Genomic DNA, 1,153,433 nt, shown 5'->3' with positions numbered 1-1,153,433 from the left:
GCAACGGGCCACAAGTGCAGGATTTGCTCCCCTGTATATATGCACGACTGCATGTGGGTTTGAGCACCTCCTGCTAATGCCACCCTGTCTTTTTGTTTGGATAAGGTGTATTACAATGCCTCTTACACTCATCTGCACTATTGATTCATGAAAAGTTTGTTGAAATAACAGGAACCATTTAAACTCATCAGTTACCTGTTGTCATTCTTTTCACTTTCACTGACAGCCTGTTCAGTGGTACTTATTACAGAGCAGTCAGTGAAGGGGAACACCTAAGGGCTCTTTCACATCAGCATTCGTTATTTCTGTTGTTCTGCTCCGTTACAGGAGCAGAATAACAAAAATAACAGAAGTGCTGGATTCACACATAACTGACAGCAAAAGGTTTTCCACAGGTCATGTTAGAGATAAATCATATTAAAGTAAAAGCATTACATCCAATGTAGAATTTCTCAGTCTGTCATAATTAATAGCGATTAGTATTGAGCGAGCATGCTCGGCCGACCTGCTGTTCGGCTCGAGCATCGCTATGCTCTGCACATCCGAGTGCTCGACCAAAGTCTGCGGGTGCTCGAGTACAATTTAATACAATAAAAGTCAATGGAAGACCCGAGCATCAAACCAGGCACTCCCTGCTCTGAAGAGAAGAGGGTGTCTGGTTCACAAAAAAAGGTTAGAAATTGATGGAAACCCAATCAAAATGGTTCGGAAACAGCATTAAGAGGATGGCTGGATGCGTCTTGGACTCCTATTATCTATGACATACAATAGACAACAACACAAAGGCTATATGCCAAAAGCCAGGTATATGCAAGCCATCAATCTATCCATGAGACAGATGACAGGCTTAGTCAGCATACCTTACAATAGCAGCCTTGTGCACTATGAGACATTCCAAACCAGCCTCAAAGTTACTTCAGATCTGTTGGATGACTTGGGTGGACCTGCGCACCTAGATCAATATTATTAGGGAGACAAAAAGTTTTCTGATTGTACTAACATAATATTCAATAACCTTTCTATACAGTTTTGTCATGTAAAAACTAATTTGCATAAACATAGGCATATGGGAAAGACCTGCAAATGAGCAGAATCTGCCTTGTTTTTCAGCTGAAAAACCATTTGCATTGAAATTTCCAAACCATTTTGATGCGGTTTCCATCAATTTCGAACCTTTTTTGCGAACCAGATACCCTCTTCTCTTCCGAGCAGGTGCCTGGGGTTCTCCCATTGACCTCTATTGACCTCTATTGTGCTTGGATGCTCGGTAGAGCACACGAGCATACCGATGTGTTCGGCCAGAGCACACGAGCACTTTGGTGCTCGATCAACAGTAAGAGATGAGCGAATTTTTTAAAAATTCGATTCGCCGGTTCGCCGAACTTTGTTGGAAAAAATCAGTTCAATCCGAATTTATTTGTGGTGAATTACCATAAAAAAAACTGCTATTTCCTGGCTGCAGAGAGCTTTTATAGTGGTGTACAACACTGTGCCTTGCAGAAACATGCATAGGGAGTCTGCTTTGGTAGTGAAATAATACTGAAGTTAGTATGACATGCAGATGACAGGCGTCACCTTTAGAATCACTGCATACTTCACTTATTTGGGCAGTCACGGGGCCAAAACTGACCAAATAAGTCGCTGTTAGCGCCAAGAAGAAGCACACTCCTTTTACACCGTCGTCAGCTGATTCCACATAGATGTCTACAGAACTTGTTCTATTAAATGCTTATACAAGAACCCCCCCACTCCCCGACAGAGTGGAGAGATTGTCAGCATTAAGTTTGTCACTGATTATTTTGCCCTTCCTCTGATCCGTCAGAACAATAACCCACAAAAAACGGATCCTACCTGTGGAGCATACACCTTTACTCGGTCAGCATTTTCTCAATAATCCATCACTATTGCTAATGCCCAAAAAAGGACTGGATCTAAAACATGTGAATGGAATATTTGCATGTCTTCTGTGTTTTGTACCCACTCCTGCTTTTGGCTACGAAATCATAAGCCAATTCTGATGGGACCATACAGGCCTTACTGCTGCTACACAGAGAGGATCCGTTGTGTGTCTCATTTTACCTTCCTTCTGACAGATCAGAAGAAAGGTAAAAAAAAAAAGATGATGTCAGCCAAGCCAAAAAGGCTAAGTAGTGGCTCAGTCATGAAGTGGGGAGGGTGGGAACAGCATGAAAAGTCCAATGAGTGGCCCAATGACATAGTAGTGAGGTGGAAGCAGCATGAGGAGACCACAATGACAGAGTGTGGAGGTGGAGGCAGAATCAGGAAGCAAGGTGACATAATGTGAAAGTGACGGCAGCATCAGTAGGAGACCACAGAGTGGCAAGGTGACATAGTGTGAAGGTGCCAGCAGCATCAGTAGGCCACAGAGTGGTGACATAGTTTGGAGGTGGTGGCAGCATCAGGAGGCCACAGAGTGGCTAGGTGACATAGTTTGGAGGTGGCAGCAGCATCGGAAGGTCACAGAGTAGCAAGGTGACATAGAGTGGAGGTAGGAGCAGCATCAAGAGACCACAGAGTGGCAAGGTGACATAGTGAGGAGGTGGCGACAGCATCAGGAGGCCACAGAGTGGCAGAATGTGGAGGTGGCAGCAGCATCAGAAGACCACAGAGTGGCAAGGTGACATAGTTTGGAGGTGGTGGCAGCATCAGGAGGCCACAGAGTGGCTAGGTGACACAGTGTGGAGGTGGCAGCAGCATCAGGAGGTCACAGAGTGGCAAGGTGACATAAGGTGCAGGTAGGAGTAGCATCAAGAGACCACAGAGTGGCAAGGTGACATAGTGTGGAGGTGGCGGCAGCATCAGGAGGCCACAGAGTGGCAAGGTGACAAAGTGTGGAGGTGGCAGCAGCATGAGGAGACCACAGAGTGGCAAGGTAACATAGTTTGGAGGTGGTGGCAGCATCAGGAGGCCACAGAGTGTATAGGTAACATAGTGTAAAAGTGGCTGCAGCATCAGGAGGCCACAGAGTGGCAAGGTGACATAGGGTGGAGGTAGGAGCAGCATGACGAGATTACAGAGTGGCAACGTGACATAGTTTAGAGGTGGTGGCAGCATCAGGAGGCCACAGAGTGGCTAGTTGACATAGTGTGGAGGTGGTGTCAGCATCAGGAGGCCACAGAGTGGCTAGTTGACATAGTGTGGAGGTGGTGGCAGCATCAGAAGGCCACATAGTGGCAAGGTGACATAGAGTGGAGGTTGGAGCAGCATCAAGAGACCACAGAGTGGCAAGGTGACATAGTGTGGAGGTGCCAGCAGCATCAGAAGGTCACAGAGTGGCAAGGTGACATAGAGTGGAGGTAGCAGCAGCATCAAGAGACCACAGAGTGGCAAGTTGACATAGTGTAGAGGTGGCGGCAGCATCAGGAGGCCACAGAGTGTCAGAAAGACAGAATGTGGAGGTGGCAGCAGCATCAGGAGGCCACAGAGTGGCAAGGTGGCATAGTTTGGAGGTGGCGGCAGCATCAGGAGGCCACAGAGTGGCTAGGTGACATAGTGTGGAGGTGGCAGCAGCATCGGAAAGTCACAGAGTGGCAAGGTGACAGAGTGGAGGTAGGAGCAGCATCAAGAGACCACAGAGTGGCAAGGTAACATAGTGTGGAGGTGGTGGCAGCATCAAGAGACCACAGAGTGGCAAGGTGACATAGTTTGGAGGTGGTGGTAGCATCAGGTGGCCACAGAGTTGCTAGGTGACATAGTGTGGAGGTGGCAGCAGCATCAGGAGGTCACAGAGTGGCAAGGTGACCGAGTGGAGGTAGGAGCAGCATCAAGAGACCACAGAGTTGCAATGTGACATAGTTTAGAGGTGGTGGCAGCATCAGGAGGCCACAGAGTGGCTAGGTGACAGTGTGGAGGTGGTGGCAGCATCAGGAGGCCACAGAGTGGCTAGGTTACAGTGTGGAGGTGGTGGCAGCATCAGGAGGCCACAGAGTGGCAAGGTGACATAGAGTGGAGGTTGGAGCAGCATCAAGAGACCACAGAGTGGCAAGTTGACAGAGTGTGGAGGTGGCGGCAGCATCAGGAGGCCAAAGAGTGGCTAGGTGACATAGTGTGGAGGTGGTGGCAGTATCAGGAGGACTGTAACGGTCACGTACACACACACACACACAGGGGGGAGGATAGTGACCACTGCGCTCCACCCTCACCCTTGGCCCTGCCTACTTGCTTCACGAGTCCTGATGATGGGACAACTGGACGGCAGTCCCTAACTTAGGATACGTGCGGGAAGGACAGACAAGACAAATAACAAATAGTGAACGGACCGGGTCAAAACCAAGAGGACAACGCAGTATAGAGGGATAAGCAAAGAATGATCAGGAGAAGCCGGGGTCATAAATACCAGGAGAGTCGAGAACTACCAAAGGAGTCCGCAAAGAATAGTCAGGTGGAAGCCGAGGTCAAAATACCAGGAAGGATGCGCTGTACAGGAGGAGCAGGCAAAGGATTGTCAGGGAACAGGATCAGGTAAGTATACAGGTATCCAACAAACGCCAGGGACCGAAATTAACAGGCAACCTGTGGCCAGCAGGCTGCCTGTATTTATAGTGGGGAGTGAGGGTCATGTGACGTGGCCAGCGTCACATGACCGACAGACCGACCAGTCGAGCACCGAGTGATCAGCTCGGCGCTCAAGGCGGACCTAGGAGCAGGGAGCCTCCTAGCTAGCAAAGCCGCCCTGGGAACGAGGTCAAACACAGATCCTCACTCCCGAAGCTAAGCAGCATGTATGCAGCTGATGGGAGACCGAGTGCGCCTTCGGCACCCCGTTACACTGACATAGAGTGGAGGTGGCAGTAGTATGAGGAGACCACAGATTGGCAAGGTGACATAGTTTAGAGGCAGCAGCAGCAGCATCAGGAGGCCACAGAGTAGTAAGGTGACATAGTGTGGAGATGGCAGCAGCATCAGGAGGCCACAGAGTAGCACAATGACAGAGTGTGGAGGTGGCGGCAGCATCAATATGCCACAGAGTGGCAAGGTGACGTAGAGTGGAGGTAGGAGCAGCATGAGGATACCACAGAGTGGCAAGGTGACATAGTTTGGAGGTGGCATCAGGAGGCCACAGAATAGCTAGGTGACATAGTGTGGAGGTGGCGGCAGCATCAGGAGGTCACAGAGTAGCAAAGTGACATAGAGTTGAGGTAGGATCATCATCAGGAAACCACAGAGTGGCACGGTTTCATTGTGTGGAGGTGGGTGGCAATACCAGTACCCGCTGAAGATGGTGGGTGAAAGAAGGAACACTTGGCATCAGATGTGTGGCATCAGGCAGGTGGCAGCATCAGAATAGTAGCTGAGGCAGGTAGCCAGAAGAAACCGGCCTCTTTTTTTGCATCTTCATTGTTGGACAATGTGAACAGTGCCTTACCTAGGGAGCAGAGGGCTCCACCCTTCACTCTTTTCCCTTCCCCCGCCCTCCAAGTGGGGGTGGAATCATGTGCTCCCAAACCAGTATTTAATCTCTGGAAAAGACACTGTTCACAGTTAAGAATAAGAACTTTGTTCGAAACGCGTCAATGTTGCTACACTAGTGGGTGCATGTCCTGTACATTATTTTCTACTGCCTGAATAAAGACGAGGGTTTTAGCTACCAAGAAAACGTGAGTGCTGGAACTTTGTTGTACCACTATAGCCAGAAGAAATCGGTCTCTTTTGTCAAAGTGTTGGTGTGGCACCATGGATGATCTAGTCTGATGCATCAGGAATTGGTGGATGGAAATCCTGGCTGATCCACGCCTGATTCATCTTGACAAAGGTCAGTCTCTCCACATTTTGGGTGGACAGGCAAGTTCTCCTTGGGGTAACTATGGCCCCTGCTGCACTAAACACCCGGTCTGATACCACACTACTGGCCGGGCAGGACAGCTTTTCCAGGGCAAACTCGGCCAGTTGCGGCCACAAATCCAGTTTGGCTGCCCAGTAGTCCAGCGGATTTTCAATGACGGCTGGCAGGGTGCACTACAAGTATGCCATTACCTGTTGGTTCATGTTCTGTTCAAAGTCTAGCTCCTGGTGAGTAGTTTCTTCACTACGCGGATAAAGAAAGCTGCTCATCAGTGACTCTAGACTCAGGCTGCTGCTGATGGAGCTGGTACTGCTTCTGACACCCCACCCCTCCCCAGCAGCCTTGGCAGTGGAACGTGAGTGCAGAGTGCCCCCCTGGTCAGACCTGCGAGAGGATGGACAATGATGTAAAAAAGACCCCCATTTCAGACCAGTAACGAGGGTCCAACAAGGTGGAGAGCCAGAAGTAATACCTCTGCCGAATGGTGACAATTTAGCTGTCACTACCCAAGCAAGTGAGCATGCAGCAGGCCATTTGCGCAAGTGACTGGGAGGGACTTCCTGCCTCTGGGTCATCTGCCTCCTCTTCCTCATCACCCTATAGCTCCTCTGGCTGCACCTGCTCCTCCTCTCCTGTCACCTGTGTAGAAAAAACACCCAGTTTGCTACACATTGCTTGTGCTCCAATGTCCTCCTCCTCCTCCAGTTCAGCCTCACAGGGCTCATGTGGCCATGAGATCTAGGCAACATGTCACCAGTCCCCTGACCAGCCAGATTTACCAGCATCTGTTCTAGGACATGAAGCAGTGGAATAACATCGATCATCCCGTAGTCCTGGCAACTGACAATTAACGTGGCCTCCTCAAAGGGCCTGAGCAAACAGCAGGTGTTACGCATGAGCTGCCACTGGCTGACATCAAAGTTACACAGGGGAGTACTCCTATCAGCTTTCATCATCAGGAAATCGTTTATGGTCTTTCTCTGTTCATACAGTTGGTCCAACATATGGAGGGTGAAATTCCAATGGGTGGAAACGTTGCATATCAGCCTATGTTGGGGATGCCATTCTGCCGCTGCAGCTCAAGTTGGGTGTGCTTTGCAGTGTACGAAGTGCATGCAAAGTTTCCTGGCCATTTTTAGGATGTTTTGCAGATGGGTGGAAGACTTCAGGAACCACTTGGCAACCAGATTGAACATGTGCGCCATGCAGGGTGCACGGCTCAGCCCTCCCTGATGCAGCACTGATATAATGTTCTTCCCGTTGTCAGTCACCATGATACCAATGGGCTATTTCTGATCACGTGCTGCTGTCACCATTCTGATGCTGCCACATGCCTGCTGCCTCAACTGCCATTCCTAGAATGGGGTTTCTTGGCCTACTGATATGTACATGTTACATTTTTACAAGGATATGCATATCACTAACTCTTGCTATCACACTGCTGTTGTTGGGTTCTGCTGCTACTGTGATCTGCCACCATCTTGTGCTGTATGCCACTACTGCTACTGCAACCGCCCCCACTCTATCATGAGGCCACTACTGTCACTGGTACTGCTTTGCCATTTTCTGACAGCCATAACTTGTTTATATTTCAGTCTACAGAGCTGAATGAGGAATTGTTTTTTGCGGGACTAACTGTAGTTTTTATTAGTATGTTATTTAATTTTTTAGGGGAGAAAAGGTGACTAAAAAACTGCAAATCATGTGTTTTTTTTTTTTTTTCGTTACGATGTTCACCACACAGGAAATTTTTTTAATATTTCAATAGTTCAGACTTTTCCAGACTCGGCGATACCCATTATGTTTATTTCTTTTTGATCCCTTGTCCCATTTACCCTAATAGGGTGAAAGGCATTATAGTGCTTTCCCTGCTGAGCTATGCCTCATGCATAGCATAGCATGGAAGTTACCATGGCAGGTCTGGAACAATCAGCATTGATCACAGCATCTGAGGGTTTAAATTACAAGGTTCGCCATTCCCTATCATTGCAGCCAGGTGTCTGCTGAGTAGGCTCACTGCAGCAGTCTGCGACATACATTTTTTCAGCCACCGTGATGTACGGGTATAGCTGATTTATAGCAATTCATTATAAATTAATTCAAATCTCAAGATTCAAATCAAATTTCTTGGCTAACTTTGGGAAAGTTGCCGAATCAAATTTCACTGATTTCTAGTAATAATAATAATAAGGCACATGTAACAACCAAAACTGTTTAATTGGGCTGTCCCATGAACTAGTTGAATATTTATGCAAAAAAAAAGTGCTACTTTTTTGCACAGCTAGTAGCAAGGGGTCTGTTTTCACTAAGATATGTGCCGAATGCATTAGAGCTTATCCATGGCAGAGAGGCTCACCAAATGATTTACCAGGCTCCAACAGGATTCAGTAAGATTGCAGGAAATGAGCAGGCAATAAGCAATATAAAGAAAGTAAAAACCAAGATGTGTATATATCTTCCATTCTTTTCTCTGGCTTAATTAAAGCACAGGATTAATTCTCAAATTTTCATTTCCTTGGTTTCTCTGCTTGTCATCCTTCTGTATCTATGTTCTCGAGAAAATTGTGCTCATCAGCACCTTTCTGAAAACAGTACTTTAAATATATGATAATAAAATCACATTTATTGAGGGGGCCATGGGGAGAAGCAGCGGAATTGTGTTCAATCTTCTGATCTCTTCTGGGGATATTTTCTCTCGGAGAACGGTGAGCTGTAAATCCCACAAAGCACCATCTACTTTTAATGGCTGGAGGGGGGGGGGGGGTTCTGTAATAGCAAAACAAGAGGAATTAGCATTCTGAAATATTACTGCTTAGGTATTCACTGCGTGGCATTTAGGAGCTTCACATTGATTGGGGCGCTAGGTTATGAGAAAAGATTGGAAATAGATCTGAACCTTTTATCAAGTGGCTGTTACTGCTGTTTACTTAATGAAGGTTTAAAGACTTATAGAAAATAGATTTATGCTTTCCTTAGACTTTTTTGTTTCACTTTTAGTGGGTGAGACAGATTTCACATTACTGCAAGACAGCTCTTGTTCTGGTCAATATATCCAGTGGAAGATTGTTGCGTATTTCTTATATGAAGCCGAGAGGAAGTTAATTGGGTTCATAGTCAAGAACGCTCATTAGAGTAAAAAAAAAGTGCTTCTTTACATAGTAAGTGTTTAAAGGGAATAAGGACCACATGCTAAACTTACAGCAAGAGTGAGTACAGTAACAATGTCGAGCTAATCAGGAAGCAATTTCCATATAATGCACAAAGAAAATGAATTGCGTTAATTATTTCCTGGGTGTTATACAATGTGGTATTTATGTAGGTGGTTTTATAAGCAGAACTATCCAATGGAAAATGATGATAAATCATCAGAAGTAAAATACTAAAATAGTACCGTATTTTCTGCTTTATAAGATGCACTCCCCCCCCCCCCCCCAAAAAAAGTGGGGGGTAATGGCCATGCATCTTATAAAGCGAATAGAGCAATATTACATGGCCGGCACACATAGGCCTGCGATGTACCAGTGACATGCAGGCAGGGGCACTATCAGGGTAGTAGCTGTTTCACTGGAGGTGGGGCCCAGTGCAGTCACTGCATTTACAGGCAAAGTGTATGCAGTTCAGCCCCTAGCAGCGTTGCTTTGCTAAACTACCAGTAATCACTTATCTGTAAGCAGTACTCACTATGCACATAGCAGGCAGGCCAGCAGCGCACGTCACTCGCTCAGTCAATGCATTTTCTCAGGCTTTTTAGTGACATATTCCAAAATTAGAGAGTGGTATATTACAAAAAAAGTGAGTCTTTTTAGGCTATTTTTCCAATTGAGAAAGGGATGGAAACAACAACAAAAAATGCCATAGATAGAAAAAACACAGCCCAAACTGAAAAAGCTCACTAAGAAAGAAGTTTTTGTGTGTCTTGCATCTCATATTTGTCATACACTTTCAGATAAAAGCTAGGGAAATTAAGCTAGGGATTTTTTTTGTCCAAAAAAAAGGTAAAAGAAAACTATGTGGGAATCCTTAATAAAAAGGCCACCAAAAAGTTCAAGTTACATGTAAATGAAATTGCAAGCATTTTACAATGCATTTTCTTTTTCATGTATTTTAAAGCACCATAAAATAATTGTGTGAAGAAGCCATGGCTCCTAACATGATTTTTTTGTGGTTTGTTTCTTTGTTGTCCTAAGGAGAAGACTACGATAAAAGATCCAAATGCTGTGTCTTGAAAAAAAAAACACACGCTGATTTCAAAAACATCACAAGTCACAATGCTTTATATGGAGACCTTCCTTGAAGGGTTTCTGTCATGGGAAAAATCAATGTGCTAATGTCAGCAGTACATAACAGTATGTTTGTTAACTCCCTGTCTGCCGCCATTTTCTTAAAAAACTGACTTTTATAATATGCTAATGAAGCCTCTAGGTGCTATGAGGGCGTGGTACAGCACCTAGAGGCTCGGTCTACTCGCCTTTTGGCACGCCCACGTCCACTTGATTGACCTCCTTCTTCTCTGCATCACCCTCTTAATCCCGCGCCTACGCCGCCCCGTTTAGTATTCGGAGCAGGCGCAGTTTAGTTTTCAGCTGAAGGCATCTGTGTTGGTCCCATGTTCATGTGCCGGCACAGGTAAGAAACATGATGTTCTAATATAAGCAAATGAGCCTCTAGGAGCAACGGGGGTGTTGCACCACGAGGCTCTGCTTTCTCTGCAACTGTCATACCCACTGCACTTTAATTGACAGGGCCAGACAGTGAAGACATAATTACACCTGGCTCTGTCAATGAAAGTGCAGAGGGCGCAGCACTTACAGAGAGCGCGGAGCCTTTAGGTGTAACAGCAAGGTCCCTGTTGCACAGAGAGGCTCATTTACATATATTAAAACATAATTTTTCTCAGCCATGCGGACACATATGAACATGGGACCAACACAGATGCCTTCAGCTGCCAAGCGTACAGTACAGACCAAAAGTTTGGACACACCTTCTCAATTAAAGAGTTTTCTTTATTTTCATGACTATTAAAATTGTAGATTCACACTGAAGGCATCAAAACTATGAATTAACACATGTGGAATTATATACATAACAAAAAAGTGTGAAACAACTGAAAATATGTCATATTCTAGGTTCTTCAAAGTAGCCACCTTTTGCTTTGATTACTGCTTTGCACACTCTTGGCATTCTCTTGATGAGCTTCAAGAGTTAGTCACCTGAAATGGTCTTCCAACAGTCTTGAAGGAGTTCCCAGAGATGCTTAGCACTTGTTGGCCCTTTTGCCTTCACTCTGCGGTCCAGCTCACCCCAAACCTGTCATGGAACCATGAACCAGACGTACAACAAGAGATAAGTGGAAATAAGAAGGCTTTATTGACAATCAAGCTGTAAGGCAAAAGTCCAAACGGATGGCTAAACCGAAGCAGGGTCTTGCGAAGCCAGAGGTCAGGAACCAGAAGGGTAGTCAGACGAAGCCAGGATCAGGAACCAGCAGGGTAGTCAGACGAAGCCTGGATCAGGAACCAGCAGGGTCGTCAGACGAAGCCAGGATCAGGAACCAGAAGCAGCAGCAGTCTTAGAAGCATGTGAACACAGGAGGTCCAAGCAAGGAACTGAAGCCACAGACCTCCTATATATATGAGCTAGGCATCCAGCTCCTCCCAGTGGGAAGGAGAAGCCGCAGGGTGGGAGGCTACAAGAAACCCAGAAACCAAGATGGCCGCCAGCACATGTCAAACGAAGGAGAACAGCAAGAAGGTAAGACCATGACAAAACCATCTCGATTGGGTTCAGGTCCGGTGACTGTGGAGGCCAGGTCATCTGGCGCAGCACCCCATCACTCTCCTTCATGGTCAAATAGCCCTTACACAGCCTGGAGGTGTGTTTGGGGTCTTTGTCCTGTTGGAAAATAAATGATGGTCCAACTAAACGCAAACCGGATGGAATAGCATGCCGCTGCAAGATGCTGTGGTAGCCATGCTGGTTCAGTATGCCTTCAATTTTGAATAAATCCCCAACAGTGCCTTCAGCAAAGCACCCCCACACCATCACACCTCCTCCTCCATGCTTCACGGTGGGAACCAGGCATGTAGAGTCCATCCGTTCACCACGGTGGTTGGAACCAAAGATCTCAAATTTGGACTCATCAGACCAAAGCACAGATTTCCACTGGTCTAATGTCCATTCCTTGTGTTCTTTAGCCCAAACAAGTCTCTTCTGCTTGTTGCCTGTCCTTAGTAGTGGTTTCCTAGCAGATATTCTACCATGAAGGCCTGATTCACACAGTCTCCTCTTAACAGTTGTTCTAGAGATGTGTCTGCTGCTAGAACTCTGTGTGGCATTGACCTGGTCTCTAATCTGAGCTGCTGTTAACCTGCGATTTCTGAGGCTGGTGACTCTGATGAACTTATCCTCCGCAGCAGAGGTGACTCTTGGTCTTCCTTTCCTGGGGCGGTCCGCATGTGAGCCAGTTTCTTTGTAGCGCTTGATGTTTTTTGTGACTGCACTTGGGGACACTTTCAAAGTTTTCCCAATTTTTCAGACTGACTGACCTTCATTTCTTAACCCCTTAAGGACTTAGGGCGTACCGGTACGCCCTATTTCCCGAATCCTTAAGGACTCAGGGCGTACCGGTACGTCCTAAGTTTAAATCGCGATTGCGGCGCCCCGGGGGTTAATCCGAACAGGATCATGTGATCCGGATCATGTGATCCGGATCATGTGATCCCCCTGTATCAGCGATCGCTGCAAACCGCAGGTCAATTCAGACCTGCGGTTTGCTGCGCTTTCTGCAGTTTCCGTGGGGATCAGAAACTTTAGTGTGCCTAAAATATCGATTTTGCACCCCCCCCTGCACCCCTGCATGATTTTATGCCGGCGGGTGGTGGAGGGGGGGGGTTGTGGGCAGTGGGGGCGGTGCGGTATGGAAAGAGTTAAACGGCTGACATCTGCACAGATGTCAGCCGTTTATACCAGAGTGTCAGCAATGTGCTGACACCCTGGTATAACCACTGAACACCAATGAATTTTCAAGAGGAGGCGGGCGGGGGATCGCGATCCTGCCTGCCCCACAGCCTGCCTCCTCTTGAAAATTCATTGGTGTTCAGTGGTTATACCATGGTGTCAGCACATTGCTAACACTCTGGTATAAATGGCTGACATCTGTGCAAATGTCAGCCGTTTAACCCTTTCCATACCGCGGTCCGTACAGACCGCTGTATGGAAAAGGCTAACTGTCAGGGTCAGGGAGCTTCCTCCCTCTCCCATTGGGGGGCTGCTGTGCAGGGTCAGGGAGCCCCCCTCCTTACCCTTACCCGTCTGCGAAGTTGTGGCCACAACTGAGCAGACAGGGAAGGTTCCCATGGCAACAGGACGCCTTCTCAGGCATCCTGCTGTCCATGGTGCTGAACAGATTTGTGCTAAAGGCATAGATCTGTTCAGACAAAGTTTAAGTAAAATACAGTACAAAACACTATATAGTGTACTGTACTGTATTACACAGACATCAGACCCACTGGATCTTCAAGAACCAAGTGGGTCTGGGTCAAAATATATTTTTTTTTTCTAAGTGAAAAAAGTTAAGATTAAAAAAACTCATTTATCACTGAATAAAAATTAAAAAAATAAAATACACTACACATATTAGGTATCGCCGCGTCCATAACGACCTGATCTATAAAACAGTCATGTTACTTTCCCCACACGGTGAATGCCATAAAAATAAAAAAATAAAAACTATGAGAAAATTGAAATTTTGCCCACCTTACTTCCCAAAAAAGGTAATAAAAGTGATCAAAAAAGTCGCATGTATGCATAAATAGTACCAATCAAACCGTCATCTCATCCCACAAAAATCATGCCCTACCCAAGATAATTGCCCAAAAACTGAAAAAACTGTGGCTCTTAGACTATGGAAACACTAAAACATGATTTATTTTTTTCAAAAATGAAATCATTGTGTAAAACTAAATAAAGTATACATATTAGGTATCGCCGTGTCCGTATCGACCGGCTCTATAAAAATATCACATGACCTAACCCCTCAGGTGAACACCGTAAAAAAATAAAAATAAAAACGGTGTAAAAAAAGCCATTTTTTGTCATCTTAGTCACAAAAAGTGTAATAGCAAGCGATCAAAAAGTCATATGCACCCCAAAATAGTGCCAATCAAATCGTCATCTTATCCTGCAAAAAATGAGACCCTACTCAAGATAATCTGAAGATAAAAACTGAAAAAACTATGGCTCTTAGACTATGGTGACACTAAAACATTTTTTGGGTTTTAAAAATGAAGTCATTGTATAAAACTTACATAAATAAAAAAAATTGTATACATATTAGGTATCACCGCGTCCATGACAACCTGCTCTATAAAATTACCACATGATCTAACCTGTCAGATGAATGTTGTAAATAACAAAACAAAAAACGTGCCAAAAAAAGCTATTTCTTGTTACCTTGCCGCACAAAAAGTGTAATATAGAGCAACCAAAGATCATATGTACCCTAAACTAGTACCAACAAAACTGCCATCCTATCCCATAGTTTCTAAAATGGGGTCACTTTTTTGGAGTTTCTACTCTAGGGGGGCTTCAAATGGGACATGGTGTCAAAAAAAACAGTCCAGCAAAATCTGCCTTCCAAAAACCGTATGGCATTCCTTTCCTTCTGCCCGTACAGCAGTTTACGACCACATATGGGGTGTTTCTGTAAACTACAGAATCAGGGCCATAAATAATGAGTTTTGTTTGGCTGTTAACCCTTGCTTTGTAACTGGAAAAAAAATATTAAAATGGAAAATCTGCCAAAAAAGTGAAGTTTTGAAATTGTATCTCTATTTTCCATTAAATCTTGTGCAACACCTAAAGGGTTAACAAAGTTTGTAAAATCAGTTTTGAATACCTTGAGGGGTGTAGTTTCTTAGATGGTGTCACTTTTATGGATTTTCTACTCTAGGGGTGCATTAGGGGGGCTTCAAATGGGACATGGTGTAAAAAAAACAGTCCAGCAAAATCTGGCTTCCAAAAACCATACGGCTCACCTTTCACTCTACGCCCCGCAGTGTGGCCATACAGTAGTTTACGGCCACATATGGGGTGTTTCTGTAAACGGCAGAGTCAGGGCAATAAAGTTACAGTCTTGTTTGGCTGTTAACCCTTGCTTTGTTACTGGAAAAAATGGGTTAAAATGGAAAATTAGGCAAAAAAATTTAATTTCATCCCCATTTGCCAATAACTCTTGTGCAACACCTAAAGGGTTAACGAAGTTTGTAAAATCAGTTTTGAATACCTTGAGGGGTGTAGTTTATATAATGGGGTCACTTTTGGGCGGTTTCTATTATGTAAGCCTCGCAAAGTGACTTCAGACCTGTAGTGGTCCCTAAAAATTGGGTTTTTGTAAATTTCTGAAAAATTTCAAGATTTGCTTCTAAACTTCTAAGCCTTGTAACATCCCCCAAAAATAAAATATCATTCCCAAAATAATTCAAACATGAAATAGACATATGGGGAATGTAAAGTCATCAAAATGTTTGGGGGTATTACTATGTATTGCAGAAATAAAGAAACTGAAACTTTGAAATTTGCTAATCTTTCCAAATTTTTGGTAAATTATGTATTTTTTTATGCAAAAATATAAAAAAATTGACTTCATTTTACAAGTGTCATGAAGTACAATATGTGACGAAAAAACAATCTCAGAATGGCCTGGATAAGTCAAAGTGTTTTAAAGTTATGAGCACTTAAAGTGACACTGGTCAGATTTGCAAAAAATGGCCAAGTCCTTAAGGTGAAATAGGGCTGAGTCCTTAAGGGGTTAAAGTAATGATGGCCACTCGTTTTTCTTTACTTAGCTGCTTTTTTCTTGCCATAATACAAATTCTAACAGTCTATTCAGTAGGACTATCAGCTGTGTATCCACCTGACTTCTCCACAACGCAACTGATGGTCCCAACCCCATTTATAAGGCAAGAAATCCCACTTATTAAACCTGACAGGGCACACCTGTGAAGTGAAAACCATTTTAGGTGAATACCTCTTGAAGCTCATCAAGAGAATGCCAAGAGTGTTCAAAGCAGTAATCAAAGCAAAAGGTGGCTACTTTGAAGAACCTAGAATATGACATATTTTCAGTTGTTTCACACTTTTTTGTTATGTATATAATTCCACATGTGTTAATTCATAGTTTTGATGCCTTCAGTGTGAATCTACAATTTTCATAGTCATGAAAATAAAGAAAACTCTTTGACTGAGAAGGTGTGTCTAAACTTTTGGTCTGTACAGTACATGCAATAGGTTAGCCAGTTTTATAGGTACAAATTTGCTGACAAATTCTCTGTCAGATCAGAACGTTGTACCAGGCTGTGATTTTTTTCTATGCATGTTTTGGGGGTTCTTGATCTATGAAATACTTTTTGTAAATTCTAATATAATGCTGTTTTTAGAATTGTCCCTATGGGCTGCAGGTGTGATCTAAAAATGTAGTATTGCACACCCAAACAGGGCCCTCATGTTGGTTTGAAGGTCCATCAGCTGTCTATATTAAACACTAAATTTATATCAGCATACAAAGAAGCTCTTGGGATGTTCATTGACTGACCTTGGGACAAGACTTGTATTAGGCTTGTTACACTAAAGCCAAAAATGCCTTAAATAGGAACATATCACTGGATTTTTTTCTAAAATCAATACCTTATACTGTAGTCATTAGGCTATTTTTTTTATGGTCCCTCTGTTGCGCCACAATGCCCCCTGCTCTGTCCTCGTGTCTAATATGCCAATTACTAGCATTGGTACCGGCAGGAGGAGACCTTTGCTCTTCGTAGTGGGTGCCTTCGTCTCCTTGGCTGTGATGCTGTCCAATCGCTGCAGACGACTTCACAGCCAAGGAGAAGATGAGCTGTTCCTGTGAGACTTGGTAGACCTCACAAGAACAAGAAAATTACTTCTATGGGAGAGTTTTCTAGGCATGCTCTGGTCATTGTACAAGGAAAGAATAGATAAGTGACACCTTTTGTGATTGGTGGATTCACACAAAGGTGATATCATTACAGGCAGGATTAGAAAGACAGATAAGCAGGTAACTGCAGTAAAGTGATCTGCAAAGAACAAGAAGTGACATTCATTATTTGCTTAGTGGCCAGTGTAGGATTTTATGGTTTTTGTTAAAAAATACTGTAGATATTGACATGGAAAATTTTAAAAATCATTAAAGATTCTTTAAAAATATGTTAAACATAAATAGATAATTTTCATCCCTAATAACTACTGTACAGTATAGGATATTTTATTCTTAGGTCATTAAAACTGAACATAGACAACTTGACAATTTTCTATAGGGCAAAGGCAAGTACAATCATTTGTACTTTGTCCTTTTGTCATGTTTAGTGGCATTTACTTTGAATTATTTTAACCCAATGCCCCGAGAAATTACTACTTTAGCTTTAGCCTGTGGGTAAACCTATACTCTTACTTCTCTAGACTGCTGCTGCAAATAAAGAAGCTGTTGATGGGTACACCATAGGTGCACAATTACAGATGATTTGGAGTTTAATTCTTCCCAGCAGGCCCTGATTGAATTTCGTACCATAGAGCTAAGACCTTTCAGGGAAGCAGTGTCCCACTGAGAGCCACTGTCAATCAGATCATTCCATTAATCAATTTCCAAAAACATTTCTTCACAAAATTCAGATAAATATAAGCTTCAATAACAACTTAAAAACCATGGGATGTCCAACCTTTCCTAGCAATGATAGAAAGCTTAAAATACACTTATACATTGTACTTTTAAGTGCAACTGTCATGTGTTCATAAAAAAAAAAACAATTTTAGCATATGTTTCTGCTGCAGCAGCATTATGCATAAAGCAATCTTTAGTTTCTTCACATACCACTGTTTTCCTTGAGTTTTTCCCTTAGTTACAGCTGTTTAAACATTTACAATATGAGGACCTTTTCAAGATGGCTCCTCTGCCAGTTCTCTGAGGCCAAAACTGCCTTCCCTCACTTCCCATACACACTTGCTATAGACAGCAGCTCCCTGCCAGCCAATGAGATTTGATTACTGAGAGACACGCCTGCCTAATGCAGGCATGCAGTGTGAAGGACCGCCCCTCTGTCTTCTGTTAACATTAAGTTGGGAGACGGACAAGCCATAGCAGTCGTCTTTTAAGGGAGCAGTGGAAATGGACAGAGGACATTAATGAAAGTTGTTATTATAAGGTAATTACATATCTTTTGACAATCATTGACAGACTAACTCAGGTATACATGCCTAGCTCTAATAAACTAGCAAATAAAATAAAAATATTACAGTTACCCTTGATTTCTTAATTGTCATGTATTCTTCCCACCGGAAGGAAATAGAAAACACTTCATGTTGTCCTCTTACTTACCTGTGATACAGGTGCTGCTTTCCAAAGACATTTACAAGTAAATGCTATTTATTAAAAGGTCAATGAAACTCTTGCATCCAAATGCACCAAAAAATTTCTGTGACACACCTGGTATAAAAATTACATTTTTTTTGTCATTTTGCTTTTTTAATGTTTAGGACAGCTCTGCTATGTGTTTTATGCTATAAATTTTAGGGGAAAATGTATACTTTTGTTAGAAAACTGCTAGTATAGTGCTCCCTTGGCAACCATCTAACTGATTGGTATTAAGGAGAATTAGTTTTCAGTGTTCTATTGAATGCTGAGGATAGCTAATTGTAAGATTCACCGGCAGCTTCTCAGCCTGCCTCTCCCTCCCTGCCCCAGCAACTGCCACTGTACATGTAAAATCACTGCAATTTGCCAAGTTCCCTACGTATCTATTTTGCTCCCCATGCTGGTCATTGCTGTGCTTTTCTCCCCTGTCTACACAGTACTTTCCTGCTTAGTGGACGCTGGGCAGATAAAGAAAAGTGCTGCAGCAATCAGCACTGACAGTTAGTGTACAGTGTCTGTCTGTGTCAGCACTGATCACTGCAGCACTCTGCTCTATTTTCCCAACACTTAGTAAGGGGGAAAAAGTATATAATAGTCTTGTGGATCGTTCACACCTAGCTCAGAAACATCCAGATGAGCAAGGTCCAAAACTCAAACAGTGCATATACTAGAAAGGTTTGTGCTGGTAGAAACAGAGTATTGGAGGCACTTGTCGTGTACTCCATCCAAGAATTCCAGGAAGGACGTTCACTCCTATCCAACACGTCGCTCTTCTATATGCTTGTAAAAGTCCTGGAACTCCATGTGGTTTTCATAAGCAGCCGACTACTCCTTCAGTGTTATATCCGGGGTATAGGTCAGGACTGTTGCACAGGGGAAGCCTCAGCCAGTTGTCCCATTTCCTTCCCTCTTTATCTCTAACTGCAAGTAAACTGTGGGAAGAAGGAGTACTCAGCTACCTATGAAAACCACGTAGGGTCCCGGGACATGTGCAAGAAAAGTCGTACAATATGAGACTATCAGGGATTATTTATCTAGGACTGTAGAATAAGAATAAATTACCAGACCATATATTATAGTTTGACCATTGACTTTGGGCTAAGCTGTATGTGTAATATCCTTAGGCCCCCTACACATATGTCCAGCTATCCGGCTATCACGACCGGCGTGCCGATCACATACGTGACACAAAGGGAGGGAAAAGGGAAGGCCCTGTCCAAGGGAGAGGGAAAGGTGGTGACCCCTAACTCACCTTGAGGCTGGCACCTGACTGCCCTGACGTCCCTAGACGGGTTCCTCACCCGTACGCCGATCACGTGCCTAAAACCCTGGCTTTCCCTAAGATGAGCCCTAGGTAGTGAATAGGGCGGTGGGAACACTAGTCCGCACCACTAACACTAAAGGAAAACACCAAGGAGAGGACAGACAATACAGACAAAACATATAATCCCAGGTGGGCGACAACAGTGGAGAACAAAAGCCCAACAGGGATCCGGAAGGTAACACTCTGGAACAACAACCAGGAATCACAGCTACAGTGGGTCAGTACAGTATAGAAGTCCAGGCAGGAAGCTCTATATCTGGCAACCAGAGAAGTGGGAGAGGAGAATATAAGGAGGTTGGGAGTGACAGACAAGAAACAGCTGAGGAGAAGAAGCTACGGATCCCTGAGTGAGACAAAAGGATTGCAAGGCAAACACAGAAAACTATCATTAAGAAACAGCGTGATCTTTAGACATAGAGCGCGCAGCCACCCGCTGCGACTTCCTGACCCCGGGTATAACGGAGTCAGACGTGGCTCTTGACACCCTCGTGACACCGGCTCAGTTCCCCTCCTGCGTGAACCAGAAAATGCCTGAGGGAAACTGAACCAGACCTGATACCATAGTTTTCCATGGGATCGTTCTCATATATCCAGAGCATCAGTTGTGATGCTGGATGTCAAAGAGTGACGGACAGAAAAAAGCTGCATGCTCAGTTTTTCTGTCCAGCCATACACTGCACACATCAGTAGTGTCTGGATCCTTATCAGTGCTTTTTTTTTTCATACCAGGGAATTTATAGGGATGACTAGGTAGGTTCCTGATATGGGATTGCCATTATTAAGGCTGCTTTTGCTTTACAGGCAGGGCTATAAGAAATGGTGCTTGTCCCATTATAACAATCCTCCCTAAATATTTTCTCTTTTGGTTTTTTTTCACATCCTTTTTATTTTAATGATATAATAAAGCCTATAATTTAATGGAGGTCTATCTGTGATGGCTAAGAGGTTTGGCCTTACCATTTTGCATCTCACTTGACTTGTTAGAACTGTGACTCTGTTGGGACAGGGGAGTCAGTCTATCAGACTGCCTCTTTCTAACCCTGTACAAGCTGCAATGAACAGCATGTCTTCACTTACTGTCATTATGCTCTCTCATTGATACAAGGTTTGTAGAGGAAAATGTATTATCTGTCCAATGGAGAAATGAAACATGGACTGGAGACAGAAGGACATAGAGACTGAGGATTCTGAAGCAGGTGCTTCACTTATGCTTAGGATATGACTGGGAGCTTAAAATGAAGCTGCAAAAAATCTTAGAGTGGCCCCAAACTGACAGAAGGCAGGGCAAAACAAGTAGGTTGGGTCAGCAAAATACCAAGGCGCAAAATACCATCCCATCAGAACCATATACCACAGTGCAGCACAATATATTGCCCCAAAAGCTGTGCCTCTCTGGTGGCCTTCAATAAATGCCATTTTTCTGTCCTCCTCCCGTTCTCTCTGATTAAGATTTGGAGCAGGGAACTTAAGAGGTGACATGTGGGCCACAGCAGTTGAACTCATGTGGACATGTGCAGTTGCAGGCCAGGTACATGAGTCCCTGATTCTCACAGCATTAATCACTGCTGAGAACTCATTATGTACCCCACCAGCGGCAGAGAGGAAGGCTTAGGCAACCCTCTTGGCATCGGCCCACCAGAAAATTTCCCTGTAGGCTCCATGGCCAATCCACCTCTGCTTATGCTGAATAAATGAGGTGCTAGAACCTTCTGATATAATATTACAGATGGTGGAAGTACAGAGTGTTCTGATCAGTATTTGAAATATAGTGGGACGGAGCATGACTCTACTTTGCCCCGTCCCCCTAATGAAGCATAATATATAGGTAGGAGTCTGTATTTGAATGGTGTGAGAAGAAGCAGCAGAAATTTAGAAAGGGTATTGGTGCTGTCAGCCTGGTCTAATTGCACAATGGATAATCTAGTCAGTAGAAAGCAGTCAATTCTATTCCCGCTGTTGCTATAGCTGCTTTTTGTGACGCTCACTGTGTCAAACATATTCCTAGCTAAAGGAAAGCAAAAACATCAACACTTTTCAGTGCTTAGTAATTTCTTGTTCGCAGTCCAGTCGGAAACAATTTTGAGAAATTAGTTTTGACTACAAAAGGAAAAACTATTCTTCTTCAGCTTGATGCACTGTACAAGCTCTAGTTTGCCGACATTGTGTAATTTTTATTTGCTTTCTTACTGTTTGAAAACATTTTATTTGTCGACATAACACAGTAAGATATGAATGTCCGTCGCCCTGAGTGCTTTCTGAGCAGTTTTATTTTTCTAACGGCATAATTTAGCATTTTTTAACTGCAAAAGCATAATGTATTCACTGAATTCTCCTTTCTTATACATTTGCTTTTATTTTTGCAACTAATTTTTAATGCTGTCCTTAACAATCATATTCCTTATAATCAGGTGTCAAAATATTTGCAGACACCAAATTATTGCAAATCCAATAGGACTAAATAATACATTTGATGTTTCCCCAATCTACCATGGAATATGTCAATTTCATTTCATTTAAAAGAACTTGCAACATAGAATTAATATACTGTATGTTACAAGTAAGGTAAACAGAAGAACCTGCCAATATCTTACAGTCCATATTACGGCCACAAAGACTAGACTCTGCATGGTACTATTGTATCAAGTGCTTACAGTAAAGCTCTGTGGTGTTCTGCAGAACTGCACATGGTCCAGGTCTTGTGGTAATACCTGGGCCATGTCCAGCATTACGGCTGTCTGGAGGACACAAGAGTATATGGGTTCTGTTATCTTGGCTTTTGGTTTTATTGTTTGTATTAGATATAAAAAAAAGCAAATATTTAAATTCTTGTCTTTTGAACAAGTTCACGAAAAGCTACTGTACATCAACATGCTCGATAATGACACCCTGTCAACAGCAGCATTAGGGCTTGTGTACATGCGGTGTATCCATCTACATGGACCCTGAGTCCTCATTGGCTTCAATTATTGACCTATAGGCACTCACTATGCTATACAGTATGCTGCTGTGTTGTGCCTTAGTGGGGCTGCTTATTCTCAGAATTTGGAGGTACAGTATGAGCACCCCCTTATCCAGGGGCAGACTGAGCGGTCTGGCACTTCGGACGTGGTCCGAGGGCCCGTCCGGGAAGGGGGCCCGCGGCGGTGGCGGCAGGTCACAGGGAGATGAACGCTTCCATTGTGGAAGCGTTCATCTCCATAGTCATCTGTATCGCCATCCTCAGGACAGCGATATAGATGGCTTTGCTGTGGGGCAGGGGAGGGAGAGGCATCTCCCTTCCCTGTTCCTCTGATAGGCTGCAGGTCTTGTGCCGATAGCCTATCAGAGGCCGGTGTACGCGGGGCGATGACGTCATCACACCGCCTGAGCCGTACAGCTTGGGACACAGGCCGAAAGAGGCCTGCATCGCAGTGGAGGTAAGTAAATGTTTTAGATTTTTTTAATACTGGACTAGCTGTTACTGGCACATTGGGGGGAAGAGAGGCACTTGTTACTGGCACATGGGTGGGGAGGCACTTGTTACTGGCACATATAGGTGGGGAGGCACTTGTTACTGGCACATATGGGTGGGGAGGCACTTGTTACTGGCACATGGGGGGGAGAGGCACTTGTCACTGGCACAAGGGGTGAGGAACTTGTTACTGGCACATGGGGAAGGCACTTGTTATTGGCACATGGGGGTGAGAGAGGCACTAGTTACTGGCATATGGGGGGATATGCACTTGTTACTGGCACATGGAGGGGAGTCACTTGATATTGGCACATGGGGAGAGGCACTTGTTACTGGCATATGGTGGGGGATAGGCACTTGTTACTGGCATATGGGGGATAGGCACTTGTTACTGGCACATGGGGGGGGCACTTGATACTGGCACATGGGAGAGAGGCACTTGTTACTGGCACATGGGGAAGAGAGGCACTTGTTATTGGCACATGGGTGGGAGAGGCACTTGTAGCTAGCACATGAGGGGGCATAGAGAGGCACTTGTTACTCTCACATGGGGGGAAGAGAGGCACTTGTTACTGTCACATGGGGGGAGAGGCACTTGTTACTGGCACATGGGGGGAAGAGAGGCACTTGTTACTGGCACATGGGGGGAGGCACTTGTTACTGGCACATGGGAGGAGAGAGGCACTTGTTACTGGAATATGGAGGGGGCAGAGAGGCACTTGTTACTGGCACATGGGGGGTAGAGGCACTTGTTACTGGCACATGGGGGAAGAGAGGCACTTGTTACTGACACATGGGGGCATGGAGATGCACTTGTTACTGGCACATGGTGAGGGAAGAGAGGCACTTGTTACTGGCATATGGGGGGCACTTGTTACTGGCACATGGGGGAGGCACTTGTTATTGGCATATGGGGGGAGGCACTTGTTACTGGCATATGGGGGGGTAGGCACTTGTTACTGGCACATGGACGGAAGGCACTTGTTACTGGCACATGGGGGGACATGTACTTGTTACTGGCACATGGGGGGAGAGGCACTTGTTACTGGCACATAGGGGGGCATGGAGAGGCACTTGTTTCTGTCACATGGGGGAAGCATTTGTTACTGGCACATGAGGGGAAAAGAGGCACTTGTTACTGGCATATGGGGGGGAGAGGCACTTGTTACTGGCACATGGGGGAGGCACTTGTTACTGGCACATGGGAGGAAGGCACTTGTTACTAGCATATGGAGGGCAGAGAGGCACTTGTTACTGGCACATGGGGGGAAGAGAGGCACTTGTTACTGGCACATGGGGGGCATGGAGATGCACTTGTTACTGGCACATGATTGGGGGGCATCTATGGGGGGCACTTGTTACTGGCACATTATTATGGGGCACTATGGAGGCTTCTACTGATGCCACAAAGAAGGGATATTTTATATGGGGGGCTCTGTTGGGTACTAGTATTATCTGTTTCTGCAGTATAGTATTGGGGGGCACAGCGGCACAGTATTGGGGGTAGTAGGATGATTTGTCCAGAAAATGGCAGGATGATGGAAAAGTAGTAAACTAATATTATTTGTTGTTGTCAAAGTGCAGAGACGGAAAATGGCGACAAAACGGCGGTCTGGTCTCAAAGGAGAAGACGAAGACAGAGAACATCTACATCAAAGGAGACGTCACTGGATGTAAGAGGTATGGGGTGCTGTATTTCTGTAGTGATGGGATCAGGGGTGTAATGATCGTGGTGCGACCGCGAGGTGGAAGCGGGAAATGGGTGTAACTGGAGGTATAACATGGGCGTCGCTGGAGGCCGAGCATGGGTGGGGCCTGAAAGGGGGCCCTTGATCTATTTCTCCCGGGGGCCCTGAGGGTTCTCAGTCCGCCCCTGCCCTTATCATTTGAATGGGGATGAGCTGCCATATCAGACACAAGCAATGGACAAGGTTGGTTCTGTTGTGTTCCGTACGAATAGGCCAATAATGAATTATTTAAATAGTGAAAGGCTTTCGGAGCATGCACAAATATCACTGATCTGAAAAGCCAAGTTGTGAGATTTAGAAGCCGTTTATTGGCTCAGGATTCAATGTTCCTGAAATGAACTGGGAGCTGTGCAGTTTATTGGAAGAGTGATCCAATAGTTTTCTTATGCTTCTAAAGCCTTGCTATGGATGTGATATATGATAGATGTTGACCAGTTGTGATTATTTGACCTCAACAATTACACATTTAATCAAGCTGTCTGCAGTAGATTTGATTACCAACCAGAGATGGACTTCATGCCAGTTATACGATCTGATGCTTCCCATGTATAACAATGTATAATACATTACTAGGTACCTGTTTCTAATGACAGCTTGATTACTTGGCAAGCCAAGACCTTTAATCCGCGGAGATGACATGAGGAACGTTGCTCATTTTGGCATTACATATATAGTAGGACCCAAGTGAATGCTCCTTTTTCATACAAATTACTCGTATTAATTTAAAAATGAATAGAGTCTCTGTCTTTTCAACTGTATAGTCTGCATGCATACATAAAAAAAATTCTCTAGTAATCATACGTATGTATTGCTTACGCTTGGAATACCTTTTAGTTTAAGCAGAGACTGGATAATCTGTAATTTATGTGCCCCGTCTGGCATTGTTATTGCATGGAGCTCACATAAAATGAATAGTGATGAGCTGCAGGGGCAATATTCGAATTTGCAATTTTTCGCAAATATTTTGGCGAATATTCATCATATATTCACAAATTCGCGATTATTTTCTTGATTGCGAAAATCAGCAATTTAATATGCACGTATTGCGCGCGCAAAACAGACATGGGTCACTGTTGCTACATTTCTCAAGCTACTAGAAGTTTCCTGAGACTCGAGAAAATGGTTGACACGGCAGAACATTACAATAGCTTTATATGCAGATAGAGTGCGCCAATATATTTGCGATTGCGCAAATAACTAACTATCTGATGTAATGACACACCAAAGCACAAAGCACAGCAATGACACTGCTGTCTCTCTCAGACAAAAAACTGCATAAAATGGCTGCTGGGGAGGTTCTTATATAGTAGGGGTAGGCAAATGTCCTATTGGTTGCTAGGGATGTTGCTAAGCTCAGACAAAGACATTGCAGCCTTCTCATTGGCCCACAAGCAAGAAGGGAGGTTACTGATGAAGAAAAATCTAGAATATTCGAGAATACGAATATATAGCTGTCATGGCCTATGGTGTACTCTGTGACACTGTTGCCACGCTTTTTGTTGCCGGTGGCAACATGTTGCTGTTTTGGCATATTGTGGCAGTGTCACGGGTTTTGCTGTGTGCGCCGTGACTTGCTGGCCACGCATGCTGTTGTCTACGGCAACCTGTTGCCTTTTGCTTGTGTGTGCCATTCCCCTTTAAGTAGTGTCTCCCTGCTGTGTGGTGTGTGGGGGTAATACACTGGCTGGATCAAAGTGGTGAGTTGGGTGTGGTCTCAGGTCTCTTTATATACTTTGGCTTGGAGACTGAGATCAGTTTTGGTTTGTCTGCCTTGCATGTGAGATGCTTGCTCTGTGCATGGATGAGATCTGAGGGCCATCCAAGTTTGACATTGATGTTCTTTGCAATGTCATCTGTGGTGTCATACTGTGTGTTTCCTCCTTGTCTTCCTTCCCCTCCTGGTGTGTTGTTTATGGTGTGGGTTTAAGTTGTAGTTTTGTTGTACGTCTTGTTTGTTGTTGCATGTCTGGGATGTTGTTGGTGTTTGTCCCTGCATGTGTGCAAGACGTTTCCCTTTGTGTATGTTACCTCCGAAAGGGGGGTGGTTTCCCGGAGGGGTGAACCATAAGCCTGAATGCAGCGCTGCCTGGAGCTTCTGTGCATCTGGTGTTCGCATGGAGGTCTGGGTGGATGTTTGGTGCCATTTCTCCATCTCTGCTGCGGCAGGTAAGTGTTGGTTGTTGCTAGTGTTCTGTTGTTAGACTGTGTACTTACATGACGTGCAGTTGCTGCATTGTCTTTCTCCCTGTCAGCTACTGGGCCTCTGGAGATGCCTTTCATCCGTGGTGATGGAAGAACAGGTCGTCTCTCCCCTGCTCCTATGTGAGGGATTATCAGGGCGACTCAGGGCCAAAGGTATCCTGGTATGAGCCGTCCTACCATCCAGGTCCGCTTATGCGGTGAGGCGTTAGGGTGAGTATTAGGGAAGCTTTAGGAGGTGACCAGCTCCCTTTTCCCTGCCTATGGCCTAGTAATTGGTGACATTGTACGGTGGGGGTTTTCCCCACTCCCCACCGTGACAATAGCACTATATTCTAAATCTTCATGAATTCTCGAAGTGGTGATATTCGCGATTAAAATTCATGATTCGAATATTCGCACTTCCATGAACTAAAATGACTTCACCATAACTTGCCTACAATTTCCCCTGAATCTTCAGCCACAGCACTAAAGTAGTGACATTTTTAAAAAATGACCCAAATGCTTTGTGAGTCACTGCAGCTATTTCACATAGTAAATGATTGAAAATAATAACCATTTGTACATGTGCATCTAAGAGCCACGCATTTTACCTCTCTTTAGAAATGCTATGGTATATAGTGAATATGAAAAGGATATTGAGCATTGCAACACATGCATAAAGCATCCTACAACAAGTAAATGGCCTTATTATGGCTTCATATAAGCTTTAAATTGTACACAGCCATAATACATTGCCTACCACAGTCTACAGGGCCAAACTGCAAGTCATTATGCCTCCGATTTCATACATAATATTCTATAGAATGCCATACAATGGGGATATTCTAGCTACAATTATTGCTTTTAAGGTATAACATCTCCATAATACTGGGCAGTACAGATGCAACATAAAGTGGTATATTGAGGTTCTTAGAAGAGAAGACATTCTAAAGCCTCTAACACATAAATGGGAAAAAAAATACATAGAAGTTAATTGCAGAAGAAAACATTTAAAGGGATTCTGTCACCAGATTTAACCCTATTAAACTAGCTGAGATTAGCGATGTGCTAATGTCAGCTAAACCTAACTAGCCTATTCCTACTTTTCTCTATTCTCCCGTTACGCCAGAAATCTAACTTTTATAATATGTTAATTAGCCTCTAGGAGCGGGGGGGGGGGGGCGTTGTTCCTGCTCCTAGGGGCTCCGTTCTCCCACCTTTGTCGCCTCCCTTCAAGTCCTGATTGACAGGGCCAGGCAGCGCTCGCATCAAGTCTGCCAGCCCTGTGCTCTGGTGAAATCTTGCACCGCGAGGAAGCTGGCAGCCTTCGAACGTCTTTCCCTCACCGCGCCTGCGCTGAATGTTGAACGGCGCAAGATTTCACCAGAGCACAGGGCTGGCAGACAGATGCGAGCGCTGCCTGGCCCTGTCAATCAGGACTTGGAGGGAGGCGACAAAGGTGGGAGAACAGAGCCCCTAGGAGCAGGAACAACGCCCCCCCTCCCCCCGCTCCTAGAGGCTAATTAGCATATTATAACTGTTAGATTTCTGGCGTAACGGGGGAATAGAGAAAAGTAGGAATAGGCTAGTTAGGTTTAGCTGACATTAGCACATCGCTAATGTCAGCTAGCTCAATAGGGTTAAATCTGGTGACAGAAACCCTTTAAGGTCTCAAGCCCCCTCGGTGAATTGCTATTCACAGCTCTATTGGGTGCCATATGATATATTGTTCCCTAGATGCAATGTTTCTGGAGAAGGATACTTCTATGGATTATTATGGTAAGGTAAAGTATAAAATGGAGCATTAAATAATTTTTTTTACACTAAGGACTAGAGATGAACGAAATTTTGATAAATGCGATTCAGCAATTTTGCCTAAGTTAGCCAGGAAATTTGATTTGTTACAAATTAATTTGTCATGAATCACTGTAAATCAGCTTACCCAGGCCACTCTGACTTAGGATCTTGCCACTAGTGATGGACGAACATCTGCCGGTACGGTTCGCAAACGGGTCCCATTCATTTTAATGGCAGGCGAACCTGAAAAATCTTCAGCTCATATTTGCAGCCAAGAAATAATTACTAGAAATGCACAAATAGTCCCACATTATGGAGAGTGACATACCAGATGTATTATTCAAATTTGCGATCTCCATTATTTTTTTCAATGCTAAATATTGGCAATATAATTTTCGCGTACGCGCATGCGCAAATGCACTATACAGTACCCAAATGCACTATAAAGAAAGTATATTGGTATATAACACCCCGCTTCAATCAGTTTTTTTAGGGGCGACTGGTATATTACACCAGTAGAAATTATTTGTTCCAATAACGCTTGTCCCTCTATATACCTGCAGTATCGCAGCAGAACCGCACACAACTGCCGCACAATACAAATGCACTATAATATACTTTCTAACATAGAAAGTATATAACATTGTACAAGGTAGGCAATCCATTAGAATATACATAAAGATAAAACGTAACCTTTAATAATGTTACTATGAGGGTCCATTCACACGTCCATAAGTGTTTGGCGGATCTGCAAAACATGGACATCTGCAATGTGCATTCCGCAATTTGTGGACCACACATCGCCGGCACTATACTAGAAAATGCCTAATCTTGTCTGCAATTGCGGACAAGACTAGGACATGTTCTATTTTTTTTCGGAAACGGAAGCACAGATGCAGAAGTGCAGATCCGTAAATGAGGATACGGACAGCACATTCCGGCCCAATTGAAAATTAATGGGTCTGCATCCGTTCCCTGATATTGCCCTACAGGGGGTTACTATTCTGGCCCTGATAGCCTAACCACAGACCACCCGCCCTGATAAGAGCGACCCTGTCTGGAACCTTACCCTATATAAAAATGTCCCTAGGAAGCCTCTAGCCCCTAGGCCCCTGACTTCCAGGTGATCACTATATAGATCTATGTGTTTTTGACTTATTATAAAAGTATATTATAAGTATCTCGCACACCTCTGTGTATCACATATATCGATAGCACACCTATACTAGTGCTTAAAAGGACTTTTGTGGACCTATTAGCTAGCGTTTGGTGTCCCTAACAGCCTATCCCTGCTCCACACAGCAACCTCTCCCTACACTGGCAAAACACTGAATGTAAAATTGCGGCCAGATCAGGTTTATTTATAAGGTAGGGTGTATGTCCGTGCTGAAACGTCTCAATTGGCTGTCCTGTACCACCTGATGGATGTGTCATGGGTCAAAGTTCTTCATAATGTAAAAGAATATGGTGGGCGCAAATATCTCCATATGTTTGCATGTTCGGCAAATCGCGAGCACGCAAAGTTTGCCGCGAAATAACCGCCGGGCGAACCGCAAGGCCATCTCTAATGGCCGCACAAAGCAGCTATGCTGCGGTGAAGAACCGCACAGCCAATTAGCCCCCAGCTCCCTTTCATTTAATAATGAAGACCGTACTGTATAGTCCTTCTTCATTGTTAATGGCTGTGCAGCACCTTTAATGCACCTTTAAACAGGGGCTGTTGCTAGTATGGAGTTTGGCTGGTTAGGAGGCAGGACAATATGCATATTATTGCTGTTCTTACCTGAAATCTCCTGTAGGTTATTTGACAGTAAACACAGAATATTAATTAGCTCTGGCTTACCCACTTCTCCAACCCCAGTGCTCTCCTGCCCTACAGGTGGGAACCCTTCTTCACATCATCTAATATTGATGAGAATATGTCATCAGGAACATCAAGCTCCACCTCTCTCTGCATGTTGCTGACTTTTCTTGGAGACCAAGAAGGATGATTTGGAAGAAGTAAAGCCCAGCAAAAGATGAGGATGGTCATCATTAAGACCTGGCCCCCTAAGGGGTGCAGACTGGATGGTATTAGTGGCACGCTGGCAGTGGAATAATAAAGGCTTCCATCTTATTGGTATTGAATTAAATATCTTAGTTTACGGCTGATGTAGGAATAAATAAATAATACTGACACAGAATAAGTCTTGCTGCAGTCTCCCTGCACTGTCCCTGCAGTCTCCCTGCACTGTCCCTGCATTCTCCCTGCACTGTCCCTGCAGTCTCACTCTCCAATGTTCTTCTATTAATAGTTTTCAGCAACACTGTCCCTAGTCATGAGCGCTTGCCATATCTCTCCCTATGCTCAGCTCACAGGACAACAGTGGAGACCACACAGGATGAGGGTTTTATAGGGCTATCTGTGGATGTATCAGGAGATGACTATCTGTGCATTGGCTGGCTGCACGGCATTATGGGTGATCTTGCATTCCCGGGCTTCTTACTTTCACTTTGTAACATGTGCAGCTACCATTTTAGGAAAAACTGATTAGTTACAAGGAAGTGCGAATGAATTCAGCTTTGTTGCAAATCAAGGTTTTCTTAAACTTCGGACTGAATTAGTCTTCGAATGCTTTGCTTCACTCCACACTACTAAGGACCCATGCACCTCTGTGGCTGCCCCATTAACACTGTATATAACATGATGGTGTGCATAATGTCTTATTTTATCTAGCTTCTAGTCATATTGGCAGATGTTTTCCATAGGGTTTATATGTTCTGCTGGTTTAGGTACAGTAGGTAAGCATCCTGTTAGAAAGAGGTGTTCTCTTAATCTAAAGCCTCTATAAACACCAGTTATATATAGATCTATCTGTCTCATATGCACCAATCTCCATCTTATATCTATCTATCTATCTATAGCTGCCTCTCAAATCTATCTCTATCTATATCTTTCTTTTATAATTATCTATCTATCTCTAAAGCATGCATACATTGAACAATATCCTGAACAACATAAGTCCTGTTTTTTGCAAATCACTGTATTTGCTAAAGTTTTCCCCCTATAAACCAACTCTTTCCGCTTTCTAATTCCATGTGTGTAAATTCACAGTATGAAGGCAGGAACATTAAGTGTAATAAAGAAAAATTATGGTCTATAGCAGCAGACTCAGTGATTTCCGTTAATTTATGTGTAGAAAGTCGCATTTTCTCCGTAGAAATTCCTGTAGAGCAGAGCCGCATATATCTAATGATGTGGAAAAACTCGAGCAAATATCTCTGTGAGGAATGAATCTAATTTTCCTTTTTAAAGGTAGTCAGCAAGTAAAGTGAAGCTCACATAGCTAACAATGCCTATTAGAGCCCAGTGAAACAGCAGATGATCATGCTTTGCATGATGCTATTGCATGTACTGCTGTATTAAAGCTGATTAGCCTATTTAAGGTGATTAACTACCAGAGCTATACATTGCATCTTAATTCTTGATTTTGTTTATTTCATTCTAGGCCTGTCTATTAAGTATCCATTAATAACCCTACTTGAAAACAAGATGTTCTACTTCATGTATCTTTCCTGGTAAATAATTTCAAATAAATACATCTCCGTGGAACAGCGGATAATTAAAATGGCTTTTAAAAATCTCAGAGGATGAACATCCACCCAGGGGTATTTTTTCTTTTAACTAGAACTAGCTAATATTAATTATAAGTTAGCTAATGTAGAGTACAGTATAAGTACATATGACAGGGCACTAACAGGCGGAAAAATTACCTTAAGATCATTCTGGATGGTTTAAAAAAAAAAAGTAAATAATTGAAACCGCTAATTAAAAGGCTCCAAATACGTGTTTATAAAAATTGAAGCAGTTTCCAAGAAACTTCATAGAATTATACACGCATGCTTAAATTAAGTGCTGAGCTCTGAGAAGAGACATATTTAAAAAAAAAAGGTTTATTTAAAGAAACACTTCCATCTGAAATAGGTATTTTTTAAGTCAGTATTCATAGAAAACAATTTTTTGGAATTTTTGGTTATTTTCTTTATCATTTCGACAGTACTATACCATTGAAAATGAAATACAAATTATTGTCCTTCTGTAGCAGCAAGTCCCCCCACCACACATTGCTTTGTTTGGCTGCGACCAGGGTCTGGGACAGACCGAAATCCTAGTGTCGGCCTCCTTGTGTGACTGCTGGAAATACTAAGAAAATAAGCTGAATTATTGCATGAGAATTTGAGGGCTGTGGTTACTTTCTCTATGTGGCACTATGTATTCTTACCACTGAGCACCTTGCTAAGTAATACCAGAGTGAAGACCATTTTAGAAACACAAATGATAAGAACCCCTATATGGATAGGTAACACACTGTCAGTTAACTGCTGCTGTGAGGGGAAGACCTCATCTGCAGGATAATCCTTGTGATAATAGTAGATGTAGAATTGGAATAACAGTATGACAGCTCTATTGTTTTCTTGATAGACCTCGATAAAGATGCCCAGAGAAGAGCACTACACTTATAAGTGTAATGTGTGAGGCTCTAATAGAGATTTTACTGGTTTCAGTCAAAGTCAGACTATTTGCCCTGCAAAAAGTCCAAACAAAGAGGAAATAACAAGCCAGGTCAAGAAGAAGAAAATATTGAATGACTTAAAGAAATGATATCCAGAAAGAGGTCCAGAATGCAATGAGTCATCATTGGTTTTGATTTATTTTAAATTTTTTTTGTGGGGGGGGGGGGGAGGTTGAAAGGTGGGCAGAGATTTTGTATTTGTCATAATAATTATTTAGTGGGGCTACAAACTACCAAGAAGGGAACACAAGAAGATGAATGTGCTGTGCCTATATGTGATATCTTCATGCACATAGTAATTTGGAGACACAAAATGGGGAAAATGTACTAATCCTAGTTAATATTTAGAAAGTCTAACTTAGGCTCCTTTCACACCTGCGTTCAGGTGTCCGCTCGTGAGCTCCGTTTGAAGGGGCTCACAAGCGGCCCTGAACGCAGCCGTCTGGCCCTAATGCATTCTCAGTGGAGGCGGATCCACTGAGAATGCATCCGTCTGCCAGCGCTCAGCCTCCGCTCCGCTCAGTGAGCGGACACCTGAACGCTGCAAGCAGCGTTCGGGTGTCCGCCTGGCCGTGCGGAGTCGAGCGGATCCGTTCTGACTTATAATGGAAGTCAATGGGGACGGATCCGCTTGAAGATGACACCATATGGCTCAATCTTCAAGCGGATCCGTCCCCCATTGACTTTCAATGTAAAGTCTGAACGGATCCGCTCAGGCTACTTTCACACTTAGAAATTTTTCTAAGTTATAATGCAGACGGATCCGTTCTGAACGGATGCAAACGTCTGCATTATAGGAGCGGATCCGTCTGATGAAACAGACCCGCTCCGACGCTAGTGTGAAAGTAGCCTTATTGGTTGACTTATCTCTTGGTGGTTGACTGACTTGTTCCCTTGTTGAGTGAGGTCCAAAAAGTGTCTAAAATACATAATAAACGCAAAAAAAGACCAACAGTCTCCCTCATTTAGCTCATTAGTTCACATCCAATGTTCCTATGACATAGATAGAGTGGTGTGCTTTTCATGTAGTCTGACCACCTGACTCATAAGGGGCTCAGGGTGGCCGGTTCTGAACTCCTTTTTTTTGCTCCCGACATGAAAACACTGCTGCCATTAGGGGAAGCTCAATGCAAAAAGATTTTACAGTTTCTATTGCAGTCAATTGTGTAAATTTCTATGCACTTTCTCCTTAGTAGTGGCGTCATTACAATACACTACATCAGGGAAGCCTCAGAATGTGGAGATTTATCAATGTTTCTAAAGCAGTGTCTAGTGTAAATGCATTGAGAAATATGGTATTCAGAACGGACGCCATTTTTATAATGCACCTATTTTCTGATATAGAAAGTGGGTAAGGTATAAGGCAACTTTTTTTTGACAAATTTATTACAGTACCTAGAATCTTAGTGGGTCAGAGGGTGGGCCCATACTAAGTTTTGCTATGGGGCCCTATGGGATCTGTGTATGTTCCGGCAAAGATAAGCAATAATTCAAGATGCAAAACAAGTATTCTCCAGTTTATTGGGTTCACGTGCTCCTATTAAGACACAGTGCTGCCCAAAGACATGTAATGATGAGCACACATGTTATATGAAGCATCTTATGCATTCTATCACCTGTTAAAGGGCTTCTGTCAGCCCACTAAACCGTTTTTTTTTTTTTGGTTAATAATAATCCCTACACTGTGAGCTCCCTATACATAAGCTAAATATTCATTTTGGTTCAGTAGATTTTGTTAAAAAGCTATTTTTATAATATGTAAATTACCTTGCTACCAGCAAGTAGGGCGGCTACTTGCTGGTAGCAGCCGCATCCTCCGCTGCTAATGACGCCCCCTCCGCTGTGTGATTGACAGGGCCAGGGAACGGGGTCGTTCTCTGCTGGCCCTGTTTGAATTCAAAATATCGCGCCTGCGCTGTACCTGTCTTTAATCGGCGCAGGCGCACTGAGAGGCGGCCGCTCTCTCGGCCGCTCCATCCTCAATGCGCCTGCGCCGATGATGTCACATCTACACCCGGCGCAGGCGCATTGAGGATGGAGCGGCCGAGAGAGCGGCCGCCTCTCTGTGCGCCTGCGCCGATTAAAGACAGGTACGGCGCAGGCGCGATATTTTGAATTCAAACAGGGCCAGCAGAGAACGATCCCGTTCCCTGGCCCTGTCACTCACACAGCGGAGGGGGTGTCTTTAGGATCGGAGGATGCGGCTGCTACCAGCAAGTAGCCGCCCTACTTGCTGGTAGCAAGGTAATTTACATATTATAAAAATGGCTTTTTAACAAAATCTACAGAACCAAAATGAATATTTAGCTTATGTATAGGGAGCTCGCAGTGTAGGGATTATTATTAACCAAAAAAAATAAACGGTTTAGTGGGCTGACAGAAGCCCTTTAAGCTATTTCCAAATGAAGAAGATTTACGGAAGACATTGCTGAGTCTTTGCCAATTATCTAAATAGGCCTTGTAGAAGTCCATGCGCTTTTTGTGGAAACATAGAACGGAGTGGATTTTCATCAGTGTGTGACTATACCCGTAGCATTCACAATAAACAGATCTTCATTTATTTGTAAAATAAAATTTGTAAAACTCCTACATTCGAATTTGATGGTGGAATTAAAGAATAATTACAGCATTTCCCTGTGAATCTGTGAAGTTTGTCTGTAATGATTCTGGCAATTGAAGCCAATACTAACTGATCATAATCCTGACACAAATCCCATTCACCTGCATTCCCTATCTGTTAGATCCTTGGATTAATACCAGATCATCTGTCCGGTAGCTTGCACTTTATCTCTAATCCTCTTTATGTAATCTTAAGAACACCCATTCTTGCAAACAAAAGTGCCTCTTCTTTAGAGGTCACTAAAAGTTTGTCTGTGAAGTTGTCCATTGCTAGGAGCACATGATGTTTTCCAGGAATACCAATGGCGTATTAACCATTTATTGTCTGAAGTGTCTCCTAAGTCTCTGGTTGCTTCTTCTAAATGCTGTAGGTAAATGTTTCTTTTCTCTAGTATAAAGCTAATGAAAATGATTGGCTACTGCAGCCATGGCAATATAATTAAGAAATATGTCTGCATTATGAAAACTTACAAGAAAAAAAGCTTTCCAGCTCTTTTAAGAGACTTTTGCCCCCTTGTTGGACCTGTGGAGGGAAGCCTACTTACCTGCTCCCTGACACTGGGTTCCAGCTCCTTCAGTTCACTATTGCTGTGGCCGGCCATTGGCTGCACCAACATATGTGACACCTGTCTGTGCCAGAAGTTTACTAGAGGGGATCCGTGTCCAGCAAACGCAGTGGTAGACGTAAAGAGGCGTAACAATCAGCAGAGGGAAGGTAAGTGTGCTTCCTTCCACGGATCTGGCCGAATTAGTTAAAATGCTGGACAACCCTTTTAGGGGCAGCAGACTTTATCTCCTCTAATCCATCAGAGCAAAACATCCTCAGAACAGAACCTACCTATGCCGTTGGGCATCTAGGATGTGAGGTTCAGCCAGAAGCAGAAAATCAGTATGGCTTTGTCTACAAATTATGTATATGTAGGAAAGCATTACTCAGACATACAGTATGGATTAAAATGACTTTGACCTGACTGATTTATCACACAGACTAATGTATGGTTCATTTGGGTCTGGAAACATGCTGTAGTTATTAAGACAAACATTCATCATGGGTAATAGAAGATGAATTACATATAAAACTGAATATTAAATATCATGAAAGACTATTAGTTTTATTATAGTAAATATGCTAAAGGTCTACTCTGTTATATTAAAATATTGTTTTGTAAGAGAAGAATTGCAGGGGCTTAAAGGGGTTGTCTCGCTTCAGCAAATGGCATTTATCATGTAGACAAAGTTAATACAAGGCACTTACTAATGCATTGTAATTGTCCATATTGCTTGCTTTGCTGGCTTGATTCAATTTTCCATCCCATTATACAGTGCTCATTTCCAGGGGTTATGACCACAGCTGCAGCAAAGATATGAGGTTACTAGAAGGAGAGCTGCTGCGCACTAGCACCTATGTGCACTCCGACGGTCCTGGCCACCAGAGAGGCCAGCGTTTTATCTTATATTGTGCAAGCACGTCCACCGCTGATGGATTGCAGAATTATTTTTACTCAACTTCTCGTTAGATATTGAATACAACTTCTTACCTAAAACTAAAGAAATTTGGGTCCTTGGGTGTAAAGCATGAAAATTTCAAAAGAACACAATGCTAATGAGCAACAAAGTAATTCTATAAGTAGATGGAGGTGTCAGCACAGATTTGTGCACGGTGCGTCGACTTGAATGACCCACCACACACCGACTCAGCTGTCTGCTTCATCTGCAGTAGATCCTGTGATTAAAATTGTAGCATTATAGGCTGGACATGATGGACTTTTTGAAACCCTTTTAACTTTGTAACTACATAACTTTGCTTTATGTATTATTTATAAGCAAGTAGAGAACAACTGAGTGCAGTACCATAACCATCGAATGCTGCCTACCTGTTACCCATTATTTTAGGTTCTTCGGCCTGTGACAAATCTGTCACAAACTAACCTGTCTGAGCTCTAGTCCCTGGCTTTGGCGTGGCCACACTGGGTGAGACGCTCTGCCAGTCAACGTCCCCCATGATGCATTGCATGGCCATGCCCCCTGATGACAAGACACTGTCCTTAACAAAAGCTCATCCACACGACCACGTCGTGTTTTGCAGTCCGCAAATTGCAAATCTTAAAAACACAGATGTTCGTTCTGCAATTTGCGGAATGGAACAGGTCGCTCATAATAGAAATACCTATTGTGTTGTTTGCATGCCTGCCAATAACTCTAATATTACTTCCTCTGTAGATTAGTATTGGGATAATACATAGGACAAAAAAAATGCCATGCAACTTAAGGTTGAAAAAAGAAAACTACAAGTTTGTCTGGAATTTAATATTTTCCATAGATTTCCATGCATGCAATATTTTAAGTAGGCATTTTTTTTTTGCCCAAAAACAAGAAAAAAATTATCAAAATGACCAACACCCCCCCCCCCCCCCCAACACACACACACACACACCCAAAAAATGCTGTATTTTTTAGACTATGTGACTGGTTCATCCAAATAGGTATAATCGTGTTATTTTGGAGAGCAGAAAGCTGTTTACTTTAATGACATTGCTATTAGTTTTAGAGTAAATTTGTGGCAGCAACAAGAACTGTATTGTTTGTTAGGAATACAAAGCATGCATAGTACGTCTACAAGTACATATACTTAAATATTTGAAACTGTAGATTAAACTTTCATCCAAGGCAAGTTCGTTTTCCCCCTTGTATTGATGTGTTTGAGAGCAACAAGAACTTGTTTGTTTTATCTTTATAGACACTTGTATCTTAATGTTTTAATAATCGGATACACAAAGGTTCCCAGGCACTGAGGAGATTATAATCTAATTTTGTCCGTGACGAAGGATGATAGTTATGATCACTGAAGAAGTCCATTTGCATATTAATTAGCATAATATCATTGAAGCACCCAATTGATAATTACAAAAATCCTCTACAATGAACAAAATGCTGGATTACAGGTGTTCGGTAGTAAAAGGATGCAATATGATATTTTGTAGAAAACACTTTATATGTAGCTAATTGATATAGTTCATGAGTTATCGAGCTTGTGTTTTGTGTGTGTTTTTAACTAAATGTCACATTCCTAGGTGAATTGAAAGTGATTTCCATTTCCAGAGTGTGTAATGTGCACTTTAATTGTCCCAGGTGCTAAGATTATCATTGATTTATACTGAGCTTGTGTATTCATTGGAGCTGTGCAATGACATGGAAAGCAACAAAGGGACATCGAGGCATTGCCAACAGGTTCTCACATTCGGTTTACAGAAAAGAGAATGCCACCAGCAATAAAGCCTCAGATGTGCCATAAATATGTTAGTGATTGTCAGTTGTAGCGCACATACAGTACTGTGCAAAATGTTTGGGCAGGTGGTGAAAAAATGCTGTAAATTAAAAATGCTTTCAGAAATAGACTTGTTACTGGTTTTATTTTAAGTGAATGAACAAAAGAGAAATCTAAATCAAAACAGTGTTTGGTTGACAACCCTTTACCTTCAAACAGCATCAATTCTTCTAGATATACTTGCAGACAGTTTTTGAAGGAACTCGGTAGGGAGGTTGTCCCAGACATCTTGGAGAACTAAGCACAGATCTTCTGTGGATCTATGATTGCTCAAATCCTTCTGTCTATTTATGTAATCCCAGACAAACTCAATGATGTTTAGATCAGAGCTTTGTGGGGGCCATATCCTCACTTACCAGAATCCTTGTTCTACTTTGCCGTCGCACATGGGCACTGATACTTGATTGGACTCAAAGGCTTCATAGCCACATACGAAGTCATCAGAATTTACAAATGACACATGGCAGGTGGAGGCCTTGTTACAGACTTTGTCCTAAAGTATTTGCCCAGGATTTTTCTAGTAGGCCAGAAATATCTGATTGGCAGGGGCCCAACACCCTGGTTAATGAGCTTTTACAGAGTAGTTCAGGTGTCGGAACTAGTCAGCTTTGTCCTTTGTGTAATGGATAAAGCTTGTAACTGCAGTGCTGCTCCCATTCACTTCAGCAGGAGCAGCACTGCAATTACCATCTCCATTCATTATACATTGGACAGAGCTCTGACAACAGAGCTACTCTGAAACAGCTGATCGGTTGGGGTGTTGGGGTACCATGAGGATTGGCCATCAACAGTAAAATCTGGAAAAACCATTTAAGGCCAAAGAACTTAAAGGGGTTGTCTCACTTCAGCAAATGGCATTGATGTAGAGAAAGTTTATACAAGGCACTTACTAATGTATTGTGATTGTCCATATTGCCTCCTTTGCAGGATTCATTCATTTTTTCCACTACATTATACACTGCTTGCTTCCAGAGTTTACAACCTATCATGTCTGAGATGGCAGGTAACAGACGTGCGGCGCAGAGGGGAGGGAAGAGGAGTACCCTTCCACTAGGGAGAGGGAGGAATAGTGACCCCTAGCTCACCTAGCACTGGCACCTGGCTGCCCTGACACCCCTAGACGGGCTTCTAACCCATACGCCAATCACATGCCTCATTCCTGGCTTACCCTGAAATAAGCTCTATGTAGTGAGTAGGCCGGTGGGAGCACTAGTCCTCACCACTGACACCTAGGGTAACAACAGGAAAAGGACAAACACCATAAACACCACAAACAATCCCCGATGGGAGACAACAACAGGAGTGAACGGGGATCCAGCAGCTCCAGTTCCAACGGCTCCACAGCAACAGTTGTCCATCTGAGGTCAGAATAGAAGATTTGGAAGGAAGGTCCATATTTGGCAACAAGGGAAGCAGAAAGGGAGAATATATAGTAGCTGGGAGTGGCTGACAGAACAGTTGAAAGGAAAAGCTACAGTTTCCTAAATGGGACAAAAAGTATTGCAAACCTAAGCAGGAAAACCTGGACCGGAATCTATTCTTACCATTAGGTCATGGAGCGATCTCACTGCGTGTAGCCACTCACTGCGACCTTCTGACCCCAGGCACAACAGGGTCAGCGACAGGTCGCGACACCCTCATGACACGACCACTTTGAAACCCAGCAGCAGTGGCCGTGCTTGCACACTATAGGAAAAAGCGCTAGTCTGTGCACTCCTGCGGTTCCGACCACCAGGGAGACAGGTACTTTTTCCTATAGTGTGTATGCATGGCCACTGTTGATGGATCACATGGTGGTCGTAACCCCTGGACACAAACAGTGTATAATGCTATGAAAAAATGAATGAAGCCAACAAAGGAGGCAATATGGACAATCACAATACATTAGTGCTTTGTCTACATGATACATGTCATTTGCTGAAGTGAGACAACCCCTTTAAGGTTACACCTCTGCTGCTAGAGAAAGGAGACAACTGCAACCCACAGTTTGAGCTCGTGCATGTCTCTGCCTTTTCTAGTGTGTGGTTTTAAAAGGGACACATGGACATGTACTAAATGGGGACTTTGTGTCTCCTCAGAAGAGTTTTCCTTTAAGTGCATTGATTTATGAGTCATTTCAAAACTTTCATAATGAGTGTGGTACATAGCCACAGTCTCCACGTTTATTAATTCATACAGATTATAGAATCATTTTTACTCCTGAACATAGCTTGGGTTAGCTGTAAAATACTTTTATTACACATGAAATTTTCATTAATTTATTTTAATTTGGAAATAGTGTGCCTACGTTTGTTTCACCAGCTAAACAAGTTCAACTTCAAAGTCTTAGGGTTTCATGCACACGACTGTATGGCTTTTTCAGTGTTTTGCAGTCAGTTTTTTACGGATCCGTTGTTCCATTTTTTGTTTCCATTGTGTTTTCGTTTTTCCGTTCCGTTTTTGTGTATGCCATGTACAGTATACAGTAATTACATAGAAAAAAAATGGGCTGGCATAACATTTTCAATAGATGGTTCAGCAAAAACGGAATGGATACAGAAGACATACGGATGCATTTCCGTATGTTACTTTTTTTTGCGAACCCATTGACTTGAATGGAGCCAAGCTGTCATGGAACCATGAACCAGACGTACAACAAGAGATAAGTGGAAAATAAGAAGGTTTTATTGAAGAGCAAGCCGTAGCAAAGTCCGAACGGATGGCTAAACCGAAGCAGGGTCTTGCGGAGACAGAGGTCAGGAACCAGAAGGGTAGTCAGACGAAGCCAGGAACAGGAACCAACGGGGTAGTCAGACGAAGCCGGAATCAGGAACCAACGGGGTAGTCAGACGAAGCCGGAATCAGGAACCAACGGGGTAGTCAGACGAGGCCAGGATCAGGAACCAGAAGCAGCAGCAGTCTTGGAAGCATGTGAACACAGGAGGACCAAGCAAGGAACTGAAGCCACAGACCTCCTATATATATGAGCTAGGCATCCAGCTCCTCCCAGTGGGAAGGAGGAGCCGCAGGGTGGGAGGCTACAAGAAAACCCAGAAACCAAGATGGGCGCCAGCACATGTCAAACGAAGGGAACAGCAAGGAGGTAAGACCATGACAGTACCTCCCCCTCAAGGGCCCCTCCTCCGCGGAGTAAGGAACGGTTTCTGAGGGAAGCGTGCGTGGAAGGCTCGGAGCAAGACAGGAGCATGGACATCTGCGGAGGGAACCCAGGAACGCTCCTCTGGACCATAACCACGCCAATGGACCAAAAACTGCACCCGGCCGCGGACCAGGCGTGAGTCCAGGATATTGCTCACCTCATACTCCTCACGATTGCCCACTTGGACCGGACGAGGCCGAGGAATCGAGGAAGTGAAACGATTACACACCAGTGGCTTCAACAGGGAGACATGAAACACGTTGGAGATCCGCATGCCAGGAGGAAGCGCAAGGGCATAGGCTACCGGGTTTACCCTGCGAAGCACTCGGAAGGGACCAAAAAAGCGAGGCGCCAGCTTGGGAGTGGGCACTCGAAGGTTGAGGTTGCGGGTGGACAACCATACGCGGTCTCCGACCTGGTAGGAAGGAGCGGGCGCTCGTCTGCGATCAGCCTGGAGTTTCTGGCGCTGCGCAGAGACCTCCAGGGACCTCTGGATCTGTACCCAAGAAGCACGTAGGACGGAAAGGTGATCCTCCACAGCCGGAATATCCTGGTGTTAAACGCGGTCTTCCACTCATCGCCCGCCTTGATCCTTACCAGGTTATATGCCGCCCTCAGGTCGAGTTTGGTAAAGACCGTGGCCCCTTTGAGGCGATCGAACAGCTCGGAAATCAAGGGTATCGGGTAAGCGTTCTTGATCGTGATGCGATTGAGACCCCTGTAATCGATGCAAGGCCTCAACTCGCCGCCCTTCTTTTTCACAAAGAAAAATCCAGCCCCTGCCGGGGACGAGGATTTGCGAATGTGTCCGCGTGAAAGCGCCTCCCTCACGTACTCCTCCATGGCCTCATTCTCCGCTACCGACAGTGGATAGACTTTGCCACGAGGAGGAACGGCACCGGATTGTAACTCTATGGCACAATCGTATGGGCGGTGCGGAGGTAGGGCAACCGCGCGCACCTTATCGAATACATCCCGGTACTCTTCGTATTCAGGAGGCAACAGAGAGTCCGAGGAAGTACACAGCAACTTGACAGGCCCATGGATGCAACTAGCCCCACACTGCGGTGACCACGAGAGGATCTCGACCGATCTCCAATCGAAAGTCGGATTATGCTTCTGGAGCCAGGGGTACCCCAAGACCACCGAGTAGTGTGGAGACGAAATAACCTGGAGACAGACCGACTCTCTGTGAACGGCACCAATGGCCATCCCCACTGGAAGGGTCTCATGAGTCACGTGTGGCGGCAGAAGGGGTCTGCCGTCTATCGCCTCAAGAGCCAGTGGGGAACCTCGAGGCTGCAGAGGAATGGAATTGGCGGCAACGAACACTCTATCAATGAACAAACCACCAGCACCAGAGTCCACCAACGCCTGGGTCGTCACCGAGCCCCCGACCCAGGAGAGGACAACCGTGATCAGTGGTTTGTCAACACGGGAAACCGGGGACGAGGAGACTCCACCCAAGATCTGCCCCCGACAGGACCTCAGGTGCGAGCGTTCTCCCGGACGGTTCGGACATGCCAACCGAAAATGCCCACCGAGACCACAGTACATGCATCGGCCCTCGCGTCTCCGGAGTACCCTCTCCCCCTCAGACAGGCGAGCAAACCCCCGCTGCATGGGTTCACCCCCAGACAAGTCATCCCCAGGAGGCGTGGGAGGAGAGGGAGGCACGGGTGGGACAGCAAACGTAGGCGCCAATCTGTTAGGAGACCTCCGCAGGCTCTCCTTAAAGGAAGGTCTCTCCCTGAGTCTGGTGTCAATCAAAATCAGGAAAGAAATAAGAGACTCGAGCTCCACTGGTAGGTCCTTAGCTGCAACCTCATCCTTCAAGGCATCCGAGAGACCATGAGAGAAAGCAGCGACCAGAGCCTCATTATTCCAGCCCACCTCTGCTGCCAGGGTACGAAACTCAATGGCGTATTCAGCTACGGATCGTGAACCCTGTCTGATGGACATAAGGAGCTTTGCAGCAGAGGCAGCACGAGCCGGCACATCGAATACCTTCTGAAGAGAAGCAACAAAACCGGAAAACTCGGCAACCACCGGATTGTTGTTCTCCCATAAAGGGCTGGCCCAGGCCAAGGCCTTGTCCGAGAGCAGCGAGATCAAGAAGCCCACCCTTGATCTCTCAGTAGGAAAGGCATGTGGCAGCAACTCGAAGTAAATGCCCACCTGGTTAAGGAAACCTCGGCACTGAGTTGGCTCTCCCCCAAAGCGCTGTGGAAGGGGGGCAGAACCGGTCATACCCTGAAACACCACAGGCGCAGCAACAGGTGTCAGGGTAGACTCTGGCGCAACAACCGGAGCGGCAGTAGGAGCGGGCCCAGGAGCGACAACCGACCCATCGGCAACGGAAGCTAAATGAGCCGTGCGTTCAAGCAGGGTTTGCAATGCCACAGCGAACCGACCCAACAGGTGATCCTGCTGATCAAGTCTGGCAACCAGCGTAGGTAGCGAGGGTGGCCCTGTACCGTCAGAATTCAGGGCTTGGTCCTAATGTCATGGAACCATGAACCAGACGTACAACAAGAGATAAGTGGAAAATAAGAAGGTTTTATTGAAGAGCAAGCCGTAGCAAAGTCCGAACGGATGGCTAAACCGAAGCAGGGTCTTGCGGAGACAGAGGTCAGGAACCAGAAGGGTAGTCAGACGAAGCCAGGAACAGGAACCAACGGGGTAGTCAGACGAAGCCGGAATCAGGAACCAACGGGGTAGTCAGACGAAGCCGGAATCAGGAACCAACGGGGTAGTCAGACGAGGCCAGGATCAGGAACCAGAAGCAGCAGCAGTCTTGGAAGCATGTGAACACAGGAGGACCAAGCAAGGAACTGAAGCCACAGACCTCCTATATATATGAGCTAGGCATCCAGCTCCTCCCAGTGGGAAGGAGGAGCCGCAGGGTGGGAGGCTACAAGAAAACCCAGAAACCAAGATGGGCGCCAGCACATGTCAAACGAAGGGAACAGCAAGGAGGTAAGACCATGACACAAGCACCGTGATTTGCGGACAAGAATAGGAAATGTTCTATCTTTTCACGGTATTTAGCGAATATTTGGTTGAATATTCATCATATATCCGCAAATTCATGACCTCCAATCATTATTTTATTGACTGCAAGAATCGGAAAATTCGCGACACGAAGATTTGCGATCCTCACTACTCCTAAAGTTAAAGATATTGCAGCCTTCTCATTGGCCCACAAGCAAGAAGCAGTGAGGGATCATGGGTAATGGTGGAAAAGAAATCTAGAATATTCGCGATTATGAAGATATAGCACTATAGTCTCTAAGTGCCAATATTCGCAATAAAAATTTGTGATTAGAATATTCACGATCAACAATAATTACAACATGTTATTTTAAAAAAAGTAATTTCATCGTGTATCAGTGAATTTGGCCTTTTTTCTATAGTGATCGGCTTGTAGAGATGACCATGACTGGACTGCAGCTCTCCTGTATAGATAACATAGTAAATTAGGAAGAAAGAGAGGTCTGCAGTATTACAGGCTGAGTTTAAGGAGAAAAGCTCTTTACTTGTAGATCTAAGAGCATTTATTACTATATTTGTCGATGTATGAAAATATCTACAATAAATGGTTTCTATATGATGCCAAATACTATCTATAGGATATTGCCGATGAATGAGTATATACATATATACTATATAGTATTATACACTCTATAACTGACAATGGGCAGTCAATCAGTTAAAAATTAGAACACCTTTTTTTCCCATTTATCAGTTATAGATAAGCCATTGACTGTATCTACCGATTAAACTGGCTGGCCAGTTACATGTGCGCTTGTCAGCTGAAGGCATCTGTGTTGGTCCCATTTTTATATATGCTCACATTGCTGAGTTTTAATATATGCAAATGAGCCTCTAGGAGCAACGGGGGCGTTGCCCTTAGGCTCTAATGCACACGGCCATACACTTGAACATGTTCTATTTTTTTACGGTGTCGACGGATCACGGACCCATTCAAGTTGAATGGGTCTCGATCCATCCCAGCTGCCGCACAGATGTTGCCCGTGCACTGAGGACAGCAAATTGTGGTCCACAATGCACGGAACAGCCATACAACGGCCGTGTGCATGAGGCCTTACTCCTAAAGGGTCAGCTCTCTCTGTAACTGCCGCACTCTCTGCACTTTGATTAAAAGGCCAAGCAACTGTGATCACTTTTGGACTGACTGTCTATGTCAATAGAAATGTGGAGGACGCGGCAGTTGCAGAAAAAGCAGAGCCTCTAGGTGTCATTTTTCCTAGATGCTCATCTGCATATATTAAAACAATATTTGCAGCAATGCGGGCACATCTGAACATGGGACCAACACAGATGCCTTCAGCTGCCAAGTGCACATGTAACAGGTCAGCCAGTGTCATAGGGACAAATCTGCTGACAGATGCCGTTAAAAATCCCAGGCAACTGTGATGTCATATTAGTTGTCAAAAAGGTTATATCCTTACACCAGGGCTAGGCTGGCAAAAGTGTAATAGAAAAAAAACTGGTAACAATTATGTGCATCATATTTTTATAGCTAATTTAAGTATGTTATAGCTATTTTATGTATTCCTAAAACGTGTCAATGGAACCTATTTCCAAGTGCTGTATTGCTTTAAAGCAATTCCCCCTCCCCCCTCCCAAAAAAAAATAAAAAAATAAGAGGGAGAGTTATCAAAACTGGTATAATGGGAAACTGCAGTAGTTGCCCATAGCAACAATCAGATTCCACCTTTCATTTTCCAAAGGAGCACTGAAAAATGAAAAGGTGGAATATTTCCTTTACACCAGTTTTGATAATTTTTTCAAGTGTACGAAATCCCAGGAGATCAAAGAGAAAATAATAATTAAAATGAATGTGGAATCCTCTCCAATATTATTTAAGTGTCTGCTAATGAGGCCACTACGAGGAAAATAGAATATTAAAGTGTGGATATTGGAGATTAAAGAGTAATATAGTAATGAGCCAGCTTTCAGTGATTGCAGTCAAGTGTGTCAATAACCCCTGGATGACTAATCAAACTGCGGGAAGATTAGTCCTCAGTAATGCTGTGTGGTGCCTTAAATTCTTCATATTCAAGGTGTTCAAACCAGGACCACCACTGACGGGGAGGCTGCTTGTGTGCTACGTGTGCTCCCAGTTGTAGGAGAAGTCCAGAGCTAAAATAATGAAGTCCCTCCTGTCAAACCTGCTAAATTAATATTGATTTACAACCAAGCTGATTTAGGCCTCTTTCAGGCGGGCGAGATTTCCACACGGGTGCGATGCGTGAGGTGCACCCGCACTGAATCCGGACCCATTCATTTCTATGGGGATGTGCAGATGAGCGGTGATTTTCACGCATCACTTGTGCGTTGCGTGAAAATCGCAGCATGCTCCTCTTTGTGCATTTTCCACGCAACGCAGGCCCCATAGAAATGAATGGGGCTGCATGAAAATTTCAAGCATCCGCAAGCAAGTGCGGATGCGGTGCGATTTATACGCACGGTTGCTAGGGGACGATCAGGATGGGGACCCGATCATTATTATTTTCCCTTATAACATGGTTATAAGGGAAAATAATAGCATTTTTAATACAGAATGCATAGTACAATAGGGCTGGAGGGGTTAAAAAAATAAATAAAAAATTTAACTCACCTTAATTCACTTGTTCGCGCAGCCCGACTTCTCTTCTGTCTTCATCTGTGAGGCAAAAGACCTGTGGTGACGTCACTGCACTCATCACATGATCCAGCTAGTCTATAGCTCCTCCCACCCAGCTAGTTTACAGCCCCTCCCACCCTTATAGTTACATAGACACTACACTATCACTGCCCCTAACAACACCCAGCTACTCTATAGCTCCTCCCACCCTGCTAGTTTATAGCTCCTCCCACTCTGCTAGTTACATAGACACTCCCTTATCACTGCCCCTGTTGCTGCTTTGACATGTTCATGGATATGACATCACAGGAAATAAGAAAGAGCTGCATGGACATGGTCAGAATGGAAGATAGGAGCAATGAAGGTAACAGAAATACATAACAAAATTACATCTACCTTTATAAATGATTACTTTAAAGGATGTTCATGCAAACTGGAAAACCCCTTTAAGGAGCTCATGTACACAAACACGCTGTGAATCCATGTAGCACAGATATATAATATGGCACTGATCGAAATCTACATGTCCATACTGCACCTCTATACGACTTTACGGTAGGTTTTTAATCATGGATTCATAAATAATGGACTCATTCTGCATCACTTAGGGCTCATGCACACGAACATACATTTTTTTCTGTGTCCAATTTTCTGTATACGGAACCATTTACTTCAATGGGGACCCCCCAAAAAACAGGACTCCGTGTGTAATCCGTGTCCGTATATCTGCATGTCTGTTCCGCAAAAAAAAAGAACATGTCCTATTACTATTATCCACATTACAGACAGAGATAGGACTGTTCTATTAGGGGTCAGCCCTTCCGTATGGCAAAATGCAGAACGCACACGGCCGATATACATGTTTTGCAGATCCGCAATTTGCATGAGCCCTCATGTTGTATTATGGAGGTACTCTCCTGCAGAAGCATTACTTTTAGTACTGAATATAGCATTGTACCTAGACACCATGTAGTAAATATTACAGGCCTATTGGTACTCTATGTTCTTCCTTAGAGGACTTTTCTATATACATTAGGCCAGGGATCAGCAACCTTCGGCACTCCAGCTATGGTGAAACTCCCAGCATGCACACTTGCTTAGCTGTTTTCAGAACTCCCATAGAAGTAAATGAAGCATGCTGGGAGTTGTAGTTTCACCACATCTGGAGTGCTGAAGGTTGATGACCACTGCATTAGGCCCAAGTATGACTAGAACATGCAGCTGGCTGTTTTGCATGACACATTTTTCCCATTTCAATAACGCCAACCCTTAATTAATTCCTCTCTCAAGCAATATATGCTTAAATATACCTTCCATAGCAAGACGCATGAGCAAACAAGACACCGGGGAGCAAAATAGCAGCAGCGCATCAGAATAATTGAGATAAATCCTAGTAGACAAGCCTGAGATCCATCTGCAAGGTAATTTGACTGTGTTTTGCCTCTGTTTCTTAACTGCTCGAAATTGATTTCCTTTTTTATGAGACTAAAATCTGCCATTATGAACCATGTAATAATGCTGCGCTGCGCCTCCAGAAACGGTAGACTCGTACCGGACAGAAAAAGGCGAGGCACAGTGTCCAAACAGCACAGTCACAAAATATAGGCACGTGTACTCATAATTTACACCATAAAACAGTCCAGAAATGCTGTGCTTTGTAGATTTCTCTGGAGTATAAGAAAAACCTTTAAAAGGAGCAAAAAATAAAAAATAAAATCACCTCTGCAATAAAAGCTAAATAATTCCAGACCGTACAAAAAAGCAATCCTCTACAATTCTTAACCTTGACGTTTCTTGTGACACAAATATCCTGAGTCATGGGGATGTGGCTTTCAGAACACAGAACTTACTTTTTTCAATTACTTATCCAGAAAACGAGATGCAGAGATGAGTTTTCCTGTGATAAACCGCCACTTGTACTGTAATGTCGCACTTAGCAAAGAATTATCGCTGCCTTAGTTCAGTCAGATGGTTAAGTACATATGGGTTCATTTATGAAACTGGTGTGAAGTAAAACAGACTTAGTTGCCCATTGCAACCAATCAGATTCCATCTTTCATTTAGGACGGCTCCTTTGGAAAATGAAAGGTGGAATCTGATTGGTTGCTATGGGCAACTAAGTCCGTTTTACTTCACACCAGTTTGATAAATGACCCGAATTGAATTTATTGTACACACAAGCGTCAGTTCTAGATTTCTCATAGCTAGGCTTTTCTTCACTCAGGGCTAATATTCAATTTGCTGCCCTGGCTTTTTACCAAGATACCCTAACCAAAACAGAGAGCCTTTTTGTCGCCCCCCCCCCCCCAACTTAAAAGGAACCTGTCATGTGGATATTTTATTATAATCTAACTAATTATATACAATCATTAACTACTAAAAAGTACCTTAGATGTATTCACTTACTGGTGTGACAGATGGTTACCTCATAATATACACAAAAAAGATGCCACATGCCACATGCTAATGAGCTGATTCGAGTCCAGCGTGATGTCATTGAGTCCAGCGTATATTTAATTCAGAGCTATAGCCACTCTCCTGCCCACCTGCTGCTGATTCCTATGGAAACAACCTGTCATTCAGCAGCAGGTGGGCGGGGAGAGTCAGGAGCTCATGAATATTCTTGACTCATCATTATCAGCTGGAACTTTTCAATACAAGATGTTGGCAGATTGACTGGGTCAATTAAAGAAAGTGACCCAGCATTTTGCTAAGAGAATCAGTCACTTATTTATGTTGCCCTTCGTTAGGACACCATAAAACTGGTGACAGGTTCCCTTTAAAGGGGTTGTCCCACAAATAACATTCAGAAGTTTTCAAACCCGCAATTGGATCTGAATACTGAATGCACATAACTAAAAATTTAGTATAGCCGCTATTCTTCAAAATCTATGGGGGCCATTTAGGATGAGAAGTACGCCACTTTTTCGCAGATTAAGTCGCAAAGGGGATTTGCAGCCGAATCTGTAACTTTTTCCCGCTTACGCCACTTTTCCAAGGAGACAGAAAAAGGGGGGGGGGGGGTATGGGCGGGGAAGGGGGTGGGCCGGCCTTCCCGTCTCATTTATTATTTTCTATGCCTGTTTTTGGCATAGAAAATGACTTAAGTCTACGCCAGCAAGGGAGCTGGAGTAGATTTAAGCAAGTCGCACGGACGGCGCCTCTACATAACTTAGGTGCATCAAGCACCAGCGTAGGGTTATCAGGACAGGCGTCTAAAGCGCCAGTCTCAATGAATGACCTCTATATGTATAACGACTCCTGCTGTTTGTTAGGCTACAAGCACACGGCAGTTGTTTTTCTCTGCGTCCGTTCAGTTTTTTTTTTTGGCTGATCGGATGGTTACCCATGCATTTCTATGGAGCCGTTAAAATTGAGGTGTAGTCAACCATTTCTTTTCCGCGTCCGCTGTCCGTGTTTCTCGTCCGGCAAAAAAGTATTGCATGTCCTATTCTTGTCCGCAATAAACATTTTGAAATCAATGGGTCCGCAAAAAATGCGGATGACCAACAGAAGCCATCCGTATGTCATCCGCATCCGTTTTTTTTTTTTGCGGATGGTTGCTGGGAAACCTGCATATATAAAATTTGAAGAATTACAGCCTTCAGGTTTTTGAAGACACACGGAAACACAACCTACAAAATTTGCGGACAAACGGAACGGATGTGGATGTAAAAAAAACAGGAACACGGATCCGTTATTTGCGGACCGCAAAAAACAACTGTCGTGTGCATGTAGCCTTACAGGTCCTCTTCAAGACAGTTTCCTAACAGTTCTTGAGTGTAGCGTTTGTTTGTTTTTGTTTTGTGGGGGGAGGGGTTAATATGTTTTCCTATACATCTATGGTGAAAATAGTATTGGAAAAAAAACTTTGACTAAAATTCTAGCATTTTTTATAAGCATTTTTTTTTGGGGGGGGGGCCCAAAAAAATGCTTATAAAAAATGCTAGAATTTAATGGCAAAAAAATACCAAGAAAACAAACAGTGAGGCAGTAGCGTAAACCTGGCCAATCATGCTCATTTTAGCGGGATCCAATATGGGGGCCTCACAACTCTTTCTCTATGCTTTCATTTGTTTCTCTAAAACTTTGCTCTACCAAAACCGTGAAAGACATACATTAGATGTGATCTGCAGGCTGAGAGTTTTGATGGTAATTTCCTTTTTATTGTTAGTGATTGTATCATACGTAAATCTCTATTATTTTGATTCAGCCAAAATATGATCTCATGCTGAATATTAAATTATGATTACTACTTCCCCTGTCATCTAGTCAGGCTTCTATACTCTTTGTTGTATTTCTTATATTAGATGTGCAAAGATATAATAAAAATCATAACTCATGCAAAACTCTGTGTAGGGCATAACCGAGTTCTTACCCGACAAGGTTGTATGGAGATTCAGGTCCCGAGCCCAAATGCAAATTAATGCCCTTCCCCCAATATGTTTAGGTACCTTGGCCTGTGTGCAAGGGGGTCAGAACTTAGTGCTGTATTAGACCAGAAGACGGTCAGCATCGTAGAAAGGCTTGTTGGCAATGATCTGCCTGTGTAATACAGCCCTAAAAGTGCAGCCGATTACCTGATAAATGAGCAAACGCTCACTCATCGGGCAATCACAGTTTTTATGGATGCTAAAAAAGCATTGCGTGCCATCTAGTCACGCTCTGCTGCCGGCAAATAATGATCCTGTATGTGGACGAGCGATGGCGTTAGCGATCACTCCTCTACTTACTGTGGAGGAGATCGCTGCATGTAATAGCAGCAGCCTCCTTCACTGACGAGCAGGGCTTTCCGCATCTGTTGGTCTAATGCCAGCCTTACTTAGGATGTTTTGGGCAGTGAATATTATACACAGCTGCCCATTCAAGGACAGTGGAAGGAATCAGGCAAACAGTAATAACTTTGGGGCACATTTATTAAGAACAGCATTTTAGACGCTTGTCTTAATAAAGCCCCATAGCTGGCGGTGGTTCCTCCAAAGTCATGAAGAGGCGCAGGCCTCTGCACAACTTCGGCGCATCCAGTGTAGTTCTAAATGTAAGACAGCTTTCCCGCCCACAATTTTAGAACTGGCGTGAGCGGGGAGAAGTTGCATATGGCGGCACAACAACTAGATGCGCCTGAAATACGCCTAATTTAGGCATATTTCAGATTGATAAATGACCCCCATTATTTTTTACTGAACTCACAAGGGGTAACAAGCTTGGCAGTCACATCAGTGTCATAAGAGGCTTACAAACAGTCACCAATTTTGGTGGTATCAAAGTCTTTTCTTGAGCCAAAAGGCATGCCTTCTCCTATGGTGTTGCACCCAATTCTCTGGGTGTCCACTACTCTACCCTGCAGCCTCCCTCTTTGGGCTCATGCACACAAACGTATTTTCTTTCCGTGTCCATTCAGTTTTTTTGGGGGGGGGAAAAAGCATTTTGAACCATTCATTTAATTGGCCCACACAAAAAACGGAAGTTACTCCGTGTGCTTTCCGTATGCCCATTCCCCCCAAAAATAGAACATGTCCTATTATTGTCCTCATTACAGACAAGGACAGTACTGTTCTATTAGGGGCCAGCTGTTCCGTTCCGCAAAATCCTGAATGCACACGGACATCATCCTTCCGCAAAATACGGAATGCACACGGACATCATCCATATTTTTTGCGGATCCGTTTTACGCGGATGGCAAAATACATATGGTTGTGTTCATGAGCCCTTAGTGACCCTTTGCTGTTTGGCATAGCACACATTTTACACAGGCATGACCACAGGTAACGGGTAATATCCATGCAGCACATGTATGTGCTCACAGTCCTCAGATGCGGTATATTTTCTTAGCTCTCTGCACTTCTCACTCAGCACAGGACAGTTTGCCACCTTCTGTACAGGTATTTCTTACTGTAGAAGAGCTTGCTGGTTTGTCCTTACAGATGTCACTGCCCCCCCTCAGGGTGATGTACCAATTGACTAGCGTCACTCACCCTCACTTCTAGATAGCTGCCATGCCGTGCGGTTGGTCCTCTTAGTACCAGCAGCTACAGTATTCTCCTTGCACTTTTGCACAGCCCTGACAATATGATCCTCCTGGGAACTACTGTACCGCTTATCCACTCCAGGAAAGTACTACACCCCGTCAGGATAACATGTCCATTGTATAGTACATTTCCGTATAACAGAATATTATGCGTGCCAGCATAAAACTAAAAGGCATCATAATTAACATAGTGTGGTCTCCCTCTGTCTAACCATTTAGATGCTGTAGTGTCATTGATGTATCTGAAGGGTTAAAAGTACCAATATTGGAGTTTCTCTGATCCCAGCTAAGGCCAGTGCCATACGTGTACGAGATTACTCATTAAGGGGTTAGAAGTATCTTGCTGTTTTGTATGTACAGGTTTAGTTTTAATAGTAGATGTTCTGGTAATAATTTTACTTTAAAAGGGTTTTCCAGGAGTTTTACACTGTCGATCAATGGCGGTCTGACACCCGGGACCTCCGCCAATCAGCTGTTTGAGAGGGCATTGGTGCTCACGCTAGTGCCGCTGCCATCTCTCAGCTTTCCCTAGGCCATGTGATGTCACGCTCATTGGTCACATGACCTAGGTGCAGCTCAGCCACATTAAAGTGAATGGGGATGAACTGCAATACCAAGCACAGCCACTATACTATGTATGGCGCCGTGCTTGGTTTGCAAGGAGAAGGTCACGACACTACTGCGAAAGGATAGGTCATCAGTATAACGGCTCATGCATACGAACGTATTTTCTTTCTGTGTCCGTTTTTTTTTTTCAATGGGTCCGCAAAAAACGGAAGTTACTTCGTCTGCATTCCCTTTGCATATGTCCATATGTCCGTTCCCCTAAAAAATAGAACATGTCTTATTATTGTCCATATTACGGACAAGGATAGGACTGTTCTCTTAGGGGCCAGCTGTTCCATTCCGCAAAATACGGAATGCACATGGACGTCATCTGTATTTTTTGCAGATCTGTTTTATGGACTGCAAAATCCATAAGGTTGTGTGCATGAGCCCCTAAACTCCCAGGAAAACCCGTTAAAGGGATACTTTCAAAAATATTGCATCACATATTATCAACCTATACATGAATATGTGAATTGTACCATATGTATGTGTGCCATATATTTTTTTATGGTTTTCAGGATATCTTTTTGGAATTCACTTTATGTACTGTATACTGCTTCCTGTTTACAGTCTTTAACTTTTTCTTTGTTTCCTAACAGGTTTGTTTGCAGTCTGTTAGCATATGACAAACAGGTCTCTAAAGCTTACATTGCACCTACAGATAATCGTTAGGATCATCGCTAACAAGCGTCCGTAGTACCGCTCTTTAGAGCTGATCTGGCAGTATAATACTGCCACCAATTACCGGATGAATGAGCAAACTAGCTCGTTCATCAGGTAATTGAAATTATTTCAGCATGCTTAAAAATCGTTTGTTGGTGGCAGATTGTGCTGCCTAATCACAATCTGCTGCCGGCAAACAGTGATTCTGTATGGACGAACGATGGATTAGTGATCGCTGCTCCCCATACTATGAGGAGATTGCTGCATGTAATAGCAGCAGTCTCCTCCACTGACGAGCAGGTGATTGGCAGGAAGGAATGCTTCCCTCCCAACAATCAACCTGCATAAACTGTAGGTGTAATATAAGCTGAAGACACAAGATAGGATGAAATGACCATCTGATGTGCATGGGGGTATCAGGGGGGAAAGAAGGATCAGGCTTTTGGATTTCAACATGCCCATCCTTTGTTCTCAGGAGAGGTGTCTAACAGTAGCATTCGCTCCCCCACCTGCACGGTCGGCCACACTGAGCATGCATGTGTATGAAGAGGGGGACAGTGGGAATAGCCGTCAGCTAAAAGCTGTATGGCCAGCCTAAGGACACCAGTGGAGGCCATCTTTTAGAAAAAGAACTACTTCGAAACACTATTTCTTGCAATGTTGACATCAGTTATTGTTACCTGGAAAACCAAACGTTTGAGTAGACCTTCATCATTAAATGTGTATGACCATTGTATGGCAGATAGATATATTCTGTACATCAGACGGAAGGATGTGAAACCAATTTAATTCTTCATTGCTATTCTGATTTTAAAAGAAGCTTGTAAAGTGTTAATCCCGTCATTAAAGTCTTGCTGCAGGCCACAGACCATATCATTCAAAGCAAGTTTAATCCCATCCAAATCAATAGGCACATTAGAGCCGTATGTCTAGTCCATTTACACAAATATTATCAGAACGAAAATAGAACTTTACATGCTCTGGCCATATTTCTGTGCTAGATCAATAAAGATGTTAAGCCATATAACTGACTCTTACAAGGGTAAGAACGCAATGACAGCTGTGTAAGAGCTATTATAGCATTGGCATAGCCAGAGTGAGAGCATTACACCAGACCTTCGGATATATTCCCTCACTAACTAATCAAGCAAAAATTAGAAGCTGAGAAACAACTTGAGATGGGCACCTGCAGAAACCCTTATCAAAGCTGACGGGTATGACTGCAATATAGCGTGCCACCGTTCTTCCCTGCTGTATGGGCCTCTCTAGCATGTGGTCCACATGACACGCTTTCTTGCATTCATGATATCAAACAAATTGGAAGTTCACTCTTTTTGGCAGCACATAGTTCAGTTTTACAATTTAAAGAGACACCTGTCAATTGTTTTACCACCTATTGACAGCGTACTGTTTATGTGATTTTTTATTTTTTTTTAAACAGTGGATGATGTCTGCATATAATTTGTACCTTATGTCGAGGGTCAATTTGTTCTTTAGACTTCAAGCATGATAAACAGTCTCACTGAACTCCCTCAGTCAGACCATCACTGCCATCAGAGGGGTAAAATGTGACTCAATTAGACCATCACCCATTACACATATTGCTCTTTTGTGGGAATCTTTATCTAGGCCTATCAGGAGAACAATAGAACAGTCCTATTGTTGTCTCAATTCTACACCTACTAGCCTAATGCTGAGTTCACACTTCAGATATTTGATCAGTTATTTCAATCAGTTATTGTGCGCCAAAACCCGGTGTGGGTCAAAAACACATAATGGGTGGAATCAAATAATTACAACTGATCGTTGTGTAGGCTTCACTACTGGTTTTGGTGCAGAATAAAAGATGAAAATAACTGACCAAATAACTGAGGTGTGAACTCAGCCTAAGGAGTAAACTGACAATGTATCATAGTAACATAGTTTATAAGGCTGAAAAAAAACACGTGTCCTTCCAATTAGACCAGTTATCCTGCAAGTTAATCCAGAGGATGGCAAAAAAAAAAAAAAAAAAAAACTGAGGTAGAAAGCAAGTTTCCTCATTTTAAGGGGAAAAAAAATTCCTAACTGCAATCAGAATAACTCCCTGGATCAACGACCCATCTCTAGTGGCTATAGCCTGTAATATTATTACACTCCAGAAATACATCCAGGCCCCTCTTGAATTATTTTATTGTACTCACCATCACTACTTCCTCAGGAAGAGAGTTCCATAGTCTCACTCTTAGGCCCCTTGCACACGAGCGTGTCCGGATTAGGTCCGGATGCGTCCCGGTGCATTGTGGCAAACCCGCTCAAGTAGGAACGCAATTGCAGTCAGTTTTGACTGCGATTGCGTTCCAATGTTCAGTTTTTATTGCGCAGGTGCAGTATGTTTTGCACGCGCGTGAAAAAAAAACTAACTGTGGTACCCAGACCCGAACTTCTTCACAGAAGTTCAGGTTTGGGTTAGTTGTAGTGTAGATTGTATTATTTCCCCTTATAACATGGCGATACGGGAAAATAATAGCATTATGAATACAGAATGCATAGTACAATAGGGCTGGGGGGTTAAAAATAAAATAAAAAATAATTGAACTCACCTTAATCCACTTGTTCGCTCAGCCGGGATCTCTTCTGTCTTCTTTTGTGAGGAATAGGACCTTTGATGACGTCACTACGCTCATCACATGGTCCGTCACATGATCCATCACCAATTCTGATGGGACCATACAGGCCTTACAGCTGATAAACAGACAGGATCCATTGAGCGTCTCATTTTTCCTTCCTTCTGATAGATCAGAAGAAGGGTCAAACAAATGATGTCAGCCAGGCCGAAAGGCAGAATAGTGACCCAATCATGAAGTGGGGAGGGTGGAACAGCATGAGGAGACCACAATGTGGCCCAATGACAGGGTCTGGAGGTTGCGGAAGCATCAGGAGGCCACATAGTGACACAATGACAGAGTCTGGAGGTGTTGGCAGCATGAGGAGACCACAGAGTGGCACAATGACAATGTGGAGGTGGAGGCAGGATCAGAAGGCCACAGAGTGGCACAATGACATAGTCTGGAGGTGGAAGCACTATGAGGAGGCCACCCAGTGGCACAATGACAGAGTGTGGAGGTGGCAGCTGTATGAAGAGGCCACAGAGTGGCACAATGACAGACTCTGGAGGTGGCGGCAGCATCAGGAGACCACAGAGTGGCTAGGTGACATAGTGTGGAGGTGGCGGCAGCATCAGGAGGCCACAGAGGGACACAGTGACATAGTGTGGAGGTGGCAGCAGCATGAGGAGGCCACAGCACGAAGAGGCCACAGAGTGGTACAATGACGAGAGATTGAGGAGGTGGCAGCAGCATGAAGGGGGCCAGAGAGGCACGACGACGAGATATTGTGGAGGTGGCATCAGCATGAGGAGACCACAGAGAGGTTGCTTTGTCTATTCATTTATAGAGAATATGGAACAGAACAGAAGGTTCTTTATAAAGTGTTGCTTAAAACACGATTTAATAATACACGCCACAAAAGGCTTGGCAAATTGATTGTCTGTGAATTTCCCTTGAAGATAATATATTGGCGAATTTAAGTTTACTTTCTTATCATTTTAATCAAGTTTTGGTTCAATTTAATATTCAATAGTTAATAAATTTAATAATATAAATGAAGTGTTGCCTAAGACAGGAGGGAATCCGCCAGTCTCCATTTTATTCAACGACATGGTTACGATGGAGATAGCATTCCAAAAAACAATTTCTCTCCTCCTAGAGACAAATCCTGTCAAGATTGATGCAAGTGTGGTATCTGCTGCTCATCGACCCAGATACTTCTGGGGAAACCTGCCTGGCATGAACAGGCCTCTAGTAGCTACAGACAATAAGAAAACAAAGCGTGAAGATAGGTTTGAGCCCGGAAGAGTCGCAAAGTTCATCAAGATACATCAATAAAGATTTTACCGCATATAACTGCAGAGATAACCGCTGAATAAATGTAGCTTTTCGACCGAAATACTTCAATAAAGATTTTACAGCATACAACTACATCGCTGAATGCTGAATAAAATAAGTTTTTCAACCGAAATACGTCAATAAAAATTTGACCGCATATAACTGAAGCGCTGAACGCTGAATAAAATTAGTTTTTAGACCGAAATACGTCAGTAAAAATTTTACCGCTTATAACTGCAGCGCTGGACGCTGAATAAAATTTGTTTTTCGACAGAAATACGTCAATAAAGATTTTACCACATATAACTGCAGCGCTGGACGCTGATAAAATTCGTTTTTCGACAGAAATACATCAATAAAGACTCCACCACATAAAACTGCAGTGCTGAACGCTGAATAAAATTAGTTTTTCGACCAAAATACGTCCCAAAAGGTTTTACCACATATAACTTCGACCGAAATAAGTCAATAAAGATTTTACCACATATAACGGAGCACGGAGATGGAGAGGGTCTTCGGATTCCCCCCGCACTATACGGACGTCTCAGAAATGTACTACTGCTCCCGACAGCAGCTCCTGGGAAGGTCATTGAGCGTCCCGGTCATCCTGCATCTATTCGCCCAGCTGAAGGATTATTTTGAAAGTGTGTAGAAGCCACACGGGACCCCCACACTGCAGATTTATCTTGGAGACATCATGAAGATTTTACTGCATATAACTGCAGCGCTGACCGCTGAATAAATTTAGTTTTTGAACCAAAATACTTCAATAAAGATTTTACCACATATAACCGCCGCTGACGTGAACTAGAATGTATTTTTCTTTTTGTACTAAAATAGGCCACTAAACGCTTTCAAGACATATAACCACCGCCGACATGAACTGAGAATGTATTTTTCTTTTTGCACTAAAATAGGCCACTAAACGCTTTCAAGAACTGCAGAAGTGAACTGAGAATATATTTTTCTTTTTGTACTGAAATAGGCCAGTAAACACTTTTAGCAGAAATAATTGCACCAGTGAAGTGCGTATATATTTTTCTTTCTGTAATAGTCCACTAAACCCTTTTGCCACAAATAACTGCACTAGTGAAGTGTGTATTTTTTTTCTTTCTGTACTGAAATAGGCCGCTAAACCCTTTTGCCACAAATAAGTACACCAGTGAAGTGTGTATATATTTTTTTTTTCTGTACGCTTTCAACACATAGAACTGCAGATGAATATAAGCCACTAAAGGCTTTTCAACATAGCACTTGCACCCCAAGAAAAAATAGCTGGAATGACAAAGGTGTATAATGGCTATTTGGATCCCAAAATAATTTTCTCTGCACTTGTAAATTGCTTTTCTAGCATTGTCCCTAGTGCCTTCTGACGTCTCTCCCTGCACTAAGATGCTGTGAAATGATTTTTCCCTATCCTTTCCCTGCACTTGTAAATCTTTTTTATTGAACTGTTCCTAGCGCTTTTGTAGTGTCCCACTACGTAAAGGTGGGCACTACTCAAGGGTCAATTGGGTCATGTTGTCCTCCACCTCCTGTGGAACATGGTCATAGTATTTTGTATTGCATTGTAATGTGTACAGTATTTTCATGTTTATCCTGTGTACCAGGCCTGCTAGGGGTGTAGTTTCTCCTCCCAAGCTGTAGAGGGAGCTAGGGAACCCCCTAGTATATATAGATAGGTCCAGTCCAGGAGAAGTAGTGTGTGGTTAGAAGCCAGTGTTGACTTTAGCTAGATAGTAGTTGAAGATCAGCTTCTAACATGCAGCTAGATAGCCCAGGTTCCTAGCCTGCATCCAGGAGAAGAAGTTTCCTCCTGAAGTTATCGTGCATCTTGCAAAGTACAGAGCAGTGCTAATTTTATCCAGCCAAGTAGAAAGCTGAAGGGCAGAAGGTTATTGACAGCAAGAGGATTTATACCAGAGGAAGGTTTCCCTACCCAAGGATAAAGCCAGCTATTATGCATACGGGCCTTGGAGAAAGCCAGACAGGATCTGAAGGAAGTACAGCCTGATCTGTGAGTTTATTCCCTCTGAGTTACCTTGCTAGGATTGTACCTGCCATTTATGTGAAGCCTGCCTGTTACCAATAACTTTCATATGGAACTGTCTGAAGCTGTATATTGTTGAACTGTTCAGTAAAGAGGAATTCTAGTTCACTACAACCGTGTGTACCTCCATTATTCCTCCTAACAATCGGTGTTCCACCGTTACCGGCACTGGTGTCACGAACTGTAAGGGATCCAGCCACAGGCATGCTAAACCTACAACACCCAGGGCACCTCACCTATCACCCGGCCTGGTCCCTATATCCAGAGAGTGCACCAGAGGATCTACGTGCCAGCCTCTCCATCACTGTTGTACGCCTGCTCAGGGTATACTACAAATTGTGAGTACTAAGAGCAACCCTTGGTCTGTTAACTGACCCCCGTGACCTCACATTCGCTCACCCTAAGGGACTGGCGTACTGCACTTTCTGATGTCTCTCCCTGCACTAAGATGCTGTGAAATGATTTCTCCCTATACTTTCCCTGCACTTATAGTTTTTTCAGTTTCTTTTTCACAATCAGATTTTTCCAATTGCTGTCCCTAGCGCCTTCTCACGTCTGTCCTTGCACTCAGAACGCTTAAAAATGTCTGACTCTAAGATGGCCGCCGTATTTATAGGATTGTGACATCACAGGGCTGGCTGCTGTATGGCTGCATGCATGGCATTATGGGTCAGCCCGCCTTCCCAGAGTTCCTTGCCCCATGTCCTCTCACGTGTAGCCACCATTGTAGCTGACATTTTATGAAAAATTGCAATTCGTTACCACGAAGCGCGAGGAAATTCTTTGCTAACCAAATTTTTCCTGAAATTCCACTTTGTCAGCTTTGATTCGCTCATCTCTATGCAGGATGTTTTGTTTATCTTTTTCTTTGGTGGTTCATGGTGGTTTATCAGAAAAATGCAGCAGTTAGATGTTTGATAAAAGTCAACAGGGAAACAATGTTTGTGGTTTCATTTAATTTTTTTGTTTGTGCTGTTTTTCTTCAGTTTTAGGGCTTATGCACACGACCGTATGGCTTTTTCAGTGTTTTGCGGGCCATTTTTAACGGATCCGTCTTTCTGCTTTTTGTTTCAGTAGTGTTTCCGATTCTATTCCGTTTTTCCGTTCCGTTTTTCCGTAAGGCACATACAGTATACAGTAATTGAACATTTTTTATGCCCAGCCCAATAAAATTGGTCTGGGTATAACATTTCCAATAGATAGTTCCGCAAAAACGGAACGGATACGGAAGACATTTGGAGTACATTCCGTATGTGTTCCATTTTCTTTGCGAAGCCATTGACTTGAATGGAGCCACGGAACGTGATTTGTGGGCAATAATAGGACATGTTCTATCTTTGAACAGAACAGAAAAACGGAAATACGGAAACGGAATGCACGGAAACGAAATACGGAAAGAGACACTTCATTTTTTTTGCTAACGCATACTGCACTAAAAAAGACCAGTATATTGAACGCAAAAAACGTTCATGTGCAGCCAGCACTGCCAGGTGAGGACGATTACCTCAGTCTTACAGTGGAGCTCAGGAGGTGTGTGTGCTGGGATCTGAGGCTTGTGCAGTGCTGGAGGGCTGAGTCCCGTCTATAAGGGAAAAGTGATTTAAGAACTGGTAATTTGCCTCTGCACACCCTGTCTACCAGAGCGAATCCCCACAATTGGTGAAGGATGCAGGCAAGAGCAGTGAGGCTGGCATGAACGCTGCTATTTTTGGGTTCTGCATTTTTCCAGGCATGGTTGTATGTCGTATATTAAACCAGCTGCATTACAACCAGTGCCCCATTGCAAAATGGAGGCTGTTGTGAAGGCCCTCATAGAGGCTAATCTGCAGCAGCGAGAGACAAACCTGCACCAATGTGAGGCTAATAAGCAGCAGCAGGAGACCAACCAGTTGTTGCTACAACATATGATGGCTTTGCAGACAGCAGGAGCAATCATGAAAGTCCACGATGCCCGGAAAGCAGTCTGTGCTGCAATTCCTAAAATATTCCCCGCAGACAACATCGAAACCTACCTGGCGATGTACGAGAAAGTGGCCATCAGGGAGAAGCTACCCCGAGACCAGTGATCTGAGGTCGTCTCTCCGTTCCTGGCATCCGATTCCCAGCGAGTGCCGGACAATCAAGCGGCCGACTACCAAAAATAAAGGGTGAGATTTTTGCAAGACTGAGGGTGAATGTGTTGGTCCGGGTACATCAGTGGAGGTTTAAGCCGGCGGAGCCTGCGAGACCCCAGTATTATGACTTATTCCACCTCTTGCAAAAGTAGCTACCGCCGGATGTGCTGAGTCCCACGGCTATGCTAGATAGACTATTGGCTGATATGTTCTGGAGGGCTCTGCCACCCCCTCTCCAGCACTGGATCGGCCAGGTATCTCCTGGCAATGCCCTGGAAATGGTGGACCTGGTGGAGGGCTACGAGGCTACTAAGAATCTTACGGGGGGTTCTTTTGAGAGGGGGCAGTCAAACCCCGTAAATCTCCATCCCAGACCCGGCGACTTGTACCAACCAAACCCACCCGGGATGTACCCCCTACGAACCTGGCTCCGATAGTCTGCTGGCGGTGTTAGGAGCCTAGCCATGTAAGAGCTGACTGTCCACATCAGGTGGAACATATGGATACTAACTATGGCTACCGTCAGTCGATATATGCCAGGAAGCTGTGTGTTGCAGGTACCCCAGAAACTCTAAACCACTTGTGCCAGGTGGAAGTGGGAGACACTAGTTATATAGGCACTCAGAGAATTCACAAATATTTAGAATATAGTGCTATATATTCGGTATGACAAATATTCCAAAAAATTTTTTTAACACAGTACACATCAAGTGATCATCCCTCCCTTCTTCTAGCTTGTGGGCCAATAAGAAGGCTTTGTCAAAGCTTAGCATATATAAGAACCTCCCCAGCAGCTATTTTCTAAAGTTTATTGCAGTTATGAAAGAGACAGCAGTGTCATTGCTGTGCTCTGTGCTTTGTTGTATTACATTAGACTGTTAACTTATATATATATATAATTCAGATAGTTAAGGGGAGATAGTCAGTGTAGGTTAGATTAATCTATAGTGTAGCTGATAGGTTCTGCTGTCCATACAAACATGCTACAGACATAGTGCTGTGATGTCACAAGTTGCAAGTATTGCGAAAAAAAATATGCGCATCATTAATAGCAGAAAATTTGCAAGCGCAAATATATTGGAGCACTCTATCTGCATATAAAGCTATTCTAATGTTCTGCCATGCCAACCATTTTCTCCAGTCTCAGGAAACTTAGGCCAGCTTGAAAAATTTAGCATAAGTGACCCACGCCAGTATTTCGCAAGCCTTATGCGAATAATACATTTTTGCAATCAAGAATATAATCTCGAATTTACGAATAAATGACAAATATTCTACAAAGTATTCACAAAATATAGCGAATTAGAATATTGCCCCTGCCCCTCATCACTAGGAGACACTCCAGCAGAGGATCTGCTGGACTTGGGGAGTCTCGTGTCCCTAGTAAGGGCTCCCCTGGTACAGTCCACGGAGTATACTGGCCGGAAAGTCGGGGTCATGTGCATCCATGGAGACTTAAATTACTATCCCACCGCCCTGGTGTCTCTAACCACAGGGGTCGGCAGTTGGACAAATTTGCATTATGAACTTATAATAGGGAGTCCTACAAGATTGACTGATACCTATGAGACAGGGGTAACCCCAGCAGAGTGGCCTGGCTCCAGGGCAAGGCCATAACCCTGGGAACTCGAGGCCATAACCCTGGGAACTCCAGGGGAAGAGTCGGTGTTTCCCCGTTTTGTGGTTCATCAGGATATGTTGTATCGGGTTAACCCACTGCGGGGTGAACTTATTGAACAGTTAGTGGTGCCCCAGGCTTATCGCAAACTAGTGTTAGAGTTAGCCCACAAACATGTTCTCGGGGGGCATCTGGGAATGCAGAAAACACAGTACCGGATACTACAATGGTTTTACTGGCCCAGTGTGTTTAGAGAGGTGGACAAATTCTGAAAGTCTTGCCCGACCTGCCAGGCAACTAGCCCCCAGTACCTTTTCCGCAGTCCCTTGGTACCTCTCCCAATCATCGAGGTACCGTTTGAGCAAATCTCGATGGACCTTGTAGTACCCGGAGGCGGTGCCACTACAACATACGTCGGCTAAACTGATAGCTAAGGAGCTAATGGAAATGTTCTCCAGAGTGGGGCTACCTAAAGAGGTTCTGACTGTCCAGGGGACCCCTTTTATGTCTAAGGTAATGAGGGAGCTCTGTAAGTTGCTGCATATCAAACAGTTACGGATGTCTGTTTACCATCCGCAAATGGATGGTCTGGTTGAAAGGTTTAAGAAAACATTAAAAAACCATGTTAAAAAGGGTGGTGTCTAAAGATGGGAAGGGCGGGGACGTTCTTCTACCCTATCTCATGTTCGCTGTGCGAGAGGTGCCCCAGGCCTATACTGGGTTCTCGCCCTTCAAATTGCTATATGGCAGACATCCTCGCGGTTTGTTGGACGTAGCCAAAGAGGCATTGGAACTGCAACCCACTCCGCATAAAAGTGTCCTTGAGTATGTTACCAAGATGCAACAGCGGATAGAGACCATTTTGCCTCTTGTCAGGGAGCATATGGAGGCTGCTCACCAAGCCCAGAGTCGGATCTATAATCGGCAGGCTCGGGTCTGGATCTTTAACTCTAGGGATTGGGTTTTGGTTCTGGTTCCGACTGTGGACAGTAAGTTCCTGGCCAGGTGGCAGGGGCCCTACGAGGTACTTGAAAAAATTGGAGAAGTAAATTGCAAGGTACACCAGCCAGGGAGGCGAAAGCTAGAGCAGGTGTACTATGTGAATCTACTAAAACCATGGAAAGATAGGGAAACCTGTACTGAAGACAGCCCATGGCAAGGGAAGCGGTTTTAGTCCCTCTGTCTGAAGCAAAGGAAGCGACTGCCACAGAGAAAACTGCTTACAGCCTCTCCTCTAAGCAGTCTCAGGAGGCCAGGGAGTTTATTACTGATCTCCCTGGACCCACTTCCACAATTTGGCATGACATTGTCACTGTGCCTCAGACGAGAGTCCGGCTAAAAACATTTTGGGCACCCAAGGCTCGGCAACAAGCCTTATCAGAGGAAGTGCAGATAATGCTGAGGCTAGACGTCATTGAGGAGTCTAAAAGTGAGTGGGCTAGTCCTATAGTGCTAATACCAAGCCGGACGGGACACTCCGGTTCTGTAACAATTTTTGTAAACTGAACAAGATTTCCAAATTCGATGCGTATCCCATGCCTGGGGGGGATAAGCTAATTGAGAGGTTAGGACAAGCACGGTATTTCTCTGTTTTGAACCTCACAAAAGGGTACCGGCAGGTGCCCTTAACAGAGGCTGCCAAAGATAAAACTGCCTTCATCACATCTGGAGGGCTATATCAGTACAAGGTGCTACCCTTTTTTCTGCATGGTGCCCCCGCCACTTTTCAACGGCTTATGGACATTGTGCTGCGTCCATATCGTCAGTATGCTTTGGCTTACCTGGACAATATTGTCATCCACAGTACCGACTGGAAAAGTCATCTATCAAAACTGCAGGTTGTAGCGGACTCCCTTTAGGAAGGCTGGACTGACCGCTAACCCAAAGAAATGCGAGATAGGGTTAGAGGAGACTAAGTACCTGGGTACGTCTTTGGACGTAGAGTTATCAAACCCCAAGTGAATAAAATAGAGGCTATTTGGAATTGGCCCCAACCTGTCACCACAAGGCAAGTAAAGTCAGTTCTGGGAATAGTGGGCTATTATATGAGGTTCATTCCCCAATTTGCCACTTTAGTGGCTCCATTGACAGGGCTCTTGAAGGGGCGGAAGTCCGTGATGGTCCGCTGGAATGACCAGGCGGAAGAGACTTTTTCCGCGTTGAAGTCGGTCCTGTGCGGGTCACCGGTTTTGGTGACGCCCGACTTCAAGAGGGAGTTTGTGGTACAGACTGATGCCTCTGAAGTAGGCCTCGGAGCTGTACTCTCTCAGGAAATCAATGGGGAGGAACATCTTGTTGTTTTCCTGAGACGCAAACTCGCCCCAGCCGAGACCAGGTACAGTATAGTGAAGATGTCTGTTAAGGTTCTCATTTATCCAGGTCATGGTATATCTTTAAAGAATAAATCAAGGCAACTGGACGTACTGTAGTTTTCTTGAAAAACACAAGATGGACAACATTGTGTACGCAGTCCAGTGCAATGAGGAATGCTCAGAACTGTATATAGGCGAAACAAAACAACAACTACATCAGCGTATGGCTCAGCATAGAAGAGCCAAAACCTCTGGTCAAGATTCAGCCATGTACTTACATCTAAAAGAAACAGGTCACACCTTTGAAGACAGTCAAGTAAGTGTTTCGGATAAGGAGGCCAATTGGTTCAAATAAGGTGTGAAGAAGGCCATCTACGTAAAAATGGAGAAGCCAAGCTTGAACAGAGGCGGGGGGGGGGGGGGGTTAGACATCTATTGTCTACCACATACAATGCTGTCTTGACACCTTTTTCTGGGAAGTCTTTATCACCTACTGACTCCAATTAGGATAATGGGATCAACACCTTTGACCCCATGCTGGGTATAATGACCTCTGACTCCATGCTGGGTATAATTACCAGATGTTGATTCAGTTACATATTTATTCCCAGATAATTCTTGTACAGTCACTCAGAATTGAGAAAGCTTGTTGGAAGCTTGCAGAGAAACGCAAATGCCCTGTCCCGGGTACACTGTCTGGCAAATGTTCACCCCCTCAGGGTTGAACAAAGGGGGGAGATATGTAAGAAGGTACAAGAATTCATCATGGATGATAGGTACGTGTCACCGAGGTTCCTGGCCTTGGTGGAGTAAAAGCCAGCTGCTGTTTGACACCTTAATACTTAGTATAGATGTATAGCTGATCCGGGACGGCTCTTACTGGGAGTAGTCAAAGTGCTGGGTGGGTGAATACTCCTCATAATCCAGGCCGGGTTTGGCCAGGCCTATAAACCAGCCAGCACTGCCAGGTGAGGAGGATTACCTCAGTCTGACAGTGGAGCTCAGGGAATGTGTGTGCTGGGATCTGAAGCTTGTGCCGTGCTGGAGGGCTGAGACCCGTCTGTAAGGGAAACAGGCCCCCTAAAAGCCTATGGACTGCTGGAGGCAGAACTTCCAACAAGGTGATTTTTTGCTATGTGGACTTTCCACCAAGACTGCAAAGTGACGTTTTGTTTTTGCTTTATGTGTGAATAAACACTGAAGTTTGATTTAAGAACTGGTAATTTGGCCTGTACTGCGTCCGCACACACTACCAGAGCGAATCCCCACACCACAAACAGTTGGTTGGAAAAAACTACTGAAATGGCAGACATGCCACCTGTGCAGCTGGTTCAGCTGTCTAGGGACCTAGGGTGAAGGGGGGCCCTTACCACCTGTAGAGCAGTAGAAGAAGTGCCTAGGCTACACTGCTAAACTTTGCCCGACAATCTACGCCAGAAATATGGCAAATTTAGGTATATTTCTGTTTGATAAATGATCCCCTATATACTCTGAGCAAGTGTAAACTCTCTGCTGCGTTCAGTGGACTATTCAGTCTTGTTATGTTATTCGTCATCTTTGATTAAAATAAACAAAAGGAGAAACATTCATAAATCCGCACTTTATGCAAATGAGATAATATTAATCAAAGTAACTTCAGAGTCTATCAGCATAATGAAAACAAACCTAACAATATCATGGTTGTATGTAATGAGGACACAATTGATTTACAGCAATTGCAATAATCTACAAAATCTTGTACAATGGGACTTCTTCATTCGTCTGCCTGGTAAATTGCTTAATTGTGAATTGTTTAGCCATTATCTTAAGTAGATTTCAGACAATGCGCCAGCAGTTCTGTATATCATTACAGACAACTCTGCAAGGATATGTTATACAGTATATTCCCATGTATCCTAAGGAAACTTGCTTCAGTATTAGTAGACTGACACTAGACTATAGGATTATAATTATGGTGTGGGCACCATCACTCCACTCACCTTGTATATATTGGAGCTCGTATTCTCTGTGGTACTGCAATTGTTATCCTTCCCTCTTGCTTTTTGTTCCGCTGCTGACTAGGGTGCTGATGTAGCCTGCTATTTATTCTGGGGACATTGTTCCACCCTTTGCCAGAGCTTAGATTCCTAGGGGCTTATTATTAAGTCTGTCGGTGCTGTTGGAGGATGCCCCAAAGTTATGTAGAGGCGCAGGCCTTTACATAACATTGGTGCTTTCTCCAGCAGGCCGTGCGACAGACTTAAATCTACACCAGCTCCCTTGCTGGCGTAGATTTAGGCCATGTTCTATGCAGAAACTGTTGTAGAAAATGATGAGTTAGACAGGACTGCAGATCCGCTCTCTTGCCCACCCATGCCAACACCCCCTTTTCTTGATCTGTTGGAAAAGTGATGTGAGTGGGGAAAGGATGCTGACTTTGCTGCAAAATGGCGTGCGACAAAGTCTGCGACTGATATACGCTACAAAAGTGGCATATATCTGTTCATAAATGAGCCCCCCATGTCTTTATTTAACCAGTGAAGATGTGATATTCTGTATGACTACCCGTGTACTGAACTTCTGCCCAATAACAGATTCTGATTCCATGCCATCTGCTCTGAACTTAGCCTTAGACCTGTTTTCCATATTGCTCCATTGCCACCTACCCTGATCTTGGTCTTGTTTCTCGTATTTGTTTGTACGCTGCCCTGAACTTAGCCTGCACTTGACTAGGAGTATTCCCTGAACCCTCTTTGTTTTTGCACCGATGTCTTTGACTCCTGTGGGTCAGCTTCCAAGTACATCGGGAAGAGGCCCAGTGACATCAGCGGGCTTCAAATAGGACATGGTGTCAAAAAACCCGTTCATCAAAATCTGCCTCCTAAAAAGTATATGGCGTTCCTTTTCTTCCGCACCCTGCTGTGTGGCCATACAGTAGTTTACGACCACATATGGGTGTTTCTGTAAACTACAGAATCAGGGCAATAAATATTAAGTTTAGTTTGGCTGTTAATCCTGGCTTTGTTAGCGGAAAAAAAATGATTAATATGTAAAATCTGCCCAAAAAAAGTGAAATTCTGAAATTTCTTATCTATTTTCAATTAATTCTTGTGGAACACCTAAAACATTAACAAAGTTTGTAAAATCAGTTTTGAATATCTTGAGGGGTGCAGTTTCTAAAATGGGGTCACTTTTTGGAAGTTTCTACTCTAGGGGTGCATCAGGGTGGCTTCAAATGGGACATGGTGTCAAAAACCCAGTCCAGCAAAATCTGCCTTCTAAAAAGTATATGGCGTTCCTTTCCTTCCGCACCCTGCCGTGTGGCCATTCGTTAATTTCTAACGATAATTTGTTTCCCTTAGTCCTAACAGCAGCACAGATGGGGTTAACTGCCCCTGTGGACTGGTAGGACCGGCGGAATTTTAATGAGCCCAAGAACCAATAAACGATCTTCAGCTCCCTGAAAAGGAGGAGATCACCCCCCAGCCCACCGTGTTTTTAACAAGCATAATGTATCTAGGGTGGGATATTTGTGTGCTGCTGTTAGGACTAAGGGAAAACAAATTATCGTTAGAAATTAACGATTCCCTTACATCCTACCAGCAGCACAGATGGGGAGATAGCAAGAAGAATCCCCTAGAGAGGGTCCTCATGCCTGGCAGAACTAAGAACAGTCTGCCCAAAAGCCGAAAACTCTGCCATCCTAGCATCTATCCTATAATGGGAGATGAAGGTTGACTCAGAGCTCCAGGAGGCCTTGCAGATCAACTCTAAGGGGAGAAGGCTTCTTTCCGCAACCGAGGTGGAGACCGCCCTAGTAGAATGGGCTCTCACAAACTCGGGAGGATCTAAGGATTGGGAGACAAAGGCTTCCCTAATGGCCTCCTTGATCCAGCGACTAATGGTGGCTTTAGACGCTTTACGGCCTTTAGACTTACCGGCAAACAGGATAAGGAGATTCTCATCTATCCTGAACTCTCTGGATCTATCCACATAGATCTGGAGGCATCTTGAAATATCCAGCGGGTCTCTAGCTGGAGTATCAGAGGAGGAGGTTGTAAACAAAACTGGTAAAGAGATTACCTGGTTGATGTTTTGAAAGGTAGGCACCTTAGGTCTGAAGTATGGTAAAATCTTCAGGAGCACTCTATCCTGTAGGAAGATGATGTATGGATGAATTGCAGAGAAAGCCTGCAATTCAGAGACTCTTTTGGCTGAAGCTATAGCCAGAAGAAAGACCATCTTTAAAGTTAAAAATTTGAAATCTACCTCCTCCAAAGGCTCGAAGGGGGGAGATGCTAGCCCCCTGAGCACTACTGAAAGATCCCACTGGGGAATAGGTTTCAGTATAGTAGGCTTTAGTCTCTCAGCTCCCTTCAGGAAGCGTTTGATGAGTGGGTCCCGAGAATATGGCCTGTTGAGACAGGCCGAGATGGCACAAATCTGTACCTTCAAGGTAGCTGGAGATAGGCCTCTGTCTAATCCATCTTGAAGGAATTGTAGTATCGCAGTAAGGGGCGGATCTGCGGACGCCACCTGTTTGGAATCACACCATGCCACAAAGATTCTCATGATCCTGGAGTAGGCCTTCTTTGTAGACTCTGCTCGGGAATGCGACAACGTTCTCAGGACCGACTCGGAAAGCCCTTCTATGTTGGGAAGGGACTGCTCAACCTCCAGGCTGTCAGGTTGAACCTGTGCAGATCTGGGCAGAGGTGAGTGTCCCACGACACCAGGGTCTGCTCCGGGGGGGGTCTCCAATATTGTCCCCGACTCATCTGAATGAGCTGGGTAAACCAGGATCTCCTGGGCCAAAACGGTATGATGGCTATTACCGAGGCCTGATCCTGACGGATTTTCATCAATACCCTCGGTATCATGGAAAACGGAGGGAAGATGTAAGCCAGCCTGAACCTCCACGGTATCAACAGAGCATCTATCGCCAGGGGGTTGTCTTCCCTGTACAGGGAACAGAACCTCAGCACCTTGGCGTTGAACCTGGTTGCCATGAGATCCACCTCTGGCATACCCCAACTGTGAACTAGCTGCCTGAAGATCTCCGGATGCAGAGACCACTCCATGGTCGGTAAACCTCGACTTAAGCGGTCCGCTATCATATTGAGGGAGCCTCGAATATGAACGGCAGATAAATGGGAAAGGTTCAACTCTGCCCACCGAAGGATCACCCCGATCTCTGATAGAAGGGGCAATGATCTTGTGCCTCCCTGTTTGTTTATATAGAGAACCGCAGTCATATTGTCTGACTGGACTTTCACCGCTTTGCCCCGAATCTGAGGGGCGAAGTGAAGGAGGGCTAGCCGGATAGCTCGCATCTCGCGAAGATTGGAAGAAAGACGCCGCTCCAGAGGGGACCAAGATCCCTGTATTGGGGATCCGTCCAGGTGAGCGCCACAGCCTACCAGGGACGCATCTGTAGTCAATATGACCCAAGCTGGTTGGGTCATAGACTTCCCTGCTGGTAGCCGAAACCACCATCTGAGGGAATTCCGGGTTTGACCGGACAGGGAGCACAGGGAATCTAGCCCCGCAGGGCTGCCATTCCATAAGTGTAAGACCTCCGACGGAGGTGCCATAGTGCCCAAGGGACTGCGTCCGCAGCCGCTGACATGAGCCCCAGCATCTTCATGAGAGTCCGAATAGAGACTCGACGAGGGACATAAAGGACCTTTGCCAGATCCTGAATCCGCGCTTTCCTTTCTAGAGTCAACCGGAGGGACATCTCCACAGAGTCGACCACGAATCCTAAATAATGGATTGAAGTCGATGGGCTCACATTCGACTTCTGCCAGTTGATAATCCAGCCCAGGCGGAGGAGAAAGGAAATTGCGATCTGAAGATGGTGGGTAAGGACCGGAACTGAAGAGGCTTTGAAAAGCCAATCGTCCAGATAAGGAATAATGGTCAGTCCTTGAAGTCTCAAGGCTGCCACCACCGACACCACCACCTTGGTGAAGATAAGGGGGGCAGAAGAGATTCCTAAGGGAAGCGCGGCGAACTGAAAGTGCCTGCGGACCCCTGAAATCTGGACCGCGATCCTGAGGAGTTTCCGGGACGCGGAATGGATCGGGATGTGAAGGTACGCATCCTTGAGGTCCAGAGTAGCCATGACGTCCCCAGAGTTGAGGATATGACTGACTGACCTTATGGTTTCCATGCGAAACCTTGTTTTTCTTATAAATCGATTGAGAAATCTCAAATCGATAATCATCCGGAGATCTCCCGTCCTTTTGGGAACCAGGAACACTGGTGAATAAATCCCTAGACCCCTCTCTTCTGCCGGCACCTCCTTTAGGGCTCCCTTGGAGATATAGTCCTGAATGTAAGATTTTAGGACCACTTGTTTGGCAGACCCGAAATTTCGTGTGGCGATGAATCTCTCTGGGGGGAGAGAGATGAGATCTACCCGGTACCCGACGGAAACTATGTCCTGGACCCAGGGGTCTGCAATCAATCGGCTCCAAGAGTCTTTGAAATGGGTAAGACGGCCCCCCACGGGAATCTGGGGGAGGGGTACGGGAAAATCTAGAGGAGACACTGCAGGGGCAGCAGGGCTTATCCAAGAGCCTCGAGGAGGCCCATAGTCAGGAGGGTTTTGCCTCCCTGGTGGGTTTACGGAAGGGTCTTGAATATTTACGAGACGGCCCCCCCCCAATCTCTGCGCCTAGACTGCTGCCCCGGACGACCTTTGCGCTTCTTCTCCTGTCTGGGGCGTCCCCGAAAGGGCTGCTGGGGGAGGCTCTTCCCCTTTTTATCGGAGAGCCCCTCCATTATCTTGTCCAATTCGGACCCGAACAGCCTATCCGGTTCGAAGGGGAGCCCACAAAGGTTTAACTTGGACGCGTTGTCAGCGATCCATGGTTTCAGCCAAAGTGGCCTGCGGGCAGCTGAAACTAGGGCCATAGTTTTGGCGGCCAGCTTCAACTGCATCTGGGTGGAATCGACCAGAAAGTCCATAGCCAGATTGGCTGACTTGAAGGCTGCCAGGATGTCATCTCTTGATACGCTCTGATCCACGTCCGTCTGGATTTGGTTGAGCCTGGAGCGTAAATAGGCGGCTACCTCCGTGGCCGCAATTGAAGTTGTTGCGGAGGCAGCAGCCGCCGCGTAACTCCTTCTAAGGGTGCACTCTGCCCTCCGGTCTAGAGGGTCCTGCAGACTAGACCCATCGTCTGCAGGAACTAGAGTGCGCCGGGACAACTTGGCTATAGCCATGTCCACCTTGGGAATGGAACCCCATGATTCCACCAAGGGTTTAGCCATCGGGTACATAAGTTTGAATTTTCTGGTGAGTACTGGACCTTTCTTAGGCTTTCTCCACTCTGTGCGCATCACAGAGAGGAGGGTCTCATCCGCTCTAAAGACACGCTGTGTCCGTCCGGCGGGATCGGAAGACTCCCCCATGTCAACATCCTGGTCCCCCGACCTGATGGACTTGAGTAACTTCTGCGTCTTTTCTGGAGGGAAAAAGCAAGAAGTAAATTCTTCTTCCTCGAAAGAAGACCCCACAGAACAGGGGGTAGGTCTTTCGACCGGTGCGACCACCTCCATGGGAGTCTGAGAGGGACCTGGTAGCCTCTCATTAAGCAGCCGTACCACTCCCTTAATGGAATCATCCACGTATGTTTTTTTCCACTGGAACATCTCCTGCATCGTGGGTTCCGTGGATGCCGTGCGACAATTCTCACATCTGGAGTAAGGACAGCCGTCATCTAAGGGTGTGTTACATTCGTAACACGCCAAATGCTTCCTCTTGGCCCCAGCCTTCCGCTGATCCGGATCCTTAGGGGAAGCCATAGTGTGTAATTGGAAAGAAAAAAACAGGTCATAACACCTACAATACCTGGAGGTGGAGAAACAAGACCTTAAGGGGGCCTACCAGCACTAGAAGAAATTAGAGCTGTGAAAAAGAGGAACAACAAACCCCAAGCCAAGCAATATGAAAATATCTCAAGGCACAGGGAACTCTGGAGCTAACTTGAGAAAGCGACGCAACCAGAGCACTGACTGACAGGCTCTTGGGTGCTTTAAAGGAGGAAGCCCCGCCCCTTGGGCGGTTCCTTGATCGTAATTAGCCCAGCAAAATAACAGAGCCTATAATGGCTCAGCTGTTCTAAATGTCTCCCTAAATTTAATCCTGGGTCCCAGGATGTCTTTTATAAGGAGACAGTTAATAGAAATGGTGAGTTTTACAACCTCACCGCATCGCTCCGGAAAACCGGAAGTGACGTAGCGCACCCAGTGCGCGTCACTTCCGGAAGATGGCGGCGCCCATAGCGCCGCACACATGCGGTTGGAGAGACGGGACACCGCATGCTGAGATGAAAGAAGAGGGGAGGGGACACCCCCTTCCCCCGACGGTACCCCAGCGACAAAAAATCGCCGCGATCAGGCCTAAAATAAAGGCACTGAAAGCAGGAAAAAAGCGATGCTTTAGCTTAAGGAAAAAAAGAGCCCCTCAGCTCCCTGAGGGGGAGCGATACGCCAGTCCACCTGTCCAGAGGACAGAAAAAAACATGGTGGGCTGGGAGCTTTCAGGGAGCTGAAGATCGTTTATTGGTTCTTGGGCTCATTAAAATTCCGCCGGTCCTACCAGTCCACAGGGGCAGTTAACCCCATCTGTGCTGCTGGTAGGACATAAGGGAAACAGTCGTTTACGACCACATATGGGTGTTTCTGTAAACTAGAGAATCAGGGCAATAAATATTGAGTTTAGTTTGGCTATTAATCCTTGCTTTGTTAGCAGAAAAAAATGATTAAAATGGTAAATCTGCCCAAAAAAGTGAAATTCTGAAATTTCATCTCTATTTTCCATTCATTCTTGTGGAAAACCTAAAGTGTTAACAACGTTTTTAAAATCTGTTTTTAATACCTTGAGGGGTGTCATTTCCAAAATGGGGTCATTTTTGGGTGGTTTCTATTATGTAAGCCTCACAAGGTGACTTCAGACCTGAACTGGTCCTTTAAAAAGTGGGTTTGGGAAATTTTCAGAAACATTTTAAGATTTGCTTCTAAACTTATAAGCCTTCTAACATCCCCAAAAAATTGGCATTCACAAAATGATTTAAACATGAAGTAGACATATGGGAAATGTAAAGTTATAACTATTGTATGAGGTATCACTATCTGTTTTAAAAGCAAAGAAATTGAAATTTGGAAAGTTACGAAATTTCCCAAATTTTTGGCAACATTTTTATTTTTTTATAAATAAAAATGAAATATTTTGATTCAAATTTACAACTGACATAAAGTACAATATGTGATGAGAAAACAATCTCAGAATGTCTTGGATAAGTAAAAACATTTTAATGTCAGATTTGCAAAAATCTGTCTGGTCCTTAAGGTGAAAAATGGCCTGGTCCTTAAGGGGTTAATTACTACTGAGAGCTCTTTTTGCACCCAGCGAGCAGAATAGAGCAAGGTTTGGGCGGCCCCCTGGGACATTTCCATTTCGTGTCTATGGCCTGTCAGCCTCTGCGCACCAGTGTTGTCGACCCGGATCCAGTGATTTTTCTGTTCCTATACAGCAGTACAAAAACAGAATTTCACCGCAGATTGTGAACCTAAAGCCTGTATTTCACAGGCCAATTGAGCAAGTGATTGTCGGGAGGGAAGCGTTCCCTCCCGGCAATCGCTTGCTAGCTAGCGGAGAAGACGGCTGCTATCAGTGGCGTCTCTAGCTTTCAAGTGCCTGCAGCCTATCAGAGAAAGGGGAAGGGACACGCCTCTCCCTCCCCTGCACCGCCGCAGCACACAGGCCGGCAGATGACTATGGAGATGAGCGCAATGGAAGCGCTCATCTCCCTGGCTGTACCCGACTGCGGCGGCTCACTTGGGGGGGCACGGGTATTTTAGTTGGGGGGGCACAGCATGATGTAGGGGGGGCCATGGCCCCCTCTGGTCCCCCCCTGGCGACACCACTGTATACAGTATACTGTCCTCTGTAGTACATATATATACAGTATACTGTCCTCTGTAGTATATATACAGTATACTGTCCTCTGTAGTACATATATATACAGTATACTGTCCTCTGTAGTATATAGATACAGTATACCGTCCTCTGTGATATATTTACAGTATATACAGTATACTGTCCTCTGTATTATGTATATAGTATACTGTCCTCTGTAGTATATACATATATATATATATATATATATATACACAGTATACTGTCCTCTGTAGTATATATGTAATGTCCCGGAGTGCTACTACCACTCCTTTGGACACCTTGCTACTGTCTCCTATGTGCTAATACCTGTCATCTAATGTATTTTGTGTCATCTCAGAATAATGTGCATTTTTTTTCCATGTAACTGTTATAGTTTATGTAATGTACCTGTTCCGCCAGCAGGTGGAAGCAAACACTTAGCAGAGTCTGGAATTTTTCCTTCCAGTCTCTAACCCTCTCTGTGAGAGAGGGGGAGTTTAGTGTTGGTGAATCAGTCTAGCCTACCCCCTCCTGGGGAAAGGTTCTATGTTGGCTAGCAGAGCGCCGCCTGCTCTGCTAGGCCCAGAGGCCCTGCCTCTAAAGTGCATTTTGGTTGCTTGTCCCCTCCTGGGCTTGCATTGCCTTAACCCCTTAGGGACCCATGACGTACCAGTACGGCATGGATCCCGAGTCCTTAAGGACCCTTGACCGGAACCACGTACCGGTACGTCATGGGTTGTTCCGATCACCGCTGCCCGGTGGGCAGTGATCGGAACAAGGTGCCTGCTCAAATCATTGAGCAGGCACCTCGGCTAAATGCCCGGGGGGGGGGGTCCCGTGACCCGCCCGTGTCGGCGATCGCCGCAAACCGCATGTCAATTTAGACCTGCGGTTTGCAGCTTTTTATTGTGCGGCGGCGGTGCCATCGGGTCCCCCCATGTACAGTCCTGTATATTATACTGCACCCCATGTATAGTCCTGTATATTATACTGCATCCCATGTATAGCCCTGTATATTATACTGCACCCCATGTATAGCCCTGTATATTATACTGCACCCCATGTATAGTCCTGTATATTATACTGCATCCCATGTACAGTCCTGTATATTACACTGCACCCCATGTATAGTCCTGTATATTATACTGCACCCCATGTATAGTCATGTATATTATACTGCATCCCATGTATAGCCCTGTATATTATACTGCACCCCATGTATAGTCCTGTATATTACACTGCACCCCATGTATAGTCCTGTATATTATACTGCACCCCATGTAAAGTCCTGTATATTACACTGCACCCCATGTATAGTCCTGTATATTACACTGCACCCCATGTATAGTCCTGTATATTATACTGCACCCCATGTATAGTCCTGTATATTATACTGCACCCCATGTATAGTCCTGTATATTACACTGCACCCCATGTATAGTCCTGTATATTATACTGCACCCCATGTATAGTCCTGTATATTACACTGCACCCCATGTATAGTCCTGTATATTATACCGCACCCCATGTATAGTCCTGTATATTACACTGCACCCCATGTATAGTCCTGTATATTACACTGCACCCCATGTATAGTCCTGTATATTACACTGCACCCCATGTATAGTCCTGTATATTATACTGCACCCCATGTATAGTCCTGTATATTACACTGCACCCCATGTATAGTCCTGTATATTATACTGCACCCCATGTATAGTCCTGTATATTACACTGCACCCCATGTATAGTCCTGTATATTATACTGCACCCCATGTATAGTCCTGGATATTATACTGCATCCCATGTGTAGCCCTGTATATTATACTGCACCCCATGTATAGTCCTGTATATTACACTGCATCCCATGTATAGCCCTGTATATTATACTGCACCCCATGTATAGTCCTGTATATTACACTGCACCCCATGTATAGTCCTGTATATTACACTGCACCCCATGTATAGTCCTGTATATTACACTGCACCCCATGTATAGTCCTGTATATTATACTGCACCCCATGTATAGTCCTGTATATTATACTGCACCCCATGTATAGTCCTGTATATTACACTGCACCCCATGTACAGTCCTGTATATTATACTGCACCCCATGTACAGTCCTGTATATTATACTGCACCCCATGTATAGTCCTGTATATTACACTGCATCCCATGTATAGCCCTGTATATTATACTGCACCCCATGTATAGTCCTGTATATTACACTGCACCCCATGTATAGTCCTGTATATTATACTGCACCCCATGTATAGTCCTGTATATTACACTGCACCCCATGTATAGTCCTGTATATTATACTGCACCCCATGTATAGTCCTGTATATTACACTGCACCCCATGTATAGTCCTGTATATTATACTGCACCCCATGTATAGTCCTGTATATTACACTGCACCCAATGTATAGTCCTGTATATTATACTGCACCCCATGTATAGTCCTGTATATTACACTGCACCCCATGTATAGTCCTGTATATTATACTGCACCCCATGTATAGTCCTGTATATTATACTGTACCCCATGTATAGTCCTGTATATTACACTGCACCTCATATATAGTCCTGTATATTACACTGCACCCCATGTATAGTCCTGTATATTATACTGCACCCCATGTATAGTCCTGTATATTACACTGCACCCCATGTATAGTCCTGTATATTATACTGCACCCCATGTATAGTCCTGTATATTATACTGTACCCCATGTATAGTCCTGTATATTACACTGCACCCCATGTATAGTCCTGTATATTACACTGCACCCCATGTATAGTTCTGTATATTACACAATAATCCACTGTATGAGAAATATCTTTAAAATGTTTTATTATAAAAATGTTACATTATAGTTAAATATCTGTAATCATCTCACACACAATGTATGTCACACCCATCATCTTGTATGTAATTTATCACTCCCACCATCTCACAATGTATCACTCCCGTCATCTATTTCTCATACATAATCTATCACTCCCATCATCTCACAAATCGGGTCAGATCAACAGTAAAACAGTCCCTAGCAACCAATCACAGCGCTGCTTTCATTTGTCTAAAGCAATTTTATTCGTGAAAACTGAGAGGTTGAGAGATTTAGATGGAGATGGGACAGATGTGGTGAAATGGTCAAAAAGAAAAACAGTCCTTGTTGCCCATAGCGACCAATCACAGCGCAGCTTTTATTTTCCAAGAGCGGAATACGAAATTAAATCTGCACTGTGATTGGCTGCTACAGGGACCAAAGTCCTCTGTGGTCATATATCCCACCCCTCATCCCAAAACCTATGTGAAAAGAATGAAAAAACATGAAAAATTTTTTAGACAAGAACATGTATGTACATGATGTGATATTAAAAACGTGAGTTCAGTACATCCAATATGGCCGCTCTCATGCCAAGGCACTTCTTGTGATGTCATCAATAGATGCTTGTCCCCCTGCCCCCCCCCCCTCCTCTGGCATGACCTTTTTACTTGTGATGTCATAATGGGGCATGAGTCATTTACTTATGACATAATAATCAGGGGGTGTGGTCTAATCCCATAAATTGGGGTCACGCCCTGACAGCAGTGTCAGTATCTCTAGCTGTCTCTCACCATGGGGAAGTCCTGGAAGAAGAGGAGGTTGGTGCCAAAGACGATTCCTGCGGTGAATGCTTTAGAGAAAATGGATGTCGGCCCTCGACAGTATCCCGATGATGTTGATATGAAGTCTGATAACGATGATGATGAGAAAATGGATTTTGGCCTTCGCCAATATCCGGACGATGCGGAGATGGAGGACCTTCCGGGGAACACCACTAACATCAGGGTCTTAAGTACCCGGAAGAGAAAGCGGCCAAGCTGTATCATCTGCCGCCGGCTACAACATCTGCCGATAGGCCCTGACTATACCATCTGCCCCTTGGCCACCATATAACATCTGCTGCTTGGCCCCATTTACCACCTGCCGCCTGGGGCCATTTACCATCTGCGGCTTGGGGCCATTTACCATCTGCGGCTTGGGGCCATTTACCATCTGCAGCTTGGGGCCCACTTACCATCTACACCTTTGGGCCCACTTACCATCTACCCCTTGGGGCCCACTTACCATCTACCTCTTGGGGCCCACTTACCATCTATAGATGGTTTCTGCCATCCAAACCATCTGAAATTTCAGTGAAGACGAGCAGAGCACCACCAGGTCCAGTAAGTTTGGCCGCTTCCCTCCGTCTTCTCCTTGTGTTTTTGTAAACCGTTTTTTTATTTGGGTATTTTCTCTTCTAGGATCCAACTACAAAATAACATCAGGAACCTCTGGTGACAATATTCTGTCCCTGAAAATCTGCCAGAGGTGCAACCCCTGACCTCCTCTCTACAAGTTAGTGGACCTGAATCCAGCCAATCCTGAAGACGGAGCCAGAGCTGCAAAAGAATAATTTAAAACCTAAAACATTTTACAAATAAAAATAGTGGGTTTTTTTAAGAAAAAATTGTGTTTTATTTCTCTTAATTATCAAATTGCATAAATCGTACTCAGCATCTATTTTCTATGGGTATCCTAAGGGTATATTAAGTAAGCTCAGAGCTGGATCCTGAAGGGGCGCGTTACCAATATTTAAAAGCGTTATATTTAAAGTCACACATTTTTGCACACAATCTGCATGTGCTAAAGTTTGTGACTTTTATTATAGCCGGAAAACTAGTACAAGTCTCAAAATAACTGATCCCCCAGTTAATACTCCATCCACTAGTTTTATCTCCATTAAGGGTATGTTAATAAAGTGTGAGCCCATTACATTCAAGATGGCCGCTCTGATGCTACGCCATCCTTTGTGATGTCATCAATGGCATGGTTACACTTTTTGTGATGTCACCATTAGAATCCAGGCACGATAACGCTTCTTTTTTTCCTTAGAAACACTATCTGTGATGTCATCGGCTACAGAGTCTGAGTGTCATAATCAGTGGCATGACTGCAGGGCATAGATAGGGGGTCAGCACCCGTCACCTGAGTGGCCCCCAATCCAGATAATGCCGCACCATGACTACTAGTAATACAGCTAAATAGTGACTGAATATTTCCACTGTACTGTTACTAACAGACCACTGTAGGAAGATCAGTATTACCCCCGTACATTAATAACATAGAAATATAGTGTGTATGGCTAGGGCTACACTGCAACTTTTTGTAGCGCGACTGATTGATTTTAACTATTGAATGACAGCTGCAGTCCACAAGAGTGTATTCAGCTGAATCCATTCATTTGGATTGCAGCTGTAGTTGAAGAGTTAAAATAAATTAGTCGCGCAACAAAAGTTGCAGTGTAGCCACAGCCTAAGGCCTCATGCACACGGCCGTTCCATGCATTGGGGACCACAATTTGAGGTCCCCAAGACATGGGCACTATCCGTGCGACTCCCGAGATGGATTCAGACTCATTCAACTTAATTGGGTCCGTGATCCGTCCACACCACAAAAAATAGAACAAGTTCTATTTTTATGCGGCGCAGAGGCACGGACAGAAAACCCATAATGCTTCCATGGGGTTCCGTGCCTCCGTTCCGCACCACACCTTCCGGATTGCCGACCCATTCAAGTGAATAAGTCTGCATCCGTGATGTGGTGAGCACATGGCCGGTGCCCGCATATTGCGGACCTGCTGTTTGTGGGCCGCCATAAGGGTTCACGCCTGGCAACGGCCATGTGCTACATACGTCCATCTAGTTCAGCCTGTATCCTGCAAGTTGATCCACAGAAAGACAAAAAAACCTGCAAGGTGAAAGACAATTTTCCTTATTTTAGCGGCGAAAATTCCTTCCAATCAGGCATCAGATTCACTCCCTGGATCATGGACCCCTCTCTAGTAGCTATAGCCTGTAATATTATTACACTCCAGGCCCCTCTTGAATTCCTTTATTGTACTCACCATCACCACCTCCTCAGGCAGAGAGTTTCATAGTCTCACTGCTCTTACCGTAAAGAATCCTCTTCTGTGTTTGTGTACAAACCTTCTTTCCTCCAGACGCAGAGGATGTCCCCTCATCACAGTCACAGTCCTGGGGATAAATAGATGATGGGAGAGATCTCTGTACTGACCCCTGATATATTTATACATAGTAATTAGATGTCCCCTCAGTCGTCTTTTTTTAAACTGAATAGCGCTACTTTTACATTAGCATTTTTTTCGAGATCCGTCATGGATCTGCAAAAACACTTCCATTACAGTAATACAACCTCATGCATCCTTCATGAACGGATCCAGTTTATTATGTCTTCTATAGCTATGACTAGGGTTGAGCGAACCCGTGGAAGTTCGTGTTTGCCGGGTATTTAAGTCAATGGGAACCCGAACTTCAATTTATTATTTTCCCATGTTGAGCGCAGTGACATCACCGTAGGTCCTTCTATCTTCATTCAGCAGGACCTGCGGTGACGTCACCTGGTGAGCGCGGTGATGTCACCACAGGTTCTTTTGCAGGTCCTGAAGAAAAGAAGATATCGGCAGCGTGATCAAGTGGATGAGGTGAGTTTTATTTTTTATTTTTAACCCCTCAGTAGACATTTTATTTAGCATTCTGTTTTAATAATGCTATTAACACCCGGACACCGAACCCGAACTTCAGTGAAAAAGTCCGGGTTCGGCTCCGGATACCCGAACTCGCAAAGTTCGGTACAAACCCGAACTTTGCAGTTTGGGTTCGCTCAACTCTAGCCATGAGGGATCCGTCTTGAACACCATTGAATGTCAATAGGGGATGGATCTGTTTTCTATTGTGTCAGAGAAAACGGATCCGTCCCCATTGACTTGCATTGTGTGTCATGATCTATCTCGTTCCACACCACATGGCGGACAGAAAAACGCTGCAGGCTGTGTTTTGGTGTTCGCCTCTAGAGTGGAATGGTGACTAAATGGAGGCAAACTGATGCATTCTGAGCGGATCCTTTTCCATGCAGAATGCATTAGGGCAAAACTGATCCGTTTTGGACCGCTTGTGAGAGCCCATGATGGAACTCAGAAACGGAAAGCTGTCCACTAAAATTCCTCGGTCCTTTTCCATGTCAGTGTTACCCAGTGTTTTACCATTCAGTATGTACGGGTGACTTGCATTATTCCTTTCCATGTGCATAATCTTACATTTGTCAGTGTTAAACCTCATCTGCCACTTCTCTGCCCAATAGTCCAAACTATCCAGATCCACCTGTAGCAGTATACTGTCCTCTGTAGTATATATACAGTCAGTGGCGTCTCTAGCTTTCAAATCTTGGGGGGGGGCACACTGGGGCCCAGGACAAACGTAGGGGGGGCGGCTATAACAACGATATATTTACACAAGTACGCTCAGAAATGCTGCGATACTTTACCCAATACCTAAAACCGCAACAGGGAAGAAAAGTCCTGCTGTCTGTGGTTTAAAAAATAAATAAAAAAAATCACTCAGATTTCAACATGTCCTAGCTGCCTGTGGATGACACTTTTATAGGGAGGGGGATCTGTGGATGACACTGCTATGGGGGGGGGGATCTATGAATGACACTGCTATGGGGGGGGGGATCTGTGGATGACACATACCGTATATAGCATCTTATGCTATATGTGTCATCCACAGATCTACCCCATGACAGTGTCATCCCCATTTCCCCCTCTATAACAGTGTCATCCACAGATCTCCCTCCACGCTGCTCACAGGAGTGTACATTTGACATTTCTAAACTGTAATCCATATCCTGCAGTAACTAACTTTAAATCCGGATTCAGCGGCCGCTCATCTCTACTAGTACCTTAACCATACACCACTCGGCTAGCTTCGGTAACAGGGCCAGGCTACAGCCTTCAGGTACTGCCTGTTAGTTGTTACCGAGCGAGTGCTGATTTCTGCAGGTCAGAGGATACGGATTACAGTTCAGAAGAAATGTACACTCCTGTGAGCGGTCCAGTGGCGGATCCAGAGCCTGGTCTCGGGAGCGGCACTTCCAGATTATTTTCTGTCCGCCGCCACAGAACAAGGGTGCGTATAGAACAGACTACACAGTGTAGAGGTATACTGTATATTGTGTGGCATAGTGTAGAGGTATACTGTATATTGTGTGGCACAGTGTAGCGTTATACTGTACATTGGGGGGCACAGTGTAGGCTATATGTGTATAACAAACATATTTCACATGAAAACTTACAGTTACTTGTCTTGGCCCTTGGGGATCTCGGACACCACTTCACCACATTGGCTGGGGGCTCGGCGGAGCTGATGTTCTGTTTCATCCAAATAAGAAAGATTTTATAATAAGGATAGGGAGAAGGGGCAGAGGGATAGCAGAGCAGGGAGATGCTGGTGCTGCTACTAGGGGGTCATACCATGGGGGAGTAATAAAGCCCACTGTTGAGGAAGGGTTGAGACGTATGCATATATATCCATGCATGCTATTCCCCCTTTACACCCACCATAATGCCCCTCCAGTAGAAATAATTCTCCTTATAATGTGACAGTGCAAAAAATACCCCCTTGTAATGCCCCAAGTTGAGCTAATGTCCCCCATAATGTGCCAGTGTAAAATACCCCTATATAGTGCCCCCAGTAAATGCCCCCATAGTGATCCTCTCCCCCCTTCCTGCTAGTGCCCCCCATAATGTACCAGTATAAAATGCCCCATATATAGTGCCCCAGTAGATGCCCTCAGTGTCCCCCATAATTTGCAAGTATAAAATACCCCTTCTTAGTGCCCCACGTAGATGACTTCATAGTACTCCTCTCCCCCTTCCCCATAGTACCCACCATAATGTGTCCCAGTATAAAATGCTACTGTACAGAGCCCCCCATATAAAATACCCCTTCTTTGTGGCCTCAGTAGATGCCCCTATAGTGCCCACCAATAACGTGACAGTAACAAGTGCCCCCCATCACGTGCCAGTAACAGTAACAAGAGCCCCCCATCACGTGCTAGTAACAAGAGCCCCCAATCACGTGCCAGTAACAAGAGCCCCCATCACGTGCCAGTAACAAGAGCCCCCATCACGTGCCAGTAATAAGCCCCCCATCACGTGCCAGTAATAAGCCCCCATCACGTGCCAGTAATAAGCCCCCATCACGTGCCAGTAATAAGCCCCCCATCACGTGCCAGTAATAAGCCCCCATCACGTGCCAGTAATAAGCCCCCCATCACGTGCCAGTAATAAGCCCCCCATCACGTGCCAGTAATAAGCCCCCCATCACGTGCCAGTAATAAGCCCCCCAATGTGCCAGTAATAAGCCGCCCCCCCAATGTGCCAGTAATAAGCCGCCCCCCCAATGTGCCAGTAATAAGCTGCCCCCCCAATGTGCCAGTAATAAGTTGCCCCCCCAATGTGCCAGTAATAAGCTGCCCCCCCAATGTGCCAGTAATAAGCTGCCCCCCCAATGTGCCAGTAATAAGCTGCTCTCCCAATGTGCCAGTAATAAGCTGTCCCCCCAATATGCCAGTAATAAGCTGCCCCCACAATGCGCCAGTAATAAGCTGCCCCCCCCCCCCAATGTGGCAGTAACACTGTTGTAAAAAAAAAATAACAACAACTCATACTTACCTCCATGTCAGCGATGCGATGCAGGCCTCTTCCGGCCTGTGTCCCGCGCTGTATGGCTCAGCACCAGTGCCTGCAGCCTATCAGAGAAAGAGGAAGGGACACGCCTCTCCCTCCCCTGCACCGCCGCAGCACACAGGCCGCAGATGACTATGGAGATGAGCGCAATGGAAGCGCTCATCTCCCTGGCTGTGCCCGACTGCGGCGGCTCACTAGGGGGGGCACAGGCATTTTAGTTGGGGGGGCACAGCATGATGTAGGGGGGGCCCTGGCGACACCACTGGCTGCTATTACAGGCAGCGATCTCCTCCGTAGCATGGGGAGGAGCAATCACTATGCCATTGCTCATCCCTATACTGTCTGGTATATTTTAAGCATGTTAAAAAACCAGAATTGCCCGATGAACGAGCGTTTGCTTATTCATTGGGCAATCGGAGGCAGCATTACACTGCAAGATGATCACCAATGAGCAATCATACAAACACTCGTTAGCGATTATAGGCCAAAAAATCGGCCGGTGAAATACAGCCTTAACCTGAGCTCTGCAAGATTGTGAGAAGATTATTGTTAGTAATGTATGCACTGATTGTTAACCCTTTCACGAATTTGGACGCAACTGTACGTCCAAATTGCAAGTGACATTTGAACGTACAGTCATGTCCAATCTGCTTACCGGGGCTGTCACAATATAAAGTGTCACAGCCCCAGAGTATCCGCTCTCCCCGAGCAAGCTCCCTCTGCTGCGGTTTCAGGCTGTGATTTCCAACGCTGAAGATCACAGCCTGAAATTAGGCAAGACCCCCTGTGTGCCATCAGTGCCCCTGATAATTTAAATGCCTCCACATGGAGCTGCTGCCATCAGCAGAGACTGTCAGCTGCAGTGATGGCCAGTTCGCCCATCTTAAATCACAAGTCTGGTGAGGCACAGGTAATTCCTTACTGGGAGCAGGCAGTTCCGAGAACAGCCGCTGGGGGCCTTCATCGGGCTGTTCTCCGAACTGCCTGCTCCCGGTGACCGCATTTGTTTCAGACCGGATCTTCTATGCCTCACCAGACTTGTGATTTAAGATGGCAGCTTGCATGTGTTTGCGGGCGAACACTGCAAACTGGCCATCACTGGTCAGCAGGGCCGGCGTCATAACCCGGCATCCCCGGGCAAGTGCTGGGGCCCAATGCTCCTGGGGGAGCCCACTGAGTTGCTATGAGCACTTCCATCAATACAGATGGAAGCTCTCACTGCTGTCATTTCATATACGCAGTACCTCTTTGGTGGGCCCTCTGAGCTGCAGAGACTCAGAACATGCCCCTTCTACACAGGACATGCTGCCTGAGGAGAGAGACCTGGAGCAGAGAAGTGTGAAGACAGTCTGTGAGTAAGTTTGCACTGTGACTGTATCTTCTCTGTGGGACAGAAGGGAGGGGACTCTTCGATCTGCTGCTGGATGCTGCTTCATTCTATTTAGTTGTTTTACTGTTTCATTAAGCAGTTTGTCTCCATGACACCTGCCCCCCCCCATATCCTGTCCTATCTCATCCTCATGGAGCCCCTGCTGTCTCCTTTCCTCCCTCATGTATCCAGAGCTCCTGTCCCACCCTCCTATCTCCTATTGCTGCCCTGCACAGACCTCCTGCCACTACTTGTTGTATGAATCCCCCTCAGAGCCCCTTCCACCTACTTGCTGTGTCCACCCCTCCTGTCCATCCAGGGCCCTTGTCTCACTCCTCTGCCTCTTATTATGGTGGCATCTGAACCGCATTCACCATAAGGACCTTCTAACATCACAGGGTCATGTGACTGTGCCCCCCACCCCGTACTGTGCCACTTTATACCCTGCATTGTGCCCTCTTACCACACCCTGTGCAGTGCCCCTAGTCATTCCCTGTACTGTGCCCTCTTATACCTTTTTATCCGGTCACTGTATGGTGGTTTTATCATTTTATGGCAGTGTTATCACTATATGGCGGTGGTGTCCAATAACTGCATGGCCATAACTGTATCCCCTTCCCTGCCCAGACCACTTTTTTTAGACCTGGCATGAGCGAGAAAAGATACAGATTGCGGTGCTAAGGACCTTTGCGCCACAATCGGTGTCAGAAATATGCCTAATATAGATGTATTTCTGTATAATAAATGACCCCCTAATTGTATTATTATTCGGGGGTAGGGTTAATATCTTTATATTATATAGAGTCTAGTGTATTATACTGTGCCCTGTATTTCCCAGTAGAAAATGATCCTTGAGAAGCACAGTCCTAATCCCTGACCACCAGGACCAGGTAGCGCTCTGTCAGTACATGGTGGCCTCCCTGCTCTGCTGTGTATTGGTGCTTATTCTGACACTAGGACTGGGTTCACATCCCATTTGTGCCATCCATTTAATGTATACCAAAAATGTATGCATTAACAGATGCCTCAGACTGATGCCGTACAGTGGCGTCCATTCACAATACAGTTCCATTGTAAAAAAAACATATACGTTAACGTATGCATTTTTTACTTGACTCTGCAGGATACAAAAACATGGAGTGCTGCACATTTGTATACATCAAACCAATAGGAAAAACGTGATGTGAACCCACGTGGGGGGGGGGGGGGGAGAGCGTACTAAAATTTGCTGTGGGGCCCAGTCAGTTCTAGCTACATCACTGCACATCTCCTTCTCTCCTCCAGGCCTGGAGGAGAGAAGTAGCGCAGGGAGCTGCGGTTAGTGAATGACAGGACCGCCGGCTCCCCTGCGCTCCAGCAATGATAGGTATAGGAGGGGGCTACTGGGGGGTCATTCATTACACTGTGAGGGCCCCTTACACAGTATAATGACTCCCAGTGCCCCCCATTTAGTATAATGATCCCCATTGACCCTCCATTTAGTATAATGACCACCAGAGCCCCCATTCAATATAATGATCCCCAGTGCCCCCTCCATACAATATAACCCCCAGTATGAGGGCGATTGGGGGTCATTATTGCGAATGGAGGGCCACTGTGGGGTCATTATACTGTGAGGGACCTTTACATAGTATAATGACCCCAGAGTGTCCCCCATTTAGTATAATGATCCCCAATTACTCTCCATTCAGTATAATGACCCCCAGACCCCCCTCCATATAGTATTCCCCCAGTGTGGGGGCTACTGGGGGTCATTATTCTGAATGGGGGCGACTGGGGGTTATTATTCTGAATGCAGGGCCACTAGGGGTCATTATACTGTATAGGGACCACTGGGGGTCATTATACTGTGTGGGAGCCACAGGGGGACATGTAAATGTAAAAAAATGCCTCATGGGGGCCCACTGGGATTTATCGCCCAAGGGCCCACATGAACCTGGAGCCGGCCCTGCTGGTCAGCTGTAACCTACTGCTGCTATGTCTGAAATCGGTGCTAGCCCCAATCTTGGCCGTTTAACTCCATAGATGCTGTGGTCAGTAGCCGCCCGTGGAAACCATGGCGTTGAGAAGGGAGGGAGCTCCCTCTCTCTTACATCGGGCCGCTGCTTAAAAATAAAATAAAAATTGCCTTTTCTCATATCCGTTCATTTATAAGTCTTTTATAAAATGAAAAAATAAAAAAACTACACATAATTGGTATTGCAGCATCCATAACAAACTGATCTATAAAAGTATCATGTTACTAATCCCACGCAGTGAATGCCATAAAAAAATACTGTTAAAAACTATGACGGAATTGCTGTTTTTGTCACATCACCTCCACAAACAAATAAATAACAAGTGACAAAAAAGTCTTATGTGCCCCAAAACGATACCAATAAAATTTACAGCCTGTCCCGCAAAAAACAATCCCCTGTAACAGCGGCTGCTGTGTGCCGCTGTTCCCCTGCTCGCCACTGCGGTCCCAGGCTCAGCGGTGATCTGCTGCCAGTGCTGCCTATTTACCGCTGCAGTCCTGGGCTCTATCTGTGTAAGTACTGTTATGGGATCTGCTCCACAGTTTCCTCTCAGCCCTGATCACAGCATGCTTGCTGCTTGTTCTCTGCAGCACTCTTTTAAGGGCTGGCGCGAATCACTTCCTGTGATTTAGGGGTGAGGTCATGTGACCTCGCTGACCAATCCTAGCCCTCCTGCACATATATAAGTGGCTCAGCCCTCTTCCGAGATACCTCATTGTGTCCTTCTAAGGCTCCTGATATACGTGTCCGTAACAAACTGATCTATAAAAGTATCATGTTACTAATCCCACACGGTAAATGCTGTAAACATTTTTTTTTAAACTATGACGGAATTGCTGGTTTTGTCACCTCACCTCCACAAAAAAAAAAATAACAAGTGATCAAAAAGTCTTATGTGCCCCAAAATTATACCAGTAAAATTTACAGCCAAGACACAAGCCCCCTACAACAGCAGCGGCTGTGCGCCGCTGTTTCTCCGCTTAACATCCCTGTCCCGGGCGCTGTGTTGTATCCGCTTGAGTTCCTGATTCGTACTTGTATTTCTGGACTCTGCTACCTGTTTGATCCGTGCTTGCTTGCCTTGACTCTCCTGTTGCCGATCCGGATTGCCTGACCTGTACCTGTGCCACCTGCCCTGACCTATTGCCTGTCTGACTTTGCCTCTGCCTCATCCTTCGGTCCTGCACTGTTGCTCCTGGTTACAACTCAGCCTGCTGACAATGCCTGTTCCTCTGGTACCTTTCTCAGGTACCTCCTGGTCCGCCTAGTCCTCGTCTTGTGTGCTTATCCTCCTCAAGAGGTAGCGACCTGGTGTTCCCCTCGGGAAAATCTATCTCCACCATCAGGGGTACTGTAAAGATTGAGGGGTTCACTTAGACAACACCCTTAGAGGAGGTAGGACATGTGGCACAGTGGGTTCACACCCGCTCGTTCGTGACACCCCCACACAGCTACATTGGTTAAAAAATATAAATGTTATAGACTTTAGTATATGGTGATGCAAAATATAATTTATTTTTAACAGAAAAGTGATTTTATGCTGAAAAAGTAGTAAAACATAAAAAAAGACATACATTTGGTATCACCATAACTCCGATAGAATAAAATAATCATATAATATTTACCACAAGAGAAACCCCATAAAAATAAAAATAAAAAACACTGACAGAATTGCAATTTTTCCCACTTCACCTCTAAAAGACATATGTACCCAAAAATTATACTAATAAAAACTACAGCCCGTCCCGCAAAAAACAAGTGCCCACACAGCTACATTGGTGAAAAATAAAAAAATGTATGGGCCCTAAACTAATTTCAGCTAATTTTATGTTAGACAATCCTGATAACGCTTCTTCTGAATACTGCCATGCCCCTAAAAAGAGGTGTATGACCACATATATGGTGTTGCCGTATTCAAGAAAAACATTATAACAAATTTTGGGTTTTTCTCCTGTTACCCCTTTTGAAAATGAAAAATTTCGGGCTAAAGCAACTTTATATTGGAAATATTTTCTAAATTCTTTGAAATGCTTGTTGCGTCAATGCATTCACTTCACCACAAAATGTATTCCTTGAGGGGAGTAGTCTCCAAAATGGGGTCACTTTTTGGGGTTTTCTTTCTAGGGGTACCTCAGGGTCTTGTCAAATGCGAAAACACAGATGCAATCGCACTCTGCAACCAGCACTCTGCCCTGCCTCTATGCTGGATGTTGAATGAGGCATTAGTGTACATTTTGGCCAAAGCGTAATAAGCCACTCACCACGTCAAGGTCGCCTCCATGAGTGGTCCCTAACACTAGTTCCTACCTGTTATGGGCCATGACAGCCACACAAAGTCCAGGGAGTGCAGGTACAGCATGCACGCCAGGCACACTCTGCTTTTAACCCCGTCCGGTGCCATTACAGCTTTCATCAGATCCAGGGATGCAAGTACTAACATGCATGCTGAGCCCACTATATACTTCTCCTAAAGCCAAATGGCTACTGGTAGGCGCTATGAAAGCAGACTCAGTTTTATACTGACTTTAAAACCAGCCTCCAGGGCAGACTAACTGGTCAGGTGTGCATGACTGCATGGAGATCGCCACGCCTCCAATATATACTACAAAGAAAAAAATGTGGGGGGTTCAGTCAGCACAACCCTGTATGCAGGTGCACATTGCTATGGCGAAATACAGATAGAAACGCAAAAACACAAATGCAATCGCACTCTGCAACCAGCACTCTGCCACCAGCACTCTGCCCTGCCTCTATGCTGGATGTTGAATGAGGCATTAGTGTACATTTTGGCAAAAGTGTAATAAGCCACTCACCACGTCAAGGTCGCCTCCATGAGTGGTCCCTAACACTAGTTCCTACCTGTTATGGGCCATGACAGCTACACAATGTCCAGGGAGTGCAGGTACAGCATGCACGCCAGGCACACTCTGCTTTTAACCCCGTCCGGTGCCATTACAGCTTTCATCGGATCCAGGGATGCAAGTACCAACATGCATGCTGAGCCCACTATATACTTCTCCCAGAGCCAAATGGCTACTGGTAGGCGCTATGAAAGCAGACTCAGTTTTATACTGACTTTAAAACCAGCCTCCAGGGCAGACTAACTGGTCAGGTGTGCAATACTGCATGGAGATTGCCACGCCTCCAATATATACTACAAAGAAAAAAATGTGGGGGGTTCAGTCAGTACAACCCTGTATGCAGGTGCACATTGCTATGGCGAAATGCGACATGGCACCTGAAAACCATTCCATCACAACCTGCTCCTTTTCCTCTGACCCCTGCCGTGTGCCCATACAGTAAGTTACGACCACATATGGAGTGTTTCTGTAAACTTCAGAATCAAGGTAATAAATATTGAGGTTTCTTTGGCTGTTAACCCTTGCTCTGTTACAGGAAAATTGGATTTAAATGGATAAGTTAAATTAAAAAGTAAAATTTCCCCTCCATTTTGCTTTAAATCTCGTGAATAACTTAAGGGGTGTAGTTTCTAAAATGTGGTCATTTATGTACGGTTTCTACTATGTAAGCCCCACAAAGTGACTCAATGAACTGGTCCTTAAAAAAGTAGGTTTTGGCAATTTGCTTCTAAACTTCTAAGCCTTGTAACGTCCTAAAAAATAATAATAATAACATTTACAATATGATGCCAACATAGAGTAGACATATGGGGAATGTATAGTGATAACTATTTTATAAAGTATCACTATCCGTCTTAAAGTCAAAGAAATTCAAATTTTAAAACTAGCTAATTTTTCCACATTTTCTGCAAATTTTAGATTTTTTATGCATAAAGGTAAAACGTATCAACTCAAATTCACCACTAAAATGAAGTATGATGTGCCACGAGAAAACATTCTCAGAATGGCTTGGATAAGTAAATGTGTTCCAAAGTTATTACCAGGTAAACTGAGACATGTCAGATTTGAAAAATGGGGCTTCGGCATTTGGTCCAAACTGGCTGTCGCTTGAAGGGGTTAATGATATTTGTCCTACTTCTTTTACATTACTTCATGGGCCTACTGGGAAATCTGTCAACTACTGTGACCAACGTGAAGTCCTGACATATGCACTGTATATCATAATGTAAATCCAGCACTGTATGTTGATAAAACTATTCTTGATTGGTCACTTCTTAAAAAGATTCATAAATTGTATATTTGTACATTGTAAGTTTATGTCATGATGAAGGACAACATGGGTTTGTCTGAAACGTCTAGTATGTGAATTTTCACTTTATTGATCTTTTTAAGAAGTGACCAATAAAGAATCATTTTATCAAGACACAGTGCTGGATTTCTCTTATCAGCATTGGACCAGTATTGGAGCGGCTTTTCCTTGCAGCTTCCCATTTTCCCGGGATTTGGACCCTGCAAAGTGGTTTAGTGGTGAGCTGTATGACCTTCCCTCATCTTTGTTCATTTCATAATGGACACTGGCACTTGACAACCATACGGTAGTTGCACAGTTGGTGGATGACCATCTAGAAAAGTGCAGCAGGCTGTGATTTCCAAAAGGAATATATGCTCTGCAGACTATTGACAGTATGTTCTTGGATTATCACACCAAATATGTGTGTGTTTGTGAACATAGCCTAATATTGATGGTATTATAATGACCAGTACTAAATTACCGTATTTTTCACTTTATAAGATGCACCTGATGATAAGACAAACCCTAGGTTTTAGAGGAGAAAAATAAGAAAAAACTATTTTTCATCAGACCTCATATCAGATCCTCAGATCAGACTCCCATAAATATCAGGACATCGGATCAGACCCCAATATCAGGACATCACTTTAGGCCCCCATATCAGCCCTCCATGTCAGACCCCCATCAGCTTTCAATGTCAGACCCTCCTCAACTCTCAATATCAGACCCCCATCAGCCCTCAATGTCAGACCCCCATCAGACCTTTTATCAGCCCTTTATTTCACCCCTCCCCATCAGTCCTCAGATCAGCCCTCAATGTAATACCCCTCTGAGTTCCTTGTCAGAATAATCAGACCAGAATAAAAACTCCTTTAACCTCTCTTGCGTCGCAGCTCCTCTCCATCTCCGACCGCAGTCACGCTCCCAGTCCCATGTCTTCTGCCGGCCCGTGCTGCACTGTTACCTGACTGCAAGCATAGTTTGCGCAATACGTCCTGACGCTGTACTGGGTCAGGACAGTGCAGTACCAGCCCCAGGAAGAAACACCGGGAGGGTGAGTAGACAAAAGTGATCGCAGCAGTTCACTCCGGGCTCCCGACACTTAAGGCATACTTGTGAGTACTTCTATTTAGTATTCCCTTTATAAGATACTCGGCCATTATTCCCTTACTTTTGGAGGGAAAAAAAATCAGTCTTATAAAGCAAAAAATACGGTATGGCAATTTATAAAATGTATTTGAAGATACATTTGTGTAATTAAAACATATTCGGAGAGAGATTGAAATGATTGCAACCAATCCAGGAAATACTTTTTAAAAGGATTGTGACATCAGAAAATGACCTATTGTTTAAATGAAATTTATGTTGAACATATTTTAATGAATTTCTGGTGATGTTATGTTTAATTTTCCATGTCACTATCTAGTCAGCAGCAGTCATCTTATTATCATCACAATACAATAATTCCAATGAGAGATAACACCTACTTACTGTAAATAACACAGGATCCACCATTCACAATAGGTGATTGTCAAAGCTTATCTGCGCTTTCCTGGTATAATGACCTCTGCACAGGTCACAGAGCTTAACTCTCCCACAGAGGCTTAAATCTGGGAGATTTAAGAATGGTTTTATGCCAAATATGGCATTAAAAAAGCTTCAAATCATGGCGCAGGTTATAGTCACACCATAATTCTTGACTTTTAGTGCTCCTCAACACTTTTCTAAACTGATGAAAAAGCAGGAAGGGCTTGAGGGGTCAGGGCCTCCCACAGCCCATAGGATTTACTATTACTTTTATCCAGAAACTGATATAAATTACAGCACAAGTGTACACCAGCCTCTAGCTATCATATACTCACCCCTTACTCCAGAGCCTTTCTCTGCCGGCATATGGTTCGTGACTGCTGCAGCCAATTACTGACACACTGCAAGATGTTCCAGAATTATTTCAGGGAAAATGCAAGTGTTTACTGAAGCAGACATGTTTGGAGAGCTAACTGGTCAAGCATCTGATCAAAAACAAGAAAGTTTTTATTTACTGACAGCAAGTAGAGGTACTAAAAATTGAATGAACTGAAGAGCATGGGGCAAATTAAAAAACAGTTAAGAAAATGTCTGTGTAGTGTAGTTTTTTTTTTTGCTGAATTTTCAGAATTGTGCTTGTGTTGCATTTTCTCTATGCACTTGGATTTTATACATACTTTATAGATCTTTTTATATTGCATGTTGCAATGTATGTATACTTGTAGAGCTCTGTTGCAGCTGTACAAGACTATCACACATAGACATTCATTGGTGAAGAGAGCTACTATTGGTCTATAGCTGATCCAATATTTTCTTGAAACAAATAAAAATTCCATAGACCAGTTAAATCAAGCATCTTTCATCTCCCGCCTGTAATCGCTCCGGCTCAAGCCTCTTTTCCTTTGTATCTGTCTGTTCTTGTTAGTTTGTCACTTTTGTAACCTGTTTATTTTGAACTGTGTAGCCACAGAAAATGTTAGTGCAACTCAAATGAAAAATAGAAATGTTGCCTACATGATTTGTACAGGAAAATAGGAGCTGCAATCGTCTTGACAGTTTCTCCTAAAATGCAGTTATTGAGTGACCAAATAATACAAAAATTCACAACAGCGAGCGATATCATTCCATAGGAATGTATTTAGTTGATTATTTGAATTTAAAGTTACAATAAAAAAAAAATTTGAAAGTTCTGAATTATAATTTGGAATTCTAACTTTAGCCTGGAATGAGATGAAAATTTACAGCACGTTACATATAACTTTTCACAACTACTTGAGAAATGGCTGTTTAAAAATACGTTGAAAAGCTATACTGCGATTGGTAATGTGGTACTGGCCCATAAGTCTTCCGAAAAGTAAGCATTAGAATACAGCTGGCTACAAACTGGCAGAGCACATTGCAGCAACCTCCAAAGAAATAATGTATGCTCTAAATAAAATACAGTGACAACATAACAGATTGCTTCACTGCAGATTTCTTGGTGAGCTTGTTGAATGCTAACATATTGCAGGTTAGTAATCTTTTTCCTTCTCAGACAGGAGAGATAGATTAATCTATAGAGATAGACAGATAGATATGGGATAGGATGGATAGATAGATAGATAGATAGATAGATAGAACCAGCACCTCCAGGTGGATAAGTTAGAAGTAGATGCAATCTACCATGGCTATTATATACTGTATGTATAACTAGAAGTAGCAGCTAGTGATGGACGAACATCGGCCGGGACGATTCGCGAACGCGGTCAAATGTTCGCGAACCACAAGTTCGCGGCAGGCCCCATTCACTTTAATGGCAGGCGAACCTGAAAACCTTCAGGTCATTATTGCAGCCACCAAATACTTACAAGAAGTGCACAAATCATCCCACAACATGGACAGTGACATACCAGAGGGGGATCAATGTCAGAAATTCCCACATAAGTATTTTAATCAGGGGCCATTTTTATGCGTCTTAAAGGGAAACTGTCAAAAATGTGGCCTGCTGGAGCCTAGAAAATTTGTATTTTAGGCCCTACTGGAGTACAGGCCCCAAACATTAGGCATTCACAGGGCAAACATCAAGTGATTATGTGGCTGGAGGTATATTAGACGGTCATTGGATAACAATTTTACTTTAGGCCAGTGGAGTACAGGCCCCAAACATTATTCATTCAATGTATAGAAAAGAACAAGTGATTATTTGGCTGGAGGTATATTAGATGGTCATTGGATATCAATTTTACTGCAGGCCATTACAAATAAATGTCAAATACATATGTTTAAAAGAACTAATAATATAAAATTTGATTAAAAACATGGCTAATGAAATCCCCCCTCTTGAATAAACACCAAATGATAATAGGTGAAACAGGTGTTGAATTCCTCCTAGGCCCCAACAATTAGGCATTCACCGTACAGAAAAGATCAAGTGATTATGTGGCTGGAGGTATATTAGACGGTCAATGGATATCAGTTTTACTGCAGGCCAGTGGACTACAGGCCACAATAATTATAAATTCACCGTACAGAAAAGAACAATAGACAATGTGGCTGGAGCTACATTAGGCGGTCACCGTATAACAATTTAACTGTTGGCCAGTTAGATTACAGACCCCAAAAATTATTTATTAGCCGTACATAAAAGATCAAGCGATTATGTCGCCGGAGGTATATTAGACGGTCAATGGTTATCAATTTTACTGCAGGCCAGTGGACTACAGGCCCCAAAAAGTATTCATTTACCAAAAAGAACCATTGATAATGTGGCTGGAGTTACATTAGGCGGTCACCGTATAGCAATTTTGCTGTCTGACAGTTAGATTACAGGCCCCAAAAATTATGCATTTACCGTACATAAAAGATCAAGTGATTATGTGGCTGGAGGTATATTAGACGGTCAATGGATATAAATTTTACTGCAGGCCAGTGGACTACAGGCCCCAATAATTATTAATTCACCGTACAGAAAAGAACAATAGATAATCTGGCTGGAGGTACATTAGGCGGTCACCATATAACAATTTTACTGTCTGACAGTTAGATTACAGGCCCCAAAAATTGTGCATTTACCGTACATAAAAGATCAAGTGATTATGTGGCTGGAGGTATATTAAATGGTCAATGGATATCAATTTAACTGCACGCCAGTGGACTACAGGCCCCAACAATTATTAATTCACCGGATAGAAAATATCAAGTGATTATGTGGCTGGAGGTATATTAGACGGTTATTGGATATCAATTTTACTGCAGACCAGGAGACTACAGGCCCCAAAAATTATGCAGTAAAAGGAGACCACGGCACTCGTTTTCCGTATATAAGAAAAATATTTTTATATTTTCATTATTTTCATTTCATATTATTTCATCATTTCATCATTCATAATTTCATTGTTTTTTAGCATCCAGGAATGCAAAGACTTGGCCAACGTTTAACGTTTCGGTCCTTGTATGGGACCTTGATCACGGCCTTTGTCCGGGCTGCATGTTGCCTGCTGGAGGATGCGCAAAACCTTTAGCTCATATTTGCAGCCACCAAATACTTATATTACATTATACAGCCACCAAATAGTCCCACAACATGGACAGTGACCTACTAGAGGGGGATCAATGGCAACAATTCCAAAAAAAAATATGTATCTTAATCGGGGACATTTTTATGCGTCTTAAAGGGAAATTCTCTGGAATGTGCCCTGTTGGAGCCTAGGAAATTTTTATTTTAGGCCATGGGAGTACAGGCCTTAAATTAGGCATTCACCTGACAAAATAAATTCTGATTATGTGTCTCGAGGTACTTTATGCGGTAAATGGATAAAAATTTTACTATAGGCCACTGGACTACAGGCCCCAAACATTAGGCATTCACCGGACAGAAAATATCAAGTGATTATGTGGCCGGAGGTATATTACATGGTCAATGTATATCAATTGGACTACAGGCCCCAATTTTTTATTTTTTTTCTAATAGCGTTTGTCACTCTGTGTAGATGTGGTAGAAAATATATTATTGGTATATAACACCCTTGCCTCAATCACTTTTTTTCGGGGGCAACAGGTATATCACACCAGCATAAATTATTTGTTTGAATAACGTTTGTCACTCTGCGTAGCTGAGGTAACGCAGCAAAACCGCTAACAAATGCTGCTTTACACAAATGCACTATATATAAAGTATATTATTGGTATATAACACCAGGCTCGGACTGGCCCACAGGGGTACAGGGGAATCCCCCGGTGGGCCCCTGAGCAAGGTGGGCCCCTAGTCTCCCACCCCCTGCACAAGTGGTACATAACACAGTAGTCTTACTGCACTACATACATATATTCAGTGTACAGCACCTCAACCAGCCTGTGTTCATATAAAAAAAACTTGTTAGATTATTTATTATATTTAAATGTATCCATATGGTGGGCCCCCAAAATAAATTTTACTGGTGGGCCCTAGGTACCCCAGTCCGACACTGTATAACACCCCTTCCTCAATCACTTTTTTGGGGGGGCAACTGGTATATCACACCAGTTCAAATTATTTGTTCCAAGAGCATTTTCCCCTCTGTATAGCTGCAGTATCACAGCAGAAATGCACACAACTGCTGCACAATACAAATGCACTATAATATACTTTCTATGTTAGAAAGTATAAGTATGCAAAAACACAAATGCAATTGCACTCTGCAACCAGCAGTGTTAGGGACCACTCATAGAAGCGACCTTGACGTGGTGAGTGGCTTATTGCACTTTGGCCAAAATGTACACTAATGCCTCATTCAACATCCAGCATAGAGGCAGGGCAGAGTGCTGGTTGCAGAGTGCGATTGCATTTGTGTTTTTGCGTTTGTATGTCTATGTGTATTTCACCATAGCAATGTGCACCTGCATACAGGGTTGTGCTGACTGAACCCCCACATTTTATATTATAAGTATATCACACCCCTCAGTAAGTCAGACCTATCGATAGCAGACCTATACCAGTCCTTAAAAGGACATCTGTGGCCCTATTAGCGTGCCTTTGGTGTCCCTAACCAGTGTCCCTGCTCCACACAGCAGCCTCTCCCTACACTCACAAAAGACTGAATGTAAAATGGCAGCCAGATCAAGTTTATTTATAAGGTAGGGGGTATGTCCATGTGCTGAAAATTCTCAATTGGCTGTCCTGTACCACCTGATGAGTGTGTCATGGGTCAAAGTTCTTCACAATGTAAAAGAATATGGCGCCGGCAGACATCAATATATGTTCGCCCGTTCGGCGAACCGCGAACAAGCAAAATTCGCCGCAAAACGACCACTAGGCGAACCGCAAGGCCATATATACCAGGCACCATCCTCCTCTGTCTCCTCTTCTGACTCCTGCTGACTTGTCTCAGATGGAGTAGCCCCCCTTGGGAATTCATTCAGCATTGCGACTTCCTCATCTTCCTGCTCCTCGACGGCTTGATTAATGACACGATGGAAAGCATGCTCCATAAAGGCGGCGTAAAGTACGATGTCATTGATGGTGCCCTGGCTGCAACTGACCAGTTTGGTTATCTCCTCAAATGGACGCAGATGTCTGCATGCGTCGCGCATGAGCACCCACTGGCGCGGGGAAAAAAAAACAAGCTCCCCAGAACCTATCCTGCCGCAGAGTTCGTACAGAGAGTCGTTAACGGCACGTTTTTGCTGGAGCAGCCTATCAAGCATATATAAGGTGGAGTTCCAGCGCGTCGGGCAGTCACAAATCAGACGTCTGACGGGCAAATGGTGTCACCGCTGAACGCCAGCAATGCGAGCCATGGCCATGTAAGATCTTCTAAAATGGCCAGAGATTTTCCTGGCCTGCCGCGGGACGTCCTGGACTCCGGGGTATTTGGCAATCAATTGCAGCAGAACTAAGTTCAGGACGTGTGCCATGCAATGCACCTGTGTCATTTTGCCCTGTTTCAGCGCACTCAGCAGATTGGCACCGTTTTCGCACACCATTTTACCAACTGTCAAATTGAGCGGGATTAGCCACTGATCGGCCTATGACCTCAGAGCTGAAAGCAGTGCAGGACCGGTGTGGCTCTTGGCTTCCAGGCACAACAGTTGCAGTACAGCATGGCAACGTCTCACCTGGAACGTCGAATAGGTTCTGGGGAGCTGGGGGGTGCAGCGGAAGAGGCGGTAGCAGTTGAAAAGGAGGAGTCAGCCGAGGAGGAGACTGAGGATTGAGTAGGAGAAGAAGAGGCAGGCCTGCATGCAATCCATAGTGGTATCACCAAATCCACACGGGTGCCACGGGTTGCATGCTTGACAGCCATCAGAAGGTTCACCCAGTGGGCAGTTAAAGTTATGTACCTTCCCTGCTCGTGTTTGCTAGAGCACGTGTCTGTGGTCAGATGTATCTTGGCACCGACACTGTGTGCCAGAGATACATTGACTTGCCGCTGAACATGGCCATATAGCTCTGGGATGCCCTTCTGGGAGAAATATTTCCTTCTGGGGACCTTCCATTGCGGTGTGCCAATGGCCACAAATTTTCTAAAGGTCTCCGAGTCCACCGGTTTATATGGCAGTAGTTGGCGGGCTAGCAGTTCAGACAAGCCGGTGGTCAGCCGTTGGGCAAGAGGATTATCCGGCGTCATCAACTTCTTAAGTTTGAACATTTGGGCCAGGGAAGCCTGCCTTTTGCCAGATGAACGCAACAACAGCACGGTGGAAGGTGGAGTGGAGGACAAATGGGAGGAGAGAGGAGAAGGAGAAGAGGCAGGATGTGGAGCGCCGGAAGTGTGGCTTTGTGGGTTCTGACGGTGTTGCTCCTACTGTGCTCGGTGATGGGAGGCCAGGTGCCTTCTTAAGGCGGTCGTCCCTAGGTGAGTGTTGAACTTACTGCGACTTATGCATTGACAGCACAGGCTATAGATGGCAACACTAATGTCAGCAGTTGACACGTTAAAAAAAGCCCACATTCCGGAGCCATGTCCCGGCGTCCTGGAAACGCCAGATGTGACCATGCATGGTGGATGGCTCGTTCCAGATACATTTGCAGTCTGCTTTTTGCCTCCTGTGCACAGCGAGTTCAGCCTGCTTCTCCTTCTTCTCCTCCCTTTCTGCTGCTCCGTCTCTCCCTCTGAACTCTTCTCTTCTTCCTCTCTTGTGGGCACCCACGTCATCATCTTCACCTTCACCACCACTGACATTAGAGATCTCGGAGTAGGCAGCAACAGCGTGGACCACCCTCCTTGGGCTGATCTGGGTACTGTCGTCAGACTGCTGGGTGGCGGCCGTTGCTACCTCCTCTTCATGATCCGATGCCAAGAATGGCTGCGCATCGGTAAGGTCTGAGAATGGATGGGAAAATAATTCCTCTGACTCAAGTGGAGGGGCTATTTTGATGGTGGTGGTGTCTTTGCACACAGCAGAGAGTGAGGAGGGTGCTGATACAGAGGATGAGGAGGGTGCAGAAGTGGAAGGCTGAGTAAGACACTCAACCAACTCTGGTACGTCCTTTGATGTAATCGCAAGCACCTTCTCCAACTTTCCACTTAGTCTCCGGCCTGGTGCATCTGCCTGACCCCTACCACCCCTGCGGAATGGCCTGCCTCTTCCTCTGCCTGTCATTTTCAAAATGACCCTGTGACAAAGTCCCTAAAGAAGAGCACTATTTGTGGAAGCAGGTATATAGAACCCCTTGTTGAGTATTTGCTGGAAGCAGGTATATCAAACCCCTTAATTAGTTTATTTTTGGGGGCAACTGCTATATCACACCAGTTGCAATTAGCTGTTCCAATAGCATTTCTCCCTCTGCATAGCTGCGGTATCTCAGCAGAACCACACACAAATGCTGCACAATACAAATGCACTATATAGAAAGTATATTATAGGTATATCACACCCCTGCCTCACTCAGTTTTCTTGGGGGGGCAACTGCTATATCACACCAGTTGCAATTAGTTGTTCGAATAGCGTTTGTCCCTCTGTATAGCTACAGGGTCTCAGCAGAACCGCACACAAATGCTGAACAAAGCAAATGCACTATATAGAAATTATATTATAGGTATATCACACCCCTGCCTCAATCAGTTTTTTGGGGGGGCAACTGCTATATCACACCAGTTGCAATTAGTTGTTCCAATAGCTTTTGTCCCTCTGTATAGCTGCGGTATCTCAGCAGAACTGCACACAAATGCTGCACAATACAAATGCACTATATAGAAATTATATTATAGGTATATCACACCCCTGCCTCAATCAGTTTTTTGGGGGGCAACTGCTATATCACACCAGTTGCAATTTGTTGTTCCAATAGCATTTCTCCCTCTGCATAGCTGCAGTATCTCAGCAGAACCACTCACAAATGCTGCACAATACAAATGCACTATATAGAAATTATATTATAGGTATATCACACCCCTGCCTCAATCAGATTTTTTTTGTATCAACTGGTATATCACAGCAGTTGCAATTAGTTGTTCCAAAAGCGTTTCTCCCTCTGCATAGCTGCAATATTGCAGCAGAACCGCACACAACTGTTGCACAATACAAATGCACTATAATATACTTACTATGTTAGAAAGTATATTATAAGTATATCACACCCCTCAGTATGTCACACCTATACCAGTTCTTAAAAGGACTTTTGTGGCCCTATTAGCTCACGCTTGGTGTCTCTAACAGTCTGTCCCTGCTCCACACTGCCATCTCTTCCTACACTGGCAAAATATGTAAAATGGTGGCCAGATCAGGTTTATTTATAGGATACAGGGTGTGTCCATGTGCTGAAACATCTCAATTGGCTGTCCTGTCCCACCTAATGGATGTGTCATGGGTCAAAGTTCGGCACAATGCAAAAGAATATGGTGCTGGCGGACATCGCCATATGTTCGCATGTTTGGCGAACCGCGAACTAGCAAAGTTCGATGCGAAACGACCGCCAGGCGAACCGCAAGGCCATCTCTAGTAGCAGCACACCACTATATACACTAAGGCAGCAAACACAAAGGGTTAATGTCTTGCTCCTCCCGTCTAGGACAGAAGATAAATCATTAGTAAATCAGATTAATTAACCCCCCTTTAAAGGAGTGCACACCCACTAGGCAGACATGTTTTTTCTAAGCAATGTCTTTTTCAGGGAGGGATATACATGTATGTGCTGCCTTTGGACTCAAGGAAAGATACATTTCGGTAAGCAAATTTAGACATTCCTTATCGTCCTTTAGGCAGCACAACACAAATGAATCTGAAAAGCAATATTAAACAAGGGGGAGGTCCAAATCACAGCTTTATTAATCACTTGTCTGTCAAAGGCTGAATCGCAAGCACCAGATACATCCAACTAATTTTGTGTTGTAAGGATGCATGGAGAAGACCATGCATATTTGAGCCAATGCCTTTTTTTCCCCTTCTCTCTTTTCTCTGCCCAAGCGACTAAGTGGACCGAGTTGAGTGTGCTGCAACTCCCCCTGGTAACTGGAGTACTTGAGATTTAGATGCAGACTTTAATAGTATATATTAGGGTGGAACAACTGACCCACAGGAAATGGTAGGTGCTCTGAATGATATGACACCTCCAATCACGTGAATAAATGCAATAAAATAGACGATCGGCACTTAATATCTTTCTTTCACGCTGAATGCATTTTTAATAATCGATAAAACAATGGTGGTAAGATTCGATAAAATTTAATATAATATTCACACTTGTCAAAATCACACAGTTATCGATAAAATCCAGATATTAGGCTAAAATCAATATACCTAAAATAAAGCAATGGTTAGGCTAATAGTGCAGGAATTGTCCATATGTGCAAATAACCGCTGTGCAAAGTCCCACATGGAAAATGATCAATGATGTCATGAATGATGAGGTATGTCCATAATTATAATGTTCATAATGTTCATCCAATCACGATCGATTAATGTTAGTACGATATTTGTGAATTATCCCACTGTACTTGTTTTTGGAATATCTACACAACACAACTTCCTTCTTTAACCTACACAAACTTGTGTGGTACTCGCTTATAGTAGGGTTTCTCTGGGTGTCAGCACATTCTGTGTGGCGTCCCACGTGTTGAACAGCTAGTCTGCGCTTACCTCCGAGATCCCGTTGATGTCTCGTGAGATTACCGCTGTCGTGCGGCTCTGCTACAAACTTCAAGAGCCCGTTGTCATCTTGTGGGATTTGTTGTTACTGTGCTTCTCCGCTCCTGGCTGCGAAGTGAAGGAAGTAGGAATATATACATCGATTTCCTGTTGTGTTGTGATGGCTTTGATCATTTTCGAAAAGATTGTCTATGCCAGCATAATATAATTGATCCTCTGCTGAATATTGGGATACTTTAATGGCAACCAGACGCGATTCGGAGCTGTATTGTGTCTGCTCCTTCTTCAGTGGTATAATGTTGCTGCCAAGGGTACCCCTTATATATCCCATAACTCCGCCTTTAAGGTTTAAAATAATCTCCGGATTGGATTTTCGCACTTGAAACTTAAGATCACTTTAAATCAATTTGATTTGAATGAAAATCGATATAGATCATATACTGAATATCCTCAATAATACATATATGCATATATAATCTAAAAAAGCAAAAAAAGCATGTGCGTTTTGCTTGCGGTTTCCATGCCTTTTTTGGCGAACTCATGCGTTTTTTTGTCTAAATAACGCATGAGTTCGCCAAAAACCGCAAGCAAAATGCACATGCGTTTTTTTTTTTGCTTTTCTTGATTATGTATGCATATATGTATTATTGAGGATATTCAGTATATGATCTATATTGATTTTCATTTGATATAGATTGAATAGACAGGCCAGGTCATCTATTCTTTCTGGTGGATTACCTGGATTCAGGGAGCAGAATTTCTTGAGCTTTGTATTAAAGGTTGTCCCAATTGCATCTAAATTGAGGTACCCCATCTGCACACAATCTGTTAAAAATATAGTCGCTGAGACTTTAACTGTGACCTATTTAACAGATCCGCCTGAACATTCAGAATACCTTGAATGTGGATGGCTGTCTACAGTTTGACATTCCACTGCCCAAGTCATAATTTGACTGAACTGACTGTTCCGCGGATCAGAACAAGTCATGTGCCAATTGTTGATATAGCAAATGGTGGAGATATTATTTGTTTGCTCCACCACTGATTCTTGAGCCTGCCCTAAATGAAGAGCTGGATATATTGCTCCCAGGTCTCTGATATTGGATCACAGATACATCTCTTGATGAGCCAATCTTCCCTGAACTCAAAGAATGTGGAAGTGTAATGTGGAAGAGTTATTGGAATGGCCAGAATAATCTACCTTGTTCAGTATTTCTCGGAAGAAGCCATCAAGACAGGTCTTGCAGAGTTTCTGGCTTGATCACTGCAAGATGAACCAGTCTTGATAAACATTGGTTTCTTCCTGAAATGATGCTGGTTTGCAATGTGCACTAATGCCCATGTTACGGCTTCTATCGAAGAGGTCAGGAAAGTATATATTTGTAGACAAAGTGGATGCCTGGCCTGATCCGATAGCGATCTTGACTAGTGACAGGAGTGGTGGATGCACGGGGGGGGGGGGGGGGCTTGCACAGAAGTTGCTGGGGAGAGCCCTGTTCAGATATTTGCTGTGGGGCCAAGTTATTCCTAGTTACTCCACTGGGTCCTGACTGACACTTGGTATTGGGACTTAGAGCCCAAGTCCACCTTGATTTCTGGATCAGCTCCTGTAGTGCTTAAGCAACCAGTTTCTGGAGTCTAACTGGAAGCTAAGGGCTGCAGTTAGTGCCACAACACTAACTTAGTAAAAACACCAGGCAACAATGATAAACCAAAGGCCAGTGAAATGAAGATGAGAAACCCTGGTGAGTGATAGCCATAAAATCTTCCTGCTGGTGACTGTTGATAAAAAAAAAACTGAAATTCACATCATAAATTTCTTCGGAGAAGGTATTTGTTTAGACAAATTAGATCTAGCCTCCATATTACCTGTGGCTTTGGCACTGCATACAGTCTTGAAAGACCCCAAAAATGTATTGGGAAAGAGGTCAAGATTTTCCTGTGAAGTCCTGAAACCACTATATGAGGCTTTGTGAAGGGTTGACTTATTTACCTTGGGGGCAATTTGTTTAACCTGAGGGAGTAACTTGGGTAAAAGATTCAATCCAGGTGTCTGATGTAATCTTTGCACTATTTGAGAAAAGGTTTTGTAATCTTGCTCCCACCGGGAGCCTCGTGTCCTAAATTTGGTGTTTCCCTGTTCCAAATTTCTACTTTCTAGTGCTTATAGAGCCTGAACACTTGGAACTTACTCTTCTCTATCTGTCCCTTCTGAGCCCCTCTTAGGTGATCTTTATAATGAAAATGACAAGAATGAAACTAGACCTACAGGTATATTGTGGAAAGGAGACCCCTCTGTAACGATTGATTCTAAATATAATTAATTTGGTGAGGAACAAAATGGTGCTAACAGAAAGTCTCTCTGCACAGATTGTCTATGGGAATCACATAAACTCAGAGGCACATTCAGGGCCCATTCACCACAAAAGTATATTTTTCTCTCTGAAAGTACAGTGACCATTTAAGAGCCAATAACAGTATGTTAAAACTTTTTTCATCATTTATCGGTACAAAGTTTTCGGAGTTTTTCTTTGTATATTCTGGCACCGATTAGAACTCTCAATCCCCGACATAGATTTAAAGCATGAAGCTCGTTCTGCCTGTAGCCTTCATTAGAGGGAGTTTACTGTATACTGTGTTAATGGATTTGAATCTATGATGGTATGCAGTAAAGTGAATACTGCAGGCACTTAGAACATTATACTTTCAATCTATGTGTATGCAGGGAATTTGATTTATTTCTCGTTGCTTATATTATGCCAATATATTCCACTGTGCTGTACAGAGATTGCCATCACTGAGATCAGTGGATTTGGAAGTCTATATTTAAAAAACAGAGTTCTTACCACCATACGATTAAAGGGGTTGTCTCACTTTAGCAAATTGCATTCATCATGAAGACACTAATGATAAGCGAAATATAAAAAAAATTGATTTGGCCCCTTCGCCGAATTTGACAAAAAAATTCGCTTTGTGACTAATTACTACGTTACGAAGCACATCTCTTTGTAAGTAGTGGGTACAATGACAGGAAGTGGCGATTGTGCCGCTCCCTGTCATTGTACCCCTTAGATGCCTTGTTCATCCATGATCGCAGCATCTAAAAGAAATAACAGAGAATACAATTTTAAAAAAAACTTAAATAAATCACACTTACCTCATCTATTTGCTTGCGACAGGCTGGCCGCTGTCATCTTGATTGAAGATCTGGAACGAACTCTCGTGCGGCCCGTGATGATCTCCTCACGCTGGCCAGAGTGGTGATGTCATATGTCATTACACACAGGATTTTGTGCAAGATCTGCAAGCAAGATGGCGGCTGGCCTGTCAAGAGCAAATGGATGAGGTACACAGTGTAGGAAAAAGCGCAACCCCACGGTCCTGGCCAGCAGAGAGGCCAGCGATTTTTCCTATAGTGTGCGAGCATGGACACCACTGCTGGATTCCAGGGTGACCGTAACCCCTGGAAAGGAGCAGTGTATAATGTGATGGAAAAATGAATCCAGCCAGAAAAGGAGGCAATATGGAGAATCACAATACATTAGTAAGTGCCTAGTATTAACTTTCCCTACATGGTGAATGCCATTTGCTGAAGTGAGGCAACCCCCTTAAGTAATTAACTACACTGAACACCGAACTAATGTAGATGGTATTAAATAGTTGACCTATGCTTTGGGCCAATCAAATGTTGTAAACATCTACAGCTCATAGCCCTGCATTGGAAGCCCTAGAAAAATACAGAATTGTTATACTTAGTTAGAAATATGCAACATGCCAATTTCAATCTTAGATAAGACTGAGCACTTTTGACCATGATAATGAATTTTTAACAGCCTCCTGTAGAACCAGCTATCGGCCTGATTATCAGGAGGAATCAGGCTATGTGTCGTCAAGTAGTCTGCATGTGATCCAAAGTGCTTATAGCCCTAGACCTGCCTTAAAAGAAATTCCCCACTTTCCTTCGTAATCCAGAATTTAGCAGATGTGGGTTTAGAATTTTAGGAAATGTAACAGATATAGATTTAATTTATGTGAACAAGTGAGATCCATGATCAACATAGGAGGAATAAAGATCTCATGGAATGTCTCATCGCTTGCTTATTTCATAAGGACTTTCTTCCTTTCGTTGTGGTATGAGGCACTAATGCTACTGCCTGTTTGCTGGTTGACTGTTGATGGGTGTATATGGCAGAAGCACACTATGATGTGAAACCCTGAATAGTCTGCAATGACAATAGATGACTTCGTCAGATCTCCGAAGCACATTTAAAGAGGACCTCTCCTGACATTTTTAAAGTGTTTTTCCACTTACAAAATCAATTACCAAAGTTGTCACGCACAACGAGATCCATCTTGGTATTACTAGTTGGGGGAGGGGTGTACTTGTACAGTATGGTATTATCTAATCAGTGCTGCTAGTGTCAGACTGTGCAGGGACACCCCCCTCCCCACAATGATCCATTATTGCAGACTGTTGTCAATCTATTTATAAACTTCTAGTAGGGATAATAGTGCAGTGGGATAGCATAGAGATATGGGAAAACATGCTCTAGAATTATTATTCCATGGGGAATGCAAGTAGCTATGCTATGGGCAACTAAGCCAGTTCTACTTTACACCAGTTTGATAAATGACAAGTGTTGATCACGAATATTCGAATTGCGAATTTTAATCGCGAATATCGGCATTTTGTGAAAATACCAGTTCATGTGAATTTTTATGCGAAAAATTGTATGCGAATTTTATGCGAATTTTCGCAATCAAGAAAATAATGCCTAGAGATCATGAATTCGCGAATTTGCGAATATATGGCGAATATTCGCCCAAATATTCGCAAAATATCGCGAATTCGAATATTGCCCCTGCCGCTCATCACTATAAATGACCCCAATAGACCTTCATTTGCAGAAGTATGAAAAAGCCTAAACTCACCCTTACGGATTCTTCACCCTTTATACAAAGGTATATGTTGCTTTTTTCTGTCAAAGTTTGAATAATTCTGCCAAAAATAAAACTGTAGCATGTTCCATCAGATTCAGTATGAGAGTTCTGCTGCTGCTAAGGGGTAACCTCTAATATGGTGCTGTGGGGACTCTGTATGCCCTAAGCGTATAGCTGAGGATAAAAGGGGGTCATATGCTGCTTTTTTTTGCTTACACTATTTTACAATTAACCTATTAGTACTTATATAATAATAATAGTAAACATGTGTGATATGTGCTGTGATAACAATAAATTTAAAGAGGCAATCTGGTTTTAACAAGTTATATCCACAGGACCGCTACCAATCATAACAACAGAGAGACCCCTCTCCCCAGAAATGGACGAGGAGCAGGTCAGACAGCAGGAAGAACCTGTGCACTTGGCTATTTCTGGAACTTCCATAGAGATGAATGGAGAGGCAGTTTGAATTACCAACTTGCCACTCCATTCAGTTCCAGAACCTCCAAGGGATACGAGTAGAGAAGAACAAACTTTTGGAAAATTCGTTTCGGATGCTTTGCCAAATTTTACCCCAAAAATTGCTTTGTGACGAATTGATTTGTCACAAAGCGTAATTTTTGTTGTAAGTAGTGGGTGCAATGACAGGGACAGCGCCGCACCCCATAATTGTACCCCTCAGATGCCACGTTCATACATGATCGCAGAATATGAGAGTAATAATACAGTTTAAAATTAAATAAAGCTAATCATACCGCCTCCATTTGCTCGCAAAGGGCCGCCGCCATCTTGTTTGAAGATCTTGCACAAAATCTCAAGGGGCTCGAGGTGACATTGTCAGTCGAGATCTTCAATCAGGATGGTGGCGGCCAGCCCGTCACAAGCAAGTGGAGGAGGTAAGTATTAATTTTTTTTTATTTATTTTTTTACACTATTTCAGGCTAAATCGATTCGCTACCAAGAAGCACGAGGAAATTCGGCTTTGCGGCGAATCAAATTTATCCTGAAATTCGGATCGAATTCCCCTTCATTGGATTCGATTTGCTCATCTCTAGTTATGAGCTCACCATTCTTGTGATCAGTGGGGGTCTCAGCAGTAGGACCCCCACTATCTAATAGTTATCCCCTGTGAATAGGGGATCATTTGTAACAACTGGAATACCTCTTTAAAAATAAAATGATAATCTATCTGAGTGAAGGATGGGTACTCAAATCATTACATTACTTTTTATGAATTTTATACCATACTGTGAAGAGTACTTGTTCAAGGAGAATGATTCTCAGGATTTATACACCTTATTATCCTTGTTATCAGATAGATATGAGAAATATTTCATACAGTGTTTCTTCATATAACTGACTGCTTGAACAATCTAGAGATCACTGTTGCGGAATGTTGTGCGGGCAGAAAATGCCTGACTGGTTTCCCGGAATCTCCTTCTCCCGGCTCTCCATTGTGCTCACTTCAAATATATGCTTACAGGGAAGAGTTTACAGTTTTCTTAAAAACACTGGGAAACTTTTCATAACATTTTATGCCAATAGGCAAGGTGATTGAAGATTTTTTAGCACCCAACATATTATAATAATCAGATAATATAAATATATACTGTACTATAATAATGCTAACCAGTCTTCAAGCAAAACCCTTTGGTATCAGTTAGGGCTGCATAACCTTTGGCATCTTCCTCCTAATGATGGAATGTAATCATGTTATTACACATGAATGGTTACCTTGCTGTCAGTGGGTGGTCTGTAATCACACAGCATGCATTTTCTGACCTATGTGACATTGGATTTTTTGTTAAACCAACAGACACCTGCTGCACCTCTGTATCACTAATGCTGTAAAAGAAAGGCAGAACCATCCATGTATAATAATTGCATTACTGCTAGGCACTATCCAATTTCTTTAAAAGAAACACTAGGGAGTAATTTGCTTCCATATGCGTGTGCAGTGATATGGCATAAACTTAATGTGACATATCAGACTCAACAAGACAGGGCATTGTAAGAAACCACATAAGAACCAGAACAACAGTATCATCTTTCTATATTTGCCAAATGACACACAATCCTACAGGGAATGTGTCATTAGAAAATGACCTATTGTTTAAATCAAGAGGGTAATTTACTAATCTGTAATACGGCTAAATTAGGCATATTTCAGGGGCAAATGGCAGCCCAATGGTTAGTTGGGCCGCTATCTGCGATTTTCTTCCAGCTCATGCCAAGTCAAAAACTGTGGGCATGGTGGGGAAGTGGATGGAGCTGCAGGCCTGTCTCATTCATCTTTTTCTACGCCTGTTTTAGACATAGAAAATGGTGGAACTGTAAGACAGATAGAAAGCTGTCTTATATTTAGAACTGGCACTGGATGCTCTGAAGAAAATACACCCCAAAACACATTGCCCCACTTCTCCTGAGTACGGCGATACCACATGTGTGACACTTTTTTGCAGCCTAGGTGCGCAAAGGGGTCCAAATTCCAATGAGTATCTTTTAGGAGGGAATTTTTAGGCATTTGGATTCCAGACTTCTTCTCACGCTTTGATGCCCCTAAAATGCCAGGGCAGTATACATACACTACATGTGACCCCATTTTGGAAAGAAGACACCCCAAGGTATTCCGTAAGGGGAATGGCGAGTTCATAGAATTTTTATCTTTTTTTGGGGCACAAGTTAGCGGAAACTTTTTTTTTTTTTCACACAAAGTCTCCCTTTCCGCTAACTTGTGACAAAAAGTTCAATCCTTCATGGACTCAATATGCCCCTCAACGAATACCTTGGGGTGTCTCCTTTCCGAAATGGGGTCATTTGTGGGGTGTGTTTACTGTTCTGGCATTTTGGGCAGGGCTAAATTGTGAGCAATCCTGTAAAGCCTAAAGGTACTCGTTGGACTTTCGGCCCTTTTACGCACCTAGGCTGCAAAAAAGTGTCACACACACACACCCCAAAACACATTGCCCTACTTCTCCTGAGTACAGCAATACCACATGTGCAACACTTTTTTGCAGCCTAGGTGCGCAAAGGGGCCCAAATTCCAATGAGTACCTTTTAGGAGGGCTTTTTTAGGCATTTGGATTCCAGACTTCTTCTCACGCTTTAGGGCCCATAAAATGCCAGGGCAGTATAAATACCCCACATGTGACCCTATTTTGGAAAGAAGACACCCCAAGGTATTCCATGAGGGGCATGGCGAGTTCCTAGAATATTTTTTTTTGGCGCAAGTTTTTCTGCTAACTTGTGCCAAAAAAAAAATAGTCTAGGAACTCACCATGTCTCTCACGGAATACCTTGGGGTGTCTTCTTTCCAAAATGGGGTCACTTATGGGGTATTTATACTGCCCTGGCATTTTAGGGGCCCTAAAGCGTGAGAAGAAGTCTGGAATATAAATGTGTAAAATTTTCCCGCGGATCCGCAAAACACATACGGACGTCTTAATGGAGCCTTACAGGGGGGTGATCAATGACAGGGGGGTGATCAGGGGTTAATAAGGGGTTAATAAGTGACAGGGGGGGTGTAGTGTAGTGTGGTGCTTGGTGCTACTTATTACAGAGCTGCCTGTGTCCTCTGGTGGTCGATCCAAGCAAAAGGGACCACCAGAGGACCAGGTAGCAGGTATATCAGACGCTGTTAACAAAACAGCGTCTGATATACCTTACAAGGGTTAAAAAAAATCGCATCTACAGCCTGCCAGCGAATGATCACCACTGGCAGGCTGTAGATAAACTAGTTTACCTCCGGATCCTGTGAACGCGCGCTCCTGTGAGCGCGCATTCACAGGAAATCTCGCGTCTCACGAGATGACGCACCGGCGCGTCAAAGAGGAATAACCCGGCCGCCCGCAGGACGCAATCCTGTGTTAGGCGGTCGGGTAGCGGTTAAGGGGGTACAACTATTTTTATTGGCAGCAAAAAAATGCTTATTAAGACACTGGCTATATTCCACCGACCGAACGCTAGATGAGGTAATCGGCACAATGAAACAAATTCTATATATGGACCAGCTAGATGCTGAGAAACACAAGGAAAAACTACAGCGGCTTTTTTTCATAAATTGAGAAAATTTGGGATCCGAACACTACCTCAAGAAGAATTGAGAGAATTGATTATCCCTTTTCAGAACACATTATGGTATTTGGAAGAGCAGGCTAAAGGCACATTAGGGAAACTATCCGTTAGGACGAATGCACACGGCTGTGCGCTCCCTGCTGCCGCCGCAATACAGTAATACACTGGTATTATCTATACCAGTGTATTACTGTACTGTGGCGGCAGCAGGGAGCGCACAGCGTCATAGCAACCAATGACGCCATGCGCTCCTGCTCTCAGCAGGAATCCAGCCCGTGGTCCCACATGTGTTTGCCGCTGGCAACATGTTTGTACTTGGCAGTATAGCAGCCTGAGCTGTTGCTGGGCAGCTTGCTGTCAAGTGCATGCGGTTACTCCTGGCAACCTCTCCTTGTATGTATGCACTTTGTATGTCTGGTGTGCACGTAGTTTATGTAGGTGTGCACTGTGACACTTCCCTTCACTTGTGGCTGCCCGTGGCAACGTGTTGTATTGTGTATATGCGGTGGCATTGTCTTGGCCTTCTGTCTGACTCCCAGGACATGGTTGCCACGCATGTCGCTGCCTGCGGTAACAGCTGCAGTGTAATTGTTTATTGTACACTTCCCCTTTAAGTGGCTTTTTCCCTTGCCTGGTGTGGGAAGGGTTAACTCCCTTCTTAGTGTATGAACACTGGGTGTGTGTGTGTGGGTGTGGCCACTTGGGCTATTTAGCTTCCGCTGGATGCCTGTATCTGAGGGGTACTTCAGCCATGGTTAGCTGGAGGCATCCTCCTGGTTATATACCAACTGCCAGTGAGGGCCACCCTTGTGGTCATAAACTTTATGTCTGGTGTTAGATGTCTTTATGGTCTATCTGTTTATTGCAACTATGGATGTCCTGGTTACCTGTTAGTGTTTTGTGGACATCAGCAGTCATGCACGGGTTCCAGTCAGCGTGGCTGTGGCAGGTAGGTTTGGAACTGCTTTAGTTCTCCTGCCATATCCATATGTTGTATTTGTTCCCCTTTCATTGCAGCTTGGCCTGTGAGACTCCTGTTCGTCCGCACCTAGGAGGAACAGGTCGTCTTACCCTGCTCCTAGTTCAGGGCCACCCTGAGGGCTAGTAGGGACCCCAAGGTTTCCAGTGTATGAGCCCTCCCACCATCAGGGTTGGCTCATACGGCTAGGAGTCAGGGTCAGTATTAGGGACGCGATAGGAGGTGACCTGCTCCCTGATCCTGTGGTCCTGGCCAAGCAGCGACCAAACATCTTCTGGCACCGCTCGGCAGTCGGAATAGGCTAGATAGGTTCAGCTGACATTAGAAACTTTTTCTCAACTTTTTCTCAACTTTTATAATAGATAGTAATACCTCCAAAAATAGTTATTATTTTACATGCCACATATGCGTACTTCATGCTTGGATCATTTTGAAAATGACATTTTATTTTCCATGTCTATGAAAATTGTAGATTCACACCGAAGGCATCAAAACTATGAATTAACACATGTGGAATTATATACATAACAAAAAAGTGTGAAACAACTGAAAATATGTCATATTCTAGGTTCTTCAAAGTAGCCACCTTTTGCTTTGATTACTGCTTTGCACACTCTTGGCATTCTCTTGATGAGCTTCAAGAAGTAGTCACCTGAAATGGTCTTCCAACAGTCTTTTGCCTTCACTCTGCTGTCCAGCTCCCCCCAAACCATCTCGATTGGGTTCAGGTCCGGTGACTGTGGAGGCCAGGTCATCTGGCGCAGCACCCCATCACTCTCCTTCATGGTCAAATAGCCCTTACACAGCCTGGAGGTGTGTTTGGGGTCATTGTCCTGTTGAAAAATAAATGATGGTCCAACTAAACGCAAACCGGATGGAATAGCATGCCGCTGCAAGATGCTGTGGTAGCCATGCTGGTTCAGTATGCCTTCAATTTTGAATAAATCCCCAACAGTGTCACCAGCAAAGCTCCCCCACACCATCACACCTCCTCCTCCATGCTTCACGGTGGGAACCAGGCATGTAGAGTCCATCCGTTCACCTTTTCTGCATTGCACAAAGACACGGTGGTTGGAACCAAAGATCTCAAATTTGGACTCATGAGACCAAAGCACAGATTTCCACTGGTCTAATGTCCATTACTTGTGTTCTTTAGCCCAAACAAGTCTCTTCTGCTTGTTGCCTCTCCTTAGCAGTGGTTTCCTAGCAGATATTCTACCATGAAGGCCTGATTCGCACAGTCTCATTTTATCAGTTGTTCTAGAGATGTGTCTGCTGCTAGAACTCTGTGTGGCATTGACCTGGTCTCTAATCCGACCTGCGATTTTTGAGGCTGGTGACTCGGATGAACTTATCCTCCGCAGCAGAGGTGACTCTTGGTCTTCCTTTCCTGGGGCGGTCCGCATGTGAGTCAGTTTCTTTGTAGCGCTTGATGGTTTTTGTGACAAAACTTGGGGACACTTTCAAAGTTTTCCCAATTTTTCGGACTGACTGACCTTCATTTCTTAAAGTAATGATGGCCACTCGTTTTTCTTTACTTAGCTGCTTTTTTCTTGCCATAATACAAATTCTAACAGTCTATTCAGTAGGACTATCAGCTGTGTATCCACCTGACTTCTCCACAACGCAGCTGATGGTCCCAACCCCATTTATAAGGCAAGAAATCCCACTTATTAAACCTGACAGGGCACACCTGTGAAGTGAAAACCATTTCAGGTGACTACCTCTTGAAGCTCATCAAGAGAATGCCAAGAGTGTGCAAAGCAGTAATCAAAGCAAAAGGTGGCTACTTTGAAGAACCTAGAATATGACATATTTTCTGTTGTTTTACACTTTTTTGTTAGGTATATAATTCCACATGTGTTCATTCATAGTTTTGATGCCTTCAGTGTGAATCTACAATTTTCATGGTCATGAAAATAAAGAAAACTCTTTGAATGAGAAGGTGTGTCCAAACTTTTGGTCTGTACTGTATGTCAACGGTAAAATAAAAAAGTTATGGGTCTGGGAAGGCAGAGTAAGAAAATGCTAAAATTGCTCAATCCTTAAGGCCTCTTGCACAAAAACATGCAAGAGTACCATATTGCGGACCAGAGTGCTTCCGTGGGGTTTCGTCCTGTACTTCCGTTCTGCAAAAAGATAGAACATATCCTTTAAAAATGAACGGGTCCACGATCCGCTGTGGCTGCCCCACGGACTGTGCTTGTGCATTGCGTCCCCATTTTGCAGGCCGCAGCACGACCACGGGGGGCACATGTTCGTGTGCAAGAGGCCTAAGGGTTTAAGAAGTGGCAAACTTGCAAGTTTAATGCTATACTGAAGAGGAACTAAAGCACAAAAAGGCAAATTATATATGAATTGACAAAAAATGTAATATCTGCTGGTTGTATTCACTGAAAGCAATTGTATGGAAAGTGTTCATTTCTAAGGATTAAATATAGTAACTGGCCCGGAGCAGCACACATGTATACATTTTTCTTTTCAGTAAGTGTGATTCTAAATTACATTATATTTATCGATTCTCATTGTTAAAATGTCATTACTGAAATTTCCTCATCTCGATAATTGCATTATTTGGTTGGGCATATTGCATTGTATTTCATATTACCACAGTCACAGTTATTTCTTTTATCCTTCCATTCTATTATGTATTTTTTTATATTGTTAATTGTTATCAGATTATTCCAAAACCTATATTTTCTACAATATATTTTTGCAGTGGAAAAAACTATCTTTGCATTTGTTAAATGGTGTTTTCAATAAGCATTAAATTATAAAAAAGAACTTATAATTTTAATAATTAGTTGCACAATACCTCTGTTTCACTGAGTATTTTGCTTTCAAGATTTCATCTAAAAATGTATGACATTTTAAACTGAAAACCAGTTATACAACAATAAAACAAAGTGAATTAATACAACAGCTGAATTTGTGACAATATATAGCAATGTACTTTGTAGTTACTTTTGATACAAAGCAAATGATATAAAACTAATTAGTATAAATTCATAAACTGTTTTATTCTCTAAAAACATATACACGTTAAAACATGGAAAGTAGTAGAATGCTGAACGGTAGTGTTGAGCGAAGCGAGCTTCCCATTCGATTTTCAACTTGAAAACCATTTTAAAAATGCAAGTCTGCTACAGTACCGAGATACCAGTTAGTACTGAAGCCCACTTCAGATGCCAGTATTTAAATAGTTTTTAAGTTGAATAACAGAAGTATGATGTTATTCAATAAAGTCTCGCGAGACTTCGAACTTCACAAATTTCACCTTTTCTTCTTTTGTCCTGGACAAGAATACTACAGGTCCTTCTAAAAAAATTAGCATATTGTGATAAAGTTCATTATTTTCTGTAATGTACTGATAAACATTAGACTTTCATATATTTTAGATTCATTACACACCAACTGAAGTAGTTCAAGCCTTTTATTGTTTTAATATTGATGATTTTGGCATACAGCTCATGAAAACCCAAATTTCCTATCTAAAAAAATTAGCATATTTCATCCGACCAATAAAAGAAAAGTGTTTTTAATACAAAAAAAGTCAACCTTCAAATAATTATGTTCAGTTATGCACTCAATACTTGCTCGGGAATCCTTTTGCAGAAATGACTGCTTCAATGCGGCGTGGCATGGAGGCAATCAGCCTGTGGCACTGCTGAGGTGTTATGGAGGCCCAGGATGCTTCGATAGCGGCCTTAAGCTCAACCAGAGTGTTGGGTCTTGCATCTCTCAACTTTCTCTTCCCAATATCCCACAGATTCTCTATGGGGTTCAGGTCAGGAGAGTTGGCAGGCCAATTGAGCACAGTAATACCATGGTCAGTAAACCATTTACCAGTGGTTTCGGCACTGTGAGCAGGTGCCAGGTCGTGCTGAAAAATGAAATCTTCATCTCCATAAAGCTTTTCAGCAGATGGAAGCATGAAGTGCTCCAAAATCTCCTGATAGCTAGCTGCATTGACCCTGCCCTTGATAAAACACAGTGGACCAACACCAGCAGCTGACATGGCACCCCAGACCATCACTGACTGTGGGTACTTGACACTGGACTTCAGGCATTTTGGCATTTCCCTCTCCCCAGTCTTCCTCCAGACTCTGGCACCTTGATTTCCGAATGACATGCAAAATTTGCTTTCATCCGAAAAAAGTACTTTGGACCACTGAGCAACAGTCCAGTGCTGCTTCTCTGTAGCCCAGGTCAGGCACTTCTGCCGCTGTTTCTGGTTCAAAAGTGGCTTGACCTGGGGAATGCGGCACCTGTAGCCCATTTCCTTCACACGCCTGTACACGGTGGCTCTGGATGTTTTTACTCCAGACTCAGTCCACTGCTTCCGCAGGTCCCCCAAGGTCTGGAATCAGTCCTTCTCCACAATCTTCCTCAGGGTCCGGTCACCTCTTCTCGTTGTGCAGCGTTTTCTGCCACACTTTTTCCTTCCCACAGACTTCCCACTGAGGTGCCTTGATACAGCACTCTGGGAACAGCCTATTCGTTCAGAAATTTCTTTCTGTGTCTTACCCTCTTGCTTGAGGGTGTCAATGATGGCCTTCTGGACAGCAGTCAGGTCGGCAGTCTTACCCATGATTGCGGTTTTGAGTAATGAACCAGGCTGGAAGTTTTTAAAAGCCTCAGGAATCTTTTGCAGGTGTTTAGAGTTAATTAGTTGATTCAGATGATTAGGTTAATAGCTCGTTTAGAGAACCTTTTCATGATATGCTAATTTTTTTAGATAGGAATTTGGGGTTTTCATGAGCTGTATGCCAAAATCATCAATATTAAAACAATAAAAGGCTTGAACTACTTCAGTTGTGTGTAATGAATCTAAAATATATGAAAGTCTAATGTTTATCAGTACATTACAGAAAATAATGAACTTTATCACAATATGCTAATTTTTTTAGAAGGACCTGTATACCTAGCATATTTGCAAGGTTGCAGGCGGATTGCAGCCAGTCCCCATTATAGTGAATGGGGCCAGACGATGATGCGTTTGCTTCCAGGAAACAGGTAGAAGACTGGAAGATGAATCATACATAGCTAAAAGGTAGACTCTTTTTGATGTGTAAACCTTAGGCTATGGCACACTATTTCTCCATGCTAATAAAAGCTGCCAATTTTGTTCACTGTGGTATTAATTATCCTTGCTGTCAATCATTCGGATTAGAGATGAGCGAATCAAAGCTGACAAAGTTCAATTCAATCTGAATGTCAGGAAAAATTTGATTTGCACCGAATCTGAATTTCCTCACACTTCGTGGTAACGAATCACATTTTTTCCTAAAATGGCTGCTGCATGTGTGAGGACATGGAGCAAGGAATTCTGGGAAGGCGGGATCACCCATAATGCCATGCATGCATCCAATTAACAGCCAGCCAGCCCTGTGATGTCACAGTCCTATAAATATTCTCAGCCATCTTGGATTCTGCCATTTTCCTGTGCAGGGAGAGACGTCAGCAGGCGCTAGAGACAGTGCTAGAAAAAGCTTCATTGTGCTAAAAATGATTTACAAGTGCAGGGAAAGATTATTCAAGGTGTAGGGAAAGGATAGGTAGGAATCATTCCGCAGCATTTATGATGAACAGGGTTCAGTAGGGGAGGTTACAGCCTGGGTAATTGGAACAATCTTATTACACCTTGCTACACTGACTGGGCACTCAAATTGCCATCATGCAGCTCTGTAATTTCAGCAAATCATTTTTGTTATCGTGGTGCAAGTGCTGTTTGATACAGCCATTAATAGGGCTTATTACAAGGAAATATTTATATGTCTTATATGCCCTTGTGCGGAGCAGTTATATGTTCAAAAGCATTTTATGGCTTGTATTATTGGGGACAAAGGGCTTATTAGCTGTTGTGTGGTGAAGTGCAAAAATTACATCCCTTTTTGTTGTGTATTAGTGGCAAAAGAAAAATATGCTTGCCGTTCAGCTGTGCAGTTATATGCTCTAAAGCCTTTTGTGGCATGTATTAGTGGCAAAACAAAAAAATGTGCCATTCAGCGGTGCAGTTATATGTTCTAAAGCCCTTTTTGTGGCGTGTATTAGTGGCAAAAGAAAAATATATTTGCCATTCAGTGGTGCAGTTATATGTTATTAAGCCTTTTGTGGTGTGTATTAGTGGCAAAAGAAAAATATATTTGCCGTTCAGCGGTGCAGTTATATGTTATAAAGCCTTTTGTGGCATGCATAAGTGGAAAAAGAAAAATATATTTGCTGTTCAACGGTGCAGTTATATGTTCTAAAGCCTATTGTGGAGTGTATAAGTGGAAAAATAAAAATATATTTGCTGTTAAGAGGTGCAGATATATTTCCTAAATCCTTTTTTTGTGTGTATTAGTGTGAAAAAAGGGGTTATTAACCGTTGTGTGGTGAAGTGAGAAAATGTCAGACTTTTTTGGGGTGTTTTAATTTAATTTTTATTTATTTATTTGACCTAACAGTATGTCAGACAGAAAAGTGCCAGGCCCTGCACAGGGGAGTGGCAGAGGCCTAAATGTTTCTGGCGCAAGCAGAGGTCACAGCAGAGTAAGGGGCCATGGCAGCAGGGGTCACTTCGAGAGGCCTGAGCTCCCAGTGTCAGCTAGAGGTCGTGTCTTGACCAGCAACCCAGCGGTTCTTGAATGGTTGACTCAATTTTGTTGCAAGTGACATCAGACACCCCCAGCCAAGAGTCAGTGGGTTCGTCAGACACAACCCTTAGTTGGCATGGCCCGGGAGCAGGCCCTGTGCCCTCACCTCTGTCTTTTTCTGTTCCCTCAGCCAGATAAGTATTGTATGCTGTGGGCTCAGCTCCACTATACAGTGAAGACAAGCTACTAGAAGACTACAGCTACTGGCAAGCCAAGGTGTGGAATAGACATCCGCTGCTTCCTCCACTAGGTGGGAAAGTAGTGATGAGGAGAGTGGCGTGGGAGCTGGTGTTGCAAGCAGTCAAGCTGCTGACCCAGAGATGGTTGAGGAGGACATCAGTGACGTCCAGACAGTATTTGATGATGATGTAGCTGTTCCCACTTTGGAGCTGGGTGACGAAGGGGCTTAATCATCATTGGGAGAAGAGGGTGGCAGTTACCTGTGAGCCAGCAAGTCACTAGCATGGCCAGGAGTCAGCAGGGTGGTAGCAGTGGGAGGATGGCAGCCAAACGTGCCCCGGGTAGACCACCCGCTTGGCAAGAGCCTACCTGCCCGGGAAGTAGCGGTGCACGGGTACATGGAGACAGCGGCAATTTCTGGTTAAGCTGCCGGAGGAGGTGAACATGGCCATATGTAGAATCTGTGGACAGAAGGTGAAGCACTGCTAGAGTGTCAATGTTGGCACCACAGCCTTGCGTCAACATATGAAGCATCATCATAAAGTGGCCTTAGATTACCCTGGCTCCGGTGTGGTGGTCCAGCCTGCCACATCACCCAGTGGCACGCCGCCGATTTCAGGCAATCAAGGCTCCACTACCTCACCCGAAGGAGCTGTCTGTCCTTCCCATCCTCTGCTGGTCCTGATGCTCCTGCTCCTTGCCCTCCTACTCCTCATCAGTCATTCCGTCAGCAATCGATCATCGAAGCGATTGCCAAGAGAAAACAGTATTCGTGCACTCATCTAACGGCGCAGAAGCTGAATGTGCTCCTGTCCAAGTTCCTGGTTCTGCAGCCCCTCCCTTTCAGAGAACTGATGGCTGGTGCCAAGCCAAGGTGAAGAGTTCCAAGCCATCATTTGTTTGCCAAAAAGGGAGTACCAAACCTTCACACACATGTAAAACAGAAGGTGGGTCAGTCCTTGAGCCTGTCGGTGTCTGCCAAAGTGCACGTCAGCACCGACGTGTGGAGCTGTAACTACGGTCAGGGACAATACATGTCCTTTATGGCCCACTGAGGGAATGTGGTTCCTGCACAGCCATGCCAGCAACTTGGCCAGGTGATGCCGCTTCCGCCTCCATGTTCTCACGCCTTTGGTCCTGCGACAATGTCCGCCTCTTCTTCCTTAACCTCCACCATGTCCTCAGCCTCCACTGCAGAGACAATTCACAGTGCCCCTTCAGCATACCACATGTGCAGGGCACGGCGGTGTCACGATGTTCTGCACCTCAATGTTCTGAACATTGTGTCGGCGCTGCATCAAGGAGGGATGAGCCATGCACCCTGCATGGCACACGTGTTCAATCTGGTTGTCAAGCGGTTCCTGAAGGTTTCTACCCATCTTCAAGACATCCTAAAATGGCCAGGAAACTTTGCCTGCACTTCAGCCACTCGTACACCGCAAAGCACACCCTCTTTGAGCTGCAGCGGCAGACCGGCACCCCCAACATAGGCTGATATGCGACATTTCCACCCGTTGGAATTCCACCCTCCATATGACCGCATTTGTGGCAGAAAAGGGGGAGGCGCTCATAGGGTAATAGTTTTGTTGTGGATTGCTTACAGAGTAAATTTAATCAGTTATGCTCACCTTTTCGTGTTGTGCATGCATAGGCACAACACTAGTGTAGGCGTGTAGTTATAATTATAAGGTGGTCGGTGCTGCCAGTACTGTTCGCTTCTCATTTGTAGGGTTGCCACCCACACACAGCGCTCCCCCTCCCAGCGCGTCAATCACAGTCCCCTCCTCCCCCTGACCTTTTATACAGCGCACCTTTTTCTCTCCTGCACGCTGAGAAAAGATGCACTGTCTGCACAGAGGACATCGTTGTTTGAATTCAGGTAAATCATCATTATCATCTTTATTAAATACAGTTTGGCCCACTGCAATGTTACACTATGTTATACAATGTCACAATTTGAATTATACTTGCACTCCCTTGCAAGATTAGCAATTGGGACAGAACAATTCTTTGGTCACTATACAGCCATCTATATCAAACGCTGGTATATGTGAATGCATGCAATTACAGGCACTGAAGGCATCTAACCCACATTACATATATACAGTCCTGATCAACGTTTAAGACTATTTGAAAAATTGCAAAAAAATCTTATTTTACATTGCTGGATCTTAACAACGTTCCAAGTAGAGCTTCAACATGCAGCAAGAAGAAATAAGAGTGAGACAAAACATTTTTTGAGCATTCAATTAATTGAAAATAACGATTAAACTGAAACAGGCTGTTTTTCAGCTGATCCAAATTTTAGGACCACATGCCTTTGAAAGGCCAAATCTGTGCAAAGATGTCTGTCAGGTAGTCACACGTTGTGATGGCAAAGGCAAAAAAAACTCTCCCTTTTTGAACATGGTCGGGTTGTTGACTGCATAAGCAGGGTCTCACCCAGCGCGCCATCGCTGCTGAGGTGGGACGCAGTGAGACAGTCATTTGGAATTAAATGATCCTGAGGGTTATAGAACAAAAAAGTCAAGTTGGAAGACCCAAAAAAATTTCATCAGCACTGAGCCGGAGGATCCAATTGGCTGTCCGTCAAGACACTGGACAATCCTCTACCCAAATTAAGTCCCTTACTGGTGCTGGCTGCAGCCCCATAACCAACAATGGAGCTTCAGGAAGTGCAGGGGCGTCAAACGTCCTCTGGCTATGTCCAGATGTTGCAGAGAGCATTCCTCATGACTGAGGGCCCTCGTCTCTGTGGTAACGACTGGGTTTTTCAACGCTACAGTACACAAGGCCCGGTGTATATACTTATTACTCATGATTTTATCTATTTTATTTTCATTATTTTTATTGATATTACCATAGTATACATTTTTTCTAATACACTCCATCCTATATACTACCGAATTAAACTTATCACTATGAATACCACTATACATATACATGTTTATTAAATAAACACCATTCTGAACCAACCAGACGACAACATAAATATTTTATAAACTTGATTTTCCTTTATTAATTCTCCTTGATTGTTTATTTTATTAATATACATCTTGACACCATCAAATAGGTTTTTATATTTTAATCATTGTATTACCAAATATCAACATGAATTTTATTGCAATTTATGTGTATGTATTTACATACAAGGTTATTTATATATTTTATTCATTTTTATATATTTTCTTATCTATTTTTTTTATTTAAATGTTTACATATTATATCTCATGTACTATCCCTGGCCAGTGACATAGAGTCCCACTCTTTTACCCACCCATGTACTTAATCTTACTTTATGTTTTATAGAACTTGACTACCTTTTAGACTTGAAAAAGGAGTGTCTACAACTCCGAAACGCGTTGTCATACATGAACAATAAAGGATTTATTCATAACCTCGGTCGTGTCTTTGCACAAGGAAGTACCAGAAAACAGTGGACCATAACCACTCCACACCCCTACATTGACCGTCCATATGAGTGACTATATGAACAGAGAAAGGCCATAAATGATTTCTTGATGATCCAAGCGGACAGGAGTACTCCCCTGTGTAATTCCTATGTCAGCCAGTGGCAGCTCATGTGTGACACCTGCCGTTTGGAGAGGATCCAGACACACCGTGGCAGTATGCAGCGGAGATGGAAGCAGGGAGTCCCTCTGAGTCACTTGCACAGATGGCCTGATGCATGATCACTTGCTTGCGTAGTGAAAGCCGAATTGTCATCATTCGGCAGACGGATGACTTCTGGCTCTCCACCTTGTTGGACCCGCGCTACCGGTCCAAAATGGGGGCCTTTTTACACTCGCTGAGAGGGAGGACAAACTGAACTACTATAGAGACATCCTTTGTAGTCAGTTGGCCGCTGGCTATCTGCGCCATCGTCCATCCTCTCGCAGGTCTGACCGGGAGGCCCTCTGCGCTCAAGTTCCACTGCCATGGCTGCTGGGGAGGGGTGGGGTGGAAGGAGCAGTACCAGCTCCATCAGCAGCAGCCTGAGTTTAGAGTCGCTGATGAGTAGCTTTCTTCACCCGCATAGTGAAGAAACTTCTCACCAGCAGCTAGACATAGAGTAGAACCTGAACCAGCAGGTGGTGGCATACTTTGACCCCTGCCAACTGTCATTAAAGATCCGCTGGACTACTGGCAGCCAAACTGGATTTGTGGCCGTAACTGACAGAGTTTGCCCTAGAAAAGCTGTCCTGCCCGGCCAGTAGTGTGGCATCAGGGGGGGTGTTTAGTGTGGTGGGGGCCATAGTTACCCCAAGAAGAACTCGCCTGTCCACCCAAAATGTGGAGAGACTGACCTTTGTCAAGATGAATCAGGCGTGGATCAGCCAGGATTTCCACCCACCAATGCCTGATGCATCAGACTAGATCATCCATGGTGCCAAACCAACACTTTGACAAAAGAGACAAGTTTCTTCTGGCTACCTGCCTCAGCTACTATTCTGATGCTGCCACCCGCTTGATGCCACACATCTGATGCTCAGTGCTCCTTCTTTCACCCACCATCTTCAGCTGGTGCTGGTATTTCCACCCACCTCCACACTATGTCACCTTGACACTCTGTGGTCTCCTGATGCTGCTGCCACGTCCACACTATGTCACATTACCACTCTGTTGTCTCCTGATGCTGCTGCCACCTCCACACTATGTCACCTTGCCACTCTGTGGCTTCCTTATCCTTACATAGTTACATAGTTAATACGGGTGAAAAAAGACAGACATCCATGAAGTTAAACCAAGGGATAGGTGGGCACGCGAATCCCAGAAGGAAGTGAGACTCAGATTTCTACACGTTTTCATAAGTATTTATGTTTTTTACTTTTAAGAATTCATCTCAACCCTTTTTGAAACAGTCCACTGTTCCTGCTGTGACCACATCCTGAGGAAGTCTATTCCACAGATTCACAGTTCGTACAGTAAAGAAGCTTTGATGCTTCTGGAGACTGAACTTTTTCTTCTTCAGTCGGAGGCAGTGCCCCCTTGTCTTTTGAGCAGATTTTACATGGAACAGCTTTTAGCCGTATTTTTTGTATGGCCCATTTATATACTTTTAAATCACCAATTAGGTCAAATTTTGTAACAATGCCTGTTACTGGGCTACTCAAAAATATAGATTTCAACCACGCTAAATGAGTAAATACAAGTCCCATAAATTTAAAAATGTATAATCTTTATTAAATATGATCATGGTATAAACATGATTCCAAAATTACGCAGAACGGTGAAACGTACGTCGGGGAGACAACACACACCTATTCTGACTCTCACTGGTATGATTTTCCATTCATCCTCTTGTTTATGTTTCAGAAGTTTTTTTGTATGTAACTTGTATGTATTTCACAGCCATCAGGGAAAAAGGGGAGCTGCCGACCTAGTGCTGAGCAAAATATAGAGAGCGTTCAGCTCACACTAAGCTTAGCATATGACAGGGTTTCAGTAGCTCCCACTCCCCTGTAAAGGTGTTTACCATTGATGTTCCATCCTATGGTATAGTCATATTAATATTGAATATAGGTGTTGTTATTGGATATATCCACAATATGCTAATTTATATGAATTTTTATTAATATGTAATATATAATAATTTTGGAATCATGTTTATACCATGATCATATTTAATAAAGATTATACATTTTTTAATTTATGGGACTTGTATTTACTCATTTAGTGTGATTGAAACCCATTTATATACTTGTACAGGTTAATCGTGTACCCTCTTAGATGTCTCTTCTCAAGACTAAATAAATTCAATTATTTTAATCTTTCTTCATAACTAAGACCCTCCATGCCCCTTATCATTTTAGTCGCTCTCCTCTGTACTTTTCCAGCTGCAGCGCATCCTTTCTATGTACTGGTGCCCAGAACTGGACTGCGTATTCCAGATGAGGTCGCACCAGATCATGCTGCTGTCACCTCCACACTATGTCACCTTGCCACTCTGTGGTCTCCTCATGCTGATGCCACCTCCACACTTTGTCAAATTGCCACTTTGTGGCCTTCTGATGCTGCTGCCACCTCCGCACTATGCCACCTTGCCACTCTGTGGCCTCCTCGTGTTGCTGCCACCTCCATACAATGTCACCTTGCCACTCTGTGGTCTCCCCATGTTGATGCCACCTCCACACTATGTCACCTTGCCTTCTCATGCTGCCACCTCCACATTATATCACATTGCCACTCTGTGGTCTCCTGATGCTGCTGCCACCTCCACACTATGTCACCTTGCCACTCTTTGGTCTCCTCATGCTGCTGCCACCGCCACACTATGTCACCTTGCCACTCTGTGGCCTCCTGATGCTGCTGCCACCTCCACACTATGTCACCTTGCCACTATGTGGTCTCCTGATGCTGCTTCTACCTTCTCCACACTATTTCACTTTGCCACTCTGTTGGCTCCTGATGCAGCTGCCACCTATACACTACAGATGTAGCAGGGTTAGCACTCAAACTCTTAACTCAAATTTCTTAAATCATCGTGTTATCTTGAAACAAAAGCCATTGAAAAGCAATTGAAGGTGTTTGCTTAGTTTAGATAACACATCTCAAGAAATCTCAGAAAGCATGAGTGTTAACTCTACTACATAGGTATGTCATCTTGCCACTCTGTGGTCTCCTCATGCTGCTGCCACCTCCACACTATATCACCTTGTCACTCTGTGGTCTTCTGATGCTGCTGCCACCTCCACACTATGTCACCTTTCCACTCTGTGGCCTCCTGATGCTGCCACCACCTCCAGACTTTGTCATTGGGCCACTCTGTGGTCTTTTCATGCTGTTTCCACCTCACCACTATGTAATAGAGCCACTCTTTGGCTTGTGATTTGGTAGCCAAAAGCAGTAGTGGGTACAAAACACAGAAGACATGCAAATATTCCATTCACGTGTCATCTGTTTTGGATCCACTTCTGGGTTTTTTAGGCATTAGGAATACTGATGGATTACTGACCAAATTCTGAGTTAAGGTGGATTCTCAACAGTCGAGATGGCCTTGCGGTTTTCGCGACAAACTTTGCTCGTTCGCGATTCGCCGCACATGCAAACATATGACGATATTCGTACGCGCCATATTTGTATTGTGCAGCAGTTGTGGCAGTTCTGCTGAGATACCGCAGCTAGATAGGGGGACAAACATTATTGGAATAAGTAATTGCAACTGGTGTGATATACCTGTTGCCCCCCAAAAAAACGGATAGAGGGGTGTGATATACCTATAATATACCGTCTAACATAGAAAGTATATTATAGGGCATTTGTATTGTGCAGTAGTTGTGTGGGGTTCTGCTGAGATACTGCAGCTAGATAGAGGGACAAACACTATTGGAATAAGTAATTGCAACTGGTGTGATATACATGTTGCCCCCAAAAAAACTGATTAAGGGGTGCAATATACCTGCTTCCACAAAATACTGATTGTGGGGTGTGATAGACTGGCTTCCACAAAATATTGATTGAGGGGGGCGCAGCTAGTGCCGGAGCTGAATGGCCGTATCTTGCTGAGCTCCATACACTGACCTGCTGTGAGAGCAGCCTACGTAAGCACAGAGACTCTAAACATGGTCAAAATCAGAGGACAAAGACCCTCCGAACCGCGGGCTATCTCCAAAGCGACTAATCCTAACTCGGGGATGGATAACTTCCTCAAGAAACAAGCAGCAGGGCCAAGCACTAAAGAATCCAAAATGGCACCGCTGAATGAACGCGCTTCTGATGCCGGAGATGAAGGTCAGTCTGACGGAGAAAGTGAAGCGGATGACACAGGATCCCCCCCGGGCCTTACCGGTATACGGATGCTTTTTCAAACAAGCTCTGGCTGAAGCTTTACTCCCGCTGAAACAAGAAATAGCAGTCCTGACTCATAGATAAATAGATAAAGACCTCCTTACCAAATCCTTTTTAGACACCCTAAATCTCCCATCCTTAACCCCTTCCCAATCCGAAGATCTGTCCAAAACCATTCTCCATTGCTGAACTCACTTTAGCTCTCAAAAACTCTCCAAAAGGTAAATGCCCCGGACATGACGGGCTTTCAACTATCTATTACTCCACCTCCCCTACCTTCTACGCGTATGTAACTTAGCCCTGCAAAATTGCCCCCTCTCCACGGACATGACAAACGGAATGATTACTATTATACCCAAAGAGGGCAAAGATCCCACCCTATGTGCTAACTACCGCCCCATATCCCTCCTAAATATTGACCTAAAACTTCTAGCAAAGATGCTTGCAACAAGAATCCAATCCCTCCTACCGAACCTGATTCACCCTGATCAGGTGGGCTTTTAAAAGGATGGGAGGGCAAAGACAATACAACCAAAATTCTAGACACTCTTTATTATACCACATATAAAAATCTGCCACTGGTTCTACTAGGCACCGACACGGAAAAAGCTTTTGACCGCATAGATTGGTCTTACATTAAACTCACTCTACTCAAATTCAACTTCCCTGCCCCTTATATACACGCCATTTTCACAATGTACAACAATGCTTCCGCCTCGGTCCTAGTGAACAACCTTACTTTCTCCAGTTTCCTGATTAAGAATGGAACACGCCAAGGTTGCCCCCTCTCCCCCCTCATCTTTGTCCTAGTTATGGAAACCCTCATGCAGGCACTAAGACAGGAGAGCATCATACACGGTTTGAAAATTGGGTCCCAATAATTTTAGTTTGCTGCCTTTGCTGACGACCTTCTATTTCTCACCACTAATCCTCTTACATCCATGCCCAAGATTCTCTCACTACTTAACAATTTTAGCTCCTTATCTAACTTTAAAATTAACCCACAAAAATCACAAATCCTGCACACTGGCCTACCCCCTTCTTGCATCAAGGCCCTTCAATTAAACTCTCCATTCAACTGGACTGAACAACACCTAACATATCTGGGTATTAAAATAAACTCTCATCTGCCTGGCTTATTTCACTTGAACTACACTCCCCTCCTAAAATCTATCGGCGCTCAATTGGACTCACTGGAGGGACATCATCTCTCTAGGTTTGGCAGAAAAAATATGGTAATGTCTTTGGTCATCCCTAGGCTTATCTCCTCCAAGTGTTGCCTATTATGATTCCACGCTCCTTTTTAAAAAAAAAAAAAAAAAATAGTCTCATTCGCCAATTCCTGTGGCAAGGAAAAAAGTCCAGAATCTCTTTTTCCACCCTAACCAAACCTAAACAGTTGGGAGGTATTGGCCTACCTGATCCCGAGCTATATATGAAATCCATACATCTTTGTAGAGCAATTGATTGGATCTGCATCCCTTCCTACAAACTATGGCTCTCAATAGAAAATGCTAACTTTAACTTCTCCCTCAGGTCACTGTTATTGACAGATAAGCCTCCAACGGCCCCATCTCCAGTGACTAACTCTTGATATGCTCTACCATTAAAGTGTGGAATTGGTTCACCTCTAACCACAGTGACCTATTGCCTCTCTCCCCCTCTTGCAAATTAAAGTTCTCTTCTCCCTAGCTCTTGTGGAGATTAGATCATCAGCCCCTCCAAAACTCAAGACATCCTCCACCCTTGTAACTGACCTCTTTGATAAGGATGGTTGTGTTCTCTCTGAATTGGAGCTTGCTTCTTCCTTAAATATCCCATCCACCAATTTCCTCACTCTTAAATTCCTCAGAGCTGAATTACTCTTGCGAGCTAGTTCTCTATCCAGCAAGAACCCCCCCTAACTGGCTTAAGAACTCACTAACCAATGCTTGTTACCACCCCCAAATTGATCTCCCACCCCTATAAAAAAAAACGTAATCCCCCCCCCCCCCTAAAGGTTAAACCTGCCTTTGTTGGTCTATAGGAAAAAGACCTAGACAGACAGTTTTCTGATAGAGAAACCAGTATACTCCTCAATATTCCACATAAATTCTCACGGTGCGTCTGGGTGAAGAACGGATATAAAATATTGTCTAGGTGGTACAAAACTCCGGATAAAATAGCTCTCCTGTACCCTGACGTTCCCAATACGTGCTGGAGATGTGGCTCTGAAAAAGGCACTTTAATGCACATATGGTGGAAATGCCCTCCAATATCTGCATGGTGGAAACAAATTTTCCAGATGAGCAATAATATATGCAAATTCAACTCCCCTTGCACCCCTGAAATTGCCCTCTTATCCTTTGGCATAACACCTACTGGCAATCGAAAAACATCCTTGTTATCCTACCTGCTATCAGCAGCCCACCTCCTAATCCCCACAATGTGGCGCTCTGCTGAAACCCCCTCCATTGAACAATGGAAAAACAGAGTATACCAAATCTACCGCCTTGAGGAGCTCTCTAATTGGGAATAAGGGACTAGGAATAAGTTTCTCTCTACGAAAATGTGTTGTCGTCCCCCTCTTTGACCTCTTTGATCTCTACATAATCATATGTATAATGTACTCTTCTCTCTACCCTCTGTACATGCATATTTTGACATCTGATTGAGGTTCATCTCTATCCTGCTGTGTCAGGAAATGTCTGATACTCAACCTACTGTAACCTCGTGCTTTGGAAAATGTTTTATTGTTTAAAATCAATAAAAATTGTTTCGAAAAAAATATATATTGATTGAGGGGTGTGATACACCGGCTTCAACCAAATATAGATTGAGGCCTGCGTCACACTAGCTTCCACCAAATATTGATTAAGGGGTTTGATATACCTGCTTCCATCAAATACTCATTATTGGGTTCTATATACCTGTTTCCACAAAATACTGATACAGGCTATTGATAGACCAGCTTCCACCAAATATTTATTGAGGCCTGCAATACACCGCATTCCACCAAATATTGATTAAGGGGTTTGATATACCAGCTTCCAGCAAATACTCATTATTGGGTATTATATACCTGTTTCCACAAAATACTGATACAGGCTATTGATAGACCGGCTTCCACCAAATATTGATTGAGGCCTGCGATACACCGGCTTCCACCAAATATTGATTAAGGGGTTTCATTTACCGGCTTCCAGCAAATACTCAATATTGGAGTCTATATACCTGTTTCCATAAAATACTGATACAGGGTATTGATATACCGGCTTACTCCAAATATTGATTGATGACTGCGATACACCAGCTTCCACTACATATTGATTAAGGGGTTTAATTTACAAGCTTCCAGCAAATACTCATTATTAGCTTCTATATACCTGTTTCCACAAAATACTGATAGAGGGTATTGATATACCGGCTTCCACCAAATATTGATTAAGGCCTGTGATACACCAGCTTCCACCAAATATTGATTAAGGGGTTTGATATACTAGCTTCCAGCAAATACTCATTATTGGGTTCTATATACCTGTTTCCATAAAATACTGATAGAGGGCATTGATATAACAGCTTCCACCAAATATTGATTGAGGCCTGCGATACACCAGCTTCCACCAAATATTTATTAAGGGGTTTTATTTACCAGCTTTCACCAAATACTCATTATTGGGTTCTATATACCTGTTTCCACAAAATACTGATAGAGGGGATTGAAAAATATTGATTGAGGCCTGCGATATACCTACTTCCACAAATACTGCTCTTGACAGGCAGAGGAAGAGGCAGGTTCCGCAGTGGTAGTATGGGTCGGGCAGGTGCACCAGGCCGGAGCCTAAGTGGGAAGTTGGAGAAGATGCATGCGACCAGAGTTGGATGAGTGGCTCACTCAGCCTTCCGGTTCTGCACCCTCCTCATCCTCTGTATCAGCACCCTTCTCACTCTCTGCTGTGTGCACGCTCAAAGACTGAGCGTGCACACAGCAGAGAGTGAGAAGGGTGCTGATACAGAGGATGAGGAGGGTGCAGAACCGGAAGGCTGAGTGAGCCACTCATCCAACTCTGGTCGCATGCATCTTCTCCAACTTCCCACTTAGGCTCCGGCCTGGTGCACCTGCCCGACCCATACTACCACTGCGGAACCTGCCTCTTCCTCTGCCTGTCAAGAGCAGTATTTGTGGAAGTAGGTATATCGCAGGCCTCAATCAATATTTTTCAATCCCCTCTATCAGTATTTTGTGGAAACAGGTATATAGAACCCAATAATGAGTATTTGGTGAAAGCTGGTAAATAAAACCCCTTAATAAATATTTGGTGGAAGCTGGTGTATCGCAGGCCTCAATCAATATTTGGTGGAAGCTGTTATATCAATGCCCTCTATCAGTATTTTATCAGTATCTTGCCCTTCCACTTGAGTCAGAATAATTATTTTCCCATCCATTCACAGACCTTACCGATGCGCAGCCATTCTTGGCATCGGATGAGGAAGAGGAGGTAGCAACAACCACCACCCAGCGATCTGACAACAGTACCCAGATCAGCCCAAGGAGGGTGGTCCCCGCTGTTGCTGCCTACTCCGAGATCTCTAATATCAGTGGTGGTGAAGGTGACGATGATGACGTGTTGATGGGTGTCATGTGGGTGCCCACAAGAGAGGAAGAGGAGGGGAGTTCAGAGGGAGAGACGGAGCAGCAGATAAGGAGGAGAAGGAAGAGCAGCAGGCAGAAATCGCTGTGCACAGGAGGCAAAAAGCAGACTGCAAATGTATCTGCAGCGAGCCATCCACCATGCACTGTCACATCTGGCTCTCCTAGGACACTGGCACATGGCTCCACAGTGTGGGCTTTTTTTAACGTGTCAGCTGCTGACAATAGTGTTGCCATCTGCAGCCTGTGCTGTCAACACATAAGTCGCGGTAAGCCCAACACTCACCTAGGGACGACCGCCTTAAGAAGGCACCTGGCCTCTCATCCCCAAGCCCAGTGGGAGCAACACTTTCAGAACCCACAAAACCACCCTCCCAGAGCTCCATGTCCTGCCTCTTCTCCTTTTCCTCTCTCCTCCCATTTTTCCTCCACTCCACCTTCCACCATGCCGTCGTCGCGTTCATCTGGCAAAAGGCAGGCTTCTGTGGCCTAAATGTTCGAACGTAAAAAGTTGATGACGCCGAATAACCCTCTTGCCCAACGGCTGACCGCCGGTTTGTCGGAACAGCTAGCCCGCTAACTACTGCCATATAAACTGTTAGCCCCAGGGGTCCAGCCTTCAAGGAGGCCCCAGGTTGATAATGTCACACCTCAACCAGCCAGTTTGAAGGCAACCAAATCTGCAGGAAAACCCCCAGAAGGGGGTCTCAGCTCTTGCTCAAGATCAATGATACCTCCCAGACAAGTTGGCACCTACATTTCATAAGGAATTATGATTCACCCGGCCATCGCAGGCGCAAACTGGATACATATTTGTGTCCCGGTGGCCACGAAGAGCGTGCCCATGTTCTTGGTTTGATAGTGGGATGCCAAGGAAGGGAGATATACCTATCTCCCCACAGAAACCAACTAACGGTGCCATGTTTGGACTCTAGTTGTAGCTGGAACCCAGGCCCATCCGTTGGTCCTAGTACCATCTCTCTGTGACCTTCTGGACTGAAGCTATTAACCCTAAAGAGTTTTGTGGGTCATTTGCAGCCAGTCCAGCAGAGGGGGGTGAACCCCTCCCAAAGGCAGGGAGGGGAGGACCAGGCTACAGGTTAAAAGGCTTGTGCCAGCAAGCGGGCGTGTCTTTCTCTGAAGAAGGGTCTCATTGTGTAATGCGTTTAGGGGGACCCAGGAACTAGCTGAGATCACTGCCCTTCATGTGACTACAGCAAAGAACACACCACAACCGAAAGGAACTTTCATCTTACCCGGTAACTGACTTTTGCTCTGCTTAACCCTGTTGTACCCATATAACCTGTATCTGTAACCTCAGACCACTGTATATATTCTCTATGTATATTGTGTTATATCTAGTGTGCCCTTACGGCAATTAAATATATCATTTAACCATGTGCTATCTTGTATCTCGATCACGAATCCCCACGTCCGTGTTTTGGCCTAGTTATAAGCTACCGTGGGTTGGTTTCTCACCCTATATAATTCAGTTAGCGGACCGGGCTTATATCAAACGAGAAGCTGTGGCAGATACCCAGGCTGAGACAGCGCTATATTCACTGCTGCAGTGAAAAGGCTCTCTCAGCTTGTTGCCTCTCTGTGCCCGCGTGGACAGAAGGGGTCTGTGTAAACTGTACCAAGTTGACCTTACCTGCCCCTCTGAAGGGCGTAACGTCATGTTTTTGGTAACCTGTAACCATACTGCAACTCGTGAGCTCGACGTAAGCGACGTCAAGTGGGTACGAGGTGTTGTATTCATCACAACCTCCAGCCACATAATCACTTGATCTTTCATGTACGGTGAATGCATCATTTTTGAGGCCTGTAATCTCACTGGCCAACAGTAAAATTGTTATATGGTGACCGCCTAATGTACCTTCAGCTACATAATCACTTGATGTTTTCTGTCCGGTGAATGCCTAATGTTTGGGGCCTGTACTCCCATAGTCTAAAATAAAAAAATTCTGGGCTCCAGCAGAGCACATTTTGTGACAGTTTCGTTTAAAAACGCATAAAAATGGCCCCTGATTATAATACATATTTTTTGTGGGAATTTTTGCCATTGATCCCCCTCTGGTATGTCACTGTCCATGTTGTGGGACGATATGTGCACTTCTAGTAAGTATTTGGTGGCTGCAAATATGACCTGAAGGTTTTTCCTGTTCGCCTTCCATTAAAGTGAATGGGGCACGCCGCGAAGTCGCGGTTCACGAACATTTGATCGCGTTCGCGAATCGTCCTGGCCGATGTTCGTCCATCACTACTCAGACAGGATCCGTTTTTTGGGGGTTATTGTTCTGACAGATCAGAGGAAGGGTGAAATAATCAATGACATCAACACAAACTTACTGCTGAGACCCTCTCCACTCTGTCGGGGGGCTCTACTTGTATAAGCGTTTAATAGAACAGGTTCTGTAGACATCTATGTGAAATCACGTACTACGGTGTAAAAGCAGTGTGCTTCTCCTTGATGCTAACATCGACCTGTAAGGCTGAGTTCACACTTGAGTTATTTGGTCAGTTTTGGCCCCCGTGACTGCCCAAATAAGTGAAGTGTGCAGTGATTCTAAGAGCGACGTCTGTCATGTGCATGTCATACGGACTCACAGTATTATTTCACTACCATAGCAGACTCCCTATGCGTGTTACTGCAAGGCACAGTGCTCTACACCACTATAAAGGCTCTCTGCAGCCAGGAAATAGCCAGTTTTTAACACGATTTACAGCGATATTCAGATCTTTATTTTGAAAATTCTGAGAACAGGCCGAATCAAATTTTTTGAAAATTTGCTCATCTCTAATTCTGATGTCGTTTTGAAATAAATTAGAACTAGTCATAGACCATGCAAAGAAGAGGAAACTAATATTCTATATTATTTTTTAAAATGTCAGTCAATTTAGCTGGGAATTTTTCAACTGGGGTTCTGTTCTTCTACTTCCAAATATGAATATTGTATGATGACAGATCGGAATGGCACCCAATAAGACTCAGAAATTGATTTGAAACAGAAGGAAATCATTTTGGAAAATTTTATTTTTAGGAAATTGCTATTTGTTGTAAAATACCTAAAGGTGGAAGTATGCTTATATGTGTGCATGACTGCTTAAAGCTTTCTAGCTGTAGATCGTCTGAGCATATGGCTTTCACATGAAGCTAAAGATGTTAGATACCTTCTAAAAAATCATTGTTATAATTTATTTGCAGTGGAGTCTTTTGGGATTCCTCTGGTTGCAACCACGGAAGTCATAAATTTAACAATTTTATTAACTGCAAAAATGTCCTATAATTCAGAAAATCCATTAGATTAACACCTTACGAGACTCTGCGGTTGACTGTCAAAAGTTTACTGACTTGAAAATATTCATGTTATTTACATGAATACATGTAAAGTATGTATCCTTTCCTAGCAACAGAAAAAAAAATGGAAAAACATTGTGAAGGTAGACACCATAAGGTGGACGGGCACAATTTATGGAAACAAAAGAACATGCTCTGCTTTTAAATTTCTTTGTATAACAAATTGAAGTGTTGATGTTTGAGATGGAGAGTACGTATAATAATTTTAGGGACCAAGGGCAGTGGCCCAAATGTCTATTTAAAAATATTATTTCTGTTGTAAGTCTAACTGTCCATTCAAACGTCCATAGAATGTGTCCGCACCCGATCCGCAAGTATCCGGAACGGGTGCGGACCCATTCATTCTTTGCGGGGCAGGAATGGATGTGGACAGCACACAGTGTGCCGTCTGCATCCGCATTTCCAGAGCGCGGCCCTGAACTTCCGGTTTGCGGCTCCAGAAAAAAAATGGAACATGTCTATTCTTGTTTATTCTATTCGGACAAGAATAGGCAGTTCTATGGGGGTGCCAGCCGGGTGTTTTGCAGATCCACAATACACTATAGACGTGTTAATGGACCATAAGGGTCCTTTTACATGGGCCGATAACAAACGCTCACATTTATTTTCACATGAAAGATCATTAGCAAATCAGTATTACATGATCATCTGCCTGGGTAAGAGGACATTAGTTCTTATTCTCTTTTTTTTTATTCAGAACTTGTCACCTCTACTTTGATGTCCTCTCTGAGGGCAGCATAATATGGTGACAAGCCCATTGATTTCAGCAGGCTGGACTAGTATTCATTACTTTTACAGTACTAACAGTCTGATGAGATTCCTAGTCCTGCCCCTGCTGCCTCCTGACTAATATTAATGGGTTTCAACTTTCTTTCTTGTTCGTGACCAGTCATGGACAGGAGGTGGGGTCAAGCAGGGCCATGAATCTTATTGGACTCATCTCTCTGGCAGCCCTGGCCTGCACTGCGAGTATACATACTGAATACTAGCTCAGAGGTGACAGCAGGTTTTTCACTATGCTGCCCTCAGCGTGATCATCATAGTAGAGGTGACAGTTTCCCTTTAGTGGGAAAATGTCACCATGAGATTCACTGTTAACCCAGGCACAATGCTTTGTAGGGCTAGCTCAGCTAAATGTCATGATATCTTTTAATGTTCTATTGCTTCATTTTTGAGAAAAGTACTGTTAACTAAGCAGTTAAGTGCACCTAGGGCTGGTCTCAGCCACTCTCTGCACTGGTGCTCCTCTTGCTTCCTCTGCCAACCCCTCTGGGGTTGACAGGGCCAGTTTCCAGCAAAGTCATCTTGCCCAGCACTGTCAAGCAAGAAGGAGAGGGAGAAGCTGGTAGAGGAAATAGGAGGAGCAAAGGTGCACAGAGGGGCTTGGTCCCTCCCTTGGTGCACTGAACTACTTATTTGCATATAAATTTAATGTACTTTTTCTCCATAATAAAGCAATGGTTCACCAAGTGAAAGGTATCATTACATTCAGCTTAGCTAGCCCTACAAGGCAATATGTCTGTTATGACAATTAATTTCATGGTGATTGACTTTTTTTAAATGGGGCTTTGTGGCTTTATTTTAATAAGGACTGACCATCTGTCCTGAATATTTTAACCCAAGCTTAGATCAGCAGAAAACAAGGATATATACCATTTCCCATCCATTTCAAAGTTTGCAAATATCTCATCCCTCTTGACATAAAGGAATTAAATGCTCTGACTATTATTGGACACAGTGGTGACCTGCCTCAGCCAGTGATTGGCTAAGCAGGCACTTCCAGGCATTCCCTGTGTGTTGAGACAGGACCAGTTAGTGGAGAACAGCAGGGAATCGGTAAGTATTGGAAGACGTGTGCCGAGGGGCAGTAAGGTGAGTACCTCTTATTTATGCAGCTCTCGGGTTATGGATGTCTGTGAAATGCAAAATAAGTATTTTTTACAAGTATATTAGGTCAGCTGGTTTCATAGATGCAAATCTGCTTATAGATGCCCTTTAAAAACATTATTTATTGAGCAAACACTACTTCCTTTTCTGCTACCACCACTCCCCTCCTTTCCTTACTCTGTGCAGTTGCATGGCTCCTTCTAATTGTTATCAGCTTCTGCTATAAATGCTACTCTGCCCTCTCACTCTTTTCCAGAGCTTAGGTTCTTAGTTGTGTAGTTAACCAATGATGGTGTGTTATTCTGTCCATCTTCCATGTAACACATTTATACATACAGTGCTGTCTATAATTATTCATACCCCTGGCAAATTTTGACTTAAAGTTACTTTTATTCAACCAGCAAGTAAGTTTTTGATGGAAAATGACATAGGTGTCTCCCAAAAGATAATAAGATGATGTACAAGATGCATTATTGTGGGGGAAAAATACATTTTTCAGCTTTTATTTACATTTGAGCAAAAAATACAAGATGTTCCTCACTATGGAAAATCTCAAAGGACGTGGTCGGAAGCCAAAAGTGACACCTGTGCTGGCCAGGATGATAGTTAAAGAGGTGAAAAAGAATCCAAGGATCACCACCAAGGCCATCCTGGTGAATCTGGGCTCTGCTGGTTGCAATGTCTCAAGGCATACAATCCAATTGACACTGCACACTGCAGACCAAGGAGGATGCCACTTCTCCAGATAAGGCACACAAAAGCTAGCTTGGCCTTTGCAAAAGCTCATCTGGACAAAGAAGAAGACTTCTGGTCTTCTGTTTTATGGTCAGATGAAACAAAAATTGAATTGTTTGGTCACAATGATGTTTCCTTAATTTGGCATAAAAAAGGAGAAGCCTTAAACCCAAAGAACATCATCCCCACTGTCAAACATGGTGGTGGGAACCTAATGCTTTGGGGGTGTTTTTCAGCCAATGGACCAGGGAACCTAATCACAGTAAACGGCACCATGAAAAAAGAGCAATACATGAGGATTCTCAACGACAACATCAGGCAGTCTGCAGAGAAACTTGGCTTTGGGCACCAGTGGACATTTCAGCATGACAATGACCCAAAACACACAGCAAAAGTGGTGAAGAAATGGTTAGCAGACAACAACATTAACGTTTTGGAGTGGCCCAGCCAGAGTCCAGACTTGAATCCAATTGAGAATCTGTGGAGGGAGCTAAATATCAGGGTGATGGCAAGAAGATCCTCCAACCTGAAAGATTTTGAGCTCATTGCTAAAGATGAATGGGCAAAAATACCTGTGGAAACATGCAAAAAGCTGGTCTGCAATTATAGGAAGCGTTTGATTGCTGTAATAGCCAATAAAGGCTTTTCTATTGATTATTGAGAAGGGTATGAATAATTTTGGACTGGACACTTTTTGTTCAAATGTAAATAAAAGCTGAGAAATGTTATTTTTTTTCCCCACAATAATGCCTCTTGTACATCGTCTTATTCTCTTTTGGGAGACACCTCTGTCATTTCCCGTCAAAAAATTACTTGCTGGTTGAATAAAAGTAACTTTAAGTCAAAATTTGCCAGGGGTATGAATAATTATGGGCAGCACTGTACACAAAAAAACAATGGGACTAAAACATGTCAAAAGTATTACAAGCTTTATTAATCAAAAAAAAATAATGATTCAGAGGACAAAAAATGACATGATGAAAAAAGATGCAGAGATCATAGTGAGAGGCATAATGCCATATAAAGTGATTTGTGTCTTAGAATAACTATTGTATAATTGGTGCTACTGAAAAATCTAAATGCCGATAAATACAATTGTATAAGAATCTGCTGTAACATAAAGTGAATTTGAAAGATTTGAGAATGAACAAGCTTACACAGGCTACGTGAATAAACATATTTACTAAGTGATTAAATATACGATAACAAAAATAAATCACACACAGAATAATAAAAAGTAAATAAACCGCACTAGCCTAAATGGGGTGGAGACTCCGTCGATCATGCATGGCTGTCTACTCCATTATAACACATGATCGACACCCCAGGGTGCACAAGAGACATAGGGCAATCATTCTCACATCCTACCGAGAATGGAGAACCTGGTGTGGGAAGGGAAAGGGAAATGTTTTAATCTGTTAGCCTCTCCTCCAGTGTGCAGCATGTATGTCTCTGAGATCACCCGGGAATGTGGTCTTATCAGCACAATAGGGATGGGTACTGTCTCTAACCCACTTCATTACAAGGAAAACACAAACTTTTACACAGAGTATCAAACAGAATAAAAGGGGAGAACCAATAGTACTTGAAAAATACTCTTACAATATAGTATCTGCTAATCCCTAATGGTTCACAGAAGATATACAGATACATAAATTTACCATATCACCACAAACACCAAGACTGTATATAATATAGATAACAAATATACCAACTATGTCCTATTGGCGGTGTTGCTAAACCATGTGAAAAGGAAGAATCAAAGATTAAAACTAAATAAATGACATTGCTAAAAAAGGGAAAATACCCAATAAGCATATTAATACCCAAAGTAAATCATTAATTAAAGGTAGAGCTTGTCAGATAAAAACTACCAATAAATATCATAATAAACTGTGAGTAATCCATAATTGGTGCAGTCCATATAATAATGAAATACATTTCTGTAAAACATGATATGTGATAATATGTGATATTATGATCATATTGCAAAATTATAAAAGAAAAAAGTATAGTGCCAAACGTGTAAACATTAAACAGGGAAAAAATATATTTGCATTAGCTCTCAACCCCAAATTTGAAAGGGGAAAGAGCAAACTTACAAAGTATATTTAATATAGTATATATTCATTATAAAAGTGAAAATTAGAGGTGGGACAACCGAATTGCTGGATTCGAAGGATTAGTGGACTCGAACCCCGACCTCATTTACAAAATTCAAATCCGACGAATCCCAGGCATAGTCATCTGTATCGCTGTCCCCAGTGATACAGATGCCTTGCCTGTGCTGCAGCATGAGGGGGAGATGATCGAATTTACCTTTTTGAAATCCGCTATTCCAGGACTTATCTATGACTATCTGGCTCACTTTTAGATCTGTTCTCCAGGATTTACTTATCACTGAGTAGAGTATAAATAGTGGAGTCTGAGCATATGGAGTATAACCACTGAGGAAGAGATCAGCAAGACCTTGAAACGCATCTGATGTTGTATACCGATGCTCTGAAAGATTCTGCAATTAATCAAAGCATGGCCATGCGATTTTAAACTCTACGACTGAATCTAGTAAGATGATCCTTAAGCAATATTAAAAGTTAAGGCAAGAGGTGATCTTAACCCGTGACCTCGCATTCAAAATCAGGTATTGATCCACTTTGAATGCGTACACCTGAGCGCACACCAGGCAGTGTGAAGACCGCATACCATCAGGTGGGGTGAGTTCTCAGTGAGCAACCATTTATCTGCACACTGTTATTATACTGCGGCAACAAAAAAACTGTTACTTGTGTTTTGGATATATCGCTAGACCAAAGCGTGCACAAGAAATAGGCTGCCAGCAATTCAGCGGTAATACCAGATGCATCAATAAGGACATTTATTTATATATTTATTTCGACAGGAACTTACTTTGCACCTTATTCCTTAGCGATTTTATACCTCATTTTACAGTTTTATTGTTGCATATTTAATTTTTTTATATTTTATTGTGATTTTTTGTTGTTTACCCTATATTATTATTAGTAAATAGTGTGCCTGTTCCATGGTGTTCTGAGTGCTTTCCTATTTAGTCCATTGTATCTATTGTGTATGTATTGAATAGGGTGATTTAATTTTAGGATCAAGCACCTATCCAGAGTCATAGGGGGTGAGCCACCCTAACATTGCCTTCCTAATCTACATTGGGATGACCACAAGAGCCTTGAAAGTACACATTTTGGAACGCGCTAATAAAATACAAGCTGCTTCGATGTTCTTGAAAAGGATGTGTGTCACGGCCACGGTTTTGGGAGCCGCGTACAGTTGCCCACGGTTTGGGTTGTTGTTTCAACCGCAGCTTGAGGCATGATGTTGTTTGCCTCAAGTGCGGTTGCCGCGGACAACAGGTGTGTGTGCGGTCCCTTGGAGTTTGTGTGCGTGTATGTATGCACTGTTGTTTGTCTGTGTGCACTCTGTGTATTGTGTGGTGTGCACTGACACCTTTTCTGCACTGTGGTTGCCCGTGGCAACGTTTGGTGATGTGTACATGTGGTGGCAGTGTCCCGGCCTTTGGGCTGACTGCCAGGACACGGTTGCCACCCATTTCGTTGCCAGCGGTAACAACCACAGTGTGTTTGTTGTGTTTGGACACGGTTCCTTTAAGTTGGTGTTTTCCCTTTCCTGTGGTGCTGGAAGGGTTAACTCTCTTCCCAGTGTGTGTGATGTCACTGGGTGTGTCTGACCGGTGGGTGTGGCCACTTAGGCCTATATAGCTTCTGTCCTTGGCATGGCTCAGGAGGTTGCTTCAGTCATGCTTTGCTGTAGCAGCCTCCTGTGATTTCTATCTCCTTGTAAGGGCCACCCTTCCGGTCATATGTTATTATTGCGTGATTTGTTGATGTCCTGTGTCTTTGATTTTTGTGCAGCTATGGATGTCCTGTTCCCTGTGTGTCTTCATGTGTGTGCTGTTTACCTTTGTTTGTGTGGATAGCGTTTGCACGGGTTCCAGTCAGCTAGGCTGAGACAGGTATGTGTGGAACTGTTAGGGTTCACCTGTCTTATCCGTAGTCCTGTTTATGTACCCCCATCTTCATGCTGCTTGGCCAGTGAGACTCCTGCTCCTCCGTTCCTAGGAGGAGTGGGTTGTCTTACCCTGCTCCTTAGCCCAGGGACCGGACGGAGGGTAAGTCAGGGCTCCGAGGTTCCTGCGCATGGGTCCTCCTACCATCAAGGTCGGCCCATGCAGGTAGGAGACAGGGTCAGCATTAGGGACGCAACAGGAGGTGACCTGCTCCCTAATTCTGTGTTCCTGGCGAGTGGCGACTGGACATCTTCCGTCACCGCACGGCTGAGGATTTCCCCCATCCTCAGCCGTGACAATGTGGCTGGATTGCAATCTATCCCTTGTCACTTTCGTAAGTATCGTGCTTATAAACCAAGAGGTTTGAAAGTGAGAGGAATAAATAGGATTAGATTGGGATCCAGGGGTGGGGATGTTAAACGGGCCTTGTTACGAAAATAAACTAAGTGGATAGTATTACTGGATACTATGACCCCCTAGTGGTCTGAAGGAATCAAATAGCTTCAAACCCTTTCTGTAATTGGCGTGAATTAAAATTTTGGGGTATATAATTATTTTTTAAATATTTTGTGCATATGTACAGTCATGGCCGTAAATGTTGGCACCCCTGAAATTTTTCAAGAAAATTAAGTATTTCTCACAGAAAAGTATTGCAGTAACACATGTTTTGCTATACATATGTTTATTCCCTTTGTGTGTATTGGAACAAAACCAAAAAGGGAGGAAAAAAACTAATTGGACATAATGTCACACCAAAGTCCAAAAATGGGCTGGACAAAATTATTGGCACCCTTTCAAAATTGTGGATAAATAAGATTGTTTCAAGCATGTGATGCTCCTTTTAACTCACCTAGGGCAAGTAACAAGTGTGGACAATATATAAATCAAACATGAAAGCAGATAAAAAGGAGAAAAGTTCACTTAGTCTTTGCATTGTGTGTCTGTGTGCGCCACACTAAACATGGACAACAGAAAGAGGAGAAGAGAACTGTCTGAGGACTTGAGAACCAAAATTGTGGAAAAATATCAACAATCTCCAGAGATCTAGATTTTCCTTTGTCCACAGTGTGCAACATTATCAAGACGTTTGCAACCCATGGCACTGTAGCTAATCTCCCTGGGCGTGGACGGAAGAGAAAAATGTATTAAAGGTGTCAACGCAGGATAGTCCGGATGGTGGATAAGCAGCCCCAAACAAGTTCCAAAGATATTAAAGCTGTCCTGCAGGCTCAGGGAGCATCAGTGTCAGCACGAACTATACGTTGACATTTAAATGAAATGAAACACTATGGCAGGAGACCCAGGAGGACCTCACTGCTGACACAGAGACATAAAAAAGCAAGACTACATTTTGAAAAAATGAACTTGAGTAAGCCAAATTCCTTCTTGGAAAATGTCTTGTGGACAGATGAGACCAAGATAGAGCTTTTTGGTAAAGCACATCATTCTTCTGTTTATCGAATACGGAATGAGGCCTACAAAGAAAAGAACACAGTATCTACAGTGAAATATGGTGGAGGTTCATTGATGTTTTGGGGTTGTTTTGCTGCCTCTGGCACTGGGTGCCTTGAATGTGTGCAAAGCATCATAAAATCCAAGGATTACCAACGGATTTTGGGTCGCACTGTAGAGCCCAGTGTCAGAAAGCTGGGTTTGCGTCCGAGATCTTACAGGGAGTGCAGAATTATTAGGCAAGTTGTATTTTTGAGGATTAATTTTATTATTGAGCAACAACCATGTTCTCAATGAACCCAAAAAACTCATTATTATCAAAGCTGAATATTTTTGGAAGTAGTTTTTAGTTTGTGTTTAGTTTTAGCTATTTTAGGGGGATATCTGTGTGTGCAGGTGACTATTACTGTACATAATTATTAGGCAACTTAACAAAAAATAAATATATACCCATTTCAATTATTTATTTTTACCAGTGAAACCAATATAACATCTCAACATTCACAAATATACATTTCTGACATTCAAAAACAAAACAAAAACAAATCAGTGACCAATATAGCCACCTTTCTTTGCAAGGACACTCAAAAGCCTGCCATCCATGGATTCTGTCAGTGTTTTGATCTGTTCACCATCAACATTGCGTGCAGCAGCAACCACAGCCTCCCAGACACTGTTCAGAGAGGTGTACTGTTTTCCCTCCTTGTAAATCTCACATTTGATGATGGACCACAGGTTCTCAATGGGGTTCAGATCAGGTGAACAAGGAGGCCATGTCATTAGATTTTCTTCTTTTATACCCTTTCTTGCCAGCCACGTTGTGGAGTACTTGGACGCGTGTGATGGAGCATTGTCCTGCATGAAAATCATGTTTTTCTTACCTTGCAGACTTCTTCCTGTACCACTGCTTGAAGAAGGTGTCTTCCAGAAACTGGCAGTAGGACTGGGAGTTGAGCTTGACTTCATCCTCAACCCAAAAAGGCCCCACAAGCTCATCTTTGATGATACCAGCCCAAACCAGTACTCCACCTCCACCTTGCTGGTGTCTGAGTCGGACTGGAGCTCTCTGCCCTTTACCAATCCAGCCATCTGGCCTATCAAGACTCACTCTCATTTCATCAGTCCATAAAACTTTAGAAAAATCAGTCTTGAGATATTTCTTGGCCCAGTCTTGACGTTTCAGCTTGTGTGTCTTGTTCAGTGGTGGTCGTCTTTCAGCCTTTCTTACCTTGGCCATGTCTCTGAGTATTGCACACCTTGTGCTTTTGGGCACTCCAGTGATGTTGCAGCTCTGAAATATGGCCAAACTGGTGGCAAGTGACATCTTGGCAGCTGCACGCTTGACTTTTCTCAGTTCATGGGCAGTTATTTTGCGCCTTGGTTTTTCCACACGCTTCTTGCGACCCTGTTGACTATTTTGAATGAAACGCTTGATTGTTCGATGATCACGCTTCAGAAGCTTTGCAATTTTAAGAGTGCTGCATCCCTCTGCAAGATATCTCACTATTTTTGACTTTTCTGAGCCTGTCAAGTCCTTCTTTTGACCCATTTTGCCAAAGGAAAGGAAGTTGCCTAATAATTATGCACACCTGATATAGGGTGTTGATGTCATTAGACCACACCCCTTCTCATTACAGAGATGCACATCACCTAATATGCTTAATTGGTAGTAGGCTTTCGAGCCTATACAGCTTGGAGTAAGACAACATGCATAAAGAGGATGATGTGATCAAAATACTCATTTGCCTAATAATTCTGCACGTAGTGTAGGTCTTCCAGCAGGACAATGACCCTAAACATACGTCAAAAAGCACCCAGAAATGGATGGTAACAAAGCGCTGGAGAGTTATGAAGCGGCCAGCAATGAGTCCAGATCTAAATCATATTGAACACCTGTGGAGAGATCTTAAAATTGCTGTTGGGAAAAGGTGCCCTTCCAATAAGAGAGACCTGAAGCAGTTTGCTAAGGAAGAGTGGTCCAACATTCCGGATGAGAGGTGTCAGAAGCTTATTGATGGTTATAGGAAGCAACTGATTTCAGTTATTTTTTCCAAAGGGTGTGCAACCAAATATTAAGTTAAGGGTGCCCATTTTTGGAGTTTGGTGTGACATTATGTCCAATTTGCTTTTTTCCTCCCTTTTTTGGTTTTGTTCCAATACACACAAAGGGAATAAACATGTGTATAGCAAAACATGCCTTACTGAAATACTTTTCTGTGAGAAATACTTCATTTTCTTGAAAGATTTCAGGGGTGCCAACATTTACGTTCTCACAAGCCTGACTAGAGAGCTAAAATAAAACAAAAAATGTTTATTGTGCATCCAAATATAAAAGATATAGGGTGTGAACCCATTTAATTCTGACACAACAGGCACTGAAAGGGCATATACAGCTCAGATGGTAGAGCTTCAATCTCAAGCTACTACCAGTGAGAGCTGCGATGATCACTGCGTGTAAATAGTGGATATGCACCGACACACCGCTTTGTAATATATGCCTAAAATTAGTGACTGTCCCTGATGATATGCTATGACAGATATACCATAGTAACAACAGGGACAGACGTTGCAGGTCCTAGGTCCACAAGCTAGTATAGAGTGTGGACCATAAGATAATAAGTGACCACAATATTGAAGGCATCAATTCAGGTTACAGCCTAACGTAACACAGCCTGGTAATGATTGTAACCAGCTTGTTACAACACACGGCTCATCTGTCTACCGTAAACCAGCCTGGTAACAATAATGACCTACTGGTAACAGCAAACAGCCCTGTCTGACGTAACACAGCCTGGTAGTGATTATAACCAGCTTGTTACTGTGTACGGCTCGACGCGTTTCTATGGGGATATGGGGCTACCCCACTTCATCAGGAGCACTACAGACACTATTGAATGAAGACACCTGCCTAACACATTAATCTAAGTATCAGCGCTATAAATATATGTATCAATCTCCTGCTCTGGTGTGAGCATCGGCGCTCATGCGGCCATGCAAACGCCAAAATTAAATAGACTCCCACCCCAACATTTATGGCCATGACTGTGTATGTATATATATATATATATATATATATATATAAGCTTCTGGGCAGCACCACCAGACCAAAGTACGAACGGAGTGCCAGAGTACCACCCATGCATCAATAAGAATAAGAATACGGCACCTCCATTAAAGTGACATGTGCTTCATTCACCAAAAATGTGACGTTTGGTTCACTCCATGGAACCTTTTTCAAGCAGTGATAACAAACAATGGTGCCAAAAAAGTATATAAAGGGGTGTTACAATTAATTATTCAATACATGTAATTAGTGCTAAAAACAATTCATAAATTACAAAAGTGTGTATACATCCATAATCACATTACATATACATGATTCACATTTATAAATAGCTATGGTCACCAAAGTGCAAAATTCATATGTAAATGTAAACATTATTTACGTGCTAAAAATCCATAATTGGTATCCATAAAATGTGACAGGTGTAAGATTAAAACCATAATTACTAAATGAAAAAGATGAGAACCACGAACCAGCATGGAAAGGAGGAGTGGCGTCTCACTCACAAGAGTGCGCATGTCCATGACGTAACCCTCTGTTGGCCGGCACCTACGTGCCTGACAAGACGCACAACACTGACGTGAGAGCTGCAAGCCAAGGAAGGAAGGCAGGTCGCCGCAAATCACGTGACCAACCCAATCACATGATCGCAATGCGTCCACACTCACAACCCAAGCCGCCCGCCCACATCACAAATCCGGCGTCACATAAGTGATCCAATATACAGGTCAACGGGCATAGCATCTCAGGCGCTACAATAATAATCATTATAACATAGTAATGATGTAATAATGCTTTGGTGTCACATGTAACACCACTATTAAGACTAAATCAGTATAAAGTATTACATTGGAGGACAAAGAACATGAGAGCTCATCATCACTTAAGAATACCACGAGGGACAACATGATCATCATCACAACGTATCCCATAGTGACAGTGATACACATGCCCATCCACCTAGTCGGCGGTCGATAGGCATAAAGGTACCCCCCATATCTAGAGAACTCTTGTGAGTTCGTAGATATAAAAACCGGCTCCACCGTCTCACGCCCTTCGAGACATGCAACAGTTTAGTCAGTATTCATGCATTCGCACTAGTCCCCTTTTCCACGAGGACACTATTGCGTTCAAATAACCCACCTATAAAAATGATGACCTCGCAGTTCCCTTGTCCCCACAATTGGAAAGGTACCATGTCATCTGAAAAATTAAAACACCCCTTTATATACTGGTTTGGCACCATTGTTTGTTATTACTGCTTAAAAGAGGTTCCATGGAGTAAACCGAAACGTCGCATTTTTGGTGAATAAAGCACATGTCATTTTAATGGACGTGCCGTGGTATTCTTATTCATATATATATATATCCATAACAAAAGGTCAGGCAGCACTCCTTAGTATACAGCTGAAGCTGTAGCGGTGCCCGCAGTGATCCCTCGATCCAGGACCAGCAAAATAACACAGAAAAAAACTGCGGCAAACCAAAAGGGCTAAACGTTGAATTTAGGGTAACGGGAGAAATGGTCAGCTAATCTCAAGTTCACAGCCCTGTGATTTGATGTGTATCGCATACTGTATGTAGTGAATTAATAGAAGCTATGGTCATGTTCATGTTATACATGTGGCTTAATTGTCTGTAGGCATTGTTTAAAATGTTATGTGGACTGTTGCCTATAACGGATTAGAGGTTTGGAGAAGAACTATGGGAAAACAGAGTTGTAATATTTTGCCCAGATGAATGCCCTAATGTAAGATGGCGGCTACAGACCAGTGATGCGGCTCGGTGCGACTGGCGCAGCTCAGTTTCGCACGCAGTGCGTGCGGGGATGGTGCTGGGGCGGCCGATCAAGCGTCATCATGTGGGACTCCGCCCAGATGTGACGCAGGGTGGTTATGTACGGCGTCACGAGGGAAGAGGGACTGACACATGCGCAGTGGGGAGTAGCAGACGCGGAACAGTGGCGCGAGCCTCCATACAAGAGAAGACGCCTCTCCCGATATTTCTCTCCATAACTCTCTTTAAGAAGGTATTACAGTCATGATTTTAATTGCACTGTTCACTTTATTGTATGCACGTATACGTAATTACGAGGATTTCAATGAAATATATATTTTTTTTAAAAACTTCACCTACATGTATTTAGGATAGATTGGTATCAATGTTAACTTTAGGAACTGATCACATGAGTTGTAGCTTACCCCCAATGGGGAGTGCACTGCTATTGTATTGGTTGTTGAATCAATTAGGCACTAAGTGATGATGTATTTATATATGCACATATGCACTTTTTATGTTCACTTGACTTGAAAAAGGTTCTGGGAGAGAACCGAAACGTTGTCTCTGCTGACATGTGTGAATAAATTGCACATTTTTCTACTTCAAGGAGTGCCGCAGTTTTTTTCTGTGTTATATATATATATATATATATATATATATTGTTTTTCTTCTCTGATTGGACATGGTGAATGACATGAGAAAAGAAAAAAGAAGATAATAAGAAAAGAAAGAAAAAAGAAAAAAGAAAAGAAGGGGACATTTGCATCCATTTCTCTATTTTTCCTATATTTGATCTTTGGGATGAGATACTAGTAGTGAATAATAAGAGGAGGATTTTTTAGGATAATACTATCACCTTGTCAGTAATGGGTGTACTTTTGTCACTAATCTTATCATTTTTTCACACATTTTTTTCACATTAAAGTTTTATTATGGGTTGTGCTTGGTCCCTGATGGTTTAACCGCATCCCTCTAATATTGTGTATTTTATATTTTTTTTGGGATATTTTCGAATTTTATCTTTTATTTTATGCTTACCGACTCTAATGCCTGAACTGACCTTGAATTCGTTTCTTGGATATGCACAAACTCTGCCTGCCTGTTGCCTAATTTTTGGTGCTTCGCACCAGTGTCTCTGGTCCCTGTGGGTTAGCTGTCAACTACACCGTGACTACTCCAGTAGGTAGCAGACTGGTTGTTTCACTGCAGAAAGTCAACATCCCTGTACAGGGGTTAAAGGGTGAATACCAGGGGTCAGCACGAGCCAAAAGCACCATCTCTGTCAAAGCACCATATTGCCTAAGCACTTGGCAGTTAATCATTGCAGTTATATAACATGTTTCTCTCCTCTCTTCCTACACAGGTATGTCTGCATTACATTTGGACAATACTGTTCCACCCAGCTTTCCCCAAGCCTAATAGTGCAGCTTCCATCTTCCCTGTTATAGAACTTTGCATATTCATCAATGTATACTATTTTCTGCAAGTGCGATATCTTTGTGATTAGTCCTAGAGGTGTTCTTCCAATTGACCTGTGATTTATGTGACAGTTGTAATGCTTGTGATCTGTAATGATTTTATGACCCATCCAGAACCTTAGCTTTGTTTACTTACATACACTGTATAGCATCTCTTCTCATGTGTCATCTATCCTCAACTCTGCTGCCCGACTAATCCACCTCTCACCTTATTACTCCTCTGCCTCTCCCCTCTGCCAATCCCTTCACTGGCTCCCCATTGCCCAACGAATCTACTTCAAAGTACTAACAAACACATACAAGGCCGTCCATAACCTGTCCCCTCCCTACATCTCTGAGTTACTTTCCCGATACACCCCCACACGCACTCTCCGATCCTCACAAGACCTCCTTCTCTCCTCTCCTCTTATCGCCTCTTCCCACAATCGACTCCAAGATTTCTCCCGTGCATCCCCCACACTCTGGAACTCGCTACCCCAACATATCAGACTCTCACCTACAGTGGAATCCTTCAAAAGAAACCTGAAAACCCACCTCTTCAGACAAGCCTACAACCAGTGACCCTGCTGCCTCTATACCGCCACGACCAACATCACCCGCACCTACTGTGTCCTTTTCCTATACCATGTAGATTGTAAGCCCTCACGGGCAGGGCCCTCTCTCCTTTTGTACCAGTTTGTAACTCATCTTGTTTATGATTAGTGCAATTGTCTGTATCATGTATGTGCACCCCTTATCATTTGTACAGCGCTATGGAATGAATGGCGCTTTAATAATAAATAATAATAATAATAATGTGCCTAACTTAAGTGATTAATGAGCTAAATTACCCTCTGTTTTGTGATCACACTTCTTATAAATATAGACACAGTCTAAGGGGAAGCACTCGCAGTGGTCAGCGTGAGCCTAAAGCACCATCTCTGCCATTTTGCTTAAGCGCTTGGCAGTTAATTCATTCTTGTCTACTGCAATGCATTACAAATTTGTCTCCCTCTCACTAAACTCTCCCCTTTCAGTCTGTCCTAAATGCTACAGCCAGGCTCATCTATCCATCCAACCGCTACACTGATGCTACTAGTCTGTACCAGTCACTTCACTGGTTGCCCATCCACCACAGAATATAGTTCAAACTTCTCACCCTCACCCACAAAGCTCTCCACAGTGCTGCACCTCTATATATCTCCTCCCTCATGTCCATCTACCACCCTAGTCGTGCTCTCTGTTTACTATGCTAAAAGTTCAAACAAAGGAGGAAGTTAAAAAGTTGGACAGAAAGTAAAATACATGTAGTGACTTCAAAAAACAGTTAATATGAGCTAAAAATGTATAGTAGTGTCACTTTAAATATTAAATGCATATTTTATTCTGATTTTACTTCAAGTGGTTTATATGAGAAGAAATTAAGTAATTCCATAAATGACGTATGTGACGAAAATACATACCGTCTGGTTCATTTCTTGGATAAATGTGATGCAATGCTCTTCTCCAGATCTTCAAAGAACCTCATCAGAACTAATAAGGAATGATCAAGCATACATTTTGAACAAAACTCAACAAGTAAAGAATATAAGCCATAGCAGATCAAAATGGGGAACAGGCAACAAGCATGTAAGTAATACCAAATGGATATATAGAAAACAATTTGTAATCCACAGAACAATATACATACAAACTACCCCAACAATAAAGGTGCCATTCCTAGTCCCAATGCACATAAAATTACTAAAGGACAGTAGTATACTCACACAAGAGCCCCATCACTAACAAGGCACATATCGAGGCCAAACAAAGTAGGTGTGGAGAGGTAGAACTCTGGTGTGGGCACACCACTGGTTTTTATTTGATGTGCTTTGTGACTGGAGTGGTACCTTTTATTGTTGTTTTATTTTTTTTTGCATGTATATTGGTTCTAGGTTTACAACTTTTTTTACTATATACTGTAGGGATTCGCTCTGGAAGGCAGGGTATTTTCCTCCCAGCATGTGCAGCTGGGCTGATTTCCAGCCAGGTGAGGTCAAACACCGGACCGGAGTTTAAGTGCCGATCTGGGTTTTGGCAGCACCTGGCTGTCCTTAAATAGGCAGCTGGGCTCAGCAGAGATGTCTCTGTTTTTGGGATCTGAGGCTTTGTGTTGTGCTGGAGGACTGAGAGCTGCACACTGGGGAAACAGGCCCCCTAAAGCCTGCTGTGGACTACTGGAGGCAGAACTGCCAGCAAGGTGACTTGTGTTATATGAACTTTCCATTGTGTGTAAATTAACACAAAGACTGCAAAGTTACATGCTGTTTTTTGCAATTGCCTCAAGTGTGAATAAACACTGACATTTTGCGTTAAGAACTTGTATTTTGCCTCTGTACTGTGCCCACTTACCCTATCTACCAGAGCAAAACCCCACAATACTAATTTGGTATTATTGACCTGCTTGCCGCCTACTCCCTACTTTTATGTGCTATGGCCTTGCCAATGTATGGTATAAACTGTTTGTCTACCAGGTGTCCCATTTGACTATTGTATCTCTTGTGTGGACTCCTAGGAATTATTTCCTATTTTTTATATGAATGATTTTAAATATGTATTAATAAAACTATGAATTTTTATATGAATTGCGTCCAACACTTTAGTATCTCAATAGGTGGTATCATTTTGGTTATTCAGGCAGATTTGGATTACTTCATATGGAATTATTAAGTGTTGTTGAATATACAGTATCTTTATTTTCATGTGAAGTAGGTGAGGACCCACTTTGAAAAATAACTGAAATATAGTGATCTAAATGGGAGGAAATGCTCAAAAACCCCAAAAACTGTGGCATCTTTATAACTGGGGGAGCAATTCCTCCGCATGTGATCCGTTGTTAATGGCTATCCCCAGCAAAAATGTATACAAAGGAGGATGTCGTCAGCGGGCCACATGCACCACAAAAGCATCCTACATAAGATGGGATAATGTGTGGATGCAAATATGAAAATACATAAATCACTACGAAAGGTGCACCACAATGATATGCAACTGAAAACACTGGCTAATCCCTCAAGCTGATGTTAAGAACTGAGACTTTAGCCAATATACTCCTGTCAGGAACACAACGGAGCCCTTTTGCACCACCGTCAAGGTATCTCAGTGTGGCATGGGTTCCTACCACTAGACTACCTACGGTGTGTGAACACGGTCTGAGAGGTGCTAAGATACAACTTACAGCCCAACCCCCACATACTCCATAGTGAAATCACTCAGGTAGTGGGAGAGATGATAAGTCTGTAAGCCCCACCTATGATAGGTCATGTGACACAGGCTACCAGGTGCAATAGAATGATACCAGCAGCATGCAATGGCACATTCTAAGCATATCAAGAAAAATTACTGAGTAATTTCACTAATGAGGTATGTAGGAGTTTGGCTGTAAGTTGTATCTTAGCAACTTTCAGACCGTTTTCACACACTGTAGATAGTCTAGTGGTAGGAACCCATGCCAACCTGAGATGCCTTGATGTTGGTGAAAAAGGGCTACGATGTGTTCCTGACAGGAATACATTGGCTAAAGTCTCAGTTCTTAATATCAGCTAGAGGGATTAGCCAGTGTTGTCAGCTGCATATAATTGTGATGCATCTTTCGCAGTAATTGAGGACTCACTTTGCCAACCAACCAGAGTGGTTGGCTGCTGACCCACAGGGTCTGAGACACCAGAGAAAAGTACCAAGGGATCAGGCAACACTTGTAGTCAGCAGAAGACAGATGTCAGGTAAGACAGAGTTCATGCAAATCTGTGAACTAGTCCAGAGTTCAGGACAGGCAACTCAGGGTATCACGGATGCGGTATGGATGAAAAACTCCACACCGAGCACAGGAGGAAAGGGGACAGGAACTAGGCCTGGAAACTAGAGTAGAGGAGAAGGTCGCCTCCTATAACAACCCTAATCCAAGTCCTGACTAACTAACGAACTGACCTCAATGGTAGGAAAGTTCATACACAGGAACCTAGAGCCCTAACACACCCTGTAGGGCCCTGGTATAGTGACAGGACTTGAGACAACCTATTCCTCCACTAGAAGGATGAACAGGAGTCTCCCTCAGGCCTAGATCTAAAAGACAGGGAAATAGAACAAACAAAATACAAATAGGGAAGATGACACTTAAATTCACGTGGAGCAAAGGCAGCGCCAGGAGCTCAACTGAGATCCAACAACCAGCTAGCCAAGAGTCCAGAAGGAGTAAGCAATAATAAATAGGGGAAGTTAAATGACCCAACTCTAGAGGGAAGGTCGAGATTTAAATATATAGGTGAAACTCGAAAAATTAGACTATTGCGCAAAGTTCATTTATTTCAGTAATCCAACTTAAAAGGTGAAACGAACATATGAGATACAACATATGAGATAACAAAGCGATATATTTCAAGCCTTTATTTGTTATAATTTGGATGATTATGGCTTATAGCTTATGAAACCCCAAAGTCACAATTTTGAGGTACCCTTGCTCAGGGGATATGGATTCATTAGCTGACTTGGGTGTGACACTTTGAGCCTAGAATATTGAACCTTTTCACAAAATTCTAATTTTAAGCTGCATTAATGCAATTCCTTTTAATATGCATTACTGAAATAAATGGACTTTTGCAAGATATTCAAATTTTTCGAGTTTCACCTGTATATGTATAATATATGCATATATATATTTGCCCTGTATGGCCAGTGGGGACATATGGGTCCCTTGTATCTGGACCCAGTATATGGGTCTGTCCGGGTGTTTTATATATATATATATATATATATATATATATATATATATATACTACATAGTACAGACCAAAAGTTTGGACACACCTTCTCATTCAAAGAGTTTTCTTTATTTTCATGTCTATGAAAATTGTAGATTCACACTGAAGGCATCAAAACTATTAATTAACACATGTGGAATTATATACATAACAAAAAAGTGTGAAACAACTGAAAATATGTCATATTCTGGGTTCTTCAAAGTAGCCACCTTTTGCTTTGATTACTGCTTTGCACACTCTTGGCATTCTCTTGATGAGCTTCAAGAGGTAGTCACCTGAAATGGTTTTCACTTCACAGGTGTGCCCTGTCAGGTTTAATAAGTGGGATTTCTTGCCTTATAAATGGGGTTGGGACCATCAGTTGCATTGTGGAGAAGTCAGGTGGATACACAGCTGATAGTCCTACTGAATAGACTGTTAGAATTTGTATTATGGCAAGAAAAAAGCAGCTAAGTAAAGAAAAACGAGTGGCCATCAATACTTTGAGATAAAGGTCAGTCAGTCCGAAAAATTGGGAAAACTTTGAAAGTGTCCCCAAGTGCAGTCACAAAAACCATCAAGCACTACAAAGAAACTGGCTCACATGCGGACCTCCCCAGGAAAGGAAGACCAAGAGTCACCTCTGCTGTGGAGGATAAGTTCATACGAGTCACCAGCCTCAGAAATCGCAGGTTAACAGCAGCTCAGATTAGAGACCAGGTTAATGCCACACAGAGTTCTAGCAGCAGACACATCTTTAGAACAACTGTTAAGAGGCGACTGTGTGAATCAGGCCTTCATGGTAGAATATCTGCTAGGAATCCACTGCTAAGGACAGGCAACAAGCAGAAGAGACTTGTTTGGGCTAAAGAAAACAACGAATGGACATTAGACCAGTGGAAATCTGTGCTTTGGTCTGATGAGTCCAAATTTGAGATCTTTGGTTCCAACAACCGTGTCTTTGTGCGACGCAGAAAAGGTGAATGGATGGACTCTACATGACTGGTTCCCACCGTGAAACATGGAGGAGGAGGTGTGATGGTGTGGGGGTGCTTTGCTGGTGACACTGTTGGGGATTTATTCAAAATTGAAGGCATGCTGAACCAGCATGGCTACCACAGCATCTTGCAGCGGCATGCTATTCCATCCAGTTTGCGTTTAGTTGGACCATCATTTATTTTTCAACAGGACAATGACCCCAAACACACCTCCAGGCTGTGTAAGGGCTATTTGACCATGAAGGAGAGTGATGGGGTGCAGCGCCAGATGACCTGGCCTCCACCGTCACCGGACCTGAACCCAATCGAGATGGTTTGGGGTGAGCTGGACCACAGAGTGAAGGCAAAAGGGCCAACAAGTGCTAAGCATCTCTGGGAACTTCTTCAAGACTGTTGGAACACCATTTCAGGTGACTACCTCTTGAAGCTCATCAAGAGAATGCCAAGAGTGTGCAAAGCAGTAATCAAAGCAAAAGGTGGCTACTTTGAAGAACCTAGAATATGACATATTTTCAGTTGTTTCACACTTTTTTGTTATGTATATAATTCCACATTTGTTAATTCATAGTTTTGATGCCTTCAGTGTGAATCTACAATTTTCATAGTCATGAAAATAAAGAAAACTCTTTGAATAAGAATTTGTGTCCAAACTTTTGGTCTGTACTGTATACAGGAGGGCTAAGGAGCTCATAAGTAAAAAAAAACTGTGGAACACAGTAGAAAAAGGCTAACCCCTTCAGTCACAGTGACATGACGGTACATCGCGGTGGCTGAGATAATGTAAGGAGCGTACTGCTGCAGTGATCCAGCTCCATACATAGCAAGCGCCGGGCCGCAATGACGGGGAACAGCAATCACGCCGAACCCTCTCATTTAACCCTTCAGATGCCGCAATCAACACAGATCATGGCATCTGTGAGGTAAGGCAGAGTGATGCAGCTTCCTCTGCCTTACAACCGGAGCCCCCACAGTGAAATCATGGGGCTCCCACCAGTTACCATGGCAGCATGGATGCTTCCCAAGCCTGCCATGGTAAGCTCCCTGCTGAGCTGTGCACGAGGCACAGCTCAGCACGGGGAACGGTATAATGTAATTCAGCCTAATAGATCCCTATTAGGGTGAATGGGACAAGTGATCAAAAGATCCCAGGGTCAAGCCCCCTAAGGGGCTTAAAATGTTATTATAAAAGTTGAAAAAAAAAGCTTAAAAAAACTATTAAAATATTTTCAAAACTTGATGGTGCAGTGAGCACCGCTGTTTTTAGTCAACTTTTTCCCACCATAAAAATTGAATAACAGTGATAACAAAAGTCGTACGTATCACCAAAATGGTACCAAAAAATACACTTTGTCCCTCAAAAACAAGCCCTCATACAGCTCTGTGGACAGAAATGAAAAATAGGTATGGATGTCAGAAAATGACGATGCAAAGAAAATTTTGATTCTTTCAAAGGTATTTTTTTTTTAAAGTAAAACAAAACAAAGAATTACAAGTTTGGCATCACTGTATTTGTATTGAACTGCAGAATAAGGCCATCATGTTACTTTTAGCCCACAGTGAATGCCGTGATGTCAAAACCCCAAAACCTTGGCAGAATTGTTGGGGGGTTTTAATTTAACGCCACAAATAATTTTTTCCCTTAAAAAAATACAACTTATCCCGCATAAAAAAAAGCCACTATTAGAACATTTTAAAAAGTTATGGGGGGAGAAAGTGAGGAGGAAAAATAAAAATGCAAAACAAAAAATGGGCACAGTACTTAAGGGGTAAGCACTATGCTAATGAAATGGGGAGAATTCAAAACCAGTGAATTAGAAACAGGAGAAGTTTCCCATATCAACCAGATCCAGATCTCTTTTTTTTTTTTGGAAATGAATAGATCAGCTTCTATGGAAAACTGCTCCACTTTGCCTCTTAGTTTTGACACATAAATATCGCTTATAATTTACGAAGCAATTCACAGTAGGTACATCTACATCACAATATGTACATCTAAATATATATACATACACATTCATATACATTTACTAATGTTGGTGTAGCACAAAACAGTGTGCCACTAATTACATGACGTGCCATATTTCCCAAAACGGTGCTCTTCTATTGGGGTGTTTCAGTCAGAAATAAAGACACAAGAAACATGTGGGAGAATCATTTCCTGTTATGGACACTGATCCTTTCACAGGGCCGCACGGTATTATATGATTTATAATGCGGTGTGTCTCTGGCTGACCTTGCCTCATTTTTTCTTATGCTATATGTTAAATGCAAGACAAAAACGTGATGTGACCAACCCAGTTGTTGTCTGGCCTTGAAGCCGACAACCCCTATCATCCGAACATGTCCCCCAGAATATAAAAAAAAAACAGACTCACCTGCCCGCAGTCCCAATGCTGCTCCTCTTTAATCATAGCCGATGTGACCAATGAGGCTTGTGACTGGAGAAGAGCAGTGGTGGGACTGCAGGCAGGTGAGTCTTTTCTATTCAGGGGCATAGGTCCAGACGTTAGGGGTTTTCAGCTTCTAGGCCAGACTACCCCTTTAAAGTATCTGTTGCTAAAAGGTGCTAGATATTACATGACACCTTCAGAGTCCACGCCCTGACAGGACAGATATTTTGGCTGCTTGAGGGGCCTACACAATATTAGTAATAATATTTATACAACAATCATTGACTCAGTGTTCATCACCTACTGGGATTGCTTCCATGGGATGGAGGAACTCAAGAAAAGTTCAAACTTTGTTTTGAGCATAGCTATGATTATTTCATTCACATTTTGTTAAAGAATGTATAGATAGGAGGGATAATTTTGGACAGTGCCATTTTTAAATAAAAATACAAATAAGTTCTGGAATATTTTCCAGTATTTTATATAAAAAGACACAGAAGCATAAGACTTCTAATATGGACATTTGAAGTCAGTCATGCTTGGCACAACTGAAACCAGCATGCCACTAATCATTGGAAACCAAGACTGGACAGACAAGCAGTTTTTCATCCTGTAAAGCTATTCTCTGGATGACTTCAAACCACTAGATATGCATGCAGTATGTCCTAGGAGGAGGAATTTTAAAAGAAATGTAACATAGTTTATTGGGATGCTTCTAAGAGTTTTCCTTCAGCTACATGTAGGATACTAATTTAGTCAGGAGCAGACCATATATTTAACTCTATCCACTGTTTCTGAAAAAGACATTTGTGAGCACATTTGCTTTCAGTTTATGTCCTTCAGTGCAATACTTGCGCCCTTTCAATTTATCGGGCCTGTGGCACGTAAAGGGGTTGTACAAAACTAGAAAAGAGTCAGCTTTTCTACAAGAAACTGCATTGCTCTTTTCTATAGAGTGCATCCATTTTAAAGGGGTTTTCTGGGAATTCAATATTAAAGGCCTATCCTCAGGATAGGTGATCAATATCTATTCAGTGGGGGCCTGACTCTGTTGACTTCATGTTCATCGGTGACATGGCCTGGGCATAGCTCAGTCCCATTCAAGTGATGGGGCTTGTACTGCAATACCAAGCATAGCCGCTATACAATGAACAGTGCTGTTCTTGGTGAACTGTGAAGAGGTCTTAGCGCTCACCAGAGCTCTGTAGCTTCTTCAAACAGATATTTGGTGGCATTGCCTAGTGAAAGAACCCTACCCACCAGATATTGATGACCTATCCTGAGGATCGGTCTTCAATATTTTACTCCCAGGAAACCCCTTTAAATATAAAGGAAAAAAAACTATAGCACTTTCGCCTCAAGTAAAAATAACATTTATAAAAAAACAAATCACAATTAGCACTATAAATTTTAAAACTATTATGTGTTATCACTGAAATCTTGTGTAAATCTTTTTCTACAAAAGGACTCTCTTAGTGCAGACATTTGGAAATATTTTGTTTTCCCTTGTGAAGTTCAACCAATTAACAAGCAAAACAATCTTCATTATAAAAACATTGTTGCCTTTATTATCGTGTACAGTTTATTTGCCTCAATATTTGCTTTCATGCCCCTCCAATTTTCTTGAGTTTGCAGATACTATCAAAGTTCCCATGAGTATCCACAACATTTTATAATGTGATTCTACCTGTCGAATAGGGTTCTCTTTCTAACTTTTGTATCTTAAAAACATCAATGTTGTTTTTTTTAACTCCCTTCTCTTTTTATTTTACTGCATTTCTTTTCTTGTTCCATTATATTTAAGCAAGAAAACCGTTCTGTTGCTTTTCCTGTGTTTTTTAATGTTACTCAGTAATCAGATGATAAACAGAGTAGCTTTTTTTCCATTTACATTTTGCTAAACAAAATCTGATAAAATGTTAAATAATATAAAAATAAAAATGTTCAGCGCCCTAACTTTTTTGTGAAGGGGTATGACACAAGTGTCTTAAATATTATGTTAAAAGGGTTGTCCAAGTTATATTTATTGATGACCTATCCTCAGGATAGGTCATCAATATCAGATCGGCGGTGGTCCGACACCCGGCACCCCCTCCGATCAGCTGTTTGAAGAGAAGGCGTGCGCTGTGTCAGCGCTGCCTCCTCTTCACTGTTTACCTTCTAGCCGTTGCATCTGCAGTGGTGAGTAGGTGTAATTACACCCAAGCCTTCCTATTCATTTCAATAGCTGCCTTAAACACATACATCTTGACATTTGCCTACAAAGTGGTCTACTGAATTTCAATTCAATATTAACAGTTTGGGATCTCTTTACTATATATAATAGTGATGGGCAAAGTTATCAAAAATGTCATTCGACTGCTTGTCCGAATTTCAACAACAAATTTGTTTCATTACCAAGTACTTCGCCACAAATCGCATTCCATTGTATGTAGCAGTTGCAATAAAAGGGAAACGCAATGGTGTCACCCCCCCCCCCCGTCGCTAAACCCCTCAGATGCTGCGTTCAACACTGCCTGTGGCATCTGAGAGTCACATTGAGGCCTTTTAGAGATTAATCAGGGGTTTAAAAAAAAAGTACATACTCACTTCATCCATTTGATCGCGGAGACAAGTCAGCATGCTAGAGATTTGCCATGTTCTCAAGATAGCCGAGGTGAATATGTTTTTGTTTTTTTTTACCGTCCTTTCTGGAAAATTTTATTCATTACCAAGAAGCGCGAGGGAATTTGGCTTCATGACAAATTGAATTTTTCCTGAAATTCAGATTAAAGTCCATTCATTAACTTTGATGTTATATATATACATATATATATATATATATATATACTAGGAAAAATGAGCGGCACTCCAAGAATAAAAGTAGTGAACCCTTTATTCACACCAGTGGTGCAACGTTTCGGCTCTGATCGCGAGCCTTCCTCAAGCAAAGAAACAACTCAAATAACAGTGATTATATAGAGGATACAAAACATGTGATCACAACCCAGTGGGTGTGTTCAACAATTCATGAAATACATAATAATAATTGACAGTGAATACACATCATATAAGTGCAAAAAAATATACAGATCATCATTGAGAACAGTGATGTGAAACAATGTACAGATCAAGTATATAGAAACAATGCACAGATCAGGTGCATAAACATGATCAGATGATGTACCAACATACAATGTGAACATTATACATAGACTTATGGGGGAGGAGCAACGGAGTATTATCGCAGAACATACCTATCTAGCAAGGAGGCTCATAATATGCCGTGGAGTCGGCGTTGTGGATGTCTTTCTGCGCAGGCGTGGCTGCACACCAATAGCGAGTGCTCAGCAGACCAGGTATGTTGCACGTCAGCATAATGCGCAGGCAACCCCACGTCATTACAGACGTCCTCCCGGAAGCACACAATGTGCAGTCCTGTGCGCATGCTCAACCGAGAATTAAGCTGGACGCGCCATCTTAGTCACTGGAGAGCTGCCCATAGAACCACCTAGCATATCGCACCCAACCAAGAACAAAAACGGGCATGAGGGGTTAGACAAGGGCACAGGGAATCCCATTAGGCAGGGTACCCATATACTCACTCCAAGCAATAAATCCATCGCAACCACGATAAACGCAGTGTCTGCGAGGATAACGCTAGGAATTTCTACCCCCCATCCTACCCGAGAGGGATCTCCTCTACATGGTTAACAGATGCTGCAAAGGTGCATATAGACCAGCTCCCAGTACCAAAAAATCATGAAAAGAAGAATATTAGTAAGGTATCAAAACGCGGTGTCTGCCATGCCTGTCAGCAACAGAACTGAACCAAACATAAATATAAAATGTAAATATAATAAAATGAACCCCTTCCAAGGTATGCTGCGTATACTCCGACCATATGTTCCAAGCCCCAAAGTGCAGGGTGAAAGTGATCTAGAAAAAAAGAAAAAATATTTAGAATAATTTAGAATAAGAGAATCATGAGTTGTATAACTCTCAACATATGTACACAATGATGTAAAACAATATCAAGCAATGAAAGAGGGCAAACCAGACCTCACAGAACATCCCCAAAATTGTAATCAGCGTTCAAGCCCTTAGGCTTCAAGCTATCCAACTTGTGGATCCAACTCAACTCTCTGCGTTTTAGTATCCTGGATCTATCCTCCCCCTCGCCGAGGCTGGGGTATATGATCCAGGATCCAGCACCTCAGGTCGCCTTCTTTGTGCTTGGCCTCAGTAAAATGTTTTGCTACAGGCAAATCCAGCCGTCTTTTGCGTATACTGAGGCAGTGATTGTTGAGGCGGGTCTTCAATTCAGTGGTTGTCTCACCCACATAAAGCAACTTGCATGGGCAAGACAACACATAGATGACATGATTAGAATCACAGGTTAAATGAAATAAAATGGCATAAGATACACCGGTATTGGGGTGTACAAAATACCTCCCCTTACGGATGTATCTGCAATTGACGCAGTTTAGGCAAGGAAAGCAGCCTAAGCCAGACTGGGTCAATTTAGTTTGCTTCAAAGATACCCTGGGGCCAATATCGGCCTTGACCAACTGATCACGTAAATTCCGTGATCGGCGATATGATGACATTGGTGGACATGAGAACTCAGGAATATCTTTGAAGCATGTACCCAACAGTCCCCAATGTTTGTTCAGTATCTTGTTAATTGAAGGACTGAGTTCAGTATATACTGAAACAAACGGAATCCTGGCCTTTTTCTGGACAGTGTCCCGTTTCATCAGTAATTCAGTCCTATCGAGCGTGCGCACTCTGTCCATGTGTTCGTTCAACAGTGGTTTAGGATAACCCCTGTCCTGGAACTTAACAGCCATGGAGTTCAGAGTGAGGTGCTGGGTCCTGGATCATATACCCCAGCCTCGGAGAGTTGAGTTGGATCCACAAGCTGGATAGCTTGAAGCCTAAGGGCTTGAAAGCTGATTACAATTTTGGGGATGTTCTGTGAGGTCTGGTTTGCCCTCTTTCATTGCTTGATATTGTTTTACATCATTGTGTACATATGTTGAGAGTTATACAACTCATGATTCTCTTATTCTAAATTATTCTAAATATTTTTTCTTTTTTCTAGATCACTTTCACCCTGCACTTTGGGGCTTGGAACATATGGTCGGAGTATACGCAGCATACCTTGGAAGGGGTTCATTTTATTATATTTACATTTTATATTTATGTTTGGTTCAGTTCTGTTGCTGACAGGCATGGCAGACACCGCGTTTTGATACCTTACTAATATTCTTCTTTTCATGATTTTTTGGTACTGGGAGCTGGTCTATATGCACCTTTGCAGCATCTGTTAACCATGTAGAGGAGATCCCTCTCGGGTAGGATGGGGGGTAGAAATTCCTAGCGTTATCCTCGCAGACACTGCGTTTATCGTGGTTGCGATGGATTTATTGCTTGGAGTGAGTATATGGGTACCCTGCCTAATGGGATTCCCTGTGCCCTTGTCTAACCCCTCATGCCCGTTTTTGTTCTTGGTTGGGTGCGATATGCTAGGTGGTTCTATGGGCAGCTCTCCAGTGACTAAGATGGCGCGTCCAGCTTAATTCTCGGTTGAGCATGCGCACAGGACTGCACATTGTGTGCTTCCGGGAGGACGTCTGTAATGACGTGGGGTTGCCTGCGCATTATGCTGACGTGCAACATACCTGGTCTGCTGAGCACTCGCTATTGGTGTGCAGCCACGCCTGCGCAGAAAGACATCCACAACGCCGACTCCACGGCATATTATGAGCCTCCTTGCTAGATAGGTATGTTCTGCGATAATACTCCGTTGCTCCTCCCCCATAAGTCTATGTATAATGTTCACATTGTATGTTGGTACATCATCTGATCATGTTTATGCACCTGATCTGTACATTGTTTCTATATACTTGATCTGTACATTGTTTCACATCACTGTTCTCAATGATGATCTGTATATTTTTTTGCACTTATATGATGTGTATTCACTGTCAATTATTATTATATATTTCATGAATTGTTGAACACACCCACTGGGTTGTGATCACATGTTTTGTATCCTCTATATAATCACTGTTATTTGAGTTGTTTCTTTGCTTGAGGAAGGCTCGCGATCAGAGCCGAAACGTTGCACCACTGGTGTGAATAAAGGGTTCACTACTTTTATTCTTGGAGTGCCGCTCATTTTTCCTAGAATATTCATCAGGGAAATCAGTCCATTCCCTTTGGGACTTGCACCCGCCTTTTCACCTGGAAGCCAGTGCCGCCATTTTTCCTTCTACATATATATATATATATATATATATATATTGTAGGAGAGTCCCCGGAATAATAATGAACGGACGATACGTGCCACCAGAGGTCCTGGCCTCGGTGGAGTAAGAACCGGATCATTGCGGTTACAGCGGCGAATGCTGCTGGCGCAGCGTGTCCGGGCCGGTTCTTACTGGGAACAGGTAAAGAGTGGGGGGGTGCCTGTTCCCCACGGCCAGCCCAGGTTTTTGGTGGAGCTGGGCCTTTAAGAACCCAGCCTGCTGATGATGGGGGTGGGGTGTGTCTTGCTGAGCTGGAGATTTCCACAGACAGAGTGAGTGCTGATGAAGGAGAGTCTGGGCGCAGCACACATTGAAGGATAGCCCTGGGACCTGTGGTGCTACAAGCCAAAGGGGCTCTGGCCTGAGGGAGACAAAGGCAGATAGCCTAGAAGCCTGCAGAACTGCTGTGGTCTATCCAAAACAAGGTGACTCAAACCTGCTGTTTATTTTCTATGGAAGGACTTTTGTTCTATGCACTATGTGGATATGCACCTGTGTGGTCTGCACATTGCCTGTTATGCCGTCGGTGTGAATAAAGTCACAGTGTATCACAAAGACTGTCTATGATTGCCTCAATACTGCCGCCGCTACCGTAGCCTACCACGAGCACATCCCCACAATTGGTGGCTTGGAGCGGGCATTCCTGCAGTGAGGCAGGCCTGAGGCAAAAGTTGTGTTGGACTGCATGTCATATATCAGGCCTGCAAGTTTTATGGTTCCTGACAAGATGGAGGAGGCCATTAAGCACCTGATTCAGAGTAATGTACAGCAGCAACAGGCATTGCAGGCTCAGAGGGAAAGTAATGAGCTACAGCAAAAAAGACATGAGGAGGCTATGTGTGCACAGCAGCAAACAAACACTCTCCTAATGCAGCAGCTGGTAGCCATGCAAGAGTCGGTGCGAACATCCCTGCAAGGAGTTTTAACTGCGACAACCCCGACTGTGTCTACCGCCAGGGACAAAGTCCGATCCGCCCTGAGGAAAATGGGTCCGGGAGATGATATAGAGGCATTCCTGATGGTATTCGAAAGAACCGCGGAGCAAGAGAGGCTGCCGTTGGAGCAGTGGGCCGAGGTGGTGGCGCCTTTTCTGGTGGGGGACGCACAAAAGGCCTATTTTGACCTCAGCTGCGATGAGGCCAAGGACTATGAGAGGCTAAAAGCTGAGGTGTTGGCCAGGTTGGGGGTAAACACCTATGTGCGAGCGCACAGGGTGTATCAGTGGGTGTTTGCCGAGTCCCGCCCCGCCCGATCACAAGCCTATGACTTACTTCACCTAGTAAAAAAATGGCTTCAGCCTGAAATATTGAGCACTTCTCAGGTGGTTGAAAGGGTCGTGGTCGACAGGTTCGTGCGTACCCTCCCGAGAGCCATACAGCGCTGGGTGGGACAAGGCGATCCAGGCAACCTGGAACAACTGGTTAGCCTGGTGGAGAGGTATATGGCCACTCAGGATTTGGTGCGGGACTCAGCGGTACTACCGAAGTCATGTCAGCCCCCGCTGCCGACCCGGGATCCTGAAAAAGGGATCCCACCACATAAGGAGGGGAGTGGATCTCCAGTCCGTGGGAGGAATACCCTGGGGAGGAGGGAGGCTGCGAGAATCAGATGTTGGCATTGTCAGGACTTGGGACATGTGGCATCCAACTGCCCTAGGGCATCCGAACCCATGGACTGCGGGTTCGCTCGCCGGTCCTCTTTTTATGCCCAACCGGTGTATATAGCTGACCCCCTACTGGCGGCGGACAACCCTCCGGTGTGTGATGTCGTTGTTAATGGACACTCCGTGCAGGCCCTGCTGGACTCTGGGAGCCTGGTAACTCTGGTCCATGAGTCGCTGGTAACGGAAAAACTCCCAGAAAGGCGAACCCTTACCATTGTCTGTATACATGGGGATCGCAGGGAGTATCCCACCACTAAGGTTACCCTGGCAGTGTGTGGAAAGGAGGTACCACATGTCGTCGGGGTGGGGAGACGGCTCCCTTATGCCGCAATATTGGGGAGGGACTTTCCCCTGTTCTGGACTTTGTGGAGGAACGGGTTGCCTACCTATGGGGAAGGAAAATGTCCAGGTCCCGAGCCCGAGGACCCCGAGGCAGGGACCCCAGTTGTAGGGGTCACCGTAGAGGAGGTAGAGTGTAACCCTGACCGGTTTCCCCTAGAAGTATTGGCGGGTGAGACAGTAGAAAGTCCGTCCATCCTGGATCTGGAGGTACCCCGAGAAACCTTCGGGACCGCACAGCTCCAGGATTCGACGTTATTGCGGGCTAGAGAAGGTGTGTCGGTGGTTAATGGTGTTGCCCAGCGTCCCGGCGCCGATACCGTATTTCCTCACCTGGCCTATAACCAGGACCTGTTATATAGGGTAGACAAGGTGAGGCAGGAGGTGGTGGAACAACTGGTGGTGCCCCAGCCTTACCGGCGAATGGTCTTGGATTTAGCGCATGCGCATGTGTTGGGTGGTCATCTGGGGTGTAAGAAAACGCTGGAGCGAATTCTACAACGGTTCTATTGGCCTGGGATATATGAGGAAGTCCGGAGGTTCTGTCAGTCGTGTCCAGTGTGTCAGCTGACTAGCCCCCAACCTCACTATCGCAGTCCACTGGTACCTATGCCCATTATAGAGGTGCCCTTCGAAAGGATCGCCATGGATCTGGTAGGCCCCATTATTAAGTCAGCCCGAGGTCACCAACACATCCTGGTAGTGTTAGACTATGCCACTCGCTATCCGGAGGCGGTCCCATTGCGCCATACGTCGGCCAAGGTAATAGCTAAAGAGCTCATGAGTATGTTTGCCCGGGTGGGGATACCAAAGGAGATTCTGACGGACCAGGGGACACCCTTTATGTCCAAAATAACAAAGGAATTGTGTAAGCTATTAAATATTAAACACCTGCACACGTCCGTCTACCATCCCCAAACCGATGGGTTAGTAGAACGGTTTAATAAGACCCAGAAGTCCATGCTAAAAAGAGTCGTGGCTAAGGACGGGAGGGATTGGGACTTACTGTTGCCCTATGTTTTGTTTGCGGTACGGGAGGTGCCCCAGGCGTCCACGGGGTTCTCGCCCTTTGAGTTGTTATATGGGCGACATCCCCGTGGGCTACTGGATATCGCTAAGGAAGCATGGGAGCAACAGCCTATGCCTCATAAAAGTGTGATAGAGCACATAGGAAAAATGCAGGACCGAATAGGGGTCGTGTTGCCGATCGTCCGTGAGCACATGGAAGCGGCACAACTGGCCCAGAGTCGGGTATATAACCGAACCGCCCGGGTAAGGACATTTCACCCGGGGGACCGAGTTCTTGTACTCGTGCCCACAGTCGAGAGTAAATTCTTGGCCCGGTGGCAAGGACCCTATGAAGTTAAGGAGAAGGTGGGCCCAGTTGATTACAGGATATACCAGCCAGGGAGGCGGAAGCCCGAACAGGTATATCATGTGAATCTACTAAAACCTTGGAGAGACAGAGAGAATTTGTTTGCAGACAGCCCGCCCTCTGTCGGGACGTCAGGGAGTGACCCGGGGTCGCCAGGTGTTCCGGAGAACGCCGCTGGGGTGACGATAGGGGACGGACTGTCGACCAAACAAGCACAAGAGGTGAAAGAATTTGTTAGTCGGAATAGGGACGTATTCTCTGACCTTCCTGGACGTACCACCTTGATCGAGCATGACATTGTCACCGAGCCCCGGGTGAAAGTCCGCCTAAGACCATACCGAGTACCGGAGGCTCGGCGACAGGCCATTTCGCAGGAGGTAAGATCGATGCTACGTCTAGGGGTCATAGAAGAGTCAAAGAGCGAGTGGGCTAGCCCGATTGTCCTTATTCCCAAACCGGATGGTTCATTACGGTTCTGTAATGATTTTAGGAAATTGAATGAGGTATCAAAATTTGACGCCTATCCCATGCCTCGGGTAGACGAGTTGATAAAGCGGCTGGGAAAAGCCCGGTATTTTTCGATCCTAGATCTCACGAAGGGCTACTGGCAGGTACCTCTGACGGAGGCGGCAAAGGAGAAGACGGCCTTTGTCACCCCGGAGGGGCTTTTTCAGTATAGGGTGTTGCCTTTTGGGTTGCATGGCGCTCCGGCTACATTCCAGCGTCTGATGGATGTCGTCCTCAAGCCCCATCACCAGTATACCTCCGCGTATCTGGATGATATAGTCGTGTTTAGCCCAGACTGGGAGGGTCATTTGTCAAAACTTCAGGCAGTGATAGATTCTCTAAGGAAGGCGGGGTTAACTGCCAACCCAAAAAAATGCTCGGTGGGACTAGAGGAAGCTCGCTATTTGGGGTATGTGATTGGACGCGGAGTCATTAGGCCCCAAGTAAATAAAGTTGAAGCAATCCGGAATTGGCCCAGGCCTCGTACGTCCAAGCAAGTACGGTCATTTTTGGGCCTGATTGGGTACTACATGAGGTTCATTCCCCATTTTGCCACCTTGGCAGCCCCGTTAACCGGCCTCTTGAAGGGTAGAAAGTCGGTGATGGTTCGCTGGGGGGAGAAGGAGGAGGAGGCGTTCTCCCGTTTGAAGTCGGCCCTATGTGAGTCCCCAGTTCTGGTGACGCCCGACTTCAAGCGGGAGTTTGTAGTTCAAACAGATTCCTCGGGAGTAGGACTAGGGGCTGTGCTTTCCCAGGAGCTCAACGGGGAAGAGCACCCCGTGGTTTTTCTAAGCCGCAAGCCTACCCCAGCAGAAACCCGGTATAGCATTGTGGAGAGAGAGTGCCTCGCCATCAAGTGGGCACTCGAGTCTCTCAGATATTACCTTCTGGGGAGAAGGTTCCGTCTGGTGACCGACCACTCCCCTCTCCAGTGGATGAGTCTGGCTAAGGAGGGGAGCGCTCGGGTTACCAGGTGGTTCTTGTCCCTCCAGAACTTTAAGTTCACTGTTGAGCACAGGGCCGGCCGCTTACAGGGGAACGCAGATGCCCTGTCCCGGGTACACTGCTGTGCATGTGTTCACCCCCTCAAGCTTGAACAGTATGTTCAAGCCCTCAGGGGTGAACAAAGGGGGGGGATATGTAGGAGAGTCCCCGGAATAATAATGGACGGACGATACGTGCCACCAGAGGTCCTGGCCTCGGTGGAGTAAGAACCGGATCATTGCGGTTACAGCGGCGAATGCTGCTGGCGCAGCGTGTCCGGGCCGGTTCTTACTGGGAACAGGTAAAGAGTGGGGGGGTGCCTGTTCCCCACGGCCAGCCCAGGTTTTTGGTGGAGCTGGGCCTTTAAGAACCCAGCCTGTTGATGATGGGGGTGGGGTGTGTCTTGCTGAGCTGGAGATTTCCACAGACAGAGTGAGTGCTGATGAAGGAGAGTCTGGGCGCAGCACACATTGAAGGATAGCCCTGGGACCTGTGGTGCTACAAGCCAAAGGGGCTCTGGCCTGAGGGAGACAAAGGCAGATAGCCTAGAAGCCTGCAGAACTGCTGTGGTCTATCCAAAACAAGGTGACTCAAACCTGCTGTTTATTTTCTATGGAAGGACTTTTGTTCTATGCACTATGTGGATATGCACCTGTGTGGTCTGCACATTGCCTGTTATGCCGTCGGTGTGAATAAAGTCACAGTGTATCACAAAGACTGTCTATGATTGCCTCAATACTGCCGCCGCTACCGTAGCCTACCACGAGCACATCCCCACAATATATATATATATATAACAGACAGATTATAATGTTATATGCTGATCCAAAAATGGCGCTGTGAATTTAGTGATGATCAAGTTCATGAGTCACATCACTTGGGGAAATCTGAAGTGTTGAAGAAACACTTACAAGGCTTACACCTCGAGTCGCATGACCACAAAAAAAAATACCAATACTGCCCAGAAGTCTGAAGCACAGATTGCTTGGTGAACTGCTTACTAAGATGACTCTTAGTAAAAATAAAATTGTCTAGATATGTAATTACACAAGGTAACCCTCCAGTGTCATTCTCTGCCGTGCTACGTGAGGAGGACCAAATAAGCACAGCAGAGCTTGTGAATTACCTCAGACAACCCCTTTCAACACCTCCCGTCCGCACGTTGACTAAAAACATCCGGGAGGTGGTTCTATATCTCTGAATGGACGTTTCTGAACGTTCATTCAGAGATTGCAGCTGCACACTAATCGTGCAGCTAATTGTGCAGCTGCAGATCTGGTTGCCCGCTGTCAGTGACAGCAGGGCAACCCTTAGAGAAGGCAGATACAGTTCCCAGGTGTCCCTGCCTTCTAGATCGCTGTATACACAGTGTTCACCGAACGCTGTGTATACAGGGCAGGAAGCACTAAGCACTTCCTGTTATGGCTCGGCGGTCATGTGACCGCCGGGGCCGGAGAGTGCAGAAGCTGTCGGGTCTTTCACAGACCTTGATCAGCCCTGCACTGAGGCTGTACAGCGCAGTATACCGCTGTACAGCCTCTCTGGGGGGTGTATTTCCCCTGTAACTGGGGCTACTATGTCAGCCCCAGTTACAGGAGAAATCAATAGTGAAAAAAAATCTAAAAATAAAGTGAAGTTAAATGTCCGCCAGATGTCTTGTATGACCTTATGGGAGACGAAAAGTGTAAAATAAAAAAATAAAGTGTTAAATAAAAAAAATAAAAAAAAGGTTTCACATGTAAAAAAAAAAAAAAATAGGCATATTTGGTATTGCCACGTCCGTGACGGTCGGCTCTATAAATATATCACATGATCCACCCAGTCCGATAAACACCATAAAAAAAACTGTAATAAAAAAGCCATTTTTGTTACCTTACATCACAAAAAGCCAAGTGATCAAAAAGGCATATGTCCCACAAAATGGTACCAATAAAACCATCACCTCATCCCGCAAAAAATGAGCCCTTATATAAGAAAATCATTTGAAAAATTAAAAAACTACAGCTCTCAGAACATGGTCACATTAAAACAATGTTTTTGTTTCAAAAATGCTATTATTGTGTAAAACTGAAATAAATAATAAAAAGTATACATATTAGGTATCGCTGTATCTGCTCACATGACCTAACCCCTCGGGTGAATGCTGTAAAAATAAATAAATAAAAACTGTGCTAAAACAACAAATTTTTTGGTCACCTTGCCCCATAAAGTGTTATAATGAATGAACAAAAAATCATATGTACCCAAAAATAGTACCAACAAAACTGCACCTTAGGCCTCATGCACACGACCTTTGTTGTGTCCCGTGTCTGTTGTTCCGTTTGCCATGATTTTCTGCGCACCCATTGACTTTCAATGGGTCCGTGGAAAATTCGGAAAATGTACCGTTTGTCATCCACGTCCATGATCCGTGTTTCCAGTCCGTGAAAAAAATATGACCTGTCCTATTTTTTTCACAGACAACGGATCGCGGACCCATTCGAGTCAATGGGTCAGTGAAAAAACACGGATGTACACAAGATTGTCATCCGCATCCGTGTCCATTTTTTTTCCTATCATTTGCAAGGCAAACTTGACTTAGATTTTTTTTTACTTTCCTTCATGTCTGGAGATCCTCCAAAAATAAAGGAAGACACACGGAAACAAAAACGGACACGGATCACAGAACAACGGAACCCCGTTTTGCGGACCATGAAACTTGAGACTTTGAGGTTTCATAGGCAGAAATCCATAATCATCCAAATTATAACAAATAAAGGCTTGAAATATCTCGCTTTGCATGTAAAGAGTCTATCTCATATATTAGTTTCACCTTTTAAGTTGCATTACTGAAATAAATTAACTTTGCACGATATTCTAATTTTTCAAGTTTCGCCTGTACAGAGGTATATGATAACCAACATTAAAAACACTAAGGCCCCTTTCACACGGGCAAGTATTCCGCACGGATGCGATGCGTGAGTTGAACGCATTGCACCAACACTGAATCCCGACCCATTCATTTCTATGGGGCTGTGCACGCGAGCGGTGATTTTCACGCACAGGTTGCTAGGAGACGATCGGGATGGAGACCCGATCATTATTATTTTCCCTTATAAAATGGTTATGAGGGAAAATAATAGCATTCTGAATACAGCGCTATTTTACTATGCATTCTGTATTCAGAATGCTATTATTTTCCCTTATAACCATGTTATAAGGGGAAATAATACAATCTACAGAACACCGATCCCAAGCCCGAACTTCTGTGAAGAAGTTCGGGTTTGGGTACCAAACATGCGCGACTTTTCTCACACGCGTGCAAAAGGCATTACAATATTTTGCACTCGCGCTGAAAAATCAAGCGTGTTCCCGCAACGCACCTGCACATTTTCCCGCAAAGCCCGTATGAAAGAGGCCTAACAGCTCAGGCAAAATCTCTCTGTTAGTTATAAACCAGCTGTCCTTCTTTTGTCTTTCTATTATAAAACTATTGAAGGGTCAGACTGGGGTGCAGGGCATCCACCAGTAAAAATCGTTCATTACCTGCTCCTACAGCAGCATACAGCAAGACACTCAAGATGACTATTATGGGGGTCCCTGGAGCGACTCTAAGGCCTGGGGAAAAAGGATACTTGTTGTCATGCCTCTGTACGTAGACATGATCTCAGCCACCCAATGCATCTATAATAATATACTGGGTAGTTTGTTAAATAATCTACACAGTTTTTTATATGCACATAATGTGGATGAGATGCTGTATGCTGCCTATTCGTATGCATTGCAGTCAGTATACTGTGTCATGTGGCACTTGTGCAGGAGGTGACAGATTTTGGGCCCACCCATGCTCAAGGCCCACTGGGGGAATCACCTGTTCCCCTTTGGGCCAGTCCGAGTGTAACAGGGGTTGTTGACCAACAATATTCCCCTACTAACTGCCGCGGTCCCGGGCTCCATGTTCGGTGAACACTGTCCTTCCTGGCTGCCTCCGTCATTGTCTGTGTCCGGCTGAGTTACGGGGTAGCTGCCATGATCTGTTTCCAGTGTCTTCCCATTTGCCGTTATCCTTGGCAGTGCCTTCTTCTTTCCATGGAATTCACTCTGCTGTTTCCTTCCAGCCTTGCATAATTTATGCCTTCAAGCCTGTTCCCCGTAGCACCTCGTTAAGGGCCTACATGTGTCACTTCCTGTTCTTTAAAGATTTTGCACATTTGATGTGTGAGACCACTCCCAGCCATCCAGCACCCTTCCCAGGTGCCTGAGCGTCAAAGATCCTTGTGTCCTGCAAAGGTAGAATTTGTCTGTGCTTGTGTTCCTGACCTGTGCTGTTCTGGATTCTGTTACCTGTCTGATCCTTGAATGCTTCATCTTGACTCTCCTTTTACTATGCCCGGATTGCCTGACCTGTATCTGTGCCGCCTGCCCTGACCCATTGCTTGTACAACTATGCCTCTGCTTTATCCTTGGTTCTGCAACATTGCTCTGGGTTACGACTTGGCCCTATTGACTACGACTGCACCTCTGACACCCTATTCTGGTACCTCCTGGTCCACCTGGACCAGCTGCTACATGTTTGAATCCTCCTCAAGAGGTAGTAATCTGGTGTTCCCCTAGGGAAAGTCTATCCCCATCCTCAGTGGTACTGTGAATAATGAGGGGCACACTTAGAAAACACCCCTAGAGGAGGTTGGTCAGGTGGCACAGTGGATTCACACTCGCTAGTTTGTATTGGTATTATCCTACTTAATCCTTGTATTTTCTCTTTTCACTGCATCATTTTTCCCTTAATGTTGTGAACACTGACGTTTGGATACTGATCTCTTTAAATAAATTGTTTCTCAGCCATTGAACTAGATTAACCTTAAAAAAAAAAAAAAAAAGAGTTAATATTTATGCTATAAAGTGGTGAAAGGAACTGTATACTGAGGTAAACAGAGAAAACAATGGCAAAAAAAAAAAGTTAATTCAGACATTTGTAGAAATAATCTGTGTCTCTATGGTAACGAAATGAAACATTCAAAAATGTATTGGTCATGATGAAAATCTTGTATTTGCAGATATTAGTTACACTGTATGTAAATTGGAATTGAATGATAAGTCACTATGGGGCCAATACATGTGTTCTGTCACAGTAATAAAGTGGGAAACACTCTGTAAAGATGCCCTTCTGCAAATATAATATATTAGAACAATTGTTCTAAAATTCTGCTTCTTGGAATGGGCTCTTTATTTTTAAGCCAGGCTTTATATGACTAAGGGTACTTTCACACTAGCGTTAGTCTTTTCCGGTATTCAAATCCGGAATAGGGTCTCAATACCGGAAAAAAAAAACGCATCAGTTTTGTCCCAATGCATTCTGAATGGAAAGGAATCCATTCAGTATGCATCAGGATGTCTTCCATTCCGTCCCGTGTATGGTATTTGACCGGACAAAATACCGCAGCATACTGCGTTTTATTTTTTTTGCCCAAAATCCCAGAACACTCCCACACCTACCGGATTCGGCATTAATTTCCATTGAAATGTATTAATGCCGGATCCGGTACCAAGTGTTCCAGAAATTACCACATCGCCGGATCCAGTTTTCCGGTCTGCGTAGTGCTTTCTAGCTGTGAAAAAATTAAATACCGGATCTGGTATTTCAATAAATAAGTCTACCGGATCCGTATCAGGAAAAAAAAAGATATCCGTTTGCATACGGCTTTCCGGATCCAGCAGGCAGTTACGGCAATGGAACTGCCTGCCGGATTCTTCTAATGCTAGTGTGAAAGTACCCTAAACCATTTGTTAAATATGCCAGGCTATACTAAATAAGCTTCGATACAAAAAATCTGTCTTGATATGAATTCAGCAAATATTGTAGGAAATTTCACAGTATCTTCACAGGTTTCTGAAGGATTGGTCCTGTCAATCTAATCTGATCAGCTTTTTTGAGGAAGTAAGTTCTAGACTGGACCTGGGAAAGCACAGTAAGTGGATGTTGTGTATCAGGACTTTCCAAAAGCGTTGGATACTGTAGTGCATAAAAGGTCGGCACATAAAATGAGAATGGTGGGACTAGGGAAAAAGATGTGTACAGTAAGTGGACTAACAACAAGCTTAGTAATAGGAAATGGGGAGTTGTTATTAATAGAACATCCTGAGATTTACAGTAACCAGTGGGCTATCACGGGGTTGAGTAATGTAGTAATTTTGAGTAATGTTTATTAATGACCTTGCAGAGGACTTACAGAATACAGTTTTAATATTTGCAGATAGTACTAAGCTCTGTAAAACGATCCACACAGAGGAGAATTATATAATATTTGTGGGGGTTCACTCTGGTAGGCAGAGTAAGTGGACGCAGTACAGAGGCAAAAACCAGTTGGTAAAGCAAAACTTTTGTGTTTATTCAAACATAAAGCAAAAACAAAATGACAGTTTGCAGTCTTGGTGTTCGTTCACACAATGGAAAGTCCACAGAACAAAACAATCACCTTGTTAGCAGATCCCAAACACAGACACTGGGGGCCTGTTTCCCAGCTTGCGGCTCTCAGCCCTCCAGCACGGCACAAAGCCTCAGATCCCAAACACAGACACTTTGCTGCTGAGCCCAGTTGTCTTTTAAGGACAGCTAGGTGTTGTCAAAACCCGGACCGGTACTTAAAATCCAGTCCGGTGTTTGACCCCACCTGGCTGCAAATCAGCCCGGCAGCACACACTGGGAGGAAAATACCTGTCCTCACAGACCATACCCTTCACTGTATAGTCTCTAGGTAATTGGAGTCCAGCTCACCCGCCTTTTCTTGCAAGGTGCACGGATATGAAGGTGCACGGATACCACATAAGTGGTAACTCCAGAACACTCCTCAGTCATGAATAAGAACGTTGTCGTTTGAAACGCGTAGACTGACAAGGGCATCACTGGTTATTAATCATTCTGTACCTCTGTACCTGATACATCGCATGACCAAATAAAGGAACCTACGACGTCATCAATTTTGAGTGCCGGATTTCCTTCCTTTCAACACATACCCTTCACTGTGTCACATATTACAGAGAGTTCTGGTGAGACAGACTTGGGCAGAGAAATAACAAATGGAGTTTAATGTGGATAAATGTATGGTTATGCACCTGGGCTAACAAAACAGCTTCTACAATTAAACTGGTTGTCTGCCCCCATAACTCATAATGAAACAGTGGCCTGAATGTATATACCATAAACAACAGAAAGCCACTCACCTCTTCTGAGCAACTCCATTCCACAGCTGATGATCTTGTGAAATATTGTCCACCATAATATGCACCGCTGCACCTATTCACTGGCCTCATTGGTCATGTTTCACTTAGGGACACACCACCACTGAGGCCAGTGAATGGCTGCAGAAGTGCACGTGATGATAGATAAAACATTTCAGGAACACAGGGGGCTGGAAACAGCAGCGACGGGACCATCAAAGGTGGAATGAAACTTCTCAGAAGAGGTGAGTGACTTTCTTTTTTATTGTTTACCTACTCCAGCCATTATTTATTTTGAGTTAGGGGTCAAACCACCCCTTAAGGTAATTAAATAGCAAAACATTGGGTAACAATGCTACTGATAAAGACTTAGGAGACACTGATACACAGTTAAAGGGGTATTCCCTTCACAGACAATAGGGGCATATCGCTAGGACTGTGATGACTAACCTCCGGCACACCAAGAACGGAGCGGGGAAGGTGGCGGAGGGCACACTGAGCATGCACAGCCGCCCTTTATTCATTTCTTTGGGGCCGCTGGCTTGGCTATTTCGTTCGGCCCCATAGAAATTAATGAGAGCGGTGTCCGCGCAAGTCCTTGTATGGGGAGAGCGCTTGGCGGTGGCGGGACCCCAAGGTCCTACAGCCACCACACTCCCTGCTTCGTTCTCGGTGTAGGTGCGGTTCCCAGAGGTGGGACCCGCACCTATCAGACAATGGGGGCATATCCTAGCGATATGTCCCCATTGTCTATAATGGGAATACCCGTTTAAAGGGGTTGTCCTTATTTTCACCCCGGCAGCATCCCTGAGGCTAGCATTGGAGCATCTCATGCTCCGATGCGCTCCCTTGCCCTGCGCTAGATCGCGCAGGGCAAGGTCTCTTTCGTTTATCATAACACACTGCCGGGCGGAAACTTCCACCCAGCAATGTGTTTTGTGACGTCACCGGCTGTGATGGGCGGGCTTTAACGCTGCCCTAGCCGTTTTAATGGCTAAGGCAGTGCTAAAGCCCGCCCATCAGTGCCGGTGACGTCACCGGGGTTCCTGTCACCCTCATGGAGAGCCCCGGTACGTCACCGGAACTCCTAAAAATGCCTTTGCCCTGCGCGATTTAGCACAGGGCAAACGAGAGCATCGGAGCATGAACTGTTCCGATGCTCAAGTCAGGGGGGCTGCCTAGGTGAAAATGGAGGTATGTCCGGGTTCAGCTCTGAACCCGGACGACCCCTTTAAGTTTAGCTACCAGTGCAAGGTAGATGATGCCAAGGCAAATAAAATAATGGGATAAATTAAAAGAAGTATAAATGATCATGACAAGAGCATGGTTTTGCCTCTGTACAAATCACTAGTCAGACCATAGTTGTTGGCACCTGTTTATAAGAGGAACATAGCTAAACTAGAGCAGGTGCAGAGGAGGGCCACCAAGCTAATTAAGATAATGGGTGAATTGGAGTGACAAGACAGGTTATCAAACTTGGGGTTATTTAGTTTGGGGAAATAAGAAAGAAAGTTTCACTATAAACATAGATGGGGACTTAAGATCAGTGAGACTCTGGAAGTCTCTGCCACACAAGGTTGTGACAGTTGATTCTTTAAGTAGCTCAAGAAGGGCCTGTATGCCTTTTTAGAAAATGACCATCATTGAACAAGTGCTCTTCTCAGCATCAACACAGCACCCTCTGACATGGCAAGGAGCCTGTATTGCTGGATAAATTGACTACAAGCACCTGACAGCCAACGGTGATGTACCCTGGTGCATTTCACTTTCATGTTATCTCATGTATATTATTTGTATTGCTTTGGCTGCAACCATATCAGCATCACAGCCATTTCTGTGTGATCTCTTGTATGTTAACCTACAATAATGCACTGTAACCAGTCACAATAAACGCCAACCTACATACTAAAGACGAGCCAGGTTGGGTTCAAGAGACTTATGCAGTCATTAATTTTTATCCTGATAAACCTAGATATTGCTAGTAGAAAAAAAGTTGAGACTGGTAGATTTAAGGGTTTCTATATTGTGCCCATTGGGAATATCATCATTTTCTAGTGGCTATATCTCTTTTTGACCCCAGTCTCCCAAGTCTTAATCTCCCCTTCCTTTTTTACCCCCACAATAATCAAGCACTAATAGGGGCTTCTACAGTGAGGCCAGTTCCTCATTTATTTTGTTGGCTCATAGGATGCATAAGATGACCAAATGGCACCAAAAATATAGGCACGGCATATACATACTGGTAATAGCTTGCAGCTGTACCATTTTGCTGCATATTCACTGAAAAATAAAAACTTCTGTTCCTGACTGCTAAACCATGAGAGAAATCAATATATAAACAAGTATTCTGCCCCACCAGCTAACCGTGGGCCAGAATTGCATTACACTATACAGTATATTACAGCATTAGAGCATATGTTTGAGCTTGTTTTCTTCAATACTATTAATTGCAAGCAACATTATTAGATTAGATTATATCATATGAATAGACTAAGCATATAACATACCTTGAGAAAATTTTACAAAGCGACACAATGTCATTACAAAATTGGAACTGACAACTGCAGGTATAGTTCTTAACACAGTATGGTATCACATTCACATGGTGTCACATCATCAAATCAAGTATTTGGAAACCTGGAACAGTTTGCATAATATACCTATATCTATAAAATTATATAGGGATTTTGTGTTTTTGTTCATATTAATATGTTCCAGTCTATTTGGAGGTTACGGTAAATTAGACCAAATCTCTTCACAATATCAGATGTACTAAAGTGAGAGAAGGTAAAATAAACTTAAGTCGTCCAAGATTTCCTGGGCAAGAATATTCTTTTGTCTTGGTTGCACAAAAAGAATATGATCTGCCAAATTCCAGATGGACTGAATGAGGGATTTTCAGAAAATTGCAAGCCAAGAATTCAGATTAAAAGTAGAAATTGTCATCACTGCAAAATATAATGAAAATGTCTAATAAACATTTTAATATGGTGCATAGAATCTGAGAATTACTGTACAGGATTAAGCTGAACACACAATGACTGACTTGTTTGCACACATGCAGTTATTCAAATATTCACATATGCAGTTTTCAGTGTGCTAAACTTCTTCAAATACTGGAAACCATTTCCATCACGATCAAGTGCAATTATAAAAATTTTCATTAAACCAAGTTTAATGTTGTGGAAGATAAACTTGAAGAGGATCGACCAGTGATTTGTGTTGTACATTGTACTGACCAACTGTGTGCTCGACCCTCAGAGGCCACTGTCTCATTTAGTAATGATTGTTGTCATCACGACTGTTCCATAGGCACAAGAAACACTTATGCTTTGTGTACCCTAACTCTAGGCCAAGCAGCAGTGCTACCACTTTCAGGTCAGCACAAACTTTTCATTTATGTTCTGAGTATTCGATCATTTTCTAAATTAAGTCCATAGAAGCATGGCTCTCTTTCATTCCAACTGCATGAGCCAATGGAACAGATGGTTTTTCGTTACCATTGTGCAACAAGACAGCTTTCAAACTTGTTTTGCTAGAGTCTATGAATAGCTTCCATTTATCGGGAACATGTATACCACCTAACTCCATCATAAGACCATTTACATCAATACAGAAAAAAACATTGCTTTCCATTTCATAGTATGCAGCTAACTTGGTGTGTCGATGACGAAAGTGTGAAGTTGTGGTGCCTCGTGGTAGCAAATTCCATTCTTGAAGTCTAGAAGCTAGCAGTTCTGACTTTTCTTTAGATAATGACAGATCTCTTAACCAGTTCATCTAAATCTGATTGGCTCAGCAAGTGCGGCTGACCCTCCAGTTTTTCTGGATCAGAAAATACATTGTGACAATCAACATCTTCTTCATTAGGATCAGAACTGTCTGTTTCAATTGCCGTTCCTGCTGTGGAGGGGCAGTAACTGGATTCTCTACATCGTGTGGTACTGGTTTAAGAGCAGACTCACAGTCAGGATACACAATTTGTGACTTGTATCTCTTTGAATATCCAGCAATTTAGTCATGCAAAATTCTGAATGGTGATTTTCTGCTCACGCCAAACCATAGACACTGCAAAAGCCATTCATTTATACCATTCAACCACTGCGTTAGCCCAGAGTAACATACAGTGCAACAAACATGAGGTGCCCAGCTTTTATCTTGATCTCCAATTTTACAGTCAAAGTAACACTTGTAAGCAAGACACACTCGCTTTGTCATATTCTTGCCCTGATCATAAGTAATGTATTTGCCACATATGTAGCAGAAATTGTCTGGATCGTTAACACATTTGCGTCTATCCATCTTAAGTTACAAAACTGATAGCACTATAACAGATCACTTTATCAAAATCTGTCCAGCTTGCCTTATATACTTACTGCTGAGATCAGCCTGAGTGCATCCGGACAGGTCTGGACATGTCCATTAGAATATTTCCAATATAATGCATTAATATTATAACTGAATAGGCTTTGCATGTATAACATAAAATCTTGACGTGTCAGGCAAATTCCGAGTTCATATTTGGAAATTTTAGTATAAATCACATGTTTTTCTCTCAGTAGCAAAATCATTGTTGCGCTGTGTAATAATACTAATACTACTTTACTTTTAGTACAACAGGACGATAAAGGTCAAGATGAGTATACCTTTATTTAGAGCTGACACACGGAGAGTGAGCCTGCAAGCTAAAACAATCTAGCATTCTAGCTTCTTGTTAAATTCCACAGACGTTATTGAAGACAAAAAAAATGTATGTCCTACGCATTTTGAACCCTGCAGTTCTTAATCATGACCCATTGGAGAATGAGCCCTGACAATCAATGCATGTCTAAAGAAACCATAGTACTGTAAGCCCCCAGAATCATTTGTTATGTTCACATAGTTATATAGGTGGAGGGTTTTCTGTAGGCAAATAGTTTTTAAAGAATCCTGACATTTTCAAAGAAGGTGTAATGCTGGCGGTCTGTATGCACCAGCATTTCCCTACTCTTTCCCAATGGGCAGGGCTTGTTGGCCTCTCTGCTCATTGCCTGCAGCTCTCTGCTCCTGTCAGATGCATGCACAATCCCTATGGCTCAAAAAGGGTCCAGCGTGCACATCATAATCAGAATCTAGCCAAAGGCAGAGTTCCCTTGGTTGCTTAAGGCACCTTTCCTGAAAAGAAAAAGGTTCTCTGGCTAGCTACTCCCTGCAAAGGTGCCTGTTGTCTGATCTTCCATGCCTGACCTTTGCCGGTTACCATACTGTACCCATTCTGCCTGCCCTGACCTCTGCCTAGTTGTCATGTTGACTGTCCGAACCTTTGGTCTGTTACTCTGTTTAGCAGAATGAACATACTCTGCCACCCACAACTTAAAGTTGTCCACAGACTATGATTCTGCCCGGCCCCTTTGGTGCCAGTGTCTCTAGAAAATTAAGAGGACTTGGTTTCAAACAAACTGACAGGAACATATATATGTGATGACTGTATTGCCTGTGATTCCATTCAAACAAATAAACAGTTTATAAGCTCTACAACTGGGACCACATATATTAGGTCCTTTATAAATTGCAAAACCAGGGGGGTGGTTTAACTGGCGGCATGTGATTGTGACACCCAACGAAAACAACAGTAAGTTAATTCGGGAATTCTGACACCATGTAGGAGACCACCATGGGGATATATGAAGAAAAAAAAGGACCAATTGCCTGCCATGTAGAGGACCACCACGAAGGCGATATTAGATGTGGCACACTGAGAACTACTGGTAATATGTGAACTCCGATATAGCCATTGAAATTATCTCTACATTCCCAATCATGGACCTAATTAACATTTTAGGTCACTTTAATCCAACCTAAATTGATAACCCTTTTCCTGGTTCCCCACATCTAGAGCCACCTCTGACCAGTGGTCATATTTGCTGGGCACATTGCTGTGGTTACTATATTAAGGCTATGTATAACATACTATTCAGGGTGTTAACAGTATGCAGAAATACAAAAAAGTGACCCAGGGTATCCCAGGGGAGGGTGAGAAGACAGTGTCCACCCAATACACCCCCAAAGGACACACCGAAAGTATGACTCGGCAAAAGCTCCTGAGTTAAACCATAGAAACAAAGAAAAAAGGAGCTCATAATGCCAAAGGGATAATACATTTTATTAAAGCATGATTAAAATGACATAAATAGAGAAAATTAATGAGTGTGATGCCGTAAACATGATAAAACAAGAGCGGAGGACAGAAAAAGAAAAAGCACCACCCTGGGAGGGAAACACACGGATCAAAGAGTGTATATAATGTATGCATATAGCATGGGAATGAATAAGAAGTCTAACCCATGCGAAAAAAGGTGAAACAAATGAATACCAGGTGAGACTCCCGTCAACACATATCACTCCTATAGGCAGTAAAAGGTATGCAAGAAATAATAATGCAGATAGAAGTATACTGCAGACCAATCAATAGGAGACCAAGTGAATGAATAGCAAGGTCAAAATAGCCTACGGAGGGTAGTGGGAGGCAGGAGCTCACCTGAGATGAACCGTGTGTGAAGAGACCCAGGGTGGCGCTACCCCAACGCGCGTTTCGGCGTACGTTCGTCAGGTTTTAGCATGTTTACGGCATCACACTCATTGATTTTCTCTATTTATGTCATTTTAATCATGCTTTAATAAAATTTATTATCCCTTTGGCATTATGTTAACATTATGCGTCCAGGGAGTATGAAATGATGTTTTGAGAAGTTTTAGTATTTTGGTATAGCCGCTGTAACGGGGTGCCGAAGGCGCACTCGGACTCCCATCAGCCGCAGACCTGCTGCTTAGCTTCGGGAGCGAGGATCTGTGTTTGACCTCGTTCCCAGGGCAGCTTTGCTAGCTGGGAGGCTTCCTGCTCCTAGGTCTGCCTTGAGCGCCGAGCTTATCACTCGGTGCTCGACTGGTTGGTCTGTCAGTCATGTGACGCTGGCCACGTCACATGATCCTCACTCCCCACTATAAATACAGGCAGCCTGCTGGCCACAGGTTGCCTGTTAATTTAGGTTCCTGGCAGTTGTTGGATACCTGTGCACTTACCTGATCCTGTTGCCTGACGATCCTTTGCCTGCTCCTCCTGTACTGCGCATCCTTCCTGGTATATTGACCTCGGCTTCCACCTGACTATTTTTGCGGACTCCTTTGGTACTTCTCGACTCTCCTGGCATTTATGACCCCGGCTTCTCCTGACCTTTATTTGCTTATCCCTCTGTATTGCGTTGTCCTCTTGGTTTTGACCCGGTCCGTTCACTATCCGTTATTTGTCTTGTCTGTCCTTCCCACACGTATTCTAAGTTAGGGACGGACGTCCAGTTGTCCCCTGTCATCAGGACTCGTGAGGCAAGTAGGCAGGGCCAGGGATGAGGGTGGAGCACAGTGGTCACTATCCTCCCCCCTGTGTGTGTGTGTACGTGACCGTTACAGCCTCCTTATGTTCCCCCAGAAATGCATGAGGCTCTTTGAATGGGTGGTTGTTCAATGCCTGATCCAGTGGAGGTGTGTGGAGCAAACACATCCTCATTATCTCATTGGAGCGCTACCCACAGTTCTAGGGGATAACCCTATAAATATCCCAAAGCCCCAGGGGCCGATTATGGCTACACTAGCGCATGAGACACTGCTACCACACAGAAACTGGACAGCAGGTCAAGCAGGGCTCCATATAGCAGCAGGGCTTCTCTAGAAGCCGTAATTCTGATGCCAGAACAAAGAAGGTGGTGAGCAGGCGAGGCAGGGAAGCAGTGATATGATGGCAAAACCTGCCACCACATGAAACTAGATGGTGAGCAGGTTGGACAGGGTATTAGCCAGAAGCTGAAGCACCTGCAACTCTACGCCACCAAAAGTGATTCACATACTAGTCAGCCTGATTATAGATTGAGGAATAGCTGATGTTAAAAATATATCAAATATATGGCTGTCTATGTACATAATTAGATAAGTAAGTACATGATGGTAATAGAGATAAAAAGATACAAATATAAAAAATACAATTAAAAATATGAATGAAAAATATGAGGGTGGTTAAATGTCAATTCAATTAGATCCTGCTGGAAAAAAAGGATGAATCCTGCTGGAAAAAGAAACAGACAATCTGCTGAAAAAAGTCTTTTTCTTATATTGTAATGACCAGTGATATGCCAATAATATCCTGGTATAGTGTCAATGATGTGGAATCCTGTTGGGAGAGAAAGGTGCTCCTTCCTATAAAGGTCTAATTCATATATCCCAAGATTTTGGGTTTAAAAATCAATCCAATTCTGGTTTTGATTATTTGTTCACAGATCCAGTGTTGGATCCATATTCCACAGCCCACCAACACTGGATCTGTGAACAAATAATCAAAACCAGAATTGGATTGATTTTTAAACCCAAAATCAGCAGGATCTAATTGAATTGACATTTAACCACCCTCATATTTTTCATTCATATTTTTAATTGTATTTTTTATATTTGTATCTTTTTATCTCTATTACCATCATGTACTTACTTATCTAATTATGTACATATACAGCCATATATTTGATATATTTTTAACATCAGCTATTCCTTAGTAAATACCATTTTTCCATACACCTCAGGTGTTTGAGTGCCATCCCTCTACTTTTACTTATATTTCCTCACCACAAGCGTTGGGTACGCCTTGTTTGGATAGAGCACCTACTCCATCCTTTTGTCAATAGAGAGCCGCCTCAATTTTACTCTTGATTATAGATTGCTCCTGATGAAATGCACACATAGTAGGAGCATAGAAATGCTTTGGACATTATACAAATACAGGAAGGGAGGGGGATGCGGTAAATTAGCTCTCCTCTCTTATCAGTCAGTCCTGCACTGGTTAGAGCAAAAGGAATGGCTGGGGGGGGGCGGCACAATAAATAAAACCATAAGCCTGCCTCTCCTGGAAGCTTTGTACCAGAGACCTACAGCCGGTAACAATGCACTGCTTGAGCCACACTCGAGTATATTCTTAACAAATTAGGATCAGCAGTCTTTTGAGCAGCTGCACACCATCAAAATGTGCGATTTTTCGAATCTAACAATTTTAGTTGACTGGGCAGATTGGCTTTACACTTGGCGTGAAAGATCCCTAAATGTCCATAAAGAGGACCTCCCCGATGGGGTCAGAAGAATATTTTATAAACTACAGGACATTTTTAGCCTAATTTTGTGGTATTAATAAATGTCTTAGTTATAAGTGTTTTCTATAGCAGTGACTCTCTATAGGAGGATTAGCCAATTAAAATTCATGGCTTACAAGTCCGCGTGGTGAAGAAATCCCCAGAGCGGTCATTAGTCCATTATATACAATAGAGAATGAAGTACCCCACCCACTTACATTGGATGAGGAATGATAGTGGATCACACTGTGAACATAGCCTAAGTGAAATAAGAAAAAGTTAAAAGATAAATCTAGTCAGAAACACATTACATATTTTATAATATAACTAAACAAAAATAGAATAGGATACATGAATAGCATTTCTCTATTTGGTACAACATGAAGAAAAGGAGGTATCTATATCTGCCATATCTGCATTTACAACTATTGTTACAATAACACACCATACGACTGGATTTTACCTAGGCACTTCAGGACATTAAAGAGGTTGAAAGGGTTTTATAAAAAAAAAAGGAAAAGCCAAAAAATACGCTGTAATTGTATGTAGTGTGGGGATTTGCTCTGGTAGGCCGCTTAGCGGACGCAGTATAGAGGCAAATGCAAAGTCTTTAACTTAAATAGTTCAGTGTTTATTCAATAACAAAATAACAGTTTGCAGTGTTGGTGTATGTCCACACTATGGAAAGTCCACAGAACACAAACGTTCACCTGGTTAGCAGTTTTTCATCAGCCATCCACTGCAGGCTTTAGGGGCCTGTTTTACACTAATGCGGCTCTCAGCCCTTTAGCACGGCACACCTCATTCAGATCCCAAAACCACAGCATCTCCAACTGTGAAGTGGAGGATAATCCACTCAGCTGAGACTTCTGGCTGGGTTTTTAGATCCCAAACCAAAACCCGGCCTGCACTTTGGGTGCTCCCAGTAAGAACCGGCCCGGATCGGCACTACAGCCATATTAAATAACAAATAGTGTCAGTCAGCACTAACTGCAGCTGACACTTAAAATTACCGACTCTTACCTCACCGAGGCCAGGAATCTCGGTGACACACCTTCCGTCAATAACGGACCCTTGCGCCTTCCTACAGTAGTCTATTAAAAAATGTTCCTGCATTGCAGATAAAAACAATGGGGGAGATTTACCAAACTGGTATAAAGTTTGACAGCTCCTTTGGAAAATGAAAGGTGGAATGCTATGGGCAAGTAAGCCAGTTCTACTTTACACCAGTTTGATAAATCTCCCCCAATATGTTTGTGGATCAAGATATTAAGAGGTAAAATTTCTTTATTTGCAAAATGTAGTTACCCCCATCTATAACAGACACTCGAAAGAACACATTTTAATAGACCATATCTTACAATTGTAGAGTATGAAGGGCATTTATTAAGATCAGAATTTACCGGCTCTTACCTCACCGAGGCCAGGAATCTCCGTGACACATACCTTCCGTCAATGACGGACCCTTGCACCATCCTACATATCTCCCCCCTTTGTTCAACCCTGAGGGGGTGAACACTTGCCAGACAGTGTAAGCGGGACAGGGCATCCGCATTTCCCTGTAACCTACCTGCCCTATGTTCCATGGAAAACGAAAAGTTTTGTAAAGACAAGAACCACCTGGTGACCCGAGCATTCCTCTCTAAGGCTTGGCTCATCCACTTGAGAGGGGAGTGGTCAGTGACCAGACAGAACTTTCTTCCCAAGAGATAATAGCGGAGAGACTCGAGTGCCCACTTGATGGCCAGGCACTCTTTCTCCACTATACTGTACCTAGTCTCGGATGAGGTAAGCTTTCGGCTCAGGAAAACAATGGGATGTTCCTCCCCATTGATGTCCTGAGAGAGTACAGCTCCAAGGCCTACTTCAGAGGCATTGGTCTGTACCACAAACTCCCTCTTGAAGTCGGGTGTCACCAATACTGGGGACCCACACAGGGCCGACTTCAAAGCGGAAAAGGCCTTTTCTGCCTGCTCATTGGACCGTCACTGACTTGTGTCCCTTCAAAAGGCCTGTCAATGGTGTGGCGACTGTAGCAAAATTGGGGACAAACCTCATATAGTACCCCACCATACCCAGGAATGACTTTACTTGCCGAGTAGTGACAGGTCGGGGCCAATTCCTAGTTGCCTCAATTTTGTTCACCTGAAGTTTGATAATTCCACACCCAATTACATACCCCAGGTACTTGGTCTCTTCTAACCATATTGCGCACTTTTTTGGGTTAGCGGTTAAGCCAGCCTTCCTAAGGAAGTCAACTACAGCCTGTACTTTAGGTAGGTGACTTTCCCAGTCGGTGCTATGGACAACTATATTATCCAGGTACGCCGAAGCGTACCAATGATATGGACGGAGTACAATGTCCATTAGCCTTTGAAACGTGGCGGTAGCGCCTTGTAGACCAAAGAGTTGTACTGATACAGCCCCTCTGACGTGATGAAAGCAGTTTTTTCTTTGGCAGCCTCTGTCAACGGTACCTGCCAGTACCCTTTAGTGAGGTCCAACACTGAAAAATACCGGGATTGGCCTATCTTCTCAATAAGCTCATCTACTCGGGGAATGGGATACGCATCAAGCTTGGACACCTCATTCAGTTTGCGGAAATCATTACAGAACCGCAATGTCCCGTCTGGCTTGGGTATTAAAACTATCGGACTGGCCCATTCACTTTTTGATTACTTGGTGGCACCTAGCTGGAGCGATAGCTGCACTCCCTCCGCGATGGCTTGTGGTTTTAACCGGACTTTTGCCTGAGGCTCAGCGACAATGTCATGCCGGATTATGGACGTGCCTCCAGGGAGGTCCGAGAACAGATCCGTGTTCCAACTAATAAACTCCCTTAGATGAGAGTCTGTCAGCATTTTTTACTGTGGCAGCTGTTTCCCTTGCTTCAGAAAGAGGGGCCGAAACCATTTACCCTAGGAACCCTGGTCGTCGGCTGTCTTTCCGTACAGGTTTCCCTATCTTTCCATGGTTTGAGCAAATTAACATGGTACACCTGCTCTGGCTTTCGCCTCCCTGGCTGGTGTACCTTGTAATTTACCTCTCCAATTTTTTCAAGTACGTCGTAGGGCCCCTGTCACCTAGCTAGGAACTTACTGCCTATTATAGACCCTACTCTGGGCTCCCTGTGCTGCCTCCATATGCTCCCTAACCTGAGGCAACACTGTTTCCATCCGTCCCTGCATCTGGGTGACGTACTCAACAACACTTTTGTGCGGTGTGGGCTGTTGTTCCCACGTCTCTTTGGCGACGTCCAACAGACTGCGAGGTTGTCTGCCGTACAGCAGTTCAAAGGGCGAGAACCCAGTAGAGACCTGGGGAACTTCTCACACTGCGAACATAAGATAGGGCAGAAGAAGGTCCCAGTCCCTCCCATCCTTAGACACCACTCTTTTAAAAAAATAATAATAATTGTGTTTGATTAAACCTCCCTACACCAGGCCATCCGTTTGCGGATGATACACAGACGTCCGTAGCTGTTTTATGTGGGGCAACTTACAGAGTTCCCTTATGACCTTGGACATAAACGGGGTCCCTTGTTCAGTCAGAGCCTCCTCAGGCATACCCACTCAGCAAAACATCTCCATTAACCCCTTAGCTATGAGTTTTGCTATGACGCAGCAGCACCGCCTCCGGGTACCGAGTGGCGTAGTCGAGGACGACTAAGATGTGTTGGTGCCATCTAGCGGACTTTAGTACTGGGCCTATGAGATTCATAGCGATCTGCTCGAATGGAACCTCAATAATCGGGAGAGGGACCAGTACTACGGAAATGTGGCTGGGGGCTGGTTATCTGGCAAGTTGGGCAAGACTTGTAATACTCTTCCACCTCTCTGAACACACTGGGCCTGTAGAACCGCTGTAGAATCCGGTCCTGCATTTTCTGCTGGCTCAGGTGTCCCCCAAGAACATGTTGGTGGTAACACCAACACGAGCTTGCAATACGCCTTGGGCACCACCATCTGTTTAATATGCTCACCCCGAAGTTGATTTACCCGGTACATCATCTCCTGTTGAACCACAAAACGGGGGGAACATAGACTCGGCCCCCGGTTGTTGCGGCTCACCCTAAACTACCACATTTTCCCAGGCTCGAGATAGAGTCGGGTCCTGGTGCTGTGTTGTATCAAAGTTATCTCTGGAGACATTGAGGTCTGCCAACTCCGGACCCGGCGGCAAGTCCTCCACATCTCCCACTATCACACTTTAGTGGGGTTGTCTCCCCCTCTTTGACCAAAGTGGCTGTCACACCTACTGCTGGCCCTTTGGACTCAGGTTCCCAGGGTTCTGGTCTCCCCCTGAGCTGGGCCACTCTGCTAGGGTCACATCTGTCTCCCAGGTATTGGTAACTTTCGTATCCGGCCATAGTGCCTGTGAATCCGGGGAAGTCTCTCCCAATTATTAGTTCATAGTGCAACTTTGTGGCGACGGCCACCTCATGGGTCCACGTGCCGGCCACCGTGGATAGTGACATCAGGGCGGTGGGATAGTCCTTTAAGCCTCCATGGAAGCACTCTACGCCTACTTTTCGGCCAGTATACTCGGCGGGCTGCACCAGGGCAGCTCTTACCAGGGACACCAGGCTCCCTGAGTCCAGTAGCGCCACTGCCTCGGTATCTCCCACTTGTACCTGACACAGGTGACTATTGTCTATTGACTTGGGGTTACCAGATGCACACAGCCTCCTGGCATACATTGAGGGGCGGTAACCAAAGTTAGTGTCCATGGGTTCACCCCGATGGGGACAGTCTGCCCTTATGTGTCAAGGCTCGTGACACCGCCAGCAGATCACTGGGGCTGGGTCTGCTGGGGGTACGTCTTGGGTGGGTTTGGCTGGCACCAGCCGCCGGACCTGGGGTGGAGATTTCCGGGGTTTGACTGGCCCCCTCCCTCCTAGCGCTCCACAAGGTCGGCCATCTCTAGGGCATTACCAGGAGACACCTGGCCGATCCAGTGCTGGAGAGGGTACGGCAAAGCCCTCCAGAACATATCCGCCAACAGGTGGTCCAGCATAGCAGTGGGACTCAGTACTTCAGGCTGCAGCCGGTGTAGCAGATCATAATACTGCGGTCCGGCAGGTTCAGACGGGTTAAATTCTCACTGACGCACTCGATGGGCCCGGACCAATACATTCAGCCCCAGTCTTGCCAGAATCTCAACTTTTACAGTCAGGTAGTCGGCCGCTTGGTCAACTGGTAGATTGAAAAACACCTGCTGGGGTCCAGACGCCAGGAAAGAAGCGATGACCTCAGCTCATTGGTCTTGGGGTAACTTCTCCCGCATGGCCACCTTTTCGAACACCGCCAGATATGTCTCAATGTCGTCCGATTGGGTCATCTTAGGGATCGCCGCACTAACAGCTTTACGGGCATCGTGGAAGTTCTGGGATGCTCCTGCCGCTTGTAATGCCATAACATGCTGTAATAGCAGCTGGTTGGTTTCCTGCTGCTGCTCGTTTGCCTCCCGCCGCTGCAAGTTAGCCTCCATGAGGGCTTTAACGACCGCCTCCATTTTGTCAGGGGATACGGGTCGTAACCTTGCCAGCTTGATAAAGGACATAAGGACATACACCCATGCCCGGGGGGGGGGGAAATACTTTTCGACCTTCAAGCCAGCCTCACTGCGTTTGCCCACATCCGACACCAAATGTGGGGATTTGCTCTGGTAGGCAGCTTAGCGGACGCAGTATCGAGGCAATCACAAAGTCTTTAACTTCAGTGTTTATTCACACATCAGGCAAAACAAAATAACAGTTCGCAGTATTGGTGTATGTTCACACCATGGAAAGTCCACAGAACACAAACGTTCACCTGGTTAGCAGTTTTTCATCAGCCATCCACTGCAGGCTTTAGGGGCCTGTTTTACACCAATGCGGCTCTCAGCCCTTTAGCACAGCACACCTCATGCAGATCACAAAACCACAACGTCTCCACAGCTTCACTGTGAAGTAGAGGATAATTCACCCAGCTGAGACTGCTGGCTCGGTTTTTTTATTTACCAAACCAAAACCTGGCCTGGAACATGGGGAGCAGCCACCCACCCTGCACTTTGGCTGCTCCCAGTAAGAGCCGGCCCGGATCGGCACTACAGCCATACTAAATAACAAATAGTGTCAGTCAGCACTAACTGCCGCTGACACTTAAAATTACCGGCATTTACCTCACCGAGGCCAGGAATCTCGGTGACACATACAGTACAGACCAAAAGTTTAGACACACCTTCTCATTCAAAGAGTTTTCTTTATTTTCATGACTATAAAAATTGTAGATTCACACCGAAGGCATCAAAACTATGAATTAACACATGTGGAATTATATACATAACAAGAGGTAGTCGCCTGAAATGGTCTTCCAACAGTCTTGAAGGAGTTCCCAGAGATGCTTAGCACTTGTTGGCCCTTTTGCCTTCACTCTGCGGTCTAGCTCACCCCAAACCATCTCGATTGGGTTCAGGTCCGGTGACTGTGGAGGCCAGGTCATCTGGCGCAGCACCCCATCACTCTCCTTCATAGTCAAATAGCCCTTACACAGCCTGGAGGTGTGTTTGGGGTCATTGTCCTGTTGAAAAATAAATGATGGTCCAACTAAACGCAAACCGGATGGAATAGCATGCCGCTGCAAGATGCTGTGGTAGCCATGCTGGTTCAGTATGCCTTTAATTTTGAATAAATCCCCAACAGTGTCACCAGCAAAGCACCCCCACACCATCACACCTCCTCCTCCATGCTTCACGGTGGGAACCAGGCATGTAGAGTCCATCCGTTTACCTTTTCTGCGAAGTGAAAAGAGAAGTTCCTCTCTGCCAGGAGGAGAGCCAGGCTGCTGCACTTGTATGTTGGACACACCAAAGGGAACGCCAGAAGGAGAATGAAAAGGAACATGCTTGAGGAAGGAACAAAGAAATAACAGTGCACTGCACTGGATACTTCGGGGAAAATATTTATTAAGATCATAAAAACATAAAGTAGTGTCGCAGTGCAGTTCACCGTCACGCGTGTTGCCATGTAGGCTGGCTGCACGCCTTTTGCGTACTGGCTGCGGGTGATTCAATGCAGGCTGGTTGTTTCTGGCTGTGTGCTGACCGCGGTGTCTAGGGTGCTCTCTGCCCGTGTACATGTGTACCCCTTTGACTGTATCTGTATTTCTGTTCCCAGTTCTGTATCTGTGTATGCTGGTTGCCAGGGGCAACATCCAGTTCTGTTCCTGTGTGTCTTGGCCGTCTCAGTTCCGGTGCTGATGGGGCTAACTTCCCTTGTCTGCTGTGCCTGGGTGTGGCTTCCCAGGTGCCTCGTTACCCAGCTATATAGTCCTGTGAGCTGTGGTTCTGGGGGGCAGTCTTTGTCAATCTGTCCTGAGTCCTTTCTGTGCCTGGCTAGGTGTAGCACCTCACTTCTGTTCCTGGGGGGTTTCCATCTACCCTTCTGCGTGGTGTCGCCTGGTTTTGCATCAAGTGTCTGTTCTCAAGTGTCTGTTCTGTTTGCCTGTGAACTGCTCGTATGACGTCCCGGAGGTCTGCCTTGGACCCACGGCACATGACACATGAGCTATGTGTTTCCGTCTGCCACCTTCACCAGGCTGAGGGAACTGTGTACAATGTATCAATTTAACTGCAACATTATACACAGTTTCTTCAGCCTGATGTAGGTGGTGGACTGCCACTGAAAGTGTGGCTTATCTCCTACTTTATGTTTTTATGGTGTTAATAAATATTTTTCAGTGAAGTATCTCATGCAGAGGGATGTTTTTAATTTGCTCCATCCGTGAGCATTTTCCTCAGAGTTATTTAGAGGCGCAGGCCTCTATATAAGTTAGATGATTCGTCGAGCACGCAGTGCGACAGACTTAACTCTACACCAGGCATCTTTTTGGCGTAGTTTTTCCAGACTAAAAACAACAGTGGAAAATGATGAATGAGCTGGGCCTGCTGATCCCCGCTTTCCCGCCCATGTCACACTTCTTTTTTCTCGCCACATGTGATTAGTTGGATTCCTAGTCCTGGCATTCCCACTGACCAGCTGTTTGAAGAGGCCATAATGATCCAGTGAACACTGTGGCCTCTTCCTAGGCCAGCAACGTCACAATCATTGGTCACGTGGCTGATTGGCAGATCAGTCCCATTTAAGTGAATGGGCCTGGCAATCAGACCCCCAATGATCAGATACTACTGACCTATCTTGAGGATAGGCCATCAATATCAAACTCCTGGAAAAAAACTTTATTTATAGAAGTACTATTGTCCTCCTATGTAGTTGAGGGTCCTTTGGGACCCCTTCTAATTACTACCTCTGCCCCCTGACTGCTACAGTATGGAAATAAAAATGTTGCACTGTATGGTAGGGTTATTTGTATACTGTATAACAATACACCATAAAATGAAGAGTGCCAATAGAAGATACCACAAAGGACATCAAAGTAAGACCGGTCCTGTATGAATGATGTGCCTTAGGGATACCTAATGCATGCATCAAATGGAATACATGATTTGATTTTTATGTGGCCTTTTACATGATCCTCCAGTGCCTGGTGAGAAACACAGCGTATGCATCACAATATCTAGGATGCATCATTTTATATTTCCTATATCTATATAATATATACGATGAGTATTGGCCAGAAACCTTTAGTTCATAGCTGAAGAAAACAACTGTTTTGCTGCCTGAAGGGGATAACCAAAATGAATGATTCTTTGCACCAGTTCATATATATTTGTATTAGTGCAAACAACCATTGTGATTGCAGTCATTAAATCTACCCCCCACTAACTGAGACTGCACCAGCAGGAAAATATACATTTTGTATATTGATTTCCAATATTTTGCTACCTAACGTGTCCAGGTTGACATCGTGCTGTGACTCATTATGAGACCCCTCTCCCCCATGATAAATGGAGAGTTTACACTATTCATTTTTCTGTAATATAGAAATACATACTGTACATACAGAAAAAGGAATCTGCCATGGGTTCAAGGTATAGAAATAAACAGCAGGAAGAAATGCACTGTTATTACATTGTTATAGGAACAAACTACAGATGTCACATGCAAACTTTAGTTTCATCTTGAAAGAACACTTCTACTTGAAGGTTGTTCATGAGATCTCATAATCTGGGGACATGAATAATTTTAACATTGTTATTTTAGCATTTGTTTACCACATATCTGCCGCATACAAGATGGATTAAGGTATTAGACGAGCAATTTATTATTTACTGCCACTTCAAAGGGTTTTCTGTGATATGCATGTTAATAGTAACAATGGATTATATGGTATTTTTCAGTTTTTATTAGTGCTGTAAATCTGACGCATTAAGTCCTTGATAAAAAAAAAAATGTTGTGTGTTCAGAATATCCATTATTAACGGAAGAAACACTGCTTTAGAGAAGTCCCAGGAATTAATAAAATAAAATCACTGAAAACACATAAATATTACTTTATTATAAATACATTTCCAAATAATTGTTACTATTTATAAGGGCTCGTTTTGTCTAGGGGACAATCATCAAAGGAAATAAAATGGCCGGCATCCTATTAGTACACACAAGTACACACAAACAGCAGGATGGGTTACTTTCGAACACTGGAGGTCATTTACAGAGATCAGTGTTTCACATGACAGTCTTTGTAAAAACCCAGCTGGAGAAAAATCCAACCAATTTATTAAGAGTTGCATTCCACTTAATAAATTTGTCACATCTTCTGCTGTGTAGCAGAACTGAGGCCTCCAGCCTCCTCTCTGCTCTGCCTGTCAGGAATTACCATCCTGAATATAACTGATAGAATTTTCATCTGTGCCTCTGTAGGAACCGAGCTCATGAGGAGCGACAGCTGAAGTGCAGTCAGGATGGACGGGTAGGGGATTTTGCTCATGTGCAGCAGCACTTGTACACACTGCTATTACATGCCCACAGCAGTCTTGTCTGTACTTTCTGTATTTCAGTCTCATGAGCTCAGTACGTATCCTCACAGTGAGTTACCAAGGAGCTCAGGACCTATCCTCACAGTGAGTTACCCAGAAGCCCAGTATGTATCCTCACAGTGAGTTACCAAGGAACTCAGTACGTAACCTCACAGTGAGTTACCCAGGAGCTCAGGACCTATCCTTACAGTGAGTTACCCAGGAGCTCAGGACCTATCCTCACAGTGAGTTACCCAGGAGCTCAGGACCTATCCTCACAGTGAGTTACCCAGGAGCTCAGGACCTGTCTTCACAGTGAGTTACCCAGGAGCTCAGGACCTATCTATCTTCACAGTGAGTTACCCAGGAGCTCAGGACCTATCTTCACAGTGAGTTACGCAGGAGCTCAGGACCTATCCTCACAGTGAGTTACCCAGGAGCTCAGGACTAGAGATGAGAAAAATTTAAAAAAATTCGATTCACTGGTTCACCTATTTTATTTGAAAAAATTTGTCTCGATACAAATTTATTTCCTGGCTGCAGAGAGCCTTTATAGTGGTGTAGAAAACTGTGCCTTGTAGTAACACGCATAGGGAGTCTGCTTTGGTAGTGAAATAATACTGTGAGTCAGTATGACATGCAGATGACAGGCGTCACTCTTAGAATCACTGCACACTTCACTTATTTGGGCAGTCACGGAGCCATTACTGACCAAAAAACTCAAGTATGAACTCAGCCTTATAGGTCGATGTTAGCTTTTTTCTGGAAAATTGATGGGTGATTGTAGACCTCCTTTTGCTGTATGGACTGAATGACGTCATTGTGGGTCCAGCAGCAAACATAATGAAGAAGCTGATGACAACACACCAGCAGCCTTTGCCTTTACCATCTATTCACAATTAAATCAAGCAGCTTCAGTAAGTTGAAAATATTCATGTTATCAGTGACTGCCAGACCTCAGCGCTGATCGGGCGGGCGCAGCTCCTGCACCCGCCTGATATGCCCGACGTATATGTACAGCGCTGGTCCTTAAGGGGTTAAATCAAGCAGCTTCAGTAAGTTGAAAATATTCATGTGTTTTTATCTGCTCCGTCTGCATTCGATCTCTACAGCACACAAGACATGACAGGAGAGCCTCTGCTTTGGAGTCCAAGTCCAGTTTCTTAAGATCAGAAGTTCCATCAGAATTGTGTGTAACATTCTTGCTCCCTGTGTAAAGCCATAACAAAAGGACTCCGTAGGCATACACATCAGAGCAAGCTGAAGCTGGTTGCCCCAATTTTAATTCAGGAGCAGTAAACAGCAGGAGGAAAAGAGAGGTGGATGAACTCCGCTGCTCTGTATCTCTTGTGAAGTAAAATTCTCCAACAATGCGATTTACAGCAAATACATTATTTTCATGTAGAGATCCAAGTATTATGTTGGAGGCATGTAGTGTATGGAAACCATGTGCGACCCCTCTCATCACTCCAACGCTGTTCTGCACCTGGTTTGGCTGGGCGAACGGTGTCACACTAAAGGCTACACTACACTAAAGGCTTTTCAACATATAACATTGGTTCATAGAGAACAAAGTCTACAATCACCCATCAATTTCCCCCCCCCCCCCAAAAAGCCTACCAACAAAATGTTTTCCCACTTTTACACTACACTAAAGGCTTTTCAACATATAACATCGGTAGAAACAGAACAAAGTCTACAATACCCTATCAATTTTCCCAACAAATTTCTTTCCCACTTTCCCTCCACACTAAAGGCTTTTCAACATATAACATCGGTTCATACAGAACAAAGTCTACAATCACCCATCAATTCCCCCCCCCCCCCAAAAAGCCTGTTTCAGATAAAAAATTTCACTACTACGTAATTGGGTCCATACCGCAAAAAGGGCTTTAGAATAGATTACTGCACTGCTGAATGGCAATTAAGCCCTAATTTTTTTCCCACTTTTCCACTATACTAAAGGCTTTTCAACATGAACAGCGAATATATTTTCTTCTTTTTACACTAATACACGTCACAAAAGGCTTTACCACAGATAACTGCACCGCTGAGCGGCAAATATATATATTTTTTTTCCGCTAATACACGTCACAAAAGGCTTTAACACAGATAACAGCGCCACTGAGCGGCAACTATATTTTACTTTTTTCAACAAATACACGACAAAAAGGACAGTTTTTTTCCCTCTAATACAAGCCATAAAATGCTTTAGAACATGTAACTGCACCGCACTAGGGCAAATAAAATGTAGAAATATTGCCTTGTAAGAAACTCTGTTAAATGCTTAATGCTTGTATCAATCAGCACTTGCACCCGGGTACTTTCACACTTGTGGCAGAGGATCCGGCAGCCAGTTCCGTCGCCGGAACTGCCTGCATGATCCGGCAGAATGTATGAAAACTTATAGCATTTGTCAGACGGATCAGGTCTGACAAATGGACTGAAATGCCGGATCCGTCTCTCCGATGTCATCCGGAAAAACAGATCCAGCAATTTTTTTTTTTCACATTTCTTGCGGTCTGAGCATGCGGAGACTGCAAAAACTGAGCCGTTTTGCCGGAACACACGGGGCCGGATCTGGCATTAATGCATTTCAATGGAAAAAAATGCAGATTCCGGCAAGTGTTCCGGAATTTTGGACGGAGAAAAAACAGCAGCATGCTGCACTATTATCTCCATCCTGAAAAGGCAAAAAGACTGAACTGAAGACATCCTGATGCATCCTGAACGGATTGCTCTCCATTCAGAATGCATTAGGATAAAACTGATCAGTTCTTTTCCAATATTGAGCCCCTAGGAACACAATGCCGGAAAAGAATAACGCTAGACTAAAAATACCCTAATAAGAACGGTTAGCTGGAATTACAAAGCTGTATAATGGCAATTTGGATCCCCAGTAAGTGTAGCAAGGTGTAATAGGATTGTTCCTATTATTCAGGCTGTAACTTCCCTACTGAATCTTGTTCTACATAAATGCTGCAGAATGATTCCTCCCTATCCTTTCCCTACACTTTGAATAATCTTTCCCTGCACTTGTAAATCGTTTTTTTTTTAGCACAATGACATTTTTTCTAACACTATTCCTAGCGCCTGCAGACGTCTCTCCCTGCATTAAGTACACTAGTAAACGGCAGAATCTAAGATGGCTGCTGCTATTTATAGGGCTGTGACATCACAGGGCTGGCTGCTGATTGGCTGCATGCATGGCATTATGAGTGATCCAGCCTTCCCAGAGTTCCTTTCTCCATGTCCTCACATGTGCAGCAGCCATTTTATGAAAAAATGCGATTCGTTCCAACGAAGCGTGAGGGAATTCGGCTCCGGTGCGAATCCAATTTTTCCTGAAGTTCAGGTCGAATTTCACTTTGTTAGCATCGAATCGCTCATCTCTCCTCAGGACCTATCTTCACAGTGAGTTACCCAGAAGCCCAGTATGTATCCTCACAGTGAGTTACCTAGGAGCTCAATATGTATCCTCACAGTGAGTTACCCAGGAGTTCAATATGTATCCTCACAGCGAGTTACCCAGGAGCTCAATATGTATCCTCACAGTGAGTTACCCAGGAGCTCAGTACCTATCGTCACAGTGAGTTACCCAGGAGCTCAGTATGTATCCTCACAGTGAGTTACCCAGGAGCTCAGTATGTATCCTCACAGTGAGTTACCAAGGAGCTCAGTACCTATCGTCACAGTGAGTTACTCAGGAGATCAGTACCTATCCTCACAGTGAGTTACCCAGCTCAGTACCTAACCTCTGTATATAAACCCTTCTTCCCTCATTCAGCATGAAAGAGTGGAGCATCTGAGTATTTCATGCTTAGATGCTCCGCCTTGTCCCGCGCTGTATTGCACAGGGCAAGGGCTTTTTCTTTAGATCCTGTGATGTACCGGGTCTCTGAATGGGCATGCTAGGCAAAGATCTCCACCTAGCAATGACCCTGTGACATCACTGGCACTTATGGGTGGTCTTTAGCCCTGCCCTAGCCTGTAAAACAGCCTAGTGTAGTGCTATAGACCGCTCATTCAGGTCAGTGATGTCACCAGGATCACTGCTAGATGGAAGGCTCCACTTAGCAGTGTAAAAATGTAAAGAAAACAGCCTTTGTCCTGAGCAGTGTTGGGCAAGGGGGAGCATCGAAGCAATAAATACGGGCTGAATGGATGAAGAGGGGGTTATGTCTGGGTTCAGAGCTGTTCAGAGTCGTTAATGTGTTTCAATGTTTGCAGAAGGTGTTATGCAGCATCATCATAACTAAATCAATTACTCCTAGGGGATGTTATGCTGAGTCTGTGCCGACCACCATCTCCCTTTTTGGCACAGCTGCCGAAGCACTAATCTAGTTGCCTGCTCTGCGTCCCTGGTGGCCCATGCTCACCAGTGTTCTTCTGTTTTTTCCTGAAGGGCAGGGCTGCTGGAGTAGCACTGTTCCATCCTCCCCACAGAGACGGAAGCCTGCTTCCTGACAATGCACATGAGCACCATAATCTTCTCAAGCCTATGGCTGACCACCCTAGAGTATTTAAAAAAAAATTATCTGTAGGAAGGGGCCTGAGCATCAAGTTCTAGTACTCTAGTGTCCTTTAAATGTGTGCCACTATCTTGTTTGTCTGCATATGTACCGACGTTCACCTGTTTCTGGTTTCACCTATTGCTGCCTAAGCTCTGCCTGTTCTCTACCCTGAGCTACCTGCCCTGACCTTGGACCGTTTATTTGATTGCACGATCTCTGTCTGTCTCAACCCCAGCCGGTTCTTGACTATGGTTTTGCCTGACCCCTCATTGTTTTGGTGTCTGCAGTCTAAGGGACAGAGGTAGTGGCTTGAGTCCAGATCCATACATAGGGGTTAAAGGAGGAAGACTGGGGGGCACTTAGATAAGGCCCTTAGGAGTATTCCCAAGGCAAATCTGTTGAGTAGACACATACGCTTTGTAACAGGGGCTTCTATCTTTGAGCTCTTGATATAAACTCATACACTCCTTTAGGACATGCAGATAAGGAAAAGTAGCATAAGGAAAAGTAGCATAAGGAAAAGGTCTACTGAATCCCAGAAATCTACATTATTAAGCAAATTACAACCTACTTAGATGAGCACACATCTGTTTATTGGTATTCTTGTATTGGGCTTGAATCCAAGCAGGGTGTAATCTTCAAGGAGCCCAAAAGCAGCAATCTTCTCTAAAAAAGTGATTTATTCACCCAATGGACAGTAATGTTTCAGACCTCCTATGGAACTATTTTCAAGAATAAGAATGGCTCCATAGAGAAACTGAAATGTCACTGTCCATTGGGTAAATAAATAATCTTTTTTTCATTTGGATACATTATATAATCCCTTTCTGACTTATCAACTGCAAGAGGTCTGTACTTTCATATTATGTTTTCATAGATATCCTTCAAATACTGGGATTCATCCTGTAGTCCAAAAACATACTTCACTTATTGACATTCTACAATATGTTTTCTGTCATGCATGATATTAGGAAGTAAAACCACTGAAAACATGGGTAAATAGCAACGGATATGCTCTGTGTTCAGAACTGTGGTATATGAGACAGTATACACAAGATGGAAAATAATAAAGCTCAAAAGTAAATTTATGCTACTTAGTATTTATGTTTTTAAATATTGTAACTAGCAATTACATTTAAATAACTGAAAGGGGTTATACTATATGTGATTAGAAGAAAGAAGTTCAACTTTTGGTAGGAATAGGAGCTCTCTTGTCCATGGTCTTGCATTGTAGTCTAATCCCATTCATTTGAATAGGGCTGGCCTTTAATATTAGAAATATTAGACACAGTCCATGAACAAAACTGAGGTTGTTTATGAGAAAAATTGCCTTTTTAGAGTCTCATAAATCCCCTTTAAACTAGAGAAGTAGATTTGGTGAGACATTTAGCAATATTCTTGGCCTCTGTAGACTGAATCTCCCTGTGAACAGAGTGACTTGTATCTAAAAGCATCTAGACTTCACCCACTGAACTCATCTTATCCTAAGTTAACCCCCCAGCATTCTGTTTATTCATTTACAAAACATGTCTTAAAGATTTCCGCACTATAACAACGCAGTATAAAGGACCAAAATAATTAAAAACATCTGAGGCGCAAGTGGGAAGAAATTCTTGAATTATTTCTTACACAGTAACATTCATGTATCTGTCTCAGCTATTTTATTTTTAACCACATGTTTAAGACTGTTACCAGTTTCAATAAAGTTGATAAAGAACTTCTTGTATTATAATAATTTAAACCAAATGGTTAAGGAAATGTATGTGAACCATATCTTGGAACAGAAAAGAAAACTAAATAATAATCATATTACACATCTCATCATTTGGTAATGATCTTGATTATTTGAATAAACATCATGTGTGCAGTCACCTACATAAAGTCCTGTTTTGTTAACCAATACATTGGAATAAAGGTTACACATGTTATTTATCATCAGACTGATGCTATATATAGTGAAATATTCCTTAGACTTAGGCTAAGCAATTCATGTATACGATGTCATGGGAATATACTTTATACTCAGGAATATGGTGTGATCGAAAGTACAATGCATTTGGAAAGTCTTCAGACCCTTTAACTTTTTTTCCCATTTTAGTATGTTGCGGCCTTGTGCTAAAATAAAAAAAATAAAAAGTTTTTCCCAACAGTCTGAACCCAATTCCCCTAATGAGAAAGTGAAAATAGAATTTTAGAAATGTACTAAAACGGAAAATCTAAAACTTCACATGGACAACGATTTGCTATGAAATTAGAAATTTCTCTTTGAGGGCCTCCCATTTTTATTGATCATCACGGAGATGTTTTTACATCTTGATTGGAGTCCACCTGTGGTAAATTCAGTCGACTGAAAATACACCACTGTCTACATAAAGTCTCACAGCTGACCATGCATATCAGAGCAAAATCCAAGCCATGAGGAGCAAAGAACCGCATGTAGAGCCCATGATCTTGTGCAGGCACAGATCTAGAGAAGGATACAAAACTATTTCTGCTACACTGAAAGTCCCCAAGAACACAGTGGCTTCCATAATTCTCAAAGGGGTTCTCCGGGAATTAAGAAAATTAAAATACTTAAATAATACTTTATAATAAATATATTTCCAAATACCTTTCATTATTTATTATGGCTCATTTTGTCGGGGGAGCAATCATCAGGGGAAACAAAATGGCCGCTGTCCTACCAGTACACACAGAACCTGTACTGATCACACATGAAGACAAGTTACTTTAAAACACTGAGGTAAACAGCTCCCTCATCCTCCTCTCTGCTCTACTTCTCAGTGATTATGATCCTGAATGCAGCTGATAAGCAATTTAGCTGAATCTCTGGGGAATTTAGTTCAGAGGAGACATGAAGTAAAGAGAGTATGGACAGGACAGACTGTGGTGATATGGAGCTGTGGTAATGGAGACTGCATACAAGTGCTGTAGCTCATTACCCACACCCTCCTCTCTGTACTTCATGTCTCCTTGTCATTTCCATTCCCACAGAGCAGATAGGAGGATGAGGCATCTCTTCAGCTCAGTGTTGTGAAGTAACTTATCCACCTGTGTGGTTAGGACAGGTTCTGTGTGTTCTATTAGGACAGTGGCCATTGTATTTCTCCTAATGATTGCTCTATAGACAAAACAAGCCATTTTAAGTAATGAAAGGTATTTGGGAATATATTTATTATAAAGTAAAATTTAAGTATTTTCATTTTCTTAAATCCTGGAGAACCCCTTTAAATTAAGAAGTTTGGAACAATTAGGACTCTTCCTAGAGCTGGTCACCCACCAAACTAAGAAATCAGGAGGAAAAGGTCAAAAACATCCTGTGTGCAGATGGGAGAAACTTCCAGATGGTCAATTATTAGTGCAGCATTTCTTCAATCTGGAAGAGTGGCCTAAATGAAACCTCTCCTCAGTAAAAGACACATACAAGTTTGCACACAAAAAAAAGCACCTAAAGGACTGTCAGACTGTAAGAAACAAGTTTCTCTTGTCTGATGAAACCAAGACTTTTTGGCTTCCTTCACAAAAATCGCCTGCTGTATCTTCCCGTCTAAAGGGACTAACTTTTAGACAGTATGAGTAAATGTGGGCCATAATATGTTTCTCTTTACATTTGTGATATCTGTCTGTTTTGCTTTCATTTTCTGTTATTGCCCAAATTTAGCCAACACTACTGAACAACTCCAATTTACCTAATGTAGTTTGGCTAGACTTTTCTGAGATGAGAAGTGACTAATGCTGTTTAATAAAAATACAATTTGAGAAGACCATGTCCCTTTTACCTATGAAAAAGTGTTGAGAAAAGTAGCAGCAGTTTAAATGGGGCTTATTCATTCTCATTGTCTAGGGCAATGGTGGCAAACCTATGGCACGGGTGCCAGAGGCGGCACTCAGAGCCCTCTGTGTGGGCACCTGCACCCTGGAAGGAGTCTATGGTGTACCAATATGACTTAGACTTTTTCTGCCATTCATCAGTGCAGGGCGCACTATGAACAGCACAGGCAGCGCACTGAATGTAGGCGGCTATTATAGCTATGAAGTACATGGAAGATATACTATATTGGACTGTAGTATTCAGGGTAAATTGCTGTTTTGGATAAATAAGTGGGTTTTGGGTTGCAGTTTGGGCACCTCGGTCCCTAAAAGGTTCACCTCACCATCACTGGTCTAGGGTATCATGAGATGTAAATGCAGGCCTGGGTGTACTACGTTTGAACACTACAGACAGCTGTTTGTTAGATCAAGATAATGTATACTATTTAGACTATGAAACAACGCTAAGGATCAATTCACAGAGTTTTTGGGTGTGGATTCTGCACCTGAACTCTACACAGAAAACACATGCAATCCAATTGATTTCAAGGGGAAGACTACATGGAATGTTACACAACATGTTTTTTTTTTTTATGCTTTCAGTTTTGAAGTGAAGAACACAGAAAAAAAGAAGTGACATGTTCTTTCCACACCAAATCCCATGGAGATCGGTAGGATCAAAATCTGCACCAAAAAACAAGTGAAATTGTGAAGTGGATTCTACATCTTTTTTTTTTTTTTTTTCATTTTCAGCACAGAGAATTAATCGGACTAGTTTATAAATAAAAAGACTGGGGATCAAAATTGATTGCTATTAACGTAAGCCCATTAAAGTAAGCTGAGCAAACCAGGGTAATGCTAAATGGAAAAACTCAAATTTTGTTTTTATTTTTAACAGCAATATTTTACTAATTAAAAAAAATGCAATGCTTGATTCAGTGGTTTTTCAGTTATTTGTAGCCTTCAGTGCTTGACACCTATATCATCATCATCTTCAATGTTATTTTTAGGGGATCTAAACATCAGTATTGAAGTCTAGATTACGTGGGATTTGACATTCGTGACACAAAGCCTAGCCTGAATAGAAGGGACAATATTGTACTGAAATAGATGTGTCACGAGGGTTAACATCATTAAGTGGAGAAAGTTCCAGTTGAGAGAACACACAAAAGAGAAGATAAAAATAACAAGCTTTGTCATGCTGGATTTTTATAACTGAAGAATGAAAGACATCATAGTTATATTCCATGTCTTTCTGAAGACAGGATAAACTGTATGTTTACTAGCATTTACTGGGAAAATATCAGCTCTTCATCTTAAAAGGGTAGCATAGCTACAAAAAGTTATTCTAAATAACAATGAATGTGGAGCACAACCCTCTGCTGATATAGCTCTCATAGTAAGAAACAAGTCATGTGGACAGGTCCATGGGGTTTCTTATCTCAACGAGGAATGCAGCTATCGACTATTTTTGTACTCGAGTATTGTATCGATTAATCCAATGATTAATCGAGTACTCTAATAACAAAAATGAATTAAAAGAACGTTTTTCTTTATAAAACCTCACCAGCCCCGTCGTGCCATCAGCTGCCCTCCCATGCCATCAGGTTCCCCCGTGTCATCAGGCTCCCCTCTAGTGCCATCAGCTCCCCCCAGTGCCAGCAGCTGCCCCCCAGTGCCATCAGCTGCCCCCCAGTGCCACTAGCTGCCCCCCAGTGCCACCAGATTCCCCCCAGTGCCACCAGCTTACCCCCTAGTGCCATCAGATGCTCCCCAGGGCCACCATCTTCCCCTCCTAGCGATGTCCCCAGCACCAGTGAAATAAAATACTTACCTCTTCTGTAGGAATGCCACTCCACAGCTCCTCCATCTTCTTTGTCCTGACGTGCACTATGTCCTGACGATGTGTCAGAGAAAAGTGCAGCGCGGTGCGGGTCGGCGGGTGACCACGGAGCGGTGAGTAGAAGCAAGCGCTTCACTCACGCTCCATGGTCACTTGACACAAACAATATATTTTTACATATATTCAACTGTGCTGTTCCTTCAACTGATTTACTTGCATATCTATGACTGGTGGATGAAGAGGGGAAGTGGATGCACACCAAACCAAGAATTGGGAGATGTTGCCAATAAGTATGAAATGCTGTACTATAGAAAGTATTCAATCCCCCCTCCCTTGTACTTTTTCACGTTTTGTTGTGTAAAGGCACATTTACACTGTGTGATGAGCAGACTAATATGGGGAGAAAAGCATTCCTTCCCAATAACTGTCTGCTTGTTAGTAGAGGTGAAGAGCTGTATTTACATGAAGCGATCCCCTCCACTGTATGAGATCTAAGGATGATTACTGCTATCGCTCGTCCTCAAACAAATTCATTGTTCCTGGGCAGCAGAGTGCAGTTTCAAAGCAGAGGCGATGATTGAGGTGTCTACACCAAAGATGAATTCACCCGATGAACAAATGTGTTGTAGCACCATTACATAGGCCAATCATCAGGAACGAATGTTCATAGGAATGTTTGTTCCCAATAATCTACCTGAATATCGGGCAGTGTAAATGAAGCATAACAGTTTTGCATAGGTAAACCAGCAAAGCAGGATAGGTACTACATGCTGTTTTAACCAGGCAGGAGGCAGATTACATAATCAGACATAGTACACAAAGAGAGACATAATCATTTAGTGCAAAATCTAAAGAACACTATGGAATAAACTCACAAAAGGTAAGTACGGTAGATAAGAAGAACGAAAGTATGAAAGCATTAACAGATCCAAATATATGTCTATACAACGTGTAAGCAGTATACAGATCTATCAGAAGAAAGCAAAAGCAGGAGCATAAAAGAAAATCTTCCAATGAGTTGCATCTTTTTTTTTTTTTGCAGTATTCATTTCTTCTTTCATATCAACATCTCATATAGGGCAAAAAGGTGATGTGAAAATGCCACTAACACATACCAGGGAGCAGTGCAGATTATTCAGGAATGGCTGAAGTACAGGTCCTTCAAAAAATATTAGCATATTGTGATAAAGTTCATTATTTTCTGTAATGTACTGATAAACATTATACTTTCATATATTTTAGATTCATCACACACCAACTGAAGTAGTTCAAGCCTTTTATTGTTGTAATATTGATGATTTTGGCATACAGCTCATGAAAATCCAAATTTTCTATCTCAAAAAATTACAGAAAATAATGAACTTTATCACAATATGCTAATTTTTTTTAGAAGGACCTGTATAGCAGAGAATTATGTGAACTGTGGATACCTAACTTCCCCAAATGAGTATTTGGTAACTGCCGTATCAGGTATGACAATTCTCATAGATTACAGTTGCAATAAAAAGTATGTGAACCCTTTGGAATGATATGGATTTCTGCACAAATTGGTCATCAAATGTGATCTGATCTTCATCTAAGTCACAACAATAGATAATCACAGTCTGCTTAAACTAATAACACACAAAGAATTAAATGTTACCATGTTTTTATTGAACACACCATGTAAACATTCACCGTGCAGGTGGAAAAAGTATGTGAACCCTTGGATTTAATAACTGGTTGAACCTCCTTTGGTAGCAATAACCAAACGTTTCCTGTAGTTGCAGATCAGACGTGCACAACGGTCAGAAGTAATTCTTTTTCTTGCAACTGTATATAATTAACTGAATGCTTAAAGATAACCTGTAACCATACAACAATCGCAGAATTAGTATGGACAGTCACAATACTGGAAGTGCAGATAATTAGCAACACAGAACAGGGCTTGTGGGAAGGGTAATGGTGGATGCAGGAACTAGGCAGGAACCAGGACTGGTGCGCAGACAAGCAGACAGACTAGGATAACTTAAACATGGACTTGAACTGAAACCAAACCGCAAGGTCAGGGGCACACAGGCAGGATGGGTGAATGGTAGGAACACAGGCTAGTTAATAAAGGTGAATCACAAGAAAATCAATGAAGCACTAAGTCTTCCAACCACCTCTGCTGGTCACAGGAACCTTTAAGCTCTGCTTGGAGAGAGTGCTTTTAATACCCAGGGACCTTCAGCCATTGGCTGGGGAAGGATTTGCTAACGTGCACACTGGCCCTTTAAGAGGCCACAGGTGAGCGTGCATGTGCCCTAAGACACCTGAGACTGGAGCAATAGAGACAGCAGCTTGCAGCGGACAACAGGCAGCACGGTGAGTAGCATGGCAGTGGCGTGCCGTGATGAAGCCAGTATCTGTGACTTGTGTAAAATACTGTGTAGAAACCCGGGGGAAGGCAAGGATGGGAGGAGTTGTAATGACTATGGTGGTGGTAATAGTACTCACAGATCACAGTAGCTTGCTCTACCTTGACATTTCCTAAGGTGATGCAGTGACTGGAATACAGCCTTTCTTCCTTTGGGGCACACATTGTTGTTCAGGCTCTTGCCTGGTTGTAGCTGGGGTGCTCTTGATGGTGAATGGTTTGGCCGACACTGCCCCCACACAGTAGTTTACCCCACACTGCCCCCATAAAGTAATTTACCCCACACTGCCCCATATAGTAATCTGCCGTACACAGTAATTTCCCCTATACTGCCCCCACACAGTAGTTTACCCCATACTGCCCCACACTGCCCCATAAAGTAATTTACCCCACACTGCCCCCATAAAGTAATTTACCCCACACTGCCCCCATAAAGTAATTTACCCCACACTGCCCCATATAGTAATCTGCCCTACACAGTAATTTCCCCCACACTGCCCCCTCACAGTAGTTTACCCCATACTGCCCCACACAGTAATTTTCCCCACACTGCCCCATAAAGTAATTTCCCCCACACTGCCCCTATATAGTAATTTCTCCCACACTGTCCCCATATAGTACTTTTCTCCACACTGTCCCCATATAGTACTTTTCTCCACACTGTCCCCATATAGTAGTTTCCCATACATAATTTGTCCCCATACTGTCTCTTCACATGTCCTCCTGTGTGTCCCCCCACCATGTCCCCCAAAGTTGTCACATAAAATAAAATAAAATAAAAACGAAAAGCTAAATACTCACCTATGTCCAGGCACGCGATGTCCCAGCACCTATGTCCCAGCACAGGCGAGTGCGATTACGTCATCACGCATGCCTGCGTTCGGATTTCACTACCGCATAGGACTCAGGCCTACTAGGCCTGAAGCCTATGGTGGTGATAGGCGGCGGGGCAGGGAACTATGCGCTCCTGTGCCCCGCCGCAGTATGTGGGCGTTTGGATCGGCGTTGGGCCCCCCAGCAGTGCTGGGCCCTGGGCTGCTGACCCGAACAACCCTATTGTAATCCGCCACTGATTAAATCTTTGACAAGCCTTTGCAGTAACCTTCTGGCGTACTACAAATGTGAAGGATGTCATGCTACAATACTGTACTTTAAGGCATGCTCAACAGAAATTCACTATGTCATTATTGAAAGCAAGAAAGGATTTGAGGTGCAGCAGAAGAACAATATAAAAGACCTGTGTTAAGCCAGCTTAAAAGCGCCAATTTGCCCATTGTGCAATAGAGGACTGCAACTAGGGATGCTCCTGCTGGAAAGAACAGCTGCTTCTCAGGGTCAAGGGAGAATGTATTCTGTGGCAGTAAAGCATTTCTTCCTTGGATGGAAGCAATGTAAATGTAAACTCTGATAGAACACTTTGCTGTGTTATACTTGGTCATAAGATATCGTCTTTGTATGATGATTAATAATATACATTTCTGGTTGAACTTGTGTGTTTTTATGTACATAAGGGGTCATTTTTATGTTAGAATGGCCTAAAGCTGCTAAGCATTTTTTGCTTTTAGGTAATAATCAGTTGTAGGTGATAATTTTTTGCTTACAGCTCAAAAGATTAAAAAAAATTCCTTCAAAAGTTGCTAGAAGGAGGACCATCTGGTGAGGAGCTGCAAAATCGACTATTATTACAGTAATATATACATGTTTGCTCCCTTGACCATATATACTAAATCACAACCTTGACTTTCATTAATACCCACCGCTGACATCACAGTGGTCTGCGGCAAAGAGCATCATTCGTAGCAAATAATTTTAAGAAGCAAAACAAACAATAATTAATGTTAATAAATGTCAAGCAATCTCATAATAAGAAAAAAAACTGTGTAACAAATGGAAGGACAGGGAGAGAGGGTTAACTAGAAAATGCTGGAATGGCAGATATAGCAATTTAATTGTTGCTACCTGCTGATAAAACTAATAAACAGTTGACATTTATTAGCAGAAACACTTCAACAGATAGATGGTACCGCTATACAATTAAAGACACGGAGAACAAAAACATTTATTTCAGGAGAGATTCCCTTCAGAACGAGCCCTCTTATTTTCCCCAAAGTGCTCGACTTCTGTAGATCTGGTTTATGATCTATCTGCTCTGACAAACTGTTGTCTTGCCACGTCTTTGTTATTGTGATGCTTAAGGGATGCCTTCAATTGTGATAAATGTGCATTTTGTGCACCGCTACGGACAGTTTACTGTGTCTGTCCAAAGGGTCTTTCCGCAATCCACAACCCAGTAAGTTTTGTTTGTGTTGATTCAGAAATGACCTGTCTATAAACCGGCCGTCTGGGTTTTTCTTTTTTTTCTCTTTTTATCAGATTCACCAGCTGCAGTTAATGGAGTTGTTAGTGAAATGTCAGCCTGCATATTGGCACGCATCCTGTATGAGAGAGTCAACATGTAGATGCTGTTAAGAAATGCTGACACATTCTAGAGCAGGTAGACACAGAGGACGGGGGTTCTGATGGAAAATGTTGGCTCGCGTTGGAGAAATAATAAAGAGGTAGAAGAAATTCATTAACTGGAGGCCTTTTGAGAATTCCAGTAATTTTCCCTATGTTAATTGAAACGCTCAGTAATAGAGATGGCAGAATCGATTCACTAGGATCGACATTCACATCAAGTTAAGGTAAGTCACATTTTGGAGAATCACACCTCAGAAAACTGCTATGGAACAAAGTAGCTGAAACTATTATTTGGGGTGTGGTGGCTAGGTGGGCATTTTTTGGGCTGTGTCTGGTAAGGAGTTTGTCCAGAATAGTCAATTACAGCATATTGCTACGATAGGTCAAAACTAACTGATAGTGGGGGGTCTGACATTTAGTGTCCCTATGATCACTAAAATGAATGCCTCTAAATAGTGTTCAAAGAAAAACAACCTTTTTGGATTGTTTTCTCTGCACAGCAGCAGCACAGTAACTCCGGTCCATTTGTGGCCCTATTCATTGGTGGGACCATCAATTGTCTGACCTGCATTCTTCAATAAATGATTACATATACTAGAATCCGAAGCCCTACAAATATGGCATGAAAAAAAATCACTATCTGCTTTCCCAAATTCCCGAAAAGGAGGCATGGCGAGCATGGCAAGGGGGCATGGCACTCATCTTCGTCAGTTTTCTGGTGTAGAAGAACACTGAAATCCATGCCAGCCTGGGTCTGGCATAGATTTCCGTTGAGGCGCACAAACTGCCAGATGGTGTGCCTAATTTATGATGAGGCAAATGCTTCTTCATAAATTAGGCGCAGCATACGGCAGTAAGCCTGAGTATCATAGCCCGGCGTACGGAGCCAGGCTATGATAAATCTTCCTCTTAATGTATAGAATATACGGATGGAGTAGAGTTAACACTCCAGTTTCTGAGTTGTGGTATCTAATCTAAGAAAACACCTTAAATTGCTTTTAATGGCTTTTGTCTCAACAAACGTGATGAGTTAAGAAATTTGAGTTAAGAGTTGGAGTGCTAACCTGTAAGTTGCGTACATTTAACCACAAAAACATGAGTCTGAAAAAAAAAAACTGCCTTTATTGCCCAAATCAATCAGAGGGGTTCCCTAGAAGTTTGATATAACCTAGAAAGTGAATCGGATGGGTTGTATCCCGTTGTAGAGCTGTGAGGGACAAGGTCCTCATTTGTTACCACTGTACTCCAAAGCCCCAATACATATACGGGGTCTCTCTGTTCCCATCCCACTGCTCAGCCTGATGTATCACAGGCATTGATCACATCACCTCTCTAATTTTTCAACAGCACTATAAGACCCGAAATTCTGTTCTGCGATTGGTAGCTATGAGCAAAAAATACATAAATCCTCCCCGTTGCACACATGGCAGGTTGGTGTCCATCAGGAACAAGAACAAGATTATGTAAATCGACATATGGCACATTGCTCTCAGATTGGGGGCCATAATGCTCTACTCCATGCTCATTTAATGGCACGTGAGTAATGGGAAATGACAGCACTCTAAGTGCACAGTGGGTGACCAGGAGTCATCTCAACCACCTTGAGGCTTCCACCGTGCTGCATACATTTCAGATTTATGGTCGGTGGTATGACACTTTAAAGCTACTTATAAATTCTCAGTGTAAACAGCTGGCTGTTGTTTGTATCTGAGTCTGCAGATGATATTAGTCACAGTCATGATATTTATGGACACTTCTCCCAAGATTTGAGGCACCTTCTAGCATGGAAAGTAATAACCTAGTTATTCTCCATTCTTACCTTTGTTTCTGCCGCTGCCAGATACTGTTAATTAATCACTCTGATTTATTTTATGCCCTCTCTCCAGCACAGATTGTCACCATATGTTTAGGAAGATTTCTTTACTTTTCAAGTTCCAAAGCTTCCAACTATTATCAAGATTATGTGGACCTGATAGGTACATACAGTATGAGCAGGAGATGCCATGACACATGCAACATCCATGTAGGCTGGTCATGTGAAGGAGCGAATGGAACAATTTATTAGCCTTCTCTGATAAAACATCTAGAGAAGCTGCAGTATTGATAGTTTATTACAAACTGTACATATAATATTTGTGAAGAAGGTTTGGTCACAAAATAAATCTTCCATCACGAACAAAAGCAATCCATCTGCCTCCCTCTATGTCGCTGCACAGGATTTTTCATGTATCTGCCCTATAGACTGTACCGCAAGCAAGCACACAATCTGAGCATGGCCTGTGAGACACTGGATGTTTGTAAAATCCATGATTATCTATTGAAAAAGAAAAAAATCATAACATATTAGATCTCGGTAGAAATCTGAAACTGAATTGGTAAATGTGCATAAAAGATTAAATTCCTTTGATCTAGAAATGACAAGTAGCAAATCGTTAGAATTTCAGATTAACAGAAAGACACAGAAAAGTAAAAAAAACAACACAAATGATGCAGCATCCGTTTTTTGGGGAGGATCCGTTTTTTTCCACAGATCCCTTGTAATAAATGCCTATCCTTGTCCGCAAATGTGAAAAAAGTAGGACATGCACTATTTTTTTTGCTGAAGGGAAACACAGACAACGGACGCAGAACACAAACGGATGAACTATCAGCATTTTTTTTTGCTGACCCATTGAAATTAATGGGTCCCCATCCTATCCGCAAAAAAAACGGAACGGAGGCCGAGAAAAACAACTGCTGTGTGCATGAGGCCTTATACAAATGTAAAGGGGTTGTACTGCTGAAAATCTCTCGAGTGCCCCTAAATGTGATAAAATAACAAAAGCTCAGATAGTTTTATGGGAGAAGATTCAGTATAAACGTATCTATTAATCTGCTCAGCTCCTCCTCCTCTATAACGTGCTGCCTTCCGCTCAGACCCTGTGTTCAACATGATGGTTTCCCTTTAAAAAGAAGTTCATTAATAAATGAATGTAAGTATGGCTCTGAAGTCTGAGGTTAGTTTTTACAAGACCCATGATGGATATGATAGATCAGTTGTGATGTGTTATTATGATCTATTTTAACAGATCCATCATGATCCCTCTTAGATCCCTCAGATAGGCTACTTTATCAAACATCAATCGAAACCTACAAGGAAAACCACCCATAATACTGTAATGTTATTTTAGTTTTATAGCCTATACGTTAGTGCTGGAAAAAAAAAAAAAAACTCTCTACCCCCAAATAAATTTCACAAAACTTTTCAGTGTCTATTGATTACTGTACATTTTTACTGATATATACAACGCTTAGATACTGCATGACCACAGAAAGTCATTTAGGATGCCCATAATACAATGCTACCACGCCCAACTATCAAACTGAAATGTAACTATAGGATGTGTCTTTGATACTATATGTTACTAGACATATTCTCTTACAGTCAGATGCTATAGTTGCAGTAACTTTTTCATAGCAAAGTTACTCAGTGGAGTATCCAGTCATTTATTTCTAATTGCTACACACTTACCGTAATATCCTTTCTATGGTTTAAACATGTTAAAAAGTGAGGACTAAGAATATATTGAAAAACTTTTATCATCAGCGCCAAGCTGAAAGAATGGCTTCTTTAAATATCCACATCTAAAAAGGTCTCTGGTTTTTACTTGTTGAGGCTTAATTGTTTGGGCAAATTCAGATAAAGGATATGAAGTGTAAAATTGGACTTGTATTGGATGGAACACTATTCAATAAAAGCACATGCTGTGCAGTAGTTATACGGGAGAACAATAGAAAAGGCAATCACATCACATAATATTGCTGGCGACGTGGTAAAAGAGGGAAAAAAAAAAACAAATAAGTGAGAAGGAAAAAACATACACATAAACAAGTAAAGTAAACAAAATGATACTCTGGAGAACAATGAGCAGGGCAAAGAAAATTAACATCATGGAAGACAAAAATAAAATAGACCAATAGCTTCCAGACAATTGCAGGAGATTGTTAGGAAGTAAGATTTCCTCCATAGTTATCGGACTACAAAGGATTTTAAGGATAATTGTACATCTCAAGGCTTTGATGAACATAACCGGAAAATATGGCTAAGACTACAGTAGGTAAGGCAGAACCCAGAAACGTAATGAGGTGAGTGCAAATAGTTTTATGTAGTGAGAGAAGAGCTGCTGAGAAGTGTTTAAGTATAACAGGTGTAATATAAAATAAAATTGGAAGATGGTTCAAAGCAAAACAAATGAAGAAGAAGTGCAATCAATCTCTCCACGGGCGGCCTTCACGCTGTATATCAACAGACCAGTCCTGTTGAGAAGAAGGAGGTAAAACAGGGGTCAATAAAGACTACAAACAGTATAACAAATTATATGGTGCTACATCTCACAAAGACACCTCTAATTACTAGCAAAAAAATAGAGACTGAGCATCTACAAAGAAATTCTCAAGTAGGTTTGGAGCCATTCGGGCATCTTAAAGGGGTCGCATGACATTAGACAATCGTGGCTGCCAAACATAATTTTGGCCACATTAAGTGTCTCATTTTGTTCTTACATCACTATTGTTAATGGCCTTTATTTTAAATGGGTTGTCTCACTTCAGCAAATGGCATATATCATAGAAGTTATTACAAGGCACTTTCTAATGTTTTATTAGCCATTTTGCTTCCTTTGCTGTCTGGATTCATTTTCCCATCACATTATACTCTGCTCGGTTCCATGGTTATGACCACCCTGCACTCCAGCAGCGGTGGCCATGCTTGCACACTATAGAAAAAAGCCCCGGCTAATGGACATTATAAATAAAGAGGATATTGTTGCAGTGCCTTCTTTATTTATAATGCCCTTAATAGTGCCCCTGTATTTTTATAATGTCCTCTTTATTTATAATGTGCCCCACAGGGCCTTATTTATTTATAATGTCTCCTAGGAGTGCCCTTTTAATAAATAAACACATTAATAAAGAGGGCACTGCTGTGAGACATTACAAAAATAGGGCACTGCTGGGGGGCATTACTGAGGAACTTTATAAAAATACAGCGGCCACTACTGGGGAACATGATAAAAGTACAAGAGGCACTACTGGGGGGCTTTATAAATAAAGAGGCTACTGCTGGGGGATATAATAGCGAGGGCAATGGAGAGTTGAGAGCATAACAACTAAAGGGGGAACTCTTGGATGACATTATATTACAGAGAGGGAGCATTATATATGCAGGGGCCACTGCTTAGGGACATTAAACATACGTGGGGGCATTCCAGGAGCAACTATAAATACTGTGGGGATTAACCATACAATGGGTACTACTTGGGGGCATTATAACTACATTATTACTATTGGGATACTGTGGGAGCATTATTATTGTGTCACACCGATGATCCATGTCCGCCACTGTCTGTTGTTCTGGGCGGGGAGGTAGGTTGCTCTACTCTCCCTGTGGGAATTGGGACTAGTGCTCGGTGAACGTTCTTTCAGCACTGCAAGAGTAAATCCTTTCCTCCTGCCCCTGTCCAGGTGCTAGCTAAGTTGCTGATCAGCCTCCTCACCTGAGCTTTGAGGTTCTCTAGTTGCTAGTAACTAGCAGAGGTGATCTCTTGTCTGCATAAAATACAAAGGGGGAAAAAACGCAGCGCTCAATACAGTTTCAGAGTTTTTTCACCAACTGTGTGACGTTTCTACTGTTGAAGATTGTAAAAGAAATTAAGTGGTTAATGAACATGAATGGTGCTAATTGTACCTAATTGTCAAATATTCTCCATTTTTGGGTTTTATGCTTAAATGTCTTTGATATAACATCTATGATTGAGAAATATAGTTACTTGATTGTTTAAAGGAAGTTAGACAGACACCGCAAATAGGTAACTGCTTGCCTCTGACATTATGAAATATACAGGGACTTTTTGCAGCGTTCTAAGTCATGTTTACATGAATTACACATACCATTATGCTTGTGATTGGACATACAGTTGCAAGAAAAAGTATGTGAACCCTTTGGAATGATATGTATTTCTGCACAAATTGTTCGAAAAATGTGATCTGACCTTCATCTAAGTCACAACAATAGACAATCACAGTCTGCTTAAACTAATAACACTCAAAGAATTAAAGGTTATCATGTTTTTATAGAACACACCATGTAAACATTCACAGTGCAGGTGGAAAAAGTATGTGAACCCTTGGATTTAATAACTGGCTGAGCCTCCTTTGGCAGCAATAACTTCAACCAAACGTTTCCTGTAGTTGCAGATCAGACGCGCACAACGGTCAGGAGTAATTCTTGACCATTCCTCTTTACAGAACTGTTTCAGTTCAGCAATATTCTTGGGATGTCTGGTGTGAATCGCATTCTTGAGGTCATGCCACAGCATCTCAATCGGGATGAGGTCAGGACTCTGACTGGGCCACTCCAGAAGGCGTTTTTTCTTCTGTTTAAGTCATTCTTTTGTTGATTTACTTCTATGCTTTGGGTCGTTGTCCTGTTGCAACACCCATCTTCTGTTGAGCTTCAGCTGGTGGACAGATGGCCTTAAGTTCTTCTGCAAAATGTCTTGATAAACTTGGGAATTCATTTTTCCTTCGATGATAGCAATCCGTCCAGGCCCTGAAGCAGCAAAGCAGCCCCAAACCATGATGCCCCCCACCACCATACTTCACAGTTGGGATGAGATTTTGATGTTGGTGTGCTGTGCCTCTTTTTCTCCACACATAGTGTTGTATGTTTCTTCCAAACAACTCAACTTTGGTTTCATCTGTCCACAGAATATTTTGCCAGTACTGCTGTGGAACATCCTGGTGCTCTTGTGCAAACTGGGAAGTTAGCATATGCTAGAGACTTTTGTAAGTCTTTAGCTGACACTCTAGGATTCTTCTTCACCTCATTGAGCAGTCTGCGCTGTGCTCTTGCAGTCATCTTTACAGGACAGCCAATTTAGGGAGAGTAGCAGCAGTGCAGAACTTTCTCCATTTATGGACAATTTGTCTTACCGTGGACTGATGAAAAGCAAGGCTTTTGGAGATACTTTTATAACCCTTTCCAGCTTTATGGAAATCAACAATTCTTAATCGTAGGTCTTCTGAGAGCTCTTTTGTGCGAGGCATCATTCACATGAGGCAATGCTTCTTGTGAAAAGCAAACTTAGAACTAGTGTGTGTTTTTTATAGGGCAGGCCAGCTGTAACCAACACCTCCAATCTCATCTCATTGATTGGACTCCAGTTGGCTGACACCTCACTCCAATTAGCTCTTGGAGATGTCATTAGTCTAGGGGTTCACATACTTTTTCCACCTGCACTGTGAATGTTTACATGGTGTGTTCAATAAAAACATGGTAGCATTTAATTCTTTGTGTGTTATTAGTTTAAGCAGACTGTGATTGTCTATTGTTGCGACTTAGATAAAGATCAGATCACATTTTATGACAAAATTGTGCAGAAATCGATATCATTCCAAAGGGTTCACATACCTTTTCTTGCAACTGTATTAAAATTGATGGTTAAAGGGGGGTGGTTAGATCCACAATGTACAACTAATAAAATTGACTCTACAGGCGTTGCCCGGCAGAGAATCCTTTAACCAGCAAAGTGTCTGGGTCTTTGATTCTTAGGTCAACCGCATTCCCTGGCACATGGGGAAAACGTATTAATCAATTTGAATCCCACAGACAAGCGAGCTGTAGTCCCCTAGTTTGGGACTTGACCTAAATTGAAACTGGTTATATGGCACAGTGGCTCCACACCCACTGTCTGCTACATACTACACACATTATACTATATTATTGCTACTAATAGGGGGCACTCTGTAAGAGCAGTGGGGACAATACTATTAGTGAGGGCACTTTGGGACAGTATTATTACTATTGATGGGACTTTTGGGAGCACTTTGAGGACTATCTGTATGGCACTTTTATTTTGTAAGTATATTATTCGGGGGAATTGGGGACCACAGTGTGCAAGGTATTGGAGCAGGATAACACTGTTAGGGAACCAGGAAGGGGATGATGATGGAAAAGTGAGGAATCTAAGATGTGTGAGATGCAGATGCAGCTGAAATGGAAAATGTGTTGCTTTCTGCACCATTCCTTAGGAGGTCTTTTATATTGACCATTATAATATTATATGGCCATCAGTTTACCATGTCATATAAGGTATGTCGTTTTAAGGATTGCCACCAAGAAAACAGAGTATGGAAAATAAAGTAAGGAAGGCATATTGTCTGAAATGTATGTTCACTAAATTTGTATTAGGTATCTTGCGCACCAGGGTTAGGCCTCTTGCACACGACCGTATGGCTTTTTCAGTATTTTGAAGTCCGTTTTTAATGGATCCGTTGTTCTGTTTTTGGTTTCCGTTGCGTTTCCATTCCAAAAAAAATCTCTGTATGGTTTCCGTATGAGATTCGTTGTTTGCGGATCGCAAACAGAAACATAACATTTTTAATCATTAATGTAATGTAGAGTAATGTGTTTTAACAGTATACACATAGGTAAAGTTGGCATGGATCCGCAAAAAACGGATGACATGCGGATGTGTTCCTTATGCATTCCGTATTTTTTGCGGACCCATTGACTTGAATGGAGCCACGGATCATTATTTGCAGGCAATAATAGGACAAGTTCTATCTTTCAGTGGAACGGATATACAGAAACGGGATGCATACGGAGTACATTCTGTTTTTTTTTGCGGAACCATTGAAATTAATGATTACGCATGCAGACCTCAAAACGGAATCCGCAAAAACGGAACGGAAAAAAAACACTTGTGTGCAAGAGGCCTAATGCAGTTATGTGCCATTGTGCTCCACTAGCTTTTCACCAAACCTTTGATATGTCATAGAGACATATCAAAATTTTAGATAGCTAGGGGTCTGAACCTTAGCAAGAGGGGAGAGAAGCTTGCACATATCATGCTCTGTCTCTAGCTGCATGAAACGAGCTACATAGAAGTCCATGGGTCCGTCTCTATTCTCTATGAGGAGAGAGAAAGCAATATGTTGGTGCTTTTCTCCCCGTATTCTAGGGATTAGTGGGGGTGAGGGCGTCTCATAAAGTCAATTATTAATGACTTGATATGGGGCAGGATGAGAGTCAAAGAAATTTTTCTTAATTTTCCTAAGAAAGAGGGTGGATTGTTTGTTCCCAATATAAAGTGTTATTTTATTGCCTCACAGTACCTGCTTAAAGGGGTTGTCCAGGTTCAGAGCTGAACCCGGACATACCCTTATTTTCACCCCGGCAGCCCCCCTGAGCCTAGCATCGGAGCATCTCATGCTCCGATGCGCTCCCGTGCCCTGCGCTAGATCGCGCAGGGCACAGGCTCTTGTGTTTTCAATAACACACTGCCGGGCGGTAACTTCCGCCCAGCGGTGTGTTCGGTGACGTCACCGGCTCTGAGGGGGGGGGCTTTAGCTCTGCCCTAGCCGTTTTACTGGCTAGGGCAGAGCCAAATCCCGCCCATCAGTGCCGGTCACGTCACCGGGCTTCCTGTCAGCCCCATAGAGAGCCCTGGTACGTCACCAGAACTCAGAAAAATGCCTTTGCCCTGTGCAATTTAGCGCAGGGCAAAGGAGAGCATCGGAGCATGAACTGCTCCGATGCTCATGTCAGGGGGGCTGCCTGGGTGAAAATGGAGGTATGTCCAGGTTCAGCTCTGAACCTGGACAACCCCTTTAAGTGGGATGAATCCCCTTTTATGTTCTACATGGTGCAAAATGCATATGAAAGATGTCAAGAATATTTTTCAATTACTCGACATCTAGAAATGCCATCATACAGAAAGCTTTTTATTTATTCAATAAGATATGGCTCTGGATCAAATTTTTTTTTTTAATACTAAGGGGTCTACAATACACTCTCCATGGTGTAAGGTGGAATCGGATTGGTTGCTATGGGCAAAAACGGGTGAGTGCTTGAAATCATTGTTTTCTTCTGTTAACCATGGTTACTCCTAGGAAACAGATGCATTCATCATTGCTTTACATCAGAAGGGCTTCACGGGAAAGGACACTGCTGCCCTGTAAGATAGCCCCTAAATCAGCCATTTATTGGATCATGAGGTTCAATTGTTGTCAAAAAGGCTTCAGGGTGACCAAGAAAGTCCAGCAAGTGCAAGAACTATCTTCTAAAGAAAATCAAGAACACTCCTGCCCTCCCATACAAGAAATCCACTAACCTCCAATTGGAGGTCCGCTGCACAGTGTATATAATGGGCTTTGCTGCTGCCGCCCAGGATACAAAATTGGTTAAATGTTAATTACCTTACGGTACAAACTTACACTGGCGCTGGTCGGTAGAAATATAACAAATCGAGTGGAGTGGCTAGATGAATGTTCCGGGTTCCCGTTCCTGTGTGTGGGGAAGTGTAAGGAAAAGTAAATCTTCACTGCTCACCTACCAGCATTCACACTGCTCCGGCCGGTAGCTGTGTGGTGCGAGGGAGCAGACTACAGATTCGGCGTCCAGGATTTTCTGTGCGTGTGACGTCACCGCGAAGTGCTACTGGTGCTCCCAGAGATCAAAGTTCATCCGACGCGTTTCTGAGCCGTCGGGTTCCTTCATCAGGGATGGTTTGACCCTTCAAAACCAGATTTAGGTAGGTGAGCAGTGAAGATTTACTTTTCCTTACACTTCCCTACACACAGGAACGGGAACCCAGAACATTCATCTAGCCACTCCAATCGATTTGTTATATTTCTACTGACCAGCGCCAGTGTAAGTTTGTACCGTAAGGTAATTAACATTTAACCTATCTTCTAAAGAAGATTCAGTTACAGGACCAGGCAACCACCAGTGTACAGCTTGCTCAGGAATGGTGGCAGGTAGGTGTGAGTGCGTTGGCCTGCACTTTTAGGTGAAGCTTGCCGCCAAGAAGAGCAGTAAAGAAGCCAGTTCTCTCCAATAAAAACTTAAAGGAGAGAGTGACATTCTGCAGGAAGTGCAGGTATTGGACTGCAGAGGCCTGGGGAAAAGTTATTTTCTGTGATGACGCCCCCCTTCAGACTGTTTGGGACATCTGGAAAAATTAATTTCTGGGAAGAAAAGGTGAGTGCTATTATGAAACACGTGTCAAGCCAACAGTAAAGCATCCTTAGGTTATTCAGGTATGGGGTTGCTTCTCATCCAAGGCAGTGGTCTCACTCACAATTTTGCCTAATAACATTGCCATGAATAAAGAATGGCATCAAATTATCCTCCAAGAGCAATTGCTGATAGAGTACCATATGACAAATGATAGTTTTCAGTATATTGGGCAGACTAGATGGGCCAAATGGTTCTTATCTTCTGACACATTCTATGTTTCTATAGTTTTGGTGAACAAAACATTAAAATTCTGGGTACATGGCTAGGAAACTCCCCAGATCTCAATTGAGAACCTGTGATCAATCCTAAAAAAGGGAGTGGACAAACAAAGACACAGAAATTGTGATAAACTCCAAGCAATGATTAGGCAACAATGCAATGATTAGGCAAGAATGGGTTGCCATCAATATCCAGCATGCCAAGGCAAATTCCAGAGGTTTTGAAAAAAAGGAAGGGTCAACACACTGTAAATATTGAGTCCTTGCATAAACTTCATGTAAAAATATGCAGGTGCAGATTGCTATGGCGAAACACAGATACAAACGCAAAAACACAAAATGCAATCGCACTCTGCAACCAGCACTCTGCCCTGCCTCTATGCTGGATGTTGAATGAGGCATTGGTGTACATTTTGGCCAAAGCGTAATAAGCCACTCACCACGTCAAGGTTGCCTTAATGAGTGGTCCCTAACACTAGTTCCTACCTTTTATGGGCCATGACAGCCACACAAAGTCCAGGGAGCGCAGGTACAGCATGCACGCCAAGCACACTCTGCTTTTAACCCTGTCCGGTGCCATTACAGCTTTCATCGGATTCAGGGATGCAAGTACCAACATGCATGCTGAGCCCACTATATACTTCTCCTGGAGCCAAATGGCTACTGGTAGGTGCTATATAAGCAGACTCAGTTTTATACTGACTTTAAAACTAGCCTCCAGGGCAGACTAACTGGTCAGGTGTGCATGACTGCATGGAGATTGCCACGCCTCCAATATATACTACAAAGAAAAAATATGGGGGATTCAGCCCTTATAACCCTGTATGCAGGTGCACATTGCTATGGCGAAATACAGATACAAATGCAAAAACACAAATGCGATCGCACTCTGCAACCAGCACTCTGCCCTGCCTCTATGCTGGATGTTGAATAAGGCATTGGTGTACATTTTGGCCAAAGCGTAATAAGCCACTCACCACGTCAAAGTCGCCTTAATGAGTGGTTCCTAACACTAGTTCCTACCTTTTATGGGCCATGACAGCCACACAAAGTCCAGGGAGCGCAGGTACAGCATGCACGCCAGGCACACTCTGCTTTTAACCCTGTCCGGTGCCATTACAGCTTTCATCAGATCCAGGGATGCAAGTACCAACCACTCATTAAGGCGACCTTGACGTGGTGAGTGGCTTATTACGCTTTGGCCAAAATGTACACCAATAAACTTCATGTATTTGTAAAAAAAAAAAAATTATGAAATGCATATAATTGTGCTTTAGTATACCACTGAAACATCGGACAGAAAGATTAAGAAACACTGAAACAGAAAACTTTGTGAATAACAAAATTTGTGTCAGTATATCTACATTTTGGTCATGAGCGTAGAGACTGAAGAAGGGTCTGGTTTATCGGGTGGTAGAGCAGTGAGGGATTTAAAGGTAACTATGGGTATTATTGTTATATATAAAACATAAATAAAACTTATCCCTAGAGCTTTATGACCCAATGTTTAAATGTCATTACATATACTATCATATTGTTCATTTGGTTAACCATTCTTATTGTAGCTTGTATTTTACATAATTTCAGCTAATAATGCTATCACTCTGGACAGCTTCAGCCTGGAGAAGGTACCACTTGGAACTGAACCCAAGTTTGGGAAATGTTTTTTTTACAGTAAAAATGAATCTATGAAGTTATTACGCAAAGTCACGCGAGACTTCGCGAAGTAATAACTTTGGCTCATCTGAGCCAATACATTCTAATACTGTACGGAGCTGCACCTGAGCCTTGGTGCTTAAGACAGCCCAAAGACCCATCTAACACGTAAGACACCAATATAATAAATTATAAGCCACGTAAGCCAACTGGAAGAGGTTACTCAGCCTTCCATACTCATTCTCACCTATAGCTTTTCTATAAGACTAAAAATGAGTTTGCGTACCTCCTAACCATTTGCACATTATTACGTTTTCCTTTGTATCTTATAGGAGACTTCAGACATTTACAAAACATAGTGTGAGCTGGAGATGAGTTTTCTAACATCAGGTCGAATTATCTCATTAGCATCTTTCTATAAACACAGACCTTTGTCTATGAACTAAATTAAAGGGATCGTGCCATTTGAGCATTTATGGCATATTGCCAAGATATGTCAAAAATGTCTGATAGGTGCGGTCCCAACACAGCGACATGATCTTATCTCAAGAAGGCCGCCATGCCATGACAGGACAGCAAGCTGCATGTGTGTGGCTTTCTCTATTCACTACTATGGAACTTTTTTGAGGGCTATACCCATCTCGGACATTAGTGGCATATGGTTCGGATAGAGCATTCTTGCACACTATACTAGGCCATTCTATTGTTGTATCGAATAGGATACAGACAGATGTTGTTATACTACATTTCAATTTTTTGCAATCTTTTGATTCTTATATGTATTATTCTGTAATTTGTTATTCAGTGTTTGAAAAAGGTCCATGTACACGAATAAGTTGCTTTGCATGTGAAAACAAAATAAAGATCAACACGATACTTCACGCAATTCCTAAGGAGTGCCTAAGTTTATTTTATTATTGCTATATTTTAATTTATTTACTATATAGTGTGGCCTTGTTTCTTTTATGGGGTGTTGCATTTATGTCAGGAGGTTGAGGTGTCAGGGATGGGACTTTTTAATTTTTTTTGTTCTGGTCTGTGTTTTTTGAGTACTTAAATTATATCCATATAAAGTGATTTATAATGGCGCATATAGATTATTTTTTGCATGTGCATAGATTCCTTGGGTGTGGTGGCTCCGGCACCACATGGGTATTTGGCAGCACTTGCCCAGATATCATATGGATTTCAAAGTTTTCGCATGCGGCAGCCATTTTTTTTTTTTTTTTGCAAACTAGACAACAGGAAATTTTTCCATAATGTTTGATACAACATATTGACGCTATAACAATGAACTAAGTTTCAGGCATTACATATTGTACAGTGAGCCCCTGAGGAGCCGGTGCAGAGGATAGCAGTTGTAGTGGCTCAGATAAGATGTTGTGTCATGGTGTACTCCCTCAGGGTGTCGCTCCCTTTGGTTAGCTGCAGTCAATTGGTCATATGTAGGAATCTGGCAGATGTAGAATAAACGTTTTCTTTACTTAGTGCGAAAGATAAATTACAGTACATCCAGCTGTTGTCTGCACAAGGTGCAATGTCTGTATCCCCAGATGATGAGATATGGTGGCAGGCAATGTGGTAGACAATAAGACTCTAGAGAAGTCCGTCTCTGTCCTGCTTTCCCTTTGCTAACAGCAATAAGTGCACTTGTGGCTATAGGTGTTTATTTGTGAAATGCAGGTTTTACAGTGTGCCTGGCCTGAACTGTGGTGATGGGTGTCTTAACTTGTTATCCCTTCACTTTCAGCTGAGTCTTTATAGCTGTAGTGCTGATCACTCTGCTGACTGTAAACACTGTAGATTGTAGTTCTTCTAGTGACCTGGGTCCCTGCAGTCTCCCTTGAGTAGCGATCCTCACAGATGATCTGATTCTTAGTCTCAAAGGCCCTTGGAGCTGGAGCAGATGGACGTGATCCCTCACTAAGTGCTTGCCAAGTTAAATCTTCCTAGAACTCTAGAGTCCCCCCTCCTTTATGGCAAGCAGGAACAGCCCACTCCCACCAAGAGGAGAGGAATGGAATGGGAGGTTCCATTCCTAATGCCAACCATACCTTATCATTACTGAAGCAAAGGGCAGATAAATAACATAATATTACATTACAATATATAATAAACATTTGCCTTAAATACTCTTTTCAACAATTAGTGTCTTGAAGTTGTCAAGTAAATGAACATAGGTCAAATGAACATACTGTGTTTCCTGGTCTAGTTGTTGACACGGAGATGATGTTCCAGGCTCTGGATACTTTGTCCATCTGCCCTTTTGTTTATCAGTTTTTGTGAAAATAGATATTAACAAGTACATGAACTTTGGGACTGACCCTGTTCTCAAAGCAGAAATTCAGAGTACAGCATCACATAATCAGAAGCTGTGAACATGGAATTTAATCATCACCTCTTGTAAAGTTCAAATCATGAAACTGCAAATTATCAAAAGAAGTGATGATTATTTCATAGCTACAGGAAAAACAGAAACGAACATATGTAAGTAACTAATATGCTACAAGGTTTTTTGTAAACTTGATAGTACACAGTCTTACAGGAAACAGCAGACAGTTCAGGGTTCGTTAACAAGACTGAGGACTGAGGTGTCAATAGTGTTGCATTATAATCTCACCACTCAAATTTTTTTGCCATTTTATTTGGGTGTGCAGTGTTATATTACGTCTTTGGTTAATTTTTTTTTTATATATGGTCACATACATAGGAGACATATTTAACACCTTGTTTCATATGTAGTGGCACTTGCCTATGTTTTCAAAAGTGCACCGTTTCAGGAAATTGTCCCAGCTTAATATCTAAGTCTACTTTTACACTCGCGTTTTGGCTTTCCGTTTGTGAGATCCGTTACAGGGCTCTCACAAGCGGTCCAAAAGGGATCAGTTTTGCCCTAATGCATTCTGAATGGAAAAGGATCCGCTCAGAATGCATCAGTTCAGTCTCCATTACACTTTGGAGACGGACACTAAAATGCTGCTTGCAGCGTTTTGGTGTCCGTCTGATGAAACTGAGCCAAACGTTTTCAATAACACAATATGGCACAATAGAAAGGGAATCCGTCCCCCATTGACTTTCAATGGTGTTCATGACGGATCCATTCTGAACAGAAGCAGACGGATGTATTATCTGAACGGATCCGTCCATGATGGATCCGCACAAAATGCGAGTGTGAAAGTAGCCTAAGGCTCTTGCACACGACCGTATGGCTTTTTCAGCATTTTGTGTTCTGTTTTTAACATTGTTCCATTTTTTGTTTCCGTTGTGTTTCAGTTTCCGTTCCGTAGTTCAGAAAACAAATCTCCACATGGTTTCCGTATGCAACAGAAAAATTAAATTTTTAAACATTACTGTAATATACAGTAATTTGTTTTAACAGTATACACATGGGCAAAGTGGGCATGGATCCGCAAAAAACTGATGACATATGGATGTGTTCCGTATGCATTCCGTATTTTATGCAGACCCATTGACTTAAATGGAGCCATGGATCGTTATTTGTGGGCAATAATAGGACATGTTCTACCTCTCAGCGGAATGGATATACGGAAACGGAATGCATACAGAGTACATTCCGTTTTTTTTGCGGAACCATTGAAATGAATGGTTCCACATACGGACCGCAAACGGAATCCGCAAAAACGGAATGGAAAAAAAAAACGTTCAAGTGCAAGAGGCCTAAGAAGCATGTATTAGAGACCTGCTACATATAACTATTAGGCCCTTTTCACACTAATGAGTTTTCCACGCCGGTAAAATGCGTGACGTGAAAGCATAGCACCCACACTGAATCCTGACCCATTCATTTCAATGGGTCTGTGTAGATGAGCTTTTTTTTCACGCATCAGTTCTGCGTTGCGTGAAAAACGCAGCATGTTCTATATTCTGCGTTTTTTCAAGCAGCCCTGGCCCCGTAGAAGTGAATAGGGCTTTAGTGAAAAACGCATTGCATCCGCAAGCAGGTGCGGATGCAATGCGTTTTTCACTGATGGTTGCTATTGTTGTTTGTAAACCTTCAGTTTTTTATCATGCGCGTGAAAAACACATCAAAACGCATTGCACCCACGTGGAAAAAACTGAACAAATAAACGCAATCGAAGACCAAACTGACTGAACTTTCTTGCTGAACGCACCCTGAATGTATTTGGACCTAATCCGTCACGCTCGTGTGAAAGAGGCCTAACTGTCACAGATACAAGTTAATGCTTAGCAATGACAAACCTTACAGTGAAAAATGGTGGACATGTAATATGATGTACATATACATTAGAGGGATATTTGAGTCCTGGTGTAGTTAACCAACAAGCTTCATGTGGGCCACAGCTAGTCTTTCTTTCACCAGACAAAAATATTCAGCTTGCTGGCCTAAGGCTATATCTAAATACCCTGGCCAAGTAGAAGTAGCTTGTTGGCCCCAGTGCTTCCTACAGTACTCAAAAAAGTCCTTATATTACATTTTCCATATAGTGCAATGGCTCACAGGCCTACATGTCATGCAAGAATGCGGAGTTTTTCCTATTCCACTATGCGCGACGTTTCAGATATCACGCCTCCTTACTCATGCGTAAGGGGATTGTGACCCCCGAAATATGGGGTACTGAAGGAATTGTATTACTGATACACTCACATACAGTGGATATAAAAAGCCTACACACCCCTGTTAAAATGTCAGGTTTCTGTGCTGTAAAAAAATTAGACAAAGATAAATCATTTCAGAACTTTTCCCACCTTTAATGTGACCTATAAACTGTACAACTCAATTGAATTGAAAAAAAAACAAACTAAAATCTTTTAGGTGGAGGGAAGAAAACAAAAAAACCTAAAATAATGTGGTTGCATAAGTGTGCACACCCTCTTATAACTGGGATCTAGCCGTGTTCGGAATTAAGCAATCACATTCAAAATCACGGCATACACCTGCCATCATTTAAAGTGCCTGTGATTAACCCTAAATAAAGTTCAGCTGCTCTAGTTGGTCTTTCCTGAAATTTTCTTAGTCGCATCCCACAGCAAAAGCCATGGTCCACAGAGAGCATCCAAAGCATCAGAGGGATCTCATTGTTAAAAGGTATCGGTCAGGAGAAGGGTACAAAATAATTTCCAAGGCATTAGATATACCATGGAACACAGTGAAGACAGTCATTGTCAAGTGAAAATGTGGCACAACAGTGACATTACCAAGAATGGACATCCCTCCAAAACTGATGAAAAGACGAGAAGAAAACTGGTCTGGGAGGCTACCAAGAGGCCTAAAGCAACATTAAAGTAGCTGTAGGAATATCTAGCAAGTACTGGCTGTGTAGTACATGTGACAACAATCTCCCATATTCTTCATATGTCTGGGCTATGGGGTAGAGTGGCAAGATGAAAGCCTTTTCTTACGAAGAAAAACATCCAAGCCAGGCTACATTTTGCAAAAACACATCTGAAGTCTCCCAAAAGCATGTGGGAAAAGGTGTTATGGTCTGATGAAACCAAGGTTGAACTTTTTGGCCATAATTCCAAAAGATATGTTTGGCGCAAAAACAACACTGCACATCACCAAAAGAACACCATACCCACAGTGAAGCATGGTGGTGGCAGCATCATGCTTTGGGGCTGTTTTTTTTTTCTGCTGAAACTGGGGCCTTAGTTAAGATAGAGGGAATTATGAATAGTTCCAAATACCAGTCAATATTGGCACAAAACCTTCAGGCTTCTGCTAGAAAGCTGAACATGAAGAGGAACTTCATCTTTCAGCATAACAGCGACCCAAAGCATACATCCAAATCAAAAAAGAAATGGCTTCACCAGAAGAAGATTAAAGTTTTTGAATGGCCCAGCTAGAGCCCAGACCTGAATCTGATGGAAAATCTGTGGGGTGATCTGAAGAGGGCTGTGCACAGGAGATGCCCTCGCAATCTGACAGATTTGGAGTGTTTTTGCAAAGAAGAGTGGGCAAATCTTGCCAAGTCAAAATGTGCCATGCTGATAGACTCGAACCCAAAAAGATTGAGTGCTGTAATAAAATCAAAAGGTGCTTCAACAAAGTATTAGTTTAAGGGTGTGCACACTTATGCAACCATAATATTTTATTTTTATATTTTTCTTCCCTCTACCTAAAGGATTTCAGTTTGTTTTTCAATTGAGTTGTACAGTTTATAGGTCACATTAAAGGTGGAAAAAGTTCTGAAATGAATTATCCTTGTCTCATTTTTTTACATCACAGAAACCTGACATTTTAACAGGGGTGTGTAGACTTTTTATATCCCCTGTATATATACAGACAAGAGTATCGTCCTGCTGTTTATATTGCAATTACTGGAGTGGAGTGGAGCGGCGTGAGTCTCCAAAAGCAGATGGGCGTTTTTACTCCATGTGGAGCTACATATACTAGATTTAACCCAGTGCTTCCTAAACAGTACTGGGATTTTTGGGTAAGAAGTTATTTGTTATCTTTCCCCCCAGTTATTTACACCAATAATGATTGTAGCGGATTAAAAAGCACCTGTCAGCAGGGTCACCCTATTATACTAGTCAAACTGCCTGGTAGGGTTGCTCCTGCAAATTAAAATGATACCTGGCTTTTGAAAACCAGTTGCATTGTTCCAGAGTAAAAAGAGTTCGGTGTACGCAGTAGTTGCACAAAATTTTGCAACTTATTGAGGGTTTCAGACACTGCTCGACACTTTTCAAAGTGGTGGGCAGTGTGGGGTAATGTAGCTGGCGCTGTCACATTTATTATAATCTGCAGCAGGAACATGGCATCAATTATAGTGTAAATCTACACCTGCTCACTTGCTGCTGTACGTCTGTGCTTTAGAGCACGGACCTGCAAAAATGCTATACAAATATTAGGAGACAAGCCCCTCTTAATAATTGTGTGGAGAGAGATTAAGACCGGAGTGTAAAAAGCCATAATAAATGTCCCCTTATTATTTCTGTAAAGGGTCAGGTCCTAGCCCGTCAGTGCCCCCTAACTCCTCAGATTTATTAGCCACAACTGAGTTTCACATAAATGGTATCATTTCAATCAGCAGGATCAACCTTACCTGGCAGTATGTCTGCTTTTATACAGAGTGGATACTGCTGTCAAGCACTCTTTAAGTAGGGTTGCCATTATTAAAAGATGTTGTCCAGTTAATGTCCCTCCGCTGTCCTTTACAGCCCATCACACTTTTGCGTCAATTACGTCCATTAACCGGCGTACACTCCTCATTGATACGTCTGGCCCTCTAACGCCGATTACTGATAACCCGGCATTTCGCCCCTGGACAATCCTCGAAACCCTTCCTTACTGGTACTAAATTGCGCCCCCTTCGGTTCTGCGATGTCCTCACTACCGCGGGATTGAAACACTTAAACCAATTGATGGAGCCCTCTCTAATACGCCCCAGGCATAACTTTGAATATGTACAACTCCAACATTTTTACTCCTCTATACGTGCCACCCACACCTTACGCAGGAGCCTTACGGTGTTTGAACAAATGTGTCTTGCCCCCTCTGCTGTCCTCAGGGACATTTCCACAATTTACAACTTGCTTGCTCTCCAGACCTCTGACCAGCTCCCCTCCTCCTTCCACGCCTGGAATCGGGACCTAGGGAGTGACCTCACCCCATCTCAATGGAAACTGGCTTTTCTTCTTTCTCATAAAGCGGTAATTTCCACTAAGGCGCAGGAGACTAATTATAAAGTCCTCTCCAGGTGGTATAGAGTGCCGTCTGTGCTCCACAGATGGTTTCCATCTGTTTCGGATCGCTGCTGGAGGTGCGGTACCGACGAAGGCACCTTGTTACACATTTGGTGGCATTGCACTGTCCTGCGGCCTTACTGGAACTTTGTACATCACATTGTGCGGGCAGTGACGGGAATACCCATTCCCAACGCTCCTGAAGCACTTTTGTTGTTTATCTTTGATCTGACTATCCCTGCTTTCAAGGTTTCGCTCCTTAAGTATATGTTACAGGCTGCAAAAACTGTCGTCCCTCGCCATTGGAAATCACCCTACGCCTCCCTCCCCGGAGGAATGGTTTGAAGAAATTGCCCTACATCAGCGGATGGAGGATCTCATCTGCGTCTCTCCTCAGGACACCTCTCGATTCGTTCAAACCTGGGGCCCTTGGGAAACTTTCCGAGGATCAGATGAGTTTCGTAATGCCGGTCTATAATCCCGCACTCCCCTACCCTTCCCCTGTACCTTTCCTCTTTGTCTGTGGTCTGCTGTTATGTCCCCCCCTTTGTTTTGTTTTTTTGTTATGTACATGTCTTACTAGGCTTAGATTCTTATAGCCTTCTCTGCTTTATGTAAACAATGCGATTCTCTTACTCATGTGTTGCCACATGTTCTTACTGCCTTTACGTGTGGAAAGCTGTACCTTGTTACCTCCTTTGTCTGGAGATTACTCTATAATGTATACGTCATTGCATGACATTACAATATGTTACCTTTTGTATCACATTTTCATATACTTATTTGAAAAACTCAATATATTTTTGAATGAGAAAAGATGTTGTCCAGGATTAAAAAAAAACAATGGTCAGCGTTCTTAACCCCCTGAAACAGCACTCCTCTTGTCCCTGAACAGTGTCTGCGCAACCTCTTTCTTTATCTATTAATTGATTAATTTCTCTTTTGACATTTTTTTTTCTACTTTTTAAAGGAAAGATGAAATTAAATTAATAATTCGTTTTTTTAATTATTCATATGTCATGTATCCTTTTGCTTTATTTTTAGAATTCACAAATCAATTATAAGCAACACACACTGTAAAATATGTTCTTGATATGATATATCCATAGGCATAGCTACCAGAGAAGCAGGCATAGAGGGCCCAACAAATAAGGGGGTCCATTTCCACACAAGATGCAGTTAGTGGTAAAATGTATATAAAGTGCCATGAAAAATGTAATACGACCCCAGTCTAAATTTTACTATGGAACCTCATGATCCCTTCTGTGCTATATTACCTTTTGCATTTTAGTTGTGCAGTGACATCGCTGCGTTATTCCTGCACTGTGACATCATATGTGCATCATGCTTGCTTGTGACATCCCTGTAAAATTCCAGTGCTCTACCATCACTGAGTAGATTCTCTGTACTGTGAAAGCATTGTCTTTATTATTCTTTAATGTGACATCACTGTGTATTATGCCAATGCTGTGTGCCCTGTCCCTATACTGTCACTTCACTGTGCACATTATTCCAACACTGTGACATCACTGTGGATTTCCCAACCCTATGACATCAATATGTCAAATGCCCTGGGCCTCCATCCTCTAAGTAGCTCCCTGCTTCAGTGCTGCTGAACTTCGGGACTCCAGTTCCTGGCTTAGGAGTCCCTGCTCTGACTTATATGGCTGTGTATTCTGGGGCCATGAGGGTGCATATCTGCAGGGCCGGTGCTACCATAAGGCAGACCAAGCGGCCGCCTTAGAGCGCACCCTGGGGGAGGGCGGAAAAATGAGACATGGAGGGGGAGAAATGTGACATGGGGTCTGATGGCTGACATTGGGGCTGATGGCTGGGGATGATGTCTGACATGGGGTTCTGATCTGAGGTCTGATTAACATTGGGGGTCTGATTGGGGCTGTGAGCTGAGGTCTGATTAACATTGGGGGTCTGATTGCTGGTCTGACCTGAGGTGTAATGGAAAATATTTATTTTCTTATTATCCTCCTCTAAAACCTAGGTGTGTCTTAGAGGGCGAAAAATATGGTCCTTAAACCAGCCATTGTCTGAAGCAAAGAGAAGATACCAGGACCACAGAGAGGAGAAGCATGGGGGGGGGGGGGGCGCCAAAATGTAGCTTCGCTTGTGTTGGCAAAAATCCTTGCACCGCCCCTGCATATCTGTGGGAGGCAGCATTATCTGGTGGGAATCTGTGAGGGAGGGGCAGAATCGGCAGAATGTAACTGTGTTGTTAGCATATTGTTACAAGATTTGGGGTCCAATTTTTGATTGTGCACAGGCGCATATTTTGTCTAAAACCAGCCCTGCCTGTACTGTAACATCAATGTGTTCCTTAGCCCTGCACATTGACATCAATGTGTTTCTCAGCCCTGCACTGTGATATCAAAGCGTTCCTCAGCCCTGTACTGTGACCTCAATGTGTTCCTCAGCCCAGTACGTTGACATCAGTGTGTTCCTCAGCCCAGTACGTTGACATCAGTGTGTTCCTCAGCCCTGTACGGTGACATCAATGTGTTCCTCAGCCCTGTACGGTGACATCAATGTGTTCCTCAGCCCTGTACTGTGACATCAATGTGTTCCTCAGCCCTGTACTGGGACATCCATGTGTTCCTCAGCCCTGCACTGTGACATCAGTGTGATCCTCAGCCCTGTACTGTGACATCAATGTGTTCCTCAGCCCTGCACTGTGACATCAGTGTGATCCTCAGCCCTGTACTGTGACATCAGTGTGATCCTCAGCCCTGTACTGTGACATCAATGTGTTCCTCAGCCCTGTACTGTGACATCAATGTGTTCCTCAGCCCTGTACGGTGACATCAATGTGTTCCTCAGCCCTGTACGGTGACATCAATGTGTTCCTTAGCCCTGCACTGTGACATCAATGTGTTCCTCAGCCCTGTACTGGGACATCCATGTGTTCCTCAGCCCTGCACTGTGACATCAGTGTGATCCTCAGCCCTGTACTGTGACATCAATGTGTTCCTCAGCCCTGTACTGTGACATCAGTGTGATCCTCAGCCCTGTACTGTGACATCAATGTGTTCCTCAGCCCTGTACTGTGACATCAATGTGTTCCTCAGCACTGTACTGGGACATCAATGTGTTCCTCAGCACTGTACTGGGACATTAATGTGTAACTTAGCCCTGCACTGTGACATCAGTGTGATCCTCAGCCCTGTACTGTGACATCAATGTGTTCCTCAGCACTGTACTGGGACATTAATGTGTAACTCAGCCCTGCGCTGTGACATCAGTGTGTTCCCCAGCCCTTTACTGACACATCAGTGTGATCCTCAGCACTGTACTGTGACATCAATGTGTTCCCCAGCCTTGTACTGTGACATCAGTGTGATCCTCAGCACTGTACTGTGACATCAATGTGTTCCTCAGCCTTGTACTGGGACATCCATGTGTTCCTCAGCCCTGCACTGTGACATCAGTGTGATCCTTAGCCCTACACTGTGACAGCAATATGTTCCTTAGCCCTGCGCTGTGACATCACTGATCCTCAGCCCTGTACTGTGCCATCAATGTGTTCCTTAGCCCTACACTGTGACAGCAATATGTTCCTTAGCCCTGCGCTGTGACATCACTGATCCTCAGCCCTGTATTGTGACATCAATGTGTTTCTCAGCCCTGTACTGTGACATCAATGTGTTCCTTAGCCCTGCATTGTGACATCAATGTGATCCTCAGCATTGTACTGTGACATTAATGTGTTACTTAGCCCTGCACTGTGACATCAATATGTTCCTTAGCCCAGTACGTTGATATCAGTGTGTTCCTTAGCCCTGCACTGTGACATCAATGTGATCCTCAGCCCTGTACTGTGATATTAATGTGTTCCTTAGCCCTGTATTGTAACATGAATGTGTTCCTCAGCCTTGGACCTCACGCACACGAACATATCGTCTTTCCGGGTCTATTCCTCTTTTTTTTTTGTAGATTGTATGCAGAACCATTCATTTGAATAGGTCCGCAAAAATAATGGAAGGTACTCTGTGTGCATTCCGTTTCCGTATTTCCATATTTCCGTTCCGCAAAAAAATTTAACATGTCTTATTATTGTCCATATTACGGACAAGGATAGGACTGTTCTATTAGGGGACAACTGTTCCATTCCGCAAAATACGGAATGCACACATACGTCATCCATATTGTTTGTGGATCTGTTTTTGCGGACTGCAAAATACATACGTTCATGTGCAAGAGGCCTTATACTGTGACATCAATACGTTCCTCAACCCTATGCATTAGGGACACCAATTATAAGCTGTTCTGAACATGCTGCTGAAAGTAGTCATGGTAGAATAGGACTCCATTCCAAGTTTTGCAGTGGGACATATAGCCTATTTTTACTAATAGATTTGATAATGTAGTAGATAGAAAATCATATGAATTGTAGAATTCTAAAAGTTAGAACATGCATAACACTTCTGGAGAGATCACATGTTATTTTCCAGGATGGAAACAAATCGTATAGTATTTGTGACAGGTAATAAAAGAGATGGTAGTGTAAGGAATAGAATGCCATTTCACATCTTAGGCAGGGTTTCAAATTTAAATTATGTCTTACATTTACTGTATACAAAAAACTTCTATGTTAAATGGATGCTATACAGTGACATCTGTTACCATAAGTTCCATTACAAAAAAAAGTATATTTATTTTATGCACTTTTATAGCACTACTACATTCCGCAGTGCTTTACAGACATTAGCATCCAACTGTCCCCAATGGGGCTCACAATCTAAAGTCCCTGTCAGTATGTCTTTGGAGTATATGTTAACGTATATGTTTTGTTACTGGACACATGATACAGGATGAAAAAGCATGGCTAACTACACTTTGGTATTCTGTTTTTCAAAGATATATGTTAAACGTTGGGCAAAAACATGATGTGAACCCATCTTTACCTCTTTGTACAGTAACATACACCAGAGGTCGTACCGAGCATGTGTGGCCACCCTCCATTCATTCCTATGGGAGCACCGAAAATAGCTGAGCGCTGGCTTGGCTATTTCCATAAGCTCCATAAAAGTGAATGGAATGGCGGGTACGCTTGTGCAGTTCACTTCTCATTCATTTAAATGGGACTTCCGATAATACCCGAGCGTAGCAATTTACGGCGCTCTTACAGGATTGAATGGAGGTGGCTGAGCATGCACGGCACTTTGGGGGCTCCGTTCTAAGTATAGGTGCAGGTCTCAAAGGTGGGATCCTAGCGATATGCTACCAATGTCCTTTACCCTTTCTGCTATGTATTTTTTTCTTTTATTCTCTAGATAAATGATTTTCAAATAGACTTTATCCTTGGTCAGTTGAATATGTTTTTCCTAAAATGGAGGCTGCATGTGTTACAAAGTGAAAGTAAGAAGCCCAGGAATGCAAGATCACCCATAATGCCGTGCACCCAGCCAATACATAGGTAGCCATTCCCTGGGATATCATAACCCTATAAAATTCTCAGACCGCTAGAGACAGTGTTGCTGAAAACGATTAATAGAAGAATATTGGAGAGGGAGACTGCAGGGACAGTGCAGGGAGACTGCAGGGACAGTGCAGGGAGACTGCAGGGACAGTGCAGGGAGACTGCAGGGAGACTTATGCTGCATCAGTAATATTTATTTATCCACTTCCAGACCAGGCCATTTGCCTCCTTCCTGACCAAGCCAAGTCACTTTATGCGGTAATAACTTTGGAACACTTTTACTTATCCAAGCCATTCAGAGATTGTTTTCTTGTGACACATTGTACATCATGTTAATAGTAAATTTGTGGCAATATGTTTAACCTTCATTTATAAAAAATCTAAAAGTTACCGAACATTTGGAAAAATTCACTGTTTGCTAAATTTGAATCTCTCTGCTTTGAAGACAGATAGTGATACCTCATAAAATACTTATTATTTAACATTCACCATATGTTTAAATTATGTTGGCATAATTTTGGTAATACACAGAGATACACTTAACTGGGAGGGTAATAAAAAGAGAGAGAATAAACAGCAAATCAGCTAACACCACCTGGAAATTATTATTAGTAATCTGTATCCACTAATATAAGGAGGATTTAATGGAACACATGCATAAAAAAACCACATATAAAAGAAAAAACACAATCATATCACAATACAAACGCAATGTATCTTTCTAAATAGACATAGTGATAAATGAGGTATGAATTGAAATTTTCTAGATTGAAATAAACTTGAATGCCCGTGATAAAATAAGTATAAATAAGTAAAAGAAGAAAAAAATAAGGAATTATGCCCAGTCCGGGTTTTCAGTTTAGCCAAATGAAGATTATAAGAAGGGTGAGATGGGGAAATGCGGGTAACCACTGATGAAGGAGTCAGACTCAGACTCCGAAATATGTCTGGAGAATCAATACTGTACCCGCAAATCCTACCCTTATGATGGACAGTATCTAATTACTCCCTTGGAAGAGCTTCCAGTATTCATCTTCATCTGCCCCTGAGTCCACTGAACAGATCGGCATACAACACGTGGGACGCTAAAGGAAGCGGCACCACAACCACGTGGGACACCAACTGTGGAGCTCAGACCCAAAACCAGCTACACATAAGAAGCAATAGACTGTGAAGAAGACTGGGAAAGGTAACAGCAGTCAGTGTACCGATGCCATGTGGGACACCACAGGAGGCATATGACAGTACCTGACTGCCACTATAAATGCTATACAGCCTACAGTACAATATACAACCTAATGAACTGGGCATAAGAGTATCTATTTAAACTATCAGTATTGCAACTCAGCTGAAACTATATATCACAGTGTGAACATTAAAATATACTCAGCTGTGCCAACAGGAGATAATATCGATCCAAGTTACTACATTGTGGCAACACAGTACTGCCAACAGCACTGATCACTGCGTTATAATTATGTGGATACACTAAGACTATATATATATATATATATATATATATATATCATTAGCTCTTATTCAGAAGAGACTGGACACTAAGAGGGACCATTATCCAAACGGTTATTTGAAGGCATCATATATCTCAATTTATACGTACTGTTGTTACAGGGATAGTAACTGATTGCGTAACTGTATGAATTTTAATATTAACTTATTTGGCATATACAGGTCCAAATCGCACAATTGTTATCACTTTTTAGCAGGTCCATTTATTTTTATTTTTTTGAGGGGTCATTTTTGATATTTTCTTATTTGTTATGTATTAAAGTAGACATTATTTTGAACAATTTTCTTGCCGTGTGTTACCAGATGTAGAGTGCCTGTCTCTATATTAGTTGCTATACTTACTATTGACGGGGTCAGTCAGACAGACATAGAGCACCTTGTACATGATAGCTAACGGATGAGCCACTATATCTTTTGAATCCTATATAAATTTGGAAATGTAATAAAACATTTTAGGATGTTAGAAGTAGAGTTAAGCGAACCTGCCTTTTGGCAGTTTCGAGTTCAGGTTAGGGTTTTAAGTGAATTACGTAATGGATTCCGTTCTCACGGAATCTATAACGTAATTCAATGCCGGCATGTAAAATAGAATGCTTTTAGAGGCATTCCGTTTTGCATGCTGTCATAATACAAATGTAAGGGCAACAGAACAGAACCCTCAGAGCTGGGCATACACTTGTATTATGCGGCATGCCGTTATAGAATTACGAGATGGATTCCGTGAGAACGGAATCCATTATGTAATTCACTTAAACCCCGAACTCGAACCTGACATAAGGCAGGTTCTCTCAATTCTAGTTAGGTTTAGAATTGTAGAAGCAATTTTTGAAATTTTCAAGAAAATTTCCAAAATCAACTTTACTAAGGACTAGTTCAGTTCTGAATCAGAAAAATGTTTCAAGGACAGCACCAGTGCCCCACGTCTTTGGAAGCGTCACGGTCACTAGCAGTCAGACTCTTTCCCGCTGTAAATAGTAGACATAAAAGTAAAAATGAAACAAGACCAGCATCTTCCCTTGTGCAAGATTTATTTTCAACCAACACAGCGAACAGGCAATGTTTCAGCTTTACATAAGCCTTTCTGAAGCCATAATGCAATTCACATGATATGGACATTTATACCTCCCATAGGGGTTGTGCCAAACTCTCCTCCAATAAGTACTTAATATACATTCATATGTCGTGATATAATATTATCCCCATATAATAAAACGTTTTCTTACATCTTCCTCTCACCAACAACGATACAGAAATGAGCTGCAGTATGGCCGCTACCAGCCTGTCTCCTCAGCGTCTCTGATGATCGACTGCGCATGTCTCTACTAAATGCGTCTCACAGTCTCAATATCTCCTACTGCGCATGTCACGTCCCTTCTTGTCTGTTTTCACGCAACTTTATTGACAGGGACAGCGGCATAACAATCCCTGTTTTCACATTATATATAGTCATATGCACCGCAGCGTGAAGGAATCTAATTTTGATTCCTTCCGCAGAGATTTCACATCAGCAGATATTGTCCATATACTGGCTCCCATTCCATGTATGTTTTGATGAACAACAGGAAATTCCTATATAACGCTAATATCACACTCCTGTTACAATTTATCCTCTATGGAGATATGCGAGTAATGCTGCCATTTCACAACTCACTGTAAGACAAAAAGAACAGACAAATATTAACGTGTATATTTATCATTTGGCGATTAAATTACTTAGTGAAATACAAAACATTATAAAATGTTATAAAAATACATAGTCATCCCCCATAAAATTCCATATGCCATGGACAAAACACACAAGGATATCAAGGACTCATAGGTGACTCACATTGTATTCTATATTCAATCCCCTTGGCTGTAATGTCTGCAGTGTGTGAATCCATCTAAGTTCCTTCTTCCGCAGAAGGGCTTCCCTATCTCCACCCCTACTTAATGGGGGTACAGAATTAACCTAAATCTCATCTGGTTTACAGAGTGCCCTTTCTCTTTAAAGTGTTTCGGTATTAGCAACTCCACAATCTCCTTTCTAATCGTACCTTTGTGCTTGTTGATTCTCTCCCTCACCTCCATAGTTGTTTCTCCTACATAGACCAAGCTGCATGGGCATGTTATTGTATATACCACATAATCTGATCTACATGTGTATCTCTCTTTGATTTTATACATCTCACCACTATTTGGGTGGGTAAATGTATCCCCCTTCACCAGATTTCCCCAGTTACAACATCCCAAACATGGGAAATTTCCTTTTCGTGGTGTCGTTAAATATGTCTGTCCATCTCTTTTCATGGATTCAGTATCTGATTTTACCAACTTATCTTTCAGATTTTTATTCCTTCTATATGACATCAGTGGTTGTTTAAATTCCATCACCTCAGGGCAGCCCCTCTCTAACATAACCTAATCTTGTCACAAAATCTGTGCTACTCTTGAGCTCAATCCTCATAGATGTGGACACAAATGGTATACGCGTCCTCTTATCTTGTTTCTTTCTCTTGTTCTTTTTCATCACATCTCCTCCCTTATCACATGTCAGTATCTGGGTGCGAAGTCTAGGCAGGAGGGCATCAGGATATCCCCGCTGTACAAATCTGGAACACATCTCATCAATCCTTGTCTGCATTTTAGCCTCATCTGATACAATACGCCTAACCTTCAGAAGCTGACTCCAAGGTAGGGAGTCCTTCATATGTTTTGGGTGATTGCTCCAATAATATAGCATATTATTCCTATCAGTTGGTTTCACAAAAATGTCTGTCTTAATCAATCCATCCTCTATGTACACAAGCACATCCAAGAATTGGATTGATTGTTGTGACTTAGTCATAGTGAAGGACAGCCTTTCCATACTTTGATTCAAGTGATTAAAGAAGTTCATTAAATTATCTTCTTCTCCTTTCCATATCATGAAGATATCGTCGATGTAGCGCCACCAACACAGGATGCGATCACCAAAACTGGACCCGTACACGTACCGATCCTCGAACCGCCCCATAAAGATATTGCTATAAGTTGGGGCCACGTTCAATCCCATCACTGTGCCCCATTCATTGCCAATAGAGGTATTCCCTAAAGAGGAAATAATTCCTATCGAGGACGACCTCGAGCAGTCCGAGGATCAGCCGTGCACAAGGTTGAGCACATCCCGAGTAGGCCAGCGCCACATCAACGGCATCCAAAGGCCATCCATAGGCATCATTAACCTTCTGGGGGTGGCCCTCAGATTAGACGAAGAGGAAGGAGATTTGGACATGCACAATTTGGCTTAACATGTGACTCGGACTCCACAGATGAGTCGACGCAATCTGATTTTTTAGGGGGTCAAAAATTGGCCCAAGGAGGAAGAACAGAAGGGGCAGAAGGAAGCATCGGCGCTCCCAGAAGAAGGGGGAAATATTTCCCAAAACATAAGATGGAGGGGACATGTCCGACAACCAGAAAGAATCCCCAGAATTGAGCTTGGCGGTAAATATATCCTCAGTTGAGTCAACAGAAATGGAGATTAAAGTGTTAAATAAGGGACTTTTTTTAAGAAAAAGATAATTGGTTTCAATTAGATGTTGATTTACAGCATTTTTTCAGAAATGTGAGATTACGTGCTTTTTTCTCTGACAAACCAAATGATGCTATTAGTACCTCTTGTGATGTGAATATTGTAACGGACCGTTTCATAAGACAAGGGGTTAAAATCTGTTTAGGCGATATGCCCCTTTCTGAGAGACAGGCACAGCTATTGCAGAACACCAAACTCCCGAACTGGATACAAAATAGCACTCCAAACTGGAACCTCGCAAATAGCTGCTAGCAGACGAACAGTAAAAGCATACAATCAGCTTACACTCCTGGCAATCAGTCTCCAACAGCATACAGGGAATCCCCCCAATAACGAGACAAGGCTCCGTGTTGAGGGTCAAGCAGTGGTCTGACTGTACTTCAGGTACAGCCTCTTTTATTCATCAAAAACAAACATAGTACTGCCCACAGGGTTTTGAAATCCAACCAATCAATATCTTACAACACACACAATGCAAGTACAGCAACCAATCGTTCACGCCCCCTAGAGGACCAGAAGGGAGACTGCGACACAGAACAGATATAACACATCCCCACAATGCATCATGGTTTCCTCCTCTCTGTCCCGGAGACAACCGAGGGCAATCCAATTATCTCTCAGGACAAAGGGAGATCGCCAATACACATGTGGAGACAACAGGACAGACATCACCATTTAAACACACAATGGGACAATGGCACAATGGGATAATAGAAACACACCCAGCATATTCCTCCCAAGCTGACAAGTTACACTTATTATAAATTGTTACAACTTGTGCACGGCTGATCCTCGGACTGCTCGAGGTCGTCCTCAATAGGAATTATTTCCTCTTTAGGGAACACCTCTATTGGCAGTGATGGGGCTGAACGTGGCCCCAACTTATAGCAATATCTTTATGGGGCGGTTCGAGGATCGGTACGTGTACGGGTCCAGTTTTGGTGAGCGCATCCTGTGTTGGTGGCGCTACATCGACGATATCTTCATGATATGGAAAGGAGAAGAAGATAATTTAATGAACTTCTTTAATCACTTGAATCAAAGTATGGAAAGGCTGTCCTTCACTATGACTAAGTCACAACAATCAATCCAATTCTTGGATGTGCTTGTGTACATAGAGGATGGATTGATTAAGACAGACATTTTTGTGAAACCAACTGATAGGAATAATATGCTATATTATTGGAGCAATCACCCAAAACATATGAAGGACTCCCTACCTTGGAGTCAGCTTCTGAGGGTTAGGCGTATTGTATCAGATGAGGCTAAAATGCAGACAAGGATTGATGAGATGTGTGCCAGATTTGTACAGCGGGGATATCCTGATGCCCTCCTGCCTAGACTTTGCACCCAGATACTGACATGTGATAAGGGAGGAGATGTGATGAAAAAGAACAAGAGAAAGAAACAAGATAAGAGGACGCGTATACCATTTGTGTCCACATCTATGAGGATTGACCTCAAGAGTAGCACAGATTTTGTGACAAGATTAAGTTATGTTAGAGAGGGGCTGCCCTGAGGTGATGGAATTTAAACAACCACTGATGTCATATAGAAGGAATAAAAATCTGAAAGATAAGTTGGTAAAATCAGATATTGAATCCATGAAAAGAGATGGACAGACATATTTAACGACACCACGAAAAGGAAATTTCCCATGTTTGGGATGTTGTAACTGGGGAAATCTGGTGAAGGGGGATACATTTACCCACCCAAATAGTGGTGAGATGTATAAAATCAAAGAGAGATACACATGTAGATCAGATTATGTGGTATATACAATAACATGCCCATGCAGCTTGGTCTATGTAGGAGAAACAACTATGGAGGTGAGGGAGAGAATCAACAAGCTCAAAGGTACGATTAGAAAGGAGATTGTGGAGTTGCTAATACCGAAACACTTTAAAGAAAAAGGGCACTCTGTAAACCAGCTGAGATTTAGGGTCATTTATTCTGTACCCCCATTACGTAGGAGTGGAGGTAGGGAAGCCCTTCTGCAGAAGAAAGAACTTAGATGGATTCACACACTGCAGACATTACAGCCAAGGGGATTGAATATAGAATACAATGTGAGTCACCTGAGTCCTTGTGTGTTTTTGTCCTTGGCATATGGAATTTTATGGGGGGATGACTATGTATTTTTATTACATTTTATAATGTTTTGTATTTCACTAAGTAATCACCAAATGATAAATATACACGTTAATATTTGGCTGTTCTTCTTGTCTTACAGTGAGTTGCGGAATGGTGGCATTACTCGCATGTCTCCATTGCAGATAAATTGTGATAGGGGTGTGATGTTGGCGTTATATAGAAATTTCATGTTAATCAAAACATACATGGAATGGGAACCAGTATATGGACAATTTCCGCTGATGTGAAATCACTGCGGAAGGAATCAAAATTTAATTCCTTCACGCTGCGGTGCATATTAATATATAATGTGAAAACAGGGATTGTCGTGCCGCTGTGCCTGTCAATAAAGTTGCGTGAAAACAGACAAGAAGGGACGTGACATACGCAGTAGGAGATATTGAGACGTGAGACGCATTTAGTGGAGACATGCGCAGACGATCATCAGAGACGCTGAGGAGACAGGTGGTAGCGGCCATACTGCAGCTCACTTATGTATCATTGTTGGTGAGAGGAAGATGTAAGAAACGTTTTATTATATGGGGATAATATTATATCACAACATATGAATGTATATTAAGTACTTATTGGAGGAGAGTTTGGCACAACCCCTATGGGAGGTATATATGTCCATATCATGTGAATTGCATTATGGCTTGAGAAAGGCTTATGTAAAGCCAAAACGTTGCCTGTTTGCTGTGTTGGTTGAAAATAAATCTTGCACAAGGGAAGATGCTGAGCTCACATAATAGAAACCACCCATAATTGACCCAATTTTAGAAACTACACATGCTGCATCTTGAATTTCAGGTCTCTAGGATTGTGAATTCTCGTGTTGTCCGTGGTTCTCTCCAGTACCTCGTTCATTGGGAGGGTTATGGTCCTGAGGAGAGGATGTGGGTCCCAGTGACGGACATTAAGGCCACTCGTCTCATCAGGGCTTTCCATAGGTCCCATCCTGAGAAGGTGGGCTCTGAGTGTCCGGAGTCCACTCGTAGAAGGAGGGGTACTGTCACCACCAGACATCTGAGAAGCTCTGACAGACGTCCTTCAGAACCTCCTCCTTGAGGTTCCTTTTGTTTTGCTTTCATTTTCTCATCTCGTTAGCCTCTCTCAGCTGTCATGTAGTTGCACTGATTGCATCCCTTTAAATCCCTTCCCATAATGCATCACTTTGCGGTTTATATTACTTCCTGGAGTGTGTGCATGCTACTGCTACTACTGAGTCTTCTACAGATAAGTTTTTGTTCATTCATTTGTGTTTTAAGTGTAGGGAGCCGATGGTCGTGTCCCCTCACTATTATAGGGTGTTCAGGTGTTATCCAGTCAAGGTACGAGGATATGCGATCATCTACCATTGGGATTTTCGCATAGGCTGAGCAGTTAGGGAGAGAGCCAGGTCTGATGCAGGGTTAGGGTTAACCTGTTAGGGTCTCCCTTTTGTTCCTTAGTTTTGGATCCAGTCAGTCGGATCTTCATTTTGTGTCTTCTAGTTTTCTGTACACCTTCAGTGACAAATTTGGAAACTACACCACCTAAGGATTTTTAAGTGGTGTAATGAGCACTTGACCCAACAGGTGTTTTATAGGATTTATAATACTTGGCTGTTAAAATGAAAAATAATTTTTATACAAAATAATTTTTTACAAGAAAATGGTGCGTTAGGCCCAAATTTTATTTTTCACAAAGGATGACAAAGGAATTCCCCCCTCCCACAATTTGCTACCCATTTTCTCCTAAATACAGTAACACCACAATTGTGGTCGGAAGCTGCTGTTTGGGGATACGCCAGGGCTTAGAAGGGAAGAAGCAGCATCTGGATTTTCTAAAATGGAATTTTCTAACATGATTTTTAAGAGTGGTAACTTCTAAATTTTTGGTACACTGAGCTGCATAAGGGAATATATTTAGCAGGACAAGCTATAGTTCTTACTGACACAATTTTGGGGTATGTTTGGCTTTCTGGTTGCTTTTTAGCTCATTGTTTGGGAGGTGAAGTTTTTTACACCATTGATAAGGTAGATCATGAGATGCTTTTATAGATCCGGTCGTTACAGATGCAACAATACCAAAGATGTCTATTTTTGTTTTTTTTGTTTTACACAAACATAAAAATAAAAAAAATCATGTTTTTGTTTTGCCATTTTCTTACAGCCATATTTTTTTATTTTTCTTGCTATGGTCTTGTGTAAGGGCTTGTTTTTTGCGGGACGATGTGATGTTTTTATTGCTACCAGTTTGGGGTACATATGAATTTTGGATTGATTGATATGTTTTTTGGGAGGCAAGGTTAGATCATGTAATATTTTTATAAAGGCGGTCAATGGATGGTCAGGAAGTGGTTATTCCTACATTTACTTTTTCCTACATCAGCTATAAACTAAAATACAGTATGTAATTCAATACCAATGAGATGAAAGCCTTTGTTATTCAGGTGCCAGCGTGCCAACCAATACCATCCAGTCTGCAACCCTTGGGGGGGGGGGGGCAGGTCTTAATGATGACAATCCTCAACTTTTGCTGGGTTTATTTCTTCCAAATCATCCATCTTGGTCTCTACATCTTAGAAAAGTCATCAAGATGCAGAGAAAGGAGGAGCTGGATGTTCCTGATGACATTTTCTCATTGATTAGATGATGTGGAAAAGGAGGAAAAGCAGATGGGAGAAGAAGGGCTCCCACCTGTAGGGCAGGAGAGCGCTGGGTTTGGAGAAGTGGGTATGCCAGAGCTTATTAATAGTCAATGTTTACTGTAAAAAAACCTGCAGGAGATTGCAGACCAGCACAGCGATAAAATGCATATTGTCACCCTATCTAACCAGCCAAACCCCATACCAGCAACAGCCCCTGTTTAAAGATGCCGCACGGCCATTAACAATGAAGGACTATACAGTGCTGTCATCATTATTAAATGCCTGGCTGCAACCCGCCCGCAGCACGGCTGCTCCGTATGGACGTACCCTAAGGCAGAGCGGCCTGGGTCTACCTGATTTATAGCAATTTGTGACAAATTCATTCGTAATGGTTGCCGAATCACAATTTTTCACTTCTCTAACCATAGATCCTGCTATGACACATAATACTAACTACACTGCTTGACCACTAACGTTTTTTTTTGTGCAGAACTGGTCTCAGGCAAATTTATTATGGACAGAAGAATAGAACTTCCTGTGGATATGCCATAAATATTCATGATAGGAATACCCCTTTTAACCTCTTTAGGACACATGACGTACCGGTACGTCATGTTGTCTGGCCGGCGGTGATTGGAACAAGGTGCCTGCTCAAATCATTGAGCAGGCACCTCGGCTAAATGCGCAAGGGGGGTCCCGTTACCCCCCCCCCCCCCATGTCAGTGATCGCAACAAACCGAAGGTCAATTCAGACCTGCGGTTTGCTGCGCTTTTTGCAGTTTCTGATCTCCGCGGTCCCTGACCGCAGGGATAAGAAACTTTTCTATGCCTAAAATATATATGTTTACCCGCTCCCCTGAATGATTTCATGTTGGCGGGGTGCAGCAGGGGCGGGGTGCGGGAGGCGGGATCGCGATCCCCCGCCCGCCTCCCTTTGAATAATCGTTGGTGGCCAGTGGGTATACCAGGGTGTCAGCACATTGCTGACACCCTGGTATAAACAGCTGACATCTGTGATGCGATGTCAGCCGTTTACCCCTTTCCATACCGCGGTCCGTACGGACCGCGGTATGGAAAAGGTTAACAGTAAGAGGGGGCTCCGTCCCTCTCCCATCGGGGGGCTGCTGTGCCTTTGCAGCCCCCAGACAGGATGCGGTGACAGAGGGAGGGAGCCCCCTCCTTACCCTTCCCCGTCTGCGCAGTTGTGGCCACAACTGAGCAGACGGGGAAGATTCCCATGACAACAGAACGCCTTGTCAGGCATCCTGCTGTCCATGGTCCTGAACAGATCTGTGCTAAAGGCATAGATCTGTTCAGACAAAGTGTAAGTAAAATACAGTACAAAACACTATAGAGCATACTGTACTGTATTATACAGACATCAGACCCACTGGATCTTCAAGAACCAAGTGGGTCTGGGTAAAAGAAAAAGTAAAAAAAGTGAAAAAAAGGTAAAAATCAAAAAACACATTTATCACTGATTAAAAATGAAAAAAATAAATTCCCTACATATGTTTGATATCGCCGCGTCCGTAACGACCTGATCTATAAAACGTTCATGTTACTTTACCCTAACGGTGAACGCCATAAAAATAAAAAAACTATGATGAAATTGAAATTTTGCCCACCTTACTTCCCAAAAAAGGTAATAAAAGTGATCAAAAAAAGTTGCATGTATGCCAAAATTGTAACAATAAAACCATCATCTTATCCCGCAAAAATCATACCCTACCCAAGATAATCGCCCAAAAACTGAAAAAACTATGGCTCTTAGACTATTGAAACACTAAAACATGATTTTTTTTTGTTTCAAAAATGAAATCATTGTGTAAAACTTAAATAAATAAAAAAAGTATTCATATTAGGTATTGCAGCATCCGTATCGACCTAACCCCTCAGGTGACCACCGTAAAAAAAAAAAAAAAAGTGTAAAAAAAAAAGGCTATTTTTTGTCATCTTATGTCACAAAAAGTGTAATAGCAAGCGATCAAAAAGTCATATGCACCCCAAAATAGTGCCAATCAAACCGTCATCTCATCCCGCAAAAAATTAGACCCTACTTAAGATAATTGCCCAAAAACTGAAAAAACTATGGCTCTTAGACTATGGAGACACTAAAACATTTTGTTTGTTTTAAAAATGAAATCATTGTGTAAAACTTACATAAATAAAAAAAATTGTATACATATTAGGTATCACTGCGTCCGTGACAACCTGCTCTATAAAATTACCACATGATCTAACCTGTCAGATGAATGTTGTAAATAACACAAAAAAGTGCCAAAAAAGCTATTTCTTGTTACCCTGCCGCACAAAAAGTGTAATATAGAGCAACCAAAAATCATATGTACCCTAAACTAGTACCAACAAAACTGCCACCCTATCCCGTAGTTTCTAAAATGGGTTCACTTTTTGGGAGTTTCTACTCTAGGGATGCATCAGGGGGGCTTCAAATGGGACATGGTGTCAAAAAAAACATTCCAGCAAAATCTGTCTTCCAAAAACCGTATGGCATTCCTTCTGCGCCCTGCCGTGTGGCCCGTACAGCAGTTTACAACCACATATGGGGTGTTTCTGTAAACTACAGAATCAGGGCCATAAATAATGAGTTTTGTTTGGCTGTTAACCCTTGCTTTGCAACTGGAAAAAAAATATTAAAATGGAAAATCTGCCAAAAAAGTGAAATTTTGAAATTGTATCTCTATTTTCCATTAAATCTTGTGCAACACCTAAAGGGTTAACAAAGTTTGTAAAATCAGTTTTGAATACCTTGAGGGGTGTAGTTTCTTAGATGGGGTCACTTTTATGGAGTTTCTACTCTAGGGGTGCATCAGGGGGGCTTCAAATGGGACATTGTGTAAATAAACCAGTCCAGCAAAATCTGCCTTCCAAAAACCAAACGGCGCACCTTTCACTCTACGCCCCTCTGTGTGGCCGTACAGTAGTTTACGGCCACATATGGGGTGTTTCTGTAAACGGCAGAGTCAGGGCAATAAAGATAGTGTCTTGTTTGGCTGTTAACCCTTGCTTTGTTAGTGGAAAAAATGGGCTAAAATTGAAAATTAGGCAAAAAAATGAAATTCTCAAATTTTATCACCATTTGCCAATAACTCTTGTGCAACACCTAAAGGGTTAACAAAGTTTTTAAAATCAGTTTTGAATACCTTGAGGGGTGTAGTTTCTAGAATGGGGTCATTTTTGGGTGGTTTCTATTATGTAAGCCTCGCGAAGTGACTTCAGACCTGTAGTGGTCCCTAAATATTGGGTTTTTGTATATTTCTGAAAAATTTCAAGATTTGCTTCTAAACTTCTAAGCCTTGTAACATCCCTAAAAAATAAAATATTATTCCCAAAATAATTCAAACATGAAGTAGACATATGGGGAATGTAAAGTCATCACAATTTTTTGGGGTATTACAGAAGTAGAGAAACTGAAAATTTGAAATTTACAGATTTTTCTAAATTTTTGGTAAATTAGGTATTTTTTTTATGCAAAAAAAATATTTTTTTTTTACTTCGTTTTACCAGTGTCATGAAGTAAAATATGTGATGAAAAAACAATCTCAGAATGGCCTGGATAAGTCAAAGCGTTTTAATGTTATCAGCACTTAAAGTGACACTGGTCAGATTTGCAAAAAATGGCCTGGTCCTTAAGGTGAAATAAGGCTGTGTCCCTAAGGGGTTAATCACAATGGCCTCTGCAGGGCAATAAGAGTATCATGTCCAAATTGCAGTTAATTTAGCAACATATTATTATAGTTTTTCTTTACAGACTTTTAACTGAACTAAATGTTTGGGATCATTACCAACCAAAATTCAAACACCATGGAGAACACCTATTCCTGCACAAGTTTGTGTATATTCATCAGTGTAAACTGACCAATGGTCAGGTTTTATTGAAATGGTTGCAAACAAAATAAAACAAGACAGCAAAATGAATCCTGGCCAGTCCAGCTCCGACTATACAGATAACATACCTCACTAACAGCTGGAGAGATTCTGCCTACTGACAAAAGAAAATTTATTTATACTTGATTCTCACAGAAGCGGGCTTTCTGGGTCCCCAGGCAGAGAACAAACGGTCCTCCTGGCTGTTAAATACTCACCCTCTGTGTTAATGAATTACTTTACAGATGAGAGTCTTGCTAACATATATATATATATATATATATATATATATATATACACATATATGTATATATATATATAGAATATATAGCCACTTGTACCTTTTGTTAACAATCATAGACTAATTATTAATTCCCTTATTGTACGGTCTATGAATAGAGCTATGGCTCCACACAGAACATTGTAATGTGCATGGCATTGGGAATTGCTTAGGAAACAGACTGTACAAATGGAGCAGACCTCTTGATTGAGATCTACTTTCTTGCTGTCATTACTAATTACCTTTTCATTGCAGTGATTTAAATGCAGCGCTGTGCTTTTATTTTTACAATGGTGCTTTATGATATTTTATCTTTTTTTTTTTTCCAAATAAGAGCATAAAGACAGAATTCAAAGTTCATCCAGTGAAAAATCTAGATGTCTCCTCAAGTACTTTACATTAATATTGTGAGCCAAGCTTTTGCTAGGGAGTAGAGATGAGTGAATTAATTCTAAAAGAATCGGAATTCATAACAAATTTCACAAAAATTCTTCTTACAAAGTTTTTCACTTTGCACAAATTGTGCAAATCAGCGCCTGCCATTTTACTTTAAAAAAAAAATAAGGATACAGGGCATGGAGGATGAAGATGGAGGATTAAAAGACCCTGGCTGGGGCCCCACTGTGGCAGGCTTGCCCACAATGCTTTTGCCTAACAGAAGAGAGGTTATTGGCTGGTGTATCAGGCTCTGTGCTAACTCTGAATCACAGGCGCCATTGTGAGCTCAACCACTGATAGGATAGGGCAGTGATGGCTAACCTCTGGCACTCCAGCTGTGGTGAAAGTACAACTCCCAGTGTCCTTTATTCATTTCTATGGAGTTCTGAGAACAGCCAAGCAAGGGTACATCTTGGGAGTTGGAGTTCTACCACAGCTGGAGTGCGGGAGGTTAGCCATCACAGGGATAGGATGAGTCTGTCCTATCTGCAACAGCCACACAAGAAGACTATTTTAGGGTCTTGCAGGGATAGTGTAGTGATTGTGAAGAATATACAGTATACTTAATTAGATTGAAAGGTATCATTAAGGAAGGTATAGGGGCAGTTAGTGTACTGTGTGTCTTTTTCATAACTTCATGTGTTGCACCACACAAAACACAGTGCTCTTTTTTTCTGTGCATGAGCCAGCCTTTTATATTCAATAACCTGTTGCAAAGCTTCTACAGTTAAATGCATATGCATATTTCCTAACATCACGCGCAGCTTATATTTTGTTGTGTACGCTGCACAATTTTGACTTTTTCTTTCTAAAAAATTGTTGAAATGTTCCTAACATTTATAAGTGTGCAAATAATCTCATTTTAGTGTCTTAATAGCAGTGTATAGTTTGGTTGCAGCAAGGGGAGCTGTGCGCTGCGATTGGCCAGCAGTGCAGCAAGGGACACACCTCCTACAAGAAATCAGTCAGAGGGAGCGCAGACACCGGAGCCTATACCGGGCGAACGGAGCGGCGCCCAGGCATACTAATAAGTGCAGGGGGACCCCTGGGCGCCGCTCTGCCCACTGATCTAGTTAGTTTTTAGTTTATACAGTAGTGAAAGGTCCTCTTTAACACCATCAAGTATAGGTTTACCCACAGGGCTGCTATCAGGGCAGTACTGGTGGTACTGTAGTCAGCTGTGCTGGATAAGGGTTGGGGTAGGGGTCCTCTCACCGCACATAGACTTTTACCCCCCCCCCCCCCCCCAAAATTTTTTAGAGGTCTTTATTCTAACTTGAATGCCAGACCTTCTGTACATCAGATAGAAAGATTTACCATTACACTGCAGACCTGCTTGGTTGGAAGGGCTGAATTGTCTGTGCTTATAGAAAATTTCACCAAATTTTTTTTGGTTTAATCCTTTTTTTAATTTTCTGATTACAGATTTTTTTATTCTATTTCCTAAACATGATTATGCCATCTTGCCTGGGCTGTGTTAACAGCATTTAAACAGCATTAAGAAAATTGCTTTATGGAATCCTCATGGTCCATAGACACAGTGGTCAGAAGAGGACTTCACTGACTTCTATGGGAGAGTTTTCTAGGCATGTTCTGTGAACTGTACAGAGGTCATTGAATAAGGAAAGAATAGATAAGATTTGACAATCACCTATTGTGAACTGTAGATTCTGTCTTATCTATCATTCTAATCCTGTAATGATATCAACTCTGTGTATAGGGAAGTAGGTAACTACTGTAAAGTGATTTGCATAGATCAAGAAGTGGCGCCAATTATTAGGATCAGTGGCCAGTGGGAAAACTGCAGGAATTTATAGTTTTGTTTAAATATAGATATTAACACGGAAAATTAAAAATAACCTCACCAAAACTTCTTTAAAAATATGTTAAATATAAAAAAAACTGAGATGAAGGGAAAAATTTGCAACATAATGTGTTCACTCTATTGTATGTCTTATTATGATTACAGGGTTACCAAATACTGTTCTGTGATATTTTATATTAAATATGTTACAAAAAACTATAACCTCAAACATTGTGTGCAATAGACAGCAGCTATACCTTTGTCTCTATAGAAAGAAGTTTGAGTAATGATGAGTTCTTTATGTCTAGTGTTACTGTTTTCTTCACAAGCATGCTATTGAATAAATATTAACTCTGTAGCCATTTAAGAACAGGAAATAGCATCTTTTCAACAAAGTAGTCCTATAGACTAGTGATAAGTCTATACAGAAGGTCTGGGGTTCAAATCCCAGTAAGACCTAAAAAAAATAATAATAATAATTACAGAATTAAGTTATGGCTGTTGGGGAAAAAAAAAAAATTAGAGAAAAATTGAAGATCTCAGAGTGTCATATTTTTCAGGCAAATTGGAGCATTTTTTAGAATCAATTCTGAATCAAATAGTTTGACTGATTCATTAGAATCAAACCTAAAATGAATTTAACATTTTTTGCTAATCTCTAATAGGTAGCCAATGCACAGAAAATGTTAAAAGTTTGGACTACAATGTATACTGGCCCTTTTGCTAAAACCATTGTGAATGGAAAAAACATTTTGCCGAAACGGTTAATGTTAGAGTAATGACCTCAGTGATACATGAGCTAGAAAGGTATTAAATGCCTACACTGATAAAAGTAATATCTTTTAACCAATAATGCTTTACACCATGGTATATGGAAATAGAAGTAACACTAATTGCTTATGTAAAAGAGCAGATAAAAAGACGGGAACCCTGATTTTTAATCATTATGGGATCTGAAGCCGTTAATGGAAAATCATGTGGAGTATTTTACGGGCAATAATTTCAAGCATATTGTTTAATTAAGGAACGAAAACTTTACTATTTTCATTCGTTTTGCTTAAACAAGCTTATAGCTTCATCTAGCCAGGCAAAGAGAGAAAAGTAATATTTTGTTTCTCCTTTTTCTCGATTTAGAAAGTTTCAACCCCCTAACTAGACTACTACTTTATCTATATTTTATTCCCCCACAATTGCTCTCAGAAACCTGTGAAGGTGATGCTTTTTAAACACATCCCATTAGGGATGCAGCAAATGAGGTGCTAAATTGTCCTTCTTGAACCCTGTGACTTGCACATCACGTGGCCTCAGAAGCAGTGCAGCCATCTTGGATGGCGGAAGAGAAACCTGGGAATTGACAGATCTGCAGCTAAAAAGATGAAAAGGAGGGCACTATGTAGGTGTTCAGTTCATTCCCCAATTTCATGAACCAGAGAATCGTTTTAAATTTTTTTTTTCAAGTTTTTAATATTGAAGACCAGAATATACTCAGGATAGGTCATCATCTCAGATTCGCACCCCCGCCAGTAAGCTGTTTGAGAATGAGCAACTTATCAAGCACAGCACTGTACACTGGATAGCGGTTGTGCTTGGTATTTTGCTTATCCCCATTCTTTTGAATGGGACTGAACTGCACCTAGGCCATGTGTCCGACGAACATGATGTCAGGCCACAGTGACTACCGGAGCGCTGCACTCTCTTCAAACAGACGATTGGTGGGGTTACTGAGAGTAATATATTGATCACCTATTCTGAGGATAGGCTACCAATATCAAAATCTTGAACAACTCATTTAAGGGGCGAAAGACCTTCAAAAAATTTATCTTAAGAGCCTAGAGGTCATACACTTACAACTTAGAAGGGTTTTTTCTTTAAATCATTAGTGAAATAGTGATCTCTGCCATATAACCATATAGGCATATGTTAGCCTGCGTCTTTGGTTTTTATGAGCATGTCTGCTCCATGCTATTTGACTGCATTATTTAAATGCAGTCAAAGGTATTTGTATGCAAATTCCAGCAAGCACTTTTGCAAACACTTAGGCTGAATAGTAAAGAGCTATCATATTAACAAACTCACATTCCGGAGCTGCCGGTGCAGAAGTCTCTGAGCAGAATTCAGCATAATCCGAATTCACAAACAGAATATTACTTAGGGTAGTTGTGACAGAGTGAATGTCAAATGCGTTCCTGTTGCTCTGGGTATACTAATTAAAATGCAACCGGCTTCAGTGCAACACTGTTTATTTGCTTTATGTGCTAATGCCTTGAGATGGATGCATGTTTCTTCTACTTGCAGGCTCCTGTTATTCAACACAGTTATTTTCTGAAACAGAAGTACATTGTGTTTATGATGTTTACCACAAGTGTTATATTGATTAGCTGGTGGTGAAGGGCTAACGGCCAACCGCATTGAACAACCCGTGGGAAGCTGGTGCCAAATGTTACTGCATTGAAAGCCAAAAGAGCACGTTTATTTTTTCATTTATTTAAAAAATAAACTAATATATACTGTGAACATAAGATAGGAATGCCAAATGTGTTTAAATACAAAATGCAGTGCACTTATCAAAAGTTTGAACCACTGATGACTAACCTGCATCTCAGGAGCACAGGCAGCATACTAGCACTTTTCTTATAATATCTAGTAAGGAGAAAATTAGCTTTAACTACTGAAAGACAATAGGTACAATGTTCACTGAGGTAAGAGAATCAGGAGGACAGGCTGCCCATATTCCATTGGAAAAAAAAAATGTTTGTAAAGACCTTCAACATGGAAAGTAAAACCAAACATTAAAACATCACAAAAGGGCACAATTTTCAACCCCTGTACACCAGAAAACTGGCATCAAAAAGTTTCAAAATTTGGGGAACACCATGCTTGAGCAAAATGTTAAACTTTTTGGGGGTTTAGAGTTCTACTCACCATGTTTCCAAAACATGGGCAAGGAAAGGAGTGGTTGAGGGCAGACATTGCTGGTTTGGCACAATTATTAGAATCTATGTCAGGCAACTGAGATAGATTATACCAGAAATCCAGACCAGCTGCCTTGCTGACATAGATTTAGATTTTAGTGCATGAACTTGCATAAATTTGCCACAATTATTCAGAAGCATGCATTTTTTAAGATTTATGGCACATCTGATGCCAGTGGGGGCTAAATTAAGACTGGCATGTCATACACTGGTCTTAATAAATGAGTAAATGCCCCCCAATGGAATACTTTATGAAAAAGTTTGGATGGTTAGATTGGTTCTAACCTCAGTATAGGTCATCAATATCATATCAGCAGGTGTCTGACTCCCAGCACCCCCACCAATCAGCTATTTGAAAGCAAAAAAAATAATGACTACCAGGAGGCACAAGCTATACATTTACACACGAGTCACCGTATTTGTTGCCCTACAAGATGCACCTAGGTTTTCTGAAAGAAAAATAAGAGAAAAAAAAATATTTTTAATCTGATCTGTGGTCTGATAAACATATTTTGTCTTACTTTTTATTAGCAGAGAAAAAAAAATATTTTTCATCAGACCTCAGATCAGACTCCAAAATAAGATCCCCAATCCTCATCTGACCTAAAATAATATCCCCAAACCTCATCAGACCTCCAAATCAGACCCCCAATTCTGGGATCTGACAAAACAAATCAGTGTCAGACCCTCAGTGCTCAGATCTGACCAACCCATGCTCAAACAAAACCTCCCATGTTTAGATCTGACCCCCATTGCTCATATCAGGAATCCCCATGCTCATATCAGCCCCCATTGCCCAGATCGGGACCCCCCATGCTCAGTTCTATAATTAAAAAAAAAATCTCTTCCCTCACCGGATTAGGCACTAGGCTCCTGCTCGGGCACCTACTACTCTGCAGGTCTGACATGCTCTCCACTGTGACCTGATGAGCACAACGTCAGGTCATAGTGCGTGTTTCCACGTACTACATTCTCACAGTGTGTGCATCAGGACGTAGTAGAGAGTGATCCGGAGCTGCAAAGTAACAACAGTGTCTGATCAGGAAAAGAGATCTGAGCATGGGGTGGAGAGTGAGCCAGCCTGACTGCTTCCCAGCTCCACAGCTAGAGCCGCATTTGAAGAACCAAAGAGCGGCATGCGGTTCAAGAGCCACAGGTTGGCCGCCCCTGCCTTAATTGAAGCAGATACTTTCCTGTGTTTATATACACACACGGTAGAGTCTGATAAAACAATGTCTTGTTCTGAACAAACATCCAAAAATAACTCCTTAATTATGCATACACACACTAGCGTCATATGTATAAACAGGGCAGGAAGTGATTTGTTCTGTTCTGAACAAGCTTCCAAAAATTATGCTTTAACAGAGGCATATGCTTGTTCCTATTTATACACACAAATATTAATGTGAGATGAAACAGTAGTTTGTTCTGATCAAGCCTTGAAAAATTCTCCCATGTTTTTGGAAGCAGCAGCAGTACAATGTGGGCATGAAAAGCTGTGTAGTGGTAATAGTGGCAGCAATAATAACGGCTGTAGTAGCATTACAGCATGGAACAGACAAGGCAGTAAATTTGTGGCTATGTAGGGGTAATAGTAGTAGCAAGGCAGGAGATGTGTGACTGTATTTGGATTATGGTAGTGGCATAGAGCGGTTGTGGAGGCGGCAGTAGTAGCCATACATTATGACATGATGGAAAGCAGGCTGACTGTGACATGATCAAGCCTGTGATAAATAGCCACCATCAGCGAGCGGTGTGTGAAAATCCTCCCAGATCCATTCCTCATTCATTTTGTCTGGCACTGTCCTACTTGGATGATGCATGACTTACCTAGCTCCTACCACCCAGCAGTTCAGACTTGCTGGCCCTTCTCTTCCCTCCAACACCAGGCCCAGCTGGCAAAGTTCCATATGTCCCTCTATGTAGTCTAGTACAGGCCAATGGTCTGCACTTTTTGACTAGGCCTCCAAATCTTCCTACTGTATAAGGCACACACTCACTCCCTCTGGCTCTTAAAGGGCCAGTATTAATGAACCCTAATTCCTCCTCAGCTTTTGGCTAAGTATCTCTGGGTACTTGAGGCACCATCCCCTTTGGGGAGTGCTTGAGCAATAGGTTTACTAGCTTGTTAGATCCTACAAAGGTGTGCTGTTCCTGTTTGCCTGCCCATATACCAACCTCTGACTGCTTGCCCTGACCTTTGGCTTGTTTTACAGACACAAACATACTCTGCCTCCACTGACCTTGGCCTGTTACTGACTATGAGTTTCCTAGACCCTTTAGTGCTCCCTGTGGGTCAGCTGTCAACCACACCAGGACTACTCTAAGAGATAGCGAGCGGCCTGGTGGCTCCCCTGCTATAAAGTTCAGATCCCTGGGATAAAGGGTGAATACCAGGGGACTGCCAGGATAACGCCCATAAGTTTAGACAAAAGCAAAAACCTGTTAGTTGACGCAGCGATCCAACATCCACAGATTGCCTGCAAATATGTCTACACTTATAAACTATAGAAGCTTGAGGATTAAAAAACAAAACAAAACAGTTTTCTTCTGGAAGCAATGCAGGAATTTGTGATTTTAATGATTGTAGTGCATTAAATAAAGCTTTCTAATTGCCAGTATCTGCTTCACTGTACAATACATACAATCCTGACTTTTCCACCTATTAATTCAATCTACTTAACTAAATATACAGTATCCCTTAATTATCCCTGAAACACACTAATATGGCTGGCTTGTGTCATAATTGCTGTGTGCCACACAAATCTAACACACATTTTCTCACATGGCAGGCTACGCTCAGAATGGCATTTGCGCTAATGAGCTAGCCTAGAGCCTCAAGGACCTGCCAAAACCCTACCTCTCCACTGTAAGCCTGAGTCAATCAGGGCAGGCTCCGTTCCTTCAAGGTGTATGTGATACTCCAAATGTATTCTTCCTCCCCCATTTCCCTCCAATTTTCATAGGATACCAACTTGTGGCATATTTTGTCCAAAGCAAATTATCAAAACTTCGGATTCATTTGGCAGCAGAATTTTTGTGAAACTTGGAACAAATGTGATTGGTTTAGAATTAACTCATCTCTAATTTATAGTGTAGCTACCACCGTATGTCACAGGCTGTGACTGGAGCATAATTATGTGCGGCATTATATACAGTATATTCCCACAAAGTGTATTCTTGAAGTCAACTATTTCTGCCGCTGCTTATGGCTTACTGACTGCTGTTATGGGCATCAAGGGCATTTCTTCTTTTGGAGACATGACCAACCAGAGGAGCCTGAGGAAAGGTCATCAATATTACAAAAGTGGACAACCACTTTAATGTCTACATCTCTGGTGATCTATTGTGGAGAATGGGTTAATGCTGTATCTAATGTTTATTGGGATGCTCACATTAGTATGGGAGAAAGTTATTAAACTGTGATGTTGTGCATTTTAACGGTATGTTGATATGAAGTAGAAATTTATGTTTCATATATCCGTATGCCACTTGCAAAAATCCATGCGCATGCTGCAGAATGAATCCCATTCAGTATGGGAGGATTGTTTGACTGTAGAAATACATGCAAAAACAAAACCAAAACAAACAGTTGTAGTTAAATTTTTTAAATATAGCCAAAAAGAGTACATGATGGTTCTGTGGGGATTGGAGATATATATATATATACATACATACATAGGGATGCGAAAGTTTGGGCAACCTTGTTAATCGTCATGATTTTCCTGTATAAATCGTTGGTTGTTACGATAAAAAATGTCAGTTAAATATATCATATAGGAGACACACACAGTGATATTTGGGAAGTGAAATTTATTAGATTTACAGAAAGTGTGCTATAATTGTTTAAAGAAAAATAGGCAGGTGCATAAATTTGGGCACTGTTGTCATTTTATTGATTCCAAAACCTTTAGAACTAATTATTGGAACTCAAATTGGCTTGGTAAGCTCAGTGACCCCTGACCTACATACACAGGTGGATCCAATTATGAGAAAGAGTATTTAAGGGTAAGTTCAATTGTAAGTTTCCCTCCTCTTTTAATTTTCTCTGAAGAGTAGCAACATGGGGGTCTCAAAACAACTCTCAAATGACCTGAAGACAAAGATTGTTCACCATCATGGTTTAGGGGAAGGATACAGAAAGCTGTCTCAGAGATTTCAGCTGTCTGTTTCCAGTTAGGAACATATTGAGGAAATGGAAGACCACAAGTTCAGTTCAAGTTAAGGCTCGAAGTGGCAGACCAAGAAAAATCTCGGATAGACAGAAGCAACGAATGGTGAGAACAGTCAGAGTCGACCCACAGACCAGCACCAAAGACCTAAAACATCATCTTGCTGCAGATGGAGTCACTGTGCATCGTTCAACCATTCGGCGCACTTTACACAAGGAGATGCTGTATGCGAGAGTGATGCAGAGGAAGCCTTTTCTCCGCCCACAGCACAAAAAGTGCCGCTTGAGGTGGGCTAAAGCACATTTGGACAAGCCAGCTTCATTTTGGAATAAGGTGCTGTGGACTGATGAAACCAAAATTGAGTTATTTGGCCATAACAAGGGGCGTTATGCATGGAGGAAAAAGAACACAGCATTCCAAGAAAAACACCTGCTACCTACAGTAAAATATGGTGGTGGTTCCATCATGCTGTGGGGCTGTGTGGCCAGTGCAGGGACTGGGAATCTTCTCAAAGTTGAGGGACGCATGGATTCCACTCAGTATCAGCAGATTCTGGAGACCAATGTCCAGGAATCAGTGACAAAGCTGCGCCGGGGCTGGATCTTTCAACAAGAAGACGACCCTAAACACTGCTCAAAATCCACTAAGGCATTTATGCAGAGGAACAAGTACAACGTTCTGGAATGGCCATCTCAGTCCCCAGACCTGAATATAATTGAAAATCTGTGGTGTGACTTAAAGAGAGCTGTCCATGCTCGGAAGCCATAAAACCTTAATGAACTAAAGATGTTTTGTAAAGAGGAATGGTCCAAAATACCTTCAACCAGAATCCAGACTCTCATTGGAACCTACAGGAAGCGTTTAGAGGCTGTAATTTCTGCAAAAGGAGGATCTACTAAATATTGATTTCATTTATTTTTTGTGGTGCCCAAATTTATGCACCTGCCTAATTTTGTTTAAACAATTATAGCACACTTTCTGTAAATCTAATAAACTTCATTTCACTGACTTTTTATCGTAACAACCAACAATTTATACAGGAAAATCATGACGATTAACAAGGTTGCCCAAACTTTCGCATCCCACCGTATATAAATATACATATAGTTCAAGGAAAATGGCGGCACTGGTGCAAACAAAGACGAAGTTAGGGTGCACGTCCCAGGGGGAATAGGCTTCTTACCCCAATGTATAAATCCAGAAAAACGGGCGGCACTCCAATGGATAAAAATAAGCGAACCTTTATTCACCCAGGTGGTGCAACGTTTCGGATCTACACTTGAGCCTTTTTCAAGCTTGAAAAAGGCTCAAGTGTAGAGGCGAAATGTTGCACCACCTGGGTGAATAAAGGTTCGCTTATTTTTATCCATTGGAGTGCCGCCCGTTTTTCTGGATTTAAATAAATATATATATGTATATATATATATATATATATATATATATATATATATTAACAGAAGTTCAGGGCAGCACACCTTGTGGTAGATGATTGGGTGCCAGAGATAATAACACCTTACCAAGATGTATAATACAAAATAAATGAAGACACCGCAGCACATCCGTTGGTGAAAAAGAAAGTGTGGACCTTTATTCACCCATGCAACGTTTCAGTCCGCTTACTGGGACCTTTCTCAATCAATACATCATACAAAACTGTGGGTTTTTATGTGGTCATATCAAATTAGCATACATAAGTGGCAATTAATGAAAAGTACAGAAAGTGTGCAAAAAAAACATCTCATAGAGGTATATAAAAGACATCATACCTGGAAGACAGTCAAATCAATACATTTATTCATATGTCCAAAACATCCAGGTATAGTGATTATTCAGTAGCATAATATTTTACACAAGTGGCAATCAACAGTGTATAGTCATCACCTGTGCAGGTGCAGATGTAAACAGACCCGGCATGGAATCAGGCAGGCTCAATGGCAGGTGGATGCAGTGTTGCGGATAACACCGCATGGAAACGGCGTCCCGGAACTGAAACTGCGCATGTCCATGATGTCACTCTGGGGATAATCACATGATCCCATATGGAAACATCACCTGACACGCCGCATAGCAGTTCACTTGGGTAAAGCATGTAATACGAATACAAGCGTCTTGTCAATATGTAAATCTAGAGCGGCGGCTAATAGTTCAGGATGAAACACCCCGGGTGTAATGTCGGGTGACGTGCCATCTTGCGATGCACTGTCATCCGAAGAATGTAAGTGGAGAAGGAGGGGGACCAGCGGCAGCCGTTGCCCTCCCATCTCGCTCACCTAATTATAACCGTGAAAAACATCCAAAATAGCCATGAGTTAACACTTGCAAAAATAATTCTATAAGAAATCTAATGTGTATACAGCTGTAGCGGGATAAGCCGCACATGTTCAAAAAGCATCCAGCTTCCAGATGAGCAAAGCCCTTCCAGCCATAGGTCCTATGAGTGACAAAGATAAAAAAATATATTATCTAAATATATTTGTTATAAAAGAAAAATAACTAATTTTTCAGTACATGAGTCGACAGGGACAGAACAGTGAGATATCATATGAATAGCCATGGCTTATATTCTACATTCAAACCCCCCAGTTTGACAGTTTGTAATTTAAAGATCCATTCAGACTCGCGTTTTTTAAGCATTTTCATGCGGTTACCACCAGTCTGCGGAACATGGTCAAGGACCATGAATTTTAGATCACCTTCAACATGGCCCATATCGGCAAAGTGGTGTGAGACAGGCAAATCCTTGCGTTTCTTGCGTATAGAAAAGCGATGCTGATTAAAGCGTGACTTAAAATCGCATGTTGTCTCGCCCACATACAGAAGCTTGCAGGGGCACTATAAAACATAAATAATGAAACTCGAGTCACAAGTCAAATAAAATTTAAGGGGATAAGAGACCCCTGTGTTAGGATGAATGAATTCACATCCCTTCACCATGTATTTGCAGTTTACACAGTGAAGGCACGGATAACTGCCACTTTTTTTTAGGGGCCAAAAGTAATTGACGTGCACCTTTTTGTAGGCCTATGTCATTTTTGACGAGTTTATCCTTCAAGTTACAAGCTCTCTTATATGACATTATGGATCTAGTGGAAAATTCTGGGATATTTTTGTGTTCTGTACTCAGGATCGACCAATGTATATTAAGAATTTTACTAACATATGGGCTGGCTTCACAAGAGATGCTTAGCACTTGTTTGCCCTTTTGCCTTCACTCTGCGGTCCAGCTCACCCCAAACCATCTCGATTGGGTTCAGGTCCGGTGACTGTGGAGGCCAGGTCATCTGGAGCAGCACCCCATCACTCTCCTTCATGGTCAAATAGCCCTTACACAGCCTGGAGGTGTGTTTGGGGTCATTGTCCTGTTGAAAAATAAATGATGGTCCAGCTAAACGCAAACCGGATGGAATAGCATGCCGCTGCAAGATGCTGTGGCAGCCATGCTGGTTCAGTATGCCTTCAATTTTGAATAAATCCCCAACAGTGTCACCAGCAAAGCACCCCCACACCATCACACCTCCTCCTCCATGCTTCACGGTGGGAACCAGGCATGTAGAGTCCATCCGTTCACCTTTTCTGCGTCGCACACATGGTGGTTGGAACCAAAGATCTCAAATTTGGACTCATCAGACCAAAGCACAGATTTCCACTGGTCTAATGTCCATTCCTTGTGTTCTTTAGCCCAAACAAGTCTCTTCTGCTTGTTGCCTGTCCTTAGCAGCGGTTTCCTAGCAGATATTCTACCATGAAGGCCTGATTCACACAGTCTCCTCTTAACAGTTGTTCTAGAGATGTGTCTGCTGCTAGAACTCTGTGTGGCATTGACCTGGTCTCTAATCTGAGCTGCTGTTAACCTGCGATTTCTGAGGCTGGTGACTCGGATGAACTTATCCTCCGCAGCAGCGGTGACTCTTGGTCTTCCTTTCCTGGGGCGGTCCGCATGTGAGCCAGTTTCCTTGTAGCACTTGATGGTTTTTGTGACTGCACTTGGGGACACTTTCAAAGTTATCCCAATTTTTAGGACTGACTGACCTTCATTTCTTAAAGTAATGATGACCACTCGTTTTTCTTTACTTAGCTGCTCTTGCCATAATACAAATTCTGACAGTCTATTGAGTAGGACTATCAGCTGCGTATCCACCTGACTTCTCCACAACGCAACTGATGGTCCCAACCCCATTTATAAGGCAAGAAATTCCACTTATTAAACCTGACAGGGCACACCTGTGAAGTGAAAACCATTTCAGGTGACTACCTCTTGAAGCTCATCAAGAGAATGCCAAGAGTGTGCAAAGCAGTAATCAAAGCAAAAAGTGGCTACTTTAAAGAACCTAGAATATGACATATTTTCAGTTATTTCACACTTTTTTGTTATGTATATAATTCCACGTGTTAATTCATAGTTTTGATGCCTTCAGTGTGAATCTACAATTTTCATAGTCATGAAAATAAAGAAAATTATTTGAATGAGGTGTTTCCAAACTTTTGGTCTGTACTGTGTGTGTGTGTGTGTATATATATATATAGGCATTGACAGGATTCATATATGAAGAGGGAAGATATGCGTCTCTGAGGATGGTGCATCAAACCTATTAGAGGAGATGTATGGTATGATTTGCTGTGTTTTCCCCACGATCAACTGACCTGAGGGGAGGCTAGGTGCGATAATCACTTGGGGAAAAAGCAATCCTCAGTGTGTGAGAGGAGGAGTGAGGCCCCAGGGAACAGACCTGCAGAGGGTCTGTGTGGTCCCAGCCAGGAGGGCTGGGGGGGGCCACAAAGGCTGAGGAAGCCCGAGTTTCGGGGGACCCAGTGACACCTTAAGAAAAGAGGTGTCGCACGGTCAGAGTCATGAGGACTGCTGGACCATATTCCCCCTAAGGTATTTCGCTGCTTCCACCAGGAGGACTGGTGGGTTGCACTGGTCATAGCTAGGAGGCTGTCTGACCAAAGCCGAATACCACAATGTGAACACTGAGTGAGAGGTGAGTTAGGGAAAACCTCTGTATAGTCAGCGCCTAGGCGAGCAAGGGTTTATTGTTTTGTGTTGATGTAAAACAATGTGAGTTGAAGCTGCGACTTCATCGTGCCAAGTGACGCCAAACTTGGAAGTTTGATGTGCTGTGTGACAAATAAAGCACTGTTTGAGCTTGATAACCCCCTGTTTGATGAGAACACTGTCATTGCCGACCCCTGAGAGATATCCCTTACAATATATATGCCCACCTGTCTGGTGCTTTTAATCAGGAATATCACAATAGATGGATGACTCTTTGATCCAGAATCTTGTAGGATACAAGCATGTGTTAGAGTAGGTCCCATCTGTTAGAAGCCACCTTTTTCATATATTCACCATTTACTTGTGTCTTAGTGCATATAGTGGTATGCTGCTACTTCTAGCTTTTTATATATAATAAAAATGTAGAATTTAGGCTGAAAGGGGTGATCTGGAAACAATCACTTTTTAGTAAGTGCTCGCAGCCTCTCTAAACAAAATTTATACCTCCCTGTTCCACTCTGGTCCTCAGCGCTGCCTCCGATGTGTCCATGTTCCGGTCTCCACATGGGTTTACATGCACTGCTGCAGCCAATAACTTGCTGCTTGTGGTCGCATCACTGCTGAGGACAGTTATTGTGTGCAGTGGAGCATGTAACTATGCGCATGCATAGCCAAGTGTCAACAGTGCAAGTACCAGAACATGGACACAGCAGAGGCAGTGCAGAGGACCAGAAGCGGCAGGGAGCACGTAAGTATGATTCTTCTGTTCAGAGAGGCAGGCTGCAGGCACTTGTTAAAAACTCATTATTCCTGGAGAAAACGTTCGGACTGGCCCACAAGGGAACAGGTCAGTCTCTGGTGGGTCCCTGGGCAAGGTTAGTCCCTAGTCCCCCTAGTGGCACATAGAACAGTATACTGACTGTACTACATCAGGGACCTGAGTTCTCGAAGTCACTGAAGGCACCTCCATAATAAATCCTCTTTTGGGTATTGCTGCTGCCTGCCATTGTGTGAGCAAATAATATTTCCATGTAGCTTTACAAGGTGGCCCTCAGAACGAATTATACTGATGAGCTCAAGGCACGCGAGTCTGATACTTCCAGAGAACCCCTTTAAGTTTGGTTATAGGTACAGTATAATGAAGTAATACATCTTTTCTTTATATAAAGGTGTTGGCGCTGACAAGACACATCTACAGTACTGAAAACACTCTGTAAGCTTATAAAGACAATTACAGTAACAATCGTAAAGCTTGTTCTGCCTGGAGCATCCATCAGCCACTAAGATGTGTTGCATGATCAGCACAAGCTTTTCCTCTACCCCGGATTGTGTGCAAATTGTCATTCAAAGGTAAAGCATATTTCTGATCACACTATGGAAAAAAAGTACATGGTGGTTTGCAACGTTAAGATCCCTGGTGGAAATAATATAAAATGAGATGAGGCTTTAAGACCTGTGAGAAAAATCAATCTGATGGAAAATTGACAAACTTGTTTAACATGTCGGCACAGGATCTGAGAGCTGACCCGTAGAGACCTCCACTTAGACACGACGTGAAGTTACTGGCAGTTCTCTTAATCTGCTCAGTTACACAACGGGATCTCAAAGGGGACTTTTTACCAAACATCACTTTAAATTATCTTTGCTCCTTCATGTTGCAAAAGTCTCCAACCTTTTTTGCCAGGGCTTTTGGCAGATATGTGAAAACATGAATTAGCAAAAGTTTTCTTAAGGATATTAAGGAAAATAAATAATTGGAATGACTCTGAGCCTTTGTCACATGTTGTTCGTGTCATTTGACTCATTTTATCAATTAATTTACTAGAATGAAAGCCATACAACAAGTTATTTGCTCATCATATCTTGACTAGAGATGAGTGAATTTCATGTTGTAAAATTCGTTCACGCTTTGTTTGGTGGTAAAAGCAGAATTGCGTTATGGATTCCCCTGCATAACGGAAATAGGACGGATTTGTTTTGCAGCCCATAGACTTCGATTATGATGGAATGAATAACGGAATGAGTTATGGTCCGTGGTAACGGAATCCATAACGCAATTCTGCTTTGACCACCAATCGAAGCGTGAACGAATAAAAAAATACGAAAGTCGCTCATCTCTAATCTTGATTTAGAATCTAGTCTTTTCTACTGCACTTACAGCCACATTGATTCATACCATGAATAAAAAAAATATATATCTAAAAAAAATATAGCAAAATATTTACTATTTTATTTCTAATTACATGACATTCTAATTTATTTCATATCACGTTTTACATTTTTGAAATGCAATTTTACAAAATACTTTCTTCATTTTTGCATATGGAAGGTGAGGTGGTCCCTTTGTTGGGAATCCAAATTACTAGGAAGTTTGTAGTATTCCCCATGTTTTTCCTATCTACTAGATCTCTTTCACACGTTTGGTCTGTGATGACATTTGTGACAAGATAGTCAGGTGGTTCATCCGTGAAGATGTCAATGAAGAATCTATTTTTGGTCCATGTGTCTTTTTTTTTTTTTGCCCTCTGTGCGTCATCCGTATTCCATGATTAAATCGAATCCAGCCAGCACTCGCTATTGTTACCTGGCGTTGCACGGAAAGGAGCGTGCTCCATGTGGATCAATGAAAAAATCCAGCAAACCGCCAATACGTTGCGAAATATTTATCTTCTTTATTTCTCATCGATAGACTATTTCATATAATGCGTTTCGGCATATAGCCTTTATCATTTTAACCATTGATAAAGGCTATATGCCGAAACGCATTATATGAAATAATCTAGTATTGAGAAATAAAGAAGATAAATATTTCGCAACGTATTGGCGGTTTGCTGGATTTTTTCATTGATCCTTATTCCATGGACACTGCTACCCTGAAAATTGGTTTTCAGAGGATCTACTAAAATCTATGAATAATATGGAACAAACATGGAGGGCATCCGTGTTGTACCCATGGTTTTCACGGATCCATACACTATAATGTGCGTGAGGGATCCGTAATCACAGACAAAAATAGGACAGGCTTCCATGGTGTTACCACAGTCCCATATTTCATGGAAAACTAATTAAAGTCAATGAGTACAAATGCTGTATGTGGAGACCACACGTCCGCGATTCACTGTATGAATCAAAGAGGCCTTGGGATGAATTCAGACAAACTGCAGTATATTAAACTGATCTGTGTACTGGCCGATGTGATAGTATTCCTGTTTTTCTGAAAAATGATGTGTATAAAGATGATTGGTTACTTTTTGTCTAATGCTTTTATAAAATAACCAGATTGCAAGCTATTGGACGGAGAGAAGCTTGCTGAGCACGGATCCAACCCATATCTGTGCTGTATATGGCTTCGTTCTCGTTATACAATATATTTATAGAATCTGGAACAAGCACATATGGGGTAATTTATCAAACTGATGTAAATTAGAACTGACAGATGCTCATAGCAAACAATCAGATTCCACCTTTCATTTTTTACTGTGCTTTTGGAAAATAAAAGATTGAATCTGATTGGTTTCTATTGGCAACTGTCAGTTCTCATTTACACCAGTTTGATAAATGACCCCAGTAGTATCTGCATATTTAAAGGTAAATGACTATAACACTGATAAATAAGAACAAGTTTTTTTTTTTTTTTAAATGCTCTGCTGTTTAAATCACTTTTATGTTTAACATAAATTTTAAATCATTTTTGATGATGTTAGTTTACATTTTCGATGTCTTTTTATATTTAAACTATAACAAAAAATCCTGCAGTTTTCGAACTGGTCGCTATGTCTAATAATTGGCACCACATCTTGGTTTGTACGGATCACTTTACTGCAGTTACCTTATTCTAATCCTGCCTGTAATGATATCACCTCTTTGTACAGATAAGACAGGACCCACCTTTTACAATAGGCTATTTGTCAAAGCGGATCTATTCTTCCCTCATACAATGACCTCTGCACAGGTCACAGAGCATGCCTAGAGAACCCTCCCATAGAAGACAATAGGGTCCCCTCCTTACCATTGTGTTTCTGGCCCATGGGGCTGCCATAAAGCAATATATTTAGGGTCCATTCACACGTCCGTAAGTGTTTTGCGGATCCGCAAAACACTGACACTGGCCATGTGCACATGGCCGGCACTATAATAGAAAAGGCCTATTCTCGTCCCCTATTGCAGACAAGAATAGGACATGCTCAATTTTTTGGGGGAGCCGCGGAACAGAAGTGCGGATGTCTGAATGGAGTCTAATACTGTGTAAATGCTGTTGAGAACAGCTCAGGCAAGATGGCCGCCCCCATAATCATGTTCAGGAAATAGAATAAATAAGTCTACAATCAGAAAAAAAACTGATTAAAAAAAAAAAGGGTATGTGTTACTATCTTCTTTTAACTGGCAGATAAAAACTTTTGGTGACACAATTGCCTTTAAACAGACAGAACATGGTGACATTCATTTTCTCATAGGCCCACTTGCAAAAATGAGTCTTCAGGAAAATCGGAGGTGGATGGTGCTTGCTTGCATTTTATCACAAAGGGGGCCAATAATCTATGCAACCCCTTTAAGTAAAGAAAACAGAATAAAAATAGACATAGGCATAAAAACCAGATCAGGAAAAAATGGTTCACTATATTTTTAGTTTGTATAAAATACAGGTAATACAGTATATTCCTTAAGCTCTTGTTATCCAGAAAGGTCCTGATCTACCCTATTGCAATATGCATACAATAGCTTCACTACTTGGACATGAGCTTTCAACCTCTGAACTACACCGTTGCATATGTTTCAGGACTCTGGATAACAGCACACATAGTTAAAAAAAAAAAAAAAAAAAAAAGTTTCATGCAGAGAGAATTCAATCATTCTGCAATAAATAATGTCATTAATTAGTAATGAGCACAATACACAGCAAAGCCAAGCAAGGCAACTGGAAAGAATATGAACAGACAAAATAAAAATTAATATTTTATTTTAAGATTAGGTACAAAACAGATAGTATTTCTAAAATAAGCCTGTCTGCTACTAATAGGTAATATCTGCTATTATGGGCAATAAAGAGGGTAGACCACAAGGCGCCACTATTATTTATGTTAACTTTTATATGGGGCAGCCTTGGTCTATTATACATTGCTGATTCTGTTAATGTGGGTTATTAGGAATCATAACTTATCGGTGGGTGTTATGCTCTGGCTAAGTAGGAGGCTCTATACCAGGCCATTGAATATGGGGTAATTACTGCCAGACGACCTGAATGAACACAGCATTCGTGATTATCAAACACATAGAATTTAATGATCCATTTCTTCTCTCATGAGTTGAGTATTTTCCTCATATATGTTCATTAGTCGAGTTTGACAAAAAAAAAAGTATAGCATTTATAAGAAAAATATTTTTTAGTTATTTTAAATAATTTATCAAATTTCACTTGATGTTACCATCTGTTACAATTACAGCGTCCCTAGAAAATTAACTTGTTGGCAGTGCTCCAATATGTTCGACACATTTGCCCTTATGATTCAACTTTGTTCTCTTTATGTAAAGGGCCCACTGTTGCCATTGGGACATTGTACCATGGAGGGAAAGTGTTGATTTCTGCTCCAGATTTTCACAGTGGATTTCACCCCTGTCAATGGAGCATGTCTGCAGCAAAATTGTTGTTAATATATTTACATTTGCATATAACTTTGGCATCTTTAGTGGAAAAATCCACCCTGGCCTTAAAGGGGTTGTGCAAGAATGGGTGGTTTTTGCCAACCCAACCCCACCCCCCTCACACACGCACACTTTACCGGACCAGTAAAGGAAAGCTTACTTGCTGCTTCACAGGCTGACTCCCCTCTTCTTCTGGCCCGCGATTCTCCGCTGATTGTGAAGTCAACGTGGAATCCCCACCAAGAATGAACAAGTCACTTTCTCCATGCCATGGTAATTAAAACCTTGAGTGTGTATTAATTACTAGGTGGCTTTCCCACTGAACGGGGGTCGGATTGAACGTGTTTTCTGTGCATGTCCAACTGGTATATTCTGAAAAGTTAGGGTATGGTCACACAATCAACTTAAAAAGTCCATGGGCCAGATTTATCATGACTGACAGCTCACTCCACTTTCACATTTGACTAAAGTAAGTTTTAGCCAAGTCAGATTTATGATTGGCCCTTTAAGACTGTAATAAATGTGGTTTGACGGTAGCAGTTTATCCGTCAGTAAGCAGCTTTACAAAAGTCGCACGTCTTTACGAAAAAGTTGCATGGTCTATTAAAAATTCTCATAAGATAAGCATGGTCCTCACTGGAGTGAAATTGCGCATTTTTTTGCGACTTTTTAAATAGTCGTAATAGTAAATCTGTCTAGAGATTCATTTACATAAGAAAACACGCCCACTTTCAGAAAACTGGCTAGCATAGTGCAGAGCAGAAAAAAAGTCACAAATTTTTGCGCAGTTTTAGCGATTGCACAAAAATTTGCGACTTTTTCACCCCATTATTCTGACTTGAGCTAATGATAAATCTGGCCCCACGTGTTTTATTAGGTGTTTTTGACACAGTTCTTCATCCTACACATTTCAATGGGAATTTTGGATGTATATTTAACACAGATTCCAAGGCCAAAAATGAGCATGTCACTTCTTTTTTCTACACAAAAAAAAAAAAAAGGATAAGCAGCACTCCAAGCCCTTAGTGGGATAAATTCATGTTCAAGTCACCAGGTATGCATCCAGGGCAATGCGGTACATGCGGTGAGGGGTCTCGAGATCCCAAAGGAAACAGCAATGTAGAGAAATCCGAAGCACTCGTCCAATTCAATCAGTGGTGTTTTATTCAGTAGTTAGGCAGCATACATAGCGATGTTTCGACCCTCAGGTCTTTATCAATCAGCTTGATAAAGACCTGAGGGTCGAAACGTTGCTATATATGCTGCCTAACTACTGAATAAGACACCACTGATTAAATTTGACGAGTGCTGCAGATTTGTCTACATTGCTGTTCTTTTTACTAAGCCATGGTTTTTAAAAAAACAAGCAGAAAAAAAAAATATGCCACTCATGCAATCAGTAGGTGGATTGCATGTATTTTCTGTGCTGATTTTATGAGTAGAATCCACATAGAAGAAACTCTAAGTAGTATATGTACAGCGGAAGTCCGGTCCTTGACCATAGCCGCCGGGTTTCTGCTATATTAAATAGCAGAGACCCGCGGCACATGTATGCGATCAGCCATGAGGCTGTTCGCATACATTTTACCCTTCAGATGCATTTTCAGAGAAGTCCGGAAGCAGAAGTTGCATGCTTCCGCTCCGGTAACAGCGTTCCCCGACTGAGATCGAGGAACCTATTACATTGCGCTAATAGACAGAAGCCTCAAGCAGGCTTTGGTGTCAATTTCAGAATTATACCAATACAGGCCACTAGGTGGCAGCATTGTATTGTTATATTCCAAATAAAGTGTTCAATGATGGCTATTTAGCCATCAATGAACACAATGGGCAATCTAATGATTGCCAGTTATTGTCACAGGGTGACTTAAAAAAAAGTTCAAATCACCTCCCTTTCCTTAAAATAAAAATACTTAACCAATAAAAAAATAAACACCCTGGCATCGCCGTGTGCGAAAATGCCCATACAATTAAAATATAACAATATTAATGGCATACGGAAAATGGCGTAATGGGGGAAAAAAATAAGAACAGCCAATTTGCCATTTTTTGTCACTTCAACTACCCAAGATTTTTTTTAAAAGTGATCAAAAAGTCGCACACACTTCATATTGGTATACAGATCGTCCCGCAAAAAAATTAGCCCTCACACATCCTCATACATATAACTACAAAAAATTTATAGGGGTCAGAATACGGTTTAAATGTTTTTTTCCAGTAATAAAACAAAATAAAAATTATACAAGTGTGTTATTGTTGGAACCGTACTGACCTGGAGAATTAAGATAACAGATACATTTTACTGCATAGTTTACAGTGTAAAAAAATATAAATAAATCCTTTATCAGAATTGCGTTTTTTTGCCAATTCTACCCCATTTGGAATTTTTTTACGCTTCCTACTACATGGTATGCAACCGTAAATGGTACCATTAGAAAGTACAACTTGTCCAGCAAAAAATAAGACCACATAAGGCTATGTGAATGGAGAAATAAAAAAGTTAGGACTATGGGAAGGTGGGGAGGGAAAAACGAAAACGCAAAAATGGAAAATCTCAGGGTCCTTAAGGGGTTAAAAAAAAAAATAACCCTTGTGATGTTAAGGACCAAACTGAACAGAAAGAGAATAGGCTACATATGGCTGCAGTCAAAAAAGATGTTGACTGTGAGTCATTGTACAGAGTGGATGTTTAACCCCTTCTAGACAGATCCTGTTTTCACCATAACGACCAGATTTGCAGAAAACTTGGAAAAATTCACTATTTTCTAAATTTGAACTTCTCTGCTTTTAAGACGGATAGTAATACAGTACCTGATGAAATAGTTATTATTTAACATTCCCCAAATGTCTAGTTTATGTTGTCATTATTTTTTTTGTTTCACTGTGGGACTTCAACATTTCAGGGTTTGATCCCTGTTTCTATGCAGTACAATACATGCTGTATTGTGCTGCATTGAACTGACAGTGTCTTACAATGTAAGACGCCAACAGTTGCCTAGGAGACCCAGCATGGGGGGTTGGATCCAGTGGCGTCTCTAGCTTTCAAATTTTGGGGGGGCACACTGGGGGCCAGGACAAAAGTAGGGGGGCAGCTATAACAACGATACATTTACACAAGTGCGCTTAGAAATGCTGCGATACTTTACCCAATACCTAAAACCGCAATAGGGAAGAAAAACCCCAATCACTCAGATTTCAACATCTCCTAGCTGCCTGGGGATCTGTGGATGACACTTATGGAGGGGGATCTGTGGATGACACATACCGTTTATAGCATCTCATGCTATGTGTCATCCACAGATCCACCCCATATAAGTGTCATATCGGGATCCCTCTTCCTATAAGGCCCCATTCACACATCCGAAATTTGCGTAACGGAATTGCGGACCCATTAATTTCTATAGGGCAGCACGACGTGCTGCCGGATACGGAAAGGCGGTCCCGCACTTCCGGGTCCACAATTCCGTTCCCGAAAAAAAATGCGGACCCGCACATTGCCGCTGCTATGGACGTCTGAAGGGAGTCTAACAGTGTCATCCACAGAGTGGCACAGATCCCCCCCCCCCCATAACTGTCATTTACAGATCTCCCCCCCCCCCCTATAACAGTGTCATCTACAGATTCCCCCCCCCCCCCCCCCGTAACAGTGTCATGACATCCAAAGACCCCCGATTCCCCTCCCTATAACACTATAAGGGTATCATCCACAGATCCCTCCCCCCCATAACAGTGTAATGACTCATGACATCCAAAGACCCCCGATCCCCCTCCCTATAACACTATAAGGCTACTTTCACACTTGCGCTTGATCGGATCCGTTCTGAACGGATCCGATCATATTAATGCAGACGGAGGCTCCGTTCAGAACGGATCCGTCTGCATTATATTGGCATATAAAAGCTAAGTGTGAAAGCAGCCTGAGCGGATCCGTTCAGACTTTCAATGTAAAGTCAATGGGGGACGGATCCGCTTGAAGATTGAGCCATATGGTGACATCTTCAAGCGGATCCGTTCCCATTGACTTACATTGTAAGTCTGAACGGATCCGCTCGCCTCCGCACGGCCAGGCGGACACCCGAACACTGCAAGCAGCGTTCAGCTGTCCGCCTGTCCGTGCGGAGGCGAGCGGAGCGGAGGCTGAACGCCGCCAGACTGATGCAGTCTGAGCGGATCCGCGTCCATTCAGACTGCATCAGGGCTGGACGGAGGCGTTTGGGTCCGCTCGTGAGCCCCTTCAAACGGAGCTCACGAACGGACCCATGAACGCTAGTGTGAAAGTAGCCGAAGAGTATCATCCACAGACCCCCCCCCCCCCCCTATAACAGTGTAATGACTCATGACATCCACAGACCCCCGATCCCCCTCCCTATAACACTATAAGAGTATCATCCACAGATCCCCCCCCCCCCCCGTATACCAGTGTAATGACATCCACAGACCACAGATCACCCTCCCACCGCTCACATTTGAACATGATTTCTCTAAACGGTGAAGTGAACACTGTAATCATCCAGGCTGCACTGACAGTAACTTTAAAGGGGTTCTGCACGTTCATTTAACTGAGATGATCTATACTCTGGATAGATCTTCAGCTTCTGATCGGCAGGGGTCAGACACCCGGTACCCCCGCCGATCAGCTGTTTGAGAAGGCAGCCGCGCTCGAGCAGCACCGCGGCCTTCTCACTGACTGACATCACAACTAGTATCAACTAGCCTGAGCGCGGCTAAGCTCTGTCCCTTGAATGGAGCTTAGCTGCGTCCACGCTAGTTGATACTAGTCGTGACGTCAGTGGGCTGGCGGTAAACAGTGAGAAGGCCGCGGCGCTACTGGAGCGCCGGTGCCTTCTCAAGCAGCTGATCGGCGGGGGTCCCGGGTGTCTGACCCCCGCCGATCAGAAGCTGATGATCTATCCAGAGTATAGATCATCAGTTAAATTAAAGTGCAGAACCCCTTTAACTTTTAAATCAGGAAGATTCTGGGGCAGCCGCAAGCCAGCTCTCCTCTCAGACTCAGTCAGATCTAATCTCTCTAGTTAGAATAGAAAGAGACTTAGGGCTCTTTCACACTTGCGTTGTCCGGACCCGGCATAGAGTTCCGTCGTCGGGGCTCTATGCCGGAAGACTCCTGATCAGTTTTATCCTAATGCATTCTGAATGGAGAGAAATCCGTTCAGGATGCATCAGGAAGTCTTCAGTTCCGGACCAGAACGTTTTTTGGCCGGAGAAAATACCGCAGCATGCTGCGCTTTTTTCTCCGGCCAAAAATCCTGCAGACTTGCCGCAAGGCCGGATCCGGAATTAATGCCCATTGAAAGGCATTAATCCGGATCCGGCCTTAAGCTAAACGTCGTTTCGGCGCATTGCCGGATCCGACGTTTAGCTTTTTCTGAATGGTTACAATGGCTGCCGGGACGCTAAAGTCCTGGCAGCCATGGTAAAGTGTAGTGGAGAGCGGGGGAGCGGTATACTTACCGTCCGTGCGGCTCCCAGGGCGCTCCAGAGTGACGTCAGGGCGCCCCACGCACATGGATCACGTGATCGCATGGCACGTCATCCATGCGCATGGGGCGCTCTGACGTCACTCTGGAGCGCCCTGGGAGCCGCGCGGACTGTAAGTATACCGCTCCCCGCTCCTACTATGGCAACCAGGACTTTAATAGCGTCCTGGGTGCCAAAGTAACACTGAACGCATTTTGAAGACAGATCCGTCTTCAAATGCTTTCAGTTCACTTGCGTTTTTCCGAATCCGGCGTGTAATTCCGGCAAGTAGAGTACACGCCGGATCCGGACAAACGCAAGTGTGAAAGAGGCCTAGGTCAGTCCACTCAGTCACTACTTGTAAGTTGTACCTTATTATTATTAAGTTAACCTGCTACACACCGTCTCCACTAGGTCAGGCTCAGTCCAGTCTGTTCGGTATCGGTATCGGTAGGGTAAAGCCACGCCACGCCACGCCACACACTGTCTGTTCTCTAGTCTGGGCCTGGCTGGCTTAAAGGGCTTCTGTCACCCCACTAAAGTCATTTTTTTTTTTTTGCCAACTTAAATTCCTTATAATGCGATATATTATAGTGCTCTTACTCATTTTGGTTGGGTAGTTTCTTCAAAAAACGGACTTTTATAATATGTAAATGAGCTCTCTACCAGCAGGTAGGGCGGCCGCATCCTCCTTTCATAAAGACGCCCCCTCCTCATGTTGATTGACAGGGCCAGCGAACGTGCTAGTCTTCTGGCTGGGCTGGCCCTGTCTGCGTTTAAAATCTGGCGCCTACGCTGTACCAGTCTTCAGTCGGCGCAGGCGCACTGAGAGGAGGACGCTCGCTCGGCCGCTCCTTCCTCAGTGCGCCTGCGCCGAGTGTAGATGTAACGTCATCGGCGCAGGCGCATTGAGGATGGAGCGGCCGAGCGAGCGTCGTCCCCTCAGTGCACCTGCGCCGACTGAAGACCAGTACGGCGCAGGCACCAGATTTTGAACGCAGACAGGGCCAGCCAGAAGACGAGCGCGTTCGCTGGCCCTGTCAACCAACATGCGAAGGGGGCGTCTTTTTGAAAGGAGGATGCGGCTGCTACCAGCAAGTAACTGCCTTACTTGCCTGGTAGAGAGCTCATTTACATATTATAAAAGTCTGTTTTTTGAAGAAACGACCCAACCAAAATGAGTAAGAGCCCTATATATTAATATATCGCATTATAAGGAATTTAAGTTGAAAAAAAAAAATATATGACTTTAAGCAGCTGCTGCCAGTAGATGAATGAATCTGGTCAGGTCCTGGAGCCGGGGGCGGAGCTGGGGGCGTGGCCGGGGCGGAGCTGTGGGCGGAGCCGGGGACGCCGCGCGGCGGCGGTGGGTGGAGACCCGAGAGTGAGACCGCAACTGCACCGAGTCGGTGACTCAGATCATCAGAAGAGATGTGAAGATGATGTCCGGTAGGGCTGCGGCTGCCTAGTGCCTACACAGTGCACAGCAGCGCAGCATACACCAACAATGAATGGGAGACATTTTAGTTGGGGGGGCACAGCTTGATGTAGGGGGGGCCGTGGCCCCCTCTGGCCCCCCCCTGGCGACGCCACTGGTTGGATCTCCTGGGCTTCCATAGTTGGCAGGCTCTGTTTCCTATGTAAGGAATCAGGGCTGCCATAGCAACACTCGAACCCATGTCACTGCAGCATGGGGGGTGGAGTCAGAGGGAGTCCCCTCCCTCTGTAAACCCTGCATGTGCTGTGTGAAGGAGGTGGCGGCAGCATCAAGAGGCCACAGAGTGGAACAATGACCAAGTGTGGAGGTGACAGCAGCAGTATGATTAGGCCACAGAGTGGCACTCTGACATAGTGTGGAGATGGCAGCATCAGGAGGCCACAGAGTGGCAAGGTGACAGTGTAAAGATGGCAGCAACAGCATGATACCACAGAGTGGCATGGTGACATAGTGCGGACATGGCAGCAACAACAGCATGATACTCCAGAGTGGCACGGTGACATAGTGTGGGGATGGCAGCATCAGAAGGCCACAGGGTGGCATGGTAACATAGTGTGGACATGGCAGCCACAGCAGCATGATCTAATCTGATGCATCAGGCACTGGTGGGCGGAAATCCTGGCTGATCCACGCCTGATTCATCTTGACAAAAGTAAGTCTCTACACATTTCGGGTGGACAGGTGAGTTCTTCTTGGGGTAGCTATACTATAACACCCGCTCTGATGCCACACTACTGGCCAGGCAGGACAGCTTTTCCAGGGCAAACTCGGCCAGTTGCGGCCACAAATCGAGTTTGGCTGCCCATTAGTCCAGCGGATCTTCTATGACGGCTGGCAGGGTGCTGTCAAAGTATGCTACCACCTGCTGGTTCACGTCCTGCTCCAGGTCTACCTGCTGTTGCTAGTGATTAGTTTCTTCATGCGGGTGAAGAAAGCTGTTCATCAGCGACTCTAGACTCAGGCTGCTGTCACTTGCGACATCAAGTCGAAGATCCAGGCAACCAATCAAGAACCGCAGGGTTGTTGGTCATGACACGACAGCTAGCTGACATGTGGACCTGAGGCCCCTGGAAGAAACTCCTGCTGCCACACCCCCTTACTCTGCTGCGACCTATGCCTGCGCCAGAATCCTTTACGCCTCTGATACTCCCCTGTGCAGGGCCTGACACTTCTCTGTCCAAATAAATTTATCTTTTTTTACTCAGATAGGCAACAAAGGATTTAAAGTTGGCAACAAAACTATTTCAGCGTAAATAACAGCAAAAGTGAACTGCGTATATATTTCTCGTATTGGACTAAAATAGGCCACAAAACAATTTCTAAGTAAATAACAGAAAAAGTGAACTGCTAATATTTTTCTCTAGAAATATGACAATAAATGCTTTCAGCGCAAATAACACCTAATGTGAACTGCGTCTATTTTTCTCACATTGTAGTGAATTATGACAAGAAACAGTTTTAGCGCAAATAACAGCAAATATGAACTATGTCTATTTTTCTCTAGAAATATGGCGATAAATGCTTTTAGCGCAAATAACAGCAAAAGTGACCTGCGTAAACATTTCTCGTATTGTATTGAAATAGGCCACCACATGATATCAGCGAAGTTAACCTGCGTATATATTTATCTTTTTCCACAGATAAAAGCCACTAAAGGCTTTTCAAGACAGCACTTGCACCACAATAACTAATTGCTGGAATGACAGAGTTGTATTATGACACTATCTGGATCCCCAAGTAATGTCCCCCTGCACTTGTAAATCACTTTTTTTTCACAATGAGGATTTTCCTATGACTCTCCCTAGCATCTGCACACGTCTCTCCCTGCCTGTGAAATGATTATTCTAACTATCCTTTCCCTGCACTAGTAAATAGCTTCTTTACATTGTTTGTTTTTTACAATTCGTTTTTCTTTCACTCTCCCTAAAGCCAGCATACACGTCTGTCCCTGTACGATAGTAAATGGCAGACTAAGATGGCTGCGGTATTTATAGGGCTGTGACATCACCGGGCTGACTGGCTGCATGCAAGGCATTATGGGTCATCCTGCCTTTCCAGAGTTCCTTGCCCCATGTCTTCACATGGGTAGCTGCCATTTTAGCCGCCATTGTAGCCGGCTAGCCGCCATTTTAGGAACAATTACGATTCGTTACCACGAAGCGCGAGAAAATTTGCAATCGTTCAGAATCTAATATTTCCTGAAATTCAGAACTAATTCGACTGTCAGCTTCGATCTCTAAAAGTGATACCTCATAAAATATTTATTACTTAACATTTCCCATATGTCTACTTTATGTTTGCATCATTTTGCAAATGTCATTTTATTTTTTTAGGACGTTAGAACTCTTAGAATTTTAGAAGCAATTCTTAAAATTTGTAAGAAAATTTCCAAAACCCACTTTTTAAGGACCAGTTCAGGTTGGAAGTCACTTTGTGAGGCTTACATAGTGGAAACTCCCCATAAATGACCCCATTGTAGAAACTACACCCTTCAAGTTACTCAAAACTGATTTTACAAACTGTGTTAACCCTTTGGGTGTTACACAAGAATTAAAGGAAAATGGGGATGACATTTCTAAATTTCAAATTTTTTGCAGATTTTAATCCATTTTTTTCTTTTACACATCGAGGGTTAACAGCCGAACAACACTCAATATTTATTCCCCCGATTCAGCAGTTTACATAAACACCCCATATGTGGTCATAAACCGATATAAGGGCACACGGCAGGGCGCAGAAGGAAATTAACAACATATGGTTTTTAGAAGGCAGATTTTGCTGGACTGGTTTTTAGACACCATGTCCCATTTGAAGCCCCCCTGATGCACCCTTACAGTAGAAACTGTAAAAGTGACCTCATTTTGGAAACTAGGCGATAAGGTGCCAGTTTTATTTGTACTATTTTGGGGGACATATGATTTTTAATTGCTCTAGATTAGGTTTTTTGTAAGGCAAGGTAACCAAAAAAATGGCTGTTTCGGCACAGTTATTTATTTATTTATTTCTTAAAACATTTTTTGTGGGATGAGGTGACGGTTTGATTGGTACTATTTTGGTGGGCATATGCCTTTTTTTGCAGCTTGGTGTTGCATTTTTTGTGATGTAAGGTGACAAAAAATTGCTTTATATGGCACTGTTTTATTTTTTTTGCGGTGTTCAGCTCAGGGGTTATGTCATGTGATATTTTTATAGAGCTGGTTTTTACAGATGTGGTGATACCCAATATGTATACTTTTTTAAAATTTATTTTACTTTAACACAATAATAGCATTTTTGAAACAAAAAAAATGATGTTTTTATGTCTCCATGTTCTGACAGCTATATATTTTTTAAGCAATTTTCTTATGTAGAGGCTCTTTTTTTGCGGGATGAGGTGACAGTTTTATTAGTACCAATGTGGGAGATATACGCCTTTTTGATCACTTGGTGTTGCACTTTTTATTATACTTTTTACAGACAAGACGTGGCACTCTTGTCTAACAAAATGGTGGTGCTTGTATGTAGGGGAAACCACCCAAAACATTAGGGATCGCATCTGCCAACATAAATCTACCATTCATTGTCAGAATTTGCTACTTCGAGTCCCCCACCATTTTTATAAAATGAAGCACAATGTATCTCAACTCAAACTTCAAGTAATAGAAAAAGTAGACTTACCAAGACGAGGTGGAAACAGATAACAATTACTAAAAAAGTGTGAGGCCTGTTGGATACATAGATTAAAAAGTTTGGAACCAAAGGGGCTTAATAGGGATTATGAATTGTCTTCGTTTATTTGATTTGAGTGTGATTACGTGGGTACATAATATTGTATATTACTAACTATTCATTTCCCTTTTTTTCAGATGCATTCAGAACCAGACCCCCACCATGTTTGCCGTCTTTTCTTTGTATCACTTTCATAATGTATTCCTTTTCATGTCTTTTCAGGCCTTTTATGTCTTTTCTGTTGGTTATAGAGAATATGGGCCCTATTGGATTTTGTGACACTCGGTTTTTCCTTCATTTATTTTTCTATCACTTCATGGTTATTTCATAATAATTATAATACTATAATACTCTCAACCTATATGATCTATAACTAGCTCCATTTCACTTTGCTTAGCTTATCTTATAATACAGAGCCAGCCATCCCTTCCTCTAGCTGTAACGCATCGGCCACTTCCGGTTGCGCTCCGGACTAGAATACAGCCGGATATACTATACTATACGTCTTTATCTTTCTCTGGTATATTGTCTATTCCATCCTACTAGTCCCCTCTTTACCTATAAGCCATTCTGCAATTGTAGTTGTAGCTAATATGTCTACTATGAATGAAGCTGATACTTAATAGGAGATATATATCCATATGAATGTGTAACAATACCTTGTAATATATATGTAAGGTTCCCTATGAATATGACTATAATAGGAGTTATGTATAAAAAACTTTGATGTTGTCATGTATATATCTATATTTATGGATTATTTTTCCCATTGTCACAGTGTTTAATAAAGCCGAAACGTCACATTTGGTAAAGTTGCCAGTTTCAGTTTGCTCTGACCTCAGACTTGTCTCTCAGATTAATTTGTATGCTACCTGCCCTGATCTTGGCCTGTCATCTGACTATGAATATTGCCTGGCAGGGGACTGCCAGAATAATGACCTTAGAGCTAACTCAAACTGGTGAGTTGGTACAGAGGGTCCATACTCATTGCTGGTTACAATAGGATAACATGTGGGAAGTCTTTAAGCTGCGTATTTTCTGGAGGATTTATCTGCCAGCATAAATCTTGTCTTAAAGTTTTAGGCCATGTCTCCTCCCAGAAAACCACAATTAGTTTCCAACTTTAGTTTCCTATTGTTTTTAATTTTACTATATGACATTGTGATTTTTAACACTAGGGGCATGATAGTTATTTGTTGTACTTCTGTTATTATCTGCAATGTGCATAATAAAACAAAGAAATAGCTTTCAATAATATGACTGATTTTACTGCTAGCAATGTTTTCTTCCCATATATACCGTATGTGATCATCTCAACATTCATTATTTACAAGGCAAAAGATTTGTCATGAAATTCTTACCATCACATGCATTTAACTTCTACAAGAATGTCAATTTTAAGTGAAATTGAATTATATGAAAAGTTCACCATTATTCTGATTTTCATCTGCAAACAACTTATGTTTTATTTTTCCAAACTTCACTGTCTGGCTCAATATGGCATTTAACACGTAGTCTCCACATACTATAGAAACGAATTCATATTTTAAACACCATTGTTTTTACATTATTTCTAGGTATCAAAGGGATTATTGTGCAGCTGAAGAAACCATTTGACTCTATCACACAATTGAAGACATGCTAAGCTTTGGTAGGATGTTTATTCCTTTTATAGGGTATGCCATAAACACAGAGTGCAGTGGTGAATCCGCAAAGCCGTATGATTAGCACAGGCTAATCTGGAGCATACAGTCTAAGGCATTGTGTTCTTCAACCTATGTCCCTGGCATGGAGCTAATAATGTAATCCAGAATAATCTCTAATACCTATTTCTATTGTTTGCATTTATAACAGTGTGCTGCCATATTTTGTGTGCTGCCTTAGTAGTCATTGGCACCCTGCAATCGCATTGTGGGGAACTGGTAGGGTCAGAGAAAGAGCTTCCTCCCTCGGAAAAACCCCTTAGATGCAAAGTTAGCACTGAATGTGACATCTAAGGGGTTAATCCAACGGCATTGGCACAAGCCCATGTAAACCCCTTGGATAAAGCAGTCAGCATTGAGCATGGCATCTAAGAGGTTAATCTGCTGGCATCGGAGAGGGCCCCTGCCGTTGATCGGGCAAGCACAGCTTCTATGCCTGCCCGATCAGCGTGCTGTATATGTACAGTGCAGGTCGGCAAATCACGCAGTAAATGTACAGTGCTAGTTGTCTAAGGGTTAATGTGAAATAAAGTTCACGGGGTATTTCCTCAATACTTTGTGAAGCCACCTTTCGCTACAATTACAGGTACAAGTCTCTTGGGGTATGCCATTAGTAGCTTAACATTTTTCCTCATACTTACAAGCAAAACTGGTTGAAGACCTTCAAGTTAGATGGCTTGTGGTGATGTACAGTACAGACCAAAAGTTTGGACACACCTTCTCAAAGAGTTTTCTTTATTTTCATGACTATGAAAATTGTAGATTCACACTGAAGGCATCAAAACTATGAATTAACACATGTGGAATTATATACATAACAAAAAAGGGTGAAAACTGAAAATATGTCATATTCTAGGTTCTTCAAAGTAGCCACCTTTTGCTTTGATTACTGCTTTGCACATTCTTGATGAGCTTCAAGAGGTAGTCACCTGAAAAAAATGGTCTTCCAACAGTCTTGAAGGAGTTCCCAGAGATGCTTAGCACTTGTTGGCCCTTTTGCCTTCACTCTGCGGTCCAGCTCACCCCAAACCATCTCGATTGGGTTCAGGTCCGGTGACTGTGGAGGCCAGGTCATATGGCGCAGCACCCCATCACTCTCCTTCATGGTCAAATAGCCCTTACACAGCCTAGAGGTGTGTTTGGGGTCATTGTCCTGTTGAAAAATAAATGATGGTCAAACTAAACGCAAACCGGATGGAATAGCATGCCGCTGCAAGATGCTGTGGTAGCCATGCTGGTTCAGTATGCCTTCAATTTTGAATAAATCCCCAACAGTGTCACCAGCAAAGCACCCCAACACCATCACACCTCCTCCTTCATGCTATACGGTGGGAACCAGGCATGTAGAGTCCATCCGTTCACCTTTTCTGCGTCGCACAAAGACACAGTGGTTGGAACCAAAGATCTCAAATTTGGACTCCTCAGACCAAAGCACAGATTTCCACTGGTCTAATGTCCATTCCTTGTGTTCTTTAGCCCAAATAAGTCTCTTCTGCTTGTTGCCTGTCCTCAGCATTGGTTTCCTAGCAGATATTCTACCATGAAGGCCTGATTCACACAGTCTCCTCTTAACAGTTGTTCTAGAGATGTGTCTGCTGCTAGAACTCTGTGTGGCATTGACCTGGTCTCTAATCTGAGCTGCTGTTAACCTGCGATTTCTGAGGCTGGTGACTCGGATCAACTTATCCTCCGTAGCAGAGGTGACTCTTGGTCTTGCTTTCCTGGGGTGGTCCGCATGTGAGCCAGTTTCTTTGTAGCGCTTGATGGTTTTTGTGACTGCACGTGGGGACACTTTCAAAGTTTTCCCAATTTTTCAGATTGACTGACCTCCATTTCTTAAAGTAATGATGGCCACTCGTTTTTCTTTACTTAGCTGCTTTTTTCTTGCCATAATACAAATTCTAACAGTCTATTCAGTAGGACTATCAGCTGTGTATCCACCTGACTTCTCCACAACACAACTGATGGTCCCAAACCCATTTATAAGGCAAGAAATCCCACTTATTAAACCTGACATGGCACACCTGTGAAGTGAAAACCATTTCAAGTGACTACCTCTTGAAGCTCATCAAGAGAATGCCAAGAGTGTGCAAAGCAGTAATCAAAGCAAAAGGTGGCTACTTTGAAGAACCTAGAATATGACATATTTTCAGTTGTTTCACACTTTTTTGTTTCATGTGTTAATTCATAGTTTTGATGCCTTCAGTGTGAATCTACAATTTTCATAGTCATGAAAATAAAGAAAACTCTTTGAATGAGAAGGTGTGTCCAAACTTTTGGTCTGTACTGTATAGTAGTCTTCATGTCATGCCACAGACTCATTTAAATTCAGGTCTGGGCTTTAATTTATCCAGTCCAAATAATTTAAATGCTTCCCCTTAAACTACAACAACTTCAGCAGTATGTTTAGGGTCATTGTTCTACTGGAAGGTGAACCTATGCCCCAGTCTCAAATGTCTGGCAGACAAATAGTTTTCTTTAAGAATTGGCTTAAATTTACTGCCATTCATCTTTCCTTCAGGCCCAACCAGTTTTCTAGTACCTGCTAATGAAAAGCATCCCAACAACATGATGCTGTCCCACCATGCTTCACTGTGGGAATGGTGTTCTTGGGGGTGATGGGATGCTTTGGGTTTGTGCTACAAATAACATTTCCTATGATACCAAAGCTATTAAATTTTAGTACTATCTCACCAGAAAACTATCTTCCATGTCCTTTGGTGAACTCCAAACGGCATGTATTTTTTTTTTTTTCAGGCCTCCTTTCCATAAAGCCCCACTCTGTGGAGCTGATGGCCTATAGATGTCCTATGAACATATATGTCAATCTCTGCTCTGGATCATTGGAGATCCTTCAGTGCTATCATTGGTGTTTTCAATTTGATGAATTCCCTCCGTTAATGGTCTTTGGCTTTTGATGGGTGGCCTTCTCTTGTCAGGCTTGCAGTTGTACCATATTTTTCCCATTTTGTCATAATGGATGCTATGTTGGATAGCGCCGCCCCTGTCATTGGTGTTTTCATTAAAAACAGTGTAAAATGAACAATAAAAAAAAAACAATTACATCAAACTGGCTTGAAGATCTCAGCATGAAGATCTGGCTTGAAGATCTCGGCCGAAATTCTGTGTGGCGCGAGATGACGTCATCACGCCGGCTGGCGTGGTGACGTATGATGTCATCCTGCCAGCCAGCATGATGATGTAATCTCGCGCAGCATGGGATTTCGGCCGAGATCTTCAAGCAAGATGGAGGCTAGCAGCCCGTTGCGAGCAAATGGAGAAGGTAAATTATAATTTTTTTGTTTTTTATACTATTTCAGGATAAATCGATTCGCCGACACGAAGCATGGGGAACTTCGGCTTCTAGGCAAATTAAATTTATCCTGAAATTCGGATCGATTCCACTTCGTGGGATTCGATTCGCTCATCTCTAGTGTTTATGCTCACCTAACCAGCTAACAGTTTGGTCCAAGCTATGGTTGGATTTTGAGAAAAGTATTTAACAGGGTGAGGCAGTTGGAGAGGGCTGCTTTAACTACGCCTCTACAATGGGAGAAATAGCTGCTAGAATTTGGGTCAGGAGTGATAGCAGCTGAAAGGAAAAGCAGGTTTCAGCTGCTTTTACTCCCGACCCAATTTCTAATAGCTATATCTCTTGATGTAAAGGAGATAATGCTGTGATTCAGCCAGCCTGAAGGAGAAGCAGGGCAGTAGGGGAGGTGACAACTAGCCGGACAGAGGAGGTGGGGGTAATGGGGGAGCTGACAGTCTGCAGTAAAGGAGATAAAAAATATAAAAAAAATGTATCAAATAAAATTGGCATCATAATTGTAGTGACCCACAGAATAATGTTATCATGTTATTTATACCACACAGTGAAAGTAGTAAAAATACATTTCACAAAATAACTTTAAAATAATTTTATACCTTTCCCTATAAAAATAAAACAATAAAAGTTATTAATTACACTATTTGTACCCCAAAAAAAAAAAGCCTACAATTAGTACAGTGATGTGGGATGCTTAAAAAAAAAAAAAAAAAAAAAAAGTTTGATTAAATATACACTATAAAAAGGGGAAGGGGAAAAATAAAAAATAAAACATTTTGGGGGAAAGTAAAATATTTTCCTTTTTCTTTTCCCCACCTTCCCTTTTTATGTTATAGATGTAATAAAACTTTTTTGTTTTGTTTTTAAGCATCCCACATCACTGCACTAATTAAATGTTTATAAAAAAAGGTGCATACCTGCAATTTTGAGTAATCAAGTGAACCTAAAAAATCTACAACTCGTCCTGCAAAATTCAGTCACATATACTGAAGCTGAATTAAAAATTGAATGTTTTAAAAGTTATAACCACTGTACTTCATGTTCATGGTTATTGTTGGTCACTTGATATATTTTCCATTTATTTTAAAAATGCTAAATTAACAGAAAATTTGGATACAATTACAATTTAAAAAAATTGCTTTTCTTTTGCTTCTAAAACACTACACATAACTCATAAAACACTATATGTCTACTTCATGTTGCCATAATTTTGTAAACATAATTTTATATATTTTTTTTAGTTAAAAAGCTTAAAGGGAACCTGTCATCGGGATTTTGTGTATAGAGCTGAGGACATGGGTTGCTAGATGGCCGCTAGCACATCTGCAATACCCAGTCCCTATAGCATTGTGTGCTTTTATTGTGTAAAAAAAAAAAAAAAGATTTGATACATATGCAAATTACAAATTAACCTGAGATGAGTCCTGTCCCTGAGATGAGTCAGTGACAGGACTCATCTCAGGTTAATTTGCATATGTATCAAATCAGGTTTTTTTTTACACAATAAAAGCACACAGAGCTATGGGGACTGGGTATTGCGGATGGGCTAGTGGCCATCTAGCAACCCATGTCCTCAGCTCTATACACAAAATCCTGGTGACAGGTTCCCTTTAGGTTTAGAAGTTAATTTTCAACATCTACTTTTCTAGGGATCAATTAAGTTCTAAAGTGACTCTGATAGGCTTATATAATGAAAACTAACCATAAGTGACTCCTCAAATTAAAACTGAATTTGGAAACTTTGATAACCCATTAGGTATTCCACAAAAATTAAAGCAAAATGGAGGTGAAACTTAAAAATTTAATTTTTGCAATTTTCCACTTTAATCCATTCTTCTGTGACATAGTAAGAGTTAACAGCAACACAAACCTCAATATTAATCTGAATCTGCAGTTCACAGTATTATCCAATATATGGCCCTGGTGTCAGCTGAATCAAACAGACCTCAGGAATGAAGGAGCACCATTTTATTAGTATGTTTTTCAGGCTCCATGTCAAATTTGAAGAGCCCCCTGCACTTACTGTTATACCTGGGCGCCGCTCCGTTGTCCCGTTATAGCCTCTGGTATCTTCATAGTTAGGCTCCACCCAGGGGAACCTGCCGTCGGCTCATTCTCCCATGCTGTAGCGCTGGCCAATCGCAGCGCTCAGCTCATAGCCTGAGAGAGAAAAAAGCCTCTCAGGCTATGAGCTGAGCGCTGTGATTGGCCAGCGCTGCAGCATGGGAGAAGGAGGCGCCGGCAGATTCCCCTGGGTGGAGCCTAACTATGAAGATACCGGAGGCAATAACGGGAGAACAGAGCGGCGCCCAGGTATAACAGTAAGTGCAGGGGGGTCCCTGTGCGCCGCTCTACATGCCTGTATAGTTAGTTTAGAAGTTTTATTCTGGTGAAAGGTCCTCTTTAAGAGGCAAAAACATAAGATCAAAAGATCCCATTTTGGAATCTACGTCCCTTAAAAATTTATAATGAGCAACCCCACAAGTATTTCATAGAATTTATCAAGACTGGGCCATGAAAATAAAAAATAACATTGTTCTTTTTCACAAGGGGCAATAGGCAAAAAAAGCACCCCACAATTTGTTTTGTATTTTCTCCTGAATGCAGCAACACCCCATATGTGGTTGTAAACTGCTGTAGAGCTCTGAAGAGAAGGAACATTCTTTTGGCTATTGGAAACTTTGGCTATTGGAAATTTTTGGAAACTAAACTCCTCAATGCCGTAGCAATACTGCCTTTTTTCTTTTTTCAATATAAACCTCAACATTCCAATCACCTCCATTGACGAATATCATTTAAAATGTACCACGGAATATAATAATGACATCATAACCACAAGAACCAGTAATGCTTCATTAGACGATCTCTTCATGTACATCAGTGGCAAAAAGCTTAGGGTCCCACTGCTATGGAGAGTACAGTAACAAGAGCAAACAACCATCATATAAAAGATATGGCACATGCAGAGGATTTGTAATAGTTTAATCTTATCAATGATTGAAAAATACATAGTAAACATGATTATCACCAGTCTATTGTAATGAAAAGTCAATTGTTTTCACCAGTGCAATAAAAGTAGACAAATTCCATTTTAGTTCCAGGAAATAGCATTTTTTCATAAATCTAAGTCAGTGGAAAAATACTCATGGTTTATACAGCATTTCGAGGTCTGTGCACACAGGCAGATATGAGCCTGCTAAATACAGGATAATAAACTAGGGATAAAATGTACATTAAAAAATAATACAAATAATAATAAAAACTCAAGCATGAAGAAAAACTGCAAAACATGATGAACCAATTAGATTATCCCCATTATATATAACAGTGGTCTCTACCTAGGGTCCTGTAGCTGTGGTTAAAGACCACCTGTCACCTCTCCTGACGTCATTTAGCAACTACTTTCCTTGTGTAATAATTCGGGACCACCTTTCCGTAAGTTGTGCAGCTCATTTATTTTTCCTTCTAGAAGTTTACGAATGATTTGCCAGCAGTCAAGGTCCATTTGGATGTTACCAGTTGTGAGTGTATCCCTGCAGTCTGACATAATTAGTGCTGTCAGTGCCAAACTGTGCAGGGACCCCCCCCTCCCCCCCAACCGCTAACACCCAGATGGACCTTTACTGCTGACAATTCATTCATAATTTCAAATAGGAGTAATAAAGGAATGGCACAACATAGAATTATAACAACAGATGATCCAGAATTGTTATTACATAGAAAAAGCACGTAGATACTAAAACAGACATGTCAGGAGAGGTGACGGGTCCTCTTTAAGCTACCATGTGTCAGAGCAGGTCCTCTTTAAGCTACCATGTGTTGTATTTTTGCTATATCTGGGGAAACCACTGGTTGGAGACCACTGACCTACCTTATAATCTCATTTAGTACAAACCATAGCTGGATTGCTTTGTATTTCATAGGCCAGCAAATATAGTTCCAAACAGAAGGTTTCAATGAATCTAGTGAAAATACCACTAGCTGATTCAGCCAATTGCTGCAATGTGTGATGGTATGGTAATGTCAAAAAGGTAGACTTTGAAAAGGCTTTTCGAGATTTTAAGAATTTTCCATATGAAGAAAATGTTATACAATAGAAAACTAACCATTAACTACCAATTAAATATTGGTATTTTTTGTTTTGTTTTTACCCATATATGGTAATTTTCTTAAAATCCTAGACAAAACCTTTAATATTTTGAGGTGGACTAATACACACAAAGACAAAAAAGAAAAACTCACCAAGAAGGAGTTTTTGGAATGGAATTTTCTATGTGTGAATGTAATGATGTATGTAAGCGATTACAATATAGATGGAAAGGATAGGTTTATTGGGGAAAACTGCACAACTGAAAGGAGGCTCTAAGTCCCTGTTGGGGACTGGATACAAGATGAGATACAGTTAGGCGTTGAGGCATACAGGGTCCACAAGATATCTTGCAGCACATTTATCCACATATGCTGCAGCTGGGCCACATATGCTGAGTATGCAGGCCAAGAAAATGTTTCAATCTGGCAGAGACATTCCTGGGAAACCCTTTCTGTGTATGGGTGAGCAATATCATGAGTGCCTCATGTTCAGAACACCACTGCAAACAAAAGCGACGGAAGCTGACCATCAATGGCAGGAAATATAATGGACACTGTGAGACCAAATTTACTTTTGGTAAGCTTCTGGAAATAGTCCAGACAGAGACAGAGGTGTGTAATAAAGATGACACCTTAGTCTGAATTAGGGCTGCACGATATATCGCAAAATTAATCGAATCGCGATAATCGGCAAATGCGATTTGGCCGACCCAAAAATGCTGCGATTATATATAAAGGGGCCCTGCGCACATAACTGGCTTTGTGTGTAAAGTATTTTACTAGTGTGTGAAACAATCTCTCTCCTATTGATAACAGGTCCGGCCTCTGTACTCACTGTCACGATGAATGCACTGCAGCGAGCGGCCCGGGCCAGCCGACGCGTGACTGACGTCACTTAGTAATGCTCCTGCTTCCTGAAGGAGCGTTACTGAGTGACGTCAGTCACGCGCCGGCCGGCCAGCTCGCTGCAGTGCATTCATAGTGACAGTGAGTACAGAGGCCGGACCTGTTATCAATAGGAGAGAGATTGTTTTACACAGTAGTAAAATACTTTACACACAAATCCAGTTATGTGCGCAGTTTAGGACACATAGGGCCATGAGGGGGACAAGCATAAGATGCTATATGTCTTATGCTGGCCCCCCTCATGGCCCTATGTGTCATAGCACACATCCCCTATAACAGTGTCCTCCACAGATCCACCCCATAACAGTGTCCTCCACAGATCCACCCCATAACAGCGTCCTCCACAGATCCACCCCATAACAGCGTCCTCCACAGATCCACCCCATAACAGCGTCCTCCACAGATCCACCCCATAACAGCGTCCTCCACAGATCCACCCCATAACAGCGTCCTCCACAGATCCACCCCGTAACAGCATCCTCCAGAGATCCACCCCGTAACAGCATCCTCCAGAGATCCACCCCGTAACAGCGTCCGCCACAGATCTACCCCATAACAGCGTCCTCCACAGATCTACCCCATAACAGTGTCCTCCACAGATCTACCCCATAACAGCGTCCTCCACAGATCCACCCCATAACAGCGTCCTCCACAGATCCACCCCATAACAGCGTCCTCCACAGATCCACCCCGTAACAGCATCCTCCAGAGATCCACCCCGTAACAGCATCCTCCAGAGATCCACCCCGTAACAGCGTCCGCCACAGATCTACCCCATAACAGCGTCCTCCACAGATCTACCCCATAACAGTGTCCTCCACAGATCTACCCCATAACAGCGTCCTCCACAGATCTACCCCATAACAGCGTCCTCCACAGATCTACCCCATAACAGCGTCCTCCACAGATCTACCCCATAACAGCGTCCTCCACAGATCTACCCCATAACAGCGTCCTCCACAGATCCACCCCATAACAGCATCCTCCACAGATCCACCCCATAACAGCATCCTCCACAGATCCACCCCATAACAGCGCGTCCTCCACAGATCCACCCCATAACAGCGCGTCCTCCACAGATCCACCCCATAACAGCGCGTCCTCCACAGATCCCCCATAACAGCACATCATCCACAGATCCCCAATAACAGCACGTCATCCACAGATCCCCCATGACAGCGTGTCATCCACAGATCCCCCATAGCACGTCATCAACAGATCCCCCATAGCGCGTCATCCACAGATCCCCCATAACAGCGCATCATCCACAGATCTCCATAACTATGTCATACCCAGCCGCATCAGCGGCTCATATGGGAAAATCCAAGCAAATAGACCTCTAGCACAATTCCCTTAAAATATTGCATCTCATATCGTTATCGCAATTTTTAGGGCCCTAATCGCAATCGTACAAAATTCCCATATTGTGAAGCCCTAGTCTGAATAGTGGACAACAAAACTGTGGGACATGCTCGTGCTTGTTGGTGGATCAAGCAATCCTCTCCACTGGTGGTCTGTCTGGGCGGTCATTATTCACAGTGTGTGTGCCCTTATGTAACCATTGCTCCCAGCATCTCCTAACAGCTAGGTCAGAACAGCCTAGATGGCAAACTATTTGTCATACTGACCATCCTACTTTCCCAGTCCAATGAGTCTGTCAACAGGGCAAAATGTCTTAGAATGCATCATATAGGCATGTCAATGATCTCTCACCAAGTGATACGCTACCCAAAAATAGTCTTTGAGAACCTTTTTATAGGGCAGTGGGGAAGCACTTTTACTTACTCTCGTGGCAAGACCCAGTATCTAATCAGAGACATAACTACATGTCGAGTTTTGCAGCAATCTGACATTTCTATCTGGGTTATTTATTTATTTTATTTTTTGTCAATGAGTGTATATGGAAGCACAACATGCAGATAAAAGGGTACAGCAGCTGTCAGTCACATTTTACAGTAGATTACACTTAACAGTCAGGTTTCCACCTGTACCATTCACTGTCAATAAGTATTTTAAAATATACAAGGAATTTATTTGAGAAGTCCAGTCCACCAGTGAAGATGATGGTACAGAGATAGGAGAATCTGTGAAATGGGCAAATTTTCTGCATATCAGACAATGGAGGTTGAAGTGCATTGGTATAGATAGATGCTATTTACATCTCCATCTTATAGGAGGGAAGCACATCTCCATAACAGAAAACTGGCTCGTTCATGAAAAGTTGATACAGTATAGTTTAACAAATTCAAATGCCTTCCTTTAAATGGTGCCATATTAAACACTGGGGTCGAATATAAAAAATCTTTCAGTGACTTTAGAGTAATTGATTCTAGTCACCATAAATCTACAGAATTAGGGGCACCAACCTGGCTACTGGGTGTGCTATACATAGAGTCCAAGTTTCATAAAGATGACAGAGTCTCCTCAGTGTAAATAAACACATAGCATAAATTATTAGAGTAAAAAAAAACTACAGTAACAACCTAAGACTTAAATAAACTGTGTATACTACTTTTAAGTTATTCTTCAAGGTGGTGAATGTCTTCATAATATCATGGTTACAAAACTAAAATAATCTAACATATGGATACTTATGTGGTCCCAGAAACTGAGAATTTACACCTATTGGTGGGTCATAGTATTTCTCATAGTTGCCCCAAGAAACAAAAATGATCCATTATCCAGTATTAAATGTTAGTTTATGTGATGAATAACTAAGATTTTATATCTTTATTAGTCCATGACAATGATTAGAAACTTTATCAAATCAATTATTTTAAGGCAGCATGTGGTATTGCTGCTTGGATGAACTACTCAACTTACTATGGCATGTTGGTTCAGTTTGCATGTACATCAGTGGTAAAGACTGCTTTGAAGTGCATTTGCGACACCAAACAACCATACAGATCATACAGAGCCCAAAACATATGCAATATATAAGTTCCGATACAGTAATCCTACATCAGTCATCCAATATGGACGACATATGATGACTACTCAATTCCATAAGAATAGTGTGCACTTTCCTATACTAAAATGGGTGGCAGTAGGCTTAGATTGGATTAAAAACATGCCAATACCTCACCAATCGCCTGCCTTGGCCATTCCAATGCTTCTTGAGTCCCTGCTGCTCTCTACTTCCGGCTTCGATCTTCACACACAGAAAATGCTCACCAAGCCATTTACTGACTGAAGTGGATTCATTTCTATGCGAGTCAAGACAGGAACAGGAAGTCTTCTGCCTTCAACCAATGCTGTGCTGACCCTAGTATTTTAAATCTGCATTTTAAATAAGTTAGGTTATAAAAATCATATATCTCAGGAATGGACAAATAGCTGTAGGACTTTAGGGGTCAGTGAGACCATTAAATGGGTTCTCCTGAAATAATGACTTTTTATCTAATACCCGTAGCCTGCCTCTGTGAATAGAAGATTCATACTTACCTGCTTACCTACTACCTGTTTCACAGAGCTTCGGCCCCGCATGTCCATGTTCTGGTCCTTTACATCCAGTGCTGTATGGTCATAAGCTCTACTGCAGCCAGTTAGAACATGCAGGAGTCCGTGCAGAGGACTGTAGCGGCAGGGAACAGATAAGTATGAATCTTCTATTTACTCAGGCAGACTGCGGGCATTAGATAAAAAGTCATTATCTCTAGGGAGCCGGTTAGATTTTTTAGCGGCTATAAGAATAATAAGTTCCATAGACATCAATAAAAAACGATTTAAAAAGTTAGGTCCCAGCCTCAGGTTTCCAGATGCATTGGCTACCTGCCGTTTGGGATTTATCAAGCTGTAATCTGAGAAATTTGGGCTAGATTTCCAGTCGCAAAAAGTTCTGCAACAGGTTATCATACCTGTAATCGCCACTGACTCCTCTAGTGTATAATGTAACCACCGTAACTGATCACTAAAAACAAAATCTGCCATTCTGCAGAGTATCGAGAACTGTCAGCTAGTCACAGGAGCTGCACACAAATATGCTCCCCAATTCTGTCAATCTTCTGTATGTTAGTTTGTCTCATACTGCAATACTTTATCACAGGGAAAACCATGTCTAACCAGTGCCGCTATAAGCTGGTGATATTCTGGTTCCAGCTGACATTGTGCCGTCATCATCAACTTATGGCTACACTAGAAGGATGCGAGTAGGGAAACGTGGGACAAGTATGAGGTGAAAAGTGGTCTGAAGTTATAACAGTGGACAACACAAAGCCCTTCGCAGGGCTGTTTTTAGGCAGGAAAGTTGATATGTAGGTGATCGCCATCCTGTCCCCGCTGCATCTGTGAAGGCACACTGTCAGTAAAGAAACTATTCTGCTTTGTTGTACTAAGCCTGTGAACTGTGCCATTTTTACCCACACTAGACAAGAAGCATGGCTTAGGGGCATTATTTTTTAAGAGGCATGGTCTAAAATGTGCCAGTCTTAAAAATCTGAAAATAAGACAACTGAAACTCCTCTTAATCTTTTAGACAGGCAGTCTGGGGCATTAAAAAAAAACTGTCTACAAGTGTAGCATGTCTAATTATATAGTAAATCTGTGCCCATGTGTTACATTGAAAATCTTTATAAATCTCACATGATGTATGACACATGTAACGGACATGAGATTTGGCAAAAACATAAAAAAATAAATCAGTGCAGAGATTGTAATTGCCCAAAAGGCCATTCTGACCCTTATGCGAAGACTAATACTATAAATGACATGTGATCATTGGGGAGTCCCATTACCAATTTGCATTGTGGTTAAAAATCTTCGAGTTACATTTTAATTAAAGTGTATTAATAGTTAAGCCTGAAGCACATCCTAAAGATATTTGAGAAAATAACTAAAGAACCACTTTAAAAACCATGATAACAAATCATAAGACAAAAGACTCAAATGCAAACCTTTTGTTCTAGAATTAATTTAAAAAAAAACTATAGGAAAAAAGAAATGTAAGATTACTACAAATAAAAGCAAGGTCATACTCATTGCAAAGTCTAAAGTTTTATAAACAGAAGGATTAAATATAAAAAGGCTATTCAGCAGCAGATTGTAAAGCTCCAATAAAGGCATTACAGATGCGCATCAGAAAACTAAAAATAAGAGAGAGAAAATAATACCACCAATCTAGTTTATAATACGTAATGTTGATTTCTCTAGAAAGAAGATGTTAAAGTGAGAATTTGATAGTACTAGAAGTGGCATGCTCGGTTAACAGAATATCTCAACATGTTACAATCACTTTTCACACAAATTATATCAATCCATACTAACAGCAGCAAACAGAGCCAATATCTCAAGAGCCAAGCACCTTGTATACTTCTAACACAATGGAAAGAATCCAAAAACCTTTTTTACAAGCCACCCAGAAGCAGTGCCATGGGTCAATTATGGTGGAGACCTGAAATAAAATACATTGTAGACTTTTCTGGGTATAAAATATCCATCAGCATTTTTCATGACATTTGCTTAATAAACAATTTGTTTTCCAGTGAATTATGAGACAGATGAGGGAGTTGGTGTCCAGCCCATCTGATAAGCTCGCTCCAAAGTTCTTTTACAGTCCTGAAGTACAGTGCTGAATGTGATATGAGGATACCGCTGGACCAGTTGCTCCACTGTATTTTCATTTACCTAAAAATAAAAAATAAATACATATAAACACATTTTTAAGTACATAAAAACTCAGGTCATGCACTATTATAAAATATATAAATTAGAGGGGAATTAGATTAGAAAAAAAGGATCTAATATTTTTTCACTGTAAAACAGGGCCATTCAGTGAGTATGATCTTAACCACCTCAGCTCCCCTAGCTTAAACCCCCTTAATGACCAGACCACTTTTTACAATTCTGCACTACACTACTTTCACGGTTTATTGCTCGGTCATACAACTTACCACCCAAATGAATTTTACCTCCTTTTCTTCTCACTAATAGAGCTTTCATTTGGTGGTATTTCATTGCTGCTGACATTTTTACTTTTTTTTCTATTAATCAAAATTGACCGAAAGTTTTGCAAAAAAATTACATTTTTCACTTTCTGTTGTAAAATTTTTCAAATAAAACTACATTTCTATATAAATTTGTCTCAAAATGTATTGTTCTACATGTCTTTGATAAAAAAAAAATGCAATAAGTGTATATTTATTGGTTTGGGTAAAAAATATAGCGTTTACAAACTATGGTGCAAAAATGTGAATTTACGCACTTTGACTTTCTGAGCACCTGTCATGTTTCCTGAGGTTCTACAATGCCCAGACAGTAGAAACACCCCACAAATGACCCCATTTCGGAAAGTAGACTCCCTAAGGTATTCGCTGATGGGCATAGTGAGTTCATGATAGTTTTTAATTTTTGTCACAAGTTAGCGGCAAATTATGATTATTATTTTTTTTCTTACAAAGTCTCATATTCCACTAACTTGTGACAAAAAATAAAATTTTACATGAACTCACCATACCCCTCACAGAATACCTTGGGGTGCCTTCTTTCCAAAATGGGGTCACTTGTGGGGTATTTATACTGCCCTGGCATTTTAGGGGACCTATAGCGTGAGAAGTAGTTTGGAATCCAAATGAGTAAAATATTCCCTGTGAAATCGTAAAGATATTAATTGGAATCTGGGCCCCTTTGCGCACCTAGGCTGCAAAAAAGTGTCACACATGTGGTATCGCCGTACTCGAGAGACGTAGGGCAATGTGTTTTGGGGTGTATTTTTACATATACCCATGCTGGGTGAGAGAAATATCTCTGTAAAATGACAACTTTGTATAAAAAAAAAGTGGGAAAAGTTGTCTTTTACAGAGATATTTATCTCACACAGTATGGGTATATGTAAAAATACACCCCAAAACACATTTCCCTACTTCTCCTGAGTACGTCAATACCACATGTGTGACACTTTTTTGCAGCCTAGGTGCGCAAAGGGGCCCAAATTCCAATGAGTACCTTTTAGGAGGGCATTTTTAGGCATTTGGATTCCAGACTTCTTCTCACGCTTTAGGGTCCCTGAAATGCCAGGGCAGTATAAATACCCCACATGTGACCCCATTTTGGAGAGAAGACACCCCAAGGTATTCCGTGAGGGGCATGGCGAGTTCCTAGAATATATTTTTTTTGGCACAAGTTAGCGGAAAATAATTTTGTAAGAGAAAAATAAATAAATCATTTTCAGCTAACTTGTGCCCCAAAAAAATATTCTAGGAACTCGCCATGCCCCTCACGGACTACCTTGGGGTGTCTTCTTTCCAAAATGGGGTCACTTGTGGGGTATTTATACTGCCCTGGCATTTTAGGGGCCCTAAAGCATGAGAAGAAGTCTGGAATATAAATGTCTAAAAAAAATTACGCATTTGGATTCCGTGAGGGGCATGGTGAGTTCATGTGAGATTTTATTTTTTGTCAAAAGTTAGTGGAATATGAGACTTTGTAAGAAAAAAAAAATATATCTATTTCCACTAACTTGTGCCAAAAAAATAAATAAATAAAAATCTTCTATGAACTCGCCATGCCCCTCAAAAATGATTGTTATAGCGCCGCAGCGATTTTACTGTGTTTTTGCAGTGATCAGAAAAAAAAAAAATTCTGTCACTGCGGTGGGGCGGACTGAACACAAGTGTGCGCACAAGATCAGGCCCGATCGGGCGAACACTGCGTTTTTTTGTAGAGCCTATAGAACATGTCCTATTCTTGTCCACAATTGCAATAGTTCTGGCAATGTGCGGATCCGCAAAATGCGGAAAGCATATTGCCGGTGTCCGTGTTTTGCAGATCCGCGGTGTCCGTGTTTTGAAAAACACATACGGACGTCTGAATGGAGCCTTACAGGGGGGTGATCAATGATAGGGGGGTGATCAGGGGTTAATAAGTGACAGGGGGGGTGTAGTGTAGTGTGGTGCTTGGTGCTACTTATTACAGAGCTGCCTGTATCCTCTGGTGGTCAATCCAAGCAAAAGGGATCACCAGAGGACCAGGTAGCAGGTATATCAGACGCTGTTAACAAAACAGCGTCTGATATACCTTTCAAGGGTCTACAGCCTGCCAGCAAATGATCGCCGCTGGCAGGCTGTAGATCCACTTGTTTACTTTCCGATCCTGTGAAGGCGCGCTCCTGTGACCGCGCCTTCACAGGAAATCTCGCGTCTCGCGAGATGATGCGTATATGCGTCTACGAGGAATAAACCGACCGCCCGCAGGTCTTCATAAAAAATATGGAGCCCTTTCTTCTATACATAGCTCCCCATCTCTGCTCTCTGATATTCTAAACACTCATTATAGCTCAGTTGTTATCTTACTGATAACAATGTGGCTTAAATAAGTGTTCATGACCTCTTAGTAGTTTAGAGATAAGGTTTATTAGATGATTGGCACAAAGTGAAAGTACCAGTCACACAGTTAGAAAACCAGTTAACATATTTTGACAGAACAGCTTAATATTTTTAATAAAGGCCAATTGAAAATATGATTTTTAGTAAAAAAATTAGTAAAATGCAATCATAAAAAATAAAATATTCCTCTGAAGGAGTACATAGCCTTTAAAGCTTACACGCACCATGATGAACATTTACATTGTGGTACAGTGTAAAGTTTTTGGAGGGGGCTCACGTGCCAAGTCTGCTCCATACATGATGGGTACCTACTGTATAATACAGCAGACACCCGGCTGCAATGACAGGAATTGGTCATAACCAGTGGCGTACATAGAGAAGTAGGGGCCCCATAGCAAGGGTCAAACCAGGCCTGCCACACAGGACAGAAGGGTTTCTGCCTAAACCCTATTCAATCACTCTTTGGCCATTTTTCCACTGCCTCATTTAAACAACTAAACTAAAAGTTGTTCCTTTAGAGGGTAGAGTCCTGACCAAGTTTTTACCTCCAGTAGAAGAGGAGATAATCCAAACTAAGACCGGGTCCCCTCTTGCCCTGGGCCCCATAGCAGTCGCATGGTCTGCCATAATGATAGTTATGCCCCTGGTGATAACACTGATCCCAGTTGTTTAACCCCCTCAAATGCCGCAATCAACACCAATCACAGCATCTGTGTGGTTAGGCAGAGGACTCACTCTGCTTTACGACCTAAGCCCCCACAGTAAAATTGCAGGGCTCTGATAGGTTGCCAAAGCATCCTAGGCCTTGAAAAGGCTCCCAGGTCTAAGACACAGCTTTACAGGCTGCATGTCAAATCCACAGACTGCAATAGTATTATATTGTAGTCTATGAGAAAAAGCGATCCGAACATCGCATATTCAAGTCTCCCAAGAGGGCTAAAACTTACGGTGTAAACAGTAAAAAATAAAAACCCACATATCAAAAATTTAAACCAGGGCCCCCTGAAACGGAATAAAAAGACATTAAAAAAAGCATATTTACCCAAGGACGTACGATTAAAAAGTACAGCTCTGTAGACAGTAATATAAAGAAGTTATGGCTGTCCCCCAAAATTTTTTACAATTTAACCACAAATAATTATTTGCCCATTTTCTAAAACAAGCTAAGGTAAAATAAACAGTCCCATTAAAAAGTACAAGTTGTCCTGCAAAAAACAAGCCCTTACACAGCTATGTGGTTCATCATTAATATTAGAGATGAGCGAACTTTTGCAAAGTCCGACTTGTGTGCTTTACCGAATTTCAAATTCACTTAGTCACGACATGCATTTTTTTTGTAAGTAGCGGGTAGTGCCACTCCCTGTCAGTGTACCCCTCAGATGCTGCGATCATGTATGTATGTATGCATCTTAAAGTAATAATACAGTCAACATTAACAGAAAAAAATGTAATCATACTTACCGCCTCCATTTGTTTGCGATGGGCCTGCCGCCGCCATCTTGTTCGAAGATCTTGCATGAAATCTCGTGTGGCCCGAGATGACGTCGTCAAGCTGGCCAGCGTGGGGATGTTATACGTCACCGCGCATGGGATTTCGGCCGAGATCTTCAATCAAGATGGCGGTGGCCGGCCCGTCGCGAGCAAATGGAGAAGGCAAGTATGATTTTTTTTATACACTATTTTAGGTTTAATCAATTCGCTACTTTTTTAAGACACTTTTTTAGGAATGTTTTGTTGTACTAAAAACAGGGTGTTAAGAGTCTTCTTCTCAAAGCTAAAAAGAGTCTGTCTTCAGTATTCTGCTTAATACTATAGATTTAACATACAGAGGGTTTAACATACAGAGGGTTTCAGCCTGCCTCTTGTCACTACCCCAGTCCATCACTACGCAGATGTGCCCTAATTGTCACTGCCCATCACCCTGGTTATCTGACTTGTTACACACACATGTCTTTAGCACTCAGTAGAAGAGAAGAATGAAGACAGACTCTCCTTACCAATGTTCAGTTTGAGCTTTACTAAGAAGACTCTAACACTCTGCTCTTCTGTTACAGAGGGACAGTGACAGGGAACATTTTTCTAATATACTTTATTTACGGAAAACCTTTATTTATAGTAGAAAACTTGGGCTGAAATGTCCCTTAGCAGGGATCTTTTTCAGAGCCGTTGCAAAGGGACATCCTTCTTCCTAACAGCACAATGCTGCACTGACTGGGAAGCCGGGCGGGGAGCTGGTGGGCGTCTGCCGGCACTGCTCCCTCATATAGTGGGGCGAATAAAGTGATAACTAATGTACATATATATAAACTTTGTTCCTGCTCACTGATCAGCGTGACCAGTGCTGTCAGTGAGCTCTCCCCCTGTACGCTGTGTAATAAACCAGCTGCTGGGAGCAATGCCTGTGTGAGTGGTAAGGGCTCACTATAGGCAGTGACAATATTATATACTATAACTGTATAACAGCTTCCCCCTGCCTCCCTGTAGTCAGCGCTTACCGCTCACACAAGCATTGCTCTCGGCGGCTGGTTAATTAATCAGCACGCCAGGAGTACAGAGGAATAGACAGCGCTGGTATGTGAGCAGGAACGAAGTGAAGATAATTTTTTATATATTATTGTATATTTTATCTATTATAACTGTACTGACCCCACTATACGAGGGGACAGCAAAGGCAGATGCCTGCCAGCTCCCAGCCTGTCTCCCTACCTTCCTAGTCAGTGCAACACTGTCCCTACACATTACCAAAAATATATGACAGTTACACTTTAATATCATTGTACCCATACTATATGAAAAATAAACCAAAACCACAGTTAAACGTTAAACAACCAAGCCGCACAGAGCGGTTATATAGCCCTTAACATACCAGTATATACATTTCACTCTGAACAACATGTATGCTTTCATGACATGCTACATATGACTCTCCAGAATGGAGGTATACTCCGTAAAAGCATTACTTGCTTGCCAGGGGAATATACTGTATGTATGGCATCTAATGGAACCTGTACGACAGCACACTTAGAGAAAATGTGTCTTTCTACTAGCGAGCGATATTGCTTTCACAAACTGCAGGCCCTTTTATCTAATTTTGGACAACCTATTTAAGTCTGTTATCAGTATTCATTTTGGTAACTTAAAGGGGTTCTGCAGTTTGTTTGTCCTCTGGATAGATCATCAGCAACTGATCGGCAGGGGTCCGATACCCGGGATCCCCGCCGATCAGCTGTTTGAGAATGCAGCGGTGCCCTAGCAGCACCACGATCTTCTCACTGTTTACCGCTGGCCCAGTGACGTCACGACTAGTATCAATGGCCTGGGCGCGGCTAAGCTCCATTCAAGTGAACAGAGCTTAGCCCCGCCCAGGCCAGTGATACTAGTCGTGACGTCACTGGGCCAGCGGTAAACAGTGAGTAAGCCGCGGCGCTGCTGGAGCGCCGCTGCCTTCTCAAACAGCTTATCGGCACGGGTCCTGGGTGTCGGACCCCCGCCGATCAGAAGCTGATGATCTATCCAGAGGATAGATTATCAGTTTAAACAAAGTGCAGAACCCCTTTAAAGCACCGATCTCACAGACTGTAGGTGCGGCACCTATCTCTAGAACAGGGCCATCAAGGCGAAGGAGAGCACACCGCACATGCGTGGAATGCTCCCCATTCACTTCTATGGAAGTTCCGAAAAGAGCCAGCGTGCTCTGATTTTTCCAGAACTCTCATAGAATTGAATGGAGAGCACAAGCGCCGCCAGCCTTCCATTCACCTCTATGAGAATTCCAAAAATAGTCACGACGGTGGGACCTTTACCTACATATCAGACACTGACGGCATATCCTAACCATATGCTATTTTCTTTCCCGCTAATTAACTAGAATAAAATAATTGGATTTTTTCAGCTCTATGTGACATATTTTTAACCTACTGCAAGACTAAAACAAGAAACAGATACAAATCTATACTAAAATAATAATACTTTGACTTTGCCAAAGGAATACAAGTAATCACTTATTGTGCTCACCCAAGTAGAAACATAGAAATGATATTTAATTAAGACAATGCAGAAATACTTTTTACTTAGAGCCATACGGAGAAAAATGCTTGAAAGCCACACACATCAAATATGCGCACGTTGGCCCTAGACCCCGCTTGGTTATTTTGCTTGTGTAAAATCTATGTATTTATGTCAGTTGATGATAACAAATGTGGGAATCAATCTCTGCTTTTTTGTGTGTCCTTGGATAAGCTGAATTCCACAATGTGCCAGTGACTAGGATAAACTCATAGATCCATGTATCAGTGTGCTTCCTACATATTGTACAGTATAAAGTGCAACACAGCCATAACCAGAAGTAACAGACATTTATAAAAACAATTAGCACTTATAAAAAGCAACATATTTAGGAGCGTGCAGATCCCTGCAGGATATCTGTATATGGAGATCATATATATTATTTTATTCTTTGCAGCATGGCAGTTTATAGAAATGCTTACAAACATATGCACTTTTAAAGAAATGCTTTCCAATTATTGTTTAGCTTAAACATAAAGAGCCAGCATCCAACCGAGATGATTACTTCAATTACTGCCATTGCACAATCCTGGTGTGATGCAGGGGATCAATGTGCAGTGAATCTCAGCTTGTGTATGCACTCGCTTTTATCCTGACATTTCCTTTCGATGGCGGATACACAAAATGATACAACATATAGGCTCAAGGTAACATGAAAACACGAGCGCTCTGGTTATTGAAAATAAAAAGATTAATAAAAAGAACAAATAAATTTTTAGAAAATATCTGTGCAATGGCAGCTATTAGAATATTCTCATTTTGACACGTTGGGATATAGCTAGAATATAGTCTTCTGAGAAATAGACAGGACCTATTTTTTAACAACTGTTCAAGATGAATTTCAAGGTCAAAATAAATGAGTAAATGTGTAGTAGTAACACGCTAGTGAGCTATCTTTTGCTATGATATGTTAGGCATTTTAATTACTATGAAGCTTCTTACTGACCTGTTCTCCACCTTGCTTCCGTATTTAAAGGTTATCTACTGTATCACAAGGACAGGTCCTTTGCATTAGGGCAGTTTACAAATGCCTTGAGGGGAATATCAGCCAATTAGTAGACCCACAAAGCAGCCATCAGCGATCTGCTAAATACAGGAGTTTGCCATTTACAGTATGTTTTTTAACCATTCAGTAAATCCAAGAGCCCTGATGAGGCTCACTTCTCTATGAGAAGTAACAGATCCACATTCCGTAGTCATGTATCAATAGGGGTGCATGCCCCACAGGTGTCCACTCTCAGACCACCAAGTAGAGCAAGCTGCATCAAGAATGATTGACTTTACTCAGAAGGGTAAAATGCAACTGAAGTTTAAGAATCAAGTGTAAAAACTGAAAGCAACATGGTGTGGAAAGCCCTTTATGAAGCTGTACGAAACGAGGGAATAATTACTAGACTGGATTCTTAACCAACTTCAACGCCATTTTCACCATCTGAGTACAGCCCATCATTCTGGATACAGATTGGCTCACTTCTATACCACCTTGACTATGTTCAAGGCCTGTAGCACTATAAGTAGCTGTATTTTGTTCTGCCCTTATTTGAGGACAACCCATTTTTAATGGTGCTATCCTGTCTTCGGATCATGTGCTGCAATTTCTTAATCCTATAAGGACATGGTGTGTGAGATTTTTATGTCTGTGAAGGTTCTCATTAATCCAGGTCATGGTAGATCTGCAAAGAATAAATCAAGGCAACTGGACTTACTGTAGATTTCTTGAAAACGTTTCACTCGTTCTTCCAACGGATACACAAAATGATACAACATATAGGCTCAAGGTAACATGAAAACACGAGCGCTCATAAGATTTTTACTTTCCAATCAACATAGTCATGTGAGAACTGCTGTTTTGAGGAACAAGCTGTGTTCTTTAATGGCACAAATCAATAGGAAAAAAAAATATTTTTGGTAGGAGGGTGGAATGGGAACAGCAATTCCACTTTCTAGGTATTTTTTTTTTGTGTTTAATTTTGATGGCATTCATGCATGATAGCAATGTTACGAATAGTTTCTTTATTAGCAAATGTAGAAAAAAAAACATGAACCACACACACGTTATACATCAACATGAGGTTCTTAGTATATTTTTCAAACAAAAAGTGTAAGCCCATTTGACAACTTGACGGCAACCTCTTTCAACTTAGTCTCTACACAAATCTGGTGCAGCACCACATGGCATCCACCAAAGTAACAACACAGCACCCACAGGAAGGGCGACTGAGCAGCAAAACAGCATCGCTGTCGACCCTTGGCTTTGAGCCACCCCAATCAACAGGCACAGCATCACAGCATCGGCAGTCGACATGGTGTGAACAATGACATTCTTCCCAGTCAAGATGGTGAAACAACATACTTTAAATCTGGCCTTGGATAATTTGAGAAACTTTGTCTAAGCCCCATTCTCGGTTCTCATTACTATTCCATACTATGCTAATCCACATGCTAATCCACAGTAATCTTCATTAATTAACTATCTGACCGTATTCTGAATTAAATTGCAGAAAATATCTACAAATGTCAAAGTTCAATGCTCTCAATTACCAATATAAGGTTTATATACAACCGCTAATTATCACAATGACACCATAAAATACAATAAATACCTAAAACAGTACATAGGTCAAGTGTCACTAAAAATAACTGGGCATTATTAATTGCCATTAATTTGGATTAGCAAAGGTTTTAATATGGCTTGGGGTGCCTAGGGGAAGCACGCTGTTTAATTACCAGTGTCTCTAATTGCAGAGAGAATAAACAATGGTTTCACATAAAAAAAGATAAAATGAAAGTTCCGTACTGTACTCCCCATGGCTTCTCAAAGGCTGTTTGTAATGACATACAATGATTAGGATTTCATAGACTTTCATGCCGGCATTGTTTGGAAATTGACATTTTACATTTAGCACGCACAAACAAAATGGCATTTATTCCAGGCAATGAGCACTGAGCTCTTCCATCGGGCTGGTTACCATGTGGAACTGGAAAAAAAAAAGCTTTAACAACAGCAGTTTGATGAAAAATGAATTCATTTTATTTTCATCATTTGGATCAATAACTCTCTGCTTCTACTTCTAGCCTGAAGGCAGTTGGATAATCAATGGAATCAAACAGAGGAGCCCTTCACCCGGCTCAGAATCCTCTCTGATCTTTCCTGGGAGGACTCAAGACGCTTGTGAAATTCTAATTCATGTCAACTTCATATCAAAGAAATTCCACGGAGGTTTGGTCATAAAGAGTATCATAGTCATAACGATCCAAAATCTATTTTTTGCTATACGTTTTATATAATTCAAGGCTTGCCTGTTCAGTCCACAATGACTTGAAGCTCCTTAGAAATGGAGCACAGCGAGCCAATGTGTCTTTTATACATCGAAACAAATGTGTTAGAAAAAAGTAAAAAGGGGGGTACATGACTATACAACACTTGCAACAACTAGTTACTAATGAAATGTGCAATATTAAAAAGTTTATATATATATACACATATATTACAAGATTTTACTTACACTAATTATATCATCAGATGTGGGACGATTTTGTAGTGGTTTGTCATGACAATTAGTCATGGTTTGATCTTAACCCCTTCACGCCCAGCACCATACATGTACGGCGCAACCGGACGTGACTTAACGCCCCCGCGCCGTACATGTACAGCGCGCTTATTGGGCGGGTGCAGGAGATGCTCCCGCCCAATCCGCGGCACGGGTCCGGCAGTCACTGATAGCCAGACCCCTGCTGTATGCGCCGGCAACTGTGAAATCACCAATGGATCTCACAGGCAGGAAGGCTGTAAGTGTATTACAGTGTGTAATATACTTACAGTCAATGCATGACAATACAGAACTATTATAATGTATTGTAAAGGGGATCATACCCCCAAAAGTTGAAGTCCCAGAGTGAACAAAAAAGTACAGTGAAGAAAATAAAAAAATTAGTTTTACAAAAAAAGCATCCTTTTCCCCCAAAAAAGGAAAAAGAAAAAGAAAAAAAGAAAGTAGACATATTAGGTAACGCCGCGTCCGTATAAACCGGCTCTATAAAAATATCACATGACCTAAACCCTCAGATGAACACGAAAACCCTCAGATGAAAAAAAAAAAAAACGTGCTAAAATTTTTGGGGGGGTCACCTTACATCACTAAAAGTGCAACACCAAGCGATCAAAAAGGCAAATGCCCCCCAAAATAGTACCAATCTAACTGTCACCTCATCCCACAAAAAATGAGCACCTACTTAAGACAACTAACCAAAAAATAAATAAAACTATGGCTCTCAGACTATGGAGACACTAAAATATGATATTATTGTGTTAAATATATATATATTTTTAAGTAGACATATTAGGTATCGCCGCCTCCGTAACAGCCTGCTCTAAATAAAATACCACATGACTTAACCCCTTAGGTGAACACCGTAAAAAATATTTTAAAAAAATGGTGTAAAAAAAGCCATTTTGTGTCACCTTACATCACAAAAGGTGTAATAGTAAGTGATCAAAAAGTCATATAGACCCAAAATAGTGCCAATCAAACCATCATCTTATCCTTCAAAAATGATACCCCACCTAAGACAATCGCCCAAAAAAAACTATGGCTCTCAGAATATTATTGTGTAAAACATAAATAAATTTAAAAAGTAGACATATTAGGTATTGCCACGTCCGTAACAACCTGCTCTATAAAAATACCACATGACCTAACCCCTCAGATGAACACCGTAAAAAAATAAAAACTGTGTCCTAAAAGCCATTTTTTTGTCACCTTACATCATAAAAAGTATAATACCAAGCGATCAAAAAGTCATACGCACCCCAAAATAGTACCAATCAAACAGTCATCTGATCCTGCAAAGATTGAGACCCTACCTCAGACAACTGCCCAAAAAAAAACCCAAAACTAGGGCTTTCAGAATACGGAAACACAAAAAAATAAAAAATAAATGCTTTATTATGTAAAGCTGAAACAAACAAACAAAAAAAGTTGGTATTGTCGCGTCCATAACAACCTGCTCTATAAAAATACCACATGATATAACCTGTCAGATGAACATTGTTAATAACAAAAAATAAACAAAAAACTGTGCCAAAATAGCTATTTTTTGTTAACTTGCCTCACAAAAAGTGTAATATGAAGCAACCAAAAATCATATGTACCTTAAAATAGTACCAACAAAAACTGCCACCTTATCCTGTAGTTTCCAAAATGGGGTCTTTTTTTGGGAGTTTGTACTCTAGGGGTGCATTAGGGGGTCTTCAAATGTGATATGGCAGCTTAAAAGGGATTCTGTCATAAGAAAAATCGTTATATATCTGTCTGACATTAGCGATGTGCTAATGTCAGCAGAACATAACACTATGATTTTTAACTCTGCTGCCGTTCCCTCAAAATAAAGACTTTTATAGTATGCTAATGAGACTCTAGGTGCTAGTGGGGCGTTGCTGCAGCATCTAGAGGCTCTGTCTTCTCACCCTTTGGCACGCCATTTCATCTCCATTTTTCATTAATTCTTGTGGAACACCTAAAGGGTTAACAAAGTTTGTGAAATCGGTTTTGAATACCTTGAGGGGATTATTTTCTAAAATGGGGTCATTTTGGGTGGTTTCTTTTATGTAAGCCTAACAAAGTGACTTCAGACCTGAACTTGTCCTTAAAAAGTGGGTTTTGGAAATGTCAAGATTTGCTTCTAAACTTCTAAGCCTTCTAACGTCCCCAAAAAATAAAATGGCATTGACAAAATGATCCAAACATAAAGTAGACATATGGGGAATGTAAAGTAATAATTATTTTTACTATTTATTACTATCTATTATAAAAGTAGAGAAATCGAAATTTGATAATTTTTCCAAATTGTTTGTAATTTTTTTTTTATTTTTTATAAATAAAAACGAAATATTTTGACTCAAGTTTACCAGTGTCATGAAGTACAATATGTGACGAGAAAACAATCTCAGAATGGCCTGGATAAGTAAAAGCGTTTTAAAGTTATTACCACATAAAGTCACACATGTCAGATTTGCTAAAAATGGCCTGGGCAGAAAGGTGAAAAATGGCTTGGTCCTGAAGGGGTTAAGGTGGGAGGTTCCTCATTTTTGTTATTAGTAACAGCTCTTCTTCTAATTTTATTAATGAGTAAAAAATACTAATTTACCGCACTCAATTATATTTTTGGTAACAAAGCAGATTTTAGATTTTAACCTAATCTTCATTTCCTGACTTCAGATTAAAACCAATATAATACCAAAGTTTTCAAAAGAACACACTAAACATTTCGGTCTTTTAATTTAACCTCTTAATACTGCACATACTTCTTTACTTACTCAAGAGACACTGGTTAGCACTCTCTGTTCAACTGTTTACCTTTTTTTTGTAAAAAAATAAAAATATTTGCTGTCAAGGGTACAGCCACATATAATGGGTATCTGGCTGCAATTTACAGTGGTATATTCCACACTGCATGTCGATTTCACGGCGGATTTCATTGCGGAAATGCAGATTTGCACTATTTGCAGAATTCGGATTGAACCTAATTCTTTTAGAATCAATTGGCTCATTTCTATTTACTAATCTAACTACAATTTGTGCCTCACCACTGTTTTAAGAGGTTTAGAAAAGGTACCGCACATTAGTGAATTTAGAGCAAAATAATGATGTAAAGTATAATCACGATGTAAGAGAAGAAATATTCAGCGGCACTCACCAGTGTGTTGTATCAAAACGGTGCTTTATTTCATCAACAAGATGTAGCAGGGGGCGGACAAGTCTTACACACGCATCAAAACAGCGGCGGCCGCTTCGTGCTACAAGCGCTTCCTCAGCGCGTACATTCGCGCCACCCTTTTAAATATCGCCGCTGCCCGTTGTCATGGTAATAGACAATAAAGTTGCGCCCACATAAAAGGTTGTAAAGATGTAAAGTAGGCCACAATTAGCAGGCATAAGGAAGAGTCCGAGTCCTAGGTTACTTTCACACGGTCAGTCTTTGGTCTGCATTTTTCCCTCAGTATTTAAAAGGCTAAACCAGAGGTGGGTCCAAAACACAGAAGCGGCACAAATCCTACCATTATACTTTTCTCTGTATGTTACAATCCCGGTTTTGGCTTACACATACAGATGCAAAATACTGCCCAAGTGAAAGTATCTGTCACGAGGGTATCGAGAACCACGCCTGACTCCGTTATACCCAGGGTCAGGAAGTCGCAGCGGTTGGCTGCACGCTCTATTTAAGATAGGGCTGTTTTCCTTATGGTAGCTTTCTGGGTTTGCTTTGCAAACCCTTTTGGCTCACTCAGGGATCCGTAGCTCCTTCTCCTCAGCTGTTCCTTGTCCAGCACTCCCAAACCTCCTTATATTCCTCTCTCACACTTCTCTGGTTGCCAGAGATAGAGCTTCCTGCCTGGACATCTATCCTGACCCACTGGAGCTGTGTTGCTGCGTTCTCTGACTGTTGATTCAGAACGCTACCCTCCGGATCCCTGTTGGACCTTTGTGGACAGTTGTTGTCGTCCACCTGGGTGTTTGTCTGTCCTCTCCCTGGTGTTTCCCTCTTAGTGCAGTGGTGAGGACTAGCGATCCCACCGGCCCGTTCACTATCTAGGGCTCATTTCAGGGAAAGCCAGGGTTTAGGCACGTGATCGCCGCACGGGTGAGGAACCCGTCTAGGGATGTCAGGTGCCAGCCGCAAGGTGAGTTAGGGGTCACCACCTTTCCCTCTCCCTTAGGCAGGGCTTTCCCTGTTTTCCTCCCTGTGCGTGACACCGGTCATTACATTATCTCTGGCCCTTATTTTGTGTAGGTAAAAAAATAAAATAAAAAATAAAAATATATATATTTATATATATTTTTTTTTTACCTACTTAGAATCCAGTATGGATCAAATTGCTGCTCTGTCCAAACAATTTCATGGCCTGTCTTTGGAGGTGGTAGGATTGAAGGCGTCGGTCCTCCAGCAACAGCAGCAATTACAACTGACCGCAAGTCCAGCGGTTGCTACTGGTAACCAGGTTGTTGCGGAACCCAAGGTCCCTCTCCATGACAGATTTTCTGGGGGAAGGGACAAGTTTTTGGCATTCCGTGAGGCCTGTAAGTTATATTTTAAACTGCGCCCTCACTCCTCTGGTAATGAAGATCAGCGGGTGGGGGTTGTTATTTCCCTGCTGCAGGGGGACCCGCAGTCCTGGGCGTTCTCTTTACCTACTGATTCCCAGGCTCTTCGGTCAGTGGATGAGTTTTTCGGGGCCTTGGGTCTCATATATGACGACCCTGACCGAGTAGCACTGGCAAGATTACGGAGACTCTTACAAGGAGAACGGCCGGTAGAGGAGTATTGCTCTGAATTCCGTAGGTGGGCTACGGATACCCAATGGAACGACCCGGCTCTCAGGAGTCAGTTCTGCTCTGGGTTATCCGAAAGGGTTAAGGATGCGCTTGCATTATATGAGACCCCCTTTTCCCTTGATGCGGTTATGTCCCTTTCTATCCGTATAGAGAGACGCCTTAGGGACAGGTTGAAAGAACCAGAGAAATTGGTAACTCCTCTCAAGCAGCAGTTAGTCTGTACGGACTTAGACGAGCCTATGCAGCTAGGAGGAACTACTCGTCAGGTCCGTCCTCCTGAGGCTCGCCGTAGGCGTGGGGTTTGTTTTTTTTGTGGGGAGAGAGGTCATTTTATTAATGTCTGTCCTTCTTTCCTCAGAAACAAAAGACCGTCGGAAAAACTACTAACCCCAGGCTGTGTGGAGGATGTCAGCCGGGGGGTATACGTCTCCTCCATAAGTACATCGCAATTTGTGTTGCCAGCGGTTATTGTTTTTGGTGATAAGACGGAGACTATTTCTTTCTTTTTAGACAGTGGAGCAGGGGTAAATTTGATAGATGCCCATTTTGCCCGCACTTTGGGTTTGTCTCTCTGTACGTTACAGAGACCCATTCCCATATTCGCTATTGATTCTGCTCCCCTGTCTCAGAGAAACCTCACCCACATTGTTCATAATATACACCTTCGGGTAGGGGACCACCATAACGAGATGCTTTCAGGTTATGTTCTGGAGGGGCTTCCCACTCCGGTGGTGCTGGGTCTTCCCTGGTTGGTAGCGCACAATCCAGTAGTGGATTGGCAGGCCAGGGAGATATTGGAGTGGAGTGAGCAGTGCAAAGAAAATTGCTTAAATAGCAATTGCTTAGTCGCCTCCATAACTACCCTACCTACATTTATTTCGGATTTTGAGGATGTTTTTTCTGAAAAGGGTTGTCAGAAGTTACCACCTCATCGTCCTTATGATTGCCCGGTTAACCTTATTCCCGGCGCAAAATTACCCAAGACCAGGTTATATAATCTTTTGGGTCCAGAGAGACAAGCCATGAAAGATTATATCTCCGAGAGCTTGGCTAAGGGACACATCAGGCCCTCTTCTTCACCCGTGGCTGCAGGGTTTTTCTTCGTTAAAAAGAAAGATGGGGGCCTGCGTCCTTGCTTAGATTTTCGCGAATTAAATCGGATAACCATCCGAGACCCATACCCTCTTCCTCTCATTCCTGACCTGTTTAATCAGATTGCGGGTGCTAGGTGGTTCTCCAAACTTGATCTTAGGGGGGCCTACAATCTGATTCGTATTAAGGAGGGGGATGAGTGGAACACAGCGTTTAACACCCCTGAGGGGCATTATGAAAATCTAGTTATGCCTTTCGGTCTGACCAATGCTCCTGCCGTCTTTCAACATTTCGTTAACGACATTTTTAGTCATCTAATCGGCAGGTTTGTGGTAATATACCTAGATGATATTTTAATTTATTCGTCTGATCTGAGAACACATGAGGAGCATGTCAGACAAGTACTGCAGGTCCTACGGACGAATGAATTATATGCTAAGATTGAAAAATGTGTCTTCGCCGTTCAGGAAATACAATTCCTGGGTTATTTTTTATCTGCTTCAGGTTTCCGTATGGATCCTAGGAAGGTCCAGGCAATTTTAGATTGGGATCTTCCTGAGAACCTCAAAGCACTACAACGGTTCTTGGGCTTCGCAAATTTCTATAGGAAATTCATTAAAAATTATTCACTTATTGTAAAACCGCTTACTGACATGACTAGGAAGGGGACTGATTTTTCTAAATGGTCTGACGCCGCTAAAGTTGCTTTTTCCTCTCTAAAAGAGAGGTTTACCTCAGCACCTGTACTAGTCCAACCTGATGTCTCTCAGTCTTTTATTGTTGAAGTCGATGCGTCAGAGGTGGGAGTGGGGGCGGTGCTGTCTCAGGGTCCGTCTCCTGGCAAATGGCGTCCTTGTGCTTTCTTTTCGAAAAAACTATCTGCAGCAGAAAAGAACTACGATATTGGCAATAGGGAACTATTAGCTATTAAACTTGCGTTTGAGGAGTGGCGCCACTTCTTAGAGGGGGCAGTCCACCCCGTCACTGTGATTACGGACCACAAAAATCTCCTGTACCTCGAATCAGCTAAGCGTCTCACCCCTAGACAGGCTAGGTGGTCGTTATTTTTTACCAGGTTTAACTTTGTTATTACCTATCGTCCTGGGGCAAAGAACACCAAGGCTGATGCACTATCTCGTTGTTTCCCTGGAGGGGGTAATGTGAGTGATCCGGTGCCCATTCTACAAAGAGGAGTGGTTGTCTCTGCGGTACACTCTGTTTTGGAGGGGAAGGTGTTAGAGGCCCAGGGGGACGCCCCGGTCTCTTGCCCCTCAGAGAAATTGTTTGTACCGTTGAACCTACGTTTCGAATTATTAAAGGAACATCATAATTCAGCACTTGCTGGGCACCCGGGTAGTAAAGCAACCTTGGAGCTATTGTCTCGTCGTTTTTGGTGGCCAAGGTTGCGTCAGGATGTATTGGATTTTGTGTCTTCTTGTTCTACCTGTGCGCGCGCAAAAGTTTCACATACACGTCCTGCAGGGTCTCTATTACCACTCGTCATTCCCAATAGACCGTGGACACATCTGTCAATGGATTTTATCACTGACTTACCTTTGTCTGCGGGTAAAACAGTGATTTTGGTAGTAGTGGACAGGTTTAGCAAAATGGTACACTTCATTGCGTTACCCGCACTACCTAATGCTAAGACTCTTGCTCAGGTATTCGTCAGTGAAATCGTGAAGCTTCACGGGGTCCCCTCCGATGTTGTTTCGGATCGGGGTACCCAGTTTATTTCTAAATTTTGGAAAGCTTTTTGTTCCCGTTTGGGGGTACACTTGTCCTTTTCCTCAGCTTTCCATCCTCAGTCGAATGGACAGACTGAGCGAACCAACCAAAACCTTGAGACATATCTAAGATGTTTTGTGTCTGAAAACCAAGAGTTGTGGTCATCATATTTACCGTTAGCTGAGTTTGCCATAAATAATCGTCGTCAGGAATCCACTGGCAAGTCACCATTTCTTGGTGCATATGGTTTTCATCCCCAATTCTGTACTTTCAAAGAGGGGGGGTCTTCTGGGGTTCCCGAAGAGGAACGTTTTTCGTCATCTCTTTCATCGGTATGGCAGAAGGTGCAAGCTAACTTGAAAAATATGGGAGGTAAATACAAATGCATGGCTGCTAAGAGACGGTCGCCAGGTCCGGACCTAGGAGTGAATGACTATGTGTGGTTGTCTACTAGGAATATTAAATTGAAGGTTCCCTCTTGGAAACTGGGTCCTAGGTTTATTGGCCCTTACAAAATTGTAGCCATCATCAACCCCGTGGCTTTTCGCCTGGAGTTACCTCAGACTTTTAAAATTCATAATGTTTTTCATAAGTCGTTACTCAAAAAATATGTTCCACCTCTAGAACCATCACCGCTGCCACCCCCTCCTGTTGTCGTGGATGGTAATCTAGAATTTCAGATATCCAAAATTGTTAATTCTCGTCGGGTCCGCCGCTCTCTTCAATATCTGGTGCATTGGAGAGGTTACGGTCCCGAGGAAAGAATGTGGGTTCCTGCGTCTGAGGTAAACGCCGACAGGTTAGTTCGGGTTTTTCATGCCTCTCATCCTGAGAGACCTGGTCCTGAGTGTCCGGAGGCCCCTCGTAGAGAGGGGGGTACTGTCACGAGGGTATCGAGAACCACGCCTGACTCCGTTATACCCGGGGTCAGGAAGTCGCAGCGGTTGGCTGCACGCTCTATTTAAGATAGGGCTGTTTTCCTTATGGTAGCTTTCTGGGTTTGCTTTGCAAACCCTTTTGGCTCACTCAGGGATCCGTAGCTCCTTCTCCTCAGCTGTTTCTTGTCCAGCACTCCCAAACCTCCTTATATTCCTCTCTCACACTTCTCTGGTTGCCAGAGATAGAGCTTCCTGCCTGGACATCTATCCTGACCCACTGGAGCTGTGTTGCTGCGTTCTCTGACTGTTGATTCAGAACGCTACCCTCCGGATCCCTGTTGGACCTTTGTGGACAGTTGTTGTCGTCCACCTGGGTGTTTGTGTTTGTCTGTCCTCTCCCTGGTGTTTCCCTCTTAGTGCAGTGGTGAGGACTAGCGATCCCACCGGCCCGTTCACTATCTAGGGCTCATTTCAGGGAAAGCCAGGGTTTAGGCACGTGATCGCCGCACGGGTGAGGAACCCGTCTAGGGACGTCAGGGCAGTCAGGTGCCAGCCGCAAGGTGAGTTAGGGGTCACCACCTTTCCCTCTCCCTTAGGCAGGGCTTTCCCCGTTTTCCTCCCTGTGCGTGACACCGGTCATTACAGTATCCTTAGTCAAATGCGTTGGATCTATCACAGATGGTATGGATTTTCAAATCTGCAGCATCTTATTTACAGAACATTGCTAATTTGCTGTGGATTTCACAGCAGGTTTCATCTCTTCAATGTATAGGGGTGAGTTCCAATGTAGAAAATGCTGCCACAGCTTCACTGCCGACTTGTGGAAAGATCTGCAGTGGAACAATTTGATACCATGTTGATATGGCCTTACTTATTTCTCTCCATCTCCATTTACCTTCTCATGTCTACATCCTTTAATTATTTTCTACTCTCTCCCCAGTTCCTGCTGATGACCTCTATTAGTTTTCTCTTAATTGCTTTCACTCCTCTGATCTCTTTTCCTCCTCTAGTTTGACTTCTTTTCTCTCTAGTTTAAAAAAATGAGTTTTCTTGTGTCTCATAACGATCCAATGTTGCTCTCCATTTAAGACCACAAAGCAATGCTCACTTCCAACAAACGCCCGTTTCTCTACAACCATGTTTTGTTGCTGTTGTTATGTTTCGATTCTTTGTGTTTCCTGCAGTTTTTCCATAAAAATTGAAGTCTAAAATAGCAAAAGAAAAAACTCTGTCTGGAGATAAGCCTTATTTTTGCAGTTTTATGTTAGCTGATTGCATAATATTCAATTTGTACAGTACAATAGTTACCGTCGTCATTCTGCAAAGCCTATGCTTCCATAATTGGCTATGGTAGCAAACAAAGGCTACCTGAGCAATACTTTAAATGTGATTATGTACTCAATTATTCATCACTAGAATGATGAGCAAAAGAGAAATCGTTAAAACCATAGATAAATGTGTAGGCACAAACAAATTACACCATGTTTAGACAGAGCCAATTACCCTTGTAGGCCTCTGCTTTAACTGTCACTAAAGTGCGGTGTGCACATTTCTTTTCTTCTTAATACCAGTTTATGGAGGCTTATTACCCAATGGAAAAAAGAAACTTAATAAAGCTGAAATATGCAAGTGAAACCGTCAAAGAATTATTGTACAAATTACGCAGCAGTGAGAAGATTATTATATCTAAAAGTATAGATATCTTCTGTTTTTACGGTAATATTTGTCGTTCTTTAATTATACTCATACATCTCCGGGATGGCGTGTTGATGCTTCTTGGCTAATTTGCCATCTTAATTGTTTTTCTCTGTCAAGCATTTGTACTCACTGCACTAATACTCTTCAGTACTAAGCAGACAGAACAACATTGATAGAGACGCATTAAAGTTGTATGAATAACTTTCCATCGTTAGCAATTCTACTGATGATCACTTATAGGGGGATGAATAAATCTTGTAAGGCGCTGGCTGTGGGTTTATATGATCAGTTAGAAAACTCTTGCCTGGGGCTATGGCTCTTAATGCAGTTTGGAGGTAGGCACAGTGCCCCATTTTCTATGTGACTGCTTTATATAGCACTTCTTCAACACTCAACACACAACATGTTCAGAAAGTCTTCAGACCCTTTCACTTTGTTATGTTGTGACCTTGTGCTTTAATAAAAAGAAGGTACATTTTTTTTTTCTCATCACCCTGCACTCAATACCTCATAATTACAAGGTGAAAACAGAATGTAAGAAGTATTTGTTAATTTATTGAGAAGGAAAAACTAAAATTGTTCATTGACATAAGTATTCAGACCCTTTACTCAGTATTTTGGCAGCAATTACAAAATCCAGTCTTCTTGGGTATGATGGCGCAATTTTTGGAAACCTGGATTTGGGGATGTTCTGCCATTCTTCTCTGCAGATCCTCTCAAGTTCTGTAAGGTGGGATGGGCCTCTCAAGGACATTCACAAAGTTGTCAAACACCTCATGTGCTGTCTTGGCTGTGTGCTTAAGGCAGTTGTCTTGTTGGAAGGTGAACCTTCATCCCATCTTGGGTACAGAGCATTCTAAATCAGGTTTTCAATATGAATATCTCTGTACTTTACTCCATTCAGCTTTCCCTCAACTCTGCCCAGTCTCCCTCTCCCAGCTGCTGAAAAACACCACCACAGCATAATACTGTCACCCCCATGCTTCACTGTAGGGATGGTATTGAGCAGGTGACGAGCAGTGCCTGGTTTTCTCCAGAAATTACACTTACAATTGAGGCCAATATGTTTAATATTGGATTCGTTAGACTAGAGAATTTTGTTTCTCACAGTCAGAGTCCTTAGGTGCTTTTTGCAAACTGTAAGCAGGCTTTCATGTGTCTTTTACTCAGGACAATCTGCCATAAAACCCAGATTGGTGGAGTGTTGCAGTGATGGTTGACCTACTGGAAGTTTCTCCCATCTGCATGCATGATCTTTGGAGCTTGGCCAGAGTGACCAGTGGGTTCTTGGTCCCCTCTCTTGGACTTTCTCCCCTGATTCCTAAGTTTGGTGTTGCCGTCAGCCAAAGGTAAAGTCCTGGTTGTTTCAAACATCTTCCATTTAAGAATTATGGAGGCCACTGTGCTCTTGGAAACTTTCAGCGCAGCAGAAATGTTATTGTATCCAGACCTGTTACTATATAATGCAGTCTCTGAGCTCCACAGGCAGCTCTCCTCAGGGGTTGGTTCTTGTTCTGATATGCATTGTCAGCTGTGGGACCTTACACAGGGGGTGTCATTCCTACTCACATCCAATTAACTGAATTTACCTCTGGTGGACTCCTATCAAGGTGTAGAAACATCTCAAAGATGATCAAGATAAATGGGGGCCCCTAGAGCTAACATTTCAAGTGTAAAGGCAAAGGGTCGAAATTGAATACTTCTATCCATGCACAATTTCATTTTTTTTTTCTTTTTAATAAATTAGCAAACATTTCTAAAATTCTGTTTTCACTTTCTCATTATGAAGTACTGAGTGCAGATTAATAAGGTGAAACTTGATATTTTTTTCATTTTTAGCACAATGCTGCAACATATAATAAAGACCTCGAAGAAACGCAAGAAAAGCATAAAGCATCAGATTTAAAAATGCCATCAATCTCTCCCTCTACAAGTTGCAGTGTTTACCCCAACGCAAAATCATGCCACTGCACCAGTGAATCTCCCAGCATGCCCCAAACTGTGAGGGCAGAGTAGAATTTATTTTTAATGGGACAGGTATAAATGTTGAGCATCGCATCCTGTGACAGTCACTGTCATGTGATGCAACACTCAATGCTGTGCACCAACCCCTAGTGCTGATGCCTGTGCTCTCAGGCGGTGTGCAACTAATGCAGAGTCCCATGAGCTACAATGACTCCAAAGCATACTCTGGAATCAGAGTGTTATCAATGTGCATTATTTGAAGTATGTTCCACCTTTATTGTACTTTGTGTTGATCATATGCTTACATAAATAAAGGGGAAGCGAAAAAATAAATAAATCGATCCACTAAGCTGCAAGTGTAGTAAAAAATTACTCTAACCTCGCCAATCCACAGATACTGCTAGAATCCCACTGTTCCACTTCTTGCTCCTGCCTCGACATGGCAGCCAATCACTTGATCCAGTGATTACTTGTCTCACTCAGTGATTGGTTGAGCAGAAATATAAGCCACTTCCTGCTGTGTCAAGGGAGGAGCAGGAAGAACAGCACAGCATGGATCCCATCACTAGGGGTAAAGGTGAGTATAAGTTATGTTATTTTTATTTTTTTGTAGCATGTGCAGCCTAGGGGAAATTTTTGTTTTGCACTGGACTAGCCCTTTTGGCTAGCTTCCTACTAGTGCTAGTGATTCAGCAGGCTGTTCTGGCATTGCCAGAAACTTGTCTATAACTATAATGGGGACTAGTGAAGATCCGTCCGCATTCCGGCAAATATGCAGAGAAGCGCCTGGAAGAAAATCGCTGCATGGCCCCTAGTTTATAATCCTGCACCTAACCAGGTCGGTTCAGCTAAACATGCATGTGGTCTGAAAAGTAAAAGGGGAATAAGTTGTTGCCAGAGGCTCATCTCCACTGGGAACAAAGGATTGGGCATGTTGAAATCCATCTGTCCCTTCCTTCTATCCCACAGCACTAGTGGTTAGGGAACAGTCATGAGACCCCATACAGATTAGACATTTGGCCAGTCCTGTTCAGCCAACCTTAATCTAAAGACAGCTTTATCTATAGGTATTATTATGCCATTCATGCTGATTTTATGTGCAAGCTGTAAATAACGGGACCAGGGCAAATAGAAAGATCTATATGTATAAATAATCTTACCTGATCACATCTCATCAAGCCTAGATATCGGATAGATTTGCTGCTTTGTGCAATTAATTCGGCTCCTTGGTCTGTAATTTCTTTACACCATCCGACGTCCACTGTTTCTATGGTAGTGCTGTATCGACCAATGGCTATCAAAGCTGTTAAAGAAAAAAAGAAAAGAAAAAGTTTAATAAAAAAAATAAATGCAATGAAAGCCTTCAGAAGTTACATAATGCTACAGGAGTACCATAAATGTTATATCTAGCTGTATTCATAAATATACTAAAAACACTTTTTGAATTAGCAGTCTTAAGACACCAACTACGGTATATAACCAATGTTATTGTACAGCTGTTTACTGACCAAGGATTCCCATGAATCAACATGATATCTATCACATCTTTAGAAACAACGATAACTCTAGTTATGCACACAGACAGGCTCGGATTGGCCCACAGGGGAACAGGTGAATCTACTGTAGGGCCCCTAGTCTCCTGCCCCCTGCACAAGTGGCACATAACACAGTAGACTTACTGAACTACATAAAGATAGGCAGCAAAAAGCATCTCAACCAGCCTAAGTTTATATAAAAACCATCCAGTTTATTACCAATGCATTATGTGTCAGAGACCATGTCTACGTAGAGAGGCCACCCACCAAGTATCCTCTTTCATCATGGACATGCCTTTTCAAAGCTGCTGCTGGGATCCCCATAATCAACCATGTGAGAGAAGATAATATTTGCATGTAGTTTTACAGTGGGCCCTCAGAATGAAATTTACTGGCGGCTCCCTGTCTGACACTGCACACAGAACCTGTATGACGGCACTGTACCTACAGTTCTTTTATATGGACCTGTAGGCACCTTGGGTGGTGTTTCACACAAAACTGTATTAGGGGGACACAGTATATCATACGTTCACCATATTGTGTTACTGGTGGATTGTTAAAGAGACAAAAGGGTTTGCTCTATGATGAGCGATATACTGTTTCTGAACAGGAGCCCTCTATCATCAGTGGTGGGCTCTGCACCTGATGGTACATGACACTGTGTAGGTACAGTAGGGTTCCCAACGTTTCTATGTGTGCTATTTTACAATAAAATGTAAAAAAAGGGGTGGCATTTGGAAAAAAATAAAAATGAAGGTAGCTGTACTCCCCGCCACACCCATTGCTGTCATTACCAGGTCCCCGCTGGTCAGTTGCTTCCTGGTCCAGTCTAAAAACACAGGGAGTGCCCACTCAATCATAGTGGTGACCTAGCTCAGCCAATAATTGGATTTATAGTCATTTCTTGCAGTTTTCCTGCGTGTTGAGATGGGACCAGGCATCGAAGGTAAGTGATGGAACAGCAGTGGCTGAAAATTGTGAGGCGAGTATGTTTACTTTTTAAACCCTCTGACCCTAACCCCAAAAATTGTATCCCACTTGTTTAAAGCTGCTTAAGATGACACCGGATCTTTGCCACCAGATTAAAGGGTTATCCTCAGGATAGGTAATCAATATCAGATCTGCGGGCTTCCATCGCCCATCTCTCCCTCCCCTGATCAGCTGTTAGAAGAGGCCACGCTCTCAGTGAGCACTGCGGCCTCTTCCTAGGCAAGTGACGTCACTGTACATTAGTCACGTGGCCTAGTTGCAGTTCATCCCCATTCAAGTCGATACCAAGCACAGCCGCTATACAAAGTATGACGCTCTGATTGGTAAGCTGCCGAGAGGCTACAGCTTCCTGAAACAGCGGATTTGTGGGGTGCCGGGGTTCCTGGGTATAGGTTATCATTATCTTTCCAGGATAACCCCTTTAATATGTAGCTATATAGATAAGTGGACATGTTTGTTGCTAAAAAAAAAAAAAAAAAAAAAAAAACTATCCTCAATATATTTAGGAATAGTAAGTGGCATAATGTAATGGTAGATGAAGCTCTGTTCTGTGTTACTGATCTTTTACTTGGTACAGGTGGAAGACGTTAAGGTGGCACATAATAAAGGCAGCCCTGCGGACAGTAAATATAACAAAAAAATCCCAGCCCTACTTAAGGCATGACAGATTTAAATAACATAGGTAACACTAGTGTGGAGACGCCCTTTAAGCATCGGTTACACAAATTGAGAAGGATGCTCCCCGGTCACTAGCAGTAGTGGGGTTTGCATAGTCAAAGTATGACAAATTGATTATCTCGATTTAGGACGAACGCATACGATTATGGCACAGAAGAGTGTTGTTTTAAAAATTCCTGTCTGCAGGCTACGAGAAGCATGGAATTCACATATATAAAATATAACCAGATGAATGATGAAAGTCATCTAATGAAATGAACATGATTCAGAATGTAAACCAGCAGAGACAACAGCCATACAAGAGCACAGAGGCCAGGCATCACTGTAATGGAGGAGATGATGACATGCGCTCTTATGCGGCCTTATAATTTGACATAATCAGTATATATCAGAAACATTAAACTATTTCACTTAGGAATATGATCATTAACCTTGTTCCGTAATTGGCCACGTCAATTTCTGTAAACTCTTCTTTGTTACAATTTGCAAAGCATGTCATTGCTTAAAAAGATCTCATTAGCCACTGCAAGGCTTTCCGATATGGGGCCAGCACCAGCGCTACCCGCTGAATATTAGATATCCGAGGTACTTAAGGTTGAAATAGCATTTATTAAATCACATTTTGTGACTGCTCATTACTAGTGAAAAATGCCCTTGAAATATGGCACACTTGGTTGCTTTCACGGGATGAAACCTCTGCAGATTCTATGAAAGAGCTCTTCAAAGAATACTTTCGGAATGACATGCTTTAACCCTTGCCGTGCTCTGCCCATGCTGCCAATTTCATCCAGACCATGCAACGCACTGTAGGTCGTCTCTTCCATACAGCCACAACAATAAGCTTTAGTCTTCATCAATCTTTGCCTTGAATTCCTCCTATAAAATCAAATCTGTCTGGAAAATGCCTCCACTGCAGGTTTGCTTTACATATTTGAAGCAGTTCGGTAACCTCAGTAATCCATAAAATTACACTTCCCATCAATCCTCATATATGATATGCGCGCCGTCCTTCTACAGTATCTTATGGAAAATATTACATTATATTAAAACCAGAGGGTGTTATTTGCAGACGTCTCCTGTGCGATCTTACAATCAATAATCAGCATATTCTTTTGTGCTCTGCTCAGTACGTCTTATACCAAGACAATACAGTGAAGCAAAAGACTATGTTCCCCCCTACACATGATTACATATTTGACAGGATGATTGCTTACTGAACTATAGAAAACAAAAAGATAAACTGAGTAATAAAGGTTCTCTGTTAAGGGCAACAACTGCTTTTCAAATACTTGAGACGGATACGGCGCCTGTGGATTTGCCGTTTTACAATACTAGCAAAGTAGAGACGATACTAAGAAATCTCATCCATATGCAGGGAAAAAATCCACAGGATGAATTGACCTGGGGCATTTCATTTGTATTATTTTTTATGTATTTTATAGTTTTTTTTTTTTAGAAAGAAAATAACAGCATAAGAGTTTTGAACAATAGTTTAAACTTGCCGCATCTTCCGCGGAAATGTATTCTACCTAGGAGTTGGCATAGAAGTCAGTTATACTGTAAATTACTGCAAATGTGCAGGGCCACTAAAGCCCCGCCTCTTCACATACATAGTACATAAGGCCGAATAAAGGAATTTGCCCATCCAGTTCGGCCTGTCATCCTGCAAGTTGATCCAGAGTATCTGGGACAGGACAAGTACAGGAAAGAGGCTTGCTGGTAGTTCTATGCTGTACTGCGCCTGCACCGGATACTGAAGCACACAGAGCAGTCAGGGCCAGGCATGATCACGTTTACACTGCCTGCCCCTGTCAATCAAAGTGGAGAGCATGTAGCAATTGCAGAGAGAGCAGAGCCTCTAGGTGTAATGGTAACGCAGACATTGATCCTAGATGGTCATTTGCATATATTAAAACTTCATCTTTCTCAGCAACGTGGGCACTGTAAGAAGGTACAAGGAATCATCGTGGATGATAGGTATGTGTCACGAGGTACCTGGCCTCGGTGGAGCAAGAGACGGTTTTTATGTGTCAGCAGGAATTGCTGTTTGACACCTTGATACTTAGTATGGCTGTAATAGCTGATCTTACTAGGAGTAGTCAAAGTGCTGGGTGGGTGACTACTCCCCGTGTTCCAGGCAGGGAGGATTACCTCCGTCTGACAGTGGAGCTTAGGAGGTCTGTGTGCTGTGATCTGATGGCTGTGCTGGGATCTGCGGCTTGAGCTGGGCTAGAGGGCTCAGACCCCTGTGAGGGCGAACAGGCCACCTAATACCTGCCTGTGGACTTGACAAAGCAGAATTTCCACCAGGGTGTGAAGTAACGCCCAGGAGAAAAGGTGACTGTTTTGTATATGAACTTTTCATGTGTGTGAACGATCACCAAGCAACTTGCGTTTTTGTTTTGCTTTTACGTGTGAATAAACACTGATGTTTTGAACCATGTACTTTGCCTCTGTTCTCCACCATCTAATCCTAACTACCAGAGCAAATCCCCACAGCATATTTGAACATGGGACCAACACAGATGCCTTCAGCTGCCAAGCGCACCTGTAACAGGTCAGCCAGTATCATAGATACAAATCTGCTGACAGATGCCCTCTAAGGGTGTATTCAAACGGCACAGTTGTTCCACGTGTCAAATAATTAATTGCAAAAACGACATATGTTGTCACTGTGAATAGCCACTGTATGGCAGCTAGCATAGAAACTGTAGCAATCTCTGGCATGTGGTACTCATCCACTAAGGGCCCTTTCATACTTGCGTTGTCCGGATCCGGCATAGAGTTCCGTCGTCGGGGCTCTATGCCGGAAGAATACTGATCAGGATTATCCCCATGCATTCTGAATGGAGAGAAATCCGTTCAGGATGCATCAGGATGTCTTCAGTTCCGGAACGGAACGTTTTTTGGCCGGAGAAAATACAGCAGCATGCGGCCTTGCCGCAAGGCCGGATCCGGAATTAATGCCCATTGAAAGGCATTGATCCGGATCCGGCCTTAAGCTAAACGTCGTTTCGGCGCATTGCCGGATCCGACGTTTAGCTTTTTTAGAGTGGTTACCATGGCTGCCGGGACGCTAAAGTCCTGGCAGCCATGGTAAAGTGTAGTGGGGAGCGGAGGAGCAGTATACTTACCGTCCGTGCGGCTCCCCGGGCGCTCCAGAGTGATGTCAGGGCGCCCCAAGCGCATGGATCACGTGATCACATGGACACGTCATCCATGCGCATGGGGCGCCCTGACGTCACTCTGGAGCGCCCCGGGAGCCGCACGGACTGTAAGTATACCGCTCCCCCGCTCCTACTATGGCAACCAGGACTTTAATAGCGTCCTGGGTGCCATAGTAACACTGAACGCATTTTGAAGACGGATCCGTCCTCAAATGCTTTCAGTACACTTGCGTTTTTCCAGATCCGGCGTGTAATTCCGGCAAGTGGAGTACACGCCGGATCCGGACAACGCAAGTGTGAAAGAGGCCTAAACGAAAGCCAGGATGGAGCTGCACTGCATGAATATACCCCTAGGGGAACTGTGTAAAGCTTCATTTCTCAGGTTTACTAACTGCCAGGTTCTCCCACCAATTTCATTTCTGGGGGGTCCCAGTGATGGGACCCTACAAGATCCACTTAACAGTCAACCCTTTTAAGGTTTATAGTTTTAAGACATTTGACATTTTAAAGGTTCGGGATCTGGAATTGTGTAGGGCACTGTTTAAACTTGCTGTAAAAGATTGACCTGGTACATGAAAGCATTACAAGGATTGCACATTGCTTGATGGTCCCACAAGCTGATCTCGAAGAACCCATCTGCTGTTTTGTAGCTATTGACTGCAGCATATAAAGGGGATCCTTTAATCCAGGCCAACGTGTCAGGATGCTGGCAGTGTATTGCACTATAGTAGGCATCGGCAGAGCTATTGTGTCTGCGCAATACATGCACAACATTGTGCAGGAACTACATATGTGTCCACCCTTGTCCATTCATGTTCACCTATCAAACTACTGCCTGTAGGTGGCATACACAGCATGTAGGGCAGACCTTTTCTGTGCCCCAGAAGAACAAGTTTGATTGGATATGCTAATAAAGCACAAGTGCCCAGTTGGGAGGTCCACAGCATAGCAAGTGCCCAGGTCCTCCTTTTCTGAACCCCGCTCCTCCCCTTTGGTCCCGATTAGCATCTCTTTCTGCTCCCAATGTTACGCATGCCTCCTATGAAACCTCATGTATCCACAGTGTATGGCTGGTTATGTAAGGCCTGGATGTGGGCCTGTGATGCTCTGCTGGTCTCACCCACTGCAAACATCTGGTTTGACATCACCACAGCCAATCACTGGCAGCGGCGGAGACCGGATCCCCTCGCGTCATGTGACCATTTGTCATAACATAATAGGAGTCAGTCTCCATAGTTACCAGTAATTGACTGCAGCAATGTCAAACCAGATGTTTTCAGCAAGGGAGCCCAGCGGAGCATCGCAAGCCTGAAGAAGGGGCTCCAGTTTCTCACAATACAACATCAATACAGTATTGCAACATGCTAGTAAAACCCTCATTAGACTGCAATTCACATCAAAACCACTGGGTGGCTACAAATACAGTATACATCTCTCTCTGCAGAGTATCGCAGGATCATGTATACAGTAAACAGCGCATTGCTTGTTCAGATATGTTAAATTAGGCTGTATGAGGCCCTGAATAATTAGGCTGTATGAGGCCCTGAGTAATATAAGAAAAAGAACTGCCATAAAGCTTCTGTCACACATTCAAAATGGGTTTTCCACACAAAACCCATGGTTGTAACTCAATTCTGACCAAAACACTTATTTATTTATTTTGAACCACTATACATACCAAATTTCAAAATATGTGAAAAAAGCCAACTCAGACTGTTAACACAACACACAGTATGCAGCTTCAAAGCATGAAAATCAGACAAATTCAGCTCTGCTACATCTGTATGTGTTAATTAGGAACTAATGCAGTGTCAACAGGTGAATGCACATTAAACCTGACCAGAACCAAGCACTCAGGAGAGATTATGTTCATCTTTATTCAATACGGTCATGCAGTAAAAGTACACAGTTAACAACTTTTTGCAGGCTGCCCCGGAGAAGCTTTTAAAGGCTCAATCACTGGATTAATGTACATCACCACTTTACCTTTTGCCTTAAGTAACTATTTTCAGAGATACGGTCATAGGAGAGCTACTTGTGCTTAAAGGAATCTTGGAAATTGATTTTTTTCCATGTAAAAGCACATTTTACTGATAATTAATACATCTACATAAGAGCAGGACTGTCATTCTTCACAGCCATGGTAACAGTAATGTGAAAAATATCAGGAGCTGATCATGGGGGATGTATTTCCCCAGCAGGCTGTGCCAGTATCAGCAGCTGCTGCAGAACACAGTAATGTGTAAAACTGGTATTTCTTAGGCCTCTTTCACACGGGTGAGAGCCGGATAGGATGCGGGTGCGTCACGGGAAAATCGTGCGATTTTGCCTGCGAGTGGGATGAGTTTTGTATGCGATTGCGTTGCGTTCTTCAGTTTTTTCAGCGCAAGTGCAATGCGTTTTGTACGCAAGTGATAAAAAACTGAATGTGGTACCCAGACCCAAACCTGGACTTCTTCACTGAAGTTCGGGTTTGGGTTAGGTATTCTGTAGATTTTAATATTTTCCCTTATAACATGGTTATAAGGGAAAATAATAGCATTCTTAATACAGAATGCATAGTAAATTGGAGGAGGGGTAAAAAAATTAAATTAAACTCACCTCATCCACTTGTTTGCCCTGCCCGTCTTCTTTCTTCTTCTTTGATGACCTGGGAGGAAAAGGACCTTTGGTGACGTCACTACGCTCATCACATGGTCCGCCACATGGTTCATCACCATGGTGATGGACCATGTGATGAGCGCAGTGACGTCACCAAAGGTCCTTTTCCTCCCAGGTCATCAAAGAAGGAAGACGACGAGCTGGGCAGCGTGAACAAGTAGATGAGGTGTGTTTAATTTTTAAAAAAAAAATTTAAGCCCTCCATCCCTAATTTACTTAGCATTCTGTATTACGAATGCTATTATTTTCCCTTATAACCATGTTATAAGGGAAAATAATAATGATCGGGTCCCCATCCCGATCGTCACCTAGAAACCATGCGTGAAAAATCGTACCGCATCCACACTTACTTGCAGATGCTTGCGATTTTCACGCAGCCCCATTCACTTCTATGGGGCCCGCGTTGCGTGAAAAACGCACAATATAGAGCATGCTGCTATTTTCACGCAACGCACAAGTGATGCGTGTAAATCACCGCTCATATGCACAGCCCCATAGAAATGAATGGGTCAGGAATGGATTCAGTGCGGGTGCATTGGGTTCACCTCACGCATTGCACCCGCGTGGAAAACTAGACTGCTCTGGAACATTCAGGGGTTTTTCACTTAATTTTCAACGTACACAAAATAAAATCTATTCTGCATGCAAATTTCTAATAGTGTTTTCAGAATTACGTGAGGGTAATAGAACATTTTTGTTTTTTTAAAGAAAAAGAAAATGTGCATGTATCACGGCAAATTCACCATCTGACGATTCCCTATAAAGACGTTTCCAAAGAAAGCAAATGGAACCTAAACTCAGAATATGTAAATTACTTTTCAATAGTTTTCTTATTCAAAACCTCTTTGTGTCTTAAAAGAACACTAAAAATGCACAAAAAATATAACAATAACATGTAATAATAACAACAACATAAAAAAATCCCAGTACTTGCTCTTTTAGGGTTTGTCCACCTGGGATGTAAAGTACAGCACTAAAAATCCACTGTGGATTCTACTGCAGATCCAGAGCGTGCACATGAGTTAGGCTCACATCATCGTTATTCCAAGGTTCTTCTGATCCATCAGAATAACCGGAAAATAAAGAAATAAAACGATCCTGTTAAAAAAATAAAACGGATTCTGAGTATCAGTTATGGACATTTGGCATCTGTTTTGAGCCATTTCAGTCAGTGATCCATAATTTTAGACAAAAAAAATACAACAAAAGTCTTGTTTTTTTTATTATTTTTTTTAAACAGGATCCTTTTTTTTATTTTATTATTTTTCTTTTCTTACAGTGTCAGGGCTGATTATTGCAACCATGCTCGGTCTGCTCGTAGTCCGAATCACCTGGATCCATGATACAGTCAGTTCCTAACTTAGATCGGCAATCTCCGGCACTCCATCTGTTCAGAAGCTACAACTCCCAGAATCCTTCCTTCACTTCTATGGGAGTTTAAAGAACAGCCAAGCACGTTTGCATGCTGGGAGCTGTAGTTTCACAGCAGTTGGAATGCCGAAGGCCCCGTCTTAACTGATCAGGGGTCTATTATTCTGTACCAACATGATGATGTGAATACAGAACTATAGACCCGCAAGACAGGAACTGACATTATAGACCACAATGGTGCAGTCAGTTCGGGTCAGGGGACCGCAGTCGACACTCAGACCATATTTTCCGGATTGAGCTTGGTCATGTAATTCAGCCTCAGATGCAGCAGAAATAGCTAAGCAGATGGATACATAGCTCAGTAGGAAACAATGTAGTATAACTTGTCATTTCTTCATTTAAAGTACACAAACCATATAATGTGTATACATGAGTGATAGCACTACATCTGCCCATTATATGACTTCTCCATAAACTATGCATGGACACACTTCGTCCGCTTCGATTCGCTCCGCACTATTCCATATCTATCAGACATAACTGAGCAGTGCTGTCATTAGATACAAATGATTTTCAACTGCCGGTGACTACAAATACCGCGCTATCACATAAAGAGACGGCGTGGTCGCCGATGTTATGAGATCACTGCATAGGGGTGTGCAAATGGAACTAGAAGTTAGGATTCGCCTGCACCACAGATAACACATTGTATCATCAGAAATTCAATTCAATGACTCCAGTTTCATACAAGTGAAAATCTCAGCCCTGACGCATTTTTAGTTTTTGGCAATGTTCAACATTTCATAGTCAATGTAAGAAAAAAAAGAAAAAACAGGAACAAGAAAAGGCAAAATCAATGGGCAATAGTCACAAGAAATGATAGCAGCTATTACACGAGATCAATGTAAGTGGGTGCAGGTGACAATGCAGAACAGTAGGAAGAGTGCAAGTATACATATATACCTGCAGAGAACATTTCATGCAACCTACTGTGTCTTTGTCTCTTGTGAGAGTGATGGAGCACACATTGTATTGCGTTCGGACTAGCATTCCACTGTAGCTCCCGCTATTGCCAGGGCAAAATAAGTTTAGATTTGTATTTGGCTATTGCATCCATCCCTGAATTAAATTAGAGACAAGTGATGGCTGCCCCTCATACAGTACTTAACGTGGTTGTCCAAGAATTTAATATTGAAGACCTATGCTCAGGATAGGTCATCAATAGCAGATCGGCTGTTTGAAGAGGACAGAGGACATATTCCGCAGCGCTTTTCAGACATTAGCATTATACTGTCCTCAATGGAGCTCACAATCTAAGTTCCCTCTTTTTAGGTCTTTGGAGTGTGGGGGGAAACCGGAGTACCTGGAGGAAACCCACACAAACACGGGGAGAACATGCAAACTCCATGCAGATGTTGTCCTTGGTCAGATTCGAACCTAGGACCCGAGCGCTGTGCTGCCCTTATTTGCTTCCTGCTCCTGGTCTTCAGTACCACACCTGAATTGCATCTGAGGAATCTTATCCAGTACCTTGTAATGAGGAACAAGAACCCCAAAACAGCACTCTACAGATGGGAGCCCCTGGTTTGGCTGAGAGTGAGCTGTCAATCATACTGTGTGGGCGGGGTTATCCGGACTCTCACTGTGTCTCCTGGGAGTCCTGTCTGGATTTATTCTGTTTTTTTACTCTGAAATCCTGCTTCAAATGACACAAACCACTAATGTCAGCTTCTCATCCTCTATCATATGCTGCTGTCGGATACAGGATCAGGAATCTCCTGACAGGTTCACTTTATTAGCCTAACCTTATAGTCACATTTATGGAACTGTAGATCAGGTTTCCCTCTCAACCACAGTCCCTAAGATGTGCTTTCTTATGGGTGTCACCTACGGGGGACAGTGCTGGTGCAGAAATGAAGAAAAGTAATATTCACTACGACAGTCTGGAAAAGTCGTTTTTAAACCTGAAACTTAAAACATATGTGAAAGCACCTGAAAGACTCTGTTCCCATCTGTCTTACATTCTGTCAAGGTTCGCATCACTTTTGATAATACTAGACAGAGGGGGCACACTAACCATGAAGAGGAGTGCAAAAGCGGTTTATACACCATAATAGACAAAAAACGCAATAAAATGCACCTCCAATAGAATAAAAGGAATAGACCAATTTTATTGAGAAACAAACACGAACATTTAAAAACTGTATACAATAAAGGGTGTGCCAGTATAAATTAGACCAGGCACAGGCAATAGCTCACCAAAGTCCACAAATACGGAACAATCATGTACAGTCCAGGACAATGTCAGACTCAATCAAATATTTTAAAAAATTCTGATAATGCGGCATTAATGAATGTAGCACAATACCTCAAAATGAAATTAAATGAAATATGTCCCGCACTATTAGGTGAGCATTGTCAGAAAGACTGCCTGGTCTCCTTTATACCGGCACACCCTTTATTGTATACATTTTTTAAAGGTTTGTGTTTTTTTCACAATAAGATTGCTCTATTCATTGTATTCCCTTGGAGGTGCATTCCAATTGCGGCTTTCTTTGTGGTTTTTGCATCTCACCTTTGATGGCAATAATACAACAACATCCGGCACTATCCTTGACGTCAACATGACAGGACCCTCAGAAAAACCAGAACATACCCCCATTTTATAAGCTAATGCGGAGGACTGGGTGAATACGTTGGTCAGTTGTATTTTACATCCATCCCTAGGTTGTTAATCTTAAGAGTTTTGATTCTACACATGTTTTGGAATCCCTAAGCCATATTGATTGATGTCCTAATTACAATGAAAGCTTAAAAAAGCTTTGGCTTTAGCTAACTTTCCACTACTTTTCCAAAGCAAGAAAATAAAATAAAATACCGTATAGATCTATATATTCAGGTGAAACTCAAAAAATTAGAATATCGTACAAAGGTTCATTTATTTTAGTAATGCAACTTAAAAGGAATTGCATTAATGTAATTTAACATTCAATATTCTAGGCTCAAAGTGTCACACTCTACTCAGCTACCGTATTTTTCGCTGGGGGGATCTGCTGCTGGCACAATATTATGGGAGATCTGCTAATGATACCCTGTTATGGGGGATCTGCTGCTGACAATATCATGGGGAGATCTACTGTGACACACTTATGTTATGAAGGGATCTGCTGTGGCGCACTGTTATGATGGGATCTGCTGTGATGCACTGTTATGGGGGGATCTTCTGTGGCACACTGTTATGTTGGGAATCTGATGTGGTGCACTGTTATGGGGTGGAATCTGCTGTGACATAATGTTATGGAGGGCAATCTGCTGTGACACACTGTTATGGGGGGATCTGCTGTGATGCACTGTTATGGCAGGGATCTGCTGTGATGTACTGTTATGAGGGTGAATCTGCTGTGGCGCACTGTTATGGGGGGGATTCTGCTGTGACGTAATGTTATGGGGGGGAATCTGCTGTGACGTAATGTTATGGGGGGGGAATCTGCTGTGACACACTGTTATGGGGGGATCTGCTGTGATGCACTGATGCACTGTTATGGCGGGGATCTGCTGTGATGTAATGTTATGAGGGGGAATCTGCTGTGGCGCACTGTTCTGGGGGGGATTCTGCTGTGATGTACTGTTATGGGGCAGAATCTGCTGTGACGCACTGTTATGGGGCAGAATCTGCTGTGACGCACTGTTATGGGGCAGAATTTGCTGTGACGCACTGTTATGGGGCAGAATCTGCTGTGACGCACTGTTATGAGGGGATTTGCTATAGCGCACTGTTATGACGGGATCTGGTGTAAGGCACTGATATGGCGGGGGGGATCTGCTGCTGACACACATGTTGGAGAGGGAGGTCTAGTGATAGGCTTTTGGGGGACACTACATTAGGGCGACACTGTAGGTACCTTTTGTCAGTAGTTTAGCTGCACTCTAGAGAATTTTTCACAGCAGCACAGTGGACACAGGAATGTGGGAAGACGTAAGGGCAGAGCAGCCATGTGTGACAGGAAAGCCTGCTCCTGCCCATTGTCTGCCTGCTCCAGTGCACCAGCCCCTGGTCTCCCTGCTACAGTGCATCTGCTGGCTCAGACACGCGCTCTCCTACCTCCAGCCCCGCAGCACATTATTTCAGCCTCCCCCGCCGGGCTCTCCAGCAGGACATTTCTCCAGCCCCTGCCGCACTCACTCTGCAGACAGAGTAAGTCAGTGGAAAGACGGATGTCCGGTACATCGCGGGCTGCTATTCCTATGCTGCACAGCCTGCAATGTGTCGGCAACATGCAATGTGCCGGCCATTTCCCACCCCCCTTTAGTGTATTCGCCCCATAGGATGCATTAACATTCCTCCCCCACTTTTTTTTTTTTGGGGGGGGGGGTGCATCTTATGGTATGAAAAATACGGTAATTAATACATACCCCCTGAGAAAAGGGTACCTGATATTGTGACTTTGGGGTTTATCTTATATATTAGTTTCACCCTTTAAGTTGCATTACTAAAATAAATGAAATTTGCACAATATTCCCCCCCCCCCGAGTTTCACCTGTAGTACAAACATACATAAATGCTATCACATTATATAATATATATAGATGGCCAATTCAACATAAACTTACGGGTAGTCATGTCCTCAGATCATTGTTATGAGCAGTAGAGATTTCTCTGTTGCATCCTATCCACCGATTTACCAGCATTGCTGGGTCAGCTGCTATGAAAGTGCCTGGCATCCGAGTCTGGTTATTGCCTAGCTTGGCATAATTATTTAAAGTGGGGCTGTTGATTGCGCCGTCATTATATGTCCAGGCCTTCTGCTTCCGATTGCTGGGAATAGTGTATGCTCTGTGCATTTGCTCGCAGATTCTTAATATCTGGTTCTTGTACATTTATTCTCAACCTGTATGCTATTACCATCTCTGGCCAGCTCCATTATCCATGGCAATCATCGTTTGGTTCATGTCATTTATCAGTGAGCTATTTCTGTAAATTCTGTTGATACATGTTTTATATACTGTATTTTTTGCCCAATAAAAGGGCCCTTTTTTCTCCCCCAAAGTAGGGGAAAAGGTCCCTGCATGTTATGGGGTGAATACTAATGAGCTCTTCCATAATGGAAGTGCTCATTAGTACCAGAGGACCGGGAAGCGGTGAAGGCTCTGTACTCCGCTTCCTGGTCCTTGGCTGCCGGCTGAAATGTGGCTGCGCACAGAGTGAGGGCGCTCTGTGACATCATGCTTTGCACGTCGGGTCACAGCACAATTGAAAGCAGGAAGAAGACAGTGCGCTGGAGATGAGGAGCGGCAGGAAAGGTAATTGGATTTTTTACTTTGTGTGATCTGAGTCATGGGACTGATTAAAAGGCTGGGGGCTGACCTATGGCATGAGAACTGATTAAATGAGACTCGGGCTGATGAAAAGGCTAGGGGCTAATTAAAGAAGGCTGGGGGCTGATATGAGGCATAGGGGTCTCATCTCAGGTCTGAATCGGGGTCTTATTTATATTGGGGCTACCTGAGGTCTGATTAGGGGTCATTCACATTGGGGTCTGAGTTGAGATATGATCTGAGGTCTTATTGGGGGTCTTATTAACATTGTGGTTCTGATCTGAGGTCTTATTGAACATTGGGGGCCTGATCTGAGGTTTTATTGAGGGTCTTATTAACATTGGGGATCTAATTGGGGCTGTGAGCTGAGGGCTAACGAAAAATATTTTTTTCTTATTGTCCTCCTCTAAAACCTAGGTGCGTCTTATGGGCCGGCGCGTCTTATAGGGCGAAACATACCATATATTTCTTGCAACTGTCCAGTAGTTGTGGAATTCAGTTCTTGTGACAGCCCTACTTTAAGTCCTGGAGGTATTTGAGTGCCAAGAGACTCTGTTAGAACTTCTTAAAGGGGACCAAAATAGGTGAAATTCAGTTGTTTGAAATCCAGTCTTTTGAACAACCGATATCATTCTAATCACATCTAACAAAAGAATATTTACCTCTTGTGAATAACTATATAGCATTTTGCGTTTAGTATTACTTTTTTTATTTTATTTACAGCAGAATATTTAAGTATAAAGCGGTGACACATATGTGCTGTCAATCTGGTATTGTACAGAATGTACTCTAAGTGTCAGCTTCTAACGTGAATTATCTAATCTAGCTTTGTATGTTTCAAAAGAAAAACACTTTAGTTCCTGTTTTATAAATAAATCAAGAAAAAGTGGTTTAAAATATCTTAAAAGAGACACGCATGCAGCAGTATTTCATCTGGCAAAATACAGTATTCTTGCAAGAACCTGACGGACCCATTAGGGCAGTATTTCTCAGCACTGCCAATTTGAGAATATCCCACAGAATTAACTTGTGAGGCAAGTCCTAAAGCATTGACAATAATTATATCACCTGCTCAATACTAGGGAAACCCTGAAAACATGACGGGAAGGAGGGCCCCGAGGAATGGCGTTGGGAAACACTGCATTAGAGTGAATGGGATCTGGTGGACTTCAGCAGTGTCTATCATATGACAGAACTATCAAGTCTGGGATTTTGTCGGAACAGAATACCAGAATTGCTGCGTGGATGTGAACCTAACCTTACCCCAGCATAACTCTGATTAACACTGGCACATAAAATGCCAGTCTCAATATACTCCCCCTATTGTTTTCATAGGGTCAAGGGGAAAGGTCGCTCAAAAAATGAAATTACACACTAAACTACAGTAAGTGTCCCACAATACCATTTATGAGCCAAAAAACACACGCACATGAGGATTTATAAACGTCTCAGGAGGCCAAAGGGGTACATGAACAAAAAAATTACAAATCAAGAAATCAAGGCAATGTCAGCATCGATGCGGTGTCTTAGCTCTTATTCACACAGTCCGTGTTCGCTCAGCGATTTCCATCAGTGATTTTGAGCCGAAACGAGGTGCGGCTGTAAACACAGAACAGGTGCAGATCTTTCCCTTATACCTTGTCTCTGTGGAGGCTCCAATCCTGGTTTTGGCTCACAATCACTGATGGAAAGAAATGATGTGTGAATAAGGCATTAGGGTGGTGTTTTTGCAGCAGGGCTTCAAGCAGGCTTGGATCTGTCATGTTCAAGCTGGGAGGGTGATAAGAGGCAGAGACCTGTTACTACCGACCCTCCCTGTGTCATGACCTGGGATGTAAACGCAGGACACAGATTACAATTAAAGGAAATGCGTTATCAAACTTGTTTTCTGACAGTGAAAACCAGATAGTAACACATCTCCTTTTTCTAATCTGTTTTTATTTTCTGATTACAGATTTATTCTATTTCCTGAACATGATTATGTGGGCGGCCATCTTGCTTGAGCTGTTCTTTACAGCATTTAGAAAGCAGTAAGAAAATTGCTTTACGGCGGCCATATAGTTTATAGACACAATGGTGTGGAGGGGACCTCACTGACTTCTATGGGAGAGTTATTATCTAGGCATGCTCTGTGACCTGTGCAGAGGTTATTGTACAAGGAGAGAATAGATAGGCTTTGAGAATCACCTATTGCGAATGGTGAATCCTGTCTTATCTGTCGTTCTAATCCTGCCTGTAATAAAATCATCTGTGTACAGATAAGCATTAACAGCAGTAAAGTGATCTGTACAAACCAAGAAGTGGCACCTATTCTTAGGCCTATGGGCCAGTGCACTGCAGGAAGGTTTGTTTTTTGCTTAAATATAGAAATTTCAATGGAAAATTAAAAATAACTATAAAAACATAAAGACGTGATTTGGGAATAGGCCATTTTCTGATGACACATTATCTTTAACCTGGGACAGTCAAATTCTCTACATGATCTGACTTACTGTATATAATGCAGTAAGGTTGTATGTTTGTGTTATTATTTTTTTTGTGTGTGTAACCAGAAAACCCATTTAAGGAAAATAAAAACAGTTTGCCAGGGCCTCCATGGTCTAAGGGGCCCACTGCGTTATTGCTGCTGTTCAGCTGAATGTCTGTGAAAGCAAACGGGCGGAGAGTTGAACAGCTGCACTTTCCAATGAAGTGTAAGGCCCCCTCCCTCTACACATAACACAAGTCACAGTGCTGCTCTGCAAACTGACAGCTCCGGACACCAGTAACACTCCTCTACTGTAGGACCTGCCATGATGTCACCTGCAGGAGGCGGAGCTCAGGAGAGAAGAGGGGGATGAAGGACCATGACCAGAACAGGAGGCGGAGCTATGCAGTAAAGTAATGAAGAAGAAAAAGACCAGTAATGCATGGGAAGAAGTGAATGATTCAATTTAAGTGCCAGGGAAGTGCTAATAATTGTAGTCCTCTCCTCTTATACCTCCTGTTATGTAATATCAGAGTACATTACAAAATGAGGTAGGAGGAGAGGACTAAAAAACTGTCCAGCTTGTTATGCAATATCAGAGTACATTACAAGAGGAGGTATAACAAGAGAGGACTACAACTCTCAGCATGTCCAGGCCATTATTATGTAATATTAGGGTACATTACAACACCATGGACATGCTGGGAGTTATAGTCCTCTCCTGTGGTAATGTGCTCTGAATTAGGGCCAGGACAATGGATAGGTGAGGGTAGTCATCCGCCTAGGGCACCACTTCGCTAGGGGTGGGCACTCATGGCCGTTCAACTTCCCAAGCCTCAGGCCGCTAGGCCTCAAGCCATTAGAACAGGGCAAGAAGCCGCAATGACATCAACGCAACCTCCTGCATTTGGTCTCGCATGATGACGTCATCATGTGAGACCCGGAGCAGGAGTCATGATGTCATTGGGACCACATGCATCAGGACGCAGCAACACAAGCCACAGATAAAACTGTGGTCTTCATCACAGACAGCGGCGGGGAAAACAGCAGAGAGGAGTTACATTTTTTTTTATACTAAATGGCCGCTCTGCTGGGGGCACCAAGAAAGGGAGGAAGGAGATCATTATATATACCTGGCACTACTGGGGAGGAGCATTATATACTGGGTACATTATATATATATACTGGTAGTATATGGGGGTAGAATTATATATTGGAACTAGTGGGGGCACTACAGGGGGACATTATGGTTATATTATTAGTACTAGGGTACTTTAGGGGCACCCAACACCCCCATGCCGATCAGCTGTTTGAGGAGACGTCTCCCTTCCTGCCCACCACTGTATGTCTATGGGACAGCAGCAGTGAACAGCACGTGCTGTCTGCTGAAACAGCTGATCGGCGGGGGTGTCAGGTGTCGGACTGGGTTTTTAGCACATTTTAATTTGCCTAGGGCCACATTTTGTCTAAAACCAGCCCTGATGGTATATTGTCCTGCCACAGTCAACAAAGCCAGAAACCTAGGAATATATAAAAAATCTCATAATTATGTTTACCATTAAATTAATGTGACCATTTTCCTCTGGTGAACTCTGACTGTGTACAGCCCTTCTTATCAGAGTGGGTTTATTTCTAGAGGTACGTGGATGGATTGCATTCTTCAATTTTCTGTATACAATTTTAGTTCTTTTCTTTGCTTTGCTTTTAAGATCACTACTCTACAATCCATTTGCAGTGAACTCCTGGATCACCGAGCAATAATGCACCCTAACTGCAGTATAATTTACCGCCATTCATAATAATGGCCATAAAGTTGGTACTTCAAATTCTTAATTCACCAGTAAAAGACATATGCTTTTAAGAAGAAAAAATATCCGATGACCATGTAATGTTTAAGAACCATATTAATATTCTTTTTATCCAGTAAACATTACACATTTTAAAGACTAGCTTAAAAGATTACACACCCATATATATTTTTTTAGGTAAACAGTATAATTTCTAGGATGTAACACGTCTGGTTTAAATTTCTCTACTTCTATAATACATATTAATATCTACAAAAATAGTTATTACTTTACATTTTCCATACGTCTACTTCATGTTAGGATCATATTGGGAATGACATTTTATTTTTGGGGGACGTTACAAGGCTTAGAAGTTTAGAAGTAAATCTTGAAATTTCTCCGTAATTTTCAAAAAACAACTTTTTAAGGACCAGTTCAGGTCTGAAGTCACTTTGTGAGCCTTACATAATAGAAACCACCAAAAAATGACCCCATTCTAGAAACTACACCCCTCAAGGTATTCAAAACTGATTTTACAAACGTCGTTAACCCTAGAGATACAATTTCAAAATGTCACTTTTTTGGCAGATTTTCCATTTTAATATCTTTTTTCCAGTTACAGAGCAAGGGTTAACAGCCAAACAAAACTCAATATTTATGGCCCTGATTCTGTAGTTTACATAAACACCCCATATGTGGTCGTAAACTGCTGTACGGGCGCACGGCAGGACGCAGAAGGAAAGGAATGCCATACGGTTTTTGGAAGCCAGATTTTGCTGGACTGGTTTTTTGACACCATGTCCCATTTGAAGCCCCCAGATGCACCCCAAAAGAAAAAACTCCAAAAAAGTAACCCCATTTCAGAAACTACGGGATAGGGTGGAAGTTTTGTTGGTACTAGCTTTAGGATACATATGATTTTTGGTTGCTCTATATTACACTTTTTGTGAGGCAAGGTAACAAGAAATAGCTGTTTTGGCACCTTTTTTTGTTATTTACAACATTCATTTGACAGGTTAGATCATGTGGTATTTTTATAGAGCAGGTTGTCACGGATACACAATAGTTCTACACAATAATATATTTCTGAAACAAAAAAAAAAATCATGTCTTAGTGTCTCCATATTCTGAGAGCCATAGTTTTTACAGTTTCTGGGCGATTATCTTAGGTAGGGTCTCATTTTTTGCGTGATGAGATGACGGTTTGATTGGCACTATTTTGGGGTACATATGACTTTTTGATCGCTTGCTATTACACCTTTTGTGGTTTATTTAGCACAGTTTTTATTTTTTACAGTGTTCATCTGAAGGTTTAGGTCATGTGATATTTTTATAGAGCCTTTTTATAGAGGTCGATACGGACACGGGAATACATAATATGTATTTTGTCTTTGTCTTTACGCCTTTTTGATCGCTTGCTGTTGTACTTTTTGTGATTTTTAGTACAGTTTTTATTTTTTACGGGGTTCATCTGAGAGGTTAGGTCATGTGATAGGTTTATAGAGCCGGTCGATACGCACGCGGCGATAACTAATATGTCTTTTTTTCCCCCTATTTATTTTTATTTTTTATTTACTTTATTTGGGGAAAATGACGTTTTTGTTTATTGTTACTTGAAACTTTAAATTTTGGGGGGGAAAACTTTATTTATTCAACTTTTTTTTCACTTTATTGTTTGTCCCACTTTGGGGCTTTAACTTTTTAGGGTCTAATCCTTTACAATGCATTCCAATACTTCTGTATTGGAATGCATTGGCTGTATGAGTAATACTGTGTGTATTACTCATACAGCTTCCGGCCTGTGAGATCCAGGGGGCTGGATCTCACAGGTACGTCACAGGAAGGCAGTGGCGATGCCTCAGGAAGGCATCGCGCTGCCTTGCATGCCATCGGATCCCCCCTACAGCCCCATGGGGACCCGATGGCACCGCCGCCGCCTGCAACATGAAAAGCCACAAACTGCAGGTCTGAATTGACCTGCGGTTTGCGGCGATCGCCGACATGGGGGGGGTCATCGGACTCCCCCGTGCATTTAGCCGAGGTGCCTGCTCAATGACTTGGGCAGGCACCTTGTTCTGATCACCGCCCGTCGCGTGGCGGTGATCGGAAATACACAGGGCGTACAGCTAGGCCCTTTGTCCTCAAGTACCAGGATATCAGGGTGTACCTGCATGCCCTGTGTCCTAAAGAGGTTAAAGGCTTTCATTTAGCATTCCGCTATATTATATTACAAATGGAACCTATAACAAAATGCTATAACGCAAGTGCAAACCCACCCTAAGTTGTATATAGTCATAAAGGGTCAACTACCCATTAAAAGCTGCTTATGTAAAGCAGACTTTTTTATGTACCCATTTAGGGCAGCTGCAGCTTTCACTGTAGCAAGTCCAGCCTGTCCATGTATTACATCTAAAGATCCAAAACTATGTATACGTGCAAAAAGTAGGCTGTGTGGGGGCTCACGTGGGCTGGCTGTGCAGCTATAGGCACCACTCTTATGTAAAAGTCGCTAGTCGACTTCGTTCTCACCAGTGTTCTGCTGAATAAACAATCACAACTAGAAGATGGAGAGTAAAGGCTAGGACTCTGTGGATGCAGGAAAAGCAGTTTTATTAGGACAATGTTTTCGGAAAGATTCATCTGCACCAACATTGCAGTTCTGTCTATTGCTTATACAGTAATTCCATTATAGTCGCATATGTTTTCTGTTGGTGAATGCATTACACGGAAGGCCTTTCACTTGAATGGCTTTTATCTTTATCTCTAGATTTGTCCAACTGGCTTCTGAAGCTGTAATTGCAATAAACAGCTGATCTCCACGCACATATTAAAATAATATAACATTTTTTTAAAAATGACAAGACAACCGCCGTTAACCTCTTCAGCACCAGCATGGTGACCTTTTGGCGCCAGGGGTGGTGTGGAGTGGGCCCGGCATGCATGCTGGTAACTGCTTTCCGTGGATAAAATGGAGGCCATTTTGGCACCAAAAATGACAGAAATTCAGGCGGATCCAGCATGCATGTGGAACCTGCACTTTCTGAATTATATGATAGCCGTCATCGCACATAGCAGGTAAAATTTAGTGTTAGGAACCCGTCTAAGGATCGCCTTGACGTGTGGCAGACGGGCTCAAATAATTTTGTACAAAACGATTTGCCAAGCATCTCTAACTTATTAGTATAGCATTTGCAATTATGATGCCATTTTGTACTTCATTTGGTTTGCAGTGAGCTGTTGCATTGCACTTTTTGTCTAACAGTCTTGTTCTAAGCCATAGCAACGTGCCCCTGCGCTTTGGGATGTGCTGACTGACCCCCTTTTTTCTTTGCAGTTTGTGCTGGAGGTGTGGCTGCCTCCTTAGTCGTGCACTCCTGACCAGCTCGTCTGCCCCATAGGCCGATTTTAATTAGTGTTAGTATAAAGCTTGGCCTGCTCCCCCTCACTCACTGAAGCCATCTGGCACCAGGAGAGAGATAGTGTGTGGACTCTCATTTTGGCGCCAGGGGTGGTGTGGAGTGGGCCCGGCATGCATGCTGGTAACTGCTTTCCGTGGATATAATGGAGGCCATTTTGGCACCAAAAATGACAGAAATTCAGGCGGATCCAGCATGCACGTGGAACCTGCACTTTCTGAATTATATGATAGCCGTCATGGCACATAACAGGTAAAATTTAGTGTTAGGAACCAGTTTAACTAGAGATCGCCTTGACGTGTGGCAGACAGGCTCAAATAACATATATATATATATACACATATATATACATACACAGTCAGGTCCATAAATATTGGGACATTGACACAATTCAAAATTTTTGGCTCTATACATCACCACAGTTGATTTGAAATGAAACAAACAAGTTGTGCTTTAACTACAGACTGTCAGCTTTAATTTGAGGGTATTTACATCCAAATCAAGTGAACTGTGTTGTATTACAACAGTTTGCATATGTGTCTCCCACTTGTTAAGGGGCCAAAAGTAATGGGACAGAATAATAATCATAAAATCAAACTTTCACTTTTTAATACTTGGTTGCAAATCCTTTGCAGTCAATTACAGCCTCAAGTCTGGAACGCATAGACATCAGCAGACGCTGGGTTTCATCCCTGGTGATGCTCTGCCAGGCCTCTACTGCAACTGTCTTCAGTTCCTGCTTGTTCTTACGGCATTTTTCCTTCAGTTTTGTCTTCAGCAAGTGAAATGCATGCTCAATCAGATTCAGGTCAGGTGATTGACTTGGCCATTGCATAACATTCCACTTCTTTTCCTTAAAAAACTCTTTCGTTGCTTTTGCAGTATACTTTGGGTCGTTGTCCATCTGCACTGTAAAGCACCGTCCAATGAGTTCTGAAGCATTTGGCTGAATATGAGCAGATAATATTGCCTGAAACACTTCAGAATTTATCATGCTGCTTTAGTCAGCAGTCACATCATCAATAAATACAAGAGAACTAGTTCCATTGGCAGCCATACTGTCACGACCCTTGGCCATGGTCGTGACTCCTTGGGAGCCGCATGCTGTTGCCCGCGGTTTGCCGTTGTCAACCGCAGCTGGGAGCACTTAGTTGTTTGCCTCAGGTGCGGTTGCCGCGGACAATAGGCATGCGTGCGGTTGCCCTTGGCAACGTGTTTTATGTGCACTCCCTTTGTCGTTTTGTGGTGCACGAGGTTATGTGTTGTATGCACGTAGACACCTCCCTTCACCTGTGGTTGTCCGCGGCAACGTCTGTTGTTGTATGCATGTGGTGGCAGGGTTTCGGCCTGCGGGCTGTTCCCCAGTACATGGTGGCCACGCATGCCGTTGCTGGCGGTAACAGGTGAGTGGGTTGGTGTGGGTTATGTATTATGTGCACTTCCCCTTATATGTGTGTTTTCCCTTCTGTGTGCTGGAAGGGTTAACTTCCTTCCCAGTGTGTGTGATGTCACTGGGTGTGGTTGACTGGTGGGTGTGGCCTTTTGGCCTATATAGCCTGAGTCTCTTGCAGGCTTCAGTAGGTTGCTCTCAGCCATGCTGGCTGGAGCAGCCTCCTGTTTCCACCATCTACCAGTGGGGACCATCCTTCTGGTCATAAAACCTCTGTCGGGAATTTCTATGTTTCACGGTGTTATTTAGGTGTGTGTGGGGTTTTATGTTAGTGCAGCTTGTGGTCCTGGGTTCCTGTGGGATGTCTGGTGTGTGCTGTGTTCGTTGGTGTCTGAACCGCAGCACCTGCACATGGGATCCAGGGTTTGTTGTCTGTGGCAGGTGAGTGATGTGTTGGTCCCATTTGCCTGTCACTGCCATAAGTCTGTTATTGTATTCCCCTGTGTTGCTTGGCCGTTGAGACTCCTGCTCCCCAGTTCCTAGGAGGAGCAGGTCGTCTCACTCTGTCCCCTAGTACAGGGCCGACTTGAGGGCTCGTAGGGACTTTAAGGTTCCGGCGTATGAGTCCTCCTACCACCAAGGTCGGCTCCTACAGATAGGAGACAGGGTCAGCGTTAGGGACGCAATAGGAGGTGACCTGCTCCCTAACTCTGTGGTCCCGGCCAAGGGGTAACCCTACCATCTCCTGGCACCGCACGGCTGGGGGTTTCCCTCACCGCCAGCCGTGACACATACATGCCCACGCCATGAAACTACCACCACCATGCTTCACTGATGAGGTGGTATGCTTAGGATCATGAGCAGTTCCTTTCCTTCTCCATGCTCTTCTCTTCCCATCACTCTGGAACAAATTGATCTTGGTCTCATCTGTCCATAGGATGTTGTTCCAGAACTGTGAAGGCTTTTTTAGATGTTGTTTGGCAAACTCTAATTTGGCCTTCCTGTTTTTGAGGCTCACCAATGGTTTACATCTTGTGGTGAACCCTCTGTATTCACTCTGGTAAAGTCTTCTCCTGATTGTTCACTTTGACACACATACACCTACCTCCTGCAGAGTGTTCTTGATCTGGCCAACTGTTGCGAAGGGTGTTTTCTTCACCAGGGAAAGAATTCTTCGGTCATCCACCACAGTTGTTTTCTGTGGTCTTCCGGGTCTTTTGGTGTTGCTGAGTTCACCGATGCGTTCCTTCTTTTTAAGAATGTTCCAAACAGTTGTTTTGGCCACGCCTAATGTTTTTGCTGTATCTCTGATGGGTTTGTTTTGTTTTTTCAGCCTAATGATGGCTTGCTTCACTGATAGTGACAGCTCTTTGGATCTCATCTTGAGAGTTGACAGCAACAGATTCCAAATGCAAATAGCACACTTGAAATGAACTCTGGACCTTTTATCTGCTCATTGTTATTGGGATAATGAGGGAATAACACACACCTGGCCACGGAACAGCTGAGAAGCCAATTGTCCCATTACTTTTGGTCCCTTAACAAGTGGAGGCACATATGCAAACTGATGTAATTCCTACACCGTTCACCTGATTTGGATGTAAATACCCTCAAATTAAAGCTGAAAGTCTGCAGATAAAGCACATCTTGTTTGTTTCATTTCAAATCCATTGTGGTGGTGTATAGAGCCAAAAATGTTAGAAATGTGTCGATGTCCCAATATTTATGGACCTGGCTGTATATATAGGGATGCACGATATGGGAATTTTGTGCGATTGCGATAACGATATGCAATGCGATATTTTAAAGGAATTGTGCTAGAGGTCTATTTGCTTGGATTTTCAAGGCAAAAGCACCCACAAATTACTGATAATGCTGAAATGTAGTTATGCTCAACTCAAGAACTGAAATGCACAGTGTTTTTCAAAATAAAACATCTTTTACTAAAGTAAATAACATATTTGCATTACTGCAAAAGTACAAAATACAAAACTTGCCATTTTCTTAATAGCACTACACAGAACCGATAAATAAAATAGAATAGATATAAGAACATGTGTTTTTTAAAATAAGATTTTCCGAACACTGAACAAACAGGAACTTTTTAAAGAACACCATAGTCAGCAGCAGCAATATAAGGTAATATACTGTATTTTTAGCCCTATAAGACGCACCTAGGTTTTTGAGGAGTAAAATAAGAAAGAAAAAAATTTGAACCAAAAGGTGTGCTTTTGGTGGGTTTTGAACTAATGGTGGTCTGTGGATGACACTGTTATGGGGGCATCTGTGTATGACACTGTTATGGGGGCATCTGTGGATGACACTGTTATGGGGGCATCTGTGGATGACACTGTTATGGGGGCATCTGTGGATGACACTGTTATGGGGGCATCTGTGGATGACACTGTTATGGGGGCATCTGTGGATGACACTGTTATGGGGGCATCTGTGGATGACACTGTTATGGGGGCATCTGTGGATGACACTGTTATGGGGGCATCTGTGGATGACACTGTTATGGGGGAATCTGTGGATGACACTGCTATGGCGGGGCTCTGTGGATGACACACATATAGAATCTTATGCTATGTGCCATCCACAGATCCCCCATAACAGTGTCCCTGCAGTGTAAATGACCCCTAATACAGGGGCTGGGGGGCATCATTTGGATTCGGAATGACAGCGGGGACTGGTGCAGTCCCTGTATTCTAATGCTCACTGTTGTATAATCTTATCTAACCTGTAGGCATTGCTAAGACATAATAATCATGTGTAATCCAGCTGTATTACTTACAACTAAGTTCCGTAGCAGAGAGGAGGGGGCAGGCAGCAAGGAGGCAGGTCGGAAGGACGACGCGTCACTCACTATGTGACGCGCCCACGCCGCCTGCGTCATTCATAAAGTGGGCGGCGCAGGTGCATGACGTAGTGAGTGATGCGCCGCCCGCCCTCCCGGCCTGCCTCCTCCCTGCTACGGAACTTAGTTGTAAGTAATACAGCTGGATTATACTTTATCATTGTATTTTAACAATGCCTACAGGTTAGGCTACTTTCACACTAGCGTTCGGCTGTCCGCTCGTGAGCTCCGTTTGAAGGGGCTCACGAGCGGACCCGAACGCTTCCGTCCAGCCCTGATGCAGTCTGAATGGATGCGGATCCGCTCAGACTGCATCAGTCTGTCGGCGTTCAGCCTCCGCTCTGCTCGCCTCCGCACGGACAGGCGGACAGCAGAATGCTGCTTGCAGCGTTCGGGTGTCCGCCTGGCCGTGCGGAGGCGTGCGGATCCGTCCAGACTTACAATGTAAGTCAATGGGGACGGATCCGTTTGAAGATGCCACAATATGGCTCAATCTTCAAGCGGATCCGTCCCCCATTGACTTTACATTGAAAGTCTGGACGGATCCGTCCGAGGCTATTTTCACACTTAGCTTTTATATGCCAAAATAATGCAGACGGATCCGTTCTGAACGGAGCCTCCGTCTGCATTATTATGATCGGATCCGTTCAGAACGGATCCGATCGAACGCTACTGTGAAAGTAGCCTTAGAAAAGATTATACAACAGTGAGCGGGGCCGGTGCATTAGAATACAGGGACTGCACCGGTCCCTGCTGTCATTCCTAATCCAGATGCCGGCACCCAGCCTCTCCTCCCTCTGTTGATACACCCGCCAACCACGCTGTGCGGCATTACGGCGGCTGTGTATCATTGTAGGTAATCACAGCATTTTTGGATCGGCCAAATCGCCATATCGCAATCGTCAATTATAGTGATACAATTGCTTTGGCGACATATCGTGCAGGCCTAAAATATATATATATATAATATATATATATATATACACACATACATACACACTGTATACATATACATTACAATTAATCGGTTTTGCAATTCATTGCAGATTTGCTATGCTCTTATTGAGCCAGTGCCCTTCACATACAACCAACAGGCCCCCCCGTTTGTCTGCTTGAGAATAGGCCATGATTGAAAAGAAGGCTGGACAACCTATTCAAGGTATTGGAGAGCATGCCAGAAGAATAAAGAAGAAAAATAAATCTGAAAATAAAAATAAATCAGTCATGAACGGGAAAGTGGGGTAGTTTTCCATATAAACTAAATTATTTTATTTTATTAAGGGTCTATGAAAAATGCAGGAAAACAATTAGTTAGTGAGCAACTTTTCACTTGCCTGACTTCATAAATATATATATATATATATATATATATATATACAAAACACAAATAGTGCAGCAGCACAGTCAGAGCCAATGGACTGGGTGCAAATCCCCACAGAGGCAGGCCGCTCCTCCACGGTATATAGTAGACGAAAAAACGAGGCAGCACTTCCAGCTTCTAGTGTACGGGTGAAGACCCCAAACTTTAATCCAAGCGACGTTTCGGCCTACTCAATGAGGCCTTTATCAAGCTACATAACAGTGCAAATAACTGGGTATATATACCCACACTACATAGACAAGTGAGTGACAGCCACACTACATGAAGTTATTGGTGATGGCAAAGGGAGACGACATAATCGCCTGAGCTAATGGCTGGGCTTGATTTTCCTCCCCCTTGGCCATTTCCAATCATACTGTTATTCTGGATTTGTGCGCATGTATTTGCCCTGGCCGCGCTGGGCTCGTCCGCTGGTCTAGGCTTGTTTGCGTCGCCATGGTGACGGCGGGGTCCCGCCTGCGACGTGACGTGCGCTGAACCACATGGTCTGGCCTCCCTCCCTCAGCAGCTGCGGCTCCTGCGTGCGTTCCGGTGGATGACGCTGCGGTCCATTGGAGCGTGACGCGGGGGCGTGGCGCCGTCGGGGGCGCGGCCAGAGCTGTCGGGTCCGGCGCATGCGCACTGCCGACTGGGGGACGCTAACGCTGAAGGCATGGCGATGTTGACAAGCATGCGTAGATGGTGAGCTCCCTCCAATTTTTAATATGGTTCAGCTGCAACTGCAGCATATGATTTTAACTCTGTGTGTACTGCACTGTATAATGGTCACTGTATAAAAAAAGGGGCTTGGATCCTCTATACATTACGTATTGTATATGCACTATAATTGCTGTGCACATCACTTATGTTTTTATGAACAAGATGTACACCTTTGATGCACGTAAATGTGTAAAAGTATTATGTTTATTATATCTGAACACCATGTGACTATGCAGTCTCAGGTCATGTGACTTGATTGTTAACAGGTGTAATCACTGATTGTCACTCACTTGTCTATGTAGTGTGGGTATATATACCCAGTTATTTGCACTGTTATGTAGCTTGATAAAGGCCTCATTGAGTAGGCCGAAACGTCGCTTGGATTAAAGTTTGGGGTCTTCACCCGTACACTAGAAGCTGGAAGTGCTGCCTCGTTTTTTCGTCTACTATATATATATATATATATATGTGGGGCACAATAATAAATCGTAACAACACTAATAACAATGATACATTTGGTACATCCATTGCAAGTTGCTTAGCCAGAGAATTTGCATGCATCTTTTATTTAAATATTATGACTAAAGGGCTGAAACGCGTGAACAAGGTGGTATGTTTTTAGCATTGTTTCCCACCGTACAGCTGTTTAGATTACCACTTTCAGCCGGGGAGCTAGAGATTTATGCATATTTTTGTTTAAATCTGTTACATAAATCGCAAAACTATTTGAAGATGCTTTCCTTACATGCAGTTTGTTGCTGTTTATTTGGAAAATGCACCTTGTTTACACAGTGGAGTTTGGCATTTACGAGAAAAGTAAAAGTACTGACTTTCCTGCACAGACAGAGTTAAAAAAGTTGTCTAGCCAATAAAAATAACGGTCACTGTGTAGTAAGACAGACTCAGCAGGGGACCCGGGAAGTGTCAGAGGAGTTGGGACAAGCATATATTTTCTTTTTATTATGCCATTTAACCCCTTTAAATGAGAATGTTCTTAGAAGCTCCCTGCATCTTTTATTATTCAGTTACAGTGTATGCCTCTAGCTCCCCCTATTGGAGGCTGCAGGCGGACAAAATTAGATTACTAAAAGAGCTTGTCTAGGCAATTCATGGACAAATCCATATAAGGATGCTGTAAAGAAAAATGAATATTCACCTCACCCCACTGCTTCACCAGTCTCCTGCTGATCGCTACTTCCTGGTGCCTCTTGACATGCAGGAATTGCCCACTCCTCCAATCATGGCTTCAGAGGTGGCCCACCTAAGCTAGCAATTGGGAGAAGACTTCCTGCACATCAAGAGACACCAGGAAGTAGAGACCAGTGCAGGACGGAAGAAGCATTGGCATGGCAGCGGGGGATCGGTGAATCATTGAAGCATGCTTTACGCCATACTTACGTTTTTAGAAATCATTTGCTTTCCCAGACAACCCCTTTAAATAACATTATTCTGGCTGCCTTCAAGCTCCTTTAGGGGGAGCTTGATGTAGACCATCTATACACTGTATCTCAATAATAAAACAGCATGCAGAAATCTTCTCCAGCCCTAGTGACTGTGCCAATTTTATCATTTAATGGGGTAGTCTGGCTGATGAAAAAAAAAAATGGTGTTTTGGAGCTGGCATCTTTAAATTAGTGCATGAAGCATTTTTTCAAAGAAAGTTTATTCTAAGTAGCTTCAAAGAGTTAGCTGCAGCACTGGGATATCAATCAATCAAGGCCTGTGACTTGAGGGCCCGATTGCAACTGTGGCCTTTCTAGTTACGCCACTGCTAACTACCGTCTCTAACATTCTACAAAAACATACTGGTGGGTTAGCTATTTGTGCATGACATATGGAAATTAGATTGTGAGCTTCGCTGGGGACAGGTGTAAGTGGATCCATTCCGTGTACATTAAATATACTGTAGAACTGTATTGGACTGAGCAATATACGGTGCAGAAATTTTTGATCTCTTTCTGTTTGAAGAAATGATATACAAATTTTCCTTGTTAAATCCAACATCAAGACTGCAGATCTGAAGGTTGATTTACACTGGCTGATATTCTGGCAGATTATAGGGAACAAGCGTTTCTGTGAATATTCTTTCCAGACAGTGTGCCCGTCTAAAGGTCCTGTAAGATCTCTTGATTCATCGGGCAAAACAGTTGTTTGTGCGGGCAAGTAAATTATCAGATCGTGGTGTCTAAACCGCTGCCCAGAAACAATGCAGTTGTATAAGGATGGGCGATCGCTTGTTCTCATACTGTGGAGGTGATCGCTGTATGTAAATTCAGTGCTTCACCTCCACTGAATGGGCAGCAGGTTGTCAGGAAGGAACACTTCCTTCCCAATAATTGGCTGCACCTCTGCACGTGTAAATCCACCTTTAGATGATTCTTGAGGATGACCTACACATTCTAATACATACAGGTCCTTCTCAAAAAATTTGCATATTGTGATAAAGTTCATTATTTTCTGTAATGTACTGATAAACATTAGACTTTCATATATTTTAGATTCATTACACACCAACTGAAGTAGTTCAAGCCTTTTATTGTTTTAATATTGATGATTTTGGCATACAGCTCATGAAAACCCCAAATTCCTATCTAAAAAAATTAGCATATCATGAAAAGGTTCTCTAAACGAGCTATTAACCTAATCATCTGAATCAACTAATTAACTCTAAACACCTGCAAAAGATTCCTGAGGCTTTTAAAAACTCCCAGCCTGGTTCATTACTCAAAATCGCAATCATGGGTAAGACTGCCGACCTGACTGCTGTCCAAAAGGCCATCATTGACACCCTCAAGCAAGAGGGTAAGACACAAAGAAATTTCTGAACGAATAGGCTGTTCCCAGAGTGCTGTATCAAGGCACCTCAGTGGGAAGTCTGTGGGAAGGAAAAAGTGTGGCAGAAAACGCTGCACAACGAGAAGAGGTGACCGGACCCTGAGGAAGATTGTGGAGAAGGACCGATTCCAGACCTTGGGGGACCTGCGGAAGCAGTGGACTGAGTCTGGAGTAGAAACATCCAGAGCCACCGTGTACAGGCGTGTGCAGGAAATGGGCTACAGGTGCCGCATTCCCCAGAAACAGCGGCAGAAGCGCCTGACCTGGGCTACAGAGAAGCAGCACTGGACTGTTGCTCAGTGGTCCAAAGTACTTTTTTCGGATGAAAGCAAATTTTGCATGTCATTCGGAAATCAAGGTGCCAGAGTCTGGAGGAAGACTGGGGAGAGGGAAATGCCAAAATGCCTGAAGTCCAGTGTCAAGTACCCACAGACAGTGATGGTCTGGGGTGCCACTGTCAGCTGCTGGTGTTGGTCCACTGTGTTTTATCAAGGGCAGGGTCAATGCAGCTAGCTATCAGGAGATTTTGGAGCACTTCATGCTTCCATCTGCTGAAAAGCTTTATGGAGATGAAGATTTCATTTTTCAGCACGACCTGGCACCTGCTCACAGTGCCAAAACCACTGGTAAATGGTTTACTGACCATGGTATTACTGTGCTCAATTGGCCTGCCAACTCTCCTGACCTGAACCCCATAGAGAATCTGTGGGATATTGGGAAGAGAAAGTTGAGAGACGCAAGACCCAACACTCTGGATGAGCTTAAGGCCGCTATCGAAGCATCCTGGGCCTCCATAACACCTCAGCAGTGCCACAGGCTGATTGCCTCCATGCCACGCCGCATTGAAGCAGTCATTTCTGCAAAAGGATTCCCGACCAAGTATTGAGTGCAGAACTGAACATAATTATTTGAAGGTTGACTTTTTTTGTATTAAAAACACTTTTCTTTTATTGGTCGGATGAAATATGCTAATTTTTTTAGATAGGAAATTTGGGTTTTCATGAGCTGTATGCCAAAATCATCAATATTAAAACAATAAAAGGCTTGAACTACTTCAGTTGTGTGTAATGAATCTAAAATATATGAAAGTCTAATGTTTATCAGTACATTACAGAAAATAATGAACTTTATCACAATATGCTAATTTTTTGAGAAGGACCTGTATATGTACTCCTACTGTGTCTGCAAATGCTAGTCATTCCTTTAGATAAGAAACTGCACTTAAGTTATTATGCACTTACTACTTCTGGCCCGGCGCAACATATATTCCCTCCACTGTAATGTGAAAAGTAGTATATACAGACGTAATTAAAATTAAGTACATCCCATTTGATTATATAGCAACCCTTCCAGAGCCAAAGAGTATCACTGCAACTGATGCTGGAGCTCAGTCATCAGAAGAAGCTTTATTCTAGTCAAACATGTGGCAAAAACTCAACCTGAGAGTACCCAAGTGCGAAATTCTATTTGAGCCATTGCAAGCAAGCAGGCGGAAAACCAGCAATTACTTGGTCTATTTGACAACTATGCAAAAGGCATCTGTAAGAATGTTGAAATCTCTCTTCTCTATCGAGTCTGGAAATAGGAACCACACACAGACTTGTGCGGAAAGCATAGCAGGTTCCAGCAAGCCTTGTCATGCTCACAGCATAGTTCTCAACAGTCACTCATTTCTAAGGGACATTTATAGAAAACAAACTTTCCTTACAGTTTCAAGTGTTTCATAGTCCTCTCTAGGTCTGGTTGGTGAAACGGAAAGCAGGAGAAATGCAGCTTACAAAGCGTCAAACCAAACAAACTGGGGATGGGAATTGTGTAATTCACAGTGTCCTGAGTGCAAGAATACTTCTCGGCATTGGCTAATGATGAAAACATGACTTCTGGAACCCTTACCTATGTCTAATATGAAGGGGGTGCCTACTTAAATAAAATTGAAATTCTTAACCCAGGAATGGCAATGCTTCAGAAAAGAGGGCAGATGAGCCAGGCCTTTTTTAAACGTAGGCTGACATTGATGGCACATGGAATCAATACGACATCAATTCATATTGTCAGCAGGTCCCTTTTTCCATATAGAAGGCAGTATTAACCGCATACAGAAACACTTAGACAATGGTGCCTGGGATGGAGCACCTCTATAAGGTATAATCCTCGCCCTGACTCCTAACCGTATGAGCGGACCTGGATAGTAGGACGGCTCATCCTCCTGAACCTCAGACCCCGAGTCACCCTGATAATCCCTCAAATAGACAGACACAGATGAACAGGAGTCTCACCGGCCTAGCTGCAAGAAAAGGGACAGGCAGAGCACAGCTACAGAAAAGGCAACAACGACAACCGGAGCCCCATGCGGACTGGATGCATGGCGGCCCCAAGCAGAGCTGCACTCTGACTTGTGATTCGGCCTCCAGGGAACCCTGAGACCCCCTTCCGGAGCCTCAGGTGCTAGCCGGTAGGTGGTGGTGATGGACCATGTGATTGGAGCATGTGATCTGACATTACCACAGGTCCTAGCCGGTAGTTCATCATTAAAGAAGAGACCGGGAACTACGCGATCAAGAGGAGAAGGCGAGTTAATTTTTTAATTTTTTTTAACCCTCAATTGATCACCTACTAAGCATTCTGTATTCAGAATGCTATTATTTTCCCTTATAACCATGTTATAAGGGAAAATAATACAGTGAATAGACTGTCACCTAGCAACCATGCGTGAAAATCGCACCGCATACGCACTTGCTTGCGGATGCTTGCGATTTTCACGCAACCCCATTCATTTCTATGGGGCCTACGTTACATGAAAAACGCAGAATATAGAACATGCTGCGATTTTCACGCAACGCATAAGTGATGCATGAAAATCACCGCTCATGTGAACAGCCCCATAAAAATGAATGGGTCCAGATTCAGTGCGGGTGCAATGCGTTCAACTCACGCATCATACTCGCCCGTGTGAAAGGGGCCTAATGGTTGACATCACTGCTCTGCCCGACCATAAAAAAAATGCAATAATAGCAGTATAAGATTATGGCCTCATGCAAAAAGGGGTTCCGTTGTTCCGTGCTCCGTGTCCGTTTTTGTTTCCGTGTCTCCAAACATGAAGGAAAGTAAAAAAAATATCGAAATTTAGTTTGCCATGCAAATGATAGGAAAAAAACGGACGCGGACGACAATCTTGTGTGCATCCGTGTTTTTTCATGGACCCATTGACTTGAATGGGTCCGCGAACCGTTGTCTGTGAAAAAAATAGGACAGGTCTTATTTTTTTCAGACTGGAAACACGGATCACGGACGCGGATGACAAACGGTGCATTAGCCGAGTGTTCCACGGACCCATTGAAAGTCAATGGGTCCGCAGAAAATCACGGAAAACGGAACAACGGACACGGACACACCAACGGTCGTGTGCATGAGGCCTAATATATACAAAATTCTACACAATGTAAGAGTAGACTGAACACATTTAGTTTTTTTTCATGTTTCAGTATTTAGAAACGTACGATGAAACTCATCAGTGTAATGGATGGTGCTTCACAGACCAGAATTTGCACACAAGGCCAGCAAAGCTCCGCAATGCCATGAATCAGAAGTGAAATATAACAATTACAAACTTTCATGTGTCAATGAAGGTCCGGGCACAAGATCTGAAAAGACAGAGATGCTGGAGTAAAGGTACTGTGATGAGTGAGAAATGCTGGTTCAATCTCCTGCACGATCATCACAATTCTTAGTGTTATGAAACTTTACAAGATTATAACCGAACAGCATCCGGATGTCCAAGTCCAGATTAGTCAAGACTGAGCAGATAGGAAAACAACACACTGTTTATATTCTACCTTTATTTCTCCTATTCCTGAACAGTAAATCCCACTGTAAACTATTCCTTCTTATAAGGCCTCATGCACACAACCATTGTGTGTTTTGAAGTCCGCAAATTAAGGATCAGCAAAACAAGGATGGCGTCCGTGTGCGTTCCTCAATTTGTGGAACGGCGCGGACATCCATTAATATAACTGCCTATTGTCCGCAAAACGGACAAGAATAGCACAGGTTATATTTTTTTTGCGGACCACGGAACGGAGCAACGGATGCGTAAAATACACGGAGTGCTGTCCGCATCTATTGCGGCCCCATTGAAGTAAATGGGTCCTATCCAAGCTGCAAATACTGCGGCCCAGATGCGGACCAAAACAGCGGTCGTTTGCATGAGGCCTAAATCAATCAAGAGAAGATCAAGGAGGAATAACGATCCATGAATAAAATATACCCACCATTCTGCAGACGGTATGTTCCTTACCCGCACTAAACCTCTAACGACATTATCCAACCTCCCAGAAGAAGTTAATGTTTTCAGTCGCATTTCTGGTTTAAATTAACACTTCCAAATCAGAAATTTTACATTGTAATACCCCAAACTCTATAGGGAGTGCAGAATTATTAGGCAAGTTGTATTTTTGAGGATTAATTTTATTATTGAACAACAACCATGTTCTCAATGAACCCAAAAAACTCATTAATATCAAAGCTGAATATTTTTGGAAGTAGTTTTTAGTTTGTTTTTAGTTTTAGCTATTTTAGGGGGATATCTGTGTGTGCAGGTGACTATTACTGTACATAATTATTAGGCAACTTAACAAAAAACAAATATATACCCATTTCAATTTTTTATTTTTACCAGTGAAACCAATATAACATCTCAACATTCACAAATATACATTTCTGACATTCAAAAACAAAACAAAAACAAATCAGTAACCAATATAGCCACCTTTCTTTGCAAGGACACTCAAAAGCCTGCCATCCATGGATTCTGTCAGTGTTTTGATCTGTTCACCATCAACATTGCGTGCAGCAGCAACCACAGCCTCCCAGACACTGTTCAGAGAGGTGTACTGTTTTCCCTCCTTGTAAATCTCACATTTGATGATGGACCACAGGTTCTCAATGGGGTTCAGATCAGGTGAACAAGGAGGCCATGTCATTAGATTTTCTTCTTTTATACCCTTTCTTGCCAGCCACGTTGTGGAGTACTTGGACGCGTGTGATGGAGCATTGTCCTGCATGAAAATCATGTTTTTCTTACCTTGCAGACTTCTTCCTGTACCACTGCTTGAAGAAGGTGTCTTCCAGAAACTGGCAGTAGGACTGGGAGTTGAGCTTGACTCCATCCTCAACCCGAAAAGGCCCCACAAGCTCATCTTTGATGATACCAGCCCAAACCAGTACTCCACCTCCACCTTGCTGGCGTCTGAGTCGGACTGGAGCTCTCTGCCCTTTACCAATCCAGCCATCTGGCCCATCAAGACTCACTCTCATTTCATCAGTCCATAAAACCTTAGAAAAATCAGTCTTGAGATATTTCTTGGCCCAGTCTTGACGTTTCAGCTTGTGTGTCTTGTTCAGTGGTGGTCGTCTTTCAGCCTTTCTTACCTTGGCCATGTCTCTGAGTATTGCACACCTTGTGCTTTTGGGCACTCCAGTGATGTTGCAGCTCTGAAATATGGCCAAACTGGTGGCAAGTGGCATCTTGGCAGCTGCACGCTTGACTTTTCTCAGTTCATGGGCAGTTATTTTGCACCTTGGTTTTTCCACACGCTTCTTGCGACCCTGTTGACTATTTTGAATGAAACGCTTGATTGTTCGATGATCACGCTTCAGAAGCTTTGCAATTTTAAGAGTGCTGCATCCCTCTGCAAGATATCTCACTATTTTTGACTTTTCTGAGCCTGTCAAGTCCTTCTTTTGACCCATTTTGCCAAAGGAAAGGAAGTTGCCTAATAATTATGCACACCTGATATAGGGTGTTGATGTCATTAGACCACACCCCTTCTCATTACAGAGATGCACATCACCTAATATGCTTAATTGGTAGTAGGCTTTCGAGCCTATACAGCTTGTAGTATGACAACATGCATAAAGAGGATGATGTGGTCAAAATACTCATTTGCCTAATAATTCTGCACGTAGTGTATACGCAAATTAACTGGACATAGTTTTTGGACCAGGGACCAGTATGTCCCTTAATCTGATCAAATCTCTTGATACGGTTTTTAAATGGAACTATGCGCAACTCATAATTACCTTGAGAATAAGTTACAAGGAATTTCCCAATTTTGTCATTGGTAGGATGAGTTCATATGATTTAAATGGTAACTTTACCTTGAATATTGTATTGTTTTTGGACTCTCCTAACTACGAATCAGTGTCCACTTAAATCCCTACAAAATTAGATTTTTTTTTTCAATTTACATGGGCGTATAAATGTCCTGTCATGCTAGATTGATTATACACCTTCATAAGAGATTTAGGGGGACTCTCTGTGCTTCATCTACAGTACATAAATACTATCTTGCTGGTTGTCCCAACTAGTGTCCATTTGTAGAACTACTGACCTGCCACAATTAGTTGACCTAGAATCTGATTTGATAGCAACACAAAGTACCTCCACATTGATTTGGTCCAAGGGATGGGTGGGGACACGAATCCCAGAAGGAATCGAGACTCAGGTTTCTACACATTTTCAAAAGCATTGTCACTTACTTTCAAGAATTCATCTTGACCCTTTTTAAAACTGTCCACTGTTCCTGCTGTGACCATGTCCTCAGGAAGTCTATTCCACAGCATCACCGTTCTTACAGTAAAGAAGCTTTGACGCTTCTGGAGACTGAACTTTTTATTCTCCAGTCAGAGGCAGTACCCCCTTGTCTTTTGAGGGCATATGACATGGAACAGTTTTTCCCCGTATTTTTTGTATGGCCCATTTATATATTTGCATAGGTTAATCATGTCCCCCCTTAAACGTCTCTTCTCAAGACTAAATAAATTAAATCATGTCCCCCCCTTAAACGTCTCTTCTCAAGACTAAATAAATTCAATCATGCCCCCCCTTAAACGTCTATTCTCAAGACTAAATAAATTCAATCATAACTAAGACCCTCCATGCTCCTTATCAGTTAGTTGGTAGCTTTTGTACTTTTTCCAGCTGCAGAGCGTCCTTTCTATGTTCTGGTGCCCAGAACTGAACTGCATATTCCAGATGAGGCCGCACCAACACTTTGTAAAGTAGTAATATTACATCCCTGCCCCGCAAGTCCATGCCTTGTTTAATGCATGACAATATCCTGGTAGCCTTATAACCTTATACCCTACAGTCTCGTCCTTGTGTTTTTGGGGTTGACAGGAAGTAGGGACGACACTCTATATTTGATGAACCTATACTAAAGTCCAACAGCTCTGGACCAGCATTAGGAAAGGGCTGCATGACGTTTTTTCGGTAAAGATCTCTTTTGGTCGGCAACTATATATCTGCTTGGCATTAAACCTCCTACGTTCACTCATGCAGCTCATAAGCTCCTCCAGTATCTTTTTGGGCAAGCCAAAAACATATTGCTTCCAGGTGAAGATTGCCTTCCTTATCTGTATCTATGATAAATCCAGAAGATTAATAGAATCCTTCTCTATGAAAAGATGACTGTTAATTTACTGCTAATTCTCCCAATCATGTTTAACTGCATATTAGATGTGGTAGTAGTTTATATATAGATCATATATGGCACGTTTATAGAATGCTGCTATGCTTTGCTTCCCCTTTAATTAGGAATAAGTGCACCAGCGTATTCATCTTACTCTGCAGGATGTAGTGACTTATTCTGTTTTTGTTCTTTGAGCCTCCATGTTGGTTGCTATCCTTAACACATCGTTCCACAGGCTGTTTTTAATTAGAGCGACATGTTTAGCAGAGTCTGCTCTCCCTGCTCATAGAAGGTTTGCTGGTACTGAGTGACGCAACAAGTCATGGCCTGCTCACTCGGAGAGGTAACAATTGTGGAAGTCAGTGTTTGTATGGATCCGGCTCTCCTTGAATTTAGATGCCCATGTACAGCATAGTGATAGGTGTGGAGCTAGGTTTCCATCCGCATTGAGGTCTCCCTGCTGTGGTGAATGGGCCCAGATATCATTCGATCTAAATGTATTTGCTAAGCAAGTTTTACTGTATATTAGATGTAGTATTAGTTTATATAGATCATATACTGTACATTTAAACAATGCTGCTATGCTTCCCCTTTAATTAAAACTATGTGCACCAGCGTATTCACCTTACCCTGCAGGATGTACTGGCTTGCTTTTTATATTTATAAGAGTGGGATAGAATATTCCCCCCCTCTCTTTTTTATTTTGTTTGAGTTGGGAGAAGCCATGGGGTGGGCCCATTCTCCATTTATTGATATTCAATGCATCAGGTTTGATTTCCTTTGTCATTTATACAAGGCATTATTTAGAAAACCCAGTGAAGTGATTATTTTATTGTTCCTGTTCATTCGGTTTTTGTAGTTTTTTATATTTAAATAAACACATTTTGAAAAAGGAAATATACTCACCAACATGAAAATGATGAGCAAAATGAGCGTCACTATTAAGGGAAGGAGGGCTGTGGCGGTCACTGTGCATATCTTTTAACCTCACACAAACATTAAATGTAATCCTGCTAGTCCTATATATTTATGGTTACATTGTCTTTGGAATCTCTGCAATGAAAAATCTTCATTACTCATACAGTAGCAACCAATCACTGTGCAGCTTCAATATTTCAGGAGTACTTTAGGAAATGAAAGCTTGGCTGTGATTGGTTGCTATGGGAGACAAAACCGTTTTACGTTAGACAGTTTTCATAAATCTCCCTTGGGTTATTAATCTTCACCCATTTTCTGGTAGAATTTGTGTAAGAATCAGCTCATGAGTATAGAGATAGCATGCGATATATATATATAGTATTGTCTGTCTAGAACAACTTTATTGCCACTGTGGCGTAACTGCATAATTATGCAGGCACTGCAGCTCTGTTATGGGTCGCTTCCACTTTTTTGTGTGAAATGTGTAGCTGTTATGGTGACACTAAGGCATTAGACAATTGGGCATCTAAACTCATATGCCCTCATTTATTAATAAAAGTGTCGTAAACTGGACAGCAATCTGTACATCTAAGTTTATAGGTAGTTTCTGCACCTAGTACTAAAAGGGACGTGGCTTATCAAAAAAGGGGTGTGGTTTAACAGAAAATGCAGTCTTGCCTTCCTATTAGGTGAGTACTTGTTCTCATTGAAGAGACCCATGGGTCCATGGAGACTTATCTTCAGGCAATGCCCCATGTGGGAAATAGCAAACCAAAATGACGAACAATCCAATCAGTCTGTATGCACCTGTTTCAGGCTTCTTGAGAACCAGTACCCTCCCTGAGACACATTTAAGGCATCTCACTGAGCCAGAAGACAGCTCTGTACAGATAAGAGGCAAAAACTCCAAAAAACTAACCCCAAACATAAGTCAAATGATATCCATCATGACATCTATCATCCAGTAAAAAGGTATGACTGACCCATGCCTAGATGCTCCTCAATGCATCGCCCTGTGGTATGGTTCCTATTTAGGTGGAACTTCATAACTCACTTCAAGAGTTGATACTATGGAGAAAATAAATTGGCCAAAACAAGCAGACTGTTTATAACAGAATGTGCACTCCACTGCCCACCGATCAGAAATGGTGCCTGTGTCATAAGGAATTAGATTTCTTTGCCGATGAGGAAATGACTCCAACAGTAAATGAATACTAGGGAATTATTCTATATGCACACTAAGCATATTGTTCTTCCACATCAGGTTGCCGCACTGTGACCTTTGATTTGCTGATGTACCGTAAATCACTTTTCTAGAGAATCCTACGATAGGACAGGGGGATCTAATGAGGTAAATATTTCTAGCGGAGATCCTGCTGTGTAGCCTGCATTTGTTTAATGAACCTCATAAAAAGGCAACGTGAAAAACAAAGTCATTTAAGAATTCAGTGTTTAGTGCAGATTTGACATCTGCAGATATGGTCAATTTTGTCGTCACACAGAAGATCATTACAATGCACTTACACCTCTATGGAAGTGTTATAAGAAACTCTAGCGAGAATTGTAAAAATTGGAATATAGATTTTCACATGAAAATTGTTATATAGACCTTAGAAGTGGTAATATTTTGTGAAACTGTCTCATCTATGCGCTTACGGCTTATACAAGAAAGTAGGTTCACAGAAAACATATGTAAGTAATGATAGTATTTATCCATACTGGAATACATGTAGTATTGGTGGTAACAATTATAATAAGTGGGCCCTTACTGCACTGATTTCATGATACAATATATGATACATTTTTTATGATAGATTTTTCTATGTCTGCTCTGAGAGCATGGTAATAGGCAGAAGTTACTGAGCAGTCAACAGAAATGAGACCAACTAAGAACACTCGCAATTATTAGTTGGGAACCACTCAGACATAGTGCTGGGTAGAGCTACTTTGACATATGTGTTAAAACTGTCCGGCAGGCTGTTCCAGTAGAGGAACAGCCTGCCAAATTTCATTGTACCTGGCATAGAGGGACTAGGCAGGGATCCTGGCTGTTTCTGGCATCACTGCTGGGATTCAGCCAGACAAAAAACAGTGCTTGCACTAGTTTTTGTCCGGCCGAATCCTGGCACTCATTGGGGAAAATGGTCAATGCCCGTTGGGTCCCATTATAGACAATGGGCTCCAACGGTGACTTTTTTTTAGGTAACTTTTTTCTGTGTCCATGTAAAAGATGTGTTTGTGATTTTTTTTATATTTTTTTTTAAGGTTGGTGGTACATCTGAAAGTTATCTTGGTGGTAATTATTATACCGTTCCTAGAAAATGCTTGTCATGAGTTTTTATCAGTACTTATCTTTATCATTAATTGTGGTTTTCCATTTGGTCCATAAAATATGTTGGCTGTCCGTACATTTTTGGATAAGTTGTCCAGGAAAAAGAAAAATTCTGAATGGAGACCCTGAGCAGAATACAATTCTCAAACAAAACCATGTATCTACATAAGGCTTAACTATCAAATGTAGACTAAAGAATAAAAAAATAAAAAAATGCAAGCTACAGAATCTAACTAAATGCATTTCAAGTTATACATTTTAACGTACCATATGCTTACCAAATTACATGCTCATGTAAAACTCATTAGCTCAGTTTCAATTTCTGAAGCACTTGGATAAATTACAGTTCATGATAATATTGAATCAAGAGGAATCTATCAAAGACGTCTGGTGACGATAGTACTTAACATTTTTTCAACTGCTATATTCCCAACTAGGTGCTTTAACTTTTCACAGATAAGATTCCAGTGCAGCTATATGGAATCATTTTGCAGTGATGTTCCACTCGTAATTCAATTAAAAACTGATAATGCCCTGCAGAACACCACAGCGGTAACATAAAGACAGACTTTTATTCCTCCTTAGGAAAACCTCGCAACAAACCTGCGATTCATCAGGAAATATTTTCATTACGAAATTCCAGTTATCCTTTTTTTTTCTTTTCTTTTTGGAAGTCAGCTATTTAATAATCCTGTGTTTTGTATTTTCATTGGGCCTCATCTGCCTAAGGCTGCTTGAGACCTTCTGTGTAATTTTGTTGGTATATCTTTGTGTGTCTATGCCTATGGGCAAAGTTCCCTGAGAATGAAGCATGGGACTGCAATCAAACTCAGCAGGAATATAGGGGCATGACCACACTTGGAAAGCAATCTAACGTGATGCCCTGGAGAAATGAAAAGGAAGCGGATAAAATGCTATCTCCATAGCTGGTGTGTGCTCTACAGGGGTTTAGAAAATCAGGTTGAATTTGCTGTGTTTGAATAGAAATGTATGCTCTCCTTCAAATAAAATGCCAAACAGCAAGAAAAACATTTTTTGGTTTTGAAAAGTTACAGGGAGTCTAAATAGCTACCAGCCTTAAATGTGCTCCAACTTTTCAAGAACTCAAACAAGGAACTTCCACAACATATTAGTTGAGTGGACAAGGATGAAAAAATATTCCAAGAGTCTGAAATAAGCATCAATATATTAACATAATGTACTGCAAACCAAAGATAATTACTCTAGCTAGTTGCACTATAACATAACAGGTATAAATTCATATTCTAATGTTGGATTACCCATGCCATTATTCGCTAAGGCACACACGGGGGAATTTATCATGAGGGTAATATTTGAAGGCTGAATTGGAGTACTTTGCTCCATTTCAAACATCGCATGTTGAATTAAATTTGGCTGAACTTTACACCTAACACTTTTGTCTAAAAATGCAACTTCAGTTTATTACGCCACCCGCCTACTGATGTGAGTTTGCAACTTAAAAAGAAAAGTCACATTGACAAATCTGGAAAGAAGAAGCTAACAAACATAACTAACCAAGTCCACTTTTAACCCACTTTCCAAAACTGGAGTGAGTGGTTTAAAAATACAAGTCTCAATATTTTCCATAAGTGACCCAAAGGTTGCAAAACCCTATTTTGTGACTTTTGGAGACATAATTCTGGAATGCCAGGCTTGATAAATCCCTCCCCTCCCAAATGAGTTTTTGTACCATTAACAGAGGAATCTAGGACCATACTTCATATAAGGATATAACCAGCATCCTATATACGGAAGAAAATACTACTTGCTCATTTATACAACTGTCATTGCACTATGCCCCAAAAATGTCCAAGGATATTGTGATTCATTTAATTTGTGGGGCATGCAGATACTTTAGATGATTTACTATTTTGTTCCAAAAAGGAGGGGTCTGGTTATGATTAAAAGTACAGATGTGGTGTTAATATGTTTTGTAACACACCTTTGGTATTGTAAAAGGAATATGCACGGATGTCATGCACATGTGGACTGCAATATGGATAAGGTTGTGTGTATGAGGTCTAAGACTTTCAGGATGGGAACTGTCTTATACTCAAGCTGCGAGTCCACAGTATATCTGCAGGCAAAACAGAAAATTTGGCAGCATAAAGAAACCTCTTGTATTTGCTTAAACACTTGGACCAAAATTTTGGTATAGTAATTGGCCCCAGCAGTCCAGCAGAAGAGAACTTCATTTGGAGCTGACTTTGGAGCCAATCAATTTCTAGTAGGTTCTTTGTCTAATCAGTTGATAAAAAACAGAATTTATGCTGCAATTATACATTGTTGTGCACATGTTCTGCATATATAATAAATGTAGGATGGAACCTCAGAATAAGTACCTCTGGTGGGCTCAAGAACAACAGCTCTTGCTGAAAATCAGGTGCGGTCATTTGATAGAGTCAAGCAGATTGACCCACACTACATTTTGGTCAACAGAGTGGAATGTAAATGGTCACTAACCTTTCAACAAGCTTTGCATAAATCAATAGCGCAGGTGAATATAAGAAAGTTTTCAGTGTATCTTATCAGAGAAAAATGTCTCTCTCTCTAGAAGCTCATTGTTCCTCCCTCCCAGCGTCTTCAAATACCTCTATGGGCAGCATGTAAACTGATCATCTAATTAGTACCTGACAGTACGCTTCAGTCTGTCAAGACAGATTAGCAGAGAATGTTAAATTAGGAGGATGAGGAAAAGAGTTGATAAGTGAAGAAAGAGGAATTTTCCTCTGATATATTACAAAATTTGTCATAATCACTGTACTATTGATTTAAGCAAAGTTTGTCTCTTCTCACATTGTTCCTAGGAGATATTCCAACTTCACTAACATTTCTCTACAGGATATTTAGTTATGTTCCAAGTTACATTTGTACGAACAGAATACAGTTAAAAATGAGAGATTTTAAACATCCTACATTTATAGACATTTTATTTTAAAATAGAAAAAAAAAGATATTCGACATTTCATTTCCACTTTTGTTTCTCATTTTCAAAATATAGATCGAAAATAATTTGAGAATCTTAATATTCAGAAGCTCTAGCGTAGAAAAACAAATCTCTCACGGAAGAAGGCTGAAAGTTGCTATACTGTCTCACCATCAAGTTTATTATGATTAACTAAACCTAGGTTGATCTTGCCTGTACACATAAATCAACATAAATGGATATTTAGACTGCATACTAGTGAGATTCTTGCAGAAAAGAACAAAATTAAACAGGATTTCAAGCTGTGAGCCATCAAAGACAAAAATGATGAAGTAACATCTCCTTCAGACTACATATTTGGTATATTCATTATTATATTTTTAAATGTGTTTGGGGCATCTTATTGAAAATGATTGTAAGGAATGCAACACATCAACGTGCAGGCATTTGGCTTAACCATCAAACACTCAAACAGAATCTCTACCAGAAAATCAGTGCAGAGGAACATTAAATAACATTATCCGAAATGATTAAACGTTGCACGGAACGCAAGAAATTGCATTACATGGAAACTTGTATCTGAGCCAAATAAATTTGCACAAGGGTTTCTCATCTTAAAAACAAGTGACCACCCGAAACGGCCCTACGAAGCAGCAAGGGTTGGGGCACAAGTGTGCCACGATAACCCTCCCTAATCTGTGATGCAGAATAACTGCACTTTTTAAATAACTCTCCAGCTCATCAATCAGGGTGCAAGAAACAAAGCTTGATGCTTATAGTATACCCCTTCCATCAGTGATTCTTAGGACATCTAAAAGAGCACACCCTCAATTTAATATTATTAATAACATCATTATCTTCCAACCCAAATGCACAAGAAAGTGATATGAATTACAAAAAGTTCATATGAATGCCGTTTATCACAAGAAATTTATAAAAAGAGAAGCCCTCCATCACGAAAACATATTTCATAACCCTCTGAACAAGAAGGCTTCACAACGATCAAGGACACTGCACCCTGAAAATCCTTGTGTAAAAGGGGATACACAAATATGAAAAGACTAATCAACCAGACAAATCCTACTTTTAGTGGAGCAGGGCCACTTTTGGACACCCACCAATTTAAAGGGAATGTGTCAACGAAAATGATTTCTGCCAGTTAAAGCCAGATAGCAAAACATATGCTTTTTTATAATCTGGTTTTATTGTCAGATTTCAGATGTTTTATTCTATATCCTGAACTTGATTAAGGGGGCAGCGATTTTGCCTGAGCTGTTCTTAAAAGCATTACTTTATGGCAGCCACATGGGCCATAGACACAATGGACATGAGGGGACCTCATTGACTTCTATGGGACAGTTTTCTAGGCATGTGCTCTGTTCAGAGGTCAGGAGGGAATAGATGAGCTGTGATATCACTTACTGTGAGTGGTGGATCCTGTCTTATCTCTAGAAGTGGTGCCTATTATTAGGCATAGCTACCAGTGTGAAAAGTTAAGGATTTTATGTTGTTACTGAGATATATATATATATATATATATATATAACAAAAAATTCTTTAAAAATATGTTTAACATAAAAACATTCTCTTAAAAGACCACCTATATATCACTTCTCCTGACATGTCTGTTTTAGTAACAAACTGAAATCCCCATGTAATAATTCAAAAGCATCTATTCCAATAAAGGTCCATCTGGGTGTTAGCAGTTGAGGATGTGTCCCTGCACAGTCTGACACCAGCAGCACTGATTGGATGTCAGACTGTGCAGGGACATGCTCCCAACTGGTAACACCCAGTTGGACCTTTACTGCTGACTGCTAGCAATTGACTCACAAGCATCTAGTAGAAATACAGAGGAACGGCATAACAGAGTTGCAAGAATAGATGCTCTAGAATTGTTATTATGTAGGGAATGAAGGTAGTTCTTAAAACAGACATGTCATGAGAGGTCCACTTTAATTCACAATAACAGAAGCTAGTTTAGCTTCATAGATCATTTTATAGATGCCCTAACCTTTCGAGCCTTTGATAAGTTCCTTTCAAATATCAAGATGTTCCTCAGTCCAAAATTTCATTCATTTAGACAGGAACAATCCAGTAGTTTCTCACTATTATAGTCTTTCATTCAGCCGATCTGCTGACTGTGGCTGTTTCAGTCTCTGTAGATGAAATAAATCCCATCAATGTGTCCAAATTGTACTCCATCAGGGGCCATTTACAAAGGCTTTTATGCCTGATTTTTGGCATGAAAAAAGGTTTCAAAATTTGGAGCAAAGGCATTGTATGCAAAAATGTAGTGATTTTGAATGTTTTTACGGAGCCCTCTCCAGTTTTCTAATGGGCAGTGCTTAGCAGTATGGGCAGAGTCATGGCAGTCTGGCACATTTAAAGTGCAACTGTATGTTAAAAAAAACTCTTGCATACAGGACTTTTTGTCAGGCTGAAAGCCAGCATTTATTCTGGAATGCAGCCGAATCCCTGTTGGATCCCATTGTAGCCAATGGGGATCCAGTGGTTCCCAGTATTATCTAACTGTGAAGGATATGGTAAACTCTGGCAGGCTGTTTTTCTGCCAGAACAGCCTGCTGGATTTCAAAATGCTGGTGTGACTGTAGGGTTAATAGGTTGGTCACATCTTTCACCAGTGGGCTTTGGTATAAAACACCAATGTTTAGTACTGTAATTGACCCCATCAACTTTTAGATACAAGTTTGGCCTAATGGCACAGCACATTAGGTGATCTATATTGCAGGGAAAAAGCCAAATGCTTTGGATTGGAGAGTGGGGCATGGTACCGTTCCTCACGGTCACAATGTATGGCGTAACACTGTAAGTAGAGGATACCCTTTTAATAAAGGAGTAAAGCTACCATCAAATCCCCCTCTAAATTCCACTCTAGGCCAGCCATTACATTTTTTACCTCACAGTGATCTTGGCCTAGGCAAACGGCATCTTATCAGGGGAACAGCACATGTTCCGAATAAAAGCTGATATTAAAGCTGTGTGTGTTTTTCCATTTGATAAAACAAATGATATTTTGAGCTCATATTCGGAAGAAAAGTCACTGCTTCTTTGTTTCCACTATGGCAGCTAAAAGAACATTATGATGAATGAGAGATGACTGCTTACAGGAACACACCGTTTTCTAAAGATTCCTCTGTCGGTTTTCTTCCTTATATAATTATTTATATATTTGCACACACATACAGACACATGCATTACTTTTCTGTTGGCACTTCACATTTTTCTTAGCTAAAACTGCACTACAGATATTAAGCTTCTGAAAGCAAGCAACGATAAATAATGTGTGTACCAATAAATAAGGCCAAGAAAAATCTAACAGGACAAAATAATAATATTTATTAAGCAAGCACAATTCTCCCTCTTGTTATCCAGACCTTAGACTTATGCCTACTAAAAACACTTTCATAGCAGTTTAAAATTGTAGATCCTCCAGTTTCACAATTCTTTCGGCATTTCAAAAGGGAGAACTGTGGGTTCTGACAGCTGGACCTGTGGAAGCCAGGTGTGAAATGGTCCTGGCTCTCAGTAAGCAATAGAAATTTCTTGAGTTATGCCAAGCTAAGGAGATAGCTGAAGGATCAGAGCCAGAGCGGTCCAGCCTGTACTTAGCTCAGACATTTGTGTGCAGGTCATAACTCCTTTACTTTAAAGGCCCCTTTTCATGGGTTGGCACAGCAGGCTATCAACAGGAACAAACTGTTAATTGCCTGCTCGTCAGGGGAAATGAAAACTGCATTTGTATGAAATGATATATGAATATGAAATTAAACATGAAAGCTGTGATTGCTCATCCACTTCAGGGCAGAAGATCACGGTTCAGATGGGATGATCTGCTGCCATGAACAGTGATTTAGGTGACCACATCAGAGATACTTCCACCCACTGAATAAGCAGCTGCAAATTTATCAGCTGCACCTTTATACAAGTCAATAATATGCTGGGACCTGCACCTTTATCGAGAACTGAGCTCCACAAAGTGGTGGCTGGAGGACTCCGGTTTGGCCACCACCAAGCAATCTCCACATAGAAGTGAATGGTAGCGCACTGCACATTACCGGCCATCGCTTCCATTCACTTCTATAGGCTTGACTGAATTTTCAGAGCCAGCACCCGGCTATTTTCGGCGGCCCCGAAAATCCTAGCGATATGCCCCCAATGTCTGAAATGAGACAACCCCTTTAAGCAATACCTTGAATATAGTCTGCTTGGCTTTGATCAAATACAATTATTGTGTTTGCTCCCTGACTATTCAATTTTAAGGAAGGTTTACGAGATCAGAAATTATTAACATTTATTGGGGCTGCACAAGATTAGGAAAACACGGCTGCTTTCTTCCAGAAGGAGTACCAGATTGGCCATGAGCTGCATCTGCCATATAGTATATTTAGAAAGTCTTCAGACCCTTTTACTTGTTTCATATTTTGGTACGTTGCAGCCTCGTACTAACATTTTTTTTAAAAACCTAGTTTTTACCTATCCATCTGCACTCAATAACCCATATTGATAAAGTGAAAACAGAATGTTCGAAATCTTTGCTAATTTATTGAAAAATAAAAACTAAAATATTATATGACATTGTTAATATGGTTGAAAAAAGACATAAGTCCATCAAGTTCAACCAAGCTATAGGTGGGGAGTTAATTTTAGAAAAGGGAAGTCTTCTGCACATTTTCATAGGCATAAATCATATTTATTTTAAGAATTTACCTAGACCCGTTTTAAAACTGTCCACTGTTCCTGCTCTAACCACGTCCTGAGGAAGTCTATTCCACAGATTCACAGTTCTTATAGTAAAGAAGCTTTGATACCTCTGGCGACTGAACCTTTTCTTCTCCAGATGGAGGCAGTGCATCCTTGTCTTTGGTGGGGATTTTACATGGAACATATTTCTTGTGCGTACCATTTATATATTTGTATAGGTTATTAATAGCCCAGTTAGATGTCTTTTCTCAAGACTAAATAAGTTTAATTCTTTTAATCTTTCCCTGTAAGTAAGACCGTCCATGCCTCTTATCAGTGTAGTTACTCTTCTTATTACTTTTTCCACCTCCAGGGCATCTTTTGTATGAACTGGTGCCCAGAACTACATTGCATATTTTAGATATTGCACGTTTTGTAAAGTGGTAATATTACATCTCTATCCCGTGAGTCCATGTCTCCTTTAATACATGGCAATAATCTGCTTGCCTTAGAAGCAGCTGATTGATATTGTATTCTGTTATTTAATCTATGATCTACAAGTACAACCAAATCCTTCCCTACAAATGACTCTACCAGTGTAACTCTCCTTAGGACATATGATGCACTTAGATTATTACTACCTAGATGTACAACTTTACATTTATCCACATTTATTTATCCTTATTTATTGACATATGTATTCAGACCCTTTAATCAGCACTTAGTTGGCGTGCCTTCGGCAGCCATTACAGTCTCCAGACTTCTTGAGTATGATGCCACAAGGTCTGCACATCTGGACATGGAGATTTCCACAATACTTCTCTGCAGATCCTCTCAAGCTCTGCCAGATTGGATGGGGACTATTGATGGACAGCTATTTCCAGGTCTCTCAATGTTTGGGTTCAATACAGGGCTCTGGCTAGGCCACTTAAGCACATTCACATAGTTGACCCAAAGCCACTCGGCTATGTTCGGAGGGAAATTTTCTTTTTGGCAGGTAACCCTTCGTCCCAGTCTGATGTTCAGAGCACTCTGGATCAGGTTTTCATTAATAGTATCTTTTTATTTTGCTCCATTCTGCTTTCCCTAAACTCTGACAAGTCTTCTTTGTCCCAGACATTGAAAAAGACCCCCACAGCATGATGTTGCCACCACCATACTTCACTGCAGGGATGGTATTGGGTAGTGCCTAGTTTCCTCCATACATGATGCTTAAAATTGAGATCAATCTTGGTTTCATCAGACCTGACAATCTTGCTTCTCACAGTCATAAGTCTTTAAGTGCACACTTTCAAGTCTCCTTCATGTGTATTTTACTGAGAAAAGGTTTTCTTCTGACCAATCTAACATAAGGCTCAGATCCATGGAATGCTGCAGTGATTGTTGACCTTGTAGAGGTTGCTCCCACAGGATCCTTGGAGCTCAGCCAGAGTAATCATTCGGTTCTTAGTCAATTATCTTACTAATGCCCTTCTCCCTGATTACTTAGTTTAGTGGAGCAGCCAGCATTAGGAGGAGTCCTGGTTCCAAACTATTTCAATTTAAGAATTATGGAGGCCACTGTGCTTTTGGGAACTTTTGGTGCAGCAGCAATTTTTGGTTGTACCCTTCACCAGATCTGTAAATCCATACAACCCTTTTTGAAATAATGTGTAATCCACAGGTGGACTCCAATCAATCTATGTAGAAACTAGTACGAGCAAGAGAAATGGGGGGGGGGGCCCAGAGCTAAGGGTCTGAATACTTATGTTTATGTGAAATTTTAGTTTTCCCTTTTTAATAAATTTGCAAACATTTCTAAAATTCAGTTTTTACTTTCACATTATATGGTATTGATTGCAGATTGATGGGGGAAACATTTTGTTTTATTTTAGCAGAAGGCTGCATCGTAATAAAATGTGAAAAAAGTAAAAGGGTTTGAAGACTTTTCAAATGCATTGTACAACACACAACCTTTGAACAGATGTGGCCCTGTTTTTAGAAGAACTTAACCATGTTTTTATAAACCTGTACAACCCCTGTAAGCTGGCAATATCTAAACTGCCGTATCGTTTTGGACTCGGAAAAATGCATCCTTGATCCAATACATTTCTGGCAACACACATCTGATTCTTTTTCTCCCTGATGGCAGATGTCGGGTGACAGCTGGGCTGCCTTCATACACATTAGACTGTCAGCTGATCCCAATGAGAATTGGTGTATTTGACTGAAACATAGCGTATCTGCTGTGCATTACAACCCAAATAAATCCCTTATTTATTCCATAGGTAGAGTTTCTAATTCCTAGAGTTCACAGATGTGCAGTAATTGTCATAGCTAAGTGACATACCAGAAAATAATACAAACCTCACTAGCCTCTGCCTTTGACTCAAAATATGGTGCACAAAAAACAAATTGAAGTCCATGAGCCCTTAGTGAGGCATCGGTGCATGGATCTAATTAAAAGAACATCTTACGAAATATCCTGAGTGTTACAAAATATAGAATTCATACAGAAACACAACCATTTAAACATAGGGACATGTGTATAGGCCTTTTAAATAACCGCCTATATAGTAAAGAGGAAAATCAAGTGAACTAGATGAATCACTTCAAGGGGGCACTTTCTTTCACTCCCTTCTTTTCACAGTCATCTTGTATGGTCTTTTTTTATATTTTTTTTTGAATTATGGACATGGACATTAAAAAACAATGCAAACATTATGAGCCTCGCCAGGATGATATCAACAGATAATTGCTGCATTGAGTGCTGAATAATTAAACAAGACACGCTTTCAGTTCATAATAAATCTGACCTCAAGATAAGGGCTAATACATTTGTCTAATTGATGCTAATAAAAAAGACAAGGAGGATTTGCATTTTAGAAGAAAGTGCGCGTGCAACCTGAAGTTCTCTTTTTTTCTAGTCCTTGTTCAATTTTTTTATATGACGAACATCAAAGACAAATATTCAGTGATAGAGCAAAGGAATTTACTGCAAAGAAACACAACGTGAACTTTAACTAAAGCTTGCGGTGACCTTATCAAGTGTTCAGCGGTACAAAATAACGCATTTGCTTATTTATTTATTTTTCAAAAAATAAAATAAATAAATTCTACAGTTTTCACCTTGGTGAACTGAAGTGTATATCTGATTTACTGACTCAATCAGGCTACTTTCACACTAGCATTTTCAATTCCGCTATTGAGATCCGTCATAGGATCCCAATAGTGGAAGAAAACGCTTCAGTTTTGTCCCCATTCATTGTCAATGGGGACAAAAATGAACTGAACGAAACGGAATATACCAAAATGCATTCTGTTCCGTTTGGTTGTGCACTCATCGCGGACATAATAATGCTGAAAGCTGCGTTTTTTTTTGTCCGCGATCCGTCCTGACACACAATGTAAAGGCTCATGCCTACGAACGTAAGGGCTCCGTGCCCATGCTGTGGACCGCAATGCACGGACACAGACTGTGGAGCAACCGCATGCGGATGGCGGACCCATTCACTTGAATGAGGTCCGAGATTCGCATCAGACGGTCCACACTGCAAAAAAGTAGTGCATGCTCTACTATTTTGCGGTACGGAGCCACGGCCAGAAACACCACAGAAGCACTCCGTAGTGCTTCCGTGGGGTTCCGATCCCTGCCTCCGTTCTGCATCTCTGTGATTGTGGACCCATTCAAGTGAATGGGTTCGCGATCCGTGATGCGGAATGCACACGGCAGCTGCCCGTGTATTGTGGACCCGCTGTATGCGGGCCGCAATACGGCCACGGGACACACACGGTCGTGTGCATGAGCCCTAAGTCAATGGGGACGGATCAGTTTTCTCTGACACAATAGAAAATGGATTCGTCCCCAATTGACTTTCAATGGAGTTCATGACGGATCTGTCATGGCTATATAAGACATAATACAACCGGATCCGTTCATGACGGATGAATGCGGTTGTATTAGTGCTCATGCACATGAATGTATTTTCTTTCAGTGTCCGGCCCGGATTTTTTTTGCGGACCGTATACGGAACCATTCATTTCAATAGGTCCGCAAAAAAAAAAAAAAAGGTACTCCGTGTGCATTCCGTTTCCATATTTCCACTCCGCAAAAAAATAGAACATGTCCTATTATTGTCCGCATTATGGACAAGGATAGTACTGTTCTATTAGGGGCCAGCTGTTCCGTTCCTCAAAATACGGAATGCACACGGACATCATTCATTTTTTTTTGCAGATCCGTTTTTTGTGGACCGCAAAATACATACAGTCGTGTGAACAAGCCCTTATTGTAACAGAAGCGTTTTTTGCAGATCTATGACGGATCCGCAAAAAACGCTAGTGTGAAAGTAGCCTCAGTATATAACTTAGGATAGGACAGTCACATTGAGGGAAGACTCAAAACTCAGCTTCAAAAGTACATTTATGAATAATACAAAGGAAATGTTGATTTCTGATCCAGGGAAAGGAGCTTTGTATAGATTAATGACATTTCTGCAAAATTTGAAAAACAGATGAGACAAGGATTACATATTGATGAGCAGCACCAAGGAAAAATGCATAGTAATTATCCACCAGTGAAAGTAATTATGAAAAGATTCTCACTGCACAGAAGCCGGCTCTTGTGCCGCCTAAAGTTCCTGGCTGCCAATGGGCATCATTTTAAAAATGTAGAATACCCAGAGAAGGTAGATCTGAATCTAAGACATGTCTCATTAACGGCTCATGCATATGTTTTATATGTATCCATAAAAAAGAGGTGCCATACAGGTGTATGAGCTATCTACTGTACTTCACTATGCCTCAATTTTCATATGGAAGTAGACAGAACCATCATGGCATGCTTCACTGGACTGATTAGAAATAATGCATCTAGGAGAGAATGTCACCATACATACCGTACAGTGTATACAGCGGCTGAATGGCTCCGTGCACTGCTATGGCGCCTCTACCATGTACCCAACTTTGATTTACCGTAAGTCAATGGTTAATGGCATTAAAAAATTTATGTCGTATATATATTCAATAAAAACATCATTGAAAGCCTCAATGAATCTGACAACAAATCACGTTCATGTTCACTGGTTTAAAACCAATGAAAAACTTGAACGTGCTTCCATTGGGACAGAATTTTATACATATTTTTTATTTTCAGTTTATTAGCAGAATAAATACATGAATGATGGACTGAAAAGAAGACTGTCCAGTTTTCCAATCCACTTTCCCAAGCAATTTGGTAAGTAAAAATGTTTAAAAATAAAAATAAAAAATCAACCTTTGATGCTGAATTATAAATGAACTTATTACCAGAAAACTGAGAGCGGCACTGAATGCAACTAATTTCCCATCATTTTCTCTCTTTTCAGCTAAAAAACTAAATTGTAGGAAAGCAATGCCAGGTCTGACCTGGTGTTTTCAATTTACGCCAGATTCATCACAGGACTTTCTGGTTGCCAATTACAGCCTCACTCCCACTTGTGGTCACAACTTGGATTGGTCCAGCTAGCCCGTGAATGGGTTTTATATACAGTGGGGGTTACTTATCAAGACTGAGGTTTGCAAGCCAGGCTTGATATCCCCATGCCGTCGGAGGAATCGTCATATATAAAATGGGTATTCCAGTTGTCATAAGTGATCCACTATCCACAGGATCGGGGATAACTATTATATGGGTGGGGTTCCTAAGGCTTGGAGCCTCAACGGTCACAAGAACAGGGACTGCGTACCCCTTGGAGCCCCCTGAGACAAACTGCAGATTGGACCCGCACTGCTGCTTTATTTATCTCCACTGGAGTTCCAAAGACAGTCGAGCGCAGTACTCAACTACTTCCAGAACTCCCATAGAAAGTGAGTTATCATGCCCTACCTGCTGTTCCATTAATTTTGGGGGGTTCTGAGGGGTACGGGGACCAGGTTCCCATAATTGGTGGAGGTCCCAGCAGTAGGACCCTCATCAGACTATTAGTTATTAGGGAATAATTCGCAACAACCAGAATACCCCTTTAAGGGCATCCTGCAGCAGTCTGTGCACATACTGTAGATTGACATCTATACCAGTCCATACCTGGCATAGGTTTAAGTCATCATTTACGCCAGAAAACTGGCGTAAATGTCAGGACCCATAAGCCACTTAGTCTTGATTAAGGTGCAATGACATTTAAAAAGTCACAAACCCACGGTATGCAACTTTTATTTATTTTTTTACATCGGGAAAGTGATGTAGAGGGATGATAAATGTCCCCTAATATGTTTGCTCCTACAATTCAAATCTTAGATCACAATAGCAATGTGTGCATGTGCCTGTGGCACCAGTGCATGTCAATTTAGTAGCGTACTTGAGTTAGCTGCTTTAAAATATATTCAGGTAAATAAAATTGATAAATTAAATGTCCCAAAAATGGAGGAGCCATTAAATAAATCCAATATTTCCTGCAATGTTTTTGGAAACGTATCCACTATTTCTTGTAAGGCTTTGTCCAATTACTAAAACTTTTAAAAACTTTAAATAATACAAACTGACAATACAGGAATATTTTTGACTTTTTTCTTAATTTTATGACCCACACAACATCACATGAAAAAAAAACTGAGTGCATCGCTAAGAATTTTCATAATGTTGGGGTCACATTTTTATTTTTCCTTGGGACTTGGTCTATGATCTCATAGCTGGCAAATGTTCCAAAGGCTGTCTCACGAGTCTTCTAAATGCAGGCCAAGTATACCCAAGCCACTTCTCATTTCATTGTAGCAGATTTCTAAAGAAGCTTTTCACTTTAGACAATCTCTTTCAGTATTTTATTGAAAAATAGTTAATAGTCACATATATCCTGGGCTCATAGTCAAGGTAGATAATCCTTTCTCAGCCCTTGGCTTTGTAGAATAACACAAACATTCTGGTCGGCGCACACTGAGGCATCGATAGACATTGCCTTAGATTGGGCCGTTTAGTTCATAGTGGACAAAAGCTCAGTTTGGCCTTTGAAACATGCCATCTTTGTTTAATTTTTCTTCTTCACATTTGCTTTATGTTTCATTTAAACAGATCTAAGGCCTTTATTCCTGTACTTATACTAATGAATAAGGAATTACAGAGCCTTCATTTATGGTCAGCTGCACTTTTTCCCCCTTAGGTTATGTAGACTATATTTTCATATTTTAACCAATAACCACACAAAATGACTACACAAATCTAGCCAAATGCAACATTTCTCTTTTTAATAAAACAAATAAAATGCCGACATTAAATGGCACAAATCTCAAAAACTCACTAAACTTATCTTGCACAATCATACCCACTTAAACGGGTTGTCTGGGCTTTTAATACTGAAGACCATCCTCTGCATAGGTCATCAATATCCGATAGGCGGGGGTCCGACTAACAGCAGGCTTTAAAAGCACAATGTGTAAAGAAACAAACTACAGTATAAGTAAGCAGTAAACCTGCAGAAAGGCGCTGCAACGATGATAATATGCCTTTAATTCATAGAAAATATGTTTTTTGCACTAAAGCTGTGGACCTATTGTTAACCAAATAGATAAGCTGTTATGATGCAAGTAAAAATCCATACTCGCATTCCCCACTTGATTTGTGAATTCTTGATGGAGTTGTAAGCCTGGTTAAAATGCATGCAGAAACAGAGCGTTTAATAAATTGTTCTAACATTGCAATTATCATCGGTCTTTGTACAGGATCAATAAGATTACTACAGAACACAATGTGTCCACAAATAAATCTCTGTCATTGTGACATTGTGAAGAACAGTCTTTAACCAATGAAAAAGAAGAAAAAATGCTTTATAATGGAGAATAATGGCCAAAATTCCTTAAAACTTCTATGCTATCCAACAAGTAATGGGTGTAAAGCTGGGCAACTAGGGACATGGCTGAAAACTACACAAAATAACAATTACTATCTCACTGCATGGTAGAAACTGTGGGGGAGATTTGGCGGTTCCCTAAGCCCTGGTGTAGGAAGGCCGATCAGCACATTTATCATCATTCACACCAGACACTGCACCTTGTCAGAAATGAAATGCCTCCTCCGACGGCATAGGGCCACTCAAGACTCAGTGTGAGGGCCTGTATTTCTACTATATGACAATCAACAATTAGATCATTTCTGTCTGATTTTTGCAAAAAGTTATAGACACAGCAGTAGCTAATGGGTCCAGAGGATATTAGGAATAGTTTTTGAAAAATCTACGGTGGCTTAACCAGTTCTATTTTGTGAATGTGCAGAAACGCAGGCAAGTAGCTATTAATGAAGCTACTATACTGGGACTAGCAATTCCATAAAACACACAGGATCCCAGATTCTTCCTCGCTGATGTTCTACCTGTTCTGCAATGTTCTCTAAGATTACTTGAGATCAAAATGACATAATGAAAACTTCAGTGTTTTATAAAGCTTGGCATTTGGTGGCGCTCCTCGAAGCACTGCCATACCCTGTATTCAATCCTTTACAGATCTGCTGCTATGGCATTCTACTCTGGGGAATGGTACTGATATAATCTTGGATCTGTTCCTGATCTCAGTAATAATTTATAAAAACATAAAATGAAATTCATGAAAAGGAAGCTCGGAGCCAAATCTTATATTGTTTTACCTAAAAAGCACACGACTTGGAGTTAAATTAAGTTGCAAACACAAAAAGCCACTAAAATAGGGTGGTGTATCGACAAAGTATTGAGTGATAATAAAAGCAGCAGCAGGAAAAGTCATCTATTAGTGTTGTAAATGTATTACATTATATTTGCAGCTCTCTCTCCAAGCTAAATCGAGAAGATGGAAATAGCATTAGCTATGGAATTGGACATCAGCAGGGGCCAGGAAAAAATCTCTCAAGGGCCGTTTTATACATTGTATTATTATGATTTATCTACTGGAGAATATCCTGATTAAATAAGTGGACCACTAAAAATCACTGTGGTCCATAATGAAATAAATGTATTAGGCTATCTTCTCACAGGTCTGATTTGACTTTGATTTCCTTGTGGATTCTGCAAAGAACCTGATGATAATTCACCTCCAATGCAAGTGAATAGGTGTAACGGAAGCGGAAGTGGATCTGCTGCGTCTCTTGAACAGATCTGACTTGGGGGTCACTCCTGTTCTTCACCCTTTAAACCCGGTACAGGGATTTCGACACTGAGGCAGAGGAACTACCATTTCTCTACCACTTGGAGTAGTCTATGTTCAAGTGACTGCTGTCCCACGGGGGTCAAGAGACACCAATGCAGAGCACCAAGGAATCAGGCAAACCATGGTCAAGAAACAAGGTCAGGACAGACAGAGTACGTTCAACCCAATAATCAAGGTCAGGACGAACTGCAAAGGGACAATATGAGAGTCAGGAAGAGTTCAGTCAAGGTTATCAGAACGTATATATAGTGCACCTTTACAGGGAAAATAGCAAACTAGAACCACTATTTCTCAGGTATCTCTCCAAAGAGGAAATTGCCTTAAAGCAAGGATGCCCAACCTGCCGCCCTCCAGCCATTGCAAAACTACAACTTCCAGCATGTCTGGACAGCTTAAAGCTACTAGGGCATGCTGGGAGTTGTAGTTTTGCAACAGATGGAGGGCCGCAGGTTGAGCATCCCTGACTTAAAGGGCATCTGTCAGATTTATACATATGAAACTGACTGACCTGTTGCATGTGCGCTTGGCACATACCCAGTTCATATGAGCCTCTAGGGGCAACAGGGGCATTGCTGTTACACCTGGAGGCTTTGCTCTCTATGCAGATACTGCATCCTCTGCACTTTGATTGACAGGGCCAGGTTTGAGTATGTTTTCATGGCCTGGACCTGCTAATCAAAGTGTTGAAGGCGCGGCAGTTACAGAGAGAACAGAGCCTCTAGGTTCCAAGGGCAATGCTCCTAGAGGCTTATTTGCATATACCTGTATTAAAACAATTTTTCGCAGCAGTGTGGGCACATATGAACATGGGGCCAACAGTGATGCCTCCAGCTGCTAAGCAAACACGCAACAGGTCAGCCAGGTACAACTCTGCCCTTTTGAGTCACATGCTATTTTTGCCATAAAAAATGAGGGAAACCCAGTAGAACCCTTAAAGGAGGCTTTTAATGGTAATATGAACAGTGCCTTACACTTTCCCTTTGTGAAGGAGAGTTCTACACAAACCATAAATTTCTTACCTAAGATGCAGCCCAAGCATACTATATCATCCCTATGGTACAAAATACACACACCTTCATGTATGAAGCCAATTCCAAATCATATGCAACAGCCAAACGAACCAGAGCTGTATGCTCTACACAGAAAAGGAGGGATGGAGCCTCACTTTTTTAATCAATACAAGATAATGGTTTCCTGACTTGCAAGCAGAATGTTGAATATTAAATACTAAGCACTTCCAAGCCTAAGATCGATATGTAGAAATAACGTTCACCTTCTGCAGATACCACAGGGCTTACTTAAAGCTCTCCAGGCTGTCACACTGCACAGTGGTTGGAGCACAGCACAGACAAACGGGTTCTCTAGATTGAGTTAGAACCCTTAAGAGCTAAATGCGTGGTTTTATCAGTAATCTGAAATAATGTCCAAAGTGGCATTACTTAAACTGGGTTGAGATCTGTATGGCTGGATGGATAGGGATATGTATTTGTTATTAAATGCCAACGCAATAGTCACCTACATTTCTCTGGTGCTGTTTTACGTCATTATTCCCTTTCTTTTAAAGGGGGTTTCCGAGACTTTTATACTGATGAACTATCCTCTGGACAGGTCATCAGTATCTAATCGGCGGACCCCCGCCGATCAGCTGTTTGAGAAGGCACCGGCGCTGCAGCTTTCTCTTACCTCATCAGGTACAGCGCCATACACTGTACAGCAGCTGTGCTTGGTATAGCAGCTCAGCCCCATCCACTTCTATGCGCCTAAGCCATACGACTGATGAACGTGACGTCACATGGCCTAGGCTAAGCAACGAGAATGCGCGGTGTTACTGGGAGGGCTGGTGCCTTCTCAAACAGCTGATTGGCGGGAGTCCCGGGTGTCAGACACCCCTTCCCCCCCCCCCGATCAGATACTGATGACCTATTCTCTGGATAAAGGCTCAGAAAACTGTGTTGCTTTCCAGGAGTTGGTTTCAGGAAAATAATAATTTGCATTCATGTACAGGAGCTTTAGGAGGCCACCTTTTTGTTACACAGGATGTATTTTTAGGCATCATTTAGGAGTACATTTCATTTAAAGGGGTTATCAAATGAATTTAAAATGGGCATTTAGAGTAAAGCATGCATTTATTTTAACTATATTAATGCTAAAACACAGCTCTCACTGTAATTTTCACCAATTTTAGGTTTTTACTCACAGCTCTTGTCTTTTGACTTTCTGTGGGTGGGCAGTAGCTTATCCCATGAGATAATCAAGCACCCGCATCTCCCCTTTCTGTGGGTGGGCAGTAGCTTATCCCATGAGATAATCAAGCACCCGCATCTCCCCTTTCTGTGGGTGGGCAGTAGCTTATCCCATGAGATAATCAAGCACCCGCATCTCCCAAGATGCAATGCAGTCTGCTTTTAGTAACCTCTTCCTCCCCCATAGAGATACAGCTACTGGATATATTTTATATGAATTCTGACGTGAACCACTTTATCTGCTTTTCTATGAGATCCCTATGCTGGCATTGAGGGGAGGATAAGGGAGCAGGGAAGCCACCGGTTATGTTAGTGCACTGTATGCAAGAGGAGGCGAGCCAGAATTTTGACTACAGGATAAACAGCTGGGGTGCCAGCAGCAAAAAATGTAATGCACATAAAAACCCAACAATATTTTTATTTAATGTAGATTGCAATACTGCTTCATTTAAAATGTCCTATTCAGTGTTCACCAATACATTTCATGGGATAACCCGTTTAATTGATTTATTGTATTTTAGGTAACGAAAAAATTTATAAAAAATTACAAGGTTAATCATTTGATTATTAGGCACTTATGCCTCATACATTCAAGTCCAACCAGTTGGACTCTCACATATTGTAAGAACAAGAGACTGGTGATCCTTGTCTGTCAATTCTTTATACATTTCAATGGAGAGGTGGCTGCACAGCACCTTCCATTGAAGTCTATCAGAGTTAAATGGGTTGGTCAGTATCAGTATTCAGCATTAGTACACATATCACTGAGCCAGATACATGTACATACTACAAGTAACCACAGGATACGCTATATACCATCAATAATAAACTGACAATATTCCCTAAAGGGTAGATGGATTATACACAGAGAAACCCCTAAGGTGATTAAGGGGGGATTTACATAAGAAGAAAAAAGGAGGAAAAAAATATTAATAGGGCAGTTACTTTACTAGAAGTTATGCTGCAAACATCAAAAACATACAAATTAAAATATAAAAACGGTAGAGCATGACCTCGAATCTCTCACTCTCAGAAATAAATATTCACAAATGTCTCTGGTGGAAAACCCAGGACCGGGGCGTAACCAACTGCAGTTGTGAGATCCCTACAGAGTCCCGACAGGTTTTCCCATTACTTATGGTATATATATATTCACATGGCAGATTTTTCTCGCGCATTTCAGTGCTGATTCCACTCTTGAATCCACACTGAAAGTGCCTCCCATCGATGGGATGTTCATGCAGCTGTTCATGTGTTCATTAGAGATGAGCAAATCGAAGTTGAAAAAATTTGATTTGCACCGAAGTTGAATTTCCTCGCTCTTCGTGGTAAACGAATTGCATCTTTTCCTAAAATGGCTGCTGCACGTGTTAGGACATGGAGCAAAGAACTCTGGGAACGAGGGATCACCCACAATGCCATGCATGCAGCCAATCAGCAGCCAGCCAGCCCTGTGATGTCACAGCCCTATAAATAGCCTCAGCCATCTTGGACTCAGTGCTTAGTGCAGGGAGAGATGTGACAGGCGCTAGGGACAGTGCTAGGAAAGACTTAATTGTGCTGAAAAAAACAATTTACAAGTTCAGGGAAAGATTATTCAAGGTCTAGGGAAACGATAGGGAGGCATTATCTACACTATAAATGAGGAACAGGGTGGAATAGGGGAGTGTACAGCCTGGGTAATAGGAGCGATTCTATTACACCTTGCTGCACTAACTGGGGATCCAAATTTCAGTTATACTGCTGCTTTTAGGTTGTTTGCACTATATGATACAGTACATCACTAATGCCAGCAAACCTTGCTTGTGATTGGGGTGCAAGTTCTGTGTGATACAGCCATTTACGGGGTGTATTAATAGGAAAGTACGTCCTATTAGCCGTTCTGTGTCGATTTTACATTGTTTTACTTTTTTGGGGGGTTGTATTAATAGGGAAAAAAAAGATGTCATAATTGCCATTCAGCTGTGAAGTTACATTGCACTGCAGCCATTTACGTGGTGTATTAAAAGGAAATATATGTACGTCCCATAAGCCGTTCTGCAGTGAATTGTGATGGTTATTATTTCCATTTTTGGGGTGTAGTAACAGGAAAAAGAATACGTCCTAATTGCCATTCTGCAGTGAATTGTGATTGTTATTTTTAACGTGATGTATTCAAAGGAAATTTCGTACGTTCCATTAGCCGTTCTAAGGTGAATTGTGATTGTTACATTTCTTTTTTTTTGGGGTGTAGTAAGAAAAAGAATATGTCTTAATTGCCATTCTGCAGTGTATTGTTACTGTTATTTTTTTTTTTGGGGGGGGGGGGCGTAGTTTATTAATCAGAAATTTTATTTTTTTGCCTAATTGCCATTCAATGATAAAGTTACATTGTACTACAGAAATGTCCGGGGTGTATTGAAGGGAAATAAAGCTACTTCCTATTATCTGTTCTGTGGTGAATTGTGATGGGGGGGGGGGGGGTTATTAATTAGAACAAAAATCCTCTACTGTAGGGACACCTCACAGTGCTCCTCCAGCATACCACATGTGCAGGGCCACGGCGGTGTCATGCTGTTCTGAACCTAGTTTGCCTGGGCTAACGGAGTCACACTGGCTTTCTCCTTGACAACTCAAAATTGGAACAATGGTGATCGACAATGGGAGGAACATGGTGTCGGTGCTGCACCAAGGAGGGCTGAGCCCTGCATGGCACACGTGTTCAATTTGGTTGTAAAGTGGTTCCTTAAGTCTTTACCCCATCTGCAAGACATCCTGAAAATCGACAGAAAACTTTCCATGCACTTTGGCCAATCGTACACTGCAAAGCACACCCTCTTTGAGCTGCAGCGGCAGAACGGCATCCCCAAACATAGACTGATATGCGACGTTTTCACCCTCCATACGCGTCACGGTCCCTCCTATGACAGAGGTGAGAAGAATTGAGAGACTGGCCGCACGTGAGGGTATCTCCTTGCAGTGTTGTTGTTTGGTAATGACCACACCTCTTGTCAGGTGCAGCTTGTGGTCATTAATGAGGCTCTATTTAGTTCTGACTCCCACTGCTTACCATGCTGTTGATATTTCCTGATGGAGTTGGTTGAGCTGGTGTGTTGTTCCTTTGAATCTCCTGCTCCTCCATTCTTCTTTAAGCTAAGTGTATTCGGTTTTGCATTTTGCTGTTCACTTGTGTTTGTTGTTTTCTAGGCCTCAGGGAGACGCTGGTTCCTTAATTTGGGAAGGAACCAGTAGTCTCATTCCCTGCCACCACTCCTAGGGATTTCCAGGGTCTCCAGGGCTAAGGTTCCGGTGTATGAGTATTTCCACCTTCAGGGTCTACTCATATTGGCAGGAGTCAGGGAGAGGTCTAGGGATTTCTAGGAGGTCATCATCTCTCTCCCTTAGCTTTGAGGCCTATACTCCAGTCTATTTCCTTATGTGTGTTATCTGGTGCTTTCCCCTCCCCATTGCCTGTGACAATATGTTGAACCGATTACATGAACAGAGAAAGGCCATAAACAATTTCTTGATGATACAGGCGGACTGAGGTACTCCCCTGTGTAACTTTGATGTTAGCCAGTGGCAGCTCATGCGTGACACCTGCTGTTTGCATGGGCCTTTGAGGTCATTCCACTAGTTCATGTTCTGGAACAGGGAGACGTGGCGACTACATCGGGGGGGCTGAACTAGAGAAGGGAGACATTCGAGCACAAGCAATCGATTGAGAAATAGGTGTTTTTTTTCCCACAGTTGACAGGAGAGGAGGAGCAGGAGCAGTCGGAGGAGCTACAGGTTGATGAGGCAGATGACCCAGAGACACAGTAGCAATATGCAGTGGAGATGGAGGCAGGGAGTCTCTCCGAGTCACTTGCGCAAAATGGCCAAATGCATGCTCATTTGCTATGCGTAGTGACAGCCCAATTATCACCATTCGGCAGAGGGATCACTATCTTCACCATGTTAGACCCTCGCTACCGGTCCAAAATGGGGGCCTTTTTTACACCTGCTCAGAGGGAGGACAAACTGAACTACTATTGAAACATCCTATGTAGTCAGTTGACCGCTGCCTATGTGCGCCATCGTCCATCCTCACACAGGGCCCTCTGTGCCCTCGTTCTACTGCCATGGCTGCTGGGGAAGGGGGGGTTAAGGGGGCAGGAGCAGTACCAGATCCTTCAGCAGCAACTTAAGTCTGTAAGGGGGGCTTTACTTGTATAAGCGTTTAATAGAACAGGTTCTGTAGACATCTATGTGGAATCAGCTGACGACGGTGTAAAATGAGCACACTCTTTCACGCTATAGAAAGATCTTGGGCCTCTGCATGGTTCTTTATACCTGGCGCTAACATTGACCTGTAAGGCTGAGTTCACACTTGAGTTATTTGGTCAGTTTTGGCCCCATAACTGACAAAATGAGTGCAGTGATTCTAAGAGCGACGGCTGTCATCTACGTGTCATACTGACTCACAGTATTGTTTCACTAGCACAGCAGACTCCCTATGTGTGTTACTGCAAGACACAGTCTTCTACACCACTTTACAGTTTCTCTGCAGCCAGGAAATAGATGTTTTTTTAACATGATTCGCCACAAATAAATTTGGATCAAATCTTTTTGACAAATTCGGCAAACAGACCGAATAAACATTTTTAGAAATTCGCTCATCTTTAGTGTCCATGGATTATTTAGGTGTGGTTTTCCAGACTGTGCAAAAAATGGACATGTTCATTCATGGTGTGTATTCCGTACATACACCTTGGTAAATGGCAGTAGGAGTCTTTAAGCGGTTTAGCTTAATAAAGTGGGGCTAAACCATGAGCAGTTCTATGGCACTAAAATTTAAGAAACGAGGCAGAAACTATGGCAGATTCTGCTGTAGTATTAAATCGTCGATCAGTGTCTGTTGCTATTAAGAACATTATTTATTTAGCTGCCACAACTCCCATTTCTGGAACCACCATTCCCCTCTCCTTGCTGTGTGTGGTTGAATGGTTGCTTTCTAATTGTAAAGAACTTCTGCTATACTTTCTGCTCTGCTTTCTCACTCCTTACCAGAGCTTAGTTTTCTAGTTAACCAGTAAAAGTGTTCTGCACTATCTGTCTGCTGTGTACCCAACTTCTGCCTGTTTACCCGCTCTGATACTCTGCTGCCTTCCATGAAATCAGATTAGTTTCTTGGTATGCACAAACTCTGCCTGCCCTGGCCTTGGCCTGTTTCCTTACTTTGGTGCAAAGCACAAAGGATTAGGTGACACTCTCGGACCCACGTATGTTGGCTGTCAACTACACCGGGACTACTCCAGGAGGTAGCTGTACAGTTGCTTTCCTGCAGTGAAGTCTTCATTCCTGTACAGGGGTTAAAGGGTGAGTACCAGGGGACCGCCAGGACAATGACCTTAGGTTTAGCCCAAAGCCAAACCAGCTAGTTAGTACAATTTGCCCAAACCAACTGTCCAAAAGATGTGGAATATCTGGTGGATTTTCAGTGTCAAAATCCACAGAGTAAACATAGCCTTACGCCAGATAGCATGGTTTTAGAAGGAGAGGACAACCATTTTTACATTCATACAGGGGAGGCATATGGCCAACTGTTCTACTGATCAGTGAAGCTACCAACAGTCAGACCCTCAGTGACCAATAACTTCTTCCCTATTCTGTGCATTGGAGAAATGTTTAAATCTTGGCACAACCACTTTAAGTGAAACTTCAAACTACATTCAATTTAGGGCTGCAGTAAACAATTATTTGAGAAATCAAGTATTCTATTGATTATTTTTACAATTAATCGAGTACTCTAATAAGAAAAAAAAGAATTAATAGACTGTTTTCCTTTATAAAAACTCATCAGACCCCAACACCCTTCGTTCCCCCCTGTGCGATCAGCCCAAGTGCATCAGTTACCCCAGTGCCATCAACTCCGTTCCCCCAGTGCCATCCATTGCCATGTCCCCCAACTCCCATAGTGCCTCCATTGCCATGTGATGTCCCCCACTGCCATCAGATCAGCCCCTTCATGCCATCCATTGCCATGTCCCCCACTCCCATAGTGCCTCCATTGCCATGTGATGTCCCCCACTACCATCAGATCAGCCCCTCCATGCCATGTCCCCCACTCCCCCAGTGCCACCAGATCTGCCCCTCCATGCCATCTATTGCCATGTCCCCCTCCCCCAGTGCCTCCATTCCATGCATTGCCATGTCCCCCTCCCCCAGTGCCCCTCCATGCCATCCATTGTGATCTATCCCCCCTCCCCCAGTGCCTCCATGCCATCCATTGCCATGTCCCCCTTCAGAGCCATCAGGTTGTCCCCCTTCACTGCCACCAGGCTGTCCCCCTTCAGTGCCACCAGGCTGTCCCCCTTCAGTGCCACCAGGCTCTCCCCCTTCAGTGCCATCAGGCTGTCCCCCCTCAGTGCCATGAAATAAAATACTTACCTTTCTTGTGGGGGGGGGGGCCTCCACAGCTCCTCCGTGTGCTGCACTGTAGTCCTGACGTCAGACAGCGTCGGGTCATAGTGCACGCTTACATGCACTATGACCTGATGATGTGTCAGGAAGGATAGAGTGCAGCGCGGTACGGGCCAGCGGGTGACCACAGAATGGTGAGTAATAGCAAGCATGCTCCATGGTCACATGACACAAATGATTCCTCGATGCAAAAAATTTGCATCGAGGATTTTTTGTGTCGAATTACTCGATTCAATCGAGTAATCATTTCAGCCCTAATTAAATTAAATCATGCCATAGTCGGAAAAACAAAACACATTCTGTTTGCCAGTACACGAGTCCAGCATCTACAATAATATAGTGACATGTTTGCTCTAAGCTTACAACCGCAACTGTGTATTTTTGTAAACCTTTTTATACTTCAATAGGGTGGTCTAAGCAATGTGGAAAATCACATTTAAGACAGAAACACACTGTACAAGCATGTAGCATTTCCACCCAGGCCAAGCTCCTTCACAATATATTACATTATGAACTGTGGTGCAGTCCAATTTCAAAGCTCTCTCAAATAATGGACAAATATTGCTTATCCTCTGTCTCTAAGTGCTGCACTGAAAAATGTCTCCCTCATTTCAGTGGCATATCACAAGAGCAGCAAAGAAACAAAATAGCAGTCAACAATGATTTAACAAAGGCTTAAGAAATATGTTTTCATAAAGCACAACGTGCCCAGGGACTATTTAGAGGAGAATGGTAGCATAGATGGTGAGGAACCAGAAGTAGAATGTGGGACATCTCTAGGGCCTTCATTTTACTTCAGAATTTCAAACTCCATTTATAACACTAGGCACTAAACCATAAGTAGAAATTGTACAGCTAGGTCAGATCAATTTACTCGGATCTAAACCAAGGGTTACACTATTTACTGGTATGCTCTATACAGTAGACTAAATGCTACTGCATATAGTGTATATCTGAAGATAACAAATCCCTATTATTACTTTTCTTAAAGAAGCACTAATTTTTTTTTTTATAATGAACTGTTAGTAAGGTACATGAGGTAAACTGTAGTGAAGGTAATTGTCTTACCAGTGACTGTATTTGTGAGTTATAACCTCCCTTCTGATTCCCAGCTGCTCATGTGACCAACACTTTGACCTTCCAAATAACACAGCATCTTGTGTGTGTACAGGAAGCCAGTTTCTCTGTGTATTCCTATGGGAGCCTTAATGTCAGTCTCATAGGAATGAATAGAGAAGTAACTGACTTCTTGTCCTGTGTCAGTTGCAGATCAGAGAGTTGGTCACATGACACAGCTCAGACTCAGAAGGGAGGTTATAATTCACAAATAGAGTCACAAGTAAGAGGATTACCTCCACTACAGTTTACATAATTCACCTTTCTAACAGGTCAGAGAATAAAGATTTTTGTGGGAGAGAGTGCTTCTTTAAAAATAAATTAACTAGCCATGGTTTAAATATGTGTAGAGTTGATGGGGTGATTACCCAACATTTAAAGCTGGCATTACTGGGTTGATATTATAGCCTAGCTCAACATGTTTTTGGTATCTCTCCCAACTCACATGTATTTGGAAAAAGGATAAGGATAGTGTACCATTGCCAGACACCTCTGGTGCAGAAGTTTTAAAGAATGGGCATGTTGAAATTCAAATCCCTAATCCTTTCCTCTCCTGACATCTGCTGTCGGGGATAGGAAAGTGTCCGCCAAACACATTAGACAGTCAGTTGGTCTGGTCAAAATTGACAGGATTAGATTAACATTAATCTACCTTGTATGGCCAGCTTTTGTCATAGTTTTTTGGTATATTACACCTTTAGTTAAGGTGGTCTCTGATGACATGTATGATTGATAACTAATGAGAATGAGACCATGCAGAAAGGAAGGCACTGCAATTCATCTTATTCCTATTAGATTACAGAAAAATGGTTCTGCATGTAGAGATTTTATTAAAATTTGGGGACAAAAATAAAAAAACAAAAGTTGGTAATTGAAAATCAGGACTGCCACAATTTTCAGCCATCCTGGCATGTCTTTAATTTGGCCATAAGATAAATACAAACTTCTACTAATCCTTTCATAAAATAGTTTTCCAGTCAAATCAAGTTATAGCGTTCCACCATAGAGAGGGAATTTTTTTTATTTATTATGGTGGCTAAATGGCATTTTATGTCTTAGCATCTTTCTATCAAGATACAGTGGATATAAAAAGTCTACACACCCCTGTTAAAATGCCATGTTTCTGTGATATAAAAAATGACAAAGATAAATAATTTCAGTACTTTTTACACCTTTAATGTGACCTATAAACTGTACAACTCAATTGAAAAACAAACTGAAATCTTTTAAATTGAGGGAAGAGAAGAAAACAAAAAAAATAATAATAATAATAATGTAGTTGCATAAGTATGCATACCCTCTTATAACTGGGGATGTAGCTGTGTTCAGAATTAAGCAATCACATTCAAAATCATGTTAAATAGGAGTCAGCATACACCTGCCAACATTAAAGGAGCTGCAGGAATATCTGGCAAGTACTGGCTGTGTGGTACATGTGACAACAATCTCCCGTATTCTTCATATGTCTGGGCTATGGGGTAGAGTGGCAAGATGAAAGCCTTTTCTTATGAAGAAAAACATCCAAGCCAGGCTACATCTGAAGTCTCCCAAAAGCATGTGGGAAAGGGTGTTATGGTCTGATGAAACCAAGGTTGAAATTTTTGGCCATAATTCCAAAAGATATGTTTGGCGCAAAAACAACACTGCACATCACCAAAAGAACACCATACCCACAGTGAAGCATGGTGGTGGCAACATCATGCTTTGGGGCTGTTTTTCTTCAGCTGGAACTGGGGCCTTAGTTAAGCTAGAGGGAATTATGAACAGTTCCAAATACCAGTCAATATTGGCACAAAACCTTCAGGCTTCTGCTAGAAAGCTTAACATGAAGAGGAACTTTATCTTTCAGCATGACATGACAACGGCCAGGAGTGGTGCAAGGATTCTTGCCACCCTAGGCAAAAGCTAATTTTGCCGCACCCTTGATCCCGCCTACTGACCATGCCCTTTAACCGCACCTTTTTTGTCGGCCACCTATTTATACAGACTGTACCCTTCATTGTGCTAAGGCCACGTTTTCTCCCTCCAGCTACATACCATGTCATCCACAGATCCCCATCAGTGTCATCCACAGATCCCCATCAGTGTCATCCACAGATCCCCATCAGTGTCATCCAGAGATCCCCCATAAAGGTCATCCACAGATCCCCCATAAGTGTCATCCACAGATCCCCTATAAGTGCCATCCACCACAGATCCCCATAAATGTCATCCACAGATTCCCCTAAGGCTACATGCACACAGACCGTATTTTGTTTCAGTGTCCGATCCGTTTTTTTTGCGGATAGGATGCGGACCCATTCATTTCAATGGGTCCGCAAAAAACAAGGACAGCACACAGTGTGCTGTCCGCATCAGTATGTCCGTTCCGTTGCTCCGCTAAAAAAATAGTGCATGTCCTATTTTTTTCTAGTTTGCGGACAAGTATAGGCATTATTACAATGGATCCGCAAAAAAAACGGATCCGCAAAAAAAACGGATGCCATACGGAATGTCATCCGTTTTTTTTGTGGAACCGCAATTTGCGGACCGCAAAACACACGGTCGTGTGCATGTAGCCTAAGTGTCATCCACAGATCCCCTCCCCACCCAGCGCCGCCTCCTGGCTAATTTATTAACTTCACTTGCCTCTGTGTAATAACAGAGAAGCGCCTTTATCTCGCACAGGCGCACTGGCAGAGGCATCGTCGAACGAGGTGCGCTGGAAGACGGTGCAGCGCACTTCGCTCGACGATGCCTCTGCCAGTGCGCCTGAGCGATATTATACAGAGGCAAGTGGAGTGAATACATTAGCTAGGAAGCAGCGCCGCGGGCAGGTGCCTCCAGCAAGAGTGCGCTCTACGTGGTGGCGTACCTTGCTTATGGGTGGCGCCGGCCCTGACAACGGCCCAAAGCATACATCCAAATCAACAAAGGAATGGCTTCACCAGAAGAAGATTAAAGTTTTGGAATGGCCCAGCCAGAGCACAAACCTGAATCCAATTGAAAATCGGTGGGGTGATCTGAAGAGGGCTGTGCACAGGAGATGCCCTCGCAATTTGACAGGTTTGGAGTGTTTTTGCAAAGAAGAGTGGGCAAATCTTGCCAAGTCAAAATGTGCCATGCTGATAGACTCATACCCAAAAAGACTGAGTGCTGTGATAAAATCAAAAGGTGCTTCAACAAAGTATTAGTTTAAGGGTGTGCACACTTATGAAACCATATTTTATTTTTATATTTTTTATTCCCTCTACCTAAAAGATTTCAGTTTATTTTTCAATTTAATGGTACAGTTTATAGGTCACATTAAAGGTGGAAAAAGTTCTGAAATAATTTATCTTTGTCTATTTTTTTTTAAATAACAGAAACCTGACAATTTAACAGGGGTGTGTAGACTTTCTATATCCACTGTATGTATTTTCTATTATAATAATAATAATAATAATAATAATAATAATAATATATAGGAGGGATACAGATGTGCACAGACAATCCGCTTAGAATCATTGTGCTGCAAATGCACAAAGAAATACACTCCACAACATCTAATTTGAAACACAAGAAGGACAAGCTGTAAGGTTATGCAAATTGAGGAAAAAACAGGTATCACTAAGATCTGCAGATGATCAAATTTTTAAGCACCTAGCTCCAATCTGTGGCATGTTGGAGGGGCTTAAAAACCAGATTTAAAGCAAAGTTCTTTCAACCACATGAAACCTCAAAAACCTGATCAAGTAATTGTGGGATGACTGTGCAATGCCTCCTGTTCGTCGATGTGCCAACTATCGTCACATCACAAATTGAGATGGACAGAATCCATGAACTGAGAGACTATGGTTTATAATTCTGGCAGATTGTTACTTGCCTAGGCTGAGATGTCATCACTGTTCAGAGTTTCCTGTCTCGCTGGTTGGGTGAACAACGACAAACTGCAACAGCAGCAAAAGGTGCACAGAGTCAAAACTCTGTATGGACAGATCTTCTGATCAGAATAATGGCACGTAGTGATCTTTTCTGCACTGCAAGTAAAACTAGATGTCACATCCCAAACCTAGGGCAGCAGACAGTGTGTACACAAACCATCAGGAGGCATTTGCAGGACATTGAGCTACGAGCCAGATGTTCAGCTATGGGTGATCCATTGACCTCATGCCACATTTCTCAAGATGAGATCCAAAGAAGTGTCACTATCAGTAAAGTAAGCCATCATTAGGCTGAAAAAACAAAACAAACCCATCAGAGAGATAGCAAAATCATTAGGCGTGGCCAAAAAAACTGTTTGGAACATTTTTAAAAAGAAGGAACACACCGGTGAGCTCAGCAACACCAAAAGACCCGGAAGCCCACGGAAAACAACTGTGGTGGATGACCAAAGAATTCTTTCCCTGGTGAAGAAAACACCCTTTACAACAGTTGGCCAGATCAAGAACACTCTGCAGGAGGTAGGTGTATGTGTGTCAAAGTCAACAATCAAGAGAAGACTTCACCACACAGAGAGTTCACCACAAGATGTAAACCATTGGTGAGCCTTAAAAACAGGAAGGCCAGATTAGAGTTTGCCAAACGACATCTAAAAAAGCCTTCACAGTTCTGGAACAACATCCTATGGACAGATGAGACCAAGATCAACTTGTACCAGAGTGATGGGAAGAGAAGATTATGGAGAAGGAAAGGAACTGCTCATGATCCTAAGCATACCACCTCATCAGTGAAGCATGGTGGTGGTAGTGTCATGGCATGGGCATGTATGGCTGCCAATGGAACTGGTTCTCTTGTATTTATTGATGATGTGACTGCTGACAAAAGCAGCAGGTTGAATTCTGAAGTGTTTCAGGCAATATTATCTGCTCATATTAAGCCAAATGCTTCAGAACTCATTGGATGCCGCTTCACATTGCAGATGGACAATGACCCAAAGCATACTGCAAAAGCAACCAAAGAGTTTTTAAGGGAAAGAAGTGGAATGTTATGCAATGACCAAGTCAATCACCTGACCTGATTCCGATTGAGCATGCATTTCACTTGCTGAAGACAAAACTGAAGGGAAAATGCCCCAAGAACAAGCAGGAACTGAAGACAGTTGCAGGAGAGGCCTGGCAGAGCATCACCAGGGATAAAACCCAGCGTCTGGTGATGTCTATACGTTCCAGACTTCAGGCTGTAATTGACTGCAAAGGATTTGCAACCAAGTATTAAAAAGTGAAAGTTTGATTTATGATTATTCTGTCCCATTACTTTTGGTCTCTTAACAAGTGGGAGGCACATATGCAAACTGTTGTAATTCCTACACCGTTCGCCTGATTTGGATGTAAATACCCTCAAATTAAAGCTGACAGTCAGCAGTTAAAGCACATCTTGTTCGTTTCATTTCAAATCCATTGTGGTGGTGTATAGAGCCAAAAAAAATTGAATTGTGTCGATGTCCTAATATTTATGGACCTGACTGCATTTCTGCTCATGGCAGAATCTTTTTTTTTTAGCATTTGCATATTATTAACATGTCTATCAATCCTGTGACTTCCAATATTTCAAAAAATTTCCAGGAGCGTAGAGATTAGAAAGAGTAGAGTACAGCTTACCAGTAGGCTATAAAACTGGATATAAAAGAGACCATCTGATGGTGATTGCTTCCATTTTAGACATGTTAAGCTGTGTTCTCTGCCCCAGTGGTATGTCAATGGTAACGTGTTACAGTGAATGTATTCTTAACTTGTAATGTCACAGCTATGTTTTAGGATTGTGGCATAAATTATCCACATATTTCTGGAATTAGACGCACTCGCAACCGTCATCTAATCTTGCAGTATAGTCAGTCAGGACACTTTATAGACATGGTGGCCTGTAAACATGATACCGTAAGGTTATATATACCATTCAGATGGAGGGGAAGTAAATCTTGGCTTGATTTCCATGCACTTTTTCAGACAGCCTTTAGTAAATGCTGCTATGTATATATGACACAAGATTTGCTTTCTGGTCCTTGAGGGGACATTCTGCAAAACATTAATGCACCGAACAATAAACACTATTGCCCCATTTGGAATAGCCTATAATAACAAGCAGGTTTAGCTGTGCCATGGGTGAGGCAATATAACGCCTCAGGATAAGCTTATGTTTACTGCACGCATTTTACAGCTTGTATATCAAAACCATAACTTGGAGGTTAAATGTAAAACAGACTGGCATGCACAACTATCAAGGAGATATAGAGGAGGACTCAGCTCTCAGCTTGCATTTGATGTCATCAAAACATCTAAGAAACTGTTAGAAGCACCATAATGCCATAATAGTTTACCGGCAATGGTCTTATATTAAATGGGTTTTCCAGGTCTTCTATATTGATGGCCTATCCTCAGGATAGTTCATCTGTGAGGGTTCGACTTCTGGCATCCATGCCGATCAGCTGTTGAAGGATGCTGTGGCACTCAGGTGAGCCTCCTCACAACACACCAAGCACAGCACCCCACATTATACAGCGGCTGTGCTTGGTATTGCAGCTCAGGCCCATTCACTTGAATGAGACTAAGTAGTAACTAGGCCACGTGATAGTTAAACATGACTTCGCTGGCCTATGAAGAAGCCACTGTGGTCATCTGAGAGCCTGGTGAGGAAAGACAGGCTTCCACTGCGGTAGAGGATAGAAAACAGAAGCAGCAACAGCAAGCTGGTGAGTGAACACTAAACAGCTACCTGGGGACAGGCCAAAGGGGCACATGTCCCCCTGTCCAGTCCTCCAATTTTCGCCTCTTATACCAATATTACAGTGGTGTGAAAAACCTTTCCTAATTAAGAGGGAAGGCCTACAACAATGATTGGCACCATGGGGAGAGTGCATGACATAATAAAGGAGTATAGTTAGCAGCAGCCAGAAATGTGAATACAAAATCAAGCATAATAAATAAAAAATGTAGAAGAAAATGTAACCCTATAACCAGAAAAAAATAAATCAATAACAATATGCCCCACTTACAGTAGACTATGTTCAAATAAATGGCTATACGCGGTCGGTGTGGTGGCCACATTTCCTGAACCAAACGTGGTGCTGTGAGTTCTAGCCTGGCCACGAGTCTACTGTCCCTTACTCAAACAATGATGTGAGCACAAGACAGTAGACCTGTGGTTTAGCTGGAACTCACAGCATCAAAGATCACTATGATGCAGTGAGTTCAGCCGACATGAACTGTGGCTTGTCCTGGCAATGTGGCCGCTGTCACATGGATCCTATTTCACAGACCATGCACACCCATGTAAATGTTACCTTTTTGATTCTTTTTATCCCCCCAACTATTAAGATTGCATCTGGTTCTCAATTCATCCTCCAATAAACAGATAGAAAGAAGTGAGACCATGATAGATCTTCTTGGTACAATAAAATCTGATTACGACAAAACTGATGAAGACTGATAGAATCTCAGGCACTTTGGTATCTCTCTTAGAGCCCTGAAATAAATAGGGTTCTGTTAACAGATCCATTACACATTCAACTCCAGATTGGATTACTCTGATGCTTACATGGTGATCATTCAATATAACTATAACGCAGTCGGAGGTCATTTACAGAGACAGGACATTTTGATGACAGAGGCCAAGAGATTGATCCTGTCAAGCCTAACCCTTATAAGTTCCGTAATGTTTTATTTGTGCTTTTAATTTTCTTTGCCCTGCATGAGATTTAGGGTCCTATCATAAAACAGAAACCTTAAAAGGGGTTATCCAATAGTACATCTCCCAGTCATGCAGTTTAGAACATCCCACGACGGGGGAGGGGGGCCTGGGTTTAGCAGTTAATAGCAGGCCGTGGCGGTGACTAGACTTCCTAACATCGCAGGTAATGCTAGGGAGGCTAGTCACCGTCAGGGCATGCTTTTAGCTGCTCCCCAGTCCCCGGTTGTTTTGATCCGCAGGCCAAATGGAAATGCAGTGGTGGCTTGGAGGGATCCGGAGGGAAGCGGGTGCAGGGGACCGGGTAAGTATCGTCTATAGGAGGGGCCCAGGCATAGTGGGGGATATTTGTACTATTGGATAACCCCTTTACCCACAATTCTTGAATTCAAATTACTTTCAATAATGATGGCAAAAGTCTGCAATAAACTACTAGAGAGTAATGGGAGCAACAGATGGAATAGCACACAGTGAGGTCTAGGTGGCCAACGGCCACACAAATTTTAAAGTTAATACCCAAGTATTACCTTCACATTGCCATTGCATACTACTTCCCATCAGGTTTCAAAGGGAATCTGTCACCAGGAAATTCAGTGTTGAATCAGGCACAATGCCTTGTAGGCTAGCTCAGCTAAATGCTACCTTTCACTTAGCAATCCGTCACTTCACTGTGGAGAAAAAATACTTTTCATTTATACGCAAATAAACAATGAAGTGCAATGAGGGTGGGCTCAAGCACCCTTTGTGCACCCTTGCTCCTTCTGCAAGTTATCATTTAAGAGCGTCTGTCATAATGGTCAACCCTATTAAACCAGACATACTGCCTGGTAGAGTTAACCATGGGGACTAAAATGACCCTTCTCTCTCTACAATCACTATATTGGTGCAGAAAAATTCTTATTTTTAATTATATGTAAATGAGGTGCTCCTGACAGCATTACTTAACCTCCACCTCCTTAACCTCCACCTCTCCCTCCACTGACACTGATGCATCCTCACTGCTCCGGCCTGACATTGGCCCTGAAATCTTGTACATGCACCGACGGCAGTGCCATCAGCGCATGTGCAGTGAAGATCACAGAGTGGGGATTTCAGGACCAGGCATCAGAGCAACAAGGATGCCTGGCTCCATCAGTGGCATCAGGGAGAGGTAGAGGTGAAGCAGTGCTCCAAGTGGCTAGGCCAGCCCCTCGGTGCTCTACGCATCTCATTTACATATAACTAAACATAAGAATTTATGTGCATCTGTAATACCAATTGCAGAAATAAAGGGTTCATTTTAGTCACCAGAATCCACCCTACTAGGCAGTATGTCTGGTTTAATAAGGATGACACAGTGACAGATTCTCCAGAAATTTAGATAAGCACAAGGCATTGTGCCTGGTTTAACTGTGAATTTCCTGGAGAGACTCCTTCTTAACTTAAATACAGCAAACTCTCATGTAGCACTGTTACATGTAAGTGTTTATGTATGAAAGTAACATGGAAAGCAGCCACCAGAAAAATAAAGATCTAGATGAAAAGCAGCAGGTCAATAAATGGACTGTGAAGAGGAAGTCAGAATAATCAGGGTGTGTCAACCTATCAGAAAGAAAAGCCTGCATGCAACTAGTACCGGGCCCTATACTTTACATAGGTTTCCCATGTGATAGTCTATCATTTAAGAAAAATTGTGGAGGTCCAGGACCCGATATATCCCACCAGTTCCAAGAGCAATGATGTCCCTGAACGCCTCTGGCCTGGTTACAGAACTTTAGGACTCGAACAATTGCCAATACATGGCTTATTTTATAACACAACACACAATATATGCAATGAATTTACATTTCTAAGAGTACTTTCACACTTCCGTCAGAGGATTCCGGCCGGCAGTTCCGTCGCCGGAAGTGTCTGCCGAATCCAGCAATCCGGATGCAAACGGATGCATTTGTCAGACGGATCCAGATCCATCTGACAAATGTATTGAAATACCGGAAAAACGGATCTGGTATTTATTTTTTCACAGATGTAAAGGTCTGCGCATGCGCGGACCGGAAGAATGGATCCGGCATTTCAATGGAAATTAATGCCGGATTCGGCATGTGTTCAGGATTTTTGGCCGGAGAGAAAAATACAACATGCTGCTGTATTTTCTCCGGCCAAAAAACATAAGAGGGACTGAACTGATACATCCTGGACGGATTGCTCTCCATTCAGAATGCATTAGGATAACACTGATCATTTTTTTTACGGTACTGAGCTCCTGTGACGGCACTCAATATCGGAAAAGAAAAACGCTAGTGTGAAAGTACCCTTACACAGACTGGAAAATTCAGGATTACAATGTAATTTCTCAGCAACATCTTGAACAGAAAATACAAACAATAGGATTTAAGCTCAGATTTGCAGTATAATAAACTATTCCAGCATGTGCATAAGCCGGCATTATCTTGTCAGTGATGTAATTGGCACAGGTGTGCGCTCGACAGTTCTGGTGATTTCTATCCATGTACAGTATGTGGTGGGAGGTAAATGACTTGAGGCAGCTCTCTCTATTGAGTTGAAGGGTTCCATGTGGCTCCCCCTGTGCTTTACACTGCTACATCCCAATATTGCCTTCTAAATAAAAGCAGCTGTGTGTTAAAGACTGAAGAAAGCAGCAGCAGGTGCGGCGGTGCCGATCACAAGATCTCGGCTCGACTTTCTGAAAAGTATTCTCATACAACATGCATATATTCATTATGCAATAGAAATGCTTCCTTAAAGGATAACTGTCACACTTAGACCCAAATTTCAATTTTCATATATGTAGTTACTAATTAATAACATGATATTCCAGAATCAGTTACTATTAGACTGACTTGCCCCATATTTATTAAGATTCAGCCCTTAGCAACCAGTCTGCATAAAACTGCAATTTCTCTATTCAGTTAAGATGGCCGCCACTGCCCTCACCCTGAGGCTAATCCCGCCTGCCCTCACTAGCCGGTAACAATAGCCCCCCAAAAGTGTCAGTAACCAGAGCCCTCCCCCTAAAGGGTTAATCTTCTGCAGCACAAAGGGGTCCTCTTACCACATGTTGCTTTCATTTATACACTAAGCAGATGGCAGATCTCCCTTCCCTGGTTTGCGCTGCTTCAACCCTGCATTCTCCAGCTCTGCTGAGTGAGGGAGCGTCTGCCAAGTGCAGGGACAGGGAGAAGTGCACACAGCCCAGGCACTGTTATCAGCTGCTGGGGAGGACCTGGCTTTAATCATTACTTACAGTCCCTGGCTGTCAGTAATGTGACCTTGCACGCAGCGTGCTTCTGCGTCCTCCGTCCTTCAACACATAGACGGACCTGCATAGCAACCCTATTTTAAGCACAGGTAAAAGTAGGCAGTACAGGGAACAAAAATGTGGAATTAAGGGGTAATTGAATGCACAGTGAAAAGTTGAAATAGGGCCACCAAGGAGATATTAATCCCCACAATCCAATACTCCCAAAAAAAATATATATGACAGTTATACTTTAAAGACAGCAACGAGGGGAACCAGATCCTAAAGAGGTGCACTCTGTATACAGGAGAATCCTCCTCTCCACATCCACAGGGTGACTTTAAAGTGAACTCCACACAAATTTTCTATAACTACAGAAAACTGGAATTTGCACTTCAGGGAACAAAGGGACAGAACCTGTCTTTGGTGTATTCCATGATCATTTTGTTAAAGGGGTTGTCCCATCTCACCATTTGTGGCATATTTTTAGGAGGTGGCTCCAATCTCCAGAACAGGGTCCCCGAAGTGAAGGAGAGGACAATGCACATGTTCTGTGTTCCCTCCATTCACTGCTAAGAGACTTCTGAAAATACCCATGCGGTTCGCTCAGCTATTTTGGGAAGTCCCATAGCAGTGAGAGGGAAGCAAGTGTAGCCAACTCTTCTTCTCTCACTACTAGGAAACTGCCGGGAATAGCCAAACCAGCGTTGGCTGTTTTCAAAACTCCCATAGCAGTGGGTGCTTTTCCTTCACTTCGGAGACCCAGTTCTGGAGACTGAAGCAGGTCCCAGAGCTGGGACTCATACCCATCTGACATTTGTGGCATATCCTAGCAATATGTCACAAATTTTGAGATGGGTAAACCCTTTTAAATATGAAAATCTGCCCAGAGATTTCACTTTAAATATAACAGATTTATGAAGTGTGTCTAAACAAACATTGTCCAATCACAGTGCAGGTTTCATTTTTAAGCAGCAGATAACAACATGAAATCTCCGCTGTGATAGGATGCTGTGGGCAACAATGACAGTTGCCCATTTAGACAGTTTCATAAATAGCCTCCATTATTTTAGGATTTGGCATTCTTATGTTATCAGGTACATCGCGGTTCAACTGGTCCAAAGATGAAGTATGAGGGTATGACCACATAGAGCGGCCATGCTGCACTGGGGATGAGGCCGTCCTCGTCTGAGTACCGTGCGCCCGCATGAGTAGTATCTGCATCCTATTAACCAATTACAAGAGCATTGTTTCTTCTGTCTTCATTGTTAACCACCTCCGGACCGCCTAACGCAGATTCGCGTTCTGGAGGTGGCAGCTCTGCGCAGAGTCACGCATATATATGCGTCATCTCGCGAGAGCCGTGATTTCCTGTGAACGCGCGCACACAGGCGCGCGCGCTCACAGGAACGGAAGGTAAGCGAGTGGATCTCCAGCCTGCCAGCGGCGATCGCTCGCTGGCAGGCTGGAGATGTGATTTTTTTTAACCCCCTAACAGGTATATTAGACGCTGTTTTGATAACAGCGTCTAATATACCTGCTACCTGGTCCTCTGGTGGTCCCTTTTGTTTGGATCGACCACCAGAGGACACAGGTAGCTGTGTAAAGTACCACCAAACACCACTACACTACACTACACCCCCCCTGTCACTTATTAACCCCTTATAAACCCCTGATCACCCCATATAGACTTCCTGATCACTTCCCTGTCATTGATCACCCCCCTGTAAGGCTCCATTCAGACGTCCGTAAGATTTTTACGGATCCACGAATACATGGATTGGATCCGCAAAACACATAGGAACGTCTGAATGGAGCCTTACAGGGGGGTGATCAATGACAAGGGGGTGATCACGCATATAGACTTCCTGATCACTTCCCTGTCATTGATCACCCCCCTGTAAGGCTCCATTCAGACGTCCGTATGATTTTTACGGATCCACGGATACATGGATCGGATCCGCAAAACACATACGGACGTCTGAATGGAGCCTTAGAGGGGGGTGATCAATGACAGGGGGGGTGATCACCCATATAGACTCCCTGATCACCCCCCTGTAAGGCTCCATTCAGACGTCCGTATGCGTTTTGCGGATCCGATCCATGTATCCGTGGATCCGTAAAAAATCATACGGACGTCTGAATGGAGCCTTATAGGGGGGTGATCACCCATATAGACTCCCTGATCACCCCCCTGTCATTGATCACCCCGCTGTAAGGCTCCATTCGGACGTCCGTATGCGTTTTGCGGATCCGATCCATGTATCTGTGGATCCGTAAAAAAAATCATACGGACGTCTGAATGGAGCTATACAGGGGGGTGATCACCCATATAGACTCCCTGATCACCCCCCTGTCATTGATCACGCCCCTGTAAGGCTCCATTCAGACGTCCGTATGCGTTTTGCGGACCCGATCCATGTATCCGTGGATCCGTAAAAAATCATACGGACGTCTGAATGGAGCCTTACAGGGGGGTGATCAATGACAGGGGGGTGATCAATGACAGGGGGGTGATCACCCCATATAGACTCCCTGATCACCCCCCTGTCATTGGTCACCCCCTGTAAGGCTCCATTCAGACGTCTGTATGCGTTTTGCGGATCCGATCCATGTATCCGTGGATCCGTAAAAAATCATACGGACGTCTGAATGGAGCCTTACAGGGGGGTGATCAATGACAGGGGGGTGATCAATGACAGGGGGGTGATCACCCCATATAGACTCCCTGATCACCCCCCTGTCATTGATCACCCCCTGTAAGGCTCCATTCAGACATTTTTTTTGGCCCAAGTTAGCGGAAATTTTTTTTTGTTTTTTCTTACCAAGTCTCATATTCCACTAACTTGTGTAAAAAAATAAAATCTCACATGAACTCACCATACTCCTCACGGAATCCAAATGCGTAAAATTTTTTAGACATTTATATTTCAGACTTCTTCTCACGCTTTAGGGCCCCTAAAATGCCAGGGCAGTATAAATACCCCACATGTGACCCCATTTCGGAAAGAAGACACCCCAAGGTATTCCGTGAGGGGCATATTGAGTCCATGAAAGATTGAAATTTTTGTCCCAAGTTAGCGGAAAGGGAGACTTTGTGAGAAAATACAAAAAAAAACAATTTCCGCTAACTTGTGCCAAAAAAAAAAATTCTAGGAACTCGCCATGCCCCTCACGGAATACCTTGGGGTGTCTTCTTTCCAAAATGGGGTCACTTGTGGCGTAGTTATACTGCCCTGGCAATTTAGGGGCCCAAATGTGTGAGAAGTACTTTGCAATCAAAATGTGTAAAAAATGACCTGCGAAATCCGAAAGGTGCACTTTGGAATATGTGCCCCTTTGCCCACCTTGGCTGCAAAAAAGTGTGACACATCTGGTATCGCCGTACTCAGGAGAAGTTGGGGAATGTGTTTTGGGGTGTCATTTTACATATACCTTTGCTGGGTGAGAGAAATATATTGGTCAAATGCCAACTTTGTATAAAAAAATTGGAAAAGTTGTCTTTTGCCAAGATATTTCTCGCATGGTTATATGTAAAATGACACCCCAAAACACATTCCCCAACTTCTCCTGAGTACGGCGATACCAGATGTGTGACACTTTTTTGCAGCCAAGGTGGGCAAAGGGGCACACATTCCAAAGTGCACCTTTCGGATTTCACCGGTCATTTTTTATAGATTTTGATTGCAAACTACTTCTCACACATTAGGGCCCCTAAATTGCCAGGGCAGTATAACTACGCCACAAGTGACCCCATTTTGGAAAGAAGACACCCCAAAGTATTCCGTGAGGGGCATGGCGAGTTCCTAGATTTTTTTATTTTTTGTCGCAAGTTAGTGGAATATGTAAGAAAAAAATTAAAATTAAAAAAATCCTAATTTTCCGCTAACTTGTGACAAAAAATAAAAAGTTCTATGAACTCACTATGCCCATCAGCGAATACCTTAGGGTGTCTACTTTCCGAAATGGGGTAATTTGTGGGGTTTTTCTACTGTCTGGGCATTGTAGAACCTCAGGAAACATGACAGGTGCTCAGAAAGTCAGAGCTGCTTCAAAAAGCGGAAATTCACATTTTTGTACCATAGTTTGTAAACGCTATAACTTTTACCCAAACCATTTTTTTTGCCCAAACATTTTTTTTTATCAAAGACATGTACAACAATACATTTAGCGAAAAATGTATATATGGATGTCGTTTTTTTTGCTAAATTTTACAGCTGAAAGTGAAAAATGTCATTTTTTTGCAAAAAAATCGTTAAATTTCGATTAATAACAAAAAAAAGTATAAATGTCAGCAGCAATGAAATACCACCAAATGAAAGCTCTATTAGTGAGAAGAAAAGGAGGTAAAATTCATTTGGGTGGTAAGCTGCATGACCGAGCAATAAACGGTGAAAGTAGTGTAGTGCAGAAGTGTAAAAAGTGGCCTGGTCATTAAGGGGGTTTCAGCTAGCGGGGTTAAAGTGGTTAATGGCTGCGAAGGAACCTGCAAACAAATGCAGTGGTAATTAGTTAATAGGATGAAGCTGCGGCTCGTATGGCCGGAGGCCGCCGCGTCCCGAGCACAGCATGGTTTCTACATGTGGTCATACCCTTATAGTAGCCAGCACTGCAGTGGTAACGAAGGTCAGCCAAAAGTTGAATATGCTTAATAAGTGTCAATCATTTTGCTGAGCCAAAAACACTTCACCCCCACCACCACTCCTCATACACAGTTCATTATTCAAAAGAAATACATTTCAGAAAAAATATTCTGAGATAAAATCCTCTATACAACACAAAGACCTCGGGTTTTTGTCCTCCATTTATTACTATAACTATTTTTTACTTTGCCGATTGAACATTTATTTTGACACTGCTTGACAGGCAATGCATTGCAGTACTCTTTTCTGTATTTCTGTTAAAGAGGAAGACTGTCAGCTCTCCTGACAGGTCTTAGTAAATACCGTACTTGCAATCATCAAGAAATAATTCTGAAAACATCTATTAGAAGTTTATGTTCTACTTTATAGAAACATAGGCAGAGAGGCCTATGTTTCTAATTCTGAAAGCATCTATTAGAAGTTTATGTTCTGCTTTCCCCAATATTCCCACCAGAAACTTATCAATGAATTGCCAACTAGGTGTTACCATTGGCGGGGGGGGAAGTCCATACACAGTCTGACACTGTCCAATGAGTGCCGACAGCGAGAGCCCAAGGGCGGTTTCTATTGCTGTAAGTGCCTAGGCCCCTCAGTGTTACTCGTGTGCAGAGTCGGATTTCAGGAGCAGAGACAGCGTTGTAAGGACGACACCGGGCTGACTTACAGAAAGACAGTGGAAGAATTATTGAGGAGTAACAGGAAAGGAGGATTCTGGGAGATGTCGCTTCAGAACAGATAGAGTACTGGAGGTTGCGGATAGGAGGAAAATGAATGTAATGAGTAGCCTGTTGACAAGATCAAGAGCTATAAAATGGCATAACTGTTCTAAATGGTATGAATAATTAGCCTTTTAATTAAAACTCAGGTGCCTGGAGGACTTAAAAATTTATTGTAAGGCATGAGAACGAAAGGCATGAGACACAAGATATGATATCCAAATAAAGATATATTATAAAATGTACAACTCTTCCCACTGTGTTTCTGCCCGTAGCGCCGCACGATGGAGCATTACAGCTCCTGCACTGTAGCAGAAGCAGGACGGGTCCTCGGCTGTCAGTGACAGCACGAGACCCGAGGAGAAGGCAGAAGCAGTGTATCAGCGCTTCTGCCTTCTCCTCAGATAGGTGAGCGCTATGCAGGGTGGACCCGGCTTGGGGGCAGAGGAGCGCAGAGCTGCAGGGTCAGGAGACCCTGATCAGCTCTGCCTCTGTACAATGCCCCCACAGCAGGCTGGTTTTCCCTGCAACTGGAGCTCTTTTGGATGCCCCAGTTACAGTGGAAATAGTACAAAAAATAAAAAAAGACTGTGTCCGCAAAGGTCTTTCAGCGACAGGGGACAAATTATGTGAAAAAAATAAGATAAAAAAAGATAAAAAATTATTTTACATTTTTTTAAAGCAAAAAAAAATAATAAAACACAAAAAAAGAAAAAAAGAAATTAAATATGATGTGAAAAAAAAATAGAAAATTATAAAAAAATACAAAAATAAAATGGAAAACATTACAAAAGAAAAGAGTGTTAACTGTCCCTTAAAAGTCTTTTTATGATCCCTTGGGAGGGACATTATGTGGCAAAAATATATTTAAAAAAATGATAGAAAATTAAAAATATAAAAAAAGAAAGAATAATAAAAAAATTAAAAAAGTGCAAGATAGTAGAGTGTTCATTGTCCCCAGTCTTTTTATGTCCTCTTGGCGGACATATTCAGTGCCAAAAATATATTTAAATAATAAGTAATAAATTCAAAAAAATATATATTATACAATAAGATATTAATAAAACACAAAAATAAAAAGGAAAAAGTAAAAAATTTACAAAAAGTGTCAGTGTCCCCCAAAGGTCTTTTTATGACCTCTTGGGGTGATATTATTTGTAGCAGAAATACATTAAAAATCAAGTTAAAAAATATTTTAAAAAATACATAAAAAAACATAGAAAATTAAAAATAAAAAATATAAAAAATAAATAAAAGAAAAATTAAAGAAAAAACATAAAAGGGCGAAATAGTAGAGTGTTCATTGTCCCCCAATAGTCTTTTTATGTCCTCTTAGGGGACATATTATGTGGCAAAAGAATATTTAAATAATAAGTAATAAACCAATTATAAAAAAATATATACAATAAAACATTAATAAAATAAAAAGGAAAACGTGAAAAATTTACAAAAAGTGTCATTGTCCCCCAATGTTTTTTTTTATGACCTTTTGGGAGATATTATTTGTAGCAGAAATATATTAAAAATTAAGTTAAAAAAGATTATAAAATACATAAAAGTAAAAACACCAACCAAAACCATCGCCCCATTCACGTGAAACTATACATATTATATAACAAAACTACGAAACAAAATATGGAATTATTATAATTTATTTTGGTGTGCATACTTAACGAATAAGTTTGAAAAAAATACATTTTAAAAATATTTTGTACAGTTTCCCCTAAATAAAACAAAAAAATTATAAGGCCCTATGTGTCAAGTGACAAATTGTTGCAAATATTATTTTGGTAGTCCCAACACAAAAAAGTTAGTACCGTTCGAACCACTAAGTGTTCTAAATCACAATAAAAAGTGCCTGTTCAGGTTTGGTTATTAAAGTGTTAACCAATAAGCGCTTTCCCCACTAGTAAGGGAAAATGCTTACTGGTTATTGCATGGCACCTGTAACTGGCAGGAGGTGGTAATAACCAGGGAGCGCCATCCTCTGCAGTAAAGGAAAGCGCTGATTTACTGTATGAATATGAGGCAGGAAGGAAATGTCACCCCTTTGCCTGTAAAAATGACTTTTAACAAGTTCCTGCAGCATGGCCCCTGAAACAGAAGATTCTTACTTTCCTGCTTCATGCCGCCCAGGCCCCTCTGCCTGCATCTTCTGGTTCCTGCACTGTTTACACTTTTTAGAGCATTGCCATGGTCACTAGAGATGAGCGAATTTCAGGTTATGAAATTCATTCACGCTTCGTTTACTGGTAAAATGTGAATTGCGTTATGGATTCCGTTACCACGGACCATAACGCAATTCTATGACGTAATGCATAATGGAATGCCTTTATAGGCATTCCGTTATTCATTCTGTCATAATAGAAGTCTATGGCCAGCATAACGGATCCATCCCTTTTTGGTTATGTAGGAGAGGAAACGGAGCATAACGGAAATGGAGCAGATCCATTTTGCAGCCCATAGACTTCTATTATGACGGAATGAATAACGGAATGCCTCTAAAGGCATTCCGTTATGCCTTCCGTCATAGAATTGCGTTATGGTCCGTGGTAACTGAATCCATAACGCAATTCACCTTTTACCGGTAAACGAAGCGTGAACGAATTTCAAAATATGAAATACGCTAATTTCTAATGGTCACATACACTGATCCAGTCAATGACTGGCTTCAGCAGTGACAAGCTGCTTGTGGCCACATAGTCGCTGAAGCCAGTGATTGGCTGGAGAGGTGCATGTGATCATAGCAGTGCATTACCAAGTAAAAACAGCGTGGGGAGCAGGTGAGTTTAATTCTTCAGTTTCAGGGGCCATGCAGCAAGAACTTGTTAAAAATAAATTTTTACTGGAAAATCCCTTTAGGCCCCTATTACACTGCGAGATAGTCAGGTCAATTACTGGGAACATATGTTCATAAGAGCGTTCATTCCTAATATCTTGCCGGTATAATCGTGCCGCGCATCTCTTTGTCTATCAGGGATGTGCTACTGATAATCAATATAACTAAATGAAGGAGGAATGACTGTAATAGCGATTATTCCTCCCCAGTTACTTTACATTGGCCTGTGTAATAGGCTGATGCAAATGAGCTCCAAATCAACATGTTTTTTATTTTATTTGCGGACCCTTGAAATAGAGCATTGTGACAATGTGGCCCTCAGACTAAAAAAAAGGTTGTGCACCCCTGGTCTAGACCCTAAAAATTCATTAAAGGGGTTGTCCAGTTTCATGATATTGATGACATAACCTTTGGATAAGTCAAAAGAATAAAATTAGACCAACGACTCCAAACAATATGTAATAAAGTGCAGGTGCACACTGCCATGGCTGACATACAAAAACAAGCAAACTGTATTTTAAGCAGCACTGCAAACAGTTGAAACATTAATTATGCTAAATTGCATTACTGCTATATTTACTATATATGAAAATTTGAAGCTCTTTGTGCAAATATTTGTGTCAGGCCCATCTACCAACGCCAAGGTGGCTTCTGCAGATAGGAACCTCACACTATCAGAATTGCTTCTCCTAGGTCTAACACTACAAAATTCAGGGCAGTGTAGGATCTAGCTATAGAATACCCTACTTAAAAGCCTTTGGAATATGGGCAGAAGTGCACTTTCCGAAATGGGGCAGCCACTCCGCCAATTGTACAATGCAAATCAATTTATAAAATTAGCTCAGCACCTCCAAACAATATAAAATAAAGTGCAGGTGCACACTACATCCCATGTAGCAGCACCCTGCTCCATGCGCAAAGACACATACAAATACTAGAAACATGGATTATACTAAACTGCATTACTGCTATACTAAGCCAGGATTGGTCATCATTTTCAGATCGGGGGTGGTCTGACTCCCAGTGTAACTGCTGCTGAGCAGTTTGAAGGGGCCATGTACGAGCATTGCGTCCACCTGATATTAACCTGCATACCATATAAATTGTAGTAACTGTGCAGTGTAATTACAGATTTCTGTCCCATTCAAGTAAATAGCTGTAATTACAGTGCAGGTAAACACTGAAGAAGACGGAGCACTCGCACGATTGCCACTGCCCCTTCAAACAGCTCATCGGCAGAGATGCCAAGAGTCGGACTCCAACAATCTGATATTGAAGACCGATACTGAGCAGAGATGAGAGAATCCATTCCATAGAATCAGAATTTCACCCAAATTTGTTAAGGGAGAATTTTAGGCGATTCAATTTGGGAGAATTCTGTGAGAGAGGAAGAGAGTGGGGAAGAGAGGGAAAGAAAGTGTTAGTGAAAGTAGGAAAAAGAGAGAGAACAGGGAAGAGAGGGAGAGAAAGCCGTAGAAAAAGTAGGAGAAAGAGAGAGAGTGGGAGAGACCGTGAACTAGGGCTGCAATGAGTACTCAATGAAATCGAGTAATTCGACACAAAAAAAAAATCCTCAATGCAAATTTTTTGCACCGAGAATTCGTTTGTTTCACGTGACCACAGAGCGGGAGTGAAGAGATTGCAGGAGTTAGCACTCTCCATACCAGTATGACAATCCCTCAGGCAGCTGCTCCCAGCCAATCCCAGTGCTTCTCTCATATAACACCTCATGTGAGAGCAGCCATAAAGCCACGCTGATTGGTTAGTAGTAAGACAAATGCTGATTGGCTATAAATGGATTGTGGGCAGAGCTTAGCACAGCCGGGAAGTGTAGTGGTTTCAGGTTAGTGTGGTTTGCTGTACATTACTGGGGCTGCTGACTACCTGCATTGCATCACCCTGTGTGCTGTGCGGGCCCTAGCTGCTATCACGGGGTTGTCACTGTTAATGCCTGAGGTAGGCGATGCTTTGTGTTTGCATCATACAATAAGCTAATGTTAAAAGAAGCAACCTGTGGCCTTAACTGCACTACAAAGCCCAGAAAGCCCTCAGCTATTTATGCCATGCAGACATTGAATAGCTATTGTATTGGGGGGGGGGGGGGGGATTGTAGCCCCTTGCAGTATAATGTCACCATTTGGCACACCCCATGCAGTATAATGTCTCCTTGGCCTCAGCCACTCCATGCAGTATAATCCGCCCCATATAGTATAATGTCACCTTGTCCCCAGCCACTGCATACAGTATAATGTCACCTTGTGTCACCTTAATCTTGATGGCACTGGGGTGGGGGAGAGCTGAAGGCACTAGGGGGGGAGAGAGCTGAAGGCACTGGGGTGGGGAAGAGCTGAAGGCACTAGGGGGGGAGAGAGCTGAAGGCACTGGGGGTGGAGAGCTGAAGGCACTGGGGGTGGAGAGCTGAAGGCACTGGGGGTGGAGAGCTGAAGGCACTGGGGGTGGAGAGCTGAAGGCACTGGGGGTGGAGAGCTGAAGGCACTGGGGGTGGAGAGCTGATGGCACGGGTGGGGAAGAGCTGAAGGCACTGGGGTGGGGAAGAGCTGAAGGCACTGGGGTGGGGAAGAGCTGAAGGCACAGGGGGGCAGCTGATGGTACAGGGGGATAGTGGAGCTGATGTTGCTGGGGGGAACGGAGCTGATTGCACTGGGGGGAACTGATGTACTTGGGCTGATCGCACAGGGGGGAATGAAGGGTGTTGGGGACTGATGGCAGGTGGTCTGATGTATTTTTATAAAGGAAAACAGTCCATTAATTAATTTTTTCCTATTGGATTACTCAATCGTTAAAATAATCGGTAGAATACTCGATTACTGAAATAATTGTTTACTGCAGCCCTAGCGTGAACACTTTTGATTTCTGCCCAAATCAAACCAGAACTGAATTTACATAAATTTGTTTATCTTTAGTCCTAAGACTAGGTCATCAATATCATAAAACTGGATAACCATTTTTAAAACTAATACTTATAAATACAAGTAGATAAAAATGTAATTAGCCTATTCATGTATATGCATATACACATACATAGACTCACATACATGTACTTACCAGATTGCTGTAGTTATGCAATCTAAAAGATATATTTCCATAGTTGTGCCCATTTTCCATTTGTCAGTTCACTTTATGTACAATGTCAGCCTGGAACTTGTTCTATCAAAAAGTCCCCTTGAACTAAAGTGGCTACGACCGCTAAGTAAACTAAATTGCTCAAAAGGACTATAAAAATACCAAAGTGACTAATCATTTGCGTTTACATATTCTCTTTCCATTTGCACTTTGATATGAGCTGGCAATGTCGATCAACGACAAATAATTGCTTTCCTTCCACACTTTGTTCCCTGCGGAAGGCGCATTTCCCATCCCTTGCCCCTCGGTTTTGCCATCGACGATACGAAAAAGCTGTTGTTTACATTTATAATTTGCATGGTATTAACTTGAAGAAAGAAAATACAAATGGGATGTTGTTTTACATGAACAAATGACAAATAAGCCATTAAATTTTCTTTCACATGAGCAGCATCACATTTGTATTTCATTTCACCACCTGCTGTGGTTCTTCGGAAGAATCTAGCTGTAAAATGGGCGCTTTTGGAGGGGCTCCAATTTTTACCAAATCAAGTGCTAGTTTTAAAACTTTCAAGTTCTTTTTTTTTTTATTAAGAAGAAACACCATATAACAAAGAAAATAAAACAAAAAAATCCCAGTTACCTAATGCTTTTATTGATGTGAGTGCAATCAATGCCTCTAAATAGTAAAATAATGAACAGTTCAGAGCAGGTCCTGATCAGCGTGAAGCATCTTCTTCACTTCAGTTTCGAACTTTTGCAATTAAAATAGGAAATGTTTAGCTGAATTCAATAATCTCATCAGTTTAAAACTAAACATGGCTCATTATATTCCTTGTCCTACTTAATGCACCGAGCAAAATGTTCTCTTTGACTGTTTTAGAAAATAGTATTTTTGGCCTCTGAACATTTTGCCTTTCATGTATAATCAAATGCTATACATACATAGAGCTCAATGCACATGATCATGGTCTTAGCCATATAAGCTCTTTCCAGGCTACAGTCACCTTTACGCTGATTTTTTTAAGCAAAATTAACCAACTTCTAAAACACCCTCCCATTTTTGTTCTGTAGAGTGTGTGTAAGTCCTTCACGCGGCTGCTGGCGATTCTGAATCTGTTTCTAACAGCTCTCTCTGCTCTCCTCTTCCCGTTTCTGTTCGATATAGCAGCATAGAAAGTACATGGAAGATGGAATCCAAGAGGAGCAGCTCACACAGACTATAGATAGGAAGGAAAGCACACACAAGGCAGTTTGCTGGGGAAAGGCAGCAGCAACAAAGATCTGGCATGTATTATACTTATACATGCGAGAAGCAGCATCCTGGACTCAGGTCTGGAATGTATCCTCGGCATAGAACCAACATGTATTACACATACACAGGAGAAAAGTCTGAAACTAGGAGAAAATTGCAAAACAGATATCACGGATCTGAGAAAATAAAGACTAAAGGTTACTACTACTTTTTTTTTTTTATATATAGTCAGGGTAACCACTAACATAAGTAAAAATAATTTCTCCATGTTAAAAGTGTCTATAACCTTTAACTATATGCAGGATAGGATCCTGTCCTGGATCATTAGGGATTCATTTGCCAAAGTCACTGGAACCATGAGGATTCAATCCAGTTTTTGACAATAAATATAAGTGTATGAGCCATTACACTCAAGAGTGCCCACAATATTTTTTGATGAGTCAGTAAATATACTGAAAGCTGGAAACATAGCCACTTATAGCACATAAACGTAACTCATTCAGTCTCTAGAAGACAAAGTAACTAACTTAATGGATGCATATCACATTTATTTTTAATTAATCTTGGCAATCTCTCATTATACTACTGGATTAAAGCCAGTTGTGCAAAAGTCAAGGTGGCAATCTATTGACAGTAGGATATTTAATAGGGACAGGCCTTACTTCAAGACTTAAGTCAAGCCATCCTGTTTGGGCGATTGTGGTTAAGCTAAGAACATTGGGTGGTGTGTTTAACAAGTTGATTTGGTTTCTTTAATACAAATTCAACAACGTATTCTTAGGAATGTGAGCGCAAAGGCTGCAAAATACCTTTAATGAAGAAAGTATTAAATGTTGCAGATGTAGATTTTAATAATGATTAATTTGTAATATAAAAATATTTCAGCGGCCAGAAATCATAAAAGTTGAGCTGAATTCTCAAGGGCAAGTCTATGGAAATTAACCACAATATCACTTTACAATTTTATATCTTTCACCTTTCAGTTTTGTATTAAACTGTTTATGTTCTCAGTCTGAAGAAAGAGTAATAAAGTCAAGAAGTCATTTTTTTTATCAATAAAATAAATATAGTGTTCCTGCTAGCATGTAATTGTAGTAAAATTAGTAACACTAAGTGAAGAGGTTCTTTTGGAGACCAATTTCTTTGGGGACCAATTTCATCCATTTCTCTAAAGCCTCATGCAGACGTCCGAGGAACACGGTCCATGAGATACCGGACTGGCATTGCAGGAGCGCACGGTGTCATAGCAAACGATGACCCCATGCGCTCCTGCAATGCCAGTTCGATATCTCACGTCTGCACGAAGCTTAAAGTGTTTTTCCGAGTTATGGGAAAAAAAAGATATAGCACTGTAAATCTGATGGTCAGCGATATATAATTAAGCTAAGCAAGTTTTAGGCAAAAACCTATTTATTTCCTCATTTCCCTGGTTCTCTTCTGGCCCTTTGTTTACTTGCAATAAAAACAATCTCTGCCCCTCCCCCTGCTCTGCAGAGGGAGTGAATACAAGTACTGCCCTGAGTGACATGTCTGCCTGCTGGGAGACTCGGCAGCATGTTGTATGTGTAGAACTACAAGTCCCAGCTGTATAATGACACTGCTAAGGGAGTGAATACAAGTGTTGCCCTGAGTGACATGTCTGTCTGCTGGGAGACTGAGCAGCATGTTGTATGTATAGAACTACAAGTCCCAGCTGTACAATGACTGCTGATACACACAGGATCTTCCCCCTACCTGCAATGCTCTGCAGAACTTCTCTTTCAGCTCCTGTGCCCAGCATTTGTCTCCTCACTGCCTGCAGCTACACAGTAACACAGTAAACACTTCAGCCCTGAGTCTATGCAGCTGAAGGGGTTAAGAATCCTGGGAGAGAGCAATAAGCAGCAGCCGGCAGTGCAGGGGGTGTGGCCAGCACAGTGAGGTATTGTGTAGAGATCTCTCAGGCTTGTGCACGAACATTATCAGAGCAGGAAGAGAAGCTGACATCACAGGTCATGTGACCCTCAGTGAAATCTGAGAAACCAGCCACTGGAAATAAAGTGAGTTAATTGGAAAGCTGTTATATTTGCCTAGTTAGAAACATAGAAAGAATAAAAAAAATAACTTGGACAACCCCTTTAAGGCTGGCCATATACTTTAGATAGCTGTCCAACAAACACTAATTCGGGCAATATCTATCCCTCTTGATACCCTCCCTTACTTATACACATGTATAATTGGCAGGACGTGCAAATGTTCTGAACAGAGTGATGGGAGAAATCCCTCCCTGACAACTTTGGAGGCTTATCTACTCCTGAGAACAAAATGACCAGACATGTTGAAATCAAACTGCCTGATTCTTCCTTCCACCCAACACCTGCTGTTGGGGAGGAAGTCAGGAGACTTCCATACAGATACTGATTGGTGAAATTAGCAGGTTTGCTGACATTAATCTAAAGTGCATGGCCAGTTTAAATATTTTATTGTTTCAACATGAAGGTAGTAGGAACTCTGCAGAACTCCAACAATTAAACCTGGACTAAAGTGATTTCTTTATTTGCATTATATAGTCCTGTAGATTGTAAGCCCTCGCGGACAGGGCCCTCTCTCCTTCTGTAACTTGCCTTGTTCATGCTTAGTGCAACTGTCTGTATTATGTATGTGCACCCCTTATCATAAGGACTGCGCCATGGAATGAATTGCGCTTTAATAATAAATAATAATAGTTATTTTATTAAAAAGTAACACTAAAAAGATTTTCCATATCTCCTTCCCTGATCTCAATAACACACAAGAAAAATGAGTCTATTTCCTACTGAAATTTGCAAGAAAAAGATAGCAACAGATTTGTTCACATGTCACCACTGAGGCCAATGACTGCCAACAGCCATGTTGGAGTATACGGCATGTCATCACTTCTGGTCTTGTGGGTACCAGAAATGACAAGGATGGGAGATGCGACGCTGGAATGGGGACACTGTTAAAAGATGGGGGGGTTTTCGTGTTGAACACTGTCCAGCCAGCCCCCATATTTAACTGTATTTTGGGCAAATGCATCATTGTACACCAATGCTGAAAAGGGTACAAACATAGCTTGCATGAAATATACAGGGTACCAACACAGACTGTACAAATTTAGTAGTCAATCACATGAAACGTTACAAAGACTATACTGTTTTAAGTACTGCATGGAAAACCCATCTGACCACATAAAAACTCCTTGCAGATATCTTGATCAATCCCTAAAATAATGGCTTATGTTCCTCAAGGAACCTTTAACGCATACTGGAGCTTGAACTACGTAAAGTTACAGAATTGTTCTAAAATAATTTAATCTGAGAAAAATATCATAAGTAATAAGTCAGAGCAACTGGACTTGTATTTTCTCTTGAAGACATTTCACTAGTCACACAGTCATCTAACTGGCTTTTCCAATTAGAATAATAAATCTCGGGTATTAAATACTGGTGACTCAGGCTTCAGTCAGCATAATCTGTTTATTATAATCAACAAGAGGTCAAAGACCTCATGGAGGTAATATGTTGATTGGATTTGCCTAACTGAAGCTATTACAAGGGATTAAACTGCCTTGGGAGAGGTGTTAGAACAGCACTGTTAGTCATACTCCAAGGTCTTACAACGGGTCACCAGCATTTAATTCCAGAGATTCCTTGTGCAAGTCATTCAAAATGAGAAAGTCAGTCAAATGACTAGCAAAACAACTTCAAGAGAAGATACAAGTCCAGTTGCACTGATATTACTATTAACATACCATGATCTGCTTGAATGAGAATCTTCACAGACATGTAAGAAAAAGAATTTAAAAAAGAAGAAAATGTTTTAAAAGTACATATGTTCATAGTAGGGCTGCAATAAACGATTATTTTAGTAATCGATTATTTTTACGATTAATCGAGTATTCTAAAAAGAACAACCTTCTTAAAATAACGTATTGCTTTATAAAAAGAATATTTTTATTTATTACAGTGGTATAGCAAATAATTGCACACACATTAGGCTTCTTTCAGAGCTGCAATATACATTCTGTCAGAAGAACAGCCAGCCAGAATGTACCATATCAGGTAGATATAGCTAGATAGTGCCGGCTGCTGCAGCGATTGACTAATGGGGTCCGGCCTTGTTACAGCATTCAAGCTGGGTTTTCGCCGAACAAAAAAAAAAAGTTTGGATGATACCCAGCATGTATGCCGGAACATGGCAAGATGGCCTTTGACCACATTATAGTCAATGAGAGCATATAGCTGGTTGTATCCGGCTATACCCAATACTGTATACTCAAGCAGGCTGTTTGCCTGTATTCTGCCAGAATGTATATCTACGGCTATTTTGTGAACTCCGGCAGTCTGTTCCAGGATCTGGACAAAAAATGCTGCACAGTGACATATCATTTTGTGGCTGGACTCCGGCCAGTCGCCAGATGATCAGAGTCAGAATGTTCACACTGTAATGTCATGTCCCCCAGCGCCATCACTTTAAATCAAAGGTGCCCCCTTCAAATCTACGCCCCCCAACACCCCCCAGATTCGGGCCGCTGCTAGTGCTATCTTATACTTGCCTTTCCTGGCAGTGCGCTGACATGGAGTCCACAGGAGACGACCGCGTCTTCTTCCCAGGATGCACCGCCAGTGCTCTGACTATGTGTGCACGCTAGGCCCTGCAGCGCGGTGCCGACTGGAGGCTACGGAGCACTGAGTGAAAGTCTTCATTTCACTCACCCTCCGTGGTCACGTAATTCAAACGAATTCTCGATGCAGGAAAACTGCATCGGGGATTTTTCTGAATCGATTACATCGATGAATCGTTTCAGCCCTAGTTAATAGTTTAGAACTTTATACTGTATGCTAATACACCAAATTATGGAGTGAGAAATTGGAAATTATAATAAAAAATTATAACAAGTATAAATCTTTCAAGGCTTTCTACTGATGGTTGTCAAGGTCCAACTAGACTTCCACTGTTATTTCAGACAGAAGAATGACATTTGCTGAAATTGAAATATATCCGATGTTCTTAATCATTACAGTAAAAACATCTTCCTTCTCCCAAATTCTAATATGATTGTGCAAAAGCGTATTAAAGGATAGAGATAAAATGGAACCAAAGAAAAAGCTGCATATTTGTCAGGGTCTCAAGGTGAGGGCAAAAAGGAGAACAAATTGTTGATTTCAAGGAGAGGATCAGTATTCATGTGAATTTCCATAATATGCTCAGGTGTATAATGTATAGTGCTGCAGAAGGCTTGACAGGAAGGCTCCTTACAAACATATGTCATGAGCAGAATACTGAACACAGCAGCAAATTGTAACCACTGAAGAATAAATGAGACTATTTGAGGTTTGAATTAAGGACAATCCATTCTTCCTTTGCAGTTAATTAGTAACAACTGTAGATGGGCTGTGGATGTGATTACACTGATGCTTATTAGACCTGGTGAGCATATATCAAATAATGATGCATAAAAGTGACATTTTCTATTGTATATATTTAAAGGGGCTGGCCACTTTCTGGTTACAGTCGACCAATGTGTTTTTAAGATGATTATATGGCACTTACTAATATATACTTTGTAGAAAATCTGCACCATTTTCTAGTTTTCATAAGGTATGTCCTTAGTCTTTTGTGCTGTTCACATATAGCTCTTGTCTGCAAAATGGCAGATGATGGAGGGTCATGTTACCAGGCAAATCACCTCCATGTGATGTTTCCTCTGTTGAAAGACACTGCACCCAACATCTGCACTTGCACTGTTGTGAGTTTAATGCTGTTGCAGTGTGTTAGAATGCAGGAGACATCACATGGAGGCGATATGCCTGGTCACATGACCCTCCATCAGTGGCCATCTTATGGACAGGACCTCTGTGTGGACAGCACAAAACACATACTGAGGGACACTGGGATGGGTGATGCGGAGTGAGTAGCTACATGTGTTTTCCGGTTTTCCTTGGCACTATTGATATGCACTTTACACAGCTAGTGGCCATTATGTGGAAACCCTTTCCTGTGTTTTCTTTCCCCATTCTTCGTAAGAAATTTTGGGGTGATTACCTTATACATACCTTTATGCTAACTATATTTATGGTATCTGCTGCTCCTCCTATGTATAATAATATCTACTGGCCCCGCCTCCCTTTTTCCTAGTAGTTCCTCTCTTATGTTTGTGTTACCCCATGGAGTTTTGAATGACTCCATTATATGTGTTTTATTGAGTTGCTTCATTAAATATTCTATTTTTGCTTACATATGGTTGCTTGCATTTTTGTGATCTGGGTACGCACATATTTTTTTGTAGGTTTAGATAGTATATTTATATGTGGCCCTATTAGGTCCTCTTTTTAGGTATTCAAAGTTATGCAGAGATGCAGGCCTCTACATAACTTTGGCAGATCAACCGCCACTTCTAAATATAAGACAGCTTCCTTACATTCAGAAAATTTTCTACACCTAAGGCTACTTTCACACTAGCGTTCGAGCGGATCCGTTCTGAACGGATCCGATCATAATAATGCAGACGGAGGCTCCGTTCAGAACGGATCCGTCTGCATTATATTAGCATATAACAGCTAAGTGTGAAAATAGCCTCGTACGGATCCGTCCAGACTTTCAATGTAAAGTCAATGGGGGACGGATCCGCCTGAAGATTGAGCCATATTGTGGCATCTTCAAACGGATCCGTCCCCATTGACTTACATTGTAAGTCTGGACGGATCCGCACGCCTCCGCACGGCCAGGCGGACACCCGAACGCTGCAAGCAGCGTTCAGCTGTCCGCCTGTCCGTGCGGAGGCGAGCGGAGCGGAGGCTGAACGCCGCCAGACTGATGCAGTCTGAGCGGATCCGCTCCATTCAGACTGCATCAGGGCTGGACGGCTGTGTTCGGGTCCGCTCGTGAGCCCCTTCAAACGGAGCTCACGAGCGGACCGCCGAACGCTAGTGTGAAAGTAGCCTAAGCCGGGCGTAGAAAATGATGAATGAGACGGGCCTGCCGGCCCATCCCCTTCCCGTCTACACCACGCCCCCCCTTTTTTTAGACCTGGCGTGAGCGGAGAAGAAGCCCCTGAACATGGAGGATATTAGAGCAAACGAGCGGTGCTGGCTTCACGTGTAGCGTTTAGCCAGATCTCATGTTCTGGTATGGCCGTGCTCGCCCGCCGAAACCCACTCATTAAGTAGTGATGTGCCGAGACCGAGGAGGGCATCATTAATAACAGAGCCAATCAGAAGAAAGGAGGCGTGTCCTGCCTCTGACAAAACTTCTCCGTGTATGGTGGCGCTCCGTGCAGTATACTATTGTGTGCCATCTAACAACTAATATATAAGGGTATTTGAGGGACCTTCAAGGGGCTTATTTATAATTATACAGGATAAAAGTAGGTTTGAAATATCTATTAGCAGCGGGTCTGTGAAGGAGAGGGAACTAAATCCAGCCCTCTAGAAAATGGTATATGGAATCGATGACCTAGATACATTAAAAAAGAATGTTATCTAATAGTAGCCAAAACGGAGAAATGACTGGCTACGGCACATGTGAACAAAATATGGATGCAGAGAGATAATTGTCTTACTGTGTACATTATGTTATGTGTTAGCCCAGATCTGGGTATGGCAGAAATATATATACCGTATATCTGCTCCTGCAGATTATTCATAGATAAAGGAAAGAATTAGAACGGTTAGCTATTCTGTGAAGCAAGTATAAATGCTGCATTCATTGAGGCACTTAGGCCTCTCAGTCTGTAAGCAAAAAATTCACTCCAGCTCTTTCCTCAGGAGTTTATTGTCCGAGTTCCAGCCCCATGGCGATTGTTAGACCTGTTTAATGCCCTAGAAGCGGAGCACATTTGTATGTCCCGAGTGTTCATTCCAGTCATGTCTAGCCAGAGGGCTTGCCTTTCGTTCTTTGCTATCATTAATGTGCTCACCTACTCTGTGTCTAAATGTGCATATGGTCTTACCTACATATTGTAGGCTGCATGTGTATGTTATCAGATAGATAGCCCCCGTCTTGCAATTAATATAGGTTCTGATGTTATAGGATCATCCCGTGGAGGTATTACTAACCATCTTGCCCATCATAATCGAGCCACAAGCAACGCAAGCGCTATGTCTAAAAGTACCTGTAGTTGTCACTGACAACCGCATCTTGGTGCTTCTTGGCTTAAGAAAACTGTGGACCAGTCTACCTCAGGTTTCTACCTCTCAAATCTTTTATTGATGGGGTTTCCCAAAGTAGTTTCCCTATGTCTGTTTTGAGGACACACAGTAACCTGACAGAATCTCCCTCACTTCTTTGTGGTCGGAATCAAAAGTGCCTATAATCCTCATGGTGTACCCACCCTCAGCCAGACACTTGGCAGTAAGTAGGGTCTTCCAGTCACAGCAATGTGCATGATGATATTCACCATTCAACACATGATCCGAAGAGCCTCTCATCCTAAACCTACCTTTCAAGCAGTCCACCGTAAACTTGAAATCGGCATACTAGAGCAAACTAAAGCTTAAGGAGTGCCTACAGGTGCCAACTCTCCCACCTGAGGAGGTTGTTAGTGGATGTAGGTTACCAATACATCCTGGTCCTCAGGTTTCCATTGATGTCCTTTGTGATAGATAGATCAAGGAAGGTAATCTTACATTGATGGATGGTGGATGTATATAGAATAGGCCCAGGTAATTGACATGAAGCCTATCCACAAATCCTTTGAAACTATCCTCATTCCTCTTCCACAAAATTAGCACATCATCTATATATCTCAGCCACAGCTGGATATATGGTGCCCATTTCTCAAATGGATCCCCAAAGACTATCTCCTTCTCCTTGGATTATGTTGGGGCACAGGGACTGCCCATAGCCACCCTCTTGATCTGGTGGTAGGTCTTGCCATTGAAAATGAACACATTGTGCTCCAGAATGAACTAGAGGAGAGTGAGTATAAATTCACTGTTTCTCCCTCAAGAAATATCCTATGGGGCCCTAATGCCCAGATTGTGCAACTAGGTAACAACCGAACGGTTGCAAGAAATATTTTAGGTAGCACTTATCAACACTGTTAGGCCACAAATATACAGAAGAATACTCAACGATAGATGACAAGAACTGAACGATGATGGCAAACAGATGGAGGAGTTATCAGCCAGGCAACTGAGTAGACAGAAGGTGGTGATGGTATACAGAATAAGACCTGATGAATGACGGTGAAAAGAAACAAATGGCACTAACTGAAATTGACTTTTATCTGAAATGCTAACCAGCAAGACAACAAGGACGATATAGGACCCAAGGGCAAATTAAAACCAAATCAATCAGACACTAAACAGAATCCATAGGGAAACAAACCTCAACGCTAGCAGCAATGAAGAGCAGAAGGACTACAGATCCCAAGCTACATTGACAACACTAATAGGCTAGGAACTGGTTACTAAGATTCTGGATTCAAATGCATAGAGCTCACACTATACAACGGATTTCAATTTTCAGGTTTTCTGATGCACTTCAACCTTTCCTTACCAGGGCCTGATTGTTTTGCCTTTGTTTGGGAGATTTAACAGACTGGTTGCTATGGATAAGATGCCTAACAACACCATTAAAAAGACTATGGCTAATCTACACTGAATCACTAACAACCAGACAGCTAGCTGGATTCACAGAGATCCACCAAGAGCTTGTGGAGAACCTCTTTAGACAGAAAGAAACTAACTGTAATGTCACCTTAATCTATAATAACATTCAAATATTTTAGACTAAGTGGTTCTACTGAATGTAGCAAAAATATTAAATTGTAGTTTTTTGGGGTTTTTTTTGTATATAGACATCAGGCACAATGTATCTAAACAGAAAGAAACACAATAGCCATGACCAGTATATAAAATTTTAGTTTTAACCCGCAGTCACAAAGGTAATAATTATACATAATTAAGCAAGAACTCTGGGAGTGAGAAGCTGTTATTGGCCACATAATGAGAAGTAATGAAGCCCAGTGATCCAGGCCATTATCTGAGCAATAGCTGTCTGTGCTTGGGATCCAGTTTATTGCTGCTATTATGAAAAAGGAAAGAAATGGAAAGAAAAAGCTCTTATTTCAGTAGTAGAGAAGGCATTTGTATCACTTTTGTGCAAAGTTCATACTTTCCACAAAAGTGATGGATTCATCTACTTATAGAGTTAATGCTATATTACAGAGCCTTCCTATCAATAGCCTGAAAGTATATCATATAGGGACATTTTCCAATGCCGCAAGACGTTTCAGTTGCTTTTTCCTTTACCATCTGGCTGGTGAAGACATGTCTTGCCACAAAGGTAAAACATGAAGCTCCTGGGCACCAATGCAAACTTTGTAACATGCTACCCACCCACCACATACCAATTATAGACTCATATCTTTTTATATGGCAGAAGGGCCTTTGGGTTCCGTTATAGACCTGGGTCCAGTTGGAACTGCTTACTCTGAACCTTATATATCTACGCCCCTGCTCTTAGGGCATGATGGTTGGTCCTATCCATTTTCCTACCGAGTATTGGGAACCTGTGTGAAGAACAGGCCCTTCTTCCTAGGTGGTAAACGTCTTCATGATAATAGGGACCTTGTTTGACCTATGTTATGGAGCCCCTTTTCATCTATGTATGTTTCTACATGACTTATTTTATTTATTAACATATTCCATAGAAAAGCACAGAGATTTTCCTCACTCATGTCGATCCCTGCCCTTATACGGGCTCATTGTGAAATTGCAAATCAGCATATTTTAGGAGTGGAGGAAACCCACTCAAGTATGGGGAGAACATACTAATTCCATGCAGATGTTTCCTATAGGCAGATATCTACTAGTTTTTCAGCTCTACATTGATCACCTTCAAGTAGGGTGACAATAGGAGTACTGGGTACTCTACTGAAACAAGCTCATATTATTGAGCATAATTCAGTGCATAGTGTGGTACATTTCAAGGGATTGTCACAGAATGACACTTACTTCTTATCCCCAGGATGGTTGATGTGTGTCTGATCAAGGGGGTTTAACTGGTGGGACCCCACCGATCATGAGAACATTTGAAAGGAGCGATGGCTAAGCATACACACTGCTGCTCCATTGAAACTCTTTGGGGCTGTGCCTTAGATTATGAATAGAGTGGCAATGCGCCAGCTCACCAGCCAGTCTGTACAAACGGGGAGACATGAAGCCCCGTTCTAGTGATGCCAGTAATTTGCCCCCTATTGATCAGGCACTGCCGACCGGCTGGGAGAACCCTAAGAGAACAGCACCACAGACTTTTTCATCTGAATCATAGTAAATCTTGTTCTAATAATTTTATGATTCTATATGTAGAAACACAAGATAAAGATCCATGAGAGGACAGCATTCCTTCCATACTTAAAGGGTTTGTCCGACATAACCGAAAAATAATATCGGACAATTTCTGTAAGTGTTCCTGCAGTGTGTACACTGACGGTCTTTAATTTGTCAGTAAACCCCTTCAAATAGAACTTTTTTCTTTACATATTTGATTGCGAAATACAGTATTATATCCTGAGCGTGAACATCGACAAGCAAGCATGAACAAAATAAAGAAGCTTTTGACATTTGAAACTAGCTGGTAATGCGGACAAGAAAAAAGTAATTTGATTTGAATGAACATAGCAATTTGTAGCAAATGAAAGCCAATATGTTTGTGTTGGAAGTATCCTAGCTTTGGATACAACACAAGCAGAAAATTCATGTCCTAGATCCACATTACAGATCAACAAATCTTCAAATCTTTGACATGTTCAGAACAGACAGCCAAAAACATCATAGCCATAGCCAGCGTTAACATGAACAAGCTTTTTGTAACCTTCACTACACATTTTAGTGGCAAAGATCAGCCTGCTAGGAATAGTAAGAATGCCAATAGGCGGCTTGATTTGTTTATATGCAAAATGGGTATTCATCCTGTACTGCGTCCATTCGTTGGGGAAATCCATTTTTAGATTTTCTTTAAATAGAAAACATAGGTATTTGTCATACTGGCACTGGCCAGGTGCATGGTGCTGTTCACATAGGATGGCCTGGGAGTGATATATCATAACTCATAGACTGCTCTTTATATGGGTTAACAGGGATGCTACAGGGTGCACTTGGGACACCCCACTATAGCCAAAGCGGTCAGGTGATAAAGAGCAGCTCTCATTCCCGCTGAGGTGCCCCAATCAATTACTACACAAATCACCAATCATTTGAATGGTTGGCATGTAATATTCTGTCTACCCATCAACGGACACTACAGGGGAAACTATTGGAGAATTGCAGCTTCCTTGGGTGATTAGAGACACTCAGCTTAAATTAGACCTGCAACCTCTCCTAACATGTCTGTTTCCATAACTACTTTTATTCCCCATGTAATAATATTCAAGTAGCCTAATTTCTTAGGAGTTGAATGAATTGCCTGCCAGTTGCAATGAAGGTCCAGATGGGTGTGTCCCCGCATGGTCTGACACCATCCAATCAGTTCTGCCAGTGTCACACTATACAGGGACACCCCCCAGCTGGTAACACCCATCTGGACCGTCATTGTAAACTGCTAGTAAATCATTCATAACTTCTAGAAGGAAACATACAGGAATGGCACAACATGGAGTATAGATGCTCCAGAATTGTCATTACATGGGGAATGTAAGTAGTTACTAAGACGGACATGTCAGGAGAGGTGAAATGCAGTGAAGCAGTAATTTTGTCCTAATTCAAAGCCAGTGTTGGCTATAAGGACTACACTTCCCATACTGCAGATTGTGCTCGATACAGAAAGGGATGCTGGGAGATTTTACCTCTGCAGCTCTGTGAATATACCTTTGTCCTAGAATACAGCCTGCAAAATAAAGAGGCATCTACATTACTTCTATATGTAAACTGTAAATAAATGCTTAAAGGGATTCTGTCAGCCGGATTTTCGTTTTTTTTAACCAAATTCATAGAACTTCCTGCAGTGCATAGCTATACTATTCCCATCTTTAAAGGGATTCTGTCAGCCGGGTTTTCGGTACAGAGCTGTTCATATCATCATATCAGTCTCCTTTATCTAAATAAAAATATACTAGTCTTACCCCCAACCTGTCTTTTTATTTTTGATAAAAATCGGTTTTATTTATATGCTAAGTACCTTTATAAGGTGCCTAAGGGGCTGTCCCTCCGGCCATTGGAGCCCGGCTGCGCCCCTTATCTTGGAGCCCAGCGGTGCCTCACTGTTAATTATTCACTCCTCTACTCTGCTTTTTTTTTTTTTTTATCCGCAGTGCACCATAATCTTGCGAATGCGCCAAGTTACACACGTCCAGGCCCACGCGGTGTCCTGGCAGAAGCCTCATCCATGGGAATCGCGCATGCGCCAGCTTTCTGCGCGGCTGGGCTCCAACGGCCAGAGGGACAGCGCCTTGGGCACCTTATAACGGTAATTAGCATATAAATAAAAGCGATTTTTATCAAAAATGAAAGGACAGGTGGGGGTAAGACTACTATATTTGTATTTAGATCAAGGAGACTGATATGATGATATGAACAGCTCTGTACCGAAAATCTGGCTGACAGAATCCCTTTAAAGATGGGACTAGTATAACTATGCAGTGCAGGAAGTTCTATGAATTTGGTTAAAAAAATAAAAAAAGGCCAACATTTGGAATATACGTTTCTCACTTATCGCTAACATCTGGTCAGTGTTTGGGGGGAGGGGGGTTGAAAATGGACCAGAAAGACCTCTCCTCTAATGCAAGGAATGAATGGAATCACCTAACTTCACCTCTCCAAGACGTGGATCCCCTTCCACTCCTGCGCTGCAGTTTATTCACAAATGTCCTGCGATGGAGCTAGGAAATGGCTGTAGATGCGGAACAGATGTGGCCTTTCAAGACTGGTGGATAATAGGAATAGGATACACTGCGCATCATACTGTAGTTTGGACATAAGAAAAAGATTATAAAATACTTCCCGGCATTTTATTTCAGACCACTGCTAAGAGAATATATGGCATTGACAATCAGACTTTAACCCGGCGTGCGCCAATGTGATTGTCACTAAATGGGTTACTGACTTCTGGTAAAACGGCAAATGTCTTGTTAAATGTACAAGGACTCCCCGGATGCCTTTTCATTAAATCACTTAAAAAGCTGTAAATCTACTGTTGGGAAATCTACATCAATGCCATGTATGGGGTGAAATTCTCTCACAGAAGTACAGAGCGCAGCAATAAACCTGTTGAGGGGACAGATTTAGTGTTCACCAAGGCTAAGTGTTTAGGAGGTCCCCACAGTGTAATTTGTCATTACAAGAAGAATTTTTTTTCCTCTACAACTTTAACACACCGGCAATTGCCTCACAGACCTCATTACGGCTGCTATCTTATGACATACTTCTCTTTTCATAAAATATATAGGTGGCGAAAGGATAAACTTGAAAGCAAATGGTGAGTGAGAGGAATTTGGCTGTGTAGAGAAGAGGTAACACAATTGGTCCAGATTTACGGATATGTCTGCGCCTAGAATCTAGACTCTGTCTACAAGGCGGTGCAACTGGGGTTTGTACAACTTTTTCCAACCTGCTCGAAAAGGAAGTGGGGCTTAGCGAGGTCCAAGATGTGACACTTTGCGCCACCATTATTGGTACCGAATTAGACAAAAGTGTCTATCCCTGCACCAAGTATCATCCAGCCTGAACCATTCTCGTAAATCTGGGGCAGGTCTAGAATGCCTTCCTAAGTTTCCGTCATCTACAGCACAAGTTTAGTAAATCTGCCCGACTGTCATTATATAATAGATCATTCTATAGTAAAGTATAGAAAAAGCTGTAAAGGCTTTTGCTGAGGGCAGCACATACCTAGAAGAAAACAAATGGAGCCAGTTAGGCTTGTTCACATCAGGTTTGGTGTGACGCCATAAGGTATTTCGAAAATACAATATACGTCTAACATACCCTAGACCTCTACCGACCAGACAAGTAGTTTACATTTCACCAATATACACCCCTACACGTTCAATAGACGATAATGACATTGCAGTTGCATATTTAGTGAGTTTAAGTTGGACAACACTGTAAAGCTCATATATGATGTGAGTTTTCCAAGGATATATCAGGGTCAAAGTACTGGAAAAAGATGCCAATATAACTTATCCAACCTATATGTCTCAATTCCCTTAGTGCCAGGGTCACCTATCCTCCAACCTCTCCACCATGTCCCCAAAGCTGCTCATTAACAGAGGTGTGTGTGATGAACTGCAATGTCATTGCCAATACGTGGGGGCAGAGATTAGAAGAACGAAAGTACATGGCCAGCTCACCTTTCCCAGAGTCAGTGGAGTAACTAGAACTGAATGGATTCCACATCAAATTTTGAACGGGGCCCTCGCCAGCAACCCTCACTTCTGTGGCAAGTCAAGACAGCTCTCTCAGACCAGACCAGGCAGTCGTTCCATCCATTTCCTACACGTATATACTGTAAGTCATGTCACTGTATATAATGTTATGATTGAGGGGGACCTCCTCTCGGTCATGCCCCTTCTGAGTTTAGGCCCTGATTACACTATAGCTATATCCCAGTTCAGAGTCTCCTATATACCACAACTTAGAGAGTCCAAAGAGGATTCCAGGACTAGTTAAATAAAAATCCATCAACTTTCTTTTAATCTGTTAAAATCAATAACTGGCACAAAGTGAAGTTCATACAACGGGGGTGATATGGAAGCACTCCCCAGGAAACGTGTTTTAGACCTCCTGTTCTTTTTTCACAGCCAAGCCATTAAGAGAATTTTTCAGACTGCAAAGGTCATAAAATTATTACAAAATGACAGAATAAACAATGCTATAATGACTATTCAGAGTAAATGCTCATATGTATGTTCGTGTTAGAGTCTGGAAATAATGAATAGGTTTGGAAGCTACCCTCAACCAGTATTAATCACACAGGTATCAAACATACACAGCATTTATTGACAGAGCTCGGCGCGCAGCAGTGGTTTTGAAGGGCAGGAAGCCGAGTGCTCAATGGTCTTCACTTCTCGCTAGGGCTGAAGCATAGTGAAGAACAGTTTAGCAATGTCAAACGGCCGATTAAACTGACGCTTAATGACTTGAAGCACTGAGGTGTAATCTCTTGTCTTTCATGGTAGAAGTGAGAAATTATTCTTAATAAACTGCAAAAGCAAATGATTGAGACTGACTGTTAAGACAGAGGCTACAAGTGATGAGGCAACTCAAGTTTTATACAATAGAGCTAGTTGGTGAAGTTTCCAACATAATCATCAGCGTGATTTTTGGGTTAAAAACGTGGTCATCCACATATCTGAAAGAAGCACACCTCTGAACACAGTACAGTAAGTTAGTCTAAAGGTCCTTTTACATGGACTGATGTGTCATGCAATTATGGAGAACAAAGTAGACGCATGCAGCAATCATCTCTGCACTACGGGGACAAGTGATCGCTACATCAATTGCTTGCCCCCATGGAGTATCCTTGTTCCTGGATTAGAAAGCACAGTCTGCCACATAGGAACAATGGTTTTTGATACCAGCAAAAGAACCTTTGCTCTTTCGTTGGGTGATCGCCGCTGCCTTTCACACAGGCCACATCAGGAACAAGCTCATCACCAATAATTGGCCTAATTATCGATCTATGGACCAATTTCACACAGTCAGTGTATGATCAGTGATTGTGAGCCAGACATGAGCAGGCATAGGTGCAAACCTTTCCCTTATACCTGGGTATCTCCTGGTTCTGGCTCACAAATGACTGATGGAAATCACTGATCAAACGTTGACTGTGTGAAAGTGGCCTTAACCTGCCCCAGATTTATAACAGTGACTAATGCTGGCCAATAAATCTGGAACACCAATAGACTGTCTAGTATAAGTTTGCACCATCTACTAGCTTTTCCACTAGTCTACTATCTACTTATTTTACTGCAAAAAAATTGGTAAAATTGTGCCGCAGTTTTGGTGCAAGGTGCCACATTTGGTGAAAGGTCACACCACCTTTCCTGCGAAGTCACTCACGTTGTCGGATGCATCATAAAAAGTTTAGAAAAGTGTCTAAAGCAGGCTAATAAATGTGGTACAACGCACATAAGCCAGTTTTTTGTGCGCAAGTTGAAGAATTCGATTGAATTGATTAGTAAATTTCTGCCAAAGTCTATTTATATCAGGTAAATTACACTTTCATTTACACCATAAAACTGGTATAAATAAGATGATAAACCTGCCGGCACCAATGACCCAGCCGACACCCTACCATCGCCATAAACCCTTTTTAAAAACTGACAAAGGTGGGGTTGAAACCTTCACCCATAACAACCATGAAAATGAAAAGTGAAATCTGATTGGTTGCTACGGGCAATTTAGCCAGTTTTCCTTTGTACCAGTTTTGATAAATCTTTAACAGTATGTTTTAATTATAACTATTCTAGGAAATCCTCAGCGAGTTAAATAGCCTGTGTGGACTTACAGCTATAAACACTGTAACCAACTATAAGGACATGAGGGATACAGGGGCATACACAGATTCCATAGGGTCCCATGGCAGAAGATTTTATGGCCACCCCACCAAGCTACACAGTATGCATGTCTCAGACTCCCAGGCAACGCATTGCACAAAATGTGATTTTAGATGAATTTACGATTTTATTTTATTTTTTATCAAATCCTTCAGGAAAAGGTCATTCTCATTTATTTATTTTTATCCCAGCCTTGGCTTTTCACGGGAGACGTTTCTAATGGCACCATTTACTGTTGCATACTACGTAGTGGGAAGCTGGGAAAAAATTTCAAATCGGGTGGAATTATGTAAAAAATAAAAACAATTCCGCCAAGATTTTATGGTTTTACAGCATTTCTTATGTGGTAAAACTGACCTGTTACCTTAATTCTCAGGGTCAATACAATTACAATGATACCACATTTAGAACGTCTTTCTTGCGTTTTAATACAAAAAATTAAGTATTAAATATTTTTTTTATCACCCCATAACTTTGTATTTTTGTGTGAGGGCTCATTTTTTTGTGTGACGATCTGTACTTTTTACTGATATTTTGGGGTGTGTATGACTTGTTAATCACTTTTTATTCAATATTTGGGGGAAAGTGAGTGACAATTTTTTTTACCACATTTGACCACAGCATCTAAGGGGCTACATTTGTGCAATCAATGTTATGGTCAATTGTATACATTGGCCCAAGGTGTCTGTTGTTTAAAGACTTCCAAGTACTACCCTGGTCCCCTAATTCTTTAGACTTGAACCCAAATGACCATCTGTGGTACCACCTCAACCGCCGTGTTCACGCAACGGATCCTCCCCCATGTCACCTCCATCAGCTGTCGGATGCACTGCAGTCAGAATGGCTCCAGATACCTGTGACAACCTACAAGGACCTTACCGAGTCACTCCTAGCCCATCTAGCTGCTGCCCGTTGTGCATATGGTGGTTATTTTGGATATTAGCTGGTGGTCGTAATAATATGACTCGACTGCGTATTTATTACAGACTGTAGCTGCATAAACCGTCCATAAATGATTCTATAGAAAATTAAAACAGCCTGCTGATAAATCATCTCTATAAAATGCTTCAGGCCATCATGTACTTTTCTTCAGTTGTCAGGGTGCACGGGGAATATTTTTCATTAGTCTCCACGTTTTCCCCATTTCTCAGTAAACCACATACAGTATGCTATTTAAAATGCTGGCATTCAACGTTTGATTATAAAAACCTTACGAAGCATGGAGAGAATGATACGATCTTGTCATCCCTTTCAAAGCTGACCAGCAATGTTTTCCACTATTTATGACTCTTCCCTCCTCCAATGCAGCCTTATGAGTTATGCCCTTTTTCCCCGACTATATTCGCATTAACCTTATATGGCCTATAGGTGTAAGAATTAAAAGTGTCGCAGCAGTCTCTGTCATTGTAAAAGTTCAGAATGCCTGCAGAGAGAAATAAAAAATTTCTGTGACATCCTGGGAAAAAAAAGGGCTTCGATATGCTTTCTCATCCATGACAAAAGAGATTTAAAATAATAATAAGTGTGAGAAACTACAGTTTCTTTTTGATCGGTGGTGTAAGAAGCTGGGTGTATAGCAGAGACGGACAAAGCGAAGAGGCATGTAAAGGCAATTAATGGGAAAACAGGACACCCATGGAGTCTGTTCAGCCCGTAGAGAATGGCTTCCACAAAGATTAACAAATAAAAGCAAGGGGGACTTTCTGACAGCAGACATAATTAATAGTCTTCAATCCTTTGTTCTACTTTCATATACCTTTTTAAGAACATATTTTGCCTTGGCTGCTTCCCAGTACTAATGCTTCTAATTATGAAGTTTGATAATATCCACTCCGCTTCTATTTGTCCAGTGAACTCATATGAACTATAGATAAAACCTACTTACATGAGCAAGGTTATAAACTAAACCTGTTCAAGACCACTCATCTAGAAAGGCACTATCTTTCGATATTTCCTCCTTCTGCAATGGAAGCAGTATATTGGAGAACTTTATATTCGCAGGAGAGCAACATACCGGGGTAGGCTTGTTAATACTGTCGTAAAGTTTGAAAGGATACTAATAGACTAGACAGGTAAAAACTGCATCAGAATGGCGCATGCACCAGATATGTAGGATTCCAAAATACCCTACCAATTTGTGTAGAGAGCTCCGAGGAGACCTATGTGTCGCTATGAACTAAAATAGTATGAAAATGTATGGGCTTCGATAAGCCGAAGTTAGTTATTCACTTTAAAACTTTAAACTGAACTCGGCTTCAGTTCCGAGGTACCAATGGAACTGAAGTCAGGTTTGGTTTCAAGTTTAAAAGTGGCTTTCCGCTTTAAAAATCAATTACCGAAGTTATTCAACAGTCATGCACGCCTTAAGAATAATTAACTTTGGCTCATCAGAGCCAATAAATTCTAATACTATACGGAGGGCGGATCTACGTACAGTAATAATCCAAAGTTTTTAATGAAGCGACTTCTGATGTAACATCCGAAGCTCGCTTCGCTCATGACTAATTGTGGTTTTATCGTATCTTGGTCACCATTTTTTGCTTTCAGCTCTTCCTTACAGCTACTAAATGCACTGCTGATTGCCGATATTGTGTCAGAAAATGGTTAGGTAGACCAACGCACTTTGTTTTTCTTCATATCTAAGGGGTCATTTATGCAAATAAATGCTTAAAAAATTTAATCTGCACAAAAATAAAATAAATTACTCAGATAGCAAGTTCTGTACAAAGAAACGTATCCAACTCTATGCATCATGATTATGTTGGGTGTGGATAGTTAAGCAATGATCCAGATTTGAGTGTGACTGCAGGTCTCACACAGATAGACTGAATTAAGTTCTGTAGAAAGCACTGCAAATCATAAACTTATACAACCACAATAAATAAAAAAATTGGGACGCTGTGTAAAATGGAAATAATTGTAAAGAAAGGCAGAATGCAATGATTCGCAAATCTCACAGACCCAATTTTTATTCATAATAGATTATAGATCACATATCAGATGTAGAAAGTGAGACATTTTGCCAGTTCATAAAAAAAATAAAAATTTAGAACTTGATGGCAGCAACTCATCTCAAAAAAGTTGGGACAGTGCCCTGACTATTATTATTGTGTGGCATCACCTCTGTTTTTAACAACAGTCTGAAAACATTGGGAAAGTGAGGAGATTAATTGCTGAAGTTTTGAGAAAGGAATGTTGTAGGATTCTAGGTGCTCAACAGTCCTGGGTCTTTGTCGGATTTGTCATTTCATGATGAGCCCAAAGTTTTCTAATAGTCTGGATTAGAGATGAGTGAACCTTTTAAGATTGGGTTTGTTTCAGGTTCGCCAAGACTACATGCTACAGTGGGTTTCTCGGCAATATATACAGTGGATATAAAAAGTTTACACACCCCTGTTAAAATGTCAGGTTTCTGTGATGTAAAAAAAATGAGACAAAGATAAATCATTTCAGAACTTTTTCCAAACTTTAATGTGACCTATAAACTGTACAACTCAATTGAAAAACAAACTGAAATGTTTTAGGTAGAGGGAAGAAAAAATATAAAAATAAAATAATATGGTTGCATAAGTGTGCACACCCTTAAAGGGACACTGACAGGCCCAATAAGCATAATTATCTATATATATATATATATATATATATATATATATATATGCACAGGTCTTCTAATGTGTATTAAAAACATAAGTATAACCCCTGTCCACCTTATAAATACAGCAAACTCATGTTTTAAAACCTGATGTATTTATAAGGTGGACAGGGGTTATACTTATAGGTTTTTAATACACATTAGAAGACCTGTGCATGCATGTATATAGATAATTATGCTTATTGGGCCTGTCAGTGTCCCTTTAAACTAATACTTTGTTGAATCACCTTTTGATTTTATTACAGCACTCAGTCTTTTGAGGTATGAGTCTATCAGCATGGCACATTTTGACTTGGCAAGATTTGCCCACTCTTCTTTGCAAAAACACTCCAAATCTGTCAGATTACGAGGGCATCTCCTGTGCACAGCCCTCTTCATATCACCCCACAGATTTTCAATCGGATTCAGGTCTGGGCCATTCCAAAACTTTCATCTTCTTCTGGTGAAGCCATTCCTTTGTTGATTTGGATGTATGCTTGTTCAGCTTTCTAGCAGAAGCCTGAAGGTTTTGTGCCAATATTGACTGGTATTTGGAGCATGTTCCCTCTAGCTTAACTAAGGCCCCAGTTCCAGCTAAAGAAAAACAGGCCCAAAGCATGATGATGCTGCCACCACCACCATGCTTCACTGTGGGTATGGTGTTCTTTTGGTGTTGCGCAGTGTTGTTTTTGCGCCAAACATATCTTTTGGAATTATGTAAAAAAAAGTTCAACCTTGGTTTCATCAGACCATAACACCTTTTCCCACGTGCTTTTGGGAGACTTCAGATGTGTTTTTGCAAAATGTAGCCTGGCTTGGATGTTTTTCTTCGTAAGAAAACGCTTTCGTCTTGCCACTCTACCCCATAGCCCAGACATATGAAGAATACGGGAGATTGTTGTCACATGTACCACACAGCCAGTACTTGCCAGATATTCCTGCAGCTCCTTTAATGCTGCTGTAGGACTCTTGGTAGCCTCCCAGGCCAATTTTCTTCTCGTCTTTTCATCAATTTTGGAGAAACGTCCAGTTCTTGGTAATGTCACTGTTGTGCCATATTTTCTCCACTTGATGATGACTGTCTTCACTGTGTTCCATGGTATATCTAATGCCTTGGAAATTCTTTTGTACCCTTCTCCTGACTGATACCTTTTAACAATGAGATCCCTCTGATGCTTTGGAAGCTCTCTGTGGACCATGGCTTTTGCTGTGGGATGCGAGTACGAAAATTTCAGGAAAGACCAACTAGAGCAGCTGAACTTTATTTGGGGTTAATCCAAGGCACTTTAAATGATGGCAGGTGTATGCCGACTCCTATTTAACATGATTTTGAATGTGATTGCTTAATTCTGAACACAGCTACATCCCGTTATGGGAGGGTGTGCACACTTATGCAACCACATTATTTTAGTTTTTTTTTGTCTTCTTCCCCCCACCTTAAAGATTTCAGTTTGTTTTTAAATTGAGTGGTACAGTTTATTGGTCACATTAAAGGTGGAAAAACCACTGAAATTATTTATCTAAGCCTACTTTTTTTACATCACAGAAACCTGACATTTTAACATGGGCGTGTAGACTTTTTATATCTACTGTATACGCATTGTCTGGGTTATTCTTTCTCATTATGGAAATTGCATAGTGCGTGGTCAAAGTATTTTAGGTCAGGCTAATGCTTCTCTGGGTTTTTAGTAAAGATATTCAAATTAGTTTTCCTAAACCTATATGATGCCAGCGGATGTAGGCTGTGCTAATTTTCAGAAACACAGACAACATTGACTAGATTCCAACACTTCTCATGCATACCTAGCACCCTACATAAGAAACAGTACTCCAACCAAGGCCTCTCAGGCAGCCAAACAAAGTTTCCATGATCAGCTCTGTTAAAAGGTAGTCACCCAGGAAGAGCTGGATTCCTGGTGTGAGACAGTTTCAGAACAAAAGATCCACGATCAGATATGAAGTGACAACATCATAAAACACACTATGCCACAGTCAGCTCAGGGGCGCCATGCATGTTTATCCTTCCCTCTTTACTACTGATATCAGCACTCCTCCCATTCGGCACAGGTGGTTTTAATTTAGCAGGAGTCTGCATATAAGTGGTAATTGACCTGCAGTTCCTGATAGCAATCGACATGTTGTGTTAGACAACTGTTCAGATGGTGCAGTACTGCGTGGTGGCCTTTGTTTATGTGGTGCTGTGCTGGTGGGTCGGTGGGACACAGTGCCGTTGGTGGCATTGTCAGATAGCAGGGTTGCTGTTTGACTCCTGGGTCCTTTTGATCAAAATGTACACTAATGCCTCCTGTACAGCATGCAGTATAGGGGTTTTAATTAGAACTAAGTATAGAATTGTGGATGTGCGATCCAGTTCCGTTTTTTTCCCCTTGATATATGCTTGTCTGTAAAATGTTCTATTTTTTTTTTTATGGGGCCGCGGAACAGACATATGGATGCAGGCAGCACACATGTGGGCTGTCCGCATCTTTTGGGATCCCACTGAAGTGAAAGGGTCCGCATTCTTACCCGTAAAAAAAATGCAGATCGGATGCGGACCAAAAATACGTTCATGTCCCTAAGAGCAGCCAGTGATAGATCAGTGACAAAGAACTGCTGCCCTCTATGTATCATATGTGATGCAGTTTCAGCCCCTCTCCCCTGCCTCCTGCTTGTGATAGTTTCTCCCTGTCAGCTCTTACAAGCAGGAAGAGGAGGGCAGTTTGAAGATGCATCCCACAGAAAAACAAGGGAAATTGTGCACACATAGAACAAAAAGGCATGTTCTGAGCATTGTGAATACAAGTTAATAAGCAGAAATTGTTGTACACGCTAAAATCCCTTGTGCTGACAGTTCCCTGTTACCCCATGGGTTTTCATTTACACCAATGCAGTGATAAAGTGCCCACAATGATGTCCGTGAGGCTGTCACATCATCATAGTGACCAGTGGTTGGGCGATATTGAATGGTGAGAACGAAGGAGCCACTGATGTGGAATTTTTCTGTAAAAATTCTTTATTACAATTGCATTAAATAATAGAGAAACAAATATCCGCAAAAAACGTGCACATCAGGTGTACTATACAGATTCGTGTTCAACCCCCACCCAAGTATAACTTCATTTCTCAGTAGAAAAAAGTAGAAGAGCTCACCGCTCAGACAGAAGACTCTCAGGTTTACTACAGAGAATGGATAAATAACATCATGACCTTTGCAGATGAAGAGCAGAAAGATGCCATCAATAAATGTACTATAATCTATGTTCAGAATCACAGCAAAATAGAATTAAGGAACAATATATAAAAAAAGAAAAAAATGTATCAAATAGACAAAAGAGAAAAACAGAAAATTGCCATATTCCCTTTAAATGGCTTCATGTTTTTCATAAGACATGGGGCTGATTAAGCTTCATATTACTGCATGTAACAAAGTAGATTCCTCACTGAAGGCCATGATGACATTTACCAGCAACATTAACAAGCAACAGACATAGGAAGGTCATCTACAGACAAAATGCACCAATTATGGAGGCCGATTCTCAGAAACCACAGAACATTGTCTACTTAGCAACAGGAATGGGAACAATTCATGGTGTGTTGTTCCATACTCGCTCTGGTTCTCTGCCTTGGATATGGTACCAGGTAAAATAAATTGTAAAGTATTTCCACAAACAAATGCTTTAAAATTACAAGAGAATCCATATTTTACCGAAAAGAAACAAGGCCATTAAGGCCTCTTTCACACTTGCGTTGTCCGGATCCGGCATGTACTCCACTTGCCGGAATTACACGCCGGATCCGGAAAAACGCAAGTGAACTGAAAGCATTTGAAGACGGATGCGTCTTCAAAATGCTTTCAGTGTTACTATGACACCCAGGACGCTATTAAAGTCCTGGTTGCCATAGTAGGAGCGGGGAGCGGTGGAGCGGTATACTTACAGTCCGCGCAGCTCCCGGGGCGATCCAGAATGACGTCAGAGCGCCCCATGCGCATGGATGACGTGCCATGCGATCACGTGATCCATGCGCTTGGGGCGCCCTGACGTCACCCTGGAGCGCCCCGGGAGCCGCACGGACGGTAAGTATGCTGCTCCCCCGCTCCCCGCTACACTTTACCATGGCTGCCAGGACTTTAGCGTCCCGGCAGCCATGGTAACCTTTGAGAAAAAGCTAAACGTCGCATCCGGCAATGCGCCGAAATGACGTTTAGCTTAAGGCCGGATCAATGCCTTTCAATGGGCATTCATTCCGGATCCGGCCTTGCGGCAAGTCTTCAGGATTTTTGGCCGAGGCAAAAAGCGCTGCATTTCTCCGGCCAAAAAACGTTCCGTTCCGGAACTGAAGACATCCTGATGCATCCTGAACGGATTTCACTCCATTCAGAATGCATTAGGATAAAACTGATCAGGATTCTTCCGGCATAGAGCCCCGACGACGGAACTCTATGCCGGAAGAAAAGAACGAGGTGTGAAAGAGCCCTTAACAAAAGTGAGCGATTATTGCAAGTACATTTTTTTGTTATGTTGCGAATGTAACAATGTTTACTGAGTAAAAGCCGTAACTAGAGATGACCGAATTTCTGAAATTAGTTTGTGCTTCGTTTGGTGGTAAAAGCAGAATTGCGTTATGGATTCCGTTACCACGGACCATAACACAATTCTATGACGGAATGCCTTTAGAGTCCCATTTACGTTATGCAGGGGAGTCCTCTCCTGCATAACGGAAACCGAACGGATCTGTTATGCAGGCCATAGACTTCTATTATAACGGAATGAATAACAGAATGCCTCTAAAGGCATAGAATTGCCTTATGGTCCGCGGTAACGGAATCCACAACGCAATTCTGCTTTTACCACCAAACGAAGCGTGAACGAATTTCATAACATGAAATTTACTCATCTCTAGCTGTAACCTAAGCAGTGAGAACCAACAGATAAAGCAATTGTTTGCTGCTCTCTAATTCTTTATAAAGGTACTGTTCAGCCTAATATTACATCCAGCTAAAATAAAGGGCTTGCTAAAAAATTTCAGGATTTTATTGTATTTTTTATTTATTTTAAGAGTAAAGACGCTGGTCCATTTTATCATCAAGAAACAACATATCATGGTAATCACCTGTCCAGCATCAGTGTAATAAGATGTTTTATGGTCTTGTTTCTATAGTCATTTTCCTTTGTGCTCCTCTTTTTTTTTTAGCACATGAGGAAAAACTTAAAGACCATAATTTGTTTGGTTTGGAGGAGAGAAGGGAGAATGGGAATTGGAGAGAAACTCTCTCATACATAAAGGGATTCATCAAAGAACAGAAGAGAGCTCCATGCCAAGGAAAGAAGACTGTTAAGAGAGGTCAGCTTCTATCTATAAGAAGATATGATATCTCGTGCAGGAGTACTTGAGGATATCTGGAACAGAATTCCAAGCTGAAGGGGTAGACGTTATATTAAAAATGGCAACCTAAGTTATCATTTCTAATTTCAAGATTGATACGTACATGTCATGCTGTGCTGATAGAAATCACTATCCAGCAATATAGACTTTTTTTTCCCTGCACTCATTCCATATAAATGGCAAGACATGACGCTTTTCTGGTTAAATTACAAGAGAAAATAAACCACAGCAGCTAAAAGGAAATCAAACAGCAGCACCTATACTGTACCAACTATCTTCCGACCTGTAGTTCTAAATTCAGGACTACTATGTTTTATACGGGGCTGCTTGTGGAGAAAACGAAGAAAATATATATATTTTTTCAAATATACATCTTAAGTTTATGTTGCTCAGGCCATTAGGCCATATAGAACAATAAAGGGGTTATCACATGACTAATGTAAAAAAAATTAATCAGACCTCATATACAGTTGCAAGAAAAAGTATGTGAACCCTTTGGAACTATATGGATTTCTGCACAAATTGGTCATAAAATGTGATCCGATCTTCATCTAAGTCACAACAATAGACAATCACAGTCTGCTTAAACTAATAACGCACAAAGAATTAAATGTTACCATGTGTTTATTGAACACACCATGTAAACATTCACAGTGCAGGTGGAAAAGGTATGTGAACCCTTGGATTTAATAACTGGCTGAACCTCCTTTGGCAGCAATAAATTCAACCAACCGTTTCCTGTAGTTGCAGATCAGACTTTCACAACCGTCAGGAGTAATTCTTGACCATTCCTCTTTACAGAACTGTTTCAGTTCAGTAATATTGATGGGATGTCTGGTGTGAATCGCATTCTTGAGGTCATGCCACAGCATCTCAATCAGGTTGAGGTCAGGACTCTGACTGGGCCACTCCAGAAGGCGTATTTTCTTCTGTTTAAGCCATTCTGTTGTTGATTTACTTCTATGCTTTGGGTCGTTGTCCTGTTGCAACACCCATCTTCTGTTGAGCTTCAGCTGGTGGACTGATGGCCTTAAGTTCTCCTGCAAAATGTCTTGATAAACTTGGGAATTCATTTTTCCTTCGATGATTGCAATCCGTCCAGGCCCTGATGCAGCAAAGCAGCCCCAAACCATGATGCCCCACCACCATACTTCACAGTTGGGATGAGGTTTTCATGTTGGTGTGCTGTGCCTCTTTCTCCACACATAGTGTTGTGTGTTTCTTCCAAGAAACTCAACTTTGGTTTCATCTGTCCACAGAATATTTTGTCAGTACTGCTGCGGAACATCCAGGTGCTCTTGTGCAAACTGTAAACGTGCAGCAATGTTTTTTTTGGACAGCAGTGGCTTCCTCTGTGGTATCCTCCCATGAAATCCATTCCTGTTTAGTGTTTTACTTATCGTAGATATGCTAACAGGGATGATGGCATATGCCAGAGACTTTTGCAAGTCTTTAGCTGACATTCTAGGATTCTTCTTCACCTCATTGAGCAGTCTGCACTGTTCTCTTGCAGTCATCTTTACAGCACGGCCACTCCTAGGGAGAGTAGCAGCAGTGCTGAACTTTCTCCATTTATAGACAATTTGTCTTACCGTGGACTGATGAACAGCAAGTCTTTTGGAGATACTTTTATAACCCTTTCCAGCTTTATGCAAGTCAACAATTCTTAATCGCTCTTTTGTGTGAGGCATCATTCACATCAGGTAATGCTTCTTGTGAAAAGCAAACCCAGAACTAGTGTGTGTTTTTTAAAGGGCAGCTGTAACCAACACCTCCAATCTCATCTCATTGATTGAACTCCAGTTGGAGGACACCTCACTCCAATTAGCTCTTGGAGATGTAATCAGTATAGGGGTTCACATACTTTTTCCACCTGCACTGTGAATGTTTACATGGTGTGTTCAATAAAAGCATGGTAACATTTAATTCTTTATGTGTTATTAGTTTAAGCAGACTGTGATTGTCTAAAGTTGTGACTTAGATGAAGATCAGATTACATTTTATGACCAATTTGTGCAGAAATCCATATCATACCAAAGGATTCACATACTTTTTCTTGCAACTGTACCTCACAAGGGTCCAGATATCTCCCCATTCATTGCTCTGCTAGATTTATAGCAAGCTGACTGCTCAATGGCAGTGTCTTTTCTGCTGCAGTAAGGGGGCGTGTCTCAGCTCTACCTATCACTGTTCAGGAGGCAGTTGAAGGATAAAACTGAGCATGTGCGGCCAGATGGTTCAGGCAGAGGAGGAGGTACCTGCGAAGGTACCGACAGTACAGATGACGTAAACCAGGCAGGGTCGTGACCAGGAGCAACAAGACAGGAACCGGAGGATGATGCAGAGACATAGTCAGGACAAGCAAAGGGTTCAAGGCAGGCAGCACAGGATCAAGGTCAGACAGTCCGGGTCGGAAACAGGAGAGGCGATGCAAGCAGGCTGAGATAGGAGATAAACAAAGTCTAGGAACGAAGCACAAAGTCAGGAACACGAGTGGTAAGCAAGGTCTTTAGCACAAGATTAGGACCTTGACACTGAGGCGTCTGGCTAGAAGTCTGAGATACTAAAGTACCTGCAGGAGAGCCAGGATAGATTAACGAGATCACCTGACATAACTTAGCCCCGCCCAGGGTGTAATGCGTACTTCCAAAACCAAAGCCGATTTCAAGCAGTGTTCAGGTTGAATGGAGCGGAATCTTCAAAGGTAATACTAACCACACAGGCAGAACCCAAAGCTGCAGCAGAGACAGGAAAGCATAGACCACGATCACAGATGAGCACAGTGCCACACAGAGGACGCTGTTACACGGCAGAGTAACAACGGCGCTCATGCTACGGCAATGGAAGGGAGTAAGCTGATTGGCAGGGAGCAGCAGTAGTTCCCGCCGAGGCACACCACCAATCAGCGTTACATGCATGATGGTGGCAATGTAGAGGAGAAGAACTGCTCTCCTCTCTTCTCCTCCTCCTCTGATATGGAGCAGACCCGGCCGGCAGATCTGTGGTAAGGATGTGCAGGCTAGCAGCATTCAGCAACACTAAATGCTTAACTGCCGCCACCCGCCCCACACTTCATAACCACGCTGAGAAGCAGGCTTAGCAACAGCTCCTGCTATCCTGCAATAGGGCCGGCCATCTTGATTTGAGGCACATTCACTTAATAAGACGCCCCCACTTGGTAAAAAGTGTTTCTTATAAAGCAAAAAATACAGTAAATGCATCAATTACAGGTTTCATTGAATCTTTTCCCACATAACTATACATCAATCTGCTCCGCTCCTCCTGCTCTATAACATGGTGCACTCAGATTGCATCACATTTTGTGGTGACAGGTCCTCTTTAAAGGGAACCGATCAGCTGATTTGGGCCACTAAACTGCTAACAAAAATACATAGGTCCTGTGAAGTGGAGCTGAAACATATCTATATACACCCCACAGTTAAGTATATCTGTCAGCAGCAGGGTGGGCTATAATCTGCTCATAGATTCCCATTGTTTTACCCAGCAAAGATCAGAGATAAATTGTATGTGAAAACTTGTTAACGGGAGATCATTCAAAATGTTTAGTTGTTTGGCAACAAGAAAGCAATGATATTTTTCCGAGAAAGCGAATAATCTATCTTTCAGTTTGTACATCAGTAAAATCCTGCCTCCCTAGGGAAACTTTTAGATAGAGAAATGCTTTCCTGGATAAAACATTTGTATAAATAATCTCAATGATGCGAAGATAAAGAATATACCCAGAAGGTTCATTCCTTAATTCTTTGGAGGCACATAACTTAGAAGGTACATCCAAAGTCTTCCTACCAATGTATGCATGTATCTTTCAATGTAACGGATTGAAAGATTTTGGAAACAAGTCAAAGTGAAGCATAAGGAACAAACGTAAAACTCATTATTGTCTCAATTAATGTGATGACAAATTGATATTACCATTGAACTAACACTGATTTACAGTGTTGTCTAACAAAAAAACAACAACTATTATGCCTTTGTAAAACAAAAACAGTGCCACGCCTATCCACAGGTTGTGTGTGGTATTACAGCTAAGCCCTGTCTACTTCAGGTGAGCTGAGCTGTAATACCAGACACGAGCCATAGACGGCTAAACTAGTTTTGGATAAAAGCAATCATGTTCATCCATTTCTAATACTTTAATGCCTTTTGTCCTTTATAGGTATTGACAATGTCCAATGTCATGATGTGAGCATGCTCAGGATGTCTGGACAGAGGGGTTCTAAGACGTAAACTTATCGTAATTCTACAAGCTTGGAAGTGTTCTCATTGTACGGATACATCCACTACAGGTCATGTGTGAGCACGGGACACCAAGAAACAAAAAGTAAGTTTGCATTTTGCTGTTTTACATCTAAATCCGTCCCTTCCATGTATAAGGTCAACATGGTCAATCGATCAATGCAAAATGTTTGCTCAAGCAGCTGTTCCCCATATCATTTGAGCACTGCTGTTACTATTCTAACATAGCAGCAAGTAACTACACAGCATAGCTATTCTCTTCCTAGGGTCATGGGTTATCCAACCTCCTTACCTGCTCCCCGACACCCGCGTCGCTCCTGATCCCTGCACGACCACCACTGCATTGTGCCGATCACAACACGCAGCAGCGGCCGTGCAGGGATCAGGAGTGATGTGGGTGTCTGGGAGCATGGTAAAATAACCAATATGAGGTGCCCAGGCATGAAGGGGGGGGGGGGGGTAATTATAGCGGTTGGATAACCCTTTTATTAAGATGTTTGGTAGAGACCTGACCATTTTCTAAACCAGATGGTCCTCCGGTGTCCTTCAAGATTGGACACATGAATTGTACCCAAGAGCCAAACCTGTTGTAGCCGTTCACCAGGCACTAGCATCTACGTCCTATGGGACTGACCCATAAATACCATGTTTAGCCTGACTGACGATATGTTCGGTTTACAATGTAATTAAAAGTGGATGTGTACATGTTCTGGAATTAAATCATCTTTCTGCTAGATGGATACTGGAGTTCTTCATTTTCTGTATCTTCTAATGCGTGCTTTACATATCCGGGCATACTTGCTGCTGGGGTGAGTTGGCTGTTTCTTGACCCTATATTAACCTCCTTTTTATGACTTATCATTAATTTTAAACGACTCAAAATAAACAAGGATGCATACCTTTCCGTTAATGGCTCCCTGATACTCATTTGTTCTATACAGGGCAGCGATATAGGGAAATGGCTTTTTACTTCTTAAAGGCAAAAGGAAAGTCACTAGGAAGCTTTTCCCTACTGCTTAGCAATTCAACTGCCAAATATTCATGTGTAGACCGTGTCAAGCGAATCTCTGCTATGAACAGGTAAAATGACCGTGAAACAGTTGAAAAAGTGATCTTCCCTTCACGGTATGCAGCATATAATTCAATTGCATCCGAGAAATAAAGTGCTGATTGTTCACCACTGAGTTTGCATTAATGTACACCTCTATGGCCCTTGGGCACTTTTTAAAATAAACACTGGTACTTTCTTCCTAAATCGAGACCTGAAAAGCATATGGAGTGTGGGAAGGATGTCAACAGAGGAACAGAAATCACATTCACGAAATGGAAAATGAAAACATGCACAAGTGATTCTTAATTGTTTTCAGCCATTAAAAGGCAAACTCTACTGGCAGTGATATTGTTTCCAACTTACAAAAAGTTTCTGAGCGAAAAAACTGATTACTCTGCAAAGTTAGGTACATATCCCATACTTTGGCCTTCTCGCTTGTGTTGTAGATTTCATCAGATACAATGAAAGGGTGAAATCAGATTTGAATATATAAGATTTCCGCCTAAGGATGAACATGCCCTGTATTGCACAATGTGCACAGCATTCTCATATTAATTTAGCTACGAGCGCATAGAGATTAAGAAAGTCCATTCACATATATTGTAGGGTACACAGACATGGATTTATATTTCAGAACACGACCATTGGGTCAGCATCACCTAAAGCAGTCCAAAGCCCAAAACTAGGAAGGGGACAAACGACTAAAAGTAGTCAGAAATGGTAAACATATTATTTTTTTATTGTATTGTTCACCTTGTAAATAGTACAAAAGGTAAATTGTCAATTTTACATGGAGACACAAAATTATGTCAAATATATGAAGGGGAACCTGTCCCAATTAAAAACATTCCTGCACTGCTGCCCCGTGCCCCGGCTGCTTTCAGTCCTGACAGACTAGACATGGATTGGTTCCATGACATATACGGCAAGTCACTAGCCTCAGAGCTAATATTACTCAGGCTAGAGCGTCTCATCACTGATAGTGACGCGCTAGTCACACTCCATTCTAGCACATGTGATGGCTGAGGCCAGTGTTTTCCCATAGCCGTTAGAGGACAAGCCACTTCTGGTTTAGTGGGGGCCAGAAGCAGCTAGGAACGAAGCATTGGTGCAGGAATGGCAGGACTGCAAATAGATAGTATTTTTAAATTTAAATTGAGCACAGGTTCTGACCATAGGGGTTGACAACCCTTTTAAGTCTCTTAGCTTATAAATTACAGACAAAAATTACACAAACTGGCAGTCATGGTAAATATTCATTGTTAATTAATGTAAAATAATGCTATTAGGCTACAGGCTCCCAGGTCTGTCATAGTAAGCTGCCTGTTAAGCCATGCCTGTTGTACAGCTTGACAGGCAGCCAATAAATATCCCATAGACTGCAATAGTATTCTATTGCAGTCCACGGTACAAAAATGGTACATGGTACAACAGGGATGCTCAACCTGTGGCCCTCCAGCTGTTTGTTGTAAAACTACAACTCCCATCATTCCCTGCTGTAGACGGATATCTGATAGGCTGTCCTGGCATGCTGTGAGTTGTAGATTTGCAGCAGCTGGGGGGCCACACGTTGGGCATTCCAGTAGGAAAAGAACAGAGCCGCCAGTTGCACATTCATTTTATATGGGAGTTCCAGAGATAACAGAGTACACAAATGAATGGTTCTCATGATCGCTGGGGGTCCCAGTGGTAGGACGTCCACCAATCTAATGGTTATCCCCTATGCTAAGGATAGGGGTTATACAATTGCCCCTCTAAAATACACATTAAATAGTGTTCAATTTTGGGCTTTTCGCCATAAGGGTAGGTTCTAATACAGATTTTCTATTCATTTGAATGGTGTTCATAAGGATAAAAGACAGCCTGCGAAAGACTGATAACTGGGTTACTAAAAAGCATACAATACCGCATGGTTAAAAGGAGTGATTCTAACACCAGTACGATATTAAGAAAAAGTAATTTACTTATCTTTGTACAAAAATACTACACTTACAGTATAAAGCCAGGTGATACTAAAGTGAATATGGAAAAGTACAGGCTTGTTAGATTTACAGCAGAATGAAAGCACATAATAGCTGTCACTTAAAGGGGTTGTCTCACTTCAGCAAACATTTAGAGAAAGTAAATACAAGGCACTTACTAATGTATTGTGATTGTCCATATTGCCTCCTTTGCTGGCTGGATTTGTTTTTCCATCACATTATACACTGCTCGTTTCCATGGTTACGACCACCCTACACTCAAGCAGCGGTGGCCGGGCTTGCACACTTTAGATAAAAGTGCTGGACTATGCAGACCCGTGTGGTCCCAGCCACCAAAGAGGCCTGCTCTTTTTCCTATATTGTGAAAGCCCGGCCACTGCTGTTGGATTACAGGGTGGTAATTACCATGGAAACGAGCAATGTATAACATGATAGAAAAATGAATCTAGCCAGAAAAGGAGGCAATATGGACAATCACAATACATTAGTAAGTGCCTTGTATTTGTCTTTGTCTACATGATAAGTGCCATTTGCTGGAGTGAGACAACCCCTATAATGGCCTTGTGTTGGCTACATGATCCACAACGAACAGCGCACAGAATGATCTAAAAAAAAAGGTAGACCTTCTCATTCCCTGAATCTCTTCATAGTAACGCTAACCATTTTACTACCAGCTCCTTGGGAGGAAGGCAAAGCTGATGTCAAGAAAGATTATGAACACATGGAAATGGGTGGGAAGCAATTTCAATTTTGCAGTGGCTCATCTCGTACTTTATCCATGTACATAAGCCTAAAGAAGGTGGACAATGGACCTCCATGGGTTAGGAACCTCTGATATGTCCACAGAAGATAGTTTTTTCATAGCACCGGCTTTTATAACAAAATACTCAATGTTTCCGAGAAGGCACAAACTCCATGTACATGGTCCTATAATTTCTTTGATGCTCTCAGCTTACTTACTACAAAGCATTCCACAACAGCTAGGGCCTCAAATTTGCATGTGTCAAATGTGAATTTCGAGAAAGATTTTGCAAGAAGGATTTCTCACTTTACAAGCTACAGACACAGAATGCCCTAAAAAGCTAACTTTTTTGCTGCTAAGTGTGAATCTAAAAGACTAAACTCTGTTGCCGATTTCTGACGCGCATCTATCACGTGTGAACATGTCCAGAAAGGATGTTACAGGATTAGAAGAACTGTGTGAGCGGAGATTTCATTAAACCATTATACGGAGTGAAATGTCAGACGTTACCTCCTTATTTATTTTCCTGCTAACGCACATTGTTAAGGTTACAAGGTTCTGTTTGCACTGGGAAAACAAAGGGTTATATCTTTTTTTTTTCCCACTCCTTCAATGTAGTCTGCCTGTCTTAGTGACCTACAAATGTAATATAATATTCAGAGCTTTCTAGGGAGGAATCGCTCCTCTGAGCACCTGAGACCACGAACCCGGAGGCCAGAGATATTCAATCCAACTTGTGCTGTCAGGAACAGGCCTTTTTGCATTCAAATATTAAAGTATTAAAATATGTCATCGCGCTAATCATTGCATATCTCTAGGTCACTTTGCCGGCATTTCCTGTGCTCAGTAAATTAAAACTATGAACTAGTGATGATATATAGCTGTCTGCAAATAAAATACACAGCGCTTTTTACAGTAAGATATTTGGGCATCAGCAGTTACTTGAAACTAGCCAAGTGGATGCATTTTGATAAAGTACCTGGGAGAAAATGCCCATTGAAAATAAACAATATTTAAATTATTTTGCTATTTTGAGTGTTGATTGCTGGCGGCTACATATTCTGCAGTGGAATATATGTTACTGCTGGATATAATGCTAGCGGCTTGTGACAGCCACAATTTTTATCAAACTGAATAGGCAAGATTTCAATTTATCAAATCTGAAGGATACCATGATACAAAGGATCTACAAAACCAAAATACTAAGTAGCTACTGATACACTACAACACACTTAAGAAATAAGAAGAATTCTGGTCGAAATGCGATGCACCACATTTATTTGACACTTTACCAGTCATGCTGAACCATGGGGCATGGATTTGATGGAAAAAGACATGGCTTTTTGAGAGAGGGTTGAGACCTACAATGGAATATTGTAGTGCCAAGATATAGCAGAATGTTGGCACACAATTCTAGTGTAAAGCAGGACAACTAATAGGCGGGATAGGCATAGACTAAAAGTCTAAAGTTGTGTCAGATTCATCATCAGCCACAAATCTGGCACAGTTGTGGACAAAATAAGTAACTCTGCCCCAATAAGTCCTGACCTACACATACTCTCCCTGCAGTATGTCAAAAACTATACAAACTCTCCAAATAAATAAGTATATCCAAAACTAGATGCACTGTTTTCATAATATTTTCTAAAGTTACAGTTACATTAAAATTAGAGATGCACAAATTTCTTAAAATCTTATCTATTGCTGTGCTTGTGCTTCATAGATCAATTTTTTCCTAATTTTTTATACACTAATGGGGTCATTTATCAAACTGGTGTAAAGTAGAACTGGCTTAGTTGCCCTTGGCAACCAATCAGATGCCATCTTTTGTTTTTGAAGGCTCCTTTGGAAAACTAAAGGTGGAATTCGATTCGTTGCTATGGGCAACTAAGCCAGTTCTACTTTACACCAGTTTGATAAATGACCCCATAGGTTTCTGGTGGTAGCCTTTGGTTTTCCAAAGTAAGATCTTCCCCTGGTCGTAGCCTTAACCACTTAAGGACCACAGGTTTATACCCCCCTAGTGACCAGGCCCTTTTTTAGAAATCGGCACTCCACAACTTTAGCGGTTTATTGCTCGGTCATGCAACTTACCACCCAAATGAATTTTACCTCCTTTTCTTCTCACTAATAGAGCTTTCATTTGGTGGTATTTCATTGCCGCTGACATTTTTACTTTTTTTGTTATTAATCGAAATTTAACGATTTTTTTGCAAAAAAATGACATTTTTCACTTTCAGCTGTAAAATTTTGCAAAAAAAACGACATCCATATATACATTTTTTGCCAAATTTATTGTTCTACATGTCTTTGATAAAAAAAAAATGTTTGGGCAAAAAAAAAAATGGTTTGGGTAAAAGTTATAGCATTTGCAAACTATGGTACAAAAATGTGAATTTCCGCTTTTTGAAACAGCTCTGACTTTCTGAGCACCTGTCATAATTCCTGAGGTTCTACAATGCCCAAACAGTAGAAAACCCCCACAAATGACCCCATTTCGGAAAGTAGACACCCTAAGGTATTCGCTGATGGGCATAGTGAGTTCATAGAACTTTTTATTTTTTGTCACAAGTTAGCGGAAAATGATGATGATTTTATTTTTTTTATTTTTTCTTACAAAGTCTCATATTCCACTAACTTGCGACAAAAAATAAAAAATTCTAAAAACTTGCCATGCCCCTCACGGAATACCTTGGGGTGTCTTCTTTCCAAAATGGGGTCACTTGTGGGGTAGTTATACTGCCCTGGCAATTTAGTGGCCCAAATGTGTGAGAAGTACCTTGCAATCAAAATGTGTAAGAAATGACCGGTGAAATCCAAAAGGTGCACTTTGGAATATGTGCCCCTTTGCCCACCTTGGCAGCAAAAAAGTGTGACACATCTGGTATCGCCGTACTCAGGAGAAGTTGGGGAATGTGTTTTGGGGTGTCATTTTACATATACCCATGCTGGGTGACAAAAATATCTTGGTCAAATGCCAACTTTGTATAAAAAAATGGGAAAAGTTGTCTTTTGCCAAGATATTTCTCTCACCCAGCATGGGTATATGTAAAATGACACCCCAAAACACATTCCCCAACTTCTCCTGAGTACGGCGATACCACATGTGTGACACTTTTTTGCTGCCAAGGTGGGCAAAGGGGCACATATTCCAAAGTGCACCTTTCAGATTTTGCAGGCCATTTTTTACACATTTTGATTGCAAGGTACTTCTCACACATTTGGGCCCCTAAATTGCCAGGGCAGTATAACTACACCACAAGTGACCCCATTTTGGAAAGAAGACACCCCAAGGTATTCCGTGAGGGGCATGGCGAGTTCCTAGAATTTTTTATTTTTTGTCACAAGTTAGCGGAAAATGATGATTTTTTATTTTTTATCTTTTTTCCTTACAAAGTCTCATATTCCACTAACTTGCGACAAAAAATAAAAAATTCTAGGAACTCGCCATGCCCCTCACGGAATACCTTGGGGTGTCTTCTTTCCAAAATGGGGTCACTTGTGGCGTAGTTATACTGCCCTGGCAATTTAGGGGCCCAAATGTGTGAGAAGTACTTTGCAATCAAAATGTGTAAAAAATGGCCGGTGAAATCCGAAAGGTGCACTTTGGAATATGTGCCCCTTTGCCCACCTTGGCATCAAAAAAGTGTCACACATCTGGTATCGCCGTACTCAGGAGAAGTTGGGGAATGTGTTTTGGGGTATCATTTTACATATACCCATGCTGGGTGAGAGAAATATCTTGGCAAAAGACAACTTTTCCCATTTTTTTATACAAAGTTGGCATTTGACCAAGATATTTTTGTCACCCAGCATGGGTATATGTAAAATGACACCCCAAAACACATTCCCCAACTTCTCCTGAGTACGGCGATACCAGATGTGTCACACTTTTTTGCTGCCAAGGTGGGCAAAGGGGCACATATTCCAAAGTGCACCTTTCGGATTTTGCAGGGCATTTTTTACACATTTTGATTGCAAAGTTCTTCTCACACATTTGGGCCCCTAAATTGCCAGGGCAGTATAACTACGCCACAAGTGACCCCATTTTGGAAAGAAGACACCCCAAGGTATTCCGTGAGGGGCATGGCGAGTTCCTAGAATTTTTTATTTTTTGTCGCAAGTTAGTGGAATATGAGACTTTGTAAGGAAAAAAGAAAAAAAAAGAAAAATCATCATTTTCCGCTAACTTGTGACAAAAAAAAAAAAATTCTAGGAACTCGCCGTGCCCCTCACGGAATACCTTGGGGTGTCTTCTTTCCAAAATGGGGTCACTTGTGGCGTAGTTATACTGCCCTGGCAATTTAGGGGCCCAAATGTGTAAGAAGTACCTTGCAATCAAAATGTGTAAAAAAATGGCCGGTGAAATCCGAAAGGTGCACTTTGGAATATGCGCCCCTTTGCCCACCTTGGCATCAAAAAAGTGTGACACATCTGGTATCGCCGTACTCAGGAGAAGTTGGGGAATGTGTTTTGGGGTGTCATTTTACATATACCCATGCTAGGTGAGAGAAATATCTTGGCAAAAGACAACTTTTCCCATTTGTTTTATACAAAGTTGGCATTTGACCAAGATATTTATCTCACCCAGCATGGGTATATGTGAAATGACACCCCAAAACACATTCCCCAACTTCTCCTGAGTACGGCGATACCACATGTGTGACACTTTTTTGCAGCCTAGATGCGCAAAGCGGCCCAAATTCCTTTTAGGAGGGCATTTTTAGACATTTGGATCCCAGACTTCTTCTGGCTCTTTAGGGCCCCTAAAAAGCCAGGGCAGTATAAATACCCCACATGTGACCCCACTTTGGAAAGAAGACACCCCAAGGTATTCAATGAGGGGCCTGGCGAGTTCATAGAAATTTTTTTTTGGCCATAATTTAGCAAAAAAAAAATTTTGGGGGTTTTTTTCTCACAAAGTGTCACTTTCCGCTAACTTAGGACAAAAATTTAAATCTTTCATAGACTCAATATGCCCCTCAGCAAATACCTTGGGGTGTCTTCTTTCCAAAATGGGGTGAGTTGTGGGGTGTTTGTACTGCCCTTGCATTTGAGGGTCTCCGCAATCATTACATGTATAGCCAGCATTAGGAGTTTCTGCTATTCTCCTTATATTGAGCATACAGGTAATGAGATTTTTTTTTCCGTTCAGCCTCTGGGCTGAAAGAAAAAAATGAACGGCACAGATTTCTTCATTCGCATCGATCAATGTGGATGAAAAAATCTCTGCCCAAAAAAAAAAAGGAGGGGAAAGGCGTCTGCCAGGACATAGGAGCTCCGCCCTACATCCATACCCACTTAGCTCGTATGCCCTGGCAAACCAGATTTCTCCATTCGCATCAATCGATGTGGATGAATAAATCATTGCCGGGATTATTATTTTTTTACATACAAAGTGTTTGCCAAAGCATAGGAACGCCGCCTCCTCCTCAGCTCGTATGCCTCGGCAAACGTATCTGTTACTGCAGAGTAGAAATCTCGTCTTGCAGCGCCGCATACACCGACTTGCGTGTAATCTGACAGCAGCGCAATGCTTCTGTCAGAATGCACATCAGTGCTGCAGCTGCTTGATCGCTTGGTCCACCTGGAAGGTAAAAAAACAAAAAAACAAAAAAGAAAAAACCAGGCCGCAACGCAATAATTTTATTAACATTAACTTTAGAGAACATTAACTTTTCTAAACTTTTGAAACAGAACAATAACTTTTTTGCTTACCGGTGATTTTTTCTTTTCTTTTTTTTTTGTTTTTTTACCTTTATTGGACAAACCTCTCCTTCCCCATGGGACAATGTGCAAAGCGCAAATCGCCCAAACATGTGGCGAAGTGCATTATGCACTTTGTCCCAGGTGAAAGGAGAGGTTTGTGGCAGCTCTGTGTGAAAGGGCCCTAAGACCCCTGTGTGCCTGTCCTGTGTACGCAATCCCTATGCTAATAGTGTACCTGAGTGTGGAACTTGCGGAAACACTCCCCTATGCATAGGGCAGGCTGGTCAGGACAGTCAGGACAAAAAAAGGTGGTGTCACGCCTTATTCCACCCCTGCTACAGACACGACATCTTTTTCTTGTGGAACGTTGAGTTGGGGTACCAGGATAGACAGACGGGAAGTGTCTGCCATGTAGCCGGCTCACTACATCAGGGCCTTGGGGCACGGACCCTCCTGGATACAGGATTTCCGAAATGATCTCTTCCTGGAATTTTAGGAAGGATCCTGTTCTCCCAGCCTTACTGTAGAGAACAAAACTATTGTACATCGCCAATTGGATCAAATAAACAGACACCTTCTTATACCAGCGTCTGGTGCGTCGGGACACTAAATAGGGAGCCAACATCTGGTCATTGAAGTCCACCCCTCCCATCTGAAGGTTATAGTCGTGGACAGAGAGGGGTTTCACAATGACTCCAGTTGCCCGTTCAATTTGGACAGTCGTGTCTGCGTGAATGGTGGACAGAAGGTAAACGTCCCTCTTGTCCCTCCACTTCACCGCGAGCAGTTCTTGGTCACACAAGGCAGCCCTCTCCCCCCGTGCAAGTCGGGTACTAACGAGCCGTTGGGGGAAGCCCCGGCGACTAGGTCGCGCGGTACCACAGCATTGAATTCCGACTATATGTAAGTGCCGAAAGAGGGCCACGCTTGAGTAAAAATTGTCCACGTATAAGTGGTACCCCTTGTGGAATAAGGGTGACACCAAGTCCCAGACAATCTTGCCACTGCTCCCCAGGTAGTCAGGACATCCGACCGGCTCCAGTTTTGAGTCTTTTCCCTCATAGACCCTAAAACGATATGTATAGCCTGTGGCCCTTTCACAGAGCTTATACAGTTTGACCCCATACCGGGCGCGCTTGCTGGGGATGTACTGTTTTATGCCAAGGCGCCCGGTAAAATGTACTAGGGACTCGTCTATGCAGATGTTTTGATTAGGGGTATACGCATCTGCAAATCTGGATGACAAATGGTCTATGAGGGGCCGAATTTTGTGGAGCCGGTCATAAGCAGGGTGGCCTCTTGGATGACAGGTGCTATTGTCCGCAAAATGCATAAAGCACATGATGACCTCAAAACGTGCCCTAGACATTGCAGCAGAGAACATGGGCATGTAATGTATTGGGTCTTTAGACCAATATGACCGCAATACATTTTTTTTTGTTAGACCCATGCTGAGGATAAGGCCCAAAAAAATTTTAAACTCGGAAACAGTGACTGGTTTCCACCGGAAAGGCTGGGCATAGTAGCTTTCCGGATTGGCGGTAATAAACTGTGTGGCGTAGCGGTTGGTTTCAGCCACAACTAGGTCATAGAGATCCGCGGTGAAGAACAGCTCAAAAAACTGAAGGGCCGATCCTAAATGAGCCGTCTCCACGCGAACTCCAGACTGGGCGGTGAAAGGGGGCAATACGGGTGCGGCGGAATCAGGGGATTGCCAATTAGGATTTGCCAGCACCTCTGGGAGACTAAGGGTTCTACGGGCCTGTGAACGCGGTGGCTGCGACGGGGGAGTTATTGCACGTGCCACCGTACCAGCTGGAACTGCCCTTCTGGTGCTCGCCACTTCACCAGGGACTACGGCAGTGCTGGTAGAAGGTCCAGGCTGTGCTGCGCTGCTGGTGTATGCCGCACCATAAACAAGATCAGCGCTAGCACCACTCTGCTGCAAATGAGGATCATCATGCAGGGTAGGCAGAACTCTTACATGGGATCGGGTACGTCTGGCCGTAGCAGGGACCTCTACCTCGTCATCCTCACTAGCCGTTAGAGTGCCACTGCTGTCTACAGGTTCATATTCTGAACCACTGGATTCAGCGGATAAGGCGTCCCCATCGCTTTCATCCATCACGGTCAGAATCCTGTAGGCCTCTTCAGCGGAATACCCCTTGTTTGACATTTTGGGTTCACTAAATTTAGGGGGTATTCCTCTGAGACTACCCAGGAAAAAGAGCAAACCTGCTTAGTAAAAAGGAGTGCTTGCGAAGTAAAGCTGCGATCGCTAATAAAGATCCAAAAAGCTCAAAAGTGATCTTTTATAGCGGCGCAGCGATTTTACGGTTTTTGCAGTGATCAGAAAAAAAAAATTCTGTCACTGCGGTGGGGCGGACTGAACGCAAGTGTGCGCACAAGATCAGGCCTGATCGGGCGAACACTGCGTTTTTTGTAGAACCTAAGGTGACCCTAATGTACTTATATAGATCTGATTGCGATCAGTATTGATCACTTACAGATACTATATAGTACTAGTGCTGATTAGCGACAGCGATGACGCTAATCAGCGACTAATCGGTGACTGCGGTGCGGTGCGGAGGGCGCTAACTACCTAACAAGTAGCTAACTACCTGGCGGTGATAAGGGACCCTAACAGGGGGGTGATCAATGACAGGGGGGTGGATAAGGGGGTGATCAGGGTGTCTAATATGGGTGATCAGGAGCTAAATAAGGGGTTAAATAAATGACAGGGAAATATCTAATGTGTAGTGTGGTGTTTGGTGCTACTTACTGAGCTGCCTGTATCCTCTGGTGGTCGATCCAAGCAAAAGGGACCACCAGAGGACCAGGCAGGAGTTATATCAGACGCTATTTTCAAAATAGCGTCTGACATAACCATTTCATTGGCCGATTCAAAAATCCACAGCCTGCCAGCCAATGATCGCGGCCGGCAGGCTGCAGATGAACTTGTGAACTGCGGAATCCTGTGAACGCACGCTCCTGTGAGCGCGCGTTCACAGGAAATCTCGGCTCACGCGAGATGACGCCAATCGGCGTTAGTGTGACCTGGCAGCGCCGCAGCATTGACGCCTTTCGGCGTTAGTGTGACGGGAGAAGGTTAAACTTTTCAATCAGTGCTTTTTCATAATAAGATTTTTTATTTATTGCTGATCTTGGGTCTCCACATAACGCTTCCCTAGAAAAGAGACATGCAAGCCAGTCTCCTATCCAAAAGCAAGTGTGTCTCATACCAGGAACCGAGGTCTTTCTGGGTAACTACCCTTTAATAGAGCAGTGCAAGGAAAATTTGCTTGGCTGCATGACAGGCCAAGTACACAAGAGAAATTTTATTCCAGTCAACGCTCAATTGTTTTTTTTTTGGAGGGGGGGGGGGAATGTATGAAACTTAGCACATCTTACATCTGCTGGCATCAGATAGGCTTAGAACATTTAAAAAGCTAATTTGAATATTTTTCCTAGAAATCCATAGGGATATAGTCTGGCCTACTATACTGTGCACACGTGCTATGCATACTAGGTCCTCTTAATAATGAGAAAGAGTACCCCCAGAAACCCAGATTAGCATACTAGGCTCTGTCTCTCTCTCTCTCTGATTTGTCTGAAATTAATCACAAGAAATTCACGTTCGTTATAATCAAATTATTTTTGGTAATTCAGGACAAATTCCGAATCGGAAGAATTGATTCACTCATCTCTACTTATAAAGTATACAAAAATATATAAACGCTCCATGTGATATGACCCAAACTACATATAACCAAAACTATGCATGCTCTCCATATAATATGCCTCAAAATACAAAAACTCTCCATATGATATAACAAAACAACTAATGATGGTGGCCTGTGCACATCACTGCCCCGCTTCTTACACCTGACCTTGCATTCAGCTTCACCGGCAGTCCAGACCTGCTAAACTTTTTCTGCCATTTGCTGTGGGTCTGGCCGCAGGTCTCCATGTGCCCACTCTCCTCCTCTGTTGCAGGGTTAGGCCTGGGTTCCTCTGCCTAGCCTTTTCCTAGGGCTCACTCGTGCTCACTCTCAGCCACTTAAAGGGCCAGCGTGTGCACATCCACATTTTTCCCCAGCCTATGGCTGGCTGTCCCTGGGTGTTAAAAGCACCTTCCTTAATGTGAGCGTGCGTGAGCTTTAGGTTTTCTAGTCTCTAATAACCAGCAAAGGTGTATTCCGTGTACTACTACCAGTGTACCGTACTCCAGCCTGATTTTTATCCTCCTTATTGACCTTAGCCTGTTTCTTGAATTGCCCTACTGCCACCTGGCCTGAGAGTTCTCACACATACACTTGTACACTGCCAGCCCTGACCTAGGCCTATTCTGACCCCTATGTGCTTTGAACCGTTGTCTCTGACCCCCTGTAGGTAAGCTCCCAACCACACCGGGACTATGTCAAGAGGTAGTGGCCTGGTAGATACCTTGTACTGAAGTCTAGATCCCTGTATTGGGGTTAAAGGGTGAATATTAGGGGACTGCCACGATAACAACCAGAAATACTATCCATGTAATATCCCCTCTAACCACACATAATCTTCATATAATATGCGCCAAACTAAATATTCTCCATACGAGAAGATCCATATCACAAACGCTATCCATAGAATATCCCTTTACACTACACATATTCTCCATATATCTGTGACATACACAACATCCCAGCAATTGATGCGGGTGTGACTGCCTCGGGTTGACATTGCCAATCAATTACTGACTCTTGTGTGCAGCTTCACTCAAGCTGCAAACTGAGTATAAAGCCTCATGCACACGACCGTTGTTCTGGTCCGCATCTGACCCGCAGTTTTTGCGGCTCGGGTGCGGACCCATTCACTTCAATGGTGCGGCAAAAGATGCGGACAGTACTCCTTGTGCTGTCCGCATCCGTTGCTCCGTTACGTAGCCCCGCAAAAAAAAAAATATAACATGTCCACAAAACGGACAAGAATAGGACAAGAATAGAAATTTCTACAATGGGCCGCCTGTTCCGTTACACAAATTGCGGAAGGCACACAGGTGGTTTCCGTGTTTTGCAGATCCGTAATTTGCGGACCGCAAAAAACGGAACGGTCGTGTGCATGAAGTCTAAATCACACCCTAAACACAGTGTACGCACCTCAAATTCACATTGCCATCACTGCAAAACACACAAAGGTCATGTGCATGAGGCCTTAGAGAAAGATTGAAAGCAAGTGGTATACTCAGGAGGCTGGCTTCAACACTGTCCCCTGTTCCCTTATCCAATCTGCGGTGGAAGCGCTACAAGCGGCATGAGAGGAAGGGAAATCCTGGGCCATTCGAGGCAGGCTAGCAGCTAGTCCTCCAGCATACAGACATTGGGTCAGAGTTAATAAACCTGTTCACGAATGTGAACGTAGCCTAATATACACTAATATGCACCTAAGTACACACACTCCTGGTACAATATGCCCCAAATGACAGATACACGCCATCAAATGTGCGTCAAATGACACATACTCTCCATACAGTGTGCCTCAATCTACACATGTTCAGAATATAATATGCCCCAAACTACACAGTCTCCATATAATATGCTCCACAAACTACACATACTATACATATAATATGCTTTAAACTACACATACGTTTCATATACAGGAAGATGCCTTAAACAACACGTACACTCCTTATATCTCAAACTAACGTGATCCGTAGAACTGCATTCACTTTTTGGTATGACCTTTTGGTTTTACATCACTTGGTTATAAAACTAGGAGAATAAGTTATATTTGCGGGTCATAGAAGATATGACACCTAAAGCTAGCCATATTTATTACAACAATCTCGTGTGTATGGGGCCATCCTGACAGACGCACAGAGTATGATGGATTTCAAAATACTAAAATCTTTTTTCCCCAGAATATAAGCGTTGGCAGTGACAGAATTTCATGAACTGTCCCATGGAATTGTCTTGTACAATAAAAAGTGAAATTTTATTCTCCTAAATATTTCTCTTTCCTTAACTATAAACATTAAATATGATAAGAAAATGAAGCTATATAAAATGCAGTCATGTCAATACACCTGTACGGAAGTCTGTGGAGACTGTTGAGTTGGTCACGTTCATAAATACATAAAACCTAGAAGCAATTTCTGTCCCTAGCTAGAACTGAATGGGAGGTTTAAAGTCAAAGTCAACATTTAAAGTCAAAGGGGCACTTGTCCAAAAAAAAAACAAAAAAAAACTAAAAACTGCTTCTGACGCAGATGTCAATGTAGCATTAAAGGGCATCTGTCAGCGCCAGTCTCTGTCAAAGTGCAGAGCGAGCAGAGTCTCTAGATCAGGGATGGCCAACCTGAGGCTCTCCAGCTGTTGCAAAACTACAACTCCTAGCATGCCCACACTGCCTACAGCAGGGCATAGTGGGAGTTGTAGTTTTACAACAGCTGGAGAGCCGCAGGTTGGCCATCCCTGCTCTAGAGGATCACTTGCACATAGTAAAACATTTTTCTCAGCAATGCGGGCACATATGAACAAGGGACTAACACAGATGCCTTCAGCTGCCAAGCGCACATGTAACAGGTAAGACAGTTTCATAGGTATAAATCTGCTGACAGATGCCCTTTAAAGGGGTTGTCCAGACTAGGAGCGACAATACCTATGGTCCCAACATCTAAGACATAATAAATCAATAAATCACCTGCCCACAGTCCCACTATGACCCATTCCGTGCAGGGCCAGGATATGGCTTGTCCCATGACCACTGTGGCCAATCACAGGTCTCAGCAGTCACATCTGCCTGAATGATACATCACAGTAGTGATGTCATGTTTGAGAAGATGTGAACGCTGAGGTCTTTGACCGCAGAGGTCATGGGACTAAGCCATTCCCTGGGCTAGTGGGGAAGGAATTTGGCTAGAAACAGAAACGGGTGTTTCTAATTTTTTTTTATAGGGGAGATATTAGAACCAAAGTGGTTGTTGGCTCCTAGGTCAGAAAACCGCTTTAACTCTCTCTTGCATTTGTAACCCATTCAACAGTCTACACCAAGAACCATTGCTTTCACCCATACTTAGTTTAGCCATCATATGAATCTCTTGCCCTGATTGTGCAGTTATATAAAGTTTTCGGGAAATACTACATGTCTGGTGGAGTTTCACCGTGAACTTATAGTGTAAGGATTTCATAGACCAGAATAAGGCTACTTTCACACTTGTGTTCAGAGCGGAGCCGTCTGGTATCTGCACAGACGGATCCGCTCCTATAATGCAGACAATGGGATCCGTTCAGAACGGATCCGTCTGCATTATAGTGAAAAGTTGTGCAGACGGATCCATCCACACTTTACATTTAAAGTCAATGGGGGATGGATCCGTTTGAAATTGAGCCATATTGTGTCACCTTCAAACGGATCCGTCCCCATCGAGTTACATTGTAAGTCTGGATGGATCCGTTTGCCTCCGCACGGCCGGGCGGACACCCGAGCGCTGCAAGCAGCGTTCAGGTGTCCGCCTGCTGAGCAGAGCGGAGGACAGATGGTGCCAGACTGATGCATTCTGAGCGGATCCGCATCCACTCAGGATGCATTGGGGTCGTACGGATCCGTTCGGGGCTGCCTGTGAGAGCCTTCAAACGGAACTCACAAGCGGAGCCCCGAACGCTAGTGTGAAAGTAGCCTTAGGGGGTGGGAGGAGGCTTGCTATGGTATTTGAATGTTTTATAGACGTGGATTTATTCAGATGATTATTTTGTGCAATTATTTCTGTATTCTCTTAATGCGTCTACTGCTCAAAATCAATAAGAATGATCTATAAAAAAATAAAAATCCATACCATTATCAATAACCACCATTATTGTTGAGTGCTGCACGATTAGCATGCTTGAATTTTATAAAATAATGACCCTAAGGATCCAGGATATTCAGATCTATTATAATCTATCCTGATCTACTTGTCCATCATGATTTGTCTTTCTTTATCCCTACTGACTTATAACAGGTCCATGAGACTTCCATTACATATTTGCTTCTCATTTTTTATGGTTAAAATACTTTAGAACGCTGCGTTATCCTGACCTTTAAAAAAAAAAAAAAAAAAAAAACACAAACCAGATGAAGGAGTAATGCAAGTGCGAACAGAGCCTAAAGCTGAGTTCACATCTCCGTCAGGCTGTTACATTACAGACAGGGTGGATTTGATTTAAATCAAACGGATTTAAATCACAATTTAAATCACTAGTCAGTAAGGCTTGATTTAAATCATAGTTTTCTACATAAAGACGAATTCTTGCTGGTATAAAACTTATAATATGCAAGTAGATGAAGATTTTTAGAATAACAACTTTTCATATAAGTTTGATTAGGTTGATTCTATATTCATAGGTTTGTAGAAGTTAGGATTAAAGGGTCCTGCACTTTGTTTTAACTGCTGATCTATCCTCTGGATAGATCATCAGCTTCTGATCGGCAGGGGTCCGACACCCGGGACCCCCGCCAATCAGCTGTTTGAGAAGGTAGCGCCGCAGCCTTCTCACTGTTTACCGCCGGCCCACTGACGCCACGACTAGTATCAACTAGCGCGCGTGGGGCTAAGCTCCATTCAAGTGAACTGGACCCCCGCCCATCAGAAGCTGATGATCTATCCAGAGGATAGATCATCAATTTAAACAAAGTGCAGAACCCCTTTAAGGTCTTTTTCTCAACTCTGTTCATGTTATAACATTTTTGCTGTGAAGAAGAGGCTTGTGATCTCTGCTGAGTCAAAATTCAGTTTTGAGAACTGCAAAAGTAAGCCAAGCATCTGTGATAATATCTTGTAGGCCGAGAAACTGCCCAATAATCTTACAAAAACCTCTGGAAGAGCATGACATTGTGAATGGATTAATGTAATTTATTTAGCAAAAAAATTTGACATATACAGCCTTATTCTACATAATTAAAAAACTAATCATTATTTCATGATGGAATAACCTTTGGATGGTAATATATTTTCTTCAAACAGCATTTTATATATAAAAAAAAATCGGATTTAAATTAAAAAAAAATCCATTTTTTTTTTTTTATCATTGATTTTTATCCACCCTGATTACAGAGCAGCCTGCCAGATCTTACTACAGGAATCTCTACTGCACTGCTGGATCCCCATTGACTGTAATGAGGTCCATCAGTGATTCGGACACTTTCCAGCATAAATGCCGATTTTCAGCTAGACAAAAATCACTGCATCGAACATCTTCTTTTTTTATCCGGCCGACAGCCGGCATCTGTGCCGGATCTCCTGGAAGGAGATGTGAACAAGGCCTAAGGGTAAGGCCACAACATCGCATCCATTGAGCTGCTCATCAGCCCTGTTTTCAAATGACGGTTAGAGTCCATGCAAGTTTTGCAAGTAAACAGCAGTTGCATGTCCGTACCCTTATTTGCTATCCTACTGGAATTCCTGTATAAAAGTGACTTGTAGTCCAAATCTGATAATCCAGCTTCATGCAAATTCTCTGGACTGTGCTGTAATTAAACATGATAGCTGCAGTTAGATTAGGGAAATGATGTATATTCATCAGGTTAGGGTAACTTTCCAATCACAAGCACTGCTTATTTTCAAGGTTTTTGAATAAATATCCAATCAGTTCGAAAATTGTTTTTCTACAACACTGATTAAAGCAAACACGTTTATCCTTGAAAACATTTGAATGAATAAATAATCTGGACAATTAAATCTTAATTTGCCCATACGCTACATAGCCTGTCACATTTGCCTGTGTAATACAAATGATCATGAAGTTTGATAAGGGAGGTGTCACACACAGCTTTTCTGACAGTTTTTAGGAGCCAAAGCCAGAAGTAGTTAGGGCATGAGGAACATAAAAGAGGGGTTCTCCTTCCTGCTGGATCCACTGCTGGTCTTGGCTGAACAACCTCCATCAAAAACTGCCACAAAAAGTTATAAACAAAGACATTTCACTCAATCAATATGCAAAAAGTAAACTACACACATAGTATAAACATAGCACCCCCAACAATATAGAATTCTGTATAAAATTTGTGTTAAATGACACATATGTTTAAATTTATGTATTTGTAATATACTAATAAAAATATCTGCAGAAGATTTCTTTTTGCCTACATAAATCAATATAGAAACAAAGATATCATAGTATTAGACTAGTTATTGGCACTATGCATTCACCGACATGAAAGCTTCACTTTACTTCATGTTGTGATAAAGTTTTGAATTCATGCATTACTTTATACGGGCATTATTTAAATAATGTCATAGACATGTCACTGTTCAAGACATGTCTATCCAAGACGAGATCACACACTGAACAGAGCAACAACCCCTTTTCATATTGTGCAGTGGAGACCTCAAGTTATCACTTTCATTATTAATCAGCAACTAAAAGTAATGGCATAAAGTTACGGGGGGATGGACAGGATCGGCAAACAGAGAAAAACAATCAAAAAATATATGCTGTCAAGTCAACTTTTTGTGGGGACATGACAAGTCCTCTTTTGGCCACTTTCAAACTGTCAGCATTTGGGATCAGTATTCAGAATCCAAAACCAGGAGAGGAACCTATAACAAGAAAAGGACAATGGACACCTTTCACCTCTTCTGTGTTTCAGACCCAGAAGACACTATTTAAGGTCTCCATGTTAGATTATTAGGTTTGCTGTGCCAATAGAGAGAACTTTTATTAACGTATTTTATGGAAAAATACCATACATCTGCCATTGGTTTCTCCACTATGTCACTATCACTCTGATTAAAACAAATCTCTATATTGGTATTAATACAACTGATAGCTATAACATGATTACAATAATTCATATACTATCTTATAACCTGAAAATTATCTTTCAACAATTGACTATATACCTCTATAATCCAATGGGGCAAAGACATGCCAAAACTAAGCTGGTGAGCTATTTATTGTGTGGCCTCCACCCCTACAACAGCATCTTCTCATCATATCATATGTGCCCACCTTGCTGAGAAAAAATTATGTTTTATTATATGCAAATGAGCCTCTGGGAACAACGGGGCGGTGTCATTATACCGAGAGGTTCCACTTTCTCTGCTACTACCGCGTCCACTCCACTTTCGTTGACTTAGAAGTCAGAGGCAGGCGTGATGAGGTTTTCACTGCCTGGTCCTGTCAAAGTGCAGAGGGCACAGCAGTCGCATTGAAAGCAGAGCCTCTAGGAGTAACAGCAACGCCCCCATTGCCCCTAGAGGCTAATTATGCATATACTAAAGGATCATTTTTATCAGAAACATGGGCACATATCAACATGTGACCAACAATTGATGCTTTCAGCTGCCAAGAGCACATGTAACAGGTCAGCCAGTGTCATAGGTACAAATCTGCTGACAGATACCCTTTAAAACAACTCCTCATCACAGGGGTGCACTTAGGATATTGGGGGCCTCAGCAGTGGCACCTACTCAATGTACAATTCATCAGCTGTCTTGTTGTTAGGTGATAAATGTTCCTAAATCACGTTAAAATATTTTCAGTGAATGAAGAATAATAATATGGCTATGTTATCTGAATCTGGTGCTTTCATACCGGAGAGCAGCAAACTCTAAATCCACACGGCAGGCTGTCTAGTCCTTTTATGTAACATATTCCAATGAACAAAACATGTATCAGGAACGGGAACATTACTGGTTATAAATAAAGTATATTACTGGACACTGTGTTAACAGTAAATGGTAAAAATAACTACATATTTTTAGAATAAGATAAAAATCAATGTAAAAGCCTTAGAATGGTTCAAAATGGAAGCAATTTAGAAGCTGTGACCCAAGACCTACATTATATAACTACAACCAAACAATTCAAAGTAATATACTAAAATAAGGAAAGAAGGAAAGAATCTCAGCCAAAGGCAAATTGCTATGAAAATGTATCTTGCTGAAATGCAAAGAAGCACACTTTCAATTGTCATTAAGTTACCCCAAAAACCTTAAAGGGGTTCTGCAGTTTGTTTAAACTCATGATCTATCCTCTGGATAGATCATCAGCATCTGATCGGCGGGGGTCCGACACCCGGGACCCTGCCATCAGCAGTTTGAGAAGGCAGCTGCGCTATGTTGACTTGAATGGAGCTTAGTCCTGCCCAGGCCATTGATACTAGTCGTGACGTCACTGGGCCTGCGGTAAACAGTAAGAAGGCCGCGGCGCTCCTGCCAGAGCAGCTGCCTTCTCAAACAGCTGATCGGCGGGGGTCCCGGGTGTCGTACCCCTGCCAATCAGATTTTGATGATCTATCCAGAGGATAGATCATCAGTTTAAACAAACTGCAGAACCCCTTTAATAAAGACTTTACTCAGTTTAGACTGACCCAGCACTGTACCACAATGATGAGGTCTGTCACAGTAATGGACCCTAAAAGTTCAGAAAAATACAAGCCCATTTGGAGCTCAAGTTGAAGCCAATTCTAAAATATGCAATAAATAAATTTAAAAAATACAACTATATTAAGAAGCTAATTGCTCTAAAAGATCTTTAATATCTACTTCAAGAAATCTATTATTTATTCATCAAAATTGAAAAAATGACTTGCAGGGTTGCACACAGAAGTTGCATCCTGGGTGAGCAGAAAATGATACGCCATATACTACCAATATACACTTTCTATATGACATAATTCCTCTGTTATAAAACCATCCACGGTACTTCACAATATATTGAGTGCACTAGCAAGAATGCTCCTACAAGTGAACATTGCTCAAAACGAAGAGGTTATTTTGATCTTGACCTTCATGTTTAAATATGCCTTTGGAAAATATTATTATTATTATTGCTTACCTGCTCTCAGGAGAGGCCACCAATGTCAGAACGGCTGTGGACACCCCACATTCCCACCCGTCAACTGAATGGGAGTAGCTCCGTCCACTCTGTAGAAGATGGAGCTAGTGACTGCAGCATTGCATCCATTCACTTAAATGGGGGCAGTACGGCAGTAACCAGTTCTGTCCACCAGAGGATGGAACGGAGTAGTTCTGATGAGGGTGGCGGATCCCCGCCAAGCTGATATTGATGACATCCTGAGGATAGGCAATTAATATTAAAATCCTGGAGAACCCTTTTAACTATAACGTACAAAAACACCACTTTTTCTTGGTACTTGATTTATAAATAGATCCCCCTATATGGGATTAGTAATGATATCCATGGTAATATATACTACAGTACATGGTTTATAAATAAAAGAAAAAGAAAATGAACAGCAGCAGAATGAAAAAAAACTAAAAACATTTTACTTGATATATATTACGTAAAGCCGGTAATGGCATTTTGTACTGGCGCTGTCGCCTACATTTCACCAATGCACCCTCCTGCACTGGGTATTGATCCTTCTCGGTCTGAGGATTTTGGATCTACAAAGAATTAGGATTTATTGTTACTTTGGTTGCGGCTTTGTCACTCTTCTTCGCTCTCAGCTGGACGTGCCTGCATTCAGCACATCTCGCTTTAATTATTTTATCTTTAGAAGATGGTGATTGATTCGTTTTCTGCTTTCTTTATGGTAGAAGGTAGTTCTACTATTTCTAACGCATTCAGTCTTTTATATCTGCAATAAGCTATTTTGATTAATGAGCCTCTTATTACAGCCTTGTGGGTATCCCATAAAACCACTGAGGAAATAACTGAAGTATCATTAGTTATAGAGGAATTGTTCAACTGTGGTTCTACATCAGCGACTAATTCATAGCAGGATAATAAGGATCATTGACACTCCCACGTACTAATAATATATATCTTCATCGAACTTTAAAATCAAGATCCTTAAAGGCTAATAATGTATGCAAAGACTTTTGTTATAATGATGCATTATTGTACGGTCACAAATCCTAAAGGAACAGTTCATTATTTCATCCAACTGATCTGGTGTCTGTATGAATGGAGATCCACTGCATAGCAACAAAAGGTTTCGTCAAGAGAAGGCTCCGTTTCTGGTGAGCTACAAAAATCAACGTAAAATGTGGCACCAGAAGCATAACCAATGTACCGCTAAACATGTTGAAGGTATCAGCAGACCTGAGCTTCATAACAGAGTTGGTGGTTCACAAAATTTCAATCATGACAATCCAAAATCATTCAGATTTCTCCATTTTGATTCTTTCTTTTTTTTAACATCATAATCCAACATTCTACATCCACACTTCTGCCACAATGATATGTTTCAATAGGTGGGGGTTTGTATTCTGGACTTCGACCGATCGCGAAAATAAGTTGCTCATCTAAGGCCTGTACCCCTTTGGTTCTTAACAGCTATGGCCGAAAGCCCCCTTATGACTACTATCTATAAATCTGTTTCCGAAACACTACAAGGTAAAGTGAGTGTCACATCTTCTATTATAGAAACTCAAACTTCTAATATAGGTCATTTGTGATCATTTCAACATCTTCAATCATCCTGTTCATAAAGCAATATCGAGTATATTTCTTATCATTCAACTTCTAACATGGACACGGAGGATGCCTTGGTGATGTGGGCAGGCAAGGAAAACCACACATGGGTAATAAATCTTGTCACACTCAGTTGTTCCCATCAACATTATTCAAACTAATCTTCATATCCTGTTTATTAGGAAGGACGTTAATGTGCCACTTGTAACACTCCTCAAGAGCCCTGAGATGTGATCAGGAGATGCTCCACAGCCTGATGTAATCAATTCCACCTTCTGCCTTATACCCGGAGGGGACACATTGACACAGAGCTACGGTAGTTGATAATTTTGCAATGACACACATTATAATAGCAATAAAGAATATCTCTCACCAGCACAGCCGATATACTTCTAACATGGGGGCAGAATGGAAAGAAAAAAACAAGGCAAATCAGAAGTGCCAGTCATATCTTAAGATAACAGAACTGATAATCTAGAGTTTTCAGAGCACTGTATGAAAGACTCCTGGACTTTTCTAACAGTAAATGTAACAAGACACTTAGGGGTTGGTTGTGCCACCAAAAGGCAATGATAATGGATACAGCATATGAGTTCTTTCTGTCGTACTGTAGTCTTTGAAGGTTGAAACAATTTCAGTCACTGTCAAAGATACAAAAAAATCCATATGGCCCAGAAATTTGGTCTAGACCATGGCCTCCAGCCATAAAAGCATGTCTGGATAAAGAAAGATTGTTATGGTGTCCATACACATTAGATGTATGCCAGCCGAACACACTACTTAGAGAAGGACATGTAGACCACAAAATGTGTTGCAGGAGTCTGCCAAGTGTTGCAAGATCGTTTGTTCTCATGGGAGATAAGCCAATTCCAGAGGTGTCTGTCATGGGCTTCGTTCATTCACTACATAGAGAACATACAAATGCGGGGGGAGTCGGAAGGAATATTGATAGGCTGAATGAGTGTTCGGCCAAAAGCTTAGAACATAGTGCTTATAGTCATGGTCATAATTCAGGAATAAGTGATACACACCTTGTATAGTAATAAAAATGTATTAAGCATAAAGTGGATTAGATATAATTTCATCATATAGGCAATAAATGTATAATCCTGGCCCAGATTAACACCACAGACCCCTGGCGGTTGAAAGTTCAATAGTTATTACAACACAACTGGAGTACTGTACGACAGTACGACCTGATATTTGCTCATTCATAAATCAAGTCAACTGACTGATAGTTTGTAACAACTCACTGATGTCTTGTAGCAAGTTCCAATGGTCAATCTTTCAATCCTAAATATAACCCAATTTGTGCGTGAGAAGTCAATATAAGAAAGTGAATTGCATCCAGACTGCAAACTAAATGAAGACAGATGACACTCTGCACCAGGTAGTAACATATCTATATGGAATAATATGTCATTAAATATATGGGGATCATTTATCAATCTGGTGTAAAGTAGAAATAGCTTAGTCGCCCATAGCAACCAATCAGATTCCACCTTTCATTTTTGACAGCTCCTTTGGAAAATGAAAGGTGGAATCTGATTTTGTGTGCATCATGAGAAGTTGGGAACGCAATGAAACGGAACGGAATGCATTATGGTGCACTCCGTTCTGTTCAATTTTGTCTCCATTGACAATGAATGGGGACAAAACGGAAGTGCTTTCCTCCGGTTTTGAGATCCTATGATGGATATCATTACCGGAAATGAAAATGCAGATGTTAAAGTAGCCACAAACTTTGCTATACTGTGAGAAAATCTGTATAAAAGGGGTTGTCCACTGTTTATTAAGTGATGGCTTTTCTGCAGGATAGGCTTTCACTAACTGATCATGGAGGGTCTGACAACCCGCAGAAAAGTCAAAGGGAGCAGCGCTGCAGAGAAAAGCTCCACTACAAAGAAGGCAGAGCCACCTGCTTCTGGTGCCGGAGCTATTGCCGAACAGCTGATTTAGTTTAATCTTGTATTAATACAATCCTAACCCATGTTAGAAAGTCCCCAACTAGACACAAGTCACAAAGGGCTTCAATGCATGGACAACCCACAATCAGCTGTTTCAAATGACTACTCCTGATAAATATGTGCACTTCCATTAACTCATTTATAGTCGGTATTGTACCACTTTTATCTGGAATGACCCCCATTTCTCAGCTCTATTGTTTGTATGTATAATGGTGTGCAGCCATCTTGTTTTTTGTAATTATGTTGGGGGCCCCCTGCTTCAGTGAGGCTCTTAAGCTGAACGTCCGCGGAAGCCAGCGGGCATTCAGGAGAAGAGCGCTTTTTAAACTGCAGAGACGCGGCCAGCTAGTCTGTGCAGCTGCTAGCTGCACTCCTTGTACTTGGCGACTGTACAGTGAAGAAGGAGGGAGAGCGCGTCCCACCCCCACTGTGATGCAGCCGCCACTGCCACCAATGAATTCACAAGGGGAGGAGCCTCTGAAGCTGGCCGCCACTGCACCACTAATGAAAACAGCTAATAATTAAAAGAGGAGGAGGGAGGGAATACAAACGAACAGGGTCCTCTGCTGGCTGTTTCTGAGGTGAGGCCCTAATGCCTCATTCACACATCAGTGTTCGGTCAGTGATTTTGAGCCCAAACCAGGTGCGGCTCTGAACACAGAACAGGTGCAGATCTTTCCCTTATACCTTATGTCTGTGGAGGCTCCAATCCTGATTTTGGCTCACAATCTCTGATGGGAATCACTGACAAAACACTGACGTGTGAATGAGGCTTTAGGCTGGTTTCACACGGGCGTAGCGGGAAAAAATGCGGGTGCATTGCGGGAACATGCACAATTTTTCGTACAAGTGCAAAACATTCTAATGTGTTCTGCACGCGTGTGAGAAAAATCGGCATGTTTGGTACCCAGACCCGGGCTTCTTCACAGAAGTTCGGGTTTGGGTTAGGTGTTGTGCAGATTTTATTATTTTCCCTTATAACATGGTTATAAGGGAAAATAATAGCATTCTTAATACAGAATGCATAGTACAATAGGGCTGGAGGGGTTAAAAAAATAATAATAATAATTTAACTCACCTTAATCCACATGATCGCGCAGCCCGGCTTCTCTTCTGTCTTCATCCTTGCTGTGCACAGGAAAAGGACCTGTGGTCACGTCACTGCGCTCATCACATGGTCCGTCACATGATCCATCACCATGTGATGGGAACAGTCAGTTTTGAGTCACATTTAAATAATAAATGTAATAGTTATTTATTTTAACATGCACCTTGTGTTTTGCTATGTGCGTGAATCAGTCAGCGCCGACCAGCAGCCCCCCTAAGCCTCGTCCACACCTAAGTCCTGCCCCAGAACCTCCACACCCCTGGGAAAATTGTCTTGCATGAAACTGGCCTTGCAAAAAAAGGTTGGGGATCACTGATTTAAAGAACTAACTTTTTACAGTACCACACAGGATCAGTAAGCTTTTTAAAAGGAGCCATTTTCTCACAGACGTTTAAACAGGCAGACGGCATGGTGACAGGCTTCTCATAGATTGTAAGCTCTTGTGAGCAGGGCCATAATGCCTAGTATTTAAAATGTTTAATTTGTTTACTATGTTTATCTGTATGTATACCTTGTGAATTGTAAAGTGCTGTGGAACATGTTGGTGTAATATAGATAAAGATTAACATTATTATTATAATATACACAGTGATCAGTAATGACATTAAAATTTTCATTATTTTATTGCTATGACAAGCAAGAAATGACTCGAAGAATGAAGCGCTCTTATCTCAGCGGTTCTAAAAAAAAGAATAAAAGCAGAAGGAAAAAGCAAGATGCTGGACTCTTATCCGAAGCTAGCAACGTTCTTCACATCACAGACACAAGCATAGAAGAGGATTCTTTACGGTAAGAGCAGTGAGACTATGGAGCTCTCTGCCTGAGGAGGTGGTGATGGTTAGTACAATAAAGGAATTCAAGAGGGGCCTGGATGCATTTCTGGAGCGTAATAATATTACAGGCTATAGCTACTAGAGAGGGGTCGTTGATCCAGGGAGTTATTCTGATTGCCTGATTGGAGTCGGCTAGGAATTTTCCCCCTAAAGTGAGGAAAATTGGCTTCTACCTCATAGTTTTTTTTGCCTTCCTCTGGTCTGAACTGAATAGACAAATGTCTTTTTTCAGCCTCATAAACTATGTTACAAGGAAGAATTGAGCCAAGGGGAAAGTTCTACTTCTGGTGATGTCACTGGACGACCACCATTATCCATTTCTGTGGTAAGTGCCACGCCCATGCCAGCTATAGAAAATACACAACATATGGAAGTGGCTACCTGTGAAGAATCTGGGGAAGCTACAGAACCTGTTACTTTGCTGAGCACTGATTTACCCATGGAAACTGTCGATATTACTAAAAGTTTATCCGAGGACCCAGCATCATGGCCTACAACAATTTCTGATGCTCAAAGATGTGAGTTATTAAAAAGAGGACCCAAGCAAATTCTGAATATGTCAAAAATTCCAAGACGATTTACGACCGAAAATTATTTTATTCAAGTGGGGAACGAAAACAAAGTTTTACACACTTGACTGGTGTATTCTGTGTAGGCAGATAAAGTATTTTGTTTCTGCTGTACGCCATTTGGAAAATGGGAGATTGCAAACTCCATCGACGGATTTACCAAGTGGAAGCATATCCATAGTGATCTGAAGGAACACAAACATTTAGCAGTGCATGCAAGACTGGCATAACTTGAAAAGGGGCATTTGTGAGCAAAAAACTATTGACAGTGCCAACATGCAGCACATTAAAATAGAAAAAAAACATACTGGAGATCTATCCTCGGCAGAGTGAGCCGCATTATCTGCTATTGAGCTGAACGCCACTTAACTTTACGTGGAACAATAGATAACTTGAACCATCCTAGTAATGAAAATTTTCACGGTCAAGACATGATCCAAGAATGAATGAAGATGTGAGAAAAATACAAAAGAAAAAAAATTAAAGATCATTACCTGAGTAAATCTGTAAAGAATAAATCAAGGCAACTGGATGTATTGTATATTTCTTGAAAATGTTTCACTCGTTACAAAAAAAATCTACAGTGGGTCCAAGTTGCCTTGATTTATTCTTTATAGATATACCATGACCTGGATAAATGAGAACCTTCACGGACATATTACCTGATTAAGGACATCCAAAATGAGCTAATAAACCAGATGAGTAAAAAAATACTTTAAGTGGTTGCACAAAGGATTTGCAGTTCAAAATACTACGGAGTAACCATGGATTGCAAGCCGAACACAAGTCATGTTGAACAACTGTCCATTACAATTCGCATGGTCAGCTGCATCAGTGTCTTAATACTTTGCAGGTGTCCTTGCACTTGGAGAAGCATTGTGCAATGTGTTCTTACAACACGTACAGGACCTAGAGATCAGAGGCCAGAGTTACGATAATGGCAGTAATATGAAAGGCAAGAAACAAGGTGTGAAATCCAGAATTTTGACCATTAATAAAAGAGCATTGTACATGCCCTGCAGTAGCCACTCTCTGAACCTGGTCATTGTTGACGCTGCTAAATCATCGTCCTCTCTGTCACGTTCTTTGGATTTTTACAGCAAATTTATGTGCCCTTCAGTTCATCGACACAGCGGTGGGCAATTTTAAAGAAAAACATTACCAACCTAACCTCAAACCTACTTGCTGATACTCACTGGAAATGCCACATTGACAGTGTAAAGGTTCTTCGCTGCAACCTAGGTGAAGTTTGTACTGTGCTTGAAGATCTTGTCACCTATGCCGCATCAAAAAAGCTGCATAAGCCAAGAGCCTCTCCAGTGAAATCTCATCAGGCCAGTTTATTATTTGCATTGTTGTCTGGTATAATGTTTTATACCATATTAATCATGCAAGCAAGCCATTTCAGAATCCTAATGTTGGCATTGACATTCTTAAGAAGGAAATGGAGTCAGTGCTCCATTTTCTGCAGGACTACACGGAAGATGGATTTGAGTCAGCCTATGCCATTGCAAAGGACATAGCTAGTGAAGCAGATATATAATTTTCATTGCCAACTAGGAGAAAAAAAAAATAAGCGAAGAATGTTCGATTATGAACAAAGAGATGAAAAATGTATATATAGGCGACACCGCGCTCTCCCTAGCTCATGACAGTCCACTGCTACACAGTGGCGGCATCACCAACACTTTTGCTAGTAAGTAACAACTGTTACCTGTTCAGTAGTGCTTGCTCCGTGGCTTTTCTTTCCTTCTTTGTGTAATCCAACGTAATACTGGGTATTGAGCTAAGGTTGCTATACTGTGGCTTGCGCCCCGCTCCTCGGGTATTACGTTGGATTACACAAAGACGTTAAGAAAAGCCACGGAGCAAGCTCTACTGAACAGTGTGTAAAAGGAGTATAGCAAGCGCCGGGGAATTGATTAATTACCTAAATTTTTAAATACGTTCTGCAATAAGGAGCATACCTGATGACATTGCTGATTCACCACTGAACATGCTGAAGTACATTTATTCTACAAACCTACTGGATGTGTACCCAAATCTTAGTGTGGCATTGCGTATATATTGGGCATTCCTGTGACAGTAGGTTCAGGCGAAACAAGTTTCTCGCATTTGAAATTAATTAAAAACTATTTAAAGAGGACCTTTCACCAGAATAAAACTTCTAAAGTAACTATACAGGCATGTAGAGCGGCGCCCAGGGACCCCCCTGCACTTACTGTTATACCTGGGCGCTGCTCCGTTCTCCCGTTATGTCCTCTGGTATCTTCATAGTTAGGCTCCACCCAGGGGAACCTGCCGTCGGCTCATTCTCCCATGCTGTAGCGCTGGCCAATCACAGTGCTCAGCTCATAGCCTGAGAGAGAAAAAAGCCTCTCAGGCTATGAGCTGAGCGCTGCGATTGGCCAGCGCTACAGCCTGGGAGAATGAGACGTCGGCAGGTTCCCCTGGGTGGAGCCTAACTGTGAAGATACCGGAGGCTATACCGGGAGAACGGAGCGGCGCCCAGGTATAACAGTAAGTGCAGGGGGGTCCCTGGGCGCCGCTCTACATGCCTGTATAGTTACTTTAGAAGTTTTATTCTGGTGAAAGGTCCTCTTTAAGGTCCTCTATGTCACAAGTTCATTTAAATGGTCTAGCTAAAATTGCAATTGAGCGTGATATTTGCAGAAATCTGGACTTTTCTAAAGTAATTGAGGACTTTGCCTCAGCAAAAGCTAGAAAGGTTTTAGTTACCACGAACTGTGGTTGTGGCTTTATTTCAATGTCAATGTTTATTACATGTCCTTTAAGGGGGTTCTCTGGGAATGAAGACAATAAAATTGAAAAAAATACTTAAATATTACTTTATTATAAATATATTACCAAAAACATTTAATTACTTATAATGGCTCAAAACCTGGCCTAATCACACAGCAGGACAGTTACTACAGGTCACTGAGCTAAAGAGATGCCTCATCCTCCTCTCTGCTCCGCTTATCAGGGATTAGGATTGTGAATAATAAATATAAAATTACTGGTAATTAGCTGTAGTTAGTTAGCCAGAGTACTGGCAGTTAGATAGAAATAGTTCGGAGTAGTGTTCGCTACTCTAAAAAAAAAATCTCCGAATGGCTTGGATACGTAAAAGCATTCCAAAGTTATTACACATCAGATTTACAAAAATCAGTCTGGTCATGAAAGTGCAATATGGCCCGGTCATTAAGGGGTAATATAGTTAAATAAACGCGTTAACATATTTGTTTTCATTTACGAAATTGACGGAATGTGTCTGTGTTGTTGGTACATTATTCCATGATTTTGCCCAAGGCGACATATGGTCTAAAACCGGCCCTGCTATAAGGTTATTTAGGAGAACAGAACTCGGATGGTGTTGTGGTGGCATTAATAACATCAGAATGATTAAAAACTAAGTCAATCTTAATGGTATAAGCCAATTATACTTAAGAATTTAATGATTCACTGTAAAACATACATTAAATATCTGAATAAAATGAATTACAAATTGGTTCATTAACAGATAAGCTGAAAATTAATACTTCCTGACAAAAGACACACATTAGAGAAAAAAACTATATTGAGCAAGATGAATTTGGATTCCCATATTATAAAAAGGTCTCGAAATGCATGCTGAGCCTTATGGTTTGCTAACGTGTATGAAATAATGAAACAAAAAGCAGAAATCAAAATTTAATATGTATAAACTCCATACATTGGGGGAATGATTCACTAAAGACCAGCATTTCACACGTCAGTGAAATAACCCGCTGGAGGAAGACTCAACAAGCTTATATAGAGCTGTACACCTCCTAATAACTCCGTCCCATCTTCGCTGTACATGTGACGGAAACTGCCAGGAGCTGAAGTATATTACATTTATAAATTATGTTTTCTGGGGTAAATTATAGGAATTTATGTGCGGCTGTGGTGCCTCTGCCCCTTCCACTAAACTTCACCATTTCTTTTAGTAGCGAGATCAGAGGAAAACACAAAGGGGCACATTTATTAAGACCGGCGTTTTAGATGCTGGTCCTAATAATCCCTATCTCTGTCGGTGGACTCGCCGAAGTTATGATGAGGTGCTGGCCTCTACGTAAGGTAACTTCGGCAGATCCTCCGCCAGTTCTACATAAAAGGCTACTTTCACACTCGCGTTTGGTGCGGATCCGTCATGGATCTGCACAGACGGATACGTTCAGATAATACAAACAGATCCATTCTGAACGGATGCAGACAGTTGTATTATGTTTAACATAGCCAAGACGGATCAGTCTTTAACACCATTGAAAGTCAATGGAGGACGGATCCATTTTCTATTGTGCAAGATTGTGTCATAGAAAACCATTCGTCCCCATTGACTTACATTGTGTATCAGAAACGGATCCGTTTGGCTGTTTCGTCAGAGGGACACCAAAACGCTGCAAGCAGTGGTGTCCGCCTCCAAAGCAGAATGGAGACTGACCGGAGGCAAACTGATGCATTCTGAGCGAATCCTTTTCCATTCAGAATGCATTAGGGCAAAACTGATCCGTTTTGGACCGCTTGTGAGAGCCCTGAGCGGATCTCACACACGGAAAGCCAAAACACCAGTGTGAAAGTAGCCTAAGCCAGCTTCCAAGCGGTTGTACATTTAGACCTTTTCCTACACCTGAAACAGACGTAGAAAATGGTAAATTAGACTGGCCTGCCGCCCTGGCCCCTTCCAACTAATCATTGCACCACAATCTGTGCCTAAAATATGCCAAATATAGACGTAATTTAAGCATCATAAATGACTCTCCATATTTTTGCATAAAAACCTGGCATAAAGCAAGGGCTTTACCACTTTTTGTGGTCACTTGCACAAAAATCTTTAACTTTTTAAGCGTTGGGCCATCTACAAATTTGGAGTAATAATTTGGTCAGGATTTTAGAGCAGATCACTTTTGTGTCACATTTATGAAGTTTGTCAAAAGTTGCATCCCCCAGGTATAATAATTTCCCTGAAACAGGCTCAACTATATTGCACCTAAATTTATTATTACGGTGTGCTATTTTCTGAAATTTGATGTAGATGCGCATAGCAAATTAATCTAAAAACTAACCTCAAATACACCTGCAACGATAACTTCCCATTTTTGCATGCACATTTTGGAGACATGTATGTACATGCTTAGGGAGATTATTATCCCTGGAGATATATAAACTATAGCAATTATTATGGCAACATTTTTCCTAATATCCCATCAGTATTTCCATGAAACACAACAGCCATGACTAAAAGGGTACAATAGACTACACTTAAAGGGGTTCTCCGGGTTTTTAATATTGATGACCTAGCCTCAGGATAGGAGAAAGTAGAGGACCGCCACTCCCAAGTTGCTGGTGGGCTGAACTTCATTCGTCACTTTTCAAACATTAGTCAGTGCCGGGGGTCGCATAACTAGTTAGCATGGAGGAGTCTAATTCCGATAACGAACGAGACTCCTCCATGCTAACTAGTTACGTGACCCCCGGCACTGACTAAAGTTTAACCCACCAGCAACTTGGGAGTGCCGTACCTCTACTTTCGTCATTACTGTGGAATCCGACCCTTTGACCGAACACCCTGATTTCTTATACACAGTGCCGACCGATTTGGATGACACTATCCTTAGGATAGGTAATCAATATCAGATCAGCAGGAGTCCAAAACTCGGACTCCCCGCAGATCAGTTGTATGAGGAGACGGCGCACGCTGTGTGCACAAGCCGTCTCCCTTCTCTCTTTCTGCTTGCTGCTGCTTTGCCATAGACAGCAGCGGTGAACAGTTTGAGAGAAGGGAGATGGCATGTGCACACTGTGTCCTCATACAGCTGATAGGTGGGGGATGCCAGATGTCGGACCCCCATCGAGCTGATATTGATGACCTATGCTGTGGATAGATCATCAATATTAAAAGCCCAGACAACCCCTTTAACAGAATAGCAAAGTGCAGATTATTACCTACAGTGGAAAACGGTTACAAAGAGCAACACAAAGACAGACCATTATTTTCAATGGGGACTGTGCAATGTTATTTCCCATGTGGTGACGCTGTAGGGGAACAAATACTTGTTGCCTGATTCACCACAATTTACAGCATATCGCTGGGGACCACATTTTGGTTGGATTGACTCAAAATCAATTTTTTCTCAATGACTTGAGAGACGTAATTTTTGGGGAGAGGATAAATTTAAACTAGTTCTTATGTTGGACATAAAAATGTCATGTTTGAGAGCGAACAGAGAGAACAGGTCATGGGCCGGACAAGTAGACCATGAGAAAGCGAGCTATAATGCATTCCTATTATCTTGATGTTTACAAGTAGGAATGGAATTTTAATGTGAATTCATTGAAAAGCTGAAGGCCATAGCTGGCTGTAGGCTAATTTTTTTTAACATAGTTTATTGAAAAGGTAAAAATAAATAAATAAAATAAAAAAGAAGATAGCACACACTTCGGTGCATAAAAAGAGAACACATGTCATAAGGGTAACATGGTGAAAAAAGATTAGTGATAAAACTAAACTGAAAATAGGTTATCAATCACCTGTGGAATAACAAATATGATATTTCCTCACAATCTAGTGTTACTTATAAGACAAAATATTTCATACAGAATATATATTAAAGCACATGGAAGAAACCCATTTGTGCAAACACATAGTGAATAGCTAAGGCCTTGCGTTAAAGAGTATAGTTTTGAGTCAGTGGTGAACTGTGGCTGGAACCACGCACGCCATACTTTCTGGAAATTGTCCGGACATTTCCTGTGAATAAAAATGATTGCCATATGGATGATAGTAATGACTAGTATCTTTCAGGTTCATCTAAGACATCTCCTGTGAATCCATTTAAGGGAACTTGTCTTCCAGTTTCTCTGAGAAACCAGGATATCAAATAAGTGCATCAGTGTCACAAAAGGAATTGAGGTACCAGTGACTTCAGTCAGGAGGTCTACTACTTCTCCTCAGTATGAGTAAACAGGTATACAAGTCCATATTATGTGCCAGAAATGTGGAAGCAAATGAGAACTTAAGGCACTCAGGGGTGGGACATTGGCCATTTTAGGTAAACATATCGGGGTAAGACAGCATTGGGTCATAATGAAGAGCTGATTTAGTTTGTTGTTGATAGCTGGTGAAACATACAGGTGAGACTCTATTAGATCTGAATATGTTTTTCTGTCAAGGATGAGATGGATATGTGTACTCCATTTTACACAGCACACAATGGATTGTTGGAGGTTGTTTGCTGGATTCAGTTAATATACTAAAAATACCAGCTTTAACTCCATTTTAATTAGCTCCTCAGATGTAGTCCATATACTGTAAGTTAAGAAATGCATTCACCAGCTCACCACCGCTTGCTTCCATCTCCAAGGCTCCATTCAACGATGCATCTGGCTCCCCATTGCCCAACGAATTCACTTCAAAGTACTTACAAATACATACAAGGCCGTCCATAACCTGTCCCCTCCCTACATCTCTGAGCTACTTTCCCGATACACCCCCAAACGCACTCTCCGATCCTCACAAGACCTCCTTCTCTCCTCTCCTCTTATTGCCTCTTCCCACAATCGACTCCAGGATTTCTCCCGTGCATCCCCCATACTCTGGCACTCGCTACCCCAACATATCAGACTCTCACCTACAGTGGAATCCTTCAAAAGAAACCTGAAAACCCACCTCTTCAGACAAGCCTACAACCAGTGACCCTGCTGCCTCTATACCGCCATGACCAACTTAACCCGCACCTACTGTGTCCTTCTCCCATACCATGTAGATTGTAAGCCCTCACGGGCAGGGCCCTCTCTCCTTCTGTACCAGTTTGGAACTCATTTTGTTTATGATTAGTGCAATTGTCTGTATTATGTATGTGCACCCCTTATCATATGTACAGCGCTATGGAATGAATGGCGCTTAAATAATAAATAATAATAATAATAATAATCTGCTCCCCAACCTGTAATTTTCCAGGACATCTGCATGATGTAGTCATTCACTGGCCTCAGCAGTGATTGGTCTCCAAGTGACCTGTCCGTATTCAATCACATGATGGTTGGTGACACATCAACACTGAGGCCAGTGAACAGGAGCAGCTACACACATGACTGTCAGGAACTGTACACTCCCGGGACCTTAAAGGGGTCGTCTCACTTCAGCAAATGGCATTTATCATGTAGAGGAAGTTAATACAAGGCACTTACTAATGTATTGTGATTGTCCATATTGCTGGCTGATTTGATTTTTTAAATTACATTATACACTGCTCGTTTCCATGGTTACAGACCACCCTGCAATCCAACAGTGGTGGTCGTGCTTGCACACTATAGGAAAAAGCGTCAGCCTGTCTGGTGACCGGGACAATGGGAGCGCACATAGGCTAGTGCTTTTTTCTATATTGTGCAAGCACGACCACCACTGATGGATTGCAGGGTGGTCTGTTACCATGAAACTGAGCACTGCATAATGTAATGGAAAAATGAATCCTATGAATCCCTATGATAACGCACAATCTATGAGTATTGTGCTATAATTGCTCGAAAAAGCAAACTGAAAAACAAAATGGAAATCCATGTAATGTAATCAAAGCAGCTGCAAATGAAAAATTTAACTGGCACAAAATAAATCCCCCCAGATTATAAAAGAGCCATTCCCTATAAACATTCACACTTCCGTGAAAACAAACATTGGCAGGCACTAAATTTTATAAAGTTCAATGGCATTCTTACACAGAACATGAAGTTTAATGACATCTTAGGGCATTCTAAAAGATATAATAGAGAGAAAAAATGGGCAGAAAAGGACAACAGAGGAGAAGAGTTATAAATCGGATGCAGGGATTTATGGTAAGTCAGACAGGCAAGGTGAGAGCGGTATTTTCATCGTAATAATCTGAATTTCTCTTTGCGAGATCCACTTGTAAAGGCTTGCGCTTTTGGTGGTCAGAGAAGAGGCTACTATCTTTGTTATCGGTACAAAAGAAAAACAACAGGACATCAAACCAGGAAAAAACAGCAGTAAAACAGAAGTAAAAGTGCAGTAAAGTAAAACACTGGCCTATTATCTGGATACCAGATGCAAGTAAAAAGTAAACATAAAGCTGAAAATGTATATTATCATCTAAGTGTATCAACGCTGTAACATTTCACCTAAGCTTTTCTACTTCAAAGTCCTTTCCTTTCAGGATTCCAGACACAGATGATGTTTCTAAATGATCATATGTAGATAACGGCAGGAGTATTCTTTACTGTTATGCAGCAAAAGCACAATGGAAATTTCTTCTGATGTTTCTGGAAATCATAAACTCATCACTTGGTCCAACAAATGTAAGATTTTATTAAAAGGGTTGTGCCACTAATATAAATGTACCCCACCCTATAGATATCGATGTTATTTCACTTTCCCCAAATACTACCATTTATCAAAACTGCCCTATTCTAAAGTTATTAGCCTACCATGGCACCCAGTGGAAAAATCACTTTTAATTTTAGTTGCTGTTGGTTATGTCCTGTAGTGGAGCCTTGCAATACAGGACGCACATGCTCACAGAGTGTCCTTTCCATCCTTACAATAACCACTCCTATATGTGCAGTGTCAGTTACATGTCAGTTATATCAAATAATAAAAAACCTTATTGTCCACTGTTTTGTTTGCGCTGCGGGATCTATTGAAGTAGGCCACCTTTACCACAAACAAGCTTCAGATATTTATATCCAGGCTGCCGATATCCCAAACCAGAAATCCAAAGCAGCTAGGAAGACCAAGTTCCTCCTCCACATGAGAACACAGACCATCACTGAAAACTGTCCGTGTTGCCTCTCTCTACCCTGGATTCCTACTCCTGTAATCACTTTCAGAAAAAACACTGAAGATCCAAGATAGTGAAGTACTGCAAAAGTAGGATCAGCCAAGGATATTTATTTTACTTAAAGAGGACCTTTCACTCGTATACAAACGAAAAACTAACTAACTATCTGTGGGCAGCTGTGTGCTGCGATTGGCCAGCACTGCAGCAAGGGACACGCCTCCTACAAAAAATCAGCCCAATACAACAGATGGAGCTGAGACACCGGAGCCTATACCGGGCGAACGGAGCGGCGCCCAGGCATACTAGTAAGTGCAGGGGGACCCCTGGGCGCCGCTCTGCCCACAGATAGAGTTAGTTTTTAGTTTGTATACGAGTGAAAGGTCCTCTTTAAAGGATATTATATAAAAACACACATGTAATAAAACCAGGTGTCCTGCAAGCCCAACCTCGTTTTTTCATGCTTTTTCAATGGAAGGCCCTTGAAATGGATTTGTTTAACCAGTTCCTTCTGAACAGGTGATGTTCCTGAAGATTGGAGAATGGCAAGTGTAGTAACAATCCACAAGAAGAGAGGAAGCTGGAAACTACAGACCAGTGAGCATGACATGTGCAGTAGTAAAAAAGAAAAAGAAAAAAAAAGGAAACTCTCCTGAAAAAAGAAGATAATTGGGTCCTATACTATTTATTATTGTTGGTGGTAACATAGGAGAAGGTTTGGTAGGTAGGTTTTGACTGTTTGCCGAGGACACAAAAGTGTGAAAAAAAAAAAGTTAACATTCCTGGAAGGGGTTGTAACGTGGAAAAAGATAAATGGGTCAAACAGTGGAAACTGCAGTTCAATAATTCCAAATGTTAAATAATACACTTGGGGAGAAGGAACCCTTAGTCTGAATATCGTATTGGCAGGACTTCAGAAGAGAAGGATTTAGGCTTCCTGGTATCAGACACCTTCAAAATGAGTGCATGCTGTGGTCAGGCAGCAGAGAAAGCAAGTAGGACTGGTATAGCTAGAGGTATTACTAGTAGGAAAAGAGAGATCGTGATCCAACTGTATACAGTGCTAGTAAGACCACATCTGGAATACTCTGTCCAGTTCTGGAAATACCGCCAACAAAAAGGAAAAGGATGGACATGATCGAAACGTTTAAACATGCTTTCATTTTAAATAAGGTTCAGGAGGTGTTTTCAGTATGAAGCTCAACACAAAAACAAAGGGGCACAACCTGTAATTAGCTGGGGGTAAGACCAGGAGTGATGTCAAGAAATATTATTTTACTGAAAGGGTGGTTGACGTGTGGACCAAACTACCAGCAACTGTGGTTGGGTAATTTTCTATAAGTGAATTCAAACATGCCTGGAATAAACATGTCTATCCTAAAATAAAATAAATAATTTAAGGGCAGACTAGATTGACCAAGTGATGTTTTTCTGCCATCAATCTTTATAAATCCATGTGACTGCCGTAAAGCAAATATCATAACTGCTGTACACAGTAGCAGCACAAGGCAAAAGGGTAACTTCAAGTAACATAAAGAGAATTCAAAAATCTGCCATAAAAAAAAAAAAACAGGTAAAGGAAAATTAATATATTTCAGAATAGGCTTTAATTTGTGCAGGTAAATATACATATCACATGATACATTCTCTTAAAGCGGACCTTTTACCTGGATATCTATCATCTAAATATTATACTACCTAATAGTGCGTCCCTGTCACGGCTGAGGATGGGGAAAACCGTCAGCCGCGCGATGCCAGATGATGGTAGTCGCTGCTCGACCAGGGAGACAGAATTAGGGAGCAGGTCACCTCCTAGCGCATCCCTAATCTGACCCTGACTCCTAGCTACATGAGCTGACATTGATGGTAGGAGAGCTCATGCTACGGAACCTTGGATCCCTACTAACCCTCCGCAGATCCCTGAGCTAGGAGCTGGGTAGACTACCTGTTCCACCTGGACGCGGAGAAACCTGAGTCTAAAGTGGCCAAGCTGCAAAGGGAAGGGGAACATATACAACTTATGGCAATGGCAGGTAAATGCCACAAACACAACACTCACCTGCCACAGACACTAAGCCTGGAACCCATGTGCAAGTGCTGCTGTCCAAAAACACAAACGGGCACAGCAAACAACACACAGGAACCCAGGACCATAAGGTGCAATAAACAAGCATACCACAGACACATCTTCATAACATCAAACAAGAGTTCTGACCACAAGGGTGGCCCTCACTGGAGAGATGGTGAATAACCAGGAGGATGTCCAGCAAACCATGGCTGAAGAACCCCTCAGCTTCAGGTCTCCACAGAGGCTTTATAGCCCAAAGTGGCCACACCCACACAGACACACTGTGGGAAGGGAGTTAACCCTTCCATCACCAAACAGGGTAGTGAAGCCACTAAAAGGGGAAGTGCACAAACAACTATCACACTGCAGCTGTTATCGGTGACAACCGTGTCCTGGGAGCCGGCCAGAAGGCCGAGACACTGCCAACACATGTAAACAATACAACATGTTGCCACGGGCAGCCACAGGCAAAGGGAAGTGTCACAGTGCACACATACATAAACCCCGTGCACACCAGACATAGAAAGTGCATACAAACAAACGCATAACCAAAGGCAACCGCACGCATACCTGTTGTCCGCGGAAACCTCACTTGAGGCAAACAACTAAATGCCCCCAGCTGCGGTTGACACAACACCCAGACCGTGGGCAACTGCATGCGGCTCCCAAGGAGTCACGACCATGAACATGGGCGTGACAGTCCCCCAGTGATGTCTTGGCAATTTTTCTTCTAAAGAACTCCTCATTCGTCCACCGTGGTCCCCGTATCTTTTGGCGCCTCATATGCTAATGAGGCGACTTGGTTATACTAGGCATGGACTTGAAGTTTTCCTGGGCATGGCTATCTTGTCCCTGGCTGCAAGCATATCTAATCAGAGCTCCCCGCTCTTAGCCAGGAAGAAGGAGCGCAAATTCTCTAGAATTTTTTTTTAATTTGCCAAGACATCACTGTGGGACGAACTATAAGGTAGTATAATAATTCGATTATAGATATCCAGGTGAAAGGTCCTCTTTAAATAGTGAAAAGCTAATTGTTTTTCATAAATTCTTAACCATGTAAAAAAAAGTTACCAAGATTTTATTTAAGTTGCCTTTAATAAAAACTATTCACAATATAAATATCCTCATTAGGCTCATTAGGACTTTTTGATGACCTCAGTTCCTTGCTGTTTGCTGGGCAAATATTCTTACATTCCTCAATATAATACATATCTCATCTTATTATGTTTTATGTTGTTATGCTATCTTTAAGAAATATAGTTTTGACTTTGAGAAGCAGAAACATCTGTAAAACTTAAGGACACATTGCTTGCATGACAAAATGTTCAGAAATCCATATCTTATGTAAACATCTCAAATTATTGAAAAAAGATATTTCTCAAGATACGCAAGAGTTAGAATTATTTATGCATGAAAATAGTATAAGATGCTTGTGGATCTTTCATGTTACATTAATATCGTTAGAAGCACAAAAAACATATTGTATAATACCAGCAATTAAAGCATGGGAAGCTGAATTTAGTTTTAGCACTGTTTACCGTTCGATATTCAAGTGGCTTTGGTAAAGCCTGGATTACTTTTATTACTGCTCTGTGCAGCTCTTACAATGTACCTGATAATTTGTTTATATTGAATCAAAATGGGGTAGCTCTTACATGTTTATGGTGACTTTGAATTCAAGGCCTGAAATAACCTTTCAATTGGTATGCACAAATATTTTGGAACAATTTCTGCTCATATTTTACATGGGCACTGAGTTTACAGGGATTCTCTGGGACTTAGGGGAATGAAAATATTTAAATATTTATCTATTATAAATATATTCCCAGATACCTTTCATTAGTTATTATGGATCATTTTGTTTGTGGAGCAATTATTAGAGGATATAAAATGGGCGCCATCCTATTATTACACACCAAACCGGTCCTAAACACACAGCATGACAAGTTACTTCAGAACCCTGAGGTAAAAAGCTGCCTCAGGCTCCTCTCTTCTTGTCAGGAACGATGATCCTGAATACAGTTTAAAATGATGCAGTATACGGAGGATTGTGAGGCGGCACTTCTGGTATACCAAGCACTATCAGGTGCGGGATGTGAGACTGTGTGACCCAGTCAACTATTGCAATGGGTGGTGGTGCTCTGCGATCAGCCAAGTCCACAATATATACAAAACGAGAGAATAATGATAGCGGCACTCACCAGATTGCAGCAAAATAACTAGCTCACTGAACGTATACCAATAGGGAGTTAGAAATGTGGGGACTGCTCTTTTCGTCAATATGCTTTACAGGACAAATATTTTTTCTTTGCCAGTATTAGGCATAGGGTAAAACAATTCACCACATGTAGGACCAACTATGTGGTATATCTGGTGCTATGCTCCTGTGGATCCTTCTGCATAAGGAAGAGTATCCGCCCTATGTATGAGAAATTCAGGGAGCATATCAATTCATTTAGGTCAGGAAAAGGATGTACCAGGCTCATTGAGCATGTTCGCAATAAACACGATTATAACACGAAATGCCTAAAATTTGCAGCCCTTGAACATGTCCCCGGCCCAGTACTAGGTGGAGATAGAGACCGCCTCCTTTTGCAGAAGGAGGTGGAGTGGATTATGCGCACTGCTGCGATGGGTCCTTTGGGACTAAATGATCGTAACGATCTAACTGTATGTTTACATAGATAGAGTAATCGAGCACGATAATATAGAAATAGATAGAGTTAGTGTCAGGGAAAGTTATGTCTATTACCCCACCTCGCTGTTGAAATCAACGAGGTGCCAGCTGAACACTCAGTATCTGTACGCATTGGTCCGCCCCAGCCCGCTGTAACTTCTATTCCAAGTTTGTAATAAAGAAGAATTTTGCTCCCTTCATTTGGACAGTTTAATATGATCTTAAGCTGAATATCTGTAGGAATGGGGTTCATGAGATGACATAAAATACACAGAGGAGGGCGGGGATGTGGATAATGAGAAGCAGCACTTGTATGCAGTCTCTATTACCACAGCCCCACATTACCACAGTCTATCCTGTCCGTCCTCTCTGTACTTCATGTCTCCCCATGAACTCCATTCCTACAGAGATTCAGCTGAAGATCTTATCGGGTATAGCAGAGAGGAAGATGAGGCAGCTCTTTAGCTGAATGCTCTGAAGTAACTTGTCCTGCTGTGTGATTAGAACAGGTAGGTTTTGTGTGTACTAATAGGACGGCAGCCATTTTATTTTTCCTAATGATTGCTCCGCAGACAAAACAAGCCATTATAACTAATGGAGGGTATTTGGGAATATATTTAAGTATTTTCATTTTCGTCATTCCTAGAGAACCTCTTTAATAGCTCCACAGCGATATAAGGTCATTTCTATGTGTTGGCTATTATGGCTATTTTGCTGTACACAGTGGATTTGTCATTAACATGAAGAACAAAAGAAAGAACCAGACTCCAGTCCAAGGGGCAGTACTAGAGACGCCTCAGGAGAATCAGAGTTCGGAGGAGGGTTGGAAAGTGCCTAAAGCAATCGTTCATAGAGCAGAAATACACAGGACCACCAGGTGTCATGGTGGAGGGTGCGATTAGCTACCATGGCGGGTTGGATCTTGTATTTAGGAGGAAACATGCATTGCCCTTCGGTATATCCAGCAAGCTACACTATGGGTCAAATTTATCGTAGACCTGCGGCGTACTCCAGTCTATGATAACCAGGCACGCTGCTGGATAGTGCACCCTATTTATAACGAGACGTGCACATCCGGCAGTCTGTGTGCCTATACAGATATCTACTCCAGCCATGGTTCTTTAACACCAGAAAACTGGTATAAAAGATTATAGATACACAGCTGCCAATCTGAGGAGGCAGAGCTACACCCTAAACCAATGATGGGCAGGAGATTTATTTCAGGCTACCTCTGTCAAGTAGGTGTACCTACCATGGAGGCAGAACACGCACCTGCTAAGAGGCCTGGGTTTAAGTGGGTTCACTGATGAACTAACTAACGAAAAAACATTTTTATTTAAATAGATTATTACAGCTTCCATTGTAGACCATGGTAACTGTATAACTCCTATGCACTATGCTCCCTATGGTGGTGGCTGGAGGCAGCTAGTCTCAGTTGTGTAGCATAAAGAACTTTCAGAAATGTGGTGTTCAGACTGCGTGCCATATTTTTGAAGCACGTGTTCTACTATTTTAAACTCAGATGTTTAAAGTGAGTAAAGCCAGAGATGATTTTTTATTACATTATTTTAATTAAGATATCTTCCACCTAAATGGTTTGTCTCACTTCATCAAATAGCATTTATCATGTAAACCAGGCATGCCCAACCTGCGGCACTCCAGATGTTGAAAAACTACAACTCCCAGCATGCCTGGACAGCCTACTGCTATCGGTCTACAGCAGGGCATTGTGGGAGTTTTACAACAGCTGGAGGGCCGCGGGTTGGGCATCCCTGATGTAGACAGTTAATAGAAGGCGCTTACTAATGTATTGTGACTGTCCATATTGCCTCCTTTGCTGGCTGGATTCATTTTTCCATCACATTATACACTGCTCGTTTACAGATGTTATGACCACCCTGCAATTCAAGGACCATGGGAGAGTGCATACCCAATGCATGCGCAGAAGCTCTCGTCTCAGACACCTCATATCTGCTGTTCTGGATTACAGGGTGGTCGTAACCCCTGGAAAGGAGTATAATGTGGTGGAAAAATGAATCAAGCCAGGAAGAGAGGCAATATGGATAATAGCAATACATTAGTAAGAGGCTTGTATTAGCTCTGTATAAATGATGCATGCCATTTGCTCATGTGAGACAGCTCCTTTAATTACTAAATTTGTCAACCTGTCAGAACCTGGCGTGTTGTTGCTTTGCATTTTGAGTGGCTTGGGACCGTTTGACAAAACCTGTACTGGGAAACTGGGTGAGGCAGGGTTGCCCATATTAAATTGTGCTATGGGGCTCTTTGAGATCTGTACGCCTCTGCAGCCACAGATGAAAAACTGAAGAAAATACTTAGAGGGTGAGCATCCCCTGGAGATACTGACTCACAATGAGCTCATAGCTGGAGATCCACTTTCAAGGCTGTACTGAACAGGCAAGAGCAGCAGTTTCACATTATCGAGGACAATGAAATAACAAAGACTTGTGTGTCATTAATTAATATATGACATCACACTGTACCTTAAGACTATTCTTTAAGATTTTGGCTATGCTGATGCCTGGACAATGACAGAATCCCCCAATGCCAGTCTATTCCAGTATGTAATAAAGACTGGCACGGCTTGAATTTTTCAGATGCTTTCCTGGAAAAGCAGAACAGACTATCTTCTGAAATATTGCTAAATTACCCTTGTAACCTTCCCAATATCAGAAGGCGGATTTCCGAAATCTTTCTTCTTACTACACTGTTAAACTATGTGATTACGGAGCAGTAACAGATATACTGTAAGATCGCTGCTGAAGTGAAGGAACATTGGAAGGATTAAAACAATTGTTATACATCATCTTTTATATTTACAATCTATTAAATGTTATATTCTAAAGAAATACACAGTACATACATTTCTGAAGCAGTTTATGTTTTTCAGTTGTATGTTACTTTGACAGAACCAAGTTTTTTTTTTTTAGGGATAAATTCCCACTATATATGTTTCATATGTCTTTATTCCCCTAGGCTCTCCTTTTAACTCCTCAACAGTCGCATTCAGATTGTTAAAACCCTTCTTAAAAATGTCCCTTTTTTATTGTAGATTTTAGATTTATGTTGGTACACAACTCAGGGGACACAAGTTCATTTTTTTAAGCCGATTAATGTTAGCCTTAAGGACCAGTAACATTTTCCCCCCTTTGTGTTCCAGCGGTCATAATTTTATTTTTTCTGAAATTTAGCTGTATGAGACCTTGAATATTGCGGAATGGGTTTTTTATTTACCATTTGGGGAATCATATAGTGTATGAAATATCTTTTATTATTTTATTTTTCAGGGGGAAGATTAAAAAAAAAACTGCTATTTTAACATTATTTTGTGGGATTTATTTTTACTGTGTTCAGTGTGTGATATAAATAACATGATAACTTTATTCTGGGGGTAAGTATGGTTAAGAAGTTGCCAAATGTAGATATATTTTTTTTTATATATATATTCTTTCTCTCCTCCCTACAACCTGTTTGCCAGTTCTCCATCTCCAAGCTGGCTGAGATCAGAGCCAGCTAAAGGGAGGAGGACTGCTTTAGCTCTACATAGCTTGGGCCTGGTAAGAGCTAGAGATATGAGATTGATCTTGTTTGAAAGAGGACAATCTAGGCTTTAATTTCAATTAGAAATCTAGTTGCTTTCACTTTCAGCTGCTATCACTCCGAACCGATTTCTAACAGCTACATCTCCAGATTTCGAGGAGATCAAGCTGAGATTCTGTTCAAGCTGATTTTTCTGCGCGAGTGCAAAACATTGTAATGCATTTTGCACTCGCGTGAGAAAAATCGCGCATGTTTGGTACCCAAACCCTAACTTCTTCACAGAAGTTCGGGCTTGGGATTGATGTTCTGAAGATTGTATTATTTTCCCTTATAACATGGTTATAAGGGAAATTAATAGCATTCTGAATACAGAAGGCTTAGTACAATAGTGCTGGAACGGTTAAAAAAAAATAAAAAATGTAACTCACCTTATCCTCTTGATCGTGTAGTTCCCGGTCTCTGCTTTACTAGCTGTGGGCTAAATGACCTGTGGTGATGTCAGATCACATGCTCCAATCACATGGTCCATCACCATGGTGATGGAGCATGTGATCTGACATCACCACAGGTCCTTTAGCCCACAGCTAGTAAAGCAGAGACCAGGAACTACGCGATCAAGAGGATAAGGTGAGTTAACTTTTTTATTTTTTTTAACCCCTCCAGCCCTATTATACTATGCATTCTGTATTCAGAATGCTATTATTTTCCCTTATAACCATGTTATAAGGGAAAATAATACAGTGAATAGACTGTCACCTAGAACCCATGCGTGAAAATCGCACCGCATCCACACTTGCTTGTGGATGCTTGCTATTTTCACGCAACCCCATTCATTTCTATGGGGCCTGCGTTACGTGAAAAATGCAGAATATAGAACATGCTGCTATTTTCACGCAACGCATAAGTGATGCGTGAAAATCACCGCTCATGTGAACAGCCCCATAGAAATGAATGGGTCAGGATTCAGTGCGGGTGCAATGCGTTCAACTCGCGCATCGCACCCGCGTGGAATACTCGCCCGTGTGAAAGGGGCCTTAGAGTACTTGAATATCCAATCTTCTGATTGACTGTACCATACACTACAAGAATATACTATTGCAGTCTAGGGGATTTTGACAGGCTTCCTTAACAGGCAGCTTACTATGGCAGGCATGGGAAAAGGGCTTATGAGCCTTCTACATACATCCCCTTAAGGGCTCATGCACACAACTGTTGTTACAGTCCGCATCCAATCTGCATTTTGTTCTCGCTGGGTTTGGACCGATTCACTTCAATGGGGCCGCAAAAGATGCGGATAGCACACTGTATGCTGTCCGCATCCGTATGTCCTTTCTGTGGCACCTGCAAAAAAATACAACATGTCGTATTCTAAGGATAGCACTGTTCTATAGAGGGCAGGAGGTACTGTTCCGCAAAATGTTTTCAGTCATGTGCATGAGCCCTAACGCGAATTATGTATATATAAAATGTTAAAGAAGTGGCTCGACACATGGGCCAGCTATTGGGACCGTGTATGTGTTTGTTCCCAATAACTAGGCTAGTTTCTATAAAAATGTCAATGTCACTCTTAGAACAGTCGGAATAAACACAAATGTAAACTGTATTTTTGCCTTTTATATTGTTGATTAAAAATGGCTTTTTTAAATACTTAAAAAAATCGTAAAGAAGCAAAAATTCTAATAACACAATTTTCCAAATTTACATTAAAAAAACCCAAAAAAACGTATATGGTATAATTGTTAAAAGTCACTACTTTTCCTGCAAATAAGCCCTATATGGCTGTGGACTGAAAAAAAGGTATGGTTCTTGCTAGGTCAGGAAGAGAAAATAAAAAAATTAAACATGGCCTGGTCTTAAAGAGGTTAAAGGGTCTTCTCACAATATTTATTTCATATCCACAGAATAGGTATGATCGCTGGGGGTCAACGATGCTGTACATGGCTACCTCCCTCAGTCCCATAGACTCTGAATGGAGCAGAAGTGTGGATTCTCAATTGGCGCTACTTTTAAACATGACTTCAGTGAGGAGGAATGGGGACATGGGACCACTGTTCTAGTCATTATTGGGGTCCCAGAGACGGACATCATGCAGTCAGACATTAATCACCTATCCTGTGTATAGGTGATAAATGTTGAATGTGGGAATACCCCCTTTAATATTTACTTGCGCTTCTGGAACTAATTTTGGGGCATTTTCAAATTAAGTGCGATATACCTTTCAGAAATACTTTTTCTTTTTCTAAAAGCGGCAGACGTGAATTTGTACTGTGTGTATATAAAGGCGTAAATTGAAAACCTCAGATATCAGCAATGTAGTGATCTAAAATGTCATCTTGATCTGCACTTTCCTGATTTAGAGAAAGTATTAAACTACAACCATGGATCCGCTGCTGTTAGAGATAAACTTGTAAAAGTCGCTAGTGATACTGTATATCATAACGTGAAAAAAGAGGGAAATGTTCAATGAAAAATCCAGGGCCCAGTAGCATATTACCCAAGGTAAAGGAGATTCAGAGACCTGGTTAATAAATAAGATCTAACGCTAACATATTGGATAGATTACAACAACACCAGACATTGCACATACAATATAGGTACATTTTGGTTATTGCAATGTGACTTTGATTGTTGGGGGTGCTGGGGGTCAGACCCCCACCCATCTGATATTGATGACCTATCCTGAGGATTAGTGTCGAACCAGGGTCCCTTGATTCTAGTGGCAAGTGATTGGCTCCAAGGGGAACTCCAAATGTCTTTTTCTCCTAGATATTTGGGGCCCATCGATGATATGAAATCCTGGGTCCAGTGGAGAATCCTCTAGTCTGGTGGAGAGGATAGGTCTTGACTATTGTAGCACTGGCACAACCCATTTATTTATCTACTTGAGTATCATTTTGAGCAAGCAGCTAGGATACAAAATGACCTGTCATGCTGAATGTAATGTGACACCATCTTAAATCCTTTAAAAAAAAGGATCACCACCATTACCCCCCCATAACCCCCTCCCCCCCCCCCCGCCCAAAAATAAAATAAAAAATTGTATACAAACCCCTTTAATGCAAGGGCCTTAATTGAAGATGGAGAGTAAGTCCTTTAAACATTCTGGACACACTCATGCTTGTACTTTGGTCCTGAAGTTTAAAGCTGTGTTTCTAAATGGAACTGCTTATTATAAAACAATCTTAAAGAGTCGCAGGTAAAATGCAGCCCGCAGCCTGCACTGCACAATGTGACAGCAGTCTACTTAGGAGATGAATGAGGCTATCCTATTGATAAGGTCGCAGTCAATCTAAGGCAGACCTTTTTAAATTAGCAAAATGTTACTGGTACTTTAGTAAGTGTCACAGCTGGTCCGTGCCTATGAAAAATGGCTGATTCTGAAGGAAAATTGTTTTTAAACAAAAAGAAAAGATTTATTTTAAAATCTGGTATTTATGGGCTGCGGTGAAATGTTGGATTTATCATTGATCAGCTTCTGGGCCAGCTTTTACAGTCTCCCAGTTTGCCGCTCATTTATCAACTGTCTGGATAATTCCTGCTGGTCAGATTTACTAGGACATGAATCTAGTATTTTACCACTTACATAAGAATACTATTCTTTTAATTCATACGCAATATGCTCTCCGAGACTACACGGTCACTCTGCGTTAGGGAGTCTTGCTGCTCCCTCTCCTTAACACTACAGTGGGACAAGTGACTGGTAAACATGCAAATCTAGGGATGGAACCATTATACATCTATTTTATGGGTTGTTATGGTTTCAATGATAGGTATATAGGTTTATTAGTTAGGCTACATGCACACAAACGTTGTTTGCTTCTGTGTCCGTTCCGTTTTTTTTTTTTTTGCGGATAGGATGCAGACGCATTCAGAGAGAACTGTGGACTTTTTCCTGGGCACAAAAAATAAAAAATTATAATAAAAAAATTGGTATAAAAAGAAAGCCCTATGCATCACTAAAAAAAGACGTAGAACTTACTTAAACAACCCAAAAAATTGGTCTGGCGTGGGTGTGTAAATGGCCTGGTTTCAAACTGGCTAAGACTTACGGCATGTTCACAGATAAGATTTTAAAAGCTTATTGGTGACATATGTATTATTTTAATTTTTTTTCCCACCTGAGGTTATCGGTGTACTTTTTTGTGGTAAAAACTTAAGCTCCAGATTACTGCTGTTAGTTGAAAGAAGAGATGAATAAATCGAATTCAACAAAGTGGAATTCGATCCGAAATTTAAAGATAAATTCGATTTGGCGCAAATTCGAATTTCCTCGTGCTTCGTGGTAGCGAATTGATTTACCTGAAATGTAAAAAAAAAAAAAAAAAAAATCATACTTACCTCTTCCATTTGCTCATGACTGTCCTGGAGCCGCCATCTTGATTGAAGATCTCGGCCAGAATCACAAGCGTGGTGACGTATGACGGCCGGTGTGACAACACCATCTCGGGCCGCACGAGATTTCGTGCAAGATCTTCAAGCAAGATAGTGGCAGCCGGCCAGTCACAAGTAAATGAAGGCGGTAAGTATGATTAAAATTAACATTATTTTTTTTAAAAACTGTATTATTACTCTTAGATGCCACGATCATGTAAGAACGCGGCATCTGAGGGGCACTATCGACGCTCCCTGTCATTGCACCTGCTACTTACAAAAAATGCGCTTGGTGATAAAATAATTTGTCACATAGCGAGTTTTTTTTTTTAAAGTTGGCAAAGCAGCCGAAACTAATTTTCCAAAACTTCACTCATCTCCAGTTGAAAGTATATGGGAAATATGAAACGCAGGGCACACAGGGCTTTTTTTTGCTACTAATGTTTTGTTAATAGGGTTTTTTAATAGGGTGGTTATTATTTAAGTTTTTGGCGTCTCCTCTATAACGAAAAAATGGCAAGAAAAAATAACACATGGGGAAAAAAACATTAAAACACACATTGAAAAACGCATGTAGAAGAAATCTGTATGTGAACGCCCCTTAAAGGGAGTCAGTTATGCTGAGAACAGCAATCACAACTATACAGAGAATAAAGAAGAGGATATGAAGAAACGCAAAGAAAAGTAGGAAGATGAACACCAAAGAAAAGCAAATATATAGCCAATGAGATTCATGATGTAACACAGTCCCTCAATATATTTATCTATCTAATGCAGTTTTACATTCTGAGGTTAAGGATCTCACTGGAAAAGAACTAAAATATGCTCCAGACAATAGGCTTAATAAATTTAAAACATTTATAGATATTAACAAGTTTGTGAGCCAACTTAACATCAAGCAACATTTCATGGTTAAAATGCCAACAGGAGCCATACTTTTGAATGACACATTACTTTTTTCTGCCAAAAATTCATAAAAATCAAAAAGGACCCTACCCCAGGTGAATAGTATCCAAAACTGGGTCCATTTTTGTATATTTTGGAGAGAATGTTGATTTTTCTTTTCTGCAACGTTATATCAAACATACAGTATACCATCATTTGTGAAAGACTATCGATATTCTAAAACAGTTGGGAGAGATCTGTGATGGGTTGGTGGGGCTATTGTGCATTGTACAAGTCTCCTCCTGCTAAATCAGGGATCAGCAACCTCCAGCTGTGCTGAAACTACAACTCTTTAGAATCCTCCTTTTACTTCAGAACAGCCAAGTAAATGTGTATGCTGGGATTTGTAGTTTCACAGCAGCTGGTGCGACGAAGGTGGATGATCCGTGCGCTATATGGCGATTCCACATGGGGGGTTAAGGAACAAAAAGAGTTTATCTTTGAGGCGTTTTATGTTGACACAATTTAATGTACAGTTGAAAGGTGTGACAACGAGGTGGTGGTGATGGGGGTTAGGTATTTAAATGCAGACCCAGCTATACAAAGGTGTATATGGGGTCTCATCTATGTAGTACAAGAAAACTTAGACTAACACAATCATGGTCACAGGTGCATATCCATCAAGCCAGCATGCAGAGAACTAATAAAAGCATGGCTGCTCAACATTTCATATGCAAACAATAGAACTGAGAAATGGGGGTCATTAAAAATTAATGTGGTATTAAACCTAATAGAAATGAAAAAATAGAAGCTCTTTGCACACATTTTTGATCAAACGTGTGTCGGGCCCATCTACCAGGCGTCAAGGTGGCTTCCACAGATGGGTTTCTAACACTAACAGAACTGCCTCTCTTGGACTTACCTAAGCCTACAACATACAGGGCGATGTAGGAACCAGCTACATTTATACTATGCTCAGAAGCCCCAGGCAGATGTGCGTTGCTTAGTCTAAAAGAGATGCTACCCTCAATATATACTACATATACAATATATACTTTCATTTCTAGTAGGTATAATACCACATTACTTTTGAATGACCCCCATTTCTCAGTTCTATTGTTTGCATATGAAATGTTGTGCAGCCATGCTTTTATTAGTTCTCTATATGCTGGCTTGATGGATATACAGCTGTGACCATGATTGTGTTAGTCAAAATTTTCTTGTAGTATATATTGAGGGTAGAGCCTATTTTAGACTAAGCAACACCCATCTGCCTGGGGCTTCTGAGCAGAGTACAAATGTAGCTGGTTCCTACACTGTCCTGAAAATGTAGGCTTAGGCAAGTCCAAGAAATGCGGTATATTCGTGTTTGGTACCCTTCTGCGGAAGCCACACACGTTTCATCTATGTAGTGCTACCTCAAAAATTGGTGAAATGGTGGCGATACATAGATGACTGCCTCATACTATGGTGAGGTGACATTAGTTTTGGAGAAATACTTGTGAGAACTAAATAAAAAATAAAATCGATGGGGCATAGACCTGACATGGGAGATTAGTGAATTGACAATTACTTTCTAGGTCTTGTTATCTTCAAAGATCAAGGGAAAATTTGTATTACATAAAAAAAAAAAAAAAAAATGATGTGAAAAGCCTCATTGATAGATATGGTTGAAAATATGACCCCTGGATAAGTAATGTCCCTAAAAATCAGATTCTGCGACTGAAGAAAAATTGTACACTGTAGCAGGATTATAAAGTACAGGCTGAAATTTTAAAGGCGAGATAAATGGAGAAAAATTACTCTAAAGAGAAGCTTTAGGAAATAATCGAACAGGTGGCGGTGATGGGGAGAAATCGATAAAAGCAGGAACAAAAGTGAAAAATGTGGATACAAATTCTGAAGGAAAATCAAACTTCATGGTTTAGTAAAACAGACCCCACCCTAGCACCTCTGTCACCTGAAATCCCAAAGGCTGTGTTCAGTCGTCCAAAAACTATAAAAAGTTATTTTGTCCACAGTCCTAGTAGAAAGTAGAAGAGAAAACTGAGGACAGCATGAGTCACGGCCAGCGGGTGTTAACACACTGTGCCAGGCGTCCTACCTCCTCTAAGGGCGTTGTCTAAGTGAACCCCTCTATCTTCACAGTACCCCTGATGGTGGGGATAGACTGTCCCGAGGGGGAAACCAGGTCACTACCTCTTGAGGAGGAATGACACGAGGCAGCTGGTCCAGGTGGACCAGGAGGTACCTGAGCAAGGTACCAGAGGTACAGGCATTGTCAGCAGGCTGCGTTGTAACCAGGAGCAACAGTGCAGGACCGAATGATGAGGCAGAGGCGAAGTCAAACAGGCAGTAGGTCAGGGCAGGCGGCACAGGTACAGGTCAGGCAATCCGGATCAGCAACAGGAGAGTCAAGGCAAGCAGGTAGGGATCGAACAGGTAGCAGAGCCCAGGAATACAACTATGAGTCAGGAACACAATCAGAACCTTAGCAGGACACAACAGGAATTTTAACAGGACAAAAGGACCTTGACACTGAGGCATCTGGGTGGGGGGCTGAGCTACTTATATACATGAAGAAGGGCTGGGATTGGTCAGCGAGGTCACATGACAACTCTTAAAGCACAGGAAGTGACAAACGCTGGCCCTTAACCCCTTAAGGACCGAGGACGTACCGGTACGCCCTATTTCCCGAGTCCTTAAGGACCGAGGACGTACCGGTACGTCCTGACTTAAAATCTGCATTCCGGCGCCGCGGGGGTTAATCGGAACGGGACGCCGGCTGAAATCATTCAGCCGGCATCCCGTAACAATGCAGGGGGGGGTCATTTGACCCCCCCGTGTCGGCGATCGCAGCAAACCGCAGGTCAATTCAGACCTGCGGTTTGCTGCGCTTTTTGCAGTTTCTGATCCCCGCGGTCCCTGACCGCGGGGATCAGAAACTTCAGAGTGCCTAAAATCAATATTGCGCACCCCCCCTGCACCCCTGCATGATTTGATGGCGGCGGGTGGTGCAGGGGGGGTGTCGCAGGCAGTGGGGGCGTTGCGGGAGGCGGGCGGTGCGGCAGGCGGGATCGCGATCCCCCGCCCGCCTCCCATTGCATAATCGTTGGCGTCTAGTGGGTTATACCAGGGTGCCAGCACATTGCTGGCACCCTGGTATAAACGGCTGACATCGGTGATGCGATGTCAGCCGTTTAACCCTTTCCATGCAGCGGTCCGTACGGACCGCTGTATGGAAAAGGTTAACAGCGCAAGGAGCTCCCTCCCTCTCCGATCGGGGGGCTGCTGTGCCTTTGCAGCCCCCCGATGGGAGAGGGAGAGAGCCCCCAGAGAGCCCCCCGAAGCCCCGTCCTCACCCTTCCCCGTCTGCGAAGTTGTGACAGACGGGGAAGGTTCCCATGGCAACAGGACGCCTGCTCAGGCGTCCTGCTGTCCATGGTGCTGAACAGATCTGTGCTGAAAGCATAGATCTGTTCAGTGTAAGTAAAATACAGTGCAGAAACCTATATAGTTTCTGTACTGTATTTTACAGACATCAGACCCACTGGATCTTCAAGAACCAAGTGGGTCTGGGTCCAATTTTTTTTAAAAAAAGTGAAAAAAGTTAAGATAAAATAAAAAAACATTTATCACTGAATAAAAATAAAAATAAAAAAATACACTACACATATTAGGTATCGCCGCGTCCGTAACGACCTGATCTATAAAACGGTCATGTTACTTTCCCCGCACGGTGAACGCCATAAAAATAAAAAAATAAAAACTATGAGAAAATTGAAATTTTGCCCACCTTACTTCCCAAAAAAGGTAATAAAAGTGATCAAAAAAGTCGCATGTACGCCAAAATAGTACCAATAAAACCGTCATCTCATCCCGCAAAAAATGAGACCCTACTCAAGATAATCGCCCAAAAACTGAAAAAACTATGGCTCTTAGACTATGGAAACACTAAAACATGATTTTTTTTGTTTCAAAAATAAAATAATTGTGTAAAACTTTTATAAATAAAAATAAAGTATACATATTAGGTATCGCCGCGTCCGTATCGACCGGCTCTATAAAATTATCACATGACCTAACCCCTCAGGTGAGCACCGTAAAAAAAAAAGAAAAAAAAAGTGTAAAAAAAAGCAATTTTTTGCCATCTTACGTCACAAAAAGTGTAATAGCAAGCGATCAAAAAGTCATATGCACCCCAAAATAGTGCCAATCAAACCGTCATCTCATCCCGCAAAAAATTAGACCCTACTCAAGATAATCGCCCAAAAACTGTAAAAACTATGGCTCTTAGACTATGGAGACACTAAACAATTTTTTGGTTTTAAAAATGAAGTTATTGTATAAAACTTACATAAATAAAAAAAATTGTATACATATTAGGTATCGCCGCGTCCGTGACAACCTGCTCTATAAAATTACCACATGATCTAACCTGTCAGATGAATGTTGTAAATAACAAAAAAAAAAACGTGCCAAAAAAGCTATTTCTTGTTACCTTGCCGCACAAAAAGTGTAATATAGAGCAACCAAAAATCATATGTACCCTAAACTAGTACCAACAATACTGCCACCCTATTCCGTACTTTCTAAAATGGGGTCACTTTTTTGGAGTTTCTACTCTAGGGGTGCATCAGGGGGGCTTCAAATGGGACATGGTGTCAAAAAAACTGTCCAGCAAAATCTGCCTTCCAAAAACCGTATGGCATTCCTTTCCTTCTGTGCCCTGCCGTGTGCCCGTACAGCAGTTTACGACCACATATGGGGTGTTTCTGTAAACTACAGAATCAGGGCCATAAATAATGTTTTGTTTGGCTGTTAACCCTTGCTTTGTAACTGGAAAAAAAATATTAAAATGGAAAATCTGCCAAAAAAGTGAAATTTTGAAATTGTATCTCTATTTTCCATTAAATCTTGTGCAACACCTAAAGGGTTGACAAAGTTTGTAAAATCAGTTTTGAATACCTTGAGGGGTGTAGTTTCTTAGATGGGGTCACTTTTTTGGAGTTTCTACTCTAGGGGTGCATCAGGGGGGCTTCAAATGGGACATGGTGTCAAAAAAACTGTCCAGCAAAATCTGGCTTCCAAAAACCATACGGCGCACCTTTCACTCTACACCCCGCTGTGTGGCCGTACAGTAGTTTACGGCCACATTTGGGGTGTTTCTGTAAACAGCAGAGTCAGGGCAATAAAGATACAGTCTTGTTTGGCTGTTAACCCTTGCTTTGTTAGTGGAAAAAATGGGTTAAAATGGAAAATTAGGCAAAAAAATGAAATTCTCAAATTTCATCCCAATTTGCCAATAACTCTTGTGCAACACCTAAAGGGTTAACGAAGTTTGTAAAATCAGTTTTGAATACCTTGAGGGGTATAGTTTCTTAGATGGGGTCACTTTATGGAGTTTCTACTCTAGGGGTGCATCAGGGGGCTTCAAATGGGACATGGTGTCAAAAAAACTGTCCAGCAAAATCTGGCTTCCAAAAACCATACGGCGCACCTTTCACTCTACGCCCCGCTGTGTGGCCGTACAGTAGTTTACGGACACATATTGGGTGTTTCTGTAAACAGCAGAGTCAGGGCAATAAAGATACAGTCTTGTTTGGCTGTTAACCCTTGCTTTGTTAGTGGAAAAAATGGGTTAAAATGGAAAATTAGGCAAAAAAATGAAATTCTCAAATTTCATCCCAATTTGCCAATAACTCTTGTGCAACACCTAAAGGGTTAACGGAGTTTGTAAAATCAGTTTTGAATACCTTGAGGGGTGTAGTTTATAGAATGGGGTCATTTTTGGGCGGTTTCTATTATGTAAGCCTCGCAAAGTGACTTCAGAGCTGTAGTGGTCCCTAAAAATTGGGTTTTTGTAAATTTCTGAAAATTTCAAGATTTGCTTCTAAACTTCTAAGCCTTGTAACATCCCCAAAAAATAAAATATCATTCCCAAAATAATTCAAACATGAAGTAGACATATGGGGAATGTTAAGTCATCACAATTTTTGGGGGTATTACTATGTATTACAGAAGTAGAGAAACTGAAACTTTGAAATTTGCTAATTTTTCAAAATTTTTGGTAAATTAGGTATTTTATTATGCAAAAAAATTAATTTTTTTTACTTTATTTTACCAGTGTCATGAAGTACAATATGTGACGAAAAAACAATCTCAGAATGGCCTGGATAAGTCAAAGCGTTTTAAAGTTATCAGCACTTAAAGTGACACTGGTCAGATTTGCAAAAAATGGCCTGGTCCTTAAGGTGAAAATGAGCCCGGTCCTTAAGGGGTTAAAGGGGTTCTCCAGGAATTGAAAATACTTAAATATTATTTTATAATAAATATATTCACAAATACCTTTTATTACTTAGAATGGCTTGTTTTGTCTAGGGAGCAATCATTGGGAGAAATAAAATGTCTGCCGTCCTATCAGTACACACAAAACCTGTCCTAATCACACAGGAGGACAAGTTACTTCACCACAATGAGCCATAGTGCTGCCTCATCCTCCTCTCTGCTCGTCAGGAATCATGATCCTGAATACAGGTGAATCTCTGTGGGAATGGAGAAGATGAGGAGACATGAGAGGAGCGTGAGGTGTGGCTAATGAGCAGCATCACTTGTTTACAGTCCCACATTAGCACAGTCTGTCCTGTCCGTCCTCTTTGTACTTCATGTCTCCCCATGAACTAAATTCCAGAGAGGTTCAGCTAAAGTTCTTATCATCTGTATTCAGAATCATAATCCCTGACAAGTAGAGAGGAGGAGGAGGATGAGGCAGCTCTTTACCTCAGTGTTGTAAAGTAACTTTTCTTCATGTGTGATCAGGACAGGTTGTGTGTGAACTAATGGGACGACGGCCATTTTGTTTCCCCTGATTGCTCCCCAGACAAAAGGAGCCATTATAAATAATGAAAGGTATTTGAGAATATATTTATAATAAAGTAATATTTAAGTATTTTCGGTTTCTTAATTCCTGGAGAACCTCTTTAAGGAAGTGCTGCAGGGAACAAGCAGCAAGCATGCTGTGGCCAGGGCTGAGAGGAAACTGTGGAGCGGATCCTAGAACAACAGTACCTACACAGACAGAGCCCAGGACTGCAGTGGTGAATGGGAAGCACTGGCAGCAGATCACCGCTGAACACCGCCCCCGAGACCGCAGCGGTAAGCAGGGGAACAGCGGAGCAAAGCAGCAGCTGTTACAGCATGAAAGGTTTTTATTCTTGACACTCTTGCAAAATATGTAAAACCTCAAATTATAATCTAGAACATAATATTAGTTGCAATTCTGTAAAAATAGTGTATTTGCTACAGTGCTCCTGTGGAGAACAACTTGTATAGCAGAGAACATTTGGAATGTAAAACATGGACCGCTATCCCACGGTCTGCCTGTACACCCAATAGACAGAATCCCAAGGAGTTGAGAGTGATGGTGATATACAAAGTAACATCCAACTGGAGAGGTCGGATGATATTAGGCTTTAATTTAAAAAAGACAGAAAAGGGTTAAAGGGAACCTGTCATCAACTTTATGCTGCCCATACTATCGGTAGAATAAAGTAGAGACAGGTGAGTTGATTTCAGCCGTCTGTCATTTATAAGTTAAATCGAGAAACAACATCACAATCATTGCAGACTGGGCCTGGAGAAGAGTCACAGCCACCTGAGAAGAGTCCTGGTTATTCATGAATTCCTGCTCTCCTGCCCAAGTTAAATGGCAAACCCATGAGAAAGACATGTAGTCTAAAGTGGTCGGGGAGGAGACGCTTTCATCCATGATTTTATAAAATGCTGTTTTATGGTTTTATCTTGTGAGTATAAATTAAAAAAGGGAAGCTTGGTTTTAATCAGATGCCATGTAATATGTATTTCTGTTTTCTGTACCCCGGTTTATCAGTCTAAGTAAATCTACAAATGGGAAAAAAAAAAAAACTGAATAGGGGAAATAACTACCCCCATCAGCTGACTATGGGAATGTAGTACTGTATCCTAGATGGATATAGCTGCAAGAGAATTAGCGGAAGTAGGGCTTACAAAGCTACAGCTGAATGAGGACATGACAGACTGACATTGGAGTGGTGACCTACAATATTAATAGCTGCTGCAGTGATTCCAGGGTTACTAATGTGAACTAGCTCCAAGCCCTGCTGTTTTTATATAGGTGTTTGCATTTATATTGCATAATCTAAGAGCCATTATTTTTAAAATTTCCTGTTGTGGCAGCTGTTTTTTGCAAGATTAATATTTTTTTTTTTTTTATCAGTGCCACTCACCATGCAGGTTATGTAATGTGATCATTTTATAGATTGGGTTGTTACTAATTATTTTTAGTTTATTTCATTCTTTCTAATAATAAAGGACTGCATAAGGACTAGAAGATTTTTATTTTTTTTTACCCAAAAAAAAAGTTTTAAACTTGTTAATCCCCCAATCACTGTCAGTATTAAAGGGGTATTCCTATTACATACAATGGGAGCATATCACTAGGATATGACCCCATTGTCTGATAGGTGTGGGTCCCACCTCTAGGACCCGCACCTACAACGAGAAAGGAGCGGGTAGAGCTGTGGCTGGAGGACCCTGGATTTCCCGAGGTCCGTCCGCCACCAAGCGCTGCTCCCATAGTAGTGAATGGGAGACAACCGCACACTCACTGCCCTTGCTCCCATTAATTTCTATGGGGCAGACGGAAATAGCAGAGCCAGCGCTCGGCTATTTTCGGTGGCCCAATGGAAATAAATGGAGGGAGGCTGCGCATGCGCAGTGCGCCCTCCGTTCATTTTCCAGCTCCGTTCTCATTGTAGGTGTGTGTCCCAGAGGTGGGACCTGTGCCTATCAGACAATGGGGGCATATACTAGCGATATGCCCCCATTGTCTGAGATGGCAAAACCCCTTTAAACTAAGGTTGCCTATGAGACACTGCCTTTGGCTCGGACTAAAAAGCTTCTGTAGATTGTAACCCTGGAAGCTGCTGTTAGGCCTCCGGTTGTCAGGAAAATTCAGATGAAGCAACAGACCACGGATTCTAAGTAGTTTAAACAGGAGGGGGGACATTTATAGGTTACATAGCCAAGATCAGACTTGGCTCTGATCTCAGCTGTTGCAGCATAGTTGCAACTTTATTGTATATTACAGCTGGCACTCACTGTCAACAGTTGCTCAGGCCCTGTGCCATTGCTATAATGTAATTGTATTGCATGGTGTATAAATGTGATTGTTGCCATGCCGTACATTTACAGCACAGGGCAGGAAAGCATTGATGTCATAAGAAATCGTATTGTCGTATCTTAGTCTTTTTTACCGTTAATAGCATTTTCTAGTTCATTTCAGCAGATTGAAATTTTTATTATTAACTGAATTCTTGCTGCTGTAACATATCAATTTCACTATGAGGTTACTTTAAGTGAACGGAGGCAATGTAGGCACACGTCTTCTCGTACCTCTCCATTCCTGGAGATGTTGATAATAAGTCTGCTGCTCTCTATTAAGTCACCATGACCTTAACTTCCTCCTAAATAACATCTTCCAAGTCAACTATCTGCAAATGATTAGGAAGGGCACCTACTCTTCTGAAGTAGATGACACAAGGGTGGATTGGATTACAAGACATGAAGAGATGAAGACATCTCCACACCATCACAAATAACCAAGAGGATGACTTCCTGAAGTTTCTGATTATATGTAATGACTTACAACCAATATGTCTTGAAACACTGTACAAAGTGGAAGCGTATTTGGTTGACTAGGGATCTAAAAAAAAAAAAAGTTGACCAACATATTTCTATAAATAAAAATGAGATCTCCATCCAGCTATATTTATTAATGCCTCACTCATTGTTGAGGGATGAGATGTAGAGTGGTGAACCTGTGTGGAGAGCTTTCTGGATGAGACCTTAAAGTTTAAATTGTATTTTATAGTGGGTGGACAACCAGTGCAGTGACTGGCACAGGATAAAGCGATCGCTGTAGAGGTTGGGCTTAAAGATAAGCCTGGTTGGATTGACAGGATAGATAGGAGGTGGGAATTTATTGAGGGGGAGAGGGGTAAATTACAGTGATACACAGTGAGGTTCGTGTGGCTGCTGCATCCAATCTATATAATCTTCAGTGAGCTAAATACCATTGTGTCCACCTGGTAGCTGAGAACAGGACCCCCTCTGTACCTATTTTCAGCATCTGAATGTAAGGTAGTGTTCACAAAGTATATTAGAAAGTTGTACAACTTTTTATGTATATACACTCAGTAAAGCTAATCTGTCACCTGCAACCTCTGTCAAACTGTTGGCCTGTAGCTCAGTTCACGAGTCATGATGTTTCCTAAAATGCAAATTAGGCCTTTGGTGCAATCAATGTGTCGTTATTGCTCTTGTTGCACCAAAGCCCTGCTCCTTTCTGTAGCCTACCCCTCCCTCCCTGCTTTTTCAGTACCTGGCCCTGTCAATCAAAGTAGTAAGAGAAGGGCTGACCACAGAAAGGAGGGGAGCTTGTGTGCAACATGAGCAATGGTGATGCTCTCATTGCACCAAATGGCCAATTTGCATATTAATAAAAGCATCATAACTCAGGAACGGAGCCTCTGATCAACAAAAGAAAAACAGAATTTTAGTTAGGTGAACCACAGCTATGTGTCTATGCAAACAGCTGAACAGGGTGGTCACCGGTGACACTTTTATATAGTTTTGAATATATTTGTAATAATTTTGTATATAATATATCTATCTATCTATATAAATATAACAGTTGTAGTTTACCCCATGTACATCGTCCCCATGTTTTCTTTTTTTCAATTTGGAGCCTTCTGACCCATTTTCACCCCATAAGCAATTCACTGTAATTTCTTTAACACACTCAGTGTTACTGTGCCCAACCAAACGCATGATGACCTTTTCTTTTCTCTACCACAACTACAGCACTGCCCGTAACACCACCCAGCTAGTTTATAGCTCCTCTCACCTAGCTAATTTATAGCTCCTCCCACCCAGCTAGTTTATAGCTCCTCCTACCAGCTACTAACATAGACACTATCCTATCACCGCTTCCTAACACCCAGCTAGTGCATAGCTCCTCCCACCCCACTTTTTTATAGCTCCTCCCACTCTGCTTGTTGCATAGACACTCTCCTATCACTGCCCCTGTTGCTGCTTTGACACGCCCATAGACATAACAACATAACATCACAGGAAATAGGAAAGAGCTGCATGGACATGGTCATGTGACCACAGAATGGAATGAAGGTAAAAGAAACACACCACAAAATTACAGCTACCTTAAAAACCAGAAAACCCCTTTAAGGAGAATGTGTTTGCCCATCTCACAGCATGCTTTACCAGGAACACCTATGGAGGTTGTGACTGACATTACTGAAAAAACTGGGAAAAAGTATAAAAAAATTAAATAAACATGGATTTTGAAGTGCTGGCAGTGAAAGGGTGAAGCAAATCTACCGTGATCTAAATCTTATTCACATGCATCTAATCAAATAGTTCAGCTCAGAATCAGCGAACACCACAACAATGACTCTACTTAGTAGGGAGCCGCCAGCTTCACAAGGGCGTAATCTCTTCTTTGGTAGATTTCGTATAGATGACTGGTTCATTTGCAGGAAGCATATTGAAGGCGCCTTGCAATCCAATTAGTACTTAAGTGCAATTAAATATTAGAAACTTTGATAGTCTAAGAAGATGGAGCTTTAATCTTACAGCAAAAAAAGTGTCTTTCCATCAAATCACTAGTTTGATTTTTCACTAATTAGTACTAATTATAAAACGATGCCTGACCTGTCACAAGTAGAACATTTGCTGTATTTAACACAGTGACCTAAGAGGCCATATTCCGGCCCGTCCTTTATGGTTCAACACAAAGCTCTAACTGTGCGTGTGACAGGACAAAACCGCTAATCTTCCAGTATATCTAACACAGTGACAGCAATCACCTTACACAGTTATCCACTTTCCCACCATTATGCTGCAGCAGCCATATATGTCAGGAACCCTGCCCGCCTGGGACAGCTTCAAAATCGTGCAGCCATGGGCCACCTCAGGTGGGGTGGGTTTTGGCCACATGTAGCAGCAACAGCATATAAACCCAGCCTTAGGGTTCATGCACCTGGCCGTTGTGCGGCCGTTCCGTGCAGTGGGGACTGTAATTAGCGGTCCCCAATGCACAGGTAACATCCGTGCAGATTCTGCAGACGGATCCAGACCCATCCAACTTGAATACGTAAAAAAAATAGTACATGTTCTGTTTTTTGAGGTGCAGAGGCAAGGAGAGAACCCCAAACGGAAGCAGTCCGTAATGCTTTTGTGGGGTTCCATGCCTCCGTTCCCCACCGGACCTTCCAGATTGCGGACCCATTCAAGTGCTGGGCAACAGCCATGTGCATGAGCCCTTAGGCCTCTTTCACACGAGTTTGACGGATTAGGTGCGGATGCGTTCAGTGAAACTCGCACCATTCTGCAAGCAAGTTCAGTCAGTTTTGTCTGCGATTGCGTTCATTTTTGTCCACGAGGGTGCAATGCTTTTTAAATGCGTTTTTCACGCGCATAATAAAAAACTGAAGGTTTACAAACAACATCTCTTGGCAACCATCAGTGAAAAACGCATTGAATCCGCACTTGCCTCCGGATGCAATGCGTTTTTCACTGAAGCCCCTTTCACTTCTATGGGGCCAGGGCTGCGTGAAAAACGCAGAATATAGAACAGGCTGTGATTCTCACGCAACGCAGAACTGATGCATGAAAAAAATGTACACAGACACATTAAAATGAATAGCTCAGGATTCAGCGCCGGTGCTCTGCGTTCACGTCACGCATCGCAACCGAGCGGAGAACTAGCTCGTGTGAAAGGGGCCATAGACTCCTTTTACACGGTCAGTATTCGGAAGCCAAAACCTGCTTTACAATTCTCCTCCCTAGGTTCCACTCCTAGCTTGGGCATAAAAATATGTTATTTCCTGAAAGATGCAGATCATAGACATGGCTGCCTTAGATTATGTTCACACAACGGATTTAGAAAACACGCTGAAAAAAATTCTGCGTAGAATCCACGCTCATTTTCTGTGTGGTTTTTAGCACATTTTTTTCATCTTCCACTAATTTCAATGAGAAAAGCAGCGCAGATTGTGTTCTAAGACAGATCATGCGGATTCCTTTATTTTATAGTTCATAAGTTTTTTTATTTTAGCGTGGAAAAAGGTAAATTCTGCCTTCCTACTGAAATGAATGGGAGGCTTTTTAGACACATTTTGGTGGGAAAAACGCATGAAAAACAGCAGCAGAAATATTGTATGAATGGCCCCTTAAAGCTGAGAGAGTTAGCAGGCTGTTAGATGATGTGCAGATAGTCTTCCATATTACTGACCTCAGACTGAGTGCACTGTCTGCAGCCTGGTGTCCGTCCTGCAAATAATGAAACATGTTCTATTCTTTTTCTGTTTTGCAGATAAGAATAGGCATTTTTACTATTAGGCCTGCGAAAAATGTGGCATGCACACGGCCGGTTTCCGTATTTTGTGCTTTGCAAAGCATAAAATAAACAAGGTCATGTGCATGAGGCCTTAGAGATATGCTTCACAGCATCCACCATGGGCAGCAGACTTAAAGGGGTTGTCTCACATTCCGGTCTGCGCATGCGCAGACTGGTAAAAATGGGAAAAAAATATATAATGGATCCATTTCTCCGGATGACATACGGAGAGACAGATCTGTAGATCCGTTCTTGCAATGCATTTGTAAGACTGATCCGCATCCGTCTACAAATGCTTTCCGTTTTCATGCAGTCGACGGAACTGCTTGGCGGATCATTCTGCCGCAAGTGTGAAAATAGTCTTAGTATCCAATGCAAAAACAGCAGGATTTTATGATATATATATATATATATATATATCTGACCTGCATGGCTGCAGAGAGCATCATAGTTGCCTTGTGTTTTCTTCAGCAGATTTGGACAGAACCAGTAACGGATCTGATTCCCGCTACCAGTAATTTATTTAGTGCATAACGCACATCAATTAACAAGAAAATCCTCAGAATTCCTTACCTAGGAGGTGAAGATGCAGCCTAGGTGTCTACCTTATTATGGCTATAAATGACAATGATCGGCACTCCTATCATAACCCTGATAGCAGCTGATCTCCTTGCTTCATGGGTACAGATGGAGAATACGGAAGTATGAACGCAGCATCGACTGCTGAAACTCTTCAATGCATTAGCATTTACATCTGATCATAGTATAGATAATTGCTTGACCCAGTCAAATAGATTAATTCAGCCATTCAACGTGTCCAAAAGGAATTATGAAACCTTGGTAGACACATGCAGAGTACACCAGTTCAGGACTCAATTAAATACTTATCAATAAATTGTTACTCCAAACCTGCACTTAGATCTAAAATGCCCATTTTAAATAATACATTACAACTTGAGGGCGCGGCTGACATATATTGACTCCTACAATTAGATGTTTATTGAATGATATACATCTGGGTATAAAGAGGCTAGTACTTTCCCACAGATTATGCTACTGTCTTACTCTTGATTGAATATCAATCTGAGATTAACTGGATGGTTCAAAATCATTTTCATCTTATGTTAAAGCCAAATTGTATTGACCTGCTGAACCTATGCCATCTGAATAATGCACACATATGCAAGAGCTCAAGACAAAGCGAATGTCTAAATATATACAGAATGTGTTTAAGGAGCAAGTGAATTAGATAATGCAGCCATGTATCAAATGTGCACTAAATGCTAGGGATTAGGAGAGTTTAATCAATGTGCACTGAATGCCCTCTGCTGGCATTTTGCTAAAACTGTAATGTGAACCTTAATAAGAAATTCCTGCAGAACTGCACTGAAAGCTAATTTTGCGGGGAGAACAACTTGGTAGGATATATATTGTAATAACAGCCTTTCAAAGGCGAGAAGGTATTAATGCCACTATGAGGATGGAGGTCTAGTAGGGTCAAGCACCGGAACTTGAATATATCTAGAACACCAAGGACTGGAACAGATAATCAAGCAGGAGTCCCAGGGAAACTCTAAAGACTAAAAGAGGTCAACTAGGTTTCGTTTTTACCTATGAAAGTTGCATAATCATATGTAAGCTGTAGATCAGTTAGTCCCATACTACAGCCTCTACAGTAACCAACAGGAGACAACTCATGGTAGCTAAAATATGGCATCCCTAGGATGTCTTACTTGTTTTTTCCTTCATACATGACAGAAAGCTTCTAGTGTGAAGAACATCTCCCACACTAGGGGGAGTAAGAATTTGGCAACTAGAGAGTTCCATAATAGTCTAATGAAACTTTGCACTGAAGTTCCTTGAAGCAGTTGTATTCTTTGTTCAATCCCATCTTGTATAAAGGGTAAGATAATGATAGGGTGTTCCTCTGTGTATTCCTCTATCATTCAGCTGCAATCTATGAGGGTATCTGCCAACATGTGTTTTTCAGCACAAACTGTTCAATTTCATAGTGGCACAACTAGAGAAGAACAGGAGCTTTACATGGCTACTACTGAAATTAATGGCCTTTTGTATTAATGAAAACCAGCAATCCAAATGTGTATTGGGGGGGGGGGGGGGGGAAGGGTCGCCTCAGTCTCTCCAGACAGCAACTGCCAAGAGAAAGAAGGTTTGGGAATGTTGGATTTTAACACGTCCAATCCTTTTGCTCTCTGGTGAGATAAGCCACCAGCAGCTTACTCCCCTTACCCCATAAAAAAAATAAACACACTCTGCTTAGCCAAACTTGAATGTATACAGGTGAAATTCGAAAAATGTGAATATTGTGCAAAAGTCCATTTATTTCAGTAATGCAAATTAAAAGGAATTGCATTAATGCAGCTTAAAATTAGAATTTTGTGAAAAGGTTCAATATTCTAGGCTCAAAGTGTCACACTCTAGTCAGCTAATTAGTCCATATCCCATGAGCAAAGGGTACCTTAAAATTGTGACTTTGGGGTTTCATAAGCAGAAATCCATAATCATCCAAATTATAACAAATAAAGGCTTAACATTTTTGGGTTTCACCTGTATGTGAGGGGGCCAAGCGGAAGAGTTGTTAACCAAACAAGCTATTGAGAGAGTTTGGCCAGGTATAAAGAAAATATACATGCTCAGCTTAGCTAAACTTGAAAGTGTGAGGGGGTCAGGTGGAAGAATTGTCAACCGAACTAGTTATTGAAAACCTTTTTAATTCTATTTCCTGAACAAAATTTTGGGGGCTGCGATCTTTAAAGATACAATGCATTTGGAAAGTTGTCAGACCTTTTTTTTTTTACATTTTGTTATGTTGCTGCCCTGTACTAAAATAAAACAAGAATCTAAATTTTCCCAACCATGCACTCAATAACCCATAGTGACAAAATGAAAGCAGAATGTTAATGGGATGCGAATGGGCCATTTATGAATGGCGAGATGCTTTCTATTGGACAGTGGCTGGATCCAATTGAATTAACCATGCAGAGCAAAGTCGTAAAATCCAGCTTAGTTGGTATCTAACCCATGCCCGTAGAGAACACATTAATTCTACATACAGCCATATTGCTGGTGGGGATGTGGAGAGAGGAGTACACCATCACATACAGTTGCAAGAAAAAGTATGTGAACCCTTTGGAATGATATGGATTTCTGCACAAATTGGCCATAAAATGTGATCTGATCTTCATCTAAGTCACAACAATAGACAATCACAGTCTGCTTAAACTAATAACACACAAAGAATTGCATGTTACCATGTTTTTATTGAACACACCATGTAAACATTCACAGTGCAAGTGGAAAAAGTATGTGAACCCTTGGATTTAATAACTGGTTGAACCTCCTTTGGCAGCAATAACTTCAACCAAACGTTTCCTGTAGTTGCAGCTCAGACGTGCACAACGGTCAGGAGTAATTCTTGACCATTCCTTTTTACAGAACTGTTTCAGTTCAGCAATATTCTTGGGATGTCTGGTGTGAATCGCTTTCTTGAGGTCATGCCACAGCATCTCAAATGGGTTGAGGTCAGGACTCTGACTGGGCCACTCCAGATGGCGTATTTTCTTCTGTTTAAGCCATTCTGTTGTTGATTTACTTCTGTTCTTTGGGTCGTTGTCCTGTTGCAACACCCAGCTTCAGCAGGTGGACAGATGGCCTTAAGTTCTCCTGCAAAATGTCTTGATAAACTTGGGTATTCATTTTTCCTTTGATGATAGCAATCCGTCCAGGGCCTTATGCAGCAAAGCAGCACCAAACCATGATGCCCCCACCACCATACTTCACAGTTGGGATGAGGTTTTGATGTTGGTGTGCTGTGCCTCTTTTTCTCCACACATAGTGTTGTGTGTTTCTTCCAAACAACTCAACTTTGGTTTCATCTGTCCACAGAATATTTTGCCAGTACTGCTGTGGAACATCCAGGTGCTCTTGTGCAAACTGTAAACGTGCAGCAATGGGTTTTTTTTGGACAGCAGTGGCTTCCTCTGTGGTATTCTCCCATGAAATCCATTCTTGTTTAGTGTTTTATGTATTGTAGATTCCAACGACGATTCCTAGGGAGAGTAGCAGCAGTGCTGAACTTTTTCTATTTACAGACAATTTGTCTTACCGTGGACTAATGAACAGCAAGGCTTTTGGAGATATTTTTATAACCCATTACAACTTTATGCAAGTCAACAATTCTTAATCGTAGGTCTTCTGAGAGCTCTTTTGTGCGAGGCATCATTCACATAAGGCAATGCTTCTTGTGAAAAGCAAACCCAGAACTGGTGTGTGTTTTTTATAGGGCAGGGCAGCTGTAACCAACACCTCCAATCTCATCTCGTTGATTGGACTCCAGTTGGCTGACACCTCACTCCAATTAGCTCTTGGAGATGTCATTAGTCTAGGGGTTCACATAGTGTGCTGAATAAAAACAAGGTAACATTTAATTCTTTGTGTGTTATTAGTTTAAGCAGACTGTGATTGTCTATTGTTGTGACTTAGATGTAGATCAAATCACATTTTATGACCAATTTGTGCAGAAATCCATATCATTCCAAACGATTCACATACTTTTTCTTGCAACTGTGTGTGGTGGAATTGTCCTACCATATTTCCTTTCTGGAAGGAAGTCTTTGACCTTTTGTTTAAAGTTGCTGGCTTTCCCCTTCCCCTGTCACCGGCACTAGCTGTACTCTCTATTGGGTTTGAGACCCTCCTATACACACATCAGTGGGTAGTGGCAGAGACTTTAACTGCGGCACTAAAGCTAATTGCTACCTACTGGAAATTACCTGTCACTCAGATTTTCTCAGAATTGGTAGCCCTAATTAATAAATATATGTAACATGAATGCATATATGCCGCCTCACACAAAATTAGATCGCAAGTGTTACAAAGATGGGATTTATGGTGCACATCCCCTTATGCTTCCCATATTCCACATATAGTCTTGTGAAACATACATCACACAGGTACTTACATCCGAAAAAACTAATGAAGAATGTTTGGAGGAGAGTTAGATGGGCGGTTCTGGCATATCGCGATTACTGGTGCTGTTTCTTAGTTGTTGTGCTACAAAGCACTTTACTATGGTTACTATTTTCATTATGGATCACATTGTCCTTTTGACTGGTAACAATATTGATTGTTTATTATGGCTTTATTATAGATTGTACAAACTACAAGAACACTGAATGCTTTCTTTTGTATTCATTGTAGTGTTTGAACAGCATCTCATTGATTGTTGTACTGATTTGTACTGAAAAACCGAATAAAAATCTGAAAGTAAAGAAAAAATAAGAAAACGGTATGTTCAAAATCTTTGCCTATCTATTGAAAAGGAAAAACTAAATTATTGCATTGACATTAAGTATTAAAACCCTTTACTGTGTATTTTTGTTGAAACAGGTTTGGCAAGCGATTACAGCGTCTTCTTGGGCATGATGCTAAAAGGATTCTTCTCTGCAGACCCTCTTAAACTCTGTCAGGTTTGATGGGGACCGTTGGTCAACAGCGATCTAAAGGTCTCTCCAGAGATTTTCGATTGGGTTCAAGTCAGGGCTCTTATTGGGACACTAAAGGAAATTCACTGAGTTTTCCCTAAGACACTACTGCATTGTCTTGGCTGTCTGCTTAGGATCATTGTCTTGTTGGAAGGTGAACCTTCGGCTGCTACCACCATGCTTCAGTGTAGGAATAGTATTGGGCAGGTGATGAACACTGCCTGGTTTACTCCAGACATGAGGCCAAAAAGTTCAATCTTGGTTTCATCAGACCAGAGCATGTCTTTAAGGTACATTTTTGCAAACTCTAAGGGGGCTTTCATGTGTCTTTTAGACACTCAGCCATAGGTCCAGATTGGTGGAATGCTGCAGTGATGGTTGACCCTCTGGAGGTTTCTCCCCTCTGCACACAGTATCTGGAGTTCAGACAGAGTGACCACTGGATTTTGATCACCTCTTACCGATATCCTTCTCCCTCTATTACTTTAGAGGGGTGGGCAGCTCTAGAAATAGTCCTAGCTGTTCCAAACTTCTTCCATTAAAAAATTATAGAGGCCATTGTGCACTCGGGAACTTTCAGTGCAGCAGAGTTTCTTCGTACCCTTATCCAGATCTGTGCCTACACAAATTCATGTCTCTGGGCTCTACATGCAGTTCTTTACTCCTCGAGACCTTATTTTATAACAAGGCTGCAACATAAAATGTGAAAAACATGAAATGGTCAGAAGATTTTCCAAATGCACTGTATGGTTTACAGCAGCCACCATGGGCTATAGACACAACAGACAGGATGGAACCTCATTGGCTTCTATGGGATAGGTTACCAGACATTCTCTGTGACCTGTGCAGAAGACATTGCGCTAGGAAAGAATTAATAATCTTAGACAATCAAATACTGTGAATGGTGGATACTTTGTTATCTGTATAGATAGAGTTGGACTGGCCCATCAGAATATGGTGGGCCCAGGCTCTCACAAATAATGGACCCCTAAAAAAAGAGCCCTTAAGGTCCTATATACACATATATAATCATTTCCTCTATAGGGCCCAAGGGACTCGAGTCTGACACTGTGTATAGAGGTGATATCTGTCATTGCAATCCTCCCTATGATGATTATGATAAAAAGTGAAATGTACAGAACATGAAATGACCAGGTCAAAAACTGCAGGATTTCGTTTTTTAATTTTTAATATAGATCGTGAAATGGAAAATTTAAATTAACCAGCAAGACATATTTAAAAATATATTTGACTTACTAATTTGATTTAAACTGAAGGTCATTTTCTGATGACACATTCCCTTTCACAATCAGAGATATTTCAGCTATTCTCTACTTCATCTAGTCCTAAATGGGAGATCCTCATCTATTATTATGTTTTTTTCATATATATATATATATATTAGATTTATTAACGGATACTGATTGCTCATTACCTGTATGTCACACCTGTGTCATGGTCTGGTGGTAGTGGACCATGACACTTTTGCCATGCATGCTTGTTGCTGGTGGCAACGTGTAGTTTGTAGCATGTTTTGACACTTTCCCTTTAAGTCTGGCTCCCTTCCCATTTCTGGTGTGTATGGGGTTAAGATGTGAGCAAGGTGGAGCTGGGTGTGGCCTCTTGGATCTAATGCCTCATTCACACGTCCGTGTCCGTGTTCAAATCCGTGGGCAGGTGGTCAGTGATGCATCCGTGAAGCTGTCCGTGAAGGATCCATGTGCAACACGGACCCAAAGACTATAATGGAAGTGATGGATCCGTGAACACGGACAAAATAGAGCATGCATCCAGTGGTAAAAACACGGACCTAAGGACAGTGCTAAAACACTGATGTCTGAATACACACATTAAAATGAATGGGGACGTGTGCTGTCCGTGGCGAGCACATACAGCACACGTCCGTGGAACACTGAGGTGCGAATGAAGCTTTATAGTACTGGGTTTGAAGCCTGAGGTCAGAGTTGACTTCAGCTTCTGGTGGAGCTGGAGTTATTCTGCCATCCTGGACCTTTCCATCTGTCCAGCTTAAGGGTCACCTTGTTGAACATAGTTTGTCTTCCCATTCTATCCTTCTTGTTCCCCTAACTTACCTGTTTGGTTGTTTGGTGTGGGTTTATGTTCAGGGTGTGGTGTCTCATCTTGTTGTTGCTACATGTCTGGTCAGTTTGTGTTTTATTTCTGGCATGTATGCAAGAAGTTACCCTGGGTGTTGTGCCTCCGGTGAGGAAGCTTCTGTGTTCCTTGGGGGGGGGGGGGGGGGGAACAGCGTTGACCTCCTGCCTGCGGAAGTGGGCTCCATGGTTTCCCGGAGGGGTGAACCACAAGTCTAGGCAGTAGCGTCTTTCTACCCATTTCTGCGGCAGGTAAGTGCTATGTGTCCCAGAGCTTGTTATCCAGGTGGGATTCCTGTCTCTGGGTTCTTACCTGCCTATCCTCTTGGTTTATCACTGTCTTTTTTGTTTATGTGTCTCTATGGGAATTCCTACAGTTGTGGTGATGTTGTAGGGGTCAGGTGGACCCGCTCTAGAACATGATTGTAGTGTTGTTGTTTTTCCTGTTGCTACTAATTGCTAGGCCTGTGGGAGACTCTGGTTTATCCATGTCGTGGATGAACCAATCATCTCCTAGCCCTGACATTATTTCCAGGGATCTCCAGGGTTAGCAGGGCCTGAGGTTATGGAGTATGAGCCCCTCTACCATCGAGGCCGGCTCATACAGTTAGGAGGTCAGGGATAGGAAGAGGGTGGCATTAGGAGGTGACCTGCTCCCCCTATCCTGGTATCCAGGCCTAGTGGCATATCCCACCATTAATCATTGTACGGTGGGGGGTTTCCCCCACTCCCCACCGTGACACTGTATTTGAACTTCTCAAAGGCCCTTCATACTGACAGCATAAAACAAAGCATTCAGAGTGCCACCTACATGAGGTGAAGGTAAATCTTAGGAGGATAATGCTGACACCATCACCCATAATATTCTGGCGATGTTAAAAAAAAAAACACGTTGATTCCACAGTTTGGACTGCTTAAGTCACATACACTAATAATACAAATGAATGGATGGAATGAGACGATGGATTATTTTGAAAGGTACTAGTCAGTTTCATTGAAATCATATTCTTTGAAATGCAAATTTAACTAATGGTATTTTTTATCTCGTGCCAGTAAGGCACCCGCGGTTCATGCAGACTAAACAGATTTCAAATATTGCATTTGATTCGTACTTTGCCTGTCAACACCCCCTTACCAATTCATCACAGACATAGTATGCTAACTGATTGGTCTTTTAGACAGCATTCCAATAAACTTCTCTTAATTAGCATGTACACCAATTATAATGTCAAAAACAAAAAGAGGCGATAATTTATCTTCATGTCATATTTAATGGATTGCCAGTAAAAAGCTCACAAGAGCTCTTTATACCTAGTAATGAAATGGGAAGGGCTTTTCGGAGCCGACTAATTTAGTTAACTATGTTTAAGAGTTACTTAATTTCCCTTCTAAATGTTAAATCCTTACTGTTACAGATGGAGCACACTCCTTTGGGACATTGGAATCTGGTGATTGTCAAAGTGTTAAGCACCCAACATCGTCATACTCTGTGCTCCATATTTAGAGTTAACAATGCTGGATGCCTATAGTTAGCAAAGGGATTAAAGTTAAATTGTAAGATCAATGTGATGTAAGGCTGGGACTTCAGCATGAACACTCTGGACAGTGCTGGCAACGTACAGGCTTCAACACTAAAGGGTTTATAGAAAACCATGATTATCATGTCAATAAGAAACTGGGAAATGCATGATTTGAGTGCAGACAAGTCTCGAATTCCCAATACAGCCTTCAGTTCAGGGTCAATTTGGTCTCTGCAATCAACTGATGCACAGGCTGACAATCCCATATAAAAGTCAGTGCTTGGCAGTTTACGGACCATTGACTAGATGCGCGTATATAATGAGCATATAATGGCCTAATCTCTATTTGCATACATAGACCTATTTCTAGATATTTAAGGTGGTGCATATTGTACAGATGTAGCAAATGCTAACTAGACATTTAGATAACTAAATACACAGTTGCAGCAAACATAAAATTGACACTTCAGGCCAAATTCTAACAATCAGATTCCAGAGTCATGTCCTGGACCAACCATGGGGGTAATGAGCTCAACTCACACTTTATGTTTGGGTCAATAAATATATAGTAGATCCAAAACACATGAAATACAGACTCTCAAATGCAGAATTATTAAAGTTAATGTTTGCAGCAACTGTGTGATTGATTGCTACATCTGTATATTTATCGTTATACCTTTTTTTTTTTATCCTTTATTATTTTCTGGAGCAAATATACAAGTTCTCATATTAACCAGTTAAAATTTACAAATATACTTTATACAAGTTAATACACTTGTTCCTTTTAACCCACCCCATCCCTTTTGTTTCCCTGCTGCGGGAGGCTGGGAAGCTGAATTAGGCGAGGGAAACAGCTTGGAATGGGATATGGTATATGAAAACATAAAAAAAGTATCGATCTCTCAGAAATACAGATTGATACAGTTCAAGATTCTTTACCGCCTATACTACTCCCCCGCCTTCCTCGCCAAGATATATAAGGAAAGGAAGGACAGTTGGAAATGTTCATCAGAAAATGCGGAGTTAGGTCACCTACTATGGAATTGTCCAGAAGTGCGTGGGTTTTGGACTAGTATTTATGAGGAATTATATAAAAGATATAAGATCAAATTGAAGCGAAGTTTTACACAGGCAATATTGGGTCTTTTTCCCCGCTCTGAGCTGACTCCCTACCAATTACGAGTTAGCATGGAAGGTTTTATGGTGGCAAAGGCCTTGATTATTAAATATTGGGGTACGAAGAATAGCCCTAGTTTTTATGAATGGAGGGCTCGGCTAGACAATATTGAGGCCTATAGAAGAGTGGCAAGGAAATTGGAGTGATGGCTCCCCGAGGGGGCAGGCTCCCTTACTCGCTTCAGGCTCCCAAGATCCCTTATACTGGGAATTTTTGGAAACAGAAATCAAGGTAGATATTAAATCGTTATACCTTAAATGGGGTTTTCAAAGATATTTTTTACTGGATAGGTCATCAGTATCTGATTAGTGGAGGTCCGACAGCCAGGACACCCAGTGCACCAGCACTCGCAGTAGCGCCACAGCCTTCTACCTGCCTTCCCTAGGCCATGTGATGTCACGTTCTTTGGTCACATGGTCTAGGTGCCTTCTCAAACAGCTGATCAGCAGGTGTCCTGTGTGAGACACCCACAGTCAGATACTTATGACATACCCAGCACATCCAGAGCATGGGTCAATAGTTAAAACATCTCGGAAAACAATTTTAACCCCCTCACATCCGCCCACAGGATATAAACGTACTATGGGTGGATGTTAATCTCTGAATGGAAGTTCTGTAACGTGGCAGCTACAAGCTAATCGTACAGCTGCCAAGCAGGGGGCCTGCGTCAGTGACAGCAGGGCACCCAAGGGAGAAGGCAGGGACAGTTCCCAGGTGTCCCTGCCTTCTAGATCACTATATACACAGCGTTCAATGAACACTGTGTATGCAGATCAAGGAGTGCTATGCTCTTTCTGTTCTGGCGGTCATGTGAACGCCGGGGTCGGGAGAGTGCAGGAGCTGTCGGGTCTTCTATAGACAACGATCAGCTCTGCACTGAGGCTGTACAGCGTTGTATTCTGCTGTACAGCCTCTCTGGGGGTTGTTTTTACCCTGTAACTGGGGCTACTATGTCAGACCCAGTTACATCCGAAATCAATAGTAAAAAAAAAAAAAAGTGAAGTTAAATGTCCCCCAGAGGTCTTGTATGACATTATGGGGGACGCAAAGTGTAAAATAAAATATGATAAAATAAAATAAAATAAAAAAAAAGAGTTAAATTAAAAAAAAAATGGGTTTCACATGTCAAAAAAAAAAAGAATCCAAAATTAGGGAATAAATATATATTTTTTTAAAATAGAAAAAAATTAATAAAATAGACATATTTGGTATTGCTGCGTCAGTAACGACCGGCTCTATAAATATATTATCCACCCTGTCCAATAAATACCATAAAAAAAATTAAAACTGTAAAAAAAAAAAAATTTTGGTCACCTTACATCACAAAAAGTGCAACACCAAGCGATCGAAAAGGTGTATGTCCCACAAAATGGTACCAATAGAAGTGTCACCTCATCCCGCAAAAAATGAGCCCTTATATAAGAAAAAAGCTCAAAAAATAAAAAAAACTATAGCTCTCAGAACATGGAGACATTAAAACATCATTTTTTTGTTTAAAAAATGCTATTATTAAAAAGTATGCATATTAGGTATAGCCGCGTCCGTAACAACCAGCTCTATAAAAATATCACATGACCTAACCCCTGAGCTGAAGACCGTAAAAAATAAAATAAAAATAGTGCCAAAAAAGCAATTTTTGGTCACCTTACATCACAAAAATTGCAACACCGAGCGATCAATAAGGCACATGCCCACCAAAATAGTACCAATCAAACAGTCACCTCATCCCGCAAAAAAAAAAGACCCTACCTTAGACAATCTGTCAAAAAAATAAATAAAAATATGAATCTCAGACAATGGAGACACTAGAATATGCTATTTTTGCTTCAAAACTGCTATTATTGTGTTAAAGTGAAATAAATAATAAAAATGGATATTTTATGTATCGTCGCATCCGTAACAACCAGCTCTATAAAAATATCACTGCTGACTGAGGGAAGAGCGAGCATCGTACGTCACTGGGCTCGGCGCATGCCCAGTGACGAGGATGAAGCTCCTGCCCTCAGTCTCCTGCAGATCGCACTGGCGCAGCCCTCAGTGGGTACTGCGCCTGTGCGAGAGTTCGTTCGGCTGTGAGGGAGGGGGAGGAGAGAGATGAGAGGCTGTGGTAGGCTAGGGGCGGTTAGACAGTCGCAAGGAAGGCGGGCTGGGCACTGTAAGAGGGGCGTTACTGGGCTCACTAAGGGGAACAAAACGCCCCTCTGGGCACCTTCAGGGCTAATTTGCATAACCATAAAAGTCGATTTTCACATAAACTACTGGACGGATTACAAGATAGAAGAGCACAGCCGATTCAAGGTAAGCTGTGCTGCATGACTGCTTTAAAATACGATTTTGGGTTAGGGGAGGTGACAGAATCCCGTTAAAAAGTTTCAGAAACCCCCATTAATAGGGTTCTGTGCACTTCAGCTAATCTGCAGATGGTATAAACCTGTGGAAGGAAAATATTTTAGAAATTACCTGTCACTCACTCCCCACATGCTGACACAGGCTGTGGGATCTTCCTCCTTTGTCCCAACCAGATGTGTGCATTTCTTTACTACTGTGCAGCTGAAGAGGAAAAGAAGCAGCTTTATCTGGTCTGGACCAAGGTGGAAGAGCCCACAGCCTGTGTCAGCGCAGTACTGCGGCATTGGAGCAGTGAGGGATAGTGATGAGCGGCAGGTGCCATATTCGATTTTGACGAAATTCTCGAATATTCGATATAATATTCGTTTTATATTCGTCTAAATCAAATATTCGTTGTTATTCTCGTTATCGCGATTAATATGCGATTTAAATAATCGTGTATTGCGATTTTTACTTAAAGGCTACTCTCCTATTGAAATAGCAATGCGATTAATTCAAGTTATAATAATCGACTTTCGATTTCAACTTAGCACTGCTATATTCCATATTCGTTAATTCCAGCCTAATATGGAATATAGCAGGTCCAAGCTGAAATCGCAATTCGATTAATTCAAGTTATAATAATCAAATTGCGATTTCAACTTGGACCTGGTTTACTATGGTTGGCTTGGTAGAATAAGCGAATATGACGAATGTATTCGTCATATTCCACAAAACGAAGATAAAGTATACTGCATCTTCGTTTTAGCTACCTATTCATCAACTTCGCTAATTCTAGCAATCATATAGGAAAGTTTACTATAGCGATAGCTAAGTTTAATTCGCCATGCGATTATATTACTTAGCTTTTTTTTTATAAATAGAATAATTATAATAATTATCAGGTATTATAATTATTCTATTTATTTAAAAAAAAAAGCTAAGTAATATAATCGCATAGCAAATTAAACTTAGCTGTCTCTATAGTAAACTTTCCTATATGATTGCTAGAATTAGCGAAGTTGATGAATAGGTAGCTAAAACGAAGATGCAGTATACTTCGTTATCTTCGCTTTGGGGAATATAACGAATATATTCGTCATATTCGCTAATTCTACCAAGCCAACCATAGTAAACCAGGTCCAAGTTGAAATCGCAATGCGATTAATATAACTCGCATGGCGATTTCAACTTAGTAATGCTATATTCCATATTCGTTAATTCTAGCCTAATATGGAATATAGCAGTGCTAAGTTGAAATCGCTATGCGATTACTTCGAGTTATATTAATCGCATTGCGATTTCAACTTGGACCTGGTTTACTATGGTTGGCTTGGTAGAATTAGCGAATATGACGAATATATTCGTTATATTCCACAAAACAAAGATAACGAAGTATTCTGCATCTTCGTTTTAGCTACCTATTCATCAACTTCGCTAATTCTAGCAATCATATAGGAAAGTTTACTATAGAGACAGCTAAGTTTAATTCGCTATGCGATTATATTACTTTGCTTTTTTTTAAAATAAATAGAATAATTATAATACCTGGTAATTATTATAATTATTCTATTTATAAAAAAAAAGCTAAGTAATATAATTGCATAGCGAATTAAACTTAGCTGTCTCTATAGTAAACTTTCCTATATGATTGCTAGAATTAGCGAAGTTGATGAATAGGTAGCTAAAACGAAGATGCAGAATACTTCGTTATCTTCGTTTTGTGGAATATGACGAATACTTCGTTATATTCGTTTTGTGGAATATGACGAATACATTCGTCATATTTGCTAATTCTACCAAGCCAACCATAGTAAACCAGGTCCAAGTTGAAATCGCAATTAGATTATTATAACTCGAATTAATCGAATTGCGATTTCAGCTTAGCACTGCTATATTCCATATTAGGCTAGAATTAATGAATATGGAATATAGCAGTGTTAATTTGAAATCGCAATTCGATTATTATAACTTGAAATAATCGAATTGCGATTTCAACGTAATTCTCAAATCCGACAATACATTCTAGTATATGGAGACGTTCCCATGGTGATGGGGACGCTCCATGAGCACGGAAGTCGGCAGAAGCGGCAACGGGCACTGACTGGAGCAGCCAGGAATCCAAAGGACAGGTAAGAACAACTTTAGGGAAGTGGGAAAGAAAAAAATATAACAATAAAAAAAAAAAAAAATATATATATATATATATATATATATATATATTCAAAATATCGAATTTATAGCGCTATATTCGAAATATTTGCGAATTAGCAAAGTGCCGATATTCGCAAAAAAAAAATCGATATTCGAATATTCGCGCTCAACACTAGTGAGGGACAGGTAAGTAATATCTAAATGAGCTTCTTTGCACAGGTTTATACCAACTAAGAATTATCTGAAATGTCTGGAAAACCCGTTTAAGCAGGGTATTTCGCTATGTGGCTATGATGCATATGTTTGGAAGGCCATTAGGACCATTGGATCAAATTCCAAATACCCACCAATGTGGAATAAGGGAACTATTAGGGTAAAGTGAATAATGAAGGGTTTAAAACTAACCAAAAATGACCTTTTGGTTTTCTAATGAACTGTGATCACTGGGACAAATACAGTGACGTGCAAAAGTTTAGTCACCCCTGGTCAAAATTACTGTTACGGTGAATAGTTAAAGTTGAAGATGAAATGATTTATAGAAGGCATAAAGTTAAAGATGACACATTCTCCTATTTTTAAAATAGTAAAACTTTGGGCACCCTGCATGGTTAGTACCTAGTAGCACCCCCTTTGGCAAGCATCTCACAGCTTGTAAATGCTTTTTGAAGCCAGCCAAGAGTCTTCCAATTCTTATTTGATTTCCATCATTCTTCCTTGGGAAAGTCTTTCAGTTCTGGGAGATTCCTGAGCCATCTTGCATGCACTGCTCTTTTGACGTCTATCCACAGATTTTGAATGATGTTCAGATTAGGGGGCTGTGAGGGCCATAGTTAACCTTCAGATTGCACCTTTTGAGGTATTGTAGATTTTGAGTTATGTTTAGAATCATTATCCATTTGTAGAAGCAATCCTCTTTTCAACTTCAGCTTTTTTTTACAGTTGGTGTTATGTTTGCTTCCAGAAATTGCTGGAATTTAATTGAATTCATTCTTTCCTCTACCCGTGAAATGTTCCCTATGTCACTGGCTGCAACACAACCCAAAGCAGGATTGATCCACCCCCATGCTTAATGGTTGGAGAGGTGTACTTTTCATGAAATTCTGTACCCTTTTTTCGCCAAACATACCTTTGCTCATTGTGGTCAAAGAGTTCTATTTTAACCTCACTGGTCTACAGGACTTGTTTCTAAAGTACCTCAGGCTTGTTTAGATGTTCTTTCTCAAACCTTTGATGCTGAGTTTTGTGTGTGCATGAAGGAGAGGGTTTCTTCTGATGACTCTTGCATGAAGGAAGGTCATATTTGCACAGGTGTCGCTTAAGAGTAGCACAATGTACCACAGATGCAGAGTCTGCTAAATTTTCCTGAAGGTCTTTTGTAGTCAAGATTTAGCTTTCTAGCAATCCTTCAAGCAACTTGGTCTTCCAGACCTTCTCTTGACCGCCACTGTTCCAGTTAACTACTATTTCTTGAAAACGCTTTGGTATCTTCTTATATAGCCTTCTCCTGCTTTAAGGGCCTCAAAAATTTTGACCAGAGGTGCCTAATCTTTTGCATGCCACTGTAGTTGCCTCCACACGTAATGAATATCCCCTGGTCTTTAAAAAGTCCTAAGAATATATGTCATGTGTCATGCATACATTTATAAAATGACAATGAGATCCCCTCTACGGTACCTTTATTTCCAAGAACCCACATCCCAACCTCTCCTATCCCAATTTTTGTGCAAACTACTATGAATGGAACTTTTCTAAATATATAATGTATAATTTATGTATAATCCTGCCTGAAAAAAATAAATAAAATACAGCAGTACCTCATGATGCTTGCCTATATCTTTGGCTGGTGCAAATCATTGCATAAAAAGCAAATAAAAACTACAATATTCAATAACTTAACATGATTGTCTGGGGGTTAAAACGGATACAATATTAAGTGGTTGGAAAAGCTGCTAATTTTAATTTAGCAGGCGCTCAAATTATACGGCAGTAATATGAAATGTAGAATTATAGTGTCAAATATGCAGACTTTTCTTCAGGCACAAGAGGAGATTTCCAAGTAGAATAAAACATCTTTTTTACCTTCTGACACAAATGATGAGAAATCAGACTTGTCATTAGGAGTGCTGTACTACGGAGGGCAATTTCTATCCATTTGAAAGGGCTGACCTTATACCTCTGTTCTTACATAAAGTCAGTAAATGTAATGTTTAAATGAAAATATGTTCTTCATTCAACATATACATTTTAATGAATACAGGGCAACAGTAATTTTGTTCAAGAATAGGACATGAGCACCACCCCAGAACTTGGATTAATTCTGAAGTACAAGATTAGTAATAAGTACCCAATACATTTTACTCCTTGAAATACATACAGGACTTAAACAAACAAACAAAAAACATGTCTTTAAACATATGAGCACTAGGGATATAACAGACAGGCGAGAGCAGTAAAACTGGTTTACAGCTGCACTGCTGTGCAAAATGACTACCAAGCACATGTTGAGATTCTTAACAGGGAGCTCCAAAACCATTGTCTAACATAATAACAGAAAGAGATTTGTTATGTAAGTAAAAACAAGCAAGGAGAACAGTAGAAAAGCAACTGTGAAACTAACAATGATGAATAAGTACAACAAAAAAATCACACAAAGCATAACACAATAAAAGAAAGTAGGAAAATGCACTTAAATGGGTGTAAGATAGCAAATAATCATCTACACACCATGAAAAAGTTGCCATCTTGGTATATTACACAGTGTATTTGCTCCTCTTTTGAAAGTTAAACAGGTGTTAAAATCATTTCTAGAACAGCAAGAGAACTAAGCAGGAAAACTTTGTAGCAAAATAATATCGTAAAAGTGAAAAAGTGTGTATTATATTGCAGAGACAAGCTTTACGCCTATGGGTTGTCTAACTGCACGGTTATGGTTATGAATACTCCCTGGATCAACTCTTTAACCTTTCACAAACCTAGCCCAATCCACCTAAAATTCTGCACTTAAACTAATACCTTGCAGTGGCAAAGGGGCAACAAGGTCATCTGCCCTTTGTAAACCATCAGATTTGCTAGAAAAAGAAGTCTGAAAAAGTAAATCTTTTAATCAATTCATAGATTAGGGCAAGGTTAAACTAATCTCAGGAGACAGGTAGCCAAGGCTCCTAGAAATTATACTGGTCCAGAACTTTTTTTTTTTTGTTGAGTTGTATGAAAGAATTCATTGTCAGGCGACTAGAAGAGTTCAGTGTGTTCCCAGCAGTGGATGGCCATAGATGATGCAACATGTATGCTCAATAAGAAGATAACAGTGACAGTAACATGACATCCAGTACAGTGACATCATCAGCCCCTAGAGAAATTATAGCAATAAGACACTTCAACACTGTGCCAACCACAGAACCCTGTAATAGTGCCAGTGACAAGATCCCCATTGCAGACTGTACAAGTGATAGCAACAAAACACCTGTAACATTGAAATCAAGGGATTTCTCATGGCCGCCATCCTACTAGTACACATAGAACCTGTCCTAATCACATAGGACACAGCCACATCCCCATCTCCTCTCTGTCCTTCACGTCTCCTCATGAACTCCATTCCTACAGAGATTCAGCTGAAGATCTTATCAGCTGTATTCAGGATCATAATCCCTGACAAGTCGAGCAGAGAGGAGCATGAGGCAGCTTCCTAACCTCAGTGTTCTGAAGTAACTTGTCCTCTTGTGTGATTAGGACAGGTTTTGTGTGTACTAGTAGTATATCGGTCCTTTTTATTTCTCCTAATGATTGCTCCCCAGACAAAACGAGCCATCATAACTAATTAAATATATTTGAGAATATATTTATAATAAAGTAATAATTATGTATCTTCATTTTCTTAATTCCCAGAGAATCCCTTTAACTTCTTTGGGAGTGCTGTGGAAATTTTTCTTTGTTATTTGAAGGCTTGATCGTGTCTGCAGCTACTGACACACTATCCTTTGAATATAGCTCGAATATAGCTCAAATTTTTTGCTTCTATAGTAACAACTAGGGGTCACTTAGCTCTCTGGGATCGCCATCTTCTCAGCCTAGATGGTTGGCACACTTCACAAAACCACTCCAATACATAGATTTGGCTGCAAACTGGCCGCTACCAGCTTTATTTTCTCTTTCACAATAGTCCAGGTACGCGTTCAAACACAGTAACAAAACAAAATCCTTGGCCATATGGACACTAGCTACACAGTAGTTTCCTTTACTAGCAGGACGTGGGTCTACCACCTAGTTCCACAAATCACAATTTTTGGAGCACACCACACGTGCTTGGAGGGTCCTGGGTCCTACAGGCTTAGGACAGCCTGCTTCTTCCCTGGAATGGGAGCCCTGCTGAAAGAGTTCAGCCCAAATTTCACTGAGGTTCTCCGCTGGCTGTTAATTAGGCCTCATTAACTGCCTAGCTGATGAAGTGAGATGGAAACCCCTATTTTACCAGACTTTCTTGCTCTCGCCCAGCTTCCTCTGGGTGAGATGCACCTTTTTCTTGACCCCGATATGCCCCTATGGCAGCTCCACTGCCCCTATGTATATATAGTGGTGATCTGTGTGTGAACAGAGTCGGCAATAACAGCAGTCTTACAAGTTAAAACTCACTTTATTTTGTAACCAGTACAAAACAAGGCATCCAAGTTATACAAGCTCTTGGGGTAATGCCAAGGCACTGAAAAAACAAAAACATTAAAGACCTGGTCCGCCTGGGCACAAAGTAAACAAAGGTTTCTAACTCACCTAGGTACAAATATCATGCACAGCACACTTTACAAAGGAGACAGGTCTCCTACCATCTTCAATGCTCTGACCTAGACTGAGGCCTCTATTTATTCCCCAGTAATGATCCCAGTGACTACAACTGGAGTACTCTACTGGAGTGGGGTGGAATGGTAGATCCCTCTACCAATCTTATCTACCATAAAAAACTAAAAATAAAAATTTAAAAAAATCCAGCCCATAAACCAGCTTCAGCAAACCATAGTTTGCTGAAATCATACAGCTTTTTAGATTCCTTTTATCTCATCAATATGAGCAATCTGATATATAAGCTCCTCCAGACATGGTTACATGGATTGATGGATAAAAATAAAAATAAAAAAAGAAGCAGCAGCACAGTCAATGTTAAGTTAGGTGCAATCCCTCCTGAACATAAGGCAAAAGTCCACAGACAATATCCAAAAAGAAAATGATGAGGCAGCAGTCCAATATCAGTGAAGGCTGTTAGACCCGTTTATTTCACCAGTCGCAACGTTTCAGCCCAACTCAATGAGGCCTTTGATAAATAAATAAACGGGTCTAACACCCTTCACTGATATCGGAGTGCTTTTTAGATCGATAAATAGATACATATGCAGGACTGCCACCTGTTTCTATTAAACCATAAAAACCTTAGAGACAGAACTCTCCAAACTTGCAAATAGTCATATGTGGATAATTTTTATCACCTTGCACTACAAATATATAGTAACATTGCATGACACGATCATTGGTCAGGCTAACATACTGACGTTAAAGGGGTTGTCAGAGTTTATTGTTTTAAAGGCGGGGAACCTCATAGAATTAAGAAATTAATCAAATCCTGTACATTCCAGTTCAGCCGCACAGTCCTCCCTCCTTGAGCATTGCTTTATTGACTGCAGTGGTGAAGTGCTTGTGTATTTCATGTGGCCATTGTAGCCAATCACTGGCGTTTGTGGTTTGATGCCATCGCTGAGGCCAGGGATTGGTTGACGCAGTCACATGCAGTATATGGACATGTCATTGTAGCAGCTAAAACAGGATGTCATGACTGCAGTGGCAGTGAGGATAGGAGCCGCGGTGCTGGGATGGAGGGAGTTTGGGATGGTAAGTATAAGTTCTTATTATTCTAAAAGGTTCCTCGCCTTTAAAAAAAGAATAACTTGGACACCCCCTTTAAATCATCACAATGAATGAAGAACAGCTGGTCTGTTTCACCGTCCGCTGATGACATGACAAGCTATATGTGAAACATTACACATGTTAAATACAACGCACAGCGCAAGGCTTAAAAAAGCACACTAAATATTTAATATTAATGGCTTGAAATGGACTTCTATCATTACAACATAACAGCGAGAAAATTGATTATTTAGCAGCCGCAGTTAACACTTTGGCTGCCACACACATCAGGATGCTAACTGATATTAATCTTCATATTATCATCATGAGATCATCACGCCATATAATTATATACAGTCAATCATACCATCCATCAGTCAAGAGGTTACCTAGTCTGGGAAGATGTCTTTCTATACAATACTTTTCTTGCCTAGTGCAGCGACAGATCAATTTCTGAGTCACACAGTCACAGTTTCGCTGTCCCCTATGTGCACTTCATCATCCATTCTGTTCATCCATCTACCTGAAATGTTATTTCTTGGTATCTAAAAAGAGTAATCAACATTTTTCCCAACGATATAAATTGCTGCAAATGTCACAAACCACACCACTTTATTCTGCATATTTTCAATCTATTTCAGAACACATATATTAAATGTACTTTGAGGCCAACAGGATCCCAGAATACAAATGACTTCAGCAGTTACCTAAACTCTTACTTTAAGAGTTTCAATTCACTTGTTCAGGATTAGTATTCATTTCAGGGGGCTCCATCCCATGGGGTATGGGATCCCTGTTTTTGTGAACGGTGTGGATCCCAGTGGCAGGACCCCCACCAATCTAATAGTTATAGCCTATCCTGTCAAAAAGATAAGGTCACATAACTGGAATATCCCTTTAACTCAGCAATAGCAGCTGATCATCTAAGGTTTTAGAAGCCACACCTAGGCCAGTTTTACACAATAAAACATGGATCCACATGATGCCGTCAGTTTAGGGCCACACACAGTGTGAGAAACTCGCGGCATGTAGCAGTGCGAGTTCCCATTCTGACCTGTGCTCCTCTGACAGGATTACACAGCATTACAATGATTTATAATTCTGTGTGATCCCGAGAGGACTGGAATGCCTGGAATCTATTGAATTACACTGACATAATGCTGTCAGTGTAATTCAGTAGATTCCAGGACTCTCAGGGTGACAAAGTCACTCTAATGCGGTGAGATCCTGTCAGAGGAGCAGAGTTCAGAACGGAAGCTCACACTGCCACACAAAGCAAGTTTCTTTCAAAGAACTCGCTCGTCTAAGTGTGGCCTAAGTCATTAAATTTGTGGTCCGTCCTGAGCTTTGGGCTGCAATAGAGGCAGACAAATATTACATGCCTTATAACAAGAATAACTGAAGAAAAACACACAGCATCCCTTAGAAACAATCAGTAAAAAAGCTGACTGCATCTGGATACCATGCGTGTGCTGTCAGTTTTTTTTTTACTGACTTCAATGGGCCAGTCCTGTGTGAAAAACGGATGAAGGATATAATGTGATTTTTCCTGAATGGACAAATGGTCAGTGGAAAATACTTATGTGCACGTAGTCATTGAAATGAACAGGTCAGAAATAAATCTGGATGCTGTCTGTTCACAAAACGGAATGCATCTGGACGGAAAACTTGCTCATGTGAAATTAGCGTCTTTAACATCAGCGGTTTTCTGTCTGATGCAATGCGTGTTGAGAACAGATAGCATCCGGACTGAATCCTGACCCATTAATTTCAATGGCTACGAGCATTGTTTATCACTGATCATCTCTCTCTCTGCGTTTAGGAAAAATCGCAGCATGTTCTACATTGTGCATTTGTCACGCAGCCCTTGGCCATAGAAGTGAATGGAGCCTGTGCGAAAAACGGAAGTCAACCGAATGCAATAGAGATGTGGTGTGTTTTTCACTGAGAACTGCAAGGAGAAAGGGGTTCTACAGTTTGTTTTAACTGATGATCTATCCGCCAATCAGCTGTTTGAGAAGGCAGCAGCGCTCCAGCAGCGCCGCAGCCTTCTCACCGTTTACCGCTGGCCCAGTGACGTCACGACTAGTATCAATGGCCTGGGCGGGGCTAAGCTCTGTTCACTTAAATGGAGCTTAACCCCGCCCAGGCCAGTTGATACTAGTCGTGCTGTCACTGGGCCTGCGGTAAACAGTGAGAAGGCTGCGGCGCTGCTGGAGCGCCGCTGCCTTCTCAAACAGCTGATCGGCAGGGGTCCTGGGAGTCGGACCCCCACCGGTCAGATGCTGATGATCTATCCAGAGGATAGGATCACCAGTTAAAACAAACTGTAGAACCCCTTTAAGAAATGTGTAGGAGCTCCATTCTTACAGTGCAGGGTACGTACAGTAAAACAGTCCATACACATGCCAAGCCTGATGACCTGCACACCATGGAGACTTATGGGCAAGCAACTGTTGCAGTAAAATGGTCGCCATAATCCCTGAACAACATTATTGCTTCCCTATGTGGAAAATATCGCAGGTGATTTGTGAATGGAAGAACTCCAACATTCAAACACAACTTTTTCCCCAGAAGGGAAACATTAGACTCGTGTTTTAGCAGGAAGGAAAGTCGCTATGAGGGCATAACATAACTCCAGTAGCTTTAAGGTCGTAACTAGTGTTAATAAACCTTATTGTGACAACTATTTCACTTGAAAGATCATCTGCTCAACAAGAGACCTTTCCACAAAAACCTTTGTTAAAAAATAAATAAAAAAATTGCTTGTTTCCTATGTTCAAATGTAAATGGTGCTCACATTCATTCACACTGCTCCAACAAGAAATAATCCACATACAGGTCACCAACCTTTTGTTCAAATATGACCACGTTAATGTCTGAGTGATTAGCAACCGTTCCTGAGCGTGCTCCTTTCTCTGCCAATTTTATACCTCTTTGGAACATTTATTAAAAATAAATTGGTGCTGGCTTCCTTTTTATTTTTGGAAGGTCTGTCTACCAGATGAGTATAGCTTCTGTCACTACACACTGCTGTATCACTGAACACACGAAAAATAACCAGAACAATGTCACACAAATAGAGGCCAGCTGCACATGCGCAGTGCACCCACCACCACTTTTAGGGCTCAGTTTAGGAGATAGGTGCAAGTTTGTACATATCAGACAATGGGGCATATTCTATTGCTATTCCCCCATCGTCTCAAATGAGATAACCCCTTTAACACTTTTGTCTAGAAAATGTTACTCCAGTTGTTTAACGCCAACCTTCTTCTGGAGTGACACTGACTTTTTACACAAGTCTCAGTGACAAATCTGGAGTAAAACTAATGAAAGGGGTTAGGTCATCAATACAAGATCAGTGGCGGTCCACCTCCTGGCACCCCGCTGATCAGCTGTTTGAACAGCACCGAGTTCTCTCACTGTTTACCTGCTCGCCGTCTGCAATAGGAAGTTTAACTCCGTCACAGTCAAGTGAACAAAACAGAGGAGCTGTAATTACACTGCTCGTACTCATGGCAAGCACTTGAGAGCCAGACCTGCATGTCAATGCATCGAATGGCCATCTACAGTGTGGCCCAGGAAAAAGAGCAGGCAGATTATTATTATTTTTTTAATCACCCACAAGCCACAAAAGATGCAGAAAGTGGTCCCCATTAACGTCTATGCATCTTTGGGCAGGTCGGACTATGTTGGGTGATACTGCTTGTGATGCTATGGATAGTGTTTGCGATGTTTTCCATGAGCTCATCCAGGGGATGTGGATTGTTAGCAGACACCTTTTGTTATAAATTTCCCCACATAAAAATTGCATGTGGACAACGTGATGGCAATAACCCCTTGCTCACAGTTCTCTCCTCAGTAAACAGTTCATGAATCCATGCCAGTGAGTTCCATGAGGTGTGGCATGTTTCCCCATCTTCAGCGGCAGATTGGCCATAGACTCTACAGGGAAATTTCCTGGTGGGCCGATGCCAGGATCCACCTGAGGCCTTCTCATGGCCATTAGCCAAATAAGTAATGATCTGTCACTCCCAGAGTTCATTAATGCTGGGCGCATCAAGTACTGTAGTTATGTACCTGACCAGCGACCACAGGTCCCTTCCTGATTTCAACGGTATTGCCATCCTGAGGCAACTAGTGTAGGAGGACAGAATGTGGCAGCTAGGGCAGCTTCTGAGGAGGTATTTTGTCCTGCTGGGGCATTTTCTTGTGATGCAGTGTTTTTGATGCTGCCGGGTCAGTTTATTGTATTGCACTGAGGTATTTGGTTCTGCTAAGGCGGTATTTTGTGGTATTGCTGGTCCCACCTACTTGTGTTTGTGTTAGCCCTGCCTTCTGTCCTTTTGGACCTGCCTACAACATTACTGTTGAAGAGCTGCAAGCAGTATTGGCCAATATAATCCGACGTACCCAAAGATGCATAGATGTTAATGGGGACCACTTTCAGCATATTTTGAGACTTGTGGCTAATAAAAAAATAAATAAATAAATATCCACTTGCTTGTTCATCTTGTCAAACTATCGCTGGAGGGGGACTATTTTTTTGCCACCCTGTATAATGGCAGGAGTGCGGTTGAGCAGATCCTAAACTTTGCCTTTGGTTCGTGTTGAAACCTTCTAACATACATGCTGCTGCTCTGAGCTGAGACAGTGGCTAGAAGAACATTAGGGAAGCAAATCTTGTGAGAGACGTGTATCTGGTTTGAAACATTATTCTGTAGTACACATTTTTGTCCACAAGATGGCCGAAAGCCAGATGTTTAAGCCATGTGTGCATTCTTTTGTTTAAGGTAAATAAGGTTGGGGGAAGAGGGGATTACATTACAGTTTCCAAATATACCTATGAACACAGTTGTAGTTGCTGAAACCACTTCTATCAGGTTAAGGAGCCAATAGTCTCTTCTTAAGGAACACCCCTTTTGTGATGTCATGTCTGCTATTTAAGTCAATGTAATGTGAATAAAGGGGCGCGTCTCTTGTACCATGACCCAGGGAAGAGAGAAGATGCTTTCATGAAACCACCTAGTGTGTCTGGTCTCATTATAAAGCTGTATGGCATGCACATACTAATACTTCTCAGTGATTTGGCACCACACAAAGAAGAAGGAAAGCGCATGAATTGCGCTGACAAATTTGGCGCCCAACGTGGGGCAGACAGCTTGCGTAACTTCCGATTCAAACGTCACGAGAGCGACTTAAACGGAACCATCAGACGAGATCATATGTCGGCAAGGTAAGAAAGCTTTATTTCTTACGAATCTCCTCTGAAACTTCCGCTTTTGTGGGTTCTCAAGAGTTGAATTGGTGTTATTGCGATATAAGGGTTCAAATTATAGCTGATCTGTCTGTAAGAACCCGTTTGAGTATTTCCTTCTTTGTGTGGTAGAACATGCTGGAACTAAACGGAAGTTGTTAGACAGCTGAGTCGGATATCCTGTGACGTAGAATTGGATCCCAGCCAAGATTCTGACGAGAATCTGGAGAAAAGGGTTAACACCAATTGTCATAGGCAATTGGAAGTTATTAAGATTTTGTATCCCGGTGAATTGACTAGGGGTCTTCACTTTGAGAGATTGTGGGTTCAATACTATTATATCATTTGAGCTTTGTGCAACTGCACTTAAGTTAGTGGGTTCGGTGGCGATTACTTATAGTAATCGGATACCGTTTGAGCTTTGTGCAACTACGCTTAAGTTTGCGGGTTTGATAAGTAGCAATTGTTTGAGCTTTGTGTAACTACAATAATGGGAAATTCTAATGTTGCAGGACAGAGTGAAAAAAAAAATGTTAACAGCAGCTCAGTTGATGAAAGAAAGAAAGGAAAAGTTTCAGTTAGGAATAAAAGTTGAAAGCATTCTGTCATACTAAGTAGCAGCGATTTCCAGTATTAACCGGAAATACGTAGTATTGTGTAAGAGTTCCCCCTAGAGGCTGCATATCGAAACTAAAGTTGCAGTTATGAAGTTAAAATCGTTCATGTGTGCAATTGAGATGCCAGAAACCGGTAGATTAAATGAAAGTTTGTGGATAAGTGTATTGAAGGAAAAGAGAAGTTGGTTGAAGGATTATAATAGGCTGGTGCATACTGAGTTATGGTGAAAAGTGTATATGGAAGTGACTGAGAGAAATTGAAGTAAGTTGGAGAAATGGGCAGCATTTCTTATTGCAAGATGGAGGATTTTGAATCATACAGAGAACAAAGAAGTTGCCATGAGGCATCCCTTCCCCCACCACATCTGTTGTAACTTTAAAAAGTAATCCTGGGTCTTCTTCTGTCAGCCCCTCCTCTACACCATGTACTGGAATGTGCTCTCAAAAAGAACCCCTCCCATCTGTATTTTGCTATTACCTGCACATCCCCCTCTTGTGTTTAGGAATCAACTCCCCTCCATATGGGGGTTGGGGGGGAAGGGGGCTGGTAATTAGTAATGCATCTGCAGACTGTGAAGATAATAAAGTGTGTTGTTTGTGGATCTCAAGGACAGGACACAATTCCTATCCTAGTTCCCAGCACTGGATTAGATCTAGTGATGTCTGCCAATAACCTTTCCAAATTGTATGTTCCGATGGTTTAAAATGTGCCTGCAGAGATAATTCCCATGATGCCAATTGGAAGTGTCCAATCCTATCAATCTAAGGTTGCACCCATTCTTAGTCCTTATTCAGATATGAGTGAAAGTGTAGGGATATCTGCATCATTGTATGATGTCTGACATCTCCCACACCCAGTAGTAACATCAATTTTGCCATGACGAATAGAATTCCCAATTCAGAGAACTTACTTATGCTGCTTTATAGAAAATTAGTTAAAATATGGAGAGTTTTCTCATGTTATTGGTGAGATTTTACCAATGTAGAGCTGGGGAATCAATGCATAATGAAGATCATTGAGTCTGGGAGGAAGCAATTAGGTGATTAGTCAGTCACATTGTCATCAGGACAGGACATAGAGTGTGGAGAAAGTTTTCACTAGACTCCAGGAAAGTTGGGTGGATTTGGATTTTTGAGCTTACTTTAGATATGCATGAGAAAATCCTAAGTGCTGCCTTTGTGGATGGTTTTAAGAATCATCTAGAAAGGTCTAGTGTGGGCTAGGCTTGAGAGAAGTTCATTTTGTCCCTCCATTTTGTTAAAGTTAAATCAAACAAAGGCCTAAGGCAGGTGTGGCTGCCTATCAGTCCTCCCCACTAGAGGGGGGAAGGAAGACTTTGTATGTACTTGCCCACGTCCACGCCCGTGGGAGGAGCTACAAATATTCAGCCCCTTCAAATGAAACGCCCATAGAGAATTAACAACCCAGAATCAAATACTGGATTTATTATTCTATACAATATACTAATGCAATTCCTACTCCTCTCACCAATTAATTGCCGTCTTAAGGGTGTGAAAAATTAGATCCAACTATTCTGCTGCATCTGGAGGGGGGAGTAGTAGTAGTAGTAGTAGGGCCTTCTGGGAGTAATAAATAAAAATACTTTCCCACCTCTGTAAATAAAAATTCAAATAACTGCCTCCAATTAATAACCACATTTTTGAGTTTCTGATAGATAATTTCAGGTTCTTGGAAGATGGATCATCTCGGACAGGATATGCTGTTCCTACTTAATCTGATGTTGTCAAGAAAGAAGCACTCCGTCCAGCAATGTTAGTGCAGGAGACAGAGCTGAAAGACACTCGCTGAGGTTTGTAAGATGGCTGAGGGTAAGACTACTAACATCCAGGTATGCCTTCGGTATCACTCATTATTATGGTCTAATCTGGTGAAGCAGAGATTTTGTTTGATCCATGGGTAAGCCCATCAATAATGAATGCTGAGTGTATGAAAGATGTTTGATGCCCTGATGCTGCCTGAGAAGGTAGAGGCTAAGCTATTACCTGAAGTTTATGTTAAGTGGAAGTCTGTGTGATACAGGATGGCTTAGGGCCAGTGGACTTCCAAAAAGTTTGCCTTTTTCAGATACAGGTTACAAAGGCTGAAAGGAAACATCAAAGGATAAAGGTAGAAGTGATGATTGGACTCTGGAGAGTTGGTAATAAACTTTTCCTTCAGAGGGCACTCTACCTAAAGAGGATGGATTTAGAACGTGGGCAAATCAAGAGAGGTGTGATTGGGTTCTGTGGTGGGTGGCTCCTGGGTTCAACAATGCTGCCACTAGGTTAGTTGAAGATGAATACTGTAATAATGATGGGAGAACTATGGGAGTTCCAGGAAGGCATATGCCCAGGTCATCTTACCCATTTCAGAGACTGCGAATTGACTACATTCAGAACAAAGGTGGAACAGTGTGAATATGTCTGTCTATATTGATCTCTTTCCAGGATATTCAGAGATTTGGCCTGTAGCAAAGGCTACAGCTAAAAGATATTGACTGAGGTGAGAGTACCTACCCCTGGGGCTTTTCTCCATCCGGTACACATCTAACCGGAAGATATGTCTAAGTCCTTATGAAGTACTCTTTGGGAATGCTCCTGGATTAGGTGTCTATTTCCCCAATAGTTCCAGATGCAGCATAGTAGTTTTCCAAAATTATGTTGTCTGTTGCACAAATGAATTGTCTAATGTATATTTCCAAGTTTTAGTTGTTTCCTAGAATCCAGACTGTATAGAAGCGATTCATTCTTTACAATCAGGAGATTGGGTACTGGTGAAACGAGAGACATGTGGAAAGTCCTAGAGCTACGGTTTGAAGATCTACATCAAGTCCTGATGACCGCCGCCACTGCTGTCGAATTGCAAGGAGAAACCGATCGTATTGCACTCAAGTGCCAGGACTATAAGGGCCCATAATGTTGTTTCATGCCTTATTGTTTGTTCCATATTGTACAAAAGGGAAATCACAGTCAAATCAAATTCCAACAGTGTTATATTATCAAGATGAGTCAGGAACAACTAAGTTGACTTTTGCAGTATAGTGGACTGTAAGACAGATGACAGATAGGACACTTGGTTTTGGTCTGATAAGTACATCTGTGTGACTGGAACTGACCCAGTCTATGGTAATTGTGTTTAGATATGACCATACCAACTGTGGATATTGGAGATTAACAGAATGGAGTACTAGTCTGAAGTGTTGGGAATATAAACCAGTGGAAACTACCTCTAGAGTCAGGAAAGCTGAAGGTTTGTTGCAAAGGATGACTGTCCTGAAGGGAACACCACCAAACAGTTGTAAACATGATGAGTGTAATCCTCTGTTCCGGTCCATTAGAAATCCTATCTAACAGGATATATGTGTTAGGAGCATGTGTAAGTGACAAAGATCCCCTAGGCAAATCTAGAATGTTGGTAAGGGAGAAACTTCAAAGTTCAGTCGTATCTGTGGCTCCTACGTCCTTACCTATAATTGACAATTAAATATTTGGCCTATTTAAAAATATGACAAACTGGCCTTAGAAACAGGATTTTATACAGGAAAGCCCTTTGGTGTTTTCCCTCCAGGATATTGTTCTTACATAATTTAGCTGAATGAGATGAGTAGTGACTCTAAAGTTTACTCTGACAGTTGGTTTATGAACGCAGATATCTGGTGATTGTGTGGAGATTTGAAACTCCGACCCAGGATGCAGGTGGAATGAAGTGGCCAATGTACCCTGATCAAGTACTGATGCCATTTGTTCTATTCTCACCTCCTGAGTGGGATCAAATCAGAAAACAATGTCCGGTCAAGACAAAAGAGGTCACTCCTACATCCTTTGACTCACGTGTATACATGGATGCCATAGGAGTCTGTAGTAGAGTTTCTGACTAATTTAAAGCAAAAAGTCAGATAGTTGCAGGATTTGAGTCATTAACTCCCATGATTAGTAAAAATAAAAAAAAAATTGGATTGGGTTAACATATCTATTGTCATCAACAGATTTGTGAATTACACCTGTGATGCTGTGAAGGGAATGGTGGAACAACTGAGCTCTTTTCCGGTGATGACTCTACAGAACCGACTGGTCCTTGACAGCAGAAAAAGGAGGGGTCTACAGGAACTGCTGCATCTACATCCCGGACAACACTGCCCCTGATGGAAGGATCACCACGGATCTGAGGAAACTGATGGACCTTATCAAATGAACCGATGGAAAAACTTATGAAATTAATATCATGGCCGAATAATGTTTTGGAAACTGATTCAGCGACTATAATGCGTTTAGAATTTGGTTTTAACAGGCTGCCATATAGTTCTACATTTTAGGAAAATTGTTTTTAAAAATGTATAATACATCCATGCCCACACTCTGTATGTGTGCTGTGCCCCTGTCAAAGACAAAAAAGATTCCATCCTGAAGTAAATAAAACCTTGTTGATGGTTGCGGGGTAAATAGGACAAGGTGAAGGCAAACCCGAAAGGGAGTTGAGGGGACCTGGTGAAGCAATAAGGAAAGTCCAGCTCTTCGCTGTTTAGGGCGTTGGGAGAGTACCTCACTTTGCCTGTTCACCTTTGGTCTATTTCCCGCAAAAGGAGGGATTTGTGAGAGACGTGTATCTGGTTTGAAACATTATTCTGTAGTACACATTTTTGTCCACAAGATGGCCGAAAGCCAGATGTTTAAGCCATGTGTGCATTCTTTTGTTTAAGGTAAATAAGGTTGGGGGAAGAGGGGATTACATTACAGTTTCCAAATATACCTATGAACACAGTTGTAGTTGCTGAAACCACTCCTATCAGGTTAAGGAGCCAATAGTCTCTTCTTAAGGAACACCCCTTTTGTGATGTCATGTCTGCTATTTAAGTCAATGTAATGTGAATAAAGGGGCGCGTCTCTTGTACCATGACCCAGGGAAGAGAGAAGATGCTTTCATGAAACCACCTAGTGTGTCTGGTCTCATTATAAAGCTGTATGGCATGCACATACTAATACTTCTCAGTGATTTGGCACCACACAAAGAAGAAGGAAAGCGCATGAATTGCGCTGACAATCTCATCGGAATTTTTTCACTTTGTGGTATTAAAATCTCATCTACTTTTCTGCTACTGTATAAATGCAGAAAATCCTGCAAATATCTGCCACGCGTGGCCGTTCTCTCGGTCTGTAGTGGAGCTCACATGATGGGGAAATGTGAGTTATTTATAGCAAAATAAAGTGCAATACATGGTGGCAACTTGCCAGATCTAACTGGTTTGCGGCATGAATTACACTGCCCCATTTCCCATGCCTAATATTCCATTTTACACTCTGTATTTTGATTTTCCATATTGTAGATGCCGCACTGAGGTGACTGATGGTGCAGCCTCCCGCCATAAATTACAGTATATGGATCCACTCTCCAATGATGTATCGTTAAAGGAAGACGACGAAGATTGATTGGGGAACAAACAGCCGCACAGAATTAACATATGTAGAGATCAGAAGGGTTATTTTTCTATGAAGGGCGTGACAACAAGTACATCAGCCTCACTGCTTCCATTTATATTTTGTTAAATGTTTAAAAAAAGAAAATGAAACCGTCCATAAGATATACCAGACCATTGGAGGGCTAGAATGAGACCGAATGCATACACGTTCTCATTGTGGTCGACACCCAGGTTTGAATACTACTGGGTTACCGCGGAAACGAGAAGCACAGAAAACACAAATACAAATATGCTTCCATTAACTATTCTTTCAAAGAAACCTTTCATGGAGTAATTGTATGTTTCCTCATGTCTTTCCTCATCCCTCAAGAGTCATTATGTGGCTAACAATGGCCTCCCGTATGACAGCAGGGCTGCAAATGCATGCTACAAAAAACAAGCTGATAGGTGGCATTTCTAGCAATTCCTAATTGAATTTCCTGTAGGCAAGATGGGTAGTGAGCGGCACCGCAACATGTGGGTTATCTGCTTAGATTTCACAGCGACCTGAAGCTAATCAATTCAACTTAAAGGGAATATGTCACATCATTTTTTTTCCCAGCCAGTTAAAACCAGATAGGGAGACATATCCGATTTCTAATCTGTTTTTATTTTCCAATTGTATAAATTTTTTATTCTATTTCCTGAACGTGATTAAGGGGGCGGCCATTTTGCCTGATCTGTTCTTAACAGCATTTACAGATATGGTTTACAGCAGTCACATGGACCATAGACACAATGGACAGAAGGGGACTCTGACTTCTATAGGAGGGTCTTCTGTGACCTGTGTAGTGCAGGGCTGTAGAGTTGGCGAGGTTCTGATAAATCCTTCATAAATGGCCAATGATTTAGTAATATCTGATTTCCTGTAGTAAAGGGGCTATTTCTCACTAGCATGTAAGTATTCAGATTACTACTACTTAACATAAAACATATTTATTGGAATGTAGTTTCTGAAATCCAGATTTTTTTTTTTTATTCCTGGAAGAATTTATCCTCAGAAAATCTCTCTATATACAGTACAGACCAAAAGTTTGGACACACCTTCTCATTCAAAGAGTTTTCTTTATTTTCATGACTATGAAAATTGTAGATTCACACTAAAGGCATCAAAACTATGAATTAACACATGTGGAATTATATACATAACAAAAACGTGTGAAACAACTGAAAATATGTCATATTCTAGGTTCTTCAAAGTAGCCACCTTTTGCTTTGATTACTGCTTTGCACACTCTTGGCATTCTCTTGATGAGCTTCAAGAGGTAGTCACCTGAAATGGTTTTCACTTCACAGGTGTGCCCTGTCAGGTTTAATAAGTGGGATTTCTTGCCTTATAAATGGGGTTGGGACCATCAGTTGCCTTGTGGAGAAGTCAGGTGGATAAACAGTCCTACTGAATAGACTGTTAGAATTTGTATTACAGCACAGCATCTTGCTGCGGCATGCTATTCCATCCGGTTTGCATTTAGTTGGACCATCATTTATTTTTCAAAAGGACAATGACCCCAAACACACCTCCAGGCTGTGTAAGGGCTATTTGACCATTAAGGAGAGTGATGGGGTGCTACGCCAGATGACCTGGCCTCCACAGTCACCGGACCTGAACCCAATCGAGATGGTTTGGGGTGAGCTGGACCGCAGAGTGAAGGCAAAAGGGCCAACAAGTGCTAACAATCTCTGGGAACTATTTCAAGACTACCTCTTAAAGCTCATCAAGAGTGTGCAAAGCAGTAATCAAAGCAAAAGGTGGCTACTTTGAAGAACCTAGAATATGACATATTTCAGTTGTTTCACACTTTTTTGTTATGTATATAATTCCACATGTGTTAATTCATAGTTTTGATGCCTTTAGTGTGAATCTACAATTTTCATAGTCATGAAAATAAAGAAAACTCTTTGAATGAGAAGGTGTGTCCAAACTTTTGGTCTGTACTGTATATATGTGCTGGAAATGCAGGAAATCAGGTGCAAGTCTAAAGTGTATAATATATAAAACCGCGGCACTTGAATTAAGTAAATAGTTGTTTATTTATCTATCCATCCAGAAAAATAGGCTAAGGCCAACATTTCGGTCTCATCCCGAGACCGAGAAAAGAACCTCTGGTGTGGAGGAAGCCTATTTTTCTGCATGGATAGATAAATAAACAACTATTTAATTAATTCGAGTGCAGCGGTTTTATATATTATACACTGATTGATGCTACCGCTGAGCACCGGAGCTTATTTACGGAGTGCCGTCCAAACAACCTCTAAATCAAGTCTAAAGGGTAGGCTTGAGCGAATTGAGCTTCAGATCCTAGATCCGAAATCCATTCGTTCAAAAACGCTGTTTTTAACCACTTAAACCCCGCTAGCTGAAACCCCCTTAATGACCAGGCCACTTTTTACACTTCTGCACTACACTACTTTCACTGTTTATTGCTCGGTCATACAACTTACCACCCAAATGAATTTTACCTCCTTTTCTTCTAACTAATAGAGCTTTCATTTGGTGGTATTTCATTGCTGCTGACATTTTTACTTTTTTTGTTATTAATCGAAATGTAACGATTTTTTTGCAAAAAAATGACATTTTTCACTTTCAGCTGTAAAATTTTGCAAAAAAAACGACATCCATATATACATTTTTCACTAAATTTATTGTTCTACATGTCTTTGATAAAAAAAAAAAGTGTTTGGGCAACAAAAAAAAAAAATGGTTTGGGTAAAAGTTATAGCGTTTACAAACTATGGTACAAAAATGTGAATTTCCGCTTTTTGAAGCAGCTCTGACTTTGAGCACCTGTCATGACCCCATTTCGGAAAGTAGACACCCTAAGGTATTCGCTGATGGGCATAGTGAGTTCATAGAACTTTTTATTTTTTGTCACAAGTTAGCGGAAAATAATGATTTTTTTTTTGATTTTTTTTTTCTTACAAAGTCTCATATTCCACTAACTTGTGACAAAAAATAAAAACTTCCATGAACTCACTATGCCCATCACAAAATACCTTGGGGTGTCACTTTCCAAAATGGGGTCACTTGTGGCGTAGTTATACTGCCCTGGCAATTTAGGGGCCCATATGTGTGAGAAGTAGTTTGCAATCAAAATCTGTAAAAAATGGCCGGTGAAATCTGAAAGGTGCACTTTGGAATGTGGGTCCCTTTGCCCACCTAGGCTGCAAAAAAGTGTGACACATCTGGTATGGCCGTACTCAGGAGAAGTTGGGGAATGTGTTTTGGGGTGTCATTTTACATATACCCATGCTGGGTGAGATAAATATCTTGGTCAAATGCCAACTTTGTATAAAAAAATTGGAAAAGTTGTCTTTTGCCAAGATATTTCTCTCACCCAGCATGGGTATATGTAAAATGACGCCCCAAAACACATTCCCCAACTTCTCCTGAGTACGGCGATACCACATGTGTGACACTTTTTTGCAGCCTAGGTGGGCAAAGGGGCACACATTTCAAAGAGCACCTTTAAGATTTCACCGGCCATTTTTTACAGATTTTGATTTCAAAATACTTCGCACACATTAGGGCCCCTAAATTGCCAGGGCAGTATAACTACCCCACAAGTGACCCCATTTTGGAAAGAAGACACCCCAAGGTATTCCGTGAGGGGCATGGCGAGTTCCTAGAATTTTTTATTTTTTGTCACAAGTTAGTGGAATATGAGACTTTGTAAGAAAAAAAAAATCATCATTTTCCGCTAACTTGTGACAGAAAATAAAAAATTCTAGGAACTCGCCATGCCCCTCACGGAATACCTTGGGGTGTCTTCTTTCTAAAATGGGGTCTCTTTTGGGGTAGTTATACTGCCCAGGCATTCTAGGGGCCCTAATGTGTGGTAAGTAGTTTGAAATCAAAATGTGTAAAAAATTACCTGTGAAATCCTAAAGGTGCTCTTTGGAATGTGTGCCCCTTTGCCCACCTAGGCGGCAAAAAAGTGTCACACATGTGGTATCGCCGTACTCAGGAGAAGTTGGGGAATGTGTTTTGGGGCGTCATTTTACATATACCCATGCTGGGTGAGAGAAATATCTTGGCAAAAGACAACTTTTCCAATTTTTTTATACAAAGTTGGCATTTGACCAAGATATTTATCTCACCCAGCATGGGTATATGTAAAATGACACCCCAAAACACATTGCCCAACTTCTCCTGAGTACGGCGATACCAGATGTGTGACACTTTTTTGCAGCCTAGATGCGCAAAGCGGCCCAAATTCCTTTTAGGAGGGCGTTTTTAGACATTTGGATCCCAGACTTCTTCTCACGCTTTCGGGCCCCTAAAAAGCCAGGGCAGTATAAATACCCCACATGTGACCCCATTTTGGAAAGAAGACACCCCAAGGTATTCAATGAGGGGCATGGCGAGTTCATATAATTTTTTTTTTTGGCACAAGTTAGCGGAAATTGATATATTTTTTTCTCACAAAGTCTCCCTTTCCGCTAACTTGGGACAAAAATTTCAATCTTTCATGGACTCAATATGCCCCTCACGGAATACCTTGGGGTGTCTTCTTTTCAAAATGGGGTCACATGTGGGGTATTTATAGTGCCCTGGCATTTTAGGGGCCCTAAAGCATGAGAAGAAGTCTGGAATATAAATGTCTAAAAAAATTTACGCATTTGGATTCCGTGAGGGGTATGGTGAGTTCATGTGAGATTTTATTTTTTGACACAAGTTAGTGGAATATGAGACTTAGTAAGAAAAAAAAAAAAAAAACAATTTGCGCTAACTTGGGCCAAAAAAAAATGTCTGAATGGAGCCTTACAGGGGGTGATCAATGACAGGGGTGATCACCCCCCTGTCATTGATCACCCCCCTGTCATTGATCACCCCCCTTTAAGGCTCCATTCAGACGTCTGTATGATTTTTACGGATCCACGGATACATAGATCGGATCCGCAAAACGCATACGGACGTCTGAATGGAGCCTTACAGGGGGGTGATCAATGACAGGGGGTGATCAGGGAATCTATATGGGTGATCACCCGCCTGTCATTGATCACCCCCCTGTAAGGCTCCATTCAGACGTCCGTATGTGTTTTGCGGATCCGATCCATGTATCCGTGGATCAGTAAAAATCATACGGACATCTGAATGGAGCCTTACAGGGGGGTGATCAATGACAGGGGGGTGATCAATGACAGGGGGGTGATCAGGGAATCTATATGGGTGATCACCCGCCTGTCATTGATCACCCCCTTGTAAGGCTCCATTCAGACGTCCGTATGTGTTTTGCAGATCCGATCCATGTATCCGTGGATCCATAAAAATCATACGGACATCTGAATAGAGCCTTACAGGGGGGTGATCAATGACAGGGGGGTGATCAGGGAGTCTATATGGGGTGATCAGGGGTTTATAAGGGGTTAATAAGTAACGGGGGGGTGTAGTGTAGTGTACTGTTTTGTGGTACTTTACACAGCTACCTGTGTCCTCTGGTGGTCGATCCAAACAAAAGGGACCACCAGAGGACCAGGTAGCAGGTATATTAGACGCTGTTATCAAAACAGCGTCTAATATACCTGTTAGGGGTTACAAAAATCACATCTCCAGCCTGCCAGCGAGCGATCGCCGCTGGCAGGCTGGAGATCCACTCGCTTACCTTCAGTTCCTGTGTGCGCGCGTTCACAGGAAATCTCGGCTCTCGCGAGATGACGCGTATATACGTCACACTATGCGCAGAGCTGCCGCCTCCGGACCGCACATCTGCGTTAGGCGGTCCGGAGGCGGTTAATAATGTTTCCGCACAGCATTTAAAAGTATTACAAGAGAAAACTATGAGGGTCAGTATACTCAATAAAACTTTACTTTTAATAATGTATAGGAGATAAAAACTTGCGTATACCCCCGCCTTATCCACTTTCTTTGGCTTTTTGGTGGGGTAACATCTCTACTTATCTCTATATGTGTGTTGTTCCAATGGATGGAATTCTCGTGTTAGGGCCTCATTAGGGCTTCCTATACAGGAACAGAGTTCCAATCTGGGCCACCCCTTGCAGGGTTTTTGGACCCCGTCCCTTGGACACACTTTGTAGGGTGGACAAGAACAAGTAGGGAGGCAGTAGGGCCAGTGGGTTACACAGACCAACACAGTCTCGCCTGCTTCTCCACGTATATATTTGTCCAGTCTATCATCTACATTTATGTTTGTTTTGTAACTGTCCATGCTCTCTCACCATACCAGGCTGAGGGCACACACGTCTTACTCGTCGTTTGTCTGTAGGGGCCGTTTTTATCTCCTATACGTTATTAAAAGTAAATTTTTATTGAGTATACTGCCCCTCATAGTTTTCTCTTGTTGTATTTTTTTTTGCAGTATTCAGGGAGGCATCACTGCCTCTCCTGACTGTCCATCTTTATTCCATTTAATAGTATTGCCTCCGTGGAGCAAAACTTAATATTGCCCGAAGTCATGTGAGACTTCGGTGAATTACTACGGTATTCCTATATGTGTCTTTAAAAACATTTTAAAGCAATCTGAAGTGGGCTTTGGTACTGAAGTACCAGCCAGTCCCAAAGCCCACCTTAGATTCCTATTTTAAAAATGTTTTTAAAGACGCAGATAGGAATACCGTAGTCTCATACAGGTCATACGAAGTTTGGCTCCACACAGCCCATACATTTTAATGCTGTAGAAAAACGGCATTATAAACAAAGGTTTTGAACAGATCGATTTGCTCAAGCCTACTAAATGAGAATAAAAGAAATATGTAAAAATTGCAGCTGCCATATTCAGTGCTTTCCATAAAGGTCTTGTCTGGGAATAAATACATTTTGACAGGAGCCCGCCTCCGCTATGTAAATATTCATAATTACCTGCTCCTTGCAGCTTCGGTCCTGCGCACCTGCTCCCAAGTACTTTTTCCAGTCTGCGGCTTTAGTTCTTCCCTGACACGGGCATGATCATCTGGTCCGCTACAGCTAATGACCAGCTTACGATGTGCCCACAATAGACAGCCAGTCATTGACTGCAGCAGAGCATGCCCATGGTGGGAAGGAAGTAAACAAGCAGAGGACCAGAAGATGGACACTTGGGATCCAGCATGCAGGACAGGAGCAGTGGGGAGCACGTGAGCATGATTCTTTCCATTGTGGAGGCAGGCTGGGGGCCCCTATGAAATGCTACTTATTTTTGGACAACCCCTTTAATACTGCCTTCCTGTTCTGTCTAGTCGTTATGAGATGACTGCAGGCATGCCCAGTGGTGAACCTCCTAGCTTCGACTCCAACTCCACAGCCCTGGTGTATATGTCAGGAGTGAGGAGATCAGCTGTGACATCACCTACTGTTGATGGATCCTGTATTATATGTATGTGTGTATAATATATATATATATATATATATATATCGTTGTAATCCTGCTTGTAATGATATGTAGATAACTGCAGTAAAGTGATCTGTACAAACCAAGAAGAATATCCATTTTTAAATACTATATTAAGGTACTATGAGACAATAAGGCATCCTATTAATTTCAGCTAATGCAGTAATGTTTAATTTCTCCTATGGTGATACTACATACCTGCTGAAGGGTTGTCTAAGGGTAGGTTCACACTTGTGTTCAACTGATCCGGCAGAGAACAGCTGGAATTCACTGGATCCAGCCTAGTCTGATACTTCTATTCACCGTCGGACTTGACTGACTATAATAGGAACCGACAGTATGGTTTCCAGCATGATTGTGGGGTGCATGCAGTGGTTTTTGTCCAGCTGAAACTGGAACTCATGCCAGAAAATGGCCAGATCCCATTATAGTCGATGGAAACTAGCAGTGAACAGCAGCATCCAGCTAGGCCGTATCCGGTGAACTCTTAGAGGCTGTTCTTCGCCAGAACACACTACCAGATCAGTTTAATACAAGTGTGAACCTACCCTACCAGATTATTGATTTTAAAGGGTTCTTAGGGCATATGCTTCAAAGAGGGTGCTTTAACACACATTTTTAGAGAAAAATGCAGCTTTTTTTTGTGACCATTGTTTCAAGTGTTTGTTAAAAAAAATTGAAAAAAAATTAAAAAGCATTGCAGCCAGATGTTAGCAGTAAGTGATCAGACAAAAATAAAACACTCTATTATGAGTATTTTTTACGTGGCATTGTTCCTCACTTTAAGGAGGACCTGTCACCACTCCAGACATGCCTGCTTTAATAGCGTCATGCATTCCCCGTGTAATAATAGTTCTGGATCAGCTATTCTTATGTCTGTATGTTGTGCCATTCCTTTATTATTCCTGCTAGAAGTTATTAGCCTTCAGTAAGGGTACAGAGGGGAGGTAACAAGTTGGGGGGGGGGGGGGGGGTGTAACTGCACAGACTCACTCTATCCAATCAGTGCTGCCATGTTCAGACTGTGCAGGTACACACCCCCCTAACTTGTTACCTCCCCTCTGTACCCTTACTGCAGACTGCTAGCAATTATTCATAACTTCTAGTAGAAATAATAAAGGAACGGCACGACATACAGACATAACAATGGATGCTCCAGAATTGGTATTACACTGGGAATGCATTTAGCTATTAAAGCAGGCATGTCAGGAGTGGTGAAAGGTCCTCTTTTTGAAGACACAACACACTCTAGGTATGACTTTATGTCTTTACTCCATAGGCTTCTCTGCAGAAAAATAAATAAAAAAATAAGATAAAAAAAGGCTAAAAAAAAAAAAAAAAAAAAAAAGGGAGTATATGAAGGAAGCCTTACACAGATAAAGGCTGACATCAACTTCAATGCATTTTGATGTTCATAAAATGAAATGGACCAGTACAAATCAATGTAGCTCCAATATTTCTGCTTCTAGCAGGGCCCGTACACACAGCGTATCTCAAACTGTAGGTAATAATTCATCTTGAAGCCTTAAGTGTGTTATCTGCTTTCCTAGCCAATACAAAGGATATCTGTAATAGCTGAAATGTAGAGGAGTGGAAAATGAAAAGCAGAGTTGACCCTTTGTACAGCAAGACTAACTGGGTACACGCGGGAGGTGCGAGACTTCAAAACTTTGACTTCTCCAAGCAGAACACAGAGACAATTGCTGGAAAGCTTGAAAGGAAACATCACTACTTCATCCTTATTAGCACTGGTGAGATATATAAAACAGATGAACAAAAAAAAGAAAGGAAACACACTACATAATTTAAAATATGCTGCCTTTTGGCTTCTAGGAATCTGGAAACAGCATCTCAAAGGGTTTTATTTACTTGGCTTTGACAGCTTGTCTCTCTGTGCCCCCATTTATCCTATCTATACTAACAACCTCCAGCTTACATATTTATAGACACTTTTTGTTAAGCTCTTGACATCCACTAATTAGTTATTAGTTATGTGAATACTGCAACGTAGCTCAGTGCATTCTACTCATAAATAAGCAAGAGTGTGTCACGGCATGAAACAGAATTACAAATCGAGTTATGTTATTAGCTGTGGTAGGTCATTTCAAGAGCTGAAATCATTTTGCTTTGATTTATGAAGGTAAACAATGCACAACAAAAATATCTCTAATTATAGATAGAATTATGGAATTCCTGGAAGACACTTTCCACTAAAATTTTAAAATGATTGCCAGGTGCCATGAGGAATAGATAGGTTCATTACAAAAACATTCTTTGAGGCCATATTTAGAATTGTAAATACTGTCCTTTATTTATTAATGAGCAGCTAACATGTGGCATCAAATATGTGGTCTTTTATATTCCTTTTTAGTATTCATGCCTCAAGAGTGGGCTGAAGTAGGAACAAAGCAGCGGAGGTACCTTTGGTCTGGGCCAAATTATTTTTTCATACAGTTTCAGATATTCGTTTTAGGCCCCATGCACATGACTATCTCTTTTGTGGTCTGCAAATTACAGATCGGCAAAACACAGATACCAGCTGAGTGGGTTCTGCAATTTCCTGTTCTGCACGTCCCGCCCAATGTAAAAAATGTATTTTCTTGTCCACAAAATGGACAAGAATAAAAATTTTCTTTTTTTCATTAAATATACAGTAAATATATTGTTCTAGTTGTTTAAGAAATATCACAGATAGAGAGATCACCAGCTACAGAGAGATAGATAATTAAGGCTACTTTCACACTAGCGTTCTGAACGGATCCAATCATAATAATGCAGACGGAGGCTCCGTTCAGAACGGATCCGTCTGCATTATTTTTAGCATATAACAGCTAAGTGTGAAAATAGCCTCGTACGGATCCATCCAGACTTTCAATGTAAAGTCAATGGGGGACGGATCCGCCTGAAGATTGAGCCATATTGTGGCATCTTCAAACGGATCCGTCCCCATTGACTTACATTGTAAGTCTGGACGGATCCGCACGGCCAGGCGGACACCCGAACGCTGCAAGCAGCGTTCAGCTGTCCGCCTGTCCGTGCGGAGGCGAGCGGAGCGGAGGCTGAACGCCGCCAGACTGATGCAGTCTGAGCGGATCCGCTCCATTCAGACTGCATCAGGGCTGGACGGAGGCGTTCGGGTCCGCTCGTGAGCTCCTTCAAACGGAGCTCACGAGCGGACCGACGAACGCTAGTGTGAAAGTAGCCTAAGAGAGAAGAGAGCAAGTCATAGAGAGATGCAGAGATAGCCCAAACAGACAGAATACACCCCTATGAGGTTCCCTTTATATAAAACAGAGAACCAAGAACTTTAAAGGGGTTTTCCTTTCGAAAAAACCCAAGTTGGCAGTTAAATATTTTTATGATTTATTTTTATTTTTATATATATACTGTATTTATACCCAGATCTGGACCAATGTCATCACTTTAATAAAGTAGGGTATTATTCATATATGAACAGATTCTGTCTTCTTTTCCATAGTACAAACTTAGAGGTTCACATCCTTTAATATAAATATATTGGTCTAGTTGTTTAAGAAATATTTCAGATAGGTAGAGAGATCACAACCTAGAGAGAGATAGGACAAAAGAGAGATAACATACACACATAAGAGGGTCCCCTTTCCCAGAACATAAAACCCAGCTCCATCGAGTCCCTTTATAATAAGCCCCTTGTGTGTAGTAAGTAGGGTAAGAATCATAACTGCTCCCTCCTGATCAAGTCCAGCAATCTTCCTGTCCCTGGCTTATTTACTTCTATTCACTCCTAGGCCAGTCATGTGCTGCTGCAGTTATGGCCTCAGCGGTGACATCTCCCCAAGCAGCATATCACTGCGGGGTCATGGAGCCAGGCTGCTGCGCTGGAGTGGAGGGAAGCAGGCAAGTCAGAGTCTTTTCTTAAAGGAAACCGGTCATGTGTTTATCACCCCATAAACAAACTAGCCCTTATAAATACTAATTTCAATAGTACATTCCACCCCCTTTTTTTTACCTTAGTAATATAGTACCTTTGCATTCCCTGTTATTCATTTTCCCGCCAATTATTAAAATGAATTAATGATGTAATAAACTAGGGGTGGGCGAAATAGACGATATGCGATATAAATAATATAAATTTGGCCAACGCCATATCGCGGTAGAACATGGCATGCGCCGCTCTCGGCACGCACCATTTTCTCCCTCCTCACTCTGTATGGCTGCAGCTGACCACCAATGAGAACAGAGTAGGAGGAGGGACTGTGGCCACTGCGCCACCAATGAGAACAGAGTAGGAGGAGGAGGGGGGGGGGGGGGGGGAGGGACTGTGGCCAAAGCGCCACCAATGAATAAAGTTAATATGCCTAAATACAAACGTAGTATGCATGTGCCGGCCATATCTCATACCTGGCCTCTATTACTGCGCGCCTTGATCTGCCGCAATTTACCCCGCAGCGGATCATGGTGCGCAGTAATAAAGGCCAGGTATGCTATATGGCCAGCACATACAGGCTATGTTTGTATTCAGGCATTCATTGGTGGCTCAGTGGCCACAGCCCCTACCTTCTACTCCCCCTCTTCTAAGTATTATATTAATTGCGGCCCACCGTCCACACGATAAAATCATTGGTGGCAGTGGCCCCAGGGTGGCAGCTTCTGATCGGAGCCCCAGCAGTATAATCGCGGGGCTCCGATCGGTTACCATGGCAGCCAGGACGCTACTGCAGCCCTGGCTGCCATAGTCAGCTCCCTGCTGCTGTGTGCAGGGAGAGTGTGAAGTCCTATTCACCATAATAGAGCTCTATTAGGGTGAATAGGACAAGGGTTCTAGCCCCTAAGGAGGTTAATAGTTATTAAACAAAAAGTAAAAAAATAAGTTACCCCCCCTCCCCCCGAAATATAGAATATATCGCGATATATATCGCACGTGCTTAAAATGATATCGCAATATAGATTTTAGCCAACCCCTATAATAAACCACTGCATTTTTATCATCGACAGCTCATGCAGCCTTATCTAGTTGACTGCCCTGATGCGCTCGCACTATCTACTTTCATAGTGCGAGCGCATCAGGGCAGGCAGCTGGCGATGTTACATGTTTGTACAGACCTCTTACCGATGTTCTAAATGCAAAACCAAATAAGTGTGGGGCAGCAGGCAGGGTCTGTGTGAACAGTGAGGCTGGTTGCTGCCCGCCCACTGCACAGTACAAGTCAAGCAGGAGAACACTTACCTGAGATGTACACTCTGCCCGCCAAATAACTCCTGCTTGTACTGGTCCACCTGAAGTGAGGATGAGCCAACGGATGCCCAGTTTACTTTCAGCTATAAATGTTCGTCATTACACTGATCAGACATCGTGCATGTGCGGAATTTTGAGCTTTTGAACAAGTGGATAAGGGAGTGGCTACAGCGCTGAATAGAAAAAATGCTGGACAAAGTTAGACGTCACGTAATAAATAATAAGTGAATAAATCTAAGGTATTTTAATTGTAGTGTATCTTTAGCGCTTAAAATGAAAACAAAAAACTTTACTCTTAATTACTATTAAAACAATACATTGTGGCTATTCATATACCATGTATCCAGTATGATCCCTACACCTGGTGATGTCACACTTTCTCCTCCAATAAATGGTACCAAAAGGGTATATAGCCGCAATAATTAGTAGCCGGTATTTCCCTTAGAAATGTCCCAAATTCCCCCTGAGCTAATGTTACAGCTCACTGGGGTAAGGCTCTGGTCGGAAAGATGCCACTTGCTGACTATATACAGTTTTGTTCAAAACAATAGCAATTTGTCACAAAAAGTGAATAAAGCTCAAAATCCTTCTAATAGCGTTTATTTCCATACACACAAATGAATTGGGAACACTACACATTCTATTCCAAATCAAAACATGAAGAAAAATATATCAAATTTATGTTGTTCCTCCAAAAAAAATTAAGAACAGTGAATATTAGAATGTTAAAAAAAATAGCAGTGTTTGTATTCTTCTTTACAAACGCAAACATTCACTATATAAACTGAAAAATGTTTGATGATTTTGCTTTCCTTTGGATCACTTAACTAATATTTAGTTGTATAACCACTGTTTCTGAGAACTGCTGTACATCTGTGTTGCATGGAGTCAACCAACTTCTAGCACCTGTGAGCAGGTATTCCAGCCCAGGATGATTGGACTACATTCCACAGTTCTTCTCTATTTCTTGGTTTTGCCTCAGAAACTGCATTTTTGCACCCCACAAGTTTTCCATTGGATTAAGATCCGGGGATTGGGCTGGCCACTCTATAACGTCAATCTTGTTGGTCTGGAACCAAGACGTTGCACGTTTACTGGTGTGTTTGGGGTCATTGTCTTGTTGGAAAACCCATTTTAAGAGCATTTCCTCGTCAGCATAAGGCAGCATGACCTCTTCAAGTATTCTGATGTATTCAAACTGATCCATGATCCCTGGTGTGCGATAAATAGGCCCAACACCGTAGTATGAGAAATATCTCTATATCATGATACTTGCGCCAACATGCTTCACTGTCTTCACAGTGTACTGTGGCTTAAATTCAGTGTTGGGGGGGTCGTCTGACAAACTGTCTCCTGCCACTAGACCCAAAAATAACAATCTTACTTTCATCAGTCCACAAAATGTCTCTTTAGGCCAGTCAATGTGCTCTTTGGCAAATTGTAACCTCTTCAGCACTGGTCTTTTTTTTTTTTTCAACAGTGGGACTTTGCGGGGGCTTCTTGCAGATAGCTTGGCTTTACATAGGCATCTTCTAATTGTAACAGTACTAACAGGTAACTTTAGACCTTCGTTGATCTTCCTGGAGCTGATTGTTGGCTGAGTCCTTGCCATTTTGGCTATTCAATCTATTTGAATGGTAGTTTTTCACTTTCTTCCACGTCTTTCAGGTTTTGGTTGCCATTTTAAAGCATTTGCGATCATTTTAGCTGAGCAGCCTATGATTTTCTGCACTTCTTTATATGTTTTTACCTCTCCAATCAACTTTTTAATCAAGGTACGCTGTTCTTCTGAACAATGTCTGGAACAACCCATTTTCCTCAGAATTTCAGAGAGAAATACACTGTAACCAGCATGTATAACATTTTCTGCCTTCCTTCCTTAAATAAGGGCAATAATAGCCACCTTTTTTTCAAAGAATGAATTACCTCACTCCACACTGCTATTATTTTGAACATGCCCCTTTTAATAGGTGATTGAATTACAGAGAATCAGCAGTATGCATGACTGGTAAGTCTGGATGATGAAGCTCTATACAGTTCCATCCCTCAGGAAGAAGGGTGTGAGACCATCAAATAATTTTTGGCAGAAAGGGGTATGCATCTGGGAGCACATAATGAGATTGTGGTAGAATTCATACAATTCATTCTCAAACAAAACATCTTTCCTTTGATCGTACCATTTACCACCAGCTCAGTGGGGTGGAAATGGGAAGTCCATGTGCCCTGACTTTCGCCAACCTCTACTTGGGCTGGTGGGAAGGGGAGGTTGTTTTAGACAAAGGATGGAGATATGGACCTCATCTATTTTACTATGGATGAGGTTCATAGATGATATGTTCATCCTGTGGAGAGGTACCAGTAGTTTGAACAGTTTGTCTCTATACTGAGCGTCAATGAGATGGGGTTATTCTTCACGCATGAGATCAGCGATACTCATCTCACATTTCTGGACCCATTACCATCAATCAATCCAGAAGGGTGGTAATCAAGATGTACCGTAAATCTACGGCCACTAACTCCCTTCTGCAATGGAATAGTGGACATCCTACCCCATTGAAATATGGTATCCCCAAAGGACAATACCCGAGGGCCCGTAGAAACTGCTCAGAATGGGCAGACTTCAAGGTGGCGGCAGGGAACCTTCAAAGGAGGTTCCCAGAGGGGTTACCCCCAGTCTTCTCTCAAGAAAGCATACCAGCACGATGCTGGCTGCAAAAGGTAAAGTCTTCTATAGACTAAGAAGAGAGAGACTGAGGATGGTAAGGCTAGAATCATCGGCGCATTTGATGTTGCACACCAAGAGGTACGGGCCATCCTTCGGGACTCATGGTCTATTTTAAGATCCAGATGTGGGGGAATTGGTGGGTGAAGGTGAATACCCACTCATCACATACCAGAGAGGAGGTAACCTAAGAGACATACTGGTCCATGGTGATTTCAAAACCCCTATTAATGAGACCTGGCTCCCACAAAGACCTTGTGGCACGTTTAGATGTGGGAACTGTGTCTGCATAGCAGAGCAATTAAAACAAGCGAAACAGTGACCAGCTCTGTGACAGGACGACACTACAGGATAAAATCCTTTATCAACTGTAAAAACTATAGGTGTAGTATACGTGGAGACCTGCATTTGCCATAAACATTATGTGGGAAAAACAAAAAGGGAATTCAGAAGGCGAATAGGGGAACACCTCTCCAATATCACCAAAAAAGACAACACTCCAGTGGCACAACGTGTTAATTCATCATGCAGGAGAAGAGAACTGCCTCTTTCAGGGGATTGAACACGTTAAGGGATCTAGTAGAAGAGGGGACATTGACAATCTCTGTTACGGAAAGAGGCAGAATGGACGTTCAGACTACAGACTGTTAATCCACAAGGTCTGAACGAATTTATATTGTATAAGTGTTTTAAAGGATTACTCTGCTCTCCTAGTCTCCCCTCCACATTCCCCAGCATGATGCAGCATATAAGTGTCTATACTCAGGGACTGCTCCATCCCATACTGCTAAATAAGTGGACCACTTTCTTTCTATATACACAATTTACCCCTGACATCGACAAGATGTCACCATGATAGTATATGTATATCGCTTACTACTTTTGTGCAGGTGCTTTTCATGTTCATCCTTGGGGTTTTTAAACTTATTTATCAGCATGTTTACTATGCCTGCGCAATGCATAGTGATTGTGCAGCGGCATATATATAGAAGGTGCAATTTCTGATACCGCCTCCTGGTTGTTGACACGGTCACTTTAGCTTACACGATGTTCCCCTGTGATGACAAATTTTGCCCGCATTATACTCACTTCTACAGTCATTAGGTGTCCCCGGGACCCAGTGTTGTATTGAGTGATGGGGGAGAGGCGTGCTTCACGCCCCCTCGTCCGATTGGACAGACTGTCTGGTAGCTCGACCCTGGGGAGGCGTGGCTATCAGCATTTAAACAGTGGCAAGCGGTGGCTGCGCTATGGCCGTCTGAGTGTCGGAGGCTAGTGTCACTATCAGTAGCGTGCAGCATCTTTGTTTGTTTAGTTCCCACATATACATACGCCTGAGGAGAGGCTGGCACGTCCAGCTTTAGAAACGCGTCGAGTAGAGGCTCTAGGGAGGGAACGAACAAAAATTTGTAGCTAGTAAGGGATGGCAATAGATATCAGTAAGGGGACCTATTGTATATAGTCAGCAAGTGGCATCTTCCCTGACCAGAGCCTTACCCCAGTGAGCTGTAAAATTTGCTCAGGGGGAATTTGGGACATTTCTAAGGGAAATGCTGGCTACTAAATATTGCGGCTATATACCCTTACGGTACAAATTATTGGGGGAGAAAGTGTGACATCACCAGGTGCAGGGATCATACTGGATACATGGTCCTGCAGCTGGACGAGTTATCCCCCCACTGTATTGTACATTAAATGGCAATGAATAGCCACATCTATTGTTTTAATAGTAATTAAGAATAATGTTTTTTTGTTTTCAGTTTAAGCGCTAAAGATACACTACAGTTAAAATACCGTCATAGCTGACGCAAAGCTTACATCTGGCATATAGTAAATCTAAGGTACTTTTTAATAGTTAATGATTGTATATAATGAGTTATACTATAATCAAATCCCCACATGACAGATTTCCTTAAAAGTACAACATTTTAAGAGGTCTAATTAAAAAGAGACCCAGTCCTGGAATGCCCCTTTAAGCTAAGCCTCATAGGTATGCAATGGATTGAGAGGGAAAAGGCTGCAGTACTGCATGTAATCTGTGCTACTGTCTTTCTGATTAAATGTTAGTGTTGTACGATGAATTATTAAAGAGCAATGGGCCCATGTACTATATTAGCAGAAGAACGTTCTACTGTCTATGTCTGCCCATGTTACTTACCATTCATCTATACAAGTGGCTTCATGGAGAAGATAAGTTCGCCTGCAAAGACTAATGATGACAGTGAACAGCACACCCTCATTCCCCATAATCTCTTCCTGCTGGTCATTTGAACATAGTTTTTTTTCCAAGAGTGATCCCTAAATATGCTCCGTTATGTCATCTATAATTATGTCAAATATAGAAAGAAATTTTAGCACTGGTTCATCACAAAAACTTGGAAGCAAAACAATTTCTGTATTAGCAGTGTTTTTCTCCTGAAAATACTGACTCTTTAGCCAGCATAATCAGAAGTCCCGAGGACAGCATATCTATAGTAAGTGAAACGCCAGGCACTTCAGTGTAAGATTGTGTATCCATGTCAAATGGACAAACTTAGAAATCTGACCCTCTCCAAATTGAAAAAAGCATTTGCACAGATGTTCCATAGGGTCCTAAATGAAATCTTACAAATGTTTTCATTTGGACCTCTGTTGGTTCCAGAGTTTCAGGCAGCTGATGATGGACCAGCTGTAATGTGCTGCTTGCTGCGTAACCCAAAGTGGCAACTTTGTCAAGGCAAAGTATCTTAAGTAGTTAAGCTAGGAGGCTGAAATGTTGAAGGTTAGTAAAACTACTTAGTCCAAGTCTCCTTGCAGTTTGGTGCCTTAAGAAGGATTGACTCAACTTTTACATGCCATCAAAATAGGCCAATAAATTGACAAATGACCGTTAAGGGCCTATTTTGACTGCCCACTGCTCCTGACATGCATGTCCGATCAGGCTGTAAATTTACCAGGAGTTATGGCCCACGAGATATATCTTAAGGTCACATACACAAGATTTCGAACCAACTTGAAGACAAGATATGATTAAACTAAGAAATTACATTTCATATTTTTGCCAATTTTTGCTACTATTGGGGTGGAAATATATCAAATCTGTAAGTTTTAGTCTAATTTATTTTATTTATTAATCTCATCTGAAAGAACATGTTTTTTTGCCACAAAAGTCACCTTATTTTATCTTTGATCCAGCCTTATGTTGGCCAGAACTAAGCTCACAAGAATGTTCCTATTTTGCATGCATGCATGAACTTCACTACAAGGAGACATTTTTGGTGGCCTCCTGTCTGACAGGCTGGTAAAACAGAAACATAAGTGCTGCTGAGCTTGTTATCCTAATATAACTTTTAGATATATTTCCATACAATTATTCTAATTAATTGTGGGTTGCCATTTTGAATTGGCACATTTATCATCAATCTTGCATTAAACGATTCAGCTACTGCCAGTTCAACAGAATTATTGCCATTGCCAAGGAGCAATTTCCAACAACCAGAGAAGATACCAGCCATGGGTGTCCAAGTTTTATTGAAGAAAAACAAGAAGGTAAAAACACAACCTGCATACTAAAATTGCTAAAAAGACAGATTTCACAAGACTTCTCTTCCAATCTTTCTCAAATTGCACAAAGTTTTGAATTTCCTGTCAATGTTCACCAAAACATCTTGTGAGAAGACATATTGCCTGCCAGATGATGCTGTAGGTGCATCAAGGGAAGCAATAACATGCTCTTCTGGGACCAAGCAAGTGTCTCTGCGGGAAGGCCAGTAAAATGACCTTGCACAGGACCATGGGGATGCAAGAAATTAATCAAGCCATCATGCTCCTTAATTAAACCTCCACATATATTGCCAGTCCTCCATGATGCAGGCAGTCACTGATTATGCAAATGCTGAAGCATCGGAAGTCAGGGTGGCGACCGTAAATAACGAGGGGATGAAGTGTTGCCTGGCTATTTTCCCAGTGAAACCCCTGCACTGCATCCTGGACAACAAAGGAGTAGTTTTTGGCAAAGTCCATCAGGACAATTACATGTCCCTCCTCCAGATTGAGTTTCAGCTCATTCAGATAAGCTCTTTGGTGCTTAGAAATAAAATGGTGTCTAATCAAGTTACAAATTTTGTCAATTAGTTCTGAGGTGAAATCCTCTATGGATAACTGCTGGGTTTCTAAGGTATCCCGATCTGTGTGAATCCACTAATTAAATTCAACAGTATCATCAGGGTCACTTTCCTTAAAATAATCAGCAAGATATTCCTCTAAAGCAGTCATTCCAGGGTACTTTTCACATCGTTGCAACATGCAATCTTTTGATTTAATATCACAGACAGTTTTACTTAAAAGCCTTTTGTAGTCATCTGGAAGTGTAGTGGCCAAAATAATAAGTTTAACATTTTGATGGATTGTGCAGACAGACTGAATGAGTTCCTGATGAGCCAACAGTAACACACCATTTTGGCCGAAACTCACAGAATTTGGAGAACCCAATTTCAAGCCCATGCTTGTCCCGATAGATGGTGTACAATTCCTTCAAGTTGCACAAGATCAACCTTTTCTGCTTCAATAGTTTTTCACCATTTATCCTCACAGACACACAATCCTTTCTGCCTGCACATACTCTAGAAAATTCATCATTTTTAAAATCCAGTAAATTCTTCTTTTATGTCCTCAGACAGCATTTTTCCTTGCTTGGGTTTAGGAACAGCAAGGATGCCAAATGTGTAGCTTGTAGGTCATTTATTCAAGTATATTGAAGCAATATGGGCCATAGGTGGAAACCAATTAAATTAAAATTAAATTAAATCCAATTTAAACTAGCAACCCACAATTAATTAGAATATGTGTATGGAAATATATCTAAAAGTTCTATTCGATTAACAAGCTCAGCAGCACTACATAATCTTATGTTTCTGGCTCACCAGCCTGTCAGACAGGAGGCCACCAAAAATGTCTCCTTGTAGTGAAGTTCATGCATGCATGCAAAATAGGAACATTCTTGTGAGCTTAGTTCAGGCCAACAAGGCTGGGTCAAAGATAAAATAGGGTGACTTTTGTGGCAAAAAAAAAACGTGCTCTTTCAGATGAGATTAATAAAAAAAAAGACTAAAACTTACAGATCTAATATATTTCCACCCCAATAGTAGCAAAAATATGAAATGTAATTTCTATGTCTAATCATATCTTGTCTTCAAGTTGGTTGGAAAGCTTGTTTATGTGACCTTAAGATGTATCGCATGGGCCATAACTCCTGGCAAAATTACAGCCTGATCGGACATGCATTTCTGGAGCAGTGGGCAGTCAAAGTAGGCCCTTAACGGTCATTTGGCATTTTTTGGGCCTATTTTGATGGCATGTAAAAATTGAGTCAAGCCTTCTTAAGGCTCCAAACTTTGCAAGGAGACTTAGACTAAGAAATTTTACTAACCTTTAAAATTTCAACCTCCTAGCTTAGGCTACTTGCACACTTGAGGCAGAGTGATCCGGCAAGCAGTTCCGTCGCCGGGACTGACTGCCGGAGCCGGCAATCTGCATACAAATGGAAAGCATTTGTAGACTGATGCGGATCCGTCTTACAAATGTATTGCAAGAACGGATCCATCTCTCCGTATGTCATCCGGAGAAACTGGATCCACTATTGCGGTATTTTTAATGCCGGATCCTGGCACTAATACATTCCAATGGAAATTAATGTCGGATACAGCATTCTGGCAACTGATCTGGAATTTAGGATGGAGATAACACATCATGCTGCGGCACTTCCTCCATCCAAAACGCCGTTCAGTGACTGAACTGAAGACATCCTGCTGCATCCTGAATGGATTGCTCTCCATTCAGAATGCATAGGGATGAAACTGAACAGTTATTTTCCGGTATTGAGCCCCTGTGACGGAACTCTGTGAAGGAAGAGAAAAACGCTAGTGTGAAAGTACCCTAAACTACTTAAAATACTGTGCCTTGACAAAGTTGCCACTTTGGGTTACGCAGCAAGCAGCACATTACAACTGGTCCATCATCAGCTGCCTGAAACTCTGGAACCAACAGAGGTCCAGATTAGGGCTGCACGATATGGGAATTTTGTGTGATTGCGATTAGGGCCCTAAAAATTGCGATAACGGTATGCAATGCAATATTTTAAGGGAATTGTGCTAGACGTCTATTTGCTTGGATATTTAAGGCAAAAGCACACACAAATTACTGATTATGCTGAAATGTAGTTATGCTCAACTCAAGAACTGAAATTCACAGTGTTTTTCAAAATAAAACATCTTTTACTAAATTAAATAACATATTTGCATTACTGCAAAAGTACAAAATACAAAACTTGCCATTTTCTTAATAGCACTGCACAGAACAGAGAAATAAAATAGAATAAATAAAAGAACATTTGTTCATTAAAATAACGACTTGCCTCCAGCCCCTCCTCCCTCCCCACACTGTAACTGATGCATCGCCGGCCGCGCAACATAGTGGCCGGCGATACATCCGTGTCAGCCACGTAAAAAGTCAACCATCCCTTTATAAAGGCGCACTGCCATTTTCCCCCCACTTTTGGGGGGGGAAAAAGTTTGTCTTATAAAGCGAAAAATATGGTAATATAATTGCAGCATTTTTGGGTCGGCCAATTGGTGATTGCGATATGGCGATTAATTGCGATTGCTTTGGCGATATATTGTGCAGGCCTAGTCCAGATGAAAAAAATTGTAAGATTTCATTTAGGACCCTAGGGAACATCTGTGCAAAATGTTATTCAATTTGGAGAGGGTCTGATTTCTAGGTTGGTCTACTTGAAATGGAATGACCTTATTAGCAATCTTCCAATTGTGAACAGGTGCCACAAAAAAAAAAAAAAACATGAATACAATGAGATTTTCAGATGCCTGTCCTTGTATTTACACATACCCAGCTCCTTTCTACATTACAAACATTTACAACCAACCTCAAGTGGTTTCTGGAAAGGGGGTTCACCTTGAGTTTAAGATGAAGCTTTTGAAGAGAACATAGTTGTCTATTGTTCCCCTGGCCCTTGAAGGGAGTCTCAAAGCCTGAATGCTAACATCATCAATGTTCAGAAACATGTAGTCAAATATATTTTGACATTTCTTTTTACGATAATCTATACAGTATTGGTCTTCACAATGAATACAATCCTAAGTGAAGACTGCTGTCGATAAAGGCTGGAAGAAAAAAACCTTGACATAGCAACAAAGCAACATCAGCTTCACTATGGACTAATGATGAATACTGCATAGAATAAAGTGTATTTGTTTACTAGTAATAAAGCATGGGATGTGAAGAGGATAAGGGGAAGAGAATGGAAAAACTAAACAAAAAAAATAATATATATTTTTTTTACATTTACAAAAAGAGTTAAGAAGAGGGCAAGAGCCCCAGAATTAGTGACCAATGAGGTGTTAAGAAGTAAATTGGCATAGTTGAGCCAAGGGTGACACATCTTTTAAAACTATTTATTGGTGTCCAGTGAAAACATGTGAGTTTTTCATTAATTTAAAAAAAATGTATTCTATGCATTTGATTTAACCTTAGGGAATTGAACTGTTTTTTGTTGTTTTTTTTCTAAAAGTGAGCTATGTTTTGTTTAGTTCTTAGTAGTGGACAAATAGATAAAATTAATTTTGGGTTAATTCTGGCCGTTTGAAATGTAATAATACCACTGTGATATTTCTACACAACATAATGTCAAACAAACAAGCTTCACAACAAGGTGATTTTAGGGCAGGTCTACCATATGTGGAACTTATTATCTACAGAGAAGCATGCACAAAAAGAGGATGCTGGGTAGTTGACTATTGTGTGTGTGATTGAGGACCTAGTACCGCTGCATCATCACTTTATATGGCAAAGCCATGGCCATTACATTTATAGTGTAGTGTCTCCAAGATATAAGGCTAATCTGCATGTCACTTAGTGATACAAAAATGAGGAGAAGGTGTGGGGTTGTTGAGCAACCATTTATAAAGCAGGGATACAAACCCTTTGGAACTTATACACACATGCACATCCCCTCAAATAAGGAGGACAAGCTTGATTCAACTCTGAAGATAAGAAATCCAATTCCTCAATTCATGATGGTGAATTAGCTAGATAATCCATGTATATATATTTTTTTCTTGCAACTACTCGAAATGAGAGAATCCAAGAATGAGTAGGGTGAAAAAAAGGCAATTTTTTTTAGTCATTAGTTCACCATCATTTAAAATTACCGTAATTTTCAGAGCCACAAGGGATTCATTCACACTGAAATAAGTAGAGAAGGTAATTTTCCCAGACTGCTAGAGAATGTTCAAGAGTTGATGTTAGAGGTTAAGATCTCGGGTAGGACGGACATCAAAGATTGGATGGAATAAACTTCCAGATATTTAGGTACACCCAAATTGGCAGAGGCACTATGGATGCTGCTTGTTGGGAACTTTCAAATCTCCATCCAGTTTTGAGGAACCGACCATGGACCTACAATCGATATTTGAAGAGGCACCCAGTGACAAAGGAACAGTTTGTTCTAAAAAAAGAAGCTGAAATATACTGTACGTGCAGGGTCTTTGATGGGAATGATTCTAATTAGCCAAATCAGGGAAAGAGGGTCACCTTGATGGAACGCATGCATCCACCAGGATAGAAAACACCAGCAATTTGCCTAGGTAACAAATGGGGAGGCAGGGGATTGATTGAGTATAAGGTTCCACAGCGTGGAGTCATATAATTCTCCAAGTATGCTAGTGACTCTGATAGTTTGTGGTGTTCAAGAGGATGGTTAATATTTAGTGCCAAAGACTGAATTAACAGTAAGACCTAAACAGAAACAAAATCTGTTCAGGCTTTTACCAAGCGATAAGAGTGGTTGGCAGATGACCGTCTGGATGTCATCCCCAAAAAACACAATTTGTGATTCACAATTATTATTTTTAGTGCCAAGATATCCACTTTCTGCAGGGTTATGCATACATATGGCATCAACAGCAAGTATATAAACAGAATAAAAGGGTCACCCTGCCTCATCCTGCATTCAAAAATCGCAGCATGTTCAATATTCAGGGATTTTCACACAACGCTGGCCCCATAGAAGTAAATGGGGCTGCGTGAAAATTATATCACATCCGCAAGCAAGTGCGGATGCAATGCGATTTTCATGGATGGTTGCTAAGAAATGTTGTTTGCAAACATTCAGTTTTTATCACGCGCGTGCAAAACGCAGTAAATCGCATTGCACCCGCACGATAAAAACTAAATCGATCGCAAAAAAACCTGAAATACTTTGTTTGTGAAATTGTGCAGTTTTTACTGAACGCATCCGGAAACGCACGTCTGCAAGGGGCCTTAGGGTAGAAGTAAAGACCACAAAAGGGGTTGTTAGTGGATGTGGCCATCTAATAAATAATTCGCTTTATAAGACGCACCTGATAAGAAGCACCTAGGTTTTTCAGGAGTAAAATATGAAAAATAAATATTTTGAACCAAAAGGTGTGCTTTTGGTGGGTTTTGAACTAATGGTGGTCTGTGGATGAAACTATTATGGAGGATCTGTGGATGACGCACTGTTATGGAGGCATCTGTGGATGACGCACTGTTATGGAGGCATCTGTGGATGACGCACTGTTATGGGGGGGATCTGTGGATGACACACTGTTATGGGGGGGATCTGTGGATGACACACTGTTATGGGGGATCTGTGGATGACACACTGTTATGGGGGATCTGTGGATGACGAACACTGTTATGGGGGATCTGTGGATGACACACTGTTATGGGGATCTGTGGATGACACACTGTTATGGGGGATCTGTGGATGACACACTGTTATGGGGGATCTGTGGATGACACACTGTTATGGGGGATCTGTGGATGACACACTGTTATGGGGGATCTGTGGATGACACACTGTTATGGGGGATCTGTGGATGACACACTGTTATGGGGGATCTGTGGATGACACACTGTTATGGGGGATCTGTGGATGACACACTGTTATGGGGGATCTGTGGATGACACACTGTTATGGGGGATCTGTGGATGACACACTGTTATGGGGGATCTGTGGATGACACACTGTTATGGGGGATCTGTGGATGACACACTTATGGGGGATCTGTGGATGACACACTGTTATGGGGGATCTGTGGATGACACACTGTTATGGGGGCATCTGTGGAGGAAACACTGTTATGGGGGCATCTGTGGATGACACACTGTTATGGGGGCATCTGTGGATGACACACTTATGGGGGATCTGTGGATGACACACTGTTATGGGGGCATCTGTGGATGACACACTTATGGGGGATCTGTGGATGACACACTGTTATGGGGGATCTGTGGATGATACTGTTATGAGGGAATCTGTGAATGATACACTGCTATGGGGATATCTGTAGATGAGACTGTTCTAGGGGGATCTTGATGGTTTTTGTGACTGCTCTTGGGGACACTTTCAAAGTTTGCCCAATTTTTCGGACTGACTGACCTTCATTTCTTAAAGTAATGATGGCCACTCGTTTTTCTTTACTTAGCTGCTTTTTTCTTGCCATAATACAAATTCTAACAGTCTATTCAGTAGGACTATCAGCTGTGTATCCACCTGACTTCTCCACAACGCAACTGATGGTCCCAACCCTATTTATAAGGCAAGAAATCCCACTTATTAAACCTGACAGGGCACACCTGTGAAAACCATTTCAGGTGACTACCTCTTGAAGCTCAATCAAGTGGTCAGCCGGCACTCTGTCTAAGAGGCGTGGTGCACGAGTCCGAGATGACGATCCCACATATATTAGAAGAAAAGACTGGCACTCACTTTATCTTCTGCAGATTAAATCTTTTTATTCGTCACATATAAGATTTTCTGTGACGCGCGTTTCGGCTCCAATACGAGCCTTTCTCAAACAGATATAGCATATAAATGATACAATATACACTATTTAAATAGACCGCCTAGGCGGAAGTGACATCAAATAACCATGGTGATCAATTAAACAAAAATGAAACAACAGCAGAAACACGTGAGAAGCAACCCAACTGCAGCAGCATCAGTCAAAATAGCATTACTTAAAGATTGTAGGGAATCGAAACGACTTCTAAATCAGATGATGCGGTTGGGGGTTCCTCACGTTTTCTGAAAAAAATAAAGAAAAAACAAATACATACATAGAATATAATTGTGGAGTTTGGAAATTACAGGAAGCTGTTCAGATAATACTCCCAGTTTAACCCCATGGGCTACAATGTCTGTAATGTGTGAATCCAATAGGATTCACGTCTTTTTAGCATTTTAATCCTGTTACCCCCTCTGCAAGGTTGTGCCACATGTTCAATAATTTGAAAGCGCAATTGCACAATATTATGTTTGCAGCGATCAAGTATATATATTCTATGTATAGAAGTCGTTTCGATTTTTGGAGAAGGCGGTCTATTTAAATAGTGTATATTGTATCATTTATATGCTATATCTGTTTGAGAAAGGCTTGTATTGGAGCCAAAACGCGCGTCACAGCAAATCTTATATGTGACGAATAAAAAGATTTAATCTGCAGAAGATAAAGTGAGTGCCAGTCTTTTCTTCTAATATATGTGGGATCGTCATCTCGGACTAGTGCACTACACCTCTTGGACAGAGAGCTGGTTGACCACTACTTGATTGCCTACGTTCTTTTCAGCGCGAGCACCTGTGAATCTTCGTTCATGACTTCCTTCTACACGAATGAACGGGCACGGGAGATCGTGTCCAACGTGACTGCCAATGTGGACTTTCTCAAAATACCTCCTACTGAGTACCGAGGGAGAGAATTGGAAAAGGAGGTGAGGAGATTAACCTCCTGGGAATTACATGTCTCTACGTTAGCCGAATATTGCAGTCTACAACGTATCCCGCGGGGATTGCGGGTTCATCTGAGACCCACATTCTTTTGTGACAATATCGACCACTGCACCCACTTCTCAAATATATTAAATAAGTGTTCTATGGACCTTATGGTATTGACCATTGAATACCTGACTTAAGCGATTACTACTAGTAAGTAAAAAATCATATCTATTGAAGCGCAACTCAAGGACGCGCTACCTGCAGATGAATTAGTTGCTTTGAAATCTAAGGTGGATAAAATTTGTGTTGACCTTAAACGGGACATTGAAGGCACTAAACGCCAAAAATTTATCAGAGACTCTGAGGACAAACGTGTGTATAAATGGCAAGACTTGTCCGGTACCGCAACACCATTGTTCACTCGGCCGCAGCGCCGAGGAGGCTCAATGTCATCTGGATCTGGAAGCGACTCCACGGTAGGAGCTCCTCGCTCGACTTTTTTTAGGCAGAAGGAGGCAAAGACCCCAGCCAAGAAAAACACCAGACGAGCAGAACTTCATTATCGGCGGCATCGATGCACCGAGGACAACGTGCTCTCAGGTACAAATTAATATTTAATATCTCTTCTAAAAGTTTGAGTCCACTCCAACTACATGTACTTGAGAAGCAGTTATCAGCTGCTGGGGAGGACCTGGCTTTAATCATTTACTTACAGTCCCTGGCTGTCAGCAATGTGACCTTGCACGCTGCGTGCTTCTGCGTCCTCCGTCCTTCAACACATAGACGGACCTGTATAGCAACCTGATTTTAAGCACAGGTAAAAGTAGGCAGTACAGGGAACAAAACTGTGGAATTAAGGGGTAATTGAATGCACAGTGAAAAGTTGAAATAGGGCCACCAAGGAGATATTAATCACCACAATCCAATACCCCACCAAAAAAAAAATTATATGACATTTATACTTTAAAGGGACACTGACAGGCCCAATAATCATAATTATCTCATGTTTTATACCCCGATGCAATCGCTCTTCTTTCTGCCCAAGGGGCGGTGTTTCAGCTTCACTTCTGCCTAGCCAGCCGTGCCCCAACCGCCGTTTTGAAGAGCCGCCCAGCTCATCAATATTCACTTAGCTGGGCGGCTTCTGCGGTCCCCGACGTTCCGAGATCCCATAGTTTTCTACTGGGCATGCGCGGGATCTCGGAATGTCGGGGACAGCAGAAGCCGCCAACGAAGTGAAAATTGATGAGCTGGGCGGTGCTTCAAAAGGGCGGTTGGGGCGCGGCTGGCTGGGCACAAGTGAAGCTGAAACGCCGCCCCTTGGGCAGAAAGAAGAGCGATTACATCAGGTTATAAAATATGAGTTTGCTGTATTTATAAGGTGGACAGGGGTTATACACATTAGAAGACCTGTGCATATATATATAAATATAGGTAATTATGATTATTGGGCCTGTCAATGTCCCTCTAAGCCTAATAGTAGGTGGCACTTCTTGGTCTGCACAGATCACTTTATTGTAGTTATCTGCTTATCATTACAGGCAGGATTAGAATAACATATCGCTTATAGATACTGTACATTGGTAATACAGGATCCACCATGCACAGTAGGTGATGTCACAGCTTATCTACTCCACACTGACCTCTGCACAAGTCACAGGGCATGCCTAGAAAACTCTCCTATAGAAAATGAGGTCACCTCCTGTCTCTTGTGTCTAAGGCCCATGTGGATGCTGTAAAGCAGTTCTCTAAATGCTGATAAGAGCAGCTCAGGGATTAAAGCATTAAAATGAACCTTATGGACACGGATGATGAAATAAAATCCACTTAAATATACATAGCTCAAGATCCTTACCTTACAAAGTTGAGTTCCAGCAATCCATTTTTAATGTGTTACATATTAATAATTGTTCTCTTGCCATAGAGCTAAACGGGCACAACTTTTTCTTGGCTCATTAGTTTATAAAAGGATCATTAATACAATAAGTTCTGCTAAGTACCACTGACTGAAAGCACAGATTAATAGTCTCTGACCAAACTTTCTGAATAAGTGACTGAATTAAAATTACATCTAACTTCTAAATGCATCTGTCATCCATGCTTAAGAATAAATGGCAACCAAATTCAGCTTTCCGTGACTTAGACAAATCATTAGGAGAATAATAAGAAGAATAATTTTAGCAATTCTATTAATTTTGTAGCTCGTACATACACAATTATGTGCCGTGTCTGACACAACTCACTGGAGTCACCCACATAGAGGTTGAAGAAGACATACTGTAACGTCTAGCAATGTAATGACGTGACTCAGACTGCTTGCTATATGTGTGTCTGAATGAATATATTATATATATATATATATATATATATAGATATAGATATAGATATATATATATACATACATATATATACATATACATACATACATACATATATATATATATATATATATATATATATTTCCCACATCATAAGACACACCTAGGTTTTAGGAGGAAGAATAATCATCAGTCCCCCATCTTTATCAAACCTCAGATCATACCCCCAAATCAGACCCCCATTCCTCATCAAACCTCAGATAATCAGCTCACTATGCTTCATCAGACCTCAGACGAGAAAAAATAAATAAATTAACTTAACTGTGTTGCTCCGGGTGGCACTGCCACCTGCAGATCCTGCGCTCACTCCTCCCTGGTCAACCCTTTGCACAGTATTAGGTCATAGTGCATGTGCTTAAACTGTGCGCAGTCGAGTCACGGCACAGCGCACAATTCCCGAAGAAGACCAGGGCGCAATGAATACAGGAGCACTGTATCCACCACTTCCTGGTGCTACAGTGTACTAGTGAGCTCTTCCATGATGGAAGCACTCACTAGTATTCTCCTCATAAGACATACTGCCATTTTCCCCTTACTTTTGGGAGTAACAAGTCTACCTTATGGGTGTGGGATACATACACACACACATGAAAATTAGGGCAGCACTCCTTTGCCAACTGTAAAATGGGTGCCAGCGGTAACCCCTCGATTCTGGGTAGTAGACAAGTCGCAAAAATCCACAGCACTCCTTAAAAGTGAAAAATGTGCTATTTATTCACACGTCATACAGCAATGTTTCGGTTCTCTCTCAGAACCTTTCTCAAGCCAAGTATACATATACATATACATATATATATATATACACACACACACACATGTGGGTGTGTGCGCGTTATCTGCATCGGTTTGGCCCCAAGTGGAACCTGCATCTATTGAGCATTTATGGCATATCCCATGGGTTAGTAAATTTGGGGCATATACAGTACAGTACCCTCCAATGTCATTTATTGTCACCAGACACAGCTCCTTATTGTAGGGCATGAATATGATCTCTTACTATAGCTTCTGTAATCAATTTTTCTATTGGGCCAAATTATTGTAGCTGAAAATCGGTCCCATACATGTGAAATATGTGCGCCCATCATCTCCCGTGTAGTCTGATCCTTCAGAAGTGCTTTTCCTTCTTCCATCTGAACTATGCTTATTACTCAACTAATGCAGATCGTGGGTGTTTTTCTCAGTTCTGCAAATGTACCAAGGTGCTGTTTGTAAGTAACCAAAGTAAAACAAAGAGCTATTATGTGTAAAAACCATTTAAAGTGCTGAAAAGCCTGAAGTTCACACAAAGATCCGCGGTAGAGAACAGGGCTGTTTCTGATGCATGTGCATTGAAAAGCACCATTATAGAAAACCGGTCACATCCTCAGAAATACAACTAAGCATACCTCCGCAGCCTCATCTTCCAAGACTTCATTGCTCTTTATTCCTCCTAGTCTCCCCTGCTCAGGAGCAGTCAGTGCCAAAGATTGTGGACCCAACAGCAGTAAATTGTCAGGTGAGTGGTCCATAGTGGTCAGGGACAATGGCTGGACACTGGCGATTGCTCATCTGACAAATCACTGCTATTGGGCAATGAAATCAATGGTACCAACAGTGTTCAAATGGAAAGGGTAGAAACAGAGAAAAAGTGGTGGAGTAACGGGAGATAAGGCTGCAAAGGTACGTAACCAGCTGTAATCCCCCATCCAATTACAATTCTGGATCATCCATTTTTATTAATCTGTGCTGTGTCATTCCTATAGTAATCCTACTAGAAGCTATGAATGAATTGCCAGCCTGATGTAATAAAGGTCCATTTGGGTGTTACCAGTTGCGGGTGAGCCCCAGCACAGTCCAACACTGTATAATCCAGCCAAAATGCCTAAAATGCTGTGTATGCAGCCACCAAATTTAGAAATTTGTCAAATTAGTCAAACTCAACAAATTATTACAAGGCGCAGACAATAACACCCCAAAGGGTTAAACGAGTAGATAAGCAGATTTCACTGAGCTACATTTATCTAGGTATTTGAAAACATTATGCAAAATATATTTCTAAAGTTTAACAAAAAAGCCCAACAATCAGCCCAACTCCTAAGTCCAACAATCAGGTACCTGTTGCCGGCCCAATGTGACCACCTATATTGTTGGGCCGTACTGTTGTTTCTTTTTTTTTTTTTTTTATAGACTACACTATTCCATTAAAAAAAGTATGGAGTACATATACATATGGCGGGATGGCGCCACAGCGCTGGTGGTCGCCGGGCAGCGCAGCGCCAATTTTAGATTGGGACCCACTCATAGAGGCAACCTTGGCGTGGTGAGTGGGCTTATTGCTTTTTGATCAAAATGTACACTAATGCCTCATTTAGCGTTTAGCATAGAGGTGGTACACATGCGCTATTCAGTGCTGTCTCCTGCAGATATGCAGGGATGAGTTCATAGCATTTGCAGTGGATGTGCGATTCATTTCTTTCTTTTTCTCCATTTGTTCAGTACATATACTGTGCAGTCCATGTTATTTTATTATGGGCGACACTGTATACTACTGGCATTGGCGCATGTGCAGTGCAGATCTCAGCAGGAAGAGCCTCCGCATGATCTCAGGAGGATCTAGCCCGCTCTGAAATCTGAACTGTGTAAGCACTGATGCTGCAGCCTGAGGATGCGCTAATAAAGTGTCAACGGCGCAAGCATGAGATATTAGGCTCAGGCATCCAAACAGTGAGGATGACCGACCCAGTATATTAGACCATGAAAGGGAGTGGTGATGGGGTAGAGAAGGAGGTGAAGTGGTGCTCCTAGGGGCTAGGCCAGCCCTTCGGTGCTATGATAACCTCGTTGGCATATAAATAAAAGTGATAATTACACTACGAAGGTGCAACCATTTGCAGCAATAGAGGGCTCATTTTATTCCCTATGATCTATCTTACACCAGGCAGTATGCCTGGTTTAATAGGGTTGATCATGGTCACAGATGCTCTTTCATTTCTTTCCCTTCACTATACTAAGACACAACACAGCAGTAAATTATAATATCCAATTAGAGAAATAAAGGCATCCAAGTTCATAGTTTATAACCTCACACTTGTCATACACGGCAGTGCTGTAAATATATTTTCAATAAAAACACAAATTACAGTCATCGTGTAATGTATACTATAAATATGTCGCTATAATAACATCACTGTAGACAATGCAATAATAAAAACAACAAAGTCCTCCAAAAATAAATATATCATCGCTACACCGGGTAATCCAAAACGCCTAGACGTCTGTCTGTTCAATTTCATGTTTTTATTTCAGTCCTCGTTAAAATCAACAATGTCAAAATTAATCCTTCCCAATGTGCCAAACCGATCTATTTCTCACTATTCAAAACACTTGAAAGGTCTAATAATCGTGTTCTAGGAGGACAAATTAGGATGGAGTTTCAGGGTGTGCGGCTCATGCTGCCAGGAGCACTGACTGGGGAATTGTGAGTACAAGACCCATCTCCAGCGGTAATTCCTTTCTTATTCAGCGGTTAAAGATGACATTCAATTCCTTATATGTGAACTCCATTGTGTGGAGAGAAATGAAAATGTATCCTTCTTATTCATTAACACATTTGCATCCAAAATGCTCTTGTCTGGCTGCTAAAGTTATACTTTTACCCATGGATTGCATGTTAATGGCCACCTGCCTAAAATGTAGGCAGGAGGCAATCTGGCAATTTTCCATATACAGTGCCTTGCAAAAATATTCACCCCCCTTCAGGGCTATCTTTAATATTGATTGGACCCTGGGCAAGAATTTACTTGGGCCCCCTGGATCCCACCTTCCCACACCCTAGCAGGCAATCACGCCCTCCACCACATCACACACACAACAAAAACAAAAAAATCCACAAACCTCGTAGAGTAGTAAACTTTAATAACGATGAGTGACCACTAGACGTGTTCCTTGGCAGTAATGTAATACTGCCTTTTTTTCTGAAAAGGCACAGTGTTTACATTAAAAAGCTTGCAGAGACGTGCTATAGACACCAGAACTACTATGTCTAGCTATTGTGGTTCTGGTGACTACAGTGTCCCTTAATATATAGGAAAAAAAAGGAATCAGCACAAAAGTATCAAATAAAATGGCTGTATCATTATTCAAAAAATTAAAAAAGCACAACTTCTGACACAAATATATAGTATTTTGCAGATTACTTTAATTTTTTTACAATGTGCAGATAGTACTGTACTACTAACCCCTCCATCCACCCCTTTCATCTAGGGTAATACAGTGCACATACCTCTTACATCCAGTGATGTCTCTTTGATGTAGATGTTCTCTTTCCTCATCTTCTCCTTTCAGACCAGACCACCATTTTTCAGCCATTTCTCGTCTCTGCAGTTTGACAAACAAAATCTTAGTTTACTACTTTTCCATGATCCTCACATCTTCTGAACAAATCATCCTACCACTGCCAATACTGTGCTGCTGTGCTCCCCAATACTATACTGCAGAAACAGATAAACCCTTTGATAATAGTAGTACCATGCAGATAGTGCCCTTCAATAATTATTGGCACACAGTGCCCTAAAATAACTGCGCCCAGCAAAAAGTGCCCCTGACACTAATAGTGTAAACATAACGTCCCCCAAAAATAATTGTGGTAAGCTGATACTGTGCCAAAAGTCCCAACAACAGGAATAATTCTCTGCTAGAGCACAATTGGTAGTAATAGTGCTCCTACAGTGTCCCAAACAAGTCCCCACTGTGCCCCAGAAGTAATAATGCTCCCATAGTGCCCATACTAGTAATCATGTTCCCCATAGACCCCCAGTAGTAATAAAGCCCATCATAATGCCCCGCAGTTGAGCCAAAGAGCTAATTCTCCTTATAATGTCCCAGTGCAAAAAATACTCCCTTTTAATGCCCCCAGTTGAGCCAATGTCCCCATAGTGCCCCCATAATGTGGCAGTACAAAATACCCCTATATAGTGCCCCCATAGTGCTCCTCTCCCCCTTCTTCCTAGCGTCCCCCATAATGTACTAGTATAAAATGCCCCATATATAGTGCCCCGTAGATGACCTCAGTGTCCCCCATAATTTGCAAGTATAAAATACCCCTTCATAGTGCCCCCCATAAATGAGCCCATAGTACTTCTTTCCCCCCCTTTCCCACAGTAGCCACCATAATGTGCCCCAGTATAAAATGCCCCTATATAGAGCCCCCCATATAAAATACCCCTTCTTTGTGGTCTCAGTAGATGCCCCCATAGTGCCCCCAATAATGTGCCAGTAAGAAGTGCCCCTATAGTGCCACCAATAATGTGCTAGTAAGAAGTGCCCCTATAGATGCCCCCCAATCATGTGGCAGTAAGTAGTACCATATAAAAAAAAATAAACATGTATACTTACCTCCATCAGGCTAGAAGCGATGCGATGCAGGCCTCTTCCAGCCTGTATCCCACGCAGTACGGCTCAGGAGGCGCGATGATGTCATCTCACCGCCTGCAGCGGCCTCTGATAGGCATGATGCTGCCATCATGGTTCACTGTGGGGATGGTGTTCTTTGGGTTATGTGTTGGGTTTGCACCAGACATAACGTTTCCTTTGATGGCCAAAAAGTTCCATTTTAGTCTCATCAGACCAGAGCACCTTACTCCATACATTTTGGGAGTCTCCCACATGTCTTTTCGCAAACTCACAACGTGCCTTTTTGTTTTTTGCTGAAAGTAATAGCTTTCTTCTGGCCACTATGCCATAAAGCCAAACTCTATGGAGCGTACGGCTTATTGTCGTCCTATGTACAGATACTCCAGTCTCTGCTGTGGAACTCTGCAGCATCTCCTGGGTTACCTTAGGTCTCTGTACTGCCTCTCAGATTAATGCCCTTCTTGCCCGGTCCATGAGTTTTGGTGGACGGCCATCTCTTGGCAGGTTTGCTGTTGTGCCATGTTCTTTACATTTGATTATGAGATATTTGATGGTGCTCCTGGGGATCATCAAAGATTTGGATATTTTTTTATAACCTAACCCTGACTTTTACTTCTCAACAACATTGTCCCTAACTTGTTTGGAGAGTTCCTTGGTCTTCATGGCCGTGTTGCGTTACTTAGGTGTTGCAGCCTTTGCGGTCTTTTAAAAAATGTGTGTATATGTAATGACAGATTATGTGACACTTAGATTGCACACAGGTGGACATTATTTCACTAATTATGTTACTTCTGAAGGTAACTGGTTGCACCAGAGTTTTTTATGGGCTTCCTAACAAAGGAGGTTAATACATATGCACGTGCCAATTTTCTGTTTTCTATTTCTAAACAATACCAATTTAGACTATTGAGTTTTGATCCATCACATAAAATTCAGATTAACAAAACATTAAACTTAAGGCTGTAATGTAACAAAACATGATAAAAGTCAAGGTGGGTGAATACTTTTGCAAGGCACTGTATGGTCTTCATGTAGAAAATGCTCACTGACATGCAGAACACCACAATACATTCCTTTTACAATACAGTCTTTATGACGCTATTGGAAGATATTTGATCAGCAAGTAAGAAGGACCAGCAGAGTGCTTCCTTTGTCATTTGCCTTTTTGAATGCTCCGCCAGCATTATATGATCAGAAAAGCCAAAGGGTCCCTCCTGACATCGGAAATAAGGCGTTAAGACGGACAAATTGACTTCTTCAGTAACATCACTGTACTATAAATGGTAGAACAAGGCATGCTCATAGTCAAATAAAGATCACGGGAGTCTTCTGATTAAAGCCCAGTATAATCTAAACACAACATTACCCAAAAAACAAAATGCACTGCTCTCCACATATGCATGAAACCTATCATTAAAGGGGTATTCCCATCACATACAATGAGGCATATCGCTATTATATGCCCCCATTGACTAATAGGAGTGTGTCCCACCTCTGGGACCCGCACCTACAATGAGAACAGAGCAGGGAGAGCTGTGGCTGGAGCACCTATCAGACAATGGGGGCATATTCTAGTAACATGCCCCCATTTTATGTGATGGTAAAACCCCTTTAACAACATTAACCAACAATCCACGTCGTGAGGTATTCACTCACTAGAATGCAGGGGCAGACTGGGAACTTAAAGGCGCCCTGAAAAAAACTAAAAGTGGCCCCAAAGTTAAAGATGGGGCCAATACAAGTTGGCAGGGCCATTAATACTATAGTGCGGCACAGAATACCCTCCCACAGAAACAAATACCACAATGCACCACAAAATAGACCAAACACAGATTCTTCACAGAAATCTTCATGGATGATTCACTGACCATCTTATCACGGATTTCATCTCTGACGTGTGAATGAGGGCTAAAAAGTAGAGTGGTCTTTCCAGCTCTCGAGGGAATGTCAGTTTTGGTTTTTCTATCAGATGATGAAGTCCCCTTAGTCCAATTAAGATACAAGTGCTTGTTGAATAAAGACCCCTATACTGCTTAACACGATTGTAGAAATGACTAAGTGGTCCCTAAATTGCTTTATGCTCATCATTTCTAGTTTTGTAGCTAGATCTGGAGTTTGTCCAGAAGTTTGTTTGCATTCAGGAATGTTGTTCTAATGCTTTTGTTTCTCTGCTTTGGACGATCCCTATTTGTTAGAAGTATCCATTGACAATATACTGACCCCAAAGTGTCATTCAAATCAACAGGCTGTGTAATGCAGAACAGGTCCTCCTGGGTGAGAGAAGATCTTTGTAACCGCTCTGACCAAGAGATCCTGAACAGGAGACACCTTCTACTAATTTAAGAGTTCTTTCAGAGGGTATAGAGAAATTGGTTTTGTCAATTGGACAATCATTTTTGAAATCTCAGGATAAGGCTCTATTCACAATGTTGGAGCTTACATTGCAAATTCAGTTTGATAGATTGGACAGGACACCACAATGGCAAACAGACGGACCCCAATGCATGTCAGAGAAGACCACAAAGACTCCAGTAATATTCGTTGTACAATGGATCCGGCACTATACTGAGGCTTGCATTATAAACGTAAGCCTTGCCAAAAATGTGGAGAAAAAAACTGAAAAAAAGACACTGGCCATGAACCTTTAAAAATGTCGACTGGTTCATACTTCTTGGATCGTATTTTTTTTAAAATATGTAAGTCCATAAAGGATCCAGACTACATACATTCTCTTGGCTTGATGCCAAGGTCCCCAAGATCTCATGCCGCTGGCCAAATTCTATTTCCATTCATGTATATAGCCTTACAGGAGACTCGTGTTACTTTACTGAGCAGCAGTGAAGAAAATCTGGCCTTATATAAATGTGATGTAACTGTCTATTGACTATCAGGACAATGGCTGCTCACATACTGCTTGTCAATAGAGATGCATTTTACTGCTGCTAATATATCGACTCCTGCAGGCTTCCTACTCTAGGCCCATGTCCTAATTTCACCGCAGAGGATTTACAGATACAATTATCTAATGTTTGTCACCGAGTAAAGCCTGACTTAGTCCCTGTGCTAATTAAGTTAATCTACAGGAAAACAGAATGTACTGAATACTGCAGCCTATTTCTCCATTAAATGGAAGCAATTAAAATGTACACATAATGAAATACACAGGAAAAAAATGCAGAATAAAAATAAACCCACTAAATTAGACAAGAAAAAGGCATCTTGAGCAAACACAACAGGCTCAGCATTCAATTCACTGTCTTTAAAGGAAATTATTCATGTTCTTTTTGAAGGGCTCTCTTATTTGTTCGGCACTTCAGCATGAAAGGTATTGAAAGATAAAACGCTGTGAAAAAGGCACAGTGGTTTCCAGCAGGCCAAGATGTAAATGACATGTAATGTATGTAATGTAATTATCCTATAAAAAGTCCCTAGGCTTCATATTTAATTTAGAAGTGAAAATATATTACCTACAAATATCCTTTTCTATTAGATACAGAAGTCTCTCTGATCAGGAAATCCTATGTTGGAGATCCCCAGGGTCTACTGAAATCAAAAATGTATTGTCGCCCCCCTTGGTTTCCTGCAGTGATCACAATCATACAATTATAGTAGTCACCTAAATGGCTTAGATTAATGTACTGAAGGTCATGTAATCCACCTCCCTCTCTACATGGAATAAATGGCAACTTTTAGTATCTAATAACATCTCAAGAACAAAAAGTAAAAAACTATGCACATTTGAAAGCAGTAGCTTGGAAATAAAATTCATATAACACATCGCTATATGTAAATCAAACTAATGAAGAGGGGTTAAACTAAAGAACTTTTACCCTTTAAATCTGAAGAATGATGCTGGAGGAGCTAGAGAGAAAGCGCAATGCAACGGGCGCGAACCCAATGTGTGACTGAAAGGATTTGGCTTAGAGCTAGTCCTAAGGGCTTTATCCAAGTTTCACCCTTTTATACAGGGATCTGCTCTTTGCTGCAAGGGAACTACTTGGTCTCTACCTCTTGGAGTAGTCTATGTTCAGTAACAGCTGACCCAGGTGGGTCAAGAGACACTGGTGTGTGGTACCAAGGGGACAGGAAGGATCAGTCAGTGAGCAAGCTGTTCAATTTAGTAAACAGGCTAAAAGTCGGGGCGAGTGGCACAGGTTCAACATTATCAACAGGCAGAGATAAGGGAGGGCGGCAAAGGGTCAACATAGTTAGGCCTCATGCACACGGCCGTTGCGCGGCCGTTCCGTGCATTGGGGACCGCAAATTGCAGGCAACATCCAATGCACGGGCAACATTCCTGCGGCAGCCGGGATGGATCGAGACCCGTTCAACTTAAATGGGTCTGTGATCCGTCCGCACTGTAAAAAAATAGAACATGTTCTATCTTTTTGCTGTGCGGAGGCCCAGACAGAAACACCACTGAAGCACTCTGTAGTGCTCCTGTGCCTCCGTTCCGCACCACAGCTCCGGATTGCGGACCCATTCAAGTGAATGGGTCCGCATCCGTGATGCGGGGGCAAGCCATGACTTTTATTGCTCAGGCACCTTCCCAGTAGGTGAAAGTGCCTTAAATACTTTGGGAAGGCTAGCCATGTTCTGGGGACAAATTAGGATGTGCATGTTCTGGTTCTTTAACAAAAGAAGAGCATGACTTTATGGTCACAGATGGCAGCAGGGCAGGAAGCAGAGACAATGGAGCTGGAGGAGCTGCAAGCACGCTGACGGCCGTCCAAGGAGCAGGGAGATGGTGATAAGTATGGGCTGGCAAAGCAAACCCTAAACCCTGCTATTTAAAGGGAGCCCGTCGGCACCAAATTCACATTTAAACTGTACACAATACCCGGGCAGGGCAGAGTCCCCTTTTTATACGTTTAGCTGCCAGAACCAATCCTGCAATCTAGAGAAAATGGCCCAGCCTTCCACGCACCATAGCCCTGTCCCTTTGCAGTTCTATCACTTTCCTTGCTTGATTGACAGCAGGGCCAGACTTCCCCAGCTAATGAAAGGTGAGTGAGGGAAGAAAGAGTCGGAGATCTGGTGCTCAGGCACTTGCATATGGATTAAAAGACAAATGTATCAAGACTTCAGAATTGGTTCAGACAATTCCAGGTATGTGTATATGGGGCGGTAGGCCTAACGAGCATGTGCACAATATAAAAGTGAATATGATGCTGACAGACTCCCTTTAAGCTTTCTTCAGCTTATGATGGACCATAGTATTAATGATGTTATGATTTGTCGTTTTGCATTTATACCCCCCATTGACATTTGATTTGATGAAATAGTGCAGCATGCCATGCAAGTCAGACCACAGGAGGTTAAGCAACTGGGACACAACCGATCTTAAGGAACGGTATAGAGAATAAGGGGGAGATTTATCAAATCTAGAGTAAAGGAAAAGCGGCTTAGTTGCCCAAACGGTGCTCTGAAAAATGAAAGGTGGAATCTGATACTATGGGTTACTAAGCCAGTTCTACTTTACACCAGTTTTAATAATTAACCCCCTGTCTGATCAGTGGGGGTCCAATCACTGGGCCCCAGCTATTCACTAGAACAGGGGTCCATATTCCCCCTAGTGATTAGTGGGCCCCCCGCTATCAGACCCCTGTCAATCAGGCACTTATCCCTGATTCTGTGGATGGGGATAAGCTGTTGTAATGGGACAACCCCTTTGATTTCAGTTAAATGATTTATGACTGGCCACTTCTGTACTGAAACCTGAACCTGTTCCGATCACTTTCCTGTATATCACAGTGACCAAATTAAAAGTTAGTGCCTCTATTTTGATGTTTAGGAAAGGGCAAGAGATCCTACAAAAATAGCACTAATGTGGTACAATATAAAACAAAAAAATATATATATCTTAAAAATTATTATAATAAAATATTCACCTTCAGAATCACTTTAATGGTATTCAGTAAGGAGAATGATAACGTGAGGCAACCTACATTGCACTTAAACTGAAGAACCATGATGCCACCATGAGTCGACATTAGGTTTTTAAATGGGTTAATACTATAAAAAAAGCTCTTCATCTATCCACTGCATGCGTGATAAATGTATGATCACAGGGGGAACTACTAATCACAGTCCCAGAGGAAATTGAAAGGAGCGTTGGTCACACACGAGCCGTGTTGTACCAATCACGTTTAGTCGGTTATCTCCATCTCATATCCTTTGAATGTCGGGGGTTCCAGGGGGGAGGCCCACTCAAAGTCATACATTTACCAGTTATGCTGTAGATGGATCTTTTTGTAGAATAAGCATCTAGAGCCTTAGGAACTCAGTATAAGGGCTCATGCAAATGAACTTATTTTTTTTATCCACATCCGCATGTCAATTCAGTGGCAACCGCAAATATATAGAATATGCCCTATTCTAGTCCACATTATGGACAAGTATAGGACAGTTCTATTATGGCCCAGACATTCCTTTCCACAAAATGCAGATGGCACATGGCCAGTATCCGTAATTTGCGAACCACAAAACAGGAAAAGGTTGTGTGCAGGAGCCCTAATGTAGAGTCTACTGAGCAAACTTCTGCTGCGTACATGAGGTCTTGCAGGATTTCCAACAGGGCAGGCAAACACATCCTTTCTTCCCCATGCTGCATGTCAGTATAGATAAGCTATGTGAGTTCTCCCTTTATAAAGGGCATGTGGCTTTCTGAATATGTAACAGTCATGTCATTTATAAACCGCATGGGTTGCTCAAAGGGACAAAGTATAAGCAGTGTCAGTATAATGAATCTATTTCCATCATTGAGTTATAAAGCGTAATATGTATATATATATATATATATATATATATATATATATATATATATGATATGCTTCTTACGGAGCCACTCCTTGGTTATCCTGGCTGTGTGCTTCGGGTTGTTGTCATGCTGGAAGACCCAGCCACGGCCCATCTTCAATGCTCTGACTAAGGGAAGGAGGTTGTTGCTCAAAATCTCACAATAAATGGCCCCATTCATCCTCTCCTTAATACAGTGCAGTCGTCCTGTCCCCTTCACAGAAAAGATCACTCAAAGCATGATGTTACCATCCCCATGCTTCACAGTAGGGATGGTGTCCTTTGGATGCAACCCATCCTTTTTCCTCCAAACACGACGAGTGAAGTTTAGACCAAAAAGTTCTACTTTGGTCTCATCTGACCACATAACTTTCTACCATGCCTCCTGTGGATCATCCAGATGGTAATTGACAAACTTCAGACGGGCCAGGACATGTAATGACTTGAGCAGGGGAACCTTCCGTGCAATGCATGATTTGAAACCATGACGGCGTAGTGCTCTACCGACAGTGACCTTTGAAACTGTGGTCCCAGCTCTCTTCATGTCATTGACCAGCTCCTCCCTTGTAGTTCTGGGCTGATTCCTCACCTTTCTTATCATCAGTGATACCCCACGAGGTGAGATCTTGCATGGAGCCCCAGTCTGAGGGAGACTGACAGTCGTCTTTAGCCTCTTCCATTTTCTAACAATTGCTCCAACAGTTGATCTATTTTAACCAAGCTGCTTGGCAATTGCCCCGTAGCCCTTTCCAGCATTGTGGAGATCCACAATTTTGTCTCTGGTGTCTTTTTACAGATCTTTGGTCTTCCCCCATGGTAGTAGTTGGCGTCTGACTGACTGTGGGGTAGACAGGGGTCTTTAAAGAGCTCAGACAGGTGCTACTAAGTTAGATTAATGAGTGGAGTAGAGGTGGACTTTTTAAAGGCACAGTAACAGGTCTTTTAGAGCCAGAATTCTTGCTGTTTCTCAGGTGTTCAAATACTGTTCAGCAGTGCAAGACAAATAAATTGTTTAAAAATCATACAATGTGATTTCCTGAAATTCTAAAAAAAATTATGTCTCTCAGAGTGGGAATGCACCTACAATGTGAATTTTAGACCCCTCCATGATTTCTAAGTGGGAGAACTTGAAAAATTGCAGAGTGTTTAAATACTTCTGTTCCTCACTGTATATGCACATATACACACAAAAACTTACAAACAGAATAAAGTTCAGTCACTAGTGCAGTAATAAAGAAGAATGTAAAGGATGAGCTATTAAAGTGTAATCCAACCATTGAACACAATTATATGCCAATACTAGAGCACGGAGGTCGATCTTGTGGTCTGCTCTATGAGTGATTAATTACTTTGGAACAACCACTCTACTCTTGTACAGATGAAGCACATGAGAACAAGATCAAAACTAAGTGGGGGTTGTGGCTCAGCGATGATGTAAATCAGTACTAGCTCTACAATCACCTCTCCTATGGGGAGCAGTAATTAACACGTTTCCACAAGAAGAAACACTGGATTTACAAAGATCCTTCATCAATTTTTTAGAATAATTGCTATGGGCAACTAAGTCAGTTTTCCTTTACACCGGTTTTAGTAAATCTCCCTCACTGTATATGAGTTAAAGAAGACCTCCTTATTGAAGCTCACTTAGATTGGTATACACTGACAATTACCTGGTGACCACTTTCAAAGAGATGGTTGGATAGCTTGTAGTTTACAATAATGTTAGCATTGCTATAAGGCAGTGTTCCTCAACTCCAGTCCTTAGGACACACCTACCAGTCATGTTTTCAGGGTTTGCTTACTATTGAGCAGGTAATATAATTATTGTCACTGCATCAGTACTTGCCACAGGTATTCATTCTGTGGGATATACTTAAAGGGAGTCTGTCACCACATTTGAGCATATTAGACTCTCCTCCTCTCTCATTTTTCCACTGCGCCCGCTACGAATTTGACCACGCAGCCGCAGTGGAAAAGGAGAGGAGGAGAGTAAACGGGCGGGCAGAGGCACACGGAGGGCGGGGTTATGAGCCGTTGAGGAGGTGCTGCCTGGGGCTCGGACAATTGAGACGCCGCCCTGGGCACTTGAGAGGGCGCATTTACAGAATCTTGAAAGTTCATTTTTGGCTGAAAGAAAACTCCATTAGATACAACAAAGGTACCGTTTTTAAGTTCTCGGTGGCACATATAACGCTATTTGATCGGTCTAATATGCTCAAATGTGGTGACAGTCTCCCTTTAAATCCAGGAGGTGGGCCCTGAGGACCAGAGTTGGGGAACACTGCTGTAAGGGATATCAGCTACTTATACATTGACTTTGTGGTAAGCTTATGTACATACACAGAAGCCAGCTGAAAATCATGGAGGAGGGACAGTGCAGCCGACTAATTAGAGGGGAGGTGTGTTTTAGACTTACTATGAAGTTATATGAGTTACCTGGGAATTTGATATTGATGGCCTATGCACAGGATAGGTCAGCAATATGAGATTGGCAGTGGGCCGATACCTAGGACCTTGACCATCAGCTGTTGGAAGAGGCATCAACGCTTCATAAGTATTTAGGTGTCTACCTAGGTCATGGACGTCACCATACATCAGACACAGGGCCTAAGGGAAGTTCAATTCCATGCAAGTGAATGAGGCTGAGCTGCAATACCAAGAACAGCCGCTATACAATGTATGGTGCTGTGCTTGGTAAGCTGTAAAAAGACTGCAGCGGCCTCTTCAAACAGCTGATCGGCGGAGGTGACAGGAGTTAGACCCCAAACGATCTTATATTGATAACCTATCCTGAGTATAGGCCATCAATATAAAATTCCTGGATAATCCCTTTAACTTAAAATTAGGCTTGAGCGATTCGACCTTCGGATCATAGAACTAAAGTTGAGTCGTTCAAATACTTAAATTTTAACGTTGTATCCGCACAGCATTAAAATGTATTGGCTCATGGGAATGTATTGGCTCCGGGGCAATGGCTTGAGTCATAAGATGCTGTACTGGACACAGGATCTGCAGATTATTAATATTAAAGGGGCTCTCTCGTTTAGAAAAATTTTGTAGTCCCTATTAGAGAATTCTGAGTTAATAGAGGGGTCTTTTTAGTCTTGACCAGAGCGAGTACAAAGGTTGTCTCTCTTGACCTGAGGGATCTGTTCAGTCCTCCAAAAACAGATAATTCCGTGATTTGCATGAGCTCTGTGCAATGAATAATCTCTCCTGTGGTGGCACTGTAGGGGAATTGAACACTTACTACCTGGTTTCCACACAGATTACAGCTATGTGCTGGAGGGGCACCGCTTATTGTTAGGAGACCCATGAATAACTAGATATCGTTGAGAGTGGACTATCTTTTTAACTGCTTTTCCACAGTCTTTCCTGAGGTTATCCAGGAAAAGAGATTTGTGACTTACCCTCAGGATAGGTCATCAGCATCCGATCAGTGGGGTCCAAAACCAGAGACCCCCACCGATCAACTGTTTGAGAAGGCAGCAGCGCTCCTGTAAACTTCACTCTGTTTTTTCAAGGACAGTGACATCATGTTCATCATTCACGTGGCCTAGGCACAGGTCAGCCCTATTCAAGTGAAGGAGGCTGAGTGCAATACCAAGCACACACACCATACAATGTATGGCGCTGTGCTCGATGAAAACGGAGAAGGCCACAGAGCTCATAGGAGCGCACACGGGTGCAAATTGTATCAAAACACTTGCATTTTCAAAATGTACTCTCCCCCACCTGGGGTAAAAGGTCTATTTTCGAAAATTATACATAAGTACCTTGTGTGATTTATTGACCCAGGTAGTTTCAAATCCACTTCTCTATACTTTACACTACATCGCTAAACTTCCATTACGAAAAGTATGCTATGCATCTAAACAGCATTCAAGTGTGTCTGCAAGTCTTCATAGTGTTGTCTGTCAATAAAAGTAGAACTGTGCTTTACTCTGGATCTTTATGCCACAATCATTGAGGTTTCTATTAGTTGTTTTGCTGCTATTCGGCAGTATGAAGAAACTGGTTCTACATAAAACAGTTAAGGCTAGTTTCACATCTGCGGTAAGGTATCTGGCAGGCTATTCCGGCAGAGGAATAGCCTGCCAGAGTTCACCGAATCTAGCCTAGCTGGTGGATACCTCTAACGGGATCAGGCTGGTTTTTGGTATGCACGAGCCGAATCCCAGAATTGTCAATGGGGGTCTGGCAATACTGGATACGGTGAAGGCCTTAGGGCTGTTTCACACGAGCGGATGCCGTGAGTGACATCCGCTCCGTGAATGACAGCCAAGACCCGATGCAGACAGCAGAAGCACGGAGCATTAACATGATTGATAATGCTCCGTGCCTCTCTGTGACCTCTTTACTACGAAATCACAGTGAGATAAAGTTGTCACCATGAATTTGTAGTAAAGAGATCACAGAGAGGCACGGAGCATTATCAATGATGTTACTGCTCCGTGCTTCTGCAGTTCGCATCGGGTCTTGGCAGTCATTCACGGAGCGAATGTCACGCACGGCATCCGCTCGTATGAAACAGCCCTTAGAGTCTGCCGGATACCTAACTGCAGGTGTGCAAGTCGCCTCAACTGTTCAATTCCTTTAGCTTTTTTCATTGAGTTGTCCCATTAAGGCTACTTTCACATTAGCGAGGTACAGCAGGCTGCAGTTTTTGTCCGGCCGCCTCTCTGTATGTTTGCCATGCTGCGACCAGATCTCCGGCCCATCTCCATTATAGTGAATGGGGCTGGAGTGGACTTCCGGCAGAACACATGGGCTAGCATTAGTAAGGATCCGGCAGAATGTTCCACTACCGGAACAGCCTGCTGGACCCTGCTAACGCTAAAACGCTGAAAGTAGCCTAACATGTCGCGAATCATTTTCTTTCATACATCATCTTACATTATGTATTATACCCCCACTGAATTTGTGGCACAGTTTCCACTTAAAGGGGTTGTCAGAGCTGAACCCAGACATCCCTCCATTTTCACCCTGGCAGCCCCCTGACATGAGCATCGGAGCAGTTCATGCTCCGATGCTCTCCTTTGCCCTGCGCTAAATTGCACAGGGCAAAGGCATTTTTAGGAGTTCCGGTGACGTACCAGGGCTCTCGATGGGTCTGACAGGAACCCCGGTGACGTCACCGGCACTGAAGGGCGGGATTTAGCTCTGCCCTAGCCAGTAAAATGTCTAGGGCAGAGCTAAAGCCCGCCCCTCAGAGCCGGTGACGTCACCGAACACACTGCCGGGCGGAAGTTACCGCCCCGGCAGTGTGTTATTGAAAACAAAAGAGCCCGTGCTCTGCGCGATTTAGCGCAGGGCACAGGAGCGCATTAGAGCATGAGATGCTCCGATGCTAGGCTCAGGGATGCTGCCGGGGTGAAAATAAGGGTATGTTCGGGTTCAGCTCTGAACCTGGACAACCCCTTTAATACAGGCAGAGACAACTTCGGCAACGTTGTGCTTGGCAGCATCTCACCTTACAGTCTGCACAGAGCCAGCTCTGCTTAGCTAACCATGGAAGAAGTTACAGTTAATGAATATCATGTAGCAAAGGATAATTGTTTATAAGGCACAGGGGACTGGATGGGCGGCTTCTGTTGTATTTCCCAAGGAAACAGGCAACTAATTAAAACTTATAAAAAAGCTAAGTTATGAGAGTACAAATAACACCATAAAAGACAAAATGGGGATAAAAATAACACTTCGCCAAATAAAACTAGACTGATCATAATAAGAAAATGAAACATATGTAGTTTTACAGATGAAGCACAGCAAGAGCGAAGAATGGAGAAATAAATTACACATCATGCAAAAAAACTAAGAAAAAAAGAATACAGTAAAATACAAATGTGATAATAAAAGTGCAGGAAATGCTTGGCTTATAAAGTCTAGCTACACTGCTTTATCATCCCAATCCACTTGTAAAAATGTTATATACAATGTGAAGTGGATCTCTTTGGGCTCAATTATTGAATGCCAAATGCCATTTTTGAGTGTACTAGGAAGCCAGGATCATGACAAACGATATGATACACGGAATATGTCATCTACTCCTGACAACACTAATCAGCTTGGTATGCCTTCACTTTTGGCTAAAGAAAGCACTGCTGTCCCCTGGTGGTGTATGTAACATTTTACCTATTTAAAGCTATAGTAACTCTATTGGCCACTTTCCCTAGGAGTTCTCAAACACAGTTGTACACACAGATAAATATGTGTATTTCACTAAATTTGTACATAAATATTTCATACTATACATGCCTTAAAGGGGACATGTCACCCCTCCTGACATGCATATTTTAGAGCTGCACTTCTCAATCCTAAGCATCTTTTCATAGAACTCTCTTATTCTTCCTGGAAACGTATGAATACATTGACAACTTGGTGTTACCATCCCCTAGGGTGTACTGTGTGGAACGGATCGGGCAATGTCAGAATATGTAGGATGTCTGGTAAGGATGAGTAGATGTATCAAACATTTTTTGATTCATTTGAAACTGCACAGAAATTTGATGCAAGTATGAATCAATTGAACCCAAGTACAGTGGATATAAAAAGTCTACACACCCCTGTTAAAATGTCAGATTTCTGTGATGTAAAAGAAATCTGACAAAGATAAATCATTTCAGAACTTTTTCCACCTTTTAATGTGACCTATAAACTGTACAACTCAATTGAAAAACAAACTGAAATCTTTTAGGTGGAGGGAAGAAAAAAAACTAAACTGGGGATGTAGCTGTGTTCAGAATTAAACAATCACATTCAAAATCATGTTAAATAGGAGTCGGCATACACCTGCCACCATTTAAAGTGCCTCTGATTAACCCCAAATAAAGTTCAGCTGCTCTAGTTGATCTTTCCTGAAATTTTCTTAGTCGCATCCCACAGACAAAAGCCATGGTCCACAGAGAGCTTCCAAAGCATCAGAGGGATCTCATTGTTAAAAGGTATCGGTCAGGAGAAGGGTACAAAAGAATTTCCAAGGCATTAGATATACCATGGAACACAGTGAAGATAGTCATCATCAAGTGGAGAAAATATAGCACAACAGTGACATTACCAAGAACTGGACGTCCCTCCAAAATTGATGAAAAGACGAGAAGAAAACTGGTCTTGGAGGCTACCAAGAGGCCTACAGCAACATTAAAGAAGCTGCAGGAATATCTGGCAAGTAATGGCTGTGTAGTACATGTGACAACAATCTCCCATAGTCTTCATATGTCTGGGCTATGGGGTAGAGTGGCAAGATGAAAGCCTTTTCTTATGAAGAAAAACATCCAAGCCAGGCTACATTTTGCAAAAACACATCTGAAGTCTCCCAAAAGCATGTGGGAAAAGGTGTTATAGTCTGATGAAACCAAGGTTTAACTTTTTGGCCATAATTCCAAAAGATATGTTTACCGCAAAAACAACACTGCACATCACCAAAAGAACACCATACCCACAGTGAAGCATGGTGGTGGCAGCATCATGCTTTGGGGCTGTTTTTTTCAGCTGGAACTGGGGCCTTAGTTAAGCTGGAGGGAATTATGAACAGCTCCAAATACCAGTCAATATTGGCACAAAACCTTCAGGCTTCTGCTAGAAAGCTGAACATGAAGAGGAACTTCATATTTCAGCATGACAACGACCCAAAGCATACATCCAAATCAACAAAGGAATGGCTTCACCAGAAGAAGATCTAAGTTTTGGAATGGCCCAGCCAGAGCCCAGACCTGAATCCAATTGAAAATCTGTGGGGTGATCTGAAGAGGGCTGTGCACAGGAGATGCCCTTGCAATCTGACAGATTTGGAGTGTTTTTGCAAAGAAGAGTGGGCAAATCTTGCCAAGTCAAAATGTGCCATGGTGATAGACTCATACCCAAAAAGACTGAGTGCTGTAATAAAATCAAAAGGTACTTCAAAAAAGTATTAGTTTAAGGGTGTGCACACTTATGCAACCATATTATTTTATTTGTATATGTTTTCTTCCCTCTACCTAAAAGATTTCAGTTTGTTTTACAATTGAGTTGTACAGTTTAAAGGGAGTCTGTCACCTTCATATGGCCATATACAGTGCTTACATGGCTCTGTAGCACACCTATACAGGATTGTAATGGTACCTTTGTCTTTGTCTTTAGACTTGCACCAGCAGGAAAAACGAAGTTTAATTCATATGCAAATGAGCACTCGCAAGTGCCCAGGGGCGGCATTCAGTGTGCAAGTGCCCAGGCTGCTCTGCCTTCTTTTCACTTTACTCCTCCCCAGTCTCTGTCTTTGCCCGCCCTCCAAGTCTCTTGCCTCATCGATAGGTCTGGACTTGGAGGGCGGGCAAAGGCAGAGACTGGGGAGGAGTAAAGTGAAAAGAAGTTCTGAAATTATTTATCTGCGTCTCATTTTTTTACAGCACAGAAAATTGAAATTTTAACAGGGGTGTGTAGACTTTTTATATCCACTTTAAATCCGTGCGCTGTGCTTCTTAACATTCTGCAATGTTGAGTTTGTTGAGGATTTTCCAAAACTGAATGTCTCCATTCATTTCAATGGGGTGACGGGGGGTAGAAGTACGCACAAAGTCCATGCTCCGCTTTCTTCTCCTTTAGGCCTCTTTCACACGACCGTATGGCTTTTTCAGTGTTTTATGGTCAGTTTTTCACAGATCCGTTGTGTTTCAGTTTCTGTTCCGTTTTTCCGTATGACATATACAGTATACAGTAATTACATAGAAAAAATTGGGCTGGGCATAAGATTTTCAAAAGATGGTTCGGCAAAAACGGAACGTATACGGAGGACATATGGATGCATTCCCGTATGTGTTCTGTTTTTTTGCGGACCCATTGACTTGAATGGAGCCACTGAGCGTGATTTGCGGGCAATAATAGGATATGTTCCATCTTTCAACAGAACGGAAAAACAGAAAATACGGAAACGAAATGCATACGGAGTACATTGAATTTATTTTGCGGAACCACTGAAATAAATGATTCCGTATACGGAACGTAAAAAATGGCTCGCATACGGAACGCAAAAACGTTCATGTGAACGAGCCCTAAATCCTCCTCCAGATAGGTCACCAATATCAAATTGGCAGGGTTCCCGGGACTCCTGCCGTTCAGCAGTTATAAGAGGCTAGCGCTCCATGAGCGCTGCTGCCTCTTCCTAGGTCAGTGACATCACTGTACATCGGACAAGTGGCCTAGTTGCAATTCAGGAGTTGGACCCCCAACGATCTCATATCGATAACCTATCATGAGTATAGGCCATCAATATCAAATTCCTAGATAATACCTTTAATCTACAATTACGCTTGAGCGAATCGACCTTCGGATCACAGATCTGAAATCGATTCGTTCAAATATTTACATTTTAATGTTGTATCCGCACAGAAGCATAGAATGTGTCGGCAGATAAGAACCATTTGGCCCATCTAGTCTGCCCAATATACTGAATACTATGAATAGCCCCTGACCCCATCTTATATGAAGGATAGCCTTATGCCTATCCCATGCATGCTTAAACTACCACTTCTGCAGGAAGGCTATTCCATGCATCCACTACTCTCTCAGTAAAGTAATACTTCCCGATATTAGTTTTAAATTAGAGGGGCAAAGGTTTAAAAGTATGTCCTCTTGTTGCAGTTTTTCTTCTTTTAAATATTCTCTCCTCTTTTACCTTGTTGATTCCATTTATGTATTTAAAAGTTTCTATCATATCCCCTCTGTCTCGTCTTTCTTCCAAGCTATACATGTTAAGGTCCTTTAATCTTTCCTGGTAAGTTATATCCTGCAATCCATGTACTATTTTAGAAGCTCTTCTCCGAACTCTCTCCAAAGTATCAATATCCTTCTGGAGATATGGTCTCCAGTACTGAGCACAATACTCCAAATTAGGTCTCACTAGAGCGGCATGAGCACCTCCCTCTTTCTACTGGTAATGCCTTTCCCTATACACCCAAGCATTCTGCTAGCATTTCCTGCTGCTCTATGACATTGTCTGCCTACCTTTAAGTCTTCTGAAATAATGACCCCTAAATCCCTTTCCTCAGATACTGAGGTTAGGACTGTATCACTGATTTTATATTTTGCTCTTGGGTTTTTACGCCCCAGGTGCATTATCTTGCACTTATCAACATAAAATTTTAGTTGCCAGATTTTTGACCATTCCTCTAGTTTTCCTAAATCCTTTTCTATTTGGTGTATCCCTCCAGGAACATCAACCCTGTTAAAAAGCTTTGTGTCATCAGCAAAAAGACGCACCTTTTCATCGAGGACTTCTGCAATTTTGCTGATAAAGATATTAAACAATATGGGTCCCAGAACAGACCCCTGAGGTACCCCACTGGTAACAATACCATGGTCTGAATATGCTCCATTGACTACAACCCTCTGTTGTCTGTCCCTCAGCCACTGCCTAATCCATTCAACAATATGGGAGTCCAAGCACAAAGACTGCTTATTGATAAGCCTTCTATTTATTGGCTCCGGGGAGCCAACGTTCTTTTCGCCCAAAGTTGCGCGAGACTTTGGTTAATTCCTAATGTATGCATATCTGCGTATTGAAAAATAAAAGATTTCAGGGACCGTGGCAGCTCCCTGAAACTGCTGATCAGCAGGGGTGCCTGGGACTTTTCATCATGTAAACAAATAGCTGGTTTCTTTACTTCCAGCTTATAGCACTTCTTGTTACTGTATTCAACCAAACCCATGATGCACTTCTCCTTTCTCTGCCACACCTCCAGCACCGCCCCTAACAACAACCAGCTAGTGTATAGCCCCTCCCACCAGCTAGTTACATAGACACTCCCCTATCACTGCCCCTAACAACACCCAGCTACTGTATAGCACCTCCCACCCAGATAGTGTATGGCTCCTCCCACTCTGATAGTTACATAGACACTCCGCTATCACTGCCCCTGTTGCTGCTTTGACATGTCCATGAACAAGGAAATAAGAGTGAGCTGCAAGGAATAGACCCAGGGAATGGCTGGAATGTAGGGGGCACGGATCAGTGAGGCATTACTTTTTATTTATTATTTTAAAGCATTCTCTACATGGTCAGACAGACAATCAATCACTTAGCCAGACCTTAGTGTTTAAATAATTGTGTATGGTAAAACCATTAATATAAGGATCATCTATAAGCTACCCTAAAATATTTATGCTAGGGAGTACAACTACAGCCATTAACATGTTACTCCACCGCAAGTGCCCAACAAGTGGACTTCAAATGAAGTGCTTTTTGCTTCCGTGGAGCCACCATGATCAGATGACAAGCCTGATGGATCAAGCCAATCTATTCAAAGCAATTATTTTTAACCACTTCTTGTCCTGCAACATAATATTATGATGCAGTGATGGCATAAGCTCATGAGCTGTGTAATACAGCCGACTAGAATTGTTGCGATACCAAACTTTTGATTCAGTTTTGATACCATAAAATAGTATTGCGATACTAGATACCATTCGAAACCACATGAAAAAAAAAAAAGCCACGTGCATTCCGCATTTTAAAAAATGGTGAATTGCATAGTTTTTATTTATTTCTTTTTCTGTTCGGGCGTTCACCGCATAGATTTTTTAAAATATTTTAATAGTTTGACTTTTTGGATGTGGCAATATGTGATGTTTATTTATTTATATTTTATATGTAGAATTGGGAAAGGGGGTGATTTGTACTTAATATTTTGGTGTGTTTTTTACCTTTTATTTAATAACTATTTCCCCCCTTAGGGGCCAGAACCTGGGATCTTTTAATCCCTTGTCCTATTCACCCTGATATCTCTCTATCAGGGTGAATAGGCTCTCACACTCTCCCTGCTGCCCTGGGCTCTGTGCACACAGCATCAGGGATGTTACCATGGCAGCCAGGGCTTCAGTAGCGTCCTGGCTGCCATGGTAACTGATCGGAGCCCCAGGATTACACTGTTGGGGCTCCGATCAGAAGCTGCTACTGCCACCAATGAGAAGGGGAGGGGACCCTGTGGCCACTGCCACCAATGACTTTAATACTGGGGAGGGGCAGATTGTGCCACCAATGAAAATTAACCTTTAATACAGGAGGTGGGTGCTGGCAGCAGATCAGCGGCAGTTGCCCCCTCAGGTGCGGCGCCTGAGGGGTTAACGGCCGCTGATCGCAGCTCCCTGTCAGAGGCAGGGTGCCGGCTATATTATATTGCTGGCATTTGCTTCCTGTATTAAAAGTTAAAGACGACCTTTCATGGGTCCGGACTTTAAGTTAGCAGGCTACATAGAGAGGCGCCCAGGGATCTCCCTGCACTTACTATTATTCCGGGGCGCCGCTCCGTTAGTCCGGAATAATGTGTCCCTTGGTACTTTCGATCTCTTGGTAAAACTGGGAGGAGCCTGCCCTTTTTTGTGCAAAATGTTCTCGTGCCAATTATACCATATGGCGAATGACACAAATAAGAAAACTCCAAAAACTATGGCGGAATTGCTGAATGTTTTTAATCTATTTCATCAGCACCCACCGCAAAAAAAAAATAAAAAAATTACAGTATATCATTCATTAAATTTACTTGAAAATTGCATCATTTCAAAATCAAACTCACTGCACAATAAATAAAAAACAAATAAAAGCTATTATTAGGACTGGACCCACTTATCCCAATATAATGCAATAGCCATAACATATAATAAGAAAACCCATAATTATGTAATGTTAAAACTGGAAATGCTTGCTTTAAGAAGAAATGTAGTCGTAAATTCTTAATCCCAAATCCATCAGCCGCATATGGCACAGAGGTCGCCCTTCTGCACACCTCCCTTGTACGCCTGCTATGCGTTGTGGAGGATACATTTTATCCCTGGCCATAAATTCTCCTTTACCAGCCCCTATACACACAGTCCTGTGTACATTCACATCTGTTCAAAAATCTATTTCCTAGTAAAATCCTGACCCTCGGGCGGAACTCACTCTAGCAGCAAAAACCTGACACTAACATTATATGTGCCTAAGGGGTAATGTTACTTTGCGCACAAGTTAGTCAACCAATGAAAACTAAAACAAGGTATAATAAAAGCGTAAAAAACATAGCAGGGAAGGAAAAATGAATGTCGACCCGTTATAGTGTCCGTGCTCCTTCCACAAGCATCATGGGGGCAATCGCAAATCAAAATGGACCAGGACAAGTGATAAATACACCTGGTGCCTGCAAGTCAGCGCCACAGCTATGTGACCCGTACATAGAGGAATGACAATCCCTGCCTGCTCACTAGACATATTATACACCGGAAAGCCGGTTTTCCCTGCTAATAAGTACTACAGCCCGGGGAAGCAGTGAACTCTAAAAGTGGAGCAGAAAATTGGAAAGACACATTCACAAGTCTATCCGCGAGTCCTGTCCTCTCGCACACAGATACATCTTGCTATCAGAGTAATTCATTTGACACACACTCTCCCCTGCAGCCGACTCTTACCAGTCTTTAGGAAGAGATGGGCTTCTTCCTTGCAGTTTAACTTATCATCTGTTGCCTATTTCAATTCTGCCATTCTTCCCAGTCACTTCTCCCTGCCTAATGCAATTATTCTATAAGAGAAGAAACGAAAGAAAACGGAAGCAAGACAAAAAGAAGCCAAAGGATTAATTCAGGTTACCGATACCGCATGAAAAGACTTGAGTGTATTGAAATGTATTTATTTTTTCACTCCCGTCTTGGTGGACTCAGATGGCCCGAGGCGGTGTTTTGTGGCGCGTTTCATCTCGCTATGCTATCACTATTTTAGCACACAATTTAAGAGTGGCACAAAGCCAATTTTTTTTTATTCTTACCCCCTATATTTTTTAGGCAGTTAAAAAATATATTAACATGCTGAAATGCTTCTTTTAGCCAAAATTATAGAAATATAAGAATAACGTAAAAAAACAAACAAAAAAAAACAACGAAATATACACCAATAACAAATATCCACCATCACAGATTATTAGGGCTAATGCACATGACCATTGCCTATTTTGCAAACACGGATACCGGCCGTGTGCGTTCAGCATTTTGCGGAAAGGAACGTCCAGGCCATAATAGAACAGTCCTATCTTTGTCCATAATGTGGACAAGAATAGGACATGTTTCTATATTTTTGTGGATGCCACGGAACAGACACGTGGTGTGCTGTCTGCATCTTTTAGGGCCCCATTGAAGTAAATGGCTCCACATCTGATCCACAAAAAATGCAGATCGGATGCAGACAAAAAATATGTTTATGCGCAAGAGTATTTTGAAAATGTTTCCCATACGTTTTTAGCTGGATACGTTTTTCTTTGTAATCTTTCATGATTAGATATTATATAGAAAGCTTGCAGCAATTAGTTTTCATCTAATCATCTTATTTGACTTACAGACCGTCGGGCAGCCGCATGCGGATCGCGGAGCCATTCACTTGAGGCACAGCCCGAAACACCACGGAAGCACTCCGTAGTGCTTCCGATCCATGTTTCCATTCCACATCTCCGTGATTGCGAACCCATTCAAGTGAATGGGTCCGCAATCCATGATGGGGAATGCACACAGGGGGACATGCATGTAGCCTTATTCAGATGAATGGAACTGTAACATGCAGCCATGTAATCGATGCTTGTGCACCTTTACTACTGTATGGTATAGGTATATGCTACATATATATATATATATATATATATATATACAGTACAGACCAAACGTTTGGACACACCTTCTCATTCAAAGAGTTTTCTTTATTTTCATGACTATGAAAATTGTAGATTCACACTGAAGGCATCAAAACTATGAATTAACACATGTGGAATTATATACATAACAAAAAAGTGTGAAACAACTGAAAATATGTCATATTCTAGGTTCTTCAAAGTAGCCACCTTTTGCTTTGATTACTGCTTTGCACACTCTTGGCATTCTCTTGATGAGCTTCAAGAGGTAGTCACCTGAAATGGTCTTCCAACCGTCTTGAAGGAGTTCCCAGAGATGCTTTTCACTTGTTGGCCCTTTTGCCTTCACTCTGCGGTCCAGCTCACCCCAAACCATCTCGATTGGGTTCAGGTCCGGTGACTGTGGAGGCCAGGTCATCTGGCGCAGCACCCCATCACTCTCCTTCATGGTCAAATAGCCCTTAGACAGCCTGGAGGTGTGTTTGGGGTCATTGTCCTGTGGAAAAATAAATGATGGTCCAACTAAACGCAAACCGGATGGAATAGCATGCCGCTGCAAGATGCTGTGGTAGCCATGCTGGTTCAGTATGCCTTCAATTTTGAATAAATCCCCAACAGTGTCACCAGCAAAGCACCCCCACACCATCACACCTCCTCCTCTATGCTTCACGGTGGGAACCAAGCATGTAGAGTCCATCAGTTCACCTTTTCTGCGTCGCACATTTGGACTTATCAGACCAAAGCACAGATTTCCACTGGTCTAATGTCCATTCCTTGTGTTTTTTAGCCCAAACAAGTCTCTTCTGCTTGTTGCCTATCCTTAGCAGTGGTTTCCTAGCAGATATTCTACCATGAAGGCCTGATTCACACAGTCTCCTCTTAACAGTTGTTCTAGAGATGTGTCTGCTGCTAGAACTCTGTGTGGCATTGACCTGGTCTCTAATCTGAGCTGCGGTTAACCTGCGATTTCTGAGGCTGGTGACTCGGATGAACTTATCCTCCGCAGCAGAGGTGACTCTTGGTCTTCCTTTCCTGGGGCGGTCCGCATGTGAGACAGTTTCTTTGTAGCGCTTGATGGTTTTTGTGACTGCACTTCGGGACACTTTCAACGTTTTCCCAATTTTTCGGACTGACTGACCTTCATTTCTTAAAGTAATGATGGCCACTCGTTTTTCTTTACTTAGCTGCTTTTTTGCCATAATACAAATTCTAGCAGTCTATTCAGTAGGACTATCAGCTGTGTATCCACCTGACTTCTCCACAACGCAACTGATGGTCCCAACCCCATTTATAAGGCAAGAAATCCCACTTATTAAACCTGACAGGGCACACCTGTGAAGTGAAAACCATTTCAGGTGACTACCTGTTGAAGCTCATCAAGAGAATGCCAAGAGTGTGCAAAGCAGTAATCAAAGCAAAAGGTGGCTACTTTGAAGAACCTAGAATATGACATATTTTCTGTTGTTTCACACTTTTTTGTTATGTATATAATTCCACATGTGTTAATTCATAGTTTTGATGCCTTTAGTGTGAATCTAGAATTTTCATAGTCATGAAAATAAAGAAAACTCTTTGAATGAGAAGGTGTGTCCAAACTTTTGGTCTGTACTGTACATATATATATATATATATATATATATATATAGTTGTGGTAATGTGAACAGTGCTGGAAGGTGTCTTGTCCCACTTCAGGTACCTCAGATGGGTGAGACAGATAAAATCCAGAGAGTGGCAGTAGTCTCAGCAAAGCATAGTTTGCCAAGACATTTTTGTATACATTTTCTGGGCTGGATTTTACTTGGACTGGTGGCTAGGCTTGGTGGAGGGAGTTCCCAGTCCATACCCTTCCAGTATGGGTTTTCCTTTCTACCTGAGGTGATCGCAGGTGAGGCCTGCTGTAATCAGGCTGGCATAAAGCGCCTCAGAGTAGGTCAGTCTGAGGAGAGAGAGCGAGACTGTTTTGTGAAGCAGAGGTTCTGTTTGTGGTCTCAGTCAGGAGGACTGAGGGGCCACAAGGTTTTGAATAGCCTGAGGTTTGGAGGACCTAGCGACACCTAGAGAACGAGGGTTGCACGCCCAGCGTCTGGAGAACTACTGGGCCACACTCCCCCAAAAGGTACTGGAGTTGCCACAGCCTTGAGGCTGCAGTATTGATGTTGGCTGAAGAAAGCCGCATATGTTGTCCATGTGTGAACTGAGCTCTATGAGTGAGGTAGAGACGTATTGTGTTTAGGCAGCGCCTAGACGGGCAGGAGTTTATTTGTGTATTAAGTGTTGGCGGTGTGGGAACCTCACCCCACCCAGTGATGTATAACTGGACTATCCTTTATAAGAAGACCGTCAAAATAAATGCACAGTTTGGACATGAAAATCCGTTGTCTGGTGAGATATCTGTGAGTGTGACCCCCTGAAAAGAGACGATCCCTTACATAGTGTATTTATGAACATACTGTATTGACTGGAGGCAACCCATTTTTACATGCCTCAGACTTAGGCCTCATGCACACAACCGTTGTTTTGGTCTGCATCCGATCCACATTCATTTCAATGGGGCCGCAAAAGATGCTAACAGCACACCATGTGCTGTCCGCATCCGTATTTTCATTATGTGGCCCGGCAAAAAATAAAAAAGGACTATGTTCTATTTTGTTCTGATAGAGGACAAGGCAGAGCGCACACGGCCAATATACATGTTTTGCGGATCCACAGTGTGGACCACAAAAACGGCTACTGCTGTGTGCATGAGGCCTTAAAGGGGATTTACAGATTTTTGAACATTTTTTTTAATTTGAACCCAAGTCTGATGAACCTGTTGAAAAAAACATGTTCATCTGCTGCCGCCACCAGTTTCGGCTCCCTGGCTCTTAGGCCCCTGTCTGTAAACATCTGGATGGACGAAGTGATGCACTGCTGCAATCAATGGCCTTAGCAAGTGGCACGTCACTGCTGGGTCACATGCCAGCTGGGGACACATCACCAGAGACCAGTCATTGGTTGCAGCTGAGCTCATGACCCCACAAATAAGGACCAGAAGACCACAGAAGAGAGCCAGGGAGCTAGGTTAGAGCAAGTGAGTACGATCAAAAACCTAACCAAATGATTTTCAAGATATTTCCATATAACTCTATGGAAAAACTAAGGTACCTACTATATTTTTCTTAATCACTCAGAAAAAAACATGCCGTACCAATAAAAAAATATGGAAATTGCTAGCGACTCTGTAAAAAGGGTTTTGGTGGAGTAACATATTGATGACCTATCCTCAGGAAAGGTCATCAATATTATATTGATGGGGGTCTGACTCCCACCAATCAGATGTTTGAAGAGTCCACAGCATTATTGTGAGTGCTACAGAAAAGTCCCATTCGAGTGAATACCAAGCACAGCCACTACACAGTATCAGAGTCACGAGTCAGCGGCAGGAAAATCTGTAGATCTGCAGCAGATTGTTCTCGGTGGCAGATTTCTAATTTGGTGGTGGCTTTAGAGAAGTTTTTACAAGAGTAATAAAAGAGTATTTGGTTGAGGTTTCTCTGCTTACCTATATGCTTCTATGAGATTCTCAATTCAATCTGCTTCCAAGAAGTAACCTGTCTCTCCTCAAGCATTTGTCAAATCAGCTGCTGAAAAAACCTCTACCCTTTTAGGGCTCGTTCACACGACCGTTGGTGTCCCGTTCCCATATTGCGGACTGCATTTGCGGATCCGCAATACACGGGCACCGTTCCGTTGTCATTCCGCATCACGGATGAGGACCCATTCATTTCAATGGCTCCGCAAAACCGGATATGCGGAACGGTGTGAAACGAAAGAACGGAACAGAACACTACAGTGCTTTCTGGGGTTCCGTTCCGTGCCTCCGCACCGCAAAAAGATAGAACGTGCTCTCCCTTTTTGCGGAACGGAGGGATCGCGGACCCATTCAAGTGAATGGGCCTGTGATCCCCATGAGCCTGTCCCACGGAAGGTGCCTGTGCATTGCGGACCGCAATTTGCGGTCCACAGCACGGGCTTCACACGTTCGTGGGAACGAGCCCTCACACTGTGTGCACACGGTGGAGTTTTTAACATTAAAGTAGATGGGATTGGTGAGTTCTGACTGTGGATTTGGCAGTTTTCCGCTGCGGAATCAGTGGAAGAGTCATTGGCAGATTTCCTCTGTGTGAACACACTCTCAAATGGCTTGTCCGCAATAGCACCAGCAGTCAGACCCCCAGATATAGGGCTGGACTCCTGGAAAACCCCATTTAACTGGAGCCATTTTGAAAAGATTTTCAAGCTACAATGGATTCCTATGGACAGCGGTATCAGAGCATTATTATGGGAGATTCATTTTCATAATGTTCATTGACTTTTCTCTTTAAACCCCCTCCCAGGGAATATATAGTAGGATACATAATGCAAGGACAAATGCATCAATTGACTTTCGTGTTCAGCTCTGGGTTAATAATGAACGCACTAACAGTGAAATGCATAGACTGCGCTCAAGATGGCGGCGCGTCCACAAGATACATTAGCACCAGAGAGAAGGAGACCATTATATTGTGTTATTAATGCACACGACAAATGTTGACTAGCTGCTCAATAATTCTCCGGTGCGGAGAAATGTAATTACGTGTAAGCGCTATCAGTATGCGGGTATTGTGTACAGGTCAACAATTACGACACAAGTTAATTTCCTAATTGCCGGAGCGCTGTCAGCTGACACAATTTACGTAGGTATGGAAGGTGCGATATACTGTAAATTCTGCCGTTATTGCCCGTCACCAATATTTCACACTAAGCTGAACACGTTCTTATAACAGCTCATAAATAACAGTGGTTAAGTGGATGCAGCTGCCAAATAGAATACAGAATGAGATACCGTGATCCGTGATCTTGCACGTTACTAAGTAGAGCTCTTTCAGGCTTCGGCCTTCCTTTGCAATAACTTCTACGCATCTGTAAAGAAAAGAAAAATCATCATCATCAAGCTGATCTGTCAGCTCCCCCCTTATTCACCATAAAGAACTATTCATCTGACTTTGCCTCCCGTGGCTCTATTATCCATCCTGGAAATACATTTGCTCATGGGTTGTGTCCCTACACCTGCTGACACATTCAGACTGTGCAGTGAGAGACCCAAACTGATGAGAGGAAAGCTAGCAGTTGTCAATGTAATCAGACATTTCCAGGAGGGATAAAAGAGGAAGGGCACAAAGAGACTACTATTTAAAGGGGGCCTGTCACAGTTTCTAAGTAAGCATACCGGCATGTAGGGAAGGCGCCCCAAAACATAACCATACCTTTCTTGTCAAAATCCCATCCTCTAATTTAAAAGTCATATTTTTAGGCAAATACGGTTTTCGGTGCACCATGGGCGACGCCGCTCCATTCAGTGCACTTGGCTTCCATTGCCTCATCATTAACAGCTGGGAGATCTCAGTGGCTCTACTGGTGGAGCGATGGTGCACCGAACAGAGAGGCCCCACCCACAGTGCACTGAAACCGTATTTGCATAACAATTAAAGGAACTATTTCTCGGGATTAGAGGATGGGATTGTCACAAGAAAGGTATGGCCGTGTTCTGCGGCCACCGACCTGTATAGAGGTATGCCTATTTAGAAAATGCAGCTTCAGAAGGCACAAAACTAGAATTTCAAACTTTTTTAAAAACAGGATGTTCGGTATATTACCACAACAGCATTAAAAACATTTCTACAGATTGTTATTCGGATCCTCTGAAACACAAAGTCATCATCAGATTCCATTCACCAAACCTAACCATATCCTACACACATCATGCCCTGATGCCTGCCAGATAGATGTACTAGATAACGTCCTGCGCACGTCCCGCATGAGAAGTTTTATGAGGCTGCTCTCATTTCCTGAGGTTACTGCTGGCCTGATTCTGCCGCTCACAGAAGGCAGCAGCCCCTCCTGTGACTAATGTTCCTTCCCTGCTTAGATTAAAGGTTCCTCGGGGATGGTGATCACTGCTGAAGCAACGGCCTCCATCATTCTAGACCACTGCACAGAAAAGAAGAACCCCGGACACATCCAGTTCGAAGTACTGTGACAGAAGAATGTCTAACTGCAAGAAAATCATTAAAGGGGTTGTTTCACTTAGAGAAAGTGGATACAAGGCCCTTTCTACTGTATTGTGATTGACAATATTGCTTCCTTCACTGGCTTGATTCATTTTTCCATCACATTATACACTGTTCGTTTCCAGGACTAACAGCCACAGCTGCGCATGCGTATCTTCGTGCGCGCCAAAGGGTCGGGCCACCAGGGAGGCGGCTGCTTTTTCCTACAATGTGCAAGCACACCCTTGCTGATGGATTGCAGGGTGGTCGTAACTTCTGGATATGAGCAGTGCATAATGAACGAAGCCAGTAAAGGGGGCAATATGGAGAATCGCAATACATTAGTAAAGGGCCCTTTGTACTGTATGGGCAGAGAATTGCACAGGCGCTGTAAATGTACCGCTGATTAGTTAGTTCATTGGGTAATCCAATAGTACGCAAAAGTGATTGTTTACTGGCAGCAAATCGTGCCGTGTAAACACAACCTCCTGCAGGGAAACAACCAGTCTTTATAGGGAAGAGCGATGGCATTAGCGATCGCTCCTCCCTATACTCTGGAGGAGATCACTCCGTTAGCGATCAGCAGATTCCCATGTAAAGGGACCATAGACAGGCTGTCTAGACCTGTACCAGATTGATCACAGGGGCTCAGACTGGAGGATAAATGTGTTTCACTAAGGCCTCATGCACACAACTGTATGTATTTTGCGGTCTGCAAAAAAAGATCCACAAAAAATACGGAAGACATCCGTGTGCATTCCGTATTTTGCAGAATGGAACAGCTGGTCCCTAACAGAACAGTCCTATCCTTGTCCATAATGCAGACAATAATAAGAGGATGTTAATGCAGCCATATGGAAACGGAATGCACAGGAAGTAAATTCCGTATGTTTTGTGGACCCATTGAAATGAATGGATCCGCATGCGGTCTGCAAAAAAAACTGAACATTTGTGTGCATGAGGCCTAACTCATAGATTGTAAGCTCTTGCGACCAGGGCCGCCTTCCTCTTGTTCTAATTATTGACTTGTCTGTTGCTATGTTATTTACGTGTATTTTATAACTTACCACGTATTTGACGTGGTGAGTGGTTTATTACGCTTTGGCCAAAATGTACACCAATGCCTCATTCAACATCCAGCATAGAGGCAGGGCAGAGTGCTGGTTGCAGAGTGCGATTTAATTTGTGTTTTTGCGTTTGTATCTGTATTTCGCCATAGCAATGTGCACCTGCATACAGGGTTGTGCGGGCTGAACCCCCCCATATTTTTTTGCTATGTTATTTATGTCTGTTTGTACATAAACCCCTGATGTAAAGCGTTGTGGAATATGTTGGCGTTATATTAATAAAGATTATTATTATCATCATTAACAGATACCAACTATTGGTTGGCTAAGGCTACTTTCACACTGGTGTTTTGGCTTTCCGTTTGTGAGATCCGTTCAGGGCTCTCACAAGCGGTCCAAAACGGATCAGTTTTTCCCTAATGCATTCTGAATGGAAAAGGATCCGATCAGAATGCATCAGTTTGCCTCCGTTCAGTCACCATTCCGCTTTGGAGATGGACACCACTGCTTGCAGTGTTTTGGTGTCTGTCTGATGATGCAGAGCCAAATGGATCCGTCCTGGCATACAATGTAAGTCAATGGGGACGGATCCGTTTTTACTGACACAATTAGGCACCATAGAAAAAAGATCCGTCCTCCATTGACTTTCAATGGTGTTCAAGACTGATCCGTTTTGGCAATGTTAAAGATAATACAAACGGATCCGTTCTGAACGGGTGCATGCGGTTGTATTATCGGTGCAGATCCGTCTGTGCAGATCCATGACTGATCCGCACCAAACGGCAGAGTGAAAGTAGCCTTAATTTGAGACAGATGTGCACATCAGAACTGTACCACAGTTTTGGCCCTAAATGACACAGCTTAGGCCCCACCATCTTTCACACAGCGCCATACCCACTTCCCACTAAGTCCTCCCGATAAGCATTGGCGCTGACACATTTGTAAATCTGGGCCACAAGGTTCACTAGGAAACTGAACACTTCTGATGAGATATGCTCAGGTCTGACTAGAATAACGATCATATATATATTTGGGAGGTTGTCTATAAAGAGTTCTATTTACTAAACAGCACACAAGTGTTTGAGCGGTCGCTTAGCAACAGGTACTGCAGTCTGTGGGTGACCGCCACTGGTTCCATCTCCAGGGTTTCTACTGTAACATTGGACAAGTGGATATAGGTTAGTAGATATGTGTCATACTTTTGCAGCAAGAGGACATGTTACAATAACAATTCTGGAGCATCTATTTGTATGGCTCTATGTTGTGAAATTCCTCTGTTATTACTACCGGAAGTTTATGAATAAATTGCCAGCAGTCTGCAATGGAGGTCCAACTGGGTGTTACCAGTTGGGTAGTGTACCTCCAAAGGCTGTAAAGTACAGATGGGAGTGTAAGTGGAGAAACATTCTGTTTGTAGCTGGTTACCACGGAGAACTATAGTTCTACATAAGCGCTGCAGACACAAAATGTTGGAAAATTGTTAATCAAGATTAATATAAAATATTTCATTTTAGCTGCATTAGGAAAAAAAATTGTTTTGGAATACGGACATTTTGTGTTTTGCAAGTGGCGGAAAAAGGGGACGTGGCGTGGGCGGGTAACAGGACGGGCTGGCAGGCCATCTCATTCATCATTTCCCACACCAGTTTTTGGCGATGAAAATTATCTTAATCTACGGCAGCAAGAGAGCTGGAGTAGATTAAATCATGTCGCACGACTGGTGGCAGCAAGCGCCAAAGTTATGTAGAGGCCGTGCCTCAACATAACTTTGGCGCATTCACCAGAAGCGCACAGGGATTAAGACTGACGTATCAATTACCAGTCTTAATAAATGTCCCCCATAGAACTTAAGTATATACAGTTTATCCATTTTCAGGCAAAGTTGTGCTTTAAAAGGCCATATGACTATTACTAAAGTGAATTTTTTTTTTTTTTTACATGATCTTTTTTTAAAATCTGCAGATAGGTTAAATACTGAGCACAGATTTGCGTTTATGTATATGGATTGGCTATTATAAATGTAACTTCCAGTAGATCATATGATATACAACGGAGCAACGTGTTATCCAATTATTCCTTTCATATTTAAGTCTGTTATGAAACATATGGAACAATAAAACTGCTCCATTATTACTTTGATACATAACCTTCTGCTGACTCCAGGGAGGACTGAGGATTTCACTGGCCAGGGTTTAGTTGTGCTCAGCAGCCAAAGAAAGAAAATAAAAACCACATGTTTCTAGTACCACATAGATCGAACAAAAAATTGCAAATATGCAGCGTTGTTAACTGGTACAAACCTAATTCTCTGACCTGTTAGAATGGTGCATGCTGTAATCTGTAGTGAGTTATCTTCTCAACGGTGACTGTATTTGGGAGTTATAACCTCCTTTCTGCTCCTCAGCTGTGTCATGTGACCAACACTCTGACTTCCCACAGACACAGGACAGGAAGTCAGTTACTTCTCTATTCATTTCTATGAGATGGACATTGAGGATCCCATAGAAATACATAGAGAAACTGGCTTCCTGTCCACGCATAAGATGCTGTGTTATTTGAGAAGTCAAAGTGCTGGTCACATGACACAGCTGAGGATCAGAAGGGAGGTTATAACTCACAAATACAAACACTGGTAAGAAAATGACCTTCATTACATTTTACATCAGGTGCTTTTCTAAAAGGTCAGAGAAATATATACTGTATTTTTGTGGGAGTGCTTCTTAAGTGTAACTGTCATTTTATTTTTATTTGTGTAAGGCCCCCTGCACACGAACGTGTGCTTCCCGTTGCCGTATTGCGGATCCGCAATACACAAGTGCTGTTCCGTGGGCATTCCGCAAATCCGGAGATGCGGAATTGAAGCACGGAACCACTATGGAGTGCTTCCTTGGGATTTCATCCCGTACTTCTGTTCCGCAAAAAGATAGAACATGTCCTATCTTTTTGCGGAACGGCCGGATCGCGGACCCATTAAAGTGAATGGGTCCGCGATCCGCTGCCTCACGGACTGTGTTTGTGCATTGCGGCCGCATTTTGAGGGCCGCAGCACGACCACGGGGTGCACACGCTCGTGTGCAGGGGGCCTAATATATAGAGGCAGTGATGCTGACCATTTTTGTAATATACATATGAAATCTCATACGACCCGAGATGACGTCATTACGTCAAACGTCACTGCGCACAGGATTTCGGCTGAGATCTTCACTCAAGATGGCGGTGGCTGGCCCCTCCAGAGCTAATGGAGGAGGCAAGTATAATTTTTTTTTTTTTTACACTATTTCAGGTTAAATCTATGCACTGCCATGCGGTGAATCGAATTTATCCTGAAATTCAGATCGAATTCCACTTCAGTGGATTTGCTCATCTCCAGTCATCAATATTAGAAGCCTAGGATATCCATTTAATTTATTTTTCAAAGATCCTTGCTGTCTTCCAGTCTAATAAAAACTACAGTAGGAAAGCCATCTTTATTTCTCATCGCCAACACCTTTTACTGCCTTTGTACAATGTTGACTAGAAGAAAACTTTCAAAGGGAAACGGAGAAGCTACAAGAACATAAAAGTACCTTAGAAGGTACAACATTCACAGTACTTTAGCCTCCACAATAAGATACACTAACACTTAGGTCTTAAAGGGGTGTAGAGTTTAGAGAAACATACTAAAATACCCTTTTAGGTAAATCTGAGTGAGAGGAGGGGTCCTGGACACAAGGCAGAGAACTACAAAGACAGTGTCACCCTTTGTAGGACCCCAGCAGACCTGCACAATACATGGACAGCCCAAGGATTTTCATTCCAGCTGTTTAATGTCATAGTGGTCCAGAAGGGCAATTCATCATTGGCAGAAGAGTTCTCCACAGAGGAGACCTGTCATCCGCTCATTGTTGAGGGAGTCTTTTCAACAAAAAGAGAACAAGTAAACTAAATAATGGAGGAGATGGGTGCTAAATGTGTTAAAGAAAGCAGGGAATTACTCGTAGGGCTGCAGAAAGGGAAACAGGTATAATTTACTGCTCAAATCATGAACAGTAGCACTTTATTTCCCTGCTAATGACTTTCAGCAATTACATCCATCAGAGATGATCTACTTTCATAATTCCCCCCTATTATTTTACCTTTACTAAATGCGTGGCTTCATTTTCATCCTAACACAGACAATAAACATTTTTCCTTTTTTTTCTGTGTCCATTAAGTTTTTTTGTAGCTCGTATGCGGACCCGTTCACTTAAATGGGGCCACAAAAAACAGAAATGACTCTGTGTGCATTCCGTGTCAGCATGTCTGCTCCGGTAAAAAAAATAGAACATGTCCTATAATTGTCCGCATTACAGACAGGGATAGGACTGTTCTATTAGGGGTCGGTCCGTTACGCAAAATGCAGAATGCACTTGGCCGGTATCTGTGTTTTGCGAGTTCGCAATTTGCGGATTGCAAAACACCGAAAGGTCTTGTGTGTGAGCATAAAGGTGACGCTAGACAAATGGTTCATGCAGGAACTACTTGTATTGGGGAGGATAAGCTGGAGTAACAAACCATCAGTTACCGTTTAACAGTCAATGAGCAAACAATTAAGGCACTTTCTGTAGGTCAGGCCTCGTGCACACGGTCGTTGTTTTGGTCCGCATCCGAGCCTCAGTTTTGGCGGCTTGGATGAGGACCCATTCACTTCAATGGGGCAGCAAAAGATGCGGACAGCACTCAGTGTGCTGTCCGCATCCGTTGCTCCGTTCCGTGGTCCGCAAATAAAAATCTGCGGTATGCTGCTTTTCCGGGTCATTCGGGTCTCCGGAGACCCGATAACCCGGAATAGGATGGTGATTGGTGGTGTGATAATACACCACCAATCACCATCCTTAGATCCTGAGAGGTGGCGGTGACATCACCTCTCAGTATTGCATCATATTGGCTGGACGAGCAGGGGTTAAATTCCCCCAGCTCTGCTCTCCTCCACCACTCTGCTTCCGTGGAAAGAGGAGTCCGTCCGTCCATCCATCACTGAGCCCAGCACCCCCACGTGAGCCACCAAAGTTTGCAGGGACAGGTTTAGGGAAAAGTTAGATTAGGCAGGGAGACTGAGGGATAGTTTTATTTTCGGGCTTCACCCTGATCGGGTGTCTGAGGTCCACAGCACACTCAGCTGTGCGACCCTAGACCCCCCCCCCCCAGGGGTGCTGCAACTTGCCCCCTGAACCCCCTATACACACACACACACACACACACACATTTTTGGGGGCACAAGAGTTTATTTTATTTTTTTGTGTGCTTGCGCTGACTGTGGTTGGCACTCTTAGCATCCGGCCACTGTTAGCGCAGTTTGAACGTTTTTTCTAATTTTTGAGGCTTTGATTTTTTTAAATTTAATTTTATATATTTTTTCTGTTAGGTTTAGGGTGGGTTAGGGTAGTGAACGTGAACACCCGTCCCCCCTCCTCCCACACACACACACACACTCCCCTATGGCCCCAGTAGTACAAGGATGACCCCACTTTCCTTTTGTCATCCGCGTCCTCCTCATGTGGTAGTGATGATGATGAGCCACCAAGGCGGCAGAGACGCCGCCAGGCGGAGCAAGGGGACCCCCATGCCAGGGACCCTGTGGCCCACACTAGTACGAGCCGCCCTGGGGCTCGTACTAGTTTTCCGGCCCACTAGATAAGTCCACCTAAGCCCCCTACTTGGCTTTTTTTTTGTCACCTTACATAACAAAAAGTGTAATATCAAGCGATCAAAAGGTCATAAGCACCCCAAAATACTGCCAATAAAACCGTCCTCTCATCCCGCAAAATATGAGCCGCTACCTAAGACAATTGGCTAAAAACCTGACCTGAACTGGTAGTTAAAAAGTGGGTTTTGGAAAATTTCAGAAAAATTTCAAGATTCACTTCTAAACTTCTAAGCCTTGTAACGTCCCCCAAAAAATAAAATGGCATCCCCAAAATGATCCAAACATGAAGTAGACATATGGAAAATGTTAAGTAATAACTACTTTTTGAGGTATTACTATGTATTATAGAATAGAAGTAGAGAAATTGAAACTTGGAAATTTTCAAAATTTTTGGTAAATTTAGTATTTTTATTTATATTTTAACTTCATTTTACCAGTGTCATGATGTACAATATATGACGAAACTATCTCAGAATGGCCTGGATAAGTAAAAGCGTTTCAAAGTTATTCACACAAAGTGACACTGGTCAGATTTGCAAAGAAAAGCCTAGTCCTTAAAGTGAAAATTAGCCCGGTCCTTAAGGGGTAAGGACCGGGCAAAAGGCTGTCCGTGCCGTTCTGCAAATTGCGGAATACACACGGACGCCATCCCTGTTTTGCTGATCCGCGGTTTGCGGACTGCAAAACACACAACAGTCGTGTGCATTAAAGTGTTAAATGTCATTTCACAAAACTTTAGATATGAAGTAGTGACATATAAAAAGATTTTTTCAGTGTGGGTACAAGTGCTGAGACCCCCAACCGACAGCTTGAACAAAGGGGCAGAAACACTCAGCAAGCTTAGTGCTCCAATATTTGTAATCACTCTACTTCTCAGCAGAAGATGGGCTAGTAGAAGTCCATCAACCTGTCTTTACATAACGAGGATAGGCAATCACAGACAACAGGGCACAAAGCTTGGGTGAATACTTCTGCCCATTAGACCTCTTACACATGGCGTCGTTCGGCCATTCTGTGCATTGGGGACCGCAATTCGCGGTCCCCAATGCACGGGCACCATCCGTGCTTGCTCAACTTGAATGGGTCCATGATCCGTCCGCACAGCAAAAAAATAGAACATGTTCTATTTCTTTGCAGCGCAGAGGCATGGACAGAAACCCTACAGAAGCACTATGGAGATCTGTTTCTCTGTTCAAGTGAATGGGTCCGCATCCGTGATGCGGTGAGCACATGGCCGTGGCCAGTATTGCGGCCCGCAAACAGCGGCCATGTGCATGAGGCCTTAAAGTATAACTGTCATATTTTTTGGGGGAGTATTGGATTGTGGTGATTAATATCTCCTTGGTGGCCCTATTTCAACTTTTCACTGTGCATTCAATTACCCCTTAATTCCACAGTTTTGTTCCCTGTACTGCCTACTTTTACCTGTGCTTAAAATAGGGTTGCTAGGCATGGTCCGCCTATGTGTTGAAGGACGGAGGACGCAGAAGCAGGCTGCGTGCAAGGTGACTGTAAGTAAATGATTAAAGCCAGGTCCTCCCCAGCAGCTGATAACAGTGCCTGGGCTGTGTGCACTTCTCCCTGTCCCTGCGCTTGGCAGACGCTCCCTCACTCAGCAGAGCTGGAGAAAGCAGGGTTGAAGCAGCGCAGAGCAGGGAAGGGAGATCTGCCGTCTGCTCAGTGTATAAATGAAAGCAACGTGTGGTAAGAGGGCCCCTTTGTGTTGCAGGAGATTAACCCTTTAGGGGGAGGGCTCTGGTTACTGACACCTTTGGGGGGCTATTGTTACTGGCTAGTGAGGGCAGGCGGGATTAGCCTCAGGGTGAGGGCAGTGGCGGCCATCTTAACTGAATAATGAAATTGCAGTTTTATGCAGACTGCATAAATAAATTGCACATAAATTGCACATAAATTGTATAAATGATAGATGTTGATCATTTTCTATTACATCATGTGTTTTCCAGGTTCTATTAATTTTGTTTCAAATGTCTGCTTTGAAAACAATTATACAATTGGATTAAAAAATATGTAAACCAAGATATGAAAAGTATATTCACTACACCCAATACACAACCAATGGCAACGTCTCAAAGCTATCATTTTATCCTGACAAACTGAATCGACAGAGACATCAAATTAGGCTAGCCATCCAAAAGACTGCTGTCAACATTTCTGGAAAATCATATGAAGCTGTGGATGTGATTTGCAGGACCTTTGAATGTCATGTGTGAGCAGTTGAATTGAATTTGAAGTGTGAAAAAAAAATAAAAAATACTGTTCAGCAAAAAGAGTTTAGAAAATGCAAAGTTTCAAGAGCAAACATTATAAGACGACTCAGGATAGTGATCTACATAGGAGCCATTTATATTCAGTTTTAAAGGGATTCTGTCACCAGATTTAACCCTATTAAGCTAGCTGAGATTAGCGATGTGCTAATGTCAGCTAAACCTAACTAGCCTATTCCTACTTTTCTCTATTCCCCCGTTACGCCAGAAATCTAACTTTTATAATATGCTAATTAGCCTCTAGGAGCGGGGGGAGGGGGGGCGTTGTTCCTGCTCCTAGGGGCTCCGTTCTCCCACCTTTGTCGCCTCCCTCCCAGTCCTGATTGACAGGGCCAGGCAGCGCTCGCATCTGTCTGCCAGCCCTGTGCTCTGGCGAAATCTTGCTCCGTTCAGCATTCGGTGCAGCTTTGTTCGTGTGCATGTAGCCTAATGCTGTATGGAGATCCCTCTCCGTACAGCATTAAAATGTACAGGCTCCCATGAGGCGAAGTCAGTAATTCCAGAAGTCTTGCGAGACTTCAGTGAATAACTTCGATATTTGATTTTTAAACTGGAAAAAACATTTTAAAACTTGGATCTGAACTTAGCTTTGGTTCCAAGGTACCAGTCGGAACCTAAGCCAAGTTTTCGTTTTCACTGCCTGGATCTGTCAAAGTGCAGAGGGGCAGTTGCAGAGAGAGCAGAGCCTCTAGGTGTAATGGAAGCTCCCCTGTTACTCCTAAAGGCTCATTGGCATATTTAAAACTGAATTTTTCTCAGCAATGCGGGGACATACAAACATGGGACCAGCACAGGTGCCTTCAGCTGCCAAGTAACAGATCAGCCAGTTTCATAGGTACAAATCTGCTGACAGATGCCCTTTAAGTAATACTGCTCTACTGAAGTCCTGAGGGTATCTGAGTACCAGGAGCCATTAATTAGGACTTGGAATAAAGCAAAGTCTATAGGTGATGTCAACTTCTGCAGTCCTGCAAACAGCACTGCTACAATTTATCTAGTTCCATTTCTGTACATAAACCAGTGTGACTAATGGGGGTTAAATACATTTTGAGAGAAAAGTATGACTATTGTATGCCTCTAACATTTTTATCTTTTTACCCAGTTTTGTTTCACTCGTGAAATATCATATCAATATTCATATCAATTGCCACACCATCCTTTTCAAAGTACATTTTACACTCACTATAAAGTTTTCACGCCTCTACTACACGCAGCATCAGCTGTTCCGAAACAGACTTTCTTAAAGTTAATTTTTTAAACCTAATTTAAGTGAAACACTCATTCTGCTGCTGTCAAATCGCCAAAACCTTTTCATAACATTCTGTGAAACAGATTGATTGATGGATACATTTCCCTCCTGGTATTGTCTCTCTGCCATCAGAATGAAATGTTATAGACGTCAAAAGGAAGCCAAGGAAAGTGGAGGCTTTTGAAGGACGAGACCTTAGGTTCTCAGCTCTGCTACTTTCTCACTACTAGACATCACATTACCATACTTTTAAGAGACTCCCGCTCATAGCAAAGTTCACGAACAGCATGAATTTAGAAGCCGCGCGTTGTCCTGGTGGAACATCAATGTGCCCAGGTTGTGATTAACACTGAAAGTTCATCTTCAAAGAGTCTTCTCATAGCTTTGAGGAATGAGAAGTAGTGCTAGTTGCAGTTCTTTATGCAGAACTGAAAGTTGGAATAAGCAGAAGAATATAGTATGATATTGCACCCAATATTCTTCAACAAAATATTCTGAAATTTGAATTTAGTATAGCACAATCTGGTGTGGAGCCGGAATTTTCACAGTTATAGAGGACAATGTGATCTAATATCCCACCTTTAATATCATTAATATTTTGTCTACCTTCAATGTTCGTTGAATATTAAAAGAATTTCCACCCAAAACTTAAAAATGTCATTATACCACATATACCGTAGCTAAATCAGAAGAAATAGAAGATGATGTTTACAAATAAATGTACATACTTTTACATATCCAGGTATATGGCACATGGTCACTGCAGACAACCTCTGTCCTCAGCGGTATACCACTTAGGACAGCGATTGGCTGCAGTGGTCACTAGTGATGAGCGGCAGGTGCCATATTCGATTTCGACGAAATTCGCGAATATTCGATAGAATATTCGTTTTATATTCGTCGAAATCGAATATTCGTCATTATGCTAGTTATCGCGAATAATATGCGATTTAAAAAATCGCATATGCGATTTTTTTAAATTTTTTTTTTTTTTTTTTTTAAACTTAAAGGCTACTCTCCTATTGAAATCGCAAATGCGATTAATATAACACGAAATAATCGCATTTGCGATTTCAACGTAATTCTCAAATCCGACAGTACATTCTAGTATATGGAGACGTTACCATGGTGATGGGGACGCTCCATGAGCATGGCATATAGCAGGGATCAGCAACCTTCGGCACTCCAGCTGTGGTGCAACTACAACTCCCAGCATGCACACCTCCATGGCTGTTCTCAGGACTCCCAAAGAAGTGAATGGAGCATGCTGGGAGTCGTAGTTTGACAACAGCTGGAGTGCCGGAGGTTGCTGATCCCTGGAATATAGCATTACTAAGTAAAAATCGCAAATGCGATCATTTCGTGTTATATTAATCGCATTTGCGATTTTTTTTTATTTTTTATTTTTTTATTTTTTTTTTACTATGGTTGGCTTCAATGGTAGAATTAGCGAATATGACGAATATATTCGTTATATTCCACAAAACGAATATACGAATGTATTCGTCATATTCCACAAAACGAAGATAACGAAGTATTCTGCATCTCAGTTATATCTACCTATTCATCAACTTCGCTAATTCTAGCAATCATATAGGACAGTTTACTATAGAGACAGATAAGTATAATTCGCTATGCGATTATATGACAGCTTTTTTTTTTATATAAATAGAATAATTATAATACCTGATAATTATTATAATCTATTTATATAAAAAAGCAAAGTAATATAATCGCATAGCGAATTATACTTATCTGTCTTTATAGTAAACTTTCCTATATGATTGCTAGAATTAGCGAAGTTGATGAATAGGTAGATATAACTGAGATGCAGAATACTTCGTTATCTTCGTTTTGTGGAATATAACGAATATATTCGTATATTCGTTTTGTGGAATATAACGAATATATTCGTCATATTCGCTAATTCTACCATTGAAGCCAACCATAGTAAAAAAAAAAAATCGCAAATTTGCGAATTTAACTTAGTAATGCTATATTCCATGCTCATGGGAACGTCTCCATATACTATAATGTACTGTCGGATTTGAGAATTACGTTGAAATCGCAAATGCGATTATTTCGTGTTATATTAATCGCAATTGCGATTTCAACGTAATTCTCAAATCCGACAGTACATTCTAGTATATGGAGACGTTCCCATGGAGATGGGGACGCTCCATGAGCACGGAAGGCGGCAGAAGCGGCAACGGGCACTGACTGGAGCAGCCAGGAAGCCAGGAATCCAAAGGACAGGTAAGAACAACTTTAGGGAAGTGGGAAAGAAAAAAATATAACAATTAAAAAAAAAAAAAAAAAAAAAAAAAAAAAAAAAACGAATATTCGAAATAACGAATTTATAGCACTATATTCGAAATATTCGCGAATTAGCGAAGTGCCGATATTCGCGAAAAAAATTCGCGATTCGAATATTCGCGCTCAACACTAGTGGTCACATGTTGTATACCTACTCAACACTGAGAAATGACACTATGAGCTGTGGTGAAGTTGTAATACCACACACATTCTATATAAGGCCTCTTGCACACGACCGTATGGCTTTTTCAGTATTTTGTGGTCCGCAAAATATACAGATGACGTCCGTGTGCATTCCGTTTTTTGCGTAACGGAACAGCTTGCCCCTGATAGAACAGTACTATCCTTGTCCGTTATGCGGACAATAATAGGACATGTTTTATCTTTGAAAGGAATGGAAAAACGGAAATACGGAAATGGAAGTCAAATGGAGTACCTTCTGTTTTTTTTGCGGATCCATTAAAATGAATGGTTCCGTATACGGAACGCAAAAAAACTGAACGGAAACAGGAAAAAAAAAAAACGTTTGTGTAAGAGGCCTAAAGCTGTTTAAAAGGATTGTCCAAGTCATAGTCAGGATCTGACTGGTGAGGGTCTGATTCTGGCACCCCCGCCGAACAGCTGCTTGAGGAGGCTGCAGTGTTCCAGGGTGCGTCGCAGCCTCCTCACAGCTTAACAAGCAAAGCTCAATCCATTGTATAGCGGCTGTGCTTGGTACTGCAGATTACCCCATTTACTTAAATGGGACTAAGCTGCACCTAAACCACGTGCCAAGGAATGTGATGTCACTGGCCCAGGAAGAAGGTGTAGAGCTCACTTAAGCGCCACAGCCTCTTCAAAAAGCTTATCGGTGGGGGTGCTAGGAGTCAAACACCCAACCATTGGCTTCTCTGAGCTAAAAATCCTATTCATTCAGATCCACAGAAATATCTGGCATAGTATAAAAGACAAATGCATTAAAAAACAAATGTGGATTATTAGCAAATTTTCTTTTTTAAATGAATAAAGCTCTATAAATAATTCACAAGTGTGAATGAGTCTAACAAAATATATAATATTATTTAAAAGTATTGGGAATGCATTTAATGCAAATTGATGGAATGCATAGACATACAAGTTACAGTATTTTACTGTAAAAATAAAAGTAAAATTTTTTGGTTCACTTAAACATACACAGTACCAGGTTCCAATTCCTGGGTAATCATCATTTCTTCAATGAGGATTTATCGTTTCCTTCTTTATTAACTGGATAGTGTGTAAAATACATTCACCATAAAAAAAATTAAATTATATATTTTTTTTTTAAAGACCTTACATAGGTGGCATGATTGAAATCCCCCTGAATGGTCAAAGCTCCTGCTTCCCCGAGCATTCAAAGTCTACCATGCACCCAACTTGAAAAACAGTTTGAGCAATTCATGACCGTTCAGACGAGCATAGCGCCTTCACTATCAACGTTGTGAGGGAGACGCACCCTTCATCTAGTAGGTGGTTTGACGATACATATGGACTTCAATCATGCTACATATGTAAGGTCTTTTTTTACGGTAAACATATTTTACACAAAATCTAGTTAATAAAGAAGAAAAAGATAAATGCAGTGTGTGAACACAGCTGATTGATGAATTAACAGTATATTACTGTTACATATATTCAGGTCTTTATCATGTTTTATAGTAAAGATTCTCAACCTTATTATTATGGAAGGATCTCCAAAAGAATTTACTATTCTTGAAAAAACCCTGCATCTCATTTTATTATTACTTTTCTTTTTTTTTTTAAACACAGACAATTCTATAATATGATTATTCTATAATTTTATATTCTGGCCAAAATGTTAAGTGCCAGAATGTTAAGTGCTAAGCGGTGATCCTTCCGCTCACTGCTACAATCCTAGGCTCTGTCGCTGTACGTGCTGTGGATTCCACTCCACGGGATCCACTCAGCCCTGGCCACAGCATGCTTGCTGCTGGTATCTTGTTACACTGCCCTAGGGGAGGCGCGCATCACTCCATGGGCTGCATGGGTTGGGTCATGTGACCTCGATGACCAACCCAGGCTCTCCTGCAGGTACTAAAGTGGCTCAGCTCCTTTCCAAGATGCCTCAATGTCAAAGTCCTTGTATTTTCTAAGCTCCTGATACTCACGTGTGCTCCTGACTTATACCTCGTTCCTGGATTCTGCTTCTCGTCTGATCCCTGCCGAATTGCCTTGACTCTCCTGTTGCCGATCCGGATTGCCTGGCCTGTTCCTGTGCCGCCTGTCCTGAACTTTTGCCTGTCTGACTACGCCTCTGCCTCATCCTTCGGTCTTACACTGTTGCTCCTGGTAACGACTCCACCTGCCTGACTATGCTTGCACTTCTCGTACCTACTCAAGTACCTTCTGTTCCACCTAGACCAGCTAACTTGTGTGCCTACCCTCCTCAAGAGGTAGCAACCTGGTGTTCCCCTCAGGAAAGTCTATCCCCACCATAAGGGGTACTGTGAAGAATCGAAGGGTACACTTAGACAACGCCCTTAGAGGAGGTGGGACACCTGGCACAGTGGGTTAACATCCGCTGGTTCGTGACATAAATCTTGTTTAAGTTCAGTAAAGATTTTGTTTAAATACAAGAGGTCTATTTCACATAGACTGCTTTTGTGGCAATCCCTTTTTGCATTCAATAAGATGTGGCCCCTTATGCCACCACTAGTCTATAGCTACCCTTGTACTACATCTACAGCAGTGGCGTACCAAGGGGGGGCGGGCCGCCCCGGGTGCCACTCACAAGGGGGGTGCCAGGCCGCCTGTCTTTAAAAAAAAAAATTATATTTTTTATTCTTCAGGGCCGCACCGCCGATCGCCACAGGCGGCGCGGCCCTGGATGTAATTGCGGCCGCTGTGTGCTGTGGGGCAGGGGAGGGAGAGGCGTGTCCCTCCCCTGTTCTTCTGATAGGCCGCAGGCACTAATGCCTGCAGCCTATCAGAGGCCGGCTCAGGCAGCGCGATGATGTCATTATCATCGCGATGCCTGCGCCCGGCAGCACACAGCAGGGACACAGGCCGGAAAAGGCTTGCATCGCTGCTGAGCTGATGGAGGTAAGTATTCGTTTTTTTTTCCTCTTTGCGGGGGGGGGGGGGGGGGGCTGGCACTATGTGGGGGAGATCTGGCACTATGGGGGGGGGGAGCTGGCACTATGGGGGAACTAGCACTATGGGGGGTCACTATAGGGGGAGATCTGGCACTATAGGGGGGAGATCTGGCACTATAGGGGGGAGATCTGGCACGATAGGGGGGAGATCTGGCACGATAGGGGGGAGATCTGGCACTATAGGGGGGAGATCTGGCACTATAGGGGGGAGATCTGGCACTATAGGGGGGAGATCTGGCACTATAGGGGGGAGATCTGGCACTATAGGGGGGAGATCTGGCACTATGGGGGGGGAGATCTGGCACTATGGGGGGGAGATCTGGCACTATGGGGGGAGATCTGGCACTATGGGGGGAGCTGGCACTATGGGGGGAGCTGGCACTATAGGGGGGAGATCTGGCACTATAGGGGGGAGATCTGGCACTATAGGGGGGAGATCTGGCACTATAGGGGGGAGATCTGGCACTATAGGGGGGAGATCTGGCACTATAGGGGGGAGATCTGGCACTATAGGGGGGAGATCTGGCACTATGGGGGAACTAGCACTATGGGGGGGCACTATAGGGACAGCTGGCACTATAGGGGGAGCTGACACTATAGAGGGAGCTGGCACTATAGGGGGGGCTGGCACTATAGGGGGGGGCTGGCACTATAGGGGGGGAGCTGGCACTATGGGGGCATTTCTTACTGGCACATTATGGGGGGGCACCATGGGGGTATCTGTGGGCTTTTTTTTAATTATTGGCACATTCTGGGGGGCACTATAGGGGAGAGCAGCACTATGGGGCATTTGGTGTTACTATAGGGGCATTATTTGGGGGCACTATGGGGAAGTGGGGGCTCTAAAGAGGTCTTTTGTATTGGAACATTATGGGGGGCACTGGCATTTGGTGGCACTAAGGGGGCATTTTTTACTGGCACATTATGGGAGGCACTATAGGGGAGAGCGGCACTATGGGGGAGTGGAGCACTATTGAGGCATATGGTGGCACTAAGAAGGGGCATTTTTTTTTACTGACACATTGTGGGGGAGGAGCACTATAGGGGCATCTGCTGGGGGCACTAAGGGGCATTTTTTTACTGGCATATTATGGGGGACACTATGGGGAAGGGGGAGAGGAGCAGTATGAGGGCATTTACTGGGGCATTATATAGGGGTATTTTATACTGGCATACATTATGGGGACATTAGCTCAACTGCGGGCACTAAGCGGGGGTATTTCATGTACTGTCATATTATAGGGAACATTAGTACTACTAGGGGGTATTATGGGGAGCTATACTATTACTGGGGGCTATGAGGAACATGATTACTAGGGCACTATAGTAGTATTTCCAGGGGGACTGTTTCTGCAGTATAGTATTGGGGGTGGCAGGAAACTAATGTCTGTTTCTCAATCTCTGCAGAGACGGGAGATGGCAGAAAAATCATCATGGCGGTCTGGTTTGAATGGAGAAGATGAGGAAAGAGAACGTCTACATCAAAGGTGACATCACTGGATGTAAGAGGTATGTGGCGCTATGTAGGAGAGGAGATGCCCCTTATGAACCACTGATCACCCCTGATCACCCCATATAGACTCCCTGATCACCCCCCTGTCATTGATCACCCCCCTGTAAGGCTCCATTCAGAGGTCCGTATGATTTTTACGGATCCACTGATACATGGATCGGATCCGCAAAACACATGCGGATGTCTGAATGTTTTGTAATAAATATTATTGAAAACATTGAAAAAGGTTTGTGCATGTTTTCTTAACTTTCTTGGGGGGGGGGGGGGGGGGGGGGTGCCAAACAAAGGGTTCGCCCCGGGTGCCAAATGCTCTAGGTACGCCCCTGATCTACAGTATGTCCTATGTTAACACATAAGGACTTAAAGAGGACCTTTCACTCGTATACAAACTACCTCCATCAGTGGGCAGAGCGGCGCCCAGGGGTCCCCCTGCACTTACTAGTATGCCTGGGCGCCGCTCCGTTCGCTCGGTATAGGTTCCGGTGTCTCAGCTCCGTCGGAGCTGAGACACCGGAGCCTATACCGGGCGAACGGAGCGGCGCCCAGGCATACTAGTAAGTGCAGGGGGACCCCTGGGCGCCGCTCTGCCCACTGATGGAGTTAGTTTTTAGTTTGTATACGAGTGAAAGGTCCTCTTTAAGTTAGTATTATTAAAAAGATCCAGTGTTTAACGGTGAAAGCCATAGTGGTTTTGACATGAACAATTTTGTTCATATTTTATTCTTAAACATGCTTCGGGGGGGGGGGAAGAGCAAAAAAACTCACCAGAGCGCCACACTAAAAAGTTCTATGACTTCCACAAGGTGGAAAGGTTAATAGAATAAAGAAATGTCAGCTTTTAAACTATCAAACGAATTCAAGAGAGACTTAAATTATGGAAAATAATTGTATGTAGAACAGGCAAAGTTTTTTTTTCTTTTTTCGTCTTCATGTTTTTTTGTTGTCTATCACTCAGATGTTTGGTACATGGCATTAGTGCCAATTGAAAGGAACTAATGAGGAAAAATGACTACGGAGCTAGCAAAAGTAGTGGTCCTAGGAGACCTTGTTACTGTTTGTGATGCACTTCAGGGCAAAGTGAAGCTAATTGGAGTTGCCATACGCTGGTTATCAGAATTCACTTTAAAGGCCCGCATTTCAATCACCTCCAGAGGTGTGAAAGAGAATGGCACCATCAGAGACATTAATGTTGTGCTTGATGAAATTGGAAATTAACATTTGAATGTGCCTTGCAAATCTCTCGATTATTTTTGCACTCTATTAATTCAAAATGTTCCAAAAAAAAGTTATGGTCAAGTCATGAAAGTGACAGGCTGGACATGTAAAATACAATGATAATAGGACATTAAATAAAATACAGCGTGACATTAAGTGAAATACTTCATGGTAATTAGACATTATTAAAGCACTCCATTAGTGGCTCCCTATACTTAACGGCGGCTGTTTTTTTTTTTTTTTAACTAACTCAAGAACCAATTGTGTCCATTGCAGCAGCTCCAGATAAGTCACCAGGTAAAGATAAACTAGACACTGAAGTAAAAAAAAAAAAAAAAAAAAAAAAAAAGTGACTTATCACATACAATAGAGAAAATTTATTTTAGTCTCAGATGTAACGTCCGTCACCATTTTAGTTATAATCAATGCTACATTCAGGGTAATTTGCCGGTGAGCAGATGCCCAAGGGGCCGCCTGAGCTTTCCTCACAGTCGGCCAGTGGAAGTTTTTGGGGATGTATGTTTTGCTGATGGAGCAGTATTTTGTGATGGACTGTGGTATTTGGCTCTGTTGGAGTGGTATAATGTGCCACAATATGATATTGCTGAGCAGGTAAGGCTACTTTCACACTGGCGTTCAGAGCGGATCCGTCTGGGGTCTGCACAGACGGATCCGCTCATTGCAGACGATGGGATCTGTTCAGAACGGATCCGTCTGCATTATAGTTTAGAAAAAATTCTGAGTGTGAAAGTAGCCTCAGACGGATCCGTCCAGACTTTACATTGAAAGTCAATGGGGGACGGATCCGTTTGAAAATTGAGCCATATTGTGTCAACTTCAAACGGATCCGTCCCCATTGAATTCCATTGTAAGTCTGGACGGATCCGTTTGCCACCGCACGGCCAGGCGGACACCCAAACGCTGCAAGCAGCGTTCGGGTGTCCGCCTGCTGAGCGGAGCGGAGGCCAAACACTGCCAGACTGATGCATTCTGAGCGGATCCGCATCCACTCAGAATGCATTAGGGCTGGACGGATGCGTTCGGGGCCGCTTGTGAGAGCCTTCAAACGGAACTCACAAGCGGAGCCCCGAACGCTAGTGTGAAAGTAGCCTAATATAATTATTGTCCATGCATCAGTACTTACCACAGGAACATTTAAATTCTGTAGGATATCCTGAAATCAAGACTGGGAGGTGGGCAAGGAAGACTGGAGTTGAGGAACACTAGTTTAATGTAGACATTGGGGGGAGGCTACAAAAGCGTAGCACACCGCACTTTTTTATTCTGAGTCTGGTAAAAAAAATAATGTATATGTTAAAGTCTACAATATTTTTTTTTTTAAACAAAGGAACACTACAGTGAACAGATGCCACTGTATGGCATCCGTCTTATGCATCCGTTAACGTATATGTTTTTTATATATGTTAAACAGATGGCAAGTAAGGGATATGAACCCAGACTTATTGTAGAGCGGTCAGCAACCTGCTGTTGCAAAACTACAAATTCCAGCATGCTCCAATCACTTCTATGGGAACTCCAAGAACAGCCTAGTAAGTTTGCATGCTGGGAGTTGTAGTTTCACAACTGCTTAAGTGCCAGAGATTTCTGATACCTGGTGTAGATTAATACTAAAACAGATTAGTAGAGTAGAAACAAAATTATCCAATGGCTAACGCCTCTAAGTGGTCTTCACCATCCAGTAACCTTTATGATACTACCCTCAGGCAGACATGAGCGTTTCATATGGTTCTAGCATACGCTATGGAGGATCTGTTAGTCCAATACTACCCTCAGGCAGACATGAGCGTTTCATATGGTTCTAGCATACGCTATGGAGGATCTGTTAGTCCGATACTACCCTCAGGCAGACATGAGCTTTTCATATGGTTCTAGCATAAGCTATGGAGGATCTGCTAGTCCGATACTACCCTCAGGCAGACATGAGCGTTTCATATGGTTTCATATGGCATAAGCTATGGAGGATCTGTTAGTCTGAAACTACTGTGGATTGGTTACTACTGAACAGCACCAATAAACGGGGTAAAGATCTCCCATCAAATTCTTACTCAGGGACCCCCCCCCCCCAACCAACCTGCATACGGCCCTTAACAAAGCTATCACATGTACAACAAAGCCCTCAATTATCACACATCATGGCACATTTTTAAAAGCCAACGCTATAATTGCTTGGACAGGCATGCCGTGTTAGATTTGTGTTATTCAGCAATTAACTTGTGATGCTGAGAAACAGATATCATATTATATCAGGGTTGTAGGCACTTGGTCATCTCAGAAGTACATTAGGTAAAGAAAAACTTTAGAAAGAAGTAACAGCCGCCTTTAAGGGCAATGAGGACGTGTTGCACTTCTAAGTTGTCTGGAGTTTAATAGGCGGTTAGAGAAAGCTTCTTTACAGTACAAGAAAAATCATAATCAATGCAGCTATATAGATAACAATGGCGCTACATGAATAGCTGTAGGTAAGGAGTATTCAGCTCATCGGCTGCATGAATCATATCACAAATGACATAAACCAACATTAGTCATTCTGGTTTGCTTTGTCTTCAAGACAATTTCACATAAAGTTGACTATTTATCCAGCAGGTAGAAAATTGTCGTCTCATCATGGTGTCCATCACAGATTATTTACATCAAATACCTCTATCAATCTAGAAGTCCTCCACTGTATACATTCCAAACTGATTTAATTTCCTTTTAATCTTTTTTTTTTTTTTTTCTAAGCTGGCAACTGCAGGGGTGACTGACAAACTTCAGGTATAACGCACCAATATGCTATATTCCATAGTGTGTACTGTGATAATAGATAATAGGCCCCAATTCTAGTGATCGGTGGGGACCCTGCAGTCAGACCCATGCTGATCGGGCACTTATCACACAGGATAGGAGATACGTTGTTGTGACAACCTCCTGAAGGATAATAAGGTCTTCTAACTTTCCTGTTCCGTGTTTTCCTAAAGGACAAACATTACAGAAATGTGTCCAGGGGATTTATAAATATATGGGGTCATTTATCAAATTGGTGTAAAGTAGAACTGACTTAGTTGCCTGTAGCAACCAATCAGATGCCACCTTTCATTTTCCAAAGATGCCGTCAAAAATGAAAAGTGAAGGCCAGTTCTACTTTACACCAGTTTGATAAATGACCCCATATATTTATAAATCCCCTGGACACATTTCTGTAACCCAATATACTGTATGTCATGTGTCCAATAAGTGACTGTCTTGTAGGGACAACTTAGATATGGCATAATACTTGAAGGGCTTCTCAGGATTTACAAATTGATGACCCATGCTCAGGATAGGTCATCAATATGAGACCAGTGGTGGGTCGGACCCCTGTCGATCTATACTGATGACCTATCAATGTGTAAATCCTGGAGAGATCAGCTGTATTAAAAGGCTGTGGCACTCCTGTGAGCGCTTAGGCCTCTTCGTAGGCCAGTGACGTCACCGTACATCGGTCATGTGGCCTAGGTGCAGCTCAGTCAAGTTCAAGTGAATGGTCTTGAGCTGCATTACCAAGCACAGCCGCTATACTATGTAAGGTGCTCAGATTGGCAAGTTGTGAGAGCTGAGGCCTCTTCAAAAAGCTGATCAGCAGGGTACTGGGAGTCCGACACCCCCCAGTCTCACACTGATGACCTACCCTGAGGATAGCTCATCAATATGAAAATCATGGTGAACTCCTTTAAAATGTTTTTTTTTTAACACACCTGCAGATATAACTTTATAGACACCGCCAGTTCTTAACATTCCCTCCAATGCTTTACTGTTGGCAGCTGCACATCTCCATGATTGCCATGCCCTGAGCTTAGCTAGAACTCTCCTAGGCAGGACCTCTCTACCTTGTTCTCCAGTAAAGAATGTAAGCTGGGTCAGACCGCTCAAAATAATCACGTGTCCTTCAGGACTGTAGTGCTGGGGACCTGTATTTCCATTCTGGATTGTAAGCAAGACTGCAAGTCAACCAGGTATATGCATAAAGAGCTTCAATGCCATGTGGACAGAAATAAGCTTTACTTCTTAACCACCATTCTGAAATATCTTATTTCTGCTGTAGATGGCAATGAGCCAAAGCTAATAGATAATGGCTACAAAGGGTTACTTACCTTTTATACAGTTTTGAAACCGTTTTTTCTTCTTTCTGCATTTTTTTGTGCGTCTAAAATGGATTTGTCCCATTATACATTTCTATACTCTATTACAAGATTAGCAAATATGCTTTTTTTCTAACTAAAATTCAATACCAAACTAAGTGGATAATTGCTGCCTACAAATAAAAGCATGAACGTTACTGTCGGCACGCGCACTCTAATGTGACAGGTCTGCCTCACATGGCTGTCTTTTATTTGGGATATGAAAAAAGGACAATGGCTGCAGTAATACGCAATCTACATTTTTTTTATAAAGCAAGAAGGTGCCCAAAACAGATGGTCATAAAAACATATAATAGACATGTAAAGGTGCTATTCGATTGCCTGATGTATGGGCAGTGTGAGCGCTGATGGATGAGAACACTTTTATCGGCGCTCGTTTGCCCTAGCCGTTCCTCCCTCGTTCTGTTAACTGATTCCGGGAATCTTTCACTGGATGTTCGGTTATATGACAATGACATCAGGACTTTTTTCCTTAAGTGCACTGGACTTCTATTCCCCGTACCACTTGCTAATCTATGCCTCTGCAATATCATGCACGCCGTGTACAAACAGCAGCGGAAATTGACCTGTGGAGCGGTATTGAAATCTGCAGCATGTCAATTTAGGCTAAAGAACTTTCTTGCGGATTTCCCCTCTTGTGGAGAAAAAGGTCCAGCTCGCTGATTTTCCTGCAGTAAAAACCACAGGTGATACAAACAGTTTTGTTGAGGTTTTTGCTGGGGAAATGCTGCAAAAACTGCAGCAGATTATTTCGCTGGATTTGCCGTCACTTGTGAACCAACGGTTCATGGAAGAACGTCAGCTGGCTCCAGTGGTTGAACTTCTGCCATTACTGTGAGGCTACTTTCCCACAAGCATTTTGGCTTTCCGTTTGCGAGATCCGTTCATCCGTCCAAAACGGATCAGTTTTGCCCTAATACATTCTGAATGGATCCGCTCAGAATGCATCCGTTTGCCTCCGATCAGTCTCCATTCTGCTCTGGAGGCGGACACCAAAACAATGCTTGAAGCGTTTTGCTGTCCGCTTGACGATGCAGAGCCAAACGGATCCGTCCTGGAACACAATGCAAGTCAATGGGGACGGATCCGTGTTCTCTGACAATCTGGCACAATAGTCCGTCCTCCATTGACTTTCAATGGTGTTCAAGACTGATCCGTTTTGGCAATGTTAAAGATAATAGAAACGGATCCGTTCTGAACGGATGAATGCGGTTGTATTATTGTAACAGAAGCATTTTTGCAGATCCATGACGGATCCGCAAAAACCGCTAGTGTGAACGTAGCCTATATTGCGCAGTATTTGCAGCTAGGGTAGGTAGGTGGTGTGTGCTAGATGCCATTTGTGGTATAGGAGTGTGTGATCATCAAGGGGTTGGCCACTTTTATATATTTAGATTAGGTTGAGTTCATACTTCAGTTATTTGGTCAGTTATTTCCATCACTCATTTGGGGTGAATATCTTTCCATTATACCTCATCTCTGAGTCAGCTTCACTTCTGGTTTTAGCTCACAATAAGGCCTCATGGACACAGCCATTGCCCGGCCATATTGTGGCCCGTAAACAGCTGTTCTGCTATATGCAGGCACTGGCCGTGTGCTCCCCTCATCACGGTTGCGGACCCATTCACTAAAATGGGTCCGCAATCCGGAGCTGCGGTGCGGAACAGAGGCACAAAACACCACAGAAGCACTACGGACTGCTTCCATGGCGTTTCTGTCCGTACCTCCACACCACAAAAAAATAGAACATGACTGATCACGGATCGGTGCAGACGGATCACCATAGTGTTTCTGCGATGCTGCTCCTCTGTACTGTACAGTGCCTGCACACTGTTTTGGCAGTGCTGGCCTCTCTAAATGGTGTAATTCAAAATGGTTCCAGTGCCAAAACCCCATCCTGCCGGATGTGCGTGCTCCGCTTATGTGTTCTACTACGCAGACTCCACGTCCGGAGTGCCTTACCTTCACAGTGGAAAATGTTCATGCCCCTAGTGTTCCATCCTCGCTGCTGCCTGCAGACTGGAGCGTGTACACTGGCATGTTTTCCTCGCCTGCCGCAAACAGCTGATTGGTGGGGGTGCCAGGTTTTGGCCCTAGACCAACCTTAGGGCTCATTCACACAAACGTGTGCATTCCCCATCACAGATGTGGACCCATTCACTTCAATGGGTCCGCAAATCCGGAGATGCTGAACGGTGCGGAACGGAAGCATGGAACAGAACACTACGGAACCACTACGGTGCTTTCTGGGGTTCTGTTCTGTGCCTCTGCAAGTGAATGGGTCTTCAATCCCCATGCGGCTGCCCCATGGATAGTGCCCATGCATTGCGGACCGCAATTTGCGGTCCACAGCATAGGCACGGGCTTCACACGGTTGTGTGAACAAGCACTTATGTGCAGGATAGGTCATCAATATCTAAAAAAGTGGAAAACTCCTTTAAAAGGGTTATTTTAAAGGAGTCCAAGTTCCGGCATCCCTCCTGATCAGCTGTTTCAGGGATACACTGCACTCACCGGAGCTCTGCTGAGCAATGCAGGCTCCTGGCAGCGCTTGGCATTGCAGCTCAGCCTCATAGATTTAAATGGGGCTGAGCTGCAACTTGGCCATTTGACCAATGTACAGTAAACTAGGAAGAGGCTGTGGCGCTCAAGGTCTCTTGTAACAGCTGATCAGCGGGGGTCCCGAGTGTTGCACCCCCAGAGATCTGATACTGATGACCTATCCTGAGGATAAGTCAGAAATATCTTTTACTGGATAACACCTTTAATGCATTCTTGCTCGTCAGTGTAAAACCGACCTAACATGGCCTAACAGGAAGATGTTCAGGAAAGACTGTGTGGAAAAGTCCACTCTCAACGATATCTAGTTATTCATGGGTCTCCTAACAATAAGCGGTGCCCCTCCAGCACTTAGCTGTAATATGTGAGGCGACCAGGCGGTAAGTGTTCAATTCCCCTACAGCGCCACCACAGGAGAGATTAAGCATTGCACAGCACTCATGCAAATCACGCAGTTATCTGTTTTATGGAGGACTGAACAGAAACCTCAGGTCAAGAGAGACAACCTTTGTACTCGCTCTGGTCAAGACCCGAAGACCCCTCTATTAACTCAGAATTCTCTAATGGGGAACAACATTTTTCTAAATGAGACAGCCCCTTTAATATTAATAATCTGCAGATCCTGTGTCCAGATCAGGACAGCATCTTATGACTCGAGCCATTTCTGTGAAAACCAAAATGATTATGATACTTCTAATAACAATAGCCTGACACAAAAAATGTGATAAATACCAGTGACGCAAACTGTACGAGGTTGAAATATACACTGGTGATGAGGATGTCTGACCACCACACAGTCTACGGAAGTTCTTCTTCAGAGAGTCTCTTTGGTCATGTCAACTAATCAGAAGGAGATGTTTGCCGAGCTGTAATGTTGGTGTCCTGTACCTACATCATGTAAAATATTGCCTGTGGGCACATAACATTTCCTGCATGGAATATATAACATTTTCACAATGCTATTTTTAAAATAAAATGCCTGATAAGCAATCACAAGAGGGGCGACACGTTGCCATACCAATTTCTTAGCTGCCGGGTTCTTGCCTGATATCAAACAGCATATCTGCGTTCGTGTGCACGGAAATGAGTAAGAGAGCTCCAGAGAGCCCACACAATCACTGATGTTTAAATAACAGCTGTGGAGAAATCCCACGTGGACCTAAAGGGTTAAAGGGGGGCGAAGAATTTCGAGTCTTCAGGATATTCACGGTGAGAGCCATAATGTTCTAGGGATCTAGGCTATAGCTCTGTCTATTTTTAACAACCGCGGACATTGATGATGTCCAGTGACTGATTATGTCACCCGGATAATTCAATCCAGGGATACCGCACACTGTATATCGCATCGAGATGTTACTTAAGAAGAAAGATGTTGTTCTTTAGTGAAAAGTAAGCAGGCCTGATTGAGTCAGAGAAGAAAGGCCAGCATAGATCCCAAATTAATCAATCTCGTTAAGTGAATCCAGCGCGGTGTGTGAACTCAATACTGTAAGACGCCATATCACTTGTGGCCACATAGTTAACCAATTACAGGAAACAAATAAGGGATTTTAAAGGAACACTATGGGAAAAACAGACACAGTGCTTAAAAGAAGTCATGCACTGCCCCCTCAGGCCCAGCACCATGTATAACACAATTCCTGGAGTACGCCTAGTGCTCCTAATTGATATCAAATGTCTTACAGTCTCCAACTTACAGCAACACCACTATTAAAAGTATAAACATGGTATCAAAATGCAATAAAATACCATCCATATATACTTCTACACGTATATTACACGGGTTGTCTGCTTTTTTTTTTTTTGTGATGACCTATCCTCAGGATAAGTAATCAATATCAGATTGGTGGGGATCCGAGTCCTTGCACCCCTGCCGATCAGCTGTTGGAAGAGAATTCAGCACCCGTGCAGACACTGCACTCTCTACACTGCTTAGTGACCACCCATACGCCTCTTTACGGTGGTTACTAAGAGGCCTTAGGCTTCTTTCACATGAGCATGGCGGATTGGCTCCGGATGCGTTCAGGGTGCATTCAGGGAAACTTGCACCGTTTTGCAAGCAAGTTCAGTCAGTTTTGTCTGCTATTGCGTTCAGTTTTTCACGCGCGTGATAAAAAGCTGAAGGTTTATAAACAACATCTCTTAGCAACCATCAGTGAAAAACGCATTGCACTCGAACTTGCTTGCGGATGCAATGCGTTTTTACTGAAGCCCCATTCATTTCTATGGGGCCAGGGCTGTGTGAAAAACACAGAATATAGAACATGCTGCGTTTTTCACGAAACACAGAACTGATCCGTGAAAAAAAGCGCTCATGTACACAGACCCATTGAAATTAACGGATCAGGATTCAGTGCGGGTGCTAGGGGTTCATGTCACGCATCGCACCCGCGTGAAAAACTCGCTCGTGTGAAAGGGGCCTTAGGGTATGCTGCCACCATTTCATGGCCCACTCCCTCTGTATGTCATCGGCACCCTACAAGTAAGTTCGCTGGTGCAATTTGCCAGTGAAGGCAGGACGAGGCCTAGTGTAGGGCCCAAGCATGCTTCCAGTACTTCCCAGCACACTGCACCACTCTGACCCGCACTACGCAAATATCATGTAAATTATCCAGCAAGGTAAAAGTCATAAAAAAAAAAAAAAAAAATTGATGAATTTCAGCTTTTTGCTCAGTTGCTACCAAAAAACTGGGATAAAAAGCAATAAAAAAAATTGTATGCATCCCAATGTAGCAATGAAATCTACAAGTTGTCTGGCAAGAATCAAGCCCTCACACAGCTCCGTAGGAAGAAAAATAAAAAAAATGTATGGTCTTGGGATGCAGTGAAAACATATTTTTTTAAAAGGGTTTTTATTGCGCAATAGTAGTAAACATAAAAAAAATATATATGTATTTGGTATCGCTGTAATCATACTGACCCAGAGAATAAACTTATGTATGCCGAAAAAATGAAAGCCACAAAATTTAGAACGGAAAAACTCAGTTGCAGAATTGCAGTTTTTTCCTATCCCCTCCCAGAAAGCTAATAAAAGTTAATCAGTAAGTTATGTGTATCCCAAAATGGCGCCAGTAAAAACTACTACTTGTTCCCGCAAAAAACAAGACCCCATAAGGCTACATATTAAAAAAAAAAAAGTTACAGCTCTTGGAATGCGACGATGAAAAAATTAAAAAAATTAATTGCTTGGTCAGTAAGGCCGAAAATAGGCTCGTTAATGGGACAGACTGTACCTACAACTGATCCTTCCTATTGAAGTGAACAGGACGTAGGAGCTGCAATTACACTGCTTACCTCTGCAATTTGGATGGTGAGCAGGTAAACCGTGAAGAGAGCACAGCACTCACATGACTGCTGCCTTCCCTTCAAACAGCTGATCAGCGGGGGGGGGGGGTGTCGAGTGTCCAAACCCCAATTATCTGATATTGATGGACTATCCTGAAGACAGGTCATCAATATCGGAAACCGGACAACCCCTTTAAAGAGATTCACTCTAGCTCTATCACTAAGACTTGTTTAAAAAAGTCACAATCCAGTAGAGCGTTAGTGTAGAAAAACTGGAGTAACACTTAAAGACATACAGCAGATTGGACCACTACCGATCTGATATTGATGACCTTTCCTGAACACAATCCCTTTAACACACAGCTATACAACACTAAATGCAGAACATTCTCTGTACAACATAGACATGCAAAGATTAATGGGGGTATCCAATTTCAAGAAAACCCCCCCACATGTGTCGTGCCGCTCACCGGTAATATACTCACCCTGCTCCCAGCGTCGGCTGTTTTAAACTGCAGACACAAAGTACTAATGTTCTCGTCCGGTGGCAATGCCGGTCGCAGACTTTTTAACCCTTCAGATGCCATGGTCAAATGTGATTTCGGCATCTGTATGTCCTAGAAACTGGGTGTGCACTCACATGTGCGTTCTGGGTTCTCACACAGCTCAGTACAAATAACTAAACAAAAACTGTTAGAGGGGTCAGAATATGACGATGAAAGGGATAACAAAATTATACGTATGTGGTATCGTCGTAATTATACTGACCTGGAGAATAAAAGTAACAGGCCTGTTTTAGCGCATAGAAAATGGTGTAAATCACAGCATAAAACTGTCGAAGAATGGAGTATTTTTTTTTATAATTCCACCCAATTCGGATTTTTTTTAAAATTGCTTTCCACCACATTTTATGCAATCATATACCGTATGGTGCAAATAGAAAGTGCACCTTGTTCCGCAAAAAAAAAAAAAAAATAAAAAAGGTATGGCTGGGAGCAAAAATGAAAATGAAAAAAAAAATAAAAATTCCTGATCATTAAAAAGCCAGCTGATTGGCAGGGATGCTGGGAGTCGGGTGCTGGGAGTCTGCGCAGATCTGATACTGATGACCACTGCACAACCCCTCTAAATGTATAAATTAAAAGTTTTTACTGAATCGTTTCCCACAAAACTCTACATCAATCTGCTCAGCTCCTCCTGCTCTATAACAAGCTGCCTGCAGATTTCACTGCTTTTTGTAGCGACAGATTCCCTTTAATAAACTTGTATTATTTATGGCAATAAGAACAACCCCTGGAACAACAAGCGTGACTATACATCCTGCCCTGTACACCATTTTGATAACTGATACTATTTGTGTTACAAATTGATGGATTCTATGGCAGAAACAGAGTCTGTAAAGTCCAAGCCAGGAACCTGACTAGGCTGACACCATAAATGATGGGACAAGCACCATCACTGTTCATCTGCATGTATATAATGGTAAACTAGACTGAAAGACAATGTAGACATAGAACAATATTCTGAATACTTGACAGCTTTGTGCCCGATAACCGTGTCGGCTAAGAATGTAATTCAGGACACCTATATTTGTCAAAATATTACAAGAACATTGATTTTGAAGCCAATCAGGTTCCGAAAATGAAATGGTAAAAGCAGCAATGACTGGAAGCTATCTGAACTGAAGATGATAATGCCTTTAATTACAATAAGAGGGCTGAGTGAGAAGCGTGGATTAGTACGGTCCTATTATCCATCGCTCTCCTGCTATCGATCTGTTTATTTCCCCTCTCCGATGTTCCCAGATTCTATTCAGAAGATTCTGAATATCTATATTCTACTCCACAAATACTTACAATTCAAAGCAAATAAACCCCAAGGAAAAAAATAACTACTCGAAAATGTGAATTGCAATGTAAATTATGAAAACCTCAGAACAATAAAGGCAATCTGAGCTTTCAAACATATTTTAATGAAACTTTTCTATAGAAGCAGCAAAAGACTATTCCAAGCTCAGAAAATGATAGCTGTACAGGGCCAGACTTTAGTAATTTCAGGCATGCACTAAATGCATATGGGAATTCCAGATCTATTTAATATATTACGAAAGGGCAAACGGGCAATGTACAGTACAGACCAAAAGTTTGGACACACCTTCTCATTCAAAGAGTTTTCTTTATTTTCATGACTATGAAAATTGTAGATTCACACTGAAGGCATCAAAACTATGAATTAACACATGTGGAATTATATACATAACAAAAAAGTGTGAAACAAATGAAAATATGTCATATTCTAGGTTCTTCAAAGTAGCCACCTTTTGCTTTGATTACTGCTTTGCACACTCTTAGCATTCTCTTGAGGAGCTTCAAGAGGTAGTCACCTGAAATGGTTTTCCAACAGTCTTGAAGGAGTTCCCAGAGATGCTTAGCACTTGTTGGCCCTTTTGCCTTCACTCTGCGGTCCAGCTCACCCCAAACCATCTCGATTGGGTTCAGGTCCGGTGACTGTGGAGGCCAGGTCATCTGGCGCAGCACCCCATCACTCTCCTTCATGGTCAAATAGCCCTTACACAGCCTGGAGGTGTGTTTGGGGTCATTGTCCTATTGAAAAATACAATCCGGATTCCCAAAAAATTGGGACACTAAACAAATTGTGAATAAAAACTGAATGCAATGATGTGGAGATGGCAAATGTCAATATTTTATTTGTAATAGAACGTAGATGACAGATCAAACGTTTAATCCGAGTAAATGTATCATTTTAAAGGAAAAATAAATCAACAAATCCCCAAAAAGTTGGGACAAGTAGCAATAAGAGGCTGGAAAAAAAAAAAGTACATTTGAGCATAACGAAGAGCTGGAAGACCAATTAACACTAATTCGGTCAATTGGCAACATGATTGGGTATAAAAAGAGCTTCTCAGAGTGGCAGTGTCTCTCAGAAGCCAAGGTGGGTAGAGGATCACCAATTCCCACAATGTTGCGCAGAAAGATAGTGGAGCAATATCAGAAAGGTGTTACCCAGCGAAAAATTGCAAAGACTTTGCATCTATCATCATCAACTGTGCATAACATCATCCGAAGATTCAGAGAATCTGGAACAATCTCTGTGCGTAAGGGTCAAGGCCATAAAACCATACTGGAAGCCCGTGATCTCCGGGCCCTTAAACGACACTGCACCACAAACAGGAATGCTACTGTAAAGGAAATCACAGAATGGGCTCAGGAATACTTCTAGAAACCATAGTCAGTGAACACAATCCACCGTGCCATCTGCCGCTGCCAGCTGAAACTCTACAGTGCAAAGAAGAAGCCATTTCTAAGCAAGATCCACAAGCTCAGGCGTTTTCACTGTGCCAGGGATCATTTAAAATGGAGTGTGGCAAAATGGAAGACTGTTCTGTGGTCAGACGAGTCACGATTCGAAGTTCTTTTTGGAAATCTGGGGCGCCATGTCATCCGGACCAAAGAGGACAAGGACAACCCAAGTTGTTATCAACACTCAGTTCAGAAGCCTGCATTTCTGATGGTAGGGTGTTGCATGAGTGCGTGTGGCATGGGTAGCTTGCATGTCTGGAAAGGCACCATCAATGCAGAAAAATATATTCAGGTTATAGAACAACATATGCTCCTATCCCAGACGTCATCTCTTTCAGGGAAGACCCTGCATTTTTCAACAAGATAATGCCAGACCACATTCTGCATCAATCACAACAACATGGCTGCGTAGGAGAAGGATCCGGGTACTGAAATGGCCAGTCTGCAGTCCAGATCTTTCACCTATAGAGAACATTTGGCGCATCATAAAGAGGAAGGTGCAACAAAGAAGGCCCAAGACGATTGAACAGTTAGAGGCCTGTATTAGACAAGAATGGGAGAGCATTCCTATTTCTGAACTTGAGAAACTGGTCTCCTCGGTCCCCAGACGTCTGTTGAGTGTTGTAAGAAGAAGGGGAGATGCCACACAGTGGTGAAAATGGCCTTGTCCCAACTTTTTGGGGATTTGTTGACACCATGAAATTCTGATTCAACATATTTTTCCCTTAAAATTGTACATTTTCTCAGTTTAAACTTTTGTTCCGTGATTTATGTTCTATTCTGAATAAAATATTAGAAGTTGGCACCTCCACATCATTGCATTCAGTTTTTATTCACGATTTGTATAGTGTCCCAACTTTTTTTGGAATCCGGTTTGTAAATGATGGTCCAACTAAACGCAAACCGGATGGAATAGCATGCCGCTGCAAGATGCTGTGGTAGCCATGCTGGTTCAGTATGCCTTCAATTTTGAATAAATCCCCAACAGTGTCACCAGCGAAGCACCCCCACACCATCACACCTCCTCCTCCATGCTTCGCGGTGGGAACCAGGCATGTAGAGTCCATCCGTTCACCTTTTCTGCGTCGCACAAAGACACGGTGGTTGGAACCAAAGATCTCAAATTTGGACCCATCAGACCAAAGCACAGATTTCCACTGGTCTAATGTCCATTCCTTGTTTTCTTTATCCCAAACAAGTCTCTTCTGCTTGTTGCCTGTCCTTAGCAGTAGTTTTCTAGCAGATATTCTACCATAAAGGCCTGATTCTCACAGTCTCCTCTTAACAGTTGTTCTAGAGATGTGTCTGCTGCTAGAACTCTGTGTGGCATTGACCTGGTCTCTAATCTGAGCTGCTGTTAACCTGCGATTTCTGAGGCTGGTGACTCGGATGAACTTATCCTCCGCAGCAGAGGTGACTCTTGGTCTTCCTTTCCTGGGGCGGTCCGCATGTGAGCCAGTTTCTTTGTAGCGCTTGATGGTTTTTGTGACTGCACTTGGGGACACTTTCAAAGTTTTCCCAATCTTTCGGACTGACTGACCTTCATTTCTTAAAGTAATGATGGCCACTTGTTTTTCTTTACTTAGCTGCTTTTTACTTGCCATAATACAAATTCTAACAGTCTATTCAGTAGGACTATCAGCTGTGTATCCACCTGACTTCTCCACAATGCAACCGATGGTGCCAACCCCATTTATAAGGCAAGAAATCCCACTTTTTAAACCTGACAGGGCACACCTGTGAAGTGAAAACCATTTCAGGTGACTACCTCTTGAAGCTCATCAAGAGAATGCCAAGAGTGTGCAAAGCAGTAATCAAAGCAAAAGGTGGCTACTTTGAAGAACCTAGAATATGACATTTTCAGTTGTTTCACATTTTTTTGTTATGTATATAATTCAACATGTGTTAATTCATAGTTTTGATGCCTTCAGTGTGAATCTACAATTTGAGAAGGTGTGTCCAAACTTTTGGTCTGTACTGTATTTCTAACAGGATGGGTGCAACAACACAAAACATACGCTTCAGTTAAACCTTTAGGGCTCATTCAGACGAACGTATCTCTTTTGCGGTCCGCAAATTGCGGATCTGCAAAATACAGATACCGGCCGTGCACCTTCTGCATTTTCAAGAATGGAACAGCCACCCTATGGAAAAAATGCCTATCTTTTGCAGTCCGATTGAAATGAATGTGGGCGCAAATACAAGATTGTCTGAATGAGCCCTTAAGCTCCTTTTACACGAATGAGATGCGTGAAGCAAATGCATAGCAACCATCGCTCATGGGCAACCAAGCCAGTTCTACTTCACACTAGTTTGATAAATGACCCTCAGTCACTTCAGAGGCTGATATATATCAGGTTAGTTTAAGTGCACCACATACACACCAACGAGCTACACGAGTTGAAAAGTTACAAAACCAAAATACCTCTTTAAATATTGTTAATTACTAAATAAGATATATGAACTTTAACCAAGTTTAATTAGTTAATAAACTGTACATTTTCATTAAACTTAATCTGAGGTGATACTGTTATTACTATAAAGCTTGAATAATTACCATATGTTATAGTGCTGAAATGAAATTAAAAAAACATTGCCATCATCCTGCACTGAATACCCTACAATGACGGTGAAAATGACAGTGTCTCACATACACAAACAAGACATATATAGTCTCATATATACCGTATTTTTGGAATATAAAATGCACTTTTTTCCCTTAAAAGTGGGGAATGGGAAATGACAGTGCGTCTTATAGTCCAAATGTAGCCTGACATGGCGATGCAATTTACATTGCCAGCAAGTGTACATTTCAGCAATTGCGGACAAGAATAGGACATGTTCTATTATATTTTTTTTTATTCGGGAACGGAAATGTGGATCCAGAAGTGCAGGTCCGCATTTCAGGAGGCGGGCCGCACTTCGTACGGAACGATATTGCGGACGTGTGAATGGGGCTTTAGACGGCTCTGAAGACTGTATGCTGTATGAAGAGACTAAAGACAGGGATACCAGTGATTGCGAGCAAATGAGCTTGATTACTTTGGACAGAGGTTTTGGGGTTCCCTGACTAGAGAAGTACTGTACTTAAAATCTCTCCTCGTTTGTTAGTGACACTCTAATGATAGTTGTTAATGCTGCTGGTGACTGACGATCATGTTTCCATTGCTAAAATATTGTTCTGTTACAAAGTAACATAGTACATAAAGCCGAAAAAAGACATTTGTCCATCCAGTTCGGCCTGTCATCCTGCAAGTTGATCCAGAGGAAGGCAAAAAAAAAAAAAAAAACTGAGGTAGAAGCCATTTTCCCCACTTTAGGGGGATAAAAAATTCCTTCCCGACTTCTCCGACTGTTATTTTATAAAAAATTTAAACACAACTCTTAATATAAAAAAAAACTAATTTCTGATTTTTATATTTTATAATCTGAGAAATATGGTACACACAAGCACATATGTACATAGTGTGCGGGATCGCTATCCCTCTCAGGAGGTCGCAATCACAGACTTCTTCGCAGACAACAGGATTAAATGTCCGAACTGGTGCTTTATTTTGGCACTTCAGCACCCGCACAAAAATAAACATCAAAATAAACACCTGCCCATCTAAGCACTTCATAATACAAATTTATTCGCCCTGCTTGCGCATTAAAAGTCCCTGTTGCTCTGCCCAGGATTTCAGACAGAGAGGAGGAGGTAATCAGATTAAACAAGGGCGGGCCAGAGGGGTGAAAGAGGAGGGGTTTGGTAAGCAAAGAGCCCAGGGGCCTGGGCACTGGCCGCATGAACGCAGCCCCTGGGCACCTTCAGAACCTAGTTACCATATGGTACAAAAGTATTTTTTTGGAGCAAATCGGCGATGGACTGCAATATGAAAGGTGCCATAGTAATCTGGGGAAAGTAATGGAGAACCTGATCTGAGTGGTCTGTAATGGTCATATTCGGTGAAAGACTCCCTTTAATACTTGGTTGCAAATCCTTTGCAGTCAATTACAGCCTGAAGTCTGGAACACATAGACATCACCAGACGCTGGGTTTCATCCCTGGTGATGCTCTGCCAGGCCTCTACTGCAACTGTCTTCAGTTCCTGCTTGTTCTTGGGGCATTTTCCCTTCAGTTTTGTCTTCAGCAAGTGAAATGCATGCTCAATCAGATTCAGGTCAGGTGATTGACTTGGCCATTGCAGAACATTCCACTTCTTTCCCTTAAAAACTCTTTGGTTGATTTTGCAGTATGCTTTGGGTCATTGTCCATCTGCACTGTGAAGTGCCTGTCCAATGAGTTCTGAAGCATTTGGTTGAATATGAGCAGATAATATTGCCCGAAACACTTCAGAAATCATCCTGCTGCTTTTGTCAGCAGTCACATCATCAATTAATACAAGAGAACCGGTCGCTGTTCTCGGAACTGCCTGCTCCCACTGACCGCACTTGTTTTCAGACCGGCTCGCACACAGGTAAGGGCTTACCTGTGCCTCGCCGGACTTGTGAAAAAAAAAGATGGCAGCCCGCATATTTTTCGCGGGCGAACAATGCGAACTGGCCATCACTGCTCACAAACGGAAACTAAAACGCCAGTGTGAAAGTAGCCTAACATATTAAATACAACAAACATGTAATTACCACGGTTTTGTAGTGTGGCAATTGCCCACACATTTGTTTTTACCAGTGAAACATGTGGGCTTATTTCCCTTTATCGTGCTGCCTGTGGATAGGGCTGAAGGAATCACTTAAAGGATCCTTTTAAATCGTAAATATAGACTATCTGAAATCTATTTAAGCAATATATAATAAAATAAAGTCCTGTGCTAAATTACAAACTAGAAATTTTGTTAATCAACTTTTCTAGAATTCAATTAAACAGTGTCTAGAACAATCTGCATTAAAAAGGAAAAATCTGTAAATGATAGCTTGGAAGTGAAGGCTATAATACATGTCTTGCTGACAGCAGGTCCCTGTTATTCTCATTACGAAGATAAACAGCTGTCAAGCTCACTTCATGTGGAAAGCTCCACTTGTTGACCGACTATAAAGAACGGCACACACTAATACTACCTGTCCGTTGAAATAGAGTTACATCAATTTTTTCCACGTGTACAGTGAACAGTTATCAGGATCTACCTAAGAATATAGTTAGATATTCATGACATATCCTCATAAATTCATTAATATCAGATCAGTGGGGGTCCAACACCCCACAACCCCACCAATCAGCTGTTTCAGGCAGGCACCTACAACTAAACAGCTGACGAAAGGCTCTCTCCACTGTGTAGATTCTACACTTGAAGAAACTACAAATTGGACAGAAACCTTTAGCTTCCAAATTCATTCACTGTATAGTTTCTGGTGGCTACCTAAAAAATGACTGATCAGTGGGGGTGTGGAGAGCTCTGAAATATATGGCCTATACTAGGGATAGACCATCAATATATAAGTACCAAAAAAAAACAAAAAACTTAACTCCTTCAAAAACCAGGCCTATTTCCATTTTCACTTTTTTTTTTTTCCTCCCCACGTTCCAACAGCCATAACTTTTTTATTTTACCATTCATAAAGCCATATGAGGGCTTATTTTGTGCGTGACAAGATGCATTTTTTAATGTGGCCATTTAATTCACCATGTATTGTATTGGAAAAAGGTAAAAAAATTATTTGTGGGGTAAAATTTAGGAAAAAAACTTAAAATCTCAAAAACCTTGGCAAAATTGTGACATCACGACGTTCATTGTGCGCAAAAAATAACATGACGTCCTTATTCTGAGGCTCAATACGATTGCGGCAATACCAAACGCGTATAGTTTTTATTTTGTTTAATCACTTTAAATTTCGTTCTAGAGCGCTACATGGGGCTTGTTTTTTGTCTGACTATGTTTGTGGTATGTACAACTTAAAAAATTTAATAGTTTGGACATTTTCACACACGGCGATACCTAATATGTTAATTTTTTATTGTTTATATATTTTCTATGTAAAATTGGGAAAGGGGGGTGATTTATATTTTTTATTTTATTTATGCTGTTTTTTATTATTTTTGACCTTTTTTTTTTACTTATTAAAGAGGACCTTTCACTTGTATAAACTATGTGAACTGAGTATGCTGCCATATAGAGCGGCGCCCGGGGATCTCACTGCACTTACTATTATCCCCGGGCGCCGCTCCGTTCTCCCGTTATAGGCTCCGGAACCTTTGCTCCTTAAGTTATAGTAGGCGGGTCTTCCCTTGTCCTGTGGGCGTCTCCTTCTCCTAGGCTGCAGCGCTGGCCAATCGCAGCGCACAGCTCACAGCCTGGGAGAAAAAAAACTCCCAGGCTGTGAGCTGTGCGCTGCGATTGGCCAGCGCTGCAGCCTAGGAGAAGGAGACGCCCACAGGACAAGGGAAGACCCCCCCCCCTACTATAACTTAAGGAGCAAAGGTACCGGAGCCTATAACGGGAGAACGGAGCGGCGCCCGGGATAATAGTAAGTGCAGTGAGATCCCCGGGCGCCGCTCTATATGGCAGCATACTCAGTTCACATAGTTTATACAAGTGAAAGGTCCTCTTTAAATATTAGCCCCCTTAGGGGCTAGAAGCGGGGATATTTTGATCGCTTGTCCTATTCACTCTAATAGAGATCTATTAGAGTAAATAGGATTTTACACTGTCCATGATGCCTCGTGCATAGTTCATCAAACAGATTACCATGGCAGGCCTGGAAGGCTTCAGCAGAGTCCAGGCTGCCATGTTAACCAATCGGAGCCCCACAATTTTACTGCGGGGCTCCGATCAGAAGACGTGGTTGCTGCATCCCTCTGCCTAACACCACAGATGCCGTGATCAGCGTTGCAAGGGAAACAACACATAGTGTAATGAAGAGGAAGCAAAGCTTGCATGGAGGGTAGCCTCCTCTTGCAACAGCTGATCAGCCCCAATCAGATACTGATGACCTATCCAGACGATAGGTTATCGATATAAAACAGGTTGCACAACCCCTTTAAGTATCCATAATATGCATTTAACTGACAGTTATGCCCTGACTCTACTATAAACATACAAGGGTGGATAAGCAACCAGAATGAATCAATTGTTAAGATAATGATGACATAAGAGCTGTCATTTTCAGCATATTAACTAGAGAGCACAGAAAGAATCCTTTACACCCTTAACAAGGTTAATCATATAAGGTGGGTTTTCCTCCAAACAATTATTAGTTGTTCTTATAACTTCAGTAGAGCTAGAATGCAGCAGAAGCATGAATGCTTGACAGTTGCTCTTTTCAAACTCCTGCCACCACGGCTGTGTGGTTGGGGGTCCCTGCAGTTGGGCCCCAACAATCAAATATTTATCACCTATCCAATCTTTGTTTGGAAGGGTGATAAGTGTATTTTTCAGCGCTTTTGCTCAGGACTATGAGTTCTGCAGACTCTGTAGAAAAATAACATAAGGTATTTTTGCCAGGACCTTCCTCTTCAGTAACATTATCAGAAAATCCCCTGCACTCCTCTGTAGGGACAACATTCCTCTGGGGCTCTGCTTGTATTCATCTCTGGACAGATCTTCTGCACTCATTAGATATCAGAAGATCTTGAATTAATAAACATTGATAGGGCTAAACTTTGGAGAAAAGCATGCACCATGATCAGACAAACAGCAAATCACATGTATGCGGGAGACATCAGTAATGCAAACAACTAGCACATTCACAATACACTAATCAGCTCGATGACGAACACTCCTCGCCTGAGTTAATGATCAGCTTTATCTTCCACAATAGATTCTTCTTATATTTTTATTTTTAACCTAAATCACTGAAATTATTTTTGCAAAATTACAATTACTAATTCAACCTTGTAGAGTAATGAATCGCAAATATGTTTAAAAGCCATCAGGATGTCCTCAAACTTTTGCCAGCAAATGAACAAAAAGATTTCCTTTATCGGCTTATCATCCTTTAGTTAAATCTTAATCATCTGATCAATTTTCCTAACAGCTATGTGTGCGCAGAATTCTTAAATAAGGATTTAATTATGTGATGATCAAATGGCAAATACAGACACGAAAACACATCCCAGGAAGATATAAACAAAGATGATGAGAAATTTTTAATTCCGCTAATTTATTTTACCCTGCTAGAATTACACACGAGCAAGGATATGCTTCAATCCAACGGGAAAGAAAATGACAACGTGGTTAAATCACTGAATGAAACCCCTTAGATAGAATAGGCCTCATGTATAACAAATGTCAAAAATAACAACCAAGAGGGAGGACAAGGTCAATTTCTAATCGGTAGGTTAGCAGTTTTGGCTAGCCGTTTTAATTTTCAAGTAAATTTACCTAGGGTATTATTTATACCCTAGGTAAATTTACTTGAAAATTTTAATTTTCTGAGAATAAGCAGCAAGCCAGTTAAAGAAGATCTGTCAACAGTCCTGACATTTTGGTTTTAGTAAATAATTGTATTCCCTATGAAATACCAATTTTGGATCATCTTTTCTTCAAATGCTTTTTGTAAAATTACAATTAATAATTTAACCTTGTAATGAATCACAAATACAGGTCCTTCTCAAAATATTAGCATATTGTGATAAAGTTCATTATTTTCTGTAATGTACTGATAAACATTAGACTTTCATATATTTTAGATTCATTACACACAACTGAAGTAGTTCAAGCCTTTTATTGTTTTAATATTGATGATTTTGGCATACTGCTCATGAAAACCCAAATTTCCTATCTCAAAAAATTGGCATCACCCAGTTGGTGATGCGTTCCTACACAAAGACACCCAGTTGTCCATTTATTCATAAATATTCAGGAGAAATAAGAGGCCCATCACAATGACAATGTTATAAGAAATGATGATCCAAAATTTGTATTTCATGGGGAATACAATTATTTACTAAAACAGATACGTCAGGAGAGGTGAAAGGTCCTTGAAACGCCGATAGGTGTCAGAATGGGATCAGCGCTCCTGTCTCACATGCCTTAGATTCCATGGTCGTTACTGATTGTGGCAGTTCTCGCGAGAAGGCACCGGCTCCGGATGGATGAAATCGCTCCAGTTCAAGCGAATCTCGCAAGAACTGGAGCGTCTTCTCCCTGGCTAAGAGCGGAGAGCGCTGATTAGATGCGTTCCGTGCCAGGGAGAAGAATGACACACCTGGGAGAACTTTTAAAGGCCCGCCCAGTTGAGCCGAATGGCTCATTAGCATACAAGGCGGCAAATATTCTGGGGGGCAGCGCGGACAAACGGGGGCACTGATTGAAAAATGAATGACTGAAAAAGCAATACCGGGGGCATGTAATTAAGGCTATATCTTTAGTTTAACTTTAATTTTCATGTGAAAGGTCCTCTTTAAGGAAAAAGGTGATAGGCTTTATGGACTATGCCACGTGCAACAGTTATTAAGCTTTTAAATTCAGGGGCACATTTATTAAGACTGTGGTGTTTTAGACGCCTGTCTTAATAAAGGCTCTGCACTGGCGGTGGATCCGCCAAAGTTATTAAGAGACGTATCCAGCGCGAGTCTAAATGTAAGACAGCTACCTTGCTGACTTACATTTAGACCATTTTCTACACCTAAAACAGGCATAGAAAATGATGAATTAGACAGGCCCATCCTGGCCCACAAGTTTGGACCGGGCGTGAAAGGGGCAAAGTTGCAGATAGTAGCGCAACTAACCGTAAATCTTTTATACTGTCCTGAGCAGCCACAGCCAGCAGAAATATAAGCACGCTTGTGTCTCTGATTAGGGGTCATATTGTCAGCCAACATATGCTGCAGTTCTGACTCCTTCCTCTGCGGATACCATTGATTTGTATTAAGATGGATATGACACAGATAGAGAATGAACACCTATTAGATTTCGATACATTCCCCTTTCTCTCAGAAAATAATAACCTTGTGATGAAGGAACGGTGAGGAGTCACATTATGTAAGAGAATGTGTAAGAAATACTAAAACAGTATTAAAGCAAAAACAAAACCTGTTGTATAAGACATGAGTGGGATAAATGGCCATAAAAAAAACATAAGCATAGATAGAATTTAATGTTTTATGCCCCAAAAAATTAGTAAAATAACTTCATATCCAAATTTTACCTAAACTTGTTATGGACAGGATGTGCAAGTTACAAAAAAAAGTAATATATTTAACCCTTTATATATTACATAAATATATGTTAGATATTAAACAAAAAAAAGTCACAAAGTCACGTATAATAAAATAACATATTTAGCCCCTTATATATTACATTTAAAAAGTCCAGCATTAAACACAGTTCTGGATCCAGTCTTTATTGCACTTGTCAGTGGGATGTTGATATTTCATACAAACTGACAGGAGATTTAAATTTACTGTTTCATAAATTTCCCAAGAAACTACTGTACTTGCAGAAAACATATATTGCACATATTGCTGAAACACACGTATGGAAAATTCTGGAAGCAGAATGATTTAGTTAAGAATGTGTGGGGGGAAGAAGCAGGATGTATTCACTGCTAAGTGACACCAGGAGACTTGCAGGAAGGCCCAGCTGAAATCCCAGTCTTACCTCCTTGTGACCTTGGACAAGTTACTTTGTTTCCCCGAGCCCCAGTCTGGAAATATCAATTGCAAATTCAAGTGGTCAGGGGATATTGCATAATTCTGTAGAAAATGGCCTTGTGAATTAATCTGCTAGGTAAAAATGATAAAATACTACCCAACATCAGGAGGGTACATGCCCTAGGTTAGCTTTCCATTACATCTCCAGCAGATAATTCGTTTATAGACGTTTCCAGTCTTTCTGAGGCTCATCAAGTTCAGATGTATATTTCTCAATGCACTTAAAATTAATTATAAGTAACTTATAGAATATTATGAACAACCCCACTGTATGTTTTTTTAGGACTACGCCAAACAATGTTGTTCAGGTGACTGGAAGGTGACTTGGTGTACTGCATGTAGCAGAGCTGGGGTGAATATGTCAACCCACTGGTGTATCATCGATTATGTTCTGCGCTATTTCTTTTATCTAAGATGATGCACTAGAGCAGGCATGCTCAACTCCCATCATTCCCAGACAGACTACAGCTATCAGCCTACAGAAGGGCATGGTGGAAGTTGTAGTTTTAAAACAGCTGGAGGGCCGCAGGTTGAGAATGCCTGCACTAGAGTTAGGGCTCGCACACACGACCTTAGTCTGCTTTGTGGTCTGCAAATTGCGGATCTGAAAAACACGGATACCGGGCCTCCTGCCCTCAACTGAACAGTCCTATCCTTGTCCGAAAAAAGGACAAGAATAGGACATGATCTATTTTTTTTTTTGCGGGTACCACAGAAGGGACATACGAATGCGGACAGCACACGGGGTGCTATCTGCACCTTTTTATTTTATTTTTTAATGAATGCACCCACATCCATTTTCATTAAAGTGAATGGGTCCGCATCTGATCTGCACAAAATACGGAAAAAAAACATGGTTGCGTGCATGAGCCCTTACCTATAGTTTTATATAAAATGATGTTTATTAAATTATTTCTTAGTAAATAGTAGATAGTAGCCTCGTACATGTAGGTTACAGGTTCTGACTTCTACAAGTCTGTTCCAAATCTGCTCACTAGTGATGAGCGAAATATTAGAAAATTAAATTCGGCTGCTTCACCGAACTTTACAAAACAACTTGCTTTGTGACAAATTACTTGCAGTGGGTGCAATGATGGGGAGCGGCGATTGCACAGCTCCCATCATTGTACCCCTCAGATGCCAAGTTCATAGCTGATCGCAGCATCTGAGGGTAAAAACAGTGTAAAGTAAAAGAAAAAATTATAAATTCAATCATAATTACCTCATCCATTTGATCGAATTGAGGCAGCAGACTGAAGATCTTGCACAAAATCTTGTGCTGCCCATGATGACATCATTACAACGGCCAGCGTGGTGGCGGTATTATGTAAAAAAACGCGCAGCTCCAGAACCATCAATGAAATAAATTAAGGTCCGGACTTCCACTTCAGTCAATCTCTTTGTCTCCTAGATATTATGTAAGGCACCTCGACAGAGAAATACCGTAAAATGTTCTAGTAATCACGCTTCTTTTTTATTATACTTACAAGATTTAATACAGATAAATTCATATAAAACACGTAGTTCCTTCACCGGCAGACAAAGAGATCGACTTAAGTGGAAGTCCGGACTCTAACCCAGTGATCGACCTGTACTGGAAATATACTGTCTGCGTGCCTTTGAATACTGACACTTTCATTGATGGTGCAGGAGCTGCGCGGTCTTTTACATAATATTTAGGACTGAGTGTGAACTTGAACCTACCTCACCATAGACCTGCTGCGCTCCAAGCAAAATTGCGGTTTGAGACTTTATCTTATTTTTTCATTCATTGTAAGTGTGGTGACGGTATACATAACCACGCGTGGGATTTCGTGTGATATCTTCAATCAAGATGGCGGTGGCCGGCTGGTCACGATGAAATGGATGATGCAAGGATGATTTTTGAAATTTTTTACCGCCATTCAATGAAAATAATCTATTTGCAACCACGAAGCACAAGGAAATTTGGCTTCGAGGCGAATTGAGTTTTCCTTGAAATTCGTGGACTTCCAATCACTCAACACTACTGGTCAGTACAGTTAAAATGTTAAATATCTCCAACAGCATAATCCATTTTCCAAGAGAGTAATTGTTAGTAATGCCATAAGTATGTTTTCATGGATGCCGACTTCAAAACAAGTATACCAACTGAAAAAAATAAAAAATAAAAATAAATTGTGGTCGAGTCTTTGGCAGGGTTAGGCGACTTTCACACTCGCATTTGTGTGGATCCATCATAAACAGATCCGTTCAGATAATACAACCGTCTGCATCCATTCAGAACGGATCCGTATTACCTGTAACAAAGCCAAGACGGATCCATCTTAAACGCCATTGAAAGTCAATGGGAGACGGATCCATTTTCTATTGGGCCAGATTGTGTCAGTGAAAAAGGATCCATCCCCATTGACTTACATTGTGTGCCAGGACAGATCCGTTTGGCTCAGTTTCATCAGATGGAAAAGCAGCGTTTTGGAGTCTGTCTCCAAAGCGGAATGGAGACTAAACTGATGCAAACTGATTCATTCTGAGCGGATCCTTTTCCATTCAGAATGCATTCGGGCAAAACTGATCCATTTTGGACCGCTTGTGAGAGCCTGAACAAATCTCACAAACGGAAAGCCAAAACAGTGTGACAGTAGCCTTAGTAAATGGTTTGAGATCTCAGATTTATAGGGGTTGTTCGGGTTCCGAGCTGAACCCAGACATACCCTTATTTTCACCCAGGCAGCCCCCCAGAGGCTAGCATCGGAGCATCTCATGCTCCGATGCGCTCCCTTGCCCTGCGCTAGATCGCCCTGCGCTAGATCGCGCAGGGCAAGGGCTCTTTTGTTTATCATAAAACACTGACTGGTGGAAGCTTCCGCCCGGCAGTGTGTTTGGTGACGTTACCGGCTCTGATAGGCGGCTTTAGCGCTGCCCTAGCCGTTTTACTGGCTAGGGCAGCGCTAAAGCCCGCCCATCAGTGCCAGTGACGTCACCGGGCTTCCTGGCAGCCCCATGGAGAGCCCTGGTACGTCACCGAAACGCCTGAAAAAAATGCCTTTGCCCTGCGCGATTTAGTGCAGTGCAAAGGAGAGTACTGGAGCATGAACTACTGCGATGCTCAAGTCAGGGGGGCTGCCGGCGTGAAAATGGAGGAATGTCCGGGTTCAGCTCTGAACCCAGACAACCCCTTTAAGCACTTCCAAGGTCTGGCAGACAGATTTGGATAAGATCGCATGTTTTAGAAAATGCATTTTTGGAGCAATGTTGACAAATTCCCTTTATCTTGCCACGATCTTACCTGTCTGCAAAATTTCTTAAAGGAGCTGTCTCACTTCAGCAAATGGCATGCATCATGTAGAGAAAGTTACTACAAAACACTTACTAATGTATTGTGATTGTCCATATTGGCTGGATTCATTTTTCCATCCCATTATACAATGCTCGTTTCGAGGGGTTTCACAGCATTGCAGCGTGGCCATAACCCCTGGATACGAGCAGTGTATAATGTGATGGAAAAATGAATCAAGCCAGCAAAGGAGGCAATATGTACAATCACAATACATTAGTAAGTGCCTTGTGACACAACCCCTTTAATGATTTCAAGTTCTCAAGATACAAATTCAATGCATTATCGTGACATGCTAGCATGCAACTCACACCACCACCACTGGAGGGGGCCACATACACCACAAACATCCCCCAACAGTGTATCTGTATCTGTATCTTATTAGCACATTGACTACTGCCTTGTACCTGGGCTAGCTCTGTGGATAATTTCCACAAGAAACCCCCTAAATTTGTCAGTAAAATGAAAATGTTTCATAGTTTGCATGTGGGCTGCAGAAGACAGACTGTCGCACAACAGGAAAAGCCTTCCTCCGTGAACAGTACATTGACAAGCCTATAGATTTTTGGACAAACATATGCCAAAATCATGTCCTGTGGCCAGAATATGTTCGCAGTATCCATTTACACTGAAAAGCCTTCTGGACTATGCTTTTTACTACAGATGTATACTTATTTAGTGGCAGATGTATGAATCTGCTTTTCTGATATTTTACATCATTACATTTACTTCACTTCCACCCCAATGGTACCCGTACAACTGGTGCGTAGTGGAAGCTATCCAAAGACCTATACACCACAATTCAGAGAAGATTATTTTATCCTAGGCATGTAAGCCCTACTAGCTACATTCAAAGGCCTCCTGCACACGACCGTTGTGTGCATCTGTGGCCGTTGTGCCGTTTTCCGTTTTTTTTCGCGGACCCATTGACTTTCAATGGGTCCGTGGAAAAATCGGAAAATGCACCGTTTTGCAGCCGAGGCCGTGATCCGTGTATCCTGTCCGTCAAAAAAATATGACCTGTCCTATTTTTTTGACGGACAACGGTTCACGGACCTATTCAAGTCAATGGGTCCGTGAAAGAACACGGATGCACACAAGATTGGCATCCGTGTCCGTGATCCTTGGCCGTAGGTTGCTTTCATACAGACGGATCCTAAGATCCGTCTGCATAAAAGCTTTTTCTGATCTAAGTTTTCACTTCGTGAAAACTCATTTCCGACAGTATATTCTAACACAGAAGCGTTCCCATGGTGATGGGGACGCTTCTAGTTAGAATACACTGCAAACTTTGTACAAGACTGCCCCCTGCTGCCTGGCAGCACCCGATCTCTTACAGGGGGATATGATAGCACAATTAACCCCTTCAGGTGCGGCACCTAAAGGGGTTAATTGTACTATCATATTCCCCTGTAAGAGATCAGGGCTGCCAGGCAGCAGGGGGCAGACCCCCCCCCTCCCCAGTTTGAATATCGTTGGTGGCACAGTGTGCCCCCACCATCGCCCCCCCCTCCCTCCCTCTATTGTATTAAATCGTTGGTGGCACAGTGTGCCAACCACCATCGGCCCCCCTCTATTGTATTAAATCGTTGGTGGCACAGTGTGCCAACCACCATCGGCCCCCCTCCCTCCCTCTATTGTATTAAATCGTTGGTGGCACAGTGTGCCAACCACCATCGCCCCCCCCCCCCTCCCTCTATAGCAGTAACATTGGTGGCAGTGTGCGGTCTCAACAGTAGAAGATTCATACTTACCTGCTTGCTGCTGAGATGTCTGTGAACGGCCGGGAGCTCCTCCTACTGGTAAGTGACAGTTCTTTAGCAATGCGCCGCACAGACCTTTCACTTACCAGTAGGAGGAGCTCCCGGCCGGACACAGACATCGCAGCAGCCAGGTAAGTATCATATCTTCTACTGTTGAGACCGCACACTGCCACCAATGTTACTGCTATAGAGGGAGGGGGGGGGGCGATGGTGGTTGGCACACTGTGCCACCAACGATTTAATACAATAGAGGGAGGGAGGGGGGCCGATGGTGGTTGGCACACTGTGCCACCAACGATTTAATACAATAGAGGGAGGGAGGGGGGCCGATGGTGGTTGGCACACTGTGCCACCAACGATTTAATACAATAGAGGGAGGGGGGGCGATGGTGGTTCGCACACTGTGCCACCAACGATTTAATACAATAGAGGGAGGGAGGGGGGCCGATGGTGGTTGGCACACTGTGCCACCAACGATTTAATACAATAGAGGGAGGGAGGGGGGCCGATGGTGGTTGGCACACTGTGCCACCAACGATTTAATACAATAGAGGGAGGGAGGGGGGCCGATGGTGGTTGGCACACTGTGCCACCAACGATTTAATACAATAGAGGGAGGGGGGCCGATGGTGGGGGCACACTGTGCCACCAACGATATTCAAACTGGGGAGGGGGGGGGGGCTGCCCCCTGCTGCCTGGCAGCCCTGATCTCTTACAGGGGAATATGATAGTACAATTAACCCCTTTAGGTGCCGCACCTAAAGGGGTTAATTGTGCTATCATATCCCCCAGTAAGAGATCGGGTGCTGCCAGGCAGCAGGGGGCAGTCTTGTACAAAGTTTGTAGTGTATTCTAACCTGAAGCGTCCCCATCACCATGGGAACGCCTCTGTGTTAGAATATACTGTCGGATCTGAGGTTCACGAAGTAGCTCATATCCGACAGTATATTCTAACATAGAGGCGTTCCCATGGTGATGGGGACGCTTCAAGTTAAAATATACCATCGGATTGGAGAAAACTCCAATCCGATGGTATAAAAGAACTCCAGACTTTACATTGAAAGTCAATGGGGACGGATCCGTTTGAAATGGCACCATATTGTGTCAACATCAAACGGATCCGTCCCCATTGACTTGCATTGTAATTCAGGACGGATCCGTTTGGCTCCGCACGGCCAGGCGGACACCAAAACGACTTTTTTTTCATGTCCGTGGATCCTCCAAAAATCAAGGAAGACCCACGGACGAAAAAACGGTCACGGATCACGGAGCCACGGACCCCGTTTTTGCGGACCGTGAAAAAAAAACTGTCGTGTGCATGAGGCCTTAGAGGGATAAATATGTGGATGGTGATTTATCCACTTCAAGTTGATCTTACTAGTAGGATATTGCATACAACTATGACATAGTATGAAGAATATCTGACTTGTCCACATAATATGCTGCCCCACAGAGACAAGCCCGGAGGAGATACATCTATTTGCTTAGTAGCATAGCATTCCGCTCTGTTAAGTATAAATTACCATGAAGTATGTTCTTCCTTACGTCTTCCAAGAGTAGCAAGTGATGGGCCTTGTGGAAAACATCTGTTCCACATCTCCGTAATAAAGTGAAGTGGTGATAATCTGATGATTAGGCCTCCTTCTAAAATATTACATAACACATTTTCAAGAATTTAGCAGGCTGGGTGGGAGGTTGTGACAGACGAGGGGCCAATCCTCATGTCAGAATATGCGCACGTCTCACCTTTCATGTACACAGGACAGCATTCGTCATAGCTATCTTCTTTCATTTTCTACAACAGTCTTCTTTTGGAGATACAGTGGTGAACGGCTTTATTATAAGTCACACGGTCACTCAAAGACACCAGTGGAGTATGTCAATGCAGCAGAACTGAGCTTGCCCCTTAGTACTGTATAATACAAATGTGATATCACTAGTTTGCCACAGGACTCCTAGGAAAGCTACATTTAAAGGGGTTCCTCCTGAAACCACATATAACCCTGGAGATGAGCCTGCATTAAAGAACTTATCAGAACTTACCTGACAGACTCAGCACTAGAGGTCCAGTTCTCTATGCCGGGCTCTGCTTACCCATCCATCTGGATGGTTCTATTAAGTTCTTTATTGCGGGCTGATCCCCAGGGTTATCCGTTTTCCTCCTAAAGAAACTGAGTGGCAAAAGCAGCTCTCATTTATATTTTCATTTTAAAGAGGTTTTCCTGGACGGAAAGGACTTTTCTGAGTTGTTTTCTTATTGCAGCAAAGTAACAAGAAGGCTGTTAAAATATATATTTTTTTAAATGTACCAGTTGTAAGTGATCGCTCTCTCACAGGGGGTCGGCAATGACAGATTCCTCCTCAGACAATGGGGTTATAGTCCAGATGGTGCTTTATTTTAGCACTTCAGCACCAGCACAAACAAACATAAATGCAGCAAAATAAACACCTGCCCGTCTAGGCTCTACCCAATACATCGTTCTCCCTAACTCACCTCTAAGATGCAGTTTACACAAAGGGTGAGATCCGGCTTTACCCAGCCATACGGTCCAGCAGCCTCCTGGCTGTAACCACACCAGTACCTTGGAGGGATATGGTCCAAGAGTCCTCCTGGCTCTGACCGTGCGACACCTCTTTCCTCAGGTGTCATTGGGCCCTTTACACAGCCTCGTGGCCCCTCAGCCCTCCTGGCTGAGACCACACAGAGCATCTGCGGGCTTCCTTTTTCAAGTCCTCTCTCACAGTCAGGCAGCATTCACACATACGTGGATTTTCATCGACCACGGTCCGTGAAAACCCAGTCTGCCGTCCTGCTGAGTGCACAGCGTCATTGGTTGCTATGCTGCTGTACGCTTTGTGCTGTCGCCGCTGTACAGTAATACACTCTTATAGATCATATGAGTGTATTACTGTACAGCGGCGGCGCGAAGCGCACGGCGTCATAGCAACCAATGCTTCAAGCAACTCCTTGCTTCAAGTCGAGGTAAGCACGCCCCCTAACCGTCCCCTGTTGTGTACAGTGTAGCCTGGGATTGCGCAAGTCTCGCACATGCGCTGTGCGCTTCTTGTTACGGCGCGATCCCGTCTCCGGCTGCTGCAGTTAGCCGGGTTTCATCAGCACACCACGCATGCACAAGACTTTTGTGATCCCAGGCCGCAGTGTAGGATGTCAATCGCACACAAGAGTGGACGGTTAGGGGGCGTGCTTACCTTGACTTGAAGCAAGGAGGCCGCTTCCCCCTTGACTTCAGGATGACCGGCAAAAGAGCGCTGATAGCGCTTAAAACATAGTTTTTGTCATGTAAGGAGTATCAGATTACCGGATCAAAGACATGATTAACAGACTGGGGGCTACTATAAGGTAATGCTGGCGTTTTTATATGCGTTTTTGAGGTGACAGGTTCGATTTAACTTTATTTATTTTACTGAAAAATACAGAAGCACAGACTGCCCAGTGAAAATGATGCTCTCTGGGCATAAAATGGAGATTTCCTGCCCCCCAGGCTATGGGCTTCTTATTGGTGCCATGGTGGGCAGACTACTAATTCTTCTGTATTTGAAGGTGTGATGCACATGGATGTACAAGTCTGGACTAAAGAAAACTATGCCATATTATGAGTCCATTCAACACAGGTTTACAATACGGCCATGTACATGAGCACCAAGAAGGTTGTTACAAAGTTCCCCCTTCCTTATTTCTCACTACGGCTACTTACATACCGTAAATATGAAAACACAAACTGCTGCCCTTCACACTGCCATTGAGCGGCATTATTTAAGTGAGGGTGACCTTTAACAGTCATAAGCATGCAAAGACACACACATGTCCCTAAACGGGCCATTATGGTACTTGACATGGTGCCTATGACTTCTGTGAGGACTCCTAATACACACACTACCTCCCTTTATTTCCCACTCCTTCTCTCCTCTCCTGATCGTATAGCATGTGAGACCTAGGTTTGGGGAGGGAGTCGGGGCAGTGGGATGTCTGGCTGGAAGACATTGGAGGAGATTTATCAAAACTGGTTTAACAGGAAACTGCCTATAGCAACCAATCAGATTCCACTTTACATTTATCAGAGCTCCTTTGTAAAATGAAAGATGGAATCTGATTGGTTGCTATGGACAACTAAGTCAGTTCTGATAAATCACCACCATTAACTTTCTATTACCATCCTGCCAACACATCACAAAAGCCAAAATATGGAGATGGCGGGGAAGGAGAGAAGTCAGATTTTAACAAAACCGTTTGCTTTACTAGCTTGCAAGCTACACAGTTTTTTGTTGGTATAAGACTAGAAGAAAATTAACACACAGTAGTTCCTATATTAGAATATATTTGTTACGTATATTAATGTACATTTCGTATAAACAGTTAAAGGGGATGTCTCACTTCAGCAAACAGCATTTATTATGTAGGGAAAATTAATATAAGGCACTTACTAATGTATTGTGATTCTCCATATTGCTTCCTAGATTCATTTTTCCATCACATTACACACTGCTCGCTTCCATGGTTACGACCACCCTGCAATCCATCAGCAGTGGCCGTGCTTGCACACTATAGGGAAAGTGCTGGGCTCTCTGATGGCTGGGACCATGGGAGTGTTCATAGACTGATGCTTTCTCCTATAGTGTGCAAGCACGACCACTACTGCTGGATTGGATGACAAGCAATGTGTAATGTGATAGCAACATGAATCCAGCCAGCAAAGGAAGCAATACGGATAATAACAATATATTAGTAAGTGCCTTGTATTAACTTTCTCTACATGATAAAAGCCATTTGTTGAAGTGAGACAACCCCTTTAATATAACTAAAATTTGACTTAATCCTCTTTTGGGGTTTTTGAGTACTTGAGTAATGAACGCTGTAATCACCCCTGTGATATGTTAAGCTACATGTCATCTGAACACATGTTCAATTTCTTTATTCATCATCACATTACCATTTAAAATGATATCATCAAGCTTTTGGCAGCCTAATATATCTTCTTTTACTATGTACTTTTCTAGTGCATTTCAGCACTGTCTTGAGTTTAATGGCCTTCATTTTTCTCTTTGTATGATATTCATAGTGAAATGTGAAAAGCCTTTGGGGTTTAATAAATGCTGTCGTGTGCCAGCCCCAATAAAACAACAAAAATCACAGTACATTTGATATAGCGAGGCATAACAAGTATAATGATATATAGGAACCCATTCCACTGAACATCTGTAAAAAGCGTATTCACTAAACAGATGGTATGTAAATATATTACGTTTGCCTGGGAACTGATTATATGTTACAACACTGAGGATGCAAATATGGAAGAGAAGGGGGATTAGCTGCAATCAGGAAAAGTGAGGCTGCAATTTAATAAGGAGAAGATGAAAACTTAGAAATGTTACTAACTATTGACTATTGCTGAATAGAAACAAATTTAAGTGCATGTATTCTACAACAGCATACAAGAAAAAAGTAAGAAGTCGTGAATATATGTAGTCTTTAGGACCATGATATACTGCTAGGGCAATGTGTAAAAACAGAATAAGGCTATTCATGCAGCTGGAGGCATAGCCTTTGCTTTTCACACGTCCACATAAGGCACCTGATGGAACACCAAGTCCTGGTGGTTTGGTATGTAGCTCTATACAGCTTCCTACTCAATACTTCATAAGAGTATTCCAACCAAGATCACAAATCACCTATCAACTGTGAGAAATGTTAGATATGTACGCGTTTCTGTCCTTCCTCACCAGCACAAGTGTCGTGAAGCTGAGCTGTTTGGGGCGGTGGACTTGCAGGCACAAAACTCTGTAGGATATATGGATACACCTGAAAGTGCAAGCTAGACCAAACAAGAATTCTCCACTCTGGAGAACCTATGGAGAGAGACAGGTTCTAGCAGGTTCTAGGTTTGACAGCATTAAGACTCTGCTCCCATTGGTCAAGCTCACACCAATGATTCCATGGATAGGAGATAACTACTCATGGCTGGACTAGCCCTTAAAAATTGTGCACATCACCCATACATTATTTACATACCCAATAAAAGCTCAAATACTACCAAATAGGCTTAGTTTTAAAGGGGTGGTCGGAGTTTTTTCATTTTGATGGCCTATCTTCAGGATACGTCATCAATATCAGTTCAGCGGGGGTCCAACTCCTCCCAATCTACTGTTTGTAGAGACCATGGCACTCGAATAAATGGGGCTGAGCTGCAATACCAAACACAGCCCTTTAAATTATGGTCATTATGTTGTCAGATCTGTATAAGATATTGTAGGGAATGGCAGAATTGTATCTCTTCCCTTAAGGGTTAGAGCTGAGCAGACAGACATGGATTTATATAAACTATCCATAATTTTCAGTACAAAAAAATAGTTTTGTTCACAAAGAACTTTGCTTTGTTATTGGCTCGGTTACTTCTCCTGCTTGGCAGAAGTAGCACTAGAAAGTACTTCTTGTGTGCGGTTACAAATATAGCAGACGGCTTTAATATAGAGCCTGCAGACTCGAGATGTCTAGATGTAATCTTCAATTGTATATTATCTTACGGTTCAATGCTTTAATAATTCACAGACAGGTTTTAGTTTTTTGTTTTAAAAATAAGACTAAAATGTGCTGCTCTAACCTGTCAGGTATGGATTCAGTGATCTATGGAAAATATTGGCATGTTAGAAGCTAAGTAAAGCAATACAGGTCACTGTTGTGTCTAATGCAGGCTGACGTCAGACTTTATTGAGTGTAATTTTGACACGTGTCAATCTAGTGTCGACACTTGATTGCTGACGCATGCAATTTAAAGGAGGCTAATTATCATACAAGACAAAAAGCGCAAAAAAAAAAATAGACCTTCCTGTCATAGCTCTGTCTTAAAACTAAGACCTCCTAGAAGCAAATGGACACAAATAGTTTGTAAAAGGAAACTGGATGTTACTCATAAATACTGCTCGCTGGACATCGAGAATTCTGAGTCAATGTTCTCAAAAATATGGACGTTATGATCAACATACAAAAGGTTTCTGAATGTCTAGTTAAACTTCAATGTATAAAAAGATAAACTTTAGTGTACTATCGGTCCCACTGCTGTTACCTCATGTACAAGGCCGAGATATTTTATCCGTAGAGGTACATGGGGCCTTACTACAGGGGCATAGCCGGGGACGGCAGACCGGGGACCATACCTGTGTGCAGTTAGGTAGAGAGGTATAGGATAGGGTGTCTGCAGGTCCTGCTTGCCCTCATCTCTCCTGCCTGTGTTCCTTTACTTTACAGCAGCCGGACCTTCCTACCAGTTGCTGTAATCTGATCAACGCAACAGCTCTGCCTGAACATACAGAAGTGGGGGAGATGGAGTATAAAGAGAAGCTCTGACATCTGGCAACCACAGCTTTTCCTCACTGCTGAGATGCAAGAGCTCTGCAAGAGAGGTAAGTACCTGGAATAGGTGTACCTGTGTGCTTTGTATTCGTGTAACCAATATGTATACTAAAGCAGTATTCTATATGCATGTAATATTGTGGTACTGCGTGTGTGTAATTATCAGTACTATATATGGTTGCGCTACATTTTTAGAGTGTGAAATTTAGGCGTGTTCTAGGGGACTACACTGAATTTTTGGCCTGTGTGATAAAACGCCTGGCCACAGCTCTGCTTACTGTTACTCTGTATATTCCCACTTCATATGGAGACATATGAAATGTATTTCTGTCAGATTCTGTACAAGTCAGAAAGAAAGAAATTGCTCCATTTTTCCATACATGTGGAGTTTGTAAGAAATTTGACACAAAAAAATACTTTATTGCCTCATAAAATCTAAAACATGCCCAGTTACAGTAGAGGCCTCATAAGCCTCAATAACAGCCTTTTTACCAGAGTCATAATATAGCTCTGTGCATAGAAAATCCCTTAAAGCAACCCTCCAGTTCAAGAACAAAATTCACATTAACTGGGGAACGAAGAGAACAGTTACCTGGTTTATCTGCAGATCCATCAATTCCTGAGCTTCTCTTCTGCCATCCAAGATGGCCACCCCACTTCTTAAGGGAAATGAAGAAAAAGGAGATTTCTCATGGGCGCTGCTTGCCGAAGAAACTTTCAACTGTGTGGTCTTGGCACATGAGTCTTTTATTTGTGTAAAATAGAAACGCGTTTCGAGGCTTCCTCAGGCATCACACAATAATATAACAGATAAAAATCACACAAAGATATTTTGAAAAAAAAAAGAGACCATCCTTCAGGATGTTACATCAGGGGTCAAAGGTAATCTTAAAGCTTGCTCTATACACCTTCTTAGACTACCCGACGCATACTGTGCATTTGGTAGCCCAAGACACTTCCTGCTGCCCTTGGATTGGCCAGCCCTGCCCACGTTACCAGTGCTGGCCAATCCAACAGCAAGACTGAATAAGTAGGAAGTGTCTTGGGCGACCGGGGTACAGAGTGCATTAGAGATGTGGCAAGGCCATCTAGGATAGCAGAACAGGAGCCTCAGAATTAAGTGGATCTGCAACTAAAAAGATGTGGATTGCCCAGTTAATGTGATTTTTATTTCTAGAACCGGAGAGTCGCTTTAAGCCAAGGTGGAAGATCAGTCCCAGTTTGAGGTTTGTCAGTTCAAATCAACAGATTTTCCTGTTATGTTCCACCTCAGATACATCATTAGCAAATCCATCTCGTCGAGACAATATGCGACAACAGACCAGATGCTATTACAGTACATTAGGGTGTCTTAGGGGTTAGGGGTCATTAGGGGTTAGTGCATGGAAGCAAGGGCCGGCTCCCAGCTACCACCACCCGCTCTTCTCTGCTGCTGGACTGCATTTAGTTTTACTTTGTTGAAAGGGACAGCACAGTACCTTGCAGGGCTTGTTCCTTTCTCCAAATTAAACTTCACCGACCCGACATGAGCAGACAGCCCCCCCTCTCTGCAGTGTGATATTCCTTCATGTGTGAGGAGGGGGTGGAGCAGAGGAGCCCCGGCAGCAGCAGGAGATAATGGAGACCCTGCACATCCAGTATAAAGTTCAGTCCCTCACTTATCCTCCTACACAGCAGCAATGGGATAAGTTACTGTGGGAGGGAAGTTAGAGTCCTTAAACTGCCCCCCCCCGCACATCTTGTTGTTCCAGCCCCTCACAGACCGCTGCCCACTGACTAACTCACCTATACTTCTGCAGAGCAAGAAGTTATGTCTCCCAGTGACTACCCCCTCCTCAGTGGCATTTAAAATGTTCCCAGCCCTCATCCCCCTATGTATGATGTATTGTCTCTGGAGGTTATATCAGCACTGGAGCAATATAAGAGGAGTGGCTGATATCAGTCACATGTGATGTAATATCTCTGGAGGTTATATCAGTGCTGGAGCATTATAAGAGGAGCAGCCGATATCAGTCACATAGGATGTATTGTCTCTGGAGGTTATATCAGCACTGGAGCATTATAAGAGGAGTGGCTGATATCAGTCACATAGGATGTAATGTCTCTGGAGGTTATATCAGTGCTGGAGCGTTATAAGGGGAGCGGCTGATATCAGTCACATAAGATGTATTGTCTCTGGAGGTTATATCAGCACTGGAGCATTATAAGAGGAGTGGCTGATATCAGTCACATAGGATGTAATGTCTCTGGAGGTTATATCAGTGCTGGAGCGTTATAAGAGGAGCGGCCAATATCAGTCACAAAGGATGTAATGTTTCTGGAGGTTATATCAGTGCTGGAGCATTATAAGAGGAGCGGGCGATATCAGTCACATGTGATGTAATGTCTCTGGAGGTTATATCAGCACTGGAGCGTTATAAGAGGAGCAGCTGATATCAGTCACATGTGATTTAAGTGTCTCTGGACAGTGCACCCCAGCCCCCCATCATTTAATCCCCCAGGTGCCACGATCAATGCTGATCACGGCACCTATGAGTGAAGGCGGAGGAATGCGGTTCCCTCTATAAAAAAAAAAAAATATATAGGATTTATCAGTAATAGTTTTAAAAGGTTACTTATACATTGTATTTCTTTACTTATTAGCAAATGGGTGTCGCAGCAGAGGAGCCAGGGCCAGGGGTGGGTAATGGGCGGAGTTAGGGGGCCCAATTGTGATTCTTGATATGGGGCCCAATGATTTTTGTGTACGCCCCGTACGCCACCCCTCCTCTGCCTGCTCACGTGCCCTGCCTCCCCCACCATCTGCAGCGGTGTCCGGCCACTTCCTCCCAGCACTCGCAGCAGCAGCAGATGTCCGGCAGCAAGCCTCCGAATTGTTTTTTTCCCCCTGTATTCACCCCATAAGAAGCATTAACGTTTTCCCCCCATTTTGGGGGTGGGGGGGGAAGTGCGTCCTATGGGGTTAAAAATAGGTTAAGGGTGAACCTAGACTAATAAAGACAATCTAGTGGATTGCTTTGCCTTTTATCATTGTTATTCTATGTTGTATTACATGCTTCTTTTGTTATTAAAGGGGTTTTCCAGACTCTCGGTAGTCAGTACCTACCGTCAGCAGAAATCAACAGCCACCAGAAACAAAACAGAGGATGGCGCCAAAAGCAAAAGGCTCTGTGCACTGTGTAAAGGCGGTGCCAGTATACTGCATCTCGGCTCCCATTCAAGAGCTGTTTTAGACCAGCTCCTGGTTTTGGCTTACAATCACTGATAAAAGTACTGACCAAATACTGTGTGAATGCATGTTTTAGGTAGTATTTATGTACATTATAGCTTTCCGATCAAAGCTACTAATAATTCATTTCTTACTAATTCTCATGTTTGGTCTGAGCACCAACTAAACTACTTGAAGGTATTTGGAGTACTTCACTGTGTTCATCTGTAGCCAATCGATCGGCTAGAGGCTTGCACTGATAAGCAGGTAAAAGAATGGATACAATGATATGGCCAAATAACGTACTTACCGATCATCCTCTAATTACATTTCTCTTGGTTTTGGCCCAGTCCAATTTTGATCTGTTCTGTATAAATCATATTAATTGCCAGAATCCCTAGTGATTATTTGCAGATTTGCTAGGACTGCCAGCCGTCTCTACATACATACTATATACAGTACACTGGTAGAGTCCCCGGAGTAGAAAGAAAACACACCACTATGATTCACAGCACATGAAACTGGAAGACTAAAAACAGCCTTATTAGAAGTCAGAAAAGCCTAAGGAAAGGAAAGGGCATTCCATTATCCTACCTACAAGATATGCAGGTCACAACAATAAAGTGTCTACATTTCATACAAAGAAAAGCTCTCTGGACAGAATATTTATGCTTTTGTTAAAATGGAATAGACCGATAAAAGAAAACAGCTCCAGATATCTGTACCTGCAGACTGACATGTATCCTACAAGAGCTTCTCCTTCAAGTCCCCTAAAGGGGATTTCTGGTTTAGGCCTCATGCACACGAACGTATTTTTTAACGTTCCGCAAAACGTGGTTCCGTTGTACCGTGATCCGTGCCCGTTTTTTCTTCCGTGGGTCTGCCGTGATTTTTGGAGGATCCACGGACATGAAAGATGAAAAAAAAATCTAAGTCAAGTTTGCCATTGAAATGATAGGAAAAAACGGACACGGATCACGGACACGGATCACGGACACGGATGACAATCTTGTGTGCATCCGTGATTTTCACGGACCCATTGACTTGAATGGGCCCGTGAACCGTTGGCCGTGAAAAAAATAGGACAGGTTATATTTTTTTCACGGCCTCGAAACACGGGTCACGGGCGCGGTGTAAAAACGGTGCACAAGCCGAGTTTTCTACGGCCCCATTGAAAGTCAATGGAGCCGCAGAAAAAAACGGAAAACGGCACAACGGCCACGGGTGCACACAACGGTCGTGTGCATGAGGCCTTACACAAATAAAGCTTAATCACTATATAAAAACTTTCTAATAAACTTCAATTCCTCAAACTTTCCAAGATACTGTATCTATTTCCTGCCTGTAAGAGAAAACATTATTATATACATCCAGAGCAGATAACCCACAAAGACTAAAGACTTTCCACAGCTCAGCATTTGCTACAGTTTTATCAAGTCTAGGCAATCGTCTGAATATAGGCTAGAGCAAAATGTGAGGCCATCTATCCAACAGCTAAAGCTTGGCTGAAACTGGGTCATGCAACAGGACAATGATCCCAATCACACCATCAACTCTTCAACAGAAAGGGTAAAAAAAAAAGGAAGGATCAAGATTCTGCAATGACCCAGCCAAAGTTCAGACCTCACCCCAATTGAAATGCAGTGGAGAGCTGTGCCTAAACAAATGCCCACAAACCTCAAACTGAAGCAACAATGTAAAGAAGACTGGGCCAGAACTTCTCAAGAATGATGGGAGAAGGTGATAGTCATACAGAAAACTAATACTTCAAGTGATTGCTGATAAAGTTGGTTCTATAAGCTACTAATAAACGGGGTGTACATGGTTTTTCAAACATTTTCCATTTTGACTTTGTTAAAGTCCTTATACGTAAAACCATACAAAAAGGGTGAGCTTTGTTTTTCCCATGAAAGTGATGGGCCTCTGTAGTTTTAGAGTAAGCACTTTGAAACGTAGGTGTTGAAAGTTCAGCATATTCCACAGGTGAACCAACAGTTTGCTTGAGCTGACTTTTGCTTGTTTCAGCCATTCCAAGCAATTCTAAGGCCTCATTTACACGACCATATCCATCTTGCAGTTCGTTCCATTCTTTTTTTTTTTTTTTTTGGGGGGTGGACTTAAATGGGTCCGTGGTGCGCATTTGCAGACATAGTCTATTCATTTTGGGAACGGACACCTTAAAAAAGATTGCAGTATGTATCCATTTTGGCCAAAATGGATACATACTGCAACTTTAAATGTATTTTGATGGATCATTTCCATCCCAGTAACCCATTCACATAATGATAACATTGCCCACTATGAAGTTCAAAGTCTCATGTTACAATAATTACTAGTTCCACAACGACCAATTGTAAACTGAAACCACCAGTCTATGGAACACCGGCAACTGGATCTAAAGACCGGGCTTCAGCTGCAGTCTAGTAAGGGACGGGCAAGCTGAATTTGCAATTCTGCTGAGGACCAGGAAAACATGGCTTTTAAAACCATATTAGCAAACTTTCTTACATCACAAAAATCCCCCATTTAGTACCTCTGCCAGAATCTGTGAAGCTTGCACACCACAGAGCGCAGTGCTGAAACAAGTTCTCTGCTGAAAAGACAAATTAATTAATTGTATCATATGACTTTTTTCATTTTATAAAATTATTCACCTAATTATTCACATGTGGGTTAACCTTAGCAGAATTGGCAGCGCTCAGGAGTGGTATGGAAAATTTCACTCAATATAAAAGCAATAAAGAAACCGATAACCCAGGATTTATTAAGATCCAGTCAGCCATGTCAGGATATCCATGTAATTTAAAAGACAAAGAAAATCTTGGATATCAAAGGCAAACAAAACTTTAATATGTATTAAAAAAATCATTAGAGAGCAGTATTTTGATTATTTTTTTGCATCTCTTAGTGAATAGCAGTAGATGCAATACATAAAAAAGGAGTACAAGATTGGTGTATTTTTGGTGCTTTGGACCATCTACTAGTCCTAGTTTTGACTAAGAAACACTGATGCTAAAAATTGATCATAACTACTGCCATGATTGACTTCAGGATCGGACAGGCCCGCAGATGAACAGATGAATCCCCCAGTCAGCCCTTGAGGAAAAACTTGGGTTCCAAGTCCCCCACCCCCTACCCAGGTAGATTGTACTACATACAGCACATCAACAAGCTTATGCGTCTATATAAGAACTGGATATATGACTTCTAGGCGTAGAAGTAGTTCATCAAATATCCTTTTTCCCCAGGGTCCTACATGTTCTAAGTTGTTAAAGAGACCCCCCAAATCAGTCATCGTCAGCACCTTGCTGCTCCCTGCCACTGTGCGAGCATGTGTTCGAAGTGAAAGAAAGTGAGCAGGATACTAACAAGGTCTTCAGGACAGAACAGTCTCGCCAGGCAGGGGGGCGACTACTGGAGAAAAGAAAAAAAAAAAAGTGCTTTCTGCAGTTTAAGGGATTTGTAAATAGTGGTCAGTTAATATTTGCATGTAGATGTACAGTGGGCCTCCAGAATGAGTTATACTGGTGGCCTCCAGGGACCCCAGTCCAACACTGGTTGATTTCCAAAGCCTCTAGCACAGGCAAGTCCAAACTGCGGCTCTCCAGCTGTTGCAAAACTACAACTCCCAGCATGCCCTAATAGCTGTAAGCTATCCAGGCATGCTGGGAGTTGTAGTTTTGCAACAGCTGGAGGGCCGCACTTTGGACATGCCTACTCTAGCATGTTTGAGAGCAAACCGATACCTTATTCTGATAAAAAAAAAAGTTCTCTCTCAGATTGCACTACTTTGGGCTGCTATGTGGACAAAAGGAATCCCATAAACATTGTAGACCCTCATGGCACAGATACCAGCTTGAAACGGTGGCTGCATTGTAGATAGTAGCAGACAGTTATATAGTTAATATGATTCTCTCTCATCAGTCTAGTGATCGGGTGGGCCTAAGCACTCAGACTTCCACTGATCAAAACTTTTGATGTCTCTGACATATTAATAGTTTTCTACAACCTCCGTGTCCTTTTAATTAGTACATGCAAGGCTGGGTTCACACATTACAGACACACTGCAGCTGAGGTAGGTATTGGATGCCACTGAAAACATCACCCACATGGAAATTACAAACATTTTAAATTGCCCAGTGGCAAAGCTGTGTGGTAACGGTAGTTCAGCCTATGGCCTTCAAAGATGAAAGTTCTTTCAGCTGCAGACAGTTAAAACTGTACTAATTTCCAAGTCAACGTGGTTTGCATTGCATCCCAGGCGCACATTGATCACCGTAATCCTGAAGGTGTCACTCAAACCTCAATGTAGAGGTCAGCCTCAGGCGTCATTCACATGGTCATATTTAGCTACGTATTTTGCATCAGTATTTGTCAGCTTAAACTAGGAGTTGGTCTAAAACAATGAAGAGGTGCAAATCTTTCAATTCTACTTATTCGCTGCAGGTTCCAATCTTGGTTTCAGTTCTCAAATACTGATGCAAAACATTGACCAAAATATGTCTGTGTGAACAAGGCCTACCATGAATAAGAATATAAAAAGTAGAAACTCAAATTAATTTTCTGTTGCTTGGTTTCTTTATTCTAAACATCCTCGGAATGGTCTTGAAGAGGTCACCAAGAGCCTGGGCCAGTTGTGAAATAATTACCAAAAGCCATGTATGCCTCCACTCCCTTGTGGATAATAATTCCATTGCACCAGATACAGTTATAAAAGCTCATTTCCAAAACCACTTTCAAGACTACTACAAGTAAAGGATTTACAGTTCTAGTTCTGGAATAAGTACAGGATTTTCACAGGAGGTGGGCAGCTTTGATTTTCTTGCAATTCTGCCTATTTGTGTTTGTTCACCTACTGTATATGTGCAAAAAGTATATATTATGCCTACAAATGAGACAGCAAAATGGACATGCTTAAAGGGCTCCTGGTGAGTAACAAATGTCAGAGAACTTTTCTTCAGCTTTCCAGATTACTTATTTATTAAGTAGAGGGTTGAATACAAGACTCCCGTCGTCTCACTACATACATCATAGGACTAGATGTTAGCTGGGAGGACTGAAGGCAACGTTCTGTTAAAAATACATCATGCAATGATAAGCTAAAAAAACATTACTGCATATGCCGCTAACATTGGACATTTAATCCATAAATTATGGAACATTTGCAACCCGTTAAGAATGGAGCGGTCATGGAGTTCCACTTATCCCAAGCAGTTCAGCTGCTGAAACCATCAAGGGTTAGCTGATGCTGCCATTGGAAAAAGGCAAGCAACCACATATATCATAAATGTATGACCATGTAATACACAGAGTCTTCAAGTATAAAAGTGTTTTTGCTCACAAATTTTATGGAAGGAAGTGCCTTTTTATATGGGCTGGATGAGTTTCGGCTGGTCCTGGAGGGTGAGGTACACTTGTCATTTTTGCTGGACTTGTGCTGTTCTTTTTACACAACCTTTAGGGGTCTATCACGCTCCGTATGAGAGGGGGATAGTGTGTTCTGGACTAACAGAAGACCATGGCATTATCATAAATGATAATGTGATGTGCCTCTGCCAGACCTTTATTCTACAGAATCATACTGGCAGCTTTATGTCAGTATGATTCCATTACAGAAAAGTCAAGCAGAGGCACACAACATTATCAACCATGATAATGCCATGTGTTGTTAAGTGTTTGGTGTGCTAAAAATCCACATTAAGTGAAAGTTAAAGAGCCAGGACAATAAGCTGAATACGTGGAGTGATTTCAAAAAGTTGAATATTCACCTATAGGTTCATAAAACGTGATTAAAAAACAAACGGATGGAAGTGTCCCTTTAAACAATGGACTGAATTTTAGTTGAAGTGTGAAGTTGGCCATCTTTTACTCATTTCCTATTGCAGAACTTTACGTAATAAAAAGTAATGATTTTCTTTGACTGGTGATACAGGGAAGGAGGCTCACTAAGCACAAGTGCTAATTAATGATACCACCAGAGGGCTCAGGATTATTATTTCACCACAGTTTCCATGGATCTATCTCTGAGCAGATGATTATTATAAAGAGAAATCAGTACATAATTTTTTCAGGCCACTTCTGTTCCTTTTTACAGCTGACAGTCATAATGTATCAGGGTGGAGAACTGCAAATGTGCAAACTAGCAGAATTAGTACAATAGAGCGCTCAAAACACATGCACAGTAGACACAAGCCTAATTAAACCTAAAACATGGTAAAGTATTGATTCATTCGTGCCCTCAAAAAGAAGGTCAGAAAATTGACAGAAAATGAGTTGGGTGAATTATATCCGCTGTCGCGTTGTGTTCCTTGGTAATATTCACATGCTTAATTTAAGAGATAGGAATAATCAGGAATACTGTTTAGACACTGCGCCTTTAGGGCTCATGCACACAAATGTATTTTGTTTTTCCTTCCGTTTATTTACGGCTCCATATGTGGAACCATTCCTTTCAATGGGTCCAGGAAAAAAAATAAAAAAAATAAATGACTCTGTGTACATACCATTTCCATATGTCCGTTCCACAAAAAAATAGAACGTGTTCTATTCTTGTCCGTTTTGCGGACAAGGACAGGCATTGTTACAACGGATCCTCAAAAAAAAATAAAAAATTATGCAATACGGATGTCACACTGATGTCATCCAGGTTTTTTGCAGATCTGTTTTTGCAGTCATGTACATGGGCCCAGAAATATTGTGATCGAGGGGTTTCAGAGAGGTGTCTTGGGAAGCCCTCAATCTCAGGAATGCAAGGTGTCACATCTGATATTTATCACCTACCCTGTGGATAGAAAACAAACAACCCTTCATAGAAAACCTGTCACCCTCCAGTCTTCTAGTGGTCTTCGTTTATAACCTTATTTACATAATATCCATTGTACTAGATTTCAAGCCCATCATAAATGGATACATGGAGTGACACCATTATGATACATGATGCAGGGCCAGCCGCAGATAGATTATTCAGAGTTTGAATGTTTAAGGCTAGGAGTACACTGTATATGGCATAGAAAGACACTGACTGATGTCCATTCTTTATAAAGGGATCTGACAGGTTAAAGGCATAAATGCCGGCTGGTCCTCCTGAAATATTGCTGCATGTAGCAGTATATCTTTGGCAAAAAGCTGGCAATTATGCTAAAATCCCGACGGATTCCATTATAGTGAACGGGGATCCGGTGGTGCCTGGCTATGCTGGATATAGTGTGCTTCGGTCCTTAGTTCCTCTGTCGGGGCAGACTACTGAAGTAGACAACTGAGATAAGAACAAAGCCTAAGAATAATTAATAATAATAGTTGCACATATACAGTACAATAGTAAAATTAAAATCCTAATTTAAAAAAAAAAAAAAAATATGCCCAAAAATGTTGACAGACTGTTATTGTTTAGTGGAAGTAGGTAATGGGGGGGGGGGGGGGGGGGGGGTCGGAGGGGTGCCTACTCTAGATACAGAAGAGAGGTATTTTTTTCCACAGTTCCTCAATGTTGCCGCTTACTACTACTACTACTAAGATGTTGGGTGCACACACAACTTGTGGGAAAGGCGGCACCATTCAATAGCTTTGTGGGGGAATCAAACCTATTATATACACAGGTAAAAAGCAACTCATACTGCTGTATGGTGGAAAGAAGAAAAAAAAAAAGGTCATGTATACATGTTTATTTTTATTTTTTTCCTTTCTATGAATATTCAATATTCTTCTGTCTGATTTTCAAGGAGCAGGAGGACACAAACATGTTGACACTAGTAGCCATGTCTAAACGAGGTCAAGCTTCTCTCCTTTGTAACAATTCCTTGTGTCATTCTTGTCTACTACATAGAACCTTGTAAAGCCCCCAAATGTAGAGAGGGAAAGACTACAGCTGCAGTAGAGAATATATGATGTACAATTTTTCAAAAACTACAACATAAAAGCTAAAGTATGTTACGTGAACATTTTTGAACAAAGAGAATTATTTATGGTACTTTTTATTCTTGGTCCCACAGGGATTCGTAGCTTTTAACAGGACTATTTTTTTTAACTACTGAATGAAGAGTCTAGACAAACCTGCTAATTAAGTTGGACAGAGTTACCTTGACACTATTATAAGAGTATAAAATGCAGCTAATAATGACATCCACGTAAATCTGTACAGGTTGGGAGTCTCATTTGCCAAAGCCATTATTGGATTTCTCCACATCATGTAGTAATAATTGTCAGAGCATGGTAACCAAAAACTGTCACTTAAGGCTTACAAAATTACACAACTCAGAGCGATGCTAATGTTCGACCTCTGCAGTTGACACTGTTGTAAAATCATATCTCATAAACGCAACGACACCAGAAACAATGCAGGAAGGCTGGAGGCAATCCAGACGCTTCCCATGAGTTATGAATATCCTGCACATCGGATACAATTGGATTTCAAACGCCATGTGCCACAATTTCTATTACAGATTCTCATCAAGAAAGGTAACATAACTACTGGTCAGAAGGAGTGTTTTACCCGCTGACAATAAAGATTAACACTTGACTTGATGGACACATTTCTTCAGGAACTGAATCAGCAATTAGGAAATAAAACACAGATACTCTACCAGCATTCAGGTGCTATTGCGCCAGGCAGAATCTCTGACACAGATGGTCCCGAGCTGTCATAATGTAACCTTAGGGTGTAATGGAGATCCAGAGGCATCGCTGAGGAATCAGCTTGTTACTTCAAGCTATATTATGACAGTTAGTGGTGTACACCAAAATGATTTCCCTTCAAGTCTGAAAATATCTTGAAATCCCATATAAAAAAAAGTCAGTCCTAGAAGTCCTACCATAGCTGAACATACTGATCGTAGTGCTGTTAGTGTCGATAATACATTATATACAGTTGTCATAGTAGCTTATAAACTTCAGAATTGTTTATCCACCTTTGATGGACTTATTTTAATATCCTTACTGGAGGCATGAAAATATTGTTAACACAATAAAACTTGCTGATTAAAAAACACACATCGATACCATATTGAAGAGATACCTTTAAAATGCAATCATTATTGGTACTGAATCTATGTAAAATCTCATAAGCCAGCTTTGTGTTCTGTGATCTAGGTTTTAGACCGTTAGTGCTACAGTATTTTTGTGTCATACTCCTACAGAAGCTCAATCTTATTAATATTACTAATAGGAATGCTAATAGTTAGTATCTTAGTGTTGTGATAGTGGGTGTGGGACCACTGTGTCAACCAACAGATTTGACTTTGGGCTATGTATTCATCCTTTGACACTTATAAAGGGATGTAGACTTTGGTGCAGGGGAACCACCAGGCCACTACCTCCTGGAGTAGTCTATGTGTGGTTGACAGCTGACACCGTGCAGAGCACCAAAGGGATCACGACGAACCAAAGTCAAGGACAGGTCGAAGTCAGGGCAAGCAAAGTACAAACAATGTGATTAACAGATTGAGGTCAGGGCAGGCGGGAAAGGATCACTAATCAGGAAACAAACAGTCGGTACACAGGCAGACAAAAGAAAAGAGCAGGAATGCATCAAAGCCAGGGAGAAAAAAAAATAAGAGCTCATCTTCTCCCTAGATGTGATGCTCTCTGCTGAGATTGGGCAGCTCAGAGCCAGGAAGAAGGAGACACCCCTTGAGAAACACGGCAGTTTCCTCCTCCTTGTACTGATGATACTAATAAGGAAACATGGCGGCAAAAGTGAATGGGGGGAACTGAGCAACGCCTCTGAAAAATAAAAAGCACCCTGACATCTACTAATCATGCCCTACATTGCTAGGTATTAATATTGTAACATCAGAACCAGTGAAAGGTTCTCTTTAGGCTAAATTTACACAAACGTTGCTTGGACCGCATACGAGACGCAGTTTATGCGGCTTGGATGCGGACACATTGACTTCAATGGGGCCTGCAAACGATGCAGACAGCAGTCTGTGTGCTGTCCGCATCCGTTGCTCCTTTCCATGGTCCGCAAAAAAAATATAACCTGCTCTATTCTTGTCCATTTTACGGACAAGAATAGGCCGTTAGATTGATGGCTGTCCGTGCCGTTCCACAAATTGTGGAACGCACACGAACGCCATCCATGTTTTGTGGATCCGCAATTTGCAGACCGCAAAACACACATTTGTCGTGTGCATGTAGCCTTAAAAAGCCATTTTCTTCAAAACACTAAATAAATTGTATACTACTGAAATGAAGGGGGAACAATTGCAGTATCTATCATTCACCATAAATAATATGTTCAACTCAGGATTACAAGGATACCAAATACTGTTTTGTGATATTTCATACTAAGAATGCTACAAAATTTTAATGGTTTTTGCTTCATAATGTTGTTTTTGCAAAAATAACATTGCAGAAAATTGTTACATTTACCATGAAAGAAAAAAAAAGCTGGAAAGTAAAAATTTCTACAATAACTTTTACTATGAAAATTATTTTGCAGGTTTCAGTGAGAACAGCTGCCATACTCACTGCTTTATAGAAAAGCTCTTCTGTATAGATGGCATACGGTTTGCCTGTACTAAGCCCCAAAATTTCTGACAGCAGCCCTGGATGCAAGGCTGCTTGAAGACTATAACATGACCTAACCCCTTAGATGAACACTGTAAAAAAAAAAAAAAAAAATGTGCCATTTAAACAGTCATCTCATCCCGCAAAAAATGAGACCCTACCTAAGAAAATCGCCCAAAAACTGAAAAAACTATGGCTCTCAGACTATGGAGACACTAAAACATGATTTTTTTTTGTTTCAAAAATGAAATCATTGTGTAAAACTTACATAAATAAAAAAAAGTATACATATTGGGTATCTCCGCGTCTGGGACAACCTGGTCTAAAAAATACCACATGATATAACCTGTCAGATCAATGTTGTAAATAATAAAAACTGTGCCAAAACAGCTATTTCTTGTTACCTTGCCTCACAAAAAGTGTAATATAGAGCAACCAAAAATCATATGTACCCTAAAATAGTACCAACAAAACTGCCACCCTATCCCGTAGTTTCTAAAATGGGATAACTGTTTTGGAGTTTCTACTCTAGGGGTGCATCAGGGGGGCTTCAAATGGGATATGGTGTCAAAAAACCAGTCCAGCTAAATCTGCCTTGCAAAAACCGTAATGGCATTTCTTTCCTTCTGCGCCCTGCCGTGTGCCCGTACAGCGGTCTACAACCACATATGGGGTGTTTCTGTAAACTACAGGATCAGAGCCATAAATATTGAGTTTAGTTTGGCTGTTAACCCTTGCTTTGTAACTGGAAAAAAAATATTAAAATGGAAAATCTGCCAAAAAAGGTGACATTTTGAAATTGTATTTCTATTTTCCATTAATTCTTGTGGAACACCTAAAGGGTTAACAAAGTTTGTAAAATCAGTTTTGAATACCTTGAGGGGTGTAGTTTCTAGAATGGGGTCATTTTTGGGTGGTTTCTATTATGTAAGCCTCACAAAATGACTTCTGATCTGAACTGGTCCTTAAAAAGAGGCTTTTTGAAAATTTCTGAAAAATTTCAAGATTTGCTTCTAAACTTCGAAGCCTTGTAACATCCCCAAAAAATAAAATGTAATTCCCAAAATTATCTAAACATAAAGTAGGCATATGGGGAATGTAAAGTAATAACTATTTTTGTAGGTATTACTATGTATTATATTAGTAGAAAAATTGAAACTTGGAAATTTGCAACTTTTTCCAAATTTTTGGCAAATTTGGTATTTTTTTTATAAATAAAAATGAGTTTTTTTTTTTTTATATACTCTATTTTACCAGTGTCATGAAGTACAATTTGTGACGAAAAAACAATCACAGAATGGCCTGGATAGGTCAAAGCGTTTTAAAGTTATCACCACATAAAGTGACACTGGTCAGATTTGCAAAAAATGGCCTGGTCCTTAAGGTGAAAATGAACCCAGTCCTTAAGGAGTTAAGAGCCAGAGGTGCACATGCCATACAGGCAGTGGGAAGAGGTCTTGCTGGCAAGAAGCAAGCTGGGGCCTGCTGGGACACAGATAGATCCAACAGCCAGGCCTGTCACACAAAAGAAAGCCGGTGGGTCTGGAACGCTAGAGAAGGAGAAGCAAGGTGAGTAAAGCGACACTGTGCCTGCCCAGAAGAGAGAGACGACGGTGGGTATGCAACACCAACATAGCACTTTGTTAAAAGTGTTGCACAAATGACTGCTACTAATACATTTCTTAAAATGAATACTGAACCAAAAACGAGCTTCAATTTCCATCCATCATTTTGAGATGCTGCTGCTAAGAACGTTGTTTTCCTTCTGATTGGCCACCATCAATTTGTTCCAGATGTTCTTGACTGCTGGCCAAAGGGTAAAGTTATTTTTATGGACAGTTTTAAATGCTAAAATCGTAGGTTACTAGTTTGTTACATAGCTGAGCTGAACGTTTTTTTTTATCATTCTTGCAGATCTCAGGTTCTGGCAACTCTCAGAACTCTTGTCATTAGTTCGTCATGTGAAACACGGAGCGGTTTGCCGAGCTCCAGAAACACTTTTTGCTGGCCGGTTGAAAGAAAGTCACCAACTATGCCAGTAGAGGTTTATTTCAGATGAGCTGTTGAAAATGAATGGGTATTTGTCAATTAGCACAAAAAAATAGACTTGATTAGTACAACATGTGACTCCAGATTAATAGATCTCTATAGTTTGGCAGATTTCATATGAGACGGGACTATGCAAACTGGAATGTATTAATAGAGCCAAGCTATGAATTGCTAAGAGCTGTCTATATTCACATCCTATCTGTGAGTCAGACACTTCCCTTTCTGTCAGCAGGATAGTTGAGCCTCTGTCCCTTTAAAGCCTTACTTACAATATTCTAATGTTTGCCTCTAAGGAAACCACTTTCCTCCGTGACAGCCGTTTTATTAAGTTATACTTAGACAATTATACTAAGTGTGTTCTGTGTAATATGATTCCGAATTAACACCAACTAGTAATGCTGTCAGAACTGCTTGAGCCGCCAGGGAAAGCAGAATTTTACCGGCCTGGAGAAAACCTGACCTATTTAGAAACCTACTAAGACATAAAACTACTGAAAGCTGGTTGTGTTTAGTGGTTAATGCCAAACAAGTTGCTAATCATTTCTTACCTATCTACATTAAGATTTTATTATTTTGGACTTCCGGTTCCGGCGGGACTTCCGGTTCCGGCGCCGCCATGTGAGGACGCAGCGCTCAGAGCTCTTGCATATCGCCGAATACCCTTGTCATTTTGCAGCGCAGGGATCTGCTAACCGATCCTGAGGGACGTCTGACTGACACCACTTACCTGCATTGAGGAGCTGATGGAAAGATACCTCCTCCGGAGCGGGCAGAAGATCACAGGTGCGCAGCTAGCAGCCTCACAGAGCGCGGCAAAAATGGCGGACACTCAGCCACTATTATTTAGGGAGGAGGGCTCTCAGAGCACCCAGGGAGAGGGGTCCCCGTTAGGTGGCTCGGCCACGCTGGACTATAAACAACTAGCCATTGAAGTGGCGTTACGCATAATGCCGGACATCCAGAAAACGCTGGAAACAACAATACTGGCCTCATTTAACTCCCTAAGGGAGGAGGTAAACCAGACCAGCATGCAAGTGGGGGCCCTTGAAAAAGAGTTACGCTCCTTGCAGCAGCAAGCAGGGGACACTGAGGCTGTTTTGAAATCTCAGCAGCATGACCTGGAATACCTGCGGTTTAAAGTTGATGATCTTGAAAACAGGTCACGCCGCAATAACCTGAGGGTGGTTGGTTTGACTGAATCCATTAAACAGCTGGACCTTTTGGATCTATGTGAGAGAGAACTGCCTGAGGCCCTGGGCCTAAAGTTTTTCTGTCGAGTGGAGAGGGCCCACAGGATCGGCCCAGATAGAGGAGCTTCTAGGGACTCAAACCCTGAGTCTCCCCGTGGTGGGGATGGGAGGCCTCGTCAGGTTATTTTTAAATTGCTGGACTTCAATGATAAGGTGGCGTTACTCCGCAGTTTTCGAAAAAGACGGCATCAGATAACAATCAGGGGCCACAAAATCTTATTGTTTGAGGATTTCTCGGCTGAGGTGGCGAAGAAACGCAAGGCTTTCAGCCCAGTCTGCACTGAGCTATACCACAGAGACATCAGATTTCAGCTTCTTTTTCCGGCGGTATTGAAGATTCACAGAGCAAATGGGGGGACTATTACCTTTAGATCCCCCACTGAGGCAAAGGAGGCCTTGGATGGGATTATGGATGCGGAACCGCATGATGTGCCCCTCTCTCCCCAGCGGTCTACTTTGAAGGACTCTTTGGATCCAGCTGTTCGACGAGGGAATGACCGCTTGCGCAGTGGCCTAGAAAGGCCCTCCAGAAGAGGGCGTTGATACTCCTCAATTTAAAATGTGGTTGGGACTCAATCCTGAGGGGCAGTATTTGTCAGTGTTGCTGACTTTGTTCGAGATTAAGGTTGTTTTGTTATTTTGCTCTGTGCTCCACGCTAAGGCCTTTACTGTTCAGTCGTACAAATTGTTATTGTTTTAGGCCAGGTATGTGTGAGCTCTGCCATGGCGGAAAAAAGGAAAGTCCATAACTAGATTTAGTTACAGCTGCCATCATATAGCTGTATCCGGCCTGGCGGTTTGGCTTCTGCTGCCACTCATCTAGGCAGGGCTATTTGTTTGCTCGTATTTTGGTTTTTGTCTTGTGTTTTTTGTTCTCCTTCCCTCCCTCCCTCCCCTCTCCCTTGGCTTTCTCTGCTCAGGGATCCGCACGTACCAGGGCAACAATGAAAAGTATCTCCTGGAATGTCAAGGGTTTGCGCTCCCCGCAGAAGCGGTCAAAGATCTTGCGCCACCTGAAGCGTTTTCAACCTGATATAGTTCTCCTGCAGGAGACTCATTTGGAGGATAAAGATTTTTTCCGAATGAAAAAATTCTGGGTAGGCTCCGTGTGCGGATCCTCCAGGGAGCGCAAAGCTGGAGTGCTCACATTGCTACATAGGAATTTTTCAGGGAAAATATTATCAGAATCTCATGACAGTGAAGGCAGGTGGCATAGGTTATTAGTGGAGATTGGTGGAATTTCTTATAGCATCCATAATGTGTATGCCCCGAACGATAATAATGCCCCCTTTTACGCTCTTCTGGAGAACAGACTGCATCTGGATGGAACTCACAACAGAATTGTGGGTGGCGATTTTAACTCAGTCGCCTCTGTTCTGGAAGACCGTAAGAGGGATGTGGGGATGGTCAGTTCGCAAAGGCTCTCTGACAAGGTTCTACCTCCCTTATTAACCTCTACAGGATTGTATGATACCTGGCGCTCTATACACCCTGATGACAGGGAATATACGCATTTCTCACATGCGCATAATGTGTGGTCCCGTATTGATTATCTTTTCCTTCCCTTACACATGTCATCTAGGGTGGTCTCTGCTGAAATTCATGACTTACTTATTTCCGATCACTCACCTATTTCCATTTCCCTGCAGGATACCTACCCTAGAGGAACTGATTTTTTATGGCGCTTTCCTTCTTTTCTGGCCAGAGATGACAACTTTAAAGATACACTGCAAGGTTAGTGGTGGGAGTTTCAGGGTGACAATCCCCGGGATGCATCAGATGTTTCGACCCACTGGGAGACTGCTAAAGCGGTCCTGAGGGGTCGAATTATCAGTTATGTCAGCAATTTGCGCAAGGTGGTAGCTAAACAATACCAGGAGGCTAGCTCGGCCCTTAGACAGGCATACACTCAGTTCCTTCGGGTGGCCACCACTCGGAATAAGGAGGCCTGGATCGCAGCTAGAAACAACTTTGAAGTTTGGGTGGATAAAAGGGAGGCGATGTACAGGTCAGAGTTCCAGACAGATCTGTTTAGATTTGGGAATAAGTCAGGCAAAATGTTGGCTAACTTAGCGCGGGGCAGAAGGGCTCCTACAGTCATTACAGCTCTGAAAGAGGAGGGGGGAGTGACCCAAACAAATCCTAAGTTGATAAATGATTTGCTGGGAAAATACTATGAGCGTCTCTACAGTGACACTCCAGTGGACCCTGAAAAGGGTAGGCGGTTTCTGTCAGACGTTAAATTGCCTTCCCTGACGGAGGAACAACAGGGATCTTTGAATGCGGAAATAACTGCTGAGGAGGTGCTACATACAATACGTTCCTTACATAATGGTAAGGCGCCAGGCCCTGACGGATTCTCAGGAGAATTTTATAAAGTCTTACAAGACAACCTTGCCCCCACGATGATGGATTATTTTAACCATCTTCTGCACACGGGTAGTTTTCCAGCTCATGTTAATGTTGCCCACATTAAACTGATACTTAAACCTAATAAGGACCCGCAAGATCCAGGCTCGTATCGCCCGATATCACTCATTAACCAGGATCTCAAGATATTGACTAAAATATTGGCTGACAGATTGAGTCTCTTAATGCCTGCCCTGGTAGGCCCTTCCCAAGTAGGTTTCATTAAAGGGAGGTCGGGGGTGGCGAATATTAGGAAGGTATTGGCAACATTGGACTGGGTCAGGCGCCGCCCTCAGCCAGCCTGGGCCCCTATTTTGTTGGCTTTAGATGCGGAAAAGGCTTTTGACTCAGTGCGTTGGGACTGGTTGGGGGCGGTGCTAGATAAATTCCAGATTGTTGGGGATATCCGTACTTTTTTGGGAGGTCTTTATTCTAGTCCAGCGGCGCGCATTCACACGGGAGGTTTTTTGTCTCGGGTTTTCCCCCTTCAGAGAGGGACTAGACAGGGCTGTCCGCTTTCCCCCCTTCTTTTTGACCTAGCCATCGAGCCTTTAGCCAGATTTCTAGAGGATTCTGATTTATACAAGGGCATTACCATAGGCAAGAAGGAGGTCAAACTAACCTTGTATGCTGATGATCTTTTGATTTTCATGGATACCCCCCAGCGTCACTTGGGCCCCTTAATGGAGTTCCTGAGTTTTTTTGGGTCCTTCTCGGGGTATAAAATAAACTCGTCTAAAAGTGAGATTCTTGAGCTACACGCCACTAACCCACCGCAGCTTTGGCGGGATGCTGGTCTCTCTTTATCGGTTGTTAAGAAACAGGTTACGTACTTGGGGGTCAAAAACGGTAAGCTCCCGGGGTCACTGTATTTGCTAAATTATCCTCCCCTCATAACGAAAATAATTTCTGAACTAAACTAGAGAGATGGCATTCACTCCCCTTATCCCTGCTGGGGAGGTGCCAGCTCATCAAGATGATGAGTTTTTCTAAGCTGCTCTACCCTCTCCAGACGCTTCCGATCCTACTGAAACATACAGATGTCACTGCACTAAATAAGGCTTTTACCAAGTTTTTGTGGTCTGGCAGGCGCCCTCGTATCTCTCTTTCGAAGCTAATGCTATGGAAACCAGAGGGAGGAGTAAAATTCCCGAATATACGGGGATACAATCTAGCATGTCTCATGCGTCACGTATCCGACTGGGTCCACGACACGGATCTTTTCTCTAATAGGGAGGTGGAACAAAATCTGGTTGCCCCATGGAACTTGGTGTCGTGCCTTCACTCTAACCTGTCTGCATTACCTGGGGATATTAAATCTTCGCTTTTATTGAGAGATACGATAGCAACCTGGAAGGCGGTTAGGAAGACATTTAACTTGCCTCATGCAATCTCCAAATGGATGCCGTTATGGGGTCATCCGGACTTCCCTTCCGGAACTAGTTTGAGACCTCCTGAGCTGTGGATATCTAGGGGTTTGACTAGGGCGGAGCATCTGATGCATCTGGGGGACAAACGCTGGCTGACTCCAAAAGAACTGAAGGAAAAATACGCTCTGCCGGATTCCCATTTCCTGCAAATAATGCAGATTGTGGGCTTCTGTTCACATAGACTGCGCGATTTGTCGAGGGAGGCGACTAAAAATTCCTTCGATGAAGTCCTCAGTTTCTCCCCCCAAACAGTTTCGCTCTCTAGGCTGTATAGGGCCTTTTCAGGAAATTTCACGAAGGTCAAGGCTTCCACACTTTTTAAGAAATGGGAACACATCACCATGGATGATGAGATTGGGGTAAAGATCCTGGAAGGTTGGAGTAAGGTACGCCAGTGCGTGATAGGTGAGACTTGGCGTGAAACTTTTTTTAGGATGATGCATCGGGCAATCTATGGTTTTAACTTTCCGGCCTCTCCCCAGTTTCCGGATCGTATCACACATTGTCCCAATTGTAAGTTGGCGGCTACGGATTTCTGGCATGGCATTTGGACGTGTCCTGAGGTAGTCAAATTTTGGGCCGCTGTGATAGATTATATTAAGAAGAACTGGTCGGTGGAATTGTCTATGGAACCCCAGGCCCTGGTCTTCCATTATATCCGCCCGGTGAACCAAACTCGGATCCCGATTTTGTTGCACTCAGTCTTATTAGTAGCCAAAAGAGTCTTGCTCCAAAGGTGGCTTACAGATGCCATGCCAGACATCCCTGATGTGGTCTCTGAATTGAAAGTTCTTTTGGGATTTGAAAGGATTGAAGCGTCTAGGCACAAAGAAGGTTCAGCTTCCAAATTCTTTAATAAATGGCGTACTTTTATTGCAGCGCACTTTAGTCCGCCAGAGACTAGGGAACTGGTGAAGCCCTTTCAGTATACCTCGTGGTATCTTAAAGCTTCTCTGGGTAATACCCTGGGACCCCTGGCAGTATAGTCCTGCCTCCCCCCCCTCCCCCTCCCTATTTCTGTCCCTCCCCCCCCTCTTTCCTTTCTTTTCTTTATTTCTTTCTGGTTTCTATTTGCTTTTACTTCTTTCAGGAAAATTGAAAAATGCAGTCAGATTCATGTATACTAAACTCATGTTCCTCATGTAACTGTTTGTGACCCCCTGGCTTCCTCTGGAGACCATGTGGGGAAAGTATGTGTAATGTATGATATGTGGGTACATGACCCGTGCCTTGTTTCTTTTTGATGAATCTGCTCCAAATAAACAGAATTTAAAAAAGAAAAAAGATTTTATTATTTTAAAGTATCAAACAATATAATACAAAAATACAAACACAAAATGAGTGACAGGTTGACAGGATGATACAGAAGGTGAAGCAGCGTTATTATAGGTTGGTTTTCAGTTGGCTTTTGAAAGTCTGGATGGAGAGTCTGATGTGTTGGGTTGAGATGATTACACCAGGAGCACAGAAGTGGAGAGCATCGAAGGAAGTCTTGGAAGAATCAGAGGTTGCATGTGGGGAGTACTAGAGCGGAAGTAAGAACGTTTTACTCCATTTGGCCCATTCAGAGAAGACCGCCACAATGACATCTTTCAGACACATCTCATCTCTGCAGAGTTTTCCAAACAGACATCTTAGGCTACTTTCACTCTGGCTTTTTCTTTTCCGGCACTGAGTTCCATCCTAGGGGCTCTATACCGGACAAATGCATTCTGAATGGAGAGCATTCCGTTCAGGATGCATCAGGATGTTTTCAGTTCAGTTTTTTTGACTGTTCAGGACGGAGATAATACTGCATGCTACGGTTTTATCTCCGGCCAAAAATACGTAACACTTGCCGGAATGTCAGCATTGTTTTACATAGGAATGTATTAGTGCTGGATCCTACATTCAAAATACGGCAATGCCTGATCCGTCGTTCCAGATGAATGTAAAAAAAAAAAAAGTGAAAAAAATAAATGCCGGATCCGTTTTTCCAGATGACACCGGAAAGACGGATCTGGCATTTAAATGCATTTGTAAGACGGATCAGTTGGCATACGTTTTGATGGATACGGCAGGCAGTCCCGGGGACAGAACTGCCTGCCGGATTCCTCTGCCACAAGTGTGAAAGTACCCTTAGGTTCCTTGGTTCCCCCATCATTCCCTTTGCTGGTGCCCAAAAAGAGTTATCCTGCTGCAACGCCAAATACTGTGCCTTCTGTGCTCCCCAATGCCCCCAAATACTATACTACATAAATAACAGTGGCATGCAGATTGCCCCCACACACTAATAGTGGTCCCAAAAGTCCCACAATTATAAATCTCTCCTAGACTGCTCTCATTTCTAATGGTGCCCCATGGAGCGATAACACTCCACTAGCAGTAGTGTCCCCCATATTGTGCTAAAAAAAATTATGCCCTCCACCAGAGTACCACCAGTGGCAATAATACCCCAAAGTACCTTAAGTTGTGACAAAGCTCCCCAAAGTGCCCCCAGCAAAAATAACTTAAAGAGGACCTTTCATGGGCCCAGACTTTATAAGATAAGTAGCACATTAGGTAGGACATAAAGCAGGGATCACATAGTGCTCATTATTCCTGGGCGTCGCTCCGTTCAACTGCTGTGCCCTCCGGTATATTCCCAGCTCAGTATGCTAATTACTAGCATTGGAACAGGGAGGAGGAGACGCCAGGGTTTCTCCATGGGCATCTCCTTCTCCCTGGCTGTAGTGCTGTACAATCGCAGCACAGAGCATCACAGCCAGGGAGAACGAGATGCCCACTGAGAAAGACTCATTGTTCCGATACTCCTCATTATGATACAAAGAGCCAAACTTAATGGGGGGCCACAGCGAACAGGGGGAGGGGGTCTTGTGAAAAAATAAAAATAAATGCCATGGCATCAGTGGGGGCCGCCCTATAAGGTAACAACCTAATTATACTTTTGCAAACCTGATGAAAGGTGCTCTTTAAAGTGTAATGGTCATTCTATTTTTTTTTTTTTTATGTGTTGTGGCAGTGATACTGACCTTTTTTGTAATAGACTTTAATTACTGAAATCTTACTACTTTCTATTGGAAAAATAGCTCTAAGGTGGCCCATTTTGAGCCTTAGCAACGCTCCTCTGTCTTTTGTTTACATAACATGGTCAATGTTGAGCAATTCTCCACGGTTATGTGAACAGAAGATAGAGGAGCGTTGCTAAGGCTTTTCTAATAGAAATGTACTATTTCAGTAATTAAAGTATATTACAAAAATGGTCATTATCACTGCCCCTATACATAAAAAAAAAGACAGTTACAGTTTAAAGCAGGCATCCTCAAACTGCAGCCCTCCAGCTGTTGCAGAACTACAACTCCGAGCATGCCCGAACAGCCTACAGGTATCAGCCTTCAGCAGGGCATTGTGGGAGCTGTAGTTTTACAACAGCTGGAGGGCCGCAGTTTGAGGATGCCTGCTTTAAAGGACTGTCCCATGACAACTTATCCCCCTATCCACAGGACTAGACCTATGCCGATCACTTGAATGGGAGCCTATATTTTCTTCGTTGAATGGAGAGGCCGAAAATCATCATAAGAAGGGGCCCCAGAGGACGGCCTCCCACCAATCAGAAATGTATCCCCTTTTCTGTTGATATCACAGGACAACCCCTTGTATCATTATAAAAATATTCAAAAGTTGACTAGTTAGATAATATTCATCTATATTCATATGGGACAAGCAACCAGATAGATACATTTTAATTATCTTGTTAGATAGAATTCTAATTTTTTAAGCTACAGACCATCCCTTAATGAAAGTAGGAGCTGACCTTCAGTCTTCACCTTTAATATTCTAGAAAGGAAATTTCCTTCTAAATACCATTGTAGAAAAGTATTTTATATGAGATATCTTTGCATTTGTCATTTCAGCTCAAACTTTGTAAATACACAAAAAAAAAAGTTCCCCCTGTGAGTTAGATGAAAACTATGTTAAAGCCAGGCAGTTGCATGGATCCAGCTAGCATAAAATTTGTCTTTTATTGTCCTATGAAGTTGCTTTTTTTTTTCGTGCCATCAATACAAAACTAACATTGACCTTGCTCCTAGAAGGTTAAACTTCTAGCTTTTGTTTGAAACGGTAGAGTGACTCTCCTCACCAGAATGCTACATATACATGCCGCTAGCAATGAAAAGAATACACTATTGCTACAACCCTTCATTAGTCAGAGGATCTTGGCAGCGTGATGCAGCTTGTATACTGTCTCTGCATGAAAAACTGTTTTCAAAGGTAACCTTGCCAAGGGCTATGTTCTGTCTTGGCAAAAGCAGCAAACTTTTAGTTTTTCACCAGTATACTCTGCATGAAAAACAGGTGTTATGGTCTGAAATGGGATTTGGAGGAGGAACAAACCAAATTCTCTAAAAATAATTTTTGTTTGAGGGGAAAATAGAAAGAAAAAATACTGATAACAAGCCTGAGAGGGCTACATGCTTTTATTTTAATTTATTTTATTTATTTCATTTCTTTTTGCTTTTTTTTTCCGGAAAATGCAAATCATGTAGTTAGTTAAAGGATTAAATGCTCTTTTGGAGAAATGACCATGGAGATTATAATCATTAATTAAAATCATGTAAATAATGTTCTAAATGAACCTTTTTCTTTTTATCTTTTAGATTTCAAAAAGCCTAGTGGTAAAAAGGTTCCGTCTCCAGAGAATCCCATTAATTAAAAATAAAAATCCGGCATAATAAATGCCAGGAAGGCTACAATCTCATGTCTTTAGCGTAAAGGGAAAAATATGTGAGTTTTTAGAAGAAATCACATTGGTTTTGTGCTTTGCTAGGAAATTGTAAAAACAATTTACAATAAAAGAAAAAAAACAACATGTAAGCAGCTCATTTTATTTATAATAATTTTGCTAAATACAAAAATTTCATGTTAATTGGATTTTCTGGGTTAACAATATTGATGTCCTATCTTCAGGACAGGTAATCGATATCCAATCAGTGAGGGCACACCTGGCACCTCCCCCAAACAACTGTACGCGGCAGCCGCCTAAACTAATACTGATAATGGAGCCGGAAGCATAGTCACCTCCACATTAGCGCACAAGTATGGCAAGAAAATTTGTATATAACTGTTTTCAGACTGGCGTGAGATACAGCCCACTCTCTATGTATATCATATATGTTTATATATCTATATATTTTATATTTGATGGGAACCACATTTCGAGATGGATGCCTTTTGGCTGCTGTGAGACCGGAGGTGCTTTGCTTCATGCACTCTTTGTCTCCCCTTACCATGAGGCCTCCCTCCACTTACCATATATGGGATACGTGGAATCAATACCTTTTGATCCGTAGTACAGAGTTGATGTTTCAAGTTTCTAATCTAAGTTCCTTTGTGATGGCTAAAAAACTGTTCATTGAGACAAAAAAAACGCAATTTTCTGAAGAAACGCATCAGAACCGCATCGAAAACACATGCGTTTTTTATGCATTTTTGAAGAATTTTGTGACCCAATCTATGATATGCATAAATATATATGGTTTATTTTAATTTATTACTTTGCAAATTGATTTTAATGTATAAAGTAGTTATACAAGATGGTAGATATACTCAATTTCAGATTTTGAAACCAACATATACTCCGGGTTTTAAAAATAGCCCAAATTCAATATAAATAGAAGGGATGATCATTATGGCAGGTTACCACTAAGGAAGGGGCCAAGAGTGGGTCCCGAAACGCGTATGGTTGATACCTGTCTATCTAATTAGGACTTTTATGAAGTTTAACCTTTACTGGACTTATTGGGCTAGTCAAACGAACATTCCACATGGAAGGATCCGCCCTTAAGCTCACGTCACGTGACACAGCATGTGATACACCACAGGTTCTACGATTGCTGAGGGCACGGACACACTTTCTTACCTGCTCCACTTGTTGGAAAAGGAAACTAATACGAAAATAGTCTGTAGAGGTAATCGTGGTATTGGCAGTCCAGGCCTAGTGGGACGCCACAGAGAGCCGGACTCTATGCCGTACCACGTTGTGTTATAAAACTAACATTTATGCTAGTATATTTGCTCATGCTGTGGTTGAGCTTTTACAAACTGGTCAAATTACATTTCCAGTTTTCTGAAGAAATGTTTTTACTTTGCCTTTAAAGGAAGATACCCTTGTCACTGAGGACTACCTTGTGATATCAAGTGCACAAAATATAATTTTATCTAGAGCGAGACATTATATCTGCCATCTTATATACACCTGTATGTGCCTGCAGTAACATTATTTCTATTTTTTGAATTTGCAGTGATTACCTCCGGTTTCTTGTTGGAATGATCGTTCCTTAGTGATAATTGTTATATATGTTTTAGGATTTTAAAAATTATTTAATAAATTGTTATTTTACCTTAAAATCTGATTGTGAGTGTTCGGTCCATACTAGCTGTTTTGATATAATTTTCATTGTTGATGTGGTGGATCAATAGGACTTTGTAGCACCTTCCTTGTTATTGTGGGGTGAGCCAACATATCCGTTCCTTCATTCTTCGATATATGTCTCGGATTTTGGTGCAGATTACATCTCCATTGAAAGGAATGGAGACATTTAGATACACGAAATCCGCAACAAAACATTGTGTTCCGCTGCAGAATTAATATTTTGCATCGGAACAGAACACGCGTTTTGTCATTTTTCATCCCATAGGCTAACATAGGGGACGTCTTTATGTTACTGGTTTTGTGGAAAATTCCTCTACGTGTGAGGGCTTCGAACAGCCGATCAGCAGGACTGCAGGCAAACCTCGTTGGATGACACTGATGTTACAGTATGTGAGAATACACAAATAAAAAAGCTAATATTGTGTATGTGCTAATTTTATGTGTATGTACATGCATAGTTCCAGTCATCAACTGTATTCATTAACATGACAGTCTAGGTTTATAGGCTACTCCATATGGAACTCAATGTAAAAAATATACTATAGTATCGACTAACCACTTAATACTCATACGCTCATATCATCTAATGATAATTTGCTATATAGAATCAATAAACTACATTAATTTTTTAAGTTTCTAACATAGCCTATGTACAAGTAGAAGAGAGAATTTCTCAAACTGCTAATTATCCTACGTTGTTATGGGGTGTATGTCCAATACGGATGCTCACGGTTCAAAATTCTTGTTTCAGAAAGGAAATATGTAAATTGCTGTATACTTAGCTGGCTTTCATATGTAATAGACGTTCGACTTCTTGAGAGCTACTGACTGGTAAAAATAAATTATATAGTAATAAATTAAGGATATATAAAGGACATAGTTCAAGAAAATGTCATTCACAATATAAAGGACATAGAGTTCCGTTTCATCCTAAACCGCCTCTGCTCATGTCCACTTGTGAACAATATGTCAGCCATGATAATGCTGAATGCAAGCACTTCTCATTCTGAATTATTGCTTCAGGTTAGGGCAGAAACGATTCATCGATTAGATTGATGGAATTGAGGCAAAAAAAATCATTGAAGCAGTTTCCCTGCATCGAGGAATCGTTTGAATCACATGACCATGGAGCGAGATGAAATGTAGCTTCTCACTCATCGCTCCGTGGCCTCCCGAGTCCCGACTAGGCACCGCGCTGCTGCGCGCTGGCTGACGATGTGTGTAACATCAGGCCCCAGTGCATGCTGGGATGAAGAAGTGTTTCCTGCAGACTCCATGTGCCAGCGCACGCCACACTGCCATTAAAGTTGAGTATAAAATTAGCAGCACCAGCAGCGGGCCTGGGGGGAAACGGGGGGCACCTGTAAATTGGCAATGGCATGTTATTGGTGGCGGGAAGGGGAAGACGTGTTAATTAGGGCACCAGGCTAAGATTGGGCATGTATGGGCATGTATAAATAGATATGAGAGGGTGGGGGGGGGGGTGGAGAGGGGTTAATAGGGGCACCTGTGATCTGGCATGTATAAAGTTATTGGCGGGGGGTGGGGCAGAGAGGGGTTAATAGGGGCCCCTGTGATCTGGCATGTATAAAGTTATTGGCGGGGTGGCGGAGAGGGGTTAATGGGGGCACCTTTGATTTAGAAATGACATGTATAAAGTTATTGGAGGGCGGGAGGGGTTAATCAGGGCACCTGTGATTTGGCATGTATAAAGAGATATGAGGTGGGGGATGGAGAGGGGTTAATTGGGGGCACCTGTGATTTGGCATGTATAAAGTTATTGGCAGGGGGGTTAATGGGGGAACCTGTGATTTGGCAATGACATGTATAAAGTTATTGGAGGGGGGAGGGGTTAATCGGGGCACGTTTGATTTGGCATGTATAAAGTTATTGGTTTAGAGAGGGGTTAATGGGGGCACCTGTGATTTGGCATGTATAAAATTATTGGCGGGGTGGGGAGGGGTTAATGGGGGCACCTGTGATTTGACATGTATAAAGTTATTGGTTTGGAGAGGGGTTAATGGGGGCACCTGTGATTTGGCATGGAGGGGATGATCTAGGGGACATAGTGGATGGCATGGAAGCACAGGGGAAGGGGGACATCATAGCAATCTGGATGGCACAGAGTGCCATCATGGGGGCACTGGGGGACATGGCATGGAGGGGCTGCTGATCTCATGGCACTTGGAGAGTGGGGGACATGGCAATGGATGGCATGGGGGTCTGGCTCAGATTGCACTGCAGCAAGGGAGGGTGTGATCATGGTGGCAGGCGGTCTGATTGCGGGCTTGCGGCATGGGGGGACTGATTTGAGGGCAAGGCTGACTGACATGAGGGGGCTTGTCTGTGGCTGAGATCTGTGATACTCTGATTTGGATGGGGTGGGGTGTAGTTTGAGCTGATTATCTGTGATTTGATGAAAATCAGATGTAATAATTAAAAATATTGTTTTTATAAAGCAATATGTTATTTTATGAAGGTTTTTCTTATTAGTTACTCGATTAATCGTAAAAAATAATCAATATAATACTCGATTGCTAAAATATTCATTTACTGCAGGCCTACAGCAGGTTGTACAAACTCCTGTTTAAGGAGGCTAGAAACATAAATTTAACCTCAGCAGAGTTCAAGACCTTCATGAAGCTGCTAATTTGCAAAGCTACCTAGAATCTAAGAACTAGAACGATTCTTTCAACCGATTGATTTTAACCATATCAATAATTACTTAGCTATGTGTTCTGAAACCCCTCTTAATTATTCATAAAATTCATCTTTGTATCTCCTGCTATTCAGATAACACATGTGGGACATTTTTTATACATACAAAGTGAAAAAAAAAAAAAAAAAATATATATATATATATATATATATATATTTTAATCTGAAACTGAACTTCTTGTGTTCTCTCCATCTACTATTCACGGGGGGAAAAAAAGAATACAGAACATCCTGCACTATATGATACTAAATATGCGGATGTACATGGCTACATTTATAAAGTCACAGAGAATAATGCACTACAGTAATAGATGCAAACATAACATATGGACTAAGCCCTCACTCTAATGCTAAAATCGGAGACACTTAGCCAATACATTTTGATCAAAATATATCTGTGTCCACCTACCCAGCGCCAAGGTGGTCTCAGTTCAGGCAGGTCCTACGCTAAACCTACCTATGCCGTTATGCATCTATGTTCAGGTGTGCAAACCCGCGCACATATAGTCTGTTGCTCCTAGTTACCTCTATGTGCATCAGGAACCGGTGAGAGGAGGAGCACACACACCTATATGTACCACCCTAATCAAGGTCGCCCCTTAGATAGGTGGGGCAAAAGTGCACATGAATGCTACTCCCAGAGCAGGAGCGCATTCACACCTGAAGGTGCCACTCCTTCAGGACAAATTAAACAAATCTACTAACCTACCTAAACCAGATATCTGCATCTCAGTATGTAGCACCACCATCATGCCTAGGCTGGATGCTTGCTGTCTGGGCTTTAAGATTGATACTGATCTTTTTCTTCACCCCCCATATTCAGTCTCTGGCACGCACCTCAAAAAGACCCCTACAATTCGCCCCTTTCTCACTATCAATCCATTCCTTATTTTGGTTTCCAAAACCGCATGCAGAAACCTGACTGTGTGGCCGTGCCCCAACACATCCCCGATCACATTTTAAAATCACCACGTTTATTTGAGCAGATTTGCTCAGGATTTCTACATGGCAAGACATTTGGCCTATATATACCTGGCTAGTAAATTATATCTAAATTAGCTGCAATATACAATATGTAATATCAAATATATTTACTATTTTAATTACGTGAAAAATTTAAATTCTTAAAGTACAGGTATAAAATATTCAGATCCTAGGAAGTTGTAGGACAATATATACTGAGGCTAAAAAACTGCAGCAGAAACTCTGCCCGTGCCCGTACAGGAGATAGAACAGATGGCTTGGGGGCTGAGGTCACCAGCAAGTCTTCTGCTCGTCATACTTTACACATAAACTACTGAAACACATTAAATATCTGGGAAAAGAAATTACCCAAAAGAGATTCCGTCCTATCCGTAACTCGCAAGGCAGGTAATGCTACCATTATGACATGAAGGTGAACCATCTGGATAATACCTGTCTCTTACAAGAGCCATTTCCTCAAAGACAGCAAGAAGCTTGTTAGCGTCAATAAGATGTGAAATGAAATTATTTCCTAATACACCTTTCAGTTGAGACGTAGCAGGCATACTGTGACCCAAAACTGCTGGAGAGCAGAAGAATGCCAAGAAATATTACAGATCAGGAGAAAATACCAGAGTCGAGCCGACGGTGCTCCCCTAAACTGACACAATGATGTGAGGACAGTACAACAGATCCGCCATCACATATAAAACACTAATACAGTCCGTTCAGTTCAGGGAGCGCGGTCAGGCCGATCACGTCTATGTGAAACAGCTCTAATTAGGCGTATACCATTCACCCTATCCTGTGTATACAAGGCACTAAGCCGTATAGGTACAAATTGGGGTGCCTGGGGTCGGGAAAGGTTGCTGCTTACTAGGGGTGGGCGATATGGCCTAAAATCTATATTGCGATATAATTTTAAGCATGTGCGATATGCGATATATATTGCGATATATTGTTTTGTATATTGGGGGGTGTTTAAACTTTTTTTTAAACTTTTTATTTATTAACTATTGGCCTCCTTAAGGGCTAGAACCCTTGTCATATTCACCTTAATAGAGCTCTATTAGGGTGAATAGGACTTTACACTCTCCCTGCTGCCCTGTGCAGGGAGCTGACCATGGCGCCAGCCTCTCATGTGCCCCCCAGCCTCTGATCTGCCCCCCCAGCCTCTGATCTGCTCCCCCCAGCCTCTGATCTGCCCCCCAGCCTCTGATTTGCCCCCCCCAGCCTCTGATCTGCCCCCCCCAGCCTCTGATCACGCACCCCCCCCTCCCCCCAGTATTAATCATTGGTGGCAGTGGCCACAGGGTCCCCCTCCTCCCCCCCATCATTGGTGGCAGTTTGCAGTTCCGATCGGTTACCATGGCAGCCAGGAGTCACGCTACTGAAGTCCTGGCTGCCATGGTATGTTAGTGAGCAGAGAGCAGCGCATTATACTCACGTGCGCCGTGGCCGCCTGTCGTTCCTTCTTCTCATAGGTCTGTGCGGCGCATTGCTAATGCTGTAAGCATTAGCAATCCGCCGCACAGACAGAAGAAGGAGCGACCGGCGGCCACGGCGCACGTGAGTATAATGCGCTGCTCTCTGCTCAATAACATACCATGGCAGCCAGGACTTCAGTAGCGTGACTCCTGGCTGCCATGGTAACCGATCGGAGGCCCAGCATTACACTGCTGGGGCTCCGATCGGAACTGCAAACTGCCACCAATGATGGGGGGGGGGGGGGGACCCTGTGGGATATGGCCGGCACATTCATTGGTGGCGCAGTGGCCACAGTCCCTCCCCTTCCTCCTCCTACTCTGTCCTCATCGGTGTTCAGCGGCAGCCGCGCACAGTGGGGAGGGAGGGACTCCCTCCTTCTCCCTCCGCTGTGCCGGCCGGCTCAGGAGAAAATGGTGCGCACGATCATATCGCGGTCCGGCGATATAGTCCGACATGGCGAAAATCCATATCGTGGCCCAAATTCATATAGCATATCGCCTATATCGCCCACCCCTACTGCTTACACTAGTAATCACACTAGTAATAGGACCAGTTCTTTGCCAGTCTCCTAATGGGTTCTCTCCTCAGTCATTGTCTTCTTTTTTTTGGGCGAGATTCCAAATCATCCTGCAGTTTTATGACCCAAAATTTCTGAAACTATAGGAATTTTTGCAGCACTGCATATTGAATTAAAGAGTTATATCCATCCTAAACGTGTATGGTAGTATATGACATAAATGTCATATGGATTCTGTCCGTGTTGCATCCCCAGTTTATGCGAACTCATTAACCTCAGTGAGTCCATGGTCTGCCATTTTGTGACCAAGTATAGGACGCAATCTATCTTTATGGATCATCTATGTGCTTTCCGCATCCATATGTCCGTTCCGCAAAAAGATAGAATATAGTAACATAGAAAGTGTCAGCAGATAAGAACCATTTGGCCCATCTAGTCTGCCCAATATACTAAATGTGTCTGCAAAATGCAGACCATAGACCCAATGAAGTCAATGTGTACATGGAACTAACGCGGACTTCACATGGACCACATGCATATACCCTGGATCCACAGTTTGAAGACTGCCGTGTGCACGAGGCCTTATCCTGTGGTTTAACGTTTGTCTATTAACATTCCTCAGTATGAATATCCACGGATCTAACTGAATTTCATCATCTAAAATAACATTAGTACAAAAACGGATCTAATTATACTTCGAGATTGGCAATCAAATGCTGACACTGTGAAGTATAACAATATAATGTGAGGGCAGGAAACCTAAAGGGGTTGTCTCACTTCAGTAAATGGCATTTATCAAGTACAGAAATTACATATAAGGCACTTACTAATGTAGTGCGATTGTCCATATTGCCTCCTTTTATGGCTTCATTCATTTTTCCATCACATTATACACTTCTTTTATCCAAGAGTTATGACCACCCCTAAATCCAGCAGTGGTGGTCGTGCTTGCACACTATAGGGAAAAGCACTGGCCTCTCTGGCGGCTGGGACCGTGGGAACGTGCATAGGCCGGTGCTTTTTTCTTATAGTGTGTAAGCATGACCACCACTGATGGATTGCAGGGTGGTCTGTAACCATGGAAACGAGCAGTGTATAATGTGATGGAAAAATGAATCCAGCCAGCGAAGGAGGCAATATAGAGAATCACAATACATTAGTAAGTGCCTTGTATTACCTTTCTCTACATGATACATGCTCTTTGCTAAAGCCACCTCTAGAAACGTCGTCTTAATTTGTCACTTAATACGTTCAAAAGGTGCTGTCTTCCTGTCTGTGAGACCTCAGGGCTATGGTAAAGCAGTAAAAATAATCAATACTAATTTACACATTAGGTGTAGAAATAAAGCAAATACGAGGCAATTTTGCTCACGTCTAAGGTCTCTATATTGTAATTTGGATTTCTTCTGCCTGACCAGAATTGAGTGACAGTCATAAGGTACTACTGCCAAACTCATTCCTGCCAAAGTGTGTGGCCAAAGGGAATACCCGCAGTGTAATGGTGTGTAGATGAATACTAATGAACACATAAGGAAATAATGGCAGACACTGAGCTGTGCATACTATGCCAGACATGTCACATTCAGATTTAAAGCAATTTTAAGGCAATGTCCAATTAGCTGACTGACTGCTAAATGGAGATCCCACTGTTAAGTGTCCTGGAGAAAAAAATGACTCCTTTATGGTGATTTCTGGGCAAGGAATGAAAGAATGTTTCTACAAAGTGTACCTCAAGCCAGAAAACTGGTGTGGCGACATGCAATCCGCCAGAAGCACAGGTCGGGCTCTGTTCACACCTGCGTCGCGATCTCTGTTACAACTGGCACATGCAGCGCTATAGTCATCCCAATTATATATTACCAGTCCTTGATTGGTGTCTACTCACACAGCACAAGCCAAAATGTCTCTTTAGAACCTGCTGCACTAGAACAAGTTACCTATTTGCAAGTGACCATACTTGTCAATGAGTATTCAACTGGTTTAGTCCACATTAGTAACAAGACTGGTAAAGACCCATGCAGCTTCCTATGCCGACCACATTTATTGCATCACGTTCTTGTCGGTCATACTGGTGTGTAGACCAGATGGGTGCAGTCCATTATTTAGCAACAACTGGACCAATAACAGTCAGACAAGACCATAGACCTTGAACGGAAAAGAAGAAAGATCCAGCACCTTGTTTTTCTTGCTTGACGTTTATTCCACAAACCAAATGTACAGCGGTGATAGAAACCTCCAAAAATAAGCCCCAGTACGGTCTACATGTTTCGAACCATAGACCTCTTGGTGATTACCTGACTTATGTATTCATTTACCTAGCAGTATACTTATGTCTGTATATTTTTTTAAGTGACTCTCTGATTCAAGAAAAAAAAACTGACATTACCTGGAGAACAAACACCCGGTGGACTCTTTTTCAGCAGCAGATCCATTGATTCCTGGGCTCCTCTTCAGCCATTCAGGGTGCTTAGCTGTTTCTAAGACTACCTGATGCATAGTATGCCCTTGCTAGCCCAAGACATTCTTGCTGCCGTCATATTGACCAGCACTGCTCATGTGAGTAATGTGTCATGAGAAGGGTTATTTCGGGTATCGAACTTTCGATACCCAGTCGATACTTTTGTCCCGGAGTCGATATGATACCGGGATTTGCCTTTTATCGATACTAGGCTGTCCTACTGCACAGCCCAGTATCAGAGAATATGGATCGAGCTGCTCTCAGCGTGGCCATGTTCCCTCAGCAGCACAGGGAGAAGGAAGCAGTCTCTCCCTCCCCCTGTGCTGTGGCCACCATTGAGAGCACAGAGGGGAGAAGGAGGGGAGGGGTTTGGGCCACTGTGCCACCAACGATAACTAACGTTTAATACATTACAAATACAAGCAGCCGAAACACATTGCCGGCACCCTGCCTCTGACAGGGCGCTGCGATCCACGGCAATTTTCCCCTCGCAGCCCCCTGTCAGAGGTCGGGTGACAGCAATGTGTTTCTGCCGCCGGCTATATCTGTATATTAAACGTTAATTATCATTGGTGGTGCAGTGCGCCCACCCCCCGTATTAAAAACATTGGTGGCGCAGTATTAAAATCATTGGTGGCAGTGGCAGCTTCTGATCAGAGCCCCAGCTGTGTAATCCTGGGGCTCCGATCGGTTACCATGGCAACCAGGACACTACTGAAGCCCTGGCTGGCTCCCATGGTCAGCTCCCTGCTGCTGTGTGTACTATGCAGAGGACAGCAGGGAGAGTGTAAAGCCTATTCACCATATAGAGCTATATTAGGGTGAATAGGAGAAGGGATTAAAAGATCCCAGGTTCTACCCCTAAGGGGGAAATAGTTATTAAATAAACTGTAAAAAAAAAAAGTTACAAAATACACCAAAATAGTATAAATCACCCCCTTTCCCAATTTTACATATAAAATATATAAATAAATAAAATATTACATATTGACTGAAAAGTCCAAAATATAAACAAAATCTCTATTATGATGTGAACACTGTAAAAGGAAAAAAGAAAAAAAGAAAAACTGCGCAATTCACCATTTATTTTCAGTCACCTTGTCTAACCAAAAAATAGGATAGGACTGTCCGCAGCTTTTTGGCGTTTTTTTTTTTTTGTGATATTGAATGGTATCGAGTATCACAATACTTTTTTATGGTATCGAAACCGAATCCAAATTTTGGTATCAAAACAACCCTAGTCATGAAAGGTAGGGCACGGTGCAGCCCTGAACTCCACCCGCACCACCATCCACCCTAAATGGCAACCCACAACTTGCCGATGGTACCTGACTTGACTAAGTGCAGAGACCTAAACTAAAATGTAGTCAGACAAAGAGGTCCAAGCCAGACAAGAAAAAAAAGACACAAAACTAGTCAGTGAAGCAGGAATACCAATCACAGGCAAATTTGGCCAGCAGTTGCCTGTTTAAATAGCCCACCCCTCAGATATTCTGAGAAGTGGTATGGCCATCCTGGATGGAGGATTGTGGGAATCAACAGAACTGCAGCTGAAAAGGAGGACACCATGTAAGTGTTCTGTTCATTCCACAGTTAATGTGATTTTTTTTCTTGAACTGGAGGGTCGCTTTAAAGGATAACTGTCACATTTAGACCCAAATTTAAAAATTTTCCTAAATGTAGATACTAATAACATGATATTCCAGAATCAGTTACTATTAGACTGACTTACCCCATATTTAATAAGATTCAGGCCTTAGCAACCAGTCTGCATAAAACTGCAATTTCACTATTTAGTTAAGATGGCCGCCACTGCCCTCACCCTGAGGCTAATCCCACCTGCCTTTACTAGCCAGTAACAATAGCCCCCCAAAAGTGTCAGTAACCAGAGCCCTCCCCCTAAAGGGTTAGTCTCCTGCAGCACAAAGGGGTCCTCTTACCACATGTTGCTTTCATTTATACACTGAGCAGATGGCAGATCTCCCTTCCCTGCTCTGCGCTGGTTCAACTCTGCCTTCTCCAGCTCTGCTGAGTGAGGGAGCGTCTGCCAAGCGCAGGGACAGGGAGAAGTGCACACAGCCCAGGCACTGTTATCAGCTGCTGGGGAGGACCTGGCTTTAATCATTTACTTACAGTCCCTGGCTGTCAGTAATCTGACCTTGCAGGCTGCGTGCTTCTGCGTCCTCCGTCCTTCAACACATAGACGGACCATGCCTAGCAACCTGATTTTAAGCACAGGTAAAAATAGGCAGTACAGGGAAGAAAACTGTGGAATTAAGGGGTAATTGAGTACACAGTGAAAAGGTGAAATAGGGCCACAACAATCCAATACTCCAAAAAATAAAAAAAAATGACATTTATACTTTAATGCAGAAGGGCAGCCATTATCGATACAGATCCATTTACATCTTATTTTGAGGATTGCGTTAAAATAAAGAGCACATTTGCACTGGATTATTTGGCAGCCTATTCAAAGAAAACAGCAGGCTGCTAAAAACGGTTTCTATCCTAGGATGGAGGGCTTCAAGTAGCACTCCAAACAAGTTTGTACATGGTGCATCTTACTGGGTAGAACAGTCATGTTAAAAATAGGACTCGAGCCAGACATTGGAATTTATGTTCACATCCAGAGAGAGCTGAAAGTAATGTCAGATTACAATGATGTCTCAGATCATCCTTGCATCATGATATTAGAAGTTGCAGATTCAGTCTGGCCTAATTTCCCCTGAGCCGATACAGATTTTTGCAGGTTATGCCATATCTTTTACATTGCACTAAAGCCATGGCACTTTAGGAGGACTAAAACAGGAATGTCTTAGATAGGACTGACTACATTTTCTTTATGTACACCTAGATTAAAGTAGAGTTGTCACACACTTCATAATTGTAATTTTCTTCAACATCTAATGAAACCATAACATCAGTATCCAATTGTATTAGCACTGGAAGCACTAAGGCCCTGGGTTCTAAGCCCAGCATGTAGAACATCTGTGTCATTTATAATAATAGTATGTTTACGTGGCAGAGGGACCTTCTGGCCTTCTCAGCCACTAGGACATGACTGCCACTTCTGAAACTCCCCATAGCTATACTCCTACATAGCTAGCAGTCAAAGCTTGAAGGGAATGTCCCATTTCAATTACTTATGCAATATCCACAGGACAGAGGATACATTCCTGATCAGAAGTGGGCCAACCACTGGGGCCCCCACTGATCACTAGAATAGGCAATGTGGTCTCCAGTTTGAATGGAGTGGACGGAACACGCATATGCACAGCGGCTTAATTTACCTTTATGGGGCAGTTGGAGACAGCCGAGAGCTTCAATATGGATATATTATGCACATAACCCATTATCCTGTCACCTCTCCTCTTCTGGCGTCTCTTTCAGTAAATACTTGCATGCCTCATGATATAACAATTCTGGAGCATCTTTTCTTAGATCTCTCTGACGTGCTGCTCTTCAGTTATTCCTCATATACATTTATGGATAAATTGACAACTGGCTGTTACCATTCCCCTGGTCAAAGAGATGTGTTCCTACATGATGTGATATGTTCATCAATTATTGGACAATGTCAGAGTACGTACAGACACATTCCCAAATGGGAACATCCAGGGGTCAGTTTATTCATAAATTATTAGGAAAAATAACAGACACATGACACAGCCTTAAAAAAAAAGAATTCCCCGTGTATTATATTATGGGTAAGTCCATGTAGGTCCTCTTTAAGATTAGGCACAAATCAGTTGTGGATGCAACTTTCACCTGTCTGATGAAGCTTTCACACATTTTTATTACATTTTATTTTTGTTCTTGAAGTGATGAAAAATGACACGAGGCACTAGCATCACCAGTGTTTCCATACACAAGACTCACTTATTAGTGGCTACAGTGTATTAGTGTCTGATAAGTGTTAATAAAGTGATCCCAGGTCACTTACGGGATTATGAAACTCTCATCCCGACATCTGAAGAACTCTGGTCCTTGGCTTTTCTAATACAACAGTAATTCAGTCTCCATGAGGATACCGAAGCTGAATGAGACTCCTCAGCACCAAATTTCATAAGAAACTTTACTAGTAGCGCAAATGCAAAGTGTGCATGCCAAGATTTCATTTCTAAAGCAATACAAAGACTTTGTACTAAGGAAGTTCTTGAGCTTAGCTCTCAAAGCCGACTTCGCTCTGATGCCAGAATGTTCAAACCATGCAATGCTCCACCATTCAGAGTAACGTATTTCGCATTTCACTGGCCTTGCCAATGTCTAAAGCGAGTTCTCATTCACTAAAATCTCTATGCGTGATCCAAAAAAAGGCGTTTAAGGAAAACATGAACAAGTGGTTTGTATGCAGATGTCAAAGACTGGCACATTCTTTCAATGCGGCACTGTTTCCAGATAATTCCAGTGATTTAAGAATTGGCTTTTGAACTAAATAAGGCATTGACCATGTTTTAAAATACCATTAACTGAGTAGAAGAAAATTGCTTAAGGATGATTCACAATTTTATCTTAAAAGTAATTCCCTTTTCCTCCACTTTTCATGTAAAATTACAATTAAAACGGCCATGAATAACAAAAAATGCTAATAACTAAAACATTTTTACACAAATATTTTCCTGGACCCAAAAAGTTAAATAATTTAAAATATTTTTGTTAACTATTTATTTTAGTAGTCTGTCTTTATATGGTAAAAAGTTAAACAAATCAACCAAAATACACATATATATATATATATATATATATTTATATTAAATTAATATTATTTTAATCATTTTTTAAATAAGCATTGTTTTAAGAAGTGTAGGAAAGTATTCATGTTTGTCGGAAACTTATAAAAGCAACCTACTTTTCTCTGTGGTATTGGGGCACATAGAAATCACATCTCCTGCCCAGATGCCCCCTTGCCATTATTAGCTAGACAAAGTACTAATAAGGAACATCTCTCACTTTAATGGACCTGGCCAATGACATGGTCCATTAAAGTGACATGGTCAGTCATTCTAATTCAGTTTGCTGTTTTCCCACAGATAAGAGCAGATTTCTGGGGTTTTGAAGTCAGAAATATAGTTGGTTAGTTGGGTGTCTTCAATATGAGACTAGGTTGTCATAGTAAGAAAACCCCAGGATGACATTCTGTGCATGGACTGTTATTGTAATATGAAACATTACTTTGCAGGGTTCTTCTTTAAAGGGTTATTCCCATCTTGGACACTGGAAGCATATCTCTAGGATATGCCCCCAAAGAATGATTAGTGCGGGCCCCACCTCTGGCACCCATAACTATACTTAGAACGGAGCACGTTAAGTGATGTAGGTCCCACCGTGCATGCGGGGCTACTATTTATTAATTTTTTATAGGAGTGCCAAAAATAGGTAAGAAGCTCACTTGGCTATTGTCAGACGTTCCAGTGAAATAAATGGGAGGTGCACCACTCGAACGTGGCCACTGCTCTATTCACTTCTATGGGCTTACAGAAATAGCTAAGACAACACTAAGCTATTTTTGGCAGTCCCATAGAAACAAATAGAGGGCGGCCGCACAAGTACAGTGGGCCCACACCTATGAGACATTGGGGGCGTATGCTAGCGTTATGCCCCCAACGTCCAAGATGGGAATACCCCTTTTCAATATGTGGATTTTACTCCTTTGTGTACCAAACTTTGGTCTTGAGGACAAGAAACATTTTTTTTCTCTTTGAGCTTTGGTGGTCAGATTTTTTTAAAAATATTTTTGCAATATAGCCAGGCTGGGTAAGGGCCTCCATTTGATCCTGAAGTATCCTCCTTGTATGGGAAAGTTCCAACAACCAATTTCTGTTAAAGGGTATGTGTCACCAAAAACAGAATCTTATTGCAGATTCTTTATTCTATTTCCTGAACATGCCTGAGCTGTTTTTAACAGCATTTAGATATGCTTTGCCGCAGCCACCATGGCCATAGACACAATGGAAAGAAGGGGACCTAACTGACTTCCATGGGAGTTTTCTGGGCATGCTCTATGACTTCTATAGAGTTCAAGATGGAGTAGATAAGCTTTGACAATCACCTATTGCGAATGGTGGATCCTGGGTTAACTGTGTGTGTGTATGTGTGTGTATATATATATATATATATATATATATATATATATACACCGTATTTTTCGCCATATAAGACGCACCTAGGTTTTTGGGGAGGAAAGAAAGAAAATAAAAATCTTTAACCAAAAGGTGTGCTGTGTGTTTGGTGGGTTTGGAACTAACGGTGGTCTGTGGATGGCACTATTGCTGGGGATTTGTGGATGACGGACACTGTTATGGGGGGGGGGATCTGTGGATGACTGACACTGTTATGGGGGGGATCTGTGGATGACGGACACTGTTATGGGGGATCTGTGGATGACGGACACTGTTATGGGGGGATCTGTGGATGACGGACACTGTTATGGGGGGATCTGTGGATGACGGACACTGAAAAATCATTATATATATATATATATATATATATATATATATACATACACACACACACAAACACACACACAGACACGCAGTGGATATAAAAAGTCTACCCACCCCTGTTAAAATGTCAGGTTTCTGTGATGTAAAAAACAAATGAGACCAAGATAAATCATTTCAGAACTTTTTCCACCTTTAATGTGACTCATAAACTGTACTAAATTGAAAAACAAACTGAAATCTTTTAGGTGGAGGGAAGAAAACAAGCTATGTTCAGAATTAAGCAATCACATTCAAAATCATGTTAAATAGGAGTCATTATACACCTGCCATCATTTAAAGTGCCTCTGATTAACCCCAAATAAAGTTCAGTCTTTCCTAAATTTTCTTAGTCGCATCCCACAGCAAAAGCCATGGTCCACAGAGAGCTTCCAAAGCATCAGTGAGGAGAAGGGTACAAAAGAATTTCCAAGGCATTAGATAACCATGGAACACAGTGAAGACAGTCATCATCAAGCGGAGAAAATATGGCACAACAGTGACATTACCAAGAACGTCCCCCCAAAACTGATGAAAAGACGAGAAGAAAACTGGTCTGGGAGGCTACCAAGAGGCCTACAGCAACATTAAAGGAGCTGCAGGAATATCTGGAAAGTACTGGCTGTGTGGTACATGTGACAACAATCTCCCGTATTCTTCATATGTCTGGGCTATGGGGTAGATTGGCAAGATGAAAGCATTTTTTGAAGAAAAACATCCAAGCCAGGCTACATTTTGCAAAAACGCATCTGAAGTCTCCCAAAAGCATGTGGGAAAAGGTGTTATGGTCTGATGAAACCAAGGTTGAACTTTTTGGCCATAATTACAAAAGATATGTTTGGCGCAACAACAACACTGCACATCACCAAAAGAACACCATACCCACAGTGAAGCATAGTGGTGGCAGCATCATGCTTTGGGGCTGTTTTTCTTCTGCTGGAACTGGGGCCTTAGTTAAGCTAGAGGGAATTATGAACAGTTCCAGATACCAGTCAATATTGGCACAAAACCTTCAGGCTTCTGCTAGAAAGCTGAACATGAAGAGGGACTTCATCTTTCAGCATAACAGCGACCCAAAGCATACATCCAAATCAACAAAGGAATGGCCTCACCAGAAGAAGATTAAAGTTTTGGAATGGCCCAGCTAGAGCCCAGAGCTGAATCGGATTGAAAATCTGTGGGGTGATCTGAAGAGGGCAAATCTTGCCAAGTTAAAATGTGCCATGCTGATAGACTCATACCCAAAAAGACAGAGTGCTGTATTAAATCAAAAGGTGTTTCAACAAAGTATTAGTTTAAGGGTGTGCACACTTATGCAACCATATTTTATTTTTATATTTCTTCTTCCCTTAAAAATATGTTCAGCAAAAAAACATGGATTAAACAATAGGTTAACTTTTAAATGTAATTATATACTTTATATACTTCAATTCATGTTTGAGTATATTGTTATGTACATATAATATTTACACACATTTAAAGGGTAATGGTCATGTTTTCACCCAAATATCTATTTTTAGCACATGTTACTTCTGCAGCAGCATTATGCATAAAGCAATCTTTAGTTTCTTCACATACCACTGTTTTCCTTGAGTTTTTCCCATAGTTACGGCTGTTTAAATATTTACAATATGAGGACCTTCTCAAGATGGCTCATCTGCCAGTTCTCGGAGGCCAAAACTGCTTTCCCTCACTTCCCCTACACACTTGCTAGTGTAGCCAGCAGCTCCCTGCCAGCCAATTAAATTGGATTACTGAGAAACATGCTTCCTCACTCTGAAGCCTAATGCAGGCATGCAGTGTGAAGGACCGCCCCTCTGTCTTTGGTTTATACTAAAGGGAAGACAGACAAGCCATAGCAACGGTCTTTTAAGGGAGCAGTGGAAAGGGACAGAGGACATTAATGAAAGCTGTTATTATAAGGCAATTACAGCTATTTTGACAATCATTGACAGACTAACTCAGGTATACTTGCCTAGCTCTAATAAACTAGCAAAAAAATATATATGACAGTTACCCTTTAACTCCTAAAAGATTGAATAAAACATTGCCACTAGTGCCAGTTTGACCCTCTTCTCATTTTTAGCAGCTCCAACTGAGCAGCAATAGCTGCTTGAAATTCAGCAATCACATTTCTCACTGTTCCAGAATGGCCCATTTCTCACTAGAATGAGCCAGAGAATTCATACATATAAATAACCATTTGCCATTCCTGTCCCCCCCCCCCCTCCTTCACAAAAAAAACAACACAAAAAAACACAGGGTAAATGCATGGTTTCTTCATATACACATATAGCAATCATGCCTTCACAAACTTGTTAACATCTAACATTTCATTTTACACCAATAAGATTTTTTTTGTCACCTCCTCACTTATCTTGTCTAATGCAGCCACGTATTGTGCATCCGACCAGTGCAAAGCCGTCATTACAGTAAGATGTGCATTATAGTTCCTCTTTTCAAGCAAATCCAAGTCCAAGGCTGAATAATGATTCAACATAACCTAGGCTTCAGGCATAGCAAGACATGTCCTAGTCAGCCCTCTGTGCTCCAACCTTTCCTGAACTATATGGGTCCAGATGCAGGGAATCATTTTTACACGTAGCAAATTTTGCGACAGATTTCACACGGATTTCTCCATACACACACTGCTGCAAAATTTAGCGGCGTTTCTGCCACATGAGCATATTGTGGTTTACAGAGATTATATTTTTTTTTCCTCTTGAACAGGGTTGTGAAACCACACCATGTAGAGTTTCACAAATCCATGGCAAGGTCTAGACCAAGTCTTAAACTGCATTTACAAAAGCCAATAATGGTTCAGATCAGGAATGACTGTTCCTGCAAATGGAACAAGTGAAATGCTCATTCATAGGGCGATCCAGTCGTTCATGCAGGACCCAACAATCAGTTTCTAAACAGCAGATCGTGAGCTTCGGAAAAAAAGCCATGATAATCGGCAGCAGAATCGTAAATCCATCTTTAGTCAAACTATAGTTATGAGGAAGAGGAGGGATACAGTAAGTGTACAGAGGGAATAAAAAGTTATAACAAAAAGACTATGAAAATCTTTTGTGTTATTTTTTATTACACCGTTCTGCTTAATTTGGCTGAAAAAGCATTGTTTGCAGTAGTCCTAACAGTTTCACTTCTGCAGCCTTCAGGTTTTCACTGATTCTGCAGACTATTCTTTCTGCTTCTCACTGAAATCTATCCAGGAGCTACCCTGACATCATCTTGATTTGTAGCCTGTATCTCTAGGTCCCCGACAGCTCATTAAAGGGGTTGTCCGGGTTCAGAGCTGAACCCGGACATACCCTTATTTTCACCCCGGCAGCCCCCCTGAGCCTGGCATCGGAGCATCTCATGCTCTGATGCGCTCCCGTGCCCTGCGCTAGATCGCGCAGGGCACAGGCTCTTGTGTTTTAAATAACACACTGCCGGGCGGTAACTTCCGCCCAGCAGTGTGTTCGGTGACGTCACCGGCTCTGAGGGGCGGGCTTTAGCTCTGCCCTAGCCGTTTTACTGGCTAGGGCAGAGCCAAATCCCGCCCATCAGTGCTGGTGACGTCACCGGGCTGCCTGTCAGCCCCATAGAGAGCCCGGTATGTCACCGGAACTCAGAAAAATGCCTTTGCCCTGTCAGGGGGGCTGCCGGGGTGAAAATGGAGGGATGTCCAGGTTCAGCTCTGAACCTGGACAACCCCTTTAAGGCCTCCTGCATACAAATGTTTTTTTTTTTTCCATTTACTTTCCGTTTTTTGCGTTCCGTATACGGAACTATTCATTTCAATGGATCCGCAAAAAAAAAAAACCTGAAGGTATTCCATATGCCTTCCATATTTCAGTTCAAAGATAGAACATGTCCTATTATTGTCCGCATAACGGACAAGGATAGTACTGTTCTATTATGGGCCAGATGTCATCAGTATTTTCCATGGATCCGTTTTTTGGGGGACCGCAAAATACTGAAAAAGCCATGAGGTCGTGTGAATGAGGCCTAACACTCATGTAAACTTTGCACTACAACATATATTAATGAAACAATCCTGCTCCCTGTTCCTGTCAGGCTGCTCAGCTATGACAGCATATCCTACGCAGGATAACATCATTACCATCTAGATTGCCAAGGTCTTGCTTAACAGTTGATGGCAATGGAGCAATCGTGTGTGATATAATGTCAGACTAAGCAGCCTCAGCAATGTAAAGGGAAGGCAAGCACTAAAGTTTAGTAGGCAGAAAGGCCCCACCCAAGGGGCTCTGCAAGTGGACACAACCCATCCTAATCACATACTAGGACGGGTTGCTGGACGCCATCTTAAATAACTCACAACCTCTTTAAGCTAAATTATGACTAAATTGATAAGAATTAAGCTTAGGATAGTTTCACATTTGTGGCACAGCATTCCGGCAGGCTGGACTGGCAAAGAACAGCCTGCCAGAGTTCTCCGGATATGGCACTGCCAGACAGAATGCCTGTTGGCCCCATTGACTATAATGGGGTGAGACGGACATCCGGCATCTACCCAGCAGATATGCCGGGATTCAGCTGAAAAAAAAAAAAAACTTTACACATAATGGTTTTTGTCTAGCCAATTCCCAGAATAGCATTCTGTGCCAAAACAGCCTGCTGGAGGGCTGTGCCACAAATGTGAAAGAAGCCTTAAAGTTCGCCAATTTCCAATGTAGTTTTTCAAAATGCTATATACAATCATATATTCCCCATGCAAGCATATATGACTGTATAGTATCACCCTGCTGCCCTAATGGAGGCTGCTGGCTGCCTTGGTTTCGGTTAACATACTGACTTGTTATACTCCACATCCATGGGCTGTAAGATGGCAGCGACCACTTCCTCTGACCGTTCCTGGGTATGTCTGGTGCATGTGCAGATACAAGGGATTCTGCTTCCATCTTGCAGCCCGTGGACATGGAAATTGGAAATTAACTTTGGAAATTGAGTATTTATGAGCTGTCAGGAGTGAAGAGGTAAGTGCTACAGGATGAGATGTCAGAGCAGACCTTTAGACGGATTTTAGTGAAAAGCAGAAAGAACAGCCCATAGGCTGAAGATGACAAACAGTTGAACATTTTTAATAAATGCTTTTTAATCCAAAATGAGCCAACTGCAATGATAAAAACTAATAATTGCTCCAAAGAGGTCCACAGCCAATTTACAAAACGGACATGTGCACAAGCCCCAATACACATGAAAAATAATAGTAGAGCTTTGCTTTTGATATTATTTTATAGGATCTTCACTAAGAATACCATGATCAAAGCAAACCGCACAATTTGGGAGAATCAGGCATAAGAATGGATATACAGCTTTACTTAGTGATAGGGAGGATTGGAAGGAGAAGCTGCAGTGACCCTAGGGATGTTAAAAAATGAAATTTTTGTCATGCCTTTATCCCCATTTTCAGGATATGAGCTGTCACATATACTGGGTTTGTTTTTTTCCTCCAAAGTAGTGAACAGATGTTGCACATCGAAACACCCCCTGCTCCTGATGAGACCATTTGTTAACGCTGTGACATCAGTTTTGTAGGTCAACCTTCAAGACAATGTGTGTGCATCTGACCTTTGGGATATATATTAATGCAAATGAACATATTTTCTGTACAGTTCTGCACAATCTGCTGGAGCTATATGATGTACACATCATAAACAACTGGATGAAAGATCATTGCCATCAATCAATACAGATATCTATTCGTCACAGCAGACACATGACGCCACTTATGGAAAGGAGAAAGTTAATCTCTTCTAAATTTAGATTTGTGCACTTGAAAGAAATGCACCACTGATTTCTAGAATATCACTAAATACGTTAAAGGAAGACTTAAACTTCACATTTGAGATGAAGGTCATTTGCATTTGTCTTCCTGAAATTCTGTTCGCTGCCAATATAGCTTTCTGAATCATAAAATGTGAGCACCACTGATCAAAGGCAGAGTATTATTTAATGCAGAGGGGTAAAATCCTTCCTTGTAGAAGGCCAACGGGGACTCAATCACAGTGAGCACAGTCTCCCCCCACCTTCCCTCCCTTCTTTTTGAAGGCACGTTCCAAGCAATGAAAGTGTGTTTTTCATTATTTTACACTCATTTCATTATTTTCTTTTTTTGTTAAATGTCAATTTAAAACGTAAAAATATGCAGACAATCTGCAGATGTGAAGTTAACTGTGGTAGTAGATAACATACACTTGAAATTTGCAATCAGAACCAAAGCCTGAGATTCCCCTATCTTTCATTCTTGGCATTCTCATCATTAGTGGATACCACAAAAAAAAATTGAATGACTTGAATATCGTGATAGAGATCAAAAGGAGCGATAACGAGAGGGAGAACCATTAAGCTTAATTTCAGGAAACCAGGGAGTCTGGCCAATACTATGGGACTGTAAATTTGGATCTGGCCGAGGAAACTAAACTTTTTATTTTCTGATTCATTAATTGACATGCTTTCCTGGCACATACACCCAAAAGAAAATATAAAATGTGATGTGAACAAAGGCTTCCATATATTTTTTTTACTTTAAATAACTGCTTTAAAAAGGAAAAAAAATAAAGCACATATCAATTTCCCAATCGAGATACAAGGAAAATCTAAAAAGTGAAGAAAATTCTATAAGAGTAAGAAAGGCAATTAATTGGGAACTAGCAAACCAAGTGACAAGAACCAATAAAATGCCCAAATCAATAAAATAAATTGCCAGCCAACACAGACAAAATGTGATGTACTGTTAGGATGCGATGCCGCTGAAGCATTTAAATTCTGGCTGCACAGTTTGATTGCTGCAATTGTGTGCTATTAGCTCCTGTACCAGTGTTTTCATCAGATCAATAGGTAACTGGTAAGTGAAGAAAAAAAAGAAAGAAAAAAAAAAGATACAGTAGAAATTATTTTCTGCTTCTGTTATTTAAAGAATATCTTGCTGGTGAAGTCTGTGGCTTTAAGTGTCAGGTGGAATTTTTATTTACACTGATCACATTACAGAAAGCAGTTGTACACTGCAGGGAGACTGTAGCAGTTACACAGACATGATAATGAGAGATAAGATAAAAAGGGCAGGAGTACAGTAGCGTCATCAATCATTCCAGTGAAAGAAGCTGGTTATAAGTCACATATGTAGACTGGGACCTTTAGGAAGCACAGAAATGCTATTATATTCTTAAAGGAGCAGAATCCCCAAAGAACTGTGCTCTTAGTGTAAAGGTGGATTTAGACAGCCAGATAATCGGGAAGATTACCGCGAACTGGCGTTCCTGTGAACGCTCGTTCCGGACAATGGCCCTTCTAAAGGTACAGCAGATCGAGTGAAACAGTCGTTCATGTAGGCACCTAAATTATAGTTTCTGGGCAGCAGAATGTGGTGTCTAAACAGCCTAGGATCAATGCAGCTGTATAGGGACAAGTGATTGCAATAGCGAATGCACGGTCTCATACTGTGGAGGTGGTCTCCACATGTAAATGCAAGGCTTCATCTCCAGTTAACGAGCAGCGGACTGTCAGGAAGGAACCCTTCCTTCCCCACAATCTGCGGCTCACTGGCCCATCTAAATCTACCTTAATACTAAAATACAGTTTACAGGGTGCTACTATAGCAGTGATGGCGAACCTTTTACAGACTGAGTGCCCAAACTGCAACATAAACCCACTTATTTATCGCAAAGTGCCAACACAGCAATTTACCTTGAATACTACAGTCCGATATAGAATATCTTCCAAGTACTTTATCATTTATCTACAATAGCCTGCCTACATTCAGTGCGCTGCCTGTGGGGTTCATAGTGCGCTCTGCGCTGATGACTGACAGGAGAAGTCTAAGGCATATTGGTACAGCATAGACTTTTTCCAGGGTGTGGGTGCCCACAGAGAAGGCTCTGAGTGCCACCTCTGGCACCCGTGCCATAGGTTCGCCATCACTGTACTATAGCATTCTGTCTACCAGGATATTTACATTACATTGTGGGGTCTGCCACACACTAGAGGTAGCACCGGCTGGTTTTATTATGGGGCTCTCGAGTTCATTCTCCCAGAGAGGGAGATCTCTAAAACCTCGTCCTCTGCTCCCACTGGATCTAGAAAAAGCTGAACGTGTATATTGAAGTCAAGACAGTCCAGGGATTGTGCATCCAAGGAGGGTTTCCACAATCCCACCTTCTACTCCCTTTGGATTTAGAAAAGTCCACCATGTGTATGAAAGTCAATATAGTCCAGGGATTGGGCCTACAAAGAGGGTTTACACAATCTCAATATCTGCTCCCTCTGAATATAGGAAAGGTCGTCCAGAGAGGGTTTCCAACTCCTGTTCTGTTCTCCTTGTGGATCTAAAAAAGCCCAAAATGTGGGCAATGCTGAATGGGGGGACAGGAGTCTCCGCAACATGGAGATCTAGCCTTTGGCTTGGTGAGAGCAGAAAATGGTGCACTACTATAGCATGTGGTCTAAGATCGCTGAAATTGTGGCTTCTGAGACTAAAGAATACAGCTACTACCATGAACCACACAAAATAGTAGCACGGTTTGCATTAAAGGGGTTCTACAGTTTGTTTAAACGGATGATCTATCCTCTGGATAGATCATCAGCATCTGACCAGCGGGGGTCCGACACCCGGGACCCCTGCCGATCAGCAGTTTGAGAAGGCAGTGGCTCTCCAGCAGCACCGCAGCCTTCTCACTGCTTACCGCTGGCCCAGTGACGTCACAACTAGTATCAACTGGCCTGGGCGGGGCTAAGCTCCATTCAAGTGAACAGAGCTTAGCCGCGCCCAGGCCAGTTGATACTAGTCGTGACATCACTGGACCAGGGGTAAACAGTGAGTAGGCCGCGGCGCTGCTGGAGCGCCACTGCCTTCTCAAACAGCTTATAGGCACAGGTCCTGGGTGTCGGACCTCCGCCGGTCAGATGTTGATGATCTATCCAGAGAACCACTTTAGGTCCATGGTTTTTCCTGACTTAATGCAGTGGAGAATGCCACAAGTTCAAACAGACATTTTATTTAGCAATTTTGAAAATACACTACATTTTTAAAGTACACAACACAGTAGAACAAAGCATTAAGAAGAGGGAATGGCCAGGTTTGCTGCAGGCAGTGCAGCATTTATCAGAATAACTGGTGTGTAGTCATGGGTGATCTATGAGATGTTCTTGCATGAAAGGCCCTCAATCATATCAATGTATAGGCTGCAATGTGACTTTATGACACAATACTCCATTACAGTATAGAAACTCACTTCGTATCTATGCACACATGTACTGAGTATAAAGATACGGTGCCAGTATGGTTTTTGTAGGGATTAGAAAACGCACTGGATTTAGCTCTATATTAAATTCTGCATGGACTCCACTAGAATAAAAAAATTTGGTTAATGTTCAAATTTGGAAGCTATATGGATGTTTATAAAGGGATCTGTATATGCCTTTTTCTCAGGTCATCATTAAGTCATATAGAGAAAACTTTGAAAGCATATGACATCCAATGTGATTGGGATCCAATGATTTTTGTTAACATAGACTGTCTATAGAAATACTTGTGTACAGGAATTCTCTATATGAGCTCACAGAAGACTGATGGAGAGGACAATAGTGTTTGGCAGGGGCGTAACTACCATAGCGGCAGACCATGCGACTGCTATAGGGCCCAGGGCAAGAGGGGGCCCAGTCTTAGTTAGGATTATCTCCTCTTCTACTGGAGGTGAAAACTTGGTCAAGCCTCTACCCTCTAAAGGAACAACTTTTAGCAGATGAGGCAGTGGATAAATTGCCCAAGGGTCATTGAAAAGGGTTTAGGCAGAAACCCTTCTGTCCTGTGTGGGGGGCCTGGTTTGATCCTTGCTATGGGGCAGTTACGCCACTGGTGTTTGGTGCTGTGTCAAACAACAAAACAACATAGGGAACTGCTTCAGAAAGGGAATGTCTTATTGAGGCCCCCATTACCTTATGAAATGGCACGGAATAGGTTTGTAAAGATAACAAAAACAAAATAAAGAATAACAAAGCATACAGTATGTACAGTAGTAGTATGGCAGGGTTAATAACAATATAGAAACTTTGCAAACTTCAGTCACCGAATTCAGAACTGGAGCAGTGTATTCAAGTTTGATATCACACAGGCTGATGGAGCAAACTATAATGTGATGACTTGGCCGCCTGCAGTTACATAAACATACTGCCTAAATTGTCTAATCACTTAGTAAAACCTACAATGCTTTAGGCTTCCAAAACCATTTTACTGCATATAAGTCACTTCAAAGTCTGAGCCGACAAACTATTTCCATAATGACACCAGGCTAACCTCAGTAGTCATGCAACTAAGAACACTGACAGACTGATTGCAAATATATAAACTAGCTAAAAAGTGTTGAAAGTCTGAGTTCTAGTGGACTGACATGAATGCTGATTTATCTGGGAAACCGCACCTCATGCTGCACTAAATACCTCATGAATATTTCTTGTAAATCCACCTCTGGGCTTTGTCTAAGAAAACAGTATGAAAAACCACAAAAACTGCACTAACAAAAAGAAGAAAAAAAAGTGTGTGAAACCACCCTAAGGGCTCCTTCCATGTCAACGAATCACTATCACGTGATGTCCGTGTTCTCTATGGACAGCAAACGTACCTATCAACTTTAATGTGTGGTCAGTGGTCTTTCACGGTCTGTGGGTCTATGATGACACCATGGGAGCATGCCCTATTCTGGCCATGTTTATGAATGCCTCAGGCATATTTTAGTCTATGAGTCCATGAAAACCACAGAAACACCATGAATGTCATCTGTTTTTGGTCAGTGGTTTTTATGGATTATTGGTAGGAGATGCTCTGGAAACTAATTTTCAGCCTGGCAGTGTATGAGGAATACGGAGGAAAAAAAACACAAAAGCCAAACACGGATTCTTCACGGATAGATCACTAATCATCTTATCACGGATGACAGTCATGGACACAGTTGTGTGAAAGAGGCCTAAGGCTTGAATCCCACATGCAATGTTCAAAGCCAGGAGTGGATCCAAAAGTACAAAGTCCAGATTTATGTGACTCCTTTCTTTTGTTTCCAACACCTGACGTTGGCTCTAAAAACTACCACAAAAATTAAAAATTGACTGCAAGCTCAGACTATGCCATGTTTGTTTGTTGCCCGTTACCATGGAAACACATAGATCTGCAGAGAAGCCATACAAATAAATGAAACAAAAACTGTAGTCAGGATAGGTCATCACTATGAGAAACTTGGACCTTACAGAACTGAATCCTTAACCCCTTCCCGACATGTTCGGCACTTTGGGACGAGACTTGCCGCCCCAAACAGCGCAGCAACCATGCCCACTCAATCAGAGGCAGGAGCCGGCTGTTCCTGACAGCTAAGCCCCTGCTGTATATGCTGGCATTGGTGAATACAACGATGCCGGCGCATTAACTCCTTCAATACTGATCGCGGCATCTACAGGGTTTGTGGAGGGAGGGGGCTGCCTTCCCGTCCCTACGGTGCGGTCACAGGGACACAATGGAGCGGCAGCCCTTCTATGGAGACCCAACCATCTGGGTCTCACAGACAGACAGTCCATGCATTACAATACACATATATTGTAATGCATTGTAGAGGGGATTTGATCCCCAAAATCTGAAGTCCCACATTGGGACAGAAGTAAAATGGTTACTTTGCCTCACAAAAGGTCTAATACCAGGCAATCAAAATGTATCCCAAAATAGTACCAGTGGAAACATCATCTCATCCTAAAAAAAATGAGCACCTAGATAAGACGATTGCTAAAAAAAAAAAAAAAATACTTTTACTGTGTAAGACGTAACAAAAATGAATGTAAATAGACATTAGGTATTGTTGTGTCTGTAAAAAACCTGTTCTATAAATAAAAATATCACTGGATCTACCCAGTCAGATGAAAGCTGTAAAAATGTAAAGTAAAAACAGTGCCAGAACAGTTATTATTTTGTCAACTCTCCTAACAAAATGAGTAATTATTGAGTGATCAAAAATTCACATGTACCCCTAAATAGTAGCAATGGAAACGTCACCTCATCCCACAAAAAATGAGCCCCCACATAAGACAATCGTCCCCAAAAAAAAATGACGGCTTTCGGAAAACGGCGATGCAAAAACATGATTTTTCTATATAAAAATGCAGTAAAACATAAAAAAAAATACATAAAATCAGTATCTCTGTAATCACACTGACCAGCACACAAAACCACAAAAAGAAAATTTTTCTATTTATTTATCCTGCTTTCTAAAAAGCAAAATAAAAAGGATCCAAAAGATGTATGTACCTCAAAATAGAACCAATGAGGATGACTACTCATCCTGCAGAAAAAAAAAAAAAAAAAAAAAAAGGCCTCACATGGAGAAAAAAAACTTATGGTTGGCAGGAAAGGCTGTACTGGTACCCCAGAGACTGTGCAATACCAACATGGTGCCTGTAAATCAATCCATCAAAATTTGCACTGCAAAAGCCATATTGCGCTCCTTCCCTTCTGAGTCCTGCGCTATGCCCCTACAGTAGTTTACAACCACATATGGGTGACGCTGTATTCAAGAGATAATGGGCAAAAAATGTATGGGGTGCTTTTTCTCATGCTATCCCGTGTGAAAATGAAAAATTTGGGGCTAAAGCTTCATTTTATTGGAAGAAATTTTTCATTCTCACAGCAAAGTGTTTCTAAATTCCATAAAACGCCTGTGTGGTCAAAATGCTCAGTACACCACTTAATAAATTCCTTGAGGGGTGTAGTTTCCAAAATAAGGTCACTTCTTAAAGGTTTCCACTGTAGGGGCCCATCAGGGTCTCTTCAAATACAACATGGTGCCCAAAAAACATTTCAACAAAATCGGTCCTCCAAAAACCATATGGCACTCCTTCCCTTCTGACCACTGCCATGTGCCCATAGAGCAGTTTATGAACACATATGGGGTGTTTCTGTAAACTGTAGAATCAAAAATAATGTATGCTGAGATTTATTTTGCGACTAGCAGAATGACCTGGCTTTGCACAGGTATATTTCATTTAATATGGAAAATTTCAGCCCGCACAACCCCTAGCAGGTGCAGATTGCTGTGGCGAAATAGAGATATAAATGTAAAAACACAAAATGCAATCGCACACTGCAACCAGCACTCTGCCCTGCCTTTATGCTGGATGTTGAATAAGGCATTGGTGTACATTTTGGCCAAAGCGTAATAAGCCACTCACCACGTCAAGGTCGCCTTCATGAGTGGTCCCTAACACTAGTTCCTACCTTTTATGGGCCATGACAGCCACATAAAGTCCAGGGAGCGCAGGTACAGCATGCACGCCAAGTACACTCTGCTTTTAACCCCGTCCGGTGCCATTACAGCTTTCATCGGATCCAGGGATGCAAGTACTCACATGCATGCTGAGCCCACTTTATACTTCTCCTGGAGCCTAATGGCTACTGGTAGGTGCTGTATAAGCAGACTCAGTTTTATTCTGACTTTAAAACCAGCCTCCAGGGGGCAGATTAACTGGACAGGTGTGCTTGACTGCTTGGAGATCGCCACGCCTCCAATACGTACTACAAAGAGAAAAATATGGAAAATTTCAGCCCGCACAACCCCTAGCAGGTGCAGATTGCTGTGGCGAAATAGAGATATAAATGTAAAAACACAAAATGCAATCGCACACTGCAACCAGCACTCTGCCCTGCCTTTATGCTTCTATTGGCTGATAAGGGTCATGTGACCAGGCTTCTTTCTATTGGCTAATGCATTTTTTGGTAATATCTCACGCAGGAATGCTGACAGAAGTTGATTTTTACCCTGTCGGCTACAGAGTGGGAGGGGCATGGCTTATGCAGGTCTTGGGGGCGGGTTTTTAAGTTCGTCTTTTGAGGTTGGCCTAAATGGCCACCCTACCTGCCCCCTGAACGGTCACGTCCACAGCACCCTGCTCCCTTAACAGTGTCATCCACAGAGTCCTGCCCCTTTAAAGCTGACCTGAAGCAGTGAAGAAAAATGGCTGGGTTGTTATAGAAACCTGGTGTAAAATTGTGTGTATGCGGAGACTAAGGACCTACGAGCTTCTATTGGCTGACAAAGGACATTTGACAGTTGGAATATGAAGAGAAAGACCTGCAGGCTTCTATTGGCTAATGTAGGTGATGTGATGTGCCATATTTGCATTTTTGGTGGAATATCTCAGGAACGATATGTGCTAGAGAGCCATACAAGATTTATTTCCAGGTAGCAAGGGATGTGTATAACAAGTTTCGTTGAAATCGATGGTTGTGTTTTTAACTGATCAAGGAACATACTGTTGCAAGAAAAAGTTTTATTTTTTGAAATTTCTCCTCCATTTTCCTTTAATTCTTGTGGAACACCTCATGGGTTAAAGTTTGTAACATCAGTTTAAAATAATTTGAGGGGTGAAGTTTCTAAAATGGGGTCATTTATGGGTGGTTTCCATTACATAAGCCCCTCAAAATGACTTTATAACTGAAAAAGTGAAAAATTGCTTCTAAAATTCTAAGCCTTCTAACATCCGAAAAAAAAAAAAAAAAAAAAAATGACATATGCAAAATGAAGCCAAAAGTAGGCATATGGGGAATGTTGATTGGTAACTATTTTATGAGGGTTTTCTATCGGTCTTAAAAGTAGAGAAATTCAAATTTAGAAAATTGTGAATTTTTCCAAATTTTCTAAAATGTTTGAGTTTAAAAAATAAATATAAAAAATAAAAATACTGAACCAAATTTACCGTTAACATGAAGTACCATGTGTCACCAGAAAACAATCTTAGAATTGGTTAGATAAGTAAAAACATTCCAAAGTTATTACCACATAAAGTGAATACGTCAGATTTGCAAAAACAGGCCTGGGCAGGAGGGCAAAAACTGACCTGGGGTAGACAGGGTTAATCAACACCAGTAAATACATTGGAGCAAAAAATAAATAGATGGTTGCAAAGGTGGATATACAGTATTCTTTCATTTAGTTCATGACATTCTTTTAACGATGCACATAGTGACTTTTATTTTCATCCATTGATACACTAGCAGCAAAGGCCACTTGGAAACGCCCAAAAATTTTTTTTTTTAATTGCCCACAGTAGTCAGTTCATTATAATACGTTTCAATAAAGTCTTTGGCTCCAAAAGAGTGTAAATTTACTGTAATGTAATTTATAATCATTTAGTATAACTGATTTTTATTGTTTTTGAGGGACAATTACACACTTAAATGTATGGACCTAATTGAAATAAATTAGGCAAGAAACTCTAGCATGTCAGAAATGCTAAATAAAGCTGTTGCATATTAAGTATGCATGCAGAAAAACTTATTATGTGAGCAAAACAAAGGGCTGAAGTTTGTGTCAAGACTCAAGATGCGTAACCGTAATCATACACACACATCAGCACACAGCATTAACCCCTTAATACCACCCTTCTTTTACCAAACAACGGTCAGAACCTTTAGCGATTTAGTGCAGTGGAAGTAATTTTCAAACACTGCTGCTTTTAATTTTTGGTGTTTTAAGATAGTCTGAATCAAGATATCCACCAATAAACTGCATTACTAGTTTGAGATGACGGATTTGAAGGGAAAACAAGGCAATTAGAAAATCAATCATAAATAAATGCCTGAATTGAGTTTTTAAATGTGCTTAAAGTTTATGAGGCTATGCAAATGTGGCATTTAAATGTCTAATTTTAAGGTGTCTAAAATGTATGCTGCTATGAAAGCGTGCTACTTTCATGGAGCGTTATGTTAGGATCACATGAAGATCCAATTTAGTAGAATTAAGCCTCGTTCACATTTCCGTGTCAGTGTCACGTCCGTGAAAAAAAAAGCGTACGTGTTTCATCCTTTTAGTAGTCTGTAAAGGATCTGTGGTCGGTCTGTGTGTCCGTTTTTACCATCTGTGTGACATCCGTAATTCACTGAAGTTGCTCAGCTGCAATTTTTTAAAATAATTTTTGAAGATGTTATTTTTATTTTATTTAAATAGCAGTTTTTGCAATTGGCCCCACTTCTTGGTTTGTACAGATCACTAACTACTGCAGTTAACTCATTCTAATCCTGCCTGTATTGATATCACCTCTTTGTATAGATAAGACAGGATCCACCATTCACACTAGGTGATCGTCAAAGATTATCTATTCTTTCCTTGTACAATGTCCTCTGCACAGGTCACAGAGCATGCCTAGATAACTCTCCCTCAGAAGTCAGTGAGGTCCCCTCCAGACCATTGTGTCTAAGGACCATGGGACTTACGTGAAGCAATTTTTGTTTAATGCTGTGTAAATGCTGTTAAGTAAAGCTCGGGCAAGATGTCCGCCCCCCATAATAATGTTCGGGGGGAAAAAAATCTGCAATCAGAAAATAAAAACAGATTTTTAACTGGCAGATACAATTTTTGGTGACACATTTCCTTTTGTGTCAAAGTCGGCAGGTTCTTTACTTTTGTGTTCATGTACATTAGTCTGTAAGCAAAATAAAGGATGCCACCCAGGTGTTCTCATTTCTCTCTCTAAAGCACATAATCCACTGGATACGTGATAAATCCACTGTATATGTGATCAATCCACTGGATACGTGATAAATCCACTGTATATGTGATCAATCCACTGGATATGTGATGAATGCTAACAATCCATTCAAACTTCTCCTCGCTGCAGGGAAACAGCTGTCACAATGTAGGGTAGGGGAGGAACACCAGAATGACCACAGAAGGAAAATGACCAGAAACTAGGCCTCACGGCTAGGGAAAGGTAAAAGGTCACCGCCTAGGAAACCCTAAACCTAGCCCTGACTCCTGTCAGTATGAATAGACCCTGAAGAAAGCATCATAGACCGGGAGAAGGAGAGTATTTTTATTCCCTGGCTGTGACTCTCTCCGCTGCGATTGGACAGCTCACAGCCAGGGAGAAGGAGATGCCCATTGAGAAACAGGGCCGTCTCCTCCTCCCTGTACAGATGTGAAAATTAGCATACAGGGCGGGAGAATTAAATGGGGGGCACCGTGGGTGAACAGAGCGGCGCCTAGAAAAAATAGTAAATGCTATTAGATCCGCGCTGTATGCCCTACATATCCTGATACTTAGTTTACAAAGTCTGGACCCATGAAAGGTCCTCTTTAAGCTCAGTCATTTACTACTGTGCACTTTAAATATAGCTCAAAGAAGAAGAAGAAAACATCTGTTAGACCGTTTAATAACAGTCAATTGTCAGGAATCCCAAGAATTTAGAAGATGGAGACATTCTTCACAGAAAATTACACATCATTGAGGATTCCAATGCTTAGTGGATGACTCCTCACACGTCTCTAAAGCATGATTCCACGCACTGATTTGAAGGCCTTTTTTCGCCTGCAACAATATATCAGCGTCACTAACGCTACAAATGGCGTAAACAGACCGAATGCTTAGTCCTGCACCAGGGTCATCACAGGGGCCCAGGATGAATGATAAATGTGGTGTATGGGAAGACACTTTTTCTTCACGCTATACCAACAATTTAGTGGCTGACTTTGAGAAATACATTTCATGGCAGAATTGTGTCTCAATTTTGGAACAAAGGTTGTACCTGTAGCGCGGTCCATGCTTTTCAGGTTAGGAGCAGATCATTTCTTCATACCTAGATGTACCAAACAGCGTCACATTTTGGCATTATTTACACCAAAATTTAGGAGCACTAGAAAATGACAAATGTGGGCAACATTCTTTATTTAAAGGGATTCTGTCACCAGGATTATGCCTATAGATGCGTTTTGAAGCACAGCCACGCTGATTTCTATAGTTCCCATCACCATCTCACATGCCAAACTGCCCTCCTTGCAGGCCTGACGTCATTGAGAAGAAGGGCCATGATCTCGCGCAGGCGCACAGACGCCGCATGAAAGTGCCCACTTCGTTTTCCATACCTGTGTTGACAGCAGCCTCAGGGCATCGACTGTGCATGCGCCAGCTGTCTGCGCACTCCACTCACGTGCGGCGCCCTTAAGTGCTCCAAGCACCTCAACAGCATAAAAAGTATTTTGAGATTGGTAGAAAAAAGGGGTTGTTTCAATCGGCATGATTAACCCTACCACATAAAATGGTATTTAATGTAACCATACCAATTTATTTTAAAACATTTTATTATAAAATGTATTATTTTTATTATTTAGGCATTCATTATATGTATTTATTTAGGTAATTCATGGAAAAGTAAGGAATTTGAGCTACTGTACAGTAGCATTTCTGTGGATCAGACTAGATACAGATGTAGCAGTGGTAACACACACACACTCAATTCAAATTTCTTAACTCATCGCGTTATCTTGAAACAAAAGCCATTGAAAAGCAATTGCTTAACGCATTTAGTTTAGATAACATGTCTCATAAAGCATGAGTGTTAACCCTGCTACACCATGTGCATCAGTTCGCTAGATGACCTTCCCTGGAACCCAATTGTTAGGTACCAACCACTGTATACAGTGAACAAGCCACAAGATCTGCCGAGACGCATACAACTCACACGTTTATCCTGGATTTAATGCCATTTGCTTTTTGTTTTTTTGTTATTTTTTTTGCTTGGGCTTAAATTGCATGGAACATCAACATGAGAGGAGGAACACTGGAATTAACCACTGGGGGATTTCACTCTTTTGAACATCGTAATTAAATTGTTATGTTCCGCAATTAAAATCTGCTCATGCTGAGCGCTGCTAAGCTGTGGCAATAGTGATCAACATTTTAAAAGGCGTGAAAAAAATAAAATAAAAAGAATCTTACTCCTCAGATCAAATCTTCTTTCCTCCTGAAGATGATCTATTTATCCGAGAGTATATCTTCATATTAGTATGGGATATCAGCAGCCAATCTTTGGGGATCTCTTACTCAAACCGACCTGGCTGCACTTCAATCACAAAACAATGTCTTTACAAGCGAAGGCAGAGGAGTGAAATAAATGAAAAGTGAAAGGGTTAATGCCATATTCACTTTCGTTTGTCACCTTATTATAACTTGCCCTGAGGCGAGGCGCATTCTAAGGAAAAAAATTCTGATGGCTGTCACCTAAGCTAGTAAAATTTCAAATGCAATAAGAATCTACAAAGCGGAGCTGAAAATGATGTGAAGTTCTGTTGCATCGTTTTATTTCCGGGCATTTTTAAAATTTAATGAGATGTTGATATCCTTTACCGCTCACTAAAGAAAAACAGCAGGGGCACTCTTTAGCATGCAACCGCTGCAGGTACTGACAATGAATGGGAGCACAAAGCTAAACACAGGGGGGAATCCGTCGACACATGCTGAAAGCTGCATTTCATGTTCGGAGGGAGAGCGACTACATGAAGTGAAGGCGAGAGCTCTGTAGTACAAAGTCACCGCTAGTGCTCCCACTACACCTCCGCCCGCAGGACTGAATGTTTAACAGGAACCCAACCTAAATATTGAATTCCCACCCATCTCCACTATGCATATTTCATTCTTTTACCTCAAACTCGAGAGGCGCCGCCCCAAGTGACCACACTGTATGTTTAGTCTGTTATGCATATATTCGATTGTCTGTCCCAGAGGTGTTTTTTTTTTGTTTTTTTAACACAAAATATGTATCCGCAACTTCTACAAATGCTATATGTCCACACTTATGGCTCATGCACACGAACGTATGTTCTCTCCGTGTCCGTTCTGTTTTTTGTTTTTTTTAGCAGACATTGATTTCAACGGGTCCACAAAAAAAAAAAATGGAAGTTACTCCGTGAGCATTCCGTTTCAGTATGTCCGTTCCACAAAGAAATAGAACATGTCCTATAATTGCCCGCATTACGGACAAGGATAGTACTGTTCTATTAGGGGCCAGATGTTCCGTTCCGCAAAATACGGAATGCACACGGACGCCATCCGTATTTTTGCGGACCACAAAACACATATGTCGTGGGCATGAGCCTTTATAAGGATATAATGTATCAGAGTTAAATTTGGCAGATGCCAGCATGCACCAGATTGTCTCCCTGCGGAGGGACCACACATATTGTAATGTGTCATTTTTAAATTGCAATGAATGTAAACCCGATAACTTGTTATTCGCACCATGTCAGTGGAAGGCAGGCAGCTGGGATTCTTACAATCTCCAGGAAAGATATTCGGGTCCCTGGTTTTTAGTGGGATGGTAGCAGTGCATGCACAGTTCCTCTCCGCCGAAATGAATGGGAGTTATAACCAAGGGGGAGATTTATCAAACTGGTGTGAAGTAGAACTGGCTTAGATGACCATAGCAACCAATCAGATTCTACCTTTCATTTTCCAAATAAGCTGTCCAAAATGAAAGGTGAAATCTGGGTGGAGATAAGAATTTGAAGTATATTTAGCACCAGAGAGACAAATTTTAAAGAGAACCTATCACCATGAACATGCAATCCAATCTGCAGGCAGCAAGTTATAGAGCAGGAGGAGTGCAGGATAGAACATTATTACACAATAGGTGAGGGCCCGACACCCCACACCCCCAGATGTCAGCTGTTCCTCTAGTGGTGAAACTAGCACTTTGAAGCACAGCTCCATTGAAAGTGCAGGGGCCGTGCTGGGTTACTGCAGCTCAGCTCCGCCATTACACTTTGAACAGAGCTTCTCCAGTCTCAATAGGAGACTGGGAGAGACATCGGGCCTAGTTATTAAAGGGTTAAATCAGGAAATATCAAGCAAGTTGGAATAAGTAATTCTTTTTGGAGTACACTAAAATTAATAAATATGTCTGGAGCGGTATAAAATTGTGAAGCAAACAATGGCAAAAAGGTGGCATACTTACAATGGTAAATTACCCCTGTATGCAAAAAACACCAGTAAAAAACATTACAAAAGTTAAAAAAAAAAAAAAAAAAAAAAAAGCAAACAACACAGGCGCCAAAAGAATGCCAGCACCAACTCTGGCAATTTTTTTTTACCAGGAAAAAAAATATCAGAGCCACGCTCATGTGTAAAGACCGCTAGGTTGGAATAACACTGTCAGTTTTTTTGGGGTTTTTTTGGGCAGTTTTCAATGGAGTTTTCTGAGCCAAACATAGAAGTGGATACAAAAGACAGCAGAGTCTTCAAATTCTAAGTTTTATTTTTGGACAGCTAAAAAAAAACACGTGTGATTCCAGCTTCGAGTTGATTTTTTTTTCTTCTTTTCTTGTGCTTATTGAAAATCTCTGCAAATCATTCTGCAGTTTGGTTATTCATTTATGTATTTAATGTGTTATTGAGTCTCACCTTCCACTGTGAATGAGATGCTCCCTCCCCGTCCACCCCAGCTATCAATCTAAACCTGTCGCCGTTTTGTCAAGTAATGTTTATAAAGTAGACTGTCAAACACTTACCATAATTATTATTGCTTAGCAAGTGGTAAAAAAAAGGAAATACAAGGATTTACTGTATGTTTCTGGAAGGAATCCAGGCCATTTCTAATGACAACAACTTAATCACATGCAAACAAAAACAAAATCTGCAGCCAAAATGTAAATTGACATTGTTCAAAGAAACTGTTAAACAGAATTATTATGACAGGTTGGCAAAGTAGTTCAGCTGCGGCTGCCGAGCTGCCACGTATCAGGAATGCACCAGACAACATCGCTAAAATTTCACTGCTGTTCCAAAAAGAATGTAAACAATTGCAACTTGGACAAATTTACATTCTACAAAAAACAAATGCAATAAGAATAATAATAAACACAAAAACAAATTGAATGTTCTTTAAAAAATAAAAAATAAAATAAAGCTGAAAAATACTCATAAGGTCTAATACTCCACATTGCGGCTGAGATGTAATATAAATGTATTTGAATTTTAAAAATGTAAAAGAACAGGAAAAGAAATGAAAAATAGTTTTTCAACTATTTCAGAGCTTGAAATTTGAAATAGAAAATGTTGTCATCAGTAGAGATGAGCGAATTGATTTGTTTCATTGGCGAAAGATCTTCACCTATGAGGGGTTGTCCTCCCAGATGAAGAAGAATAACCCACAGGTCTATTGATCGCACCCGGCCTTGATAATTTCGTGCCTTGGCTGCTGCTCTGCTTCCGCTACTGAAGCAGTGACTGTGCATGCACCACTACACTTCTGGGGGGGTGGCGCATGAACAGTTGCTGCTCCAGCAGCAGAAGCAGAGCCTCAGAGCACAAGGCACTAAATTGTCAGGATTGAGCAAGGTGCCCGGTCCTGTCAATCAAGGGGCAGGTGGGAACTACTTCACCTGCGTGGACAGTCCGTCAGAGGGGAAGAACTTTTGTTTATGAGACAAAATGATTCGCTCATCTCTAGTGATCAGGTCCAGGCAGCATGGGGTGCATCTGCGCCCTTTCTCCATTTTAGCAAGTGAATGGAAGCAACTCATTTTGCAGGGTTTCTGAGCACAGTGGCAGGTTATAGTACATTTTCAGTGTGCCAAGTTTGCAGTTAATTTGCATCACTTATCACGTCTGAAAAGTGACATGAAACTTGGGCACAATCTCAGAGGAGATATAAATTAGTTTAACCCTTTCAAATTGAGGATAATGTTCACACCTGACATTTGAAAATACCACTAAGCATCTTACATTTAAGGGTATATTTATACAATTTCACATCAAAGCATAATGGGGGGGGATTTATCATCTCCCTTGCACCAGAAAAGCGGCTTTAAAAATTCACAGGCTGTGCGATTGTGACTTTTTATATGCAAATTTTTTTAGAGGAAAAAAAAGTCGTAAGTGCCTCTATTTACTTCACCCTTGACACTTTTCCAAATAGTGAATTTTTTGCGTGTGTATACAAATGTTGTAAAGGAAGAAGGTGAGATCATCCTCATTTCCAGTGAACAAAGCCACTCAGACAGACCGATATGTGATTGGCGGGGTCTGACTCTTGGGACCCCATCGCTCAGCTGTTTAAGAAAGCCGGAGCTACGGTGAGCGCAGCAGCCTTCTCTCTGCTCACCAAGCCTCATATGTTTTATGGCAGCTGTGCATGCTATCGCAGCTTAGCCCCATTTACGGAGCGCTGCAGCCTCTTCATACAACTTATTGTCAGGGGTCCTGGGTGTCAGACCCCCAGTGATCAGATATTGATGACCCATCCTGAGGATAGGTCATCAATATGAAATTCACGGATAATCCGTTTAAATAGCCACAGATGTAATAGACAGACAGAGAGACAGATAATAGAAAGAAAAAGACTTAAAGGTGACACATGGCCTAAATAAAGTCCTCAACTCTTAACATTTTTGCTGTGATAACTATTTCTAGTTTAGTTTGATGAGAAGTGAAAAATGAGAGAGAGCAAATCTAATAATATTCCTGTAAAAAATACATCTCACATTATCTAGAAATAATCGGCTCTCCCCAAACTGGTTGGTATTTATTATTACAGGTATTTTGCCTCTTGTATTTATGCTCAGGGTATGGTTAGTTGTTGGCTGTGTTCGGTGTCGGCCATGCCCCCACATATACCCTGCTATACCCAGTTTTTCACACAGTGAATTTTGCTGTTCATATTGAGTTGCAGAGGGAATTTTTTCCTGGGATAAGGGATGATCCATTTATGGGGTAGATGACTTATGCTCATTGTCACCCCATGCAGTGCATGACCGAGGGAGCTGCGGCAGGTGGGGCAGGCGGCGCATGAGAAGGCAGCACTCCAAAACCCCATGAATGAAGTGGGTGATTTATTAACCGACAGCAACGTTTCAGCTCTCTCTATGGAGCCTTTGTCAAGCCATAGTGACATGTGTAAAAAGCAGTGCTCTTATAGCATACATGATGATATTAAGTGATTATATAATTATCTCTTAATACAATACAAAAATAGTGCCAAAATACATTATATATAAAATAATCCATTTGAGTGTCCATGATTACATTTCCAAATTCATACAAACTTGCGTAAAAAGTGAAAAGTGTCCAATAATTCGTAAAAAATACATTCTATGCAATGAATATAGTATATCCAACATGATTGGAATAAATCAAGCACCATGTGCACATAATCTAGTGATTAAAAAGGATAAAAACAAATGACAATCTCACATGGAGCCAGAGACTGCAGGACCTAATCGGGGTTATGAAAGTCTCGCTGCGCAAGAGCCAACTCATACTACCGCGAGAGGTGTGATTAGCCTTGCCAACATAGGAGACCACAACAAACATGGCCAAATAAGCAGAAACATTAGCTGCGCAGACTCATGCCCATAGAACGATGTGGACGTCTCTACACATTACATGACCGCAGCACATGATCGCTGCGAACATTATTGTCCATAACGTACTAGTATAAAACGATGGGCTAAATACAGAGAGCGGGTAAACAGTGGACCACCACTGTCAACTATTCTCAAAAACACCCACCTATAGCGCCCTCATGAGGCACTGGCAGCAAAGTTGCCATAAATATTAATGACGGGTCAATATATAAATTTGTGTGCTGCTCTTTACTTTCTTTGTTTTGCTATATGATAGATTAGATAGAGAGATGATTGATAGATGGATGGATAGATAGATACAGATAGATACAGATATGTAAAGTATCGCTGGACTGGTAAAATCAGACCCTCACATCAGTAGGACTGGTTAATTGTCTACTATCGTTCTGTATTGTAATATATAAATATTTCATATCCCTGTTAGTCCCGCTTTATTTATTCATGTTTGTCTGTCTTGTTAACGCCTGCTTTTCATATTAAAAACGCTCAAATCAAACTCATGCCTTTTAGCACAAATTTGACAGCTTGCTACAGATGCAAATTACCTGTTAGTATTCATACTTATGTTCATATATATTTCATGCAGCTTTTGAGGAACCTGTGCTATACTCAGCTATATTTGCCCCATCTATAATAACAAAAAATATGCATATTATCTTAAGTAGAAGACATCATCACTAATTAAACCTACAATTATTTATTACACACAGGTACATCAACCAATGACCACAATAGCGGTGTCAAAAAGTTTCAAATTATGGTGCACGTCATGAGTACGCCATAATTTAAAAAATTTTAAGCTGCCTGATACTTTTCTGGAGTGGCGAGAAAAGGAAGGACGGGGCTTTGCATGGCCAGCCATATTTACCATAACTTATCCAGAAACCGGCATAAATTATAGCTGAAGCACACGCCAACCCTTGGTTGGTGTAGACTGTTGATAGAGCATGAATAGTGCTATACTGTACTTCCTTTTTTCAAGATTACCAAAATAAGGTTCCCTTAAAAACAGGCCATGACAAATAGACTATGCCTTTTATTTATTTTTTCTTTAATAAAAAAACAAACAAACAAACAAACAAAAAACAGGATGCATCCAGATCATGTTCTTCAACAGTTCCTTTTTTTATGGACTGTCAAAAAATTTCTGGGACAGTTCGCAAGCCTATTCAGTAGGACTGTCTGTTTCTTCCAAATCCTTGCTGCAGGGAAGTTTGTCTTACAGCTCTTCATGGTGACTTTGGAAGAATTTTTTATTTTTTTTGTTAAGCCAGAAGAGCATCTGACAGTATAGCATTCTATCGACAATGTAAGGACTGTTTCATATGGCATTTGTGTGTGTAGATTAGTGCACTAAAAACTGAAACCAGCTCCCACGGTTTTCAAAAGGAATCTGCATTGCTGTCCATGAGTCCCTATGTCTATTCTTGACACTGAAACTGCTTTTAATCACAACAGGTGTCTGCCTATAGATTAGTCCTATTGTATGGGGCTGAAGCCAAAGGTAGACCCAAAGTAGGAAAAACCATAGCAAAAACCCAACGTTCAGCCCTGGATTTATGCTGCAGTTTCCACAGTGGATTTTTCAGGTGCTAACTAGTGTTGAGTGAACTTGTGTTTTAAGTTCGGCGTCCAAAGTTCGGGTTATTGAAGAATCCGGTTATGGATTCCAAATTCCGTTATGGTCCGTGGTAGCGGAACCTATAAAGAGATTCTTCAATAACCCGAACCTAAACTTTGGACACTGAACTTAAAACCCAACACTAGTACTAACATATACTAGAAGTATTCTGAGACATTCCTTACACTTTTTAAAGGATTACAAAAACGTGGTTGCTCTCCTCCAAACACAATGTCCCATCTGTCCACAACACAGGTGTGGTATTACTGCTGACAACTACTTATTAGAATGGAGCTGAGCGACAATACCAGAAGCAACCAAAGACACATCAGGCGCAACCACTTTAAAAGGGCGTTCCAGCCATAGGAAGTGACGCACTTTACTGCTCGTCCTGACCCCTATCAACAGCTTCCTCTCCGCACAACACCACTGAGAAGATGCAACTCTGCGCCATCTATTCGAATGCAGTCAGAACCTCAATGATCATCATCCTACATAAAAATAGCTTTAAAAAAATAACATGTTATGTGTGACGACCATGAAATAAGTAAACTAAGCAGGAATCTATTTTATAGGGTATAACAAACATTTATGTTGTGTATACAAATTTACAAACTACAAATTTTAAAAAATAATTGTAGAAAAGTTTGTCATTTTGTAGTAAAAGTTGCAAGCACAGATATGTGTGCAATCACTGTATGAGTTTTAAGATGTCTTCTTGTAACATCAAAACCACCATAAAAAAAAAACTGAAATTGTGACTTTCCTTTAACATGGAACAATAAATTGGGATCACCTCCCTTTTTACCCTGCTTCAATGAAGGACACAGGTTCATGGATGAATTCAATGTTTCACAGAACCAATATTCATGTGAGCAGCATCTGAACCGTGAACTTCACGAAATCAGATTATTGTTTTATGGTATAAATCAAGCGCCTTTCCCATCAATAGCAGGTTGCCAAGATAGATAAATATCAACACTTCTGCTCTTGTTACACGGCGTGCTCATTCAGCAGTCTGCAGCGCGCGGTATAGGAGTTCACCGCTTAGGTTTTTAATAAAGTATGTTATTACTGCTGCGCTAGCTAAATCCATGAATGAGAAGTGAATTAATGGAAAATGTGGCTATCGTCGTAACAGAAGGTATGAAGAAAGCCAATTCACAGATTTTAAGAAAGATGCCGGAGCATAATATATCATGCCGTATATGAAAAATATACCAGGCGCTGGTGTAACGTGTATAGCGCAGAATGAACCAAAACATAAGGAGGTGTAACACATTTACTGAGCGCTGCACAAATTGTACTTTCCAATAAACTGTCTAATCACAAAAATGGAGCGTTCATTCATACAAAAAATATGTATGCAAAAAGGAGTAATTGAAACTGTCAAAAATGTTTAAATACGTTGAAATAATACAGTTCTTAATCCCCTTCCAATTCTCTGCTGCACTACTACAACGGTGCAAGTACAGCACTCTGATAGCGCAGGCTCAGGAGCTGTGCCTGAGTCATCACTAACACACTGTTACACAGCTGGCACTCCACTCTAATGGGATCAGAGATACTGCTGATCCTGGTCATTTAACCCCTTAGATGCCACAGTTTACACCAAGTGATTAGAGGAAGGGGACACCAGCTTTACAATGCGATCCCAGGGTACCAAGGGGATAACAGGCCGTAGGCTACATTCACACGTCCATTTTAAGACAGTGAATAATGGACGTCAAAAATTAGGACAAGTCCTATTTTGTCCATTTTCACTGACCGACAGCCCCCATACAGCTAAGGAGGACTGACCGTTTTGCAGTTCTGATTCTTTGAGTACATAATCGTCTGCAGTCTGGAAGGTTTCAGGCATATCCAGGATGAAAAAAAATAATAATAGTTAGGCCTCATGCACACGACCCCATTCACTTCAATAGGGCACTCCGTGTACTGTCTGCATCCGTGGCTCCATTACGCGGCCCCGCTAAAAAAGTATAACATGTCCTATTCTTGTCCGCGCTTTGCGGACAAGAATAGGCATTTATATTGCTGGCGCCCGTTCCGTTCTGCTAATTGCGGAAGGCAACACGGGCAGCTTCCTTTTTTTGTGGACCGCAAAAAACGGCACGGTCGTGTGCATGAGGCCTAATACTCTAGTGAGATTCATTAAAAGGTTTTTTTTATTTTCCTATATTAAAGAGCTATTTTCAGGATAGGTCATCAATATCAAATGCTTACCCCAAAAACGGTTTGTCCAAAACGTTGGATTAAGGCTATATTCACACGACCGTATGAATGAGTCCACAGCCGTTCCGCAATTTTGCGGAACGGGCGCGGAACTACTAATTTCTATGGGGCCGCAAAAGATTCGAACAGTACACCGTGTGCTGTCCGCATCAGTTGCTCCGTCCCGCGTCCCCACAAAAAAATATAACATGTCCTATTCTTGTCCGCAATTGATGACAAAATAGACATTTTCCATGATAGCCGCGACATGTGTGGTCCGCAAATTGCAGAACACACATGGGCCGGTATCCGTGTTTTGCGGATCCGCAAAACACAACGTTCGTGTGAATGTAGCCTAATACTGTACGGAGATCCGTCTCTGTACAGTATTAGAACGTATGGGCTACAATGAGCCAAAGTAAGTTATTATTAAGTTACCCCTTTACAACTTTAAAACGGAACTCGGCTTCGGTTCTGACTAGCACCTCGGAATACTCGCTTCGCTCGACACTAATCAGATCAGAGGGGTCCGACTCCCATCCCAGGACACCCCTACCGATCAGGTGTTTTAATAGAACGCAGCATTCCTGCTCACTCAGTGTTCCTCACTGTCACTTACCGTACTGTCAATATTGCAGAGGCGAGCAGGAATATATACAGAGTGTAACTACAACTGTTCCCTCCTATTCAAGTGAAGGGGACGGAGGAGCTATAATTACACTGCCGATAGCAGCAGGTAAACAGTGAAGAGAACACAGTGCTGATCAATGGGGGTGCCGGAAGTCGGATAATCATCAATCTTATACTGATGACCTATCCTAAGGATATGTATGTAAACAGTAGGAAATCGGACAGCAGGGGTACTCAACTAGTTTTATTAAAGGTCCACATACCTCGGTCAGCAGTCAGGTGAAGGTCCGAGCTGAATCTCAACAGTAAAGATGAGAGCCCCATTAGTGACCCCAGTAAGAATAATGCTGACTGGAAGGTCAGGACAGGACCTGCGCTCCAGTTTGATGACATCTCGCAGGTCCTGTCCTGACCTTCCAGTCAGCAGCGAGCGTTTCCTACAGAGAGAGCAAATGGAGAAGGTCATTTATTTTTATTAACACAAGTGGCGGTGGAGGTAAAGGCTGTACTAATGAGCGCTCTGCAATGGAAGCACTCATTAGTAACAGTCCGTACAGGAAAATACTGGCAGGGCCACTAAAATACCGGCCTTGCCGGTGATCTACTGGCCGGGTGGAAAACCTAGCCGCAGAACAGACATAGGTATTTTTGTTCCACATCCAATCCCCATTATTGGCGGATTGGATGATGACTCCTTCATTTCAATGGGGCCACAAAAGATGCAGACAGTACACAGTGTGCTCTCTCATCTTTTGCGGACCCATTGAAATGAAGGGATCCACCAAGAATGGGGCTTGGATATGGAACAAAAACACCATGGTGTGAATGGAACCTTATCTTTATTTCACCAGTAGGCTACTTTCACAGTAAAAACGCTTCCGTTACTGATAATACAACCATCTGCATCCGTTATGAACAGATTCAGTTGTATTATCTTTAACATTTGCAAGACTGATCCGTCATGAACTCCATTGAAGGTCAATGGAAGACGGATCAGTTTTCTATTGTGTCAGAGAAAACAGATCTGTCCCCATTGACTTGCATTGTGGGTCATAACGGATCAGTTTTGCTCTGCATCCCATGACAGAAAGAAAACCGCTGCTTGCTGCAGTTTGCTACCCGGTATGGGAAGGCAACCTAACGGAACAGAATGTATTTTGGAGCATTCCGTTCTGTTCAGTTACGTTTTGTCCCCATTGACAATGAATGGGGACAAAACTGAAGTGTTTTTCTCTGGTATTGAGACCCTATGACTGATCTCAATAACGGAAAAAAGAAATGCTAGTGTGAAAGTTGCCTTACAGAGAGAGGCACAGGCAAGATTGGAACATGCCACTGACACTTTGGAGTCCTGTCTGTACCCCTCAGTACCCTCCACACCACACCCCCAAGTTGATTTTACCTTGAGTTTTTAAATCCCAATCGACTGGGAGTGGTCTAACTGATCTGGGGCGTGGCTTAGCGGAGTCAGCGGTTTATAGTACTTATTTTGAAGCTGGTAGTGGTGATGTCTTCTCCAGCAGGAGAGGAGGACCTGAGCGCGCTGAGAGAGACAGCTTCCTCCACGTGTAGGCACCGGATAAAAGCGCTAAGAGAGACAAGCCCCGGTGCCTGCATGTGGAGGGACCAGTTTCTTTCAGTGCGCTCCTCCCCTTCCATCCAGCGCCTGCACGTGATGGAGCTTGTGCCCCAGCACTGGGAGATTAGGAAGCAGCCTAAAGTGGAAGGCATGGCAGGGGTCCAGATAGCTGGAGTCTGCGGTCCGTACTTGGACCGCTGTCCGCCAGTTGAGTAACCCTGTACTAGAGTATTACTATATCTTTGTCATTCTGGATATGCCTAGAACTTCCCAGACTGCAGGTTATTACAAGTATTCACAGAGTCTCAAAGATCCAGAAGCAGCATTATGTCAGTACAATACATTACAGATGATATGATTTGGGGGCACAGAGCATTACAAATGACTAAAATGCAGAGAGGTTCCATTACAAGATTAGGGTCCAGGACGGGAATCGTTTTTCCCAAAGAAAACTCTTTTGTGTAAAAATGGCCTAATAAGTCATGGCGGTGACAGTGAAAACAAAGAAACTTGACAGCAGGTATCTCACTGTAATGCTCGGGAAAAGGGATAACTTTGACCGTGGCAAGTTACTACTGGGGTACAATTACTACTATGTCTACTTTAAGGGTCCGTTATTACTACTGGGGCAATATTATTACTGTGTGCACTTGGTACTGTGTGGACTTTAAGGGGTTGTTATTACTACTGGGGTACTATTACTACTGTGTGCACTTTGAGAGGGCGTTATTACTAGTGGCAGCACTGTTTCTTTCTGCAGTAAAGTATCTGGGGACACAGTACTGGGGCGGCAGCTGGATGATACAGTTGGGACACCAGAAGGGGGTGGTGGAAAAGTGAGAAAGCAAAGATGTCTGGGTGGCAGACTCTGCAGAGACGAGATATGGTTGACAGAAGTCATCATTGCAGCATGGGCAGAATGGAGAAGGTGGAATCATCACTGGATATTAAAGGTATGTAATGCTGTATTCGCCTCTAGGTTTTGAAGGACCAGACAGCATTCTGAAGGTAGGAAGCTGTGGTCCCAGTCTCCCCTTCTCAGCCCCCTGCTCCATTTATTAATCACAGACAAACGGAGGAGAAGGACCGAACCAGGCAAGTTGTGCTGGCTACCACAAAAGATCAGCTTCTTGCAAGGGAATTTGTGCATCTATATGGTATTTGGTTCTGCTAAGACAGTATTTTGTACTGCACTGCGGTATTTTGTTCTGCTTGGACACCATTTCATGCTGCACAGTGGTATTGCAGGCCCTGTGTAGTTGTGTTGGCTCTGCCTACTTGTGTTACCCCGCCATCTGTCAATATGGACCTACCCACAGCATGGGACTGATTTAGGTTGCTCTCCCAGTCCGCATCTTCATACGGAGGTGTTTTTCTGACAAATTATGTTCCATTAGAGTGGAGTTATGCTCCTCAATAGTATTGCTTCCAAGGAAGAATAACTGCACAGTATGGTGGCACCGATAGCGCTGCACGGCCTCTACTGTGTGCATGATGTCTAAAACCTCTAAGATTTTTCAGCTAATCCTATCCTACATCCTCCAAATGGGCTCCACACCTTAGGTTTTGAGAAGAGCCTTACTACAGACACAAGAGGCACCTTGTTATCACAGCTGTCTACAACGATGAGGAGCTGCAGGATAAACGTTCCTTTAAAACTGTGTAAACCAGTGACATCATGACACTTAGGGTCCATTCACATGTCCGTAATTTGGATCCGCATTCGTTCCCGCAATTAGAGGACCCATTCACATTCAATGGGGCTGTAACGGATGCAAATCCGAATTTTTGGGATCGGCATCTGCATTTTCGGGATCAACATCCGTTTTGTTTTGTTTTTCGGGATCCGCAATTCCGTTCCTGAAAAAAATAGAACATGTCCTATTCTTGTCCGCAATTGCGGACCAGAAAAGGCATTTTCTATTATAGTGTCTGTGATGTGCGGTCCGCAAAAAGAGAAACGCACATTGCAGGTGTCCGTGTTTTGCGGATCCACAAAACACTTACGGACGTGTGAATGGACCCTTAGAGAGATTTACAAGTGACAACTATTAAGAAAAGATTTTACACTCAGTGATGCTTGGTATGGATGTATCAAATCTGGTATTCAATAACCTCTTATGAATAATATGGACATGTCTTCAGGTATTGACTACCATGTGACCCAAACATCTGCATCCATTTTTTTGGCAGAAAGTTGCCCCATTAGTGATTTAGTAATATTTTGCAACAGAAACTTAGGTCACGAGATGCTAAAGGTCCTTTACATGAATGTAAAAATAGAGACAGGGGTCTTATATGCTCAGTCTCCGGATCTCCATGTTAGTCCTTCAAATTAGATTTTCACCATCAAAGGAGAAATTCTCATATTCTATTCATGATGCCAGGGCAGTGAAGGAGGCAACTTTCAGTTATGACTGCCAATAACAGGATCAAGAAACTTGAGAAGACATAACCATTCAAAGGGATTGTCCAATGTATACACCCCTTAAACAGGGACTGTCTCTAGACATGTCAGTTTTAGTAATAATTTGCATACCCAATTTGATAAAAATTCTGGAACATTTATTCTTATGACTCTATGTTGTGCCAGTCTTCTATTATTCCTGTTTTAGGTTTATGAATGAATTACTAGCAGTCTGCAGTAAAGATCTAACTATGTGTTACCAGGTGGGTGGGTGTCCCTGCACAGTCTGCCACCAGTGGACAGTGTCAGACTGTGCAGGGACACACCACCAACTAGTGACAGCCAGATAGACTTTTACTGCAGACTGCTAGCAATTTATAAACCGCAGGAATAATAGGGGAATGGCACAGTCTAGAGATTTAAGTAATGATGATCCAGAATCGCCATTACATGGGGAATACGAGTAGACAAAAATTTCAGAAGAGGTGCAAGTCTTCTTTAAGGTCATAGACTAACCCTTATCTGTTAGATCAGACTTTATGAAGTGGCCTTGTTATATAAGGTAAGAGAAGAAGGGGTTTGTAAAAATCACTGGTGTTATTTAATAAGGATTTCTATCAAAAACCTAAAAAGTGGTTGGATATTAGTAAATCAGACGTGCGAGCCTAAGGCAAAGTGTGTCCATCATGTTTCATTTACTTGCAGCGATAATGGCTTCTCTCTATTTAGTTTACTGAAGGTACAGCCAAGTGAGTTCTCACTTTAAGAATATCAACAGCTCTGTAAGTAAAGGTATCGTGCCCACATCTGGAAGTTACTATAACATCTTATGTACTATCATTTATTTATCCTATAGAAAATGCTTGCAGTAAAAATGGGTAGAGGAGCGGGTTTTATTAAAAAGACTGTGTGGCTCAATTTCCAATACTGTATTAGGAACTTCGGAGTTCAAGATGGGGGAGGAGAGTGGGACCCTCAATTTTCAGGAGGACCCAGTACATTCCTGCAATACACCAATATCAATTCATAGTCAATGCGTTCACATACAGATAATGGCTAGTTTCACATGAGCATGTGCCTTCTGGGAAATATGGTCCATGTGCCTGCCACATTTCCAGGACCAACCGTGGGTTTACTGTTCCAAACTCAATGCATCATAAAGATCTATAAAGCTGTGAGTTGCCTCTGGATTGCAGACAGCAGACCCACAGTCAGGCTGGATCTCTCAGCATCATAATGATCTATAAAGCTGTGAGTTCTATCCAGACTGCAGGTTTACTGTCCTGAACTTGCATGATACTGTGAGGCTGGAACTCACAGCATCATAGCACTTGGATGCAGTGAGTTTGGGTCAATTGAGCCACAGTCAGTCCAGAAAATGCAGCATTCAAATAGACTATTTCCCAAACCACACAAGTGTGTGTGAAAATAGCCTAATACAGTCCTGATCAAAAGTTTAAGACCACTTAAAAAAAATTGCAAAAAATCATATTTAGCATGGCTGGATCTTAACAAGGTTCCAAGTAGAGCTTCAACATGCAACAAGAAGAAATGAGAGTGAGACAAAACATTTTTTGAGCATTCAATTAATTGAAAATAACTTTTAAACTGAAACAGGCTGTTTTAGGACCACATGCCTTTAAAAGGCCAAGTCTGTGCAAAGATGTGGATTCATTGTCATTTTCTGTCAGGTAGTCACACGTTGTAATGGCAAAGGCAAAAAAACTCTCCCTTTTTAAACATGGTCGGGTTGTTGAACTACATAAGCAGGGTCTCTCACAGCGCTCCATCGCTGCTGAGGTGGGACTCAGTAAGACAGTCATTTGGAATTTCTTAAATGATCCTGAGGGTTATGGAACAAAAAAAGTCAAGTGGAAGACCCCAAAAAATTTCATCAGCACTGAGCCAGAGGATCCAATTGGCTGTCCCGTCAAGACACTGGACGATCCTCGACCCAAAATAAGGCCCTTACTGGTGCTGACTGCAGCCCCATAAACATCAGATGGCATCTGAGACTAAAGGGCTTCGAAAACAAAAAACGTCTTCAAAGACCTCGTCTCCTTGAACGCCACAGAACTGCTCATTTGGACTTTGCAAGAGAGCACCAAACATGGGACATTCAAAGGTGGAAGAAAGTTTTATTCTCTGATGAGATTTTTTTTTTACCTTGATGACCCTGATGGTTTCCAACGTTACTGGCATGACAAGCAGATCCCAGCTGAAATGTTTTCTATGCGCCACAGTGGAGGGGGCGCCATAATGATCTGGGGTGCGTTTTCCTTCAGTGGAACAATGGAGCCTCAGGAAGTGCAGGGGCGTCAAACGGCCGCTGGCTATGTCCAGATGTTGGAGAGAGCATTCCTCATGACTGAGGGCCCTCGTCTGTGTGGTAACAACTGGGTTTTAACAGGACAACGCTACAGTACACAATGCCCGCAGGACAAGGGACTTCTTCCAGGAGAATAACATCACTATTTAGGCCCATCCTGCGTGTTCCCCTGATCTAAATCCAATTGAGAACCTTTGGGGATGGATGGCAAGGGAAGTTTACAAAAATGGACAACAGTTCCAGACAGTTTTTTTTTTTGGAGGTGTGGTCCTAAACAAACAGCCTGTTTCAGTTTATTCGTTGTTTTCATTAAATTGAATGCTCAAAAAATGTTTTGTCTCACTCCCATTTCTTCTTGTTGCATGTTGAAGCTCTACTTGGAACCTTGTTAAGATCCAGCCATGCTAAATATGATTTTTTTTTGCCATTTTTCAAGTGGTCTTAAACATTTGATCAGTACTGTATTTATCATTTGAGGTCCAAGCAGCAGTACCTCCAGTGAACAGCATGATACAGAATGCGTTAGGTCTAGAAATGATTTCAGTGAAATAATACAAAATAGCCAAGTATTATGGTACGGATACACATGCCAGATACTGTACGCTGTGAATACTGAATACACAGTTGCAGAAAAGTGAGTTAGATTTTCAAAAATGTCATCTACATGCCGCAGAAAATTATTGCACGCTATTGACTCCCAGTGCAGCTTTTTTTTTATATGTGCAAAATGTCAAATTCTGCTGGAGATTTCAGTCACAGGTTTCATCATTTGCAGAGCAGGAGGTGTAATAAATCTGCATGTAACACATGTGCTATGAATCTGCATGTAATCCGTGTTGCAACAAAATATATTCCGTGTGGATGCAGGTTAATAGGTGAAACAAGCTCTTTGGGAGTTATTAATATTATGTTGTCTGGCGTTTAGGAGCGTCTTTGGAACTGACAGATCTGCTTTCAAACCAACTGTTAAGATATCAGGAGAGTATCCCCATCAATCACTTTGTCATTAGTCTCCACAACTAGTGTCATGAAGAGATCAATGCTATAGCAAATAAAAATATAGCATAAGAAAAGAAAATCTATATTACTGATACAGGCTGTGGGGAAGCATAAGCTGAAAACTGAAGGTTACAAAGGATAATTTGACTCCATCAGAAACCAATCCATCAAATGAAAAACAAAAGTTTAGGAATCAAAAGAAAGTAACTACGTCATACATATTTTTTAACTCTATAAAAGCATATATTAAGGACTGCAGTGATTTCTTGTTGCTGGTTGTTGCTATTGGACGTCGGCTGTCAATCACAGTAGCCCCCATGCTGGGGACGTACACATAAGAGCACTGTGCGGTACATATGTACAGAAGCTACAATTATAGAGCATACCGTTTAAATTGGTCTTCATCTAAACATATATTTAGAAAAATCCAATTTCTAAAGAGAAGTACAGATGAAAACAATAGTTTCCCACGTGAATTCACACCTGTAATATCACTATTATATCTGATAAACCTGCTTTCAGGATTCTGAATAATGCAATTTCCCCCAAAATATGAAAGGCATAGCAACAAAACAAATGTACACTGGGTGACAACTAGAGAAGAGCAAAGTTTAAAAAAAATTGGATTTAGATGCTTCATCGAATTTCCCCAAAAACTTGATTCGATCCGAATTAATTTGTGACGTAGCGAGTTATAAGGCCTCATGCACAAAAACATATTTTGTTTCCGTGTCAGTTTCATTTACTTTGCGGATAAGATGGGGACCCATTCATTTCAATGGGTCGGCTAAAAATGCGGACAGCATACCATGTGCTGTCTGCATCCGTATGTCCATAGCCCCACAAAAAACAGAACATGTCATATTCTTGTCCGCTTTGTGGACAAGGAAAAGCATTCTTACAATGGATCTGTGGATGCAATACGGATGCCAAATGGACGTCATCCGTATTTTTTGAGGATCTGTGTTTTGCAGACCACAAAACACATACAGCGAATGAAGCCTAAATCAGCTATTTCCTGGCAGCTATTTCAGTGGTGTAGAACACTGTTTTCACTGCAGTGTCACGGTCTCGGTGTGGTGCGCTGTGACACGTTGCCGTGCATGCAGATGCCAGGGGCAACGTGTTGTTATTGGCATGTGTGTGATCTGCTCCCGTTTCCCCTGTTCCTTCCCTGGCTGGTGCGTGAGTAGCTAACCATCTTTCTGGGTGTGGTCACTAGGTGCTTCTTATACCTGTGGCTGGAGGCCAGGAGTCTGTTGTATTCCAGCCTTGGGGTGTGCTGGAGTTATGCTCCTGGTCTGGGTTTGCCATCTTCCATTGTGGGGGACCTTTGTTGCACATGGATTGTAATCCCTTATGTATCCTCCATGTTCCCTACCTTACCTGTGTTGATGTTTGGTGTGGGTTTATGTTCAGGGTGTGGTGTACATCTTGTAGTTTAATTTCTGGTCTTTTGGTGTTCGTCCAGCATGTATACAAGGCGTTTGCCTGTATGTTGTGCATCCGGTGAGGGGGCTCCTGAGTTCCTCGAAGGGGAAAAAGTGTTGACCACCTGCCTGCGGAAGTGGGCTCCAGGGTTTCCCGAAGGGGGAACCACTAGTTAGTAGCAGTTGTGTTTTCATCCAGTTGTTGTGGCAGGTAAGTAGTGCTGTTCCAGTGTGTGTTGCTTGTGCTAATCTGGTTTATGCTACTGTCTGCTCCTTTCTTGTCGGTAGGCCTGCTGGAGACTCCGGTTCCTCCCTGTTGTGGATGAACAGGTAGTCTCCTAGCCCTTACATTATTACCAGGGATCTCTAGGGTTAGTAGGGCCCGAAGTTCCGGGTATGAGCCCTCCCACCATTAGTGTTCACTCATACAGTTAGGAGGTCAGAGCTAGGATTCAGGTATGTGTTAGAACTTAGAAGGAATCTTAAAGAATCTCTTTAAGATAATGTAGGCTGCTGTCAGTTCCCTCTAAGGCTACCTGCCTCTAGGTGGGCTGTCTTGCAGAAATTCCACACAAATTTAAATGCAGACTTCTGTGCATTTAAGCCCCCCAAAAATATTTTTTTTTTTAAATTACATGCTGCGGATTTCAATTTCAGCATGGTGGCGGTGGCTGGGCGGTGTCCATGTGCAGGATGTCTAAATTGGCGGGTGTCCCAGAGGAGCCCAACTGAGGCTTAATAGAAAATAGTTACTTACATTCAGTTAAAGGCTACTGGATGTACACTATCTTTGCCCCTGAATCTTGTTAACCTATGTAAAGTAGATGCAATAAGAAGGGGCAAATGGACTGAACAATATCTCAGGGTAGACAATTACACAAGAGAAAAACACAGAAGACCAGGGCTTGACAACACTTTTGCTATTAGGCCAGCATGCAAACATCTGACAAATCTGCACATACTCTATTACCTATATAGATAATTGCAGATGTATTAAAACATTTAATGCACATTAATAAAATATCACTAAACGTTTGGCCTAAACAATAATCTGTTGAAAACTTTTTTTTTTAATACCAATTATAATTCAACAACAACTTTCTGCTTACTTTATAAAACATTACAAAAGCATCCTACACTACAGCTACAGAAAAAACTGAATTTAATAGCCCTTTAATATCCTAAAGGCTTTTACAATAATTACACAGCAACAATGTGAACCAGAATTTATGAGGCTAATCACTGCCTAAAGTGCACATTTTATATGAGTCTCTCTTAAGGCTACAGCGAGCTTACACGAGTAGAAACTAGACTAATAGCAGCAGTAATCCACGAAAAACAATACTCAAATTAACTTCAGCAATAGTTAATTTAAAGGGGTTGTCCGGGTTCAGATCTGAACCCAGACATACCCACATTTTCCCCGAGGCAGCCCCTCTGATGTTGGCATCGGAGCATGTCCTGCTCCGATGCGCTCCCTTGCACTGCGCTGGATCGCGCAGGCCAAGGGCTTTTTTTATTTACAATAATACTTTGCTGGGAGGAAGCTTCCGCCCAGCAGTGTATTTGGTGACCTCTCTGGCTCTAATCGGCTGGACGGAGGCGTTTGAAGGAGCTCACGAGCGGACCGACGAACGCTAGTGTGAAAGTAGCCTAAACTGTGTTGGTCTAAAAAAAAAAAAAAAAAACAGCAACCAAATCTGAGGAGGAACCAGTCCCAACATTTGTTGATTGATCCAAAGATAATAACATGGGTCCATTTTACCATTACCCTAAAAAGGTATATATTCCATCACCTACAAAGCGACCTGACAATTAAAATGTTGGGCATTGAAACTACAGATGTGACATACAGTCATGTGAAAAAATTAGGACACCCTTTGAAAGCATGTGGTTTTTTGTAACATTTTTAATAAAAGGTTATTTCATCTCCGTTTCAACAATACAGAGAGATTAAAGTAATCCAACTAAACAAAGAAAACTGAAGAAAAGTCTTTTCAAGATCTTCTGTAAATGTCATTCTACAAAAATGCCTATTCTAACTGAGGAAAAAGATAGGACACCCTCACATGTATTCCCTCTTAAATTGGCTCAGATCTCACACAGGTATATCACACCAGGTGCACATAATTAGTAGATCGTTACTCTGCATGTTGAATGAGGCTTGCCCTATTTAAACCTCAGACATTTAGTTTGGTGTGCTCCTGACTGTTGAAGTGAGAGTGAGCACCATGGTGAGAGCAAAAGAGCTGTCAGAGGACTTCAGAAAAAAAGATTGTAGCAGCCTATGAGTCTGGGAAGGGATTTAAAAAGATCTCAAAAGATTTTGAAATCAGCCATTCCACTGTCCGGAAGATAGTCTACAAGTGGAGGGCTTTCAAAACAACTGCCAACATGCCCAGGACTGGTCGCCCCATCAAGTTCACCCCAAGAGCAGACCGCAAGATGCTAAAAGAGGTCTCCAAAAACCCTAAAGTGTCATCTCGAGAACTACAGCAGGCTCTGGCTACTGTTGATGTAGAAGTACATGCCTCTACAATCAGAAAGAGACTGTACAAGTTTAACTTGCATGGGAGGTGTGCAAGGAGGAAACCTTTGCTTTCCAAGAGAAACATCGAGGCCAGACTGACATTTGCCAGAGATAAAGTTGACAAAGACCAGGACTTCTGGAATAATGTTCTTTGGACAGATGAGTCCAAAATTGAATTATTTGGACACAACAGCAGAGGACATGTTTGGCGTAAACCAAACACAGCATTCCAAGAAAAGAACCTCATACCAACTGTGAAGCATGGAGGTGGAAGTGTCATGGTTTGGGGCTGCTTTGCTGCAGCAGGACCTGGTCAGCTCACCATCATAGAATCCACGATGAATTCTACTGTGTATCAGAAGGTGCTTGAAGAACATGTGAGACCATCAGTTAGAAAATTAAAGCTGAAGCGGAACTGGACCATGCAACATGACAATGACCCAAAACATACTAGTAAATCAACCAAAGATTGGCTGAAAAAGAAGAAATGGAGAGTCCTGGAATGGCCAAGTCAAAGTCCAGATTTGAATCCCATTGAGATGCTGTGGGGTGACTTGAAAAGGGCTGTACGTGCAAGAAACCCCTCAAACATCTCACAGCTGAAAAAGTTCTGCATTGAGGAGTGGGGTAAAATTTCCTCAGACCGATGTCGAAGACTGGTAGATGGCTACAAGAACCGTCTCACTGCAGTTATTTCAGCCAAAGGAGGTAACACTCGCTATTAGGGGCAAGGGTGTCCTATCTTTTTCCTCAGTTAGAATAGGCATTTTTGTAGAATGACATTTACAGAAGATCTTGAAAAGACTTTTCTTCAGTTTTCTTTGTTTAGTTGGATTACTTTAATCTCTCTGTATTGTTGAAACGGAGATGAAATAACCTTTTATTAAAAATGTTACAAAAAACCACATGCTTTCAAAGGGTGTCCTAATTTTTTCACATGACTGTAGCAGAGGTTTCGGCTAATTAAACCCAAGGCATTTTCAAAATGTCTGACGTCTGCCACTTGTGGGACCTCTAGCCACATCTGCCTCCTCTGGGACCACCACCCACTGGAAGTACAGGGTCCCCTTGATCCCTATTCTGCCTGTCGAGGCAGCCAGTGACTGCCATACTTGAACAGTGAATTAAGAGGTGTCTGTGTCTTTCTACATTCATTTCTGGGCATAGACTCAGCCAAACAAGCTAAGTATGCAAAAGTACAGTGCATACTGGACAAAACAAAGAAAATAAAGCAACTGAATTTAATATAAAACCCTTGTGGGGGAAAAGAAGTTCAAAGTACAGTACAAGTACTACTCAACTGGCAGCACATGAAAAGGGATGACTTCCCAATTATTTATGGCTTGAACAATAACTACATTATGGATGAAGATCTAATGGATATAATACTCTAATCAAGAGATCTATCGTGAAAATAACACATAGATACCAAAGAAAATCTGCTAAACTTGCCCCAAATTTGGAATATTTTGTCACAAAGGCATACGTCCAATATGTAGAATATACCTCACAACAAAAGTGCATTATGGAACAACTTCAATGTAATAGGAAATGCAATTAGAAGAGTTATTAAAAGCAGTACTTCATGTTCCAGTCCCTATACAGTAGATTAACACACAGCTCCATAAAACACAGTTACAGCTGTGTCCTCTTGCATATTAACAAAAATTCTCTGCTGAGGTATTTTGGATACCTTCAATTTCTGGTCAACATTGGAAAATTATAATTGTAAATTAAAGCAGAAGTAAAAAAAAAAATAAAAAAAAAAATAAAGATATAAGTGAGAATTTCTGTTCCCCTCACTTACTGTTTTCCTGGTATCATGCCAACACAGACTCCAAGAAAATTGCTTCAATCACCCAAATGCCAAATGGTATGCAAGTATTAACAGACTTTCCTACCATTACATGTCGTTACGGCTGTACTCACCTCCTGTGTCTTCTGCACATACCTCTACAACTTTGCAACAGTTGTTTTTTTTAAAATGAAGTCTTTTAACAGTTTTGTTGATGTAAAACCGCTTGCAGATATAAAGATGTAGCAGAGTTAACAGTCAAACTTGGCAAGTTATCACATCTACCGGTACTTAACGCGTCATGGCTCCGACTGTTAACTGCTGCATCAAACCTGCCGACAGATTGCTTTTAAGGGTCCATTCACACGTCCGCAACTGTTTCGCGGTCCGCAAACTGCAGATCCGCAAAACACGGACACCAGCCATGTGCGTTACGCATTTTGCAGAGCGCACATGGCCGACACTATAAAAGAAATGCCTTTTCTTGTCCATGTCTGCAACATTTTTTGCAGGGCCACGGAACAGAAGTACGGATGCGGACAGCACACAGTGTGCTGTCTGCATCTTTTGCGGCTCCAATTGAAAATGAATGGGTCCGCACCCGTTCCGCAAAATTGTGGAACAGATGCGGACCCATTTTGCGGACATGTGAATGGACCATAAAGGGAATCTGACACCTTGAATATACAGTGCGATATGCAGGCAGCATATTATAGAGCAGGGGGAGCTGAGCAGATTGATATACAGCTTTGTGGGTAAAGATGAAGTAAAACTAGTATTTCATTAATTTAAAGGGAACCTGTCACCTCCTAAACGCATGTAAACCCGCCAGTAGTACCTCAGGGTAGCCCGCAGTGCGATACTAATCATACTTTTCATCCTGCAGTCCGATGCTGCATAAGGTCAGAAAACGATCTTTTATGCTCCGTCCGCGCTAATTTGCATGTAAGCTTGAAGTCAAGGGGGCAGTGGCCTCCTTGCTTCAAGTCGAGGTAACCACGCCACCTCTTGCTTTTGAGTGACAGCCTGCAATTCGGCTTTGCTTTCCCAATTCTCGCGCATGTGCAGTGCCCTCTGTTTTACAGCGAGGTCCCATGTCAGGGCATGAGATCGTGCAGTAAAATAGAGGGCACCACGCATGCGCGAGACTTCGGAAAGTGAAGCCGAATTGCGGGGGGCGTGGTTGCCTTGTCTTGATAAAGATTTTCTGACCTTATGTAGTATGGGACTGCAGGATGAAAAGTATGATTAGTATCACACTGCGGGCTACCCTAAGGTACTGCTGGCGGGTTTACATGCATTTAGGAGGTGACAGGTTCCCTTTAAATTCCTGCACATTCTGGGATTTGAAGTCCAGGTGATTGGCCTCTCAGTGATTGAAAGCCTTCCCTCTATGACTGTGTATACAGAGATAGCTGTCAATCACTGATAGGACGTCTCCTTGACTTCAAAGCCCAGAATGAGCAGAGATATAAATTCATGAAATACTGAATCTTTTCTCACAAAGCTATTGTTAAAAAAGTGGGTGTGGACCCACTGCGCCACTGACCAGCTATACCCTGGAGGGGTATGGCTAAGAAACTAGCTGGTCTACACTGGAACCTCTGATGGTGAGGATAGGCTTGGGCCTTTAGGGTAGTTACCAGGTACCACTCCAGAGCAGTCACGAGTTCAGTGGCAGCTGACCAGGGGGTAAGAGATACCGGTGCAAGCACCAAGGGTTAAGACAAAGTCATGAAGTCTGGGCAGCGATCAATTAAAGTCCATAATTGAAGTCCAAGGTTAGAGGCAGGCCGCAATCAAGCAAAATCTGTTAAATCAAGAAGCAGTACACAGAAAAGCAGAAAACATCCAAACACATCCACACCAGGAACTACACAAGCTAATGACCAAGATTGCTCAGGCACCTTCCTGGGGCAGGAAGTGCCTTTAAATACTTCCCACAACCCATCCATAGGCTGGGGAGATAGAAGACGTGTACGTGCTGCCTCACAAGGGAGGAGAGCATGCCCTAACAAACAGTACATGACTAAAGCAGGAAGTAAGCACTGACAAGAAGCGCAGATACAACAGTTTAAGCTACCTGCTACCTGTGCTTGTCTGCACGGCAGCAGGAGGAAATGAGGGAGCCCGATGCCAGTGTCCGCATGTAGGGCCAGCAGCGCAGGCACAGAGCGCTGGGCTAACCGCTATATATCAATCTACTCAGCTCCTCCTGTTTTATAGCATCTTGCCTTCAGCTCAAACACCATGTTTAATGTGACAGGTTCCCTTTAACAGGCAGTTCTCATTGCCTATACGCCTTACAACTGCTATCAAACATACTCATAGAGCTCCGTTTACTCGACAGAGGCCTGAAGAGTGTCCTTTTGACCTCTTCTGGGGTGCAATAGGCCAGCATACTTTTTTTTTTTGTAAAACAAAGTACAGTAGACTACAGCTTACTATGTACAGGGTCACTGTAGTGTGCACAGAAAAAAAAAGCAACTTGGCAAGTAGCCTTATAAATGTACAATTGCTTTGCATCAACAGCTCCTATGCAGATTAAGACATCTGCATGGTAACAGACTACAAACATAACTCAATGTAGTCTGATCCTGGAAGTGATGATCCCTTCTACCTGCACTTACAGGCTATGTACACCTTTAGAGGCAATTTTTTATTTTCATTATTGCATTGTACTCATTTTGAGATAAAAAGTATTGTTTCAATTGGTCTTTATTTAAAAAAAAACTCTGTACATAGTTGAGAATCTCTCCTAGCTGCCTTCTGATTTTCTGTCTTTTCTGTCATCTGGGGAGCTGACAGGCTCTTATATCTGATCTCTGAACTTATAAACACTCGTAATAACAGAGTTCTTATCTTACTGATAAGAATGTGGCTTGAATAAGTGTATATTACCTCTCAGTAGTTAGGATAAGGTTAAGGTTTATTAGATGACGGGCACAAAGTCAAAGTACCAGACACAAAGTTAAAAAAAAACAGTTAAGCTTTGTGACAGAATGGCTCCATATTTTTAATAAATGCAAAATTAAAATATAATTTTAGCAAAAAAATGAGTAAGATGCAATCAAACAAAAATTGCCTCCAAAGGTGTACCGTACATAGCCTTTAAGGTGCACCGTACATAGCCTTTAAGGTGCTGCTGTTATACTTTTGGTCTGTGTTCACATTTAGTAATCTGCACCAATTATAATTTTTATTTTTTTTGGGGGGGGGGGGGGGGAATAACAATTTAGAAAATTCTAAATATAAAGGGATGAAAATAATAAAAAAATGTTCTGATATTACAGATGCTCCTCACTCCTTGGTACTGGCTAAATTGAAAATACATTCTTACAACAAAGTTTTATGCCCATGTTTCTTCCGTAGTCTATTCACTCATCCCTATTTACTATTTATAAAAAACTATGAGAATGAAATTAATTTGGAATATTACAATGGAAATATGACATTTGGACAAAAATAAGACGTATCATTTCAATATTTAAGAATTTAATAGATTGTAGATGGCAGCACATTAATTTAAACCAACGCGTGTTACGATTTAAGAAGGGCTGCAGTAAAAAACGGTGTCTCACCTAATGTCAATTACCAGGCTGGAGCAAAAAATTATAGTAATCAGCCTACACCAAAGGAATTAAACTAATACATCCGTGTTGACAAGATGCTAGAATTCATTTAACTAAACAGCAGTATCAAAGAAAAAGAGAAAACAATAAAAATACAAAAGCTGAATTATAACACATAAAAGGTAACCAAAATATATTCACTCTGGAATGTAATAACCACTCATTACGCCAAAAAGCAACAAGAGTGCCACTAAAAACTGCACATAAAGGCTATAATTTTCTCAAATTATTCAGAGAAAAATATATAACACACGAATAAAGAAAAGCTCAAGATTGAAACAAAGAAAAAAAAACGTCACAAATAATGTCACAATGTATAAGAATGAATAAAACAAGGCGAAGAAAAAGCTAAGTTGAGGAGGTCTTTGTCAGAATTTGACGTGCCTCAGGGTGAAGAAAAAAAGTCATCACTCATGGTTACTAGCCTTTGCCAGATATTTTTAAAAAGGTAGACATGTTTTAAAATGGCGCATGTTTTACCTTAAAGAGGACCTTTCATGTTTTTTTTATATTCTAGATAAATGCCTTTACTTGAGGCGTTGGCCACCCCTGTTCTAGATAAATACCTTTACTTGCGGGGTACCCCCCGCTGATACTGCCACCCTGCCTGTTTCTTTTTTAAATATCGCTCCTACGCGCAGTTGTGGCCCCCTGTTAATACTGAGCATCGGCACAGGGAGGAGGAGACGCCAGAGTTTCTCAATGGGCGTCTCCTTCTCTTTGGCTGTGCCGCAATCCAATCACAGCGCAGAGAGTCACAGCCAGGGAGAAGGTAAGCTTTTTTTTCTCCCTGGCTGCGAAGGAGACGCCCATTGAGAAACCCGGGCGTCTCCTCCTCTCTGTACCATACTAAGAGGAAAAACTGCAGGGGGGCACAGCGGCGCGTAGGATAAAAAAAAAAACAGGCAGGGTGGCAGCATCAGCAGGGGGTACCCCACAAGTGAAATAATTTATCTAGAACAGGGGTGGCCAACCCGTGTCTCTCGAGCCGCATGCGGCTCTTGCCGTGGAGATGGTAAGCAGCTGCGCAGACTAATAGAGAACATGGCATGAGCCGCTCTCAGCACGTACCTTGTTCTCTTCACTAGCACAGTGGTAAATGAGGGAGTCCCTCCCTCCCTCTCCACTGTGACGCGGCTTCCGCTGCCACCAATGGGCAGATAGCAGGGAAGAGAAGGGGAGCGGCTGCGGCCACTGCACCATCAATGTATATAATTAACACATTAATTCAAGTATGGGAGGGAGCGGGTGCCGGCAGCGGTATCACATACCCGGCCACAATAACAGGGCATGCGATCAGCCGAACCGCGGAAATTAACCCCTCAAGTATCACACCTAATTCCCTAATAGAGCACTATCAGGCTGAATAGGACAAGGGTTCTAGCCCCTAAGGGGGCTAATAGTAAATTGAAATAAAAAAACAAAAGAAATACAAAAAAAAAATACAAAAAGTTTAAATCGCTCCCTTTCCCAATTTTACATATAAAATTTAAAAAACTATAAAAAATAAACATATTACATATCGCCATGCCTGAAAAAGTATGAACTATCAAAATATTAAAACATATTTCCTTTGTGGTGAACGCCGTAAAAGAAAAAAATCACAACCACGCAATGTATAGCTTGTGGCTCCTGGTTGTCATACGTTTTTTTTTTTCTGGCTCTTTGTGTCCGTAATGTTGGCCACCCCTGATCTAGAATATAAAAAAAAAACAAAAAAAACATGAAAGGTCTTCTTTAAAAGATTGTTTGTGCTGTGATCTTCTTACTGTCCCTGCAGTTGTAAACACTAGCTTTTAGCGCTTGTGTTTTATTTATTTTTTAATCCAGCAGACATAATGGCTTCACTGAAAGCATTTCTCTAATAAATAGAATTAAAAAGTCCTTAATGCTTATACTAATAGTCAAATCATTGGGAGCAGAAATGCTAAACATGCGGTTCTCTGGGGATTTGGTCTAATGACCATATGGCGCTACCCCAATGCCGCTGTCTTCTGCACTGGCGCGTGTTTGGGCTCTTCCACCCAGGTCCAGACTGAATGTGGCAGCTTCTTTTTCTGTTGAGCTACATTATAGTCAATACAGCCAAACAGGAAAAGAAGTTGCCACCTCCTGTAGGGACCTGTGCAGAACAGGCTGCAGCACACGCCATTGCAGCAGAGATGGTGGCATCGGGGGCAAGGGAGGATAAGTCCTATGTAAAAGAGCTTCCGTGCTCAGGTTAGCAACATATGGTAATTTGGTTCTCTCTCTCTCCTGCACAATATTAAAACATTTGTAATAAATGGCAGGTGCTTTAAACCCTTAAGGACTCAGCCCTATTTCACCTTAAGGACTTGGCCATTTTTTGCAAATCTGACCAGTGTCCCTTTAAGTGCTCATAACTTTAAAACGCTTTGACTTACTCAAGCCGTTCTGAGATTGTTTTTTCGTCACATATTGTACTTCATGACACTGCTAAAATTGGGTCAAAAAAGTTAATTTTTTTACATATGAAAATACAATTTTTACCAAAAATTTAGAACAATTAGCAAATTTCAAAGTTTCAGTTTCTCTACTTCTGTAATACATAGTAATACCCCCAAAAATTATGATGACTTTACATTCCCCATATGTCTACTTCATGTTTGTAGCATTTTGGGAATTATATTTTATTTTTTGGGGATGTTACAAGGCTTAGAAGTTTAGAAGCAAATTTTGAAATTTTTCAGAAATCTTTAAAATCCCAGTTCAGGTTTGAAGTCATATTGTGAGGCTTAGATAATAGAAACCTCCCAAAAATGACCGCATTCTATAAACTACACCCCTCAAGGTATTCAAAACAGTTTTTTCAAACTTTATTAACCCTTTAGGTCTTCCACAAGAGTTAATGGCAGATGGAGAAACAATTTAGAAATTTCTATTTTTTGGAAAACTTTCCAATATAATCAATTTTTTCCAGGAGTAAAACAAGGGTTAACTGCCAAACAAAACTCAATATGGGTTGCCCTGATTCTGTAGTTTGCAAAAACACCCCATATGTGGTCGTAAACTACTGTTTGGCCAAACGGGAGCACATAGAAGGAGGGGAACACCATATGGGTTTTGGAAGGCAGATTTTGCAGGACTGGTTTTCTTTATACCATGTCCCATTTGAAACCCCCTGTTGCACCCCTAGAATAGAAATTTCAAAAAAGTGACACTATCTAAGAAAGAACACCCCTCAAGGTATTCAAAACTGGGTTTACAAACTTTGTTAACCCTTTAGGTGTTCCACAAGAGTTAATGGCAGATGGAGAAACAATTTAGAAATTTCTATTTTTTTGAAAAATTTTCAATTTTAACCCTTACTTTATTACTAGAAAACATGGGTTAACAGCCAAACAAAACTCAAAATGGGTTGCCCTGATTCTGTAGTTTTGCAGAAACACCCCATATGTGGTTGTAAACTACCATTTGGCTAAACGGCAGGACATGGAAGAAGGGGAACGCCATATGGTTTTTGAAAGGCAGATTTTGCTGGACTGGTTTATTTACACCATGTACCCCTGATGCACCCCTAGAGTAGAAACTCCATAAAAGTGACCCCATCTAGGAAACTACGGGATAAGGTGGTTGTTGTTTTGGGACTATTTTAGGGGCAAATATGATTTTTGGTTGCTCTATATAACTCTTTTTTGAGGCAATGTAACAAAAAAATTTAAATCTAAAATTGTTTCTACATTCGCTATTTAGTTTTGTGGAACACCTAAAGGGTTAACATAGTTTGTAAAGTAACTTTTGAATACCTTGAGGGGTGTAATTTCTTAGATGGGGTCACTTTTTTGGAGTTTCTAATCTAGGCTACAATCGGGGGGCTTCTAATGGGACGTGGTGTAAAAAAAAAAACTGTCCATCAAAATCTGCCTTCCAGAAACCGTATGGAGTTCCCTTCGTTCTATGCCCTGCCGTGCGGCTATATAGCCATTTACGACCACATATGGGGTGTTTCTGCAAACTACAGAATCAGGGCCATAAATATTGAGTTTTGTTTGGCTCTTAACCCTTGCTTTATTACCGGCAAAAAGGATTCAAATGGAAATTTTGCCCAAAAATCAGTGTTTTGGCACCGTTTTTATTTTATATTTTTAACACCGTTCATCCGAGGCGTTTGGTCAAAAGTTATAGCGACGACTTTTACGCACGCGACGTTGCCCAATATGTATGGCTCTCAGACTTTGGAGACACTAAGCAGGCATCCTAAAAACTGCGGCCCTCCAGATGTTGTAAAACTACAATTCCCACCATGCCCTACTGATAGCTGTAGGTTGTCTGGGCATGCTGGGAGTTATAGTTTTATATAGGGCCGCAGTTTGAGGATGCCTGCTCTAAAACTAATATTTTTTTGGGGAAAAAAAATTGTTTGTGTCTCCAAAGTCTGAGAGCCATAGTTTTTTATGTTCTCTAGTGAACTGTTGGGGATTATAAAAATGTTGTACTCCATGGAAGTGTGATACTCCCTGAAGCAATCGATAACGCAGAGGCCCGGATGATCGGGGCATGTGTCACATTGAGTAGTGTTATCCTTCCGTATCCCCCTCTTGTGACACACTCTGCATCTTTTTTGGGTTCGTCCCTTCTTTCCAGTATGGGGGACCACACCTGGAAAGTGTTGGCCAGGGACGATCCGGGCGCCTCTAGTTCCCGAGGTACACCGGCCTGCTCTTTCCCGGTCCGAAAAGATCAGGTCTTTGAGGACTGCCTCATAGAATTGGAGGAATGTCCCTGTGCTGCCAGCGCTTCGGGATAGTACAAAAGAGTTGTACATGGCAACCTGTACCAAGTAGACCGCAACTTTTTTGTACCATGCCCGGGTTTTGCGCATGGCATTATATGGCTTGAGGACTTGATCAGAGAGATCAACTCCTCCCATATACCGATTGTAATCGACGATAAAATCGGGCTTGAGGACCGTTGCCGCGGTACCTCGCACAGGGACAGGGGTGGTGCTGTTACCGTGGATTGTGGACAGCATAAGGACATCCCTCTTGTCCTTATACCCGACCAGCAACAGGTTTCCACTGGTAAGTGCACGGGTCTCACCCCTGGGAATAGGTACCTGGAGAGGGTGGGCAGGGAGGCCGCGTTGATTTTTCCGCACGGTCCCACAAGCGAACGTGTATCTGGCGGCAAGGGACCTGAACAAGGGAATGCTGGTATAAACGTTATCCACGTACAAGTGGTAACCGTTATCCAGCAGTGGGTACATAAGGTCCCACACGAGTTTCCAGCTAACACCCAGAGTGGGGGGGTCATTCTGGGGGTTGAATACGGGAATCTCGCCCCTCGTACACACGAAATTTGTAAGTGTACCCTGAGGTACTCTCACAAATTTTGTAGAGCTTCACGCCATACCTCGCCCGCTTTGTGGGAATATATTGGCGGAAACTGAGTCTCCCCTTGAACGCAACGAGAGACTCATCAACCGCGACCTCCCTTCCAGGTATGTAGGCCTGTTCAAATTTGGCCCCAAAGTGATCGATGACCGGCCGTATCTTATACAGCCGGTCATAAGCAGGATCACCTCGGGGGGGGGGGGGGGGGGGGGGACATGCTGCATTATCGGAATAATGCAGACATTTCCGGATGGCCTCAAACCGGGAACGTGTCATGGCCATACTGGGGGGTCTGGGGTCTGATAGATGGATCAAAGAAAGTTTAGTGTAAAAGTTCTTTTTTTTCCTAACTAACTTTTCCCTTCTTTCCCTTTCTAATGGTGCCTCTCCCTCACTGACCCTAATCTACCTGGGTGGTGATGGGTGCAGGAGGGTGATGGATAACGATTAGGGGGACTCAGGAGCTGGACGGTGCTGCACAGTGAGGGTGCTGGACAGGAAGAGGAGGGGAGAGAGGAGCGCAGGAAGTTTGAATCTCGCGCCTCTCTCCCCTGCACCAATCAGCACCCTGGACAGCAGTGTTCAGCACCAGGGCCAGCACCGCCTCTCCAAATCTTCGTACTGCGATTGGTGGTGTGTAATCACGCCACCAATCGCAGTCTTTTTCCGGTTCATTGGGTCACAGGACACCCAAATGGACCGGAAACGCAGAAAACCGCAGGTCTGAATTGACCTGCGGTTTTCTGCGATCGTTGAAAATCGACCTACAGAAAATCGACCTACAGAAAAATCGGAAGTCAATAGTATCCACTACTAGTAATCGATATAAAATCTACAAAGTTCCTTACTTTATTCCACCAGGGTCAATCCGTCCAATGAATATTGGTTATGGTTAATTTTGTGTAAGCCTTTCCTGAACAAAGCGGCGCCCCGCTAAATCAGGATTGGTAGCGGCGTCCCGCTGCTTAACGGCTTGCAAGCGATTATTCGTTAAAGCAAGCGACTCAAAGTAGAAACATATAGATTATTCGTTTACCTTTAATCCAGCTTCCATCAGATCAGACTTTACCGAACCTTGGGATATTGTCACTCCCTGCGTTGTAACGGCGATGTTGTCGCACTCTGGTATTGTCACGACTATGCTGATGGTCGTGACTCTTAGACCTTGCCAGCGGTCAGTTGGTTGTTCAATCACAGGTGTGGGCTGAAGTAGTTTGCCTCACGTGTGGTTGCCGCTGGCAACATGATCTTATTTGGCAATATAGCAGCCGGAGCAGTCGCTAGGCAGCTTGCTGTCAAGTGCATGCGGTTGCACCTGGCAACCTGTCTATGTATGTGTGCACTTTCCCGATTTGGTGTGCACGGGGTTTATATGTTTGTGCACTTTCCCTTTCAGTGGCTTCATCATCCTGTCTGGTGTTGGAAGGGTTAATTCCCTTTCCAGTGTGTGTCTGTGTGGGTGTGGCTATTTGGGCTATTTAGCCTCAGTTGAGACCTGAAGCTGAGGGGTACTCCAGCCTTGTGGTAAGCTGGAGTCATCCTCCTCGTCTTATACCATCTGCCAGTGAGGGCCACCCTTGTGGTCATAAAAGTTATGTGTGTTGTTTATTTTATGTTCTTGTGATGTCTTATCTTACTGCAGCTATGGATCTGGGTTCCTGTGTGTTATGTGTGTGTTATGTGTGTGTGCTGTGTCCTTTATGTTTGGTGTGGACAACAGCATGTGAGCACGGGATCCAGTCAGTGTGTCTGTGGCAGGTAGGTGTGGAAGTGCTTTCACTCACCTGCCATATCCATAGGCTGTTTATGTTTCCCCTTCCTTGCAGTTTGGCCAGTTTAGTCTCCTGTTCCTCCGTGTCTAGGAGGAACAGGTCGTCTTACCCAGCTCCTAGCTCAGGGATCTGCTGAGGGCTAGTAGGGACCCGAGGTTCCTAAATATGAGCCCTCCTACCATCTGGGTTGGCTCATACAGCTAGGAGTCAGGGTCAGAGTTAGGGACGCTGTAGGAGGTAACCTGCTCCCTAATTCTGTTGTCCTGGCCAAGCAGTTTTCATATACATGTAACATCGCACGGCTGAGAGTTTCCCCCATCCTCAGCAGTGACAGGTATAGGGAGTTTTATTCTTAATGAAGACCACGCTGGCGGGCTGTTTTTCAACACGTGGGCCAGTGACGTATCGGTCCCATAATGTGTTAGCCGTCAAATCGCGTAGGTAACTTTCGAAAATTATAAATCCCACTTTTTTCGGGTCGGTTGCAATCGATGGTTTATAGATGTATCTGGTAACAAATTGCGGGGGATATGGCACCCAGATGCATTTCGGGGTATTTGCATTCACCCCTTCCTCAGTGGTCCATGAGGAAGGGGTGAATGTAAATACCCCGAAACGCGTCTGGCACAACGCAGGGAGTGACAATATCCCAAGGTTCGGTAAAGTCTGATCTGATAGAGGCTGGATTAAAGGTAAATGATTAATCGCTTGCAAGCTGTTAAGTAGCGGGGCGCCGCTACCAATACTGATTTAGCGGGGCGCCGCTTTGTTCAGGAAAGGTTCACACGAAATTAACCATAACCAATATTCATAGGACAGATTGGCGCTGGTGGAAAAAAGTAAGGAACTTTGTAGTTTTTATATCGATTACTAGTAGTGGATACAATTGACTTCCGATTTTTCTGCAGGTCGATTTTCTTGCAGTTCTATTTATTGCAGTTCTACCCAATTTCCTCATCATCGAGCTACTGCTATTGGGATCGCCCATATTCGATTATATTGCTGCTATTTACCCATTCGATTGTATTTTGCTGCTATTGATTTACTGCTGCCACAAGCAGGTGTTTTTAGGAGTGGTGCATTTGGTCTAATATATCATGCTGCTATTCTTCCATCAATATATTATCAGTTTTTATCTGCTACAAGCTATCGACTGTCAATGTAGACCTAAGTTTACCAACCTGTGCCGCTACAGTTGCTGAAAAACTACAACTCCCATCATGCTCCAACAGCCTGCAGTAATGTGGGCATGATGGGAATTGTAGTTTTGCAACAGTTGCATAGTGAACGGTTGCTAAATAGTTTAAGTTGTGCTGTGATTGGTCAACAAACAATGTGTCTTTCAGCACATGTAGAGAGATGAGAGGCAGGCTAAAGTTCAGGAGAGAAGAGAGACAAGGATAAGAAGTGCCTCTGCTATTGCAGTTACAGTACATTAGTGTACACATTTTAATGCATGCTCTGTTTATATACAGTTTAAGTGGTAAAAGTGAACTTAGTATTATATTTAATTAAAACCCCAGAGACATACTGCAAGTGAGTAAATAAAAATAAAGGATTTCTATGTACAAACCTGATCAGTCAATTCAAAGACCGGGCAGGAGTGGAAGAAGTAAGTGCAGAAGCAGACACTTTTCACGGTCAGAGGTTTGTTTTTCCTGATATACAACTATAAAATATCATGCACAGACATAGGGTTCATTGATCAAATTGGCTAATTGCCATGAGGGAGCCTACTACAACTTACGCACTGCCTTGAGTACAACATTGATATGCAGGCAGCCAGAGTTTTCCAGCTTAGCTCTATAAGGCTATGCAGGAAACGTGAGGCTCTGTATGTCACGGCTGAGGATGGGGAAAACCCTCAGCCGTGCGATGCCAGAAAATGTTATTGGCTGCTCGGCCAGGACGACAGAATTAGGGAGCAGGTCACCTCCTATTGCGTCCCTAACCTGACCCTAAATCCTAACCATATGAGCCAACCCTGATGGTGGGAGGGCTCATACAGTGGAACATAATAGTCTCTGATAGCCCTCAGGGTGGCCCTGAACTAGGAGCAGGGTAAGACTACCTGTTCCTGCTAGGCACGGAGGAACAGGAGTCTCACTGGCCAAGCTGCAAGGAAAAGGGTACAAAAACAGACCTATGGATATGGCAGGTGAACTGCACTAGTTCCACCTACCTGCCACAGCCTTGCTGACTGGATCCCTGTGCTGACACGCTGATGTCCACACCATACGTAAATGGACACAGTCAACACACATACACACACAAGAACCCAGATCTATAGCTGCATTAAATAACAAAAGGAATACATCAAATAAACATCTATGACCACAAGGGGGGCCCTCACTGGCAGATGGAAAATAAGAAGGAGGATGACTCCAGCTTACATAGCTGAAGTACCCCTCAGACTTCTGAATCACAGCAGAAGCTATATAGGCCCAAGTAGCCACACCGATACCCACACTCAGACACACCCAGTGCACACACACTAGGAAGGAAGTTAACCCTTCCAACACCAGGGATAGGAAGACAGCAATAAACCCCGTGCACACCAGACAAGGAAAGTGCACACATATAAACACACGCTGCCAAGTGCAACCGCATGCACAACATAGCAAGCTACCTCGCAACAGCTCAGGCTGCTATGCTGCCACATAAATAATGTTGCCAGCGGCAACCACAGGTGAGGCAACATATACTACAGCCCTCACCTGTGATTGACAACAAGACCTAGACCGCAGGCAACTGTATGCGGTTACAGGAGTCACGACCATGACCATGGTCGTGACACTGTATTACAGTTGTCGAGGAAAACCAAATTACCTATTAGGGGATAATTAGTTAATAGAAGGGATACCACTGTTCAGGACTCTGATGTCATACTCCCTTTTTCATCACAGGATCCAGTATGCCCTTGCACTAAACGGACAGTCTATTGATGTGAACAGGCACCATGAAATGCTTCATTTCTTGTCTGTAATGGGACACTAATATAACTGAACACTTTCCGCCAGGTTCCTGAGCAGATTAGAGCTAATTGTTGAGCATCTCAGCAGCGGGCTGACTCATGCTAGGCTTATTTTTAGGTCACCCTTACAATGATAAGTGAACAACATGATGTTACAAGGCGACCATTGGCTTTAAGAATCTTGCACCCCCTTCAACTACCAAAGTTTTGGGTGAGAGATGTGTGTATTTAACACAAAACCTACATGATGAGGAACACAGCTGAAAGAGCTATAGCTATCAACTCTTAGGCTGAGTTCACACGGGCGAGATTTCCGCGCGGGTGCAATGTGGGAGGCGAACGCATTGCACCCGCACTGAATCTGGACCCATTCATTTCTATAGGGCTGTGCACATGAGCTGTGATTTTCACGCATCACTTATGCGTTGCGTGAAAATCGCAGCATGCTCTATATTGTGCGTTTATCACACATAGAAGTGAATGGGGCTGAGTGAAAATTGCAAGCATCCGCAAGCAAGTGCGGATGCAGTGCGATTTTCACACATGGTTGCTAGGTGACAGTCTATTCACTGTATTATTTTCCCTTATAACATGGTTATAAGGGAAAATAATAGCATTCTGAATACAGAATGCATAGTAGGTGGTAAATTGAGGGTTAAACAAAATAAAAAAATAACTGTGGTGATGGACCATGTGATTGGAGCATGTGATCTGACGTCACCACAGGTCCTAGCCGGTAGTTCATCATTAAAGAAGTAAAGAAAAGATATTATTATGGTTTCAATGGGCAGAAATACATAAAAAAATACAAATTGGCTTCCAAAAACTTTCAAAGGCCCCATTCACACGACCATATTTTTGGTCTGCATCCAATCTGCCTTTTTTGTGGATAGGTTGCGGACCCATTCATTTCAACGAGTCTGCAAAAACTGCAGACTGCACACTGTGTGCTATCTGGATCTGTATGTTACATAACCCTGCAAAAAAGATAGAACATGACCTATTTTTGTCCACAAGGATAGGGATTGTTACAATGGATCCGCAAAAAAACAAACGATGCAACACCGACGCCATCTGCATTTTTTGTGGATTCGCATTTTGCAGACCGAAAAATACATACGGTCGTGTAAATGTGCCCTAAATAGCTGATGGTGTAAACTATACTTGTGCATCTCCCTGTGTGACTCTGCTGTCTTTGAATGAACAGGCATTCAACAAGCTATGAAATTATTTTCACTTTAACGGTATCATGTTCAATATAGGAATAATTTTCCTAATAAATTTACAAGAGCACATTTATTTATTGATGTGTATAATTGCCCCAGATCATGCAATGGCACAACTAATATTTATAACCCAAAGGTGAAGATTAAGATAAAATCAGGTAATTTCATGTCATTATTAGGCAATATTTTCCCTCGGAAATAACTCTCTAATTGGCCTGCTGGTGCACAGGTGATGTGCAACACTTAAGGAACCAGATGTACGGCCATAATTACCTCACGGAGGAAAAACACTGGGAATCACATCTGTCTTATATAAATGATGATGCACCACATTTGCACTCAGATTCCCGGAAGCATTCACGCTTTATATTTGGGATATAGTTGAAGATTAAGACATAGGGTGGAAAGTGAGAGAAGGTGGAGAGGGGTTATAGGATACATGGGGAAGATGAAAGTTGTAGTAAATGGTGCCCCGCCAGTGGTGAACATGTGTGTCGCTTACGTGTGCCAGCTCCCCCTCATACACTGTTGTCCTGTGGATCTCACAGGTGCTGGCAGCGCACCTGCGACATCAGAGCAGGTCCTGGTGACCGCAGCTTCCATGGTATTGGTCTTGAGGTCAGGGCTCAAAGTCACCTCTTCTGCAACACTTTAATAATAAAACTTAAAAAAATTGCAGGAAATGCTGCTTTATTGCATCCTTACCCACCAAAAATGAATGTAATAAAAGTGTTTCCAAGCCGTTACAGGAGCATCTCAATAAATTAGAATATCACCGAAAAGTTAATTTATTCCAGTAATTCAATTCAAAAAGTGAAGCTCATGTATCCTATAGATTTATTACACATGTGAGTGATCTAGTTCAAATGTTTATTTCTTTTAATGTTGAAGATGACGGCTTACAGCTAATGAAAAACCAAAAGTAAAGATCACAGAAAAATAAAATATTGTATAAAACCAATAAAAAAAATATGTGTAATACAAAAATGTTGGCCTACCGAGATGTACAGTATATGCACTGAATACTTGGCATGAGCTGCTTTTGTATGAATTACTGTGTCAATGCTGTGTGGCACAGAGGCGATCAGCCTATGGCACTGCTGAGGTGTTATGGAAGTCCAGATCGCTTCGCTATTGGCATTCAGTTTGTCTGCATTATTGGGTCTGATATCTCTCATGTTCCTCTTGACAATACCCCATAGACTATCTATGGGGTTTAGGTCAGGTAAGTTTGCTGGTGAAACTGTGGTTATTACACCAGGCACTGGTACTTTTAGATGTGTGGGTAGGTGCCAAAATACCAAGTCCTGCTGGAAAATGAAATCCACATCTCCATAAAGCTTGTCAGCAGAGGGGAGCATGAGGAGCTATAACATTTCCTGGTAGACACCTGCACTGAACCCCTGAATAACAGACTTCCTCCTTTTTCTCCTGAGCCCAGGTACATTTCTGATGTCTGGGTCATGAGTGTCTTGACACAGGAATTGACAGTTGTAGCCCTTGCCCTGGATATGTCTGTACATGGTGGCTCCTGAAGCACTGAATTCAGCCACATTCCACACTCCTTGTGAATCTCCCCCAAATTCTTCAAAGGCTGAAGTTATTATCCCTGTTACTTGTGCACATTTTTCTACTATACTTTTTCCTTCCACTCAACTTTCCACTAACATGCTTGGGTACAGCACTCTGTACACAGCCAGCTTCTTTAACAATGACATTTGTTGGCTTAACCTCCTTGAAGAGGGTGTCAATGACTGTCTTCTGGACAACTGTCAAATCAGCAATCTTTCATGATTGTGTAGACAACTGAACCAGACTGAGGGACTTAGGTCAAAGGCACACAGTGCAGCTCTGACATGCATTCAGGATGCAGTGTTTTATTGTAGCAAGCTGAAATTACTTAAAGGGGTTCTGCATTTTTTTTTTTTACTGATAGATCATCAGCATCTGATCGGCGGGAATTCGACACCCGGGACCCCTGCTGATTAGCATTGAGGAGGCAGCGGCGCTGGTAGTAGTGCTGCGGTCTTCCCGCTGTTTACCGCAGGCCAAATGACGTCACAACTAGTATCAATGGCCTGGGCGGGGCTAAGCTCTGATCACTTGAATAGAGTTTAGTCGCACCGAGGCCATTGATAATAGTCGTGACGTCACTGGGCCTGAGTTAAACATCAAGAGGGCCGTTGCACTACTGCCAGCGCCACTGCCTTCTCAAACAGCTGATCGGCAGGGGACCCGGGTGTCGGACCTCCGTTGATCAGATGCTGCTGATCTATCCAGAGGATAGAGCCCTCTAAATCATTCCCACAATGCAGAACACCAGTGTTTAACTAAAGGCTGCTAAACTGGCTAAATTAAAAACTGCATCCTAAATGCATGTCAGCACTGCACTGTGTGCCATCACCCTGAGGCCTCATGCACACAAACGCTGTTTGGTTCTGTTTCTGTTCTGTTTATTTTTGCGGATAGGATGCGGACCCATTCAATTCAATTTATTTCACAGTGTGCTGTCCGCATCAGTATGTCCGTTCCGTAGCCGCGCAAAAAAAATAAAAATAGAACATGTCCTATTCTTGTCCGTTTTAGGCAATGTTACAATGGATCTGCAAAAAAAAAAAGGATGGCATACGGATGTCATCCTTATTTATTTATTTTTTTGCAGATCCACAATTTGCGGACCGCAAAACACATACGGTCATGTGAATGTAGCCTTAGGCTTAGGAAACCTTTGCAGGCGATTTGTGTTGATTAGCTGATGAGGGTCTTACACCATGACTCTACAATATTGACCTTTTTCACAACATTCTAATTTTCTGAGAAAATGACTTTTGGTTTTTAATTAGCTGTAATCCATAAAAATCAACATTGAAAGAAATAAACAATTGAAACTGATCCGTCTGTGTATAATGAATCTATAGAATATATGAGTTTCACTTTTTGAATTGAATTACTGAAATACATTAACATTTTCACTGTTACTCCAATTGATGCACCTGTATACAAAATATTGTCATTTAACGTACTACACGTACAACTCCTATAGAAACATCAACGGAAAAAAAGTTAGCTTAAAATAGGCAGGGAATTAAACAGGTTGTCCTATTACAACCTGTCAGATTATCATTGGGCCCAACTGCTGGGGCCACCCCCCAGTCACGAGAATGAAGGCCTGATGTATTGCCTGTATGAATGGAGCAGCAGCCATCCATGTGTGCTGCAACTTTATTCAACTACTGTATATGGAACTGCAGGAGATAACAGAGGACAAGCATTGGGCTGAGCCTCAGCGGCCACATGCTATTCACGCACACGTCACTGCAGAGCCCACAGACTGGGTGACAGCGGTGACATGCGGGTATACAGCACATCACGTTTTCACTGCATGTTCAGCCCACTGGAAAATGTTTGACAGTCTTGGAGAACCCATTAATGTCAAAAACAGATGTCATCCACATAAAAAATCTAAAAGCAGGCTAGAACCACCACTAGATCCATTCCTGAATTTTATTATAAACGCAATATGGCGCAGATAAAAAGAACAAATGGAAATAACAAACACTAAAATCTAGAGAAAAGACTAGAGCAGGGACCAGCAATCTCTGGCACTCCAGCTGTTCTGAAACGAAAACGCCTTTCACTTCTATGGGAGTTACAAGAAAAGCTGAGCAAGTGTGCATGCTGGGAGTTGTAGTTTCACAGCAGCTTGAGTGCCAAAGGTTGCTGACTCCTGAACTAGAGAAAAAAAACTGATTCATTAGAAGAAAAGAAAGAAAAGAAAAAAAAGAAAAGGATAGGGAGTGTCAATGAAAGGCCAAGGATAGGGGAAAAGGCAGGACAGTTTAACCGCCTCCGGACCGCCTAACGCAGATGTGCGGTCCGGAGGCGGCAGCCCTGCGCACGACGACGCATATACACGTCATCTCGCGAGGGCCGGGATTTCCTGTGAACGCGCGCACACAGGCGCGCGCGCTCACAGGAACGGAAGGTAAGCGAGTGGATCTCCAGCCTGCCAGCGGCGATCGCTCGCTGGCAGGCTGGAGATCAGATTTGTTTAACCCCTAACAGGTATATTAGATGCTGTTTTGATAACAGCGTCTAATATACCTGCTACCTGGTCCTCTGGTGGTCCCTTTTGTTAGGATCGACCACCAGAGGACACAGGTAGCTCAGTACAGTCGCACCAAACACTACACTACACCCCCCCCCCCCGTCACTTATTAACCCCTTATAAACCCCTGATCACCCATGATCACCCCATATAAACTCCCTGATCACCCCCCTGTCATTGATCACCCCCCTGTCATTGATCACCCCCCTGTCATTGATCACCCCCCTGTCAGGCTCCGTTCAGACGTCCGTATGATTTTTACGGATCCACGGATACATGGATCGGATCCGCAAAACACATGCGGACGTCTGAATGGAGCCTTACAGGGGGGTGATCAATGACAGGCGGGTGATCACCCATATACACTCCCTGATCACCCCCTGTCATTGATCACCCCCCTGTCATTGATCACCCCCCTGTAAGGCTCCATTCAGACGTCCGTATGATTTTTACGGATCCATGGATACATGGATCGGATCCACAAAACACATGCGGACGTCTGAATGGAGCCTTACAGGGGGTGATCAATGACAGGCGGGTGATCATCCATATACAGATCCTGATCACCCCCTGTCATTGATCACCCCCCTGTAAGGCTCCATTCAGACGTCCGCATGATTTTTACAGATCCATGGATACATGGATCGGATCCGCAAAACACATGCGGACGTCTGAATGGAGCCTTACAGGGGGGTGATCAATGACAGGCGGGTGATCACCCATATACACTCCCTGATCACCCCCTGTCATTGATCACCCGCCTGTCATTGATCACCCCCCTGTAAGGCTCCCTTCAGACGTCCGCATGTGTTTTGCAGATCCGATCCATGTGTCCATGGATCCGTAAAAATCATACAGACGTCTGAATGGAGCCTTACAGGGGGGGTGATCAGTGACAGGGGGGTGATCACCCTGATCACCCCCTGTCATTGATAACCCCCCTGTAAGGCTCCATTCAGACGTCCGCATGTGTTTTGCGGATCCGATCCATGTATCCATGGATCCGTAAAAATCATACGGACGTCTGAATGGAGCCTTACAGGGGGGGTGATCAGTGACAGGGGGGTGATCACCCTGATCACCCCCTGTCATTGATAACTCCCCTGTAAGGCTCCATTCAGACGTCCGCATGTGTTTTGCGGATCCGATCCATGTATCCATGGATCCGTAAAAATTATACAGACGTCTGAATGGAGCCTTACAGGGGGGGTGATCAGTGACAGGGGGGTGATCACCCTGATCACCCCCTGTCATTGATAACCCCCCTGTAAGGCTCCATTCAGACGTCCGCATGTGTTTTGCGGATCCGATCCATGTATCCATGGATCCGTAAAAATCATACGGACGTCTGAATGGAGCCTTACAGGGGGGGTGATCAGTGACAGGGGGGTGATCAGGGAGTCTATATGGGTGATCACCCCCCTGTCATTGATCACCCCCCTGTAAGGCTCCATTCAGACGTCCGCATGTGTTTTGCGGATCCGATCCATGGATCCGTAAAAATCATACGGACGTCTGAATGGAGCCTTACCAGGGGGGTGATCAATGACAGGGGGGTGATCCGGGAGTCTATATGGGTAATCACCCCCCTGTCATTGATCACCCCCGTGTCATTGATCACCCCCCCCCCCCCTGTAAGGCTCCATTCAGACATTTTTTTGGCCCAAGTTAGCGGAAATTTTTTGTTTGTTTTTTCTTACAAAGTCTCATATTCCACTAACTTGTGTCAAAAAATAAAATCTCACATGAACTCACCATACCCCTCGCGGAATCCAAATGTGTAAACATTTTTAGACATTTATATTCCAGACTTCTTCTCACGCTTTAGGGCCCCTAAAAAGCCAGGGCAGTATAAATACCCCACATGTGACCCCATTTCTGAAAGAAGACACCCCAAGGTATTCCGTGAGGGGCATATTGAGTCCATCAAATATTGAGATTTTTGTCCTAAGTTAGCGGAAAGTGAGACTTTGTGAGAAAAAAACAAAAAAAATCTATATCCGCTAACTTATGCAAAAAAAAAAAAAATTTCTATGAACTCGCCATGCCCCTCATTGAATACCTTGGGGTGTCTTCTTTCCAAAGTGGGGTCACATGTGGGGTATTTATACTGCCCTGGCTTTTTAGGGGCCCGAAAGTGTGAGAAGAAGTCTGGGATCCAAATGTCTAAAAATGCCCTCCTAAAAGGAATTTGGGCACCTTTGCGCATCTAGGCTGCAAAAAAGTGTCACACATCTGGTATCGCCGTACTCAGGAGAAGTTTGGGAATGTGTTTTGGGGTGTCATTTTACATATACCCATGCTGGGTGAGAAAAATATCTTGGTCAAATGCCAACTTTGTATAAAAAAAAAATGGGAAAAGTTATCTTTTGCCAAGATATTTCTCTCACCCAGCATGGTTATATGTAAAATGACACCCCAAAACACATTCCCCAACTTCTCCTGAGTATGGCGATACCAGATGTGTGACACTTTTTTGCAGCCAAGGTGGGCAAAGGGGCACATATTCCAAAGTGCACCTTTCGGATTTCACAGGCCATTTTTTACAGATTTTGATTGCAAGGTACTTCTCACACATTTGGGCCCCTAAATTGCCAGGGCAGTATAACTACGCCACAAGTGACCCCATTTTGGAAAGAAGACACCCCAAGGTATTCCGTGAGGGGCACGGCGAGTTCCTAGAATTTTTTATTTTTTGTCGCAAGTTAGTGGAATATGAGACTTTGTAAGGAAAAAAGAAAAAAAAAGAAAAATCATCATTTTCCGCTAACTTGCGACAAAAAATAAAAAATTCTAGGAACTCGCCGTGCCCCTCACGGAATACCTTGGGGTGTCTTCTTTCCAAAATGGGGTCACTTGTGGCGTAGTTATACTGCCCTGGCAATTTAGGGGCCCAAATGTGTGAGAAGTACTTTGCAATCAAAATGTGTAAAAAATGGCCTGCGAAATCCGAAAGGTGCCCTTTGGAATATGTGCCCCTTTGCCCACCTTGGCTGCAAAAAAGTGTCACACATCTGGTATCGCCGTACTCAGGAGAAGTTGGGGAATGTGTTTTGGGGTGTCATTTTACATATACCCATGCTGGGTGAGAAAAATATCTTGGTCAAATGCCAACTTTGTATAAAAAAATTGGAAAAGTTGTCTTTTGCCAAGATATTTCTCTCACCCAGCATGGGTATATGTAAAATGACACCCCAAAATACATTCCCCAACTTCTCCTGAGTACGGCGATACCAGATGTGTGACACTTTTTTGCAGCCAAGGTGGGCAAAGGGGCACATATTCCAAAGGGCACCTTTCGGATTTCACCGGTCATTTTTTACACATTTTGATTGCAAAGTTCTAATCACACATTTGGGCCCCTAAATTGCCAGGGCAGTATAACTACCCTACAAGTGACCCCATTTTGGAAAGAAGACACCCCAAGGTATTCCGTGAGGGGCATGGCGAGTTCCTAGAATTTTTTATTTTTTGTCGCAAGTTAGTGGAATATGAGACTTTGTAAGAAAAAAATAAAAAGAAAAAATCATCATCATTTTCCGCTAACTTGTGACAAAAAATAAAAAGTTCTATGAACTCACTATGCCCATCAGCGAATACCTTAGGGTGTCTACTTTCCGAAATGGGGTCATTTGTGGGGTTTTTCTACTGTCTGGGCATTGTAGAACCTCAGGAAACATGACAGGTGCTCAGAAAGTCAGAGCTGCTTCAAAAAGCGGAAATTCACATTTTTGTACCATAGTTTGTAAACGCTTTTACCCAAACCATTTTTTTTTTGCCCAAACATTTATTTTTTATCAAAGACATGTAGAACTATAAATTTAGCGAAAAATTTATATATGGATGTCGTTTTTTTTTTTGCAAAATTTTACAGCTGAAAGTGAAAAATGTCATTTTTTTGCAAAAAAATCGTTACATTTCGATTAATAACAAAAAAAGTAAAAATGTCAGCAGCAATGAAATACCACCAAATGAAAGCTCTATTAGTGAGAAGAAAAGGAGGTAAAATTCATTTGGGTGGTAAGTTGCATGACCGAGCGATAAACGGTGAAAGTAGTGTAGTGCCGAAGTGTAAAAAGTGCTCTGGTCATGAAGGGGGTTTCAGCTAGCGGGGCTGAAGTGGTTAAACTAAGCCTTGCAAGAAATCATGGCACTGTCCTTCATTCACAGGATCAGTGGGGGAACCAAGAGGCCAGACCAAAACTGATAAAAAACAACAATGACATATCCTAGTAATATACAATAAAGTTATAACGAAAATAAGCCTATTGATACATAACTCAGCTCCAAAACAGCCCATTAACTAGAGTAAGGCTACTTTCACACCAGCGTTTTTGATGGTTCCGTCGTGGATCAGCAAAAATGCTTCAGTCATGATAATACAACCAGCTACATAGATTATGAACGGATCCGGCTGTATTATCTCTAAAATAGTCAAGAAAGATCCGTCTCTAAAACCACTGAAAGTCAACGGGGGATGGATCCGTTTTCTATTGTGTCTGAGAAAACGGATCTGTCCCCATTGACTTAAATTGTGAGTCATGATAGATCAGTCTTGCTCCGCACCACATCGCGGACAGAAAAACGCTGCTTGCATCGTTATTCTGTCCACGATTGGGACGAAACCCAACAGAACAGAATGCATTTTGGTGCATTCCGTTTCGTTCAGTTTTCTCCCCATTGACAATGAATAGGGACAAAACGGAAGCATTTTCCCCCGCTATTAAGATCCTATGATGGATCTCAACAGCGGAAAGGGAAAGCGCAGATGTGAAAGTAGCCTAAGCTGCGTATAGTGTGATAGAGTCCAATTATGTAATTTTTGTCTTCATACTCACTTGCATTCTGATAACATGCTCCCACAAACCAGCAGTAAAATGCATTTACCGGACTCCTCTGAGTCCTCTCCATTCTGTGTGTGAGCTCAGGAGTCCTCTCAATGCATTTTACTGCAGGTTTGTGGAACACAGCATCAGAATACCAGCGAGTATAAAGATAAAAATTACATTACCAGACTCTGCATCTTACACTATACACCACTTCCTCTAGTTTGGAGAGAGAGGGGGGAGACCTGACAGATTCCTGTTAACAAAAAACATTAGTATCTCTAAAAGAATTTAGTGGTAAAATGATGAACATTTGGGGCCCTTTAATCTTAAAGGGGTTTCCCAGGATTACTAAGGTTTTTAACAGATATGCTCTTGTAGTTTACCTCATGTACATCCTACCCATGCTTTGTTTTTCCTGACCCGTGTTCACCATATATCCTGTATGTAGCCCTTCCTGTTGCTGTAACCAACCAAAACCATGATGCACTTCTCCTTTCTCTGCCACCGCTCCAGCACCGCCCCTAACAACAACCAGCTAGTGTATAGCCCCTCCCACCAGCTAGTTACATAGACACTCCCCTATATGGATATATCTTCACAGAAAATAAAACGCTGCATGGACATGGACAGCCCAGAATGGAAAGGAGGAGCAAGAAAAGTATAAAAAAATAAAAATAACAAAAATAAATGCATTACAGCTGCCTCCATAAATGATTATTTTAAGGGATGCTAACAAAAACAGAAAAACCCTTTAAACCAGGCATGTCCAAACTGCGGCCCTCCAGCTGTTGCAAAACTACAACTCCCAGCATGCCCTAATAGCTGTAAGCTATCCAGGCATGCTGGGAGTTGTAGTTTTGGAACAGCTGGGGGGCCGCAGTTTGGACATGCCTGCTTTAAACACTCTTCCTTTTAATTTCTTGGTATTTTGTTGCCCATTTCACTTTGTTTCATTCTTTAATATCCCTGGCTTCTTTATCCAACTTTAGGAGCCTTAGGCCTCATTTCCACTTTGTTATTTGATCAGTATTTTCATCATTTACAAGCCAAACCAGAATGGGATCTTCCACACAGATAAATACAATGAAAACATTTGTACTACTTCTCTTTCTTGAATCTACTTCTAAGAGTGGCTTAAAAAAAAGGTGTGAAAGAGGCCTAAGTAATGTAACTTTCTGCAGGTTTTAGAAAAAGCCTTGTAGCAATCTGGCACGGAAACAAGGGCTCTACTTTTCCAGAAGGGAATGTCAAAAAGAGTGGGGGGGTGTAAAGAATGTTGAGGCCGACTTTGCTACAGGAGAAGTATTCACCTTCATATTCTTCTAAATGCTACAGGTTCAGATCCTACAGCATGTTCATATTCTCTTTACAGTGGCAGGTGGAAGCAGAAGACCTTAAAGAGGACCTTTCACCGATTATGACACTGTGAACTAAGTATAAAGACATGGAGGGCGGTGCTCGGGGATCAGGGCTCCAGACAAAAAAAAAATATGAAGGAGCCATTGGCTCCTAACCTGAAAAATTTAGGAGCCAAATGAAATTTTTAGTCGCCAAATGTAAAATATATATAATATAGCTGGGATGCTTAGGAGCATATAAGCCATCTAACGCCTCATGCACATGAACGTGTATATTCTTTCCATGTCCATTCTGTTTTGTTTTTTTTGCAGGCCGTATACGGAACCATTCATTTCAATGGGTCCACAAAATAAGCGGAAGTTACTCCGTGTGCATTCTGTTTCTGTATGTCCGTACTTCTGTTCCGCAAAAGAATAGAACATGTCTTATTATTGTCTGCATTACGGACAAGGATGTGACTGTTCTATTAGAGGCCAGCTGTTACGTTCCGCAAAATACAGAATGCACACGGACGTCATCCGTATTTTATGCAGAACCATTTTTTGCAGACCGCAAAATGCATACTGTTGTGTGCAAGAGGCCTAAGTCTGAGAGGACACAATAAGCCCTTTAAGCAGTGCATGTTGATTAGGTCAGCTGGCACATGACCAATGAGGCAGGTCTGTGAACAGTCCCGTACCATGAGCTTTTAATTTACTTTTTTACTAGGCCATCAGCACCTGCAATGACTGAAAATAATCTAACACAACAATCTAACTCCTGTTATAGGTGCCAGGAAAAAAACAAAAAAAAGGTGTCAAGGCTGTCAATCATTAGTGCATGGACAGCTTAAACCAGGAACACACTAGAAATCAGACAGCAACTGTACATACGTCATTTAGTGCTGATTTGGAAAAATATTAAAGGAGTTGACAAGGGAGGTAAAATTTTTAGTACAGTGCTCAGGGTGGTTTAAAAAGAATCAATCCTCACCACCACTGATCCCCTGCCACTCCTATTCTAATGCTTAATGGGTCCCCACTGGTCTCTGCACACAGGAAATGTCAGCTCAGTCAATCACTGGCCGAGAAAAGTATAGCGCCATGGCTAGCGATTGGCTGAGCAGGCTTCTCCTGGCATTTCCTGCTTGTGGAGACTGGACCATTAAGTAGAGACCAGTTGAAACCCAGCAGAAAACTGCTGGGGACAACAGCATCAGCGCTGGAGTGGCTGGGAATTAATCGGTGAGTGAGTTTATTTTTTTATATTTCCTGCACTTAATTTCTTTTGAATTAAAGTTCTTGAAAATCCCTTTAATTACTAATTAGCCTGATTTATTTATGCAGTAATGATGGTCCTGAGTACTGATCATGTGCAATCAGCACTGCAGAAACTGGGGAACATGAACATATGCAGAATACATACCCATGTTTCAGGCTCCTTGAAGTGTATGAGAATAGGGAAGCCATTAAACGATGCTTATTTTATTCACTATGTACATCCACCTCCTGCTCCCTTGGCTGTTCTCCTTTCTCATGCCAATGGTTTGTAAATGGAGGGATTCCCAGCACTGGTTGTGCGATTTTTTCATATTTTTTTTGGCTTTGTCCTGCTTCCTCTCCATCATTCTGCGAGGTATCTTCCCCATTATATCTCCAGTAAGAGGTTATCCAGCTCCAGACACTATCACCACGTGACCTACGACTATAAGGTCTCTCAGCCCGAAAGCGACCATTGAACCTGTAGCCCTGTTCTTTGCCCTTAGAAAGATCCATTGATTCAGGGTGATTTACTTTTCTGGATGGGTAAGGGGAGCCCATCCAGGGAAGAATGTTTGGAGAAGCTCCATTAGGGATCTCAGAGGGAATGTTAGGAGTCTGCACTTTTCAGTGGAGATGCCTCTGGTTCTGTTTCTGAGGCAGAAGGGTCAATTGATTAGGATAATTTGTCTGTTCTTGGGAGATCAGAAGGTGTGTCTGGAGGAAGGTCAGTATGGACTGGTCCCTAAAAAGGGGGGCCTTTGGGGATGGGGCTGGATTCAAAGGCACTTGAGGTGTTAGAAACCAAGGAACCAGGCAGCGAGCGGATAAGCGGCAAAGTTTAAGACTTGTTAGTCACATCAGTTCATTGTGAGGGAAAACTGGAGTCCAAAGTCTGCTGGGAACTTGACGGAATTTGCGATGTAGGAGTGAGGGTGGGCGTGGCTTGGGTTCCCGCATCTTGTGCTTCCGCTTCCAGCAGTCTGCTTCTGAATTCACAAGTCCGTTAGATCCCGGCCCGGAGTCCTGCTGAGTGCAGGAGTGCACGGCGTCATTGGTTGCTATGAAGCCGTGCACTTCCTGCTGCCGCCGCAGTACAGTCATACACTGGGGTCCAGTGTATTACTGTACTGCGGGCAGCAGGAAGCGCACGGCGTCATAGCACCCTCTATGCCGAGTAGTGTGAGCGAGCGGATCTTCACCCAGCAGCCGACTGCAGCGTGTCTGCTGGATGAAAGCCTTTTTTCTTAGAGGCAGAGCAGCGGAGGGTTTAGGCGCAAATGGCGACAAGACCATTCTGGTCGCCATCTGGAGCCCTGGGGATCTCACTGCACTTACTATTATCCCTGGGCGCCGCTCCGTTTTCCCGATATCTCCGGCCACTAAGTTATAGTAGGCGGAGATTTCAGTCACTAAGTTATGGTAGGCGGAGTCTGCCCATGTTCTGCTCTAGCGCTGGCCAATCGCAGCGCAGAGCTCACAGCCTGGGAGGTTATTTTCTCCCAGGCTGTGAGCTCTGCAATGCGATTGGCCAGCGCTACAGAAGAACAAGGGCAGACTCCGCCTACCATAACTTTGTGACCGGAGATACCGGAGGGCATAGCAGGAGAACAGAGTGGCACCCAGGGATAATAGTAAGTGCAGTGAGATCCCCGGGCACCGCTCTTCATGTTTGTCATCTTAGTTCACAGTGTCATAATTGGCAAAAGGTCCTCTTTAATGTTGGGTGGTCTGTTTTGTTTTGTTTAAAAAAAAGAAAAACTTTTATGCTTAAGTGGAAAAACGGTGTCCTTACAGGTTTGTCCTTGAGAATCAACACTTCTGTCTAGTGAAAGGCTATAGCCAAACCATATAGGAATTCATCATAAGGTTTGTCAAGTGCTATAAACTGGTTGGCTCAAGAGGATTTTAGCAAAAGCATAAAAGAATCATGGCAATGTATGAAGAAATTACAGATAGTAACTTAACTGTGGCATTCTGAATGGAATCGGCCATTATTATTATTTTTTTTTGGGGGGGGGGGGAATTAAAGTCTGCAGTAGCATCCTCCAGATGCAGCATATAACTGTCTGTGGTCCTTTAGCAAATCACATAACTCAGGCTATAATACACATATATACACACACACACACACACACACACAGTGGATATAAAAAGTCTAGGTTGAGGTTGCTTAAGTGTGCACACCCTCTTATAACTGGGAATGTAGCTGTGTTCAGAATTAAGCAATCACATTCAAAATCCTGTTAAATAGGAGTTAGCATACACCTGCCATCATTTAAAGTGCCTCTGATTAACCCCAAATAAAGTTCAGCTGCTCTAGTTGGTCTTTCCTGAAATTTTCTTACTTGCATCCCACAGCAAAAGCCATGGTCCACAGAGAGCTTCCAAAGCATCAGAGGGATCTCATTGTTAAAGGGTATCAGTCAGGAGAAGGGTACAAAAGAATTTCCAAGGAATTAGATAACCATGGAACACAGTGAAGACAGTCATCACCAAGTAGAGAAAATATAGCACAACAGTGACATTACCAAGAACTGGACGTCCCCCCAAAACTGATGAAAAGACGAGAAGAAAACTGGTCTGGGAGGCTACCAAGAGACCTACAGGAACATTAAAGGAGCTGCAGGAATATCTGGCAAGTACTGGCTGTGTAGTACATGTGACAACAATCTCCCGTATTCTCCATATGTCTGGGCTATGGGGTAGGATGGCAAGACGAAAGCCTTTTCTTACGAAGAAAAACATCCAAGCCAGGCTACATTTTGCAAAAACACATCTGAAGTCTCCCAAAAGCATGTGGGAAAAGGTGTTATGGTCTGATGAAACCAAGGTTGAACTTTTTGGCCATAATTCCAAAAGATATGTTTGGCGCAAAAACAACACTGCACATCATCAAAAGAACACCATACCCACAGTGAAGCATGGTGGTGGCAGCATCATTCTTTGGGACTGTTTCTTCAGCTGGAACTGGGGCCTTAGTTAAGCTAGAGGGAATTATGAACAGTTCCAAATACCAGTTAATATTGGAACAAATGTGATGGGTTTCAGCCCGCACTACCTGTATGCAGGTGCTCATTGCTATGGCGAAATACAGATACAAACGTAAAAACACAAATGCAATCGCACTCTGCAAACCAGCACTCTGCCCTGCCTTTAAGCTGGATGTTAAATGAGGCATTGGTGTACATTTTGGCCAAAGCGTAATAAGCCACTCACCGCGTCAAGGTCGCCTCATGAGTGGTCCCTAACACTAGTTCCTACCTGTTGTTGGCCACGGCAGCCACACAAAATCCAGGGAGCGCAGGTACAGCATACGCGCCAAGCACACTCTGCTTCTAACCCCGTCCGGTGCCATTACAGCTTTCATCGGATCCAGGGATGCAAGTACCGACATGCTTGCTGAACCCACTATATACTTCTCCTGGAGCCAAAATGGCTACTGGTAGGTGCTATATAAGCAGACTCAGTTTTATACTGACTTTAAAACCAGCCGCCAGGGCAAATTAACTGGTCAGGTGTGCACGGCTGCACACCTGCGCTCCCTGGATTTTGTGTGGCTGCCGTGGCCAACAACAGGTAGGAACTAGTGTTAGGGACCACTCATGAGGCGACCTTGAATCGGTGAGTGGCTTATTACGCTTTGGCCAAAATGTACACCAATGCCTCAATATTGGAACAAAACCTTCAGGCTTCTGCTGGAAAGCTGAACATGAAGAGGAACTTCATCTTTCAGCATGACAACGACCCCAAGCATACATCCAAATCAACAAAGGAATGGCTTCACCAAAAGAAGATTAACGTTTTGGAATGGCCCAGCAAGAGCCCAGACCTGAATCCAATTGAAAATCTGTGGGGTGATCTGAAGAGGGCTGAGCACAGGAGATGTCCTCGTAATCTGACAGATTTGGAGTGTTTTTGCAAAGAAGAGAGGCTGAATCTTGCCAAGTCAAAATGTGCAATACTGATAGACTCATACCCAAAAAGACTGAGTGCTGTAATAAAATCAAAAGGTGCTTCAACAAAGTATTAGTTTAAGGGTATGCACACTTATGCAACCATATTATTTAATTTTTATATTTTTTCTTCCTTCTACCTAAAAGATTTCAGATAGTTTTTTTTATTGAGTTGTACAGTTTATAGGTCACATTAACCACTTCAGCCCCGCTAGGTGAAACCCCCTTCATGACCAGAGCACTTTTTACACTTCGGCACTACACTACTTTCACCGTTTATCGCTCGGTCATGCAACTTACCACCCAAATGAATTTTACCTCCTTTTCTTCTCACTAATGGAGCTTTCATTTGGTGGTATTTTATTGCTGCTGACATTTTTACTTTTTTTGTTATTAATCAAAATGTAACGATTTTTTTGCAAAAAAATGACATTTTTCACTTTCAGCTGTAAAATTTTGCAAAAAAAACGACATCCATATATAAATTTTTCGCCAAATTTATTGTTCTACATGTCTTTGATAAAAAAAAAATGTTTGGGCAAAAAAAAAATGGTTTGGGTAAAAGTTATAGCATTTACAAACTATGGTACAAAAATGTGAATTTCCGCTTTTTGAAACAGCTCTGACTTTCTGAGCACCTGTCATGTTTCCTGAGGTTCTACAATGCCCAAACAGTAGAAAAACCCCACAAATGACCCCATTTCGGAAAGTAGACACCCTAAGGTATTCGCTGATGGGCATAGTGAGTTCATAGAACTTTTTATTTTTTGTCACAAGTTAGCGGAAAATGATGATGATTTTATTTTTTTTATTTTTTCTTACAAAGTCTCATATTCCACTAACTTGCGACAAAAAATAAAAAATTCGAGGAACTCACCATGCCCCTCACAGAATACCTTGGGGTGTCTTCTTTCCAAAATGGGGTCACTTGTGGGGTAGTTATACTGCCCTGGCAATTTAGGGGCCCAAATGTGTGAGAAGAACTTTGCAATCAAAATGTGTAAAAAATGACCGGTGAAATCCAAAAGGTGCACTTTGGAATATGCGCCCCTTTGCCCACCTTGGCAGCAAAAAAGTGTGACACATCTGGTATCGCCGTACTCCGGAGAAGTTGGGGAATGTGTTTTGGGGTGTCATTTTACATATACCCATGCTGGGTGAGAAAAATATCTTGGTCAAATGCCAACTTTGTATAAAAAAATGGGAAAAGTTGTCTTTTGCCAAGATATTTCTCTCATCCAGCATGGGTATATGTAAAAAGACACCCCAAAACACATTCCCCAACTTCTCCTGAGTACGGCGATACCAGATGTGTCACACTTTTTTGCAGCCAAGGTGGGCAAAGGGGCACACATTCCAAAGTGCACCTTTCGGATTTTGCAGGCCATTTTTTACACATTTTGATTGCAAGGTACTTCTCACACATTTGGGCCCCTAAATTGCCAGGGCAGTATAACTACGCCACAAGTGACCCCATTTTGGAAAGAAGACACCCCAAGGTATTCCGTGAGGGGCATGTCGAGTTCCTAGAATTTTTTCTTTTTTGTCACAAGTTAGCGGAAAATGATGATTTTTTTTTTTCCCTCTTTTTTCCTTACAAAGTCTCATATTCCACTAACTTGCGACAAAAAATTAAAAATTCTAGGAACTCGCCATGCCCCTCACGGAATACCTTGGGGTGTCTTCTTTCCAAAATGGGGTCACTTGTGGCGTAGTTATACTGCCCTGGCAATTTAGGGGCCCAAATGTGTGAGAAGTACCTTGCAATCAAAATCTGTAAAAAATGACCGGTGAAATCCGAAAGGTGCACTTTGGAATATGTGCCCCTTTGCCCACCTTGGCATCAAAAAAGTGTCACACATCTGGTATCGCCGTACTCAGGAGAAGTTGGGGAATGTGATTTGGGGTGTCATTTTACATATACCCATGCTGGGTGAGAGAAATATCTTGGCAAAAGACAACTTTTCCCATTTTTTTATACAAAGTTGGCATTTGACCAAGATATTTTTCTCACCCAGCATGGGTATATGTAAAATGACACCCCAAAACACATTGCCCAACTTCTCCTGAGTACGGCAATACCAGATGTGTCACACTTTTTTGCTGCCAAGGTGGGCAAAGGGGCACATATTCCAAAGTGCACCTTTCGGATTTTGCAGGGCATTTTTTACACATTTTGATTGCAAAGTTCTTCTCACACATTTGGGCCCCTAAATTGCCAGGGCAGTATAACTACCCCACAAGTGACCCCATTTTGGAAAGAAGACACCCCAAGGTATTCCGTGAGGGGCATGGCGAGTTCCTAGAATTTTTTATTTTTTGTCGCAAGTTAGTGGAATATGAGACTTTGTAAGGAAAAAAGAAAAAAAAAAGAAAAATCATCATTTTCCGCTAAATTGTGACAAAAAATAAAAATTCTAGGAACTCGCCGTGCCCCCCACGGAATACCTTGGGGTGTCTTCTTTCCAAAATGGGGTCACTTGTGGCGTAGTTATACTGCCCTGGCAATTTAGGGGCCCAAATGTGTAAGAAGTACCTTGCAATCAAAATGTGTAAAAAATGGCCTGCGAAATCCGAAAGGTGCCCCTTTGCCCACCTTGGCTGCAAAAAAGTGTCACACACGTGGTATCGCCGTACTCAGGAGAAGTTGGGTAATGTGTTTTGGCGTGTCATTTTACATATACCCATGCTGGGTGAGAGAAATATCTTGGCAAAAGACAACTTTTCCCATTTTTTTATACAAAGTTGGCATTTGACCAAGATATTTTTCTCACCCAGCATGGGTATATGTAAAATGACACCCCAAAACACATTCCCCAACTTCTCCTGAGTACGGCGATACCACATGTGTGACACTTTATTGAAGCCTAGATGCGCAAAGGGGCCCAAATTCCTTTTAGGAGGGCATTTTTAGACATTTGGATCCCAGACTTCTTCTCACACTTTAGGGCCCCTAAAAAGCCAGGGCAGTATAAATACCCCACATGTGACCCCACTTTGGAAAGAAGACACCCCAAGGTATTCAATGAGGGGCATGGCGAGTTCCTAGAAATTTTTTTTTTTTGCATAAGTTAGCGGATATTGATTATTATTTTTTTTTTCTCACAAAGTCTCACTTTCCGCTAACTTAGGACAAAAATTTCAATCTTTCATGGACTCAATATGCCCCTCACGGAATACCTTGGGGTGTCTTCTTTCCGAAATGGGGTCACATGTGGGGTATTTATACTGCCCTGGCTTTTTAGGGGCCCTAAAGCGTGAGAAGAAGTCTGGAATATAAATGTCTAAAAATGTTTACGCATTTGGATTCCGTGAGGGGTATGGTGCGTCCATGTGAGATTTAATTTTTTGACACAAGTTAGTGGAATATGAGACTTTGTAAGAAAAAACAAAAACAAACAAAAAATTTCCGCTAACTTGTGCCAAAAAAAATGTCTGAATGGAGCCTTACCAGGGGGGGGTGATCAATGACAGGGGGGTGATCAATGACAGGGGGGTGATCACCCATATAGACTCCCTGATCACCCCCCTGTCACTGATCACCCCCCCCTGTAAGGCTCCATTCAGACATCCGCATGATTTTTTACGGATCCATGGATACATGGATCGGATTCACAAAACGCATGCGGACGTCTGAATGGAGCCTTACAGGGGGGTTATCAATGACAGGGGGTGATCAGGGTAATCAGGGTGATCACCCCCCTGTCACTGATCACCCCCCCTGTAAGGCTCCATTCAGACATCCGCATGATTTTTTACGGATCCATGGATACATGGATCGGATCCACAAAACGCATGCGGACGTCTGAATGGAGCCTTACAGGGGGGTTATCAATGACAGGGGGTGATCAGGGTAATCAGGGTGATCACCCCCCTGTCACTGATCACCCCCCCTGTAAGGCTCCATTCAGACATCCGCATGATTTTTTACGGATCCATGGATACATGGATCGGATCCACAAAAAACATGCGGACGTCTGAATGGAGCCTTACAGGGGGGTTATCAATGACAGGGGGTGATCAGGGTGATCAGGGTGATCACCCCCCTGTCACTGATCACCCCCCCTGTAAGGCTCCATTCAGACATCCGCATGATTTTTTACGGATCCATGGATACATGGATCGGATCCACAAAAAACATGCGGACGTCTGAATGGAGCCTTACAGGGGGGTTATCAATGACAGGGGGTGATCAGGGTAATCAGGGTGATCACCCCCCTGTCACTGATCACCCCCCCTGTAAGGCTCCATTCAGACGTCCGCATGATTTTTACGGATCCATGGATACATGGATCGGATCCGTAAAAATCATGCGGACGTCTAAATGGAGCCTTACAGGGGGGTGATCAATGACAGGGGGGTGATCAATGACAGGGGGTGATCAGGGAGTGTATATGGGTGATCACCCGCCTGTCATTGATCACCCCCCTGTAAGGCTCCATTCAGACGTCCGTATGCTTTTTGCGGATCCGATCCATGTATCCGTGGATCCGTAAAAATCATACGGACGTCTGAACGGAGCCTGACAGGGGGGTGATCAATGACAGGGCGGTGATCAGGGAGTTTATATGGGGTGATCATGGGTGATCAGGGGTTTATAAGGGGTTAATAAGTGACGGGGGGGGGGGGGGGGGGGCTGTAGTGTAGTGTAGTGTGGTGTTTGGTGGGACTGTACTGACCTACCTGAGTCCTCTGGTGGTCGATCCTAACAAAAGGGACCACCAGAGGACCAGGTAGGAGGTATATTAGACGCTGTTATGAAAACAGCGTCTAATATACCTGTTAGGGGTTAAAAAATTCGGATCTCCAGCCTGCCAGCGAGCGATCGCCGCTGGCAGGCTGGAGATCCACTCGCTTACCTTCCGTTCCTGTGAGCGCGCGCGCCTGTGAGCGCGCGCGCCTGTGCGCGCGCGTTCACAGGAAATCTCGCGTCTCGCGAGAAGACGCGTATATGCGTCCAGGAGGAGTAAAGCAACCACCTCCCGGACGCATATCTGCGTACAGCGGTCGGGAGGTGGTTAAAGGTGGAAAATGTTCTGAAATGATTTATCTTTGTCTCATTTGTTTACATCACAGAAACCTGACATTTTAACAGGGGTGTGTGGACTTTTTATATCCACTGTATATTGTGGGTTTTCGCTCTGGTAGACAGGATTAGCGGACGCAGTATAGAGGCAACAAGTTCTTTGGATCAAACAGTTCAATGTTTTATTCACACTTTAGCGAGCAGTCATAAACAAGCAAAAAGTCACCTTTGCGGTGTTGCTGGCAATTCACACAATGCAGCAATTCTGACTCAGAGTCCTTGACCATAGCAGCACCAACCTGTTTTCACGCCAAACAGATAGCAAGCCTTTATCCAGACACAATGCGGCACAATGAGGCCGATTTTGATGGTCTTTTTTATTGACACCATGTCCCCTTTGAAGCCCCCCTGATGCCCCCCTAGAGAAAAAACACCCTAAAAGTGACCCCATCTAAGACACTATACCCCTTAAGGTATTCAAAACTGATTATACAAACTTTATTAACCCTTTAGGTGTTCCTGAACAGTTAATGGCAAATGGAGATTAAATGTCAGAATTTCAATTTTTGGTAACCTTTCCTCACAAACAAGTAATAGAGCAACCAAAAATCATATGTACCCTAAAAATAGTCCCCCCAAAAATGACACCTTATCCCGTAGTTTCCAAAATGGGGTCACAATTAGGGAGCTTCTACTCCAGGGGTGCATCAGGGGGGTTGAAACAGGACACTGTGTAAATAAGCCAGTCCATAAAAATCCAAAACGGAGCCCTCCAAAAACCAAACGGTGCACCTTTCCCTCTACGCCCCGCTGTGTGGCCGTACAGTAGTCTACTGCCACATATTGGGTGTTTCTGTAAATGGCAGAGTCAGGGCAATAAGGATACAGTCTTGTTTGGCTGTTAACCCTTGCTTTGTTAGTGGAAAAAATGGGTTAAAATGGAAAATTAGGCAAAAAAATGAAATTTTCTAATTTCATCCCCATTTGCCAATAACTCTTGTGCAACACCTAAAGGGTTAATGACGTATGTAAAATCAGTTTTGAATACCTTCAGGACTGTAGTTTCTTAGATGGGGTCATTTTTGGGTGGTTTCTATTAAGTAAGCCTCGCAAAGTGACTTCAGACCTGTAGTGGTCCCTAAAAATTGGATATATGTAAATTTCTGAAAAATAACAAGATTTGCTTCTAAACTTCTAAGCCTTGTAACATCCCCAAAAAATAAAATATCATTCCCAAAATAATTCAAACATGAAGTAGACATATGTAAAGTCATCAAAATTTTTGGGGGTATTACTATGTAATACAGAAGTAGAGAAACAGAAAATTTGAAATTTGCTAATTTTTACAAATTTTTGGTAAATTTGGTATTTTTTTAATGCAAAAAAAAAGATTTTTTTTTTTACTTCATTTTACCAGTGTCATGAAGTACAATATGTGACGAAAAGACAATCTCAGAATGGCCTGGATAAGTCAAAGCGTTTTTAAAGTTATCAGCACTTAAAATACCTGTTTTCACAGACCAAACCACTCACTGTGTCAATATATATATATATATATATATATATATATATATATATTATATATATATATAAATATACACACAGGGAGTGCAGAATTATTAGGCAAATGAGTATTTTGACCACATCATCCTCTTTATGCATGTTGTCTTACTCCAAGCTGTATAGGCTCGAAAGCCTACTACCAATTAAGCATATTAGGTGATGTGCATCTCTGTAATGAGAAGGGGTGTGGTCTAATGACATCAACACCCTATATCAGGTGTGCATAATTATTAGGCAACTTCTTTTCCTTTGGCAAAATGGGTCAAAAGAAGGACTTGACAGACTCAGAAAAGGCAAAAATAGTGAGATATCTTGCAGAGGGATGCAGCACTCTTAAAATTGCAAAGCTTCTGAAGCGTGATCATCGAACAATCAAGCGTTTCATTCAAAATAGTCAACAGGGTCGGAAGAAGCGTGTGGAAAAACCAAGGTGCAAAATAACTGCCCATGAACTGAGAAAAGTCAAGCGTGCAGCTGCCAAGATGCCACTTGCCACCAGTTTGGCCATATTTCAGAGCTGCAACATCACTGGAGTGCCCAAAAGCACAAGGTGTGCAATACTCAGAGACATGGCCAAGGTAAGAAAGGCTGAAAGACGACCACCACTGAACAAGACACACAAGCTGAAACGTCAAGACTGGGCCAAGAAATATCTCAAGACTGATTTTTCTAAGGTTTTATGGACTGATGAAATGAGAGTGAGTCTTGATGGGCCGGATGGATGGGCCCGTGGCTGGATTGGTAAAGGGCAGAGAGCTCCAGTCCGACTCAGATGCCAGCAAGGTGGAGTACTGGTTTGGGCTGGTATCATCAAAGATGAGCTTGTGGGGCCTTTTCGGGTTGAGGATGGAGTCAAGCTCAACTCCCAGTCCTACTGCCAGTTTCTGGAAGACACCTTCTTCAAGCAGTGGTACAGGAAGAAGTCTGCATCCTTCAAGAAAAACATGATTTTCATGCAGGACAATGCTCCATCACACGCGTCCAAGTACTCCACAGCGTGGCTGGCAAGAAAGGGTATAAAAGAAGAAAATCTAATGACATGGCCTCCTTGTTCACCTGATCTGAACCCCATTGAGAACCTGTGGTCCATCATCAAATGTGAGATTTACAAGGAGGGAAAACAGTACACCTCTCTGAACAGTGTCTGGGAGGCTGTGGTTGCTGCTGCACGCAATGTTGATGGCGAACAGATCAAAACACTGACAGAATCCATAGATGGCAGGCTTTTGAGTGTCCTTGCAAAGAAAGGTGGCTATATTGGTCACTGATTTGTTTTTGTTTTGTTTTTGAATGTCAGAAATGTATATTTGTGAATGTTGAGATGTTATATTGGTTTCACTGGTAAAAATAAATAATTGAAATGGGTATATATTTGTTTTTTGTTAAGTTGCCTAATAATTATGCACAGTAATAGTCACCTGCACACACAGATATCCCCCTAAAATAGCTAAAACTAAAAACAAACTAAAAACTACTTCCAAAAATATTCAGCTTTGATATTAATGAGTTTTTTGGGTTCATTGAGAACATGGTTGTTGTTCAATAATAAAATTAATCCTCAAAAATACAACTTGCCTAATAATTCTGCACTCCCTGTATATATATATATATATATATATATATATATATATCTTGTGGGTCGGCAATGACAGTCTTCTCAACAAACAGTGGGCTTTTTCAAGCTCAAACAGTGCTTTAATGACCACACAGCACATCAAATTTCCAAGTTTGGCATGATAAAGTCGCAGTTTCACATCACAATGTGTTACATCAACACAAAACAGTAAATACTTGCTCAGCTAGGCGCTGACTATACAGAGAAGGAAAGACTGTATGAGGCCTGAGAGTTAGAGCGAGAGCAAAAGCGAAAGGCTGAGGAAGCCTGAGTTTGGGGGACCTAGCGATGACTGCGGAGAGAGGGTCGCACGGCCAGAGTCAGACGGACTTCTGGGCCACAATCCCCGGAAGGAACTGATGATGTTGTAGTCACAGCCTGGAGGCTGCTGGACTGTTTGGGCTTAGGGCTCTTTCACACTTGCGTTGTTCTGTTCCGGCATAGAGTTCCGTCGTCGTTGCTCTATGCCGGAAGAATCCTGATCAGGGTTATCCCCATGCATTCTGAATGGAGAGAAATCTGTTCAGGATGCATCAGAATGTCTTCAGTTCTGGACCGGAACGTTTTTTGGCCGGAGAAAATACTGCAGCATGCTGTGCTTTTTGCTCCGGCCAAAAATCCTGAACACTTGCCGCAAGGCCGGATCCGGAATTAATGCTCATTGAAAGGCATTAATCCGGATATGACCTTAAGCTAAACATCGTTTCGGCGCATTACCGGATCCGACGTTTAGCTTTTTCTGAATGGTTACCATGGCTGCCAGGATGCTAAAGTCCTGGCAGCCATGGTAAAGTGTAGTGGGGAGCGGGGGAGCAGTATACTTACCGTCCGTGCGGCTCCCGGGGCGCTTCAGAGTGACGTCAGGGCGCCCCACGCGCATGGATGACGTGATCGCATGGACACGTCATCCATGCCTATGGGGCGCTCTGACGTCATTCTGGAGCGCCCCGGGAGCCGCACGGACGGTAAGTATACTGCTCCCCCGCTCCTCACTACTACTATGGCAACCTGGACTTTAATAGAGTCCTGGCTGCCATAGTAACACTGAACGCATTTTGAAGACTGATCCGTCTTCAAATGCTTTCAGGTCACTTGCCTTTTTCCGGATCAGGCGTGTAAGTCCGGCAAATGGAATACACGACGGATCCGCACAACGCAACTGTGAAAGTGGCCTTAGAAAGCAGCATATTATCATGTGTGTGAATTGTGTTCTTTAAAGGTGAGCCAGGGAATGAATTATGTATTAGGTAGTGCCTAGACGGGTAGGAGTTATTTTGGTTGCTGTATTGTGCTAAAGTGCTAGAAAATAAAGCATCGTTTGGACTTCAATCTGGTTATCTGCAAGAAATCTGTGATTGAGACCTCCTAAGAGAGAGCGATCCCTTACTAAATATATACACATATACAGGTCCTTCTAAAAAAATGTGCATATTGTGATAAAGTTCATTATTTTCTGTAATGTACTGATAAACAGACTTTCATATATTTTAGATTCATTACACACCAACTGAAGTAGTTCAAGCCTTTTATTGTTTTAATATTGATGATTTTGGCATACAGCTCATGAAAACCCAAATTTCCTATCTAAAAAAATTAGCATATTTCATCCGACCAATAAAAGAAAAGTGTTTTTAATACAAAAAAAAAAGAATCCTTTTGCAGAAATGACTGCTTCAATGCGGCGTGGCATGGAGGCAATCAGCCTGTGGCACTGCTGAGGTGTTATGGAGGCCCAGGATGCTTCGATAGCGGCCTTAAGCTCATCCAGAGTGTTGGGTCTTGCGTCTCTCAACTTTCTCTTCCCAATATCCCACAGATTCTTTATGGGGTTCAGGTCAGGAGAGTTGGCAGGCCAATTGAGCACAGTAATACCATGGTCAGTAAACCATTTACCAGTGGTTTTGGCACTGTGAGCAGGTGCCAGGTCGTGCTGAAAAATGAAATCTTCATCTCCATAAAGCTTTTCAGCAGATGGAAGCATGAAGTGCTCCAAAATCTCCTGATAGCTAGCTGCATTGACCCTGCCCTTGATAAAACACAGTGGACCAACACTAGCAGCTGACATGGCACCCCAGACCATCACTGACTGGGGGTACTTGACACTGGACTTCAGGCATTTTGGCATTTCCCTCTCCCCAGTCTTCCTCCAGACTCTGGCACCTTGATTTCCAAATGACATGCAACAGTCCAATGCTGCTTCTCTGTAGCCCAGGTCAGGCGCTTTTGCCGCTGTTTCTGGTTCAAAAGTGGTTTGACCTGGGGAATGCGGCACCTGTAGCCCATTTCCTGTACACAGTGGCTCTGGATGTTTCTACTCCAGACTCAGTCCACTGCTTCCACAGGTCCCTCAAGGTCTGGAATCGGTCCTTCTCCACAATCTTCCTCAGGGTCCGGTCACCTCTTCTCGTTGTGCAGCGTTTTCTGCCACACTTTTTCCTTCCCACAGACTTCCCACTGAGGTGCCTTAATACAGCACTCTGGGAACAGCCTATTCGTTCAGAAATTTCTTTCTGTGTCTTACCCTCTTGCTTGAGGGTGTCAATGATGGCCTTCTGGACAGCAGTCAGGTCGGCAGTCTTACCCATGATTGCGGTTTTGAGTAATGAACCAGGCTGGGAGTTTTTAAAAGTCTCAGGAATCTTTTGCAGGTGTTTAGAGTTAATTAGTTGATTCAGATGATTAGGTTAATAGCTCGTTTAGAGAACCTTTTCATGATATGCTAATTTTTTTAGATAGGAATTTGGGGTTTTCATGAGCTGTATGCCAAAATCATCAATATTAAAACAATAAAAGGCTTGAACTACTTCAGTTGTGTGTAATGAATCTAAAATATATGAAAGTCTAATGTTTATCAGTACATTACAGAAAATAATGAACTTTATCACAATATGCAATTTTTTTTAGAAGGACCTGTACACACACACACACACACACACACACACACACACAAAAGAAGGACACAGCAGCACTATGTAGTGGAGTATTTTAAGTATGGTGCACACAATCTAGACCTTGACCAAATAGTCCAAAATAGCATGGAAAAGGGAACACAGAACTCCAGGGATGTGAAAACAAATAGTAGATTTACTCCTCTATATGCCTAAAAATGCAACATTTCAGCTCCCACCTTGAGCTTTTCGTTAAACTGTGCTTGGCATGGTCAGACTTCATAGTGGAGGTCTTATAGTTTGAACGGAGAGAAGTATGGGACATCTGCTTGGATTTAGGTCATTTTGAGAGCTCTGCTATCCTAACATACATTGCTATGTACCAGCATACCGAATGCTGCATTTAATTTGTGTAGCAATGAGTTAACCACACAACCGTCAGCATCGAAATCCTCAGCAAGTTATTCCACAGCTTAATAGAATTAGAGACAGTCAATCCCTATGTTGTAAAGTTGCAATTTTGAAAATGAAGGATGACATTAAAGCAAGCTGTGCAGTCACCAAGCAGGAACATCTGTGAACAATAAGCAGGAAATGGCTTTTATAATCATGCCACTGAACGCAATTTCAAGTCTGCCCGGACCATTATTAAGCTATGTACTACTTCACATAATCTGTGCATCTACTGCCTACCGCAATGAGGTTACACAAGAGGTATCCATACTGGCAAACGGCCTAATACCCTAGTGAAAAAAATATGTAAAGGCAATTAAAATGATTAACTCTTTCCTGACCCCACTCTGGTCGGGCAGCCACAGAAGCTGTGCTTGCCTCATCAGAGGCAGGGGCCTTGCTGATACTAGCAGCTGCACCCCTGCTGTATCCACCAGCAACGCTTAAAACTCAGATGCTGGCGGATTATAGGCTTAGGCTACATTTATAGGATAATAAAAGTCCATTAAAAATGGCAAAAATTGTCAATTTTTACAGACTTTTTAATTATTGCCTGTATGAAACACATACGTTAAAACCGGTCCCCTTCAAATGTATGGGTAAACTATTATTGATAGTATTCTGTGTTATTAGAGGAGATGTCTATATATCATGTATGTGATAAAGTTGACAGGTATAGGTCCACACATTTGGGGTCTGAAGTATCCCTTCAGTGTGCTTCCTTTTCCACAGCAGTACTATGGGTCTATGTTGCACCTCGCTCCAGTGTCTCACCTATTTGTTATGTGTGTCTTATTACCTAAATAAACATTTGCATTTTTATACATGGTATTGATGTACTTTATGTGCAGGGGGTATTGGCCCATCTTTGTAGGTTATATATGGTAGCTTTGTTTGGCTAGGCCCTGACATTTATTGTTATGTCCTGAGGTTCTTATTGGTCCGTGAAAACTAACAAAATATAATATGGTCTATTTTTTTATGTCAGTTATTCACTGGCCTTAAAAAATAAAAAATAAATAAAAATAAAGCTGTGTGACTAAACTCGTAGACTAGCATTGTTCTTAAAAAGGATGTGTGATGGCCTTAAAAAGAAACGCAAGTTTTTTGTTTTTTTTCTGTCATGTGAAAGTAGTCTTGGATGCCTACAGGGCCTACAGAGGAAGGGGCCTCCCTCTCAACCTGTCAGCTCCCCATGAAGCAATCGTGGCTTACCGATGACTGCCAACTACCCAGTCAAGTAAATGCCATAAAAATAAGATACAATAAAAAAAACAGTATCAGAACCGCCATTTTTTGGTCACCTCACAAAAAGCATAATATTAAGCAATCGTAACATGCCATGTACCCCCAAATGGTACTATTAAAAACAATGCCTCATCCTACAAAAATGATACTCACACAAGACAATTGGCAGAAAAAAAATATATATGGCTCTCAAAAACACTTATTGTGTAGCACTGAACAAAAAAATAGGTTTGGTACAAATCCATAACTTTTTGCTCTGTAAAAATATCACATGAACTACCCCATTAGTTGAATACTGTAAAACGTTTAAAAAAAAATATTTTTTTGTAACCTCACTTTCCCAAAATCATTATATCAAGTGATCAAAAAGTTATATGTACCCAAAAATGGTACTAACAAAAATATGTTAATGCTTCCCACGAAAAACAAGCCCTAACATTTTTTTTTATGCTTTACATTAAGGGGTAAAAAAAATACAAAAAATTTACATCTCTGTAATCGTACGGACCAGCATAATAAAGTTAACAATCCAGTTTTCCCACATGGTGTATTCCGTAATAACAAAACCCAAAAAGCAATGGCAGAGTTGTTGCCTTTAAAAGCAACATGGCACGTATAAACCAATCCATTAAAATCTGCGCTTAAAAAAAACTAAAGTTACTCTTTTCCTTTTGAACCCTGCAGCGTACCCAAACAGCTGTTTACGTCCACATTTATGGCATTTCAGTACCCAGTGGAACTCGCCTAACAATTAAAAGGTGTGGCGTGAGTCTCAGGTGGCACAACATATTGGGTACTGAAATGCCATATCTGTGGAAAACTTACAATTTAATTTGGCACGTTCAACTGCTCATTTATTTCTGCAAAACAGCTGTGGTGTTAAAATGCTCACTCCACCCCTTGATAAATAACTTCTTGGGGTCACTTGTTGGGGGCTTCCACTGTACAGGCACCCCGGCGTCTCTGCAAATGTTGTGTAGTACCCGAAAACTATTTTAGCAAAAGCCAAATGGCGCTCCTTCCCTTATGAGCCCTGTTGTGTACCTATACAGCAGCTTATGTTCACATTTATGGCATTTTAATACCCAGTGAAACCAGCCTATCAATTCAATAAGTGTGGTGTGCATCTCAGATGCATCAGTTGGGCACTGGAATGCCATATCTCTCGAAAACTTGCAATTTTCAGTTTGCACAGTCTGCTGCACAATCATTTTTGCAAAAAATACTTAATACTTTGATGGACGAGGTTTCCAAAATAAGTTCACTTCTCAGGGGCCCTATTTATTATTTATTTTCAGAGTCTCTAAAGTTGTCAGCAAAATTATAAATGTCCATACTGGACCTCAAATGTGCATGGTGATCTTTTACTACTGAGCCCATATGTCAAGGCAAAAAAATGGGTGTTTCTAAAACCAGGATGAACAGCATAACAAGAGGGATTGTTTTTTATGATGGCACATAAAGGGCACAAGATATTAGGCATGGTAATATGAAATGGTATATCTGGATAAAAACTGCAAATTTCACTCTGCACCAGCTGTGGATTCTTTTTTTGCAAAACACCGGTGGGGTTCAAAACGCTCACTACACTCTTTGATAAATTCTGTGATGGTTGTGGTTTCCAAAATGGGGTCATTTCTTTTTTTTAATTTTTTTTATTTAACCTTAGAGCCTATGTAGTTCTCAGCCAGTGCTGTATAAATCCCCAATCTAGGCCTCAAATCCACAAGGGGCACATTCTCTCCTGAACCCTGCTGTGTGCCAATAATATAGAGTATCATTGTATTCAGGGTAAAATGGGTAAATATTGCAGGGTCCCTTACTTTCTCTTGTTGTGAAAATGAAATATCTGGATCTAAAGCAACATTTTAATGAAAAAATTTAATTTTTCATTTTCACAGCCATGTGTATCAAAGTTCTAAACAACAACTGTTGAGTCAAAGCACGAACTAAACCCCTCAATAAATTCCACTGTAGGGGTACCTCAGGGTCTCTTCAAATGTAACATGGCACCCAAAAACCATTCTAGTAAAATCTGCCCTCCAAAAATCATATGGCACTCCTTGCCTTCTGAGCCCAGAAGTGTGCCCACACAGCAGTTTACAACCACATATGGGGTGGTTCTGCAAACTGCAGAATCATAGTAATAAATATTTAGGATTGTTTTGCTGTTAACACGTGCTGCATTCCAGGAAAAAAAACATTCACCTCAATTTTCCTTTAATTCTTGTGGAATAACTGAAGGGTTAACAAAATGTATACAATCAGTTATGAATAATTTGAGGGGTGCAGTTTCTAAAATGGGATAATTTATAGTGGTTTGATTATGTAAGCCCCTCAAAGTGACTTAATAACTGAACTGGTCCTTAAAGAGAACCTGTCACCTCTCCTGACATGTCCATTTTAATAGTTACATGTAATAACAATTCTGGAGCATCTACTCTTATGGCTCTATGTTGTACCATTTCTTTATTATGTTTACTAGAAGTTATGAATGAATAGCTAGCAATCTGCAGTAAGGGTACAGAGCGGTGGTAACCAGTTGGGGGTTTGTACCTGCACAGGATGACTCTATCCAGTCAGTGCTGTCATTGTCAGACTGTCCAGGCACACAATCCCCACCGGTTACCACACATCTGGACCATTACTGCAGACTCCTAGCAATTCATTCATAATGTCTAGTTGAAATAATAAAGGAATGGTACAACATAGAGTCATAAGACTAGATTCCAGAATTGTTATTACATGAGAAATGCATGTAGCTTTTAAAACAGCCATGTCAGGAGAGGTGACAGGTCCTCTTTAAAGTAGTTTTTTTGTTTTTGTTTTTCTTGAAAATTTTAATAAATGCTTCTAAAATTTAAGCCTTCTAATATCCTAAAAATAGACATTTACAAAATGATGCCAACATAAAGTAGACATATAGTAAATGTTAATAACTTTTTATTAATAAAGGTCAAACATATTGACTCAAATTTACCACTGACATGAAGTACAATTTGTCACGAAAGAAAAAAAACAATCTTTGAATCACTTGGATAAGTAAAAGCATTGCAAAGTACCGTATTTTTCGCCGTATAAGACGCACTTTTTCTTCCCCCAAAATGGGGGAGAAATGCCCCTGCGTCTTATACGGCGAATGCAGTCAGTTTTACATCGCTGGCAGCGATGTAAAGAGAGCGAGGACTCGGGGAGGGACTGGGAGGAGGAGCTGGGGCCGGCAATAGCGGCGGGGCGGTGCAGTCACTGTACTAAAGGCCCGCCCCGCCGCTCCGGTGTACTAATAAAATATGTCATATTCAATGAATGGTTATTAAATATGCCCCTTTATGCCTAATAGTACCTTAAATCCTAAGCTCATCCGTACAATGCAGGCCGGGCGGGCGGCAGCGTAACTCCCTGATGTCACGTGCCTGCGCCGCCTACTTTATGAATGAAGCAGGCGGCGCAGGCAAGTGACGTCAGTGAGTGACGCGCCGCGCCGGCTGCCCGGCCTGCCGGCATTGTACTGAAGCGCTTAGGATTTAAGGTACTTTTAGGAATAAAGAGGCATATTTAATAACTATTAATTGAATAAGACATATTATATTAGTATACAGGAGCGGCGGGGGATCTGTGGATGGCACAGTTATGGGCTGGGAGGGTCTGTGGATGACACATGTATAACAGTGCCATCCACAGATCCCCCCCCTGTAACAGTGCCAGCCACAGATCCCCCTGTAACAGTGAAAGCCACAGATCCCCCCATAACAGTGTCTGTCATCCACAGTTCCCCCCTAACAGTGTCCGTCATCCACAGTTCCCCCCATAACAGTGTCCGTCATCCACAGATCCCCCCATAACAGTGTCAGTCATCCACAGATCCCCCCATAATAGTGTCAGTCATCCACAGATCCCCCCATAACAGTGTCCGTCATCTACAGATCCCCCCACAACAGTGTCCGTCATCCACAGATCCCCCCATAACAGTGTCCGTCATCCACAGATCCCCAGTAATAGTGCCATCCACAGACCACCTAGTTCCAAACCCACCAAACCCACAGCACACCTTTTGGATAAAAATATTTTTTTTTCTTATTTTCCTCCCCAAAAACCTAGGTGCGTCTTATACGCCGGTGCGTCTTATACGGCGAAAAATACGGTAATTAAACATAAATGAACACATCAGATTTGCCGTCTGGAAACGGTTAAAGAAAAAAAAAACTTTAAACAGATGTGATCTTTCTTATCTATCCTCTTTGCTAAACATATCCCAAGATGTATGGAGTCGGAAGACTAGCTTTTTCAAAGACATGATTTCATGATACTGTGTCACAAGATGTCAAATTTGACAAATTTTCATCCTAACCATAACCCAAATTTGAGGTGAGGGTGGCGTGTCTAACACTTAAAGAGGACTTTACACCGATCCTGACATTGTGAACTAAGTATACAGACATGGAGAGCGGCGCCCGGGGATCTCACTGCACTTACTATTATCCCTGGGCGCCGCTCCGTTCTCCTGCTATGCCCTCCGGTATGTTCGGTCACTAAGTTAAAGTAGGCGGAGTCTGCCCTTGTTCTGCTGTAGCGCTGGCCAATCGCATCGCAGAGCTCACAGCCTGGGAGAAAATAACTGCAGAACAAGGGCAGACTCCGCCTACTATAACTTAGTGACTGAAATCTCCGCCTATTATAACTTAGTGACCGAAGATACCTGAGGGCATAGCAGGAGAACGGAGCGGCGCCCAGGGATAATAGTAAGTGCAGTGAGATCCCTGGGTGCCACTCTCCATGTCTGTATACTTAGTTCACAATGTCAGGATCGGTGAAAGGTCCTCTTTAAGTTGGGGCTAGTAGTCCATAACTAGTATTCTTGGAAACAATTCCGCAAAGTTTTCCAGGACAAAGCTTTACGTAATCATTATGTGATAGTATGATGACTTAAAGGGATTGCTCAACTCTGGGAACATTTTCTACAGACTGTCCAGCGTGGCCGAACCAGCGGAGGATATTATACTCAATCGCTCCCTCACCAGCTTTGTATGTTCTGTGTCTTACAGTCAACATCCTGTTTGATGCCAGGTCATGTCACCAATGCGTCATGCGACCTGGTGACATGACACATGGGTGACAAGTCATCTCTGCAGGCAGTTCTTGGCTGTTGGGGTCAAGTGATCTGATGTCAAACCGGATGTTGACGCGCGGAGACCTGGGACCTGCAGAGCCAGTGGGAGGGCATAGTGCCAGAACCCAGTGGCAGGTTTCAGGAAAGTATGAATACCACGCTGTGGGGTTAGTAGAAGAGTGAACAACTCCTTTAAGTTCTTTCTGTGGAGGTTTGAAAAAAAGCTTGAAAGTGGAAGAAATGCATTTTGCTGCTGGGAATAGCATGAAAAAATAGACCATCATGTGAGTACTGGGAGTTACTAATATTGCATAGGCCATTCACTGACAGCATACATTTTGACAAATTAATATACATATTATATTTAACAGTAACTTAACATTTCATTACATAAGGATTAGCTTCATTTCTATGACATAAGGAATCCCCCCTCCAGTTTGTATTGCAACAGGTACCCTGCTTGTTGACAGATTCCGGGTAGCAACAGATTGTTTTTCTAGGCTTTACGGAGTAAAAATAAACTAAAATGAAAAACAAATTGTGATTATAAAACCAACATCAGTCAAATTTGAAGTGCTGAATGTAACTGTAGACTCTTGTTTTGCCTAGGCAGTTAATGGAATCGTCTTGCAAAACAAGCTATACTCGGAAAAGTTACTTAAACTAAATAAAAAGCCCATAAAAAGATAAAGCTATGAAGAATGGCAAAATACATTATTTAATGGGCTCATCTTTGCTGTTCTGAAAGCTAAGCATTTTGAATGATTGCTGAAGTTCTGTGTTTTAATAAATTACCTAAATGGATCTTCATGATGAATGTCAGTAAGAGGCTGTACTCGAGCTTAGCGTTGCCTATAAAAATCGATTCAGAAATAAATATTTAATGGCTCTCTAATTTGTCTGGCACTAAGACATTACATTAACAAAAGTGTTCAAATCAAAGTGGAAATTAAAAGAGAAGTACTAGGATTTGGGTAATGCAAGCTGAATGCTAAAAAACAACTTTTTTTTGGCCAAAGACATTTTAATAGATGCGACAATGTAATCTTCAAAGTGCAAGTGAGAAGAATGTTTTATTAAAACCAAACTAATTGGGCTGATTATAGGATCAATTTCATTTGTCATACAAAGACCAACTCAGTAGCCGGCGTGTATACATAAATACAAAGTATTTTCATGGTGTTGCATCAAGTTGTATTCCAGAAGCAAAGCTAAGTAATCAATTCCCCAAACAAGGTTATAATTAGATGTAGTGGAGGACAGAGAATGCATTTAATTTCAAACGTAACATATTTATGCTTATTACAAAGAAAAAATAGCTCGTGAAAAATGGTAATTGTAGCAAGAAATACTGAACCACGCTTTTCGTGATTGGCAGATTGATTGCACAGTTTATTATAATGCAGCACCATTTTCCTGCTTATATTTAGATAAGTTAAGCACCTCTTGAACAAAACTCCCTAAAAACACTGTGTTCTTTCGTAGTCACAGTTTAAGACAATTTCCTGGTGTTTTGTGCTCCTTTGGCATATTTTTTAAATTGCAGCATGCTCTCAGTGTGATGTTTTTCAGGCGGTTTTCCATAGAGTCCACAGGAAAAATGACTTCATGTCTCCCCATGAACTCCATTCCTACAAAGATTCAGCTGAAGAGCTTATCAGCTGTATTCCAGATTATAATCCCTGGCAAGTAGGAAAGGAGGATGAGGAAGCAGTTTGGTTCAGAGTTTTGAACTAACTTGTCCTCCTGTGTGATTAGGACAGGTTTTATGGGTACTAATAGGATGGCAGCTATTTTATCTCTCCTGATGATTGCTCCCTAGTCAAAATGAGCCATTACACCTAATGAAAGGTATTTGGGAATATATTTATAATAATGTAATATTTAAGTAATTACATTTTCTTAATTCCTGTAGAACCCCTTTAAAGACTTTATTTTGTTCTTATGAATCGAATAATCTGCCTTCACAAATTATATCAATCTTCCATAATCTAGCCATAAAAATGTATATCCTAATTATTTTACGCTGCTCAGGAAAAAAAAAAAAAAACTAATCTAACAATTTTACAGAATCAAACATTTTAAAGAGTAAAAAACTAATTTAGTTATAAGAGCTAAATAAGCATCAGCAAGTCAATAATCCAAATTTTCGAGTTTAGTTTATTTTCTTTAAAATGTGAGGTGACATGTTGATTTTCACCCAATGAACCAGCCCAACGTAATGTTAATAAATAAGCCACAATTTACTAAACTGATGAAAGACATTATTATGTGACTGCAAACAGTAAACAAAAATCCACTTAATGAACTGCTAGAGGAAATGATGAATGTTTAAACACATGTAACTGGACAAATAATCTACATTACATATAAAGTAGCAATTCTCTTTAATCAACACGTTACTCACAATTTTCTAGCCAATTATATATAAGCACCAAATTACCAACATTTCCTATATTCCTTATCTGAAGCCTTTTCGGTTTGGTCTCGCTAGCTTAGTACAAAATACAGGATTTATAAGTTAGGAAACAGAACGACTGGATTCAAGAAGGAAATATGTAATAAAACATAACAAAATTTAGGGAGGACAACACTTGAAGGAAATAAGGCTAAGAGTGGCAGTACCTCATACTGATAAGTCAACAAATCCCAGAAGAACCTGTAGAAGCGCCTATTAGTATCCTGTGTATGAAGTGCTGCAGCGGTGCTTGGAGGAGAGTTATAGGGCATCAAGGTACAATCCAGAAGAACAAACTGAGCAAAACTCAACAAAGCTGCAAACAACTTTCTCTTTATTCCAAAACGCTTGCATCAGTTCTGGTCTGCTATTCCAGCAGCACCACCTAATATAAGGTGGTGGGGAGAACTTATAGCATAATCCAAACTGTGCAATAGAGTCACACGCTGCCTGAGAAGTCACATTTATTCATGAGCGCCTGGGTCCCTCGCTGTTGTTTAACAGCTTTCTCCCTTGAAAAACTGTTAATCATCGGTTGATGAGTGGGTAACTCATGAAAAGACTTGATTCTTCTCTGGCAAGACATGACACTTCTCTTGCAGGCGCTGCAAGAATTAAAGAAATTGGGGGGAATTCATCAAGCACTACATGCTAGAATTCTGGTTTCAAAAAGTTGCAAGGGCTTTGTGACTTTTTGGGGACACATGCACCACCTACAGATTTAGAGTAACAATTTGCTCAGAATTTTTAAAAAAAGTCGCACAAAACTCAAAACGTTATGCCAGGCATTCCCCAGGCATACTTTCACTGAAATAGGCACAACCAAAATGCTTTTGCACCAAATTTATTATTATTGTGCGTCCTTTTCATAAATTTGGCACAGGTATGGATATCAACTCCAGTCTGAAAAATAAGCTCAAATACACCTACAATGATAAAGACCCCCGTAAATTCTCAAAAATATCACCACTTTAAAGACAGACGGCAGAAATCAGAGTGCCTGTCACTACTTTCTCCTGCCCCAATAAAAACAGCATTCATTAGATGACAGGAGTCCTAAACATAGTGGATATGTGATAAGCGTTTTAGGCTGGAATATCCTTTCCGGCAGTGAAGCTGTAATATACAGAAAAAATAAAATCATGGTAATGGAATAATGATGTAAAATCTCCTGCTCATTGCTTCGAAGACACAATGTTGTTGAAACCGTAGCATGAAGCGTCATAAAAATACATAAACAGGTACAAATACAGTAAGCGATAAATTGCTTGATTTTAAGCTGCAATGATTACTATTGAAAAGTGTATATGCACAATGTGGCCCTAACGCACAGATAGCACACGCTAAGCATTATTATCTACAACTGCTTCCACTGACGTCACTAAATCTGTACATTCAGAAAGAGAATAGGGTTGGCGGTTCTTTCCCCATTTAATTCCTTGTAATGTAGTTGGTTAGTGATACTTTGAACCTAGCGTTCCTGAAGTTTGAAGTAACTGACCATGCGTACTGCACATTGAACACCTTTATGAGGGGACTAGAAGGGGCCAGAAAATATTTACCTATGTAACAACGAGCTTAGCTTTGATTGAGGACATCATCAGGGTAAGATGCGTCTTGCTACTATTACCCCTCTTTGTATTATAAGCGCGTCTGCTAGGTACCATGTTGGGAACTAGACAATGGGGAGTTCACTCATTTGTTCACAGCTTTGGTGACTGTCACTTCCTTTGTATGTTATGTTATCATTTATATATATCCTACATTATGGTTTAGTAAACTTTTACGCACCTAAGTCATATAAAGTTTTTTTTTTCTAAATCTCAGAATTCAAGGTAATACACCAAATTCTTCTGCTTCCAGTATCGTGGTTCCCAAAAGACAAACCTATATTTTCAGATTAATTGAGAACCTGTGTATTTAATCAGAACATTTAAAGTCTCTATTTTCTTCTGTAGTTGCCAGATGAAACTCAAAGAGCCACTTTGAGTCATGTCTGCCATTTTTAATTATTGCAACTCAAGGCCCAGCAATTTTTCATTTGGTTTAATGTGTGTACCTATCTTATGAAATATTTTTTTCATGCCACAATTCATAAAAATCTTTAGGTTGAAGCTAAATCCCCGGCTCTAAATTAATAACTAATCACAGGAGATATTTATCATCTCAAGCTTCGAACATGAAAATTGTCAGAATTAATCACCTTGCTCATATTTTTACTATTTACAGGCATTCATTCATCACACATTAAAGAGGCCTGACAACACTGGGCTACAATCAAAGTATTTTATACAGTTGCTTTTATTAAAAGCGGTAATAAAATAGAAGAAACATATCTCTATCTGTTAGCATATGAATCAAGTGAGTGTCATTGTCTCAGTGTGGATGCTGAATACATATCTTAGAACAAGAAAACTAATATTGCAAATAAATCACTTGAGATACCAGAACCTACCACCTAGAACTGCAAAGCCTTTCTTCCTAAAAGATTTAAATTAAGAAAGATTAGTCTTGTGCTTGAAAGAATATTGTGCACATATTAAATAAAGCTAGTTCGGCGGAAAAAAAATATCCAAATAATAACTTCTGCTAAAACTTTCCGTCCATCATATCTGCAGTTGCAGAATTGCCAATTGTTTTGTAAGACACTTAAGGGCAAAATGACGACTGAAACAATTCATCAAGCTGCAGGTTACTTTACACACTAAAATTCATATTTATGAGCCCATTATTTCAACCAAATGTCAACATGAACTCAAAATGGCATTAAAAAGTGGATTCACTCAGTGAATGCTATTGAAATGTTGTTTCCATTCCCAATCCCAAAAATGCCTAAAATCACTCACATCAGATGCAAACAACTCTGGTCCAAAGCAACAGCTACTGTAAAACACTACACATAGGAGCCGCTACATCTGAGCATGGTGCACAAAGCTACAAGAAATTCAACACCCGGGCATGCAGTTAAAGGGGTTGTCCTTCAAGCGAATGCAGAGAGTATATGTAATTGCGCCACTGTTCCAAAGAAAACGACAAGTAGTGTAATGAACAGGAGGCAGCGCCCGCACGGAGTGATGCCTCCTCATCAAACAGTTGATTGACGGGGTTGCCAGGTGTAATACCCCTGCTGTTCAGATACTGAACACCTATCCTCATGATAGGCCATCAATATAAATGGAAGGACAAAAATGTTAATGGTTATTTTGCCATGTATACTTAATCATAGGACCTACACAACTTACTAAGTCAGGGATCTTTCACACGAGGGTGTCCCTTGCTGGTATCATGATTTCAATTATGATAATTCCATGCGCTTCTGTAGTCCAGACCGCACAATCGCTCTTTAAATCGGAGCACGATTCCCGCGAGGGACACGCTAGAGTGAAAGAGCCCTCAATATGTTAGCATTTGACTGTGTCTAAAGCATACCTAAAATGTTTTTTTTTTTTTTTTTCCATAAATCAACATTACAAGTAAAGATAAGAAACTTTGCAATCTATCTTCTTAAAGAAAAATGGCTCCTTCTCCACTTATTAGCTACCTTTTTCCGGCACCACACCTCCTGTAATGATAGCTCACTCGGAATTTACTGAATATGATGTACAGTGGATGTTGCCAAGAGGTTAAACAATGTTCCAACAAGAAGGCAAACATTTCTGGGAATATTCTTAATGACCATTTCAATTCTTCCTCAACTTTGAATATCAACTTTGAATGTTTCCACTTCAACTAATTTTATTATTTTCCTTTAAGTTTGCATCATCAATACATGATCATTGCAAAACATTAATTATTTTTATTCTTCCTCCCTCCACACTTATTCTGTACCTGAACATAGATTTTTTTCTGCGACTAAAGTTGCCTATGCACTTAAGATATCTGATAGTCAATTGTTTCGCGACAACTATCCAACCTGGTTCAACCAAGTGTGAAGGTGTTTTTAATGTGGAGAAGGAAATAAGTCAGTGTCAGAAGCTCTAGCAGTAGTTTCTCTCCTGTGAGAACAAAGGATTACATGATGAAATTTACCATGCCCTATCATCCTTGTCCCTAATTGCAGCCTGGTCTGGTGACCTCCATACACATAAGATGGTAAGCTTATCCTGCCAAAATTTCCAGGTTTGGCCAAGTTTTAAAGCTGAAAGATACCCCTCCCAGAAAATAATAAGTTACTGATTATAAAAGAAAAGTTAGGGTCAGGTTTCAACATGCAATTTTGGAACCCCAAATCAGTAGTGGATCATAAAAAGAGAGAGTGTAAAGGACAGCTACAACTTCTACTTTATTTTTATTAACTACTGATTTTGGCTTCCAAGACTGCAGAAACTTGACCATGTGGCCGTACCCTTAGACATTGGTCATAATGGTTGGCCCAAATGAATTATATTTAGTAACAAAACTGTGTAAGCCCTGAGATAAACCAGGTATATTTTATTTGACCTTTACTTAATCTCGCTTCTACATAAAATGGATTTAGAAAGTATTCAGACCCTTTCACTTTTTTTACATTTTGTAATGTTGCGGTATTTTACTAAAATAAAAAAATTAAATATATATATTTTATTTTTTTCCTCATCAATCTGCACTCTATACCTCTTAATGAGTGTGAAAAAAGCATTTTAGAAATGCTTGCAAATTTATTAAAATGGAAAAACTAAAACTTTGCATGGACTTAAAGGGGTATTCCCATCTTAATGATCACTGTTAAATCTGTTAATGATTTAACAGTGATCATTTTTCTAAATATATTTAATTAACTAATTCCCACCCCTTAGAAGAAAATGAACATATACTTACCTGACTGTTGTCTTCCGTCTCCCGTGGTTACGGCCACCGCTCTTCTCAGGAATCGCGGTGGCCGCGTTAGCGCAGACGATTCTTCTCTTTTCCCGGCCGGCCGCGCGCAGTCCCGAAAGCGCACAGCCGAGGCCGAGTATGCACTATGTATAATATACTGGCCAGGAAGAAGTCACCAGGGTGCATGCGCGGCGTGCGCGTTCAGTCCAGCGCGCGGCCTGGCCGGGAGAAGACTTCAATCGAGATGGAGCCCACCCCCTGCCGAAACCAGGAAGTGGACAGCGCGCCGGGAGCAGGGAAGTATAAAACTGCGTAATAAGAATACCCCTTTAAGTATGAATGTTTTTGCTATGACACTTGAAATTTAGCTCTGGAGGAGTCTTCATTTTTCATGATGATCTCCAATATGTTTCTACACCTTGACTGGAGTCCAACTGTGGTACTATAGGTCTCACGGCTGACAATGTATATCAGAGCAAAAACCAAGCAATGATGAGGAAAGAACTGCATGTAAAGCTTAGACAGGGTTGTGTGGAGGCACAGATCTGGAGAAGAGTACACAAATTTCTGCCGCACTGAAAGTTCCCATGAGTACAGTGGCCTTCATAATTCTTAAATGGAATAAATCTTGAACAACCAGTACTCTTCACAGGGCTGGCCATCCCGCTAATTGAGAGAGAAGGGCCTTAGTAAGAGAGGTGACTAAGAACCCAATGGTCTTTCCGGCTGAGCTCCAAAGATCCTGAGTGCAGAAAAAAAATCTAGAAGGACAACCTGCAGCACTCCACCAATGTGGGCTTTAGCAGAGTGCTCAAAAAGAATACTCTCCTCAGTAATAGGAGTTTGCAATAAAGTACCCAAAGGACTCTCAGACTGAGAAACAAAATTCTCTGTTCTGTTGACACCTAAATTTTACTTTTTGGCCTTAATTCTAAATGTCATGTCTGGAGGAAACCAAGGACTGCTCACCATCTACCTAATACCATCCCTACAGTGAAAAACCATGGTGGTAGCATCATGCTGTGGAGAGGTTTATTGACAGCTGGGACAAAAAGACTAGTCAGAGTTGAGGGAAAGATGAATAGAGCAAAGTACAGTGAGGAACAGAAGTATTTGAACACCCTGCGATTTTGCAAGTTCTCCCACTTAGAAATCATGGAGGGGTCTGAAATTCACATTGTGGGTGCATTCCCACTCAGACAGAATAAAAAATAAATTTAAAAAAAGCAGGAAATCACATTGTATTATTTTTAAATAATTTATTTGTCTTGCACTGCTGAACATAAGTATTTGAGCACCTGAGAAACAGCAAGAATTCTGGCTAGGGATCGACCGATATTGATTTTTTTAGGGCAGATACCGATAATTTGTGAACTTTCAGGCCGATAGCCGATAGCCGATAATTTATACCGATATTCTGGGAATTTTCATTTTTGAAAAAAAAAATCCTACACAAACCTGCTGAAAATTAATGTTTATTGTTAATGTGTATTTTTATTTTTTTGTAAATCTTTCTTTTTCATACATAATATTTTGGCTTTTTTTTTGCAACTTTTTTTTTTTTACACTAACTTTTAGCCCCCTTAGGGATAGAACCCTTGTCCTATTCACCCTGATAGAGATCTATCAGGGTGAATAGGAGCTCACACTGTCCCTGCTGCTCTGTGCTTTGTGCACACAGCAGCATGGAGCTTACCATGGCAGCCAGGGCTTCAATAGCGTCCTGGCTGCCATGGTAACCGATCGGAGCCCCAGCATTACACTGCTGGGGCTCCGATCGGAGGAGCAGGGGATCCTGTGGGGGGCGCGCACTGCGCCACCAATGTTTTTAATACTGGGGTGGGCGTGGGGGGGGGCGCACTGCGCCACCAGTGCTTAATACTGGGGGGGCTTGGGGGCGCACTGCGCCTCCAATGTCTAATACTGGGGTTGGGGGGGGGGGGAACTGCACCACCAATGAAGATTAATCTCTCATTTATTCATATACAGGAGGCGGGAGCTGACTGCAGAATCACATAGCCGGCTACCGACCTCTATGAGCAGTAGCTGCGATCCGCGGCACCTGCAGATCGCAGCTATTGCTCATAGAGGTCGGGAGCCGGCTATGTGATTCTGCAGCCAGCTCCCGCCTCCTGTTCAATTTGAAATTAGAATGAATGAGAGATTTCTCTTTATTGGTGGCGCAGTGGCCACAGCCCCTCCTTTTCTCTTGTCCCCTGTCCTTTCATTGGAGGCAGCAGCAGCAGAGGGGGAGGAGACACTGCTTCCTTCTCCCCTGTGCTGCTAAGGGGAACACGGAGAGCGCTGACAACAGCGCGATCTGTGTTCCCCATACGCTATCAGAATATCAGCAAAATAGATGCCGATACCGATGGGGATCAAAATCCTGAATATCGGCCAATAATATCGGTAAAACCGATAATCGGTCGATCCCTAATTCTGGCTCTCAAAGACCTGTTACTGTGCCTTTAAAAAGTCCACCTCTACTCCACTCATCTCTCAGATGTCAACTACTACTAAGGGCAATACATTGTGGCCCTCCACAAGGGTGGAAAGGGCTACGGGGCAATTGCCAAGCAGCTTAGTGAAAATAGGTCAACTGTTGGAGCAATTGTTAGAAAATGGAAGAGGCTAAAGACTACTGTCAGGCTCCCTCGGACTGGGGCATCACTGATGATAATAAAGGTGAGGAATCAGCCCAGAACTACAAGGGAAGAGCTGGTCAATGACATGAAGAGCGCTGGGACCACAGTTTCAAAAGTCACTGTCGGTAGAACCCTACGCCGTCTCAGGTTTCAAATCATGCACTGCACAAAAGGTTCCCCTGCTCAAGTCATCACATGTCCAGGCCCGTCTGAAGTTTGCCAATGACCATCTGGATGATCCAGAGGAGGAATAGAGAAAGTCATGTGGTCAGATGACACCAAAGTAGAACTGTTTGGTCTAAACGTCACTCATTGTGTTTGGAACAAAAAGGATGAGTTGCATCCCAAGAACACCATCCCTTCTGTGAAGCATGGGGTTGGTAACATCATGCTTTGTGGGTGCTTTTCTGTGAAGGACAGGACGACTGCACTGTATGAAAGAGGATGAATGGGGCCATTTATTGTGAGATTTTGAGCAACAACCTCCTTCCCTCAGTCAGAGCATTGAAGATGAGTCGTGCCTGGGTCTTCCAACATGACAACGACCCGAAGCACACAGCCAGAATAACCAAGGAGTGGCTCCGTAAGAAGCATATCAAGGCTATGGAGTGGCCTAGCCAGTCTTCAGACCTAAATCCAATAGAACATCTTTGGAGGGAGCTGAAACTCTGTGTTGTTCAGCGACAGCCCCGAAAACTGACAGACCTAGAGGAGATCTGTGTGGAGGAGTGGGCCAAAATCCCTGTTGCAGTGTGTGCAAACCTGGTCAAGAGCTACAGGAAACGTTTGACCTCTGTAGTTGCAAACAAAGGCTCCTGTACCAAATATTAACACTGATTTTCTCAGGTGTTCAAATACTTATGTTCAGCAGTGCAAGACAAATAAATTCTTTAGAAATCATACTATGTGATTTCCTGATTTATTTTTATTTTTTATTCTGTCTCTCAGAGTGGGAATGCACCTACAATGTGAATTTCAGACCCCTCCACTATTTCCAAGTGGAAGAACTTGCAAAATCGCAGGGTGTTCAAATACTTCTGTTCCTCATTGTACATACATATTCCTAATGAAAACCTGATCCATATTACTCTGGACCTCAGACTGATCAGAAAGTTCACCTTCCAACAAAACAATGACCCTAAGCACACAGCCAAGAAAACCCAGAAGTGGCTTAGGGACAACTCTGTGAATGTTCTTGAGTGGCACTGCCACAGCCCTGACTTGAACCAAATCAAACAACTCTGGAGACCTGAAAATGGCTTTCCACCAACAGTCTTCATCCAACCTGACAGAGCTTGACGGGATCTGCAGATTAGAATGGCAGAATATCCCCAAATACAGATTCACAAACCTTGTGGTAATATACCCCAAAAGACTGGAGGCTGTTATCACTGTTAAAATGTGCTTCAACTAAATCTTGAGCAGAGGGTTTGAATACTTATGTAAACTCAAGATTTTAGTTTTTCCTTTTCAATAAATTAGCAATGATTAAAAAAAATATATATTCTGTATTCACTATATATGGGACATTGAGTGTAGAATGATGAGGAAAATGTTTGTGTGTGTATATAAATATATATATATATATATATATATATATGTGTGTGTGTTTTGCTGATATGTATTATCAGCTCAAATCTCCAGAAACAAGCAAGTTATTATTTCTCTACTGCATTGCCATTTTATTCTAAAAAGTCTGTGTCAATGTCAAATTGACATGTCAGAAGTTTTGATGGGTGATGAGTGCTGTGTCTCCTAACTCCCTCAACATGGCTCACAAGACTTTCTACAGTAAGAGCTCACCTTCAGCAAGCAGGGAGATGCCGGGCATGACAGAGCGCTTCTGCTTCCTTGTTTTGGATCTTTTTTTAAAACATTTTTATGATATTTACACTGTAAAAAGCTGATGCAGATAATCAAATTTTCCTTCAGTGTGTTAGCCACGTTTATTAGAAAGTACACACTGTCCCATTTTCACACAATTTTTTATTTTTTTGGGGGGAGATCTAGGTGCTCGACTGGAAAACCTCAGCACAGGGCCAACTCTTCTCTATAGGGCCATTTTTATTGATGGGAGTGAGAAAAATAAGAGAACACTCATTCTGCAGATCCAATGTGGACCAAAATATGGGCAAAGCCATGTGCATAAGGCCTAAACAAAAGAACACACTAAATAACTCCACACCACAAGAGTAGAATGTTTTTTCGGGTAATATTTATTTCACACAAGCACAAGAAATGTATTTTACTAAAAATGTAGACTACAAATGGATGAATCTGTGAGGATTAGATGTCTTCTGCATTAACCAATCAGAATAAAGTAACTGCAGGAAGAACTTTTACACAGAATGAATTAAACTTTAGGTCGGCTTCCTTCCTTTTATTTTTGGTCGGCTTCAAGTTACACTTTTTGTAAATGGGTCACAATAGTGCTACCAATGCATTTATTTATGACTATCAACTCTATTTCCTAAATAGTAATCCCCAGAGCAATAAAGGCCTTAGGCACTGCCAAGGGCCTCTATCTCACAGAGTTACCGTTGCTCATGTGAGGAAGTATCCTGAGGGAGTGCTAACTATTATGGGCTAATTTTTAATATTTATTTTACCATCGCTAGTGCTGTCACTTAGGGGCATGGAATTTGGAGACATATCTAGAAATATCTCCAGATAAACTAGGATAAATTAATTGAGAAGAGCAATAAGGTTACAAAAATGTGGCAAGCAATTTCTTTTTTTTTAAGTGACACCAGCAAAGCATTGTATATATTGTAAATGCTGGAGAATCAAAGGACATTGCAAAGAAATTAAAAAGAAAACCCACAATTTATACTTGTAATGGTATGTAATGCTTGTCCATTTTATGTTTTAAAGTGTAAGTAAGGTTTTAAAAAAACTTTTGAAAAGTTAGAGACTGTGGGATACAAGCTGAAACCCCAACTGATTACTAGAACCTGGACCACCTTGTTTCAGGAGATCCAAATAAAATACATTCAGTGTCCAGTTGTTTGTTGGGTTGTCTCATCATGAAATTTTTATATTGGAGCTGTTCTGGCAACCAGTTGATAGCTCCCAGGGGTGAAACCCCTGCCAAAAGCTGTGACTAAAAACTTCCTCTGGCCACACATTTTCACTACAGCAGATAAGCTGATCCAAAAGTGTATGTGTATAAAGGCAGAGAGTTGTTGGCCAAATTATCAGCTATTTATTGCATATGCCAGCTTTTCTGGATGAGAAATCTGGCACATCGTTAGATTGTCTGTTTAACTTTACACATCTATTTGTTGGCTTATTGTACCCAAAAAAATCAGTCAATGTTTTGGAATTTTTAGATGCATGATGGTAAATCTAAGCCATTGCCCTTGTCGAACAACTCACTAAAATGGCTTAAAAGAATGAAGAAATATGGAGCAAAGCATGTTTTCCACTTTTTTGTGCACAATGTGCAAAAATTCTGGCACATTTTCATTAGCAGGTTTCCCACATTATGTTATTGGACAATAATTCTCTCATGACACCGTTCTCCTACAGTCTGCAGCATGTTTTTTGTGACAACTTCCTTGAATTTTGCAGCATTCCCTTAAACCTCTGCCTTCACAAGCCTTTTGTAGGCAGGACACCCCTACTGCATAATTCCATCTCTACAGCGCTCCCATTAGGCTAACAGTTATGGCGTGCGCTGTGCAACCCATTGATGCTCTTTCAGAGTCTTTATAAGTTTCCTTTCTGTATTACTACAAACATTTTACAATGTAAATCCGAAGTCACGGTTTGTACCGAGGTACCAACCAGTTCCAAAGCAGACTTCGGATTCCAAGATAGGAATACCGAATCAATTCTCTGGAGTCTCGCACAACTTTATGTGATATGAATTTTGCCTACGCGGAGCCTATACATGTTAATGGTGTACGGAGAAAGCATTAAAATCATAGTTTTTTAATGAATCGACATCATGAATCTATGACCGAAGCTGTACTAACTCAAGACTAGCGGTGATGCCATAAATCTGTGCGTTTTTACCTCTTTTAAAAATAAAACCACTTTAAAAGGGAAAAAAAAAAATTTCTTCTTTTTTTGATCATATAAAACTTTATTAACCTTTAACCCCTTAAAGAGGACCTTTCACCGATTATTACACTGTGAACTACGTATGCTGACATGTAGCGCGGCGCCCGGGGATCTCACTGCACTTACTATTATCCCTGGGCGCGGCTCCGTTCTCCCGCTATGCCCTCCGGTATCTCCGCTCACTAAGTTATAGTAGGCGGAGTCTGCCCTTGTTCTTCTGTAGCGCTGGCCAATCGCATTGCAGAGCTCACAGCCTGGGAGAAAATAACCTCCCAGGCTGTGAGCTCTGCGCTGCAATTGGCCAGCGCTAGAGCAGAACAAGGGCAGACTCCGCCTACCATAACTTAGTGACTGAAATCTCCGCCTACTATAACTTAGTGAGCTGAGATACCGGAGGGCATAGTAGGAGAATGGAGCGGCGCCCGGGGATAATAGTAAGTGCAGTGAGATCCCTGAGCACCGCTCTACATGTCTGTATACTTAATTCACAGTGTAATAAAATCGGTGAAAGGTCCTCTTTAAGGACTAGGCCATTTTTGACCTTAAGGACCAGACAGATTTTTGCTAATCTGACATGTGTCACATTATGTGGTGATAACTTTAAAACACTTTCACTTATCCAAGCCATTCTAAGACTGTATTCTCGTCACATATTGCACTTCATTACAGTGGTAACTGTGAATCAAAATATTTCATTTTTATTTATAAAAAAATACCAAATTAAAAAAAAATTTGAAAAATTATCAACCTTCCAAATTTCAATTTCTCTGCTTTGAAAACAGATAGGGATACCTCCTAAAATTGTTATTACTTTACATTCCCCATAAGTCTACTTCATGTTTGGATCATTTTGTGAATGCCATTATATTTTTTGGGGACGTTCGAAGGCTGAGAAGTTTAGAAGCAAATCTTGAAATTTTTCAGAAAATTTCAAAAACCCACTTTTTAAGGACCAGTTCAGGTCTGAAGTAACTTTGTGAGGCTTACATAATAGAAACCACACAAAAATTCCACCTTTTTAGAAACTACACCCCTCAAGGTATTCAAAACAGATTTTACTAACTTTGTTAACCCTTTAGGTGTTCCACAAGAATTAATTGAAAATGGAGATGAAATTTCAGAATTTAACCTTTTTGGCAGATTTTCCATTGTAATCCTTTTTTTCCAGTCACAAAGCAAGGATTAACATCCAAACAAAACTCATTATTTATTGCCCCGATTCTGTAGTTTACAGAAACACCCCATATGTGGTCAAACACGGCAGGGCGCAGAAGGCAGATTTTGATGGACTGTTATTTTGACACCATATCCCATTTGAAGCCACCCTGATGCACCCTTAGAGTAGAAACTACAAAACGTGACCCCATTTTGGAAACTACAGGATAAGCTGGCAGTTTTGTTGGTACTATTTTAGGGTACAAATGATTTTTGGTTGGTCTATATTACACTTTTTGTGAGGCAAGGTAATAAAAAAATTGCTGTTTTGTCACTGTTTTTATTTTTTGTTATTTACAACGTTCATCTGACAGGTTAGATCATGAACTATTAACAGGTTAGATCATGAACTATTTTTATAGAGCATGTTGTCATGTTGTCATGGACGCGACAATACCAAATATGACATGATTTTTTTGTGTCGCCATATTCTGAAAGCCATAGTTTTATTTTTATTTTTTGGGTGAATGTCTTTTGTAGGGGCTGATTTTTTTTCAGTATGAGATGACTGTTTGGTACAATTTTGGGGTGCATATGACTTTCTGATCGCTTGCTATCACCCTTTTTGTGATGTAAGATGACAAAATGGCTTTTTTACACATATTTTTTTTACGGAGTTTACCTGAGGGGTTAAATCATGTGATTTTTTTGATTTTTTTACAGAGAAGGTTGATACGGATGTGGCGATACCTAAATGTATACTTTGTTATATTTTTTTAAGTTTTATACACTAATATTTTTTAACTAAAAAAAACATGTTTTAGTTTCACCATAGTCTGAGAGCCATATAGTTTTTTGGGGTTTTTTTGGGGCGATTTTCTTAGGTAGAGTATCAGTTTTGCGGGATGAGATGACGGTTTGATTGGTACAAATTTGGGGGTGCGGATTACTTTTTATCGCTTGCTATCACACTTTTTGTGATGTAAGGTGACCAAAAAGTGGCTTTATGTATACTTTTTTTTTTACATTTAACATAATAAAAGCATTTTTGAAATAAAAAAGAAAATAGTGTTTTAGTGTCTCCATAGTCTGAGAGGCATATTTTTTTTTATTTTTTGGGGCTATTGTCCTATGTAGGGGCTCAATTTTTTGCGGGAGGAGGTGACTGTTAGATCATCTTTGGGGGGCATATGCCTTTTTGATCGCTTGGTGTTGCACTTTTAGTGATGTAACGTGACAAAAATAGCTATGTTGTCTATTAGACAGGGTGGATCATGTGATATATTTATAGAGCCGGTCGTTACAGACGCGGCGATACCCAATATTTGCGTATTTTCTTTTATTATAAAATCAGGGGAAAGGGGAGTGTTTTGTTGTTTTTTGTTAAACTTAAAACTTTATTTTTTATTCAAAACACTTTTTTTACTTTTTTTTTTAAACATTGTTTCTGTCCCACTCTGGGACTTCAACTTTTGGGGGTCTGATCCCCTCTGCAATTTATTACAATACATCTGTTTTGTAATGCATTGCATGTTTGTGTACTACAGTGAGTAGTACACAAACAGGTTGCCTAGGAGACAGAGGATATCCTCGGCACCCATAGAAGACAGGTCCCGATGCATAGCATCGGGCTGCCTTGTCACGCATCGGGTCCCCACCACAGCAGTGCGGGGACTCGATACGCTGCTTCACCCGCCGCAAACCACTTCTGTCGCGCTCAGCGCAGACCGCAGCATAGATGGGGTTAATCCGCCGGCATCGCTGTAAACAGTGATGCCGGCGGATACAGCAGGGGCCCAGCTACCAGGGACTGCCGGACCCCTGCAGTGATCGGGCGTGCACCGCTCCGGTGCCTGCCCGATCATCCCGTCGTTCATGTTCGGCGGAATGCATTCTCGCAATGCATCCCCTGCCGTACATGCACGGCATTCTGCGTTAAGGGGTTAACAATGTTTTACTCTCATTAGCAGACATGGCTTTTATAATGCAGTGGTATACAGTACCTTTTATACCACTGCACTAAAGACTATCACTGCAATTTTAGGCTGTGTCTGTGAACATGGCAAGCCTATTGACATGTAAATACTTCAGTGCCCCGTGACGGTGTTAACGAGAGTGGATGGTTATAAGGAGCCTCTGTGTAACTAGACGCTGCAGTTGCTATTGATTGCTTTATCTAGGAAGTTAAGTGGCCGGAATGGGAGTTAACTGTGATGCCTGGCTACAGTCAGTGCCAGACTCCAACTGTGATCTGGAACACTGTATCAGTGCAGCATGTGCAGGTCTCTTGCTGGGACTGGAAATACCCACACATACTGCACTAATACAGCGCTCCAAAAGAAAGAAAAAAAATAAAATCAATATGATTATTTTTAAAGGATCAATATTGCTGAGCTGTAAAAGGGCAATTTAATCAAATTAATTAGATTAATCTCCCAGCCCCAGTGGCAAATAGTTATAATAACTCAAAATACTGCCATAATATCATGTGAACAGAACCGTGGTCCTCTGGGATCCAGAGCTGTTACATAATAAACCAAAATGTAGTGAGAATTGTTAGTCACTGTCATATCAATTTAAAGAAATTAGACAATTTATCACTTACAGTTACAGCAAGACCCAAAGTTAGAAAAGTAAAATCAATCCTCCAGCAAGAAAAACGATACAATTATACATATGATTTAATTGCTTTAAGGTAAAATACAAAGACCGAAATGAGAAGTGGACAGCGGGAGTCTATTACTAAGCACGTAGGAACAAAGTTCTGCCTCACTGCAGAATTATGGGGGCTGTTTACGTCCTTTTAACTTTCCAGTTTTTTTTTTCCCCATCCCCTTCAGCTTAGTAACTATGCATTTCTGTGGCAGCTTAAGCCTTGCAATCACTGTGAATGTCTCTTCTAAATTAATCGTTGCTGCTGAAAAGACAGAGCTCAATTGAGCACACTAAATTGTGTCTGATTGCTGCAGTCATTATTTTTGACATTCAAGTGCAGTAGGTCTTATAGAGATTATTACAAAGGTATAAAAGGTACGGCGATGACAGCGCCGGTTATAAGAAGATATTCAAGATTTAGTGCTGACATTAGTTATTGTTTGGGTGGAAACAACTTAGTGAGTAAAAGCACAGAAAATAATAAGGTGTCAGTTTCAGTGACAATGCTGTACAAAAAAAGGGTTTAAACCTCAGGAACTCGGGATGTCGCTGTTTTACGCTCTCTCTAAACTCTACTGTAATAATAATAGTTATTCCGCCAATTTAATTAGTGCCTGGCATGACTCTCAGCACTGTACACATGCACATAAATGTGTTATTACAGGTAAAAGGCATCTGACACCCGCCTTACGTACTTCATACAGGGACACCTGTGAGACGTCTCAACTGCTAAGTGACCACTGCCAATACTGGGAAACATGGCTGGAGCAAGATAGGGAGCACTACTGGACATCAACTTGTAACTTTGATAAATCACACACTTTGGCTCATACCTTTTACTTATCTTCATAAGGCCCCTTTGTTGCATCCGCAATTTTTGCGGACCCATTTTAGTCCACATTTTGCGGACAAGTACAGAACACCTTTTGCAGAATGAAAATACACATTTGAAAACACACGGCTCTTCCATGTGCTTTTCACATCCATATTGCAAACAGACTATTCTGCAAAATGGATCAGCAAATAAAATGTACCTGTATTTTGCAGATACATGATTTGCTGATATGGTCATGTTCACGGGGTCTAACTCCACTGTTTCATGTTGTTAGTACAGAAACAACCACCAACACTCAGGCCTCAGGCCCGTGCACACTGTTGGATTACGGCTCAGTTTTGTAAGGACCCATAATACTGTAATACTCTTTTCAAGGCCTGGGCTGTAATGATTATAAAGCTGGTTCTCGGCAACCACTTATTATTAACTCATGATCACACTGATAAAATCAGCATTTCTGTCACTACTTTATGCTGTACTCAGTAAGGTCAGCATAAAGTTGATGACAGGTTCCCTTTAAGTTCTGCTCTCTATTGGTATTGCATGTATGGAACTACACTCTATCAGCACTACACATACTGAATGGCTCTATCCGTAATACATGTACTTAACTGCTCTCTAGCGGTACAACATGTACTAAACTTCTGTCTACCGGTGCTACATGTACTCAACTGCTCTTTACCAGTGCTACATGTACCGAACTGTTCTCCATCGGTACCACATGTACCGAACTGCTCTCTATCCGTACTACACTGCTCTGTATCTGTACTACAGTACATGTACTTAACTGTGCTCTGTGCCACACTGCTCTATCTGTTCCGTATGTACAGCACTGCTCTCTATCTGTAACACATGTAGCCCACTGCTCTCTACCTGTACCACATGTACTTCACTGGTCTCTATCTGTACTGCTCTGCTCTCTATCTGTACTGCATGTACAGCACTGCTCTATCTGCACTACACACTATCTGTAACGGATCTCCTAGCACCCCGACCGGGTACCGCTGTCGATGGATGCTCCTAGTGCTTCCCGAGGACTCCAAACACTCCACTTGACACCGTAAGCACTGCAGACCCCACGAACTGCCGAAGCTTGGTTGAGGTCTCGCCGTCTCCTACCCACCCTGGACCTACAACAAGGCCCCAGGCTCCAGTGGGTGAACCTCTCCTAAATCCAGAGAGCAGGAACAGCTCTTACTAGAGCTAGTATTTATAGCCAGGGGAGTATAGGAAATCTTCAGCGTATAGCAATCCCCAGTGTCGATTCAGTTACCCAAACACCAGCCTCAACATGATGAAGGGTAAAACAGGAACTCTTTATTTGAACACACAAGCATTGATTTATACACATCTTCCAACAAGGTTACCACCCAAAGGGTTTTGTAAAACCAGCCAATAACCATATACAATACACTCAGACACTCCCACACTAAATCCTCCCCTCTGCCTGTGATACAATTACCTCACACTGGGTTGATGCAATAATCACAGGCAGGAGAATACACAATGTCTTCTGTCCTCGAGACAACCGAGACGTAATTCAATTATCTCTCAGGACAAAGGGACATCGCCAATACACACAGAGAGACAATGGAACAGAACTCACTACTCAACGTATACAATGTCCCACCCTTTACAATACACATAGACAATTAACATCCCAAAATGGCACGAATTAGACCAGGGGTTCAAGTTAGTTCAAGTCCTTATCGATACTTTTAGCCCGGTATCAATACAATACCAGGATTGGTCTTTTATGGATACTAGGCTGTCCTACTGCACAGCCCATTATTAGAGAAAATGGATCGCGCTGCTCTCAGCGTGCACGATATTTCCTCAGCAGCACGGGGATGAAGGAAGCAGTCTCTCCCTCCCTCCTGTGCTGCTGCCTCCAATCAGAGCGCAGAGGGGCGGAGGAGGGGAGGGGCTGTGGCCACTGCGCCACCAATGATAACGTTTAATACATTACAAATGCATCTGGCAGCAGAGACACATTGCCGACGCCCTGCCTCTGACAGGGCTCTGCGATCCGCAGCAATTAACCCCTCAGGTGCAGCACCTGAGGAGTTAACTGCCGCTGATCGCAGCGCCCTGTCAGAGGACGGGTGCTGGCAATGTGTCTCTGCTGCCGGATGTATTTGTATATTAAACGTTAATTATCATTGGCGGAGAAGTTGCGCCCTCCCCTCCCACAGTATTAAAAACATTGGTGGCGCAGTGCGCCCCCATCCCCCCCAGTATTCAAATCATTGGTGACAATGGCCACAGAGTCCACTCACCTCCTCTCATTGGTGGCAATAGCAGATCCTGACCGGAGCACTAGCAGTGTAATCCAGGGGCTCCAATCGGTTACCATGGCAGCCAGGATGCTACTGAAGCCCTGGCTGCCATGGTAAGTTCCCTGCTGCTGTGAGTACTATGAACAGGGCAGCAGGGAGAGTGTAAGATCCTATCCACCCCAATAGAGCTCTATTAGGGTGAATAGACAATGGATTTAAATATCCCAGGTTCTAGCCCCTAAGGGGGGAAATAGTTATTAAATAAATAATAAAAAAAAGAGAAAAAAAAGAAAAGAAAAAACAACTAATATTAAGTATAAATCACACCCTTTTGCAATTTTACATATAAAATATATAAACAATAAATAAAATATTACATATCACCACGTCCGAAAAGTCCGAACTATTAAAATATTTCAAAACGCAGGTGAACGCCACAAAAGAAATAAAAAAGATGAAAAAAAAAATGAAAAACTGTGCGATTCACCATTAATTTATTTTTTGTCACCTTGTCCCACCAAAAAAATAGCATAGGACAGTTCGATTATGGGCCAGACATTCCATAAAATGCGGAATGCACGCATTTTTTCCCTTTTTTTTTTTAGCGTCCTATCGAATGGTATCTAGTATCGCTATAATTGGTATTGAAACCAAATAAAAATTTTGGTATCGAAACAACCCTACCCTTAATTTGAGTTGACATTCTGGGGGCTTTGGAAAAAATTACTAGTCTAGCATTTGGTCCCTTAGGATCTATATGATATACAGTATAATGGCTCCTAGTTAAAAAAAGAATCTTCTACCAGGTAACTATAGCAAACATACTAAGTTAGAAGTATGACAGACTAGACAGTGCAAACAGTTTAACTAAAGACTTGTTTTCATAATTGAATCTAATTGACTATAATTGCTATTTATGCCTCATTATACATAAATCCACTGAAGAGGATCACAACTAGCCTCCTAGGTCTAGCTTTTAGACATGATGTATCTATTTGAAACAAAGCATTTTCTTTAAATTGTACACTTGTAGATCTGTCAACGTCCTCTCAAGCTTACTGTAGGAAAACCTGAGGATTTGAACAAGAACACTTAATAAAGGTTAGCACTAATACTGTGAATTACTGCAAGTACACTAAAACACAATGCAAACCAGGAGTTGCTTTGTGGAAATGACTGACTTGCTTAGTATGGCATAACAGATATACAATGCCTTGAAAAAGTCTTCATACCCCTTCAACTTTTCCACATTTCCATACGTTACAAAAATTTTCAAAAATGTTATTAATAAAAAATCTGGAAAGTGTGGGGTGTGGCAACCACCTTTCACTGCAATTACAGCTGCAAATCTTTTGGGAAATTTCTCTACCAGCTTTGCACATAATTTTTCCCATTCTTTACAAAATTGCTCAGTCAGATTGGATGGAGAGTGTCTGTGAAGAGCAATTTTCCAGTCTTGCCACAGATTCTGAATGAGATTTAGGTCTAGACTTTGACTGGGCGATTCTAACACATGGATATGCTTTGATCTCATCTGACTAGAGCGCCTTCTTCCACATACAGTATTTGCTGTGTCCTCTACATAGCTTAAGGCAAATTGAAAATGGGACTTCTTATGGCCTGATTTCAAAAATGGCTTTCTTCTTGCCACAATAGTTGTCCTGTGGACAGATTCTCCCACCATAGCTGTAGATTTCTGCAGCTCCTCCAGAGTGACCATGGGCCTCTTGGTGGCTTATAAAGTTAGTCCTCTCCTTGCTTGGGCTGTAAGTTCAGGTGGATGTCTTGGTAGGTTTGCAGTTGTGCCATACTCCTTCCATTTTCGAATGATGGATTGAACAGTGCTCCATGAGAGGTTCAGAGCTTGTGATTCTTTTTTTATAACCTAACCCTTCTTTATACTTCTTCACAACTTTATCCCTGACCTGTCTAGTGTGTTCCTTCCTTTTCATGATGCTGTTTGATCACAAATGTTCTATAACAAACCTTTGAGGCCTTCACAGAACAGCAGTAGTTATACTGAGAATAAATTACACACAAGTGGAATCTATTTACTAATTTGGTAACTGTGATGAATACCAATACACACCAAACATTTCAGATATTTTACTTATTGACAACTCCACCAATCAGCTGCTTTCAGCGAGCACCAGAAAGAACAAAGTGGAATAAGCCAGAAGCAGGAGGTGCCGACCACTGTGTAACAGCAGTGGTGTACTGCATCTCGGCTCCCATTCAAGTGAGAACGCATAGGAACCCTCTGCTTCTGTCTCTGTCCAAATTTTGAATGCAATGGAACACCATTGGGGCTGCCACCTATCATGAGGATAGGCCATCAATATTTAAGTCCCAGAAACCCTTTAATACAGATCCGTATTTAAATGTAATCTGTCACCAGTTTTGTGCTGCCCTATCTGAGCTACATATGGCCACTTAAATTATTTTGGGTCAGCTTTTCTCTTAAAACAATAGTGAGCAGCTCCAACAGGTCCTGAGTGCCGGAGTCCAATCAAGGAGCTGTACAGGCTCGGTCCGAATAGCCATGAGCTCCTGACACAGTAAGGGAAGAAAGCTGTTAATCATCTAGAGGTAAAACTTGAGCTTAAGCACAAAATACTACCCCAGCAGAACCAAATATCACAGTGCAGCACAGAATACTGCTCCAGCAGAACCCTTCAATTCACCCTTGTCTACCTCCATATTTCATCATTTTGGTAGGCTCACTAATGTGCAACACTGAAGATGTAAAGGATAGTTTGTATGATAAAATACACTTTATGCTTTAAACATCAGCAATAACACAAGTGAAATTTAGTCTTTCATTTCAGCAATAAAGCGCTGAATTTACAGCAGCCACGCTGTTACACTGAGAAACCAACCCTTAAGCAAATCAGGACGAACACAGTAACACCACAGGATCTGCCTTCAAGGTAAAGAATGGCGTTCTGGGGAAAGTTCTGTATTTTTTCAAATGTGTATATATGGAGCACACAGCCCTCTGACAAAAACAGACAAAACGCAGAAATCGGCAAATGACAGAACGCAAAATGTAACTCCATGAAATAAATGCACAAGAGAGATAAAACATGAAAAGACACAAATGTTTAAAGCATTGTTGACATAGCTGCTGTGTTTAAGAACATAAAACACACTGGGGATATCCTAGAGAAGACAGAACAGCCTGCACAATCTCATGCAATGGAAGTAAAACTACAAGATGCACTACTCCAGCTGACACGTTTAATTTAAAACACTGTCAATCCCTGCGGAGAAATGGCCTAGTAAACCTGCTATAAAATAAAGACAATGTAGAAAATGTGTCACACAAACGTGTCAGATGGAAAAAGGTATAGAAATGAAGTAAAAAAATAAAATAAAAATCAGGTAAAGCAGTCATAATGTCACAAAATGTGCATAATCACTATATTCCTTTACGTTCCGGAAGCCGTCCACCACAAGCGGCTTAATGTATATACCAAGAGGCAGCAGCACATTACAAAAAGTGCTGAAGTCAAGTCAAATGTTGTGTGCCCCAACTGTAAAGCAGGAAAGTAGCTAGAAGGGTGGGCTTCCAGCACGAGCACCAGGGAGAGACGGTGGATTTAGAAGCAGGATGCTATGATGCTGGGCAGGGCCATGCCCCATATCCATAATAGAGACAATCATTAGACATTTTGGGGAAAAACACCACATTTACAGTCAGGACCAACAAGTAGTCCCAAATTTAAGGCCAGGGACATGTGACGGAAAATATAGCAGAAAAATTAGCTGCGGTTTTTACTGTATTACACAGCAAAAACCACCCACAAGTAGCAGTTTTAGCTTTGGAAAAGTCAGCAGATTTCACCCTCTCCATTGAGAAGATAAATAATTAACTGTATAAATTGACATGCTGCGGATCTAAAAAACGCCATACTATGGCTGATCTGCTGCTGTTTTTTTTTTTACGCAGGATGTGGGGAAGAATTCTGAAATTCTTATCCACTTTGCTGGTACTGAACAATACTGCGGGTTTGTCACTTGAAAATCTGCAACTGCAAACCTGCATTTCATCAGTCGTGTGTCCTCGGACTAAAACATTTTTTTAAACTCAATAAACCCTCTTTGGCACTCCACATAATCTTTAGGCACAACATTCTAGGAAAAGGTCTATGGAGCTCATTGCTAGTGGCACATTCAGACGACTCGAACGCTGTTGACTCACATTGGATGATAATCATGTAGTGTAAATGTATGTGACGACTGACTGAGGTAAACAAAACAAAAAAAACAGGCATGTTTTATAAAATCGCTGCTGTCTAAATACAGTGAATGATCCTTGATTAGGCCTCACGCACACAACCGGAATTTTGCATCCGCGTCTGATCCGCATTTTCTGAGGATTGCTCATGGAACCATTAAATTTCTATGGGTCCGCAAAAAGTAAAAGACACAGACAGCACAAGGATGTCATGCCTGAGCTGTCGCATCTGAATATCCATTCGGCAAATAATAGAAAATGTCCTATTCTTGGTGATGTTGAGGACCAGAATACTCAATTCTAAGGATGGGCGTGAAAAAAACATGTGGATTGCAAGTGGAAGGTGCACTTATTTTGCAGATCTGCGGTTTCCGGACTGTAATATGGATATGTGCATGAGGCCTTAAAGGGACACTGACAGGCCCAAAAAGCATATTTAGGTATATATATGACAGTACAGGTCATATAAAGTGTATTAGAATCATCTAAGTATCCCCCCTGTCCACCTTATAAATAGGGGCGGTGTTTCATCTCAACTTGCGCCCAGCCAGCCTCGCCACAACTGCCGTTTGAAGCGCCGCCCAGCTAATCAATATTCACTTCGCTGGGCAGCTACTAGTGTCCCCGGCCATCTTCAGCGCAAATAGATATGAAACACCGCCCCTTGGGCAGATTGAACACGATGAAAGCAGGTTATAAAACTTCTTTTTACTGTATTTATGAGGTGGACAGGGGGGATACTTAGATGATTCTAATAGACTTTATATGACCTGTACTGTCATATATATACCTAAATATGCTTTTTGGGCCTGTCAGTGTCCCTTTAAGCAAGTGAGCAGTCGCATGTGAACACATTTATATACAATAATTTTTTTTGCCTGAGAATGCTGGTCTGGCATCGGCTTAGCAAAATATGATATCTACTCATCTAAACACGCCATCAGCATGTTGTGTCACATTTCCAGCAACAAGACTCTCAGTGGACAATGTGATCATCTGAAACATACACGCAGATCATTCTGATTCAAGTTGCCTTTAAAGTGGTTCTCTTTCATATTGATGGCCTATTCTCAGTATAGGTTATCAATAAAAGATTGGCAGGGTCCAACACCCCCAATGATCAGCTGTCTGAGGAAGCTGTGGTGCTCATCGGAGGGCCGGCCTCCTCGCAGCTTACCAAGCGCAGCACCGCCCATGGGATAGTAGCTGTGCTTGGTACTGCAGCTCAGCCCCATTTTCAAGTTCCTGTGACAGATGTACGTACTGCGACATCACTGGCGTAGGAAAAGGCCTACGCACTCACGTAGTGACGGGGCCTCTTAATATGGCTGATCGATGGGGATGCCAGGAGTCGGAACCACGCCGATCTCATATTCACGACTTTTCCTGTGGATACATCATGAATATCAAAATCCTGGAGAATCCCTTTAAGCAATCGACTATAGGACAGATTATATAACTATTATAATGACTGGATAATTGAAAAGACAGAAGATAGAAAATATGTACTTTTTCACCTTTCTACTTAATTGCAGTACCCAACTGTTTGTCTGCTGAAGCACCTAGGAGCCCTCTTTATGCATTAGCATACAGCACACAAGATGACTTGCGGGCTTACTGTGGGGGAATGCAAAGAAGTAGAAAGCTAAAAATGACATATTGTAAATCAGTGTCCCAGCTATCCATCCATTACAGTACTTTAGGGGGTATTGTGAGATGACATATTCACTTTAAGAATAGACTACCAGCTAGCGTCAGTGATCACTGCTGCACTGATGGCCTTTCTCATTCATTTCTACCGTCACTGGCAAATAAATTGTGTAACGATTTGTACACAGCTGTACAATGAATCAGCTCCATGCATGCCATGGCTACCTGTCATCAATATTCCTATTCAGGCAGAGATTCAGGGATGTGAGGTTCCGGCACTTCTTTACAATCTCCATCACCGTCTCATTATCCAGCTCATTGATGTGCCGCAAGTCCAGGCTAGAAAGCTTTTTAAGCTGAAAAGGAAAATAAGACAGTTCTACTAAAGAAACATAATGTAAACGTGTGCTTCATACAGACAGATTGAAGTAACCTGCGCCGTCCACTACACAGTAATTCGGGCACTATTGATACTCAGGATTAGGGATGAGCGAATCGACTTCGGATGAAACATCTGAAGTCTATTCGCATAAAAATTTGTTCCAATAACGTACGGAGCAGGAGCTCCGTACAGTATTAGAATGTAATGACTCCGATGATCCGAAGGTATTGCTTTGCAAAGTCTGCGACTAGAGTACGGATTTAAAACAAAACCAAGATCGCAACTGTAGCTGCATTTAGCCCGAGATAGAGCCCTCATAAGAGGTCCCTCTCTGCAGCCACATATTGTTCTGTTCTGCATGAATGAATCCAGCTTGGGCTAATCAGTGAAGGGGTTAAAACTGTCAGAACACATTGACTTATAGGATGGCTACCTTACATCTGGTGGCATTAGAGGCAGAGTTCGTTAAGAGCTCATTTGCATCCCATTTTTCCCAGAATTCCAGAGGAGCATGTATAAGTCTCGTCAGGCCGACTAAGGCACTCTCTCCCCAATAAGTCATAGTACCCCCCAAATCCCGACCTAGGCCTCTCGCCCAGTTAAGCCAGTAACTCTTTGCTCTGCACTGATGAGGGGCAATCACCCCGACACAGCGTCTACAGATGAGGTGCTGGCTTAAAGGGTCGAACATTTACTTATAGGATATCTGCCTTACATCTGGCAGCATTAGAGGCAGGGCTTGTTAAGATCTAATTTACATCCCCGTCTTCCCAGAATTACAGAGGGGCATGTATGGCCTATACGTTCCCTCACCCCAAGGAGAGATAGCACCGCCCAAAAACACATTTTCTGTGACATGTTTACTTACACTGGTAAGGCGGATAACTCCTCTAGATGTAACGGAGCAGCCCATGAAGCCAACATATTCCAGCTCGGAACAGTGTTCTGCGAATGCTTCCACAGACTTATCAGACACCTGATGGAACAAAAGAAGAAAAGTCACACCACTAATGCAACAGAATGATCCTGAAGACAAATACGGTACAAAAACCTCTCAACCACAACATTATCTTATTCTCACAGATAAGAGATTTTAAGGAGCAACAAAAAAAAAAACATAGTTTTTTATGCAAAAATCTGTGGAAAACATATCCACAAACAAGTTCTCAGAAGGTGATGATGAAAAAAAGGAAGAAAAACGCTTGGTCAGTAAGATCCAAAATAGGCTGGTCACTAAAGGGTTATACTTCTCTGCCTTTATGATTATACTACAGTGATCTATGGTTAGATGTCTCAGTTTGAATCACTTACAATTGATGGTCATTTTGCTTTCTAAATAAACTGTATGGATGTCATGTTAAATGGACAAACTGTACGTGAACTTGGTGCTTTAATAAAATCTAGAACAGAACATTACAGACTGTGAGAAATAGCGGACTGGTAATCACCGCACAATGGTTTAATCAATATCCACCACCTAAACTGTATAACCTACTCAGCAATGTATGTGTGACCCAGCCAAACTATCAAGAATAAAACAGGAAAAGCAGGAATTCAGGGCATGTGTTTCTTATGATATGGTTGTTTAGGATAACAAATCCTACAGTCTACCTTACAGAAAAATCTTTAAAGAGGACCTATCACCTCCCCTGACATGTCTGTTTTAGTAACGACTTGCATTCCCCCATGTAATAACCATTCTGGATCATCATTTCTTACTGTATATCAATCTTCTACCTTTCCGTTATTGTTCTTACTATTCACTTATGAGTGAATTGCCAGCAGTTATCAATACAATCCATTCTGGATGCTATTAGTTGGAGCTTTGTCCCTGACATTAACCAATCAGTCCTGCCAGTGTCAGACTCTGCAGGGACATATCCCCAACTGGTCACACTTAGATGGACCATGCTGTGCATGAGAGAACTCTGTAAACTCTGATACATTCATCGTAAGTACCAAAGCAGAACCTGCGTTCATCACTGAACACTATTGTTCAGAGTTCACATGGGGCTGGAGAGCACCTACTGCTATCATGCATAGTACAGAGAATCAAAGTACCAATACCAGGACTCACGATGTGGGGTGCTATTACCTACCATGGCCATTCCCATCTGGAATTCATGGAGGGAACATTGACCAGGCTTCGGTATATCCAGGACATACTGTAACCAGTCTTCCTGCCATAAATAAGTTAGGAGACGTGGTGTTCCAACAATATACTGTCTACACACACACATTGACTACACTACACAATGATTTCTTCAGGGTATCCAGGAGCTACACTGGCCCATGGCCCACTCAATCACCAGATCTCTTCCCCATTGAAAATGCACAGCAGCCAAAGACCACATTGGCTCAACTATGGGTCTAAAGTTGAAAGAGCTCGGAATGACATACCATAGGAGGATATCCAGCATCTGTATGACTATTACTAGCCTCTATCACAGTAAGGAGAGATGTCACCCACTATTAATGTGACCCTGTCTCAACATATACCTCAACCTAAAATAAAGCATGCACCAACTTGGCTGATTGATTATGGACCAAGCACCTCTAACAATTTATACTTTGTCAATCTTAGCTCAATCGCATTACGTTTTCCAGGTGTTCTTTTATCATTTTCTGCTAATCTATTAGCAGGAGAACTGTGAATATGAGTTTTTATTCTGCCAGGAACTGCTCCTGGATTTACACAGGATGCAGGGTCTCACTCTGAAGTGTCCTTTGCATTGAGCTATTTCACAGCACCTTCCTTTTGCTTTGAGTGATAGAGGGAGTGTTCTCCCGGCTGGATGCTACAGCTATTACTGCAGTGCAATGCGGGGAACACTTCACAGAGAAGCTTTGCCTCCAGGGGACTTGCAGGACCAGAAGATGGCAGAATAAAAGTTTATATTCCTGCTACTCCTGATAACTAAAGATCCACAAAGTGGATGTCAGTAGTTTAGCACAGTCAAAACTGCTGATGGACTCCTTTTAATGAATTCAACTGCAAAAGGATTTTGATCATCTCTAAACACCCAACAATTCAATAGTCACTTCCACACATAAATACAAAGATGTACTCTCACAATGATAAAGCACATTTCTGATTGTGGTAGTGCCCATAAAACGATCATGAAAGGCCTTTTATTTATCATACTCTAAGTCACTGATAAAAATAGCATACAGCTATTGGGAAAAAATAAGGAACTACCAGTGCTGGTAACATACCATGTTAAGAGTCTGTGAAAATTGTTAGATATCTGTTTGCAGAATACAGCATGTGTAGTATTAAAAGCATTTCCCCAATACTACAATGATTTGTGCTGAATAACTGTACAACCAGCAATAAAAGTATTAAAAGCTTGTCTTGGACATGATCGATACGTAGTATACATTACAACGCAAATAAAACATTTGTTTTGCTAGTAATAGAGACAAATAAGATAGAATGTAATAAAAACTAAAGCATCATTAACATGCCAAATGACAGTAAGCTAAATTTACGGTTGTGCATCTAAAGCACAATAATGAGCAAAACCATATTCCGACGACGGCTGGTTTTATTCCAGAAGGAAATGGTCATACATATTGCCAATTACTGCGTAGTTGTATTAAACACTTGACGTCCGCACTAGAATATTTGAACACGCATATATTTGTAGCTACTGCAAAGGATGTACGGCAAGTGCTCTGACTACAGAAATATACAGTACGCCGCCCCCAAAAAATTAATATTACTTCTGAAACTTCACAAGAGAAAGAAAGACATTTTAGGTCAAAAACTCTACCAGTAACTATGTTATCATTACAAATAAGAAATAGAGCATACTGCTTTCCAAAGTTAGCGCCGTATACTTAATAACAAAGGAAGTAAAACTGGGATATTGGGGAAAAACTAAAGTTTATTAGGCTCAGTCATCAGATGCCCTGTTAAAGGAGTCGTCCAATATGGAAATTTACAGCATATCCAAAGCCACAAAGATCCGATAGTTGGTAAATACTGTAAATGTCCGATACTAAGCACACTTGGCTATTATCAAAGGCCCATAGCAGTAAGAGAAAGCTGTGCATGCATGGACTGCTTTCCAATCGCTGTGCCATGTGACGGTGTCCAATTCTTGAGATAGGCATTGGACCCAGGGGTGGGACTGGCACTTATTGGACAGTCATGAAATACCCTGTGGATATGGCAAAAATGTACATACTCCTTTAAAGTGATCTTTTCCAAAGATAAAGTAAGGTAAAGTATTTAACTATTCAGATTTTTTAGAACTGCTTTTATTGTTGGAGAAATGAAGTCCATGACATCAGACACAATTGAAACTATATTAGATTTTAAAGGGGTTGAATTCCGTATCTCAGGCATTCCTATAGGCTGCGTGACCTATAGCTGTGACATCACTGGACTGCGGGAAGGTTACTGTGAGCGCCACTGCCTTATCAAACAGGTAATTGTCAGCGGTCCTGCATGTTAGACCCTTGCCTGTAAGATGCTGTTAACCTATCCAAAGGATAGATCATCAATATCTGTAGTATGCAACCGACAATGTATGCCTGTGTTTAGCATTTACTGTTCACCGCAGTGTTGTTCTCTATCTTCCCAACACCATCCCTGCGTAGTTACTGTGCACTGGGAAGATAGAGAACAGCGTTGCAGTGAATAGTAAGTGCTAGGCACAGGCATACTGTACACTTACTGTTAAGACTGATGGCTGCAGCCCAACTCGTCTCCTCTCTTACTAGTGAGTTTCTGGTTAGCTCTGGGAAGAAAAGGAGAGGAGCAGCGTTGTGACGATCAGTGGTGTGGGACCATTGTGTCAACCAACCGATTTGACCTTGGGCTAAACCTAAGGGTCTTTTCCTGGCAATCTCCCTGGTATTCACCCTTTAAACCCTAAACACGGATATGGATTTAGCTACAGGGGAGCTACCAGACTGCTACCTCCTGGAGTAGTCCTGATGTGGTTGACAGCAGACCCACAAGTAATAGAGCCACCGATGCAGGGCACTAAGGGATCAGGAAAAACCGTGGTTCGTAACAGGCCAAAGTCAGGGCTTGCAGAGTTTGTGCAAATTAATTACACAAGTCTGAGATCAGGGCAGTCAGCATAGGGTCAATATAGTAATCAGGCACAGGTCAGGTAGCAGAGGGTCACAGTTAGGAATCAGGTAAAGGTCGGTACACAAGCAGACAAATGAAACAGAACACTTTTGCAGGGACTAGCACGTTAAAAACATCTATTGCTCAGGCACACTCCATTAAATGGAACGTGTCATCAGAAAATGACCTATTGTTTAAATCATGTTTTTATGTTTAACATTTTGAACCAATTTTTAGTGGGTATTTTTAATTTTCTATTTCAATATCTATTGTGGGGTTTCGCTCTGGTAGCTTTAGGGGGCCCGTTTCCCCAGCATACGGTTCTCTGCCTTCCAGGACAGCACAAAGCTTTAGATCCCAAAAACATAGACCTCTCTGCTGAGCCCAGGTGCCTATTTAAGGACAGCCAGGTGCTGCCAAAACCCGGAATGGCACTTAAACTCCGGTCTGGTATTTTACCTCACCTGGCTGGAAACCAGCCCAGCCGCACATGCTGGGAGGAAAATACCTGCCTTGCCAGACACAACCCCTTATGGTTTCACACTAAATTTAAAACAAAAAACATAAAATTTGGCAGTTTTTCATAATGGTCAATAGGTATTATAATAGGTGCTACTTCTTGGTCTGTACAGATCACTTTACTGCAGTTACCTGCTTATCTGTTAGTCTAATCCTGCCTGTAATGATCTCACCTGTGTGTATATATCAGACAGGATCCACTATTCACAATATGTCATTGTCAGAGCTCAACTCTTCTTTCCTTGTACAATGACCTCTGCACAGGTCACAGAGCATGCCTAGAAAACTCTCCCCTGGAAGTCAATAGGGTCAGCTCCAGACAACTGTGTCTATGGCCCCTATGGCTGCCATAAAGCAATTTTCTTAATGCTTTCTAAATGTTGTTAAGCACAGCTCAGACAAGATGGCAGCCCCCATAACAATGTTCAGGAAATAGAATAAATAAACCTGTATTCATAGAATGAAAACTGATTAGAAAAAAAAGGTGTGTCTCACTATCTAGTTTTAACTGGTAGATAACATTTTTGGGGACACATTTCCTTTAAGGGAAAGGTGCCTTTAATACCCAGGGATGACTAGCCACAGGCTGGGGAAAAAATTAGGTTGAATGCACTAACCCTTTAGCAGCCAGAGGGGGGGTGCACACGCTTTAGAGGCAGGCTGAAGCCTACAGGAAGCAGAAACATGGGACTCCAGTGGCTGGACCTGCTGCAGAAGGGCAGCAGAGGACCAACAGGTCTAGACCACTGGACCTACAGCAGCTGCAAAGCAAGTGATGCAGAACCTGTGCTGGCCTAGGAGGGCAGGCACGGGCCACCAATGTAACAGCATCATTCAGCACTTGGAGTAAATGACACAGGCAAGGACTCTTAATACATGAAAGGACTACTGGCACAAAAAAGAAACAAAAAAACAACATATTAAAATACAGTAGGTTAGTTACACATAGGGGGGCATCGGCAGAGGGAAGCTGAGACTCCTTAAGAATCTTCACCATACATGTATGACGAAAGACCACACTTTAAAGATGGCACCAGCTCAAAAGCTTGGTGGGCAGTGTAGCTGCATAATGCCTGCTGTTTTACACAGCAGACACCCAGAGGCATTGTTCATGATCGTGAATAACACGATCACTGACTTATAAGATGGCGCATCAACTGAGACCACAGCATCTGCATAGTGAAATACCAGGGGCGCTGCGCTCCCAGGGACCAAACTACTCCCCCACACAAAAATCAAGGAAGTCAATTGGTTGGCATTGCAGCCTCAGGCATTTTAAAGCCTCAGAGGCCAGACACAGCCAAGCTCCTATTTTTTAGAAGAACAATGTGGTAAAAAAAAATGTAGTATTTCTGTAATTGTGCTGACCTGGAGAATGAAGGTAACAGGTTAGTTTTACCACATAGGAAATGCAGTAAAATAAAACATGCCATTACATACAGTAAAACCAATAAAAATCATCCATCAGTACATACACGCAATTACACACATATGATGCTATAAGTATGTTCACATGACCGATTTTTAAAATGTTCTTACAGAATTCAGTGTGGAATATGCAATTTTTTTTTACAGTTTTTTATTTATTTTTATCAATAGGTGTTTATTTCAATACAAAACTGCATTTCCAGCTCGTGGTGTGAGGCTAGTTTCACACTAGCGTTCGTCGGTCCGCTCGTGAGCTCCGTTTGAAGGAGCTCACGAGCGGACCCGAACGCCTCCGTCCAGCCCTGATGCAGTCTGAATGCTTGCAGCGTTCAGTTGTCCGCCTGGCCGTGCGGAGGCGAGCGGATCCGTTCAGACTTACAATGTAAGTCAATGGGGACGGATCCGCTTGAAGATGTCACCATATGGCTCAATCTTCAAGCGGATCCGTCCCCCATTGACTTTACATTGAAAGTCTGAACGGATCCGCTCAGGCTACTTTCACACTTAGAATTTTTTCTAAGTTATTAATGCAGACGGATCCGTACTGAACGGAGCCTCCGTCTGCATTAATATGATCGGATCCGTTCAGAACGGATCCGATCGAACGCTAGTGTGAAAGTAGCCTGAATCTGCACCAAAATCCGTGCAAAACCGCAGGGACACAGATGGATTTTACACATCATTTATTCCAATGGGATTTTCTGTATGGATTTCGCCCCACAAATATGGGAAGAAAGCAAGTGTTGCTTCCCACTTAAACGAATGGGATGCTGTTTTGCGGTGGAAACGTGCCAAAGTCAGTGGAAAAAAAAACTCGGTATGAACTGGACCTCGTGTATATATGGCATTTGGACAATTACACAGTAAAAGACGACGAGATCCAACAGCAGCAAAATGGGATACAAAAAACATGGACCTGCCATTAAAAAGCTTACTCAACAGAAGATAGTACAAGTACAGTATTTATTTGAACACCAACCAGCACAGAAAAAATAATAATAATAATATATTGAAGAGTTTTTATTCTTATAATCTTCACTTACTGTACATTAAATAGTTGCCTTCTGAGGTCGGTCCAAGGCTTCAGCCATAGCTGGGCAGAGAGAGGCGCAACACTTGACAATGAATTAACCAAACAACAATTCAAAGCCCATAAAAGCTAATAAGGTCAAGTTCTGCAGATAATTTTCATGTTCTAATAAGTCCTTTCATACAACTGTCCATAAACGTAGATGAAAACTTTTACTAGATCAAATCTTAATTATGCAAATACAGGACTTTCTGAAAAGATTTTTTTTATTCAAAGAGTGAAAGAGAAATTAACATACTAAATATGACCCCTTGTCAACAAGGTCGGGGACATTTACAACTAATCACATTAAAAGAAGTCCATTAGTGTTCATTGTGAAATCTGTAATAATTTCATTGCCTCTACGACCTTCACTGACTTCCACTCACTGTGGTTTGCTTGATGTTAGTTTTGCTCTGCAAGGGTAATACCGCCTGATGAAAAAGATTTATAAGTCGTGGTCTCAACTATTGTGAATGAGAAAGATGTTGGCATGAAACTAATGGTTTGGATATTTAGCACCTCTCAAAAAGATCTATGGTAACTTGCATGCAGCTTAACTGTTCCGCAATAATTTATTGCACCGGTTTGCATAACTGTTGCAGAGCTTCTTAGGACTAGAATTCTACATTTAATTATATAGATTAAAATGCAATAAAATATTAGCTTTTACAGATAAATGAAACATTGTACAGCAGTTTTAATAGCTAACTTCACAGCTCAGGCGATGCAATCTCAGCAGCAGCATAGGAAATTTTGGAGATAAAACTAGAATTAAAATATAAAATGTTAAACTTTAAATAAAGGCTCAAAATGGTACAAAACAATAAACTAAAAGCCACCATTCCGTTCCCCGCAGTTGTCGTTCCAATGCTTCGTGGCCAATGAAAATAATTTTAGTTTCAGACTAGCGGCACGGAACTCCGGCAGGCTGTTCCGGCGGGTGAACAGCCTGTCGAATCCGTGCTGCCGCTAGTGCACGTGTGCCCCCAGACTACCGCTCCGACCCCATTGACTATGATAGGGGCGGGCCGGAGTTCCGGCAGCAGCACAGCAAACATGCCGAGAGGCGGCCGGAAGAAAAGTACGATATGTCGTAGTTTTATTCCGGCCACCTCTCAGCAGGTTTGCAGTGCTGCCGCCGGAACTCCAGCCCGCCTCCATTGTAGTCAATAGGGCCGAAGCGGTAATCCGGGGGCACGTGCGCACTAGCGGCAGCACGGATCCAACAGGCTGTTCACTCGCAGGAACAGCCTGCCCGAGTTCCGTGCCGCTAGTGTGAAAGTAGCCTAAAAATTATGTTAAACCAACTATATGCTCTAATTAGCGCTGGGCGATTAATCTAATGAATTCACTTCTGAGGTCTCAGACAATTCAATATATGTACAGTAACCCTTGCAACGCCAAAATATATAATCATCCCTGCACTATATGTTTGAAAGACACTTTAAAACTTGAAACCAAACTTTGACAAGATATATGTGTAGGAAAACCACTGCCAAGATATGTGTGTAGGAAAACCACTTTAAAACTTGAAACCAAACTTTGGCTTTAGTTCCAACTGGTATCTCGGAACCGAAGCAGAGTTCAGTTTCAAGTTTTAAAGTGGTTTTACACTTTAAAAATCTATTATCGAAGTTAATCACTAAAGTCACATACGACTTTGCGAATAAATTACTTTGTCTCATCAGAGCCAATATATTCTACTACTGTATGGAGATGGATCTCCGTACGGTATTAATCCAAAGTTATGAATGAAGCGACTTGATGTAACATCTGAAGCTCGCTACGCTCATCACTACCGCAGACTATTATTGGGAATTAAGTGAAGTGCTATTACATGCAGCGATGTCCTCTGTGGTATGAGGAGGAGCGATCGCTATGCCATCGCTCGTGCCCATGCAGGGCAGTGGTGTGCTGGCGGCAGATCGCTATTACACAGTGCGGTCTGCCGCCAAGGCCATTGTGATTTTTAAGCATATTCATGGGAATCCTCATTAGTGATCATTTGACAGAAAATCTGACAGTCTACACCCTTGAGGACCAGCTCAGCTGAATGTAATGATATCTTTTATTTTGTGATCTTGTACTTCATTCTGTAGAAAAAGTGTTTGACTTAATATGCAAATGAGCTGTTAAATGTGTTGTCTCATCTCCTTAAGTGGCTCCTTAACGCTTAAATTGTTACTACATGCCACTTACTTATTTACTTGTGTCATCCAAAGTGCCGCTCCACTCTTCAACCTCTTTATAGAATGCTTGTTGTCAGGGGACATGGCCACCACTGCAATCTAACAGCGATGGCTGCCGCTGCGCAGTGCGGCACAGAGCTGCGGCCTCTCTGGTGGCTGGAATCATGGAAGCGCGCATAGGCACGCATGTGCAGCACTTCACCTTTCTGCCACATCGTATCAGCGCTTGTAGGAAGGGCAGAACATCTTCAGGGCATGCGGAGTAGCGTTGGAGCTGTTGTACACAGCTACTTCTCGGGAAGCTCCTACCAGCAAATGGACAGAATGTACCAGCAGCCCTGGACCTGTCCTACACATTGTCACTTCCAGCTGTCATCCTGAGAATGATGGCATGTAATAAAGTTCACAGGCTTGTGCTGTAGCCCTGAAAATCTACTACACAACTGGGCAGAGCAATCGCATTTGTCGCCTGATACAGTATTGAGTCAGAGTACACTCGCTTTAGTGTGCTGCAAATATAGAGATTACAGAGTGCACTTTAGAACAAACACACTGGGAAATGGTCCCTATAAGCCAAAGCTATTAATAATTCTTCTTTTAGGCTTCCGAAATTGATGACTTTTCCACAAAATAGGTCTTCAATATCGGATCAGTAGGTGCTGAACGAAACTATGCTAGTTCTGGTACCAGAGGCTCCAGGGAACAGATAATCAGTGGGGGTACAGGGTGTCAAATCCCCACCGTTTGGACATTGGTGACCTACCCTAAAGACCGGTTACCAATATCAGGGGCCTGGAAACCACATTTAGTATTTCTTCATAAATACAAACCACTTGCACAAGTACGCACTAAGCAGTGTGACATAAATGTTCAGTTCCCAATAGTACTTGACAGAAGCTCAATTCCAGGCAGCGGTGCCTGCATAGTTGTGGCTTTGGTACTCGGAGCAGCTGTGCTCAACCAAACGGCAGGGGGTAGCTTGGCTGCTTTCTTCCCCAAAAATCACCACCAACAGTCCATGGGTTGCACCTGGTATTGCAGCTCGGCTCCATTGGAGTCAGTGGGAGAGAACTTCAAAATCACACACAAACTGTGCAGTTTTTGGAGGAAAGCAGCCCTGTTTTTCCTTCTCCTGGACAATCCCTTTAATAACCTGGAATTATGGCACGACGTCTCGCTATTCATGCCAACCTCCCTACTTCCTTATGTGGAGGACCCGAATTATGTAGATGACATGGGAATTTGGGAAGGGTTGGGAGATATACATTGGGAGACCTTTTGAGGGGAAGAAAGACTCCAACTCTCCCAGAACTACATACTGTACACTTAGCTAAGCGCTGGTCACCCTTACACTATTCTCACTTCAATAGGCTGAGTGGGCTGTTCTTGCTAAAGATAAAAGGGAGAACAAGCCCCTACATGGTTTGAAACCATGGCCATGACAGATCTACCCCGCAAAGGCAAAATGGCTCACATATATAAGAAAGTACTGGAGAAAAAAGCTCTATTAAAACCCACGTACATCTTGAAATAGGAAAAAGATCTTGACAGGTCATTTTCAGAATCTGAGATATCCCAGATATTGAATCGCTCTCATGGCCCTTCCTGGAGTATTCTTATAAGCTTATAACCAGATGGTACAAAACACATGACGTAGAGCACAGATTAAATCCCACTAGCCCTGGAGAATTCTGGAGATGCCACTCTGAACTGGGTTCGATATTACATATATGGTGGCAATGCCCACCAATAACTTCCTCGAGGAAGAGATTAACAAGGCCATCAACCAGATATGTAACTCCGATATCACACTCTCCCCCCACATTGGTCTTAACCTCCCAGACGACATTTGTCGGGCCACTAAGCACGATCTAGCTTCTCTACTCATTGTGGCAGGTAAACTACACATACTGTTATACTGGCTGAGTACGAATACACCCACTCTAGGAAAATGGATAAGGAAGGTCCAGGAGATTTACAGGCTAGAGGAACTCTCTAGCTGGGAGGCACTTGTGCATAATAAGTTTCTGAAACTATGGTCCCCTTGGTCTCTATGGATCGACAGCAAAAACAATTCCACAAATACACACTAATCTTAGCCAGCTCACTTGGTCCCATCTTTATCATTATGGACTACACCCAAAGGGTCTTCTATTGGAAGAGATGAAAAAACACATTAATCTGCTCGTCAAGGATCTCTGCTTCACTCTCCAACACATTTGTTACAGAAGCCCTTTATTATGTGTGATAAGTAGTGTATTGTTGACTTGTACCCTGCAAATTGTCATTCCTGTATCGATCTGTAATGCTACAATTAGATGATATGTCATTGTAATGCAACTGGCGCTGTTGCCACATTTCTCTTCATAGTTTTTTTAATAATGCCTTTAATAATTGGAAAACTAAATAAAGTTGGTCAAAAAATAAATAAATTAACCAATACAGATCTGTCCAAGAGTACATTCAATTGGACCCAACCATCGCAGATCTGATGGACAGGGAAGATGTTGTTGCCATTCAACATTGTATTATAGAACCGTGGGACTCTTTTTTTTTTTTTTTTTAATTGTCAGAGAGGCACAGAATACTAAGAAACCCAGAGGATTTCTTTTGTGTCCCCAGAACAATAAAAAACATTCATTTGCTGAACTAGTCTCTTTCTATGTTGCTTCCTCAAGCATGGCAGAAGCTGCGAGTTGGAAAGACTATTCTTTCATCTCTGATAAGACAAATTTAAGGTCAACTTCTTGATATCAGCAGATCAGGATGCACAGTACGTGGTAGGAAGTTTGGATTAACCAGCACTTCTAAAATCATTATAATTCCAAAAGGTGGGCTGACAATTATTTTAAAGGTTAACCTCACTGCTTTACGAGAGCAGTCTATTAGATGAAGAATGAAATGATTACACCGTTTATCAGAGAACACTGTTTAAAACATATAATTTTGAGCTTTTCAATACTCAAGAGCAGGATAAAACTCTCAGTGTTTAAATGTTTTATGCAAATGGAAAGCAGATATGCCAACCAAAAAAACAATAATCATTGTGAACTGAGAAAATACGTCACGGCCAGCAATGTTTATCAAGTTATACCTGTATGTCAAGCAAATATCCATGCTAGAGGGGTCATTTACACCAGGGGACGTTTTCTCAAGGCTCCTCAGTGTGGCCGGTCCCACGATGGTAATCATACCTACCTGATCCCCACCGCTGGGTTCTGTCTCGTTGCTCCGCCAGCTATGAAGGTCCCCGGTCTCCTAATGTCAAAATCTTGTCTGACACAGATCATGTGAACACTTCGGCCTCTGGTCACAGAGGCGACGTCTCGCCCATGTATCATGTCTCTGTGACATGAGTGATTCATGACCAATGCCCCAGATTACCCACGTTACCAGCATGCTGGCACAGGGAGGGATCTGCCGAGCCAGCAGGACAGTGATGCATTCAGAACCCAGTGGCGGGGATCAGGTAAGTATGATTACCACCACGGATCTAGCCATGCTGGATCTGCAGAAACGTGCCCCAGGGATGTTTTCTACAGACCTCCTCGGCACGGGCTCTGTAGAAAACAACCTTTTAGGTATACTTTTCATTTGTTAGGGGACATTTTCTTAATAAATACAAACCACTCACATAAGTAAGTAATATGGCAAAAATGTCCAATTTCCAATACATGCTTAGTACTTGACAGAAGCTCACTTCCGGGCAGCAGTGCCTGAATAGTTGCGGCTTTGTTACTCGGAACAGCTGTACAGGCACGAAATTGTCAGGGCCTGGTGAGATGTCCGACCTTGTCAATCAAGCAGCAGGGGGTAGCCTCTTGAGCAGCATGGAAAACCGCTCGCAGCTCAAGAACTCTGATGAACGAATTGATTGTAAGGTAATGTAGGGCGTTGTTATGGTCCAGTAACCCTAGCCAGTAAATCTGACTAATTTGAGGGTTTTCTGGTCCTTTTATACAAATGGCCTATCACCAGGATAGGCCGTCACTATCTGATAGGTAGGGGTCTTACAAATCAGACCACCGCCAACCAGCTGTTCTGCAGTTGGACTGGCATTGTGTGCAACAGAGCTGGTTACTGCAGCACATTGAAGTGAATGGGAGCAGCGCTGCAGTAACTGCCCCATCCACTCCACAAAGAATGAAGTTGTGTAGTTCTGATGCCAACTTCCCATGCTGGAGCTACTGAAGAGACCATTGATCGGTGGGGGTGCAGGGTGTCCGATCCCTGTTTATCAGATATTGATGGCATATCCTGAGGATACACTATCAATATAAAAATACTGTAAAACCCCTTTAACCCTAACCAGTAGGTAGTACATCTGACTCATGTGATATCAAATCAATAGGATATCCAAATTCACATTCTTGGTATATTTATAGAACTGACTAGACTGCCTTTGATGAAATCATGCTGGGTAAGGAATTATGCTATACTCAAGTTCAGTACATAAGAAGGTAAATAGGAAGCCAATGAATATTGCTAAAATATGCCACCACTTCCTGTCTCTTTTAGCAATTTTAGATTTTGAAGTCCTGAAGAGGTACCCCTCAACCATAATGTTATGACACATCCTAGGGACATAACAAAATGTCAATACCCCTAAGAGATTCTATTTTGCTTCAATGTGATAAAGCAGCCAGTTGCCTGCATTATCATCTCCTTTTTTGATCAGTAAGAGGATCATCCTTCTCTCTGCTCTCTCTGGAAGTCAATCAACATATGGAGGCATTCACACAACCACGTTCACGCAAAACATGCATAGTTGGCCGTGTGCATACTGCACATGTTGCGGCCAAGCATAGTACGTCGGAGGGGGTAAACCTAACTGTCATGGAGTAAAGACGCTTGGTTAAGAGCTCTCCTGCAATCCTGACCATCTCAAGTCACAAGAACCAGCATACCACACAAGGCAAGGACCCCTACAAGATCTCCCTAAAGTGTGTTGGTGAGGAAAGAGGCTGGGGGGGGAGGGGCGCTTCCAACTTACCACAAGCAGAGGTGCAAAGAGCGGCCATAGGCAGAAGCACAGAATGAGAAAAGCGTGGCACGCGCGGGCAGTGCAGCAGTGGGGTGGCGAGTCTCCTGCGTTAATCCGGATCAGTTCTGAGTGGTTTTTCTTCACTGGGGCAGCAGTGAGTAGGAGAGAGAAGGAGGTGTGGTCTGGGGTTTGGAGCAGTCAGCAGCCATCTTCTTTACAACACCACGAGGCCGCACTGGCGGCACCCAGAGTCTGAGAAAGAGAGGAGAGACTACTCCTCAGTCTACATATTATAAGCTGTCTAGGCAACAGAGAAAGTACAAAATTATCCTGAAAAACAACAAATGAACTGAGAGGCATAGCCTGGCTACTAATCCTGGTGAAATATTGTGCGAGTAGTGATCCAAAAGTCACAGGTCCCTAAGCTATCTCCTGGGGGGGATTTCTCTTGGTCCGGAGGTGGGGGAATTCTCACTCCCAAATTATACACCTATTAGTATATGAAGAGGAAAACTACTCTGATACCCCTCAAACCACCCCAAATGAAACCCTGATGGATAATAGGAGTCAAACTACAGGGGACGATATCCTGGAAACTTAAATCAGCTGAAATGTCACAAACTGACAAAAATTATGATGGCCATAGCAGCCTGCCAGGCTGCCCTAATGGCGAAGATAGATCATCTCCAAAGTGATGTCAACGTCTTGCGACATGATATAGAGAAGATGAAAACCCACACAACAGAAGTGGAGCGTTGAATGGGGGAGATGGAAGACACAGGCAATTATGAATTAACTACTTCGCTCCTTCAACAAGTCAAGGCCCTACAAGCTAAAGCAGAAGACGCTGAAAACAGAAATAGCTGGAACAATAGTCGCATTCTAGGCCTCCCAAAGAGGGCTGAAGGTTACAAACCCGAGGCTTTTGCAGAAAGTTTGATAAGATATAGCCTGGCGCCACTGCATCTGTCCCAGTGCTTTGTGATCAAAAGGGCACACAGAATCCCAACTAGGCCCTCCAAGACCGTTTATAATGAAAGTATTAAACTACAGAGACAGACAAAATCCTGGCAGCAGCAAGAAAAAAGGGGACCATCTCCTATGAAAATACTAAGATTTCCTTTTACCCTGACTTCACTAAGGAAGTTCAGAAGAAAAGAAGAGAGTTCACCCAAGTCCGAGCCAGGCTTAGAAAACTAGGAATAAAATATGCCATGCTGTAACCCGACAAGGCTGGGGATCCAAGCAGAACCCCCTTCCCGACTCCGGAGGAGGACTTGGACTGGCTTGACGCTGGTCGACCACAAGAGAGGAGTCAGTTATTCAATATGGTGGAGTGTTTTAGTGACCGTCTGAGTAAACTGTTTGCATTTTCATTGGAGGGGTCCATGATACCACCCACATTCTCTGAGGCCAAAATAGTAGTGGTCCACAAGTTTTAGAAACTACCAGAAAAATGTAGTTCCTATTGCCCTCTCTCTTTTATACATTTAGATGCTAAGATTTTGGCAAAGGTCCTGGCATCACGTCTATCTCAGGTTATTTTATCTCTAGTGGGACCATACCAATCTAAATTCATGCCTGGGAAGTCTACTGACATAAATCTTAGGAGACTCTATACTAATTTGCAGATCAAACATGTTAACACGGGAAATAGGGCTCTAGCGTTACTAGACAACGAAAAGGCTTTTGATTCAGTAGAGTGGACCTTTGTATGGGAAATACTGGGAAAGTATGGATTCCCGGAAATTTTTCTGCAATGGTTACATCTCCTATATCTACAACCCACGACGAGAGTGCGTGTTAATGGGACCTTATTTAAACCCTTCTCCTTGCATAGAGTCACTTAGAACAATTGGGACTCACGTGGAAATGAGATGAAAATATTAAAAATTTATTGACACTACATCAACATGTATACATAAAATAAAATCGATAAAAAATATAAAAAGGACATATGACTAGGACCAAGGTTGCGTGTGACGTAGACACAGCTATAGTTCAGATTATGATAATCATTAACAAATGGCCTATGATGTAGGCACATACAGGTCCCATGCAACGTATACAGTAGTTGTTTCAAAAGGTGAACATATGCAGCACTTAAAATAATGAATCGCTGTGCGTATTTAACTCTATGGCTCCACATCAAACAATGTTCAGACTGTCCATCTATTTCGACTCTCTCAGGAGCCTGAGCACACCAAATGCATGACTCCAACCGAGGATGTCCCGAGCAGAGTCTAGAAGAATTTATGATTTTGGTAGTCTTCTCCCTGCAGATCTTAATTCAGATTTAGAGATCTTTGGCTTTAATTGAATTAGTGACCACAATGAAACTATGAGGGCATATATACATAGAAAGAAACCATTGACAACATGTTTATACACCCGACCTATATATAAGGACTATAAGTTTGACATCACGTTGGAACATGTCAGATGGATGAGGAATTATTAAGAGAAGGAATAATATTTAGATACACCACTAAACCCCAAAAATATTTGCAAAATGTATATAAGCACCATAGGTGTGATATCATGGTGGAGGATCCCATATGGATTTAGAACAATGAAGAGAAGGGATAATATTTAGATACATCACAAAACCCTAAAAAACATTTGTAAAATGTACCCATGAAAACTTACCAATATGGCTTGAGAAATCAGACTTTTATGATATAGGGGCTCATACAAACATTTGTTAATGATTATCATAATCTGAAATATAGCTGTGTAGACGCCGCCCAAAGTAGATTTCGCTTTACCATAGCAGCTGTGATCCAAAGAGTCATCCCCACTGGGAGGATACGGATGCAGCTTTTGTGATACAGCAAACTTTGTAGGTGACCTTTCTGTACCAACCTTGGTCCTAGTCATACGTCCTTTTTATATTTTTTATCTATTTTATTTTATGTATACATGTTGATGTAGTGTCAATACATTTTAAATATTTTCATCTCATTTCCACATGAGCCCCAATTGTTCTGAGTGCCAATTCAATTTCTGAAACCTTTCACAATCCAGAACTAGGGGTGTTTCTTTGAACCTGAGCATCAGTCATGGTGAACCAGAGTGAGCCATCTGTTCATCGCTTGCAGACTAACACTCCTAGAAGTACTACATGATTATGGGAGGCACTCTGTCCTTAAAGTCAACTGGACTAAATCAGTGTTTTATCTAGTGGATGATGTGGACAGGTTATGTGTCTTAGCCACGTTGAAACTGTTAGTAGTGGACAAATTCAAATATTTGGGGATTATAATACATAAAGAACCTAAACAGTTTGTCTCTCTCAACCCGATCCCTACCATGGAATATATTACCCCAAAATTTAAAGCATGGGTGACTCTTCCTCTCTAGCTGCTGGGGCGGATACATTTTTTCAAAATTATTCTATTGCCTAAATTTATGTATAGATCGGCTCCAGAGCTCCTTAAAGAGATCTCATTTTGAGGCTATTAACAAATTACTCACTTCCTTTTTATGGCCTAACACCCAGCCTAGGATTGCCAGAGATATGCTGAAAGCACCCTATGCCCGGGGTGGTCTGGCTTTGCCTGACATGTTTAAGTATTACCAGGCAGTACAGCTAATAACATATGCCAGCTGGTGAATCAGAGCAGACGCCAATAACCCAGTGATTGTATTGGAGGCAGCACTGATAGGATCATATAAAGCCCTGACTAATTTCATATACCGAGAGGGAAAATATCCGGTCAAATGCCTTACCTCCAACATGATAGTGCTAGCTATATGGAAAAAGAACATACGAGGGTATGGAGAAAGACTGAATAATGAGGGGTAGTCCCCAGTGATGCCTCTGTGGCGAAACCCTAAATTTTTGAAACTTTAAATAAAGACTATAAAAAAAAGCATAGGACATGTCCTATCTTTTGTGGCACAGTTGCAGTAGCATATGGAAAGGCATTCGTGAGCATGGTCGTGTGAATGCACCCTAAGAAAATTTTTACCTTCGCGCCCTTTCACTATGAAAAAATATGCTTAATTTAGCCAAAGTGCATATCCATAAAAAAGGTTATCATGTATAAGTGGAGAACAATGGAAGGTACCTACAGACTCAGGATTAATGTAAAGACCCTATTACACCAGAAGATCAACGCTAACTAGTGTTCGTATGAATGGTCATTAGCGATGATCTGGCAGTGTAATTCTGTTGCCGATTACCCGCTCATTCATTGGGCAATTGTAATTTACTCGTTTGTCAGTGGCAGATCTGCTGCAGTCATACAGTGATTCTGTATGGGGACGAGCGGCGGCATATTCATGCATATAGTAGCAGGGGTTTTCTCTGCTAACAAGCAGACGATTCATTGCCTGCTGAATCTTCACGTGTAATATAACCCTAAGTGTCAACAGAGAATACATTTTCTTTCTTTAAAAACTATCTGGAATTTAAAGGGTTGCTATGGGTAAGACATTTTTCATCAGCACTGTTATGCATTGGTTGGTAAAACTGACCATATTTCAAAAGCCTTTTAATACAAGGTCACTAATATTTTATGATGTCTTACAGAAGAGGAACGTTGATCATCTCTACTTATAATGCAGGAGCAAAAACCCTGGTGGCTTGTATACAATGTGTTACAAGCACTTCCCCAACATGGAAGATGGTCACACTGTACTAAGGGGGAGATCTAACCTGGTGATCTCTAGTGACAAGGACTATCAGAATGTAGAAAGCTTCAGACTTGGAAATATTATCTTTAGGTTTGAAGGGCTCTCGACTGAATAGTTACAACTCAGGTTTTCATTAGAATTTTCCCTTAAAAGGGGTTCTGCAGTTTTTTTAAACTGATGATCGGCGGGGCTCCGACAGCCGGGACCCCTGCCGATCAGCTGTTTGAGAAGGCAGCGGTGCCGGCAGTAGCGCTGCGGTCTTCTCGCTGTTTACCGCAGGCCTAGTGACGTCACGACTAGTATCAATGGCCTGGGCGGGGCTAAGCTCTGATCACTTGAATGGAGCTTAGCTGCGTCTAGGCCAGTGATACTAGTTGTGACGTCACTGGGCCTGCGGTGAACAGCGAGAAGGCCACGGCACTACTGCCAGCGCCGCTGCATTCTCAAACAGCTGTTCGCCAGGGGTCCTGGGTATCGGACACCCGCCGATCAGATGCTGTTGATCTATCCAGAGGATAGATCATCAGTTTAAAAAACTGTAGACACCATTTAAGGAGTACATTAAACAGAGACCTGAATATTTCATACAGTGGTAACAAGATCTCAACTCACTGCTCAAGTCTGTAAGATGCAGACATATGCTTATGTCACGGTCATGTCAAACAGTTTGGAAAATCCACAACGCTGATACATTGCATCAAACCAGAACTAGCTCAGACCTCATCCTTTTCCTCTTTTGCATTGTCAAAATATCATGGATAGCAGATGTCAAACACAAGCACAAATGTAATTTAATCCATGCTATAATGAAAAGAAGAAGCGTGTACAATTGCAGAAGAAATGGAATCTGAAACACCGCTGAATTTTCATTCCACTCCTTTCCCATGTGCAGAAGAAAACTGGCAAACAGAGTAAATCTTGGAATGAAGTGACCTTCATCAAACACTATAAGCTAAATTGGATTCTGTCAGTAAATCTCAAGATTTTATTTGAAAAGGCCTGGAATGCAGCAAAAACGGTGGAACAAAAGTTTAACACCTCGCATTGTCACAGTGAAAACTATAGAGGACTAAGTGAGCAAGAAGCTCCTCTGTGATAGACTGGCGTTTACAAGGTCACAGGACTCATTTGGCAGGCAGAGGGCTTACAAATTTGGAGGTTCTCTGACATCTGTCGACTTGCAGGCTATCTGAGGCCACCCATTCATTTCACACTGGGCTCCAAACACTTCTCTATTAGTAATGATATTTCTCTCAGTGACCTGCAGCACATAGCAGTTGATAGGAATTCTATGCCATTTCTAAAGCATCACATTGACACTCTCTAAGCATAGACCTGCAGAGAAAATAAACTGCCTGGTTACTATTCGCAAAATCAACCAGACCCATTAGGTCAGAAGGTTAGAGGAGGAGGAAAGAAAGAAAACGCCAAATCTATTCTATATGAAATGCTACAATCTGCACAAAACCTCCAGCTCAACTGCTTATCAGACGGTTTCTTAAGGATATTATTCTTATTTTACACTCCAAGTCTGAAATGATGGATACTAAACTCACAGACAGCAATGATGGAAGCAGGGAAACAAGATGTCCTGTTCACTCACAAATTCCTTCTCCTTCAGGATCTCTATACTTCAAAAAAGTAATTGGGCGCAATGCGACCAACTTCTGTACATACTCATTCTAGTAATAGGGTATTTTTGTGTTCCTAAAATCAAGGCTTCCTGATCTTCTTACTACACAAACCACCACTATTGTCTCCATTAAGAGCACAAAATGTTAAGACAGCAAAGTCACGACCAAGGCTTTTAAAAGACCCCCATGCCGAGCAACAATTTTTTTTTTTTTTTTCGATTTGGAAAAGTAAGAAATATTTAGCTGGTAACGTTCAATCATCTTTGTATTTACCTTGAATTTTTCACTTTGTGACTGGACCCTGCTTACATGCATGTCTGGTTCACGAGTCTTGTAAATGCAACATTAAAAAGATTGGAGAAGTGCAAAAAGCTGCCCGCATCTCGTGGTACTCAGATACCCCCAGGGTTTACAACATGACAACCATACTACAGCCGGAAGGTCACAAGACGCATATATCAAGACTGTATCAACCCTGCCAGACAAAAAGGTACCAGTAGATGACAGGAACTGAATGAGGATAGTCGCAGGAGGAGGAGATGGGAGTCTCATAATGGACAGTGGTATGAGAGTGGATGACTGACAGGATAAAGGTATACTGATCTGATCCTGCTCTGAAAAAGAAAAGATTGTACAACTAGAGATCCCATAATAGAGAATTCCTTAGACTAGAACAAGATACAAAGGAGGAGGAAAAAGATGTACACGGCATGCTCTACCCCAGAAAACAGAAGACTTGGACATATAAAGGCTCGCCAATCAACAGCAGTGCTCTAATTAACCAGAGAGGCAATAACCAAACCAAATTCATATGAAGGCAACTCCACAGAAACCACATCAACAAAGTTAGTAACCAAGTGAACTTGGAAATTCCTGTTTCTCTGAACAGGAAGAATAGCTTGTGAAAGAAATAAAAACGTATGAAAAAAAAATATGATTATACTGCAAAGAGTTATCAAATGTCACAAACTAATTCCATGTGCTGTTCTTTCACAACTAGGGCTCATGCACCCGTCTGTTGCCCGGCCGTGCCTCTATTGCCGCCTCTAAACAGCGGGTCCACATGTGCAACCCGCATCACTTGAATTGGTCCGCAATCCAGAAGGTCTGGTGTGGAACGGAGGCAGGTAACCTCACGGAAGCACCATGAAGTGCTTCTGTGGGGTTTCTGTCCGTGCCTCAGCACAGCTCGTGCACTGGGGACCGCAAATTGTGCTTTTCAATTAGTGAGAAAAGTAGGCAGAACTATACACCGATAAAAAGATAGAACTGCTGGTAACAAGAACCTGTTACATACAAACATCAACCAAGGTAACCCCAAAAAAAAAAAAAAAAAAGATATTCACTTTACAGGTAATAGTCATTTAAAATGTATTTTCACAAATGCCAGAAGTCTAGCTAGCAAAATAGGGAAGCTGGAGGCTATGGTACTAGAAGAACACAGATGTAGTTGGTGTGCCTGAAACAAGGTTGGACTCTTCGCATAACCGGGCAGTAATTATTAATGGTTTTACACTATTTAGGAAAGACAGGGTCAATAATAAAGGAGGTGGCGTACGCCTGTATGTGAGGAGTGATCTGAAGACAAGTGTGAAAGAGGCAATTGTGGGCCAGGATGGGGAGGATGTGGAAACCTTATGGGTGGAAGTTCAAAAGGGATAAAAACACTGAAAAATAATACTTTGAGTAATTTATAGACCCCCTAACATCACAGAACAGATGGACTGTATAACCAAATAGAGCAGGCTGCACAGGCTGGTACAGTGGTCATAATGGGAGATTTTAACTTCCCAGACATTGAAGGGGGTCATGGTTCTGCCTCGACCGCAAAGGGGAGAAGATTCCTCAACTTGCTGCAGGACCATACGCAGTGTCCTTGGTAAGGCGCGATCCTGTCTCTGGCTGCCGCTGTTAGCCAGGTTTCAGATGCGCACTGCGCATGAGTTACGCCATCCCGGCCTCGCTGCAGGCTGTCAATCTAACAAAAGAGGTTACGGTTAGGGGGCATGCTTACCTAGACTAGAAGCAAGGAAGCCTCATTTGCATACGACCTGCGTGGGAATAATAGTTGTTTTACAGCGATCATGTGCCTCAGACATCTTACACAAGAACATCATTAGAAGCCTGATGTTAACAGCTTTAAGGTACTGCTGGCGGTTTATGATCCCTTTTGGCGCTGCCAGGTTCCCTTTAAGGGACTATATGCAGGAGTATGTGAAAGTAAATAATATTAGAAGTGATAACCAACATGGGTTTACCAAGGACTGAAGTTGTCAGGACAACCTGATTTATTATTATTTTTTTATGAGGAGGTGAGTAGTAGCCAGGACAGAGGGGCGGCTGTGGATGTAGTGTTTCTGGATTTTACAAAGGCTTTTGATACTGTCCTTCATAGACGTTTAATAGGTAAAGTAAGGTCTATAGGCTTGGAAAGTATAGTTTGTAATTGGATTGAAAACTGGCTGAAGGACCGTGTCCAGAGAGTTGTGGTCAAAGATTCCTATTCAGAATGGTCCCGGGTTATAAGTGGTGTACCCCAAGGTTCAGTGCTGGGCCCTCTATTATTTAATTTATTTATTAATGATATGTAATGACCGGTGTCACGCACAGGGAGGAAAACAGGGAAAGCCCTGCCTAAGGGAGAGGGAAAGGTGGTGACCCCTAACTCACCTTGCGACTGGCACCTGACTGCCCTGACGTCCCTAGACGGGTTCCTCACCCGTGCGGCGATCACGTGCCTAAACCCTGGCTTTCCCTGAAATGAGCCCTAGATAGTGAACGGGCCGGTGGGATCGCTAGTCCTCACCACTGCACTAAGAGGGAAACACCAGGGAGAGGACAGACAAACACAGACAAACACAAACACCCAGGTGGACGACAACAACTGTCCACAAAGGTCCAACAGGGATCCGGAGGGTAGCGTTCTGAATCAACAGTCAGAGAACGCAGCAACACAGCTCCAGTGGGTCAGGATAGATGTCCAGGCAGGAAGCTCTATCTCTGGCAACCAGAGAAGTGTGAGAGGAATATAAGGAGGTTTGGGAGTGCTGGACAAGGAACAGCTGAGGAGAAGGAGCTACGGATCCCTGAGTGAGCCAAAAGGGTTTGCAAAGCAAACCCAGAAAGCCACCATAAGGAAAACAGCCCTATCTTAAATAGAGCGTGCAGCCAACCGCTGCGACTTCCTGACCCCGGGTATAACGGAGTCAGGCGTGGTTCTCGATACCCTCGTGACAGTACCCCCCTCTCTACGAGGGGCCTCCGGACACTCAGGACCAGGTCTCTCAGGATGAGAGGCATGAAAAACCCGAACTAACCTGTCGGCGTTTACCTCAGACGCAGGAACCCACATTCTTTCCTCGGGACCGTAACCTCTCCAATGCACCAGATATTGAAGAGAGCGGCGGACCCGACGAGAATTAACAATTTTGGATATCTGAAATTCTAGATTACCATCCACGACAACAGGACGGGGTGGCAGCGGTGATGGTTCTAGAGGTGGAACATATTTTTTGAGTAACGACTTATGAAAAACATTATGAATTTTAAAAGTCTGAGGTAACTCCAGGCGAAAAGCCACGGGGTTGATGATGGCTACAATTTTGTAAGGGCCAATAAACCTAGGACCCAGTTTCCAAGAGGGAACCTTCAATTTAATATTCCTAGTAGACAACCACACATAGTCATTCACTCCTAGGTCCGGACCTGGCGACCGTCTCTTATCAGCCATGTATTTGTATTTACCTCCCATATTTTTCAAGTTAGCTTGCACCTTCTGCCATACCGATGAAAGAGATGACGAAAAACGTTCCTCTTCGGGAACCCCAGAAGACCCCCCCTCTTTGAAAGTACAGAATTGGGGATGAAAACCATATGCACCAAGAAATGGTGACTTGCCAGTGGATTCCTGACGACGATTATTTATGGCAAACTCAGCTAACGGTAAATATGATGACCACAACTCTTGGTTTTCAGACACAAAACATCTTAGATATGTCTCAAGGTTTTGGTTGGTTCGCTCAGTCTGTCCATTCGACTGAGGATGGAAAGCTGAGGAAAAGGACAAGTGTACCCCCAAACGGGAACAAAAAGCTTTCCAAAATTTAGAAATAAACTGGGTACCCCGATCCGAAACAACATCGGAGGGGACCCCGTGAAGCTTCACGATTTCACTGACGAATACCTGAGCAAGAGTCTTAGCATTAGGTAGTGCGGGTAACGCAATGAAGTGTACCATTTTGCTAAACCTGTCCACTACTACCAAAATCACTGTTTTACCCGCAGACAAAGTTAAGTCAGTGATAAAATCCATTGACAGATGTGTCCACGGTCAATTGGGAATGACGAGTGGTAATAGAGACCCTGCAGGACGTGTATGTGAAACTTTTGCGCGTGCACAGGTAGAACAAGAAGACACAAAATCCAATACATCCTGACGCAACCTTGGCCACCAAAAACGACGAGACAATAGCTCCAAGGTTGCTTTACTACCCGGGTGCCCAGCAAGTGCCGAATTATGATGTTCCTTTAATAATTCGAAACGTAGGTTCAACGGTACAAACAATTTCTCTGAGGGGCAAGAGACCGGGGCGTCCCCCTGGGCCTCTAACACCTTCCCCTCCAAAACAGAGTGTACCGCAGAGACAACCACTCCTCTTTGTAGAATGGGCACCGGATCACTCACATTACCCCCTCCAGGGAAACAACGAGATAGTGCATCAGCCTTGGTGTTCTTTGCCCCAGGACGATAGGTAATAACAAAGTTAAACCTGGTAAAAAATAGCGACCACCTAGCCTGTCTAGGGGTGAGACGCTTAGCTGATTCGAGGTACAGGAGATTTTTGTGGTCCGTAATCACAGTGATGGGGTGGACTGCCCCCTCTAAGAAGTGGCGCCACTCCTCAAACGCAAGTTTAATAGCTAATAGTTCCCTATTGCCAATATCGTAGTTCTTTTCTGCTGCAGATAGTTTTTTCGAAAAGAAAGCACAAGGACGCCATTTGCCAGGAGACGGACCCCGAGACAGCACGGCCCCCACTCCCACCTCTGACGCATCGACTTGTGCTGAGGTAAACCTCTCTTTTAGAGAGGAAAAAGCAACTTTAGCGGCGTCAGACCATTTAGAAAAATCAGTCCCCTTCCTAGTCATGTCAGTAAGCGGTTTTACAATAAGTGAATAATTTTTAATGAATTTCCTATAGAAATTTGCGAAGCCCAAGAACCGTTGTAGTGCTTTGAGGTTCTCAGGAAGATCCCAATCTAAAATTGCCTGGACCTTCCTAGGATCCATACGGAAACCTGAGGCAGATAAAAAATAACCCAGGAATTGTATTTCCTGAACGGCGAAGACACATTTTTCAATCTTAGCATATAATTCATTCGTCCGTAGGACCTGCAGTACTTGTCTGACATGCTCCTCATGTGTTCTCAGATCAGACGAATAAATTAAAATCACATCTAGGTATATTACCACAAACCTGCCGATTAGATGACTAAAAATGTCGTTAACGAAATGTTGAAAGACGGCAGGAGCATTGGTCAGACCGAAAGGCATAACTAGATTTTCATAATGCCCCTCAGGGGTGTTAAACGCTGTCTTCCACTCATCCCCCTCCTTAATACGAATCAGATTGTAGCCCCCCCTAAGATCAAGTTTGGAGAACCACCTAGCACCCGCAATCTGATTAAACAGGTCAGGAATGAGAGGAAGAGGGTATGGGTCTCGGATGGTTATCCGATTTAATTCGCGAAAATCTAAGCAAGGACGCAGGCCCCATCTTTCTTTTTAACGAAGAAAAACCCTGCAGCCACGGGTGAAGAAGAGGGCCTGATGTGTCCCTTAGCCAAGCTCTCGGAGATATAATCTTTCATGGCTTGTCTCTCTGGACCCGAAAGATTATATAACCTGGTCTTGGGTAATTTTGCGCCGGGAATAAGGTTAACCGGGCAATCATAAGGACGATGAGGTGGTAACTTCTGACAACCCTTTTCAGAAAAAACATCCTCAAAATCCGAAATAAATGTAGGTAGGATAGTTATGGAGGCGACTAAGCAATTGCTATTTAAGCAATTTTCTCTGCACTGCTCACTCCACTCCAATATCTCCCTGGCCTGCCAATCCACTACTGGATTGTGCGCTACCAACCAGGGAAGACCCAGCACCACCGGAGTGGGAAGCCCCTCCAGAACATAACCTGAAAGCATCTTGTTATGGTGGTCCCCTACCCGAAGGTGTATATTATGAACAATGTGGGTGAGGTTTCTCTGAGACAGGGGAGCAGAATCAATAGCGAATATGGGAATGGGTCTCTGTAACGTACAGAGAGACAAGCCCAAAGTGCGGGCAAAATGGGCATCTATCAAATTTACCCCTGCTCCACTGTCTAAAAAGAAAGAAATAGTCTCTGTCTTATCACCAAAAACAATAACCGCTGGCAACACAAATTGCGATGTACGTATGGAGGAGACGTATACCCCCCGGCTGACATCCTCCACACAGCCTGGGGTTAGTAGTTTTTCCGACGGTCTTTTGTTTCTGAGGAAAGAAGGACAGACATTAATGAAATGACCCCTCTCCCCACAAAAAAAACAAACCCCACGCCTACGGCGAGCCTCAGGAGGACGGACCTGACGAGTAGTTCCTCCTAGCTGCATAGGCTCGTCTAAGTCCGTACAGACTAACTGCTGCTTGAGAGGAGTTACCAATTTCTCCGGTTCTTTCAACCTGTCCCTAAGGCGTCTCTCTATACGGATAGAAAGGGACATAACCGCATCAAGGGAAAAGGGGGTCTCATATAATGCAAGCGCATCCTTAACCCTTTCGGATAACCCAGAGCAGAACTGACTCCTGAGAGCCGGGTCGTTCCATTGGGTATCCGTAGCCCACCTACGGAATTCAGAGCAATACTACTCTACCGGCCGTTCTCCTTGTAAGAGTCTCCGTAATCTTGATTCAGCCAGTGCTACTCGGTCAGGGTCGTCATATATGAGACCCAAGGCCCCGAAAAACTCATCCACTGACCGAAGAGCCTGGGAATCAGTAGGTAAAGAGAACGCCCAGGACTGCGGGTCCCCCTGCAGCAGGGAAATAACAACCCCCACCCGCTGATCTTCATTACCAGAGGAGTGAGGGCGCAGTTTAAAATATAACTTACAGGCCTCACGGAATGCCAAAAACTTGTCCCTTCCCCCAGAAAATCTGTCAGGGAGAGGGACCTTGGTGGACGACAACAACTGTCCACAAAGGTCCAACAGGGATCCGGAGGGTAGCGTTCTGAATCAACAGTCAGAGAACGCAGCAACACAGCTCCAGTGGGTCAGGATAGATGTCCAGGCAGGAAGCTCTATCTCTGGCAACCAGAGAAGTGTGAGAGAGGAATATAAGGAGGTTTGGGAGTGCTGGACAAGGAACAGCTGAGGAGAGCCAAAAGGGTTTGCAAAGCAAACCCAGAAAGCCACCATAAGGAAAACAGCCCTATCTTAAATAGAGCGTGCAGCCAACCGCTGCAACTTCCTGACCCCGGGTATAACGGAGTCAGGCGTGGTTCTCGATACCCTCGTGACATGATATCAAGGACAGGATCAATAGCCCCATTTCTATTTTTGCAGATTGCACCAAGCTACAGTGCCTTGCAAAAGCATTCACCACCCCCGACTTTATTTTGTATTTTGTTGCCTCTCAACCTGGAATTGACATGGATTGTTTGAGGATTTGCATCATTTAATTTACAGAACATGCCCACAACTTTGAATATGCAGATTTTTTAGTTTTTTTTTTTAATTGTGAAGCAAACAACAAATAGGACAAAATAACAGAAAAAGTCAATGTACCGTATTTTCCGGCGTATAAGACGACTGGGCGTATAAGACGACCCCCAACTTTTCCAGTTGAAATATAGGGTTTGGGCTATACTCGCTGTATAAGACTACCCCTCAAACAACATTTACTTTGGCATCAAGATCTGCTGGTAATTGTTGTGCAATTTTCGTCTTTTGCCTCAGTACCATACTATGCCTTTCCAAGAATCTAGTACACCAGGATGCAGTGGCCTTAAATCTGTCGCTGTGATCTGGGTTAGATTTGGCCCACTGAAGTGCAAACAAACGTATTTTATTTTGTGTCACTACATAACCGTTTTGGCGATGCTCAACCACCATGTCTGCTACATGTTTTTCGAGTTCTGGCCAATGTGGGGTGCCTCTCCTTAATGCACACTTACCCCATGGCATACTCTTTAATGCTTTTAATTTGCTTTCCAGTCGCAAACCATCTTTTCTGTTACGCCATATTGTCTTGCAGCAGCGCAGTTATTATGTTCCATGGCAAAGTTTACAACTTTAAGTTTGAAACTGGCTTCATATGCCTTTCTTCTTGCTGGTAGAGCCATGATGGGGTCTTGACTGTATGTACTGGTGCTATACTGTATGAACCGATGCAGATACTGGTGCTGTACTGTATGTACAGGTACAGATACTGGTGTTGTACTGTATTCACCACCACATGTATCTGCTCCCCAAATAGACTCTGTTTTTTCACCACAGATAAGATGCACACCAAACTTAATTAGAGATCCGCCAACATTAGAATTGGCTCAAGTGCAGATGCTCCTGCTCCCCCCCGCCTTCCCTCAGAATCGACAATCCAACCCAGTATACAACAACCAGCCAATCACAGCAAGCGATGTACCGGTATTTTCTGTGCACACTGCATACAAAGCCTGCTTGGATTGGGTGGGTCACTTCTCCCTGCCTACCCAGCCCTCACTGTCTTCAAGACGATCTGAGCGGTAGTACGCAATGTGATACTGCCGGCATGAGAAAACCACTGAGAGCAGGAAGAGGGGGCTGCTTCAGGAGCGGCTGGCCGGGAGGCAGCACACGGTGGCTCAGCTAGAGGGCGCCTGTCCCTGAAGCTGGAGAAGGACAGCTTCTCCAGTCTTGCTAGGAAGTAAGTTTCAGCACGCTATATACCGGCATATGAGACGACACCCGGCGTACAAGACGACCCCCGACTTTTGAGAAGATTTTCATGTGTTAAAAAGTCTTATACGCAGGAATATACAGTACATAACTATTCACCCCCTAAAGTCAATACTTTGTAGAGCCACCTTTTGCTGCAATCAAAGCTCCAAGTCGCTTTGGATAAGTCTCTATGAGCTTGCCACATAGTACCACTCGGATTTTTGCCCATTCCTCCTTGCAAAACTGCTCAGGCTCCTTAAAGTTGGATGGTTTGCGCTTGTGAACAGCAATCTTTAAGTCTGACCACAGATTTTCTATTGGATTGAGATCTGAGCTTTGACTAGGCCATTCCAACACCGTTACATGTTTTCCCTTAAACCACTCAAGTGTTGATCTAGAAGTGTGTTTGGGGTCATTGTGCTGCTGGAAGGTGAACCTCTGTCCTAGCCTTAAATCATGCACAGAGTGGTACAGGTTTTGTTCAAGAATATCCCTGTATTTAGCACCATCCATCTTTCCCTCAACTCTGACCAGTTTCCCAGTCCTGGCTGCCGAAAAATATCCCCACAGCATGATGCTGCCACCACCATGTTTCACTGTGGGGATGGTGTTCTTTGGGTGATGTGTTGGGTTTGTGCCAGACATAGCATTTTCTTTGATGGCCAAAAAGTTACATTTTAGTCTCATCAGACCAGAGCACCTTTCTCCATACATTTTGGGAATCTCCCACATGTCTTTCAGTAAACTCACAACGTGGCTTATTGTTTTTAGCTGAACATAATGGATTTCTTCTGGCCATTCTGCCATTAAGCCCAACTCTATGGAGCGTACAGCTTATTGTCGTCCATGCTTATTGTTATGTACAGATACTCCAGTCTCTGCTGTGGAACTCTGCAGCCCCTCCAGGGTTAACTTAGGTCTCTGTGCTGCCTCTAAGATTACTGCCCTCCTTGCCCGGTCCGTGAGTTTTGGTGGGCGGCCGTCTCTTGGCAGGTTTGCTGTTGTGCCATGTTCTTTCTATTTGGTTATTATAGGTTTAATAGTGCTCCTGGGGTTCATCAAAGATTTGGATATATTTTTTTATTACCTAACCCTGACTTTATGTAATGACAGATCATGTGACACTTAGATTGCACACAGGTGGACATCATTTCATTAATGATGTGACTTCTGAAGGTAATTGGTTGCACCAGAGCTTGTTATGGGCTTCCTAACAAAGGGGGTGAATACATACGCACATGCCAATTTTCTGTTTTCTATTTCTAAACAATAGTTTTATTTATATATTTTTCTTATTTCACTTCACCAACTTAGACTATTGTGTTCTGATCCATCACATAAAATTCAGATTAACAAAACATTGAATTTAAAGGCTGTAATGTAACAAAACACGAAAAAAGTCAAGGGGGAGTGAATACTTTTGCAAGGCACTGTATGTAGTACTATACAGTCTATGGAAGATGTCCATAAACTACAACTACAGAGCTGTACCAGGACATACCCATATTTTCACCCAGGCAGCCCCCCTGATGTTAGCATCGGGGCCCCTCATACTCCGATGCGCTCCCTCACCCTGCGCTAGATCGCGTAGGGCAAGGGCTCTTTTGTTTACAATAACACACTGCCGGGCAGAAGATTCCGCCCGGCAGTGTGTACAGTGACGTCACCGGCTCTGATAGGCGGGCTTTAGCCATTTTACTGGCCAGGGCAGTGCAAAAGCCCGTCCATCAGTGCCAATGGCGTCACTGGGCTTCCTGGCAGCCCAATGGAGAGCCTGGTTTGTCACCAGAACTCCTGAAAATGCCTTTGCCCTGCACTATTTAACAAAGGGCAAAGGAGAGCATCGGAGCAGTTAGATGCTCAAGTCAGGAGGGGCTGCCTGGGTGAAAATGGAGGTATGTCCGGGTTCATCTGTGTACCCGGACAACCCCTTTAACCACGCTAGCTAAAACCCTCTTAATGACCAGGCCACTTTTTACACTTCTGCACTACACTACTTTCACCGTTTATTGCTCGGTCATGCAACTTACCACCCAAATGAATTTTACCTCCTTTTCTTCTCACTAATAGAGCTTTCATTTGGTGGTATTTCATTGCTGCTGACATTTTTCCTTTTTTTGTTATTAATCGAAATTTAACGATTTTTTTTGCAAAAAAATTACATTTTTCACTTTCAGTTGTAAAATTTTGCCAAAAAAACGACATCCATATATAAATTTTTCGCAAAATTTATTGTTCTACATGTCTTTGATTAAAAAAAATGCTCAGGTAAAAAAAAGAATGGTTTGGGTAAAAGTTATAGCGTTTACAAAAATGTGAATTTCCGCTTTTTGAAACAGCTCTGACTTTTCTGAGCACCTGTCATGTTTCCTGAGGTTCTACAATGCCCAGACAGTACAAACACCCCACAAATGACCCCATTTCGGAAAGTAGACACCCTAAGGTATTCACTGATGGGCAAAGTGAGTTCATAGTCTCATATTCCACTAACTTGTGACAAAAAATAAAAAATAAAAAATTCTAGGAACTCGCCATGCCCCTCATAGAATACCCTGAGGTGTCTTCTTTCCAAAATGGGGTCACTTGTGGGGTAGTTATACTGCCCTGGCATTTTAGGGGCCCATATGCGTGAGAAGTAGTTTGCAATCAAAATCTGTAAAAAAATGACCGGTGAAATCCAAAAGGTGCTCTTTGGAATGTGTGCCCCTTTGCCCACCTAGGCTGCAAAAAAGTGTCACACATCTGGTATCGCCGTACTCAGGAGAAGTTGGGGAATGTGTTTTGGGGTGTCATTTTACATATACCCATGCTGGATGAGATAAATATCTTGGTCAAATGCCAACTTTGTATAAAAAAAATGGGAAATGTTGTCATTTGCCAATATATTTCTCTCACCCAGCATGGGTATATGTAAAATGACCCCCCAAAACACATTCCCCAACTTCTCCTGAGTACGGCGATACCAGATGTGTGACACTTTTTTGCAGCCTAGGTGGGCAAAGGGGCACACATTCCAAAGAGCACCTTTAGGATTTCACCAGCCATTTTTTACAGATTTTGATTTCAAACTACTTACCACACATTAGGGCCACTACATTTCCAGGGCAGTATAACTACCCCACAAGTGACCCCATTTTGGAAAGAAGACACCCAAGGTATTTCGTGAGGGCATGGAGAGCTCCTAGAATTTTTTATTTTTTGTCACAAGTTAGTGGAATATGAGACCTCGTAAGAAAAAAAAAAAAAATCATCATTTTCCGCTAACTTGTGACAAAAAATAAAAAATTCTAGGAACTCGCCATGCCCCTCACGGAATACCTTGGGGTGTCTTCTTTCCAAAATGGGGTCACTTGTGGGGTAGTTATATTGCCCTGGCATTCTAGGGGCCCTAATGTGTGGTAAGTAGTTTGAAATCAAAATGTGTAAAAAATGACCTGTGAAATCCGAAAGGTGCTCTTTGGAATGTGTGCCCCTTTGCCCACCTAGGCGGCAAAAAAGTGTCACACATCTGGTATCGCCGTACTCAGGAGAAGTTGGGGAATGTGTTTTGGGGTGTCATTTTACATATACCCATGCTGGGTGAGAGAAATATCTTGGCAAAAGACAACTTTTCCCATTTTTTTATACAAAGTTGGCATTTGACCAAGATATTTATCTCACCCAGCATGGGTATATGTATAATGACACCCCAAAACACATTCCCCAACTTCTCCTGAGTACGGCGATACCACATGTGTGACACTTTTTTGCAGCCTAGATGCACAAAGGTGCCCAAATTCCTTTTAGGAGGGCATTTTTAGACATTTGGATCCCAGACTTCTTCTCACGCTTTCGGGCCCCTAGAAATCCAGGGCAGTATAAATACCCCACATGTGACCCCATTTTGGAAAGAAGACAATACAAGGTATTCAATGAGGGGCATGGCGAGTTCATAGAATTATTTTTTTGGGCACAAGTTAGCGGAAATTGATTTTTTTATTTTTTTTGTATTTTCTCACAAAGTCTCCCTTTCCGCTAACTTGGGACAAAATTTTCAATCTTTCATGGACTCAATATGCCCCTCACGGAATACCTTGGGGTGTCTTCTTTCCGAAATGGGGTTACATGTGGGGTATTTATACTGCCCAGGCATTTTAGGGGCCCGAAAGCATGAGAAGAAGTCTGGAATATAAATGTCTAAAAAATGTTATGCATTTGGATACCGTGAGGGGTACGGTGAGTTCATGTGAGATTTTTTATTTTTTTTGGACACAAGTTAGTAGAATATGAGACTTAGTAAGGAAAAAAATAAAATAAAAAATTTCCGCTAACTTGGGCCCAAAAAAATGTCTGAATGGAGCCTTATAGGGGGTGATCAATGACAGGGGGGTGATCAGGGAGTCTATATGGGTGATCACCCCCCCCCCCAGTCATTGATCACCCCCCTGTAAGGCTCCATTCAGAAGTCCGTATGTGTTTTGCGGATCCGATCCATGTATCCGTGGATCCGTAAAAATAATACGGACGTCTGAATGGAGCCTTACAGGGGGGTGATCAATGACAGGGGGGTGATCAGGAAGTCTATATGGGTGATCACCCCCTTGTCATTGATCACCCCCCTGTAAGGCTCCATTCAGACGTCCGTATGTGTTTTGCGGATCCGATCCATGTATCCGTAAAAATCATACGGACGTCTGAATGGAGCCTTACAGGGGGGTGATCAATGACAGGGGGGTGATCAGCGAGTCTATATGAAGTGATCAGGGGTTCATAAGGGGTTAATAAGTGACAGGGGGGGGGGGGGTGTAGTGTAGTGTAGGTGGTGTTTGGTGCTACTTTACACAGCTGCCTGTGTCTTCTGGTGGTCGATCCAAACAAAAGGGACCACCAGAGGACCAGGTAGCAGGTATATTAGACGCTGTTATCAAAACAGCATCTAATATACCTGTTAGGGGTTAAAAAAAATCACATCTCCAGCCTGCCAGCGAACGATCGCCGCTGGCAGGCTGGAGATCCACTCGCTTACCTTCAGTTCCTGTGTGCGCGTGTTCACAGGAAATCTCGGGTATCGCGAGATGACGCGCCGATGCGTCGTTTAGCGCACAGCTGCCGCCTCCGCAGATCTGCATTAGGCGGTCCGGAGGCGGTTAAAGACAGAGATTAGGCATCAACTTGGCAAATGAGGTTCAATGTGGATAAATGTAAGTTATGCATTTTGGTAGTAATAATCTCCGTGCGTCATATGTCCTAGATCAGGGATGCTCAACCTGCGGCCCTCCAGCTGTTATAAAACTTCAACTCCCACCATGCCCTTCTGTAGACTGATAGCTGTAGGCTATCCGGGAATGATGGGAGTTGTAGTTTTGCAACAGCTGGAGGGCCACAGGTTGAGCATGCCTGTCCTAGATGATTTAACACAGAGAGTCACTTATAGAGAAGGATTTGGGTGTCCTTGTAGATGGTAGATCAAATAACAGCATACAATGTCTATTAGCTGCTTCTAAGTCCACCAGAATATTGTGATGCATTAAACAAGGCATGGACTCACTGGGCAGGGATGTAATACTACCACTTTACAAACCGTTGGTGCGGCCTCATCTGGAATATGCAGTTCAGTTCTGGGCACCAGTCCATAGAGAGGACGCACTGCAGATGAAAAAGTACAGAGGAGGAGTCTTGAGAAGAGATGTCTAAGGGTGGACATGATTAACCTATACAGATATATAAATGGGCCATACAAAAAATATGGTGAACAACCGTTTCATGTAAAATTCCCTCAAAAGACAAGGGAGCACCGCCTCCGATTGGAGAGGAAAAAGTTCAGTCTCCAGAAGTGTCAACGCTTCTTTACTGTAAGAACAGTGAAGCTGTGGAATAGACTTCCTCAGGATGTGGTCACAGCAGGAACAGTGGACAGTTTTAAAAAGGGTTTAGATGATTTCTTAAAAGTGAACAACATTAATGCTTATGAAAACATGTATAAATCTGAGTCTCACTTTCTTCTGGAATTTGTGTACCCCCCTATCCCTTGGTTGAACTTGATGGATTTATGTCTTTTTTCAACCGTATCAACTATGTAATGCGTCGTCAATGGCCTAGGGAAAGCATCAAGAAGGCTATGGCACTACTGTGAGCTTCGATGCCTTCTCAAAAAGCTGATCGGCGGGGGTCCAGGGTGTCGGACCCCCACTGACCACATACTGTGGTATGATCAAAAAAATGTAAAATTTCGGGAAAACCACTTTAAGTTCCATGCACATGGTAAAGTTGCATGCATGGACCCTGCACAGAAGCATACATACTCCCTATGTTTTTGTTGTATAGAGCTTCCATTAAAAGGGGTTATACCCAGGCTCGGACTGGCCCATAGGAGTGCAAGCGAATTCCCCGGTGGGCCATTCATCAAGTTGGGCCCCTAGTCTCCCCTGCACAAGTGGCACATAACACAGTAGACTTACTGCACTACATACATATATTCAATGTACAGCACCTCAACCAGCCTATGTTTAAAAAAAAAAAAAAAAAAAAAAAAAAACTTGATAGATTATTGAAGAAACTCCCCAGCTTATTATTATAGACACGATCAGAGCTGAGATAACTCCTAGGTATAGAGGAAAGCTGCAAGTGTCCTCTTCTCCACAGGACCTACCTTCTCAAAGTTGCTGCACGGCCCCCCATATTCTATCATCTGGTAGCATCTTGCTGCTGTGTGAGCAGGTCATATTTGAATGTATCCATACGTTGGGCCCCCAAAATAAATTTTACTGGTGGGCCCTAGGCACCCCAGTCCGACATAGGGTTGGGCGATATACCGGTATCACGTATTTGTGACGTCATAGAAGCGGTCTTGTGAGCTGACCGCTTCAAAATCTGCGTCCGCGGCCGCCCGCCCCAGCATGATTCTAAACCAATTGCTGCCCGCAGCGGCTACCCCAGTTCCTCCATGCAGGCTCCCATAATGCTACTGACGTCTGAATCAGATGACAGGCGAGGCTTGCGGCGGCGCTCTCAGCAGTTCGGCGTGGGGGAAGGAACTCTGTGACTCGCATTCCCGGCACCCGACCTCTGAGAGGACGCTGTGGCATCTTCGGTCACTGCATTGGTGGCAGTGGGCAGTGCGCCCCCCCCTCCCCAGTATTAATCATTGGTGGCAGTGGCCGCAGGGTCCCCCCCCCCCCCATCATTGGTGGCAGTGGGCAGTTCCGATCGGAGTCCCAGCAGTGTAATGCTGGAGCTCCGATCCGTTACCATGGCAGCTAGGACGCTACTGAAGTCCTGGCTGCCATGGTATGTTAGTTAGCAGCATTATACTCACGTGCGCCGTGGCCGCCGGGCGCTCCTTTTCATAGGTCTGTGCGGCGCATTGCTAATGCTATAAGCATTAGCAATGCGCCGCACAGACAGAAGGAGCGCCCGACAGCCACGGCTCACGTGAGTATAATGCTGCTCACTAACATACCATGGCAGCCAGGACTTCAGTAGCGTCCTAGCTGCCATGGTAACGGATCGGAGCCCCAGCATTACACTGCTGGGACTCCGATCGGAACTGCCCACTGCCACCAATGATGGGGGGGGGGGACCCTGCGGCCACTGCCACCAATGATGGGGGGGGACCCTGTGGCCACTGCCACCAATGATTAATACTAGGGGGAGATTGAGTTACCAGAGGGGGCTGATAAGAGGGAGAGGCTGGGGGCACATGAGAGCCTGGGGGGCTGATCAGAGGCTGGGGGCCGCCGGGCACTCCTTTTCATAGGTCTGTGCGGCGCATTGCTAACGCTATAAGCATTAACAATGCGCCGCACAGACAGAAGGAGCACCCGGTGGCCACGGCGCACGCGAGTATAATGCTGCTCACTAACATACCATGGCAGCCAGGACTTCAGTAGCGTCCTAGCTGCCATGGTAACGGATCGGAGCCCCAGCATTACACTCGGATGCCATGGTAACGGATCGGAACTGCCCACTGCCACCAATGATGGGGGGGGGGACCCTGCGGCCACTGCCACCAATTATTAATACTGGGGGGGGGGGGGTTGAGTTAGCCGAGGGGGCTGATAAGAGGCTGGGGGCTGTTTTTTGGACTTTTGGTTGGTCAGTGGTCACAAAATAAATGTGTTATTTTTTTAATTGTTACAATTGGTATCGGTGAGTACGTATCGGGACATTCCTACGATATTTCGGGACATCCCTACTACAAAGTTTAAACCACTCATTCTGGTACAGAATTAACCCTGTAATGTTTTTGTTGTTACTAGAAGTCAATTGACTAGTTACAGATACCCGAAATGGTGAAAAATTACATATTAAAGTATAACAATTAACGTCTCCTTGTGGCTGTCCCCATACAGTGTAACGTCTCCTTGTGGCTGCCCCCATACAGTGTAACGTCTCCTTGTGGCTGCCCCCATACAGTGTAACGTCTCCTTGTGGCTGCCCCCATACAGTGTAACGTCTCCTTGTGGCTGCCCCCATACAGTGTAACGTCTCCTTGTGGTTGCCCCCATACAGTGTAACGTCTCCTTGTGGCTGCCCCCATACAGTGTAACGTCTCCTTGTGGCTGCCCCCATACAGTGTATTATCTCCTTGTGGCCCCAAGTGTTTTTTTCTTCTAAATGGGCATTTATCGCGACATATATCGTTATCGTGATAAATTTCTTAATATCGTTATCGTGGGAATATTTTTGATATCGTCCAACCCTAGTCCAACACTGGTTATACCCACCATCCACATAAGCTTCCTGTGGTGGGTGTCCAACTGCTGTGACACCCACTGATCGCAAGAATGATCGCACGTTGCTGCTCCATACAACTCTACTGTACTACTGAAGAGAAGCCATGTACATCGCTTGGCTATCTCCAGCAGTCCCACAGAGATGAATGGATAATTTGCATCCCCACCAATCACACTGACCACGTATCCTGTGGTCTTAATGTGTTACTAACGGTGCATCCACACAACCGTATTTTCGGGCCACGTCTTATCTGCATTTTTTGAAGACTGCACATGGACACAATCATTTCAGTGGGAACGCATGATTAGTATGGAGTGTGTGCGCCTTCCAAGTCCGGCCCGCGTAGACTCAAACAGCACACAGACGGAACCATCAGCCATTTGAATGGAGCTTAACATCTTCCATGCCCGATTAACCATTAAGTGTGGATGTAAAAAAAAAAAAAAAAATCTATTTCTGTATTATGAATCGCCCCACAAACAAATACCAAGCTGTGCCTATAATGTAATATAATACTAATAAGAAAAAGATAACAAATGGAATCTAACTGGTTATACAGACAACAGGAATAACCCAGACCATGTATTTAGAATCATATGGGCGATCCCTAGAGAGGAGACTGAGAACATACACTGATTTACTTTATTTTAATCCCTTTGACAGAATGCCAAGCACATCCATAGTACAAGTTCTGCGTCTTGTACAAACCAAAAGATCTGCTTCCAAACTTCAAGCTCATTAATTGATCTGCTTTCCTTATGGCCCTGAATACATTAGGCAACAGAATTTTTTTTATGAAACTGGTATACATACCATACCATTCCCTGGCCGCTACCACTTGTAGCAATCAAAGCATCCGTGTATTTCAGACCATTTACATCAGAGACCATCTATTTTGTACACAGCAGCCACAGCGGCTAGCATCCCAAGCAAACAGCTGATATTGCCGAGAAAGACTTCTTCTCGTCAACATTTCCTTTGCTGGTACTACTGCTCAAGTTCTCCAGAAAAGGAGCTGCTCTTACAGAGGGGGAATCCCAAGCAGGGAGTCTCCATATGACATGCATTTGTTCTAACAGAGCATAAGGACTAGGGGTATCATCACGAGAAAACCCTTTTATAAAGGTTGTCCCATCTGGATGGGAACAATCCACAGTAATCGCCAGCCCAGGCAGTCAAACCTACAGGTGGCCAGTACTTCTATCTGTTCAATCTGCATCTGCACACAGCAGTAACATGTTATCACAATACACAGTATATTACACGTTGCTAATGCTTCATGAGAGCGTGGACACTCTAAAGGACGCTGTAAATGTGTACTTGGCTTCTATTGGCAGTATTTCCACTTATGGATCATGTAGAAACTTCTGACATTATAGGCTGGACACAAGTTTGGGATTCATTTGGTTTTCACACAAAAATCTACTGCAGTCACAAGATTTTCTTGCAACAGATTCATGGTCCACTTTGAAGGAACAGCGCCTGCACACAGCCTGTAGCAAACTGCCATGAGCATCAGTATGGCTAAATATATGATATCTTCTACTTTAGAAAGGGCTGTCCATTGATACAGTAGGTACTCTTCAAAATGAGGTTTTGACGGTCCAGTCCACATATATAGTATCTAACATGTTCTAAGGTGAATATCTCAACCAATGCCATTCCAAAACTGCTATAGATGTGTTCATGTAGCGTCTCTTGGGAAATTAGGTTGGAAGGCACTAATATATAAAGCTGAGTGTATGTGTGTGTGTGTGTATGTCCACTAAAGGAATCTGCACCGTTGCATTTACAATCACGAAATTTGGCACATAGGTACATCAGGAGTCCGGGAAGGGTTTAGATCAGGTCTCAGCTCTCTAGGACGTACCGTTCCTGAGATATTACCTAAAAATGCATTAGCCAATAGAAGCTTGGTCACATGACCGTTATCAGCCAATAGAAGCTCTCAGGTCCTCCAGCCTCCACATACAAATTTACTTCAGGTTTTTATAACACCACAGCCATTTATTTTCACTACTGAAGGAGAGCTTTAAAGGAAATCTGTCATCAGGATAATCGCTATTGAAGTAAAGCCATGGCCTAATAGCACTTAGTACCTTATTTCCAGCAATAGATGTTTTTATCCTGGGAAAATCCAGTTTATTTGCTATGCAAATGAGCCAGTAAGTTGCCCAAAGGGGCATCACTCTTGCAGGAAGGAGCCCAGACATGCCCCCTGCCACAATGTGCCCACCCTCAAAAGACTTAAAACCCCGACCCCAGGTCTCGCTAAGCAATGCCCCTGATCTGGTTAGGCCATGCCCTCTAACCTCATCTGTGAGCTGCAGGGGTGGGAGGGAGGGTGACTTTCTCCCTGCAGCTCACACTCAGACAGCACAGTGCTGCTGGTTAGGCCATGCCCTCTAACCTCATCTGTGAGCTGCAGGGGTGGGAGGGAGGGTGACTTTCTCCCTGCAGCTCACACTCAGACAGCACAGTGCTGCTGTCTTAGAGGGACCCGTTCAAAAGGACACGCCCCCAATCCAGGCCACTGTTAAGGGGACGGGCCACTCTTGAGGTCACTGTCAAGGGGGTGTTATGCTCTGAAAGTCACTGTTAAAGGGGAAGGCTGCGGCAAAGGTCAAAGTTAAGGGGGCTGCTGTGGAGGTCCAATTTTAAGGGACGGGGCACTGTGAGGGGGGGGGGGGGTCAGTGTTAAGGGGTGGGGTGCTGTGGAGGTCACTGTTATAGTGGATAGTGTTGATATCTTTTAACAACACACAGAAACATTAAATGAAATAGATTAACTATACCCAAGCGAAGCCAGGTCCTTCTGCTAGTATGTATATAAAACCTAATTAATCCCCTCACCCAAAGGGAATCAGAGCATAATACAGAAGATCATGAATGCATAAAGCCAATATAATATGTACTTCCATACAATATATTTAAAAAAATATCTTTAACACACTTAACACAGAACATGGTACAGATCCTTTTATTTATTTTTTGTTTCTTTCTCTTCACCTTCTAAAAGCCAGAATATTTTTACTCGTTACACTGTTCACACAATCGCATGAGGGCTTGTTTCTGCAGGACAAGCTGTATTTTTCAATGGCACCATTTTAAAATATTACATAATGTCATTTTGGAGAACTGGAGGATTAAGTAAATAACACTGGCTTTTATATTTCAAAGCGACTGTGAAGTATGACATAGGATAGAGAACATACCGAGTGTTTTTGTACAATACTTAAAACTTTTTACCCGTCTCAATGGTACTCAATGAACACAATGTACCAAGTAAACAATGGTTTAGCAAACCATTTTTGCTAAACAAGGTTAATGGATTTTAATGCTTCTATATTAGCTCACTGCCAATCTGGTGACTTCCAGAAAAACTAATTTTAGCGCTTCTAAAAGCTTTAAACAAAAGTTCACAATATCGTATTGTGCTGGTAGCTCCTTGTGCATTAGAATCACACTCTTCGTCAAAAAAATAGGCTCTGTCATAAAGAAGAATTTGAGCCTGAGACGTTCTCAGAAATATTTGATCCATATTTAATATACAATTACTGATACTAGATAAACAGATGAAACATTACCCATTAGTGAGAATTCATAAAAACTTTCAGAAAGTACAGTCACTGGTTACAAGGAAATAAGATCTATATCTATCTATCTATCTCATATCTATCCCAAATCTATCCCAAATCTATCCTATATCCATCTGTCTGTCACGAGGGTGTCAAGAGCCACGGCTGACTCAGTTATACCCGGGGTCAGGAGGTTGCAGCAGATGTCTAAAGATCGCACTGTTACTTAATGGTAGCTTTCTGTGTTTGCCTTACAAACCTTTTTGTCTCACTCAGGGATCCGTAACTACTTCTCCTCAGCTGTTTCTTGTCCGGCACTCCCAACCTCTTTATATTCTCCTCTCCCACTTCTCTGGTTGCCAGATATAGAGCTTCCTGCTTGGACTTCTATGCTCACCCACTGGAGCTGTGTAGCTGTTATTCCTGGTTGTCGTACCAGAGCGTTACCCTCCGGATCCCTGTTGGTTGTTTGTTGTCCGTTGTTGTTGCCCACCTGGGATTATATGTTTTGTCAGTATTGTCTGTCCTCTCACTGGTGTTTTCCTTTAGTGTTAGTGGTGCGGACTAGTGTTCCCACCGCCCTATTCACTACTTAGGGCTCATCTTAAGGAAAGCCAGGGTTTAGGCACATGATCGGCGTACAGGTGAGAAACCCGTCTAGGGCAGTCAGGTGCCAGCCTCTAGGTGAGTTAGCGGTCACCATCTTTCCCTCTCCCTTGGACAGGGCCTCCCTTTTCCCTCCCTTTGTGTCACGTATGTGATCGGCACGCAGGTTGTGATACTATCTAGCCCATATCTATCTATTTATCTATCTAGCCCATATCTATCCATCTATCTATCTAGCCCATATCTATCTATCTATCTAGCCCATATCTATCTATCTATCTATCTAGCCCATATCTATCTATCTATCTATCTAGCCCATATCTATCTATCTATCTATCTAGCCCATATCTATCTATCTATCTATCTAGCCCATATCTATCTATCTATCTATCTAGCCCATATCTATCTATCTATCTATCTAGCCCATATCTATCTATCTAGCCCATATCTATCTATCTATCTATCTAGCCCATATCTATCTATCTATCTAGCCCATATCTATCTATCTATCTAGCCCATATCTATCTATCTATCTAGCCCATATCTATCTATCTATCTAGCCCATATCTATCTATCTATCTAGCCCATATCTATCTATCTATCTAGCCCATATCTATCTATCTATCTAGCCCATATCTATCTATCTATCTAGCCCATATCTATCTATCTAGCCCATATCTATCTATCTAGCCCATATCTATCTATCTATCTAGCCCATATCTATCTATCTATCTATCTATCTAGCCCATATATATCTATCTATCTATCTATCTAGCCCATATCTATCTATCTATCTAGCCCATATCTATCTATCTAGGTCGCAGGTATGATTGGGGATCAGGTGTATTAAATTTGGTGTTATCCCTCTCACACTCTCATACTGGTCACTGGAAGTTCAAAATGGCACCTCATGGCAAAGAACTTTCTGGGGATCTCGAAGAAAAAAATTGTTGCTCTATATAAAAGATGCCCTAGGCTATAACATTGACAACACCCTGAAACTGAGCTGCAGCACAGCAACCAAGACCATACAGTGGTTTAACAAGACAGGTTCCACTCAGAACAGGCCTCACCATGGTCGACCAGAGAGGTTCAGTGCATGTGCTCAGAATCATATCCAGAGGTTGTCATTTCCAAATAGAAATATGAGTGCTGCCAGCATTACTCTAGAGGTTAAAGAAGGGGGGGGTCAGCCTGTCAATGCTCAGACAATATGCTGCACACTGCACCGAATTGGTCTGCATGGCTGTCGTCCTAGAAGAAAGCCTCTTCTAAAGATGACACAAGAAAACCAACAAACAGTTTGCTGAAGACAAATATACTAAGGACATTTATTATAATTTTTTTAATTTTCTTCAAAGATAGTTACAAAACTTTTAGACAGAACGGAAAAAACTTACAAACATATAAAAAGGATATTAATATAATTCTTACATCGTCACAGACAATAGCATTAAAGCCAGCTCTGTAGACTCTAACCTAGTACATTTAATCCCACCTAAACCTCCCCCAAAATTTTTTTTACATTTGTAACCACCACCCCCCTCGGCTGCAGTCACTGATAACCCGAACCACCTCCAACCAGTCCAAAAACTCCACCCATCAAACTGGAATAGTCAGTCCACCCCAATTCTACGGGGCAAAGGCATATTCAAGTAACTTCCCTACTCCGCATCCCAACCTCCTCATATAACTTTATTTGGGACATAATCCGTCTCCGCTCCACAAATGCGGGAGAAATTTATTTCTTAATTATCAAAACCTTTGCTATCAAACAGCCCTTCAGCCAGATTAGTTGGTAACCGGGAAAAAGTTAGAATTTTCTGGTATATACAGACCCAAAATTGCAGAGGTCATGTCTGGAGCACAAGATTGGGGAAGATCCCCCCTGCAGCGCTGTAAATACCACTACATCGCACTACACTCCCATAAAAGATGAATATATCCAACATTGGGACTACCGCACTTCTGACCAAATAAATTTGCGACCTCTATTCTTAACAAACTTAGCCTGCATTTGCAGTGTATAGTATAACCTGTGCAAAATCTTAAACTGAATCAGTCTATAACTGGTTGCAGATACTACCTTTTTAATATTTTTAAAGATTTGTGGCCAGGGAAGAGGGGGAGATCTCAATTCCTGTCCCCATTCATCTACACTTTTGAAATAAATAACCGTGGACAGTGAATCTCGCAATTTAGAATAAATCTGTGCCATTTTAATCCTTTTCCCTAAGTGAACAAAATAATCATCAAAAAATGAATGTTGTTGAGTAATCATGTATTTTTTTATTGGATGTAGCTTCGGATGCGCGTTTTAAGAGTGTGTACATAAATCGATCTAAGAAGGTGAGGTTTGTGAAATTAAAGTCCCCTAGGGCTTTAAACAGATCTGCAACAAACAAATGTCCACTCTGGTGATACCCCTACAACTCCAATAGGTGTGATCTGTTATTTTCTGAAATTCCAATAGATTCCAATTCTCCCACAACAGGGTAAAATAAAAAACGTATGGAACCTGCAAAATCATTTTTAATTTATCCCAAACCCTCTGTAGAGTCCTCGGGATTAACCAACTAGTGTCCAAAACTCCAAACTGTCCCATTTCCAAATTAATGAAAATATTCTCAAGTGACCTACCTATTACCCTAGAAAGATACTGCCCTAGTGCATTCTCTCTAAAATTACAGCATGTTTGGAGCTGCGCGGAAAAAAATAAAAACTTTAAAAAAAGGAAGTAATAGTCCCCCTTCTGACTCGGCCAACCACAGATAACTTTGCTTTATACGGACCCTCTTCCTCTCCCAAATTAGATCATTTATTAAGGTTTCTAATCTATAAAAAAAAAAAAAAATCCTCTATGCAAATGGGGGACATCCTCTATGCAAATGGGGGAAGACACAGATCGGATACAAAACCAAGGGTAAAATGATCATTTTCACTAGTGCAATTTTTGCCAGGCTCTAATATTCCCCTTCACTTTGTCTATTACCGGGGAAAGATTTAAATCATAAAATCTACTTATAGGAACACCAATCTTTATCCCTAGGTAGTCCAAAGAATCATCCAAAGACAATATCCGGACCCGGGAGCCACCTTCTGGGGCATTTCGATTTAGCGGGAGGAGTGTGAACTCCTCTATCACCTGCATAACATACAGGACAGCTTTCCAGCCCTCGTCCAAAAATAGTATGACAACGTCTGCGTATAGCCTAATTTTATCACTCTCTCCTGCTACACTAAACACCCGAATTTGACCATTCAAACGAATCCTACAGGCCAACGGCTCCATAAATGGCGCAAATAAAAGTGGGGGAGAGAGGACACCCCTGTCTCGTACCGCGTTGTAACTCGATAATGGAGAAGTTAACCCCATCAATATTAACTCGGGCTATTGGTTGAGTACAGTATTTTTGGCCCTATAAGACGCACTTCCCCCCCCCCCCCAAAAGTGGGGGGGAAATAGCAGTGTGTCTTATGGGGCGAATGCTGCATTTTGCCGAACTGTCAATGATACGCCGCACCTCGATGCCGCGCGGCGGGTGTATCAGCTGAGAAGGAGGAGAGGCTGGCATCTGGTTTTATAATGACAGCGGGGCCCGTGCAGTGACTGTATTCTACTACACGGGCCCCACTCACTATATATACCGTAATCTTATCTATAATTGTGGCATTGTTAATAGTAATCAGCGCTGTGTATTACTTACAACAATCGATCGGTAGCAGAGAGGAGGGAGGAGGCAGGCCAGGTGCTGGCAGCGTGAGTCATTACGTCACGCGCCTGCGCCGCCCACTTTATGAATGAAGTAGGTGGCGTGGGTGCATGACGTAGTGACTCACGCTGCCAGTGCCCGTCCACCCGGCCTGCCTCCTCCCTCCTCTCTGCTACCGAGCGCTTGTTGTAAGTAATACACAGCGCTGATTACTATTAACAATGCCACAATTATAGATAAGATTACGGTATATGCAGTGAGCGGGGCCTGTTTAGTAGAATATAGTCACTGCACGGGGCCCGCTGTTATTATAAAACCAGATGCGACCCCCACCCCCTGTATTGGGGGTCATTCACTAGGAAGGCTCCTCCCCATTCCCGCATGCCATTGGCTGTTCCCTCCAGACACCGGATGTTTTCATCCGTGAGCAGGGAGAAGCAGCAGCGGGGTAAGTATATTACCAGTGAGGGGCCCAGCACACGGGGGGTATGTTTCAGAAATCAGATAACCCCTTTAATGAGAAACTAACCTTTATTACTACCAACTGTCATGACTGGTTTCTGGTGATTTCTAATCCTTGGGCAAACTATTCTCTCACAGATCATTCCCATGGCACCCATCTCTAAGATAATATTTCTCTGAGTTTGCATGGCTTCTAGTTTGGGCCTTGTCTGAATGCTTTTCTCTACACCACACCCAATGCCTGCTCTATTGATTCCCCGAGTCAGTGGCCCCATGCCATGGTATGGAACTTGTGTCCATAGGCCTCATGTCCAATGAACCTGCTGTCCTGCGAGAGCCCCCCAACCACCTTCCCTCTTTCCTTAGTATGTCATTGGTCTGTCTCCCCTGTTTTGTCTGTTTACTTACTAGATCTTTAATACCCAACGTCTGACCTATTGGCTGCAATGGCCTTGTTTGTAAAATGAACAATTCCTCTGGTGTGCTAGGCTGTTATGTAATGTTCTCCTTGATCTCCCTCTTCTATTTACCTTCTCTTATGCTTTATAACATTGACTCACATGTGTAACAATGTTAAGCATTGTTAAAAAAAAAATCTATAAAAACTGCTTATAAAAAAATAAAATAAAAACAGTTTCTTTCTCAGACCCCTCTCACAGCTTCCCTCTCAAGTTCCTACCTTAGGCCTCATGCACACGACCGTTTTGTTTCACATCCTAACCGCAGTATTTGCGGCTTGGATGCAGACTTATTTACTTCAATGAGGCGGCAAAAGATACAAACAGAACTCCGTGCGCTGTACGCATCCGTTGCTCCGTTCCCTGGTCCGCAATAAAAAACAAAAATAATAACCTGTCCTATTCTTGTCTGTTTTGCGGACAAGAATAGGCAGTTATATTAATGGCTGTCCATACGGACGCCATCCATGTTTTGCGGACCACAAAACATATAACGGTCGTGTGCATGAGGCCTTAGGCTGAGTTTTCATCACCGTGAACTCATGCAATACTTTTTTCCACCATCTAAAATAATGGATCTCTGACATAAATGCCCAAACGGATGCTAAATGTGCATAACTGATGCACAGGATTTTTTATTTTTTTTACAGGATCGTTTTTATCTTTATTTTTTCGTCAGATCAAAAGAACCAAAAAATAATGGCGATGTGTACTCCCCCTTACTAGCTTAGGCCTCATGCACACGACCGTTGTGTGCATCCGTGGCCGTTGTGCCGTTTTCCGTTTTTTTTCGCGGACCCATTGACTTTCAAATGCACCGTTTTGCAGCCGAGGCCGTGATCCGTGTATCCTGTCCGGTTCACGGACCCATTCAAGTCAATGGGTCTGTGAAAGAACACGGATGCACACAAGATTGGCATCCGTGTCCGTGATCCGTGGCCGTAGGTTGCTTTCATACAGACGGATCCGAAGATCCGTCTGCATAAAAGCTTTTTCTGATCTAAGTTTTCACTTCGTGAAAACTCATTTCCGACAGTATATTCTAACACAGAAGCGTTCCCATGGTGATGGGGACGCTTCTAGTTAGAATACACTGCAAACTTTGTACAAGACTGCCCCCTGCTGCCTGGCAGCACCCGATCTCTTACAGGGGGATATGATAGCACAATTAACCCCTTCAGGTGCGGCACCTAAAGGGGTTAATTGTACTATCATATTCCCCTGTAAGAGATCAGGGCTGCCAGGCAGCAGGGGGCAAACCCCCCCCCCTCCCCAGTTTGAATATCGTTGGTGGCACAGTGTGCCCCCACCATCGCCCCCCCCCCTCCCTCCCTCTATTGTATTAAATCGTTGGTGGCACAGTGTGCCAACCACCATCGGCCCCCCTCCCTCCCTCCCTCTATTGTATTAAATCGTTGGTGGCACAGTGTGCCAACCACCATCGGCCCCCCTCCCTCCCTCCCTCGATTGTATTAAATCGTTGGTGGCACAGTGTGCCAACCACCATCGCCCCCCCCCCCTCCCTCTATAGCAGTAACATTGGTGGCAGTGTGCGGTCTCAACAGTAGAAGATTCATACTTACCTGCTTGCTGCTGCGATGTCTGTGAACGGCCGGGAGCTCCTCCTACTGGTAAGTGACAGTTCTTTAGCAATGCGCCGCACAGACCTTTCACTTACCAGTAGGAGGAGCTCCCGGCCGGACACAGACATCGCAGCAGCAAGCAGGTAAGTATGAATCTTCTACTGTTGAGACCGCACACTGCCACCAATGTTACTGCTATAGAGGGAGGGGGGGGGGCGATGGTGGTTGGCACACTGTGCCACCAACGATTTAATACAATAGAGGGAGGGAGGGGGGCCGATGGTGGTTGGCACACTGTGCCACCAACGATTTAATACAATAGAGGGAGGGAGGGGGGGGGGCCATGGTGGGGGCACACTGTGCCACCAACGATATTCAAACTGGGGGGGGGGGGGGGCTGCCCCATGCTGCCTGGCAGCCCTGATCTCTTACAGGGGAATATGATAGTACAATTAACCCCTTTAGGTGCCGCACCTAAAGGGGTTAATTGTGCTATCATAGCCCCCTGTAAGAGATCGGGTGCTGCCAGGCAGCAGGGGGCAGTCTTGTACAAAGTTTGTAGTGTATTCTAACCTGAAGCGTCCCCATCACCATGGGAACGCCTCTGTGTTAGAATATACTGTCGGATCTGAGGTTCACGAAGTAGCTCATATCCGACAGTATATTCTAACATAGAGGCGTTCCCATGGTGATGGGGACGCTTCAAGTTAAAATATACCATCGGATTGGAGAAAACTCCAATCCGATGGTATAAAAGAACTCCAGACTTTACATTGAAAGTCAATGGGGACGGATCCGTTTGAAATGGCACCATATTGTGTCAACATCAAACGGATCCGTCCCCATTGACTTGCATTGTAATTCAGGACGGATCCGCACGGCCAGGCGGACACCAAAACGACTTTTTTTTCATGTCCGTGGATCCTCCAAAAATCAAGGAAGACCCACGGACGAAAAAACTGTCACGGATCACGGACCCACGGACCCCGTTTTTGCGGACCGTGAAAAAAAACTGTCGTGTGCATGAGGCCTTAGGCTGAGTTCACGTGAACGTTCAGCCTTTCCAATCTACAACTCCGTTAAAGAAGCAGAACAGAAAGGGCAGGTTTGGCACATAACTGAGCCGAACGGAGCCTACAGACCCCATAGACTATAATGGGGTCTGTTAGGTTTCTGCTCAGTGGAAGATTTTTGAAGCGGATAAATCTTTCTCTGAGTAGAAACCTAACAGACCCCATTATAGTCTACGGCAGGCAACCTCCAGCACTCAAGCTGTTGTGAAATTACAACTCCCAGCATACATACTTTCTCTGCTCTTTTTAGAACTTCCATATAAATTAATGGGGAATGCTGGGGTAGTTTCACAACAGCTGGAGTGCCGAAGCTTGTTGACCCCCTGGTCTATGGCTCCATTTGGCTTTGTTATGGCAAATCCGTCCTTTCCGTTCTCCTGCTCCTATAACACAGCAGGAAAACGGAAAGGCTGAACACTGATGTGAACTCAGCCTTAGCTGCTGAATGGACCCAGAATGGCTATCTTGCTTTTCTCCAAGTTATGGCTCCGTGTAGAAGAGGAGGTTTGGGCTGTTTCTTACTTAGATTTTTATGTATTTATTTAAAGCTAATTTACATATTATCTGGATAACGTACCTAATGTGTGACGCCTCCAGGGTAGAATCTTTTGATTAACCCCTTAGTGACCAGCCTGTTTTGGGCTTTACTGACCAAGCGTTTTTCTTCTTTTTTTCATTGTCGCGTTCCAAGAGCTATAACTTTATTTTTCTGTCTATATAACTTTATGAGGGCTTGTTTTTTGCGGGACAAGTTGTCGTTTTTAATGGAGCCATTTTGGGGAACACAACTTTCTGATTAACTTTTATTAACTCTTTCTGGAAAAGATATGGGAAAAACAGCAATACTGCCACTGCGTTTTTACGCAAACATAATATCTTTATTTTCTGGGTCAGTAAGATTACAGTGATACCAAATACATATAGTTTTTTTTTTTTACATTTTACTACTTTTGTGCAATAAACCCCCTTTCTTTTTTTCAAAGAATTTTTTTTTTTTTTTTTTTTTTTTTTTTTTTGCATTGCGACTTTCCAAGACCCATAACTTTTTTATTTTTATTTATATGGAGTTGTATGAGGGCTTGATTTTTGGGGGACAACTTGTATTTTTCATTGGTAACATTTTGGAGTAAATGGTGCTTTTTGATCGCTTGTTATTAAGTTTTAAATTAGCACTTCTGTCTTTTTATTTTTTTTTATTATTTTTTTATGGCGTTAACCGTAGGGGATAATTTACGTGATATTTATGTAGTCTGGCTCATTATGGACGTGGCAATACCAAACATATAGGGAAGATTTTTTAATATTTTATTTTTTTCATTGAATTACTTCAATGGAAAAAAAAGCGTAATGGGTATGTTTTTTTTTTTATTGATGAGCTTTTTGTTTGTTTTTTACCATTTAATAGTCCCACAAGGGGACTATAAACAGACAGCTTTTTTTATTGCTTTCAAAATGCAATGCACTATCCCTATGGTGCATTGCATTTTAATGGCAATGCTATTCTGACATTGACCAGCAAGCTGTGCCAGAGTCCGCTCCCTCTGTCAGAACTTTACATGCGGCGGGCGCCATTGCCCGCGGCATGGAAAGTGTTAAACATCCCGGATCGGCACTCCTGCTGGTCCGAGCTGTTAGAGCAGGGCAAGGCTCTCATGTGAGGGGGACTCGTGCAGCTCTTAGACAGGGCCGCCGTAAAGAAGCAGTGGCCCAGCCTAAGGACCCTTTGTGACCACCGTAAAAAGGCATATGGGTGGTCACTAAGGGATTAAAATATTACAAAGTCACCATTGTATCTTTGGTAGTAAACTTATAACTTCAGAGCAGACTATAAAATATGCATTATTACCTTGCTGAAAGCCAAGGACAGTGGAATCTTGCGCAAAATATAAATATAACATCACCATCTAAATTGAGTAACGAAATGTCAGTCCTAGAGTGAAAAACTGCAGTATTTGGAAGTGCTGGCATCACCTCTGGAGGCAGCTTATTAAGTGGAACAGATACAGAAGTGTGAACTGCCTGTAATTGTGACATCTTTGTATTCTCCTAAAGCAAGCAGAGAGCTCCCCAGCTTCCGATCTTTTATATATGCTGAGCTGTCTTCAGGGCACGCGCTGCTAACTCTGATCCTCTACTTAAATATCTCTGTAGAATATTCTACATGGGCTGACCTTTCCTGAGCTGGCTGTGATTGTACTGCAAACACACGATAGAAGGATGCTTACCTGTGGAATCAAATTGTTAACCCTTTCTGGACACATCCATTTCTCATTTTCCTGAGAGGGTTACGTTTTGCAAATTTGACACATGGCAATTTACATGGTAATAACTTTGGAATGCTTTAAGTTATCCGAGCAATTCTAAGATTGTTTTTTGTGACACGCCGTACTTCATGTTAGTGGTACATTTACCAAAAATTAGAAAAACATTGCCATTTTTTTATTTGAATTTCACTGCTTTTCAGACAGTGATACCTCATAAAATAGTTTTTAATTAACTCACTATATCTCTACTTTATTTTAGCTTCATTCTGTAAATGTCATTTTAATTTCTTTGGGATGATAGAAGGCTTAGAATTTTAGAAGCAAGTATGCAATTTTTCAAGAAAATTTCCAAAACAAATTTTAACGTACCAACTCAGTTTTAAAATGACTTTGAGGGGCTTACATAATAAATATCACCCATAAATTACCCCACATTAGAAACTACACCCATCAATTTATTTAAAATACTTTGTTAACCCTTTAGGTTTTCCACAAGAATTAACAGAAAAAGGAGGTGAAATTTCAGAATTCTTTTTGTGCAGATTTTCCAATTTAATAAATTTTTCCAATAACACCAACAAGATTAACAGCCAAATAAGCATCAATATTGCTAACCTAATTTCTGCAGTTTACAGAAACACCCCATACGTGGTTATTAAGTGCTGAATGGACACACCGCTAGGCTCAGAGGTGTAGGAGCGCCATATTGTTTTTGGAGGGCATATTTTGCTGGAATGGTTTTTGGAAGCAAGGCATATTTGAAGAGACCCTATGGTACCAATACAGCGGAAACCTCCAAAAAGTGACCCCATTTTTAAAACTACGCCCTCACATAATATATCAAGCAGTGTACTGGGTGCTTTAATTATACAGGTGTTTCATAGATTTAGGAACACTTAGCTGTGAAAATAAAAATGTTGCTTTAGTCACAGATTTTTCATTTTTACAAGAGGTAACAGGAAGAAAAGGAAAACACAATTTTTTACACATCATATGTGCTTGTAAAGTGCTGTAGGGGCACACCGTAGGGCTCAGAAGGGAAAGAGCGCCATATGACTTTTGGAAAGCAGATTTTTCTGGAATGGTTTTACGGTGCCATGTTACATCTGAAGAGACCTGAGGTACCTATACAGTGGAAACCTCCAAAAACGGACCCTATTTTGAAAACTACACCCCTCAAGGAATTCAGGGGTGTAGTGAGTGATTTGACCCCATAGGTGTTTTATAGAATTTAGAAACACTTGGCTGTGAAAATTGAGAAATGTAATTTATCAGGTAAAATGTTGCTTTAGCACTAGATTATTCTTTTTCACATGGGGTAAGATGGGAAAAATCACCCCATAATTTCTTACTCCTTTACTCCTCAATACAGCAATACCACATATGTGGTGCTATATGTATGGGCACACTGCAGGGTTTAGAACAAAGAGCATTTTGTGCATTTGATGCCTAGTATGGCGATTTATACAGCACTGACTGAATTGGTTTGATGGGGGATTTTGTACAGCCTCTGTGGTACCAGTACAGCCATTTTCTGAGAAGCATACATTTCTTTTTCTCTAAATGGAGCGCAGTGTGGGGCTTATTTTTGTGGGAAGAGTTGCCATTATCATTAGTTCGATTTTGGGGAACATACTACTTTTTGATCAGTTTTTATATAGCTTTTTAAGAAACAGGATAAAGAAAAAGCCTCATGCACACAGCCGCCGTTTTGGAGGCTCGGATGCGGACCCAGTCACTTCAATGGGGCCGCAAAAGATGCGGACAGCACTCCGTGTGCTGTCCGCATCCCTTGGTCCGTTCCACGGCCCCGCTAAAAAAATATAACATGTCCTGCAAATTGCTCAAGGCACACAGTCTGCTTCCGTTTTTTTTTTTTTTTTTTGGCGGATCCACGGTTTGTGGACTGCAAAAAACAGTACGGTCGTGTGCATGAGGCCAAAGGCAGCAGTTATGACATTGCTTTTTTTTTTTTTTTTTTATTGTGGCGTTCACCGTGCGAGAAAAATATATATATAATATGTGTTATTTTTATTTTGCTCGTCAGTACTGTAACAGCAGTTGCTGTCTGCCAATGTTCCCCTGCGGTCTCGGGCTTCGTGTTCAGTGGTAATCTGCTGTCGGTGTCTATCCATTCACCGCTGCAGTCCTTGGCTCTGTCCTTGCAGGCATTGTCCGTCCTGGAATCCGCTCAACGGTTTCCCTTGAGCTCTGGGTACAGCATGCTTTCAGGTTGTTCCCTGCAGCACTTCCTTAAAGAGACACTGACAGGCACAATAAGCATATTTAGGGGTATATATCACAGTACAGGTCTTATAAAGTGTATTAAAATCATCTAAGTATCCCCCCTGTCCACCTTATAAATACAGTAACCGAAGTTTTAGAACATGGGTGTCTTCAATCTGCCCAAGGTGCGACGTTTCATCTCCACTTGCGCCCAGCCAGCCGCCCCCAACTGCCGTTTTGAAGCGCCGCCCAGCTCATCAATATTCACTTCGCTGGGCAGCTACTACTGTCCCCGACTTCACACAAGATCCGGCGCCGGATCTTTTGTGAAGTCGGGGACAGTAGTAGCTGCCCAGCGAAGTGAATATTGATGAGCTGGGCGGTGCTTCAAAACGGCAGTTGGGGGCGGCTGGCTGGGCGCAAGTGGCGATGAAACGCCGCCCCTTGGGCAGATTGTTTTTGCACTATGGCTGTTTCTATTTTTTTTTTATTTTTTTTTACAGTGGTCAACTGAGGGTCATTACATATGTGGATACGGATTCATTTTAATTTTATGTATTATTAAATTTATTATTATTTTTTTATTATTAAAAATGGCTTGATGAGGAAAAGGAACATTTTTTTTTTTTTTATATTTTTTTTAAAGTACACTTCTTATTTTTTTCCCCCCACTATGGTACTTCAACTTCTTAGGATCTGATCCCTGTTTTAATGCAGTATGATAAATGCTGTATTGTACTGCGTTGAGACTGTGGGGGCCCTTGCAGACGAGTGTTCCTCCTGCAGCGAGTCCGCAACGCAGCTCTCGGCCTGCCTTCCCAGCGCTGCCGGGGGTCACATAGCATTATATTGATTTATGATGTCATGTAACCCTTACAGTTTCTGGAATGGCATAATTCTGCCAGTGTTATCCAATACATTCCAAAACTGTAAGGGTTACATAGCATAAATCAATATAATGCTATGTGACCCCAGGCAGGCCGGGAGCTGCGATGCAAACTCGCAGCGTGACCAACGCTAGTCTGCAAGGGCCCAAAGTCTTATGCCTTGGGCCTCATGCACACGGCCATGCTCAGCTGTTCAGAGCATTGGGGACACCGGAAAGGGGTATTTAGTTTCATGCAAAACCATACATACTGATAGTCTTCCCTGGGAGCAGATGGGATCTTCCAGCAAGACGATGCGATATGTCACAATGAAAGAAGTACCAGACATCTTTATTAAATCGCTATTGGAGTTCCAAAAATTGGAGAGAGTCAGCTTGGCTATTTTTAGAAATCCATAATCAGTAATCAAAGGGGTGGCCGTGCATGCGCTGTTTGCTCTTCATTCACTGCTATGGGACTTCTGAAAAGAGTTGATCATGCTCACTAGGCGATTTTTAGAAGTCCCATAGCAGTAAATGGAAAGGACAACATGCATGCACGTGTGCTCTCCTTTCACTTCGACTTTTTTTTTTTTTTTTTTAAAGGACCAGGATGCTTTGCCACAAAGCTGTGTACCGTATCTACCATATTTTATTTCTAATGTGTATTGACAAATTCAGGCAGAAAAGGGTGGAAATGCTGTTTAGAAAATTTTGCATTAAATGTGCTGCTACTCTACCTAACGAACCTAAGTGGCATGTTTTCCCAAAACACCACCCTCATTATTTATTCATAATTATTTATGAAAAGTGCCATTTGACATGAAATGTTTGAAAATATTGCGAAAGAAACCTTTCAACACATTTAGACTTGCAATTACATTTTTTGCTATATCCCCATTTTAATTTGTGAACAGCCTGTCCTTTATAACCTTCAGTTACTAATTATGATTGTATTCTGGCTCAGCAAAGAACTTCTCGTAGGATGCTCTGGCAGCAATTAACAGTTACATAATTTAATACATGAAAGTAAATGCATATTTACACTCTTGGGGCGTATACCGTGTGCTGAACAAATCCTGCAGAAATGATCAATTCAGGCTTATTCAAGCGCTGTTTCTGTTGGCCTCCTGACACTGCTGAATACTTCCATGAAACAATGAAAAGAAGTTCTGAGCTAATAAAACCAAGGCAGGCACACTTTAGGAATGGGCAACTATACAAATGATGAGGCTCTGAGCGTCCCCTGCTCCACTTTAAAATAATAAAACAGAAAAAAAATTGCAATAGTATTATTCAAGCGGATGGTCAAAATGTGAATAGTAAAAGGCAGAAATAGAATACAGAGCGGGGAAACCTTTAGAGATCACATTTTACATACTCATTATACACTATATATTGCTCGAGGCCTGACTATTGAGAATCACGCTGTACAGGGAGTACACAAGCATAGCGCATGGAAGAAGAGGAAAACTAAAAATCTGGGATGATAGGAATTATTATGCAATGGACTAAAGCAGAGATACCAAAACTACAATCAATACAGTGGCCATGGCTTTGCAGAATACAGATTGTAGAGTAGTCACCGACTATTGAACTCTCCTCCGAAATATCCACTTAAGTGTTCTTCTTAGTCAGGAGCGATGCTCAGCAGCCCCACACACTTATCGGGGGCTGTACAGAGGGCAGTCTGTGCGTTGTTCTAAAGATTCAAATAGTCCAAATAGAACTTTATGATGACATTACCCAAGCGTATTCAGTTGATAAGGACATTCAGCCAGAGCCAACAGATGCATAAGTTATGGTTTTCTGCTTTTGAACGCCTCTTGCGTCCAATGACATCAGTTGATGACCAATGTTTTCAGCAGTTGGCATATAAGGCTTTAATTACGGTTGCAGGGAAAGTAAGTATTGGTGCTCGAAAGGAGCTTGACTGAAGTGGAAACCCACTATAGTTTCAGAAGACTTTTCAGAATCAAGTCAAATGACTTACGTTCTTCATTTCCACCTGCCTGCCCCTTATGTAGGCTCTATTTCTAATTCTCAGTATTCCCTTAGTGGGCGAAGACTAGCAGCTATAACGACTACTATATAATATATAATTTAAAAAAAAAAAAACGATTAGAGTAAGGAATTCAAAAGTCTTTCTTATTTCCTTCTCTAACCTCTTCCAAAACGAACACTCTAAATCAGTCCAGACTGACAAGATGGCTGTTAGCTGACTGAAGGATTAGATTACATGCTTCCCATAGAACACCATGGAGAGGGGAGATGTGAAGATGCGTGAGCTGCAGTGAAAGAAGAAACAAAAAGAAGAAACTCAAATGCTGCCCATATAAGGCTACTTTCACACTTGCAGCAGCAGGGTCCGGCAGGCTGTTCCAGAAGGGGATCCATGCCAATGCTAGCCCACCATGCCACTCTGGCCCTATCCACTATAATGTTGTAGTTTTTGTCTGGCCTTCTCTCAGCATGTTTGCCTCCGTCCCGCCCCCATTATAGTGAATGGGGCCAGAGCGGACTTCCAGCGGCGCGGTGAACTTGCGGTAGCACGGATCCGGCAGGCTGTTCCCCTGCCAGAACAGCCTATCGCAAGTGTGAAAGTAGTCTAAGTCTTTAGACAGGAGAGGAAGGAGAAAACATTTTTTCTGATAAGATAATATAAAGGCTTTTTTTTATATTCACATGTACTATTCATTTATGTAAGGTGTTATCAACCTCTGGATTATCAGAACTGGATGAAGAAAAAGAGCAACATCGCAGGAGGAAAACATAATTACAAAAGAAAGGCAAGGTATCAGTAGAACTGTTATCACGGTTGTTTATGGCGAATTCTGTCAAGGCTAACTGAGATACCCAACCAGACAGACAGCCAGAAATAGAACACCTTAAATATTGTTCTGAATGATTTAGCAGTTCTGTCTGACCATTGGTTTCAGGATGAAAGGCTAACGAAAAAGAAAGAGTAATACGCAATTTAGAACAAAAGTCATCCAAAACATAGAAACAAATTGCACATAACGATCCGACATTATGTCCTCAGGGATTCCTATGCAGCTGGACCACATGGTCAATGAATAGAGAAGCCAACACTTTCGCATTAGGCTCCTGTAGTTGGCTACGAAGGGAATGTGGTCCAGTTGTGGGCCGTCACTTAGGGTGGATCGTACAAGTAGATAGGGACAGTGGTGCGAGTGGAGCACAGGGCTGCACGGTCCCTACTTTCATGAGAATCTCCTACCTAAAATGCATAGGAAGTTGTGTAAGAGAAGTAGCTTATATTCATGATTATGACAGCCCCAGCTTGATTTAAATGGTGGTGGCGCTATGATTAAAAGTTATCCCCTAACCATAGGACAGGAGAGAGCCAAATGATCGGGGCAGGTTTGACCACTGGGATGCCCTCAACCATGTGGGTTCTCTTCCTGCCTTGCTAAACATCTGCACTGGATACAGGACGATTACGGATATTGCCTCAGGGAGTTATTCTGACTGCCTGATTGGAGTCGGGAAGGATTTTTTCCCCCTAAAATGAGGAAGATTGGGTTCTACCTCACAGGGGTTTGTTGCCTTCCTCTGGATCAACATGCAGGATAACAGGCCGAACTGGATAGGCAGATGTCTTTTTTTCAGCCTTATAAACTATGTTACTATCTGCTATGTAAAACAGCAGGTACCCAGCAGCTATGGTGCCTGCTCAATTACAGTGGAGGTCCCGAGGGGGTTAGGGCAATGTGCTAACCAGAAACAATGATTTAGGCGTTGACCAAAAGATAAGATCACCTGAAATAGAAGCATTTGCTTGTTCATCGGGTGATTGGCAGCCGATTTACACGGGAGAATTATCAGGAACGATTACGGTTCCGATGATCAGACAGAATAAAAAGGACCTTAAGATTAGGAGCCATTTTACCAATATGACAGTCATACAATAACCCTTTTATTGACAGAAACTATCAACCTGGCGGTTATATTACAGAACAAAGTAAACTTTATTTTCAAATATAAAATAAACTTTTCTTCAGTGACGGAAGTGTCCCTGCATTAGGCTGGGGTATAACCTGTAATCATTTTTTCCCTCTACATTATTAGTCTGCATAACTTATTCTGCTACAAACATACATTTGTCGTAATTAAGAAACCACTTAAATTAGTCACCATTTAAAAGGAATGAATTTCGCTAAGGTAATAATGACAACTCAGCAGGGAAGAATTGTTCTATGATCCACTGTAATTGTCCACTGTCTAAGCGAACATTCAGGAGAGTAACAAAAAAGCAATCTACAAAACACTGGAGGAGTTCCACATACAACTTTTCTAATTACAGGCTTTTTATTACTTGTGTCTTTGCTCTTTTATTGTTTGAGAACAATGTTAAATCCATCTCCAACTGCTTATGATCATGATTTTCGACTGTCATATAAGGAAGCAATTAGAGAACTGCAATAAAACATGTCACCCTTATGAAATAAATGTAACCCGTATTTACGCTTGCATGAAAGCGGCATTTTAGAACTGATTATCGGTGTAAATTTACACTTTTGGGTAAGCGTCAGCTAACAAATTAAAAGAAAGCTGAAAGACAATAATATGCATCTTATTTCCATATGTACAACATGTCCCCTGTATGACAAGTTTAAATATGCATTAGCACCAAAATGGGAGACATTTTACAACCTGGAATAAATTGCCTGAAGGAGGATGTGACCCGAAGGCTGGACATCAATGTGAAATTCTCCTATTAATGTAATCCTGGTTTCTAATTAGAAGACACACTTACTAGGGCAGATCAGGGGCTACAGCTGAGCAGCCAGACAGCAAAGGGAGTCTTTGCCTTTGTTACAAAGGATAACATTTCTAGGGAAAAGAGATGCTTCTATTGTGAATGTTTTAGTCGAATAAGAAATTTTCAAGTGTTCTAGAGATAACAGGGCCAAAGAGAATGGGAAACGGGATAAAACTATATGAAAAAATATATATAAAAATAAAAAATCCTGTGTATCACAAATTTTATAAACCGTATAAAAGCACAGAAAATACTGAAGGAGCACCGAGGGAAAACTGGACTCACTTCTACTAGGCATTTATGGCATATGCACAGGATGTCCAAGATGGAAATGTCTCTTTAACCATCTAGAAGATTGTTTTTCCCATGTGCTTGACAAAGATAAATCAGTACCCCCAAAAACAGTGCAATGCTCTCATCATATGCATACCACTGTGACCAATAGACCACACTGATATATAATGGAGTCCATTGTGGTGTCCATCCTACCGTCAAATCTGCCACAGAACCTCTGAAAAAAGCCTCTAAAGGAGATGTAACCACGGCCTAAAGGACTTGGCGTACATCATGCCTGATCATTATACTTTGAAAGTCATGTGCACATTATGAATTTGCCTTTTTTTTAGGGCAACACATCAGACATATGCTGGCCACAGTTGGGCATCACTGACCTACAGTATCTTCGGTACTGGAACAGAACATCTCAGTCCATCACTGTTGCCTATCACTTACAAGCGAAAAATACCATAAGTAAGGTGAACTAAGCACAGTAAACACTTCTGGCAGTAAAAAGATATTATGAAGATATATATGTATATATATATATTTTTTCACATTTCAAATGGCTAAAAAAGAAAAACATTTTATTCTCATCTGTTCCAACACTGACTTCACATCACATTCAATCACAGTCATTTTCCATTCAACTAAAGCAGTGAAAGTACACACATCCACCCACATCAAAGTCATTTGAACAACCACTCAAGTCACAATTATCATTACCAGCAATGCTATCAGTGAACAGACTTAAGCTGAACATTAATGACTTTGATTAACAGTTTTTTACTAATTAAAAATATGCAACATGTTTTTGGTGGCACTGTTCTTACAGGTGAAATACATTTAAAATATACTTTAAACTTTGTTTAACTGACTGTGCATCAACGAAGCTCTACTGTCAGCCGCTGGGGCCTTGCATTATGCCACTGGCTTTTGTTATGTTCCCCAGATTCTGTACAGTCCTTCAATAAAACCATTAAAAGTGACCAAAAAGGGTGGTAATTCATGTTAAAATGTACATGGTTTTGGCACCCATTTTTTGGCCTGTGTGCATACCCCCAGGCTAGTTTCACTCCGCCAGAGTGAATTCTGCTGGGTTGCTTCGGCAGACAATGCCAGGAATCGTCTGGACACAAACTGTAGCATGCAGCGGTTTGTGCCCAGCCGATCCTCTGCATTGTCTGCTGAAATTTGTATGGATCTCCACCGGACCGCATTATACTCAATGGGGCCGACGGGCATATCGTTGGCATCCAGAACTCACACCACAGGTGTGAAACTAGCCTTAGGTGGGCGATTCTCAAAAAGCCAGCCATACACATTCTATAGTTGTCATCTGAACGAATGTTCAGTCTACAGCTATCTCTCCCGACTTCCTTCTACACATTCAGTTCTGCCAAACGTATATGTATTCAAAAGGGCGAGATGATCAAGTACCTTGTAGATATTTCTAAAAAACGCTTATCTTCTAGGAGAACAAAAGAATGGGGTAAAAATATTCAGTTCACCAGATCCTTCTCTCCCCCAAGATCATCTTTTGGGGAAGCATCAGGATCTCCCCGTACACAGGGGTGCACCACCAATGAGGTCAGGTGAGGCAATCGCCTCAGACAGCACCAGGTAGGGGCAAGAGAGGGTCAGCGGAAGGGCCGTGGGCAATAAGTGCCTTCATTGTAGCAAAGTGGTTAGGTTAATAAATTGGCACTGGGGGGGGGGGGGGGGTGGAGCGCAGGCAGCAGAAAGGCTAGGTGCACTCTTGCACGTACACATTTGACCGTCAGGTTTTGCCAACAATGTCTATGAGGGCCTATAGAGAAAAGTTTCCAAACTACCCAATCTAAGTAGTATAGGTAGATCAATGTGCCCAATCTTCTTGCAGGAGGAAAGCTGCTTTTAGAGGGGTCTCTGTTCATATCACCCATTGCTCTAGGAGTGTCTCATTTTGAAGGAAATTCAGACTTTCCTACAAGCATTAACAGTCATAATACATATGAGTCAAGAGGCGAGCTTAATTTATTTTTATGTTGAATGAATACTTCTTTAAATCAGGGATGCTCAACCAGCGGCCCTCCAGGTGTTGCAAAAATACAACTCTCCGCATGCCCTAATAGCTGTAGGTTGCCCATGCATGCTGGGAATTATAATTTTGCAACTGCTGGAAGGCCGCAGGTTGGGCATCCCTGCTTAAAATCATAAAAGTTCTACAAGAAACAGGCTAATTTGCTATAGGTTCACAATGGACAAGTGACCATAAAAGTTGAATTTTTTTTAAATTGCTCAATCAATCAACAGTGGCTATATGGTTCTGCTCACAGGTTGGGGAATTTTAATTAATGAAGGTGATACTCTGCCTTCTTAATCTCAACTTCATTAAGTTAATGTGAATTACAAATGTTTTGCTTTTTCGTGTTATTATGCACAGGATTGTGTTCATTTGTTACACAGACGTAAAACAGGACGCCCTAGGCTGAAAGAAAGCTCTTCTATTATCTGGAAAAATGGCTCCCGTCAAGGAGGTAATTAAATATATTAAAGGATAGTGAAAATGCTGTTGATGTCAGTGCACTTCATCCAATCACGTAGAGAGCACTGCTTCCCCGAGCCCTTACTGCATACATACATATTCAAAATAAGCTAAATCAATAAAGGATCCAATAAAAAATGATGGAGAACACTTTCAACCAGTTCACATTAGGTCTTTCCTATCTAGGCATGACCAGGCATCTAATGAAACAAAGCAAAGATGACTGTTTGCACGTGCGGAACGCCACGTAGAGCAATTTTCTGGCTGATTTACTGTTTCACAATCAGATGCTATAAGAAATACTGTACATGGGAAATGTGCACAAGCAATTTATAGGGGTTATCCATGATTCCAAAACCGGTTTTTGCTTTCAAATAAATAGGGCCGACCAGCAATAGTCCGTGGGATAAAGTGGAACTGTTTCTCTGAAAAAATAGTCCTTTATTTCTAAATCCATTGAAGGAGTTATTTCCACAACAGGATAACAACTCCACTTCGAATGGAAAAAAACTCTGTTAATGGTGGGGACATCTGTTGTTGTGTCAGAGAAACATATATGTCCTCCACGGACAGCACACACATTCATTGATTTCAGGCCTCCGTCACATGACCATGTGAATGATGATGTCTATGAGAAGATGGTCAATGTTTCATCCATGAAGATGCCTGTGAAGGGTCTGTTGTAGGTCCGAGGGTCCACTTTTGTGCCACCTGTGTGTCATCCGTATCCCACGTCCACTGTTAGGCACATAGTCAGTGTTTGATCAGTTTTTTCCATCAGTTATTGTGAGCCAAAACCAGGAGTGGAAGCTACCCAGAGGTAAGGTGTAATGGTAAGATTTCTACCTCTTCTGTGCGTTTTGGCTGACAATCTCAGGTGGAAATCACTGATCAAAATGCTGGTGTGTGAATTAGGACTTAAAGGAAATGAGTCAGCCGATTTGTACCTATGACACTGGCTGACCTGTTACATGTGCACTTGGCAGCTGAAGGCATCTGTGATGGTCCCATGTTCATGTGTGTCCGCATTATTGAGAAAAGGAAGTTTTAGCGTATGCAAATGATCCTCTAGGGGCAACGGGCGTATTGCCGTTACACCTATAGGCTCTTCTCTCTGCAACTGCTGCACTTTGAGTGACGGAGACAGGTGTTTTCACTGCCTGGTCCCGTGTATCAAATGGAGTGGGTGCAGCAGTTGCAGAGAGAGCAGAGCCACTAGGTGTAACAGCAACACCCCTGTTGCATATATTAAAACATCATTTTTCTCAGCAATGCGGGCACACATGAACATGGAACCAACACAGATGCCTTCAGCTGCCAAGCGCACATGTAACAGGTCAGCCAGTGTCATAGGGACACATCTGACAGATGTCCTTTAATGTGCTTATTCACACATGTATTATTTTGGTCCATTATGTGGACCAAACGCACCCATTGTCATCTACAGGTTGATGAAAACCACTCAACATTGGTAGGAGATGCTCTGGAAATCCCTTTCTCAACCTAGTAGTCAACATGGAATATGAACGAAACACAGAGGGCAAAAAACGTAGATGAAGACCAACAATGGACCCGTCACACACATCCTCACGGATTAAACACCAGCAGCCATTCAGGAATGTCATCACAGACATTGACGTATGAAACAGCCCTTAGGAATAGGTGCATTTTGGTTGGTGAAGCCTGTTATTCTAGTTACAATATCTTTATAAAAGTCTTCAGCAGCTGTAAAGATAAGAAAAAATGCATTAAATATTGTATTATTACTTGGCACCGGACTTAAAATGATTAGTTTCCCAAGTATTTAGTATATCCAGTGCAATCTATAAATGCCATAGGCAATCACCCGACAACCCCAGTACACGATATTGATCCGATCATTTTCTATTGAGGAACAGAGTGCAATCATCCCCTTGCTTCAACCCACGTATGATCAAATAATAGGACATGTTATATATTATCTAACGTCACATACCTGCTATAAAAGGTCTGGACAGCCTACTACCACTTATCCTTTATATTACCTACAATGGAATGGAGTCAATAAATTCAGTAAACACACAAAAAATCAATTCTGCTAATAAGTACTACTACAACTGTCTTGTCAGCGAATCTTCAGCGGCTCCATCGATATCATATCCCATTGTGACTTAAATTATCAGCCTATTGTGCTTTGTTTGCTTCAGAAAGCTGCGTCCAAGTACTCCAGCAGAATAACGTACCATGTTTTTATGGATAGCATCGGCGCGGTTCACTTATGTCCTCCAACTTCTCCCATGCTAAATATTACTTTGCCTCTCCATATACTAATTTGTTCAAGTTATATCCCAATCACACACAAAATGTACCATCCTATTAATAGGCACCAAGCCTGAAAATGTTATCTTTCTGAAAGGAAGAGTGCTCTGCATTGTTTTCCCTTGCAAAGCCCATTTATCTAAAAATCACAGCCTGTCTACCCGGGAGGAGAACAGTCAATTTTCTAGTAAGAGGCTTCAGTGGTAAAAACACTGCTCGCCTTAAGTGAGGAGATAGCTGCCTTTCACCTGACTATATCTGCATGTAATTCTTCTATCCCTGTACTTGGGTGCAAGGACTCGTCTATCAGGCAGGAGAATGAAACCAGAAAACGCGAACATAGCTATTTCAATTACTTTACATGGATTTTGAAGCAAAGCCTCAAAATATTCAGCTTTAGAAATTGTTGGTCTATCAAAGCATCGACTCAAAGACCTGCACGTTGTTCTGCATTATGAATTTCCAAAGTATGTAGAACATTTCTCCTCTATTTCACACTCCTCTACAGGGCCTCATAGGATAAAGACTATGGGGGTCATTTATGAAACAGAAATATGCCTATATTAGGCATTTTTCTGGCGCAGATTGTGGCACAAAAGGCCTTTGCACCGCAATCTGCGACTTTTCCCCACTTACGCCAGGTCTAAAAAAAAACATGGTTATAATGGAAAATAATAGCATTCTTAATACAGAATGCTTAGTATGTCAATTGAGGGTTAAAAAATAATAAAAACATAACTCACCTCATCCACTTGATCACGCAGCCGGGATCCTCTTCTTTGTTCTTTTTGAAGGACCTGCAAAAGGACCTTCGCAGACGTCATCGCGCTCACCAGATGGTGAGCGCAGTTACATAAGCGCAGAGCCTGCTGAATGAAGATAGAAGATCCTTCTATCTTCATTCAGCAGGAACTGTGCTAACGTCAACACGCTGACATCAGCGAAGGTCCTTTTGCAGGTCCTTCAAGAAGAACAAAGAAGAGGATCCCGGCTGCGCGATCAAGTGGATGAGGTGAGTTATGTTTTCATTATTTTTTTAACCCTCAATTGACATTATACTTAGCATTCTGTATTAAAGAATGCTATTATTTTCCATTATAACCATGTTATAATGGAAAATAATAAAGTAAATGGGGTCCCAGGTCATACATCCCTTGTCTCCTTAGCAACCATGTGCAAAAATCAAACCGCAGTTGCTTGTGGATGTGATGCGATTTTCATGGGGCCTGCATTGTGTGAAAAAAACACTGAATATAGAACATGCTGCGATTTTCACGCAACGCACAAGTGATGCATGAAAAACAATCGCTCATGTACACAGCCCCATTGAAATGAATGGGTCAGGATTCAGTGCGGGTGTAATGCTTTTACATCACTCATTGCATCCGCATGGAATACTTGCCCATGTGAAAAGGGCCTTATGGAGAGGCCAACATGGTAGTCAACGTGGAATATGGATGACACACAGAGGGCAAAAAAACTTACAAGACGACCGACAATGGACCCTTGACACACATCCTCACGGATTAAAACCAGCCACCATTCACGAATGTCATCACAAACATTGACGTTTGAAACAGCCCTTAGGAATAGGTGCATTTTGGTTCGTGAAGAGGAAAAAGCTGTCTGACATTTAGACTGGCGCTGGATGTGCAGAAGTTATGGAGAGGCCGGCGCAGAAGTTATGGAGAGGCCTTTATTAAGACAGGTGTCTAAAACTGCGGTCTTAATAAATGTGCTCCTATATGCCTAATCTAGCCTAGTAATTCAAAGTTCCAGGGAGCTGAAACACATGAAAAAGGCTATACGTACATCACACAAAAGTACAATACCTACTACTTCAAGTGCCCAGCTAGGCGGACTGTGCTGTTCCAAGTGCCCAGCTGGGCAGACTGTGCTGTTCCAAGTGTCAAGCTGGGCGGACTGTGCTGTTCCAAGTGCCCAGCACAGCCAACCCAGCTGGGCACTTGGTAACCGTTTTTCAGAGTGGTTTGGTCCCGCCTTCGCTGCTCATTTGCAAATGGATAAGCGTGCATTTACAGGACTGTATTATCTGTCTGCATTTTTTGAAAATCACACGTGGACCTATTCATTTCTATGTGGCCGCTAAAAATGGGGACAGAACACGGATGCGATATGTGCTGTCTGCATCCGTGCAGCCAAGCCGCATTTTTGTTCATTTTGCATCCCGAGGAGAGGTCATCAGTACCAAAATCCCAGAAAACCCTTTTAAAGAGGTTTACCAGGAAGTTTATATTGATGACCTGTCCTTAGGGTAGATCATCGGTATCAGATCTGCATCAGTCTGAATCTGTCCTCACAGATTCGATATTTATGACCTGTCAAAATCCTGGAAAACCCTGCAACTCTAGTCAGGGGATATGGATAATTGCAATTAAATTAGGTCTCCTCTTTAAAAATATGGCACTGTATATGTGAATTCATTATGCAACACCATTCCTTTAAGATAAGTACAAGCTAGGGCTGCAGCTAGCAACTGTTTTTGTAATCTAGTATTCTATCCATTAATCCAATGATTAATCGAGTACTATAATAACAAAAAACTAATTAAAAGAACGTTTTTCTTTATAAAAACTCATTAGCCCCCCATGCCATCAGCTGCCCTCCCCCCGTGCCACCAACTGCTCCCCCAATGCCACCAGCTTGCTCCCCCAGTGCCACCATCTCCCTCTCCTAGCCATGTCCCCAGCGCCAGTACTTAACTTTCCTGTAGGGGCTCCGCTCCACAGCTTTTCCATCTTTTACTCTGCGAGCTGCACTGATGTCACATAGTGTAGTGTCATAGTGTGAGCTTACGTGCTCTATGACCTGATAATGTGTCAGGATACAGTGCAGCGCGGTACGAGCCGGCGGGTGACCACGGAACGGCGAGTAATAGCAAGCGTTTCACTTCGGCTCCGTGGTCACATGACACAAATTAATCCTCGATGGAAAAAATATGCATCGAGGATTTTTGTGTGTCAAATTACTCGATTCAATCATTTCAGCCCTAGTACAAGGCAAGCATGATCAGCCACCATCATATTCCCATATACAATACAATGATTATGTTCTGCAAGACAAGAGCGTAGAAAAAAATCAATGTGTCTACTTGACCTTGAAACTGGAGGAGAGCCAAAAAAGTGACAATCATACTTGTGTTAGACTTGTTTACCTCAGTGACTCACAGACCTGTGATCTACAGATGACAAATCGTTTTTTTAGGGATATAAATGTAGTTCTTGCAGTAATATTCGGTTTTGCTACTAAGAAAAAAGTATTGCGATACCATAAAAAAAAAAAAAATACATAAATAATACCCACACATTAACCTCATGCTGCTAGCTCAACGCGATTACGGTGAAACCAAAATTGTATACAGTAGTTTTTATTTTGTTTTATTACTTCTTTGAATTGCCATTTTCTGACGGCCATAACTTTTTTATTTTCGGTTTACAGAGCTGTATGAGGGCTTGTATTTTGCAGGACAAACTGCAGTTTTTATTTGGTACCATTTCTGAGGTACATACAACTTTTTGAATACGGTTATTCCAATTAGGGTTAGGAAACTAAGGCACTTAGAACAGCACAGCCCGCCCAGCTGGGCGCTGGGAACCGCACAGCCCGCCCAGCTGGGCGCAGGGAACCGCACAGCCCGCCCAGCTGGGCGCTGGGAACCGCCCAGCCCGCCCAGCTGGGCGCTTGGAACCGCCCAGCCCGCCCAGCTGGGCGCTGGGAACCGCCCAGCCCGCCCAGCTGGGCGCTGGGAACCGCCCAGCCCGCCCAGCTGGGCGCTGGGAACCGCCCAGCCCGCCCAGCTGGGCGCTGGGAACCGCCCAGCCCGCCCAGCTGGGCGCTTGGAACCGCCCAGCCCGCCCAGCTGGGCGCAGGGAACCGCCCAGCCCGCCCAGCTGGGCGCAGGGAACCGCACAGCCCGCCCAGCTGGGCGCTGGGAACCGCCCAGCCCGCCCAGCTGGGCGCTGGGAACCGCCCAGCCCGCCCAGCTGGGCGCTTGGAACCGCCCAGCTGGGCGCTTGGAACCGCCCAGCCCGCCCAGCTGGGCGCTTGGAACCGCCCAGCCCGCCCAGCTGGGCGCTTGGAACCGCCCAGCCCGCCCAGCTGGGCGCTTGGAACCGCCCAGCCCGCCCAGCTGGGCGCTTGGAACCGCCCAGCCCGGCGCTTGGAACCGCCCAGCCCGCCCAGCTGGGCGCTTGGAACCGCACAGCCCGCCCAGCTGGGCGCTTGGAACCGCACAGCCCGCCCAGCTGGGCGCTTGGAACCGCACAGCCCGCCCAGCTGGGCGCTTGGAACCGCACAGCCCGCCCAGCTGGGCGCTTGGAACCGCACAGCCCGCCCAGCTGGGCGCTTGGAACCGCACAGTCCGCCCAGCTGGGCGCTTGGAACCGCACAGTCCGCCCAGCTGGGCGCTTGGAACCGCACAGTCCGCCCAGCTGGGCGCTTGGAACCGCACAGTCCGCCCAGCTGGGCGCTTGGAACCGCACAGTCCGCCCAGCTGGGCGCTTGGAACCGCACAGTCCGCCCAGCTGGAACAGCACAAGGTGAATTAATGATTTTTTTCGTCGTGGCATTCAACCCACTAAACATTTAAAAAAAAAATATTTTAATAGTTCAGACATTTTCAGATGTTTATATTATTTATAAGTAAAATTGGGAAAGTGGGGAGATTTAAATGTTTAATATTTGTGTTTATTTTTGTTTTGTTTTTTACTCTTAGTAGGCTAGAAACTAGGTGTCCCATTCATCATAATTTTATTGTGCATGGGATTCTGACGTGCTCCCTCCTTTGCAGGCAGATTAGTAAGAAAGCCCTGGGAAGCTTCAGCAGCACCTGGGCTGTCACGGTCACCGATAAAAGCCCTGCAATTTTACTGTGGCGGCTCCAATTGGAAGGCAGAGGGAACCGCCTCCCTTTGCCTTACCTCACAGATGCTGCGATCACTCTTAAACATGTCATCCGTGGGGTTAATTGACTGGTTTCTGCATGATCGCCATTCCCTGTCATTGTGGCCGGGTGTATTATACAGCCAGCACTCGCCGCATATAGAGCGGGCTCACCGCAGTAGCCCACTCCATACAATTCAGTGGGAATAACTGTGGTCACTCCTGGTTTTTCACACAAAAGGTGCAGTAAAATATAAAAAATATAATGTTTTAAAATGTTGTGGAATACTACGTAAATGAGAGAAGGATATAAAAGAAACAAAAATATGAACTGTAAGGTGTGATGCAAAGCAGAAAAACGCTTATCCTGACCATACACATTAGACAACAGCTGGGGGAACGAGCTAGCTATCTTTCCGATTGACCCATACATATGTAGAATGCATATGTAGTGAGTGGGGAGAGAAGAGAAGGCTGCAGCCAGACTCCTCCGACAGCACCTTATCTCCCCAACATGCCTGATCCTTATCTCCCCAGGACAGGATTGGGCACTTGAATCCAACATGCCTGATCCTTATCTCCCCAACATGCCTGATCCTTATCTTCTCCAACATCAGCCATCGCTGGAGACCACTATAGACATTAGACGGTTGGCTGATAGTAGTGGGCTTAGCCGATATACATCGAGTGTGTACAGGCAGATTTATGTAATAACATATATAATCTGGTACAAGATAAGAATTTCTCTTCTTTCATACCGAAGACATTGAAATTTTTCTAAGAAGCAAAAGAAGGATGATTGTGTTAGCAAAGGTTGACCCTTATTTCCCAAGGCCAGCTTCTTTTCTGAAATGTTGCTGCCATGTCTTTATTCGACATTATGAAAAAGTAGAAATATTTTAAGGCTGAAATGCTCTGTTGATCCGGCAGGCAGCTCTGCCTCCCTCGCCATGCACATAAAGCTGTCTCCTCTCGGCTGCACCGCGGTGCTCCGGGGAATAGGCATTGCTGTTTATACTAAGCACTTGTAGAACTGTTAAACCCTGAAAACAATCTCTCCTATCATCGCTAGACAATGACCTTGATAGTCTGTTCAACATTCGTTATAGACTACTAAAACGCGCTATAATGATGGATTACGTTCTTCACTATTCCAGTTAGCTAAAACCAAATAGCCTTGCCATTAAAATGACTTCTGTCAGCTCGCATCCTTAATTTTTTTTCAGGGGTCCTTTAAAGCAGCCACAATCTTAGAATAATACATTTTAAGTCTTTATGGATCAATAATGTGCAAAGATAAAGCGCTGCAATCCCACTGCCTGCGCGTTTATCCACCCATTTATTACGCTGTCTGACAAGCTCAATGGCAATATAATTTCCAGATAAAAAATATATTCATCAAGTATTCCACACACAATGCAGCAAACAGCCTGCCAAGCTCCGAAGAGGTAAGATCTTCAGCGGCACATTTGTGAAGAGCCTTTACCCAAATGCAGTTAATGCCTTGCATCAAACACTTAATACATATGGAGAAGCTTGAAGCCTCGTACAGTAGGAGCATGATAAATGCCCCTCTACCAGTTCTTCCTATAGCCAGGTTCACACACTGGTGCGTGATAATGAGGCTGTATTATCAGGGATGCAGTGCTCCATAAATAGTGCCACTCTTAACCATAGACTGTATCTAGTGTTTCAGTCCACCCAAAGTCACCTAAATAGGGCAAGATTTAACAATTTAAATACTCCCTGCAAAGTAATTAGCGCAAAGCACTGAAAAAGCATTATACAGGCATTATGCCTGGACAGGAACTGCAATATACAACTTAAAGTGTAACGGTCATTCTTTTTTTTATTTGTGTAATGTATAGGGGCAGTGATAGTGACCATTTTTGTAATATACTTTAGTTACTGAAATTGTACTTTTCTATTTGAAAAATAGCTCTAAAGTGGCCCATTTTAAGTCTCTCACGTTCTTTTGTGTACATAAGGGTACTTTCACACTTGCGTTTTTCTTTTACGGCACTAAGTTCCGTCCTAGGGGCTCTATGCCGGAAAAGCACTGATGAGTTTTATCCTCATGCATTCTGAATGGAGAGCAATCCAGGATGTCTTCAGTTCAGTCATTTTGACTGATCAGGCAAAATATAAAACCGCAGCATGCTACGGTTTTATCTCCGGCCCAAAAAACTGAAGACTTGCCTGACGGCATTTTTTCCTATAGGAATGTATTAGTGCCGGATCCGTCCTTCCTGCTCAGATTGAAAAAAAAAATGGTGAAAAAAATAAATGCCAGATCCGTTTTGCCGGATGACACCGGAAAGACGGATCCGGCATTACAATGCATTTTTCTGACTGATCAGGCATTTTTTAGACTGATCAGGATCCTGATCAGTCTTACAAATGCCATCAGTTGGCATCAGTGTTGGACTGGGATGCCTAGGGCCCACCAGTAAAATTTATTTTGGGGGCCCACCGTACAAATACATTCAAATATAATAAATAATCTAACAGGTTTTTTATATGAACATTGGCTGGTTGAGGTGCTGTACATTGAATATATGTATGTAATGCAGTAAGTCTACTCTGTTATGTGCAACTTGTGCAGGGGGTGAGAGACTAGGGGCCCACCTTGCTCAGGGGCCCACCGGGGGATTCCCCTGTACCCCTGTGGGCCAGTCCGAGCCTGGTTGGCATACGTTTTGCGATGGAACTGCTTGCCGGATCACTCTGCCGCAAGTGTGAAAGTAGCCTAATACAGTCAGTGTTGAGCAAGTCTCCACAGTTATGTAAACAGAGGGCAATGGGGGCCCTGCCATTACACCTGCAACAGCCGCACCCTCTGCACTTTGACTGACAGGGCCAAGCATGACATTTACACTGCCTGGCCCTACCAAAGTGCAGAGGGCGCAGCAGCAGAGAGACAAGAGCGTCTCAGTGTAACGGCAACGCCCCCGTTGCTCCTAGAGACTAATTTAAATATATTTTAAAAAATCATTTTTCTCAGCCATGCGGGCACATATAAACATGGAACCAACACAGATGCCTTCAGCTGCCAAGTGCACGGGTCAGCCAGTTTCATAGAAAATAAATCTGATCCCAGCCATTTATCTTCTCAGATGCCTTGGTCTCAATGAATTGGGAGTTGAAAAGCAGGCCTTTGGGTGTAGGATATAATCGGACATGTAAATAATCAATGTACACTCTACTGTTGCCCATATTACGCGTTTCAGGACCGTACCAGTCTCTTCATCAGATGTTATAACAACATGCTATTACATGTTTTTAGTGTCGTTACAATATAATTCGAAGGGACCAGTAGAGTCTCGAAACACGTTATAGCAACATGATTCACTTATCAGAATACACCCTTTAAGGCAGCGCACACCTCAAATGCAGAATAATAAAATTATGGCTCTCAAAATCTGGAACACACAAAAAAAAAATCTAAACAAAAACGAGTGACTTATTTTATGTACTTGACTTCAAAAAGCTTACATGACTAAGGCTACTTTCACACTAGCGTTTTTGCTGGATCCGTTAGGGTCCAGCAAAAACGCTTCAGTTACTGATAATACAACCATCTGCATCCGTTACAATGGATCCGGTTGTATTATCTTTAACATAGCCAGAACTGAGCCGTCATTTACTCAATTGACTCCAAGTCAATAGAGGACGGATCAGTTTTCAATTGTGGCAGAGAAAACGGATCCGTCCCCATCCCCAGGACAAAAGCAAACTACAACATGTAGCAGTTTGTTCTCCGGTCTGGGAACACAACTAAACGGAATGGAATGCATTTCGGAGCATGAATGGGGACAAAACTGAAGCGTTTTTTTTTTTTCAGTATTCAGCCTCTATGACTGATCTCAATACCGGAAAACTAAAGTGTATTGTGGACCGGGATAGTCCTGGGGCATTGTGGGCGGTACCGTACCCTCTTGAGATATGTTGATTGTTATGTACCATTTGAAGAGCCACCTGTGGTTTGGGGGCGGTGGGGGAGCCTCACTACACACTACTCTCTGGCACTTGCATAGACTAGATATTGGCGAGTGCTCCTGTCAGGCTGCTCAGCCATTGTGGCATATCTCAGCAGGTTCACATCATTACCATCCATTGTAGAGCACTGCAGTGTGTAGTGAGGCACTGCCCTTAACCACCTAGGCAGCTCTGCAAGTGGAAGCAACCAGTCCTCCTGGCATTCTAGGACAGGCTGCTGGCGGCCATTTTAAATCATTTGCCGAGAACTCCTTTAAGATAACTAAGTATCAACCACTAAGTCTACCCACAACAGTGGATTACAGCCAACAAACAGCTCAAAATATATTTTGCACAAAGTCGCTGAAAAATCAACCCTCCTGGGTTTAATATGCCATATGCCTTACAATTAATGGGTCCCGGAGATATACAATTACAGCAGTCAATATGGCACCTGCACATGTGCACACCTGCTGCAGATTTGGAAGTTTGATGCTCTTGTACCTATGCCTTACACAGGGGGACAATTATGGGGACGTGATCTTGTCTTAGTACAATGCCTCAATATGCCACATAATAATGCTATCATATGTGGAACTGAAATCAGTGATCCCTTCACCATGTGTTTACTCTCTGCAAGATAATAAAGCAAATGGAGATGTGTAAAGGTTTTATGCCAATTAAAACATAATTCTACTGGGCAAACAAGAAGGCAGACAGCATTAATAAAGGCAACTCTTACCCAAATCCTCCAAATCCGTTAGAGCAGGGTGTCACATAATGGGTACAGCCCAATGGCAGAGTTCACAAATGAACTGATTTTTAACAGTTTTTTTTAATGGTTGATGGCACAATTTAGGTAAGGCTGCTTTCACACTAGCGTTTTTTGTGGATCCGTCATAGATCTGCAAAACCGCTTCCATTACATTAATACAACCGCATGCATCTGTCATGAACAGATCCGGTTGTATTATGTCTTCTATAGCCATGACTGATCCGTCTTGAACACCATTTAAAGTCAATGGGGGATAGATCCGTTTTCTATTGTGCCAGAGAAAACTGATCTGTCCCTATTGACTTACATTGTGCGCCAGGACGGATCCGTTTGGTTTCACTTCATCAGGCGGACAGCAAAATGTTGCAAGCAGCGTCTTGGTGTCCGTTTACAGAGCGCAATAGTGACTGAACGGAGGCAAACTGATGCATTCTGAGCAGATCCTTTTCCATTCGGAATGCATTATGGCAAAACTGATCAGTTTTAGACCGCTTTTGAGATCCCTGATCTCACAAACGGAAAGCCAAAACCTGAGTGTGAAAGTAGCCTAAGCCATTAACTCTTAACTCATTTGCAGACCGCATCTAGAAGGGGTGCTTGGCTTCAACACGGCTGCATTCTAGCCATGCGACAGCCACTACACAAGACACCACCCTCACAATTTCAATATACAATTGAAACTTGATAAGTCAGAGGCAATGACTTTAATCTGTGCTGAAAACTGTTGTGTTAATGTAGTCTAAGGGATCAGACCTTTTATGGGGTTTTCCGAGATTAAACTTTTATTTTTCATTAAACATGACCTGGTTTTGTAGTCTTGCTGACGTCACATCAACGGGACACATGCCCCCCACCCAGAGCTGCACTGCCTGGCGACACCACGTCAGCATTGAGGGGCACGCACCTCTAGTTTGTCCACACTTGCTGCCCAGCCCGACACTGCCTTTCCCCGCCTGCACCGACGCCCTTCTACTGCCTCCTCCGCCTTCCTCCTCTTCGCTGAGCTGGATATCGCCGCTATGTATGGCGCTGTGTATAACTGAATGCCGCACTGTCTAACTGTGCAGACAGAGCAGCATCCAATTACACATAACACTAGTAAATGTGGTGATGTCCAGCTCAGGGATAAGGAGGCAGGCAGAGGAGGGGCGTTAATGCATGCAGGGAAAAGAGGTGCCAAACTGGTGGCGGGCACGTACACAGAAGCAGCCCCTTCCTGACACTGCCCCTCAATACTGACGTTGTGTCGGCGGGCAGTGCAGCTTAGGGTGGGGGAGCAAGTGACCCGTCAACGTGATGTCAGTGACATGACTGGTTTATAAAGTAAGAAAACGGGGCATAATAGATAATAAAATCATATAATATATATATTTTAGTATGACCAGGGCATGTTTAATAAAAGTTTATTCCCTGAAAACCCCTTTAAAGATCAGAGGTACCAGAGATACTCCGTTGTCTTCAATCTAGAAGAGGAGAGCTTTCCTTGGTGAGAAAGCCCAAATATATAAACCTATTTAGTCAAGTAATCAGTACAAGGATCAGGGACTGGGCAGACAAACATTTGGCACAATGATTCGTTTTCTGTAGGATGACTAATTGACATGGGGGTTCATAAATGGGCCGCAGCTTTTCCACACTGGAAGTAATGTCATTATACAGTATGTATGATGTTTCCAGCAACCTCGTTTTTTTTTACCCAACTAGAAATTATTTGTCATTTTAAATTGGGAGAATTCTCCACATCTCACGGGAAGTCATCTCTCACACAGCGCACATACATTTACCTCTTGTTGATTCATGTCACAAACATGATTAGGAGATGCAACGTGATGTACGACGCCATACAAGACGTGATTTATTGAAAGCAGCCTGCAGTGGCACATGACATTTGATGGTGTGAAATTATTCAAGCTGTAAAGCAAAAGTGAGTGCCCAGATTAACCCTTCACGCACCAGGCATGTGACACACACATTAATATAAAAGTACTCTTGTAGCCCCCTTCGGCTCCAAAAGGGTTTAAATGTTGCCAGGAGCCGCACAAATATCTAATTTATTATTAATTACCCCTTCTACAGAATTATCAAAGCTAAACTTCCCAGGGCATGAATTCAATGTGTTGTTTTAACTGTTGACAAGGAGCAGATGATGTTTACTAGACTCCTAGGGAAAGTGCGCGGGAAAGAATAATCAGTCACCGAAAGCCGTTCACACCCTGCCCGCCTTACTGATTACATGACTAAGGCCTCTTGCACACGAGCGTTGTGCATCCGTTCCATGCAAGTTCTATTTTTTTTAGCAGTGCGGAGGCACGGACAGAAACACCACGGAAGCACTCCATAGTGCTTCGGTGGGGTTCTGATCCATGCTTCCGTTCCGCATTTCCATGATTGCCGACCCATTCAAGTGAATTGGTCCACATCAGTGATGCGGAGTGCACACGGGCCGGTGCCCGTGTATTGCAGACCTGCCGTATGCGGGCCGCAATACAGCCACGGGCACACAACATTCGTGTGCAAGAGGCCTAAGGAAAAAGAAGCAACACAAAGTCATAATAATACACAACCACAAAGCACAGTATACACAGCTGAACGCCTAACAGATAAGGGAATGCCTCATGCAATTCATTTTAGTCTCAGTTTAGAAGAGGAACAATGGAAATTGCTCTGTTTTTAAATGGTGATCTTTATTTTTTATTCTCCCCCTTCTTGATCCGGCACATTTCCATATTTTTTAGGATACATTCACTGTCGTCACACTGGCGTTTTCAGTACCACTGCAGACTATGGGGGTATTCACATTTATTTTATTTTTTTACGATTCGCCAACTAAGTCCATCCAAAAATAGGACATGTCCTATTTTTGACTGTTAGCACGGCATGACGGACCCCACTGAAATCAATGGCCCTGTTTTTAATTACCATCTAGACAGAAGTGCATCCGTCGAACAGCCGTTAAAAATGGGCACATGAGGACCTTTTCAGGAGTAAAAACTCCTCACCACAGGCACTCACGTGGACACTGGCTCCACACTAGAGGCAGTAGGACCTGACACTCCCAGTGTTGTGACACCACATCACAAGTGTTCCCCGCACTTGCCCATGGAGAGAGAAGTGTGTATAATATAAGGCGGCCCTACAGTGGGGAATTATATATAATGAGGGCACCGTGGGCGAGCGTAATAGTGCTCAGTGGTTAGCCTTGGTGTCTTGCAGCGCTAGGGTCCCTAGGTTTTAATCCGGCCAAGGACGACATCTGCATGGAGTTCGTATGTTCTCGGTGGGTTACCTCCGGGTTCTCCTGTTTCCTCCCACACTCCAAACACAAACGGATAGGGAACTTAAATAGTGAGCCCCAATGGGTGGCAGTGAGTGATTATAATGTCTGTAAGGCACTGTGGAAATATGTTGGCGCTATGTAAGTGGCTAAAGTAAATAAATAATATATACTGATGGCACTGCATGGGTTGGGTTTTAGAAAAAAAAGCCAAAAAATTATTCCATCTTAATTTTGCAGACCACACATGGCTGGCCCTACGATGTGCTATCCGCATCTTTTGCGGCCCCATCAAAATGAATGAGCCCTTAATGTCTGTTTTTAACAGCTGCTAAAAATGGATGCAAAACAAAAGTCAATACTACAACAGATAGACGGACAGCAAAATAGCTGCACATATTGATGCAAATTGGACAGTTTATCTGTTTCTAACTGACTTTTTTTCTCTCTTGTATGAATGTACCCTTAGTAGATGAGGTTTTGAAAACTATAACTTTGTTTCACTCCTTTAAAATATTTTTGCATCCTTTTTTCGGCGATGAATGGGAATTTATTTTTTATGCCATTTTATATTTTTGTATTTTTTGTTTTATTTTGATACCTAAAAAAAAAAACATAAAAATAAAGAATGGAAATATTTTTATTTTTTTCCAGCACAAAGTGCATGTAAAATACCTTTGAGTTGTGCCTCCTTTCAACTGTCATAATGGAATATACAGTTTATAGTCACCAGGGCAGATTAGAAGCTGCGATGTGAGATAGTTGTGGCGTAATTTTCTTTATTTTTGATATTTTACACTTTCTGCCCCGATAAGGTCACAGACCTTTTAGGGCATTTTAAATTGCTGATTTCTCCTGTAACTGGGGCTGACATATTAGCACCAATCACAGGGGGAACACAGTAATAAACTGCAGAGCTAATTTGGGTCCGCTACTGCAGTTACAGGTGATCATATGATCGCTAGGAGCGGAGCAGGAGCTGGTTTTGTCCCTGCCTTCTCTATGGGGAGCCCAGCTGTCACAGACCTCCGGCTCCCTGCTCCTGCATGATCTGCATGCAGCTGCCACCTCTGCAATGATATTCAAAAACATCCTTGAAGAGATATATGTAGACCTTTCGGACAGTTATGGTGTATGTGGTCTAGAACTGGTTAAAAACACTCCTGATTGAGGCCATATTGGAAACGCACACCTTCTTTTTCCATTGTGTGTAGAGAGTCTAGCAGGGTGTGTAGTGAAAGTGGTTGTTACATTGCGGACAAGAATAGTCATTTCTATCATAGTGCCGGCCATGTGCTGTCTGAAAAACACTACGGCCATCTGAATAATCCCTAAATGTCATAAATTGTACAGATGGGACAACCCCTTAAAAGCTCTATTCACATTAGCACAGGTCTCTGTTAAATGGAGCGGTCTCACTTCAGTGAAGGGCATTTATCATATAGATGCTCAACCTGCGGCCCTCCAGCTGTTGTAAAACTACAATTCCCACCAAACCCTGCTGTAAGCTGATAGCTGTATGCTGTCCAGGAAAGCTGGGAGTTGTAATTTTGCAACAGCTTGAGGGCCGCAGGTTGAGCATGCCTGATGTAGACAAAGTTGTTTTTTATTTTTTATTAAGTAATTTTTTTATATTAATATATTGTAAATTTTACAAACACAAAACCCCAAAAGCCCCATACCCTCCACCCTTCATAACATCTTGATGATGATCTCCATCCTCCACATTCCTCACCACCCGATCCCACCATCATGCCTTTGTGATAAATACATGCTCCTCTCCTCTTTGATCCTGTGGGTAAAATTACATTTCGTCATCAGATACAACTTTCTCTTATTAAATAGTGGAGACAGATTCCCTAAATCCTGCAAGAGACCGCCAATCACAGATCCAGCTACACACAGTCATTAGTACCTCTCACACTAGTCTCAGTCGGTATCTCTGGAGTTACTTGGAAGCCAGCCCTGGGGCGTCAATCCAAGGAGTCCATAGTTTCTCAAATTTAGTCATAGCATCCCTCTTCCTATAAACCCCTCGTTCCAAATTGATTAGCCAGTTAATCTTAGCTATATATTAGGTTCTAATAGGACTACACTCATCTAGCCAATGCTGGGCAATTAGCTTGCAAGCCATGTATAACATTCTGGCCAACGCTACTTTTCTGGGTTCAGTGATTGGCAGATCCTCCACATATCCCAATACAGAAACAAATGGGGTCACATCCAATATAAGTTAGTATAGCGTATAGAGAGTTAATGAGATGCAGCACAGTGCGTCAAAAGCCCTCCAAGGCCGAGCATGACCACATTATGTGTAACATACCCGCATCCACCTCCCCACATCGCAGACATTTGGAATCTAACCGGAGTCCTATATAGAAACTGTTGTGACAACCTTTAGGCTTCACTGAGTGAGAGCTGTGGAGTCCTCTCCAATATCTCCTGCCACTGGTTTTCCTCCAACGGCCCCACCTCTTCTTCCCATTTTGTCCTACTAACTGGGTAATCTTGCAGAAATCGGTCTGGTACAGCCTGATAGAGCAGGGAAATAACTCCAGACAAGGGATTCCTCAGATCAACCAGGGCAATGATTTTGTTTTGGTATACCGTGTTCAACATACCATTAGCATGGTCAGCCCGGAAGGCAAGGAGCAGCTGTAAATAACATATAAAAGTCAGAGGACAGTAAATCAGTTTCCGCCTGAAGTTGATCATAAGTTTTGAGAACATTATGATCAAGGAGTTGGTCAGAACTCTGATAATGCCCATATGACGCCAACCACCCATACAATGCAGGGAGTCCAGATGCAGCAACTATCAAGTGTCCCATATAGAGGTATACTGTGTGATGCCCTTTATGCCCTGTAGGTCCCTCAATATCCACCATGTCTTATGCAAGAGACGCAACGTAGGGAACGCCAGACCTGACCTTTTCAATTTACCTGCCTCTAAAGCTTCATATAAGTTTGGTGCCGCCAAGAATACTTTCAGTAACCTACTTTGGGCATCTCCCTCCTCCCTTTCCCAGTCCCTCATATGTTGAAGTTGGGCGGAAAAGAAATACACCCATGGATTCGGAAGAGACAACCCCCCCCCCGCCTCCCCTCAGTTTTACATCTTTGAAGTGTCTCCAACCGCAACCGTGCCAAGCACCCCCTTCCATATAAGCTCCCTAAACAGCTTATTATTTGAGTGAAAAAACCTGAGAGGCAACCATATGGGGAAATTATGTAGTAGATAAGGCAGGGCTCCAGATGCGACTTAGAATTTACTAATGGCGACAAGACTTTTTAGTCTCGTCACTATTTGCGACTGGACCCGCCGCCACATCTCTGCCGTTGAATACAGCGGCGGGGCACAGGAGATCATAGTTCTCTGCCCCGCCACCGATGTTCTTCTCAGCAGCGCAGTGGAGAAGGAGTTTCTCCCTCCCCCCTGTGCTGCTGCCGCCGCCAATAAGAGGAGAGACGGGAGGAGGAGGGGAGGGGCTGTGGCCACTGAGCCACCAATGAAGATAACTGACCTGTTAATACAAATACAGGAGACGTGTGCCGGAATCAAATAGCCGGCACCTGACCTCTGACAGGGAGCTGCGATCCGCTGCAGTTAACCCCTCAGGTACCGCACCTGAGGGTTTAACTGCAGCGGATCGCAGCTCCCTGTCAGAGGTCAGGTGCCGGCTATTTGATTCCGGCACACGTCTCCTGTATTTGTATTAACAGGTCAGTTATCTTCATTGGTGGCGCAGTGCGCCCCCACCAACACCCCAGTATAATAAACATTGGTGGCACACTGCCAATGAGGGTTAAAAAAAAAAATAACCCCTCCAGCCCTATTTTACTTAGCATTCTGTTTTAAGAATGCTATTATTTTCCCTTATAACCATGTTATAAGGGAAAAAAATTACATCTACACAACCTTGAACCCAAACCTGAACTTCAGTGAAGAAGTTCGGGTCTGGGTACCACAGTCAGTTTTGTAATCACGCGCGTGCAAACCGAACAATAGAACGCAATCGCAGTCAAAAATATCTACTCGCGCGGGTTTGCCGCAATGCACCCGGGACGCATCTGGAGCCAAAACGTGACTTCTGTCTGAAAGAGCCTAAGGCTACCTACACACTTGCAGCAGTGTGATCCGGCAAGCAGTTCCGTCGTTGGAACTGCCTGCCGGATCCGCCGATCTGGATGTGACTGAAAGCATTTGTGAGATGCATCCGAATGCGGATCCATCTCACAAATGCATTGCAAGAAGTCTTTTATCTTTTAACACATTTTTACCAATCTGCGCGTGCGCAGACCGGAAGGACGGATCCGGCATTCCAGTATTTTGAATGCCGGATCCGGCACTAATACATTCCTATGGGGAAAAATGCCAGATCCGGCATTCAGACAAGTCTTTTCGCCGGAGATAAAACCGTAGCATGCTGCGGTTTTATCTTTTGCCTGATCAGTCAAAATGACTGAACTGAAGATATCCTGGTGCATCCTGAACGGATTGCTCTCTATTCAGAATGCATGGGGATATGCCTGATCAGTTCTTTTCGGGTATAGATCCCCCTTTCCCAATTTTACATATAAAATATATAAACAATAAATAAACAAACATATTACATAGCGCTGCGTCCGAAAATTCCAAACTATTAAATTATTTTAAAAATCTTCTATGCAGTGAGCGCCGTAACACAAATAAAAAAAATCATGCGATTTGCCATTTTTTGTCACCTTGTCACCCCAAAAAATAGGATACGACTGTTCTATTATGGGCCGAACGTTTCATAAAATGTGAAATGCACGCGGCTTTTTTTTTATTTTCATTTTCTGATTTTTTTCGCGTGGTATTGAGTATCGCAATACTTTTTTATGGTGGCGAAAGCGAATTAAAATTTAGTATCGAAACAATCCTATGCCGATCTGATCGCCGTAGCGTTGTCACAATACCAAAATTTTGATTCGGTTTCGATTTGGCGACTAATAATTTCATTTGGCGCCTACATTTTTCAGTTCAGGAGCGAATGGCTTCTAGGTTTTCTTTTTAGTCTGGAGCACTGTAAGGTAGCTGTGGCATCCAGATCATCTTAATAAGATTAATCCGTCCTACCACTGACAGCGGCAGCTTAGACCATACATGCATTTTCTGTTTGAATCTGCCTATGAGGGGGGGATAAATTCAGCTCATATTTTGTGAGTTGTAATGTAGACAAAGTTAATATAAGGCACTTACTAATGCATTGTGATTGTCCATATTGTCTCCTTTGCTAGCTTGAATCATTTTTCCATTAAGTTCTACACTACTCATTTCCATGGTTACGACCACCATGCAGTCCAGCAGTGGTGGCCGTGCTTGCACACTATAGAACAAAGTACTGGACTTTGCGCACTCCCGCAGTTCTGCTTTTTCCTATGCTGTGCAAACACTGCCCCCACTGATTTATTACAGGGTTGTCGTAACCATGGAAACAAGCAGTGTATAATACAATGGGAAAAAGGAATCTAGCCAGCAAAGGAAGCAATATGGATGTTAACAATACATTAGTAAGTAGCTTGTTTTAACTTTCTCTACATCATTAGGGCTCATTCCTACGAAAGTTATCTGTTTTTGCGGACTGCCAATTGCAGATCCGCAAAACACTGATACCGGCTGTGTGCCGTCTGCACTTTGCGGAATGTAACATTATCCTCCATGATAGAAATTCCTATTCTTGACGCAAATATGGACAAGAATAGGACGTTTCTATCTTGTTTGCGGCACTGTGGAAAGGCCATACAGATGTGGAAGGCATTCGATCCGCAAAATTGTGGAACGGATGCGGACAGAAACATATGGTTGTGTGAATGGGCCCTAAATGCAATTTGCTGAACTGAGAAACAGTTGGGTTTCAGTTTCTTTTTTCACAGTACAAATGGAAAAGCCTGCATTGCTTTCCTTCTCTGTAAGAAAAAAAAATAACTTGAATCCCACCCGATCCATTATAGGTTATTGGGATCAGTCTCCTTTAGTGGGATAAGGATCCTTTAATAATAAGAAGACATAACATTGGTTTTCCTTTAAGAAAACCGATTCTCGAAATGCTTCAATGAAAAGAAAACCATAATTGCTGTTTTTACACCATGTTCTTTAAAAATGTATCTTCGCACATTGACAATAATGGACACTGGAAACAGCACAAAACCAACAAGGATAATAAACTAGGTCACTACAGAATATCTGGTCACTAATTAAAAGGGTTGGATGATCAAGCAGGTATAGTTTAGTTATTTTCTCTTGCCTTCTAACTGTAAAACAACAACTAACAAAATAGAGAGCTCTTTGCCTTAAAGGGGTATTCCCATCCGAAAGATCATATTTCAAGAGTATCCATTAGTGCCATAGATTATTTTTGTAATTAGCTTCTATTATTTAAAATGCAGTCATTTTGCTAAATTCCCTTCTCTCTTACCCCATTGTTTACATATGGTAGGGGTGGACGATGTGGCCTAAAATCTATATTGCAATATAATTTTAAGCATATGCGATATATATATCGCAATATATTCTATATTTCGGGGGGGGGGGGGGGTGTTAAACTTACGCTGTTGGTGATCCGATCAGAAGCTGCCACCCTGGGGCCACTGCCACCAATGATTTAATCGTGTGGAGGGTGGTCCCGCAATTAATATAATACTTAGAAGAGGGGGAGTAGAAGGGAGGGGCTGTGGCCACTGCGCCACTAATGAATATAGTTAATATGCCTGAATACAAACGTAGAAAAAACTAAGAGGGGCAGTAAACTAAGTAAAAAGTCAAATTTTATTGATTATAGGGAGATAAAACCAGCCCCTACAGACAAACAACATATACAGCATGCACACAAGGGTACACTGGTAGAACGACGGGTACAAAAAATGTACCAGTCAAGTCTAGGTGTACTGTGTATAGTGGGCTGGACCACTAGTGGTAGGCCAGGCACGGCTATGTCAGTGAAGGTAAACTAGCCCTGTTGCCTCCCTACTTGACCTGGTCCGCCCTACTTGATAATCCACGGGATGGGGTCCAAAAAACCCTGCAAGGGGTGGCCCCGACTGGAACTCTCGTCCTGTGTATATGACCCTACTAAGGCCCTAGACACAGGGAAGGCACAAGCTGTCCGAAATGACAGACAACATACACTATACAGATATACAGTATACACAATGTAAAAAATAACCCCACCACCAAAAACCTGATTGAGGGATAGAGTGATGGTGGTACTTATACGTCCCGACGCGTTTCCTCCCAGGAAAACCCAGGATTCATCAGGGGACACTGCAGGCAGATTGACTGAGTATATACAGGTGGCAACGGTCGGCGTATGGCTTCAGGGACCACCAACAGACTAGGACCCAGGGTGGTGGTATCCGCTGTGGTGGGGTGACCGGCCGGTCATTTCGGACAGCTTGTGCCTTTCCTGTGTCTAGGGCCTTAGTAGGGTCATATACACAGGACGAGAGTTCCAGTCGGGGCCACCCCTTGCGGGGTTTTTTGGACCCCGTCCCGTGGATTATCAAGTAGGGCGGACCAGGTCAAGTAGGGAGGCAACAGGGCTAGTTTACCTTCACTGACATAGCCGTGCCTGGCCTACCGCTAGTGGTCCAGCCCACTATACACAGTACACCTAGACTTGACTGGTACATTTTCTGTACCCGTCGTTCTACCAGTGTACCCTTGTGTGCATGCTGTATATGTTGTTTGTCTGTAGGGGCTGGTTTTATCTCCCTATAATCAATAAAATTTGACTTTTTACTTAGTTTACTGCACCTCAGTTTTTCTTGATTGTCTTTTGAGCAGTACTCAGGGAGGCACTATTTGCCTGCTCCTGTCTGACCATCGTTTTTTGTTACTGAATACAAACGTAGCCTGCATGTGCCGGCCATATCCCACACCTGGCCTCTATTACTACAGGACCTGAGTAAATTAGGTTAATTGTGGTGGATCACAGCATGCAGTCAGAGGCCAGGTATGGGATATGGCTGGCACATGCAGGCTACGTTTGTATTCAGGCATAAAACTATATTCATTGGTGGCACAGTGGCAGCCGCACACAGTGGGGAGGGAGGCATTCCCTCCTTCTCCACTGTGCCGGCTCAGAAGAACATGGTGCGCGCCGAGAGCTTGCCATGTTCTACCACAATATGGCGATATCAACAAAATCTCTATAGTTGGCCAAATTTACATTGTTTATATCTCATATCGTCTATATCGCCCACCCCTACGGTAACCCATAAATATGGCCACCACTCCACAGCTGCAACTATGGGCCGCTCTTGCGCAGATCGTACTTACTTTTCATCCAGGCGGCCAGTCATTCACACAGGAATGCGCACGCTAGCCACTCATGCGCTCATCTTGTTTGTTCTCGGCCACGTCTGATATAGAGCCGCGCATGCTCTGTATGCAGCGCGGCTTTCAAAGCGAGCGGCGGAAAGAGGAACAGGAGGTACAAGACTGGCACTGTAGGAGCGCACGGCATCACGGGTTGCTATGACGCCACGCGCTTCGTGCCGCCGCTGCTGTACAGTAATACACTGATATACATCATACGAGTGTATTACTGTACTGCGGCGGCACAAAGCGCACGTCGTCATAGCAACCAATGATGCCGTGCGCTCCTGCAATGCCAGTACGGTATCTCGCGGCAGGATAACATCATCCACTAATCCACCAACGATTTTATTTACTATAACCAAAGGGCGTTCTCTATTTAGTGCAGGGATGCTGGGGGCAATTTTATTTAGTGCAGGGAGCTGGGAACAAATTTATTTATCTGCTGCACAGAATGGGTTTGTAAAAGATAAGACTGAGATTTTGTGTGTAAAACTGAATTAGACTGCAGGACAGACACATGTTACTGTCTTCGCTCACTTCCAGAGAGGGGGGATGGGTTTCAAAGACGCTGCAGGCTCCCAGACTGATGACTCGTCCTATCAACATGAACGAGCACTCGAGGACTGAGTTCTCAGTGTGATGTCATAAGGAGGCGTGGCCGGCCTTCACTCAAACTGCCTAAGCCCGCCCAGCCTTAGAAGCGGAAAACCAGGAAGTGAACAGCAGAGCTGGCTGCAGGTGAGGATGAAATATCAAGATGGGAAGACCCCTTTAAGAAGGTTATCCCATCTGGACATTTATGACATTCACAAGATACAAAAAGGGCATGGTCTGAGGTCTGTTGGGGGTCCAATTAACATTTGAAGTCATTTTTTTATTTTATTTGATATATTTCCCTCCTCTAAAACCTAGGCGCATCTTATAGTGCGAAAAATATGGTGTTTATTCTTTAAAGGCAGATTGGCTAGCAAATCGATTTCCTTTGAATGACTTCTTGTTTCCATCGCTGTAACTATTTCGTATAGTTTTACAAAAGAAAGGACAAAACTGAACCTAGTCTTCAGAAATACATAAACCAACCCCAGGGAGAATTACAGTAAGTAAACCTTTGAAAGATCTCAGCACTCAGATGTACTTGTTGAGCATTAATAATTTAAGCAGGTCAAAGTTTTGATATTATCCTCAGTATTTACTGCGATGGAGGTGATGAAAGATGACAGCCATTTAGGAATACGGTGTGTGCACACGTGAATAATTCAGTCAGTCACACGCTCTCTTGCTGGCAGTGTACCTACTCGGGGGTCCTCCTGCATGTGATAAGGAGCCAGTAGTACCATTTTATTAATCTTGCATTACATATTTGTATTGTAATCAATCCTTTCAAAGCTATTTACCTAGAGCACGGATTTTTGTTTTTCATTAGGTTTTGCACAACCTGCATAGAAATGAATGCGTCCGCATGCAATCTGCAAATATGAGAAGACCCAATCAGGACTGACAATGCAGCTGAAGCATGAAGCATAAAAGTATATTCTTCCTTAAAGTAAGATTCATCAACTCTCAGTTGTATAGCTATTGTGAACATTTGGATGAAGCCGATACAACTTTTTTTCCTGACATATTAATGTGAAATACATAACTTATTTTTTGCTTTATAAGAAGCATTTTTCTCTCCCAAAAGTGGGTGGAGGAAATGGCAGTGCATCTTATGGAAGCGCTCACTAGTATGCATTAGGTGCAAAGAAAGGGGAGTAAAGTGCTGTGAGCGCCGCCAGTACTCACCCTCCCTGGTCTTCTTCCCTAGGGGCTGCACTGCACTGTTCTGACCGTGTGCAGGGCCGGAGAAGACAAGGGAGCGCAGAACCTGGAGAGGAGCGACAGCTCAGGAGAGGTAAGTGAGTTTATTTATTTTACCTCTGATCTGAGGTCTGACATAGAAGTATGACCTGAGGTCTGATGGGGGCCTGGCATTGAGGATTGATCTGGTCTGACATGGAGGTCTGATGTGAGGTCCTGATATGGGGGTCTGATGAAAAATATTTTTTTATTTTCCTCCTCTAAAAACTGGGGTGTGTCTTATCTTTAGGTGCATCTTTTAAAACAAAAAAATACGGTACTTGAATCTAGAAATCAAAAGAAAAACTGGCACTCACTGTACCAAGTCCTGTGCAGTTGCAAATGTTGTATATGCAGCTGAACAGGAATATTCTGGAACCCATACGGTCAAGACTTGAGCAGAAGAACCTGCAGTCAGCCTATACGATGGCATAACGGAATAGTAAGTCATGATCAAACTATCTTTCCTACACCAGACAGAAGATGCCAGGATTTTAATGAAAAGCCTAGAGAACCCTGTTAAAAAGTAAATTTATTCCAGCCCTACGACTCTACAAACTATGGGTGCATTAACACAAACGCATGACAGCTGTCCCAGTGTTGTAGACCGCAAAACATGAGCACCGGCCGTGTGCACCCTGCATCACGGTGCGGACCTGTTGACTTAAATGGGTCTGCGATCCACAAGATACAGCGCAGGATAGGGACATGTCCTGTCTTTTGCGGCCTGAAGTCATGGACTCAAAAGCACATGGACACACAAGGAAGCACTTCCATGTGCTTCCAGGTCCATTCCTCCGCACCGCAAAAAAATAGAACATGACCAATCCGTTTTAGTCAATGGGTCTGCACCAAGATGCGTGGTGCTTTGCAGATACGCAGTCCACAACACAGACATGGCCATCACAAATGTGTGTGAATGCACCCTAATGCCATGTGAAAAATAGGAGTACAAAATGTGAGAACCCAAATTTCAGTTAAATCATGGCATACTAATTGATTTACTACATGAATCTGCTAGGAGTCACTCTTATTAATTCACATATTAGATTATTAGAAAACAGACCCTGCAGAACCCTTGTTTTTTGCTTGTTTTTTACACTTCAGAAAGTCACCGTCTGTGAATGTAAAAGGCCACAACAGCGTATTAAACAACATCTGCGAAACGTGCGGAAAACAAAAACTTCCAGCACTTTGAAAATAAAAATCATATTATAGAAGTGCATAAAAATGTTTAGGAGTTGACTCTAATTACTCCACATTTTCTATATAAGGCGAGAATTTTGTCAGCAGATATATGTACATAAAAACATTTATTTGTAAAATGGATCCACTATAGGCATTTGACATATAACCAGTTTCACTGTGGTCCACCAAGCTGGATGGTCCTCAGAGTGTAAATAACCACGGCACAGCACAATTATAAGTGTTGCTGATCTCTAGGCTTTAGCAATGGGGTTGTCAAAAAACAACCCCTTCCTATTTTTCACATATCAGTAATTGCTCTGCATTTATTGGTAGAGCCTCGAGAGAGAGAGACTGTGCCATTGCTGCCGCACCTGTCCTCTGCACTCGCTATACCGCCAATCCTGATGGCTTCCACTACAATCAATGTGTATAACAGATTACCCACATTTTGACGTTGGAAAGTAGCAATGATGACATGATATTCAACTTGAGCCAATGGCTGAGGGGCTTATAGATGAAAAGGATGGTAGTAGATTTGACAACTACTGATGAAAGACTAGCAAAAGCAGCATGTTTGTGATTGCATTGTGAGCTGAATTTACAGTTCTGTGAAAAAGTATTTGCCCCCTTTCCATTTTCTTCTATTCTTGCATATTTGTTAGACTGGAATGTCTAAGATCATTAAACTACCTTTAATGTTAGACAAAGATAACAACGTTAACACAAAATGTTGTTTTTAAATGACCATTTGATTCATCTACCTGGCGTTATGTGAAAAATTGCCCACTAGCGAAACCCAGAAACCTGGTGAATCTACTGTAAATTCCACTTAAGGGCTTTTACTATTAATGTCCAATCCTCAGTATAGGTCATCAGTATCAGATCGGCGGTGGTCCAACACCACGCCTATCAGCTGTATGAGGAAACGGTGCATGCAATGTGCACTCGCCGTCCTCCTGTTCACCTCTGCCGTCTATGGTCTTTACCGGGTATGGGACCCCCACCAATCTGATATTGATGACCTATCCCAGAAAGCACAGACAACCCCTTTATATAGAACCTTTATGGCAATGTGAAGCAGGCTATAAGGTCTCAAAAAGCTGTATATGATGCCAAGTTCTAAAGAGATCCAAATAGACATATAAAACAAAGTCACTGAAGTCTACCAGTCTGGAAAGGATTACAAAGACATTCATATGGCTCTGGGACTCAAGCAAACCACACAGTGACAGCAATTATCCACAAACTAAGAAAAGTTGGAACCCAGGAGTTGCTGGTCTAGTACAAGTTCACCCGAGCACACCAAAGACTCATCCAGGAGGGTCATGTGATCAGGCAAATCACCTCCATAAGATGTCTCCTCTATTAAAACACTGCACCTACAGTAAACTCCTAAAAGAACAAGTGCAGATGGCAGGTGCAGTATAGTTGAATCAAGGAGACATCACATGGAAGTGATTGGCCTGGTCACATGACCTTCTATCAGCAGCCATTTTATGGATAGGACCTCTATACGGGCAGCACGAAAGACATTGTAAACAAGGGGGCACATCCTATTAAATCTAGAAAATGATTCAGAAATTCAACAAAGACTATATTAGTAAGTGTCAAATAATAAGCTCACAAACACCTTTAAGGAACTCCAGGCCTCACTTATCTAAATTAATATCAAGGTACACTAGGCAAAAATAGCATCCATGGAAGAGTTACAAGGCACAAACCACTGCTGACCACAAAGAACACAAAGGCCACAAAGGCCCACTTCACATTTAGCAAAATACACCTAAATGATCCCCAAGACTTTGGGTATGATATTTCATGGTCTGGTGACTTACTTATTAGAAGACATGGGTCACATTGCACCTACAGTTGCAAGAAAAAGTATGTGAAGCCTTTGGAATGATATGGATTTCTGCACAAATTGGTCATAAAATGTGATCTGATCTTCATCTAAGTCACAACAATAGACAATCACAGTCTGCTTAAACTAATAACACACAAAGAATTAAATGTTAGCATGTTTTTATTGAACACACCATGTAAACATTCACAGTGCAGGTGGAAAAATGTATGTGAATGGAGGTGTTGGTTACAGTTGTCCTGCCCTATAAAAAACACACACAAGTTCTGGGTTTACTTTTCACAAGAAGCATTGCCTGATGTGAATGATGCCTCGCACAAAAGAGCTCTCAAAAGACCTACTATTAAGAATTGTTGACTTGCATGAAGCTGGAAAGGGTTATAAAAAGTATCTCCAAAAGCCTTGCTGTTCATCAGTCCACGGTAAGACAAATTGTCTATAAATGGAGAAATTTCAGCACTGCTGCTACTCTCCCTAGGAGTGGCCGTCCTGTAAAGATGACTGCAAGTGCACAGTGCAGACTGCTCGATGAGGAAGAAGAATCCTAGAGTGTCAGCTAAAGACTTAGAAAAGTCTCTGGCATATGCTAACATCCCTGTTAGCGAATCTATGATACGTAAAACACTAAACAGGAATGGATTTCATGGGAGGATACCACAGAGGAAGCAACTGCTGTCCAAAAAAACCATTGCTTGCACGTTTACAGTTTGCACAAGAGCACCTGGATGTTCCACAGCAGTACTGGCAAAATATTCTGTGGACAGATGAAACCAAAGTTGAGTTGTTTGGAAGAAACACACAACACTATGTGTGGAGAAAAAGATTCACAGCACACCAACATCAAAACCTCATCCCAAATGTGAAGTATGGTGGTGGGGGCATCATGGATTGGGGCTGCTTTGCTGCATCAGGGCCTGGACGGATTGCTATCATCGAAGGAAAAATTAATTCCCAAGTTTATCAAAACATTTTGCAGGAGAACTTAAGGCCATCAATCCACCAGCTGAAGCTCAACAGAAGATGGGTGTTGCAACAGGACAACGACCCAAAGCATAGAAGTAAATCAACAACAGAATGGCTTAAACCAGTGGTGGGCAAACTTTTTTGTCAACTGAGCCAAATATCGCCAAAACCACGATTGAAATTTCTTTCGAGAGCCACATTTTTAAAACCTAAAATATTGCATCAACAGTACCAGTGAGGACTATTAGGGCTCATGCACACGACCGTGTGCCCGCCGTTGCCATATTGCAGGCCGAATACGGCGGGTCCGCAATACACGGGCACTGGCCATGTGCAGCCCGCATCATGGACCCATTTACTTCAATGGGTCCAGGATCCGGAATGCACTACTTTTTTGCGGTGCGAAGGCACAGCCAGAAGCACCACGGAGGCACTCTGTAGCACTCATATCCCGGATCCTGGACCCATTAAAGTGAATGGGTCCATGATGCGGGCTGCACACGGCCGTGTGCAGCCCGCATCATGGACCCATTAACTTCAGCATGCGCTACTTTTTTGCGGTGCGGGCAGTCAGATGCAGATCGCGAACCCCATTCAAGTGAATGGGTCCGCGATCCTCATGCAGCTGCCCCATGGTCTGTGACCACTATTTGCAGTCCGCAGCACAGGCACGGTGCCCTTACATTTGTGGGCATAAGCCCAGTGTGTTTTTACATATTTTATATGTACTTTCTTTTATTTGGATCTTGATTATTATTTCATTTTATCTTTATAATTTTTAACTTTTATTAAACTTGTCTGCAGACATTACTTTTGCTGTTTAAACACATGCCAAATAATTGAGTCACCTGTAGAAGGAGGTAGAGGAGGTACACTGACTCTGACTTGTAGCCTGCAGGGGTGTTCTGTCTCTGGCAGATTTCACTGCCCGGGAAGTTTTCAATACCCCTCGTCACTTCCTCCTCCTTCCGACGTCTACTCTGGAAGGAGGTGCGTACTGCCGGCTCTACTGTGATGCGCGCAGCGCTAATACTAGTTACCTTGCCTGTGGGACGGATTTGCATAGGCCCTACTGTGATGCGCGTGCGCTAATACTAGTTAGCGAACACGCCCTCTCTTGCTTTGTGGAACGCAAATGCGTCCCACAGGCAAGATTTGATTCCTCTGTAGTGCAGGATGGGTCGCCGTGGGAGCCCGCACCAAAGAGCCGCATTGAAGGGTCTAAAGAGCCGCTTGTGGCTCACGACCCGCACTTTGCCTACCACTGGCTTAAACAGAAGAAAATACGCCTTCTGGAGTGGCCCAGTCATAGTCCTGACCTCAACCCGGTTGAGATGCTGTGGCATGACCTCCAGAAAGCGATTCACACCAGACATCCCAAGAATATTGCTGAACTGAAACAGTTCTGTAAAGAGGAATGGTCAAGAATTACCCCTGACCGTTGTGCACATCTGATCTGCAACTACAGGAAACGTTTGGTTGAAGTTATTGCTGTCAAAGGAGGTTCAACCAGTTATTAAATCCAAGGGTTCACATACCTTTTCCACCTGCACTGTGAATGTTTACATGGTATGTTCAATAAAAACATGGTAACATTTAATTCTTTGTGTGTTATTAGGTTAAGCAGACTGTGATTGTCTATTGTTGTGACTTAGATGAAGGTCAGATCACATTTTATGACCAATTTGTGCAGAAATCCATATCACTCCAAAGGGTTCACATAATTTTCACTTACAGTTGCAAGAAAAAGTAACACCAAATTCCACCACAAGAACATCCTACAAATACACAAACTGGGACATTTTTCTTCATCTAGAGTCACTTTATTAAAATAGCATCATGACAATTAAGCAAAAACTACAAGAGGACTTCAGTCTTACATATTGGTATGTCGGGTGACAATCACTTGGCAGTCAGGTTTTACATGTTGGAAATTAATAAAAATAACAGATGGCATCGATAAGAATATGTCTAGTGGGTGGGACGAGCAACAGAACATTTAAGAGATTTTGTATGACATACTATATTACAGTGCTCCAGATTTTGGTCGCCAATGTGCCTTAAAATTTGCAGATGGCAACAAGACTTTTTAGCCTTGTCGCCATTTGCCACAGGGCTGCCGCGCTGTAGCTGAATATTGCGGCTGGGCATGGGAGCCAATAATTCCTTGCCCCGCCGCCGATCACCTACGCTACAGGCTACACACCTCATTGCTGTGTGTCCCGGCACAGGCAGCGTAATGACATCATCACACCCACCTGTGCCGGGACGCACAGCAGTAAGGTGTGCGCTTCTGCATCACACCGTCAGCACCAGCGAAAGGACACAGGTGATTATAAGATTTTAGCTTTTTTTTATTTATTTTTTAAGTGCCAACATTACGGATCATAAGGGGGGGGGGCACTGGGCGGACATTACTGGCCATAAGGAGGCACTGGGGGGACATTACTGGCCATAAGGGGGGCACTGGGGGGACATTACTGGACCATAAGGGGGGCACTGGGGGGACATTACTGGCCATAATGGGGGTAATGAGGGACATTAGGCCATAAAGGGGGCACTGGTGGGGACATTACTGGCCGTAAGGGGGGCAGTGGGGGACATTACTGTCCATAAGGGGGGCACTGGTGACATTAAAGGACAGTATGGGGTGAAATTACTACTGTGGAGCATAATTCTGTAGGGGATTAATTATTATGTGTGGGGAAATTACTATATGGGAGAAGTTTGGGGGGGGGGGAATTAATCTAAGGTTTTATTAATATTACTGGGGGCACTGTAGGTGGCACTTATAATTGCTGTATATAGGGACATTTCTTCTAGTGGGGTCACTATTTTTTTCAGCAGTATAGTACTTGGGGCATTGGGGAGCACCATGGCACAGTATTGGGAACGGCAGCAGGATGACATTGTTGGGACACCAGGATGGGGGGGGTTGATGGAATTTTTTTTTAAAAATCTAACGCATCTGTGTAACAAACTCTGTAGAGACGAGATGTGGCGGAAAGACTTTGTCATGGAGGTCTGGTCAAATGGAGGAGAAGAGGAAAGAAGATCTACTTGACAGGAGAGAATACTGGATGTAAGAGGTATGTGGTGCTGTATTCTCCTATATGCAGTGTTGGCTCATTACTGTAACCTGCGTCTCATCTTCTCCAAGTCTTTTTTTAATTTTATTATAAATATATATATATATATATATATATATATATATTTATTTTCAAATCGGTGACAAAAAATTGTATTTGTCTCCTACATTTTTCAGCTTAGGAGCCAATGACTCCTGTTTATTTATTTTTTTAGTCTGGAGCACTGTATTATTATAGATACCAGCTTTATATCTAATGTCTGGAGTTATGTCATCATTCCTCCATTTTTGCTCTATAGGTATGCTATAGTCTTTCAGACTGTCCGAAACAGCGTTCAGAGAATAGAGTGGTGGTTACACATGCATATTATCCCTCCATCCACACAAATGAGTCGTGGACACCTCTGCTGTTGACCAGTAGAGGTCACAGTGGCTGGATCCTCAATGATCATACAATTACCACCTATCCTTGCGAGTGCATCTATTCCTTTTATGTCTATTCTAATAAAACCGCTTCTGTTACAGTAGCAGGTCATTCTACAGCCTTAAAATATGTAGGATTGGTGTATTTGGGACAGGTGTACATACACAACTCAACCATACAAGAACACACAGCCATTCTTTGCATCTCAGAGTGAAATTACAGTCTACAAGTACCCCAATTCTCATGTTTCCATATCAGTTACAGACAATATGCATTAAATGGTGTCAGAAAGAGAAAGCGGAGGGGTGGAGGAGGGCTGTGAACCCATCAGCGGTCTTTGTGGGCCCATTTACATTATTTCTACAGGCGTTAAAAGTCTAACATTCAAAATTTTTATTTCATAGCCAACTATGTTTCCTTCTCAAACCTATCAGATTATGATAAACTCTTCTCTGAACATTGATTCTGGTGAACCATTCAATTTTAAGTTGATTTGTGTTTGACAAACGGTATTGAAAAGTATGACTCATTAAAAAGACAAGCAAATCTTGCATTCCAAAGTAATTAATCTGCGTGTCAGTCCAGCATTGATTGTACCCATAGTTGTCATAACCAACATAATGATGTATAGCTGTGTCTTCTCTTGATAGTGATGTTCCATTTAAGAATAGGAAAATTTGAGCAAGGAGCAGTGGGTCTGAGATTTGATAGATGTCCTTGAGACAAACAAAACAATATCTCAATACCATATGCAAACTGACAAGGCAATGAAAAATGCGTTTTGTCCACATATTCATTTCAAACAGCGGCTTCAATAAATACAAAGTTAGACATCACTGTTACACATGACAAACTTAAAACTTCTTAATAAACAGTAAATGAGTTTTTGGCCTTAAAAAGGTTCTCCGATTTAGAACACCTATTTTCATATATACTCCACTAGCCCACAGACCACAGGACCCTTATCTCAAGGTCAGAACCTCTCTATACTGCATTGCAGCAGAGTTGTACCTATGACACTGGGTAGCCTGTTAGGCTACTTTCACACTAGCGTTCATGGGTCCGTTCGTGAGCTCCGTTTGAAGGGAGCTCACGAGCGGACACAAACGCCTCCGTCCAGCCCTGATGCAGTCTGAATGAAGCGGATCCGCTCAGACTGCATCAGTCTGGCGGCGTTCAGCCTCCGCTCCGCTCACCTCCGCACGGACAGGCGGACAGCTGAACGCTGCTTGCAGCGTTCAGCTGTCCGCCTGGCCGTGCGGAGGCGAGCGGATCCGTTCAGACTTACAATGTAAGTCAATGGAACGGATCCGCTTGAAGAGGTCACCATATGGCTCAATCTTCAAGCGGATCCGTCCCCCATTGACTTTACATTGAAAGTCTGAACGGATCCGCTCAGGCATCTTGCGCACTTAGAAAATTTTCTAAGTTATTAATGCAGACGGATCCGTACTGAACGGAGCCTCCGTCTGCATTAATATGATCGGATCCGTTCAGAACGGATCCGATCAAGCGCAAGTGTGAAAGTAGCCTTACATGTGCACCTGGCAGTTGAAGGCATCTGTGTTGGTCCCATGTTCATATATGTCCGCATTGCTGTGATAAATTATGTTTTACAATATGCAAATTTGAGGCTCAGCTCTCTCTGCAACTGCTGCGCCCTCTACAGTTTGATTGACAGGGCCAGGAAGCAAAAATATCACACCTGGCCCTATCAAAGAGGAGAGGGCGTGGCAGTTGCTGAGAAAGCAGAGCCTCTAGGAGTAACACCCCCATTGCTCCTAGAGTCTCATTTGCATATATTAACATTATTTTTCTCAGCAATGTGGACACAAATGAACATGGGACCAACACAGATGCCTTCAGCTGCCAGGTGCACATGCAGAAGGTCAGGCAGTTTCATAGGTACAAATCTGCTGACCGATGCCCTTTAAAATGCCTGGTTAAAAAAAAAATATAATAATTACGCTTACCTTCTTGCTCTGCATTCAATCCAGCAACACCACTCCATCCTCTTCCCTAGGCTACAGCCAGTAACGTATTGTTTTAACGTCCCATATACTGCTGCAGCCACAACAATAAAATTCTGACTGCAGAACACGGAGAAGGAGCGCTGGATCAGGGGGAGAATAGGAAGGAAGGTTTAAAGGGGTTCTCCAGGAATGATTAAAAATGGCTTCCAGCAACCCATCCTAGAATGTGACTAAGACAGGTGCCTCCAGTTGCAGATCTGCTTAGGATGGGTGAGGGTGGCAGGACCTCACTACGCTCTGCACTCTGGCTCCTGCAGTCACTTTACATTGATGAGTTTTGCTGTCTGGCTGCTCAGCCATGAACACATATCTCATGCACAATCACTCCATTACTATCTATTGTAGAGCAGTAACAATTAATAAAAATGCCAGTCAGCTCCCCATTCCTGGCAGCCTGCTCAGTCATGAACACACATCTCATGCACAATCACTCCATTACTATCTATTGTAGAGCAGCCTGCTCAGTCATGACGCCATATCGTATGCAGGACTGCATCATCAATATCTATTGTAGACCCATCTTCTTATTTTTTACCAAATACTATATATATATATATATATATATATATATAAAAAAATATGTTAAGCCGCCGGATATCCCCCTTTAACAGTACTTCTACCCTGGCCAAATAAATTATACTAAACTGATGCATTACTTCATTCAGTTTTTAGGAGAAAGGAGGTAGTAGTAGTAAAGGAAGGCAATGTGTTTGCCAGAAAAAATGGGTGTAGAACGTTTTTTGCGGCAATAATTCCCATTCTCAAAAAAGTACTGGTTTCTTAGTCATACATTACATGTGCGAGTAACCAAAAAAACTAAACCATTTAGGAAGGGTCCTGAATCTCCTTAAAGGGTTTTTGTCACCTAGAAAATGGGTATTAAGCTGGCTGACATGAGCAATGTGCTAATGTCAGCTGAACATAACTATATTAGTGCCATCTCACTGCCTTCTGCCGTTATTGAGAAAAACTAACTTTTATAACATGCTAATTAGGCTCTAGGTGCAGGGGGCGTTGCTCCGTTCTCCCACCTCTGGCCACGCCCTGACAGGGCCAGGAAGTGTTGGTTTCCTACCTCCGGCCCTGTCTGCAGTGTAAATCTCGCGCCTGCGTCGTCCTGTTCAGCTCGCCAGCTTCCTCACTGCGCATGAGCCGAATACTTAACGGCGCAAGATTTCCTCAGTGCACAGGGCCGGCAGGACCGCTGCCTGGCCCTGTCAATCTAGTGTAGCAGGTCGTGGCCAGAGGTGGGAGAACGGAGCCTCTAGAAGCAGGGGAAATGCCCCCCCCCTCCCCTCCCCCTGCACCTAGAGGCTAATTAACATGTTATACAAGTTTTTCTCAATAACGGCGGCAGGCAGTGAGATGGCACTAATATAGTTATAATCAGCTGACATTAGCACAACGCTAAGCCAGCTTAATACCCATTTTTCAGACTAGTCCTGTATGGAGAATTACTGGAAGTACTATAGAGTATGCAGACCCATTAGCAATGTTCAATGGGAAACAACAGATGGATATCTGGCTTTGCTATTTTTTCTTGTCAAATCTCAAGGTTTATTGGAAAGTAGGACCTTACAATAGGTGGTGCTTGCGAGATGGTTCTCTTTCTTGGGAGAGACTTCTTTACAGAATTAACCCATGGAAGGGGAAGGACAGAGAAGCAGCTAACGATATAGACAGTTAGAATTAACAGACAGTAAAAAGTCAGGTAAGATCATTTGTCGCATCACCAAACTAATGTTTACCCTTAACTAAACTGTTTAAATTACTCTAATAGTGGAGCAGTAAGTATCACCGAAGAATGTTCTCATTGTAATTTATCCCACAGTGTAATGTAATGTACCATGACCTTCTCTGAAGAGCTTACTTTGTAGACTACAGATTTTTAAAATATCCCATTGATATAATGGAGCATAGGTTTATCCATTACACTGAAATGCTTCGAGAAACCAGTGCTGTTAAATGTGCTTTCGTGACATACAGGAGAGGTGTATATTCCTGCTACACGTATTCTGGGATTCGAGTCCCCACCTATCCCTTGGTTGAACTTGATGGAATTATCTTTTTTCAACCGTATCAACTACAGTGCTACAGTGGATATAAAAAGTCTACAAACCCCTGTTAAAATGTCAGGTTTCCGTGATATATAAAAAAAAAAAATGAGACAGAAGATAAATCATTTCAGAACTTTTTCCACCTTTAATGTGACCTATAAACTGTACCACTCAAGTGAAAAACAAACTGAAATCTTTTAATAAGTGTGCACACCCTTAAACTAATACTTTGTTAAAGCAACTTTTGATTTTATTACAGCACTCACTCTTTTTGGGTATGAGTCTATCAGCATGGCACATTTTGACTTGGCAAGATTTGCCCACTCTTCTTTGCAAAAACACTCCAAATCGGTCAGATTGCAAGGGCATCTCCTATGCACAGCCCTCTTCAGATCACCCCATCAGATTCAGGTCTGGGCTCTGACTGGACCATTCCAAAACTTAAATCTTCTTTTGGTGAAACCATTCTTTTGTTGATTTGGATGTATGCTTTGGGTCGTTGTCATGCTGAAAGATGAAGTTCCTCTTCATGTTCAGCTTTCTAGCAGAAGCCTGAAGGTTTTGTGCGTATTGACTGGTATCTGGAACTGTTCATAATTCCCTCTAGCTTAACTAAGGCACCAGTTTCAGCTAAAGAAAAACAGGCCCAAAGCATGATGATGCTGCCACCACCACCATGCTTCACTGTGGGTATGGTGTTCTTTTTGCACCAAACATATATCTTTTGGAATTATGGCAAAAAAGTTCAACCTTGGTTTCATCAGACCATAACACCTTTTCCCACATGCTTTTGGGAGACTTCAGATGAGTTTTTGCAAAATGTAGCCTGGCTTGGATGTTTTTCTTCGTAAGATAATGCTTTCATCTTGCCACTCTACCCTATAGCCCAGACATATGAAGAATACGGGAGATTGTTGTCACATGTACCGCACAGGCAGTACTTGCCAGATATTCCTGCAGCTCCTTTAATGTTGCTGTAGGCCTCTTGGTAGCCTCCCAGACCAGTTTTCTTCTCGTCTTTTCATCAGTTTTGGAGAAACGTCCAGTTCTTGGTAATGTCACTATTGTGCCATATTTTCTCCACTTGATAATGACTGTCTTCACTGTGTTCCATGGTATATCTAATGCCTTGGAAATTCTTTTGTACCCTTCTCCTGACTGATACCTTTTAACAATGAGATCCCTCTGATGCTTTGGAAGCTCTCTGTGGACCATGGCTTTTGCTGTGGGATGCGAGTACGAAAATTTCTGAAAAAGACCAACTAGAGCAGCTGAACTTTATTTGGGGTTAATCAGAGGCACTTTAAATGATGGCAGGTGTATGCTGACTCCTATTTAACATGATTTTGAATGTGATTGCTTAATTCTTAATACAGCTACCGCATTTTTCGCCCTATAAGACGCACCCCCAAAAGTTGGGTAAAAATAGCAGTGCATCTTATGGGGCGAATGCTGCATTTTGCCAAATTTTCAATGATACACTGTGCCGCGATCCAGGAGGACGGGCGCTGGCAACGCGAGTCACTACGTCACGCGCCTGCACCGCCCACTTTATGAATGAAGCAGGCGGCGTGGGCGCATGACGTAGTGACTCATGCTGCCAGGGCTCGTCCTCCCGGCCTGCCTTCTCCCTCCTCTCTGCTACCGAGCGCTTGAAAGTATACAGGCGCTGATTACCCGATAATATACCGTACATCACAATTACAGATACGATTATATACAGTGAGCGGGGCCCGTGTAGTAGAATACAGTCAGTACAACGGACAGCACAATGTCTGATTTTTTTTTCAGGACTCATTGAAAATGAATGGGTCCAGATCTGGTCCAGATCTGTTCAGCAAAAAACAGAACAGATCAGGAAAGAAAAAACGGACGTGTGAATAGACCCTTATAGGGTGAAAAATACAGTACATCCCCAGTTATAAGTATAGTTGTTGTGATTCCAAAATTTTGGTTCGATTTAGATACCATAAAAAAGTATTGTGATACTTTATTCCATGCATAAAAAATAAACCAAAAAAGCCACGTGCATTCTGCATTTAAAAAAAAAATCTTGTATCGCACAGTTTTTATTAATTTTTTTTTTCTGTTCCGTTCACCGCATAGATTTTTTTTATATTTTAATAGTTTGGACTTTTCGTACGTGGTGATGTGATATGTTTATTTATTTATTGTTTATCTATAAAATTGGGAAAGGGGGTGATTTATACTTATTTATTTTCTTTTTTTTACTTTTTATTTAATAACCATTTCCCCCCCCTTAGGGGTAGAACCTGGGATTTTTTTCATCCCTTGTCCTATTCACCCTGATAGATCTCTATCAGAGTGAATAGGATCTCACACTCTCCCTGCTGCCCTGTGCATAGTACACACAGCAGCAGGGGGGGGGTTACCATGGCAGCCAGGGCTTACTGCCCTAGTAGCCGATCGGAGCCCCAGGATTACACTGCTGGGGCTCCAATCAAAAGCTGCCACTGCCACCAATAAAGAGGAGGTGAGGGGACCCTGTGGCCACTGCCACCAATGAAGAGGAGGTGAGGGGACCCTGTGGCCACTGCCACCAATTAAGAGGAGGTGAGGGGACCCTGTGGCCACTGCCACCAATGATTTTAATATTGGGTGGGGATGAGGGGGGCAGGCGCACTGCGCCAACAATGATAATTAAGCTTTAATACAGGAGGCGGGTGTCGGCAGCAGATCAGCGGCAGTTAACCCCTCAGGTGCCACACCTACATAGAGCGGCGCCCAGGGATCTCCCTGAACTTACTATTATTCCTGGGCGCTGCTCCGTTTGCCCGTTGTGCCCCAGTTACAGTCTCCTGCTCCGTATGCTAACTAGTACTATGGGGAGGAGACATCAGCTTCTCTCCTGGGCGTTCCTTCTCCCTGGACGTTACGTGCTGCGATTGGACAGTGCTACAGCCAGGGAGAAGGAATGCCCAGGAGAGAGGCTAATGTCTCCTCCCCATCGCTCCTATAGTAGTAATAAGCATACGAAGCAGGAGACAGTAATGGGGCACCGAGGGCGAACAGAGCGGCGCCCAGGAATAATAGTAGGTGCAGGGAGATCCCTGGGCTCCCCTCTATGTAGCCTGGTAACTTAAAGTCTGGACCCATATAAAGTCGGCCTATCATTGGTAGCCCAGTGCGCCCGCCCCTCTCTCCTCGTTGGTGGCAGCGGCACAGGGGGGAGGGAGAGACTGCTTCCGTCTCCCCTGTGCTTCTGAGGGAACATGCGCGCGGTGACAGCAGAGATACTAGACTGCGCAGCCCAGTATCGAAAAAATGGAAAAGTATTGACTGGGTATCGAAATTTCGATACCCGCAACAACCCTAGTTATAAGAGGGTGTGCAACCACATTATTTTAGTGGGTTTTTTTTTGATTGTTTTCTTCCCTCCAACTAGAAACCTGACATTTTAACAGGGGTGTGTAGACTTTTTATATCCACTGTAAGGGTACTTTCACACTTGCGTTGTGAAGATCCAGCAGGCAAAGTAGATAGTATTTGTAGACGGATCCGTCTAACAAATGAATTAAAATACCAGATCCGTCTCTCTGTCATCTGGAAAAACGGATCCGGTATTATTATTTTTTTTCACAGATGTAAAGGTCTGCACATGCACAGACCGGCAAACCGGATCCGTTTTGCCAGAACACTTGATGCCGGATCCAGCATTAATACATTTCAATGAAAAATAATACCAGATCAGGCATTCCGTGTTTCAGAATTTTGGACGGAGAAAAAATACACACCATGCTGCAGTATTTTCTCCGGCCAAATATCGAAAGAGTGACTAAACTGAAGACATCCTGATGCATACTGACCGGATTGCTCTCCATTCAGAATGCATTAGGATAAAACTGATCAGTTTTTTTCCGGTATTGAGCCTCTAGGACGGAACTCAATACCAGAAAACTTACTCAAGTGTGGAAGTGCCCTAACTATGTCTATTTTTCACCATGGACACCAACATCAAATACATACACATTATTCAAGTGATCAGTTAAATACAGCATAAAAGGGGCATGTTGCGTACCCATGTGAAAAAAAACCTCACCAAAAAAGAATTGATGGATAGATCTGAAGGAGACACACACAGACTGTACTGACCAATGCTGTCACACATTCACTGCCATAACACTTTCCACAGGCTTGATATACACAAATAAGCCAGAAGTCTAACATTTAAAACAATCACATTATACCTGCACATCAATCTATTTTCTGAAATTACACACTGGGCTAACCAGCACTCAGACGCCTTCATGCAATTTTGCATTGAATAAAAAAAAAAAAAAAAATTATAATTTTTTAACAAAACACAAAAATTTATTTTTGTAGCTAAAAGATTGACCCATGTAGAACCTGAGACACATACCTAAATCTGAAAAATTTCAATCATAATGTGCCAGGTTCATACATACCGTCTATGTCTACAAGCATGTACCATCACATATTCACCAAAGAAACCTAAAATAAAGTGGAGCCAAAACCAGGAGTGGAGCCATACAGAAATAAGGCATAACTGAATTATTTACACTTGTTCTGTGTTTGGCTCACAATCACTGGTCAGTGTTTGATCAGTGATTTCCATCAAACACAGACTGTGTACAAGCAGCCTAAAGCCTCATTCACACGTCAGTGTTTAGTAAGCGATTTCCATCAGTGATTCTGAGGCAAAACCAGGAGTGGTTTACATAAGGTATAATGGAAAGATCTGCAGCTGTTCTGTGTATAGAGCCGGACCTGGTTTTGGCTCAAAATCACTAATGGAAATCACTGACCAAACACTGACTGTGTGAATGAGGCATAAGGCTGTTTTCACACAAGCAAGTTTAATGCACTGAACTTGCAATGTGTGTCTGCGGCAGTTCCTGTCCTGACCTCCCTAGCACTGACTGCGTTGCATAGCATTATACTGATTTATGATTCTATACACTGAGCATTATGTCAGTGTTAGACAATACTTTCCAGAACGGTAAGGCCCCTTTCACACGGGCGAGTTTTCCGTGCGGGTGCAATGCATGAGTTGAACGCATTGCACCCGCACTGAATCAGGACCCATTCATTTCTATGGGACTGTGCACATGAGCGGTGATTTTCACGCATCACTTGTGCGATGCGTGAAAATTGCAGCAAGCTCTATTTTGTTTTTCATGCAACGCAGCCCCATAAGTAAATGGGGCTGCGTGAAGATCGCAAGCATCCGCAAGCAAGTGCGGGTGCGGATGCGGTGCGCTTTTCACGCACGGTTGCTAGGTGACGATCGGGATGGGGACCCGATCTTTATTATTTTCCCTTATAACATGGTTATAAGGGAAAATAATTGCATTCTGAATACAGAAAGCATAGTACAATAGCGCTGGAGGGGTTAAAAAATAATTTAACTCACCTTAATCCACTTGCTCGCGCAGCCTGGCTTCTCTTCTGTCTTCCTTGCTGTGTACAGGCAAAGGACCTGTGGTGACGTCACTCCGGTCATCCCATGGTCCATCACCATGGTAAAAGATTATGTGATGGACCATGTGATGACCGGAGTGACGTCACCACAGGTCTTTTTCCTGTACACAGCAAAGAAGAGAAGCCGGGCTGCGCGAGCAAGTGGATTAAGGTGAGTTACATTTTTATTTTATTTTTTAACCCCTCCAGCGCTATTATTTTCCCTTATAACCAGGTTATAAGGAAAAATAATACAAATCTACAGAACACCGATCCCAAGCCCGAACATCTGCAGACGGTCAGCCACTATGCCTGTAGGTCCTTAAACTTTAAATTACTGCATCTTTATTACCTTACAATGAAGCTCCATTAACAGGCAGGGCGGGCGCGTCACGTGGGCAGAGCAGGCGCGTCACGTGAGTAAGTGACGTTACGCCGCCGCCTGCTCTGCCTGTTACTGGAGCTTTATTGTAAGGTAATAAAGATGCAGTGATTTAAACTAAAAGTTACTGCCAGTTAAGCAATACTGCTGTGTGTGGAGGGGCCAGGGCTGTTACGGGGAGGGGGATCTGCGGATGGCACCGTTACGGGGAGGGGGATCTGCGGATGGCACCGTTACGGGGAGGGGGATCTGCGGATGGCACCGTTACGGGGAGGGGGATCTGCGGATGGCACCGTTACGGGGAGGGGGATCTGCGGATGGCACCGTTACGGGGAGGGGGATCTGCGGATGGCACCGTTACGGGGAGGGGGATCTGCGGATGGCACCGTTACGGGGAGGGGGATCTGTGCACTGTTATGGGGAGGGGGATCTGTGCACTGTTATGGGGAGGGGGATCTGTGGATGGCACTGTGATGGAGGGGATCTTTGTATGGGGAGGGGGATTTGTGAATAGCACTGTTATGGGGAGGGGGATCTTTGGATGGCACTGTTATGGGAAGGGGATCTGTGGATGACACTGCTATGGAGGAGATCTGTGGATGACACATATAGCATAAGATGCTATATAGTGTCATCCATAGATCCCTCCCGATAGCATGGTCATCTACAGGTCCCCCTCCCCATAACAGTGCCATTCACAAATCCCCCTCCCCAAAACCGTGCCATCCACAGATCCCCTTCCCCATAACAGTGTCACCCATAGATCCCCCCCCAATAACAGTGTCACCTACAGATCCACCCCATAACAGTGTCACCCATGGATCCCACGACATAATAGCGCCATGCACAGATCCTCCATAACAGTGCCATCCACAATTTGTTTTATTATGGCCTTTGAACATGATTTTTCAAGTAAAATCATATAAACCCCCTTTTTTTTTTCATTTTGGTGTTTTTTCCCGGATTAATCGATGAAATTATCAACGACTAATCGATTATTCAAATAATCGTTACCTGCAGCCCTAACACAAACCCTTTAATCACTCCAATGCATGCACCAAAATGTAGCCAATAAATAGGTCAGTGTACAGTAGACTAAATAAAAAGCCACCATGTTTTTTTTCTTTTATGTAGCTAGCGACAGGTCCCTTTAATAAAGAAAGCATCACGCTTAACAGCCAGATGAAAATGGAGAAGCTGAACCTACTGCATTCAGGTCAGCAGACGATCCCGCACGTACACGGATGAAGGTCAGAAGCTAGTCCTATTTTCAATTCTGTCCACACGCGCTGAATATTCAGAATGCTTTCTGGTAATACAAGAGGCTGCAAAACCGGCGAAGTCTGAACAGCACTTATGGTTGTAAACAGCGTAGTCAGAGCGACTTAATATTTTTCATTTTAAGTGAAACTCGACATGAGATGTGAATTTATTAAAGCCGAATGCCATTTGAAAAAACCTATTACTAAAGCAAACCTGTAACTCCTGTGCTTTCCATCCAAATCCTCCCTTGTACACGTATTTACGGTCTCCACCTTAGCCATAAAAAGCACTACAACAGCGGGCAAGGCCATGGAAATGCAGTAACGCATGCTTGGTATTCAAATGAACGCCCTACCATATTTTGTGGATACAGCTTACAGGAAAAAGCCATGAGCACCCCACAAACATGAAAATTAGCCTCAATAACACATCAAAACGAGTTGTGATGATGGGACAATTGCTTTAAAGGGGCTGTCCTCATTACAACAACTTATGCCCTATCCACAGGGACAGGGGGCAACCCATTTAAAGTATAACTGTCATATATATATATATTTTATTTTTTTTGGAGTATTGGATTGTGGTGATTAATGTGTCCTTGGTGGCCCTATTTGAACTTTTCACTGTGCATTCAATTACCCCTTAACCCCTTAAGGACTCAGCCCTATTTCACCTTAAGGACTTGGCCATTTTTTGCAAATCTGACCAGTGTCACTTTAAGTGCTCATAACTTTAAAACGCTTTGACTTATCCAGGCCATTCTGAGATTTTTTTTTCGTCACATATTGTACTTCAGTGACACTGGTAAAATGAAGTCAAAAAAATTATTTTTTTGCATAAAAAAATACCTAATTTACAAAAAAATTGGAAAAATTTGCAAATTTCAAAGTTTCAATTTCTCTACTTCTGTAATACATAGTAATACCCCCAAAAATTGTGATGACTTTACATTCCCCATATGTCTACTTCAGGTTTGAATTATTTTGGGAATTATATTTTATTTTTTGGGGATGTTACAAGGTTTAGAACTTTAGAAGCAAATATTGAAATTTTTCTGAAATTTACAAAAAAACAATTTTTAGGGACCACTACAGCTCTGAAGTCACTTTGCAAGGCTTGCATAATAGAAACCACCCAAAAATGACCCCATTCTATAAACTACACCCCTCAAGGTATTCAAAACTGATTTTACAAACTTCGTTAACCCTTTAGGTGTTGCACAAGAGTTATTGGCAAATGGGGATGAAATTTGAGAATTTCATTTTTTTGCCTAATTTTCCATTTTAACCCATTTTTTCCACTAACAAAGCAAGGGTTAACAGCCAAACAAGACTGTATCTTTATTGCCCTGACTCTGCCCTGACCCCATATGTGGCCGTAAACTACTGTACGGCCACACAGCAGGGCGTAGAGTGAAAGGTGCGCCGTTTGGTTTTTGGGAGGCAGATTTTGCTGGACTGGTTTTTTGACACCATGTCCCATGAAGCCCCCTGATGCACCCCTAGAGTAGAAACTCCCTAAAAGTGACCCCATCTAAGAAAATACACCCCTCAAGGTATTCAAAACTGATTTTACAAACTTTGTTAACCCTTTAGGTGTTGCACAAGATTTAATGGAAAATAGAGATACCATTTCAAAATTTCACTTTTTTGGCAGATTTTCCATTTTTATATCTTTTTTCAAGTAACAAAGCAAGGGTTAACAGCCAAACAAAACTCATTATTTATGGCCCTGATTCTGTAGTTTACAGAAACACCCTATATGTGGTCGTAAACTGCTGTACGGGCACACGGCAGGGCGCAGAAGGAAAGGAATGCCATACAGTTTTTGGAAGCCAGATTTTGCTGGACTGGTTTTTTTGACACCATGTCCCATTTGAAGCCCCCCTGATGCAACCCTAGAGTAGAAACTCCAAAAAAGTTACCCCATTTTAGAAACTACGGGATAAGGTGGCAGTTTTGTTGGTACTAGTTTAGGGTACATATGATTTTTGGTTGCTCTATATTGCACTTTTTGTGCGGCAAGGTAACGAGAAATAGCTTTTTTGGCACAGTTTTTTTTTTTTGTTATTTACAACATTCATCTGAAAGGTTAGATCATGTGGTAGTTTTATAGAGCAGGTTGTCACGGATGCGGTGATACCTAATATGTATACTTTTTTATTTTATTTATGTAAGTTTTACACAATGATTTCATTTTTAAAACAAAAAAGTTTTAGTGTCTCCATAGTCTAAGAGCCATAGTTTTTTCAGTTTTTTTGCGATTATCTTATGTAGGGTCTCATTTTTTGCGGGATGAGATGGCTGTTTTATTGGCACTATTTTGGGGTGCATAAGACTTTTTGATCGCTTGCTATTGCACTTTTTGTGACGTAAGATGACAATAAATAGCTTTTTTTAAACCGTTTTTATTTTAATTTTTTTACGGTGGTCACCTGAGGGGTTAACTCATGTGATATTTTTATAGAGCCGGTCGATACGGACACGGCGATACCTAATATGTATACTTTTTTTAATTTATGTAAGTTTTACACAATGATTTCATTTTTGAAACAAAAAAAAAATCATGTTTTAGTGTTTCCATAGTCTAAGAGCCATAGTTTTTTTCAGTTTTTGAGCGATTATCTTGGGTAGGGTCTCATTTTTTCTGGGATGATATGACGGTTTGATTGGCACTATTTTGGCGTACATGCGACTTTTTGGATTACTTTTATTACCTTTTTTGGGAAGTAAGGTGGACAAAATTTCAATTTTCTCATAGTTTTTATTTTTTTATTTTTATGGCGTTCACCGTGCGGAGAAAGTAACATGACCGCTTTAAAGATCAGGTCGTTACGGACGCGGCGATACCAAACATGTGTAGGGAATTTTATTTTTTTCATTTTTAATTAGTGATAAATGTGTTTTTTGATTTTCACATTTTTTTCACTTTTTCTTACTTTTTTTTTTACCCAGACCCACTTGGTTCTTGAAGATCCAGTGGGTCTGATGTCTGCATAATACAGTACAGAACCCTATAGGGTTTTGTACTGTATTTTACTTACACTGAACAGATCTATGCTTTTAGCATAGATCTGTTCAGCACCATGGACAGCAGGACGCCTGAGAAGGCGTCCTGTTGCCATGGGAACCTTCCCCCGCTGCTTAGTTGTGGCCACAAATTCGCAGACGGGGAAGGGTAAGGACTGGGGCTTTCGGGGGGCTGTCTCCCTCTCCCATCGGGGGGCTGCAAAGGCACAGCAGCCCCCCGATGGGAGAGGGAGGGAGCTGCATCTTACTGTTAACTCTTTCCATACAGCGGTCCCTACGGACCGCTGTATGGAAAGGGTTAAACGGCTGACATCCATTCACAGATGTCAGCCGTTTATACCAGGGTGCCAGCAATGTGCTGGCACCCTGGTATACCCACTAGAAGCCAACGATTATTAGGCGGGAGGCGGGCGGGGGATCGCGATCCCGTCTGCCGCACCGCCCGCAACACCCCCCCTGCACCTCCCACCAGGCTAAAATCATGCAGGGGTGCAGGGGGGGGGGGGGGTGGTACCTATATATTTGAGCCACACTAAAGTTTCTGATCGCCGCGGTCAGGGACTGCGGCGATCAGAAACAGCAGAAATCGTAACAAACCGCAGGTCTGAATTGACCTGCGGTTTGCTGCGTTCGCAGATACGGGGGGGGGGTCATATGACCCCCCCAGGCGTTGTGACAGGATGCCGGCTGAATGATTTCAGCCGGCATCCTGTGCGGATTAACCCCTGGGGCGCCACAATCTCAATTTAAACTCATGACGTACCGGTACGTCATCGGTCCTTAAGGACTCGGGATCCATGCCGTAGCGGTACGTCATGGGTCCCTAAGGGGTTAATTCCACAGTTTTCTTCCCTGTACTGCCTACTTTTACCCGTGCTTAAAATAGGGTTGCTATGCATGGTCCGTCTATCTGTTGAAGGACGTAGGACGCAGAAGCACACATGGTGCAAGGTCACATTACTGACAGCCAGGGACTGTGTGTAAATTATTAAAGCCAGGTCCTCCCCAGCAGCTGATAACAGTGCCTGGACTGTGTGCACTTCTCCCTGTCCCTGCGCTTGGCAGACGCTCCCTCACTCAGCAGAGCTGGAGAAGGCAGAGTTGAAGCAGCGCAGAGAAGGGAAGGGAGATCTGCCATCTGCTCAGTGTATAAATGAAATCAACATGTGGTAAGAGGACCCCTTTGTGCTGCAGGAGATTAACCCTTTAGGGGGAGGGCTCTGGTTACTGAAACTTTTGGGGGGCTATTGTTACTGGCTAGTAAAGGCAGGTGGGATTTGCCTCAGGGTGAGGGCAGTGGCGGCCATCTTAACTGAATAGTGAAATTGCAGTTTTATGCAGACTGGTTGCTAAGGGCTGAATCTTATTAAATATGGGGTAAGTCAGTCTAATAGTAGCTGATTCTGGAATATCATTGAACCGCATGCACTTGCCTGCGGTCTTGTTCTTGTTGTCGCTCACAGGTGAGGGCTGAAGTATGTTGCCTCACCTGTGGTTGCCGCTGGCAACATTATGTATTGGCAGTATAGCAGCCTGAGCTATGGCTAGGCAGCTTGCTGTCAAGTGCATGCGGTTGCCCCTGCAATTTTGTGTTTATATGAGTGCACTTTCCATTCTGGTGTGCACGGGGTTTATTGTGTGTTGTATTCCCCTTTAAGTTGCTGTTTTCCCATGTCTGGTGTAAGAAGGGTTAAATCCCTTCTGTGTGTGTGTGTGAACACTGGGTGTGTCTGTGTGGGTGTGGCTCCTTGGGCCTATATAGCTTCTGTTGTGATTCAGAAGCTGAGGGGTATTCCAGCCTTGTAGTAAGCTGGAGGCACCCTTCTGGTCTCTAATACCATCTGCTAGTGAGGGCCACCCATGTGGTCATAAATGTTTGTATGTGATGTTAAGTTTATGTCTATGTGGTGTCTGTTATTATTGCAGCTATGGTTCTGGGTTCCTGTGTGTTTATGTGTGCTGTGTCCTTTTATGTCTGTGTGTGGACTTCAGCACTTGTATCCAGGGATCCAGTCAGTGTGTCTGTGACAGGTAGAGGTGGAAGTCTTTCACTCTCCTGCCATATCCATAGTCTGTTTATGTTTATATCCCATTGCAGCTCGGCCAGTTTAGACTCTTTAGACTGTTTCTCCACATCCAGGAGGAACAGGTGGTCTACCTAGTTCAGGGATCGGCGGAGGGTGAGTAGGGATCCAAGGTTCCTGAGCATGAGCCCTCCTACCTTCAAGGTCGGCTCATGCAGCTAGGAGTCAGGGTCGGATTAGGGATGCGTTAGGAGGTGACCTGCTCCCTTACTCTGTTGTCCTGGCTGAGCAGCGACTAACATCTCATGGCATCACACGGCTGAGGGTTTTCCCCATCCTCAGCCGTGACAATTATGTTATTAGTAATTACATATATGAAAATTGAAATTAGGGTCTAAATGTGACAGTTATCCTTTAAAAAAAAGGGTTGTGCAAGATTGAAAAACCATGCCCGATACTGCATCAACAACAAAGTTAAACAGTGGACAGTTTGTTTAATCATTTTCAAACCAGCACCTGGATCCTAATACTTTTGTATTGACAGTTACAGGGAAAGAGCTGCAGCAGGAAGGGCACATCCCCTGAGCTGCCATGTCACTTTTGGACTCTGCTACTTCATAGTCATGAAATCAACCCTGCTACTTAATTTACGTACTTGGCTCTGCTGAGCCATCCCTGCTTGTACCTGAACTGCTTGGTTAATGCACTGACTTTCTACGTCACATTCAAATGTTCCATTTTTTTTCTGTCGCTGCTGCATCCACCAAAGGATTCACATTCTATATCTTATGACGTTACTTATGCCAAAACCTGGAATAAAGTAATCTTTAACCATTATAGATATGGAGAAGGGTCAATTTTTAAAAAAGCATTTAGCCAAGGTTTTGTAGTCCTTGCAAAAACACAAGAGTATATGCGACCCAGACTTACATATAACCGTAATGTACTAAAAGTTTGTAGTATACTGTATAGAATAAATCCCTGACACCAGTTCTAAGTGATGACGATTGATATGAATTGAATTGTTTACAATATACGTTGAGTAAAGAATTATAACTAAAGTACTGTAAAAAAAAAAAACAGCATATTCTTCCAGGGCAAAGAAATTTAAGTGCAAAATACACTCACATACTTAAAACTTTTTAAATCATGAAGTAGGTAAGCCTCTTTGAAAATACACTTTAAAATGCAAAAACTGCAATTCTTCATACTCCGGTTTCCTGTCAGTCTACCATAAGCTGGTTCTCACACAATATCATCAGAAAAGCTGCACATTCCTTGTTTGAAAAGTAGATATTTTACTAAGGAATTAAACATACAGTTCAGGAAAAGTAATATCGCTTTTCAATACAAGATTCTAATTATTTTCCTTGATTTCACTTTCTACTGAGTAACTTTTCCTAATTAAGGGCAATTCCAAAGGGGGTGAACTGTAATGAACCGCTTTCATTATAAAATATGCACAAGAATTTATATTAACTGCAGAGAAATCAATAATTTGATTTAAGGAAAAACTTCTAATTGCAGAAAATGATCCAATGTCCCTTAGAGCAATATGAACGATCGAGTCCATTGCTACACTTTATGAAACGATGTACCGCACTTGTGGTGATCAACATGTCTCCACATAGATCAGTGATCTCCAAACTGTGTCTCACCAGCTATAGAAAACTACAACTCCCATCAGGCCCTGATAGACACAGGTGGTCAGGGCATAATTGGAGCTGTAGCTTTGAAACAGCTGAAGAGCTATAGGTTGAGGAACACTGATGTAGATGTAAAGCTGGAAGTGTATGGATTTTATTGACCTGAGTAGGAGCTGAATGCAGATCAATTACTGGCCCCAGCAACAAGCCAATTGTGGGTGGGGGAGAAACCAGAATCGAACACTCCAGGCAAAGGAAACCTCCAGTAATCCACCTAAAAACCTCTTAGGATTTTAATCTCCGCGTACAAGTTTATGTAACAAACTTAATTATAGCACTATGCTATTTGTAAGGCTACTTTCACATTGGCATTTTGGGTTCCGTTTGAGAGATCCGTTCAGGGATCTCACAAGCGGTCCAAAACGGATCAGTTTTGCCCTAATGCATTCTGAATGGATAAGGATCCGGTCAGAATGCATCATTTTGGCTCCGTTCCGCCTCCATTCCGAAGAGATTGAGCCAAACGGATCCATCCTGACACACAATGTAATGTTTTTCACTGACAGAATCTGGCACAATAGAAAATTGATCTGTCACCCATTGACTTTCAATGGTGTTCATAGTTTTGGCTATGTTAAAGATAATACAAACAGATCCGTTCTGAACGGATGCATGCGGTTGTATTATCTGGACGGATGCGTTTGTGCAGATCCATGACGGATCCACACCAAACGCGAGTGTGAAAGTAGCCTAAGGTGAATTAACTCTAAGACTGGACAAGCGACACATTTCAATAAGGGTTAGAATAAGAGGAGACTTGAATCACCATAGCTTTTAACTCTCTATTGACTGAGAGATTTATACTGAAGCTTACCTAATCTTAATATCTTACCCAAAAAGAGAATTACAAGCAGCCTGTGTTGAAAGTACTGGGAAGAAATATAGTCCTGTGATCACAGCAGCATCAGCCCTGACTTAAGAAGTCTCTCTCTCACTGCAGTATTAATGGAGCGAGGGGTGAAAAAAAGACTAGCGAGTAACTGTAAGCTAGCACAGTGACAGGACTGTACTACAAATCCACTGTATTTGTAACAAAGCAGACAATTACTTCCTGCTATTGAATTACGAAGAAGAGGTCGGCATTACAAGCAAATGAGTTTTGATAGGAAAGGCTTCACAAAAGATACTGTAAATCAGCACACAAATTTCTTTTCTTATTATTCATTGAATTTTAGCATGATTTATAATTTCTAAATAGTTCCTAAAAACCTAATATTCTGCACACAAAAGCCCAGATTTGTTTGCTGGTATCCAAGATTCTCTCAAAATTTGTACGATTGTCACAATTTGGCACAATTAGGGTTTCCCCAATTATTTTAACTCCCTTGAAAAGGGGGTGCAGCTTAGCAGAAGATGTAGTGTTTCAGGGTGAGCATCATGGTTTAAAGGCACTTCAGCAATATAGCATTTATCATGTAGAGAAAGTTAATACAAGGCACTTACTAACGTATTGTAATTATCCATATTCCATCACATTATACGCTGTTCGTTTCCATGGTTACGACCACCCTGCAAGCCAGCATTAGTGGCCGTGCTTGCACACTACAGGCAAAAGCACTGGCCTACGCATGCTCCTACAGACCTGACCACCAGAGAGGCTGGTGCTTTTTCTTGTAGTGTGCAAGCAGAACTACCACGGATGGATTGCAGAGTTGTCGTAACCATGGAAACGAACAGTATATAATGTGATGGAAAAAATGAATCCAGTCAGCAAAGGAAGCATTATGCATAATAAAAATACATTAGTAAGTGGCGTGTATTAACTTCCTCTACATAATAAATACGTGAAGTGAAACAACCCCTTTAAGGTGCCAAGTTTTGTACCACAATTTTGCGGCACAATTCTGGCATAAAATTCAGTCTCAAATTAAGCCACCCAACTGTCTGTATAAAGCTAGACAAAATCTGGTGCAAGCCTAGTCAAGTTTACGCCATGTCCAGGCTTAATAAATCTGTCCAGGGCAGTGGTATTTGTTTTGTAGACAATGTGTACCACGTGAACATGACCACTACAGACAATCAGTGATTGGTGGCAGTGATCAGGTGGACGTACGTGAGGCCATCACTGCAACACAGTAAACACAATAGTAGGAACGCACGAGGCGTTGGAGCGGCAGGGGATTATATGTTTTTATTTCCTGCTGCGATTTGTTTTACACTCTTGCACCACACCTTTAGGCCTCTTGCATATAAACGTGTGCACCCCATGGCCGTGCTGCAGCCCGCAATGCACGAACACCCACGGTGGGGCAGCCGCAGCGGATCCATTCACTTTTATAGGTCCGCGATCCGGCCGGTCTGCAAAAATAGGACATGTTCTATCTTTTTGCGGAACATAAGCACTGGACGAAACCCCACAGAAGCACTCCGTAGTGCATCCGTTCCGCACTATTCTGCATCTCCGAATTTACGGATCCATTGAAGTGAATGGGTCCGCATCCGTAATGCGGAATACAGACTGAAAGGTGCCCGTGTATTGGCGGATCCGCAAATACGGTCTGCAATATGGCCAAGGAGTGCACACGTTCGTGTGCAAGAGGCCTTAATGGACAGACTTTATAAAAAGTGTCCGTGTACATTAATAAAGGGGCAGTAACAAAACGATACAGCAAACAATATTTACGATATACTGAACCCAACAAATTATTTTATTACAGACCAGCTTAATGTGATTAAGAAAACGGCAGCGCTATGTTCTCAGTCCTACAAACTGCATTTTAATGAATAATGACATTTGTTTTATACTAATGCAGCATATAAAATGATTTACTTAAATTGTTTTTAATTATCCAATTAGGTGGACTTTAATTTTAAACGGACAAATTTACTTTATTTCAATTAGCCAAAATCTGCCCATATGACAGCAGCACACATTTCACATACAATTCCAACATAGGCTCATTAGAAGTGTCCTGGCTCCAAAACGTGACCTCTGCTGCCACCATGTGGCAAACGGGCCTCACTGTACAAGATCTTTGGACTTTCAGTATTACTATATATCTAAAACGCTGAAATGTACTACTGTCTATGACACAGCTATATCCCGATTGTCCAGCAGCTGCTTTTCTGCAAATTAAAACAAGGGGGGTGTTAAGGGTCCCCTAATGTGGCAGATGAGAGACTTACCCATGCAGATGGAGTTTATTACAGTTTTGCAGACTCTCCTTCTCTAGCAGTCCCATAGAGACTGTATGCATGTGTGACTGTTACTCCTGACCTCTCTCTAGTGATTTTAGGGGTCCCAGCAGTGAGCTGTTGGGACAACTCATTGAACTTTTGTAATAGAATGGGGATTTACATCTGCATTCTTGGCTCTGTGCGCGGTGATATCACTTTTGATGGTAAGACTAGCCCAGCATACAACACTATCCGTGCCCTCAAGTCAGAAAACTTGAGAGTACCCCAACGGACCCTCTAAATCTGTTCAACTAATCTGGCACAGCATTATTGCCTCTTCGTTACAGCAGCAATGAACGGCCACCACAACCTGTGTGGACTAGAGCCTTAGGCCCCATGCACACGAGCTTACCGTTTTAGCGGTCTGCAAATCGCGGATCCACAAAATATGAATGCGGTCTGTGTGCTGTCCACATCTGTGGTCCTCTTTTGCAGACATAGAGGGACATTTCTCAAGACTGGCGCATCCATTATCTAGTCTTGATCTTGCTGCAATGGCGCGAGATGCGTCTAATTTATGCGTCTAATTTATGCGTCTAATTTATGCTTCCTAAACAAATCAGGTGTATCTATGCCTAGCCGTGTGCCAGATACTGGAGGCTACGCCAAATACAGGCTGGGGTAGACTTAAGCTATAACTTCCACCACTTTCTGGCAAAAGTTATAGTAAATGCAATGGGTGGCGTGAAGCTCCCCCTCACGCTAAGCCCCCTCCTTGTCGCACTTTAGAAAAGTGAGGAGCTCAGAAAGTCACAAATTATGGTGTACACGTGGAGTGAGCCATAATCTGCGACTTTAATGCTAAACCAGTGGCATAAAGCAGCGGCCCCCAACCGCCGGGCCGCGGCCTAGGACCAGGCCCTGGAAGATTGTTTGCCAGGCCACGGCAATACAGAGGAGCAGAGACGCCAGGCGTATGCGCCCCCAACGTGCACATCACACACAGCGGGCGTCCGAACAGCGGTAAGGAAGGTGAGCGTTCCTTCCTTCCAACTGTGATGCCAGCAACCACTGCCACCAATGAGGAGAGAGTGGGCAGAGGTGGAGAGGGACTGTGTCACCAATGATTAACCAGAGGACCTTTCATGGGTCCGGACTTTATTAACTAAGTAGCAGGACATGTAGACCGGTGCCCAGGGATATCCCTGCACTTACTGTTATTCCTGGGAGCCGCTCCGTTCGCCCGATGCGGACCCAGTTACCGTCTCCGGCGCTGTATGCCAATTACTACTATGGGAACACCAGGGAGGTGTCCCTGGGCATTCCTTCTCCCTGGCTGTAGCGCTGTCCAATCGCAGCGCAGAGCGTCACAGCCAGGGAGAAGTTGAGGTTTTTTTTAATCCTTGGCTGTGACGCTTTGCGCTGCGATTGGACAACGCTACAGCCAGGGAGAAGGAATGCCCGGGGAGAGAAGCTGATAAAGATAAAGATGCCTTTATTGTCACTGTACAATACAATGTAATACAATGTACAATACAATACAATGAAATGTTGTTTGGAGCAATCCTAGATGCCATGGACAGAGGAACAAGAACTGACATTTAAACTAAAGCATTACACTAGGAAAAAAAAAAAAACATTGCACTAGAAGGTATTACTATTCACAGTTCACATCATATACATAGTAAGCTGCTTGTGAGTATATATACACTGATTCAGACACCACTGCGGACAAGAGGTCATCATGGGTTCATGAATGCAGCAGTCACTTTCAGTCTGTGATGGTTTCTATCCTAGGAAGGGGCAATAATCTTCGAGCATTTAGGAGACTGATTGCTTTGGGGTAAAAGCTGTTCTTCAGCCTAGTGGTGCGGGCATGTAGGGCTCTAAGACGCCTACCAGAGGGTAGGGGAATGAAAAGGCTGTGGCCGGGGTAAATTGGATCCCCACAGATAATTTTTGCCCTGTTGCTGCAGCGAGCAGTGAAGATGTCATCCAGTGATGGTAACTGAGTACCGGTGATCCTGCCAGCCATTCTGATGTCTCCTCCCTGGTGTTCCCATAGTAGTAATTACCATACAGCGCGGGAGACGGTAATGGGGGCCACAGCGGGCGACTTCCAGATATAATAGTAAGTGCAGGGAGATCCCTGGTCCTCTTACAGATACAGGAGGCGGGTGCAGCACCTGAGGGGGTTAACTGCCGCTGATGGCAGCTCCTTGTCAGAGGTCAGGTACTGGCTATGTGATTCTGCCGCACCCGCCTCCTGTATCTGTATTAAAAGGTTATTTGTCATTGGTGGAGCAGTGCCCCATCTCTCTCCCCTCCCCTCCTCCTCATTGTTGACAGTGGCAGCTTCTGATCGGAGCCCTAGGGTCCGATAGGTTACCATGGCAGCCAGGACGCTACTGAAGCATTGGCTGCCATGGTAATCTCCCTGCTGCTCTGTGCTCAGTGCACAGGACAGCAGAGTGAGTGTGAAGTCCTATTCAGAGCTCTATCAGGGTGAATAGAACAAGGGATGAAAAGATCCCAAGTTCTAGCCCCTAAGAGGGAAATAGTTATTAAATAAAAATAAAAAGTAAAAAAGTAAAAAATAAAAAAAAATATTAAGTATAAATCATCCCCTTTCCCAATTTTACATATAAAATATCTAAACAATAAATAAACATATTACATATCACCACGTCCGAAAAGTCCAAATTATTAAAATATCAAAACAGAAAAAAAAAAAAAAAGCCCCGCCCACCCCTAAGTCCTGCGCCATAACCCCCGCCCCAGCCCATGGGAAAATTGTCTTCCGTGAAACTGGTCCATGGTGCAAAAAAGGTTGGGGGACCACTGGCGTAAAGGGTTTGGTAAATGTCCCTCATAGCCTACCTTTTTGTGGAAGACCTGTCCATGTGCTTTCTGCATCTGTGTGCCTGTGCAAATAGATAGAAGTTGTCCTATACTTGAAGCCAACGGGTCCGCAAAAAAGTCTGATTTTGTATTACTGTACAGCAGCGGCGGCAGGAAGCGCACGGCGTCATAGCAACCAATGACGCCGTGTGCTCCTGCTCTTTACAGGAATCCAGCCCGGCATACTACAGACCGCTCTCGGCCGCGGAACACTGGAATTCATTTATTAACCACAGTTCTTGCACCCACCCACTCGCTTTTAGTACTTTAAAGGGGTTATCCACAAGTGAATAATCCCCCTCTACAATGCCCAGACCCACCATATTGACCTGGGGTCCCCAATGCTGGTTTCCTCCCAGATCGCTCCACACTATCTTTGCTTCTCTCCTGCCTGCATAGATCATCATCCGTCGACGGAGGTGGTGCAAACACCCCCGCGGCGGTGACCTGTCCACTTGCGGTGTCTGCTATTGTATGCGCCCCCTCCGTCAATGAATGTTGATCTATGCAGGCAGGGGAGATGCGAAGATGGCATGGATGGTCTGGGAGGACACCAGCATCGGGGACCAGGTAAGTATTGTCAATATGGCAGGTCCAGGGATTGTAAAGGGAAGGGGGGGGATTATTTGGATAAGCCATGTAAGGAGCTGTCAAATAAGAATATATCTTATACTTAAGCCCCACACATACTATTTATTTCAATGGGTTCATATTTTTGAAGAACGACACACGGATAGCAGGCGAACAGCCTGTGAGCTTTCTGCATCCGTATGTCCGTTCCACAAAAAAACAGAACAGGTCCTATACTTGTCTGTAAAATGTGGACCCACTGAAATCAATAGGTCCACAAAATATGTGGAGGCTACATGGTCCGCATCCATATTTTAAAGATCCACAATTTGTGGACTGAAAAACGGATATGGTCGTGCACATGGAGCCTTAGCTGTTAATTCTGTGTCAGCATGTTATGTTATATAGTAGAAGGACCTGAGCAGATCCATACACAGTTTAATGGGAAAAGACTCCGGGTGACTCCTCTATGCTTAGGGGTTCAGTGGGTGGTCCTACTCAGGGGCTGACAGCTCTCTCTGTATACACAGTAAGGCCTCCTGCATACGACCGTAGGTGTCCTGTGGCCGTATTGCGGACTGCATTTGCGGATCCGCAATACACAGGCACCGTTCCGTGTGTATTCCGCATCACGAATACGCACCCATTCACTTCAATGAGTCCGCAAATCCGGAGATGTGGAATGGTACGGAACCCTACAAAAGCACTACGGAGAGCTTCTGTGGGGTTTCGTCCCGTACTAACGTTCCGCAAAAACTTAGAACATGTCCTATCTTATTGCAAAAAGGCCAGATCGCTGCGGCTGCCCTAAGGTTGGCGTTTGTGCATTGTGGCCCGCAGCACGGCCACGGGGCGCACACGTTTGCGTGCAGGAGGCCTAATACAAGGAAGGCTGCCACTCACCAATTAGGACTGCCCACTGGACTCCTAAGCATACAGCAGGGACATAGTGTGAAAAATGTTAAGTAAGGCCTAGTTCACACGCAAGTGTTTTGGTCAGTGATTTTCATCGATCATTCTGAGCTCAACAAAAAAAAACAGAACAGGTGCAGAACTTTCCATTCTGCCCTATCTCTGTGAAGGCTCCACTCCTGGTTTTGGCTCACAGTCACTGATGGAAATCACTGTAGTGTGAACTAGGTCTAAGGGCTCATGCACACGGCCGTTGACGTTTTCATGGTCCGCAAATTGCGGATCTACAAAATATGGATACTGACTGCGAGCATGATGTATTTTACAGAATGGAACGTTCTGCCCTCTGTAGAACTGTCATATCCTTGTCCGCAAAAAGGACAAGAACGGGACATGTTCTATAGATGTGGACGGCACACGGTGTGCTGCCCGCATCTTTAGTGGCACCATTAAAGTGAATGGGTCCGCATTTAACCCACACACATGCAGATCGGATGCGAAAATAAAATACGTTTGTGTGCATGAGCCCTAATCTTCTATCAATCTACTCAGCTTCTCTCTGCTATGTGCCGAACCGATACCTTGTTCAACTCACAAGCCAGAGGAAACAAATGGTGCACGTCTCTGGAAATAAAAAATAATTAGAAAGATGCCAGAGACCCTGTGAGTGCTGACGTGAACTGCTCAGCCTTCTGCGAGTGCTGGTAAAGCGATGCTCACCATACGTTCAGCAACGCGTCAAAAATAATACCGTGCACACATTACAGCTGCCTGTCCTGATCACATACCGCTCAGGGATACCATTTCACCACCATTCGCACCTTGGCGCATTCTCAGTCCTACGGGCATGATCCAGTGATGATAATCTCAGATTCCCATCTCCTCGTGTCGAAATCTGAGCCTAGAGAAGATATTCGTTCCCCATATGCTTGTCCTGCCTCAGTCCCCGCAGTGACCTCACCTATTACACACACACAGCACTATTCAAGCCACCTTCCCAGACACAAGGTCAGGGCACCTTCGCAAATGTAGTACAGGCGAAGTGCAGGAAACGGAAAAACCTGCTTGCGTTAGTACCTCTTTAAACACATCAAAATCATAAAATGTCATGGATCCCAAGGCTGTGTTCAGACCTCGCTCTGTAAACACGTTTCATGGAGCGCAGCCCGAACGTAGCCATAAACACCTATAGATCCAATATCTTTTTCTCTTACCATCAATGGCAGACACACGCCACAGTACGGTGACATTTTATTCTTTTTTTTTTTTTTTTCTTTTTGCTGTATAGAAAAGAGTAGCCGGCTTCATAATTCCATCGGCTGACAGAAACAGAGTTAATGGAACGGAGGTGAAACAAATGTAATGGAAACCAGAAGGAAGAAATTCACAGCAAAAATTTTGGAAAAACAGATTTGTTCTGCGGTGTGTGAATTACGTTTTGGAAAAACCCTGTTCACTTGCAAAATACTGCGATTTGGTGAACATTTCCGCACCAAATGTCCCACATCTGAATATAGCACAGAACAGCTTAAAGGGGTATTCAGTTTTTTTGTTTTTTTTTAAGTCATCTCCTATGCACGGGATAGGGGATAACTATTAGATCGGTGGGGATTCCATGCCGATCACGAGAATTAGGGCCCTACACCCCCTGCTTGAAGCCCTACTGGAAAAACTATGCCCTAAGGCCTCATGCACACGGACATTGTTTGTTTCCGTGTCAGTTCTGTGTTTTTTGCGGATAGGATGCGGACACATTCATTTCAATGGGTTCGCAAAAAAAAATGCAGACAGCACACCATGTGCTGTCCGCATCAGTATGTCCATTCCGTAGCCGGGCAAAAAATAAAATAAAAATAGAACATGTCCTATTCTTGTCCCGTTTTTAGGCATTGTTACAATGGATCCGCAAAAAAAAAATATAAAAAAAATGGAATACGGTTGTCCCGTTTTTTTTTTTTTTTTTTTGCGGATCCGCAATTTGCAGACCACAAAACACATACGGTCGTGTGCATGTAGCCTTAGACACAGCATCATTGCTGACATCATGTCTACAGGGCAGGGTCCAGGAGAAGGAGCACAACACAGCCCTGACAGGCAAGGTAACTGATGATGTTGTGTCTACAGGGCAGGGCCCTACAAGTCTTGCTGTGCCGCAGTGTGTGACAAGGAACCAAAACAATGGAAAATGTCACATGACCAAAACGGGGCATTACAGAACCACACTAAGTGATAGTATGCGTTATTTCCTGTCAATTGATGCTGAAAATAGTAAAACCGGAATACAATGCCTTTTAGAGTTTCTGTCTAAATCTGTTTGGTCGGGAGAAAAATCTAAATAGCATTTTGCATTGCAACATTCCTCGTCCTTTGTTTTCAAGGAAGACAGATGCATACTTGACCAAACCAAGCATGCCTGTACTACTGAAGGTGCATGGCCATCTTAAAGGGAGCCTTAGTTTGGATCTGCCCTTGGTGCACCTACTTGCTCATGCGCATGTGAAAGGTGTTACACTCAGCTGGGCTAGACCTACAAAGCGCTGTTCATGTTCCAAAAGTGAATTAAATTTAGGGTCCATTCAGAAGTCCGCATTTTGTGGACCGCACATGGCCGGCCCTGTGATAGAAATGCCTATTCTTGTCCGGACATGCTCAACCTTTTTCACTGAAATGAATTTTGCGGGACGGGTGCGGACCCGGAACTATGGACGTTTGAATGGACCCTTAAGGTAACCTTCTCGCGGTCAGTATTGGATCAATATTTTTTTTATCAGTATTTATAAGGTAAAGGCCTCTTGCACACGAACGTTTTTTTGCCCATTTGCGTTCCGTATACGGAACCATTCATTTCAATGGGTCCGCGAAAAAAACTTGTGGTACTCCGTATGCCTTCCGTTTCTGTATTTCCGTTCCAAGACAGAACATGTCCAATTAATGTCCGCATAACGGACAAGGATAGTACTGTTCTATCAGGGGCCAGCTATTCCGTTCGGCAAAAAACAGAATGCACACAGACGTCATCCTTTGCGGATCCCTTTTTTGCGGACCACAAAATACTGAAAAATCCATACGGTTGTGTGCAAGAGGCCAAAGCCAGGAGTGTATCTGCTCCTGGTTTAAGCTACATGCATACGAACGTTGTTTGTTTCCGTGTCGATTCTGTTTTTTGCGGATACGTTGCGGACCCATTCATTTTAATGGGTCCGCAAGAAATGCGGACAGCACACAGTGTGCTAGCTGCATCAGTATGTCCGTTCCATAGCCCCGCGCAAAAAAAAAAAAAAAAAAAAAACACGATTCTTGTCCGTTTTAGGCATTGTTACAATGGATACGCCCAAAAATAAATAAATAATAATTATGACATCCGTATTTTCGGCTCAACTGGGTGGAGCCTGCCGACGTCTCCTTCTCCTATGCTGTAGTGCTGGCCAATCGCAGTGCTCAGCTCATAGCCTGAGAGTTTTATTTTTCCTCTCAGGCTATGAGCTGAGCTCTGTGATTGGCCAGTGCTACAGCCTGGGAGAAGGAGACGTCGGCAGGCTCCACTCAGTTGAGCTGAAAATCTGAAGATACCGGAGCCAATACCGGGAGAACGGAGCAGCGTCCAGGTATAACAGTAAGTGCAGGGAGCTCCCTGGGTGCCGCTCTACATGTCTGTATAGTTAGTTTAGATTTTTTATTGTAATGAAAGGTCCGCTTTAAGTTTTCATGCTAAAAGGTAAAATATGCATATTTTACTATCTCAGGCAGCAATAACTGGAATATCCTTGCTGAATAGCAGCATATTGGCAGATCTGACATGCCAGGATTCAGGCACAAAACCATAATTCACCATAGGATTGTATACTGGGAGGATCGGTGTTTCCCATCGATCATCATTTATGAAATACAAGATTGGAGGTAAGAGAACACTGGGAGCAGGTCTCTAGAACGACTGACAGGACAGAGCAGCTACTATTTTAATCTTTACGCGATCTCCGAGCAGCTCCAAAGTTAAAAGTAGGAAGGGTAGTGAAAATGAAACTGATGAAAAATATCACAAAAAGGCTATACTCCCCATTTGAAGCCCCCTGTGCTCCAGCAGTGACATGTTCGAATACCACACATAACAGCTCCAGCCAATCACCGCATACTACAGAGGCTAAGGATTAGCTGAAGCTGTCACATTCAGTACATCTCATCACTGAAGCCAAGAACACCAGGTCATTTAGGCTGTGTTCATATCTCCGTCAGAGATGATCCGGCTGCCTAATCTGGCATAAATGCCGGCTGTCGGGCGGGAAAAAACACTGCATGCAGCGGTATTTGTCCGGTCAAAACCCGGCATTTATAGAAAGCGGCCAGATCACCACCGGACTTGGGGTCCATTCACATGTCCGTAATTGGGGTCCGCATTCGTTCAGCAATTTGCGGACCCATTCACTTTCAATGGGGCTGGAACAGATGCAAATCCACATTTCCTGGATCTGCATCCGGATTTTCGGGATCCGCATACGTTTTTTCGGGATCCGTTTTTTTGGGTTCCACAATTTAGTTCCTGAAAAAAATAGAACATGTCCTATTCTTGCCGCAATTGCGGACCAGAAAAGGCATTTTCAATTATAGTGTCGCACATTACAGGTGTCTGTGTTTTGCGGATCCGCAAAACACTTACGGACGTGTGAATAGACCCTTAATTGGGGATCCAGTAGTAAACTATAGAATAAGGCATTTTGATTTTTTTCTTCCATCTGGAAAAAATGACTGGGAAAAATATTTTTACATTTTAATAGTACTGCGGTGATGCCTATGTTTATTTTTTTTTATTGTTATTTACATTTTTGGGAAAGAGGGGTGATTTGGATTTTCATATTTTTGTCAAAGACTTTAATGCATTAGCACTGAAGTTTATGTGAATTTCACTATGCTCCTATAGAGTCCTGCCACAAACAGGGTCTCCATAAGGGTCCATTCACACGTCCACAATTTCATATCCGCACTTCCAGGTCCGGGTCCGCAATTCCGTTCTCGAAAAAATTAGAACATGTCCTATTCTTGTCCTCAATTGCGGACAAGAATAGGCATATTCTATAGTGCCGGCAAAATGCGGAACGCACATTGCCGCTGTCCGAGTTTTGCGATTCCGCGGCTCAGTGGATCCGCAAAACACAGTTGCAGGCGTGTGAATGGAGCCTAAGAATACAGCTGTGGCAGCCTTGGATCATTCAGGAGGATCGAGGCTGCTGCAGGGAAAGAACAGCAACCCTGATTGCCACTAGGGGGAGCACGTGCTCCTGGGTTCTTTTAGCTCTCAGATGCTGTGGTCACATTCAACCACGGCATCTGAGGGGTTAAATGGCATTATCGCTAATCGTTGAGATTAGCCCCGGTAGTCTGCTTATTAAAACAGCAGGCAACCAGCAGCTTTGCGACCGCTGTGCTCAGGAATGGGCGCCATCTTGTGTACAGGTACAGTGCTGGTCTGGAAGTTCTCTGCCTTTTTTCAGAATGTAGATAAAGATTTTTAACTCATTAAGGCCGAATGCACACGGCCTTGTTCTGCGGCCGAGAGCGGTCCGTGGTATGCCGGGCTGGATTCCTGTTCAGAGCAGGAGCGCACCGCGTCATTGGTTGCTATGACGCCGTGCGCTTCATGTTGCCGCTGCACTACAGTAATACATTATACGAGTGTATTACTGTAGTGACTGTAGTGCAGCGGCGACATGAAGCGCACAGCTTCATAGCAACCAATGACGCGGTACGCTCTTGCTCTGAACAGGAATCCAGCCCGGCATACCTCGGGCCGCTCTCGGCCGCGGAACAAGGCCATGTGCATTCGGCCTAACTCATCATCAAACTTATCATGAACTGAAATACAAAATATATCAGAAAGTTGTACAAGTTTCATCAAAGTGGTAATTATAGAAAAAGCAGAAACCTCATTAAAGGGGGCTTTGTGGCCTCTGAGCTGAGAAGCTCCATCTTCCTAACGGGTGTTCCTTATAAAAATAAAAAAAAACACAACACATTCCCCTGTCCGTGCTTGTGCAGACTCGTTTCCGATCCTCGCAGGACTCGGTGGAGACTTGGTCCTGTGACCACTGCGGCCAATTACAGGACTTGATTAGATATAATTCAACAATACATCACTACTGCGATTTAACTTGCTCAGCATCTCCTTAAAACACTGCTCAACATTGAAAATGCTACATCAAAGAAAAGTTACGGGATTATGGAAATAACAGAAATGAAATACATTAATGATATGCAAATGATAAAAAAAAATGAAAATAAAATATTCAAAATATCTCAATTTATTAAGTATCAAGTATGAGAACCACGCGCAGAAATATATGGACTTAAACGTATGCTTGGTATGCCATCAATGAGGTTATTAATGGTTGTCTGAAGAAAGTTCTGCAATGCTGAATGCAGTTGGGCAAGCAAATAATCAATATCCGCTGCTGGCAGCTCTGTCTGCATTTGCCGAACAATGACGTCCCAGATGTGCTCGATGGGCGACAATCTCGGAGAGGCTGCAGGCCATGGTAGCACATTTAGGACACAAAGGCTGCCCACAGTAGAATGAGCAACATGCCACCTGGCATTGTCCTGTTAAAAAAATGGCTCCTGGGACACTGGAGAAATGACTATACCAGTGGTTCACTTACCAAAACAATGTGACGCCAACCTGTTATTGTATCAGAAATGAGGACTATGGGTGTCTAGCTACAGTACATTATGCCACCCAACACAATAATCCCAGGAGAAGGACTGGTGTGGCATTCTCTTGTTCAAGTGGTCTCCAGAACAATCTATAGCTATCATTGTGTCTAAGACAAAGTGGGACTTATTGTTGAGAAGGACAGACCTCCATTTAAGGCTCCACTGCAGTCTTGCTGTGCACCATGATAGCCTTTAAGAGTGGTAGCGTGAGGTCAATGGCTCATAGACCGATGACATGCAAACACCTTCGGATGGTTTGTGTAGACATTGTTTGCCGCCCTAGGCTTGGTATGTGACCACTTATAGTACAGAATGGATCACTACGTGTCATTCTTCTAATCAGACGATCTGTCCTTGCAAAGTTGTGCCTCTGTACATCTCGTGCTGTCATTCCAGTTCATTATTGTTCTCCCAATCACCAGGACATGCAACGTTAAACAGTGCCGACATCTCGGCCTAGCTGCATAGCTATGTGCAATAGTGATAAACCAAGGTCTCAGTTCAAGAGCTCTTTCCCAGTCACCTTGCAACAAGGGGGCGAAAACTGGCCCGTCCACGAATAGGAGGCATCACACAATCACCCCATGCAACTTAATCCGATTTTTTCCGATTGCCCTTCTCACATGCCACAGATTGGAGCAAGGTGGTTGAAAATTTGATCATCTGTAGATCTTAGAGACACCTGCTACTTTCTCGATTTGGTTAACCATACGGCTCTCTTTTTTTGGTGTCGCAATTTTAACGCTGAGGAGTATAAATTTGTTGTTTTATCTTACTCCAGCTCACTCTTAAGTAACACTGGTGTATGAAATGCTAGTAGTCAGAATGAGAGGGTCCTACTGACAAGAAACTCCATTCATTATCCTGACTTGTGCAGTGCCATCTGCCTCCCTCCTTTTCTTGCTAACCTGTGGAGGATTATGGCTGCTGTCCTGAGATAAAGAAAACTTGTAAAGACCGCTGCTGCTGAATACTGCTAGAAGATATTTATATGTATGAGTATGCATAATGTGTTTGTGAGTCTGTGTGTAAATGAGTGCATGTAGACATCTATGATTGTTGTGTATCTATGGTGCAGGCCGAGTCCAGATATGGCAGATCTGATTTGTGATGTGGATTCTTTATTGCAGTACAATACATGTGGATGAAGCTTTAAAAACACCATCAGTATGTAGCAGGAAACATGCAGAAGTATGAGACTGCTCATTGTGCAGCAGGCTTCACACATTACAAGGCATACAGAGAAATCCATGGCCAAATCTGTCACAAAATCCACATGTAAACCATGTAGATTTTCGTCATGGACTTGCATCAGAATCCAAAACAGCAATAATCCAGCACATCTGGACTAACTGTAAAGCTAAACGCCCACGGTGCGGATAATCCAAGTTTTGTCCACACAAAAGATAGTGTAATACAGTGCCAGCAAAAAGTATGAGATTAGGCAAAGCTTTTTAATTCCGTGCAGAATTCGACCTGCTGTACGGATTTTGAAATCTGCAGCATTAACTGTAAATAAAAAAATAAAAATAAAAATTGTGCGGAACACATCAGGTTTTTGGTGCTTATTATAAAGCTTATTGAGTCCTGACATATTATTGCTATTGTCAAAAATATTGGAACCCTGGTGAAGCACATTAAGGTTAGTGGGGTCTGTTGGTTTAGATCAGTAAAAAAAATGCTACATTATTATGAAACTTTACAGGAGTTGTCTCAGGACTTGGTGTCATATGGCTAAGATATTGTGTCTAGTCAACAGAGTCCGACGACCTAGACCCCCTAAGGATCACTAGCATGACGTGGCAGTGGTGCTACAGAGGTCCTGTTACACTTTGCCTCCTGTCGGCTTGGCTTGGCTTTCTCCGGAGGCCAATCCCTAATCTGTCACCGACCTCTCTCCTGAGAAAACCTTTAAGACAGAAAGAACAATACAAGTCCTCTTTCAATACACACTGTATGTAAAGCATGTACACAAGAAAAAGAAATCGCTCAGGGGGTTCTCCGGCCCGAAGATCGTGCTGAGATCAGTAGTTTCAGCGCTGCTGGAGGGCAATCGCCTGCAAACTTCCACATTGGAGCCAGTCCATTAAAAGACTTCAATCCTAGGTAGAGATACAATATCCTGTTTTCACAAGCTCAACCTCGCCATAATACTCTCCAAAGCTTTGATAAGTACAAGATACACATGCACACAGACAGATCTGCATAAAAAAATTCAGCATTATGCATGCCTAGAGTCTAGCCAAAAAAAGTCCACCTCAGATAAAAGAGAACCTTCAGATTATATTTCCGCTCCCACTGAGGGAGACTGGAAATAAAACATCTTCACAAATTCTGAAGAGTCTCCCCCACCCCCCAAAATCAGCTCTCCTCGCTGTACATCAAAGGGAAGCGCGCTCGACATGACACATGGAGACAATTCCCCTCAGCAATCAGGCAGGTGTCTAGGGCAGAGAAAAGCCTGTTTTCCCCAGTCCTTCACCTTGTTTGATTGCTGCTTACTTTTGATCTCCTACTGCCCTCGCCCTGGTAATGACTTCCCCCCTCAAAGAACCCACCTCACATCTGTCAGACAGAATAAAGGGTATCAAACTGAGCCCTGACATCGCCTTTGGGCCATAAAATGTGCTGCCAACCAAACTGTCCCTAGCTCCCACCATTTCCAATTCAGGCCCTTTTGTTCTGGTGGGTATAGGAGTTTGGGTACCAATGGCAGGATAAAGGATTATACACCAACTGTGAAGCCTCGCTTTCCTGAATACATATCTTTTCATCTCAGCAGCTTTGCCTCCTAAATGCTCTCAACTTCATGGTGGTGACTACGAAACACATTCAACGACGTTTGTTTAAATCCGCTTTCCTGTGGAACAAAAGTCATTGAACGTCTTATGGCCTTACCGGAGAGAGATTTAAAAAAATAATAATAATAAATGCATTTCCAGTCACATTTGTAAGAGGTCATGAAGGGCCAGCTGGTGGGCAGCACTACAGCAAGTCACAAATGTATGGCAAACATATAAATTATTCTACCTAAAAGTACTTGAAATATAAAAATAATGCATCACTACTCCCTGACACAAAACATCAAAGCACCCGGCCTCCTCGACTGAACTCCAGATAGAAAGGAGGAAGAGATTTCTGCCTCGATTAATCTAAAATAAATGACTCCTAAGTGAAGAAAGTTCTTCTACAAAGTAAACAACAGCAGTAAGACACAAAGTCAGAATAATTTATTGCTCAAAAGCATAAAACAGAAACAAAAATCTATATAAGCCTCTTGTTTGTCGGCGCTAACAATGCATCCATCTTATGTATGTACTGATTGTAATTGTAGTTTTGCAGTAATGCAGATTATACATCCACTATACAAATTAAACACATCATAAACTGCAAACAACAACATCTGAAAGAAGGAGAATGATGATGCCCGAGCAGAATCATTCCACTCCGATCATCAAGAAACATAATGAATTTCAGAGAAGGAAAAAAATAAAAAATAAAACAAGACCATATTCACTTCTCATTTGACACAGCAATGATAGCAGCAACTGGCACAGGATAGGAATATAAATAAAGGAGTAGCGTACCGACTGGTAGGAAGCACGGCACTATAAATATTACGATGGTAATGGGCCGAGGTGAACGTGTAAATCACAGCTATTCTGAACAAACACACATAGACAACAACGTAAGAAATAAAGAGTATGCTAGGACTACTGCACCACAGCATTCTCATCTACTGACTATTAGAACACCTAATTAGGGATGAGCAAATCGATTAGTAAGAAATCGATTTCTTCATCAGAGTTTATAAGGGGTGAGAGGCTGTCCCTGCTGCTGAAGAAGCTCCATCCTGCCGACCCTGTCAGGGGTTCTTCAGCAGCGAGGACATCACCTCGAAGCTGAAGAACTATATTTTATGAACGAATCGATTAGCTTATCCCTGCACCTAATGCGATCAGAAACTATACTGGCTGGGCTGAAACATCTAATAATGTGGCGCTACACACGATTCATTCAACTGCATGCAGGTGAATAAACCCTTAAAGGGGTTGTCTCAATTCAGCAAGCGGCATTTATCATTTAGATCAAGTTGATACAAGGCACTTACTAATGTATTGTGATTATCCATATTGCTTCCTTTGCTGGCTGGATTTGTTTTTTCATCATGCTATACTCTGCTCGTTTCCATGGTTATGACCACTCTGCAATCCAGCAGTGGTGGCCGTGCTTGCACGCTATCGGAAAAAGCACCAGCCTTTGTGAGCTCCCACGGCCCTGGCCACCAGAGAGGCCGGCACTTTTTCCTACAGTGTGCAAGCATGGCCACCTTGGAGCCGAACCAAGGTACCACAATGAATCAACTTCTGAAGTTATTATATTAGTAATAAATTCGGCTCATCAGAGCCAATGCATTCTAATACTGTACAGAGTTTTATGCGAATCAACTTCAGATGTTTCATCCGAAGTCGATTCGCTCATCCCTAGTCGTAACCATCTAAATGAGCAGTATATAATATGATAGAAAAATGAATCAAGCCAGCAAAGGAAGCAATATGGAGAATCACAATACATTAGTAAGTGCCTTGTATTTACTTTCTCTACATAAAAAATGCCACTTTAAAGGACACAGCAATATTTTTTCATGTTTCCTCACCTTCACTTTCATGTTTCTGGTGACATGGTCATAGTTTGTTGATTTTGTCATTTTAGGGTATATACACCGGCATAACTTTTTGATCACTTTTTATGGAATTTTTTATATAGTGGAATGAACAAAAATAGCACTTGTGCAAGTTTATTTTCTGTGTATTTTTTGAACAGCTCATCACAGATGCAGCTATACCAATTATGTATACATGTATTTTTACACAAATAAAGGTGTTTTTTCTTTGGTTTACAAGATTTTTCATTCCTAATTAACCCTGCGATCTTCTGAACCTCCATATAATACACTGCAATACTTCTGTCAGTGTAGTACAGTTAGGTTCACATACATTTGGACAGACATTTTTTAAATTTTTGTTCTGTATATTACCGCAATGGATTTTGAACAAAACAATTCAGATGCAGTTGAAGTTTAGACTTTCAGCTTTAATTCAGTGGGTTAAACAAAATGATTGCATAAATATGTGAGGAACTAAGGCTACTTTCACATTAGTGGCCTGGACCTCCGGTAGGCTGTTCCGTTGGGTGAACAGCCTGCCGGATTCGTTCTGCCGCTAGTAACAGTGTGCCCCCAGACTGCCGCACCGTCCCCACTGACTATAATGGGGGCGGAGTTCTGGCAAGGCATGGCAGCGTGTGGCGAGAGGCTGCCATCATTAATGTCGGACTCCGCCCCCGCCCCATTATAGTCAATGGGGACGGAGCGGCAGTCCGGGGGGGCACGCCGTCACTAGCGGCAGGACGGATCAGACAGGCTGTTCACCCGAAGAAACAGCCTGCCGGAAGTTCATGCCGTTAGTGTGAAAGTAGCCTACAGCATTTTTAAACTTAAAGGGAACCTGTCACCGGGATTTTGTGTATAGAGCTGAGGACATGGGTTGCTAGATGGCCGCTAGCACATCCGCAATACCCAGTCCCCATAGCTCTGTGTGCTTTTATTGTGTAAAAAAAACGATTTGATACATATGCAAATTAACCTGAGATGAGCCCTGTACGTGAGATGAGTCAGGGACAGGACTCATCTCAGGTTAATTTGCATATGTATCAAATCAGTTTTTTTTACACAATAAAAGCACACAGAGCTATGGGGGCTGGGTTTTGCGGATGTGCTAGCGGCCATCTAGCAACCCATGTCCTCAGCTCTATACACAAAATCCAGGTGACAGGTTCCCTTTAATCCCTTCATTTCAGGGGCTCAAAAGTATTTGGACTAATTAAATAATTGTAAATGAAATGTTAATTTCTAATACTTGATTTAACACCCTTTGTTGGCAATGACTGCCTGAAGTCTGGCATTTCCTGTTTCCTCCTTTTTAATGCTCTGCCAGGCCTTTACTGCAGAGGTTTTCAGTTGCTATTTGTTGGTGGGCCTTTTTGTCTGAAGTTTCACTTTAACAAGTGAAATGCAAGCTCTACTGGGTTCAGATCAGGTGACTGACTTGGCCATTCAATATTCCACTTCTTTGCTTTAATAAACTCCTGGGTTGCTTTGGCTTTATGTTTTGGGTCATTGTCCATCTGTATTATGAAACGCCAACCAATCAGTTTGGCTGCATTTGAGCACACAGTATGTCTCTAAAAACTAAACTTCAGAATTCATCCGGCTGCTTCTGTCCTCTGTCACATCATCAATAAACATTAGGGACCCAGTGCCACAGGCAGCCATGCCCAAGCCATCATACTGACTATGCTGTGTTTTACAGATGATGTGGTATGCTTTGGATCAAGTACCATGCCTTCACCATACTTTTTTCTTTCCATCATTCTGGCAAAGGTTGATCTTGGTTTCATCTGTCCAAAGAATGTTCTTCCAGAAGTGTGCTGTTTTTTTAAGATTTTTTTTTTTTTTTTTTTTCAGCAAAGTCCAATCAAGCCTTCTTATTCTTGAGGCTTATGAGTGGCTTGCACAGTGCAGTGAACCCTCTGTATTTACTTTCATGCAGTCTTCTCTTATGCTAGATTTGGATATTGATACGCCTATACCCTCCTGGAGAAAGTTGTTCACTTGGTTGGCTGTTGTGAAGGGGCTTCTCTTCACCATGGTAATTATTCGCGATCATCCACCACTGTTGTCTTCTGTCCAAGTCTTTTTGCATTGTTGAGGTCACCAGTGCTTTTTCTTTTTTAGGATGTACCAAACTGTAGGTTTTGCCACTCCCATTAGTCTAGCAATTTCTAATATGTTTTTTTTCTGTTTTCGCAGGTGAAGGATGGCTTGTTTCACCTGCATGGAGAGCTCCTTTGACTGCATGTTTATTTTGCAAGCACCAAACCTTAAATAAACTCCAGGTCTTTTATATGCTTAATTAAGAATGAAATAAATAAATGAAGGAATTGACTAAAAGGCTGTTTCATCGGCAGGTGTGGTCAATTGTCCAATTACTTTTCATCCCTTTAAAAACCAGGTGCTACATTTAAAAGAGCTGCAACTCCTAAACCCTTCATCCAATTTGAATGTGGATACCCTCAAATGAAAGCTAAAAGTCTGGACTTAATGTCCATTACATAACTATAAATTGAATATGTTCTAGTAAGCAGGTAATAAAAACAAAATTTGCGCCAGTGCCCAAATATATATGGACCTAACTGTATGTTCATTACAGCAAAACTGACAGAATGCCTATACGGCCCAGTAGATATCCTTACATAGCAGGTCTAAGGGACATTGTTGGAGAAAGAGTTAAGAGACTCAAACTCTTATGCTGGGTTCAGACCTGAGCGTTCTGAAAGGAGCGCTCTGTATGCGCGATTGTACCGGCGTTTACAATCGCGCATACAGAGACAGGCGAACACACATTGTCGCGCGTTCCCGAAAGTCTATGTACGGGAACGCGCGACAAAACGCCCCCAAAAAGCTCAATAACTTGTTTGAGCGTCGGGCATTTTACAGCGCAATCGTATGTGCTGTAAAACGCCCAGGTGAGAACCATTCCCATAGGGAACCATTGGTTTCTCCTTGTTGAGCGTTTTACAGCGCGTAGGAATGCGCTGTAAAACGCTCAGGTGTGAACTTAGGGTTAAAGTGTAGCCCCAACTGTAGAGAGAAACTAATAGAGTGCAGGAGTGTGCACAAAAATCATCCTTGTAAATTTACGGCACAGTAGATACTACTTCTAAATGGCAGCCGTGGTCCATGCGCAGAAAATATCACATCTATGCACCTGTATCCTGTGGGGGAGCGGGTGTTACATTCTAAAGCACTGGCTACCCTGCTGAGTACAGAACCCTGGGAGACAGAGCAGGACAATTGGACTCCTAATACATCGTATGAGAAGACCACTGGATGGCTATTTAGAAACAGAATCGGCTAAGCAATGTTCAGAAAAACTATTACAGTGAACATTTCTATACTATAATCATTTGCCTATATAATTGGAGGTACACTTAAAATTTTAATTAGCCATTAGTGGGTGTGAACCCACTGTGCCACGTGTCCTACCTCCTCTAAGGGCGTTGTCTAAGTGAACCCCTGGATCTTCACAGTAACCCTGACGGTGGCGATAGACTTTCCCGAGAGGCTAGGACTGCAGCTGTGAATGGGAAGCATTGGCCGCAGATCACCACTGAACACGGTGCCTGGGACAGCGGCGGTAAGCAGGAGAACAGTGGTGCAGAGCAGCCACTGTTACAACTAAAAAGGCCAATAATTAAACAAACTACATAAAAGTTGACCAGTTTACACTGACGAGCATAAAGGTAACTGGTAATAAATGTTTTTAACTTTTGATTTTCAGACTCTATATCTCACCATCTACTACAGCTTAGAACGTGAGACTACCATCATTTTATAGACAATCATCTTGGCTATCTCATACATAAATTAGACTTGCAACTATTTAGCATATGATTAGTTATGCAGATTCTTGTCATGTAACTGCATGGTTACCATGGTGCTCCTAAAATTCAAAATTGAAATTTTTATTTTTTTGTTAGTATTTTGTAAATCCATCTTTGGCTTTCAACACTGCCCAAATCCTTCAGGGCATGCTCTCAATCAGATTAAAGCATGTCAACCGAAATCTGTTCCCAGGTCTCCTACACGTTCCCAATGTTGGCTCATACTGGTCAACTCACTTTGAAACGAATACAGCTTTTTATTCAACTGTACCCACATGTGTTCAATTGAGTTGAGGTCTGGGGACTGTGGGGGCGAACTAGCATACTTCATTGTCATTGAACCATTTATTCGCCAATCTCAATGTATCCTTCGGGTCATTATCCTATTAGAAAACACAATTTCGTCCTTTACATACCCATAGTACTCGAGTGTACGAAGTAACTTGTCTTGTATGATACTCACATATAGCTCAGCATTGAGACCATCAATCCTGGTCAAGTATCCAACGCCTTTGGCTGTGAAACAACCACATATCATCAGGCTTCCTCCACTGAACTTAACAGTTCCTTCAATTTATCGATTCGTTAGCCCCCTTTTATCTTGTTTCTTCCAGATCTTTTTGCACCCATCACAGCCTACTCTATCGACTTTTGTCTCATCACTCCAAAATCACTCATTTCCAATCTTCTAATGTCCACTGCTTGTACTTTTTTGCAAACTCAAGCTGCAGTTTCTTATGATGATATTGAAGTTGAGGCTTCACCTTTTTTCGGGCCACCATTCCAGACTTGAAATGTGCATCGCACGGTGCTTGCATAGACTTCTGTGATCTCACTATTATGAAGAATATGAGCCACCTCCACTGCCATGTTTCTCACGCCAGAACTGATAGACCTTGTGATGAGCTGACTTGTTGACTCTGATATTTTGCGTGGACGTCCACCACTTGGCTTTAGAATGGATGGACGGACGGACTTAATTTTGTATTCTTCCAACTGTCATGACACTCACATGATGCAGTTTGGCAATTTTATTGGCCGAGATACCGATATGGATGAGCTGGCTGTTGCAGTTTCTCTTATTGGGAAATCTTCATCATGGCTGCTCCTGGATTCGTAGCAGTGACCTTTTGCTTGGGAATCAACCTAATAACACACTGAGCTATTCGGTAATGTGAGAACAGGTTGTAATTTGTAGTATACAAGAAGGAAAAGATTGTTCCACCACCAATAGCAAAACATTAACAATGCAGTTCCTTCCATAAAGAGAAACAAGGGCAGCACTCACCATTGTAAGTCAACATTTTCTTTTATTCCATCAAAAGAAAAGAAGGCGCGTTACATGGCATAGGTGGGCAACTTGGACACCACACAAGCAAAAACAAACAGCAGCGGTGTCCTGAGGAAGCGCACTAGCGTGAAATGTCCGTTGCTTCTGCTGTTTGTTTTTGCCTGTGTGTTATCCGAGTTGCCCACCTATGCCATGTAACTTGTCTTCTTTTCTTTTGATGGAAAAAAGAAGATTTTGAACCACAATGGTGAGTGCCAGGCTTTGTACTCACCACTTCCTGGTCCTCTACTGTCGGCTGTGCTGTGACTACTGTAGTAAGGCGCAAGGTACGTGTCACCGAGGCTCCTGGCCTCAGTGAGATAGGAACCGGTTATTTTGTGCGTCAGCGGCAGCTAGTGCTCGCTGACAGTTTTTTCTTAGTGTGGCTGAAAAGCCGATCCGGGTCGGTTCTTATTGGGAGCATGATCCTCCAGGTGGCAGTGGAATCTCTGTATTGGGCTCTGAGGCTGTGTCTGTGTGTGAGGCTTGTAGCTGGATGTATGCCTGCGACCTGTCTGGAAGGACAAGGGAACGACATCCAGGTCTGGGACTCTTTATGTGGTACCCGCAGCATGGTGTGAAGTGAACACCAGGACTTGTCCTTCTATTGCAGTACCTGCAGCAAAGGTGTGAATGGAACACCATTATTTAAACCAAGGTGACTTTGTTTATATTTTCTTTTCTGCCTTTTTGTGTGAATAAAACACGGAAACTTTGCTTTTACCGTGGTCTTGCCTCTGTATTGCGTCCACTTACCCTGCCTACCAGAGCAAATCCTTACACTACGCACAGTGTGAGGACACTCTGACCTCACACTGTGCGTGTTGGGTCACAGCACAACCACGGCAGGAAGAGAGAAAGCTAGATCCTGGGAGCCCGCAACGTCGGGAGCAGGAGAGAGAAGTTGAATTATATATTTTTATGTGCTCTGAGGCGTGAGGTCTGATCTGAGGTCCAAATAAGGGGTTTTATTTATATTGCGGCTCTTATTTGAGGTCTGATTGAGGGTCATTCACGATTGCTGGTCTGATTTGAGATCTAAGGAAAAAAAAAATTTCTTATGGTCCTCCTCTAAACCCTAGATGCGTCTTATAGGGCGAAAAAATACGCCAAGTCTCTATTAAAGAATTATGGTTTCTAACAGAACCCCCTTTCAAATTAAGAGCGTCTTTGTCATACACCTTGCATCACTACTAAGAACACATGGTAAAAACATGCATATACAGAAAGTGATAGCGATACAGTATGTATATACTTATACAGACCAGATTCCACCTTTCAATTTCCAAAGTATCTGTGAAAAATATAATGTGGAACCTGATTGGTTGCTAAGAGCAACTAAGCCAGTTTTCCTTTAGGGTCAATTCACACGTCTGTAGTGTATTGCGGATACGCAATACACCCGGCTGGCACCCCCATGCGGACAAGAATAGAACATGTTCTATTTTTTTCGGGAGCCGTGGACCAGAAGATCGGGGCCGCACTCCGGAAATGGGTCCGGATTCGTTCCGCAACGGATCCGGACCCATGCTACGGACCTGTGAATGGACCCTTACACCAGTTTTTATAAATCTCCCCCACTGTGTATTTTTAAATTGGGCTTTTCTGCAATTACAAGGGAGCTGAACAGCGCATGAAAGCCATCAGGAAAGGATCCAAAACCAGAAAGAATATCAAACTCCCACTGATCCCATTGCTCATAATGGAAATCAGTGGCAGAATTTAGCGGCACAGCAGGAGAATACATGGGTTAGTAGTGTTTCTTTTACTATGTAGATTTCCTCCACCCTCTTCTTCTTTTGTTTGCTCATCTATGACAACCCTTTTAAATGCAGAATTCACACCGACAACTTGTAGTTCTTTCCACACAATCACATTTATTAACTAATAAATATCTATAAAATACACCAATACCTACAGTTATAATTACTTTTTTTTCTGGACTCCAGAGAAATAGCAAGTTCACAAGAACTGGCTATGGGGAAATATAAGAGAGGAAAAAACAGCATGAGACAAAGAAATGTAAATGCATAAACACATTAACAGCACAAGAAAACATCTCTGTACAAAACAGAACAATTGAGAAGGATGGTAATTGCTGTTCGCCGCTTACATAGAATGCTCAAAAAATCAAAGACAGATTTCAGCACAAGTTTCTTCACTAACCAGCTGGTCTTTTACGATCAGTAAGCCTTATATATGAATTTCTATGATAAAATCACATTATAACATGTTTTCATGCATCTACATGTAACCTTTTCAATTTTCTTTTACATTCGGTGCAGTACACAACAAAACTGGAATAAAAATCCTTTATAAATAAATTTAACATCACTTTGGATGTGCTCCCGTATTGAATGCCACGAAAAGACACCGACTTCCTGTCCTTGGTCAGTTGGGGATCAGATCAGAGTGCTGGTCACATGACACAGCTGAGGATCAGAAGGGAGGTTATAACTCACAAATACAGTCATCAGTAAGAAGATTACCTGCACTACAGTTTACATCATAAACCTTTCTAACAGGTCAGAAAATAATGATTTTTGTGTGAGTGCTCCTTTACAAGACAGCCATGATTACCCTCGAAATGATCTAGACACAAGTGACTTCATAGGGTTTCCCTCCACTAAAAGGTAAAATGAATATGGCAAGATCTGACCTGAGGTGACAATTGCAGTTATAAATAAGTTTAGAAAGTTTTTATCTTCCCATTCCCCAAAGCAATAAAGCAGAACAGTGCTCCTTCGGCTCTGATCAGGCTTCCTGGAAAGATGTACAGTGAATGACCCCGCAGTAAATTAGATCCAGTTGGGCAGAAGATGATGTAAATTAATAAACAGTGTTGGTAGTAGTAGTCTATACTTGTCAGATACATCAACATCAAACATTTAGTAAAACTCCCATAAATTAGGATATAATATTTATTAACTGTAATTTTCGTACTTATTCTCGGACATCTTAATGCAATTTTATTTTATAGGTTTAATCAAGAGTCTAGAAATGCTTAGGCCCCCTACTAGCGGATCAAGCAGGTACGATTTACAGAGCAAGATACTCTTGATAAAATCCACAGAGACAGAAATTATGTTAAGAAGGAAATAAATGGACCTTCACTAAGCCTTTTAACTTCCACAATCCAAAGCTAAAAGCTGCTAAAAGGAAGGGTTTTGATTAAAGGCTTTGGTTAGTAGTACACGGATGAATACAGCCACAATTTGAAGCCAGAGCAAGTATAGTTCATGTGGCAGATAAAACATTGATTCCAACAGCTGCTAAAGCATTCAAGAGAAAATGATACATGATGTCCATCTACTGCAGAACTTAATAACTTGGCTGGAAAACCGTATCAGAGATGTAGCATAGGATAAGGCCACATAACTACTAGATTTAAATGGGTTTTCTGGGATTTTAATACCGATGACCTATCCTCTGGATCTGATCAGTGGCGATCTGACACTTGGGACCCCCACCAATCAGCTTTTTAAAAAGTTTTTTATGTATTTTCTTTTTTTTTTTGGGGGGGGGGGGGGGGGGGTTGAAGAATGGAACAAAATTTATAAAAGGAGGAACTTTTGGATAAAGGACATATAGCAGTAAGTAGATTATATAAGAAAGTTGGGCACCACACAAAGCCTCTCAGGCTTCCTTCTCCTCCCAGACTGACATTCTGAGGTCTGCTATATTCCCCAGTGATGATCCCAGCAGGCCTCACCTGAGATCGCCTCAGGCTAGGGGAAAACCTTATGATGTAAGGGTGTGAACCCTCTGCTAATCCTATCTCCCAGTCCAAAGAAATCCAGCCCATACAAACTTAAAGAGCTCCAGCATACTATGCGGTGATGAAGCAAATGTGTCTTTTTGGATCTCGGCTACGTCACCCAGCTGAGGAACCTGAGTGAGATATCTACTCCCTCCACTACTTTACCATACACATCACCACAGGTGAGACAACCCCTTTAATTTTAATAAGAGTATGTTGTGCCCAAAGTGACCAACTTTTCTTCAGCAGCTTTTTCATATTTTATATAGATCAGGGATGCCCAACCTGTGGCCCTCCAGCTGTTGCAAAACTACAACTCCCAGCATGCCTGGGCAGCCTACACCTATCTGCCTACAGCAGGGCATGGTGGGAGTTGTTGTTTTACAACAGCTGGAGAGCCGCAGGTTGAGCATCATTGATATAGATGTACTGCAAGAATGCAAAGTAACAATTATACAGGCAGCATGTTATAGAGCAGTGATGTCGAACCTTTTAGAGTCCGATTGCCCAAACTGCAACCCAAAACCCACTTATTTATCGTAAAGTGCCTACACAGCAATTTAACCTGAATACTATAGTTCAATATAGTATATATTCCATGTACTTTATCATTTAGCTATTAAAGCCTGCCTACATTCAGTGCCCTGTCTGTGCTGTACATAGTGCGCCCTGCGCTGATGAATGGCAGGAAAAGTCTAAGGCATATTGGTACACCATAGACTTTTTTTCACAGTGCGGGTGCCCACAGAGAGGGCTCTGAGTGCCGCCTCTGGCACCCGTGCCATAGGTTCGCTATCACTGTTATAGAGCAACAGAAGCTGAGCAGATCGATGCATAATTTTACGTGAAATGATTCAGCAAAACTTGTAATCCAGGGCTCGACAAATCCCAGGCGCCAGGTCGCCATGGCAACCAGGAATTTAGTCCTGGCGCTTGGGTATTTGTCAGCCCGTTTTCAAAGGTGCCCGGGGCGATGGGTGCGGAGCTGCCGTTCTGTCAAGAGGCAGCACTGTGTGAAACAGCTCCGTCACAGCACACAATAGCAGAGCCGCTGGCAGCAGGGAGGGGAGGGACTCGGGAGGAGTGTAATCTGATCCTAGAGTGGAAGCTGCTTCTGCCAGCCCCTCCCCTCCCCACCAACCAATCAGAGCTGAGGCAAGGCAAGCACTAGCAGCTCTGAGTCACTGACACTAGTACAGGGAGTCTAAGGGCTCTTTCACACTTGCGTTGTCCGGATCCGGCGTGTACTCCACTTGCCGGAATGACACGCCGGATCCGGAAAAACGCAAGTGAACTGAAAGCATTTGAAGACGAATCCGTCTTCAAAATGCGTTCAGTGTTACTATGGCAGCCAGGACGCTATTAAAGTCCTGGTTGCCATAGTAGTAGTGGGGAGCGGGGGAGCAGTATACTTTCCGTCCGTGTGGCTCCCGGGGCGCTCCAGAATGACGTCAGAGCGCCCCATGCGCATGGATGACGTGCCATGTGATCACGTCATCCATTAGCGTGGGGCGCCCTGATGTCACTCTGGAGCGCCCCGGGAGCCACACGGACGGAAAGTATACTGCTCCCCCGCTCCCCACTACACTTTACCATGGCTGCCAGGACTTTAGCGTCCGGCAGCCATGGTAACCATTCAGAAAAAGCTAAACGTTGGATCCGGCAATGCGCCGAAACGACGTTTAGCTTAAGGCCGGATCCGGATTAATGCCTTTCAATGGGCATTAATTCCGGATCCGGCCTTGCGGCAAGTGTTAAGGATTTTTGGCCAGAGCAAAAAGCGCAGCATGCTGCGGTATTTTCTCCGGCCAAAAAACTTTCCGGTCCTGTACTGAAGACATCCTGATGCATCCTGAACGGATTTCTCTCCATTCAGAATGCATGGGGATATGCCTGATCAGGATTCTTCCGGCATAGAGCCCCGACGATGGAACTCTATGCCGGAAGAAAAGAACGCAGATGTGAAAGAGCCCTAAGAAAGAATTGAATGAGTCACAGGTTAAAAGAATCTAAAGATCCGACTTAGTTAGAGACTCATTCGATTCTTTGAGTTAAAAGAACCGTGAGTCAGACTCTAGAACAGTTTACACTGAGGCTGATGCTTTTGCAGCAGTGATAAGAGAAGTGACAGGACAGAGTTTAGATTACAGTTTGAATTAACCCTTTAGGATCAAATTGGCTTCTCAAGGAGATATATATGTTAAAGGCATCCCTTCTTCTGTCTCATTAAGTAGCTATATAACTAAGGGTACTTTCACACTTGCAGCAGGACGGAGCCGGCAGGCTGTTCACTCTGTCGGATCTGTCATTACGCTGTTTCGCCGGACCACGGCTCCGTCCCCATTGACTATAATGGGGGTGGAGCTCCGGCGCAGCACGGCAGTGCACGGTGAAATGCCGCCGGACTAAAAGTACTGCATGTCCAACTTCTTAGTCCGGCGGCCTCTCGCCGCTAACTGCCGTGCTGCGCCGGAGCTCCACCCCCGTCCCCATTATAGTCAATAGGGTCCGGGGACGGAGCGGCGGTATATGTAACATGGTATACAGCATTATTGGGGGGGGGCTCTATGGGGGCACCTACTAGGGGCTTTATGACGCAGCTCTGCCTGGCTCCCAACTTTTTTAGCTGGCTCCTAGATTCCAAGGAAATTTGTCAAGCCCTGTTGTAATCTATTAAAACCTCTGTTCTTTCAGAGATTGGCACTCATGTGGGCGGTCCAATCAGTGATTGACAGCTCTTTCAATACACACTCACACATAGCTGTCAATCACGGATTAGGACCACCCAAATGTCTACTGAGGTTGGAAAGAACAAACATTAGAATTTTTAAAAATTACAAGTTTTGCTCAACACTTTACAATTAAACTACAAGCTATCTGGCCAGAAACTACTCTATACGACTACAACGTTCACAATTGAAAAACAGTTTTTGCACAACGCTACTGAAAGAATAGCACTGTCTGCCACCAAGTGAAACTTTACTGAACTTTCCAGACAAGACTGACAATAAAAGCATTCAAAATTACAAAAAACAAAAAAATTAAAAAAACTATAATAATTTCTCACCAACATTATGTAGATTAAGAACATGCAAAGGAATGAGAATGTGAAAGTCTCCTGCGTGGCAGATCACAATGTTACAGAGAGAAGTTGTCTCTGAGACGCATAGTGCATACAAGTCGGCAATGTTTTGCTGACTCAATAACTGCAGAGTTCAAGCCTCCTCGGGCATTATTATCAGCACAAATGCTATGTTTACTGGATTTCCATGGCTGAGCAAGTGCCTGGGTTTGTTAAATGCCATGAGAATGTGCGAACTGTAAAGTATGGTGGAAGAGGGATAATGCTATGGGGTCTCTTTTCAGGGGTTGCCTTAGACCCCTAGTGCCGGTAAAGGGAAATCATAATTCTTCAGCACAGCAACACATCTTGGACAATTGTATAGCTTGAACTTTGTAAGAACAGTTTAGGGAAGGCACTTTTGTGTTCCAACATGACACTGCTTCAGTGCACAAAGTAAGGTCCATAGGCATGACTGAGTGACTCTGGTGTGGAAGAACCTGACTGGCCTGCACAAAGCCCTGACCTCAAGTCCATGGAACACCTTTGATATGAACCAGAATGGAGATTGCTAACCAGGCCTCTCATCCAACATCAGTGCCTGACATACAAATACTCTTCTCTATGAATGGCAAAACATTCCTTCAGGCACAATGCAAAACTTTGTAGAAAGCCTTTAAAAAAAGAGTGGAGCTGTTTTGTTTTGTTTTTAGGATGGGGAAGTGGCAACTCCATATTAATACCTATGGCTTTAGAATGGGGTGTCATAAAAGCTCCTCTAGGTGTAATGTGTAGGTCCCCTCAATACTTTTGACCAAATGGTGTAAGTGAAATGTTTTAAAAAAAGAGGTTTACCCATTTACAAAAAGCAACATAGTGTCACATTCTATTTTATGGAAATCTATGCAGAAAACTAAAAAAAGTCATTGTTAATGGAAACGAACAGCTATTTAAGTCCTGGTCATGTTTCAGGGGCACACTGCAGATTAACACTTATCCATAATATTTCCACTTCACTTAATGACAAAGAAGCATTAACAAAATGTGAATGTTAAATGAAAGATGGCCTCTCACATTTCTGTGTAGATAGGTATCATTCTAGCATTGGATATCTTGATGACCTCATCCACACTAGTTCTCAGTCTTGGAAGTGGAGTTTCATTAGAAATGACACATTTAGTGCTGCCAGAGGAAGCAGAGATGTACCAAATCCCAAAAGTAGTAATGTTTTGACAGCAATAACTGATTACTTATACAAACGTATCAACACAGACAGTGCTATGAAAACGAGGGAGAAATAAGAGTATCCAAAAGCGCCTCTGTAGCACATCGTTCATTTCAGTTCTAATTTGGCATCACACAATTATTCACATAGACACACACACTAACCTGTATATATGTGTGTGTATGTATATATATATATATATATCTCTATCTATAGCTATACACACACACGATAAGGTAATTAAGTCCTTGTGTTAAAAGGGGTTGTCCGGGTTCAGAGCTGAACCCTGACATACCCATAAATTATAATTTCACACAGACAGCCCCACAATGCTCTCATTTGCCCTGCGCAGGATCGCACAGGGCAAGGGCTCTTTTATTCATAATAACACACTGCCGGGCCGAGGCTCCCGCCCAGCAGTGTGTTCGTGACCTCATCGGCTCTGATGGGCGGGCTTTAGTGCTGCCCTAGTCGTTTTAGGGCTCTTTCACACCTGCGTTATAGTCTTCCGGCATAGAGTTCCGTCGTCAGGGCTCTATGCCGGAAGAATCCTGATCAGGATTATCCTAATGCATTCTGAATGGAGTGAAATCCGTTCAGGATGCATCAGGATGTCTTCAGTTCCGGAACGGAACGTTTTTTGGCCGGAGAAAGTACCGCAGCATGCTGCGCTTTTTGCTCCGGCCCAAAAAACTGAAGACTTGCCGCAAGGCCGGATCCGGAATGAATGCCCATTGAAAGGCATTGATCCGGATCCGGCCTTAAGCTAAACGTCGTTTCGGCGCATTGCCGGATACGACGTTTAGCTTTTTTAGAGTGGTTACCATGGCTGCCTGGACGCAAAAGTCCTGGCAGCCATGGTAAAGTGTAGCGGGGGAGCAGCATACTTACCATCCGTGCAGCTCCCGGGGCGCTCCAGAGTGACGTCAGGGCGCCCCAGGCGCATGGATCACGTGATCGCATGGCACGTCATCCATGCGCATGGGGCGCTCTGACGTCATTCTGGAGCGCCCCGGGAGCCGCACGGATGGTAAGTATGCTGCTCCCCCGCTCCCCTCTCCTACTATGGCAACCAGGACTTTAATAGCGTCCTGGGTGCCACAGTAACACTGAAAGCATTTTGAAGACGGATCCGTCTTCAAATGCTTTCAGTACACTTGCGTTTTTCCGGATCCGGCGTGTAATTCCGGCAAGTGGAGTACACGCCGGATCCGGACAACGCAAGTGTGAAAGAGCCCTTACAAGCTAGGACAGCGCTAAAGCCTGCCCATCAGTGTCGGTGATGTCATCCATCTCACTACTGGGTGGAAGCCTTCACCAGGCAGCCCTAAGGAGAGCCTGGTTTGTCACCGGAACTCCAGAAAATGCCTTTGCCCTGCACGATTTAGCACAGTGCCAAGGGGAAAATCAGAGCCTAAACTCAGGGGGGCTGCCTGGGTGAAAATGGGGATATGTCCGGGTTCAGCTCTGAACCTGGACAACCCCTTTAAAAGGTAATAAATAAAATATATAGAGTAAAAATTCAAGCTACTACAAATTAGGGTTGTTTCGATACCAAAATTTTGATTTGGTTTCGATACCATAAAAAAGTATTGCGATACTCTATACCACGCGAAAAAAATAAAACACCAAAAAAAGCTGCATGCATTCTGCATTTTATGGAACGTCCGTCCCATAATACAACAGTCCAATCCTATTTTTTGGGGGGACAAGGTTAAAAATCGATGGTAACCGATCGGAGCCCCAGGATAACACTGCTGGGGCTCCGATCGGAACTTCCACTGCCACCAATAAGGGGGGGGGGGGGGGGCCCTATGGACACTGCCACAAATGATTTTAATACTGGGGAGGAGCGGGGGAGGGTGCACCACCGATGATAATATAATTAACATTTAATACAGGAGGCGGGTGCAGCACCTGAGGGGGTAACTGCCGCTAATCGCAGCTCCCCACCTACAAAGTTTTAACATACCAACACTTGAACCACCAATGATTTCAAATTTTTAAACATATTCTAAAAGCTAAAATATGTATTTTTAGTAAATAATATAATTCTACCCAAGGATGACACCCTGATATGTGTTCGGACCGCCCACTTTGTCCCCTGACTCTTGTTTTGGCGGGTTTTTTTGTGTTTATATGTCTGTATAGGTGTATTGTGTGTGTATAAGCAGTCTGTACCTGAAGAAGGGGAGGTTTTCCCCCCGAAACGCCTTTTATTATCTGCTAGTAAATATTGAAGACTTTTCTACAATATTTACGGACTAAATCGGCTGGTTCCTTGTGCCATGGGATGATCTTTCTCTGATCTGTTCATCTCCTTGGGGACTCCAGGCATCCCCTGTAAGATGCACCTGCATACCAACCATCGGGGTCTGAAATTACCCTTTGATGAGCCTATACTAGTTTTGTGCCTACTGTTAGCACAACTCCTATTGGAGTCATATTTTACGTTTTTTGTACGTTATTACCCTATTGTGCACCTTCTTTCTGTTTACAAGTAAACGCCACCTGAGAGTTTGTTCCTTTTTTTTTTTTCTTACCTACTGACATCCTCAACCCTAACTGCTCCTCTTAACGCAGAAAGTTATCAACATCACTTACAAAACGGCTTTAAGAAATGACAGGCTCAAGATAAGTAGCAGGCAACACAGAAATTGGAGTTCACTGAACCACAGTAATCCACTTCTATGAACGATATCAATAACTGTTTCTTAAGTTTTATTATTTGATAAGAATATGACAAGCCATGGTCGTGGGTGAAGTCATTAAACTAAATTGATGATGTCATTTGTGATGTAATGACAAAGCACTTTCAACAATAATTACTGCCAACAGCTTCTTTAAGATTGTTCTGCTGATAAATGGTTTCATAAGTAAACTCAAACACCCACGCGCAAATTCTGACACTGCTCGCAAACCAATGCAAACACACAGCACATATATTTTACACTAAGTAAATATTAACCAACCAACAATCCGATAAGTACTGCATCAAGAGGTAATGAAAAATTAGGGCGCCCGCTACCGTGCCTTCGCTTTGAACTCCAACTTCAGAAATGTCAGCAAAACATAATTAAGACAAAATGGGATCATTAGCTTTTATGACTGCAGAGCTCTCCAATCAATTCATAGCCATGATTTTGACTAATACAATATAATATTCACAAAATGATTGATTGAAAATATCAATAAGACGTGTGTAAGAAAGAACTCAGCCAAGTAAGAATGAGAACAAGGTCAAACCTGCATAAGGAAGACAAAGTGGGCTTGCAACAGAAACTACGACGAGCACAAAAAAGAACAATCAATACAACGCAACTGCAGAATACTTTGCCGTCGATAGTTATGATAAGGAAGCTAAAGGAGGAATATTTAAGGGCCATTCTCTCCAAACCGTCTCTGATTTGTGGGTAATAAATCCTCGACTAACTTCTATGTTAAGGTTTTCATCAGAGAATGTGCTATAGATAATTGGATAATGCACAGGAGGAGATATGAATGCTGGAAATTATAAACTAAGCCATGCAGAAACCTTCCACGCCGCTTTAATGTGCAATAACATGGTTCACATTTGTACAGTTTCCTAACGATGCCATTTCCATTCGTCTGGGAGATCTCAGTGAAAGGGCTGTCATTTGAAATAGCAGGATTCAAGCCGTATTAGCTACTTCCCAAAATAAAATCTATGAATGGTATATATTCTCCGATTATTGAATATATTTTGCTTATTCCTCATCATTTTGGACTTAACAAGTCTTCCTTACCATCCTATCAGCATGATGAGAAAACTATGTGCTTATTGTCAGAATTGCCAATGGTAAGCAAATAAAATAAAAAAAATGGTAGACACTACCACGATACTTTACCATCCCTCATTTCTTATATGAATCTTAATTTCTAGGTAGACTAGCAATTGCAGATAGAGAGTACAACATATATTGGCCCAAATTTACTAAGTCTGTAGATAGCGGTAAAAAACAAAACAAAAAAACTGCTTGATCTCACCTCCCCGATACCCCGTTGAGGTTCAATGGCGCAGAGATCCTCGCTGTGCCCCATTTCCTGCTGCTACTTACTGAAGAGGGTCATCACCACAGCCAGCAATCGGCTGAGCGACATTCATAGCCATTTCCTGCCACGCTGAGAAGTCAGAAAGAAGTAGAGCACAGCCGGGATGCTGGCACCATCCGAACAGCAGTGAGGGGAGTATAAGCTTGTTTATTTTATTTTTTATTTTTTTTTCTAACAGCAATAGGATCCCAATAGAAATAATTTAATTTTGCTGGAATATCCCTTTATACCAGGCATCCTCAAACTGCGTCCCTCCAGCTGTTGCAAAACTACAACTCCCAGCATGCCCGAACAGCCTACAGGTATCAGCCTACAGCAGGGCATTGTGGGAGTTGTAGTTTTACAACAGCTGGAGGGCCGCAGTTAGAGGATGCCTGCTTTATACCTTTTACTGCCCTCCACCCGAGCTATCAGAATTAATCATTTGACTGCCGTAGCTCCCCAGAGATCCTTATAATACCTCTTTCAATGCCCTAGAACACGCAGGATACTCCAAGTAACCGCATCACTGCCTTGGACCAATAACCTTTTTATCAGCCTAGAGCAGCAAGGTATACAGACAATCCTTTCACTGCCCTATATTACCAGGGATGCTGACACTAACACCTTTTACTGTAACAAGCTACCAGGGAGGCTGGCATTAACTCCTTCACTGCCCTAGACCACCAGGTATACAGAAATCTTCACGGAGCTAAACCTGGATGCTGTATACTATCTGATTGGATGCAAACCGCAAAATGCACTGGCTCTGTATAACGGACTGCTTTATTAAGGTGCTATAGTATAGTAACACTGATGTGATTCTGTATTGCATAACTTAGAACGAACAGTGCCCAGGTCCCTAACTGTCCTACTCACTAATAACCAAGGCTTAGAGGGAACATTGAAGGGGTTCTGCACTTTGTTTAAACTGATCAGCGGGGGTCCGACACCAGGGACCCCTGCTGATCAGCTGTTTCAGAAGGCAGCGGCGCTCCAGCAGCGCCGCGGCCGTCTCACCGTTTACCGCAGGCCCATCGATGTCACGACTAGTGTTAACTGGCCTGGGCGCGGCTAAGTTCCGTTCCCTTGAATGGAGCTTAGCCCCACCCAGGCCAGTTGATACAAGTCGTGACGTCACTCGGCCATGCGCTAAACGGTGAGAAGGCCACGGCGCTGCTGGAGCACCGCTGCCTTCTTAAACAGCTGATCAGCAGGGGTCCCTGGTGTCGGACCCCCGCTGATCAGATGCTGATGATCTATCCAGAGGATAGATCATCAGTTTAAACAAAGTGCAGAACCCCTTCAATGTTCCCTCTAAGCCTTGGTTGTTAGTGAGTAGGCCACGCCTGCAGTGCATTTCCCATTCATTCCTATGGGACTTCTGAAAATAGCCAAGCGCGACGCTCGGTTACTTTCGTAAGTCCCACAGAAATGAACGGAGTGCGGCTGCACATGCGTGGTGCGCCCTCCGGCACTTTGCTGACTCCGTTCCATCATAGGTGTGGGTCCCACATCTATCAGACATTGGGGGCATAGCCTAGTGATATGACCCCAATGTGCAACGTGGGAATACCCCTTTAAAGGGTTGTTTAAACCTTTAAAATAGGCCATCACTAGCTGATCAGCGGAGGTCCAAGATCCCCTACCCTTGCTGATCAGCTGTTCTGTGTAGCTCCATCGCCAAATGAGATATTGTTGAGGATTTAGATTGCAAAGAATTTGGGTGGATTTTTCATGATTACCCAAAAATCAGTGTTAATCACTGAAATAAAGCCCTCCTATACATGAATAATCCTGCTTGCAAATCAGAGCTTTTAACCCTCACTGACAGGCTAGAACAGTCTTTTCATTGTTTTGTGTTATTTTCTTACATTAAACATTTAACATGGAATTTTACAGGGTTAAGACCCAAGACCCCCGTCTACAAGTTGGATCAGCTATCAGAATCCGAGATGAAAGACCACAAAGAACGGTCTCTCTCTCTCCAGTCAGACAGGAATTGAAAACAGAATGTGAAGTCATTAGAGAACACCTCAAGCGACAGATTTGGACCTCATTTGTTGCTTGTTGACAGGGCAAAATGTTCCACTTTTCAGCAAGGGGGGAGCTATCCAAACACAGATCAAGGCAGATAAAGCTCCGGCGCTCTCACCCTGTTACAATGATACAATTGGGAGAAGTCCAAGACTTGTACAGCTGCAGCCGTAATTCCAGATATATATCCCATATGCTCCTTCCTGGGCTCGCAGACCACAATTCGAAAATGAACATACACCTAAATCAATATCTTATTCCCAGAAAAAAGAAAGCAAAAATACATGACCGGTGCTAGTGAATATGGCTGTCTTCATTTCAAGGCCAGATCAATCATGAAGAGTACCTCCAAATAGACCGTAGGCTCCAGGAAAAAGGAAAAAAAGGTAAATAATAAATTAAAACCAGATACACGACAGCCTCATAGGGATACATTAACAGTTATCGTTAAAGTGAGAGTTACATGTGATGCACATTACCTCTAGCACACAATGCTTCTGCCTGTCAATAACTAACCCCCGCCCCAGCTCCACCAGATCCCACATTAGGCTTGTGCCGAGGCCAAATGCTGAACAGAGCGGCTCTTATGATGTTCCTCCACTTCATTTGGTTCTCTTTAGGTAGGTATTAGAGGTTTCAGACCGAAGCCAAATACAATTACTTCTAAAGCCTATAACGACAAGCACATGACAGACACTTAAATCACTAGAAGTGTACAGTTTCCCATCAAACAAGAGAAGGACACCCAAAATGAAGATCTAAAAGGCAAATATTAAGGGCGGCTCTGCTTGGAATACACTGGCCTCCATGCTAAAGATGACCCCCACGGGCAAAAAGTGCATGGCATAATTACTGGCGTAGCTATTAGGACATGTCCTTATGCCTCTCATTTAGTATCAGAACACTAAAACATCGTCTTCACATCCCAGAACTGTCACTTAGCAGTTGGCAGGTAAACGCGTCGTTAGCTGGAATTAGAGAAATTATGTTAACGCATTTCGAAATCCTTTAAAAAAAAGATGTTTCCATTACAGCTAAATATTGAAAGGTGTCTACGCGGCGAATATCTCATTTTCCCTTTGTGTCTAGCTGCAGTATTAGGCACAAGTCTGGGTTAATTCATGCACACAGAAACAAATAGTTCACAGCGGGGTGCTGGAGGGACTAGTGGGCAGACATCTGAACTTTCAGTAGGTGAAAATGGACTCAAAACAGGCCTCTGAAAGGAAAATATCACACATGGGCGGCCCCAGGAGGGCTCGGGATTCTAAATTGTAAAAGTATTTGGTTAAGCAGAGGGAGATGACAGGTACCATGAATTAAAGCTAGAAGTCTGAAATAGGCCACTAGCAAACGGTCAAAACGCGTGATGCAGACTGATCCATTAAAACAAATAAGATACTGTAAAGTATATGCATATGTTATATTGTTAAAGTGGTATTCCCACCAATACAAGGTATGGCACAGCGCAAAAAAGGAATTGTCAGATCTCAATTATTAATTAGGGCGGACCACAGCTAATTATCAGGATTTATATAGGGGAAATATTCTTTTAAATCCTTCGAGACCAGGCCAATTTTCAAGAGCCATAACATTTTTATTTTTCCTTTGATAAAGTCATATAAGGGCTTGTTTTTGGTAAGAGAAGATATACTTTTTAAACATTTAATGTTCCATATATTGTACTGTAAAATAAATATATTTTTTTTATTTTTTTTTACTATATTTATACGGTAAAGGCAACAGGACATCCTTATTCAGCTACTCAGTACAATTATGGGGATACCAAATCTACATCACTTTTATGTTTCACTACTTAAAAAAAGGAAAAACCTTTATTTAAAAAAATAAATAAAAATAGTGCAAATCACAATATTTTTCCACCCATAACTTTATTTTTACATCAACGGAAGTAAGTGAAATGCATGAGAGAGTTCATTATCCGGCATACCAGAGTTCAACACCGGATAATGCTGGTGCACTGCCGGACCCTATTGACTATAATGGGACACAGCCAGTTTCCGGCAGGGATTTGGCTGAACCAAAAGTAGCGCAAGCATGTTTTTTTTTTTTTTTTTTCAGCAGAATCCCGGCAACAATGCCGGAAACAGGCCAGATCCCATTGTAGTCAAAGGTATCTGGCGATGCTCCAGCCATGTCCAGATATACCGGATATGATGAACTCCGGTATGCGGTTTCTCTGCTGGAACAGCATGACTGATAGTTTAAACAGGAAAAAAAAAATCCTCCAGCACTGTCGTCCGCAGTTAAAATCCAAGTTCTATTCGGTATACATTAAAAGTACAGGAACAGGAGCCATAACAGGTTGACACGTTTCGACATAAAGTCTTTGTCATAAGAGGTTATGAGTTAAACTTGATGTCGAAACGTGTCAACCTGTTATGGCTCCTGTTCCTGTACTTCTAATGTATACCGAATAAATTTGGATTTTAACAGCGGACGGATTAATTTTTTTCCTATTTTAAAGTTTCCTGGTCCGGGATCTCCGTGTACCTCTCTTGCTAGCTGCAGGTGAGCCGATTTATATTAAGATAGTTTTAACGCATATGTGAAAGTAACCTTTGTGTTCATTATTTAGGGGAACATGCGCCTTTTTGATCTTTTTTATTCTTTTTTTTTTTATTTGTATCTGTTGCTACTGACTGGCATTGGTCGGTATGTGAGCTATGTCCTATGCCAGCCACAACAGGCAGGTATCAACTGCGTAACTAAGTTGAGTTTGTGAGCCTGGTCCATACACTCCTCATGCACCTGAGGATGTACCGTTACGTCCAGGTGAGCAAAGGGATTAATAATAAAATTGTTGATTATGTTTATTACATTTTTTTATACATAAGAAATATTCTGATGAATGCTTCATGTTAAATATAGCGTCTGCGTGTTCTAGAGAAGGAGGAGGTAAGCAGATTGACATATGAATTTCTTATGATACACATTCAATACGGTATCACAACATGCTAGCAAAACCGATGTCAGGCTGTGATGTACATCACAACCACTGGATGGTCGTCTCATGCCACTCATCTTGAGGATACGGAAAGCCTTAAGGAGCGACACATAAAGCCATCTATAGCTCCAACAAGAATGCTTATCTGTAAAGTAGGGCTGTTGTACAAGTGAAGCTATAAAAGTCCAAAGTAACAAACATAAAACAGCAAGTAATAAAAAAAAAAAAAGGAGGATCACAGGAAAACTGCAGTGCCTTGCTGAGAGACTCAACCTCACACAAACTCCATGGATTCCAATGGTGCCACCACAAAATACTAACGGAGGGTGAATAATTATGTGTTACATTTTGACTTTAATAATTGTAAGGAAGGCATATTACTTTCTAGAATAAAGAAAGCATGATTGCATACGTGATACAGTGGAGGTACAGTTCAGACCGACGGTTTCTGTAAGCCTCACTCTACCTGTAAAACAGCAGCCAAGAAATACAGTAAGACGCAAGAGCAATAAATGTGCATAATAAGCTTAGATGTGAAGTGTGTCCCTTTAAGTAAACGGCATGCACAAATTGCCTTGTGATTTACTGATATAATGACCCTTTTAAATAAAAAAGGGTCATTAAAATCAGGGTGAAAAATAAATAAAAAATAAATGTAAAATATATATATATATATATATATATATATATATATATATATATATATATATATATATCTATACATATATACACACACACACACAATTACATACACTTCATTGTGGCTATTGTCTGGCTTGAATATAAATCAATTCTTTGAATTTTTGAAGAAAAAAAAAAACCTTCAGAAAGGATGACAATACAAAAAGGCATGCAATTACAAGTCCACCTATGAGGAGCAGATATGTATATTCAACTAGTAATCTCAAGGATGGATGATTAATACAGGATCTTCAGAACACAATAGGGAAACCAGCTTGAAGTGCAGGCACCGAACACTGCTCCGTTTTCTAATATTAACTACCGCTACATTTACTACAGCCAGACAGATTATTATTATTACTGAATTCACAATTACTTAGAACAAAAGAAAGAAAAATACAACTTACAACTAAAATCCTTTTAATATCCTTTTATTCCCAGTGCAAAACCTGCCGTGTTTGGGATCTCACACCGCTGAAGGAGCAGTTCGTCCCCCTCTGGTGACACTAAGCTCTCAGCAGGGCTCCCAAAAAGGGCTCCATTGTGGTGACATCACCAAACCACCCAATAGGAAAGGAACGATCGACCTTTAATGTGACCAGGTTTTTTCTTCAGTGGTGGGCACTGTTGGCTTTTTATGTTTTATGAACACGGCTTTAAATGAAATGCAAAACCCGTAAGTATATTAAAAAGTTTAACTTTCCTAAGAATCCAGAGCTGAAGATTAGCCACGAATAATAAAAAGCTTAAGCAGGAGCACAGCGAGACAAAACAAAATACACAAAATTGTGCACGAAGGACCACAATGCATACATTTTATTATTCAAAAAGGAACTTAAAAGATTTATATATTTTTTTCCATTATCCCGAAGAAACATTGACCCCGCACCTCCTGAAAACAGAATGACACCTCATGCCTATCTTTTGTATGATGCCTCTTGCTAATCTGGAAAGAATGCAGTAAATTTATCATCTATAAAAGCTTAGAAGAGATTTCCTTAAAACATTCAATCCCCCTACTGGCAAGGTAGTCCGTTTAAAGGCTTGGGAGAGAAAGCTTGTCTTGAATCTACACTGTGCAATCCATTCAATTTCCCAGTCTTCTTTTATAAAATAGCAATTGTTACCTTGAAAAAAAAAAAAATCATTACCATAAGCTGATTACAAAGAAACACACTTTTTCAGAACTAACCGGATTTTTAAACCTCTAAAAGTACAGTAATTACCATAGCTGGTGCCAGGCGATCTGTAATGCATGGCCTAGCTGCCAAGGGGTCACTTCTTCAGAGTCATATAAATCATTACAGCCATGGGTATGCCGAAAAGTGCTCTTGTAATAGCTACTGATCATTATTTACCGGACAGTGATGTATATGGCAGGGTGCATATGAAGGCAGAGGTACAGCACTGAAATGTCTCGAGCACTAAGAACAGATACTTGACTGCACTGAATTGCAGATCATTAGAAAGTAATAATAATAAAGAAAAATATATTTACATTTGTATCCATACACCAAAGTGAAGGGCGTTCATGTAGCTCATTCTACTAATACAATGAGTAAAAACTTAGGACTAGCAGTGTAGAGGTACAAATATAGGTCCCTCTCGCCTTCTGGTTAGGTAAACTCAATGGGGCGTCGGTGTACGCCAGGCTAGGATAACCAGGCACACTGCCAGATACTGCGCCTGATTTAGGACAAGGCCCCTAGTTGGCATAGATTTCAGTGTCCTACGCCAGAAAATTCTCAGAGATGATGAATGTAGCATGGTCACCGGGCCTGCCCCCTTTTTTAAGAAACTGCACCTGTGCAAAATATTTTGGGCACATGCCGCTGAAAAAGTTGTTAAAGGGGTTGTCCTGGGTTCAGAGCTGAACCCGGACATTCCTCCATTTTCACCCAGGCAGCCCCCCCCCTGACTTGAGCATCGGAGTAGTTCATGCTCTAATTGCTCTCCTTTGCCCTGCGCTAAAGCGCGCAAGGCAAATGCATTTGACGTCCCTGGGCTCTCCATGGGGCTGCCAGAAAGCCCAGTGACGTCACCGGCACTGATTACATACGGGATTTAGCTCTACCCATTAAAACGGCTAGGGCAGCGCTAAAGCCCACCCATCAGAGCCGGTCACGTCACAGAACACACTGCCAGGCGGAAGTTTTCTTTGCCCATGAGTAAGGGGGCGTGTTCTACCAAAATGTCACGTGGAGGGGAGGAGGTGTGAACGGTGTCTGTCTCAGCGCTCCTCATGCTGTACGAGTTTATACTGGAATAAATTAAAGAAACAAAAAGGTTTTGTACCAGCAACTTGTGAGTATGACTTCCATCGCCCACTCACATACAATATTGGCACAATGAGGTAAAAAGAACACACAAGGCTGCATGTATGAAAGACCACGTAAAAAAGTATACATCTAGTATGCCTTTCCATCCATCCATCCTCTTCCTGTACTAAATCGGGTGGATGTGGCTGAGATTTTTGATGTGTAAACTCTGCAAATTTGCCACAGAGGATGAACTCTGGGGGCATACAACCGCAATATAAACTACATGCTGCCGACTGAAAGTCTGCACCACATATCCAATATGGACACTCTCTGCAGTCTGTGGATGAGACCGACTTCCCTGCTACTGTAAACGCTGCAGATTTCCCAGACATAATTCCACCAAGAAAAAAAACGCAGCTTCATGCTACCTGCGGCTGTGCCCTAAACGTGCATCAGAATTAGGGCTCATACACACAAACGTATTTACTTTCTGTGTCCGTTCCGTATGCGGAACCATTCATTTCAATGGGTCCACAAAATAAAACGAAAGGTACTCCGTGTGCATTCAGTTTCCACATTTCCGTTCGGCAAAAGAATAGAAAAAGTCCTATTATTATCCGCATCACAGACAAGGATAGGACTGTTCTATTAGGGGCCAGCTGTTCTGTTCCGCAAAATACATGTGGTCACGTGCATGAACCCTTATGATCCGGCATCAGTCACGGCGATACATCCGCTATATGCCTAGACTGTCCAGTCCATGGAAACACTGGCTAATAATTATACTGTATTAGTGAAAAGGACCCCACTGTGTGCCGGGCTCTAAAGACCAGGGGACGTATGATCCTTGCTGTAATTTCTTGTGGCTGAAAACAAGAAAACACCACGGGGAACACATGAAACAATGGAGAAGTGAAGAACAAGCTAGTGATTAAAAGAATAACAAGTCAACATTTATTAAGGAAAAATAAAAGCAAACGTGTTGTGCGCGGAAGATAATTAATCGAAGAGCATGAGTCCTAATGACAATAATTCATATAACAAATTAAACTATTAACTCCATTAATGAGTCAGGAGTAAAGAACACATCACTGCTAGTGGCATGCAGGTACATCATTATTTCAAGAAAGGAACATTATGCTTCACAAGTGAAAACACAAAAAATACACGTGTACCTACTAAGCAGTGAGGAGGCTGGAGCCATAACTGACTGTCAAAGGAAGAGTGTGGATTTCCAGGTTAAGTGACGGAAGCAGGCATTTCTTTATAATCACGTAACAGATCTAGACATCAGACTGCCATGTGCCCTACTTCCAAATTATCCAATAGCACACATACTTCAAGCGTATTTGAGAGTACGTGAGAAATGCGTGCAGTACTAAAGGGGTTTTATGAGCGATAGCCTGTCCCCAGGATAGACCAAAACTATTTCAACGGTCAGCTGTTACCTCGTGGAGTGGATGGGGCTGGTTACTGCAGCGCTGCTCCATCCACTGCAATGTCAGCAGTGCTGCAACAAACCAGCGCCGTCCATTACAAAATAGGCAAAGCTGTGTAGTTCCAGCTAGGGTTGGCCGATATCAAAAATATTCAGACGATAACAATATTAAGAAATTTCTCGTGATAAATACCAGTTTAAAAGAAAAAAAACACAAGGAGACTTTACACTGTAGGGGGCAGCCACAAGGAGACTTTACACTGCAGGGGGCAGCCACAAGGAGACTTTACACTGTAGGGGGCAGCAATTTTGTCAGAGCACACGAGCGACGCAGCTGCAGGAAAAGTCTCTCAAGAGACACCCAGTACTCACACAGAGTTCGCCACATAGAACGGCACGGGTGGGTGACGGACGTTGATGTCAGATGGTGGGTGGAGTCTGGAGACTTGAATAAGGGAGGTGGAGCAAGAAGGAGCTAGAGGAAGTAATGTGTTTGTACTCACTACTCAGCGCCATGAAAGGTGCAGGGGCGGCGGACGGACGCAGATTTAGAAGCGGTCAGCACACATGACCGCTTCGATGACGTCACAAAATACAGCGGTAATTAGGAAACAGCAATATCGCCATATCGCAGTTTTTTTAATACTGCGGTATATTGTCAACACCGGTATACCGCTCAACCCTAATTCCAGCACAAACTTCCAGTGACAGAGCTATTGCAGCAGCAGGAGGGCGGGTGTTGGGACTCCTGTCAGATAGTGTGATGGCCTATCCTGAGGATAGGCAATCACTTGTAAAATCCTGGACAACCTTTGAGGACTTGTCACCACAAAATGCAGTGCAATCTAGAAGAGGGATGTTATAGAGAAGGACGAGCTGAAAAGGCGGATATATACTGGATTTTTCGTCCCATAAGACGCACCTAGGTTTTAGCGGAGGACCATAAGAAAAAATATATTTTTTTCATTACACCTCAGGTCAGACCATCAATCAGACCCCCAATGTTAATCAGGCCCCTATCAGACCTCAGATAAGAGCTCCATGACTTTCATCAGCCTCCATGCCTCTCATCACCAACATATCAGCCCTCATGACTCTCATCAGCACCCCTTTTCATATGTACAGTCATAGAATGAATGGTGATTTAATAATAAAACTATGTAACAATCTGCTCAGCTCCACCCGTTCTATAACCTGCTGCCTGAACAATGTACTGCATTGTGTGGTGACAAACCTTCACAGTGCACTCATAACCCTATGTTCTATACCTTTGTGAAACCTTTCCCATTTGTGTTGCAGATTTCTTTAAAACAGAAAGTTTTTCATCACAGTCTTCTATGTTACAGATACAGCTCAGCTGCAGCCTGGTCACCATCAGATAATACAAGCCTGCTAGACCACATTATAATTTCCCCTCTCACTGTACGGAGAGACTGCCTGCTTGAAATGGTGCTGATGCTGTCACGAAGCGGCGGCTTCACGTTTCCCCCTTCTTAGTGCCGCCGTCGCCCTGCGACTAGTACGGAGCAAGGACGTACGCTGCGTCCTCATCTCCACAGCAATGGGGGCGGGGAGGATCCGGCCGCACTCACCTCCTTAGCGCGGTCGGCATCCTCCACTCCCATGGCAACTGTAAGGAGTCTGAGTCCCGAGCTGAGCACTGGGCTGGTTGCAGAGGAACCTGGCCACAGGTTGCCTGTGAATAAGGTCCTTTCCTGAGTTCTTCAGTGTGATTCCATGGCTATTGACTCCCGAATCGTTGACAGTCTCCATCCTTGCTTGCTCCTTGTGTCTGCTTTGCTTCTCCTGGTTTTTGACCTCTGGCTTGTTATTGACCCACTTTTCTCTTCCACTGGTACTGTAGTGATCTCCTGGTTCTGACTCGGCTTGTTTACCATTCTATGTTTGTCAGTCTTGTTTGTCCCTCCGTACTTACCAAGGATAGGGAACGCCGCCCAGTTCTGCTCCGTTACCTAGGACGGATAGTGCAAGTAGGCAGGGACAGGGGTGTGGGTGAAGTCAGTGGTGCACCATCCCCTCCCTCTCTTTGTGACAGATGCTGCTGTAATCACAGGACTTTATTAGTTACAAAATCCCCTCTACAGACAGACAGCTTCTCATTTCATATTAGGTATTTAACTCACATTAGTGCTTTCTCTTCATTATTTGTCTATCTAGTCAATTATCACCGGCTGGTACTGGTGGCCAAGGTTTGGCCGTACATGGCCAGTCACTCCATACCATGCAAGTAAATTAAATTATAAATCAAATAGAGTACTCATTGTTAACTTTAGATTAGTAATTGATTTATACACTATTCTACCATACAAAACCAATAATATATAAAGTGCATTTGTAAAGTCTTCAGACCCTTTCACTTTTTTCACATTTTATGTTGCCTTGTGCTAAAATAAAAAATTACATTTTTCCCGTCCTCTGCACTTAATACCCAACAGCGACAAAGTAAAAACTAAAGTATTGCATTGATATAGGTATTCAGCCCCTATAATCTGAACTGAAGTCTTCTTGGGTATGATGCCACACCTTGGCACACCTGGATTTAGAGATTTTATGCCATTGTTCTCTGCATATCCTCTCAAACTCTTTCAGGAGGGGATATGGGGGCTATTGGTGGACAATCATTTTCAGGTCTCTCCAGAGACGTTTAATTGGGTTCAAGTCAGGGCTCTGGCTAGGACACTCAAGTTGCTGGCCCTAAGCCACTCCTGTGTTGTCTTGGCTGTGTGCTTAGGGTCAGTGTCTTGCATTAAACACCAGATCTGCACAGCCCTCTTTTTTGAGCAGACACTCCACAGAGTAATGCCTCATTTACGGTCTATGCAGCCGCTGTAGAACAGTTCTCAGCCACAATTATTCCCCAAGTACAGATGAAGTCCACTGAGGTTTTACCACATGACGCACTACAGACCGCAGTCCATCGGTGTAATCCCAGACTAAGGCTACTTTCACACTAGCGTTTTAGTTTTCCAGCATTGAGATCCGTCAAAGGGGCTCAAAACCCCCCAAAAAAACACCACTTCAGTTTTGTCCCCATTAAATGTCACTGGGGACATAACTGAAAAGAACAGAACGCTCCAAAATGCATTTCGTTCCGTTTAGTTGCGTTCCCAGACTTTGGAGAGAGTTCAGAGAAGAGCTACTAAACTGGTACATGGATTGCAGGATAAAACTTACCAGGAAAGATTAAAGGACCTTAACATGTATAGCTTGGAAGAAAGACGAGACAGAGGGGATATGATAGAAACTTTTAAATACATAAAGGGAATCAACAAGGTAAAAGAGGAGAGAATATTTAAAAGAAGAAAAACTGCAACAAGAGGACATCGTTTTAAATTAGAGGGGCAAAGGTTTAAACGTAATATCAGGAAGTATTACTTTACTGAGAGAGTAGTGGATGCATGGAATAGCCTTCCTGCAGAAGTGGTAGCTGCTGATACAGTGGAGGAGTTTAAGCATGCATGGGATAGGCATAAGGCCATCCTTCATATAAGATAGGGCCAGCGGCTATTCATAGTATTCAGTATATTGGGCAGACTAGATGGGCCAAATGGTTCTTATCTACCGACACATTCTATGTTTCTGTGTTTCAATGAGAGCAAACCGCAACATGTTGTCGTTTACTTTCTGTCCTGGGATGCGGAGCAAGACGAATCCGGCATGACCCCCAATGCAAGTCAATGGGGACGGATCAGTTTTCTCTGCCACAATAGAAAACTCGTCCTCCATTGACTTTTAATGGAGTTCATGACGGATCCGTCTTGGCAATGTTAAAGATAATACAACCGGATCCATTCATAGCCGATGCACATGGTTTCATTATCAGTAACTGTAGCGTTTTTCCTGAACCATGCCGGTTACATAGCCAGAAAAGTGTCCAGATAAACAAAGACATGAGCTATTGTCCAATACTTCTGAACATTTGTGCGGCCTTTCATTTCCATTACTTTGGGCAGCACATCACCTGTTTAGGGGCATATGCTGCGGACAAGAATTGGATGCCTGCTTGTTGGGGATGCTTACACGGTGCATTGGTAAGGCAAACATTTGGATTGCACGGTTTAAGCAGGAGCAGATGTGAAGATAAGCTAGTGAAATTATGTCAGCATGGGGCCACTGACAAAAAGTAAGACAACAACGGAAAGATTTGTCTTATAGAACTAAACCTATTTATCACTTAATCACTTTAAATGAATGCATGATCATCATTTAGCTAGAGAGTAACAAACTTAAAAAAAAAACTTCTGCGCAAACTCAGATTTTAGTTGCATGCAGTACATTCCCTAACTTAAAGAGGTTCTGTTTGTTTAAACTGATGTTCTATCCTCTGGATAAATCATCAGCATCTGACTGGCAGGGGTCCGGCACCCTGTACCCCTGCCGATCAGCTGTTTGAGAAGGCCGCGGCGCTCCTTTTTGTTGTTTACCGCAGGCCCAGTGATGTCACGACTGGTATCACTGGCCTGGGCGGGGCTAAGCTCTGATCACTTGAATGGAGCTTAGCCCCGCCCAGGCCATTGATACTAGTCGTGACGTCACTGGGCCTGCGGTAAACAGCGAGAAGTTCGCGGTGCTGATGATCTATCCAGAGGATAGATTATCAGTTTAAACAAACTGCAGAACCCTTTTAAAGTAAATGTGTAATCAAATATTTTATCTGCCAAGCCAATTAAAGCCAGATAGTAACATTTTTTTTTGTCTGCTTGCAGAATTATTTATTCTATTTCCATAACATAATTATGGGGCGGCCATCTTGCCCAAACTGTTCTTGAAAGCAATAAGAAAATTGCTTTACAGCAGCCCCATGGGCCATAGACACAATGGTCCGGAGGGGACCTCAATGACTTCATAGCATGCTCTGACCTGTGCAGAGGTCATTGTACAAGCAAGAAGTAGATAAGCTTTGACAATCACTTATTGTGAATGGTGGATCCTGTCTTATCTATACAAAGAGGTGATATTGTTACAGGCAGGATTAGAATAAAGATATGCAGGTAACTGCAGGAAAGTGATCTGTACAGACCAAGAAGTGGTACCGATAATTATTTTTAGTGTCCAGTGAAAAAACTGCAGGATTTTATGTTTTTTGTTAAAATATAGATGACATGGAAAATTTTTAAATAACATAAAAAAATTCTTTAAAAATACGTTAAACATAAAAATGTGATTTAAACAATAGGCTATGTTCTACTGACACATTTTAGACTCCATTCATTTCATGTATCAAGGCCTTAACCATACCCTACCCATGGCTATTCTACCACTACATATTGTCTGCAGTGTAGAGGAGAGATTCTGAAGCATAACCCTGCACTGCTGCCAGAAACAGACCACTAGTCATACTTATTTATCCCTTACATCTCAGCACATTCCTGCTTAATGAACCAGGAACGTCCCCTGTGTAACCAACACTATAATGAGCTTAGAGGCTGCCTTGTAGTACACACAACCATTCCACCGACGCCTTCCCCTCCCTGTTTCAAAGTAATAAGGAACAGACAATAAATTAAAGGCATAAAATTTCACTTTCCACATAATTCAGAGTTTCATATAGAGATATAGATATATATATATATATATACACACACACACACACACACAGTATATATGTGATGACTGCAGCAACTGCAATACAATGGGTAGTCTTCTCACAAACAAAGGCAGAGCATAATTATTAGACGCCTCACAGGATCTAATGAGACTAACATACACAAGTGTGACACACATCAAGAGAGAGGAGTGGAAGGAAAGAGTATTGGGGTAGATTTACTAATATTGTCTAAACTTAGAACATTGTCAACTGGTCTTAAGCTGCAAGAAAATATATAATTGGCTAGCTCACGGTAAATCACATTTATTGTTTAAAAAACATGTGCCCTTATAATGATAAATAAAAAACTGCGTATTGAGATCGCATAAAAAATATGCTCCCCAATTAAATATAAAAAATGTGTATATATAAAAATATATATATATACACACACATATATATATATATATATATATATATATAAATTAATCGGTCTTTGTCCCTTTTGAGCTCATCACATGCAGAGCTCAAGCATGTGCAGTTACGAATTGACGGCTTTGCTGTCTAAAACCTTAATCTCCTTTATTAGTACCTCATATGTATTCTTTTTCTTCAATGGTGCAGTTCATAGAGTTCATAGATTAATACTGGTGTTATAAATTCTTAATTTTATTGTGTTTAATCACATTACTCATTTCGGAACTAGATGTTCCTTTCTCGGTGGCAGAAAAAAGTAAGTCTCCCAATGAGGAAGGAACATCTAGTTCCGAAACACGTCTGGCTAGATGGTGATGCAGTACCAAACATATCTCCGGGGGTACGGAGGTTGGTCCTGGGTGCCCAGAGGTCACCCATAGAAAGGGGGATACTGTCACAGACGTTCCCACGACAGGTGGCAGGAGATCGGCGAGACTGGCAACACGTGGTTTGATTTGACATGTTTTCCGTTTAGATCAAATGTTCGGTGTGGTGTTTCCCTCCCACACCCGAACGGGACAGGGTAAGAGCGCGTGCGCATGAACATCCCGGACGGCGAGATAATACATGCACGGTCAGCGCAGGACTAACAGAAGGATCCGGTAAGAGATATCTAATAAGTGATTGAAGTGCAATAAAAGACATTCATCAAACAGGAACGAGCACATAATGTATATTGCTCAACATGGACTATTCTGATACATTCTATAATGGAACTTTGATAAATATAACAACAATGTGGAACCGCTGCAGTAACGCAGCATTCAACATATACCATGTACTTAACTGAAGATAACATGTGTGCAACAAAGAGCACTATGCTATGTGATTGAACACAATAAAATAAGAATTTATAACACCAGTATTAAATGTATGAACTCTATGAACTACACCGCTGAATAAAAAGAATACCGTATTTTTCGCCCCATAAGACGCACTCTATTATATATATATATATTTATATTTCATCGGGAAGCATATCCCTTATGCGATCTCAATGCATTTTCTTTATCATTATAAGGGCACATGTTTTTTAAACAATAAACGTAATGTTTTTCAATGAGCTAGCCAATTATATATTTTCTTGTGTTTAACGCTGAGGCCTTTTGGTAGAGGCCAGGCCGAGCTCCTGAGTGTTAGAACATGGTGAGCCGACCCATTTTTTATATATCTAGTCTTAAGCTGTGCCAGAGGCTTCACGCTGGATGGTAAATACGGCGTACTTACAGACCGTCTAGTCTTCCACTATTGTCTTAGTTTAACTCCAAATATGTGCCAAATTTTTTGGTCACACAATGTCATGACTAAGCTATTCCCCATCCACATCATCTTCCAACAAAACCACATATCCTTCTCGGTCAGGTGTAAAAAGGTTATCAAAGTGTGTAAAACACTGGATAAATGGCATCAGCACAGGGAACGAACTACGCATGCACTAGCTCGCGCATCGCGAGATTTCGGCACTCCAGCTCTGTGACGTCAGCCAGCAAGGAGGAGATTCGGATGACGCGGAGCGGTGCTGGGCTCCTTTCCGCTGGACTCATCTCCAGATACAAGACACATATCAGGTTCATTTGCATATCGATCAAAATGTTTTTTTAACACAATAAAAGCACAGAGAGTTATGGGGACTGGGTATTGCAGATGTGCTAGTGGCCATCTAGCAGCCCATGTCCCCAGCTCTATGCAAAAAATCCTGGTGACAGGTTCCCTTCAAGAGCACACCACCCGCATCCAGCAAGAACTTCAAGAGCACACCGCCCGCAACAGAACTGATAGCAGCAGAAACATGGCATTGTTAGTTAGTAAACATGCATAGACAAATCACAACACAACAGCAATAATCATAAAACATCTGCCAGCAATTGAAAATTTAAGACAGATCTGAGACACTAGTAATTTATGGCAACAATATTCACATACAATTTGAAAATATTTCAGTGAATGTTTGCAAAATGTCCATTATCTTTCAAATCACACTTGTAAATATTTGTCCTGTGTGGATGTATGCATGTATATATATTTGGATACTAATTTTTGGACACAGATTCTATTACTTCTTTTATAGAGATTTACATGTTTAGGAAACCTATAGGTTGTAACAGACTGGACATAAAAATAAATAAAATAAATAAAAAATCTGATATTACACTATAAAATACGAGCATAAAGTAGGGAATTCCGAGCAATCAACAATTTAGCATTAACAGAGTGCCATCTAGTGGACAAAAACAAGTATTTCCTATACCCATTACAGAATACAACTGGGCTAGTGTAGGTCATGTTAACATCTGCGTGGGACTCTCTGCTCAGGGCCTCCATAGCAGATTCCACCAAAAAGTGTGTATTAAAGAGCCGTGCTTGCAACTGAATGGAAACCAAAAGGACCCCATTATTGTCAGGTTCTGTTCTGCTTGGCCCACGTCAGTTATGTGCCGCATTCTGCAGTGCTATTATTTTAGTTGCTCTTGTTCTGTTCCTCTAATGGACCAGAACAATGGAGATGACTTGCGCAGACGTGAATGTAGCCTAAGTGACAACATACCATATTCAAAACTGCTACAATTGGTAAACACATCTCAACTTAGGTATGCAGGTTTGGCAGAAGAAAGGCAAGAAATCCATCCTGCAAAGGGTGGATGACAAAACATATTGGGTTAGATTTACCATTAAATTATAGTAACCCCTTAAAGCAAATGGGTGAATCTTTATGTCCAGGCTGCGTGTAACTTAGCGTAATTGGGCGTACAGTTACATCCCAGCTTCAAACTGTACCCATGTAACCCCCCCCCCCCCCTTGTGCCAGCAGCTCTCTATCTCCCCCCCCCCCACCTCCCCCCCTGTGAAATCATCTCACCCCCAGCTCCTCCTGACAACCGGAGTGCAAAGCGTCATTGGTTGGTTGGCCTTAGTCGCACCAACTTACCTTTCCAGCAGGGGCGCCGACAACACTCCATCGTTCCACGCTGCTCTGCGTCTGACATCACACAGCGCGGCCCCCTGCTGGAAAGGTGAGTGATGAAGGCCAGAGGGAGACCACGGAGCGGGAGTAATAGCAAGCGCTTCACTCCTGCTCCGTGGACACATGACACAAACTAATCTTTGATGCCAAAAATTTGCATCGAGGACTTTTTTGCGGCGAATTACTCGATTAAATCGAGTAATCGTTTCAGCTCTACAAGGCTGTCTGCTGCTCATGATATAATAAGTAAAAGAGAGACGTCCTGATCTTGACCACAATCCACGATGGCAAAAGCAGCTTTGTCCCATGGAAGTCCACCTCCCAAGCCACCAAACCTGTGTGCGTACTTGAGTATGACCTTTTACATCTGGTCATCAAGCCATACAATGTCATACACAAAAACGAGGTACGGTATAAGAAGCTGGCTGTCCATCTGACCCAAGTTGCCCTGTAGAAAGCCTTTGTGCTGAACAGATATGCTGGCAGTAGGAACACTTTCCACCAATTTCAGGAAAAGATACTAAAAACCCTCACGTTTACTGAACAGGATGGTAAGGGCAGTGTGTCTGGCAGAGATGTTAACAGGGTATCTTCTGGCCAGCATTACTCCACAGAAACCCCTCCACCACCACTGAATAAAAACAGAGGCCCCAAAAAATTGTGTGTGTGCACGCAAAACACGGGATTATAAAGGACACAATCCATCAACGCAAAACATGACCCACAAAACCCAGCCTATGCATTAAAGGGAACCCGTCACCATGAAAATGCAGCAGGTCATAGAGCAGGAGGAGCAGAGTAGATTGATATATAGTTTTATGGCAAAAGATTCAGTATAACTTGTATTTTATTCATTTACTTTCCTGCTCATTCTGGGCTTTGAAGTCCAGGAGTCGTCCCATCAGTGATGACAGCCTTCCCTCTATGTGTATACAGAGATAGGAGGCCTCCTTGACTTCAAAGCCCAGAATGAGCAGGAATGTAAATGTATAAAGGACAAGTTATTTCGAATCTTCTCCTATAAGACTATTTAATCAATGAGCTCAGCTCCTCCTGCTCTATAACATACTGCCTATAGCTCAGACACCGTGTTTAATGTGACACGTTCCCTTCAAGGACTGTTTTAAAATGTATTAGACTTCCTTTTTTTTTACCTTTATCCACTCATTATTTTTTTTTATTTTACTGACCAACTCCTCACAACATAATACAGTGGTCCCTCGCGTTACAATAGTTGAATCAATTATAAAACTTTAGTCCATAACTCTATGGAAAGCTAGCAATTGGTTCCAGAGCCCCAAAACATCATCCCATGGTGAGAGAAAATGAAGATTTAAGAAACATAAGCAGATAACTAGCAGATGTAGCAAGCCCTTACATATAACTAGGCTTGAGAGAATCAACCATCGGATCATAGACTTTGGTCAATTCCTACTGTATTCATATCTGCGTATTGAAAAATAATATAAAATAGCAATATGAACTGGGCTTTGGTATTGAGGTACCAGCCAGTAGCAAAGCCCAGTTTGGATTGCCATTTTAAATAATATTTTCAATACACAGATATGAATACAGTAGGAATTCACCGAAGTCTCGCGCAACTTCAGGCAAAACGAACTTCGGCTCCACTGAGCCAATACATTTTATTGCTGTATGGAAACAGCATTAAAATCAAAGTATTTTAACAAATCGACTTCAGATCCACGATCCGAAGGTCGATTCATTCAAGCCTACATATGACCGTCAGGAATAGATGCTGGAAGCTGTAAATCACTATGATGAGGACAGGGGCTTCTTCAGGATCCTGTACAGCACATTGTGTACCAGAGAAATAAAATGGAGCCACGCTCACCTGACGTCCAGAGGGCAGTACAGGACATGCACTACCACACTGTACTATACAGGGACTACTAGACACCAATACAGAGGATTTAATAGAGAAATAGCTATAAAGATTGGTTGGATTTGAGTCTGAGGCATTGTATGTAGAGTCTAGTTTCAATTTAGGATTGCTCATGAAAAACCATTGCGAGATGAAAATATTGTATCCTGAGGCCATTGTATCTTGAGAGATCACTGTATTTGTGAAAACCCCAAAATATTCCCACTATAATGTGTGTATTTTCTGCTGTAGGCAGCAGGAACAGTACTAGAGGGAGGGTCTCTCTCACCTTTACAAAGCTGGGGGAGGGGAATGAATATAGGAAAGGCTAATTTGCCTCAGCAAATTACTATTTTTTTCCCCCTGCAAGTATTCTGATACATTTTTTTGGTGCCTATATTTTATGGAATGGGTGGGTAGGTTGCAAGCCATTACCCCTGCCCCAGTATGGGATTTCCCTCCCCCTGCCCTCAGCCACCTATCTAAAAATTCTCACTATACCTCTACATGAATACCAGGAGGGATGTCAACTCACCAACTAAGACTTCTCACTATACCCCTAGATGAATACTGTGAGGGTTGTCACTTAAAAGTTCTCTCTATACCCCTAGTTGAATTCCTTGAGGCTATAGTATCCAAAATGTGACAAAAGGGTCACTTTTGGGGGGTTTCTTTTTTATTTCGCCTCCAAGTCTCTGCACCTGTCACCTAGTGCTGTGTAAATGACCAATTTTGGCCTTTAATTTGCATGGTGCCCTTACACTCCCGAGCCTTGCCCTTTATCCAGGCGAAAAAAATTAGGGCCACGTGTTGGGTGTTCCTAAAGTCAGGAAACAGCATAATGATTCAAGTGTAGACGCTTCATAGTGGCACAAACTTGGCACTGAAATTGGCACAACATATTGGGCACTGAAATTGAATATCTATGGGGAAAAAAAATGAGTAATTTTCATTTTTCACAATCAGGTGCATATTCATTTCTGGAACACACCTGTGGGGTCAAAATGCTCACTACACCCAGGGTTAAATTCCTTGAGTAGTACAGTTTGCAACATGGGGCCACTTCATGAGTGTTTCCACTAAGGGTACCTCCGGGTCTCTGCAAATGCGACATGGTGTCCAAAAAGCTTCCTTACGTATTCTACCACAGCTTATAACATGGAGACCGGTTGATGTAACCCCTGTCTGGGAATCTGTCTCAGCACTCAGACTGGGCAAACTGGTACGCTCCCAGGCAACCGCTGTTCACTACCTGTCTTTAATGGGTGAACCATGGAGTAGCAATAACATGCTGCAGAAATGGGAATTTGATACAACATGCAACAAACTCAAATAATCTAAGCTGCTGCCATTGCCTGATGCCTCCTGGCTGGAAGCCTATACCCTCAACCCCCCCAAGGGTGCCTGTCAGTGTTGTATAAGAACTTACCACTAAACAGTACTACACAAAGTGCCCCATTTATGAAGGAATGGGAAAAGGAGTTAAATATCACGCTGGATGAAGCAGATTGTACGTTCATACTATCCCATTTACATGGCTTTTCCAGGTGTGTGAAAGTCCAGGATAATCCGTACAAGATATTAACCAGGTGGTTTCGCACACCAGAATTCCTACATCGAATACATCTTCTGCCTTCAGATCATTGCTGTAATAACAATACAGGTACAATATCCCACATATGGTGGTCGTGCCCAGAGCTAAACCATTTTTTGGAGCAGTATAGAAGAAACCATTAACAAGATATGCGCTCTTAAATTAAAGTTCCAACAGCCTCGTTGGTTCTCCTTGGGAAACCTGAGACTGGGTTCAGACCAGACAAAAACAACCTTGCCACGCATACGATTACGGCAGCTAAACTACTTATCCTACTGAAATGGAGAGATAAAGACCCTCCAACTGTTACGATGTGGTATGATAAAATGTGCCCTGTGACTAATGAACGTGTCATCACTGACCTAGAGAAAGCCGAGAGAAGGCCGCTGCCTTCTCAAACAGCTGATTATCGGAGATCCCGGGTGTGAGACCTCCACCCTTCAGAAACTGATGGCCAATCCCGAGGATAGGTCATTAGCATCAAAGTCTCGAAAAGCCCCTTTAAGTTTAGGATTTAATATGACATAAAAAGCAACAAAGAATTTGGTTAGCATCGGTTTCATAGGTTCATAAATTACTCACTAATATGTTTTCTTGCATGTAGATTTTCTTAAGCTTGGGACAACCCTTAGCTATAACGATCATTCCTTCGTCAGAGATCTTGTAGCACTGTCCAAAATGGATATCTCTCAAATCCTTGCACCTGGAACCCAACTGTGGACAAGGGTCAGACATAAGAATAGAGTGCTCAATAACAAATATACAGTCTATAATGTACAATAAATGTAGGAGCAGTTTACTAGATAAGAGTTCATATACTGTCTTTACCGATTTCTTTTTTCTCTAATCACTACACAATTTTCTTAGAGGGCTTATCTGATGGACATAATTTATCACAAATCCACAAGATAGGCAAGAAATGTATGATTCTTTAGGACCTAACACTGTGGTCCCAGTGATCACAAATGTATTTTTGATGCTACAGGCCTGACAATGTCACCAAGACGGGGATGAAACGCACTGACTAAAAGACTCAGACACTACATGGAATCTTGGACATCATTTCCAGCTTGCACTCCTGGTTCTTTACTACAGGTGGTGCTAGTCACCCCCACCCTCGGCTCTGCAGACGGCTCCAGCCTTGTGCCTGCCACTAGCACAACCAGCTCAGCTGAGTGTGTCAGACATCATTCTAGCTTTTGATTTTACCTATGGGATCTTGCGCTATGGAGCATCTATGTGTTTTTTCCTTATAGTTTTCCACTAAATTGTGTGCACACAATGATCGTTTTTCTAAAGAACTTACACAGTAGATATTGCTTTTAAATCGCGGTAGTATGGATCGTGCTGCTCATATGTGTCCAAGGATCCAGTATACAATATGGGATCCTGTGTTGCAGGAAGTATGCTGGTTGTCACTGGCACCCCTAATGAACACAGGAGCCTCTGGGACAGAGCAGGTCACTGTCTCCTAGAGCGTAGATAGAAGCAGCGTACTTTTACTAGAGAAGAGTCTAAATAGGCTGTGCCCTGGTGCTCTACAGGCCTCTAAAGACCCACCACTATTATGTATAGTGACTGTAATATACACCTAAAGGTTAATGTTAGTAATAGGCCAGTGGTGGCGAACCTATGGCACGGGTGCTAGAGGCGGTACTCAGAGCCCTCTCTGTGGGCACCCTGGAAAAAGTCTCTGGTGTACCAATATGCCTTAGACTTTTCCTGCCATTCATCAGCGCAGGGCGCACTATGAACAGCACGGGCAGTGCACTAAATGTAGGCAGAATATTATAGCTAATTGATAAAGTACATAGAAAGTATACTGGACTGGACTGTAGTATTCAGGTTACATTGCCATGCTGGAACTTTGTGATAAATAAGTGGGTTTTGGGTTGCAGTTTGGACACTGTTAAAGGTTCGCCATCACTGGTCTAGGCCATGCTGCTATAACAATAAGATTTCTTCTACCTTCAAATCATAAATGATGAGTTCTGTGTCATATCGGCCCTGTTTATACCTGTCTGATTGCTTCATCAGTGAGCCGGTCCTGGTTCCCAACATGAACTTTCTGCAGAGACGTACAATGCGTGGCCAGAGAGATGAGTGAGGAGTCGGACAGCTGCTTGCACCGGTAGGCCGTGTATTTCACCAGGCCTGAACACTTCGCTGCCACCATCCCAATTCCGGAGTCTGTCACATTGAGGCAATCAGAAATATTGAGCTCTGTAATGTTCCAAAATCTAGAAGCTATTCTTTCTAGTATTTCATCTTTCACCTGTAAAATAAGTTTAGAATTACTTTTCTATTGCTGCTTTACCCAACATAAAACATACAAGAGCTTTCGACCTTAGGCTTTGTTCACGTCAGCTTAGAGCCTTCTGTCAGTACCATACACTGGGAGAGATGCAGGACACATATGTTACGGCGTTCACTGCATAGGAGATTTTTTTTTTATATTTTAATAGTTGCCACTTTTTTGGACATGGCAATGTGTAATATGTTTATTTATTGTTTATATATTTTATATGTAACATTGGGAAAGGGGGTGATTTAAACGTAATATTTTGGTGTTTGTTTTTTAACTTTTTATTTTTTATTTTTATTTAATAACTATTTCAGCTGTTTAACCGCCTCAGGACCGGCGCACGCAGGATTGCGTCCTGGCGGCGGCCCAGTTATTTCTCTTGGACGCGCCGGCGCGTCATCTCGCGAGAGGCGAGATTTCCTGTAAACGCGCGCACACAGGAGCGCGCGTTCACAGGATCCGGAGGTAAACGAGTGCATCTACAGCCTGCCAGCGGCGATCATTCGCTGGCAGGCTGTAGATGCGATTTTTTTTTAACCCTTGAAAGGTATCTCAGACGCTGTTAACAAAACAGCGTCTGATATACCTTTCAAGTGTTAAAAAAAAATGCTACCTGGTCCTCTGGTGGTCCCTTTTGCTTGGATCGACCACCAGAGGACACAGGCAGCTCTGTAAGTAGCACCAAACACCACTACACTACACCCCCCCTGTCACTTATTAACCCCTTATTAACCCCTGATCACCCCCCTGTAAGCATCTATTCAGACGTCCGTATGTGTTTTGCGGATCCACGGGATCCGCAAAACACATAAGGACGTCTGAATGGAGCCTTACAGGGGGGTGATCAATGACAGGGGGTGATCACCCCATATAGACTCCCTGATCACCCCCCTGTCATTGATCACCCCCCTGTAAGGCTCCATTCAGACGTCCGTATGTGTTTTGCGGATCCACGGATCCGCAAAACACGGACACAGCGGATCCGCAAAACATTGCATGGGTATATGTAAAAAGACACCCCAAAACACATTGCCCTACTTCTCCTGAGTACGGCGATACCACATGTGTGACACTTTTTTGCAGCCAAGATGCGCAAAGGGGCCCAAATTCCAATACTAGTACTTTCAGGATTTCACAGGGCATTTGGATTCCAAACTACTTCTCACGCTTTAGGGCCCCTGAAATGCTAGGGCAGTATAAATACCCCCCATTTTGGAAAGAAGACACCCCAAGGTATTTCGTGATAGGCATAGTGAGTTCATGGAAGTTTTTATTTTTTGTCACAAGTTAGTGGAATATGAGACTTTGTAAGGAAAAAAAAAAAAGAAAAAAAGAAATCTGCATTTTCCGCTAACTTGTGACAAAAAATAAAAAGTTCTATGAACTCACTATGCCCATCAGTGAATACCTTAGGGTGTCTACTTTCTGAAATGGGGTCATTTGTGGGTTTTTTCTATTGTCTGGGCATTGTAGAACCTCAGGAAACATGACAGGTGCTCAGAAAGTCAGAGCTGCTTCGAAAAGCGGAAATTCACATTTTTGTACCATAGTTTGTAAACGCTATAACTTTTACCCAAACATTTTTTTTAAATCAAAAACATGTAGAACAATAAATTTTGAGAAAAATTTATATATAGATGTCGTTTTTTTCAAAAAAATTTACAACTGAAAGTGAAAAATGTCATTTTTTTGCAAAAATTTCGGTAAATTTCGATTACAAAAAAAGTAAAAATGTCAGCAGCAATGAAATACCACCAAATGAAAGCTCTATTAGTGAAAAGAAAAGGAGGTAAAATTCATTTGGGTGGTAAGTTGGGCAATAAACCGTGAAAGTAGTGCAGTGCAGAATTGTAAAAAGTGGTCTGGTCATTAAGGGGGTTTAAGCTAGGGGGGCTGAGGTGGTTAAAGAAGTTGCAGCGCTCCGATGAGTCCTACAGCATCTTCCTAGGCCAGTGACATCACATTAATTGGTCAAGTGGTCAATGTGCAGCTCAAATGGGTCCTGATCTGAAAACCAAGCAAAGTCACCATCCAATGTACGGGACTGTGCTTAGTGAGCTGTTAAGAGGCCACCGTGTTTACCACAGTGTAGCAGCCTCTTTAAACATCTGATCGGCAGGGGTGCCAGGTGTGGAACCCCCACTGAGCTACCAATCCCCAAAAAACACTTTAAAAGAAAAGAAAAAAAAAAAAAAAAAAGTCTGCAGTTTACTTGCCTTGTGGCCCCTTAGCAGGGAGCATTCCTGGACGTATGCTCCCAACCCAGGGCTACACATGATGTGAACAGAGCCTTATTTCATCTATTAATTATTACTGTTAACCAGTTCTGGTCATGCCTTTCTACATAGAAATACATATCATCAGCATCATCAGGAATTACCTCTCAATGAATAATGGTATTTTACAGTTTTATTTAAAAAGGCATCTGTCAGCAGATTTGCACCTGTGACACTGGCTGGCCTGTTACATGTGCGCTTGGCAGCTGAAGACATCTGTGTTGGCCCCATGTTCATAGGACTCATGATTAATATATTATTGTGCCTTCCTTTGCATTGGTGTATTTCTAATCAATGCTCACGCCTACTAACATTCCACCCATACACTATCAATATTCTGCTACCTATCCCACCAGCCATTACCCCTTGAGAAAGCGGACCACCAAACGCGCGTCTGACTTTGTGTGGGATCGTTTACTTTTGGCCTGTATTATTAACTGCTTTTTATTGATTTATACTATTTAGATGTTGTATTACATGTGTTTTGTTGGTACACTACGCTATATTGCCCTTTACCAGCTATACTCTTATGTTGTGATTGTAATGCCATCTAATTATACACTTGCACTTTAATACTTTCATCCTGCTGTCGGACACATTTGTGTTGTTTTTAACCTGTTTGTGTATGCCAATCATGTGGATAATACGTGTTAAATAAAATGAATTACATAATCATGTTCACGGTGTGACTATTGAGCTTTCTATTATTCAACCACATATACTTCTATTGGTTGAGGAATATTATGTATATGGGTTAATGTTACTTTATAAGTGAAAGTAGTTTTGGTGTTTATATCTGAACCATGTTCATATGTGTCCACATTGCTGAGAAAAATGTATGTTTTACTATATGCAAATGAGCCTCTAGGAGCAGCAGGAGCGTTGCCGTTACTCCTAGAGGCTCTGCTCTCTCTGCACCTTGATTAACAGAACCAGGCAGTAAAAACATCAAAAAGCCTGGCGCTGTCAAAGTGCAGGGGGCGCAGCAGTTTCAGAGAGAGCTGAGCCTCTAGGAGTAATGGTAACGCCCCCGCTGCTCATTTGCATATATTACAACTTCATTTTTCTGAGCAATATGAACATGGGACCAATCCCTGGTGGGCACTGGGGAAGGGTGGTCCCCTAGTCTCCCACCATCAGCACAAATGGCACTACATAATACGCAGCAAATTGAATATCACCCAACCTAGGTCCATATAAAATGTGTAGATTATTTAACAAGCCATCCAGGTTACTATTACCTATGCATCGGGTGGCTGAGATCATGTCTACGAACAGAGGCCGGCCAGCCAGTATCCAATCTCCCGGGGGACATGCCTTCGCAAAGTCACGGCAGGGACCGTCAATCAATCATCTTGAGCGCCTTGCTGCGTACTATGTGCATGCAGCTGTAAAGTGGGCCTCCAGAATGATTTTTACTGGTGGGCCCCAGGCACCCCGGTCCGACACCGTATGTCAGAAAATATTTACAGCCTCACACAATTTTTCCCGTTATTTAAACCTGTCCCAAGGTTTTGAGTTTTCCATTTTCTCTGAAATCTAAAATAAATTCACTGGTGTTTCGTAAAAAGCAAAAGAACATTTCTTTTTTTTTTACTTTTGACAGAAGTAATTTATGTTTAAGCAGTTTCTGCAGATGAAAAAAAAAGGTTTGCTTGTATAAACCAAGTCATTCTTCATCATAGTTTACAAGCGGTAATTAACTGCATCAACACAGCAGCGACTGCTCTGAATCCTAAGCGTCTGCAATGAGATCCATACAAATCTGATCACTTGTAAGAAATACACGTGCCAAGTGTCTGATCACTGGGATCCCCATCAATCACAAGAACATGAGCCTTTAAATAATAGACTCTAGTCGGCCCAGAATATATCATGGCCAGGGGCTATAGTAATTCTGTTTATGGTCTAATCATATAAAACGTAGCTTTTATTATTTCCGCTCTTAAAAACCCCAAAAAAGTGAAAAGAAGATTTATTCTGCTGTAATAGTAAAGCCATAAATAATGTTTAAGGGGTTATCCAATTTCACAAACAGCCCCCTCACAGGTAATATACTTACATCCGATGTCGGGGAGCGGAGCAGCCAGTAGCATTGTGGGTGATGCTAGGGAGGTTCGTTCCGTCCCCACCCGCTTTTGGCTGCTCGATCCCCTCCCCCCCCCCCCCCCTCCTCGACACCGGATGTTTTCATCCATGTACAGGGAGAAGTTGCAGCGGCGGTGCGGGGAGCGGGGTACCGTAAGTATATTACCTGTGAGGGACCCAGCACATGGGGGGGGGGGGGTGTTTGTAAAACTGGATAAGGAACAACTGCATGTCGTGTTTGTTTCCCAATTTCTTGCAGTTCTAACTCATATTTATATGGGTCTTTGCAGCCAAAAAGCAGTGAAAGTGTTAATGCCCACACTTTCTCGGCTTTCTGGACAGTAAGAGTGTCTCTTTATTGTGTTTTTTCATTCAATCATTCCCTAGTAACCATTTAGTAGGTGACAGGTGGATATCACTGTCCATATTTTGTTACTTAATCCTTAAGACTATATTGGCTTTTCCCTTCAGCTATCTCTTGAATCACTATATTGGCCTATAGATCATTCAGCTTCTTTTAGAGACACACCATCTATCTTGAGGCTGCTGTTAGGATTATCTATCTGTAGGAGGCGTATCATGTATTTCCCTGCAGGGCGTCCTGCTGATCCATGCACCAGATGCAGTCGTTTGGCTGCGGGGTCCTCAGGGCGTCCTGTTTGTAAGGTATTTATCGGGAGGATATTCCCGCCCACCTGGTACACCCCACCTCTGGGCGCCCGATGTCTTTATTGACAGCTTGGATTCCCTCTTATCATGGGGTTTCTTTAGTTCCCTAGTCCAAGGGAGGGACACTCTTTAGGCTGAGGCTGCACACAGATTTGTCATAGGACAAGCAATGTACGCAATCTGGCGCTCTGTCATTAGAAAGTTAAAAAAATCAATTAAACGTGATAAGTCTAGGCGAATATGGGAATCTTCAGGGGAAAATGAAGCGTAATCTGTCAGCAGCGTGTTATAGAATAGGAGGAGCTGAGAGGATTGATATACACTATAGTTTTGTGGGAAAAGATTCAATATTCCTGCTCATTCTGGGCTCTGAAGTCCAGGAGTCGTCCCATCAGTGATGACAGCCATCCCTCCATGTGTATACACAGATAGGAGGCCTCCTTGACTTTAAAGCCCAGAATGAGCAGGAATTCAAATGAATGAAATACAAGTTAGGCTACATGCACATGACCAAAACACGGATGGCGTCCGTGTGCGTTCCGCAATTTGTGGAACGGCGCGGACAGCCATTACTATAACTGCCTATTCCTGTCCGCAAAAACAGACAAGAATAGGACAGGTTATATTTTTTTTACGGACCACGGAACGGAGCAACAGATGCGGACAGCACACGGAGTGCTGTCTGCATCTTTAGTGGCCCCATTGAAGTGAATGGGTCCGCATCCAAGCCGCAAAAACTGCAGCTCGGATGCGGACCAAAACATTGTGTGCATGAGGCCTTATACTGAATCTTTTCCCATAAAACTATACATAAATCTGCTCAGCTCCTCCCACTCTAACATGTAGCCTGCAGATTACACTTCATTTTCATGGTGACACGTCCCTTTAATACCTAAAACACAGAGACTTTTCCTAGAACAAATTATTGAATATAATAATGGCTACTGTGTAGCAGAAAAAATAAATCTCACATACACAAGTTCATTGTAAAAAAGCATTTTTACTGGATTTTTTTTTACAGGTGAAATATGCTCCATATGGGGGGGGGGGGGGGTAATATCAAAACTGGTTGCAACAGAAAACTAGTTTAGTTGCCCATAGCAACCAAACTCATTCCACCTTTCAGTTTTCAGCACTCCTTTGAAAAAAACATAAGACTTAGACTTACCGGTAATTCTGTTTCCTTGAATCCACCATGACAGCCACAATGAGAGCTAACCCTTCACCTCTGTAGCGGCAGGAATACACAGAGAGAGTTTAAATTGCCCCCACCCCTCCTTCCCCTCAGTGCTTTACAAGTTACCCTGTAGGTGAGCAATATTATGTATGTCCCCTTTCAGTATTTCTTCATACCAAAATAGAGACATATATTAGATAATTTTATATATATATATATATATATATATATATATATATATATATATATATATATATTATATATATATATATATATATATACATACAAAGTAAATAACGAGGCAGCACTTCCAGCTTTTGGTGTACGGGTGAAGACCCCAAACTTTAATCCAAGCGACGTTTCGGCCTGCTCAATGAGGCCTTTGAGCAGGCCGAAACGTCGCTTGGATTAAAGTTTGGGGTCTTCACCCGTACACCAAAAGCTGGAAGTGCTGCCTCGTTATTTACTTTGTATATCGTGGAGGAAGAGCCTACCTCTGTGGGGATTTGCACCCAGTCCATCTACTCTGACTGTGCTGCTGCACTATATATATATATATATATATATATATATATATTATATATATATTTTTTTTTTTTTTTTTTTTTTGGGGGGGGGGGGAGGGAATATATGGGCCGTCATGATGGATAATTAAAAAATAAATAAAAAAAATGTACCGGTAAGTCTAATTACGGTTTTGCATTCCATCCACCATGACGGCCACAATGATAACTAACAAATACTTTAAATAAGGTGGGAAGCCACCTGCAGAATATTTTGGCCAAAAACGAAATCTGAGGAGGCGGTAAAATTAAGACGATAATGTTTTACAAAAGTGTTGAGACTTGACCAGGTAGCTGCTTTGCAATTTGGTCTAGTGAAACACCAGCTTTGTCTGCCCAGGAAGAGGCAGTAGCTCTGGTAGAATGGGCTTTTATACCTTATGGAGAGGGTTTGTCCTGAAGAGAGTAGCTACATTCTATAATAGTGGATCTGATCTACCTAGCTATCGAGGCTTTGGAAAGTTTTTTCCCCTTATTTCGGCCACCAAACTGGATTAGGAGATTATCATCTATTCTGAAATCTTTTGTTGCGTCTAGATACAGCATTATGGTGTTTTTAACATCCAGGAGTTGCATCATCTCTTCTATCTCTTCCATCTCTTCTTCTGGGTAGCTGTTAACAGATAGTAATACTATCTCTTGTTCCCGATGAAAATTTGAAACCACTTTGGGGAGAAAACCTGTATCTAGCCTTAGCACAATTCAATCTGCGAAAATTCTAAGATATGGTTCTTTACAGGAGAGTGCTTGTATTTCACTTAGACGTCTAGCAGAAGTGATGGCTATCAGGAAAGCCGTTTTGAACGACAGATTTATTATAGAGATTTCAGATAAGGGAGAAAAAAGGGGGGGTTGTAAGCCCCTCTAATACTATATTAAGGTCCCATTGAGGAATCCTAGATCTTAATGTTGGCCTTAACCTGGAAGCTTCTCTAATAAATCTCCTTATCTGTGCTCTGTGAGACTAGGATCATAAAAAGGTGCTTAAGGCCGATATTTGGACTTTAAGGGTACTTGGCCTCAGGCCTATTTCTAGCCCATTTTGCAGAAAGTCTAGTATTATATTAATAGGCGGAGAGGAAGTGTTCGGATGCTCCTCCCCTAGCCAACTGCAAAATCTTTTACAGACTTTGAGATAAACGGTTGATGTAATTTTCTTCCTACTAGCTTTAAGGGTAAGGATTAATTTGTCTGAAAGGCCTTGTCTTAGTGATTTACTCTCAGGATCCAGACCGCCAAATTGTAGATCTGGGAGTTTGGGTGTTTTATAGAGCATGTTTTCCCTGTAGGGTATTTTCCACGGTTTTTCTAATGCCCACTGTCGCAGGATTGTGAACCAGCTTCTTTTTGGCCAGTGGGGAGCTACCAAGATCATTGTTGTTGGTTTCTTTCTGTAATTTCTGCAGTAAGCGAGGAATCAGCGGAGAGGGTGGAAACGCATAGACTAGGTCCCACTCCCATCTTATTGAAAAAGCATCTATTGCCCATGGTCTGTCTCTTGGATTTATTTAACAGAAGTGTTGAATCTGCGCATTTTCCCTGGAGGCAAACAGATGCATCTTTCGTAGTCCCCAACTGACAGTGATCTTGTGAAATATGTTGTCGTTTAATGTCCATTCTCCTGGATCTATTTTTCTCAGACTTAGGAAGTCTGCCTCTAGGTTCTCTGCCCCTTTTAGATAGACTGCTGTTAAAGAGAGAATAATTTTTCTGCCCAGAAAAATATTATTTTTGCTACTTCCCCCAGTGAATCGGACCTTGTGCCCCCTTGGCGTTTCAGGTATGCCACTGTGGTGATGTTGTCCGAGAGGACTTTCAGATGCCTGGTCTTTAATAGGTCTACTGCTTCTGTGAGTGTCATAAGGACTGCATTCAGTTCTCTGAAATTTGAGGCTCTTCCTTTATGGTTGTTTGGCCAGTCTCCCTGGAAAAACTTGTTGCCTATCTTTGCACCCCAGCCTGAAGAGCTGGCATCTGTTATGACCTGAGCCTCTGGGATTTTGAGCCATTTCATGCCTAGAAGTAGCTTTTACTCTTCCTTCCACCAGTCCAGATCTATTTTGACTGTCGATGGTACCTGTATCATCCTGTCTAAGGACGTCTGCTTCCTGTCCCATTTTTTTGAAATCCTTGACTGCATGATTCTTGTATGGGCCTGACTCCATGGAAACGAGTTTATGCATGCGGTTAAGTTTCCTAAATAGCTCATTGCCCCCCGAATGGAACACCTGTGAGATTTTTAAAAGCGACTTATTTTGTTTTTGAGAGATCTTACTTTGTCCTGGGGTAGATAGGTTGTTTGGGTTACGGAATGCAACTCTACGGCCAGGAACCTTATTTTTGTGGATGGGGTGAGTATTGATTTTTTTCCGATTTATCACCCATCCTAAACCTGAAAGGGTACTTAAAACTACTTCTGTAGTCCTGAAGGTTTCTTCTCTTGAATGGCCAATTATTAGGAAGTCGTCTAGGTAAGGGACGATATTGATTCCCTTCCTGTGCAGAAAGGCGATCATTTCCACCACTAGTTTTGTAAATGTTCTGGGAGCTGATGAGATGCCAAAGGGGAGGGCTATGTACTGAAAGTGGTGGAGGAGTCCCCCAGGATATTTTATTGTAAATCTTATATATTTCTGGGAGGCCTGATGAATCGGTATGCGATAGTAGAGGCACCCTTTGGAATCAGCGGAATCGTAGATGCAATTGACTCCATCTTGAATCTTTTGTATATTATGGATCTGTTTAAGGGCTTTATGTTTATTATTGTGCAGAATGTCTTGTCAGTTTTTTTTGACTAGAAAGAGATCCTGAGTGGAATCCCTTTCCCTTTTCGGAGTCCGGCACTTTTATGACTACTCCTGATTTGAGCAAGTCCTGAGTACCCTGCCAAATCTTTTTCCCCTACACTTCAGTTTTGGGTGGTAATGGAGAATTTTTCTGGAGGTGTTGAAGAGAATTCTATTCTTTAGCCCTGAGCTATGATATTTAGAACCCATGGGTTTGACGTAACCTGATTTCACTGAGATAGAAAACTCTTCAACCTGCCCCTCACTTTGGCGTCATTGTTTATTGCTCTGTCTGTTTTGGGGATTAAGAATGAATCCTCTACCCCTTTCACCTTTTGGGTAGCTCCAGCGACCAGTTTTACCTTTACTCCTGTAGGGCCTGGATTGTAAAGGGAATTGACGAAGGGCCTTCTCTTTATCTCTTTTTCCTCCGGAAACCCCTTCTTTTTATCAGCTGCTTTTTCCAGTATTTTATCTAACACTGGCACAAAAACAAATTCCCCTGAGAAGGGGATAGAGCATAGCTTAGATTTGGACATTTTATCCCCTTCATCCATAAAGCTCTTCTAGCTGCATTGGAAAGGGCTGCATCTCTTGCGGCAAAGCGTACTGATTCAGCTTAGGCATCTGATAAAAAAAAGCCCTTGCTGATTTTAACAATGGTAAGGAATTTATGATATCTTCTCTGGGGGTTTTGTTCTTTAGGTGATCTTCTAATTCTGGCAACCAGAAGTACATGGCCCTTGCGGCTGATGTAGCAGAAATGTTGGTTTTTACTCCAAACATAGATGCCTCCCAAGCCTTCCTTAATAATGAATCTGCTTTGCGCTCCACTGGATCGGTAAGTTGTGATACGTCTTCTAATGGAAAGGCCGTCTTTTTGACTACCTTTGCCACCTAAATATAAATTTTATCAAAAATTTTACACTCAGCTTAATCGAATCGAAGTCTGTTCCTGAAGTCTTTGGATACCCCTATTCTTTTTTAAGGATCAATCCACTCATCAAATATCATTTCTTTGATATTTTTATTGATGGGAAATACTTTTGTTCTTTTAGTACGTAAACCCCCGAACATCTTGTCCTGTACAAAGTTTGGGAAGATCCTCTATGCCCATGGTAGACCTAACTGCCTTCAGTAAATCTTCCATTTTATCAGAGAAAAAAAGTTTTTATCATCCTCTATTATTTCACCCTCTGAGAAAAGTTCCTCCTCGAGTACTAGTCTAGAGGTAGAGGTATCCTTATCAATGTCCTCGGCCTCAGAGAAGGATTGAATGGATAATGTAGGCTTTTTGGCAGGTGGGATAGGCGCACTAGAAGTAGTCAGAGATGCTAGTGAAGATTTAATTTCATCCTGGATAAAACATTTCATCATCTCAGACAGGATAGATGGTTGCTCCTGTTTAATACATTTTTTGCACAACTTCTTATTATAGTTATCAGAAAGTCTCCTGGCAAAGGTCGCGCATTTTAGGGATTTAGACTTAGATTTTGTATCTTTTGTACCCTAATGAGTAAAGGAGAGCAACCAAGTATCAGCATATTTCTTCATAATTTTATATATATAAATAAGAATAACCATTCTCCCCTTAGGAGCAGCGGAGAGGGGTCAGAACCCTCCTGACGAGATGCTGGAGCCTCAGGAGTGGACATAGTGGCGGAGATGCACAGCTTCACGCTGTATGAGCGCCACTTTTTAAATACTTCCTGGTTCCAGACGCCATCTTGGCACGTCATCAGTACTGCACCCAGGTTCCGCCTCCCCCCACCTGCCTGCCATAAGATCAGAGAGATGCCGCACTCCCCATCATTGGTCTGCTTCCAACCTGAAGTGGAAAAGATACAGTGAAACAGAAAGGAGCACAGGTCCCAGCATAAGCCGGGGAGAGTGTCCACGTTGCCCACTGCTGCCCAGCCTTAGCTCCTGCCGCGGGAAAGCAGCAGGCGATAAAGGTAAATCCTGCTAACTTCAGCTCCCCACCGGGAGGACTCTCTGTGACCTAACCACATAGGGGCAGGAAAAACACTGAGGGGAGGAGGGGTGGGGGCAATTTAAACTCTGTGTATTCCTGCCCCTCCAGAGGTCAAGGGTGTCTCTCATTGTGGCCAACATGGTGGATGGAATGGAAATAAAAGACACGTTCTGATTGGCGGCTGCTGCTATGGGCAATTAAGCCAGTTTTCCTTTACAACAATTTCAATAAGCCTCCCCCAATGTGTTTCAGCTGCCAATTACAAAACTAAAGCAATGTGTCAGTGTCAACCCACCCCGAGTTGTATGGTTGTATGCAATGATCTATGATACACGCAACCATGCTCGGTCCAGGAAACACGGGCCATGTGTCGCCACCTCTCCTGGACCAACTGCGGCTCCCCTGACCCTGGCTGCATCATTGTGATTTATGATTCAGTCTGTCTTATCTCATCGCAGGTCTATTGGACTGTGCTCACATAGTGACCTGAACCCCATTCAATGAAATGAAAATGATTTCCAGTTGCAGAAAATTTCTGTAAAAAAAATAAATAAAAATCTGCTTGAAGGCTTCCTGCGCACTGGTGTGGGCCGTGAAACTACATTTCTCAACAGTGTTTCAAGTGGATTTCTGTGCCTTTCCACATAAAATATCACATCATGTGACTTATAGTTTATGGTGCAGATCTGAAGTGGACTTTCTGCAGCTCTCACCCTTGCACGAGAAAAAGGGTGAAATCCTCACCCCCCAAAAAAACATGCTGCAGATCTGATGATACGCATGGCAGGTCAATTTCCACGTGGAAAAACAAAATAAAGCAGAGCGTACATGAGATTTGTCAAATCTCATTCACTTTGCTGATACTGTATTAGGGCTCATGCACACAAATGTATTTTCTTTCCGTGTCCGTTCTGTTCTTTTGCGCACTGTATGGGGATCCATTCATTTAAATGGGTCCTCAAAAAAACGGAGGTACTCCATGTGCATCCCGTTTCCGTATGTCCGTTCTGCAAAAAAATAGAACATATCCTATTATTGTCTGCATTACGGACAAGGATAGGACTGTTCTATTAGGGGCCAGCTGTTACGTTCTGGAAAACACTAAAAATGCACACGGAGGTCATCCGTATTTTTTTGGGATCCGTTTTTTGAAAACGCATGTAATCCGCAACATGTGCAGGTAGCCTTAGGCTGCTGCTAAACCTAGAATTTTTCTACAACTTTGAGGGTGGGTTCTCGCATAGGTTTTTGCTAGTGTTTTTCTAGACTTAAAATTCATGCTTATTTTTTAAAACTAAAGAAAAAAAAAAAAAAAAACACAACACCAGACCCTTAACCCCTTAAGGACTCCGCCCTATTTCACCTTAAGGACTTGGCCATTTTTTTGCAAATCTGACCAGTGTCACTTTAAGTGCTGATAACTTTAAAACGCTTTGACTTACCCAGGCCATTCTGAGATTGTTTTTTTTTGTCAAATAGTGTACTTCATGACACTGAAAAATCTTTTTTATTTATAAAAAAATACCAAAATTTACCAAAAATTTGTAAAAAAATTGCAAATTTCCAAGTTTTAATTTCTCTACTTCTATAATACATAGTAATACCTCCAAAAATATTTATTATATTACATTCCCCATATGTCTACTTCATGTTTGGATCATTTTGGGAATGATATTTTTTTTTTTTTGGATGTTACAAGGCTTAGAAGCAAATCTTTTCATAATTTTTCAAAAACCCAATTTTTAGGGACCAGTTCAGGTCTTAAGTCACTTTGCGAGGCTTACATAATAGAAACCACCCAAAAATGACCCCATTCTATAAACTACACCCCTCAAGGTATTCAAAACTGATTTTACAAACTTTGTTAACCCTTTAGGTGTTACACAAGAGTTAATGGCAAATGGTGTTAAAATTTCTGAATTTAGATTTTTGGGCAAATTTTCCATTTTAATCCATTTTTTCCAGTAACAAACCAAGGGTTAACAGCCAAACAAAATGCTATATTTATTGCCCCGATTCTGTAGTTTTCAGAAACACCCCATATATGGCCGTAAACTACTGTACGAGCACACAGTAGGGCGTACCCCCTGGTGCACCCCTAGAGTAGAAACTCCATAAAAAAGTGACCCCATCTAATAAACTACACCCCACAAGGTCTTCAAAACTGATTTTACAAATTTTGTTAACCCTTTATGTGTTGCACAAGATTTAATGGAAAATAGAGATACAATTTCAAAATTTCACTTTTTTGGCAGATTTTCCATTTTAATTTATTTTTTTCCAGTTACAAAGCAAGGGTTAACAGCCAAACAAAACTCAATATTTATGGCCCCGATTCTGTAGTTTACAGAAACACCCCATATGTGGTCGTAAACTGCTGTATGGGCACACGTCAGGGCGCAGAAGGAAAGGAATGCCATACGGTTTTTGGAAGGCAGATTTTGCTGGACTGGTTTTTTTGACACCACGTCCCATTTGAAGCCCCCCTGATGCACCCCTAGAGTAGAAACTCCCCAAAAAAAAAAAAGTGACCCAATTTTAGAAATTACGGGATAGGGTGGCAGTTTTGTTGGTACTACTTTAGGGTACATATGAGTTTTGGTTGCTCTATATTACACTTTTTGTGAGGCAAGATAACAATTAATAGCTTTTTTTGGCACAGTTTTTTTTTTGTTATTTACAACATTCATCTGACAGGTTAGATCATGTGGTATTTTTATAGAGCAGGTTGTCACGGACACGGCAATACCTAATATGTATACAATTTTTTTATTTATGCAAGTTTTACACAATGATTTCATTTTTGAAACAAAACAAAAAAAATAAAATAAAAATCATGTTTTAGTGTCTCCATAGCCTGAGAGCCATAGTTTTTGGGCAATTTCCTTGGGTAGGGTCTCATTTTTTGTGGGATTAGATGACGGTTTGATTGGCACTATTTTGGGGTGCATGACTTTTTGAACGCTTGCTATTACACATTTTGTTACTTTTTTTTTTTTTTTTTTTTTTACACAGTTTTTAGTTTTATTTTTTACAGTGGTCACCTGAGGGGTTAGGTCATGTGATATTTTTCTAGAGCCGGTCGATACGGACGCGGCGATACCTAATATGTATACTTTTTTATTTATTTATGCCTTTAGCACAGATCTGTTCAGCACCATGGACAGCAGGATGCCTAAGAAAAATCTTTAGTTAACGCACATTAAAGTTTCTGATCCCCGCGGTCCGATCAGAAACTGCAGAAAACGCAGCAAACTGCAGGTCCAAATTGACCTGCGGTTTGCGGCGATCGGCCGATATGGGGGGTCACATGACTGCCCCCCCCTGGCGTTGTGACAGGATGCCGGCTGAATGATTTCAGCCGACATCCTGTTCGGATTAACCCCCGCGCCGTGCGCAATCGCGATTTAAACTTAGGACATACCGGTACGCCCGGAGTCCTTAAGGATTCGAGAAATAGGGGGTACCGGTACGCCCTAAGTCCTTAAGGGGTTAAGGCCCCTTTCACACGGGCGAGAATTCCGCTCGGGTGAAATGCATGAGTTTAACGCATTGCACCCGCACTGAATCCAGACCCATTCCCTTCAATGGGGCTGTTCAGATGAGCGGTGATTTTCACGCATCATTTCAGAACTTTTTCTACCGTTAATGTGACCTATAAACTGTACCACTCAATTGAAAAACAAACTGAAATTTTTTAGGTAGAGGGAAGAAAAAATATAAAAATTAAATAATATGGTTGCATAAGTGTGCACACCCTTAAACTAATACTTTGTTGAAGCACCTTTTGATTTTATTACAGCACTCAGTCTTTTTGGGTATGAGTCTATCAGCATGGCACATTCTGACTCGGCAAGATTTGTCCACTCGTCTTTGCAAAAACACTCCAAATCTGTCAGATTGCAAGGGCATCTCCTGTGCACAGCCCTCTTCAGATCACCCCACAGAAATTTTAATCAGATTCAGGTCTGGGCTCTGACTGGGCCATTCCAAAACTTTAATCTTCTTCTGGTGAAGCCATTCCTTTGTTGATTTGGATGTATGCTTTGGGTCGTTGTCATGCTGAAAGATGAAATAACTCTTCATGTTCAGCTTTCTAGCAGAAGCCTGAAGTTTTGGGCCAATATTGACTGGTATATGGAACTGTTCATAATTCCCTCTAGCTTAACTAAGGCCCCAGTTCCAGCTGAAGAAAAACAGCCCCAAAGCATGATGCCACCACCACCACGCTTCACTGTGGGTATGGTGTTTTTGCGCCAAACCTATATTTTGGAATTATGGCCAAAAAATTCAGCCTTGGTTTCATCACATGCTTTTGGGATCTGTTTTTGCAAAATGTAGCCTGGCTTGGATGTTTTTCTTCGTAAGAAAAGGCTTTCATCTTGCCACTCTACCTCATAGCCCAGACATATGAAGAATACGGGAGATTCTTGTCACACGTACCACACAGCCAGTACTTGCCAGATATTCCTGCAGCTCCTTTAATGTTGCTGTAGGCCTCTTGGTAGCCTCCCAGACCAGTTTTATTTTAGTCTTTTCATGAGGTTTGGGGGGACGTCCAGTTCTTGGTAATGTCACTGTTGTGCCACATTTTCTCCACTTGATGATGACGACTGTCTTCACTGTGTTCCATGGTTATCTAATGCCTTAGAAATTCTTTTGTACCCTTCTCTTGACTTACAGTGGGATGCGAAAGTTTGGGCAACCTTGTTAATCGTCATGATTTTCCTGTATAAATCATTGGTTGTTACAATAAAAAATGTCATTTAAATATATCATATAGGAGACACACACAGTGATATTTGAGAAGTGAAATGAAGTTTATTGGATTTACAGAAAGTGTGCTATAATTGTTTAAACAAAATTAGGCAGGTGCATAAATTTGGGCACTGTTGTCATTTTATTGATTCCAAAACCTTTAGAACTAATTATTGGAACTCAAGTTGGCTTGGTAAGCTTAGTGACCCCTGACCTACATACACAGGTGAATACAATTATGAGAAAGAGTATTTAAGGGGGTCAATTGTAAGTTTCCCTCCTCTTTAAATTTTCTCTGAAGAGTAGCAACATGGGGGTCTCAAAACAACTCTCAAATAACCTGAAGACAAAGATTGTTCACCATCATGGTTTAGGGGAAGGATACAGAAAGCTGTCTCAGAGATTTCAGCTGTCTGTTTCCACAGTTAGGAACATATTGAGGAAATGGAAGACCACAAGTTCAGTTCAAGTTAAGGCTCGAAGTGGCAGACCAAGAAAAATCTCGGATAGACAGAAGCGACGAATGGTGAGAACAGTCAGAGTCAACCCACAGACCAGCACCAAAGACCTACATTATCTTGCTGCAGATGGAGTCACTGTGCATCGTTCAATCATTCAGCGCACTTTACACAAGGAGATGCTGTATGCGAGAGTGATGCAGAGGAAGCCTTTTCTCCGCCCCCAGCACAAAAAGTGCCGCTTGAGGTGGGCTAAAGCACATTTGGACAAGCCAGCTTCATTTTGGAATAAGGTGCTGTGGACTGATGAAACTAAAATTGAGTTATTTGGCCATAACCAGGGGCGTTATGCATGGAGGAAAAAGAACACAGCATTCCAAGAAAAACACCTGCTACCTACAGTAAAATATGGTGGTTCCATAATGCTGTGGGGCTGTGTGGCCAGTGCAGGGACTGGGAATCTTGTCAAAGTGGAGGGACGCATGGATTCCACTCAGTATCAGCAGATTCTGGAGACCAATGTCCAGGAATCAGCGACAAAGCTGAAGCTGCGCCGGGGCTGGATCTTTTAACAAGACAACGACCCTAAACACTGCTCAAAATCCACTAAGGCATTTATGCAGAGAAACAAGTACAACGTTCTGGAATGGCCATCTCAGTCCCCAGACCTGAATATAATTGAAAATCTGTGGTGTGACTTAAAGAGAGCTGTTCCTGCTCGGAAGCCATCAAACCTGAATGAACTAAAGATGTTTTGTAAAGAGGAATGGTCCAAAATACCTTCAACCAGAATCCAGACTCTCATTGGAATCTACAGGAAGCGTTTAGAGGCTGTAATTTCTGCAAAAGGAGGATCTACTAAATATTGATTTCATTTCTTTTTTGTGGTGCCCAAATTTATGCACCTGCCTAATTTTGATTAAACAATTATAGCACACTTTCTGTAAATCCAATAAACTTCATTTCACTTCTCAAATATCACTGTGTGTGTCTCCTGTATGATATATTTAACTGACATTTTTTTATCATAGCAACCAACGATTTATACAGGAAAATCATGACGATTAACAAGGTTGCCCAAACTTTCGCATTCCACTGTATACCTTTTAACAATGAGATCCCTCTGATGCTTTGGAAGCTCTCTGTGGACCATGGCTTTTGCTGTGGGATGAGACTAAGAAAATCTCAGGAAAGACCAACTACAGCAGCTGAACTTTATTTGGGGTTAATCCGAGGCACTTTAAATGATGGCAGGTGGATGCTGACTCCTATTTAACATGATTTTGAATGTGATTGCTTAAATTCTGACACAGCTACATCCCCAGTTATGCAACCACATTATTTTAGTTTATTTTTTTCTTTCCTCCACCTAAAAGATTTCAGTTTGTTTTTCAATTGAGTTGTACAGTTTATAGGTCACATTAAAAAGGTGGAAAAAGTTCTGAAATGATTTATCCTTGTCAAATTTTTTTACATCACAGAAACCTGACATTTTAACAGGGGTGTGTAGACTTTTTATATCCACTGTATATTCTTATTATAGCCAAATTTACAACCCTAACTCCTCCCACAGTTTTTACACTACATAGACAGTAATACACCGAAACGTGCGGATTGTTCCCGATTAGTGTGCTATTACTTTGTGGAACGTTTCACCGAATGGTTTACGAGATATCTGCGTTTTTGTGGCGAAATTGGTCCCATAGGAATGAATGGCGGAATGTTCAAAACTAGAATGTGAGCTGAAAAATCAGGACATGATTTCTAAACTGCCACCACTCCCTCTCTATCAAGCCCACCTACACAAATCGGCTGCTAATGTTTTTATAAATTTATGTTTTAATGTAACTGTGAAGCACTTTGGGCAACAACATTGCAATTAAATGTGCTATATCAAGAAATAAAAGTCGAAATGCATTTCTCACTCTATCAAGCTTGCCATGTGCACTTTTTAAATTTGATCAATTGGTTAGTGTAATGTTTACTATCCTTACTCACTCCAAACACTCCACACAGTTACTCTGCCCACTCCAGCCTTTCCAGTTACTCCAGCCAGTACAACCACACAACAGTTACTCCAGCAACTTCACCCAGTTACTCCGCCCACTCCAGTTGTAAACTACTGGTGGAGGCAAGAACACTTCACACAATTTCCCCAGAAATTGTAGCTTTTCTATTTTTCCCTTATAACATGGTTATAAGAGAAAATAATAGCATTCTTAATACAGAATGCTTACTAAAATGTGGCTTGAGGGGTTAAAAAATAAAAAAAATTTACTTACCTCATCCTCTTGATCGCACAGCCGGTATAGTCTTCTTTCTTCTTTCAGGACCTGCAAAAGGAACTATCTTCATTCAGCAGGACCTGCGCTGACGTCACCGCGCTCACCAAGTCTCCAAAGGTCCTTTTGCAGGTCCTGAAAGAAGAAGAAAGAAGACTATGCCAGCTGCGCGAACACGAGGATGAGGCGAGTTAATTATTTTTTTCTATTTATTAACCCCCCAAGCCACATTTTAGTAAGCATTCTGTATTAAGAATACTATTATTTTCCTTTCATAACCATGTTACAAGGGAAAACAATAAAATCTACATAACACCTAACCCAAACTTCTGTTTAGAAGTCCGGGTTTGGGTCTGGGTACCACATTCAGTTTTTTCTCACGTGCATCCAAATACCATTGCACTCGCACGGAAAAAGCTGAACATCGAAACGCAATCGCAGTCAAAACTGACTGCAAATGCGTGGCAACTCGCGCGGGTTTCCGTGACGCATCCGGAGCAAATCTGGAACGCCCGTGTGAAAGAGGCCTTACCCTGGGTTCACACCTGAGCGTTCCTCAAACGCGCGTTTTAGTCGCGCGTTTTTTGTAATAGTAGACGCGCGTTTGTGTCATTGACTGCAGTGTCCTATGGCCACAAACGCGCGTCAAAACGCCCCAAAGAAGCTCAAGTACTTGTTTGAGCGTCGGGCGTTTTACAGCGCGTTCGTACGCGCTGTAAAACGCCCAGGTGTGAACCCTTCCCATAGGGAAGCATTGGTTTTCATGTCTTAAGCGTTTTACAGCGCGTTTGAACGCGCTGTAAAACGCTCAGGTGTGAACCCAGGGTAAAGGAGTTGTACAGGATTAGAAAAAAAAAAAAAAGCTTGCTTTTTTTTTTTTTTTTTTAGCAGTTAACAGCAGGAGGAAACTGCTTCAGTATTGTCCCCATTACCGCCATATATGAATGAAGTGAGCAGCAAACAACTCAGTCACAAGGATTTATTTACATACAGTTTTCAGAAAAAGAAAAAAAAAATTATATATTCACGTAGCCAGAGAATCCTGCAGATAATGGCTAACGAGTGACCATAAAAACGCCAATTAGCAATTATCTGGCAGTGTAAATGTACCTCCAATTACCTTGTTCATCCGATATTAGATTATTTGTGTGGTCACAAAAATGATCATTTGTCGGCGCATATCGTTCTGTGTAAACAGCATCTGCTGCCGGAAAATAACTGGTCAGTATGGGGACAAGCGATGGCATAGCGATCACTCCTCCCCATACTGCCGCATCGGTCTCCACCAGAGAGCAGGGGACTGTCGGGAAGGAACGCTTCCCTCCCAACAATCTGCTGCTGTGTGGTCCCATGTAAGGCTGCTTTCACACTAGCGTTCGCTGGTCCGTTCGTGAGCTCCGTTTGAAGGGGCTCACGAGCGGACCCGAACGCAGCCGTCCAGCCCTGATGCAGTCTGAATGGAGCGGATCCGCTCAGACTGCATCAGTCTGGCGGCGTTCAGCCTCCGCTCCGCTCGCCTCCGCACGGACAGGCGGACAGCTGAACGCTGCTTGCAGCGTTCGGGTGTCCGCCTGGCCGTGCGGAGGCGTGCGGATCCGCCCAGACTTACAATGTAAGTCAATGGGGACGGATCCGTTTGAAGATGTCACCCTGTGGCTCAATCTTCAGGCGGATCTGTCCCCCATTGACTTTACATTGAAAGTCTGGACGGATCCGTCCGAGGCTATTTTCACACTTAGCTTTTTTTAGCTAATATAATGCAGACGGATCCGTTCTGAACGGAGCCTCCGTCTGCATTATTATGAGCGGATCCGTTCAGAACGGATCCGCCCGAACGCTAGTGTGAAAGTAGCCTTATACAAAAACTGCAATCTGGTCAATCTGAGAAGTAAAACATGTACATAAGGATTCGGGTTACCTGGCAGCGACTGCTGAGGTCCAGCTGCTTCCAGAACTGAAAGTCTAAGCAGAGGTCACGCCAATATTTGCAGACCAGAGACGCACACAAGCATCGCTCATTCAGTGAGAGGTGGGAAAATATCTGAAAGAAAAAGCAGAAAAGAGCAGAATTTCAGAGACTTGCTGTGTTTCTTGTGCATTTTGCTGTTCTACAGACCAGTGTATTTTTAACTATTAATCTGAAGTCCTCAGGACTGACACAAATATAACCAAAGCTATGAAGACAACACAAGGGGTTCTCCTCTGCAGACCAAGGGGCAGACTGTCCATAGACGCCACAGGGAAATTTCCCAGTGGGCCGATGCCCATGGTGCCACCTGAGCGCACTACACAGCCGCCAGCTGGGTACATAATAATATGATGCTCTCAACATTAATAACCTGGCCTGCGGCCACAAGTGCCCTCCTGGATTCAACGGTATCATTCTCCTCAGGAAGGCGATATAGTTGAATGCTGCAGCATGGGCACCAGTATCTTGTGCTGCACTGTGGTATTTGGTTCTGCTGGGGCAGCATTTTGTTCTGCGCTGTGGTATTTAAAGTGAGAAACAGTAGTATTTGAACACCCTGCGATTTTGCATGCCACCAAAGTGGCATATATCTTTATGATAAATCTGCCCCAATGAATACCTAAAAAAGTTGTGAAACTGGAGACAATGAGGAGGATAACAGAAAGAGATTGTTATAAAGGGAGATCTTATGGATAGTGAAACAGCAGCCTTTAATACTTAAAGGGTTAAATTAAATTTATAGCATTAATGCATTTACAGTGAGGAACAGAAGTATTTGAACACCCAGCAATTTTGCGAGTTCTCCCACTTAGAAATCATGGAGGAGTCTGAAATTCACATTGTAGGTGCATTCCCACTCAGAGACAGAATTTAAAAAAATAAAATTAATTCAGGAAATCACATTGTATGATTTTTTAATTATGTATTTGTCTTGCACTGCTGAACATAAGTATTTGAACACCTGAGAAACAGCAAGAATTCTGGCCTTTAAAAAGTCCACCTCTGCTCCACTCATAAACCTAACTTAGTAGCACCTGTCGGCACTCTTTAAAGACACCTGCCCACCCCGGTCAGTCAGACGCCAACTACTACCATGGGCAAGACCAAAGAGCTGTCAAAAGACACCAGAGACAAAATTGTGGACCTCCACAAGGCTCCAGAGGGCTACAGGGCAATTGCCAAGCAGCTTGGTGAAAACAGATCAACTGTTGGAGCAATTGTTAGAAAATGGAAGAGGCTAAAGACGAATGTCAGTCTCCCTCAGACTGCGGCTCCATGCAAGATCTCACCTCATCTCACTGATGGAAAAAAAAAAAAAAAAAAAAGGTGAGGAACCAGCCCAGAACTACAAGGGAGGAACCGGTCAATGACACGAAGATAGCTGGGACCACAGTTTCAAAGGTCACTGTCGGTAGAACACTACGCCGTCATGGTTTCAAATCATGCATTGCACGGAAGGTTCCTCTGCTCAAGTCATCACATGTCCAGGCTCGTCTGAAGTTTGCCAATGATCATCTGGATGATCCAGAGGAGGCATGGGAGAAAGTCATGTGGTCAGATGAGACCAAAGTAGAACTTTTTGGTCTAAACTTCACTCGTCGTGTTTGGAGGAGAAAGAAGGATGAGTTGCATCTCAAGAACACCATCCCTACTATGAAGCATGGGGGTGGTAACATCATGCTTTGGGGGTGCTTTTCTGCTAAGGGGACAGGACGACTGCACTGTATTAAGGAGAGGATGAATGGGGCCATTTATTGTGAGATTTTGAGCAATGCTCTGACTGAGGGAAGGAGGTTGTTGAAGATGGGTCGTGCCTGGGTCTTCCAACATGACAACGACCCGAAGCATACAGCCAGGATAACCAAGGAGTGGCTCCGTAAGAAGCATATCAAGGTTCTGGAGTGGCCTAGCCGGTCTCCAGACCTAAATCCAATAGAACATCTTTGGAGGGAGCTGAAACTCTGTGTTGCTCAGCGAAAGCCCCAAAACCTGACAGATCTAGAGGAGATCTGTGTGGAGGAGTGGGCCAAAATCCCTGTTACAGTATGTGCAAAACGGGTCAAGAACTACAGGAAACGTTTGACCTCTGTAATTACAAAACAAGGCTTCTGGGCCAAATATTAATACTGATTTTCTCAGGTGTTCAAATACTTCTGTTCCTCACTGCAATTCTGCTGGGGCAGTATTTTGTGCTGCACGGTGGTATTTGGTTCTGCAAGGGCGGTATTTTGCGCTGCACTACAGTACTGCTAGCCCTTGCCTCCTGTTATTCCTGCCCATTTGTGGAGCTGTCTCTTCTGTGACAACAAGGGCCACTTTTAGGGGTTTTTTTTCAGGGCAACCCTAAGTTCCCAGTCTGCCCCTGTGCAGACCCATGTGTCTCCATGGCTCCACACCACTGCATCCATCACCTACCTAATGTATGTGGACAAGAATGGGACAGATCGATTGCAGAGGTTTATATCCCATTCAGTAAAGTTCTTTGCACTTGGATTATTTCCTGTATGTGACCAGAAAGTGGAAGATTCTGCTGCAGAAACGTCTGTGACAGTCCCACTCACCTTAATGCAATTTATGTTCTTGCTGCCTAAACAACTGCATTCAGACGAATAGATCCAATTTTCGGTCACAGAGGTCGCTAAATCTTTGGATCACATCAGTATCTGTACACCTTTGGAGGCAATTTTTGTGTATGATTGCATTTTACTCATTTTTGACTAAAAATCATTTTCAATTGACCTTTATTAAAAATATCGAGCCGTTCTGTCACAAATAGTTAACTGTTTTCCTAACTGGAAAGATAGGATTGAACTTTAATGAGCGTTTATAAGGTCAGAGAGCAGAAATAAGGAGCCCGTCTGCTCCCCAGATGACAGATAACCCACAGGCAGCTAGTAGAGCATCGCAGCTCTGTACACGGAAAAGGGTTCCATATTTTTAATAAAGACCATTTGAAAAAAAAATTTAGTTCAAAATAATTACAATTAGTGTTGAGCGAACTTTTGTTTTAAGTTCGGCATCTAAAGTTTGGGTTCGGGTTATCGAAAAACCGCGTGAAGGATTCTGCTACCACGGACCATGTCCGTGGTAGCGGAATCCATAACGTGATTCTTCGATAACCCAAACCCGAACTTTAGACGCCGAACTTAAAACAAAAGTTCGCTCAACACTAATTACAATGCAATAATTTAAAAAAAGCCCCAAAAGGTGTACATAGTCTAAGATTTGGGCATATACTCCTAACTAAAACCCATGTCCCATTATCTCCTATGGGAATCCGCATTGCCATTCACACAGAAGCTGTTTTCATTGTGCAAAAATGTGAAATGTGGTGCAAAAAGAGACATAAGGCGAATCCGACTGTATTATCTTTAACATAGCCAAGACGGATCCGTCATGAAGTCCACTGAAAGTCAATGGAGGACGGATCTGTTTTCTATTGTGCCAGAGAAAACGGATCCATCCCCATTGACTTGCATTGGGGGTCATGCCAGACGGAAAGCAAACTACAACACGTTGCGGTTTGCTCTCCGGTATGGAAAGGCAACTAAAGGGAACAGAATGCATTTTGGATCGTTTTGTTCAATTCAGTTTTGTCCCCATTGACAATGAATGAGGACAAAACTGAAGCGCTTTTTCCGGTATTGAGCCCCTATGACGTTACTCAATACCAGAAAACTAAAGCGCTAGTGTGAAAGTAGCCTAAAACAAGGATCAGCAACCTCCAGCTGTTCTGAAACTACAACTCCCAGAATCCTCCTTTCACATCTGTGGAAGTTACAAAAAACACTAAGTAAGTTTGCATGCTGGGAGTTGTAGTTTCACAGCAGCTGGAGTGCTGAAGGTTGCTTATCCCTAGTATAAGATGTAACTACTAATACATTGGCAGTGCCCGCATGGCCTGGCAGACAGGATGTGTAGGGTGCAGCGCAGTCTCCGGTATTAGCAGTACTCCCCGCTTGGCCCATTTTCCTAGGTGACGGCCAGGTGAGTACCGTACCGCAGGTGGAGCACAGGGAGGGGGGCAGGTTACCCTATTTGTAGGGAGGGATTAGAACAGAAGTCTCTTCTCACCTTCAGCAGCAGGGATGGGGGCAGCTGGTTAATATTTAGCGGCTCAACCTCCAGCCTGTGAGAGTCAGGATCCGCTTCCCCGAGAGTCTGATCCTGGGAAGGAGGAAGCATGGAGGAGGATGAGGAGTCACCGCAGATCGGGTTCAGGGGTTCGGATCTCTGGGAATGCTCCTCCAGTAGGGACATGCCATCTCTCTCAGGGCATTCCAGCGCTGGGCTCCCTATGGGCTGCTGTGCCAGCTCCTCTGTGGTGGGCAAGGTTGGATCTCCAGTGGACTGGCCGGTAGGTTCCCTAGAATAGGAAGGGGTGTGATCCTGATCATGCTGGGAGCTGGGGTGCTCCTGATCTCCTGCAGGGGTGCAGCGGGGCTGCTTGCAGGGGGTGCCCGGCTGCTCTCCGCTGTTCTTCCGCTTGTGCACCATGTCTATGGGCTCCTGGGGACGCAGGACACTGGTGCTCAGCAGCGGTAGGTGGGCACAGTCCTGGGGAGGTGCAGCAGGGGACACCGGCTCACTGGCTGCAGGCTCCCTCACGATGAAGCACAGCAGACACGGGGCACGGAGCAGCTTCTTCCTCCTCTGGGCTCTGGCTGGTGGGAGGCCGCGGCGCTGCTTACAGAACAGGCTGCCCATAAATGACGGCCAAGCCGAGGGGAAGACTCCGGAGCGGGCACTGTCCCGGCTCACTGACACACACTCCAATGCTTTTCCCGTTACCGCCGTTCTGACGTCACCACAACACTAGACGTCACTCGGGATTGTAGCCTTGCCATTGGCCAGAATGAGGACGCCTGGGTACGTCCTTCTGCACGTTACGCACTGTCAACAGAGAGAGTCTGCGGCCATATTTGTTACTGGTAAATTCCGCGGCCAGCTAAAAGCACGCGCGGCGTCTGTCATTCATCTTTGCCCTCTTAAAACATGGCGCGTACGTCTACAGTCCAGAACGGCAGGGACAATCTTTGATTAAAAGGACCGTGTTATAAAAATGGTAGCGCCCCCTTTGTCGGTAGGGTGGTATTACACGTTCTGTTACTTGGAGTGCTGCTGGTACATGACAGAGCTGCGCACATGTGATAGCTTTATTTTCTGGTTAATGTGGGAGAAGCTTCCATCTCCAGTCCTGTGACAGCCCTCACTAATGGACGTGTAACCCATCTTGTGCCCATTGTAGAGGAGTTTACTTTTATATGCACATAGACCCTCCCAGAAATGGAAGAAAAAGCCCAAATATACGCATGCCATAACAAGTGCAGGTGAAAAAAGAAGGAAATTCAACATCAAGTTGTATTCACATCGTAAGGCTTTATTACATCTTTTTAACAACTAAGTGTAAGGCCTCATGCACACGACCGTTGTTTTGGTCCGCATCTGAGCCGCAGTTTTGGCGGCTCGGATGCGGACCCATTCACTTCAATGGGGCCGCAAAAGATGTGGACAGCACTCCATTGCTCCGTTCCGTGGCCCCGCAAAAAATATATAACCTGTCCTGTTCTTGTCCGCGCTTTGCGGACAAGAATAGGCAGTTATATTAAAGGCAGTCTGTGCCGTTCCGTGTTTTGCGGAACGCAAAACGCAACGGTCATGTGCCTGTAGCCTAAGGAAGACAAATATTGGCCGTGATTTTTCATACCTTCACTCCAGAATTCTGGCATCAAAAAATCGCAAAATAGGGCTTTTGAGACTTTTTACACTCACTTGTGCAAAATTTTGCAACTTTTTGCATGTGTACACCACTCTCCAGTTTTGTAATATGGGTGGAAAAGTGGTTGACGTTAGCTATGTTAATGAGTTTCACTCGAGAGTTATCATTGAGACTTTTTTTTAAAGTCGCAAATAAGTCGCAGTCTCACTCCAGGAGGAGGGTGGAGAAGGAAAACTGGAGGAGCTTCTCTAGACAGAAGTGTTAGGTTTAAGGACAAGACAAATGTATCAAACAACCTGTGACATTCGATAAATGTAGCATAAAGTACTCCAACGCAGACTCAAGCAAAACTGACTTCAAATGTCCTCCTAATGATAAATTCCCCCCCATTGTGTTTTAGGTGATTATTATATAACATATAGGGCTCGTGCACATGACCATGTTTTTTTCTGCACCCAATCCGTATTTTTTGCAGTTTGGAGGTTGACCCATTCATTTCAGTGTGGCCGAAAAAGATGCTAACAGCCCACCGCCTCCGTATGTCCGTTCCACAACACCTGCAAAAAAATTGAACATGTCCTATTGTCTGTATTACGAACAAGGATAAGACTGTTCTACTATGGACCCGACGTTCTGTTCCACAAAATGCTGAACACACATGGCCTGTATTCGTGTTTGGCGGATCTGCTAATTTCCCTGTCAGTGAGCCCAAATGTGCAGAAGTTGGGGTCAACACATGTAAGGAGGGTCATCATAAGTAGGCGGGGTCAGCAATATCACGGTGCAGTACAAAATACCACCCCGACACAAACAAATACTACAGTGTAGCACAAAGTACTGCCCTAGCAGGAATAAATACCATAGTGCAGAACAACCTCCAGCAGAGCCAAAAAGCGGCACAAAATTTCTTCCCAGAAGCTGCCCTCTGTGTTGGCCAGCACTAGCTATCATGTTCTGTCCTCCTCCTCCTCCTGTTCCAGTTGACTGTAATCAAGATATGAAAGTGGAGGCTGAGGAGGTAAGAAGCAGGTCTTAGGACCAAGCCAGCCCTACCTTTGGCATGCTGCTGTTTCGCACTACCAAACATGCAGGAGAATACAGCACCACATACCTATTACACCCAGTGACATCTCCTCTGATTGTAGACATTCTCTTTCCACATCTTCTCCATTCGGCCCAGACCTCCATGACAACTTCTTCAACCATGTTTGCCACACAGACTCACTAGGTTCCTCACTTTTCCATCATCTTCTCCACCTTTTCAACAGAAACTCCTCATCCTGGTGACCAAAGAGTGTCATCCTGCTGCTGCTGCCACCGCCATTATTGGGACCAATGTGCTACCCAATCCCCCAAATTCTATACTGCAGAAATACTAGTACCATACACAAATAATTGTGTAAAGTGGAGTGCCCTGAACAGTTATAGTGCTCCTTTATAGTGCCTCAGTAGTAATAATGTCCTGCTATAGTTGCTTCAATAGTAATATGCTTCCCCAGAGTGGCTCTAGTAGAAATAACCCCTATTATGCACCCTATAACACCCACAGCAGTGCCCCTAGTATAATTACAATGACCCATATAGTGCCCCTGTAATAATAATGCCCCTATAGTGCCCTCAGTATTAATGATGTCCCTTATACTACCCTAAGTATTGAAAATGTCCCCTACTGTGCTCACAGTAATAATAAACATGTCTTTCATAGTGCCCCCAATATTGCCCCCTACAGTGCCCTCAGTAGTATGCTACCCAAGTGGCTTAGGAAAGGGGAAAAAAATAATAATTATCACCTGACTCTCATTCTATGCTGCCTTCTGAGATGTGTCCTGACTCCTGAGATGCCTGCGTCCCAGGATGACATCATAGCACTGTTTGTGCTATTGCTGTATGCCCTCGTAGACTGTGTCACAGGACATGCAGTCACAATTATGTCACAGTTTGCACCATTGGCTGGAAGCCAATGGCACCGCTGCAGTATTCTTCTATTGAACCCTCCTGAGAACAGTAATACAGTTTAATCCAGTACAACCTCCCCTACCAGGCCTTGCCGGCTTCCAGCCGGGAATATATGGACCTACCGCTTACAGTGTTAAAGGGGTTTTCCAGTTAGGGTGGGTTCACACTAGCGTTAGGGATTCCGTTATGGCCTTCTGCTATAACATGGGTATAACGGAAAATAACGGAATACATAAGACGGAAGGACGGATCTATTCTTCTGCCTATAGACTTGTATTATGACGGAAAGCAAAACGGAAGCCTTTAAAAGGAATTCCATTTGCTTTCCGTCCTATTAGAAGTCTATGGGAATCAAAACGGATACGTCTGAGTCCCGTTATGCAAGACGGAAAACAAAGTCCTGTCGACAAGACTTTGTTTTCCGTCTTGCATAACAGGACCCAGGCGGACCTGTTATGCTTTCCTATAGACTTCTATTAGGACGGAAAGCAAACGGAATGCCTCTAAAGGCTTCCGTTTTGCATTCTGTCTGGGCATTCCGTAAGCCATAACATAATCGCTAACGCTAGTGTGAACCCACCCTTACACAAAATAACACCAGCATTCAATCGTACTGCATTATATAAGTCAGATGATTCATTTCTGAGTGCATTTTTATTCCTCCAGCTTAAATGCGGTCTGTTACCTACACCCTGTGTTTACATCCTGGTGCAAGACTCATGGGGAGTGTCTGTAGCATCAGGTCTCAGACTATCATCCCCCTCCCAGCTCAAATGTCACAGATCCAAGCCTGCTTGAAGCCCTGCTGAAAAAAAACCTGCCCTAAGACACAGCATCAATGCTGACATCACATCTACAGGACAGAGTCCAGGAGAATGAGAAGATCACCGCCCTCAGAGGCGAGGTCATTGATGATGTTGTGTCTACAGGGCAGAGTCTTACAAGCCTCAGACGTTGATGTGATGTCATCAGAAGAGGGAACTAAAACAGTAGATTATGTCGAACAACTGCGATGAAGTGCAGGAAATCATGACATTACAGATAAACAATCAGTTTTAGTAGGTGATAGTGTATGTTATTTCTTGTCTAGAGTACCCCTTTAAAGAGGACCTTTCATGGGTCCAGACATTATGAAATAACTACCAGGATATGTAGGGCATAGTGCACTGATGTAATATTGCTTACTAGTTTGTCTGGGCGCTCCGTTCGCCCGCTGTGCCCCCTGCAGTTTTCCCGGCTGGTATGCTAATGAATAGCATCGGTACAGGGAGGAGGAGACTGCCCTGTTTCTCAATGGGCATCTCCTTCTCTCTGGCTGTAGCGCCGTCCAATCGCAGCGAAGAGCGTCATAGCCAGGGTTAAAAAAACTCACCTTCTCCCTGGCTGTGACGTTCTCTGCTGCGGTTGGACAGCTCTACAGCCAGGGAGAAGGAGACGCCCATTGAGAAACAGGGCAGTCTCCTCCTCCCTGTACCGATGCTATTCATTAGCATACCAGCCGGGAAAACTGCAGGGGGCACAGCGGGCGAACGGAGCAGTGCTCAGAAAAAATAGTAAGCAATATTACATCAGTGCACTATGCCCTACATACCCTGGTAGTTATTTCATATTGTCTGGACCCATGAAAGGTCCTCTTTAATCCAGTGTCAGGTTGTTATGAACCTGGCTGGCAGCTGTGAGGAGGGTGTCAGCAGATCAGGTGGACCTCTGGCACTGCCCCTCCAAGAACCTTCCCAGTCCGGTCTATGGCCAGTCAGCCTCTGCATTTAACACTATGCTTTGGCTAAGGCCTCAGTTACAGCCTGAAGCACGTATGCAGTATCCTGTCCTGCTCACACTTGGATTTTAAGAGGATATAATAAAGTTTGAAGATTTTAATACAGCTCGTTGCTGGATTTGCTACTTTTCTCACTGACATACAGGTATATGATATATGGAATACATAGATATAATAACCCCTAACAGAAAAATAAAATGTGACCTAATGACTTAATATGACTAAAAATGTTAGAAATAGGCCTCATGCACACGACAGTCAGTGATTTGGCTTCAGTGGTCCGTGTCCGATTTTGCTTCAGTTGTGTTTCCTTGTGTCTTCCTTTTTTTTTTGTCTGACAGGGGAAAAAAAGGAAGGTTAATGAAAAGTGTAATTTTATTGCACCAATGTCTTTTATTGCACCAATGTCTTGTAGAAAAAAACGGACACGGACACGGATGACATACCAGTTGTGCATCCGTTTTTTTTGACTGACCTATTGACCTGAATGGGTCTGTCCTTCGTTTTCCACTGACAAGAATAGGACAGGTTATATTTTTTTGACGGACTGGAATCACGGATCACGGATGCGGAGAAAAAATGGAGGACTATCAGTTTTTTTTCACAACTCCATAGAAATGAATGGGACCTCCGCTAAGGTGTGAAAAATGACGGAACGGACGCGGATGCACACAACGGTCGTGTGCATGAGGCCATAATTAAAAAAAGGCACATTTTAGAAAAATGAATAAAATTAAGATATGATGAGAAAATGTAATAAATGTTACAAAGCAGTAAATTATTTACTTAGATTTGGTATCCCATAACTGTAGCAACCCATGCAAACTAATATATTAACAAAAATATATATATATATGGTAGGGCTGATTGCATACTATAAGGTACGCAGTATTATAACCAGGATAAATTGTAGAAATTCACTGTTACAACATATCCAGCAGATGGCAGTAACTAACTTTGGTTTTTCAAATGATAGTTGCAAGGAACAACACATTTAGCTATAAATTCTCATAATTTAAAGGTGAGATGATTCCATAAGCATTAAATTACACAGGAGCACGTGCCTATACTACAAGCAAGATAAATGTCTAATGAAAGGGTAAGGCTACTTTCACACTTGCGTTCAGAGCGGATCCGTCTGAGACGGATCCGCTCATATAATGCAGACGGTGGCTCCGTTCAGTACGGATCCGTCTGCATTATAATGTTAAAAAAAATTCTAAGTGTGAAAGTAGCCTCAGACGGATCCGTCCAGACTTTCAATGTAAGGTCAATGGGGGACGGATCTGTTTCAAGATTGAGCCATAGTGTGTCATCTTCAAACGGATCCGTCCCCATTGACTTACATTGTAAGTCTGGACGGATCCGCACGCCTCTGCACGGTCAGGCGGACAGAGCGGAGCGGAGGCTGAACGCCGCCAGACTGATACATTCTGAGCGGATCCGCGTCCACTCAGAATGCATTAGGGCTGTACGGATGCGTTCGGGTCCGCTTGTGAGCCCCTTCAAACGGAGCTCACAAGCGGACACCCGAACGCTAGTGTGAAAGTGTCATGGTCTTACCTTCTTGCTGTTCTCCTTCGTTTGACATGTGCTGGCGGCCATCTTGGTTTCTGGGTTTCTTGTAGCCTCCCACCCTGCGGCTTCTCCTTCCCACTGGGAGGAGCTGGATGCCTAGCTCATATATATAGGAGGTCTGTGGCTTCAGTTCCTTGCTTGGTCCTCCTGTGTTCACATGCTTCTAAGACTGCTGCTGCCTCTGGTTCCTGATCCTGGCTTCGTCTGACTACCCTGCTGGTTCCTGATCCAGGCTTCGTCTGACTACCCTGCTGGTTCCTGATCCAGGCTTCGTCTGACTACCCTTCTGGTTCCTGACCTCTGGCTTCGCAAGACCCTGCTTCGGTTTAGCCATCCGTTTGGACTTTTGCCACTTATTTCCACTTATCTCTTGTTGTACGTCTGGTTCATGGTTCCATGACAGAAAGTAGCCTAAGGTGGTCATGCATGCACTGCTGTAACCATTCCTTTAGGGCAAGAATAACCGTTTAACTAAAGTATATGAAAACATAAGGTAAAATCAATCTCTCACTACGTACAATTGCCAGAACTTTCGGTGTTTAAGTAACCTACCGTATTTTTCGCTTTATAAGACGCACTTTTCCCCCCAAAAGTAGTGGGAAAATTGCTGTGCGTCTTTTAAAGAGAATACTAGTGAGCGCTTCCGATACTCACCCTCCCTGGTATTCTTGCTAGGACCCGCGCTCCACTGTCCTGACCCCGTACAGAGTCAGGATATAGTGTGTGCACTATGACCTGACACTGCACGCAGAAGACAGGGGAGCGTGACGCCAGACCCGGAGCAGAGCCGTGGCACAGCAGAGGTAAGAGAAGTTTTTTATTTTAGTCTGATGGGGGTCTGAAAGAAAAGGGCTGATCTGAGGTATGATGGGGGTCTGAAAGAAAAGGGCTGAACTGAGGTCTGATGGGGTCTAAAATAAAAGACTGATCTGAGGTCAGATGGGGTCTAAAAGAGCTGATCTGAGGTCTGATGGGGTCTAAAAGAGCTGATCTGAGGTCTGATGGGGTCTAAAAGAGCTGATCTGAGGTCTGATGGAGGTCTAATAGAAAAGGGCTATTGTGAGGTCTGTTGGGGGTCTGACATGGAGGGCTGATGGGGTTCTGACATGGAGGTCTGATGTGATGTCCTGATATTTATAGGGGTCTAATGAAAAATATTTTTTTCTTATTTTCCTCCTCTAAAATCTGGAGTGTGTCTTATCATCGGGTGCGTCTTATAAAGTGAAAAATCCAGTAATTAGTTTTATGCAGTGTGTACAATAATGTAGCCATAGGGATCACAATGGTCGAAGTTGCAACCAGCACCAATTCCATAGGGCCTACAGATGATCTGAGTAAATAAAATGATTCCAAAAATTACTCCCCCAATACTTCCAGCTAGTGTCCTGAGTTGTCACTAGACATTGAAGTGATGATCCTTAGTGTGACCTTTTTCATCCCAGTTAGTACACAATGACCCATCACCCAGCCACTTCCCCCATGTAAACACTATATTAGATATGCCACCTATTGACCCCCACATCCCTCTTGCTGAGTGCTGCCCTCAAGCAACCTCTGAGGACCCAACACAGGTGGTCAGAGGACAGCTTGGTATGCTTCTGAATGCATGCCTAATCCTACTTTCATACCAGCGTTTTTGTTGGGTCCGTCATGGATCAGCAAAAGTGTTTCCGTCATGATAAGGCTACTTTCACACTAGCGTTGCTAGAATCCGGTAGGCAGTTCCGTGGCTGGAACTGCCTGCCGGATCCGGCAAATCGTATGCAAACATATAGCTTTTTTTACCGGATCCGTTAGATAGATCAGGTGAAATACCAGATCCGCCTCTTCCGTTATCATCCAGAATAATGGATCCGGTATTTAAAATTTTCAAAGATCAAAAGAACCAATTTCAGATGCAAATTGTACAGTGGCTATAAAAGACGACTGAAGGTCAGATACCCCTCAGATGCTGCCTCAGAAGATGGCAAACATGATGCCGCACCACATTCAGTTTGGATTTCAGGCTCTAATCCTTGTTTCCCACTGGAGAAGACGTCTTTGAGCCAGATGGCACCGTCGCTATTAGGTTCATCCGATCACTTCTGCCCGAATGAGAAGGGGTGCATTTGAAGTTCTTTTTCCCGAACTGCGGAATTATCCTGACAAGTTCCTTAACCACCTCAGCCCCCCTAGCTTAAAGACCCTTAACCCTTTCATGACCAAGGGTCATTGATGCCCCAGTGTCCAGGTCAAAATGTACAAATCTGACATGCGTCACTTTATGTGGTAATAGCTTTGGAACACTTTTACTTATCCACGCCATTCTGAGATTGTTTTCTTGTGACACATTGTACTTCAAGATAGTCATATATTTGAGTCAATATATTTCACCTTTATTTATGAAAAAATCCCAAATTTACCAAAAATTTGGAAAAATTCTCAATTTTCCAAATTTCTATTTCTCTGCTTCTAAAAGAGAAAATCATACCTAATAAAATATTTATTACTTAGCATTCCCCATATGTTTAATTTATGTTGGCATCATTTTGGAAATGTCATTTTATTTTTTTAGGACGTTAGAAGGCTTAGAAGTTTAGAAGCAATTCTTACAATTTCCAAAACCCACTTTTTAAGGACCAGTTCAGGTCTGAAGTCACTTTGTGGGGCTTACATAGTGGAAACCCCCATAAATGACCCCATTGTAGAAACTACACCCCTCAAGTTACTCAAAATTGATTTTACAAACTTTGTTAACCCTTTAGGCGTTCCACAAGAATTAAAGGAAAATGGAGATGAAATTTCTAAATTTCACTTTTTTGGCAGATTTTCCATTTTATAATTTTTTTTTCTTTAACACATTGAGGGTTAACAGGCAAACAAAACTCAATATTTATTACCCTGATTCCGCGGTTTACATAAACACCCCACATGTGGTCGTAAACTGCTGTACGGGCACACGACAGGGCGCAGAAGGAAAGGAATGCCATACGGTTTTTGGAAGGCAGATTGTGCTGGATTGGTTTTCTGAACGCCATATGTTTTTTATTTTTCTGCCGATCGTCTTGTGCAGGGGCTCGTTTTTTGCAAAAAGTGTTGAGGTTTTATTGGTACCATTTTTGGTTACATAGGATTTTTTGATCATTCATTATTGCACTTTATGGGGCAAGGTGACCCAAAAATTGGCTGTTTTGGAACAGTTTTCATTTATTTATTTTTACAGCGTTCATCTGAGGAGTTAGGTCATGTGATAGTTTTATAGAGAAGATCGTTATGGATGTGGCAATACCTAATATGTATACTTTTTCTTATTTATTTAAGTTTTATACAATAATAGCATTTCTAAAACCAAAAAGATGATGTTTTAGTGTCTCTATAGTCTGAGAGCCATAGCTTTTGTATTTTTTGAGCAATTGTCTTAGGGTATCATTGTTTGCGGGACGAGGTGACGGTTTGATTGGTACTATTTTGGGGGTCATACGCCTTTTTGATCGCTTGCTGTTGCACTTTTTGTGATGTAAGGTGACAAAAATGGCTTTTTTTACACCGTTTTTTTTAATGGTGTTTATCAGACGGGGTCTATCATGTGATATCTTTATAGAGACGGTCGTTACGGACACGGTGATACTTAATATGTGTAGTTTTTTTATTTTTTATTTTTTATAGGAAAAAGCTATTTTTCTATTTTTTTCATTTTAGATTTTTATTTATTTATTTTTACTTTTATTTTTTTTCACTTTTTTTTATCAAGTCCCTCTTGGATCTTGACGATCCAATGGGGTTGTACTATACTTTGCAATGCTCTTGCATTGCAAAGTGTAATACAATCAGATGCCCTGTAGGTGGCAACAGCGGACGCTTTTGCAAAGCGTCCGGTTGCCATGGCAACCATTGGGGCTGCCATCGCAGCGCAGCAGCCCCAATGGTGGAGAGAGGGAGCCCCCTCCCTCTATTAACCCCATGGATGCCGCTGCCGCGGCATCTATGGGGTTACAGCAGAGTGTCACCATAGAGCTGACACTCTGATGATGGCGGCGGCTCAGGAATGGAGCCGCCGCCATCAAACACAGCAGGGGGGCAGACCGAGCTAGGGGCAGAGGGGGGGCGGGGAGGGTGTCACGGACAGCAGGAGGAATTGAGGGGGCGGACTCAAGGAGGGGCACTGTCTGTGGACACAAGATGGGGCACAGATGGGGTGCTGCACAGATCGGGGGGGGTACCTGCACAGATCGGGGGGGCTGCACGGATCGGAAGGGGGGCACGAGGACACTGATTTCAGGCTCTGATCTGCAGAGCGCAGATCAGAGCCTGAAACCGGCATTTTAACACTGCCGCGATCCGATTGGTTAGTCTGCACAGACTAACCAATCGGATACATTGCCGGCAAGGGGCCACTCTGATTGGTCCCTTCCCGGTATTACGGCACTGTACGCTGTCTGTGACAGCAGCAGGGCAGGGGCAGAAGCTTTAATCCAAGCGCTTTGCCGCGCTTGGATTAAAGAGCTGCCAGAACGTTTATATACGTGGTAGCTGCACGGGGTATGCGCAGCTATCACGTATATATACGGATTGCTGTCGGGAAGGGGTTAATGACCAGACCCCTTTTTACAATTCTGCACTACACTACTTTCACCGTTTATTGCTTGGTCATGCAACTTACCACCCAAATTAATTTTACCTCCTTTTCTTCTCACTAATAGAGCTTTCATTTGGTGGTATTTCATTGCTGCTGACATTTATTGTTCTACATGTCTTTGATAAAAAAAAATGTTAGGGTAAAAAAAAAAATGGTTTGGGTAAAAGTTATAGCGTTTACAAACTATGGTACAAAAATTTGAATTTCCGCTTTTTGAAGCAGCTCCGACTTTCTGAGCACCTGTCATGTTTCCTGAGGTTCTACAATGCCCAGACAGTAGAAAAAACCCACAAATGACCCCATTTTTTCCTTACAAAGTCTCATATTCCACTAACTTGTGACAAAAAATAAAAACTTCCATGAACTCACTATGCCCATCACGAAATTGGGGTGTCTTCTTTCCAAAATGGGGTCACTTGTGGGGTAGTTATACTGCCCTGGCTTTTTAGGGGCCCTAATGCGTGAGAAGTAGTTTGAAATCAAAATGTGTAGAAAATGTCCTGTGAAATCCTAAAGGTGCTCTTTGGAATGTGGGCCCCTTTGCCCACCTTGGCTGCAAAAAAGTGTCACACATGTGGTATCGCCGTACTCAGGAGAAGTTGGGCAATGTGTTTTGGGGTGTCATTTTACATATACCCATGCTGGGTGAAATAAATATCTCGGTCAAATGCCAACTTTGTATAAAAAATTTGGAAAAGTTGTCTTTTGCCGAGATATTTCTCTCACCCAGCATGGGTATATGTAAAATGACACCCTAAAAAACACATTGCCCAACTTCTCCTGAGTACGGCGATACCACATGTGTGACACTTTTTTGCAGCCAAGGTGGGCAAAGGGGCCCACATTCCAAAGAGCACCTTTAGGATTTCACAGGACATTTTCTACACATTTTGATTTCAAACTACTTCTCACGCATTAGGGCCCCTAAAAAGCCAGGGCAGTATAACTACCCCACAAGTGACCCCATTTTGGAAAGAAGACACCCCAAGGTATTCAGTGAGGGGCATGGCGAGTTCCTAGAATTTTTTATTTTTTTTGTCAAAAGTTTGTGGAATATGAGACTTTGCAAGAGAAAAAAAAAATCATCATTTTCCACTAACTTGTGACAAAAAATAAAAAAATTCTAGGAACTCGCCATGCCCCTCACGGAATACCTTGGGGTGTCTTCTTTCCAAAATGGGGTTGCTAAGGGCTGAATCTTATTAAATATGGGGTAAGTCAGTCTAATAGTAACTGATTCTGGAATATCATGTTATTAGTAACTACATATATGAAAATTGAAATTATGGTCTAAGTGTGACAGTTATCCTTTAACTTATTTTCTTGGGCTACAGTAAACCTCATTGCACAAGTTTTCTGGCACAAATGCATTAAAAGGACTATGCGGAATGCAATAAATAAGCCCCATAAATATTTATTTCTAAACATGCAAAGTGTCATAAATATGGGGCATGGCTTTACCATCACTTCAAGTGCAATTTCCTGTCATTTTCGGTGTGGAAAGCTAGGACAGAAAAGGTTCAGTAGCTGCATCCATGCTGATAAATTCAGAGCATGCTACATAGGAAACGAACACTGGTGTAGAGGGGAGTAGCTATAAAGGAGAGTCGTACCCAGGTCGTAGTGTCTGAGGAGCAGGCGGAGAAGGCATTCACAGATGGCTATGGCATAGCTTCAAGTTACCTCTGGGTGCTTTGTGGTGCACCAATAGTAGTGAATATGTCTCACTGTGTCTATTCATCGCACAAACAATACTTTTGACTAGAGATGGCCTTGCGGTTCGCCCGGCGGTCATTTCGCGGCGAACTTTGCGTGTTCGCGATTTGCCAAACATGCGAACAGGTACAGGACAGCCGCTTGAGACGTTTCAGCACATGGACATACCCCCTACCTTATAAATAAACCTGATCTGGCAGCCATTTTACATTCAGTGTTTTGCCAGTGTAAGGAGAGGTTGCTGTGTGGAGCAGGGACAGGCTGTGGGACACCAAACGCCAGCTAATAGGGCCACAAAAGTCTTTTTAAGGACTGGTATAGGTGTGCTATCGATAGGTGTGACATACTGAGGGGTGTAATATACTTATAATATACTTGTATAATGAGTCAAAAACACATAGATCTATATAGTGATCATCTGGAAGTCAGGGGCCTAGGGGCTTACTAGGGCCATTTTTATATAGGGTAAGGTTCCAGACGGGGTCGCTCTTATCAGGGCGGGTGGTCTGTGGTTAGGCTATCGGGGCCAGAATAGCACCCCCTGTAGGGCAATGTCAGGGACAGTTTTTTGCCCACCCTGTCCTTCAATACCACATCATCATCTAGCCCAGGGATAGATGTTTTTTGCTTTCCCTCCGGGATTCATGGATGTGCACTGGGACCCTCCGGATTGTGGTAGAACATATGGTTTCTGATTTGATGCCGCCGAGCACCTGATTTAGTGCCGCTGAGCACTTGTTATTGCCTACCACATCTATGCTTTTTGCTTAACTTTAATAATTTAATTTATTTTCATTTTGAGGGATATCTTTTCCATTCACATGTCCGCAAAATGGGTATGCATCTGTTCTGCAATTTTGCGGAACGGGTGTAGACCCATTAATTTTCAATGGGGCCAGAATGTGTTGTCCGCATTTGCGGATCCTCATCCGTGCTTCCGTTTCCGCCAAAAAATAGAACATGTCCTATTCTTGTCCGCAATTGCAGACAAGATTAGGCATTTTCTATTATAGTGGCAGCGATGTGCGGTCCGCAAATTGCGAAATGCATATTGCCGGTGTCCGTGTTTTGCGGATCCACAAAACACTTACAGTTGTGTGAATGGACCCTCATAGTAACATTATTAAAAGTTACGTTTTATCTTTATGTACATTTTAATGGATTTGCTTCCTTGTACAATGTTATCATATACTTTCTATGTTAGAAAGTATATTATAGTGCATTTGTATTGTGTGGCAGTTGTGTGCGGTTCTGCTGCGATACTGCAGGTTTTGGAACAAATAATTTATACTGGTTTGATATACCAGTCGCCCCCCAAAAAAACTGATTGAAGCGGGGTGTTATATACCAATATACTTTATAGTGCATTTGGGTACTGTATAGTGCATTTGGGGACTGTATAGTGCATTTGCGCATGAGCGTACGCGAACATTATATTGCCGATATTTCTCATTGAAAAAAATAATGAATGGAGATTGCAAATTCGAATAATACATTTGGTATGTCACTGTCAATGTTGTGGGACTATTTGTGTACTTCTAGTAATTATTTCTTGGCTGCAAATATGAGCTGAAGGTTTTTCAGGTTCGCCTGCCATTAAAATGAATGGTACTCGCCGCGAACTTGCGGTTCGCGAACATTTGATCGCGTTCGCGAACCGTCCCGGCAGATGTTCGTCCATCACTACTTATGACTGAAAGTAAGTGATTTCATTATAGACACATTAACTAGTGCGTTTGACAAAAAATCATGGACAAAAGAGATACAAAAAATGCAACATGTACCCAATTTTAAGGCTCAGAATGCTATAAAGGAAAAAAAGTCATACTTAAAGGGAACCTGTCACCGGGATTTTGTGTATAGAGCTGAGGACATGGGTTGCTAGATGGCATCTAGCACATCCGCAATACCCAGTCCCCATAGCTCTGTGTGCTTTTATTGTGTAAACAAACCGATTTGATACATATGCAAATTAACCTGAGATGAGTCCTGTCCCTGACTCATCTTACGTACAGGACTCATCTCAGGTTAATTTGCATATGTATTAAATCGTTTTTTTTACACAATAAAAGCACACAGAGCTATGGGGACTGGGTATTGCAGATGTGCTAGGGGCGATCTAGCAGCCCATGTCCTCAGCTCTATACCCCAAATCCAGGTGACAGGTTCCCTTTAACAATTCCCTGCCACTTCTGTTCTGACAAATCCTAGGCCCCCATTGTTGTCTGCTTCCTGGCTCTTCTGTGACACAGGAAATCACCATTCAGACAATCAGTGGCCACAGTGGTGACTGGCCTCAGCTAGTGATTGGTTGAGTGATCATTGCTGCGGCCTCCACCACGGTCCCTCTTTCTGGGCGTGCACAGGTGCCGCGCCACTCACTCTGTGTCTGTCATAGTTCCAGCACTGTGGCAGCAGGCCATGGGCATCAGTGTCCTGTGTGCATTAGGACTTTAATTCTTAGAACCTTAGTCTGCAACACTGCAAGGCTCAATCTTCTCCTGCTCTGTGAGCTGCATGGCTGTGTCCAATTGCTAATCAGCTGCTCCTATATATACAGGGAGTGCAGAATTATTAGGCAAGTTGTATTTTTGAGGATTAATTTTATTATTGAACAACAACCATGTTCTCAATGAACCCAAAAAACTCATTAATATCAAAGCTGAATATTTTTGGAAGTAGTTTTTAGTTTGTTTTTAGTTTTAGCTATTTTAGGGGGATATCTGTGTGTGCAGGTGACTATTACTGTGCATAATTATTAGGCAACTTAACAAAAAACAAATATATACCCATTTCAATTATTTATTTTTACCAGTGAAACCAATATAACATCTCAACATTCACAAATATACATTTCTGACATTCAAAAACAAAACAAAAACAAATCAGTGACCAATATAGCCACCTTTCTTTGCAAGGACACTCAAAAGCCTGCCATCCATGGATTCTGTCAGTGTTTTGATCTGTTCACCATCAACATTGCGTGCAGCAGCAACCACAGCCTCCCAGACACTGTTCAGAGAGGTGTACTGTTTTCCCTCCTTGTAAATCTCACATTTGATGATGGACCACAGGTTCTCAATGGGGTTCAGATCAGGTGAACAAGGAGGCCATGTCATTAGATTTTCTTCTTTTATACCCTTTCTTGCCAGCCACGCTGTGGAGTACTTGGACGCGTGTGATGGAGCATTGTCCTGCATGAAAATCATGTTTTTCTTGAAGGATGCAGACTTCTTCCTGTACCACTGCTTGAAGAAGGTGTCTTCCAGAAACTGGCAGTAGGACTGGGAGTTGAGCTTGACTCCATCCTCAACCCGAAAAGGCCCCACAAGCTCATCTTTGATGATACCAGCCCAAACCAGTACTCCACCTCCACCTTGCTGGCGTCTGAGTCGGACTGGAGCTCTCTGCCCTTTACCAATCCAGCCACGGGCCCATCCATCTGGCCCATCAAGACTCACTCTCATTTCATCAGTCCATAAAACCTTAGAAAAATCAGTCTTGAGATATTTCTTGGCCCAGTCTTGACGTTTCAGCTTGTGTGTCTTGTTCAGTGGTGGTCGTCTTTCAGCCTTTCTTACCTTGGCCATGTCTCTGAGTATTGCACACCTTGTGCTTTTGGGCACTCCAGTGATGTTGCAGCTCTGAAATATGGCCAAACTGGTGGCAAGTGGCATCTTGGCAACTGCACGCTTGACTTTTCTCAGTTCATGGGCAGTTATTTTGCGCCTTGGTTTTTCCACACGCTTCTTGCGACCCTGTTGACTATTTTGAATGAAACGCTTGATTGTTCGATGATCACGCTTCAGAAGCTTTGCAATTTTAAGAGTGCTGCATCCCTCTGCAAGATATCTCACTATTTTTGACTTTTCTGAGCCTGTCAAGTCCTTCTTTTGACCCATTTTGCCAAAGGAAAGGAAGTTGCCTAATAATTATGCACACCTGATATAGGGTGTTGATGTCATTAGACCACACCCCTTCTCATTACAGAGATGCACATCACCTAATATGCTTAATTGGTAGTAGGCTTTCGAGCCTATACAGCTTGGAGTAAGACAACATGCATAAAGAGGATGATGTGGTCAAAATACTCATTTGCCTAATAATTCTGCACTCCCTGTATCTGGCTGTTTCTTTCAGTCCATGCCTGTGCAATAGGTCTCTACAGATCCTTCTAACTCCTCTGGTCTGTAAAACCCTTTAAAGGACCTATATCAATTTGTCTGCCTGTGTACCATACGCTACCTGACCCGTGCCTGTTCACCGTGCTGACCCTGAGCTGCCTACCCTGATCTTTGGACTGAGTTACAGGTAAACACAAACTCTGCCTGCCCTGACCGTGTTCTGTTTCCTGACTAGAGGTATAGCCTGAACCCTTGGTTTTCTTCACCAGTGTCTCTGACTCCCGTGGGTCAGCAGCCAACCTCACAGTGACTACTCCAAGAGATAGTGGCCACATGTGTTCCCTGGAGCAAAGGTCAGATCCCTGTATAGGAGTTAAAAGCTGAATACCAGGGAGCCACCAGGATAATGCCCACAGGTTTAGCCCTAAGCCATATTCGTTGGTTAGCACAGTGAATCCACATCCACTGTTCTTGATTGTCGTATCCTGCTTGTCCCAGACACCAGGAAGCAGAGTCCAGCCTGGGGATTTGAGAATTGTCAGAATGGGTTGGACAACCCCTATAAACTTTTCATTGCCAAGATTATTTTTCATATTTTGGCAAACAAATGAAACCTGAGTTATAAAATAAAAAAATCTTATTAGGCTATGGCAAGCCAAAGGAGTGAATTAAAAAAAGAGGTCTCCTTTTATGGTCCACTCCTGATTTTGGCTTCCAAATCTGCATCAGGAAACCTGACTGTGTGACCGTACCCTTGTGCTTCCGTACTTAAAGCTATACTGCTCAAATTACTATTATTGTGATTCAGCCCAATCTTCATCACTGAAATACACTGCAAAACATTGAAAGTGTTAATATAATTATATTTCATGTATTATGTGCATGTACTACAAATTCCATAAGGAAGCTTCAGGAAACCGTGAGTTAAACTACTGCAGGCATCTGACCACCCACACTCTTGTTTGCCCCTGCGGCCCGGTCACTGCACCTGTCCATCACACTGTGTGCCTATCCATCATATTCCATACTGTACTACTGCTGCTGCCACTACTACTAGCCCTGCACAGCCATACATCTCTTGCCTTGTCCATTATGTTCCATACTGTAATACTCCTGCCACTACTACTAGCCCTTCACAGCCATACATCTCCTGCCATGTCCATTATGTTCGATACTGTACTGCTGCTGCCACTACTACTAGCCCTGCACAGCCATACATCTCCTGCCATGTCCATTATGTTCCATACTGTACTACTGCTGCCACTACTACTAGCCCTACACAGCCACACATCTCCTGCCATGTCCATTATGTTCCATACTGTACTACTGCTGCCACTACTACTAGCCCTTCACAGCCATACATATCCTGCCATGTCCATTATGTTCCATACTGTACTACTGCTGCCACTACTACTAGCCCTACACAGCCACACATCTCCTGCCATGTCCATTATGTTCCATACTGTACTACTGCTGCCACTACTACTAGCCCTTCACAGCCACACATCTCCTGCCATGTCCATTATGTTCCATACTGTACTGCTGCTGCTGCCACTACTACTAGCCCTTCACAGCTGCACATCACCTGTTGTATCCATTATGTTCCATATTGTACTGCTGCTGCTGCCACTACTACTAGCCCTTCACAGCCGCACATCACCTGTTGTATCCATTATGTTCTATACTGTACTGCTGCTGCTGCCACTACTACTAGCCCTTCACAGCCGCACATCACCTGTTGTATCCATTATGTTCCATACTGTACTGCTGCTGCTGCCACCATTACTAGCCCTACACAGCCAAACATCTTCTGCCATGTCCATTATGCTCCATACTGTACTGCTGCTGCCCTTACTACTAGCCCTTCACAGCTGCACATCACCTGTTGTATCCATTATGTTCCATGCTGTACTGCTGCTGCCACCACTACTAGCCCTTCACAGCCGCACATCACCTGTTGTATCCATTATGTTCCATACTGTACTGCTGCTGCTGCCACTACTACTAGCCCTTCACAGCCGCACATCACCTGTTGTATCCATTATGTTCCATACTGTACTACTACTGCTGCTGCCACTACTACTAGCCCTTCACAGCCGCACATCACCTGTTGTATCCATTATGTTCCATACTGTACTGCTGCTGCTGCCACCACTATTAGTCCTACACAGCCGCACATCACCTGTTGTATCCATTATGTTCCATGCTGTACTGCTGCTGCTGCCACCATTACTAGCCCTACACAGCCAAACATCTTCTGCCATGTCTATTATGTTCCATACTGTACTACTGCTGCTGGGAACCCTACCTTGCACAGTGTAACAAACCTAAAACTGCTCCCAAAAAAGGATATTTTTTTATCAGCTTTAACAAGCTTCAAGGATAATATATTTTCTTTAAAGGGGTTGTCTCACTTCAGCAAATAGCATTTATCAATCAGTGGTAGTTGTGCTTGCACACTATAGGAGAAAGTGCTGGCCTTTCTGGTGGCCCGGACTGTGGGACCGCACATAGGACGCTGCTTTTTCCTACAGTGTGTAAGCACGGCCACCGCTGCTGGATTGCAGAGTGGTCATAACCATGGAAACAATATGGTATTGTGTGTATATACCAGAAGGGTGGGAGGGAGGAAGCGACAACTGGAAAGGTCAGGAAAATAGACCACAGCCTGTTAGGGTGAAGTCACATGCAGCAGATTTTATTGGAGAAATTTTTTGAAGGGGGCTTGTAAATATCCATGTGCTGCAAATGAATGGAACTGATTCATCTTTTCCCCCTGTAATTAGAGGAATATAAGAACCTATATTTTATTACTAGAGATGAGTGAATTTTCAGAAAATCGTTTTGGTTCCAATTCGATTGATTCTGCTGTTATTATCCATATTACTTCCTTTGCTCGCTTGATTAATTTGTCCATCACATTATACACTGATTATATACACACTCACAATACCAGAAAATAAAAACGTTTTATGCTCCCTGACTTCGAATGTGTGTATATCTGACATTTACAGTGGAGTATTTAATATGTCCTTGGCAGTGAAAGAATGAAAATATTCTACAATTCACAGAGGGATGAATATACTTGCAATATAGATTCCAGGTTCAGTAAGATCAAAAATAATATTCCGAGATTGTGTCTTAAAATCCCTCCCACTAGAGGGCAGCATTGTATAAAAATCATATTATTATTATTATTATTTATTATTTAAGCGCCATTCATTCCATAGCGCTGTACATATGATAAGGGGTGCACATACATAATACAGACAATTGCACTAATCATAAACAAAATGAGTTACAAACTGGTACAGAAGGAGAGAGGGCCCTGCCCGTGAGGGCTTACAATCTACATGGTATGGGAGAAGGACACAGTAGGTGCGGGTTAAGTTGGTCATGGCGGTATAGAGGCAGCAGGGTCACTGGTTGTAGGCTTGTCTGAAGAGGTGGGTTTTCAGGTTTCTTTTGAAGGATTCCACTGTAGGTGAGAGTCTGATATGTTGGGGTAGCGAGTTCCAGAGTATGGGGGATGCACGGGAGAAATCCTGGAGTCGATTGTGGGAAGAGGCAATAAGAGGAGAGGAGAGAAGGAGGTCTTGTGAGGATCGGAGAGTGCGTGTGGGGGTGTATCGAGAAATTAGCTCAGAGATGTAGGGAGGGGACAGGTTATGGACGGCCTTGTATGTATTTGTAAGTACTTTGAAGTGAATTTGTTGGGCAATGGGGAGCCAGTGAAGGGATTGGCAAAGGGGAGAGGCAGAGGAATAATAGGGTGAGAGGTGGATTAGTCGGGCAGCAGAGTTGAGGATAGATTGGAGGGGTGCGAGAGTGCTAGATGGAAGGCCACAGAGGAGAATGTTGCAGTAGTCTAGGCGGGAGATAATGAGGGCATGTACAAGTATTTTCGCAGATTCAAAGTTAAGGAAAGCGCGGATGCGGGAGATGTTTTTGAGTTGGAAACGGCAGGTGGTGGAAAGGGCTTGGATGTGCGGTCGGAAGGAAAGGGCAGAATCCAAGATCACTCCAAGGCAGCGGGGTTTGTTGACTGGGGATAATGTGCAGCCATTGATCGCGATAGATAGGTCTGTAGGGGGGGTTGAACAAGATGGGGGAAAGATTATGAATTCTGTCTTATCCATGTTAAGTTTAAGAAAACGAGAGGCGAAGAAGGATGATATAGAAGATAGACATTGTGGGATTCTAGATAGTAAGGTGGCGATGTCTGGACCAGAGAGGTAGATTTGTGTGTCATCAGCGTAGGAGTGATACTGAAAGCCATAGGACTCTATGAGCTGTCCCAGGCCAAAAGTGTAGATAGAGAAGAGCAGGGGTCCTAGGACAGAGCCTTGCGGGACACCAACAGAGAGGGAATGAGATGAGGAGGTGGTGCGGGAGTGGGAGACGCTGAATGTCCGGTCTGTGAGGTATGATGTGATCCAGGAGAGGGCCAGGTCAGTGATGCCAAGAGATGAGAGAGTTTGCAACAGAAGGGAGTGGTCGACAGTGTCGAAGGCAGAGGACAGGTCAAGGAGAAGGAGGACAGAGTATTGTTTCTTGGTTTTGGCTGTGAGTAGGTCATTGGTGACTTTGGTAAGGGCAGTCTCGGTCGAGTGGTGGAGTCGGAAGCCAGATTGTAGGCGGTCAAAGAGGGAGCAGGAGGAGAGGTGGGAGGACAGTTCTGAATGGACATGTTGTTCAAGTAGCTTTGAGGCATACGGAAGAAGTGATATGGGGCGATAACTGGACAAGGAAGATGGGTCAAGTGAAGGTTTTTTGAGGATGGGTGTAATGGTAGCATGTTTAAAAGCAGAGGGGAAGACACCAGAGTTTAGTGATAGGTTGAAGAGATGAGTTAGGGCTGGGATAAACACTGCAGTGAGGCTAGGGATGAGGTGGGATGGGATTGGGTCAAGTGCACAGGTGGTCAGATGAGATTTGGAGAGTAGAGTGGAGAGTTTACCTTCTGTAATGGTAGAGAAGTGGGTTTTGGGAGAAGAGGACCGAGCAGTTGTGTAGAGGGTCTGTGGGGACTGTGTAGTAAAGCTTTCTCTGATGTGGACTATCTTTTGTTTGAAATATTTGGCAAAGTCCTCAGCTGAGAAGAGAGGAGAGGGTGGGGGCGCTGGGGGACGGAGAAGGGAATTAAAAGTGCTAAAAAGTTGTTTAGGGCTGTGGGACAGGGAAGATATGAGAGATGAGAAGTAAGCCTGTTTTGCATCAGCGAGTGAGGATTTGAATATGAGGAGGGATTGCTTGTATGCGGTGAAATGATCTTCAGAATGGGATTTCTTCCATTGCCGCTCAGCAGCCCTGGAAGCTTGTCTGAGTTTTTTGGTCAGGTTGGTGTGCCAGGGTTGTCTGTTGATTTTCCGGATTTTGTTGTGTGTGAGGGGGGCAACAGTGTCCAGAGCTGTACTTAATGTGGTGTTATATAGGGTGGTAGCAGCTTCTGGGTCTTGGAGGCAACAGATGGTAGAGAGTGGGAGAAGAGAGTCAGAAAGCAAGCAAAAGTCAAGCTGTTTGAGGTTCCTGCGGGGGTGTGCTAGTGTGTGGACCGGGGGGGCTACAGAAGAGACCAATGAAGAGAAGGAGAGTAGATTGTGGTCGGATAGGGGGAGAGGCAAATTAGAAAGGTTAGATAGGGAGCAGAGGCGGGAAAAGATCAGATCCAGAGTGTGACCATCTCTGTGGGTGGGAGCTGAAGACCACTGTGATAAGCCGAAGGAGGAAGAGAGCGACAGGAGTTTAGAGGTGGCCGAGTGGCAGGTGTCAATAGGGATGTTGAAGTCACCCATGATGATAGTGGGGATGTCGGCAGAAAGAAAGTGTAGTAGCCAGGTGTTAAAGTGGTCAAGAAATATGGTGGCTGGGCCTGGGGGGCGGTAAATGACTGCTACTTGAAGGTTGGAGGGAGAGTAGATGCGAACAGAGTGTACTTCAAATGAGGTGAGCATAATGGAGGGTGGCAGTGGAGTTGGGCTGTAGGAGCAGGTGTCTGATAGGAGAAGACCAACTCCTCCACCATGTTTGCAGCCAGGGCGGGGGGTGTGAGTGAATTGAAATCCACTATAAGAGAGTGCAGCAGGGGAGGTGGTGTCTGAGGGTGTCAGCCATGTCTCTGTGAGACCCAGAAAGGAAAGGTTTTGAGAGATGAACAGTTCATGGATGTATGACAGTTTGTTACAGACGGAGCGCGCGTTCCATAATGCTCCTGCAAGAGGAACCAAAGGCACAGGGGTCAGAGGAATGGTAATTAGGTTTAAGGGGTTGCAGGAATTTGTAGAAGGAGATTTGTAGTGGGACATGGAGGTGATAATGGGGATTTGCTGAGGGGGTCCTGGATTTGGAGAGATATCACCAGCAGTAAGGAGAAGCAGAGAAAGTGTTAATAGATGAGAATAGGAGAGGGCATGAGGTGTCTGTGTGTGTTTGGGAAGGAAGTGTTTTATGTTGGCAAACAGGTTTGTGCAAGTGGTCAGATGAGAAGGTAAGATGGACGAAGAGATGAATAGTTCCTTGCTGGGTGAATGGATGTGGGGGTATTTCAGGAGGTTGTGGACAAGTAGGAGGAGTACGAGGAAAAATTTAAACATTGTTTGCATTGACTATGTCTGTTATTACCTGTGGTCCCCTTCTGGTCCAATTCTGGTATAATTCAGTCTGTGCACTTAAAAAGTTGCACTTGAGAGATGTTGCATGTGGATGTTGCTTTCATTGTTATTATTACTGCTACTACTAAGGGCTCATGCACAGGAACATATTTTTTGTGTATTATTTTGTGTCCATTCCATTTTTTGTGTGGCCTCATTGAAGTGAATAGCTGGAAAAAAAGGGAAATGACTCTGTGCATTCCATGTCCGTATGTTCGTTCCGCAAAAAAACTAAAACATGTCCTATTATTGTCCACATTACAGACAAGGATAGGACTGTTGTAATCTGGGCCAATCAATCCATCCCGCAAAATGCGGAACACACACTGCTGGTAACCGCAAAACAACAACAGTTGTGTGCATGAGCCGTAAGGGCTTATTCACATGACCGTGTCCAATTCCCCCCCCCCCCCAAAAAAAAAACAACAAATCTGTGTCCTATCCATTTTTTTCTCTCACTACCATACATCTAAAAGTGTGATTCTGATCTTCAAAAAAGGACCTGAATAGCATGTGCATGGGGGACTCCAGAGTTTTATGACTGAGCATATGTAGCGTTGTCCATACCGCTCTCGAAGAGGTACAGAAGCTGCTGACTGAGACAGCCATTCCTGTGAATAGGTAATGTTACTGGCCCATCAGAACAACCCCTCCAAACCTCCATGGTCATCTGGTAGTAGTAGCACGTTCATCTCAGAAACCCCAAGTGATGAGCTGATAAGGCTCAATCCAATGATCAGCTGAAAATTAGGTAAAAATCTACCACCTGAGGGTGCTGTCACACCTACTGGCCGTGATACAGGCAAAGCCCTTGGGTCCCTGCAGTTTGCTAATAAAATAATTGCAGATTCTTAATGGCTGCACAGTTTGAGTGAAATGTATGACCCCGTCCTAAGCACCAAATGGCACAGCTGATAAAATTTAAGGCTACAGTTACATGGTGACTTTGATTGATTAAACTTTAGAGGCACATTTATTAAGACCGGCGTTTTAGGTGCCAGTCTTAATAAAGCCCGCTGGAATTATATAGAGGCGCAGGCGTCTACATAACTTCAGCGCATCCAGCGCAAGTCTAAATGTAAGACAGCTTCCAAGCTTTCTTACATTTAGACCATATTCTACACCTAAAACAGGTAAAATGGTAAATAAGAAGGGCCTTCCGGCCCATGCCCCATCTGGCAATGCCACACCCACTTTTTTAGTCCTGGCGTGAGCATGGAAAAGTCGCAGATTGCGTCGCAAAGGACCTTTGCACCGCAGACTGCGCCAGAAATACACCTAATATAGGCGTATTTCTGTTTCATAAATGACCCCCTTAGACGGCATTGCCGCACTGCTAAAATTGCAACTAATGATAAAGAATGAGGTCACACTGTGACATGCAACTTCAGGTGAGGAAGATACTACTGTTGGCAGAAATCCAAACCTACAGGATTTCAATGCGACCTTTGCTATCATTTGTTGCAATTTTAGCAGTGTAACATTGCAATCTTAATGTTGTATGGCTTAAGTCACCATGAAGACCGAACCCTGAAGTAGGGCTAGAAAGCAGCCATGGTTGCACGTCAGCAAAACACATACAAGTTGCATTGCCAAAAATTGTGTGAGCTTTTTCTGCTGGTTCACGACTATGTAAGGGTGCTTTCACACATACTTTTTTTTGCTGTTGATGTTTTTGTTAATTAGGTGGTGTTTTTTGTCTTTCTGGCTTTTTTTCAAACATGCTGCATGTTGTTGCTCTCTATAGGGAAAAAACACCATGAAGAAAATGCTAGTGGTAAGCCACATTGATTGATGAGAGGTACTGTGTTCCATATTTATACTACACTATGTACATATATGCCTAATAAAGATCCACCCCTGTTTCAGAGAATAAAGCTTTATAAGCCCTTTTTTTTTTGCTGCACATTATACGATTGCTGCAATTTTTTGCTTTCTATTACGGGTTTCTTGGGCTGGAGCTTGACACTGTGAGCACCACTGATGCATGGTTATAACCATGATCATATTCTTGGAGTGCTGCTGAGCTCTATCATTTGTGTCTTGTATTGTGTTAGAAGAGCTAGTCTTTCTTTTTTACTTGCAGATAAAATTATCCCATCATATTTTCCCAGCATGCTCAGTGTTAAGTAGCTTCCTCTGCTTCCTAGATAAAACTTTGAAGATAAAAGTTAATACGTTGAAATGCTGAACCCTGAGTCACTTCCATTCATTTTCTTCAGAGACACCTGTGTGATTTCACTGAATTACATCTAAGGCATAGTTTAAACCCAAGCAAGCTTGACTTGGCAAAAACCCCAAGCTATTGCTTTGGAGAGGGAGAAAAATAGGTCTATTTTATATAGTGCCTTAAGGTGTTGATAATGAGCTAAGAATTAATAATGGTGTGCAACAAAATCTATAAAGACTTCACTAGTCTACATCACAGGTTAGAACTTGTGCTCCATTTACTTTATACCATGCTTTGACATACTTGACAACTTTTAGTAGTTAGCAGGCGGCAGACAGCTGAGTGCAGCATGCTTTGTGCACCCGCACACCCTTCAAGTCAAGGTAACCGCGGCCCCTTCCATGCCCCTTGCCTGGGACTGACAGACGGCTGTTCAACAAAGCAAGCTGAACTCTCTGCATAAGCGCTGTCAGTCACAGGTGAAGGGGCAGGGAAGGGGGCGCGGTTACCTTGACTTGAAGCAAGGAGGCCGCTGCCCCCTTGACTTCAAGCGTGACTCAAAAATTGCTTGGGCAGGGGATAAAAGAACGTTTTTTTTCCTGCTTTTAACGCATGTGACTGCAGTAAGAAAATCATCACTAAAAACACACTGCTGGCTACTTGAAGGTTCTGGCAGTTTGGGGTGTTTTTTGCCGCTGACAGGTTCCCTTTAAGACTACATACACATCTGTGTTACAGTATTCCAGTAGTCTGTTCCATATTCAGTATAGCTGAACACCACCAGGGCCTGCTGGTGTAACAGTCCCTCTAGTGACAGAGGTTAGAAGATCTTAGAGACTGGCTGCACATTAGGTTATCTGACAGACTATCTGTTTTCACTTGTTGCAGTATTGTTGTTGGTAATGACACCTCTTGTCTCAGGTGTAGCTTCTGGTCATTACTGCTCCTCTATTCAGTCTGGACTTACACTTAATTCCATGTGGTTGATATTCTCTGCCTGGAGTTGAATGAGCTGGTGTGTGGTCCTCATCTGAGTTTCTGCTCATCCATTTTCTATTGAAGATAAGTGTACTTCTCTTGGTGTTTTGTTGCTCCCATTTGCTTGTTGTTTACTAGGCCTCAGAGAGACTCAGCTTCGTTAATCTGGGTAGGAACCAGTAGTCTCTGACCCTCTCACTAATCCTAGAGCCTTTCAGGGTTACTAGGGCCTAGGTTTATGGTGTATGAATATTCCCACCTTCAGGGTCTATTCATACTGACAGGAATCAGGGCTAGGGTTAGGGTTTCTTAGGTGGTCACTATTTCCTTTTCCCTAGCCTTGAGGCCTAGTTTCTGGTCATTTTCCTTCTGTTGTCATTCTGGTGTTCCTACACTGTGACAGCTGGATCCCTATACACTATAATGGGATCTATTGGGTTTCTGACATGAATGCCAGCTTTCTGCCAGAAAAATACCTCAGCATGCAGCAGTATTTTTCTAACAGAAAGTGGACAGTAATCCTGGAAATTCAGCGGATGCCAATATGGTGAATGGGGATGTGGCAGGCCCTGGTGGTGTGTTCGGATATGCAGAATACAGTAATTCCGATAGTCTGCTCCTCTGCTGAAACAGGCTACGAGAAAAGCCTGTGGTAGTCACCATAATGATGGTATGCCTGTGTTTGAGATACTGTGTACTAAGCTAATGTCCTGATGTGAGGAACATGGCAATGTTTAGTGGCTAATAATAAAACTGGCTGAGATCAGCTGCACGAAAATTTAGAGTAGACTGCAACCTATTCTTCATGTGCCAACTGTCTTAAACTCATATGATGGAGAACTATGTGAGCTGAACAACTCCCAAGTTGTCACAGGTACTGTACAAGTCATAGTTTGCTGTCTGTTGCCCATTTCAGTGTATATTAGGGTGCATTCACACAACAGTTGAAAACAGCCATGTGACAGCCATTTTTTAAATTGTTGATTTCCAAACCATTGCAGTCTATGTAGCTATTTACAAAGTCTTTTTTTTCCCCATGGCCAGTGAATAGCTGGTGTACTTCAAATAATATGAACAAGACAGCACTACTCACTGAATCCTTTCAATCAATCAATAAATACAGATCATCAACACAATCAGAGGCGTAGCTATAGGGGAAGCAGCTGCTTTGGGACCCGAACTCAGAAGGGGCTCACTCAGAACGAGGACAAAAATATTTTTTTGTCTGGCAGGTCCACCAAGGTATCAGAGGATCCTCTGGTGGGCCCAAACTCTGACAATAATGGACTTCTAACAAAGAAGGGCCTCCCCCAAGTATCCCTCTTTTGGAGGGACAGTTCCTCCTTTTGACATAAGTCCCTCTTTGATTCTTAAATGTCCCTCTCTCTGACCTGGGGAATTAATGCATACCGTAAATGTGCATTAATAAATATAATAAATTGTGCTTACTAAACTATCTGTATGCTTTCTACCTGTATATTAGACCATAACTTCATTATTTGGTGCATTTTGGACCTTAAAATATCCATAATCCGATGATTTATGTGCTAATATTTAAATGGATATTGAAGCGCAAGAAAAAAATTGTACAGGAGCCCCACATGCTGTAAAAAATCAAGACACTTACACTCACCTAACTGATTCCCAGTTGCTGCAGTTCTGATGGAGTAATAATAGGCGTGGCATATCATGAAAAAAAATTGCCGCAATGCGTGTCGGCATATATCGTCCCTCTTTGCGATTCTGAAAAGTTGGGAGGTATGCCTTAAGGTCCTGTATGCACAGAGGGTGGGCTCTGGTGGGCCCAATGGACTTCAGTCCAATACATTTGACGTCCCCCTCAGCAGTATTATACAATGACACTATATACAGTGACACTGTATGAAACGGACAGAGCAGCTGCCTTGCCTGGCCTGAAAGAGCGATCTTGACTAGCCACAAGAGTGGGCTTTGCACATGAGGAGAAAGTTGCAAAGAAGTTGCTGGGGGGGGGGGGGGGGTAAAAAAATTGACTGTGGGACCCAGTGATTTCTAGTTAAGCCTCTGAATACAATCTCATGATTTTATATTGAAAAACTATTCTTAGTGGATCTCCCATAATTCATATAGTAATTAGTGTTCGACTGTGTCAAAAGTCATCAATAGTACATCAAATACAGTGCGGTAACATTGTTATAATCGTGATCAGCCAATAATTACCTGTGTTCATCCACATGTGAATCTAATCTGGCAACAGCCAAATATGAATTATAAATTATTACATCAAATAGCCTGTATTAGGCATCAATAACTAGCAAGTCTTACTCTAATAAGTTCTGAGAGGCGCATTGTGGCAGCGTCAGGAAGTCAGAGGGGCGCAGACGCCAGATCACAAGCCAGCACACGCGCACCGCAGCGGCACCCATACTGGCACTACTGCAGACGAGCCCCATACCATAGAACGCACATGCCAGAAAGTGATCCAATGGTTGGTGCCCCACTGGGATCCCAAAGACCACAGCGCTGTATGATTAGTAAGAAGACAAAAGCAATATGTTCATAATGCATGTTAGTATATATAAGAACACACTTAGAGACTGCATTTCTGGCATTGCTAAACTAGAAGTACCAGTCTTAAAGGGGACATATATAGAAAATGCCCTGTCAAATGAACATACTGTGCTAGTCATTAAACATCATACTGGGAACTTACACATTGTTTGCCCCTTAAGTGAGCATGGTATATGTGCTATCTTGTCCAAGGAAATACACACACCTATATGTTATGGACACCCAAACTAACAAGTCCCTGCCTAACGGCTTTGGGTCTAATATGGGTCCATTTGTGTGTGGTACTGAGCCTGTTGGGCAACATCTCCCCGTGTTAAAAGGAGGGTCACCCAGCGGCTGCACCTATGGGGTATATCAGATAGTAGCTAATCCACTCCTCTATCTAGGCCAACTGTACAAGTACAGCGCTCAGCTATCTCTGGAACTCCCATAGAAATTAATGGAGCAACCCACGGTCATTTTAGGGCAGCAGCAAGGGGCCTGCAGGGGGTATGGGGCCAGTGTTCTCGTGATCGTTGGGTGTCCCAGCGGTAGGACCCCTTCCGATCTGATAGTTATCCCCTATCCTGTGGATAGGGGATAACTTGTACCTACTGGAATACCCCTTTAAAGCATCTTTACATTTGCCGTGTTGGTTGAATGTGTTGGTCTCTTGTTGATGGTTGTAATACAATAGACTGGTAGTCTGAAACACTGAATGTAATATAGTGCTGCTAAGGGATAATGCTAACAAACCTCAAGAAACTAACAAACATCTGTCTTACAACCTACAAGAGGAAAATCTACGATAATAGGAATAATTCTATGTGTATTTCACCAAATCCAGTAGCAGTTGTAATGAGAATGTAGTCTTTGTGTGAATCATCTTAGATTTCCCCATAAAAACCGCAGACATATATTTCTTTTATAATAGTGCAGGCATGTTCAGATGTGGTGGATTCTGCACCTAAATATAACACATACAGATGTCGCTGAAGACTCGCTGCATTTCCTGTAGTCCATCAGGATTTAGCTTCCCCTACAGAAAGAACAAAAACAAAAAAACCTTCAGAATTAGTTTCATCACCATCATAGTGAAAGTTCCTAAATAGCCAATTGTGAAACAAACTCAGGAGTTTAAAAAACATAAGGGGGAATGTATCATAGACCAGCGTTTTATGATATCACGCTAGAGAACTGATAAATGAAGATAAATGTGCCAGGCCAGCTAGCCCCTCCCTGCCGTTGCCATGTCATCTTTTTGGAAAAGCGGAGAGGGCAGCATAGAAATGGCAGCTACGACAAAATGTTGTTGCAGTGGTGAAAAAGTTGCAAACACAAGCTTTGCTACTTTTTATGATAGACAATTTCTGTGGCGGGAATGAAAAGTCTCTCCCATAGTTTATTGGGCAGGCGGTAACCAAGTGTGGTTTGGATTGGAGGAAAGTGACATTTCAGGTAAATTCCCATTCCTGTCTTTGTCGTTGCACTAATGGTGTCTCCAGAAGCAAAAGAAGGAATATGTAAGAGTCCATTCACACGTCCGTCAGACATCGCTGATGTTCTTTCTGCATTTTGCGGATTGCACATCGGCGGCACTTAATAGAAAATGCCTATTCTTGTCCGCAATTGCATCAAATCCAAAATTCCTCACACTTCTTGGTAACGAATCACATTTTTTCCTAAAATGGCTGCTGCACTGTGAGTACATTCTTGTTAACTTTGATTCGCTCATCTCTAGGTCCAAATGCCAGTTCGACAACAAAGTACAAAAAGCACCATAAGCAAACCTTTAGGATTAGCAAATAATTTGAAGGTGAAATTAGAGTTAGTTGTTTTCAATCAATGGGATTACAATCAGGTGTGTTTTATTTAAAGAACATGGATCTATCAAAGTCTGATCTTCACTACACATTTGTGGAAGAGAATCATAGCACAAACAAAGGAGATTTCTGAGGACCTCTAAAGAAGAGATGTTGATGCACATCCGGCTGTAAAACATTACAAACCCATATCTAAAGAGTTTGGACTCCATCAATCCAAACTGTGTAGAAAATTCAAGGCCATCATTAGTCTCCCCAGGAATGGTTGATCAACAAAGAGCTCACCCAGAGGAACCCAAGGTAACCTGTAAGTGACTAAAGGACTTTCTCACACTAGCCAATGTTAATGTTCATGAGTCCACCATCAGGGGCATAAAAACCTCATCCCACCTGTGAAACATGGTTTTGATAGTATCATGGCTTGGCCTGTTTTGCTGAATCTTGGCCAGAACGGCTTGCTGTTATTGATGGAAAGATGAATTCTGAATGATACCATTACAGAAAAAAAAAAACATGATTCCACATTGGGGCTTCTTACCAGTGAGTCTAACATGCTGCTTCCCTAAGAACTCTAAATAACAGGATTCAGTATCCTCAAATGCTGCATCACAATTTCTTTCCACTAATCTGCCTTGCAGAAGCAAAGACCACTTGCAACCAATCTACAGGCTCAGCTCCAAGAAGTAGCAATGTCTGTAAGACAGAGAGAAGAAGAAGGAACACATACCAACCAAAGCTCAGCCACAAGGACTGTTTTTCTAGAGTACAAAGGAAAAAAATAATTGCAAAAAACTTTGAAACTTCTGAAACACCTGTCTTTAGTACACCTGCTCCAGTGAGCTGTTTGGGGTCATACCCTGTTATAATGTTCAAACTTATTAGGTTTGCTTTGTCTTGCCTGAAGAGGTGAAACCAAATCCTGATGCTACTGCTGAGAGAATGGGGATGGAATACCCTATTTGAATCATTTGTTGAGAATGATGGCTTCCAGCGTGCTTTTGTAATTTTATACTAGTGTACTGATTTTACAATGCCTGTATAACAGTACCTAATATACAGCCATTAATACTTCTGTTCCAGCAGTTGTAGCTCTATTTCAGCAGGTATCAGGGCTCCTACTGTATTACACTTAATAGTTACCCTACATGTATCCAATATTTATTGAATGGCCATGTGTTTAATATTAGTCTGGCTGCCATTGTATTAGACCAGTGCTTACCACAGGCATTATTTATGTGTACTTTATTAAATTTCATGCTATCCATTTATTTATGATTTATTTATTATTATTACTATTTATAAATCTAACCTTGTATTTAGTGTTGAGTGAATAGAAGATTTAGTGAATCTAAGCCAAATGAATTTACTTCAATCTGAATTTCAGGAAAAATTTGATTCTAGGACTAAAACTTTGCCAGATTATCTTATGTAGTTTATCATTACTTCCTTGAATTAATCAATATGCAAGACAACTGTTAACATGATGGATACTGACCGACCCCATTGACTTACACCTGTTCCTCAACAGAGGAGTATGATTAAATGTATAGCAAACAATACTGAACAACATAATGTAGAAGGTAGAATATTCTTCCACCCCCAGGTCTCCGCTGTCATGTCATACAGGAGGCCGGATCTATCTGAAGGCACAGTACCTGCAGAGACAGTGAAGACAGGACGTATTGAAGCGTTTGCTCACTCCTCTGGATGTATGTTTGACTGAGAGCTGGAATAGAGCCCTATAGAGGGCAGGGCAATGACTTTTAGAATGAAACTAAGCATTCACATTCCCGCCTATCACGTGGTTTAACTTGATGGACTTATTAGGTTGAAATACCAGCAAAAGGTGCAGAGCATTGGCAGCTTATGGATAGGCAGGGCGCATTTGAGATTATGTCAGGGTTCAGGTTCCTGCTCTGATCTGGGTTCGCCCTTTTGAGGATGGCAGCTCCAACTATGGTCAGCATAGAGGGCTACTGTTCCTTGTTATCAGGCATTTGGAACAAAGCATTAGATATACATATACCCTGTCAGAGTTGACACCCAGCAGTGTAATATTATACCATAACTACTATAGACAAATCTCACACGTGTGTTTCACTGAAGAGTAGGGGCAGCTTATGGATAGGCAAGGTAAATTTGAAGTTGGGTCTGGGCCTAGGTTCCTGTGCTGCTCTAGGGTCCTCTGGATAGATCATCAGTATCTGATCAGTGGGGATCCAGCACGCTGCCGATCAGCTGTTTGAGGAGGCACCATCACTTGTGGTTCCTCGTGACATGGCCTAGGTGCAGCTCAGCTCCATTGAAGTGAAGGGGGCTTAGCTGCGACACCAAACACAACCACTGTAAAACAGTATGGCGCTGTGCTTGGGAAGCTGCAAGAAGGTGGCAGAGCTACTGCGAGCACCAGTGTATACCTGAGTATAGGTCATCAGTATAAAGGTCTCACAAAACCCCTTTAATGCTGTGTCCATAGGATATGAAATAAATGTTTAATTGGCTGGGTTCCAACAGTTGGGATGACCACCTATCAAAATAATGTGAGTGCTGGGTCCATCCTATACACTTTGAAGGCAGTCAGCTAATTTTATAAATTCCATAAGCTATATTCATTGCACCTGTTCTGTACAGTGCAATCTTAATTATTATGAAGCAATGTGACATTCATCTGTAAATGTTTAGAATAAGACGCTGTGCACACTTATTCCATACCAAAAAGGTCCATGCAGTTCTCTGAAATATAATCCACAGTGAACGTCTAGACAGCCGCCATAAACACTGGGAGATGTTATACATAGAGAAGTACATTCTGTCACCCTGGTTTTAATGGTAAAGAATTATCAAAAATTGTTTTATTACATTTTATTTTTCAAGTGTACAAGAGAAGCTAGGAAGCAGAGGGTGGGAAACAGGTTAGGTTTGGCCATGTCCAGTTCTAACTCTAAAAATAACGATGGGAAAGCTATATTTACCACAGTCATTCTAATTGCTGGGATTTTCCCCCATCTGAAAAGTGAATCAAAGCAGTAACCGATTTGCACAATTCTCTTTTTTGCTTTCAGGAAAACTAAATTTATTTTCAGACATAAAAATGAGGAAACCAGAAAAAGGAAGAAGAAAAATTGCTTTCTATGCTAATTCTGACTTTTCTAATACTGGACTTGAACTTGATTTATAGAAAGAAATTGTGCACTTTCTTCTCATATAAACCATCCAATAAATGTGTAATAGTAGTATAATAGTAGGATGAGCAGAGCACGGAGAATAGAAAGATGACATACTGTATATAGAGTGACCTGTGATGCCAGGGCATCTGTAGACAAAGGGGTTTAGTTATTGAGTAACCCTTTGTCTTGAAAAGGTTAGGGAAATGTAGCTATAGTTTACTTTTTTTCCGTAAAATGCACTTAACATGTGAAGCACAATCAGATATGGCAGATTTTTAGTGTTAGGCCTCATGCACACGACTGTTCCGTTTTTTTGCGGTCCGCCAATTGCGGATCCGCAAAACACGGAAGCCACACGTGTGCCTTCCACAATTTGCGGAACGGAACAGGTGGCCCATTGTAGAAATGCCTATTGTTGTCCGCAAAATGGACAAAAATAGGACAGGTTATATTTTTTTTGTGGGGCCACGGAACGGAGCAACGGATGCGGACAGCACACGGAGTCCTGTCCGCATCTTTTGCGGCCCCATTGAAGTGAATGGGTCTTCACCCGAGACGCAAAAACTGCGGCTCGGATGCGGACCAGAACACCGGTCGTGTGCATGAGGCCTTAAAGGGAACCTGTCATGTGGATATTTGATTATAATCTAACTAATTATATACAATCATTAACTACTAAATGTGCCTTAGATGTATTCACTTACTGGTGTGACAGATGGTTACCTCATAATATACACACAAAAATGCCGCATGCTAATGAGCTGATTTGAGTCCAGCGTGATGTCATTGAGTCCAGCGTATATTTAATTCAGAGCTATAGCCACTCCTCTGGCCAACTGCTGCTGATTCATATGGAGAAAAACTGTCATTCAGCAGCAGATGGGCGGGGAGAGTCAGGAGCTCATGAATATTCATGACTCATCATTATCAGCTGGAGCTTTTCAATACAAGATGTTGGCAGATTGACTGGGTCAATTAAAGAAAGTCACCCAGCATTTTGCTAAGAGAATCAGTCACTTATTTATGTTGCCCTTAGTTAGGACCCCATAAAACTGGTGACAGGTTCCATTTAAGCTGTGAAAACAGTTTCAGGAATGGGCGTACAAAATTACAATCAGGAAATTACCTCTATAGATGATAGTGGGCATGCTTGGAGCCATGTGTAGAGGTCACTGAGCAGGGAGGGGGAAGAGGTGAGCTGTGTCCATACCTTATCGTCAATGGTGGATCTTGTGCTATCTGCCTCCAGTTTTATCATATAGGTATTACCTTTCATTGTGAATCTACATGGGATGATAATGATATAACTGCTGAAAAGTGATCTCTACTAATCAAAGAGAAAAATGTGAAAACAATTTTTTTTTAACATTCAAGTTTAGAAAAAAAAACTCCACAAAACATATTGAGGCACATTTATCATTTGCGGTTGTTTTTGTGTCAGTTATAAGTCTGTGCCTTTGTGTGCCTGCCCCATATGTATGAGCTCATGCACCTTACTAATATACTTGGAATGAATGCAATATGGTTTACACCATTATGTGTAAAAGTACACAAGGGGTTTGCCTGGCGTAGGTTGTGACTCTTTTGCGACTTTTCCAAAAGTCGCACATAGTAAATGAGCCATAATCCAGGTCTAATCTCACTTTCACCTCTTAAACATATAGCACTTTGAAAAGTGGCGAGTAACACCCAATGTCACAAAAATTGACTAACTGTCGCAAAAAATGGTGCAGTTGCCATGATACTGACATATCTTATTTGATAAAAGCTACTTTCACATTTGATTACTTTCGTACTAACGCTTGCACATGTGTGCAGCTGGAAGTCTGGCCCGGCCCCAATCACTATAAGGGGGGTGGGCCAGAGGTCCGGCCGCAGCACGTCAAACATGCCGAGAGGCGGAAGGACAAATACCGCAGCATGAGAACAGCCTGCCGGACAAACCTAGTGTGAAAGTAGCCTAAGCAAAAGGAAATTCCCTGATGATTGATTTCTTTTGAAATGTATTTAGCCGGGTTTAGACTGTAGGCTAACTGTATTAATGGTCATAAAGGGGTTGTCGATGTGATGTCACCACCGCAGCCGGGTAAACAGAGCCCAGCCAGAAAACCAGAGCGAAGCATGGGATCTAAGTAAGTGAGGATCCCAAGTGTTGTCTAGTTGCTGGTTTTTGGAAACCCAGAAAAATATAAGCACAAACTACTAGGAGGTTTCTTGGATGTCTGTATCCCTCTCTTCACTTTTATATAATGTTCATATTCATGCAGTATAGGAACCTACGGTTTGTCTAATAAATATAAAGAGTATAATATGCTAGATAACAACGGAAAATGTCTGACTTTATGTTACAAGCGCATACTTAACCCCTCAACGACCCTTGACGTACTAGTACATCATGGTGGGAAGTGACTTGCCGGCCTTTGATGTACTAGTTCGTCATGATGATTGGGCGGGCACACGAACAGTGCGCACTTGATCAATGCAGGGTTCTGGTTATGACTGATAGCCAGGCACCTGCTCTATCTGCCGACACCGCTGAAAATGCTGATGCTGGCGGATTAACCCCTTATATGCCATGATCAACGCTGACAGCGGCATATACGAGGGTTCCCTCTGCCTCTCCATCAGCCCCCCTGCGCTGTGGTGACAGGGGGCCCATGGCTGCCGTGGCAATACCAGGCCTTGCAAAGCCCTCGGGGTCTGCCATGTACAGAAGCCTGTGAGACCCAGCCCCCAGGCTCAGTATGAAGCTACAGCATGTATTGTACTACAATGAAGCCGGGATCAGACCCTGAAATGTAGAAGCATCCGAAGCTCGCTTCACTCAACACTACCTGTCACCATGAAAATGCAGTGCAATATGCAGGCAGCATTTTATGGAGCAGGAGAAGCTGAGTAGATTAATATAAATTATAGATTGATGTGAAACGATTCAGATAAACTTGTAATTTACTCATGTAAACCTCTGCTCTTTCAATATTTAGGAGTCATGGGGGCGATCCTACTTACTGATCGAGTGAATGAGTGACTGAACTCTATGCTTAGCTATGCAGAGTTATCTGCTCCGCTCCTCCTGTTCTATAACATGGTGCCTGCAGATTGCACTGCATTGTTATGGTGACAGATTTCTTTTAAAAGGCCTAGGCTACTTTCACACTAGCATTTTTACTGGATCCGGCAGGATTCAGCAAAAACGCTTCCGTTACTGATAATACAACCATCTGCATCTGTTATGAGCGGATCCGGTTGTATTATCTTTAACATTGCCAAGACAGATCATGAACTCTATTGAAAGTCAATGGGGGACGGATTTGTTTTCTATTATGTCAGATTGTGTCAGAGGGAACAAATCCGTCCCCATTGACTTGCATTGTGGGTTATGACGGATTTGTTTTGCTCCACATCCCAGGACGGAAAGCAAACCGCAGCATGCTGTGGTTTGCTCTCCGGTATGAGAACGGAACAGAATGTATTTTGGATCATTCCGTTCTGTTCAGTTACGTTTTGTCCCCATTGACAATTAATGGGGACAAAACGGAAGTGTTATTTTCCGGTATTGAGGCCCTATGACGGATCTCAATACCGGAAAATATTAATGCTTATGTGAAAGTAGCCCCAAATGTTGTTCTTAATTGTGTTGAATTTCATCTGTAATTATTCGGATATTACTGTATTTTTAGGAGTTTACCGTATATCCTGTTCTTAATATACAGTATTTGTTATATTACAGGGCATCTGTCAGTAGATTTGAACCTATAAAACTGGCTGACCTGTTACTTGTGATCTTGGCAGCTGAAGGCATCGGTTGGTCCCATGTTCATATGTGCCTGATGTTTTTTTAATATATGCAAATTAGCCTCTAGGAGCAATGGGGCATTGCTGTTACACCCAGAAGGCTCAGCTCTCTTGGCCCTCTCCACTTTGATTGACAGGGCCAGGCAGTGTAGAGGTTATCATGTCTGGTTCTGGCAATCAAAGTGGAGAGGGTGCGATAGTTGCAGAGAGAGCAGAGCCTCTAGGTATAAGGGCAACGCCCCCGTTGCTCCTAGACGTTCATTTGCATATATTAAAACATCATTTTTCTCGGCAATTCGGACACATATGAACATCGAACCAACACAGATGCCTTCAGCTGCCAAGCGCACATGTAACACATCAGCCATTTTCATAGGTACAAATCTGCTGCCTTTTAACACCTAAAATGATAATTAGCAAAGAATTTGAAAAAAGAAATTTTGTCCTGCTATGACTGACCATTTTTATTCTTTTTAACCTTTTCTGTCATTGTGATAAAACTATTCAGTTTTAACATTTTGGTGATGATTTTGTGTATCTTTTGGGTGTCCTGGGCAGGTAAGATATTGAACAGGAATGTATAGTTCATATAACAATGACCATTGTGTGTTTGCTGTTGCTATCTACTTTAGCTTTATCCATTCATAGCAGGCCTTCTACTATAGAGATATTTTTGTTTATTTCCTATGAATTGTGATTCACTTCCTGAGACCAAACTCTCTCATGACTAGAAAAGATGGTGTTTCCTGCTGGAAAAGGGAATTTGTATTTTACATTCATTCCACCAAAGAGGAGTTTTAATATAGAATGGTTTTGCCATAGAATTGCATCTACAAAAGTGCAGCATGTGTTTATGTAAGCTGTAAGAATTTCCTTTTTGCTGTGGCTCCTCTTTAAATGTGTCACTTTATATTAATGGCAGTCTTCTGCATATGAATATGAATTGATATGTATTTTAAGTAAGCAAACACATTTTAAATAAAACAATAAAAAATTATAAATCTGCATTACATCATGTCATTTAATTTTAGGGCCATACTTTGGGCTAAACCTAAGGGTGTTATCCTGGCAGTCCCCTGGTACTTACTATATAAACTCTAAACAGGTATCTGGACTTTGATGCACGGGAACCACCAGGCTGCTACCAGAGTAGTCTCTGTGTAGTTGACAGATGACCTACGGGGATCAGAGACACCAGTGCAGAACACCAATAGGTCAGGCAAATAGTCAGGGACAGGTTGAGGTCAGAGCAGGCAGAGTTTGTGTAATACAGTAAATGGTCTGCAGTTAGGGCAAGCAGTGTGGGGTCAATATGGAGATCAGGCACAGGTCAGGTCAGGCGGTAGAGGGTCAAAATCCAGTTATCAGGCAGTGGTCAGTACAGTGGGCAGACAAGCAGAAATAGTGTAACGTCACAGGACCTAGCAGGCTAGTAAACCTATTGCTCAGGTAACTTCTCACAGGGAAAGGCGCATTAAGTACTCTGAGGTGACCGGCCATTGGCTGGAGAAAATTAGAATGTGCACACTGCCTCTTTAAGAGACAGGGACTATGAACATCCTATGGGCTATTTGGAGAGGCCTAGCTGGCAATCTCAGGCAGCGGCCTGCAGGAACGGAAGAAGCAGAAGATCCCAGTGGCTAGACCCATAGCAAGTAAGATGTGGGGGCTCAGTGTGTCTGAGGCACTGGAGAACACAGCAGAGGGTGAGTGAAGCAGCACCCATGCCCACCCGAGAGAGTGGGACAGAGGTGTGCATGAGTCGCCAACATAAAATCCATGACGCTTCTATTAATGTCAGGTCTCCTTAAGTAGGACCAGTACCTCAAGCTAAGCTGCATCTAAGGTATCCCACTAAGCGAGCTAGAATCCTATTCCTTACTGAAGAGGGGCTAACACCCTGAAACAGCTTTCTGTGGATGAATATATGTGTCACGGACGGTGTACAGGAAACAAGACAATGCAACATGCATATATGACTCACTGGATCCAAAGCTAAGGAACCAAAAGGGAGACCCCTGCACAAGACCTGGCACTTTCCCTGGCTGCTCAGCCTATGCAAAAATCCCAAAGGTGGATGGTTGCATATCCACGTACCTCGACTATATAACACCTGAACACCCTACAATAGTGAGGGGACACGACCACCGGCTCCCTACACCAGACACGGAGGGAGTCAGGGTCACCTGGGATCCAGCAAACAGAAAATGACAGATAAATGTACAGCACTTAACTTAGTAGCAGACTGGGAAATAGGATCAGCATGCACACACACTCCAGGAAGAAGTATAAGCCGCCCAGTAATGCATTATGGGGAGGAATTTAAAGGGAAGCAATCAGTCCAACTACATGACAGCTGAGAGAGGCTAACGAGATGAGGAACTGAACACCACAACAAAGAAAACTCAAGGAGGAGGTTCTGAAAGGCTTCTGTCAGAGCTTCTCAGCTGTCTGGTTGTGACAATATGGCTTGATACTGTGATGGGTACACCTGTCGCAAGTACTTATGAAAATTAGTTTATTTTGTAGATCCCTTACATCATGGATGTCAAACTCATGGCCCTCCAGATGTTGCAAAACTACAACTCCCATCATTCCCTGATAGCTGTAGTATGCCCAGACATGATGGGAGTTGTAGTTTTGCAACAGCTGGAGGGCCACGAGTTTGACATCCCTGCCTTACATACTGTAGAAGGTGAGAAGGTTTTTCAGTTACGTTGACAATATCTTTATCATCTTGTCCAGATCCTGGGTAGATTGAGGATTTTGCATTGTACCATAGAAAATAGTGCTGTTACAATTATAGGATATAGAAAAACTACCACAACTGATTCTGCATTATTCAAGCTAGCTGTCATGGTCTTACCTCCTTGCTGTTCCCTTCGTTTGACATGTGCTGGCGGCCATCTTGGTTTCTGGGTTTTCTTGTAGCCTCCCACCCTGCGGCTCCTCCTTCCCACTGGGAGGAGCTGGATGCCCAGCTCATATATATAGGAGGTCTGTGGCTTCAGTTCCTTGCTTGGTCCTCCTGTGTTCACATGCTTCCAAGACTGCTGCTGCTTCTGGTTCCTGATCCTGGCCTCGTCTGACTACCCCGTTGGTTCCTGATTCCGGCTTCGTCTGACTACCCCGTTGGTTCCTGATTCCGGCTTCGTCTGACTACCCCGTTGGTTCCTGTTCCTGGCTTCGTCTGACTACCCTTCTGGTTCCTGACCTCTGTCTCCGCAAGACCCTGCTTCGGTTTAGCCATCCGTTCGGACTTTGCTTACGGCTTGCTCTTCAATAAAACCTTCTTATTTTCCACTTATCTCTTGTTGTACGTCTGGTTCATGGTTCCATGACATTAGGACCAAGCCATGAATTCTGACGGTACAGGGCCACCCTCGCTACCTACGCTGGTTGCCAGACTTGATCAGCAGGATCACCTGTTGGGTCGGTTCGCTGTGGCGTTGCAAACCCTGCTTGAACGCACGGCTCATTTAGCTTCCGTTGCCGATGGGTCGGTTGTCGCTCCTGGGCCCGCTCCTACTGCCGCTCCGGTTGTTGCGCCAGAGTCTACCCTGACACCTGTTGCTGCGCCTGTGGTGTTTCAGGGTATGACCGGTTCTGCCCCCCTTCCACAGCGCTTTGGGGGAGAGCCAACTCAGTGCCGAGGTTTCCTTAACCAGGTGGGCATTTACTTTGAGTTGCTGCCACATGCCTTTCCTACTGAGAGATCAAGGGTGGGCTTCTTGATCTCGCTGCTCTCGGACAAGGCCTTGGCCTGGGCCAGCCCTTTATGGGAGAACAACAATCCGGTGGTTGCCGAGTTTTCCGGTTTTGTTGCTTCTCTTCGGAAGGTATTCGATGTGCCGGCTCGTGCTGCCTCTGCTGCGAAGCTCCTTATGTCCATCAGACAGGGTTCACGATCCGTAGCTGAATACGCCATTGAGTTTCGTACCCTGGCAGCAGAGGTGGGCTGGAATAATGAGGCTCTGGTCGCTGCTTTCTCTCATGGTCTCTCGGATGCCTTGAAGGATGAGGTTGCAGCTAAGGACCTACCAGTGGAGCTCGAGTCTCTTATTTCTTTCCTGATTTTGATTGACACCAGACTCAGGGAGAGACCTTCCTTTAAGGAGAGCCTGCGGAGGTCTCCTAACAGATTGGCGCCTACGTTTGCTGTCCCACCCGTGCCTCCCTCTCCTCCCACGCCTCCTGGGGATGACTTGTCTGGGGGTGAACCCATGCAGCTGGGGTTTGCTCGCCTGTCTGGGGGGGAGAGGGTACTCCGGAGACGCGAGGGCCGATGCATGTACTGTGGTCTCGGTGGGCATTTTCGGTTGGCATGTCCGAACCGTCCGGGAGAACGCTCGCACCTGAGGTCCTGTCGGGGGCAGATCTTGGGTGGAGTCTCCTCGTCCCCGGTTTCCCGTGTTGACAAACCACTGATCACGGATGTCCTCTCCTGCGTCGGGGGCTCGGTGACGACCCAGGCGTTGGTGGACTCTGGTGCTGGTGGTTTGTTCATTGATAGAGTGTTCGTTGCCGCCAATTCCATTCCTCTGCAGCCTCGAGGTTCCCCACTGGCTCTTGAGGCGATAGACGGCAGACCCCTTCTGCCGCCACACGTGACTCATGAGACCCTTCCAGTGGGGATAGCCATTGGTGCCGTTCACAGAGAGTCGGTCTGTCTCCAGGTTATTTCGTCTCCACACTACTCGGTGGTCTTGGGGTACCCCTGGCTCCAGAAGCATAATCCGACTTTCGATTGGAGATCGGTCGAGATCCTCTCGTGGTCACCGCAGTGTGGGGCTAGTTGCATCCATGGGCCTGTCAAGTTGCTGTGTACTTCCTCGGACTCTCTGTTGCCTCCTGAATACGAAGAGTACCGGGATGTATTCGATAAGGTGCGCGCGGTTGCCCTACCTCCGCACCGCCCATACGATTGTGCCATAGAGTTACAATCCGGTGCCGTTCCTCCTCGTGGCAAAGTCTATCCACTGTCGGTAGCGGAGAATGAGGCCATGGAGGAGTACGTGAGGGAGGCGCTTTCAAGCGGACACATTCGCAAATCCTCGTCCCCGGCAGGGGCTGGATTTTTCTTTGTGAAAAAGAAGGGCGGCGAGTTGAGGCCTTGCATCGATTACAGGGGTCTCAATCGCATCACGATCAAGAACGCTTACCCGATACCCTTGATTTCCGAGCTGTTCGATCGCCTCAAAGGGGCCACGGTCTTTACCAAACTCGACCTGAGGGCGGCATATAACCTGGTAAGGATCAAGGCGGGCGATGAGTGGAAGACCGCGTTTAACACCAGGACCGGTCATTATGAATCCTTGGTTATGCCCTTTGGGTTGTGCAATGCGCCCGCAGTCTTCCAGGAATTCATCAACGATGTTTTCCGTGACCTGTTGCAGCAGTGTGTGGTGGTCTATTTGGATGACATCTTGGTATATTCTGCATCCATGGAGGCCCACATTCTGGATGTCAGACGAGTGTTGCAACGCTTACGAGAGAACAAGCTGTTCGGTAAGCTGGAGAAATGCGAATTTCACCGATCCCAGGTAACCTTCTTAGGTTACATCATTTCCGCTGAGGGGTTCTCCATGGATCCTGAGAAGGTTTCGGCTGTCTTACAGTGGCCCCAGCCCAGTGGGCTTCGTGCCCTGCAGCGCTTTTTGGGCTTCGCCAATTATTATCGGAAGTTCATCAGGGACTTTTCCATGCTAGCCAAGCCTCTCACGGATCTGACCAGGAAGGGCAGTAATCCTCAGGTCTGGCCGCTCGAGGCCATCCGAGCTTTTGAGGCTCTAAAGTCCGCCTTTGTGTCGGCTCCGATTCTGTCGCATCCCAACCCTGGGTTGCCTTTTGTCCTCGAGGTGGACGCGTCTGAGACGGGAGTAGGCGCCCTCCTGTCTCAGCGTAGAACACCAGAGGGTCCTCTGCTTCCTTGTGGGTTTTACTCCCGGAAACTGTCTTCCGCGGAGTGCAACTATCAGATTGGTGACAGGGAGTTATTGGCCATCGTGCAGGCCCTTAAAGAATGGAGGCACTTGCTCGAGGGCTCGGTGGTTCCGGTTCTCATCCTGACGGACCACAAGAATCTGACCTACCTCTCTGAGGCCAAGAGATTGACACCACGTCAGGCCAGATGGGCTCTGTTCTTGTCACGTTTTAATTACGTGGTCTCCTACCTACCCGGCTCCAAGAACATCAGAGCGGATGCCTTATCACGGCAGTACTCCGAGCTGTCCGGGGAGGAGTCGATTTCGACTACGGTCATACCCCCGAATCAGATCCTGGCCGCTATTCGCACCAGCCTGACTTCTCCTCTGGGTGAGCAGATTTTGGCGGCTCAATCTGGTGCTCCCTCTGGGAGACCCAACGGCAGATGTTTTGTGCCTGAGGAGTTGCGCACTCGGTTGTTGCGAACCTACCATAACTCCAAGGCCGCGGGGCACCCTGGAAAGAATCAGCTGTCCTGGGCGGTTTCACGTCTGTTCTGGTGGCCTTCTCTACGTTCCGACATCGCCGCATATGTAGCGGCATGCTCCGTTTGTGCCCAGAGTAAGTCCCCCCGGCACCTTCCGTTGGGCCTTTTGCAACCCATAGCCACCGGGGAGCGTCCATGGTCACACCTGGGGATGGATTTCATTGTGGACCTCCCTGCATCCCGAGGCCATACGGTCATTCTCATGATTGTGGATCGGTTTTCCAAAATGTGCCACTGTGTTCCTCTCAAGAAGTTACCCTCTGCACAAGAGTTGGCCTCGATTTTTGCCAGGGAGGTCAACCGGTTGCACGGTTTGCCCAAGGAGATTGTGTCGGATCGGGGGAGTCAGTTTGTGTCCAGGTTCTGGCGCGCCTTTTGCTCCCAGTTGGGGATTCATCTCTCTTTCTCCTCGGCCTACCACCCTCAGTCCAATGGGGCCGCAGAACGATCCAATCAGGCCTTGGAGCAATTCCTTCGTTGCTATGTCTCCGATCACCAAGACAATTGGGTTGACCTCCTGCCTTGGGCTGAGTTTGCCAGGAACACGGCGGTGAACTCTTCCTCTGGGACGTCTCCCTTCATGGCCAATTATGGGTTCCAACCTGCCGTGTTACCGGAGGTATTCTCTCCCCAGGATATTCCGGCTGTGGAGGATCACCTTTCCGTCCTACGTGCTTCTTGGGTACAGATCCAGAGGTCCCTTGAGGTCTCTGCGCAGCGCCAGAAACTCCAGGCTGATCGCAGACGAGCGCCCGCTCCTTCCTACCAGGTCGGAGACCGCGTATGGTTGTCCACCCGCAACCTCAACCTTCGAGTGCCCACTCCCAAGCTGGCGCCTCGCTTTGTTGGTCCCTTCCGAGTGCTTCGCAGGGTAAACCCGGTAGCCTATGCCCTTGCGCTTCCTCCTGGCATGCGGATCTCCAACGTGTTTCATGTCTCCCTGTTGAAGCCACTGGTGTGTAATCGTTTCACTTCCTCGATTCCTCGGCCTCGTCCGGTCCAAGTGGGCAATCGTGAGGAGTATGAGGTGAGCAATATCCTGGACTCACGCCTGGTCCGCGGCCGGGTGCAGTTTTTGGTCCATTGGCGTGGTTATGGTCCAGAGGAGCGTTCCTGGGTTCCCTCCGCAGATGTCCATGCTCCTGCTTTGCTCCGAGCCTTCCACGCACGCTTCCCTCAGAAACCGTTCCTTACTCCGCGGAGGAGGGGCCCTTGAGGGGGAGGTACTGTCATGGTCTTACCTCCTTGCTGTTCCCTTCGTTTGACATGTGCTGGCGGCCATCTTGGTTTCTGGGTTTTCTTGTAGCCTCCCACCCTGCGGCTCCTCCTTCCCACTGGGAGGAGCTGGATGCCCAGCTCATATATATAGGAGGTCTGTGGCTTCAGTTCCTTGCTTGGTCCTCCTGTGTTCACATGCTTCCAAGACTGCTGCTGCTTCTGGTTCCTGATCCTGGCCTCGTCTGACTACCCCGTTGGTTCCTGATTCCGGCTTCGTCTGACTACCCCGTTGGTTCCTGATTCCGGCTTCGTCTGACTACCCCGTTGGTTCCTGTTCCTGGCTTCGTCTGACTACCCTTCTGGTTCCTGACCTCTGTCTCCGCAAGACCCTGCTTCGGTTTAGCCATCCGTTCGGACTTTGCTTACGGCTTGCTCTTCAATAAAACCTTCTTATTTTCCACTTATCTCTTGTTGTACGTCTGGTTCATGGTTCCATGACACTAGCATCCTCATCATATAAAAAGGCAATTCCATATGGACAATTTAGAAGGATTATCAATAATGATAATAACTGTGTCCAACTACTATGAGTAGTACACTACTATAGTGTATGGGTTACCCTCTAAAATCATTGAATGAAACAATGGAATGAGTAAATAGGCTAAATCACATGGAATTTTTATATAAAACCCATAAATAAAAGAGAGCAGTGATTTATTAGGGACATTGATGACCTATCGCTATGATAAGCGTCAGATAGGTATGGGTCCCACGATTGGGACCTGCTTCTAACTAGAGAATGAAGCCCTTAAAATGAAGGACAACGTACCGGGCATGTGCATTGTGCTTTCTATTAATCAGTATGGGCGTCCCACTGCGGCGAATGGAGAGCAGACCATGCAATCTTGGCCGCCTCTTTATTCAACACTATTGTACCACCGAAAATAGCTGAGCCAGCACTAAGGTATTTTCGGAACTCCCATACTGGTTAAGGGATGATAGTTGCATATATATGGGTGCTCTCTGTTTACTTTGGGGGCCGTTCTAAAGTGGTTCCCAGAAGTGAAACCTGCACATATCTGACATTGATGGCATATCCTCCTGACATGCCACCAATATTCTTGATGGGAATACCCCTTTAATGCTCTAGCCCTGTAATAAGATCTATAATCTTAAATTGGCATAATAGATCTTAGACTGTCCTAAAAGAAGTTGCAGTTAGAAAGCTTGTATGCTTAGATGGATCAATATTTTTAAATTTGCTTTGGTAAGAAGTAGAATGTGTAGTAGCAGCACCAATTGGTTAGAGAAGTCTGGTTCAAAAGGAAACTTTAAATGTGGCCATTGCTCCTTTCGTAAATGTAGTCCACAACTGAAAATTTTGTCTCAAGCTGTGTAGGAAGAGGTTTTCATAAAGTGAATTACCATATTTTTTGGATTATAAGACAGACCTAGGATTTGAACAGGAAAATAAGAAAGAAAAACAACATTTTCCATCAGACCTCAGAGCAGACCACCAAATCAGATTCTCATTCTTCATCAGACCTCAGATAAGACCCCCATTCTTCATCAGACCTCAAAATCAGACGCCCAAGCTCCATCAGCCTCACATCAGACCTCTTAACCTTCATCAGCCACCCATCAGACCCCCCAGCCTCCATCATCCTCAGATCAGACCTTCCCAGCCACCATCATCCTAAGATCAGACCACCAATCAGCCTCAAATCGGACCCCCAGCTCCAATCAGCTTCAGATCGGACCCCCGAGCCCCCATCAGCCTCATATCGCACCATCAACCCAACTCAGCCTCAGATCAGACCCCCCCCCAGCCGCTATCAGACCTCAGATAAGACATTACAAAAAAATATACAATAATAATGAATTTACCACGCTAGCTCCAGACGGCGCAGCAGTTCCAGGACGCTCCATCACTTCTTCTGGGACCCACGGTGCACGTCAGGTCATAGTGCACACCTACATGCACTACGTCATGTTGCTGTGCGCAGTCAGGAGACCACAGCAGGACCCAAAAAGAGATCAGGGAAGGTGAGTACTGCCAGCGCAGCTTTAGCGTTCAGACTATAGGATGTACTGCCACTTTTCCCCTATTTATTGGGGGGAAAGTGTGTCTTATAGTCCGAAAAATATGATCATTTATAAGCTGTAAATATAATAATGTTGTATATGTGATTTTATGCTGTAGACGGTTCTATATTGGAAAAGCTATACAGTGACTCTATATAAGTTACAGAGAACTTTGGAAATCATTTGAATTTGTAGTCAATTTATCACAACTTATCTGAAATGTTCAAGAGCAACATGAAGCAAATTCAAATGTATTCGAATTTGCAGTGATCAAACATGTTGGCGTGTCATATACTGGAGATGACTGGCATAAACTGTTACTGAAGAAAGGCAAAATAGAGCATGGATAGAAGAAATGTTTTTGGTGCTTAACCGACTCAGGACCGCCGCACGCACGGATGCGTCTTTGCGGCGGCCCTGTAATTCCTCCTGGACGCGCCAGCGCGTCATCTCGCGAGATGCGAGATTTCGGTCAGAGCCGGCCCGCGCATGCGCATCGCGGGCTGGCAAAAGTTAAATCACAATTTCGTCATCAGCCTGCCAGCCAATGATCGTGGCTGGCAGGCTGAGGATTTTCAAAAAATCTAATCAGAAGCCAGTTAACACATTATATTTAAAAATATGTGTTAGATGGCTGCTGTGCTCCTCTGCTGGTCCTTTTCGTCGGTTGGTTTCAGGAGAGGAGCACAGATCACTGTAAGTGCACAAGACAAAACACTTAGCCCCCAGATCACCCCCCATCACCCCAATTAACCCCTTGATCACCCCTATCAATCACCCATTGAAAGGGAAAAAAGTGATCAGTGTAAACTGTCACTTTTTTTTCCCACTGGCATTGACTGATATTTTTAGGATAGTTTAGGCCCCTTGGTTAGGTAGTTAGCAATCGTTTAGCGCCCAGCCCACCGCACCGCAGTCACTCATTCGCTGATTAGCGTATCGCTAATCAGCATTTGTACTTTTATAGTATCTGTAAGTGATCAGAACTGATCACAGTCGGATCTATAATAGTATTAGTGTCACCTTAGCTCGCCCTCCACCCAAAGCGCAGTGTTTGCCCGATCGGGCCTGATCGGTCGCACATACACCTACGCCCGCCCCGCCGCAGTGACAAAAAAATTATTATTTTTTGATCACTGCACAAAAATCAGTTTTGATATTTTTTATCAATCACAGCGGCCTCCGGTATTTCGCTAGCCTCCCATTTGTAAGACAGGCTTGCTTTTTTTCTTGGGTAGTCTCAGGGAATACCCCCTAAATTTAGTAGTCCAAATGGCAAATAAGGGGTATTCTTCTGAAGAGGCCTACAGGCTTCTGACCCAGTCGGATGAGGAATGGGAACCCTCATCTGACGAATCCAGCGGGTCAGAATATGAACCTGTAGAAAGCAGTGGCAGTCTGACCCAAAGTTCGGACGAGGAGGTTGAGGTCCCTGATACCACCAGGCGTACCCGGCCCCGTGTTGCTAGACCACAGGATCCGCTTCAAGGGCAGCAGAGTGGGGCTGGCGCTGTCGGATTACGTGGTGAGGCATACACCAACAGCGCAGCCCATCCTGGACCTAGTACCAGCACTGCCGTACAACATGGTGAAGTGGCGAGCACCAGAAGGACAGTTAAAACTGGTACGGTGGCACGTGCAGTAGTTCCCCTGTCTAAGGCTCCTTTCACACTAGCGTTCGCTGGTCCGCTCGTGAGCTCCGTTTGAAGGAGCTCACGAGCGGACCCGAACGCAGCCGTCCAGCCCTGATGCAGTCTGAATGGAGCGGATCCGCTCAGACTGCATCAGTCTGGCGGCGTTCAGCCTCCGCTCCGCTCGCCTCCGCACGGACAGGCGGACAGCTGAACGCTGCTTGCAGCGTTCGGGTGTCCGCCTGGCCGTGCGGAGGCGTGCGGATCCGTGCGGATCCGTCCAGACTTACAATGTAAGTCAATGGGGACGGATCCGTTTGAAGATGCCACAATATGGCTCAATCTTCAGGCGGATCCGTCCCCCATTGACTTTACATTGAAAGTCTGGACGGATCCGTCCGAGGCTATTTTCACACTTAGCTTTTTTTTTGCTAATATAATGCAGACGGATCCGTTCTGAACGGAGCCTCCGTCTGCATTATTACGATCGGATCCGTTCAGAACGGATCCGATCGAACGCTAGTGTGAAAGTAGCCTAAGCCACCGCACAGAGCCCCTAGAGTCCCTGAGGTGCTGGCAAACCCTGATTGGCAGCCCCCAACTTCAGCCACACCAGTAGTTCCCCCTTTCACCGCCCAGTCTGGAGTTCGGGTTGAGACAGCTCAGATCGGTTCGGCACTGGGGTTTTTTGAGCTGTTCTTGACTGCGGAGCTGTTGGACTTAGTTGTGGCAGAAACAAATCGATATGCCACTCAATTTATAGCCGCCAACCCGGGAAGCTTTTATGCCCAGTCTTTCCGGTGGAAACCCGTCCAAGTTTCCAAAATTAAAACTTTTCTGGGCCTTCTCCTTAACATGGGCCTAACAAAAAAGCATGAATTGCGGTCATATTGGTCCACAAACCCAATTCATCACATGTCCATGTTCTCTGCTGCCATGTCCAGGACACGATTTGAGACCATCCTGCGTTTCCTGCACTTTAGCGACAACACCACCTCCACAAACTTCGGCCCCTCATAGACCACTTCAACAACAAATTTGCAGATTTGTATACCCCTGAGCAAAACATCTGCATAGACGAGTCCCTTATACATTTTACCGGGCGCCTTGGCTTCAAACAATGCATGGGGTCAAATTGTATAAGCTCTGTGAAAGGGCCACAGGCTATACCCACAAATTTCGGATCTATGAGGGTAAAGATCAGACCCTGGAGCCGGTCGGTTGCCCTGACTACCTGGGGAGCAGTGGGAAGACAGTCTGGGACTTGGTGTCACCCTTATTTGGCAAGGGGTACCATCTTTATGTGGACAATTTCTACACAAGGGTGCCCCTCTTCAGGCATTTGTTCCTAGAACAGATTGGCTGCTGTGGGCAGTACAAACACCCCACAAATGACCCTATTTTGGAAAGAAGACACCCCAAGGTATTTGCTGAGGGGCATATTGGGACAAAAATTTAAATCTTTCATGGACTCAAGTTAGCGGAAACGGAGACTTTGTGAGAAAAAACAAAAAAAAATCAATTTCCGCTAACTTGTGCCCAAAAAATATTTTTTTTCTATGAACTCGCCATGCCCCTCATTGAATACCTTGGGGTGTCTTCTTTACAAAATGCGGTCACATGTGGGGTATTTATACTGCCCTGGCATTTTAGGGGCCCTAAAGCGTGAGAAGAAGTCTGGGATCCAAATGTCTAAAAATGCCCTCCTAAAAGGAATTTGGGCCCCTTTGCGCATCTAGGCTGCAAAAAAGTGTCACACATGTGGTATCGCCGTACTCAGGAGAAGTTAGGAAATGTGTTTTGGGGTGTCATTTTACATATACCCATGCTGGGTGAGATAAATATCTTGGTCAAATGCCAACTTTGTATAAAAAAAATTGGAAAAGTTGTCTTTTGCCGAGCTATTTCTCTCACTCAGCATGGGTATATGTAAAAAGACAGCCCAAAACACATTGCCCTACTTCTTCTGAGTACGGCAATACCACATGTGTGACACTTTTTTGCAGCCTAGGTGGGCAAAGGTGCCCACATTCCAAAGAGCACCTTTAGGATTTCACAGGGCATTTTTTATACATTTTGATTTCAAACTACAAACCGGATTCCCAAAAAGTTGGGACACTATACAAATCGTGAATAAAAACTGAATGCAATGATGTGGAGGTGCCAACTTCTAATATTTTATTCAGAATAGAACATAAATCACGGAACAAAAGTTTAAACTGAGAAAATGTACCATTTTAAGGGAAAAATATGTTGAATCAGAATTTTATGGTGTCAACAAATCCCCAAAAAATTGGGACAAGGCCATTTTCACCACTGTCTGGCATCTCCCCTTCTTCTTACAACACTCAACAGATGTCTGGGGACCGAGGAGACCAGTTTCTCAAGTTTAGAAATAGGAATGCTCTCCCATTCTTGTCTAATACAGGCCTCTAACTGTTCAATCGTCTTGGGCCTTCTTTGTTGCACCTTCCTCTTTATGATGCGCCAAATGTTCTCTATAGGTGAAAGATCTGGACTGCAGACTGGCCATTTCAGTACCCAGATCCTTCTCCTACGCAGCCATGATGTTGTGATTGATGCAGAATGTGGTCTGGCATTATCTTGTTGAAAAATGCAGAATCTTCCCTGAAAGAGATGACGTCTGGATGGGAGCATATGTTGTTCTAGAACCTGAATATATTTTTCTGCATTGATGGTGCCTTTCCAGACATGCAAGCTGCCCATGCCACACGCACTCATGCAACCCCATACCATCAGAGATGCAGGCTTCTGAACTGAGCGTTGATAACAACTTGGGTTGTCCTTGTCCTCTTTGGTCCGAATGACATGGCGTCCCAGATTTCCAAAAAGAACTTCGAATCGTGACTCGTCTGACCACAGAACAGTCTTCCATTTTGGCACACTCCATTTTAAATGATCCCTGGCCCAGTGAAAACGCCTGAGCTTGGGGATCTTGCTTAGAAATGGCTTCTTCTTTGCACTGTAGAGTTTCAGCTGGCAACGGCGGATGGCACGGTGGATTGTGTTCACTGACATTGGTTTCTGGAACTATTCCTGAGCCCATTCTGTGATTTCCTTTACAGTAGCATTCCTGTTTGTGGTGCAGTGTCGTTTAAGGGCCCATCCAGTATGGTTTTACGGCCTTGACCCTTACGCACAGAGATTGTTCCAGATTCTCTGAATCTTCGGATGATGTTATGCACAGTTGATGATGATAGATGCAAAGTCTTTGCAATTTTTCGCTGGGTAACACCTTTCTGATATTGCTCCACTATCTTTCTGCGCAACATTGTGGGAATTGGTGATCCTCTACCCATCTTGGCTTCTGAGAGACACTGCCACTCTGAGATGCGCCCAATCATGTTGCCAATTGACCTAATTAGTGTTAATTGGTCTTCCAGCTCTTTGTTATGCTCAAATTTACATTTTCCAGCCTCTTATTGCTACTTGTCCCAACTTTTAGGGGATTTGTTGACACCGTGAAAATTTGAATCAACGTATTTTTCCTTTAAAATGATACATTTACTCGGATTAAATGTTTGGTATGTCATCTACGTTCTATTACAAATAAAATATTGACATTTGCCATCTCCACATCATTGCATTCAGTTTTTATTCACAATTTGTTTAGTGTCCCAACTTTTTTGGAATCCGGTTTGTACTTCTCACGCATTAGGGCCTCTAAAATGCCAGGGCAGTATAACTTCCCCACAAGTGACCCCATTTTGGAAAGAAGACACCCCAGGGCATTCCGTGAGGGGCATGGCGAGTTCCTAGAATTTTTTATTTTTTGTCACAAGTTAGCGGAAAATGATGATTTTTTTTCTTACAAAGTCTCATATTCCACTAACTTGTGACAAAAAATAAAAACTTTCATGAACTCACTATGCCCATCACGAAATACCTTGAGGTGTCTTCTTTCCAAAATGGGGTCACTTGTGGGGTAGTTATACTGCCCTGGCATTTTAGGGGCCCTAATGTGTGAGAAGTAGTTTGAAATCAAAATGTGTAAAAAATGCCCTGTGAAATCCTGAAGGTGCTCTTTGGAATGTGGGCCCCTTTGCCCACCTAGGCTGAAAAAAAGTGTCACACATGTGGTATCGCTGTTCTCAGAAGAAGTAGGGCAATGTGTTTTGGGGTGTCTTTTTACATATACCCATGCTGGGTGAGAGAAATATCTCAGCAAAAGACAACTTTTCCCATTTTTTTAATACAAAGTTGGCATTTGACCAAGATATTTCTCTCACCCAGCATGGGTATATGTAAAATGACACCCCAAAACACATTGCCCAACTTCTCCTGAGTACGGCGATACCACATGTGTGACACTTTTTTGCAGCCTAGGTGGGCCCACATTCCAAAGAGCACCTTTAGGATTTCACAGGGCATTTTTTACACATTTTGATTTCAAATTACTTCTAACACATTAGGGCCCCTAAAATGCCAGGGTAGTATAACTATCCTACAAGTGACCCCATTTTGGAAAGACACCCCAAGGCATTTCGTGATGGGCATAGTGAGTTCATGGAAGTTTTTATTTTTTGTCACAAGTTAGTGGAATATGAGACTTTGTAAGGGAATTTTTTTTTACAAAAATCTGCATTTTCCGCTAACTTGTGACAAAAAATAAAAAGTTCTATGAACTCACTATGCCCATCAGCGAATACCTTAGGGTGTCTACTTTCCGAAATGGGGTCATTTGTGGGGTTTTTCTACTGTCTGGGCATTGTAGATGTCGTGCCTTTTCATAGGTAAATACATTGATATCCAATTCATTTTTAGTCAAGATGGATGTTCATTACCTTTAAGAGCCATGCTCCACTATAGTTACAATTTTGTATGTCTTGAGAAGGCCTAGATAAGACAATGTATTTGAATTCTGATGATTTTAGTAAATAGAAAGACTCTAATCTTTCTTTGTGGTTTTTATATTAATCAATATAGGAGTAGATTGATTTTATATAATCAATTTTAATAGGTGTGCTGAATATATAGTATATATATAAGAGTATAGTCCTCATAGATATATTCAATTGTAAGATTAGAAATGAGGTATAAACTCCTCTGTCATGTTTAAAATCTGTCTCAGTGTAACACACAAATTAATTATTTATTTCCTGGAATGGAGAAATGTGGACACAGGTGATCATGAACAAACCCTGTCTCCTCCAAGAACAATGAATTGAGATAGCCCTATTTATCTTGATTTAATCAAGTCTGGTCAAAAGACTTAAGGATACACAAGTTAGTTGACCAAGTATAAAACTCATTGTCTCTTCAAGATCTTCTCAAGGTTTTGTCTGAAACCTTAGATAACATTTATTGCTAGTATATTAGATAAGAGAAATAAGCGAGTGATTAATTTTTGTAGGGAATACTAGTGCCATCTAGTGTTAGGGTAAAATACTAGAGGGAGGTTATATTGATTATAAAGTGAGGTCACTAGTTAATGATAAAACTTGGCCAAGCCCTTTCTAAGATAGGATAAAAAGATGGTATGGGACGGACAGAGGAGGGAGACACACACAAGAAAGAGAGGAAAGAGAAGTAAAGCTGTCTAGAGGGGTCTATCAAGATGGAAGCCATGGTGAGATGTGCTATGATGGACCACCCAGCTTTCCTAGGAGCAGAAGTGAGATTTCTACTAGGACTTGGTAAGAGATACAGAAAATGATATTTCATTTTATTAAGACTAATTTGATAGTGTGGGTGAAATTATACCATCTAGATTGGCGAATAAATACATAATTAAATTAATTGATCATCTCCATATTGAGATGTAGTTTTAGGATATTGTGAGACTTCATTCTACCTGCAGAAGAATCAAGACTCATAATCTAGCAAAGCAGTAAATAATTGCTTAGATATATATATATTGATAGAACATTGTTCGCCAAGCTAAGTGATGGTTTCCCACAGGAAAGACTTATTTCAAGTCCTTTCCAATTAAGATATGATCTAGCAAAGATCATATATCCCTGTCATTTGTCTTAATAGTCTTACCAAAGTTATATATGTGAAAATAGTCCAGGATGGGGCGGAAGGATACAGTTATCTCTTCTAAGCTATATCCTTGAATGGATTTGCCCATGCCTGAAGTCATGTGATGTGTAGTTGGTTAGAGGGGGGAGGAATGTATTTAGCATTCCATATTGATGTCTAGGATTAGACATGCCCATCCTGATATCATGAGGTTTCCTCTGAACAAAAGTAATATATATACGTATAACTTATGTTCCTACTTTGATATCCCAACCTAATAATAGCTTAGTTATAATGTGACAAGTTATTTCCACTCACATGTATTGATAAGCTTGTAATGCTCTATATTAACGCTATATATATTCATTTGCATGTATCATTGTGTTTATTTACTTATATATGTTTATAACCTTGTATTGTAACCAATAAATCTGCATATTTTTATAAACCTGTGTATTATTGTATAATGCAGAACTACATGTTTTATCATTAACGTCATCTCACGTCAAAAAGAACTTATTTATCTGAGGAAATAGTCGGACTCAGATGTGAATTGTATCAATTAGGTTGTCTACGATTCACCAGGTCATGATTTTAAGAATTTATGACAAATTTTAAAAATTAATTTTTTTATGATTAATAATTTTTATGACCATAATTAATAATTCTTAATTGAATTATTACACCCGACATAGAACCTTAGGAAACATGACAGGTGCTCAGAAAGTCAGAGCTGCTTCAAAAAGCGGAAATTCACATTTTTGTACCATAGTTTGTAAACGCTATAACTTTTACCCAAACCATTTTTTTTTACCCAAACATTTTCTTTTTTATCAAAGACATGTAGAACAATAAATTTTGAGAAACATTTATATATAGATGTCGTTTTTTTGAAAATTTTTACAACTGAAAGTGAAAAATGTCATTTTTTAGCAAAAATTTAGTTAAATTTCGATTAATAACAAAAAATGTCAGCAGCAATGAAATACCACCAAATGAAAGCTCTATTAGTGAGAAGAAAAGGAGGTAAAATTAATTTGGGTGGTGAGTTGCATGACCGAGCGATAAACTGTGAAAGTAGTGTAGTGCAGAATTGTAAAAAGTGGTCTGGTCATTCAGGGTGTTTTAAGCTAGGGGAGCTGAGGTGGTTAAGGATTAAATAATATTAATCATCTAAGTGTATTTGTATGATTTCATAAATATATCATTGCTGTTATGCATACCTCACAACTTTTTGGAAGTCAAAGAGTCTAAAACGCTGGTCTTAATAAACAAGCCCCTTTGTTTTTTTCTTAGGTGCAGAGATTGACCTGCTGTTTGCCCTTTTCAATAAAAGTATGAGATCTGCAGAAAATCCACATCAAATCTGCACAAAAAAACTACATAAAACACAATAAATAGAAGGGTTTTAGCAGCACAGGATGGGCAGAGAGGAAGAAACCAAAAAGACAACCCGGCACTTTTAGCTCTAGACACTGAAAAAGCTTTTGATAATGTTAGTTGGATTTTGCTCAAAGAAGTATTAGATAACATGGGCCTTATAGGTGACTTTCGTAATTACTTCAAGGCGCTATATGAAGAACCTCAAGCAAGAGTATATATACCAAGTTTCTTGTCCAGTGTAATAGAACTCAAAAAGGGAACTAAGCAAGGATGCCCGCTGTCCCCTCTTCTGTTCAATATGGCTCTGGAACCCCTAGCCCAACTTTTAATACAAACTGACATATATGAAGGGAATAAGGTAGGGAGGAAAGAGATTAAAGTGGCCTCTTTTTCTGATGACCTTTTGATCTATATGAAATCCCTAGATGAGCATCTAAAAATGATTTTAGACAATCTTCTCTACTATGGCTCGGTAACAGGATACAAGATAAATATGTCAAAAAGTCCGATTTTATTTTTACACCCTGAGAAGAAGGTGACTATACAACAATATGTTTAAGGATTAAGATAGGGCGGTCCTTGGCCTCACTTTATTCACTCAACTACCCTCCATTAATCCAGCAGATTGAGAAGGTGTTGGAAAGGTGGAAAGATTTGCCTTTATCTTTAAGTGGGAGAGCACAACTTTTAAAAATGATAAGTTTCTCGAGGTTATTATACCTCTTGCAAACAATTCCACTATTACCAAAGCATAGGTTTATCAGGAAAATACAATCAGCATTCACGGTACTTCTCTGTGGAAGAAGAAAAGACCTTGTATAGCGTATTAAAAATTAACTATGTTGAAATGGGAAGGGGGTCTTCAATTACCAAATGTAAAACATTATAACTTGGCAGCTTTGTTTAGACATGCTAAAGATTGGATATGGGAGACCTTGTATTATTCAGCTGGCCAGTTAGAACAGGAACTAGCAAATCCTTGGGATCTCAGAGACATTCCAACCCAGATTAAAAGATCTATACTCCTGAGGGACACAATTATGGCCTGGAAAGCTATAAGGAAGATCTATAGGCTTCCAATTTACCTATCACCACAAATGTCCTTATGGTCACTACTATCCTTTCCCCAGGGAAGAGATAATAAAATGTACAAAGAATAGAAAAGGAAGGGAATAAATAAATTGTGAGATATTATGGATAGCACAAGACAGAATCTGATTCCCTGGGATGAATTCTGAACCAAATACGAATTGACAACTTCTCATTAACTTCTCATTAGCAGATAAGATCTTACTGTAGATCACAGTCTGAAAAGTTGGGTGAAACAGACAGGCTGACATGGTTCGAAGCAATATTAGGCATAGATAAATCCATGATCGCTCTATCAGATATATACCATAGAATTCATAGTACACAGACAATAGGTCTAGTTAAAGGGGTCTTTACCAGCTGGGAAAGAGAACTTAATGATAGAGACCTGTCTAAAAAAATTAACGAACAATGGAGGGAAACTCAACTGCGCATAATGCACAAAGCAAATTTTGCTTTTGATCTATCGTATAGAGACGCCCCAGCTCACTATTTGAGACAATGCCCCAAATGTGCACTTTTACATAGTCTGTGGGACTGTCTGAACTTACAGCCATTATGGACACAAGCCACTGAATATATTAAGTCAGTATGGGGGTAAAGGTGGCGCTCAATCCACAACAATGCTTCTTTCAATTTATACCAAATAGAGGAAGCGGGAATAGGGGTGTCTGAGGGAGGAGTACACATGTTGCTTATGTCCATCAATAAATCTATTTTGGGACAATGGTTAAAAAATGAGATTCCTACATGGAAGGAAGTTCTAGGGACCATGAAACAAGTGCGTTATATGGAAAGACTGGAGATGGAAAGGAACATAGGTAAGACAATAGGCAAGTTTATAAAAAATTTGAAAGTTTATTGAATCAACATTGTCAGAGGTAGAGACTCGAGAACTAATGTAGTGTCCCACTAGGTAAAGGTGGGCACTACACAAGGGTTAATATGTCTATTGCATTAACTTGATGTTTAATGTGCATTTCCCTGTGTTATCTGGGTGTCAGGCCTGTCAGGGTGTAGTTTAACCTCCCAGACGTTAGAGGGAGCTAGAGAGCCCTAAGTATATATAGGTAGGCCCAGACAGGGAAGAGTTAGTTCATTCCAGGTGGCTAGAAGTGTAGCCTAGTCAGCCTGAAGCTCCTGAGTCTAAGCTTAACTCAGTAGAGTCACCCCAGAAGACGGATTTACCTCCTGGGAGAAAACCTGCAGCTTCCCTCACAACAGGAACAGTACAACCAGCTCAGAGAAGTAAGCTGAGAGGCAGAGGTACTTTAAGATAGAAGCAAGGGTCAATACGGGAGGAAGATTTAATACCAAGGATGAAAGCCAGCATTTAGGCATCCTGGCCTTGGGATCCAGGCAGCTAGAATAGCTGAGGGGATAGAGCAGCCTTGACTGTGAAGCATTAACTGTATACCCTCCAAGTATCTTGCAAGACTAATACCTGCCATATTGTGAAGTAAACCTGCTGGTGAATTATATGATTCAAGGGACTGCATCATAATCAACTGTCTGTATAAAGTTTTGGACTGTTTTCCAAGTAAAGCAACGTTTGGTTTACCATACCAGCTGTGTACCTCAATTACTACTCCTATAAATCGGTGTGCCACCGTTACAGGCACTGGCGTCACGATCCTTAAAGGGACCTTGCCTCAGGCACTCAAAATACCTGCAACATCCAGGGCACCTCATCCACCATCAGGTCTGGTCCCTACATACAGAGAGTGCCCCAGAGGAACTTGTGTCTACCTCTCCTTCACTGCCGCATGCCTGCCCAGGGTTCTCCTCCAAACAGTGAGTAACCCTCGATTGCCCATAACCGTGACCTCACTTCGCAATATCCTGCAGATCTGGCGTGCTGCACTAATTGCTTCATTTTAATAAAACCAGGTGGTATCTAGAAGCCCAAATTGGAGGAAAGCTAGGTAAGAATACTTTCACACTTACTTTTTGGGCTGATCCATCATGAATGGATCCGTTTGTATTATCTGTAACATAGCCAAGACGGACCCGTCATGAACTCCATTGAAAGTCAATAGGAGACGGATAAATTTTTTATTGTGCCAGATTGTGTCAGAGAAAACGGATCCGTCCCCATTGACTTACATTGTGTGCCAAGACGGATCCGTTTGGCTCAGTTTGGTCAGATGGAAGGAAGCTGCAGGCAGCATTTTGGTGTCCGCCTCCAGAGCAGAATGGAGACTGATCGGAGGCAAACTGATGCATTCTGATCGGATCCTTTTCCATTTAGGATACATTAGGGCAAAACTGATCCGTTTTGGACCGCTTGTGAGAGCCCATGACTGGATCTCACAAACGGAAAGCCAAAACACGAGTATGATAAACTGGCAGCTTAGGAGGACAGGAACTCTTCTAATAAGATAAGACATTGGGAAAAAGAAAACCGTTCTACATGGAACTAAGGCTACGTTCACACTCACGTTTGGTGCGGATCCATCATGGATCTGCACAGACGGATCCGTTCAGATAATACAACCGCATGCATCCGTTCAGAACTGATCAGTTAGTATTATCTTTAAATAGCCAAAACTGATCCGTATTGAACACCATTGAAAGTCAATGAGGGATGGATCTGTTTTCTATTGTGCCAGATTGTGTCATAGAAAACAGATCAGTCCCCGTTGACTTACATTGTGTGTCAGGACGGATCCGTTTGGCTCATTTTCGTCAGACAGACACCAAAGCGGAATGGGGACTGATCGGAGGCAAACTGATGCATTCTGAGCGGATGCTTTTCCATTCAGAATGCATTAGGGCAAAACTGATCCGTTTTGGACAGCTTTGGAAAGCCAAAACGCCAGTGTGAAAGTAGCCTTAGGGGATATGTTTGAGTTGGTTAGAGTTCAAAGGATGGGGGGGGGGGGGGAGAGTAGGGGGGAGAAATGTGAAAAAATGGATAAAAGGATCAGGATTTATCTACAATACGCATTATTGCCATTGGCAATTTTATTACGTTGATGTAATGAATGAATACTTTGTCATATTTCCTGATTGCAGTAAAAATAATAATAAACCCCACAATAAATAGCTCGGCTTTATTTACTTTTTTGAGCAGTTTTGGTGCAGTTTTCTTGTAAATTTTCTACAGACAAATCTGTACCGCGTGCAGCCACCTTTGTAGTTCATTGTGTGAAAGATCCATTTTCTTGCATATCTATACACTTAAATAGTTTACTTTTACAAAGTAATGCAAAACGTATCTGAATACAGACATTTCTAACATCCAAATTGCATCAAATACTGAAATAATATACAAAGCAGGCTCTAATATACTGAGCAGAACCAGAAAAAACACTTTCTGGAACTGCGGACCGCAAAACACAAATGTTAGTGTGCATGTAGGCTAATTCACAGATCAGTGTTTGGTAAGTGATTTCCATCAGTGATTACGAGCAGAAACGAGGATTGGAACCTCCACAGACATAAGGTATAAGGCCTCCTGCACACGAACGTGTGCGCCCCGTGGTCGTGCTGTGGCCTGCAAAATGCGGGCCACAATGCACGAACACCGTCCGTGGCGAAGCCACAGCAGATCGCGGATCCATTCACTTTAATGGGTCCGGGAACCAGCCATTCCGCAAAAAGATAGGACATGTTCTATCTTTTTGCGAATCTGAGCCGTTTATCTCCTTAGATGCCACTTCAATAGTGACTGTGGCATCTAAGAGGGAAGGGGCTCCATCTCTCAGGCTTCAGCACCACTGCAATCAAGATCGTGGGGTACTGTTGTCTAAGTATAGCAGCCGGGGACCTAATGAGGGCCACCAGGGTTTCCCTTAATTATGGCCAGACACAAAGCCTGATGCCTGTCAGGATAATACTGACAGTATATTACACTGTACTGCATAATAAGCAAAAATGGGACTAGTACATTGTAAATTAATAAAAATTGACAATTAAAAAATACACCTTTTCTGCATTGAAAAAATTTCAAAAATAAAATTTCCTCTGCATATTTGGGATCATCATGTGGGTAATGACCCGCACTACACAATTATGGGGTAATTTATTGCACGATATGAACGCCGTAAGAAAAAAAACTGAATTTTTTGCTTATTCATAAAAGTAAAAAGTGATCAGAAAGTGTTATGTACCCCAAAATGATACTAATGAAAACTACAAGTTATCCCACAAAAATCAAGCCCTCACACAGTTCTGTAGAAGGAAAAATAAAAAGTTATGGGTATAGGGTTATTTTTATTTATTTATAAAAAAGTAGGTTTTATTGTGCAAAAACAGTAAACCTTAATAAAGCTATACATACTTTATCACTATAATCGTACTGACCCAGAGAATAAAATTATCATGTTATTTATGCTGAAAATTAATGCTGCAAAATTTAACCGTAAAAACTCAGTGGCAGTATTTTTTGTTTTTCCCCATCCCCCCCAGAATGAGTTAATCAAAGTTTATCAGTAATAGTGTTGGGCGAGCATGCTCTGCTGAACACTAATTTTACTCGAGCATCGTGATGCTCGGCACATCGCAGTGTTCGGCCGAATACTGCGTGTGCTCGAGCGCGATGCTCGAGTCTCCTACCTGCACGTTTGTTGGCTGCTACGCAGCCAATAAACGTGCAGGTAAGTACTGTCGACAGGACTTTGTTTTTCGTCTTGCATAACGGGACCCAGACTGATCCGTTATGCTTTCTCATAGACTTCTATTAAGATGGAAAGCAAACAGAATGCCTTTTAAAGGCTTCCATTTTGCATTCTGTCTGGGCATTCTGTTATTTTCCGTTATAACCATGTTATAATGGAAAGCCATAACAGAATCCCTAACTGCTAGTGTGAACCCACCCTTATAGACCCAAAAGTCCTTTTAAGGACTATTGTATGTGGCAGCAATATATATTTTTAGTGCAACCTGCACTAAATTGCTAAAACTTGTTAGAGACCAAAGGATCCTTTTAAGGACTATAGTTGTATCTGGCAGCAATATATATTTTTAGAGCAACCTGCATTAAATAGCTTGCAATTGTTTGGCCGCTGCAGACAGCAACATTTTCTGCGCTACATCTCCTATCTAATGTGTGCGCAGCATAAAAATATCTGTGATATCCAGTGTACTTTTTCCGTAGACAGTGTCCACTGCGATACAAGCTTAAGGGACGAAAATCACAGGCAACCTGTGGCCAGCAGGTTGCCTGTTTAAATAGTGGAGGGAAGGGGTCATGTGACGTGGCCAGCGTCACATGATCCCTCCTCCCTGACAGTAGCCGAGTGCCTAGCTCAGCGCTCAGCCCCAGCTGGTCCCCATGGCGACGGGGAGCGTCGGCCGCTCCTGCAGGAGGAGTGCAGCTGAAGGTCCCGCCTCCCCCATCACCATGGCAACCGGGACGCTGCAGACAGGAGAGCGCAGCCAGGAGAACTGAATGTCCTGGCTGCCGCAAGATCAGGGGCCGACGGCGGCGCAGGGAACAAGATGCCCACCGTCTGCCTCTCGTGACATTGAGGTCTGCCAACTCAGGACTCGGTGGCAAGTCCTCCACGTCTCCCACCATTACACTCAGCGGGGTTGTCTCCCCCTCTTCCACCGAAGTGGTGGTCACCCCTACCGCTGGCCCTTCGCCTCAGGTTCTCAGGGTTCTGGCATACCTCAAACAAAGCCAACCTCCTGGGTTTACCCCTGACTCACGGGTATCAGTAACTCTCACAACTGGCCATAGGGCCGGGAAGCCCGGAAAGTTTCTCCCTATTATGAGTTCGTAGTGTAGAAGTGTGGCGACTGCCACCTGGTGGGTCTGCCTGCTGGCTACATTGGTTAAAGACACCAGCGCGGTGGGGTAGTCTTTTAAGTCTCCATGGATGCACATCACTCCGACTTTCCGGCCAGTATACTCAGTGGACCGCACTAGGGTAGTTCTTTCTAGGGTCATTAGGCTTCCTGAGTCCAGCAACGCTTCTGCTTGAGTGTCTCCCACTTCCACCTGGCACAAGTGGTCTAGAGATTCTGGGGTACCTGTTGCACAGTTTCCTGGCATATAGCGACTGACGGTAACCACAATTAGTGTCATGGGCTCAACCCGATAAGGACAGTCAGCCCTTACATGGCCATGCTCCTGACACTGCCAGCAGACTAATGGAGCCAGGCCCATAGTGGATACATACCGGGTGGGTTTCATCGGCTCAAATCTCCAGGCCTGGGGTGGAGATTTCCGTGGGTTTGACTGCCCCCCTCCCAAAAGACCCCCTTTAGATTCTTAGTTGCCTTATAGCGTTCCACCATGTCCACCATCTCCAGGGCATTGCCAGGTGACACCTGGCCAATCCAGTGCTGGAGAGGGGGTGGCAAAGCCCTCCAAAACATAACAGCTAATAGTTGATCCAACATAGCCGTGGGACTCAGCACATCAGGCAGTAGCCACTTTTGCAAGAGGTGAAATAAGTCATAATACTGGGGTCTTGCCACAAGAGGGCATAAAACTGCTTTCCCCGCCACCCTAGAAAAAAAAGCTCTTGGAGGCTACTTTTGGGTAGTGAGAGATTGTTGACTATTAGACATGCCTCTGTGGGGGGCAGTGATTATGTGAGGGCATGCACAGACGGCAAACAGGCTCAGGACAGCCCAGGCAGACTACCAGTAGAAAAGATCACTGGATCCGCCAACAAGCACGAGTAGGTCCCACAGTTTAATTGTCCACTATCAAGACACCAGTGGCACCTTTAGACACATCCCTGTCTCTGCCCGTACCACTTAGAAGAAGGAAATTTGGTGTCATGGTGCCCATTACATGTCTTGCTATTAGCAGCCAGCCATCATCCCCTTCATTTGCAGTGGTGTCATGAACGAGAAATCTGGGCTGCTATGGACTGGAACCGTATCTCCTTCAGCTACTAATCCAGGTTCTGTTTGTGATCCCATGGCTGAGTATGGAGGCCTCATGGTGAGTACTTCAATCCTGTCTTTGCTGTGGAGCAACACATTGCCCCAACTGTTAGTGTGATGATCTGGAGAGCCATTGCATACGAGAGTCGGTCATCCCTAGTAGTGACATGAGGGACACTAATAGCCCAGCTGCATTTGAGTTTCTAACTGGCATTTGTCAGCAGTATAATGGTCAACCACACACAGCAAGGGTGGTCTCTGCCAGAATGTAACACTTCCTTGGCCTGTCCAGTCACCAGATTTAACATGCAATTATTGGACCAGATGGGACACCAGCTTCTGCAACCTTTGAGAGTGCAGGATCTACAGGCCAAGCTGCAACATATGTGGGCAAATGTGGCACAGGATACCGTACAGAACTTTTATGCCTCCATGCCCAACCGTATCTCATGTTGTATCCAGGGTAGAGGAGGCCTAACAGGGTACTAGAGCCTACTTTCAATTGTACAGCTTTCCCCAATAAACTAATCTTTCCGCTCTAATATTGTAACCACTTACATACATCATCATTACATTCACACATAGAAAGTTAAATCCAATCAACTCCTTGATACCGTACATCATATTTATTTTTATTTTTTTCCAAAAAACAAGGATCTTTATTGCATTTTTTTAATTCGCTTTATTGAACACACAAAGCCAATTATATTGACATACTTTGTACATAAGCTTTCGTATGTTATACATCAGCAGTATCAAAGTGAATTGTACAAATATCATGTATATAACTCAGTAAATAAAACACTTAACACCTGTGCTGTATTGGTCTAATTATTTCTACCTTTAGAGAGGAGGTTCATATTTTTATCCAATGGAGCAGTAAAGTTATTAACTTAACGTGGTTTATCTATTTAACCATCCGTACATCATATTTATTCATTTTTTCAATGAGTGTACATGGATCTTTCTAGGATTGCCAACTATCCAGAAATTCCAGGACAGTCTGTCAAAATAGACATTTTTTTTCCTGTGTTCGTGATAAAAAAGAATAGATATATCTGTTATTTTTTTGAGGCTGGTGGTACTTGACCAGTTTTTAGTTTTTTTTGGGGTAATCATTATTGTTATTTCACAGTTTCCAGTTAATACTGGTAATAATTCTTGAGGTGAGCGAAGCTGGCCCCCCTTCAAACAGCACAAACAAAAACTCCAGTGTGTTTCTTTAGTGCTACGTTTGTGCTGTTTTGTGCCACAAAAATTAACATTTGTGCTGCTTTTATTTTAAAGATAATAGCAACTGTTTGTTTCAACATGATGACATCACCAGCCCCCCTACAACAGCAAAAAGACATGAAACTTGCTGGTTGGTTAGTGCTACGTTTGTGCTGGTTTGTGCCGTTTAAATCTCCATTCTACCTCCTTTCGTTTTCGAGTTATTAACCATTTATTGAAAGGTCACCAAAGGTCACCCAGCCCCCCATCACAGCCAAAAGACACGAAACTGGGCTGGTTGGTTAGTGCTACGTTTGTGCTGGTTTGTGCTGTAGAAATTAACATTTGTGCTGGTTTTATTTGTAAGATAATAGCAAAACCGGGCTGGTTGGTTAGTGCTGCATTTGTGCTGTAAAAATGATCATTTGTGCTGCTTATTTTTCTGAACTCCATTAACAGGGCTGAAGCAGACTAACTTTACACAGGTAGTAAGACAAGTTAATGTGGACTGACATCACTTGAAGTAAGAATGATTATAGCTCCAGCCAAAAAAATAAATACTAACTATCAAGGAGTAGAATAGTAAAATGTGTCTCAAACATTTTTATTCTACAAATCATTTTATAAACTAAAGATCATAAAGTTTTCATGAAAATCAATGACAAATAAAGAACAAATAAACCCAAACATAGAGATATCCATATTAAGTCCTGATTTTTTCGCAGTCTTCATTAAACGGTAACTGCACTTGTCCATGGGAAGTGCATAAAAAAGTAGATTATCTCAAGCTAAAACCTTTGCTACCTACGCTTAACAAATAGTAACTTGGAACTACAAGCAGCTAATAATACAAAGTCATCAGCACTCCATACAGTGTACAGACCTTGAGTAAGAGGTTGGTGCTTGAAGTGACAACATGGATGGCGCTGTGTCCGTCAAACAGCCAACATTTGGGGGCCATACAGGGTCCCTTCTTCTGGGCGACATAGTGACCGTCACTATGTTGGCCAAAAGAAGGGACCCTGCATGGCCCCGAAATGTTGGCTGTTAGATGTATGTGTCAATTTAATAAAAAGTGCTTTACTTCTGGCACATATTGTCCAGTGCTGGTGTCTTCTATTGTGGACTACAAGCAGCTACCTCTTGTGTACAGAACAGTATGGGGGCAGATCTTGGTATGTGAATTTACCACTGCCATACCATTTGTCAAATCATAATATTTTTCCCATGCGTAATCAGACATTTTACAGTAGGCTATGTAACGGCCTAGAGAGCTTCTGGTAGCTGGTTGGCAAAATGCAACAACAGCTTTTAAAGTGAACCTGTTCTCATTTAATTCAAGGTAGGCTGGAAATTAAGAGAGTTCTGCTTCAAGAAATCTTTCTTGTGAACCTCTGCTTCGTGTTTCACAAGCTGCCCAGAGTCCTATGTCACTGTCAATCCAAAGGTGCTGTCTAGAGTTGAGCGAACACCTGGATGTTCGGGTTTGAGAAGTTCGGCCGAACTTCCCGGAAATGTTCGGGTTCGGGATCCGAACCCGACCCGAACTTCGTCCCGAACCCGAACCCCATTGAAGTCAATGGGGACCCAAACGTTTCGGCACTAAAAAGGCTGTAAAACAGCCCAGGAAAGGGCTAGAGGGCTGCAAAAGGCAGCAAAATGTAGTTAAATCCCCTGCAAACAAATGTGGATAGGGAAATGAATAAAAATAAAAATAAAATAAATAAAAATTAACCAATATCAATTGGAGAGAGGTCCCATAGCAGAGAATCAGGCTTCATGTCACCCACCACTGGAACAGGCCACTGTCAGATATTTAGACCCCGGCACCCAGACAGAGGAGAGAGGTCCCATTGCAGAGAATCAGGCTTTATGTCATAGCAGAGAATCAGGCTTCACGTCACCCACCACTGGAACAGGCCATTGTCAGATATTTTGGCCCTGGCACCCAGACAGAGGAGAATGGTCCCATAGCAGAGAATCGGGCTTCATGTCATAGCAGAGAATCAGGCTTCATGTCATAGCAGAGAATCAGGCTTCATGTCATAGCAGAGAATCAGGCTTCATGTCATAGCAGAGAATCAGGCTTCATGTCACCCAACACTGGAACAGGCCACTGTCAGATATTTTTAGGCCCCGGCACCCAGACAGAGGAGAGGTTCATTCAACTTTGGGTTTCCCCGCAATATAATGGTAAAATGAAAATAAAAAAAGGATTGAATGAGGAAGTGCCCTGGAGTACAATAATATATGGTTAAGGGGAGGTAGTTAATGTCTAATCTGCACAAGGGATGGACAGGTCCTGTGGGATCCATGCCTGGTTCATTTTTATGAACGTCAGCTTGTCCACATTGGCTGTAGACAGGCGGCTGCGTTTGTCTGCAATGACGCCCCCTGCCGTGCTGAATACACGTTCAGACAAAACGCTGGCCGCCGGGCAGGCCAGCACCTCCAAGGCATAAAAGGCTAGCTCTGGCCACGTGGACAATTTGGAGACCCAGAAGTTGAATGGGGCCGGACCATCAGTCAGTACGTGGAGGGGTGTGCACACGTACTGTTCCACCATGTTAGTGAAATGTTGCCTCCTGCTAACACGTTCCGTATCAGGTGGTGGTGCAGTTAGCTGTGGCGTGTTGACAAACTTTTCCAAATCTCTGCCATGCTAACCCTGCCCTCAGAGGAGCTGGCCGTGACACAGCTGCGTTGGCGACCTCTTGCTTCTCCTCTGCCTTCGCCTTGGGCTTCTACTTGTTCCCCTGTGACATTTGGGAATGCTCTCACTAGCGCGTCTACCAATGTGCGCTTGTACTCGCGCATCTTCCTATCACGCTCCAGTGCAGGAAGTAAGGTGGGCACATTGTCTTTGTACTGTAGATCCAGCAGGGTGGCAACCCAGTAGTCCGCACACGTTAAAATGTGGGCAACTCTGCTGTCGTTGCGCAGGCACTGCAGCATGTAGTCGCTCATGTGTGCCAGGCTGCCCAGAGGTAAGGACAAGCTGTCCTCTGTGGGAGGCATATCGTCATCGTCCTGCGTTTCCCCCCAGCCACGCACCAGTGATGGGCCCGAGCTGCGTTGGATGCCACCCCGCTGTGACCATGCTTCATCCTCATCCTCCTCCACCTCCTCCTCATCCTCGTCCTCCTCGTCCTCCAGTAGTGGGCCCTGGCTGGCCACATTTGTACCTGGCCTCTGCTGTTGCAAAAAAACTCCCTCTGAGTCACTTCGAAGAGACTGGCCTGAAAGTGCTAAAAATTACCCCTCTTCCTCCTCCTCCTCCTCCTCCTGGGCCACCTCCTCTTCCATCATCGCCCTAAGTGTTTTCTCAAGGAGACATAGAAGTGGTATTGTAACGCTGATAACGGCGTCATTGCCACTGGCCATGTTGGTGGACTACTCGAAACAGTGCAACAGGGCACACAGGTCTCGCATGGAGGCCCAGTCATTGGTGGTGAAGTGGTGCTGTTCCGCAGTGCGACTGACCCGTGCGTGCTGCAGCTGAAACTCCACTATGGCCTGCTGCTGCTCGCACATTCTGTCCAGCATGTGCAAGGTGGAGTTCCATCTGGTGGGCACGTCGCATATGAGGCGGTGAGCGGGAAGGCCCAAGTTACGCTGTAGCACAGACAGGCGAGCAGCGGCAGGATGTGAACGCCGGAAGCGCGAACAGACGGCCCGCACTTTATGCAGAGGCTCTGACATGAACTTCTGCACCACCAAATTCAGCACATGCGCCAGGCAAGGGATGTGCGTCAAACCGGCTAGTCCCAGAGCTGCAACGAGATTTCGCCCATTATCACACACCTCCAGGCCGGGCTGGAGGCTCACCAGCAGCAAACACTCGTCGGTCTGTTGTTCTATACCCCGCCACAACTCTTGTGCGGTGTGGGGACTGTCCCCCAAACATATGAGTTTCAGAATGGCCTGCTGACGTTTACCCCGGGCTGTGCTGAAGTTGGTGGTGAAGGTGTGTGGCTGACTGGATGAGCAGGTGGAAGAAGAGGAGGAGGAAGCCGAGTAGGAGGAGGAGGCAACAGGAGGCAAAAAATGCTGCCCTGCGATCCTTGGTGGCGGTAGGACGTGCGCCAAACAGCTCTCCGCCTGGGGCCCAGCCGCCACTACATTTACCCAGTGTGCAGTTAGGGAGATATAGCGTCCCTGGCCGTGCTTACTGGTCCACGTATCTGTGGTTAGGTGGACCTTGCCACAGATGGCGTTGTGCAGTGAACACTTGATTTTATCGGATACTTGGTTGTGCAGGGAAGGCACTGCTCTCTTGGAGAAGTAGTGGCGGCTGGGAACAACATACTGTGGGACAGCAAGCGACATGAGCTGTTTGAAGCTGTCTGTGTCCACCAGCCTGAATGACAGCATTTCATAGGCCAGTAGTTTAGAAATGCATTCAGGGCCAGAGATCGAAGGTGGCTAGGTGGGAATTTACGCTTTCTCTCAAATGTTTGTGAGATGGAGAGCTGAACGCTGCCGTGTGACATGGTTGAGATGCTTGGTGACAGAGGTGGTGGTGTTACATCCTCTGTTTGCTGGGCGGCAGGTGCCAACGTTCCTCCAGAGGCGAAGGAAGAGGCCGAGGCGGCGGCAGCAGCAGAAGAGGCCGAGGCGGCAGCAGCAGAAGAGGTAGCAGGGGGTGCCTGAGTGAGTTCCTTGTTTTTAAGGTGTTTACTCCACTGCAGTTCATGCTTTGCATGCAGGTGCCTGGTCATGCAGGTTGTGCTAAGGTTCAGAACGTTAATGCCCCGCTTCAGGCTCTGATGGCACAGCGTGCAAACCACTCGGGTCTTGTCGTCAGCACATTGTTTGAAGAAGTACCATGCCAGGGAACTCCTTGAAGCTGCCTTTGGGGTGCTTAGTCCCAGATGGCGGCGGTCAGTAGCAGGCGGAGTCTCTTGGCGGCGGGTGTTCTGCTTTTGCCCACTGCTCCCTCTTTTGCTACGCTGTTGGCTCGGTCTCACCACTGCCTCTTCCTCCGAACTGTGAAAGTCAGTGGCACGACCTTCATTCCATGTGGGGTCTAGGACCTCATCGTCCCCTGCTTCGTCTTCCACCCAGTCTTCCTCCCTGACCTCCTGTTCAGTCTGCACACTGGAGAAAGACGCAGCAGTTGGCACCTGTGTTTTGTCATCATCAGAGATGTGCTGAGGTGGTATTCCCATGTCCTCATCATCAGGAAACATAAGTGGTTGTGCGTCAGTGCATTCTATGTCTTCCACCGCTGGGGAAGGGCTAGGTGGATGCCCTTGGGAAACCCTGCCAGAAGAGTCTTCAAACAGCATAAGAGACTGCTGCATAACTTGAGGCTCAGACAGTTTCCCTGATATGCATGGGGGTGATGTGACAGACTGATGGGCTTGGTTTTCAGCGCCATCTGTGCGCTTTCTGCAGAAGACTGGGTGGGAGATAATGTGAACGTGCTGGATCCACTGTCGGCCACCCAATTGACTAATGCCTGTACCTGCTCAGGCCTTACCATTCTTAGAACGGCATTGGGCCCCACCAAATATCGCTGTAAATTCTGGCGGCTACTGGGACCTGAGGTAGTTGGTACACTAGGACGTGTGGCTGTGGCAGAACGGCCACGTCCTCTCCCAGCACCAGAGGGTCCACTAACACCACCACGACCATGTCCGCGTCCCTTACTAGATGTTTTCCTCATTGTTACCGTTCACCACAATAAGAAAACAATTATTTGGCCCAATGTACTGAATTCAAATTCAGGCCTTTTTTTACAGACACCTAACACTATCTGGCTATCTATTTAGGTACCCTATTACACTAATACAGGCACAGCAGTAACGACAGATTTAGCTGAATATAAATTGTAGGCCTAGTATTTAGGCGCTGGATGACAGGTATACGTTTACAGACAGAATTAGACTTGGAAATGCACGGTAGCGTGTGAAGTTATTGAGGATGACCCTATCAGCACCTTTAATCTAATATACCCTTTTATGGATCGATTTAAACTTGGCCTGATACAGCAGAAACCACTGATTTAGGGAATTGCTAAGTTGGGAATTATATTTCAACCCAGAACAAAAATATATCCTTTGCCAGACAGCAGACAGTATTACAATTGGCTAGCCACAGCTCAAACACCAGATTTAGGGTACTGCTATTTTGGCAATTGTATTTCACCCCTCAATAAAATAGCAAGCACAGCCAAGCCCCTGATGTAGGATATAGCAAAAAAAAAAACCACACTATTGATGGTTAAATGGACTTGGTGGCAGCTTGTGCTGGCGCACCACAAGACACAAAATGGCCACCGATCACCCCAGAAAAAAGTGACTGAAAAACGCTCTAGGCAGCCTAAAAACAGTGAGCAATTGAATAGCAGAAGATCAATGATTCACAGCTGTAGATCGATCACTTCATTAAGTGTTTTTGCTGAGTAAATCCCTGTCTAGTGCCTAATCTCGCCCTAACAGCAGCAGCTGCATCCTCTCCCTACACTGTTCAGAGCAGAGTGACGGGCGGAGCTACGTGACTCCAGCTTAAATAGAGGCTGGGTCACATGCTGCACTGGCCAATCACAGCCATGCCAATAGTAGGCATGGCTGTGATGGCCTCTTTGGGCAAGTAGTATGCCGCTTGTTGATTGGCTGCTTTGCAGCCTTTCAAAAAGCGGCAAGAAAGCGAACACCGAACCCAAACCCAGACTTTTACGAAAATGTTCGGGTCCGTGTCACGGACACCCCAAAATTCGGTACGAACCTGAACTATACAGTTCGGGTTCGCTCATCCCTAATACCAAGTCAAGTTCAGCATCAGGCTGGGACAGTGGGCACACAGGCAGATTCCAGTCATCACTTGCATCCTCCTAATTGCCGGCTAGACGGGAGGCGGAGCTACCCACCGACACAGTGAAGTGGCTCAAGCACAGGCCTGGCTGAGCTCATTTAAAACTCCTCATGATGCTGCCCTAGTGTCCACACCAGGAGGCAGCGCATCCTAGATACAGACTAAAGTTAGATAGTGAGACACAGGTTGCCAGGGGGCCCCTTCCATATGCTGGATGAAGTAATGAACGGTGAAGCGGCCCTGCTTCACCATTACAATCAGCTGTCTGTGTGTCCTATGGACGCAAAAACAGCTGAGCTGGAGAGCCCCTGTGCAGCAGAACCGGCTGCACAGGCGGTATGTCCACCCCTGGATTTCTATATGTTGTGTGGGGGTTTGCTCTGGTAGGCAGATGGTAGCGGTGGCAGTATAGAGGCTCAGGAGACAGGCTTTGTGTCCAAACCGTGCTCTTTTATTCACTCCAGTGCATCACATCAAAACTGTGCAATTCAACACAACAGCAATGTCCATAAACCCCACCTCCCACAAAGGATCCCCAAACGCTGCAGGCGTCTTGGTTCCTGTTCACACAGTCTCTCACATCCGTGGTCAGTACTACACCTTGTCATGGGGTGGGTTTGTCCAAGTTCATGCAAGTTAGACAGGCCACGTGTCGGCCTGGACAAGGGATTGGCTCTGGCCACAGGATCCCTTCTTTTGGTCCTTCGCTGAGCCTGCAGCAATTGGGCAGTCCTTGGTAGACAAGCGGACTACAGCGCTCAGCCCGACCGAGCGATCAGCCTCCCATACAGCTTCCTGCAGTGAGACAGGAGACCACACTTCATCAGCAGCCCCACAGTCAGTGAGCATCAAACCTATATATTCACAGCCCTGGGTGTAGCAGGCAGACCACACCCAGCAAGCATAGTGAAGGATTAACTCCTTCCCTACCCAACTAAGGCCAGAGATAACCAACCTGCCAGGATCAGTGTAGACTGACACCAACAACTGAAACCCGTCCACCCGTGGTGGTCCGTGGGGAACAGACACCCACCCTGCTCTTACTCCACCAGGGCCACGACCCCCGGTGGTACGTATCTTCCATCCACTACCACTCCAGACATTCTCTTACATATCCCCCCCCTTTGTTCACCCCTGAAGGCTTGACGACCCTGTTCAATCCTATCAGGGTGAACACACATATAGCAGTGTACCCGGGACAGGGCATCAGCGTTCCCTTGCAGACGACCTGCCCTGTGCTCAACCCTGAATTTAAAATTCTGGAGGGATAAGAACCATCTGGTGACCCGAGCGCTCCCCTCCTTAGCCTGGCTCATCCACCGGAGAGGGGAGTGGTCAGTCACCAGACGGAACCTTCTCCCCAACAGGTAATACCTGAGAGATTCAAGTGCCCACTTGATGGCGAGGCATTCTCTTTCTACCACGCTGTACCGGGTTTCCGCTGGGGTGAGCTTGCGGCTCAGGAAACCAACGGGGTGTTCTTCACCATTGATTTCCTGGGAGAGTACCGCCCCGAGGCCTACTCCAGAGGCGTCCGTCTGGACTATAAACTCCCGTCCGAAGTCGGGCGTCACCAGAACTGGGGACCCACATAGGGCCGACTTCAAACGGGAGAACGCCTCTTCCGCCTGCTCATCCCAGCGAACCATTACCGACTTCCTACCTTTCAGGAGTCCTGTCAACGGGGCAGCTATAGTGGCGAAATGTGGGATGAACCGCATATAATACCCTACCATCCCTAAAAATGACCGCAGTTGCCTGGTCGTAAGGGGTGTAGGCCAATTTCGGATCGCCTCGATCTTATTTATTTGGGGCTTAACGACTCCGCGTCCAATGACATAACCCAAATACCACGCTTCCTCCAGGCCCACTGAGCACTTTTTTGGGTTGGCGGTCAATCCTGCCTTCCTGAGCGAGTCTATCACTGCTTGAACCTTCGACAAGTGACTTTCCCAGTCCTGGCTAAATATGATTATATCATCTAAATATGCTGAGGCATACCGGAGATGTGGTCTGAGGACGATATCCATCAGCCGTTGAAACGTGGCTGGAGCACCGTGCAACCCGAAGGGCAACACTCTATAATGGAACAGCCCCTCCGGCGTGACAAAGGCGGTCTTCTCTTTTGCCGTCTCTGTTAAAGGTACCTGCCAGTACCCTTTTGTGAGATCTATCACCGAGAAATACCTGGCTTTACCCATTCGCTCTATTAACTCATCTACTCGCGGCATGGGATAGGCATCAAACTTTGAAATCTCGTTTAGTTTCCGGAAATCATTACAAAAACGTAATGATCCGTCAGGGCTTTGGGATAAGAACGATCGGGCTAGCCCACTCGCTTCTAGACTCCTCAATGACCCCTAACTTCAGCATAAACTTTACTTCCTCTGAAATGGCTTGTCGCCGAGCCTCCGGTACCCGGTACGGTCGTAAACGGACCTTTTCCTGGGGCTCGGTGACAATGTCATGTTGGACGAGATTGGTACGTCCCGGAAGGTCAGAGAACACGTCTTTATTCCTGCTAATGAACGCCTTCACTTCTTGAGTCTGCTTAGTCGACAAACCGCTACCTATCTTTACTGCAGGGGTGTCCTCTGGTACCACTGTAGGGCCGGGGACGTTCTCTGCAGCCAAGACAAAGCGCGGGTCATCCCCAAGGAGACTTTCTCTATCTTTCCAGGCTTTAAGTAAATTAACGTGGTACACCTGCTCAGGCTTCCGCCTTCCTGGCTGGTATACCCTGTAATTCACGGGGCCTAACTTCTCTCTTATCTCATATGGTCCTTGCCACCTGGCCAGGAATTTGCTGTCTACGGTGGGCACTAGTACTAACACTCGGTCGCCCGGGTTAAACGTCCTTACCTGGGCGGCCCGGTTGTACACGCGGCTCTGGGCCAGCTGTGCCGCTTCCATATGTTCACGGACTATGGGCAGAACTGTTCCTATCCGGTCCTGCATCTTCTCAATGTGCTCGACTATGCTTTTGTGAGGGGTAGGCTGTTGCTCCCATGCCTCTTTAGCGATATCCAACAGGCCTCGGGGATGCCTACCATATAACAGCTCAAACGGTGAGAACCCCGTGGACGCCTGGGGCACTTCTCGCACCGCAAATAACACATAGGGCAGCAAGAGGTCCCAGTCCTTTCCATCTTTTGCCACCGCTCTCTTGAGCATGGACTTTAGGGTCTTATTAAAGCGTTCCACCAGCCCGTCAGTTTGGGGGTGATAGACGGAAGTACGCAAGTGCTTAATATTTAATATTTTGCAGAGCTCCCTCATCACTTTGGACATGAAAGGGGTCCCTTGGTCCGTCAATATCTCCTTTGGGATCCCCACCCGGGAGAACATCCCCATCAGCTCCTTGGCTATCAGCTTGGCTGACGTGTGGCGCAGGGGTATCGCCTCAGGGTAGCGAGTAGCGTAGTCTACTATAACCAGGATATGTTGGTGGCCTCTGGCTGACTTGTTAATGGGGCCTACCAGGTCCATTGCGACCCTTTCGAAAGGTACTTCAATAATGGGCATGGGCACCAGGGGACTACGATAATGAGGCTGGGGGCTGGTCTTCTGACACTCTGGACAGGACTGGCAAAACCTCCTGACTTCCTCATATATCCCCGGCCAATAGAAACGCTGCAGTATACGTTCCTGAGTTTTCTGGACCCCCAGATGTCCTCCTAACACATGAGTATGCGCTAGGTCTAATACCATGCGGCGGTATGGCTGGGGTACCACCAACTGTTCTATTACCTCTTGCCGGACTTTGTCGACCCGGTACAGTAGGTCCTGGTTACAGGCCAGGTGGGGAAATTCCGAGTCGGCTCCCGGGTGCTGAGCCACTCCATTGATGACAGTCACCCCTTCTCTGGCCCGTGACAATGTAGGATCCTGGAGCTGGGCGGTCCCGAATGTGTCTCGGGATACTTCTAGTTCTGGAACAGATGGGGCTGTCACCGGCTCACCAGCCAAACCTTCTAGGTACAAGCTATCGGGTTGACACTCTTCCTCCTTATTGGTGACCCCTACAGCTGGTAGCCCCTCTTCAGGATCAACGGGCACCGGCTCTGCACCCCGTCCCTCCCAGAGAGACCAAAACAGGGGACAATCCCTACCTAGGATGGCAGCGTAAGGGATTTGTCGCCCCACCCCAACCACCTGCTGTATCTCCCTTCCGAGGGTAGACAAGGTCACACAGGTTGTAGGATATTCTCGCTGGTCCCCATGAATGCACACAATCCTGATGGTTTGCTTGCCTGGGCCGCGACTGGCCACCAGGGACTCGTGCACGAGGGTCACTAAGCTCCCCGAGTCTAGCAATGCCTTAACTGGGTGTCCATTAATAGAGATGGCACACAACGGAGGTGTATCAGTGGATAGCAGTGAAGCAGCAACATACACCGGCTGGCCGAAAAAGGAGGACCGGCGTGCGAACCCGCAGTCCATGGGCTCTGCCGCCCTCGGGCAGTTGGCAGCAATGTGTCCCAGGCCCTGACAGTGCCAACATCTAATCCCCGGGGCCTCTCGTCTCCCCAGGTTTGGCCTCCCAGGAGTGGAAATCACCTCCCCCCCCTTAAGCGGTTGAGCCCCCTTCTCAGGTCCCCTTTGTGGCAGGGAGAGTGAACGCGGCTTTTGCAGGAAGGCAGACTCTCGGACCAAGTCCTGGGTTGCCATGTATCTCTCGACTAGGCCAACAACTTGATCCAGGGTGCCTGGATCACCTTGTCCCACCCAGCGCTGTATTGCTCTTGGGAGGGTACGCACCAAACGATCCACCACCACACGTTCCACCATCTGCGAGGGGCTCAATGTCTCAGGCTGCAGCCATTTTTTTACGAGGTGTAACAGGTCATAGGCCTGGGACCGAGCAGGCCGGGACTCTGAGAAAGCCCACTGGTAGACTCGATGTGCACGCACATAGGTATTAACCCCAAGACGAGCCAACACCTCCCCCTTCAGCCTCTCATAGCTCTTGGCTTCCTCCTGACTGAGGTCGAAGTAGGCCTTTTGTGCGTCACCCACTAAAAATGGCGCCACTACTTCGGCCCACTGTTCTGCCGGTAACCTTTCCTGTTCCGCAGTGCGTTCGAAGACCATCAGGAACGCCTCGATATCATCCTCGGGGCCCATCTTTCTTAACGCTGAGCGCACCTTATCCCGGGCAGCAGGTAGGATTGCGGTCCCCCCCGGGACGGCTTGTTGTTGTAACACACGCATGGACTCCTGCATAGTCGCCAGTTGCTGGGCCAGTAGACTATTCAACTGCCGCTGGTCTCTCAGGGCTTCCTCATGTCTCCGAGTAGCCTCCTCATTACTTTGCACCAAGTGTCTAATAGCCTCCTCCATCTTATCTGGAGCCACAAAACTTGCTGGCTTAATATATGACATACAGTCCAAACAGCACAATTTTCAGCCTCACTGCCGTTTGCCCGCTGAAGCCACCAATTGTGGGGGTTTGCTCTGGTAGGCAGATGGTAGCGGTGGCAGTATAGAGGCTCAGGAGACAGGCTTTGTGTCCAAACCGTGCTCTTTTATTCACTCCAGTGCATCACATCAAAACTGTGCAATTCAACACAACAGCAATGTCCATAAACCCCACCTCCCACAAAGGATCCCCAAACGCTGCAGGCGTCTTGGTGCCTGTTCACACAGTCTCTCACATCCGTGGTCAGTACTACACCTTGTCATGGGGTGGGTTTGTCCAAGTTCATGCAAGTTAGACAGGCCACGTGTCGGCCTGGACAAGGGATTGGCTCCGGCCACAGGATCCCTTCTTTTGGTCCTTCGCTGAGCCTGCAGCAATTGGGCAGTCCTTGGTAGACAAGCGGACTACAGCGCTCAGCCCGACCGAGCGATCAGCCTCCCATACAGCTTCCTGCAGTGAGACAGGAGACCACACTTCATCAGCAGCCCCACAGTCAGTGAGCATCAAACCTATATTCACAGCCCTGGGTGTAGCAGGCAGACCACACCCAGCAAGCATAGTGAAGGATTAACTCCTTCCCTACCCAACTAAGGCCAGAGATAACCAACCTGCCAGGATCAGTGTAGACTGACACCAACAACTGAAACCCGTCCACCCGTGGTGGTCCGTGGGGAACAGACACCCACCCTGCTCTTACTCCACCAGGGCCACGACCCCCGGTGGTACGTATCTTCCATCCACTACCACTCCAGACATTCTCTTACAGTTGCTACACGGACTTTCAATTCTGACTAACACAGAACCAGAACACATTTTATTAACATGGTTGCATCACTGAGAAACACAACAAAAGCAAAAGAGGGTTAAACTTCAATTACCTTGATTTACCCTGTATTCTCTCAGGTAGCAGTCAAAATATCTAGTATGCAGTTACTTAAGCTGTATTACTGCCTTCCACCCACCAGGGTGCTGTGTGCAGCGCTTACAGAGCCGAGGAAAGAGGAGGAGCATTAGCAAAAGACAATCTAAGCTGAGTATTGAGTATAGCAAGGAATAACTGCCTCCACCAGGGTGTTAGGGGTACTAATAAACACAACAAAAGTAATCAAACACATCTGGATAGTCAGGACTTTTGCTTTTTGCAATATCCATAATGTTTTAATAGCATAATAATGTTAATATTTTCACTTTCGGTTTGCGCTCTGACTCTCCCGTCTGGCCAATAGGGGAGCAGAAGCCTACCTGCAGCTGCCTGGGTCTCTATGAATGAAACCCAGGCTGCTGCATCATATTTCCTATGAAGCCATAGCCTGTAATAGAGCTCCATAGGAAATATGCAATTTTCTCATATATTCCAATGCTAGTGCTATGGCAATCTAATATGGCATCATCTTATATGGCATCATCTTTAAAAAAACAACAACAAAACAATTGCTATTATCTTACAAATAAAACCAGCACAAATGTTAATTTCTACAGCACAAACCAGCACAAACGTAGCACTAACCAACCAGCCCAGTTTCGTGTCTTTTGGCTGTGATGGGGGGCTAGGTGACCTTTGGAGACCTTTCAATAAATGGTTAATAACTCGAAAACGAAATGAGGTAGAATGGAGATTTAAACGGCACAAAGCAGCACAAACGTAGCACTAACCAACCAGCAAGTTTCATGTCTTTTTGCTGTTGTAGGGGGGCTGGTGATGTCATCATGTTGAAACAAACAGTTGCTATTATCTTTAAAATAAAAGCAGCACAAATGTTAATTTTTGCGGCACAAAACAGCACAAACGTAGCACTAAAGAAACACACTGGAGTTTTTGTTTGTGCTTATTGAAGGGGGGCCAGCTTCGCTCACCTTAATTCTTGAGGTATAGACCTATACTATGTTGTGCCTTTTCATAGGTAAATGCATTGATATCCAATTCATTCTAGTCAAGATGAATGTTCATTGCCTTTAAGAGCCATGCTCGACTATATTTACTATTTTGTATGTCTTGAGTAGGCCAAAGTAAGGTCGTACAAAGGTTTCTGCTTTTTAGTGTTATTCTTCTCATGAATGTACCAGTCTGAGAAGAGGCCTCCTTGTCTACTTTTAAATTTATGACAAGAGATAAAGATAAGCTCTATGCAGCTGGTGATAATTACCTATACAATTAGGCATTTATTAATGAAGCAAAATATATAATATTCATGTATTCATTTAATGAGCCTTAGTCCTTAGCATATATTACAATATATTATATTGTTATATGTTATGAAGACATGTATCCAGTATATTATATATATTTCTCATTAGGAGAATATTCGTCTCTAAAAGAGTGTCTGTGAAGATGTGTTTTTGTAACAATTATTCACATCTTTGGTATGAGAGGAGGTACTGATATCTCTGTGAGAAAACAAGGCCATTCAAGTTATATATGATTCATTAAATCAACAGTGTGATAAACATTCAGAGAGACGCCTAGAGGTCTGTCTCTAATTGCTACAAGTGTCAGAATTAATCCCTATAGCTTTGAATTAAAGTTTTTAAGGTCAAATGTATATAATACGTTTATTCAGACTTACAAAAGTGAACCCTTTATACTATGATGCAAATAGCTTACACAGCAGTGCCACCTAGGTATGAGTAGGTGACATTACAATAGTAGCAAAAGTGCATTCTGGGTAAGATTATGATGTCATATTTCTTATCAATAGTCACACCCATCCGACAATGATTGGAAAGTTCCAAACTAGGAAGGTGTGTCTAACTGATAAGTTTGTGATCATAAACTATACACATGGGGGAGAAAGGACACACACAAGAAAGAGGAGAGGAGAAAGAGAGGAAAGAGAAGTTAAGCTCTTTAGAGGGGTCTATCAAGATAAAAGCCATGGTCCATCTGCTGAAAAGCTTTATGGAGATGAAGATTTCATTTTTCAGCACGACCTGGCACCTGCTCACACTGCCAAAACCACTGGTAAATGGTTTACTGACCATGGTATTACTGTGCTCAATTGGCCTGCCAACTCTCCTGACTTGAACCCCATAGAGAATCTGCAGGATATTGGGAAGAGAAAGTTGAGAGACGCAAGACCCAACACTCTGGATGAGCTTAAGGCCGCTATCGAAGCATCCTGGGCCTCCATAACACCTCAGCAGTGCCACAGGCTGATTGCCTCCATGCCACGCCGCATTGAAGCAGTCATTTCTGCAAAAGGATTCCCGACCAAGTATTGAGTGCATAACTGAACATAATTATTTGAAGGTTGACTTTTTTTGTATTAAAAACACTTTTCTTTTATTGGTCGGATGAAATATGCTAATTTTTTTAGATAGGAAATTTGGGTTTACATGAGCTGTATGCCAAAATCATCAATATTAAAACAATAAAAGGCTTGAACTACTTCAGTTGGTGTGTAATGAACCTAAAATCTATGAAAGTCTAATGTTTATCAGTACATTACAGAAAATAATGAACTTTATCACAATATGCTAATTTTTTTTAGAAGGACCTGTATATACAGGGAGTGCAGAATTATTAGGCAAATTAGTATTTTGACCACATCATCCTCTTTATGCATGTTGTCTTACTCCAAGCTGTATAGGCTCGAAAGCCTACTACCAATTAAGCATATTAGGTGATGTGCATCTCTGTAATGAGAAGGCGTGTGGTCTAATGACATCAACACCCTATATCAGGTGTGCATAATTATTAGGCAACTTCCTTTCCTTTGGCAAAATGGGTCAAAAGAAGGACTTGACAGGCTCAGAAAAGTCAAAAATAGTGAGATATCTTGCAGAGGGATGCAGCACTCTTAAAATGGCAAAGCTTCTGAAGCGTGAACATCGAACAATCAAGCGTTTCATTCAAAATAGTCAACAGGGTCGCAAGAAGCGTGTGGAAAAACCAAGGCGCAAAATAACTGCCCATGAACTGAGAAAAGTCAAGCGTGCAGCTGCCAAGATGCCACTTGCCACCAGTTTGGCCATATTTCAGAGCTGCAACATCACTGGAGTGCAGGGCCGTTTCTAGGGGCGGGCGGGACGGGCGGCCGCCCGGGGCGCTGTCAGAAGCAGGGGGCGCCCGTTGAGGTACAAAAAAAAATAAAAAATTGGGTTATGAAAGTAAAGGATCGGGCGGCCGGCCGGCGGCGCCCCTCATGCTGAGCCTCCTGAGCGGCCGGCTCAGTGCTGCGCAGCCTGCCTGCGCTGCAGACTGAGTTGTTAATGTAGCGTGGCCGAGCTCTGTTCGGTCCGGCCCGGGGTACAGGAGCTTTTGTTTCCTGTACCCGGCCGGACTGAAAGGAAGTGCACACTAAGTGAGCACTTCCTGTCAGCCGGGTACAGGAAACAAGAGCTCCTGTACCGCGGAGCGAACAGAGCTAGACCACCTACATTAGAGGTAACATTGACAAGGGGGAGGAGTAGAAGAGACAGAGTGACAAGGGGGGGAGTAGTAGACTGAGAGTGACAAGGGGGGGGGGGGGAGTAGTAGACTGAGAGTGACAAGGGGGGGGGGGTAGTAGTAGACTGAGAGTGACAAGGGGGGGAGTAGTAGACTGAGAGTGACAAGGGGGGGGGGAAGTAGTAGAATGAGAGTGACAAGGGGGGTGGGGGGAGTAGTAGACGGAGAGTGACAAGGGGGGGAGAGTAGTAGAATGAGAGTGACAAGGGGGGTGGGGGGAGTAGAATGAGAGTGACAAGGGGGGTGGGGGGGAGTAGAATTTGAGTGACAGGGGGGATGAAGAGAGTGACAAGGGAGGGGGGAGAAGAGAGTGACAAGGAGGGGGAGAAGAGGAGTGACAAGGGAGGGGGGGAGAAGGAGTGACAAGGGAGGGGGGGAGAAGAGAGTGACAAGGGAGGGGGGGAAAGAGTGCAAGGGATGGGGGGGAGAAGAGAGTGACAAGGGAGGGGGGGAGAAGGAGAGTGACAAGGGAGGTGGGGGAGAAGAGGAGTGACAAGGGATTGGGGTGGGGGGGGGGGGGGAGAAGAGAGTGACAAGGGAGGGGGGGAGAGAAGAGATGACAAGGGAGGGGGGGAGAAGAGAGTGACAGGGTAGGGGGGAGAAGAGAGTGTGACAAAGGGAGGGGGGGGAGAAGAGAGTGACAAGGGAGGGGGGGAGAAGAGAGTGACAAGGGAGAGGGGGAAAGAGAGTGACAAGGGAGTCCGCAGAGCCAGACCAAGAGCCAGACTGCAGCCAGAGACCAGATCATCTAATTGTCCTGGTGGTAAGTAGACAATGCAATATGTGTATTATTTAATTGTTTAGTTATTAATACTATATTTTGCGGACCGCACATTGCCGGCACTAAGAGATATGCCTATTCTTGTCCGTTATTGGGGACAAGAATAGGACATGTACTATTTTTTTAAGGATCGGAATTGCGGATCCGGGTCCGCAATTCCGGATCTGATAAGGAGGGGGCGGGGGTGCCAATTTTTATCTTGCCTAGGGCGGCAAAAATCCTTGCACCGGCCCTGGTCAGACTTACTGACGTCACGCGCCTGATCCTCCCACTAGGCGGCGCAGGCGCGTGACATACAGTGACTGAGTGAGCGCCGCACTGCCTGCCTGTTACCGCCCGCCCTGAGCCCCTGAGCAGTGCTGATGCCTGCTGTGAGGCGAGTGATGGTCTGGGGGGGCATTAATTACAATGGGGGGATGGGGGTTATTACAATGGGGGGGCATTAATTACAATGGGGGAATTAATTACAATGGGGGGGCCACTGTGGGAGACATGAAAATGGGGGCCACTGTCACTGTGGGGGACATTAAGTTTAATAAGGATCACTATGGACATTATTTAGAATGGAGGCTGCTGTTGGTGTCATTACTCATTATAACTGTATAATGTCTGATAGGCCTAGTCCTGAGCTGAGTTATATTACCCTGCCCATGCCCTGTATAATAATGTACCCATCCCTGATACCCCTTAGTTATATTACCCCGCTGGAGTAATATAACTAAGGGGTATCAGGGTACATTATTATACAGGGCAGGGTAATATAACTCAGGACTAGGCCTATCAGACATTATACAGTTATAATGACATCCACAGCAGCCTCCATTCTAAATAATGTCCATAGTGATCCTTATTAAAAATAATGTCCCCCCACAGGCAGGCAGTGCGGGCGGCGGCGCTCACTCACTGTACCTCACGCACTGCGTGACGTACAGTGAGTGAGGGGAGCACCGCCGCCCGCACTGCCTGCCTGTTACCGCCCGCCCGGAGCAGTGCTGAGAAAGAAGCCTGCTGTGAGTGAGAGCCTGAGTCTATGGGACAGTGGGTCACTGTGACCGTCCGTGCAATGTGGTTCCACATTTTTTACAATAGGGAGACACTTATTTCATCGAGCAGTTGTGAGGGGGGGGGGGGGGAGTTTTTTTGACTCTCGCCCTGAGAGAAATTTTACCTAGAAACTGCACTGCTGGAGTGCCCAAAAGCACAAGGTGTGCAATACTCAGAGACATGGCCAAGGTAAGAAAGGCTGAAAGACGACCACCACTGAACAAGACACACAAGCTGAAACGTCAAGACTGGGCCAAGAAATATCTCAAGACTGATTTTTCTAAGGTTTTATGGACTGATGAAATGAGAGTGAGTCTTGATGGGCCAGATGGATGGGCCCATGGCTGGATTGGTAAAGGGCAGAGAGCTCCAGTCCGACTCAGACGCCAGCAAGGTGGAGGTGGAGTACTGGTTTGGGCTGGTATCATCAAAGATGAGCTTGTGGGGCCTTTTCGGGTTGAGGATGGAGTCAAGCTCAACTCCCAGTCCTACTGCCAGTTTCTGGAAGACACCTTCTTCAAGCAGTGGTACAGGAAGAAGTCTGCATCCTTCAAGAAAAACATGATTTTCATGCAGGACAATGCTCCATCACACGCGTCCAAGTACTCCACAGCGTGGCTGGCAAGAAAGGGTATAAAAGAAGAAAATCTAATGACATGGCCTCCTTGTTCACCTGATCTGAACCCCATTGAGAACCTGTGGTCCATCATCAAATGTGAGATTTACAAGGAGGGAAAACAGTACACCTCTCTGAACAGTGTCTGGGAGGCTGTGGTTGCTGCTGCACGCAATGTTGATGGTGAACAGATCAAAACACTGACAGAATCCATGGATGGCAGGCTTTTGAGTGTCCTTGCAAAGAAAGGTGGCTATATTGGTCACTGATTTGTTTTTGTTTTGTTTTTGAATGTCAGAAATGTATATTTGTGAATGTTGAGATGTTATATTGGTTTCACTGGTAAAAATAAATAATTGAAATGGGTATATATTTGTTTTTTGTTAAGTTGCCTAATAATTATGCACAGTAATAGTCACCTGCACACACAGATATCCCCCTAAAATAGCTAAAACTAAAAACAAACTAAAAACTACTTCCAAAAATATTCAGCTTTGATATTAATGAGTTTTTTGGGTTCATTGAGAACATGGTTGTTGTTCAATAATAAAATTAATCCTCAAAAATACAACTTGCCTAATAATTCTGCACTCCCTGTATATATATATATATATTGATAGAACATTCTTCGCCAAGCTAAATGATGAATTCCCACAGGAAAGACTTATTTCAAATCCTTCCCATTTAAGATATGGTCTAGGAAAGATCCTAGATCCCTGTTATTTGTCTTAATAGTCTTACCAAAGTTATATGTGTGAAAATAGTCCAGGATGGGGTGGAATAATACAGTTATCTCTTCTAAGTTATATCCTTGGATGGATTTGCCCATGCCTGAAGTCATGTGATGTGTAGTTGGTTAGAGGGGGGTGGAATGTATTTAGCATTCCATATTGATGTCTAGGATTAGACATACCCATCCTGATATCAAGAGGCTTTCTCTGAACAGAAGTAATGTTTATAACTTATGTTCCTATTTTGATATCCTAGCCTAATAATAGCTTGGTTATAAAGTGACAAGTTATTTCCACTCACATGTATTGTTAAGCTTGTAATGCTTTATATTAACGCTATATATATTCATTTGCATGTATCATTGTGTTTATTCACTTATATATGTTTATAACCTTGTAACCAATAAATCTGCATATTTTTATAAAACCTGTGTATTATTGTATAATGCAGAACTACATGTTTATCATTAACCTCATCTCACGTCAAAAAGAACTTATTTATCTGAGGAAATAGTCGGACTCAGATGTGAATTGTATCAATTAGGTTGTCTACAATTCACCAGGTCATGATTTTAAGATTTTATGACAAATTTTATAAATTTAATTTTTTATGGTTAATTATTTTTATGACCATAATTAATAATTCTTAATTGAATTATTACCACCCGACAACTACTTATAATCTTTATTATTCATTATGGTTTTCCAATCCAAATTCCAAAAAATGTCTGTCCATGCTAGGGAGTCTCAGCCCCGTCTCAGCCTGCTATTGGCTCCTCCCCTCCCCCCTTCCCCATCGCCACATGTTTTCTTCCGCGCAACGGGGAGATGCAGTGGTGGCAATGCAGGGATCAGGAGCGATGCAGGTTCCGGGGAGCTGGGTAAGTATAACCTATATAAGATGCCCAGGCATTAGAGGGGTCATTATAGGGGTTGGATAATCTCTTTAACTAGTTTAACCCCTTAAGGACCCTGCCATTTTTCACCTTAAGGACCAGGCCACTTTTAGCAAATCTGACATGTGTCACTTTATGTGGAGATAACTTTAAAATGCTTTTACTTATCCAGGCCATTCTGAGATTGTTTTCTCGTCACATATTGTACTTCATGATACTCATAAATTTGAGCCAATATATTTCACCTTTATTTATGAAAAGATCCCAAATGTACAAAAAATTTGAAAAAAATTGCAAAAAAAAACTTTCTGTACTTTTAGAATAAATAGTAATACCTACAAAAATAGTTATTACTTTACATTTCACATAAGTCTACTTGATGTTTGGATCATTTTGAAAATTATATTTTATTTTTTGGGGACGTTAGAAGGCTTAGAAGTTTAGAAGCAAATCTTAAAATTTTTAAGAAAATTTCCAAAACCTAACTTTTTTCAGGACCAGTTCAGTTATGAAGTTATTTAAAACTGATTTTACAAACATTGTTAACCCTTTAGGTGCCCCAAGAGAATTTAAGAAAAATGGGAATTAAATTTCAATTATTTTTAGAAGATTTTTAATTTTAATCGAATTTTTCTGCAACACATCAAGGGTTAACAGCCAAACAGAACTCAAAATCTATTACCCTGAATCTGGAGTTTACAGAAACACCCCATGTGTGCTCAAAAACTGATGTATGGGCGCACAGCAGGCTTCAGAGTGGAAGGAGCACTATATGCCTTTTGGAGAGTCGATTTAGCTGGAATGGTAAGTGGGAGGTCTCGCATATGAAGACACCCTGAGGTGGCCCTACAGTGGAAACCCCCAAACAGTGACCCCATTCTGGAAACTACACCCCTGAAGGAATATTTGAAGGTGTATAGTGAGCACTTTGTCCCATCAGGCGTTTCACATAATTAGGAAACACTTGGCTGTGAAAAGGAAAAATGACAATTTTTTTCCAGAAAAAGTTGCTTTACACTCACATTTTCACTTTCACAAGGGGTGACAGGACAAAATGCACCCCACATTTTGTTCCCCTTTTCCCCCCTGAATACGGCAACACCCCATATGTGCTCAAAACATGATGTATGGGCGCACAGCAGGGCTCTAGAATCAAACAGCAAAATATGGATTTTGGAGAGCGGATATAGCTGGAATGGTAATTGGGAGCTATGTCGCATATGAAGTCACCCTGAGGTGGCCCTACAGTGGAAATCCCCCAAAAAGGGACCCAATTCCAGAAACTACACCCATCAAGGAATATTTCAAGGTGTATAGTGAGCACTTTGTCCCATCAGGCGTTTCACAGAATTAGGAAACACTTGGCTGTGAAAAGGAAAAATTTCAATTTTTTCCAGAAAAAGTTGATTTACACCCACATTTTCACTTTCACAAGGGGTAACAGGACAAAATGCACCCCACATTTTGTTCCCCATTTTCCCCCGAATACATTGTGCTCAAAATATGATGTATGGGCGCACAGCAGGGCTCTAGAGTCAAACAGCAAAATATGGGTTTTGCTGACCTAAATTGGCAGACATTGATTTTAGGTGCCGTTGCATTTTAAAGATTTCTGAGGTCCCCAGAAATTAAAAACACCAAGAAGTGACCTCATTTTGGAAAGAGCATCCCCGTACGAACATTTTAAGTGTTAGAAAGGGTATTTTCAAACAGGTGTCTCACAGAAGGCAGAAACACTTGTTAAAAGATTTCAAAGCACACATTTGTGAAAAAATATATAATTACTAGCAGAGCCCAATTTTTTCCCCACAAGGGGTTAAAGGAGAAAATGCACCCCAGTATATGTTCCCCATTTTCTCCCGATTCAGAAAACACCCCATATGTGATTGTAGCCTGCTGTATGGGTGCACAGCAGAGCTCTAGAGGCAAAGTGCAAAATATGGTTTTTGCAGGCTTGAATAAACAGACATGGATTTTAGGTGCCATGTCGCATTTCAAAGACTCCTGAGGTCCCCAGAAATTCAAAACAGAAAGAAGTGACCCCATTTTGGAAAGAGCACCCCCGTACAAATATTTTAAGTGTGGAAAGGGTACTTTTAAGCAAACAGGTGTCTCACAGAAGGCAGAAACACTTGTTTAAGCATTTTAAAGCACACATTTGTAAAAATAAAAAATTACTAGCAGACCCCAAATTTTTCACTTTCACAAGGGGTTAAAGGAGAAAATGCAACCCAGTTTATGTTCCCCATTTTCTCCCCATTAAGGAAACACCCCATATGTGCTTGTAGCCTGCTGTATGGGCGCACAGCAGGCAAACAGCTAAATGTGAATTTGCCTGGCCTGAATTGGCAGACATGGATTTTAGGAGATATAAGGTGGTAAAACTACAGGGTACATCATGTATAAAATTAAGTTAATACTCCATGGATGAGTGGTATATTTTAAAAAAACTCTTCCATGCACAGGCCAGGATTTTCAGGGCAGGTTTCGCAGTGGTAAATGGTGTCTTTCCTTATTCCCCTTTTGTAACACACCCTGTCTTTTTTGGGCCCTTCCCTACCTTGCTGTCTGGGGGACTTGACCTGGAAAATGTTGCCCTGGTACAACACGGGCACTATGACTTCCTGGAGTACTGGGACCCTCCCCAGCCTGGCTTTGAAAAATTAGGGCCTTGATAACCACCTCTTGGAACTGAAGGAAAGTTCCTGTGTGGCCTGCAGATTGAAATAGCACATACGCATTGCCATCTTTACAATGTGTACGGCCAGCTATTCGTACCACACTTTCGTTTTTCGTGTGGCATTGTAGGGCTTCAGAAGTTGATCTGCCTGTTGTAGTCCACGATACAAGCTAGTTTAGGGGTAGGGGTTGTGGTACCTCGTACAGGAGCAGGGGAGCTGGCATTGGTGTGAGTGGTTGTCAGTACAAGGACATCCCTTTTGTCCTTGTACTTAACCACCAGCATGTTCTCATGGAGGAGAGCCCTACTTTCACCCATTCTCAGTAGTTGCCCTACCAGGGATCTAGGGAGGCCTCTCTGATTTTTGAGTACTGTGCAGCAAGCCACAGTACCTCTGGCAGTTAGGGACATGAATAGGGGTATGCTGGTATAATAGTTATCCACATAGAGGTGGTAACCTTTATCCAACAGTGGGTGCAGTAAGACCGACATGCTTTTCCCACTAACTCCTAGGATGGGGGGGCATTCTGGGGGTTCTATTCGGGAATATTTCCCTTCATAAATACGGAACTTGTGGGTGTACCCAAAGCCACTCTTTGTGGGTATATTTTTATGCCATACCTTGCCCGTTTGTTAGGCAGGTACTGGCGGAATCTAATGCTCCCTTTGAAGAGTAATAGGGACTCATCTACACTGACATTTTTATCTGGGTTGTACACATCAGCAAATTTGGGGTTAAAGTGGTCAATGACAGGCCTAACTTTGAACAGACGGTCAAATGTTGGGTCGTTTTGGGGTGGGCACTGTGAATTGTCATTGTAGTGTAGGAATTTCCTAATTGACTCAAATCGCTTTCGGGTCATGGTGTTACTTTAAATTGGAGTCTGGTAGAAAATGTCCCAACTCCAATATTGTCTAACTGTCACGGGTAAGAGAAAGGTAGAGAGGGTAGTGCATCCCGAAACTGCCACCCTCAACCCTGTCCCTGCCTACTTGTACCACCCGCCCTAGGTGACGGGGCGCAACTGGGCGACGGTCCCTGACCTACGTAAGTGTAGAGCAGAGCGAACAGAGAAAGAGAGGAACAGACAGCCAAGGCAGATAGAGTAGGTACCAAGGGAGCGGGCAAAGCAAGGTCAGGAAACAAACAAGGTCAATACCAGAGATCAAGTAGGAAGCAATAATAATAGTACACACAGCCCTAGAGACGAAAATCACAGGCAACCTGTAGCCAGCAGGCCGTCTGTATTTATAGTGGGGAGTGAGGGTCATGTGACGTGGCCAGCGTCACATAACTGACAGACAGACAAGTCGAGCACCGAGTGATCAGTTCGGCGTGCAAGGCAGACCTAGGAGCAGGGAGCCTCCCAGCTAGCAAAGCCGCCCTGCGAAAGATGCCAAACATAGATCCTCGCTCCTGAAGCTAAGCAGCAGGTCTGCAGCTGATGGGAGACCAAATGCGCCTTCGCCTTTGCAAATGTTACACTAACATATATTTTTTTTACAACACCCATATGCAGCAGGAGTTCCCAAAACTTCTCTGCTGCCACTCTGCTGCAGTTACTGGGGTCCAATCTAGGGGTCTAGAATATGGCGATGTAGGGTTCTGATCAAAAAAATTATTGGGCGTATAAATTGGTTTGGGCCACCATCAAATTTACAAAATCTTCAGAGAAGAATATATAAAAAAAAATCTGTTTCAGTGAAGCCCGCACAATTTATCTGAATTCCTGAGTTGCCTACAAACTCAGGAATTTGGGGCTGATATTTGTCAGGGGGTGGGGTCCATATGGGGTCACTCTGGGGGGCTACCTCCTCTGCTACCCTGGGGCACCTTCTAGAGGGTCCTTTATCAGCGGATAATGATGATGATGAGGGGTTAGAGGAAAGTGGCATCCTCTTCTCCTTCACTGGCAGACTCAGTATCGGAGGCAAGCGTGGCGTATGCCTCTTCAGCTGAGTATACTCTTTGGGATGAATGGTACATTTTTATTTTATTGGGGTGTGATGTGTGAAATGTGTAAACCTTTATTTATTGTGAGGGGTGTGTATGTTATGTTTTCACATGTGAAGGGGCTTGTAATTAATTTGAAGGTAAATTTAGAAGAAAAAAAAAGTGAAAAAAAAAAAGTCTTTGCAGCACAAAAAAAAAAAATTGCAATGCAAACTGAGCAGATGCGATCAGTAATGGGCACTACTGATTGGTGCTCAGTGTTTGCAAAATGCACGTACGCAGAATTCTAAACTGTCACTAACTGAAATATATATATATATATATATATAACTACCACTAACTGCAGTTCTCTTTTCACAAAAACAAATGTAAAAAAAAAAAAAATGTGCAGATGCAAATAAGCACACTACTGATTGGTGCTCCGCAAAATGCACGCACGCCGATGCGTTCGTGCAAAAATCTAAACTGACACTAACTGAAATAAATATATATATATATAATAAATTCAAAACAATCCAAAAAAACGAGGCAGCACTCCAACTTCAGGTGAAAAGGTGATGACCCAATTTATTTTTCAGGCAACGTTTCGGCCCACTCAATGAGACCTTATATATCTACTACTGTTTTAAAGGGATTCTGTCACCTCGTTTTCGGTTATAGAGCTGCGGACATGCACGGCTAGATCGCCACTAGCATGTCCGCAATATATCTGTCCTATAGGGCTGTGTGCTTTTATTTTGTTTAAAAAATGATTTACTAACCTTCTTGGTGCCCAGCCACGCCCCCCTGTGAAGGAGCCCAGCACCGCCTGCGTCCTCTGAATCTCCTCATTTCTTCACAGTTAGATTGCCGTAATCCCACGATGAGCGAGCTCGCGCATGCGCAGTTCCTTCCCTGAGGCTGATGCCAGCACAGGGAAGGAACACTATACCGGCACTGCGCATGCGTGAGCTCGCGCATCTCGAGATTACGGCAATCTAGCTGTGAAGAAAGGAGGAGATTCGGCGGACGCAGACGGTGCTGGGATCCTTCACAGGAGGCGTGGCTGGGCACCAAGAAGGTTAGTATAGCCCCCTGGGCACCTTACAAGGCTCATTTACATATCTCTAAAATCATTTTTTTAAACAAAATAAAAGGACACAGCCCTATAGGACAGGTATATTGCGGACATGCTAGCGGCGATCTAGCCATGCATGTCTGCATCTCTATAACCTAAAACGAGGTGACAGAATCCCTTTAAAAAGCGAACACAGATGTGAAAAAAAAAAAGCGCAAAGAATAATCCCCAGGTGTTGATCAGGCAGGTATGCACAGAACAGCACTTGGCGGTCACAGCTCGCACGCAGAAAAAGTGGTGCAGAGCTGGAAAATTGTAAAAGAAAAATACCAAAAAAAGCTCACGGACCAAATGGCGTCTGTAAAAAAAAAAAAAAAAAGAAAAGGGGGTCAGGAAGGGAAAGGGACAGGGACGGAAGGTGGTTTAGGGATCTGGAACAGCTGCAAATGAAAAATGGAAGTGATCATTGCTGGAGCGCTGGGAGCTGTGGTCCTGTCAGTCACTGACTGACTCCTTCTCTTCTTCAGGCCGGCAGCGCACAGAATGGTGAAGCAGGGAGACTTATCCCTGCTGCACCATTCAGCCTGCAGGCACAGATCGCACTGGCAGCCTGTGTGGGAGGAGCCTGCATGGGAGGAGCCTGCAGCTGGGAATCTGGCTTAGCTCCACCCACGCAGGCTGCAGAGGAAGCACAGAAAGAGCATTACTACTACAAAGGGGGCACAGAGGAGAGGGCATTACTACTACAAAGGGTGCACAGAGGAGAGGGCATTACTACTACAAAGGGGGCACAGATGAGAGGTCATTGCTACTATAAAGGTGCACAGAGGGCATTGTTACCATAAAGGGAGCACAGAGGGCATTACTACTACAAAGGGGGCACAGAGGAGAGGGCATTACTACTATAAAGGCGCACATAGGGCATTCCTATCATAAAAGGGGCACAGAGGGCATTACTACTACAAAGGTGGCACAGAGGAGAGGGTATTGCTACTATAAAGGCGCACAGAGGGAATTTCTACCATAAAGGGGGCAAAGAGGGCATTTTTACTAAAAAGGGGGAACAGAGGAGAGGGCATTACTACTACAAAGGGGGCACAGAGGGCATTATTACTATAAAGAGGGCACAGAGGGATTTACTACTATGAAGGGGGCACAATGGGCATTACTACTGTGATGGGGCACAATGGGAATTACTACTGTGAAGGGTGCACAATGGGCATTACTACTGTGAAGGGGCACAGAGGGCATTAGTACTGTGAAGGGGCATAACTGTTATGGGGCATAGTGGGCATTACTACTTTGAAGGGGGCACAGTGGTCATTACTTCTATGAAGAGGGCACAATGGGCATTACTATTGTGAAGGGGGCCCAGAGTGCATTACTAATGTGAAGGGGGCACAGAGAGGGCATAACTACTGTGAGGGGACATAACTATAATGGGGCACAGAGTGGGCATTACTACTGTGAAGGGGGCACAATGGGTATTACTACATTGAAGGAGGCACAATGGGCATTACTACTGTAAAGGGGCCACAGAGTACATTACTACTGTGAAGGGGGCACAGAGAGGCTATAACTACTGTGAGTGGGCACAAAGAGCGTATTACCACTGTGAAGGGGGCACAGATAGGGCATTACTACTGTGAAAGAGGCACAATGAAGGGATAAGTACTTTAAAGGGGGCACAATGTGAATTTTATTAGGGGACACATATCTGTACATAACTATTATGAAGTGTATACAATGAGGGCAATGCTATTGTGAGGTGGCACAAATTTTTTATGTATTGGGGGAATGGAGGTGCCAGAGACAGGACCCGCCTCCGGTGCCAAACACCCTAGGCATGCCACTGATCTAGAGCAAGAGCCCCTAAACATAACCATATCTTTCTTGTGAAAATCTGTTCCTCTAAGGCTACATTCACACAAACATATTTTGTTTCCGAGTCAGTTACGTTTTTTTTGTGGATTGGATGAGGTCCCATTCATTTCAATGGGTCCACAAAATATGAGGACAGCACACCGTGTGCTATCTGCATCCGTATGTCTGTTCCCGCAAAAAAAAATAGAACATGTCCTATTCTTGTCCGTTTTGCGGACAAGGATAGGCATTGTTACAATGGATCTGCAAAAAAACAGATGCCATGCGGACCGCAAAACACATACGGTCGTGTGAATGTAGCCTTATCCTGAGAAATGCTTCATTTTATTTTTATGCAAATAAGGTTTTCAGTACAACATAGTTTGGGTGGGGTCTCCCTGTCTAGGGCACCATGTCTCCACCATAATGCCTTTTTGTTTGATTGACAGTCCCAAAGATTTAAAATATAGTATCAATAACACAGGGAAATCCATGTGCGCCAAACGGAGAGATCCTGGTACACAAAAACCTTATTTGTATAAAAATACAAAATAAGCCTTTCTCAGGACAGGAGGATCAGAGTTTTCACAAGAAGGGTATGGCTATGGTTTTGGGCCTCTACTCTACATGATATACAGGGTAAGGGGCTCCAAAGAAGACAGATGGTCACTGCACTTCTGCTAATAAAGTTGCATCAGCAAAAAAGTCTGACCTCTGCTGATTGGCAAAGGGTTACCTTTTTTGAAGAATTACATTTCCTACTTCAACGGATGGACATTGGCGTGTCAGGTAAGAGACCTCAAAGAACAAACACCCTGCAACTATTGCTGGAAGAGAACAAGCTGCTGCTGGTAGCTGTCCCTACCAGCACTGGCAAACGCAATTCTCTGCTTACCTGCCGGCGTTCGGTTGCCAGGAACACAGCCTGATCTCCCACGTCAGGTGTTCTGTTATAGGTCACATGACGCCGGACGTGTCACGTGACCACAAAGTGCATTATATGACCAGGAAGTGTGGGGTATTTAAACGGGCAATCTGCTGGTCACAGATTGGCTGTGAATAGTTCTTCATACCCCACCAGTCCTGTGGATTGTGTTCTGATCGCTTGCCTTTTGACTTTGATTACTCCTTTTGACCCCGATTCTTGGATTCTGATTTGGCTTTTCTGCATCTCCTGGTTCAACCCTGGCTTGGTTCTTGGACTCACTTCTGCCTGATGTATTTGGACCTTGGCTTGGTATTGTTTAGTGATCTGCTTTCGGATTTGGCTTCATTGTTCTCTATTGGTTTTGATCTGGTACGTTTGACTCTGAGTACTTTGGTTCTAGGTTTTTCTCGGTATTTGGGTGCCTGCCTGTTGCTTTGTTTATTGTTTTTCCCTCTGCTATTCCCTGGTAAGCCCCAGCACATAAATAAGCAGGGACTGTCGACCAGTTGTGGCCCGCCACTTAGGGCACATATGCAACTAGGCAGGGACAGAGGTGAGGGTTGAATTTAGGGTTCACTGGTTCCCCCAAGTGACATCAGCATCTTGGTCTGGGGTAGGTTTTCGTTTCTTGGCTCACTCATCCATGTGGAAGGTATGAATCTATTCTTGCAGATCATGTACACCCATACAGAAAGATAATATGACAGGCCACACAGCAAGAAATTTCTGACATTTGTTGGAAGAGCATGGCCAAGACTTCCAAGTTCTGCCTTGGTTCCCTAAGTCCTTAGACTTGAACCCAATTGAACATCTGTGGGACCACTTCGATAATTGTGTTTGCTCTATGGATCCTCCTCCATGCAGTCTCCAGTTGCTGTGGGATGCACTGCAGTCATAATGGCTCCAGATACCTGTGACAACCTACCAGGACCTTATTGAGTCACTCCCAGCACATCTAGCTGCTGTCCATGCTGCACAAGGCTTTAACTCTGGATATTAGCTGGTGGTCTGAATAATGTCAGTCGTGTAAGTGGCGTGTATCTGTGTTATTTATTTTACAAGTAGCTATACTAACAGAAATTCGCCATTTAGGAGAAGAAATGAAAACATTTGGCACAGTTTATAATGTGACCATAAATCAGGAAATTACAGTGACCATCAGCAATAATTAGAATGTTGACAATGAATGGAACAACCAGTCTGAGAGAACTGAAGCAATCTGCTATACCACCCCAACAGCATAAACTCCAACAACCTCCACCACACAGACTGGGAGTGATAAGCGTCCCATCTGTCTAGCTATTCTACAGAGAGACATTACTTATTTATCATGCAGACGTTTATCTCATACATCATGTTTAGACAAGTTGCTACTCTATAATCAGATCTGCCTCACATGCCAAGCGGGTGTGAACAGCCAAAATTTTAAATGTATGTGTCTTACTCAATTATCTTAAAGGACATTTATACATGGACATTTGGGAAGATCTGTGGCACCAGGTGGAAAATACACATTGCAGAGATTGTTTTGAAGTATCTGAAGTTCAGGAAAAATAAGACATGCTATTTCATGGAAACATTTACCCGATGTCATGATTCCATTGAGAACTGTTATAAATGTAGTATATCATCAGTTATCACCTGGCCATGATTTGTATGCGTATTTGAGTGCATATGTCTAAACATATTGTGAGACAGTGACAGGTCTCACGCAGGTTGGAGGCAAGGAAGGGGTGGATAGTGCGGTCCACGCCCATATTCCACCACAGGTGAGACCAGCTGGAGGTACTCAGCCTGGCATAAAGCACCTCCCAGAGTGCCAGCAAGGGGGGAGTGTGTTACCTGTAGACAGAGGCCTGGAGGTGCTATCTGTGTGGTCTCAGGTGGGTTAGGCTGGGGGACCACGAGGCTAAGTGACGCCTGCGGTACAAGGGCCACAAGGTCAGAGTCGGGAGGACTTCTGGACCACAATCCCCCAAAGGGACTTGTGTTTGCTACAGCCTGGAGGCTGCTGGGCTAGCTGAGAAAGCTGCAGGTTATGACTGTGTCTGAACAGCATTCTATAGGTGAGTCAGGGATTCTGCACTATGTTTAGTAAGGCCTCTTTCACACTTGCGTTGTTTGGATCCGGCGTGAACTCCACTTGCCGGAATTACACGCCGGATCCGGAAAAACGCAAGTGTACTGAAAGCATTTTGAAGACGTTCAGTGTTACTATGGCACCCAGGACGCTATTAAAGCGGGAGCGGTATACTTACAGTCTGCGCGGCTCCCGGGGCGCTCCAGAGTGACGTCAGAACGCCCCATGCGCATGGATGACGTGCCATGTGATCCATGCGCTTGGGGCGCCCTGGGAGCCGCACGGATGGTAAGTATGCTGCTCCCCCGCTCCCCGCTACACTTTACCATGGCTGCCAGGACTTTAGCGTCCCGGCAGCCATGGTAACCATTGAGAAAAAGCTAAACGTCGCATCCGGCAATGCGCTGAAATGACGTTTAGCTTAAGGCCGGATCCGGATCAATGCCTTTCAATGGGGATTCATTCCAGATCCGGCCTTGCGGCAAGTCTTCAGGATTTTTGGCCGGAGCAAAAAGCGCAGCATGCTGCAGTATTTTCTCCGGCCCAAAAATGTTCCGTTCTGGAACTGAAGACATCCTGATGCATCCTGAACGGATTTCACTCCATTCAGAATGCATTAGGATAAAAGTGATCAAGATTCTTCCGGCATAGAGCCCCGACGACGGAACTCTATACCGGAAGAAAAGAACGCAGGTGTGAAAGAGCCCTTACCCTGGGTTCACACCTGAGCGTTTTACAGCGCGTTCAAACGCGCTGTAAAACGCTTAAGACATGAAAACCAATGCTTCCCTATGGGAAGGGTTCACACCTGGGCGTTTTACAGCGCGTACGAACGCGCTGTAAAACGCCCGACGCTCAAACAAGTACTTGAGCTTCTTTGGGGCGTTTTGACGCGCGTTTGTGGCCATAGGACACTGCAGTCAATGACACAAACGCGCGTCAAACGCGCGTTTACTATTACAAAAAACGCGCATAAAAACGCGCGACAAAAACGCGCGTAAAACGCGCGTTTGAGGAACGCTTAGGTGTGAACCCAGGGTTAGAGCCCAGCCTGGCAGGTATTTGTTTTGTGTTATTGTTTGTTGTTGCTGGTGTTGCATAATAAATGCAAAGTTTGGACAGTATATCCGTGTCTGGTGAAGTAACCCGTGAGAATGACCCCTGGAGAAGAGCTAACCCATATATATATATATATATAGCTGAAGAACCTGGCTTCGCTCAGGTATATTTAATCAATTTAATTTAATGTTTGTGTGTGTCGTTAAAAGATATCAACACTATCCACCATAACAGTGACCTCCACAGCCCCCCACCCCACACTGCCCCGTCCCTTAAAATTGGACCTCCACAGCAGCCCACCCCCTTAAAGGGGTTGTCTGAGTTATGAGAAAATATAATATAGCACTGAAAATCTGATATATATAATTGAGCTAAGCAAGTTTTATGGAAAAAAAAATATATATAATATATAATATATATATATATATATATATATATATATATATATATAATATCCTCATTTCCCTGGTTCTTTTCTGGCCCTTTGTTTACATGCAATAAAAACAAGCTCTGCCCCTCCCCCTGCTCTGCTAAGAGAGTAAATACAAGAGCTGCCCTGAGTGACATGTCTGCCTGCTGGGAGACTCTGCAGCATGTTGTATGTATAAGACTACAAGTCCCAGCTGTATAATGACACTGCTAATACACACAGGATCTTCCCCCTACCTTCCTGTGCAATGCTCTCTCTAGTATGTCAGCTCCAGAGCCCAGCATTGTCTCCTCACTGCCTGCAGAGCTGCTGCAGCTGAAGGGGTTAAGAATCCTAGCTTTTTTTAAGTGTACTCAGCTAATTAATGCACTGATTTGGAAACGGCACAGACCCAGAATAGCAACTACAATAATGCAGAGAGCTAAATCTCAGGGCGGGCTGGGCCTTCCGAATATTTACGAGTACTTTTTGGCCTCGCAAATATCACAACTAAGGAATGGTGGGTGGATAATTATGCTAAACAGTGGGTACATATAGAAACAACGTTATCCCCTGATAGTAGCTTAAAAACCCTTTTACTGGCAGCCCTTCACCTGACATTCAACCGACCACCTGTCCCGACAATAGTATCTATGGCATTGGAAAATTGGTCTCAGTTTCATAAAATATGTACCCGGGAGCCCGGATCTTTTCCACCCTATACCCCTATAACGGTACTCAATTATCTTATCCCAAACATTTCGGTTTCGTCTTGGGCGTTGAGCGGATTAGACCTCCTCTCCAAGTTATTTACCTCAGATATCCTTTGCTCCTTTGAGCATCTTCATAGACTATTTTTGATTCCACACACAGATTTTTACGAATACTTGTGTATTAGACATTTTCTGACTGCTAATTCCCCGTTCAATCTTATGTGTAACCAGGAAGTGTTTAAATTTTGGTCGCTCGCCCCGCCACAAGGCACACGATTGCAGCCTTTGTATATGATGCTGAGGGATAAAGGATCATTCGTTAAAACGACTCCATTGCTTACTTGGGGGAAAAAGACTTGGGGCTAATGTTCTCTGATGAGCAGTGGTCCTCGGTCTATTCCTTTATTTCAAAAAATATTCAATGTGCTCTGCATTATGAGTCCTTGATGAAAACCATACTAAGGTGGTATTATACCCCTGACCGCCTGAGTCATATTTTTCCTGATTCTTCATATTTATGTTGGAGGGGATGTGGACAGAGAGGTACGCTATACCATATCTTGTGGTCCTGTCCTATGTTACAGGATATATGGAATGCTATGTTTTTTCTTGCTTCAGATTTGCTGGGTCTCCAGCTCCTGCCATCCCCCTCATTGGCCCTTTTATGGATCGATTTGGTTAGGATACCTTGTGAGGGGAGGGTGGTGCTGGGACACCTTTTTCTTTCAACCAAATTGGCCATAGCCCAAAATTGGAAATCACGGAATGTTCCTAGCTTAAAGGGACACTGACAGGGCCAATAAGCATATTGAGGTGTATATATATGGCACTACAGGTCTTATAATGGGTATTACAATCATATAAGTATCCCCCCTGTCCACCTTATACATACAGTAAACTTTAAGTTTTATAACCTGCTCCAACGGTCTTCAATCTGCCCAAGGGGCGGCATTTCACCTCTTCTTGCGCCCAGCCAGCCTCCCCAACTGCCGCTTTGAAGCGCCGCCCAGCTCATGAATATTCAGTTTGCTGGGCGGCTTCTGCGGTCCCTGCTCTGAAGCGCTTCGCTGAACAGTGCCCTGCGCATGCGCCGGATCTTGTGAAGTCGGGGACAGTAAGCGCCGCCCAGCGAAGTGAATATTGATGAGCTGGGCGGCGCTTACTGTACTGGACTTAACAAGATCCGGTGCATGCGCCGGGCACTATTAAGCGAAGCGCTTCAGAGCGGGGACCGCAGAAGCCGCCCAGCAAACTGAATATTAATGAGCTGGGCGGTGCTTCAAAGCGGCAGTTGGGGAGGCTGGCTGGGCGCAAGAGAGGTGAAACGCCGCCCCTTGGGCAGATTGAAGACCGTTGGAGCAGGTTATAAAACTTAAAGTTTACTGTATGTATAATGTGGACAGGGGGGATACTTAGATGATTGTAATACCCATTATAAGACCTGTACTGACATATATACACTACGTGCAGAATTATTAGGCAAATGAGTATTTTGACCACATCATCCTCTTTATGCATGTTGTCTTACTCCAAGCTGTATAGGCTCGAAAGCCTACTACCAATTAAGCATATTAGGTGATGTGCATCTCTGTAATGAGAAGGGGTGTGGTCTAATGACATCAACACCCTATATCAGGTGTGCATAATTATTAGGCAACTTCCTTTCCTTTGGCAAAATGGGTCAAAAGAAGGACTTGACAGGCTTCAGAAAAGTCAAAAATAGTGAGATATCTTGCAGAGGGATGCAGCACTCTTAAAATTGCAAAGCTTCTGAAGCGTGATCATCGAACAATCAAGCGTTTCATTCAAAATAGTCAACAGGGTCGCAAGAGGCGTGTGGAAAAACCAAGGCGCAAAATAACTGCCCATGAACTGAGAAAAGTCAAGCGTGCAGCTGCCAAGATGCCACTTGCCACCAGTTTGGCCATATTTCAGAGCTGCAACATCACTGGAGTGCCCAAAAGCACAAGGTGTGCAATACTCAGAGACATGGCCAAGGTAAGAAAGGCTGAAAGACGACCACCACTGAACAAGACACACAAGCTGAAACGTCAAGACTGGGCCAAGAAATATCTCAAGACTGATTTTTCTAAGGTTTTATGGACTGATGAAATGAGAGTGAGTCTTGATGGGCCAGATGGATGGGCCCGTGGCTGGATTGGTAAAGGGCAGAGAGCTCCAGTCCGACTCAGACGCCAGCAAGGTGGAGGTGGAGTACTGGTTTGGGCTGGTATCATCAAAGATGAAAACTGCAAAGGTATGTGGATAGCTCACCACCCTCCTCAGTAAGGTAGGGGTGCTCTAGCCGAAAGACTGCTCACTCTAACAGTCCAAGAAAATAGAATAAATGAAAAAAGGCGGCTGGCACTCACTATGTGGTTTCACATCAAACAACAATTTATTATAATCACTATACCGTTAATATAACAATGAAATACATATAATATAAAAATGGTAATTAAAAAATCCCCTAAAAAATAAATAATAAAATGCAAAGTATCTTATTATATTGGATCATAAACCGCACCAAAAATGAATAAAGTCTCTGTTGGAGAATAAATAATTCTTTGCCTGTTTGGGCAGTAATGTCCAATTTGATACCAATGCCGTCACTTTAAATGCAAAATGTAGCCCAGTCCACAAGCTGTATGAAATGCTGTTGGGGAGTAGTATCACTCACTTTATATTTCTCTTTCACAGTTCGTATAACAATCTTGTCACTTCCAATTTGAGATATATGATCGGTTTCTAGGGTAAATGTTGTAGCTTACCCTCCCAGACGAATCTCCAGCCGTCTGTTTGTGCTGCTTCTGCTCGCTCTCGGCGTCTCCGCTCTCCGGCGTTTGTCACGTGATGTACCGGAGTTATCGCGGGATTTGAGTGTTTCAGTCCGAAGATCTGATGAGAGCTGCAGAGTAGGTAAAAAATGGAGCGCTCCACTTGTAGAAGGTAATTCAAATATCGTCGATCATGTAGAAAGCTTGTAAAAAGCTTGTTGTTGGCAGGGATATAACGCTAAACGCGTTTCGAGGACTTCAGTCCTCTTCCTCAGTAGCCATTTTTTACCTACTCTGCAGCTCTCATCAGATCTTCGGACTGAAACACTCAAATCCCGCGATAACTCCGGTACATCACGTGACAAACGCCGGAGAGCGGAGACGCCGAGAGCGAGCAGAAGCAGCACAAACAGACGGCCGGAGATTCGTCTGGGAGGGTAAGCTACAACATTTACCCTAGAAACCGATCATATATCTCAAATTGGAAGTGACAAGATTGTTATACGAACTGTGAAAGAGAAATATAAAGTGAGTGATACTACTCCCCAACAGCATTTCATACAGCTTGTGGACTGGGCTACATTTTGCATTTAAAGTGACGGCATTGGTATCAAATTGGACATTACTGCCCAAACAGGCAAAGAATTATTTATTCTCCAACAGAGACTTTATTCATTTTTGGTGCGGTTTATGATCCAATATAATAAGATACTTTGCATTTTATTATTTATTTTTTAGGGGATTTTTTAATTACCATTTTTATATTATATGTATTTCATTGTTATATTAACGGTATAGTGATTATAATAAATTGTTGTTTGATGTGAAACCACATAGTGAGTGCCAGCCGCCTTTTTTCATTTATCATCAAAGATGAGCTTGTGGGGCCTTTTTGGGTTGAGGATGGAGTCAAGCTCAACTCCCAGTCCTACTGCCAGTTTCTGGAAGACACCTTCTTCAAGCAGTGGTACAGGAAGAAGTCTGCAAGGTAAGAAAAACATGATTTTCATGCAGGACAATGCTCCATCACACGCGTCCAAGTACTCCACAACGTGGCTGGCAAGAAAGGGTATAAAAGAAGAAAATCTAATGACATGGCCTCCTTGTTCACCTGATCTGAACCCCATTGAGAACCTGTGGTCCATCATCAAATGTGAGATTTACAAGGAGGGAAAACAGTACACCTCTCTGAACAGTGTCTGGGAGGCTGTGGTTGCTGCTGCACGCAATGTTGATGGTGAACAGATCAAAACACTGACAGAATCCATGGATGGCAGGCTTTTGAGTGTCCTTGCAAAGAAAGGTGGCTATATTGGTCACTGATTTGTTTTTGTTTTGTTTTTGAATGTCAGAAATGTATATTTGTGAATGTTGAGATGTTATATTGGTTTCACTGGTAAAAATAAATAATTGAAATGGGTATATATTTGTTTTTTGTTAAGTTGCCTAATAATTATGCACAGTAATAGTCACCTGCACACACAGATATCCCCCTAAAATAGCTAAAACTAAAAACAAACTAAAAACTAATTCCAAAAATATTCAGCTTTGATATTAATGAGTTTTTTGGGTTCATTGAGAACATGGTTGTTGTTCAATAATAAAATTAATCCTCAAAAATACAACTTGCCTAATAATTCTGCACTCCCTGTATATCTCAATATGCTTATTGGCCCTGTCAGTGTCCCTTTAACGGAGATTATTCATAGGCTAAATTCCACTTATATACATGAGCGTGTGTTGGCGGGAGCTGGAGACGCATCAATGAGGTTTGAGAGGGAATGGGGCCTTTGGAGGTCTTCTCCGCTCGCAGTACCATCCCTTGACCAATATGCTCAGTATGTAGAATGATGGCCTGTAGTACAAGATGATACCTGTGTAAATGGTGTCTAATGACTGCACTGTATGTCTTTAGTCTATTTCGTTTGTCGTGTATTTATTGCTGTATTGATTTCGGCTAAGTTGGTGCTGCCAATGTGGCTATGTAAAGCGCTGACTGTGTAGCCGTTTTTTTTTTTATTTTTTTATTCATAATCATGTATGTTTCTTCTTTTAAAAATTAATAAAAAGTATTAATCGGAAGAATCCTAGCAGAGAGTAGACGTCAGTGAAGGGGGGGCATGGCCAGCACAGTGATGTCTTGTTTACAAGCCTGTAATCGACCTTTATCAGAGCAGGGAGAGAAGCTGACATCACAGCTCACGTGACCCTCAGTGAAATCTGAGAAACCAGACACTGGAGATAAAGTGAGTGAATTGGAAAGCTGTTACATTTGCCTAGTTAGGAACATAGAAAGAACAAAAAAATAACTCGTATAACCCCTTTAACTTTGACCTTTACAGCAGCCTTTCCCTTTAACAGTGAGTTTTACAGCACACCACCCCCTTGACAGTGACCTCCACAGGGGCCTGCCCCCTTAACAGTGGCCTTTACAGCAATCTGCCCGTTAACACTGACCTCCATAGCGGACCATCCCCTAGGGTGGCCAGAGGTCCAGTTTTAGGCCGGACAGTCCGGCTTTCAGACTCCCTGTCCTTCGTCTGGAGCAGGGCCTGGATGGACACAAGGATGTCCTTTTGAACAGCTCACTCTCAGACAGCAGCACTGTGCAGTCTGAGTGTGAGCTGCAGGAAGAAAGTCACCGTCCCTCCCACCCCTGCATCTGACAGAAGTTAATTTTTAAGTTAATTTTTTTCAATCCCTGTCTGCTGAGGAGTGGGAGGGGGCATGGTCTAACCAGATCGGGGCGTGGTTTAGCGGGACCTAGAAGTTGCTTTTTTACCTTAATTTTTTCAATCCCCTTTGGCTGAGGAGTGTGAGGGGGCTTGGCCTCACCAGATCAGGGGCATGTCCTTTCGAACAGCTCACTCTAAGACAGAAGCACTGTGCTGTCTGAGTGTGAGCTACAGGGAGAAAGTCACCCTCCCACCCCTGCAGCTGACAGTTGATTTTAAACTTCATTTTTCAATCCCTGTCGGCTGAGAAGTGGGAGGGGGCATGGCCTAACCAGATGGGGGTGTGGTTTAGCAGGACCTAGAAGTTGATTTATTTATTTTTACCTTCATTTTTTCAATCCCCGTCGGCTGAGGAGTGTGAGAGAGCTTGGCCAAACCAGATCAGGGGCGTGGCTTAGCCGAACCTGGGGTTGGGTTTTTAAGTTTGTCTTTTGAGGGTGGACACATTGTGTCAGCGGGCGTGTCTGGACTCTTTCCTGCAAGAGTGACGCCCCTCTGGGAACCTTACTGGCTAATTTGCATACCAAATAAACTGGATTTTCAGAGGATAAAAACATCTATTTCTGGAACAAAGGCACATTTTGAAATAAGGTACTAAGTGCTATTAGGCCATAGCTTTACTTCAATAGCAATTATCCTGATGACAGATTTCCTTTAAAGCTCACCTACAGCAGTGAAGAGAAATGGCTGGGTTGTTATGGAAACCTGGAGTAAAACTGTGTATGTGGAGGCTAACGGGAGAGAGCTGATGAGGGTCATGTGACCAAGCGTATATTGGCTAATGCATTTTTTTTTTATATATCTTAAGAACGGTACATTCTAGAGAGCTGAGACCTGGTCTAAAACCTTCATGAACACCTGATGTACCTGTGTGCCAAATTTCGTGATTGTAAATGCGACAGTGCGGATTCCTTTAGCAGACATACACACACACACACACACACACACACACACACTCAGTTTTATATAACATATATATATATATGTATATATATATATATATATATATATATATGTTATATAAAGCTGAATCCATGAATCCACCTGTCACTGCCGGCCCTGGGAGAGATCTTAGAAGTTCAGATAGACGGAAGATTTAGGAGTCTATCTGACAGATCTCTCTTGTTTTCATTGTTGCTGACAGGTTTCCACCCCTTCGTAGATGCTGCTCATTATCAGTCAGGTGGCTCTTTATATGTTGCGCCTCTCACTTGTTTCCCTGAGGCTGATAGTTCTTCTTTGGAGTGCTCTGCATGTGTGGTGGTTCTCCTGTTTCAGTTCCATCTCGAGCTAAGTACTTTTCCCTTTTCTTGGTGTCTGTTCTGACTAGGCCTCAGGGAGACACTAGCTCCTTCAGTTTTGGAAGGAGCCGGTTGCCTTTTTCTCTGTTCCCTAAGCTGAGGGTTTGGTGCAGTGTTGCAGCAGTCTCAGGTTCCTCTGCATGTGCATTTCTACCTTTGAGATTTGCACATGTTAGCAGCTTAGGGATAGTATCGGGGATTGCTAGGAGGTGACCTCTTATTTCCCTAGGTTTGGGGCCTAGTCTGTTGTTTAGTTGTGGTTCCGTTTGGTTGTCTTTCCTTCCCCGTACTTCCTGTGACACCATCATGATTGCAAGATAGGAGATTGACCCCTGACCTCTGTTGGTGCAGAAAAACTGAGAAAGGTTAAATTGCCCCCGCCCCCCACCCTCTTCAATGTTTAAAGGATAACTGTCACACTTAGACCCTAATTTCAATTTTCATATATGTAGTTACTAATAACATGATATTCCAGAATCAGTTACTATTAGACTGACTTGCCCCATATTTAATAAGATCCAGTCCTATTCTTGTCCACAATTGCAAAAAGGTTAGGCATTTTCTATTATAGTGCCGGCGATGTGCGGTCCACAAATTGCGGAATGCACATTGCCGGTGTCCGTGTTTCGCTGATACGCAAAACACTTACGGACGTGTGAATTGACCTTCATAGTAACATTATTAAAGGTTACGTTTTATCTTTATGTATATTCTAATGGATTGCCTTCCGTGTACAATGTTATAATATACTTTCTATATTAGAAAGTATATTATTGTGCGGCAGTTGTGTGCGGTTCTGCTGCGATACTGAAGGTATATAGAGGGACAAGCGTTATTGGAACAAATAATTTCTACTGGTGTGATATACCAGTCGCTCCCCCAAAAAGCTGATTGAAGTGGGGTGTTATATACCAATATACTTTCTTTATAGTGCATTTGGGTACTGTATAATGCATTTGCGCATGTGCATACGTGAAAACTTTATTGCCGATATTTCGCATTGAAAAAAATAATGAATGGAGATCGCAAATTCGAAGAATACATGTGGTATGTCACTGTCCATGTTGTGGGACTATTTGTGCACTAGTAATTCTTTCTTGGCTGCTGAAGCGGGGATTTTTGCTTCTTGGAAAGTGGAGATTTATGTTTATCTAAGTTTTCCATCCCTTCTATTCTATTCCTAGCATGTTGCACTTGTTTCCCATACAACCCGATTATTCTGTGTATAATTACACCTCCTCTAGTCCTTCATATAACCCAGGAGCAACACACAATCCTTGCAGATACTTATACATATATATAATACATATATAACAGTATATAAAAATAGTTTACTGATAACAACATAAAGATGACAAAGCAATGGATCCATCACTACTCAAAAGGGCTTTTTGTTAGACCCTTTAGTACTATGTTTAGATCCCAAGTTGGGATTCTAGGTCTAACAAAAAGTCTTAAACAGCAAGCGGCCCTGAAAAATCTCCTAATCCACCTGTGCTCAGCTAGATCTGAGTCAAAGAAGGCACTTAGGGCTGAAACCTGCACCTTCAGGGTCGAAGGACGCAGACCTAAATCTAAAATCTACTGTATATTTGAAGGTGATTGATCTATCTATCCTATTTTTTGCTAAATCGCAGAAGTCATCTGCTTTCTACTGGCTTTTAGAGTGGAAATGAACTTCTCTGACAACCCCTGGCTTCTTAAAATTTCTGATTAAGGATCTAGGCTTGAAAAATTCTGGGCGTGGGTGCATTACTGGACCCTGAGACATTACATATTTTCTGAGAGGGAGTAACCACGGATCTGACACAGCAAAATTTTTTAGGATAGAGACCCAACTTTGTTTGGGTCTGTCGTGGATAACCTTCTGAATTACTTTTGGGATTAATTGAAACGGGGGAAATGCGTAGGCCAGCATCCAATCCCAAGTCAGGGAGAAAGCATCTACTGCTCACGGTTTGTTTCTTGGGTTTAGGCAGCAGAATATTTTTACTTTTGCGTTTAACCCTGAGGCAAATAGGTCTATGACTGGAGAGCCTCATCTCTCCACTATGAGGCTGAATGTCTCTGGATTCAGTTACCATTCTCCCTGGTCTAGGGTTTTTCGGCTTAAAAATCCGCCACCTGATTCTGGGAGCCTTTTAAATGTACTGCCGATATATAGATTTTAAGTTTTCTTCAGCCCAAGAAAATATTTTCACAGACAAGCTTCATTAGTTGTGATTTTGTTTCACCTTGTTGCCTTAAGCAGGATACCGCTGTCACGTTGTCGGATAAGAATTTTACGTGATGTCCCTTTTATGAGATCCGATGCAGCTTTTATTGTCTCCCATACAGCTCTTAATTCCTTGTAGTTTGACGACTGATTTGATATAACTTCCGGCCAAAGACATTGAAAAGGTCTTCCTTCTATATTTGAACGCCATCCTGTTTTGCTGGCGTCTGTTTGGATCTGAATAAACTGAGTCTTCTGCCAGGCCACTCTCTTTACTAGGTTCTTTGACTGGGACCACCATATGAGGAATAATTTTACATGATGTGGTATCTAAGGAAGTCTGTCTCTTGTCCCAACATCTCAGTAACCATAGCTGAAGGGTCCTTAAGTGGAACTGAGCCCAGGGGACTGACACTATGCACAATGTTAATACCCCTAAAATGCTCATCGCCTCTCTGGAGTATAGATTCCTTTTTCGGAACCTTTGGACTTTCCCTCTTAGATCTACTATCTTTTCTTCTGGAAGGAAGGAGGATTATTTTGTAAAATCCAGGAGAATTCCTAAAAATTTTATTTTTGTTTGGGGAAGAAGGCATGATTTTTTTTTTTTAATTTACAATGCATCCCAAATCCTTTAGTAAGGCTAGAAAGGATTTTAGGTCTCTTTTTATCTTTTCCCCAGAGTTCGCCAGTAATAGGAAGTCATCTAGGTATGGTATTATCATTAGACCCTGGTTCCTTAGATGAGCTACTAGTTTGGTGAAAACTCTGGGGGCTGCTGAAATACTGAAGGGGAGGGCTGCGAACTGAAAATTATGAACCTTTCCTGTATTGTCTCTTAGCGCGCATCTTAAGAATTTTTGAGACTGCTGTCTGATTTGTACATGGTAATATGCGTCCTTCAGATCTACCGTGCACATTAACGCATTCTGACTTATCAACGGAATTGTTGACGCCAAGGACTCAATCTTGAATTTTCTGTACAGGATGTTCTTGTTCAGCTCTTTTAGATTTATTGTCCTGAACGTCCCGTCTGTTTTGGCCACTAAGAACAGAGTGGAGTAGAAACCCTGCTTCTCTTGAGAGGGGAACTTGTGTAATAGCCCCCAGATTTAACATTTCCAGGACCCGTTTCCAGAGTCTTTCTCTTAGTAGTATGGATGATGGAGATGTGATCTCGAATTTCTTTGGGGAAAGAGAGGAAAACTTTATCTTGTATCCTTTGGCCACTATCTCTAAGACCCATGGATTTGAGGTAATTTCCTCCCACTGAGATAATAAACCTCTTAGGCCCCTTTCACACGGGCGAGTTTTCCGTGCGGGTGCGATCCGTGCGGCGAACGTATGGCACCCGCACTAAATCCTGACCCATTCATTACTATGGGGCTGTGCACATGAGCGTTGTTTTTAACGCATCACTTGTGCGTTCAGTTGAAGTTGCAGCATGCTCTATATTGTCCGATTTCGACGTGACGCAGGCCCCATAGAAATGAATGGGGTGTGTGAAAATCGGATGGCATCCGCAAGCAAGTACGGATGCCATGCGATTTGCACACACGGTTGCTAGGAGACGATCGGGATGGAGACCCGATGTCACGACCGCTATCCCAGCAGCAGTCGTGTCGTACCAGACGGAGGGTAAGGGGGACCCTTATCTATGGATGGGAGATAGAACGGCCACCCCTGACTAACCCTAAGCTGGCACCTGTCTGCCCTGATACCCTAGACGGGGTGTGAACCCGTGCGGCAAGCAGGATGCCTAAACCCTCAGTCACCCTAGCAAGACTAGACTGGGGAGAGGCAGATGGGAGCATTAGTCACCATCACTCACGTCTAGGAGAACAACAGGGGAAGACAGCAACAAACAAACAATCTATAACAGAAAATAGACTTATCCAGTCACGTGCAGAGAAGGTGATCCCAATAACGACAGTCCACGCCAGACAAGAGCTCCACAGCAATACCATCAAACGATCTCCTTCAAAGGTCAGAATAACACTGGAAGTAAGGACTATATCTGGCAATGACTGCAAGTGAAACTGAAACTAATATAGTAGCTGGGAGTGGCAGACAGGACTCACCTGAGAAGGATGCCTACAAACTCCCAGTCAGGACAAAAAGGTTCACAAGGCAAACCCTGATGACATACCCTGAACCACAGAGCAAACTCACAAGCTATCGCGAGTAGCAAGTCGCTGCGACCTTCTCCCAGACCTGTCTGGATCAGTCACAGTCGTGACACCCGATCATTATTATTTTCCCTTATAACATGGTTATAAGGGAAAATAATAGCATTCTGAATACAGAATGCATAGTAAACCAGCGCTAGAGGGGTTAAAAAATAAATAAAAAAAATTTAACTCGCCTTAGTCCACTTGATCGCGAAGCTGGCATCTCCTTCTGTATCCTCTGCACTGAACAGGACCTGGGGTGAGCTGCTCCATTAAATACAGGTTAAGGACCTTCGATGACGTCACTCCGGTCATCACATGGTCTTTTACCATGGTGAATAACCATGGTAAAAGATCATGTGATGACCGGAGTGACGTCATCGAAGGTCCTTAACCTGTATTTAATGGAGCAGCTCATCCCAGGTCCTGTTCAGCCGATCAGCGCAGAGGAGACACAAGGAGATGCCAGCTTCGCGATCAAGTGGACTAAGGCGAGTTAAATTTTATTTTTTTTTAACCCCTCTAGCGCTGGTTTACTATGCATTCTGTATTCAGAATGCTATTATTTTCCCTTATAACCATGTTATAAGGGAAAATAATACAATCTTCAGAACATCAATCCCAAGCCCGAACTTCTATGAAGAAGTTCGGGTTTGGGTACCAAACATGCGCGATTTTTCTCACGCGAGTGCAACGCATGACAATGTTTTGCACTCGCGCGGGAAAATCGCGCATTTTCCCGCAACGCACCCGGCTCTTATCCGGGCAAAAAAAACTGACGCCCGTGTGAAAGAGGCCTTAGTCTTCCCCCAATCCTGGCGTCATTGTTTATCGCTGGTCTTATTTTAGGGATTAAAGGGGAACCCACCACCTCGACCACCTTTTTGGGTGGCTCCACCTACCTGTCTTTCCTTTTCCCCTGTAGGGTCTGTCTCTATCCCCATAGGGACAAAAGGAAAAGTTTTTCCTTTGAGGTTTCTCTTAATGAAACCCTTTTTTCTTAAACGTCACTTTTTCCATGATTTTGTCCAGAAAAAGCGATGGAGCAGAACTTCGTTTTAGAAGCCTTGTCGCCTGACCACGACTTCATCCATAAGGCCCTTCTAGCGGAATTAGAAAGTGCTGCATCCTTTGCAGCAAATCTGTCTAATCTGTCTCGTTTAACCTCAGGTACATAGATCTCGCCACCGAAGTTGCCATAATGTTGGTCTTAATACTGTACATAGTTGCTTCCCAGGCCCTACGTAGGAGACTATCGACTTTTCTTTCCATCGGATCCTGCACTAGGGAAGAATCTTCAAATGGTAGGGAGGTCTTTTTATTTACCTTCGCTACCTGCACATCTATCTTGAATGGGTCCGCAATCACGGAGATGCAAAACGGATCCATGGAACGGAACCCTACGGAAGCACTACGGAGTGCTTCTGTTGTGTTCCGTTCTGTGGTTACGTTCCGCAAAAACATAGAACTTGTCCAATCTTTTTGCGGAACGGACAGATCGCGGACCCCATTCAAGTGGATGGGGTCGTGATTCGCATGTGGCTGGCCTACAGTCGGTGCCCATGCATTGCGAACCCCAATTTGCGGTCCGCAGCACGGGCAGCACACGTTCGTGGGTAAGGGGCCGGGGCCTAAAGAGGAGGATAGGATTCTGGCCAGATGAGTTTAATGGGAGATTTCCCTCTTTTACCAGGAGTTTAGGAGATCTCCCTAATTTTTGTGCTGAACATTCCAGGAGAGTTGGCAAGTATGATAATAGTGCAGAGCGGTACTTAGGGTATTTACACCAGGCACATATGATGTAGAACTTTCTGCAAAACAAAACCAGCTCTGTATTGTAAATGTGAATACGGTTGTATCTACAACATGCAAACTGATTTCTGCAAGCTCCAAAACTTTTCATAATAAAACATGTGAGGGAAGGAAGACAAAACAGAGCCATATGGCTTCAAGGGAAGGCTTATACAATGTATTTAAAGTGTAACTGCCATTTCACTACCAAAAATGAAATTCCTAACATATGTGATGCTGATGAGAAGATATTCATGAAGCTTTTTTTTTTCCACTTAATTTTACCTTTCTGATGTCTGTATTCAGCCCTTAGCAACCCTATTTCTCTGTGCCTCTATTTCAGCATCTTCTTAAGGCTCCATTCACACGTCCGCAAAATGGTTCCGCATCTGTTCTGCAATTTTGCGGAACGGGTGCGGACCCATTCATTCTCTATGGGGACGGAATGGATGCGGACAGCACACTGCAGCTTGCGGACAAGAATAGGCATTTCTATGGGGGTGCCGGGCTGGTGTGTTGCCACATTTCTATATATTTTTACTATCTTTCCTCCCTCATTGTCCTCCACACTGACGGGGGGGGTTGCTTGGACTTTGGACTTGAGCTGTCATTCTGGTCTTATGAGGTGAAACTGAAAATGATTACATTTTAAAGCACAAGAACATTTATACAGCAGGGTGTACTATACCATTAGGGTATAAAAAAATTAAACGTCAGTTACACTTTAACCAGCTCTTTAATTATTCATAGGATACAAAACACACATTAGTCATAAAACACTCACTTTAGACCCCTGCACTGGATCAGCTGAAGTTATGTAAAGGCCCGGCCTCTACATAACTTCAGCTCATCCACCGCCGGTCTAAATCTATGCCAGGCAGCTTCCTTGCTGGCTTAGATTTAGAAAAATGTTTACGCCTAAAGCAAGAGTAGAGAATGATAAATGGGTCGGGCCTGGCGGCCTGCCCCCTTCCCCGCCATGCCCCGTTTTTTAGACCTGGCGTGAGCAGGGAAATGTCGTAGAACAATCTGCGACAGATATATGCCATATATCAGTTTGTAAATGACCTCCTAAGCCTCTAAAACTAAAAATACTGAAGAGGAACTGTGAAGGTATGTAGTAATCCTGCATGACTAACAGATATACTGTAGAAAGCAGAAACACATGGGGCTAAAAAGTCAGTTCACAAATCAAAACTAAAAATAAGCTTCATCTATACAGTAATAATAATAGTAATCATTTTTATATAGTACAGACTTACTCCACCGCACTTTACGTTGTTGAATATTACAGAGCAGCAAGCCATGATTTCATGACTTACTCCGACATGAATACCCTAGATCAGGGGTGTACAACCCTGTCCACAGCTAACAGTCTGCCTGTGCGATCAGCTGTGTTTCTGATTGCAGTGCCGTACAGCGCTGGATTATAGCTCCTGCAGTGTAAGAGGAGCAGGTCGGGTCCCGGGCTGTCTTGAGGTCAAAATAGAAGTGGTTTATTACTGCTTCTGCCTTGTCCTGTGCTCTGTGCATAGTGCTCAATAAGCATTAGGCCTCATGCACACGACCGTTACCCAGCCGTGCCCTTACTGCGGCCTGCAAAGAGTGGGTCTGCAATATGCGGGCACCGACCATGTGCTCACTGCATCACGGATGCTGACCCATACACTATAATGGGTCCGCAACCCGGAAGGTGTGGTGCGGAACGAAAGCATGGAACCCCACTGAAGCACTACGTGTTCTATATTTTTTTGCGGTGTGGACGGATCATGGACCATTCAAGTTGAATGGGTCAGGATCCGTCTGCAGAATCTGTACGGATGTTGCATGGCAATGCAGGGAACGGCTGGGCAACGGCTGTGAGCATGAGGCCTTATGTGGTGAACAGAGGAAGCTGCTATGTTGCTTCCATTATTGGACCCATCAATCATGTGATCGTCAGGTGTATTGGAAGCAGAGCAGCAAGCTCTTAGCAGACTCTGAACAGCCCTGTCTGCGGCCTACTTGGAATGCTCCAGTTACAAGAGAAATCGTGCAAAATGTAAGAAAAAAAACCTGTCAGTGTCCCCCCCCTCCCCCCAGTGACTTTTAAAGACCTCTTGGGGGGCATATTTTGTGGCAAAAATAGAAAATAATAAGTAAGAAAATACAAAAAAAATAAATAAAAAAATGCCATGCCAACCAGAATGATCAACAGAAAATTGGGAACATAATTTCATAATTTATTTTGGTGTATGTTTGCATATTTAAAGGGGGTGTCTGGACATTATGACAATACAAGCATTCTTTGGACCTGTTGAAGTAGGATCGTGTTTGTTAAACGTGCTATCCGCCTTTTTCTTACTGATCTATTCTTTGGATAAGTCATCAGCATCTGATGACTTATCCAAAGCATCTAATGAGATCAGCATCTGATGACTTATCCAAAGCATCTAATGAGATCAGCATCTGATGACTTATCCAAACGATAGTTTGTGGCCTAGGCCCGTGACCTATAGTTGCGACCACACTGGCCTGCAGGAAGCAGCGAGAAGGACACGGCTCTTCTGTGTGAGCTGCTGCCCTCTTAAACAGCTGATCGGTGGAGGTCTCAGGTGTAGGACCGCCACCAATCAGATGCTGATGACCTTTCCAAAGGATAAATCATTAGTAAGAAAAATGCGGATGACCCCTTTAATACTTACCCACCCCTTCTTCTGCCAATGCTGCCACCTCTGCTGCACTTGCACAGGCTACAATTTTCTCTGCTTGGTTGCTGACTGGATGTGTGCGCTTCTTTTCCTGTTCAGCTGCATAGTGGTAAATGCAGTAGCGATCATTCCTTCCCATTTCACTTTGCACCCCCTACACTTTAACAGAGACAGGTGTAAAGATGTTTTCACTGCCTGGCCCTGTCAAAGTGAAGAAGGTGTGGTAGTTGCAGAGAGAGCAGAGCCTCTAGGTCAGGGGTGCACAATGTTTCCTGGTTGGTAACCACATTGCCATACTGCTCAATTAAGCACATGATTTACAGGAAGGAAGTGTTTCTTCCCAATAGCCGCCTACTTGTTAGTGGAGTTGACTACAGCATTTATATGCAGCAATCTCCTCTACAGTATGGGGAGGAACGATCGCCCATCCCCATAGAGAGTCATTGTTTGTGGGGAGGAGAACGTGATTAGACGGCACAATCTGCTGCCGGCAAGTGATGATTTAGGTGTCCACACCAATGATATATTACTGGATAAATGAGCGTTTTGCAAGTTCATTAAGTAATTAGGGGCACATTTAAATCGACCGATAATCTGCACAAGTTTAGGCAGTGTAAAGGAGCCTTTAATGACATTGGGTATATTGTATACTGCTGCTAGACAATCCTGTGAGCTACAAAACAAATTTTGTAGTAAGTAACATTACAAGTCTTATCTCTTATCTGCAAAAATGGACCCGTTACAATAATACAAACTGATTCGTTCATGACGGATATATTCAGTTGTATTATCTGTAACCTAGCCAAGATGGATCAGTCATGAACTCCATTGAAAGTCAATGGGAGACGGATCCATTTTCTATTGTGTCAGAGAAAACAGATCCATCCCCATTGACTTACATTGTGTGCCAGGACGGATCCATTTGGCTCAGTTTTGTCAAGCGGACAGCAAAACGCTGCAGGCGTCCGCCTCCAGAGTGGAATGGAGACGGAACTGAGCCAAACTGATGCATTCTGAGCGGCTCCTTTTCCATTCAGAATGCATTAGAGCAGGGGTGTCAAACTCAAATTCATCGGGGGCCGCATCAGCAGTTTGGTCACCCTCAAAGGGCCGGGGGCCGGCATCTTCTTTTATAATGACAGCGGGGCCCGTGCAGTGACTGTATTCTACTACACGGGCCCCGCTCACTGTACAATCGTATGTATATAATCGCATAAGGAGCGCTGTGTATTACCGGTACTTACAACTACAAGCGCTCGCCGAGAGGAGGCAGGAGGCAGGCCGGGAGGACGGGCGCTGGCAGCGTGAGTCATACGTCATGTGCCCACGCCGCCTGCTTCATTCATAAAGTGGGCGGCGCAGGCGCGTGACGTATGACTCACACTGCCAGCTCCCAGCCTGCCTCCTCCCTCCTCTTGGCGAGCGCTTGTAGTTGTAAGTACCGGTAATACACAGCGCTCCTTATGCGATTTATTATCACTTCCTATCACTTTATCATATGCAAATTACCTGTCTACCAGCGAGTAGGGCGGTTACTTGCTGGTAGCAGCCGCATCCTCCTGTCATGGAGACGCCCCCTCCTCATGTTGATTGACAGGGCAGCGAACGCGCTTGTTCTCTGGCTTGCCCTGTCTGCATTCAAAATCTGGCACCTGCGCCGTACCTGTCTTCAGTCGGCGCAGGCGCACTGAGAGGAGGACGCTCGCTCGGCCGCTCCATCCTCAATGCGCCTGCGCCGATGACGTGACAGGTACGGCGCAGGCGCCAGATTTTCAATGCAGACAGGGCGAGCCAGAGAACAAGAGTGCTCGCTGCCCTGTCAATCAACATGAGGAGGGGGCGTCTATATGACAGGAGGATGCGGCTGCTACCAGCAAGTAACCGCCCTGCTCGCTGGTAGACAGGTAATTTGCATATGATAAAAGTACGTTTTTAGGAGAATCTACTGAACCAAAATGATAAATAACATTATGTATTGATAAATCGCAGTTAAGGATTATAAGTAGCCAAAAAAATAAATAAAAGACTTTAGTGGGGTGACACTGTTACATTACACTTCAAATGTTTTATATTTATACCTTTTTAGAAGTGATTATCTGGTGTCAGGTTGAAAAACCACTGCTGCACTGTCTGCAGGCAGGGCACAGTGGGCACTGGGCTGGGCACTACTTGGGCGCTGGAGCTGGACTGGAGAGGAGAAGAATGATTTAAATTCTCCCTCCCTGTCTCTCTCTCTGATGTCACTTCCTGTGTGGACCTGACTTCCTTATCAGAAAGAAGGAGGGAGGGACTAGTCTGGGCGGCAGGGGAGGAGCGAGGAGGAGCAAGGAGGAGCGAAGACTGGAGACCGGAGATTGATTGAACACAGTGAGTGAGCAGCTGCGCTGCCTGGCATCATTCACTGTTACACTGTACTGTAGTGATTGTGTAGACTAGAGGAGGGAGGGGAGGGACTCGGGGAGGCTCGGGAGGAGCGCTGGCTGCGCTCAGCTGATCACCCGGCCCCGCTGCTGCAGTGAGTGACAGCAGCTAAGCCTATTATGCGATCGGAGTCTGTCTCACAGCACTCTCGGTCGGACAAACACTGTCTGCTACGCGGGCCACATGACTAGGTCTGGCGGGCAGGATTCGGCCCGCGGGCCTTGTGTTTGACACCCGTGCATTAGAGCAAAACTGATCCATTTTGGACCACTTTTGAAAGCCTTGAACGGATCTCGCAAACGGACAGCCAAAACGCGAGTGTTAAAGTAGCCTTAACTTGCCCTGCTAAAAACATGCCCTTATACGGCTTTGTGAACGAAAAAAAATAAACTGAAAATTAAAGCTTTTTAACCACTACAGGACCGCAGCACGCAGGATCGCGTCCTGGCGGCAGCCGTGCTATTCCTCCTGGACGCGCCGGCGCGTCCTCTCGCGAGACGCAAGATTTCGGGCAGAGCCGGCCCGCGCATGCGCATTGCGGGTCGGCAAAAGTTAAAGAAGTATTTTGTCACCAGCCTGCCAGCCAATGATCATCGCTGGCAGGCTGGTGATTTTCAAAAAAACGAATCGGAAGCCATTTAACACCTTATATTTATAAATATAAATGTTAAATGGCTTCTGTGCTCCTCTGGGTACACCAAACTGTACACTTAGCCCCCAGATCACCCCCCATCACCCCACTTAACCCCTTGATCGCCCCTGTCAATCACCTAGTGAAAGGGAAAAAAGTGATCAGTGTAAACTGTCACTTTTTATTTATTTTTTTCACTAGTATTGACGGTTAGGTTTAGGATAGTTTAGGCCCCTTTGTTAGGCAGTTTGCGTCGGTTAGCGCCCAGCCCACCACACCGCAGTCGCTGATTCGCTGATTAGCGTATTGCTTATGAGCATTTGTACTTTTATAGTATCTGTAAGTGATCAGAACTGATCAGTCAGCTCTATAATAGTATTAGTTCACCTTAGCTCGCCCTCCACCGAAATGATTGGTCGCCCGCACGTGCGTTCACCTACGCCTGCCCCGCCGCAGTGACAATTTTTTTTTTTTTATCACTGCACAATCACTTTACAAGCGCTGCGGCGGTACTTCGCTAGCCTCCCATTTGTAAGACAGGCTTGCTTTTTTTTTCTTGGGTAGTCTCAGGGAATACCCCCTAAATTTTTAGTTGTCCAAATGGCAAATAAGGGTTATTTTTCTGAAGAGGCCTACAGGCTTCTGACCCAGTCGGATGAGGAATGGGAACCCTCGTCTGACGAATCCAGCGGGTCAGAATACGAACCTGTAGAAAGCAGTGGCTCTCTGACCCAAAGTTTGGACGAGGAGGTTGAGGTCCCTGATACCACCAGGCGTACCCGGCCCTGTGTTGCTAGACCACAGGTTGCGCAGGATCCGCTTCAAGGGCAGCAGAGTGGGGCTGGCCGGATTACGTGGTGAGGCATACACCAGCAGCGCAACCCATCCTATACCTAGTACCAGCACTGCCGTACAACATGGTGAAGTGGCGAGCACCAGAAGGGCAGTTGAAGCTGGTACGGTGGCACGTGCATTAGTTCCCCCGTCGATGCAACCACACAGACGTGCCAGTAGAGTCCCTGAGGTGCTGGCAAACCCTGATTGGCAGCCCCCAACTTCAGCTGCACCAGTAGTTCCCCCTTTTAACGCCCAGTCTGGAGTTTGGGTTGAGACAGAACGGATCGGCACTGTTTTTTTTTAGCTGTTCTTGACTGCGGAGCTGTTGGACTTAGTCGTGGCAGAAACAAATCGATATGCCACTCAATTTATAGCCGCCAACCCGGGAAGCTTTTATGCCCAGTCTTTCCGGTGGAAACCCGTCCGAAATTAAAACTTTTCTGGGCCTTCTCCTCAACATGGCCTAACCAAAAAGCATGAATTGCGGTCATATTGGTCCACGAACCCAATTCGTCACATGCCCATGTTTTCTGCTGCCATGTCCAGGACACAATTTGAGACCATCCTGCGTTTCCTGCACTTTAGTGACAACAGCACCTCTCGTCCCAGAGGCCACCCAGCTTTTGACCGGCTACACAAAATTCAGCCCCTCATAGACCACTTTAACACAAAATTTGCAGATTTGTATACCCCTGAGCAAAACATCTGCGTAGATGAGTCCCTTATACATTTTACCGGGCGCCTTGGCTTCAAACAATACATCCCAAGCAAGCGTGCCCGGTATGGGGTCAAATTATATAAGCTCTGTGAAAGGGCCGCAGGCCATAAGCACAAATTTCGTGTCTATGAGGGTATAGATCAGACCCTGGAGCCGGTCGGCTGCCCTGACTACCTGGGGAGCAGTGGGAAGACAGTCTGGGACTTGGTGTCACCCTTATTTGGCAAGGGGTACCATCTTAATGTGGACAATTTTTACACAAGTGTGCCCCTCTTCAGGCTTTTGTTTTTAGAACAGATTGGCTGCTGTGGCACCGCACGACCTAGTCGCCGGGGCTTCCCCCAACGGCTCGTTACCACCCGTCTTGCAAGGGGGGAGAGGGCTGCATTGTGTAACGAAGAACTGCTCACGTTGAAATGGAGAGACAAGCGTGACTTTTACATGCTCTCCTCCATTCACGCAGACACGACAATCCAAATTGAACGAGCAACCAGTATTCATTGAAAAGCCCCTGTGTGTCCACGACTATAATTTGCTCATGGGAGGGGTGGACTTCAATGACCAGATGTTGGCTCCTTATTTACTTTCCCGCAGAACCAGACGCTGGTATAAGAAGGTGTCTGTATATTTGATTCAATTGGCTGTATATAATAGTTTTGTTCTCTACAGTAAGGCTGGAAGAACAAGATCCTTCCTCAAATTTCAGGAAGAGATCATCGAGAACCTCCTGTATCCAGGAGGTTCCCTGGCCCCAACCACCAGTGTAGTGAGCCGTCTACACGAGCGACATTTCCCCAGTGTCGTTGCTGGTACCTCAACCCAACCGCCACCCCGAAAAAAATGTGTCTGTAGCAGGAGTGGAATAAGGCGTGACACCTGCTATTTCTGTCCTGATTGCCCTGACCAACCTGCCCTATGCTTAGGGGAGTGTTTCCGGAAGTACCACACACAGGTACACTTAGCATAGGGATTGCATCTCACAGGACAGGCACACAGGGCTATTAGGGCCCATTCACACAGAGCTGCTGCAAACCTCTCCTTTCACCTGGGACAAAGTGCATAATGTACTTCGCCACATCTCTGGGCGATTTGCGCTTTGCACATTGTCCCATCGGGAAGGAGAGGTTTGTCCTATAAAAGGTAAAAAAAAGCAAAACAAAAAAAAAAATCACCGTAAGTTAATTAATTAAAAAGTTAATTTTCTGTTTCAAAAGTTCATAAAAGTTAATGTTCTGTTCAAATGTTATTATAAAGTTTGTGTTAATAAATTTATTGCATTGCGGCCTGGTTTTTTGTTTTTTGTTTTTTACCTTCTAGGTGGATCAACTGATCGACTAGCTGCAGCACTGATGTGCATTCTGACAGAAGCATTGCGCTGCTGTCAGATTACACAAAAGTCGGTGTATGCGGCGCTGCAAGACGAGATTTCTCCTCTGCAGTAAAAAAGATATGTTTGCCAAGGCTTATGAGCTGAGGGGGCGGTGGTGTTCATATGCTTTGGCAAACACTTTGTATATAAAAAAAAAAAACAGCAATGATTTATTCATCCACATCGATTGATGTGAATGGAGAAATCGGGTTTGCCAGGGCATACGAGCTAAGTGGGTATGGATGTTGGGCGGAGCTCCTATGTCCTGGCAGATGCCTTCCCCTCCTTTTTTTTTGCAGAGATTTTTTTCATCCACATTGATCGATGCGAATAAAGAAATCTGTGCCGTTCATTTTATTTTTTTCAGCCCAGAGGCTGAACGGAAAAAAAAATATCTCATTACCTGTATGCTCAATATAAGGAGAATAGCAGAAATTCCTAATGCTGGCCATACATGTAATGATTGTGGAGACCCTGAAATACCAGGACAGTACAAACACCCCATTTTGGAAAGAAGACACCCTAAGGTATTCGCAGATGGGCATAGTGAATTCATGGAATTTTTATTTATTTTTTTTGTTACAAGTTAGCGGAAAATGATGTTTTTTTTTTTTTTTTTTTTCCTTACAAAGTCTCATATTCCACTAACTTGTGACAAATAATAAAAACTTCCATGAACTCACTATGCCCATCACGAAATACCTTGGGGGGGGTCTTCTTTCCAAAATGGGGTCACATGTGGTGTATTAGTATAGCGTGAGAAGTCTGGAATCCAAATGTCTAAAAATGCCCTCCTAAAATGAATTTGCGCCCCTAGGCTGCAAAAAAGTGTCACGTGGTATCGCCGTACTCAGGAGAAGTTGGGGAATGTGTTTTTACATATACCCATGCTGGGTGAGCGAAATATCTCTCTAAAATGACAACTTTGTATAAAAAATGTGAAAAGTTGACTTAATTTTCCGCTAACTTGTGACAAAAAATACAAACTTCTATGAACTCACTCTGCCCATCAGCGAATACCTTAGGGTGTCTACTTTCCAAAATGGGGTAATTTGAGGGGTGTTTCTACTGTCTGGGCATTGTAGAACCTCAGGAAACATGACAGGTGCTCAGAAAGTCAGAGCTGCTTCAAAATGCGGAAATTCACATTTTTGTACCATAGTTTGTAAATGCTATAACTTTTGCGCAAACCAATAAATATACACTTATTGCATTTTTTTTTATCAAAGACATGTAGAACAATCAATTTAGATAAAAATTTATATAGAAATGTCGTTTTATTTGAAAAATTTTACAACTGAAAGTGAAAAATGTCATTTTCTTGCAAAAAAAATCTGTACATTTTGATTATTAACAAAAAAAGTAAAAATGTCAGCAGCAATGAAATGCCACCAAATGAAAGCTCTATTAGTGAGAAGAAAAGGAGGTAAAATTCACTTGAGTGGTAAGTTGCATGACCAAGCAATAAACAGTGAAAGTAGTGTAGTGCAGAATTGTAAAAAGTGGTCTGGTCATTAAAGGGACACTGACAGGGCCAATAAGCACTTCGCTGGGCGGTGCTTACTGTCCCCGACTTCACAAGATCCGGCGCATGCGCAGGGCACTGTTCAGCGCAGCGCTTCAGAGCGGGGACCGCAGAAGCCGCCCAGCAAACTGAATATTCATGAGCTGGGCGGCGCTTCAAAGCGGCAGTTGGGGGAGGCTGGCTGGGCGCAAGAGAGGTGAAACGCCGCCCCTTGGGCAGATTGAAGACCGTTGGAGCAGGTTATAAAACTTAAAGTTTACTGTATGTATAAGGTGGACAGGGGGGATACTTATATGATTGTAATACCCATTATAAGACCTGTACTGCCATATATACAGTCATGTGAAAAAATTAGGACACCCTTTGAAAGCATGTGGTTTTTTGTAACATTTTTAATAAAAGGTTATTTCATCTCCGTTTCAACAATACAGAGAGATTAAAGTAATCCAACTAAACAAAGAAAACTGAAGAAAAGTCTTTTCAAGATCTTCTGTAAATGTCATTCTACAAAAATGCCTATTCTAACTGAGGAAAAAGATAGGACACCCTTGCCCCTAATAGCGAGTGTTACCTCCTTTGGCTGAAATAACTGCAGTGAGACGGTTCTTGTAGCCATCTACCAGTCTTCGACATCGGTCTGAGGAAATTTTACCCCACTCCTCAATGCAGAACTTTTTCAGCTGTGAGATGTTTGAGGGGTTTCTTGCACGTACAGCCCTTTTCAAGTCACCCCACAGCATCTCAATGGGATTCAAATCTGGACTTTGACTTGGCCATTCCAGGACTCTCCATTTCTTCTTTTTCAGCCAATCTTTGGTTGATTTACTAGTATGTTTTGGGTCATTGTCATGTTGCATGGTCCAGTTCCGCTTCAGCTTTAATTTTCTAACTGATGGTCTCACATGTTCTTCAAGCACCTTCTGATACACAGTAGAATTCATCGTGGATTCTATGATGGTGAGCTGACCAGGTCCTGCTGCAGCAAAGCAGCCCCAAACCATGACACTTCCACCTCCATGCTTCACAGTTGGTATGAGGTTCTTTTCTTGGAATGCTGTGTTTGGTTTACGCCAAACATGTCCTCTGCTGTTGTGTCCAAATAATTCAATTTTGGACTCATCTGTCCAAAGAACATTATTCCAGAAGTCCTGGTCTTTGTCAACTTTATCTCTGGCAAATGTCAGTCTGGCCTCGATGTTTCTCTTGGAAAGCAAAGGTTTCCTCCTTGCACACCTCCCATGCAAGTTAAACTTGTACAGTCTCTTTCTGATTGTAGAGGCATGTACTTCTACATCAACAGTAGCCAGAGCCTGCTGTAGTTCTCGAGATGACACTTTAGGGTTTTTGGAGACCTCTTTTAGCATCTTGCGGTCTGCTCTTGGGGTGAACTTGCTGGGGCGACCAGTCCTGGGCATGTTGGCAGTTGTTTTGAAAGCCCTCCACTTGTAGACTATCTTCCGGACAGTGGAATGGCTGATTTCAAAATCTTTTGAGATCTTTTTAAATCCCTTCCCAGACTCATAGGCTGCTACCAGTGGCGTACCGCCCATAGAGGCAGACCACGCCACTGCTATGGGGCCCGCGGCACTGGGGGGCCCGTAGCGCAGATAAGGCCCCGCCCACTCATGACCTGTAGCCGGCTATGCGGCTGCTTTTCTCCCCAGGGCCCCCCCCATGTTTAGCTGAATCGCCTCCCAGAGGCGCGGCTAAGGCCCTAGACACCCGCCCCCCTCCTCAGCGCGGTCTGCAAACACCCGATCCTCCTCTCGTCGGCGTCCCAAATCCCGCGCAGGCGCAGTGCCGGCGATTGCCTGCGCCTGCGCTCTGATAATACGGCTGAGGGCAACAGCTTCAACATCGTCACTGGGCATGCGCCGAGCCCAGTGACGATGTTGAAGCTGTTGCCCTCAGCCGTATTATCAGAGCGCAGGCAATCGCCGGCACTGCGCCTGCGCGGGATTTGGGACGCCGACGAGAGGAGGATCGGGTGTTTGCAGACCGCGGCGCTGAGGAGGGGGGCGGGTGTTGAGGACTTAGCCGCGCCTCTGGGAGGCGATTCAGCTAAACATGGAGGCGTTAGTAGTTTTCATATTTAGGCGGGCACGGCACTAATCAGAGGGGCACCGTGGAGAAAGAAAACCGCCCCTCTGGGCTCCAGTCCTTACAGCGTCATTTGCTTATCCTAAGAATCGATTTTTAGAAGAAAGGACAAGACTGACATGGAAAAGAAGAACACAGATGGAAAAAAGGTACTTTATTAAACATGGATCCATGAGTACCTTTTTTCCATCTGTCTTGTTCCTTTGATTGTGAGTCTTGTCATTTCTTCAAAAAATCGATTCTTATGATATGTAAATGACGCTGTAAGGAGCCCAGAGGGGCGTTATTCTTTCTCCACGGTGCCCAGGAACGCCCCTCTGAAGTGCCGTGCCCGGCTAAATTTGAAAACTAATAACGCCTCCAAGTTCATCTAAATCGCCTCCCAAATCCGATCCTCCTCTCGCTGGCATCCCAAATCCCGCGCAGGCGCAGTGCCGGCGATTGCCTGCGCTATGATAAGATGACTGACGGCACTACGCCTGCGCGGGATTTGGGATGCCGGCGAGAGGAGGATCGGGGTGTTTGCCGCAGAGCGGCACTTAGCCGTGCCTCTGGGAGGCGATTTAGATGAACTTGGAGGCGTTATTAGTTTTCAAACTTAGGCGGGCACGGCACTTCAGAGGGGCGTTCCTGGGCACAGTGGAGAAAGAATAACGCCCCTCTGGGCTCCTTACAGCTTCATTTGCATATCATAAGAATCGATTTTTTGAAGAAATTACAAGACTCGCAATCAAAAGAACAAGACAGATGGAAAACAGGTACTCTGTTAAACATGGATTCACGAAAAAAAAATTGGGGGTAAATTGCTAGTGACAGATTCCCTTTAAGGCTACTTTCACACTTGCGTTCAGAGCGGATCCGTCTGGTGTCTGCACAGACGGATCCGCACCTATAATGCAAACGCTTAGATCCGTTCAGAACGGATCCGTTTGCATTAACATGAACAAAAAAAAAAAACATATTTTTTTTTTGTTCATGATAGTGCAAACGGATCCGTTTTGACTTTACATTGAAAGTCAATGGGGTATGGATCCGTTTGAAAATTGAGCCATACTGTGTCAACTTCAAACGGATCCGTCCCCATTGACTTACATTGTAAGTCTGGACGGATCCGTTTGCCTCCGCACGGCCAGGCGGACACCCGAACGCTGCAAGCAGCGTTCAGGTGTCCGCCTGCTGAGTGGAGCGGAGGACAGATGGAGCCATACTGATGCATTCTGAGCGGATCCGCATCCACTCAGAATGCATTAGGGCTGGACGGATCCGTTCGGTGCCGCTTGTGAGAACCTTCAAACGGAACTCACAAGCGGAGACCCGAACGCAAGTGTGAAAGTAGCCTAACATGGCACCCCAAATAAGGAGACCTGCAGGCTGCAGCAGATATCCCATGTGACAGGTCACCCCCAGGAAACCCCTAACAGTTTCTGTAGGTCATGTATAAATTTATTTAATGGGGGTGTGGCATGGGAGGAGCAAAGTCAGGAAGTGGGAGGGGCCATGGTGGGTAGTGGGCGGGGTTAAGGGGCCCAATTCAGATTTTTGCTATGGGGCCCAGTGATTCCTATGTACGCCTCTGGCTGCTACAATCTTTTTTCTGAAGTCCTCTGACAGCTCTTTTGCTCTCACCATGGTGCTCACTCTCACTTCAACAGTCAGGAGCACACCAAACTAAATGTCTGAGGTTTAAATAGGGCAAGCCTCATTCAACATGCAGAGTAACGATCTACTAATTATGTGCACCTGGTGTGATATACCTGTGTGAGATCTGAGCCAATTTAAGAGGGAATACATGTGAGGGTGTCCTATCTTTTTCCTCAGTTAGAATAGGCATTTTTGTAGAATGACATTTACAGAAGATCTTGAAAAGACTTTTCTTCAGTTTTCTTTGTTTAGTTGGATTACTTTAATCTCTCTGTATTGTTGAAACGGAGATGAAATAACCTTTTATTAAAAATGTTACAAAAAACCACATGCTTTCAAAGGGTGTCCTAATTTTTTCACATGACTGTATACCTCAATATGCTTATTGGCCCTGTCAGTGTCCCTTTAAGGGTGCTAAGGCTAGGGGTGCTGAGGTGGCTAAAGGGATTCTGTCATCAGGTTTCACCCCTGTCAGCTAAACATATGCTGATGTTCAGGGCCTCATCAGGATTCCTAATGTGGGCTTCTAAATGTGATCCATAGCCTTATTTTGCTAAAAAACAGGTTTTACTAACCTGTCACTCAAAGAAATAAGGTGCTTAAGGGGATGTCGAGGGATGCAAGGTGCCGGCCGCACCCACCGCTGTTCGTGCCCAGCGCCGCCTTTCCAGACTTCTGCACCGCCTCCTAATCCTCTGTGCCGCCTCTCACTCTCCCTCCCCCCCTCCTCCTGCTGTAAGATCTCGTGCGTGCGCACAGGGCTCTGCCTGATGCGCCCGTGCGGACTTCTCGATTTGACTTCTTAAAGCGAAGTGCGCATGGGCCGGCACTTCGCTCAACCCAGGTATGACCTTCACCCTGGTGCCAGCCTCTCAGAGCCCTGTGCGCACGCGCAAAATCTTACAGCAGGAGGAGGAGGGAGGGAGAGCGAGAGGCGGCACAGAGGATTAGGAGGCGGTGCAGAAGTCTGGAAAGGCGGCGCTGGGCACGAACGGCGGTGGGTGCGGCCGGCACCTTGCATCCCTTGACATCCCCTTGGGCACCTTATTTCTTTGAGTGACAGGTTAGTAAAACCTGTTTTTTAGCAAAATAAGGCTACGGATCACATTTAAAAGCCCACATTAGGAATCTTGATGAGGCCCTGAACATCAGCATATGTTTAGCTGACAGGGGTGAAACCTGGTGACAGAATCCCTTTAAAGAGATTGTTCCACCTTATTGAGCTTACAGTTCTCATGCAAAATGAGGAGGAAGAAAGACCTTTCTGAAGATGAAAAGCATGAAACAGTTCAATGTCTAGAAAAAGGCATGAAAATAATTGATATTCCATGAAAACTGAAGAGAGATCATTGCACTATAAAAATACAGTATGTGATCCACAGCCATGGGAGCACTTGCCATAGACTCTACAGGAAAAAATCCTGGTGGGCCAATGCCCAGGGGGCCGCTCGAGCTCTCCTCACGCCAGCTGGCCTGGTACATAATGATCTGATGTTTTCAGCATTAATTAAAGGGTTTTTTTCATCTCAGACAATGGGGGCATATGGCTAGGAGGGACCCGCACCCATCTCATAAAGCCAGCCAGCAAAGTGAAGGAGGGCGCACTGCCCATGCACAGCTCCCCTCCATTCATTTCTATGGGGCCACCGAAAATAGCCAAGCGCTGGCTCGGCTATTCTCATCGACCCCATAGAAGTGAATAAAGTGAAGGCCGTGCAAGCACAGTGCGCTCCCATTCATTTCTATGCGAAAATAGCGGAGTGCGCTGCTCTGCTATTTTCGGCAGGCCAATAGGAATGATTGGTGGTGGCCGGACTTGCCACCACATTACCGGCTTCGTTTCACAGATAGGTGCAGGTCCCAGAGGTGGGACCCGCACCTGTGAGACAATGGGTGCGTATCCTAGCAAAATACCAATGTCTAAGATGGGATTACCCCTTTAATGCTAAGAGAATCAGGTACTTATGCATATGGCCAGCAGCTGCAGGTGCCCTCCTGAATTCACCCTCCCCAGTATGGTGATAGGGCAGTATTTTATGCTGTGCTATTTGGTTCTGCTGGGGTGGAATTTCGTGCTGCACAACGGTATTGCTGAACCCGCCTACTGTTGTCCCTGCCTACTTGTGTTGTCCCCACCCTTTGTCAATATGGACTCACCGACAACATGGGGCCACTTGCAGGTTTTTTCCATGACTAATTTAATTTCACAGCTCACAGCACAGGCAAATCTGATCTTATAAAGGCTGGGTAAGGAAAGATTCTGTGAAATTAATCTTATTAAAAGGGCAGCTGTAAAAATGTCAGATGAGCAGGGAACAGGTATTTGAAGTATTTGCCAGACAGTGGAGGATCCTCTATAGGCTGGCAGATACGCATAAACCTGTAATTCGGTCACAGCTAACCAAAGCTCACAGAGACAAGTGAAGTGGGCTCAGAATACATGAAGACTCATTTTAAAGCAGTTTTAATCACTGATAAATGCCTTGCTACACTGTATGGTCCTGTTGGATGCAGTTCTGGGTGGCTGGTGAATGGCCTCCCTGTTCCTACAAGACTGCAACTTCAGCAAGGAGGTGGTGGACTGGTGATTTCAGTTGGGAAGTATTGGGAAGTAAGATGGTAGGTCCCTTTTAAAAGGGTTGTCCCACGAAAAATATTCTCCAGTTTTCAAACCAGTACCTGGATCTGAATACTTTTGTAATTGCATATAATTAAGTGTAATCTAATCATTTTTTTTCTCGCCTATGACAGGACCCCTGGAGAACAGGCAAGACATATTTTTTTTTTCTAGGATGGGACCACAGCCTGATGTACTTTACAACCAAATGAAAGACCATTAGAAAGTAACTGTAGTCTATAGTACCTAACAAATGTATGTGGAGAGCTCCATGTAGCTGCTTTACAGATCTGCTCTTTAGAGGCTGAAGCTCTCTGCCAATGATGTGGATACTGATCTCGTAGAATGAGCTCCAACCCGCGGGGGCGGAATAACTCCCTTAGAAGAGTAGGCTAAGGAAATGGCCTGTCTAATCCACCTAGCAATAGTCTGAGAGGAGGCTGACTATCCTTTTCTTGCTTCCTGAAACAAAATTAACAGACGTGAGGAGGATCTCCAAGGCTGAGTGACCTGTACATAATGCAAGATACACCTAACATCCAAACTGTGGAATTCCGACGCCTTCTTATTCTTGGGCAAAGCACAGAAGGAAGGTAACACTATCTCCTGAGAACGATGACAACGTTAAGAGAAGGATCAGGCAAGATCACTACCCGATCCTCCAGGATCACCAAATAGGGAGGGTCAACCGAGAGGGCAGCGATCTCACTGACCCTTCTAGCTGAGGTAATGGACAGAAGGAAGGCAAGCTTAAGGGTGAGCAACTTCGGGGAGATTTTATTGATCGGTTCGAAAGGGTCAGAAGTGAGAGCAGAGAGGACCAAGTTTAAATCCCAGGGAGAACTCTATTTTTACATACCGGAGATAATTTAGACACTGCTGTTACAAATCTTTTAATCCAGCGGTGATCCGGTAACTTAAATTCAAACAAGGCGCTTAAGGCTGAAATCTGGACCTTCAAAGTGCTAACCCTAACCCTAAGTTCTTTCTTCCACCCCTCTTGTAGGAAATCTAACATGAGCGGGAAGTTGGGCATTTCTAGTACATCCACAGGTTTTTGGGCGAATCTGAAAAAGGTCCTCCAAACCCTAAGGTAGATCTCGGAAGTGACATTTTTCCAACTGGCCAACAGAGTGTCTACTTCCTCAGAAATACCTATTTTCTTTAAAATCTCACTTTCAACAACCAGGTGCAGATTTCTCACCTCTAGGTAAAAAACTGGACCCTGAGATCTCCTGTGATTCTGGAAGTACCCAAGGTGTTGCCATTGATGTTGCGGAGCCAGGAAAACCACACCCTTCTCGGCCAAAAGGAAGCTATTACTATTACCGTGGCCTCCTCCTCTCTGATCTTCTTCAGGACCCTTGGAAGCAGCTTTAGTGGGGGAAAGGCATACAGAAGACCCTGTTTCCAAAACTGGGCCAGAGCATCCACCGCTCTCAGATGTTCCTCCGGATAAAAAGAAAAGATGAACTCTACTTTTATGTTTGACTTGGTGGCAAGGAGATCTATCTCTGGAGTACCTCCACAAAGCTGCTACTTGGTTGAAAATCCCCTGATCTAGGGAGCACTCTCCCTGGTATAGCTGATGATGACTGAGGTAGTCTGCTTTCACATTGTCTGAACCTTTTTAGATGAAGAGACATTAGGCCCTGAGCTCTTGTCCCTCCCTGTCGGTTGTTTTAGGCCACTGCTGTCGTGTTGTCCGAATAAACCTTTACGTTTCTGCCCTTGATGACCAGAAGACTCTGTATCAAGGATATCCTGATTGTATCCAACTCCCTGAAATTGTGCGACTGGGAAAGAGTCCTGCTGTCCCAATTGCCCTGCAACAGCAGGGACTCCACATGGGCTCCCCAACTGGAAGGGCTCACATCCGTGGTTAAGGGGAGAACCGCCTCCCTTGTCCAAAGAACTCCCCTCTCTAAGTTCTTTAAATCTATCCACCAGCCCAAGGAATCTAGGGTCTGGGAGGACCGAGACATCTCCATATCTAGAGAGGGAAACTCCCATCCCAGTGCTGCAGGATCTGTAGCTGAAGAGACCTTAAATAGTACTGGGCCTATTCCATTCCTGGAATAGTGGATGTCATGAGACCCAGCACCGAAATGGCCTCTTATGGTGAGTGACGGAGACGAATGAAGGTTTATCACCCATCCCAGCCTCTCTAGAACTTCCCTCAACCAGGCAATCTGAACCAGGAGAATCTGATCCGACCGGGCCACCAGCAGAAAATCGTCCAGGTATGGTATAATGATGATGTCCTGCTCCCTGACGTGGGCCATCATTTCTGAAATAATCTTTGTAAAGACCCTCGGCGCCTGAGAGAGCCCGAAGGGTAATGCTCGGAACTGAAGACGCTGAATTTTCTTCTCTAACTGGACCGCTACTCTCAGAACTCTCTGGTGGCTGGGATAAATGGGGACATAGTATGCATTTCTCAGGTCTACTGTGGACAGGAAGCAGTCTGGGTAAAGATTGTTCACTACCGATTTGATGGACTCCATACGACATCTCTCGTACTGCAAAAAGTGGTTCAAACACTTCAAGTTTATTATCGTCCGAAAAGAGTCAATTTTTTTATTTATTTTTTTTTACCAAAAAGAGTCAAATAAAACCCCTCTTTCAATTCCTGCTCTGCGACACTTACTAGCACTTTTTTTCTCTCTATCAGGGAAAAAACCTCTGAAACGATGGCAGAATGTTTTGTGGGATCTGACCGGAAATCTGTGATTACAAATTTTCCTACTGAAACACTCTGTAGTTTTAGGCCCTCCCCTATTACCAACTTTATCCAGGGGCTGTTGTAGATGCTCTGCCATCAGTGTACAAAGAGGGATAGATGACCCCCCCAACAGGTGCCCTGGCTTCATTGGGACTGCTTTTTTGAGGCATCCGGCACGTAAAAAAGAAATCCTCTATTCTTCTTACTTGGACCTGCAAACTGTCTTGCTCTTTCTTTCCCCTTAAAGGACCCTTTGTTAAATCTGGGACAGAAAGATCTTTTGGGTGGCTGACTATCAGAGGGAAAGCCTTTCTTCTTGTCTGAGGCCTTTTCTAATAAATCATCAAGAACAGGCCCAAACAAGAATTCTCCCTGACAAGGGATAGCGCACAATTTTGCCTTGGAACTGGCGTCTCTGTTCCAGCCCCAGAGTTGGATAAAGCAGAGACCCTAGCTGAAAATCTTAAGGTATCCGCAGAAGTGTCAGCTAAAAAATCCAAGGCATTGTTTATAATAGGGAAGGAAGAAGGTAATTGCTGCCTAGGGGTACCCCCTTTAATGTGCTCCTCTAGCTCCCATATCCACACATTCGGGGATCTGGCAACAGATGTAGCGGCAATGGCAGGTCTAAAAGTTGCCGCAGAGTCGTCCCAATTATTATTTTTTTTTAAATAAACCTCTGCCCTTCTGTCCATTGGTTCCTTGAGTGAACCCATGTCATCAAAGGGGAGCGCGGCCTTTTTGAACATTTTTGCTACAGGTGCATCTAGCTTTGGGGCTCTATCCCAAGGAGCAGACAATTCCTCATCGAACAGATACTTCCGCTTCACTGAAGAGGGAATGAAGAATTTCCGATCTGGTCTTTTCCATTCTCTGGCAATCACCTTCTTGAATATTCTTATGCACATCAAATATCTTCCTCTTCTTGGGGCCTAACCCTTCAAACATTGAATCCTGGACTTAATGCTGTGGCTTCTGATCCTCCAACCCCATCGTAGCCCTAACTGCCTTTTACTAGGGAGCTAGTGTTCTCTACATGAAAAAATTGTCTCCCTGCGGCCTCGTCTTCAGAAGAATCGTCTGATGACCCCCCTACTCTCCTTCCTCCAGACCCGAAAGTATCTCACTGTCACTGGAGGGGGAGTCTTTAGCAGCAGCAGAAGTTCCGGGTGCTTTATCAAACCGCTAACTGACTCTCTGAATTCTTCACGTATCATTTTTTTAATGCTGCCCATTAAAGACTGAGTTTCCTCCTACATTAACTTGCTGATACATGCTTGTCATAGGGGTTTTGCCCAGGCAGAAGGGAGCTTCTTCTTACATACCCCACATCTCTGCTCCTTTACCCTGGAAGTCTTCCTGTAAGACTCCTTTGATACCTAAGCAACAAAAATGACCCCATGAGCATATAAATAATATTCATGCTGTGGTGAAACCCCTCTTACCTCACCC

General features: G+C 42.8%; 1 protein-coding gene across 1 annotated transcript; it reads right to left on the bottom strand.

Moving 5' to 3' along the window:
- Positions 1-295,639: 295,639 nt before the first annotated feature.
- On the bottom strand, positions 295,640-1,020,487 carry FBXL17 (F-box and leucine rich repeat protein 17). Its single transcript, XM_044275955.1, has 9 exons — positions 1,019,772-1,020,487; positions 1,015,647-1,015,769; positions 994,409-994,666; positions 992,974-993,105; positions 820,761-820,868; positions 819,736-819,866; positions 604,761-604,837; positions 323,584-323,726; positions 295,640-299,968 (listed from the first exon to the last, which is right to left on the bottom strand). Exons 1-9 carry the CDS (start codon positions 1,020,402-1,020,404, stop codon positions 299,831-299,833), a joined length of 1,743 nt encoding a protein of 580 aa, XP_044131890.1. The 5' UTR covers positions 1,020,405-1,020,487; the 3' UTR covers positions 295,640-299,830.
- Between the last annotated feature and the right edge of the window lie 132,946 nt (positions 1,020,488-1,153,433).

This window comes from Bufo gargarizans, chromosome 1 (genome assembly GCF_014858855.1).
Source record: "Bufo gargarizans isolate SCDJY-AF-19 chromosome 1, ASM1485885v1, whole genome shotgun sequence".
Taxonomy (NCBI): domain Eukaryota; kingdom Metazoa; phylum Chordata; class Amphibia; order Anura; family Bufonidae; genus Bufo; species Bufo gargarizans.
Note: the sequence above shows the minus strand (reverse complement) of the source record. Positions and strands in the feature narration are given on the sequence as shown.

Coding starts and splice junctions, on each gene's coding strand:
- FBXL17 (XM_044275955.1), bottom strand. CDS start 1,020,404: ATGGGCAGCCTGTTCTGTAAGCAGCGCCGCGGCCTCCCACCAGCCAGA. Junction 1,015,770..1,019,771: donor CCCCATCCCTGCTGCTGAAG/GTGAGAAGAGAC, acceptor TTTTTCTTTCAG/ATATTTTCCCACCTCTCACT. Junction 299,969..323,583: donor GCTTGATGAGATGTGATCAG/GTAAGATTATTT, acceptor TTTTATTTTTAG/GTAAATGAAAATACAGTGGA.